The following is a 1,015,516-nucleotide window of genomic DNA, read 5'->3' as shown; positions in this document are numbered from 1 at the left end:
TACATGACCATTTAAGTCCCCTCCCAAAATCACTATCTCATCATCCAGCATACCATCCGCTACACGTATTAAATCATCCCAAAATCTATCTTTCTCTGCTTCATCCAATCCTGCCTGTGGTGCATCCTGTGGTGCATATGCCGATATAATCACAGCTACCTTTCTACCCAACAGAATTTTCACTACCTATCGCTTACTCTCAAAACATTCATAACATATTCCACCCATTTCTCCGCAACCAACACACCAACACCTCCATATCCGTCTGTCCCCCCCTGCCAAAACAACTTATAGCAACAGTCCTTCCCAACAATCTTTCTGGCTGATCCACCCCTGTACTGGACTTCCTGCAAACACGCCACATCCACCCACCTCTCACTGAATGCCTCAACGACACAATCCATGAACCCACCCTCATCCCCATGGGTGATTTACTGTCCTCAGGCTTGCTTTGAAACCTATTTTGTTTTGTCATCTTCAGTAATAATAAAGGGGGACAGACACAGCACAGGTCCCACTCACTGCACAGTCCCTGGTCCACGCAATGGATCTGGGACCCCTAGCCCACCAGCTTACCAGTGGCTGTGGTAGTGGCCTCGGGGCACCCTGCCAAGACAGCTGCAGGGACACCCTCCAAGCGCGCTTTGGCACTGCAACTATCCCGCCATTATACACCCACTGATAGGGCAGCCTCCTGGGGCGCTACTCCCAGGTTCGGGCCCCTCTCTATTGGGCGGAAGAGGCAGCCTGGGAACCGCAATGCCCTGTACCCTCTGGCACAGGCCCGAGCCCCATTTCGCCCTGGACCAATGATCTCTGCCGGCGGAACCCCCGCCACGCCTCCCCCCAGAATCCGCCACTAGGTAGCGGGGGCAAAGTTTTCTGGCCGCATGCCCTTGCTGGCGCCAACCCCTGTAATGTAGTGGGATACGTTGTGTGAAATGTAAAGTGCTGTGGTGTAGTGCATGGATAGTTAGAGGCAATGTTTGGGGGAGTATGCTGGTCTACTCTCCATGTTACTGTCACACTGAAAAGGTCAGCAAAGGAGGATGGTTAGATAGCTAGTGAAACAGGAGCTCCAGCTCTCCCTATCACCAGCATTCCCATTCCCCTCGGGAGTACTACCCTGTTTGGCCCATGCTATATATATATATATATATATATATATATATATATAACCACAGATTCATAATATCTTAAACCTGTGTACGTGACCAACAGTGCATGTATCAGCTGATATCAAAAACTGCATAGCAAGCAAGCCTGCACCCTCACTGGGCTCAGTAGCCAGTTGGAGGGCTATCATGGAATGGGTTGGACCTGTGGTTGTCTTCTCCAAACAAACATCCGTTATATATCCATCAAGACCTCTCGATTACTCCTAACTGGAGATATGAGAGGGGATGAGACACACTCCTGTATCTCCCGTGGCCTTCTTAACATTTCAGCAGTCATCTGAGCAACAGCAATATTGATGAAAAATTACTTTAACATTCTATCTATCCATTGCCAGATGCCTTAATCCCATAAGGGGTAGCCACAAACAAATCACCTCCATGTCGTCCTGTCCCCCACCATTTCATTGCCCCACTCCCAGCTCACAGCCTCCTCTCTCATATGCCTCTCCACTCCATCCCTCCATCTCATCCTTGGCCTTCCCCTCCCTCTACCCCCCTCCACCTCACTCACATACACTCTCATTAGTCTCTCACTCTCCATCCTCTCCACATGGCCAAACCACCTTAATGCTTCCTATCACATCCACATCCACACCACAACAATCCTTCACTTCCTCATTTGTCAATCTGTCTCTCCATGTGACTCCACATGCTCCTCTCGAACTCATTTCCACACTCTCCCCCTCTCTCATATACCATTCCTCTCCATCCCTCCATCTCATCCTTGGCCTCCCCCTCCCTCACCCTTCCTCCACCTCAATCACATACACTCTCATTGTCAATCTTTCGCTCTCCATTCTCTCCACATGGCCAAACCACCTCACTGTGTTTCTCCTAACGGTTCTTATCACGTCCACATCCACACCACAATGCTCCTTCACTTCCTCATTTGTCAGCCTGTCTCTCCATGTGACTCCACAGGCAACTCTCAAATCACTCATTTCCAAAGCTCTCACTCTTGACTTCTGTCCCTCCAACAAGGTCCAAGCTTCACTTCCATACGTTAGAGTTGGTATCACAATACTGTCAAGTAGTAACTTTTTCACTTCCATGCTCACTTCCCTGTTTCTTATCACTGCTATCAAGGAAGCAGCAACCTTTCTTCCTTGTTGTACTCTTTCAAATACTTCATCCTCTAAACTTCCACCCTTACTCAACACACTACCCAAGTACTTAAATGCACTCACATTTTCCATTTCCTCCTCATCCAGCATCACTATACATTCACTGATTTCACTTCTCTCGAAGATCATAACTTTACTGTTCCCTACATTCACCATTTGATTCCATTTCTTACACACTCTCCCAAATGCATCCATCAAGCCTTGCAGCTCCCCTTCATCTTCACTTAACAACACAGTATCATCTGCAAACAACAGTACAGGGAGTTTCCAAACACTGCCCTCTCTTACTAGGGCCGCTCCAACATCCACTGCCCTAACTTGTATCTCTTTTATAACCCCATCCATATACAGAGTGACCAACCAAGGAAGCATGACACATCCTTGCTTCAATCCAACCTTCAAACAGAAAAATTCACTCAGTTCACCATCCACACGCACTGCAGCCTTAGCACCATCATACATACTCTTCACAGCATGCAACTTCCCATCTACTCCATATATCCTTAATACTTTCCACAATCCTTATCTATCCACCTTGTCATATGCTGTCTCCGAGTCCCTGAAGGCTGCACACAACTTCTTTCTCTTCTCTAGAAACTTTTCCACCAAAAATCTAAGAATGAATATCTGATCTACACAACCTCTTCCCTTCCTAAATCCTCCCTGTTCTTCTCCAACTAATTCCTCTGTTATTTCCCTAACTCTGTCAATAAATATCCTACCATAAACTTTTCCTATTACACTAAGAAGACAAATGCCCATATGATTACCACACACTTCTTTTTCCCCTTTTCCTTTGTCTATCTATCTATTGCCAGACGCCTCAATCCCTTTGTACAAGGGAATAATTATACCTGACTTCCAATCCTCCGGGACTCTACCTTCCTCCCAGGCCAATCTGAACATCTTCCACATCCATTCTACTACTACAGTATCTGTCCCCCATGTTTCTGCATTTCACCACACACTCCATCAATTCCTGGGGCTTCCCCTATTTTAACTTTCTTCACTGCTTCCACAACTTAAATCCTACTAATTTCTTCATCTCTTCTCACATCCCTCCTTCTCCCAGCCATTCCCCAGCCACTTGCACTCACATTACTATCATTCTCTATGTTTAACAATTCCTCAAAGTGTTCTCTTCATCTGCTCACTTTTTCTCCCTTCTCCACTAGTAATCTACCATTTTTATCATTCACTCCCCAACTAACTTCCTTGGCATCCTGTGTAACTTTCTTTATCTCTTTCCAGAACATTTTCTTACATTCCGTCCACTTTATACTCAAATTCCTTCCAAATTCCTCATCCACTCTCCTTACTCTCTCTTACTAATCTTTTCACCTCTCTCTTCCTCTCTACATACAACTCTCTCTTCCTTGTCTCAACTTCTTCCATGCCCCTGTTTCTCATCCACAGTGTTAATATTGGGGGTGGGGTTATGAGGGGTAGACCGAGAAAGACATGGGACGAGGTCATTAAGTGTGACCATAGGGTTAAGGGACTGAACAGGGAGGCTGCAATGGATCGTGCAGCATGGAGAGCCGCCATTAGGTGACCAAGGCCGACACATGCAAGCATGTTGGAGCCTTTAAAAACGAAAACGAAACACTATATGCTTTCTTCTTTTAAGCCACAGCCTCTCTCACCTCTTCAGTCCACCTTGCTGTTCCCTGCACCCCCTTTCATCTCCTCTTCACCCCACACATCACCTCATATGCTGCACAGATTTCTTCTGTGAATATCTTGCACACACCTTCCACATCCCCCATCTGCTCCAATCCATATTTCCCCAATTGCTCCTCCACTTCTTTCTTATATTCTGCCTTGTTTTCATCCTCTTGTAACCTTTCCACCCTCCTTGCATATACTACTTCCTGTCCTTCCTTTCTTTTATTTCTCCATTTCATTTGGACTGTGATTCAGACCACCACCAAGTGGTGGTCAGAAAGTGCACTCTCCCAACCTCTATATACTCTTGCATCCATTACACACCTTCTCATCCATTCATCCACACACACATAATCAATCACTGCCTTCCGTTCATTCAGTTCACCACCCACCCTTCTCATCACTCGCCATGTATACCAATGGATCATTTGAGGCACTGAGTGGAATAACCTCTTGTCCACCAGAGCAGATATTTTGGAGTTGAGTACGCCAACGTACTCCCCAAACCCACTTCTACTAGTACAATAACGAATCATGTGACAAAATGCCCCGAATAAGGGTGAAAATCCCATTTTATAATGGGTACTGACTGACCGTGCTGCACATAAAATTGTTTATACTCTGCTAGGTGGACATTAGGTCCATTTTAGCCTGAATAATCCAGTCAGAAAATCGTTGTGGCTTAGCATTGTCTTCCCCAGGTCCTGAACCTTGGAAACCAACATCAGGCTCAGTTATTCCACTGGTGTCAAGGTCGATTTTTCTTATGTATTCACGTTAAGACACGCATCTATTGTCAGCTTCATGTGGGGGACGTCCCAGAATGCTAGTAATAACCACTCAAGTGCCATTGGCCACCACGCACTGAGTTGCTAGCCAATCACTAAATCCAGTATTTTTGAGGACGTAAGTGTTATTATTCTTATAACACTGTTCATTAATTTTTATTATGGTTTTAGAATAACAATATTGTGGGAGAAAAACGTAACTATAAGTGTTCAAGGTCAACAGTATGGTACGGGCAGCAGTATGGTACGGACAGATTTTCTTAGCCATATTTTATTTTTTTTTTGATGGTTTTGTGCTATATTAATGGATATTGTGAAAGTACATGCATACATCGTTAGGTTAGCTTGGAATAACACACATTTTGGGGAAAATGCAATTCATTGTTGTCAGGCAAGAGGAAAAAGACGCTGTTAATGTATTGTTCTTTCAAAATGCCATTGATTTACATACTCTAACATGCAAGCAGATGTTTTCAGCTACATTTGAAATAAAATTCATCAGAATATCTTTATCAGCTGAAAAGATATGGCATTTTGAAAGTAAACAAACTTTAACAGTGTTTTTTTTCCCATATTTTATATTTGTCGCAAGAGAGGTTATTCCACTCAGCGCCTCATTTTGTGCCTGAAGAGAGTACTGGCTATCACCACCCACTCCCAGCACAAATGTCCACTAAAGCACTGCCATTCTCATCCATCTCTGCAGGCACACCCCACTCACCAGCTACTCCATCCACCTTCACATTCCCTACTTTTCCACAATAACCACAAATACAGGTCTCCCTCGTTTTACGTTGTATCGTTTTACGATATTTCTTTAGTACCAAGTGTTCATTTTACGATTTAGCTCCCTCGCATTTACAAATGGGCATGTGGAAATCCTGCACTCACAGGCAGATCAGCTGAGAGATGCGTGGCATACCCGCCCCACCCACACAGTTTCCCGCGCTTTTGCCAGTCTCACCCGTGTGCTTGTTCAGGATACAACCTCTGTGCATCTGTGTGCATCAGTGCCCATGATATTACTATTTCTCCTGTTCTTCATATTTTGCACCCCTAGTGCCACCACCGTGATGTCTTGTAAATGCCCTGCAACATCTGGTGCTGGTGATATGAAGCCAAAGAAAGCAAGAACATCCTTAACCCTGGAGTCTAAGCTTATTATTGTGAAGCAGCACGAAGTAGGTGAGGGGGCAAACTCCATCACTCGTTCCATGAGTCTTGCACAGTCGACTGTATCAACTGTTATAAAGCATGCTGTCAACACTAAGAAAGCTGGGGAGACAAGCACGACTCTACAATACATAAAACATCATCATTATTATTGCATATTAGATCACTTGTATGGGTCTTGGGTTCCTTATACACGAGTCCAGGAACGCATCCCTATTTATCCCATTAAACCTTAATTTCGCTTTATGATATTTCGGTTTACGATTGCCTTTCTAGGAACACATACCAATCGTAAAACGAGGGAGACCTGTACATTCGACGCACTACGGGACAAATATGAAGGGAAGGCAGAGAGGGAAGTTGAGAAGAAGGATGGTGAGAGACCTTCCCATGCAGGTAAGTATAGTGAGAACAAGAAAGGTAAGAAAAATGTTGCAGTTGTTGGGGACTCACAGGTAAGATATCTTAACAAAGCAATGTATACTCCACTCACTAAACATGTGTGTTTTCCGGGGGCCAGGGTGGGTAATGTAATAGAGAAAATTTCAAATATCAAACCCACTGTGTGCCTAATGTAGGAGACAACGATATTAGTAGGCATAAGAGTGAGTATTGTGGCAGCAGTACAAGGATATGATAAAGAAGGTTAGGGAGAGAGGAGGGACCCCCCCTAGTACTTGGTGTTCTGCCTAGAAAGCGGGTTAGGAAGGAGCGGTTGAGCAGGGCATTAGGTTTTACTTGCTGCCTTGAAAGGTATTGCAAAGATAACGCAATACCTTTCATAGACAGCTTGGACCGGTTTTATGGTCGGAGTGCCTTGTATAGTTGGGATGGGACTCATCTTAGCAGTCAGGGAGTTACTGTTTTAGCTGGAATGATAGACAGGGAGTTAGAGGTTTTTTTTCGAGGTTGAGAAGTAGATATACAGGAAGTTGCAGCAACTACACTCAGAAATCAGTATTATCATGTTTGGATAAATGCATCAAGACTTGCAAAAGTAAGAACAACAGTTTAACCATTAGTGTAGATGCATCCACTCAAGCACCTCAAAATGAGCAGGCAATGATAGAGGACAGAACAAGCTATGATAGAAGGGCGACAAGTGATAGTAAAAAAAATTGTTTTATTAGTAAAGAGTTTCCCAGTTAGTGACAAAATAAAAAATAGTAAGACCCAAGGCAGAGACATAACTACTCGTAATAACCTGAAAGTGTACTACACAAACAGCCGGAGTTTATGTAATAAAATGGATGAACTGAGGGCTTTAATTTGTACAGAAAAATATAGACATTGCTGTTATTAGTGAAACTTGGATGAATACAGACACTCGAGAATTTTTAGCAGAATATTAGATAAAGGGCTATAATATTTTTGTGTCAAACCGTCAGGGAAGAAAGGAGGGCGGGGTAGCTATTTATGTGAAGGATTCATTAAGCTGTTACGATACAGCAGACATTAAAGTAAACAGGGACAAAGAAAGTGTCTGGGTTGAAATTAGTAACAATAGGGAGAAATTAGTCTCAGGAACAATTTACAGGTCTCCAAAATTAAGTATAGCAGATAGTAAATACCTTTGGGAGGAAATTAGGAAAGTGTCATAGTCCAGCTTAGTAATAATTGTAGGGGACCTTAATTTGCCAAAGATAGATTGGCGAAATCAGACAGGGGATGCAGAGTATGAGGAATTTCTTGAGGAAGTACAGGATAATTTTCTTTATCAGTATATCAGGAAGCCCACTAGAGGTACTAATATACTAGATTTGGTTTTAGCTAATAAAGATAATGTTATTAGTGATACAGAGGTTGGTGGACAACTGAGTAATGGCCATCATGAAGAAGTTAAGTTCAAATTTATTTGGGATGTCTGTTCCACTGAAAATCCCTCCACCGTTCCTAATTTTCGTCTGGGAGACTTTGATGGATTAAGAGCTTAATTTAGAATGGTATTCCATAGGGAGAATAACTATTTTAGGGAGTGCCGGGGCAGTGGGGAACCCCAGGTCATAGGTGAGGGGCAGGAAACAGGTGGGAATGTGCCCCAGGTCTCTAGGGAGGGTCAGGTTCCAGATGGGAGTGTAGCTCACATGATGAGGATTGACTCAGGTCCAGTACCAAGCAGACGTTCGGCCAGGGGGAAATATAACGAGTTAGTAAATATAATACACGGAGGCCAAGATAGATATATCCCTTCAAAACTGTTTAGAACGAATAATTCAGAACCAAGATGGTTAAACAACAGATTAAAATCTCTATACACTTACGTAACCAGTATGCGATTTTAAATAGAGAAGTAAAGAGGGAAATACGGAAAGCAAAGAGAAGTTATGAAATTAAAGTTGCCAGTGAATCGAAAGAAAACCCCAAGGGTTTTTATCAAATGTACCATACAAAAAATAAAGATAGGACAGGACCGCTCAGAACAGAATCAGGTGACATTACCAGTGAAGATAAAGAAATGTGCTCCATCCTGAATAATTATTTCATATCAGTATTCACCAAGGAAAATCTGGACCTGGTCCCTCAAGCAGCAAATATTTACGATGATAATACGGAAAATATTCTTAGTAAAATAACCATTAGTAAGGATGACGTATTGAAAGAAATTAATAAGTTAAAACCTCAGAAATCGCCAGGTCCGGACGATATATATGCAAAAATTATAAAAGAAACCAAAGAAGAATTATGTCAGCCACTTTTAACGATATTTAATGACTCTTTAATTTCAGGAGAAGTTCCAGAGGAGTGGAGGACCGCAAACGTAGTGCCCATCTTTAAAATGGGTGATAAATCAAATGCGTTGAATTATCGTCCGATAAGTCTAACGTCAATAGTAGGAAAAATGTTAGAGTCAATTTTGGCAAATAAGATTAGAGAACACATAGAAAGATTTAATCTTGTAAATGAAAGTTAGCACGGATTCAGGCAAGGACGATCCTGCCTCACAAACTTGTCATTCTACTCGGAGGCAGTAGACAGCGATAAAGCTTATGATGTTGTTCATCTGGACTTTAGTAAAGCTTTTGATAGGGTCCCACATGAAAGGTTAGTTAGAAAGGTTCGAGCACACGGTATAGATGACGATATCTTAAAATGGATAGAATTCTAGCTGAAAGGACGAAAGCAGAGAGTACAGTATTAATAAATGGAACTAAGTCGGATTGAGGATTAGTAACTAGCGGTGTACCCCAGGGTTCAGTACTCAGTCCTTTATTATTTATTATGTATGTAAATGATCTTGACTTAGGAGTCACTAGCATCATCAGCAAATTTGTCAACAATACAAAAACAGGGCATATCATTAACTCGACTGACGATTGCCATAACTTACAAATGGACCTCGATATACTGTCCAAATGGTCTAAAAAGGCAAATGGAATTTCATGTTGAAAAATGTATAGTACTTAATGTAGGCAAAACCATTGGAGATACTAAATACAGCTTAGATAACAAAGAAATTAGCAAATCGGAATGCGAGAGAGATCTAGGAGTTATGGTTAGTAACGACCTTAAACCAAGGCAACAGTGTATTAATGCGAGAAGTAAAGCAAATAGGGTCCTAGGATCTATTTCGAGAAGCATGAGCAACAGGTCATCAAAAGTAATACTGCAACTTTATCTAGCATTAGAAAGGCCACATTTAGACTATGCAGTACAATTTTGGTGTCCTTACTATTGAATGGATATTAACTCGTTAGAAAATGTACAGAGAAGAATGACAAAAATGATACATGACATTCGGAACCTGTCATATGAAGACAGACTGAAAAGACTAAGTCTGCATTCGCTAGGGAGGTGTAGAGTAAGAGGAGACTTAATTGAGGTGTTTAAGTGGATGAAGGGTATAAATAAGGGAGATATTAGCTAGGTAATTAAAGTGAGCATACAGGACAGAACTAGAAGTAATGGTTCAAACTAGATAAATTCCGTTTCAATGAGGAAATAGGTAGAAATTGGTTTGGTAATAGAGTAGTAGACGAATGGAATGAGCTATCTAGCAAAGTAGTTGCTGCCTCTTCCATTGAGAGTTTCATGCATAGGTTAGAAAAGCATATGACAAATAAGGGGTGGGTATAAAAAAAAAAAAAATCTCATAAACAATATTCATTCATAATTTTTCCATTTCAGGTTACACTACAATAGTCTCTATTCTCCTTTCACACTTTCCTATAAAATGTCCATGCCAGTTTTTCTATACTGCGTGGTGTTATTTCTGATTTTATCCTGCCGGCTTCAACTGGAGGGTGAGGGAAAGCCTTCTGCTTTGCTATCCTTATCTCATTCTAGTAATTCAGTTACTCTTCTAGGAGCTGCCTAGCATGGGCCAACCGGCCTACTGCAGTTATCCTCTCTTGTTATGTTCTTATCTCCAATCAAAAACACTCTTATTCCTTTCTAACTTTTCCATGTACGCTTCCACATTTGTCCAGAACTCTTCTCTCGCTCTGCTTACATGATCTTGTGTTTGCGCATACATGCACAGAATCACCCACATTTGTAGTCCAACTTTCAGTCTTACCCACACAATCCTTAAGCCAACTGATCCATACTCTCTTATACTCTCCTTCCATCTGTTACTCACAACAATACACACTCCTTGTATTGCCCTCTCATTCTCACCTACTCCCGTGCATATACCCCATCCATACTCCCACTCTCTCTAACATTCTCTATATTTAATTCTAATGAATCTGGCAAAAAATCATGAGCAGAAGCCTGATGATACTACAGTAAATCACCCAGGGGGATCAGAATAGCATCTTGGAATGTGGGTAATTTGAAGTGTTGAGCAGAGGAGGTGGTCTAGATAATCAGTAGGTGGTGGGTGGATGTTGGCTGGGTCAGTCAGAATGACTGCCGGGAGGAACTGTCAGTACAAGATATAAGGCAGGGAATAGCAGATGGATATGGTGGTGTGTGTGTTCTGGTTAAGGAGAAATGGGTGGAAAATATGTCATGAACATAATATGGGTGAGTGAAAGGATAATAGTAGTGAAAATTTTGTTCAGTAGGGTCATATTTTCATTTGTATTGATGTTTATTCCATAGGCTGGCTTGGATAGTGTAGAAAAAGAATGATTCTGGGATGACTTAAGACGTGTGGTACGTGGTGCGTGGGATGATGAGCTTGTAGTTTTGGGAGGGGACTTAAATGGTCATGTTAGTGCAGCAACTCAAGGATATGAAGGCATACATGGGGGATGCACAATTGGTACAAGAAATGAGGAAAGGGAAAGGATACTCGAGTTTGGGAAGGCAATGAACATGACTGTGTCCAACACAAATTTTAGGAAAAAAGAAAGTAGGTTCATTATGTACAAGTCAGGAGGAAATAGTTGCCAGACAGCCTAGACTATTTACTGCTCAGAAGGGCTGATAAGAGCTTGGTGAAGGATGTTAGAGTAACAGGGAGCAAGGAGTGTGTGTTGCAACATTAGTTATTGATATGTGACATGGTGCTAAAGGTGCAGATGATGAAAGAAAGGCCCTATGCATCTAGGAGGAAAAAATGGAATTTGAAAAACCAAGCAGTAAGGGATGCCTTCTACAGTGAGATGAGAAGAGTAGTGACTGAAGGGAGAGCTGTTGACAGAAATGTTAATGATCAGTACAATGCTCTCAAGAACACTCTCCTGACAGTTACTGGTTCAGTGTGTGTACGGACAAAAGGGGCCCCCCACAGCATAAAGTAACTTGGTGGTGGGATGAGAGCGTAGAAGCTGCAGATAAGGAGAAACAAAGGTTTTTCCATGAATGGAAAAGGGGTGGTAACAAAGAGGAATACCTGGCTACCAGGCATCAGTCTATAAAATCTACAAAGCAAAATCTGTGTCTTAGAGACTTTTACTGGATAACCTAAATAGTGTAGAAAGGAAGACTATGATAATTAAGGTGGCAAATCAGATGAAAACATTTGATAAGCACTTTGTGACGAATGATGATGGAAATGTAATGGTGAAAAGTGAGGATATTAAATACACCTGGAGAGAGCATTATAATCAGTTGCTGAATGAGGAGTTTCACTGGCCAGGGAAGGTTTGGAGTCAGCAGATCCAGTGGTTAGCTCTTGGCCTTTGATTGATGCTACTACTGTGAGCAGGGCAATAGGCAAGATGCAGGTGGGTAAAGTGGCAGGTGTGTCTGGGTTGAATGCTGAAGAAAAAATAAAAATAAAATAAAATAATAATAATAATAATAATAAGCTGGTCTTTTGTTTCTCAAAAGCACCAGTTCGTCCATAGGGAATTCACTAGTGCTCAGCACACAAATACGTTATTCTTACAATTACAAAAACTGTGACCTCTCTCATATACAATACAAATTTAATCAGTAAAAAGAATATGAAAGTGGCAATAATTAAACCCCATATTCATCTATCACAGTACCTCTCTCCATGGCGTAGCATTTTGAAAAAAGAAAGGCTTTCAGCTGTCTCTTAAGGAATTCAACAGAGAGTTGTCTCATGGACAATGGCACTCTATTACATAACCTAGGGGCTCCATACACAAAAGAACGGTCAGAGAAAGATAACTGGTGAATGGCCCCAGGCTCGTCAAGACGCAAGGAATCACTACGTAACATCACACCTGGGTGTGCCAATGGGAGTTTTAACAATTCAGCAAGATACTGTACTTCGGTTCACCAAACTTAAGAACCTTGAATGTAATAAGATCCTGTTTAAATTCAGTTATAGCCTTTACGGGTAACCAATGCAGCATTATTAGGAACGGTATAGTCGAGGTTCTCAGAGGAGACCAAAGATAAGCCCTGCTGCCCTGTTCAACACAGACTGAACTTTTGTTAATATATTATTTGGAAGACCAATCCACAGTGAATCACAATAATCAGCACGAGACAAGACTACTGCATGGACCAATGTTAAGAGGCAATGTCTGTTCAGGAATTTTCTCACAGAGTGCAGATTTCTGATATGCAAGTTACACCCTCTGACAACTTGATTAATATGTTCTTCGTAATTTAACTTTGAATTAAAACAACCACCCACATTTCAAACAGAACTGACTGGATGAAGCTGGGACATGTCAACGTTCAAAGCCACGGAATTCTCAGTGTTGTCAAGTTTGACAACCCTTCTGTCTCCTCTAATCCTGATGATCTCGGTTTTACCATCATTCAGCTTAAGTTTCCTCCTAGCCATCCAAATCATAATATCAGACAATAGAGATTCAAGCTTAGTCTTAGTATCATTGATATCTGACATCTTAACATAGAGCTGGGTGTCGTCAGCATAAAAACAACAGGACAGGTCATAAGCATCGAGTAAAGACGATAAACTACTTGTGTAGATAGTAAATAGAACTGGACCCAAAACTGATGCTTGAGGGACTCTGAATAGAAGGGGAGCAGAATCAGAGTTAGCGTAGTCAACAACCACTCTCTGAGATCTGTCCAAGAGATACAACTTAAGGAGCAAAAGAGCACTATCACGAATGCCATAAAAATAGAGATCATCCAACAATAGTTTATGATCTACTGTGTCAAAAGCTGCAGAAAGATCCAACAGAACTAGGAGAGAGGACATCCCACCACAGGTGTTTGCCACCAAGTCACTATGAATTCTTGTTAATGCAGTTTCAGTTGAATGATATTTTCTGTATGCTGACTGAACAACAGGAAAAACTCTGTTATGTTCCAGTAGTGGTAAGAGTTGATCAAGTATGGCACGCTCAATAATCTTCAATAAGAAAGACAGGTTAGAGACGGCGATAATTCGTCGTGCTCTCGACATCAAGGCCAGGTTTCTTGATTAGGGGTCTAAGCAAGGCACGTTTGTCAGACAGCACAAAATTACTTTTTAACATGCATCTGTTTATTATGTTGCAGATAAAGTCTGCTGCATGCTTATAAACATCAGGCTGTTGTGACAAGTTACACGGACCGAGTGGGCAAAATGTTTTGTTAAGTTCTCTGATGTATCAATTGACTTGATTTACATTCAGTGGATGAAATGTTGAAAGCAAATGACCCCCTCTGTGCCGTGGTTGGAAGTCAACTGAGTACACTTCACTAGAAGAACTGTTGTCTACATCACTTCTTATGAGAGACATCTTAGTTGTAAAAAATGAATCAAAATTAGAAGTCATCTGGTTTAACAATTACATTCCTCCGACCAACTAAATTGTTCACAATTGCAGACTTTTTTTTTTTTTTTTCACCACCACATGAATCAATTTTACCCTGATAATACCTTGCTTTTTGGGCTTTTACAATGTGAACAACTGCTCTTCTCGCACAAACATAACGCAAATGAGTTAACTCAGTCTGTTGCAAGTGCCACTCATGTTCTGTCTTTCTACGTTGTCTATGCAAAGAATTAATGGATAGGCCACACCACGGAGAGTTATCACGTACACTGATTGTTTTTACCATCTCAGGACAATAATGATCAAAAACTGACCTAAGCTTATTGTTATATATATCTACCAAATCATCAGAAGAAAGATTTGAAGAATCAATGCAGTTTAAACGCTGACTGATTCTCGACACATCAAATAGCGGTCAACGTTCCTGTAATTTCTGAACCTGATGACCTTTCATAGGAAGGGGGTGCCCATCATCCACCCACTTAGTGTAGCGGTACTCTGTTTTTAGGATAGCTCTACATTGAGTGGCATGCCAAACGATTTCCTGTGAACCAGAAATGCATTACAACACTGGGTGGTAACTTTATAACAAACCAACACATGTTCCCTGCATGACAACAAATGGGTTGGCGGATGGTTAGTGTCCCTCCACAGAAAACAATAAAAAATATGAACAAGAAGCCTCGGACCAGGACTGACCAAAAGATGACGACTGAGGACCGAACAAAGGACATGGTACAGATAGCTATGTGGAATGTACGGGGTGCAAAAGATGAGGTGAAAGAAAGAGAGATGGTCCAGCTGCTTGAAGGTGTGAAAGTGGATGTACGTGGATTAACTGAAACGAAATGGAGAGCTGAGAGTGTGAGAGAATGGGAGTATGGATGGGGTATATGCGCGGGAGTAGGTGAGAATGAGAGGGCAAAAGAAGGAATGTGTATTGTTGTGAGTATCAGATGGAAGGAGAATATAAGAGAGTATGAATCAGTTGGGTCAAGGATTGTGTGGGTAAGACTGAAAGCTGGACTACAAACGTAGGCAACTGTGTGTGTGTATGCACCAAAGCAAGATCGTGCAAGCAGAGTGAGAGAAGAGTTTTGGACAAATGTGGATGTGTGCATGGAAAAGTTTGAAAGGAATGAGAGAGTGTTTTTTACTGGAGATATAAATGGAAAAGTAGGGAATGCGAAGGTGGACGGAGTAGCTGGTGAGTGGGGTGTGACAGCAGAGATGGATGAGAATGGCAGTACTTTAGTGAACATTTGTGCTGGGAGGGGGTGGTGATAGCCAGTACTCTCTTCAGGCACAAAATGATCCATAGGTATACATGGCGAGTGATGAGAAGGGTGGGTGGTGAACTGAGTGAACGGATTATGTGTGTGTGTGGATGACAGGATGAGAAGGTGTATAATGGATGCAAGAGTATTATAATAATAATAAATAATAATAATAATCTGGCCTTTTGTTTCTCAAAAGCACCAGTTCTTCCTCTGGGAATTCACTAGCGCTCGACACCCATACATTATTTTTACAATTACAAGAAATGTGACATTTCTTGTATATAATACAAGTTACATCATATATACATGAAAGTGGCAATAATTAAACCCTATAATCATCCGTCATAGTACCTCTCTCCAGGTCATAGCATTTTGAAAAAAGAAAGGCTTTCAGCTGTCTCTTAAAGGATTCAACAATAGAAAGTTGTCTTATGGACAATGGCAATCTGTTATATAATCTAGGGGCTCTATACGCAAAAGAATGAGCAGAGAAAGATGACTGGTGGATGGCTCCTAGCTCATCAAGACGCAAGGAATCATCTTCACTGCGTAACATCACACCTGGGCGTGCCGATGGGAGTTTTAACAATTCAGCAAGATACTTCGGTTCACCAAACTTAAGAACCTTGAATGTGCACCCCCTCTAAAGTCACTGAACGACTGGTACTACAACTAGTCACACCTCACATTCCCATAGCCCAATCACAACATGGCTTCAGGCCACTACACTCCACAAACACCCTTCTTACAGACCTTACACAGAGAGTTTTCGATTGCATGAATTCAGCTAGGCCACCACACAGAACACTCCTAATCACACTAGACATTAGCAAAGCTTTTGATGCCATCCCCCGCCACAACCACACAAACAAAATACTCAACACAAACATGCACAATAACACAAAAAGGTGGCTGGCAAACTACTTAGCAGGCAGATGTGCACACATAACATTTGCCGGTCAGTGTTCTAACATCAGAAACTTCACAAACGGTGTCCCCCAAGGATATGTTTTATCCCCTACACTCTTTAACCTATACATGCACGATGTACCCACACCCCACACACCACAGATACACATATCTTCCTATGCAGATGATATAACACTTACATGTACGCACCAAAATGCAAACACAGCTGCACACATCATTCATCCTTACCTCAACACACTACACAAATGGTTCACCACAAACAGGCTCAAAATAGCCCCAGCCAAATCTACAGTGACTCTTCTCACAAACTGGACAGCAGAACACAGTCACATCCCACACCTCACCATAAACAACACTCCCCTACCACACATACACACACACACAAAATCCTTGGTGTAACATACAATACATCAATGTCATTTAAACAACACATCACAAACATTAAAAATAAAATAACACCAAGACTCAATGCTTTGAGGTCACTTGCCCATACAACATTCGGACACAACAAAGAAACCACCACCACAGTATACAAACAATAAGTACGTTCTGTGATGAATTATGCAAGCCTTGCCTGGGCTTCTAACCTCACCAAAACACACTATAACACTCTACAGACCATACAGAACAAGGCCCTAAAAATAATCACAGGCTGCACAGCTACTACACCCATAGACCACCTACATCAAGAAACCAAAGTCCTCAAAGTCAAGGATCACCTAGACATGAGAGGCACCCAGTATCTTGTCACAGCTTCCACAACCCCACAACATCCACTACAGTACATGGCAGCACATCCAGCACATGATACCATACACAAATACTGTCATCTCTTCCCCCTCGCCCACCTCAGACCAGCTTCCAGAAGCATATCCACACTCAGATCACTCACCGCTCCATTCAGTCACTTAAAGACAACACACAGCTGCATGCACAGCCTCCTGACATCCACCCTTCTGAATCCTATCTTCCTTGTGAGGACAGGGTCCACCTGGCCAGGCTGAGATGTGGGCACCATCCAGCCCTCTTAAGCTACCGGAAGAGGCTGGATGACTCCGTCGCTGATGCCTGTCCAGGATGCAACACAGCACCCCATACTATTAAGCACATTATGGAAGATTGCATTGCACACAATCACCTACGCCAACAACACAACATACACTCTTTGAGAGCTCAGTGGGAAAGCCCAGTCTCGGCCATGGCCTTCCTAAGGGACTCGGGGCTGTTCGGCCAGACTGCCTAGGGAACAACTACTACTACTACTACTACCTTGAATGTAATAAGACACAGTTTAAATTCAATTCTAGCCTTTACTGGTAATCAATGCAACTCAATCAGAAACAGGGTAGTTGAGGTTCTCAGGGGAGACCAAAGACAAGCCGTGCTGCCCTGTTCAATACAGACTGAACTTTTGTCAGTATATTATTTGGAAGACCAACCCAGAGTGAATTACAACAATCAACATGAGACAAGACCACTGCATGGACCAATGTTAAGAGGCATTGTATATTCAGGAATTTTCTCACAAAGTAAAGATCTGATATCCAAGTTACATCCTCTTACAACCTGATTAATATGTTCTTTGTAATTTAACTTAGAATTAAAATAAACAACCAGATTTCAAGCAGAACTGACTGGGTAAAGCTGTGACATGCCAATATTCAAAGCCAGGGCATTGTCAGTTTCATCACCTCTTCTGTTTCCACTGATGATGATGATCTCAGTTTTACCATCATTTAGCTTAAGTTTCCTCTTAGCCATCCAAATCTTAATATCAGACATTAGAGATTCAAACTTTGTCTTAGTATCATTGATATTTGACACCTTAACATAGAGCTGGGTGTCATCAGCATAAAAATTATAGGACACATCATGAGCATCAAGTAGAGACGATAAACTACTTGTGTAGACAGCAAATAGAATTGGACCCAAAACTGATCCTTGAGGGACTCCAAATAGAAGGGGAGCAGAATCAGAGCTAGCGTAATCAACAACCACTCTCTGAGGTCTGTCCGACAGATATGACTTAAGGAGCAAAAGGGCACTATCACGAACGCCATAAAAATACAGATTGTCCAACAATAGTTTAAGATCTACTGTATCAAAAACTGCAGACAGATCCAACAGAACTAGGAGAGAGGACATCCCACTACAAGTGTTTGCCACCAAGTCACTCTGAATCCTTGTTAGTGCAGTTTCAGTTGAATGATATTCTCTGTATGCTGACTGAACAACAGGAACAACTCTGTTGTGTAGTAGTAGTGGTACGAGTTGATCGAGTATGGCCCGCTCAATAATCTTGGATAAAAAAAGACAGGTTAGAGATGGGACAATAATTTGTCATGCTCTCAACATCAAGGCCAGGTTTCTTAATTAGGGGCCTAAGCAAAGCACGTTTCTCTGAGTGCACAAAATTACTTTCTAAGAAGCATCTATTTATTATGTTGCAGATAAAGTCTGCAGCATGCTCATACACATCAGGTAGTTGTGACATGTTACATGGATCGAGTGAGCAAAATGTTTTATTAAGTTCTCTGATATAACATTTGACTTTGTTTACATCCAGCAGATGAAATGTTGAAAGCAAATGATCCCCGGTGCACCGTGGCTGGAAGTCAACTAGTACGCTTCACTAGGAGAACTGCTGTCTAAATCACTTCTTATGCGAGATATCTTACTTGTAAAAAAAGAAGCAAAATCAGAAACCAATTGGGTATCAGATGCAGAAGTTGGTTTAACAACTACATTCCTCCGACCAACCAAATTGTTCACAACTGCAGACAGTTTTTTTTTATCACCACCACATGGATCAACTTTATTTTGATAATACCTAGCCTTTTGGGCTTTTACAGTGTGAACGACTGCTCTTCTCGCAAAAACATAACGCAAACGAGTTACTTCGGTCCGCTGCAAGCGCCACTCACATTCTGCCCTTCTACGTTGTCTACACAAAGAATTAATTGATGGCCCATACCACGGAGAATCATCACGTGCAATGATTGTTTTTACTACCTCAGGACAATAATGGTCAAAAATTGACCCACGCTCATTGTTGTAAATATCAACCAACTCATTCGAAGAAAGACTGGAAGAATCAATGGAGTTTAAACGTTGATCAATTTCAAGACACATCAACTGGCGGTCAACATTCCTGTATTTTCTGAACCTGATGACCTTTTTAAATGAAGGGGATTTTGGGACATCAAAACTAAGAGTGATCAGAGAATGATCAGAGATGAGGGGGTCAAATGAGTCAACCTTCACATCTGATACATGCCTGCAACCAACAGGGTACAAGATCAAGTCACGGACATGTCCTGAGACATGAGTTGGATTACTCACAGGATTGAAAAAATTGTTCTGGGTGATCAACTCAAGGAATTCTGAAGAAAATGGTTTTGACTCTGGACTGTCAACCCAATAATTGAAATCACCACAAACAAGAAGTCCTCCAGGTTTAAGAGAAAACCCTTCAAGAAATTGCCCAAACTCCTCCATAAAACCTCGATCTCTGCCCGGATGACCTTGTCGATAGACAATTGCAATTCTAATGGTATTCTGATGAAAATTTATTAATACTTCCATAAATTCAAATGAAGATGGGGTCAGGTCTGAGTCAATGAGAGAAACGATTGCAAGTGCTGCAGAGTAGATGAGTGCTACGCCTCCTCCCGGATAGTCAGCAGCAGGCCTGGGAATACTAATAATAGAATGTGTCTTAGGCAAAGCATTACGAATAATATCGATATCAGACTCATACAACCAGGTTTCAGTCAAACACAAAATGTCAAGCTCGTGCTGATTTAGAGTTTCATTAATATAGTGTATCTTATTACAGATAGAACGAATATTTAAAAGACCCATCCTTAACTGGTTCAAGAGAGACGTAGTCGGTTTTTTGAATGGTCAAAATTGGTGTTTTCAATCAATCTATTCCTATGAGAAATCATAACTGGACAGTCTCTACTTGATGCAAAATGGGCAACCGACTGTAAATTTGAATTAGCATCTTGATGTCTTAAAGAAGAGCAGTTGATGCATTTGGGAGAATATCTGTTACTACAATCCTTAGATTTACGGGTTCCAGCACAAAAGATGCATTTAGCTTCATCATTTTTCCTAGAACATCTCTCAAATGTATGACCAAAGCCTTGACAGTGATGACACTGTGTAACCCAGAATCTATCGAATGCGTGGCATCTTGTAAGATCCACATAGATGTAATTGCCCTGTTCTACAATGGAGGATCTCACCTCTGGCGACATCTTCAAGCAGTTTTGGTGTCATTCCTTGTTCTTGTGAAGAGAAGGTTGAGGGTACAACTTCGATCAACAAGCATCTTATTTTTATTGTTTTTTCTCAGAATGTTTGGGATGATGTCAAAGTCACCCAAGGAAGAGGAAAGGCCTGTCACGGTCATTTTAGGCAACATTTTCTTTGGCTCTGATATGCAAAAAGTGCCCTCAGAGCCAAAATGATCACTCAGCACCCCAGTTGCCTCACCTTTGGCCTCAGCTGACGGAAACTTCATTACCAACCCACCAGCCTTGGTCTTAAGACAGCTATCAACCAGTACCAAGTTAAGTACACCTCTGATGTCTTCTGGTCCCATCTGATTTGTCAGGGCATCAGCACCACTCTTTGGTTTCACAATCAGTACATGCTGACTATGAATGGCTTTTTTCTGGCCATGAGCACTGATCTCAATCACATCCCCAGGGAGATCCTTCCCTTCCCCCACGAGAGACCAGCGAACAGCATCCGCAAATGACTTGGCCTGATCTTGCGTGACTGCCATGGGTGATGAGACCTTGGTCTCTAGTGCCTCCAGTCTATTTGAAACATCTCTAATTGCCTGAAAGATTGGCCCAATAACTTTATCTTCAAACTCCTTCTTGGCACTACTTCCTCCACTAGCCAAGACCTCGTCCGCTGGTGCAACACATTGGCTACACAGCCAGCAAAAGCCCAGCTGGTGGCTCTTCATAAATGGATAGTTGCCTGAAGTCCAAATTTTCACAAGCTATATGAACCCACTCACTGCAGTAGGCACACTTCAGTGCTTGTGCACTTTTTGTTACAGACCTACTGCAGCGAGGGCACTGGTGTTGTTTGCGCATGATAAAGAACAAAAAACAATACAAAATGACAACAACAACAGCAAAAAGTATATTCAATACTACCCGGGATAAACCCGGGTAGCACCGCCCCCATTTGTGTCACTCTAATTTAGGAGAAAAAAAAAAAACTGAAAAAAAACACAAAGAACAGAAATGAAAAAAAACAGGGTGTCTGCAAGGTCACCACGAGCAGGTTGGGTGTGACTTTACTACCCTTCTAGGAAAGGTAACCCAAACCGAGGTGCAGCAAAAGTGCTGAGATGGTATTGACAACTTTTCCCAATTCGAGCTTTATAGCAGCAGCAAATACGTCACTTAGGCAAGACCTCATTGGTTACAATACTGACACTGCAGGGGGAGTGGACTTTTTGACCACTACTTGGTGGTGGTCAGAATCAATGTCCAAGTGAAATGGAGAAAAAGAAGAAGGGAAGGACAGGAGGAAGTAGTTCATACAAGGAGGGTGGAAAGGTTACAATTTCAAGAACTGCTGAACATAGAGAATAAAAGTAATGAGAGTGCAAGTGGCTGGGGAATGGCTGGGAGACTTCTTCTTATTATTATTCTTCTTGTGGGTTTAAAAACAATGGGCCAATGCCCTTCCAATGCTAACTTCTTAGGGTCTCACGTTATATGCGGGAGAGCTGCCTAGATTTTCCAAGAAAGTCAGACGTGCACCGCACAACTTGTTGTCGTAACCGAGGGTCCTCGATACCTCCTCCCAGGAGGGTGTGGAGAGACAAATTGGAAACATCCAGAGATGCAAAACAATCCCACAAAAGTGTGTGAAGGGAGTGGAACCTAGGGCACCATAACATAAAGCGCTCTACGGTTTCTTCAACCTGAGGACACCATTGGTACCATGGATGTTCTATCATACCCAAACGGTACAGGTGACTTGCAAGGCATGTGTGGCCCAACCGTAACCTAGTGATGGGTACATCGACGTCCCTACAGGGATGGCGTGCCCAAAGAAGTTCAGAGGAGTCGAAGTGAAAATGCCCCAGGTGGGAGGCAGGCAGGGTGGTTGCAAGGTTTGCATTCCAGTATGATATGCAGGCGCTGCATGCAAGATTGGGGAATAAGGCACTATCTGGTATCACATGGACCAGTGTACTGGAGGTCAGTGTTCGCTTTGCTGCTGCGTCTGCAATTTCATTGCCACGGATGCCTACATGCGAGGGAATCCACTGAAGGTGGAGATGCCAGGGAGGAGTAACCAGGAGGAGGAGGTGCTCCATAATAGCATGGACAGTCCTGACATGAGTCACTGGACGATCTGAAAGGAGAAGGGTAAGTGAGGACTGCCAGCTGGTGTATAGAACTACCGGTTGAGGCTGGAGGAAATGTACCCCCTCCACAATATGTCTACCCCCGATGTATATATGTCCCCCCCCAATGCATACATGCCCCCACTAATCTTGCTAGGTCAGCACCCTTTCCCACGCCTGAAGACGGCGTTATTGCATCAGTTGATATCAGACAGCCGAGAAGGGCAGACTATTTTACTATGAGCTTGTAATAAACTCCTTATCTAGCTGTTTGTACACGGAGTTTCTATCACCAAAGTATTGCAAGTTACATTTGGTAGCAGCGGTGTTTCGAACCATCACATTCTGACCGCCTCCTTGGATTTTTAGTGATACAACAAGATAAACGACATCTCGCATCTGCCAGCCTCGCCCCTCCTCCGTGCCTCTATACCTTGGCTGTGCTTTTCGAGTGTACCATTTTTCTCACCAGTGCTCACCTCTCAAACCACCGCACCCATACGCCTTGTTCCTGACCGCACGTGTCACCGTCGCCGACCTACGCACCTGTTGCACCTGTTCCCAGCACCTGTTCCGAACTCATCATAGCTCCTGCCCCCACGGTGCCACTTATCACTGTCTGCCCGCTGCCTGCCCACCACCATTCTCTGCATTTGCAACTCACCAGCTCTACACCTGCCTTGCGCCGACATCTGCCCTCACCACCCACCACCAGCCTCCGCCGTCGTCTGCATCTGGTCTGCATTACGGAGCCTCCTACAACCGCCACTCCCTGCCGGTGATTCATCGCGGCGTCTCTTCCCCTCTCCGCCCAGCTGTCTCTACCCCGCCTCGCCCTGCCCAGCCCAGCCCAGCCCCGCCCCGCCCCGCCCCGCCCCACCCCAGCCCAGCTACGCCCAGCCACCCCTGCACGTCATACATCTCAACACTCCCATCTCTACTGTGTAACTATAGTATATCTTTCCTTTCTATAGAGATTATCCTCGATTTTCTCTACAGATTGGTTATTGTAAATATTCCATCTCATTTTCATTACCCCGTTTTCATCTTCACCTACGTTATTTATACTCCATCTCATCCTTCGCATTTTATTTAAACCATCCACGCCCGCCCCTTCATTCATTTTCACACCTAGTGTATTCCATTCTCTCATTGTTATTTATACATTTACACCTACGTATCCATCTTCATCCTTTCATCTTCCATTGCCGCATTAAATGTCATACTTTCCACGTCAACCGCTTACCACCAGCCCTCTCGACCCGGAAACATCACCTGCTCATACCCCGTCTGCCGACTCTAACACAATCACTCATTTACGAAGTGGCAAAGAGTACCGCCGCCCTGTCCCTGAGACTCCCGTTTCACTTCCCGCAGAATCACTTACTACCCGTCCTACCCTCGTAAATCCAGATACCTCCTCCTCCTCTACTCCTGCCTCTACACTCCCTTCTTCTTCCTCTACTCTTTCCCCTGTCGTTCCCTCTCCTGCCTCCCTTCATACCCCGTCTTGCTCGCCCTTAACTGCCACTACCTTCTCTCTCTCCCACACCTCTCCTGCCGCCACTTCTACACTTCCAGCCATGGTCAACCCTCCACAGTCTATTTATCTCGACGATGCCAATCGTCCCAAATTTACCGACCAGGACCCAACTTGGTCTGTCTATGATTTCCTCAGAGAAGTCGAAACAGAAATAAACAATAGACAAATTACCGAGGAATCGCTCAAAGTAGCTTACCTCCTCGGTCACTTGCACCACGGTAAATCAGACATCGGATCCGCGATCCGTGCAGGACATTTCGATAGCATTCGTACCTTTGCTGATTTTCATACAGAACTCATCAGCCTTTGTTGCCAGCATTCAAATACCGCGTCTCTCATGGGATTCATTAATCTCCTAAACCAACTAGATGAGGACTTGCGCGTCCCAGCACAATATGCCAAGCTCCGCGAAGCTGCCGCCGCCATGAAAGCAACTAGTAGCGAGATGCTCCAATTACTGGCAGGCACGAAATGGTTAGAAGACAAGAATGGCGTTCCAATGCTTTCACTCACCAACTTTGCTGACTTAATTGGTTACCTCAGATTCCTTCACTGGCTTACTCCTAAACAGCGAGAGCTAGCCTTGGAAATCGGTTTCAATCCAGGAGATAAAATTATTCAGGTCACTAAAGCCATTCATGAAAGAACAGGTTCGAACCACACGCATCAGGGCACCACCCAACCCTTGGCCTCCTCAGTCTGTCACACCTCCACTACCCCAGACCAATCTCGCTCCCGTCCCACCACACGCGGCAGACCTGCCACACATCGCTCTCCTACCGCAAGTCGTGATCAATCTAGCGCCCGACGAAACAGACAATCTTCGATTCTTTGCTGGTACTGTGGTCATCCTGGACATCAAGCATCCAGTTGCGACCGTACATACAGACGTCCTCACTCCCAAACCAGACAGCGTATGCCTTCCCGCTCACGTCGTCCACACTGCAAATACCACAAATCAAGCACGACTCACACCACTGAGGAATGTCGTTACCTCAACCGCCCACAGTCGGGGGAAGCGCCGTGCCCGTATCGGACCAATATCACGTAGAACCAGAAACCCAACTACCCATCCTCCATGTAGGTCCCATAACATCCTCGGGTTTAGTCATTCTCGGAAGCAGTCATGACATACCAAAGTCATTCTTCTTGGACACAGGATCTATAGTAAATCTCATCTCCGAAAATTCCTTACAAATTATTCATCGCCATCACAGCCACGTCAGTTTCCTAGAACCACCAGACATTCGCCTATATGGTGTTAACGGCTCAGAGTTTAAGGTTAAGGGAAGAGTCACCCTTGAAGTCAGACTCCACAGAGATTTGCCCCCTATCCCCATTGAATTTCATGTCACTAATGACCTGCAGTATCCCGCAGATGCCCTTATTGGTTTCTCCACCATAGCACAACACTCCATTGCATTATTACCTGCTTGTGGTAGTATAGACATTTCTGGATTCCCGGTTTCCACTATGGAATGTCCTCGTCCTGTTCTTACGATCAAATCAGTCCTTCAATTACCACCTCTGTCCCTATCACTACCAAAAAGTCCAACCCAGCCCAACCACCACTATCATCATCTGAGAATACAGAGATCATTCCTTTACTGACTGCGAGCAAGGACATAAATTCCTCAATGTCTCCTGATACATCATCTCAACCTTCGAACATGGCTCTTACATCCTCTCTCGACAACACTATCGCTGACTCAGACATGTCTCAGTTACCTACCTCACACAGTCTGCATGATCTTCTCCAACACGCAGAGACGAAACGTGCAGTAACGAATACGTGCACAATTTTGTTACCGCATGAGTTCACCAAAGTCTCTGTTTGTGTTGCAGGTGCGAAAGAAGGAGTGGATGTACTAACCCTACCTGAGACGTGTTGTGTGAATGGCTTGACTTATGAGTCAGCGTGGTGTACAGTCTTAGAGGACAGTTTATGCTACCTGTACTTGCTCAATGTCACAAATGCTCCACTAAAACTTAAAAGTGGTGTAAAGATTGGAGACTCCTATTATACCCAGCGGCCGTAAAGGTGTGCCAGGATTCCTCAATTCCTACTATTCAGACTGATGATACGCCAATCGGTGTATGTACTATTAACTCTACGGGATCTGCGCCGACGCATTCACCCGATATGCTCTCACATCTCACTTGCACAGATTTCCCAGAAAATACGCCTTAACTCCTCGACCTTCCGACCTCATACAGAAACGTGGTTGCCTTACCTGGTGAACCGATGGGTAGAACAGACCTTGTCAAACATACGATTGAACTACTCCCAGGAACTCAGCCGATTTACATACCAGCGTATCGATTTCCTCACAGCCAGAGAAAGCAAACAGATCAAATGGTACAGAACATGTTAGACCAGGACATTATTGAACCCTCCGTCAGTCCATGGAATAGCCCACTTTTCTTAGTACCAAAGAAGGACGGCAACTTTAGACCAGTAGTCGACTATCGTAAGGTCAATTCTGTCACCGTTCCAGACCGTTTCCCATTACCTGTCCTCACTGATTTGCTAGAATCCCTTGGTGACAATAACGTAGTCTTATCATCTTTAGACCTCCTCAACGGGTACTGGCAGGTCGAAATGGAAGAATCCTCTCGCCCAGTCAAAGCCTTTAGCACCCCTTCCGGACATTTTCAGTTTAAGAGACTCCCTTTTGGTCTGAGAAATGCTCCTTCCGTGTTCATGCGATTTATCCATTCAGTCTTCAGCGGTATGATGGGACACTCTCTTTTTGCTTACCTAGATGATATCATTGTTGTGAGTAAATCCATCCCTGATCATTTTACCAAACTCCAGCAAGTCTTTGAACGCCTCCAGCTCGCAGGCCTAAAAATCAATCTCAGTAAATGTGACTTCCTGCGAAAGAAAATCAAATTCCTAGGCCATGTCGTAGATGCACAAGGCATTCATACTAATGAGGATAAAACTAAGGTGATCATTAACTTCCCAGAACCTACCACTACCGATGCTGTACGAAGTTTCCTGGGCCTCAGTGGCTATTATCGTCGCTACATCCGGAGTTATGCACAGATCGCCGCTCCTCTGACCCACTTACTCAAGCAGAATGTGCCCTTTGTTTGGACTAACGACCAGTCACAGGCTTTCCAAAAGCTAAAGACAGCTCTTGTAAATGCCCCTATTCTAGCATTCCCTGATTTTACCACACCCTTCCTTCTCTGCACAGACGCCTCAGGCACTGGACTTGGTGCCGTTTTGATGCAACTCGATGAAGCATCAAGGCAGCGCGTAATAGCGTATGCTAGTCGCACCCTTACAACCGCTGAACGTATCTACAGTGTCACAGATCTCGAAGCGCTAGCGGTAAACTGGTCCTTGAAACATTTCAGAGATATAGTCTATGGTTATCCAGTGCATATCCAAACAGACCACTTTCCACTATGTGATTTGTTCAAGAATCGTAACCTAACAGGTAGGTTAGCTAGATGGTCTGTCATCATCCAGGACTTTAATCCCACTTTTCAATATGTACCAGGCAAGTTGAATGTAGTCGCAGACGCACTCTCACGTCACGTAGCAGCAGCTATAACATCACTGCAGCCTGAAGTAACTGAAAACACTACACTAACGTCAGAAGTTGTTCGAAACTTTCAGCGCCAAGACCCCATGTGGTCCAAAGTCATTTATTTCCTAGAATCTGGCGATGCCTCGACCTTACCTACTCTGCCAGTATCACTAGATGAGTTCATGCTAGATGATGATCTCTTGTACAGGAAAACACTGCTAACAGGCAAAGATATGCCCAATCGCGAAGTATGCCAACTTGTTGTCCCCACTGCCCTGATACCAAAGGTTCTTCATATTGTTCATAATACTCCTCAAGCTTCCCATCCAGGTAAAGACCGATGCTTGCGCCAAGCACGTCTCAAATACTATTGGCCAACCATGCGCCGCGATATCAATGCCCACTGTGACTCTTGCCTCTCCTGCCACCGCCACAAAGGATCAACCGGCTTACCAGAACCTCTCTTACAATACCCAATCCCATCACGACCATGGGAAACTGTCTCAATCGATCTCTTAAAACTACCTCTCACAGAATCTGGCGCTGAGTACTTGTTCGTAGCGGTCGACCACTTCTCCTGCTACTGTGTCCTCGTTCCCCTCTCCGACAAGACCGCAAAGAGCGTTGCACGTGCCCTTGTAGATCACGTAATTTGCCCGTTCAGTACCCCTCATACCATTCTTACTGACAACGGTACAGAGTTCATCAATAGCCTTCTCGATGAGATCTGTCGCCACTTTCGTATCAGTAAGTGCAATGTCGTGCCTAACCATCCGGCTTCCAATGGCCTTGTAGAACGCCACAACCAAAAAATATTAGAGTGCCTCAGACATCTAGACTCCCATAGTTCGTCCTGGGATGACTGGATTCCCCAAGTGGCATCCTCCATCAATAGTTCCATCAAAGCATCCATTGCTGAATCTCCCTTCTTCGTCCTCTTTGGCTTTGACAAGGACCTGCCATACTCTCTCTTATCCTCAAAGCCAGAACCCATCTACAACATGGATGCTTATGTTAAACTAAAATTGGCCAACTTCCAGACAATCCACCAGTATGTCCAATCCACTTTGGCTTCCTCTCAGGAGGACATGCTGCAGCGCCAACATTAGTCCGCCTCTCCTATCACTATCAATGTAGGCGATCTTGTCTTTGCTCATTCCCATATGCGTTCCTCCAAGTTGGATGACAAATTTACAGGGCCCCACCGAGTCCTCACTCAACAAGGCAACAAATTTCACCTCCAGGACCTGTCCACTAGGGACACCAGATGGGTCCACGTCGATGACTTAAAGCGCGCACCCCGTGGCCTCGTGTTGGAAGTCACTTACGCAACCTCCTGTCCCCTCTTCCCCTCCTCCCATCCCTCAGTCTACCTTGTCTCCACCTATCCCTCAGTCTCCTTCCTCTCCACCTCCACCCGCTCATTCATCAATCAATATCGGTCCAAACTGCGCTCTGCCCATCAACCTCTTCACGACCTCCCCCATTAACTCTACCCTGATTTTCTAGGTACGATGTTAGCGATCTCCCTGCTGGCAGTGCTGACCCTCCTGGGGTCTGGGTCAGGTCAGGACGATAGTGGAGTACGTCCTGGGGCCTTGGTCGGCACGGGAGGCGAGGTAATGCTTATCGACGACATCGCCTCTTTGCGCTACGATCTTGCGCCCCTGGCCGACGTAGCCATTGCCCTACCTCCCTACGCGCACCAGCTCCACGGAATCAGGAACCATCTCACGGCCCTCATGGAGACACACAACCCGAATGAGTATCTCTATAACCTTTTCCTCCCACTCTCCTGGCAGTTGCAATACATAAGTAACACTGAGCTCCATGACACATTTTCCATTCAGACACCCGTGGGTCGTTCTGGTGTGAAACGAGGTCTCTTCGACTTCGGCGGTGAGATTCTGAGTGGCTTGTTTGGCGTTGCTACAGCCCGTGCCATTTCTGGCTTCAAATCTGATCTCACTCATTTAGCTTCAGCCCTAGAATCACAACGGCAAGTCATTAAAATCCAACACACTATGTTACGGAAGCTCACAACCCAACTCAATGAAGTCACGTCCACTATAAACAATTTCACCGATATCTTACAACGCCACCTTTCAGATCTCAACGTTATCTCTCAGTTCTTCTACCTCAAACTCAACATGGATAATCTCCAACTGGCCGTTGACTCTCTCCTGTCTCAAGTCTCTACCTTGGTTCGTATCCTAGTCGATGCTATCAATGGACGTGTCACTGCCGACTTAGTACCTGTCTCAGCTCTCCGTTTTGTCCTGGAATGGGCTCACTCCACCTTCGGTCTCTCCCCAGTCCTCCCTTACTCCTCCCTTGAATATTATTATCCTGTTCTCAAAGCCACTCTTCTCACTTCATACGTCATCGTCCATATTCCTCTCCGTTCTGCCATAACCTTTCACCTTTTCCACATCATTCCCTTCCCTTTCCGCCTCAACAACTCCTTGTTACAGGTATCTGTTCCTTCAGAATATTTCCTCCTCTCCCATGATCATCTTTCCGTTGCCTTCCTTTCTTCCACAGACCTCCAGCAATGTTCCTCCCTTACTCCGACCTCTCGTCTCTGTGCTGCCCACCTTTTCGCTATCTTCCCTAGCAGTGCTACACCCTGTGAGTCTGCTTTAGTTCACAACCATTCCATCTACTCGGCCTGTTCTTTTGTCCCAGCTCCTGACCTCCCGGTCCACCATGCTCACCTCAACCATGTCCTGTACTTCTTCTTTGCTGTTCCCATCTCTGTCACAATCATATGTTCTGGTTCTTACGTTCGCTCCGTCCCCGCTAGTGGTCTCTACAAAGCACCTGACTATTGTACCGTCAAATCACAGCCCGTCATCACTTACGCCACTCGCTATCACCAGGCTGTTCGTAAACACTCCTATGACATCTTTCAACCAATCGACATGCCTTCAACCCTACCATCTGCCAACATTACCATCACCTCCCCTCACTTGCGCATGCTCACCTTCCTCAATGACAGTGATTTAATTATGGATCAATTTTCTCTGGCCTTCAGCCATTCATGGGTTCATCCAACAGTTGTGTTTCCCCCTGTGGTTATCGCTTTCATAGGTTTTCTACTCATCATCTGTGCAGTGCATTGTTGTGTCAGAAAAATGGAACGCCGACTCCAGGAAATCAGAGTCGCTACCGGCATCGTACGCCCTACACACGACGTAGAAACTCCCCGTACTTAGTGCCCTCGTATTCCATGACTACCATTGCCATCTAACATTTAACCAAACTGTGAACAGCACTCTGCCTACTAGAAAATGATGGTATTTCTTTCATGCCTTACTGAGTGACAGTCTATCCTACAAAAAAAAAAAAAAAAAAAAAGAAGGAAGCACAATAATAGAACTCTCATATCTACTCCTTGTTTATCATGTATCAAACTATTATTGTGTAATTCCCATTATGTTTATATATACCTTCGACCCTTACTGGATTTGTACCTATTAATCCTTGTATATCTCATCTGTATATATCGTTCTAATTCCCTCCCCTCAACATGGCCATGTCTCCCCTACTGCCCCTGTATCATACTTATCCCTTGTACAAACCTCCCTGGTCCTGCCTTACTACTATCATCAAACACCATTTAACTCCCGGTGTCAGGAGACACCGTCTCAGCTACCCGGGGGAGTAGTGTACCCCCTCCACAATATGTCTACCCCCGATGTATATATGTTCCCCCCCAATGCATACATGCCCCCACTAATCTTGCTAGGTCAGCACCCTTTCCCACGCCTGAAGACGGCGTTATTGCATCAGCTGATATCAGACAGCCGAGAAGGGCAGACTATTTCACTGTGAGCTTGTAATAAACTCCTTATCTAGCTGTTTGTACACGGAGTTTCTATCACCAAAGTATTGCAAGTTACAGAAAGTCCGGACAAACTCAAGGGCCTGGAGGATGGCTATGAGTTCTGCAGTTAGAACATCATACCATCTGCTGAACGACCAAGTTTGGAATATGGAAAGGACTTCAAAATAGGCTGCTGAGGCAAAGGAATATGGAAGGGAGTGCGACCCATCCGTGTAAATTTTCAGGGAGTCCTTATAAACAGAGGAGTCCATGCTATGAAAGAGCTGCCATGACAAGGCTGCATCTGTCGACTTCAAGAACGGTACTGGGAAATAGGGGGAGACAAATGGAGACAAATCCATCCAAGGGGGAGGGCTAGGGGAAGAGGAGCCATTGGGTCAGGCCTGGGTAGATCAAGAGACAGGGAGTAGCAGGCCTGGATGCTGCGGATAATGTATGGTAACCTCACTCGCAGCCAAGCTGGGGGCTGATGAAGGACTGTGGAGAGGCAATAGAGGGAGGAGACCGGGTGGCTGGATGGAAGGGCTGAAATGCGGTGGAGCAGCCGACAGTCCAGTTCCATGCGGTAGATGGAAATGAGCATCACCACAGACTCTGCATGAAGTGAAATAATTGGGATGGACTTGAAGGCACCTAGGGCAATGCCAAGTGCCATGTTCTGGACAACATCCAACTTCTTTAGGAAGGTCTGGGCAGCTGATCCTTAAAGGGTGGTACCATATGAGATCTTACTGCGGATGAAGGCCAAATACAGCCAGAGGAGTGTTTCGATCAGCACCCCAGCGAGCTCCTGTGACACAACTCATGATGTCCAGGCGCCTAAGGCATGCTGATCGAAGATGGTCAATGTGGGGGGCCCAAGTGAGATGGGGACTATCCAGATGGAGCCCCAGAAACTTGTGTCGAGTCCGAAGGGTGAGAGGTTCTCCGGCAAGCTCAATCACCGGCATGGAGGGGAGCCTCCGATGGCCAAAGCACATAAGAGCACTCTTGGGTGCATTGACTGTTAGCTTCCAATCTGCAGCCCAGGTGGCAAAGGCATCCACAGTCTGTTGGAGACGATGTTGGGCCTCCCATAATGAGGCAGCATTGCAGAGGATGGAGACATCATCTGCGGAGACTAAGATGGATACTGCAGGAGGATGAGAGAGGTCATACATTAGTACGCTGAAAAGTAAGGGACTGAGGCATGATCCCTGTGGTACTCCCTGCCTGACTGGGGTAGGGGAGGAGTATATAACCCCAAGGGAAACACGAAAGGATCGACCCTCCAAAAAACTTTGTACCCAGGCCAGTGCAGAGCCTGTGATGCCAAGACAGCACAACTAGTACAATATCCCATTGTGGAAAGCAGAATGAAAAACCCCCTGGAGATCCACAAAGGCCGCCAGGAGTAGCTGCTTATTACAGAATGCCTGGTGGACATGATGATCAAACGCAAGGAGGACATCAGATGTCCCCCTCCCCGGGTGGAATCCACACTGTACCTCAGACAGGCGGCGGTCATGCTCCAGCCACCAGGAGAGCCGACGGCACGCCATCCTCTCAAGTACCTTCCCAACATTGGACAGCAATGCTTTCAGCCTGTACAAAGGCGGAGAGGAGGGGTCCCTCCACGACTTGGGGAAGGGCAGGAGGTTTCAGGTTTTCCATTGTGATGGGAAGATCCCTGACACCCAGCACTTGTTAAAGATGTCTAAGAGCAACATCTGATGGCAGACAGGGAGATGAATAAAAAACTCACTGGATACTAAATCTGGGCCACATGCCTACTTTGGCGGTAAGGTCCGCAGAGCAGAGGAGAATTCTGCCTGGGTAAAAGGAGAGGCTGAGCCTGCTGGGGGAAGGAAGGAGATGCCTGCCTGAGTGACCCTGAGTAAGTGCTGGAGACCAGGGAGTGGAGCTTGGGAACCAAATCGAGATCCAAAGAAAGCAGCCAAGAAGGCAGCCTTGTCTTGGAAACCTACCATAAGGTTACCTTCCTTTACCAGAGGATATGACAGGGTGGTAGGGTAACCCTTCACTGCCCGAATGAAGGATCAGGTCCGAGATGGGGAGCTTGAGAATGATAGGGTTGAGCAGAAAGCAGACCAGGCAGCACAGCGAGCTCGGGTAAGAGTCCACTTGCATTCTGCGTCCCTACGGCCGTGAATGTCTTGGTGACTAGGACAGGGACACCTCCGTCAGGCATTCCAAGAAGATCTCCTAGCCCGGACAACCCTGGCGCAGTCCTCTGTTTACCAAGGAACCATGACAGTGCCTCAGGGACGTGTTGAGAACCTGTGGAAGGTCGCCTCACCTGCTGCGATCGCAGAGGATGTAAAGCCCAACACACGGTCATCTAAGGGCCCTCCAGGCAGACTCCCAGTGTTATCAAGGGCTGCCATAAAGGAGGACCAGGACCCTCGTGTGAGGATCCAATGTGGGCGAGGTGGAGCAGAGCAGGGTGGGAAGAGATTGGGGACAACCAAGATAACCGGAAGGTGGCTGGACCCCAAATATGGGCCAGTCCAGATGGGTGGGCCCCAAAAACAGGATCCCCCACATACTGATCAAGCGTGGAAGGCAGGCCTGAGTGCAGGTTGATAAGGGTCTGTAACCCCAGCGGGATGAGCAAGATGAAGTGATCACTCTCTAATAGAAACTGGAAAAGGGAAGTTCCCGACCTATTGCTAGAACCCCAGGCCAGGAAAGAATCCCAGTGGGGGTGTCTGGCATTAAAATCATCCAGGAGGAGGCAAGGTGAATGGAGCTGGTCCTGATAGGCCCGGAGTTCTTCCAAGCCTATGTCCTTGCACAGGTTGTAGCAAACCGCCACAGTGATCCATCCCTTCACAAGGGATAGGTGGACCACAAGAACTTCCAACACCCCTTGAGGGTACCGGATCAGTGGCAGAACCAAGCTAGGCACGTCCTCCCTGACTGTGACAGCTAGACCACCTCAGACATCCTGACGATCAGCCCGATATACAGTGAAACCCCAGAGCGACAGACAGAGATGTGGAGACAACCAGGTCTCACATAGACCAATAATGTCTGAAGCAAGGTCCGCTATTGTCTGCTTGAAATTGGAAGTTTTCCGAAGACGGGATCTGGCATTCCAGAAGAGGAATCTGTATAAAGGTGAATGAGCTATCACTGGGGTGAGAGGAGAGAGATAAACTGGGACAGGAGGCTGACACATATGTCTATAAAGGACTGTCCATTTTTGCACATGCACAGGGCTGTTAACAGAAGGTCCACAAAGGATCCTGTAGAATGGGCACCTGTGGGGTTGGCATGTGGGGAAGTGTGGGAGGTTGTCCTCGGTACGGGCTGACGTGGTGGAGCAGGAGATTCACCAGGTGTGAAGCCTGTCTCAGGAGAAGTGAGGGAGGCAGCGTGTGATGTGTTTGGAGCTGGGGCAGGAGTTGTGACCATTGAAGAAGTGGAATAGGCTGACTTACATGCTGCATGGAAGGAACTACTGAGTCTTGTGCAGCATGTGGGAAAGAGGTCCATGCTGGGTGAAGGCGCTGTCCACGGGACTTGGGTGAAGGGATTGGGTGGAGCTGCACCACAGATCGGGAGGTTGGGTGGGAGGACACAGCAACTGTTCACTCCACAATATACCTATTGTCCATGGACACAATCACTTCACATTATAGTAAAAAACACTGTACAATCATAATATTTCAATAATGGCTTCTGCCTCGGGTGGGAGGGGGAAAAGGGCGGGTTTAAAGGGACAACTGACAGACGCGCAACCATCCAGCCTGGCTGCTCGTGAGATACTGAGGTTTTTCTGCTACGCAGTGTCTCATCAGAGCAGTCACAGTGTTGCCAATGCCTTACCATGGGAAAGCGTGGCAGTCACTAGAACGCACCAAAATTTGATGCAGATCGCCCAGAAACTTAATTTTTGGTGAATTTTTTGTGCTTAGGAACACGATTCGCGTGATTGTGCTTCTTTAGAACAATCCACATGGAACATGAATTGTGTGACTGAGCCTGAGAGGGTTAAAATATTGTTGACATCTGGCATTTCTCCAGGTGCACGAACACTCCTATTGGGTAAATGTGATTTGGAGCAGATGGGGGAGGTGGAAGGTGTGTGCAAGATATTAACAAGTCTGTGCGGCATGTGAGGTGGTATGTGGGACGAAGAGAAGACAAAAAGGGGTCCAAGGAACAGCAGTTCAGTGCAGTGACCATTGAAGTAGCGACAGAAATGACATAAAGAGATAAAGATGCAACAGTGCAGCAAAAAGAGGTTGAAGGGAGCCAGTAAAAGGAGGAGAGTTAATGAGATGAAAAGCCGTTCACTCCACCCTATTGAGAAGAGCTGTGGGGAGCCTCCCCACACGAGAGTTGTATTCTACATAGGGGCGAATAAAATCCATGTATAAAGTCAACAACTGTGCAGGGGTAAAAAAGGTACAGAGTCAGCTTTTATTCAGTTTCATTCATTCATTCATCATCTAATCTTGTGTTGCCCCATGAGGAGCTAGGAGCCCGGGGCTAGGCAAGTTGGTCCTGACATAAGATGAGAGTGACTAATCTCACTCATCCCTGAGTGGCATTACCTGGGCAATAAACCCCAACCACCCCTTCGATGTCACATGCACAGGTTCAATCCGACTGAAGCGCCTTAATTACCCACTAAACTAAGTAATGCAATACAGTAAACTTAGGTACTGTAACTGACTAAAGTACTGAAAGGGTACAAACTCAGGGTAATGTACACACTGAACTCCATAAAACTTTGGAAGTGAAACAAAGAATTTGGTCATTTACTTGACATATTTCATTAAAAAATAAAAGAAAAACAAGAGAAAACACTTCTTCACTCACTGATTTCTGACCTTAAACTAACTCAATCTGCAGAGAAGTACCATTTATATACATTTACGAAACTTTCTATAAATTTCCACCACTTTCTACAAGTGTCCTTTTTTTTTTTTTTTTTTTTTTTTTAGCCTTCCATGACCTTTCATTTCTTTTCGGTAACAAAACATTTTAGGACCTTCATGAACTTCTTAATTCATTCTTTCTTATACTTTGTAGAACTTTTTCTCTTCTATTTTTTTAACTCTCAACATTTCTAACAGGGTTTAATTAGTTTAATGAGTTGCGTTTTTAGTATTATTTTCATTCGAATTTTTCATTCTCCCCAAATGGGGGGGGTTAACCCACGGCGTCCCGTCAATGTTCTTTAACATCCACATGTTTTGTCACTGCCAATCCCGTCGACGTACATAAACGCGAATCAATTGCAAGGTCCCTAATTTGCATAATTTTCAATTTTCGCGAGTGATTTTTGGTACGTATACACGTGACACCTTCCTCTACAAGATGCCAGGCAGGGACAATGCCTTACCCAGCATGACCTCCCCCCCCCTGCATGCCATTGTCTCAGCAATTCACCTGTTATCAGTGACCTGGCCAGTAAAGCCATGTCATGCCATGGTATGAAATTCAGGGCCAGAGTGATTCCCCAATCAATGACAATGTATTTACCTATTTGTAGTATACAGGAATTGAGCAATGCTCGTGTTGTCCTGTCTCCATATCCACATTTATCAAGTCTACCTTTACACACATGAATGTTTTTCTCATGCACCACCTCTTTGTCTAAGTCGTTCCAAATATTTAAGTATTTACCTAATATACCTAATTGTGATATACACGGAATGTACTATGCTCGTGGGCTTCCGTCGCTGTTTCTCAGTAAGTCAAATTTAGCTTTAAACTCGTTTAAGTTTTTAGACTGGACGATCTCTTTGTCCAGGCTATTCCATAAGTCTATACTTCTGTAAGGAAAGCTATATTTCTTGATATTCTTCAAGCAGCTTGACTTTTTCAATTTCATTCCGTGTCCTCTTGTTGCTCTCTTATCCCATACAAACTGATCTTCACTGTCAATTTTATCTACTCCCACCATGGTCCTGAACACCGCAATCATGTCTCCCCTCTTTCTCCTTTCCTCTAATGAAGGCAAATCCAGTTTTTCCAGCCTCTCTCTGTATGACAGGTCTGTCAGACTGGGGACCATCTTGGTTGCTGTTCTTTGTATTCTCTCAATCTTCTTTATATCTTTCTTTTTGTGTGGGGACCACACTACCGCTGCATATTCTAACCTGGGGCGGATCATGGCCACTATCAATTTTTTCATCATTTCCTCATCCATATAATGAAATGCTACTCTTATGTTAGTCAAGAGTTTATAAGTCTCTCCAACTATCTTGATAATGTGCTTTTCTGGTGACAAACTATCTTGGACCAGCACTCCCAAATCTTTCTCTTCTCTCCTTTTTGTGATTAATTCATTACCCCAAAAATAATTCAGTGATGGTCTCCTGGTACTTTTACCCATTTCCAATATTTTATATTTCTTTACATTAAATTTCATTTCCCACGTCTGGCTCCAATTGTGTATCCTATCCAAATCCTCCTGCAGTATTTTACAATCCTCCTCAACCTCTATCTTCCTCAAGATCTTTACATCAGCAAACAGACTTGCATAACTGTTCACTCCATCTACCATATCATTTACGTAAATCAGGAACATTACTGGCGCCAACACTGAGCCTTGAGGGACTCCACTTGTTATTTCCCTCCATCCAGACATCTTTTCCTTTATTACTGTCCTCATTTGTCTGTCCCTCAAAAAGTCTCTCATCCATTCCAGAAGTTTCCCCTTTAGTCCTCCTATATATTCTAGTTTCCACATTAGTCTCTTATGAGGTACCTTGTCAAAGGCCTTCTCTAAGTCTAAGTACACACAATCCACCCAACCATCTCTCTCCTGTACCACATCAATCGCTCTTGAGTAAAAGCTCAACAAGTTAGAAACACATGCCCTTCCACTTCTGAATCCAAACTGACATTCAGCCAAAATATTCATCTCTTCCAGATATTTTATCCATCTGTCTTTCAGGATTCTCTCACACAATTTTGCGACCATGCTGGTTAGAGACACTGGTCTATAATTCAGGGGTTCTTCCCTGTTTCCTCCTTTGTAAATTGGTACCACATTTGCCCTCTTCCATTCTTGTGGCACTTTCCCCTCTTCTAGTGAGCATATGATTAAGCTGTGAATTTTATCCGCCAGTTGTTCTCTGCATTCCTTCAGTACCCAATTAGAAATTCCATCAGGTCCTGGGGCTTTCCTTACATCTTGAGTTTCCAGTAATTTATACACTTCCTGTACCTCCACTTTTATATCTTTCATCACCGGAACATTTCTAATCACTCCCTCTCCTTCCACAAGCACCTTTTCTTTAGTGAAAACTGACTGGAAACGTTTGTTCATTATTTCTGCTTGCATTGCCGCATCCTTAAAGACCTCTCCTTTTACTTTCAGTTCGGTGATTCCTTCCTTTTGTTTCAGTTTGCCATCAACAAATCTATAAAACAGTTTGGGTTCATCCTTGCATTTGTCAATTATACCTTTTTCAAAATTCCTTTCTTCTTCTCTACGTATTCTTGTGTATTTCATTTCTTGTTCTTTTATATTCTTCCTTTGTTCTGTCGTTACCTCTCTTTCTCCAATTGTTCCATGCCATATCTCTCTCTTTTTTTGCTATCATACACCTTCTATTAAACCACTCCTTTTTCCTGTTTTCTTTCCCTCTTACTCTTGGTACAAATTTTTCCACTCCCAAATTGTAGAGGTCTAGAAAGATATCCCACTTCCTCTGTATCTCTCTTGTTTCTCTGAATTTTCTCCAATCCGCATTTTCAAAAAAGTTTCTCAATCCTGTAAAATTTGCTTTCCCAAAGTTGTATCTTCCCTGTCTATGAAGCTCGTCTCTTGGCTCGACGTTTCCTATTAACATCTGGAACTCAATGACCACGTGATCACTTTTTCCCAAAGGACAGAGATATTCCAATGATTCTATTACATCGGGTTCTTTGGTGAACAGTAAATCTAACCTTGCTGGTGTGTCCTCACCTCGAAACCGTGTCTCTTCTTTGACCCATTGCGTCATCACATTATTCATTATTATATTTAATAACATAGTGCCCCACGAATCCTCGCCGCCTCCCGAGTACCATTCCTCCCAGTTCACCTCTTTACAAATAAAGTCACCCACCAAAATTATATTATTGCTTTTCTCAATTATTTTTTGCAAGTAGCTAGCCATATCTGACATCTCATGGTATTCGTCATCCTTCCATGCTCTCGTCTTTGGGAACATACACTACCGCCATATCTCTCTTAACATTCTCTCCAGTTTCTAATTTCATATATATCACTTCAGCCCTGCCTTCTCCCATTTCCACAGTATCTACATTTATGTTGTTCTTCACTGCTATCATCACTCCTCCTCCCTTTTTTTCTTTTCTGTCTTTTCTCCACAGTTTGTATTTACCATCTCCCAAATGAACATCAATATCTTCTCTTAATTTGGTCTCTACAAAGCACATGACATCAGGTTCATGTTCTCTCAAGAAATCATTAATTTCGATCCTTGTCGATATGAAACCATCAACATTAGTATATAGCACCTTCAAATTATTTTTGACATTATTAATACCCTCTTCTCTCCTACTCTCTGTCCGTACCACTTCCTCAACTTCTGATCTTTCACAACCATCCCCCTTAGTTTCCTTCACTTCTATTTCCTTAAATACCATTTCCTTACTTTCATATCCAATACTCTCCAAAAAAAAGTATTACATTCTTCCTTTGTCCTCTTATCATTTTTTTCCTTTACTTCTTCCTTTAATGATTTTAAAACTTCTCTTTCTTCTTCATTCAGATCTTTTCTTATTATAATATTTTCCATCCCCGCCTCTTTGCTTAATTTCCAGGTCACTTTAAGTATCTCCTTTATTACACTTTCTGATGTAAACTTGACTCTCATTGGTCTTGTTTCCCCTTTCTTGTAAGGCCCTATCCTCCTTACTTCCTCAATTTCTTTTACCCACTTGTCTCCTTCGGGGTCAATCTTGCCTAATATTCCTCTCACCAGGTTCGTGTCTCTCTCGAGTCTTACGAACCTAACCTTTTCTTCCTCTTCCCTGTTTCCAAATACTACCACACATCTGCTCCTTTCTACAGTTTCTCTCACTATTTTCTCTTTTTTCTTCAGTATTTTCACTACATTTTCTTCCATTTCTTTCTTGTTCATTTCCCTTTCTTCCTGGATGATCTCTCTTAAGCTGACCACTTCTTTCTGTTCTTCTTCTACGTATGCCCACTTTGCCTTATGTTCTTCTAATACATTACTCACCTTCTCCGTTTTATTAGTACTCTCTTCTAGTTTCCTCCTCAGTTCAACATTTTCCCGCTTCAAATTCCTAATCTCTTCATTGGCTGTTTCATTGGACTGGATCAGACTCTGTATGGTAGTTTCCGTATTTACTGACACATCCTTTATCATTAGATTCTCTACTTTCTTTTCGAGTTAACTAATCCTCATAATTAATGTTTTAACCAGGTCCATGACATTGGTATTAGCATCAAATCCTTGAAATTCTAGTCCCTCATTGTTTATATTTTCGGCCATGTTTGATGTTGGTTAAATACCAAAACAACTGTTACCGAAAAAAAACTACAAACATTCATGTACAATCTAGCCAATAATTCTTTACATTTTTGGTAGTCTATTAACTTTCATTATTTTGAATTTAAAACAAGACCTTAGGAGACAGGACAGACAAAATTCCTGAAACTACTTAAGGTAAGCAGCGATGGCTGGGACGTCTGCTCTCTCCTGGTGTTCGTTCGTGTGTGGAGGACAAACTTTACATAGCATTAGAGGAAGAAACAGTCAGAAATGATGATCAGGTAATGTGGCAAAAAAAGGTCAGGTATGGTGATGAGTTAGTGAGTGAAACAATGCTTATAATGCCTATATTACTGCTTGAAAACATACATACTCTTGTATTACATATAAATTCGTACCAAGTAAATAAATAAATACCGTTTATGAGTGGTGCGAAATAGTTATCCTCCCATAGAACTCGTTTTCTTTGGTGCCAGCCTGTTAGAAAACCCAGTAAGGTAAGGAGGTACTCCTACCTGTATCGAGTACAGTATTTTAAACCTCAGGTGAGCAATTTCTCTATGAATTTTCGATGTCTCTCACCAAAAGCGAGGTTTGAGCCAAAAAAAAATTTTTCCAAAAATGGCTGGGATTGGGGAGAGTCGGTGGTGGAAAAGTGGTCAGGATGGGGTGGGTTAAACCCCCAACACCCCCCTATGTGCATGTCATTGGGACAGGGGGATAAACAAAGTAGAAGGGGAGTGAAAGATGAAATTGGTAGACTAACAATGGAGAAGGGAGAAAAAGCGAGCAGATGGAGAGAATAGTTTAAGGAACTGTCAAACATAGACGAAAGTAACGTGAATATAAATGGCTGAGGAATGGCTGGGAGAAGGAGAGAGATGAGAAGGGAGGATCAATAGGATGGATGTAGTGGGAGCAATGAAAGTCAAAATGGGGCAAGCCCCAGGAATTGACAGAGTGTGTGGTGAAATGCTGAAACATGGGGATGTAACAGTGGTAGAAAAAATATGGAAGATGTAAAAATTGGCTTGCAAGGCAGGTAGAGTTCCAGAGGACTGGAAATCAGGTATAATTATTCCCCTGTGTGAAGGAAAAGGGGAAAAAGAAGTGCGTGGTAATCACAGGAGCATTTGTCTTCTTAGTGTAACAGGAAAAGTATATCGTGGGATACTTATTGACAGAAATAGGGAAATAACCAAGGAATTAGTTGGAGAAGAACAGGAAGGTTTTAGGAGGGGAAGAGGTTGTGCAGACCTGACATTCATCCTATGGTATTGAGTGGGAAAGTTTCTAGAGAAGGGAAAGAGGTATGAGGCCTTCACTGATTTGGAGAAAGCATATGACACAGCGGACAGACAAGGAGTGAGGAAAATATTAAGAATGTATGGAGTAAATGGGAAGCTGATGAATGCCATGAAGAGCATGTATGAGGTGCTAGGGCTGCAGTGAGTGTGGAAGGTGAAATGAGTGAATTTTTCCATGTGAATGTTTGATTGAAAAAGAGGCATGTCATGTCTCCATGGTTGTTCAATCTGTATATCTGGATAGGGTTATAAGAGATACACAGTAGGACAGTGGATGTTGGAGCAGCCCTAATAAGAGAGGGCAGCATTTGGAAACTTCCTGTTCTGTTATTTGCAGATGATACTGTACTGTTAAGTGAAGACTAAGGAGAACTGCAAGGCTTGGTGAATGAGTCTGGGAGAGTGTGTAAGAAATGGAAGCTAAAGGTGAATGTAGGGAGGAGTAAAGCTGTGGTCTTCGAGAGAAATGAAGTCACTGAATGCACAGTGAGGTTGGATGATGAAGAAATGGAAAATGTGAGTTCATTTACTTACTTGGGTACTGTGAGGAGTAAGGATGGAAGTTTAGAGGATGAAATGCTTGAAAGGGTACAACAGGGAAGAAACACTGCTGGTTCTTTGAAAGCAGTGACAAGAAACAGTAAAGTAAGCATATAAGAAAAAAATTCACTGCATGATAATATTGTCATACCAACTCTAACATATGGAAGTGAAGCTTGGACCTTGTTGGATGGACACACATCAAGAATGAGAGCAATGGAAGTGATTTATCTGAGAGGTGCATGTGGAGGTATATGGAGAGACAGACTGACAAATGATGGTGTGGAGGAGCATTGTGGTGTGAATGTGGATGTGACAGAAAGCATTAGGAGAAATACACTGAGGTGGTTTGACCATGTGATGGAGAGCGAGAGACTAACGTGGAGAGTGTATGTGAGTGATGTGGTGGGGGGCAGAGGGAGGATGAGATGGAAGGATGAAGTGGAGAATTATAACGAGTGAATGGGGTGAGATGGTAGAAAGGCAGCGAAATGACAGGGGACAGGGCGACATGGAGGTGATTTGTCTGTGGCCACCCCTTAAAGGAGTAAGGCATCAGGCTATAGATGGACTGATAAATAGATTTATGTCAGTAAAATATTTTTACTGTTTACCTGTACAACATGACTGATGGATGGTATATGTCCTTGCATGCTGCCCACAACAGGGATCGAGACTGCTGGTTGTCCACTCATGGTTATATATTGAGTACCTCCCACCAAACCACCACCAACCTGTTAAATATAGATACAATAGTCATAAGTCTCTCTCTCTCTCTCTCTCTCTCTCTCTCTCTCTCTCTCTTTATACTGGCCACTTCAGGAATATTTACTGTTGGCTGTCCACTCATGGTTATTTATTGCATACCTTCCATCAGCCCACAACCACCAAACTGTATAACACAGATTCAAAGATGCTATTAATACCCATGCATACATTTTGAGAGACAATATTCTTCAATGAGACAACTTGGTTCTACTAATGGTTGCTTTCCATGCTGTACAGTCTCCTGCAACATTCCAATTAAATCCCTTATCTGTTCAACCTCTTTACTCTGAAAATAAGTTTCACATTTCAGTCAGGCTGCCACCAAAAAATTTTACTCAAATTTACAGGGACCTCTAGTTGTGAAGGCTATATTAAACCCCTCTTGTTAATGTCCCTGCTAGGCTGAGCAAACCATCTTGGAAGAAGAAAGAAAAATCACTGGTTTGATAAGGTAAAACCTCTCAGTACAGTAATATTTTTTTAAAATTAATTTCTTCTTAATGCCAAGTTATTAAATTCAGCAATGGGAAAATATCTCAATGTGAACAGATCAAAGTGGAGCTCTATGAGGTCTGTTTAGAAAGTATCCGGCCTCCCCCCCCCCCCACCAAGCAGTTGAAGGATAGGGGCACGATTTTGTGTAAGACAGTGCAGGACCTTTGTGCAAATGTGTGATTAATGCCAGCCGCCACTAGTGACTCAGTGGCTTCAGCCTGTGTTCAATGCCATCCACCTTACACTCGTCACATTCCTGTGCTTGTCATGATGACCAAAAAAACTAGGTGATACCCAAGTTGAAACTATCAGGATGATCCAGCAAATTTTGGGGAATGAAGCTATGGGGGTAACGCAAATAAAGAAGAGGTACAATCGTTTATAAAAATGGCCAAATGTCAGTCGAAAGCGATCCACGTCCTGGGAGGCCATCAACAAGCCAGAGTGCTGAATATGTGAAGAAAGTTTGCAATTTGGTCATGGGAAATCATCAGTTGACTGTCAGAGAAATTGCTAATGAAACTGGAATCTGTGATGGATCAGCACACGAAATCTTGACGGATGATTTGGGCATGCAAAGAGTTGCCAGCAAGTTCGTTCCAAAACTCTTTTCACGTGAACAACAGGCTCTGCGGATGAATGTTGCTCATGACATGTTGGAGTGTGCAAATCATGATCCAGACTTTCTCAAGATTATTATCACTGGAGATGAGACTTGGGTGTATGGGTACGACCCAGAAACCAAAGGACAGTCATCCCAGTGGATGCATGCAGGTCGCCTCAGCCAAAAGAAGCATGATAGGTATGCAGCAGAGTGAAATGCATGTTGACAGCTTTTTTAAACTCTGTGGTGTTGTGCATCATGAATATGCACCGGAAGGTCAGACTGTCAACAAATATTACTACCTCAACATAATCTGCCATCCTTGTGACACAGTTCAGCGGAAAAGATCAGACCTTTGGAAAGCAGCAAGTTAAAAGCTGCACCATGGCAATGCCCCTGTCCAATAATCTTGACTGATTCCGGAATTTTTGGCCAAGCACAACATCTCTCAAGTCTGGCAGGCTCCCTACTCACCTGACATGGCTCCGTGCAATTTTTGGTTTTTCCCCAAACTCAAAACTCTGCTGAAGGGTTCCCAATTTGAGACGAGAAGAGATCATGATGAATGGTATGAAGCATCTGCAGGAGATACCAAAAACCAACTCTGAAAAATGTTTAAGGCTGTAGAATGAATGCTGGACTACAGGACTCAATTCAGAAAGAGGGCTACTTTGAGGGTAATTAGTGTCCTTGTTCAATAGGTCAGCTATTTAGCTTTTTAGAGCGTAAGGTCAGATACTTTCTGAACAGACCTCATATGTGACATTATAGCAGGCATGCAATCATCCCTTTTCAATCCTGCTTTCTAAAACACATATTAAACAGTAAACCGTCACTCTATGTTACCCCTACCCCCCTTTCACTTCCTTTTGTTTTTAACCCCAAAAGGCACAGGTAAATGATAATGCCATCCAGAAACAGGTGATTGGGGATGACAGATAAAGATATTTTGCTTTCCTGCCAGCATTGAAAGTCATTCTCATTTTCTATGACACTCGGTGCAAGATGCCGGCTTCTAGGAGGCAGGTGAGTGACAATGCCAGTCTTCCTTAGGAAACAGGAGGGGTAGGAATAATGATATCCGATTCTGCATTGCATGATTCATTTGTTAATGCTGCTGGATGCCCAGCCCCTGCCACCTCTGGCATTGCCAAGTCTCCCACTCATGCAAGGAAGAGGTTGAGTAATGTGCAACTGGGAGGGAACTAGAAGTACAGTAACAGTGTGGTCACTGTCAAGTGGGGAGACAAAGCCTGAGGAAAGAAATTAACCCACAGAGTGACATGCCCCAGTTGCCCACCCGGTACTCCTATCATACCTCCTTGCCACCACTTTAGAGTGACCCTGATGACCCTCCAGAGCCTGAGGACTTCCTCTACCTCTATGATACCTTGGAAGAGTCCTATGAGGCGTAGGACTCTGATAACAGGGAAGTCCTCTGAGGACTCCAACTCTGATGACAAGGATCAGACAGCCAGAAGTCATGCATGATATAGATGCAGCATTACAGCCTCCCAGCCTTCCTTGCAGCATCCACATGTCAGCACTGTCTCACCACCACCGACATCACCTCAGACTGATACTTCATGGATGTGTGGGGAGTTGTATATTGAATAAATTTGTACATAAAAATAGAAAAACAAATGGCCTACAAAAATAAGAAAAATTTCGGTATAAAGGATAAGAGTTCTTACAAAGGTAAAGACTGAAGTGAAGTATAATTAGAGGGAAAAAAAAGTGCAATTGTGGTGTTAATGAAGAGAGAGAGAAAAAAAAAAATATTTATTGGAGATTTTAACAGCAAATAGACTGATGAGACTTAAAACAGAAAAGTTGTTAACCCAACAAATTAAAAAAAATACAAGAGTTAGGGGGAGGGAACAGCCATACAATTTAGACTTTGTTTTCTCAAGAGATCCCAACGATATGAAGAATTTTAAGTACCAGCACCCTGTAGGAAAAAGTGGCTATCTGGTCACAGAGATGGATGTGGTCATAGGATTCAAGACAGAAGAACAACACACAAGTTGGACAGTGCTATGGAAGAGCGGATTCTTATGCTTTGAGAAAATGTTTTAGGGACCTTGGCTTAAGGAAAACAGAAGCAACCAAAAATATTCATGAAAAGTATGAAATCATGTTGATGGCTTACAAGAAAGGGGTCAACAGGCACATCCTGAAATCCTCACCGGGGATGGAAAAGAAGAAAGGGTGATTTAATGACATGTAGAATTCACTTCAGGCAAAAAACAGAGCATGGAACAATGTATGGAAGCAGTACAGTGAAAGAGCTTAGAATGAGTATAAGTAAAGTAAGAAATGCTTACATAAAAATACTGAGGAAATAATTGATTACAAAAAGGACTTTATTCAAATGAAAAAAAGAACCAAGACTTTTCAGCTGATTTGCAATTGGAAAAATGAAAATCCAGGATAATTATGAAAGATGAAAGCTGGAAAGGTAACATAAGACAAGGAAGAAGAGATCTGCAAATTACTGAATGACAAACTGCAGTCGGCCTTTGTCAAAGAGGGAGAGTTTTTGGAACCCGAAGAGAAAATAAGAGTTCTACAAATGCCAGACATAGTAGTTGACACAAGTGAAGTATTGAAATTGATTAAGGAATTGAAGATGAGACTGGCAACAGGACAAGATGAAGTGACCAGATTGATCCTGAAAAAATGTGAAGACCACTTCGTGGAGGCCAATTCATGGAATTAAGTTTTCTCTGGACAATTGAATTACTGTACCAATACAGTAAACTGGAAAAGAGCAAATGTAGTGTCATTACATAAAGGATGAGACAGAGAAGAACCAATGAATTATAGGCCACTGTACCTTACCAGTGTTGCTTCTAACTGTAAAAAAGTGTAGAAATAGATGGGCTCAGTCTCTAGAAGGAAAATGGCTAATATGAACAAAACAATTTGGATTTCAAAAATGCTTATCTTGCATTATTAATTTGCTATGTTTCTAAAGTAGAACTGTGGATATTACGCGTGAAAGAGAAAGGGTTGGGTAGATTGTGTCAACCTTTATCTGAGAAAGGCATTTGACAGGGTACCACATAAATGACTATTGTGGAAACAACTGCTGGAGGAGTGTATGGTCAATTGTTAAAATGGATGGAAAATAACTTGTTGGAAAGACAAATGAGACCGGTTATAAGAGACAGGGGATCCAAGTGGATGACAGTAACAAGTAGAGTGCCCCAGAGTGCACTGCTGGCCCTGGTCATGTTTATCTTATACAGTGACCCCTTTGTTATAGTGCTTTTGGTTATAGAGGTTTTCATTATCATTTCAGGATGAAAATCCACACTCCTGCCATTACTGCACATTTTATGGCTCAACAACATTGTTAATGCATGTCTGGGCTGATCCGAGACCGAGACCGAGACTCACAAATATTGGCCCAGCGCATCAGTCTATGACACCATCATACAAATAACCTGTTTTCACTGGCCAGTACCTTTTAGCCATGAATACTTGCCTTCCATTGGCCCACGCCATCACAGATAGGTTGGAAGGTGAGTTTCATAATGCGTTACCCATATCCCAGAGTTATGAATAGCAACAGTCAGGGTCAAATGCATGCTAATTATTCCAGTTAAACAAAATTGTAATGCTCATTTTTGTGCTTAATAAACTCATAACATAGTAGGTAAATGTGCATTTTGGTTGAAACAACAGGAAAACTTTATCAATTCAAGACTAATTTCTCCAGTTTGTATTCTGCATATTTCTGACTACAGGTATTTTCAAGGTGGTAAACAATTGCTTTCTATTGGCTTATTGTCCCCCCCATGTTGTTATAATCACGTTCCTTATGCCTCACTGACATTTGCTCTTCCTCAGGCATAATGGAAGACTTACTCAGACTTGCTAAAATCTATCCAGATGCATGTACTGTACTTTGTATTTACCTTTTCTGCTTTTGTTTTTTTAATGGGTGTAAATGAAGTTTACTGTTGACTTTGCTTCTCTCTTGATCTTGTTTTCTTTATATTTTATTTCATGGGCATATCATCCACTCACTTGATGTAGTGTTGGCTACTTCCTCTCTCACCTTTATCATTCTTTTTTGTGTCTGCCCTCCTCTCTTCCCATTTCTCCCCTCTTTCCTGTCACTTTTTATTACTCCTCTTTCCTTTTCAGGTGGTTTTACATTGAGTGACAAGCCTAATGGTTTCCCATAAGTCAGTAAATCATGTACAGTCAGGGAAAGTTCCGCATTACCCACAGTTCGGAGCTTTGGTGGTCAGCGAATAGTCATGAAGCAGCAGCCAGACCCCACTTGTCTGGAGTAGACTGTAGCACCAGTCGAGCAGGGCAGTACTCCCGAGGTGGATGGAAAGCTGATGACAGGGAGTGCTGGAGCTCCCGTTTCATCAGCCCTCAGGACTAGTTCCTGACCATCCCCCTTTGCTGAACTTTTTCAGTGTCTCAGTTACACAGAGAGTAGGCCAGCATGCTCTCCAGTACAAATTTCTCTAACTATCTTCACCAAACTACATTCAAAGTACACACTACACTTCCTATTCAAAATTTACCTAAAATGGCGTCGTTATATCAAGCCTCGGAGTCCCCAGGGGGGGGGACCATAAATGCCCCCACCATCTGCCCCTCTCCCGATGACGACTCAAGGTGCCTGGAACCACTGTCTGACTCTCTTCTTCTTCATTTCTGCAACATTCGCGGCCATTCCTCTAACTTTCGCTCTGTTGAGCACCACCTCTCCTCCTCTAAACCTCACCTTCTTTTTCTAACGGAGACTCAGCTGTCTGAGGCAACTGACAGCAAACCCTTTTCTGTATCCTCCTACTTTCTCTATACTCATTTCAAAGCCAAAGGTGGCTGTTGTGTATATATACACAACGACTTATCTTGCTCTCGTGTTCCTGAACTTGATTCTTCTGTATTCTCCACACTCTGGCTTCGGCTTTCCTGTCATTCTCTGACTATATATATCTGTGCTGTTTACTTATCCCCTAATTCTACTGACTATCAAAAATTCTTCGACTATCTTACTTCTACGATGGAACACATTCTATCCATTTCTCCTTTCTCTGAAATCTCCATTCTTGGAGATTTCAATGTTCACCACCACCTTTGGCTCTCCTCTCCTTTCACGGATCCACCTGGTGAAAAAGCCTACATCTTTTCTATCCTTAATGACCTAGAGCAGCTTGTACAGCACCCTACCCGTATCCCTGACCGCCTTGGAGAGAGCTCCAACATACTTGACCTCTTCCTCACAACTAATCCTTCTGCTTACTCTGTTAATCTTTTCTCTCCGTTGGGCTCCTCCGATCACAACCTTATTACCTTAACCTGTCCTATCACTCCGGTACGGCCTGTGGACCCTCCAGGGAAACGTCGTCTGTGGCATTTTGGAGCCGCAGACTGGGAGGCCCTCAGGCAGTACTTCTTTGATTTTCCCTGGAATGATTATTGCTTCCATGGCCGTGAGCCATCTGAGTGTGCCTTGCGCATTACGGAGGTTATTCTCTCGGGCATGGAAGCATACATTCCTTTCTCATATCCTTTGACTAACGCAAGAAAGCCTTGGTTTAATCACGCTTGTTCTAATGCTGTCCGCAACAAGGAGAGGGCCTACAAAAGGTACCGGAGCCAACCCACCCCTGAATCACATCATCTTTACGTTTCTGCCCGGAATCGTGCTAAGTCTGTTCTTCGCTCTACTAAAAATAATTTCATCCATACTAAATGCTCTCAACTCTCCAACTCGAATTCTTCCCGCTCCTTCTGGCATCTTGCCAAAAATCTTTCTAACAACTTTACCTCATCATCCTTCCCTCCTCTTTTCTACTCTGATGGTTCTGTAGCTATTTCTTCTACTGATAAAGCAGATCTCTTCGCACAGACTTTCTCCTCCAATTCTACCTTAGACGATACCGGTGCTGTTCCTCCATCACTTCCCCCCTCTGACTTCCTCATGGCTGACATTAAAATTTCTTCAGTTGATGTATTTTCTGCCATCACTGGCCTCAGTACTAACAAGGGATATGGGCCTGATGGGGTCCCTCCTGTTGTTCTCAAGAACTGTGCTTCTGTGCTTACACCCTGCCTAGGCAAACTCTTTAGCCTCTGTCTGTCAACTTGTACCTTTCCTTCTTGCTGGAAGTTTGCTCTCATTCAGCCAGTCCCAAAGAAGGGTGACCACTCCCAACCCTCCAACTATCGTCCAATTGCTTTAACGTCCTGTATTTCAAAAGTTTTCGAGTCAATTCTTAATAGAAAAATTTTAAGGCATCTTTCCTATCACAACCTTCTTTCCGATCGTCAGTATGGGTTCCGTCAGGGACGCTCCACTGGCGATCTTCTCACCTACCTTTCAGACTCCTGGTCATCCTCCTTTCGCGACTTTGGCGAAAGCTTTGCCATTGCACTTGACATCTCAAAGGCTTTCGATCGAGTCTGGCATAAATCTTTAATTTCCAAACTGCCCTCCTACGGTTTCTATCCTTCTATCTGTGCCTTCATCGCTAGCTTCCTTTCTGGTCGTTCTATAGCCGCTGTTGTAGACGGCCATCGTTCTTCTCCTAGATCTATCAACAGTGGTGTTCCTCAGGGCTCTGTCCTATCACCAACTCTCTTCCTTTTATTCATCAATGATCTTCTAAGCTGTACATCTAACCATATCCACTCATACGCTGATGACTCCACCCTTCACCTTTCCATTCGGTTCCCGCAACGCCCATCTCAACAGTTACTTCAACAAACAAGGGATGAGGCTATGGCACACCTAATGTCTGACTTGGCTCGTATCTCTGACTGGGGTAAAAATAATATGGTTGTTTTTAATGCATCTAAGACTCAGTTCTTACACCTATCAACCCGACAAAATCTTCCACAGGTATACCCACTAATGTTTAATAATATTCAGCTTAATCCTGCATCATCCTTGAACATGCTTGGGGTTTCATTTACTCGGGACTTATCTTGGAAAGATCATATTACATCTCTTGTAAAATCTGCTTCCAAGAGATTGGGTGTGCTAAGCCGACTCCGCTCTTTCTTTACCCCTGCGCAATTGTTGACTCTATACAGGGGTTTTATCCGCCCCTGTGTGGAGTACAACTCTCATGTGTGGGGTGGCTCCTCACATACAGCTCTTCTCAATAGGGTGGAGTCAAAGGCTTTTCGTCTCATTAACTCTCCTCCTCTTACTGACTCCCTTCAACCTCTGTCTCTTCGCCGCACTGTTGCATCTTTATCTCTTTTCTATCGCTACTTTAATGGTCACTGCTCCTCTGAACTGTCTGCTTGCATTCCTCCACCTCTACGATGGGCGCGTAGCACCCGTCTGGCAGCAAACTCTCATCCTTTTTCTGTCCAACTCTCTAATGCAAGAGTTAACCGTTACTCCCAGTCTTTCATTTATGCAACAGGTCAGCTCTGGAACTGTCTCCCTCTGTCTGTATTTCCTGCTGCCTATGATCTCCAGTCTTTCAAACGCAGTGTGTCCAGGCATCTCAAAATGATCGGATCTTGAATTTGGCTCTATATTGTATTTTGTTTTTCTCTTGGAGGGAACTGTTACTGCGGGCTCATGGCCTTTGGTTCCTTCTTCCTCGCATAAAAAAAAAAAAAAAAAAAAAAAAAAACTGTCAATGGGAGGGAGTCTGGCCTGGGGTGGGAGGGTTGGAGAGTTGCCCACATCACAGTGTCAATAGATATTCAGTGATAAAGGTGAGCTTCTTTGCCTTCGTTTTGTAATGTTCGATAGGAATGATAGTTAAAGAGACTGATCTTATAATTAGGACTTCCCATGTCATTCCATCTAGCCTAAAGAAAAACGAGAAACCTGTTAATTGCTCACTTAGATTATTCTTATTATTCTTCTTATTATTATTATTACACGCTATCCTAGACACGAAGTCCAAGATGAATAATTACCAGAATAACACTGGAAATGTCTGCAGGTGGATGTTTACAGTAGGACAACAGACGAAAAATAAATAAAGAATATGCCAACGGCCATGCCACGTTGAGTGCACCGCTTCCTGTCCGATAAGCGAAGTTAAGCAACGTTGGGTCTGGTTAGTACTTGGATGGGTGACCGCCTGGGAACACCAGATGCTGTTGGCATCCCTACGTGTCAAGTGGGGTTGGTGGAGGATTAGTGCCCCTCCCTGTAAAACAATTAACTCTAAGCCATTGACCACCCCGTTTGGGATACATGGCGTCTGGCGATGGATGGATGGATGGAAATTTATATGAATTTACATATAAATAAATACTTTAGACGATTCCGGTGCTGTTCCTCCATCACTTCCCCCCCTCTGACTTCCTCATGGCTGACATTAAAATTTCTTCAGTTGATGTATTTTCTGCCATCACTGGCCTCAGTACTAACAAGGCATATGGGCCTGATGGGGTCCCTCCTGTTGTTCTCAAGAACTGTGCTTCTGTGCTTACACCTTGCCTAGGCAAACTCTTTAGCCTCTGTCTGTCAACTTGTACCTTTCCTTCTTGCTGGAAGTTTGCTCTCATTCAGCCAGTCCCAAAGAAGGGTGACCACTCCCAACCCTCCAACTATCTTCCAATTGCTTTAACGTCTTGTATTTCAAAAGTTTTCGAGTCAATTCTCAATAGAAAAATTTTAAGGCATCTTTCCTATCACAACCTTCTTTCTGATCGTCAGTGCGGGTTCCGTCAGGGACGCTCCATTGGCGATCTTCTCACCTACCTTTCAGACTCCTGGTCATCCTCCTTTCGCGACTTTGGCGAAAGCTTTGCCATTGCACTTGACATCTCAAAGGCTTTCGATCGAGTCCGGCATAAATCTTTAATTTCCAAACTGCTCTCCTACGGTTTCTATCCTTCTATCTGTGCCTTCATCGCTAGCTTCCTTTCTGGTCGTTCTATAGCTGCTGTTGTAGACGGCCATCGTTCTTCTCCTAGATCTATCAACAGTGGTGTTCCTCAGGGCTCTGTCCTATCACCAACTCTCTTCCTTTTATTCATTAATGATCTTCTAAGCTGTACATCTAACCCTATCCACTCATACGCTGATGACTCCACCCTTCACCTTTCCATTCGGTTCCCGCAACGCCCATCTCAACAGTTACTTCAACAAACAAGAGATGAGGCTATGGCACACCTAATGTCTGACTTGGCTTGTATCTCTGACTGGGGTAAAAATAATCTGATTGTTTTTGATGCATCTAAGACTCAGTTCTTACACCTATCAACCCGACAAAATCTTCCACAGGTATACCCACTAATGTTTAATAATATTCAGCTTAATCCTGCATCATCCTTGAACATGCTTGGGGTTTCATTTACTTGGGACTTATCTTGGCAAGATCATATTACATCTCTTGTAAAATCTGCTTCCAAGAGACTGGGTGTGCTAAGCCGACTCCGCTCTTTCTTTACCCCTGTACAATTGTTGACTCTATACAGGGGTTTTATCCGCCCCCAAGTGGAGTACAACTCTCATGTGTGGGGAGGCTCCCCACATACAGCTCTTCTCAATAGGGTGGAGTCAAAGGCTTTTCGTCTCAGTAACTCTCCTCCTCTTACTGACTCCCTTCAACCTCTGTCTCTTCGCCGCACTGTTGCATCTTTATCTCTTTTCTATCACTACTTTAATGGTCACTGCTCCTCTGAACTATCTGCTTGCATTCCTCCACCTCTACGACGGGCGCGTAGCACCCGTCTGGCAGCAAACTCTCATCCTTTTTCTGTCCAACTCTCTAATGCAAGAATTAACCGTTATTCCCAGTCTTTCATTTAAACAACAGGTCAGCTCTGGACCTGTCTCCCTCTGTCTGTATTTCCTGCTGCCTATGATCTCCAGTCTTTCAAACGCAGTGTGTCCAGGCATCTCAAAATGATCGGATCTTGAATTTGGCTCTCTATTGTATTTTGTTTTTCTCTTGGAGGGAACTGTTACTGCGGGCTCATGGCCTTTGGTTCCTTCTTCCTCGCATTAAAAAAAAAAAAAAAAGATAATATTATCTCTAAAACTAAACCACTATATTATAGTGGTTTCGTTTTCGAGTCAGCACGAAATATAAATATACCTGTAGGTTATATCGTTATGAATATCTCCTGAGGAAACGTCTCGGCATAAAGTCGAGAGAGAATGAAAGCATTCAAACCTCTGTCCGAACGCAACAAACTTCCATTACTTTCCTGACAACACTAGCTTTACAGACATTTACGTAATTGTTTTCATAAAATGCTAGCAACATAACCTCATCCTTACTAAATGGGGAACTTTCAGCGCGTTATCTGCTACCTAATTCGGTCCTACGGCAGCTCTTTCCCAGTTACCATGCATGTAATATTTGTGGGTTATTTTTACTCCCTTGTCGAACTGTGAGATACAGTAATGGCATATATCATTGAGAATAATAAAATACTACTTAGAAAACTCATAACCAATATCAATGATCTTTTTAATTAGTGCAATTTCATGAATAACGATGGTAGACTCGTTTCTTAACCCATCATGTCCGGGGGTTGTTTTTACCACCCAAACCACCAGCAGGTGTTTGTCTTAAAAATCACTGTTATTTAAACCATAATTTCTCAGCAAAACCCCATAAAATTATAGTATAATATGCTCTTATAATATGATGAAATAATCATAATAATAATAAAATAACAATAATACTGCAAAACACTAGATCATGTATACATGTCAACTGGATGTCCCCAGGTCATCATGTATACATGACACCTGGATGGGAGGGGTTAAAAGTTAGTACTTCACAAATTCTCTTTGCATAAATGCTGTTTTGACTGTTGGATATTGTTGCTGATCCCATACATATATGAAGTCCCGATCACTATTCATTTTTAACACCGATTTTTGACATGACAGTCATTGTCTTACTGTAATTTATTAGTTTGTAAATTTTACCTTTTAACATTTCTCCAATACACTCACGCATGCAATCCAGAGGGACGGTCCAGGCATTGAGAAAAGGCCACAAAGAATGTTTACAAAAACAGACGAAGGCTAAACATGGTTGGAGAAGATGATGAATATGATTGGCGAAGGGTTAGGTTCTTAATGTGCTGCTACCTAAGGTGTACAGGAAACCATTTGGCCTGTCACTCAGTGTAAAGTCACACACTGACAGAAGGAAGAGGAAAGAATGAAGGAAACATAGATAGAAGAGGGAGTGTGAAGTCACCCGTAGACAAAAGGACAAGGAAGGAATGAACTAAAGAATGACAGAAGAGGAAGGAAAGAAAGAAGGAAGGAGGAAAGGAAAGGACAGACACCCGAGAGCAGCACTACATTCATCATCCATTCATTCAATGCCAGACGCCATGTATCCCAAACGGGGTGGCCAACGGCTTAGAGTTAATTGTTTTACAGGGAGGGGAACTAATCCTCCACCAACCCCACCTGACACGTAGGGATGCCAACAGCATCTGGTGTTCCCAGGCGGTCACTCATCCAAGTACTAACCAGACCCAACGTTGCTTAACTTCGCTGATCGGACGGGAAGCGGTGTACTCAACGTGGTATGGCCGTGGGCACTACATGCTGTTACCTAATAAATGTTGAATGTTGTTTTCTGTGATAAAAGTGTTTTCTTATTCATATCTTTTTTCATAAACTCTTACCACTGTGACTACACAATTAATTTTCAGTTGCTACAGTTTCTACATTTCTTATTCCTAGCTACCTGTTAACCTGTAAGTGCATACTCCCAAGAGAATACACATTCAGACTGGAACAAAGTGCCTTCCCGGTGGCACGTGTAATATAGACAGAAGTCGTACCAAGTCTCTAGTGCCATTTAGAATCATGTATGTTCCTTCAATTTTTGGAAGGGATGGTAAACCAAACAATAAAACATGTACCAAATGATGATCAGATAAGCCTCTGAGCCTCTGAAAGAGAAAATGATGTCAGAAGCCTAACTTTTTCAGTCTGATGATACAGTTTTATTCTTGCTGCCAAACGATTTTACCATTTAGAATACTCATACTGAAAGAGGTTAATGAAGCTTTATCATCCAGTTCAGTCTCTCTTAAGCTAAACAAAGTCATCGGAATAAAGAATAAAATTATTTACGTACTCATGTTGAGGGAAGTAATCACGCTCATGTAGCAGCACTACACTAACTTGAAACTGTCTTTTCTGTATCCTCATTGTATAAATCATGGTACATCATACAAATCATGCAAATATTGGACTTCAAAACCTTGGTTAATCACCATAATGGTCTAGTAAATGAACCGTATACACTTCCGTCTTCACTGAGAGCTAGCGAGAAGTGAGCTATGTTTTATCCCGCCATGGGGACGGTCGCCTATGGCGTATGGAAACAGATGTCAAGTGGCGGTGTTTGGCAAATATTAAATTTCAGAAAACTGAGGCAATGACAAGCTTCAAGAAAGCACTATTCTTATTCAAAAAGATGATGCGAATGTGGATATGAAAGCCAACTGCACTGAACTCATCAGTAACACAACAAAATGACTGTGTGTAAGGGATTGCCGGATGGAAGTCCAATGTATGCATATGCATATTAGCCAATCAAAAGTATTCATTCATGGATATGATATTTTTTATCAACGAGTATTTTAGTGACTTTAATGGTTTATAGTGTTGCTAACATATCCAGACACATAGAATAGTCACAATAGTTATGTTACTTTTCTAGGGCTCACCAGCTAGGTAGCAGACGACACCTGAAAGTTCCTCATTAAACACACCGTCCAAGTCATACACTGCAGACTTACACGTGATTCCCGATCTATCACCAGCGCCATAGAGTAGGAGGAGTTTGGCCAACCGCTGTGCTGAGCGCCGTCTTGCATCTAAACGTCATCAACCAGGCGTATAAAAACAATACTCAAAGTTCAAATATCAACCCCCTAGCCTCTTATTTCGGTCAGTACAGGTCATATATATATATACTGCATATATATATGGATCATAATTATGGCTGTACGTTTTTAATCATAGGTGTCATCCGTGGGGGGGACAGGGGGGACATATCCCCCCACTTTTCATTCAGGGGGGGACAACATATTGATTGGCCTCCCCCACTTTTTACATTGAGTTTTATATACTAGACACTGGAGTGAAGTAACTGATATATACAATATTATAGAACACGTGTGGCTTGACTTGTTTAATTAATGTGGGTGGGCAAGGATGACAGTAGGGTAAGGTACGGCACGGAATTACAGTACGGTATGGTATTTCTTCACCTGTAAGTATGTACCGTATTTACAGGTGAAACGAGCTGTGGAACAAAAGAAGAAGGCATACAGTGAATGGCTAGTGAGTAGAGGTAGGGGAGAAGATGAAAGAGAGAAGAGAGAGGTATATGTGAGCAGGAGAAGGGAGGTGAAGAGACTGGTGAAAGAGAGTAAGAAGAAAGTGGATGAAGAATTTGGGAGGGATCTGAGTGTGAAATGGAGGAAGAGTAAGAAATTGTTTAGGAAGGAGGTAAAGAAAGTAAGGCAGTGTGAAAGGGGAAATAGTTGGGGAGTGAAAGCTAGGAATAATAGATTGCTGGTGGAGAAGAGAGAGAAATTGAGGAGATGGAAGGAGCACTTTGAAGATTTGTTGAATGCAGAGAGTGAGAGCAGTGCGAGTATAAGTGGTTGTGGAATGGCTAGGAGAAGAAGAGATGAGTGGAGGGAGGAAGAGGTCAGTAGGGTGGAAGTAGTGGAAGCAATGAAGAAGATCAAGATGGGAAAGGCCCCAGGAATTGATGGAGTGTGTGGTGAAATGCTGAGGTATGAGGGTGAGATTGTTGTGGAGTGGGTATGGAAGTTGTGTAGATTGGCTTAGGAAGAGGGAAGGGTTCCAGAGGACTGGAAATCAGGTATAATTGTTCCTTTATACAAAGGAAAAGGGGAGACAGAAGCATGTGGTAACCATAGGGGTATTTGCCATCTTAGTGTGACTGGAAAAATATATGGTAGAATACTCATTCATAAGGTTAGGCATATGACAGAGGAGCTAGTTGGAGAAGAACAAGGGGGATTTAGGAAGGGAAAAGGGTATGTAGATTAGATATTTGTTCTAAGATGTTTAGTGGAGAAGTATCTAGAGAAGGGAAAGAAAGTGTATGCTGCCTTCATGGACTTGGAGAAAGCTTATGACAGAATAGATAGGCAAGGTATGTGGAAGGTATGAAGAATATATGGAGTGGAAGGGAAATTGTTGAGTGCTGTGAACAGTATGTACAAAGGAGCTAGAGCTATGGTGCGAGTGGATGGTGAGCTGAGTGAGTTCTTTGATCTCAGTGTGGGACTGAAACAGGGTTGTGTGATGTCTCCATGGCTGTTTAATATATACATGGATGGGGTTGTAAAGTAGGTGCAAGTTAGGGCAGTGGATGTGGGGGTGGCTCTAATGAATAAGGGTGAGATTTGGAAGATTCCGGTGTTGCTGTTTGCTGATGATACAGTATTGTTGAGTGAAGATTAATGGGAATTGCAAGGTCTGGTGAATGAATTTGGGACAGTGTGTAGGAAAAGGAATTGGAAAGTTAATGTAAACAAGAGTAAAGTTTTGGTGTTCGAGAGGAATGAAGTCACAGAATGTACAGTGAGGTTAGATGGTGAGGATATGGAGAATGTGAGAGCATTCAAGTACTTGGGTAGTGTGACGAGTAAGGATGGAACGCTGGGGGATGAAGTGGTGAAAGGGTACAGCAGGGAAGGAAGGTTGTTGGTTCACTGAAAGCAGTGATGAGAAACAGGGAGGTGAGTATGGAAGTTAAGAAGTCACTGCATGATATTATTGTGATCCCTACCCTGACCTATGGAAGAGAGGCATGGACCTTGCAAGAGGGGAACAAGTCAAGAGTGAGAGCAGTGGAAATGAGTTACTTGAAAGGAGCATGTGGAATGACATGGAGGGACAGGTTGACGAATGAAGAAGTGAAGGAACGTTGTGGGGTGGATGTGGATGTGGTTGAGAAGATTAGGAGAAATACACTGAGGTGGTTTGGACATGTGGAGAGAAAGGAGAATGAAAGACTGACTAAGAGGGTGTATGTAGGTGAGGTGGAGGGAGAGAGAGGGAGGGGTAGACCGAGGACGAGGTGGAGGGATGGAGTTGAGAGGTATATGAGGGAGGGGGGAGTGAGTTGGGAGGAGGATACTCAAATGGTGGGTGACAGTGACTTGGAGGCGTTTTGTCTGCGGCCACCCTTTGCGGGATTATGGTGTCGGGCTATAGATAGATAGATAGAAATACGGTACGAAATTACGGTAGGATATTTCTTTTTAAGTACGGTACAGTATGAAATTACATGATTTTTTCCCTACCTTTTCCGCACCCATTCCGTACTTATTTATTCACATGTGACTGTCCACTGTCCAGAATAATCCAGATGACAAATACTGACTTTTAGATAGGGCAACCTAATTATTTCCCAGATGAATGTTTTATTTTAAGATATAACCTTATGTTTTAGTGTGTAGGTGTGTGTGTATTTACCAAACTGCGATATACAGGAAATGAGCTACGCTCATGGGGTCCTGTCTCTCTTTCTCAGTAAGTCAAATTTAGCTTTAAACTCGTTTAAGTTTTTAGACTGGATGATCTCTTTGTCCAGGCTATTCCACAGGTCTATACATCTATAAGGAAAACTATATTTCTTGATATCTTTCAAGCAGCTTGGCTTCTTCAACTTCATTCCATGTCCTCTTGTTACTCTCTCATCCAATACAAACAGATCCTCTTTGTCAATTTTATCATGGTCCTGAACACTGCAATTATGTCACCCCTCTTTCTCCTTTTCTCTAAGGAAGGCAAATCCAGCTTTTCCAGCCTCTCTCTGTACGACAGATCTGCCAGACAGGGAACCATTTTGGTTGCTGTTCTTTGTATTCTCTCAATCTTATTTATATCTTTCTTTTTGTGTGGGGACCACACTACTGCTGCATATTCTAACCTGGGGAGGATCATGGCCACTATCAATTTTTTCATCATCTCCTCATCCATATATATATATATATATTTTTTTTAAGAACAGAATGGAGGAAGGAAAAACAAATGAATAAAAAAAAATAATCCATACACCAGATTACTGGTGTCCGCTGTTCATAAAATATCTGTAACAGTTAGACTTGAACAGCTGTGGGTTGAAATTTGGAGGGAAACAACTCTGGGGAAGCGAGTTCCAGAGAGATGCAGTTTGGGGCATGAAAGAATTCTGATGGGCAGACGTTCTGTAATATGGCTGAGTGACATTCTAGTCATGAGCGCTACCAGATGCCTGAGTAGCACGAGGGAAGGCATGAAGAGGTGGCATCATGGGCACAATTATGTCTGAGCATTTGCAAAAAAAAATGTGGCATCATGGGCACAATTATGTCTGAGCATTTGCAAAAAAAAATATCTGTAAAATAATGCAAGGGACGCAATATTCCTTCTTACTTGCAGGGGAGGTAGTTTATTTGTAATGGCAGGGTTGTTAATAATTCTAACAGCTTTGTTCTGAATTTTATCTAGTTGTTTTAATGCAACCTCTCCACACCCATTCCACAAGGGTGAGCAATATTCAAGCTGAGAGGACACATGACTCTTATAAATTATAGCTAACTGCTCATCAGCGAAGAAGTTACGGACTCTGTACAATAATCCAAACTTCTTTGAGGCGGTTTTAGCAAGTGATCTAACGAAAGGTCCAGCTGAGGGCATTGTTAAGTGAGATGTCGAGAATTTCAATACTTTTGGTGATGGGAATATTAGTGGCACTGAAGGTAATGTATGAATCTGGCAATATCTGTCTATTAGTAAGTTGTATATATATTTAGTTATACTAGCATTAAAAGAGACAAGGTTGTTTTATCCCCATTCACCGACTGTAGACAGATCTTGATTTATGGAGATGGCTGTACTGAGTTGAGAGGCAGAGATAATAGATTTTGTAAATGGGTGTCTGAGTGTGAATGAACTATGTAGTGTTGAGTAATCTGTGTATGAATGGATGTGATTGTGGGTGACAGATAAAGGATCATTAAAATGAACCAAGAATAGGGTAGGCGCCAGAACTGCCCCCTGCGGCACAAAGGCGTTAACTGGGTGGAAATTGGAATATACATTATCTACCTGGGGGTAGCCCCCCCGGGGGTAGGGTTTTTTTTTCAAGAATACTCCCCCAGTATCCCTGCTTGTCGTAAAAGGCGACTAAAAGGGTTGGCGGAGGGTTAGTGCCCCTCCCCGGAAAACAACTAACTAAAAAAACAAACAAAAAGCCTCGGACAAGGACTGACCAAACGATGACGACCAAGGACCGGACAAAGGACATGGTTATCGGAACGTGGAATGTAAGGGGAGTGAATGATGAGGTGAAAGAGAGAGAGATTGTCCAGGTGCTTGAGGGTGCGAAAGTGGATGTATGTGGAATAACTGAAACAAAATGGAAAGGTGAGAATGTGAGAGAATGGGAGTATGGATGGGGTATATATGCAGGAGTAGGTGAGAATGAGACGGCAAAGGAAGGAGTATGTATAGTTGTGAGTAAAAGATGGAAGAGGAGCATAAGACAGTATGGATCAGTTGGGTCAAGGATTGTGTGGGTAAAGCTGAAAGTTGGAATACAAATCTGGGCGATTGTGTGTGTGTGTATGTGCCAATGCAAGATCGTCCTAAAAGAGTGAGAGAAGAGTTCTGGACAAATGTAGAAGTGTGCATGGATAAGTTTGGAAGGAATGAGAGATTGTTTTTGATTGGTGATATGAATGGTAAAGTTGGGAATGTGAAGGTGGATGGAATAGTTGGTGAATGGGGTGTGCCTGCTGGGATAGATGAGAATGGGAGTGCGTTAGTGGACATTTGTGCTGGGAGGGGGTTAGTGATAGCCAATACCCTCTTCAGGCATAAAATGATCCACAGGTATACATGGCGAATGATGAGAAGGGTGGGTGGTGAACTGAATGAAAGGAAGGCAATGATTGATTATGTGTGTGTGGATGAAAGGATGCGAAGATGTGTAATGGATGCAAGAATTTATAGAGGTTGGGGGAGTGGACTTTCTGACCACTACTTGGTGGTGGCCAGAAGTAGAATTCAAGTAAGATGGAGGAATAGAAGAAGGGAAAGACGAGAGGAAGGGGTAGTTGCAAGGAGAGTGGAAAGGTTACAAGAGGGTGAGAAAATGACAGAGTATAAGAGAGAAGTGGAGGAACGATTGGGCAAATATCAATTGGAGCAGATGGGAGACGTGGAAGGTGTGTGTAGGATATTTACAGAAGAAATATGTGCAGCATGTGATGTGGTGTGTGGGGTGAAGAGAAGATGGAGGGGGGTGCAAGGAACACTGTGGTGGACTGAAGAGGTGAAACAGGCAGTGGCACAAAAGAAGAAAGCATACAATGAATGGATGAGAAATAGGGGCGTGGAAGAAGTTGAGAGGCGGAAGAAAGAGTTATATGTAGAAAGAAAGAGAGAGGTGAAAAGATTAGTAAGAGAGAGTAAGAAGAGAGTGGATGAGGAATTTAGAAGGAATTTGAGTGTAAAGTGGAGGGACTGTAAGAAAATGTTCTGGAAAGAGGTGAAAAAAGTAAGACAGGGTGGAAGTGAAGTTAACAGGGAAGTGAAAGATAAAAATGGTAGATAACTAGTGGAGAAGGGAGAAAAAGTGAGCAGATGGAGAGAACAATTTAAGGATTTGTTGAACGTAGAGGATGGAAGTAATGCGAGTATAAGTGGCTGGGGAATGGCTGGGAGAAGGAGGGAGGTGAGAAGACAGGAAGAAATCGGTAGGATAGAAGTTGTGGAAGCAATGAAGAAAGTTAAATCGGGGAAAGCCCTAGGAATTGATGAAGTGTGTGGTGAAATGCTGAAGCATGGGGGAGGGATAGTAGTAGAATGGATGTGGAAGATGTGCAGATTGGCCTGGGAGGAAGGTAGAGTCCCGGAGGATTGGAAGTCAGGTATAATTATTCCCTTGTACAAAGGAAAAGGGGAAAAAAACAGTGTGGTAATCATAGGGGCATTTGTCTTCTTAGTATAATAGGAAAAGTGTATGGTAGGATACTTATTGACAGAGTTAGAGAAAGAACAGAGAAATTAGTTGGAGAAGAACAGGGAGGTTTTAGGAAGGGAAGAGGTTGTGCAGATCAGATATTCATTCTTAGATCTTTAGTGGAAAAGTTTCTAGAGACGAGAAAGAAGTTGTATGCGGCTTTCATGGATTTGGAGAAAGCACATGACAGGGTGGATAGACAAGGATTGTGGAAAGTGTTAAGAATATATAGAGTAGATGGGAAGTTGTTGAATGCTGTGAAGAGTATGTGCGATGGTGGGAAGGCTGCAGTGCGTGTGGATGGTGAACTAAGTGAATTTTTCTCTTTGAAAGTTGGGTTGAAACAGGGATGTGTCATGTCTCCATGGTTGTTCAATCTGTACATGGATGGGGTAATAAAAGAGGTACAAGGTAGGCTAGTGGATGTTGGAGTGGCCCTGATGAGAGAGGATAGTGTTTGGAAACTCCCTGTACTGTTGTTTGCAGATGATACTGTGTTGTTGAGTGAAGATGAAGGGGAGCTGCAAGGCTTGGTGGATGAGTTTGGGAGAGTGTGTAAGAAATGGAATCTAAAGGTGAATGTAGGGAAGAGTAAAGTGGTGGTCTTTGAGAGAGGTGAAGTCAGTGAATGTACAGCGAGGTTGGATGGTGAGGAATTGGAAAATGTGAGTATGTTTAAGTACTTGGGTAGTGTGATGAGTAAGGATGGAGGTTTGGAGGGTGAAGTGCTTGAAAGGGTACAGGAGGGAAGAAAGGTTGCTGGTTCTTTGAAGGCAGTGATAGGAAACAGGAAAGTGAGCATGGAAGTGAAAAAGTTACTACATGACAGTATTGTGATACCAACTCTAACGTACGGAAGTGAAGCTTGGGCATTGTTGGAAGGACACAAGTCAAGAGTGAGAGCAGTGGAATGAGTTACTTAAGAGGAGCCTGCGGAGTCACATGGAGAGACAGGCTGACGAAGGAGGATATAAAGGAGCATTGTGGTGTTGATGTGGATGTGATAGGAAGCGTTATGAGGAACACACTGAGGTGGTTTGGCCATGTGGAGAGGATGGAGGGTGAAAGACTGACAAAGAGAGTGTATGTGAGTGAGGTGGAGGGGGGAAGAGGGAGGGGGAGGCCGAGGATGAGATGGGGGGATGGGGTGGAGAGGTATATGAGAGAGGGGGATGTGAGTTGGGAGCAGGGCAGTGAATGGCGGAGGACAGGGCAACTTGGAGGCGATTTGTTTGTGGCCACCCCAAACGGGATTGAGGCGTCTGGCAATAGATAGATAGACTCTTACTTTCCTGTCACTAAGATATGAGGATATCAAAGGAACAAAAGACGTTAGTCCATAGCATGGGAGTTTGGACAGCAGGGAACAGTGCCATACTCTGTCAAAAGATTTAGAAATATCAAGAGCTACTGCATGAGTTTCTCCATGTAGAGCAATTGATTGATGGATGGTATGAGTTAGGAGATTGAGTATGTCAAAGGTGGATCTTTCGTGGCGAAAACCATATTTTCTATCACTAATTAAGTTGTTGGATTCAAGATGTTTAAGAATGTGCTTATTAATTAAAGTTTCAAATACCTTACGAAGAGAAGATGTGACAGCTATTGGTCTGTAATCAGAGGGGTCAGAGGAACTTCATTTCTTTGGAACTGGGTGAATATTGGCTTCTATCCATGAATTTGGGAATAAAGAAGTACGTATGCATAGTCTGAATAATTTAGCTAGAACAGAGGCAAGTTCAGGGGAACACTTTTTTAAAACAATTGGCAGAATTCCATCTGGGCCTGGAGCTTTGTTGGTAGGTAAATTGTCTAGGATGGATTTTACGCATCTTGTCTGTAATTTAAGTGGGGAAACTTCGGGAGAGTCAAGTTCTAGTACTGGGACATTCTGGCTGGTATTGTCTATGGTAGAGTTTCTGGCAAGTGTACTGGCAAAAATATCTGCTTTCCCACACGGATCATTTGTAATGCTGCCATCTGAAGATTTTAGTGGGGGAATGGAAGATGACTTGTTAAAATTATTATTGAAAGAATTAAGAGTTGACCAGAATATTCTATTGTCATTAAGGTTGTTAAGTAGTTTTGATACTTGCTTTTGAAGAAAGTTTGATTTAGCTGGATTTAATACAGCCTTTGCATGATTTCTAGCAATTTTAAATTGAGAGAGTGATTCAGATGTTTTTTATTTTAAGTAAGAGTTATATGCTAATGACTTTTGGGCTGTTGCTCTGGCACAGTTGCCATCAAACCATTTTGGAGAGTTTGATCTTTTAGTGAACTGTTGACTTGGTATGAATAAATCCATACCAGCTAGTATTAAGTCACAAATGTGGGACTGGGTGGAATTGGGATCACTAAAGAAGAAAGACTCCCATGGAATGTCAGCAAGATAATTTCTAAATCCATCCCAGTTTGCCCTATCAAAGTGCCATCGGGTCACCCTGACAGGTTCAGAATGGGGAGGTGTGTGGGGGGTTAACTAATGAGGCTTTGATGAGATTGTGGTCCGAGGATCCAAGTGGTGACTGTCACGAATCAAATTCGCGACATTTCCCTTTTGTGAGAAGCCACGAACTATTAGTGGAAAACTCACTGTGTATCGTTCAGTTAACTGCTCATTTGGACGGAAGCTTTGTCAAATCAATTTTTCATTGTCATACGTGATCGTCTTTGTGTGAGACATTAGCGCTTCCACTGAGCGATTTGTTTTGGGCGCGTTTCGCTCACTCGACCGTTAAAAAATGCGGCCTATCGCTCCCATTTCTTTCTCACGAGTTTACTCAGTCCAGTGTTTGCTCTGACGGAGAGAGGTTCTGTGCTCCAGCAGTGTGAGAGGTCAACCCAAGCTCCACAAGATCACAGCTCCAAGCTCCCACCCTAGATTTGGGTGATACACAGCATTCATCAACCAGTATTTCTTTTCGTTTTCCTAGTCTTAAGAGTTTAATTAAGGTGTTTTTCCTAGGCGTAAGAATTTAGCTCGAGTGAGTGAGTGAGTACGATCTCTTTATTTGAATTCATTTGAAGTGTAATGTTAAATTTATTTTTGTAATCAATAAATTTAACAGTTCTTTTCCTTGAGCTTAATGTAATGTAAACTCTTGTTTCATTTCTCCACAATTAAGCTTATTTTCCATATAGCTCCTAGCTTGCATAAATGTTTTGCTATTCATAACTGGTACTTAGGCCAGTCTTGTATTAAACTTAAAATCCGTTGTGCCTCCTAGGAGTTAAGCACCAGCAAGAACCTGATACTATTATTAGTAGTAGTTATTTATTGTCAGGGGTGAAGTAACTTTCTCCAGAGGATAACAGTACTAAGAAACAGCAATTGAGTAATTAGTCTCTGCTGTGTACTGTTGAGGAAGTTTATAAATTCTCGTTCTTAGAGAATCGTGCGAAGAAGTCAGTGTAAAGTAATCGTTGCGTGATTTAGTAAGACAATCATTGTCCCTGCTCTTCAATATTATTGAATATTATTATCAATTAAATAATATTTAGCATTTATTTAAAAAACCCTGTGATATTTTAAAAACCCCGTGACAATTGGCAACCTCATTCCAGGATATTAGCTCCTAGCTCTAAAGCTATTCACGAGACAGTGCTCACTCGTTCATATTTAGGTATTTATAATTAAAGTTTATAGGCACAAGTTTACTGGTGTTTACCGTTAATTTAGCAAGTGAATTTTTGCTTTATCAATCCATAGAGTACTTAACTCTATTTAGTTTATTCTTGGTAACGCCAGATGATTTTATTCGCTCCTGGGAAGTCGCCGTACCCATTGTGTTTATTATTGAGTCTTCCCAGTCATTTGCATTTTTGCTCTAATCTTTGCCAGTTAACTAGATAAGACTGGTCACCACTAGCTTGTGTCTGTACTCTTTACTTGTGTTTATTAGTATTCATTTGCGAAGCAGTCAGTACTCAGTTTCGTTTGCTTAATAAGCTAGCATCATGGCAGCCAGTGCTTATGTACAGGAAGCCAAAAATATGGGTCTCACAGACCCATAGAAAATACAGAGTTACGTTCTCTCACGGTTTAATTACGAGCAAGAATGTGAGAAAGATCCTCGTGAAGAGCGTAGAATTCAATGCGAATACGAGCGAGAACAACATGAACGTGAGTGAGAACAACACGAATACGAGCGAGAACAACATGAACGTGAGCGAGAACAGCGTGAATACGAGCGCGAACAACATGAACGTGAGCGACAACAGCGCGAACACGAGCTAGTACAAGAGCGACAACAGCGCGAATACAAGCGTGAACAACATGAGAGAGAACGAGAACACGAATGTGCCGAGCGAGAAGCACGCGAAAAACATGAACTTGAAGTGCTGAAGCTCAAGCGAGATTCCTTGGCTTCAGATACATCTGGTGCAGTTGGTCAAAGCTCCAAGAGCATTCTCCCTGCACATGTCCTGGCGACCCCACGCATCAAGCTTCCTTCATACAAGGAAAGCGAGCGAATCGAGCCGTACATAGCTCGTTTTGAGGACATGGCAGACATGTATCAACTGGATGAGGCAGCTAAGTGGATCCAATTTCTTAGTTTATTTGAGGGCCCTGCCCTTGATATTCTCCACAGAATTCGTGGAGACAATCTCACATTTGAGATGATGAAAGCTGCACTCATTAAGGCGTATGGTCTCACAGTAGACGACGCCAAAGTTCAGTTTATGAGAGCTCGTCTCCAAGACAAGGAGACAGCTGTTCAGTTCCCTGATCGTCTCACTGCTTACTTAAATGAGTGGATGGAGAAAGATGAAACTCCTTCCACGCGTGAGGGGATAATTGACCTTATGCTGCGTACACAGCTAGAGAGGTCGTGGCCTGCTGAGCTCATAGCACAGGTTAAGATCTGCCAGGTGAAAGATGCCAGCCAAATGGCAGAAAAGGCTGATGCATTCTTTACTGCATACGGGTATCAAATTCGTTAGCAAAACACCTGGAACAACAGAAAACCTGATAAATCTGGGAAATCGTCTCAGACTGAACCCCAGCAGCAAGGCTATTCTCAGAGTAATGGCCAAGGTCCAAAACCGCAGTGGAAGGACCAGGGGCAAAACACTCAGAAACCTGAGTGGAAGAGGTACAACAAGTACCCTAACCAGCAGCAGTATCAGCCACGCAACCGACCGTCGGGACAAACTTTTTCACCACCAGCTCAAAAGAGGCAGGAAGCGAACGCAGCCTTCATTCCTCAGCAGCAGCACGGTGGTCACGTCCCTACCAGTATGGGTACTCCCCCACAGTTCACTAGTCCCACAGTGACAGTGAACCCCCCTCCACAGATGGCCAATGTTCCATCTCAACAAGCAGTAAGTACGACCCCCCAATATAATCCTCAAGGCACAATGTTTGCCGCATCAATTCAGCAGCCTCATGAATGGCTAGCTGCTTCCTCCACAGGCCCTCCCACAGGTGACAGCACCTTCCTTGTTCAGCCAGGGTTTGTGGGAGGCATTCCTGTGAAGGTCCTGAGAGATAATGGATCCTCAGGTTGCTCTGTCAAGCAGAGTCTAGTTCGGCCTGAGCAGTATACAGGTCGACAGATCCATGCAAACCTTATTGATGGATCAGTGAGATTGTTCCCTGAGGCATGTATCCAGGTGGCATCTCCATTTTATACTGGTATGACACTTGCAGTTGTCATGCCAGAACCTTTATTTGACCTAATTGTAGGCAACATTCAAGGAGTCAGGGATAGTTGCTCCAATGATGACGCTACTCAGACTTCGGCTGCTGCGGTAACACGAGCCATGGCTGAGGCTCCAGATTGTGTCACCCCAGTGATCACTGAATCGCCGCAAGATCTGATGTGTAGTCAACTTGTTGTACAAGAACAACATTCTGACCCGACACTTGCTGTCGTGCGGAACAAACAGAAGGGTCGAGTGATTAAGTATTCACGGGGAGGTCGAGCTAAGTTCCTTCGCAAACAAGGATGGCTCTACCGTGAGTCACGAACACCCGAGGGCGAGGTTCGACTGCAGTTTGTCGTTCCCGCCAAGTACCGCCTAGCAATGTTACAATGGGGTCATTGTTCAGCCTCAGGAGGTCACATGGGCAATAGGAAGACCCAGGGCCGTATCCGAGCTGACTTTTTCTGGCCAGGGATGGGACGAGACAGAGATAGTTTTGTCCGTTCCTGCAGTGTGTGTCAAAGTAACACCACTAATCAGGGACAAGCCCTTCCTGTGCCGCTCGTAACCACACCTGTAATCTCTGAGTCAGTTGAGAGACAGGGCAGTGGTGAAGTGGGTGCAGACCTGACGTCTCGCCCATTGGCCCCACAGGACACAGTATGTCCAGGGCCTGTACATACATATTATGTACCGTAAGTTAAGGGGGAAGTTCGAGAGAGAACTCCACAGAGGCGACTCGAGGCTATGGGAGACCCGAGTTTGCACAAGGATTCTCAGCTCCCCGATACTAATATAAGTACTGTAGGTTAAGGGGGAAGTGAGAACTCCACAGAGGCGACTTGAGGCTATGGAAGACCCGAGTTTGCACAAGGATTCTCAGCTCCCCGATACTAATATAAGCACTGTAGGTAAAGGGGGAAGTTCGAGAGAGAACTCCGCAGAGGCGACTCGAGGCTATGGAAGACCCGAGTTTGCACAAGGATTCTCAGCTCCACGATATTAATATAAGTACTGTAGGTAAAGGGGGAAGTGAGAACTCCGCAGAGGCGACTTGAGGCTATGGAAGACCCGAGTTTGCACAAGGATTCTCAGCTCCCCGATATTAATATAAGTACTGTAGGTTAAGGCACAGGTTGAGGACCCGTGTGCAGTTTGAGGCTATGGAAGACCTGAGTTTGCACAAGGATTCTCAACTTGCCGACACTAATCGTGTGCTATAATTAATGGTGACCTCGAATGTACGAAGCTTAGGCTGTCACTTGTATTTTTCAGCTAGAGCGTACTTTTCGTAGCATGTACTGATTGCTAGGCAGAGAGAGTAATTGTAACGTAATAAGAATTTTGTCTCATTGACACTTTTGATGCTCCACCTTAATTGGTTTTGCAGGTACAGCGATGGGTGTAGCAGTTTTGCTGTGCGGACCAGCTGATCGTCTGCCGCACGCTGCCGCCTCTTCTCCTCTGCCTTCGTTGTCGCCATGTTATTATTTACTGTGTCATTTTCCACGTAGGTACAGTTATACTACAACTGTCACACTTACACCGTGTATTACATACACCACGCTACACAACAATTAGTTGTCAGAGTAAATATAGCGACTTTTCGCTCAGTTTGACCTGAGTACAGGATTTTCACCGTCGTCACGGAGATTTTCCCTCAAGCTTGCTTCTATTAACATAAATACGAGGTTTTTTCGCTCACTGGCGACTGCGACTTTCTCCTGTAGCAGGATAGCACACACACCACAGTGTGAATCTTGTGTGACTGAGTTAGGATGTGTACATATATATATATATATATATATATATATCCACAAATTTTTTCCCATAAGGAAAAAATTTAATTTCGTAGGGGCGTAATGTCACGAATCAAATTCGCGACATTTCCCTTTTGTGAGAAGTCACGAACTATTAGTGGAAAACTCACTGTGTATCGTTCAGTTAACCGCTCATTTGGACGGAAGCTTTGTCAAATCAATTTTTCACTGTCATACGTGATCGTCTTTGTGTGAGACATTAGCGCTTCCGCTGAGCGATTTGTTTTGGGTACGTTTCGCTCACTTGACCGTTAAAAAATGCAGCCTATCGCTCCCATTTCTTTCTCACGAGTTTACTCAGTCCAGTGTTTGCTCTGACGGAGAGAGGTTCTGTGCTCCAGCAGTGTGAGAGGTCAACCCAAGCTCCACAAGATCACAGCTCCAAGCTCCCACCCTAGATTTGGGTGATACACAGCATTCATCAACCAGTATTTCTTTTCGTTTTCCTAGTCTTAAGAGTTTAATTAAGGTGTTTTTCCTAGGCATAAGAATTTAGCTCGAGTGAGTGAGTGAGTACGATCTCTTTATTTGAATTCATTTGAAGTGTAACGTTAAATTTATTTTTGTAATCAATAAATTTAACAGTTCTTTTCCTTGAGCTTAATGTAATGTAAACTATTGTTTCATTTCTCCACAATTAAGCTTATTTTCCATATAGCTCCTAGCTTGCATAAACGTTTTGCTATTCATAACTGGTACTTAGGCCAGTCTTGTATTAAACTTGAAATCTGTTGTGCCTCCTAGGAGTTAAGCACCAGCAAGAGCCTGATATTATTATTAGTATTAGTTATTTATTGTCAGGGGTGAAGTAACTTTCTCCAGAGGCTAACAGTACTAAGAAACAGCAATTGAGTAGTCTCTGCTGTGTACTGTTGAGGAAGTTTATAAATTCTCGTTCTTAGAGAATCGTGCGAAGAAGTCAGCGTAAAGTAATCGTTGCTTGATTTAGTAAGGCAGTCATTGTCCCTGCTCTTCAAGATTATGGAATATTATTATCAATTAAATAATATTTAGCTTTTATTTCAAAAACCTCGTGATATTTTAAAAACCCCGTGACAGTGACAGCACCTCTATCCTGTATTGATCTGGATTGTCAGGAATAAATCCAAGAGATGGGCATTATGGTCAGGATTATAATGAACTGCTACTCATATATTAGTCAGGAGTTTATATGTCTCTCTAACCGTCTTGTTAACCCTTACACAGCGGGCTTGTTTTGCTTTGACTTGCGGCTCCCGTGGGCATATTCGCGCTCCGACAGACTCTCTAAAAATATTTGCCAAAAATCAGTTATTAGTCCTAGAATATTAAAATCACATATACTTATGGCAAATACCTTCAGCTTTCTCCTTGGGTGTTTGTTGAGCCTTCGTCGAGTACCGTAGGACTTGTGGAGACCTCTGAAGTTGGGTAACGAAGCCTCCACCTTACACTTCCCGACTACTCGTAATATGATTACCACGCCTGATATTATCACTAGAAACACTAATCTATGATTCTCAAATAGTTTGGAATCCATACTCCCCCAAAAAAACACTGTGAAAGCAATGAAAATTACAAGGGCGTATGACCATCCCACTTCCGATTGTTCGCCGCTAGTGTTGCCTATTATTCATAAAAACACTCACAGTTTACAGTGGGGCACCAATTTTCACGCCTAATTGGGTCCAAAAATAATGTGCGAAAGTGGAATTAGCGAAAGTTGGGGCATTGTCTTTATGGCAAAAAGGCTAATTGGTTCCCGGTTATCCTAAAGTAACATCAGATTTTCATTTTCACTTGCAATACAGTACATCAAATCACTATTGTACATTGCATTGTGAGATACAAACAATAAAAACTGTTCAGTACACATTATATGAGGAGAAACATACCACAGAGATCAGGTTGAGGTGTTTAATGGATGTTGGGGGTAAGTATCCGAGGCGCGTGGCGGGCTTATTTAGCCACGCCAGACGTATTGGTGCCACCTCTTGCTGCCTCAGTACCACTCTCTCTCTCTGCACTGTCGATTCTGGGATGTTAAATATACGGCAGATTTCACTGTTTTTTGCGCCCTTGTCCATGTGCTCAACTATCTTCCTTTTCATTTCATTATTATACTGCCGTTTCTTCACTCCAACACGATACTCTCTTTTAGCCTTGGCCTTTCCTCCCGACTTTGAATGTCCCGGCCACTTTTATCACCACCACTGCCTCCCGGCCCTCCCCCCACACCACCAGGCTCTCCCCCCACACCACCAGGCCCTTTCCCCACACTACCAGGTATAGTAGAGGCCACTGAACCGTGAGAATCCAACACAATGGAGCTAGCATGCTCGTACACAATGGCGGGAATGGGTGGACAGAGTGTTGACATGACGTCATTCAAGATGGCGGTGGGTTGCGGTCGGGCGGTGCAGGAAATTCAAAGTTCAAAATATTGTCCCAAACCCAAAATTTGTGCGCGAAAATCGATTTTTTTCAAGCGAAAGTGGAAGTTAGGGAATATTTGGTGCATGCCGCGAAAGTGGATTCTGCGAATCCTGCTGTAGCGAAAGTTGGTGCACTACTGTATATTTCTGTTACTATATAACACTTATATATATCTACAGTCTTTATCCATAAGTTTCCTTCAGCAATAGTGGTTTATTGTCACTGTAGGGATTCAATTTCTTTCAGTAAAATATGTAGCATTCACTTTCTCATCCTGTATACTAGCGTTGAGAGTAAATGTCACTTTCATCTTCACTCCCATAACTCATAGTATTCATACATGCTAGAGTGAAACTTTCACTTTCATTACTCCTAGGGTATATACTCGTATTCTTATAATACTACTGTACTCATTTACATTTCTATTTACGTTCTCTATTTTATTTACGTTATTTACATTTCTATTTTATTTACTCTGTGTTATGCACTGTCACTTGAAGTAACTTATAAAACTATTTTCCACTGTTCATGTATATTTACATTCATTACTTTCACTTGCTGTTTACACATTATTTACACATTATTTACAATTCCACTTGCACTGTTTTTCTCAATAGAAAGATCGTAGTCACTCTTTTATCAATTGTCAGCCCTTTACCTCTTTCCACACGAGGTTTAGTAGGGGGTAAAGGTCACAGGGCCCTTTGCATGGGGGTGAAAAGTGGCTGAAGTTAGCAGGAGCAAACAGACGTACCTTCACATTGGAAGATGACGGTGAACTGATAGGGGTGGGTCGGGGTGGCCTACCTAGGGAAATGCATTACTGCCAACGTCAGCCCCTTGACAGATGCTAATATATAGCAGTGAAATGATTGGCAGGAAATCTAGACAATACATTATAAATTAGGTAGTTCCAGGTGAATGTAAATATCACTTAGGCTTCTCCCTTCCCTCCTTATATGTATATTTATTACGAAAATAGATTATATGGCATATTTAAAAGGGGAAATAAACAGCAAAAATTACAGAACGAGTACTCGTGAGGTGTTGTCAGGTGATGATTAGCCAATTCCAGGTGTATGGCACTATCACTTACCTTATTTCTTTTTTGTATATATTATTTGGTATAAGAATAGGGCATAGAACTTATTTCAGTGGATGAAATCAGTGGAAAATTCCAGGGAAGATTTACTTAGCGTAGAATACAGTGTGGTGGCCTGCAATAATTAGGTAGTTCCAGGTGAATGTAAATATCACTTAGGCTTCTCCCTTCCTTTCTTATATATATTTTTATTACGAAAATAGATTATACAGCATATTTCAAGAGGAAATAAACAGCGAAAATTAGCAAACAAGTGCACGTGAGGTGTTCTCAGGTGATAATTAGCCAATTCTAGGTGTATGGCACTCTCACTTACCTTATTTCTTTCTTGTATATATTATTTGGTATAAGAATAAGGCAAAGGGCTTATTTCAATGGATGAAATCAGTGAAAAATTCCAGGGAAGATTTACTTAGCGTAGCACGGCCAGGCAGGCAAAAGGATAGGGTAATGGAGGGAGGGTAATGGAGGGAGGGTAGGGAGGGGAGTCAAGAACGGGGAGAAATGGCTAAATTGTCAACAATGGATGGGAGTACAGATGAGATTAGGAGTGCTGACTAGTGTTAGACATTGGCAGTACTGACAGATGATACAAGCCACCACTTGAAAGCCCAGGTGAATTCAAAATAACAGAATCACAAAAGTGACGCCCCGCGGTATGATCCCTTGCTCCCAAGCGTCACGAAAGTGACGCCCCGCGGTTAAGGGGTTAATATGTTTTTCAGGTGACAAACTATCCTGGACCAGCACTCCCAAATCTTTCTCTTCTCTCACTTTTGTGATTGGTTCATTACCGATCAAATAATTCAATGACGCCCTCTTGGTACTTTTACCCATTTCCAATATTTTACATTTCTTTGCATTGAATTTCATTTCCCACATCCGGCTCCAATCGTGTATCCTATCCAGATCCCCCTGCAGCATTTTACAATCCTCCTCAACTTCTACCTTCCTCAAGATCTTTGCATCATCAGCAAAGAGACTTGCATAACTGTTCATTCCATCTTCCATATCATTTACATAAATCAGGAACATTACTGGTGCCAACACCGAGCCCTGTGGGACCCCACTTGTTACTTCCCTCCATCCAGACATCCAGGCCTTTATTACTGTCCTCATTTGTCTGTCTCTCAAAAAGTCTCTCATCCATTCCAGGAGGTTCCCCTTCAGTCCTCCTATATGCTCTAGTTTCCACATTAGTCTCTTATGGGGTACCTTGTCAAAGGCCTTCTTCAAATCTAAATACAGTAATCCCGCATTTTTTGCGGATTTTTTGTCTACGGTTTTGCCCTCTTGCGGATTTTCTTAGCATTAATAAGTTCAACTAAAATATCCTTGAATATACAGAAAACAAAAAATTTGAAATTCCCGCAGCTTCCAATTGTAGCGCGGTAAACTCACGTCACCCTCTGTCCCTTTCCCACGGCCCCTCTGCCAGTGTTACCATATCTAGCATAATTTTATTCTTTTAGCATAATTTTGATCAAATTTTCGAGTCTGGAATATTTTTTAGCATATTAGAAGTTTTAGAATCATTCTAGCATAATATAGAATGGAATGGAATATTTTTGGAATAATTTTATAAAAGCTACAAATCAGAGAGAGAGAGAGAGAGAGAGAGAGAGAGAGAGACGAATAAGGTAAGATGATGTTTGAATAGTTGGTTACTTTCAGTTTGGGCTTGGTTGGGTTGGATTAGGTTAGGTTAGGTTGGATTAGGTTAGGTTCGGTTCGGTTTGGTTCGGTTAGGTTAGGTTAGGTTAGGATAAGTTTGAGCTTTGTACTTTACCCATGAAACCTAGGTTTTTCCGATGGATTTTGGTATGATTCATTCGATTTTCAGCTTCATTTCAGTCGGAAATGACCATTTCCTGTGTTTCCTCCCCTCCCTATAACCTCCGATTCCCCATAGATCCCCCATTATTGCAGGGGGATGGGGGGGGTCATATCTCAAAATCTGGTTATTTCTGACGGAAATGATGCTCAAAATCGAATGAATCACATCAAAATCCATCAGAAAAACGTAAGTTTCGTGGGAAAAAGCAGTATGGGCAGAAAACCGATATTTACCCTCTTACTGTATGTAGGTTCATTTTAATATTTTCATAGTAAACAATACATAATTAATAAGTTGCACGAATATGTATAGAATTTTATCATTTAGCTTCAAGTTAGCATAATTCATTTTTTACTTGGAACAAATTTGCTCAATCTAGCATAATTTTTTCATTGCCCTAGCATAATTTCGTTGTTTGGATATGGCAACACTGCTCTGCCCCGCAATCGGTCCTCAGTCCACGCCTGACTGCCTCACGTGTATGGCGTACTTTTTACCGCAGTATGATACGAGCCTCTTGCCTCCCACTTGCTTTCCACATGGCCCCAGGACGTAAGCCAGCCTCACCAAAGGCTAATAATACAATTAGTAAGAACTCCAAAGTGACAAAACGATCAAGAAAAGTTATGACCTTAGCAGAGAAAGTTGTGTTACTGGACAAGCTAAGAAACGACCGTGGGAGTGTTTGCTATCACCAGTTAATGCATCTTTTTATTTTGTACTGTTTTGTGAATAAATGTGTAGATAATTGTGTATTACAGTACGGTGTTTACATTTTTCCTTCATAATGGAGTATGTGCTTTCAATCTTGTAAGAAGGTATTTCGGGATGAGTATGGAGGCTTCGGGACAATTCGCAGTCACAACAAACAAAACAGTTCGCCTTCATTAATGAAGATAGCTATGGGTGACACTAGAATATAATTCAAAGGCAACTACAGCGAGGAAGAAACAAGTTAATTATTGACTAAAGGTGCAACTAATAAATAATATCCAGAACCTACGCTACTGAACATAGACTTTGCTGGATCCCCCTGAAATATAGTTATTAAAGTATTGATTAATTAATAAGTATATTGATAAAAGTATTGATTAGTATATTTATAGAATGGCGGGGAATCGTCCAGGGTGCGAACTGTTCTGAAGGGGAATCGTCCATGTTTTGACGGCGAATTGTCTCGCAATCAGTATGGACATGGACTGTGTGATGGGCAGCATGGTGGACACAAGTGTAAGATTCAATTGTTAATAGAGTATTCGCGGAATTGAATTTTCGCGGGGGTTACAAGAACGTAACTACCGCGAAATATGCGGGATTACTGTACACACAATCCACCCAACCATCTCTCTTCCGTAGCATGTCAATCACTCTTGAGTAAAAGCTCGACAAGTTGGAAACACATGACCTTCCACTTCTGAATCCAAACTGACTTTCAGTCAAAATATTCATCTCTTCCAGATACTTTATCCATCTATCTTTCAGAATTCTCCCGCATAATTTTGCGACCATGCTGGTTAGGGACACTGGTCTATAATTCAGAGGTTCTTCCCTGTTTCATCCCTTATAAATTGATACCACATTTTCCCTCTTCCATTCTTGAGGCACTTTCCCCTCTTCCAGAGAACACACAATTAAATTGTGAATCTTATCCGGCAGTTGTTCTCTGCATTCCTTCAGTACCCAATCTGAGATTCCATCAGGTCCTGGGCTTTCCTTACATCTTGAGCTTCCTGTAATTTATACACTTCCTGTACTTCCACTCTTATATCTATTTTCACTACATTTCTAGTCACTCCTGCCCCTTCCACAAACTCCTTTTCATTAGTGAAAACTGATTGGAAACATATGTTCATTTTTTCAGCTTGCATTGCCACATCTTTATAGACCACTCCTTCTACTTTCAGTTTAGTGATTCCCTCCTTTTGTTTCTGTTTGCCATTGACAAATCTATAAAACAGTTTGGGTTCATCCTTATATTTGTTTATTATACCTTTTTCAAAATTCCTTTCTTCCTCTCAACATATTCTTGTGTATTCATTTCTAATTCTTTTGTAGTCTTCCTTTGTTCTGTTGTTACCTCTCATTCTCCAGCTGTTCCATGCCATGTCTCTCTCTTTTTTTGCTATCATACACCTTCTATTAAACTGCTCCTTTTTCCTGTTTTCTTTCTCCCTTACTCTTGGCACAAATTTTTCCACCCCAATTATAGAGGTCTAGAAAGATATGCCACTTCCTCTATACCTCTCTTCTTTCTCTGAATTTTCCCCAATCTGGATTTTTGAAAAATTTTCTTAATCCTGTAAAGTTTGCTTTCCCAAAGTTGTATCTTCCCTGCCTATAAAGCTCATCTCTTGGCTCCATGTTACCTAGTATCATCTGGAACTCAATGACCACATGATCACTTTTTCCTACAGGACACAGATGTCTCAAAGATTCTATTACATCAGGTTCTTTGGTAAACAGTAAGTTTAGTCTTGCTGGTGTGCCCTCACCTCAGAACCATGTCTCTTCTTTGACCCATTGTGTCATCACATCGTTCACGGTTATATTTAATAATACAGTGCCTCACGAATCTTTGCTGCCTCCTGAGTCTCATTCCTCCCAGTTCACCTCTTTACAGTTGAAGTCACCCATCGAAACTATATTGTTGCTTTTCTCAATCATTTTCTGTAAATAACTAGCCATGTCTGACAACATATTCTGGTATTCATCATCACTCCATGCTCTTGTCTTAAGGGGAACATACACTACTGCCATATCTCTATTGCTATTCTCTCCAGTTTCAAATTTCATATTTATCACTTCGGCCCTGCCTTCTCCCATTTCCACAGTATCTACATTTATGTTGTTCTTCACTGCTATCATCACTCCTCCTCCCTTTTTTTCTTTTCTGTCTCTTCTCCAGAGTTTGTATTTACCATCTCCCATATGAATATTAATATCTTCTCTTAATTTAGTCTCTACAAAGCACAAAACATCAGGTTCATGTACCCTCAAAAAATCGTTGATTTCTAGCCTTGCCAATATTAAACCATCAACATTAGAGTATGACACCTTCACATTATTATTGATGTTTTTTATACCCTCTCTTCTTCCTTCTCTCCGCCGATACCACTTCCTTAATTTCTGATCCATGACTCTCCAATAAAACACTGTCTTCTCTTCCTCCATTCTCTGCTCGTGTTATACCTTTGCTTACTTTACTAACTCCTTTATTTTAGCTCTTTCTTCCTCATTTGCATCTCTCCTTATCCAAACATTTTTTAACCCTTCCTTGTCTGATGATTTCCATGTTCTGCTGAGAATTTCAGTTACTGTTGCCTGAGACTTAAACTTTACCTTCAATGGCCTTGCCTCTCCTCCCTCGTACTTTCTTAACCTAAATACTTCTTCAATCTCTTCTTGAGCTTCGTTGTTTTCCTCCATGACTACTGATATTATTACTTTAACCTTACTCAGTTCTTCTCTTTCTATTTCTGATCTTATTGTCATACGTTTTTCTTTAACTCCTGAAATTATTACACATTTTTTCTTATCTGCTACATCCCTAACTAAAGATTCTGTACTTCTCAGCCCGCTAACCACTTCTCTCTCCACTTTTTCCTTGTTTTGTTGTTTTTCAAATGTACATTTCCCTCTTCCTGAATTCTCTTCCACCCTTTATGTTGCTCCTTGATTTCTTTAATGTGCTCGTCCTGTAATCTTGACTTGGATTCATACTCATCTAGTTTGCTTTTCATCCTGCCTCTTTCTTCTTCCAACCTCTTATTCTCCCTCTTAAGCTGTTTTATTTCATTTGAGGCTGATTCATTGCTCACTTTTAATTCAGTAACTTCTCTTTTTTGTTCGTCACTACGCGTACAAATTTTTTCCAGTTTATTTCGCAGACTTTTGATCTCGTTTTCCTGCTCTATGGTCCGTTCCTGTAGCTCTTTAATTACTGACCATACCTTTTTTATCTCCTGGACATTCCTCTCCCCTGTTTTCTCAACACCTGCTATTCTTGTTAGGTTCAACTTAATACTTCCATTTCCCATGTCCTCTTCAGAGAAGCCCTCAAACTCTCTCTCTCGCCACTTGTAAACATTGCACCGTCCCTTTCCAGCATGAATTAACCATATGGAGACTTTCTATTTTCACTATATCTTGTTGTTTTTATGACCGAAACCACAAATTTTTAACTACTGTCCGAAGGGACCACCACTCACGCACTCATTTACACAATCACAAATAGGCTGGTCTTCTTTTTGTCGCTTGTTCAGCGATTTTTTCCCCACGATCCTGGAAGAGCTCCGTCTCTGCCAACAACCTGTGTAGTGTGTGGGGGGAGGGGGGGTACAGTACAAGGTTGGTACGACTGTTTGGGTACAGCCCAAGTGAGATGCACTGTCACTGACCGAATAACCGCGTTCAATTCCTGTCCACAGTCCACATACTGCATTGCAGCAGTGGGCCCCATCGCCAGCTCGTTTGGCGGCACGGCAGTAGGTGCCTAGCAGCTGCCAGGGAATGATGTACTAGCTTAGTAGCTTATTGAAATTGAAATTGGTGCAGTGTGCAAGTTTGTCTACCACCTGCAATTTAGTAAGCCTCAGCTTTCTTGGTGGTGCAATGGATATGGTGTTTTGCACATTCAGGTTGAGAATGAGGGTTCAAATCCCCTTGGGTTACCTCAAATCCCCTTGGGTTACCTCACTGAAAAATTAATTTTATTGCTGTCATTAACTATAGAGATTTGGTGGGTTGGTGGAGTTAAATACTTGATCATGTCCATGATAAATAGCTTATTGGTGTTTCGAGTTTTATTAGGCTATACTCTGAGTATAAGTTGCCAAAAATGAAGGTATAGTAATTGATTTTTCATTATACACTTGTATAGGCCTACACAGTTTTGTTAACTTTAGAAGTTGTGAACTTAAGTCGCATTTTGAACACCCTATTTTGGTTATCAAATACATCAAACGATTGTCTATCTATCTATCTATTGCCAGACACCTCAATCCCGTTTGGGGTGGCCACAAACAAATCGCCTCCAAGTCGCCCTGTCCTCCGCCATTTCACTGCCCTGCTCCCAACTCACACCCCCCTCTCTCATATACCTCTCCACCCCATCCCTCCATCTCATCCTCGGCCTCGCCCTCCCTCTTCCCCCCTCCACCTCACTCACATACACTCTCTTCGTCAGTCTTTCACCCTCCATCCTCTCCACATGGCCAAACTACCTAAGTGTGTTCCTCATAACGCTTCCTATCACATCCACATCCACACCACAACGCTCCTTTATATCCTCATTCGTCAGCCTGTCTCTCCATGTGACTCCACAGGCTCCTCTTAAATAACTCATTTCCACTGCTCTCACTCTTGACTTGTGTCCTTCCAACAACGTCCAAGCTTCACTTCCGAACGTTAGAGTTGGTATCACAATACTGTCATGTAGTAACTTTTTCACTTCCATGCTCACTTCCCTGTTTCGTATCACTGCTTTCAAAGAACCAGCAACCTTTCTTCCCTGCTGTACCCTTTCAAGCACTTCACCCTCAAAACCTCCATCCTTAATCATCACACTACCCAAGTCCTTAAACGTACTCACATTTTCCAATTCATCACCATCCAACCTCGCTGTACATTCACTGACTTCACCTCTCTCAAAGACCATCACTTTACTCTTCCCTACATTCACCTTTAGATTCCGTTTCTTACACACTCTCCCAAACTCATCCACCAAGCCTTGCAGCTCCCCTTCGTCTTCACTCAACAACACAGTATCATCTGCAAACAACAGTACAGGGAGTTTCCAAACACTATCCTCTCTCACCAGGGCCACTCCAACATCCACTACCCTACTTTGTACCTTTTTTATTACCCCATCCATGTACAGATTGAACAACCATGGAGACATGACACATCCCTATTTCAACCCAACTTTCAAAGAGAAAAATTCACTTAGTTCGCCATCCACACGCACTGCAGCCTTCGCACCATCGTACATACTCTTCACAGCATTCAACAACTTCCCATCTACTCCATATATTCTTAACACTTTCCACAATCCTTGTCTATCCACCCTGTCATATGCTTTCTCCAAATCCATGAAAGCCGCATACAACTTCTTTCCCTTCTCTAGAAACTTTTCCACTAAAGATCTAAGAATGAATATCTGATCTACAAAACCTCTTCCCTTCCTAAAGCCTCCCTGTTCTTCTCCAACTAATTTCTCTGTTCTTTCTCTAACTCTGTCAATAAGTATCCTACCATATGCTTTTCCTATTATACTAAGAAGACAAATGCCCCTACGATTACCACACACTTCTTTTTCCCCTTTTCCTTTGCAAGGGAATAATTATACCTGACTTCCAATCCTCCAGGACTCTACCTTCCTCCCAGGCCAATCTGGACATCTTCCACATCCATTCTACTACTATCTCTCCCCCATGCTTCAGCATTTCACCACACACTCCATCAATTCCTGGGGCTTTCCCTGATTTAACTTTCTTCATTGCTTCCACAACTTCTATCCTACCGATTTTTTCCTGTCTTCTCACCTCCCTCCTTCTCCCAGCCATTCCCCAGCCACTTATACTCACATTACTTCCATCCTCTATGTTCAACAATTCCTTAAAGTGTTCTCTCCATCTGCTCACTTTTTCTCCCTTCTCCACTAGTAATCTACCATTTTTATCTTTCACTCCCCTGCTAACTTCACTTCCACCCTGTCTTACTCTTTTCACCTCTTTCCAGAACATTTTCTTACAGTCCCTCCACTTTACACTCAAATTCCTTCCAAATTCCTCATCCACTCTCTTCTTACTCTCTCTTACTAATCTTTTCATCTCTCTCTTTCTCTCTACATATGACTCTCTCTTCCACCTCTCAACTTCTTCCACGCCCCTATTTCTCATCCATTCATTGTATGCTTTCTTCTTTTGTGCCACAGCCTGTCTCACCTCTTCGGTCCACCAAGCTGTTCCTTGCACCCCCCTCCGTCTTCTCTTCACCCCACACACCACATCACATGCTGCATATTTCTTCTGTAAATATCCTACACACACCTTCCACGTCTCCCATCTGCTCCAATTCATATTTGCCCAATCGTTCTTCCACTTCTCTCTTATACTCTGCCTTTTTCTCTTCCTCTTGTAAACTTTCCACTCTCCTTGCAACTACTCGTTCCTCTCGTCTTTCCCTTCTTGTATTCCTCCATCTTACTTGCATTCTAATTCTGGCCACCACCAAGTAGTGGTCAGAAAGTCCACTCCCCCATCCTCTATAAACTCTTGCATCCATTACACATCTTCGCATCCTTTCATCCACACACACATAATCAATCATTGCCTTCCTTTCATTCAGTTCACCACCCACCCTTCTCATCACTTGCCATGTATACCTGTGGATCATTTTGTGCCTGAAGAGGGTATTGGGTATCACCAACCCCCTCCCAGCACAAATCTCCACTAACGCACTCCCATTCTCATCTATCTCAGCAGGCACACCCCACTCACCAACTATTCCATCCACCTTCACATTTCCAAGTTTACCATTCATATCACCGATCAAAAACACTCTCTCATTCCTTCCAAACTTTTCCATGCAGCTTAAAGGATCTGTGTGACTGACTTTAGAGGGTAAAAACATTCCCAATCATGCCTCTGGTACCCTTCCTATTTGGAATAAAATTACTCATTTTACACAAAAACACACACACACACAGGTCGCCGACAGAGACGGAGCTCTTCCTGGATCGTGGGGAAATAATCGCTGAATCAGCAATAAAAAGAAGACCACCCTATTTCTGATTATGTTAATGAGTGCGTGAGTCGTGGTCCCGTTGGACAGTAGTTAAAAAAAAAAAATAATAAAAACGCGGTTTCGGTCATAAAAAGAACAAGATACACTGAAAATAGAAAGTCTCCATATGGTTGCCTCATGGAGGAAAGGGACGGTGCATTGTTTATAATCGGCGAGAGAGAGTTTGAGGGCTTTTCTGAAGAGGATGTGGCAAATGGAAGTATTAAGTTGAACCAAACAAGAATAGCAGGTGTTGAGAAAACAGCGGAGAGGAATATCTATCTATCTATCTATTGCCAGACACCATAATCCCGTATGGGGTGACCATCTGACTTTAAGTTATTTGTTTTATTGGAAGGTGCACTAACCCTCCACCAACCCACTTGTTGACATGTAGGGAGCACCTATGGTTTGGTTATATGGTTACCACCCAGTGTTGTATATGGTTTCTTGGCTTACAGGAAACCATTTGGCTTATCACTCAACGTAAGGTCACCTGTAAAGGAAAGAAAATAAGAAGTGACAGGAAAGATGGAAGAAATAGGAAGAGAGGAGGACAGGCACAAAAAAAGAATGATAATGGCTAAGGAAGAAGTAGGGAGCACTACATCAAGTGAGTGGATGATGGTCGCCACCACCTACCACAAGAGGAATGTCCAGGAGATAAAAAAAGGTATGGGCAATAATTAAAGACTTACAGGAACGGACTATAGAGCAGGAAAACGAGATCAAAAGTCTGCGAAATAAACTGGAAAAAATTTGTACACGTAGTGACGAACAAGAAAGAAAACTTGTTGAATTAAAAGTGAGCAATGAATCAGCCTCAAATGAAGTAAAACAGCTTAAGAGGAAGAATAAGAGGTTGGAAGAAGAATGAGACAGGATGAAAAGTAAACTAGATGAGTATGAATCCAAATCAAGAATACAGGACGAGCATTTTAAAGAAATGAAGGAGCAACATAAGGGGTGGAAGAAAATTCAGGAAGAGGGAAATGTAAATTTGAAAGAGATTATAGAACAACAAAGCAAGGAAAAGGTGGAGAGGGAAGTGGTTAGGGTACTGAGAAGTAGAAAATCTTTAGTTAGGGATGTAGCAGATAAGAAAAAAATGTGTAATAATTTCAGAAGTTAAAGAAAAACGTATGACAATAAGATCAGAAAGAGAAGGAGAAGAACTGAGTAAAGTTTAAGAAATAATATCAGTAGTCATGGAGGAAAGCAACGAAGCTCAAGAAGTGATTGAAGAGGTGTTTAGGTTAGGAAAGTACAAGGAAGGAGAGGCAAGGCCACTGAAGTTTAAGTCTGAGGCAACAGTAAATGAAATTATCAGTAGAACATGGAAATTATCAGACAAGGAAGGGTTAAAAAATGTTTGGATAAGGAGAGATGCAAATGAGGAAGAAAGAGCTAAAATAAAGGAGTTAGAAAGGAAGCAAAGGTAAAAAACAAACAGAGAATGGAGGAAAAGAAGACAATGTTTTATTGGAGAGTCATGGATCAAAAATCAAGGAAGTGGTACCGACAAAGAGAAGGAGAAAAGAGGGTATAAAAAATCACCAAAAATAATTGGAGGTGTCATACTCTAATGATGATGGTTTAATATCGGCAAGGCTAGAAATCAATGATTTTTTGAGGGTATGTGAACCTGATGTTAAGTGATTTGTTGAGACTAAATTAAGAGAAGATATTGATGTTCATATGGGAGATGGTAAATACAAACTGTGGAGAAGAGACAGAAAAGAAAAAACGGGAGGAGGAGCGATGATAGCAGTGAAGAACAACATATGTGTAGATACCATGGAAATGGGAGAAGGCAGGGCCGAAGTGATCAATATGAAATTTGAAACTGGAGAGAATAGCAATAGAGATATGGCAGTAGTGTATGTTCCCCCTAAGACAAGAGCATGGAGTGATGATGAATACCAGGAAATGTTGTCAGACATGGCTAGTTATTTACAGAAAATGATTGAGAAAAGCAACAATATAATTTTAATGGGTGACTACAATTGTAAAGAGGTGAACTGGGAGCAATGGGACTCAGGAGGCTGCGAAAATTCGTGGAGCAGTATATTATTAAATATAACAATGAACAATGTGATGACGCAGCGGGTCAAAGAAGAGACACAGTTCTGAGGTGAGGACACACCAGCAAGACTAGACCTACTGTTTACCAAAGAACCCGAAGTAGCAGAATCCTTGAAATATCTGCGTCCTATTGGAAAGAGTGATCACGTGGTCATTGAGTTCCAGATGATAAGAGGGAACGTGGAGACAAGAGATGAACTTTATAGGGAGGGAAGATACAACTTTGGGAAAGCAAACTTTACAGGATTGAGAAAATTTTTTGAAAATGCAGATTGGAGAAAATTCACAGAAACAAGAGAGATACAGAGGAAGTGGCATATCTTTCTAGGCCTCTATAATTCGGGAGTGGAAAAATTTGTGCCAAGAGTAAGGGGGAAAGGAAACAGGAAAATGGAGTGGTTTAATAGAAGGTGTATGATAGCAAAAAAAGAGAGAGACACAGCGTGGGACAACTGGAGAAAGAGAGGTAACAACAGAACAAAGGAAGAATATAAAAGAACTAGAAATGAATACAGAAGAATACGTAGAGAGGAAGAAAGGAAAAAGTTATAACTGATAAATGCAAGGATGAACCCAAGCTGTTTTATAGATTTGTCAATGGCAAACTAAAACAAAAGGAAGGAATCATTAAACTGAAAGTAGAAGGAGAGGTCTATGAAGTTGTGGCAATGCAAGCTGAAAAAATGAACAAATGTTTCCAATCAGTTTTCACTAATGAAAAGGAGTTTGTGGAAGGGGCAGGAGTGACTAGAAATGTAGTGATAAAAGATATAAATGTGGATGTGAAAAAAGTGTATAAATTACAGGAAGCTCAAGATGTAAGGAAAGCCCCAGGACCAGATGGAATCTCAAATTGGGTACTGAAGGAATGAGAACAACAACTGGCGGATAAGATTCACAGTTTAATTGTTTGTTCTCTGGAGGAGGAGAAAGTGCCTCAAGAATGGAAGAGGGCAACTGTGGTACCAATTTAAAAGGGATGAAACAGGGAAGAACCCCTGAATTATAGACCAGTGTCCCTAACCAGCATGGTCACAAAATTGTGCGAACGAATTCTGAAAGATACTGTAAATGGATAAAATATCTGGAAGAGATGAATATTTTGGCTGATAGCCAGTTTAGATTCAGAAGTGGAAGGTCATGTGTTTCCAACTTGTTGAGCTTTTACTCAAGAATGATTGATATGCTACAGAAGAGAGATGGTTGGGTGAATTGTGTGTATTTAGAATTGGAGAAGGCCTTCAACAAGGTACCCCATAAGAGACTAATGTGGAAACTAGAGCAAATAGGAGGACTGAAGGGGAACCTCCTGGAATGGATGAGAGACTTGTTGAGAGACAGACAAATGAGGATAGTAATAAAGGACAGGATGTCTGGATGGAGGAAAATAACAAGTGAAGTCCCACAGGGCTCGGTGTTGGCGCCAGTAATGTTCCTGATTTATTAAATGATATAGTAGATGGAGTGAATAGTTATGCAAGTCTGTTTGCTGATGATGCAAAGAGCTTGAGGAAGGTAGAGGTTGAGGAGGATTGTAAAATGCTGCAGGGGGATCTGGATAGGATACACGATTGGAGCCGGATGTGGGAAACGAAATTTAATGCAAAGAAATGCAAAATATTGGAAATGGGTAAAAGTACCAAGAGGCCATCATTGAATTATTTGATGGGTAACAAACCAATCACAAAAGCAAGAGAAGAGAAAGATTTGGGAGTGCTGGTCCAGGACAGTTTGTCACCCAAAAAACACATTAACAAGGCAGTTTAGAGAGACATATAAATTGCTGACTAATATAAGAGTAGTTTTTCATTATATGGATGAGGAGATGATGAAAAAATTGATAGTGGCCATGATGCACCTCAGGTTAGAATATGCAGCAGTAGTGTGGTCCCCACACAAAAAAAAAGATATAAACAAGATTGAGAGAATACAAAGAACAGCAACCAAAATGGTCCCCAGTCTGGCAGATCTGTCGTACAGAGAGAGGCTGGAAAAGATAGATCTGCCTTCCTTAGAAGAAAGGAGAAAGAGAGACGACATGATTGCAGTGTTCAGGACCATGGTGGGAATAGATAAAATTGACAAAGATGATCTGTTTTTATGGGATAAGAGAGTAACAAGAGGACATGGAATGAAACTGAAGAAACCAAGCTGCTTGAAGAATATCAAGAAATATAGTTTTCCTTATTGATGTACAGACCTGTGGAATAGCCTGGACAAAGAAATCGTCCAGTCAAAAAAATTAAACGAGTTTAAAGCAAAATTTGACTTATTGAGAAACAGAGACGGGACCCCACGAGCATAGCTCATTTCCCGTATATCACAATTAGGTAAATACAATTGGGTAAATACACACACACACACACACACACACACACACACACACACACACACACACACACACACACAACACACGGGATTCAATCTAGGCAGACGTGCGACACAGGCGCTCCATACCAAATCATCACGGCCAGTGGCATTACCTAAATAGTATCTTTGTATGAGTCAAGCTCAGTACCAGGTTAGACTAAATGATTGTTCATTATTAAAAGGAAAAAAATAATAAGTTTAAACAAGACTTGTACAAACAGGAAATAGAACCAAGACGAAAGAATACGCTGAGTCATCTCTGAGGTTTGTTTAGACTACAACAACACGGAGATTGTAAGTACATGCTCTGCACTTTTAGTATTGCAAAATGGATACATACTTCAGTAAAACGAATTTGGAAAAGAAAAGGGATAAAGGTAAAAAGCAAAATGAAGATTTCTACCAAGAACTGGTTGAAGTAGAGACTCACAATAGACTGGTTGAACATGTAAACAAACTAGAAATGGCTTTCAAAAATGAAATTGATGAAATAAAGAAGCAGATGTACTTGCAAAAGGAAGAAATAGAAAAACTAGGAAGGGAGGCCAATAAGAAAGACACAACCATCAGTGAACTAACAGTGGAATTGAGTACACTTAGGAAGAAAATGAGTGAAATGGCAAGTACAGTAGTCAATCACGAGAGTGTTATGGAAGAGTTCAAAAATAACACAGAGACAATCAGGCAAGTTAGCAGTCTTATTGACCAGAGCAGTATTGAGGAGAAGATAACACAAGTGAATGAAGCCGTGCAAAGCTACAAAAATGATGTAGAAACCACGTATGCTGAAATGGTGAAAGTAAAGAAAGACTTAGAAACAAGGGTGGAGGAAAAAAGCATTAAAAAGGAGGTGAAAAGAATAATCCAAAACAATCCAAAGTTAGTCAGAGATTCAGTAGAGATAAACAAATCAATAGTAATCACTGGTAAAGAAGAGGAAGAAGTTAAAAACAAGATCACAAGAGACAAAAAGGAGATGGCAAATGTAATGAGCTTACTGAAAGAAGTATCAGAGGAAATCTGTAGTAAAGACATAGAGGAACACAAAAGGTTAGGGAAATATGAGAAAAGCAAGACAAGACCTCTAAAGGTGACTTTCCAGAGTGTAAACACTGTGGAAGAGATACTAAAAAATGCAAAGAATCTTAAGGAAAAAGAGGAGTTCAAAAATGTATGGATAAAAAGATGCCTAACACAAGAGGAACTGGAATTACTGAAAGAGAAAAGGGAGGAAGCAAAAACAAAAAATGAGGGAAGATCAGAAGAGGAGAAGAAGAAATTTTTTTACAAAGTAATAGGATTGGAGGTACGAAAGTGGTACACAAACAGGATGGAAGAAAAAGGAGGAAGGTAGTAGAACCATGTCATGACAAGTATATAAACAAGATGATAAAGTTGATGTACTCAAATGTGGATGGAATGGTATCTAAATTACTAGAGATGAATGATTATGTCAGAGAAAATGAACCACAAATAATATGCCTAACTGAAACAAAATTAATACCAAGGATATCAAATGACATACTAAACTTAGAGGAATACAATATATGGAGAAGAGACAGATATTTAAAAAAAGGAGGAGGAATTATAATATTAACTAAGAAAAATCTAAAAGTCAAGGAAATAAAACTAGATATACCATCACAAGTAGAACTGACTGCAGTAGAGATTGACACATCTGAAGGTAAAGTAATTGTAGCCAATTTGTACATGCCACCCAGATCAAACACATGGGAAAGAGACGAATATGAGGACCTGGCAGAGAGTACAATTCAGAGTGTAAGATCATTGCTACATAAAATGGAAGAGAAATTGGAAAGAATTATACTAACTGGGGACTTCAATACAAATATAAATTGGAATACTCTAGATATAAATAGCCAAGAAAGCTGTTGGGACCAAAAGCTCCTGGATCTTGTGCAAGAGTTTTTCCTAACGCAACATGTGAGGGAAACCACCAGAAAAAGAGGACTTGATGTACCTTCAGTGCTAGATCTAATATTTACAAGGCAAGAAAATGATATTGACAGTTTAATATATCACCCTCCACTCGGCAAAAGCGATCATGCACTACTAAATTATAACTTCAGGATAGCATATGACATAGTAAACAGCAATGATAGTTACAAAAAGAGCCTAAACTATAAAAAGGGAAATTATCAAGACCTAAAGAAGTATTTCTTAGAAGTTGATTAGGAAAATGAGCTTAGAGGACAAGATTTAAATGCTGTATATAAAAAATTCTGTGAATTTTATGAAATAGGAGTCCAGAAGTACATCCCACAGCACAAAGAAGCAGATAAGAAAATACAGAAATGGTTCAATACAGAATGTAAAAAATCAAAAGAAAGAAGAGATTTGTTGTGGAATAGATACAGAAGACACAATAGTGAAAGGGCATATAATAATTACAAACAGGCAAGAAATGACTATACAAGAATAAGGAGGGAAGCCCAAAAACAGTTTGAGGAGGATATAATAAATAAAAGTAGTGATCAACCATAGCTGTTTTACAGCTATATCAGAAGCAAAACTAAAGTAAAAGATATAATACAATCCATTACGGACAAGGGAATCACTTATACACAAGAGAAAGATATTTGTGAAGCACTAAACAAGAATTTCCAATTACTTTTTACAGAAGAAAAAAATTTTGAGAGGGACTATGTGGAACACGCATGTCCACACATACTACCAGATATACAAATAGCAGAAAAAGTAATACAGGAGGAGTTAAGTAGATTAGACAGAGGAAAAGCAAGTGGTCCTGATGAAATTTCATGTTGGGTACTACGAGAATGTGCAAAGGAGTTAAGTAAACCATTATTTTTAATTTTCAAGAAATCCTTGAGTCAAGGTAAACTACCTGATATTTGGAAAAAAGCAAATATTGTCCCCTTATTCAAGAAAGGAAATAAACAAAATCCACTCAACTACCGACCAGTATCACTGACCAGTGTTGTAAGCAAGGTATTAGAAAAACTTATAAGAAAAGCTTGGGTAAATCATCTAGAAGAACACAGTATGATAACAGAAAGACAGTTTGGTTTCAGAAAAGGAAAATCATGTGTTACTAATCTGTTGAGCTACTATGACAGAGTAACAAACACAATACAGGAAAGGGAAGGATGGGTGGACAGTATCTATTTAGATTTCAAGAAAGCTTTTGACACAGTACCACACCAAAGACTTTTATGGAAACTGTACCATCAAGGAGGAATTCGAGGCAAACTGTTTTGCTGGATGCAAGACTTTTTCATAAAAAGAGAAATGAGGACAGTACTAAGAGGAAACTACTCATCATGGAAAGAAGTGACTAGTGGAGTACCACAGGGTTCAGTGCTGGCACCAATCATGTTTTTAGTGTATATAAATGATATAAACAGTAACACTGGAAATGAGAGCTATCTGAATATGTTTGCAGATGATGCAAAAATACAATGGAGAATTACTAACACAGACTCTTGTAAAGAGCTACAAGAAGAATTAAATAAACTTCATGAATGGAGTAGTACATGGCAAATGGAATTCAATGTGGACAAGTGTCATGTAATCAAGTTTGGTAAAAGTGGAAAAAGACCTGATTGGGATTATAAGTTAGGAAATAAAACCCTATACACATCAGAAAGAGAGAAAGCCCTAGGTGTGATTATCAATAACAGACTATCTCCGGCTGACCACATCAGCGAGAAGGTACGGAACATGTATACACTGCTTGCAAATATGAGAATAGCATTCACATACATAAATGAAGACATGCTAAGAAGGATAATAACATCATTCATTAGACCAACCCTGGAATATGCATCAGTACGAGTAGTCTGGAGTCCTCATCTCAAAAAGCACATAGACAAGATTGAAAAAGTTCAAAGGGCCGCTACATGATGGATACCAAGCTTAAGGGACCTAAGCTACGAAGAAAGACTAAATAAACTGAATCTACCAACACTACAGGAGAGAAGGAAAAGAGGTGACATGATAATGCTATATAAATGCATATCAGGAAAGGAGAAAATAGACATAAATGATTACTTAACATATGGAGAAGCATCAGCAAGAGGACACTGCAAAAAATCGCATAAGAAGAGAGGTGATAAAGACGTAAGGAAATTCAGTTTCCCAAACAGAGCTATTGATCAATGGAATGCACTACCGAATGAAATAGTGTGTGCCAAAACAATTCACAAATTTAAAGATATGTACGATAAATATGGTTTAAGACACGGGACAGTACGAGCTTGACTCATTCCTGTAAAGATACAATTAGGTAAGAACACACACACACACACTTTATATATTTACACCAATTTCCACTAACAGCAAAAAACACAAATAAAATGAGTATCGAAACTGGACGAGGAATTGCTTGCAAAGATTATTTATATTATCGATTCATTTTCACAGAGACGAAATGGCAGAGGTACGAAATTAGGTACGAAATTTTATTTTATTGTACCAGTACGGTACAGTTCTTTAGGTATAGTACAAAAGTACGGTACAAACTATCGGAATTACGATATTTTTTCCGTATTGTACCATACCCTGATGTATGGAAGCGAGGCGTGGACCTTGCAAGAGGGGAACAAGTCAAGAGTGAGAGCAGTGGAAATGAGTTACTTGAGAGGAGCATGTGGAGTGACATGGAGGGACAGGCTGACGAATGAAGAAGTGAAGGAACGTTGTGGGGTAGATGTGGATGTGGTTGAAAAGATTAGGAGAAATACACTGAGGTGGTTTGGACATGTGGAGAGGATGGAGAGTGAAAGACTGACTAAGAGGGTGTATGTGGGTGAGGTGGAGGGAGGGAGAGGGAGGGGTAGACCGAGGATGAGGTGGAGGGATGGAGTTGAGAGGTATATGAGGGAGGGGGGGGTGAGTTGGGGGGAGGAGAGTCAAATGGTGAGTGACAGAGTGACTTGGAGGCGTTTTGTCTGCGGCCACCCTTTGCGGGATTAGGGCGTCAGGCTATAGATAGATAGATAGATAGACCATACTGCCACCCTTGGCTGGAGTATACACTGGTAAAGATGTGCTTAGGAGCCTCGTAAGCATCTTTGTACCTATAGCCAGGTACCATAATCCCGTAAGGGGTGGCAATTTGTGTTTGAGTTAGTTGTTTTAGGGGGAGGGGCACTAACCCTCCACCAACCTACTTGCTGACACGTAGGGAACACGCATGGGTTGGTTATATGGTTACCACCCAGCATTGCAAATGGTTTCCTGGCTTACAGGAAACCATTAGGCTTGTCATTCAGTGTAAAGCCAGCTGAAAAGGAAAGAGGAGTAATAAAATGTGACAGGAAAAATGGGAGAAATAGGAAGAGAAGAGGACAGACACAGAAAGAGAATGATAAAGGTGAAGGAATATCATCTCATAATTCATTTGCTACTTACAGTAGTTCTGTGCCATAGTACAAAATGACCAACATGCCATTTAGTAAACAGTATATCATGGATTGGACTAGATCCCCAGGCTTTGTTTCCATTGGCTTATCTTCGTTACTTTTTCACTGCTGATTTTGTGAGGGGTCAGTGAAGAAGGGGAGCATTATCAGGACAAAATTAAGAGTATTTGTAACCAGACTGTGGAGAAGGAGGTACAGTAATCCCTCCACTATCCAATGTAATAGACCCAAAGGCATGTCTGGAAAGTGGTCCCGTCCGGAAAGTGGTTCCGTACAGAAAGTGGGCCTCTGACTGCTGGACTGGTACTTATGACCCTAACCCTGCCTAACTTTGAAAGCCACCTAAATAACTCCCTACTGGACATGCATAGTACTTATTTAAACCTATTTAAGATCTTATTCACACCAATAATGGACATAAAGCATGAAATAAATGAAAAGGAACCAGGCAATGAGGAATTAGAAGTGAGTATGAAATATACTTAAGCCTAGCAGTGTACACGGTACTGTACTTCCAGCACGTCTGTGGCTGCCTCCTCTAACTCTCTAAGGTTCTGGTAGTTGTGAAAATGCTCTTGAAGCACGTACAGTAATCCAGTGTTGTGCTACAATTAATTCTTTGCACTGTGAGTTATAATTGTTTAACACTGCACATTCTTCTCAACTGAACCACACCAGTTTCAACCACCACATTGCACTCCACACTCACTCCACACTTAATCCTTTGCACTCTAAATTCTAATTTCTTAACACTGCACAACACTGTAAATTCCCATGTGGTCTAGTGGTGAGGTATTGCAGTTTATTCATTGTTTATTCATAAAAAATGAGCACATGCAGCATCTATTACAATGGACGTCTTCCCTGAACAAAGTTCAGATCTGGCAACCCTGGGGACAGGGTTGCCAGATCTGAACTTGGCCACACTACCAAACTCATCAATTTTCATTACCAAATTTAAATTTTCATAATCAAATTCTTAAAGGAAGCATTTATTCTTCACTAAGTATATGTACAAATGGAAATAATCACTCTCCTTATAATCAGCAGCATGTTTATTTTTGCGCTATGTATGCTAGTAGATTAATCAAAGAAAGCAGACAGTCCAACATCTCTACTCTCTATATCTTCATACATGTGAAAAATCTGTTTGGTAATGGATCATGCAGATTCACTATCAAACGAACTTTTCAGTACCAAATTGGCCCACATTTGGTAATGAAAAATATCAAATGGCAACTGTGACTGGGGAGGGGGGGGAAGGGGCCATGGTGCAAACAGCTGTTTAGCACCGCGTGGTGCCGCACAGCAATTTCAAATTACGGGTGGGAAAAAATTCAGATTTGGGGGGGATTTTTTTATTTTTTTGGCCATTTTTGGGTTCCGAAGGTCCAGGCCCACAATGTCCGGTAAGTGGGGAGTCCAGAAAGTGGGAGTCCGGAAAGTACAGGGACTACTGTACTCTGTTGAAGGGAGTACTGTACTATGTTGTCTTAGTGATTTGTGGATGGTGTACTGGTTTTACTCTAACTTAGCCCAATCTTGCCATCTCCTCATCTTGAATTCTGAGTTGTAACAACAGATTAACACAAGAAAATGCTAATCACGAAGAAATACGTGCGATGGATACAGAGCCATAGCAGTGTCTTCTTCTATCGTCTAGCTATGTGAAATAAATTGCAAAAGAATGGAAATCTGAGCCAAGTTAATGTAAAAGAACTATAGTTAGGATGATGGTCTTGTCTTGCATGCAGGTTTGAATCTCCAAGAAGTGATTGCAGGAATTTCTATTGTAATGCTGTTAGGGGTGTAGGCTGGTCATTTTTTTTTCTTTCTTGTTTTAATTCAAGGAAGAAGGAACCCAAGGCCAGTCTGTTTTAGATCATGAAAGCCTTGGATCTCCACTCCTCACAGGGGATAATATACTTGATACAAATGTTTTAAAAAGTCCAAATTTTGAGTTAGTAGAAAATTACAAAGAAAAGAGAGAAATTTGTATGTATACTCTGCTCACACTAACTGGGTACAGAAATCCCATCTCCATCTTAAATATGTGTACTGAGCTTAACACCAGAATATGGTGCTAGTCACAAAAAGTGCTATGGAATGCATGTTGAGTCTTGGTATTCTGTTATAAATTAATAATCCTGGGTTAGTCACATAACAAGGAAAGCTATTTTTTTAATAATTCTCTTGATAAAAGTCTGTATGTACTGAGCTATATGGCCTGCTTGGCCTAGTTAATAAATGATAAATGAAGCAAAATATATGGTAACTACTCTTTGAGGATACTACTGACAGCTTGTTTGTTATTTGAGATGAAAAATTTTTTACCCTTAATGTCATTTATCATTTTAATATAGTCTTAATATGCACAAAATATTGTTGTATAGGCATGCTTAGCTTGCCAAAATTAGCAACCCCTGTCCCCCCTACTTTTGGAGAACAGATGATGCCCATGTTTTTAATGCAAAAATAACAAGAGGAAAGAAAATGAAATCCCAACCAACGCCTCCCCTATACCCGCCTAGCAGCAAGTATGAGTAACTTTGTTTTAACTTGAACATCCTGTACAAAAGCTGCTAGGTCCTTGAATGTTTTCATTATCTTTCCCACTACTTTACTCATACAACTTTATTAATATATTTATCTATACTTAGTGAAATATTTACATACATGACATACTTAACATTAATATGTCAGGCAGAGCTGACCCATTGACAATTGCGGCCATCCTTCAGATTCAGTACAGCACAGGCATGAGTAACCTGCAGGCCAGATGCATCCTCAATGTGGCTTGTTGAACTATATGGTCAGTAACGCAAGTTTTTGCTCGCAGCTAAAATAAGATGCAAGCAGTGGAACCTTTTGGGTACCGATGTTACCAAATTTGGTACTTTGAGCTCTCATAAGTACACTTGATATGACGTTCACTAAATTTGATGCGGAATTCCTAAGTGATAAATACCAAAGCCTCACTGCATTTACAAGGAAGAAGATTGCCCTATTTGGCAGCATGTATTTCACTTCCATGCTCACTTCCCTGTTTCTTATCACTGCCTTCGAGGAACCAGCAATCTTTCTTCCTTGTTGAACCCTTTCAAGCACTTCACCCTCCAAACTTCCATCCTTACTCATCACACTACCCAAGTACTTAAATGTACTCAACATTTTCCATATCCTCATCATCCAACCTCACTATAGATTCACTGACTTCACCTCTCTCAAAGACCATAAGTTTACTCTTCCCTACATTCACCTTTAGATTCCGTTTCATACACACTCTCTCAAACTCATCCACCAAGCCTTGCAGCTCCCCTTCGTCTTCACTTAACAACATAGTATCATCTGCAAACAACAGTAAAGGGAGTTTCTAAACACTGCCTTCTCTCATTAGGGCCACTGCCCTACCTTGTACTGTATCTCTTTTATAACCCTATCCATACACAGATTGAACAACCCTTGAAACATGACACATCCCTGTTTCAACCCAACCTTCCAATAGAAAAACTCACTCAGTTCACTATCCACACATACTGCAGCCTTAGCATCCTCATACATACTCTTCAAAGCATTCAACAACTTCCCATCTACTCCATAAAGGCTATTCTTAATACTTTCCACAGTCCTTGTCTATCCACCCTGTCATATGCTTTCTCCAAATCCATGAAGGCTGCATACAACCTCTTTCCCTTCTCTAGAAACTTTTCCACTAAAGATCTAAGAATGAATATCTGATCTACACAACCTCTCTTCTTTTACTAAAACCTCCCTGTTCATCTCCAACTAATTCCTCTGTTATTTCCTAACTCCGTCAGTAAGTATCCTACCATATAGTTTTCCTATTACGCTAAGAAGACAAATGCCCTATGATTACCATACACTTCTTTTTCCCCTTTCCCTTTGTACAAGGGAATAATTATACTTGACTTCCAGTCCTCCGGGACTCTACCTACCTCCCAGGCCAATCTGCACATCTTCCACATCCATTCTACTATTATCTCTCCCCCATGCTTCAGCATTTCACCACACACTCCATCAATTCCTGGGGCTTTCCCCATTTTGACTTTCTTCATTGCTTCCACAACTTGCATCCTATTGATTTCTTCCTGTCTTCTCACCTCCCTTCTTCTCCCAGCCACTCCCCAGCCTCTTATACTCACATTTACCATCCCAAGAATTACCAGAAATATATAAAAGCTTATCAAGAAAAAGAACTGATATGGTAAGGTGTTTGTGCTGCTTTAAGTGAGACATATATTTGTCACTTATTAATATTACAGATAAAATATATATTTAAATAATTTTCAATGCACATGAGTAGTCCTGTATACAGCTGATGTTAGTTTGACCAGCACCTTCTGTAGAAAGAATTGCAACAACTGGTGACAAGGCGCCATGTTGCCACCACCCACTCACAATGCTCTCGTAACTGCTCTGTACTGTCCCTTGTTTTTATTTCCATCATATATTTTTCATTTTCATTACTTAATAATTTGGTAGGTGGAGGTGCCAACCATCCACTCACTCAATGTAGTGTTGCCTTTTTGGTCGCCACAATGAGTGACAAGCGAAATGGCTTCCTGTACCCAGGAAACCATTTACTATGTTGGGTGGTAACCATATAACCAGGGTTTTTGGCCTGGTTAAGTGTCCCACAGATTCCCCTATCCAAAATCACTAAATCATGGCAGACGTTTCAAGGGAGCCTCAGAGGGCCCCATACCTGTCCAGGGCCCCAACCAAATGGGCAGATTCTCATGGCCATGTGGAATGTGACAGGTGTAAATGTGTTCAAGAGTGCAAGATATGCCGTGAGAGCATTGTGTGAAACAAAGATGAAAGGGCATTAAGTGGAGGAGTGGGAGGATGTAAAATGTGTATGGTCGGGCATGAATGGACAAGGAAGATGCAAGGAAGGGGTTGTTTTGTTGATGAATGAAGTGTGGCAGAGTGGAATGAGAGATTACAAATGTATCAGCTTGAGATGTATGTATGCCAAGTTCAAGAAGGATAAAGTGGCGATGATTGTAGCATCTGCATCATGTGATGACAAGAGTGAGACAGTAAAAGACAGGTTTTGGAATGAGCTGGGTAAGTAGCAGGAGAAATGCCCAGGAGTCATTAACCCATCGCATGCCAGTGCCATTTTAAAACGGTCTGACAATTCCGCGGCCAGTGCCAGTGCCTTTTTAAAAATGTTTAAAATAAAATACTTCACTGTGATGGCATTTTTCAAGATTCACGGGTAAAAATTGGCAGGAATGTAAGGTAGCTGTTCCTTTACCATCCTCCAGGCTGTCAAGGCCATACACTCACTCGCTCCCCCCCCACACTCGCTCTGCCTCACTCTGCCTGTGTGCCTCACTCAGTGCTATATATAGTGAAGTCATTTTGTACATATTTTCATGTAAGTGTAAGTTGTTAATATTTTCTTGTAAGTGTAAGGTCTATATAGTGAAGTCAAGTTGTAAATACCTTCTTGTAAGTGCCAGCACTGTATGTAATGAAGTCAGGTTGTACCTATCTTCAAGTGTAAAATAATGCATTCACAGTGAGAAAGACACACAAATTGTGATAGATGCTGAAGTAATAAGTAATCAGAAAAGTGTACTGAACATTGCTATACCTTCCCAGCATAAATACCTGAGTATACCTTACATAGAAAACGGCTTTCTCTCACATACGTGGTAAGCATGAGAGAGCAGCTGTACCTGTTCACGAGTATGCAGGACTCAATCAAACTGATTTCCGAGCCTTGGTGAGCATTTTAATGGCAAAATTTGTTGTTTCCACATCAAAATCTATCATTTTTGCCAAAAAAAGAAAATGTCGAAAAATGGCCGGCACTGGGGTGACCCATAGGTCTAAAAATTGCCGGCATGTGGCGGGTTAAGTGTTTGTAATGGGTGACATGAATGGGAGAGTAGGGACTGGTCCTGTAAATGATAAAATGGGTAACAACGGAGTACCAAGAATGACAATGGGAAACTACTGAAGGACATGTGTCAGGAAAGGAGGTTGTGCCTTTGTAATTCTTATTTCAAACACAAATATGCACATAAATATACATGGTATAGAGGGAATGGAAATCATGATGAAAGGAGCCTGAATGACCACGTGCTTATAGAGAAATCGATGCTGGGAAGCATTGCTGGTACAAGGGCAGTAAGGGGACGATGTGGAGGTTTGTCAGATCATATGATTGTGGTATGCAAGATTAAGCTGTATGGAGTGAGGTGGACCAAGAGAAAGAGAAGCAGTCAGGGAGAGAGACTAAAAGTCAAGATGAGGATCAAAGAAATAACAGATGAATACAGGGCCAAAGCATGTGAGGAGTTAGAATCAGTGAGTTGGAATGAAATGGATCTGGACAGCTTGTGGAATGCATTATTGGGCTTGCTAAAGTGGTGTATGGTGTGACAAGAATAAGAACAAAGAAGAAAGGTACAGCATGGTGGAATGAAGAGGTTATCCCGTCACGTCCCGAGGTTTTCCGCCCCCCCGACATCCCCCAGTCCCGAGCCTTTTTGGAAAACATTTTTTTTGGCTCAAATTTCCACTTAGGTTGAGAAACGAAGGAAAATCACCAAGAAAGGGCTTACCGTGGTCTATAAGTGATCAGAACAGGTGAGGTCCCCCGAGCCAGGTATCGTATTCTGTAATGGACGTGCCAGGCGCTCACGTTTTCTATGGTAAGGAATACTGGGAGAAACAACACACAACACCTCTATATTTATTGAATTTGAACTAATAAACAATAACAGTAACAATATAATGGATTTCAGACACATATATATGAAAAATAAGCATTGTACCATCGCGCGAGCATAGCGAGTTAGGTCTGAGTCGTAACATGCTATATGCTAAGTTTCTTGTATCAGTCAACATATCATTTTTTCTACTTGTATACTTCTGTTTCATTGACATTTTACCAATTACAACTGTTTGTCAGTGTTTTCAGATGTTTTCATTCATTATGATGACATGCAGCATAAGTCTAGGGCACATCAGCTTAGTAAGCGCACTCGCTATGACTCGTCTTTCAACATACGCAATTGTTTTATCACTTTCCTATTATTTTTCCCTTTACATAGAACCTTTCCTCCACCACTGTAAATGTTTTCAATTATTTTCATTCATTACGAGGGCATTTAGCGATATGCTAGCGCATATTCACACAGCAACCACGATCTCAAACACTCGTGTTTCATCTTCTACTTTATTTATTCACTCCAATTATAATTTCCCACTTACATTACGCACGTTTACACCCCTATACTGCACTGTACATACTTACTGGCATTATTTATTCAGGTGAGCGTGAGTATATCGCATGAAAATACCCTCACAGTGAATGTTTCGACCAACATAATACTCACACACTTATATACTAATTCTTCACATATATTACACACTTAACCACTTGTTGACTTCTATTTTCACTATTACATGCCTTATTCATTCAACTGAGCGTCAGGATATCGCATCTCTATACACACGCTATGAATATTTGACTTAGAATATATTTCAGCACTTACAATAATTTGAACTTATATTATACCCGTAAGCATTTCCAATAATAATAATTATATAATTACGGGCCATATTTATTGCACTGAGCGACAGAATATCGCATCATAAAACCCTCGCTATGTATGTTTCCACTTACAGCATAGTTATACACTTACATACAATTTTTGCACTTATGTTATACCCGTATGCACTTTATACTAATATTTGGAGATCAGCATGACTGATAATTTCACTATGCATCTGTCTGTCGCATTTACTTCATAGTTTCAGCATCCTGTCGCATTCACACCATATCAGAATTGCATCAACGTGTGATATTCGCTTAAACATGGGTGAATACAGAGACCCACATCACACTCCACGCACTCATAGCGGGTGTCCTTCCTCTGTGTCATGAGTCTCACCCGGGAATTGCTACACATGTGACACCTGCGTTGGGGCCTAGGTCTGTTTGGCTGGGGAGGGATAGGAGTGGGGAAATGGCGGCCGGATATTCTCAGGGGAGTTTGTGCAATAGGGGCAGTGTGGGTGCGATGTTGGGGCCTTTCTACAGCATACCGTGCAAACATTTCTCTTGTGAGCTCCCTCACAAACCCTTCAAAGGTTTCCTGAACTCCTGTTGTCATGGCGTGAAAGTGGTGGCAATTCAGAGCAGTGATGTCTAGCAAGTGAAAGAACAGTTTCTTATACCACTTCATCGTGGTCCTGGCACACTCTACCATCGATATCATGGAGTCTGACTGGTCCACAAGGCGCATGTTTATGTTATAGTCCATGACGCACTCAGGTTTCCAAATATGACGCCTGTTCTCGCTACGGTAATCAACTGAATCAGTACGGTGCATCAAGGGGCGGTGAACCACTGACAATAGGCTTACCTCTCTATTGTGGTTCCACACAGTTGCAAGGATGTTGTTGGCTTTGAAGAAGACAACCTCATTTCTTGAAAGTTTCCGCCCTACCTTGGCCATGTGACGCCGGTTCACCTTCACGGTTCCACAGACTCCAGTTTCATGTGTGTGAAGATAACGAGCGAGAAGAGGGCTAGTGTACCAATTGTCCAGGTAGAGGATGTGACCACGATGAAGGTAGTCTTCTATCATCGTCTTTACCACTGCTTCCGACAGTCCAATACTTCGATCTTCTATTATGTCTGTCTGTGCACTGGTGTACAAGACTATGTCTTGCACGTATCCAGTCCTATAGTCGCACATAACAAAGATCTTGAACCCAAAACGGTGCCTTTTGCTGGGTATATACTGCCTAAATGAAATATTGCCTCTCCACAACACGAGACTCTCGTCTATGACGAGGTCTCTATAGGGATAGAATGAGGAACGAAAGGTTTGCCTCAGGTGATCAAAGACCAACCTAATTTGCCTCATTTTATCAGTGTCATTCGCATTTGCAGGATCACGAGCATCACAGAAATGGAGGCGACTTAGAATTTGTTGAAACCGATTACGGCTCATCACTTGCCCAAATATTGGGGTAAACATAACAGGGTCCCTAGTCCAGAAAGCAGGAATTCTGTTCTTTCGTATAATACCCATCAAAAGGACCAGGGCAAAAAATAGGAACATTTCTGAAAGGGAGACAGGGTAATCATATATGATAGAATGCCTACTCCTTGTTCCCAATCTTTCACTCTCAAGGTGCTGGGTGCTTGCAAACAGGTTGGTTTGGTATACAATCTGCTCCACAAATGCCTCACTAAAAAACAGGTGGAAAAAATCCAACGTGGTGGAATTACGGTGAATTCCTGGAGCAATGCAGCCAGAGCGTCCCTGCTCAGTGAAGGGGTGAATGAGGGGAGAAAAATCACTCCCATCCTCCCAATTCCACCCCACAAATCCCTCGTCCCCATCATCCCCATCACCGCCTTCGTCTGGGTGGGGAGGAGATCCTGGTTGGGGAGGTGGGGGAGAAGGAGTGCGGAGGGCTTCCCCACTGTCACTCCTCTTCCCTCTGCCTTTACCCTTTCCCTTTCCCTTACCCTTACAGCCTTGAGGAGGCTGTGGGGATGAAGTAGGGGAATATTGGGGAGCAGAAGATGTGCTGGGGAGTGGTTCCTCCCCACCTTCCCCCTCCATGACAACACCACGTGCTTTCTCACACACCCTAGCTTGACCACGTGTTAGGGGATATTGGGGAGCATAAGACGTGCTTGGGAGTGGTTCCTCCCCACCTTCCCCCTCCCTCACAACCCCACGTGATACTGAACGCACCCGCACTCGCCCACGTGATACACTACGCCGCCTCACACTACCTAGGGAGAGCGATGACTCACTCACGTCACTCTCACTTTCCCTAATCCTCCCTGTACTTTCCCTTTCACTCCTCACTCCCTCCACGGCACTTCCTAACTCCCCAAACAAAATGCTAGGCCCATACCTCCTCGTCCAACGTGGTGTGCGCTCTGGGCCACGATGAGTGATGACCTCACGTCCATACCACGTGGCAGCACGTCCCACGGCTCCGTCATCGTCATCGTCATCGTCCTCGTCATTGAATTCTGGTTCCAAATCACGCTGGGGATAGGCATAGGATGTTGCACATGGCTTCTTGGCCTGCTGCCCCTCTCTAGCAGCACGGTAAGTCACGTACTGCCGCTTCCTGGGAGACGGAACTTCCTCGTCACTGCTGGTGGTTTCTTCCTCCTCTGGCTGCACATAATCTTTATCCACAACCTCGTCGTCCAGCGGGGAATCACTGTCGCCTGCAAAGGCGTCCAGGGCGGCTTGAATTTCGCCCTCTGAGAGACCTCTCTTAGCCATGTCTGAGCAGGACCGTTGCTACCAGGTGAGTGGACGAGTGGCGGGTTAGCGCGGGTCGCGCGGGGTCGCCGAGTGTCCCAGCCTGGTGGCAGGTAGGGGAAGGTCATGCGAGGATACGTACCGCAAATCATGCGCGAAATTTGAAAATTGTCGAAATTATGCACTTTGCAATTGCATGACGTACCGATATGTCGCCGGGACTGGCAAATGCAAATCGTTGCAACGTACCCATACGTCGACGGGACGGGGCGGGTTAAGAGAGCAGTGCAGGAAATGAGGAAGTGGCTATAGTGGATACAAAACAGGGGTTCGGTTGAAATAAGAACTGAATATTTTGAGAGCAGGAAGCAAGTAAAGATAAGAGTGATGAGGAAAAAGATGGAGGTAATGATGATCTAGGAAGAAAAATGAATGCAAATTACTCTGAAAATAGGAAGTTACTTTGGACAAAGGTGCAGCAATGTAGAAGTGGTTGTGAAAAGAAATGTGAAAGTGTGAAGGATGGAAGTGGGGATGAAGTATGGACCATATGGAAAGAATATTTTGAAAGTCTTATGAACGGGAATGGAGAGAGCGAAGTGACTGTTAACATGACTGGTTTGGGGGGTGTACACAGACTGAAAGAAGGAATGCATTGCTATGAAATGTGACACTTGCAGAGGTGAAGAAAGCTGTGAAGTGACTGAAAACTGGGAGAGCAGCTGGGGTTGATGAGGTGTATGCAGAGATGATTACGTGGAGAGAGCAGAATGAAGTGGATGTTTGAGATATGTAAGAAGGCATGGATGAGTGAAACTGTGCCAGTAGAGTGGAAAAAGGCAGTGATTGTACCCCTGTACAAAAATAAAGGAAAGCGAAGTAAGCGCAAGAATTTTCCAGGCATAAGTCTATTGAGTGTTGTATGGAAGGTACATGGAAGAATTATTATGGAAAATGTGACAGATAAATCAGAAGTCCTAGTGAGTGATGAGCAGGGTGGCTTTAAGAGTGGCACAGGATGTGTGGATCAAATATTTGCAGTGAGACAGATAGTGAAGAAGGTTTGTGAGAAGGACTATACAGTGCTTATGGCATTTATGGATCCGGAAAAAACATACAACAAAATGGACAGAGAGGGATTGGGGAAGATTTTGAGCATGTACGGTGTACAAATGGTCCCCATTTTACGAATGATTGACTTACAAATTTTTGACTTTATGAATGTACAAACAATACTTCGAAATTTGAATTTTGATCTTTTCCCGGGCTAGCAATATGTGGTACGATACCGTGGCAGCAAGCCGAGTCCCATTCTGCCCAGGCAGTCATTAATGTAACAGTCAATGCTCCGATGCTCTACAGTGTTTTGTGTTGCCAGCATTTTTTGGATAACCCCCTGCATCTACATTGCATTTTGTGCATCCATCATGTCTACGAAATGCCCATCTGTCTCTCCTGCTACTGGTGAGATGAAGAGGAAGGCAATCACTCTTGAGATGAAACTCAACTGCCCAGCATGAAGGCGGCAAGCCCATAGGTTCCAGGACAATTCCCCTTCAGGAAGATTCCTCATCATTTGTTTACATATCAATTAGACACTTCACCAGATCCTGTTTCAGAAATCTGCCACTAGGTTCACTTCCATCGCCCAGCTCTAATGCGGGGTAGGCATTGAAAAAGTAGCCAGTGCGTAATTTCTTTTTAATTTTGACACAAAGTAAAACACCCCAAAACAGATTTTACTCACGAAATTACTCAGTTGGCATGATATGCTACAAAGAAATTACAAAATGGGAGACTTTTGATTATATATGAGGCGCTGAGTGGAATAACCTCTTGTCCGCCAGAGCGGCCATTTTGGAGTTAAGCACACCAACGTATTCCCCAAACCCTCTTCTACTAGCACAGTAACGAATCATGTGAAAAAATGCCACCAATAACAGTGAAAATCTCATTTTATACAGGGTACTGACTGACCGTTCTGCACACACGAAGGTGTTTATACTCTGCTAGTTGGACATTAGGTCCATTTTTGCCTGAATAATCCAGTCAGAAAATCACTGTGGCTTAGCATCATCTTCCCCAAGTCCTGACCTTGGACACCAACATCAGGCTCAGTTATTCCACTGGTGTTAAGGTGGATTTTTCTTATGTATTCATGTTAAGACATGCATCTATTGTCAGCTCCATGTGGGGGAAGTCTCAGAAAGCTAGTAATAACCACTCGAGCGCCACAGGCCACCAGGGACAGATTTTCTTAGCTATATTTTATTTTTTTGTGCTGGTTTTGTGCTATGTTAATGGATATTGTGAAAGTACATGCATACATCGTAAGGTTGGCTTGCAATAACACACAATTTTGGGAAAATGCAGTTCATTGTTGTCAGGCAAGAGGAGAAAGATGCTGTTAATGTATTGTTCTTTCAAAATGCCACTGATTTACATACTCTAACATGCAAGCAGATGTTTTCTGCTAACATTTGAAAAAAAAAAATCACCAGAATATCTTTATCGGTTGAAAAGATATGGCATTTTGAAAGGAAACAAACTTTAACAGTGTTTTTTTCCTATTTTTTATATTTGGCACACGAGAGGTTATTCCACTCAGCGCCTCATATAATGTATTATAAGTGTCATAATATAAACTCAGCTTTCGTCAGTTTACTCATCTCTGTAAACATAACATAGAGACAAAACCTACGCAATTTTACTAGAACCATTCATAAAACAGGATAACAGTGATTAAAATATTTGTCATTCGTTAGTATCCATAAAAGAAAGTAGATATGTAGCCGCAGGTTCGGCAGCACTTTTCGATGTGCTGCCCTGCCTGACGAATGACTTTTCCTAACAATACGTACCTGTTGGACGTCTTGATCATCTAAGTAACTAAAGTCTAATATAAATAATGCTTTTGAATGTTCCCCTAGCTCCATTGCACAGTTTAGTAAGCTTACACTTCAACTCCTCGTACTCTGTTATGATTATAGTGTCATACCGCACTGCCGTTTGTTTGGATTAATATGGCTGATTCACCAACTAAGCATTCGTTCAGTACATTATTTTCAGTGGAACAGCTTACTTCTTTACATCATGCTAAAATATACACATCAGAAGTCCTGAAGGTTATCTCCTTCTACAAACTGTACAGGATTTATTCAAATATATGTTGCATCTTTATCTCTTTTCTAACGCTACTTTAATGCCCACTGCTACTCTGAACTGTCTGTTTGCATTCCTCCACCTCTATGACGGGCGCATAGCACCCGTCTGGCAGCAAACTCTCATCCCTTTTCTGTCCAACTCTCTAATGCAAGAGTTAACCATTACTCCCAGTCTTTCATTTATGCAACAGGTCAACTCTGGAACCGTCTCCCTCTGTCTGTATTTCCTGCTGCCTATGATCTCCAGTCTTTCAAACACAGTGTGTCCAGGCATCTCAAAATGATCGAATCTTGCATTTGGCTCTCTATTGTATTTTGTTTTTCTCTTGGAGGGAACTGTTACTGCGGGCTCATGGCCTTTGGTTCCTTCTTCCTCGCATAAAAAAAAAAAAAAAAAAACAGACAGCACACTGTTTTAGTTCCCAAGCTACGATTCTCTGAGAGCCAGGTTATTTTTTCTTTATAGGTACAGTATATACATATGCGCTGGATCGAATAGGAAAAAAGATTCTTATAAATAGCATAAATAGCAGTATTATTAGAAACTTAATATTAGGTACAATTTCACAGGTCTTTAAAACCCAGCAAAAATATTTAATCGAGGCTGGGCGACGCTAGACCACCTGGTGGCAGACCTCTGAAATAGGGTTTGGTGAAGCCTCTAATTTGAATAGCAAGTACGGTATACTAGTTTTTGAGTTATATGAGTTGTAGCAGTGATGATGGTTTATTGTTTTTATGATAAGTGTAAAATGAGGCATCAAATGGTTGGTATTAGGGTAAAAAAACAAAAATATAATATTGAAATGCGAATTTGGCATTGTATGATAACTTTAACTTCATCATTTAACATAAGGCTACATACGAGGCATTACCATTCATTCAGTTGTCTAATAACTTTAAGTGAACGATCAATATACATTAAAATTGTACGAATAACCTACACATGTTACATGCATATAAATATGTAAGTTTAATATCCTAAGTCTACTGATTGGGAATCATCCATGTGTTGATGGGGAATAGTCTGATGGTGAATTGTCTTGATGGCGACTTGTCCTATTTTTGATGTGATGAGGAATCGTCCTGACGGGGAATTGTAAACCAGCCCGTAATGGCCACTGCATGTGAACTTGGACTTTCACAGTCAACGATGTCAAAAGAGTAGGTTATTTAATAAACAGCATGAGATATTCAACTTTATTTTAAAATAGGCTTTGTGTTAATGATTTTGCCCAACTGTTGGCTAATGTAAGTATTCCAAGCACATTTAAGGTTGCTTGGCTAGGCTATGCTGTTCGGTTGGTTAGGTGCAAAAATGCATTTTCAAGTTACGAAAAATTCAACTTACGACGTTTCTTAAAACATAACCCGGTCATAAGCAGGGGATGACCTCAGAGGAGTAGACTGTAGCACCAGTCGAGCAGGGCAGTACTCCCGAGGTGGATGGAAAACTGATGACAGGGAGTGCTGGAGCTCCCGTTTCATCAGCCCTCAGGACTAGTTCCTGACCATCCCCCTTTGCTGAACTTTTTCAGTGTCTCAGTTACACAGAGAGTAGGCCAGCATGCTCTCCAGTACAAATTTCTCTAACTATCTTCACCAAACTACATGCACAGTACACACTACACTTCCTTTTCAAAAATCAACAAAAATGGCGTCTATTAATCAAGCCTCGGAGTCCCCAGGGGGGTGGACCATAAATGCCCCCGCCATCTGCCCCTCTCCCGGTGACGACTCGAGGTGCCTGGAACCACTGTCTGACTCTCTTCTTCTTCATTTCTGCAACATTCGCGGCCTTTCATCTAATTTTAGCTCTGTTGAGCACCACCTCTCCTCCTCTAAACCTCACCTTCTTTTTCTGACGGAGACTCAGCTGTCTGAGGCAACCGACAGCAAACCCTTTTCTGTATCCTCCTACTTTCTCTATACTCATTTCAAAGCCAAAGGTGGCTGTTGTGTATATATACACAACGACTTATCTTGCTCTCGTGTTCCTGAACTTGATTCTTCTGTATTCTCCACACTCTGGCTTCGGCTTTCCTGTCATTCTCTGACTATATATATCTGTGCTGTTTACTTATCCCCTAATTCTACTGACTATCAAAAATTCTTCGACTATCTTACTTCTACGATGGAACACATTCTGTCCATTTCTCCTTTCTCTGAAATCTCCATTCTTGGAGATTTCAATGTTCACCACCACCTTTGGCTCTCCTCTCCTTTCACGGATCCACCTGGTGAACAAGCCTACATCTTTTCTATCCTTAATGACCTAGAGCAGCTTGTACAGCACCCTACCCGAATCCCTGACCGCCTTGGAGAGAGCTCCAACATACTTGACCTCTTCCTCACAACTAATCCTTCTGCTTACTCTGTTAATCTTTTCTCTCCGTTGGGCTCCTCCAATCACAACCTTATTACCTTAACCTGTCCTATCACTCCGGTACGGCCTGTGGACCCTCCAGGGAAACGTCGTCTGTGGCATTTTGGAGCCGCGAACTGGGAGGCCCTCAGGCAGTACTTCTTTGATTTTCCCTGGAATGATTATTGCTTCCATGGCCGGGAGCCATCTGAGTGTGCCTCGCGCATTACGGAGGTTATTCTCTCGGGCATGGAAGCATACATTCCTTTCTCATATCCTTTGACTAACGCAAGAAAGCCTTGGTTTAATCACGCTTGTTCTAATGCTGTCCGCAACATGGAGAGGGCCTACAAAAGGTACCGGAGCCAACCCACCCCTGAATCACATCATCTTTACGTTTCTGCCCGGAATCGTGCTAAGTCTGTTCTTCGCTCTACTAAAAATAATTTCATCCATACTAAATGCTCTCAACTCTCCAACTCGAATTCTTCCCGCTCCTTCTGGCACCTTGCCAAAAATCTTTCTAACAACTTTACCTCATCATCCTTCCCTCCTCTTTTCTACTCTGATGGTTCTGTAGCTATTTCTTCTACTGATAAAGCAGATCTCTTCGCACAGACTTTCTCCTCCAATTCCACCTTAGACGATTCCGGTGCTGTTCCTCCATCACTTCTCCCCTCTGACTTCCTCATGGCTGACATTAAAATTTCTTCAGTTGATGTATTTTCTGCCATCACTGGCCTCAGTACTAACAAGGCATATGGGCCTGATGGGGTCCCTCCTGTTGTTCTCAAGAACTGTGCTTCTGTGCTTACACCCTGCCTAGGCAAACTCTTTCGCCTCTGTCTGTCAACTTGTACCTTTCCTTCTTGCTGGAAGTTTGCTCTCATTCAGCCAGTCCCAAAGAAGGGTGACCACTCCCAACCCTCCAACTATCGTCCAATTGCTTTAACGTCCTGTATTTCAAAAGTTTTCGAGTCAATTCTTAATAGAAAAATTTTAAGGCATCTTTCCTATCACAACCTTCTTTCCGATCGTCAGTATGGGTTCCGTCAGGGACGCTCCACTGGCGATCTTCTCACCTACCTTTCAGACTCCTGGTCATCCTCCTTTCGGGACTTTGGCGAAAGCTTTGCCATTGTACTTGACATCTCAAAGGCTTTCGATCGAGTCTGGCATAAATCTTTAATTTCCAAACTGCCCTCCTACGGTTTCTATCCTTCTATCTGTGCCTTCATCGCTAGCTTCCTTTCTGGTCGTTCTATAGCCGCTGTTGTAGACGGCCATCGTTCTTCTCCTAGATCTATCAACAGTGGTGTTCCTCAGGGCTCTGTCCTATCACCAACTCTCTTCCTTTTATTCATCAATGATCTTCTAAGCTGTACATCTAACCCTATCCACTCATACGCTGATGACTCCACCCTTCACCTTTCCATTCGGTTCCCGCAACGCCCATCTCAACAGTTACTTCAAGAAACAAGGGATGAGGCTATGGCACACCTAATGTCTGACTTGGCTCGTATCGCTGACTGGGGTAAAAATAATATGGTTGTCTTTAATGCATCTAAGACTCAGTTCTTACACCTATCAACCCGACAAAATCTTCCACAGGTATACCCATTAATGTTTAATAATATTCAGCTTAATCCTGCATCATCCTTGAACATGCTTGGGGTTTCATTTACTCAGGACTTATCTTGGAAAGATCATATTACATCTCTTGTAAAATCTGCTTCCAAGAGATTGGGTGTGCTAAGCCGACTCCGCTCTTTCTTTACCCCTGCACAATTGTTGACTCTATACAGAGGTTTTATCCGCCCCTGTGTGGAGTACAACTCTCGTGTGGGGAGGCTCCCCGCATACAGCTCTTCTCAATAGGGTGGAGTCAAAGGCTTTTCGTCTCATTAACTCTCCTCCTCTTACTGACTCCCTTCAACCTCTGTCTCTTCGCCGCACTGTTGCATCTTTATCTCTTTTCTATCGCTACTTTAATGGTCACTGCTCCTCTGAACTGTCTGCTTGCATTCCTCCACCTCTACGACGGGCGCGTAGCACCCGTCTGGCAGCAAACTCTCATCCCTTTTCTGTCCAACTCTCTAATGCAAGAATTAACTGTTACTCCCAGTCTTTCATTTATGCAACAGGTCAGCTCTGGAACTGTCTCCCTCTGTCTGTATTTCCTGCTGCCTATGATCTCCAGTCTTTCAAACGCAGTGTGTCCAGGCATCTCAAAATGATCGGATCTTGAATTTGGCTCTCTATTGTATTTTGTTTTTCTCTTGGAAGGAACTGTTACTGCGGGCCATGGCCTTTGGTTCCTTCTTCCTTGCATTAAAAAAAAAAAAAAAAAAAAAAAAAAGATGGTAAGATGCTAGGTGCCATCAGGAGTTTTTATGATGGTAGTGATGCATGTGAAAGGGTTAATGGGCATCTAGGTGAATGGTTCACAGTCAATGAGGGCGTGTGACATGGTTGTGTGATGTCATCTTGGTTGTTCAGTACATACCTGGATGGGGTGAGGAGAGAAGTAATGGGGAGAGAGATGGCATTGGTAATGAATGGTGATGGATGGAATATCACATTTTTGATGTATGCTGATAATGCAGCGCCACTTGCAAATACTGGACAAGAGCTTGGGGGACTAATACAGTACAAAGTTAGATGTCTGTGAGCATCATGCCTTAAGAGTAAATGTAGAAAAGAGTAAAGTGATGGTTACTGAGAGAGAAGGTGACTACTAGTGTGATGCTACAGTGAATGGAGAGAGACTGGCATTGGTGAGAGAGTTCAAATACCTGAGTATGGTGATAAAAAAGAGAGGGAAATGAGCAAAAGCAGTGGAAAGTAGAGTGGCACAAGGAAGGAAAGTAACTGGTGCTATGAAGGCCTTGATAAGAAACAGAGGCTTGAGTGTTGCAGCTAGGCGAGGCTTACATGAAGGAGTGTTAGTGCCAAATTTAACACACGGGTGTGAGACTATGGTGTTGCATGAAAATGAAAAGTCAGGAGCAGGAGCAATGGAGATGGGACTGCTGAGCTGAGGAATGTACAGTATGTGGAGTACAGAGTGGATATGATACAGAATAATGTGATTCGAGAAAGATGCGGAGTAAGGAAGTCTGTGGATACCAGAATCGAAGACAGTGTACTGAGATGGTATGGTCATGTGGAGAGAATGGATGAAAACAGAGGGATGAAAAAGGTATATGTGAGCAAATGTGAAGGAGGGAGGAGGTGAGGTAGGCAAGAAGATGGAGGGATATGATGGATAAGTGTGTGAGGAAGAGAAGTATGGAAGATAAAAGGCTAAGGGGCTGACAAGAGATTGAGTTGGTTGCATGTATTTTGTGTGAAGTGCATGACCAGGGATCTGGCACCCCTTTTTAACATGACAGCATTCGAACTGGCTCTATCAGATAGGTATATGTGAAGCTACCGAATGTGATGAAATTTTTTGGCCTATCAGATGAAGCCAGGATTTCATGGAATTAAAAAATGAGTGAATGGAAACATTGCCAATGAACTGGGCAAACTGGATGTTGCTACACCTCACCCCACCCTAGAGTGAGAAAGGAGGTCTGGTTGATGATGATGATGATGAATAATGTGATGAGTTTAGCCATTCTGGGCATTACTCATGCTTCATTTTATAACTGTTTACATCATTTGTGACAAACAATGCTTGATAATATTGTACGACGATATATTGTAAAGAGAATGGTTAGATGATGTCACTATCAGATATTTTTTATTATCAAACCACAGTGCAATCAAACTTTAAACAACAATGACAGACTAACTAGAAGAGTGTATGAGAGATAAGTAGAAAGGGGATGGGGAGGCAAGGGAAGCAGAAGTAGTAGTGAAGACTGAGGGATGAAGAAAGGTCCAAAGGTGAGGATGGAGTGAGTTGGAAAGAAGGAAGCCTGATGACAAAGGAAAGGGTCACACGATGATTTGTTTGCAACCACCCATTCTGGGGCCTGACTTCTGTCTAAAGGTCCTGGGTATGATTCATGGCTGGAGCATCAACAACTATCTACAGGTTCTCGGGCCCAGTGACGGGCATTAGCAAAACTTATAATGCCATCCCCCACCACAACCTCACAAACATAATATTCAACACAAACATGCACAATAACACCAAAAGATGGCTGGCAAACTACTTAGCAGGCGGATGTGCACATGTAACATTTGCCGGTCAGTTAACATCAGAAACTTCACAAATGGCGTCCCCCAAGGATCTGTTTTGTCCCCTACACTCTTTAATTTATAGATGTACGACATACCCACATCCCACACATCACAGATACACATAGCTTCCTATGCAGATGACAAAACACTTACATGTACACACCAAAATGCAAACACAGCTGAACCCAGCCTCCAACCTTACCTCAACAAGCTACATGAATGGTTCACCACAAACAGGCTCAAAATAGCCCCATCCAAATCTTCAGTGACCCTTCTCACAAACTGGACAGCAGAACACAGTCACATTCCACACCTCACCATAAACAACACCCCCCTACCACACACACACACACACACACACACACACACAAAATCCTTGGTGTAACATACAGTACATCAATGTTATTTAAACAACACATCCAGAAACATTAAAAATAAAATAACACCATGACTCAATGCCTTAAGGTCACTTGCCCATAAAACATTTGGGCACAACAACGAAACCACCACTATAGTATACTATCTATCTATCTATCTATTGCCAGACTCCTCAATCCCGTTTGGGGTGGCCACAAACAAATCGCCTCCAAGTCGCCCTGTCCCCCGCCATTTCACTGCCCTGCTCCCAACTCACACCCCCCTCTCTCATATACCTCTCCACCCCATCCCTCCATCTCATCCTCGGCCTCCCCCTCCCTCTTCCCCCCTCCACCTCACTCACATACACTCTCTTCGTCAGTCTTTCACCCTCCATCCTCTCCACATGGCCAAACCACCTCAGTGTGTTCCTCATAACGCTCCCTATCACATCCACATCAACACCACAACGTTCCTTTATATCCTCATTCGTCAGCCTATCTCTCCATGTGACTCCATGGGCTCCTCTTAAATAACTCATTTCCACTGCTCTCACTCTTGACTTGTGTCCTTCCAACAAATAATACATACATTCAGTGATGAATTATGCAAGCCCTGCTTGGGCTCCTAACACACCAAAATGCAAACACAGTTGCACACATCCTCCAACCTTACCTCAACACACTACATGAATGGTTCACCACAAACAGGGTCAAAATAACCCCAACCAAATCTACATTGACCCTTCTGACAAACTGGACAGCAGAACACAGTCACATTCCACACCTCACCATAAACAACACCCCCCTACCACACACACACACACACACACACACACACACACACACACACACACACACACACACACACAGAAATTAAAAAAAAGGAGGAGGAATTATAATATTAACTAAGAAACATCTAAAAGTCAAGGAAATAAAACTAGATATACCATCACAAGTAGAACTGATTGCAGTAGAGATCAACACATCTGAAGGGAAAGTAATTGTAGCCAATTTGTACATGCCACCCAGATCAAACACATGGGAAAGAGACGAATATGAGGACCTGGCAGAGAGTACAATTCAGAGTTTAAGATCATTACTACATAAAATGGAAGAGAAATCGGAAAGAATTTTACTAACTGGAGATTTTAATACAAATATAAATTGGAATACTCTAGATATAATTTACCAAGAAAGCTGTTGGGACCAAAAGCTCCTGGATCTTGTGCAAGAGTTTTTCCTAACGCAACATGTGAGGGAAACCACCAGAAAAAGAGGACTCGATGTACCTTCAGTGCTAGATCTAATATTTACTAGGTAAGAAAATGATATTGACAGTTTAATATATCACCCTCCACTCGGCAAAAGCGATCATGCAGTACTAAATTACAACTTCAGGATAGCATATGACATAGTTAACAGCAATGAAAGTTACAAAAAGAGCCTAAACTATAAAAAGGGAAATTATCAAGACCTAAAGAATTATTTCTTAGAAGTTGATTGGGAAAATGAGCTTAGAGGACAAGATTTAAATGCTGTATATAAAAAATTCTGTGAATTTTATGAAATAGGAGTCCAGAAGTAAATCCCACAGCACAAAGAAGCAGATAAGAAAATACAGAAATGGTTCAATACAGAATGTAAAAAATCAAAAGAAAGAAGAGATTTGTTGTGGAATAGATACAGAAGACACAATAGTGAAAGGGCGTATAATAATTACAAACAGGCAAGAAACGATTATACAAGAATAAGGAGGGACGCCCAAAAACAGTTTGAGGAGGATATAATAAATAAAAGTAGTGATCAACCAAAGCTGTTTTACAGCTACATCAGAAGCAAAACCAAAGTCTATCTATCTATCTATTGCCAGACGCCTCAATCCCGTTTGGGGTGGCCACAAACAAATCGCCTCCAAGTCGCCATGTCCCCCGCCATCTCACTGCCCTGCTCCCAACTCACACCCCCCTCTCTCATATACCTCTCCACCCCATCCCTCCATCTCATCCTCGGCCTCCCCCTCCCTCTTCCCCCCTCCACCTCACTCACATACACTCTCTTCGTCAATCATTCCGGCATCCAAACTCCTAACTTCACGATACAATGCAAAAACCTATAACTCAACCTAACCCCTTCACCATCAGGCTATTCTTCTAAGATGAATTAAATAGTTTGGAAGCAGTAAGAAAAAATAAAATAGTAAATTTTACAAATGAATATACCTTTCAAGTACAGTATAAAGGTTGTGGAGATTTCCTAACACCTCTTCTTTAGCTATCTATCTATCTATCTATAGCCCGACGCCCTAATCCCGCAAAGGGTAAGATAAAGATATAATACAATTCATTACGGACGAGGGAATCACTTATACACAAGCTAAAGATATTTGTGAAGCACTAAACAAGAATTTCCAATTACTTTTTACAGAAGAAAAAAATTTTGAGAGGGACTATGTGGAACATGCATGTCCACACATACTACCAGACATACAAATAGCAGAAAAAGTAATACAGGAGGAGTTAAGTAAATTAGACAGAGGAAAAGCAAGTGGTCCTGATGAAATTTCATGTTGGGTACTACGAGAATGTGCAAAGGAGTTAAGTAAACCATTATTTTTAATATTCAAGAAATCCTTGAGTCAAGGTAAACTACCTGATATTTGGAAAAAAGCAAATATTGTCCCCTTATTCAAGAAAGGAAATAGACAAAATCCATTCAACTACTGACCAGTATCACTGACCAGTGTTGTAAGCAAGGTATTAGAAAAGCTTATAAGAAAAGCTTGGGTAAATCATCTAGAAGAACACAGTATGATAACAGAAAGACAGTTTGGTTTCAGAAAAAGAAAGTCATGTGTAACTAATCTGTTGAGCTACTATGACAGAGTAACAAACACAATACAGGAAAGAGAAGGATGGGTGGACAGTATCTATTTAGATTTCAAGAAAGCTTTTGACACAGTACCACACCAAAGACTTTTATGGAAACTGTACCATCAAGGAGGAATTCGAGGCAAACTGTTTCGTTGGATGCAAGATTTTCTCATAAAAAGAGAAATGAGAACAGTACTAAGAGGAAACTACTCATCATGGAAAGAAGTGACTAGCGGAGTTCCACAGGGCTCAGTGCTGGCTCCAATCATGTTTTTAGTGTATATAAATGATATAAACAGTAACACTGGAAATGAAAGCTATCTAAATATGTTTGCAGACAATGCAAAAATACAATGGAGAATTACTAACACAGACTCTTGTAAAGAGCTACAAGAAGAATTAAATAAACTTCAAGAATGGAGTAATACATGGCAAATGGAATTCAATGCAGACAAGTGTCATGTAATCAAGTTTGGTAAAAGTGGAAAAAGACCTGATTGGGATTATAAGTTAGGAAATAAAACCCTACACACATCAGAAAGAGAGAAGGACCTAGGTGTGATTATCAATAACAAAGTATCTCCGGCTGACCACATCAGTGAGAAGGTACGGAACATGTATACACTGCTTGCAAATATGAGAATAGCATTCACATACATAAATGAAGCATGCTAAGAAAGATAATAACATCATTCATCAGACCAACCTTGGAGTATGGATCAGTAGTCTCGAGTCCTCATCTCAAAAAACACATAGAAAAGATTAAAAAGTTCAAAGGGCCGCTACAAGATGGGTACCAAGCTTAAGAGATCTAAGCTACAAAGAAAGACTAAAAAAAAATGAATCTACCAACACTACAGGAGAGAAGAAAGAGAGGTGACATGATTATGCTATATAAATGCATATCAGGGAAGGAGAAAATAGACATACACTCAATCCTTGTAAATCGAGTGTTTATAAATCATGGATTCGTAAATCACAGCTAAGTGGCTGTCAGACTGCAGGCACCCTTAAATCGCCGTTAAGTCATGAAAATCGCGGACCTAGGCACCGAAGTGGGCATTTTCCGAGGAGAATCGTAAACCACAGCATTCTATCTATCTATCTATCTATCTATTGCCAGACGCCTCAATCCCATTCGGGGTGGCCACAAACACATCGCCTCCACATCGCTCTGTCCCTCGCCATTTCACTGCCTCGCGCCCAACTCACACCCGCCTCTCTCATATACCTCTCCACCCCATCCCTCCATCTCATCCTCGGCCTCCCCCTCCCTCTTCCCCCCTCCACCTCACTCACATACACTCTCTTCGTCAGTCTTTCACCCTCCATCCTCTCCATATGGCCAAACCACCTCAGTGTATTCCTCCTAACGCTTCCTATCACATCCACATCCACACCACAATGCTCCTTTATATCCTCATTTGTCAGCCTGTCTCTCCATGTGACTCCACAGGCTCCTCTTAAATAGCTCATTTCCACTGCTCTCACTCTTGACTTGTGTCCTTCCAGCAACGTCCAAGCTTCACTTCCATACGTTAGAGTTGGTATCACAATACTGTCATGTAGTAACTTTTTCACTTTCATGCTCACTTCCCTGTTTCTTATCACTGCTTTCAAGGAACCAGCAACCTTTCTTCCATGCTGTACCCTTTCAAGCACTTCACCCTCCAAACCTCCATCCTTACTCATCACACTACCCAAGTACTTAAATGCACTCACATTTTCCATTTCCTCCTCATCCAATCTCACTGTACATTCACTGACTTCACCTCTCTCAAAGATCATCACTTTACTCTTCCCTACATTCACCTTTAGATTCTGTTTCTTACACACTGTCCCAAACTCATCCACCAAACCTTGCAGCTCTCATTCATCTTCACTCAACAACACAGTATCATCTGCAAACAACAGTACAGGGAGTTTCCAAACACTACCCTCTCTCACCAGGGCTACTCCAACATCCACTACCTTCCCTTGTACCTCTTTTATTACCCCATCCATGTACAGATTGAACAGCCATGGAGACATGACACATCCCTGTTTCAACCCAACCTTCAAAGAGAAAAATTCACTCAGTTCACCATCCACACGCACTGCAGCCTTAGCAACATCTTACATACCCTTCACAGCATTCAACAACTTCCCATCTACTCCATATATTCTTATTACTTTCCACAATCCTTGTCTATCCACCCTGTTATACGCTTTCTCCAAATCCATGAAAGCCACATACAACTTCCTTCCCTTCTCTAGAAGCTTTTCCACTAAAGATCTAAGAATGATTACCTGATCTACACAGCCTCTTCCCTTCCTAAAGCCTCCCTGTTCTTCTCCAACTAATTCCTCTGTTCTTTCTCTAACTCTGTCAATAAGTATCCTACCATACACTTTTCCTATTATACTAAGAAGACAGATGCTCCTATGATTACCACGCACTTCTTTTTCCCCTTTTCCTTTGTTCAGAGGAATAATTATACCTGACTTCCAATCCTCCAGGATTCTACCTTCCTCCCAGGCCAATCTGCACATTTTCCACATCCATTCTACTACTATCTCTCTCTCATACTTCAGCATTTCACCACACACTCCATCAATTCCTGGGGCTCTCCCGAATTTAACTTTTTCATTGCTTCCACAACTTCTATCCTACTGATTTCTTCAAGTCTTCTCACCTCCCTCCTTCTCGCAGTCATTCCCCAGCCACTTATACTCGCATTACTTCCATCCTCTATGTTCAACAATTCCTTAAAGTGTTCTCTCCATCTGCTCACTTTTTCTCCCTTCTCCACTAGTAATATACCATTTTTATCTTTAACTCCCCTGCTAACTTCACTTCCACCCTGTCTTACTCTTTTCACCTCTTTCCAGAACATTTTTTTACAGTCCCTCCACTTTACACTCAAGTTCCGTCCAAATTCCTCATCCGCTATCTTCTTACTCTCTCTTACTAATCTTTTCACCTCTCTCTATCTTTCTACATATAACTCTCTCTTCCGCCTCTCAACCGCGGCATTCATTTTGAAAATCGCGACCCAACAACCAATCACCACCCGTCCCTCGTGGCAAGTGTGCATACTAATGCCGCCACGTTGTTGATCTTCCCGCCAGTCTGCACACTACAGACCATCACTGTGGAGTACAAGAGCTACCTGCCTTTTTTTGTGCACCTTCTCCCCCGCCTCCTACCCTCCATGGCCCCTCCCGAACCCCCGATGAAACGCTCTAAGCAGTATGGCATCAAGAAGTAGCCGCCGTTGTCGTACAGTCAACGTTTCGAGCTCATTTGTTGTGTTGAGAAGGGAGAGAAGTTTTCAAAGCTGGCAAAAGAGTTTGGGAAGAACAAGTGCTGAGAGGTTCTAAGTTCTTCCCAACACCACCCCACTCCATTCACTTAAGCAATATCGTCATAGAATTAAGGTGAGATCCCTGAACATTGCTTATTTCTATTAAATACATGCATTGAATATTCCTAAATTTGTATGTTTGTGTTTGATGATACCTAGATAGGTGTAGGTAGGGTGCTGTGGGGGGGTGGTTGGCCAAAGTCCAGACCTAAATTCATTTTTCACATAAGAGTTATTATTTATAAACCATGGAATTTGTAAATCGTGGCAGTGGTCCAGACCCAAATTGCCGCGATTTACGAGGACTGAGTGTAAATGATTACTTAACCTATGGGGATGCATCAGCAAAAGGACACTGGAAAAAAAATGCAAAAAAAGGGAGGTGATAAAGACATAAGGAAATTTAGTTTCCCAAACAGAGCAATCGATCAGTGGAATGCACTATCGAATGAAATAGTGTGTGCCAAAACAATTCACAAATTTAAGGATATGTACGACAAATATGGTTTAAGACAAAGGGACAGTACGAGCTTGACTCATTCCTGTAAAGATACAATTAGGTAAGAACAATTAGCTAAGAACACGCACACAAAATCCCCGGTGTAACATACAGAACATCAATGTCATTTAAACAACAGATCACAAACATTAAAAATAAAATAACACCATGACTCAATGCCTTGAGGTCACTTGCCTATACAACATTTGGACACAACAAAGAAACCACCACCACAGTATACAAACAATATATACGTTCAGTGATGAATTATGCAAGCCCTGCTTGGGCTCCTAACCTCACTAAAACACACTACAGCACTCTACAGACCATACAAAATAAGGCCTTAATAATAATCACGGGCTGCACAGTTACTACACCCACAGACCACCTACATCAAGAAACCAAAGTCCTCAAAGTCATGGATCACCTAGACATGAGAGGCACCCAAATTCTTGATCCAGCCTCCACAAACCCACAACATCCACTACACTACATGGCAGCACATCCACCCACACCAAGGAACATCAAAACAACACCCAGCACACAATATCATACACAAATACTGTCATCTCTCCCCCCCCCTCACCCACCTCAGACCAGCTTCCAGAAGCATATCCATACTCAAATCACTCACTGCTCCATTCAGTCACTTAAAGACAACACACAATAGCATGCACGGCCTCCTGATATCCACCCTTCTGAACCCTATCTCCCTCATGAGGACAGGGTCCACCTGGCCAGGCTGAGATGTGCGCATCATCCAGCCCTCTTAAGTTACTGTACCAGAAGAGGCTGGATGACTCTGTCGCTGATGCCTGTCCAAAATGTAACACAGAACCCCATACTATTAAGCACATTATGGATGACTGCACTGCACACAATCACCTACACCAACAACACAACATACACTCCTTGAGAGCTCTGTGGGAAAGCCCAGTCTCGGCCATGGCCTTCCTTAGAGGCTGGGGGCTGTTTGGCCAGACTGCCTAGGGAACAACTACTACTACAAGTTTCCATGTGTGTATGCGCATGTAACGTGTGTTTCTCCAACATATTGGAAGACGCTTGTTTACTTGATAGTATAGATTAAAACTGCTATGTCATTAGCCAAGTTGTGTGAGGCTAAGCAAAAATCCTACTGTGTCTGATATATGTATCATCATTACCACACACTTCTTTTTCCCCTTTTCCTTTGTACAAGGGAATAATTATACCTGACTTCCAATCCTCAAGGTAGAGTTCTGGAGGATTGGAAGTCAGGTATAATTATTCCCTTGTACAAGGGAAAAGGAGAAAAAGAAGTGTGTGGTAATCATAGGGGCATTTGTCTTCTTAGTATAATAGGAAAAGTGTATGGTAGGATACTTATTGACAGAGTTAGAGAAAGAACAGAGAAATTAGTTGGAGAAGAACAGAGAGGCTTTAGGAAGGGAAGAGGTTGTGTAGATCAGATATTCATTCTTAGATCTTTAGTCGAAAAGTTTCTAGAGAAGGGAAAGAAGTTGTATGCGGCTTTCATGGATTTGGAGAAAGCATATGACAGGGTGCATAGACAAGGATTGTGGAAAGTGTTAAGAATATATGGAGTAGATGGGAAGTTGTTGAATGCTGTGAAGAGTATGTACGATGGTGCGAAGGCTGCAGTGCGTGTGGATGGTGAACTAAGTGAATTTTTCTCTTTGAAAGTTGGGTTGAAACAGGGATGTGTCATGTCTCCATGGTTGTTCAATCTGTATATGGATGGGGTAATAAAAGAGGTACAAGGTAGGGTAGTGGATGTTGGAGTGGCCCTGGTGAGAGAGGATAGTGTTTGGAAACTCCCTGTACTGTTGTTTGCAGATGATACTGTGTTGTTGAGTGAAGACGAAGGGGAGCTGCAAGGCTTGGTGGATGAGTTTGGGAGAGTGTGTAAGAAACGGAATCTAAAGGTGAATGTAGGGAAGAGTAAAGTGATGGTCTTTGAGAGAGGTGAAGTCAGTGAACGTACAGTGAGGTTGGAGGGTGAGGAATTGGAAAATGTGAGTATGTTTAAGTACTTGGGTAGTGTGATGAGTAGGGATGGAGGTTTGGAGGGTGAAGTGCTTGAAAGGGTACAGCAGGGAAGAAAGGTTGCTGGTTCTTTGAAAGCAGTGATAAGAAACAGGGAAGTGAGCATGGAAGTGAGAAAGTTATTACATGACAGTATTGTGATACCAACTCTAATGTACGGAAGTGACGCTTGGACGTTGTTGGAAGGACACAAGTCAAGAGTGAGAGCAGTGGAAATGAGTTATTTAAGAGGAGCCTGTGGAGTCACATGGAGAGACAGGCTGACGAATGAGGTTATAAAGGAGCGTTGTGTTGTTGATGTGCATGTGATAGGAAGCGTTATGAAGAACACACTGAGGTGGTTTGGCCATGTGGAGAGGATGGAGGGTGAAAGACTGACGACGAGAGTGTATGTGAGTGAGGTGGAGGGGGGAAGAGGGAGGGGGAGGCCGAGGATGAGATGGAGGGATGGGGTGGAGAAGTATATGAGAGAGGGGGGTGTGAGTTGGGAGCAGGGCAGTGAAATGGCGGGGAACAGGGTGACTTGGAGGCGATTTGTTTGTGGCCACCCCAAACGGGATTGAGGAGTCTGGCAATAGATAGATAGATAGATAGATATGGGTTGGGATTGAAATATAAACCACCCCTAACAGATTTAACTGATTCTTCATAGAATTCAGGTGGCTTGGCTTTTATAACGCTAAGGTGTAGTGACAATGATGCCTGACTTCTATCTTGAGGTCCTGGGTTCGATTCTCGGTTGGAGCATCAAAAACTTTCCACATATGTACACTCATGTAACGTGTGTTTCTCCAACACATATGCACACACACACCGTATCAGAGAGACAACATGCCATATCACCTCCCTCCAAGCCGGTTTCTCTTGGCTACAACTGGCTATACGTAAACAGTATTTTTAATGAGTCAAGCTGTACAGGGTTAACTAAATGGTGTTCTAAAACAATAGAGCAAGTTTAAGAAAAAGTGTTGCCCAAATAAGAGAATACAGCCAAATAGTGCAGGAATGTGCTGATCAAGTCCCAGCTATTTCGACTATGGTAGCACAAGCGAGTAAGAGGCATAATTATAAGTAAAAACTTTCTTCTTTTTCTCAGTATTAACACAAGAGAACCACCAAATTAAGTGAGGCAAATATGGAAGGAGTTGGGAAGAGGAGAAGGGGTAGAAAACAGAATGGTTTCTACAAGGATTTGTTAGAAATGGCAACATTCAGCAAGTTAGTGGAAAGGGTAAACAGATTGGAATCGACATTTCAGAGTAAAATGGGTGAAATTAAGAAGCAATTGCATATGCAGGAGGAGGAAAATGAAAAATTAGCAAAGGAATTAAACAAGAAAGACACAACAATATATGAGCTGTCAGTTGGGGTAGGTTCACTTATAAGGAAGATCGGTGAAATGGCAAGTACAATTATTCTGTGATGCGCAGCGCAAACAAAGAAGGGCCTTACACAAGCACAATGCGCAATCCACGGTTCACTACCTTGTACAAGCGCAAGTGCACAATCTGACAAATGTTTAGCATGCGCAATGTCACAAAGCGCAAGTGCAAACCATTTGCATATATTTGTGGGAATTACTGTAAAATATTGAGATATTTAAATAAAATAACATACTTACTTTTATTCATGATTATTATTTTCTGTTATTTGTAATTTGCGCAAGCGCGCAATCTAATATTTAGAATTTGCAATGTCACTAAATGCTAGCACAAACCATTAGCATATATTTGTGGGAATTATTGTAAGATATTGATATTTAAATAAATTAGCATACTTACTTTTACCTATTATTATTCTATCTATCTATCTATTGCCAGATGCCTTAATCCCATAAGGCATGGCCACTGGACACAAACAACAAATCACCTCCATGTCACCCTGTCCCCCGCCAATTCACTGCCCTGCTCCCAGCTCACACCCCCCTCTCACATATACTTCACTCCATCCCTCCATCTCATCCTTAGCCTCCCCCTCCCTCTCCCCCCCTCCACCTCACTCACATACACTCTCCTCATTAGTCTCTCACTCTCCATCCTCTCCATATGACCAAACCACCTCACTGTGTTTCTCCTAATGCTTCCTATCACATCCACATGCACACCACAACAATCCTTAACTTCATCACTTGTCAGTCTCTCTCCATGTATCTCCACATGCTCCTCTCAAATAACTCATTTACTTCCACAGCTCTCACTCTTGACTTCTGTCCCTCCATCAAGGTCAAAGCTTCACTTCCATACATTAGAGTTGGCATCACAATACTATCATGTAGTAACTTTTTCACTCGTGGAAGTTCAAACAGAGGAGTGTGTGGTAGAGCTGGGCATACCGATACCAAAATATCGATACTTCCAATACCACCCCTGTACTTGAAAGCATCGATATTGACTGCTTGGTGTTGAGTGTAATAAATACTTAAGACACATAGACCAAACAATCATGAAAATATTAAAAAATAATGTAAAATAATGCCACACACCAAATGTAACCCCTTGAGCGTTTGGTAACTTGGCAAGTGGCAACTCCTCTATGACTTCAGCGTGTGTGTATTTACCTATTTGTATTTACCTATTTGTAGTATACAGGAATTGAGCAATGCTCGTGTTGTCCTGTCTCCAAATCCACATTTATCAAGTCTACCTTTACACACATGAATGTTTTTCTCATGCTGCACCTCTTCGTCTAAGTCGTTCCAAATATTTATGTATTTACCTTATATACCTAATTGTGATAAACACAGGATGTGCTATGCTCGTGGGTTTCCATCACTGTTTCTCAATAAGTCAAATTTAGCTTTAAACACGTTTAAGTTTTTAGACTGGACGATCTCTTTGTCCAGGCTATTCCATAAGTCTATACTTCTGTAAGGAAAGCTATATTTCTTGATATCCTTCAAGCAGAGACTTTTTCAATTTCATTCCGTGTCCTCTTGTTGCTCTCTTATCCCATACAAACTGATCTTCACTGTCAATTTTATCTACTCCCACCATGGTCCTGAACACTGCAATCATTTATGCCCTCTTTCTTCTTTCCTCTAAGGAAGGCAAATCCAGCTTTTCCAGCCTCTCTCTGTATGACAGCTCTGCAAGACTGGGGACCATCTTGGTTGCTGTTCTTTGTATTCTCTCAATCTTGTTAATATCTTTCTTTTTGTGTAGGGACCACACTACCGCAGCATATTCTAACCTGGGGCGGATCATGGCCACTATCAATCTTTTCATCATCTCCTCATCCATATAATGAAATGCTACTCTTATGTTAGTCAAGAGTTTATAAGTCTCTCCAACTATCTTGTTAATGTGCTTTTCTGGTGACAAACTATCTTGGACTAGCACTCCCAAATCTTTCTCTTCTCTCATTTTTGTGATTAATTCATTACCCAACGAATAATTCAGTGATGGCCTCCTGGTACTTATACCCATTTCAAATATTTTACATTTCTTTACATTAAATTTCATTTCCCACGTCCGGCTCCAATCGTGTATCCTATCCAAATCCTCCTGCAGCAATTTACAATCCTCCTCAACCTCTACCTTCCTCAAGATCTTTACATCATCAGCAAACAGACTTGCATAACTGTTCACTCCATCTACCATATCATTTACGTAAATCAGGAACATTACTGGCGCCAACACTGAGCCTTGAGGGACTCCACTTGTTACTTCCCTCCACCCACATATCCTATCCTTTATTACTGTCCTCATTTGTCTGTCTCTCAAAAAGTCTCTCATCCATTCCAGAAGTTTCCCCTTCAGTCCTCCTATATATTCAAGTTTCCACATTAGTCTCTTATGAGGTACCTTATCAAAGTACTTCTCTAAGTACACACAATCCCCCCAACCATCTCTCTCCTGTACCACATCAATTGGTCTTGAGTAAAAGCTCAACAAGTTAGAAACACATGAGCTTCCACTTCTGAATCCAAATTGACATTCAGCCAAAATATTCATCTCTTCTAGATATTTTATCCATCTGTCTTTCAGGATTCTCTCGCACAGTTTTGCGACCATGTTGGTTAGAGACACTGGTCTATAATTCAGGGGTTCTTCCCTGTTTCCTCCCTTATAAATTGGTACCACATCTGCCCTCTTCCATTCTTGTGGCACTTTCCCCTCTTCTAGAGAACACACGATTAAACTGTGAATTTTATCCACCAGTTGTTCTCTGCATTCCTTCAGTACCCAACTAGAAATTCCATCAGGTCCTGGGGCTTTCCTTACATCTTGAGTTTCCAGTAATTTATACACTTCCTGTACCTCCACTTTTATATCTTTTAGCACCAGTACATTTCTAATCACTCCCTCCCCTTCCACAAACTCTTTTTCATTAGTGAAAACCGATTGGAAACATTTGTTCATTATTTCAGCTTGCATTGCTGCATCTTTATAGACCTCTCCTTTTACTTTCAGTTTGGTGATTCCTTCCTTTTTTTTCAGTTGGCATTAACAAATCTATAAAACAGTTTGGGTTCATCCTTGCATTTGTCTATTATATCTTTTTCAAAATTCCTTTCTTCTTCTCTACCTATTCTTGTGTATTCATTTCTGATTGTTTTATATTCTTCCTTTGTTCTGTTGTTACCTCTCTCCAATTGATCCATGCCTTATCTCTCTCTTTTTTTGCTATCATACACCTTCTATTAAACCACTCCTTTTTCCTGTTTTCTTTCCCTCTTACTCTTGATACAAATTTTTCCACTGCCAAATTATAGAGGTCTAGAAAGATATCCCACTTCCTCTGTATCTCTCGTTTCTCTGAATTTTCTCCAATCCGCATTTTCAAAAAAGTTTCTCAATCCTGTAAAATCTGGTTTCCCAAAGTTGTATCTTCCCTGTCTATGAAGCTCGTCTCTTGGCTTGACGTTCCCTATTATCATCTGGAACTCAATGACCACATGATCACTAATTCCTAAAGGACAAAGATATTTCAATGATTCTATTACATCGGGTTCTTTGGTAAACAGTAAATCTAATCTTGCTGGTGTGTCCTAGCCTCGAAACCGTGTCTCTTCTTTGACCCATTGTGTCATCACATTATTCATTATTATATGCAAAGAAAGTGGTTGAGGAGGCGAAGGGGAAGACAGGAGGAAGCAGCTCCTGTGAGAAGAGTGGAGAAATTGCAAGATAGTGAGAAAATGACAGAGTATAAGAGCATAGTGGAAGAAAGATTAGGAAGGTATGAGCTAGAGCAGATGGAAGGGGTGGAAGACGTATGTAAGATATTCACGGAAGAGATAGGCGCAGCGTGTGAGGCGGTTTGTGGAGTGAGGAGGAGATGCAAGGGTGTGCAAGGGACAGCATGGTGGAATGATGAGGTGAAACGAGCTGTGGAACAAAAGAAGAAGGCATATGGTGAATGGCTGGCGAGTAGAGGTAGGGGAGAAGATGAGAGAGAAAAGAGACAGGTATATGTGAGCAGGAGAAGGGAGGTTAAGAGACTGGTGAAGGAGAGTAAGAAGAAAGTGGATGAAGAGTTTGGGAGGAATCTGAGTGTGAAATGGAAGGAGAGTAAGAAATTGTTTTGGAAGGAGGTAAAGAAAGTAAGGCAGTGTGAAAGGGGCAGTAACAGGGGAGTGAAAGATAGGAATAATAGATTGTTGGTGGAGAAGAGAGAGAAATTTAGGAGATGGAAGGAGCACTTTGAGGATTTGTTGAATGTAGAGAGTGAGAGCAGTGTGAGTATAAGTGGCTGGGGAATGGCTGGGAGAAGAAGAGATGAGAGGAGAGAGGGAGAGATCAGTAGGGCGGAAGTAGTGGAAGCGATGAAGAAGATTAAGCTGGGAAAGGCCCCAGGAATTGATGGAGTGTGTGGTGAAATGCTTAGGTATGGGGGTGAGATTGTTGTGGAGTGGATATGGAAGTTGTGTAGATTGGCTTGGGAAGAGGGAAGGGTTCCAGAGGACTGGAAATCAGGTATAATTGTTCCTCTGTACAAAGGAAAAGGGGAGAGAGAAGTATGTGGTAACCATAGGGGTATTTGCCTTCTTAGTGTGACTGGTAAAATATATGGTAGAATACTCATTGATAGGGTTAGGCATATGACAGAGGAGCTAGTTGGAGAAGAACAAGGGGGATTTAGGAAGGGAAAAAGGTGTGTAGATCAGATATTTGTTCTAAGATGTTTAGTGGAGAAGTATCTAGAGAAGGGAAGGAAAGTGTATGCTGCCTTCATGGACTTGGAGAAAGCTTATGACAGAATAGATAGGCAAGGTATGTGGAAGGTATTAAGAATATATGGAGTGGAGGAGAAATTGTTGAGTGCTGTGAAGAGTATGTACGAGGGAGCTAGGGCTACGGTGCGAGTGGATGGTGAGCTGAGTGAGTTCTTTGATCTCAATGTGGGACTGAAACAGGGGTGTGTGATGTCTCCATGGCTGTTTAATATATATATGGATGGGGTTGTAAAGGAGGTGCAAGGTAGGGCAGTGGATGTGGGGCTGGCCCTAATGAATGAGGGTGAGATTTGGAAGCTTCCTGTGTTGCTGTTTGCTGATGATACAGTATTGTTGAGTGAAGATGAATTGGAGCTGCAAGGTTTGGTGAATGAATTTGGGACAGTGTGTAGGAGGAGGAAGCTGAAAGTTAATGTAAACAAAAGTAAAGTTATGGTGTTTGAGAGGAATGAAGTCACAGAGTGTGCAGTGAGGTTGGATGATGAGGATATGAAGAATGACAGTGCATTCAAGTACTTGGGTAGTGTGATGAGTAAGGATGGAACTTTGGGGGATGAAGTACGTGAAAGGGTACAGCAGGGAAGGAAGGTTGTTGGTACACTGAAAGGAGTGATGAGAAATAGGGAGGTGAGTATGGAAGTTAAGAAGTCACTGCATGATGGTATTGTGATCCCTACCCTGACGTATGGAAGCGAGGCGTGGACCTTGCAAGAGGGGAACAAGTGAAGAGTGAGAGCAGTGGAAATGAGTTACTTGAGAGAAGCATGTGGAGTGACGTGGAGGGACAGGTTGACGAATGAAGAAGTGAAGGAACGATGTGGGGTAGATGTGGATGTGGTTGAGAAGATTAGGAGAAATACACCGAGGTGGTTTGGACATGTGGAGAGAATGGAGAATGAAAGACTGACTAAGAGGATGTATGTAGGTGAGGTGGAGGGAGGGAGAGGGAGGAGTAGACCGAGGATGAGGTGGAGGGATGGAGTTGAGAGGTATATGAGGGAGGGGGGGGTGAGTTGGGGGGAGGGTAGTCAAATGGTGAGTGACAGAGTGACTTGGAGGCGTTTTGTCTGCGGCCACCATTTGCGGGATTAGGGCATGAGGCTATAGATACTGTAGACAGATATTTAATAACATAGTGCCCCACGAATCCTCGCCGCTTCCCGAGTACCATTCCTCCCAGTTCACCTCTTTGCAGTTAAAGTCACCCACCAAAATTATATTATTACTTTTCTCAATTATTTTTTGTAAATAGCTAGCCATATCTGACATCATCTCTTGGTATTCGTCATCCGTCCACGCTCTCGTCTGAGGGGGAACATACACTACAGCCATATCTCTCTTAACATTCTCTCCAGTTTCTAATTTCATATATATCACTTCAGCCCTGCCTTTTCCCATTTCCACGGTATCTACATTTATGTTGTTCTTCACTGCTATCATCACTCCTCCCATTTTTTCTTTTCTGTCTTTTCTCCACAGTTTGTATTTACCATCTCCCAAATGAACATCAATATCTTCTCGTAATTTGGTCTCTACAAAGCACATGACATCAGGTTCATGTTCTCTCAAGAAATTGTTAATTTCGAGCCTTGCCGATATTAAATCATCAACATTAGTATATATCACCTTCAAATTATTTTTCATGTTTTTTATACCTTTTTCTCTCCTACTCTCCGTCGGTACCACTTCCTCAACCTGTGTGTGTGTGTGTGTGTGTACTTACTTAATTGTGATATACAGGAAATGAGCTACGCTCGTGGGGTCTCGTCTCTATTTCTCAGTAAGTCAAATTTAGCTTTAAACTTGTTTAAGTTTTAAGACTGGACGATCTCTTCGTCCAGGCTATTCCACAGGTCTATACATCTATAAGGAAAACTATATTTCTTGATATCCTTCAAGCAGCTTTCCTTCTTCAGTTTCATTCCGTGTCCTCTTGTTACTCTCTTATCCCATAAAAATAGATCTTCTTTGTCAATTTTATCTACTCCCACCATGGTCCTAAACAATGCAATCACGTAGCCTCTCTTTCTCCTTTCTTCTAATGTCAAATCCAGCTTTTCCAGCCTCTCTCTGTATGCCAGATCTGCCAGACTGGAGACCATCTTGGTTGCTGTTCTTTGTATTCTCTCAATCTTATTTATATCTTTCTTTCTGTGTGGGGACCACACTACTGCTGCATATTCTAACCTAGGGCGAATCATGGTCATTATCAATTTTTTCACCATCTCCTCATTCATATAATGAAAAGCTACTCTTATATTAGTCAGGAGTTTATATGTCTCTCTAACTGCCTTGTTAATGTTTTTTTCAGGTGACAAACTGTCCTGGACCAGCACTCCCAAATCTTTCTCTTCTCTCGGTTTTGTGATTGGTTCATTACCCATCAAATAATTCAATGATGGCCTCTTGGTACTTTTACCCATTTCCAATATTTTACTTTTCTTTGCATTAAATTTCATTTCCCACATCCGGCTCCAATCGTGTATCCTATCCAGATCCACCTACAGCATTTTACAATCCTCCTCAACATCTACCTTCCTCAAGATCTTTGCATCATCAGCAAACAGACTTGCATAACAATTCACTCCATCTACCATATCATTTACATAAATAAGAAACATTACTGGCGCCAACACTGAGCCCTGTGGGACTCCACTTGTTACTTCCCTCCATCCAGACATCCTATCCTTTATTACTGTCCTCATCTGTCTGTTTCTCAAAAACTCTCTCATCCATTCCACGAGGTTCCCCTTCAGTCCTCTGATATGCTCTAGTTTCCATATTAGTCTCTTATGGGGTACCTTGTCGAAGGCCTTCTCCAAATCTAAATACACACAATCCCCCCAACCATCTCTCTCCTGTAGAAAGTCAACCGCTTTTGAGTAAAAACTCAGTAAGTTGGAAACACATGACCTTCCACTTTTAAATCCAAACTGGCTGTCAGCCAAAATGTTCATCTCTTCCAGATACTTTATCCATCTATCTATCAGAATTCTTTCACACAATTTTGTGACGATGCTGGTTAGTGACACTGGTCTATAATTCAGGGGTTCTTCCCTGTTTCCTCCCTTATAAATTAGTACCACATTTGCCCTCTTCCATTCTTGAGGCACTTTCCCCTCTTCCAGAGAACACACAATTAAACTGTGAATCTTATCCACCAGTTATTTTCTGCATTCCTTCAGTACCCAGTTAGAGATTCCATCAGGTCCTGGGGCTTTCCTTACATCCTGAGTTTCCAGTAATTTATACACTTCCTGTACTTCAACTTTTATATCTTTTATCACTACATTTCTAGTCACTCCCTCCCCTTCCACAAACTCCTTTACATTAGTGAAAACTGATTGGAAACATTTGTTCATTATTTCTGCTTGCATTGCTGCATCTTTATAGACCTCTCCTTCTACTTCCAGTTTGGTGATTCCTTCCTTTTGTTTCAGTTTGCCATTGACAAATCTATAAAACAGTTTGGGTTCATCCTTACATTTATCTATTATACCTTTTTCAAAATTCCTTTCTTCCTCTCAACATATTCTTGTGTATTCATTTCTAATTCTTTTATAGTCTTCCTTTGTTCTGTTGTTACCTCTCTTTCTCCAGTTGTTCCATGCCGTGTCTCTCTCTTTTTTTGCTATCATACACCTTCTATTAAACCACTCCTTTTTCCTGTTTTCTTTCCCCCTTACTCTTGGCACAAATTTTTCCACACCCGAATTATAGAGGCCTAGAAAATTATCCCACTTCCTCTGTATCTCTCTTGTTTCTCTGAATTTTCTCCAATCTGCATTTTCAAAAAATTTTCTCAATCCAGTAAAGTTTGCTTTCCCAAAGTTGTATCTTCCCTGCCTATAAAGCTCGTCTCTTGGCTCCATGTTCCCTGTTATCACCTGGAACTCAATGACCACATGATCACTTTTTCCAATAGGATGCAGATATTTCAAGGATTCTATTACAGTAAACAGTAAGTCTAGTCTTGCTGGTGTGTCCCCACCTCGGAACCGTGTCTCTTCTTTGATCCATTGCGACATCACATTGTTCATTGTTATATTTAATAATATAGTGCCCCACAAATCTTCGCTGCCTCCTGAGTCCCATTCCTCCCAGTTCACCTCTTTACAACTGAAGTCAGCCATTAAAATTATATTGTTGCTTTTCTCAATCATTTTCTGTAAATAACTAGCCATATCTGACAACATTTCCTGGTATTCATCATCACTCCATGCTCTTGTCTTAGGGGGAACATACACTACTGCCATGTCTCTCTTGCTGTTCTCTCCAGTTTCAAATTTCATACTTATCACTTTGGCCCTGCCTTCTCCCATTTCCACAGTATCTACATTTATGTTGTTCTTCATTGCTATCATCACTCCTCCTCCTGTTTTCTCTTTTCTGTCTCTTCTCCATAGTTTGTATTTACCATCACCCATATGGACATCAATAACTTCTTTTGATTTAGTCTCTACAAAGCACATAACATCAGGTTCATGTACCCTCAAAAAATTGTTGATTTCTAGCCTTGCCGATAATATACCATCAACATTAGTATATGCCACCTTCACATTATTTATAATGTTTTTTATACCCTCTTTTCTCCTTCTCTCTGCTGGTACCACTTCCTTAATTTCTGATCCATGACTCTCCAATAAAACACTGTCTTCTCTTCCTCCGTTCTTTCCATTTTTTACCTTTGCTTCCTTTACGAAGTCCTTTATTTTAGGTCTTTCTTCCTCATTTGCATCTCTCCTTATTCAAACATCTTTGAACCCTTTCTTGTCTGATAATTTCCATGTTCTACTGATAATTTCGTTTACTGTTGCCTGAGACTTAAACTTACGTTCAATGGCCTTGCCCCTCCTTCCTCATGGTTTCCTAACCTAAACACCTCTTCAGTCTCTTATTGAGCTTCATTGTTTTTCTCCATGACTACTGATATTATTTCTTAAACTTTACTCAGTTCTTCTCTTTCTCTTTCTGATCTTAATTGTCATACGTTTTCCTTTAACTCCTGAAACTATTACACATTTTTTCTTATCTGCTACATCCCTAACTAAAGATTCTGTACTTCTCAGCACCCTAACCACTTCTCTCTCCACCTTCTCCTTGCTTTGTTGTTCTATAATCTCTTTCAAATTTACATTTCCCTCTTCCTGAATTTTCTTCCACCCCTTATGTTGCTCCTTCATTTCTTTAAAATGCTTGTCCTGTATTCTTGATTTGGATTCATACTTATCTAGTTTGCTTTTCATCCTGTCTCATTCTTCTTCCAACCTCTTATTCTCCCTCTTAAGCTGTTTTATTTCATTTGAGGCGGATTCACGGCTCACTTTTAATTCAGTAACTTCTCTTTCTAGTTCGTCACTAGATGTACAAATTTTTTCCAGTTTATTTTGCAGACTTTTGATCTTGTTTTCCTGCTTTATAGTCTGTTCCTGTAACTCTTTAATTACTGCCCATACCTTTTTAATCTCCTGCATATTCCTCTCTGCTGTTTTCTCCACACCTGCTATTCTTGTTTGGTTCAACTTAAAACTTCCATCTGCCACATCCTCTTCAGAAAAGCCCTCAAAGTCTCTCTCGCCGATTGTAAACAATGCAACGTCCCCCACTCCCATGAATCAACCATATGGAGACTTTCTATTTTCACTCTATCTTGTTCTTTTTATGACCGAAACCGCAGTTTTTTTAACTACTGTCCGACATGACCACCACTCATGCACTCATTAAAATAATCACAAATAAATGTATGTGTGTGTGTGTGTGTGTGTGTGTGTGTGTGTGTGTGTGTGTGTGTGTGTGTGTGTGTGTGTGTGTGTGTGTGTATTTTCCTGGATCTCTTTGTCCAGGTTATTTCACAGATCTATACATCTATAAGGAAAACTATATTTCTTGATATCATTCAAGCAGCTTGGCTTCCTCAGTTTCATCCCGTGTCCTCCTGTTACTCTCTTATCCCATAAAAACAGATCTTCATTGTCAATTTTATCTACTCCCATCATGGTCCTGAACACTGCAATCATGTCGCCTCTCTTTCTCCTTTCTTCTAAGGAAGGCAAATCCAGCTTTTCCAGCCTCTTTCTGTACGACAGATCTGCCAGACGGGATCATCTTGGTTGCTGTTCTTTGTATTCTCTCAATCTTGTTTATATCTTTCTTATTCTGTGGGGACCACACTACTGCTGCATATTCCAACCTAGGGCAAATCATGGCCACTCTAAATTTTTTCATCATCTCATCCATATAATGAAAAGCTACTCTTATATTAGTCAGGAGTTTATACGTCTCTCTAACTGTCTTATTAATGTGTTTTTCAGGTGACAAACTGTCCTGGACCAGCACACCCAAATCTTTCTCTTCTCGTGCTTTTGTGATTGGTTCATTACCCATCAAATAATTCAGTGATGGCCTCTTGGTACTTTTACCAATTTCCAATATTTTACATTTCTTTGCATTGAATAGTTGGTGAGTGGGGTGTGCCTGCTGAGATAGATGAGAATGGGAGTGCATTAGTGGATATTTTTGCTGGGAGGGGGTTGGTGATAGCCAATACCCTCTTCAGGCATAAAATGATCCACAGGTATACATGGCGTGTGATGAGAAGGGTGGGTGGTGAACTGAATGAAAGGAAGACAATGATTGATTATGTGCGTGTGGATGAAAGGATGCGAAGATGTGTAATGGATGCAAGAGCTTATAGAGGTTGGGGGAGTGGACTTTCTGACCACTACTTGGTGGTGGTCAGAATTAGGATTCAAGTACGATGGACGAATAGAAGAAGGGAAAGACGAGAGGAAGGAGTAGTTGCAAGGAGAGTGGAAAGGTTACAAGAGGATGAGAAAATGGCAGAGTATAAGAGAGAAGTGAAGGAACGATTGGGCAAATATGAATTGGAGCAGATGGGAGACGTGGAAGGTGTGTGTAGGATATTTACAGAAGAAATGTGGGCAGCATGTGATGTGGTGTGTGGAAGGAAGAGAATATGGAGGGGGGTGCAAGGAACAGCATCGTGGACTGAAGAGGTGAGACAGGCTGTGGCACAAAAGAAGAAAGCATACAATGAATGGATGAGAAATAGGGGCATGGAAGAAGTTGAGAGGGAAAGGGAGAGTTATATGTAGAAAGAGAGAGAGAGGTGAAAAGATTAGTAAGAGAGAGTAAGAAGAGAGTGGATGAGGAATCTGGAAGGAATCTGAGTGTAAAGTGGAGGGACTGCAAGAAAATGTTCTGGAAAGAAGTGAAAAGAGTAAGACAGGGTGGAAGTGAAGTTAGCAGGGGAGTGAAAGATAAAAATGGTAGATTACTAGTGGAGAAGGGAGAAAAAGTGAGCAGATGGAGAGAACACTTTAAGGAATTGCTGAACATAGAGGATGGAAGTAATGCGAGTATAAGTGGCTGGGGAATGGCTGGGAGAAAGAGATAGGTGAGAAGACATGAAGAAATCAGTAGGATAGAAGTTGTGGAAGCAATGAAGAAAGTTAAATCGGGGAAAGACCCCGGAATTGATGGAGTGTGTGGTGAAATGCTGAAGCATGGGGGAGAGATAATAGTAGAATGGATGTGGAAGATGTGCAGATTGGCCTGGGAGGAAGGTAGAGTCCTGGAGGACTGGAAGTCAGGTATAATTATTCCCTTGTACAAAGGAAAAAGGGAAAAAGAAGTGTGTGGTAATCATAGGGGCATTTGTCTTCTTAGTAAAATAGGAAAAGTGTATGGTAGGATACTTATTGACAGATTTAGAGAAAGAACAGAGAAATTAGTTGGAGAAGAACAGGGAGGCTTTAGGAAGGGAAGAGGCTGTGTAGATCAGGTATTCATTCTTAGATCTTTAGTGGAAAAGTTTCTAGAGAAGGGAAAGAAGTTGTATGCGACTTTCATGGATTTGGAGAAAGCTTATGACAGGGTGGATAGACAAGGATTGTGGAAAGTTTTAAGAATATATGGAGAAGAGGGGAAGTTGTTGAATGCTGTGAAGAGTATGTACGATGATGCGAGAGCTGCAGTGCGTGTGGATGGTGAACTAAGTGAATTTTTCTCTTTGATAGTTGGGTTGAAACAGGAATGTATCATGTCTCCATGGTTGTTCAATCTGTACATGGATGGGGTAATAAAAGAGGTACAAGGTAGGGTAGTGGATGTTGGAGTGGCCCTGGTGAGAGAGGATAGTGTTTGGAAACTCCCTGTACTGTTGTTTGCAGATGATACTGTGTTAAGTGAAGACAAGGGGAGCTGCAAGGCTTGGTGGATGAGTTTGGGAGAGTGTGTAAGAAACGGAATCTAAAGGTGAATGTAGGGAAGAGTAAAGTGATGGTCTTTGAGAGAGGTGAGGTCAGTGAATGTACAGTGAGGTTGGATGGTGAGGAATTGGAAAATGTGAGTACGTTTAAGTACTTGGGTAGTGTGGTGAGTAAGGTTGGAGGTTTGGAGGGTGAAGTGCTTGAAAGGGTACAGCAGGGAAGAAAGGTTGCTGGTTCTTTGAAAGCAGTGATAAGAAACAGGGAAGTGAGCACAGAAGTGAAAAAGTTACTACATGACAGTATTGTGATACGAACTCTAACGTATGGAAGTGAAGCTTGGACGTTGTTGGAAGGACACAAGTCAAGAGTGAGAGTAGTGGCAATGAGTTATTTAAGAGGAGCCTGTGGAGTCACATGGAGAGACAGGCTGATGAATGAGGATATAAAAGAGCGTTGTGGTGTGGATGTGGATGTGATAGGAAGCGTTATGAGGAACACACTGAGGTGGTTTGGCCATGTGGAGAGGATGGAGGATGAAAGACTGACGAAAAGAGTGTATGTAAGTGAGTTGGAGGGGGGAAGAGGGAGGGGGAGGCCGAGGATGAGATGGAGGGATGGGGTGGAGAGGTATATGAGAGAGGGAGGTGTGAGTTGCGAGCAGGGCAGTGAAATGGCGGGGGACAGGGCAACTTGGAGGCGATTTGTTTGTGGCCACCCCAAACGGGATTGAGGCGTCTGGCGTAGATAGATAGATAGCATTGAAATTCATTTCCCACATCCGGCTCCATTCGTGTATCCTATCCAGATTCTCCTGCAGCATTTTGCAATCCTCCTCAACCTCTACCTTCCTCATCATCTTTACATTATCAGCAAATAGACTTGCATAACTGTTCACTCCAGCTACCATATCATTTATGTAAATCAGGAACATTACTGGCGCCAACACCAAGCCCTGTGGGAATCCACTTGTTACTTCCCTCCATCCAGAGATTCTATCCTTTATTACTGTCCTCATTTGTCTGTCTCTCAAAAAGTCTCTCATCCATTCTTCCCTTTCAGTCCTCCTATATGCTCTAGTTTCCACATTAGTCTCTTATGGGGTACCTTGTCAAAGGCCTTCTCCAAATCTAAATACACACAATCCACCCAACCTTCTCTTTCCTGAAGCACGTCAGTCGCTCGAGTAAAAACTCAAGTTGGAAACACATGACCCTCCACTTCTAAATCCAAACTGACTATCAGCCAAAATATTCATCTCTTCCAGATATTTTATCTATCTGTCTTTCAGAATTCTTTCACACAATTTTGCGACGATGCTGGTTAGCGACACTGGTCTATAATTCAGGGGTTCTTCCTTGTTTTGTCCCTTATAAATTGGTACCACATTTGCCCTCTTCCATTCTTGAGGCACTTTCCCCTCTTCCAGAGGACACACAATCAAACTGTGAATCTTATCTGCCAGTTGTTCTCTGCATTCCTACAGTACCCAATTAGAGATTCCATCTGGTCCTGGGGCTTTCCTTACATCTTGAGTTTCTAGTAGTTTATACACTTCCTGTACTTCTACTTTTATATCTTTTATCACTACATTTCTAGTCACTACCTCCGCTTCCACAAACTTCTTTTCATTAGTGAAAACTGACTGGAAACGTTTGTTCATTATTTCTGCTTGCATTGCCGCATCCTTATAGACCTCTCCTTCTACTTTCAGTTTGTAATTCCTTCCTTTTGTTTCAGTTTGCCATTAACAAATCTATAAAACAGTTTGGGTTCATCCTTACATTTGTCTATTATACAGTACCTTTTTCAAAATTCCTTTCTTCTTCTCTTCGTATTCTTGTGTATTCATTTCTAGTTCTTTTATATTCTTCCTTTGTTCTGTTGTTACCTCTCTTTCTCCAGTAGTTCCACGTCGTGTCTCTCTCTTTTTTTGCTATCATACACCTTTTATTAAACCACTCTTTTTCCTGTTTTCTTTCCCCTTTAATCTTGGCACAAATTTTTCCACTCCCGAATTATACAGGTCTAGAAAAATATCCCATTTCCTCTGTATCTCTCTTGTTTCTCTGAATTTTCTCCAATCTGGATTGTCAAAAAATGTTCTCAATCCTGTAAAATTTGCTTTCCGAAAGTTGTACCATCCCTGCCTATAAAGCTCGTCTCTTAGCTCCACGTTCCCTCTTATCATCTGGAACTCAATAACCTCATGATCACTTTTTCCAATAGGGCACTGGTAATTCAAGGATTCTATTACATCGGGTTCTTTGGTAAACAGTAAGTCCAGTCTTGCTGGTGTGTCCTCACCTCGGAACCTTGTCTCTTCTTTGACCCATTGCGTCATCACATTGTTCATTGCTATATTTAATAATATAGTGCCCCACGAATCCTCGCCACCTCCTGAGTCCCATTCCTCCCAGATCACCTCTTTACAATTGAAGTCACACATTAAAATTATATTGTTGCTTTTCTCAATCAGTTTCTGTAAATAACATGCCATGTCTGACAGCATTTCCTGGTATTCATTATCACTCCATGTTTTTCTCTTAGGGGGAACATACAGTACTGCCATATCTCGTCTGTTATTCTCTGCAGTTTCTAATTTCATATTTATCACTTTGGCCCTGCCTTCTCCCATTTCCACGGTATCTACATTTATGTTGTTCTTCACTGCTATCATCACTCCTCCTCCTGTTTTTTCTTTTCTGTCTCATCTCCACAGTTTGTATTTACCATCTCCCATATGAACACCAATATCTTCTCTTAACTTGGTCTCTACAAAGCACATAACGTCAGGTTCATGTATCCTCAAAAGATCGTTGATTTCTAACCTTGCCGATATTAAACCATCAACATTAGTATATGCCACCTTCCAATGATTTTTGATGTTTTCTATACCCTCTTTTCTCCTTCTCTCCGCCGGTACAACTTCCTTAACTTCTGATCCATGACTCTCCAAAAAAACACAGTCTTCCCTTTCTCCATTCTCTGTTCGTTTTTTACCTTTGCTTCCTTTACTAAGTTCTTTATTTTAGCTCTTTCTTCCTCATTTGCATCTCTCCTTATCCAAACATTTTTAAACCCTTCCTTATCCGATAGTTTCCATGTTCTATTGATAATTTTGTTAACTGTTGCTTGGGACTTAAACTTTACCTTCAATGGCCTTGCCCCTCCTTCCTCGTACTTTCCCAACCTAAACACCTCTTCAATCTCTTCTTGAACTTCGTTGTTTTCCTCCATGACTATTGATATTATTTCTTTAACCTTACTCATTTCTTTTATTTCTCTGTCTGATCTTATTGTCATACGTTTTTCTTTAACTCCTAAAGTTATTATACATTTTTTCTTATCTGCTACATCTCCAACTAAAGATTCTCTACTTCTCGACACCCTAACCACTTCCCTCTCCACTTTTTCCTTGCTTTGTTGGTCTATAATCTATCTCAAATTTACATTTCCCTCTTCCTGAATTCTCTTCCACCCCTTATGTTGCTCCTTGATTTCTTTAATGTGCTCTTCCTGTATTCTTGATTTGGATTCATACTCATCTAGTTTGCTTTTCATCATGTCCCTTTCCTCTTCCAACCTCTTATTCTCCCTCTTAAGCTGTTTTATTTCATTCGAGGCCGATTCATTGCTCACTTTTAATTCAGTAACTTCCCTTTCTTGTTCGTCACTACCTGTACAAATTTTTTTCAGTGTACTCCTTAAACTTTTGATCTCGCTTTCCTGCTCTATGGTCCGTTCCTGTAACTCTTTAATTACTGCCCATACCTTTTTTATCTCCTGGTCATTCCTCTCCGATGCTTTCTCTACACCTGCTATTCTTGCCTGGTTCAACTTGATACTTCCTTTTCCCACATCCTCATCACACAAACCCTCAAATTCTTTCTGACTGATCGTAAACAATGCACCGTCCATTTCCTCCATGATTCAACCATATGGAGACTTTCTGTTTTCACTTTATCTTGTCCCTTTTATGACTGAAACCGCGTTTCTTTTTTTTTAATTACTGTCCGACGGGACCACCATTCACACACTCATTAACACAGTCACAATTAGGCTCAGCTTCCTTTCGTCGGTGATTCAGTGATTATTTCCCAACGATCCTGGAAGAGGTCCATCTCTGACGGCGACCCGTGTGTTTGTGTGTGTGTGTGTGTGTTCCTACCTACCTAATTGTATCTTTACAGAAATGAGTCAAGCTCGTACTGTCCCGTGTCTTAAACCATATTTATCGTACATACCCTTAAATTTGTGAATTGTTTTGAAACACACTATTTCATTTGGTAGTGCATTCCATTGATCAGTTGCTCTGTTTGGGAAACTGAATTTCCTTACGTCTTTATCACCTCTCTTCTTATGCAGTTTTTTGCAGTGTCCTCTTGCTGATGCTTCTCCATATGTTAAGTAATCATTTATGTCTATTTTCTCCTTCCCTGATATGCACTTATACAGCATTATCATGTCACCTCTTTTCCTTCTCTCCTGTAGTGTTCGTAGGTTCAGTTTATTTAGTCTTTCTTCGCAGCTTAGGTCCCTTAAGCTTAGTATCCATCTTGTAGCGGCCCTTTGAACTTTTTCAATCTTTTCTATGTGTTTTTTGAGATGAGGACTCCAGACTACTGATGCATATTCCAGGGTTGGTCTAATGAATGATGTTATTATCCTTCTTAGCATGTCTTCATTTATGTATGTGAATGGTATTCTCATATTTGCAAGCAGTGTATACATGTTTCGTACCTTCTCGCTGATGTGATCAGCCGGAGATAGTCTGTTATTGATAATCACACCTAGATCCTTCTCTCTTTCTGATGTGTATAGGGTTTTATTTCCTAACTTATAATCCCAATCAGGTCTTTTTCCACTTTTACCAAACTTGTCCACATTGAATTCCATTTGCCATGTATTACTCCATTCATGAAGTTTATTTAATTCTTCTTGTAGCTCTTTACAAGAGTCTGTATTAGTAATTCTCCTTTGTATTTTTCCATCATCTGCAAACATATTCAGATAGCTCTCATTTCCAGTGTTAGTGTCTATATCATTTATATACACTAAAAACATGATTGGTGCCAGCACTGAACCCTGTGGTACTCCACTAGTCACTTCTTTCCATGATGAGTAGTTTCCTCTTAGTACTGTTCTCATTTCTCTTTTTATGAGAAAATCTTGCATCCAACAAAACAGTTTGCCTCGAATTCCTCCTTGATGGTACAGTTTCCATAAAAGTCTTTGGTGTGGTACTGTGTCAAAAGCTTTCTTGAAATCTAAATAGATACTGTCCACCCATCCTTCTCTTTCCTGTATTGTGTTTGTTACTCTGTCATAGTAGCTCAACAGATTAGTAACACATGATTTTCCTTTTCTGAAACCAAACTGTCTTTCTGTTATCATACTGTGTTCTTCTAGATGATTTACCCAAGCTTTTCTTATAAGCTTTTCTAATACCTTCCTTACAACACTGGTCAGTGTCGGTAGTTGAGTGGATTCTGTCTATTTCCTTTCTCGAATAAGAGGACAATATTTGCTTTTTTCCAAATATCAGGTAGTTTACCTTGACTCAAGGATTTCTTGAAAATTAAAAATAATGGTTTACTTAACTCCTTTGCACATTCTCGTAGTACCCAACATGAAATTTCATCAGGACCACTTGCTTTTCCTCTGTCTACTTTACTTAACTCCTCCTGTATTACTTTTTATGCTATTTCTATATCTGGTAGTATGTGTGGACATGCATGTTCCACATAGTCCCTCTCAAAATTTTTTTCTTCTGTAAAAACTAATTGGAAATTCTTATTTAGTGCTTCACAAATATCTTTCTCTTGTGTATAAGTGATTCCCTCGTCCGTAATGGATTGTATTATATCTTTTACTTTGGTTTTGCTTCTGATGTAGCTGTAAAACAGCTTTGGTTGATCACTACTTTTATTTATTATATCCTCCTCACACTGTTTTTGGGCTTCCCTCCTTATTCTTGTATAATCGTTTCTTGCCTGTTTGTAATTATTATACGCCCTTTCACTATTGTGTCTTCTGTATCTATTCTACAACAAATCTCTTCTTTCTTTTGATTTTTTACATTCTGTATTGAACCATTTCTGTATTTTCTTATCTGCTTCTTTGTGCTGTGGGATGTACTTCTGGACTCCTATTTCATAAAATTCACAGAATTTTTTATATACAGCATTTAAATCTTGTCCTCTAAGCTCATTTTCCCAATCAACTTCGAAGTAATAATTCTTTAGGTCTTGATAATTTCCCTTTTTATAGTTTAGGCTCTTTTTGTAACTTTCATTGCTGTTAACTATGTCATATGCTATCCTGAAATTGTAATTTAGTACTGCATGATCGCTTTTGCCGAGTGGAGGGTGATATATTAAACTGTCAATATCATTTCTTGCCTAGTAAATATTAGATCTAGCACTGAAGGTACATCGAGTCCTCTTTTTCTGGTGGTTTCCCTCACATGTTGCATTAGGAAAAACTCTTGCACGAGATCCAGGAGCATTTGGTCCCAACAGCTTTCTTGGCTAATTATTTCTAGAGTATTCCAATGTATTAAAACCTCCAGTTAGTATAATTCTTTCTGATTTCTCTTCCATTTTATGTAGTAATGATCTTAAACTCTGAATTGTACTCTCTGCCAGGTCCTCATATTCATCTCTTTCCCATGTGTTTGATCTGGGTGGCATGTACAAATTGGCTACAATTACTTTCCCTTCAGATGTGATGATCTCTACTACAATCAGTTCTACTTGTGACGGTATATCTAGTTTTATTTCATTGACTTTTAGATTTTTTTTTAAATTTCTGTCTCTTCTCCATATATTATATTCCTCTAAGTTTAGTATGTCATTGGATATCCTTGGTGTTAATTTTGTTTCAGTTAGGCATATTATTTGTGGTTCATTTTCTCTGACATAATCATTCATCTCTAGTAATTTAGATACCATTCCATCCACATTTGAGTACATTGACTTTATCATCTTGTTTATATACTTGTTATGACATGGTTTTACTACCTTCCTCCTTTTTATTCCATCCTGTTTGTGTACCACTTTCGTACCTGCAATCCTATTATTTTGTAAAAAAATTTCTTCTTCTCCTCTTCTGATCTTCCCTCATTTTTTGTTTTTGCTTCCTCCCTTCTCTCTTTCACTAATTCCAGTTCCTCTTGTGTTAGGCATCTTTTATCCAAACATTTTTGTACTCCTCTTTTTCCATAAGATTCTTTGCATTTTTTAGTATCTCCTCCACAGTGTTTACACTCTGGAAAGTCACCTTTAGAGGTCTTGTCCTGCTTTTCTCGTATTTCCCTAACCTTTTGTGTTCCTCTATGTCTTTACTACAGATTTCCTCTGATACTTCTTTCAGTAAACTCATTACATTTACGATCTCCTTTTTGTCTCTTGTGATCTTGTTTTTTACTTCTTCCTCTTCTAGACCAGTGATTACTATAGATTTGTTTATATCTACTGAATCTCTGACTAACTTTGGATTGTTTTGGATTATTCTTTTCACTTCCTGTTTAATGCTTTTATCCTCCAGTCTTGTTTCTAAGTCTTTTTTTACTTTCACCATTTCAGCATACATGGTTTCCACATCATTTTTGTAGCTTTGCACAGCTTCACTCACCTGTGTTATCTTCTTCTCAATATCACTGCTTTGATCTGTCAGACTGCTTACTTGCCTAATTGTCTCTGTGTCATTTTTGAACTCTTCCATAACACTCTCATGACTGACTACTGTACTTGCCATTTCACTCATTTTCTTCCTAAGTGTACTCAATTCCACTGTTAGTTCACTGATGGTTGTGTCTTTCTTGTTGGCCTCCCTTCCTAGTTTTTCTATTTCTTCCTTTTGCAAGTGCATTTGCTTCTTTATTTCATCAATTTCATTTTTAAAAGCCATTTCTAGTTTGTGTACACGTTCAACCAGCCTACTGTGAGTCTCCGCTTCAACCAGTTCTTGGTAGAAATCATCATTTTGCTTTCTACCTTTATCCCTTTTCTTTTCCAAATTTGCTTTACTAAAGTATGTATCCAATTTTGCAATACTAAAAGTACAGAGTATGTACTTACATTCCCCGTGCTGCTTGTTTCTAAACAAACCTCAGCTGACTGAGCGCATTCTTTCGTCTTGGTTCCCTTTTCTGTTTGAACAAGTCTTGTTTAAACTTATTTTTTTTTTTTTCTTTTAATAATGAAAAATCATTTAGTCTAACCTGGTACAGAGCTTGACTCATATAAAGATACTAATTTAGGTAATGCCACTGTGTGTGTGTGTGTGTGTGTGTGTGTGTGTGTGTGTGTGTGTGTGTGTGTGTGTGTGTGTGTGTGTGTGTGTGTGTGTGTGTGTGTGTGTGTGTGTGGGACAGTCATTTTAAAGAGAATGGGATTGGTATCTTCTGTTACACTAACGTATTACCGTACCAGTTAACCATTGTTTATACATACCCACAATGAGCTGATATTATTTTGTAGGAGTACTTTATAATATTACAATATATAACACAATAATCTGCTGTAATCTGTTAATTTTGGGGTTGCCAGTTGCTACTGGATGACTAGATGTGATGCAATGACATGATCATTCTAAAGCAATAAATTTGTATCACTGGTAAAGGTAGGTACAGATCATACAGTACATAATCACTGGTTTTATTTTTAATAACTTCGACAGTAAATTCGGAAATGGATACTGGAATTATTTTCATGTATACTGTACTGGAATTATTGTGTAAAACTAATGGTATGAACAATCTTGATATTTTAGTATCTTTATACTGTATTTGTGTAAAGTACTCATAATAACCGATACTGGAAACATAATACTGTACTCAATATTGGTACCTGATACCACCGATACAGGACTGAAAAATACTTGGTATCGTATAGAACGGAAAGTACTCGTATCGCCCAGCTCTAGTGAGCAGGCTGTGAAGCGGAGGGACAGGGAAACAATGGCTGTGATGTTGCCAGTTTAACTTTTATCTGCATTTTCGCAGAAATTTTATTTAATAATTCAATATAGATATACAGTAGCATGTGTAATTCCTTACAAAAATCATTACAACATGTTATTTAAATCAAATATCCACAACCTAAGACATTATTAGGCTGTGGATATTTGATTTAAATAGTATGTTTCAATGATTTTTGTAAGGAACTGCATATGCTACTCTTAATGAATAATGCATTTTTAATTTATTATTATTTACTAACAATAATAATTTACAAAATATTATACACATTATCTCTGTTGAAGCATTTTAAGAAATGCTACTACCCTCCGTCCCTCCCGCCTCCTCCCAGCAGAACCCTCGCAACCCACCCGAGCCTCCCCCATCCCTTGTCCAGACATACGGGAAGCTCCCACGACCATGTGCCCCTTGGAGTGCACAATGCACAATCCACAGGACAGGTGGGTAAGTGCAATACTGCGCATGGTCTCGTGCGGTGCGCAATGCACCAGAGCGGAACGTTGCGCAACTGCACTTTGAGCAAGTGTTTGCGCACCTGCCCAGCACTGCAATTGACAGCCTTTAGAGTATTATGGAGGAGTTTAGAAATGATATAGAGACAATTAGGCAAGCAAGTAGTCTAGTAGACCAAAACAGTGATACTGAAGAGAAAATAACCCAGGTGAATGAAGTGATGCAGAGTTATAAAGATGATGCAGAAACTACGTACTGTATGCTGAAATGGTGAAGGTAATGAAAGACTTAGAAACAAGAGTCGAAGAAAAAAGCATTAGAAAGGCAGTAAAAAATATAATCCAAAACAACCCAAAATTGGTCAAAGATTCAGTAGATATCAGTAAATCTGTAGTAATCACTGGTGTAGAGGAGGAAGAAATAAAAAACAAAATTTTGAGACAAAAAGAAGATGGCAAATGTAATGAGCATACTGAAGGAAATATCAGAGGAAATCTGTAATAAAGACATAGAGGAACACAAAAGGTTAGGTAAATATCAGGGAAATAAGTCAAGGCCCTTAAAAGTAACCTTCCAGAGTGTGAACCCTGTGGAGGCAATACTAAAAAATGCAAACAAACTCATGGAAAAAGAGGAATTAAAAAAAGTATGGATAAAAAGATGCCTAACTCAAGGAATTGGGAATACTAAAAGAGAAAAGGGAGGAGGTTAAAACAAAGAACAACGAAAGATCAGAGGAAGAGAATCTATCTCTATCTATCAATTGCCAGATGCCTCAATCCCGTTAGGGGTGGCCACAAACAAATCGCCTCCAAGTCGCCCTGTCCCCCGCCATTTCACTGCCCTGCTCCCAACTCACACCCCCCTCTCTCATATACCTCTCCACCCCATCCCTCCATCTCATCCTCGGCCTCGCCCTCCCTCTTCCCCCCTCCACCTCACTCACATACACTCTCTTCGTCAGTCTTTCACCCTCCATCCTCTCCACATGGCCAAACCACCTCAGTGTGTTCCTCATAACGCTCCCTATCACATCCACATCAACACCACAACGTTCCTTTATATCCTCATTCGTCAGCCTATCTCTCCATGTGACTCCACAGGCTCATCTTAAATAACTCATTTCCACTGCTCTCACTCTTGACTTGTGTCCTTCCAACAACGTCCAAGCTTCACTTCCGAACGTTAGAGTTGGTATCACAATACTGTCATGTAGTAACTTTTTCACTTCTGTGCTCACTTCCCTGTTTCTTATCACTGCTTTCAAAGAACCAGCAACCTTTCTTCCCTGCTGTACCCTTTCAAGCACTTCACCCTCCAAACCTCCATCCTTACTCATCACACTACCCAAGTACTTAAACGTACTCACATTTTCCAATTCCTCACCATCCAACCTAGCTGTACATTCACTGACTTCACCTCTCTCAAAGACCATCACTTTACTCTTCCCTACATTCACCTTCAGATTCCGTTTCTTACACACTCTCCCAAACTCATCCACCAAGCCTTGCAGCTCCCCTTCGTCTTCACTCAACAACACAGTATCATCTGCAAACAACAGTACAGGGAGTTTCCAAACACTATCCTCTCTCACCAGGGCCACTCCAACATCCACTACCCTACCTTGTACCTCTTTTATTACCCCATCCATGTACAGATTGAACAACCATGGAGACATGACACATCCCTGTTTCAACCCAACTTTCAAAGAGAAAAATTCACTTAGTTCGCCATCCACACGCACTGCAGCCTTCGCACCATCGTACATACTCTTCACAGCATTCAACAACTTCCCATCTACTCCATATATTCTTAACACTTTCCACAATCCTTGTTTATGCACCCTGTCATATGCTTTCTCCAAATCCATGAAAGCCGCATACAACTTCTTTCCCTTCTCTAGAAACTTTTCCACTAAAGATCTAAGAATGAATATCTGATCTACGCAACCTCTTCCCTTCCTAAAGCCTCCCTGTTCTTCTCCAACTAATTCTCTGTTCTTTCTCTAACTCTGTCAATAAGCATCCTACCATACACTTTTCCTATTATACTAAGAAGACAAATGCCCCTATGATTACCACACACTTCTTTTTCCCCTTTTCCTTTGTACAAGGGAATAATTATACCTGACTTTCAATCCTTCGGAACTCTACCTTCCTCCCAGGTTAATCTGCACATCTTCCACATCCATTCTACTACTATCTCTCCCCCATGCTTCAGCATTTCACCACACACTCCATCAATTCCTGGGGCTTTCCCAGATTTAACTTTCTTCATTGCTTCCACAACTTCTATCCTAATGATTTCTTCCTGTCTTCTCACCTCCCTCCTTCTCCCAGCCATTCCCCAGCCACTTATATTCGCATTACTTCCATCCTCTACATTCAACAATTCCTTAAAGTGTTCTCTCCATCTGCTCACTTTTTCTCCCTTCTCCACTAGTAATCTACCATTTTTATCTTTCACTCCCCTGCTAACTTCACTTCCACCCTGTCTTACTCTTTTCACCTCTTTCCAGAACATTTTCTTACAGTCCCTCCACTTTACACTCAGATTCCTTCCAAATTCCTCATCCACTCTCTTCTTACTCTCTCTTACTAATCTTTTCACCTCTCTCTTTCTTTCTACATATAACTCTCTCTTCCGCCTCTCAACTTCTTCCACGCCCCTATTTCTCATCCATTCATTGTATGCTTTCTTCTTTTGTGCCACAGCCTGTTTCACCTCTTCAGTCCACCATGCTGTTCCTTGCACCCCCCTCCGTCTTCTCTTCACCCCACACATCACATCACATGCTGCACATATTTCTTCTGTAAATATCCTACACACACCTTCCACGTCTCCCATCTGCTCCAATTCATATTTACCCAATCGTTCCTCCACTTCTCTCTTATATTCTGCCTTTTTCTCATCCTCTTGTAACCTTTCCACTCTCCTTGCAAGTACTCCTTCCTCTCGTCTTTCCCTTCTTCTATTTCTCCATTCTAATTGGACCTTGATTCTGGCCACCACCAAGTAGTGGTCAGAAAGTCCACTCCCCCAACCTCTATAAACTCTTGCATCCATTACACATCTTCGCATCCTTTCATCCACACACACATAATCAATCATTGCCTTCCTTTCATTCAGTTTCATTCAGAGGAAGAGAAGAGTACTTTTATTACAAAGTAATTGGATTGCAGATACGAAAGTGGTAAATAACCAACAAGGAACAAAAAGAAGGAAGGTAGGAGACTCAAGTTATGGCAAGTCATTAAACATGATGGTTAGTTAGGTTGATGTACTCAAATACAGATAGAATGATGTCTAAATTATTAGAGATAAAAGAATACATCAAAGAAAAGGAACCACACATTATTTGCCTGACTGAAACCATATTAACCCCCAAGATATCCAGCAATACCCTAAAATTAGAGGAATACAATATATGAAGAAGAGACAGAAATTTAAGAAACAGAGGAGGAATTGTAATCTTAACAAAGAAAAATCTACAAGTCAAAGAAATACAAGTAGATATACCCTCACAAGTAGAACTGATTGCATTGGAAATTAACACATCAGAAGAGAAATTAATTGTGGAAATTTATATATGCCACCCAAAACTAACACTTGGGAAAGGGCGAATATGAAGACCTGGCAGAAAGTACAATTCAAAGTTTAAGAACATTATTACATAGAATGGAGGAGAAATTTGGAAGAATTATATTAACTGCAGACTTTAATTCAAATATAAATTGGAATACCCTTGATGTAAAAAGCCATGAAAGCTGTTGGGATCAAAAACTCCTAGATCTCAAGCAGGAGTTTTTCCTGACACAGCATGTAATGGAACACACCAGAAAAAGACGACTTGATAATCCATCTGTACTAGATCTTATATTTACTAGGGAAGAAAATGAAATTGACAATATAATGTACCATCCCCCATTCGGCAAAAGCAACCATGCAGTATTAAACTGTAACTTCAGGATTGCATATGATGTTACCAGCAATGAGAGTTACAAAAAGTCTAAATTACAAAAGGGGCAACTGTCATGATCTAAAGAAGTACTCTTTAGAAAAAGATTGGGAAAAAGAAATTAGAGGACAAGATTTAAATATTATATAAAGAAAATTCTGTGATCTTTATGAAATAGGAGCCCAAAATTACATCCTACAGCACAAAACAAAAGAAATGAAAATAAAGAAATGGTTTAATACAGAATGTAAAAAATCAAAAGAAAAAACAGACTTGCCGTGGAACAGATAACAGAAGACACAACAGCGAGAGGGCATATAACAACTATAAACAGGCTAGAAAGGATTACACAAAGATAAGGAGGGAGGCTTAGAGACAGTTTGGGGAGGACATTATAAATAAAAGTAATGATCAACCTAAGCTGTTTTTACAGCTACATATGAAGCAAAACCAAAGTTAAAGATAAAATACAGTCCATTATGGATAAGGGGATCCTCTATACACAAGATATTTGTGAAGCACTAAATAAAAACTTCAAATTAATTTTTACAAAAAAAAGAAATTTTGAGAGATGATACGAACATGCATGCCCACATGTATTACCAGATATACAAATATCGGATAAAGAAATACTGGAAGAGTTACAAAAAGTACACAAAGGAAAAGCAAATGGTCCTGACGGAATTTCAGGTTGGGTGCTACATGAACGTGCAGGAGTTAAGTAGACCATTATATTTAATATTCATGGAATCCTTACATCAAGGTAAACTACCTGATATTTGGAAGAAGGCATTGTTCCCCTATTCAAGAAAGGGAATAGACAAAATCCACTCAACTACTGACCATTATCACTGACAAGTGTTGTAAGTAAGATACTAAAAAAGCTGATAAGGAAAGTTTGGGTAAAACATCTAGAAGAACACAATATGATAACAGAGAGGCAGTTTGGTTTTAGAAAGAGAAAATCATGTGTTACTAATCTATTAAGCTACTATGATAGAGTTACCGAAACATTACAGAAAAGAGAAGGATGGGTGGACAGTATCTATTTCGATTTTAATAAAACATTTGACAGAGTACCACACCAAAGACTTTTATGGAAACTGTACCATCAAGGAGGTACTCAAGGGAATCTGTAAAGTTGGATGCACGATTTTCTTAGAAAAAGGAGAAATGAGAACAATATTAAGGGGAAATTACTCATCATGGAGGGAAGTGACCAGCGGAGTGCCACAGGGCTCAATGCTGGCACCAATTATGTTTTTAGTGTATATAAATGACATAGACAATAGTATTGGAAATGGAAGCTATCTAAATATGTTTGTGGATGATGCAAAAATTCAGAGGAAACTTACTAACACAGATTCCTGCAAAGAGCTGCAAGAGGAATTAAACAAGTTTCATGAATGGAGCAATAAATGGCAAATGGAATTCTGTTTGGACAAGTGTTATGTAATTAAATTTGTTAAAAGTGAGAAATTACCAGATTGGAATTATAAGTTAGGAAGAACAACCCTACAAATATCAGAAAGAAAGGACCTAGGAGTAATTATCAATAACAGACTATCTCCTGATGACCATATCAATGAGAAGGTACGTAACATGTATAAACAGGTTGCTAATATGAGAATAGCATTCACATATATAAATGAAGACACGTTGAGAAAGATAATAACATCATTAATCAGACCAACCCTGAAATATGCATCAGTAGTATGGAATCCTCATCTCAAAAAACACATAGATAAGATTGAAAAAGTACAAAGGGTAGCTACAAGATGGATACCAGGCTTAAGGGATATAAACTACAAAGAAAAATGAGAAAAACTGAATCTACCAACACTACAGGACAGAAGGAAAAGAGAAGACATGATTATGCTATATAAATGCATCTCAGGGGAAGAGAAAATAGATGTAAATGAATATATAACCTATGGGGAAGCATCAGCAAGAGGACACTGCAAAAAACTACATAAAAAGGGAGGCAATAAAGATGTAAGATAATTCAGTTTCCCAAATAGGGCAACTGATCAGTGGAATGCACAATCGAATGAAGTAGAGTGTGCCAAAACTATTCACAAATTTAAGGATATGTACGATAAAAATGGTTTAATGCATGGGACAGTACGAGCTTGATTGCTTCCTGTAAAGATCTATCTATCTATTGCCAGACGCCTCAATCCCGTTTGGGGTGGCCACAAACAAATCGCCTCCAAGTCGCCCTGTCCCCCGCCATTTCACTGCCCTGCCCCCAACTCACACCCCCCTCTCTCATATACCTCTCCACCCCATCCCTCCATCTCATCCTCGGCCTCCCCATCCCTCTTCCCCCCTCCACCTCACTCACATACACTCTCTTCGTCAGTCTTTCACCCTCCATCCTCTCCACATGGCCACACCACCTCATACAATTAGGTAAGAACTAGTTCCTGACCATCCCCCTTTGCTGAACTTTTTCAGTGTCTCAGTTACACAGAGAGTAGGCCAGCATGCTCTCCAATACAAATTTCTCTAACTATCTACACCAAACTACATGCACAGTACACACTACACTTCCTTTTCCAAAATTCAAAAAAATCATGGCGTCTCAACACTCAGCCTCGGAGTCTCCAGGGAGGGGGACCATAAATGCCGCCACCTTCCGCCCCTCTCCCGGTGACGACTTCAGTTGCCTGGAACCACTGTCTGACTCTCTTCTTCTTCATTTCTGCAACATTCGTGGCGTTTCCTCTAACTTTCGCTCTGTTGAGCATCACCTCTCCTCCTCAAAACCTCACCTTCTCTTTCGAAGACTCAGCTGTCTGAGGCAACTGACAGCAAACCCTTTTCTGTATCCTCCTACTTTCTCTATACTAATTTCAAAGCCAAAGGTGGCTGTTGTGTATATATACGCAACAACTTATCTTGCTCTTGTGTTCCTGAACTTGATTCTTCTGAATTCTCTACACTCTGGCTTCGGCTTTCCAGTCATTCTCTGACAAAATATATCTGTGCTGTTTACTTATCCCCTAATTCTACTGACTATCAAAAATTCTTTGACTATCTTACTTCTACGATGGAACACATTCTATCCATTTCTCCTTTCTCTGAAATTTCCATTCCAGGAGATTTCAATGTTCACCACCACCTTTGGCTCTCCTCTCCTTTCACTGATCCACCTGGTGAACAAGCCTGCATCTTTTCTATCCTTAATGACTTAGAGCAGCTTGTACAGCACCCTTCCCATATCCCAGACTGCCTTGGAGAGAGCTCCAACATACTTGACCTCTTCCTTACAACTAATCCTTCTGCTTACACTGTTAATCTTTTCTCTCCGTTGAGCTGGTGGCTCAATCGGTAGAGAGTTGGTCTACAGACCTAACGGACACGGGTTCAAATCCCGCTGGGGCAGGGGACAGTTTAAGGATTTGAATTTCATAAATATCAGACTTTACTGATCTACCAGAAGACCCGCCAACATGTCGTAAAAATACCCCCGCTAATACCAATACACCAGTCCTGTATGAGACAGCCCTAGCATGTATTCAATATGGATGGTGGGTGTTAGCACCGAAGTGGTGACATGTAGAGGTGTATGGTACGTAGGAAGACTACTGGGCCTTGAAAGCAGGCTGTGAAGCCTATGCCGAGTCGGTCACATAAAAAAAAAAAAAAAAAAAAATTATCACCTTACCCTGTCCTATCACTCCGGTATGGCCCGTGGACCCTCCAGGGAAACGTCATCTGTGGCATTTTGGAGCTGTGGATAGGGAGGCCCTCAGGCAGTACTTCTATGTTTTTCCCTGGAATGATTATTGCTTCCATGGCCGGGAGGCATCTGAGTGTGCCTTGTGCATTACGGAGGTTATTCTCTCAGGCATGGAAGCATACATTCCTTTCTCATATCCTTTGTCTAATGCAAGAAAGCCTTGGTTTAATCACGCTTGTTCTAATGTTGTCCGGAACAAGGAGAGGGCCTACAAAAGGTACCGGAGCAAACCCACCCCTGAATCACATCATCTTTATGTTTCTGACCGAAATCGTGCTAAGTCTGTTCTTTGCTCGGCTAAAAATAATTTCATCCGTACTAAATGCTCTCAACTCTCCAACTCAAATTCTTCCCGCTCCTTCTGGCACCTTGGCAAAAACCTTTCTAACAACTTTACCTCATCATCCTTCCCTCCTCTTTTCTACTCTGTGTTTTGATCACTGTATTATAAAAAGGATATGGAAAAGCTTGAAAGAGTGCGGCGATGGATGACAAAGATGATACTAGACTGAGAAATAAACCGTACGAGGAACATTTAGAAGCCTTGAATCTCTTTACCCTAACTAAATGGAGGATACGAGGAAATTTAATTCAAGTACAGTAATCCCTCCACTATCCGATGTAATAGAGCCAAAGGCATGTCCGGAAAGTGGTCCCGTCCAGATAGTGGGCCCCAGCCTCCTGGACTTGTACTTATGGACGCTAACTCAGAAAAACACCTATACAACTTCCTCTGGACATGCATAGCACCTATTTAAGACCCAAATCACACCAATAAGGGACATAAAAGACTGAAATAAATGCAAAAGAACCATAAAATGAGGTTTTACAGGTGAGTTTATACAATATTAAACATTCTAGGTACTTACAACAAGTCCCTGGCTCCTGGACTGGTAGTTATCGACCCTAACCTAGCCTAACTCAGAAAAACACCTCCCTACTGCACATGCATAGCACCTAAGACCCTATTCACACCAATAAGTGACATAAAAGAGTGAAATGAGGTGTTAGAGGTAAGTATGGAAAATACAGGACAATATGAAACATTCTGGGTACTTACAACAAGTCCCTGGCCATCTCGATGAATAACCCACCTCCTCTTAGACTCTGACAGTAAAAAGGAGTTCCTGAAGCACCTGCAGTACACTGTACATGAAGTCTTGCACTGAACTTAGTCATTTGCACTCAGAATTCCATGCTCTTAACACTGCGCACTCTAGTCTTACTTGCGCTCCATTGTACCTTAATGAAATAAGTGTTGCACTTTGCACTTAAAGTCTTTGCACTCATAAATCCATTTTCTAAACATAACACACTCTAGTATATTTGCACTACATTGAAAGTCTATATAATCAGTGTTGCACTCTGCAATTTAGTCTTTGCACTCAAAATTCTAAGTTCTTAACACTATGCACTGTTTTTTTTCACTGCACAACACTGTAAATTCACGTGTGGCCTAGTGGAGAAGTTCTTGCCGTTTAATCACTGTCAGAGTCTGAGAGTAGCTGATGCAGGTGACCTAGGGGTGCATCGCTGGGTCGTGGTGATGGACTACCCACTGCACACGACTCTGAAGAGAGGCGCAAACTCATGTCGAGTGGTGACTTCACCGTGCCTGATGTGCTGGGCTGTGGCTCGGAGGATGAGGGCCTGTCTTGGGGAGGCAATGGAGTTGAGCCAGGGCTGGGCACAGCGGGGGTCATGGGTCTGAAAAAGCTGTCAATGGTTGATTGACGCAAGGAACGACAATTTTGACTATTAATGATGCGCTGCCTGAAAGCGTGCACTTCCTCCACAAGTCCCAAGGGCCCCATCTCCCTGTCGCAGTCCAGGTGTTCCGGGTAGTCGAGAACAAACTCTACGTGTTCCCGGAGCGCGCTCAGCTTGGGGATGGCTGGAGTAGTGTCACGCTGAGAGGTGTCCGCATCATCATCGCCATCCTCATCGGAATTTTCAAGCTGGGTACTGACACCTGCAGCTGAAGATGTGATCTCGATATCAGACATGGTCTGATACCCAGGATTGCCCTTGTCGTCATCCAACCACTCACACACTTCGTCCACATCAACATCGTCCCCATGCGCACATAGATGTGCATGGAAGTCATCCATGTCAAAACCTAGGAAATCGTGCTCCACATCTGTTCTGAGAAGCAGACGAGACCAACCATTTTCTAGAGTCTTGACAGGGACTTCCTTCCATGCATTGGCCCAGTTGTAGATGGCAGACTTGATGTTGTGGCGGCAAAGGTTTTCCAAAGTCCGCTGGCCTCGCGTGTCCCGTCCCTCCCTGCGCTCGTCCTCGTCCTTGAGAACAACCATCACCTCATCCAGGAACTTCCTTCGGTACAGCCTCTTCGTTGCCAAGATCACTCCTTGGTCTATTGGTTGGATGAGAGCAGTCGTATTAGGTGGCAGAAACATGCACCTAATGCGCCCATTCTCAGCCACCAAGTCCTTGTCGCACTGGTGAGCAGGTGCATTGTCAGGGAGAAGGAGGGCCTTTACATGGTCACATGGGATTCCCAGTTTCTCCGTCTGGTAATGGACGATCTCCTTGACGAAATGGCAGTGGAACCAGTCTTTGAATATCTGGGCAGTGAACCATGCCTTCAAAGAATGGTACCAAACGACAGGAAGGACATCCATCACCCCATCAACACACCGAGGCTGCTTTGCATGGCCAACAATAACGGGCTTAAGCCAGTGCATGCCGTTAGCATTGGCACAACACAAAGCAGATATCCGTTGCTTGGAGAGCTTGCGGCCAGGTACACGCTTCTCTGTCTCCTCCGCTAGAGAGTTTGTAGGCAAAGAGCGATAGAATAAACCAGTTTCGTCAGCGATGTAGACTTGACCGAGAGTGAGGCCCTCCCTGTTGATTAAGCGCTTCACCTTGTGCCGAGACTCCTCTACTCCATCCTCATTGGTGTCCAAAGCTTCGCCATGAGACTTATGGTTGAAGGCCATGTCATAACTTGAACGCGAAGAGCCAACCCTCAGATGCCTTGAAGTCTAGGGCGTCGTGAAGCCTTGCGAACTTCTCAGCAGCAGCCTTCAGCTCCGTGCCATGCACCAGCACACCAGCAGCATGTTGCTGTCGATACCAAATCAATGTGGAGCGGTTGACTTCAGCATATTTAGGAGTAAACATCATCTTCCTCTCCACATTGCATTTGCTTTTTGACGAGAAGTCAGCCGTGTACTGCCTGAGTTTGTTGCGGGATCTCTTGATATCAAACAAAGTAGATCAGGCCAGGTTGAATTCACAAAGAATGCGTGAGGAAGACCATCCCGCATCCACCTTGTCCAATATCTCCCTCTTCTTCTCCAGAATCAAAACCACTCTCTTCCTCTTCTCAGGCAGCGGGGCCATCATCACACACACTAATAAGAGGCATGAAAGCAGCAGGAGAGCCTGCAGCAGGTAAGGCACCACTACAAAAGCGAGCATGTGGGCAGCCATGATGACGAGATGCACTCACAACATGAGACGGGCAGTAAGTGGGAAGGATGCAGGGGCACTCTAGCGAACGGCGGCGGAACTACATACCAAAACAGCTGGCCCACGCCGCGCGTCGAGTTCAAATTATGGGAAGGAAAAAGTCGGATTTTTTTTAATTTTTTGCGATTTTTGGCCCATTTTGGGAATATTGGATCCCAGGACCAAAATATCTGGTAAGTGGGGATGTCCAGAAAGTGGGCGTCCGGATAGTACAGGGATTACTGTTTTCAAAATATCCAAAGGACATGATAAATGGCTGTCAATAAATTCTTCACAACTGATCACTCGAATTATACTAGACGCAATGGGCATAAAATAATTGGCAAATGATTCCAGTCATGTGAAGCTAAGCATTTCTTCTTCAATAGAGTTGTAAATATATAGAATAAATTGCCCTCCAATGCAGTAAATTGTAATACAGTACTAACCTTTAAAGATCGCCTTTTTAAGTATTTGTTGTCTAACCCCCAGCTTAATAATGAGGAGATGCAGTTTGGGTTTATGCCAGGTAGGGGGACCACTGATGCCATATTCACTGTTCGACAGCTTCAGGAAAAATATATTGGTAAGAAAAGGGATCTGTATTTAATTTTTGTTGATTTAGACAAGGCCTTTGACAGAGTCCCTAGAGAGGTGGTAACGTGAACAATGAGAAAGCTTGGCTTGAAGGAGTGGCTGGTTAGGGTGGTTATGGCTATGTATGTGGGTGCTCACACCCAGGTAAGAGTGAATGGAGATTTGAGTGATGAGTTTTCTGTGAGCATTGGTGTGCATCAGGGGTCAGTTTTGAGTTCCATGTTGTTTATCATGGTACTTGAAGCCCTCTCGCGTGACTTCAGAAACAGACTCTCGTGGGAGATGTTGTATGCTGATGATTTGGTGCTGATTGCAGAGAATGAAAAGGAGGCGGAGGAAAGGTTCAGGAAGTGGAGAGATGGTATGGGGCACAAGGGCTTAAGGGTAAATGCAAATAAAACAAAAATGATGATATCTAGGGTTGGTGGAGGTACTGTCAAAGATGAGGGAGAGTGGCCATGTGCAGTTTGCCACAAGGGCATGGGAAGTAATTCCATCTTGTGCGGTGTCTGCGATAAATGGGTGCACAAGAGATGTAGTGGTATCAGAGGTAGACTGTGAGATAATGCTGATTTTATGTGTATGGCATGTCAGGGAGAGCAGTTGGAGATTGTCAGGCATGAAAGGATTGAACTTGCTGGTGAATCTCTTGAGTGTGTGGAAGAGTTTTGTTATTTGGAAGACATGTTGTGTGGTGGAGGTGGGGCTGGAGCTAGCTCTGTGGCTAGAGTGAGAAGTGGTTGGAAGAAGTTCAGGGAGCTCTTGCCTCTCCTGACATTGAGAAGACTCTCCCTACATGCTAAGGAGTCTTTGTATGCAGCATGTGTTAGGAGTGTAATGCTGTATGGTAGTGAGGGTTGGGCAGTAAAGGAGGGGGATATTTGCAGGCTCAGACGCACAGAAATGACAATGATTAGAGGGATGTGTAGTGCATCCCTGCGTGCAAGGTCTGGGGGGGCTGGGTTTACAATGGAAGAGTTGAGAGGTAGGATGGGACTGGAGTGTATTGGTGTCGTGATGAGGAGAGGCAGATTGTGATGATTTGGGAATGTGGAGAGGATGGGGGATGATAATTGGGTAAGGACAGTGAGAAGTGTTAACCCGCCCCATCCTGACGTTTTTGGACCTTTTTTTTTTTTGGCTCAAACATCCGCTTTTGGTGAGAAACATCGAAAATTCATAGAGAAATCACTCACCTGAGGTTTAAAGTACCCGATTTAGGTGCGAGTACTTCCTTACCTGACTGGGTTTTCTAACAGGCTGGCACCAAAGAAAACGAGTTCTATGGGAGGGTAACTATTTTATCCACTCATAAACAGTATTTATTTATTTACTTGGTATGAATTTATATGTAGTACAAGAGTATATTGGTTTTCAAACAGTAATATAGGCATTATAAGCATTGTTTCACTCACTAACTCATCACCATTCATGACCTTTTTTTTCCCACATTACCTGATCATCATTTCTGACTGTTTCTTCCTCTAATGCTATGTAAACTTTGTCCTCCACATTGTCATTGATTGGGGAATCGCTCTGGGCCTGAATGTCTTTATTGGCCAGGTCACTGGTAACAGGTGAATTGCCGAGACAATGGCGTGCAGGGGGGGGGGGTTGAGGTTATGCGGTGTAAGGCATTGTTCCTGCTTGGCATCTTGTAGAGGAATAGAGGAAGGTGTCCTGTGTATACGTGCCAAAAATCACTCGCGAAATCAGTCGCGAAAATTGAAAATTGTGCAAATTAGGGACCTTGCAATGTTGCCGCGTTAATTCACGTCACCGGGACGGCGCGGGTTAATATTGGGGGTGGGGTTGTGAGGGGTAGACCGAGCAAGACATGGGACGAGGTTATTAAGTGTGTCCTCAGGGTTAAGGTACTGAACAGGGAGACTGCAATAGATCGTGCAGCATGGACAGCTGCCATTAGGTGACCAAGGTTGACTCATGCAAGCATGTTGGAGCCTTTAAAAGTGAAACGAAATGAAACAAATTCAATTATTCGAATTTCGATGCGTTTTGGAGTGGTCCACCTACCTCATTTTCGAAGTAAAATTGCATTTTTCGATGCTCTCAGGGCCACTCTCCAAGCAAAACAAGCAAAGATAATATTTTTTATGTGAACCAACATGCTAGAAGTGAAGGAAAATTATAAGAAAAAGTATGAGCCTAACCTAATATGTGACATGTGTCAAAATGAGAATGAAAATCAACATCGTTTATTCACGTGTGAAGCATACGAAGATATGGTTCCGAGATATTTCACCGTCAAGTCAATTCGCCGTCAGATAATTCCCCGTCAAAACATGGGCGCAGCCAAAGGAGAAATGGCAATACAGGAAAGGGCAGAAATACACTAAGCATACACTTGCGGACATGGCGATATACATTTGCTGACAGTATGGCAATACAATGCAGAACCACAATTACTTAACCACAATCATAGTTCATAAAGTTTACTGGGGGTGTGGGCAAAGAAAATCATGATTTTACGTACTAAGTTTAAAGGCCCCGGATCCAAACTAATTTTTTCCATAAGAAATTCAGTTTAAATTTTGATCATTTGAATTTTGCTGTGATTTTTAGGCACCTATGCCCAGAGATTCCACTGTAAGTATAGGGATGCATTTTTGACCCTTGGGTTTCCTCCCCACCAATCAAGTCCTAAACCCACCCAAATGAGCCCCCCCAAAAAAAAGTTTAAAACCAATGGCCTAACAGCTGTAAAGGAAGCTAACCTAAGCCTGAAACCAGTGCCCATCTCACTTGTACCCAGTCATGGTCACTGGAGAATGTGATCTCTGACTCATATTCAAACTCGGTAGAGGAGAAGAAGCAGCACTGTATATGATCCCACCATCAGATGGACCCGAGACAATTAAATAAACATCTGTTATGCATAATAATAATAATGTATGAATGACGCAGAATTATCCAAGGTGCGAAATGTTGTGACAGAGAATTCTTGATGTTTTGACGGGGAATTCTCTTGACAAGGAATGTAATGATCCAATTGGGATAGACTTTTCAACAGCCCCTCTTCATGTCATTAGTTATTGTTCTGGTTGCTGAGCTCCTTTATTTTCTTCTCTCTCATTATCCAACATTATTTTGAAATTCCTTTGTATTTTCAAAGTGTTTTCCCTTGAGCATCCCGATTATAAACACACTTCATTGATCGATGATGCGATCGGGATGGCCTTTTCACCGGCCCTTCTTTATGCTGTTTTAGGTACTGTTCTGGTTGTTGAGCTCCTTTGTTTTCTTCTATCTTACTTTCCAACAATTATTTAGAAGTGGCTGGGGAATGGCTGGGAGAATGAGGGAGGTGAGAAGACAGAAAGAAATCAGTTGGATGGAAGTTGTGGAAGCACTGAAGAAAGTCAAAATGGGGAAAGCCCCAGGAATTGATGGAGTGTGTGGTGAAATGCTGAAGCATGGGGTAGAGATAGTAGTACAATGGATGTGGAAGATGTGAAGATTGGCCTGGGAGGAAGGTAAAGTCCCGGATTATTGGAAGTCAGGTATAATTATTCCCTTGTACAAAAGGAAAGGGGAAAAAGAAGTGTGTGGTAATCATAGGGGCACTTAGTGTAATGGTAGGATACTTATTGACAACACTAGGGAAATAACAGAGGAATTAGTTAGAGAAGAACAGGGAGCCTTTAGGAAGGGAAGAGGTTGTGTAGATCAGATATTCATTCTTAGATCTTTAGTGGAAAGTGTCGAGAGAAGTGAAAGAAGTTGTATGCAGTCTTCATGGATTTGAAGAAAGCATATGACAGGGTGGATAGACAAGGATTGCGGAAAGTACTAAGAATATATAGAGTAGATGGGAAGTTGTTGAATGCTGTGAAGAGTATGTATGAGGGTGCTAAGGCTGCAATGTGTGTGGATAGTGAACTGAGTGAGTTTTTCTATTTGAAGGTTGGGTTGAAACAGGGATGTGTCATGTCTCCATGGTTGGGGGTTGAAACAGGGATGTCATGTCTCCATGGCTGTTCAATCTGTATATGGATGGGGTTATAAATGAGACACAAGGTAGGGCAGTGGCCCTAATGAGAGAGGGCAGTGTTTCGAAACTCCCTGTACTGTTGTTTGCAGATGATACTGTGTTGTTAAGTGAAGACGAAAGGGAGCTGCAAGGCTTGGTGGATGAGTTTGGGAGAGTGTGTAAGAAACAGAATTTAAAGGTGAATGTAGGGAAGAGTAAATATTATGGTCTTCAAGAGAGGTGAAGTCAGCGAATGTACAGTGAGGTTAGATGATGAGGAAATGGAAAATTTGAGTACGTTTAAGTACTTGGGTAGAGTGAAGAGTATAAGGATGGAAGCTTGGAAAGAGAAGTGCTTGAAAGGGTACAACAAGGAAGAAAGGTTGCTGGTTCCTTGAAGGTAGTGATAAGAAACAGGAAAGTGAGCATGGAAGTGAAAAAGTTATTACATGACAGTATTGTGATACCAACTCTGATGTATGGAAATGAAGCTTGGATGTTGTTGGAGGGACGCAATTCAAGAGTGACAGCAGTGGAAATGAGTTATTTGAGAGGAGCCTGTGGAGTCACATGGAGAGACAGACAGGCAAGTGAGGATGTGAAGGAGCATTGTGGTGTGGATGTTATGGGAAGTATTAGGAGAAACACAATGAGGTGGTTTGGCTATGTGGAGAGGATGGAGAGTGAGAGACTGACAAGGAGTGTATGTGAGTGAGGTGGAGGGGGAGAGAGGGAGGGGAAGGCCAAGGATGAGATGGAGGGATGGAATGGAGAGGTATATAAGAGAGGGGTGTGTGAATTGGAAGCAGGGCAGTGAAATGGTGGGGGACAGGGTGACGTGGAGGCGATATGTTTGTGGCTGCCCCGTATAAGGGATTAAGGCATCTGGCAATAGCTAGATAGATAGATTTAGAAATTCCTTTGTATTTTAAAATATAGCCCGAATGTGAACACATGATTTATCAATGTCACAGTTTTCATCAATGCATGAAATATTTACTCTTTAAGGCTTTCACAATTATTAATATTCACTTACAATTATTATTATGTATTCCATGATAGGTTAGATGTTCAATGGTCAAACACAAAATATTGTGACAGAGAATCGTTGATGTTTTCACGGGGAATTCTCTTGACGGGGAATGCGATCAAAATACTCTTTGTTGAGTCGCCTAGTTGTCCACATCATTTGTACCTTGTCTAATGGGCGAGAATCCGTACGCCAAATGACAATGCTCTCTCCACCTATGACTAAAACACATTAATCTGAGTCTAAAAACAGTTTACAAGTCAACATAAACACAAAATTTAAGTCTAAAATATCATCAAAATTGGTAAAGAAAAAAAATCAAAAGCCCATTGCAATGCCAGGGGTAGGCCTACGATAGGTGGGGTGGTGTGGTATTTCTACCCCGATTACTATTCTGAGGTTCACATCTAGGGGTATCATAAATTGGAGTTTACCTGTATAACTACCACAGTGATCACACAGTGAATGTTTATTGTATGTGCAATGTTGAATAATAATTATGATGTAAAAATCGGAGTGTGGTAAGTTCTGGGTAGCGGTCATGAGAGTCAAAAACAGTGATTTTAGTACAACTTCTTCTAAGAATACTGCCTGTCCAGTGAAAATTCACGTAGTCTTCAACGCCATCTCATGTAAGACCTGAAGGTATGTGCGTTCCAATGGTACCTCATTTTTTACTCTAGCATTACTCATTACATTTCATAAAGGTTTCAATTTTTGTTTACATTTGGCTGATTATGCCCATCCTGAGCGTATAGCATGCCATTCCCATGGCCGTCTTTCAGGGGTTAAAAAGCATTACAGTATACTCTACAGTATATTATACACTATAATGGAACAGTGATCCTTTGGTTATTGTGCACTTGGTTATAGCAGTTTTTGTCATTACTGCCAGATATAAATCTGCACTCCATCCATTGTTGAGCATTTTTTTGACAAAAAAAACTTTGTTTTCACATACCTAAACTGGTTTCTGCCCACAATGATGGTGCAAAATACATGGTTATGACTTTAAGGTATTCAAAGATAACAGAAAGCTCAGTAAAAGAGGAAGTACACAAGAAAATGCATCCCTGCTCTCTTATCATTTGCTGAGACAATGTTTACGTCAGCCATGCAGGTGATTTTGACCTCTACGGCTGTCAGAAGGGTTATTTGTTTTTGCTCTCTCTCTCCACCTAACTTAAGAGATAATTCAATACTTCTCTCTCATTCTCTCTCTCTCTCTCTCTCCTTTCCTCATCCTTTTATTGTACTTCTGTCCCACTCTCATATTTAGTTTGAGTCACATCCAAAGGTTATACAAGAAAACAATATGCGAAAATTGGTGGATGGTTTGAATTTGAAGATGGGCTGAAAACTCATCTCGATCCACTCAAATTCTTGAAATTTTGAACTAGAAGTGTTGGATTTTTACCAGACAACTGCATATGAAAAAGTGGGAGTAAAAAATTTGGAAAAAGCTTATAGTCCCTGTCTCTTAACCCTTAAGAGACGGGTGTCCGCATATGCAGTCCAAGAGTTCTAGTGGCAAAGAGATTGATGTCCACATATGCAGTCCCACCATTTTTCAAAGTAGCTCGGGCATTGAGGCAACTTCCCAGGCTCTATGGAGGAGTAGGATGACATTAACAAAACCTTCCAAATATGTAGTAAATACACTGCAGAAACAGTGATGTGACAGTGATGTGATTTGTGATATTATCATTATTATAATATGGAGTGTCCAGTTTAATGGAAAACAGTGTTATAAAATGGTTTTGGAAACATATTTCAATGCAAGTGTGTGGAACGAGTATTTCAGTGCCAATACAGTGAAATATAACTACCACAGTGATCACACTGTGAATGTTTATAGCATGTGCAATGTTGAATCATAATGTGAAAATCAGAGTGGGGTAAGATGCACGTAGCAGTCATGGGAGTGAAAAACATGATTTTAGTATGCCCATTTCTAAAATCACTGCCCGTCCGAGGAAAGTTCACATGGTCTGCAATGCCACCTCGTGGAGGAACTGAAGTACGTGCTTTCCAGTGGTACCTCATTTTTTACTCTAGCATTACTCATTATGTTTTTTTTTTTAGGTTTGTTTATATTTGGCTGATTATGCCTGTCCTCCGCGTCTGTCACAACATGCAGACACCAGTCTTTAAGGGGCTAGAACAGAATGCAATTCATCTGACCTCGTGTAGTGCTGGTGATGCAGTGGATGGCCCCTGAGTAGCAACATGTGTAACCTGAGTGACCTGTGGCAATGCTGTAGTACCATCATCTTCCTCTTTCAGTCCTGATGCAGCTGTGGCCAATGCAAGTGGATCCAGTACCTCAACCTTGGGTAAAAGAAGGCATTAACAGTCAGCAGAAAGTACAGCCAAGCCTTAAGTAATGTGCAGTTGAGTAACATAGTTTTGTACTTACACAATCAGCTTTTCATCCTCCTTGGGTGACTCTGACATCATCCCAAACATTCTGAGTAAAAACAATAACATTAAGATGCTCATGGATGGAGGTTGTACCTTCAACCTTCTCTTTACAAGAACTTAGAATGACACTAAAACCGCTGTCTTGAAGATGTTGCCAGAGGTGAGATCCTCCATCGTAGAACAGGGCAACTACATCTATGTGTATCTTACAAGATGCCATGTCATCACTATCAGGATTTTGGTTGTACCTCTGAGAGAAGTTCTAGAAAAAATGATGAATCTGAATGTGTTTTTTGTGCTGGAGCCCATAAATCTAAGGACTGTAGTAACAAAAATTCTCCCAAATGCACCAACTGCTCTTCCTTAAGACGACAAGAAGCTAACTCTAATCCATGGTCGGTTGCTCATTTTGCATCTAGTTAAGACTGTCCAGTTATGATTTCTCATAGGAATAGATTAATTGAAAAACACCAACTTTGACCATTCAAAAAACTGACTATGTCCCTCTTGAATCAGTTAAGGATGGGTATTTTAAATATTCGTTCCATCCATAATAAGATAGACTATATTAATGCCTACACACAAGGGGTTTTCCGAAGTCGCACACTTCTTCCTATGGGGGATATCCGTAATGGAAAAAATGCCCTTATTTCAAACCTTAATATCTATCTATCTATCTATCTATTGCCAGACTCTTCAATCCCATATGGGGTGGCCACAAACAAATCATTTCCATGTCACCCTGTCCCTTGCCATTTCACTACCCTGCCCCCAGCTCACACACAGCCCTCTCTCATATGCCTCTCCACTCCATCCCTCCATCTCATCCTTGGCCTCCCACTCCCTCTCCCCCCCCTCCACCTCACATACACTCACCTCATCAGTCGCTCACTCTCCCTCCTCTCCACATGGTCAAACCACCTAAATGTGTTTCTCCTAACGCTTTGTATAACATCCACATCCACATCCACACCATAATGCTCCTTGACATCCTCATTTGTCAATCTATCTCTCTATGTGACTCCACAGGCTCCTCTCAAATAACTCATTTCCACTGGTCTCACTCTTGACTTCTGTCCCTCCACAAGGTCCAAGCTTCACTTCCATATGTTAGAGTTGGTATCACAATATTCTCATGTAGTAACTTTTTCATTTCCATGCTCACTTCCCTGTTTCTAATCACTGCTTTCAAGGAACCAGCAACCTTTCCTCCTTGTTTTACCCTTTCAAGCACTTCACCCTCCAAACTTTCATCCTTAGTCATCACACTACCCAAGTACTTAAATGCACTCACATTTTCCATTTCCTCCTCATCCATCCTCGCTGTAAATTCACTGACTTCACCTCTGTCAAAGACCATAACTTTCCTCTTCCCTACATTCACCTTTTGATTCCATTTCTTACACACTCTCCCAAACTCATCTACAAAGCCTTGCAGCTCCCCTTGTCTTCACTTAACACAGTATCATCTGCAAACAACAGTACAGGGAGTTTCCAAACACTGTCCTCTCTCATTAGGGCCACTCCAACATCCACTGCCCTACCTTGTATCTCTTTTATGACCCCATCCATATACAGACTGAACAACCATGGAGACATAACACATCCCTGTTTCAATCCAACATTCATGTAAAAAAAATTCACTCAGTTCACTATCCATACGCACTGTAGCTGTAGCACCCTCATACATACTCTTCACAGCATTCAACGATGTCCCATCTACTCCATATACTCTTAGTACTTTCCACAATCCTTGTCTATCCACCCTGTCATATGCTTTCTCCAAATCCATGAAGGCCGCATACAACTTTTTTCCCTTCTCTAGAAACTTTTCCACTAAATATCTAAAAATGAATATCTAATCTACACACCCTCTTCCCTTCCTAAACCCTCCCTGTTCTTCTCCAACTAATTCCTCTGTTACTTCCCTGAATCTGTTAATAAATATCCTACCACATACTTTTCCTTTGTTACTTCCCTGACTCTGTCAATAAGTATCCTACCATATACTTTTCCTATTACACTAAAAAGACAAATGCCCCTGTGATTATCACATACTGTACTTCTTTTTCCTCTTTTCCTTTGTACAAGGGAATAATTATACTGTACCTGACTTCCAATCCTCTGGGACTTTACCTTCCTCCTAGGTCAATCTGCACATCTTCCACATCCATTCTACTACTATCTCTACCTCATGCTTCAGCATTTCATCACACTCCATCAATTCCTTGGGCTTTCCCCATTTTAACTTTCTTCACTGCTTCCACAACTTCCATCTTTCTTCCTCTCTTCTGACATCCCTCCTTCTCCCAGCCATTACCCAGCCACGTATACTTGCATTACTTTCATTCTCTATGTTCAACAATTCCTTAAAGTGTTTTCTCCATCTGCTCACTTTTTCTACCTTCTCCACAAGTAATCTGTCACCTTTATCCTTCACTCCCCGACTAACTACTTTGCCATCCTGTCTAACTCTCTTTACCTCTTTTTAAAACATTTTCTTACATTCCCTCCAATTTACATTCAAATTTCTTCCAAATTCCTCATCCACTCTCTTCTTACTCTCTCTTACTAGTCTTTTCACCTCTCTCTTCCTCTCTACATATATCTCTCTCTTCCAGCTCTCACCTTCTTCCACACCCCTATTTCCCATCCACTCATATGTTTTCTTCTTTTGTGCCACAGTCTGTCTCACCTCTTCTTTCAACCATGCTGTTCCTTGCACCCCCTTTCATTTTCTCTTCACCCCACACACCACCTCACATGCTGAGCAGATTTCTTCTGTGAATATGTTGCACATACCTTCTACGTCCTCCATCTGCAACAAACCATATTTACCCAATCGCTCCTCCACTTCTCTATTATATTTTGCCTTTTTCTCATCCTCCTGTAACATTTTTCACTCTCCATGCATTTACTACTTCTTCCTGTCCTTCCCTTCTTCTATTTCTCCATTTCACTCAGATCCTGATTCTCACCACCACCAAGTGGTGGTCAGAAAGTCCACTCCCCCAACCTCTATATGCTCTTGCATCCATTACACACTTTCTCATCCTTTCATCCACACACACACATAATCAATCATTGCCTTCCGTTCATTCAGTTCACCACCCACCTTTCTCATCACTCGCCACATATGCCTATGGATCATTTTGTGCCTGAAGAGGGTATTGGCTATCACCAACCCCCTCCCAGCACAAATGTCCACTACAGCACTGCCATTCTTATATATCTCAGCAGGCACACCCCACTTACCAACTACTTCATGCACGATCACATTCCCTACTTTACCATTCATATTGCCAATCAAAAACACTCTCTCATTCTTTTCAAATTTTTCCATGCACACTTCCACATTTGTCCAGAACACTTCTCTCACTCTGCTTGCACGATCTTGCATTAGCACAAGCACACACACAATCGACAACATTTGCAGTTCAACTTTCAATCTTACTCACACAATTCTTGAGCCAAATGATCCATACTCTTTTATATTCTCCTTCCATCTGTTATTCACAACAATACACACTCCTTCTTTTGCCCTCTCATTCTCACCTACTCCCGCACATATATGACATCCATACTCCCATTCTCTCACTCTCAGCTCTCCATTTCATTTAGTTAATCCACATACATCCACTTTTGCACCCTCAAGTACCTGGACAATCTCTCTTTCACCTCATCATTCACACCCCTTACATTCCACGTCGTAATCCGTATCACGTTCTTTGTTCAGTCCTTAGTCGTCACCTTTTGGTCAGTCCTGGTCCAAGGCTTCTTGTTCATATTTTCTGTTTATTGTTTTCCGGGGAGGGACAGTAACCCTACACCAACCCACCTTTTGTCATGTAGGAAACACGTGTTGGTTGGTTATAAGGCTGCCACCCAGCGTTGTAAATTCTTTCCTGGTTTAAAGGAAATCATTTAGCTTGCCACTCAATGTAGAGTTACCCTAAAAACAGAGTACCACTACACTAAGTGCGTGGATGATGGGCACCCCAACCTACAACAACCTTGTCACCCTGCCAACTGCCACCTGCCAAACTATAACAGCTAGAGAAAAAATTAAAGATATATAAGACTCATCAACTCTACCTCTTTCAAATGAAAGTATCTCCACATCTCCAGGTGGTCCTGTAGATGAGTAAGGATAAGTTAAATTTCAAAGGGTGGCAGGACGACGCTAACGGCTATACACATCACCCGGCGTTGCTCTGCACCCTGAATCGTGACAACTATACACGTCAGCCGGCGGTTAGGGGTTAACAAAGCTCTCAATCAGCATGAGCTTGACATTTTGTGCTTGGCTGAAACCTGGTTGTGAGTCTGATATTAATATTATTCATAGTGCTTTGCCTAAGACACATTCTATTACATGTACTCCCAGGAGGAGGTGTAGCACTCATCTACTCGGCAGCACTCGCAAATGTTTCTTTCACAAACTCTGACCTGACCCCATCTTCATTTGAATTTATGAAAGTATTGATAAATTTCCACCAGAAAACCATTAGAATTCCAACTGTTTATCGACCAGGTCATCTGGGCACAAATCGAAGTTTTATGGAGGAGTTTGGGCAGTTTGTCGAAGTGTTTTCTCATATATCTGGGGGGACTTCTTGTTTGCAATTATTTCAGTTATTGGGTTGACAGTCCACAGTCAAAACCAATTTCTTCAGAATTCCTTGAACTGATCAACCAGAATAATTTTTCAATCGTGTGGGTGATCCAACTCACATTTCGGGACATGTCCCTCACTTGATCTTGTCCCCTGTTGGTTGCAGGCACGTATCTGATGTGGAGCTTGACTCAGTTGACCCCCTCATCTCTGACCATGCTCTGATCACGTTTACTTTTGATATCCCGAAACCCCCTTCTTATAAAAGGGTCAACAAGTTCAGATATTACAGGAACGTTGACCACCATTCGATGTGTCTTGAAACTGATAAGCGTTTAAACTACAGTATATTGATTATGAGAGATGTTCTAGGAAAAGTGATGAACCTAAATGCGTTTTTTGTGCTGAAGCCCATGAATCTGAGGACTGTAGTAACAGAAATTCTCTCAAATGCATCAACTGCTCCTCTTTAAGACATCAAGATGCTAATTCAAAGTCACAGTCGGTTGCCCATTTGGCATCAAGTAGAGAATGTCCAATTATGATTTCTCATAGGAATAGACTAATTGAAAACACCAATTTTGACAATTCATAAAACTGACTACGTCCCTCTTGAACCAGTTAAGGATGGGTCTTTTAAATATTCGTTCCATCAGTAATAAGATAGACTATACAAATGAAACCCTAAATCAGCACGAGCTTGATATTTTGTGCTTGACTGAAACCTGGTTGTATGAGTCTGATATCGATATTATTCGTAATGCTTTGCCAAAGACACATTCTATTATTAGCATTCCCAGGCCTGCTGCTGACTATCCAGGAGGAAGTGTAGCACTCATCTACTCTGCAGCACTTGCAAACGTTTCTCTCAGTGACTCAGACCTTTTTTTTTTTTTTTTTTTTTATGTGAGGAAGAAAGAACCAAAGGCCATGGCCTGCAGTAACAGTTCCCTCCAAGAGAAAAACAAAATACAATAGAGAGTCAAAGTCAAGATCCGATCATTTTGAGATGCCTGGACACACTGCGTTTGAAAGACTGGAGATCATAGGCAGCAGGAAATACAGATAGAGGGAGACAGTTCCAGAGCTGACCTGTTGCATAAATGAAAGACTGGGAGTAACGGTTAACTCTTGCATTAGAGAGTTGGACAGAAAAGGGATGAGAGTTTGCTGCCAGACGGGTGCTACGCGCCCGTCGTAGAGGTGGAGGAATGCAAACAGACAGTTCAGAGGAGCAGTGACCATTAAAATAGCGATAGAAAAGAGATAAAGATGCAACAGTGCGGCGAAGAGACAGAGGTTGAAGGGAGTCAGTAAGAGGAGGAGAGTTAATGAGATGAAAAGCCTTTGACTCCCCCCTATTGAGAAGAGCTGTATGTGGGGAGCCTCCCCACACATGAGAGTTGTACTCCACACAGGGGCGGATAAAACCTCTGTATAGAGTCAACAATTGTGCAGGGGTAAAGAAAGAGCGGAGTCGGCTTAGCACACCCAATCTCTTGGAAGCAGATTTTACAAGAGATGCCAAGAGATGTAATATGATCTTTCCAAGATAAGTCCTGAGTAAATGAAACCCCAAGCATGTTCAAGGATGATGCAGGATTAAGCTGAATATTATTAAACATTAATGGGTATACCTGTGGAAGATTTTGTCGGGTTGATAGGTGTAAGAACTGAGTCTTAGATGCATTAAAGACAACCATATTATTTTTACCCCAGTCAGCGATATGAGCCAAGTCAGACATTAGGTGTGCCATAGCCTCATCCCTTGTTTCTTGAAGTAACTGTTGAGATGGGCGTTGCGGGAACCGAATGGAAAGGTGAAGGGTGGAGTCATCAGCGTATGAGTGGATAGGGTTAGATGTACAGCTTAGAAGATCATTGATGAATAAAAGGAAGAAAGTTGGTGATAGGACAGAGCCCTGAGGAACACCACTGTTGATAGATCTAGGAGAAGAACGATGGCCATCTACAACAGCGGCTATAGAACGACCAGAAAGGAAGCTAGCGATGAAGGCACAGATAGAAGGATAGAAACCATAGGAGGGCAGTTTGGAAATTAAAGATTTATGCCAGACTCGATCGAAAGCCTTTGAGATGTCAAGTGCAATGGCAAAGCTTTCGCCAAAGTCCCGAAAGGAGGATGACCAGGAGTCTGAAATGTAGGTGAGAAGATCGCCAGTGGAGCGTCCCTGACGGAACCCATTCTGACGATCGGAAAGAAGTTTGTGATAGGAAAGATGCCTTAAAATTTTTCTATTAAGAATTGACTCGAAAACTTTTGAAATAAAGGACGTTAAAGCAATTGGACGATAGTTGGAGGGTTGGGAGTGGTCACCCTTCTTTGGGACTGGCTGAATGAGAGCAAACTTCCAGCAAGAAGGAAAGGTACAAGTTGACAGACAAAGGCGAAAGAGTTTGCCTAGGCAGGTGTAAGCACAGAAGCACAGTTCTTGAGAACAACAGGAGGGACCCCATCAGGCCCATATGCCTTGTTAGTACTGAGGCCAGTGATGGCAGAAAATACATCAACTGAAGAAATTTTAATGTCAGCCATGAGGAAGTCAGAGGGGAGAAGTGATGGAGGAACAGCACCGGAATCGTTTAAGGTGGAATTGGAGGAGAAAGTCTGTGCGAAGAGATCTGCTTTATCAGTAGAAGAAATAGCTACAGAACCATCAGAGTAGAAAAGAGGAGGGAAGGATGATGAGGTAAAGTTGTTAGAAAGATTTTTGGCAAGGTGCCAGAAGGAGCGGGAAGAATTCGAGTTGGAGAGTTGAGAGCATTTAGTATGGATGAAATTATTTTTAGTAGAGCGAAGAACAGACTTAGCACGATTCCGGGCAGAAACGTAAAGATGATGTGATTCAGGGGTGGGTTGGCTCCGGTACCTTTTGTAGGCCCTCTCCTTGTTGCGGACAGCATTAGAACAAGCGTGATTAAACCAAGGCTTTCTTGCGTTAGTCAAAGGATATGAGAAAGGAATGTATGCTTCCATGCCCGAGAGAATAACCTCCGTAATGCGCAAGGCACACTCAGATGGCTCACAGCCATGGAAGCAATAATCATTCCAGGGAAAATCAAAGAAGTACTGCCTGAGGGCCTCCCAGTTCGTGGCTCCAAAATGCCACAGACGACGTTTCCCTGGAGGGTCCACAGGCCGTACCGGAGTGATAGGACAGGTTAAGGTAATAAGGTTGTGATCGGAGGAGCCCAACGGAGAGAAAAGATTAACAGAGTAAGCAGAAGGATTAGTTGTGAGGAAGAGGTCAAGTATGTTGGAGCTCTCTCCAAGGTGGTCAGGGATACGCTGTACAAGCTGCTCTAGGTCATTAAGGATAGAAAAGATGTAGGCTTGTTCACCAGGTGGAAGTATTAATAAATTTCCATCAGAATACCATTAGAATTGCAATTGTCTATCGACCAGGTCATCCGGGCAGAGATCGAGGTTTTATGGAGGAGTTTGGGCAGTTTCTTGAAGGGTTTTCTCTTAAACCTGGAGGACTTCTTGTTTGTGGTGATTTCAATTATTGGGTTGACAGTCCAGAGTCAAAACCATTTTCTTCAGAATTCCTTGAGCTGATCACCCAGAACAATTTCTTCAATCATGTCAGTAATCCAACTCATGTCTCAGGACATGTCCTTGACTTCATCTTGTCCCCTGTTGGTTGCAGGTGCATATCAGATGTGGAGGTTGACTCATTTGACCCTCTCATTTCTGATCATGCTCTGATCACTCTTAGTTTTGATGTCCTGAAATCCCCTTCATATAAAAAGGTCATCAGGTTCAGAAATTACAACAATGTTGACCGCCAGTTGATGTGTTTTGAAATTGATCAACGTTTAAACTCCATCGATTCTTCATGTCTTTCATCTGGTGAATTGGTTGATATTTACAACAACAAACTCAGGTCAATTTTTGACCATTATTGTCCTGAGGTAATAAAAACAATCACTGTACGTGATAATTCTCCATGGTATAGTCCATCCATTAATTCTTTGCGTAGACAACGTAGAAGGGCAGAACGTGAGTGGCGCTTGCAGCGGACCGAAGGAACTCGTTTGCGCTATGTTTTTGCGAGAAGAGCAGTCGTTCACACTGTAAACGCCCAAAAGGCTAGGTATTATCAAAATAAAGTTGATTCATGTGGTGGTGATAAAAAAAAACTGTCTGCAGTTGTGAACAATTTGGTTGGTCGGAGGAATGTAATTGTTAAACCAACTTCTGTATCTGATGCCCAATTGGCTTCTGATTTTGCTTCTTTTTTAACAAGTAAGATATCTCGCATAAGAAGTGATTTAGACAGCAGTTCTCCTAGTGAAGCGTACTCAGTTGACTTCCAGCCACGGTGCACCGGGGATCATTTGCTTTCAACATTTCATCCGCTGGATGTAAACAAAGTCAAATGTTACATCAGAGAACTTAATAAAACATTTTGCTCACTCGATCCGTGTAACATGTCACAACTGCCTGATGTGTATGAGCACGCTGCAGACTTTATCTGCAACATAATAAATAGATGCTTCTTAGAAAGTAATTTTGTGCAGTCTGAGTAACATGCCTTGCTTAGGCTCCTACTCAAGAAACCTGGCCTTGATGTTGACAGCACGACAAATTATAGTCTCATCTCTACTCTGTCTTTCATATCCAAGATTACTGAGTGGGCCATACTTAACCCGCCCCATCCTGACGTTTTTGGACCTTTTTTTTTTTTGGCTCAAACATCCGCTTTTGGTGAGAAACATTGAAAATTCATAGAGAAATCGCTCACCTGAGGTTTAAAATACCCGATTTAGGTACGAGTACTTCCTTACCTGACTGGGTTTTCTAACAGGCTGGCACCAAAGAAAACGAGTTCTATGGGAGGGTAATATCCACTCATAAACAGTATTTATTTATTTACTTGGTACGAATTTATATGTAGTACAAGAGTATATTGGTTTTCAAACAGTAATATAGGCATTATAAGCATTGTTTCACTCACTAACTCATCACCATTCATGACTTTTTTCCCACATTACCTGATCATCATTTCTGACTGTTTCTTCCTCTAATGCTATGTAAACTTTGTCCTCCACATTGTCATTGATTGGGGAATCACTCTGGGCCTGAATGTCTTTATTGGCCAGGTCACTGGTAACAGGTGAATTGCCGAGACAATGGCGTGCAGGGGGGGGGAGAGAGGTTATGCGGTGTAAGGCATTGTTCCCGCTTGGCATCTTGTAGAGGAATAGAGGAAGGTGTCCCATGTATATGTGTCAAAAATCACTCGTGAAATCACTCGCGAAAATTGAAAATTGTGCAAATGAGGGACCTTGCAATGTTGCTGTGTTAATTCACGTCGCTGGGACGGCGTGGGTTAATAAACTTTTACCACTACTGGAACATAATAGTGTTGTTCCTGTTGTTCAATCAGCATACAGAAAATAACATTTAACTGAACCCGCATTAACAAGGATTCATAACAACTTGGTGGCAAACATCTGTAATGGGATGTCCTCTCTCCTAGTTCTGTTGGACCTGTCTGCAGCTACTGACACAGTAGATCATAAACTATCGTTGGATGATCTGTATTTTTATGGCATTCACGAAGGTGCTCTTTTGCTCCTTAATTCATATCTGACAGAAAGAACTCAGAGAGTAGCTGCTGATTACGCTAGCTCAGATTCTGCTCCCCTTCTGTTTTGCATTCCTTAGCGATCAGTTTTGGGTCCAATTATATTTACAGTCTACACGAGTAGTTTATCGTCTTTACTTGATGCTCACAATGTGTCCTATCATTTTCATGCTGATGACACTCAGTTCTATGTTAAAATGTCTAGATATTAATGGTACCAAGACTAAACTTGAATCTCTAATGGCTGATATTAAGATTTGGATGGCAAGGAAGAAACTTAAACCGAATGATGGTAAAACTAAGCTCATCATCATTAGAGGAAACAGAAGGGATGACGACACTGATAATGCCCTGGCTTTGAACATTAGTGTGTCACAGTTTCATCCAGTCAGTTCTGTTTGAAATCTGGCCATTTACATTCATTCAAAGTTAAGACAGAAAGAGCATACTCATCAAGTTGTTAGAGGGTGTAACATCCATATCAGAAACCTGTGCTCTGTAAGAAAATTTCTGAACAGACATTGCCTCTTAGCACTGGTCCATGCAGTGGCCTTGTCTCATGTTGATTAAAGTAATTCACGGGAGATTGGTCCTCCAAAAAATAAACTAACAAAAGTTCAGTCTGTACTGAACAAGGCAGCAAGGCTTATCTTTGATCTCCCCCCGAGAACCTCGACTACCCCACTCCTAATTGAGCTGCACTGGTTACCAGTAAGGGTTAGAACTGAATTTAAACCGTGTCTTATTATATTTAAGGTTCTTAAGTTTGGTGAACCACAGCATCTTGCTGAACTGTTGAAATTACCATCAACACGCCCAGGTGTGATGTTAAATAGTGAAGATGATTCCTTGCATCTTGACAAGCCTGGAGCCATTCACCAGTCATCCTTGTTTAATCGTTCATTTGAGTATAGAGCCCCTAGGTTATAAAACAGATTGCCACTGTCCATGAGACAACTCTCTCCTACTGAATCGTTTAAGAGACAGCTGAAAGCCTTTCTCTTTCCAAAATACTACGACCTGGAGAGAGGTACTGTAATGGATGATTATAGGGTTTAATTATTGCCACTTTCACTTTTTTTTTTTTACTGATGAAATCTGTATTGTACATAGGAGATGTCACAAGTCTTGTGATTACAAAAATAATGTATGTGTGTGCCGAGCGCTAGTGAATTCCCGATGTCAGAAATGATGCTTTTGAGGCACGACAGACCAGATTATTATCATTATTAATGCAATAGGTCATAATTAAAGTGGGTAAAATCTCGAGCTTGTGCAGGAAATGTCAGCTCGCCGGGCGATGCAATTTGAATGTCGTGTGCAGTGACATCACCTGCCAGACTTAGCATCACTGGTCAGCTTACATCCAGGTACATCCACCTTTGACGAATCACACCCTGATGATGCCTCTGCACCAGATGACTAAGTCAACTCCACTAACTTAGATGTTGAAGAAGGAAGTGCAGAAGCGGCAACATCTCAACAACAACAACAACATTAGGGGTGGGGTGCAGGGGGAGAGTGCCAGGGAAGTACACGTCAACAACACACAGGGGTAAAAAAAAAAAAAAAGGTGACAGTGATCTGAGCTGTTTTCTTATAGACTTTCATTCTCAAGGAAAATAATTGTAGTACTAGATACATAACAGGTGATTAACATTTGATAATCAGTGTAGCCTATACACTGTATATGGCTAGTGAGGGAGCGATCGCCCTCTACCTACACAGATCAAAAGCCCTCGGGAGCAGGGGGGTGGTTGCTTTCCCAGGCAGAGGAACTCCTTGAGAGTGAAATGGCTGGGAAGCATGCCGGCACGTGACTGGCTACAGCATAGCTGGGTCTTTCGGGTGTGGGCAATCAGGCAAGTTAGCTGCCTACTGCGACTGCAACACAATGGCGAGGTGTTCAGGAAGTTAGCCAAAGAAACCTTGATGGACTCTGAAAGAACAATAATGGCCCCCAGTCCCGTGCAGCCCTTAAATGGGCAGGGGGTGCTAAGAATCTCACGGTTGCCTCAATTACAATCTAATTCCTTTGTCAATGCAAAAAATACAATTAAAATTGGTAACTGGAATGTGAGAACGCTAAATCATGACGGTAAAATCGATGAGTTAGTGAAGGTTTTTCAAAATTACGGACTTGATATTTGTGCTCTGACAGAAACTAGATTAACTGGAGTCGATAAGTTGGATTTGGAGGATGGTATACGTTTATTGATATCTGGTCGACAGGACGGAATGCATTATCAGGGAGTAGGATTGTTGCTGGGTTGTAAGGCAAATAAGGCTTTATGTGAGTGGGATCCTATAGATGAGCGATTGTTATACGCACGGTTTAAATCAAATCATGGCAACATCAGTCTGTTTGTGTGTTATGCACCTACTAATGATGCACTCGATGAAAGGAAAGACACATTTTATGAAAAGTTGCAAGAAGGAGTAGGAAGGGTACCTAGACATGATGTTTTGATCTGCGTTGGAGACTTTAATGCAGTAATGGGCTGTTCAAATGAGGGATTTGAGGCATGTATGGGTAAGATGGGAGTTGGTAGTAGGATGAGTGAAAACGGAGTGAGGTTTGGAAGCTTCTGTCTAGCAAATGACTTAGTCATCGGGGGCACACTCTTTCAGCATTGCAATATACACAAGACAACATGGGTGTCGCCGTGTGGAAAATATAAAAATCAGATTGATCACATCGCTATCAGTAGGAGGCATAGAAGTTCTCTGCTAGATGTTCATGTTAAACGGGGAGCGGATATTGGTAGTGACCATCAACTCAGCATTGCAAAAATAAGGTTTAAACTTAAAAATCAGAAGAAGGAAAAATCTGGTGTTGGTAGATACGATATTGTTAAGCTTAGAAGGGAAGGAGAAGAAAAGGAGGAATTCAGATTAGAATGCAGAAATAGGTTTTTGGTGTTGGAAACGTTGGAAGAGGGGGAGAGAAGTGTAGATGAGATGTGGGAGGATGTGAACAAAGTTTTGCATGAGACTGCTGAATGTACGATTGGAAGGAGACATAGCTTCAGGAGAAAGAAATGGATATCAGAGGAAACGTGGGATATGATAAAAAAGAGAGGTGAGGCTAAATTGAGGAGTGAGTTGCAATGCGTTGATGAACGAGAGATTGAATTAGCAAGAGCTGCGTACTGGAGTTTGAATTCAGAAGTAAGAAGGTTAGCTAGGAGAGATAAAAGAAGATGTGTGGATGAAAAGGTTGCAGAGACTGAAATCTTAATAAACAAAAATGATGGACAGAGTCAAAGAATAGCATATGAATCGATTAGAGAACTGAGTGGTAATGCAGGTAAACGCAAGGAAATACCAGTTAGAGACAGGGAAGGAAATTTATTGACCAAAGATGGAGATATTAAAAATAGATGGAAAGAGCATTTTGAGACAGTTCTTAATAGACCAATACCACCAGAAGAGGATATACCGTCTGCTCAGGAAGATTTAAATATAGAAACAGGAGAGTTGAGGCTTGCAGAAGTGGAGAAAGCAGTAAAACAGTTAAAGAATAATAAGGCACCAGGGGAGGATGGTTTATTTCCGGAAATGTTTAAAGTGGAGGGATAGATTAATAATGATCTTGACCAAGCTATTCAATAAGATATGGGTGACGGGGTTACTACCATCAGTTTGGAAGAATGGTGTAATTGTTAAAGTTCCGAAGAAGGGAGACCTGAGTGAATGTGGTAATTGGAGGGGAATCTCTTTGTCACCGATAGCTTTGAAAGTTTTCAGTAGAGTGTTGTTAAATAGGTTGGAGCCGGTGGTTGAGGGTATTCTGAGGGATGAACAGGCTGGTTTTAGAAAGGGACGTGGTTGCAATGATCAGATCTTTATAGTTAGGCATTTGATGCAGCAAGTTAATGAAATGAGAGTACCGTTAAGTCTTTGTTTTGTTGATTATGAAAAGGCTTTTGATAGTGTTTCGAGAGAGACTATGGGGAAGATCATGAGACATTATGGAATACCAGAGGAGTTTGTGAGGATCATTATGAACATGCATGAGGACACATTTTGTAAAGTGATGGTTGATGGTTGTCTTAGTGATTCGTTTGAAGTCAAGTCCGGAGTAATTCAAGGTGGTGTTCTATCGCCTTTACTATTTATATTGGTCATTGATTACATTATGAAACGCGTTGGAACAGAAACCGGTGCAGGTATACTTTGGGGAGAGAACAGGAAACTTTTGGATTTAGATTATGCGGATGATATAGTTTTGATTTGTGATGGGCCAGAAGAGATGCAGAGAGTGTTGGACTGTTTGGTGAGTGAAGGTCGCAAGGTGGGTTTGGTTATTAATTGTGGAAAAACTGAAATAATCAATATGAATATGGAAAATGCGCAGGAATGTGTAATTGAAGGTATGGTTGTAAAGCAAGTTGATAGGTTTAAATATTTAGGTACTTATTTAGCCAAGGATGGTTCTTTGAACTTTGAATTCCAGGAAAGGTTAAAGAAGGCTAATCAGGCAATGGGAATGCTTAAAAATATTTGGAATAATAACAATTTCTCTGTGCATACAAAAATCAAAATTTATAAGGTAATGGTTAGGAGTATCTTAATTTATGGACACGAGTCTTGGTACAGCACAGTGACTATGGAAAATAAATTCTTGGTGTTTGAAAATAAAGCACTTAGAAGAATATTAGGAGTTAAGTGGTGGGAAAGGATACCAAATAGAAGAATTAGAGAAATAACGGGAGTGCAGCCGATCGATGAATATGTTAGATTCTCACGATGGAAGTGGCTAGGACATGTGTATAGGAGACAGGGAATAGTACGAGGTACACCAGGGTGGGTGGCACTTGGTAGGAGAGGTAGAGGAAGGCCAAAAGAGACGTGGGTGAGGACAATGAGACGGGAAGCTGGAGATGAGTGTTGGGGAGATCTTGAGGAGTTAGCACAAGATAGGATGTGGTGGTGTGAGTTCATCGAGGCCCTATGCATCCCCGAGGGTGCCACAGGAAATGATTGATTGATTGATTGAATCAGTCAAAAAATACTGGAGAGCAAACAAAATATACCTATCTATCTATCTATAGCCCGACGCCCTAATCCCGCAAAGCATGGCCGCAGACAAAACGCCTCCAAGTCACTCTGTCACCCACCATTTGACTACCCTCCCCCCAACTCACCCTCCCCTCCCTCATATACCTCTCAACTCCATCCCTCCACCTCATCCTCGGTCTACCCCTCCCTCTCCCTCCCTCCACCTCACCTACATACACCCTCTTAGTCAGTCTTTCATTCTCCATTCTCTCCACATGTCCAAACCACCTCAGTGTATTTCTCCTAATCTTCTCAACCACATCCACATCTACCCCACAACGTTCCTTCACTTCTTCATTCGTCAACCTGTCCCTCCACGTCACTCCACATGCTCCTCTCAAGTAACTCATTTCCACTGCTCTCACTCTTGACTTGTTCCCCTCTTGCAAGGTCCACGCCTTGCTTCCATACGTCAGGGTAGGGATCATAATACCATCATGCAGTGACTTCTTAACTTCCATACTCACCTCCCTATTTCTCATCACTGCTTTCAGTGTACCAACAACCTTCCTTCCCTGCTGTACCATTTCACGTATTTCATCCCCCAAAGTTCCATCCTTACTCATCACACTACCCAAGTAGTACTTGAATGCACTCACATTCTCCATATCCTCGCCATCCAACCTCACTGCACACTCTGTGACTTCATTCCTCTCAAACACCATAACTTTACTTTTGTTTACATTAACTTTCAGCTTCCTCCTCCTACACACTGTCCCAAATTCATTCACCAAACCTTGCAGCTCCAATTCATCTTCACTCAACAATACTGTATCATCAGCAAACAGCAACACAGGAAGCTTCCAAATCTCACCCTCATTCATTAGGGCCAGCCCCACATCCACTGCCCTACCTTGCACCTCCTTTACAACCCCATCCATATATATATATTAAACAGCCATGGAGACATCACACACCCCTGTTTCAGTCCTACATTGAGATCAAAGAACTCACTCAGCTCACCATCCACTCACACCGTAGCCCTAGCTCCCTCGTACATACTCTTCACAGCACTCAACAATTTCCCCTCCACTCCATATATTCTTAATACCTTCCACATACCTTGCCTATCTATTCTGTCATAAGCTTTCTCCAAGTCCATGAAGGCAGCGTACACTTTCCTTCCATTCTCTAGATACTTCTCCACTAAACATCTTAGAACAAATATCTGATCTACACACCCTTTTCCCTTCCTAAATCCCCCTTGTGATATTACAGAAAGCTACCACGTCCCCAGTAGCGTGTTTACTGCCAATCCTGCTGATTGAACATGACGTCAACATACCAAACTCAAATGTAAATAATTTAAAAACTATAAACAGAAGTGGAAGTGGAACCTAACTGGGGGGCTTTCCCCCCAGACCCCTCAATGATTAAAACCTACCTCACAGCATGCAAACTAAAATGTGCATTAGGTAAAATCTGTGCCAGAACAGCATCATGTGTTAAGCATGTTTGTTCATCATGGCATGTTCAGCAATTGTCACACAAACATGCACTGGCGAAGGTAGGTATGATTATAAACTGAATCTTTACATACATCACAGGGAAAATATCCATTAAAATATGATACAGGTTAGCAAAATAGTGCCTGGTGATTAATATGTTTCATATTTTGTAAATTCAAAGATTCATGTAGTATGAAGTACAATAATGGAACCTATTTACAAACATTTTTAAAAACCAACATTTTAAAAAAGCCCACTCTTCATGCTAGTCAATAAAAAATAGAGGATCCTATCAAAACTTCATTCCAATAAGAAATTTGGTAATACCACATCATTGTCGTACACAATTAATTACACAGGTACCCAGGCTAACTTTTGTTTTTGTTCATGCTACTCTAATACCACTCATGTTCTTAATTACAGTACAGTTACTACCGGTATCTCTTCCAGCATTTTACCTGATGGTAGGTATAAGTAGGGGGTGATTTATTTGGGGTATGTGATAAGTGAGGGTTTTGGAAAGTGGCCAGAATACACTGTAATGTTATACATGCATACTGTTTGTGCATACTGTGTATAATTTGTCTGAGTAACAGGTTTGTGTACCAAGGTCTATATCCAGGCTATATTGTCCACATTACTAGAAGGTTGAGTGTACTGTACATAATAGGGGTGGTTGCGGGCCTGCCTAGTTACCACTGATCATATATTTTAATGCCAAAATGAAAGAATTAAAGGCTGAGTTTGTAAAGCTTGTTCCTTTGAAAGAAAATTGAACAAAAGAAGGGCATACAAGATCTGTTAATCTGAGATGTCTGGTACTGGAGGTACCCTAACACGCAGCAGAGAGGCATACTAAGAAGATAGTTCCAGAGGTGACATGTTGTGGGCATGAAAAACTAAGAGTATTGGTAAACATTAGAATAACAAAGTTCAACAGAGATGGGGTGAGAGTGTACAACTAGACAAGTGATGTCTGAACAATGCAATGGGGAGGGAATGCAAGCAAAGAGTTCAGAGAAATATTGACCACTGCATTTGTTATAAAAACAAAATGGAGGCTAAACAACATCTGGGCAAAGAGAAACAGGCTGAAGGGAGTCATTGAGAAGAGCAAGGGCCACCGAACTGTGAAGCGTAGCTAAAGTACGTGCCTCTGACTGCCAGCTGATTATGTTTAGCTTAAGGGAGAAGGAATGGCTCAGACAGTTTACGGCTTGAGGCATCAAGCAGCAGACAGCAAGACAGGAGAAGCAACTGAGAAGTCAATTAAGAAATTAATACATTGGTGATATGATACAAAGAAGATTGCAATGGTCTGAAAAGGTCGAGAATATGGAGGGTGAAAATTGCTGCTGCCAGACAATTTTGAGAAATTTACAAAAGAAACTGCGAAGTTGTGAAATTATGGATATAGCTTTCCATATCAGAGAGCTTTCCTTAACCCCTTAACCCATGGATTGCGAGCCACAGCTCAGGCTATGCTGGCTGTGCATCACCGTAAACAACTTGATCCCCATACAAACTTACGCATGGCATTGTGCAAAGATGGAGTGAGAGAGACACCCGTCATTTTGCCCCTAGTACCCTCGGAGAGCATATGCTGACACCCATCTTTCAGGGGTTAAATATAGCTGTCTTGCAGCAGCAAGAATAAAATGAGAACATACCTCCACAAATGCCTATACCAGACAACTCAGGACATGAACAAAAATTTAATCAACTCTTGCTTGGCTCATAATTCACAAATCAACAAAATTTTCATTGAAATCCATCAGCAACTTTTTAGATATCCTGAGCCAGGACTCGAATTATGATCACCATCAAAACTTAATAAACTTTATCTTGGCCTATGGCTAAGATGACCAAATTTACTGGAGCTAAAAGAGGGCCATTATCACGTATATATATATATATATACATATATATATATATATATATATATATATATATATATATATATATATATATATATATATAGCGTTGCACCCCATCATGAGGCTGCTAATCAAACACTAACGTCTCAAATGAACAATGTGAACACACCGTACGGTATGGTGAATGGGTTGTCCGAAGTTACCGGTTAGTGAGTACAGTATTACATATATTAACAATTCGGTATTTCATTTGGTTTGGATTATGCATAATTCACCATAATTTCATAAAAGAAGGTCATTTTATATCTAATGTAATAGTCTATCTATCTATCTATTGCCAGACGCCTCAATCCTGTACGAAGTAACCACAAACAAATCGCCTCCACGTCGCCCTGTCCCCTGCCATTTCACTACCCTGCTCCCAACTCACATCTTCCTCTCTCATATACTTCTCCACCCCATCCCTCCATCTCATCCTCAGCCTCCCCCTCCCTCTCCCCTCCTCCACTTCACTCACATACACTCTGCTCGTCAGTCTCTCACCCTCCATCCTCTCCACATGGCCAAACCACCTCAGTGTATTCCTCCTAACGCTTCCTATCACATCCACATCTACACCACAACGCTCCTTTATATCCTCATTTGTCAGCCTGTCACTCAACAGGCTCCTCTTAAATAACTCATATCCACTGCTCTCACTCTTGACTTGTGTCCTTCCAACAACATCCAAGCTTCACTTCCATACGTTAGAGTTCGTATCACAATACTGTCATGTAGTAACTTTTTCACTTCCATGCTCACTTCCCTGTTTCTTATCATTGCTTTCAAGGAACCAGCAACCTTTCATCCTTGTTGTACCCTATCAAGCACTTCACCCTCCAAACTTTCATCCTTACTCATCACACTACTCAAGTACTTAAATGTACTCACATTTTCCATTTCCTCACCATCCAACCTCACTGTACATTCACTGACTTCACCTCTCTCAAAGACCATCACTTTACTCTTCCCTGCATTTATGATCTTTCCGAGATATGTCCCAAGTAAATGAAACCCCAAGCATGTTCAAGGATGATGCAGGATTAAGCTGAATATTATTAAACGTTAGTGGGTATACCTGTGGAAGATTTTGACGGGTTGATAGGTGTAAAAACTGAGTCTTTGATGCATTTAAAACAATCAGATTATTTTTACTGCAGTCAGAGATACAAGCCAAGTCAGACATTAGGTGTGCCATAGCCTCATCCCTTGTTTGTTGAAGTAAATGCTGAGATGGACGTTGCGGGAACCGAATGGAAAGGTGCAGGGTGGAATCATCAGCGTATGAGTGGATAGGGTTAGATGTACAGCTTAGGTCATTGATGAATAAAAGGAGGAGAGTTGGTGATAGGACAGAGCCCTGAAGAACACCACTGTTGATAGATCTAGGAGAAGAAAGATGGCCGTCTACAACAGTGGCTATAGAACTACTAGAAAGGAAGCTAGAGATGAAGGCACAGATAGAAGGATAGGAACCGTAAGAGGGCAGTTTGGAAATTAAAGATTTATGCCAGACTCAATCGAAAGCCTTAGAGATGTCAAGTGCAATGGCAAAGCTTTAGCCAAAGTCTCGAAACGAGGATGACCAAGAGTCTGAAAGGTAGGTGAGAAGATCGCCAGTGGAGCGTCCCTGACGGAACCCATACTGACAATCAGAAAGAAGGTTGTGATAGAAAAGATGCTTTAAAATTTTTCTATTAAGAATTGACTCGAAAACTTTTGAGATACAGGATGTAAAAGCAATTGAACAATAGTTAAAGAGTTGGGAATGGTCACTCTTGTTTGGGACTGGCTGAATAAGAGCAAACTTCCAGCAAGAAGGAAAGGTACAAGTTGATAGACAAAGGCGAAAGAGTTTGCCTAGGCAGGGTGTAAGCACAGAAGCACAGTTCTTAAGAACAAAAGAAAGGACTCCATCCTGCACATATGCCTTATCAGGACTGAGGCCTGTGATGGCAGAAAATACATCAGCTGAAGAAATTTTAATGTCAGCCATGAGGAAGTCAGAGGGGGGGAAGTGATGGAGGAACAGCACCGGAATCGTCTAAGGTGGAATTGGAGGAGAAAGTCTGAGCAAAGATGTCTGCTTTATCAGTAGAAGAAAAAGCTACAGAGCCATCAGAGTAGAAAAGAGGAGGGAAGGATGATGAGCTAAAGTTGTTAGAAAGGTTTTTGCCACGTGCCAGAAGGAGCGGGAAGAATTCGGGTTGGAGAGTTGAGAGCATTTAGTATGGATGAAATTATTTTTAGCAGAGCGAAGAACAGACTTTGCATAATTCCGGGCAGAAACGCATAAAGATGTGATTCAGGGGTGGGTTGGCTCCGGTACATTTTATAGGCCCTCTCCTTGTTGCGGACAGGATTAGAACAAGTGTGATTAAACCAAGGCTTTCTTGCATTAGTCGAAGTAAATGAGAAAGGAATGTATGCTTCCATGCCCGAGAGAATAACCTCTGTAATGTGCAAAGCACACTCAGATGCCTTCCGGCCATGGAAGCAATAATCATTCCACGGAAAATCAAAGAAGTACTGCCTGTGGGCATCCCAATCCGCAGCTCCAAAGTGCCACAGACAACGTTTCTTCAGAGGGTCCACAGGCCGTACCAGAGCGATAGGACAGGTTAAGATGATAAGGTTGTGATCGGAGGAGCCCAATGAAGAGAAAAGATTAACAGTGTAAGCAGAAGGATTAGTTGTATGGAAGAATTCAAGTATGTTGAAGCTCTCTGCAAGGCAGTCAGGGATATGGGTAGGGTGCTGTACAAGCTGCTCTAGGTCATTGAGAATAGAAAAGGTGTAGGCTTGTTCACCAGGTAGATCAGTGAAAGGAGAGAAGAGCCAAAGGTGGTGGTGAACATTGAAATCTCCTAGAATGGAGATTTCAGAGAAAGGAGAAATGGATAGAATGTGTTCCATGGTAGAAGTAAGATAGTCAAAGAATTTTTGATAAGTCAGTAGAATTAGGAGATAAGTAAATAGCGCAGATATATTTAGTCAGAGAATGACAGGAAAGCCGAAGCCAGAGTGTAGAGAATTCAAATGAATCGAGTCCAGGAACACGAGAGCAAGATAAGATAAGATAAGAGGTGGAAAAAAGGACGGGGACAGCAACATCACCAGCAGGCCTCCTCTACCAGTGATGCAGGGGATGTTTGGTTCACGAGGCTGTCAAATGCTGAACCCTACAAAGGTAACATGCCTCCAGAGTAGGTGGCCTTGCCAGCCATGCTTCAAGCCCTGTCACCACGTCAAGGTGACCCCCTCTGCGAGGCAGAGGCATGAAGGTGAAGGGAGGTATGAGGGTAAACTTCAAAGTAAGGATAGTAGGGATGCTTTTGCTGGATGATGACAATGGAAGTAGAATGTAGCACCAGTCGAACAGGGCAATGCTTCCAAGGCGGATGGAAAGCTGTTGACAGGGAGAGCTGAAGCTCCAATTTCATTAGCCCTCGGGACTAGCTTCTGACCATCTCCCTTTGCTGGACCTTTTCAGTGTTCCAGTAACACAGAAAGTAGACCAGCATGTTCTCCAATACAAGTTCCTCAAACTGTCATCACCACTACTCACACATGCACATTACACACTTCACTTCCTATTCAAAATTGTTTTGAAAATGGAATCTCAACATCAAGCCTCTGGGTCCTGGTGGGGGAAGGGGGGACCAAAAGGCCCTAACATCTACCCCTCTCCTGGTGGTGACCATGCGAGATGCCTGGAACCACTGTCTGACTCGCTTCTTCATTTTTGCAACATTCACAGCTTTTCATCTAACTTTCTCTCTGTTGAACACCACCTCTCCTCTAAACAGCACTTTCTCTTCCTCATAAAGGCTCTACTCTCTGAGGCAACTGATAGCAAACCCTTCTCTGTATCCTCCTACTTTCTCTATACTCACTTCAGAATCAAAGGTGGCTGTTGTGTATACCTACGCAACAACATATCTTGCTCTCGTGTTCTTAAACTAGAATCTTCTGAATTCTTTACTCTCTGACTTGGCTATCCTGCCATCCTCTGACTAAAAATGTCTGTGCTGTTTACTTATCCCCCACCTCTACTGCCTACGAAAAATTCTACAACTATCTTACATCTAAGATGGAACAAATCCTATCAAGTTCTCCTCTCTCCAAAATCTCTATTCTAGAAGATCTCAACATTCACCACCACCTTTGGCTCTCCTCACCTTTCACTAATCCACCTGGTGAACAAGTCTACATCTTTTCTATCCTTAATGACATGGAGCAGTTATCCCTGACCGCATTGGAGAGTGTTCTCTACAACTAACCCTTCTGCTTATGCTGTTAATCTCTTCTCTCTGCAGGGCTCCTCCAATCACAACCTTATCACCTTAACCCCTCCAATTGCTCCAGTATGGCCTGTGAATCCTCCCAAGAAGTGGCGGCTGTGGCAGTTTCGAGTTGCTGATTGGGAGGTCCTCATGTAGTACTGTACTTGTTTGATTTTCCTAGGAATGATTAGTGCTTCCATAGCCAAGAGCCCTCTGAGTATGTCTTGTGAAATACAGAGGTTATTCTCTCAGGCATGGAAGCTTACACTCCTTTCTCTTATCCTGTGATTAATGCAAAAAAACACTGGTTTAATCATGCCTGTTCTAATGCTGTCCACAACAAGGAGAGCCTACAAAAGGTACCAAAGCAACCCACCCCTGAATCTCACCTCTTTTATGTTTCTTCCTGAAAACATACTAAGTCTGTTCTTCACTCTGCTAAAAGCAATTACTACTGTATATTCGTACTATATGCTCTGAACTCCCCAACTCAAATTTTTCCCACTCCTTCTGGCACCCTGCCAAACACCTTTCCCTCATCATCCTTTCCTCATCTTTTGCACTCTGATGACTCTGTGGCTATTTCTTCAACAGATGAAACAGACCTCTTTGCTCATCAAGCAACAAACTCTCATCCATTTTCTGTTCAACTCTCTAATGCAAGAGTTAACTGTTACTCCCAGTCCTTCAGGTATGCAACAGGTCAACTCTGAACTGGCTCCCTTTGTCTGTATTGCCTACTGCTTACAATCTCCATACTTTCAAATGCAGTGTGTCCAGGCATCTCGAACTGAATGGATCTTGAATTTGGTTCTCTCTCTCTCTCTCTCTCTCTTTTTAAGGGAACAATTTTGCAGGCTCCTGGCCTTTGGTTCCTTCTTTCTTGCATTAAAACAAACAAACAAACAAAAACTCCAATTCCACCTTAGATGATTCCAGTGCTATTCCTTCATCACTTCCCCCTCTGACTTCCTCCTGGCTGACATTAAAAATTTCTTCAACTGATGTATTTTCTGCCATATCTGATTTCAATACAAACTAGGGACATGGGCCTGATGGAGTCCCTCCTGTTGTCAACCAAAAATTGTGCTTCTGTGCTAACACCCTTCCTAGGTAGTAGCAGTGGTAGTTGTTCCCTAGGCAGTCTGGCCGAACAGCCCTGAGTCTCTAAGGAAGGCCACGGCCGAGACCGGGCTTTCCGCAGAGCTCTAAAGGAGTGTATGTTGCATTTTTTGTGCAGGAAACTGTGCGCAATGCAGTCTTCCATAATGTGCTTAGGAGTATGGGGTGCTGTGTTGCATGCTGGACAGGCATCAGCGACGGAGTCATCCAGGCTTCTCTTATAACTCAAAAGGGCTGGATGATGCCCACATCTCAGCCTGGCCAGGTGGACCCTGTCCTCACGAGGCAGGTAGGATTCAGAAGGGTGGATATCAGGAGGCCATGCATGCAGCAGTGTGTTGCCTTTGAGTGACTGAATGGTGCAGCAAGTGTTCCAAGTATGGATATGTTTCTGGAAGCTGTTTTGAGGCAGGCAAAGGGGAAGAGATGACAGTACTTGTGTATGATATGGTGTGCTGGGTGTTGTTTTGATGTTCCTTGGTGTGTGTGGATGTGCTACCATGTAGTGTACTGGATTGTGGGGGTTTGTGGAGGCTGCGGCAAGAATTTGTGTGCCTCTCATGTCTAGATGATCCTTGACTTGAGGACTTTGGTTTCTTGGTGCAGGTGGTCTGCAGGTGTTGCGCCTGTGCAGCCTGTGATTATTTTTTAGGGCCTTGTTCTGTATGGTCTGTAGGGTGTTGTAGTGTGCTTTAGTGAGGTTAGATGCCCGAGCAGGGCATGCATAATTCATCACTGACTGTATTTGTATACTGTGGTGGTGGTTTCTTTGTTGTGTCCAAAAGTTGTATGGTCAAGTAAGGTGGACCCTGCCCTCATGAGGGAGATAAGATTCAGAAGGGTGGATATCAGGAGGCAGTGCATGCAGCTGTGTGTTTTCTTTGAGTGAAATGGAACCGCAAGTGATCTGAGCATGGATATGCTTCTGGAAGCTGGTTTAGGGTGGGCAAGGGGAAGAGATGATAGTACAGTAGTCCCTCATTTATTTGGATGCTCAGTATCCGGACATGTTCATTATCCAGACACTGGACCTTGGCTCTATTAAACCATTATCCAGAATTATTTGTTATTATCTGGATGTAAAAGTGCCCAAAAACTTTGGCTGGCCAGCCGACAGGTCCAAACATTCCGTATCATGGTCCACAATCAGAGCTAAAATGTCAGTCCACCCCTGTAATGAATGGTCAAAGTCGCACGCTCGTCTGATCACTCCCAACGAACCTCCTGCACCAGAGTAATATGACTAACCCGCAAGCAATGTCAAAACATCCATACACATCCCCACCGAATGTCCAGTATTGCACGGCCACCGGGCTAAGTCTTTCCTAACTGCCACTGAGATTGTAACACAGACCGCAAGCCACAAGTACATGTTTGGTGACAGCAGCCGTCCACCTCTCTACCGAACGTCAAATGTCGCGCGGGCACGGAGCTAAGTCTTGCCAAACCGCCACCACCATCGAACACAGACCACAAGCCATGAGTACATGTTTGGTGACAGCAGCCGTCCGCCTCTCTACAGAATCCGGGAGACATACACACACACACACACACACACACACACAGGAAATGCTGTCAGACATGGCATGTTATTTACAGAAACTGATTGAGAAAAGCAACAATATAATTTTAATGGGTGACTTCAATTGTAAAGAGGTGAACTGGGAGGAATGGGACTCAGGAGGCGGTGAAGATTCGTGGGGCACTATATTATTAAATATAGCAATGAACAATGTGATCACGCAATGGGTCAAAGAACAGACAAGGTTCCGAGGAGAGGACACACCAGCAAGACTAAAATTACTGTTTACCAAAGAACCCGATGTAAGAGAATCCTTGAAATATCTGTGTCCTATTGGAAAAAGTGATCACGTGGTCATTGAGTTCCAGATGATAACAGGGAACGTGGAGCCAAGAGACGAGCTTTATAGACAGGGAAGGTACAACTTTGGGAAAGCAAACTTTGCAGGATTGAGAAAAATTTTTGAAAATGAAGATTGGAGAAAATTCAGAGAAACAACAAGGATACAGAGGAAGTGGGATATTTTTCTAGACCTGTATAATTCGGGAGTGGAAAAATTTGTGCCAAGAGGAAAGGGGAAAGAAAACAGGAAGAAAGAGTGGTTTAATAAAAGGTGTATGATAGCAAAAAAAGAGAGAGACACGGCGTGGAACAATTGGAGAAAGAGAGGTAACAAGAGAACAAAGGAAGAATATAAAAGAACTAGAAATGAATACACAAGAATACGCAGAGAAGAAGAAAGGAATTTTGAAAAAGGTATAATAGACAAATGTAAGGATGAACCCAAACTGTTTTATAGATTTGTTAATGGCAAACTGAAACAAAATGAAGGAATCACCAAACTGAAAGTAGAAGGAGAGATCTATAAGGATGCGGCAATGCAAGCAGAAATAATGAACAAATGTTTCCAGTCAGTTTTCACTAATGAAAAGGAGTTTGTGGAAGCAGAGGTAGTGACTAGAAGTGTAGTGATAAAAGATATAAAAGTGGAAGTACAGGAAGTGTATAAATTACTAGAAACTCAAGATGTAAGGAAAGCCCCAGGACCAGATGGAATCTCTAATTGGGTACTGAAGGAATGCAGAGAACAACTGGCAGATAAGATTCACTGTTTAACTGTGTGTTCTCTGGAAGAGGGGAAAGTGCCTCAAGAATGGAAGATGGCAAATGTGGTACCAATTTATAAGGGAGGAAACAAGAAAGAACCCCTTATAGACCAGTGTCCATGACTGGCAGGGTAACAATTTTTTTTTTTTTTATGCAAGGAAGAAGGAAACAAAGGCAGCGAGCCAGCAATTGTTGTTCCTTGCAAGAGAAAAAAAAACAACAACATAGAGCCAAATTCAAGATCCAATCATTTCGAGATGCCTGGACACACTGCGTTTGAAAGACTGGAGATCACAGGAAGCAGGAAATAAAGACAGAGGGAGACAGTTCCAGAGTTGACCTGTTGCATAAATGAAGGACTGGGAGCAATGGTTAACTTTGCATTAGAGAGTTGGACAGAAAAGGGATGAGAGTTTGCTGCTAGATGGGTGCTACGCGCCAGTCGTAGAGGTGGAGGAATGCATGCAGACAGTTCAGAGGAGCAGTGACCATTGAAGCATCGATAGAAAAGAGAGAAAGATGCAACAATGCGACGAAGAGACAGAGGTTGAAGGGAGTCAGTAAGAGGAGGACAGTTAATGAGACGAAAAGCCTTTGACTCCACCCTATTAAGAAGAGCTGTAAGTGGGGAGCCTCCCCACACATGACAGTTGTACTCCACACAGGGGCGGATAAAACCCCTGTATAGAGTCAACAATTGTGCAGGGGTAAAGAAGGTATGGAATCAGCTTAGCACACCTAATCTCTTGGAAGCAGATTTTACAAGAGATGTAATATGATCTTTCCAAGATAAGTCCCGAGTAAATGAAACCCAAAGCATGTTCAAGGATGATGCAGGATTATGCTGAATATTATTAAACTTTAGTGGGTATACCCGTGGAAGATTTTGTCAGGTTGATAGGTGTAAAAACTGAGTCTTTGATGCATTAAAAACAACCAGTTTATTTTTACCGCAGTCAGAGATACAAGCCAAGTCAGACATTAGGTGTGCCATAGCCTCATCCATTGTTTGTTGATGTAACTGATGAGATGGACGTTGCGGGAACCGAATGGAAAGGTGAAGGGTGGAGTCATCAGCATAACAGTGGATAGGGTTAGATGTACAGCTCAGAAAGTCTTTGATGAGTAAAAGGAAGAGAGTTGGTGATAGGACAGAGCCCTGAGGAACACCACTGTTGATAGATCTAGAAGAAGAACGATGGTCGTCTACAACAGCAGCTGTAGAACGACCAGAAAGGAAGCTAGAGATGAAGGCACAGATAGAAGGACAGAAACCGTAAGAGGGCAGTTTGGAAATTAAAGATTTATGCCAGACCCAATCGAAAGCCTTAGAGATGTCAAGTGCAATGGCCAAGTTTTCACCAAAGTCTCAAAACGAGGATGACCAGCAGTCTGAAAGGTAGGTGAGAAGATCGCCAGTGGAGTGTCCCTGACGGAACCCATACTGACAATCAGAAAGAAGGTCGTGACAGGAAAGACACTTTAAAATTTTTCTATTAAGAACTGACTCAAAAACTTTTGAGATACAGGATGTTACAGCAATTGGACGATAGTCAGAGGGTTGGGAATGGTCACCCTTGTTTGGGACTGGCTGAATAAGAGCAAACGTCCAGCAAGAAGGAAAGGTACAAGTTGATAGACAAAGGTGAAAGAGCTTCCCTAGGCAGGGTGTAAGCACAGAAGCACAGTTCTTAAGAACAAAAGAAGGGACTCCATCAGGCCCATATGCCTTATCAGTACTGAGGTCAGCAGTGGCAGAAAATACATCAGCTGAAGAAATTTTAATGTCAGCCATGAGGAAGTCAGAGGGGGGAAGTGGGGGAGGAACAGCACCGGAATTGTCTAAGGTGGAATTGGACGAGAAGTCTGAGCGAAGAGATCTGCTTTATCAGTAGAAGAAATAGCTACAGAGCCATCAGAGTACAAAACAGGAGGGAAGGATGATGAGGTAAAGTTGTTAGATAGATTTTTGGCAAGGTGCCAGAAGGAGCGGGAAGAATTCGAGTTGGAGAGTTGAGAGCATTTAGTACAGATGAAATTATTTTTAGCAAAGTGAAGAACAGACTTAGCACGATTCCACGCAGAAACGTATAAAAGATGTGATTCAGGAGAGGGTTGGCTCCAGTACATTTTATAGGCCTTCTCCTTGTTGCGGACAGCATTAGAACAAGCATAATTAAACCAAGGCTTTCTTGCATTAGTCAGAGAATATAAGAAAGGAATGTATGCTTCCATGCCCGAAAGAATAACCTCTGTAATGCACAAGGCACACTCAGATGCCTCCTGGCCATGGAAGCAATAATCATTCCATGGAAAATCAAAGTAGTACTGCCTGAGGGCATCCCAATCCGCAGCTCCAAAGTGCCACAGACAATGTTTCTTTGGAGGGTCCACAGGCCGTACCGGAGTGATAGGACAGGTTAAGGTGATAAGGTTGTGATCGGAGGAGCTCAACGGAGAGAAAAGATTAACAGTGTAAGCAGAAGGATTAGTAGTAAGGAAAAGGTCAAGTATGTTGGAGCTCTCTCCAAGGTGGTCAGGGATACGGGTAGGGTGCTGTACAAGCTGCTCTAGGTAATTATGGATAGAAAAGGTGTAGGCTAGTTCACCAGGTGGATCAGTGAAAGGAGAGGAGAGCCAAAGGTGATGGTGAACATTGAAATCTCCCAGAATGGAGATTTCAGAGAAAGGAGAAATGGATAGAATGTGTTCCATGGTAGAAGTAAGATAGTCAAAGAATTTTTGATAGTCAGTAGAATTACGAGATAAATATACAGCGCAGCTATATTTAGTCAGAGAATGACAGGAAAGCCGAAGCCAGAGTGTAGAGAATTCAGAAGAATTGAGTTCAGGAACACGAGAACAAGATAGGTCACTGCGTATATATACACAACATCCACCTTTGGCTTTGAAATGAGTATAGAGAAAGTAGGAGGATACAGAAAAGGGTTTGCTGTCAGGTGCCTTAGATAGCTGAGTCTCAGTTAGAAAAAGAAGGTGAGGTAGCAAAAGTTAGAGGAAAGGCCGCGAGTGTTGCAGAAATGAAGAAGAGAGTCAGACAATGGTTCCAGGCAGCTCGATTCGTCACCGGGAGAGGGGTGGAAGGTGGGGGCATTTATGGTCCCCCCGCCCCCCCGGGGGACTCCAAGGCCACGTGTAGTGCTGCCATGATTATTTAATTTCGGGTAAGGAAGTGAAGTCTGTACTGTGCATGTAGTTTACTGTTGATAGTTAGAGAAACTTGTATTGGAGAGCATGCTGGCCTACTCTCTGTGTTACTGAAACACTGCAGAAGTTCAGCAAAGGGAGATGGTCGGGACCTAGTCCCGAGGACTGATGAAACGGGAGCTCCAACTCTCCTAGTCATCAGCTTTCCATCCACCTTGGGAGTACTGCCCTGCTTGACTGGTGCTACAGTCTACTTATGAAAATAGATGGATAAAATATCTGGAAGAGATGAATATTTTGGCTGAAAGTCAGTTTAGATTCACAAGTGGAAGGTCATGTGTTTCCAACTTGTTCAGCTTTTACTCAAGAGTGATTGACGTGCCACAGGAGATAGACGGTTGGGTGGATTCTATGTATTTAGATTTGGAGAAGGCCTTCGACAAGGTACCCCATAAGAGACTAATGTGGAAACTAGAGCATATAGGAGGACTGAAGGGAAACCTCCTGGAATGGATGAGACTTTTTGAGAGACAGAAAAATGAGGACAGTAATAAAGGATAGAATGTCTGGATGGAGGGAAGAAACAAGTGGAGCCCCACAGGGCTCGGTGTTTGTGCCAGTAATGTTCCTGATTTACGTATATGATATGGTAGATGGAGTGAACTGGTATGCAAGTCAATTTGCTGATGATGCAAAAATCTCGAAGCAGGTAGAGGCTTAGGAGGACTGTAAAATGCTGCAAGAAGATCTGGATAGGATACATGATTTGAGCCGGATGTGGGAAATGAAATTCAACGCAAAGAAATGTAAAATATTGGAAATGGGTAAAAGTACCAAGAGGCCATCACTGATTTATTTGATGGGTAATGAACCAATGACAAAAGCGAGAGAAGAGAAAGATTTCAGTGCTGGCCCAAGACAGTTTGTCCCTTGAAAAACATATTAACAAGACAGTTAGAGAGACGTATAAACTCTTGACTAATATAAGAGTACTTGATGTAGTGCTGCCTACTTCCTTAGCATTTATCATTCTTTTTCTGTGCCTGCCCTCCTCTCTTCCTATTTCTCCCATCTTTACTGTCACTTCTTATTGCTTTTCTTTCCTTTACAGGTGGCTTTACATTGAGTGACAAGCCAAATGGTTTCCTATAAGCCAAGAAACCATTTACAATGCTGGGTGGTAACCATATAACCAAACCATACGTGCTCCCTACGTGTCAACAAATGGGTTGGTGGAGGGTTAGTGCCCCTCCCTGTAAAACAAATAACTCAGAGTCGAATGGCCACCTGTACGGGATTATGGCGTCTGGCAATAGATAGATAGGTAGATTTCATTACATGGATGAGATGATGAAAATATTGATATTAGGCATGATTCACCCCAGGTTAGAATATGCAGCAGTTGTGTGGTCCTCACACAAACAGAAAGATATAAACAAGATTGAGAGAATACAAAGAACAGCTACCAAGATGGTCCCCAGTCTGGCAGATGTCGTACAGAGAGAGGCTGGAAAAGCTGGATTTGCCTTCCTTAGAGGAATGGAGAGAGAGGGGCAACATGACTGCAATATTCAGGACCATAATGGGAATAGATAAAATTGACAGAGAAGATCTGTTTGCATGGGATAAGAGAGTAACAAGAGGACACAGAATGAAATTGAAGAAACCAAGCTGCTTCAAGGATATCAAGAAATATAGTTTTCCTTTTAGGTGCATAGACCTGTGGAATAGCCTGGACAAAGAGATCATCCAGTCTAAAAACTTAAATGAGTTTAAAACAAAATCTGACTTATCAAGAAACAGAGATGGGACCCAACGAGCGTAGCTCATTTACTGTATATCACAATTAGGTAAAAACACACACACACACCGAGGCACCGAGAGAGAGCAGATGCACGTTGACATCGCTCTATACCTGGCCAACTTGGCCAGCGGCATTACCTAAATAAGTACAGTATCTTTATATGAGTCAAGCACTGAACAAGGTTAAACTAAATGGTGTTCTAATATAAAAAAGAAGTTTTAAGTAAGACTTGGTCAAAGAGAAAAGTAAACAAGCAGCGCAAGAATGCACACAATCAGCTGATTGTTGTTTAGTCTACAACCTGACCCAGGGAATGTAAGTACTATATGCGCTTTCAGTACTGCAAAATGACCACATACTTTAGTAAAGCAAATCTGGAAAAGAAAAAGAATAAAGGTAGAAAGAAGGATGATGATTTCTACCAAGAACTGGTTGAAATGGAGACTCACAACAAACTGGTTGAATGTGTACACAGGTTAGAGACAGCTTTTCAAAATGAGATTGATGAAATTAAGAAACAGATGCACTTGCAAAAGGAAGAAATAGAAAAATTAGGAAAGGAAGTCAACAAGAAAGACACAACCATAAATGAGCTAACAGTTGAAGTGGGTACACTTAGGAGGAAAATTAGTGAAATGGCAAGTACACTAGTCAACCACGAGAGTATTATGGAAGAGTTCAAAAATGATACAGAGACAATTAGGCAAGTAAGCAGTCTGACAGATCAGAGCAGTGATATTGAGGAGAAGATAACACAGGTGAATGAAGCTGTGCAAAGCTACAAAAATGATGTGGAAACCACGTATGCTGAAATGGTGAAAGTAAAGAAAGACTTGCAAACACGGGTGGAAGAAAAAAGCATTAAAAAGGAAGTGAAAAGCATAATCTAAATCAACCCTAAGTTAGTCAGAGATTCAGTAGATATTAACAAATCTATAGTAATCACTGGTATACAAGAGGAAGAAGTAAAAAACAAGATCTCAAGAGACAAAAAGGAGATGGCAAATGTAATGAGCATATTGAAAGAAGTATCAGAGGAAATCTGTAGTAAAGACACAGAGGAACACAAAAGGTTAGGGGAATACGAGAAAAGCAAGTCAAGATCCCTAAAGGTAACCTTCTAGGGTGTAAACATCGTGGAGGAGATACTAAAAAATGTAAAGAATCTTATGGAGAAAGAGGAGTTCAAAAAAGTATGGATAAAAAGATGCCTAACACAAGAGGAACTGGAATTACTGAATGAGATGAGGGAGGAAGCAAAAACAAAAAATGAGGGAAGATCAGAGGAGGAGAAGAATACATTTTTTTTACAAAGTAATAGGATTGGAGGTACGAAAGTGGTACATAAACAGGAGGGAATAAAAATGAGAAAGGTAGTAGAACCAAATCATGACAAGTATATAAACAAGATGATTAAGTCGAAGTACTCAAATGTGGATGGAATGGTATCTTAATTATTAGAGATGAATGATTATGTCAGAGAAAATTAAGCACATAAAATATGCCTAATTGAAACAAAATTAACCCAAGTACATCAAATGACATCCTAAACTTAGAGGAATATAATATATGGAGAAGAGATAGGAACTAAAAAAAAGGAGGAGGAATTATAATATCAACTAAGAAAAATCTAAAAGTCAAAGAAATAGAATTAGATATACAGTAATAGTCCAATTCTTCAGCATCCAATTCCCCGGCAAATCTGACATTTCAGCAGTCTTGAGAAATAGTCCCATTTACAAAAATCTCTGATCGTTCGGCAGATTTTCCGATTTTTTTCGTCAGTCTTGAAATTCTCCATGAGGCTCGCCAGCTAGCTACCCGCCTTTACCCGCCTTAGTGAGTGAGATAGTGGAAGTGATGGAACGAGTCTACCACTGCCATGAAGCTCAGAGGCTAGCTCTTTCTCCCATAGCATAAAGAGAGGACAATCATGTAGTGAGTCTAGCATGGGAAAGAGAATCTGTTTCGCCATTCTTCCGAGTTGTTGCCATGCTCTGCCGACTTCTCTCGATTCTTCTGTGTGCTTTGTAAACTTCGTACTGAAATATATCTGAGATTACTATCCGAGTGTGCTGTAAGCACCATAACATCAGACAGGAGCTTTGTAACACCTGAGTGGACCAGCTGTGTGTTGTGAACAGTATAAACATCTGTGTGGTTTGAAAATGGCCTCCACAAGTGGAAAGTTAACTGGTGTTGGCAAGAAGCGTACCCATAAGGTGTTGACTATTGCTCGGAAAATTGAGCTGTTGAAAAAATTAGAGGCTGGCATGAGTAGGAAGCAGATAATGGATGAGTTTAACGTAAGCTCCTCTACCATCTATGATATTAAGAAACAGAAGAACGATCTATTCAAATTTGTTTCTTAGGCCTCCGGTACGACCCAGAGGAAAGCAATGAAAAAAGCAAAGTTAAGTGAGCTGGATGAAGTGCTGCATAGGTGGTTTGTGGCTCAGCGTTCTGAAGGGAAGCCTATTTCAGGGCCTCTCATCATAGAAAAAGCCAAAATGTTCTATGATGATGAAAATAACAGAACCATGTATTTTCTCTGATGGGTGGCTGAGAAATTTCAAGGCTCAGCATGGCATCAGGCAGTTGGATATGAGTGGGGAATCAATGTCTGCTGATGCTGATGCTGCCGAGAAGTACAGTGAGACTTTCTGTAAACTCATAAAAGACCATGAGCTTCAGCCTTGCCAGATATATAATGCGGATGAGACAAGCCTTTTTTATAAGAGCATGCCTGAAAGGACTCTAGCAGGAGCAGGAGAAAAGGCAGCCAAAGGATTTAAAAGAAACAAGGAACGATTAACAATGTTAGTGTGTTCAAATGCCTCGGGAACACACAAGCTGAAACTTTTTATTGTGGGGAAATATAAGCACCCGAGAGCATTGAAAAATATCCAACATTTACCAGTTTGGTATGATGCTCAAGGAAATGCCTGGATGACTGCAGCAGCTTTTTCATACTGGTTCCACCATCACTTTGTTCCATCAGTGAAAGCTAATTTGGTGAAAGAGGGTTTGCCTACTGAATCTAAGGTCATCCTCCTACTGGACAACTGCAGGGCTCATCCTCCTGCCAGCAAATTAATGAATGGTAACATTTTTGTTGTGAGTCTGCCCCCAAATGTGACATCATTAATTCAGCCAATGGACCAGGGAGTCATCCAGAAAATTAAGACTTCTTACCGTGCTGCTTTTGCTAGACAGCTGTTGAATTCCACGCTTCCAGTGCATGAATTCCAAAAGCAGTTCACCATCAAAGATGGACTTTTCATGGTTGCCCTAGCCTGGCAAGATGTGGAGCAAGGAACTTTGCAAAGATGCTGGAGAAAGCGGTGGCCAGGTGCAATGTTCCAGGAGGAACAGGCTGACACACAGAGGAGTTTGTTGGCTTTGGGGACAAGAGGTTAAGTGAATACAAAAATATTGTGCAAATTGTTTGAGGTGCCCCACAGTCCCATACCCTAAGCTCATTGACTGATGATGACATTGCTGAGTGAGTGGAACAAGACACTGATACACCAGTTGTTCAAGTGCTGACCAATGAGCAACTAATTATGAGTGTGACAAATCCTGAGGCCATGGAGGCCCAGGATGTTGAAAGTGATGATGAAATGAAGGAAGATGAGCAGGATAAGGTCACCTGGAAGGAAGCAGCAGAGGCCCATGGAAAATTGTTACGGTTTGTTGAGGGCTCATCTCATTTTAACAGTGGTAAAGTGATGCAGTATCACATCATGTTCAAGGACTTCCAGACTAAAAGGGCAGCATCTGTGAAGCAGGCAACCTTATTTGACCTCTTTAAAAAAGCTTCCAAGAAAGCTACATCCTCTGCTGCTCCCTCCTCTCCATCACCAACAGCAGTCTCTGAACCTCAAGCTCTACTGCCGCAGCAACAGGGAGAAGAGTCCTTAGAGCCAGTTGCAGGACCCTCTACTGCTGGGGACTTCTTCCAGCAGTAGCAGACTCCAATCAACCCCTTCTATTGTACATATGTAAATAAGGAACCTACTATAAGTTTAGGTAAGTGCATGTGAACTTGTAGGCCTACTGTACCATTACATTTATATACAGTATGTTCACTAATTTCTTAATTTTTCATATTCATGTATAGTACTGTATTCATTACGGTATTGTACAGTATCAAACAGTATACAGTACTCTCTCCAAACACATCTGTAATGATATGAGTAGTGATGATAGTGTTCATCGATACATATAAGGTACTGAGTGGGTAGGGTTTTTGATAATTCGGCAATTTTGATTTTTCGGCACTAGCCTGGTCCCATAGATGCCGAAAAATCGGACTTCTACTCCCTCACAAGTAGAACTGATTGCAGTAGAGATAAATACATCTGAAGGGAAAGTAATTGTAGCCAATTTGTACAAGCCACCCAGATCAAACACATGGGAAAGAGATGAATATGAGGACCTGGCGGAGAGTACAATTCAGAGTTTAAGAGCATTGTTACACAAAATGGAAGAGAAATAAAAAAGAATTATACTAACTGGAGATTTTAATACAAATATAAATTGGAATACTCTAGATATAATAAGCCAAGAAAGCTGTTGGGACCAAGTACTCCTGGATCTTGTGCAAGAGTTTTTCCTAACGCAACATGTAAGGGAAAGCACCAGAAAAAGAGTACTCGATGTGCCCTCAATGCTAGATCTCATATTTACTAGGCAAGAAAACGACACTGACAATTTAATATATCACCCTCCATTCGGCAAAAGCGACCATGCAGTACTAAACTGAAATTTCAGGATTGCATATGACATAGATAACAGCAATGCAAGTTACAAAAAAAGCCTAAACTATAAAAAGGGAAAGTATCATGACCTAAGGAAGTACTTCTTAAGAATTGCTTGGGAAAAGGAGCTTAGAGGACAAGATTTAAATGCTATATATGAAAAATTCTGTGAATTTTATGAAATAGGAGTCCAGAAGTACATTCCACAGCACAAAGAAACAGAAAAGAAAATAAAGAAATGGTTCAATACAGAATGTAAAAAATCAAAAGAAAAAAGAGATTTGTTGTGGAATAGATACAGAAGACACAATAGTGAAGGGGCATATAATAATTACAAACAGGCAAGAAACGATTATACAAGAATTAGGAGGGAAGCCCAGAAACAGTTTGAGGAGGATATCGTAAATAAAAGTAGTGATCAACCAAAGCTATTTTACAGCTACATCAGAAGCAAAACCAAAGTAAAAGATAAAATACAATCCATTACAGACAATGGAATCACCTATACACAAGAGAATGATATTTGTGAAGCACTAAATAAGAATTTCCAATCAGTTTTTACAGAGGAAAAAAATTTTGAGAGGAATTATGTGGAACATGCATGCCCACACATACTACCAGATATACAAACATCAGAAAAAGAAATACAAGAGGAGCTAAGTAAATTAAACAAAGGAAAAGCAAATGGTCCCGACGAAATTTAATGTTGGGTGCTACGTGAATGTGAAAAGGAGTTAAGTAAACCATTATTTTTAATTTTCAAGAAATCCTTGAGTAAAGGTAAACTACGTGATATTTGGAAGAAAGCAAACATTGTTCCCTTATTCAAGAAAGGGAATAAACAAAATCCACTTAACTACCGACCAGTATCACTGACCAGTGTTGTAAGCAAGGTATTAGAAAATCTTATAGGAAAAGCTTGGGTAAATCACCTACAAGAACACAGTATGATAACGGAAAGACAGTTTGGTTTCAGAAAAGGAAAATCATGTGTTACTAATCTGTTGAGCTACTATGACAGAGTAACAGACACATTACAGGAAAGAGAAGGATGGGTGGACAGTATCTATTTAGATTTCAAGAAAGCATTTGACACAGTACCACACCAAAGACTTTTATGGAAACTTTACCATCATGGAGGAATTTGAGGCAAACTGTATTGTTGGATGCAAGGTTTTCTCATTAAAAGAAAAATGAGAACAATACTAAGGGGAAATTACTCATCATGGAAAGAAGTGACTAGTGGAGTACCACAGGGTTCAGTGCTGGCATCAATCATGTTTTTAGTGTATACAAATGATACACACAATAACACTGGAAATGAAAGCTATCTACATATGTTTGCAGACGATGCAAAAATACAAAGGAGAATTACTAACGCAGACTCTTGTAAAGAGCTACAAGAAGAATTAAATAAACTTCATGAATAGAGTAATACATGGCAAATGGAATTCAATGTGAACAAGTGTCATGTAATCAAGTTTGGTAAAAGTGGAAAAAGGCCTGTTTGGGATTATACATTAGGAAATAAAACCCTACACACATCAAAGAGAGAGAGAAGGACCTAAGTGTGACTGTCAATAACAGACTACCTCTGGCTGACCACATCAGTGAGAAGGTACGGAACATGTATACACTGCTTGCCAATATGAGAATAGCATTTACATACATAAATGAAGACATGCTAAGAAAGATAATAACATCATTCATCAGACCAACCCTGGAGTATGCATCAGTAGTCTGGAGTCTTCATCTCAAAAAAACACATAGACAAGATTGAAAAAGTTCAAAGGGCCACTACAAGATGGGTACCAAGCTTAAGGGATCTAAGCTACGAAGAAAGACTAAATTAACTGAATCTACCAACACTACAGGAGAGAAGGAAAAGAGGTGACATGATTATGCTATATAAATGCATATCAGGGAAGGAGAAAATAGAGATAAATGATTACTTAACGTATGGGGAAGCATCAGCAAGAGGACACTGAAAAAAACTGCATAAAAAGAGAGGTGATAAAGACGTAAGGAAATTTAGTTTCCCAAATAGAGCAACTGATCAGTGGAATGCACTACTGAATGAAACAGTGTGTGCCAAAACAATTCACAAATTTAAGGATATGTATGATAAATATGGTTTAAGACATGGGACAGTACGAACTTGACTCATTCCTGTAAAGATAATATTAGGTAAGAACACACACACAACATTAATGTGGATAGTGTGGAACTGGAAGAGGGTAGGGCTGAAGTGATAAATATGAAATTAGAAACTGGAGATAATGGAAAGAGAGACACTGCAGTAGTATACTGTATGTTCCCCCTAAGACATGCGCATGGAATGATGATAAATACCAGATGTTGTCAGACATGGTTAGATATCTACAGAAAGTGATCGAAAAAAGCAACAACATAATTCTGATTGGTGATTTTAATTGTAAAGAGGTGAACAGGGAGGAGTGGGACTCAGGAGGCAGTGAAGATTTGTGGGGCATTATATTGTTAAATATAGCAATGAATAATGTAATGACCCAGTGGGTCAAAGAAGAGACAAGATTCAGGGGTGATGACACACCAGCAAGACTAGATTTACTGCTAACCAAAGAACCTGACGTAACTGAATCTTTGAAATATCTGTGTCTTATAGGAAAAAGTGATCATGTGGTCACTGAGTTCCAGATGATAAAAGGGAACGTGGTGCCAAAAGATGAGCTTTATTGGCAGGGAAGATACAACTTTGGGAAAGCAAACTTTACAGGATTGATGAATTTTTTGAAAAATGCAGATTGCAGAAAATTCAGAGACACAAGAGAGATGCAAAGGAATTGGGACACCTTTCCAGACCTCTACAAACTGGGAGTGGAAAAATATGTGCCAAGAGTAAGTGAGAATGAAAACAGGAAAAAGGATTGGTTTAACAGAAGGTGTATGATACAAAACAAGAGAGGGACATGGCATGGAACAACACGAGAAAGAGAGGTACTGTAATAAGAGATTAAAGGATGAATACCGAAGAACTAGAAATGAATATACGAGAATACATAGAGAGGAAGAAAGGAACTTTGAAAAAGGTATAATTGACAAATACAAGGAAGAACCGAAATTGTTTTATAGATTTATTAATGGTAGATTGAAACAAAAGGAAGGAATCACCAAACTGCAAGTAGAAAGAGATATCTTTAAAGATGCAGCAATGCAAGCGGAAAAAATGAACAAATGTTTCTGATCAGTTTTCACTAAAGAAAGAGATTTTGTGAAAAGGGGATGGAGTGACCAAAAATGCAGTGATAAAGGATATAAAACTGAAAGTGCAGGAACTGTATAAATTACTGGAAACTCAAGGCCCCAGGACTGGAAGGAATCTCTAATTGGGTACTGAAGGAATGCAGAGAACAACTGGCAGATAAGATTCATGGTTTAATTGTGTGTTCTATGGAAGAAGTGAAAGTGCCTCGGGAATGGAAAAGGGCCAATGTGGCACCAATTTATAAGGGAGGAAACAAGGAAGAACCCCTGAAGAAAAGATCAGTGTCCCTGACCAGCATAGTCACAAAATTGTGCATGAGAATCATGAAAGACAGATGGATAAAATCTCTAAAGGAGATGAACATTTTGGCTGAGAGTCAGTTTGGATTCAGAAAGGGAAGGTTGTGTGTTTCCAACTTGTTGAGCTTTTAATCAAGAGCAACTGACATGCTACAGGAGACAGACAATTGGGTGGATTGTGTGTATTTAGATTTGGAGAAGGCCTTTGACAAGGTACCCAACAAGCGACTAATGTGGAAACTGGAGCACATAGGAGAACTGAAGAGAAACCTCCGTGAGTGGATGAGAGACTTCCTCAGAAACAGGCAAATGAGGACAGTAATAAAGTACAGGATGTCTCGACGGAGGAAGGTAACAAGTGGAGGCCCACGGGGCTCAGTGTTAGCGCCAGTAATGTTCCTGATTAACGTAAACAATATGGTAGATGGAATGAACAGTTATGCAAGTCTGTTTGCTGATGATGTAAAGATCTTGAGGACAGTAGAAGTTGAGGAAGACTGTAAAATGCTGCAGGAGGACCTGGATAAGGTTCATGATTGGAGCCGGATATAGGAAATGAAATTCAATGCCAAAAAATGTAAAATATTGGAAATGGGTAAAAGTACCAAGAGGCCATCACTGAACACTTTGATGGGTAATGAACCAATCACAAAAGCTAGAGAACAGAAAGATTTTAGTGCTGGACCAGGATAGTTTGTCACCTGAAAAACAAGATAGTTAGAGAGACGTATAATCTCTTGACTAACATAAGTGTACCATTTCATTACATGAATGAGGAGTTGATGAAAAAATTGATAGTGGCCATGATCTGCCCCAGGATGGAAAATGTGGCACTAGTGTGGTCCCCACACAAAAAGAAGGACATAAACAAGATCGAGGGAATACAAAGAACAGCAACCAAGATGGTCCCTAGCCTGGCAGATATGTTATACAGAGAGAGGCTGGATAAGCTGGATCTGCCTTTCTTAGAAGATAGGAGAGAGGGGGGGCGACATGATTGCAGTGGTCAGGGTCATGATGGGAGTAGACGAAATTGACAGAAAAGATCTGTTTGTATGGGATGGGAGAGTAACAAAAGGACACGGAATGAAACTGAAAAAGCCAAGTTGCTTCAAGGATTTCAAGAAATATAGTTTTCCATATAGATGGATAGACCTGTGGAATAGCCTGGACAAAGAGATTATCCAGTCTAAAAACTTAAATGAGTTTAAAGCAAAATTTGACTTTCTGAGAAACTGAGACGGGACCCCAGAAGAGTAGCTCATTTCTTGTATATCACAACTAGATAAATACAACTAGGTAAATACACACACACACACACACACACACACACACACACATGGAAGGAGAAACAGCTGAAGAGAGCAGACGTCCCAGCCATCGCTGCTAACCTTAAGTAGTTTCAGGAATATTGTCTGTCCTGTCTCCTAAGGTCTTGTTTTAAATTTAAAATAATGAAAGTTAATAGACTACCAAAAATGTAAAGAGTTATTGGCTAGACTATACATGGATGTTTGTAGTTTTTTTCGGTAACAGTTGTTTTGGTATTTAAACAACATCAAACATGGCCGAAAATGTAAACAATGAGGGACTAGAATTTCAAGGATTTGATACAAATACCAATGTCATGGACCTGGTTAAAACATTAATTATGAGGATTAGTGAACTTGAAAAGAAAGTAGAGAATCTAGTGATAAAGGATGTGTCTGAAAATACGGAAACTACCATACAGAGTCTGATCCAATCCAATGAAACAGCGAATGAAGAGATTAGAAATTTGAAGCGTGAAAATGTTGAATTGAGGAGGAAACTAGAAGAGAGTACTAATAAAACGGAGAAGGTGAGTAATGAATTAGAAGAACTAAGGCAAAGTGGGCACACGTAGAAGAAGAACAGAAAGAAGTGGTCAGCTTAAGAGAGATCATCCAAGAAGAAAGGGAAATGAACAAGAAAAAAATGGAAGAAAATGTAGTGAAAATACTGAAGAAAAAAAGAGAAAATAGTGAGAGAAACTGTAGAAAGGAGCAGATGTGTGGTAGTATTTGGAAACAGGGAAGAGGAAGAAAAGGTTAGGTTCGTAAGACTCGAGAGAGACACGAACATGGTGAGAGGAATATTAGGCAAGATTGACCCCGAAGGAGACAAGTGGGTAAAAGAAATTGAGGAAGTAAGGAGGATAGGACCTTATAAGAAAGGGGAAACAAGACCAATGAGAGGTAAGTTTACATCAGAAAGTGTAATAAATGAGATACTTAAAGTGACCTGGAAATTACGTAAAGAGGCGGGGATGGAAAATATTATAATAAGAAAAGATCTGAATGAAGAGGAAAGAGAAGTTTTAAAATCATTAAAGGAAGAAGTAAAGGAAAAAATGATAAGAGGACAGAGGAAGAATGTAATACTTTTTTTTGGAGAGTATTGGATATGAAAGTAAGGAAATGGTATTTAAGGAAATAGAAGTGAAGGAAACTAAGAGAGATGGTTGTGAAAGATCAGAAGTTGAGGAAGTGGTACGGACAGACAGTAGGAGAGAAGAGGGTATTAAAAACGTCAAAAATAATTTGAAGGTGATAAATACTGATGTTGATGGTTTCATATCGACAAGGATCGAAATTAATGATTTCTTGAGAGAACATGAACCTGATGTCATGTGCTTTGTTGAGACCAAATTAAGAGAAGATATTGATGTTCATTTGGGAGATGGTAAATACAAACTGTGGAGAAAAGACAGAAAAGAAAAAAAGGGAGGAGGAGTGATGATAGCAGTGAAGAACAACATAAATGTAGATACTGTGGAAATGGGAGAAGGCAGGGCTGAAGTGATATATATGAAATTAGAAACTGGAGAGAATGTTAAGAGAGATATGGCGGTAGTGTATGTTCCCCCAAAGATGAGAGCATGGAAGGATGACGAAAACCATGAGATGTTGTCAGATATGGCTAGCTATTTGCAAAAAATAATTGAGAAAAGCAATAATATAATTTTGGTGGGTGACTTTAACTGTAAAGAGGTGAACTGGGAGGATTGGTACTCGGGAGGCGGCGAGGATTCGTGGGGCACTATGTTATTAAATATAATAATGAATAATGTGATGACGCAATGGGTCAAAGAAGAGACACGGTTCGAGGTGAGGACACACCAGCAAGGTTAGATTTATTGTTCACCAAAGAACCCGATGTAATAGAATCATTGAAATATCTCTGTCCTTTAGGAAAAAGTGATCACGTGGTCACTGAGTTCCAGATGTTAACAGGGAACGTCGAGCCAAGAGACGAGCTTCATAGACAGGGAAGATACAACTTTGGGAAAGCAAATTTTACATGATTGAGAAACTTTTTTGAAAATGCGGATTGGAGAAAATTCAGAAAAACAAGAGAGATACAGAAGAAGTGGGATATCTTTCTAGACCTCTATAATTGGGAAGTGGAAAAATTTGTATCAAGAGTAAGAGGGAAAGAAAACAGGAAAAAGGAGTGGTTTAATAGAAGGTGTATGATAGCAAAAAAAGAGAGAGATAAGGCGTGGAACAATTGGAGAAAGAGAGGTAACAACAGAACAAAGGAAGTATATAAAAGAACAAGAAATGAATACACAAGAATACGTAGAGAAGAAGAAAGGAATTTTGAAAAAGGTATAATAGACAAATGCAAGGATGAACCCAAACTGTTTTATAGATTTGTTCATGGCAAACTGAAACAAAAGGAAGGAATCACCAAACTGAAAGTAGAAGGAGAGGTCTTCAAGGATGCGGCAATGCAAGCAGAAATAATGAACAAACATTTCCAGTCAGTTTTCACTAAAGAAAAGGAGCTTGTGGAAGGGGAGGGAGTGATTAGAAATGTTCCAGTGATAAAAGATATAAAAGTGGAGTTACAGGAAGTGTAAAAATTACTGGAAACTCAAGATGTAAGGAAAGCCCCAGGACCTGATGGAATTTCTAATTGGGTGCTGAAGGAATGCAGAGAACAACTGGCGGATAAAATTCACAGTTTAATCGTATGCTCACTGGAAGAGGGGAAAGTGCCACAAGAATGGAAGAGGGCAAATGTGGTACCAAGTTACAAGGGAGGAAACAGGGAAGAACCCCTGAATTATAGACCAGTGTCTCTAACCAGCATGGTCGCAAAATTGTGTGAGAGAATCCTGAAAGACAGATGGATAAAATATCTGGAAGAGATGAATATTTTGGCTGAATATCAGTTTGGATTCTGAAATGGAAGGTCATGTGTTTCCAACTTGTTGAGCTTTTACTCAAGAGCGATTGATGTGGTACAGGAGAGAGATGGTTGGGTGGATTGTGTATACTTAGACTTAGAGAAGGCCTTTGACAAGGTACCTCATAAGAGACTAATGTGGAAACTAGAATATATAGGAGGACTAAAGGGGAAACTTCTGGAATGGATGAGAGACTTTTTGAGAGACAGACAAATGAGGACAGTAATAAAGGATAAGATGTCTAGATGGAGGGAAGTAACAAGTGGAGTCCCTCAAGGCTCAGTGTTGGCGCCAGTAATGTTCCTGATTTACGTAAATGATATGGTAGATGGAGTGAACAGTTATGCAAGTTTATTTGCTGATGATGTAAAGATCTTGAGGAAGGTAGAGGTTGAGGAGGATTGTAAAATACTGCAGGAGGATTTGGATAGGATACACAATTGGAGCCGGACGTAGGAAATTATATTTAATGTAAAGAAATGCAAAATACTGGAAATGGGTAAAAGTACCAGGAGGTCATCACTGAATTATTTGTTGGGTAATGAATTAATCACAAAAAGGAGAGAAGAGAAAGATTTGGGAGTGCTGGTCCAAGATAGTTTGTCACCAGAAAAGCACATTAACAAGATAGTTGGAGAGACTTGTAAACTCTTGACTAATATAAGAGTAGCATTCCATTATATGGATGAGGAGATGATGAAAAAATTGATAGTGGCCATGATCCGTCCCAGGTTAGAATATGCTGCGGTAGTGTGGTGCCCACACAAAAAGAAAGATATAAAGAAGATTGAGAGAATACAAAGAACAGCAACCAAGATGGTCCCCAGTCTGACAGACCTGTCATACAGAGAGAGGCTGGAAAAACTGGATATGCCTTCCTTAGAGGAAAGGAGAAAGAGGGGAGACATGATTGCAGTGTTCAGGACCATGGTGGGAGTAGATAAAATTGACAAAGAAGATCTGTTTGTATGGGATAAGAGAGCAACAAGAGGACACGGAATGAAATTGAAAAAATCAAGCTGCTTGAAGGATATCAAGAAATATAGCTTTCCTTACAGAAGTACAGACTTATGGAATAGCCTGGACAAAGAGATCGTCCAGTCTAAAAACTTAAACGTGTCTAAAGCTAAATTCGACTTATGGAGAAACAGCGACAGAAACCCATGAGCATAGTACATTCCGTGTATATCACAATTAGATATATTAGGTAAATACTTAAATATTTGGAACGACTTAGACAAAGAGGTGGTGCATGAGAAAAACATTCATGTGTGTAAAGGTAGACTTGATAAATGTGGATATGGAGACAGGACAACACGAGCATCGCTCAATTCCTGTATACTACAAATAGGTAAATACACGGGCCGCCGACAGAGACGGACCTCTTCCAGGATCGTGGGGAAATAATTCCTGAATCACCAATGAAAGGTAGCTGAGCCTAATTGTGATTGTGTTAATGAGTGCGTGAGTGGTGGTCCCGTCGGAGAGTAATAAAAAAAAAAACACGGTTTCGGTCATAAAAGGGACAAGATAAAATGAAAACAGAAAGTCTCCATATGGTTGAATCATGGAGGAAACGGACGGTGCATTGTTTACGATCAGTGAGAAAGAATTTGAGGGCTTCTGTGAAGAGGATGTGGGAAAAGGAAGTATCAAGTTGAACCAGACAAGAATAGCAGGTGTAGAGAAAGCATCGGAGAGGAATGACCAGGAGATAAAAAAGGTATGGGCAGTAATTAAAGAGTTACAGGAACAGATCACAGAGCAGGAAAACAAGATCAAAAGTTTACGGAGTACACTGGAAAAAATCTGTACACATAGTGACGAACAAGAAAGGGAAGTTACTGAATAAAAATTGAACAATGAATCAGCCTCGAATGAAATAAAACAGCTTAAGAGAGAGAATAAGAGGTTGGAAGTGGAAAGGGACATGATGAAATGCAAACTAGATGAGTATGAATCCAAATCAAGAATACAGGAAGAGCACATTAAAGAAATCAAGGAGCAATATAAGGGGTGGAAGAAAATTCAGGAAGAGGGAAATGTAAATTTGAGATAGATTATAGACCAACAAAGCAAGGAAAAAGTGGAGAGGGAAGTGGTTTGGGTGTTGAGAAGTAGAGAATCTTTAGTTAGAGATGTAGCAGATAAGAAAAAACGTATAATAATTTCAGGAGTTAAAAAAACACGAATTACAATAAGATCAGACAGAGAAAGAGAAGAACTGAGTAAGGTTAAAGAAATAATATCAATAGTCATGGAGAAAACAATGAAGTTCAAGAAGAGATTGAAGAGGTGTTTAGGCTGGGAAAGTATGAAGAAGGAGGGGCAAGGCCATTGAAGGTAAAGTTTACGTCCCAAGCAACAGTTAACGAAATTATCAGTAGAACATGGAAACTATTGGACAAGGAAGGGTTTAAAAATGTTTGGATAAGGAGAGATGCAAATGAGGAAGAAAGAGCTAAAATAAAGGACTTAGTAAAGGAAGCAAAGGTAAAAAATGAACAGAGAACGGAGGAAGAGAAGACAGTGTTTTATTGGAGAGTCATGGATCAGAAGTTAAGGAAGTGGTACCGGCGGAGAAAAGAGGGTATAGAAAACATCAAAATCATTGGAAGGTGGTATATACTAATGCTGATGGTTTAATATCGGTAAGGTTAGAAATCAATGATCTTTTGAGGATACACGAACCTGACGTTATGTACTTTGTAGAGACCAAGTTAAGAGAAGATACTGATGTTCATATGGGAGATGGTAAATACAAACTGTGGAGAAGAGACAGAAAAGAAAAAACGGGAGGAGGAGTGATGATAGCAGTGAAGAACAACATAAATGTAGATACCATGGAAATGGGAGAAGGCAGGGCCGAAGTGATAAACATGAAATTAGAAACTGGAGAGAATAACAAGCGAGTCATGGCAGTCGTGTATGTTCCCCCTAAGACAAGAGCATGGAGTGATGATGAATACCAGGAAATGCTATCAGACATGGCATGTTATTAGAAACTGATTGAGAAAAGCAACAATATAATTTTAATGGGTGACTTCAATTGTAAAGAGGTGAACTAGGAGGAATGGGACTCAGGAAGCGGCGAGGATTCATGGGGCACTATATTATTAAATATAACAATGAACAATGTGATGACGCAACGGGTCAAAGAAGAGACACGGTTACAAGGTGAGGACACACCAGCAAGACTAGACTTACTGTTTACCAAAGAATCCGATGTAACAGAATCCTTGAAACATCTGTGTCCTACTGGAAAAAGTGATCACGTGGTCATTGAGTTGCAGATGATAACAGGGAACGTAGAGCCAAGAGACGAGCTTTATAGGCAGGGAAGGTACAACTTTGGGATAGCAAACTTTACAGGATTGAGAAAATTTTTTGAAAATGCAGATTGGAGAAAATTCAGAGAAACAACAGAGATACAGAGGAAGTGGGATATTTTTCTAGACCTGTATAAGTCAGGAGTGGAAAAATTTGTACCAAGAGTAAAGGGAAAAGATAACAGGAAGAAAGAGTGGTTTAATAAAAGGTGTATGATAGCAAAAAATGAGAGAGACACGGCGTGGAACAATTGGAGAAAGAGAGGTAACAACAGAACAAAGGAAGATTATAAAAGAACTAGAAATGAATACACAAGAATACGCAGAGAAGAAGAAAGGAATTTTGAAAAAAGTATAATAGACAAATGTAAGAATGAACCCAAACTGTTTTATACATTTGTTAATGGCAAACTGAAACAAAAGGAAGGAATCACCAAACTGAAAGTAGAAGGAGAGGTCTATAAGGATGTGGCAATGCAAGCAGAAATGATGAACAAACGTTTCCAGTCAGTTTTCACTAATGAAAAGGAGTTTGTGGAAGTGGAGGTAGTGACTAGAAATGTAGTGATAAATGATATAAAAGTGGAAGTACAGAAAGTGTATAAACTACCAGAAACTCAAGATGTAAGGAAAGCCCCAGGACCAGATGAATCTCTAATTGGGTACTGAAGGAATGCAGAGAACAACTGGCAGATAAGATTCACAGTTTAACCGTGTGTTCTCTGGAAGTGGGGAAAGTGCCTCAAGAATGGAAGAGGGCAAATGTGGTACCAATTTATAAGGGAGGAAACAAGAAAGAACCCCTGAATTATAGGCCAGTGTCCCTAACCAGCATGGTCGCAAAATTGTGTGAAAGAATTCTGAAAGATAGATGGATAAAATATCTGGAAGAGATGAATATTTTGGCTGATAGTCAGTTTGGATTTAGAAGTGGAAGGTCATATGTTTCCAACCTGTTGAGTTTTTACTCAAGAGCGACTGACGTGCTTCAGGAAAGAGAAGGTTGGGTGGATTGTGTGTATTTAGATTTGGAGAAGGCCTTCGACAAGGTACCCCATAAAAGACTAATGTGGAAACTAGAGCATATAGGAGGACTGAAGGGGAACCTCCTGGAATGGATGAGGGACCTTTAGAGAGACAGACAAATGAGGACAGTAATAAAGGATAAGATGTCTGGATGCAGGGAAGTAACAAGTGGAGTCCCACAGGGCTCGGTGTTGGCGCCAGTAATGTTCCTGATTTACGTAAATGATATGGTAGCTGGAGTGAACAGTTATGCAAGTCTGTTTGCTGATGATGCAAAGATCATGAGGAAGGTAAAGGTTGAGGAGGATTGTAAAATGCTGCAGGAGGATCTGGATAGGATACACGAATGGAGCCGGATGTGGGACATTAAATTCAATTAAAAGAAATGCAAAATATTGGAAATGGGTAAAAGTACCAATTGGAAATGGGTAAAAGTACCAAGAGGCCATCACTGAATTATTTGATGGGTAATGACCCAATCACAAAAGCGAGTGAAGAGAAAGATTTGGGTTTGCTGGTCCAGGACAGTTTGCCACCTGAAAAACACATTAACAAGACAGTTAGAGAGACGTATAAACTCCTGACTAATATAAGAGTAGCTTTTCCTTATATGGATGAGGAGATGATGAAAAAATTGATAGTGGCCATGATTTGTCCCAGGTTGGAATATGCAGCAGTAGTGTGGTCCTCAAACAAAAAGAAAGATATAAAAAAGATTGAGAGAATACAAAGAACAGCAACCAAGATGGTCCCCAGTCTGGCAGATCTGTCGTACAGAGAGAGGCTGGAAAAACTGGATTTGCCTTCCTTAGAAGAAAGGAGAAAGAGAGGCAACATGATTGCATTGTTCAGGACCATGATGGGAGTAGATAAAATTGACAAAGAAGATCTGTTTTTATGGGATAAGAGAGTAACAAGAGGACACGGGATGAAACTGAGGAATACAAGCTGCTTGAAGGATATCAAGAAATATAGTTTTCCTTATAGATGTATAAACCTGTGGAATAACCTGGACAAAGAGATCGTCCAGTCTAAAAACTTAAACGAGTTTAAAGCTAAATTTAACTTATTGAGAAACAGAGACGGGACCCCACGAGCGTAGCTCATTTCCTGTATATCACAATTAGGTAAATACACACACACACACACACAGAAAGAGAGAGAAAGAGAAAGAGAGAGAAAGAGAAAGAGAGAGAAAGAGAAAGAGAAAGAGAGAGAGAGAGAGATTCCTTCCCATGATATGATTACAATACCAGTACAATAATCTTTGTACAAATGCATATGATAGTACTGTACACAGTACTGTATGTGTGTATGTACTGTACAGTACACTTCCATTCGGTATGGCTATTCGTTTCATTATTACGGTCAGCGACCTTAGCCAAGCAGCTTTAATGGGACAAGTTAGATCTGGTTAGGTTCAGTTAATATAACCTACCGGTATGTAATTTTGCCTGGGAAACACATTGACCATATTTTTTAGAAAATCCTATGGTTATTTTTTAAAGGACGAGGCAAGCAATGTTTCTGGCTGAGGGGTACCGGTGGCCACCACACATGAAACACAGACCACAAACCACGAGTAATTACTTATTCGGTAAATCCACCCGTTCGCCTCTATGCAGAATGGCGGGAGTCCCCTAGCCTTCGTGATTAGTACAAAACCTCCCACCAAATGTGCCTGTCCGCTTCCCTACTGAGTGATCAAAGTTGCCTGGCAGGCTGCATTAGTCATACACTGCCTAAGGTGGTGATGTACTGTTCATCCGCTGTTGCTGTCACGTACTAACCCTTGCCTGGGCAATGGAAGTGAACGTTATATGCAGATGTCAGTTTCCTGCATTCTGCTTCCTCTGTGCACGGATGCAACCACTGAGTGCAATATGGAGCGCTGTACTGCATGCCGGCCAACACAAGCCCGCACCTCAGTTCCCACCTTTGGTTTGCCTCAGAGAATTGCTTGCAAGAATGGCTGTCAATGCAGCTGCTTTTGTGGTGGTTCCCCTACCATCTTTAGGTTGTAGCCCTCCTATACTGTATTCTCATGTGTGTGGTGATGGCCCCACCAACTGAGAGGTGGAAGAGGAAGGTTCTGACTCTGGCAAAGAAACGTGAGATACTGGGCAAGGTTGACATGGGCTGGACCAAAGGACGCATTCTTCACAAATATGGTCTAGCCCGTTCAACACTGATATCAAGAGGTCACACAATAAGCTTATGCAGTATGGACAGGACTCTGCTGAAAGCACATGTTGGGCCAACAGGAAAGTAAAGGCCCATGCCTGGCACACCATTATCGACCGGGCAACACTGATGTGGTTCCGTCAGCAACATGGTGCCTGTGTGCTACTACATGTGACCGTGGTGAAGACTGCTGTCGAGAAGTTTGCACGCCTGCACAATGTGCATGACTTAAAGGCATCCGAGGGATGGCTCTTTCACTTCAAGCTTCACCATGGACTTACTGGCCGTAAGGCACACGGCAAGGCCTTGGATGCAGCAGTGGAGGAAGTAGACCCATTTGCCAGAAAGTGCAGTGCCTGATCAAGAACGAGGGCCTTGCCCTTGGTCAAGTATATAACACTGACGAAACTGGTCTGTTCTACCACTCCTTGCCCACCAACACCCTGGCTGAGGAAAGGGAGAAGTCTGTGTCTGGTCAAAAGTTGTCCAAACTATGTGTCTCTGTTTTGCACTGTGCCAACGCTAACAGGATGCACCCGTTGTTGTTGGGCGTGCAAAACAACCACGTTGTCTCCTTGGGTTGATGGATAGCCTACCTGTTGTGTGGTACCAGTCTGTGAAGGCCTGGTTTCCCGCTAAGATCTTCAGAGACTGGTTCCACAGACATTTCGTCAAGGAGGTTATCCATTACCAAATGCAGGTTATTGGTATCGCTAGCGACCACGATAGGCACTCCGGCTCCTGGACAATGTCCTCATGCATCCGTCTGAGAAGGATTTGGTTGGTTATAATGGGCGGATTAGGTGCTTGTTTCTGCCACGTAATATGACTGCTCTGATTCAACCAATGGACCAGGGTGTTATGGTGGCTGCCAAGAGACTGTACTGATGGAGGTTCCTGAACAAGGTGATGGTGGTGATGGAGGACGAGGATGCACGTGGGGAGCAGACCTTGTACAATCTTTGGTGTTACGACCTGAAGCTGCAGTGTTCAACTGGGTGAATGCGTGGAAGAAAGTCTCCATGAAAACCCTTGAAAGTGGTTGGTCTCATCTCCTACAGGGAATCGAAGCCAAACATGACTCTGAGGGGTTTGACATGGATGACTTCCACAGTCGCCTTCGAACAGCAGGAAAGAAGGTAGACGTTGACGAGGTGTGGGATTGGCTGGACGACAATGGCAGCGATCCCGGTTATCAGACCATGTTTGATGAGAAGATCACCGCTGCTGCCTCTGCAGGCACAGAAGAGGACAGAGGGACTGACGAGGATGAGGACCCTGACTCACAGCCCTCGATAACTCCTTCAATCCCAAGTCTCAGTGCCCTCCGTGGTTACCTGGAGGGGGTGCTGGAGTATGCTGAGCATCTGCACTGTGACAGGGAGTTGGTGCTGCTCCACCTGGTAATGGAGCTGCAAGAAGTCTAGGATGCTGTCAACCTCCGGCAGAATTGTCAATCCTATTGTCATACCAGGATCGACTCATTCTTCAAGCCTGCGACCCCCACAAGTGCCAGCCCACTGTCACCACCACCACCACAACCACACCGTTTCCCACCTTCACCATTGGGCCCACAACCGAGCACATCGACAGCCATTGCGTCTCTGTTGGACATAAATTTGCGGCTGTCTTCGGAGTCTCCTGAGTTGGGTAGGCCACCATCACCGCACCGTATGTCACTGCTCATTGCCCAGCTCCAGCAGGTTCAGGAAGAGGAGGAGGTGAACTTTTTGGACATTTCTTAGGCACAAATGTTTACCAGTAGACCACATGGGACAACTCTACACCTGCTGGAGACAACTCTACACCTGCTGGAGGTGTGCGGGTTAAGAAACCCGTTTGCAGTGCACTGGGTGGTAAGTACCCCAACCAAATGTTTGTTTGCAGGTCACTTTAGTTTTCATTCAGAACTTCCTTGGTGTTAAAATTTAATTAGGATAATCCTATGTATCTTTTGATGTCATAATATGGCAGAATGACCGGAAAACAGTACCAAAAATAGGAGGAGTACTGTACATACAGTAGTATTTTGGTAGGGTGTTTTTTGGTTTTCAATGTTTTTTTGCATGGTTTTCCTGGTGTTGAAAATTATTTGGATAATCCTATGTATGTTTTGATGTCAAAATATGGAAGAATGACCAGAAAACTGCCAAAATAAGGAGGGGTACTGTACATACACTAGTGTTTAGGCAGATGTTTTTTGGTTTTCAGTGTTTTTTTTTTGCATAGTTTTCTTGGTGTACATACAGTAATACCACGTTGAGTACACCGCTTCCCGTCCGATCAGCGAAGTTAAGCAACGTTGGGTCTGGTTAAAACTTGGATGGGTGACCGCCTGGGAACACCAGATGCTGTTGGCATAACGTTCTCCCTATGTGTCAAGTGGGGTTGGTGGAGGATTAGTGCCCCTCCCTGTAAAACAATTAACTCTAAGCCCTTGGCCACCCTGTTTGGGATACATGGCGTCTGGCAATGAATGAATGAATGAACATACAGTAATGTATAGGTAAGGTGTTTTTTGGTTTTCAATGGTCTTTCTGCAAGGTTTTCTTGGTGTTTAGCATTACTTTGGATATTCCTATGTGTGTTTTGATGTCTAAATATGCCTGAATGACTGGAAAACGCTGCCAAATTATGCACAGGTACTGTACAAATAGGTTAGGTATGGGTAGGAGGTGGGTACAGGTAGGGTCTGGGTATGGTCGGGGAATAGTGTTCATTAACCGGATGTTGCCACCACCTGGACATGCCTTTGGCTCTATTATGTCCGGATAATTGAAAGATTGCTGTATTTGTGTATGATATAGTGTGCTAGGTGTTGTTTTTATGTTCCTTGGTGTGTGTGGATGTGTTGCCATGTAGTGTACTGGATGGTGTGGGTTTGTGGAGGCTGCAGCAAGAATTTGTGTGGCTCTCATGTCTAGATGACCCTTGACTTTGAGGACTTTCGTTTCTTGGTGTAGGTGGTCTGTAGATGTAGTAGCTATGCAGCCTGTGATTATTTTTAGGGTCTTGTTCTGTAAGGTCTGTAGGGTGTTGTAGTGTGTTTTAGTGAGGTCAGATGTCCAAGCAAGGCTTGCATAAGTCATCAATGAACATATAATTATGGTTCGTATACTGTGGTGGTGGTTTCTTTGTTGTGTCCTAATGTTGTATGGGTAATCGACTTTACAGCATTGAGTCTTGGTGTTAATTTATTTTTAATGTTTGTGATGTGTTGTTTAAATGACACTGATGTATTATGTGTTGCACCAAGGATTTTGGGTGCATGTGTGTGTGTGTGTGTGTGGTAGGGGGGTGCTGTTTATGGTGAGGTGTGGAGTATGACTACATACTGCTGTCCAGTTTGTGAGAAGGGTCACTGTAGATTTGGCTGGGGCTACATTGAGTCTGTTTGTGGTGAACCATTCGTGTAGTGTGTTGAGGTAAGGTTGGAGGATGTGTGTGGCTGTGTTTGTGTTCTGGTTTGTACGTGTAAGTGTTATGTCGTCTGCATAGGAAGCTATGTGTACCTGTGGTGTATGGGGTGTAGGTATGTCATGCATGTTGGGTTAAAGAGTGTAGGGAGCAAAACAGATCCTTGAGGGATGCTGTTTGTGAAGTTTTTGATGATCGATGACTGTCCGGCATGTGTTACATGTGCACATATGCTTGATAGTTTGCCAGCCATCTTTTTGTGTTATTGTACACGTTTTTGTTGACTGTTTTGTTTGTAGGGTTATGGCAGGGGATGGCATCAAAAGCTTTTTTTTGTCATTTTTTATCTTTCCTTCTTGCTGGAAATTTGATCTCATTCAGCCTGTACCAAAGAAGGGTGATCATCCCCAGCCATCCAACTATCACCCAATTGCTTTAACATCCCATATTTCAAAAATTTTTGAATCAATTTTTGGCAAAAAATTTTTAAAGCATCTTTGCTATCACAACCTTCTTTCCAATCACCCGTATGGGTTCTGCTAGGGATACTCCACTGGCAATCTTCTCACCTACCCTTCAGACTCCTGGTCATCCTCTTTTTGGGACCCTGGTGAAACCATTGCATCTGACATCTCAAAGGCTTTTGAGCAGGTTTGGCACAAATATTTAATTTCCACACATCTCTTTTCCAGTTTCTATCCGTCTATCTGTGCCTTCATCTCTGGCTTCCTTTCTGGTCGTTCTATAGCTGCTATTGTAAATGGCCACTGTTCTTCTCCTACAGCCATCAATAGTGGCATTCCTCAGGGCTCTGTCCTATCACCAACTCTCTTCCTTATTTTCATCAATGACCTTTTAAGCTGAACATCAAACCTTATCCACTCACACAATGATGATTCCACCCATTACCTTTCCATATGCTTCCCACACCGTCCATCTCAGCAGTTACTTAAACAAACAAGGGATGAGGCTATGGCACACCTAATGTCTGACTTTGCTCATATCTCTGACTGGGGTAGAAGTAATCCTGTTGATTTTAAAGCATCAAAAACTCTGTTCCTACATAATTCAAGCCATCAAATCTTCAACAGGAGTATCCTCTAATATTTAACAACATCCATCTCAATCCTGCATAATCTTTAAACATACTTGGGGTTTCAGTCTCTCGGGATTTCTCTTGGAAAGATCATATTACCTCTCTTCTAATATTTGCTTCCAAGAGATTAGGTGTGCTAGGCCAACTCCTTACCTTCTTTATCCCTGCATAGTTGTTGACTTTATATGCGTATTTTATTTGTCCATATAGAGTGCAAGTCTCTTCCTGGACTGTGGGGAAATAATTGCTGAATCAGCGACAGAAAGGAGACCAGCCTATTCATGATTATGTTAATAAGTGTGTGAGTGGTGGTCCCGTCGGACAATAGTTTAAAAAAAACACAGTTTCGGTCATAAAAAGAACAATATATAGCAGAAATAGAAAGTCTCCATATGGCTGAATCATGGCGGAAAGGGACGGTGCTTTGCTTACAAATGGCAAAGAGAGAGTTTGAGGGCATCTCTGTAGAGAATGTGGGAAATGGAAGTATTCAGTTGCACAAAACAAGAGTAGCAGGAGTAGAGAAACCAGCAGAGAGGAATGTGTATCTATCTATCTATCTATTGCCAGACGCCTCAATCCCATTTGGGGTGGCCACAAACAAATCGCCTCCACGTCGCCCTGTCCCCAGCCATTTCACTGCCCTGCTCCCAACTCACACACCCCTCTCTCATATACCTCTCCACCCCATCCCTCCATCTCATCCTCGGCCTCCCCCTCCCCCTCCCTCTTCCTCCCTCCACCTCACTCACATACACTCTCTTCATCAGTCTTTCATCCTCCATCCTCTCCACATGGTCAAACCACCTCAGTGTGTTCCTCATAACACTTCCTATCACATCCACATCCACACCACAATGCTCCTTTACATCCTCATTCGTCAACCTGCCTCTCCATGTGACTCCACAGGCTCCTCTTAAATAACTCATTTCCACTGCTCTCACTCTTGACTTGTGTCCTTCCAACAATGTCAAAGCTTCACTTCCGTACGTTAGAGTTGGTATCACAATACTGTCATGTAGTAACTTTTTCACTTCCATGCTCACTTCCCTGTTTCTTATCACTGCTTTCAAAGAACCAGCAACCTTTCTTCCCTGCTGTACCCTTTCAAGCACTTCACCCTCCAAACCTCCATCCTTACTCATCACACTACCCAAGTACTTAAACGTACTCACATTTTCCAATTCCTCACCATCCAACCTCGCTGTACATTCACTGACTTCACATCTCTCAAAGACCATCACTTTACTCTTCCCTACATTCACCTTTAGATTCCGTTTCTTACACACTCTCCCAAACTCATCCACCAAGCCTTGCAGCTCCCCTTCGTCTTCACTCAACAACACAGTATCATCTGCAAACAACAGTACAGGGAGTTTCCAAACACTATCCTCTCTCACCAGGGCCACTCCAACATCCACTACCCTACCTTGTACCTCTTTTATTACCCCATCCATGTACAGATTGAACAACCATGGAGACATGACACACCCCTGTTTCAACCCAACCTTCAAAGAGAAAAATTCACTTACTTCACCATCCACACGCACTGCAGCCTTAGCACCATGATACATATCCTTCTCAGCATTCAACAACTTCCCATCTACTCCATATAATCTTAATACTTTCCACAATCCTTGTCTATCCACCCTGTCATATGCTTTCTCCAAATCCATGAAAGCTGCATACAACTTCTTTCCCTTCTCTAGAAACTTTTCCACTAAAGATCTAAGAATGAATATCTGATCTACACAACCTCTTCCCTTCCTAAAGCCTCCCTGTTCTTCTCCAACTAATTCCTCTGTTCTTTCTCTAACTCTGTCAATAAGTATCCTACCATACACTTTTCCTATTATACTAAGAAGACAAATGCCCCTATGATTACCACACACTTCTTTTCCCCTTTTCCTGCGTACAAGGGAATAATTATACCTGACTTCCAATCCTCCGGGACTCTACCTTCCTCCCAGGCCAATCTGCACATCTTCCACATCCATTCTACTACTATCTCTCCCCCATGCTTCAGCATTTCACCAAATACTCCATCAATTCCTAGGTCTTTCCCCAATTTAACTTTCTTCATTGCTTCCACAACTTCTATCCTACTGATTTCTTCCTGTCTTCTCGCCTCCCTCCTCCTCCCAGCCATTCCCCAGTCACTTATACTCGCATTACTTCCATCCTGTATGTTCAACAATTCCTTAAAGTGTTCTCTCCATCTGCTCACTTTTTCTCCCTTCTCCACTAGTAATCTACCATTTTTATCTTTTACTCCCCTACTAACCTCACTTCCACCCTGTCTTACGCTCTTCACCTCTTTCCAGAACATTTTCTTACAGTCCCTCCACTTAAAACTCAAATTCCTTCCAAATTCCTTATCCACTCTCTTCTTACTCTCTCTTACTAATCCCTTCACCTCTCTCTTTCCTTCTACATATAACTCTCTCTTTCCCTCTCAACTTCTTCCACGCCTCTATTTGTCATCCATTCATTGTATGCTTTCTTCTTTTGTGCCACAGCCTGTCTCACCTCTTCAGTCCACCACGCTGTTCCTTGCACCCCCCTCCGTCTTCTCTTCCAGGAGAGAATTACAAGAATGGACCATAGAGCAGGAAAACGAGATCAAAATTCGCCGGAATAAACTGGAAAAAGTTTGTACACGCAGTGAATCCAAATCAAGAATACAAGATGAGCACATTAAAGAAATCAGGGAGCAACATAAGGGGTGGAGGAAAATTCAGGAAGAAGGAAATGTATATCTGAAAAAGATTTTAGAACAACAAAGCAAGGAAAAGGTGGAGAGGGAAGTGGTTAGGGTACTGAGAAGTAGAAAATCTTTTGTTAGGGATCTAGCAGATAAGAAAAATTGTGTAACAATCTTAGGAGTTAATTAAAGAAAAACGTGTGACAATAAGATCAGAAAGAGAAAGAGAAGAACTGAGTATGGTTAATGAAATAATATCAGTAGTCATGGAGGAAAACAACACAGCTCAAGAAGAGATTGATGAGGTGTTTAGGTTAGGAAAGTACGAGGAAGGAGGGGTAAGGCCATTGAAGATAAAGTTTAAGTGTCAGGCAACAGTCAACGAAATTATCAGTAGAACATGGAAATTATCAGACAAGGAAGGGTTAAAAAATGTTTGGATAAGGAGAGATGCAAATGAGGAAGAAAGAGCTAAAATAAAGGAGTTAGTAAAGGAAGCAAAGGTAAAAAACGAACAGAGAATGGAGGAAGAGAAGACAGTGTTTTATTGGAGAGTCATGGATCAGAAATTAAGGAAGTGGTACCGACAGAGAGAGGGAGAAAAGAGGGTATAAAAAACATAAAAAATAATTGGAAAGTGGCATATACTCATGTTGATCCTTTAATATCAACAAGGCTAGGAATCAACGATCTCTTGAGGGCACATGAATCTGATGTTATGTGCTTTGTAGAGACCAAATTAAGAGAAGATATTGATTTTCATATGGGTGATGGTAAATACAAACTGTGGAGAAGAGACAGAAAAGAAAAAATGGAAGGAGGAGTGATGATAGCAGTGAAGAACAACATAAATGTAGATACTGTGGAAATGGGAGAAGGCAGGGCTGAAGTGATAAATATGAAATTAGAAACTGGAGAGAATAGCAAAAGAGATATGGCGGTAGTGTATGTTCCCCCTAAGACATGAGCATGGAGTGATGATGAATACCAGGAAATGTTGTCAGACATTACTAGTTATTTACAGAAAATGACTGAGAAAAGCAACAATATAATTTTAGTGGGTGACTTCAATTGCAAACAGGTGAACTGGGAGGAATGGGACTCAGGAGGCAGCAAAGATTTGTGGGGCACTATATTATTAAATATAACAATGAACAATGTGATGATGCAATAGGTCAAAGAAGAGACACAGTTCCGAGGTGAGGACACACCAGGAACACTAGATTTACTGTTTACCAAAGAACCTGATGTAATAGAATCCTCAAAATATTTGTGTCCTATAGCAAAAAGTGGTCATGTGGTCATCGAGTTCCAGATGATAACAGGGAACGTGGAGCCAAGAGACGAGCTTCACAGGCAGGGAAGATACAACTTTGGGAAAGCAAACTTTACAGGATTGAGAAAATTTTTCGAAAATACAGATTGGAGAAAATTCAGAGAAACAAGAGAGATACAGAGGAAGTGGGATATTTTTCTAGACCTCTATAATTCAGGAGTGGAAAATTTTGTGCCAAGAGTAATGGGGAAAGAAAACAGGAAAAAGGGGTGGTTTAATAGGTGCATGATAGCAAAAAACGAGAGAGACACAGCATGGAACGATTGGAGAAAGAGAGGTAACAACAGAACAAAGGAAGAATATAAAAGAACAAGAAATGAATACACAAGAATACGTAGAGTGGAAGAAAGTAATTTTGAATAAGATATAATAGACATGTGTAAGGATGAACCCAAACTGTTTTATAGATTTGTCAATGGCAATCTGAAACAAAAGGAAGGAATCACCAAACTGGAAGTAGAAGGCAAGGTCTATAAAGATGCAGCAATGCAAGCAGAAATAATGAACAACTGTTTCCAATCAGTTTTCACTAATGAAAAGGAGTTTGTGGAAGGGAAGGGATCGACTAGAAATGTAGAGATAAAAGATATAAAAGTGGAAGTACATGAAGTGTATATATTACTGGAAACTCAAGATGTAAGGAAAGACCCAGGACCAGATGGAATATCTAATTGGGTACTGAAGGAATGCAGAGAACAACTGGCGGATAAGATTCACAGTTTAATTGTGTGTTCTCTGGAAGAGGGGAAAGTGCCTCAAGAATGGAAGAGGGCAAATGTGGTACCAATTTATAAGGGAGGAAACAGGGAAGAACCCCTGAATTATAGACCAGTGTCCCTTACCAGCATGGTCGCAAAATTATGCGAGAGAATTCTGAAAGATAGATGGATAAAATATCGGGAAGAGATGAATATTTTGGCTGATAGTCAGTTTGGATTCAGGTGTGGAAAGTCATGTGTTTCCAACTAGAGTTTTTACTCAAGAGCGATTGATGTGCTACAGGAGAGAGATGGTTGGGTGGATTGAGTGTATTTAGATTTGGAGAAGGCCTTCGACAAGGTACCCCATAAGAGACTAATGTGGAAACTACAGTAGAGCATACAAGAGGACTGAAGGGGAACCTCCTGGAATGGAAGAGACTTTTTGAGAGACAGACAAATGAGGACAGTAATAAAGAATAAGATGTCTGGATGGAGGGAAGTAACAAGTGGAGTCCCACAAGGCTCGGTGTTGGTGCCAGTAATGTTCCTGATTTACGTAAATGATATGGCAGATGGAGTGAACAGTTATGCAAGTCTGTTTGCTGATGATCCAAAGATCTTGAGGAAGGTAGAGGTTGAGGAGGATTGTAAAATCCTGCAGGAAGATCTGGATAGGATACACGATTGGAACTGGATGTGGGATATTAAATTCAATGCAAAGAAATGTAAAATACTGGAAATGGGTAAAAGTACCAAGAGGCCATCACCGAATTATTTGATGTAATGAACCAATCACAAAAGCAAGAGAAGAGAAAGATTTGGGAGTGCTGGTTCAGGACAGTTTGTCACCTGTAAAACACATTAACAAGACAGTTAGAAAGACGTTTAAACTCCTGATTAATATAAGAGTAGCTTTTCATTATATGGATGAGGAGATGATGAAAAAACTGATAGTGGGCATGATTCGCCCCAGGTTAGAATATGCAGCAGTTGTGTGGTCCCCACACAAAAAGAAAGATATAAACAAGATTGAGAGAATACAAAGAACAGCAACCAAAATAGTCCCCAGTCTGGCAGATCTTTCGTACAGAGAGAGGCTGGAAAAGCTGGATTTGCCTTCCTTAGAGGAAAGGGGAAAGAAAGGCGACATGACTGCAGTGTTCAGGACCATAACTTGAGTAGATAAAATTGACAAAAAAGATCTGTTTTTATGGGATAAGAGAGTAACAAGAGGACATGGAATGAAACTGAAGAAGCCAAGCTGCTTGAAGGATATCAAGAAATATAGTTTTCCTTATAGATGTACAGACCTGAGGAATAGCTTGGACAAAGAGATCATCCAGTCTTAAAACTTAAACGAGTTTAAAGCCAAATTTGACTCATTGAGAAACAGAGACGGGACCCCAAGACCGTAGCTCATTTCCTGTACTGTATATCACAATTAGGTAAATACATACAGCTCTTCTCAACTAGGTGAAGTGAAAGGCTTTCCGTCTCATTAACTCTCCTCCTCTTACTGGCTACCTTCAACCTCTGTCTCTTCGCTGCACTGTTGCATCTTTATCTCTTTTCTCTTGCTAATTCAATGGTCACTGCTTCTCTGAACAATCTGCCTGTATCACAGAGCACTTGTCTAGCAACAAACTCATCACTTTTCTGTCCAACTCTCAAATGCAGGAGTTAACTGTTACTCCCAGTCCTTCATGTATGGAACAGGTCAACTCGAGAACTGTCTTCCTCAGTCTGAATTTCCTACTGCCTATGTCTTCCAGCCTTTCAAATGCAGGACAGTGTCTGGGAGTTGTTGTGGGAAATATTTTCCCCCCAGGGCGGTTGCACTCTTTACTTTTTAAAGCAGCTGTCCCTGTTGAAAGCAGAGGAAAAAACAAAGAGCGGTAATGACTAATTCAAGCGGTTTTATAACCCAGAGATTACGTTCTGTTTAATAATTCTTATTATTAATAAATCAAATGCTGCTGCATTTACCCTTGTGGACAACAATATCGTTAATACATGTAAATACTTAGGAATTTTCCATGGACCTAACTGCGCCTACGTGGTAGGATGACATGTACCCTCACGAGAAGACGGAGGAAGCGTTTAATACATATTTACATGGATAAAGGGAATATTTGGCTTTAGTTTAATTAAAACTAAGTTTAAATTAAGTCAGATTTACCTTGTATATTTCATGATGTAGTTCAACTGTAATAGATAATCGTAATTAACAAAAGTAATCCCTCTAATATCCGAACGCCCAATATCCGAACATCCCCACTAACCGGACATAATCGTCCCGGGATCCAATATTCCCAAAATGGGCCAAAAACCGCAAAAAATAAAAAAAAAATCTGAGTTTTTTCCCACCCATAATTTGAAATTGCCGCCTGGCGCCGAACAGCTGTTACACCATGGTCCCTTCACCCCTTCCTTCCTCCCCCCTCCCCCCTTCCCTGTCAGGGTTGCCATTTGGTATTTTTCATTACCAAATGTGGGCCAATTTGGTAATGAAAAATTCGTTTGGTAATGAATCAGAATAATGCATTACCAAATGGATTTTTCACATGTATGAGGATACACAGGATGGAGATGGTGGATTGTTTGCTCTCTCTGATTAATCTGCTACCCTACATAGCATGAAAATAATCAACATGGTGTTAATTATAAGGAGAGTGATTACATGTATTTCCACTTGTATATATAATTAGTGAAGAATAAATGCTAGCTTTACGAATTTGGTAATGAAAAGTTAAATTTGGTAATGAAAGTTGAGGAGATTGGTAATGTGGCCGTTGCGATCTGGCAACTTTGTTACCCCACCATCATCAATAGTCACAGCCTAACTCCAATCGAGAGCAGATGCTCATAGCAGTGCAAGCCACAGGTGCTTGTTTTTTGTGAATAAACAGTGAATAAACTGCAATACCTTGCAACTAGAATACACAGGAATTTACAGTGTTGTGCAGTGTTAAGAAATTAGAATTTAGAGTGCAGAGGATTAACTGTGGACTCCAAACTGGCGGTTCAAACCAGTCCAGGAGCCAGGGACTTGTAAGATGACCCGCCGACATGTCATAAAAGTATCCCCGCAAATACCAATACACCAGTCCTGTATGAGACAGCCCTAGCATGAATTCAATATGGACGGTGGGTGTTAGCGCCGAAGTGGTGACATGTGGAGGTGTAGGAGGACTACTGGGCCTTGGGATAGGCTACTACCCCCCGAGATATAGGCCCTGAAGCCTTTGCCCAGAGTCGGACACACACACACACAAAAAAAAAAAAAAAAAAAAAAAGTACCCAAAATGTTTAATATTGTATAAACTCACCTCTAAAACCTCATTTTATGGTTCTTTTGCATTTATTTCAGTCTTTTATGTCCCTTATTGGTGTGATTTGGGTCTTAAATAGGTGCAATGCATGTCCAGAGGGAGTTGTATAGGTGTTTTTCTGAGTTAGGGTCCATAAGTACAAGTCCATAAGCTGGGGCCCAACATCCAGACAGGATCACTATCCAGACCTGCCTATGGCTCTATTACGTTGGATATTGGAGGGATTACTGTAGTTGGCATCTCTGAATCCTATGAAGGAGGTGAAACTCGCCATTTTTGCAGTCTGTTCCAAAAGCTCGTTCGAGCTGCATGTTGTAAATAGTGCACCCAGGACACTTGGAATCCCCAGGCAAATCGACTGAGACCTCACGCCCGTCGTCATCTGTTATTCTGACTCTATCTAGCTAAGTAACCTTTATGATTTGGGCACACTGGGGGGACTAGCTAGGATATAAGGAGATAATTACCGGTGAGTTAGATATTAACTACACTAATTTCCTAAGAGATTTCAAGTATTTAAATTAATATATGTTGTTGCAAGATTAACACTTGTCAGAGAAAGAGTGTATAACATGTCTGACATTTTTGGTGCCCTGAGTGAGGAAACAGATGGGTGCAGAGGCATTGAACGAGATCAAGGTTGGGTTTGTGGGACATAGTTTACTTCCGCGTTCCATGGAAGTAAGGGACATGGAAATACGTATCTACAGGGCTCCTGGTGGAAGGGCAAGTTCCTTTTCCGATGATGTGTGACTAAATCCCGTATTGGACTGGGAGCATGATCACACTACCCTTTCTTGGGAAGAAATGACATTTACGAAGATGTGGAAGTTAATGAAATTGCTGAAAACATTTTGGCCATGGTAGGAGCCATTGGAGGTTCATGTAAATCCTCGGTAACCATAACCCTTCTTGAGTCTAGAAACCTACCATATGGTTCATCAGTTTGTTATGGTATGTATAAATTAGTTAAATATGAAGTTGCAGAGGATAAGGAAGGGAAAGGATTTTATCCACTTTAATGCAAAGCCCTTCCAGGCAACTCTAAAAGCTGATGGTATACACTGGAATCACCATGGCAGAGAAGCAGTTCTGGTGAAATTTATAAATTACATTGAGTTAAAGAAAGAACAATTCTATGCTGTACAGGCTTTGGGTGGTCCTATGCTATATTAAGATACCAACTGGTTCTGAGCTAAGGGAAATTTGGGTTATTGTGGAAACTGAGCGTGGGGCTAAGACATAGCCCAAGAGGTTTAACAACTCAGGGATAGGTTCAATACCATAAACTTAACCCCTACACTCCTCAAAATTTAAAATGATTAATAGCTACTGAGCTCAGGTAATTTTGTGGTTATAAAATTAAAATTAATGGTAATTCAAGTACAGTCCATCCCACTAGTACGCAAGTTCAGAGTATTCGATCCTCATTGTATGCAAGGGCCTATTTTTTTCTAATTTTAGTGTATTTTTTAATAATACGTGATTTAACCTCACTGTAATTGAGATGGGCAACAACGAGTGGCCCAAATCCGGGGTTATCCCGAGTACGCGACATTGCCACCCCAAGTGCGAAAAACAGTTGCTTACGCTCTGCCCACCTCCTGATGTCGATGATGTGCACCTGTCACGTGATGACCAAATGCATCGCTTGGAGGGTGGTGAGAGACGCTCAGTAGAGGAAACACACACACACAGAGGGTACACTCGCTGTTCCAGCAACATTCTCATCTACTCTGAGGATATTGTTTTGTGAGCCAGGATGTCTGCCCCATCCTCAAGAAGGAAGAAGTGCATCACCCACACCATGAAGATGGAAGTCATTCGGAAGAAAGAGAGTGGGAAAGGTAACAATGCTATTGGGAAGGAAGTCAGCTTGGCAGAATTGACAGAAAGAACAATATGGGCGAACAGGGAAGCCATAAAGAAGACTGTCAAGATGTATGGGACAGCAGCACAGGACTGGAGAAGCAGGCTAACCAACCGGGCAATAATTCTCATGGAGCGGTACCTAGCAACATACATCTTGAGGAAGGAGAAGGAAAGAATTCCACTGAACGGGCACTACATCAGGGACCAGGCCAAGATTTTCTACAAAGCTGCATCAGTGAAGCTGGGTGTCATGAAACCCTTTAAAGCCTCCATGGGATGGTCATGCCAGTTCTTGAAGAGGAAGGAGCTACGTCACATTCGCCTCACCAGCGAGCATGCATCTGCAGATGAAATAGCAGCTAGGGACTATCCTGCCATCCTGAAGGAAATAATCAACAAGGGTGGCTACAGCAAGCACCAAATTTACAACACGAGGAAATGGCTCTATACTACAAGGCTATGCTGAAGTCTACTTATATCAGTAAGCAGCAGCACCAGGCCCGGGGAAGAAAAGTGGACAAGAGCAGGATAACGGTCATGTTTGCCATGAACTTATCAGACTCACACAAGATACGGCCTGTTGTGGTTCATACCGCAGCACACCCCAGATGTTATAAGAATCTTTGCTGCATGGATGATAGTGGGCTGTACTGGTACAGCATTTCCAATGGCTGGATGATGAGCAGCATCATTTCCGAGTGGTTGTTGCAGCACTTCATCCCTGACGCCAAGACTAAATCCATGAAACTTGGCATCCCCTTCAAGGTGCTCCTCGTCCTCAACAATGCCGCAAGTCATCCAACCTGTCTAGGAGACCTCAGCAAGGAATGCAAGATTGTTTTTTTGCCACCCAGAACGACCTCCCTCATCCAACCGCTAGACCAGGAGTTAATTGCAACGGTAAAGCTGCTATACCACCAACGTCTCTACAATCATCTCCACAGCAAGACCGACAGCTCTGGGGAACTGCAGGCAATTCTTGACTTGGACACAGCTGGATGTGATGTCATGGATGCCAAGGATGGTTTGGACTTGCCACCCGGTTCACCTGCAGCACCCGCACCACAAGCTTCAACTCCTGATAAGACTGTTATGGCATTTTGGTGGTCATTCAGCCTTAAGGATGTCATCACATTCTTGTTGTATTCTTGGACTGATATAACCACTGCAACAATTAACGATGCTTGGGGCCTCCTTGTACTGCACCTGTGTGAAATTGCACCGGGAAGCAGCTTTCAGTCCCTGGCCGCTGCCAAGGCAGCCACTCTTACAGCTGCACAAGCTGTGCCCGAGTTTCAGGCCGTCACACTGGAGGAGATCAGGGGCTTACATTTGGCAGCAGTGGAGCAAGAACCCCAGGAAGTCGTGCAGCAAGTGGACGAGGCTGATGCAGAGCAGGAGATCGCAGCAGAAAAGCCAGCAACACAAGTGATGGAGAGCGAAGATTTGTCCATGATGAAGATCAGCCGGGTACTGTGTGTCCTTGATAAATTCAAGGAAGAATTCAAGGACATCGAATGCTCTAAGCTGTGACTGGAGGAGATGATGGCTTCACTAGACAGAACCTTCCGCTACTACACAGACAAGCACAACCAGGAAGTAAACAGACGGAAGAAAACTGTCACGAATCAAATTCGCGACATTTCCCTTTTGTGAAAAACACGAACTATTAGTGGAAAACTCACTGTGTATCGCTCAGTTAACCGTTTCTCTCTCCACTTCGGTGGTATACTTTTCAAAACATTCGTCACCGTTTCAAAAGTGACCGATTTAATGCACGTCACTAAGTGCTCTACTGAGCGATACTATTGTTTCTTTATTGTTCGCCCCTGCTTGCTTCGACCGTTAGAAAAATGCGGCCTAGTGCTCCCCTTTTCTTTCCCACGACTTACTCAGTCAAGTGTTTGCTGTGACGGAGAGAGCTCCTGTGCCAGCAGTGTGAGAGGTCAGCTAGTACCCAAACTCCACTTCACAGTTCTCCAGTGCTCCCATCCTTAGTTCAGCTTTGGGTGATACGCAGCATTCATCGACCAGTATTTCCTTTTTTGTATTTTCCTAGTTTTAAGAGTTTAATTAAGGTGTTTTTCCTAGATGTAAGCATTTAGTTTTTGTGTGAGTGAGTGAGTGCGATCTCATTAATTTGATTTTGAATTGTAACCTTAAATTTATTTTGTAATCAATAAATTTAACAGTTCTTTTTCTTGAGCTTAATGAAAGGAAACTCTTGTTTCATTTCTCCACAATTAAGCTTATTTTCCATATAGCTCCTAGCTTGCATAAACGTTTTGCTATTCATAACTGGTACTTAGGATAGTCTTATATTAAACTTAAAATCCATTGTGCCTCCTAGGAGTTAAGCACCAGCAAGAACCTGATACTATTATTAGTATTAGTTATTGATTGTCAGGGGTGAAGTAACTTTCTCCAGAGGCTAACAGTAACAGCAATCGAGTAATTAGTCTGTGCTGTGTACTGTTGAGAAAGTTTATAAATTCTCGTTCTTAGAGAATCGTGCGAAGAAGTCAGCGTAAAGTAATCGTTGCTTGATTTAGTAAGACGATCATTGTCCCTGCTCTTCAATATTATTGAATATTATTATCAATTAACTAAAATTTAGCATTTATTATAAAAACACCGTGATATTTTAAAAACCCCGTGACAATTGGCGACCTCATTCCAGGATATTAACTCCTAGCTCTAAAGCTATTCATGAGATAGTGCTCACTCGTTCATATTTAGGTATTTATAATTAAAGTTTATAGGCACAAGTTTACTGGTGTTTACCGTTAATTTAGCAAGTGAATTTTTGCTTTATCAATCCACAGAGTACTTTACTCTAATTAGTTTATTCTTGGTAACGCCAGACGATTTTATTCGCTCCTGGGAAGCCGCCGTACCCATTGTGCTAATTATTGAGTCTTCCCAGGTATTTGCATTTTTGCTTTATTCTTTTCCAGTTAACTAGATAAGACTGGTCACCACTAGCTTGTGTCTGTACTCTTTCCTTGTGTCATTAGCATTCGTTTGCGAAGCAGTCAGTACTCAGTTTCGTTTGCTTAATAAGCTAGCATCATGGCAGCCAGTGCTTATGTACAGGAAGCCAAAGATATGGGTCTCACAGACCCAGAGAAAATACAGAGTTACGTTCTCTCACGGTTTAAGTACGAGCAAGAACGTGAGAAAGATGCTCGTGAAGAGCGGAGAATCCAACGCGAACACGACCGAGAACAGCGTGAGGAACGCGAAAAGGAGCGCGAACACGAGCAGAAACAACGCGAGCTCGAGTTAGAAAAAGAGCGACAACAGTGCAAACATGAGCAAAAACAGCACGAACTCGACTTAGAACACGTGCGGGAACAACGTGAATATGAACGTGCCGAGCGAGAAGCGCGCGAAAAACATGAACTTGAAGTGCTGAAGCTCAAGCGAGATTCCTTGGCTTCAGACACGTCTGGTGCAGTTGGTCCAAGCTCCACGAGCATTCCCCCTGCACATGTCCTGGCGACCCCACGCATCAAGCTTCCTTCATACAAGGAAAGCGAGCGAATCGAGCCGTACATAGCTCGTTTTGAGGACATGGCAGACATTTATCAACTGGATGAGGCAGCTAAGCGGATTCAGTTTCTAAGCCTATTTGAGGGCCCTGCCCTCGATATTCTCCACAGAATTCGTGGAGACAATCTCACATATGAGATGATGAAAGCTGCACTCATTAAGACATATGGTCTCACAGTAGACGACGCCAAAGTTCAGTTCATGCGAGCTCGTCTCCAGGACAAGGAGACAGCTGTTCAGTTCCTTGATCGTCTCACAGCTTACTTAAATGAGTGGATGGAGAAAGATGAAACTCCTTCCACGCGTGAAGGGATAATTGACCTTATGCTGCGTACACAGCTAGAGAGGTCGTGGCCTGCTGAGCTCATAGCATAGCTTAAGATCTGCCAGGTGAAAGATGCCAGCCAAATGGCAAAAAAGGCTGACGCATTCTTTACTGCATACGGGTACCAAACTCGTAAGCAAAACACCTGGAACAGAAAAGATACCGCCAAATCTGGGAAGCCGTCTCAGATTGAATCCCAGCACCAAGGCCTTTCTCAGAGTAATGGCCAAGGTCCAAGCAAACCGCAGAAGGACCAGGGGCAAAATACATAGCAACCTGAGTGGAAGAGGTACAACAAGTACCCTAACCAGCAGCAGTATCAGCCACGCAACCAACCGTCAGGACAAACTTTTTCACCACCAGCTCAAAAGAGGCAGGAAGCGAACGCAGCCTTCATTCCTCAGCAGCAGCACGGTGGTCACGTCCCTACCAGTATGGGTACTTCCCCACAGTTCACTAGTCCCACAGTGACAGTGAACCCCCCTCCACAGATGGCCAATGTTCCATCTTCCCAAGTATATAATTCACAAGGCATAATGTTTGCCGCATCAATTAAGCAGCCTCATGAGTGGCTAGCTGCTTCCTCCACAGGCTCTCCCACAGGTGACAGTACCTTCCTTGTTCACCCAGGGTTTGTGGGAGGCATTCCTGTGAAGGTCCTGAGAGACAATGGTTCCTCAGGTTGCTCTGTCAAGCAGAGTCTAGTTCGGGCTGAGCAGTATACAGGTCGACAGATCCATGCAAACCTTATGGATGGATCAGTGAGATTGTTCCCTGAGGCATGTATCCAGGTGGCATCTCCATTTTATACCGGTACGACACTTGCAGTTGTCATGCCAGAACCTCTATTTGACCTTATAGTAGGAAATATTCGTGGTGTCAAGGATAGTTGCTCCGATGATGACGCTACTCAGACTTCGGCTGCTACGGTAACACGAGCCATGGCTGAGGCTCCAGATTGTGTCACCCCAGTGATCATTGAATTGCCGCAAGATCTGATGTGTAGTCAACTTGTTGTACAAGAACAACATTCTGACCCGACACTGGCTGCTGTGCGAAACAAACAAAAGGGTCGAGTGATTAAGTATTCACGGGGAGGTCGAACCAAGTTCCTTCTCAAACAAGGACGGCTCTACCGTGAGTCACGAACACCCGAGGGCGAGGTTCGACTGCAGTTTGTCGTTCCCGCCAAGTACCGCCTAGCAGTGTTACAATGGGGTCATTGTTCAGCCTCAGGAGGTCACATGGGCAAAAGGAAGACCCAGGGTCGTATCCGAGCTGACTTTCTCTGGCCAGGGATGGGACGAGACATAGATAGTTTTGTCCGTTCCTGCAGTGTGCGTCAAAGTAACACCACTAATCAGGGACATGTCCTTCCTGTGCCGTTCATAACCACACCTGTAATCTCTGAATAAGTTGAGAGACAGGGTAGTGGTGAAGTGAGTGCAGACCTGACGTCTCGCCCATTGGCCCCACAGGACACATTATGTCCAGGGCCTGTGCATACAAATTATGTATCGTAAGTTAAGGGGGAAGTTAGAGAGAACTCCGCAGAGGCGACTCGAGACTATGGAAGACCCGAGTTTGCACAAGGATTCTCAGCTCCCCGATACTAATATAAGTACTGTAAGTTCAGGGGGAAGTGAGAACTCCGCAGAGGCGACTTGAGGCTATGGAAGACCCGAGTTTGCACAAGGATTCTCAGCTCCCCGATACTAATATAAGTACTGTAGGTAAAGGGGGAAGTGAAAACTCCGCAGAGGCGACTCGAGGCTATGGAAGACCCGAGTTTGCACAAGGATTCTCAGCTCCCCGATATTAATATAAGTACTGTAGGTTAAGGCACAGGTTGAGGACCCATGTGCAGTTCGAGGCTATGGAAGACCCGAGTTTGCACAAGGATTCTCAACTTGCCGACACTAATCGTGTGCTATAATTAATGGCGACCTCGAATGTACGAAGCTTAGGCTGTCGCTTGTATTTTTCAGCTAGAGCGTACTTTTCGTAGCATGTACTGATTGCTAGGCAGAGAGAGTAATTGTAACGTAATAAGAATTTTGTCTCATTGACACTTTTGATGCTCCACCTTAATTGGTTTTGCAGGTACAGTGATGGGTGTAGCAGTTTTGCTGTGCGGGCCACCTGATCGTCTGCCGCACACTGCCGCCTCTTCTCCTCTGCCTTCCTCGTCGCCATGTTATTATTTACTATGTCATTTGACACGTAGGTACAGTTACACTACAACTGTCACACCTACACCGTGTATTACATACACCACGCTACACAACAATTAGTTGTCAGTGTAAATGTAGCGACTTTTCACTCAGTTTGACATGAGTACAGGATTTTCACCATCGTCACGGAGTTTTTCCCTCAAGATTGCTTCTATTAACGTAAATACGAGTTTTTTTTCGCTCATTGGCGACTGCGACTTTCTCCTGTAGCAGGATAGCACACACACCACAGTGTGAATCTTGTGTGAATGACTTAGGATGTGTACATATATATATATATATATATATATATATATATATATATATATATATACATATCCACAAATTTTTTCCCAAAAGGAAAAAATTTAATTTTGTAGGGGCGTAATGTCACGAATCAAATTCGCGACATTTCCCTTTTGTGAAAAACACAAACTATTAGTGGAAAACTCACTGTGTATCGCTCAGTTAACCGTTTCTCTCTCCACTCTGGTGGTATACTTTTCAAAACATTTATCAATGTTTCAAAAGTGACCGATTTAATGCACGTCACTAAGTGCTCTACTGAGCGATACTATTGTTTCTTTATTGTTCGCCCCTGCTTGCCTCAACCGTTAGAAAAATGCGGCCTAGTGCTCCCCTTTTCTTTCCCACGACTTACTCAGTCAAGTGTTTGCTGTGACGGAGGGAGCTCCTGTGCCAGCAGTGTGAGATCAGCTAGTACCCAAACTCCACTTCACAGTTCTCCAGTGCTCCCATCCTTAGTTCAGCTTTGGGTGATACGCAGCATTCATCGACCAGTATTTCCTTTTTTGTATTTTCCTAGTTTTAAGAGTTTAATTAAGGTGTTTTTCCTAGGCGTAAGCATTTAGCTTTTGTGTGAGTCAGTGAGTGCGATCTCATTAATTTGATTTTGAATTGTAATCTTAAATTAATTTTGTAATCAATAAATTTAACATTTCTTTTTCTTGAGCTTAATGTAAAGTAAACTCTTGTTTCATTTCTCCACAATTAAGCTTATATTCCATAAAGCTCCTGGCTTGCATAAACGTTTTGCTATTCATAACTGGTACTTAGGACAGTCTTGTATTAAACTTAAAATCCGTTGTGCCTCCTAGGAGTTAAGCACCAGCAAGAACCTGATACTATTATTAGTATTAGTTATTTATTGTCAGGGGTGAAGTAACTTTCTCCAGAGGCTAACAGTAACAGCAATCGAGTAATTAGTCTCTGCTGTGTACTGTTGAGAAAGTTTATAAATTCTCGTTCTTAGAGAATCGTGCGAAGAAGTCAGCGTAAAGTAATCGTTGCTTGATTTAGTAAGACGATCATTGTCCCTGCTCTTCAATATTATTGAATATTATTATCAATTAAATAAAATTTAGCATTTATTATAAAAACACCGTGATATTTTAAAAACCCCGTGACAATTGGCGACCTCATTCCAGGATATTAACTCCTAGCTCTAAAGCTATTCACGAGATAGTGCTCACTCGTTCATATTTAGGTATTTATAATTAAAGTTTATAGGCACAAGTTTACTGGTGTTTACCGTTAATTTAGCAAGTGAATTTTTGCTTTATCAATCCATAGAGTACTTAACTCTATTTAGTTTATTCTTGGTAACGCCCGACGATTTTATTCGCTCCTGGGAAGTCGCCGTACCCATTGTGCTTATTATTGAGTCTTCCCAGGCATTAGCATTTTTGCTTTATTCTTTTCCAGTTAACTAGATAAGACTGGTCACCACTAGCTTGTGTCTGTACTCTTTACTTGTGTCATTAGCATTCGTTTGCGAAGCAGTCAGTACTCAGTTTCGTTTGCTTAATAAGCTAGCATCATGGCAGCCAGTGCTTATGTACAGGAAGCCAAAGATATGGGCCTCACAGACCAAGAGAAAATACAGAGTTACGTTCTCTAACGGTTTAAGTACGAGGAAGAACGTGAGAAAGATGCTCATGACGAGTGTAGAATCCAACGCGAACACGAGCGAGAACAGCGTGAGGAACGTGAAAAGGAGCGCGAACACAAGCAGAAACAATGCGAGCTCGAGTTAGAAAAAGGGCGACAACATCGTGAACACGAGGAAAAACAGCGCGAACTCGACTTAGAACACGTGCTGGAACAATGTGAATATGAACGTGCCGAGCAAGAAGCGCGCGAAAAACATGAACTTGAAGTGAAGCTCAAGCGAGATTCCTTGGCTTCAGACACGTCTGGTGTAGTTGGTCGAAGCTCCACGAGCATTCCCCCTGCACATGTCCTGCCGACCCCACGCATCAAGCTTCCTTCATACAAGGAAAGCGAGCGAATCGAGCTGTAAATAGCTCGGTTTGAGGACATGGCAGACATGTATCAACTGGATGAGGCAGCTAAGCGGCTTCAGTTTCTTAGCCTATTTGAGGGCCCTGCCCTCGATATTCTCCACAGAATTCGTGGAGACAATCTCACATATGAGATGATGAAAGCTGCACTCATTAAGGCATATGGTCTCACAGTAGACGACGCAAAAGTTCAGTTCATGCGAGCTCGTCCCCAAGACAAGGAGACAGCTGTTAAGTTCCTTGATCATCTCACAGCTTACTTAAATGAGTGGATGGAGAAAGATGAAACTCTTCCACGCGTGAGAGGATAATTGACCTTATGCTGCATACACAGCTAAACAGGTCGTGGCCTGCTGAGCTCATAGCATAGCTTAAGATCTGCCAGGTGAAAGATGCCAGCCAAATGGCAGAAAAGGCTGACGCACTCTTTACTGCATACGGGTACCAAACTCGTAAGCAAAACACCTGGAACAGAAAAGATACCGCCAAATCTGGGAAGCCGTCTCAGACTGAATCCCAGCACCAAGGTCGTTCTCAGAGTAATGGCCAAGGTCCAAGCAAACCGCAGAAGGACCAGGGGCAAAATACATAGCAACGTGAGTGGAAAAGGTACAACAAGTACCCTAACCAGCAGCAATATCAGCCACGCAACCAACCGTCAGGACAAACTTTTTCACCACCAGCTCAAAAGAGGCAGGAAGCGAACGCAGCCTTCATTCCTCAGCAGCAGCACGGTGGTCACGTCCCTACCAGTATGGGTACTTCCCCACAGTTCACTAGTCCCACAGTGACAGTGAACCCCCCTCCACAGATGGCCAATGTTCCATCTTCCCAAGTATATAATTCACAAGGCACAATGTTTGCCGCATCAATTCAGCAGCCTCATGAGTGGCTACCTGCTTCCTCCACAGGCTCTCCCACAGGTGACAGTACCTTCCTTGTTCACCCAGGGTTTGTGGGAGGCATTCCTGTGAAGGTCCTGAGAGACAATGGTTCCTCAGGTTGCTCTGTCAAGCAGAGTCTAGTTCGGGCTGAGCAGTATACAGGTCGACAGATCCATGCAAACCTTATGGATGGATCAGTGAGATTGTTCCCTGAGGCATGTATCCAGGTGGCATCTCCATTTTATACTGGTACGACACTTGCAGTTGTCATGCCAGAACCTCTATTTGACCTTATAGTAGGAAACATTCGTGGTGTCAAGGATAGTTGCTCCGATGATGACGCAACTCAGACTTCGGCTGCTGCGGTAACACGAGCCATGGCTGAGGCTCCAGATTGTGTCACCCCAGTGATCATTGAATCGCCGCAAGATCTGATGTGTAGTCAACTTGTTGTACAAGAACAACATTCTGACCCGACACTGGCTGCTGTGCGGAACAAACAAAAGGGTCGAGTGATTAAGTATTCACGGGGAGATCGAACCAAGTTCCTTCTCAAACAAGGACGGCTCTACCGTGAGTCACGAACACCCGAGGGCGAGGTTCGACTGCAGTTTGTCGTTCCCACCAAGTACCGCCTAGCAGTGTTACAATGGGGTCATTGTTCAGCCTCAGGAGGTCACATGGGCAAAAGGAAGACCCAGGGCCGTATCCGAGCTGACTTTTTCTGGCCAGGGATGGGACGAGACATAGATAGTTTTGTCCGTTCCTGCAGTGTGCGTCAAAGTAACACCACTAATCAGGGACATGTCCTTCCTGTGCCGTTCATAACCACACCTGTAATCTCTGTATAAGTTGAGAGACAGGGTAGTGGTGAAGTGAGTGCAGACCTGACGTCTCGCCCGTTGGCCCCAAAGGACACATTATGTCCAGGGCCTGTGCATACAAATTATGTATCGTAAGTTAAGGGGGAAGTTAGAGAGAACTCCGCAGAGGCGACTCGAGGCTATGGAAGACCCGAGTTTGCACAAGGATTCTCAGCTCCCCGATACTAATATAAGTACTGTAAGTTAAGGGGGAAGTGAGAACTCCGCAGAGGCGACTTGAGGCTATGGAAGACGTGAGTTTGCACAAGGATTCTCAGCTCCCCGATACTAATATAAGTACTGTAAGTTCAGGGGGAAGTGAGAACTCCGCAGAGGCGACTTGAGGCTATGGAAGACCCGAGTTTGCACAAGGATTCTCAGCTCCCCGATACTAATATAAGTACTGTAGGTAAAGGGGGAAGTGAGAACTCCGCAGAGGCGACTCGAGGCTATGGAAGACTCGAGTTTGCACAAGGATTCTCAGCTCCCCGATATTAATATAAGTACTGTAGGTTAAGGCACAGGTTGAGGACCCATGTGCAGTTCGAGGCTACGGAAGACCCGAGTTTGCACAAGGATTCTCAACTTGCCGACACTAATCGTGTGCTATAATTAATGGCGACCTCGAATGTACGAAGCTTAGGCTGTCGCTTGTATTTTTCAGCTAGAGCGTACTTTTCGTAGCATGTACTGATTGCTAGGCAGAGAGAGTAATTGTAACGTAATAAGAATTTTGTCTCATTGACACTTTTGATGCTCCACCTTAATTGGTTTTGCAGGTACAGTGATGGGTGTAGCAGTTTTGCTGTGCGGGCCACCTGATCGTCTGCCGCACACTGCCGCCTCTTCTCCTCTGCCTTCGTCGTTGCCATGTTATTATTTACTATGTCATTTGACACGTAGGTACAGTTACACTACAACTGTCACACCTACACCGTGTATTACATACACCACGCTACACAACAATTAGTTGTCAGTGTAAATGTAGCGACTTTTCACTCAGTTTGACCTAAGTACAGGATTTTCACCATCGTCACGGAGTTTTTCCCTCAAGATTGCTTCTATTAACGTAAATACGAGTTTTTTTTTTGGCTCATTGGCGACTGCGACTTTCTCCTGTAGCAGGATAGCACACACACCACAGTGTGAATCTTGTGTGAATGACTTAGGATGTGTACATATATATATATATATATATATATATATATATATATATATCCACAAATTTTTTCCCATAAGGAAAAAATTTAATTTTGTAGGGGCGTAATGTCACGAATCAAATTCGCGACATTTCCCTTTTGTGAAAAACACAAACTATTAGTGGAAAACTCACTATGTATCGCTCAGTGAACCGTTTCTCTCTCCACTCTGGTGGTATACTTTTCAAAACATTCATCACTGTTTCAAAAGTGACCGATTTAATGCACGTCACTAAGTGCTCTACTGAGCGATACTATTGTTTCTTTATTGTTCGCCCCTGCTTGCCTCAACCGTTAGAAAAATGCGGCCTAGTGCTCCCCTTTTCTTTCCCACGACTTACTCAGTCAAGTGTTTGCTGTGACGGAGGGAGCTCCTGTGCCAGCAGTGTGAGAGGTCAGCTAGTACCCAAACTCCACTTCACAGTTCTCCAGTGCTCCCATCCTTAGTTCAGCTTTGGGTGATACGCAGCATTCATCGACCAGTATTTCCTTTTTTGTATTTTCCTAGTTTTAAGAGTTTAATTAAGGTGTTTTTCCTAGGCGTAAGCATTTAGCTTTTGTGTGAGTCAGTGAGTGCGATCTCATTAATTTGATTTTGAATTGTAATCTTAAATTTATTTTGTAATCAATAAATTTAACAGTTCTTTTTCTTGAGCTTAATGTAAAGTAAACTCTTGTTTCATTTCTCCACAATTAAGCTTATATTCCATATAGCTCCTGGCTTGCATAAACGTTTTGCTAATTATAACTGGTACTTAGGACAGTCTTGTATTAAACTTAAAATCCGTTGTGCCTCCTAGGAGTTAAGCACCAGCAAGAACCTGATACTATTATTAGTATTAGTTATTTATTGTCAGGGGTGAAGTAACTTTCTCCAGAGGCTAACAGTAACAGCAGTCGAGTAATTAGTCTCTGCTGTGTACTGTTGAGAAAGTTAATAAATTCTCGTTCTTAGAGAATCATGCGAAGAAGTCAGCGTAAAGTAATCGTTGCTTGATTTAGTAAGACGATTATTGTCCCTGCTCTTCAATATTATTGAATATTATTATCAATTAAATAAAATTTAGCATTTATTATAAAAACACCGTGATATTTTAAAAACCCCGTGACAATTGGCGACCTCATTCCAGGATATTAACTCCTAGCTCTAAAGCTATTCACGAGATAGTGCTCACTCGTTCATATTTAGGTATTTATAATTAAAGTTTATAGGCACAAGTTTACTGGTGTTTACCGTTAATTTAGCAAGTGAATTTTTGCTTTATCAATCCATAGAGTACTTAACTCTATTTAGTTTATTCTTGGTAACGCCCGATGATTTTATTCGCTCCTGGGAAGTCGCCGTACCCATTGTGCTTATTATTGAGTCTTCCCAGGCATTTGCATTTTTGCTTTATTCTTTTCCAGTTAACTAGATAAGACTGGTCACCACTAGCTTGTGTCTGTACTCTTTACTTGTGTCATTAGCATTCGTTTGCGAAGCAGTCAGTACTCAGTTTCGTTTGCTTAATAAGCTAGCATCATGGCAGCCAGTGCTTATGTACAGGAAGCCAAAATATGGGTCTCACAGACCCAGAGAAAATACAGAGTTACGTTCTCTCACGGTTTAAGTACGAGCAAGAACGTGAGAAAGATGCTCATGAAGAGCGTAGAATCCAACGCGAACATGAGCGAGAACAGCGCGAATACGAGCGAGAACAGCGTGAGGACCGCGAAAAGGAGCGCGAACACGAGCAGAAACAACGCGAGCTCGAGTTAGAAAAAGAGCGACAACAGCGTGAACACGAACAAAAACAGCGCGAACTCGACTTAGAACACGTGCTGCAACAACGTGAATATGAACGTGCTGAGCAAGAAGCGCGCAAAAAACATGAACTTGAAGTGCTGAAGCTCAAGCGAGATTCCTTGGCTTCAGACACGTCTGGTGTAGTTGGTCCAAGCTCCACGAGCATTCCCCCTGCACATGTCCTGCCGACCCCACGCATCAAGCTTCCTTCATACAAGGAAAGCGAGCAAATCGAGCTGTACATAGCTCGTTTTGAGGACATGGCAGACATGTATCAACTGGATGAGGCAGCTAAGCAGCTTCAGTTTCTTAGCCTATTTGAGGGCCCTGCCCTCGATATTCTCCACAGAATTCATGGAGACAATCTCACATATGAGATGATGAAAGCTCCACTCATTAAGGCGTATGGTCTCACAGTAGACGACGCCAAAGTTCAGTTCATGCGAGCTCGTCCCCAAGACAAGGAGACAGCTGTTCAGTTCCTTGATCGTCTCACAGCTTACTTAAATGAGTGGATGGAGAAAGATGTAACTCTTCCACGCGTGAGAGGATAATTGACCTTATGCTGCGTACACAGCTAGAGAGGTCGTGGCCTGCTGAGCTCATAGCACATTTTAAGATCTGCCAGGTGAAAGATGCCAGCCAAATGGCAGAAAAGGCTGACGCATTCTTTACTGCATACGGGTACCAAACTCGTAAGCAAAACACCTGGAACAGAAAAGATACCGCCAAATCTGGGAAGCCGTCTCAGACTGAATCCCAGCACCAAGGCCTTTCTCAGAGTAATGGCCAAGGTCCAAGCAAACCGCAGAAGGACCAGGGGCAAAATACATAGCAACCTGAGTGGAAAAGGTACAACAAGAACCCTAACCAGCAGCAGTATCAGCCACGCAACCAACCGTCAGGACAAACTTTTTCACCACCAGCTCAAAAGAGGCAGGAAGCGAACGCAGCCTTCATTCCTCAGCAGCAGCACGGTGGTCACGTCCCTACCAGTATGGGTACTTCCCCACAGTTCACTAGTCCCACAGTGACAGTGAACTCCCCTCCACAGATGGCCAATGTTCCATCTTCCCAAGTATATAATTCACAAGGCACAATGTTTGCCGCATCAATTCAGCAGCCTCATGAGTGGCTAGCTGCTTCCTCCACAGGCTCTCCCACAGGTGACAGTACCTTCTTTGTTCACCCAGGGTTTGTGGGAGGCATTCCTGTGAAGGTCCTGAGAGACAATGGTTCCTCAAGTTGCTCTGTCAAGCAGAGTCTAGTTCGGGCTGAGCAGTATACAGGTCGACAGATCCATGCAAACCTTATGGATGGATCAGTGAGATTGTTCCCTGAGGCATGTATCCAGGTGGCATCTCCATTTTATACTGGTACGACACTTGCAGTTGTCATGCCAGAACCTCTATTTGACCTTATAGTAGGAAACATTCGTGGTGTCAAGGATAGCTGCTCCGATGATGACGCTACTCAGACTTCGGCTGCTGTGGTAACACGAGCCATGGCTGAGGCTCCAGATTGTGTCACCCCAGTGATCATTGAATCGCCGCAAGATCTGATGTGTAGTCAACTTGTTGTACAAGAACAACATTCTGACCCGACACTGGCTGCTGTGCGGAACAAACAAAAGGGTCGAGTGATTAAGTATTCACGAGGAGGTCGAGCCAAGTTCCTTCTCAAACAAGGACGGCTCTACCGTGTGTCACGAACACCCGAGGGCGAGGTTCGACTGCAGTTTGTCATTCCCGCCAAGTACCGCCTAGCAGTGTTACAATGGGGTCATTGTTCAGCCTCAGGAGGTCACATGAGCAAAAGGAAGACCCAGGGCCGTATCCAAGCTAATTTTTTTTGGCCAGGGATGGGACGAGACATAGATAGTTTTGTCCGTTCCTGCAGTGTGCATCAAAGTAACACCACTAATCAGGGACATGTCCTTCCTGTGTCGTTCATAACCACACCTGTAATCTCTGAGTCAGTTGAGAGACAGGGTAGTGGTGAAGTGAGTGCAGACCTGACGTCTCGCCCATTGGCCCCAAAGGACACATTATGTCCAGGGCCTGTACATACAAATTATGTATCGTAAGTTAAGGGGGAAGTTAGAGAGAACTCCGCAGAGGCGACTCAAGGCTATGGAAGACCCGAGTTTGCACAAGGATTCTCAGCTCCCCGATACTAATATAAGTACTGTAAGTTAAGGGGGAAGTGAGAACTCCGCAGAGGCGACTTGAGGCTATGGAAGACCCGAGTTTGCACAAGGATTCTCAGCTCCCCGATACTAATATAAGTACTGTAGGTAAAGGGGGAAGTGAGAACTCTGCAGAGGCGACTCGAGGCTATGGAAGACCCGAGTTTGCACAGGGATTCTCAGCTCCCCGATATTAATATAAGTACTGTAGGTTAAGGCACAGGTTGAGGACCCATGTGCAGTTCGAGGCTATGGAAGACCCGAGTTTGCACAAGGATTCTCAACTTGCCGACACTAATCGTGTGCTATAATTAATGGTGACCTCGAATGTACGAAGCTTAGGCTGTCACTTGTATTTTTCAGCTAAAGCGTACTTTTCGTAGCATGTACTGATTGCCAGGCAGAGAGAGTAATTGTAATGTAATAAGAATTTTGTCTCATTGACACTTTTGATGCTCCACCTTAATTGGTTTTGCAGGTACAGCGATGGGTGTAGTAGTTTTGCTGTGCGAGCCAGCTGATCGTCTGCCGCACGCTGCCGCCTCTTCTCATCTGCCTTCGTCGTCGCCATGTTATTATTTACTATGTCATTTTACACGCAGGTACAGTTACACTACAACTGTCACACCTACACCGTGTATTACATACACCACGCTACACAACAATTAGTTGTCAGTGTAAATGTAGCGACTTTTCACTCAGTTCGACCTGAGTACAGGATTTTCACCATCGTCACGGAGTTTTTCCCTCAAGCTTGCTTCTATTAACGTAAATACGAGTTTTTTTTTTCGCTCATTGGCGACTGCGACTTTCTCCTGTAGCAGGATAGCACACACACCACAGTGTGAATCTTGTGTGAATGATTTAGGATGTGTACATATATATATATATATATATATATATATATATATATATATATATATCCACAAATTTTTTCCCATAAGGAAAAAATTTAATTTTGTAGGGCGTAATGTCACGAATCAAATTCGCGACATTTCCCTTTTGTGAAAAACACGAACTATTAGTGGAAAACTCACTGTGTATCGTTCAGCTAACCGTTTCTCTCTCCACTTCGGTGGTATACTTTTCAAAACATTCATCACTGTTTCAAAAGTGACCGATTTAATGCACGTCACTAAGTGCTCTACTGAGTGATACTATTGTTTCTTTATTGTTCGCCCCTGCTTGCCTCAACCGTTAGAAAAATGCGGCCTAGTGCTCCCCTTTTCTTTCCCACGACTTAGTCAAGTGTTTGCTGTGACAGAGGGAGCTCCTGTGCCAGCAGTATGAGAGGTCAGCTAGTACCCAAACTCCACTTCACAGTTCTCCAGTGCTCCCATCCTTAGTTCAGCTTTGGGTGATACGCAGCATTCATCGACCAGTATTTCCTTTTTTGTATTTTCCTAGTTTTAAGAGTTTAATTAAGGTGTTTTTCCTAGGCGTAAGCATTTAGCTTTTGTGTGAGTTAGTGAGTGCGATCTCATTAATTTGATTTTGAATTGTAACCTTAAATTTATTTTGTAATCAATAAATTTAACAGTTCTTTTACTTGAGCTTAATGTAAAGTAAACTCTTGTTTCATTTCTCCACAATTAAGCTTATATTCCATATAGCTCCTGGCTTGCATAAACGTTTTGCTATTCATAACTGGTACTTAGGCCAGTCTTGTATTAAACTTAAAATCCGTTGTGCCTCCTAGGAGTTAAGCACCAGCAAGAACCTGATACTATTATTAGTATTAGTTATTTATTGTCAGGGGTGAAGTAACTTTCTCCAGAGGCTAACAGTAACAGCAATCGAGTAATTAGTCTCTGCTGTGTACTATTGAGAAAGTTTATAAATTCTCGTTCTTAGAGAATCATGCGAAGAAGTCAGCGTAAAGTAATCGTTGCTTGATGTAGTAAGACGATCATTGTCCCTGCTCTTCAATATTATTGAATATTATTATCAATTAAATAAAATTTAGCATTTATTATAAAAACACCGTGATATTTTAAAAACCCCGTGACAATTGGCGACCTCATTCCAGGATATTAACTCCTAGCTCTAAAGCTATTCACGAGATAGTGCTCATTCGTTCATATTTAGGTATTTATAATTAAAGTTTATAGGCACAAGTTTACTGGTGTTTACCGTTAATTTAGCAAGTGAACTTTTGCTTTATCAATCCATAGAGTACTTAACTCTATTTAGTTTATTCTTGGTAACGCCAGACGATTTTATTCGCTCCTGGGAAGTCGCCGTACTCATTGTGCTTAATATTGAGTCTTCCCAGGCATTTGCATTTTTGCTTTATTCTTTTCCAGTTAACTAGATAAGACTGGTCACCACTAGCTTGTGTCTGTACTCTTTACTTGTGTCATCAGCATTCGTTTGCGAAGCAGTCAGTACTCAGTTTCGTTTGCTTAATAAGCTAGCATCATGGTAGCCAGTCCTTAAGTACAGGAAGCCAAAGATATGGGTCTCACAGACCCAGAGAAAATACAGAGTTATGTTCTCTCACGGTTTAATTACGAGCAAGAACGTGAGAAAGATGCTCTTGAAGAGTGTAGAATCCAACGCGAACACGAGCGAGAACAGTGCGAATACGAGCGAGAACAGCGTGAGGAACGCGAAAAGGAGCGCGAACACGAGCAGAAACAATGCGAGCTCGAGTTAGAAAAAGAGCGACAACAGCGTGAACACGAGCAAAAACAGCGCAAACTCGACTTAGAACACGTGCTGGAACAACGTGAATATGAACGTGCCGAGCAAGAAGCGCGCGAAAAACATGAACTTGAAGTGCTGAAGCTCAAGCGAGATTCCTTGGCTTCAGACACGTCTGGTGCAGTTGGTCCAAGGTCCACGAGCGTTCCCCCTGCACATGTCCTGGCGACCCCACGCATCAAGCTTCCTTCATACAAGGAAAGCGAGCGAATCGAGCTGTCCATAGCTCGTTTTGAGGACATGGCAGACATGTATCAACTGGATGAGGCAGCTAAGCGGCTTCAGTTTCTTAGCCTATTTGAGGGCCCTGCCCTCGATATTCTCCACAGAATTCGTGGAGACAATCTCACATATGAGATGATGAAAGCTGCACTCATTAAGGCGTATGGTCTCACAGTAGACGACGCCAAAGTTCAGTTCATGCGAGCTCGTCCCCAAGACAAGGAGACAGCTGTTCAGTTCCTTGATCGTCTCACAGCTTACTTAAATGAGTGGATGGAGAAAGATGAAACTCTTCCACGCGTGAGAGGATAATTGACCTTATGCTGCGTACACAGCTAGAGAGGTCGTGGCCTGCTGGCCTCACAGCACAGCTTAAGATCTGCCAGGTGAAAGATGCCAGCCAAATGGCAGAAAAGGCTGATGCATTCTTTACTGCATACGGGTACCAAACTCGTAAGCAAAACACCTGGAACAGAAAAGATACCGCCAAATCTGGGAAGCCGTCTCAGACTGAATCCCAGCACCAAGGTCGTTCTCAGAGTAATGGCCAAGGTCCAAGCAAACCGCAGAAGGACCAGGGGCAAAATACATAGCAACCTGAGTGGAAAAGGTACAACAAGTACCCTAACCAGCAGCAGTATCAGCCACGCAACCAACCGTCAGGACAAACTTTTTCACCACCAGCTCAAAAGAGGCAGGAAGCGAACGCAGCCTTCATTCCTCAGCAGCAGCACGGTGGTCACGTCCCTACCAGTATGGGTACTTCCCCACAGTTCACTAGTCCCACAGTGACAGTGAACTCCCCTCCACAGATGGCCAATGTTCCATCTTCCCAAGTATATAATTCACAAGGCACAATGTTTGCCACATCAATTCAGCAGCCTCATGAGTGGCTAGCTGCTTCCTCCACAGGCTCTCCCACAGGTGACAGTACCTTCCTTGTTCACCCAGGGTTTGTGGGAGGCATTCCTGTGAAGGTCCTGAGAGACAATGGTTCCTCAGGTTGCTCTGTCAAGCAGAGTCTAGTTCGGCCTGAGCAGTATACACTTCGACAGATCCATGCAAACCTTATGGATGGATCAGTGAGATTGTTCCCTGAGGCATGTATCCAGGTGGCATCTCCATTTTATACTGGTACGACACTTGCAGTTGTCATGCCAGAACCTCTATTTGACCTTATAGTAGGAAACATTCGTGGTGTCAAGGATAGTTGCTCCGATGATGACTCTACTCAGACTTTGGCAGCTGCGGTAACACGAGCCATGGCTGAGGCTCCAGATTGTGTCACCCCAGTGATCATTGAATCGCCGCAAGATCTGATGTGTAGTCAACTTGTTGTACAAGAACAACATTCTGACCTGACACTGGCTGCTGTGCAGAACAAACAAAAGGGTCGAGTGATTAAGTATTCACGAGGAGGTCGAGCCAAGTTCCTTCTCAAACAAGGACGGCTCTACCGTGAGTCACGAACACCCGAGGGCGAGGTTCGACTGCAGTTTGTCGTTCCCGCCAAGTACCGCCTAGCAGTGTTACAATGGGGTCATTGTTCAGCCTCAGGAGGTCACATGGGCAAAAGGAAGACCCAGAGCCGTATCCGAGCTGACTTTTTCTGGCCAGGGATGGGACGAGACATAGCTAATTTCGTCTGTTCCTGCAGTGTGCGTCAAAGTAACACCACTAATCAGGGACATGTTCTTCCTGTGCCGTTCATAACCACACCTGTAATCTCTGAGTCAGTTGAGAGACAGGGTAGTGGTGAAGTGAGTGCAGACCTGACGTCTCGCCCATTGGCCCCACAGGACACATTATGTCCAGGGCCTGTACATACAAATTATGTATCGTAAGTTAAGGGGGAAGTTAGAGAGAACTCCGCAGAGGCGACTCGAGGCTATGGAAGACCCGAGTTTGCACAAGGATTCTCAGCTCCCCGATACTAATATAAGTACTGTAAGTTAAGGGGGAAGTGAGAACTCCGCAGAGGCGACTTGAGGCTATGGAAGACCCGAGTTTGCACAAGGATTCTCAGCTCCCCGATACTAATATAAGTACTGTAAGTTAAGGGGGAAGTGAGAACTCCGCAGAGGCGACTTGAGGCTATGGAAGACCCGAGTTTGCACAAGGATTCTCAGCTCCCAGATATTAATATAAGTACTGTAGGTTAAGGCACAGGTTGAGGACCCATGTGCAGTTCGAGGCTGTGGAAGACCCGAGTTTGCACAAGGATTCTCAACTTGCCGACACTAATCGTGTGCTATAATTAATGGCGACCTCGAATGTACGAAGCTTAGGCTGTCACTTGTATTTTTCAGCTAGAGCGTACTTTTCGTAGCATGTACTGATTGCTAGGCAGAGAGAGTAATTGTAACGTAATAAGAATTTTGTCTCATTGACACTTTTGATGCTCCACCTTAATTGGTTTTGCAGGTACAGCAATGGGTGTAGCAGTTTTGCTGTGCGGGCCACCTGATCATCTGCCGCATGCTGCCGCCTCTTCTCCTCTGCCTTCGTCGTCGCCATGTTATTATTTACTGTCATTTTACACGTAGGTACAGTTACACTACAACTGTCACACCTACACCGTGTATTACGTACACCATGCTACACAACAATTAGTTGTCAGTGTAAATGTAGCGACTTTTCACTCAGTTTGACCTGAGTACAGGATTTTCACCATCATCACGGAGTTTTTCCCTCAAGCTTGCTTCTATTAACTTAAATACGAGGTTTTTTCGCTCATTGGCGACTGCGACTTTCTCCTGTAGCAGGATAGCACACACACCACAGTGTGAATCTTGTGTGAATGACTTAGGATGTGTACATATACTGTATATATATATATCCACAAATGTTTTCCCATAGGGAAAAAATTTAATTTTGTAGGGGCGTAATGTCACGAATGAAATTCGCGACATTTCCCTTTTGTGAAAAACACGAACTATTAGTGGAAAACTCACTGTGTATCGCTCAGTTAACTGTTTCTCTGTCCACTTCGGTGGTATACTTTTCAAAGCATTCGTCACTGTTTCAAAAGTGACCGATTTAATTGACGTCACTAAGTGCTCTACTGAGCGATACTATTGTTTCTTTATTGTTCGCCCCTGCTTGCCTCAACCGTTAGAAAAATGCGGCCTAGTGCTCCCCTTTTCTTTCCCACGACTTACTCAGTCAAGTGTTTGCTGTGACGGAGAGAGCTCCTGTGCCAGCAGTGTGAGAGGTCAGCTAGTACCCAAACCCCACTTCACAGTTCTCCAGTGCTCCCATCCTTAGTTCAGCTTTGGGTGATACGCAGCATTCATCGACCAGTATTCCTTTTTTGTATTTTCCTAGTTTTAAGAGTTTAATTAAGGTGTTTTTCCTAGGCGTAAGCATTTAGCTTTTGTGTGAGTGAGTGAGTGCGATCTCATTAATTTGATTTTGAATTGTAATCTTAAATTTATTTTGTAATCAATAAATTTAACAGTTCTTTTTCTTGAGCTTAATGTAAAGTAAACTCTTGTTTCATTTCTCCACAATTAAGCTTATTTTCCATATAGCTCCTAGCTTGCACAAATGTTTTGCTATTCATAACTGGTACTTAGGCCAATCTTGTATTAAACTTAAAATCCGTTGTGCCTCCTAGGAGTTAAACACCAGCAAGAACCTGATACTATTATTAGTATTAGTTATTTATTGTCAGGGGTGAAGTAACTTTCTCCAGAGGCTAACAGTAACAGCAATCGAGTAATTAGTCTCTGCTGTGTACTGTTGAGAAAGTTTATAAATTCTCGTTCTTCGAGAATCGTGCGAAGAAGTCAGCGTAAAGTAATCGTTGCTTGATTTAGTAAGACGATCATTGTCCCTGCTCTTCAATATTATTGAATATTATTATCAATTAAATAAAATTTAGCATTTATATTATAAAAACCCCGTGACACAAACCCTCATCACCCGTTACCTTCGGTTCCAAGAAAGTGAGGAAGCACTCCCTTCAACATCAGAAAAGCAATATCCTGAGGAGGATCAAGAGGATGATGCGATGTCTGAGGTGTCAGAAATAGACTTTGAAGGGTTTATGAACAAAGTGAGTGCATTACGTAGTGAATTTATCGAAAGTGCTGGTGACGAGAGTGGTGAGGAAGGTGGTGTGTCAGGTGGTGATGCAGGAGATGCACGGTAGGTGCCTCATCCTGCCTCGGATCCCCTTCTTACCTCCATCAAGCCTGTTGTCTTCTTGGGTTAAGGTGAGCAGCCATATTCTTGTTGGTATAGTTGAGCCATATCCTTGTTGACTTAGTAAAGCCATAATCTTGTTGGTTTACTTTATCTTAGGTAATATGTCTTAGACAGTTCCCATGTACAGAACAATACTCAAGGGTTGCCCATAAAAGGGGGTGCCACCAATATGTAGTTTTTTCCATAAGTTTATGTATTCAGAGTACGCGAATTCCTGGTACACGCCGTCCTCTGCCGCCCATATAGGCACATACTAAGGGGACGGACTGTAAATTAGAAATCAGTCAAAATGTCTGTTCCCTTGTTACAGACGTCATCCAGTGTTAAGGCAGGATGGGTAACGAGAGCCATAAATGAATGTAAGCAATTATTACATGAAACACCTCAGTCAAGGGAGAAATTAAGTAGTCTTTTGAATATACTAAAAGACAGATGGACTAAGTTACGTAAATTTTGAAGCAGCAATAGTGAAAGATGATGATAAAGATCTTTTGGAGTCGGAGACTATCAAATCTGAAAGTAAATTAGAGGAATATATAACAATCGTGAAGCTGTTTGAGTTTAAACTGGCTAATACTACCGCAGAAACATAAGTTGTGGAATAGTGGAGTAAAGCTGCATTACCACAAATTATGCTTCCAAAGTTTGATGGGGAACAAAACTGGAAATCCTTTTGGGATCAGTTTAAAAACTTAGTCCATGACAGAACAGATCTCCCCAATGTGAGTAAACTCTCCTATCTGTTAGGACAGGTCAAGGGGACGTCTTACAAGTTGACAAGGGAATTACCTGTGGAAGAAAACAATTATGAGGCTGCTTTGACTACTCTTAGATAGAATTATGAAGACAGGGAGCAGGTTATTACCCAGTTACTGAAGGCTCTAATTGAATTACCCATACCTAAACATGATTTTGATTCCTTGCAAAATTTTCGGATTGCAGTGACTTGTAATTTAAAGGCTTTAGGAACTTAAAAAATGTTAAAGCAGCAGACTGGGTGCTTTCTAGAACTGTATCTTTAAAGGTGCTACCTAGAACCATGGATGCCTTGTATGGTAGATACCAAAAGGATGATTTCTCCTGTGAGGAAATTGAGGAGGGCTTAATGGAACTCTGTAAACATTTGCAAGGAACAGTAAAGCCTACTGAAAGTAAAAGGAAGGCTGAAAAAAGGAAAAGAACCACTAACCAACTGGCTGGGAAACCTAAGTCAGGGATAGCTATGTCTACCTAAAGAAGAGATAGGTACTTTTCTTAGCTCTTTAAAATCTGAGGATGGAAAATTAAAGACAAGGAATAAGCTGATGAAAAGAAGGAAGTAAAAATTTCCATGGTAAAGGACAGGAAGGTCTGTGTGTTTTTTGGTGAACAACATTCCAATACATATTGTCAACATTATCCGGATTAAGCTTCTAGAACAGTGACGCTTCAGGCATTGGGGTGTTGTATGATTTGCATGAATTCCGAACACACTTCCGCAGACCACAAAATTAAACTAAATCTTTGTTTCAAATGCAAAAGACACAATCATCACAGTGCTTTGTGCCCAAGGATGATAAAGTATGAGGTTCCTAAAATCGCAAGTGACAATATGACAGTTGCAAAAGAAAAATACTCCAGTAACAATGCCAGCTGCAGTTCCAACTGCAGATGTGAAGGCAATGATAAAAAATAGAAACACATTAGCATGTACTCTTTTTGACACGGGCTCACAGAGTATCTTCATTTCTGCAGACAATGTGAAAAAATTAAAGTTACCTATTATTGACAAAGTAAATCTAGCCATTATAGGGATCTTAACTACTAAGGAAGCACAGTCCTTCGATTTAGTTCGACCTTTAGTACAACCTGGCAGATATAAATGCCGCATAAGAGCAGCTGTACTGGATAATATGGAAACAGGTATATGTATATAAAGGAAACAGGTATATGTATATATGAAGGAAACCTCTGATCATCTACAAAGCTTAGGGATAAAGTTGGCTAAAAACAGAATGTGGAATCAGATACTGCGGGTCCCATAAAAATGATACTTGGTTCAGATTATTGTGGAAGATTCCTACATAGGACTTTCAAGAAGAATAAAGTACAGTTGTTCAAGAGTCCAGGAGGTAACCTTATTATGGGTCAGTTGCCTTTTCCAAGGCAAGCCAGAGGAGAGGCCAAACTGGTAGACACAGTCTTTGTTACCCCCACACAGTCATTGATGGTAGCTAGAATAGGTGCAGAATTAGAACTACCTACTCAGATAAATGACTTGTTGGATGAAAAAATTTAACCTGTACACAAATTGTGGGACCTAGACAGTGTAGGAATATACTCTGAAGAACCATTTCCTGAAGATAAAATAACACTGGATTTGTATAACCAGTCTGTGGAATTTGGAGATAGTATTAGGTACGATTGCCATGGAAACTAAACCATTCGGAGTTACCGACAAATTTCCAAGCAGCTAAGGCTCAGTTAAATTCTCTTTAAAGAAAGTTGAGAGACAAACCAGAACATCTAACAATATATCATAATAACATAAAAGATCAATTGAAGAATAAATTTATAGATGAGGTAGAATTCCCTGTTAACCATGAAGGACATTATTTACCACACCATGCCGTAAGTACGGATTCAGTCACAACTCCCATAAGGATAGTTTCCAACTGAAGTAGTAAAGCGTCCAAAGGATCAGCTAGCTTGAATGACCGCCTATACTCTGGACCTACATTATGAGAGAAACTGGGGAATGTGTTACTAAAATCTAGACAGAAACCTTATGCTGATACAGCAGACATTAGTATGGCTTTTCTCAGAATAGGATTAAAAGAGGAGGATAAGAAATTTACAAAATTCCTCTGGCCTCTAGATCCTCAAAATGAGCATAAGCCATTGAAAACTTACTGTTTCCGATCGGTGCTCTTTGGCTCTTTTGTTAGTCCTTTCCTACTTTGCAACACACTGAAGTATCATTTTGAAAAGGTCAAATGCCCAGAAATAGGGCAGGCTTTTTAAATGGATGACTTGAAAGGTGTTGCTGATACTGAGACGGAAGCGTTGAAGGCTTATGAAGTAACCAATTCCGAATGTGGGAAAGCAAATTTGCCGTATAGAGCTGGAATACAAATTCACTGCTTTTAAGGAATAGAATACAAGAGGACTATCCAAACACTAACATTCCCAAAACTCAAAATGTGTTGGGTCTTAACTGGGATAAAAGGGTTGATGAAATAAGTTTAAAAACAATTAAGTTCTCTGATGTCACTCTCACCAAGAGGTCCCTGTTAAGTCAGGTCTCCATGTTATTTGACCCATTAGGATTGGTCAGTCCTTTAGTTATTAACCGTTTCAGGTCTCAAATAGGTCCCAAAGTCACGTCTGACGGACGCATTTTTTGGAAAAAAGTCAAGGCTTGGAAATAAAGAAAAAGATATCATATTCATGCACAAGGAAGTAATACACATCTGCCTATAAAACATGAGAGATCTACTCACCATGCAAGTGCTGCAAAAATGATGGGAAGTTGCATAGCAAGTGGTGTGTGGTAGCGTGGTGAGTATTGCCGTCTCGGTGGGTAGGTGATTTCTTGGTGCATAGGCGACATGATTGCATTGTTTGTTTCCATGTTTTTCCATAAAAAACAGTGCACTGATATATGTACTGTACATTATACAGTATCTCACGTGATTTGTGAATGATTCTTGAGATGTTTTCTTTACAAATAACAAACTAAACAGTTACAAGATCCTTATAAAACTATCACTTACCAGTTATTACTAATTTATTTTACTTTGCTCTTATTTTGCTTAGTACTGTCCAATGCTGTGGGGGTGAGTACATGAGGGTAAGCCTGCAAGCTTGCCTTTTGTATGTACATATGATTATTTCATTGTTGCTAACTATATCAACCTCTGAACTTGCAGGCAACAGTACAGACAGTGATCAAATACTTCTTATTTCTCAAAACTGGCGGTGTTATAAGTATAACCAGGAAATGTGAGAAACTCATGAAATATAAATCAGAAAAAAGTAAGGAGATACGAACAATCATTTGTCAGTGAAAAAGGCAACAGTCGCTGCACGTGTATGTCTGCCTGGCAACAAATAAATGCATGGTACGTGTATAAAAGGCACCACAAACAACCCTAGAAACCTAAAATCTTAAATCTGTATACCTGTATATATTCCCTCAGTCAGACACTCTAACACCCAGGAAATGATAAATATTGAGACATACAATGCAGCAATCCCTTGCTTGCCTGTGACGCGGTAGCTACAGTATGTGCGTAAGCGGGAGGCAGGGGGTGGGAGATTGGAGGGAGGATGGAGGGTGGGAGGTAGAGGGGTGGGGGATCGGTGGGAGGCAGGAGGGTGGAGGATGTTGAGGGTGGTAAATTGGAGGGAGAGTGGAGGGTGGACGGGTGGGAGGTAGAGGGGTGGGGGATCGGTGGGAGGTGGGGGGGGTGGAGGAATGGGGAATATGAAAGGGAGGAGGGTAGTGAGAGCTATGTATCCTCCAGAGCAATAAAAATATATTGCAAACAATATTCTTTAGCTAAATGAACTGTCTGATACCAAAACAGTAAAAAATATTGCCAGATCAACTGTATAACAGAACCAATACGTGCAACCCAACCCCCCTCCATGATTAGCTCTTCCCAGACTGTGTAAACTAAAATATTGTGATCTACACATGCCTGGTAGAAGCAGAGAGGTTTGGGGAGCGGCTTGTATCCTTATTTCATTCACCAGCCTCACGCAACAGTTTTCATTCATGCCTAAATATGCTGCCACAGGAGTGGCTAGGAGACCCCTACCGAGAAAGCCACTAGAGTGGCCAGGAGACCTGAAAGGGTTAAGGGAAAATGTTTTGTGCAAGAGGCTTGGCAAGAAAAGTTAGACAGGGACACTGAATTAGGTGAGACGTATGCTGAACAATGGAAACGGATTAGAAAGGAATTTGAAAAAACATCAAGGATACGTATTCCCAGGAGGATAAACAGTAATGAGAAGTCACATTTAAACATATTTTGTGATGCTTCTTATTGTGCAATGAGAGGATAGTAAGATTATTATGTCTAAAGCCATAGTTGCAGCAATTAAAGGAAGAACCCTTCCTGAAATGGAATTGGCTTCCACAGAAGTGGGAACTAAATTGGTTAAGTATTTAACCACTACTCTTGATATTCAGTTTGAGGATATCTATATATAGACTGACAGTGAGATATGTCTTTACTGGATAGGAAAGGAAGATAGTAAAATTCCTTTCGTCTGCAATACAGTGAAGACTATTAAAGAACTGTCTTCCAAATTTGAATTCATGCAAGTATCCTTCAAACAAAACCAAGCTGATCTACCCTCGAGAGGTTTGACAGTAAAGAGACTGATCAGAGATAACTTCTGGTTTAAGGGTCCTGAATGGTTATTTACTAAGGAATGGCCTGAGCAGAAAAAATATAGTATTGCTGAGGTTAGTGTAGTAAACTTGGATCCTGTAATACCTGAGCCAGATGTGACCGACATTAGTAGATTTTCATCAATAAGACAACTTCTTAACACTACTAAATTAGTTGTTAAACTTTTGAATAAGAAAGTGGGGTTTGAGGAGTTTGATCCCATGGAATATTGGCTGAAAAAGCTTCAAAGCAATATTACATAGAGATTTTTGACCTTTTACGCCAAGAAACTAGCAGCAATAATAAGCTGATAGAGATTTACGATTATTTTTTGACAGATAGGGTCTAATTAGATACCGTGGCAGAATAGTAAAGGCTGATTTGCCTCTCCAAACTAGACATCCTATATTGCTACCTAAGAATTATTATTTTGTACAGTTAATTGTTAAGGAAGCCCATGAGTTAACTCTTCATGAAGGTGTGCTGCAGACTTTGGCCCAAATCCAAAAAAGGTATTGGATCCCTAAGGGTAGACAGGTTGTAAAGAAATATCTCAAAAGTCGCATTATATGTAGAAAGTATGAACAACGACCATTTGACTATCCAAGACCACCTGTTTTACCAAAGGATAGGGTAAATGTAAGTAGCCCCTTCAAAGTAACTGGAGTTGATTACACAGGGACTGTAACTGTTAGGGGGGAGGGAACTCCCCATAAGGTGGACATATGCTTATTTACTTGCACCTACACAAGTGCAGTCCATCTAGAAATGGCAGAAGATTTAAGTTCAGAGACATTCCTGAATGTATTTATAAGATTTGCAGCTAGAAGGTCTTGTTCTAATAAATTAATAATAAAAAACGGAACCAATTTCGTTGGAGCATCATGTCTACTTTTAAATATAATGAATGACCCAAAGGTTAAGGCTGCACTGGGAATCCGAAATTGTACCTGGCTGTTCACAGCTTCAAGAGCACCATGGCAAAATGGATTTACAGAATGAATGATTGGTACTGTGAAGAACTGCCTTAGGAAAACCTTACACAGAACTAAGATCACTAGAGAGGATCTAAGAACAGTGATAACTAAAATTGAGGCTATCTGGATGACACTAGTGTTTCAACTGAGGCATCGACACCGGCTCATATGTTGTATGGCAGAAAGCTCCATCCGGTGCCTTGTTTGGATATCCAAGAGGAAGTAGATGATCCTACAATAGAAAATAATGAACTAGGACAACATCTGCGTCAGGGATACCAACGTCTGAAAAGGGTACTGGACACCTGGAATAGACATTGGAGCAAAGAATATCTTTTGAGCCTAAGAGGAAGAGTTTATGGGGCTCAGGCTGCCAGCAAAGAATATCTTTTGAGCCTAAGAGGAAGAATTTATGGTGCTCAGGCTGCCGGCAACAAGTCAGTCATAAACATAGGAGATGTGGTCTTAGTAAAAACATGACAACCAAGATCCCAGTGGCCATTAGCTAAAGTGATCTCCATGCACCCAGATTCAGAAAGGGTGCTGAGACTTGTAAAAATTAAATGTCGGGGACATATCAGTATAAAAACTATTGATAAATTGGTGTCCCTTGAGTTAACTGCTACCCCGGAGACAGTGAGTGGTGGAGAACAATTGGGTCAAGAAATGCGACCTAGAAAGGCTGCAGCACAGGGTTCTCGAGATCAATGGAGAGAGCTCTTGGCTAAGGGTCATGTTACATGATACAACGTATCATTTTTTGCCTGGCCCCAAACTGTGGGAAATATTTTCCCCCAGAGCAATCCTGCTCTTTACTTCTTAAAATAGTTGTTGAAAACAGAGGAAAATTTGAGAGCGCTAATGACTAATTCAAGCGGTTTTATAACCCAGAGATTACGTCCTGCTTAATAATTCTTATTATTAACCCTCTCGCGCACGATAAGTTTCAGTAAGTTTTCCGGTGCACGATTTTTTCTGCGAAGCCACCTGGCCCAGCTGCCCACGCACAGCAAATAACACGCATTCTCTCCTTATTTTCGGCACCCAAACATCAATATACTGCCATGAAACCTATATCATCTTATTCGTTGATGTTTGTTCTAGCTGATAAGCACCACCAAAAAAGGAAAACACGAATAAAACAACATTAGGCAGCCGTGAATAAACATTTCGCTGTCATGTTCACTTCCCAACATCACCATTTGAATGTTTTCCATCATACAGGAAAATGTTATTAGAAGTTTTGATAGAGAATTTCATCAGCTTTCTAAAGAGATAAATCTGGTTGTGATACGATTTGTAGTTTTCAAGAAAATAGCCAAAAACTGAATGCCATTTTTGAAAAAATTTCAGGGAGCTCTAATTCTGAAATTTTCACGCACATGTTATGATTTTATTGCATAATATTATGCAGAATTTCACCAGCTTTCTAAGGAGTTACAATACGCCTCACAGTTTTCGAGTAAATTGCCAAAAATGACTGGGAACTCACGTCCGTACATCACTTTCGTGATGTGGGCACAGCATATGCAATTATCCCGCCTACGTAACAACGAATTCTTATCAAAAATATTACATTGTTATGTCTTGTACAAACTTAGAATTTACTGTTCTTTATCATGGTTCTTACAGGAAATCGATACGTCCAATACTTTTCGAGCAATTGGCTGACAAAGTGAGATACTTCTCCGAGTGCTTCCGAGTTTACCACTAGCGAGGAAAAAAACAAAGTCTCTTCACCCAACTTTTCCAACAGAAAATGCTCCCAAAGGCTTATATTCTGCAAATAAACATACGTAGAATTTACTGCTGTTTATCATGGTTCATACAGGAAATCGATACGTCCAATAATTTTCGAGTACTTGGCCAACAAAGTGAGATTACTCTCATAACTGTCCACTAGCATCTGTGGGTGTGTGCCACATATATATATAGATATATATATATATATATATATATATATATATATATATATATAATAAAAGGTTCCCCCCACACATGATACTGTATACTCCCTCACATATATATAGACAGATAGATAGATAGATATACATGTATAGATATAGATATATACAGTAGATATAAAGATATATATACTGTATATATAACTTTTTTTAATTTTATTTTTCGGCCCTTCTTCCCCTAAGTTTCACGAGACACATGATATACTCCCTCACATATATATATATATATATATATATATATATATATATATATACATATATATAGATAGATAGATAGATTGATAGATATACAGTAAAAGTCCTATTATTCGGCAGCTGATTATTCGGTAGATCCGACGTTTCGGCAGTTTTGAGAAATAGTCCCATTTACGAAAATCACTGATTGTTCGGCAGATGTCCAGAATCATCTCGGCAGTCTAGGAAGTGTTATCTGTGACTTGTAGGCCTAATGTTTCATTACACTTTTGTATGTTCACTAAATTTCTATATTTTTTTTCAGATTTAGGTATAGTACTGTACTGATTACAATATTGCACGGTATCATATAGTACACTAACCACCCCTGCCAAATTAGCAAGGGTTACGTTCTAAGCCCCCTCACTAATTCTTGAAATTCGTTCATTCTTGACGCCTTCCTGAAAATGACATTTACCAGTAATTGCGTAGCCCATGAACCACTGATACTGTAATGCATTACCCATAAATAAATGTTGCTTCTTAAATCAGTTTCCCCGTTATTTTTAGCTGTACGGCTGTAACAGCTCTAGTATTTTTATTTCTCAGCATAATGGTGGACGGGACTGTCCTGTTTAACTAAACCTAACCTAACCGAGTTTAACTGTACCTAATAATTTAACCAAACCTAACCTAACCTAAAGTCAGAAAAATACTTTAAAAAACTGGAGGAATATGAATTGCTAAGGTCTTTCTGATGAAAGTTAAACGTACATTTAGCACTCATTCTTTTGTTCGTTTCTGTGTTTAATGTGAAAGAGAGAGTATTGATGCAAACAGTAATATATCCCATTAACCCCTTAATAACCTCCGGCACTGAATTGATAAAGTTACGATGTACAGTATTTACTAAATGGGCGAAAACATCTGAGATTAACCGACCCCCTGACTGCTTGGAATCGTAGCGTAGTGTCGTGTAATCATACCAGTGACCTTCGTTCCCTTCCCATAATTGTTCACAGTTTTTTCATACCTAACTAACTTGACATCACTGACATCGGTACTGTAAAGGGTTGTTCAATGCCGGAAGTTATTAAAGGGTTAATAGAATACATTACTGTTTGCATCAATACTCTTCCTTTCACATGTAAACAAACAAACAAAAACAAAAGAATGAGTGCTAAATGTACGTTTAACTTTCATTAGAAAGACCTTACCGATTCATATTCCTTCACTTTATTTTATGTAATTTTCCAACTATTTTATTTTGTGTTTGGAAAAAGTACTGTATACAGTACTCACTCCAAACATATTTGTAATAATATAAGTAGTGATGACTTCACCAATACAAGTGATGTACTGAGCTGGTAGTTAATATACCTTATCATTTCAGCCACCCAGGAAGTGTTATCTGACTTGTACACCTACTGTGTCATTACACTTGTATTTGTTCACTAAATCATATATATATTTCAGATTCAGGTACAGTACTGTATTGATTGCAGAATTGTACAGTATACAGTACTCTCTTCAAGCACAGTTGTAATACCATAAGTGGTGATGACAATGTTCACCAATATATTTAAGGTACTGAGTGGGTAGGTTTTTTTATTATTCGGCAAATCCCATTTCTCGGCATCATCCCAGTCCCATAGATGCTGAATAATAGGACCTTTACTGTATATATATATATATATATATATATATATATATATATATATACACAGACATATTTTCCCCTCCTTCCCCAAATGTTCCCCCAACACATGATACAATATTTTCCACGAACACTCGTGGCACATATCACAAACATTTTAGAAGAGAATCATAAATTTCAACAATTGTTTTAGAAAGGTACAGTACCTGTCCACTGACGTCCATGGTTGCCTGGAGTTGCAAGGTACAGTACCTGTCCACTGACGTCCCTCGTTCCTTGGCATCGTTATCTTTCACAACACACCTGCCGCTAAAGTACCGCTCACCTACGCTACGCACCTAAACGAACACCCGCGGCACAGTTCACGTATATTTTACATAAAGTATAATTTATCACTACACTCAATCCTTGTAAATCGCGGCAATTTGAGTCTGGACCACTCCTGCGATTTACAAAATCCACGATTTATAAATAATAACTCTTATGTGAAAAATGAATTAGGGTCTGGACTTTGGCCAACCACCCCCCACAGCACCCTACCTTCATCTATCTAGGCACCATCAAACATAAACATACAAATTTAGGAATATTCAGTGCATGTATTTAATAGAAATAAGCAATGTTAAGGGATCTCACCTTAATCCTATGACGATATTGCTTGAGTGAATAAAGTGGGGTGGTGTTGGGAAGAACTTAGAACCTCTCAGCATGAGGTGGGGGTGCTCCCTCATGCTGTTCTCCCTTCTCCAGCTCCTTTGCCTCCCTCACGAAGCCCTCAAAGTCTGCCTCAGAGATGACAAATGATACGTCATCCACGTCCTCAGTGTGTGAAGGGCCAGACTGTTTTTGCAGATCGTCCTTATGGTCGACTCATTCTTCCCAAATTCTTTCGCCAGCCTTGCAAACTTCTCTCCCTTCTCAACACGACTAATGAGCTCCAAACATTGACTGTATGACAACGGCGGCTGCTTCTTGATGCCATACTGCTTACAGCATTTCATCGGGGGTTAAGGAGGGGCCATGGAAGATAGGAGGTAGGGGGTGGAAAGTGCACAAAAAAAGGCAGGTAGCTCTCGTACTCCAAAGCAATGCTCTGTAGTGTGCGGGTTGGCAGGCAGAACAACAACAACATGGCAGCATTAGTATGCACACTAGCCACCAGGGATGGGTGGTGATTGGTTGTTGGGTCGCGATTTTCAAACTGAATGCCACGGTTTATGATTCTCCTCGGAAAAGGCCCACTTCGGTGCCTAGATCCACGATTTTCGTGACTTAACAGTGATTTAAGGGTGCCGGCAGTCTGACAGCCACTTAGCCGCAATTTACGAATCCGTGATATATAAACACACGATTTACGAGGATTGAGTGTAAATGACAGACCATGGTACTGTACCTGTTCAATGACGTCACTCGTTCCTTGGCATCGTTACCTTTCACAGCACACCTGCCGCTAAAGTACCGCTCACCTACGCTACGCACCTAAATGAACACTCGCGGCACAGTTCACGTATATTTTACATAAAGTATAGTTTATCACTAAATGTCAGACCAAGGTACAGTACCTGTTCAATGACGTCCCTTGTTCCTTGGCATCGTTACCTTTCAAAGCACACCTGCCGCTAAAGTACCACTCACCTACGCTTGCACCTAAACTAACAATCACGGCACAGTTCACGTATATTTTACATAAAGTATAATTTATCACTAAATATCAGACCAAGGTACAGTACCTGTTCAATGACGTCCCTCGTTCGTTGGCATCGTTACCTTTCAAAGCACACCTGCCGCTAAAGTACCGCTCACCTACGCTACGCACCTAAACGAACACTCACGGCACAGTTCACATATATTTTAAATAAAGTATAATTTATCACTAAATGTCAGACCATGGTACAGTACCTGTTCAATGACATCCCTCATTCCTTGGCATCATCACCTTTCACAGCACACATGCCGCTAAGGTACTGCTAACCTACGCTACATACCAAAATTTATGCCGTCACGAGGATATGTGGCACATTCACATACACTTCACACAATATCATACACAAATACATGACTACCACAATGATTCCACCCTAACCTCCGCAATTATTCCCTTCCTTACCATGGTTCAACGTGACTGTGATGCAGCATCCTTTGCCGGGAGAGTACGCTGCAACTCTATTGTATTGGCACACACCACACTCCTTCACGAACACCCGCAGCATATTTGACGCATATTTCGCACAATTCCATACGTATTTTCACTATCTCAGAATCACAATAATTCCATCCCTAAACACCCCTAATTCTCCCTTCCCGACTATAAAAACTGTATGTGATGCCTGCCCCATTCCACACTATGGTTCATGGCGTCCATAATGCTTAGTTCCATAATTTCACCAAGCCAACCACAATATCTTTCACACAAAATACAGTTTAGGCACTGGCTTCATTATATACGTATTTGTAATCACGCCATAGGGCCTTGGTGAGGGCGAGAGGCGAAACCCCGCAACAGTGAACACGCATATTGCCTCTAAGCCTAATGATTGATAACGGACACAATACCTTTTCGTGACATATATCTATGTTCCGTCAACAATACCACATACAAATATCTATCTATCTATCTATTGCCAGACACCATAATCCCACAAAGGGTGGCCATTTGACACTGAGTTAGTTGTTTTACAGGGAGGGGCACCAACCCTCCACCAACCCACTTGTTGACACGTAGGGAGCACGTATGGTTTGGTTATATGGTTACCACCCAGTGTTGTAAATGGTTTCTTGGCTTACAGGAAACCATTTGGCTTGTCACTCAATGTAAAGCCACCTGTAAAGGAAAGAAAAGGAATAAGGAGTGACAGGAAAGATAGGAGAAATAGGAAGAGAGGAGGGCAGGCACAGAAAAAGAATGATAAAAGCTATGGACTTAGGCAGCACTACATCAAGTGAGTGGATGATGGTCGCCACCACTGTAAAAACTGATTGGAAATTCTTGTTTAGTGTTTCACAAATATCATTCTCTTGTGTATAGGTGATCCCCTCATCTGTAATGGATTGTATTTTATCTTTGACTCTGGTTTTGCTTATGATGTAGATGTAAAATAGCTTCGGTTGTTCACTACTTTTATCTATGATATCCTCCTCAAACTGTTTTTGGGCTTCCCTCCTTATTCTTGTATAATTGCTTCTTGTCTGTTCATACTTGTTATATGCCCTCTCACTATTGTGTCTTCTGTATCTATTCCACTACAAATCTCTTTTATCTTTTGATTTTTAACATTCTGTATTGAATCATTTCTTTCTTTTCTTTTCTGCTTCCTTGTGCTGTGCAATGTACTTCTGGACTCCTATATCATAAAGTTCACAGAATTTTTTATACACAGCATTTAAATTTTGTCCTCTAAGCTCTTTTTCCCAATCAATTTCTAAGAAGTACCGGTACTTCTTTAGGTCATGATAGTCTCCCTTTTTATAATTTAGGCTCTTTTTGTAACTTTCATTGCTGTTAACTATGTCATATGCAATCCTGAAGTTGCAATTTTGTACTGCATGGTTGCTTTTGCCAAATGGAGGTTGATACACTCAATCCTCGCAAATCGCGGCAACTCGGGTCCGGACCACTGCCGCGACTCACAAATTCCGCAGCCTACAAACAATAACTCCCATGTGAAAAATGAACCCGGGTCCGGACCCCAACACCACCCCCCACAGCACCCCACCCACACCCTTCCAGGCACCACCAAACACAAACACACAAATCTAGGAATATTCAGTGCATGTATCTAACAGAAATAAGCAATGTCAAAGGACCCCACCTCAATCCTACAACGACACTGCCCAAGTGAACGGAGCAGGGTGGCGCTGGGAAGAACCCTGAACCTCTCAGCACTTGCTCCCCCCAAATTCACTCGCCAGCCCTGAAAACTTCTCTCGCATCTCAACATGACAAACACTGATCGCACGACAACGGCGGCCGCCTCCCGATGCCACACTGCCCAAAGCGTCTCATCGGGGGTTCGAGAGGGGCCACGGAAGGCAGGAGGCAGGGGGGAAGGTGCACAAAAAAAGGCAGGCAGCTCCCGCACTCCACGGCGATGGTCCGCAGTGTGCTGACTGGCGGGAAGAACAACAACAAATGCTCACAAATATTGGATTATTGCACTGAGTCCATAGGGGCTTCAGCTCGGGCAGGAGGGGGAGAATTAGTAGGAGTTTAAAGGGACATTACACGCGACGCAACCTCACCGCCTGGCTGCTTGGAAGAGACTGAGGTTTATCGCTACGTGCTGGGCCCCAAGAGGCAGCTCAGTGCTGCCAATGCCTTAACATTGGAAAGCGCTGCACTCGCTACGACGCTTCAAAATTTGACGCAAATCCGCTAAAAACTAAATATTTGGCGAATTTTTTTGTGCTTAGAAACGCGATTCGTGTGACTGGACATCTTTAGAACAATCCACATGAAACGCGAATCGTGTGAGTGACCCTGAGAGGGTTAATAAATTAAATGCTTCTACGTTAAACCCTTGTGCACAACTATATTGTAAATACATGTAAATACTTAGGAATTTTCCATGGACCTAACTGCGCCTACATGGTAGGATGAAGTGTTCCCTCACGAGAAAATGGAGGAAGTGTTAAATACATATTTACATAGATAACGGGAATATTTGGCTTTTGTTTAATTAAAACTAAGATTAAACTGTTAGATTTGCCTTGTATATTTTATGAAGTAATTCAACTGCATTTAGATACACGTAATTGTAAGTAATAAGCATTTGGCATCTCTGAATCCTATGAAGGAAGTGAGACTCGCCATTTTTGCAGTCTGTTCCAAAGCTCGTTCGAGCTGCATTTTGTAAATAGCACACCCAGGATGCTTGAAAGCCCCAGGCAAACCGACCGAGACCTCATGCCTGTCCCTGTCGTCATCTGTTATTCCGATTCTATCTCGCTATGTAACCTTTTGGGGGGATCAGCTAGGATATAAGGAGATAATTACTGGTGAGTCAGAGTATTAACTATACCATAATTTCCTGGGAGATTTTGATTATTCAAATCAATATATGTTGTTGCAAGATTACCGTATTTCGCGGCATATAAGACGCACTTTTTTGTCTCAAAGTTACCTTAAAATATCCCCATGCGTCCTGCACGTTAGACTAAGGCAGGTTAGTTAGGCTTCACTGAGAAGAAACTCTTATAAAGATGATCATCTCAATGCTTAGCAACCACAGGTGTTTTCTACAGTATGCAGACTTGATTTTATTTTTAAAAATAATATACACTAGTGTGTATATGCAGCAGATTTAAGAAACACCCGAGATCAGAAACACATAAAACTTTCGCGGGTTTGTTTACAGCTCAACTGGCTAACATCGTGATGATCGTGAAGATATTTAGCGGTTTAGCAATTTAACAGTTTAGCATCCGCACTATTCCAGCAAGCTAACGTACATGATCACTGGTGAACTGTCTGCTAACCTTCTGAAAGGCAATCATGACCACTTTGCTTGCCATCCATTCACTAACGAGCAAAGCAATCATACTGGAGAGATGCTGGCTAGTGAAACTGCCAAGTCATCAAAACAGACTTTCGTCACGTATGGAAATACAGTAACCCTAATTAGGTCAGTTACTTTTGTGACATTTTGTGAGTGTATATATGCAGCAGATATTAAAACACGCAAGTTCAAAAACACAAAGCATTCACGGTTTGTTTTCAGCTCAACTGGCCAATACCGTCAAGGGGTTTAGCGGTTTAGCAACTTAGCAGTTTAGTGTCTAGCGTACACCCTACTCTAGCAAGCTAACGTGCTCACTGGTGAACCGTCTGCTAACCTTCTGAAAGGCAATCATGACCACTTTGCTTGCCATCCATTCACTAACTAGCAAAGCAATCATGCTGGAGAGATGCTGGCTAGTGAAACTGCCAAGTCATCAAAACAGACTCGTCACGTATGGAAATTCAGTAACCCTAATTAGGTCAGTTACTTTTGTGATATTTTGTGAGTGTATATATGCAGCAGATATTAAAACATGCAAGTTCAAGAACACAAAGCATTCACGGTTTGTTTTCAGCTCAACTCCAATACCGTCAAGGGGTTTAGCGGTTTAGCAACTTAGCAGTTTAGTGTCTAGCGTACACCCTACTCTAGCAAGCTAACGAAGTTACAGCTTCACTTTTTCAGCTAAGTGAAGTACTTCAGCAATGTCTATGCAACTCAAGGCACACCCAATTACAGTATTTTGTTATGAAAATAGGATAAAATTCACTGAGTAGCATAACTGATGCAATATCTGAAATAGCAGTGCCTGACGGGCATTCATATCAGCGTCCGCCATTTCTGCTGTATTCTTAGCAGACGAAGCGATCAGAATGATTGACAACGTTCACTCTCTGCATCTCTGCTGCCTAAGCAAAGCTCTCATGATCGGCAATATGGATCATTTAGGCCGTAACGTCCAAATTTGTTAGGTTAGGTTAGGTTAGGTTGTAAAATCGTTTGCCATTTTGGACGTTACGGCCGAAACGACCAGAATCCTAAGGTGTAGGTGAGAGTTTGGTGTGGGTGTAGTTAAGGAAGTAGAAGTGGGAAGAGTCAGCCCAGCAATGTATTTTATAGGGTAGTTTATTCATGCTCGCCATATGATTTTATTCAGTTCAGGAAACATGTACTGAGGAGGTTAATGTGGGCTGTATCAAATGCCCCAAGTCTGAATATCGCCTGTGCTCAGTTAAAACGATTGCCAAGTTAAAATCGTATGAAGTGTGGTATAGGCAATTCAATGGATGGTACTGAGGACCATTTACTGTATGAAAGTGACAGTGAAACAGTGATGATGACCGTGATGATGACTTCCAGTGATGCTTCAGGACTCGGGGGAAGTAGTGATGAATTCTCAGGATTTGAAGACGAGTGAAATTTTCACCATGTCAGTAATATGAAGTGAATATAGGTTTTAGGTGATCATGACAGATGCAACCATGGAAAATTTAGGATCAATGGTGCTGTACACCTTTAGTCTTGCACTGACGATGTTTGGATGAATAAATTGTTTGAGATGTTTCATGTCCTTAAGTGATGATATTTATATTGAACAACCAAATACATTTTGATGTTTTTGGCATATAATAAAGCCACTGGGTACTCCAAAACGGACTGATGTAAATGTTTCAGAGGCGAGCGAATGTTGCATGTGGTGTGTACATGTGTGCGTGTGTGTGTGTGTGTACCATAGCGACTAGGAGGTAGCAGTGTTAAGATCAAAAATGGATGTTTTCACAGTACTCGAATGTTTTGAGATGGATGTCTGTTTTTAGCAAATTCTGGTAAGAGAAATATGCATTTTTAATTGTTGATGCTGCAAGGAAAACAGGGAGTGATACTGGGAGAAGAGGGTTGAGCCAGTTGTCTAGCGCTTGGGATGAAGCAGTGTTGCTAAGAGATAGTTTCACCATTCTCGACATGTTTTGAGATGAATGTCTGTTTTTAGTAAATTGTGATCAGTGAAGAACGTATTTTTAACTGTTGATGCTGCAAGGGAAACATCGCTGACAGTGAGGAAGTGATACTGAGAGGAAGGGGTAGAGACTGCTGTCTAGCGACTGGGAGGCAGCAGTGTTACTAAGGTGTAACAATGGATGTTTTCACCATAGTATGTTTTGAAATGAATGTTTATAGTAAATTATGATCAGTGAAGCATACATTTTTAATTGTTGATGCTGCAAGGCAAACATAGCTGACAGTGAAGGAGTGATACTGAGAGAAGAGAGTAAAAACAGCTGTCTATCCTGTTCCCAAGCAGCCTTGCTATATTGAACTTTGGTTGTAAAACATTGTAATTTGTGTATTTACAAGTGCTACCTTTTTATATTATTTGTGGAGATAATTACAGGTTAGTTAGAGTGCATGATTAATGATGGTAGTAGTCTGATATTGTGCTTGAGTCAAGGCAATGTGAGGAAATTCCGTAACAGGTGTGGAATATGACGGGGTTCTTTTAGGATAAATGAACTGATGTGAACATTCATTGTATTTTATGTTTTCGTCAGTGAATGAAAGAATAGAGTTTATTGACTTCATTTGTGGTTTTAAATTCATAACATATTAAAAACAGTGTTTAGATCAGTTTAGTGATACATTTTTATCAACAAAGTTGAGATGGTCTCGTGGTTTGAAGTCACGTTTTGTTAAGATGGGGTTTTGTTTTCTCTTTTCCTGTATCATTCTTTGTACATAAAAGAAGAAACTAAAGGATGATGAGCACTGAATAGATTCTGAAAGGTGAGTGTTGTATCTAAGTGATAGTGGCTCATATCAGTCACGTTTTGTCAAGAAGGGGCATTGTTTTCTTATTCCTGTACCATTCTTTGTATATCAAAAAAGAAACCAAAGGCTGATGATCAGTAATGAATAGATTCTGAAAGGTGAGTGTGTATCTGTGTGGTAATGGCTCTTATCAAGAAACCTTACTGCAGTCTTGGTTGGGGCAAACTTTTTTTTCACAGAACTGCCCTGCCAGAATTAGGGTGCGTCTTTCACAATGCTGCGTCTTACATGCCGCGAAATACGGTAACACTTGTCAGAGAAACAGTGTATAAAATTTCTGACAGTTGTACTGTGTAAATATGGCAAAATGGAAGATGAAGTTTAGGAGAGATCACTTCAGAGGAAGAGAGTAATGAAAAAGCTCAGTTGAATTTTGAAAGATAGGAGAGTTATATGGAAGTTAAGAGGGCCCTACAAGAGACACATATGGGAGAGAAACCTGGGCAATGATTGACAGAGCTGCCTAGATTGCAAGCTGTTGAAGTGACTTTCCTCAGAATAGCCGCAGGCATGGGGAGGATGGAGAGTGTAAGAAACAGTGAAATTTAAGGGCATTATGGACTGGAAGAAGAAGGTACAGGATTAAGGTGTGGAAGTGCCAGGTGAAGAAAGAGGAATACAGTGAGATGGTATGGACATGTGCAAAGAATGAACATTGACAGGGTGCCAGAAAATGAATGACTGATTGACTGATTACTGGTAGTGGAGGTGGTGGTGAATGCCAATCATTCCTGGGATTGCAGCACCTTAATCTACTACACCACGTGTACATTCGCTCATACTGTTACCACCCACTGCAATATGAGAATTCCTGAGTTACAAGGCTATGCATAAGTGAAACAAGTATTTCAAAGCAAAGGAATAAACAGGCATGTGATTTGATGTGTGTGTTGAAGGTGGTTGTGGCAATGGTTTCTTCACTGAAGGGAACCAAGGTCACAATACAACACTCAAAATGGGAGTGGCATAACTGGCCAAGTTAAAGCAATCATACTACAGGAGATAAGCACTAACCTGTGTGAGTGTGCTGGTGGTTGCACCAGCAGTGGTGGACTGACTTGGTGGTACTACAGTCACTGATACCTTGTCGCATGGTTTGTCATGGACCTTCCTAAAAAAAATAATAATAATAATTAAATTATTAATAATAATAATAATACAGCAATAATAATAATAATAATAATAATAATAATAATGATAATAATAATAAAGTAATACAAAAATCATCATTACTAACATCAATACTTTCATCACAATTATTACAGAAGTTAACAGAATTTTTGTTCCTGGGGAGTAACCCTTATTTCCTGATTGCTTATGTCTCAGACCTATAGAAAAGAGCTATCATTCACCTCAAACTTTAGGCTTATGACCAGAAAATTGATATTTTGAAATCTGCCTGTTTTCAGTGAGAAAACTGCCAATTTTCCTTATTCTTATTTGCAAAAAGTCAGAAAAACACTTTGAATGAATCTAAAATTACATGTATTTACACAAAAATTTAATATTACAGATTTAAAAGTGACCAGTTTTTCTACATTTATGAGTACTGTAAACGATAAATCACTTTCACAAACCAGCCCCCAAATCTAGTCTCCCATCATATTCTCATTATACTGTATTTGGCAGCGGCATTCAAACTTCAGTATATCCTGGTGGATGAACTCGCATTGCTCCTCTGAATACATTCCCATATTCTCCTTGAATGTACTGAGATGAGAGTTGAGAACATGGACTTTCAGGTATGTCCTGCAGCTCATGGCCCCGTAAGTCCTCACCGGAGTCTCATCCAGCCCCACATAGTTCTCGGCTTTGTGGTTGCTCAGGAACCCCCTAACCACTGCAACAAAGCTGTTCCAAGCCACCTTCTCCACCCTGGTTAGCTTGCTAGGGAATTCCTTAAACTATAGGATCTTTTTTATCTGTGGTTCGACAAAGACACCGGCTTTAACCTCTGCCTCAGACAGCTTAGGGAAGAAGTCTTGGTGGTACTTGAAGGCTGCTGACTCCTTATCTGGATCTGTGATGAATTGCTTTATAAGGCCCAACCTGATATGCAGTGACAGCATCAACACCTTCCGAGGGTCCACCAGCGGCTCCCACTTGGCGCTGCTCCTCCCCATAGAGAAGTCGATCCGCTGTGACCAGTCCTGCCTGTGATAGTGTGCCTTTGAGTCCCTGAGTCCCAGAGATGAAGATAGCAGGGGAAATTGGTGAAACTGCCCTAGAGACCCATCAGGAAGGCCATCACTGAAGTCTCCAATGACATCCCAGCCATACTCATCATACTTCAAGGCATCCAGCAGAATCTTGTCAATGTTGTCCTCCTCCTTGAGGTGCATCAAGTGGCTCTCATTGTGGAGCAGCATGGCTTTGAGGCTCCTGGTTGGGCCATCAATGAAGAGGCACCACTTGTGCTGGTTGCAGGGGGTCCCAATCATCTCAAACAGACCAGTCACATTATGACAAAAGCAGAGTCCATTTTGAAGGGTGATGAAGCCGGAGAATGCTTGGTGATGCTTCCTCTGACTTGAGACAAGCACACTCCTGTCCATCAAGTTCCACTGTTTGAGCTTAGATGTCAGAAGCTGAGCATGGACTTTGTGAGACCAATACTATATCTCTTACCAAGTCGTTAAAGTCTTCTTGGTTGGGGTAATATGGGAATCTCTCCTCAGCACATGCTTGGAAATTGTAATCTGGATCAGGAACATCGTCCTCGCCCTCTGACTTGCTACTTTCTCCTAATGAAGACGTATGCCCTTCTACCCAAGGGGTGGTTACGGGGAGCTCAGGGCAGTGTAGCACAGGGGCAACTGATGAAGGAAGGATCGAATACTGACAGCAGGTGTTTCTTGCCAATCTGACATTTGGAAGGGTCCACAATGCAGAAGCAGCAGTTGTTTGAGTGGTCACTGGGTTCTTGCCAAATTCTGGGGATGGCAACTTCATGACTCTCTTCTCACCTATGAACCATCCTGCAGAACAACAAAATAATATTGTAACAATAAAAAAGTATTAAAAATGAAATATATATTAACAATTATACTGTTTTTTAATTACATTTGTAACAAGGAGTGTATCGATCGTTTTTACCTTCAACAGCTTTCTTTCAATGCTTGCAGGTGACATGAGGTGCGCAGGGTTTGTCTTGATCCCCTACCAGCATGTCAAAATACACTTTGTAGGCCACACACATCCTGGTAGATGCTTCCGCAGAGTGCTTTCTTGCTCTTTTCTTAACCCTTTAACCGTGCGTGTCATCCCAGAATGACATTGCAAAAACTGGACCAAACCGCGGGTGTCATTCTCGAATGTTTGTGAATATTTTGAATACTGCGCATTCTTTCTGTGCGCCATTTGTTTCAAGGGAGAGTAGCTATTAAGTTCTTTCACTCCAGCCGACCCCCACCTCCCTCCTCCCCCCCCGTGCCCCCACCTCCCACCCCCTGGACCCCCCACTCCACCCCTGACCAAACACGCATCAGTATCTGTCCAGCTGTGTAAGTGACAACACTGCTGATGTGGCAGTGAAGTGCGTGCAATTACAGTGCCTTTTACCTGCCTCAGTGAACACAGAGTGGGTGTTTATCATATGTGCAGTGTTCATATATGTTTATAGTATTATTATCAGAATGAGGTTGGCATTTGGTAATGGTGTGTGAGCGAAAAATAGTGATTACAACACCGCTGATGTGGCAGTGAAGTGCGGGCAATTACAGTGCCTTTTACCTGCCTCAGTGAACACAGAGTGGGTGTTTATCGTATGTGCAGTGTTCATATATGTTTATAGTATTATTATTAGAATGAGGTTGGCATTTGGTAATGGTGTGTGAGCGAAAAATAGTGATTACAACACCGCTGATGTGGCAGTGAAGTGCGGGCAATTACAGTGCCTTTTACCTGCCTCAGTGAACACAGAGTGGGTGTTTATCGTATATGCAGTGTTCATATATGTTTATAGTATTATTATCGGAATGAGGTTGGCATTTGGTAATGGTGTGTGAGCGAAGGTAATGGCATGTGAGCGAAAAATAGTGATTTTAGATCGCTCACTTCTAATGGCACTGCCCATCCAGTGATAGTCAATGAAATCATGAAACCTACATCATTGCAAAGCCGAAGGTTAGTAGTTTCTAATGGTACCTTATTTTTCGCTCTAGATTTATTCTGTGCAGAGTTATAAAGGTTTAAAGTTTGTTTACATTTTGGCTGGAACCCCTGCGGGAGAGGCCAGTCGGGGCAAAACAATGCCTGCGGTTAAAGGGTTAATGAACTCACCACAGACAAAGTAGAATGCATCTATTGGATACTTGCAACCTCTTGAGGCCATCTTAAAGAAAATCTCTATCTATCTACAGGTATCTATAGCCAGATGCCTTAATCCTGTAAGGGATGGCCACAAACAAATCGCCTCCATGTCCCACCATTTGGTGCCCTTCCCCTAACTCACACATCCCTCTCTCATGTATCTTTCCAGTCCATCCCTCCATCTCATCCTCGGTCTCCTCCTCCCTTCCCCCCCCCTCTACCTCACTCACATACACTCTCCTCATTAGTCTCTCACTCTCCAACCTCTCCACATGGCCAAACTGCCTCAATGTTTCTCCTAACGTTTTCTACCACATGCAAAGCTATACCACAATGCTTCTTCACTTCCTCATTTTTCAGTCTGTCTCTCCATGTAACTCCAGATGCTCCTCCACAAATTCAGCAAATACAAGTATACCCCATTCAACAATGGAATTGGTTTAGTAAAAACCTATTGTTAGGCAGGGTATCGTATATCAGGGTCGATTTAACATGTAAAGTACAGTATAGGGATGCATTTTTGAGCCTTGGGTTTCCCCCCAGCCAAGTCCAAAACACACCCAAATGAGTCAAAAAATGAGTTTAAAGCCAATCTAAATAGCCTAACAGCTGTAAAAGAAGTTATCCAAATCCTGACAACTGTAAATAATTCACTAAAACCAACAAATAAAATCTGAAAATCGTCATATATATAAGTTTGGAAAAAATCAAACTTAGTAAACTGTACCCCAAAATGACAATGTTCACTCCATCTATGACTAAAACATATTAATCTAAGACTAAAAACAGTTTATAAATCAACTTAACACATATTTTAATCTAAAATATCATCAAAATTGGTTTAAAAAAAATAAAAAAACATTGTTAAAATGGGATTTGGCCATTATTAGGCAGAGTATGGTGGTATTTCTACTCCCACAGCTAAGCCAGGGTATCACATCTAGGGGGTATCATATATTGAGGAAAACCTGTACTGTACTACTACTACCCATACCTAATGTCATGGCATCATGACCTTCAGGAGTAGTATTTATTGTAACATAACAGTTAATGTACTTTGGCAATTTTGTTTACCCAAACTTTCTTTGTAAATACTGAACGATGTATGAACACAGATTTATCCAAGGCCTATTTGCAGTCTTTATTTGTGGTACAATTACTTCCTGAAAGGTAAGAAGAAACACATAGGTTGGTATGTAGAGCATTTATTGAGGAAAATGCCATTTACATCTAGCTCTATGCTATTGTGTATAAGTGTGCGACCCAAGAATGCTCTATATTTAACAATCTTTGTTCAGTAAAAGCCACAATGCTCTGAAAATTTCTGAACGGCATGCTGCTTGGCTTTAATGAACTTTCAGCTTTAATGTCTAGGATCTGGTACCAATCAGTTCATTATACTGTGGGTTTATATATATATATATATATATATATATACAGCAATCCCTCTACTACCCAATGATATAGAGCCAAAAGCATGTCCGGAAAGTGGTCCCATCCAGAAAGTGGGCCCCAGCCTCCTGGACCTGTGCTTATGGACCCTAACCTACCCTGACTCAGAAAAACACCTATACAACTCCCTACTGGACATGCACAGCACCTATTTAAGACCCAATTCACACCAATAAGAGACATAATAGACTGAAATAAATGCAAAAAAAACAGAGAATGAGGTTTCAGATGTGAGTTTATACAATATTAAACATTCTGGGTACTTACAACAAGTCCCTGGCTCCTGGACTGGTACATATGGACCCTAACCTAGCCTAACTCAAAGTAACACCTCCCTACTGCACATGCATAGAAAGAAGGGACACAAAAGAGTGAAATGAGGTTTTAGAGGTAAGTAGGGAAAATACAGTACACTATGAAACATTCTAGGTACTTACAACAAGTAACTGGCCATCTCGATGAATAACCCACCTCCTTTCAGACTCTGACAGTAAAAAGGAATACCTGAAGCACCTGCAGTACACTGTACATGAAGTCATGCACTGAACTTAGTCATTTGCACTCAGAATTCCATGCTCTTAACACTGCGCACTCGTCTTACTTGCACTCCATTGCACCTTAATGAAATAAGTGTTGCACTCTGCACTTAAGTCTTCGCACTCATAAATCCATTTTCTTAACACTACACACTCTAGTCTAATTTGCGCTCCACTGAACATCAATAAAATCAGTGTTGCACTCTGCACTTAAGTCTTTGCACTCAGAATTCTAATTTCTTAACACTGCACAACACTGTAAATTCCCGTGTGGTCTAGTGGCAAGTTCTTGCTGTTTATTCACTCTCAGAGTCTGAGAGTAGCTGATGCAGGTGGCCTAGGGGTGCATCGCTGGGACATGGTGATGGACTACCCACTGCAGACGACTCTGAAGAGAGGCGCAAACTCACGTCCAGTGGTGACTCCCCCGTGGCTGATGTGCTAGGCTCTGGCTCGGAGGATGAAGGCCTGTCTTGGGGAGGAAATGGTGTGGAGCCAGGGCTGGGCACAGCGGGGGTTACGGGTCTTAAAAAGCTGTCAATCGTTGATTGACGCCAGGAACAACGATTTTGGCGATTAATGATGCGCTGCCTGAAAGCACGCACTTCCTCCACAAGCACCAAGGGCCCCATCTCCCTGTCGCAGTCCGGGTGTTCCGGGTAGTCAAGAACGAACTCTGCGTGTTCCAGGAGTGCACTCAGCTAAGGGATGGCTGGAGTAGTGTCATGCTGAGAGGAGTCAGCATCATCGTCACCGTCCTCGTCAGAATCTTCAAGCTGGGTACTGACACCTGCAACTGAAGATGCGATCTCGATATCAGACATGGTCTGATACCCAGGATCGCCCTCGTCGTCATCTAACCACTGACGCACTTCGTCCACATCAACATCGTCATCGTGCGCATCTAGACATGCATGGAAGTCATCCACGTCAAAACCTAGGAAATTGTGCTCCACATCCGTTCCGAGAAGCAGACGAGACCAACCATTTTCTAGAGTCTTGACAAGGACTTCCTTCCATGCACTGGCCCAGTTGTAGACTGCAGACTTGATGTTGTAGTGGTGAAGGTTTTCCAAAGTCCGCTGGCCTCGCGTGTCCCGTCCCTCCCTGCGCTCGTCCTCGTCCTCGAGAACAACCATCACCTCGTCCAGGAACTTCCTTCGGTACAGCCTCTTTGTTGCCACGATCACTCCTTAGTCCATTGGTTGGATGAGAGCAGTCATATTAGGTGGCATAAACATGCACCTAATGCACCCATTCTCAGCCACCAAGTCCTTGTCACATGGGTGGGCAGGTGCATTATCGAGGAGAAGGAGGGCCTTTACCTGGTCGCGCGGCATTCCCAGTGTCTTCATCTGGTAATTGATGACCCCCTTGACGAAATGGCGGTGAAACTAGTCTTTGAAGATCTGGGCAGTGAACCACGCCTTCAAAGAATGGTACCAAACGACAGGAAGGACATCCATCACCCCACGAAGACACCAAGGCTGCTTTGCACGGCCAACAATAATGGGCTTAAGCCGGTGCATGCCATTAGCACTGGCACAACACAAAGCAGATATCCGCTGCTTGGAGAGCTTGCAGCCAGGTACACGCTTTCTGTCTCCTCGGCTGGAGTGTTCGTTGGCAAAGAGCGATAGAATAAACCAGTTTCATCAGCGTTTTAGACTTGACCAAGAGTGAGGCCCTCCCTGTTGATCAAGCCCTTCACCTTGTGCCGAAACTCCTCTATTCCATCCTCGTTGGCGTCCAAAGCTTCGCCAAGAGACTTACGGTTGGTAAGGCCATCTCGTAACTTGAACGCGAAGAGCCAACCCTCGGATGCCTTGAAGTCTAGGGCATCGTGAAGCCTTGCGAACTTCTCAGCAGCAGCCTTCAGCTCTGTGCCAAGCACCAGCACACCAGCAGCTCATTGCTGTCGATACCAAATCAACATGGAGCGGTCGACTTCAGCATACTGGGGAGTAAACATCATCTTCCTCTCCACATTGCGTTTGTTCTTCGACAAGAAGTCAGCCATGTACTGCACGAGTTTGTCGCGGGATCTCTTGATATCAAACAAAGTAGATTGGGTCAGGTTGAATTCACGGAGGATGTGTGAGGTTGACCATCCTGCTTCCACCATGCCCAATATCTCCCTCTTCTCCTCCAGAGTCAAAACCACTCTCTTCCTCTTCTCAGCCAGCGTGGCCATCATCACACACATTAACAAAAGGCATGAGAGCAGCAGGAGAGCCTGCAGCAAGTAGGGCACCGCCACAAAAGCGAGTACGTGGGTGGCCATGATGACAAGCGTGCACTCACAACAAGAGACGGGCAGTAAGTGGGGAGGATGCAGGGGCGCTCTAGCAGACGGCAGCAGAACTACGCACCAAGACACAGCTGGTCTGTGCCACGAGCTATGAGTTCAAATTATGGGGGGGGAAAAGTCTGATTTTTTTTTAATTTTTTGCAATTTGGGGGCAATTTTGGGAAAATTGAATCCTAGGACCAAAATGTCTGGTAAATGCGGTGTCCAGAAAGTGGGCGTCCGGATAGTACGGGGATTACTGTACATACTGTTTATATTATATATATATATATATATACATAAGTAATCCCTCCAATATCCGATGTAATAGAGCCATAGGCAGGTCCGGATAGTGGTCCTGTCCGGATATTGGGCCCCAGCTTATGGACTTGTACTTATAGACCCTAACTCAGAAAAACACCTATACAACTCCCTCTGGACATGCATTGCACCTATTTAAGACCCAAATCACACCAATAAGGGACATAAAAGACTGAAATAAATGCAAAAGAACCATAAAATGAGGTTTTAGAGGTGAGTTTGTACAATATTAAACATTCTGGGTACTTACAAGTCCCTGGCTCCTGGACTGGTTTGAACCACCAGTTTGCAGTCCACAGTTAATCCTCTGCACTCTAAATTCTAATTTCTTAACACTGCACAACACTGTAAATTCCTGTGTGTTCTAGTGGTGAGGTATTGCAGTTTATTCACTGTTTATTCACAAAAAACAAGCACCTGTGGCTTGCACTGCAATGAGCATCTGCTCTCGATCGGAGTTAGGCTGTGACTGTTGATGATGGCGGGGTAACAGAGTTGCCAGATTGCAACGGCCACATTACCAATCTCTTCAACTTTCATTACCAAATATAACTTTTCATTACCAAATTCGTAAAGCTAGCATTTATTCTTCACTAATTATATATACAAGTGGAAATACATGTAATCACTCTCCTTATAATTAACACCATGTTGATTATTTTCACGCTATGTAGGATAGCAGATTAATCAGAGAGAGCAAACAATCCACCATCTCCATCCTATGTATCCTCATACATGTGAAAAATCCATTTGGTAATGCATTATTCTGATTCATTACCAAATGGCAACCCTGACAGGGGAGGGGGGAGGGGGGAGGAAGGAAGGGGTGAAGGGACCATGGTGTAACAGCTGTTTGGCGCCAGGCGGCAATTTCAATTTACGGGTGGGAAAAAAAAGTCAGATTTTTAAAAAAAAATTGCGGTTTTTGGCCCATTTTGGGAATATTGGATCCCAGGACGATTATGTCCGGTTAGTGGGGATGTTCGGATATTGGGCGTTCGGATATCAAAGGGATCACTATCTATCTATCTATCTATATATATATATATATATATATATATATATATATATATATACAATAAAACCTCGATATAACGGACTTCAATAGACCGGAATTTGCTTTTATCTTAATCGAGTAGCTACTAGACTAAATTCCTATACTGTATATATGATAAGGTTTGATAAAGCCAGAAACAGTCCAGATTGCCTGACCACTTCAGCTATGTTCACCACAATAGGGTAAATAAAAGACATGTTTATCAGTGTATAGTACAGTAATATTATATATATTATACCATTTGATCAGTGTAGTGAAGTTATAACACAATACAGTACTGCAATGGTAGTCAAAACAGTTTAAAAACCGTTCATACGATCCAGACTAATGTCTGATATATCGGAAAAAGTCTGGATTAGCAGGGGGATGTCCGGATGTCGCTTCTACCTGAATTTCGCATTTTTCAGAATGGTTTGGGCCCCAATTAGTCCATTATAGTGAGGTCTTACTGTATGTAAAAATAAATATATTTATACACTCAATCATCGTAAATCACGGCAATTTGGGTCTGGACCACTGCCGTGATTTACGAATACCGTGGTTTATGAATAATAACTCGTATGTGAAAAATTAATTTGGGTCTGGACTTCGGCCAACCTGCCACCACAGCACCCTACCTACACCTATCTAGGCACCATCAAACACAAACACACAAATTTAGGAATATATAGTGCATGTATCAAATAGAAGTAAGCAATGTTAAGGGATCTCACCTGAATCCTATGATGAAACTGCTTAAGTGAATGGAGTGGGGTGGTTTTGGGAAGAACTTAGAACCACTTAGCACTCGTTTTTCCCAAACTCTTTTGCCAGTTTTGAAAACTTCTCTCCTTTCTCAACACAATGAATGAGCTCCAAATGTTGACTGTACGACAACGGCGGCAGCTTCTTGACGCCATACTGCTTAGAGTGCTTCATCGGGGGGTTGGGAGGGGCCATGGCAGGTAGGAGGCAGGGGGATGTTGCACAAAAAAGGCAGGTAGCTCTCGTACTCCACTGTGACGGTCTGTAGTGTGTGGACTGGCAGGACAAGAACAACAACAACAACATGGCGGCATTAGTATGAACATTTGCCACCAGGGACGTGCGGTGATTTGTTGTTGGGTCACGATTTTCAGTTTGAATCCTGTGGTTTACGGTTCTCCTCGGAAAAGGCCTACTTGGGTGCCTAGGTCCACGATTTTCGTGACTTAACAGTGATTTTAGGTTGCCGGGAGTCTGACGGCCACTTAGCAATGATTTATTAATCCGTGATTTATGAACACCTGATTTACAAGGATTGAGTGTGTGTGTGTGTATATATATATATACAAATATCCATAAACAGTGAGCGCTCACGCAAATATTGCACCCGGAAGGTCCCACTTTATGAGATTTTTGTGATACAAGGAAATATGTTTACATGTTAATGGGTTTCATGGTACCCAAGCCAGCACCAAGTTCACCTTTGGGGGCAATTTTCAGGGTTGTTTTTCCAGATCATTTACCTTCCTAATACAGACTTCATTACATACAAACACTGGAGGATTCTTCACCTTCAATGGAAAAGGTTGTGGGCTTGATGGTGGGAAGTGGAGTGGGGTTCCATGGCAAAACACAAAAGAGTAAAGATCACACTGAGCCTGTGTGCAACCAGAGCATGGGGAGAGGGTACGCTTAACTGGGGTAGTAATGCTCAGTTTACTGTGATGACACCTGATGCAGACACATGACAACCATATGTCTCAGGCAGATGCAACCCGCGGTCTGACTTGCTCCCGCATTTTGTCTGTTCCCACAGCATTATGACCAATTTTTTCAAGTAATGACTGTTTAAACCATAATTTGTGGCCTAAGCCAATGTAATCCCTATCCTCACAGCATAGTACGGTCTTCGAAAAAATGGGTAGATATTTTCACCTGCGTTATATGTCATTTTCGAATTTTTGACAATTTCCTGGCCTCAAAAATTGCCTTCTATGTTATGTGAGGATCGCACATTCTTGTATATATATATATATATATATATATATATATATATATATATATACATACATATATATATATATACAGTAAGCTCACCCCGAACATGTTCTCGCCGAACGCATTCGCAATTATAAGCGGTAAATGCGAATAAAGCGCCTCAGACCCGGATGGACCATACGTTGACGACTATGGAACGGACAAAGGACATTCTTAGGGTCGAAACTTGGAATGTGAGAGGAGTGAATGATGAAGAGATAGAGAGAGAGATTGTTCAGGTGCTTGAGGATGCAAGAGTGGATATATGTGGATTGACTGAAATTAAATGCAAAGGTGAAAGGGTGAGAGAATGGGAATATAGTTTAGGTATATGTGCGGGAGTTAATGAGAATGAGAGGGCAAGAGAAGGAGTATGTCTGATGATAAGCAAGAAGTGGAAGGAGAATATAAGAGAGTATGGAACAGTGGGTGCAAGGATTGTATGGGTGAGATTGAAAGTAGGTATACAAGCATGGGTGTTTGTATGTGTGTATGCTCTGACAGAGGACCGAGTGGCAAGAGTGAAAGATGAGTTTTGGCCGAGAGTAGAAGCATGTATGGACAAATTTGAGAGGAGCGAGAGAGTATTTTTGATTGGAGACATGAATGGCAAAGTTGGAAATGGACGAGTGGATAAAGTGGTTGGTCAGTGGGGTGTGCCAGCTGAAGTCAATGGGAATGGTAGTGCTTTGGTGGACATCTGTGCTTGTAAGGGGTTGGCAATAGCTAACACCTACTTTCGCCATAAGATGATCCACCGGTATACATGGAGAGTAATGAGGAGGATGGATGGTGAGCTTGTTGAATGAAAGGCAATGATAGACTATGTGTGTGTGGATGAGTGAATGAGAAGACAAGTGTTGGATGCAAGAGTGTGGACAGAGTGGGGGAATGGAGTCTCTGACCATCACTTAGTGATGGCCAAGGTAAAGCTGCAAAGAAAATGGCTGAGGAGACGAAGGGGAAGACAGGAGGAAACAGCTCCTCTGACAAGAGTGGAGAAATTGCAAGAGAGTGAGAAAATGGCAGAGTATAAGAGCATAGTGGAAGAAAGATTGGGAAGGTATGAGCTAGAGCAAATGGACGGGGTGGAAGATGTATGTAAGATATTCATGTGAGGTGGTTTGTGGAGTGAGGAGGAGATACAAGGGTGTGCAAGGGACAGCATGGTGGAATGATGAGGTGAAACGAGCTGTGGAACAAAAGAAGAAGGCATATAGTGAATCGTTAGCGAGCAGAGGTAGGGAAGAAGATGAGAGAGAGAAGAGAGAGGTATATGTAAGCAGGAGAAGGGAGGTGAAGAGACTGGTGAAGGAAAGTAAGAAGAAAGTGGATGAAGAGTTTGGGAGGAATCTGAGTGTGAAATGGAGGAAGAGTAAGAAATTGTTTTGGAAGGAGGTAAAGAAAGTAAGGCAGTATGAAAGGGGAAATAGTAGGGGAGTGAGAGATATGAATAATAGATTGTTGGTGGAGAAAAGAGAAAAATTGAGGAGACAGAAGGAGCACTTTGAGGATTTGCTGAATGTAGAAAGAGACAGCAGTGTGAGTATAAGTGGTTGGGGAATGGCTGGGAGAAGAAGAGATGAGAGGAGGGAGGAAGAGACCAGTAGGGCAGAAGTAGTGGAAGCAATGAAGATCAAGTTGGGAAAGGCCCCAGGCATTGACGGAGTGTGTGGTGAAATGCTGAGGTATGGGGGTGAGATTGTTCTGGAGTGGATATGGAAGTTGTGTAGATTGGCTTGGGAAGAGGGAAGAGTTCCAGAGGACTGGAAATCAGGTATAATTGTTCCTTTATACAAAGAAAAAGGGGAGAGAGAAGTATGTGGTAACCATAGGAGTATTTGCCTTCTTAGTGTGACTGGTAAAATAAATGGTATAATACTCACTGATAGGGTTAGGCATATGACAGAGGAGCTAGTTGGAGAACAAGGGGGATTTAGGAAGGGAAAAGGGTGTGTAGATCAGATATTTGTTCTAAGATGTTTAGTGGAGAAGTATCTAGAGATGGGAAAGAAAGTGTATGCTGCCTTCATGGACTTGGAGAAAGCTTATGACAGAATAGATAGGCAAAGTATGCGGAAGGTATTAAGAATATATGGAGTGGAGGGGAAATTGTTGAGTGCTGTGAAGAGTATGTACGAAGAAGCTAGGGCTATGGTGTGAGTGGATGGTGAGCTGAGTGAGTTCTTTGATCTCAATGTAGGACTGAAACAGGGTTGTGTGATGTCTCCATGGCTGTTTAATATATACATGGATGGGGTTGTAAAGGAGGTGCACAGTAGGGCAGTGGATGTGGGGGTAGCTCTAATGAATGAGGGTGAGATTTGGAAGATTCCGGTGTTGCTGTTTGCTGATAATACAGTATTGTTGAGTGAAGATGAATGGGAGTTGCAAGGTTTGGTGAATGAATTTGGGACAGTGTGTAGGAGGAGGAAACTGAAAGTTAATATAAACAAAAGTAAAGTATGGTGTTTGAGAGGAATGAAGTCACAGAATGTACAGTGAGGTTGGATGGTGAGGATATGGAGAATGTGAGTGCATTCAAGTACTTGGGTAGTGTGATGAGTATGGCTGGAACTTTGGGGGATGAAGTGCGTGAAAGGGTACAGCAGGGAAGGAAGGTTGTTGGTTCACTGAAAGCAGCGATGAGAAATAGGGAGGTGAGCATGGAAGTTAAGAAGTCACTGCATGATAGTACTGTGATCCTTACCCTGACGTATGGAAGCGAGGCGTGGACCTTGCAAGAGAGGAACAAGTCAAGAGTGAGAGCAGTGGAAAATGAGTTACTTAGGAGGAGCATGTGGAGTGACATGGAGGGACAGGCTGACCAATGAAGAAGTGAAGGAAAGTTGTGGGGTGGATGTGGATGTGGTTGAGAAGATTAGGAGAAATACACTGAGGTGGTTTAGGCATGTGGAGAGAATGGAGAATGAACGACTGACTAAGAGGGTTTATGTAGGTGAGGTGGAGGGAGGGAGAGGGAGGGATAGACTGAGGATGAGGTGGAGGGATGGAGTTGAGAGGTATTTGAGGGAGGGGGGTGTGAGTTGGGGGGAGGGGAGTTAAATGGTGGGTGACAGAGCGACTTGGAGGCGTTTTGTCTGCAGCCACCCTTTGCGGGATTAGGACGTCGGGCTATAGATAGATAGATAGATAGAAGTGCTGGGATACGTATAAAACAACAAAAAAATTAAAGAATCATTACGTAAACTATAAAAATACCCAAGAAAGGCCTTTGAAAGGCCAAATCCTCCAACATCAGCGCAGCATGCACAGTTTGTTTTGATCACGTGATCATGTGAATCGCTGTACTGCTTTTCCACAGTACTTGTAAATTAAATATTTATATTACTGTTCTGGTAAGTTTACGTGCAAGTTAACCCTCTTGCACACGATAAGTTTCAGTAAGTTTTCTGGCTCACGATTTTATACGACGAAGCCGCCCGGCCGGGGAGCGCGCACGCGGCAAATTTGAGCGAATGAAACACATTCTTGCCTTATTTTCGCCACCCAAAAATCCATGTATTCCCATGAAACCTTTCTCAAGGTAGGCATCAATGTTTGTTCTATCTGATAAACAGGACCAAAACACAGGAAAACACCAGCAAAAAAAGTTATTAGCCCTGGAAGCATGGTCGAGTAAACTGTTTTCACTTCCGAACATCGCCGTTTGAATGTTTTCCATCATACAGGAAAATGATCTAATAAATTTTTATAGAGAATTTCATCAGCTATCTAAAGAAACAAATCCGGCTGAGATATGATGTATACTTTACGAGAAAATAGCCAAAAACTGAAAGCCATTTTCGGAAAAAATTCACTGACCTCTGATAGCTAAATTTTCCCAGACACCTTATGTTTTTATTACATAGTAATATGCCCAAATTCACCAGCTTTCCCCATCTCAAAGAAGAACCCCATACGCCTCATAGTTCTCGAGTAAATCGAAAGAAAGTACTAGGCACTCCGTCCGTGATTGACTTTTGTGATGCGCGCACGGCGTACGCAATGTTCCTGCCTACGTAACAACGAATTCTTATCATAAATATTACATAGTTATGTATTGTACATACGTAGAATTTACTGCTCTTTATCATGGTTCAAACGTAAAATCAATACGTCCAATAGTTTTCGAGTAATTGGCTGACAAAGTGAGAATATTACTACAAGCGTTAATCAATGGTAACAGCTGCGTAGAGACACTCATTTCCACCGCCTTTTCTCGCACAAAACGTAACATAATGCTTACATTTTGGTACTGATCATACGTAGAATTTAGTGGTATAGATCATGATTGTTACAGAAAATCTATAAGTCTAATAGTTTTCGAGTAATTGGCCAACAAAGTGAGGTTAGTACTCCGAGCGCTTGTCACTGATAACAAACGCGAGGAAAAAAAAAAAAAAAAACTCGCCTTTTACCCCCCAAAACGCTACCAAAGGCTTACATTCTGGTATTGATTATATGTAGAATTTAGTGGTATTGATGATGGTTGTAAAAGAAAATCGATAAGTCTAATAGTTTTCAAGTAATTGGCCGACAAAGTAAGGTTATTACTCCGAGCGAATGTCACTGATAACAAATGCGAGGGAAAAAAACATTTCCCTCGCCTTTTACCCCCCAAAATGCTACCAAAGGCTTACATTCTGGTATTGATTATACGTAGAATTTAGTGGTATTGATGATGGTTGTAAAAGAAAATCGATGTCTAATAGTTTTCGAGTAACTGGCCGACAAAGTGAGGTTATTACTCCGAGCGAATGTCACTGATAACAAACGCGAGGGAAAAAAACATTTCCCTCGCCTTTTATCCCCCAAAATGCTACCAAAGGCTTACATTTTGGTATTGATTATACGTAGAATTTAGTGGTATTGATGATGGTTGTAACAGAAAATCGATAAGTCTAATAGTTTTCGAGTAACTGGCCGACAAAATGATGTTATTACTCCGAGCGCTTGTCACACAACAACCGCTAGGAACAAAAATATTTCTCTCGCCTTTTACCCCCCAAAACGCTACCAAAGGCTTACATTCTGGTATTGATCTTACATAGAATTTAGAGGTATTGATGATGGTTGTAACAGGAAATCGATAAGTCTAATAGTTTTTGAGTAATTGGCCGACAAAGTGAGGTTACTCTTCCGATCGCTACCAACTTTAACACACACTGTTTTTTCCTTGCACACCTGCCTGAAGACTATGCTACCAACTTTTTTTTCCTCCTATCTGTACAGACTGTTACATCTTCCATGGATGTTTTCCTATTGTTATAACCTACTACACATAAACATAACTCTTCTATAGTTACTGCTGTGGAGACTTACTTTCTTTCATATGTGTAATCTGTAGGAGAAAATGGTTATTTGTCTGAAAGTTGGAGAGGTAATGGTAATAGATTATTATATATATCAACAAAATTTGCAGAACTCACTTCCTCCAGGGGTGTTGATCCAGTTAGACCGGGGATTTGAAGATGAGGAGTTATGTAGTGTGTGTGTGAGTCAGCTTCTCCCTGAGAGTATGAGGCAATGCTATTTTTAGCACACACCACACTCGTTCACGGAAACTCGCAGCTTGTTTGATGTATATTTCATACAATTCCATATGCATTTACACTATCAGAATCACAATAATTCCAGCCCTAAAACACCGGTAATTCTCCCCTCCCGACTTCAGGTTTGCCCCTTCACAATACTCTGTTTCATACCGTACGTAATGCTTGCTGGCTCCATAATTTCACCAAGCCATGCACAGTATCTTTCACACGATATATATTTATGCCTTGGCTTCATTTATATACATATTTCCACTCATGCCATACAGCCTACGGGGGGGCAGAGTGGCGAAACCCCGCTACACTGACCATGCGTCTGGCTCCAAGGCCCAACGATTGCTAATGGCCAGAATTGCTTTTCAATACATATATGTATGTTCCATCGACAATATCACGTCACTATATGTTCACATACAATGTATTATCTCACTGAGTCAATAGGGCCTTTGCCTCGGGCGAGAGGGGGAGAATTATGGACGATTTAAAGGGAACCACGAGCTGTCAAACACCACCGCCTGACTGCTCAACAAACACTGAGGTTGGAGGGAGCGGGCTGAGGTAGATAAGGCAAAGCAGCATTGCCAATGACTTACCTCGAGAGAGCATTGGCGGAGCTATGACGCATCAAAAAAATCACACAAATCGGCCTGTAAGTTTTTTTCTGATGATTATTTTGGTGCTTAAACCACACGATTCACATGACTGTGCCATTTCACAATGGAGGCCACGTCACTCGAATTGAGTGACCATGTCTGAGAGGGTTAAAGTACTGTTAAATAACATTAGAACAAGAAATAAAGTCTTATAACCAGTTTACTGTACCGGATAGGCGTCAGAATATTGCCTTTTTCATTTTTCGTTAAAGATTTGCTGTACTACTTTTCCACAATACTGTATTTGTAAGTTAAATATTTACTGTTCTGGTATGTAGGTTAAAGCACTTAAATAAAGTTAAAGCATTAAATAAAGCCTTGTAACCAATTAACCTGAGTTATATGATTACCCATGATTGCCAGGTTCCGAGACAGTTCACTGTCAAGTCAATTCGCCGTCAAACAATTGCCCGTCAAAACATGGACGAATCCCTGTCAGGACAAGTCGCACCCTGGACGATTCCCCGTCATTCTGTAAATATACTTATTAAGTAATCAATACTTTTATATATATACTTATTATTAATTAATCAATACTTTAATAACTCTATTTCAGGGGGATCCATCAAAATCTATATTCAACAGTGTAGGCTTTGGATATTTTTTATTAGTTGCACCTTTAGTCAATAATTAACTTGTTTCTTCCTCGCTGTAGTCACCTTTGAATTATATTCTAGCGTCACCGATAGCTGTTTTCATTAATGACGGCGAATTGTCTTGTTATTGTTGAGATGGCAAACTGACTTGATGGTGAACTGTCCCGAAACAAATCGGTGTTGGAATGTTGCCTTGTGTTTACGTATCCGTTTGTTGAAGTCTTGCTGTGCAGTACTGTGTTTGTAAGTTTTAACATTAAATAAACCTTCTAACCACTTAAAGTGCTTCATATTGATTACCATTGGCAGATAACAGCGAAACACCACATTTAGGGGGTCTAGGGAGCAAAATAAAGAATAGTTAAAACTTACGCGGTTTCGTGCCGGACGTGCCATTTTTAAACAAAACCCACATATTCTGGACGAGTTTGATGTGGATATATATATATATACAGTGCTTGTCAGAAGTATCGAGCGCCCTGCGTCCCTCCTACGAAACAAACCTTTCAACATAACATATAAATAATGCATTTTATTTACCTTTAGTGCTTCGTAGAGTATCCTTTACGCTTCTTCACGGACCTGAGACATCTTGGAAGTGAAAGGGCGAGGTTCCTGAGGTGCTGGAGGGGTATTTTGTCCCAGGAGTCACGAATGGCGGCTTACAGCTTAGGCAGAGAGCTCACATCCTTCCCTTGGAGATTTTTCTTTACGAGGTACAAGAGGTTTTCTATCGGGTTGAGGTCTGGGCTATTGCCTGGTCAGTCTTTCATGAAGCCAACTGGTGACCGATTTCGCCTTATGAACAGGTGCACCGTCCTGCTGAAACACTCGTGCACCTGTGAGCTCGAAGGACTCAGGTAAATGATCACAAAGAAGCTCCAGATAAATGTCCTGATTTGCTCTGCAGTTCTTAGGAAGCACAACAAGCTTCCCCAAACCTTTACCAGAAAAACAACCCCATTCCATGAGTGAATCAGGGTGTTTAACTGTGCTTTCCATGTAACGTGGGTCTAGCGGGTCACTACCTTTGCGCTGGTACACACGTGCTCCTCGATTACAGGTAACACTAAACGTTGCCTCATCAGACCACAACACTGACAACCATTGCTCCTCACCCCAGTTAGGGTATTTGTTAGCAAAGGCAAGCCTACGAAGTCGGTGGTAATGTGTGAGAAGAGGCTTTCTCACAGGCCTGTGACTTGTGTAACCAAGTTCATGGACCCTTCGAGACACTGTGCGCACAGAAACCTCACCAAACACTTCTGGGTTGCTCTCCTTTATTTTCCTTGCACTCACACGAGGATTAGACTCCACTGTACGTTTTAAAACATTAACAGACCTCAGGGAAGTTTTCCTGGGCCTACCAGACCGTGGTTTCTTTGTGGGAACGTCACCACCATTTTCCACTCGAAAACGGGCGCACCACCTATGCACTGTCGATCGAGCCACGCCAACCAATTCACTAACTTCCTTCGTTTGGTGGCCTGCCTCCTTTAGAGCAATGATCTGGGATATGATTTCACTCGATAGTTCATGGGTAGGTGCCATAACAAAGTGGTGAAAGCCAAAACACTGCGGGACACTCAGTAAAAAATGGCGCAAGAAGAGAGGGAGACCCGGCGGAGTTCCTCTCTCTCAGGCAGCCCATAGGCAACTGAGGTGGGAACCAACCAGCGTGCAGTAAGGCCTCAGGCTACCGTGACGTCATGCTAGCACCACAAACATCTGGCTCAATTTTTAGTATCAAAAACGAGCGATTCATTTTTGGCCATAAGTACTGGGCGCCCTGCCACAGGCGCTCAATACTTCTGACGAGCACTGTATATATATATATATATATATATATATATATATATATATATATATATACATACAGTATTAATAACAATAGTCCACACAACACACAACAGGTAATGTTTAAAGAATGCACTATTCTCATAATCATGTCTCCTCTTTTCTTTCTCTCCTGTAGTGTTGGTAAATTCAATTTTTCTAGTCATTCTTCATAGCTTAGATCCTTTAAGCTTGGTACCCATCTTGTAGCTTCCCTTTGTCCTTTTTCAATCTTATTTATGTGTTTTTTTAGATGAGGATTCCAGACTACTGATGCATATTCCAGGGTTGGTCTAATGAATGATGTTATTAACCTTCTTAGCATGTCTTCATTTATATATGTGAATGCTATTCTCATATTTGTAAGCAGTGTAGACATGTTACGTACCTTCTCACTGATGTGGTCAGCCAGAGATAGTCTGTTATTGATAATCACTCCTAGGTCCTTCTCCATTTCTGATGTGTGTAGGGTTGATCTTCCAAACTTATAATCTCAATTTAGTCTGTTTTCATTTTTATCAAACTTAATTACTTGACACTTGTCCACATTAAATTCCATTTGCCATTTATTTCTCAATTCATGAAGTTTATTTAACTCTTCTTGTAGCTTTCTACAAGAATCTGTGTTAGTAATATTCCTTTGTATTTTTACATCATCCGCAAACAGAGGCGCACCCAGGGGAGGACCCACAGGGCCCGGGCCCCCCCCTTAGCTCTCTGGATCCTTTTCAAAATTTATATATATTTATTTCGATAACAGCAAAACATGAAAAATTGGCAAGTACAAAGACTCAGAGTGTGTATTGACGTTTCGCCTCGTGGCTCCCTCAGGCTCAGAATACAATTGCTGAATATACACCACATTTCCTGTATATATAGCAAAAGGCAGTGGGGATGTGAGGGGTGAGGTATTGGCTAGGGGGTGTAAGGGGGATAGGTAGGGTAAGGATGGTGAGGTCCAGGGGAAAGGGATTACAAATCACGGCACAAAGACAAAGAGAAACAAGGGACAGGTGAAATGGGAAGTCCTTAGGGAGAGGGAAGGAATGCTGGGTAAGGAAATAGAGGTCACATGGGGAAAGTGATTGGCAATCCAAGCTCAGGTGTGTGTGTGTGTGTGTGTGTGTGTGTGTGTGTGTGTGTGTGTGTGTGTGTGTGTGTGTGTGTTCTTACCCAATTGTTCTTACCCAATTGTATCTTTACAGGAATGAGTCAAGCTCGTACTGTCCCGTGTCTTAAACCATATTTATCATACATATCCTTAAATTTGTGAATTGTTTTGGCACACACTATTTCATTCGGTAGTGCATTCCATCGATCAGTTGCTCTGTTTGGGAAACTGAATTTCCTTACGTCTTTATCACCTCTCTTCTTATGCAGTTTTTTGCAGTGTCCTCTTGCTGATGCTTCTCCATATGTTAAGTAATCATTTATGTCTATTTTCTCCCTTCCTGATATACACTTAGATAGCATTATCATGTCACCTCTTTTCCTTCTCTCCTGTAGTGTTGGTAGATTCAGTTTATTTAGTCTTTCTTCGTAGCTTAGGTCCCTTAAGCTTGGTATCCATCTTGTAGCGGCCCTTTGAACTTTTTCAATCTTGTCTATATGCTTTTTGAGATGAGGACTCCAGACTACTGCTGCATATTCCAGGGTTGGTCTAATGAATGATGTTATTATCCTTCTTAGCATGTCTTCATTTATGTATGTGAATGCTATTCTCATATTTGCAAGCAGTGTATACATATTCCGTACCTTCTTGCTGATGTGGTCAGCCGGAGATAGTCTGTTATTGATAATCACACCTAGGTCTTTCTCTCTTTCTGATGTGTATAGGGTTTTATTTCCTAACTTATAATCCCAATCAGGTTTTTTCCACTTTTACCAAACTTGATTACATGACACTTGTCCACATTGAATTCCATTTGCCATGTACTACTCCATTCATGAAGTTTATTTAATTCTTCTTGTAGCTCCCTACAAGAGTCTGTGCTAGTGATTCTCTTTTGTATTTTTGCATCATCTTCAAAAATATTCAGATAGCTCTCATTTCCAGTGTTACTGTTTATATCATTTATATACACTAAAAACATGATTGGTGCCAGCACCGAACCCTGTGGTACTCCACTAGTCACTTCTTTCCATGATGAGTAGTTTCCTCTTAGTACTATCCTCATTTCTCTTTTTATGAGAAAGTCTTGCATCCAACAAAACAGTTTGCCTCGAATTCCTCCTTGATGGTACAGTTTCCATAAAAGTCTTTGGTGTGGTACTGTGTCAAAAGCTTTCTTGAAATCTAAATAGATACTGTCCACCCATCCTTCCCTTTCCTGTATTGTGTTTGTTACTCTGTCATAGTAGCTCAACACATTAGTAACACATGATTTTCCTTTTCTGAAACCAAACTGTCTTTCTGTTATCATACTGTGTTCTTCTAGATGATTTACCCAAGCTTTTCTTATAAGTTTTTCTAATACCTTGCTTACAACACTGGTCTGTGATACTGGTCGGTAGTTGAGAGGATTTTGTCTATTTCCTTTCTTGAATAAGGGGACTATATTTGCTATTTTCCAAATATCAGGTAGTTTCCATGACTCAAGGATTTCTTGAAAATTAAAAATAATGGTTTACTTAACTCCTTTGCACATTCTCGTAATACCCAATATGAAATTTCATCAGGACCACTTGCTTTTCTTCTGTCTAATCTACTTAACTCCTCCTGTATTACTTTTTCTGCTATTTGTATATCTGGTAGTATGTGTGGACATGCGTGTTCCACATAGTCCCTCTCAAAATTATTTTCTTCTGTAAAAACTAATTGGAAATTCTTATTTAGTGCTTCACAAATATCTTTCTCTTGTGTATAAGTGATTCCCTCATCCGTAACGGATTGTATTATATCTTTTACTTTGGTTTTGCTTCTGATATAGCTGTAAAACAGCTTTGGTTGATCACTACTTTTATTTATTATATCCTCCTCAAACTGTTTTTGGGCTTCCCTCCTTATTCTTGTATAGTCGTTTCTTGCCTGTTTGTAATTATTATAAGCCCTTTCACTATTGTGTCTTCTGTATCTATTCCACAACAAATCTCTTCTTTCTTTTGATTTTATACATTCTATATTGAACCATTTCTGTATTTTCTTATCCGCTTCTTTGTGCTATGGGATGTACTTCTGGACTCCTATTTCATAAAATTCACAAAAATTTTTATATACAGCATTTAAATCTTGTCCTCTAAGCTCATTCTCCCAATCAACTTCTAAGAAATACTTCTTTAGGTCTTGATAATTTCCCTTTTTATAGTTTAGGCTCTTTTTGTAACTGTCATTGCTGTTTACTATGTCATATGCTATCCTGAAGTTATAATTTAGTACTGCCTGATCGCTTTTGCCAAGTGGAGGGTGATATATTAAACTGTCAATGTCATTTTCTTGCCTAGTAAATATTAGATCTAGCACTGAAGGTACACCAAGTCCTCTTTTTCTGGTGGTTTCCCTCACATGTTGCGTTAAGAAATACTCTTGTACGAGATCCAGGAGCTTTTGGTCCCAACAGCTTTCTTGGCTATTTATATCTAGAGTATTCCAATGTATATTTGTTTTGAAGTCCCCAGTTAGTATAATTCTTTCCGATTTCTCTTCCATTTTATGTAGCAATGATCTTATACTCTGAATTGTACTCTCTGCCAGGTCCTCATATTCGTCTCTTTCCCATGTGTTTGATCTGGGTGGCATGTACAAATTGGCTACAATTACTTTACCTTCAGATGTGTCGATCTCTACTGCAGTCAGTTCTACTTGTGCTGGTATATCTAGGTTTATTTCCTTGACTTTTAGATTTTTCTTAGTTAATATTATAATTCCTCCTCCTTTTTTTAAATTTCTGTCTCTTCTCCATGTATTGTGTTCCTCTAAGTTTAGTATGTCATTGGATATCCTTGGTGTTAATTTTGTCTCAGTTAGGCGTATTATTTGTGGTTCATTTTCTCTGACATAATTATTCATCTCTAGTAATTTAGATACCATTCCATCCACATTTGAGTACATCAACTTTATCATCTTGTTTATATACTTGTCATGACATGGTTCTACTAACTTACTCCTTTTTCTTCCATCCTGTTTGTGTACCACTTTCGTACCTGCAATCCTATTACTTTGTAAAAAAAATTCTTCTTCTCCTCTTCTGATCTTCCCTCATTTTTTGTTTTTGCTTCCTCCCTTTTCTCTTTCAGTAATTCCAGTTCCTCTTGTCTTAGGCATCTTTTTATCCATACATTTTTGAACTCCTCTTTTTCCATAAGATTCTTTGCATTTTTTAGTATCTCTTCCATAGTGTTTACACTCTGGAATGTCACCTTTAGAGGTCTTGTCTTGCTTTTCTCATATTTCCCTAACCTTTTGTGTTCCTCTATGTCTTTACTACATTTTTCCTCTGATACTTCTTTCAGTAAGCTCATTACATTTGTCATCTCCTTTTTGTCTCTAGTGATCTTGTTTTTAACTTCTTCCTCTTCTATACCAGTGATTACTATTGATTTATTTATTTCTACTGAATCTCTGACTAACTTTGGATTGTTTTGGATTATTCTTTTCATTTCCTTTTTAATGCTTTTTTCCTCCACCCTTGTTTCTAAGTCTTTCTTTACTTTCAACATTTCAGGATACGTGGTTTCTACATCATTTTTGTAGCTTTGCACAGCTTCATTCACCTGTGTTATCTTCTCCTCAATATCACTGCTCTGGTCCATAAGACTGCTTGCTTGTCTAATTGTCTCTGTGTCATTTTTGAACTCTTCCATAACACTCTCGTGATTGACTACTGTACTTGCCATTTCACTCACTTTCTTCCTAAGCATACTCAATTCCACTGTTAGTTCACTGATGGTTGTGTCTTTCTTATTGGCCTCCCTTCCTAGTTTTTCTATCTCTTCCTTTTGCAAGTGCATTTGCTTCTTTATTTCATCAATTTCATTTTTGAAAGCCATTTCTAGTTTGTGTACACGTTCAACCAGTCTATTGTGAGTCTCCACTTCAACCAGTTCTTGGTAGAAATCATCATTTTGCTTTTTACTTTTATCCCTTTTCTTTTCCAAATTTGTTTTACTGAAGTATGTATCCATTTTGTAAAACTAAATGAACAGAGTATGTACTTACAGAGTTTGTACACTTTCCCCGTGTTGCTGTGTGTGTGTGTGTGTGTGTGTGTGTGTGTGTGTGTGTGTGTGTGTGTGTGTGTGTGTGTGTGTGTGTGTGTGTGTACACTTAAAAAAACACAAATGTCTGGAAGAGGCTGTTATAGTATGTTCCAATACCACTGAACAGAACAGCGGATCTTATCACCTATTGGATCCTGTGGCCAAATATATTGTCAATAGGATAGCTTCCTCACACCACCCCCCCTGAACTCAAAACATCATCCCTCCTGCCTTCCTGTCCATCCCCATCCCCTCTCTTCACCCAGCTTCTTGCCTACATACACAACATTTGCACACACACACACACACCTGAGCTGGGATCAGCAATCCCTTTCCCATTGTGACCTCTATTTCCTTATCCAACATTCCTTCCCTCTCCCTAAGGACTTCCCACTTCACCTGTCCCTTGTTTCTCTCCGTCTTTGTGCCGTGATTAGAAATCTGGACAGAATAGGGTTGAGATTGAATGGCTTGTTCTTTGTTACTTTGTTAAAACAATATATATAAACAAACAAGTTTGTTTAAATAACTGATGACCTACCAAATAATCTATCATTCTATCAGTATATATATATATATATATATACAGGTAAGCCCTTAATTCACGCGAGGGTTAGGTTCCCAGACCCTTCGCGTATGTGGTAAATTCGCGTATATGTTCTGCCCTTGTGTGCACATAATTACGCATGTCTATACGTATATTACATCTGAATAATACTGTTTATTCACTACATACACCTTATAAACTAGCATAAAGTATTAAAAACAACAAAAATGTAAGAAATTTAACTGAAACCTGACAAGCACAGGTGTAGGTGGAGACACTTCAGTGGCCTGGTGCACTAGCCCTCACTGCCTCCCGTATGCTACATTCTGCCTTCTTTATTGTGTGAACAGTTGACTCATTCACCCCAAACATGCGGTTACAAGACAATTCACAGGTGTAGGTGGAGACACTTCTACACAGTCTGGTGCACTGGCCCTCACTGTCTCTCGTATGCTACGTTCTCCTTCTTTATTGTATGAACAGTTGACTCACCCCAAACATACGGTTCTGAGACAATTCACCATCAAGTCAATTCACCGTCAAAACATGGACAATTCCGCGTCATTCTATTAATATACTTATTATTGATTAATCAATACTTTAATAACTAATTTTCAGGGGGATTTTATATCTCATATAAGTAAAAAACTAGTGTACTGTACTTCCTAAATAAACTGGTATGTAAATAAATGACGGGGAATCGTCCTGACGGAGAATTGTTGCCGACATTCCTCCCTGAAGTTTGTCCAACACTTTAACTTTCTCTGTCAGCAACATCACTTTACAAGTCAGTTTTGGTGTGTTACCACATGCATCACTAGCACTACGCTTAGGCCCCATGTTGACAGACAAGGCAAGCAATTACTGGAAGGCAGAAAAATAAGTCACAAATAACGATTTGCAAGTCATGCATGGTTCGACCGTCAGATTCAAACTGACTGTGTGGTGCGTGGTAGACCGACCTCCCAGGCTCCCACACACACATACACACACACACATACATATATGTGTGCACACGGGCAGCAGGTAGGCATTTTTTATATTTTATTTATTTCTCTTGTATATTGAAATTACTTATCTGAATACTATAATTTTGTTTTAATTATTGTACGAAAAATTCGTCGATAACCGAAATCGTGTGAAAAAGGTTCGCGTGAATTAAGGGATAACCTGTATACAGTATATATATTATATATATATATATATATATATATATATATATATATGTATATATATATATATATATATATATATATATATATATATATATATATGGAGCCTCTGTGGTACAGTGGTAGAGTGTGCATTTCGTACACCCTGAGCCAGGGTTCGCGCCCCGCTAGGGTAATAAACTTTGGGAGTGTTCATTCGGCCACGTACTGCATTGGCGGACACCAGGGGTGCTGTGGTCGAACCAGTGTCGCTAACTTAGTATGCTTGCACCCAGTCGGCTTGCGCGGGCCGATTACACTTGGTTCACAGACTACACACACATCCAAAGCCACTCCAACACGACAATTACACTAACAAGCACTTCTCACTCTACATACAATCTCTACTAGACAGCCTAAGCCACTTGGTAGAGATACATTGCCTGTATCATCCCGACTTCGGTCGTGATAGGCCAGTCCTGCAGTGGATACTCAAACGGCTGATGATGATGATGATGATGATGATGATGATAATGATATATATATATCTATATATATATATAATATATATATATATCATTCTATATCTATATATATATTTATATATCTATATATATATATATATCTATATCTATATATATCTATATATATCTTATATGTCTATATCTATATCTATCTATCTATCTATCTATATAACATATATATATATAACTTAGAACTATAAAACTTATATGTAAACTTCAGGAAACTGGCAAATGGGGCCCCCCCCTTAGAAAATTCCTGAGTGTGTGTGTGTGTGTGTGTGTAAGGCAAATAATATGCAGTTCCTTTTCCTTGGTATAGTCTTTCATCTCTAATAATTTAGACAACATTTCATCAACATTTGAGTACACCAACTTAATCATCTTGTGTACCTACACCCACAACAAACTGACTTAGGACCTACACACAGAATTGCTATGGGAGAGTTGTCTGTCTTTGCTTTGTGTTTCCACCTCTACCAAGTGAATTTTGGGGGCAAGAAGTAACTGGCAACTCCTCTGGTGCTGGCGGGAGGTGGTGAAACACTCAGCACGTCAGTGCTTGCCCAGAAGCAAGAGTGGGAGTACATGTTCCCGTTGCTCCAAGCTTGCACCTCCCTTGTTTTTCGTATTCATTACTGTTTGTCCTGTTATTTTCCCAGAGTCGAGTTGTCATGCCTGGAAAGTACTGCTCAAGGGATGAGAGGGTTCGTATCATTGCATGGAGGCAGGATAATGTCCCTATCAAAACAATTTGTGAACATACTGGATGCGCAAAGTCGACTGTCATGAATATTCTTGCGCAGCGTGCGGCCTGCCACCTGATGTCACACCAGAGCACAAGCATGGGGGGGAAAGAAGAGGACGACTTCTAGAGGTACAGATATGCTTCTGATGAGGGAAGTAATCAAGAATCCTCAACTGACAGCAGCAGCATTGAAGAGAGTGCATCCCCAGCTGTTACAAGACGTCTCAATTCGAGTTATCCAACACCGTTTGCAGAAGGAGCTGGGTTTGCCAAGCCGCACCGCAGCCAAGAAACCGCTTCTCACTGACTGCATGAAGAAGCAGCACATTCAGTTTGCCAAGAAGTATGCACATTGGACATCGGATGAGTGGAGAAAAGTTTTGTTTCCCAATGAAAGGACATTTCAAGTGTTCCAGGTGCGTTCCGCCAAGGTTCATCGCCCTGTCTCCCGGAGTCGATATGACCCTGTTTACACCGTGCCGACTGTTAGGCACCCACAATCAGTAATGGTATGGGGGTGTTTCTCAGGTGAAATGGGAAGGGGAGGCCTCTACTTTCTTCCGAAAAACTTGATGATGAATGGTGGCTGGTACATTCAAGTTCTGAAAGATCATTTGTTAAACTTTTTTGCTATTTATGGGTGTGACTTTTCATGCACGATTCAGCTCCATCTCACAAGTCAAGAAAGGTAACAGAATGTAATAATAAACCATCCATCCATCCATTGCCAGACGCCATGTATCCCAGACGGGGTGGCCAATGGCTTAGAGTTAATTGTTTTACAGGGAGGGGCACTAATCCTCCACCAACCCCACTTGACACGTAGGGATGATTTTCATTTCTTGCCTGTTTATAGTTGTTATATGCTCTCTCACTATTGTGTCTTCTGTATCTATTACACAGCTTCAGGATAATTAGATTGAGGTCCTCGACTGGCCTGACAACAGTCCGGATCTAAATCCAATAGAAAACTGCTGGGCAAAGATGAAGAAAATCATGGCAGAGAAGAAGACACCCAGTCTGGACAACCTCAAGACTGAACTGACAAATGTTTTGTGCAAAGAAATGTCCTTAGATTGCTTTAGAGATCTAAGTGATTCCATGCCAAAACACATCCAACGGGTCATGAAAAAAAATGGAAACATGATTTCATATTAATGAACGGCATTTCATGAACAAACATTATGATATACTATGATTTCTGTGTTTTTTAATACCTTGTGGGGGAAGGTCCTAAGTCAATTTGCAGTAGCTGTACTTGCCATGGCTTGAGTATACTACCTTCCTTCTTTTTATTCCCTGTTGGTTATGTACCACTTTTATACCTGCAATCCTGAGAGAGAGAGAGAGAGAGAGAGAGAGAGAGCTAACCAAAGTTTCCCCAACTGAATGAGCCCCATTCACTTGCCATTCAAACTCCTGGAATCCTGGTTCCACCCTATAGGTCAAAACACGCATTCTGCATGTGGCTTTACACCCACCCATCTGACAAGGTCAATCCAACAACTGTCAAGTTAAAAGGGAGCCAAACCTGGTCATACACTTCTCCACACAAAATTCATCCAGCCAGCTCGAACACTTTTCAGATCCCTAGACTCATTAGCTTCTATCCCTCTCTTTCTCATATGCTCATTTAACATATCTATCCACCACCTTCTCAGCTTACCATGTCTCCTCCCACTTTTAAATTTGCTCAGATGCTGTATATCTTTTTTACCACTCTATTCACTCCCATTCTTTCCACCTGCCCTAATCAGCTAAGCGCTCTCTCTTCTACTCTGAAGTTTCTTTACTTCGCATATTTTACAATCACAATATTCCTTATCCTGCCTACTCTCTGCAGTCCACAGACATTCCTAAATAGTCCCAGCTCCACTGCTCTTACTTTTGACTTTTTATTTTCATTAGAGCAGATTCTAAAATTTCTTCATGTATGTCTCTCGCAGCTGCCACGCTAAGACCTCTGCTTCTTATGAAAGCCATCATAGCATCAGCCACTTCCTTCCCTGTGGCACTCTACTTTCCATTTTTTTGCACATTAGCCCCTCTTTTATATCACTGCACCCAGATACCTAAACTATCTCATCAGTTCCAGTCTCTTGTCATTCATCACAATATCACACTGAGAATTACCTTCTCTCTCTCTCAACAACCATCACTTTTCTCATATTTACATTTTCCTTCGAGGCACTGCACTAATAGACATCTGCAAAATTCTGTGCCAGACTACCAAGCTCTTGTCTGCTATTTGCAAGAAGCACTTGTAGTAGGTGATGGTGCCCAACATCCACTCACTTGATGTACCATTCCCTACTTCTTTCCTCTTTCTCATTCCATCCTTACTTCTCCTCTTCCTTCTTCACATTTCATTACTCTTCTTTCCACTTCAGGTGGCTCTACACTGACTGAGAAGTCTAATGGTTTCCTGTAACTCAGGAAACCACGTACACACGATCACAAAAGTATCAATGCACACATGGCCCAAAATAATTTGATGCCACGGACGATGGACTCTGGAAATGTTTGATTACTCTCTCCCATGTTGTCAAACATGCTTACACAAGTATGTCATAGAGAGGTTTCATATGACAATTTTTGGTTGAAACTGTTACTGAAGGCATATTCAGGTAATAATTAATTTATTTTACAGGGACTACACATGCTACATTGATCATTTCAGATATCATCGTACCCCTCCTGCGCAATACTTTTTTGATTGTGTGTACACTGCTGGTTGGTAGACATATAACCAAATGGAACCTCCTATGGTGCCTCTATTAACTGGGTGGAGAGATGCAAATGTGACCAGGAACCAAACCTCCATGCTATTTCCTGCATTTCACAGTGGTGAGATGCTGTTAGTCACACATGGAACAACCCTGCAAGGGCAGTTGCTTGCCTGTAGTTGATGGGTCTGCTCAGCCAGACAGACTGGGGTCAATCAACAACTACAACTGCATCATCTGCATATATCAGATTTGAGATACTCCATCCTTCACCAGTCATTACTAATGCCATCCTTCTCTCCATTACTCCTGTTTTTACCTCTCTTATAACACCAAACATGTATATGTATGCGTTGTTTTACACCAACACTGACCATTCATTTAAATCACCACCAACACTTATGCATGCTTCACTACCTGTGCAAAAGCTCTTAACGGAACTGAACAGCTTAACATCTACACCATACATAGGCAAAACCTTCCACAATCATTCTCTGCTTACCTTGTTGCATGCTTTGTCCAGATCCATAAAAGTCATAAATAATTAAAGTCTTATTTGCAAGTCTTCTCCACTGTCTACCCCACTGCAAATATTTGATCCACACATCTTCCACCATGCACCATCCTGTTTATCATTCACCAAGCATTCTGATATATCCCTTACATTCAATATGATAAGTCTTACATATACCTTTCCTCCAACATTCAATAATAACAATAATAATAAATAATAATAACAGAGGAATTAGGTGGAGAAGAACAGGGAAGTTTTAAGAAGGGAAGAGGTTGTGTAGATCATAGATCAGATATTCATTCTTAGATCTTCAGTGGAAAAGTTTCTAGAGAAGGGAAAGAAGTTGTATGTGGCCTCCATGGATTTGAAGAAAGCATATAACAGGGTGGATAGACAAGGATTGTGGAAAGTGTTAAGAATATATGGAGTAGATGGGAAGTTGCTGAATGCTGTGAAGAGTATGTATGAGGGTGCTAAGGCTGCAATGCATGTGGATGGTGAATTGAGTGAATTTTTCTCTTTGAAGATTGGCTTGAAACAGGGATGCTCATGTCTCCATGGTTGTTCAATCTGTACATGGGTGGGGTAATAAAAGAGATACAAGGTAGGGCAGTGGATGTTGGAGTGGCCCTAGTGAGAGGGGGTAGTGTTTGGAAACTCCCTGTACTGTTGTATGCAGATGATACTGTGTTGTTACGTGAAGACAAAGGGGAGCTGCAAGGCTTGGTGGATGAGTTTGGGAGTGTAAGAAATGGAATCTAAAGGTGAATGTAGGGAAGAGTAAGATGGTGGTCTTTGAGAGAGGTCAAGTCAGTGAATGTACAGTGAGGGTGGATGGTGAGGAAATGGAAAATGTGAGTACATTTAAGTACTTGGGGAGTGTGATGAGTAAGGATGGAAGTTTGGAGGGTGAAAAGCTTGAAAGGGGACAACAAGGAAGAAAAGTTGCTGGTTCCTTGAAAGCAGTGATAAGAAACCGCTCCACGTTGATTTGGTATCAACAGCAATGTGCTGCTAGTGTACTGGTGCATGGCACGGAGCTGAAGGCTGCTGCTGAGAAGTTGGCAAGGCTTCATGATACCCTAAACTTCAAGGCATCCGAGGATTGGCTCTTCGTGTTCAAGTTACGACATGGCCTTACCAACCGTAAGTCTCATGGCGAAGCTTTGGACGCTAACGAGGATGGAGAAGAGGAGTTTCGGCACAAGGTGAAGGGCTTGATCGACAGGGAGGGCCTCACTCTCGGTCAAGTCTACAATGCTGAAAAAACTGGCTTATTCTTGCTCTTTGCCAATGAACACTCCAGCCGAAGAGGTGGAGAAGCATGTACCTGGCCACAAGCTGTGCAAGCAACAGATATCTGCTTTGTGTTGTGCCAATGCTAATGGCATGCACCGGCTTAAGCCTGTTATTGTTGGCCGTGCAAAGCACCCTCGGTGTCTTCGTGGGGTGATGGATGTCCTTCCTGTCGTTTGGTACCATTCTGTGAAGGCATGGTTCACTGCCCAGATCTTCAAAGACTGGTTCCAACGCCATTTTGTCAAGGAGGTCATCCATTACCAGACAGAGAAACTGGGAATCCCGCGCAACCAGGTAAAGACCCTCCTTCTCCTCGATAATGCACCTGCTCACCCGTGTAACAAGGACTTGGTGCCTAAGAATGGCCACATTAGGTGCATGTTTCTGCCACCTAATATGACTGCTCACATTCAACCAATGGACCAAGGGGTGATTATGGCAACAAAGAGGCTGTACCGAAGAAAGCTCCTGGACGAGGTGATGGTTGTTCTCGAGGACGAGGACAAGCGCAGGGAGGGACGGGACACAGAAGGCCAGCAGACTTTGGAAAACCTTCGCTGCTACAACATCAAGTCTGCCATCTACAACTGGGCCAGTGCATGGAAGGAAGTCCCTGTCAAGACTCTAGAAAATGGTTGGTCTCACCTGCGTCTTGGAACGGATGTGGAACACGATTTCCTAGGTTTTGACGTGGATGACTTCCATGCACGTCTACGTGCACAAGGCGACGATGTTGATGTGGACGAAGTGCGTCAGTGGTTGGATGACAACGAGGGCGATCCTGGGTATCAGACCATGTCTGATATCGAGATCGCATCTTCAGTTGCAGGTGTCAGTACCCAGCTTGAAGATTCCGACAAGGATGGCGACAATGATGTGGACTCCTCTCAGCGTAACACTACTCCAGCCATCCCCAAGCTGAGCGCACTCCAGGAACATGTAGAGTTCATTCTCGACTACCTGGAACACCCGGACTGCAACAGGGATATGGGGCGCTTGGGACTTGTGGAGGAAGTGCGCGCTTTCAGGCAGCGCATCATTAATCGCCAAAATCATCGTTCCTTGCGTCAGTCAACGATTGACAGCTTTTTCAGACCCGTGACCCCTGCTGTGCCCAGCCCTGGCTCCACACCATTGCCTCCCAAAGACAGGCCCTCATCCTCCGAGCCACAGCCCAGCACATCAGCCATAGTGGAGTCACCACTGGACATGAGTTTGCGCCTCTCTTCAGCGTCGTCTGCAGCGGGTAGTCCATCACCATGTCCCAGCGATGCACCCCTAGGCCACCTGCATCAGCTACTCTCAGACTCTGACAGTGAATAAACAGCAAGAACTTACCACTAGACCACACGGGAATTTACAGTGTTGTGCAGTGAAAAAAAACAGTGCATAGTGTTAAGAAATTAGAATTATGAGTGCAAAGACTTAAGTGCTGTGTGCAACACTGATTTTATTGATGTTCAATGGAGCACAAATTAGACTGGAGTGTGTAGTATTAAGAAAATGGGTTTATGAGTGAAAAGACTTAAGTGCAGAGTGCAACACTTATTTCATTATGGTGCAAATTGAGCGCAGGTAAGACTAGAGCGCGCAGTGTTAATACCTTAAGTCCAAATCGCATGAATTGATGTGATTTGAGTTTTATGCCAAAATGCCTAATCGCATCAACTGAACGCGGCCTGTAAAAAACTGCAGAGCACTTGCTCCATCCCGATTATGACGTACACGGCTTCAGGCCAATAAGAACTCGCCCCTGATGTGGCGCGAGGGGGGATCGGACCATCCCGGGCGGTGGGGGGGCACCCCTCTCTCAGCTGCCTCCATGCCACCCTCCACTCCACTCCCTCACACCCTCCTTGTCCCCCATCACTCTCACACCCCTCCACGCAACTGCATCTCTCCTCCCACAGCAACCTGCATCCCTTCCCACACTCTCTTGCCCCTCCTCCCTCCCTGCTAGCCTCGTCCCCCCCCCCCAACTCCACCCCATCTCTCCCTCCTTGTCCCTCACTACCCATCCAACCCCCAACACGCCCCCGAGTGTCAAGCCTGATGTACGTACCTGTTTCATATTATTTCTACTTCTTCCCAAATTTTTACACCTCACTCTGTTCATTTCTCACTTCGTACCTACCAGTTTCTGTACGTACATAGTTGGAGAATGCTGTATGTTGTACTACATACGACATCTTATTATTTTTTTTTTCATTCTTCCTACCTGCCCAAATTAGCACCTCTGAGTAATGTCCGTCTGTGTTAGTTTTTCAAAGACTATGAGGCCTTGTAGGGCTACTCCCCACACCTGTTTCATCTCCCCACACAAATAAACACACCTGTTTTCATGGCTGGTGTGATAAATTCCAATGAAATGGAGTTTCCACAAGAGAATTTGGTTGTTGCCGAAACTGTAATGATAAGTGTGGTGTAATGATAATGTGATAACTGTAATGGTGTGATAAATGTGTAACGAGAAGTTGGGACAGTAAAAAGAGAAATCGGAAACAAATCATTGCTTTCTTTTTTTTTTTTTCTTATGCATGCATTTATAGCATTATTCAACTTTATTTTGATGTCCTTGATGGTTATAGACATTTATATGCATCTGTGTTAGTTTTGGAATGACTATGAGGCCTTGCAGGGCTACTCCCCACATCTGTTTCATCTCCCCACACCTACATACACACCTGTTTTTATGGCTGGTATGACAAATCCCATTGAAATGGAGGGTTTCCACAAGAGAATTTGGTTGTTGCCAAACTTGTTCTCCCCAAGTACCACCAAGGCCTTGAAGGCATACTTCCCACACTAGTTATCTCCCCACACCTACATACACACCTGTTTTCATGGCAGATGTTACAGAATACAATAAATTGCTTTCATTTCATGCGAAAAGCTGGTTATTTCCAACCTCCGTACCTACAGGCCTACACTCCACAGCCTACTTTATCTCCCCACAGTCTAGTAATCTCCCCACACCTACATATACATATTTTAATGGTTGGTGTGACAAAACACTTTGAAATGACCTGTTTCAATAAGGAAAATAAGTAATTATCAAAATTTTCACGTTTGCAACTGTTTTCGAGGGGTAACTATTGTAAACTTTTTTTAATCTTTGACACGCGATTGTGTGGTAACCATTTGGCCTATGGGGGTACGGATTGCGTTATCAGGTGTGTAAATTCATCCTTTTTAGCCAGAACACAGTCAATTTGCCCTTGGTGAGAGTCGCCAAAACACCCCCGAATTGCGGTTGTGGGAGGTACCCTGCCTGAAACAATTGCGGTCTTAAGGGGTTAAGAGAATGGAATTCTGAGTGCAAATGACTAAGTTCAGTGCAAGACTTCATGTACAGTGTACTGCAGGGGCTTCAGGTACTCCTTTTTACTATCGGACTCTGAGAGGAAGCGGGTTATTCATCGAGATGGCCAGGGACTTGTTGTAAGTACCCAGAATGTTTCATATTGTACTATATTTTCCAGTGCTTGGCAGGTGTGCAAACATTTGCACAAAGCACAATTGCGCACCGTTGCGCTCTGGTGAATATTGTTTGTGCATTGCACACCGCAGGAGACCATGTGCAACATCGCGCTTGCACACATGAAAACGTAGGTGTGCAAGCGCAAATTTAGTTGCGCTTGCACAACTAAATTGCGCTTGTGCACCTGCCTTGCGCACCTGTCCTGTGGATTACGCACTGCGCAATCCAAGGGACACGTGGTCTTGGGAGCTTCCCGTATGTCTGGAGAAGGGATGGGGGAGGCTCGGGCGGGTCGCGAGGGTTCTGCTGGGGGGGAGGCGGAAGGGACGGAGGGTAGTAGCATTTCTTAAAATGTTTCAAGAGATAATGTATTTTAATATTTTTTAAATTATTATTATTAGTAAATAATAATAAATTAAAAATACATTATTTATTAAGAGTAGCATATGCAATTCCTTTTAAAAATAATTAAAATATTATTTAAATCAAATATGCACAGCCTAATAATTTATTAGGCTGTGCAAATTTGATTTAAATCATATGTTTTAATGATTTTTGTAAGGAATTATACATGTTGTTGTATATCTATATTGAATTATTAAATACAACGTCTTGCGAAAATGCAGATAAAAAGTAAAACTGGCAACATCACAGCCTTCGTTTCCCTGCCGCCGCGCTTTGCAACCCGCTCACTCCTCTGTTTGAACTTCCATGAGTGAAAAAGTTACTACATGACAGTATTGTGATACCAGCTCTAATGTATGGAAGTGAAGCTTCGAGCTTGTTGGAGGGACATAAGTCAAGAGTGAGAGCAGTGGAAAAGAGTTATTTGAGAGGAGCATGTGGAGTTATATAGAGAGACAGACTGACATATGAGGAAATGAAGGAGTGTTGTGGTGTGGATGTGGATGTGATAGGAAGTGTTAGGAGAAACACACTGAGGTGGTTTGGTCACATGGAGAGGATGGAGAGTGAGAGGCTAATGAGGACAGTGTATGTGAGTGAGGTGAAGGGAGGGAGAGGGAGGGAGAGGCCAAGAATGAGATGAGGGGATGGACTGGAGAAGTATATGAGAGAGAGGGGTGTTAGCTGGGAGCAGGGGAGTGAAATGGCGGGGGACAGGGTGACGTGGAGGCGATATGTTGCTTGTTTGTGGCCAGCGGCCACCCCTTATGGGATTTAGATGTCTAGCAACAGATAGATAGATAGAATAATAATAAATAAACGAATGTATGTTAAATTGTTTAGATAACTCAATATTTTACAGTAATTCCCACAAATATATGCAAATGGTTTGCGCTAATGCTTAGCGACATTGCACAAGCTAAATATTATATTGTGCACTTGCGCAAATTACAAATAATATAAAATAAGTAAAAGTAAGTAAGTATGCTATTTTATGTAAATATCTCAATATTTTACAGTAATTCCCACAAATATATCCAAATGGTTTGCGCTTGCGCTTTGCGACATTGAGCGAGCTAAATATTTGTCAGATTACGCACTTGCGCTTGCACAAGGTAGTGAACTGTGGATTGCGCTTTGCACTTGCGCAAGGTCCTTCTTCATTTGCGCTGCCCACCACTGGTATTTTCCATACTTACCTCTAAAACCTCATTTCAGTCTTTTATGTCCCTTCCTGGTGTGAATAGCGTCTTATATGCTATGCATGTGTAGTAGGGAGATGTTTTTCTAAGTTAGGCTAGGTTATGGTCCATAAGTACCAGTCAGGGAGCTAGGGACTTGTTGTAAGTACCCACAATGTTTAATATTCTATCAACTCACAAATAAAACCTCATTCTCTGTTTTTTTTGCATTCATTTCAGTCTATTATCTCCCTTAATGGTGTGAACTGGGTATTAAAAAGGTGCAATGCATGTCCAGTAGGGAGTCGTATAGGTGTTTTTCTGAGTTAGGGTAGGTTAGGGTCCATAAGTACAGGTCCAGGAGGCTGGGGCCCACTTTTCAGATGGGACCACTATCCGGGTATGCTTTTGGCTCTGTTGCATCACATAGAGAGATTACTGCATATATGTATGTATGTAAATTTGTATGTATATATATATATATAATATATATATATATATATATATATATATATATACTGTATATATATATATATATATATATATATATATATATATATATATGTGTGTGTGTGTGTGTGTGTATATATCTATCTATTGCCAGATGCCTCAATCCCATTCGGGGTGCCCACAAACAAATCATCTCCACGTCTCCCTGTCCCTTGCCATTTCACTGCCCCGCTCCCAACTCACACCCCCCTCTCTCATATACCTTTCCACCCCATCCCTCCATCTCATCCTCTGCCTCCCTTCTCTCTTCCCCCGTCCACCTCACTCACATATACTCTCTTCGTCAGTCTTTCACCCTTAATCCTCTCCACATGGCCAAACCACCTCAGTGTATTCCTCCTAACGTTTCCTATCATATCCACATCCACACCACAATGCTCCTTTATATTCTCATTTGTCAGCCTGTCTCTCCATGTGACTCCACAGGCTCCTCTTAAATAACTCATTTCACTGATCTCACTCTTGACTTGTGTCCTTCCAACAACGTCCAAGCTTCACTTCCATACGTTAGAGTTGGTATCACAATACAGTAATCACTCCAATATCCGACGTAATAGAGCCATAGGTAGCTCCGGTTATTGGTTTTGTCCGGATATTGGGCCCCAGCTTATGGACTTGTACTTATGGACCCTAACTCAGAGAAACACCTATACAACTCCCTCTAGACATGCATAGCACCTATTTAAGACCCAAATCACACCAATAAGGCACATAATTGACTGAAATAAATGCAAAAGAAACATAAAATGAGGGTTTAGAAGTATGTTCATACATTAATAAACATTCTGGTACTTATGGACCCTAACCTAGCCTAACTCAGAAAAACACATTCCTACTGCACATGCATAGCTACTAACACCCTATTCACACCAATAAAGGACATTAAAGAGTGAAATGAGGTAAGTATAGTATGGAAAAAAGTACAGTATGAAACATTCTGGCTACTTACAGCAAGTCCCTGGCCACCTCGATGAATAACCGCCTCCTCTCGGACTCTGACAGTAAGAACAATTTCCTAAAGCACTTGCAGTACACTGTTCCTGAAGTCTTGCACTGAACTTAGTCAGTAACACACAGAAGTCCATTCTCTTCACAGTGTGCACTTTTGTCTAAATAATGCTCCATTGTAACTTACTAAGTGTTGCACTTTAACTTTTCCATTCTTATAATTTTCCAAAGCCAGAACAAACAGGTCTATTTACGTTAAATTTTTTTTCTATAGAGTCTTTTCTCTCACAACTTTAAATCCTTAACACAACACACCGTTTTTTTCACTGCACAACAATCAAAATTCCTGTGTGGTCTAGTGGAGAAGTTCTTGCTGTTTATTCACTGTCAGAGTCCGAGAGTATCACTGGCAGGCGACCTAGGGGTGCATCGCTGGGTCGTGGTGATGGCATACCCACTGCAGAGGGCTCTGAAGACAGCCGCAAACTCACGTCGAGCGGTGACTCCACCGTGGCTGATGTGCTGGGCTGTGGCTCGGAGCATGAGGGCCTGTCTTGGGGAGGCAATGGAGTGGAGCCAGGGCTGGGCACAGCGGGGGTCATGGGCCTGAAAAAACTGTCAATGGTTGATTGACGCAATGACCGACGATTCTGACGATTGATGATGCGCTGCCTGAAAGCACGCACTTCCTCCACGAGTCCCAAGGGCCCCATCTCCCTGTCGCAGTCCGGGTGTTCCAGGTAGTCTAGGACGAACTCTAGATGTTCTCGGAGTGTGCTCAGCTTGGGGATGGGTGGAGTAGTGTCCTGCTGAGAGGAGTCTGCATCATCGTCGCCTTCAGCGTCGGAATCTTCAAGTTCGGTACTGACACCTGCAACCGAAGACACGATCTCGATATCAGACGATGTCTGATACCCAGGATCGCCCTCGTCGTCATCCAACCACTCACGAACATCATCCACATCTAGATCGTCGTCGTGCATACGTAGCCGTGCATGGAAGTCATCCACGTCAAAGCCTAGAAAATCGTACTCCACATCCGTTCCGAGAAGCAGACGAGAACAACCATTTTCAAGAGTCTTCACAGGGACTTCCTTCCATGCACTAGCCCAGTTGTACAGCGCAGACTTGATGTTGTAGCGGCGAAGGTTTTCCAAAGTCCACTTGCCTCGTGTGTCCCGTCCCTCCCTGCGCTCGTCCTCGTCCTCGAGAACAACCATCACCTCGTCCAGGAACTTCCGACGGTATAGGCGCTTTGTTGCCACAATCACTCCTTGGTCCATTGGTTGGATGACAGCAGTCGTATTAGGTGGCAGAAACATGCACCTAATACGGCCATTTTCAGCAACCAAGTCCTTGTCGCACTGGTGGACAGGTGCATTGTCGAGCAGAAGGAGGGCCTTTACCTGGTCGCGCGGGATTCCCAGTGTCTTCGTCTGGTAATGGATGACCTCCTTGACGAAGTGACGGTGAAACCAGTCTTTGGAGATCACAGCTGTGAACCATGCCTACAAAGAATGGTACCAGACGACAGGAAGGACATCCATCACCCCAAGAAGGCACCGAGTCTGCTTTGCGCGGCCAACAACAACGGGCTTAAGCCGGTGCATGCCGTTAGCACTGGCACAACACAAAGCAGATATCCGTTCCTTGGAGAGCTTGCGGCCAGGTACACGCTTCTCCGTCTCCTCGGCTAGAGTGTTCGTTGGCAGCGAGCGATAGAATAGGCCAGCTTCGTCAGAGTTGCAGACTTGACCGAGAGTTAGGCCCTCCCTGTCGATCAAGCCCTTCACCTTGTGCCGAAACTCGTCAACTCCATCCTCGTTGGCGTCCAATGCTTCGCCATGTGCTTTACGGTTGGTAAGGCCATGTCGCAACTTGAACGCGAAGAGCCAACCCTCGGATGCCTTGAAGTCTAGGGCGTCGTGAAGACTGGCGAACTTCGCAGCAGCAGCCTTCAGCTCCGTTCCATGTACCATCATGCCAGCAGCACGTTGTTGTTGATACCAAATCAACATGGATCGGTCGATTTCTGCAAACTTGGGGGTAAACATAACCTTCCTTTCCACGTTGCGTTTGCTTCTCGACGAGACGTCAGCCGTGTACTGCATGAGTTGGTCTCGGGACCTATTGATGTCGAACAAAGTAGATCGGGCCAGGTTAAACTCACGGAGAATGCGGGAAGAAGACCACCCCGCATCTACTTTCTCCAATATCGCCCTCTTCTTCTCCAGAGTCAACACCACTCTCTTCCTTTTCTCAGGTGGCGGGACCATCATCACACACACTTAGAGGAGGCCCAAGAGCAGCAGGAGGCCCTGAAGCAGGTAGTGCACAACCACAAAAGCGATCACGTGGGCAACCATTACGACGAGCGTCCACTCACGGCGAGAGATAGAAGGAAAGTGGGGAGGATGCAGGGGCGCTCTATTGGACGTCGGAGGAAAGATGCACCAAAACAGTGCTCTCCCGCGGAGCGCGCGGTAAGTTCAAATTACGTACGGGAAAAAATTGTTGTTTTTTTTTAATTTTTTTGGGTTTTCGGACCATTTTGGGAATGTTGGATCCCAGGACGATTATGTCCGGGTCGTGGGGGTGTTCGGTTATTGGGTGTCCGGATATTAGTGTGATTACTGTACTGTCATGTAGTAACTTTTTCACTTCCATGCTAACTTCCCTGCTTCTTATCACTGCTTTCAAGGAACCAGCAACCTTTCTTTCCCGCTGTACCCTTTCAAGCACTTCACCCTCCAAACCTCCATCTTTACTCATCACACTACCCAAGTACTTAAATGTACTCACATTTTCCAATTCCTCACCATCCAACCTCGCTGTACATTCACTGACTTCACCTCTCTCAAAGACCATCACTTTACTCTTCCGTACATTCACCTTCAGATTCCGTTTCTTACACACTCTCCCAAACTCATCCACCAAGCCTTGCAGCTCCCCTTCGTCTTCACTCAACAACACAGTATCATCTGCAAACAACAGTACAGGAAGTTTCCAAACACTACCCTCTCTCACCAGGACCACTCCAACATCCACTACCCTACCTTGTACCTCTTTCATTACCCCATCCATATACAGATTGAACAACCATGGAGACATGACACATCCCTGTTTCAACCCAACCTTCAAAGAGAAAAATTCACTTAGTTCACCATCCACATGCACTGCAGCCTTAGCACCATCATACATACTCTTCATAGCATTCAACAACTTCCCATCTACTACATATATTCTTAATACTTTCCACAATCCTTATCTATCCACCCTGTTATATGCTTTCTCCAAATCCATGAAAGTCGCATACAACTTCTTTCCCTTCTCTAGAAACTTTTCCACTAAAGATTTAAGAATGAATATCTGATCTACACAACTTCTTCCCTCGTAAAGCCTCCCTATTCTTCTCCAACTAATTCCTCTGTTCTTTCTCTAACTCTGTCAGTAAGTATCCTACCATACACTTTTCCTATTATACTAAGAAGACAGATGCCCCTATGACTACCACACACTTCTTTTTCCCTTTTTCCATTGCCAGGAGGAGGCCGTAGCACAGGCCGAACAGGGTAGTACTCCCGAGGGGAATGGGAATGCTGGTGATAGGGAGAGCTGGAGCTCCTGTTTCACTAGCTATCTAACCATCCCCCTTTGCTGACCTTTTCAGTGTGACAGTAACATGGAGAGTAGACCAGCATACTCTCCCAAACATTTCCTCTAACTATCTATGCACTACACCACATGCACTTTACATTTCACACAACGTATCCCACTACGTTACAGGGGTTGGCGCCAGCAAGGGCATGCGGCCAGAAAACTTTGCCCCCGCTACCTAGTGGCGGACTTCTGGGGGGAGGCGTGGCGGGGGTTCCGCCGGCATAGATCATGGGTCCAGGGCGAGATGGGGCTCGGGCCTGTGCTAGAGGGTACAGGGCATTGCGATTCCCAGGCTGCCGCTTCCGCCCAATAGAGAGGGGCCCGAACCTGGGAGTAGCGTCCCAGGAGGCTGCCCTATCAGTGGGTGTATAATGGCGGGATAGTTGCAGTGCCAAGACGCGCTTGGAGGGTGTCCCTGCAGCTGTCCTGGCAGGGTGCCCCGAGGCCACTACCACAGCCACTGGTAAGCTGGTGGGCTAGGGGTCCCAGATCCATTGCCTGGACCTGGGATTGTGCGGTGAGTGGGACCTGTGCTGTGTCTGTCCCCATTTATTAATACTGAAGATGACAAAACAAAAAAAGGTTTCAAAGCAAGCCTGAGGACAGTAAATCACCCATGGGGATGAGGGTGGGTTCATGGAATGTGGGAAGTTTGAGGGGAAGAGCAGGGGAAGTCGTTGAGGCATTCAGTAGGAGGTGGGTGGACGTGGCGTGTTTGCAGGAAGTCCGGTACAGGGGTGGATCAGCCAGAAAGATTGTTGGGAAGGACTGTTGCTATAAGTTGTTTTGGCAGGGGAGGACAGACGGATATGGAGGTGTTGGTGTGATGGTTGCGGAGAAATGGGTGGAATATGTTATGAATGTTTTGAGAGTAAACGATAGGATATTGGTTGTGAAAATTCTGTTGGGAAGAAAGATAGCTGTGATTATATCGGCATATGCTCCACAGGCAGGATTGGATGAATCAGAGAAAGATAGATTTTGGGATGATTTAATATGTGTAGTGGGTGGTATGCGGGATGATGAGATAGTGATTTTGGGAGGGGACTTAAATGGTCATGTAGGTGAAGCAGCCCAAGGTTATGAAGGAGTGCATGGGGGATGTGCATATGGTCTAAGGAATGCAGAAGGGGAAAGGATACTCGAGTTTGGGGAGGCAACGGACATGATTGTGTGCAACACATATTTTAGGAAAAGAGACAGTAGGTTAATTACGTATGAGTCTGGGGGAAATAGCAGTCAGATAGATTATTTTCTGGTTAGGAGGGCCGATAGGAGGTTAGTGAGGGATGTTAAAGTTATAGGAAGTGAGGAGTGTGTGCAGCAGCACAAACTATTGATTTGTGATATGGTGCTTAAAGAACAAATGATGAAAAAGAGGACTTATGTACCTAGGAGGAAAATATGGAAGCTGAAAAACCAAGTAGTAAGGGATGCCTTCTATAGCGAGTTGAGGAGAGTGGTGGCTGAACAGGGAGCTGTAGACAGAGGCGTTAATGAACAGTACAGAGCCCTCAAGAACAATTTCTTGAGAGTTACTGATGTAACATGCGGCTGGACAAGAGGACCACCAAGACATAAAGTAACTTGGTGGTGGGATGAGGGTGTAGAAGCTGCAATTAAGGAGAAAAGAAGGCTTTTCCGGGAATGGAAGAAGGGTGGTAGCAAAGAGGAATATTTTGCTGCCAAGCTTAGGGCTAGGAGAGAGGTATACAGGGCAAAGTCTGAGTCACAGAGACAATTACTTGATAACCTAAATCATGGGGAAAGGAAAAATATATTTAGGGTGGCAGGTCAGGTGAAGAGGGATAATCGGGATATCATAGGTGAGCAGTGTGTGAAGAATGATGAAGGAAGGGTAGTGGTGAACAGTGAGGATATTAAAGATGCATGGAGAGAGCATTATAACCAGTTGTTGAATGAGGAGTTTGACTGGGACAGGGAAGGTTTGGAGCCAGCAGATCCAGTGTCTGGCCCTTGGCCTTTGATTGATACTGCTACTGTGAGTGAGGCAATAGGCAGGATGAGGGTGGGGAAGGCAGCAGGTGCGTCTGGGTTGACTGCCGAAATGTTGAAGGCCTCAGGCGATATAGGGGTGAGTTTAGTCACTGACCTGATAAATAGGATTATTTATGAGTGTGTTGTCCCAGATGATTGGCTGAAGAGTGTAATTGTAAATGTGTATAGAGGGAAGGGTGATGCCCTGGAAAGAGGGAATTATAGAGGTATAAAGCTTTTAGATCAGATAATGAAGGTAATGGAGAGAGTTTTAGAAGGTATGATTAGAGAAAGAGTGAATATTGATGAGATGCAGTTTGGGTTTATGCCAGGTAGGGGAACCACTGATGCCATATTCATTGTTCGACAGCTTCAGGAAAAATATATTGGTAGGAGAAGGGATCTTTATTTTGTTTTTGATGATTTGGAAAAGGCCTTTGACAGAGTCCCTAGAGAGGTGGTGAAGTGGGCAATGAGAAAGCTTGGCTTGGAGGAGTGGCTGGTTAGGGTGGTTATGGCCATGTATGTGGGTGCTCACACCCAGGTGAGAGTGAATGGAGATTTGAGTGATGAGTTTTCCGTGAATGTTGGTGTGCATCAGGGGTCAGTCTTGAGTCCCATGTTGTTTATCATGGTACTTGAAGCCCTTTCACGTGACTTTAGAAACGGACTCCCGTGGGAGTTGTTGTATGCTGATGATTTGGTGTTGATTGAAGAGAGTGAAAGGGAGGCGGAGGAAAGGTTTAGGAAGTGGAGAGATGGTATGGGGCAAAAGGGTTTAAGGGTAAATGCAGATAAAACAAAAGTGATGATATCTAGGGTTGGTGGCGGTACTGTCAAAGACGAGGGAGAGTGGCCATGTGCAGTTTGCCACAAGGGCGTGGGAAGTAATTCCATCTTGTGCGGTGTGTGTGATAAATGGGTGCATAAGAGATGTAGTGGTATCAGAGGTAGACTGCGAGATAATGCTGATTTTATGTGTACGGCGTGCCGGGGTGAGCAGGTGGAGATCGTCAGACGTGAAAGAATTAAACTTGCTGGTGGATCTCTTGAGTGTGTAGAAGAGTTTTGTTATTTAGGAGACATGTTGTGTGCTGGAGGTGGGGCTGGAGCTAGCTCTGTGGCTAGGGTGAGAAGTGGTTGGAAGAAGTTCAGGGAGCTCTTGCCTCTCCTGACATTGAGGGGGCTCTCCCTACGTGCTAAGGGGTCTTTGTATGTAGCGTGTGTTAGGAGTGTAATGCTGTATGGCAGTGAGACCTGGGCAGTGAAGGAGGAAGACATTCGCCGGCTCAGACGTACAGACATGACAATGATTAGGTGGATGTGCAGTGCGTCCCTGCGTCCAAGGCCTGGAGGGGCTGGGTTTACAATGGAAGAGTTGAGAGGTAGGATGGGACTGGAGTGTATTGGTGTTGTGATGAAGAGAGGTAGATTGAGGTGGTTTGGACATGTGGAGAGGATGGGGGATGATAGTTGGGTGAGGAAGGTGAGAAGTGTTAATATTGGGGGTGGGGTTATGAGGGGTAGACCGAGAAAGACATGGGACGAGGTCATTAAGTGTGACCTTAGGGTTAAGGGACTGAACAGGGAGGCTGCAATGGATCGTGCAGCATGGAGAGCCGCCATTGGGTGACCAAGGCCGACACATGCAAGCATGTTGGAGCCTTTAAAAACGAAAACGAAACGAAAACGAAAACAAGTGAATAATTATACCTGACTTCCAATCCTCCGGGACTCTACCTTCCTCCCAGGCCAATCTGCACATTTTCCACATCCATTCTACTACTATCTCTCCCCCATACTTCAGAATTTCACCACACACTCCATCAATTCCTTAGGCTTTCCCCAATTTAACTTTCTTCATTGTTTCCACATCTTCTATCCTACTGATTTCTTCCTGTCTTCTCACCTCCCTCCTCCTCCCAGCCATTCCCCAGCCACTTATACTCACATTACTTCCATTCTCTATGTTCAACAATTCCTTAAAGTGTTCTCTCCATCTGCTCACTTTTTCTCTCTTCTCCACTAGTAATCTACCATTTTTATCTTTCACTCCCCTGCTAACTTCACTTCCACCCTGTCTCACTCTTTTAACCTCTTTCCAGAACATTTTCTTACAGTCTCTCCACTTTACACTCAAGTTCCTTCCAAATTCCTCATCCACTCTCTTCTTACTCTCTCTTACTAATCTTTTTACCTCCCTCTTTCTTTCTACATATAACTCTCTCTTCCGCCTCTCAACTTCTTCCACGCTCCTATTTCTCATCCATTCATTGTATGCTTTCTTCTTTTGTGCCACAGCCTGTCTTACCTCTTCAGTCCACCACAGTGTTCTTTGCACACCCCTCTGTCTTCTCTTCCTCCCACACACCATATCACATGCTGCACATAATTCTTCTGTAAATATCCTGCACATACCTTCCACGTCCCCCATCTGCTCCAATTCATATTTGCCCAGTCGCTCCTCCACTTCTCTCTTATACGCTGCCTTTTTCTCATCCTCTTGTAACCTTTCCACTCTCCTTACAAATACTCCTTCTTCCCGTCCCTCCCTTCTATTTCTCCATCCTAATTGGACTTTGATTCTGGCCACCACCAAGTAGTGGTCAGAAAGTCCACTCCCCTAACCTCTATAAGCTCTTGCATCCATTGCACATTTTTGCATCCTTTCATCCACACACACATAATCAATCATTGCCTTCCTTTCGTTCAGTTCACTACCCACCCTTCTCATCACTCGCCATGTATACCTGTGGATCATCTTGTGCCTGAAGAGAGTGTTGGCTATCACCAACCCTCTCCCAGCACAAATGTCCACTAACGCACTGCCATTCTCATCTATCTCAGCAGGCACACCCCACTCACCATCTATTCCATCCACCTTCACATTCCCTACTTTACCATTCATATCACCGATCAAAAACACTCTCTCATTCCATCCAAACTTTTCCATGCACACTTCCACATTTGTCCAGAACTCTTTTTTCACTATGCTTGCACGATCTTGCATTGGCACATAAACACACACAATCCCCCACATTTGTATTCCAACTTTCAATCTTATCCACACAATCCTTGACCCAACTGATCCATACTCTCTTTTGCTCTTCTTCCATCTTTTACCCACAACTATACATACTCCTTCTTTTGCCCTCTCATTCTCACCTACTCTTGCACATATACCCCATCCACACTCCCATTCTCTCACATTCTCACCTCTCCATTTTGTTTCAGTTATTCCGCATACATCCACTTTCACACCCTCAAGCACCTGGACAATCTCTCTCTTTCACCTCATCATTCGCTCTCCTTACATTCCAAGTTCCGATAACCATGTCCTTTGTCCGGTCCTTGGTCGTCATCTTTTGTCGCCTTTTACGACAAGCAGGGATACTGAGGGAGTATTCTTTAAAACCCCCCCGTACTACCAGGGGGTATATATATATATATATATATATATATATATATATATATATATATATATGAGTGAGGTGGAGGGGGGAAGAGGGAGGGGGAGGCCAAGGATGAGATGGAGGGATGGGGTGGAGAGGTATATGAGAGAGGGGGGTGTGAGCTGGGAGCAGGGCAGTGAAATGGCAGGGGACAGGGTGACGTGACACTGAGGAGATTTGTTTGTGGCCACCCCGAATGGGATTGAGGCATCTGGCAATACATAGAGAGATAGTATTTTTTTCAGCCCTGAGTGTGAGTAACCTCTCCCATACCAAGAAGTGCTAGCCTGCAATATCTATCAATCTATCTATCTAACAATATATATATATATATATATATATATATATATATATATATATATATACAGGTAAGCCCTTAATTCACGCGAACTTTTTTCACACAATTTCAGTTATTCACGAATTTTTAGTACAATAATTAAAATATAAAATTATAGTATTCAAATAAATAATCTTAATATACAAGAGAAATAAATAAAATATAAAAATGCCTACCTGCTGTCTGTGTGCATACATATATGTGTGTGTGTGTGTGTGTGTGGGAGGTCGGTCTACCACGCACCACACAGTCAGTTTGAATCCGACGGCCGAACCATGCGTGACTCGCGAATCGTTATTTGTGGCTTATTTTTCTGCCTTCCAGTGACTGCTTGCCTTGTCTGCCAACATGGGGCCTAAGCGTAGTGCTAGTGACGCATGTGGTAACACACCAAAACAGACTCGTAAAGTGAAGTTGCTGACTGAGAAAGTTAAAGTGTTGGACAAACTTAAGGCAGGAATGTCGGCGACAATTCTCCGTCAGGACGATTCCCCGTCATTTATTTACATACCAGTTTATTTAGGAAGTACAGTACACTAGTTTTTTACTTATATGAGTTATAAAATCCCCCTGAAAATTAGTTATTAAAGTATTAATTAATCAATAATAAGTATATTTATAGAATGACAGGGAATCGTCCATGTTTTGATGCTGAATTGACTTCATGGTGAATTGTCTCAGAAACGTGTGTTTGGGGTGAGTCAACTGTTCTTACAATAAAGAAGGCAGAACGTAGCATACGAGAGGCAGTGAGGGCTAGTGCATCAGACTATGCTAAAGTGTCTCCACCTACGCCTGTGAACTGGCTCGGAACCGTATTTTCAGGGTGAATGAGACAACTGTTTGGACAATATAGAAGGCAGAATGTAGCATATAGGAGGCAGTGAGGGCTTGTGCACCAGACTGCTGAAGTGTCGCCACGTACGCCTGTGCTTGTCATGATTCAGTGTTAAATTTCTTACATTTTTGTTGTTTTTCATACTTTATGCTAGTTTATAAGGTGTATGTATTGCAGAAACAGTATTATTCAAATGTAATATACTTAGTAGACATGAGTAATTATGTGCATACAAGGGCAGAACATATACGCGAATTTACCACATACGCGAAGGGTATGGGAACGTAACCCTCGCATGAATTAAGGCCTTACCTGTATATATATATAAATATATATATGTATATATATATATATATATATATATATATATATATATATATACACAAAGGGAAGTCAAAAATGATCCGCACTCTTGTTTCTGTAATTTATTATAACAAAAGCAGGGGTTGAACAATTATATCATTTTTCTACATAGACACACCCAGGTAAGAGTGAATGGAGATTTGAGTGATGAGTTTTCCGTGAATGTTGGTGTGCATCAGGGGTCAGTCTTGAGTCCCATGTTGTTTATCATGGTACTTGAAGCCCTTTCAAGTGACTTTAGAAACGGACTCCCGTGGGAGTTGTTGTATGCTGATGATTTGGTGTTGATTGCAGAGAACGAATGGGAGGCGAAGGAAAGGTTTAGGAAGTAGAGAGATGGTATGGGGCAAAAGAGTTTAAGGGTAAATGCAGATAAAACAAAAGTGATGATATCTAGGGTTGGTGGCTGTACTGTCAAAGACGAGGGAGAGTGGCCATGTGCAGTTTGCCATAAGGGAGTGGGAAGTAATTCCATCTTGTGCGGTGTGTGTGATAAATTGGTGCATAAGAGATGTAGTGGTATCAGAGATAGACTGCGAGATAATGCTGATTTTATGTGTACGGCGTGTCGGGGTGAGCAGGTGGATATTGTCAGACGTGAAAGGATTGAACTTGCTGGTGAATCTCTTGAGTGTGTGGAAGAGTTTTGTTATTTGGGAGACATGTGTGCTGGAGCTGGGGCTGAAGCTAGCTCTGTGGCTAGGGTGAGAAGTGGTTGGAAGAAGTTCAGGGAGCTCTTGCCTCTCCTGACATTGAGAGGACTCTCCCTACATGCTAAGGGGTCTTTGTATGCAGAATGTATTTACCTATTTGTATTTACCTATTTGTAGTATACAGGAATTGAGCAATGCTCGTGTTGTCCTGTCTCCATATCCACATTTATCAAGTCTACCTTTACACACATGAATGTTTTTCTCATGCACCACCTCTTTGTCTAAGTCGTTCCAAATATTTTAGAATATACCTAATTGTGATATACACGGAATGTACTATGCTCGTGGGTTTCCGTCGCTGTTTCTCAATAAGTCGAATTTAACTTTAAACTCGTTTAAGTTTTTAGACTGGACGATCTCTTTGTCCAGGCTATTCCATAAGTCTATACTTCTGTAAGGAAAGCTATATTTCTTGATATCCTTCAAGCAGCTTGACTATTTCAATTTCATTCCATGTCCTCTTGTTGCTCTCTTATCCCATACAAACAGATCTTCTCTGTCAATTTTATCTACTCCCACCATGGTCCTGAACACCGCAATCATGTCTCCCCTCTTTCTCCTTTCCTCTAACGAAGGCAAATCCAGTTTTTCCAGCCTCTCTCTGTATGACAGGTCTGTCAGACTGGGGACCATCTTGGTTGCTGTTCTTTGTATTCTCTCAATCTTGTTTATATCTTTCTTTTTGTGTGGGGACCACACTACCGCTGCATATTCTAACCTGGGGCGGATCATGGCCACTATCAATTTTTTCATCATTTCCTCATCCATATAATGAAATGCTACTCTTATGTTAGTCAAGAGCTTATAAGTCTCTCCAACTATCTTGTTAATGTGCTTTTCTGGTGACAAACTATCTTGGACCAGCACTCCCAAATCTTTCTCTTCTCTCCTTTTTGTGATTAATTCATTACCCAAAAAATAATTCAGTGATGGTCTCCTGGTACTTTTACCCATTTCCAATATTTTACATTTCTTTACGTTAAATTTCATTTCTAACGTCCGGCTCCAATTGTGTATCCTATCCAAATTCTCCTGCAGTATTTTACAATCCTCCTCAACCTCTATCTTCCTCAAGATCTTTACATCATCAGCAAACAGACTCGCATAACTGTTCACTCCATCTACCATATCATTTACGTAAATCAGGAACATTACTGGCGCCAACACTGAGCCTTGAGGGACTCCACTTGTTACATCCCTCCATCCAGACATCTTTTCCTTTATTACTGTCCTCATTTGTCTGTCTCTCAAAAAGTCTCTCATCCATTCCAGAAGTTTCCCTTTTAGTCCTCCTATATATTCTAGTTTCCACATTAGTCTCTTATGAGGTACCTTGTCAAAGGCCTTCTCTAAGTCTAAGTACACACAATCCACCCAACCATCTCTCTCCTGTACCACATCAATCGCTCTTGAGTTAAAGCTCAACAAGTTTGAAACACATGACCTTCCACTTCTGAATCCAAACTGACATTCAGCCAAAATATTCATCTCTTCCAGATATTTTATCCATCTGTCTTTCAGGATTCTCTCACACAATTTTGCGACCATGCTGGTTAGAGACACTGGTCTATAATTCAGGGGTTCTTCCCTGTTTCCTCCCTTGTAAATTGGTACCACATTTGCCCTCTTCCATTCTTTTGGCACTTTCCCCTCTTCCAGTGAGCACACAATTAAGCTGTGAATTTTATCCGCCAGTTGTTCTCTGCATTCCTTCAGTACCCAATTAGAAATTCCATCAGGTCCTGGGGCTTTCCTTACATCTTGAGTTTCCAGTAATTTATACACTTCCTGCACCTCCACTTTTATATCTTTCATCACCGGAAGATTTCTAATCACTCCCTCCCCTTCCACAAGCTCCTTTTCTTTAGTGAAAACTGACTGGAAACGTTTGTTCATTATTTCTGCTTGCATTGCCGCATCCTTAAAGACCTCTCCATCTACTTTCAGCTTGGTGATTCCTTCCTTTTGTTTCAGTTTGCCATTAACAAATCTATAAAACAGTTTGGGTTCATCCTTGCATTTGTCAATTATACCTTTTTCAAAATTCCTTTCTTCTTCCCTACGTATTCTCGTGTATTCGTTTCTTGTTCTTTTATATTCTTCCTTTGTTCTGTCGTTACCTCTCTTTCTCCAGTTGTTCCACGCCTTATCTCTCTCTTTTTTGGCTATCATACACCTTCTATTAAACCACTCCTTTTTCCTGTTTTCTTTCCCTCTTACTCTTGGTACAAATTTTTCCACTCCCAAATTATAGAGGTCTAGAAAGATATCCCACTTCCTCTGTATCTCTCTTGTTTCTCTGAATTTTCTCCAATCCGCATTTTCAAAAAAGTTTCTCAATCCTGTAAAATTTGCTTTGCCAAAGTTGTATCTTCCCTGTCTATGAAGCTCGTCTCTTGGCTCGACGTTTCCTATTAACATCTGGAACTCAATGACCACATGATCACTTTTTCCCAAAGGACAGAGATATTCCAATGATTCTATTACATCGGGTTCTTTGGTGAACAGTAAATCTAACCTTGCTGGTGTGTCCTCACCCTGAAACCGTGTCTCTTCTTTGACCCACTGCGTCATCACATTATTCATTATTATATTTAATAACATAGTGCCCCACGAATCCTCGCCGCCTCCCGAGTACCATTCCTCCCAGTTCACCTCTTTACAATTAAAGTCACCCACCAAAATTATATTATTGCTTTTCTCAATTATTTTTTGCAAGTAGCTAGCCATATCTGACAACATCTCATGGTATTCGTCATCCTTCCATGCTCTCGTCTTTGGGGGAACATACACTACCGCCATATCTCTCTTAACATTCTCTCCAGTTTCTAATTTCATATATATCACTTCAGCCCTGCCTTCTCCCATTTCCACAGTATCTACATTTATGTTGTTCTTCACTGCTATCATCACTCCTCCTCCCTTTTTTTCTTTTCTGTCTTTTCTCCACAGTTTGTATTTACCATCTCCCAAATGAACATCAATATCTTCTCTTAATTTGGTCTCTACAAAGCACATGACATCAGGTTCATGTTCTCTCAAGAAATCATTAATTTCGATCCTTGTCGATATGAAACCATCAACATTAGTATATATCACCTTCAAATTATTTTTGACATTATTAATACCCTCTTCTCTCTTACTCTCTATCCGTACCACTTCCTCAACTTCTGATCTTTCACACCCATCCCCCCTAGTTTCCTTCACTTCTATTTCCTTAAATACCATTTCCTTACTTTCATATCCAATACTCTCAAAAAAAAAGTATTACGTTCTTCCTCTGTCCTCTTATCATTTTTTTCCTTTACTTCTTCCTTTAATGATTTTAAAAGTTCTCTTTCCTCTTCATTCAGATCTTTTCTTATTATAATATTTTCTATCCCCACCTCTTTGCTTAATTTCCAGGTCACTAAGTATCTCATTTATTACACTTTCTGATGTAAACTTGACTCTCATTGGTCTTGTTTTCCCTTTCTTATAAGGCCCTATCCTCCTTACTTCCTCAATTTCTTTTACCCACTTGTCTCCTTCGGGGTCAATCTTGCCTAATATTCCTCTCACCATGTTCGTGTCTCTCTCGAGTCTTGCGAACATAACCTTTTCTTCCTCTTCCCTGTTTCCAAATACTACCACACATCTGTTCCTTTCTACAGTTTCTCTCACTATTTTCTCTTTTTTCTTCAGTATTTTCACTACATTTTCTTCCATTTCTTTCTTGTTCATTTCCCTTTCTTCCTGGATGATCTCTCTTAAGCTGACCACTTCTTTCTGTTCTTCTTCTACGTGTGCCCACTTTGCCTTGTGTTCTTCTAATACATTACTCACCTTCTCCGTTTTATTAGTACTTTCTTCAAGTTTCCTCCTCAGTTCAACATTTTCCCTCTTCAAATTCCTAATCTCTTCATTGGCTGTTTCGTTGGACTGGATTAGACTCTGTATGGTGGTTTCCGTATTTCCTGACACATCCTTTATCACTAAATTCTCTACTTATTTTTCGGTTCACTAATCCTCATAATTAATGTTTTAACCAGGTCAATGACATTAGTATTAGCATCAAATCCTTGAAATTCCATTCCCTCATTGTTTACATTTTCGGCCATGTTTAATGTACCGGTAAAGTACCTAAACAGCTGTTACCGAATAAGCCACAAACATTCATGTATACTATTGCTAACAAATCTTTATATTTTTGGTAGTCTACTAACTTTCATTATTTTAAATTTAAAGAAAGACCCTAGGAGACAGGACAGACAAAATTCCTGAAACTACTCAAGGTTAGGAGCGATGCCTGGGACGTCCTCTCTCTTTGGCTGTTCGTTCGTGTGTGTTAGGAGTGTAATGCTGTATGGCAGTGAGACCTGGGCAGTGAAGTAGGAAAGTATTCGCCGGCTCAGATGTACAGAAATGACAATGCTTAGGTGGATGTGAAGTGCGTCCCTGCATCCAAGGCCTGGAGGGGCTGGGTTTACGATGGAGGAGTTGAGAGGTAGGATGGGACTGGAGTGTATTGGTGTTGTGATGAGGAGAGGTAGACTGAGATGGTTTGGACATCTGGAGAGGATGGGGGATGATAATTGGGTGAGGAAGGTGAGAAGTGTTAATACTGGGGGTGGGGTTATGAGGGGTAGACCGAGAAAGACATGGGACGAGGTCATTAAGTGTGACCTTAGGGTTAAGGGACTGAACAGGGAGGCTGCAATGGATCGTGCAGCGTGGAGAGCCGCCATTAGGTGACCAAGGCCGACACATGCAAGCATGTTGGAGCCTTTAACCCCTTAACCGCGGGGTGTCACTTTCGTGACGCTTGGGAGCAAGGAATCATACCGCGGGGCGTCGCTTTTGTGATTCTGTGTTATTTTGAATTCACCCGGGCTTCCAAGTGGGGGCTTGTATCATCTATCAGTACTGCCAATGTCCAACACTAGTCAGCACTCCTAATCTTATCTGTACTCCCATCCATTGTTGACAATTTAGCCATTTCTCCCCGTTCTTGACTCCCCTCCCTACCCCCCCTCCATTACCCTATCCTCTCGCCTGCCCGGCCGTGCTATGTTAAATAAATCTTCCCTGGAGTTTTTCACTGATTTCATCCATTGAAATAAGCCCTATGCCCTATTCTTATACCAAATAATATATACAAGAAAGAAATAAGGTAAGTGAGAGTGACATACACCTGGAACTGGCTAATTATCACCTGACAACACCTCACGTGCACTCGTTCGCTAATTTTCGCTGTTTATTTCCCCTTGAAATATGCCGTATAAGCTATTTTCATAATAAATATACATATAAGGAGGGAAGGGAGAAGCCTAAGTGATATTTATGTTCACCTGGAACTACCTAATTTATAATGTATTGTCTAGATTTCCTGCCAATCATTTCACTGCTATATATTAGCTGCTGTCAAGAGGCTAACATTGGCAGTAATGCATTTCCCTAGGTAGGCCACCACCCCGGCCCACCCTTATCAGTTTACTCTCATTTTCCAATGTGGAGGTACGTCTGTTTGCTCTTGCTGACTTCAGGGACTTTTCACCCCCATGCAAAGGGCCCTGTGACCTTTACCCCCTACTAAACCTCGTGTGGAAAGAGGTAAAGGGCTGACAATTGATAAAAGAGTGAATACGATCTTTCTATTGAGTAAAACAGTGCAAGTGGAATTGTAAATAATGTGTAAATAATGTGTAAACAGCAAGTGAAAGTAATGAATGTAAATATACGTGAACAGTGGAAAATAGTTTTATAAGTTACTTCAAGTGACAGTGCATAACACAGTGTAAATAAAATAGAAATGTAAATAACGTAAATAAAATAGAGAACGTAAATAGAAATGTAAATGAGTAATATTATAAGAATACGAGTATATACCCTAGGAGTAATGAAAGTGAAAGTTTCACTCTAGCATGCCTGAATACTATGAGTTATGAGAGTGAAGGTGAAAGTGACATTCACTCTCAATGCTAGTATACAGGACGAGAAAGTGAATGCTACGTATATTACTGAAAGAAATTGAATCCCTACAGTGGCAATAAACTAATACTACTGAAGGAAACTTATGGATAAAGACTGTAGATATATATAAGTGGTATATAGTAATAGAAATATAAAGTGTGAGGGGTTTTATGAATAATAAATGACAGAATACCAACAGTGACCTAGCGCAAGTGGGAAGGTCATACGCGCTCGTAATTTTCATTGCTTTCACAGTGGTTTTTACTTGGAGTATGGATCCCAAACTACTTGATAATCATAGAGTAGTGTTTATAGTGTTAATATCTGGCTGTGGTAATCATATTACGGGTTGTCGGGAGGTGTAAAGTGGAGACTTCGTTACCCAACTTCAGAGGTCTCCACAAGTCCTACGGTAATCGACGAAGGCTCAACAAACATCCCAGGAGAAAGCTGAAGGCATGTGCCATATGCATATGAGGCCCTGAAAAGCAGAACTCGCCAAGCGCCACCCCGGCCAAAAACCAGGTTATTATAGCATTGTCTTCCCCCACCCTTCCTCTATCTGGAGAGAGACAGAGGCGGGAGTTTTTCAAATATCCTCAAGGTCGTATTCGCATGTTAGTGCACCACACTTTCGACCTTATTGCTGCGTCACATGGTCTGAGGCCCAAGCTTGGCTGCAGAACTAATCAAGCGCCCACGCCGCCCTGACAGCTGAGCCCGGCCAATCACGCTCGCCGTAGTGTACCACCTTTAGCTCCGCTCGGCCAATCACCGTGCGTGTTGCTCATCACCCTCGCGCCAAAACACAGCTGGGAGCATCAGAAGCTCTTTAACTACGCATACCACTGGATTACTCTCCTAATTCTCGTGAATTTTGTGCTTTTTTTCAGTGTTATTCACCTTACGATTATTGTCTCACAATGCATAATGACATTACCATGAAATTTCTGTAAGGAAAAAAGTAACAGTAAAAATTAATAACAATACCTACCTTAGACCATTCCAAAGCTGAAAGAAGGTGGCAAAATAAAACAATAATATTATTATTATACGATATTACTTTCTTGAGTAAGATAATAATAATGTTTTCCATTAATTTTATTGATTGCTTTCCTATTTTTCTTCATTCTACGTTTCGTGCATTGCATTTTTTCATTAATGTCGTTTTTCTCTTCTCAATAATTTTTGTTTATTATCATGCCCATTACTTCCATGTATTAGTATTGTATTGTATTATTATCTTATTACAGGTAACTCACACGGAACACGATCTCACGGAACGCGCTCGCAATTATACACGGTAAGGGCTGGGATACATATAAGACAACGTAAGATTAAAGAACCATTATGAAAACTACAAATTAACGCAGAAGAGGCCTTTGAAAGATCAAATCCTCGAACGTCACTGCAGCGCGCGGTTTGTTTTGATTATGTAACGATCTAGGCGGGACCTACTGAGGGAGAGAGGGAGAGAGAGAGAGAGCGTTTAAACATATGCCGGAGAGAGACCCCCTAATACTCCCACAGGGACCAGTGGATGCAGCCAGTGCGGAGACTCCGGAGAGAGTTTTGTTTTATCCCAATTTTCGTTGCCAGCAAGCACTGCTGCAGTAGAGAGGATTTTCTCTTATTAATATAAAACACTAATTTTGCATAATAAGAGGATTTTTAAAATAATTATTGGTGTTGGGCTACTTTTGGGCTGGTTTTCAGTTGGGTTTCCACGGGCAGAGCATGGTGCGACTTGGCAACCCCGTCAGAGAGTGAGACATTCCCGAGTACAGTAGGACGTTATCCCATGCTCCAACTCCTTTGCTCTGTGAATAATGCCTAAGCGATCATCTAACAGTGCTGTTGAGGATGGTAAGCCTAAAAGGTCTCGTAGTGCTCTGACAGTTGCTGAGAAAGTGAAAGTTTTAGATCAGTCAAGGTTAGGTATGTCTGTGAGTAGTGCAGCACGTGCAGTGGGACGAAACGAGTCCAGCATTCGCACAATTAGAGCCAAGGAGAAGGAGATTCGTAAGGCCTACTCTGACTTGACCCCCACAACAGCAAAAGTGTGCTTTTTCCCCAGAGACAAAGCCCTGGTGAAGACAGAAAAGGCTCTGAGTCTCTGGCTGGAGAATATGGTTCAACGCACAGTTCCTGTGGACGGCACCACATTGTCTGAGAAGGCTAAATCCCTCTACGTGTCTTTTCGGGCTGAACTTCCTGTGGAGAATCAAAAGGAGTTCACTGCCAGCCCTGGGTGGGTGGCAAATTTCAAGAGGCGCTTCAACCTTAAGAATATCAAGATTACTGGTGAGGCTGCCTCTGCTGACATAGGCGCCGCCCAAGAATTCCCGAAGGAGCTGCAGGAAATCATCATGGAGAAAGGCTACCTTCCAGAACAGGTGTTCAATATGGATGAAACGGGCCTGTTCTGGAAAAAGATGCCCAACAGGACTTATATCCAGAAAAAAGCGAAACAGGCACCAGGGTTCAAGGCCTGGAAAGACAGGATCACCGTCATGTTGTGTGCCAATGCTGCAGGACATATGCTTAAAGCAACAGTTGTCTACAGAGCGCAGAGACCTCGGGCACTAAAGGGGAAGAACCTGAACCGCCCTCCTGTACACTACATGTTCAATAAAAAGGCCTGGGTGACGGGCCTTATCAGCACAGAATGGCTTGAGCGCTATTTCGTCTCTGATGTCAAGGACTACCTCGAGAGCAAGAAGTTGCCCTTCAAGGTCCTGCTGATTATTGACAATGCCCCAGGCCACCCACAATCCCTCATGGACGTGAATGAGAATGTTCAGGTTCTTTTCCTTCCGCCAAACACGACTTCGATACTGCAGCCCCTTGACCAAGGGATAATAGCAGTGTTCAAGGCAGCCTACACCCGTTTGACCTTTGCCAGGATTCGAGAATTCATCGACGACGACCTCAATGCTGAACTTACTGAATGTTGGAAGCAGTTCAAGATTTCAGACTGCATCACGTACATCGACGAAGCATGCCGAAGTCTGAAGTGAGAAACTATAAATGCCTGCTGGAGGCCTTTGTGGCCCGAGGTCGTGAAGGATTTCAAGGGCTTCCCCGAGGTCGGTCCTGAAATAAAAAAGATCGTCGATTTGGCTAGGAATGTCAGAGGCGAGGGTTTCTCTGACATGCTGGAGGAGGAGGTTGAAGAGCATATAAATGAGCACCGGCAAGAACTGACAGATGACGACCTTCAGGAGCTTGTCAGGTCTTCTGAGGAAGATGAAGATAGTCATGACGATGACGAGGAACAAGCGTCCCCTAGTGGGTGGACCCTGGATTCCTTTTCCCACTTTTTCAGCCAAGCCCGTATTCTCCAGGATATTGCCATTGAGAATGACCCTAACATGGACCGAAGTATTAAATTTAAAAGGATTATTGACAAAGGGATGCAGGCATACAAGGAGCTGTATGACCAGATGAAGAGGCAGAGGAAACAGCTCCCTATCACGATGTTCCTTAAGTCACGATGTCCCATGGCTCCAGCAGATTCCCAACCTTCGTCTTCAACACCTTCAGCACCTTTATCAGGAACCCCTTCAGCACCAGAGTCTTCAGAGCCCCAGCCATCCACTTCTGGTTATAAGCCAACTCCGAAGAAGGTGTAGGAATGCTGACAATTTTCCACCGTACAGTATTTGTAAGTTAAATATTTACAGTACTGTACTGTTCTGGTAAGTTTATGTGCAACTTAAAGTACTATTAAATAACGTTAAAGCAAGAAATAAAGTCTTATAACCAGTTTACCTGATAGGCGTCAGAATATTGCCTTTTTTATTTGTTCGTTTTTTCCACAGTACTGTACAGTATTTGTAAGTTAAATATTTACTGTTTTCGTATGTACTGTACTTGTAAGCACTTAAATAAAGTTAAATCATTAAATAAAGCCTTGTGACCAGTTAACCCGAATTATATGATTACCCATGATCGGTGTCGGAATATTACCTTTTTTGTTTGTTCGTTAAACTCTTACTGTACTGCTTTTCTACAGTACTGTATTTGTAAGTTAAATATTTACTGTTCTGGTATGTACTTGTAAGCAATTAAAGCATTAAATAAAGCCTTGTAACCAGTTATCCTGATTTATATGATTACCCATGATCGGCGTCGGAATATTGCCTTTTTTGTTTGTTCGTTAAAGACTTGCTGTACAGCTTTTCCACAGTACTGCATTTCTAAGTTAAATATGTACTGTTCTGGTATGTACTTGTAAGTTAAAGCACTCAAAAAAGATAAAGCATTAAATAAAGCACTGGTACCAGTTAACCTGATTTATATGATTACCTATGATCGGCGTCAGAATGTTTCCTTGTGTTTACATACAGTATTTGTGTGTTGAAGTTTTGCCCTGGAGTACTGTACTGTATTTGTGAGTTATAACATTAAATAAACCTTCTAACCACTTAAAGTGCTTTCTAGTGATTACCAGTGACAGATAACAGCAAAACAACACATTTGGGGGGTCTAGGGAGCAAAATACGGAGTAGTTTAAATATACGCGATTTCGCCCGTAACGCTGCACGGTAGGAACGAAACCCTCGTGTTCCGTGCGAGTTACCTGTATTATGTTATTTTCATTGTACATGTTCTTTTTTTGCTCTATTCTTACATTGCCTCCTTCCTTATGCATAAAAATGAAATGAAAATAAACACGGAGAAAATCGAGGTCACAGATTTCCGAATTTCAAAATGCTATACCTCGTGACCGTATAAAGCTATGAAGTTGAATGTTGTCTCAAAATGATCAGCATTTTATACCCTATTCACATAAGTAATAAGCGAAATTATAAACGTTCAGCATTTTGAGTGGCAGAAGTATGAATGCAATGAGGTGTAATGAACATTTTATTCATAACACCAATAAATTGCAGTCACGCTCGTGCCGCTGGAAATATCAACAGATTTTAACTGATTTTAGTCCTTATGTACTTAGGTTATACTTTACTGATCATTTTGAGACTAAATTCAACTTGATACCTTAACTGAGTCAGGAGATTTAGCCTTTTAAATGTCGGAAAACTTTGACCGCGATTTTTTTTTTTTTTTTTTTTTTTTTGGCGCTTGGCGAGTTCTGCTTCTTGGGGCCACATATGTAATTTTAATATTCTAGGACTAATAACTGATTTTTGGCAAATATTTTTTGAGTGTCGGAGCCCGAATAACCCCGCTGGAGACGCAAAACATTGGGAAAGATGCCCGCGGTGTAAGGGTTAAAAACGAAAACAAAAATGAAAACGAATAGACTCCTTGCTTTTCGATGCACTTCTTCCAGCAGTCCACAAGCTTGCTTATTCCATTGGAGAAGAAGGTTTTCGGCTGGTCGTGCAGCCATTTATGCACCATTTCCTGCACTTCTTCGCTCACAGCAAATTGACGACCTCATAAAGCATCTTTAACCCATTAACCGCGGGGCGTCACTTTCATGACGCTTGGGAGCAAGGGATCATACCGCGGGGTGTCACTTTTGTGATTCTGTGTTATTTTGAATTCGCCCGGGCTTTCAAGTGGTGGCTTGTATCATCTATCAGTACTGCCAATGTCCAACACTAGTCAGCAGTCCTAATCTCATCTGTACTCCCATCCATTGTTGACAATTTAGCCATTTCTCCCCGTTCTTGACTCCCCTCCCTACTTCCCCTCCATTACCCTCTCCTTTTTCCTGCCTGGCCGTGCCACGCTAAGTAAATCTTCCCTGGAATTTTCCACTTATTTCATCCATTGAAATAAGCCCTATGCCCTATTCTTATACCAAATAATATATACAAAAAAGAAAGTGATAGTGCCATGGAATCTCTGTGGTACAGTGGTAGACTGTGCGTTTCGTACACGTGTGGACCAGGGTTCGGGTCCCGCCAGGGTAATAAACATTGGGAGTTTTCACCCGGCCATGTACTGCATTGGTGGACACATGGGGAGCTGTGGTTGAACCAGTGTCGCTTACTGTAAAGTATGCTTGCACCCAGTCGGCTTGCGCAGGCCGATTACACTTGGTTCACAGACTACACACACATCCAAAGCCACTCCAACACTACAGTTACACTTACAAGCACTTCTCACCCTACATACAATCTCTACCAGACAGCCTAAGCCACTTGGTAGAGATACATTGGCTGTATCGTCCCGACTTCGGTTGGGATAGGCCGGTCCTGCAGTGGATACTCAAACGGCTGATGATGATGATGATAGTGCCATACACCTGGAATTGGCTAATTACCACCCGACAACACGTCATGTGCACTCGTTTGCTAATTTTCGCTGTTTATTTCCCCTTGAAATATGCCGTATAATCTATTCTCGTAATAAAAATATATACAGTATAAGGAGGGAAGGGAGAAGCCTAAGTGATGTTTACATTCACCTGGAACTACCTAATTTATTATGTATTGTCTAGATTTCCTGCCAATCATTTCATAGCGTATATATTAGCAGCTGTCATAAGGCTGACATTGGCAGTATTGCACTCCCCCTAGGCAGGCCACCAGTATCAATTTCCTGTCGTCTTTCAAGGTGAAAGCACGTAGGATTCGCGCCTGTCAATTTCTGCCATTTTTTAGCCCCATGCAAAGGGCCCTGTGACCTCTACCCCCTACTAAACCTCGTGTGGAAAGAGGTAAAGGGCTAAGTGACTGCTGTGGAACGTGAACTGGCTAATTTGTCTATGAAAATGATAGACAGTGACTACGATCTTTCTGGTGAGTAAAACGGTGCAAGTGGAAATGTAAATATTGTGTAAATAATGTGTAAACAGCAAGTGAAAGCAATGAATGTAAATATAAGTGAACAGTGGAAAATAGTTTTATAAGTTACTGCAAGTGACAGTGCCTCACACAGTGTAAATAAAATAGAAATGTGAATAATGTAAATAAAATAGAGAATGTAAATAGAAATGTAAATGAGTAGTAATAAAAGAATACGAGTATATATACTAGGAGTTATGAAAGTGAAAGTTTCACTCTAGCATGTATGAATACTATGAGTTATGAAAGTGAAGGTGAAAGTGACATTCACTCTCAACGCTAGTATACAGGACGAGAAAGTGAATGCTACGTATTTTACTGAAAGAGAAATTGAATCCCTACAGTGACAATAAACTACTATTACTGAAGGAAACTTATGGATAAAGACTGTAGATATATATAAGTGTTATATAGTAATAGAAATATAAAGTGTGAGGGGTTTTATGAATAATGACAGAACACCAGTGGTGAACAACTGCAAGCGGGAAGGTCATACGGGCTCGTAATTTTCATTGCTTTCACAGTGGTTTTTTTTTTGGAGTATGGATTCCAAACTATTTGAGAATCATAGAACAGTGTTTCTAGTGATAGTATCAGGCTGTGGTAATCATATTACGGGTTGTCGGGAGGTGTAAAGTGGAGACTTCGTTACCCAACTTCAGAGGTCTCCACAAGTCCTACGAAGGCTCAACAAACATCCCAGGAGAAGGCTGAAGGTACATGTCATAGGCATATGTAATTTTAATATTCTAGGACTAATAATTGATTTTTGGTAAATAGAGAGTCTGTCGGAGCGCGAATATGCCCGCAGGACACGCAAGTCAAAGCAAAACAAGCCCAAGGTTTAAGGGTTAAGAGGTCCAAAGAGGTGACAGTCGGAGGGGGCGAGATGTGGACTGTATGCAGGGTGTTGCAGCACCTCGAAACCCAATTTTTCAATGGTTTCAATGGTGTGGGCGGCCGTATGTGGGTGTGCATTGTCGTGCAACAACAACACTTGTTTCGACAATAGGCCTCGGCATTTGGTGCGAATTGCTGGTTTTAGTTTGTTGGCTAGCATTTCACTGTAGCCTACACTGGCGACTGTAGATCCTTTTTCCAGGCAATGTTCCAGTATAGGCCCTTTGAGTCCCCAAAAACGGTTAGCATCACTTTTCCTGCGGAAGGTTGAGTCTTGAATTTCTTCGTCGTTGGCGATCCCGGGTGTTTCCACTCCATACTCTGCCTTTTGGATTCTGGCTCAAAGTGACAGACCCAGGTCTCATCTCCTGTGACTATTCTCTCCAAAAAAGCTTCGTCTTCATCACTGTAGCGGTCGAGTAAGTGTTGACAGATCTCCACACGATTACGCTTATGCACTTTGTTAAGCTCTCTTGGCACTCATCTCGCACAGACTTTATGGAAGAGAAGCTTGTCGTGGATGATTTCATATGCAGAACCATGACTAATGTGCAGAGAACATGCCACCTCATCGATGGTCACTCTTTGGTTCGCCAGAATCATCTTCTGCGCTTGTTGAATCTTCATGTCAGTGGTGGAGGTTGATGGGCATCCTGCTCCCTCTACCTGCTTCACGCTTGTCCGGCCATTATTGAACTTCTCGATCCATTCATACACACTTCTACGTGGTAGAGCGCTGTCCCCGTATTGCACTGAAAGCCTGCGATGAATTCCAGCCCGACACACCTTCAGACCAGAGGAATCGAATCACTGATCTCTGTTCTTCCTTGGTGCACACTGCCAGTGGAGCAGCCATGTTTACTCTATGACACAAGAAAGAAAAATGGAGCGATTAACATCAAACCTTGGTTACGTAACCACAAGTGTACCACCTTTTAGCACGCGAGCACTGAAGGCTGTGCAGCCAACCTAAAGAAACTTTTGGTAAAAATCCAGACAATTTTTGACTTTCCCTCGTGTGTACAGTAGAACCTCTTTGGTCCAGACCCCTTTGATCTGGACTTCTGTTAATTCGGACAAAATTTAAAAATAATAAGCTCCAAAAATATGTTGAAAGTAATTCTAAAGTCATTTTCAGTATCAGCGCGGAAAAATATCGTCATTCGTTTAGTCTCGGATCACGCTAGGTCGCAACATGGGTGCCTGTTTAAACACAAGCTAGCATTCGTTCCATCAACTAGTTCACCAACCATTTATATTTTTACACTGTATTTCAAAAGTTAATCCTCCTTACCATGCCCCTTAATGCAAGTGTAGCTTCTGCAATGAATAAAGGTGTTAAAAGAAGGAGTTTGCTTACACAAAAATGGGTCAGAATATTCTGCAGTGTTTAGTGATTACTGTAGGTTATTTTTTGTACTTAAATGTGCTTTACTTGCACATCAATCATTAGCTTCTTGCCCATATGGGCATTATCAATATGCCAAAGATGACAATGTATTTTTTGCCTACATAAGTTTTATTTTTATTCCAAATACTGTATTACAGTTAATTAATTAATTAATTTTTTTGCCTACACAGGCCTTAGTCACTACAATTTAAAATGTAGGCTAGTTTCTTGTCATGGCCTTACCTGTAAATTATGCAATACAAAACTATTGTACGGTACATGATTAGTTTGGTTATTTTAGTATCCTTTCATCTTTTGCAGTTACATAGGGATGACATATGCCACATATGTTAATAATTAACAAACATACCATATGTAGATAGTTTTTGATATGAACTGGAGATTACCCTGATGGTCCGGACAATCTGCTAATTCGGACAATCCTTCCCCCCATATAGTCCGAATGAGAGAGGTTCTAATGTATATATATATATATATATATATATATATACATACACAATCCTCTTAAATATCGTGTTCATAAAGCACAGATTTCTAAATTGCGGCTAGTGGACGTCATACTGCTAGTAACCTTAAATCACTGTTAAGAAATGAAAATCATGAACCTAGGCACCCAAGTGGGCCTTTTCCGAGGAGAACCGTAAACCATGGCATTCAAAATGAAAATCGCAACCCAACAACTATAGTCTCACCAATCTAAAACCAAGGTTTGGGTGGAGTCCAGCCGGGGATTTCCCGGCATACAGCATTGCCTTGTTTCCTATACTCTGATTGGGTAGTGGCTGACCTGACACCGTTAGAGCTCGCCGCTCACATCTCCCCACCTGGCCTGACATGACTTAACCCACTTCTGTGTGTGTGTGTGTGTGTGTGTATGTTTTTGTATATGTGTGTGTGTAAAGACAAACTAATTTAAGTTATAAATATAACCAAATTAATGAATTTAAAAATCGCATTCTCTCTCTCTCATATAATTTATGATTCCTAGTATGGGCCTGGATGTTGCCGCTCGTGAGTGTTTTAACTTATTTATTTCTATTAAGAAAATAGCGTATGTTCTACTGATTCCTTCAAATTATATTATAAACGAAATTGTTACATTACTTAGCCAACTTAGAACTACCGTGAAAGTCGGTAAAAGTAACTACATTTTTTCAGCAACAATGTAAAATATGTATGCCACGTTTCTTTATTGATGTACAAGAGCCATATGCATTACAAGTTTACCTTCCTTTGATATGCTAGAATACTTACGTTTATATTGTATTAGTATGTGTGTACCTATCTGTGATGCCTATTACATATATAACAGAATCTACTCATCGCTCGTTTAGGAAGTATGGCATGGCTGCACCCAGCGCCAGACCCCACCCAAACCTTGGTTTTAGATTGGCGAGACTTTAATCACCGCGCGTCCCTGGTGGCAAGTGTGCATACTAATGCCGCCATGTTGTTGTTGTTCTTGTCCCGCCAGTTCGCACACTACAGACCGTCGACGTGGAGTACGAGAGCTACCTGCCTTTTTTGTGCAACTTCTCCCCCTGCCTCCTACCTGCCATGGCCCCTTCCGACCCCCCGATGAAGCGCTCTAAGCAGTATGGCATCAAGAATCTGCCGCTGTTGTCGTACAGTCAACATTTGGAGCTCATTCGTCATGTTGAGAAGGGAGAGAAGTTTTCAAAGCTGGCAAAAGAGTTTGGGAAGAACTAGTCAACCATAAGGATGCTCTACAAGAGCAGGGAGAAAGTGCAGAAGTGTGTCAAGGCTTACAGGACTGGGCTCATTGATGGCCGGGTGCAGTGCAGAGACGAGGCAGTAATTTGGACAGAAAGATGTCTGGAGATGTTCGTCCTGAGGCAGGCAAGGAAGAATATTCCAGTCGACGGTACAGTCATCAGGGAGAAGGCTAAGAGTTTTCACAAACTGGCAAGTCAACGGCTTGGTATCAACCCCCCTTACGCCCTTCCATGCTAGCCATGGGTGTTGGCTAACCTTCTGACGAAAAAGAGCCTGAAGAATGTGCACACGACAGGAGAGGGAGCATCTGCTGATGCAGTCGCAGCAGAGGACTTTCTGACTGTCCTCCAGGCAGTTTTGGAGGAGGGGGGTTATGCGGCAGAAACTGTTTTCAACATGGATGAGACTGGACTCCAGTGGAAGAAGCTGCCTAGCACCAAGTATATCCCACATCAACACCGAAAGGCCCAGGGAAGTTAGCTCGAAAAGGGGCGCTACACAGTCATTTTTTGCACCAACGCCAAGGGATCATTCAAGATTAACCCTTTCGTTATTAATAAGACAAGAAAAACCCGCGCGTTCCGCAACCTCGAAGACATGGATCAGTCAGGGGTGTATTGGCGTCAGCAGGCTAAGACATGGGCTACTACAGGCTTAGTCGTGGACTGGTTTGACAGATTTGTCGGGGATGCGAAAGCTCATTGCAAGCGTGTTAAAGTGCCATTCAAAGTGTTACTCCTCATGGACGACGCTCCAGCTCACCCACAACCTCATGCCACCCCAGCGTCAAAGTTATGTTCTTCCCACCCAACATCACCTCTCTTCTCCAGCCGCTTGACACGAAGCTGTTTTATACCCAGTTATTTTATCGCCAGTTTACCTCAGCTGTCATCAACGATGCACCAGAGCGGCAGCTGCTGAGAGAGATCATGGCAGAAAGCAGCGACAGTGAGGCAGAGGCGGGTGTTGTTGAGCCTGACCCTGTAGAAAGTCGGGAGGTGTTGTCCTGTGTACTAGTTCTGGAGGAAATTTAACATCAAGGACTCTATCAACGCACTACTAGAGGTGTGGGGCAAGCTTACTGTTGCAACAATTGCACATTCCTGGTGCTTTCTCCTGCCTAACCTCACAAGTGAAGACGTGCCCACTCAAGGTGTACAGGACAAAGGACAGGCTGTTGTTCAACTGGCTCGGAATATGCCAGCCTGTGGTGAAGTGTCAGCTAGTGACATAATGGACGTGATTACTGAGAAGGTTGATGATGATGAGACTGTCGTGGAGGCTGTTATAGAAGACGACGAGCACTTGGAAAGGCAGACCAACCGTGAAGTGAATGTGCAGGAACGTGGCGGGCCGTCTATGAAGGAGCTCAGTGAGTTGCTTGCTTACACAGACTTGGCCAAGGAGATTGTGAAATCCATTGAACGTGATCAAGAAAGGTGTAGTGAGAGTATTGGTTACCTAGAAAAAGCTGTGCAGTTTTACAAGGACTTGCATAATTGCAGAGTTAATGAGAGACATCAGGAATTCATCACCCACTATTTTGCCAGGGTAAGGGCAGAAGCTGAGCCTGAACCACAGCCTGGCCCGTCACACACTGAGGACGTGGATGATGAAGCATCTGTCATCTCTGAAGCAGACTTCGAGGGCTTCCTAAGGGAGACAGAGGAGCTGGAGATGGGAGAACAGCATGAGGCAGCACCCTCACCTCATGCTGAGAGGTTCTAAGTTCTTCCCAACACCACCTTACTCCATTCACTTAAGCAATTTCGTCATACGATTAAGGTGAGATCCCTTAACACTGCTTATTTCTATTAAATATATGCACTGCATATTCCTAAATTTGTATGTTTGTGTTCGATGGTGCCTAGATAGGTGTAGGTAGGGTGCTGTGGGGGCAGGATGGCCAAAGTCCAGACCCAAATTAAAGTTTCACATAAGAGTTATTATTCATAATTCACAGAAATCGAAAATCACGCCAGTGTTCCAGACCCAAATTGCTGCGATTTACGAGGATTGAGTGAATATACAGTATATATATATATATATATATATATATATATCTATCTATCTATCTATCTATTGCCAGATGCCTCAATCCCGTTTGGGGTGGCCACAAACAAATCGCCTCCAAGTCGCCCTGTCCCCTGCCATTTCACTGCCCTGCTCCCAACTCACACCCCCCTCTCTCATATACCTCTCCACCCCATCCCTCCATCTCATCCTTGGCCTCCCCCTCCCTTTTCCCCCCTCCATCTCATCCTCGGCCTCCCCCTCCCTCTTCCCCCCTCCATCTCATCCTCGGCCTCCCCCTCCCTCTTCCCCCCTCCACCTCACTCATATACACTCTCTTCGTCAGTCTTTCACCCTCCATCCTCTCCACATGGCCAAACCACCTCAGTGTGTTCCTCATACCGCTTCCTATCACATCCACATCCACACCACAACGCTCCTTTATATCCTCATTCGTCAGCCTGTCTCTCCCCGTGACTCCACAGGCTCCTCTTAAATAACTCATTTCCACTGCTCTCACTCTTGACTTGTGTCCTTCCAACAATGTCCAAGCTTCACTTCTGTACGTTAGAGTTGGTATCACAATACTGTCATTTAGTAACTTTTTCACTTCCATGCTCACTTCCCTGTTTCTTACCACTGCTTTCAAAGAACCAGCAACCTTTCTTCCCTGCTGTACCCTTTCAAGCACTTCACCCTCCAAACCTCCATCCTTACTCATCACACTACCCAAGTACTTAAACGTACTCACATTTTCCAATTCCTCACCATCCAACCTCGCTGTACATTCACTAACTTCACCTCTCTCAAAGACCATCACTTTACTCTTCCCTACATTCACCTTTAGATTCCGTTTCTTACACACTCTCTCAAACTCATCCACCAAGCCTTGCAGCTCCCCTTCGTCTTCACTCAACAACACAGTATCATCTGCAAACAACAGTACAGGGAGTTTCCAAACACTATCCTCTCTCACCAGGGCCACTCCAACATCCACTCTCCTACCTTGTATCTCTTTTATTACCCCATCCATGTACAGATTGAACAACCATGGAGACATGACACATCCCTGTTTCAACCCAACTTTCAAAGAGAAAAATTCACTTAGTTCACCATCCACACGCACTGCAGCCTTCGCACCATCGTACATACTCTTCACAGCATTCAACAACTTCCCATCTACTCCATATATTCTTAACACTTTCCACAATCCTTGTCTATCCACCCTGTCATATGCTTTCTCCAAATCCATGAAAGCCGCATACAACTTCCTTCCCTTCTCAAGAAACTTTTCCACTAAAGATCTAAGAATGAATATCTGATCTACACAACCTCTTCCCTTCCTAAAGCCTCCCTGTTCTTCTCCAACTAATTTCTCTGTTCTTTCTCTAACTCTGTCTATAAGTATCCTACCACACACTTTTCCTATTATACTAAGAAGACATATATATATATATATATTTATATATACATTCATATATATCTATCTATCTATCTATCTAGATATGTATATACAGTAATCACTCTAATATCCGGACGCCCAATAACCGAACATCCCCACTACCCAGACCTAATCGTCCTGGGATCCAAGATTCCCAAAATGGTCCGAACCCCCCCCCCCCAAAAAAAAAAAAAAAAAAAAAAAAAAAAAAAAATCCGTAATTTGAACTTGCCGCGCGCGCCGCGGGAGAGCATTGTTTTGGCGCGTCATTCCTCCGACGTCCGATAGAGCGCCGCTGCATCCTCCCCACTTCCCGCCTGTCTCTCACCGCGAGTGTACGCTCCTCATAATGGCTGCCCACGTGATCGCTTTTGTGGTGATGCCCTACCTGCTGCAGGGCCTCCTGCTGCTCTCGGGCCTCCTCTTAGTGTGTGTTATGATGGCCCCGCCACCTGAGAAAAGGAAGAGAGTGGTGTTCACTCTGGAAAAGAAGAGGGAGATATTCGAGAAAGTGGATGCGGGTTGGTCTTCTTCCCGCATTCTCCGCGAGTACAACCTAGCCCGGTCGACTTTCTTCGATATCAAACGTTCCAGAGACAAACTCATGCAGTACACGGCTGACTTCTTGTCGAGAAGCAAACGTAACGTGGAAAGGAAGGTTATGTTTACCCCCAAGTTTGCAGAAATCGACCGATCCACGTTGATTTGGTATCGACAGCAACGTGCTGCTGGTGTGATGGTACGTGGAACGGAGCTGAAGGCTGCTGCTGAGAAGTTCGCCAGGCTTCACGACGCCCTAGACTTCAAGGCATCCGAGGGTTGGCTCTTCGCGTTCAAGTTGCGACATGGCCTTACCAACTGTAAAGCACATGGCGAAGCATTGAACGCTAACGAGGATGGAGTTGACGAGTTTCGGCACAAGGTGAAAGGCTTGATCGACAGGGACGGTCTAACTCTCGGTCAGGTCTACAATGCTGACAAAACTGGCCTATTCTATCGCTCGCTGCCAACGAACACTCTAGCCGAGGAGACGGAGAAGCGTGTACCAGGCCGCAAGCTTTCCAAGGAACGGATATCTGCTTTGTGTTGTGCCAGTGCTAACGGCATGCACCGGCTTAAGCCCGTTGTTGTTGGCCGTGCAAAGCAGCCTTGGTGCCTTCGTGGGGTGATGGATGTCCTTCCTGTCGTCTGGTACCATTCTTTGAAGGCATGGTTCACAGCTGTGATCTTCAAAGACTGGTTTCACCGTCACTTCGTCAAGGAGGTCATCCATTACCAGACGAAGACACTGGGAATCCCACGCGATCAGGTAAAGGCTCTCCTTCTACTCGACAATGCACCTGCCCACCCGTGCGACAAGGACTTGGTTGCTGAAAATGGCCGTATTAGGTGCATGTTTCTGCCACCTAGTACAACTGCTCTCATTCAACCAATGGACCAAGGAGTGATTGTGGCAACAAAGCGCGTATACCGTCGGAAGTTCCTGGACGAGGTGATGGTTGTCCTCGAGGACGAGGACAAGCGCAGGGAGGGACAGGACACACGAGGCAAGTGGACTTTGGAAAACCTTCACCGCTACAACATCAAGTCTGCGCTGTACAACTGGGCTAGTGCATGGAAGGAAGTCCCTGTGAAAACTCTTGAAAATGGTTGGTCTCGTCTGCTTCTCGGAACGGATGTGGAGTACGATTTTCTGGGCTTTGACGTGGATGACTTCCATGCACGGCTACGTACGCACGGCGACGATGTAGATGTGGATGATGTTCGTGAGTGGTTGGATGACGACGAGGGTGATCCTGGGTATCAGACGTTGTCTGATATCGAGATCGCGTCTTCGGTTGCAGGTGTCAGTACCGAACTTGAAGATTCCGACGAGGAAGGCGACGATGATGCAGACTCATCTCAGCAGGACACTACTCCAGCCATCTCCAAGCTGAGCGCACTCTGGGAACATCTAGAGTTCGTCCTAGACTACCTGGAACACCCGGACTGCGACAGGGAGATGGGGCCCTTGGGACTCGTGGAGGAAGTGCGTGCTTTCAGGCAGCGCATCATCAATCGTCAGAATCGTCGGTCATTGTGTCAATCAACCATTGACAGTTTTTTCAGGCCCATGACCCCCGCTGTGCCCAGCCCTGGCTCCACTCCATTGCCTCCCCAAGACAGGCCCTCATGCTCCGAGCCACAGCCCAGCACATCAGCCACGGTGGAGTCACCGCTCGACGTGAGTTTGCGGCTTTCTTCAGAGTTCTCTGCAGTGGGTACGCCATCACCATGACCCAGCGATGCACCCCTAGGTCGCCTGCCAGTGATACTCTCGGACTCTGACAGTGAATAAACAGCAAGAACTTCTCCACTAGACCACACGGGAATTTTGAGTGTTGTGCAGTGAAAAAAAACGGTGTGTTGTGTTAAGGATTTAAAGTTGTGAGAGAAAAGACTCAATAGAAAAGAAATTTAACGTAAATAGACTTGTTTGTTTTGGCTTTGGAAAATTAAAAAAAATTGGGAAAAGTTAAAGTGCAACACTAAGTTACAATGGAGCATTATTTGGACAAAAGTGCACACTGTGAAGAGAACGGACTTCTGTGTGTTACTGACTAAGTTCAGTGCAAGACTTCAGGAACAGTGTACTGCAAGTGCTTCAGGAAATCGTTCTTACTGTCAGAGTCCGAGAGGAGGCGGTTATTCATCGAGGTGGCCAGAGACTTGCTGTAAGTAGCCAGAATGTTTCATACTGTACTTTTTTCCATACTATACTTACCTCATTTCACTCTTTAATGTCCTTTATTGGTGTGAATAGGGTGTTAGTAGCTATACATGTGCAGAAGGAATGTGTTTTTCTGAGTTAGGCTAGGTTAGGGTCCATAAGTACCAGAATGTTTATTAATGTATGAACATACAGTAATCACTCTAATATCCGGACGCCCAATATCCAAACATCCCCACTATCCGGATATAAGAATGTTTCATACTGTACTTTTTTCCATACTATACTTACCTCATTTCACTCATTAATGTCCTTTATTGGTGTGAATAGGGTGTTAGGAGCTATGCATGTGCAGTAGGAAGGTGTTTTTCTGAGTTAGGCTAGGTTAGGGTCCATAAGTACCAGTCTAGGAGCCAGTCACCAGAATGTTTATTATTGTAAGAACCTACTTCTAAACCCTCATTTTATGTTTCTTTTGCATTTATTTCAGTCATTTATGTGCCTTACTGGTGTGATTTGGGTCTTAAATAGGTGTTATGCATGTCCAGAGGGAGTTGTATAGGTGTTTCTCTGAGTTAGGGTCCATAAGTACAAGTCCATAAGCTGGGGCCCAATATCCGGACAGAACCAATATCCGGACCTACCTATGGCTCTATTACGTCGGATATTGGAGTGATTACTGTACTTCTAAACCCTCATTTTATGTTTCTTTTGCATTTATTTCAGTAATTTATGTGCCTTATTGGTGTGATTTGGGTCTTAAATAGGTGCTATGCATGTCCAGAGGGAGTTGTATAGGTGTTTCTCTGAGTTAGGGTCCATAAGTACAAGTCAATAAGCTGGGGCCCAATATCCGGACAAAACCAATAACCGGACCTACCTATGGCTCTATTACGTCAGATATTGGAGTGATTACTGTATATATATATATATATATATATATATATATGTGTGTAGCAGCCGTGGTTCAGTGGGTTAGAGCGCTCCGCTCTGACCAGAGGGTCGGAGGATCGAATCCACCCAAGGGTCATTGGCAGACATCAGGAAGGGCATCCGGTCATAAAATGCTACACGCTCCAGTCCAAAAGTCCTCTACCCAGGGGCAACGCCTTAGCCCTTCGGGGTTACCTGGCATAAAACCAAATTAATTTAGGCTGATACACGCAAGCATGTTGGAGCCTTTAAAAACGAAAAACGTATGTATTTTTTCCAACCCTGAGTGTGAGTAACCACTCCCATACCAAGAAGTGCTAGTCTGTGGTACACTGCCTTACTCCCACATTCACATTATTATTTTCAGTTTCATAAGTCTATTTATTTGTATATAATCATGCCTAATGGATGCATTCCAGCAAGTGGAGAGACAGGCTGACAAATGAGGATATAAAGGAACGTTGTGGTGTGGATGTGGATGTGATAGGAAGCATTAGGAGGAACACACTGAGGTGGTTTGGCCATGTGGAGAGGATTGAGGGTGAGAGACTGATGAGGAGAGTGTATGTGAGTGAGGTGGAGGGGGGGAGAGGGAGGGGGGAGGCCGAGAATGAGATGGAGGGATGGGGTGGAGAGGTATATGAGAGAGGCGGGTGTGAGTTGGGAGCAGGGAAGTGAAATGGTAGGGGACAGGGCGACGTGGAAGCGATTTGTTTGTGGCCACCCCGTACAGGATTAAGGCATCTGGCAATAGACAAATAGACAAACAGGGTTGGAAAAAAAAAAATTACAGATTTAAAAAAAATCTTATGTAAATAAGAAAAGGATTTAAAAAAAAAGATTTTTTCATTTAAAAAAAAAAAAAAAAAAAAAAAATGATTTCTTCCAACCCTGTTTACTTATCACACTACCCAAGTACTTAAATGCATTCACATTTTCCATTTCCTCCCCATCCAACCTCATTGTACATTCACTGATTTCATTTCTCTTGAAGACCATAACTTTACCCCTCTCTACATTTACCTATAGATTTTATTTCTAACACACTCTACCAAACTCATCCACTGAGCCTTACAGCTTCCCTTCGTCTTCACTTAACAACACAGTATCAACTGCATACAACAGTACAGGGCCCCTCTCTCATTAGGGCCACTTCAACATCCACTACCCTACCTTGTATCTCTTTTATAACCCCATCCATATACACATTGAATAGCCATGGAGACATGACACATCCGTGTTTCAAGCCAACTTTCAAAAAGAAAAATTCACTCAGCTTACTATTCACATGCACTGCAGCCTTAGCACCCTCATACATACTCTTCACAGCATTCAACAACATCCCATCTACTCCATATACTCTTCATAATTTCCACAATCCTTGTCTACCTACCCTGTTATATGCTTTCTCCAAATCCATGAAGGCCACATACAACTTCCTTTCCCACTCTAGAAACTTTCTCACTAAATACCTAAGAATTAATATCTGATCTACACAACCTCTTCCCATCCTAAAACCTCCCTGTTTTTCTCCAACTAATTCCTCTGTTATTTCCCTAACTCTGTCAATAAGTATCCTACCATATACTTTTCCTATTACACTAAGAAGACAAATGCCCCTATGATTACCACACATTTTATTTTCCTCTTCTCCTTGGACAGGGGAATAATTATACCTAACTTCATATCCTCTGGGACTCTTCCTTCCTCCCAGGCCAATCTGCACATCTTCCACATCCATTCTACTATTATCTCTCCCCCATGATTCAGCATTTCACCACACACAACATCAGTTCCTCGGGCTTTCCCCATTTTGACTTTCTCCATTGCATCCACAACTTTCATCCTACTGATTTCTTCCTCTCTTCTCACATTCCTCTTTCTCCTAGCCATTCCCCAATCACTTACACTCACATCACTTTCATTCTCTATGTTCAACAATTCCTTAAAGTGTTCTCTCCAGCTGCTCACTTTTTCTCCCTTCTCCACTGGTAGTCTACATTTTTATCTTTCACTCCCCAGTTAACTTCTTTAACACCTGGTCTAACTCTCTTTACCTCTTTCCAGAACATTTTCTTACATTCTCTCCACTTTACATTCAAATTCCTTCCATAATTCCTCATCCACTTTCTTCTTACTCTCTCTTACTAATCTTTTCACCCCTGCCTTACTCTCTGCATGTAACTTTCTCCTCTGTCCCTCAACTTCTTCCACACCCCTGTTTCTCATCCACTCACTGCATGCTTTCTTCTTTTGTGCCACAGCCTGTCTCACCTCTTCATTCCACCATGCTGTTCCTTGCACCCCCCTCCATCTTATCTTCCTCCCACACACCACATCACATGCTGCACATATTTCTTCTGTAAATATCCTGCACACACCTTCCACATCCCCCATCTGCTCCAATTCATATTTGCCCAATTTTTCCTTCACTTCTCTCTTATACGCTGCCTTTTTCTCATCTTCTTGTAACCTTTCCACTCTCCTTGCAACTACTCCTTCCTCTCGTCTTTCTCTTCTATTCCTCCATCTTACTTGGATCCTAATTCTAACCACCACCAAGTAGTGGTCAGAAAGTCCACTCCCCCAACCTCTATAAGCTCTTGCATCCATTACACATCTTCTCATCCTTTCATCCACACACACATAATCAATCATTACCTTCCTTTCATTCAGTTCACCACCCACCCTGCTCATCACTCGCCATATATACCTGTGGATCATTTTATGCCTGAAGAGGGAATTGGCTATCACCAACCCCCTCCCAGCACAAATGTCCACTAACGCACTCCTATTCTTATCTATCTCAGCAGGCACACCCCACTCACCAACTGTTCCATCCACCTTCACATTCCCTACTTTACCATTCATATCACTGATCAAAAACACTCTCTCATTCCTTCCAAACTTTTCCATGCACACTTCCACATTTGTCCAGAACTCTTCTCTCACTATTCTAGCACGATCTTGTGTTGGCGCATACACACAGACAATCCCCCACATTTGTATTCCAACTTTCAACTTTACCCACACAATCCTTGACCCAACTGATCCATACTGTCTTATGCTCTTCTTCCATCTTTTACTCACAACTATACATACTCCTTCCTTTGCCCTCTCATTCTCACCTACTCCTGCACCCCATCCAGACTCCCATTCTCTCACACTTTCTCCTCCCCATTTTGTTTCAGTTATTCCACATACATCCACTTTCGCACCCTCAAGCACCTGGACGATCTCTCTCTCTCTTTCACCTCATCATTCGCTCCTCTTACATTCCGTGTAGCCATTACCAAGTCCTTTGTCCGGTCCTTGGTCGTCATCGTTAGGTCAGTCCTTGTCCGAGGCTTCTTGTTTGCTTTTTTAGTTAGTTGTTTTCCGGGGAGGGGCACTAACCCTCCGCCAACCCTTTTACTCACCTTTTACGACAAGCAGGGATACTGGGGGAGTATTCTTGAAAACCCCCTACCCCCAGGGGGTATAATAATAATAATAATAATAATAATAATAATAATAATAATGAGAGGTGTGAATGAGGACAGCAAGAGGGTGGAAGTGGTGAATGTGTTCAATAGTGCGAGATATGCTGTGATGGCACTGTGTGAAACGGAGATGAAAGGGTGTGAAGTCGAGGAGTGGGAGGGTGTGAAATGTGTAAGATTGGGAATGAATGGGTGAGGAAGATGTAAGGAAGGAGTTGCTTTGTTGATGAATGAAGTGTGGCAGAGTGGAATGAGAGACTACAAATGTGTCAGCTCAAGGTGTATGTATGTAAAGTTCAAGTTTGAGAAGGTGACTGTGGCAGTGATTGTAGTGTATGAACTGTGTGAGGACAGAAGTGAGAGAAAGACAGGTTTTGGAATGAGCTGGGTAAAGTAATGGAAGAAATGCCCAGGAGCTTTAAAGTGACCGTGATGGGGGATATGAAAGGAAGAGTAGGTACTGGTCCTGAAGATGACATAATGGGTTGTTACGAAGTATCAGGAGAAAATGATAATGGGAATCGACTAAAGGATATGTGTCAGGTTGTGCATTTGTAATTTGTATTTTAAACACAAAGATGCACATAGATATACATGGTATAGAGGAAACGGGGATCGTGTTGAAAGAAGCCTGATTGATTATGTGCTCGTAGAGAGGTCGATGATGGGAATTGTTGCTGATACGAGGGCTGTGAGGGGACGATGTGGAGGTCTGTCAGATCATATGATTGTGGTATGCAAGATCAAGCTGAGAGGAGTGAGGTGGATCAAGAGAGAGAGGAGCAGTCAGGGAGAAAGACTGAAAGTTGAGAAGCTGAGGATCAAAGAAATGGCAGATGATTACAGGCCCAAAGTAGAGGACGAGTTAGAATCAGTGAACTGGAATGAATTGGATCTGGACAGCCTGTGGAATGCATATAGGGACTGCTTAGCTAGGAATGCTAAAGTGGTGTGTGGTGTAGCAAGACTATCGACCAAAAAGAAGGGTATGGCATGGTGGGATGAGGAGGTTAAGAGAGTGGTGGAGGAAAAGAGGAAGAAGTGGCTAAAGTGGTTACAGGATAGGGATACAGTTGAAATAAGAACTGAGTATATCGAGAGCAAGAAGCATGTAAACAGACTAGTGAAGAGGAAAAAGAAGGAGGTAAATGATGATCTGGGAAGAAAAATGAATGCGAACTACAGTAGGATCTCACCAATAACGTCTAATTGGTGCCAGAAAAACACTGTTATTAGCGAAAACATTATTTGCGTGACATTAAAATACATGTATAAAGGGTTTATTGGTGTCGCCACTCCAGGATTTTTATCAACTTTTTCCACCTGGAGTCCTCCTATCGCTACTTTTTTTAGCTGAAATAATAACATTAGTTATTAAATCATCATGAGTAATATAAAACTCACCTTAAAGGAGTTTAAAAAGTGCTTGGTATGATGATTGTTTCGAGGCTTGCGCATGGACGCTACTGCAGCGTACCCCCCTGACCCCTAGCTGGCCACATCCCCATTACCGCCTCTCATGCCAGGGTCACCAACTTCCATCAACACTTCATCAAACTGCATGGTGTCAAAATCTTCAGGAAAGTCCCCAGTGTCATCAATGTCAACATCTACTCAACCCATCTCTGTTGTTCTTCCTCGGCTGGCTAGCTTTGTGAAAGAGAGTGAGTGATAAGTGACTGATGGCGTGCATGCACTTGATCATGATACCGTTTCTGGTATTTTCTTGAAATCTGATTTACAACTCCAATCATTAGTCAGTAATTCTGATGGCTGCTCTCTCTCTGTCTCAGCAGACTTGAGTTGTGGCTGGAGTACCAACCAGAGATGTTTAATGGTTGCCAATGTTGTATTATTCCAGGCACTGATGAAGAAATTTACAACCTGTTGAATGTTATATTTCTTCCAGAATGCAGCAACAGTCATTATATTGGGGGTTGCAGGTATGCCAGGTGGAGCAGGTGAGTCATGTGGGGCTGTGGAGGTGGAAGGGGGAGGCAGATTGAGTCAGGTAGGGCAGTGGAGGTGGAGGGAACAGCGGCAGGCGAGTCAGGCGAGGTGGCGAGGGGAGGATCCTCCATTTCCTCCTCACTACTGCTCACATTTTCGGCGATTTCCTTCATCTCTTCTTGTTTGTCTGTTTCATTCCTCATCTTGTTATGGACATATCTGCAGTATAACAACTTGGCATTCACAAAATAACTGTTATTCAAGTGATTCCAAACGTTATTATAGAAACTGGGTATCTGTTCTAACTTACCGTTATTGCCGAAAATGTTATTGTTGAAATCATTATTGGTGAGATCCTACTGTACTCTGAAAATAGGAAGTTATTCTGGAAAGAGGTGCGCAAATGTAGAAGTGAAAGCGGAGAGAATTGTGATGGTGTGAAAGATGCAGGTGGTAGGTTACTAACCCATGGAGATAAAGTAAGGACCAGATGGAAAGAATATTTTGAAAGCCTGATGAATGGGAATAGAGCAAGTAGAGCAGCTGTAAACATGACTGGTTTTGAGGGTGTGCAGAGAAGGAATGCAGTGCCAGGAGACGTGACACTCACACAGGTGAAGAGTGCTGTGAAACGGCCAAAAAATGGGAAAGCAGCTGGTGTTAATGAGGTGTATGCAGAGATGCTTAAGTGTAATGGAGAAAGTGGAATGAAATGCTTCTTGGAGATATGTAAGAAGGCAAGGATGAGTGAAACTGTGCCTGCAGAGTGGAAAAAGGCTGTGATTGTACCCCTATACAAAAATAAAGGTGAGCGATGTGAGTGCAAGAATTATCATGGCTTAAGTTTATTGAGTATGTTAGGGAAGGTATATGGAAGAAATGTTACAGAGAAACTAAGAGAGATATCAGAAGTCCTAGTGAGTGATGAACAGGGTGGTTTTTGGAGTGGCAGAGGATGTGTGGATCAAATATTTGCAGTGAGACAGATAGCTGAGAAGGCTTGTGAGAAGGACCGTAAGGTGTTTATGGCATTCATGGATCTGAAAAAAGCATACAACAAAGTAGACAGAGAGGGATTGTGGAAAGTTCTGCGCATGTATGGTGTAGATGGTAAGCTGCTAGGTGCTGTCAAGAGTTTTTATAATGGTAGGGAGGCATCTGTAAGAGTTAATGGGCATCTAAGTGAATGGTTCACGATTGGTGTGGGCGTGGGACAAGGTTGTGTGATGTCCCCATGGTTGATCAATATATATCTATGGATGGGATGATGAGAGAAGTAAAAACACGAGTAATGGAGAGAGGGATGGCATTGGTAATGAATGGTGATAGATGGAATATCTCATATTTGTTGTATGCTGATGATGCAGTACTGATTGCAAGTACCAGACAAGAACTTGGTAGGCTAGTGCAGTTTTGCTGATGTCTGTAAGCGTCGTGCCTTAACCCCTAATGCGCGGCCATCGACAGCCAACCCCCCCCCTCCCCCCCGGTGGCGGCGTTCGATTGCGGTCTGAGTACCTGTAGGAAGGAAAATATTAGCCAAAAATCAGAGATTAACCCTAGAACATTATACTTGGTATGGCAGATAGTACTTACATTCAGCTTTCTCCAGAGACAGGTGTTGAGCCTTCGTGAACTACCCAAGGACTTGTGGAGACTTGCAAAGTTGGGTAACAAAATCTTCACTTTCACACCTCCAGCGACCCGGTTTCCCCTCTACCATAGCCTCATTCTGTCACAGTAAACTTTATGCTACAACTAGTTTGGAATCCGTATTTGTACAATAAGCACTGAAAATTAGGCTAAAATCAACGAAGCGTATGGCCAACATGCAGCGCGGCGGCGGTCTTCCCGTCACTCAACAAACATTTCCATTTTCACAGCTAAAAACACGTATACTACATTATTTTCAATCATATTACTTCCCAAAAGATCACCACAGCGCACTTTTTATTCTGCCTTACACCCGTCACTTTATTCTCGTTCCTGTCGGCCGCTCGCACTGACTCGGAAGAGCTAGAACTCGCCATAATGTCACTTTGAAAGCCTGCGGTAAACTGACGCTAAACAGGGGCAAACCATGTGAAAAAAAGCTAGTGTTACAACTGGGGAAACAAGCATTTCCTATTAGCATAAACTGCTTGTGAGAGGAGAGCACAGATTTACAGTTCTGAGCAGTCAGAGCGCTGCCATGTATCACAGCCAGGCTGGCCGGGCCGTGGTGGGGGGGGGAGGGGGGGAAAAAACGCGATACTTGGCAACAACAGAGGTCAGTAGTACAAAGGTAAAGTATGCTAATTGTAGCTAAAGGGTGGTGGTACTGATAGACAATACCAGCTGGAACATCCTTGCCTGCGTTTATTCAAAATTAACTCAAATAGCAAACGCGATGCTCCGACATTATGTCCTTTTCGGCGAGCGTTGCAAATGCGACGCCCCGCGTTTTAGGGGTTAAGAGTAAATGTAGAGAAGAGTAAAGTGATGATTAATGAAATAGAAGGTGACTCCCACTGTGATGTCACAGAGAATGGAGAGAGACTGGAATTGGTGAGAGAGTTCAAATACTTGGGTACAGTGATAAAAAAAGAGAGGAAAATGTGCAAAAGAAGTGGAAAGTAGAGTGACACAAGGAAGAAAAGTAACTGGTGCAATGAATACCTTGATAAGAAACAAAGGCTTGAGTGCTGCAGCTGCACAAGGCTTACATGAGGGAGTGTTAGTGCCAACTTTAACATGTGGGTGCAAGACTATAGTATGGCATGAAAATGAAAAGTCAAGAGTAAGAGCAGTGGAGATGGGACTGCTGAGGAATGTATGTGGAGTACAGAGGGTGGATAGGATACGAAATAATGTGATTCGTGAAAGGTGTGGAGTGAGGAAGTCTGTGGACACCAGAATCGAAGAGAGTGTCCTGAGATGGTATGGTAATGTGGAAAGAATGGATAACAATAGAATGGTGAAATAGGTATACCTTAGTGAATTTGAAGGAGGGAGGAGGCGAGGTAGGCCATGGAGAAGGTGGAGAGATATGGTGGATGAGTGTTTGAGGAAGAGAGGTTTGGAAGTCAGTGAGGCTAAGGAACTGACAAGAGATCAAGCTGGCTGGATGAATGTTGTGAGAAGTGCATGATCAGAGATTTTGGCACCCCTTGAGAGCATGGCAGCATCTGGATTGACTCAGTTGGATACGTTTGTGTGAAGCTGCAGAATGTGGTGAATGTTTTTGGTGAATCCGGTAGAGCCAGGATTCTGTGGTCTTGAATGATGAATGAATGGAAATGTGGCCTATTTGATTTGGGCAAGTTTGTGCTGTCTGGACATTGCTACTCCTCACCCTGCCCTTGAGTGGGAAAGGAAGTCCGGATGATGATGATGATGCTGATGCGGATGATGATGATGATGATGATGATGGTGATGCTGATGATGATAATGATGATGATGATGATGATGATACTACTACTACTACTAGTAATAATCCATCTATCCATCATCCAATCCTACATTGCCCCATGAGGAACGTAGAAGGCTGAGGCTAGGCAGTTAATCCTGACATTTAAGATGAGAGTGACCAGCCTCAGTCATCACTAAGTGGCATTACATGGGCAATCAACCCCAACCACCCCTTGGATATAAGCCTTCACTGGCTCAATCCGATTGGAGCGCAATAATTACCCACTAAACCACCAGGTGCCAAAATTTGGTTATATGGTTACCATACAGCATAATAAATGGTTTCCTGGTGTACAAGAAACCATTTAGCTTGTCACTCAGTGTAGAGTCACCCACAGGCAGAAGGAAGAGGAAAAAATGAAGGAAAGAAAGACAGAATTGGGAGTGTAAAGTTACCTGTAGGCAGAAGGACTAGGAATGAATGAAGGAAAGGAAGACAGAAGAGGATGGAAGGAAAGAAGGATGGAGGAGAGGAAAAGGCAGACACCCGACAGCAGCACTACATCGAGTGAGTGGATGGTGAGCGCCCCCACCTACCACAAATAGTAATAATAATAATAATAATAATACCGTTATCAGCATCATCACCACTACCGCAACCACTACTACTGCTAATATACTACCTGATATGTTGTTTAAGGTCCCACGCCCCAGCATAAGTCTTAGTGCAGTAGGAGCATCGGTAGCGCCTGTCACCACGATGACGACTTAAGTGCTCATCCAGTTTGGTCTTACTTACAAACCTTCTTACACACAGCTGGCACTGGAAAGGTCGCTCGCCTAGGGTTATGAGAAAAGACTGTTTATCAGATATCATACTCATCATCACCTGATTCTTTTTTGCCCTACCAAAACTCTACAGGCCTTAGGCTAGGGTACTCAGTCCAGGGATCTTATCCCAGGATGACCAGTCACCCACCCCGAGTGGTATTTTGTGGGCAATAAGCTCCACTCACCTCTCATATGTAAACCACTATGGGCCACATCTGGTTGGAGTGAATACCCACTAAACCACCAGGCATTTGTCATCATCATCATCATCATCATCATCGTCGTCATCGTCACCATCATCAATAACATCAAAAAAGCCATACATCATCACCATCACCATCCTAAACCATATATCCCACTACGAAGTGGGAAGGGTAGGATCCAGAATTAAGAATGCAAAAAATTAGGAGAGTGCCTATATAAAAGATTAATCGCCTGCTTCAGACAGCATTAAACTCTTCACTATGAGAAGTCTCACCTACACAACCTCTGTTTTTTTTTTAATTCTACTACCTATAAGAAGCACTGGGAGCTATGGTTAGGATGCAGAAAGCATGATATTTAAGGCTAGGGTAACCAACTGCTTTCCCCTAAATAGCATTATGTGACCAATACACCTCAGTCAGCCTTCAGATGAAAACCTGCAAAAACCACATCCAGCTGGAATGCCTAAATCCATTTCAAACACCAGCTGTCTATATACACATACTATACATTAGCATTCTTAAAGGCCTTGGCCATGCCAGAACGTGTAAGCTCTGCTCACTAAAAGGCTGCCCTCCAGGTTACATGATCATTTGCAGTGGGAACAATATAGAAAAAATGACAGTAATGTACTAAAGTATTAACCCATTGACTGCGGCTGTATCATATATGATATTTGAGTCCAAATGGCTCTGACTAAGGCTGTATCATATATGATTTCCTGCTTTCAGAAATTTCGGTGTCAGAAATGGCATGAAATAAATCAGCTAGCAACTCATGGCACCCTATAGAATATTGCCATACATAGATTAAGCATTTTTACGAGGAGCAGAGCTCAGCTCAGTTACCTAAAAAATGACGAAGGTAATGGTACGAAATGTTCTCCATGTCGCCACTAGCAGTAGCCAAAGCAAATAGTGGATGAAATCTCTGAATGAGTATAGTGATGATAGTGGTAAGTTGTTAGATGATGATGGTGATGATTCAGATGCTGATTTACACCTTACCTGATTGCAAGATTGACACTGACGACACAGTGCAACCATAACACATCGTTAGCCTGGCACCACCGCACAGGGAATATTTATTACTTCATAGACCTGTTTCAGTGGTAATTCTTTTGTTTGCTATATTGTGTTATATACCATTGAACTCAGGATTTTTTCTCTATCTTTTGACAATATTATTTTTTTCTATTATTCTTTTCTAATATTTGAAAATTGCCGCACATGGGATGTCCATGTAAACAAACATTGATGCAGTGAATGGGTTAATTTTAACCCCATCATTGTAGCTGTCTTATCAAATCCTCTCAATACTGCTTTGAAGTAGCAAAAATGATGTCCTCTTTCTGAAGCGTAGGATGAAAATTTTTCTTAACCAACCACTCTGAAATATCATCTCCTAGTCTTATTCAGTTATTTAGCAGCAGCTTGAGAAAACAGGGTTAACTGTGATACCTCACTATACCATCCAATCGAGTTATGCTCCAGTAATTTGCTCCTGAGTGGAATTATGTGAATTATCAATCCCAACCATACTTTCAATTTAAACCCTTAAGGGCATCATCCGGTAGGAGGATCTAAATTCACTAGATCACTGGGCATCTAAAAACTGCAAAAAGGCTATGAATTCAAAGCACTACATCAGTGCACAACACAATGACCCACCTCTGATTTCCTTGCAAGCAACAGAGAACTACATAAAGAGGAAAGTACTCGTGTGAAACCCAGTAAAATAATGTAGCAGTAGTCAAACAGAAATTGAGCCAACCATGATATCCACTGTCAGAAAACAGCAATAAGGGCTGCATTCACTCTGCGGACATTATTTATTTCATTCTAATTACTTTTAGATGGGTTTCTTAAACTTTGGATAAATTTTTTGTACTAGAGAGGTTAAATTGTCTTCATTAACCAATTCACTAAAAGAAGTGACTCACAACAGATGAATAAAATCATCTAGTGGTTGCGTGATTAAGATGAAAAGACATTATCGTATTAAAGGGGTTAAACAGAAAGGGAAGGTGTAGACAAGTTCCTACAGTTCTTCCTACATTTCCTAAAGTAAATGGCAATAACAGATCATGCTTAAACTTTCTGTTTTGTTGCTACGTAAAACCGGAAGCAGGCTACCCACCTCTTACAAATACAGATGTTGGAAATTAACATCAAATACAGAGTATGAGAAATTTTGAGGGATTATTCTTGGGTTGATTTTGAGTAACCAATGCTATACTGACATCGGTCCAATTCTGTAAATTATGAAGCTACAATTACTGATTATCTTATGGGTGAATTAGAAGGGAAAGCATTTCCATCCATAATGTCATCAGTAAATCTAGCTCCATAGTGGCTGAAAAATTGACTAAAGCTTATAAAAAATTTATTACTCAAAATTAGTCCAAGAAAAACCACCTAATATTTCTCATATATTTCCACGGACACTCTTTACTACTATATTATAAAGGCTTTCAAATACCTTAGTGCACCCAGTTTTAATAATGCAACTGTAAAGACTTACCAGTATGTATTCTCTCATGGTACTTCAGTTTTTCTTTTCTCTTGAATTTCTTCTTACAAAATGAACACTGGAATCGCTTCTGGTCACTGTGTACCTCCATGTGTGTCATTAATGAGTTCTGGCTCATAAACTTGTTGCCACATACCTAGGGAACAGAAAATCATCTTTGTTGTTACTGTCATCATCATCATCATCATCATCATCATAAAGCTTCTTTCTACAACTGATAGACGAGGGTAGAATTAAGTAATGGGGATGAGAAAGCATAAAGGTAAGAAAATTATCAATAATTATCATCAAAACTGAATAATACGAGTAGAACTAACATTAGTGACCAGTGAACCGGACCACACATCTATTCACTCAGGTCTTCAAAATCCTTAGCTCCTACACAGCTTCAAACACCTAATGGCCTAGTGACTACAATGCCCCAGCCAGAGTAACAGCTGGCCATGCCCATGGAAATGGCCCTTAAGAGGTGGCTGGAGATAATCTATAATGCAAAATGCTGGCAGGAGTGTGGATCAATCTCTACTATTAAGCATCTTGGACTTAGATATTCCACGGCTTCTTAGTTCAAAACATGAAGTTAGCTGTTATGGTATTATTTACTTTCCACCAAAATAATGGAGTGAGTTTTATCCTTATTATCAATGTTTCAACATCATTTCTTTGTGAATATAAAACTTACTTCGTCACTCAACTCTCGCCCCAAAATATACAGTACAATTAGTTATCTGTCAGTGCATTATCTGGCATCAGTTTAATAAAATTCCCTGGGAAGGCCAAAAATTTAATCTGTGCCATTTGCCTTATCATCTAAGCATAATTTCCTGGCAGCGTTATTTGTAATCTCTCATACAAGTAAGACAGAATGTTTCCTCCCTTGCATTATTTTACAGATACTTTTTGGCAAATGCTCAGATGACGTTGCAACCATTGTGCCACCTCTCCACGCCTTCCTCTGTGCTACACAGGCACCTAGTAATGTTCTTGAGCAGACTGTCACACTGCCATATTGCAGAACTTTTGTCTATAAGAATTCATTTATTCCCAGAACTGTTTCTCTTTGGAACTCCCTTCCCCAGATTAGTTTCCTACTAGACTTCAACCTACTGCTGTTCAAGTCTTACTCTTGCAGATTTTTTAATAAATGAAGGACACCTGTAATCTGGTGTATGGATTTTTTTTTTTTTTTCCCTCTTCATCATCTGTATAGAAAAAAAAAAAATCTGGCCCACAACTGATGGCTTTATTTCTTTCTAGTTTCTTACCTTTATGGCCCTTTCATTTTTTTTTTTTTTATAGTTTCATGTTCAGTATTCAATACACAGTATACTATTAAAAACTGAAGAACTGAATTCAGTGCCCTGAGTCTTGCAACTGAAACCTTGCTTTTGATGTTGCCAGTCTCTCCAATCATGGAGTTTATCTTAAGCAGATGGCTATACTGTATTTCTTTCTAATCTGTTACCTGTATGTCATATCTTTTGTTTTCTTTTATCTATCTATTGCCTGATGCCTTAATCCCATACGAGGTGGCCACAAACAAATCACCTCCACGTTACCTTGTCCCCCGCCATTTCACTGCCCTGCTCCTAATTCACACCCCTCTCTCTTAAATATCTCTCCACTTCATCCCTCCATCTCATCCTTGGCCTTGTTTTCATATGTTCAGTATTAAATATGCCTATCCCTCCTCCTCGTGATATTTCATACCGCTCTTCCTCTTCTGCATCTCATCGTAAACAGATTGAAAGAAATAATGTCAGCCTCCCTCCTTTCCCAAGGGATACTGGTCTTTCACCAGCATGCCACATGGCAACCATATTGACAAAATGGAGTTCCTCATTTTTGCTGCCATCACAGGGCTTATGTATGTCCTGCAACTACCCAGGAGGGACTTATCAAGAAATTCTCCTGCTATTCTATGGTGAGTTCATTGCTCCTAACATCTGTTTTACTTCTGTCATTCATGACTCATTCTCTCTCTCTGTCCTCACACCTGGGTTATACAGAGTAAATGTTCTTACCTAATTGTATCTTTACAAGAATGATTCAAGCTCATACTGTCCCATGTATTAAAACTTTTTTATCATATATATCCTGAAATTTAATAATTGTTTTGGCCCACACTATTTCAATCAGTAGTGCATTTCACTGATCAACAGCCCTATTTGGGAAACTGAATTTCCTTACGGCTTTATCACCTCTCTTTTTATGCAGTTTTTTGCAGTGTGCTCTTGCTGATGCTTCCCCATAGGTTATATACTCATTTATGTCTATTTTCTCCCTCCCTGAGATACATTTATATAGCAGAATCATGTCTCCTGTTTTCCTTCTCTCCTGTAGTGTTGGCAGATTCACTATTTCTAGTCTTTCTTCATACCTTAGATCCCTTAAGCTTGATACCCATCTTGCAGTGGCCCTTTGAACTTTTTCAGTCTTATCTAAGTGTTTCTGAAGATGAGGATTTCAAATTATTGAGGCATCTTCCAGGGCTGGTCTGATGAATGATATTACTATCTTTCTCAGCATGTCTTCATTTATGTAGGTTAATGCTATTCTCATATTTGCAAGCAGTGTATACATGTTACTTACCATCTCACTGATGTGGTCAGCCGGAGATAGGCTGTTACTGATAATCAAACCTAGGTTCTTCTCTTTTCCTTATTTGTGCGGGGTTTTACCTCCTAACTTATAATCCCAATACTGCTCTTTTTCCACTTTTACCAAACTTAATTACCTGACACTTGTCCACAGTGAATTCCACTTGCCATTTATAACTACATTCTATCTACCTATTGCCAGACGCCTTAATCCCTTATACGGGGTGGCCACAAACAAATCGTCTCCACTTCACCCTGTCCCCCGCCATTTCACTGCCATGCTCCCAATTCACAACCCCCTCTCTCATATTCCTCTCCACTCCGTCCCTCCATCTCATCGTTGGCCTATCCCTCCCTCTCTCTCCCTCCGCCTCCCTCACATAAACTCGCCTCATCAGTCTCTCACTCTCCATCCTCTCCACATGGCCAAACCACCTCAGTATGTTCCTCATAACGCTTCCTATCACATCCACATCAACACCACAACGCTCCTTTATATCCTCATTCGTCACCCTGTCTCTCCATGTGACTCCACAGGCTCCTCTTAAATAACTCATTTCCACTGCTCTCACTCTTGACTTGTGTCCTTCCAACAACGTCCAAGCTTCACTTCCGTACGTTAGAGTTGGTATCACAATACTGTCATGTAGTAACTTTTTCACCTCCATGCTCACTTCCCTGTTTCTTATCACTGCTTTCAAAGAACCAGCAACCTTTCTTCCCTGCTGTACCCTTTCAAGCACTTCATCCTCCAAACCTCCATCCTTACTCATCACACTACCCAAGTACTTAAACGTACTCACATTTTCCAATTCCTCACCATCCAACCTCGCTGTACATTCACTGACTTCACCTCTCTCAAAGACCATCACTTTACTCTTCCCTACATTCACCTTTTGATTCCATTTCTTACACACTCTCCCAAACTCATCCACCAAGCCTTGCAGCTCCCCTTCATCTTCACTCAACAACACAGTATCATCTACAAACAACAGCACAGGGAGTTTCCAAACACTATCCTCTCTCACCAGGGCCACTCCAACATCCACTACCCTACCTTGTACCTCTTTTATTACCCCATCCATGTACAGATTGAACAACCATGGAGACATGACACATCCCTGTTTCAACCCAACTTTCAAAGAGAAAAATTCACTTAGTTCACCATCCACACGCACTGCAGCCTTCGCACCATCATACATACTCTTCACAGCATTCAACAACTTCCCATCTACTCCATATATTCTTAACACTTTCCACAATCCTAGTCTATCCACCCTGTCATATGCTTTCTCCAAATCCATGAAAGCCGCATACAACTTCTTTCCCTTCTCTAGAAACTTTTCCACTAAAGATCTGAGAATGAATATCTGATCTACACAACCTTTTCCCTTCCTAAAGCCTCCCTGTTCTTCTCCAACTAATTCCTCTGTTCTTTCTCTAACTCTGTCAATAAGTATCCTACCATACACTTTTCCTATTATACTAAGAAGACAAATGCCCCTATGATTACCACACACTTCTTTTTCCCCTTTTCCTTTGTACAAGGGAATAATTATACCTGACTTCCAATCCTCCGGGACTCTACCTTCCTCCCAGGCCAATCTGCACATCTTCCACATTCATTCTACTACTATCTCTCCCCCATGCTTCAGCATTTCACCACACACTCCATCAATTCCTGGGGCTTTCCCTGATTTAACTTTCTTCATTGCTTCCACAACTTCTATCCTACTGATTTCTTCCTGTCTTCTCACCTCCCTCCTTCTCCCAGCCATTCCCCAGCCACTTATACGCGCATTACTTCCATCCTCCACGTTCAACAATTCCTTAAAGTGTTCTCTCCATCTGCTCACTTTTTCTCCCTTCTCCACTAGTAATCTACCATTTTTATCTTTCACTCCCCTGCTAACTTCACTTCCACCCTGTCTTACTCTTTTCACCTCTCTCCAGAACATTTTCTTACAGTCCCTCCACTTTACACTCAAATTCCTTCCAAATTCCTCATCCACTCTCTTCTTACTCTCTCTTAATAATCTTTTCACCTCTCTCTTTCTTTCTACATATAACTCTCTCTTCCGCCTCTCAACCTCTTCCACGCCCCTATTCCTCATATCATTCATTGTATGCTTTCTTCTTTTGTGCCACAGCCTGTTTCACCTCTTCAGTCCACCACACTGTTCCTTGCACCCCCCTCCGTCTTCTCTTCCTTCCACACACCACATCACATGCTGCACATATTTCTTCTGTAAATATTCCACACACACCTTCCACGTCCCCCATCTGCTCCAATTCATATTTGCCCAATCGTTCCTCCACTTCTCTCTTATACTCTGCCTTTTTCTCATCCTCTTGTAACCTTTCCACTCTCCTTGCAACTACTCCTTCCTCTCGTCTTTCCCTTCTTCTGTTCCTCCATCTTACTTGGACTTTAATTCTGGCCACCACCAAGTAGTGGTCAGAAAGTCCACTCCCCCAACCTCTATAAACTCTTGCATCCAATATACATCTTCCCATCCTTTCATCCACACACACATAATCAATCATTGCCTTCCTTTCATTCAGTTCACCACCCACCCTTCTCATCACTCGCCATGTATACCTGTGGATCATTTTATGCCTGAAGAGGGTATTGGCTATCACCAACCCCTCCCAGCACAAATGTCCACTAACGCACTGCCATTCTCATCTATCTCAGCAGGCACACCCCACTCACCAACTATTCCATCCACCTTCACATTCCCAACTTTACCATTCATATCACCAATCAAAAACACTCTCTCATTCCTTCCAAACTTTTCCATGCACACTTCTACATTTGTCCAGAACTCTTCTCTCACTCTTCTAGCACGATCTTGCGTTGGTGCATACACACACACAATCGCCCACATTTGTATTCCAACTTTCAACTTTACCCACACAATCCTTGATCCAACTGATCCATACTGTCTTATGCTCCTCTTCCATCTTTTACTCACAACTATACAAACTCCTTCCTTTGCCCTCTCATTCTCACCTACTCCTGCACATATACCCCATCCATATTCCCATTCTCTCACACTTTCTCCTCCCCATTTTGTTTCAGTTATTCCACATACATCCACTTTCGCATCCTCAAGCACCTGGACAATCTCTCTCTCTTTCACCTCATCATTCGCTCCCCTTACATTCCACGTTCCAATTGCAATGTCCTTTGTCCGGTCCTTGGTCGTCAACGTTTGGTCAGTCCTTGTCCGAGGCTTATTGTTTGTTTTTTTAGTTAGTTGTTTTCCGGGGAGGGGCACTAACCCTCCGCCAACCCTTTTAGTCGCCTTTTACGACAAGCAGGGATACTGGGGGAGTATTCTTGAAAACCCCCCCTACCCCCAGGGGGGATTGAAACAATTAAATATATGAATTATAGGCAAATTGGTCAACATCACCCCAAGGTAAGCACTTTTTCCCACTCTTTCTCTCGACTCTACCTCTTAATTTTACGATGATAAATGAAACAAACATGAATTGATGTACTGTACAGTAATACTAATAAGAAAACATCATAGGTAAGAAACATTTGCTGCTTGCTTGATTTGTTCACTGTACAGGTAACTCGCACGGAACACGATCTCACGGAACGCGCTCGCAATTATACACGGTAAGGGCTGGGATACATATAAGACAACGTAAGATTAAAAAACCATTATGAAAACTACAAATTAACGCAGGAGAGGCCTTTGAAAGATCAAATCCTCGAACGTCACCGCAGCGCGCGGTTTGTTTTGATTACGTGACGATCTAGGCGGGAAATTATTCAGTAAGTGAGACATTCCCGAGTACAGTAGCACAGTATTTGTAAGTTAAATATTTACAGTACTGTACTGTTCTGGTAAGTTTATGTGCAACTTAAAGTACTATTAACTAACGTTAAAGCAAGAAATAAAGTCTTATAACCAGTTTACCTGATAGGCGTCAGAATATTGCCTTTTTTATTTGTTCGTTTTTTCCACAGTACTGTACAGTATTTGTAAATTAAATATTTACTATTCTCGTATGTACTGTACTTGTAAGCACTTAAATAAAGTTAAATCATTAAATAAAGCCTTGTAACCAGTTAACCCGAATTATATGATTGCCCATGATCGGCGTCGGAATATTGCCTTTTTTGTTTGTTCGTTAAACTCTTACTGTACTGCTTTTCTACAGTACAAACTGTATTTGTAAGTTAAATATTTACTGTTCTGGTATGTACCTGTAAGCAATTAAAGCATTAAATAAAGCCTTGTAACCAGTTAACCTGATTTATACGATTACCCATGATCGGCGTCGGAATATTGCCTTTTTTGTTTGTTCGTTAAAGACTTATAATAAGAGAAAAATACATTTTTGTCTTGGTATCTTTACCTATTTGCTCAGGTTTGCTGTAATGGTTTGAACCAGTTGATGCAATGCAACTTGTAGAAAACTGTGAAAACTTTCGGGAAGTGAACGAAAATCTGGGACATGAGACTGACCTTGACTTCACCCTCTCATGTATCAACTGTCAGTTCACCACCTGCTATCGTGATGAGTGGATGTACGATTTTTTCGCTCGTGGCCATGCCTAACCACACATAGTTACACCCATTATCTCGACCCAGACAGAAAATACAATCTTTTTCCTCCCTTGCAAAACACAAACAACCACCCTGTTTACAAGACAGCAATATATATTGCGAAAATAACAAGGTAAAATGATAAAGATGAACGTAAAATGATAGAGATGAACATGTTATGACGGAAGAAGTACATTGTCCCCGTCTGTAAACTTATTTATTTCTGCTTTGTATCTGTATTCGTAATAATTAGACTTATTGTTGGTTCTGAAACTGCATTACGATTCTATTTTTAGCCATTCTCGTGGTGTGGGAGCTGGAAGTTGTGACACAACTTCCTTATTGCTAATCGGACTGACCCTCCACTTATTCTCCCGTGGCAGAGTCTAGCCTTGGAGGACGTGCAGTTTTCTCATTTAGGACTGAAAATTCAACTCTTTCGCTCCCTTTTCCAAGCATGGGCACAACGATAACGTAAAAAATAACTCGAAACTACCATAAACATATATCAAAAAGGTGAAAATATATTCATAACATTTTTTTTTTCCAGCCATTCCTAACAGTACTGAAATCATTCGATATCACAGTACTGCATTTCTAAGTTAAATATGTTCTGTTCTGGTATGTACTTGTAAGTTAAAGCACTGGTACCAGTTAACCTGATTTATATGATTACCTATGATTGGCGTCGGAATGTTTCTTTGTGTTTACATACAGTATTTGTGTGTTGAAGTTTTGCTCTGGAGTACTGTATTTGTGAGTTATAACATTAAATAAACCTTCTAACCACTTAAAGTGCTTTCTAGTGATTACCAGTGACAGATATCAGCAAAACAACACATTTGGGGGGTCTAAGGAGCAAAATACGAAGTAGTTTAAATATACGCGATTTCGCACCTAACACGGCACCGCAGGAACGAAACCCACGTGTTCCGTGCGAGTTACCTGTACTTTAAAATCAGTCTCACTGTCGATTCACCAACACCAAACTCCCGACCAATAACAGAGTTATCTTTACCTGTTTTTTTCCTTTCAATCATTTTCAATTTGGTCTCCAAACTTATTTTCTTGTTCTTTTTACCTGTTGGTGCCATGATAACACTCGTGCAAGGTTAGACTGCTGGGATATTGCGAGGAGCACCACGAAATTATGAGGGTCAAAGACCTTGGTTGGGAACAGGTGCAAACAAATGTGGCGGGGCGGCAGACCACTGAACTAGGAGATCCAGTATGCCCAGTGAACCATGACGTCACTACTCCGCGTGGCAAAGTACTACAGGAAGACAACTCTCCTACCACTTGACCTCGCAAAGTTCATAAATGTTAAAAAATATATGACTTTTGACACTACCTTGCAAAATTGGTGAATCGCAAAGTTAAAATTCGCAAAGTTGAACGATGTCCTGTATTGTATTCCTCTATATTTAGGGTATCATTTGATATCTTTGGTGTGTGTGTGTGTATGTGTATTTGCCTAATTGTATTTACTTAACTGTGATATACAGGAAATGAGCGATGCTTGTGGAGGCCCGTCTCTGTTTCTCAATAAGTCAAATTTAGCTTTAAACTCGTTTAAGTTTTTACACTGGACGATCTCTTTGTCTAGGCTATTCCACAGGTCTATACATCTATAAGGAAAACTATATTTCTTGATATCCTTCAAACAGCTTGGCTTCTTCAGTTTCATTCCGTGTCCTCTTGTTGCTCTTTCAGCCCATAAAAACAGCTCTTCTTTCTCAGTTTTATCTACTCCTAACATGTTCCAGAACACTGCAATCACACGCTGCCATCACAACAACAGACACCATACCCTCAAACAAACAACAAGCAAACACTCTCATCAATCACTTTTCACAAGTCAGCCATCTAACCCCCCATCCGGAAGACCGACGTATCATCAGACATAAGAGATAGTTCCCCACAGACCCAGACTACGCACCTTTCACTTACAACCAGACGAAGCACATCATTAACAACCTCAAGCACTCATCTCCCTGTGGACCAGACAACATAAGCAACATTCACCTTAAACACCTAGGACCACAAGGCATACAAGCACTCACCAACATATCAAACTACAGCTACTCACACAACATAATACCCAACATCAGGAAGCATGGCAATATCATCACTATCCCTAAACCCAACAAAGACCCCATGTTACCCTCCTCACATCGTCCCATCACACTCCTCTGCACCCCCTCTAAAGTCACTGAAAGACTGATAATACAACTAGTCACACCTCACATTCCCCTAGCCCAGTCACAACATGGTTTTAGGCCACTACATTCCACAAACACCCTTCTTACAGACCTTACACAGAGAGTTTTCGATGGTATAAATTCAGCTAGGCCACCACACAGAACACTTATAATCACACTAGACATTAGCAAAGCTTTTGATGCCATCCCCCGCCACAACCTCACAAACAAAATACTCAACATAAACATGCACAATAACACAAAAAGATGGCTGGCAAACTACTTAGCAGGCAGATGTGCACACGTAACATTTGCCGGTCAGTCTTCTAACATCAGAAACTTCACAAACGGCATCCCCCAAGGATCTGTTTTGTCCCCTACACTCTTTAATCTATACATGCACGACGTACCCACACCCCACACACCACAGATACATATAGCTACCTATGCTGATGATATAACCCATGTACACACCAAAACGCAAACACAGCTGCACACATCATTCAACCTTACCTCAACACACTACACGAATGGTTCACACAAACAGGCTCGAAACAGCCCCAGCCAAATCTACAGTGACTCTTCTCACAAATTGGACAGCAGAACACAGTCACATCCCACACCTCACCATAAACAACACTCCCCTACCATATACACACACACACCCAAAATCCTTGGTGTAACATACATCAGTGTCATTTAAACAACACATCACAAACATTAAAAATAAAATAACGCCAAGACTCAATGCTTTGAGGTCACTTGCCCATACAACATTCGGACACAACAAAGAAACCACCACCACAGTATACAAACAATACATATGTTCAGTGATGAATTATGCAAGCCCTGCCTGGGCTTCTAACCTCACCAAAACACACTACAACACTCTACAGACCATTCAGAACAAGGCCCTAAAAATAATCACAGGCTGCACAGCTACTACACCCACAGACCACCTACATCAAGAAACCAAAGTCCTCAAAGTCAAGGATCACCTAGACATGAGAGGCACCCAGTTTCTTGCTGCAGCCTCCACAAACCCACAACATCCACTACAGTACATGGCAGCACATCCACCCACACCAAGGAACATCAAAACAACACCCAGCACTCGATACCATACACAAATACTGTTATCTCTCCCCCATCGCCCACCTCAGACCAGCTTCCAGAAGCATATCCACACTCAGATCACTTACTGCTCCATTCAGTCACTTAAAGACAACACACAGCTGCATGAACGGCCTCCTGACATCCACCCTTCTGAATCCTATCTTCTTCGTGAGGACAGGGTCCACCTGGCCAGGCTGAGATGTGGGTGCCATCCAGCCCTCTTAACCCCTACACCGCGGGCATGTTTACTAATGTTTTGCGTGTCCTTTGGGGTTATTCGGGCTCCGACAGACTCTCAAAAAATATTTGCCAAAAATCAGTTATTAGTCCTAGAATACTAAAATTACATATGCTTATGGCACATACCTTCAGCTTTCTCTTGGAATGTTTGTTGAGCCTTTGTCGGCTACCATAGGACTTGTGGAGACCTCTGAAGTTGGGTAACGAACACTTTACACTTCCCGACAACCCGTAATATGATTACCACAGCCAGATATTAACACTATAAACACTACTCTATGATTTTCAAGTAGTTTGGGATCCATACTCCAAAAAAAAACCCACTGTGAAAGCAATGAAAATTACGAGCACGTCTGACCATCGCACTTGCCTAGTTCGCTCTTGGTACTCTGTCATTTATTATTCATAAAACCCCTCACACTTTATATTTCTATTACTATATAACACTTATATATATCTACAGTCTTTATCTATAAGTTTCCTTCAGTAGTATTAGTTTATTGTCACTGTAGGGATTCAATTTCTTTCAGTAAAACACGTAGCATTGACTTTCTTGTCCTGTATATTAGCATTGAGAGTGAATGTCACTTTCACCTTCACTCTCATAACTCATAATATTCAGACATGCTAGAGTGAAACTTTCACTTTCATTACTCCTAGGGTATATACTCGTATTCTTATAATACTACTCATTTACATTTCTATTTACGTTCTCTATTTTATTTACGTTACAGTATTTACATTTCTATTTTACTTACACTGTGTTATGCACTGTCACTTGAAGTAACTTATAAAACTATTTTCCACTGTTCACGTATATTTACATTCATTACTTTCACTTGCTGTTTACACATTATTTACACATTATTTACAATTCCACTTGCACTGTTTTACTCAACAGAAAGATCGTAGTCACTCTTTTATCAATTGTCAGCCCTTTACCTCTTTCCACACGAGGTTTACTAGGGGGTAAAGGTCACAGGGCCCTTTGCATGGGGGTGAAAAGTCCCTGAAGCTAGCAAGAGCGAACAAACATACCTCCACACTGGAAGATGAGAGTGAACTGATAAGGGTGGGCCGGGTTGGTGGCCTACCTAGGGAAATCAGTACTGCCAATGTTTAGCTTCTTGACACAGCTAATTTATAGCAGTGAAATAATTGGCAGGAAATCTAGAAAATACATTATAAATTAGGTAGTTCCAGGTGAATGTAAATATCACTTAGGCTTCTAGCTTCCCTCCTTACATGTATATTTATTACGAAAATAGATTATACGGCATATTTCAAGGGGAAATAAACAGCGAAAATTAGCGAACGAGTGCACGTGAGGTGTTGTCAGGTGATAATTAGCCAATTCCAGGTGCACTCTCACTTACCTTATTTCTTTCTTGTATATATTATTTGGTATAAGAATAGGGATGAAATCAGTGAAAAATACCAGGGAAGATTTACTTAGCGTAGCACGGCTAGGCAGGCGAGAGGATAGGGTAATGGAAGGGGGGTAGGGAGGGGAGTCAAGGACGGGGAGAAATGGCTAAATTGTCAACAATGGATGGGAGTACAGATGAGATTAGGAGTACTGACTAGTGTTGGACATTGGCAGTACTGATAGATGATACAAGCCCCCACTTGGAAGCCCGGGTGAATTCAAAATAACACAGAATCACAAAAAGCGACACCCCGCGGTATGATCCCTTGCTCTCAAGCGTCACGAAAGTGACGCCCCGCGGTTAAGGGGTTAAGCTACCAGAAGAGGCTGGATGACTCCATCGCTGATGCCTGACTAGGATGCAACACAGCACCCCATACTATTAAGCATATTGTGGAAGACTGCATTCCAAACAATGATCTATGCCAACAACACAACATACACTCTGTGAGAGCTCTGTGGGAAAGCCTGGTCTCGGCCATGGCCTTCCTAAGGGACTCAAGGCTGTTCGGTCAGACTGCCTAGGGAACAACTACTACTACTACTACACTGCAATCATGTCGCACCTTTTTCTCCTTTCTTCTTAGGAAGGCAAATCCAGCTTTTCCAGCCTCGCTCTGTACAACAGATTTGCCAGACTGGGGATCATTTTGGCTGCTGTTCTTTGTATTCTCTCAATCTTGTTTATATCTTTCTTTTTGTGTGGTGAACACACTACTGTTGCATAATCTAACCTGGGGTGAATCACAGCCACTATCAATTTTTCATCATATCCTCATCCATATAATGAAAAGCTACTCTTATGTTAGTCAGGAGTTTATAAGTCTCTATAACTGTCTTGTTAATTTGTCTCCCAGGTGACAAACTGTCCTGGACCAGCACTCTCAAATCTTTCTCTTCTCTCACTTTTGTGATTGGTTCATTACCCATCAAATAATTCAATGAACTCACAAATATTTCTCTTCTCTCGCTTTTGTGATTGGTTCATTACCCATCAAATAATTCAATGATGGCCTCTTGGTTCTTTTACCCATTGCCAATATTTCAGATTTCTTTGCATTGAATTTCATTTCCCACATCCGGCTCCAATCGTGTATCCTATCCAGATCCTCCTGCAACATTTTGCAATCCTCCTCAACCTCTACCTTCCTCAAGATCTTTGCATCATCAGCAAACAGATTTGCATAACTGTTCACTCCATTTACCATATCATTTATGTAAATCAAGAACATTACTGGCGCCAACACTGAGCCCTGTGGGACTCCACTTGTTACTCCCCTCCATCCAGACATCCTATCCTTTATTACTATCCTCATTTGTCTGTCTCTCAAAAAGTTTCTCATCCATTCCAAGAGGTTCCCCTTCAATCCTCCTATATGCTCTAGTTTCCACATCAGTCTCTTATGGGGTACCTTGTAGAAGGGCTTCTCCAAACCTAAATACAAAAAATCCACCCAACCATCTCTCTCCTGTAGCACATCAAACGCTCTTGAGTAAAAATTCAACAAGTTGGAAACACATGACCTGCTGAATCCAAACTGACTATCAGGCAAAATATTCATCTCTTCCAGAGATTCTATCCATCTATCTTTCAGAATTCTCTCACATAATTTTGCAACCATGCTAGTTAGGGACACTGGTCTATAAATCAGGGGTTCTTCCCTGTTTCGTCCCATATTTGCCCTCTTCCATTCTTGTGTGTTCTTACCTAATTGTTCTTACCTAATTGTATCTTTACAGGAATGAGTCAAGCTCGTACTGTCCCGTGTCTTAAACCATATTTATCGTACATATCCTTAAATTTGTGAATTGTTTTGGCACACACCATTTCATTCGGTACTGCATTCCATTGATCAATTGCTCCGTTTGGGAAACGGAATTTCATTATGTCTTTATCACCTCTCTTCTTATGCAGTTTTTTGCAGTGTCCTCTTGCTGATGTTTCTCCATATGTTAAGTAATCATTTATGTCATTTTCTCCTTCCCTGATATGCACTTATATAGCATAATCATGTCACCTCTTTTCCTTCTCTCCTGTAGTGTTGGTAGATTCAGTTTATTTAGTCTTTCTTCGTAGCTTAGGTCCCTTAAGCTTGGTATCCTTCTTGTAGCGGCCCTTTGAACTTTTTCAATCCTGTCTATGTGCTTTTTGAGATGAGGACTCCAGACTATCTATCTATCTATCTATAGCCCGACGCCCTAATCCCGCAAAGGGTGGCCGCAGACAAAATGCCTCCAAGTCACTCTGTCACCCACCATTTGACTCCCCTCCCCCCAACTCACCCCCCCCTCCCTCATATACCTCTCAACTCCATCCCTCCACCTCATCCTCGGTCTACATCTCCCTCTCCCTCCCTCCACCTCACCTACATACACCCTCTTAGTCAGTCTTTCATTCTCCATTCTCTCCACATGTCCAAACCACCTCAGTGTATTTCTCCTAAAATTTTCAACCACATCCACATCTACCCCACAACGTTCCTTCACTTCTTCATTCGTCAACCTGTCCCTCCACGTCACTCCACATGCTCCTCTCAAGTAACTCATTTCCACTGCTCTCACTCTTGACTTGTTCCCCTCTTGCAAGGTCCACGCCTCGCTTCCATACGTCAGGGTAGGGATCACAATACCATCATGCAGTGACTTCTTAACTTCCAGACTACTGATGCATATTCCAGGGTTGGTCTAATGAATGATGTTATTATCCTTCTTAGCATGTCTTCATTTATGTATGTGAATGCTATTCTCATATTTGCAAGCAGTGTATACATGTTCCATACCTTCTCGCTGATGTGGTTAGCCGGAGATAGTCTGTTATTGATAATCACACCTAGGTCTTTCTCTCTTTCTGATGTGTATAGGGTTTTATTTCCTAACTTATAATCCCAATCAGGTCTTTTTCCACTTTTACCAAACTTGATTACATGACACTTGTCCACATTGAATTCCATTTGCCATGTACTACTCCATTCATGAAGTTTATTTAATTCTTCTTGTAGTTCTTTACAAGAGTCTGTGTTACTAATTCTCCTTTGTATTTTTGCATCATCTGCAAACATATTCAGATAGCTCTCATTTCCAGTGTTACTGTTTATATCATTTATATACACTAAAAACATGATTGGTACCAGCACTGAACCCTGTGGTACTCCACTAGTCACTTCTTTCCATGATGAGTAGTTTCCTCTTAGTACTGTTCTCATTTCTCTTTTTATGAGAAAGTCTTGCATCCAACAAAACAGTTTGCCTCGGCTTCCTCCTTGATGGTACAGTTTCCATAAAAGTCTTTGGTGTGGTACTGTGTCAAAAGCTTTCTTGAAATCTAAATAGATACTGTCCACCCATCCTTCCCTTTCCTGTATTGTGTTTGTTACTCTGTCTTAGTAGCTCAACAGATTAGTAACACATGATTTTCCTTTTCTGAAACCAAACTGTCTTTCTGTTATCATACTGTGTTCTTCTACGAGTAGATGATTTGCCCAAGCTTTTCTTATAAGCTTTTCTAATACCTTCCTTACAACACTGGTCAGTGATACTGGTCGGCAGTTAAGTGGATTTTGTCTATTTCCTTTCCTGAATAAGGGGACAATATTTGCTTTTTTCCAAATATCAGGTAGTTTACCTTGACTGAAGGATTTCTTGAAAATTAAAAATAATGGTTTACTTAACTCCTTTGCACATTCTCATAATACCCAACATGAAATTTCATCAGGACCACTTGCTTTTCCTCTGTCTAATCTACTTAACTCCTCCTGTATTACTTTTTCTGCTATTTGTATATCTGGTAGTATCTGTGGACATGCATTTTCCACATAGTCTTTCTCAAAAATTTTTTCTTCTGTAAAAACTAATTGGAAATTCTTTTTTAGTGCTTCACAAATATCTTTGTTTTGTGTATAAGTGATTCGCTCATCCATAATGGATTGTATTATATCTTTTACTTTGGTTTTGCTTCTGATATAGCTGTAAAACAGCTTTGGTTGATCACTACTTTTATTTATTATATCCTCCTCAAACTGTTTTTGGGCTTCCCTCCTTACTCTTGTAAAATCGTTTCTTGCCTGTTTGTAATTATTATATGCCCTTTCACTATTGTGTCTTCTGTATCTATTCCACAACAAATCTCTTCTTTCTTTTGATTTTTTACATTCTGTATTGAACAATTTCTGTATTTTCTTTTCTGCTTCTTTGTGCTGTGGGATGTACTTCTGGACTCCTATTTCATAAAATTCACAGAATTTTTTATATACAGCATTTAAATCTTGTCCTCTAAGCTCATTTTCCCAATCAACTTCTAAGATATACTTCTTTAGGTCTTGATAATTTCCCTTTTTATAGTTTAGGCTCTTTTCTGTGTGTGTGTGTGTGTGTGTGTGTGTGTGTGTGTGTGTGTGTGTGTGTGTGTGTGTGTGTCTGTGTCTGTGTTGTTACCTAATTGTATCTTTACAGGAATGAGTCAAGCTCGTACTGTCCCGTGTCTTAAAACCATATTTATCGTACATATCCTTAAATTTGTGAATTGTTTTGGCACACACTATTTCATTCGGTAGTCCTTTCCACTGATCAACTGCTCTATTTGGGAATTTAAATTTCCTTACATCTTTATCACCTCCCTTTTTATGTAGTTTTTTGCAGTGTCCTCTTGCTGATGCTACCCCATACGTTAAGTAATCATTTATGTCTATTTTCTCCTTCTCTGATATGCATTTATATAACATAATCATGTCACCTCTTTTCCTTCTCTCTTGCAGTGTTGGTAAATTCAGTTTATTTTGCCTTTCTTCGTAGTTTAGATCCCTTATGCTTGGTACCCACCTTGTAGCTGCCCTTTGAACTTTTTTAATCTTGTCTATGTTTTTTTTGAGATGAGGACTTCAGACTACTGATGCATACTCTAGGGTTGGTCTGATGAATGATGTTATTATCTTTCTTAGCATGTCTTTATTTATGTATGTAAATGCTATTCTTATATTGGCAAGCAGTGTATACAAGTTCCGTACCTTCTCGCTGATGTGGTCAGCTGGAGATAGTCTGTTATTGACAATCACACCTACTGTATACTCCGTTTTTTTTATTGAGGGAAAGATGCACTTGACAGGTTGATGATGATTGGCTGAATGTAACATGTCCAAAAAATATTTACTAACCCAAATTTCCCCCTCAGATATTTGTTGTCAGTTAATAATGCTAGACTATAAAGTAATGTTGCATTCAGCCAATAATCACCAATAAGTCAAGTGCATCTTAGCTTCAATAAAAAAAACTGCGTATAGGTTCTTCTCTCTTTCTGATGTGTGTAGGGTTTTATTTCCTAATGTATAATCCCAATCAGGTCCCTTTCCACTTTTACCAAACTTGATTACACGACACTTGTCCACATTGAATTCCATTTGCCATGTATTACTCCATTCATGAAGTTTATTTAATTCTTCTTGTAGCTCTTTACAAGAGTCTGTGTTAGTAATTCTCCTTTGTATTTTTGCATCATCTGCAAACATATTTAGATAGCTTTCATTTCCAGTGTTACTGTCTATATCATTTATATACACTAAAAACATGATTGGTGCCAGCACTGAACCCTGTGGTACTCCACTAGTCACTTCTTTCCATGATGAGTAATTTCCCCTTAGTACTGTTCTCATTTTTCTTTTCATGACAAAATCTTGCATCCAACGATACAGTTTGCCTCAAATTCCACCTTCATGATACAGTTTCCATTAAAGTCTTTGGTGTGGTACTGTGTCAAATGCTTTCTTGAAATCTAAATAGATACTGTCCACCCATCCTTCTCTTTCCTGTAATGTGTCTGTTACTCTGTCATAGTAGCTCAACAGATTAGTAACACATGATTTTCTTTTTCTGAAACCAAACTGTCTTTCTGTTATCATACTGTGTTCTTCTAGGTTATTTACCCAAGCTTTTCTTATAAGCTTTTCTAATGCCTTGCTTACAACACTGGTCAGTGATACTGATTGGTAGTTAAGTGGATTTTGTCTATTCCCTTTCTTGAATAAGGGAACAATGTTTGCTTTCTTCCAAATATCAGGTAGTTTACCTTGACTCAAGGATTTCTTGAAAATTAATAATAATGGTTTACATAACTCCTTTGCATATTCACGTAGCACCCAACATGAAATTTCATCAGGACCATTTGCTTTTTCTTTGTCTAATTTACTTAGCTCCTCTTGTATTTCTTTTTCTGATATTTGTATATCTGGTATTATGTGTGGGCATGCATGTTCCACATAATCCCTATGAAAATTTTTTTCCTCTGTAAAAACTGATTGGAAATTCTTGTTTAGTGCTTCACAAATATCCTTCTCTTGTGTATAGGTGATTCCACCATCCATAATGGATTGTATTTTATCTTTTACTTTGGTTTTGCATCTGATGTAGCCGTAAAATAGCTTTGGTTGATCACTACTTTTATTTATGATATCCTCCTCACAATGTTTTTGGGCTTCCCTCCTTATTCTTGTATAATCGTTTCTTGCCTGTTTGTAATTATTATACGCCCTTTCACTATTGTGTCTTCTGTATCTATTCCACAACAAATCTCTTTTTCTTTTGATTTTTTACATTCTGTAGTGAACCATTTCTTTATTTTCTTTTCTGCTTCTTTGTGCTGTGGGATTACTTCTGGACTCTTATTTCATTAAGTTCACAGAATTTTTCATATATAGCATTTAAATCTTGTCCTCCAAGCTCCTTTTCCCAAGCAATTTCTAAGAAGTACTTCTTTAGGTCATGATACTTTCCCTTTTTATAGTTTAGGCTCTTTTTGTAACTTTCATTGCTGTTATCTATGTCATACGCAATCCTGAAGTTGCAATTTAGTACTGCATGGTCGCTTTTGCCGAATGGAGGGTGGTATATTAAATTGTCAATATCGTTTTCATGCCTAGTAAATATGAGATCTTGCATTGAGGGCACATCGAGTTCTCTTTTTCTGGTGCTTTCCCTTACATGTTGTGTTAGGAAAAACTTACAAGATCCAGGAGTTTTTGATCCCAGCAGCTTTCTTGGCTTATTATATCTAGAGTATTCCAATTTATATTTGTTTTAAAATCTCCAGTTAGTATAATTCTTTTCAATTTCTCTTTCATTTTATGTAGTAATGCTCTTAAACTCTGAATTGTACTCTCTGCCAGGTCCTCATATTTGTCTCTTTCCCATGTGTTTGATCTGGGTGGCATGTACAAATTGGCTACAATTGCTTTCCCTTCAGATGTATTTATCTCTACTGGAATCAGTTCTACTTGTGAGGGTATATCTAATTCTATTTCTTTGACTTTTAATTTTTTTTAGTTAATATTATAATTCCTCCTTTTTTTTTTAAGTTCCTATCTCTTCTTCATATATAATATTCCTCTAAGTTTAGGATGTCATTCGATATCCTTGGTGTTAATTTTGTTTCAGTTAGGCATGTTATATGTATTTACCTATTTGTAGTATACAGGAATTGAGCAATGCTCGTGTTGTCCTGTCTCCATATCCACATTTATCAAGTCTACCTTTACACACATGAATGTTTTTCTCACGCACCATCTCTTTGTCTAAGTCGTTCCAAATATTTAAGTATTTACCTAATATACCTAATTGTGATATACACGGAATGTACTATGCTCGTGGGTTTCCGTCGCTGTTTCTCAATAAGTCAAATTTAGCTTTAAACTCGTTTAAGTTTTTAGACTGGACGATCTCTTTGTCCAGGCTATTACATAAGTCTATACTTCTGTAAGGAAAGCTATATTTCTTGATATCCTTCAAGCAGCTTGACTTTTTCAATTTCATTCCGTGTCCTCTTGTTGCTCTCTTATCCCATACAAACAGATCTTCTTTGTCAATTTTATCTACTCCCACCATGGTCCTGAACACTGCAATCATGTCTCCCCTCTTTCTCCTTTCCTCTAAGGAAGGCAAATCCAGTTTTTCCAGCCTCTCTCTCTCTATGACAGGTCTGTCAGACTGGGGACCATCTTGGTTGCTGTTCTTTGTATTCTCTCAATCTTGTTAATATCTTTCTTTTTTTGTGCGGGGACCACACTACCTCTGCATATTCTAACCTGGGGCGGATCATGGCCACTATCAATTTTTTCATCATCTCCTCATCCATATAATGAAATGCTACTCTTATGTTAGTGAAGAGTTTATAAGTCTCTCCAACTATCTTGTTAATGTGCTTTTCTGGTGACAAACTATCTTGGACCAGCACTCCCAAATCTTTCTCTTCTCTCCTTTTTGTGATTAATTCATTACCCAACAAATAATTCAGTCATGGCCTCCTGGTACTTTTACCCATTTCCAATATTTTACATTTCTTTACATTTAATTTCATTTCCCACATCCGGCTCCAATTGTGTATCCTATCCAAATCCTCCTGCAGTACTTTACAATCCTTCTCAACCTCTACCTTCCTCAAGAACTTTACATCATCAGCAAACAGACTTGCATAACTGTTCACTCCATCTACCATATCATTTACGTAAATCAGGAACATTACTGGCGCCAACGCCGAGCCTTAGGGGACTCCAATTGTTACTTCCCTCCATCCAGACATCCTATCCTTTATTACTGTCCTCATTTGTCTCTCTCTCAAAAAGTCTCTCATCCATTCCAGAAGTTTCCCCTTCAGTCCTCCTATATATTCTAGTTTTCACATTAGTCTCTTATGAGGTACCTTGTCAAAGGCCTTCTCTAAGTCTAAGTACACACAATCCACCCAACCATCTCTCTCCTGTACCACGTCAATCGCTCTTGAGTAAAAGCCCAACAAGTTAGAAACACATGACCTTCCACTTCTGAATCCAAACTGACATTCAGCCAAAAAATTCATCTCTTCCAGATATTTTTTCCATCTGTCTTTCAGGATTCTCTCACACAATTTTGCGACCATGCTGGTTAGAGACACTGGTCTATAATTCAGGGGTTCTTCCCTGTTTCCTCCCTTATAAATTGGTACCACATTTGCCCTCTTCCATTCTTGTGGCACTTTCCCCTCTTCCAGTGAGCATACAATTAAACTGTGAATTTTATCCGCCAGTTGTTCTCTGCATTCCTTCAGTACCCAATTAGAAATTCCACAAGGTCCTGGGGCTTTCCTTACATCTTGAGTTTCCAGTAATTTATACACTTCCTGTACCTCCACTTTTATATCTTTCATCACCGAAACATTTCTATTCACTCCCTCCCCTTCCACAAGCTCTTTTTCTTTAGTGAAAACTGACTGGAAACGTTTGTTCAGTATTTCTGCTTGCATTGCCGCATCCTTAAAGACTTCTCCTTCTACTTTCAGTTTGGTGATTCCTTCCTTTTGTTTCAGTTTCCCATTAACAAATCTATAAAACAGTTTGGGTTCATCCTTGCATTTGTCTATTATACCTTTTTCAAAATTCCTTTCTTCTTCTCTACGTATTCTTTCTCCAATCTGCATTTTCAAAAAAAATTTTCAATCCTGTAAAATTTGCTTTTCCAAAGTTGTATCTTCCCTGTCTATGAAGCTCGTCTCTTGGCTCGACGTTCCCTATTAACATCTGGAACTCAGTGACCACATGATCACTTTTTCCTAAAGGACAGAGATATTTCAATGATTCTATTACATCGGGTTCTTTGGTGAACAGTAAATCTAACCTTGCTGGTGTGTCCTCACCTCGAAAACGTGTCTCTTCTTTGACCCATTGCGTCATCACATTATTCATTCATTCATTCATTCATTGCCAGACGCCATGTATCCCAAACGGGGTGGCCAACGGCTTAGAGTTAATTGTTTTTACAGGGAGGGGCACTAATCCTCCACCAACCCCACTTGACACGTAGGGATGCCAACAGCATCTGGTGTTCCCAGGCGGTCACCCATCCAAGTACTAACCAGACCCAACGTTGCTTATTCATTATTATATTTAATAACATAATGCCCCATGAATCCTCGCCGCCTCCCGAGTACCATTCCTCCCAGTTCACCTCTTTACAGTTAAAGTCACCCACCAAAATTATATTATTGCTTTTGTCAATTATTTTTTGCAAATACCTAGCCATATCTGACAATATCTCATGGTATTCGTCATCCTTCCATGCTCTCGTCTTTGGGGGAACATACACTACTGCCATATCTCTCTTTACATTCTCTCCAGTTTCTAATTTCATATATATCACTTCAGCCCTGCCTTCTCCCATTTCCACAGTATCTACATTTATGTTGTTCTTCACTGCTATAATCACTCCTCCTCCCTTTTTTTCTTTTCTGTCTTTTCTCCACAGTTTGTATTTACCATCTCCCAAATAAACATCAATATCTTCTCTTAATTTGGTCTCTACAAAGCACATGACATCATGTTCGTGTTCTCTCAAGAAATGGTTAATTTCGATCCTTGTCGATATGAAACCATCAACATTAGTATATATCACTTTCAAATTATTTTTGACATTTTTAATACCCTCTTCTCTCCTACTCTCTATCCGTACCACTTCCTCAACTTCTGATCTTTCACAACCATCCCCCTTAGTTTCCTTCACTTCTATTTCCTTAAATACCATTTCCTTACTTTCATATCCAATACTCTCCAAAAAAAAGTATTACATTCTTCCTCTGTCCTCTTATCATTTTTTTCCTTTACTTCTTCCTTTAATGATTTTAAAACTTCTCTTTCTTCTTCATTTAGATCTTTTCTTATAATATTTTCCATCCCCGCCTCTTTGCTTAATTTCCAGGTCACTTTAAGTATCTCCTTTATTACACTTTCTGATGTAAACTTGACTCTCATTGGTCTTGTTTCCCCTTTCTTATAAGGCCCTATCCTCCTTACTTCCTCAATTTCTTTTACCTACTTGTCTCCTTCGGGGTCAATCTTGCCTAATATTCCTCTCACCAGGTTCGTGTCTCTCTCGAGTCTTACGAACCTAACCTTTTCTTCCTCTTCCCTGTTTCCAAATATTACCTCACATCTGTTCCTTTCTACAGTTTCTCTCACTATTTTCTCATTTTTCTTCAGTATTTTCACTACATTTTCTTCCATTTTTTTCTTGTTCATTTCCCTTTCTTCCTCGATGTTCTCTCTTAAGCTGACCACTTCTTTCTGTTCTTCTTCTACGTGTGCCCACTTTGCCTTATGCTCTTCTAATACACCACTCACCTTCTCCGTTTTATTAGTACTCTCTTCTAGTTTCCTCCTCAATTCAACATTTTCACGCTTCAAATTTCTAATCTCTTCATTCGCTGTTTCATTGGATTGGATCAGACTCTGTATGGTAGTTTCCGTATTTTCAGACACATCCTTTATCACTAGATTCTCTACTTTCTTTTCAAGTTCACTAATCCTCATAATTAATGTTTTAACCAGGTCCATGACATTGGTATTTGTATCAAATCCTTGAAATTCGAGTCCCTCATTGTTTACATTTTCGGCCATGTTTGATGTTGGTTAAATACCAAAACAGCAGTTACCGAAAAAAAACTACAAACATCCATGTATAGTCTAGCCAATAAATCTTTACATTTTTGGTAGTCTATTAACTTTCATTACTTTAAATTTAAAACAAGACCTTAGGAGACAGGACAGACAAAATTCCTGAAACTACTTAAGGTTAGCAGCGATGGCTGGGACGTCTGCTCTCTCCGGCTGTTCGCTCGTGTGTGTGTGTGTGTGTGTGTGTGTGTGTGTGTGTGTGTGTGTGTGTGTGTGTGTGTGTGTGTGTGTGTGTGTGTGTGTTCTTACCTAATTGTATCTTTACAGGAATGAGTCAAGCTCGTTCTGTCCTGTATCTTAAACGATTTTTATCATATATCTTAAATTTATGAATTGTTCTGTCACACACTGTTTCAATCAGCAGTCCATTCCATTGATCAACTGCCCCATTTGGGAAACTAAATTTCCCTACATCTCTATAGCCTCTCTATTTATGTAGTTTTTTGCATTGTCCTCTTGCTGATGCTTCCTCATAGGTTATACACTCAATCCTCGTAAATCACGGCAATTTGGGTCTGGACCACTGCCGTGACTTACGAATTCCATGGTTTATGAATAATAACTCTTATGTGAAAAATTAATTTTGGTCTGGACTTCGGCCAACCCGCCCCCACAGCACCCTACCTATCCCCATCTAGGCACCATCAAACACAAACATACAAATTTAGGAATATTCAGTGCATGTATTAAATAGAAATAAGCAATGATAGGGGATCTCATCTTAATCCTATGACGAAATTGCGTAAGTGAATGGGGTGGGGTGGTGTTGAGAAGAACTTAGAACCTCACAGCACTCGTTCTTCCCAAACTCTTTCGCCAGCTTTGAAAACTTCTCTCCCTTCTCAACACAACGAATGAGCTCCAAACATTGACTGTACGACAACGGCGGCAGCTTCTTGACGCCATACTGCTTAGAGCGCTTCATCAGGGGGTCGGGAGGGGCCATGGCAGGTAGGAGGAGGGGGGAAGTTTCACAAAAAAGGCAGGTAGCTCTTGTGCTCCATGGCAACAGTCTGTAGTGTGTGGACTGGCAAGACAAGAACAACAACAACATGGTGGCATTTATCTGCACACTTGCCACCGGGAACGCATGGTGATTGGTTGTTGGGTCGCGATTTTCAGTTTGAATGCCGCGGATTACAGTTCTCCTTGGAAAAGGCCCACTTCAGTGCCTGGGTCCACGATTTTCGTGACTAAACAGTGATTTAAGGTTAGCGGCAGTCTGACGGCCACTTAGCCGTGATTTACAAATCCGTGATTTATGAACATGCGATTTGCGATGATTGAGTGTATATTCATTATGTCTATTTTCTCCTTCCTGATATGCATTTATATAGCATAATCATGTCTCCAATGGGGTAATAAAAGAGGTACAAGGTAGGGTAGTGGATGTTGGAGTGGCCCTGGTGAGAGAGGATATTGTTTGGAAACTCCCTGTACTGTTGTTTGCAGATGATACTGTGTTGTTGAGTGAAGACGAAGGGGAGCTGCAGGGCTTGGTGGATGAAAGAGAGTGTGTAAGAAATGGAATCAAAAGGTGAATGTAGGGAAAAGTAAAGTGATGGTCTTTGAGAGAGGTGAAGTCAGTGAATGTACAGTGAGGTTGGATGGTGAGGAATTGGAAAATGCGAGTACGTTTAAGTACTTGGGTAGTGTGATGAATAAGGATGGAGGTTTGGAGGGTGAAGTGCTTGAAAGGGTACAGCAGGGAAGAAAGGTTGCTGGTTCCTTGAAAGCAGTGATAAGAAACAGGGAAGTGAGCATGGAAGTGAAAAAGTTACTACACGACAGTATTGTGATACCAACTCTAACGTACGGAAGTGAAGCTTGGACGTTGTTGGAAGGACATAAGTCAAGAGTGAGAGCAGTGGAAATGAGTTATTTAAGAGGAGCCTGTGGAGTCACATGGAGAGACAGGCTGACGAATGAGGATATAAAGGACAGTTGTGGTGTTGATGTGGATGTGATAGGAAGTGTTATGAGGAACACACTGAGGTGGTTTGGCCATGTGGAGAGGATGAAGGGTGAAAGACTGACGAAGAGAGTGTATGTGAGTGAGGCGGAGGAGGAAAGAGGGAGGGGGAGGCCGAGGATGAGATGGAGGGATGGGGTGGAGAGGTATATGAGAGAGGAGGGTGTGAGTTGGGAGCAGGGGAGTGAAATGGCGGGGGACAGGGCGACTTGGAGGCGATTTGTTTGTGGCCACCCCAAACGGGATTGAGGCGTCTGGCAATGGAATAGATGTCTCCAATTTTTCCTTTTCTCCTGTAATGTAGACAGATTCAGTTTTTCTAGTCTTTCTTCGTAGCTTAGATCCCTTAAGCTTGGAACCCATCTTGTAGTGGCCCTTTGAACTTTTTGAATCTTACCTATGTGTTTCTTGAGATGAGGATTCAAGACTTCTGATGCATACTCCAGGGTTGGTCTGATGAAAGATGTTATTATCTTTCTCAGCATGTCCTCATTTATGTATGTGAATGCTAGTCTCATATTTGCAAGCAGGGTATACATATTATGTACCTTTTGACTTACGTGATCAGCCAGAGATAGTCTGTTATTGATAACCACACCTGAGTCCTTCTCTCTTTCTTATATGCGTGGGGTTGTATCTCCTAACTTATAATCCCAATCTGGTCTTTTCCCACTTTTACCAAACTTGATTACAGGACACTTGTCCACACTGAATTCCATTTGCCATGTATTACTCCATTCATGAAGTTTAATTCTTCTTGTAGCTCTCTAGAAGAACCTGTGTTAGTAATTTTCCTTTATATTTTTGCATCATCAGCAAACATATTTAAATAGCTTTCATTTCCAATACTACTGTCTATGTCATTTATATACACTAAAAACACAACTGACGGCAGCACTGAGTAGTGTGGAACTCTATTAGTCACTTCCCTCCATGATGAGTAATTTCCCCTTAGTACTGGTACTGTTTTCATTGCCCTTTTTCTGAGAAAATCTTGCATCCAACAGTACAGTTTGCCTCAGATTCCTCCCTGATGGTAGTCTTCATAAAAGTCTTTGATGCGGTACTCTGTCAAATGCTTTCTTGAAATCTAGACTGATACTGTCCACATTCTCTTTTCTGTTACAGTATGTTTCTGCAACTCTGTCACAGTAGCTTAATAGATTAATAACACATGATTTTCCCTTTCTAAAACCAAAATGCCTTTCTGTTATCATATTGTGTTCTAGATGGTTTACCCAAACTTTTCTTATCAGCTTTTCTATTATCTTACTTATAACACTGGCTAGTGACACTGGTTGGTAGTTTAGTGGATTTTGTCTATTCCCACTCTTAAATAAGGGAACAATGTTTGCATTCTTCCAAATATCAGGAAGTTTACCTTGACCCAAGGATTCCTTGAATATTAAAGATAATGGTCTACTTAACCCCACTGCACATTCATGTAGCACCCAACATGAAAGATTGTCTGGACAATTTGTTTTTCCTTTGTTTAATTTATGTAACTCCTCCTGCATTTCTTTTTCTTATATCTGTATATCTAGTAACATGTAAGGGCATGCATGTTCATATCATCCCTCTCTGAATTATTTTCTTCTGTAAAAACTGATTGGAAATTCTTATTTATTGCTTCACAAATATGTTCTCTTGTGTATAGAGGATCCCTTCATCTGTAATGGATTGTATTTTATCTTCTACTTTGATTTTGCTTCGGATGTAGCTGTAAAACAGCTTCAGTTGATCACTACTTTTGTTTATGATGTCCTCCTCAAGCTGTTTTTGGGCTTCACTCATTCTTGTGTATTCATTTCTTGCCTGTTTATAGTTGTTATATGCCCTCTCACTATTGTGTCTTCTGTTCCACAAAAAGTCTCTTTTTTTCTTTTGATTTTTTCCATTCTTTATTAAACCATTTCTTTATTTTCATTTCCGGTTCTCTGTACTGAGGGATGTAATTTTAGACTCCTATTTCATAAAGTTCACAGAATTTTCCATATACTGTATAATATTTAAATCTTGTCCTCTAAGCTCTTTTTCCCAATCTATCCACTCACTTAATGTAGTGCTGCTGTCGGGTGTATGCCCTTTCCTCTACTCCATCCCTCTTTCCTTCCATCCTCTTCCGTCTTTCTCTCCTTCATTCTTTCCTTGTCCTCTTGCCTACGGATGACTTTACACTCCCTCTTCTGTCTTTCTTTCCTTCATTCTTTCCTCTTCCATCTGCCTATGGATGACTCTACACTGAGTGACATGCCAAATGGTTTCCTGTACACCAGAAAACCATTTACTACATTGGGTGGTAACCATATAACGAAATTTTGGCGTCTGGTGGTTTAGTGGGGTAATTATTGTGCTCCAATCAGATTGAGCTGGTGAAGGTTTGTATCAAAAGGGTGGTTGGGGTTGACTGTTCATGTAATGCCACTCAGGGATGAGTGAGGCTGTTCACTTTCATCTTAAATGTCAGGACAAACTGCCTAGCCCCAGGCTCCTATGCTCCTGATGGGGCAATGTAGGATTGGGTGATGGATCGATGGACGGATTTCTTTAGGTCATGATAGTTGCTCTTTTTGTAGTTAAGGCTCTTTTTGTAACTTTCATTAATGTTAACTATGTCATATGCAGTGGTGGGCAGCGCAAATGAAAAAGGACCTTGCGCAAGCGCAACACGCTATCCACAGTTCACTACCTTGCGCAAGTGCAAGTGCGGAATCTAATATTTAACTTGCGCAATGTCACAAAGCGCAAGTGCAAACCATTTGCCAATACTTCTGGGAATTACTGTAAAATAATGAGATATTTAAATAAATTAGCATACTTACTTTTATTTATTACTATTATTTTCTATTATTTGTAATTTGCACAAGTGCGCAATCTAATATTTAGCTTGCGAAATGTCGCAAAGCGATAGCGCAAACCATTTGCATATATTTGTGGGAATTACTGTAAAATATTTAGACACAGTATTTAAATAAATTAGCATACTTATTTTCATTTATTATTATTCTACCTATCTATCTATTGCCAGACCCCTTAATCCCGTATGGGGTGGCCAATGGCCACAAACAACAAATCGCCTCTATGTCACCCTGTCCCCCCACCATTTCACTGCATATGCTACTCTTAATAAATAATGTATTTTTAAAATATCATTATTTATTAATAATAATAATTTTTAAAATATTTAAATACATTATCTTGAAGCATTTTAAGAAATGGGGAAATGGGGAAAAAGAAGTGTGTGGTAATCACAGGGGCATTTGTCTTCTTAGTATAATAGGAAAAGTGTATGGTAGGATACTTATAGACAGAGTTAGAGAAAGAACAGAGAAATTAGTTGGAGAAGAACAGGGAGGCTTTAGGAAGGGAAGAGGTTGTGTAGATCAGATATTCATTCTTAGATCTTTAGTGGAAAAGTTTCTAGAGAAGGGAAAGAAGTTGTATGCGGCTTTCATGGATTTGGAGAAAGCATATGACAGGGTGGATAGACAAGGATTGTGGAAAGTGTTAAGAATATATGGAGTAGATGGGAAGTTGCTGATTGCTGTGAAGAGTATGTACGATGGTGTGAAGGCTGCAGTGCGTGTGGATGGTGAACTAAGTGAATTTTTCTCTTTGAAGGTTGGTTTGAAATAGGGATGTGTCATGTCTCCATGGTTGTTCAATCTGTACATGGATGGGGTAATAAAAGAGGTACAAGGTAGGGTAGTGGATGTTGGAGTGGCCTTGGTGAGAGAGGATAGTGTTTGGAAACTCCCTGTACTGTTGTTTGCAGATGATACTGTGTTGTTGAGTGAAGACGAAGGGGAGCTGCAAGGCTTGGTGGATGAGTTTGAGAGAGTGTGTAAGAAACAGAATCTAAAGGTGAATGTAGGGAAGAGTAAAGTGATGGTCTTTGAGAGAGGTGAAGAATATACAGCGAGGTTGGATGGTGAGGAGTTGGAAAATGTGAGTATGTTTAAGTACTTGGGTAGTGTGATGAGTAAGGATGGAGGTTTGGAGGGTGAAGTGCTTGAAAGGGTACAGCAGGGAAGAAAGGTTGCTGGTTCCTTGAAAGCAGTGATAAGAAACAGGGAAGTGAGCATGGAAGTGAAAAAGTTACTACACGACAGTATTGTGATACCAACTCTAACGTACGGAAGTGAAGCTTGGACATTGTTGGAAGGACACAAGTCAAGAGTGAGAGCAGTGGAAATGAGTTATTTAAGAGGAGCCTGTGGAGTCACGTGGAGAGACAGGCTGATGAATGAGGATATAAAGGAGCGCTGTGGTGTTGATGTCGATGTGATAGGAAGCGTTATAAGGAACACACTGAGGTGGTTTGGCCATGTGGAGAGGATGGAGGGTGAAAGACTGACGAAGAGAGTGTATGTGAGTGAGGTGGAGGGGGGAAGAGGGAGGGGGAGGCCGAGGATGAGATGGAGGGATGGGGTGGAGAGGTATATGAGAGGGGGGTGTGAGTTGGGAGCAGGGGAGTGAAATGGCGGGGGACAGGGCGACTTGGAGGCGATTTGTTTGTGGCCACCCCAAACGGGATTGAGGCGTCTGGCAATAGATAGATAAATAGATAGTAATACCCTCCCGCCTCCCCCTAACAATCCAGAACCCTCGCGACCCGCCCGAGCCTCCCCCATCCCTTGTCCAGCCATGCGGGCAGCTTCCCAGACCACGAGTCCTGCGCAATACACAGGACAGGTGAGCAAGGCAGGAGCACAAGTGCAAATTTAGTTGTGCAAATGCAACTAAATTTGCACTTGCACACCTGCCTTTTCATGTGCAAAAGCGCAGTATTGCGCAAGGTCTCATGCGGTGCGCAATGCACAAACGATATTCACTGGAGCGCAGTGGTGTGCAATTATGCATTGCGCACCTGCCCAGCACTGGTCATATGCAATCCTGAAGTCGTAACTTAATACTGCCTAGTTGCTTCTTTTTGGAGGGTGATACATAATATTGTCAGTATCATTTTCTTGCCTAATAAATATAAGATCTAGTACTGATGGTACATCAAGTCCCCTTTTTCTGGTGCTTTCTTTTACATGTTGCGTTAGGAAAAACTCCTGCACAAGGTCAAGGAGCTTTTGGTCCCAACGGCTTTCCTGGCTTTTTATATTTAGAGATTTCCAATTTATATTTGTACTGAAATCTCCAGATAGTATAATTCTTTCAGATTTCTCCTCCATTCTATGTAGTAATGTTCATAAACTTTGAATTGTATTCTCTGCCAGGTCTTCATATTCGCCTTTTTCCCAAATGTTTGATCTGGGTGGCATGTATAAATTTGCTACAATTACTTTCCCCTCAGACGTACTAATCTCTACTGTGATCAGTTCTACTTGTGAGGGTATATCTAGTTCTATTTCCTTGACTTGCAGATTTTTCTTCGTTAATATTATAATTCCTCCTCCTTTTTTTAAGCTCCTATCTCTTCTCCATATATTGTATTCCTCAAGGTTTAGGGTATCATTTGATATCCTTGATGTTAATTCTGTTTCTGTTAGGCAAATAATATGTGGTTCCTTTTCTGTAATATAATCATTCATCTCTAGTAATTTACATACCATTCCATCTACATTAGAGTACATCAACTTAATCATCTTGTTTACATAGCTGTCATGACTTGGGTCTACTACCTTCCTCCTTTTTATTCCCTCCTGTTTATGCACCACTTTCATACCTGCAATCCAATTACTTTGTAAAAAAATGTGTTCTTCTCTTCCTCTGATCTTCACTCATTCTTAATTTTTGCCTCCTCCCCCATCTCTTTTAGGAATCCAAGTTCCTCTTGAGTTAAGCATCTTTTTATCCATATATTTTTGAAATCATCTTTTTCTGTAATTTTGTTTGCATTTTTCAGTATTTCCTCCACAGTGTTTATACTCTGGAAGGTTACTTTCAGGAGCCTTGATTTATTTCTCCCATATTTCCCTAGTCTTTTGTGTTCCTCTATGTCTTTGCTACAGATTTCCTCTGCTACTTCCTTCAATATGCTCATTACATTTGCCATCCCTTTTTTGTCTCTTGAAATCGTGTTTTTTATTTCTTCCTCCTCTATACCAGTGATTACTATAGATCTGTTGGTGGTTGCTGAATCTTTAACCAATTTTGGACTGTTTTGGATTATTTTCTTCATTTCCTTTTTAATGCTCTTTTCTTTGACTCTTGTTTCCAGGTCTTTCTTTACTTTCACCAATAATGCATACATGGTTTCCACACCACTTTTGTAGCTTTGCATTGCTTCATTCAGCTGGGTTATCTTCTCCTCAATGTCACAGCTATGATCTATCAGAGTCCTTAGCTGTCTTATTGTCTCTGTATCATTTCTGAACACTTCCATAATACTCTGATGGTTGACAACTGTGCTTGCCATTTCACTAATCATCCTTCTAATGGTAAAGTAGGGAATGTGAAGGTGGATGGAATAATTGGTGAGTGGGGTGTGCCTGCTGAGATAGATGAGAATGGCAGTGCATTAGTGGACATTTGTGCCAGGAGGAGGTTGGTGATAGCCAATACCCTCTTCAGGCACAAGATGATCCACAGGTATACATGGCGAGTGATGAGAAGGGTAAGTGGTGAACTGAATGAAAGGAAGGCAATGACTGATTGTGTGTGTTCTTACCTAATTGTTCTTACCTAATTGTATCTTTACAGGAATGAGTCAAGCTCGTACTGTCCCATGTCTTAAACCATATTTATCATACATATACTTAAATTTGTAAATTGTTTTGGCACACACTATTTCATTCGGTAGTGCATTCCATTGATCAGTTGCTCTGTTTGGTCTTTATCACCTCTCTTCTTATGCAGTTTTTTGCAGTGTCCTCTTGCTGAGGCTTCTCCATATGTTAAGTAATCATTTATGTCTATTTTCTCCTTCCCTGACATGCACTTATATAGCATTATCATGTCACCTCTTTTCCTTCTCTCCTGTAGTGTTGGTAGATTCAGTTTATTTAGTCTTTCTTCGTAGCTTAGGTCCCTTAAGCTTGGTGTCCTTCTTGTAGCGGCCCTTTGAACTTTTTCAATCTAGTCTATGTGGTTTTTGAGATGAGGACTCCAAACTACTGATGCATATTCCAGGGTTGGTCTAATGAATGATGTTATTATCCTTCTTAGCATGTCTTCATTTATGCATGTGAATGCTATTCTCATATTTGCACGCAGTGTATACATGTTCCGTACCTTCTTGCTGATGTGGTCAGCCGGAGATAGTCTGTTATTGATAATCACACCTAGATCCTTCTCTCTTTCTGATGTGTATAGGGTTTTATTTCCTAACTTACAATCCCAATCAGGTCTTTTTCCACTTTTACCAAACTTGATTACATGACACTTGTCCACATTGAATTCCATTTGCCATGTACTACTCCATTCATGAAGTTTATTTAATTCTTCTTGTAGCTCTTTACAAGAGTTTGTGTTAGTAATTCTCCTTTGTATTTTTCCATCATCTGCAAACATATTCAGATAGCTCTCATTTCCAGTGTTACTGTTTATATCATTTATATACACTAAAAACATGATTCGTGCCAGCACTGAACCCTGTGGTACTCCACTAGTCACTTCTTTCCATGATGAGTAGTTTCCTCTTAGTACTGTTCTCATTTCTCTTTTCATGAGAAAATCTTGCATCCAACAAAACAGTTTGCCTCGAATTCCTCCTTGATGGTACAGTTTCCATAAAAGTCTTTGGTGTGGTACTGTGTCAAAAGCTTTCTTGAAATCTAAATAGATACTGTCCACCCATCCTTCTCTTTCCTGTATTGTGTTTGTTACTCTGTCATAGTAGCTCAACAGATTAGTAACACATGAATTTCCTTTTCTGAAACCAAACTGTCTTTCTGTTATCATACTGTGTTCTTCTAGATGATTTACCCAAGCTTTTCTTATAAGCTTTTCTAATACCTTGCTTACAACACTGGTCAGTGATACCGGTCGGTAGGTGAGTGGATTTTGTCTATTTCCTTTCTTGAATAAGGAGACAATATTTGCTTTCTTGCAAATATTAGGTAGTTTACCCTAATTCAAGGATTTCTTGAAAATTAAAAATAATGGTTTACTTAACTCCTTTGCACATTCTCATAATACCCAACATGAAATTTCATCAGGACCACTTGCTTTTCCTCTGTCTAATCTACTTAACTCCTCCTGTATTACTTTTTCTGCTATTTGTATATCTGGTAGTATGTGTGGACATGCATGTTCCACATAGTCCCTCTCAAAATTTTTTTCTTCTGTAAAAACTAATTGGAAATTCTTATTTAGTGCTTCACAAATATCTTTCTCTTGTGTATAAGTGATTCCCTCGTCCGTAATGGATTGTATTATATCTTTTACTTTGGTTTTGTTTCTGATGTAGCTGTAAGACAGCTTTGGTTGATCACTACTTTTATTTGTGCTTCCCTCCTTATTCTTGTATAATCGTTTCTTGCCTGTTTGTAATTATTATACGCCCTTTCACTATTGTGTCTTCTGTATCTATTCCACAACAAATCTCATCTTTCTTTTGATTTTTTACATTCTGTATTGAACCATTTCTGTATTTTCTTATCTGCTTCTTTGTGCTGTGGGATGTACTTCTGGACTCCTATTTTATAAAATTCACAAATTTTTTAAATACAGGGGGGTTTCAAGAATACTCCCCCAGTATCCCTGCTTGTCATACGAGGCGACTAAAAGGGTTGGTGGTGGGTTAGTGCCCCACCTCGTAAAAAGAACCAACTAAAAAAGCAAATAAAGCGCCTCCGACCCGGACGGACCATACGTTCACGACTAAGGAACGGACAAAGGACATTCTTAGGGTGGGAACATGGAATGTGAGAGAGTGAATGATGAAGTGAAAGAGAGAGAGATTGTTCAGGTGCTTGAGGATGCAAAAGTGGATATATGTGGATTGACTGAAACTAAATGGAAAGGTGAAAGGGTGAGAGAATGGGAATATGGTGTAGGTATATGTGAAGGAGTCAGTGAGAATGAGAGGGCAAGAGAGGGTGTATGTCTGATGATAAGCAAGAAGTGGAAGGAGAATATAAGAGAGTATGGAACAGTGGGTGCAAGGATTGTATGGGTGAGGATGAAAGTGGGTATACAAGCATGGGCGATTTTATGTGAGTATGCTCCAACAGAGGATCGAGTGGCAAGAGTGAAAGATGAGTTTTGGGCGAGAGTAGAAGCATGTATGCACAAGTCTGAGAGGAGCAAGAGAGTGCTGTTGATTGGAGACATGAATGGCAAAGTTGGGAATGTACGAGTGGATGGAGTGGTTGGTCAGTGGGGTGTGCCAGCTGAAGTAGATGGGAATGGTAGTGCTTTGGTGGACATCTGTGCTTGTAAGGGGCTGGCAATAGCCAAAACCTACTTTCGTCATAAGATGATCCACCGGTATACATGGAGAGTAATGAGGAGGATGGATGGTGAACTTGTTGAGCGAAAGGCAATGATAGACTACGTGTGTGTGGATCAGCGAATGAGAAGACAAATGTTGGATGCAAGAGTGTGGAGAGGGTGGGGGAATGGAGTCTCGGACCATCACTTAGTGATGGCCAAGGTAAAGATGCAAAGAAAGTGGTTGATGAGGCGAAGGGGAAGACAGGAGGAAGCAGCTCCTGTGAGAAGAGTGGAGAAATTGCAAGATAGTGAGAAAATGACAGAGTATAAGAGCATAGTGGAAGAAAGATTGGGAAGGTATGAGCTAGAGCAGATGGAAGGGATGGAAGACGTATGTAAGATATTCACGGAAGAGATAGGCGCAGCGTGCGAGGCGGTTTGTGGAGTGAGGAGGAGATGCAAGGGTGTGCAAGGGACAGCATGGTGGAATGATGAGGTGAAACGAGCTGTGGAACAAAAGAAGAAGGCATATGGTGTTGGCGAGTAGAGGTAGGGGAGAAGATGAGAGAGAGAAGAGAGAGGTATATGTGAGCAGGAGAAGGGAGGTTAAGAGACTGGTGAAGGAGAGTAAGAAGAAAGTGGATGAAGAGTTTGGGAGGAATCTGAGTGTGAAATGGAGGGAGTGTAAGAAATTGTTTTGGAAGGAGGTAAAGAAAGTAAGGCAGTGTGAAAGGGGAAATAATAGGGGAGTGAAAGATAGGAATAATAGATTGTTGGTGGAGAAGAGAGAGAAATTGAGGAGATGGAAGGAGCACTTTGAGGATTTGTTGAATGTAGGGAGTGAGAGCAGTGTGAGTATAAGTGGTTGGGGAATGGCTGGGAGAAGAAGAGATGAGAGGAGGGAGGAAGAGATCAGTAGGGCGGAAGTGGTGGAAGCGATGAAGAAGATTAAGCTGGGAAAGGCCCCAGGAATTGATGGAGTGTGTGGTGAAATGCTTAGGTATGGGGGTGAGATTGTTGTGGAGTGGATATGGAAGTTGTGTAGATTGGCCTGGGAAGAGGGAAGGGTTCCAGAGGACTGGAAATCAGGTACAATTGTTCCTCTGTACAAAGGAAAAGGGGAGCAAGAAGTATGTGGTAACCATAGGGGTATTTGCCTTCTTAGTGTGACTGGTAAAATATATGGTAGAATACTCATTGATAGGGTTAGACATATGACAGAGGAGCTAGCTGGAGAAGAACAAGGGGGATTTAGGAAGGGAAAAGGGTGTGTAGATCAGATATTTGTCCTAAGTTTTAGTGGAGAAGTATCTAGAGAAGGGAAGAAAAGTGTATGCTGCCTTCATGGACTTGGAGAAAGCTTATGACAGAATAGATAGGCAAGGTATGTGGAAGGTATTAAGAATATATGGAGTGGAGGGGAAATTGTTGAGTGCTGTGAAGAGTATGTACGAGGCAGCTAGGGCTACGGTGCGAGTGGATGGTGAGCTGAGTGAGTTCTTTAATCTCAATGTGGGACTGAAACAGGGGTGTGTGATGTCTCCATGGCTGTTTAATATATATATGGATGGGGTTGTAAAGGAGGTGCAAGGTAGGGCAGTGGATGTGGGGCTGGCCCTAATGAATGAGGGTGAGATTTGGAAACTTCCGGTGTTGCTGTTTGCTGATGATACATTATTGTTGAGTGAAGATGAATGGGAGTCGTAAGGTTTGGTGAATGAATTTGGGACAGTGTGTAGGAGGAGGAAGCTGAAAGTTAATGTAAACAAAAGTAAAATTATGGTGTTTGAGAGGAATGAAGTCACAGAGTGTGCAGTGAGGTTGGATGGTGAGGATATGGAGAATGTGAGTGCATTCAAGTACTTGGGTAGTGTGATGAGTAAGGATGGAACTTTGGGGGATGAAGTACGTGAAAGGGTACAGCAGGGAAGGAAGGTTGTTGGTACACTGAAAGCAGTGATGAAAAATAGGGAGGTGAGTATGGAAGTTAAGAAGTCACTGCATGATGGTATTGTGATCCCTACCCTGACGTATGGAAGCGAGGCATGGACCTTGCAAGAGAGGAACAAGTCAGGAGTGAGAACAGTGGCAATGAGTTACTTGAGAGGAGCATGTGGAGTGACGTGGAGGGACAGGTTGACGAATGAAGAAGTGAAGGAACGTTGTGGGGTAGATGTGGATGTGGTTGAGAAGATTAGGAGAAATACACTGAGGTGGTTTGGACATGTGGAGAGAATGGAGAATGAAAGACTGACTAAGAGGGTGTATGTAGGTGAGGTGGAGGGAGGAAGGGGGAGGGGTAGACCGAGGATGAGGTGGAGGGATGGAGTTGAGAGGTATATGAGGGAGGGGGGGTGAGTTGGGGGGAGGGGAGTCAAATGGTGGGTGACAGAGTGACTTGGAGGCGTTTTGTCTGCGACCACCCTTTGCGGGATTAGGGCGTCGGGCTATAGATAGATAGATAGATTTAAATCTTGTCCTCTAAGCTCCTTTTCCCAAGTTATGAGGTGTTTGGTTTGATGATTGTTTGGAGACTTGCGCATAGACGCTACTGCAGCATACCCCGACCCCTCGCTGGCCTCGTCCCCACTCCTGCCTCTCACGCCAGGGTCACCCACCTCCATCAACACTTCACCAAACCCCATAAAGTCAAAATCTTCGGGAAAGTCTCTAGGGTCATCATCTACTCAACCCTTCTAAGTTGTTCTTCCTCGGCTGGGTAGCTTTGTGAAAGTGAGTGATGAGTGACTGATGGCGGGTATTCACTTGATCGTGATACTGTTTCTGGTATTTTCTTGAAATTGAAATCTGATTTACAAGTCCAACCATTAGTCATTAATTCTGATGGCCACTCTCTCTCTCTGTCTCAGCAGATTTTAGTTGCGGCTGGAGTGCCGACCAGGCATGTTTAATGATTGCCAATGTTGTATTATATCAAGAATTGACGAAGAAATTTACGGATTGTTGAATGTTGAATTTCTTCCAGAATGCAGCAACAGTCATTATGTTGGGGGTTGCAGGTATGCCAGGTGGAGCAGGTGAGTCACGTGGGGCTGTGGAGGTGGAAGGGGAGGCAGATTGTGAGTCAGGTAGCGCAATGGAGGTGGAGAGGGGAGGATCCTCCATCTCCTCCTCACTACTGCTCACAATTTTGGGGATTTCCTTCATCTCTTCTTGTTCATCTGTTTCATTCCTCATCTTGTTATAGATATATCTGCAGTATAACAACTTGGCATTCGCGAAATAACCATTATTCAAGTGAATCCAAACATTATTATAGAAACTGGGTATCTATTCTAACGTAACGTTATTGCTGAAAGCGTTATTGTCGAAGTCAGTATTGGTGAGATCCTACTTTTCACTCCGAAATGCCTTCTCTAATCTGTACACTCGTTCCACCAGCTTATTGTGCATCTCCATTTCCTCCAGTTCTTGTTAGAAATCATCATCCTGCTTTCAACCTTTATCCTTTTTCTTAACTCCTTCCAAATTTGCATTGCTAAAGATGGTCGTCATCTTGTGGTACTATAAGAAAGATTCTACTAACAATTTTGCATTCCTGTGCATTGCAGACAAAACTGTAAACACTAAACAGCTGATTTGCTTGTTCAGCGCATCTCCACTACTTTGTTGTATTCTGTTATTAGAACAACACTTTTACTTAAACTTTCTCTTTTATATTAGAACACTATTTAGCTGGACCTAGTACAGAGCTTGACTCATATAAAGACACTTTTAGGTATGGCCATTTGTAGCCGAGATCGGCCAGGTGCAGAGCGATGTATGGCACGTATTGCCTCACTCGCATCTAGTGTGTGTGTGTATTTACCTATTTGTATTTACCTATTTGTAGTATACAGGAATTGAGCAATGCTCGTGTTGTCCTGTCTCCATATCCACATTTATCAAGTCTACCTTTACACACATGAATGTTTTTCTCATGCACCACCTCTTTGTCTAAGTCGTTCCAAATATTTAAGAATATACCTAATTGTGATATACACGGAATGTACTATGCTCGTGGGTTTCCGTCGCTGTTTCTCAATAAGTCGAATTTAACTTTAAACTCGTTTATGTTTTTAGACTGGACGATCTCTTTGTCCAGGCTATTCCATAAGTCTATACTTCTGTAAGGAAAGCTATATTTCTTGATATCCTTCAAGCAGCTTGACTTTTTCAATTTCATTCCATGTCCTCTTGTTGCTCTCTTATCCCATACAAACAGATCTTCTTTGTCAATTTTATCTACTCCCACCATGGTCCTGAACACCGCAATCATGTCTCCCCTCTTTCTCCTTTCCTCTAACGAAGGCAAATCCAGTTTTTCCAGCCTCTCTCTGTATGACAGGTCTGTCAGACTGGGGACCATCTTGGTTGCTGTTCTTTGTATTCTCTCAATCTTGTTTATATCTTTCTTTTTGTGTGGGGACCACACTACCGCTGCATATTCTAACCTGGGGCGGATCATGGCCACTATCAATTTTTTCATCATTTCCTCATCCATATAATGAAATGCTACTCTTATGTTAGTCAAGAGCTTATAAGTCTCTCCAACTATCTTGTTAATGTGCTTTTCTGGTGACAAACTATCTTGGACCAGCACTCCCAAATCTTTCTCTTCTCTCCTTTTTGTGATTAATTCATTACCCAAAAAATAATTCAGTGATGGTCTCCTGGTACTTTTACCCATTTCCAATATTTTACATTTCTTTACATTAAATTTCATTTCCCACGTCCGGCTCCAATTGTGTATCCTATCCAAATCCTCCTGCAGTATTTTACAATCCTCCTCAACCTCTATCTTCCTCAAGATCTTTACATCATCAGCAAACAGACTCGCATAACTGTTCACTCCATCTACCATATCATTTACATAAATCAGGAACATTACTGGCGCCAACACTGAGCCTTGAGGGACTCCACTTGTTACTTCCCTCCATCCAGACATCTTTTCCTTTATTACTGTCCTCATTTGTCTGTCTCTCAAAAAGTCTCTCATCCATTCCAAAAGTTTCCCCTTTAGTCCTCCTATATATTCTAGTTTCCACATTAGTCTTTTATGAGGTACCTTGTCAAAGGCCTTCTCTAAGTCTAAGTACACACAATCCACCCAACCATCTCTCTCCTGTACCACATCAATCGCTCTTGAGTAAAAGCTCAACAAGTTTGAAACACATGACCTTCCACTTCTGAATCCAAACTGACATTCAGCCAAAATATTCATCTCTTCCAGATATTTTATCCATCTGTCTTTCAGGATTCTCTCACACAATTTTGCGACCATGCTGGTTAGAGACACTGGTCTATAATTCAGGGGTTCTTCCCTGTTTCCTCCCTTGTAAATTGGTACCACATTTGCCCTCTTCCATTCTTTGGCACCTTCCCCTCTTCCAGTGAGCATACAATTAAACTGTGAATTTTATCCGCCAGTTGTTCTCTGCATTCCTTCAGTACCCAATTAGAAATTCCATCAGGTCCTGGGGCTTTTCCTTACATCTTGAGTTTCCAGTAATTTATACACTTCCTGCACCTCCACTTTTATATCTTTCATCACCGGAACATTTCTAATCACTCCCTCCCCTTCCACAAGCTCCTTTTCTTTAGTGAAAACTGACTGGAAACGTTTGTTCATTATTTCTGCTTGCATTGCCGCATCATTAAAGACCTCTCCATCTACTTTCAGCTTGGTGATTCCTTCCTTTTGTTTCAGTTTGCCATTAACAAATCTATAAAACAGTTTGGGTTCATCCTTGCATTTGTCAATTATACCTTTTTCAAAATTCCTTTCTTCTTCCCTACGTATTCTTGTGTATTCGTTTCTTGTTCTTTTATATTCTTCCTTTGTTCTGTCGTTACCTCTCTTTCTCCAATTGTTCCACGCCTTATCTCTCTCTTTTTGGCTATCATACACCTTCTATTAAACCACTCCTTTTTCCTGTTTTCTTTCCCTCTTACTCTTGGTACAAATTTTTCCACTCCCAAATTATAGAGGTCTAGAAAGATATCCCACTTCCTCTGTATCTCTCTTGTTTCTCTGAATTTTCTCCAATCCGCATTTTCAAAAAAAGTTTCTCAATCCTGTAAAATTTGCTTTGCCAAAGTTGTATCTTCCCTGTCTATGAAGCTCATCTCTTGGCTCGACGTTTCCTATTAACATCTGGAACTCAATGACCACGTGATCACTTTTTCCCAAAGGACAGAGATATTCCAATGATTCTATTACATCAGGTTCTTTGGTGAACAGTAAATCTAACCTTGCTGGTGTGTCCTCACCTCGAAACCGTGTCTCTTCTTTGACCCACTGCGTCATCACATTATTCATTATTATATTTAATAACATAGTACCCCAGAATCCTCACCGCCTCCCGAGTACCATTCCTCCCAGTTCACCTCTTTACAATTAAAGTCACCCACCAAAATTATATTATTGCTTTTTCTCAATTATTTTTTGCAAGTAGCTAGCCATATCTGACAACATCTCATGGTATTCGTCATCCTTCCATGCTCTCGTCTTTGGGGAACATACACTACCGCCATATCTCTCTTAACATTCTCTCCAGTTTCTAATTTCATATATATCACTTCAGCCCTGCCTTCTCCCATTTCCACAGTATCTACATTTATGTTGTTCTTCACTGCTATCATCACTCCTCCTCCCTTTTTTCTTTTCTGTCTTTTCTCCACAGTTTGTATTTACCATCTCCCAAATGAACATCAATATCTTCTCTTAATTTGGTCTCTACAAAGCACATGACATCAGGTTCATGTTCTCTCAAGAAATCATTAATTTCGATCCTTGTCGATATGAAACCATCAACATTAGTATATATCACCTTCAAATTATTTTTGACATTATTAATACCCTCTTCTCTCCTACTCTCTGTCCGTCAATGCCACTTCCTCAACTTCTGATCTTTCACAACCCTCCCCCTAATTTCCTTCACTTCTATTTCCTTAAATACCATTTCCTTACTTTCATATCCAATACTCTCCAAAAAAAAGTATTACGTTCTTCCTCTGTCCTCTTATCATTTTTTTCCTTTACTTCTTCCTTTAATGATTTTAAAGCTTCTCTTTCTTCTTCATTCAGATCTTTTCTTATTATAATATTTTCCATCCCCGCCTCTTTGCTTAATTTCCAGGTCACTTTAAGTATCTCATTTATTACACTTTCTGATGTAAACTTGACTCTCATTGGTCTTGTTTCCCCTTTCTTATAAGGCCCTATCCTCCTTACTTCCTCAATTTCTTTTACCCACTTGTTTCCCTTCGGGGTCAATCTTGCCTAATATTCCTCTCACCATTTTCGTGTCTCTCTCGAGTATTGCTTACCTAACCTTTTCTTCCTCTTCCCTGTTTCCAAATACTATCACACATCTGTTCATTTCTACAGTTTCTATAACTAATTTCTCTTTTATCTTCAGTATTTTCACTACATTTTCTTCCATTTCTTTCTTGTTCATTTCCCTTTCTTCCTGGATGATCTCTCTTAAGCTGACCACTTCTTTCTGTTCTTCCTCTACGTGTGCCCACTTTGCCTTGTGTTCTTCTAGTACATTACTCACCTTCTCCGTTTTATTGGTACTCTCTTCAAGTTTCCTCCTCAGTTCAACATTTTCCGCTTCAAATTCTTTATCTCTTCATTGGCTGTTTCGTTGGACTGGATTAGACTCTGTATGGTGGTTTCCGTATTTCCTGACACATCCTTTATCACTAGATTCTCTACTTTTTTTTCGAGTTCACTAATCCTCATAATTAATGTTTTCACTAGGTCCATGACATTAGTATTAGCATCAAATCCTTGAAATTCCATTCCCTCATTGTTTACATTTTCGGCCATCTTTAACGTACCGATCAAGTACCTAAACAGCTGTTACCAATAAGCCACAAACATTCATGTATACTATTGCCAACAAATCTTTACATTTTTGGTAGTCTACCAACTTTCATTATTTTAAATTTAAAGAAAGACCCTAGGAGACAGGACAGACAAAATTCCTGAAACTACTCAAGGTCAGGAGCGATGCCTGGGACGTCCTCTCTCTCCGACTGTTCGTGTGTGTGTGTGTGTGTGTGTGTGTGTGTGCATATATATATATATATATATATATATATATATATATATATATATATATATATACAGTATATATATATATATATATATATATATATATATATATGTAAGTAATCCCTCCACTATCCGATGTAACAGAGTCAAGGCATGTCCAGAAAGTGGTCCCATCCAGACAGTGGGACCCTGACTCCTGGACTGGTACTTATGGACCCTAAGCCAGCCTAACTCTGAAAGCCACCTATGTAACTCCCTACTGGACATGTATAGCACCTATTTAAGACCCTATTCACACCAATAATGGAATAATGGACATAAAGAATGAAATAAATGAAAAGGAACCAAAGAATGAGGAATTAGAAGTGAGTATGGAAAATATTTAGCAGTGTACAGTGTACAAGGTACTTACAGCATGTCTGTGGCTGCCTCCTCTAAGGTGCTGGTAGTGGTGAAAATGCTCTTGAAGCATGTACAGTAATCCAGTGTTGTGCTACACTTAATTCTTTGCACTGTGAGTTTTAATTGCTTAACACTGCACACTCTGTTCTTAATTGCACCACGCCAGTTTCAACCGCCACTGTGCACTCCACACTTAATCCTTTGCACTCTAAATTCTAATTTCTTAACACTGCACAACACTGTAAATTTCCATGAGGTCTAGTGGGGACGTATTGCAGTTTATTCACTGTTTATTCACAAAAACGAGCACGTGCGGCATCTATTGCAATGGACATCTACTCTCGACGGTGGTTAGGCGGTAAATGGGGAGGGGGGAGGAAGGAAGGGGTGAAGGAGCTGTGCATAAACAACGGCTGTTCGGCGCCGCATGGCAATTTCAAATTATGGGTGGGAAAAAATTCTGACTTTTTTTTTTTCTTTTTTGGCCATTTTTGGGTTCTGAGAGTCCAGGCCCACAATGTCTGGTAAGTGGGGAGTCCAGAAAGTGGACGTCCAGATAGCAGAGGGATTTATATATATATATATATATATATATATACAGTACATCCCCACAGTCCGCGAGTTCCGAGTATGCAATCCCCCTTGTACGAGGACCTATTTTTTTTTTTTTTTTAGTGCATTTTTTACTAGTACACAGATTGAACTCCTTGTAAATGAGACGGACAGAGAAGAGTGGCCCAAACCCGGGTTTACCCCGAGTACATGATATTGCCCCCCCCCACGAAGCATTAACGGTTCCCTACGCTCCGCCCACCTTGAGCAGGAGATAGCAGCAGAAAAGGCAGCAACACCAATGATGGAGAGTGAAGATTTGACCATGATGGAGATCAGCAGGGTACTGTGTGCATTTAATAAATTCAAGGAAGAATTCAAAGACATCGAATGCTCTCAGTTGCGAGTGAAGGAGGTGATGTCTTCACTGGACAGAACCTTCCGCTACTACACCAACAAGCACAACCAGGAAGTAAACAGACGGAAGCAAACACTCATCACCCGTTACCTTCGGCTTGAACAAAGTGAGGAATCACTCTCTTCAACATCAGAAGAGCCATATCCTGAAGAGGATCAAGAGGCTGATTCGATGTCTGAGGTGTCAGAAATAGACTCTGAAAGGTTAATGAACGAAGTGAGTGCATTAGGCAGTGAAAGTGTCAAAAGTGCTGGTGACGAGAGTTGTGAGGAAGATGATGTGTTGGGTGGTGTGGTGGGTGATGCTGGAGATACATGCTAGGTGCCTCATCCTGCCTCAGCTCCTCTTCTTACCTTCATCACGCCTGTTGTCCTCTTGGGTGAAGGTGAGCAGCCATATTCTTGTTGGTTTAGTTAAGCAATATCCTTGTCGATTTACCTAGTAAAGCCAGGATCTTGCTGGTTTACTTTATCTTAGGTAATATGTCTTAGATAGTTTCCCTGTATAGCACAATACTAAGGTCTGAAAGGCATCTCAGCGGTTGCCCATGAAGGAGGTTGCCGCCCATATATAATTTTTCCCATAGGTTTATGTATTCACAGTATGCAAATTCCTAGTACGAGACGACCTCTGACGCCCATATAGGTGCGGACTACGGGATGTACTGTGTGTATATATATATACAGTAATCCCTGAACTATCCGGACGCCCACTTTCCGGACATACCCACTTACCGCACATAATCATTCCGGGATCCAATATTCCCAAAATGGTCTGAAAACCGCAAAAAATTAGAAAAAAATCCAACTTTTTCCCGCCCGTAATTTTAACTTGGCACGTGCGGTGCGGAACAGCTTTGTTTTGGTGCGTCATTCCTCCGACGTCCACTACAGCATCCCTGCATCCTCCCCACTTACCGCCCGTCTCTTGTCGTAAGTGCAAGCTCGTCATCATGGCTGTCCACGTGCTCGCTTTTGTGGTGGTGCCTTACCTGCTGCAGGCTCTCCCGCTGCTCTCGTGCTTCTCCTTCGTGTGTGTGATGATGGCCCTGCCGCCTGAGAAGAGGAAGAGAGTGGTTTTGACTCTGGAGAAGAAGAGGGAGATATTGGAGAAAGTGGATGCGAGATGGTCTTCGTCATGCATCCTTCGTGAGTTCAACCTGGTCCGATCTACTTTGTTTGATATCAAGAGATCCCGAGACAAACTCATGCAGTACACGGCTGACTTCTCGTCGAAAAGCAAATGCAACGTGGAGAGGAAGATAATGTTTACTCCCAAGTTTGCTGAAGTCGACTGCTCCACGTTGATTTGGTATCGACAGCAACGTGCTGCCGGTGTGATGGTGCGTGGTACGGAGCTGAAGGCTGCTGCTGAGAAGTTCGCAAGGCTTCACGACGCCCTAGACTTCAAGGCATCCGAGGGTTGGCTCTTCGCTTTCAAGTTACGACATGGCCTTACCAACCGTAAGTCTCATGGCCAAGCTTTGGATGCTAACAAAGATGGAGAAGAGGAGTTTCGGCACAAGGTGAAGGGCTTGATCGACAGGGAGGGCCTCAGTCAAGTCTATAACGCTGACGAAACTGGTTTATTCTTTCGCTCTTTGCCTACGAATACTCTAGCCGAGGAGACGGAGAAGTGTGTACCTGGCCGCAAGCTCTCCAAGCAAAGGATATCTGCTTTGTGTTGGGCTAATGCTAACGGCATGCACCAGCTTAAGCCCGTTATTGGTGGCCGTGCAAAGCTGCCTCGGTGTCTTCGTCGGGTGATGGATGTCCTTCCTGTTGTTTGGTACCATTCTTTGAAGGCATGGTTCACTTCCCAGATCTTCAAAGACTGGTTCCACTGCCATTTCATCATGGAGGTCATCCATTACCAGAAGTAGAAACTGGGAATCTCACGCGACCAGGTAAAGGCCCTCCTTCTCCTCGACAATGAACCTGCCCACCCATGTGACAAGGACTTGGTGGCTGAGAATGGCCGCATTAGGTGCATGTTTCTGCCACCTAATACTACTGCTCTCATCCAATCAATGGACCAAGAAGTGATCGTGGCAACAAAGCGGCAATACCGACGGAAGTTCCTGGACGGGGTGATGGTTGTTCTCGAGGACGAGGACGAGCGCAGGGAGGGACGGGACACGCAAGGCCAGCGGACTTTGGAAAACCTTCGCCGCTACAACATCAAGTCTGTCATTTACAACCTGGCCGGTGCATGGAAGGAAGCCCCTGTCAAGACTCTAGAAAATGGTTGGTCTCGTCTGCTTCTCGGAACGGATGTGGAGCACGATTTCCTAGGTTTCGAAGTGCATGACTTCCATGCACGTCTATGTGTGCTGGGGATGATGTTGATGTGGACGAAGTGTGTGAGTGGTTGGATGATGACAAGGGCAATCCTGGGCATCAGACCCTGTCTGATATCAAGATCGCATCTTCAGTTGCAGGTATCAGTACCCAGCTTGAAGATTTCGACGAGGACGGCGACGATGATGCGGACTCCTCTCAGCATGACACTACTGCAGCCATCCCCAAGATAAGCACACTCTGGGAACACCTAGAGTTCGTTCTCAACTACCTGGAACACCCGGACTGCGACAGGGAGATGGGGCCCTTGGGACTTGTGAAGGAAGTGCGTGCTCTCAGGCAGTGCATCATTAATCGTCAAAATCGTCGTTCTTTGCGTCAATCAACGATTGACAGCTTTTTCAGGCCCGTGATCCCCGCTGTGCCCAGCCCTGGCTCCACACCGCTGCCTCCCCAAGACAGGTCCTCATGCTCCGAGCCACAGCCCAGACATCAGCCACGGTGGAGTTACCGCTCGACGTGAGTTTGCGCCTATCTTCAGAGTCGTCTGCAGTGGGTACGCCATCACCACGACCCAGTGACGCACCCCTAGATCACCTCCCTGTGCTACTCTCAGGCTCAGTGATTAAACGGCAAGAACTTCTCCACTAGACCACACGGGAATTTAGTGTTGTGCAGGGAAAGAAAAACAGTGCATTCAGTATTATTAAGAAATTAGAAATCTGAGTGAAAGGACAGATTTTTTTGGACTGTAAATGTAACGTAAATTAACTTGAGTGTGTTTTGTTTAGAAAATGGTTTTATGAGTGGAAAGACTAAAAGTGCAGAGTGCAACACTTATTTCATTAAGTTACAATGGAGCATAAGTAAGACGAGAGTGCGCAGTGTTAAGAGAATGGACTTCTGAGTGCGTATGACTAAGTTAAGTGCAAGACTTCATGAACAGTGTACTGCAAGTGCTTCAGGAAATCCTTCTTACTGTCAGAGTCTGAGAGGAGGCGGTTATTCATCGAGATGGCCAGGAACTTCCTGTAAGTACCCAGAATGTTCCATACTGTACTGTACTTTTTTTTTCCATGCTGTACTTATCTCTAACACCTCATTTCACTCTTTTATGTCCCTTATTGGTGTGAATAGGGTCTTAGGTGCTATGCATGTGCAGTAGGGAGGTGTTTTTCTGAGTTAGGCTAGGTTAGGGTCCATAACTACCAGTCCAGGAGCCAGGGACTTGTAAGTACCCAGAATGTTTAATATTGTATAAAGCTACCTCAAAAACTTCATTTTATGGTTCTTTTGCATTTATTTCTGTCTTTTATGTCCCTTATTGGTGTGATTTGGGTCTTAAATAGGTGCTATGCATGTCCAGAGGGAGTTGTATAGGTGTTTTTCTGAGTTAGGGTCCATAAGTACAAGTCCAGGAGGCTGTTGCCCACTATGCAGACAGGACCACTTTCCGGACATGCCTTTGGCTCTATTACTTCGGATAGTGGAGGGATTACTGTATATATATATATATATATACATATTCTGCCTGAAAATACGGAGATTACTATACAGAGTCTGATCCAGTCCAATAAGACGGCGAATAAGGAGATCAGGAATTTGAAGCGTGAAAATATCGAGAGATCATCCAGGAAAAAAGGGAAATGAACAAGAAAAAAATGGAAGAAAATGTAGTGAAAATACTGAAGAAAAGAGAGAAAATAGTGAGAGAAACTATAGAAACGAACAGATATGTGGTAATATTTGGAAACAGGGAGGAGGAAGAAAAGGTTAGATCCATGAGACGTGAGAGAGACATGAACCTGGTGAGAGGATATTAGGCAAGATTGATCCCGAAGGAGACAAGTGGGTAAAAGAAATTGAGGAAGTAAGGAGGATTGGGCCTTATAAGAATGGGGAAACAAGACCAATGAGAGTAAGTTGTGATCAGAAAGTGTAGTAAATGATATACTTAAAGTGACCTGGAAACTAACCAAAGAGGCAGGGATGGAAAATATTATAATAAGAAAAGATTTGAATGAAGAAGAAACAGAAGTTTTAAAATCATTGAAAGAACAAGTAATGGGAAAAAATGATAAGAGGACAAAGGAAGAATGTAATACTTTTCTTTGGAGAGTGATGGATATGAAAGTAAGGAAGTGGTATGTGAGGAAATAGAAGTGAAGGAAACTAAGGGAGATGGCTATGAAAGATCAGATTTTGAGGAAGTGGTACCGATGGAGAGAAGAGGATATAAAGAACATCAAAAAAATTTGAAGGTGGTATATACTAATGTTGATGGTTTAATATCGGTAAGGCTTGAAATTAATGATTTCTTGAGAGAACATGAACCTGATGTCATGTGCTTTGCAGAGACCAAATTAAGAGAAGATATTGATGTTCATTTGGGAGATGGTAAATACAAACTGTGGAGAAAAGACAGAAAATAAAAAACGGGAGGAGGAGTGATGATAGCAGTGAAGAACAACGTAAATGTAGATACTGTGGAAATGGGAGAAGGCAGGGCTGAAGTGATATATATGAAATTAGAAACTGGAGAGAATGGAAAGAGAGATACAGTGGTAGTGTGTGTTCCCCCTAAGATGAGAGCATGGAAGGATGACGAATACCAGGAGATGTTGTCAGATATGGGTAGTTATTAACAAAAAATAATTGACAAAAGCAACAATATAATTTTGGTGGGTGACTTTAACTGTAAAGAGGTGAACTGGGAGGAATGGGACTCAGGAGGAAGTGAGGATTCATGGAGCACTATATTATTATAATAATGAACAATGTGATGACGCAATGGGTCAAAGAAGAGACACGGTTCCGAGGTGAGGACACACCAGCAAGGTTAGATTTACGGTTTACCAAAGAACCCGATGTAATAGAATCACTGAAATATCACTGTTCTATAGGAAAAAGTTATCATGTGGTCACTGAGTTCCACATGATAAAAGAGAACGTCGAGCCAAGAGACGAGCTTCATAGACAGGGAAGATACAACTTTGGGAAAGCAAATTTTACAGGATTGAGAAAATTTTTTGAAAATGCAGATTGGAGAAAATTCAGAGAAACAAGAGAGATACAGAGGAAGTGGGATATCTTTCTAGACCTCTATAACTTGGGAGTGGAAAAATTTGTACCAAGAGTAAGACGGAAAGAAAATAGGAAAAAGGAGTGGTTTAATACCAGGTGTATGATAGCAAAAAAAAGAGAGAGATAAGGTGTGGAACAACTGGAGAAAGAGAGGTAACAACAGAACAAAGGAAGAATATAAAAGAACTAGAAATGAATACACAAGAATATGTAGAGAAGAAGAAAGGAATTTTGAAAAAGGTATAATAGACAAATGCAAGGATGAACCCAAACTGTTTTGTAGATTTGTTAATTGGAAACTGAAACAAAAGGAAGGAATCACCAAACTGAAAGTAAAAGGAGAGGTCTATAAAGATGCAGCAATGCAAGCTGAAATAATGAACAAATGTTTCCAATCGGTTTTCACTAATGAAAAAGAGTTTGTAGAAGGGGAGGGAGTGACTAGAAATGTACCGGTGATAAAAGATATAAAACTGGAGGTACAGGAAGTGTATAAATTACTGGAAACTCAAGATGTAAGGAAAGCCACAGGACCTGATGGAATTTCTAATTGGGTACTGAAGGAATGCAGAGAACAACTGGCGGATAAAATTCACAGTTTAATCGTATGCTCACTGGAAGAAGGGAAAGTGCCACAAGAATGGAAGAAGGGAAAAGTGGTACCAATTTATAAGGGAGGAAACAGGGAAGAACCCCTGAATTAAAGACCAGTGTCTCTAACCAGCATGGTCGCAAAATTGTGAGAGAATCCTGAAAGACTGATGGACAAATTATCTACAAGAGATGAATATTTTGGCTGAATGTCAGTTTGGATTCAGAAGTGGAAGGTCATGTGTTTCCAACTTGTTGAGCTTTTACTCAAGAGTGATTAACGCGGTACAGGAGAGAGATGGTTGGGTGGATTATGTGTACTTAGAGAAGGCCTTCGACAAGGTACCTCATAAGAGACTAATGTGGAACCTAGAATATATAGGAGGACTGAAGAGGAAACTCCTGGAATGGATGAGAGACTTTCTGAGAGACAGACAAATGAGAACAGTAATAAAGGATAGGATGTCTGGATGGAGGGAAGTAACAAGTGGAGTCCCTCAAGGCTCGGTATTGATGCCAGTAATGTTCCTGATTTACGTAAATGATAAGGTAGATGGAGTGAACAGTTATGCAAGTCTGTTTGCTGATGATGTAAAGATCTTGAGGAAGGTAGAGGTTGAGGAGGATTGTAAAATGCTGCAAGAGGATCTGGATAGGATATGATTGGAGCTGGACGTGGGAAATGAAATTTAATGTAAAGAAATGTAAAATATTGGAAATGGGTAAAAGTACCAGGAGGCCATCACTGAATTATTTGTTGGGTAATGAATTAATCACAAAAAGGAGAGAAGAGAAAGATTTGGGAGTGCTGGTCCAAGATAGTTTGTCACCTAAAAAACAAATAAACAAGATAGTTAAAGAGACATATAAACTCTTGACTAACATAAGAGTAGCATTTCATTATATGGATGAGAAGATGATGAAAAAATTGATAGTGGCCATGATCCACCCCAGGTTAGAATATGCAGCGGTAGTGTGGTCCCCACACAAAAAGAAAGATGTAAACAAAATTGAGAGAATACAAAGAACAGCAACCAAGATGGTTCCCAGTCTGGCAGATCTGTCATACAGAGAGAGGCTGGAAAAGCTGGATTTGCCTTCCTTAGAGGAAAGAAGAAAGAGGGGAGACATGATTGCAATGTTTAGGATCATGATATGAGTAGATAAAATTGACCGAGATCTGTTTGTATGGGATAAGAGAGCAACAAAAGGACACAGAATGAAATTGAAAAAGTCAAGCTGCTTGAAGGATATCAAGAAATACAGCTTTCCTTACAGAAGTATAGACCTATGGAATAACCTGGACAAAGAGATCGTCCAGTCTAAAAACTTAAACGAGTTTAAAGCTAAATTTGACTTACTGAGAAACAGTGACGGGAACCCACGATCATAGCACATTTCGTGTATATCACAATTAGGTATATTAGGTAAATATATAAATATTTCAAACGACTTGGACGAAAAGGTGGTGCAGGAGAAAAACATTCATGTGTGTAAAATTAGACTACATAAATGTGGATATGAAGAGAGGACAACATGAGCATTGCTCAGTTCCTGTATACTAAAAATAGGTAAATACATACACTCTCCTCATCAGTCTCTCACTCTCCATCCCCACCACATGGCCAAACCACCTAAATGTGTTTCTCCTAACACTTCCTATCACATCCACATCCACATCACAATACTCCTTCACTTCCTCATTTGTCAGCCTGTCCCTCCATGTGACTCCACATATTCCTCTCAAATAACTCATTTCCACTGCTGTCACTCCTGACTTCTGTCTCTCCAACAAGGGCCAAACTTTACTTTCATATGTTAAGCTGGTATCACAATACTGTCATGTAGCAGCTTTTTCACTTCCATGCTCACTTCCCTGTTTCTTATTACCGCTTTCAAGAAACCAACAACCTTTCTTCCCTGCTGCACCCTTTCAAGCACTTTACCCTCTAAACTTCCATTCTTACTCATCACACTACCCAAGTACTTAAATGCACTCACATTTTCCAATTCCTCACCATCCAACCTCGCTGTACATTCACTGACTTCACCTCTCTCAAAGACCATCACTTTACTCTTCCCTACATTCACCTTTAGATTCCGTTTCTTACACACTCCCCCAAACTCATCCACCAAGCCTTGCAGCTCCCCTTTGCATCACCTAACAGCACAGTATCATCTGCAAACAACAGTACAGGGAGTTTCCAAATACTGCCCTCTCTCACTAGGGCCGCTCCAATATCCACTGCCCTACCATGAACCTCTATTATAACCCCATCCATGAACAGACTGAAACAACCACAGAGACATGACACATCCATGTTTCTATTCAACTTTCAAATAGAAAAAATCACTCAGTTCACTATCCAGATGCACTGCAGCCTTATCACCCTCGTACATACCCTTCACGGCCTTCAACAATCCCATCTACTCCATATAGTCTTAATACTTTCCACAATCCTTGTCTATCCACTCTGTCATATGCCTTCTCCAAATCCATGAAGGCTGCATACAACTTCTTCCCCTACTCTAGAAACTTTTCCACTAAAGGTTTAAGAACCAATATCTGATCTACACAACCTCTTCCCTTCCTAAAGCCTCCCTGTTCTTCTCCAACTAATTCCTCTGTTATATCCCTAACTCCGTCAATAAGTATCCTCCCATATACTTTTCCTAATACACTAAGAAGGCAAATGCCCCTATGATTACCACACACTTATTTTTCCCTTTTTCCTTTGTACAGGGGAATAATTATACCTGATTTCCAATCTTTTGGGATTGTACCTTCCTCCCAGGCCAATCTGCACATCTTCCACATCCATTCTATTACTATCTCTCCTCCATACTTCAGCATTTCGCCACACACTCCACCAAATCCTGGGGCTTTCCCCATTTTAACAATCTTCATTGCTTCCTCGACTTCCATCCTACTGATTTCTTCCTTTCTTCTCACATCCCTCCTTCTCCCAGCCATTCCCCAGCCACTTATACTTGCATTCTCTATGTTCAACAGTTCATTAAAGTGTTCTCTCCATCTGCTCACTTTTTTTCCCTTCTCCACTAGTAATCTACCATTTTTATCTTTCACTCCCAAGCTAACTTCTTTGGCACCCTGTCTAACTCTCTTTACATCTTTCCAGAACATTATCTTACATTTCCTCTGCTTGACACTGAAATTTCTTCCAAATTCCTCATCCACTTACTTCTTACTCTCTCTTACTAATCTTTTCACCTCTCTCTTCCTTTCTACATATAACTCTTTCTTCCGTCTCTCAACTCCTTCGACGCCCCTGTTTCTCATCCACTCACTATAGGTTTTCTTCTTTTGTGCCACAGTCTGTCTCACCTCTTCATTCCACCTAACTGTTCCTTATACCCCCTTTCGTCTTCTATCCTCACACACCACCTCACATGCTGCACAGATATCTTAGGAGAATATCTTGCACACAGCCTTCATGTCTCCCATCTAATCCAGTCTATATTTACCCAATCGCTCCTCCACTTCCCTCTAATATTCTGCCTTTTTTCAATCCACTTGAGAAAAAGTGAGCAGATGGAGAGAACACTTTAAGGAATTGTTGAACATAGAGGATGGAAGTAATGCGAGTATAAGTGGCTGGGAAATGGCTGGGAGAAGGAGGGAGGTGAGAAGACAGGAAGAAATCAGTAGGATAGAAGTTGTGGAAGCAATGAAGAAAGTTAAATCGGGGAAAGCCCCAGGAATTGATGGAGTGTGTGGTGAAATGCTGAAGCATGGGGGTGAGAAAGTAGTAGAATGGATGTGGAAGATGTGCAGATTGGCCCGGGAGGAAGGTAGAGTCTCGGAGGATTGGAAGTCTGGTATAATTATTCCCTTGTACAAAGGAGAGAGGTGAAGTCAGTGAATGTACAGCGAGGTTGGATGGTGAGGAATTGGAAAATGTGAGTACGTTTAAGTACTTGGGTATTGTGATGAGTAAGGATGGAGGTTTGGAGGGTGAAGTGCTTGAAAGGGTACAGCAGGGAAGAAAGGTTGCTGGTTCTTTGAAAGCAGTGATAAGAAACAGGGAAGTGAGCATGGAAGTGAAAAAGTTACTACATGACAGTATTGTGATACCAACTCTAACGTACGGAAGTGAAGCGTGGACGTTGTTGGAAGGACACAAGTCAAGAGTGAGAGCCGTGGAAATGAGTTATTTAAGAGGAGCCTGTGGAGTCACATGGAGAGACAGGCTGACGAATGAGGATATAAAGGAGCGTTGTGGTGTTGATGTGAATGTGATAGGAAGCATTATGAGGAACACACTGAGGTGGTTTGGCCATGTGGAGAGGATGGAGGGTGAAAGACTGACGAAGAGAGTGTATGTGAGTGAGGTGGAGGGGGAAAGAGGGAGGGGGAGGCCGAGGATGAGATGGAGAGATGGGGTGGAGAGGTATATGAGAGAGGGGTGTGTAAGTTGGGAGCAGGGGAGTGAAATGGCGGGGGACAGGGCGACTTGGAGGCGATTTGTTTGTGGCCACCCCAAACGGGATTGAGGCGTCTGGCAATAGATAGATAGATAGACAAAGGAAAACGGGAAAAAAAAGTGTGTGGTAATCATAGGGGCATTTGTCTTCTTAGCATAACAGGAAAAGTGTATGGTAGGATACTTATTGACAGAGTTAGAGAAAGAACAGAGAAATTAGTTGGAGAAGAACAGGGAGGCTTTAGGAAGGGAAGAGGTTGTGTAGATCAGATATTCATTCTTAGATCTTTAGTGGAAAAGTTTCTAGAGAAGGGAAAGAAGTTGTATGCGGCGTTCATGGATTTGGAGAAAGCATATGACAGGGTGGATAGACAAGGATTGTGGAAAGTGTTAAGAATATATGGAGTAGATGGGAAGTTGTTGAATGCTGTGAAGAGTATGTACGATGGTGCGAAGGCTGCAGTGCGTGTGGATGGTGAACTAAGTGAATTTTTCTCTTTGAAAGTTGGGTTGAAACAGGGATGTGTCATGTCTCCATGGTTGTTCAATCTGTACATGGATGGGGTAATAAAAGAGGTACAAGGTAGGGTAGTGGATGTTGGAGTGGCCCTGGTGAGAGAGGATAGTGTTTGGAAACTCCCTGTACTGCTGTTTGCAGATGATACTGTGTTGTTGAGTGAAGACGAAGGGGAGCTGCAAGGCTTGGTGGAAGAGTTTGGGAGAGTGTGTAAGAAACGGAATCTAAAGGTGAATGTAGGGAAGAGTAAAGTGATGGTCTTTGAAAGGGGTGAAGTCAGTGAATGTACAGCGAGGTTGGATGGTGAGGAATTGGAAAATGTGAGTATGTTTAAGTACTTGGGTAGTGTGATGAGTAAGGATGGAGGTTTGGAGGGTGAAGTGCTTGAAAGGGTACAGCAGGGAAGAAAGGTTGCTGGTTCTTTGAAAGCAGTGATAAGAAACAGGGAAGTGAGCATGGAAGTGAAAAAGTTACTACATGACAGTATTGTGATACCAACTCTAACGTATGGAAGTGAAGCTTGGACGTTGTTGGAAGGACACAAGTCAAGAGTGAGAGCAGTGGAAATGAGTTATTTAAGAGGAGCCTGTGGAGTCACATGGAGAGACAGGGTGACGAATGAGGATATAAAGGAGCGTTGTGGTGTTGATGTGGATGTGACAGGAAGCGTTATGAGGAACACACCGAGGTGGTTTGGCCATTTGGTGAGAATGGTGGGTGAAAGACTGATGAAGAGAGTGTATGTGAGTGAGGTGGAGGGGGGACTAGGAAGGGGGAGGCCGAGGATGAGATGGAGGGATGGGGTGGAGAGGTATATGAGAGAGGAGGGTGTGAGTTGGGAGCAGGGCAGTGAAATGGCGGGGGACAGGGCGACTTGGAAGCGATTTGTTTGTGGCCACCCCAAACGGGATTGAGGCGTCTGGCAACAGATAGATAGATAGACAGATATATATATATATATATATATATATATATATATATATATATATATATATATATATATATATATACATATATATATATATATATATATATATATATATATATATATATATATATATATATATATATATATATATATATATATATATATATATATATATATATATATATATATATATATATATATATATATATATATATATATATATATATATATATATATATTTATATATATATATATATATATATATATATATATATATATATATATATATATATATATATATATATATATATATATATATATATATATATATATATATATATATATATATATATATATACATTTATATATATTTATATATATATATATACATATATATGTATATATATATATATATATATATATATATATATATATATATATATATATATATATACAGTTATATATATTTATATATATATATATAAATTTATATTTATATATATATATATATATATATATATATATATATATATATATATATATATATATATTATATACAGTAATCACTCCAATTTAGCCATTTTTCCAATTCCTGACTCCCCCTCCCTACCTCCCCTCCATTACCCTGTCCTCTCACCTTCCCGGCCACGCTGCGCTAAAGCAAATTTCCCCCGGAATTATCCACTGATTTCATCCATTGAAATAAGCCCTATGCCCTATTCTTATAGAAAATAATATATACCAAAAAGAAATAAGGTAAGTGATAGTGCTATACACTTTGATTTGGGTAATTATCACCTGACAACACCTCACGTGCACTCGTTCGCTAATTTTCCACGGAAATTTCCCCTTTGAAATATGCCGTATAATCTATTCTCGTAAAAAAAAATTTATATAAGAAAGGAAGGGAGAAGCCAAAGTGACATTTACATTCACCTGGAACTACCTACTTTTTTCTGTATTTTCGAGATTTCCTACTAATTTTTTAGCATGTAATGCTACTGTCCACCAATAGTCTGCACTCCTAATCTCATCTGTACTCCCATCCATTGTTGACAATTTAGCCATATTCCCCCGTTCTTGACTCCCCTCCCTACCTCCCCTCCAGTACCCTCTCACCCCTCCCTACCTCACCTCCTTTACCCTTTCCTATCGCCTGCCCTGCCGCACTGCGCTAAGCAAATCTCCCCCGGATTTTTCCACAGATTTCATCCATTGAAATAAGCCCTATGCCCTATACTTATACAAAATAATATATACCCCCCAAAAATAAGGTAAGTGATAGTGGTATACACCAGGAATTGGCTAATTATCACCTGACAACACCTCACATGCATTCATTCGCTAAATTCCCAAGGTAATTTCCCCTTTGAATTATGCCTTGTAATCCATTTCTGTAATAAAATTATATATCAGAAAGGAAGGGAGAAGCCTAAGTGACATTTACATTCACCTGGAACTACCTATTTCTTTATGTATTGCCAAGATTTCCTACCAATAATTTCTTAGCATGTAAGTTAGCAGCTGTCAGCCCCATTGTCACTGTCAACCCTTGCCTTCTCAGATAAGCCGCGCCATTTAGTTCTTTGTCCTCCTCCGTCGTCAAAGCATGTCGCACTCGTGCCCGCCATTTCTGCCGCTTCTGCGCCCATTGCAAAGGGCCCCGTGACCTCTACACCCAGAAAAACTTGTGGGAGAAGCAGGAAAGAACTAAGTGACTCTGCAGTGGAACGTGAACTAGCCGAATTATCAATGATAATGATGGATAGTGACTATGACCCTTCGGGGGATTCGTGTGATGAGCCGGGTGAGGAAATTGTGCCAGAAACTACTAGTACGAGTGCTTCAGTGTCCCAAGTTATCCCTAGTCCCAAGGGAAAGGAGCCATTAGTGCAGCAAGGGAAGGAATTTGGGAAGGGAATGAAAAGGCGGCGGGTTAGCCCCGGAACAATGGCCCCGCGTGACCCAGCCCGCCATGAGTCCCGAGGTGAATCACTTCCCCATTCCCCAAGCCCCACTTCACTCATTTCTTCCTCTTCTTCTGCTGAATTTTCCCTGGAGTCTTCGTCGTCGGAGTCACCACCAGCATCAACAGTGAAGGCAGGCTGTAGAGGAAGAGGTAAATCCCTGACCCGTAAAAGTAGAGTTGCCAGTAGAGTAAGGGCTGCTAGTGCTGTATGGCAACCCAGGGTCAATGAGAGTGACCTTGAACCAGATAAATCTGCCTCACCGCCACCCTCCACCCTCACCCACCCTATACCACCACGACAGGGAATCCTGGACGCCTTCGCGTGGACGGAAGGGTCTGATTTTGTCCCTGAACATCTCCATTTCAACGAGAGTTCCTCAGGAATACAGCCTGCCTTCACTCTTGACAAGGATGCTGAGTGTGTGGACTTCCTTTTGGTCTTCCTCGATGACGAAGTCATGCAGTACATATGTGATGAGACCAACAGGTATGAATCACAACGTGCTGCAAGTGGTACAGGTGCAGCCAAGATGCAACAATGGTCCATGCTGGGAGTGCAGGAGCTGTATGTGTTCTTCGCCCTCATGTTTCTCATGCCACACTCAAAGAAGCATGAGTTGGAAGAATACTGGTCCATGGACCCCTTACTACCCTCACCCACCTTCAATAAGAACATGGCCAGAGATCGCTTCCGGAACATCATGGGAAACCTGTACTTTGCCGACAACGATGTAACTTCCCAAACAGACCCACTCTGGAAGATCCGGGAGATTCTGAGCAGAATGAAGGATATGTTTATGACATTCTTCCACCCCTTTCAGAAGGTTGTCATCGACGAATCCTTGGTTTTGTTCACAGGACGTCTTAGGTTTGTGCAGTACATTCCAAGCAAACGCCATCGCTTTGGAATTAAGTTCTTTGTACTGTGCGACTGTAAGACGGGGTACATCCTTGACTTCGTCATTTATTCGCCAGCACTGTCGATCTTGATAAAACACCCCCCCTTGGCTTCTCAGGCTGTGTAGTGAAAGTGCTCCTTGAAAGGTATTTTGGTGGGAATCATGTGCTGTATACAGACAACTATTATACAGCACCGAAACTTGCCAAATACCTTTCAGAGCAAGGCATCGGCTCCTGCGGCACTGTCAAGAGTAATCATGCCCACTTCCCTAAATTCCCAGAGGCAGGAACCTCGCAGCGAGGAGACGTGCACCTACGCAAGTCTGAGAAGATGCTGGCAATACGGTGGCATGACAAGAGGGTCGTGCACATGCTCACCACCATACACAAAGGGGAAATGACAGACAGTGGGAAGGTCGACCGTAGGACAGGCGAACCTGTGAGGAAACCTGATGCTGTCTTAGACTACAATATCAACATGCGGCTGGTGGACAAGTCCGACATGATGATTGGAGAGATCGACTGCCTCAGGAAGAATACTAGGTGGTACAGGAAAGTTTTTCTGCATCTCATAGACATGACGATGCTGAACACCTTCATCCTGTACAAGATGAAGGTCAAGCCACCCAAGTCCTTCTCCCTGAGGTTGTTCGCCAGGACTTGTGTTCACCAGCTGCTTGAAAGATATGGTAGGGTGACAGCAGCAACTCCAAGGTGCCATCCAGTAACACTTCCCAACAGACTTCAGCAGAGGGCATACATGGATTGGCACAGACTGGTGCAAATGCCTGCCACAACCAACAGGAAGGCTGCGATCCGCAGGTGCCAGGTGTGTGCACATACCATCCGACGCACACCTGAGCACAAACGCACAATTGGCAGTGCGCTGAGTGCCAGGTTCCCCTCTGTGTTACCTGCTTCTTTGATTACCACAGCCAGAAGCTGTTCTAAAAGTGCAAGTGGGAAAGGAAAATAATGTGTAAATAGCAAGTGAAAGCAATGGATGTACAGTACATATGATTGAACAGTGTAATATAGTTTTATGTTACTGCAAGTGACAGTGAATAACATAGTGTAAGTAAAATAGAAGTGTAAATACTGAAAATACAATAGAAAATGTAAACAGAAATGTAAATAATTAGCAATATAAGAATATGAGTACAAATACTTGAGGTTATAACAGTGAAAGTGAATCCGTGGCTCTCTAAGTATTTTACTGAATGAAAAATTGAATGACTTCAGTGACAATAAACTAATACTACTGAAGGAAACTTATGGATAAAGACTGTAGATATATATAAGTGTTATATAGTAATAGAAATATAAAGTGTGAGGGGTTTTATGAATAATAAATGACAGAATACCAACAGCGAACTAGCGCAAGTGGGAAGGTCATACACGCTCGTAATTTTCATTGCTTTCACAGTGGTTTTTTTTTGGAGTATGGATCCCAAACTACTTGATAATCATAGAATAGTGTTTCTAGTGATAATATCTGGCTGTGGTAATCATATTACGGGTTGTCAGGAAGTGTAAAGTGGAGACTTCGTTACCCAACTTCAGAGGTCTCCACAAGTCCTACGGTAATCGACGAAGGCTCAACAAACATCCCAGGAGAAAGCTGAAGGTATGTGCCATACGCAAATGTAATTTTAATATTCTAGGACTAATAACTGATTTTTGGCAAATATTTTTTGAGAGTCTGTCGGAGCCCAAATATGCCCGCGGGACACGCAAAACATAGGAAAACAAGCCCGCGGTGTAAGGGTTAAATATATTTTTAACAAAAAGTATGAGGCTCCTAGAACCTATCCCCCTATTTTACATGTAAATATATGTCACGTTTTATGATGAAGACCACTCAGAGCACGTCTGTTGCGGATAGGGGACTCGGGCTGAACTGAGCAGTGTGGCGAGGAATTCCCCGACTGGAACCCTTGTTCAGACTTGTCTCGTTTAATTCGTATTTCTATCCGAATTAAAATTATTTGTCTGGCGGTCAAAAAGATCCAAATTAACCAATATCTGATTTATTCGGGTTCGAATTAGAAAGGGTTTTCTGTATATATATATATATATATATATATATATATATATATATATATATATATGGGGGAGGCGGTGGCTGAATCGGCAGAAAGGCGGCCTGCAGTCCTGATGGACCCAGGTTCAAATCTCGGCTGGGGCAGGGAACAGTTTAAGGATTTGAATTTCATAAAAGCAGACTTTCCTGATCTACCAGATGACCCGCTGATATGTCATAAAAAAATCCCCGCTAATACCAGTACACCAGTCCTGTATGAGACACCCCTAGCATGTATTCAATATGGACGGTGGGTGTTAGCGCAGAAGTGGTGACATGGAGGTGTAGGAGGACTACTGGGCCTTGGGATAGGCTACTGCCCCCGAGATATAGGCCCTGAAGCATTTTTTTTTTCCATGTTTAAATAGTTATCCAGTACAGATTTAGGGTTTTATAAGTTAGACCCCTTTTGGGGGGAGGGGGGGGAGTATTACATTAACATTCATCAATTTCTGTCACAGCTTTAGTTGCTATATGTTGAATAACTGAGAGTTTACTGTATATGGTATACTCTACAAACCTGACATAAGAACTTTTTATCCAATCCATGCATCCTCAGCTTATGATTGGTGAGATAGATCCTTCGAATGAATTTCTTGGGGCAAAGATCACACTTGAATGGACCTACTGCACTACTCGATTCATGCCAGTTGATGGAGTGCTTCTGAAGTGATGTCCGACGTAAAAAGGACTTTCCACATTCCTCACAGACAAAGCATTTTTCATCCCTGTAAAGACAATTTGTGGTTAGCCATCATCAGAAACAGCAGCATCGTACCCATTATTCCTACCTATGGATGATGTAAATAAAAAAATCAAGGAAAGAGAAAGCATGAAAAGAATTATCAACAGAATGCCCATTGAAACAGGTCCCACATGCATTTGCACAATATTAAAATCACCAGGAATCCTGGCTCCATCCTTTTCATCCCCATAATGAAAATGTGTGTTTACCATAATACGTAAGCCACGATCTAATGCACTTCATTGGGTGTTTCTGTAGTGACATCTGATGCAAAAAGAATATTCCACACACCTTGAAGCCATAGCAAATAGAAAATATTTAACCATTTACATGGGGGAGAGATAGTAGTAGAATGGATGTGGAAGATGTGCAGATTGGCCTGGGAGGAAGGTAGAGTCCTAGAGGATTGGAAGTCAGGTATAATTATTCCTTTGTACAAAGGAAAAGGGAGAAAAAGAAGTGTGTGGTCATCATAGGGGCATTTGTCTTCCTAATATAATAGGAAAAGTGTATGGTAGGATACTTATAGACAGAGTTAGAGAAAGAACAGAGAAATTAGTTGGAGAAGAACAGGGAGGCTTTAGGAAGGGAAGAGGTTGTGTAGATCAGATATTCATTCTTAGATCTTTAGTGGAAAAGTTTCTAGAGAAGGGAAAGAAGTTGTATGCGGCTTTCATGGATTTCGAGAAAGCATATGACAGGGTGGATAGACAAGGATTGTGGAAAGTGTTAAGAATATATGGAGTAGATGGGAAGTTGTTGAATGCTGTGAAGAGTATGTACGATGGTGCGAAGGCTGCAGTGTGTGTGGATGGTGAACTAAGTGAATTTTTCTCTTTGAAAGTTGGGTTGAAACAGGGATGTGTCATGTCTCCATGGTTGTTCAATCTGTACATGGATGGGGTAATAAAAGAGGTACAAGGTAGGGTAGTGGATGTTAGAGTGGCCCTGGTGAGAGAGGATAGTGTTTGGAAACTCCCTGTACTGTTGTTTGCAGATGATACTGTGTTGTTGAGTGAAGACGAAGGGGAGCTGCAAGGCTTGGTGGATGAGTTTGAGAGTGTGTAAGAAACGGAATCTAAAGGTGAATGTAGGGAAGAGTAAAGTGATGGTCTTTGAGAGAGGTGAAGTTAGTGAATGTACAGCGAGGTTGGATGGTGAGGAATTGGAAAATGTGAGTACATTTAAGTACTTGGGTAGTGTGATGAGTAAGGATGGAGGTTTGGAGGGTGAAGTGCTTGAAAGGGTACAGCAGGGAAGAAAGGTTGCTGGTTCTTTGAAAGCAGTGATAAGAAACAGGGAAGTGAGCATGGAAGTGAAAAAGCTACTACATGACAGTATTGTGATACCAACTCTAACGTACGGAAGTGAAGCTTGGACATTGTTGGAAGGACACAAGTCAAGAGTGAGAGCAGTGGAAATGAGTTATTTAAGAGGAGCCTGTGCAGTCACGTGGAGAGACAGGCTGACGAATGAGGATATAAAGAAGCGTTGTGGTGTGGATGTGGATGTGATAGGAAGCGTTGAGGAACACACTGAGGTGGTTTGGCCATGTGGAGAGGATGGAGGGTGAAAGACTGACGAAGAGAGTGTATGTGAGTGAGGTGGAGGGGGGAAGAGGGAGGGGGAGGCTGAGGATGAGATGGAGGGATGGGGTGGAGAGGTATATGAGAGAGGGGGGTGTTAGTTGGGAGCAGGGCAGTGAAATGGCGGGGGACAGGGCGACTTGGAGGCGATTTGTTTGTGGCCACCCCAAACGGGATTGAGGGGTCTGGCAATAGATACATAGATAGATAGGTTCCCCCCCCTTTTTTTTTAGTTTATTCTTGCTGCTATCAGCCAATTTAATCAATTTATGAAAAGCTCATACTCATTAGGTTTATTGAGGATGTACACCCACACACCTACCCTGACGTATGGAAGCGAAGCGTGGACCTTGCAAGAGGGGAAGAAGTCAAGAGTGAGAGCAGTGGAAATGAGTTACTTGAGAGGAGCATGTGGAGTGACATGGAGGGACAGGTTGACGAATGAAGAAGTGAAGGAACGTTGTGGGGTAGATGTGGATGTGGTTGAAAAGATTAGGAGAAATACACTGAGGTGGTTTGGACATGTGGAGAGGATGGAGAATGAAAGACTGACTAAGAGGGTGTATGTAGGTGAGGTGGAGGGAGGGAGAGGGAGGGGTAGACCGAGGATGAGGTGGAGGGATGGAGTTGAGAGGTATATGAGGGAGGGGGGGGTGAGTTGGGGGGAGGGGAGTCAAATGGTGGGTGACAGAGTGACTTGGAGGCGTTTTGTCTGCGGCCACCCTTTGCGGGATTAGGGCGTCGGGCTATAGATAGATAGATAGATAGACACCCACACACCAAAGTTTCGGTACTCCCCTCGGTCAAAGGAAACAGAAGTCAATATTAGAGGTGGTAGACGAACAGACAACCATGAGTGGTAGTTTGGTACCGAGCTACAAGGTGGGTGGAAGACCCTATCTTCACCCCACCTTCTAGACCATCACTGCCACTACCACCAAAATCTCCCTGATAAATCATGTAAACACAGCTTTGATATATGTATCCAGACAGTGTAATTATATGCTGTAATGGTAGGGTTATAGTGATACAGACTAAATTTTTGTCTGACAGCAACCCAACCTTCTGTAAAGACAAACAGTTACTGTATTGCATCAACACATGCTGTTTCAGTGTTTGTTCTCTGTATCGTGCCCAACAGCATGTGATTATTATTATTGTCATTATCATTAATAGTAGTAGTAGCAGTAGTATAGCTACAACTATGATGACACCTGCAAACCAGGATGGTAGTTTTGTCAGGTCGTTATATACCGATGTGAGACATTCGCCCTCTGTCTATGTCCAGTCGTTTGTTTGTTTGTCCCCTAACCCTTCCTAGGCTATTTGATGGATGTCAGTGAAACTTCACAGGTGTATTTTAGTGGGTTGCAGGCATGGTGTGTACTACGTTATTTTTCCTAAACCGCTGTAGTGATCCAACAAGGGACTACAATGTGAAGGTCCAGTGGTAATGATAAGACTGGTCTGTGGTCGGTTCTGTGGTTAATATATCAGTGCTCCATAATGTAGGCAAGCGTGGGTCTGCAGTTTTTATATGTAATGTCAGGAACACTGCACATCTATTTTGTTGTTGTTGTTATTATTAATTATTATTATTATTATTATTATTAAAGTGACACAAGGAAGAAAAGTAGCTGGTGCAATGAAGGCCCTGATAAGAAACAGAGGCTTGAGTGTTGCAGCTGAACGAGGCTTACATGAAGGAGTGTTAGTGCCGACTTTAACATATGGATGTGAGACTATCATGTGGCATGAAAATGAAAAGTCAAGAGTCAAAGCAGTGGAGATGGGACTGCTGAGGAATGTATGTGCAGTACAGAGGGTGGATAGGATACGAAATAATGTGATTCGTGAAAAATGCAGAGTGAGGAAGTCGGTGGACACCAGAATTGAAGAGAGTGTACTGAGATGGTATGGTCATGTGGAGAGAATGGATAACAATAGAGTGGTGAAGAAGGTATATCTGATGAAATTCGAAGGAGGGAGGAGGCGAGGTAGGCCTAGGGGAAGGTGGAGAGATATGGTGGATGAATGTGTGAGGAAGAGAGGTTTGGAAGTCAGTGAGGCTAGAGAACTGACAGGAGATCAAGCTGGCTGGATGAATTTTGTGAGGAGAAGTGCATTATCAGGGATTTATGGCACCCCTTTTTAACGCGGCAGCATCTGGATTGACTCTGTCGGATACGATTATGTGAAGCTACAGAACGCGGTGAATGTTTCTGGCTATCCGATAGAGCCAGGATTCTGGGGGCTTGAATGATGAGTGAATGGAAGCGTGGCCCATTGGATTGGGCAATTTTGGGCTGTCTAGACATTGCTACTCCTCACCCTGCCCTTGGGTGGGAAAGGAGGTCTGGATGATGATGATGATGATGATGATTATTATTATTAATGCATACCATGTATATTCATCAGTAAAAGGTGACCTGGTGCCCAAGGGATGGGGGGAGGGGTAGTGTGGTGTCTGAGTGGGGGAGGAGTAGGGTTGATGGTGGCTAGGAGAGAGGGGGGGGGGTGCAACTGAAGTGGCAGTAAGGGATAAGTGACAAGCTGTCAATGGAGGGATGGGAACAACGTAGTCAGCAGATATACATGGACAAAAGGACAATAATAAGTATTATTATACAGATTTATAGTGGATTAGTAGTAGGAGTAGCAGTAGTAGTATTGTGAGGGAAATTATACAGTCAGGGGGAAAAAAGGGGTTAGTAGTGGCAGAGCCAATAAGGATAGCAACAGATTCAGCAGTCTTGTGCTAACGTTGTGTGGGAGTGACGTGACAAATAATGTAATACAGTATAGTAGGGGTTATACCACAGCTGTACCTTTGTTGTCTCAAAATATTCCATGTTGTCTGCATTCAATTTCATCTAGTTATAGTTACTGGTGAATGCTCTCCACTGCCCATCATAATGTGGGTTATTCATCCACATAAAATACTTTTAACAATTTTATAACTATCCACACGGCTACTGTAAGAATCAGCATTTAATCCAGTCATGATATATTATAGCTATAAACACAATCCAGAAATAACGCATTCACAAAAATTACCACTGCAGTGATAATGATCACTTGCCGCTTACATTCAACTGGCTTGGTGCTTTATTTGTATGATTAAGCTATGAAACACATGGGATGTATCTGGACCACATTTCACAGGACTCCATCATAACACAGTTATAATATATTGTTGTGAAGCGGGATCTGCTAGTTAGGTACTGCTGGAGTATTCCAAATGATTCTCGTATTTTTTTCAGTTACATTTCAGAGTTGCCAGTTAGCCTGCTATTTGTGGGCACAGGTACAGTAAAAGCTCGGTTAACCGGCAACCGATGCATTGGCACATCCATATAACCAGAACGCAAATTCAATCCGGCATGGGGTCGAGAATATTCCGGATACCGGTCATCCCCCTATAATTCTTGATTAGCACGGTACGGTACAGGATAAAGCAGTGTATGCAGCTAAGTTTTCAAAATTATTTTGTCCTGTAACATATGCTAAATTTTTCTTTAAATAATTTTTGGTAATGTTTGCTGGTTTGTGTTCAGTCCTGTACAATTTCTCTTGCTGTTTTTTTGTGTGTATTGTAGTGTATACTCAAGATCACTAATTTCTGCTCAGGGATGCCCCCTTCGTACCCCCATATACCCAGGGAAGACGGGAGGGGGGGACGAAATGAGCTCTATCCACCTCTACCCCAGCTCCCAACCCTCCCCCATACCCCTACCCCTCTAAGCCCCCCACTTGTCATTCTTAACTGGCAGTTACATCTCAAGCTAACCTCATACTTTACACTCACAGTCACATTATTAATACACAAATATAAAACACTAGGATATGTAAAAAGTATATAATATGACTATGAACATGCTGCAGCAAGAAATTAATGCATTATAAAGTTGACAATAAAACAAAAACGTTAACAACGGCCATCCCAGGCCTCATGTGTTGGGTGTTTGCATGCGTCTGTGTCTGTGCCTGCGTGTTTGGGTGTGTTTATGTCTGTGTTTTTCTGTGTGTGTGTGTGTGTGTGTGTGTGTGTGTGTGTGTGTGACCAAGATTATTAAGCACGAAATCAGCCCCCCCTTCCCTGCGCCTCCTCACCGCAAAAGCAGCGGCAGCCGCCAGCGTGCCAATGACCACCGCAGTCGGCGGCAAGCAGGGGCTACTGCTGGTGGTGGGGAGAGCCTCGGGTCCGCTCGGGTTTGAAACCAACAGTGCCGGTCCCCGAGGAACGGCGTGCGTAGCGCGCTGCCGGGGGCTGGGGGTGGTGTACGGAAAGGCTAGAGGCAAGAGAAGTGGAAAGGGTGGTAACAATGATGCTGCAGCAGCAGCAGGCTGCTGTTGTTGTTGTTGTTGTTGTTGTTGTTGTGCATGTCAGACGGCTGCCTGATGCATCCCTCACTCCTTGCTTCTGTCGGTCCACAGAGAATCGACACCTACCAGTACTTGGCAATTGCAAGGGTCTGGTTGTCACGTTGGCCAAGTCAGTGAGCAGACTGCCGAGCACCGGCTCCTCCCCTCTCGCCCCTCATTGCGGGAGGAGAGAAGAAAAAGGAGGAGGAGGAGGAGAACTCGTTTCTCCTTGTCCTGCACTGCTCATTGGCTGTCGCCAACAAGCCTTTTGAAGTGGCCCTCGTTGCCAACTGCAGCCTGGAGAGGAGGAGGCTTCTTGTTCTTCTCCTTTCTCTAGAGGAACTGCAGGACTCAACAAGGGCCCAGCGGAGGCGCCACATGTTCGCCGTTGTCGTGACGGCCTGGAGTAGCCCACATGCAGAGGCCCGAGCTCCTTGACAGTCCCGAGTATTGTGGGTGAAACTTGAAGTCTGGCTGACGTGAGGAGTCATGCGTGCCCGATGATGGGGATCGGGCATGGCGCCTACTACCTCCTCGATGATTGTTGTACGTACTGGGGGCGGGGGAAGCCCTGACAACACGAATGAGCTTATGGAAGCTGGTTGCTGCTGTTGCTGCCAGTAGAAGTGGTGGTGGTGTGTCGGTAAGTGTCAGGTGAGAAAAGCAGTTGATCTGCTGCCGGTGCCGGTGCTGGTGCTGCAGATGCCTTCTTCACACAGGCGGCAGTAGCAATAGCAGCAGTGAGGCCCAAAAGAGAAGCAGCAGCAGCAGCTCCCCACCTTACCGAGAAGTACTTCGGAACAAGTAGTCCCATAGTAGTACTGATACCACCAGAGAGCCACAAAGCAACAGCAGCAGCAGCAGCAGCAGGAGGAGAAGAAGAAGAAGTGTAGTGGAGGGTGTTACCTTGCCAGTACCAAACAATAATCACTCTTGGTCACGACCTCGTCCCAGGAGAGATCACAATGCACACTGAGTTAAACAGACACTGCTGGGTGATACCATATGTCAAAATCATACGTGCTCACTACGTTCCAAATGGGTTGGTGGAGGATTTGTACCCCTCCCTGTAAAATCAGATAACTCAGAGTTCATGGAAGAGGGACAGGTGGACTTTATTATTCAACCGCCGGTGACAACAGGATTCTCCTGCTCGTCCTCCCTCTAAGCCATGAAACCATGTAACCATGTACAATGCTGGGTGGTTTACATCTATCGAAACCATACATGCTCCCTACGTATTAAGTGGGGTTGGTGGAGGATTAGTGCCCCTCCCTGTAAAACAATTAACTCTAAGCCTTGGCCACCCCGCTTCTGGGATACATGGCGTCTGGCAATGAATGAATGAAAAAATCAGCTTGAGATGTAACTGCTACTTAAGAATGACAGGTGGGGTGGGGGGTTGGGTAGGGGTATGGGAGATTGTCGGGAGCTGGGGTAGTGGCAGGTGGAGCTCGTTTCGTCCCCCCCTCCCCTCTTCCCTGGGTATTCTGAGGCAGGGAGGGGGCACCCCTGGGCAGATATTAGTGAGTGTGAGTGATCTTGTACTGTATCTTACCTGTACTGTATCTAATACTGAATAATGTACTAAGTTCCAAGTTTGATACTACTTCATTTGTTTGACCTCCCACAAAATTTTTAAAAGTAACATTCGATTATCCAGAAAATTCCATATCCAGAATGGAAGAATCCCCACGCATTCCGGTTAATCGAGCTTTTACTGTATTTTGTAAAGTTATGCATTAAATTTTGTGCTCTTTTTCTCTATAATGTTTTATTTATGTAACTGTTAAATTATGTAATTTTATTTCAGTTTGTATGCTTAAGCACTTAAAGTGTTATGTAATGTAAGAAAAATCTGGCATGTTTTGAATGTCTCCGAGTTGGTAATTGTAGTAACCGTTGCTCTCTCGAGAATGCATGAGAACTGTGGAGAAGTAGAAGATCACTCTAGAATATAGGAAGCTTATACAAGGATGGGGAAGAGACTAGAGCAGTTGCAGTCAGTTTTCAGTTCAGTTTGAGTGTAGTTCAGTGTCAGTGCTGTGAAGATTGTATAGCTCCAGTACATGTGAAAACAGTGAAGCGTAGCTGGCAAGCATTAAGTGTAATTACAGTAAAAGTCCTCTCATTTGGCATCTACGTGACCAAGCAGGTGCTGAAAGAGCAGACCCTGCCAAAAAGTTTCTAGTAATCATGGTTGGTCACCCCAATGCAATAACAGTGTCTAGCAAAGTATTATTGGTCAACCCTAGGCACTAAATATTTAATAAGCTACTTATAATTAATGTTTTTAACAATACAATACACTTGAACATACCTTAACCTAGGTGTATTTACATATGTTCTGTCATGGTCATTAACCCTTAGCTGCCAGGGGGTTCTCGGCAGCTGCACACTCCTCCCTACAGGCGATTTCCGAGATTTTGGAAAAAATACCCTTATTTCAAACTCTTATATCTGACAAAGCCAGAGAATTCAATGAAAGTTCATAAGACTCAACAACTCTTCCTCTTTCCAATGAAGGTATCCCAAGGTCTCTAGGTGGTCCCGTTGATGAGTAAGGATGAGTTGAAGACAAGTGGTTTTTCACATTTTGGCAATGGCCTTGACCCGGCTGGCTAGCGTTGGCAGCACTGACCAGAGTGGTGATTGTAACACTGCCCATGCGTCCTTGGCATGTGGAATATTCCACTCATTTTTTCTACTCCTCCTTACTCACCGCCATGAAAATGAGTCATCACCCAATTCATGTGGCTCACCCAAGGATTTACCGCCCACACCACCATGTGTAGATCAGATATTCATTCATTCATTCTTAGATCTTTAGTGGAAAAGTTTCTAGAGAAGGGAAAGAAGTTGTATGCAGCTTTCATGGATTTGGAGAAAGCATATGACAGGGTGGAGAGACAAGGATTGTGGAAAGTGTTAAGAATATATGGAGTAGATGGGAAGTTGTTGAAGGCTGTGGAGAGTATGTACGATGGTGCGAAGGCTGCAGCGCATGTGGATGGTGAACTAAGTGAATTTTTCTCTTTGAAAGTTGGGTTGAAACAGGGATGTGTCATGTCTCCATGGTTGTTCAATCTGTACATGGATGGGGTAATAAAAGAGGTACAAGGTAGGGTAGTGGATGTTGGAGTGGCCCTGGTGAGAGAGGATAGTGTTTGGAAACTCCCTGTACTGTTGTTTGCAGATGATACTGTGTTGTTGAGTGAAGACGAAGGGGAGCTGCAAGGCTTGGTGGATGAGTTTGAGAGAGTGTGTAAGAAACGGAATCTAAAGGTGAATGTAGGGAAGGGTAAAGTGATGGTCTTTGAGAGAGGTGAAGTCAGTGAATGTACAGCGAGGTTGGATGGTGAGGAATTGGAAAAAGTGAGTACGTTTAAGTACTTGGGTAGTGTGATGAGTAAGGATGGAGGTTTGGAGGGTGAAGTGCTTGAAAGGGTACAGCAGAGAAGAAAAGTTGCTGGTTCTTTGAAAGCAGTGATAAGAAACAGGGAAGTGAGCATGGAAGTGAAAAAGTTACTACATGACAGTATTGTGATACCAACTCTAACGTATGGAACTGAAGCTTGGACGTTGTTGGAAGGACACAAGTCAAGAGTGAGAGCAGTGGAAATGAGTTATTTAGGAGGAGCCCGTGGAGTCACATGGAGAGACAGGGTGACGAATGAGGATATAAAGGAGCGTTGTGGTGTGGATGTGGATGTGATAGGAAGCGTTATGAGGAACACACTGAGGTGGTTTGGCCATGTTGAGAGGATGGAGGGTGAAAGACTGATGAAGAGAGTGTATGTGAGTGAGGTGGAGGGGGGAAGAGGGAGGGGGAGGCTGAGGATGAGATGGAGGGATGGGGTGGAGAGGTATATGAGAGAGGGGGATGTGAGTTGGGAGCAGGGCAGTGAGATGGCGGGGGACAGGGCGACTTGGAGGCGATTTGTTTGTGGCCACCCCAAACGGGATTGAGGCATCTGGCAATAGATAGATAGATAGACCACCATGCCTTTATGCCTTGTAGGTGTGTAGGAAAGGAAATATCTTGTTGTTCTTCTGTACTCACTTCTTCCGTAAATAAGCATATTTCTCCTTTACTAAGAGACTTAGCACCGCACTTTACATCACGATTACGAGTAATTACACTTTGACAAGTAAGTGTTGTTGCTCTTTCACACATGATTGTAGAGTATGAGGTAATTATTTGTACTGTAAATCAGACTGCTTTGTACTAATCAGGGTTATAGTGAAAATCATATAAATGTTTTACACAACTAACATTATTTGTACTTCACATCACAGCTACACTGATGCTCATATTTGGCACAATCCCCCTGAGTATTGAGTGAAATAATTTAGGTATAGCGAAGCAGGTATTGTTCATTGTGGCCCGCTCACAAGTGGTTTTCTTTCAGGTAACAGGTAGGCAAACTCAAGGTATATCTAATAATTTTCTAACCAATATCCAACAAACAGTGTCAGCTCATATATTGCACTTACTATAAATCACTTATATGCACTTGCAGAACTTATAAAAGACTTATATCTTAGCACTTTCTATAATTCACTTATAATATCTCACATTTCACTCATTTTTGAAAATACACAAATTTCTGCACTGCTGTATATTATTACACTTCCCCACAGGACCTGAAGCGGTGGCGTCTTCGTCGTGGGTCTACCCCCCAGAGGCTGTCGAAGAGAAGAGGTGGACAGCATGGGGGCCAAACCACCACAAACCCCCCTGGCCCCTCGTGGGGCTCGAGTACCTGGGAGTGGCTTTGGTCTCCCAGGCAAGTACCACATCTCCCAGCACAACACATACAACAACACCGTTTTTTCTACACCGAGAAATGACTCCCCGGCTGTCATTTCTTGACGACTTCTTCTAGCCGGGGACATTGAGAGCAACCCAGGACCCACCAACAAATACATATGTCCAACATGCTCAAAACCTATCATGTCGAGCTGACAGACAAAGGGTTCAGTTCAGTGCAATTCCTGCAAGAACTGGACCCATTACACCTGCACAACACTTGGATCCAGAAAACATTACACAAACACCTGGACCTGCTCCTTATGCTCCTTCCCCCCACCCACCAACCCCCCTTCCAATCCTACTCCTACTTCCTTCACACCACAGCCAAACCCAACGATCCTTCCCACACCATCCAGTCCGCCAGCTCATCCCATTCCAACCCATCCTAATCCACCTCAACCCTTACCTCCATCACAACCTCCTCCTACCCATTCCCCTCCACCCACACCACCTCCCCCCCGTGCTGCAGCAGCCGACACACATCGCACACACAACATAAACATCCTTCAGTTAAACATAGATGGCATAAACACCAAAAAACAAGAACTCACACAATTCATCAAACAACAGAACATACACATTGCCATCTTACAAGAAACAAAACTACACAGAGCACAGAAAACAACGACATTCCAAAACTTCACCATTCAACAAGACCGGGCCAGTGGCAGTGGCGGTGGACTCGTCACCCTGGTACACAAATCCATCAACTTTGCTGATACCAGTGCACACACAAAGTCACTTCTCCCCCCACATGACACCACAACAGAAATACAATCAATTAAAATATGCACTGGTAACAAATCACACATAACAATCGCTAACACATACATTCCCCCCCAATCGTCCCCCACAGTACCACACAATTATTCTCCACAGATACACCACATCACTATCATACCCAACATCATCCTGGGTGGTGATTTCAACGCCAAGTCGTTGGCCTGGCATGTCAACAACATTGACACAGACAGAGGGCTGGTGCTACAATCCCAGACAGATCATCTTTTCATACTGAATAATCTAGACCAACATACCCATATCCCACACCAAGCCCTCTTCCTCCCATCATCTCCAGACATCACCTTCTGCTCCCCAAACCTCGCCCCCATTACATCATGGAGAGTGGTCAAAACCCTAGGTTCCGATCACCTCCCAATCATCATCACTACCAAAACCAGAATCACCCCAGCTGGCCACAAACACACATACACTAATTATAGGAGAGCCAACTGGGAGACCTTTGTAACTGAAACAGAACAACATTTTGAAACACTAAACAGTACACCCATCACAAACATCAACACCGCTGTGCACACTTTCAGTACAATTATACAAAACGCAGACAAAAGACACATCCCTAGAGGCAACAGACAGACACAACCCCAACTTCACACCAGAAATTCAAGGCCTCATCAGACAACCGGACACACTGCGACACTCCGCAACACCCCATACACAAGACACTGTACAACAAATACAAGAACTCAACACTCAAATAAACAATAAAATATCAGAACAGCAAACACTAAACTGGAAAAATTACCTCCAAACACTTGACCACAAAACAAACATCAGCAAACTCTACAAAACACTAAACAGCATCACACTTTCCAACAGCAACACCACACAATCACACGCTGCCATCACAACAACAGACACCATACCCTCAAACAAACAACAAGCAAACACTCTCATCAATCACTTTTCACAAGTCAGCCATCTAACCCCCCATCCCGAAGACCGACGTATCATCCGACGTAAGAGACAGTTCCCCACAGACGCCGACTACGCACCTTTCACTTACAACCAGACGAAACACATTGTTAACAACCTCAAGCACTCATCTGCCTGTGGACCAGACAACATAAGCAACATTCACCTTAAACACCTAGGACCACAAGGCATACAAGCACTCACCAACTTATCAAACTACAGCTACTCACACAACATAATACCCAACATCTGGAAGCATGGCAATATCATCACTATCCCTAAACCCAACAAAGACCCCACATTACCTTCCTCACATCGTCCCATCACACTCCTCTGCACCCCCTCTAAAGTCACTGAATGACTGGTACTACAACTAGTCACACCTCACATTCCCCTAGCCCAGTATCAACATGGTTTTAGGCCACTACACTCCACAAACACCCTTCTTACAGACCTTACACAGAGAGTTTTCGATGGTATAAATTCAGCTAGGCCACCACACAGAACACTTATAATCACACTAGACATTAGCAAAGCATTTGATGCCATCCCCCGCCACAACCTCACAAACAAAATACTCAACACAAACATGCACAATAACACAAAAAGATGGCTGGCAAACTACTTAGCAGGCAGATGTGCACACGTAACATTTGCCAGTCAGTGTTCTAACATCAGAAACTTCACAAACGGCATCCCCCAAGGATCTGTTTTGTCCCCTACACTCTTTAACCTATACATACACGACTTACCCACACCCCACACACCACAGATACACGTAGCTTCCTATGCAGATGATATAACACTTACTTGTACGCACCAAAACGCAAACACAGCTGCACACATCATTCAACCTTACCTGAACACACTACACGAATGGTTCAACACAAACAGGCTCAAAACAGCCCCAGCCAAATCTACAGTGACTCTTCTCACAAACTGGACAGCAGAACACAGTCACATTCCACACCTCACCATAAAGAACACTCCCCTACCACACACACACACACACACACACACACACACACACACACACACACACACACACACACACACACACACAAAATACTTGGTGTAACATACAACACATCAATGTCATTTAAACAACACATCACAAACATTAAAAATAAAATAACACCAAGGCTCAATGCTCTGAGGACACTTACCCATACAACATTCGGACACAACAAAGAAACCACCACCACAGTATGCAAACAATACATACATTCAGTGGTGAATTATGCAAGCCCTGCCTGGGCTTCTAACCTCACCAAAACACACTACACTACAACAGACCATACAGAACAAGGCCCTAAAAATAATCACAGGCTGTGCAGCTACTACACCCACAGACCACCTACATCAAGAAACCAAAGTCCTCAAAGTCAAGGATCACTTAGACATGAGAGGCACCCAGTTTCTTGCTGCAGCCTCCACAAACCTACAACATCCACTACAGTACATGGCAGCACATCCACCCACACCAAGGAACATCAAAACAACACCCAGCACACGATACCATACACAAATACTGTCATCTCTCCCCCCTCGCCCACCTCAGACCAGATTCCAGAAGCACATCCACACTCAGATCACTCGCCGCTCCATTCAGTCACTTAAAGACAACACACAGCAGCATGCACGGCCTCCTGACATCCACCCTTCTGAATCCTATCTTCTTCATGAGGACAGGGTCCACCTGGCCAGGCTGAGATGTGGGCACCATCCAGCCCTGTTAAGCTACCAGAAGAGGCTGGATGACTCCGTCGCTGATGCCTGTCCAGGATGCAACACAGCACCCCATACTATTAAGCACATTATGGAAGACTGCATTGCACACAATCACCTACGCCAACAACACAACATACATTCTTTGAGAGCTCTGTGGGAAAGCCCGGTCTCGGCCATGGCCTTCCTAAGGGACTCGGGGCTGTTCGGCCAGACTGCCTAGGGAACAACTACTATTACTACTACACTTCCCCACACACCTGCTCAGTACTCATACCACCCCTGAAGGGCCTGATTGTGGAGATTCTGCCCCTGAAGTGGTAGGCTGAGGTGTGGGAGAGCACTGGAGGAAGATACGTCGGCAAGCAGGCGGCGAGAGTGTGGGGGAAACGGCTCTGGGGCATTTTTTTCCGCAGATGACTGCCATGTCCGCGTCAGCTTCCCAGTGTCCTGGGTCATCTTGCACCTCCTCATCGATGAAATCATCACTCTCGTAGACTGTCCTTTTCTCCTGGAGAAGTCGGAGAGCCCTCTCTGACGTCAAAGGGCGAGTAGGGGTTGGAGGACGAGAGAGCTCGCTCTCCACGTCGTAGCTTTTTTTCTCCTCAGAGGACATACTCTAGCTGAGTGTACGAGAGGAGACAGTTTCGTCAAGGGCACGTCCTATGGCACTATCACTAAGCCCTTTACGTGGCACTAATGGCTGAATTTTCGCGGGGGTTGATGAGGCAATCAGCCCTTCATGCGGTGGGACGGAATCGGACAATGTCAAGGAAGATGACATGGCTCCTCTCGCTACCACTGCCGAGCACAAACTGAACCGCACAACTGCGGGGTACCTGGGGGTCCTACCTACCCCATAGGTATCACAGAAAATGGTCCCACGCTCAAACAGTGGCGGGAAGGTGAGTGCGGTATATCAAGTCAACCGACGGCCCTCCGCGCCCTGAATCCTGTCGCGCATACACGTCAGCCGGCAGAGAGGGATTAATAATCACCTATCCTCTGGTATCCCGTGCATCGGGCTGGCTCCTCAGTGCACGGCAAGTTACACTGGAGTAAGAGGGGCTGAGAGGGAAGGGTCAGAGAGGGAAGGGAAGATAGGTGGGGGGACAAGCGATGGTGCAGGGGTGGGGTGAGGGAGGGGATGTAGAAGATGGAGAATGAAATGCAAAGTGGTGGTCACATTATTTGTCTATTTTCTTTCATTTAGAGTATGATATAAAGGAGTTATATTTGGTAGATAATGCTGCATTACACCTTATATAGCCGCGTCATATGACAATCTTTAGAGTGGCAATATCAAGGACTGTCTAAGAGAAATATACTGATGTGACACGTCAAACATTAATGCAAAGCCATCGAGACTGTGTGGGACCAGACTGTCAATGCATGGGAACCAAAGACACGGGCATGCCTCCAACAGCACACCAAGAATGAGTGAGAGTTGTTCAGATGAAACCAGCAAACCATTAACAACACTGCTTCTTCGGTGCTACGAAGACAGCAGGAGGTGAGGCAGGAGGCCACTGGACTACTTACAAAGGCTTTCCTGGTTGCTTTGGCTCGACCAATGTCAGTAAACATTGACATAGATATATTTTAAGAGTTTGGATAGGATTTTGTTTAATTTTCCTTCTAACAGATTATGAGTTATCATTATTATAGCCACCCATGTGCACAGACATTAAATTTATTTATCTTTTATGCACAAATATTTTCAATTGCCTTTTCACATAGAGATGCCATAAAAGAGTTGATATGATATTGACTCTATAGAAATGTACTAAGACGATGATCAGATTTATTCTGGACACAGCCATGTCAAAGATTGCATATGATATTTAATTCCAAAAATTAATTACATGTATGGGTAGAGGACATTTCTTACACAAACATTACAGAAGTCAAAGCCATCCAGATTCCAGTCTGCATCCAAAGTCAAAATACACAGATAAACACAAACATCTGGCTCCACACTAAAGTTTGATCTGTCAAGTCAGTATATTTCTCTCACAAGCCAGCCCATGATACCATCACTTTAAAACTTGTTATCTGATGCTGCTATACAAGCTGTAATGCAGCACTTTCTACCAAATACTGTAAGGTGTAATGCAGCATTATCTACCGAATACTGTATTAACTCCACTATATCATGCCCTGTATAAAAGAAAATAGACAAATAATGTAATCACCACTTTGCATTTCATTCTCCCTCCCCTACCTACCCTCCCTCCCCTCCCTCACCCCACTCCTGCACCATCACTCATCCCCCCATCCACCTTTCCTTCTCTCTCTGACCCCTTCCTCTTTGCCCCTCTTTCTCCAGTATGACTTGCTGCCCATAAAGGAGCCAGCCTGAAGCATGAGGTACCAGTGAATATGTGATTACTTATGACCACGACTGTATACCATAAAACAGCACAACAGTGATTCCAACCTTTCAAAAGGTCCCACTCACAAAGCCAGACACTCATGAGTCATGATGGCCAATGGCGCATGCAGTGTTGGCAAGCAGAATCTTCAGAAGCATTAAGCTCAACTTTAAAATGCGCTAAGCTATAGGTGAACTGTTCAAACTTTCGCGCTAAAGTGGACTTCAAAATGCACTAGATATACTATAGATGAAAATCTAACATTTCAGTCTATCTATCTATTGCCAGACACCTTAATCAAGGAAGGGGTGGCCACAAACAAATTGCCTCCATGTCACCCTGTCCCCCGCCATTTCACTGCCCTGCTCCCAGCACACACCCCCTCTCTCATATACCTCTCCACTCCATCCCTCCATCTCATCTTTGGCCTAGATCAAGTGCCAACAGCGTCAAATTGGCAACTACGGGCGCACGGGTACCAGCAACGAGCTGGCAACTCCGTTGTGGGTGCTGATCGGATCAGTATATGTGCCGGAACAGCATGGTGCTGATCAGATCAGCATATGTGCCGGAGGAGCAGAGACCTTTCATAATGGGACTATTTATGAAAACTGCTGAAACACCATAAATACTGTAAGACCAGATGCCGAATGAGAGGATTTTTACTGTATTTGGAAAACAAAGACAGTGAATTTAAGATGCCAGTGCTTATTTACACTGACTGTGCTGCTCTGTGTTGTTGTATATTGAAAGGCTGCCTCCAGGAAGAACATCTCACTAGGCAATGTCCTTCCTATACAGTACTGCTGCTGTTGGAGCCAGTGGCAGTGTGGGATGGAGATGTAACAGTGGTGTAAGAAGTGCAGATCATTAGGATGTGCTGCAGTGAGTCAAACCTTCAACATGGAGGCAGAAGGTGTACAGACAAGAGGCCAAGCTAGACAGGAGAAGGCATGTCTGTCGGCAATCATGAAGCTTTTACAAGCACAGAGTGAAGGGCAGAAAAAACTCAAAGAACATTTACAAGCACAAAGTGTACAATTACAAGTACAGAATGAAGGACAGAAAGAACACACAAAAAACAATTACAGGTCCAAAGTGAACAACAGAAAGAGCTCAGGAATGAAATCAAAGAACAATTACAGTATTAGATGCACAAAGTGAACAGCTGGAGGGATTACAAGGGCAACAGAGGAAGTTACACCTAAGGCTGCAAGAACAGCTAGATGCTTTCATAGGGGAAATGAAGGAAGAACAACAATGGTTGAAGGAGGATGCATACGCTGAACCAGAGCAGCAGAAGTATGAGGTAAGCAATAATGTGATGCAGTGAAGACAGCATGCAGACAACCAGCTGAAGATTAGTGAAGGAATAGTGAAAGTGCAGACACCATGCAGATAACCAGTTGAAGCATGTAGTTGACCATGTGAAAACAATTAGCAAGAAAATTAAGGCTGCTGAGAAATACTGTACCGCTGAGCCTCATGTTAGAAAACAGGGAGCTTACGAAAAGAATGGATAGTGTATGGCGAATCTTGATGGATCCCAAAAATCTAAAGGTGGCATTACAGGGCTGAATAATCAGAATGTAGGAGTTTTAAGTCCTGGACTTAATTATAATGCCCCAGTTCTTAGGCTCCTAACCAGTGAAGTGCATGGCTACAATGGGGGTCCAATTATGAAGAAACCTCATGAGTTTGATGGTAGAGTATCTTGGGAAGCTTACCATGTGTAGTTTGAGCTACTTGCTGATCAGAATGGTTGGGATGATAGGCAGAGGGCAGTGCGGCTGGCTACTAGCCTCAAGGGTACTTCAATGGATATTCTGGGCCAGATGTCAGTAGAGGATAGAAACAGTTATCAGTCCCCAGCAGAAATACTAGAGCACAGTATGTGTACAAGACTGAGGTTTACAGAGCTAGAATAAGGACCCATGTACAGGCTTGAGGCGAATCCTTACAGCAACATGCTCATGACCTGGAGAGTATGGCATACAAGGCATACCCTGGAGCAGCACCTAACCTGTTGGCTATTCTTCTGAGGGACCAGTTCATTGATGCTCTTGACAATGCAGAGTTGAAAGTGGAAGTGAAGCAGGCACAACCCAGAAGAATGCAAGAAACACTAGCCAGGGCTCTAGAATTTGAGTCCTATATCAGGTCCAGTACATCCACTTTTCAGGCAGGTCGTAGTGCAGGATTCAAGAAAAGAAAGGGGCAGGTACATGAAGTAGAAAAATTTGAAGGAAGTTGTTGGTACTGTGAAAAGCCAGGACATAGGAAAGAGGACTGCTACAAGTGGAAGAGGGAACAGAAGACCAGAGGAGGTTGCTGGTTCTGCAGGAAGCCGAAACACAAGAAGGATGATTGTTACAAATGGAACAAAGAGCACAAACAGAGTACTGCAAAGATATCTACAATTGTAACCAAAATGTGTTGGACATGTACTGAGGTGGGACACTTCAGTTCTGAGTGTCCGAAGAAGAAAAACGAGGATAAGAAGAAGACTGCAGAAGACCAGAAGGAAGCAGGACACTAGTGGAGGCTGGTGTTAAGGGGCAACCACCAGATGGCTTTTCCTAAGTAGCCCCACCAACGAGAAAATGGAAGAGAATTGTGATCAACTGTGTGAGGGTGGGCGGAAAAATAGACGGCAACAGGTGTTCCCTGGTGACTGATTCAACCTCAGAGCAGACTTCTGTGAGGCCTGATGTGTTACATCCTCAGTATCTGCCTGAGTCATCAGAACAATTGTGTGGTGTAACTTGGCACTACACAGAACTGAGGGGGCCCCTGGAAGTCAGGATTGAAGTGGTAGGGCAAGAGGCCATGCTTCCAGTCTATATAGTGCTAAGATGGAGGATCCTTGCCTTCTTGGTCCTGACTGTCTGATGTCCATGGGATGTAAGCTGGACTTCTGCTCCATGAAGCTGAAGGGTCGAGAAAAGTTGGTTCCTGTCACGGCAGTGAGACGTACCAGGTGTGGTGGCAACGCGAGAGCGTTCCACACTACAGTGATACCCCCAAAATCAGAACTGTTGCTCCAGTGCCAGATGAGTGGCTCTTTTGACAGGTGTTTAGGGGTAGTGGAGCTTGATGTATGATGCAAGACAAAGGCCAGAGTGATGGTGGGGAGAACTTTGGTGGAAACAGGTGCAGGTGAAGTGCCGGCTGTGGTGGCCAATTTCTCCCGTGAGCCACAGAAGATCAAAGAGGGAGAAATTGTGGGACTGTGCCAGGCAGTGGACCCTGACTGGTATCAGAGGAACACCTGTAAAAGGAGTGTAGTGAAAGAAGATGGGTATCTGCCAGACCACTTACAAGACCTGTTTTCAAGGAGTTGCCAATGCCTGGATGACTCACAAGAGCTGAAGTTGGGACAGCTGCTGATGAAGTTTGCTGATGTTTTTTCCACCGGAGACCTAGACCTGTGGCGTACTTATCTGGTGGAGCATAGTATAGACACCGGGGATCACTGCCCGATTAAACAGCGCGGAGGATGGCACCAGCCAAACTGCAAGAAATGGAGATGGTGATGGAGAATCTCCAAAGTCAAGGAGTTACAGAAAAGTCCAACAGTCCTTGGGCATCAGCAGCGGTTCTGGTAAGAAAAAAGGATGGCTCAGTAATGTGTCGTGTTGATTACTGAGCCCTGAATGTGACAGTGAAAGATGCATAACCCTTGCCAAGAAATGATGAACCCTGGATGATCTGTCAGGTGCCAAGTGGTTCTCCACCCTTGACATGAAGGCAGGATATCATCTGGTCAAGCTTGCACCTTCTCCATTTTGTTACTGCTCTCTTCTAATTTTCTCCTAAATTTGATATTTTCTCACTTCAAATTCTTGATCTTCTGGTTCGCTGTCTCAATGGCCTGTATCAGACTCCGTATAGTGTTCTGGTATCTTCAGGCATGTCTCTTAATACCAGATCCTCAACTTTCTTTTCTAGTTCACTAATTCTCATAATCAATGTTTTAACTAAATCCATCACACTTGTTTCACTGGAAATTCGGGTCCCTCGATGTTTACACTGTTGGCCATGTCTGATGGTTAATTACAATACTAACAGCTGTTACTTAAATTCCTATGAACACTCATGTATACTCACTGACAACTAGATCTTTACATTTTTGTCATTCTAAATTAACACATAATACTTTAAACTTTAGACAAGACTACAGGAGACAGGACAAACATAATACCTGAAAAATACTTAAGGTTTGCAGCTGTGTTTGGATTTTGGTGTGTACAACTGTACATGTAAGTGTTATGTCATCTGCACAGGAAGCTATGTGTATTTATGGTGTGTGGGGTGTGGGTATGTCATGCCTGTTTTTTTTTGTTTTTTTTAATGTGAGGAAGAAGGAACCAAAGGCAATGAGCCTGCACAACTGTTCCTTCCAAGAGAAAAACAAAATACAAGAGAGAGCCAAATTCAAGATCCATTCATTTCGAGATGCCTGGACACACTGCGTTTGAAAGACTGGAGATCATAGGAAGCAGGATATACAGACAGAGGGAGACAGTTCCAAATTTGACCTGTTCCATTAGAGAGTTGGACAGAAAAGGGGTGAGAGTTTGCTGCTAGATGGGTGCTACACACCCGTCGTAGAGGTGGAGGAATGCATGCAGACAGTTCAGAGGAACAGTGACTATTGAAGTAGCGATAGAAAAAGAGATAAAGATGCAACAGTGCGGTGAAGAGACAGAGGTTGAAGGGAGTCAGTAAGAGGGTGAGAGTTAATGAGACGAAAAGCCTTTGACTCCACCCTATTGAGAAGAGCTGTATGTGGGGAGCCTCCCCACACATGAGAGTTGTACTCCACACAGGGGCAGATAAAACCCCTGTTTAGAGTCAACAATTGTGCAGGGGTAAAGAAGGAACAGAGTCGGCTTAGCACACCCAATCTCTTGGAAGCAGATTTTACAAGAGATGTAATATGATCTTTCCAAGATAAGTCCCGAGTAAATGAAACCCCAAGCATGTTCAATGATGATGCAGGATTAAGCTGAATATTATTAAACATTAGTGGGTATAGGTTAAAGAGTGTAGAAGACAAAACAGATCCTTGATGGACCACCCATTTGTGAAGTTTCTGATGTTCGATGACTGACCAGCAAAGGTTACACGTGCACATCTGCCTGCTAAGTACTTTGCCAGCCATTTTTTTGTGTTATTGTGCATGACTGTGTTGAATACATTTTGTCTGTTGGGTTATGGGCAGGGATGGCTTCAAAAGCTTTGCTAATGTCTAGTATGACGAGGAGTATTTTGTGTGGTGGCCTAGCTGAATTGATGCCATCAAAAACTCTCTGTGTAAGGTCTGTAAGAAGAGTGTTTGTGGAGTGTAGCAGCCTAAAACGATGTTGTGATGGGGCTAGGGGGGTGTAAGGTGTCACTAGTTGTAGTACCAGTTGTTCAGTGACTTTGGAGGGGGTGCACAGGAGTGTGATGGGGCAATTGGGTTTGGGGATAGTGATGATAGTGCCAAGCTTCCAGATGCTGGGTATTATGCTGTGTGAGTAGTTGTAGTTTGATATGTTGGTGAATGCTTGTATGCCTTGTGGTCCAAGATGTTTAAGACGTATGTTGCTTATGTTGTCTGGGCCTAAGGCAGATGAGTACTTAAGGTTGCTAATGATGTGCTCTGTCTGGTTGTAAGTGAAGGGTGCAAAGTCTGGGTCTGTGGGGAACTGTCTCCTGCGTCAGATGACACGTCAGTTGTTGCGATGGGGGTTTAGATGACTGACGTGTGAAAAGTGATTGATGAGAGTGTTTGCTTGTTGTTTGTTTGAGGGTATGGTGTCTGTTGTTGTAATGGCAGCATGTGATTGTGCAGTGATGCTGTTGGAGATTGTGATGCTGTTTAGTGTTTTGTAGAGTTTGCTGGTGTTTGCTTTGTGATCAAGTGTTTGGAGATAATTATTCCAGTTTAGTGTTTACTGCTCTGATATTTTATTGTTTATCTAAGTGTTGAGTGCTTGTACTTGTTGTACGGTGTCTTGTGTGTGGGATTCTGGGGAGTGTTGCAGCTTGTCGTGTTGACTGATGAAGCCTTGGTCGGGTGTGAAGTTGGGATTATGTCTCTTTCTGTTGCCTCTAGGGATCTATCTTTTGTCTGCATTTTGAATAACTACTGAAAGTGTGCACAGCAGTGTTGATGTTTATGATGGGTATACTGTTTAATGTTTCAAAGTGTTGTTCTGTTTCAGTTGTGAAGGGTTCCCAATTGGCTCTTTTATAATTAGTGTATGTATGTCTTTGGCCAGCTGAGGTGATTCTGGTTTTGGTAATGATGATGATTGGGAGGTGGCCAGAGCCAAGGGCTTTGACCACTCTCCAGGATGTTGTGAGAGTAAGGTATGGGGAACAAAAGGTGATGTCAGGGGATGATGGGAGGAAGAGGGCTTGGGATCTGGGTATTTGATGGAGACTGTTGAGGATGAAAAGATTATCTGTTTGGGATTGTAGTACCAGCCCTCTGTCTGTGTCAGGGCTGTTGACATGCCAGGTTGACACCTTGGCATTGAAATCACCACCCAGGATGATGTTGGGATGTTACTGATGTGGTGTATTTCTGGAGAATAACTGTGTGGTACTTTGGGGGATGTTTGGGGGGGGATTGTATGTATTGGCAATTGTTATGTAAGATTTGTTGCCACTGAGTATTTTAATTGACTGTATTTCTGTTAGGTGAGGAGTTATCCATGAATGTTGACATGCATCAAGGGTCATTCTTGAGCCCCTTATTATTTATCATGGTGCATGAAGCTCTCTCACATAACTTCAGAAATGGACTCCCATGGGGGATGAGATATACTGATGACTTGGTACTGACTGCAGAGAATAAAAGGGGGTTATGAATTTACTCAACTTGGATATTTGGCAGTTTCATTATTCGTGTATGAAAAAAATTCACATCTTTGAGACATTGGTGCCCCTTACTTGACCCTATGACTGTGAGATACGGACACTAAACAATGTCTTAATGCAGCGAATTGACTCCTTTGATACAAAATGCTTTCGCAGGATCATGGGACATCACTGGTAAGATTTGGTACATAATGAGTGACTACTCCATGAGACTGAGTTGAGGTGTATTACCTGCATAATACATCAGTGGGTACATGGTTCATTTCGCTGAGGATGACTGTGCTCACAGGGTGATCTCTGAGAGAGTTTACTCTGTGAGGAGGACGCCAAGAGGATGGTCACAGAACTCATGGCTAGAGCAGGTTGATCATTCATGTCGAGAGATACTTTGAGGGGGAAGAGTCGCTGCACGAAGGGACCCCCATGGGCAGAGTCAGAGGGTGGGTAAGGCTATGCACCCCATGGCACTGGATGATGATGATGATGATCACGATCATGATGATCACGATGATGATGGTGATGACAATGATGACGATGTAAGGGAAGCAGAGGAAAGATTTAGGAAATAGAGAGACAGAAAAAGGCACATGTATTTGAGAGTAAGCACAGATAAAGCAAAAGTGGCAATACTTAGGACTGGTGGTTGTACTATCAAAGCAAAGGGAGTGTGGGATGTGGAAAGTAATTCCATCTTATGCAGCATCCGTGATAAGTGGGTGCATAAGAGATGTAATGGTATTACAGGTAGACTGCAAAACAATGCTGATTTCATGTGTGTGGTGTGTGTAGAGACTGTCAGGAGTAAAAGGACTGATCTTCCTGAAGAATTTATTGAGTATGTTGTGGAGTTTCATTATTTGGGGGGCATGTTATGTGCTGGAAGTGGGGGCTGGAGCTAGCTCTGCACTTTGGGTAGGGAAAAGTTGGAGGAATTTCAGGAAGCTGTTGACTCACCTAACACTGGGGAAGGCTGTCCCTCCATGCTAAGGGATCTTTGTGTGCAGCATGTGCTAGAAGTGGAATGCTCTATGGTAGTGATACCAGGGCAGAAAAGGAGGAGGATAATCATAGGCTCAAATGTACAGAAAAGACAATGATTAGATGGATGTGTAGTGCATCCTTGAATGTAAGGCCTGGGGGGCTAGGATTAAGATTGATGAGAGGAGGGATGGGACTGAAATGCACTGGTGCTGTGATGAGGAGAAGTTAAAGGAGATGGTTTGGGCATGTCGAGAGGATGAAGGATGATAACTGGGTATGGGAGGTAAGTGTGAATGTCAGGGGTAGAGTCATGAGAGGAAGATAAAAAAAAAAAAAAAAAAAGACCTGGTACAAGGTCAGAGTGTGACCTCAGGGATAAGGGACTGAACAGGGAGATTGTCAGAGATCAAGAAGCATAGAAAGCTGCCACTAGGTGGCCACGGTCAATGCATGCAATCATGTCGGAGCCTTTTTAAATAATATGGTACAATACAAAATAAATGAATAAATAAATTCATGCTCTGGCTGAAGGGACTAAAGAGTATGCATACGAGAACATAACCAAAACAACCACTTACTTATGCATCTTCTTCTTGTGATAGTTGAGTTCCTTCTGTGTTGTGAAGAGCACTGCACACACATTGCAAGGGTATGGTCCAGGAGTGCAACGCGGTAGATGGTATGTGATGCGTTTGAAGGTCCTGAACTCCACTCCACATGTTTCACACACAAATTTTCGCAGCTTGTGCAGTTTCAGTACATTCGTAATTAGGATGCGATTTGACAGCTGAGGAGAAAATGAGGAAGCAGTAATTATTAATGCCTTTGATGCTAGAGAGTGATGTCTTAACATCATGGTATCAATATAACCAGGCAGCTCCATTGCCTGGTTAAAGAATAGCTACTGACTCTCAAATCTAAAAACCCAATTACTGAAAGCCTTAACTTTCCATGATATTTTTCATTAAGCAAGAGGAGTTTGCTGGTATTACCTATCCTATCACAGCCAATGCATATCTGAAGACAAAGTTGTTTTGTGGACATGGATATGATCTGTCTATCTATCTATCTATCTATAGCCCATCACCCTAATCCCGCCAAGGGTGGCCGCAGACAAAACGCCTCCAAGTTGCTCTGTCACCCACCATTTGACTACCCTACCCCCAGTTCACTCCCCCCTCCCTCATATACCCCTCAACTCCATCCCTCCACCTCATCCTCGGTCTTCCCTTCCCTCTCCCTCCCACCACTTCACCCACATATACCCTCTTAGTCAGTCTTTCATTCTCCATTCTCTTCACATGTCCAAACCACCTCATTGTATTTTTCCTAATTTTCTCAACCACATCCACATCCACCCCACGATGTTCCTTCACGTCTTCATTCGTCAACCTGTCCCTCCATGTCACTCCACATGCTCCTCTCAAGTATCTCATTTCCACTGCTCTCAGTCTTGACTTGTTCCCCTCTAGCAACATACATGCCTCGCTTCCATATGTCATGGTAGGGATCACAATACTATCATGCAGTGACTTCTTAACTTCCATACTCAGCTCCCAATTTCTCATCACTGCTTTTAGTGAACCAGCAACCTTCCTTCCATGCTGTACCCTCTCAAGCACTTCATCTCCAAAAGTTCCATCCTTACTCATCATACCACTCAAGTACTTGAATGCACTCACATTCTCCATATCCTCACCATCGAACCTCACTGTGCATTCTGTGCCTTCATTCCTCTTAAACACCATAACTTTACTCTTGTTTACATTATCTTTCAGATTCCTCTTCCTACACACTGTCCCAAATTCATTCACCAAACCCTGCAACTCCCATTCAACTTCACTCAACAATACTGTATCATCAGCAAACAGCAATGCCGGAATCTTCCACATCTCACCCTCATTCATTAGAGCCACCCTCACATCCACTGTCCTACCTTGCACCCCCTTTACAATCCCATCCATGTATATATTAAACAGCCATGGAGACATCACACATCCCTATTTCAGTCCCACATTTAGATCAAAGAACTCACTCAGCTCTCCATCCACTCGCACCATAGCCTTAGCTCCTTCGTACATACTCTTTACAGCACTCAACAACTTCTCCTCCACTCTATATATTCTTAATACCTTCCACATACCTTGCCTGTCTATTCTGTCATAAGCTATCTCCAAGTCCATGAAGGCAACATACACTTTCTTTCCCTTCTCTAGATACTTCTCCACTAAACATCTTAGAACAAATATCTGATCTAAACACCCTCTTCCCTTCCTAAATCCCCCTTGTTCTTCTCCAACTAGCTCCTCTGTCATATGCCTAACCCTATCAATGAGTATTCTACCATATATTTTTTCAGTCATACTAAGAAGGCAAATACCCCTATGGTTACCACATACAGTACTTCTCTCTCCCTTTTTCCTTTGTATAAAGGAACAATTATACCTGATTTCCAGTCCTTTGGAACCCTTCCCTCTTCCCAAGCCAATCTACACAACTTCCATATCCACTCCACAGCAATCTCATCCCCATACTTCGGCATTTCACCACACACTCCATCAATTCCTGGGGCCTTTCCCATCTTGATCTTCTTCGTTGTTTCCACTAATTCCGCCCTACTGAACTCTTCCTCCCTCCTCTCATCTCTTCTTCTCCCAGTCATTCCCCAACCACTTATACTCACACTGCTCTCACTCTCTACATTCAACAAATCCTCAAAGTGCTCATACCATCTCCTCAATTTCTCTCTCTTCTCCACCAACAATTTATTATTCCCATCTTTCACTCCCCTACTATTTCCCCTTTCACACTGGCTTACTTTCCTTACCTCCTTCCAAAACAATTTCTTACTCTCCCTCCATTTTACACTCAGGTTCCTCCCAAACTCTTCATCCACTTTCTTCTTACTCTCCTTCACCAATCTCTTCATCTCCCTTCTCCTGCTCACATATACTCGTACCTCTCTCTTCTCTCTCTCATCTTCTCCCCTACCTTGCTAGGCATTCACTATATGCCTTCTTCTTTTGTTTGTTATATGAACAGATGATAAATTACTAATACATGATACAGAACTTCACTGTTGTTGATGTTTTTGTTGCTGCTTAACCCCAGTCTGCCTGGCCAAGCAGACATGTCAAATAAAGGAAAGGAACAGTTTCAGTGGGGCCATCCTCCACGTGCAGTACAGTATAGTACATATACTGTGTAGCTGTTCTACCCAGGGTGCACAGCACCACCACATGTAGGCTCCTTGCCAGTACCAGGCTCAGTATCTTCATGGTTTACTATTAATCGTATTTAAAGGCCACTTATCCAAAGAAGTGCAACTTACATTACTCAAGTCAGGCTAAAAGATGTAATTTTCCTCACTTTGCTGAGGTGAATAGTTGACTACTGACTTGATTCTGAAAATATACTGCCATGTGTTTTTTTTTTTTTTTTTTTTTTTTTTCCAGCCACTGTCCCCATCAACTCATGTTGCATTTTATTTTTATGAAGATCCCCTGAAATTCAGATCCTGAAGCATTTCAACTGACTACACTACTGTAGATGTTGGCCTAAAAATAACTGTGATGGAAATAAAAAGTAATTCTCATCATTAGACTGCATTATTACTAAACTGTGGGAGATATTGCCTTTATGTTAGACATAACCATACCTCAACATGTTCTCTTGTATATCACAGTAATAATGGTGTTTTTTTTTTACATTAGAAACCAATGTTTTTATTTTTATGCTATCTATCAACCTATCTATTGCCAGACACCTTAATCCCGTAAGGAGTGGCCACAAACAAATTGCCTCCATGTCCAATGCCAGTTCACTGCCCTGCTTCCAGCTCACACACCCCCTCTCTCATATACCTCTCCACTCCATTCCTCCATCTCATCCATGGCCTCCCCTTCCCTCTCCCCCCTTCCACCTCACTCACATACACTCTCCTCATCAGTCTCTCACTCTCCATCCTCTCCACATGGCCAAACCACCTCAATGTGTTTCTCTTAATGCTTCCTATTACATCCACATCCACACCACAACGCTCCTTCACTTCCTCATTTGTCAGTCTGTCTCTCCATATGACTCCAAATGCGCCTCTCGGTTAATTCATTTCCACTGCTCTCACTCTTGATTTCTGTCTCTCCAACAAGGTCCAAGCTTCACTTCCATACCTAAGAGTTGGGATCATAATACTGTCATGTAGCAGCCTTATTACTTCCATGCTCACTTCCCTGTTTCTAATTACCGCTTTCAAGGAACCAGCAACCTTTCTTCCTTGTTGTACCCTGTCAAGCACTTCACCCTCTAAACTTCCATCCTTACTCATCACACTACCCAAGTATTTAAACACACTCACATTTTCCATTTCCTCCTCATCCAACCTCACTGTACATTCACTGACTTCACTTCTCTTGAAAACCATAACTTTACTCTTCCTTACATTCTCCTTTAGATTCCATTTCTTACACACTCTCCCAAACTCATCCACCAAGCCTTGCAGCTCCCCTTTGTCTTCACTTAACAATACAGAATCATCTGCAAACAACAGTATAGGGAGTTTCCAAACACTGCCCACTCTCACTAGGGCTGGTCCAACATCCACTGCCCTACCTTGTATCTCTTTTATAACCCCATTCATATACAGAATGAACAACCATGGAGACATGACACATCCTTGTTTCAATCCAGCCTTCAAATAGAAGAACTCACTCAGTTCACTATTCACAAGCACTGCAGCCTTAGCATCCTCATACATACTCTTCACAGCATTCAACAACTTCCCATCTACTCCATATATTCTTAATTTCCACAATCCTTGTCTATCTACCCTGTCATATGCTTTGTCCAAATCCATGAAGGCTGCAAACAACTTCTTTCCCTTCTTGAGAAACTTTTCCACTAAAGATCTAAAAATGAATATCTGATCTACACAACCTCTTCCCTTCCTAAAGCTTCCCTGTTCTTCTCCAACTAATTCCTCTGTTATTTCTCTAACTCTGTCAATAAGTATCCTACCATATACTTTTCCTATTAACCCTTTAACTGCGGGTGTCATTCCAGAATGACACTGACAAAACTGGACCAAACCACGGGTGTCATTCTGGAATGATCGTGAATATTTTGAACACCACGCGTTTTCCCGGCGCGCAAAGTGTCTCACGCAAGAGTAGCTGTCGAGTTCTTTCACGCCAGCCATCCCACACCTCCCTCCTCCAACCCCGAGGGGGCCCCCCCCACCCCTGCCCTGACCCGCATCAGTCAGTATCTGTCCAGCTCTGTGCGTGATAATGGCGCTCCGTCCCGACTCATCGTCGCTTGCTTCCTCCTTTACAATGATTAGTGCTAGTGTTCCCTCTACCTCTACACCGGTAAAGGAACTGCCGACGGCGAGGCAGAAGGGGTTGAGCACTCCTGAAATTAGAACTGAGCTGGACAAAACTGTAAGTACTACTCTTGATTGTGGCAGTGAAAGTGACACACTCACAGCAAGCAGTGATGATTTGGCAGTGATTGGTGGTGAACCATTTTCCATTGATAGTGACAGTGATGCAAGTGATCGTGTTGTTTCCCCACCACCACCCCCAACTTACTCTGGGAAAGGAAAGGCTCCTATGGGCAAATCTGGTATTGCACGTGGGAAGGGAGTGAAGCGCAGGCTCACGTCTCCCACACCAGGCCCTAGTAAGCATTTCCCATCAATTTCCCGTTCCCCTAGCCCTATTGCCCTCACATCATCATCATCATCTGTCGTGCCCTCTCCTCAGTCTACATCATCTGAGGAGTACGAATTACCAAAGCCTGCAAAGCGAGGGAAGGCAGGCCGTGCAGGCCGTGCAGGCAGGCCTAGAACAAAGGGGATGCGTGGCAGTTGGAGGGCAAAGCTGGGCGATAAGCGAGGAGATAAGCGAGGTGATAAGCGGGGTAGAAAGGGTCAAGTTTCACCACGCACCAGGTCAGAAATCCCCCCGCCTGCCCCCCGCTCAGGGCCCTCACCCTCGCCACCCCCCCACTCACCGCCCCCGCACTCACCCCCCTCCCCGTTGCCTCCTGCCTCACCCCCCTCCTGCTTGCCTCCTGCCTCACCTCCTGCCTCACCCATTGCCTCCACCTCAGCTCCTTCTCACGGGGAAACGAGTGCAATGCAACCTGCCCCTGCCACTGAACCACGCACAGGGCAAGTGGATGCATTTGTTTGGTCTGACGGTGCAGATTTTCAGCCACACAATCCACCGTTTGATATAACAAATGCTGGAATACAGCCTGCCTTCCCATGCAACGCAGGAGATGACTTTGTTGACTACTTCCTGGCCTTCATGGATGATGAAATCGTGCAGCATGTCAGCGATGAGACCAATAGGTATGCAGCTCAGTGTGCAGCAGAAGGGCTGGGACCTATTGGCTCACCAAAGCAAGTGTCGTGGTTGCCTGTCGGGATCAGAGAGCTGTATGTGTTCTTTGCACTAATGTTTTTGATGCCCCATATAAAGAGACATGAGTTGGAGGAGTACTGGCTCGTGGATGACATAACTACTATCCCAATATTCGGGAAGTATATGTCACGGGATCGGTTGCAACAGCTGCTTGGATACCTGCACTTCGCTGACAATGCAAACCCGTCCCAAACTGACCCTTTGTGGAAAGTGAGGGATTTTCTCAACAGGATTAGGGATCGATTTATGCGATTTTTCCGGCCTATGCAGAAAGTCGTCATAGATGAATCCCTGGTATTGTTCAGAGGACGTCTCAAATTCATGCAGTACATCCCCAGCAAACGCCACCGCTTTGGGATAAAGTTCTTTGTGCTGTGTGACTGTGAGACGGGGTATATCCTGGATTTTGTCATCTACTCTGCTAGCACAATGGATGTGAACAGGAAAGACCCCCTTGGCTTCTCTGGCTCCGTTGTAAAAGTGCTGATGGAGAGGTATTTTGGTGGTAATCATGTGCTGTACACAGACAATTACTACACAGCACCGAAACTCTCCAAATACCTTGCTGAACACGGCATTGGCACTGTTGGCACTGTACGGAGCTATAGGAAAGAGTGGCCTAGTTTCCCCAAAGCATCATCATCATCCAGGGGAGATGTTCACCTGAAGAAGTCAGACAAGCTTCTTGCGATCAGGTGGCATGACAAGAAGGTCGTGAATATGATCAGCACCATCCACAAGGGGGAATTGCAGAGAACTGGGAAGGTCAGCTACAGGACGGGAGAGCCAATCATGAAGCCTGATGCCGTCATTGATTACAATGTCAATATGAGACTTGTTGATAAGTCTGATATGATGATTGGCGAAATCGACTGTCTCAGGAGAAACACCTGATGGTACAGGAAGGCTTGCCTGCACATGCTCGATATGTGCATGCTCAACGCCTTCATTCTCTACAAGACACAAGTCGGGGACATAAGGCAACCATCACTGAGACAGTTTTCCAAGACTGTCGTGCAGCAGCTACTTGCACGATTTGGTCAGGTGACGGCATTGATCCCGAGGCGACACTCTGACACACAACCTGACCGTCTTGAGTGCCGCAATTACATGAGCCGGCACCAGCTTGTGAAATTGCCTCTTACAGCAGGCGGCAGGTTGTCACAGGGCCGCTGCAGAGTATGTTCTACCACCACACGGAGGCCTAGGACGAGAAAAATGAGCACACACCAGTGCCTGGAATGCCAAGTCGCTCTATGTGTAACTCCATGCTTTGCTGAGTACCACTCTCTGAGTAAATACTGAAAGTGACAGTGATATATAGTGATGCGACAGTGACGTGCTTTGCCAATAATTGTATAATGGATAATGTAGTAATAAGGGATATTTTGCCTAGAAAAAAAAGGAAATATTGGCCAGTATAATAAGTGATATTGTAATAAGAGAATCTGCGGCACTTGTGGAATTCTGCGGCACTTATGTAATTCTGTGATGCACCAGTGACGCAATATAGTAATAAGTGCAGTGTAAATATAATGTATATTGCCCAGATTATATGTAAAATAATATTAGAAGTTAGAAAGAATGAAAAGATCGCATGAAATGTCAGTGAGCGGGTGCCGCCGCAGTGAAGTGAGGCGTAGCCGCAGTGAAGAGCAGGCGCAGCCGCAGGGAAGTGCCTTTTACCTACCTCAGTGAACACAGAGTGGGTGTTTATCGTATGTACAGTGTTCATATATGTTTATATTACTAATATGAGAGAGTGGTTAGCATTTGGTACTGGTGTGTGGGGCGTAAAATAGTTATTTCACACCCCTCACTTCTAACGGCTCTGCCCGTCCTGTGAAAGTCAACAAAGTCATGAAACCTACATCAATGGAAAGCTGAAGGTTAGTACTTTCTAATGGTACCTTATTTTTTTCTCTAGCTTTATTCTGTGCAGAGTCATTAAGGTTTAAAGGTTTGTTTACATTTGGCTGAAACCCCCGCGGGAGAGGACAGTCAGACCAAAACAATACCCGCGGTTAAAGGGTTAAACTAAGAAGACAAATGCCCCTATGATTACCACATACTTCTTTTTCCCCTTTTCCTTTGTACAGGGGAATAATTATACTGACTTCCAATCCTCTGGGGCTCTACCTTCCTCCCAGGCCAATATGCACATCTTCCACATCCATTCTCCTACCATCTTTTCCTTATATTTCAGCACTTCACCACACTCCTTCAATTCCTGGGGCTTTCCCCATTTCAATTTTCTTCATTGCTTCCACGACTTCCATCCTACTGATTTCTTCCTCTCTTCTCACATCCCTCTTTCTCCCAGCCATTCCCCAGCCACATACACTCACATTACTTTTATTCTCTATGTCCAAAGATTCTTTAAAGTGTTCTCTCCATATGCTCACTTTTTCTCCCTTCTGTACTAGTAATCTACCATTTTTATCTTTCACTACCCAACTAACTTCTTTGGCACCCTGTATAACTCTCTTTACCTCTTTCCAGAACATTTTCTTACATTCCCTCCATTTTGCACTCAAATTCCTTCCAAATTCCTCATCCAATCTCTTCTTACTCTCTCATACTAATCTTTTAACCTCTCTGTTTCTCTCTACATATAACTCTCTCTTCCGTTTCTCAACTTCTTCCACATCCCTCTTTCTCATCCACTCACTGTACGCTTTCTCCTTTTGTGCCACAGCCTGTCTCACCTCTTCAGTCCACAGAGCTGTTCCCCGGACACCCTTTTGTCTTCTCTTCGACCCACACACCACCTCACACGCTGCACAGCTTTCTTCTGTGAATATCTTGCTCGCATCTTCCATGTCCCCCATCTGCTCCAATTCATACTTACCCAATCGCTCCTCCACTTCCCTCTTATATTCTGCCTTTTTTCCACCCTCGTGCAACCCTTCCACTCTCCTTGCATGAACTACTTCCTCCTGCCCTTCCCTTCTTCTATTTCTCCATTTCCTTTGGACCTTGATTCTGACCACCACTAGAAAGTCCACTCCCCCAACCTCTATATGCTATTGCATCCAGTACTCAAATTCTCATCCTTTTATCCACACACACATATTCAATCATTGCCTTCCATTCATTTAGTTCACCACCCACCCTTCTCATCACTCGCCACGTGTACCTATGGATCATTTTGTGCCTGAAGAGGGTATTGGCTATCACCAACCCCCTGCTGGCACAAGTGTCCATTAAAGCACTGCCATTCTCATCCACCTCTGCAGGCACACCCCACTCACCAAGTACTCCATCCACCTTCATATTCCCTACATTTCCATTCATATCTCCAATCAAAAAAACACTCTCATTCCTTTCAAACTTTTCCATGTACACTTCCACATTTGTCCAGAACTCTTCTCTCACTCTGCTTGCACAATCTTGCATTGGCACCTACAGTACATGCACACAATTGGCCACATTCGTAGTTCAAATTTCAATCTTACCCACACAATCCTTGAGCCAACTGATCCATACTCTCTTATATGCTCCTTACATCTGTTACTCACAACAATACACACTCCTTCTCTTGCACTCTCATTCTCACCTACTCCCGTGCATATGCCCCATCCATATTTCCATTCTCTCACACTCACCTCTCCATTTAGTTTCAATTAATCAACATACATCCACTTTCGCACCCTCAAGCACCTGGACAATCTCTCTTTCTTTCACCTCATCATTTGCACCATAATACTGCAGCTTATGGTTGAATAATGTGGTTCTGTAGGTGGTAGGCAAGAGTGTCCATCATGTAATTCAATGTAGTGTTATCTACAGATGAATCAACACTAAGGAACAAGCCAGTTGCTTTCCAGGAACCCAGGAAACCATTTACTGTACTATGCTGGATGGTAACAATATAACCCAATAAGTACTAAAAGCCTAGGCATAACAGAAAGTATAATAGAAATTAGCAGTCCCCTACCCACTACTTTCACACTTGCTGGTAAAGGTTTGAGAGATTAAAAGAACCTCAAAGGATCTACTAATTGCTTAGAGATTAAGATAACCTCGAAGGATTCAATACCTGCCCAAAGCCCAACTCTTTCTTGAAAGTTTCTTGTCCTCTGAACCCTACATCTCCCAGTCCTTTGGCGCAGCCATGATGGTGGTGGTTTCCCCCAAGTACAGTACCACTACAGTATGAAACAACATTTCAAAACTTTTCATTTTCCATAAGCCTTTTGGACCCAAGTATTTCAGACCTCTGAGTGTGCACTGAACAAAAATCTCTTAACTCCATCACTATCCCCTGAATGAAAGGCACTGGACTGCAGGAGAAGGGCAACTTCAGCCGGAAGTCACTGATTTCACATTCAGTCGAGCCTGAGGGAAACAGCCCACAATAATAATGCCTGCCTATGATGATGTAATAGCTCAGCTGAATCTTGCTACCTCCAGACAATATTTTTCAACACACAAATTTACTCACAGTTGGTGGCAGGTGGTGGCAACCATCATCCACTCACTCAATGTAGTGCTGCCTACATCTTCCTTCTTCTTTATCATTCTTTTTCTGTGTCTGCCCTCCCCTTTTCCTAATTCTCCCATCTATCCTCTCACTTTGTACTATCTTTCCTTCCTCTTCTGGTGGCTTTACACTGAGTGACAAGTTTCATGGTTTCCTGTAAGCCATGAAACCATTTACAATGCTGGGTGGGAACCATATAACCAACCCATACGTGTTCCCTATGTGTCAACAAGTGGGATGGTGAAAGGTTAGTGCCCCTCCCTGTAAAACAACTCAGTCAAACAGCCATCCTTTACAGGACTATGACATCTGGCTATAGGCAGATAGGTGGATAGACAGATTTTACAGTTTCAGTACACCTGTGATTAGGATATGATTCAATAACTGAAGAGAAATACTGTATGGATATACTGTAAACTTCTAAAATGGCATGTTAGTTTAGATTCCTCTTGCGAACCTCTAAAATGGCATGTTAGCTTAGCTTCCTCTTGCTACCTCCAAATGGTAGTATTCAACATACAAATTTATGCAGCTTGTGCAGTACAAGTACATTTTTGATCAGGTTGCAATCTGATAGCTGAGATTATAATGAGGATTTAATATACCACTTAACTACAAAGATTTATTGGTTTATTCTTCTTGATGCTGAGGATGTAAGAGGATATGACTAACCTCTTCACATGTAATGAGGATATGATTATCCTCTTCACCACAATGATATATTTGTTTATTTTTCTTGTTGCTGCTGCAGCCCCTGACTCACCTGAATGAGAACCAGTGGACTGCAGGAAACCAAACACTTCAATCAGTCACTCCCCAAGGTCTTTTGCTGAGGTCATGTTGAAAGACTGTCTGTGTTCTGATAGAGTGGTGCATGAGGTGAGTATGTGATGTGGTGTGGAGGGCTGCAATGCAGTGTGGGCACAGTGGATTGTTGGTGAGCTATATTTTGAGCAGGGAAGGATGATGACTACATGGGAGTCTGACTAGAGTAGTAGTACTTGAGTTTCACTGGGTAGGGTAATTTCTGAGGCATATGCATCTGGTAGTGGTTCAAGTAGGATGCTGTTTGACTGGAGGCTCTGGATGGCTACGTGCTTATGAATGTATGTGTGAAGCACAGTGTTGGGTGGAAAGTGAAGGATGCTGCTGAAACACTATGTATTGTTGAGTGGTTGTTCATTTTTATTTCTTTGTGCAGAGGGTGGGATGAGTCTTGGGTGGACACAATGACCTGTGTGCATCTCCTACAACTTATGTAATATGATACTTGACTGCAATACTTTTCTTCTTTATGCAGGTGATCTGTATCATATCTGCAGACACAGGGTAATCATAATCTGTAATCATAATCGATTGTACTCGATTACAGACTTTTGTGTAATCGTAATCAATTACTTAGCCATTTTTTTCAAAGTAATCGCAATCGTAATTGATTACTCTCATATTGTAATCGTAATCATGGTTACTTTTACGATTACAAGGCCTCAGATAAGTTATTCTTCCACAAATACTCATCAAGAATAAAATACTGTAGTTCAGTGTCAAACAGTCAAATACACACCATAAAAGTCCATAAGTAATTTGAAAACAAAAGTGAATTGTAGGTTATCACTTAGAAGCTTCCATATAATATCCTACCTAAGCTACAATAATATCACCTGGGAAGATCTCAGTTGGTAGAAAAGTTAACAGAATGAAAGGGTCAAGGACAAAGTGAAGAAAAGTCTCTGTGCTTGAATTATTAAAACACATTTGTATTGCAAATTGGCAAAAAAATAAAGGAACAACTTACTGGACATACGGTAGCTCAGTACAGTATATTTTTATCCAGAGTAACAGTTGCCATAGGTTCTGTAGAGCTTAACCTTATGTTCTTCCTTATGCAGCAATTCTTATTAAAAGGATTTGCATATAACCTATATATCCCTACAAAATATCAGTTTTATATTATTGGATGATGTTTTTCCTTTTAGAAACTAACTTCAGCTATTTACTTAATGAATGTCAAGTATAAAAGAAATGGGCTCATAATTATACAGTGCATAACGGTACATGTAATTATGATTGTAATCATGATTACCTCTTATGTAATCGTAATTGTAATCAATTACTCTTACTTTTACTGTAATCATAATCGTAAGTTTGCAAAGTACCGTATTTCGCGGCATGTAAGACGCAGCATTGTGAAAGACGCACCCTAATTCTGGCAGGGCAGTTCTGTGAAAAAAAAGTTTGCCCCAACCAAGACTGCAGTAAGGTTTCTTGATAAGAGCCATTACCACACAGATACACACTCACCTTTCAGAATCTATTCATTACTGATCATCAGCCTTTGGTTTCTTTTTTTTATATACAAAGAATGGTACAGGAAAAGAAAACCATGCCCCTTCTTGACAAAACGTGACTGATATGAGCCACTATCACTTAGATACACACTCACCTTTCAGAATCTATTCAGTACTGCTCATCATCCTTTAGTTTCTTCTTTTATGTACAAAGAATGATACAGGAAAAGAGAAAACAAAACCCCGTCTTAACAAAACGTGACTTCAAACCACGAGGCCATCTCAACTTTGTCGATAAATATGTATCAGTAAACTGATATAAACACTGTTTTTAATATTTTATGAATTTAAAACCACAAATGAAGTCAATAAACTCTATTCTTTCATTCACTGACGAAAACATAAAATACAATGAATGTTCACATCAGTCCATTTATCCTAAAAGAACCCCGTCATATTCCACACGTTACGGAATTTCCTCACATTGCCTTGACTCAAGCACAATATCAGACGACTACCATCATTAATCATGCACTCTAACTAACCTGTAATTACCTTCACAAATAATATAAAATGGTAGCACTTGTAAATACACAAATTACAATGTTTTACAACCAAAGTTCAATATAGCAAGGCTGCTTGGGAACAGGATAGGCAGCTGTTTTTACTCTCTTCTCTCAGTATCACTCCTTCACTGTCAGCTGTGTTTGCCTTGCAGCATCAACAATTAAAAATGCATGCTTCACTGATCATAATTTACTATAAACATTCATTTCAAAACATACTGAGTATGGTGAAAACATCCATTGTTACACCTTAGTAACACTGCTGCCTCCCAGTCGCTAGACAGCAGTCTCAACCCCTTCCTCTCAGTATCACTTCCTCACTGTCAGCGATGTTTCCCTTGCAGCATCAAGTTAAAAATACGTTCTTCACTGATTACAATTTACTAAAAACAGACATTCATCTCAAAACATGTCGAGAATGGTGAAACTATCTCTTAGCAACACTGCTGCATCCCAAGCGCTAGACAACTGTCTCAACCCTCTTCTCCCAGTATCACTCCCTTACTGTCAGCTGTTTTCCTTGCAGCATCAACAATTAAAAATGCATATTTCTCTTACCAGAATTTGCTAAAAACAGACATCCATCTCAAAACATTCGAGTACTGTGAAAACATCCATTTTTGGTCTTAACACTGCTGCCTCCTAGTCGCTATAGTACACACACAAACACACGCACACATGTACACACCACATGCAACATTCGCTTGCCTCTGAAACATTTACATCAGTCCGTTTTGGAGTACCCAGTGGCTTTATTATATGCCAAAAACATCAAAATGTATTTGGTTGTTCAATATAAATATCATCACTTAAGGACATGAAACATCTCAAACAATTTATTCATCCAAACATCGTCAGTGCAAGACTAAAGGTGTACAGCACCACTGATCCTAAATTTTCCATGGTTGCATCTGTCATGATCACCTAAAACCTATATTCACTTCATATTACTGACATGGTGAAAATTTCACTCGTCTTCAAATCCTGAGAATTCATCACTACTTCCCCCAAGTCCTGAAGCATCACTGGAAGTCATCAACACGGTCATCATCACTGTTTCACTGTCACTCTCATACAGTAAACGGTCCTCAGTACCATCCATTGAATTGCTTGTACCACACTTCATACGACTTTAACTTGGCAATCGTTTTAACTGAGCACAGGCGATATTCAGACTTGGGGCATTTGATACAGCCCACATTAACCTCCTCAGTACATGTTTCCTGAACTGAATAAAATCATATGGCGAGCATGAATAAACTACCCTATAAAATACATTGCTGGGCTGAAGGGATTATAATAAGCGGATTATCAGTTCCCTAGCCTGACTCTTCCCACTTCTACTTCCATAACTACACCCACACCAAACTCTCACCTAAACCTTAGGATTCTGGTCGTTTCGGCCGTAACGTCCAAATTGGCAAACGATTTTACAACCTAACCTAACCTAACCTAACAAATTTGGACGTTACGGCCAAAATGATCCCCACTGCCGATCATGAGAGCTTTGCTTAGGCAGCAGAGATGCAGAGACTGAACGTTGTCAATCATTCTGATCGCTTCGTCTGCTAAGAATACAGCAGAAATGGCGGACGCTGATAAGAATGCCCGTCAGGCATTGCTATTTCAGATATTGCATCAGTTATGCTACTCAGTGAATCTTATCCTATTTTCATAACAAAATACTGTAATTGGGTGTGCCCTGAGTTCCATAGACATTGCTAAAGTACTTCACTTGGCTGAAAAAGTGAAGCTGTAACTTCAGGCAGTACTGTTTAACGTTACAACTGTTTTTCCTGTTTTTCGCTATTGGTATAATATGACTGTTCACTTCTATGATACTCTTGTCAGGCATGAAACAAAATGTCACTAAGAGAAGCCAACCATATGAGGGTGATTGAATTTCCATATGCGACAAAAATCAATTCTGATGACTTGTCAGGTCCGCTTGCCAGCATCTCTCCAGTATGACTACTTTGCTAGTTAGTAAGTGGATGGCAAACAAAGTGGTTATAATTGCCTTTCAGAAGGTTAGCAGACAGTTCACCAGTGAGCACGTTAGCTTGCTAGAGTAGGGTGTACGCTAGACACTAAACTGCTAAGTTGCTAAACCGCTAAACCCCTTGACGGTATTGGCCAGTTGAGCTGAAAACAATCCCGTGAATGCTTTGTGTTCTTGAACTTGCATGTTTTAATGTCTGCTGCATATATACACTCACAAAATGTCACAAAAGTAACTGACCTAATTAGGGTTACTGAATTTCCATACGTGACGAAAGTCTGTTTTGATGACTTGGCAGTTTCACTAGCCAGCATCTCTCCAGCATGATTGCTTTGCTAGTTAGTGAATGGATGGCAAGCAAAGTGGTCATGATTGCCTTTCAGAAGGTTAGCAGACAGTTCACCAGTGAGCACGTTAGCTTGCTAGAGTAGGGTATACGCTAGACACTAAACTGCTAGGTTGCTAATCCGCTAAACCCCTTGACGGTATTGGCCAGTTGAGCTGAAAACAAACCGTGAATGCTTTGTGTTCTTGAACTTGCATGTTTTAATATCTGCTGCATATATATACACTTACAAAATATCACAAAAGTAACTGACCTAATTAGGGTTACTGAATTTCCATACGTGACGAAAGTCTGTTTTGATGACTTGGCAATTTCACTAGCCAGCATCTCTCCAGCATGATTGCTTTGCTAGTTAGTGAATGGATGGCAAGCAAAGTGATCATGATTGCCTTTCAGAAGGTTAGCAGACAGTTCACCAGTGATCATGTACGTTAGCTTGCTGGAATAGTGCGGATGCTAAACTGTTAAATTGCTAAACCGCTAAATATCTTCACGATGTTAGCCAGTTGAGCTGTAAACAAACCCGCGAAAGTTTTACGTGTTTTTGATCTCGCCTGTTTCGTAAATCTGCTGCATATACACACTAGTGTATATTATTTTTTAAAATAAAATCAAGTTTGCATACTGTAGAAAACACCTGTGGTTGCTAAGCAGTGACATGATCAACTTTATAAGAGTTTCTTCTCAGTGGAGCCTAACTAACCTGCCTTAGTCTAACGTGCAGGACGCATGGGGATATTTTAAGGTAACTTTGAGACAAAAAAGTGCGTCTTACATGCCGCGAAATACGGTAATCGTAATCGTAATCGATTACAATACCCCTGTAATTGCCCCATGCCTGTATATCTGTGGTATTAGTGGATTCATAAATTCATTTTTCTGGTTATTTTTGGCCTCACGGTCCAGGTCTCCCTCCCTAAACCCACTGAATCCATGTTATACTGATCTTGTTATACGATAATTACCTCGCCCAGTCGGAGTCCGGCGAGGTATTGTTTTTGGTTGACTTTGTATGTGTTTCTTTCTTTCTTTGTTATCCAAACTGCAGAAAAACAGCAGAATGAAATCAAATGAAACTTTCAGGATATGTGGTCACTGGTCCCAAAAGAAAGTGATTAAATTTTGAAGGCAATCGAGTAACCCTGAAAGGCCAAAATCAAGGTCATGGATTTTCAGAGGGCTATAACCTGAAACTGGTTTAAAACAGAGATATTTACCATTATCACAATAAAGGAACTCTCATATGGGCTTTCATTTGGCACCAAGACCTTTGACCTTGAGTGACCCTGAAAGGTCATGCTCAAGGTCATGGATATTCCAGGAGGCTATAACTCAAAACTGGTGGCAGATAGATATCTACTATTTTCAACATACAGGAAGTCCCAGATGGGCTTTTAATTGGTACTATGACCTTTGACCTTAAGTGACCCTGAAAGGTCAAACTCAAGGTCATGGTTATTCAGGGGGCTACATCTCGAGATCTGGTGAAGATTGAGATATTTACTACTATCGACACATAGGAAGTCCCATATGGGTTTTTATTTTTTATTTTTTATTTTTTTTGCGAGGAAGAAGGGACCAAAGGCTGAGCCCCCAAAACATCCCTTCCAAGAAAAAAAAAAAAAAAAAAACAATACAAAAGAGAGCCAAATTCAAGATCCATTCATTTTGAGATGCCTGGACACACTGTGTTTGAAAGACTGGGGATCATAGGAAGTAGGAAATAAAGACAGAGGGAGACAGTTCCACAGTTGACCTGTTGCATAAATGAAAGGCTGCGAGTAACGGTTAACTCTTGCATTAGAGAGTTGGACAGAAAAGGGATGAGAGTTTGTTGCTAGACGGGTGCTATGCACCAGTTGTAGAGGTGGAGGGATGCAAGCAGACAGTTCAGAGGACCAGTGACCATTGAAGTAGTGTTAGAAAAGAGATAAAGAGGCAACAGTGCGGCAAAGAGACAGAGGTTGAAGGGAGCCAGTAAGAGGAGGAGAGTTGATGAGGTGAATAGCCTGTGACTCCACCCTGTTGAGAAGAGCTGTATATGGGGAGCCTCCCCACACATGAGAGTTGTACTCTAAACAGAGGCAAATGAAACCAGTGTATAAAGTCAACAACTGTGCTGGGGTAAAAAAGGCACAGAGTCGGCTCAGCGCACCTAATCTCTTGGAAGCAGATTTCACAAGAGATGCAATATAATCTTTCCAAGATAAGTTCAGTGTGAATGAAACCCCAAGAATGATGCAGGATTGAGCTGGATATTATTAAACATTAGTCGGTACTCCTGTGGAAAATTCTGATGGGTTGATACCCGTACCATGACCTTTGATCTTAAGTCACCTTGAAAAGTCAAACTCAAGGTTACAGATATTCAGGGAGCTATAACTCAAAACTGATTGAAGATGGAGATATTTACTATTTTCAAGATTTAGGAAGTCTTATATGAGCTTTCATTTGGCAGCATGACTTTTGACCTTGAGTGACCTTGAAAGGTCAAATGCAAGAGCACAGATTTTCAGACAGCTATAACTTGAAAACGGTTGAATATAAATAACTGCTTTCGGGCAAGGTTTGTTGTGCTTGGCACCACTTGTTTGTTATGCGATAGGTCTTCACTTGACACAACCCTCATGTGATAAGTCTTCACTTGACACAACCCTATCGCATAACGAGGCTGCACTATACCACATTCTAGCGATTTATTTCCGATCTCTGAAAATCCTCTTCCTTTACCAGTATGGTCTGTAATTTCTCTTTCAAAAAATCACATGTCTTCTTCTCTTTCCTATTCTTTATTATCATCTTTTAATCTTACAATTCTATTTCTAATTTTCATTTTACTGTTATATAACTGTAAAGCAATAATACTCTGGATCACTTCCACACTTACCTAATGCACTAAATTCTCAATTATCTGCCAGAATTCAGCCAACCCCCATGCCAGATATTGCATAACACAAGATATTACACAGGTACAGTAACCTCTCAAATAACGCAAGGGTTAGGTTCCTGGAGAGGTCGCGTTAGTTAAAAATGCGTTTTTTAAACATAATTTTCCCATAAGAAACAATGGTAATATTGGGGGTTACATTCCTGGACTCTGGGAAAGTCTACCCATTTGAGGAGTTATGCTACTCTAAACTTAAAAGCAACAATATTAATTTGAAGGAAAATCCACGTAAAAAACAAAAACAGTATATCTGGGGAGAAATAAACAACATTTGAGCCCTAGTTGGGCCGAAGCGTTGTTTACTTCTCCCGAAATACATACTGTTTTCATTTTTTTACGTGGATTCTCTTTCAATTCTGCTTCATTCACGGCATTGTGAAAGTTCCTCAACATTATTAATGCATTAGTAGGTCATAAAAACACTACAGTAAAAGCAACACTTTCATTACAGTAAGTAGGTCACAAAAAATAACAACACACAGCCTCACATCATCTATGCATCACTCGTCGTCTGCTGCTGCCCCTCCTTACCCCGCTACCCCACCTCCCGCCACTCCTCCCCAGCCTAAATTTGTTGTCCCTCCTCACTCTGCTGTCCTTCCTCTTCCTCTTCCTCTGACTCCTGTGCTACTGGTGATGAAGATAACTCCCTTAAGTTTTCTGTCTTCTTCATAAAGAACTGCTCTATCTTGGTCTGAGTGGTTTTCTTCTTTCTGTTTTGCAGCATCAAGTTGTAACAATTTAGATCTACCATCACTTTCCTGGCCAAATTTTGTGCGAAAATGAGCCAAATTGCTCAGAATGGGGCCAAACTTCAATTTCAAATATTATAGTTCGAATAAAACCAGTTTAAGCAACAGACAAATAAAAAATTATATTTGTGCATGAACTGCCACACACAGTCTACCAGCTTGGGACTGTCCAAGGCGCGCGCGGCTAATTTGAAACCATCACGTACGTGTAAAGTCGCGTTAAATCGAGAAACCCTTGTTAGTTAAACATATCTCCTTAAATATTTGCTCGTGTTAAAATGAAAACGCGTTTTTTAAACTCGTGTTAGTTGAGAGGTAACTGTACCCCCAATCAGCTATCCATGCGGCACTGAGCCATGTAATATGTCATTATCCATCTCAACTGGCTATTCTAAAAACTTTCATAAAATATTACCCATGAGTAAAAAATTTAAATGATGCATAAAATACAATACAGTATTGATACAGTACATACAGTACAGTATTACAGTACATATTACAATCATAATCATACTGTACTAACCAAGTGTTGGCATTGATGGATGGCAGAGTAGTACACCATGCAGTATGGTGCACTTAATTACTTATGGTCAAGTGGTGATGGCTCCCACAAAGATTACTCCAGCTCCAATACCTCAAGATCTATCTCAGCCAATGGTGCTGGGGTTGGCACCAGAGTAAAAGTGGCAGAGGGGATGAGGAGGAAATCTAGCGAGGTCTCTGACTGCTGCGAGAACTTGGGCGAAGACACCATCCATTAACCCCTTAACCGCGGGGCATCACTTTCGTGACGCTTGAGAGCAAGGGATCATACCGCGAGGCGTCGCTTTTGTGATTCTGTGTTATTTTGAATTCACCCGGGCTTCCAAGTGGGGGCTTGTATCATCTATCAGTACTGCCAATGTCCAACACTAGTCAGCACTCCTAATCTCATCTGAACTCCCATCCATTGTTGACAATTTAGCCATTTCTCCACGTTCTTGACTCCCCTCCCTATCCCCCCTCCATTACCCTATCCTCTCGCCTGCCTGGCCGTGCTACGCTAAGTAAATCTTCCCTGGAATTTTTCACTGATTTCATCCATTGAAATAAGCCCTATGCCCTATTCTTATACCAAATAATATATACAAGAAAGAAATAAGGTAAGTGAGAGTGCCATACACCTGGAATTGGCTAATTATCACCTGACAACACCTCAAGTGCACTCGTTCGCTAATTTTCGCTGTTTATTTCCCCTTGAAATATGTCGTATAATCTATTTTCGTAATAAATATACATATAAGGAGGGAAGGGAGAAGCCTCAGTGATATTTACATTCACCTGGAACTACCTAATTTATAATGTGTTGTCTAGATTTCCTGCCAATCATTTCACTGCTATAAATAGCTGTGTCAAGAGGCTAAACGTTGGCAGTACTGATTTCCCTAGGTAGGCCACCACCCCAGCCCACCCTTATCAGTTTACTCTCATCTTCCAGTGTGGGGGTACGTCTGTTCGCTCTTGCTAACTTCAGGGACTTTTCACCCCCATGCAAAGGGCCCTGTGACCTTTACCTCCTACTAAACCTCGTGTGGAAAGAGGTAAAGGGCTGACAATTGATCAAAGAGTGACTACGATCTTTCTATTGAGTAAAACAATGCAAGTGGAATTGTAAATAATGTGTAAACAGCAAGTGAAAGTAATGAATGTAAATATACGTGAACAGTGGAAAATAGTTTTATAAGTTACTTCAAGTGACAGTGCATAACACAGTGTAAATAAAATAGAAATGTAAATAACGTAAATAAAATAGAGAACGTAAATAGAAATGTAAATGAGTAGTATTATAAGAATACGAGTATATACCCTAGGAGTAATGAAAGTGAAAGTTTCACTCTAGCATGTCTGAATACTATGAGTTATGAGAGTGAAATTGAAAGTGACATTCACTCTCAATGCTAGTATACAGGATGAGAAAGTGAATGGTACGTATTTTACTGAAAGAAATTGAATCCCTACAGTGACAATAAACTAATACTACTGAAGGAAACTTATGGATAAAGACTGTAGATATATATAAGTGTTATATAGTAATAGAAATATAAAGTGTGAGGAGTTTTATGAATAATAAATGACAGAGTACCAAGAGCGAACTAGCGCAAGTGCGACGGTCAGACGCGCTCGTAATTTTCATTGCTTTCACAGTGGGATTTTTTTTGGATAATGGATCCTAAACTACTTGAAAATCATAGAGTAGTGTTTATAGTGTTAATATCTGGCTGTGGTAATCATATTACGGGTTGTCAGGAAGTGTAAAGTGGAGACTTCGTTACCCAACTTCAGAGGTCTCCACAAGTCCTATGGTAACCGACGAAGGCTCAACAAACACTCCAGGAGAAAGCTGAAGGTATGTGCTATAAGCATATGTAATTTTAATATTCTACGACTAATAACTGATTTTTGGCAAATATTTTTTGAGAGTCCGTCGAAGCCCGAATAACCCCGCGGCACACGCAAAACATTGGTAAACATGCCCGCGGTGTAGGGGTTAAGAGGCTGAAGGGTTAGACGGTGGTGCCATGGCAGAGGTGCCTCATTGTGATACTGATGGTGCTGCGCCAGAGGTGCCTGGCCGAGGTGAAGAAGCAGTGGCCAAGATGGTGCCTGACTGGGATGAATGAAGCAGACATGAGATGGCAAAGGGCTCTGGTGACAAAGGTTGATGCGTGGAGGTCGATGGCTGGAGAGACAGAGGACGATGAAAGGAGGTCAAAGACTGGGGCAATGGACTGGCAGGCATCACTGGATGGGAAAAGGATGTGACGGAGGACTGCCTGGTGATCCTTCTCAACAGGAGCTTTATAACATTTTCACAGCCCTCTCGCAGGTAGGTGGCCAAGGCATCGGTAGAGATGGCCTGGTGTTTTTTTTTTTTTTTTTTTTATGCAGCAAAAAAGGAACCAAAGGCCAGGTGCTCACAAACCATTCCCTTCAAGAAAAAAAACAAAACAAAAACAAGATAACAGAGAGCCAAATTCAAAACCCGTACATTCCAAGATGTTTGGACACACTGCATTTGAATGACTGGAGATTATAGGCAGTAGAAAATACAGAGAGAGGAAGACAGTTCCGGAGTTAACCTGTTGCACATATGAAGGACTGGGAGTAACAGTTACCTCTTGCATTAGAGAGCTAGACAGAAAAGGGATGAGTTTGTTGCTAGATGGATGCTATGCGCCCATCGTAATGGTGGGGGGATGCAAGCAGACATTTCAGAGATGCAGTGACCATTGAAGTAGCAATGGAAAAGAGATAAAGATGCAACAGTGTAGCAAAGAGACAGAGGTTGAAAGGAGCCAGTAAGCGGAGGAGAGTTAATGAGACGAAAAGCCTTTGACTCCACCTTGTTGAAGAGCTGTATGTGGGTAGCCTCCCGTCACATGAGAGTTGTACTCTACACAGCGGTGAATAAAACCTGTACATAAAGTCAACAACTGTGCAGTGGTAAAGAAGGCAAGGATTGGAATGCTCACAGTAGTTAAGATGGACATCCACTGCATCACGGACTTGTTGGAACCTCGGGATATCGGCCACTTCGTCGTCGTCATCCTCTTCCTCCTCCCTTGCACCCTTGATGCCCCTTGCAGTTACAGACTCCATGATTTCCTGGTCGTACACAATCTGGTACCTGAGATCTCCCTCGTCCACTTCCAGCCAATCGTGGATGGTGTCCACAGTTACCTGTTCTCCTGATGCTTCCATCCACCAGACGAAGTCCTGAACTTCAAATACAGTAAAGTCTGCAATGGCCTCTTCACCCTTGAGGAGCTTGTTCTAACTGTGGTCAAGGATGCAGAGGGTTCCCTCCAAGCCTGGGCCCAGTTGCAGATTGCAGACTTGAGGGAATGCTGCCTGAGGTTGACCATGGTTCCCTCTCCCCTACTGTCCTCACCTTGGGCTCCCCCCTCCTCATCCTCGAGCACAACCATCATGTCTTCCATAAACCTCTTCCAGTACAGCCACTTCGTTGCCATGATAATACCCTGGTCCATCAGTTGCAAGATGGAGTTTGAATTAGGGGGCAAGAACATGACCCTAATATGACCTCCATCTCCAACCAACTCCTTCTCAAAAGGATGAGCAGAAGCACTGTCAAGAAGCAAAGCCACGTGGTCCCAGGCAAGGCCAAGACTTTCCGTTTGATAACAGATAATATCCTTCATAACATGACTGTAGAACTATTCTCTGATGATCTTGGCTGTAAACCATGAATTCAGTAAGCAGAAATAAAATACTGGGAGACTATCCATCAACCCCTCGAGACAATGTGGCTGTTTACATGCCACACTGTAACAGGTTTCAGATGATGCCAACCTGTTACACTGACACAACACAAAACAAGGACATGCTGTTTGCTCACCTAATGATCAGGTATCGACTTCTGCTTCTCATCAACCAAGGTATCAGTTGGGACTGACTTGAAAAAGAGACACATTCATCAGCATTATAAACCTGACTGAGACATTGACCTTCTTCATCTATCAGGTTTTTGACCCATGTGCAAAACTCATTTACTCCTTCGGTGTCTGCATCCAAAGCTTTACTGAAAGTACTCTTGTTAGAGAGCCCATGTCAAAGTCTGAACTGAGCAAGCCAACCATCAAAGGCCTTGAAATCCATGATCCCCAGTTGCCCAGCAAACTTGGTGGCTGCAGACTTCAGCTCAATGGAACACACAATCATGCCACTGCCACACTGTTGTCTGAACCACTTCAGACAGGCCTGGTCGAGTTCACCAAAGCGTGGCTTGGCCATCATCTTGCACTGGTTGTGTTAAAGTCATGCCATGGTCACCCTGGATGAACATCTTGATGGCATCCTTGTTCTTCTGCAGATCCTGCAATGTGGTCTGAAGCATGATGTAATGCCAACTCCACCTTGCAATGCTTCAGCCTTGCTCCATCTTGTCCATTACTTTCATATTCCTCTCCACAAAGAAAATGACACAGCGCCTCTTAGAAGGTGGTGGAGGAGCCATGGAGGCAAAAACAGGACCATGTACAAGGCCAACAGGACCTGCAGCAGCCAAGGCACTGCCACAAATGCTACAAATTCAGCCATCAAGCAGAACTAGGGCATGGAACAGTAGTCCGAGAACTGGGGCACGGAGCACTCAGGGACCACAAGATTAGTCACAGCACTATAGCTATGAGCAAGGCACATGGGACCACAAGGAAAGTCACAACACTGGGGAGTAAGCACCACATGTCACAAAACCACAACACACATAAACGTCCTCACAATACAACAGTCAGAGCACCGGGGCATGGAGCACTGAAGGGCTAAAAGGTTAGTCACAGCACTACAGAAACAAGCAAGGCATGGGAGGCCATGGACAAAGTCACAGCACCTGGGTTTAGCCACTGAGTGGGTCAGAAGAGCATAATGCACAGATACATCCTTGCTAAACAGCATCCACGGGAGAGAATGAGAGAGTGAAAGTAGGCTCAACACGCAGGGTGGACTGCTCTCGCAACAACTGTGACTGGCTGGTGTGTTGCAAGGTTTTCCCAAGCACTGACTGTCCTGTCTTAACTGGATGATATGCCTCACCACTGGAAAATGAATAGGACCATTGACCGCTTCCCATTTTGGCGTTGGATATTGTTTTAACAGAGCCAAGCAAAAAGAACCAAACATCACAGATCGGATATTGCAACGACAGAGAATTAAGAGTTTACTGTATATTTTTGTCTTATATTTAGCTGCTTCTTCTCTTCAAAGCCTCACATAATCATTTCTAACATTTTTAAATTACTCCCATGCTGATTTACTCATAGTTTTCCTTACCATATTCCATGCATTGTTTTTCTTTTCCATTCTTACTCTACATCTATCATTATACCATTCTTTTAATTCTTGAATCAGGTTCATATTTGGGAACATATGTACTAACACCCTCAATGTATGCTTCCTTAAATTCAAACTACGTGTATTTATTTTCCACATCCATTGCTTCAATAAACTCTCACCAATCATGTATTTCTCAAAGCATTAAAATACTTCCCCAGTATCCCTGCTTGTCGTAAAAGGCGACTAAAAGGGTTGGCGGAGAGTTAGTGCCCCTCCGCGGAAAACAACTAACTAAAAAAATAAACAAGAAGCCTCGGACAAGGGCTGACCAAACGATGACGACCAAGGACCAGACAAAGGACATGGTTATCGGAACGTGGAATGTAAGGGGAGAGAATGATGAGGTGAAAGAGAGAGAGATTATCCAGGTGCTTGAGGGTGCGAAAGTGGATGTATGTGGAATAACTGAAACAAAATGGGGAGGAGAAAGTGTGAGAGAATGGGAGTATGGATGGGGTATATGTGCAGGAGCAGGTGAGAATGAGAGGGCAAAGGAAGGAGTATGTATAGTTGTGAGTAAAAGATGGAAGAGGAGCATAAGACAGTATGGATCAGTTGGGTCAAGGATTGTGTGGGTAAAGCTGAAAGTTGGAATACAAATGTGGGCGATTGTGTGTGCGTATGCGCCAGCGCAAGATCGTGCTAGAAGAGTGAGAGAAGAGTTCTGGACAAATGTAGAAGTGTGCATGGAAAAGTTTGGAAGGAATGAGAGAGTGTTTTTGATTGGTGATATGAATGGTAAAGTTGGGAATGTGAAGGTGGATGGAATATTTGGTGAGTGGGGTGTGCCTGCTGAGATAGATGAGAATGGGAGTGCGTTAGTGGACATTTGTGCTGGGAGGGGGTTGGTGATAGCCAATACCCTATTCAGGCATAAAATGATCCACAGGTATACATGGCGAGTGATGAGAAGGGTGAGTAGTGAACTGAATGAAAGGAAGGCAATGATTGATTATGTGTGTGTGGATGAAAGGATGCGAAGATGTGTAATGGATGCAAGAGTTTATAGAGGTTGGGGGACTGGACTTTCTGACCACTACTTGGTGGTGGCCAGAATTAAAATTCGAGTAAGATGGAGGAATAGAAGAAGGGAAAGAAGAGAGGAAGGAGTAGTTGCAAGGAGAGTGGAAAGGTTACAAGAGGATGAGAAAAAGGCAGAGTATAAGAGAGAAGCGGAGGAACGATTGGGCAAATATGAATTGGAGCAGATGGGAGACGTGGAAGGTGTGTGTAGGATATTTACAGAAGAAATATGTGCAGCATGTGATGTGGTGTGTGGAACGAAGAGAAGACGGAGGGGGGTGCAAGGAACAGCGTGGTGGACTGAAGAGGTGAAACAGGCAGTGGCACAAAAGAAGAAAGCATACAATGAATGGATGAGAAAGGGACGTGGAAGAAGTTGAGAGGCGGAAGAGAGAGTTATATGTAGAAAGAAAGAGAGAGAAGAAAAGATTAGTAAGAGAGAGTAAGAAGAGAGTGGATGAGGAATTTGGAAGGAATTTGAGTGTAAAGTGGAGGGACTGTAAGAAAATGTTCTGGAAAGAGGTGATAAGAGTAAGACAGGGTGGAAGTGAAGTTAGCAGGGGAGTGAAAGATAAAAATGGTAGATTACTAGTGGAGAAGGGAGAAAAGGTGAGCAGATGGAGAGAACACTTTAAGGAATTGTTGAATGTAGAGGATGGAAGTAATGCGAGTATAAGTGGCTGGGGAATGGCTGGGAGAAGGAGGAAGGTGAGAGGACAGGAAGAAATCAGTAGGATAGAAGTTGTGGAAGCAATGAAGAAAGTTAAATCGGGGAAAGCCCCAGGAATTGATGGAGTGTGTGGTGAAATGCTGAAGCATGGGGGAGAGATAGTAGTAGAATGGATGTGGAAGATGTGCAGATTGGCCTGGGAGGAAGGTATAGCCCCAGAGGATTAGAAGTCAGGTATAATTATTCCCTTGTACAAAGGAAAAGGGGAAAAAGAAGTGTGTGGTAATCATAGGGGCATTTGTCTTCTTAGTATAATAGGAAAAGTGTATGGTAGGATACTTATTGACAGAGTTAGAGAAAGAACAGAGAAATTAGTTGGAGAAGAACAGGGAGGCTTTAGGAAGGGAAGAGGTTGTGTAGATCAGATATTCATTGTTAAATCTTTAGTGGAAAAGTTTCTAGAGAAGGGAAAGAAGTTGTTTGCAGCATTCATGGATTTGAAGAAAGCATATGACAGAGTGGATAGACAAGGATTGTGGAAAGTGTTAAGAATATATGGAGCAGATGGGAAGTTGTTGAATGCTGTGGAGAGTATGTACGATGGTGCGAAGGCTGCAGTGCGTGTGGATGGTGAACTAAGTGAATTTTTTTCTTTGAAAGTTGGGTTGAAACAGGGATATGTCATGTCTCCATGGTTGTTCAATCTGTACATGGATGGGATAATAAAAGAGGTACAAGGTAGGGTAGTGGATGTTGGAGAGGCCTTGGTGAGAGAGGATAGTGTTTGGAAACTCCCTGTACTGTTGTTTGCAGATGATACTGTGTTGTTGAGTGAAGACAAAGGGGAGCTGCAAGGCTTGGTGGATGAGTTTGGGAGAGTGTGTAAGAAACGGAATCTAAAGGTGAATGTAGGGAAGAGTAAAGTGATGGTCTTTGAGAGACGTGAAGTCAGTGAATGTACAGCGAGGTTGGATGGTGAGGAATTGGAAAATGTGAGTACGTTTAAGTACTTGGGTAGTGTGATGAGTAAGGATGGAGGTTTGGAGGATGAAGTGCTTGAAAGGGTACAGCAGGGAAGAAAGGTTGCTGGTTCTTTGAAAGCAGTGATAAGAAACAGGGAAGTGAGCCTGGACGTGAAAAAGTTACTACATGACAGTATTGTGATACCAACTCTAACGTACCGAAGTGAAGCTTGGACGTTGTTGGAAGGACACAAGTCAAGAATGAGAGCGGTGGAAATGAGTTATTTAAGAGGAGCCTGTGGAGTTACATGGAGAGACAGGCTGACGAATGAGGATATAAAGGAGCGTTGTGGTGTTGATGTGGATGTGATAGGAAGCATTATGAGGAACACACTGAGGTGGTTTGGCCATGTGGAGAGGATGGAGGGTGAAAGACTGACGAAGAGAGTGTATGTGAGTGAGGTGGAGGGGGGAAAAGGGAGGGGTAGGCCGAGGATGAGATGGAGGGATGGGGTGGAGAGGTATATGAGAGAGGGGGGTGTGAGTTGGGAGCAGGGCAGTGAAATGGCGGGGGACAGGGTGACTTGGGGGCGATTTGTTTGTGGCCACCCCAAACGGGATTGAGGCGTCTGGCAATAGATAGATAGATAGATTAAAATCAGCTTTGCTATAATTATATCTATTTCCCGTATTCTTTTTTATTTCATCTTCTTCTCATTCTATAACCTCATGTTCGTTTACTTTATGATCACCCTTACCAAGGGAAAAACAGTATTTTATATTTGGATATTATTTGAAACTTTTGTGAAAACAAGATCTAACCTCGAAAATTCACTTTCAGCTCTTGTTTGTGTACTTTCCTTAATATTTTGGATCCGTGAGTTCTCTGCTGCTAGTTCATGTAATTTATAACTCCACGTATTGGTATAATTACCTGCATCACTTTCTTCCTAGGTCTATCTATCTATCTATCTATAGCCCGATGCCCTAATCCCGCAATGGGTGGCCGCAGACAAAACGCCTCCAAGTCGCTCTGTCACCCACCATTTGACTACCCTCCCCCAAACTCACCACCCCCTCCCTCATATACCTCTCAATTCCATCCCTCCACCTCATCCTCGGTCTACCTCTCCCTCTCCCTCCCTCCACCTCACTTACATACACCCTCTTAGTCAGTCTTTCATTCTCCATTCTCTTCACATGTCCAAACCACCTCAGTGTATTTCTCCTAATCTTCTCAACCACATCCACAACCACCCCACAATGTTCCTTCACTTCTTCATTTGTCAACCTGTCCCTCCACGTCACTCCACATGCTCCTCTCAAGTAACTCATTTCCACTGCTCTCACTCTTGACTTGTTCCCCTCTTGCAAGGTCCATGTCTCACTTCCATACGTCAGGGTAGGGATCACAATACTATCATGCAGTGACTTCTTAACTTCCATACTCACCTCCCTATTTCTCATCACTGCTTTCAGTGTACCAACAACCTTCCTTCCCTGCTGTACCCTTTCACGCACTTCATCCCCCAAAGTTCCATCCTTACTCATCACACTACCCAAGTACTTGAATGCACTCACATTCTCCATATCCTCACCATCCAACCTCACTGCACACTCTGTGACTTCATTCCTCTCAAACACCATAACTTTACTTTTGTTTACATTAACTTTCAGATTCCTCCTCCTACACACTGTCCCAAATTCATTCACCAGACCTTGCAACTCCCATTCATCCTCACTCAACAGTACTGTATCATCAGCAAACAGCAACACCGGAAACTTCCAAATCTCACCCTCATTCATTAGAGCCACCCCCACATCCACTGCCCTACCCTGCACCTCCTTTACAACCCCATCCATGTATATATTAAACAGCCATGGAGACATCACACAACCCTGTTTCAGTCCCACACTGAGATCAAAGAACTCACTCAGCTCACCATCCACTCGCACCGTAGCCATAGCTCCCTCGTACATACTCTTCACAGCACTCAACAATTTCCCCTCCACTCCATATATTCTTAATACCTTCCACATACTGTACCTTGCCTATCTATTCTGTCATAAGCTTTCTCCAAGTCCATGAAGGCAGCATACACTTTCCTTCCCTTCTCTAGATACTTCTCCACTAAACATCTTAGAACAAATATCTGATCTACACACCCTTTTCCCTTCCTAAATCCCCCTTGTTCTTCACCAACTAGCTCCTCTGTCATATGCCTAACCCTATCAATGAGTATTCTACCATATACTTTACCAGTCACACTAAGTAGGCAAATACCCCTATGGTTACCACATACTTCTCTCTCCCCTTTTCCTTTATATAAAGGAACAATTATACCTGATTTCCAGTTCTCTGGAACCCTTCCCTCTTCCCAAGCCAATCTACACAACTTCCATATCCACTCCACAACAATCTCACCCCCATACCTAAACATTTCACCACACACTCCATCAATTCCTGGGGCCTTTCCCAACTTAATCTTCTTCATCGCTTCCACTACTTTCGCCCTACTGATCTCTTCCTCCCTCCTCTCATCTCTTCTTCTCCCAGCCATTCCTCAACCACTTACACTCACACTGCTCTCACTCTCTACATTCAACAAATCCTCAAAGTGCTCCTTCCATCTCCTCAGTTTCTCTCTCTTCTCCACCAACAATCTATTATTCCTATCTTTCACTCCCCTACTCTTTCCCCTTCCACACTGCCTTACTTTCTTTACCTCCTTCCAAAACAATTTCTTACTCTCCCTCCATTTCACACTTAGATTCCTCCCAAACTCTTCATCCACTTTCTTCTTACTCTCCTTCACCAGTCTCTTAACCTCCCTTCTCCTGCTCACATATACCTCTCTCTTCTCTCTCTCATCTTCTCCCCTACCTCTACCCGCTAACCATGCACTATATGCTTTCTTCTTTTGTTCCACAGCTCGTTTCACCTCATCATTCCACCATGCTGTCCCTTGCACACCCTTGCATCTCCTCCTCACACCACAAACCGCCTCACACGCTGCGCTTATCTCTTCCGTGAATATCTTACATACGTCTTCCACCCCTTCCATCTGCTTTAGCTCATACCTTCCCAATCTTTCTTCCACTATGCTCTTATACTCTGCCATTTTCTCACTATCTTGCAATTTCTCCACTCTTCTCACACGAGTTGCTTCCTCTTGTCTCCCCTTTCGTCTCCTCAACCACTTTCTTTGCAGCTCTACCTTGGCCATCACTAAGTGATGGTCCGAGACTCCATTCCACCACCCTCTCCACACTCTTGCATCCAACACTTGTCTTCTCATTCGCTCATCCACACACACGTAGTCTATCATTGCCTTTCGTTCAACAAGTTCACCATCCATCCAACTCATTACTCTCCATGTATACTGGTGGATCATCTTATGCCAAAAGTCGGTGTTGGCTATTGCCAACCCCTTACAAGCACAGATGTCCACCAAAGCACTTCCATTCCCATCTACGTCAGCTGGCACACTCCACTGACCAACCACTCCATCCACTCGTACATTTCCAACTTTGCCATTCATGTCTCCAATCAACAGCACTCTCTCGCTCCTCTCAAACTTGTCCATACATGCTTCTACACTCGCCCAAAACTCATCTTTCACTCTTGCCACTCGATCCTCTGTCGGGGCATATACACATACAATCGCCCACGCTTGTATAACTACCTACTTTCATCCTCACCCATACAATCCTTGCACCCACTGTTCCATACTCTCTTATATTCTCCCTAGGTAACCTCTACAATTAAAATCTCCAGTTAATACCAATCTATTTTTTTCTTAGTACCAGTTTTTCCAGGTATATCAACATATCTTTACTCATTACTTTATATGATACATCATTCCATGTTCTTGTTGAAGGTGGTATAAAAACTACTCCTATATCTATCTTATTACCTTTCTCACTGATGATATCCATTGTTAGAGCTTCGACATTTTTATTTCTGGCATTTATCTCTATATACAGTATCTTGCCTTAAGATAATTTTTTGTCATTATTAAAACTCCTCCCCCAGCTCTTCCTTCTCTATCTCTTCTCCATATATTATATCCACTCCAACCCATCACCTTTGCTATCATGTCCCTTTTTAACTCTGTTTCGCATAAACAAATTACTTCTGGTTTTTCTTTGTTAATGTAACCATCTAAATCTAACTTTTTAAACATTAGTCCTATACATTCTTTTTACTGTACAGTTCTCCTTGTCTATTACTTCACCATGTGTAACATCTCTTACTTTGTGATGTTTATTTACTTTCTTTCTATCTTCTCTTTTAAATACCATTTAACCATTTTCATATTCAGTACCCTCCAGAAAAATGCATTTCCTTCGTCATCTGTTCTTTCACCATTCATTTCCCCCTTTGCTTCTGATACTGTATTCAATTTCTTATTTTCTCTCCACCAAATTCAAGCTCCTTGTCACTACTATCTCCTTGTATCTCTCACTTCCTTCAACCTCCATGTAGACTTCATCACTTCCTCTCCCACCCTTACTGACTTCAAATGATTTTTAACTGCCCTAGCCCCACTTTCGATACTGTCCCAGCCTCCACACTCCCTCAATCTCTTGCTCTAATCCATTTCTTCCTGTATCAAACTCCTCAATCAATTCACTGGCTTTCTTTTCTTCTGTCCCTTTTCTTTCAACTTTACTTGTGATTTCATCTTTATCTCCAACTAATATAATACATTTATTTTGAACTTCTGTCTTCCACTATGTTCTCCCTCCTTTTATTATTTTTAATACTTCTGCTTTAAAATTCATTTTCTCTTTGTTTTCTTCTCTCCAATCTTTCCTTAGCCCTTTTTTTTCTTAATTATTTCATTTAATGCAAAATTTCTATTTATGACTTACTGACGAGCGTGACTGTAAATGTGTGCAAGCTACAAGGGGAAGGGTGATGCCCTGGCAAGAGGAAATTATAGAGGCATAAAATTTTTGGACCAGGTAATGAAGATAATGGAGAGATATGATTAGAAAAAGAGTGAATATTGATGAGATACAGTTTGGATTTATGCCATAAAAAAGGACCACTGATGCCATATCCACTGTTTGACAGCATCAGGAAAAATATATAGGAAAGAAAAAGGATCTGTATTTTGTTTTAGCTGATTTGGAGAAGGCCTTGTACTTTGTTTTAGCTGCTTTGAAGAAGGCCTTGTATTTTGTTTTAGTTGATTTGAAGAAGGCCTTTGACAAAATCCCTAGAGAAGTAGTGAGGTGGGCAATGAGAAAGCTTGGGATCGAGGAGTGGTTATGGCTATGTATGTGGATGCTCACACCCATGTAAGTGAATAGAGATTTGAGTGATGAGTTTTCTGTGAATGTGGGTGTGCATTAAGAGTCAGTGTGGAACCCCTTATTGTTTATCATGGTGCTTGAAGCCCTCTCACACGACTTAAGAAATGGACTCCCGTGGGAGATGTTCTATGCCAGTGATTTGGTGTTGACTGCAGAGAATGAAAGGAAAGTGGCAGAAAAATTTAAGAAGTGGAAAGGTGGTATGGGGCACAAGGGCTTGAGAGTAAATGCAGATAAAACAAAAGAGATGGTATCCAGGGTTGGTAGCAGTACTGTGAAAGAAGAGGAAGAGTGGCCATGTGCATTTTGCCACAATGGCATTGTAAGTCACTCCATCTTGTGCAGATTTTGTATTAAGTGGGTGCAAGAGACATGTAGTGGTATTAGAGGCAGACTACAAGACAATACTGATTTCGTGTGTGCAGTGTGTCAGTGGGAGCATGTGAAGACTGTCAGGCATGAAAGGATTGATCTTGCTGGTGAGTCTCTCAAGTGTGTGGAAGAGTTATTTTACTTGGGAGACATGTAATGTGCTGGAGGTGGGGCTGGAGCTAGCTCTGTGGCTAGAGTAGGGAGTGGATGAAGGAAGTTCAGGGAGCTGTTGCCTCTCCTGACATTGACTGGGCTCTCCCTCTGTGCTAATGGATCTTTGTATGTGACATGTTAAGAGTGTAACGCTACATGATAGGGAGACCTGGACAGTAAAGGAAGAGGATATTCACAGGTTCAAACATAGAGAAATGGCGATGACTAGGTAGATGTGCAGTGCATCCTTGAATGCGAGGCCTGGGGGGGCTACATTTACAATGGAAGAGTTAAGAGGATGGGACTGGAGTGTATTAGTGTTGTGATGAGGAGAGGTAAACTGAGATGGTTTGGGCATGTGGAGAGGATGGGTGACCATAGTTGCTTGCAGAAATTGAGAAGTGTTAATGCTGAGGTTAGGGTTGCGAGAGAGAGATCGAAAAAGACCTAAGACAAGGTTACAGAGTGTGATCTCTGGCATAAGGGACTGAGTAGGAAGGCTGCCAGAGATCAAGCAGCATTAGGTGACCAAGACCAATGCATTCAAAAAGATGTTGAAGCCTTTATAAATTAAATGAAACGTTTTCATCTGCCTGCCACGCATTCTGCATATTTTTTTATTTCCATTTCCACCACCTCTGTTTTCACTTGATTTTTCCTTACTCTTCTCATTAATATTTCATTCTCATCCTTTAATTTCTTTCTTAGAACCTAAAGCATGTGGAAAGGAAGAATATGATATTTCAGGTAGCAAATCAGGTGAAGATGGATAATGAATATTATAGGTGAGCAGTGTGTGAAGAATGAACAAGGAAGGGTAGTGGTGAACAGTGGGAATATTAAGGATGCATGGAGACAGCATTATAGATGATTGTTGAATGAAGAGTTTGACTGAGACAGGGAAGGTTTGGAGCCAGCATATCCAGTGTTTGGGCCTTGGCCTTTGATTGGTGCTGCTACTGTGAGTAAGGCAATAGGCAGGATGCAGGTGGGAAAGGCAACAGGTGTGTCTGGGTTGACTGCTGAAATGTTGAAGGCCTCAGGAGATACAGGAGTGAGGTTAGTCACTGACTTCATAAACATGATTATATAAAAGTGTACTGTCCCAGATGATAGGCTGAAGAGCATACAGTAATTGTAAGTGTGTACAAGGGGAAGGGTAATGCCATGGAAAGAGGAAATTATAGAGGTATACAGCTTTTAGATCCGATAATGAAGGTAACGGAGAGAGTTCTGGATGGTATGATTAGAGAAAGAGTGAATATTGATGATATGCAGTTTGGGTTTACACCAGGCAGGGAGACCACTGATGCCATATTCATTGTTTGACAGCTTCAGGAAAAATATATAGAAAAGGGAACTGTACTTTGTTACTGTTGATTTGGAGATGGCTTTTGACAGAGTCCCTAGAGAGGTAGTCAAGTGGGCAATGAGAGAGCTTGGGACAGAGGAGTGGCTGGTTAGGAAGGCTATGGCCATGTATGTGGGTGCCTGCACCAAAGTAAGAGTGAAAGGAGATTTGAGTGATGAGTTTTCTGCGAATGTTTGTGTGCATCAGGGTCAGTTTTGAGTCCCTCATTGTTTATTATGGTACCTGAAGCCCTCTCACATGACTTCAGAAATGAACTCCCGTGGGTGATGTCATATGCTGATGATTTGGTGATGATTGCACAGAATGAAAGGAAGGCAGAGGAAAGATTTAGGATGTGGTGAGATGGTACGGGGCACAAAGACTTAAGAATAAATGCAGATAAAACAAAAGTGATGATATCTAGGGTTGGTGGCAGTACTGTCAAAGATGAGGGAGAGTGGCCATGTGCAATTTGCCACAAGGGCATGGGAAGTAATTCCATCTTGTGCAGTGTTTGTGATAAGTGGGTGCATAAGAGATGTAGTGGTATTAGAGGTAGACTGTGAGATAATGCTGATTTTATGTGAGCAGTGTGTCGGGGAGAGCAGGTGGAGATTGTCAGGCGTGAAACGATTGAACTTGCTGGTGAGTCTCTTGAGTGTGTGGAAGAGTTTGGTTATTTGGGAGACATGTTATGTGCTGAAGGTGGGGCTGGAGCTAGCTTTGTGGCTAGTGTGAGAAGTGGTTGAAGAAGTTTAGGGAACCGTTGCCTCTCCTGATGTTGAGAGGGCTCTCCCTACGTGCTAAGGGATCTTTGTATGCGGCATGTGTTAGGAGAGTAATACTGTATGTAGTAAGACCTGGGCAGTAAAGGAAGAGGATATACGCAGGTACAGAAATAACAATGATTAGATGGATGTGCAGTGCGTCCCTGCATGCAAGACCTGGGGGGGCTGGGTTTACAATAGAAGAGTTGAGATGTAGGATGGGACTGGAGTGTATTGGTGTTGTGAAGAGGAGAGGTAGATTGAGGTGGTTTGGGCATGTGGAGAGAATGATAATTGGGTGCAGAAAATAAGAAGCATTAATACTGGGGATGAGGTTGTGAGGGGTAGACTGAAAAAGACGTGGGATGAGGTCATTAAGTGTGACCTCAGGGTTAAAGGGTCTGAACAGAGAGGCAGCCACAGATTGAGCAGCAAGGAGAGCAGCCATTAGGTGACCAAGGCTGATGCATGCAAGCATCATGGAGCCTTCAAAAACAAAATGATTAAACTTTTCAGTTTTTCTTATATTCTATCAATTCTTTATCAGACTGTACCTTCCTTACTTTCAATATATATATATATATATATATATATATATATATATATATATATATATATATATATATATATATATATGGATGGGGTGATGAGAGAGGTAAAAACACAAGTAATGGAGAGGAGGAAGGCGTTAGTAATAAATGGTGATGGATGGAATATCTCAAATCTGTTGTATGCTGATGATGCAGTACTACTTGCAAATACCAGACAAGAACTTGGTAGGCTAGTGCAGAGTTTTGCTGATGTCTGTGAGTGTCATGCCTTAAGAGTAAATGTAGAAAAGAGTAAAGTGATGGTTACTGAGAGAGAAGGTGACTCCCAGTGTCATGTTACAGTGAATGGAGAGAGACAGGAATTCGTGAGATAGTTCAGATACCTGGGTACAATGATAGAAAAGAGAGGAAAATGTGCAAAAGAAGTGGAAAGTAGAGTGACAAAAGGAAGAAAAGTAGCTGGTGAAAAGAAGGCCTTGATAAGAAACAGAGGCTTGAGTGTCGCAGCTGCATGAGGCTTTTTTTTTTTTTTTTTTTTTTTTTTTTTTTTTTTTAAATAAATGCGAGGAACAAGGAACCAAACGCCAAGCCCACATTAACGTTCCTTCCAAGAAAGAAACAAAAACAATACAAAAGAGACAAAAATTCAAGATCCATTCATTTCGAGATGCCTGGACACACTGCGTTTGAAAGACGGGAGATCATAGGAAGTAGGAAATACAGACAGAGGGAGACAGTTCCAGAGTTGACCTGCTGCATAAATGAAGGACTGAGAGTAACAGTTAACTCTTGCATTAAAGAGTTGGACAGCAAAGGGATGAGAGTTTTTTGCTAGACAGGTGCTACGCGCTCATCATAGAGGTGAAAGGATGCAAGTAGACAGTTCAGAGGAGCTGTGACCATTGAAGCAGCGATAGAAAAGAGATAAAGATGCAACAGTGCAGCGAAAAAACCAAGGTTGAAGGGAGTCAGTAAGAGGAGGAGAGTTGATGAGACGAAAAGCCCTTGACTCCACCCAATTGAGAAGAGCTGTATGTGGGAAGCCTCCCCACACATGAGAGTTGTACTCTAAACGGGGGTGAATAAAACCCCTGTATAAAGTCAACAACCGTGCAGGAGTAAAGAAGGCATGGAGACGGCTTAGCACACCTAATCTCTTCGAAGCAGATTTCACTAGGGATGCAATATGATCTTTACAAGATAAGTCCCGTGTGAATGAAACCCCAAGCATGTTCAAGGATGATGCAGGATTAAGCTGAATATTATTAAACATTAGTGGGTATTCCTGTGGAAGATTTTGACGGGTTGACAGGTGTAAAAACTGAGTCTTTGATGCATTAAAAACAACAAAATTATTTTTACCCCAGTCAGAGATACAAGCCATGCCAGACATTAGGTGTGCCATAGCCTCATCCCTTGTTTGTGAAGTAACTGCTCAGATGGACATTGCAGGAACCAAATGGAAAGGTGAAGCGTGGAATCATCAGCATACGAGTGGATAGGGTTAGATGTACATCTCAGAAGATCACTGATGAATAAAAAGAAGAGAGTTGGTGATAGGACAGAGCCCTGAGGAACACCACTGTTAATAGATCTAGGAGAAGAACGATGGCTGTCTACAACAGCAGCTATAGAATGACCAGAAAGGAAGCTATAGATGAAGGCACAGATAGTAGGATAGAAACCTAAGAGGGCAGTTTGGAAATAAAAGATTTATGCCAGACTTGATCAAAAGCCTTTGAGATGTCAAGTGCAATAGCACGTTTTTCGCCAAAGTCCCGAAAGGAGGATGACCAGGAATCTGAAAGGTAGGTGAGAAGATCGCCAGTGGAGCGTCTCTGACAGAACCCATACTGACGATCAGAAAGAAGGCTGTAATAAGAAAGATGCTTTACAATTTTTCTGTTAAGAATGGACTCAAAAACTTTTGAAACACAGGATGTTAAAACAACTGGACAATAGTTAGAGGGTTGGGAATGGTCACCCTTCCTTGGGACCGGCTGAATGAGAGCAAACTTCCAGCAAGAAGGAAAGGTACAAGTAGATAGACAATGGCGAAAGAGTTTACCTAGGCATGGCGTAAGCACAGAAGCACAGTTCTTGAGGGTAACAGGAGGGACCCCATCAGGCCCATATGCCTTGTTAGTATTGAGGCCAGTGATGACAGAAAATACATCAGTTGAAGAAATTTTAATGTCAGCCATGAGGAAGTCAGAGGGGGGAAGTGAGGGAGGAACAGCACCGGAATCGTCTAAGGTGGAATTGGAGGAGAAAGTCTGAGCGAAGAGATCTGCTTTATCAGTAGAAGAAATAGCTACAGAACGATCAGAGGAGAAAAGAGGAGGGAAGGATGATGAGGTAAAGTTGTTAGAAAGGTTTTTGGCAAGGTGCCAGAAGAAGCGGGAAGAATTCGAGTTGGAGAGTTGAGAGCATCTAGAACGGATGAAATTATTTTTAGCAGAGTGAAGAACAGACTTAGCACAATTCCGGGCAGAAACATAAAAGAGATGTGATTCGGTGGTAGGTTGGCTCCGGTACCTTTTACAGGCCCTCTCCTTGTTGCGGACAGCATTAGAACAAGCGTGATTAAACCAAGGATTTCTTGCATTAGTCAGAGGATATGAGAATGGAATGATGCTTCCATGCCCGACAGAATAACCTCTGTAAGGCGCAAGGCACACTCAGATGGCTCCCGGCCACAGAAGCAATAATCATTCCAGGGAAAATCCAAGAAATACTGCCTGAGGGCCTCCCAATCCACAGCTCCAAAGTGCCACAGACGTCATTTCTTTGGAGGGTCCACATGCCGTACCGGAGCGATAGGATAGGTTAAAGTAACAAGGTTATGATCGGAGGAGCCCAACGGAGAGAATAGATTAACAGTGTAAGCAGAAGGATTAGTTGTAAGGAAGAGTTCAAGTATGTTGGAGCTCTCTCCAAGGCAGTCAGGGATACGGGTAGGGTGCTGTACATGCGCTCTAGGTCATTAACCCTTTAACCGCGGGCATTGTTTTGCCCCGACTGGCCTCTCCCGCAGGGGTTCCAACCAAAATGTAAACAAATTTTAAACCTTTATAACTCTGCACAGAATAAATCTAGAGCGAAAAATAAGGTACCATTAGAAAGTACTAACCTTCGGCTTTGCAATGATGTAGGTTTCATGATTTCGTTGACTATCACTGGATGGGCAGTGCCATTAGAAGTGAGTGATCTAAAATCACTATTTTTCGCTCACACACCATTACCTTCGCTCACACTATCTATCTATCTATTGCCAGACGCCTCAATCCCGTTTGGGGTGGCCACAAACAAATCGCCTCCAAGTCGCCCTGTCCCCCGCCATTTCACTCCCCTGCTCCCAACTCACACCCTCCTCTCTCATATACCTTTCCACCCCATCTCTCCATCTCATCCTCATTCTGATAATAATACTATAAACATATATGAACACTGCACATACGATAAACACCCCCTCTGTGTTCACTGAGGCAGGTAAAAGGCACTGTAATTGCCCGCACTTCACTGCCACATCAGCGGTGTTGTAATCACTATTTTTCGCTCACACACAATTACCAAATGCCAACCTCATTCTGATAATAATACTATAAACATATATGAACACTGCACATACGATAAACATCCACTCTGTGTTCACTGAGGCAGGTAAAAGGCACTGTAATTGCCCGCACTTCACTGCCATATCAGCGGTGTTGTAATCACTATTTTTCGCTCACACACCATTACCAAATGCCAACCTCATTCTGATAATAATACTATAAACATATATGAACACTGCACATACGATAAACACCCACTCTGTGTTTACTGAGGCAGGTAAAAGGCACTGTAATTGCCTGCACTTCACTGCCACATTCAGCAATGTTGTCACTCACACAGCTGGACAGATACTGATGCGTGTTTGGTCCGGGGTGGGGTGGGGGGCCCAGGGGGTGGGAGGTGGGGGCCCAGGGGGAGAGGAGGGAGGGGGGGGTTGGCTGGAGTGAAAGAACTTAATAGCTACTCTCCCTTGAAACAATTGGCGCACGGAAAAAACGCGCGGTATTCAAAATATTGACAAACATTCGAGAATGACACCCGCGGTTTGGTCCAGTTTTTGCAATGTCATTCTGGGATGACACCAGCGGTTAAAGGGTTAAGGATAGGAAAGATAAAGGCTTGTTCACCAGGTGGATCAGTGAAAGAAGAGGAGAGCCAAAGGTGGTGGTGAACATTGAAATCTCCTAGAATGGACATTTCAGAGAAAGGAGAAATGGATAGAATGTGTTCTATCAAAGAAGTAAGACAGTTGAAGAATTTTTGAAAGTCAGTAGAATCAGGAGATAAGTAAACAGCACAGATATATTTAGTCAGAGAATGACAGGAGAGCCGGAGACAGAGTAGAGAATTCAGAAGCATCAAGTTCAGGAACACGAGAGCAAGATAGGTCATCGAGTACATATACGCAACATCCACCTTTGGTTTTGAAATGAATATAGAGAAAGTAGGAGGATACAGAGAAGGGTTTGCCGTTAGTTGCCTCAGACAGCTGAGTCTCAGTAAGAAAGAAAAGGTGAGGTTTAGAGGAGGAGAGGTGGTGTTCAACGGACAGAAAGTTAGTGGAAAGACTGCGAATGTTGCAGAAATGAAGAAGAAGTGAGTCAGACAGTAGATCCAGGCAACTGTTGTTACTGGGAGAGGGGCGGATGATAGTGGCATTTATGGCCCCCCCCCCCCCCGGGACTCCGAGGCATTGATGTTTTGCGCCATTTTTCTTTTACTTAATTTTCAAAAGGAAGTGTAGTGTGTACTATGCATGTAGTTTAGTGATGATAGTTAGAGAAACTTGTATTGGAGAGCATGTTGGCCTACTCTCTGTGATACTGAAACACTGAAAATGTTCAGCAAAGGGGGGGGGGCCGGAAACTAATCCTGAGGGCTGATGAAACGAGAGCAGCTCTTCCGGTCATCAGCTTTCCATCCACCATGGGAGTGCTGCCCTGCTTGACTGGTGCTACAGTCTACACATGATGGACTGTTAGTGCCAACTTTAACATATGGATGTGAGACTATGGTGTGGGATGAAAATGAAAAGTCAAGAGTAAAGGCAGTGGAGATGGGACTGCTGAGGATTGTATGTGGTGTACAGAGATGGAATGGATATGAAATAATGTGATTCGTGAAAGATGTGCAGCGAGAAAGTCTATGGATACCAGAATTGAGGAGAGTGTACTGAGATGGCATGGTCATATCGAGAGAATGGATAACAATAGAACAGTGGTACTTAAAGTTTCTCGTGCAGTGGACACCGTTTATAAAAACTAATTATGTGGTGGACCCTTAATTATGAGCAGATTTCCCTCCTACCCTACCTCTTGAGTTTAAACGTGTTTCTAGGCTATATGGCATGCAGCAGGCCTGTGGCCAGGCAGCAGCCAGTACAGAGTTGCCAAATCACAAATATCACTGCATTCTACTAAGTTCTTAAATTGTGTCCAGATACTATTATATATTTTATCTGACACTCAAATTAGCCTGCGGACCCCTTGGAACGTTCCACGGATCCCTGGGGGTCCACGGACCACACTTTAAGAAACACTGCAACTGAATGGTGAAAACGGTATATCTGAGTGAATCTGAAGGCGGGAGGAGGCGAGGTAGGCCAAAGAGCAGGTGGAGAGATATCATGGATGAGTGTGTGAGGAAAGGAGGTTTGGAAGTTGGTAAGGCTAGGGATCTGACAAGAGATTGAGCTGGCTGGATGAATGTTGTGAGGAGAAGTGCATGATTAGGGACCTGGCACCCCTTTTTAATGTGGCAGCATCTGGATTGACTCTATCAGATACGTTTATGTGAAGCTACAGAACGTGGAGAATGTTTTTGGCATATCTGACAGAGCCAGGATTCTGGGGGCTTCATTGATGAGTGAATGGAAGCATGGCCCATTGGACTGAGCAAATTTGGGCTGTCTGGACATTGCTACTACTCACTCTGCCCTAGGGTAGGAAAGAAAGTCCGGATGATGATGATGAATGACCTATCCTTCTCCCATTTCAACCCCCTCAGCTAGTCTCTTCTCCAGAGGCATCGATCTATCCATGATATCCCTACCAAAATCCTTGGTTTCACAAATTACCTGTATTTTTCTTTCTAACACTTCCAGCCACTTAATAATCTCCTATCTGGCCACAACCCTTTCATCTAACTCATTCTTGATCTCCTTGGATTTACCATGAAACCCTTCAAAATCTGGTGATTCATTTATTTGTTCGTTTGTTTGTTTTAGAAAGCTCCAACACGCTTGCATGCATCGGCCTTAGTCACCTAATGGTGGCTTCTCCATGCTGCTCAATCTCTGGCAGCTTTCCTACTCAGTCCCTTATTCCTGGGGACACACTCAATGATCTCATCCCAGGTCTTTTTCGGTCCACCTTTTGCAATCTTATCCCTAACAAAAACACTTTTCACTTTACTTTCTGTGCCCAATTATCATCCCCCATCCTCTCCACATGCCCAAACCACCTCAGTCTACTTCTCCTCACTGCAACCAGTTACACTCCCATCCTCTCCACATGCCCAAACCACCTCAATCTACTTCTCCTCAATGCAACCAGATACACTCCAGTCCCATCCTACCCCTCAACTCTTCTATCATAAACCTAGCCCCCCCCAGGCCTCACACTCAGGGACGCACTGCATATCCACCTAATCACTGTCATTTCTGTATGTTTGAGCATGTGAATATCCTCTTCCTTTACTGCCCAACACTCACTACCATCCAGCACTACACTCGTAACACATGCTGCATACAAAGATCACTTAACATGGAGGGAGAGCCCTCTCAATGTCAGGAGAGGCAACAGCTCCCTGAACTTTTCCAAACACCTCTCACTCTAGCCACAAAGCTAGCTCCCGCTCCACCGCCAGCACAAAACGTGTCTTCCAAATAACAAAACTCTTCCACACACTCAAGGGACTCACAAGCAAGTTCAGGATTCATTCTTCTGCCACTAGATTTACTCCTTCCCGAAATTTTGGGTGTAGCTCCTGAAAAATGAGTGAACAGAGATCATGTGAACAAAGCCTTTGTTGTCTTACTGGTGCTTTGTGGTCAGCTGATATTTATAATATCTACATAGTTAGAATATAAGCTTTCCACTTTCTTTTTTATCTCAGAATCTATAGATGTTTAAATTAACATGCAGACATATACACACCAAGAATATATCTCATGTCCCCAAAAATATATAAACTTTTATGCTATCTCAAGCATGTGTCGAATTGCCTGAGCACCCTCACTGTGTCTCAGGTGCCCTGTGTGTGTGTGTGTGTGTGTGTGTGTGTGTGTGTGTGTGTGTGTGTGTGTGTGTGTGTGTGTGTGTGTGTGTATTTACCTATTTGTAGTATACAGGAATTGAGCAATGCTCGTGTTGTCCTGTATCCAAATCCACATTTATCAAGTCTACCTTTACACACATGAATGTTTTTCTCATGCACCACCTCTTCGTCAAAGTCATTCCAAATATTTATGTATTTACTTAATATACCTAATTGTGATATACACAGAATGTGCTATGCTCGTGGGTTTCTGACGCTGTTTCGCAATAAGTCAAATTTAGCTTTAAACTCGTTTAAGTTTTTAGACTGGACAATCTCTTTGTCCAGGCTATTCCATAAATCTATACTTCTGTAAGGAAAGCTATATTTCTTGATATCCTTCAAGCAGCTTGACTTCTTCAATTTCATTCCGTGTCCTCTTGTTACTCTCTTATCCCATACAAACAGATCTTTGTCAATTTCATCTACTCCCACCATGGTCCTGAACACTGCAATCATGTCTCCCCTCTTTCTCCTTTCCTCTAAGGAAGGCAAATCCAGCTTCTCTCTGTATGACAGGTCTGCCAGACTGGGGACCATCTTGGTTGCTGTTCTTTGTATTCTCTCAATCTTGTTTATATCTTTCTTTTTGTGTGGGAACACCACACTACTGCTGCATATTCTAACCTGGGGAGGATCATGGCCACTATCAATTTTTTCATCATCTCCTCATTCATATAATGAAATGCTACTCTTATGTTAGTCAAGAGTTTATAAGTCTCTCCAACTATCTTGTTAATGTGCTCTTCTGATGACAAACTATCTTGGACCGGCACTCCCAAATCTTTCTCTTCTCTCCTTTTTGTGATTAATTCATTACCCAACAAATAATTCAGTGATGGCCTCCTGGCACTTTTACCCAATTCCAATATTTCAAATTTCTTTACATTAAATTTCATTTCCCACGTCCGGCTCCAATCATATCCTATCCAGATCCTCCTGCAGCATTTTACAATCCTCCTCAACCTCTACCTTCCTCAAGATCTTTACATCATCAGCAAACAGACTTGCATAACTGTTCACGCCATCTACCATATCATTTACGCAAATCAGGAACATTACTGGCGCCAACACCAAGCCTTGAGGGACTCCACTTGTTACTTCCCTCCATCCAGACATCCTATCTTTTATTACTGTCCTCATTTGTCTGTCCCTCAAAAAGTCTCTCATCCATTCCAGAAGTTTCCCTTTCAGTCCTCCTATATATTCTAGTTTCCACATTAGTCTCTTATGAGATACCTTGTCGAAGGCCTTCTCTAAGTCTAAGTACACACAATCCACCCAACCATCTCTCTCCTGTACCATGTCAATCGCTCTTAAGTAAAAGCTCAACAAGTTTAAGTTTAAGAAACACATGACCTTCCACTTCTGAATCCAAACTGACATTCAGCCAAAATATTCATCTCTTCTAGATATTTTATCCATCTGGCTTTCAGGATTCTCTCGCACAGTTTTGCGACCATGCTGGTTAGAGACACTGGTCTATAATTCAGGGGTTCTTCCCTGTTTCCTCCCTTATAAATTGGTACCACATTTGCCCTCTTCCATTCTTGTGGCAATTTCCCCTCTTCCAGAGAACACACGATTAAACTTTGAATTTTATCCGCCAGTTGTTCTCTGCATTCCTTCAGTACCCAATTAGAAATTCCATCAGGTCCTCGGGCTTTCCTTACATCTTGAATTTCCAGTAATTTATACACTTCCTGTACCTCCACTTTTATATCTTTTATCACCGGTACATTTCTAATCACTCCCTCCCCTTCCACAAACTCTTTTTCATTAGTGAAAACCGATTGGAAACACTTGTTCATTATTTCAGCTAGCATTGCTGCATCTCTATAGACCTCTCCTTTTACTTTCAGTTTGGTGATTCCTTCCTTTTGTTTCAGTTTCCCATTAACCCCTAAAACGCGGCCATGGACAGAAGACCCCCCCCCCCCGTGTGGCGGGGTTATCGCGGTCTGAGTACCTGTAGGAAAATATTAGCCAAAAATTAGAGATTAACCCTAGAACATTATACTTGGTATGGCAGATAGTACTGTACTTACATTCAGCTTTCTCCAGAGACAGGTGTTGAGCCTTCATGGACTACCCAAGGACTTGTGGAGACTTGCAAAGTTGGGTAACAAAATCTTCACTTTCACACCTCCAGCAACCCGGTTTCCCCTCTACCACAGCCTCATTCTGTCACAGTAAACTTTATACTATAACGTACAGGTAGTCTGGAATCCGTATTTGTACAATAAGCACTGAAAATAAGGCTAAAATCAACGAAGCGTATGGCCGACATGCAGCACGGCGGCGGTCTTCCTGTCACTCAACAAACATTTCCATTTTCACAGCTAAAAACACATATACTGCATTATTTTCAATCATAGTACTTCCCAAAAGACCACCGCGGCGCGCTTTTATTCTGCCTTATGCCCGTCACTTTATTCTCGTTCCTGTCGGCCACTCGCACTGACTCGGAAGAGCTAGAACTCGCCATAACGTCACTTTATAAGCTGCGGTAAACTGACGCTAAACAGGGGCAAACCGCGCGAAAAAAAGCTAGTGTGACAACTGGGGAAACAAGCGTTTCCTATTAGCATAAATTGCTTGTGAAAGGAGAGCGCAGATTTACAATTCTGAGCAGTCAGCATGCTGCCATATGTCACAGCCAGGCTGGCCGGGCCATGGTGGGGGGGGGGGGAACACGATACTTGGCAACAACGGAGGTCAGTAGTACAAAGGTCAAGTATGCTATTTGTAGCTAAAGGGTGGCAGTACTGATAGACAATACCAGCTGGAACATCCTTGCTTGCGCTTATTCAAAATTAACTCAAATCGCAAACGCGACGATCCGCTGTTATGTCCTTTTTGGCGATCGTCGCAAAAGCAATGATCCGCGTTTAAAGGGTTAACAAATCTATAAAACAGTTTGGGTTCATCCTTGCATTTGTTTATTATACCTTTTTCAAAATTCCTTTCTTCTTTTCTACGTATTCTTGTGTATTCATTTCTGATTCTTTTATATTCTTCCTTTGTTCTGTTGTTACCTCTCTCTCTCCAATTGTTCCACACCTTATCTCTCTCTTTTTTTGCTATCATACACCTTCTATTAAACCACTCCTTTTTTGTGCTTTCTTTCCCTCTTACTCTTGGTACAAAATTTTCCACTCCCAAATTATATAGGTCTAGAAAGATATCCCACTTCCTCTGTATCTCTCCTGTTTCTCTGAATTTTCTCTAATCCGCATTTTCAAAAAAGTTTCTCAATCCTGTAAAATTTGCTTTCTCAAACTTGTATCTTCCCTGTCTATGAAGCTCGTCTCTTGGCTTGACGTTCCCTATTATCATCTGGAACTCAGTGACCACAGGGTCACTTTTTCCTAAAGGACAGAGATATTTCAATGATTCTATTACATCGGGTTCTTTGGTAAACAGTAAATCTAACCTTGCTGGTGTGTCTCACCTCAAAACCGTGTCTCTTCTTTGACCTATTGCGTCATCACATTATTCATTATTATATTTAATAACATAGTGCCCCATGAATCCCTGCCACCTCCTGAGTACCATTCCTCCCAGTTCACCTCTTTACAATTACAGTCACCCACCAAAATTATATTATTGCTTTTCTTAATTATTTTTTGTAAATAGTTAGCCATATCTGACAACATCTCATGGTATTTGTCATCATTCCATGCTCTCGTCTTTGGGGGAACATACACTACCGCCATATCTCACTTAACATTCTCTCCAGTTTCTAATTTCATATATATCACTTCAGCCCTGCCTTCTCCCATTTCCACAGTATTTACATTTATGTTGTTCTTCACTGCTATCATCACTCCTCCTCCCGTTTTTTCTTTTCTGTCTTTTCTCCACAGTTTGTATTTACCATCTCCCAAATGAACATCAATATCTTCTCTTAATTTGGTCTCTACAAAGCACATGACATCAGGTTCATGTTCTCTCAAGAAATCGTTAATTTCGAGCCTTGCCGATATTAAACCATCAACATTTGTATATATCACCTTCAAATTATTTTTGATATTTTTTATACCCTCTTCTCTCCTACTCTCCGTCATTGCCACCTCCTCAACTTCTGATCTTTCACAGGCATCCCCCTTAGTTTCCTTCACTTCTATTTCCTTAAATACCACTTCCTTACTTTCATATCCATTACTCCCAAAAAAAAGTATTACATTCTTCCTCTGTCCTCTTATCATTTTTTTTCCTTTACTTCTTCCTTCAATGATTTTAAAACTTCTCTCTCTTCTTCATTCAGAGCTTTTCTTTTTATAATATTTTTCATCCCTGCCTCTTTGCTTAATTTCCAGGTCACTTTAAGTATGTCATCTACTACACTTTCTGCTGAAAACTTGACTCTCATTGGACTTGTTTCCTCTTTCTTATAAGGCCCTATTCTCCTTACTTCTTCAATTTCTTTTACCCACTTGTCTCATTCGGGATCAATCTTACCTAATATTCCTCTTACCAGGTTCGTGTCTTTCTCGAGTCTCACAGATCTAACCTTCTCTTCCTCCTCCCTGTTTCCAAATATTACCACGCATCTGTTCCTTTCTACAGTTTCTCTCACTATTTTCTTTTTTTTCTTCAGTATTTTCATTACATTTTCTTCCAATTTTATTTTTTCATTTCTCTTTCTTCCTGGATGATTTCCCTTAAGCTGACCACTTCTTTCTGTTCTTCTTCTACGTGTGCCCACTTGGCCTTATGCTCTTCCAATACACTGCTCACCTTCTCCATTTTATTAGTACTCTCTTCTAGTTTTCTCCTCAATTCAACATTTTCACGCTTCAAATTTCTTATCTCTTCATTCGCCGTCTCATTAGACTGAATCAGACTCTGTATAGTAATCTCCGTATTCTCAGACACATCTTTTAACACTAGATTCTCTACTTTCTTTTCAAGTTCACTAATCCTCATAATCAATGTTTTAACCAGATCCATGACATTAGTATTTCTATCAAATCCTGGAAATTCGAGTCCCTCCGTGTTTACATTTTTGGCCATGATTGAGGTTGGTTACAAATACAGTACCAAAACAGCTGCTACCGAAAATACTACAAACATTCATGTATACTCTTGCCAATAAATCTTTACATTTTTTTAAGTCTATATTAACTTACAATATTTTAAACTGAAAACAAGACCATAGGAGACAGGACAAACATAATTCCTGAAAACTACTTAAGGTTTGGAGCGGTGCCTGAGCCTTGGCCTGGGAGCAGTCAAGACACGTCCGTTCTCTGTGGTTGTTCGCTCGTGTTCTGTGTGTGTGTGTGTGTGTGTATTTACCTAGTTGTATTTACTTAGTTGTGATATACAGGAAATGAGCTATACTCATGGGGTCCCATCTGTTTCTCAATATGTCAAATTTTGTTTGAACTCCTTTAAGTTTTTAGACTGGAGAGTCTCTTTGTCCAGGCTATTCTACAGGTCTATGCATCTATATGGAAAACTATATTTCTTGATATCCTTCCAGCAACTTGGCTTTTTCAGTTTCATTCTGTGTCCTCCTGTTACTCTCCCGTCCCATATAAACAGATCTTCTTCGTCAATTTTTTCTACTCTCATCATGGCCCGGAACACTGCAATCATGTCACCCCTCTTTCTTCGTTCTTCTAAGGCAGGCAGATCTAGCGTTTCCAATCTTTCCTTCTATGACAGATCTGCCAGGCTAGGGACCATCTTGGTTGCTGTTCTTTGTATTCTCTCAATCTTGTCTATATCTGTTTTTATTTATTAGGGGACCACACTACTGCCGCATATTCCAGCCTGGGGCGGATCATGGCCACTATCAATTTTTTCATTATCTCCTCATCCATGTAATGAAATGCTACACTTATGTTAGTCAAGAGAGTACAGGTATATGTCTCTCTAACTATATTGTTAACGTGTTTTTCAGGCGACAAAATATCCTGGACCAACACTCCCAAGTCCTTCTCTTCTCTCGATTTTGTGACTGGTTCATTACCCATTGAATTACTAAGTGATGGTCTCTTGGTACTTTTATCCATTTCCAATATCTTACATTTTTTTTGCACAGAATTTCATATCCCATATCTGGCTCCAATCATGAATTCTATCCAGGTCCTACTGCAGCATTTTACAGTCTTCTTCAACTTGTATTATCCTGGTGATCTTTGCATCATCAGCAAACAGACTTGCATAACTGTTCATTGCATCTACCATATCGTTTACATAAATCAGGAACATTACAGGTGTTAATACCGAACCCTGTGGGACTCCACTTGTTACTTCCCTCCACCGAGACATCCTGTCCTTTATTACTATCCACATTTGCCTGTCCCTCAAAAAGTCTCTAATTCACTCCAAGAGGGTCCCCCTTCAGTCCTCCTCTCTATCTATCTATCTATTGCCAAATGCCTTAATCCCATAAGGGGTGGCCACAAACAAATCGCCTCCATGTCGCCCTGTCCCCTGCCATTTCACTGCCCTGCTCCCTGCTCACACCCCACTCTCTCATATACCTCTCCACTCTATCCCTCTATCTCATCCATGGCCTCCTCCTCCTTCTCCCCCCCTCCACCTCACTCACATACACTCTCCTTGCAAGTCTCTCACTCTCCATCCTCTCCACATGGCCAAACCTCCTCAGTGTGTTTCTCATAACTCTTCCTATTACATACACATCCACACCACAATGCTCCTTCACTTCCTCATTTGTCAGTCTGTCTCTCCATGTGACTCCACATGCTCCTCTCAAATAACTCGTTTACACTGCTCTCACTCTTGACTTATGTCCCTACAACAAGGTCCAAGCTTCATTTCCATACATTAGAGTTGGTATCACAATACTGTCATGTAGTAAATTTCGCTTCCATGCTCACTTCCCTATTTCTTTTCACTGCTTTCAAGGAACCAGCAACCTTTCCTCCTTGTTATACCCTGCCACGCACTTCACCCTCTAAACTTCCATCCTCACTCATCACACTACCCAAGTATTTAAACGCATTCACATTTTCCATTTCCCCCTTATCCAATCTCAGTGTACATTCAATGACTTCACATCTCTCGAATACCATAACTTTACTGTTTCCTACATTCATCTTCATATTCAGTTTCTTACACACTTTCCCAAACTCATTCGCCAAGCCTTGCAGCTCCCCTTCGTCTTCACTTAACAACACAGTATCATCTGCAAACAATAGCACTGGGGGTTTCCACACACTGCCCTCTCTCATTAGAGCCACTCCAACACCTACTGCCCTACCTTGTATCTCTTTTATAACCCAATCCATATACAGAATGAATAACCATGGAGACATGACACATCCCTGTTTCAATCCAACCTTCAAATAGGAAAATTCACTCAGTTCACTATCCACATGCACTGCAGCCTTAGCACTCATACATACTCTTCATGGCACTCAACAACTTCCCATCTACTCCATATATTCTTAATACCTTCCACAATCCTTGTCCATCCATCCTGTCATATGCTTTCTTCAAATCCATGAAGGCCACATACAACTTCCTTTCCTTCTCTAGAAACTTTTCCACTAAAGATCTAAGAATGAATATCTGAGCTTCACAACCTCTTCCCTTCCTAAAACCCCCTTGTTCATCTCCAACTAAATATCTGTTATTTCCCTAAATCTGTCAATAAGTATCCTTGCATATACTTTTCCTATTACACTGAAAAGACAAATACCCCTATGATTACCACATACTGTTGACTTCTTTTTTCCCCTTTACCTTTGTCTATCTATATATCTAAAGCCCAACGCCCTAATCCCGCAAAGGGTGGCCACAGACAAAATGCCTCCAAGTCGCTCTGTCACCCACCATTTGACTACCCTCCCTCCAACTCACCCCCCCTTCCCTCATATACCTCTCAATTCCATCCCTTCACCTCATCCTCAGTCTTCCCCTCCCTCTCCCTCCCTCCACCTCATCTAAATACACCCTCTTAGACAGTCTTTCATTCTCCATTCTCTCCACATGTCCAAACCACCTCAGTGTATTTCTCCTAATCTTCTCAACCACATCCACATCCACCCCACAATGTTCCTTCACTTCTTCATTCGTCAACCTGTCCCTCCATGTCATTCCACATGCTCCTCTCAAGTAGCTCATTTCCACTGCTCTCACTCTTGACTTGTTCCCCTCTTGCAAGGTCTACGCCTCACTTCCATACGTCATGGTAGGGATCACAATACTATCATGCAGTGACTTCTTAACTTCCATACTCACCTCCCTGTTTCTCATCACTGCTTTCAGTGAACCAACAACCTTCCTTCCTGCTGTACCCTTTCACGCACTTCATCCCCCAAGGTTCCACCCCTACTCATCACACTACCCAAGTACTTGAATGTACTCACACTCTCCATATCCTCGCCATCCAACCTCACTGTGCATTCTGTGACTTCATTCCTCTCAAACACCATAACTTTACTCTTCTTTACATTAACTTTCAGATTCCTCTTCCTACACACTGTCCCAAATTCATTCACCAAACCTTGCAACTCCCATTCATCTTCACTCAACAATACTGTATCATCAGCAAACAACAACACCGGAATCTTCCAAATCTCACCCTCATTCATTAGAGCCAGCCCCACATCCACTACCCTACCTTGCACCTCCTTTACAACACCATCCATGTATATATTAAACAGCCATGGAGACATTACACAACCCTGTTTCAGTCCCACATTGAGATCAAAGAACTCACTCAGCTCACCATCCACTCGCACCATAGCCCTAGCTCCTTCCTACATACTTTTCACAGCACTCAACGATTTCCCTCCACTCCATATATTCTCAATACCTTCCACATACCTTGTCTATCTATTCTGTCATAAGTTTTCTCCAAGTCCATGAAGGCAGCATACACTTTCTTTCCCTTCTCTAGATACTTCTCCACTAAACATCTTAGAACAAATATCTGATCTACACACCCTTTTCCCTTCCTAAATCCCTCTTGTTCTTCTCCAACTACCTTCTCTGTTATATGCCTAACCCTATGAATGAGTATTCTACCATATATTTTTTCCTTTGTACAGGAGAAAAACTATGCCTGACTTCCAATCCTCTGGGACTCCACATCCATTCTGGTACTACCTCTCCTCCATGCTATGGCATTTCACCATTTTGACTTTCTTCATTTCTTCCAGAACTTCCATCCTACTGATTTCTTGCTCTCTTCTCACATTGCCCCATCTCCCAGCCATTCCCCAGCCACTTACACTCGCATTACTTTCATTCTCTATGTTCAACAATTCCTTAAAGTGTTCTCTCCATCTGTTCACTTTCTCTCCCTTCTTCATTAGGAACCTACCATTTTTATCTTTCACTCCCCAACTAACTTCTTTGGCACCCTATCTAACTCTCTTTACCTCTTTCCAGAACATTTTCTTACATTCCCTCTACTTTACACTCAAATTTGTTTCCTCATCTACTCTCTTCTTACTCTTTTTTACTAATCTTTTCACCTCTCTCTTCCTCTCTACATATAACTCCCTCTTCCGTCTGTCAACTTCTTCCACGCCCCAGTTTCTCATCCACGTTCATTATTTCAGCTTGCACAACTGCATCTTCTTTTGTACCACTGCCTGTCTCAACACTTCATTCCACCATGCTGTTCCCTGCACCCCCTTTCATCTTCTCTTCACTCAACACACCACCTCACATGATGCACATATTTCTCCTGTGAATATCTTGCACACACCTTTCACGTCCCTCATCTGCTCCAATCCATATTTACCCAATCGCTCCTCCACGTCTCTGTTATATTCTGCCTTTTTTCCATCCTTGTGTAACCTTTCCTCCCATGTGTTCCAATTTCCATATCAGTCACTTGTGGAGTACCTTATCAAAGGCTTTCTCCAGATCTATATACACACAGTACACTTAGCTATCTCTCTTTTAGCATGCCAATCACCCTTGTGTAGAAGCTCAACAAGTTGGCACATGACCTTCCACTTCTGAATCCAAACTGATTTTCTGCCAAAATGTCCACCTCCTCCAGATACTTTATCCATCTGTCTGTCAGGATTCTCTCATACAATTTTGTGATCATGCTGGTCAGGGACACTGGACTAGAATACAGGGGTTCTTCTTTGTCCCCTCCTTGATAAATCGGTATTACATTGGCCCTCTTCCATTTCCGAGGCACTTTCCCTTCATCCAGAGAACACACAATTAAACTGTGAAACTTATCCGCCAGTTGTTCTCTGCATTCCTTTAGTATTCAATTAGAGATCCCATCTGGTCCTGGGGCCTTCCTCACATCTTGAGTTTCCAGTAATTTGTACACTTCTTGCACTTCAACTTTTACCTCTTTTAACACTATATTTCTTGTCATTCCCTCCTCCTCCACATAATCAGTTTCTCTTGTGAAGACTGTTTGGAAGCATTTGTTTGTTATTTTGGCTTGCACAACTGCATCTTTATAGACATCTCCTTCTGTTTTCGGCTTATTGATTCCTTCCTTTTGTTTTATTTGCCATTAATAAACCTGTAAAACAATTTAGGTTCTACCTTACATTTGTCAACTGTACCTTTTTTGAAGTTTCTTTCTTCCTCTCTATGTATTCTTGTACTGTATATTCATTTCTAGTTCTTTTATATTCTTCCTTTGTTCTGTCATTACCTCTCTTTCTCCATTTGTTCCATGCCTTTCCCTTTTTTTCCTGCTATCATATGACTTTTGTTGAACCAGTCATTTCTCCAGTTCTCTTTCCCACTAACTTTTGGCACATACTTTTTCATACCCATATTGTCTAGAAAGATATCCCACTTCTGTACCTCCCTTGTTTCCCTGAACTGTCACCAATCCGTTTCTTCAAAAAATTTTCTCAATCCTGTAAGGTTTGTTGTCCCCAAAGTTGTTTCTTCTTGTATAGCTCATCTTTGTCTCCCGTTTTCCTTCTGTTATTTGGAACTCTATCACTACATGATCACTTTTTCCTTCAGGACACAGATACAGTATTTCAAAGATTCAATTGCATCAGGTTCTTTGGTTAGAATTAAATCTAGTCTTGCTGGTGTGTTATCACCTCTAAATCTTGTCTCTTCTTTGACCCACTGGGTCATTACATTGTCCACTGCTATATTTCTGCCCCACGAATCTTCACCACTTCCTAAGTTCCACTCTTCCCAGTTTATCTCTTTACAATTAAAGTTGCCCATCAGGATTATGTTGCTGCTTTTCTCAATCACTTTCTGTAGGTATCTAACCATGTCTAACAACATCTGACATTCCTCCTCAATCCATGCCCTTGTCTTAGGGGGGGACATATGCTACTGCAATGTGCCTCTTGCCTTTCCCTCTGGTTTCAATTACCATGTTTATCACTTCATCCATACCTTCTCCCAGTTCCATACTACCCAAATTTAGGCTGTTTTCACTGCTATCATCACTCCTCGGTTTTTTCTTTTCTATCTCTTCTCCATAGTTTGTATCTCCCATTTCCCATTTGGATTTCAATATTCTCTCCTAGCTTGGTCTCTACAAAGCACATAATACCTGGTTCATTTACCCTCAAGAAATTGTTTATTTCTAGCCTTGGTGAGATCAGACCATGTACATTAGCATATGCCACTTTCAATCCTTCTGCATTGTTTTTTATATTGTCCTTCTCTCTTCCTCTCTCCTTTGGTACCATTTCCTCAGTTTCTGATCCATAACTTTGTAATAACCATGGTGAAACTTAACAAATTACTGTAATTACTGGATTGACCGGGATTCGATCTCAGGCCCTCATGCTTCACACACAAGCACGTTACCACTGAGCCAAAGAGAGGATCCCCGCTTTGCCTCTTAGCAATGCAGGATTTTATAGACCCCATTGCATCACTCTTTTCTCCCCTTCGTGATGAATTTGGCACGTTTCGTACACATGGCAGCGTAGCATCGGAGGCCACTATTGGGGACACTGCAGACTGAACAGCTCATCCCCGAGATGTAAGGACTAGGTCGCTGTTAGCTAAGCAAAAACATCATTGCCCTCCAAGCCTAGCCTCACATCCCGCATTGTTGCCAACCAATGTAATAACCGAACTGAAACTTAACAAATTAATCACTGGTCTGGCCAAGATTTGATTGCAGGTCCTCGCGCTCCACAGGCACACACGTTACCACTCAGCCAAAGAGAGGATCCCCGGCTTTGCCTCTAAGCAACATGGGCTTTTATAGACCCCATTAAAACTCTCCAATAGAACTCTGTCTTCTCTTCTTCTGTTCTCTGGTAATTTTTTTCCTCATCTTCCTCAACAAGTTCCTTTCTTTTAGCTCTGTCTTCCTCATTTGCATCTCTCCTTATCCAGATATTTTTAAATCCCTCCTTATCTGCTAGTTTACAAATCTTGTTTCATTTACTGCGACCTGAGATTGAAGTTTTACTTTAAGTGGCCCTGCCCCTCCCTCCACATATTTTCCCAGCCAAAACACTTCTTCGATCTCCTCTTGGGCTTTGTCATTTCCTTCCATAACTACTGACACTATTTCCTTCGCCCTTCTTAGTTCTTCCCTTTCTCTCTGACCTCACTGACACAGGTTTATCTCTCAAACCTGAGATAATCACACATTTTTTCTTGTCTGCTGCATCTCTGACAAGTGATTCTTTACTTTTAGTACCTTCACCACTTTCTTCTCCACTTTTTCTTGGTTTTCCTTTCTCTGTTGTTCTAAAATCTCCTTAAGACTTTTTTATCTTCCAGCTGAATTTTTTTCCACCCTTTGTGGTCTTCTTGGATTTCCTCCATATGTTCCTCGTACATCATAGTTTTAGATTAATGTTCATCAAGTTTACGTTTCAACTTGTCCTTTTCCCCCTCCAGCCTTTTATTTTACCATTTAAGCTGTCTCATTTCACTTGTGGCTGATTCATTACTCACTTTTAATTCAGACAACTTTCACTCCTTGTCAACACTGCATGAGAAGATGCTCTCTAACTTATTTCTTAACTCCTTTATCGTCCCCTCCTGTTCTGAGGTTTGTTCTTGTAATTCACTAATTATTCCACATACCTGTTTTAATTCCTGGCCATTCTTCTCAGCCACTTTCTCCATGTTTGCAACTCATGTTTGGCTCAGTTTGATACTTCTGTTGTTTTGGTCTTCGCTGGAGAACCCCACGAACTCACTATCACTGGATGTAAACAATTGACTGCTTCTCTCCACCATGGCGCAATCATACAAAATTTAAAGCTGTTACTGTGTGTTGCTCTTATTTGACCAACTCCTCCAGCTTATTTTGACTCAAATTAATTGGATCACCACTCACACGTTCAATTTGCATATTCACAACGGGCATGCTTACTTTTTGTCGCTATCTATCTATCTATTGCCAGACGCCTTAATCCCGTTTGGGGTGGCCACAAACAAATCACCTCCAAGTCACCCTGTCCCCCGCTATTTCACTGCCCTGCTCCCAACTCACCCCCCCCTCTCTCATATACCTCTCCACCCCATCCCTCCATCTCATCCTCGGCCTCCCCCTCCCTCTCCCCCCCTCCACCTCACTCACATACACTCTCTTCGTCAGTCTTTCACCCTCCATCCTCTCCACATGACCAAACCACCTCAGTGTGTTCCTCATAACGCTTCCTATCACATCCACATCAACACCACAGCGCTCCTTTATATCCTCATTCGTCACCCTGTCTCTCCACGTGACTCCACAGGCTCCTCTTAAATAACTCATTTCCACTGCTCTCACTCTTGACTTGTGTCCTTCCAACAACGTCCAAGCTTCACTTCCGTACGTTAGAGTTGGTATCACAATACTGTCATGTAGTAACTTTTTCACTTCCATGCTCACTTCCCTGTTTCTTATCACTGCTTTCAAAGAACCAGCAACCTTTCTTCCCTGCTGTACCCTTTCAAGCACTTCACCCTCCAAACCTCCACCCTTACTCATCACACTACCCAAGTACTTAAACGTATTCACATTTTCCAATTCCTCACCATCCAACCTCTCTGTACATTCACTGACTTCACCTCTCTCAAAGACCATCACTTTACTCTTCCCTACATTCACCTTTAGATTCCGTTTCTTGCACACTCTCCCAAACTCATCCACCAAGCCTTGCAGCTCCCCTTCGTCTTCACTCAACAACACAGTATCATCTGCAAACAACAGTACAGGGAGTTTCCAAACACTATCCTCTCTCACCAGGGCCACTCCAACATCCACTACCCTACCTTGTACCTCTTTTATTACCCCATCCATGTACAGATTGAACAACCATGGAGACATGACACATCCCTGTTTCAACCCAACTTTCAAAGAGAAAAATTCACTTAGTTCACCATCCACACGCACCGTAGCCTTCGCACCATCGTACATACTCTTCACAGCATTCAACAACTTCCCATCTACTCCATATATTCTTAACACCTTCCACAATCCTTGTCTATCCACCCTGTCATATGCTTTCTCCAAATCCATGAAAGCTGCATACAACTTCTTTCCCTTCTCTAGAAACTTTTCCACTAAAGATCTAAGAATGAATATCTGATCTACACAACCTCTTCCCTTCCTAAAGCCTCCCTGTTCTTCTCCAACTAATTTCTCTATTCTTTCTCTAATTCTGTCAATAAGTATCCTACCATACACTTTTCCTATTATACTAAGAAGACAAATGCCCCTATGATTACCACACACTTCTTTTTCCCCTTTTCCTTTGTACAAGGGAATAATTATACCTGACTTCCAATCATCCAGGACTCTACCTTCCTCCCAGGCCAATTTGCACATCTTCCACATCCATTCTACTACTATCTCTCCCCCATGCTTCAGCATTTCACCACACACTCCATCAATTCCTGGGGCTTTCCCCGATATAACTTTCTTCATTGCTTCCACAACTTCTATCCTACTGATTTCTTCCTGTCTTCTCACCTCCCTCCTTCTCCCAGCCATTCCTCAGCCACTGATACTCGCATTATTTCCATCCTCTATGTTCAACAATTCCTTAACCCTTTAACCACGGGTATTGTTTTGGCCTGACTGTCCTCTCCCGCGGGGGTTTCAGCCAAATGTAAACAAACCTTTAAACCTTAATAACTCTGCACAGAATAAAGCTAGAGAAAAAAATAAGGTACCATTAGAAAGTACTAACCTTCAGCTTTCCATTGATGTAGGTTTCATGACTTTGTTGACTTTCACAGGACGGGCAGAGCCATTAGAAGTGAGGGGTGTAAAATCACTATTTTACGCCCCACACACCAGTACCAAATGCCAACCACTCTCTGATAATAGCAATATAAACATATATGAACATTGCACATACGATAAACACCCATCCTGTGTTCACTGAGGTAGGTAAAAGGCACTTCACTGCGGCTGCACCCGCACTTCACTGCGGCTGCGCCTCACTTCACTGCGGCGTCACCCGCTCACTGATGTTTCAGGCGATCTTTTCATTATTTCTAACTTCTAATATTATTTTACATATAATCTGGGCAATATACATTATATTTACACTGCACTTATTACTATATTGCGTCACTGTCGCATCACAGAATTACACAAGTGCCGCAGAATTACACAAGTGCCGCAGATTCTCTTATTACAATATCACTTCTTATACTGGCCAATATTTACATTTTTTTCTAGGCAAAATATCCCTTATTACTACATTATCCATTATACAATTATTGGTAAAGCACGTCACTGTCGCATCACTGTATATCACTGTCACTTTCAGTAACTCTGCACAGAATAAATCTAGAGCGAAAAATAAGGTACCATTAGAAAGTACTAACCTTCGGCTTTGCAATGATGTAGGTTTCATGATTTCGTTGACTATCACTGGATGGGCAGTGCCACTAGAAGTAAGCGATCTAAAATCATTATTTTTCGCTCACACACCAGTACCTTCGCTCATACACCATTACCAAATGCCAACCTCATTCTGATAATAATACTATAAACATATATGAACACTGCACATACGATAAACACCCACTCTGTGTTCACTGAGGCAGGTAAAAGGCACTGTAATTGCCTGCACTTCACTGCCATATCAGCGGTGTTGTAATCACTATTTTTCGCTCACACACCATTACCAAATGCCAACCTCATTCTGATAATAATACTATAAACATATATGAACACTGCACATATGATAAACACCCACTCTGTGTTCACTGAGGCAGGTAAAAGGCACTGTAATTGCCTGCACTTCACTTCCACATCAGCAGTGTTGTCACTCACACAGCTTGACAGATACTGATGCATATTTGGTCCGGGGTGGGGTGGGGGGCCCAGGGGGTGGGAGGTGGGGCCCCAGGGGGGGGAGGAGGGAGGTGGGGGTCGGCTGGAGTGAAAGAACTTGATAGCTACTCTCCCTTCAAACAATTGCCACACGGAAAAAACGCGGGGTATTCAAAATATTCACAAACATTCGAGAATGACACCCGCGGTTTGGTCCAGTTTTTGCAATGTCCTTCTGGAATGACACCCACGGTTAAAGGGTTAAAGTGTTCTCTCCATCTGCTCACTTTTTCTCCCTTCTCCATTAGTAATCTACCATTTTTATCTTTCACTCCCCTGCTAACTTCACTTCCACCCTGTCTTACTCTTTTCACCTCTTTCCAGAACATTTTCTTACAGTTCCTCCACTTTACACTCAAATTCCTTCCAAATTCCTCATCCACTCTCTTCTTAATCTCTCATACTAATCTTTTCACCTCTCTCTTTCTTTCTACATATAACTCTATCTTCCGCCTCTCAACTTCTTCCACGCCCCTGTTTCTCATCCATTCATTGTATGCTTTCTTCTTTTGTGCCACAGCCTGTTTCACCTCTTCAGTCCACCATGCTGTTCCTTGCACCCCCCTCAGTCTTCTTTTCCTTCCACACACCACATCACATGCTGCACATATTTCTTCTGTAAATATCCTACACACACCTTCCACGTCTCCCATCTGCTCCAATTCATATTTGCCCAATCGTTCCTCCACTTCTCTCTTATACTCTGCCTTTTTCTCCTCCTCTTGTAACCTTTCCACTCTCCTTGCAACTACTCCTTCCTCTTGTCTTTCCCTTCTTCTATTCCTCCATCTTACTTCAATTCTAATTCTGGCCACCACCAAGTAGTGGTCAGAAAGTCCACTCCCCCAACCTCTATAAACTCTTGCATCCATTAAACATCTTCGCATCCTTTCATCCACACACACATAATCAATCATTGCCTTCCTTTCATTCAGTTCACCACCCACCCTTCTCATCACTCGCCATGTATACCTGTGGATCATTTTATGCCTGAAGAGGGTATTGGCTATTACCAATCCCCTCCCAGCACAATGTCCACTAACGCACTCCCATTCTCATCTATCCCAGCAGGCACACCCCACTCACCAACTATTCCATCCACCTTCACAATCCGAACTTTACCATTCATATCACCAATCAAAAACACTCTCTCATTCCTTCCAAACTTTTCCATGCACACTTCTACATTTGTCCAGAACTCTTCTCTCACTCTTCTAGCACGATCTTGCGCTGGCGCATACGCACACACAATCGCCCACATTTGTATTCCAACTTTCAACTTTACCCACACAATCCTTGACCCAACTGATCCATACTGTCTTATGCTCCTCTTCCATCTTTTACTCACAACTATACATACTCCTTCCTTTGCCCTCTCATTCTAACCTACTCCTGCACATATACCCCACCCAGACTCCCATTCTCTCACACTTTCTCCTCCCCATTTTGTTTCAGTTATTCCACATACATCCACTTTCGCACCCTGAAGCACCTGGACAATCTCTCCCTCTTTCACCTCATCATTCACTCTCCTTACATTCCACGTTCCGATAACCATGTCCTTTGTCCGGTCCTCGGCCGTCATCGTTTGGTCAGTCCTTGTCCGAGGCTTATTGTTTGTTTTTTTAGTTAGTTGTTTCTCGGGGAGGGGCACTAACCCTCCGCCAACCCTTTTAGTCACCTTTTATGACAAGCAGGGATACTGGGGGAGTATTCTTGAAAAAAAACCCTACCCCCAGGGGGTTCTCGTCGCTGATTTAGCGTTATTTTCCCACGATCTGCATGGAGCTCCACCACTGGCGATGTCCTGTGTGTGTGTGTTTGTGTGTGTGTGTGTGTGTATTTACCTATTTGTATTTACCTATTTGTAGAATACAGGAATTGAGCAATGCTCGTGTTGTCCTGTCTCCAGATCCACATTTATCAAGTCTACCTTTACACACATGAATGTTTTTCTCATGCACCACCTCTTTGTCTAAGTCGTTCCAAATATTTAAGTATTTACCTAATATACCTAATCGTGATATACACGGAATGTACTATGCTCGTGGGTTTCCGTCGTTGTTTCTCAATAAGTCGAATTTAACTTTAAACACGTTTAAGTTTTTAGACTGGACGATCTCTTTGTCCAGACTATTCCATAAGTCTATACTTCTGTAAGGAAAGCTATATTTCTTGATATCCTTCAACCAGCTTGACTTTTTCAATTTCATTCCATGTCCTCTTGTTGCTCTCTTATCCCATACAAACAATTTTATCTACTCCCATCATGGTCCTGAACACCGCAATCATGTCTCCCCTCTTTCTTCTTTCCTCTAACGAAGGCAAACCCAGTTTTTCCAGCCTCTCTCTGTATGACAGGTCTGTCAGACTGGGGACCATCTTGGTTGCTGATCTTTGTATTCTCTCAATCTTGTTTATATCTTTCTTTTTGTGTGGGGACCACACTACTGCTGCATATTCTAACCTGGGGCGGATCATGGCCACTATCAATTTTTTCATCATTTCCTCATCCATATAATGAAATGCTACTCTTATGTTAGTCAAGAGTTTATAAGTCTCTCCAACTATCTTGTTAATGTGCTTTTCTGGTGACAAACTATCTTGGACCAACACTCCCAAATCTTTCTCTTCTCTCCTTTTTGTGATTAATTCATTACCCAAAAAATAATTCAGTGATGGTCTCCTGGCACTTTTACCCATTTGCAATATTTTACATTTCTTTACATTAAATTTCATTTCCCACGTCCGGCTCCAACTGTGTATCCTATCCAAATCCTCCTGCAGGATTTTACAATCCTCCTCAACCTCTATCTTCCTCAAGATCTTTACATCATCAGCAAACAGACTTGCATAACTCTTCACTCCATCTACCATATCATTTACGTAAATCAGGAACATTACTGGCGCCAACACTGAGCCTTGATTGACTCCACTTGTTACTTCCCTCCATCCAGACATCTTTTCCTTTATTACTGTCCTCATTTGTCTGTCTCTCAAAAAGTCTCTCATCCATTCCAGAAGTTTCCCCTTTAGTCCTCCTATATATTCTAGTTTCCCCATTAGTCTCTTATGAGGTACCTTGTCAAAGGCCTTCTCTAAGTACACACAATCCACCCAACCATCTCTCTCCTGTACCACATCAATCGCTCTTGAGTAAAAGCTCAACAAGTTAGAAACACATGACCTTCCACTTCTGAATCCAAACTGATATTCAGCCAAAATATTCATCTCTTCTAGATATTTTATCCATCTGTCTTTCAGGATTCTCTCACACAATTTTGCGACCATGCTGGTTAGAGACACTGGTCTGTAATTCAGGGGTTCTTCCCTGTGTCCTCCCTTGTAAATTGGTACCACATTTGCCCTCTTCCATTCTTTTGGCACTTTCCCCTCTTCCAGTGAGCATACAATTAAGCTGTGAATTTTATCCGCCAGTTGTTCTCTGCATTCCTTCAGTACCCAATTAGAAATTCCATCAGGTCCTGGGGCTTTCCTTACATCTTGAGTTTCCAGTAATTTATACACTTCCTGTACCTCCTCTTTTATATCTTTCATCACCGGAACATTTCTAATCACTCCCTCCCCTTCCACAAGCTCCTTTTCTTTAGTGAAAACTGACTGGAAACGTTTGTTCATTATTTCTGCTTGCATTGCCGCATCCTTAAAGACCTCTCCTTCTACTTTCAGCTTGGTGATTCCTTCCTTTTGTTTCAGTTTGCCATTAACAAATCTATAAAACAGTTTGGGTTCATCCTTGCATTTGTCAATTATACCTTTTACAAAATTCCTTTCTTCTTCTCTACGTATTCTTGTGCATTCATTTCTTGTTCTTTTATATTCTTCCTTTGTTCTGTCGTTACCTCTCTTTCTCCAATTGTTCCACGCCTTATCTCTCTCTTTTTTTGCTATCATACACCTTCTATTAAACCACTCCTTTTTCCTGTTTTCTTTCCCTCTTACTCTTGGTACAAATTTTTCCACTCCCAAATTATAGAGGTCTAGAAAGATATCCCACTTCCTCTGTATCTCTCTTGTTTCTCTGAATTTTCTCCAATCCGCATTTTCAAAAAAGTTTCTCAATCCTGTAAAATTTGCTTTCCTAAAGTTGTATCTTCCCTGTCTATGAAGCTCGTCTCTTGGCTCGACGTTTCCTATTAACATCTGGAACTCAATGACCACGTGATCACTTTTTCCCAAAGGACAGAGATATTCCAATGATTCTATTACATCGGGTTCTTTGGTAAACAGTAAATGTAACCTTGCTGGTGTGTCCTCACCTCGAAACCGTGTCTCTTCTTTGACCCATTGCGTCATCACATTATTCATTATTATATTTCATAACATAGTGCCCCACGAATCCTCGCCGCCTCCCGAGTACCATTCCTCCCAGTTCACCTCTTTACAATTAAAGTCACCCACCAAAATTATATTATTGCTTTTCTCAATTATTTTTTGCAAGTAGCTAGCCATATCTGACAACATCTCATGGTATTCATCATCCTTCCATGCTCTCGTCTATGGGGGAACATAAACTACCGCCACATCTCTCTTAACATTCTCTCCAGTTTCTTATTTCATATATATCACTTCAGCCCTGCCTTCTCCCATTTCCACGGTATCTACATTTATGTTGTTCTTCACTGCTATCATCACTCCTCCTCCCTTTTTTTCTTTTCTGTCTTTTCTCCACAGTTTGTATTTACCATCTCCCAAATGAACATCAATATCTTCTCTTAATTTGGTCTCTACAAGGCACATGACATCAGGTTCATGTTCTCTCAAGAAATAATTAATTTCGATCCTTGTCGATATGAAACCATCAACAGTAGTATATATCACCTTCAAATTATGGAGATATGGAGAATGTGAGTGCATTCAAGTACTTGGGTAGTGTGATGAGTAAGGATGGAACTTTGGGGGATGAAGTACGTGAAAGGATACAGCAGGGAAGGAAGGTTGTTGGCACACTGAAAGCAGTGATGAGAAATAGGGAGGTGAGTATGGAAGTTAAGAAGTCACTGCATGATGGTATTGTGATCCCTACCCTGACGTATGGAAGCGAGGCGTGGACCTTGCAAGAGGGGAACAAGTCAAGAGTGAGAGCAGTGGAAATGAGTTACTTGAGAGGAGCATGTGGGGTGACATGGAGGGACAGGTTGACGAATGAAGAAGTGAAGGAACGTTGTGGGGTAGATGTGGATGTGGTTGAAAAGATTAGGAGAAATACACTGAGGTGGTTTGGACATGTGGAGAGGATGGAGAATGAAAGACTGACTAAGAGGGTGTATGTAGGTGAGGTGGAGGGAGGGAGAGGGAGGGGTAGACCGAGGATGAGGTGGAGGGATGGAGTTGAGAGGTATATGAGGGAGGGGGGGGTGAGTTGGGGGGAGGGGAGTCAAATGGTGGGTGACAGAGTGACTTGGAGGCGTTTTGTCTGCGGCCACCCTTTGAGGGATTAGGGCGTCGGGCTATAGATAGATAGATAGAAATTATTTTTGACATTATTAATACCCTCTTCTTTCCTACTCTCTGTCCGTACCACTTCCTCAATTTCTGATCTTTCACAACCATCCCCCTTAGTTTCCTTCACTTCTATTTCCTTAAATACCATTTCCTTACTTTCATTTCCAATACTCTCCAAAAAAAAGTAATACATTCTTCCTCGGTCCTCTTATCATTTTTTTCCTTTACTTCTTCCTTTAATGATTTTAAAACTTCTCTTTCTTCTTCATTCAGATCTTTTCTTATTATAATATTTTCCATCCCTGCCTCTTTGCTTAATTTCCAGGTCATTTTAAGTATCTCATTTATTACACTTTCTGATGTAAACTTGACTCTCATTGGTCTTGTTTCCCCTTTCTTGTAAGGCCCTATCCTTCTTACTTCCTCATTTTCTTTTACCCACTTGTCTCCTTCGGGGTCAATCTTGCCTAATATTCCTCTCACCATGTTCGTGTCTCTCTCGAGTCTTACGAACCTAACCTTTTCTTCCTCTTCCCTGTTTCCAAATACTACCACACATCTGTTCCTTTCTACAGTTTCTCTCACTATTTTCTCTTTTTTCTTCAGTATTTTCACTACATTATCTTCCATTTCTTTCTTGTTCATTTCCCTTTCTTCCTGGATGATCTCTCTTAAGCTGACCACTTCTTTCTGTTCTTCTTCTACGTGTGCCCACTTTGCCTTATGTTCTTCTAATACATTACTCACCTTCTCCGTTTTATTAGTACTCTCTTCTAGTTTCCTCCTCAGTTCAACATTATCCAGCTTCAAATTCCTAATCTCTTCATTGGCTGTTTCATTGGACTGGATCAGACTCTGTATGGTGGTTTCCGTATTTACTGACATCCTTTATCACTAGATTCTCTACTTTCTTTTCGAGTTCACTAATCCTCATAATTAATGTTTTAACCAGGTCCATGACATTGGTATTAGCATCAAATCCTTGAAATTCCAGTCCCTCATTGTTTATATTTTCGGCCATGTTTGATGTTGATTAAATACCAAAACAGCTGTTACCGAAAAGAAACTACAAACATTCATGTACAATCTAGTCAATAAATCTTTACATTTTTGTTAGTCTATTAACTTTCATTATTTTGAATTTAAAGCAAGACCTTAGGAGACAGGACAGACAAAATTCCTGAAACTACTTAAGGTTAGCAGTGATGGCTGGGACGTCTGCTCTCTCCGGCTCTGTGTGTGTGTGTGTGTGTTCTTACCTTACCTAATTGTTCTTACCTAATTGTATCTTTACAGGAATGAGTCAAGCTCGTATTGTCCCGTGTCTTAGACCATATTTATCGTACATATCATTAAATTTGTGAATTGTTTTGGCACACACTATTTCATTCGGTAGTGCATTCCATTGATCAATTGCTCTGTTTGGGAAACTGAATTTCCTTACGTCTTTATCACCTCTCTTCTTATGCAGTTTTTTGCAGTGTCCTCTTGCTGATGCTTCTCCATATGTTAAGTAATCATTTATGTCTATTTTCTCCTTTCCTGATATGCACTTATATAGCATTATCATGTCACCTCTTTTCCTTCTCTCCTGTAGTGTTGGTAGATTCAGTTTATTTAGTCTTTCTTCATAGCTTAGGTCCCTTAAGCTTGGTATCCATCTTGTAGCGGCCCTTTGAACTTTTTCAATCTTGTCTATATGCTTTTTGAGATGAGGACTCCAGACTACTGATGCATATTCCAGGGTTGGTCTAATGAATGATGTTATTATCCTTTTTAGCATGTCTTCATTTATGTATGTGAATGCTATTCTCATATTTGCAAGCAGTGTATACATGTTCCGTACCTTCTCGCTGATGTGGTCAGCCGGAGATAGTCTGTTATTGATAATCACACCTAGGTCTTTCTCTCTTTCTGATGTGTATAGGGTTTTATTTCCTAACTTATAATCCCAATCAGGTCTTTTTCCACTTTTACCAAACTTGATTACATGACACTTGTCCACATTGAATTCCATTTGCCATGTACTACTCCATTCATGAAGTTTATTTAATTCTTCTTGTAGCTCCCTACAAGAGACTGTGCTAGTAATTCTCCTTTGTATTTTTGCATCATCTGCAAACATATTCAGATAGCTCTCATTTCCAGTGTTACTGTTTATATCATTTATGTACACTAGAAACATGATTGGTGCCAGCAACGAACCCTGTGGTACTCCACTAGTCACTTCTTTCCATGATGAGTAGTTTCCTCTTAGTACTGTCCTCATTTCTCTTTTTACGAGAAAGTCTTGCATCCAACAAAACAGTTTGCCTCGAATTCCTCCTTGATGGTACAGCTTCCATAAAAGTCTTTGGTGTGGTACTGTGTCAAAAGCTTTCTTGAAATCTAAATAGATACTGTCCACCCATCCTTCCCTTTCCTGCATTGTGTTTGTTACTCTGTCATAGTACCTCAACAGATTAGTAACACATGATTTTCCTTTTCTGAAACCAAACTGTCTTTCTGTTATCATACTGTGTTTTTCTAGATGATTTACCCAAGCTTTTCTTATAAGTTTTTCTAATACCTTGCTTACAACACTAGTCAGTGATACTGGTCGGTAGTTGAGAGGATTTTGTCTATTTCCTTTCTTGAATAAGGGGACTATATTTGCTTTTTTCCAAATATCAGGTAGTTTCCCTTGACTCAAAGATTTCTTGAAAATTAAAAATAATGGTTTACTTAACTCCTTTGCACAATCTCGTAACACCCAACATGAAATTTCATCAGGACCACTTGCTTTTCCTCTGTCTAATCTACTTAACTCCTCTTGTATTACTTTTTCTGCTATTTGTATATCTGGTAGTATGTGTGGACATGCGTGTTCCACATAGTCCCTCTCAAAATTTTTTTCTTCTGTGTGTGTGTGTGTGTGTGTGTGTGTGTGTGTGTGTGTGTGAGAGAGAGAGAGAGAGAGCTAAAGCGAGGCTGAGACAAAAAACTAAGGACAAAACAAAAAAGCAGTAGAAAGAATATAAGAGATACCAAGACAGATGAACCAACAAATACAAGCACCAACTTACTGTAGATAAAGTATTGTCATCATCAGTGGGGAGTCTGCATGTGTGTGTGTTGAAGTGAGGTAGAGACAGGCAGGCCAGGTTACATGTCTTACAACAATACAGTGGTAATGTATTGTTGCCACCCACCACATCACTACCACCACCATCACCACCATCTTCATCAAGGTGAACCTGAAAGTACATCATTATTACCATCATCATAATCATCATGCAGTAATCATCACCATCACCATCAGCATCACCATCATCAAAATGCACTCAGAAATCAACATCATCATCATCAACATCACTTTCATAGTCACCACCATCGTTATGAAGGTTTACCTGGCAGTATTTCTTCCATTAATAATCATTCACTTAGATTACATGTTTTCCATAATAAAGGTACCAGAGTATTGTTCTTCTACCATCACTTAGTAAAGATTTTCATCCTTTCACTACTTATTTCCCATTGCTCAGTGACAGAATTTAACAATAATATGGCTGTACATCCTTTCCAGAGGACTGTTTCATGACTGGCTTTATGTTTTAGAGAAGAGATGGTAAATTTAGATGAAATTAGAGTGAATGAGAACATTCAAGCCTTTGTTATTTTATTCTCTTATTTTCTTGCCCCACTTGTTTCTATAATATTCTTGCACCTGATTCTTCAAGATGAATCAGGAAAGAAAGTCAGGATACTTAATACAGTGCAGCCACTTTATGCAATAGGGCTGCATCACGTGAAGACCTACTGAATAACAATTTACCGCATAACGATGTCAATATAACATAGGTTCAATTGGACTGGTGAGGGTGACCTTGAATGTTAAACATAAAATGACTCTGCCCACCACCTGAAGTTTGTTCTATGCCAGTATGAGTAGTAGTAGTACTAGTAGTTGTTCCCAGGCAGTCTGGAAGAACAGCCACAAGTTCCTAAGGAAGGCCACGGACAAGACTGGGCTTTCCCACAGAGCTCTCAAGGAGTGTATGTTGTGTTCTTGGCATAGGTGACTGTGTGCAATGCAGTATTTCCATAATGTACTTAATAGTATGGGGCGCTGTGTTGCATCCTGGACAGGCATCAGCAACAGAGTCATCCAGCCTCTTCTGATAACTTATGAGGGCTGGATGATGCCCACATCTAAGCCCGGCCAGGTGGACCCTGTCCTCACGAGGGAGATAGAATTCAGAAGGGTGGATATCAGGAGGCCAAGCATGCAGCTGTGTGCTGTCTTTTAGTGATTGAATGAAGCAGCGGGTGATTTGAGTAGGGATATGTTTCTGGAGGCTGGTCTGAGGTGGGCGAGGGGGGAGATGATAGTATTTGTGTATGATATCATGTGCAGGGTGTTGTTTTGATGTTCCTTGGTGGGTGTAGATGTGCGGCCATGAAATGTAGTGGATGGTGTGAGTTTGTGGAGGCTGTGGCGAGAATCTGAGTGCCTCTCATGTCTAGATGATACTTGACTATAAGGACTTTGGTTTCTTGGTGTGGGTGGTCTGTGGGTGTAGTAGCTATGCAGCCTGTGATTATTTTTAGGACCTTGTTCTGTATGGTCTGTAGAGTGTTGTAGTATGTTTTAGTGAGGTTAAAAGCACATGCAGGACTTGCATAATTCATCACTAAACATATTGTTTGTATACTGTGGTGGTGGTTTCTTGGTTGTGTCCAAATGTTGTATGGGCAAGTGACCTCAAGAAGTTGAGTCTTAGTGTTAATTTACCTTTAATGTTTGTGATGTGTTGTTTAAATGACAACACAAGTCAAGAGTGAGAGCAGTGGAAATGAGTTATTTAAGAGGAGCCTGTGGAGTCACGTGGAGAGACAGGCTGACGAATGAGGATATAAAGGAGCGTTGTGGTGTGGATGTGGATGTGATAGGAAGAGTTATGAGGAACACACTGAGGTGGTTTGGCCATGTGGAGAGGATGGAGGGTGAAAGACTGACGAAGAGAGTGTATGTGAGTGAGGTGGAGGGGGGAAGAGGGAGGGGGAGGCCGAGGATGAGATGGAGGGATGGGGTGGAGAGGTATATGAGAGAGGGGGGTGTGAGTTGGGAGCAGGGCAGTGAAATGGCGGGGGACAGGGCGACTTGGAGGTGATTTGTTTGTGGCCACCCCAAACAGGATTGAGGCGTCTGGCAATAGATAGATAGATAGATAGATGTATGTTACACCAAGGATTGTGTGTGTGTGTGTGTGTGTGTGTGTGTGTGTGTGCACTAGGGGAGTGTTGCTTAGGGTGAGGTGTGGAATGTGACTGTCTTCTGCTGTCCAGTCTGTGAGAAGGGTCACTGCAGATTTGGCTGGGGCTATTTAAAGCCTGTTTGTGGTGAACCATTTGTGTAGCGTGTTGAGGTAAGGTTGGAGGATGTGTGCAGCTGTATTTGAGTTTTGGTGTGTACATATAAGTATTACGTCGTCTGCATAAGAAACTACAGTATATGTATCTGTGGTGTGTGGGGTGTGGGTATGTCATGCAAGTATAGGTTAAAGAGTGCAGAGAACAAAACAGATCCTTGGGGGACGCCATTTGTGAAATTTCTGATGTTTGAAGACTGACCGACAAATGATACTTTTTTTTTTTTTCTTTTTTTTTTAATGCGAGGATGAAGGAACCAAAGGCCATGAGCCCGCAGTAACAGTTCCCTCCAAGAGAAAAACAAAATACAATAGAGAGCCAAATTCAAGATTCAATCATTTTGAGATGCCTGGACACACTGCGTTTGAAAGACTGGAGATCATAGGCAGCAGGAAATACAGACAGAGGGAGACAGTTCCAGAGCTGACCTGTTGCATAAATGAAAGACTGGGAGTAACGGTTAACTCTTGCATTAGAGAGTTGGACAGAAAAGGGATGAGAGTTTGCTGCCAGATGGGTGCTACGTGCCCGTCATAGAGGTGGAGAATGCAAGCAGACAGTTCAGAGGAGCAGTGACCATTAAAGTAGCGATAGAAAAGAGATAAAGATGCAACAGTGCGGCGAAGAGACAGAGGTTGAAGGGAGTCAGTAAGAGGAGGAGAGTTAATGAGATGAAAAGCCTTTGACTCCACCCTATTAAGAAGAGCTGTATGTGGGGAGCCTCCCCACACATGAGAGTTGTACTCCACACAGGGGCGGATAAAACCCCTGTATAGAGTCAACAATTGTGCAGGGGTAAAGAAAGAGCGGAGTCGGCTTAGCACACCCAATCTCTTGGAAGCAGATTTTACAAGAGATGTAATATGATCTTTCAAAGATAAGTTCCGAGTAAATGAAACCCCAAGCATGTTCAAGGATGATGCAGGATTAAGCTGAATATTATTAAACATTAGTGGGTATACCTGTGGAAGATTTTGTCGGGTTGATAGGTGTAAGAACTGAGTCTAGATGCATTAAAAACAACCATATTATTATTAACCCAGTCAGAGATACGAGCCAAGTCAGACATTAGGTGTGCCATAGCCTCATCCCTTGTTTGTTGAAGTAACTGTTGAAATGGGCATTGCGGGAACCGAATGGAAAGGTGAAGGGTGGAGTCATCAGCGTATGAGTGGATAGGGTTAGATGTACAGCTTAGAAGATCATTGATGAATAAAAGGAAGAGAGTTGGTGATAGGACAGAGCCCTGAGGAACACCACTGTTGATAGATCTAGGAGAAGAACGATGGCCGTCTACAACAGCGGCTATAGATCGACCAGAAAGGAAGCTAGCGATGAAGGCACAGATAGAAGGATAGAAACCGTAGGAGGGCAGTTTGGAAATTAAAGATTTATGCCAGACTCGATCGAAAGCCTTTGAGATGTCAAGTGCAATGGCAAAGCTTTCGCCAAAGTCCCGAAAGGAGGATGACCAGGAGTTTGAAAGGTAGGTGAGAAGATCGCCAGTGGAGCGTCCCTGACGGAACCCATACTGACGATCGGAAAGAAGGTTGTGATAGGAAAGATGCCTTAAAATTTTTCTATTGAGTACTGACTCAAAAACTTTTGAAATACAGGACGTTAAAGCAATTGGACGATAGTTGGAGGGTTGGGAGTGGTCACCCTTCTTTGGAACTGGCTGAATGAGAGCAAACTTCCAGCAATAAGGAAAGGTACAAGTTGATAGACAAAGGCGAAACAGTTTGCCTAGGCAGGGTGTAAGCACAGAAGCACAGTTCTTGAGAACAACAGGAGGGACCCCATCAGGCCCATATGCCTTGTTAGTACTGAGGCCAGTGATGGCAGAAAATACATCAACTGAAGAAATTTTAATATCAGCCATGAGGAAGTCAGAGGGGGAAAGTGATGGAGGAACAGCACAGGAATCGTCTAAGGTGGAACTGGAGGAGAAAGTCTGTGCGAAGAGATCTGCTTTATCAGTAGAAAAAATAGCTACAGAATCATCAGAGTAGAAAAGAGGAGGGAAGGATGATCAGGTAAAGTTGTTAGAAAGAATTTTGGCAAGGTGCCAGAAGGAGTGGGAAGAATTCGAGTTGGAGAGTTGAGAGCATTTAGTATGGATGAAATTATTTTTAGTAGAGCAAAGAACAGACTTAGCACGATTCCGGGCAGAAATGTAAAGATGATGTGATTCAGGGGTGGGTTGGCTCCGGTACAGGCCCTCTCCTTGCTGCGGACAGCATTAGAACAAGTGTGATTAAACCAAGGCTTTCTTGCGTTAGTCAAAGGATATGAGAAAGGAATGCATGCTTCCATGCCCGAGAGAATAACCTACGTAATGCGCAAGGCACAGTCAGATGGCTCCCGGCCATGGAAGCAATAATCATTCCAGGGAAAATCAAAGAAGTACTGCCTGCGGGCCTCCCAGTATGCGGCTCCAAAATACCACAGACGATGTTTCCCTGGAGGATCCACAGGCCGTACCGGAGTGATAGGACAGGTTAAGGTAATAAGGTTGTGATCGGAGGAGCCCAACGGAGAGAAAAGATTAACAGAGTATGCAGAAGGATTAGTTGTGAGGAAGAGGTCAAGTATGTTGGAGCTCTCTCCAAGGCAGTCATGGATACGGGTAGGGTGCTGTACAAGCTGCTCTAGGTCATTAAGGATAGAAAAGATGTAGGCTTGTTCACCAGGTGGATCCACGAAAGGAGAGGAGAGCCAAAGGTGGTGGTGAACATTGAAATCTCCTAGAATGGAGATTTCAGAGAAAGGAGAAATGGATAGAATGTGTTCCATCGTAGAAGTAAGATAGTCGAAGAATTTTTGATAGTCAGTAGAATTAGGGGATAAGTAAACAGCACAGATATACTTAGTCAGAGAATGACAGGAAAGCCGAAGCCGGAGTGTAGAGAATTCAGAAGAATCGAGTTCAGGAACACGACAGCAAGTCGTTGCGTCGTACATACACACAACAGCCACCTTTGGCTTTGAAATGAGTATAGAGAAAGTAGGAGGATACAGAAAAGGGTTTGCTATCAGTTGCCTCAGACAGCTGAGTCTCTGTTAGAAAAAGAAGGTGAGGTTTAGAGGAGGAGAGGTGGTGCTCAACAGAGCGAAAGTTAGAGGAAAGGCCGCGAATGTTGCAGAAATGAAGAAGAAGAGAGTCAGACAGTGCACATCTGCCTGCTACGTAGTGTACCAGCCATCTTTTTGTGTTATTGTGCATGTTTGTGTTGAATATATTGTTTATGAGGTTGAGGTGGGGATGGCATCAAAAGCTTTGCTAATGTCTAGTGTGACTAGAAGTGTTCTGTGTGGTGGCCTAGCTGAATTCATGCCATCAAAAACGCTCTGTTTAAGGTCTGTAAGCAGAGTGTTTGTGGTGTGTAGCAGCCTAAAACCATGTTGTGATGGGGCTAGGGGGGTGTAAGGTGTAACTACTTGTAGTACCAGTCGTTCAGTGACTTTGGAGGGGGAGCAGAGAAGTGTGATGGGGCAGCGTGAGGAAGGTAACGTGAGGTCTTTGTTGGGTTTGGGGATAGTCATGAGAGTGCCATGCTTCCAGATATTGGGTATTATGTTGTGTGAGTAGTAATGAGTACATGGAATGTAAGAGGAGCGAATGATGAGGTGAAAGAGAGAGAGATTGTCCAGGTGCTTGAGGATGCGAAAGTGGATGTATGTGGAATAACTGAAACAAAATGGGGAGGAGAAAGTGTGAGAGAATGGGAGTATGGATGGGGTATATGTGCAGGAGTAGGTGAGAATGAGAGGGCAAAGGAAGGAGTGTGTATAGTTGTGAGTAAAAGATGGAAGAAGAGCATAAGACAGTATGGATCAGTTGGGTCAAGGATTGTGTGGGTAAAGTTGAAAGTTGGAATACAAATGTGGGCGATTGTGTGTGTGTATGTGCCAACGCAAGATCGTGCTAGAAGAGTGAGAGAAGAGTTCTGGACAAATGTGGAAGTGTGCATGGAAAAGTTTGGAAGGAATGAGAGAGTGTTTTTGATTGGTGATATGAATGGTAAAGTTGGGAATGTGAAGGTGGATGGAATAGTTGGTGAGTGGGGTGTGCCTGCTGAGATAGATGAGAATGGGAGTGCGTTAGTGGACATTTGTGCTGGGAGGGGGTTGGTGATAGCCAATACCCTCTTCAGGCATAAAATGATCCACAGGTATACATGGCGAGTGATGAGAAGGGTGGGTGGTGAACTGAATGAAAGGACAGCAATGACTGATTATGTGTGTGTGGATGAAAGGATGCGAAGATGTGTAAAGGATGCAAGAGTGTATAGAGGCTGGGGGAGTGGACTTTCTGACCACTACTTGGTGGTGGCCAGAATTAGGATGCAAGTAAGATGGAGGAATAGAAGAAGGGAGAGACGAGAGGAAGGAGTAGTTGCAAGGAGAGTGGAAAGGTTACAAGAGGATGAGAAAAAGGCAGAGTATAAGAGAGAAGTGGAGGAACGATTGGGCAAGTATGAATTGGAGCAGATGGGAGATGTGGAAGGTATGTGTAAGATATTTACAGAAGAAATATGTGCAGCATGTGATGTGGTGTGTGGAAGGAAGAGAAGACGGAGGGGGGTGCAAGGAACAGCGTGGTGGACTGAAGAGGTGAAACAGGCTGTGGCACAAAAGAAGAAAGCATACAATGAATGGATGAGAAATAGGGGCGTGGAAGAAGTTGAGAGGCGGAAGAGAGAGTTATATGTGGAAAGGAAGAGAGAGGTGAAAAGATTGGTAAGAGAGAGTAAGAAGAGAGTGGACGAGGAATTTGGAAGGAATTTGAGTGTAAAGTGGAGGGACTGTAAGAAAATGTTCTGGAGAGAAGTGAAAAGAGTAAGACAGGGTGGAAGTGAAGTTAGCAGGGGAGTGAAAGATAAAAATGGTAGATTACTAGTGGAGAAAGGAGAAAAAGTGAGCAGATGGAGAGAACACTTTAAGGAATTGTTGAACGTAGAGGATGGAAGTAATGCGAGTATAAGTGGCTGGGGAATGGCTGGGAGAAGGAGGGAGGTGAGAAGACAGGAAGAAATCAGTAGGATAGAAGTTGTGGAAGCAATGAAGAAAGTTAAATCGGGGAAAGCCCCAGGAATTGATGGAGTGTGTGGTGAAATGCTGAAGCATGAGGGAGAGATAGTAGTAGAATGGATGTGGAAGATGTGCAGATTGGCCTGGGAGGAAGGTAAAGTCCCGGAGGATTGGAAGTCAGGTAAAATTATTCCCTTGTACAAAGGAAAAGGGGAAAAAGAAGTGTGTGGTAATCATAGGGGCATTTGTCTTCTTAGTATAATAGGAAAAGTGTATGGTAGGATACTTATAGACAGAGTCAGAGAAAGAATAGAGAAATTAGTTGGAGAAGAACAGGGAGGCTTTAGGAAGGGAAGAGGTTGTGTAGATCAGATATTCATTCTTAGATCTTTAGTGGAAAAGTTTCTAGAGAAGGGAAAGAAGTTGTATGCAGCTTTCATGGATTTGGAGAAAGCATATGACAGGGTGGATAGACAAGGATTGTGGAAAGTGTTAAGAATATATGGAGTAGATGGGAAGTTGTTGAATGCTGTGAAGAGTATGTACGATGGTGCGAAGGCTGCAGTGCGTGTGGATGGTGAACTAAGTGAATATTTCTCTTTGAAAGTTGGTTTGAAACAGGGATGTGTCATGTCTCCATGGTTGTTCAATCTGTACATGGATGGGGTAATAAAAGAGGTACAAGGTAGAGTAGTGGATGTTGGAGTGGCCCTGGTGAGAGAGGATAGTGTTTGGAAACTCCCTGTACTGTTGTTTGCAGATGATACTGTGTTGTTGAGTGAAGACGAAGGGGAGCTGCAAAGGCTTGGTGGATGAGTTTGAGAGAGTGTGTAAGAAACGGAACCTAAAGGTGAATGTAGGGAAGAGTAAAGTGATGGTCTTTGAGAGAGGTGAAGTTAGTGAATGTACAGCGAGGTTGGATGGTGAGGAATTGGAAAATGTGAGTACGTTTAAGTATTTGGGTAGTGTGATGAGTAAGGATGGAGGTTTGGAGGGTGAAGTGCTTGAAAGGGTACAGCAGGGAAGAAAGGTTGCTGGTTCCTTGAAAGCAGTGATAAGAAACAGGGAAGTGAGCATGGAAGTGAAAAAGTTACTACATGACAGTATTGTGATACCATCTCTAACGTACGGAAGTGAAGCTTGGACATTGTTGGAAGGACACAAGTCAAGAGTGAGAGCAGTGGAAATGAGTTATTTAAGAGGAGCCTGTGGAGTCACGTGGAGAGATAGGCTGACGAATGAGGATATAAAGGAACGCTGTGGTGTGGATGTGGATGTGATAGGAAGCGTTATGAGGAATACACTGAGGTGGTTTGGCCATGTGGAGAGGATGGAGGGTGAGAGGCTGACGAAGAGAGTGTATATGAGTGAGGTGGAGGGGGAGAGAGGGAGGGGGAGGCCGAGGATGAGGTGGAGGGATGGGGTGGAGAGGTATATGAGAGAGGGGGGTGTGAGTTGGGAGCAGGGGAGTGTAATGGCGGGGGACAGGGCGACTTGGAGGCGATTTGTTTGTGGCCACCCCAAACGGGATTGAGGCGTCTGGCAATAGATAGATAGATAGAGTAGCTGTAGTTTGATATGCTGGTGAGTGCTTGTATGCCTTGTGGTCCAATGTGTTTAAGGTGTATGTTGCTTATGCAGTCTGGTCCACAGGCAGATGAGTGCTTAAGGTTGCTAATGATGTGCTTCATCTGGTTGTATATGAAAGGTGCGAAGTCTGGGTCTGTGGGGAACTGTCTCTTACATCAGATGAAACATCGGTAGTCGTGATGGGGGTTTAGATGCCTGACATGTGAAAAGTAATTGATGAGAGTGTTTGCTTGTTGTTTGTTTGAAGGTATTGTGTCTGTCGTTGTGATGGCAGCGTGTGATTGTGTAGTGTTGCTGTTGGAGACTGTGATGCTGTTTAGTGTTTTGTAGAGTTTCTGGTGTTTGTTTTGTGATCAAGAGTTTGGAGATAATTATTCCAGTTTAGTGTTTGCTGCTCTGATATTTTACTGTTTATTTGAGTGTTGAGTTCTTGTACTTGTTGTAAGGTGTATTCTGTATGAGGTGTTGGGGAATGTCATAGTGTGTCCCATTGACTGATGAGGCCTTGAATTTCCAGTGTGAAGTTGGGTTGTGTCTCTTTCTGTTGCCTCTAGGGATGTGTCTCTTGTTTGCCTTTTGAATAACTGTATTTAAAGTGTGCACAGCAGTGTTGATGTTTGTGATGGATGTACTGTTTGATGTTTCAAGGTGTTGTTCTGTTTCAGTTGTGAAGGCTTCCCAGTTGGCTCTCTTATAATTAGTGTATGTGTGTCTGTGGCCAGCTGGTGTGATGCTGGTTTTGGTAGTGATGATGATCAGGAGGTGGTAAGAGCCAAGGGCTTTGACCACTCTCCACCATGTTGTGGGGGCAAGGTTTGAAGAGCAAAAGGTGATGTCTGGGGATGATGGGAGGAAGAGGGCCTGATGTGGGATATGGGTATGTTGATGAAGATTATTGATTATGAAAAGATTATGTGTTTGAGACTGCAGTACCAGCCCTCTGTGTGTGTCACAGTTGTTGACATGCCAGGCCGTCACTTTGGCATTGAAATCACCACCCAGGATGATGTTGGGTAGGTTAGTAATGTGGTGTATTTGTGGAGAGTACTGTAATTGTGTGGTACTGAGGGGGACGACTGGGAGGGAATGAATGTATTGGCGATTGTTATGTGTGATTTGATACCAGTGCATATTTTAACTGATTGTATTTCTGTTGTGGTGTCATGTGGGGGGAGAAGTGACTTTGTGTGTGAATTAGTATCTGAAAAGTTGATGGATTTGTGTACCAGGGTGATGAGTCCATCACCACCACCTTCGGCCCAGTCTTGTCTAATGGTGGTGAACTTATGAAATGTAGGTGTTTTTTGCATTCTGTGTAGTTTTGTTTCTTGTAAGATGGCAATGCGTATGTTTTGTTGTTTGATGAATTGTGTGAGTTCTTGTTTTTTTTTTATTTATGCCATCTATGTTTATTTGAAGAATGTTTACGTTGTGTGTACGATGTGTGTTGGGTGCTGCAGCAAAGAGGGAAGGTGGGGGTGTGGGTGGAGGGGAAAAGGTAGAAGGTGGTTGTGATGGAGGTATGGGTTGGAGTGAATTAGACTGGGGTGGAATGGGAGGGGTTGAGGGATTGGATGGTGCGGGAAGGATCAGTGGGTTAGGCTGAGGAGGTGTGGAGGAAGTAGGAGTGAGGTTGGTGAGGGGGTTAGTGGGTGGAGGGAAGGAGCATAAGGAGCAGGTCCAGGTGTTTGTGTAATGTTTTCTGGATGCAAGTTTTGTGCAGGTGTAATGAGTCCAGTTCTTGCAGGAACTGCACAGAACTGAACCCTTTGTCTGTTGGTTCTAAGTGATAGGTTTTGAGCATCTTGGACATGTGTATTTGTTGGTGCGTCCTGGATTGCTCTCAATGTCCCAGGCTAGAAGAAGTCGTCGAGAAATGACCACTGGGGAGTCATTTCTCAGTGCAGAAAAAACGGTGCTGTTGTGTGTGTTGTGTTGGGAGATGTGGTACTTGCCCGGGTGACCGAAGCCACTCCCAGGTTCTCGGGCCACGTGAGGGGCTGGAGAGAGGGGGGGGGGTGCAGTGGTTTGGCCCCCAAGCAGTCCTCCTCTTCTGCTTCGACAGCCTCTGGGGATAGACACACGGCGACGATGCCACCGTTCCAGGTCCTGCCAGTATGAGTCACCACCAATGGTCTTCCCCCCCAGCCCACCCCCCCAGGATTGGGGACAGTTGTGGGCCTGGGTGACCACTCCACACAAAAAGATATGGTATCACTTTACCTAATATCAAACACTGCACTTTTTGTCAAGTATTTGTGCTGTTATCTCGTGGCCTTTCTTATACAAATACAAAAACAGAAGGCAACGATCATAGTCACTGCAAACAATGGGCAGACATCTTGGCTCAGTCAGCTGTGTTGAGGCCTAAAAAGGTAATGATGGTTACAGAAGGCTGACATGATTTCCAAACCACAAGTTTCAGTAACCACACACAAAAAGTATCCATCCATCCATCATCCAACCCTATGTTGCCCCATGAGGAGCGTAAGGAGCCCGGGGCTAGGCAAGTTGGTCTTGACACTTAAGATGAGTGACCAGCCTCACTCATCCATGAGTGACATTACATGAACAATAAACCAAAACCACCCCTTGGATATAAACCTACACAGGCTCAATCCAATTGGAGAGCCTTAATTACTCACTAAAACACCAGGTGCCATAATCTGGTTATATGGTTACCACCCAGCATAGTAAATGGTTTCCTGGTGTGCAGGAAACCATTTAGCTTGTCACTCAGTGTAGAGTCACCCACAGGCAGAAGGAAGAGGAAAAAGTAAAGGAAAGAAAGACAGAAGAAGAAGAAGAAGAAGTGTAAAGTCACCTGTAGGCAGAAGGCAGAGGAAAGAATGAAGGAAAGACAAACAGAAGAGGAAGGAAGGAAGAGAGGAAAGGGAAGACACCCAAAGCAACACAACACCGAGTGAGTGGATGGTGAGCGCCCCCACCTACACTTCACTTAATATTGCGCACTGCACTATTTGTTAAGCACTTTGCAGAGTTATTTGACAATAACAACAGTGTTTCAGTGGCCTTTCATGAAAGAGTAGAGGCCTAAAAAAGGGGATGATGGTTACATGAGGTTGACACGATTTTGAAGTCACAAGTTTCAGTATTTCACACACAAAAAAGTATCACTGTACTTAATATTTCAAAAAGCACTATTTGTTAAGCATCTGCACTGTTTCCTGGCAATAATGGTGTTTCTGTGGCCTTTTATGCACAAAACAGAACAAAAGGCAACAATCACAGCCAACGTAACCACTGGGTGGCCATTTTGGCCTGTGTGAGTCACCACATCCTCACAAGATTCTCAGAGGTAGCCGTCGAAAATATCGTTGTGAAATTGCAATTAATTTTTTAACGCTACATCGAGACAGGGTATAACTTTTTAATTATTGTTGTGGCAATTTTTCACATAACGACACACTTATTTCATGCACCTTTCTCTCATTACACAGGCAAACAACATAACCAATAATATCTAGTGAATTTTGTATAAGTACAGCACTGGTGAGGGCTACCTTCACACAGTTGCGCTGATATAACCAGATATGGTAGATGGAGTGAACAGTTATGCAAGTCTGTTTGCTGATGATGCAAAGATCTTGAGGAAGGTAGAGGTTAAGGAGGATTGTAAAATGCTGCAGGAGGACCTGGATAGGATACATGAATGGAGCCGGACGTGGGAAATTAAATTCAATGCAAAGAAATGTAAAATATTGGAAATGGGTAAAAGTACCAAGAGGCCATAATTAAATTATTTGATGGGTAATGACCCAATCAAAAAAGCGAGAGAAGAGAAAGATTTGGGAGTACTGGTCCAGGACAGTTTGTCACCTGGAAAACACATTAATAAGACAGTTAGAGAGACGTATAAACTCCTGACTAATATAAGAGTAGCTTTTCATTATATAGATGAGGAGATGATGAAAAAATTGATAGTGGCCATGATTCGCCCCAGGTTAGAATATGCAGCAGTGGTGTGGTCCCCACACAAAAAGAAAGATATAAACAAGATTGAGTGAATACAAAGAACAGCAACCAAAATGATCCCCAATCTGTCAGATCTGTCATACAGAGAGAGGCTGGAAAAGCTGGAGTTGCCTTCCTTAGAAGAAAGAAGAAAGAGAGGTGACATGATTGCAGTGTTCAGGACCATGATGGGAGTAGATAAAATTGACAGAAAAGATCTGTTTTTATGGGATAAGAGAGTAAGAAGAGGACACGTGATGAAACTGAAGAAGCCAAGCTGCCTGAAGGATATCAAGAAATATAGTTTTCCTTATAGATGTACAGACCTGTGGAATAGCCTGGACAACGAGATGGTCCAGTCTAAAAACTTAAACGAGTTTAAAGCTAAATTTGACTTATTGTGAAATGGAGACAGGACCCCATAAGCATAGCTCATTTCCTGTATATCACAATTAGGTAAATACAATTAGGTAAATACACACACACACACACACACACACACGAACAGCCGGAGAGAGAGGACGTCCAAGGCATCGCTCCTGACCTTGAGTAGTTTCAGGAATTTTGTCTGTCCTGTCTCCTAGGGTCTTTCTTTAAATTTAAAATAATGAAAGTTGGTAGACTACCAAAAATGTAAAGATTTGTTGGCAATAGTATACATGAATGTTTGTGGCTTATTGGTAACAGCTGTTTAGGTACTTGATCGGTACGTTAAAGATGGCCGAAAATGTAAACAATGAGGGAATGGAATTTCAAGGATTTGATGCTAATACTAATGTCATGGACCTAGTGAAAACATTAATTATGAGGATTAGTGAACTCGAAAAAAAAGTAGAGAATCTAGTGATAAAGGATGTGTCAGGAAATACGGAAACCACCATACAGAGTCTAATCCAGTCCAACGAAACAGCCAATGAAGAGATTAAGAATTTGAAGAGGGAGAATGTTGAACTGAGGAGGAAACTTGAAGAGAGTACTAATAAAACGGAGAAGGTGAGTAATGTACTAGAAGAACACAAGGCAAAGTGGGCACACGTAGAAGAAGAACAGAAAGAAGTGGTCAGCTTAAGAGAGATCATCCAGGAAGAAAGGGAAATGAACAAGAAAGAAATGGAAGAAAATGTAGTGAAAATACTGAAGAAAAAAGAGAAAATAGTGAGAGAAACTGTAGAAAGGAACAGATGTGTGATAGTATTTGGAAACAGGGAAGAGGAAGAAAAGGTTAGGTTCGCAAGACTCGAGAGAGACACGAACATGGTGAGAGGAATATTAGGCAAGATTGACCCCGAAGGAAACAAGTGGGTAAAAGAAATTGAGGAAGTAAGGAGGATAGGGCCTTATAAGAAAGGGGAAACAAGACCAATGAGAGTCAAGTTTACATCAGAAAGTGTAATAAATGAGATACTTAAAGTGACCTGGAAATTAAGCAAAGAGGCGGGGATGGAAAATATTATAATAAGAAAAGATCTGAATGAAGAAGAAAGAGAAGCTTTAAAATCATTAAAGGAAGAAGTAAAGGAAAAAAATGATAAGAGGACAGAGGAAGAACGTAATACTTTTTTTGGAGAGTATTGGATATGAAAGTAAGGAAATGGTATTTAAGGAAATAGAAGTGATGGAAATTAGGGGCGATGGTTGTGAAAGATCAGAAGTTGAGGAAGTGGTACGGACAGAGAGTAGGAGAGAAGAGGGTATTAATAATGTCAAAAATAATTTGAAGGTGATATATACTAATGTTGATGGTTTCATATCGACAAGGATCGAAATTAATGATTTCTTGAGAGAACATGAACCTGATGTCATGTGCTTTGTAGAGACCAAATTAAGAGAAGCTATTGATGTTCATTTGGGAGATGGTAAATACAAACTGTGGAGAAAAGACAGAAAAGAAAAAAAGGGAGGAGGAGTGATGATAGCAGTGAAGAACAACATAAATGTAGATACTGTGGAAATGGGAGAAGGCAGGGCTGAAGTGATATATATGAAATTAGAAACTGGAGAGAATGTTAAGAGAGATATGGCGGTAGTGTATGTTCCCCCAAAGACGAGAGCATGGAAGGATGACGAATACCATGAGTTGTTGTCAGATATGGCTAGCTACTTGCAAAAAATAATTGAGAAAAGCAATAATATAATTTTGGTGGGTGACTTTAATTGTAAAGAGGTGAACTGGGAGGAATGGTACTCGGGAGGCGGCGAGGATTCGTGGGGTACTATGTTATTAAATATAATAATGAATAATGTGATGACGCAGTGGGTCAAAGAAGAGACACGGTTTCGAGGTGAGGACACACCAGCAAGGTTAGATTTACTGTTCACCAAAGAACCTGATGTAATAGAATCATTGGAATATCTCTGTCCTTTGGGAAAAAGTGATCACGTGGTCATTGAGTTCCAGATGTTAATAGGAAACGTCGAGCCAAGAGACGAGCTTCATAGACAGGGAAGATACAACTTTGGCAAAGCAAATTTTACAGGATTGAGAAACTTTTTTGAAAATGCGGACTGGAGAAAATTCAGAGAAACAAGAGAGATACAGAGGAAGTGGGATATCTTTCTAGACCTCTATAATTTGGGAGTGGAAAAATTTGTACCAAGAGTAAGAGGGAAAGAAAACAGGAAAAAGGAGTGGTTTAATAGAAGGTGTATGATAGCCAAAAAAAGAGAGATAAGGCGTGGAACAATTGGAGAAAGAGAGGTAACGACAGAACAAAGGAAGAATATAAAAGAACAAGAAACGAATACACAAGAATACGTAGGGAAGAAGAAAGGAATTTTGAAAAAGGTATAATTGACAAATGCAAGGATGAACCCAAACTGTTTTATAGATTTGTTAATGGCAAACTGAAACAAAAGGAAGGAATCACCAAGCTGAAAGTAGATGGAGAGGTCTTTAATGATGCGGCAATGCAAGCAGAAATAATGAACAAACGTTTCCAGTCAGTTTTCACTAAAGAAAAGGAGCTTGTGGAAGGGGAGGGAGTGATTAGAAATGTTCCGGTGATGAAAGATATAAAAGTGGAGGTGCAGGAAGTGTATAAGTTACTGGAAACTCAAGATGTAAGGAAAGCCCCAGGACCTGATGGAATTTCTAATTGGGTACTGAAGGAATGCAGAGAACAACTGGCGGATAAAATTCACAGCTTAATTGTATGCTCACTGGAAGAGGGGAAAGTGCCAAAAGAATGGAAGAGGGCAAATGTGGTACCAATTTACAAGGGAGGAAACAGGGAAGAACCCCTGAATTATAGACCAGTGTCTCTAACCAGCATGGTCGCAAAATTGTGTGAGAGAATCCTGAAAGACAGATGGATAAAATATCTGGAAGAGATGAATATTTTGGCTGAATGTCAGTTTGGATTCAGAAGTGGAAGGTCATGTGTTTCAAACTTGATGAGCTTTTACTCAAGAGCGATTGATGTGGTACAGGAGAGAGATGGTTGGGTGGATTGTGTGTACTTAGACTTAGAGAAGGCCTTTGACAAGGTACCTCATAAGAGACTAATGTGGAAACTAGAATATATAGGAGGACTAAAGGGGAAACTTCTGGAATGGATGAGAGACTTTTTGAGAGACAGACAAATGAGGACAGTAATAAAGGAAAAGATGTCTGGATGGAGGGAAGTAACAAGTGGAGTCCCTCAAGGCTCAGTGTTGGCGCCAGTAATGTTCCTGATTTATGTAAATGATATGGTAGATGGAGTGAACAGTTATGCGAGTCTGTTTGCTGATGATGTAAAGATCTTGAGGAAGATAGAGGTTGAGGAGGATTGTAAAATACTGCAGGAGGATTTGGATAGGATACACAATTGGAGCCGGACGTGGGAAATGAAATTTAATGTAAAGAAATGTAAAATATTGGAAATGGGTAAAAGTACCAGGAGACCATCACTGAATTATTTTTTGGGTAATGAATTAATCACAAAAAGGAGAGAAGAGAAAGATTTGGGAGTGCTGGTCCAAGATAGTTTGTCACCAGAAAAGCACATTAACAAGATAGTTGGAGAGACTTATAAGCTCTTGACTAACATAAGAGTAGCATTTCATTATATGGATGAGGAAATGATGAAAAAATTGATAGTGGCCATGATCCGCCCCAGGTTAGAATATGCAGCGGTAGTGTGGTCCCCACACAAAAAGAAAGATATAAACAAGATTGAGAGAATACAAAGAACAGCAACCAAGATGGTCCCCAGTCTGACAGACCTGTCATACAGAGAGAGGCTGGAAAAACTGGATTTGCCTTCGTTAGAGGAAAGGAGAAAGAGGGAGACATGATTGCGGTGTTCAGGACCATGGTGGGAGTAGATAAAATTGACAAAGAAGATCTGTTTGTATGGGATAAGAGAGCAACAAGAGGACATGGAATGAAATTGAAAAAGTCAAGCTGTTTGAAGGATATCAAGAAATATAGCTTTCCTTACAGAAGTATAGACTTATGGAATAGCCTGGACAAAGAGATCGTCCAGTCTAAAAACATAAACGAGTTTAAAGTTAAATTCGACTTATTGAGAAACAGCGACGGAAACCCACGAGCATAGTACATTCCGTGTATATCACAATTAGGTATATTCTTAAATATTTGGAACGACTTAGACAAAGAGGTGGTGCATGAGAAAAACATTCATGTGTGTAAAGGTAGACTTGATAAATGTGGATATGGAGACAGGACAACACGAGCATTGCTCAATTCCTGTATACTACAAATAGGTAAATACAAATAGGTAAATACATGCACACCTACACAAGCAAGCACCCGAATGAGGAGACCATGGCAAAGAAACACAGCGAAACATTCACTTATTTTGTAAACTGGTAGTACAACTCAAATTTTTTTCTGTACCCATGAAAAAAATTCAGTGTAGAGTCAATATTAGCTGGAAAAAAATAGTTACTAAGTTTATGAGATGGATTCTCTTAGCTCTTAAACCGCAAGGACCATTGCTTACAAAGGACAATGGAGTGGTGTTCGAATCTGACCCATGAACGTGATGGCATTAGGTCAAAAATAAGATCAAGTAAGCCCAGAAGCCTGGCATCATCTAATGAATTTGAAGACTTTGAGACCCATATGAAAAAAAAGGTGAATGGCAAGATGGCAAAGGAAGTGATGTTTTCCATCAATCTATGCTGCTTAAGATTAAAAGTTTAGAAAGGGAGCTACTGTACACAAAAACAGGTAGCTCAAGAAATTTTGGCATGAACTGGAACATTGGTGAAAAAAGTTAATGAAGTTTATGACATAAGAGTAAACAATTTAGAGAGAATGAGAATAATAAGAAAATACAGTAACCCCTCATTTATCTGGACATAATAGATCCAAAAGCATGTTCGGGTAGTGGCAACATCTGGACAATGAACACTATTCCCCTACCACACCCAGACCCTACCTATACCCAACCTCCAACCCATACCAAACCTATTTGTACAGTACCTATGCTTAATTTGGCAGTGTTCTTCGGCCATTTAGGCATAGCTAGACATCAAAATACACAAACGAATATCCAAAGTAATGCTAAACACCAAGAAAACCATGCAGAGAAAACACTGAAAACCAAAAAACACCCTACCTAAACACTACTGTATGTTGTGTACCCCTCCTTATTTTGGCACTGTTTTCTGGTCATTCTGCCATATTTTGACATCTAAACATACACAGGATTATCCAACATAAATTTCAACACAAAGAAAACCATTTTTTTTTTTTTTTCAATTATGAAAACACCATTCCTATACCTACACCTATCCACCAATACCCCTTCTACTTTTGGCACTGTTTTCAGGTCAATCTCCCATATTTAGACATCGAAACACACAGGAATATCTAAAGTAATGCTAAACACCAAGAAAACCATGAAAAAAAAAAAAACATTGAAAACCAAAAATCACCTGACCTATACACTACAGCATGTACAGTTCTCCTCCCAATTTTGGCTCTGTTTTCTGGTCATTCTGCCATACTGAGACATCAAAATACATATGAGATTATCTATATTAATGCTAAACATCAAGAAAAAGCATAATAAAAAAAAATCCACATAAAAACTGACGACGGTTTGAAAATCTGTTGTCTGTGATGAGTGATTGCTTCCAGGGCTCAAAAAAATCCATGGTCAAATATGCCACCAGTTATACAGTATTGATATAAATGGTATACCATGATCTTCACTGGTGTTTATACTACTGTATAAGGTAAGCTAATAAAAACACGTAAAACTGAGGAGGGTGGGGACTGAGGGAGTGAGAGGGGAGCTAGGGGGATATGGTAGTATGGCAGAGGGACAGGAGGAGCGGAGAAACAAGGATGTGGCCAGGATTCTCCCCCTTCTGTCAACAGGCAGATGGGTGTCTTGCTGTACATTTACTCGTGGCTTGCAGTTTGTTAGACACCAAGTGGCCATGTGGAAACACAACTCATCGTGACCGGGGTCTTTCGACATTCAGTAGAGAGGCAGACGGCCGCTGATTCTGAACATGTACTTGTGGCTTGTGGTCTGTGTCCGATGGTGGTGCCAGTTGGGAAACACTTAGCCCGTAAGCCGAGCGATCTTGGACATTCGGTGGGGATGTGTATGGACGTTTCGACACCGTTTGTGAGTTACAGTCGTATTACTGCACTCGTGTGATGGAGGTTCACTGGGAGTGATAGAACGAGTGCGCGATTCTGACCATTCAGTACAGGGGTGGACGGACATTTTAACCCTAGTTGTGGGTTACGGACTACTTCCTGTTCACGGTTAGAGCCCAGCAGCCATGATAACTAATGTCTGAACATGTCGGCTGGCCAGCCGAAGTTCTCGGTGACTTTTGCGTCTGGACAATAGCAAGTAAATATGGATAATGGTTTAATAGAGCCAAGGTCCAGCATCCCGATAATGAACATGTCTGGATACTGAGCGTCCGGATTAATGAGGGACTACTGTAAATTAAAAAGGTTAAATGGGGAGTTACTGTACAAAGAAATATACTGTACAGCACTGGAAATTTTGGCAAGAACTGGAACATTGGTGAACAAAATTAATGAAGTTTGTGATATAAAAGTAAACAATTTTTACATAATGAAAATAAGAAAATAAATTGGAGGAAAGAGATAGAAATAAGGAGGGTTAAAAAAGTCAATAAATTAAGAACTGAAAAAATACAAAAAGATGCTGAGCAACATATTATGATGCTAAAAGAAGAAAATGAAATATTAAAGAGAATCTATCCGTCCATCTATTGCCAGATGCCATGACCCTTTAAGGGGTGGCCATTTGTCTCTGAGTTTGTTGTTTTAACATAAGAGAGACGGCTAAAATGTAGCAAGTACAAACACAGATAAAGGATATGCTGAATGCCTTGCAAATAAAAAGAACTTAAAAGAAAAGAGATCCACCACACTGGCAGAGATAATGGAGGAACAGAAAAGTACAAAAGAAATTCAAGAGAAGAAAATTTAAATTTCAAAGCATGAGTGTTGAAAATTATGAAAGACAGAAAATATAGTGTGAGAAGCAACTGAAAGAAAAAAAAATGCATGATTGTGTTTGTGTGTTTGGTGATAATGACAATGAAGTTGGAAACATAACTGAATGGAAAAGAGTCAAAGGAATACAAAAAGCCTCAAAACTGAACCAGGAACTACATACAGATAAAAATGGTTGGGATAGAGAGAGATCAATGGAGATTGGAGAATAGGAAAGTATAAAAAGGGTGAGAAGAGGTCATTTAAGATACAGTTTAATTCAACAAAAGTTTCCAAAGAGGTATTAAGATCCACACTAGGTTGCATCATGGTACAGTAAAACCTCGATATAATGGACTTCAATACACCAGAATTCACTTTTATCTGACTCGAGGAGCGACCGGAGTAAATTCTTAAACAGTACACTTGACCCTCGATTTTACGGACCCCTATTTCCCGGAATTCGGATTTCCCGGACAAAATACTGAAAATACTGAAATTTATGTTTCAAACTACCCGCGCAGCGATCTGTTCCGTTCCCCGGTCAATGTCCAGACCACCCAATAGGTGGCTGTGTGCATGCCAGACATATTTGTTTACTATTATCTCGTGCTGTAAAGCAGCCGCGCTGTGACTTTACATTTGAGCATTATTTGAGCAGTTTATACTGTAACTCCAGGATGGCACCACCAACCCCTAGGAAAGTAACCAAGTGCACACAGAAGCCTGTGCATCTCTCAGTGTCCCCAAAACCTGAGTTAATAAGGAAACTTGAGGCTGGGAAGATGGTTGCTATGCTGTGTGAGGAGCATGGTGTAAAAAAACAGACTGTATCTGACATCAGAGAATTGAAAGTAAAGCTGCAGAGTTACGCTGTGAAGTTTTCTGTGTCTGGGCCTGAGAAGAGTGAATCTGCTAGAAAACATACAAAAAGTTCAAAGAGTGTTGATTTAGATGCTGCTGGGCACAAGTGATATGTTCAGCAGCAGGCTTGTGGTGTGTCAGTGAGAGGTATGGAGGTGGCTGCCAGTGCTGCAAAGCTTGCTGCACACATGGGTATTGCTGATTTTAAGGCAAGTGATGGATGGCTGTGGCATTTTAGGAAACATCACGGAATCCATAGTGTGAAAGTGTCAGGCACGGCTGCCAGTGCTGATGTTGACAGTGTTGAACCGTTTAGATTAAAGTTACATGATCTTATTAAACGTGAACATTTATTAAGGAGTCAGATTTACAATGTGGATGAGACTGGAGTAATGTCGAGGTCCTTGTCTAATAATACCCAGGCAAGGAAGGATGACCATAAAGTGCCAGGTAAAAAGATTTACCCCTAAACCGCGGAGTTGTTTCAGCTCGACTTGCGTGTACCGCGGGCATATTCACGCTCCGACAGACTCTCTAAAAATATTTGCCAAAAATCAGTTATTAGTCCTAGAATATTATAATTAAATATGCATATGGCACATACCTTTAGCTTTCTCCTGGGGTGTTTGTTGAGCCTTTGTCGATTACTGTAGGACTTGTGGAGACTTCTGAAGTTGGTTAACGAAGTCTCCACTTTACTCTTCCCGATACCCCATAATATGATTACCACAGCCTGATATTATCACTAGGAACACTATTCTATGATTTTCAAATAGTTTGGAATCCATACTCCAAAAACAAAAAAACCACTGTGAATGCAATGAAAATTACGAGCGCGTATGACCTTCCCATATGAGCTCGTTCGCCACTGGTATTCTGTCATTTATTATTCATAAAAACACTCACACTTTATATTTCTATTACTATATAACACTTATATATCTCTGCAGTCTTTATCCATAAGTTTCCTTCAGTAATAGTAGTTTATTGTCGCTGTAGGCATTCAATTTCTCTTTCAGTAAAATACGTAGCATTCACTTTCTCGTCCTGTATACTAGCGTTGAGAGCGAATCTGTCACTTTCACTTCCACTTTCATAACTCATAGTATTCATACATGCTAGAGTGAAACTTTCACTTTCATTACTCCTAGTATATATACTCGTATTCTTATATTACTACTCATTTACATTTCTATTTACATTCTAATTTTCTTTACATTATTTACATTTCTATTTTATTTGCACTGTGTTGTGCACTGTCACTTGCAGTAACTCATAAAACTATTTTCCACTGTTCACTTATATTTACATTCACTGCTTTCACTTGCTGTTTACACATTATTCACACATTATTTACATTTCCACTTGCACTATTTTACTTACCAGAAAGATCGTAGTCACTGTCCATCATTTTCATTGATAAATTAGCCAGTTCACATTCCACAGCAGTCACTTAGCCCTTTAACCCTTTCCACACGAGGTTTAGTAGGGGTTGAAGTCACAGGGCCCTTTGCATGGGGCTAATAAGCGGCGGAATTGGACAGGCGCGAATCCGACGTGGTTTCACCTTGAAAGACGACAGTAAACTGACTGCTGTGCTGGCCTAAGGGCAGTTAAAGGCTGCCAATGTCAGCATGGTGACAGCTGCTAATATATACACTATGAAATGATTGGCAGGAAATCTAGACAATACATAATAAATTAGGTAGTTCCAGGTGAATGTAAGTATCACTTAGGCTTCTCCCTTCCTATCTTATATATATTTTTATTATGAGAATAGATTATACAGCATATTTCAAAGGGGAAATTACCGTGGGAAATTAGTGAACGAGTGCACGTGAGATGTTGTCAGGTGATAATTAGCCAATTCCAGGTGTATAGCATTATCACTTACCTTTTTTCTTTTTTGTATATATTATTTTGTATAAGAATAAGGCATAGGGCTTATTTCAATGGATGAAATCAGTGGAAAATTCCGGGGACGATTTACTTAGCACAGCGCGGCTGGGCAGGCGAGAGGAGAGGGTAATGGAGGTGAGGTAGGGAGGGTAGAGAGGGTAATGGAGAGGAGGTAAGGAGGGGAGTCAAGAATGGGGAAAAATGGCTAAATTGTCAACAATGGATGGGAGTACAGATGAGATAAAGAGTGCTGACTATTGGTGGACATTAGCAGTACATGCTAAAAAATGATTAGTAGGAAATCTCGACAATACATAATAAAATAGGTAGTTCCAGGTGAATGTAAATATCACTTAGGCTTCTCCCTTCCTTTCCGATATATATTTTTATTATGAGAATAGATTATACGGCATATTTCAAGGGGAAATAAACAGCGAAAATTAGCGAACGAGTGCACATGAGGTGTTGTCAGGTGATAATTAGCCAATTCTAGGTGTATGGCACTATCACTTACCTTATTTCTTTTTTGTATATATTATTTTGTATAAGAATAGGGCATAGGGCTTATTTCAATGGATGAAATCAGTGGAAAATTCCAGGGAAGATTTACTTAGCGCAGTGCGGCCAGGCAGGCGAGAGGAGAGGGTAATGGAGGGGAGGTAGGGAGGGGAGTCAAGAACGGGGAGAAATGGCTAAATTGTCAACAATGGATGGGAGTACAGATGAGATTAGGAGTGCTGACTAGTGTTGGACATTGGCAATACTGATAGATGATACAAGCCACCACTTGAAAGCCCGGGCGAATTCAAAATAACACAGAATCACGAAAGTGACGCCCCGCAGTATGATCCCTTGCTCCCAAGCGTCATGAAAGTGACGCCCCGCAGTTATGGGGTTAATAAAGAGTGGTTATCAGTGATGTGTGGTGGTAGTGTGTCAGGTACACACAAGCTCAAACTGGCTATTGTGAGGAAGTCTGTGAAGCCCAGGGCTCTCAAGGACTGTTTGAACAAGCTTCCTATCCATTATTACAGTTCTAGTAAAGCATGGTTCACCAGCTGGATTTGTGAAGACTGGTTCCATCATCACCTGGTGCCTGAAATAAGGAACCACAAGGAAAAGGTGCTGAAAATCCCACCTCCAGAAGTTAAGGCATTAGTGCTAACGGACAATGCCCCTGCCCATCCCTCCCAGGATGTTTTGCAGAGTGCTGACAGGAAGATAAAATGCATGTTTTTACCCCCAAATACCACCTCACTGATCCAACCCATGGATCCAGGTGTAATCTGTTAATTTAACTGGAGTACCAGAGAAAATATCTTGACGAAGTGCTGGTTGTGTTGGAGACTGAGGCTGACAAGGGAGAAGACGCAAGAGGGAAGAGAACCCTGGAAAATAATAAATCACACAACATCTGCTCCGCCATCCACAACTTGGCTGAGGTTTGGGTGACATTAAGCATTCCACGCTTACCAACGCATCGAAAAAGCTCAAGGACGAAGATTATGACTGTGATTTTGAGAGGTTCAAGGCATCAGACTTCCATGCACTTCTCCATAGGGGTGGGGAAAATGCAGTTACGCTGGATGAAGTTCATGAGAGGATGGAAGAAAATGAAGCTGCAGAAGGGCATGGAATATTGTCCGAGGAACAGACACTGGCAGCAGCGACTGGGGAGCAGAGCAGCGACAGTGAGGGCAGTGATGTCGAGCAGCCAACAACAGTTAAGATGTCTGTGATCAGGGAATGTGCAGATATGCTACTTCAGTTTGTGGCAAACACCAACAATAAGGACATCCACGAGCATTACAATCAGTTCCGCCTTCTCCGTGCAAAAATTACTGTGATGCAGGACCAGGTTGGTCACCAGTCTAAGATTGATAGTTTTTTTAAGCCATGCACTGCCCAGCTGCCATCTCCTGAACCAGGCCCCAGTGGTATGAGCCAGTCTGCCACCGCCAAGCCACCTCCTCCTGAGCCAAGCAGTTCACCTGCAGCTCAACACGACTCCAGCGGTGCTACAGATTCACCGATGGATGTCGTGTCTGACCTTGAATAGTTTAAGCTATTCGGGGAACCACTATACAATCACGGTATACACCTATATCCTCTCTACAATATAGTACAGTAAGTACAGTTGGCTCCACTTCTGAGTTTATCACTTAGCATTGCCAATCCTGTCCACCTGTATGTGTGAACCCTGGAACACCAACTCAAGGATTCAAGGCATCATCAAGTAGTTGCTGGGGGTAGGGAGGAGAAAGGAAGGGGGATGGTTTATCAGTGAGGGAAGAAGGTGGGTTATGGTTGAGAGTGAAGAATATAACTAATGAGGGAGGTAAGGAGGTAATAAGGGTGGGAAAGGTTTTGAGATGAGATTATAGAAACATGGTTACAACATTTGATGAAACATAAGGAATAAGCTAAGCTAACCCAACTGGATGCGCCAATAACAGAACTCTGGCTAAAACCTTGCAACTATCACTGCATTGAGGGAAATTATGAGACTTATCTTAACAATCTCTCTCTCTCCCCCAACCAAACAAACTATTAAGTACTGTAACTACCGAGTGACAAGAGACGCAAAGCTATAACTTAGCATCTATATAAGCAGTGGTGCTGTTCTGCAATATGGTGTTATTATAAAATGCAATGATGAAGTTTTATTGCACACTTCAATGAGGCAGTACAGTATTCACGTTAATGAACAATGAAATGGGATATAACAAAATACCAATCAGATCAATCATTAGGCCAGAACTACATTACAATTTCTTTATGCCTAGTAATAAAACGCGCTGTGTAGCCAAATTACATTATGGCAGATTGCTGCTGCTCTGATAAATTTTGATGGGTATTGGATGACAATACGCCAGCAGCCATTGGTAGAGAAAGAAGTTAGTAACGTGTTATATGGTTAGGTCAGAAAATTGCGGTATACACTATTCTACATTATTATGGAAAGTATATACGATATCTGACATAAGATTCACCACTCATTTCTTATTGTTTTTTTATGTGACATTATTAAGCTGTGAATGGAAGGAGCTAGGGCTACAGTGTGAGTGGATGGTGAGCTGAGTGAGTTCTTTTATCTCAATGTGGGACTGAAACAGGGTTGTGTTATGTCTCCATGGCTGTTTAATATACACATGGATGGGGTTGTAAAGGAGGTGCAACGTAGGGCAGTGGATGAGGGGGTGGCTCTAATGAATGAGGGTGAGATTTGGAAGATTCCAGTGTTGCTGTTTGCTGATGATACAGTATTCTTGAGTGAAGATGAATGGGAGTTGCAAGGTTTGGTGTATGAATTTGGGACAGTGTGCAGGAAGAGGAATCTTAAAGTTAATGTAAACAAGAGAAAAGTTATGGTGTTTCAGAGGAATGAACTCACAGAATGCACAGTGAGGTTGGATGGTGAGGATATGGAAAATGTGAGTGCATTCAATTACTTGGGTAGTGTGATGAGCAAGGATGGAACTTTGGGGGAAGAAGTGCTTGAAAGGGTACAGCAGGGAAGGAAGGGTGTTGGTTAACTGACAGCAGTGATGAGAAACGGAGAAGTGAGTATGGAAGTTAAGAAGTCATTGCATGATAGTACAGTATTGTGATCCCTACCCTAACGTCAGAAAGTGAGGCATGGACCTTGCAAGAGGGGAACAAGTCAAAAGTGAGAGCAGTGGAAATGAGTTACTTGAGAGGAGCATATGGAGTGACATGGAGGGACAGGTTGATGAATGAAGAAGTGAAAGAACGCTGTGGGGTGGATGCGGATGTTGTCGAGAAGATTGGAAGAAATACACTGAGGTGGTTTGGACATGTGGAGAGAATGGAGAATGAAAGACTGACCAAGAGGGTGTATGTAGGTGAGGTGGAGGGAGGGAGAGGGAGGGGAAGACTGAGGATAAAGTGGAGCGATGAAGATGAGAGATATATGAGGGAGGGGGGAGTGAGCTGGGGGGAGGGTAGTCAAATGGTGGGTGACAGAGTGACTTGGAGGCGTTTTGTCTGCGGCCACCCTTTGCGGGATTAGGGCGTCGGGCTATAGGTATATAGATAGAATGGAAGTGATCACATGCCCTCTCGCTCTCCCAGACACCCACCCCCAACCGTATCTTTCTCCAAAACCTTCCACCAGCAGGTTGGTTACCATAATGCTGCCAGTTCACTGTGCACAGTTACTTAACAAATGTCTGTTATGTTGATTACTTTCATTAGTAAGATATTATGTAAGGGAACATGTGGTGGATGGGGATGCCCATCATCCACCCACTCAAGGTAGAGATGTCATATGATTTCTACACTGAGTGACAAGCCAAATGGTTTCCTATACCCAGGAAACCATTTACTACTGTGGTTGGTAACCATATAACTGGGGTTTCTTGCAGGGTTAAGTGTCCCCCAGATTCCCCTATCCAAAATCACTTATTCATGGCAATCGTTTCAGAGAGCCTCGGAGGGCCCAATACCTGCCCAGGGCCCCAACCAAATGGGTAGATTCACATGGCCATGTGGAATGTGAGAAGTGTGAATAAGGAAAGCAAGAGGGTTGAAGTGGTGAATGTGTTTAAGAATGCGAGACATGCCATGATGACACTGTGTGAAACGAAGATGAAAGGGTGTGAAGTGGAGTGGGTGGGTGTGAAATGTGTAAGATCGGGAATGAATGGACGAGGACGATGCAAGGAAAGAGTTGCTTTGTTGATGAATGAGGTGTGTCAGAGTGGAATGAGAGATTACAAATCTGTCAGCTTGAGGTGTATGTATGTCAAGTTCAAGTCTGAGAAGGTGAAAGTGGCAGTAACTGTAGCACATGCACCATGTAAGGCCAGGAGTGAGAGAGAAAAACAGGTTTTCGGATGAGCTGTATGAAGTAGTGGGAGAAATGCCTAGGAGCTATAAAGTGAATGTGATGGGGGATATGAATGGAAGAGTAGGCACTGGTCCTGAAGATGACATAATGGGTTGTTATGGAGTACCAGGAGAAAGTGATAATGGGAAGCGACTAAATGATATGTCAGGAAAGGAGGTTGTGCATTTGTAACTCGTATTTCAAACACAAAGATGCACATAAATATACATGGTATAGAGGGAACAGGGATCGTGCTGAAAGAAGCCTGATTGATTATGTGCTTGTAGTGAGGTCGATGATGGGAATGGTTCCTGATACAAGGGCTGTGAGAGGATGATGTGGAGGTCTGTCAGATCATATGACTGTGGTATGCATGATCAAGCTGAGAGGAGTGAGGAGGTTCAGGAGAGAGAGGAGCAGTTAGGGGGAAAGACTGAAAGTTGAGAAGCTGAGGATCAAAGAAATGGCAGATGATTACAGGACCAAAGTAGAGGAGGAGCTAGAATCAGTGAACTGGAGTGAAATGGATCTGGACAACCTGTGGAATGCATATGAGGATTGATTAGTTAGGAATGCTAAAGTGGTGTGTGGTGTGGCAATCTAAGGTACAGCATAGTGAGATGAGGAGGTTAAGAGAATGGCGGAGGAAAAGAAGAAGTGGCTAAAGTGGTTACAGGACAGGGGTTCAGTTGAAATATGAACTGAATATATTGAAAGCAAGAAGCATGTAAAGAGACTAGTGAAGAGGAAAAAGGAGGAGGCAAATGATGATCTAGCAAGAAAAACAAATGCAAACTACTCTGAAAATAGGAAGTTATTCTGGAAAGAGGTGCGGAAATTTAGAAGTGAAAGCGGAAAGAAATGTGATCGTGTGAAGCATGTACGTGGTAGATTATTAACCCATGGGATGAAGTAAGGACCAGATGGAAGGAATATTTTGAAAGCCTGATGAATGGGAATAGAGATAGCAGAGCGGCTGTAAACATGATTGGTTTTGGGGGTGTGCAGAGATGGAATGCAATGCCGGAAGACATGACACTTGCACAGGAGAAGAGTGTTGTGAAGCGGCTGAAAAATGGGAAAGCAGCTGGGGTTGATGAGGTGTATGCAGAGATGCTTAAGTGTAGTGGAGAGAGTGGAATGAAGTGCTTCTTGGAGATATGTAAGAAGGCATGAATGAGTGAAACTGTGCCTGCAGGGTGGAGAAAGGCTTTGATTGCAGCACTGTACAAAAATAAAGGTGAGCAAAGTGAGTGCAAGAACTGTCGTGGCATAAGTTTATTGAGTGTGGTAGGGAAGGTATTTGGAAGAATTATTATAGAGAAAGTAAGAGAGATTTCAGAAGTCCTAGTGAGTGATGAACAGGGTGGCTTTAGGATGGCAGAGGATGTGTGGATCAAATATTTGCAGTGAGACAGATAGCAGAGGAGGCTTGTGAGAAAGACCATAAGGTGTTTAGGGCATTCATGGATCTGGAAAAAGTATACAACAAAGTGGACAGAGAAGGACTGTGGAAAGTTTTGCACATGTACGGTGTAGATGGTAAGCTGCTATTTTTTTTTTTTTTTTTTTTTTTTTTTAATGCGAGGAAGAAGGAACCAAAGGCCATGAGCCCGCAGTAACAGTTCCCTCCAAGAGAAAAACAAAATACAATATAGAGCCAAATTCAAGATCCGATCATTTTGAGATGCCTGGACACACTGCGTTTGAAAGACTGGAGATCATAGGCAGCAGGAAATACAGACAGAGGGAGACAGTTCCAGAGCTGACCTGTTGCATAAATGAAAGACTGGGAGTAACGGTTAACTCTTGCATTAGAGAGTTGGACAGAAAAAGGATGAGAGTTTGCTGCCAGACGGGTGCTACGCGCCCGTCGTAGAGGTGGAGGAATGCAAGCAGACAGTTCAGAGGAGCAGTGACCATTAAAGTAGCGATAGAAAAGAGATAAAGATGCAACAGTGCGGCGAAGAGACAGAGGTTGAAGGGAGTCAGTAAGAGGAGGAGAGTTAATGAGACGAAAAGCCTTTTCCTCCACCCTATTGAGAAGAGCTGTATGTGGGGAGCCTCCCTACACATGAGAGTTGTACTCCACACAGGGGCGGATAAAACCCCTGTATAGAGTCAACAATTGTGCAGGGGTGAAGAAAGTGCGGAGTCGGCTTAGCACACCCAATCTCTTGGAAGCAGATTTTACAAGAGATGTAATATGATCTTTCCAAGATAAGTTCCGAGTAAATGAAACCCCAAGCATGTTCAAGGATGATGCAGGATTAAGCTGAATATTATTAAACATTAGTGGGTATACCTGTGGAAGATTTTGTCGGGTTGATAGGTGTAAGAACTGAGTCTTAGATGCATTAAAGACAACCATATTATTTTTACCCCAGTCAGAGATACGAGCCAAATCAGACATTAGGTGTGCCACAGCCTCATCCCTTGCTTGTTGAAGTAACTGTTGAGATGGGTGTTGCGGGAACCGAATGGAAAGGTGAAGGGTGGAGTCGTCAGCGTATGAGTGGATAGGGTTAGATGTACAGCTTAGAAGATCATTGATGAATAAAAGGAAGAGAGTTGGTGATAGGACAGAGCCCTGAGGAACACCACTGCTGATAGATCTAGGAGAAGAACGATGGCCGTCTACAACAGCGGCTATAGAACGACCAGAAAGGAAGCTAGCGATGAAGGCACAGATAGAAGGATAGAAACCGTAGGAGGGTAGTTTGGAAATTAAAGATTTATGCCAGACTCGATCGAAAGCCTTTGAGATGTCAAGTGCAATGGCAAAGCTTTCGCCAAAGTCCCGAAAGGAAGATGACCAGGAGTCTGAAAGGTAGGTGAGAAGATCGCCAGTGGAGCGTCCCTGACGGAACCCATACTGACGATCGGAAAGAAGGTTGTGATAGGAAAGATGCCTTAAAATTTTTCTATTAAGAATTGACTCGAAAACTTTTGAAATACAGGACGTTAAAGCAATTGGACGATAGTTGGAGGGTTGGGAGTGGTCACCCTTCTTTGGGACTGGCTGAATGAGAGCAAACTTCCAGCAAGAAGGAAAGGTGCAAGTTGACAGACAAAGGCGAAAGAGTTTGCCTAGGCAGGGTGTAAGCACAGAAGCACAGTTCTTGAGAACAACAGGAGGGACCCCATCAGGCCCATATGCCTTGTTAGTACTGAGGCCAGTGATGGCAGAAAATACATCAACTGAAGAAATTTTAATGTCAGCCATGAGGAAGTCAGAGGGGGGAAGTGATGGAGGAACAGCACCAGAATCGTCTAAGGTAGAATTGGAGGAGAAAGTCTGTGCGAAGAGATCTGCTTTATCAGTAGAAGAAATAGCTACAGAACCATCAGAGTAGAAAAGAGGAGGGAAGGATGATGAGGTAAAGTTGTTAGAAAGATTTTTGGCAAGATGCCAGAAGGAGCGGGAAGAATTCGAGTCAAGATTGATTGATTGATTGAAAAAAATTACAATCTGGCGGCGCAACTGCCAGGGTCATATGCCGCCGGATGACAAAGTAGAAGACACGGCAAAATAAAAAGTGCCTATTCAAAATAAAGTTACTATCTGTTAGTAGGAATAAAACACTAAAAATAATAAAAGAATAATTTATAAAATAACAATTACTTATAAAAGTGGAAGGAGGCCCGCCTCCCAAAGAAAACTGAAAACATCAGTAAAATTGTTAGAGGCCTCACCAAGCATCGAGGACAAACAGTAGGCACCATCTGCTCCCCCATGCCTATGAAGGAACCTCTGACGCAGGCCCCCCAGACTCGGACACTCGACCAGCAAGTGACGGACAGTAAGGGGAACAAGGCAGTCATCACAGTATGGTTGAGTTTCACCACACATGAGGAACCCATGTGTAAGCCGAGAATGGCCAATGCGAAGCCTAGCAAGAGCAACCTCCAGTCGCCGAGACATAGAGGGAAGAACCCTTGGCACAACCACTCTCTGAAAGGTTTCTTTTAGTTTATTGTGAGAAACACCATCCCAGTGTCTCTGCCAACATGTACAAATTGCGTACCGCAAGTAAGGTGTTACATCAGAAACAGGAAGTGGGTAGTCAGCTGGGGGCTGTTGAGAAGACGCAGCTTTAGCTAAAGTATCTGCCCTCTCATTCCCCACCACACCAACATGTGCAGGAACCCAACAGAAGTCTACACGGCGGCCACGGCATCCAAGAAGAAAAAGCCACTCTAAAATTGATAAAACCAATGGATGGGATGCATTAAAAGACTCCAGTGCAGACAAAGCACTACGCGAGTCACTATAAATCACAAAAACAGATTGGGGGAGAGTAAAAATGATTTTAAGAGCATACAAAATTGCAGTCAGTTCTGCTGTATACACTGAAGTAATGTCAGGAAGGCTACCGCCCCTCATAAAGGAAGGGAAGACAACACCAAATCCTACTCCAGTATCAGTCTTAGACCCGTCAGTATAGATGGGGACAGAATCCTCATGAATGGAGGCATGTTCTAAAAAGAGAGAGAGGGACACCTGAGAGGGAAGTGAGCCCTTTTTTCCAACAACGGACCTACAGAATGTCACGCGAGGGAGTAGCCAAGAACCCACCCTTGGGATCCGATGTGGACAAATTGCCAGTCTTGGGACAAAGAGGGCTAGCATAACAGACTGGACCCTGTAACCAAATGGCTTTGGGAAATTAGGACGGGTCTCAAAAACAGAAGATCGGGAATCCTGGGAGACAATGGTACATGAAATTGAGTCTGGAATGCGGTGAAGACGATACCAACACCTCATCATTAGCAACTGACGTCGCAAGTCCAAGGGGAGTACACCAGCATCTACCAACAAACTTGGAATTGGGGATGATCTGAATGCCCCGGTTGCCAGACGTACACCAGCATGATGCACAGAATTTAACAACCGGAGGCGGGCATCTGTTGCAGAGGAGCAGACCTCACACCCATATTCAAGTTTAGGAACAATAAGAGATCTATACAAGAGGAGGAGGGTCTGACGGTCAGCACCCCAAGAGGTATGAGCTAAAACCCTCAAAAGACTCAAAGCTTTAAGACAAGCCACCTTAACAGAACAAATATAAGGAACCCAGGTTAATCTTCTATCAAACAGAAGACCCAAAAACCGTGTCTCTTCCACACAGGATATTCTCCTACCATAGAGATACAAGTCAGGGTCTGGGTGAAACCCTCGAAGACGACAAAAATGTATAGCCACTGTCTTTGCTGAAGAAAAATGGAAACCGCGTGTTTCTGCCCAGTCAGAAATTCTATTGAGAGCCAGCTGCAACTTCCTCTCTATCAGAGACATTCTAGACATGGTGAAGGAAATCGAGAGGTCATCGACATACAGTGATCCTCGTACACCATCAGGAAGTACACTGATGACGCTGTTAATGGCTACAGCAAACAGAGTAACACTAAGGATACTCCCCTGTGGTACTCCATCTTCTAGTGGTCGGGCATTAGAAAGCACTCCTCCCACTCGCACCCTTAAAATTTGGTTACATAAAAACTGTTGAATAAAAACAGGCAAGCGTCCACGAAGACCAAACTCATGAAGAGAGAGTAAAATACCATGACGCCAGGCAGTGTCATATGCCTTCTCCAGGTCAAAGAAGACCGTGACCTGGTGTTGGTTAGTGGAGAAAGCCTCACAGACAGAAGATTCCAAGGACAGCAGCGCATCAGAGGTAGATCGCATTGTTCGAAAACCAAACTGGGCAGGGGATAAGAAGTCACCTTTCTCCAAAAACCAAACAAGCCTGACATTGACCATCTTTTCCAGAACTTTACATATACATGATGTTAGAGAAATAGGCCGATAATTCGTTGCCTGTAGGTGGTCCTTATCTGGTTTGGGGATGGGGATAACCACAGCAACACCCCAACTAGCCGAAAACTCCCCAGAACACCAAATCTTATTAAACAGAGAAAGCAAAAACATAAGGGACTCATCAGATAGGTGACTTAAAAAGGCATAAGGAATATCATCATAACCAGGAGAAGAGTCATGGCACTGCGACAGAGCTGCCTGGAGTTCAGAAATTGAAAATGGAACATTGTAAGGCTCTCCCCCAGGAGAGGTAAAACTGAGATCACGAGACTCTAGGCGCCGATGGTGGCAAGCTGAAGGCGTATCCACATCCTTCTGTGACACACTGGCAAAATGATCAGCAAGCATCTCTGCAACAGCAAAAGGATCAGCCACAGTTCCACCTGCTGCAGATAAAACGGGAGGCGAGGGGGCAGTAAATTTCCCTGAAATTTTCCTTACCCGGTTCCACACCTGGGTGATGGAAGTCCTTGAATTGATGGAGGAAACATAACCCTTCCAGGATGATCGCCTGGCCTCCTTTAAAACCCGCCTCATATGAGCTCGTGCCCTCTGATACGCCACCAAATACTGAGGATCCCCACGGTGATGACGAAGTCGAGAGAAGGCGACTCGTTTAGCTCTCACTACGGAACTGCACTCAGAGTTCCACCAAGGAACCGGACATTTAGGAAACTGACCTTTAGTTCTTGGAATAGTTAAAAGGGCTGCTGAGTGCAACAAGTCAGTGAAATATGACACTGCCTCAGTAAGACAGTCAAACTCATTGACAGAAAAGGGAAGTGGAACTTAATTCCCTGAAACGTGGCCAGTCAGCCTTACCCAGAAGCCATCGAGGAAGACGTGGCTGAGGTCCACCTGCACTAGCAGTTCAAAGTAAGGGAAAATGGTCACTGCCATATAGGTCTGGCAACACATCCCAGGTAAAATCTAAAACTGCATCAGCTGAGCATAAAGATAAATCAATGACAGTAAAAGTTCCAGTTTGGCTATGGAAATAAGTAATTTTATCAGCATTGAAAATGCCCAGCTCCTCATCTTCCACTAAAGAGGCCAGCATGACACCCCGAGGGCTGGCCCCACTGTTTCCCCATAGTGGATGGTGTCCATTCATATCTCCTAATAACAAAAAGGGAGAAGGAAGGCCACGAATAAGGCTTTCCAGATCCGCCCTTTCAACAACAGCACTGGGAGGTAGATAAAGACTGCAAACTGTATACTGCCGATGTAAAAACATCCGGACGGCGACAGCCTGCAGGGGAGTAGAGATGTCCATATGACTGTATCGAATATCCTCGCGAAGGACGATAGCAGCACCTCCATGACGACCTTGACCCGGCACAGGATCTGAATAAAAGGCATGGTAGCCAGAAGGACCAGAAGGAACAGCATCACCTACCATGGTCTCCTGGATGCACATGCACAGAGGAGTAAATTGAGAAACAAGATGACAAAGTTCCTCATAGTTAGCACATAAACCCCGACAGTTCCACTGGATGATAGAACCCACAATGGAGGAAGGATGACTAAGTGTGGGACTGTACACCTGACAAGTGAGAGGGTTTGGATTGATGCTTATGAAGGCCCTTCGCAGGGGCCTGCCCAGCACCAGAAACCCGCACCCTCTGTCGAACATCTGTGGGCAAACGAGAGGACGAGGAAGGATGTTTTACCACACTCCTTCTTGGAGGTTGCTGTCAAGAGTTTTTATGATGGTAATGAAGCATGTGTAGGGTTAATGGGCATCTAAGTGAATGGTTCACGATCAGTGTGGGCATGTGACAAGGCTGTGTGATGTCCCCATGGTTGATCAATATATTATTGGATGAGGTGAAGAAAGAAGTAAAAACACGAGTAATGGAGAGAGGGATGGCGCTGGTAATGATTGGTCTATCTATCTATCTATTGCCAGATGCCATAATCCAGTACAGGGTGGCCATTTGACTTTGAGTTATTTGTTTTACAAGGAGGGGCACTAACCCTCCACCAACCCACTTGCTGACATGTAGCCTAGGGAGCACGTGTGATTTGGTTATATGGTTACCACCCAGCACTGTAAATGGTTTCTTGGCTTACAGGAAACCATTTGGCTTGTCACTCAATGTAAAGTCACCTATAAAGGAAAGAAAAACAATAAGAAGTGACAGGAAAGATGGGAGAAATAGGAAGAGAGGAGGGCAGGCACAGAAAAAGAATGATACAGGCTAGGGAAGTCTATCTATCTATCTATAGCCCTACGCCCTAATCCCGCAAAGGGTGGCCGCAGACAAAATGCCTCCAAGTCACTCTGTCACCCACCATTTGACTCCCCTCCCCCCAACTCACCCCCCCCTCCCTCATATACCTCTCAACTCCATCCCTCCACCTCATCCTCGGTCTACCCCTCCCTCTCCCTCCCTCCACCTCACCTACATACACCCTCTTAGTCAGTCTTTCATTCTCCATCCTCTCCACATGTCCAAACCACCTCAGTGTATTTCTCCTAATCTTTTCAACCACATCCACATCTACCCCACAACGTTCCTTCACTTCTTCATTCGTCAACCTGTCCCTCCACGTCACTCCACATGCTCCTCTCAAGTAACTCATTTCCACTGCTCTCACTCTTGACTTGTTCCCCTCTTGCAAGGTCCACGCCTAGGGAACTGATGGATGGAATATCTCAAATTTGTTGTATGCTGATGATGCAGTACTGCTTCCAAGTACCAAACAAGAACTTGGTAGGCTAGTGCTGAGTTTTGCTGAGGTCTGTGAGCATCGTGCCTCGAGAGGAAATGTAGCGGAGAGTAAAGTGATGGTTACTGAGAGAGAAGGTGACTCCCAGTGTGATGTAACAGTGAATGGAGAAAGACTGGAATTGGTGAGAGAGTTCAAATACCTGGGTACAGTGATAAAAAAGAGAGGAAAATGTGCAAAAGAAGTTGAAAGCAAAGTGTCACAATGATTAAAAGTAGCTGGTGCAATGAAGGCCTTGATGAGAAATAGAGGCTTGAGTGTTGCAGCTGCACAAGGCTTACATGAAGGAGCGTTAGTGCAAACTTTAACATATGGATGTGAGACTATGGCGTGGCATGAAAATGAAAAGTCAAGAGTAAGAGCAGTGGAGATGGGACTGCTGAGGAATGTATATGGAGTACAGAGGGTGGAGACGATATGAAATAATGTGATTCGTGAAAGATGTGGAGTAAGGAACCCAGTGGACACCAGAATTGAAGAGAGTGTACTGAGATCATATGGTCATGTCGAGAGAATGGATAACAGAGTGGTGAAAAGGGTATAACTGAGTGAATTTGAAGGAGGGAGGAGGCAAGGTAGGCCAAGGAGAAGGTGGAGAGATATGGTGGATAAGTGTGTGAGGAAGAGAGGTTTGGAATTCGATAAGGCTAGGAAACTGACAAGACATCGAGCTGGCTGAATGAATGATGTGAGAAGTGCATGATCAAAGATTTGGCACCCCTTTTTAATGTGGCAGTGTCCAGATTGACTGAATCAGATATGTTTATGTGAAGCTACAGAATGTGATGAATGTTTTTGGCATATTCGAGACAGCCAGAATTCCGGGGCCTTGAATGATGAATGGATGGATGCATGGCCCACTGAATTGGGCAAACTGGGGCTGTCTGGACATTGCTACTCCTCACCCTGCCCTAGGGTGGGAAAGGAGGTCCAGATGATGATGATGAATGATATATATATAAAATGTGTGTGTGTGTGTGTATTTACCTATTTGTATTTACCTATTTGTAGTATACAGGAATTGAGCAATGCTCGTGTTGTCCTGTCTCCATATCCACATTTATCTAGTTTACTTTTACACACATGAATGTTTTTCTCCTGCGCCACCTTTTTGTCTAAGTCGTTCCAAATACTTATGTATTTACCCAATATACCCAATTGAGATAAACACGAAATATGCAATGCTCGAGGGTTCCCATCGCTGTTTCTCAGTAAGTCAAATTTAGCTTTAAACTCGTTAAGTTTTTAGACTGGATGATCTCTTTTTCCAGGCTATTCCATAAATCTATACAGTACTTCTGTAAGGAAAGCTATATTTCTTGATATCCTTCAAGCAGCTTGACCTTTTCAATTTCATTTCGTGTCCTCTTGTTGCTCTATTATCCCATAAAAACAGATTTTCTCAGTCAATTTTATCTACTCCCACCATGGTCCTGAACACTGCAATCATGTCTCCCCTCTTTCTCCTTTCCTCTAAGGAAGGCAAATCCAGCTTTTCCAGCCTCTCTCTGTATGACAGATCTGCCAGACTGGGGACCATTTTGGTTGCTGTTCTTTGTATTCTCTCAATCTTGTTTATATCTTTCTTTCTTTGTGTGGGGACCATACTACCGCTGCATATTCTAACCTGGGGCAGATCATGGCCACTATCAATTTTTTCATCATCTCCTCATCCATATAATGAAATGCTACTCTTATGTTAGTCAGGAGTTTATAAGTCTCTCTAACTATCTTATTAATGTGCTTTTTAGGTGACAAACTGTCTTGGACCAGCACTCCTAAGTCTTTCTCTTCTCTCATTTTAGTGATTAATTCATTACCCAACAAATAATTCACTGATGACCTCCTGGTACTTTTACCCATTTCCAATATTTTATATTTCTTTACATTAAATTTCATTTCCCACTTACGGCTCCAATCATGTATCCTATCCAGATCCTCCTGCAGCATTTTACAATCCTCCTCAACCTCTATCTTCCTCAAGATCTTTACATCATCAGCAAACAGACTTGCATATCTGTTCACTCTATCTACCATATCATTTACATAAATCAGGAACATTACTGGCGCAAACACCGAGCCTTAGGGGACTCCACTTGTTACTTCCCTCCATCCAGACATCCTATCCTCTATTACTGTTCTCATTTGTCTGTCTCTCAAAAAGTCTCTCATCCATTCCAGGAGTTTCCCCTTCAGTCCTCCTATATATTCTAGTTTCCACATTAGTCTCTTCTGAGGTACCTTGTCAAGGCCTCCTCTAAGTCTAAGTACACACAATCCACCCAACCATCTCTCTCCTGTACCACGTCAATCGCTCTTGAGTAAAAGCTCAACAAGTTAGAAACACATGACCTTCCACTTCTGAATCCAAACTGACATTCAGCCAAAATATTCATCTCTTCTAGATATTTTATCCATCTGTCTTTCAGGATTCTCTCGCACAGTTTTGCGACCATGCTGGTTAGAGACAGTGGTCTATAATTCAGCGGTTCTTCCTTGTTTCCTCCCTTATAAATTGGTACCACATTTGCCCTCTTCCGTCCTTGTGGCACTTTCCCCTCTTCCAGAGAACACATGATTAAATTGTGAATTTTATCTGCCAGTTGTTCTCTGCATTCCTTCAGTACCCAATTAGAAATTCCATCAGGTCCTGGGGCTTTCCTTACATCTTGAGTTTCCAATAATTTGTACACTTCCTGTACCTCCACTTTTATATCTTTTATCACAGGTATACATGGCGAGTGATGAGAAGGGTGGGTGGTGAATTGAGTGAAAGGAAGGCAATGATTGATTATGTGTGTGTGGATGAAAGGATGCGAAGATGTATATTGGATGCAAGAGTTTATAGAGGTTGGGGGAGAGGACTTTCTGACCACTACTTGGTGGTGGCCAGAGTTAAAGTTCAAGTAAGATGGAGGAATAGAAGAAGGGAAAGACGAGAGGAAGGAGTAGTTGCAAGGAGAGTGGAAAGGTTACAAGAGGATGAGAAAAAGGCAGAGTATAAGAGAGAAGTGGAGGAACGTTTGGGCAAATATGAGTTGGAGCAGATGGGGGACGTGGAAGGTGTGTGTAGAATATTTACAGAAGAAATATGTGCAGCATGTGATGTGGTGTGTGGAAGGAAGAGAAGACGGAGGGGGGTGCAAGGAACAGCGTGGTGGACTGAGGAGGTGAAACGGGCTGTGGCACAAAAGAAGAAAGCATACAATGAATGGATGAGAAATAGGGGCGTGGAAGAAGTTGAGAGGCGGAAGAGAGAGTTATATGTAGAAAGAAAGAGAGAGGTGAAAAGATTAGTAAGAGAGAGTAAGAAGAGAGTGGATGAGGAATTTGGAAGGAATTTGAGTGTAAAGTGGAGGGACTGTAAGAAAATGTTCTGGAAAGAGGTGAAAAGAGTAAGACAGGGTGGAAGTGAAGTTAGCAGGGGAGTGAAAGATAAAAATGGTAGATTACTAGTGGAGAAGGGAGAAAAAGTGAGCAGATGGAGAGAACACTTTAAGGAATTGTTGAACATGGAGGATGGAAGTAATGCGAGTATAAGTGGCTGGGGAATGGCTGGAAGAAGGAGGGAGGTGAGAAGACAGGAAGAAATCAGTAGGACAGAAGTTGTGGAAGCAATGAAGAAAGTTAAATCAGGGAAAGCCCCAGGAATTGATGGAGTGTGTGGTGAAATGTTGAAGCATGGGGGAGAGATAGTAGTAGAATGGATGTGGAAGATGTGCAGATTGGCCTGGGAGGAAGGTAGAGTCCCGGAGGATTGGAAGTCAGGTATAATTATTCCCTTGTACAAAGGAAAAGGGGAAAAAGAAGTGTGTGGTAATCATAGGGGCATTTGTCTTCTTAGTATAATAGGAAAAGTATATGGTAGGATACTTATCGACAGAGTTAGAGAAAGAACAGAGAAATTAGTTGGAGAAGAACAGGGAGGCTTTAGGAAGGGAAGAGGTTGTGTAGATCAGATATTCATTCTCAGATCTTTAGTGGAAAAGTTTCTAGAGAAGGGAAAGAAGTTGTATGTGGCTTTCATGGATTTGGAGAAGGCATATGACAGGGTGGATAGACTAGGATTGTGGAAAGTGTTAAGAATATATGGAATAGATGGGAAGTTGTTGAATGCTGTGAAGAGTATGTACGATGGTGCGAAGGCTGCAGTGCGTGTGGATGGTGAACTAAGTGAATTTTTCTCTTTGAAAGTTGGGTTGAAACAGGGATGTGTCATGTCTCCATGGTTGTTCAATCTGTACATGGATGGGGTAATAAAAGAGGTACAAGGTAGGGTAGTGGATGTTGGAGTGGCCCTGGTGAGAGAGGAGTTTGGAAACTCCCTGTACTGTTGTTTGCAGATGATACCGTGTTGTTGAGTGAAGACGAAGGGGAGCTGCAAGGCTTGGTGGATGAGTTTGAGAGAGTGTGTAAGAAACGGAATCTAAAGGTGAATGTAGGGAAGAGTAAAGTGACGGTCTTTGAGAGAGGTGAAGTCAGTGAATGTACAGCGAGGTTGGATGGTGAGGAATTGGAAAATGTGAGTACGTTTAAGTACTTGGGTAGTGTGATGAGTAAGGATGGAGGTTTGGAGGGTGAAGTGCTTGAAAGGGTACAGCAGGGAAGAAAGGTTGCTGGTTCTTTGAAAGCAGTGATAAGAAACAGGGAAGTGAGCATGGAAGTGAAAAAGTTACTACATGACAGTATTGTGATACCAACTCTAACGTACGGAAGTGAAGCTTGGACGTTGTTGGAAGGACACAAGTCAAGAGTGAGAGCCATGGAAATGAGTTATTTAAGAGGAGCCTGTGGAGTCACATGGAGAGACAGGCTGACGAATGAGGATATAAAGGAGCGTTGTGGTGTTGATGTGGATGTGATAGGAAGCGTTATGAGGAACACACTGAGGTGGTTTGGCCATGTGGAGAGGATGGAGGGTCAAAGACTGACGAAGAGAGTGTGTGTGAGTGAGGTGGAGGGGGAAAGAGGGAGGGGGAGGCCGAGGATGAGATGGAGAGATGGGGTGGAGAGGTATATGAGAGAGGGGGGTGTGAGTTGGGAGCAGGGGAGTGAAATGGCGGGGGACAGGGCGACTTGGAGGCGATTTGTTTGTGGCCACCCCAAACGGGATTGAGGCGTCTGGCAATAGATAGATAGATAGAGACATTTCTAGTCACTCCCTCCCCTTCCACAAACTATTTTTCATTAGTGAAAACTGATTGGAAACATTTGTTCATTATTTCAGCTTGCATTGCTGCATCTTTATAGACCTCTCCTTCTACTTTTAATTTAGTGAGTCCTTCCCTTTGTTTCAATTTGCCATTAACAAATCTATAGAACAGTTTGGGTTCATCCTTGCATTTGTCTATTATACCTTTTTCAAAATTCCTTTCTTCTTCTCTACGTATTCTTGTGTAATCATTTCTAGTTCTTTTATATTCTTCCTTTGTTCTGGTGTTGCCCCTCTTTCTCCAGTTGTTCCACGCCTTATCTCTTTCTTTTTTTGCTATCATACACCTTCTATTAAACCACTCCTTTTCCCTGTTTTCTTTCCCTCTTACTCTTGGTACAAATTTTTCCACTCCCAAATTGTAGAGGTCTAGAAAGATATCCCACTTCCTTTGTATCTCTCTTGTTTCTCTGAATTTTCTCCAATCCGCATTTTCAAAAAAATTTCTCAGTCCTGTGAAATTAGCTTTCCCATAGTTGTATCTTCCCTGTCTATGAAGCTCGTCTCTTGGCTCGACGTTCCCTATTATCATCTGGAACTCAATGACCACATGATCACTTTTTCCTATAGGACAGAAATATTTCAATGATTCTATTACACTGGGTTCTTTGGTAAACAGTAAATCTAACCTTGCTGGTGTGTCCTCACCTCGGAACAGTGTCTCTTCTCTGACCCATTGCGTCATCACATTATTCATTATTATATTTAATAACATAGTGCCCCACGAGTCCTCGCTTCCTCCTGAGTCCCATTCCTCCCAGTTCACCTCTTTACAGTTAAAGGCACCCACCAAAATTATATTATTGCTTTTCTCAATTATTTTTTGTAAATAGCTAGCCATATCTGACAACATCTCATGGTATTCGTCATCATTCCATGCTCTCGTCTTGGGGGGAACATACACAACTGCCATATATCTCTTGACTTTCTCTCCAGTTTCTAATTTCATATATATCATTTCAGCCCTGCCTTCTCCCATTTCCATGGTATCTACATTTATGTTGTTCTTCACTGCTATCGTCACTCCTCCTCCCATTTTTTCTTTTCGGTCTCTTCTCCGCAGATTGTATTTACCATCTCCCAAATGAACATCAATATCCTCTTTTAATTTGGTCTCTACAAAGCACATGACATCAGGTTCAGATTCTCTCAAGAAATCATTAATTTCAAGCCTGGCTGATATTAAACCGTGTATATCACCTTTAAATTATTTTTCATGTTTTTTATACCCTCTTCTCTCCATCAGTACCACTTCCTCAATTTCTAATCTTTCACAGCTATCCCCCTTAGTTTCCTTTGCTTCTATTTCCTTATATACCACTTCCTTACTTTCATATCCAATACTCTCCAAAAAACAGTATTACATTCTTCCTCTGTCCTCTTATCATTTTTTTCCTTTGCTTGATGCTTCAATGATTTTAAAACTTCTCTTTCTTCTTCATTTAAATCTTTTCTTATAATAATATTTTCCATTACAGCCTCTGCTTAATTTCCAGGTCATTTTGAGTATATCATTTACTAAACTTTCTGATGTCAACTTGACTCTCATTGGTCTTGTTTCCCCATTCCTATAAGGCCCTATCCTCCTTACTTCCTCAATTTCTTTTACCCACTTGTCTCCTTCGGGGTCAATTTTGCTTAATATACCTCTCACCAGGTTCGTGTCTCTCTCGAGTCTCACAAATCTAACCTTTTCTTCCTCCTCCCTGTTTCCAAATATTACCACGCATCTGTTCCTTTCTACACTTTTTACAGTGTGTGTGTGTGTGTGTGTGTGTGTGTGTGTGTGAGACCGCTTGTGTTTGAAATATACTGTATGTTTCCTTTCAGATATGACTGATCAAATATTTATGAGAAGGCAAGGAGTGGCCAAGTCACCACAAACATCTGGGGGTGGTCGACTTTGCATGGGGTAGGTGATGTTACCCAGATGTATGGTCGCTTCACTGCCGACAAATATGGGAGTCTTCTTGAGGATTTCTTTCTCCCATCCCTTAGGCAAAGGGGTTTTCCATTTGCTCATGGTCCCATAATTTTTGTCTAGGTCCACTGTCCTGTCCATACGGCCCGGCAGTGGTTCCTCTCGCAGGAGAGCTTGCAGTTGCTTGACCTCCTAAGGGTTGTGATATGAAACCCACAGAGAATCTATGCGGTTCTATCGTTAATACATGGGAGCCTGCTGAGGAGAGGACACCAGCCGAGTCGATGACTCATGTAAAAGCCCAGTGGGAACTAGTCCAGGCCAGACCACAAGTAGTAAGGAACCACAGAACCTGAATGCCGTCCCAATTGTAGGCGATAATCAAGAAAGAGGGTGGCTAGACTCGGTTCTTAGGTAAGATGCCATCATATGTGATGATAATTTTTTAAAATATATTTTTTTATATAATTCTTTTAGGCCATTGCTGCCTAAGTATGCAAATATTTTCTCGCTATATGGTGTTTAAATGTGCATCCTGTGCTATTCAAATGAAATATTAAATAGTTCATGTCTATTCACCTTAACAGACGCTTTAAGGGGAAGTAGGATTCACTTCATAACATTACATTTTGAAAATTGCACCGTGGATATGAGAAGGCAGACAAGCATGCAGGAGAGCCAAGAATAATACGAATGGAAGGAAGAGGAAGGAGATGGAAGGGTGAGAAACCTCTGCTGTAAAATGTTGAAATATATCATTTTTTTACAAAGACATTGCAGCAACCAAGGAATCAGTGGTGATATTTCTAGCTGGAGAGATGATGTGACCTTTGCATACTTATTGGTACTGTGTAAGAAAATAAATATTATGTTATACAGGTGTCTTTCATCCTGAATTAATCAATACCTCATTAATAAAACAGGAAGATACTGATTTCCTGGTTCATATATCCTGCTATTTATAACAATAACCTGCATGTCACAGGCTAAGCCTTACTCTAATATTTCCATCTTATGTATTTCTCTTTATAGTAGTGACAATAATAATGAGTTTAGTGGTTTAAGTACTGTGTTACATGGTCGAGAGAGAGAGAGAGAGAGAGAGAGAGAGAGAGAGAGAGAGAGAGAGAGAGAGAGAGACAGACAGACAGACAGACAGAGAGAATGAATGACTAATGAAGAAATAGCACCAAGACAAAACATGGCTACATGACACTAAGTGTTTCAGTAACACAGAAAGTAGGCCAGCATGCTCTCCAGTACAAGTTTCTCTAACTGTCAACACCAATCTACATGCACAGTACGCACTACACTTCCTTTTCAAAATTACAAAAAAAAATGGCACACAATAACCAGGCCTCGGAGTCCCCGGGGTGGGGGGGGGACCATAAATGCCCCTATCTGCCCCTTTCCTGGTGACAACTCTGCAAGATGCCCGGAACCACTGTCTGACTAACTTCTTCATTTCTGCAACATTCGCTGCCTTTCCTCTAACTTTCTCTCTGTCGAACACCACCTCTCCTCCTCTAAACCTCATCTTAATTTCCTGACAGGCAGCTGTCTGCAGCAACTGACAGCAAAGCCTTTTCTGTTTCCTCCTACTTTCTCTACACTCATTTCAAAGCCAAAGGTGGATATTGTGTATATGTATGCAACGACTTATCTTGCTATCATGTTCCTGAACTTGATTCTTCTGAATTCTCTACTCTGTGGCTTTGGCTTTCCTGTCATTGTCTGACTAAATATATCTGCACTGTTTACTTATCTCCTATTTCTACTGTCTATCTATCTATCTATAGCCCGACGCCCTAATCCCGCAAAGGGTGGCCGCAGACAAAACGCCTCCAAGTCACTCTGTCACCCACCATTTGACTCCCCTCCCCCCAACTCACCCCCCCCTCCCTCATATTCCTCTCAACGCCATCCCTCCACCTCATCCTCGGTCTACCTCTCCCTCTCCCTCCCTCCACCTCACCTACATACACCCTCTTAGTCAGTCTTTCATTCTCCATTCTCTCCACATGTCCAAACCACCTCAGTGTATTTCTCCTAATCTTTTCAACCACATCCACATCTACCCCACAACGTTCCTTCACTTCTTCATTCGTCAACCTGTCCCTCCACGTCACTCCACATGCTCCTCTCAAGTAACTCATTTCTACTGACTACGAAAAATTCTTCGACTATCTAACTCCTACAATGGAACACATTCTATCCATTTCTCCTTTCTCTGAAACCTCTTTTCTACGAGATTTCAATGTTCACCACCACCTTTGGCTTTTCTCTCCTTTCACTGATCCACCTGGTGAACAAGCCTACATCTTTTCTATCCTTAATGACCTGCAGCAGCTTGTACAGCACCCTACCCGACTGCCTTGGAGAGAGCTCAAACATACCTGACCTCTTCCTTACAACTAATCCTTCTGCTTATGCTGTTAATCTTTTCTCTCCAATGGGCACCTCCGATCACAACCTTATTACCTTGACCTGTCCTATCGCTCTGGTGCAGCCTGTGACCCCCCAAAGAAATGTCGACTGTGGCACTTTGGAGCTGCGGATTGGGAGGCCAGGCAGTACTTAATTGAATTTCCCTAGAATGATTATTGCTTCCATGGCCAGAAGCCATCTGAGTGTGCTTTGCGCATTATGGAGGCTACTCTCGCGGGCATGTAAGCATACATTCCCTTCTCATACCCTTTGACTAATGTAAGAAAGCCTTGGCTTAATCACACTTATTCTAATGTTATCTGCAACAAGGAGAGGGCCTATAAAAGGTACCAGAGCCAACCCACCCTAAATCACATCTTGTTTATGTTTCTGCCTGGAATCATGCTAAGTCTGTTCTTCACTCTGCCAAAAATACAGTAATCCCCGTACTATCCGGACGCCCACTTTCCAGACACACCGCGTACCAGACATTTTGGTTCCGGGATTCAAAAAAAAAAAAAAAAAAAAAAAAGACTTTTTTCCCCTGAAATTTGAAGTCAACGTGTGCAGCGCGGACCAGCTGTGTTTTGGTGCGTAGTTCCACCGCCATCTGCTAGAGCGCCCCTGCATCCTCCCCACTAGCCGCCTGTCTCTTGTTGTAAGTGCACGCTCCGCATCATGGCTGCCCATGTGATCGCTTTTGTGGTGGTGCTCTACCTGCTGCAGGCTCTTCTGCTGCTCTCCTGCCTCTTGTTAGTGTGTGTGATGATGGCCCCACCGGCTGAGAAGAGGAAGAGAGTGGTTCTGACTCTGGAGAAGAAGAGGGAGATATTGGAAAAGGTGGACCTCATGCATCCTACGTGAATTCAACCTGGCCTGATCTACTTTGTTTGATATCAAGAGATCCCGCAACAGACTCATGCAGTACACGGCTGACTTCTCGTCGAAGAACAAACACAACGTGGAGAGGAAGATGATGTTTACTCCCCAGTATGCCGAAGTCGACTACTCCACTTTGATTTGGTGTCGACAGCAACGTGCTGCTTGTGTGCTGGTGCGTGGCACAGAGCTGAAGGCTGCTGCTGAGAAGTTCGCAAGGCTTCACGACGACCCAGACTTCAAGGCATCCAAGGGTTGGCTCTTCGCGTTCAAGTTACGATATGGCCTTACCAACCGTAAGTCTCATGGTGAAGCTTTGGACCCCAATGAGGATGGAGTAGAGGAGTTTCAGCACAAGGTGAAGGGCCTGATCGACAGGGAGGGCCTCACTCTCGGTCAAGTCTACAACGCTGATGAAACAGGTTTATTCTATCGCTCTCTGCCAACGAACACTCTAGCCGAGGACACGGAGAGGCGCGTACCTGGCCGCAAGCTCTCCAAGCAACGGATATCTGCTTTGTGTTGTGCCAATGCTAACAGCATGCACCGGCTTAAGCCCAATATTGTTGGCCGTGCAAAGCAGCCTTGGTGACTTCGTGGGGTGATGGATGTCCTTCCTGTCGTTTGGTACCATTCTTTGAAGGCATGGTTCACTGCCCAGATCTTCAAAGACTGGTTCCACTGCCATTTAGTCAAGGAGGTCGTCAATAACCAGACGAAGACACTGGGAATCCTGTGTGACCAGGTAAAGGCCCTCTTTCTCCTTGATAATGCACCTGCCCACCTGTGCGACAAGGACTTGGTGGCTGAGAATGGGTGCATTAGGTGCATGTTTATGTCACTTAATACGACTGCTCACATCCAACCAATGGACCAAGGAGTGATCGTGGCAACGAAGAGGCTGTACCGAAGGAAGTTCCTGGACGAGTTGATGGTTGTTCTCGAGGACGAGCACAGGGAGGGACGGGACACGCAAGGCCAGCGGACTTTGGAAAACCTTCGCTGCTACAACATCAAGTCTGCAATCTACAACTGGGCCAGTGCATGGACGGAAGTCCCTGTCAAGACTCTATAAAATGGTTGGTCTCGTCTGCTTCTCGAAACGGAAGTAGAGCATGATTTCCTAGGTTTTGACGTGGATGACTTCCATGCACGTCTACGTGCGCACGGTGACGATGGTGATATGGACAAAGTGCGTGAGTGGTTGGATGACAACGAGGGCGATCCTGGGCATCAGACCATGTCTGATATCAAGATCGCATCATCAGTTGCAGGTGTCAGTACCCAGCTTGTAGAGGTGTATGATATGTAGGAGGGCTGATGGGCCTTGATAGCAGGCTGTGAAGCCTATGCCCAGAGTCGGACACATTAAAAAAAAAAAAAAAAAAAAAAAAAAAAAAAAAAAGCTTGAAGATTCTGACGATGATGGCGACGATGATGTGGATTCCTCTCAGCGTGACACTACTCCAGCCATCCCCAAGCTAAGCACACCCCGGGAACACGTAGAGTTCGTTCTCGACTATCTGGAACACCCGGACTGCGACAGGGAGATGGACTTGTGGAAGAAGTGCGCGCTTTCAGGCAGCGCATCATTAATTGCCAAAATCATCGTTCCTTGCATCAATCAACCATTGACTGCTTTTTCAGACCCGTGACCCCCACTGTGCCCAGCCCTGGCTCCACACCATTGCCTCCCCAAGACAGGCCCTCATCCTCCAAGCCACAGTCCAGCACATCAGGCACGGTGGAGTTACCGCTGGACATGAGTTTGCACCTCTCTTCAGAGTCGTCTGCAGTGGGTAGTCCATCACCACATCCCAGCGACGCACCCCCTAGGCCACCTGCATCAGCTACTCTCAGACTTTGACAGTGAATAAACAGCAAGAACTCGCCACTAGACCACACGGGAATTTACAGTGTTGTGCAGTGAAAAAAAACAGTTCATAGTGTTAAGAAATTAGATTTCTGAGTGCAAAGACTTAAGTGCACTGATTTTATTAACGTTCAATGAAGCGCAAATTAGACTAGAGCGTGTAGTGTTAAGAAAATGGATTTATGAGTGCAAAGACTTAAGTGCAGAGTGCAACACTTATTTCATTAAGATGCAATGGAGCGCAAGTAAGACTAGAGTGCGCAGTGTTAAGAGAATGGAATTCTGAGTGCAAATGACTAAGTTCAGTGCAAGACTTCATGTACAGTGTACTGCAGGTGCTTCAGGTACTCCTTTTTACTGTCAGAGTCTGAGAGGAAGCGGGTTATTCATCGAGATGGCTAGGGACTTGTTGTATGTACCCAGAATGTTTCATATTGTACTGTATTTTCCATACTTACCTCTAAAACCCCCTGGGGGTAGGGGGGTTTCAAGAATACTCCCCCAGTATCCCTGCTTGTCGTACGAGGCGACTAAAAGGGTTGGTGGTGGGTTAGTGCCCCACCCCGTAAAAAGAACTAACTAAAAAAGCAAATAAAGCGCCTCGGACCCGGACGGACCATACGTTGACGACTAAGGAACGGACAAAGGACATTCTGAGAGTAGGAACGTGGAATGTGAGAGGAGTGAATGATGAAGTGAAAGAGAGAGAGATTGTCCAGGTGCTTGAGGATGCAAAAGTGGATATATGTGGATTGACTGAAACTAAATGGAAAGGTGAAAGGATGAGAGAATGGGAATACGGTGTAGGTATATGTGCGGGAGTCAGTGAGAATGAGAGGGCAAGAGAGGGAGTATGTCTGATGATAAGCAAGAAGTGGAAGGAGAATATAAGAGAGTATGGAACAGTGGGTGCAAGGATTGTATGGGTGAGGATGAAAGTAGGTATACAAGCATGGGCGATTGTATGTGTATATGCTCCAACAGAGGATCGAGTGGCAAGAGTGAAAGATGAGTTTTGGGCGAGAGTAGAAGCATGTATGGACAAGTTTGAGAGGAGCGAGAGAGTGCTGTTGATTGGAGACATGAATGGCAAAGTCGGGAATGTACGAGTGGATGGAGTGGTTGGTCAGTGGGGTGTGCCAGCGGAAGTAGATGGGAATGGTAGTGCTTTGGTGGACATCTGTGCTGGTAAGGGGTTGGCAATAGCCAACACCTACTTTCGTCATAAGATGATCCACCGGTATACATGGAGAGTAATGAGGAGGATGGATGGTGAACTTGTTGAACGAAAGGCAATGATAGACTACGTGTGTGTGGATGAGCGAATGAGAAGACAAGTGTTGGATGCAAGGGTGTGGAGAGGGTGGGGGAATGGAGTCTCGGACCATCACTTAGTGATGGCCAAGGTAGAGCTGCAAAGAAAGTGGTTGAGGAGGCGAAGGGGAAGACAGGAGGAAGCAGCTCCTGTGAGAAGAGTGGAGAAATTGCAAGATAGTGAGAAGAGGACAGAGTATAAGAGCATAGTGGAAGAAAGATTGGGAAGGTATGAGCTAGAGCAGATGGAAGGGGTGGAAGACGTATGTAAGATATTCACGGAAGAGATAAGAACAGCGTGTGAGGCGGTTTGTGGAGTGAGGAGGAGATGCAAGGGTGTGCAAGGGACAGCATGGTGGAATGATGAGGTGAAACGAGCTGTGGAACAAAAGAAGAAGGCATATGGTGAATGGTTGGCGAGTAGAGGTAGGGGAGAAGATGAGAGAGAGAAGAGAGAGGTATATGTGAGCAGGAGAAGGGAGGTTAAGAGACTGGTGAAGGAGAGTAAGAAGAAAGTGGATGAAGAGTTTGGGAGGAATCTGAGTGTGAAATGGAGGGAGAGTAAGAAATTGTTTTGGAAGGAGGTAAAGAAAGTAAGGCAGTGTGAAAGGGAAAATAGTAGGGGAGTGAAAGATAGGAATAATAGATTGTTGGTGGAGAAGAGAGAGAAATTGAGGAGATGGAAGGAGCACTTTGAGGATTTGTTGAATGTAGAGAGTGAGAGCAGTGTGAGTATAAGTGGTTGGGGAATGGCTGGGAGAAGAAGAGATGAGAGGAGGGAGGAAGAGATCAGTAGGTCGGAAGTAGTGGAAGCGATGAAGAAGATTAAGCTGGGAAAGGCCCCAGGAATTGATGGAGTGTGTGGTGAAATGCTTAGGTATGGGGGTGAGATTGTTGTGGAGTGGATATGGAAGTTGTGTAGATTGGCTTGGGAAGAGGGAAGGGTTCCAGAGGACTGGAAATCAGGTATAATTGTTCCTCTGTACAAAGGAAAAGGGGAGAGAGAAGTATGTGGTAACCATAGGGATATTTGCCTTCTTAGTGTGACTGGTAAAATATATGGTAGAATACTCATTGATAGGGTTAGGCATATGACACAGGAGCTAGTTGGAGAAGAACAAGGGGGATTTAGGAAGGGAAAAGGGTGTGTAGATCAGATATTTGTTCTAAGATGTTTAGTGGAGAAGTATCTAGAGAAGGGAAGGAAAGTGTACGCTGCCTTCATGGACTTGGAGAAAGCTTATGACAGAATAGATAGGAAAGGTATGTGGAAGGTATTAAGAATATATGGAGTGGAGGGGAAATTGTTGAGTGCTGTGAAGAGTATGTACGAGGGAGCTAGGGCTACGGTGCGAGTGGATGGTGAGCTGAGTGAGTTCTTTGATCTCAATGTGGGACTGAAACAGGGGTGTGTAATGTCTCCTTGGCTGTTTAATATATATATGGATGGGGTCGTAAAGGAGGTACAAGGTAGGGCAGTGGATGTGGGGGTGGCCTTAATGAATGAGGGTGAGATTTGGAAGCTTCCGGTGTTGCTGTTTGCTGATGATACAGTATTGTTGAGTGAAGATGAATGGGAGTTGCAAGGTTTGGTGAATGAATTTGGGACAGTGTGTAGGAGGAGGAAGCTGAAAGTTAATGTAAACAAAAGTAAAGTTATGGTGTTTGAGAGGAATGAAGTCACAGAGTGTGCAGTGAGGTTGGATGGTGAGGATATGGAGAATGTGAGTGCATTCAAGTACTTGGGTAGTGTGATGAGTAAGGATGGAACTTTGGGGGATGAAGTACGTGAAAGGGTACAGCAGGGAAGGAAGGTTGTTGGCACACTGAAAGCAGTGATGAGAAATAGGGAGGTGAGTATGGAAGTTAAGAAGTCACTGCATGATGGTATTGTGATCCCTACCCTGACGTATGGAAGCGAGGCGTGGACCTTGCAAGAGGGGAACAAGTCAAGAGTGAGAGCAGTGGAAATGAGTTACTTGAGAGGAGCATGTGGAGTGACATGGAGGGACAGGTTGACGAATGAAGAAGTGAAGGAACGTTGTGGGGTAGATGTGGATGTGGTTGAAAAGATTAGGAGAAATACACTGAGGTGGTTTGGACATGTGGAGAGGATGGAGAATGAAAGACTGACTAAGAGGGTGTATGTAGGTGAGGTGGAGGGAGGGAGAGGGAGGGGTAGACCGAGGATGAGGTGGAGGGATGGAGTTGAGAGGTATATGAGGGAGGGGGGGGTGAGTTGGGGGGAGGGGAGTCAAATGGTGGGTGACAGAGTGACTTGGAGGCGTTTTGTCTGCGGCCACCCTTTGCGGGATTAGGGCGTCGGGCTATAGATAGATAGATAGATAGATAGACCTCTAAAACCTCATTTCACTCTTTTATGTCCCTTCTTGGTATGAATAGGGTCTTAGGTGCTATGCATGTGCAGTAGGGAGGTGTTTTTCTAAGTTAGGCTAGGTTAGGGCCCATAAATACCAGTCCAGGAGCCAGGGACTTGTTGTAAGTACCCAGAATGTTTAATATTGTATAAACTCACCTCTATAACCTAACTCTCTGTTTTTTTTGCATTTATTACAGTCTTTTATGTCCCTTATTGGTGTGAATTGGGTCTTAAATAGGTGCTATGCATATCCAGTAGGGAGCTGTATAGGTGTTTTTCTGAGTCAGGGTAGGTTAGGGCCCATAAGTACAGGTCCAGGAGGCTGGGGCCCGCTTTCCGGACAGGACCACTTTCCGGACATGCTTTTGGCTCTACTGCATCGGATAGTAGAAGGATTACTGTAATTTCATCCATACTAAATGCTCTCAGCTCTCCAGCTCGAATTCTTCCTGTTCCTTCTGGCAACGTGACAAAAACCTTTCTAACAACTTTACCTCATCATCCTTCCCTCCTCTTTTCTACTCTGATCGCTCTGTAGCTATTTCTTCTATTGATGAAGCAAATCTCTTCATTCAGACTTTCTCCTCCAATTCCACCTTAGACGATTCCGGTGCTGTCACTCCATCACTTCCCCCCTCAAACTTCCTTATGGCTGACATTAAAATTTCTTGAGCTGATGTATTTTCTGCCATCACTGGCCTCAATACTAACAAGAAATATGGGCCTGATGGAGTCCCTCCTGTTGTCCTCATGAACTATGCTTCTGTGCTTACACCCTGCCTAGGTAAACTCTTTCACCATTGACTTTCAACTTGTATCTTTCCCTCTTGCTGGAAGTTTGCTCTCATTCAGCCAGTCCCAAAGAAGGGTGACCATTCCCAACCCTCTAACTATCGTCCAACTACTTTAACAGAGTTTTTGAGTCTATTCTTGACAGAAAAATTTTAAAGTATCTTTTCTATCACAACCTTCTTTCTGATCATCAGTATGGGTTCCCTCAGGAATGCTCCACTGGCAATCTTCTCACCTACCTTTCAGATTCCTGGTCACCCTCCTTTCGGGACTTTGGCGAGAGCTTTGCCATTGCACTTGACATCTAAATGGCTTTCGATTGAGTCTGGCATAAATCTTTAACCCTTAAAAGACGGGGGTCTGCATATGCTGTCTGAGGGTACAAGGGGCAAAAAGATGGGTGTCAACATATGAGGTCATGCCCCCCTCACCCCCCACACCCACCCTACCCATCCCATCCCCCTACCACCACACCCACACACTATCCCCCACCCTCCTCATCCCCGCCCAAACCCCGCCTCCCCTGCCACTCCCCCACTGCCCCAAAACTCCCACAGCCCCCCCAAGTCCCTCTACAGCCCCCAACCCTCCCCACTGCTCATTACCAGCCCTAACTCCCACCCTCCCACCACCCCCACCCTCCCACCCTCAGCCCCTCACTAACAACGCCCCATGTTCCCCACCATCCTGCCAACCACCCTCCACTCCCCCAGAACCCCCATCACCACCCCCACCCCTTATCCCCCACCCCTTCCCACTACCCCCAACCCCCTACCTCCTACCTCCCCCACCCACCACCTCCAAACCCCCCCCACCCCCATAACCACCCCATTTCTCCAAACCCTACCACCACCCCCACTCCTCTACCCACCACCCACCCTCACTCCTCTACCCACCACCCACCCCCCTCCCCACCCCCCAATTCCTACCCCCACACCTACATCCCACCTTCCCCACCCCCCCGGCCCACCCCCCTACACCACCCCATAACTCCCCCACCACCACCCCCAACAAACCCTTCACCATATAGTACCCCCTGATCATGCCCGTCCTGAATGTATGTCAAAACATTACAATGAACGTCTTTTAAGGGTTAATTTCCAAACAGCCCTCTTATGGTTTCTATCCTTCTATCTGTGCCTTCATCTATAGCTTCCTTTCTGGTCATTCTATAGCAACTGTTGTAGACGGCCATCGTTCTTCTCTGAAATCTATTAACAGTGGTGTTCCTCAGGGCTCTGTCCTATCACCAACTCTCTTCCTTTTATTCATCAATGACCAAAGCTGTACATCCAACCCTATCCACTCGTACGCCGATGATTCCACCCTTCACCTTTCCATTCAGTTCTCGCAATGTACATCTCAGCAGTTACTCCAACAAGCCATGAGGCTATGGCACACCTAATGTCTGACTTGGCTCGTATCTCTGACCGGGGTAAAAATAATCTTGTTTCTTTTAATGCATCAAAAACTCAGTTTTTACACCTATCGACCCAACACAATCTTCCACAGGAGTACCCACTTTTGTTTAATAATATCCAGCTCAATCCTGTATCATCCTTGAACATGCTTGGGGTTTCATTCACACAGGACTTATCTTGGAAACATCACACTACATCTCTTGTAAAATCTGCTTCCAAGAGATTGGGTGTGCTAAGTCAACTCTTTACCTTCTTTACCCCTGTACAGTTGTGTTGACTTTATACACAGGCGTTATTCGCTCCTGTGTGGAGTACAACTCTCATGTGCAGGGAGGCTCCCCACATACAGCACTTCTCAACTGGGTGGAATCAAAGGCTTTTCGTCTCATTAACTCACCTCCTCTTACTGGCTCCCTTCAACCTCTGTCTCTTCGTCGCACTGTTGCATCTTTATCTCTTTTCTATCGCTACTTCAGTGGTCTCTGTTCCTCTGAACTGTATGCTTGCATCCCTCCACCTTTACGACAGGTGCTACACACCCGTCTAGCAACAAACTCTCATCCATTTTCTGTCCAACTCTCTAATGCAAGAGTTAACCATTACTCCCAGTCCTTCATTTATGCAACAGGTCAACTCTGGAACTGTCATCCTCTGCCTGTATTTCCTACTTCCTACGATCTCCAGTATTTTAAATGCTGTGTGTCCAGGCATCTCAAAATGAACAGATCTTGAATTTGGCTCTCTTTTGTATTGTTTTTATTTTTTATCTTGGAAGGAACGGTTTCTGGGCTCCTGGCCTTTGGTTCCTTCTTTCTTGCATTAACCCCTTAACCACGGGGCGTCACTTTCGTGATGCTTGGGAGCAATGGATCATACCACGGGGCGTCACTTTTGTGATTCTGTGTTATTTTGAATTCACCCGGGCTTTCAAGTGGTGGCTTGTATCATCTATCAGTACTGCCAATGTCCAACACTTGTCAGCACTCCTAATCTCATCTGTACTCCCATCCATTATTGACAATTTAGCCATTTCTCCCCGTTCTTGACTCCCCTCCCTACCCCCCCTCCATTACCCTATCCTCTCGCCTGCCCGGCCGTGCTACGCTAAGTAAATCTTCCCTGGAATTTTTCACTGATTTCATCCATTGAAATAAGCCCTATGCCCTATTCTTATACCAAATAATATACCTGTATACAAGAAAGAAATAAGGTAAGTGAGAGTGCCATACACCTAGAATTGGCTAATTATCACCTGACAACACCTCACGTGCACTCGTTCGCTAATTTTCGCTGTTTATTTCCCCTTGAAATATGCTGTATAATCTATTTTCGTAATAAAAATATATATAAGAAAGGAAGGGAGAAGCCTAAGTGATATTTACATTCACCTGGAACTACCTAATTATTGCAGGCCACCACACTGTATTCTACGCTAAGTAAATCTTCCCTGGAATTTTCCACTGATTTCATCCATTGAAATAAGCCCTATGCCCTATTCTTATACCAAATAATATATACAAAAAAGAAATAAGGAATGTGATAGTGCCATACACCTGGAATTGGCTAATTATCACCTGACAACACCTCACGTGCACTTGTTCGCTAATTTTCGCTGTTTATTTCCGCTTGAAATATGCCGTATAATCTATTTTCGTAATAAATATACATATAAGGAGGGAAGGGAGAAGCCTAAGTGATATTTACATTCACCTGGAACTACCTAATTTATAATGTATTGTCTAGATTTCCTGCCAATCATTTCACTGCTATATATTAGTAGCTGTCAAGAGGCTGATGTTGGAAGTAATGCATTTCCTAGGTAGGCCACCCTGGCCCACCCCTATCAGTTCACTGTCATCTTCCAATGTGAAGGTACGTCTGTTTGCTCCTGCTAATTTCAGCCACTTTTCACCCCCATGCAAAGGGCCCTGTGACCTTTACCCCCTACTAAACCTCGTGTGGAAAGAGGTAAAGGGCTGACAATTGATAAAAGAGTGACTACGATCTTTCTATTAAGTAAAACAGTGCAAGTGGAATTGTAAATAATGTGTGAATAATGTGTAAACAGCAAGTGAAAGTAATGAATGTAAATATACGTGAACAGTGGAAAATAGTTTTATAAGTTACTTCAAGCGACAGTGCATAACACAGTGTAAATAAAATAGAAATGTAAATAACGTAAATAAAATAGAGAACGTAAATAGAAATGTAAATGAGTAGTATTATAAGAATACGAGTATATACCCTAGGAGTAATGAAAGTGAAAGTTTCACTCTAGCATGTACGAATACTATGAGTTATGAGAGTGATGGTGAAAGTGACATTCACTCTCAATGCTAGTATACAGGATGAGAAAGTGAATGGTACGTATTTTACTGAAAGAAATTGAATCCCTACAGTGACAATAAACTACTATTACTGAAGGAAACTTATGGATAAAGACTGTAGATATATATAAGTGTTATATAGTAACAGAAATATAAACTGTGAGTGTTTTTATGAATAATAGACAACACTAGTGGCAAACGATCGGAAGTGGGATGGTCATACGCCCTCGTAATTTTCATTGCTTTCACAGTGTTTTTTTTGGGAAGTATGGATTCCAAACTATTTGAGAATCATAGATTAGTGTTTCTAGTGATAATATCAGGCTCTGGTAATCATATTACGAGTTGTCGGGAAGTGTAAAGTGGAGACTTCGTTACCCAACTTCAGAGGTCTCCACAAGTCCTACGGTACTCGACGAAGGCTCAACAAACACCCAAGGAGAAAGCTGAAGGTATGTGCCATAAGTATATGTGATTTTAATATTCTAGGACTAATAACTGATTTTTGGCAAATATTTTTAGAGAGTCTGTCGGAGCGCGAATATGCCTGCGAGAGCCGCAAGTCAAAGCAAAACAAGCCCGCGTTAAAGAAAAAAAATAATAATAAAGAAAAAGGTAACAGGGAGCATGGAGGATAATGATGTTCAATGAGGAATGTGAGCAATAGAAAAAAAAAAAAAAGTAATGATACTGGAAAAAGAAACAGTGGAACAATCACCTAAGAAATCAGTAAGCAGAGGTGGCCTGCTGTATTGAGGAGAAGGAGGGGAATGGAATGGAATGGAATATGAAGGTTAGGCCAAAGGCCAAGCACTGGGACCTGATTGGTCATTCAGCGCTTTGATGAGTGAGATACGAAAGACGATAGTTTAAAAGAATGAGTATAAAAATAGAGAAAACTACTACACAATAATCATGCAACTAAAATCGTAGGTAAAATGAAAACAGATGTAGACAGCAAGCCCTAAAACATAACTATGACAACACTAATCACAGCTTGCAGTACAGCCCTGTCTCCTTTAAAAACGCCATAAGGCTAGAAACACTTGCCCTATTACCTAAAACAACTGATAGGGATCCCCTATGTGTAAAAAATTTCGCCCGAGAGCGGACATAGGACGGACAGTCGAATAAGAAATGCCTGCAAGTTATTGTGACATGACAGATGTCACACTGGAGTGGGACCCCTCGGTCCAAAAGGAACCCATGAGTCAAACGCTTATGGCCAATTCACAGCCTAGTCAACCTCGTCTCAAAACCCTGACAAGTCTGAGAAGAGGATGACCAGGCATAGACCGATGGCCAAATCTCTTTATACTTCAAGTTATTGTCCAGGGACGGGGAAGCCCATCTCGCCTGCCACTCACACCAAACAAAGTTAAGGATAACGGTCTTCAAATCAGAATAGGGAACCTTATTATACCCAACAGAAGGAAGAGAACATGCCAATTTTGCCTCTTTATCAGCAGATTCATTCCAATAGAGATTAACATGTGATGGTATCCAGCAGAACGAAACAAATTTATACTTTGTAGCCAGGCACCAAAGCCAAGACTGAATCTTCCTTATTATAGGGTGGAATGTGTTAAACTGCTTAATGGCAGTCAAGCTTCCACAGAAGTCTGAGTATATTGTAAACGTCTTTCCCGGCATTGAGTAAGTCTCTTCAAGAGCCTTCTCAATAGCAGTTTGTTCAGCAGTGAGAACAGACGCATTATTTGAAAGCCGTTCAAGACGTACACTCCCTTTATGGACGACAGCACAGCCTACACAAAGGGGTGACTTTGAGCCATCAGTATACAACTTTACTTAGTCTCTGTGGAGAAAGTCATGGCGCAAATACTTCGATTTAGTTTCTTCATCCGAAAAGATTTTTCTACATATGGTTTTGGGACACACATTAGGTTGTGGAATGAGCCAAGGAGGGAGACTGCTGTAGCTTACTGGTTCAATTTTTTGCTCCCCCAGCGATGCGTCACTCACAGGAAGCATGCGAATCTGGAATGGTATAGAGGCTCTTGGACCACAGAACTTAGACGGGTCACACTGCAACAGAACATCAACACAAGAATTGGTTAATGATTGCTCTTAATTCGCGCAATGTAGCGAAGCCCTAACTCATGCCTGCGTAAGTCCAGAGGAAGCTGGTCTGTATCTACACATAAACTCTCCATAGGGGAAGTGCAATAGGCACCCAAGCTCAGTCGTAGTCCCGTATTGTGGAGCACATCAAGCTCATGAAGTTTGGTCTTACATGCAGAGGAATAAATTTGGCATGCGTGGTCAATCTGTGACCGGCACAAAGAGTTATAGAGCCTGAGAAGGGAGTTCCTATCAGCACCCCAATCAAAACCAGAGACCACCCTAAGGATATTTATTGATTTCTTGACTTTAAGCTTCGGATAATCAATGTGCTGTGACCAAGAGAGACGTGAGTCAAAGATCATGCCCAGAAACTTAACCTCCTTCTCAAAAGGGATGATGTCGTTGTTTAACTTTAAGTGTGGGACAACCTCCTGGCGTGTGCTTCTAGTGAAGAGGACTGCAACAGTTTTGGAAGGTGAGAAGCAAATACCATTATCATCAGCCCAACGACAAATAGTATATATGGACTTCTGCAGGTGATGACTAATCTCTACTGCGTCGTAGCCAGACACACAAATTGCCAAATCATCAGCATACAAGCAGCCCAACACAGGGCAGGAAATCTGATCGAGAACGCCATTGATAGCCACGGCGAAACAGGTGACACTAAGAATGCTGCCTTGGGGAACACCCTCCTCTTGCCTAAAGGGCTGGATACAACATTTCCCACACGAACCTTAATGTAACATTCCGACAAGAAGGAGCGGATAAAGCAAAACATATTTCCCTCTATGCCATATCAAGACAGCTGAAGATGGATACTAGTGTGCCTGGTTGTGTCATACGCCTTCTCAAGGTGAAAGAACACCCCAATAGTCTGACAATGGTTGGTAAAGCTTTGCTGGATTTTATTTGAGAGGATCAGGAGAGGGTCTAATGTCGAACGGTTCTTCTGAAACCCAAACTGGTAAGGAGAAAGCAGCTTTTCGGATTCTAAGTATCACACTAACCTTGCATTAACTAGCTTTTCCATCATCTTACAAACACAGCTGGTCAATGCGATAGGCCTATAGGTGGTGGCCAAAAGGGGATTTTTGTTTGGCTTGCTGATGGGAATGATGAGGGAAACTCTCCAACTGGCAGGAAAAATGCCCGTTTCCCAAATTCTGTTAATGATCTTTAAAAGGAACTTCGTAGCCATAACAGGCAAAATTGTGAGCATTGAATAGAGGATATTGTCCTCACCTGGAGATGTAGAGGTAATCGATAACAAAACGTCTTCCAGTTCCCGGAGGGTGAACAGAACATTATAGGCAGCATTGCAAGAAGATGGAGAAGGTAGAGGCATGTCAGGAATACCATTCCCTGATATTCGAGAGGACTTGGAGACATCAGCAAGATGCCTCCCTAAGGTCACCGCAACCTCAGCAGGATCAGTGATGAGGTTGCCACCTATTTTCAATACCGGGTTGGGAGATGGGATAAATATGCCTGAAAGCTTTCTAATTTTCCTCCATATAACCTTAGAGGGAGTCTTGGAATTAATGCCGTTGATGTAAGATATCCAGGAGTCCCGCTTGGCCTTTTAAAAGTAGTGGCGCTGCTTTGCCATGGCACGTTGGTAAATTTGGCGCGTGGCAGCTAAGCCACTGGTCTTGTAACGCCGATAACATTTTCTCGTAATTTTCCTTACTATGGCACAGGTTTTATTCCACCAGGGGACCGCAGGTCGACGCGGTTTACCTTTCGACATAGGGATGGCCACAAGGGCACTGCCCATAATCACAGCAATAAAATAATCATAGGCTTCCAAGTGACTAGAGAAGGACTCGAAAGGCCTAGCCAGAAGTATACCATTTTTGTAATTCAACCAGTCAGCCTCCCGCTCCCTCCACTTAGGAGAGGAATGAGCAGGAACATTTTTCACACACTTTAAATGGATTGGGTAATGATCGCTTCCATTCAGAAAGGGATTTACTGACCAATGAAAATCCATAAGGATGGAGGGAGAACACAAGCTCAAGTCAATAGCAGAGGAGGCTCCACTACAGACATTGTGGTAAGTCATGGAGCCATCATTGTAAAATGAGATATTATATGATTGGAGTTTGTCATCTAAAATCCTCCCACCAGCATCCAAAATTGTACCACCCCATAGCGGATTATGGGCATTCAAGTCCCCAAGAAGGAGAAAGGGGACAGGAAGCTGATGGATTAAGCCTTGAATGTCATGCTCACTGAAACCAGCACCAGGTGGAACATACAAGGAGCATACCGTGAGCGAATATTCCAATACAACCGTAACAGCAACAGCTTGAAGAGTCGTCTGCAACTGAACAGAAGAGTGCTGCAAGGACCTGTGAACAATTATTGATGTACCCTCATGCACACGATTTCCTGGCAGAGGGGGAGACCCGTGAAAGGCATAATTTAATCCAGGATTGTATACCTCAGAGCCCAACATGGTCTCCCGGGACAAAAGATACCTGGATCAAAGTCATGCATCAGAACTTTTAGTTGCTCAGACCTAGAGCGAAGACCCTTACAATTCCACTGCAAGATGTCAGAATGGAAAATTACCTGCTAACGTCAGAAGCCCCAACCTTTCCATTACGCGGTTGGGAAGATGAAGAGACACGTTTGGTATCAGTGTGCAATGGCAGACAACGGCTCCTCACAGACTTGTCAACATCGAATTTGGTGACTGGGACCTTAGAAGTTTCAGACGAAATAGACACGGGTTTTTGTCGCTTCGGGAGGGGATGGACAGCCGTACCAGACGCTACAGGGGAGTCTGAGACAGAAGGTAAAGGAGAAACATCCATCGAACAGTTGTCAGGTGAACAGTCCTTATCAAGATTTGAGAACTTATTGGATAGTGGGATACCACCAGTATCCACAGGGGGAGAAGAGTTCCGGGATCTCTTAGAACATGGAGGACAAGTGAAGTCACTGTCAGCCTTTACATTCATTGAATGAGAGTGCTCCTTCACAGAAGGAGCAACTGCACTCTGCTTTCTGATTGCCTCTGAAGGACGAGGTGACAACGACAATGCTCGAGAGTGCTTCCCCACAGAGGGAGCAACCGCACTCCGCTAACTGACAGCCTTTGATTTACGGGGAGAAAGCAAGATTGCTCGAGAGTGGGCGTGCACAGAGGGAGCAACCGCACTCTGCTTACTGACGGCCTTTGAAGTGCGAGGTAACAATGACTGGGCAGAGGACAACCGAGAAAAGGAGGGGCCCTTACCAGAGACAACACCAGTACCACGAAGGGTTTGGGATGAATGCAAATCTGAAGAAGTTGAAAGACCAACAGAAGACCTGTCACCAGAAGCTGGAAGAGGTTTAGCGGGTGACTGAGGGACATTCTGCTCAGTGCTGCTAACAGCTGTGCAAGGAAGTTGAGGGGGCTGTCCATCAGAACGATGGGATTGAAACCCTTGGACGATACTTGAAAATTTGGAGCTATGGTGTTTGTGGGCCGTCAACAACCGTTGCCGAGCACTTCCAAAGCTAATGTGCTCACTATCTGCGAGCGCAATGATTTCCTGCTTGAACTGGTACCACAGGCACGTTTTTGAATTCGGGGAGTGAGCACCATCACAATGCTTGCAGAACTTAGAGTTAAAGCATAATTCAGGGTTGTGACTGGCAGAACAAATAAAGCATAATTTCTAACTTTTGCAGGAGTCCTTCACATGACCATATGCGAAACAGTTATAGCACTGTGTTGGCCTATGGCGAAACTTCTTGACATGAAATCTCAGGTGTCTGATTCTGATGTAGTCTGGCAGATGAGGTGATGAAAATGTCAGACAGATAGCGGAATTTGTGCCTTTCAGCTTCTTTACTTCAATAACATTCGCAGGACAACGACGCAGTATCTCTTCATCCTTAAAATCACAAAGATCACTGCTGTAAATGACTCCTTTAGCAGTGTTGAAGGTTTTATGTGGGGAGACAGATTGAAGAACTGAGTCAGGAGATGGAGTAAATTTAGCCAAAAGGGCGGCCTGTGTGTCATTCCCCACTTTGACTAACAAATTTCTCCCATACCTCTTCAAATTCCCCTCAGGGATATTACCTATTTTCCTCTCGAGGCATTCAGATCCCTTGATAAAATTGCTGAGTCCGTCCTTATATGTGGCGACATGCCAGTATGGCTTAGGAACATCCCTAGGAATGTCTGGAATGCCATCGTCATCCTCAAAAGGCTTAGGTATGAAGTCAAAGTCACTGACAGACAGATTCGCTGCACTGAAAAGTTTACCCTTGCATCTAAGTAATGCAGTACCTTCATCTAAAGCTCGTAGAACAGCCAGTGCAGAAACGCTCTCATAAAAGGTAACATAGGCATCAAATGAGGCTCCATCCTCGCACAAAATCAACTTTAACCTGCTCATAACACCAAAAGGCCTCATGGCAGCATAAAGAGTATCGTATGCGATATCTTCACGGATTCCAGCACAAAAAAGTACCCTTAAATGCGGGTTTTCGCTGGCAGGGGACTCGAAAGTCTGGCTGTCCTCCACACGGGCACCAAATTCGGGGGGAGTGGATTCCATAATAAAAGTAAAGAAACCTTCATTCCCCCACCCCTCCACCCACCACGGAGCCCAAGGGGAGGTCAGATGCCAGGGAAAAGACCACTGGCGACCCCAGAGGTAGTGGGAGAGTATACGCAGGTAACCACTGGGGGACCCGGACGAGGGCAACCCCAGGACGATAGGAGCCACCAGGCCCCCCAGTGCCCACTTGACCCTAGCCAACGCATGACCAGCCGACTGACCCTGTCAGGCCCAACCAGGCCACCCGTCTAGCCAGAATAAGGGACCAAAGATGTGTATTGCTAGCTGCAGGGCACATCGTGCAGCATCGCTCAACCCCCAGGACTCCCGTCTACCAGCATTACGGGACGCCACGTATGGCAAACACGTGGGGAGGCGACTGTCCTGCCCTAGGTGGCAAGTGGGCAGGAACTAACATCACCAGCAGGCCTCCTCCACCAGTGATGTGGGGGGTGCTTGGTCCACGAGACTGACAAATGCCGATCCCTACAAAGGTAGGTATGCCTCCAATGTAGGTGGCACTGCCAGTCACGCTTCAAGCCCCGCCACCACATCAAGGTGACCCCCCTCAGCGGGGAGGAGAGGAGGGGAAAAACATAGAGATGGTGGCGGAAGGCAGTTGTGCAATCAAGAAAAAGGTGATGGACAGCTATGGGGCAGTGACAGTGGCAACAGAGTGGCGGAGGCACTCGCAGCCCATCTCTCGTCACGGCAAGACCTCCCAGCAGGACCAGCTCTCCACAGCAGCCGTACCAGCCCAGGGACGGGCCCGTCGTTTCTATCTGAGGGAGTGCCCTGGTCTGCCCACCAGGAGGTCGAAGCTCTTCCGCCCTAGACTACCCGGAGGATGACCTTCCCTCCACCACGACCTGGACCAGGGCTGTGTCATCTGTGACGACCAGGACCGGGCCTCCCCTCTGTCCTTTCACCTGCTGCTGCTGGAGAGCTGGGTGAGTCTTTTTCGCCATTTCCATCAGGGGCATGGGGGTTGAGGGCAGCATCAGGGTGGTTTCCACCTGAGCTCGTCAGCACCTTCTCCATCGGCGCCGTGCTGTCTACCTGGCTCTCGTCCCGCCCTACCCTCATTTAGACCATCATGCGCCGGCCTCACCGTCTACCATCAAGCTCCGCCCTGACTCGTCGATCATCAGGCAGCCGATCTCACCACCTTCCCCTGCCTCTGCCGCCTTTCCCTCGTTTGCCAGTTTGCTATCCCAGCTATGCTCTCATGGGAGAGCTTGTTTCTGCTTCTTCCCTGACGGGCTCTTTGTTTGCCTGTGCCCCAACAAGTGTGGGACGAGTATTTCACAACAACAACAAGTGGCAGAGGGTCACAACTCATTAAATGACCATGAGCAAGACTGTTATGACCAAAGTGGAGATGAGCAAGGATGGTCTACCATCAAAGAGAGAGAGAGAGAGAGAGAGAGAGAGAGAGAGAGAGAGAGAGAGAGAGTACTGAAAAAAAATGATATATTGTTATGCTAACTCAATGAAAATATCTGAATGCTGAATTAGTTGAAAAAAACAGCACACCATTTAGTTTGTATGGTAAATGCCTAACTTTTTATTTTACTCACACCATCTTATGAGTGTACATCATTTACCAGTAATAATTATGAAAATTTCATTAGCAAATTACACACACACACACACACACACACACACACACACACACACACACACTGCCTAACCACCGTCGAGGGTAGATGTTCATTGCAATGGATGCCGCACGTGCTCGTTTCTGTGAATAAACAGTGAATAAACTGCAATACCTCACCACTGGACCACGTGGAAATTTACAGTATTGTGCAGTGTTACGAAAATAGAATTTAGAGTGCAAAGGATTAAGTGTGGAGTGCAAAGCGGCGGTTGAAACTTGCGGTTGAAACTGGCATGGCTCAGTTAAGAACAGAATGTGCAAAGTTAAATAATTATAACTCACAGTGCAAAGAAAGTGTAGCACACACAGGTCGCCGACAGAGACGGAGCTCTTCCTGGATCGTCAGAAATAATCGCTAAATCAGCGGTGAAAAAGGAGACCAGCCTATTGTGTTTATGCAAATGAGTGCGTGAGTGGTGGTCCTGTCAGTCAATAGCAATAAAAACCAGCAGGTTTCGGTCAAAGAGTTCAAGATACAGTGGAAATTGAAAGATTCCATATGGTTGCACAATGGCGGAGGGCGATGGAGCTTTATTTACATATGATGAAAAGGAATTCGAGGGCTTCTCCAAAGACGATGTGGGAAATGTAAGTATTATGTTGAACCAAACAAGAGTAGCTGGAGTAGAGAAAACAGCGAAAAGGAATGTCCAGGAAATAAAAAAAAGTATGGGTAGTAATTAGAGAATTACAGGAACGAACCCAAGAGCAGGAGAGAGAGATCATAGTTTTACGAAGTAAACGAAAAAGTTTGCACACGCAGTGTAGAGCAAGAAAGAGAAGTCACAGAATTGAAAGTAAGTAACGAATCAGCATCAAATGAAATAAAACAGCTCAAGAAGGAGAATAAGAGGTTGGGAGAATAAAGAGACAGGATGAAAAGCAAACTAGATGAGTATGAATCCAAATCAAGAATACAGGACAAGCACATTAAAGAAATCAAGGAGCAACATAAGGGGTGGAAGAAAATTCAGGAAGAGTGAAATGTAAATTTGAAAGAGATTATAGAACAACAAAGCAAGGAAAAGGTGGAGAGGGAAGTGGTTAGGGTGCTGAGACGTAGAGAATCTTTAGTTAAGGGATGTGTAAGATAAGAAAAAATGTGTAATAATTTCAGGACTTAAAGAAAAACATATGACAATATGATAAGAAAGAGAAAGAGAAGAACTGAGAAAGATTAAAGAAATACTATCAGTAGTTATGGAGGAAAACAACGAAGTTCAAGAAGAGACTGAAGAGGTGTTTAGGTTAGGAAAGTACGAGGAAGGAGGGGCAAGGTCACTGAAGGTTAAGTTTAAGTCTCAGGCAATTTTAAATGAAATTATCAGTAGAACATGGAAATTATCAGACAAGGAAGGGTTAAAAAATGTTTGGATAAGGAGAGATGCAAATAAGGAAGAAAAAGCTAAAATAATGGAATTAGTAAAGGAAGCAAAGGTAAAAAACGAACAGAGAACGGAGGAAGAGAAGACAGTGTTTTACTGGAGAGTCATGGATCAAAAATTAAGGAAGTGGTACCAGAGGAGAGAAGGAGAAAAGAGGATATAAAAAACATCAAAAATAATTGGAAGGTGGCATATACAGTAATCCCTCCAATATCCGATGTAAGAGAGCCAAAGGCATGTCCGGATAGTGATCCTGTCCGGATATTGGGCCCCAGCCTCCTGTACTTGTACTTATGGACCCTAACTCAGAAAATCACCTATACAACTCCCTCTGGACATGCATTGCACCTATTTAAGACCCAAATCACACCAATAAGGGACATAAAAGACTGAAATAAATGAAAAAGAACCATAAAATGAGGTTTTAGAGGTGAGTTTATACAATATTAAACACTCTGGGTACTTACAAGTCCCTGGCTCCTGGACTGGTTTGAACTGCTAGTTTGCAGTCCACAGTTAATCCTCTGCACTCTAAATTCTAATTTCTTAACACTGCACAACACTGTAAATTCCTGTGTGTTCTAGTGGCAAGGTATTGCAGTTTATTCACAAAAAACAAGCACCTGTGGTTTGCACTGCTATAAGCATCTGCTCTCGATTGGAGTTAGGCTGTGACTGTTGATGATGGCGGGGTAACAGAGTTGCCAGATCGCAACGGCCACATTACCAAACTCCTCAAGTTTCATTACCATTTTTAATTTTCATTACCAAATTCGTAAACCTAGCATTTATTCTTCACTAATTATATACACAAGTGGAAATACATGTAATCACTCTCCTTATAATTAACACCATGTTGATTATTTTCACGCTATATAGGCTACCAAATTAATCAGAGAGAGAAAAACAATCCACCATCTCCATCCTGTGTATCCTCATACATGTGAAAAATCCATTTGGTAATGCATTATTCTGATTCATTACCAAACGAATTTTTCATTACCAAATTGGCCCACACTTGGTAATGAAAAATACCAAATGGCAACCCTGACAGGGGAGGGGGGAGGGGGGAGGAAGGAAGGGGTCAAGGGACCATGGTGTAACAGCTGTTCGGTGACACGCAACAATTTCAAATTATGGGTGGGAAAAAAAGTCAGATTTTTTTCGAATTTTTTGCGGTTTTTGGCCCATTTTGGGAATATTGGATCCCAGGACAATTATGTCCGGTTAGTGGGGATGTTCGGATATTGGGTGTTCGGATATTAGAGGGATTACCATTAATGTTGATGGTTTAATATCGGCAAGGCTAGAAATCAACGATTTTTTGAGGGTACATGAACCTGATGTTATGTGCTTTGTAGAGACCAAATTAAGAGAAGATATTGATGTTCATATGGGAGATGGTAAATACAAACTGTGGAGAAGAGACAGAAAAGAAAAAACGGGAGGAGGGGTGATGATAGTAGTGAAGAACAACATAAATGTAGATACCGTAGAAATGGGAGAAGGCAGGGCCGAAGTGATAAATATGAAATTAGAAACTGAAGAGAATAGCCAGAGAGATATGGCAGTAGTGTATATTCCCCGTAAGACAAGAGCATGGAATGATGATGAATACCAAGAAATGTTGTCAGACACGGCCAGCTATTTACAGAAAATTATTTGAGAAAAGTAACAATATAATTTTAATGGGTGACTTCAATTGTAAAGAGGTGAACTGGGAGGAATGGGACTCAGGAGGCGGCGAAGATTCATGGAGCACTACATTATTAAATATAACAATGAACAATGTGATGACGCAACGGGTCAAAGAAGAGACACGGTTACAAGGTGAGGACACACCAGCAAGACTAGACTTACTGTTTAACAAAGACCCCGATGTAATAGAATCCTTGAACTATCTGTGCCCTATTGGAAAAAGTGATCATGTGGTCACTGAGTTTCAGACGATAACTGGGAATGTGGAGCCAAGAGACGAGATTTATAGGCAGGGAAGATACAACTTTGGGAAAGCAAACTTTACAGGTTTGAGAAAAATTTTCAAAAATGCAGATTGGAGAAAATTCAGAGAAACAAGAGAGATACAGAGGAAGTGGGATATTTTTCTAAGCTTCAATAATTCGGGAGGGGAAAATTTTGTGCCAAGGGTAAGGGAGAAAGAAAACAGAAAAAAGAAATGGTTTAATAGAAAGTGTATGACAGCAAAAAAAGAGAGACATGGCATGGAAAAATTGGAGGAAGAGAGGGAACAACAGAACAAAGGAAGAATGTAAAATAACTAGAAACGATTACACAAGAATACGTAGAGAGGAAGAAAGGAATTTTGAAAAGGGTATAATAGACAAATGTAAGGATGAACCCAAACTGTTTTATAGATTTGTCAATGACAAACTGAAACAAAAGGAAGGAATCACCAAACTGAAAGTAGAAGGAGAGGTCTATAAAGATGCGGCAATGCAAGCAGAAATAATGAACAAACGTTTCCAGTCAGTTTTCACTAATGAAAGTGAGTTTGTGGAAGGGGAAGGACTAGAAATGTTGTGATAAAAGATATAAAAGTGGAAGTACAGGAAGTGTATAAATTACTGGAAACTCAAGGTGTAAGAAAAGTCCCAGGACCAGTTGGAATCTCTAATTGGGTATTGAAGGAATGCAGAAAACAACTGGCAGATAAGATTCACAGTTTAATTGTGTGTTCTCTGGAAGAGGGGGAAATGCCTCAAGAATGAATGAGGGCAAATGTGGTATCAAGTTTTAAGGGAGGAAACAGGGAAGAACCCCTGAATTATAGACCAATGTCCCTAACCAGCATGGTTGCAAAATTGTGCGAGATAATTCTGAAAGATAGATGGATAAAATATCTGGAAGAGATTAATATTTTGGCTGAAAGTCAGTTTGGATTTAGAAGTGGGTCATGTGTTTCCAACTTGTTAAGTTTTTACTCAAGAGCAATTAACGTGCTATAGGAGAGAGATGGTTGGGTGGATTGTGTATATTTAGATTTGGAGAAGGCCTATGACAAGGTACCTCATACGAGACTAATGTGGAAACTAGAGCATGTAGGAGGACTGAAGGGGAACCTCCTGGAATGGATGATAGACTTTTTGAGAGACAGACAAATGAGGACAGTAATAAAGGATAGGGTGTCTGGATGGAGGGAAGTAACAAGTGGAGTCCCACAGGGCTCGGTGTTGTTGCCAGTAATGTTCCTGCTTTATGTAAATGATTTGGTGGAGGATTAGTGCCCCTCCCTGTAAAACAAATAATTCTAAGTCCTTGACCACCCCGTTTGGGATTATGGCATCTGGCAATGAATGAATATGGTAGATGGAGTGAACAATTATGCAAGTCTGTTTGCTGATGATGCAAAGACCTTGAGGAAGGTAGAGCTTGAGAAGGATTGTAAAATGCTGCAGGAGGATCTGGATAGGATACATGATTGGAGCCAGATGTGGGAAATGAAATTTAATGCAAAGAAATGTAAAATATTGGAAAAGGGTAAAAGTACCAAGAGGCCATCATTGAATATTTTGATGGGTAATGAACCAATCACAAAACCAAGAGAAGAGAAAGATTTGGGAGTGCTGGTCCAGGACAGTTTGTCACCTGAAAAACACATTAACAAGGCAGTTAGAGAGACGTATAAACTCCTGACTAATATAAGAGTACCTATTCATGATATGGATGAGGAGATGATGAAGAAATTGATAGTGGCCATGATTCGCCCCAGGTTGGAATATGCAGCAGTAGTGTGGTCCCCACACAAAAAGAAAGATATAAACAAGATTGAGAGAATGCAAAGAACAGCAACCAAGATGGTCCCCAGTCTGGCAGATCTGTCGTATAGAGAGAGGTTGGAAAGCTGGATTTGCCTTCCCTGGAAGAAAGGAGAAAGAGAGGAGACATGATTGCAGTGTTCAGGACCATGGTGGGAGTAGATAAAATTGACAAAGAAGATCTGTTTTTATGGGATAAGAGAGTAACAAGAGGACACGGAATGAAACTGAAGAAACCAAGCTGCTTGAAGGATATCAAGAAATATAGTTTTCCTTATAGATGTATAGACCTGCGGAATAGCCTGGACAAAGAGACGGTCCAGTCTAAAAACTTAAACGAGTTTAAACCTAAATTTGACATTAAGAAACAGAGACGGGACCCTACGAGCATAGCTCATTTCCTGTATATCACAATTAGGTAAATATAACTAGGTAAATAGAGAGGGCACCTCAGACACACAGTGAGGGTGCCCGGACGATCTGATATATGCTGCAGATACCATAAAAGTTTATATAATTTTGGGGACATGAGCTATTGTGATTATGTGAATGAGTGCGTGAGTGGTGGTCCTGTCAGTCATTAGTATTAAAAAAAAAAAAAAAAAAATCACAGGGTTCAGTCATAAAAAATACAAGACACAGTGAATACAAAGTTGCCGTATGGTTGCATCATGGCAGAGAGAGATTGCTCATTGTTTTTATCTGAAGGCGGGGAATTTGCGGGCTTCTGCGATGAAGATATGTGTAAAGGAAGTACTAAACTGAACCAAACACGAGTAGCAGGAGCGAAGAAAATGGCGGAGAGGAATGTCCAGGAGTTAAGCAAGGTACGGTCAGTAATTAGAGAGTTGCAGGAACGGACCTTAGGACAGGAGAAAGAAATCAAAGTACTACAGGATAACTTGGAAAAGGTATGCACATGCAGTCCTGTGCAAGAAAGTGAAGTTACAGAATTAAAAGTGAGTAATGAATCTGCCTCAAAAGAGATAAATCAGCTCAGGAGGGAAAATAAGAGATTAGAAGAAGAAAGGGGCAGGATGAAAAGTAAACTAGATGAGTATGATTCAAAATCAAGGATCCAAGATGGGCACATTAAGGAAATCAAGGAGCAACACAAAGGGTGGAAGAAAATTCAAGAGGAAGGATATGTAAATTTGAAAGACATCATGGAACAACAAAGCAAGGAAATGGTGGAGAAGGATGTGGTTATGGCACTGAAACGTAGACAATCTTTAGTCAGGGATGTAGCAGATAAGAAAAACTGTTTGATAATTTCAGGAGTAAAAGAAAAACATATGACAGTAAGATCAGAAGGGGACAGAGAAGAAATGAGTAATGTTAGAGAGATAATATCAGTAGTCATGGAGGGTAACAACGAAGCTCAAGAAGGGACTAAAGAAGTGTTTAGGTTAGGAAAGTACGAGGAAGGAGGAGCAGGGCCAATTAAGGTAAAGTTTAAGTTTCAGGTTATGGTAAATGAAATCATCAACAGAGCATGGAAATTATCAAACAAAGAGGGGTTCAAGAATGTTTGGATAAGGAGAGATGTAAATGAGGAAGAAAGAGCCAAAATAAAGGAGTCAGTAAAGGAAGCAAAGGCAAAAAACAAACAGAGAACGGAGGAAGAGAAGACAGTGTTCCATTGGACAGTCATGGATCAGAAATTGAGGAAGTGGTTGCGACGGAGAGAAGGAAAGAAGAGTGAATAAAAAACAACGAAAAAAGTTTGAAAGTGGCATATTCTAATGTTGATGGTTTAATATTGACAAGGTTAGAAATCAACGATTTCTTGAGGGTGCATGAACCATGTTATGTGCTTTGCAGAGATCAAGTTAAGAGAAGATATTGATATCCATATGGGAGATGGTAAATACAAACTGTGGAGCAGAGCCAGAAATCACAAAACGGGAGGAGGAGTGCTGATGGTAGTGAAGAACAACATAAATGTGGATACTGTGGAAATGGGAGAGGGTAGGGATGAAGTGATAAATATGAAATTTAAAACTGGAGAGAATAGCAAGAGGGATCTGGCAGTAATATACATTCCCCCTACGACAAAAACATGGAATGACAATGAATACCAGGAGATGTGGTCAGACATGGTTAGTTATCTACAGAAAGTGACTGAGAACCAGTAATTTACACACTTCCTGTACCTCCACTTTTACATGTTTTATCACCGGTACATTTCTAATCACTCTCTCCCCTTCCACAAACTCCTTTTCATTATTGAAAACTGATTGGAAACATCTGTTCATTATTTCAGCTTGCACTGCTGCATCTTTATAGACCCCTCCTTCTGCTTTCAGTTTGGTGATCCCTTCACTTTGTTTCAATTTGCCATTAACAAATCTATAAAACAGTTTGGGTTTTTCCTTAAATTTGTCAATTATACCTTTTCCAAAGTTCCTTTCTTCCTCTCTACATATTCTTGTATATTCATTGTAGTTCTTCTATATTCTACCTTTGTTCTGTTAAAACCTCTCTTTCTCCAGCTGTTCCATGCCACGTACCTCTCGTTTTTTGCTATCATACACCTTCTGTTAAACCAATCCTTCTTCCTGTTTTCTTTCCCATTTACTCTTGGAACATATTTTTTCACTCCCGAATTACAGAGGTCTAGAAAGATATCCCACTTCCTCTGCATCTCTCTTGTTTCTCTGAATTTTCTCCAATCAGCATTTTCGAAAAATTTCCTCAATCCTGTAAAGTTTGCTTTCCCAAAGTTGTACCTTCCCTGCCTATAATGTTCATATCTTGACACCACATTCTCTTTTATCATCTGGAACTCAATGACTACATGATCACTTTTTCCTATAGGACACAGATATTTCAAAGATTCAATTACATCAGGATTTTTGGTTAGCAGTAAATCTAATCTTGCTGAACTGTCATCACCCCTGAATCTTGTCTCCTCTTTGACCCAGTGGGTCATTATTCACTAATATATTTAACAATATAGTGCCCCACGAATCTTCACTGCTTCTTGAGTCCCATTCCTCTCAGTTCATCTCTTTACAAGTAAAATCACCCATCAGAACTATGTTGCTGTTTTTCTCAATCATATTCTGTAGATATCTAACTATGTCAGACATCTGGTATTCATCATCATTCCATGCCCTTGTCTTTGGGGGAACATATACCATTGCGAAGTGTGTGTGTGTGTGTGTGTGTGTGTGTGTGTTCTTACCTACCTAATTGTTCTTACCTAATTGTATCTTTACAGGAATGAGTCTAGGTCGTACTGTCCCGTGTCTTAAAAAATATTTATCGTACATATCCATAAATTTGTGAATTGTTTTGGCACACACTATTTCATTTGGTAGTGCATTCCACTGATCAATTGTTCTGTTTGGGAAACTGAATTTCCTTACGTCTTTATCACCTCTCTTCTTATGCAGTTTTTTGTAGTGTCCTCTTGCTGATGCTTCTTCATATGTTAAGTAATCATTTATGTCTATTTTCTCCTTCTCTGATATGCACTTATATAGCATTATCATGTCACCTCTTTTCCTTCTCTCCTGCAGTGTTGGTAGATTCAGTTTATTTAGTCTTTCTTCGTAGATTAGGTCCCTTAAGCTTGGTATCCATCTTGTAGCGGCCCTTTGAACTTTTTCAATCTTGTCTATGTGCTTTTTGAGATGAGGACTCCAGACTACTGATGCATATTCCAGGGCTGGTCTAATGAATGATGTTATTATCCTTCTTAGCATGTCTTCATTTATGTATGTGAATGCTATTCTCATATTTGCAAGCAGTGTATACATGTTCCGTACCTTCTCGCTGAAGTGGTCAGCCGGAGATAGTCTGTTATTGATAATCACACCTAGGTCTTTCTCTCTTTCTGATGTGTATAGGGTTTTATTTCCTAACTTATAATCCCAATCAGGTCTTTTTCCACTTTTACCAAACTTGATTACATGACACTTGTCCACATTGAATTCCATTTGCCATGTACTACTCCATTCATGAAGTTTATTTAATTCTTCTTGTAGCTCTTTACAAGAGTTTGTGTTAGTAATTCTCCTTTGTATTTTTCCATCATCTGCAAACATATTCAGATAGCTCTCATTTCCAGTGTTACTGTTTATATCATTTATATACACTAAAAACATGATTGGTGCCAACACTGAACCCTGTGGTACTCCACTAGTCACTTCTTTCCATGATGAGTAGTTTCCTCTTAGTACTGTTCTCATTTCTCATTTTATGACAAAATCTTGCATCCAACAAAACAGTTTGCCTCGAATTCCTCCTTGATGGTACAGTTTCCATAAAAGGCTTTGGTGTGGTACTGTGTCAAAAGCTTTCTTGAAATCTAAATAGATACTGTCCACCCATCCTTCCCTTTCCTGTATTGTGTTTGTTACTCTGTCATAGTAGCTCAACAGATTAGTAACACATGATTTTCCTTTTCTGAAACAAAACTGTCTTTCTGTTATCATACTGTGTTCTTCTAGATGATTTACCCAAGCTTTTCTTATAAGCTTTTCTAATACATTGCTTACAACACTGGTCAGTGATACTGGTCGGTAGTTGAGTGGATTTTGTCTATTCCCTTTCTTGAATAAGGGGACAATATTTGCTTTTTTCCAAATATCAGGTAGTTTACCTTGACTCAAGGATTTCTTGAAAATTAAAAATAATGGTTTACTTAACTCCTTTGCACATTCTTGTAGTACCCAACATGAAATTTCATCAGGACCATTTGCTTTCTCTCTGTCAAATCTACTTAACTCCTCCTGTATTACATTTTCTGATATTTGTATATCTGGTAGTATGTGTGGACATGCATGTTCCACATAGTCCCTCTCAAAATTTTTTTCTTCTGTAAAAACTAATTGGAAATTCTTATTTAGTGCTTCACAAATATCTTTCTCTTGTGTATAAGTGATTCCCTCGTCCGTAATGGATTGTATTATATCTTTTACTCTGGTTTTCCTTCTGAGATAGCTGTAAAACAGCTTTGGTTGATCACTACTTTTATTTATTATATCCTCCTCAAACTGTTTTTGGGCTTCCCTCCTAATTCTTGTATAATTGTTTCTTGCCTGTTTGTAATTATCATACGCCCTTTCACTATTATGTCTTCTGTATCTATTCCACAACAAATCTCTTCTTTCTTTTGATTTTTTACATTCTGTATTGAACCATTTCTGTATTTTCTTATCTGCTTCTTTGTGCTGTGGGATGTACTTCTGGACTCCTATTTCATAAAATTCACAGAATTTTTTATATACAGCATTTAAATCTTGTCCTCTAAGCTCATTTTCCCAATCAACTTCTAAGAAATACTTCTTTAGGTCTTCATAAATTCTCTTTTTATAGGTTAGGCTCTTTTTGTAACTGTCATTGCTGTTTACTATGTCATATGCTACCCTGAAGTTATAATTTAGTACTGCATGATCGCTTTTGCTGAGTGGAGGGTGATATATTAAACTGTCAGTATCATTTTCTAGCCTAGTAAATATTAGATCTAGCACTGAAGGTACATCAAGTCCTCTTTTTCTGGTGGTTTCCCTCACATGCTGCGTTAGGAAGAACTCTTGTACGAGATCCAGGAGCTTTTGGTCCCAACAGCTTTCTTGGCTAATTATATCTAGAGTATTCCAATTTATATTTGTACTGAAATCCCCAGTTAGTATAATTCATTTTTATTTCTCTTCCATTTTATGTAGTAATGATCTTAAACTCTGAATTGTACTCTCTGCCAGGTCCTCATATTCATCTCTTTCCCATGTGTTTGATCTGGGTGGCATGTACAAATTGGCTACAATTACTTTACCTTCAGATGTGTTGATCTCTACTGCAATCAGTTCTACTTGTGATGGTATATCTAGTTTTATTTCATTGACTTTTAGATTTTTCTTAGTTAATATTATAATTCCACCTCCTTTTTTTAAATTTCTGTCTCTTCTTCATATATTGTATTCCTCTAAGTTTAGTATGTCATTGGATATCCTTGGTGTTAATTTTGTTTCAGTTAGGCATATTATTTGTGGTGCATTTTCTCTGACATAATCATTCATCTCTAGTAATTTAGATACCATTCCATCCACATTTGAGTACATCAACTTTATCATCTTGTTTATATACTTATCATGACATGGTTCTACTACCTTCCTCCTTTTTATTCCATCCTGTTTGTGTACCACTTTCATATCTGCATTCCTATTACTTTGTAAAAAAATTTCTTCTTCTCCTCTTCTGATCTTCCCTCATTTTTTTGTTTTTGCTTAATCCCTTTTCTCTTTCAGTAATTCCAGTTCCTCTTGTGTTAGACATCTTTTTATCCATACATTTTTGAACTCCTCTTTTTCCATAAGATTCCTTGCATTTTTTAGTATCTCTTCCACAGTGTTTACACTCTGGAAAGTCACCTTTAGAGGTCTTGTCTTGCTTTTCTCATATTTCCCTAACCTTTTGTGTTCCTCTATGTCTTTACTACAGATTTCCTCTGATACTTCTTTCAGTAAGCTCATTACATTTGCCATCTCCTTTTTGTCTCTTGTGATCTTGTTTTTTTACTTCTTCCTCTTCTATACCAGTGATTACTATAGATTTGTTTATATCTACTGAATCTCTGACTAACTTTGGATTGTTTTTGACTATTCTTTTCATTTCCTTTTTAATGCTTTTTTCCTCCACCCTTGTTTCTAAGTCTTTCTTTACTTTCACCATTTCAGGATACGTGGTTTCCACATAATTTTTGTAGCTTTGCACACCTTCATTCACCTGTGTTATCTTCTCCTCAATATCACTGCTCTGGTCAATAGACTGTTTACTTGCCTAATTGTCTCTGTGTCATTTTTGAACTCTTCAATAACACTCTCGTGACTGACTACTGTACTTGCCATTTCACTCATTTTCTTCCTAAGTGAACTCAGTTCCACTGTTAGTTCACTGATGGTTGTGTCTTTTTTATTGGCCTCCCTTCCTAGTTTTTCTCTTTCTTCCTTTTGCAAATGCATCTGCTTCTTTATTTCATCAATTTTATTTTTGAAAGTCATTTCTAGTTTGTTTACACGTTCAACCAGTCTATTGTGAGTCTCCACTTCAACCAGTTCTTGGTATAGTCTGACAAATCTAAACGTAGGGTTTTGGTCGAGTCACCCGCTTCCTGCACTGTTGCCACGTTTCCGAGCTGACCTCTCCATCAGAGATGACCTTGACACTGTTTCCTTCTTGTGATCTCCGTTTTTCTAATACCCCCTATACCCCTGCCACCAACACCCCCTATACCCCTACCCCCAACAACACCCCCATCAACAACACCCGCTATACCTCCACCACCAACACCTCCTATAAATATAGACCCCCACCATCAACACCTGTATAATAATTAGCCATTGATAATTGCTATACTTTTATTGAGAGCATACATTCTACCCTATTGCTCAAACTCCCTAATCTTACAATCCCATCTGTCTTAATCCTTCCCACTGCCTTCGTTCCTAAATCCCTTAATTGATCTATTTTTAACCTAAGTGTCCCCACATATTTTAAGCCATTTACCTCTCTGTCACTATTCTCCACCATATGTATCAACTTGTATTATATTGTGTATAGAACTTTCATACTGTATGCTGTACTACTGTATAATGTATAAGAATACCCACTGTTTAGTGGAAATAAAGTTTTATTATTATTATTATTTCTCTCTCTCTCTCTCTCTCTCTCTCTCTCTCTCTCGCTAGATTTTGTTATGTGTCATCCATGGTTTTTTACTTCCATTTTTATGTATGGATTATAATTTTGACTTTATTTCCGCACCACCCTTGAGGTAAAAGTCACGGCGCGTTTTTTTATAGAGGTTTCCCCAATAGGCCTAAATCCTGTAGGGGGTTGGTGACCTCCCATAGCGTACACACAAACACGTGTCGCGTGAGTGCTGCCACCCCAGAGCTGTTTGATATATTTATTTTAATTATGAAAGGATCGCCTCTTCCCACTTTTATCCCTTCAAATTTTCTTGCAATTATACTTGCTAAATTAATTAGCAATGTTAGAAGTGTTGGGGAAGTAAATAATAATTAGAATATTTTTAGAGCAACACTGCCAAATTTTTATGCCACGTTTCTCTATTATCGTATAATATAGTATGCAGAATAGTTTTATTCTTCCTTGATAAATGTCAGCACTTTCATTACAGTTATATTAGTATGAGTTATGTTTATGTATCATTCCTACTACACAAACCACAGGCGTTATACATCGTAGGGTTAGGAAACATGGCAATAGTGTAGGGAGGGGGTGACTCCACCCAAACCCTATGTTTAGATTTGTCAGACTATAGTCATCATCATTTTGCTTTTTAAATTTATCCCTTTTCTTTTCCAAATTTGCTTTACTAAAGTATGTATCCATTTTGCAATACTAAAAGTGCAGAGCATGTACATACAATCCGAGTGTTGTTGTAGTCTAAACAAACCTCAGATGACTCAGCGTATTCTTTCGTCTTGGTTCTATTTCCTGTTTGAACAAGTCTTGTTTAAACTTATTATTTTTTTCCTTTTAATAATGAAAATCATTTAGTCTAACCTGGTACAGAGCTTGACTCATACAAAGATACTAATTTAGGTAATGCCATTGGCCGTGTTGGTTCGGTATGGAGCGCCGATGTCGCATGTCCGCCTCGATTGAATCCCTGTGTGTGTGTGTGTGTGTGTGTGTTCTTACCTAATTGTGTCTTTACAGGAATGAGTCAAGCTCGTACTGTCCCGTGTCTTAAACCATATTTATCGTACATATCCTTAGATTTGTGAATGGTTTTGGCACACACTATTTCATTCGGTAGTGCATTGCACTGATCAATTGCTCTGTTTGGGAAACTAAATTTCCTTACGTTTGTATTACCTCTCTTCTTATGCAGCTTTTTGCAGTGTCCTCTTGCTGATGCGTCTCCATATGTTAAGTAATCACTTATGTCTATTTTCTCCTTCCCTGATATGCATTTATATAGCATTATCATGTCACCTCTTTTCCTTCTCTCCTATACTGTTGGTAGATTCAGTTTATTTAATCTTTCTTCATAGCTTAGATCCAATAAGCTTGGTATCCATCTTGTGGCGGCCCTTTCAACTTTTTCAATCTTGTCTATGTGTTTTTTGAGATGAGGACTCCAGACTACTGATGCATATTCCAGGGTTGGTCTGATGAATGATGTTATTATCTTTCTTAGCATGTCTTCATTTATGTATGAGAATGCTATTCTTATATTTGCAAGCAGTGTATACATGTTCTGTACCTTCTCACTGATGTGGTCAACCGGAGATAGTCTGTTATTGATAATCACACCTAGGTCCTTCTCTCTTTCTGATGTGTGTAGAGTTTTATTTCCTAACGTATAATCCTAATCAGGTCTTTTTCCACTTTTACCAAACTTGATTACAGGACACTTGTCCACATTGAATTCCATTTGCCATGTATTACTCCATTCATGAAATTTATTTAATTCTTCTTGTATCTCTTTACAAGAGTCTGTGTCAGTAATTCTCCTTTGCATTTTTGCATCATCTGCAAACATATTTAGATAGCTTTCATTTTCAGTGTTACTGTCTATATCATTTATATACACTAAAAACATGATTGGTGCCAGCACTGAGCCCTGTGGTACTCCACTAGTCACTTCTTTCCATGATGACTAGTTTCCCCTTAGTACTGTTCTCATTTCTCTTTTTATGACAAAATCTTGCATCCAACAAAACAGTTTGCCTCGAATTCCTCCTTGATAGTACAGTTTCCATAAAAGTCTTTGGTGTGGTACTGTGTCAAATGCTTTCTTGAAATCTAAATAGATACTGTCCACCCATCCTTCTCTTTCCTGTATTGTGTTTGTTACTCTGTCATAGTAGCTCAACAGATTAGTAACACATGATTTTCCTCTTCTGAAACCAAACTGTCCTTCTGTTATCACATTGCGTTCTTATAGACGATTTCCCCATGCTTTTTTTATAAGCGTTTCTAATACCTTGCTTACAACACTGGTCAGTGATACTGGTCGGTAGTTGAGTGGATTTTGTCTATTCCCTTTCTTGAATAAGGGGACAATATTTGCTTTCTTCCAAATATCAGGTAGTTTACCTTGTCTCAAGGATTTCTTGAAAATTAAAAATAATGGTTTACTTAACTCCTTTGCACATTCTCGTAGCACCCAGCATGAAATTTCATCAGGACCATTTGCTTTTCCTCTGTCTAATTTACTCAACTCCTCCTGTATTACTTTTTCTGATATTTGTATATCTGGTAGTATGTGTGGGCATGCTTGTTCCACATAGTCCCTCTCAAAATTTTTTTTTTCTGTAAAAACTGATTGGAAATTCTTATTTAGTGCTTCACAAACATCTTTCTCTTGTGTATAGGTGATTCCCTCGTCCGTAATGTATTCTATTATATCTTTTACTTTGGTTTTGTGTCTGATGTAGCTGTAAAATAGCTTCGGTTGATCACTACTTTTATTTATGATATCCTCCTCAAACTGTTTTTGGGCTTCCCTCCTTATTCTTGTATAATTGTTTCTTGCCTGTTTGTAATTATTATATGCCCTCTCACTATTGTGTCTTCTGTATCTATTCCACAACAAATCTCTTCTTTCTTTTGAATTTTTACATTCTGTATTGAACCATTTCTATATTTTCTTATCTGCTTCTTTGTGCTGTGGGATGTACTTCTGGACTCCTATTTCATAAAATTCACAGAATTTTTTATATGCAGCATTTAAATCTTGTCCTCTAAGCTCATTTTCCCAATCAACTTCTAAGAAATACTTCTTTAGGTCATGATAATTTCCCTTTTTATAGTTTTGGCTCTTTTTGTAACTTTCATTGCTTTTAACTATATCATATGCTATCCTGAAGTTGCAATTTAGTACTGGATGGTCGCTTTTGCCAAGTGGAGGGTGATATATTAAACTGTCAATATCATTTTCTTGCCTAGTAAATGTGGGATCTAGCATTGAAGGTACATCGAATTATCTTTTTCTGGTAGTTTCCCTCACATGTTACGTGACGAAAAACTTTTGCACGAGATCCAGGAGCTTTTGGTCCCAACAGCTCTCTTGGCTTATTATATCTAGAGTATTCCAATTTATATTTGTATTAAAATCTCCAGTGTGTGTGTGTGTGTGTGTGTGTGTGTGTGTGTGTGTGTGTGTGTGTGTGTGTGTGTGTGTGTGTGTGTGTGTGTGTGTGTGTGTGTGTGTGTGTGTGTGTGTTTACCTATTTGTATTTACCTATTTGTAGTATACAGGAATTGAGCAATGCTGGTGTTGAACTGTCTCCATATCCACATTTATCAAGTCTGCCTTTACACACATGAATGTTTTTCTCATGCACCACCTCTTTGTCTAAGTCGTTCCAAATATTTAAGTACTTACCTAATATACCTAATTGTGATATACACGGAATGTACTATGCTCGTGGGTTTCTATCGCTGTTTCTCAGTAAGTCAAATTTGGCTTTAAACTCGTTCAAGTTTTTAGACTGGACAATCTCTTTGTCCAGGCTATTCCATAAGTCTATACTTCTGTAAGGAAAGCTATATTTCTTTGATATCCTTCAAGGAGCTTGACTTTTTCAATTTCATTCCGTGTCCTCTTGTTGCTCTTTTATCCCATATAAACAAATCTTCTTTGTCAATTTTATCTACTCCCACCATGGTCCTGAACACTGCAATCATGTCTCCCCTCTTTCTCCTTTCCTCTAAGGAAGGCAAATCCAGTTTTTCCAGCCTCTCTCTGTATGACAGGTCTGTCAGACTGGGGACCATCTTGGTTCCTGTTCTTTGTATTCTCTCAATCTTGTTTATATCTTTCTTTTTGTGTGGGGACCACACCACTGCTGCATATTCTAACCTGAGGCGGATCATTGCCACTATCAATTTTTTCATCATCTCCTCATCCATATAATGAAATGCTACTCTTATGTTAGTCAGGAGTTTATAAGTCTCTCCAACTATCTTGTTAATGTGCTTTTCTGGTGACAAACTATCTTGGACCAGCACTCCCAAATCTTTCTCTTCTCTCTTTTTTGTGATTAATTCATTACCCAATAAATAATTCAGTAATGGCCTCCTGGTAAATTTTACCCATTTCCAATATTTTACATTTCTTTACATTAAATTTCATTTCCCATGTCCGGCTCCAACTGTGTATCCTATCCAAATCCTCCCGCAGTATTTTACAATCCTCCTCAACCTCTACCTTCCTCAAGATCATTACATCATCAGCAAACAGACTTGCATAACTGTTCACTCCATCTACCATATCATTTACGTAAATCAGAAACATTACTGTCGCCAACAGCGAGCCTTGAGGGACTCCACTTTTACTTCCCTCCATCCAGACATCTTTTCCTTTATTACTGTCCTCATTTGTCTGTCTCTCAAAAAGTCTCTCATCCATTCCAGAAGTTTCCCCTTCAGTCCTCCTATATATTCTAGTTTCCACATTAGTCTCTTATGAGGTACAGTAAAAGTCCTATTATTCGGCAGCTGATTGTTCGGTAGATCCGTCATTTCGGCAGTTTTGAGAAATAGTCCCATTTACGAAAATCATTGATTGTTCGGCAGTTGTCCGGAATCATCTTGGCAGTCTAGGAAGTGTTATCTGTGGCTTGTAGGCCTAATGTTTCATTACACTTCTGTATGTTCACTGATTTCTATATTTTTATTCAGATTCAGATATAGTACTGTATTGATTACAATACTGCACAGTATCATACACTACAGTAACCACCCCCACCAAATTAGCGAGGGTTACATTCCAAGCCCCCACGCTAATTCTTGAAATTCTTTTTCTTGATGCCTTCCTGAAAATGACACTTACCGGTAATTGAGTAGCCCATGAACCACTGACACTGTAATGCATTACCCATAAATAGATGTTGCTTCTTAAATCAGTTTTCCCGTTGTTTTTAGCTGTACCATTGTGACAGCTCTAGTATTTTTATTCCTCAGCATAATGGTGGAAGGGACTGTCCTGTTTAACTGAACCTAACCTAACCGAGTTTAACTGTACATAATAATTTAACCAAACCTAACATAACTTAAGAGTCAGAAAAATACTTAAAAATAAACTGGAGGGATATGAATTGCTAAGGTCTCTCTGATGAAAGTTAAATGTACATTTAGTGCTCATTCTTTTGTTTGTTTTTGTGCTTAACGTGAAAGAGAGAGCATTGATGCAAACAGTAATATATCCTATTAGCCCCTTAATAACCTCCGGCACTGAACAACCTTTTACAGTACCGATGTCAGTGATGTTAAGTTAGTGTGAGCTATAAAGAAAACTGAACAATTATGGGAGGGCACGAAGGTCACCGGTATGTTTACATGACTACGCTACGATTCCAAGCAGTTAGGCAGTCGGTTAATCTCAGATGTTTTTGCCCATTTGGTAAATACACCATAACTTTATCACTCTTTCCGTGACTCATAGCGAATCATAGCATGGGTTTAGGAAGCTAAATAACACATTGCTAGGTGAGCAAGACGATTATCTTCCCATCTTTAAGAAAAATAAATTGATTTCAGAAGAATGGAAGAACTGTACGTACTCAGAGAGGGATTTAATTTCTTCCATTTTCTTATAAGATGTGAAGATAATCGTCTGGTGCACCTAGAAATGTGTTATTTAGCTTCCTAAACCATGCTATGATTCGGTATGATTGACTGGAGAATTGATAAAGTTACGGTGCATTTACCAAATGGGTGAAAACATCTGAGATTAACTGACCCCCTGACTGCTTGGAATCGTAGCTTAGAGTCGTGTAAACATACCAGTGACCTTCGTTCCATTCCCATAATTGTTCACAGTTTTTTCATAGCTCACTAACTCGACATCGGTACTGTAAAGGGTTGTTTAATGTCGGAGGTTATTAAGGGGTTCATGGAATACATTACTGTTTCCATCAGTACTCTCTTTTCACATGTAAACAAAAAAACGAACAAAAGAGTGAGTGCAAAATGTAAGTTATAACTTTCATCAGAAAGACCTTACCAATTCAGATCCCTTTATTTTATGCAATTTTCCGACTATTTTATTTTGTTTGGAAAAAGTACTGTATACAGTCCTCACTCCAAACATAGTTGTAATAATATCAGTAGTGATGAGTTCACCAATACAAGTGATGTACTGAGCTGGTAGGTAATATTCCGTATCATTTCGGCCATCCAGGAAGTGTTATCTGACTTGTAGGCCTACTATGTCATTACCCTTGTATATGTTCACTATATATATATATATATATATATATATATATATATATATATATATATATATATATATATATATATATATATATATATATATATATATATATATCTATATATATATATATATATATATATATATATATATATATATATATATATATATATATATATATATATATATATATATATATATATATATATATATATATATTTCAGATTCAGGTATAGTACTGTATTGATTGCAGTATTGTACAGTATACAGTACTCTCTCCAAACACAGTTGTAATACCGTACCATAAGTGGTGATGAGTGTTCACCAATATGTTTAAGGTACTGAGTGGGTAGATTTTTGATTATTCGGCAAATCTAATTTCTCGGCATCATCCTGGTCCCATAGATGCCGAATAATGGGACTTGTACTGTACCTTGTCGAAGGCCTTCTCTAAGTCTAAGTACACACAATCCACCCAACCATCTCTCTCCTGTACCACATCAATCGCTCTTGAGTAAAAGCTCAACAAGTTAGAAACACATGACCTTCCACTTCTGAATCCAAACTAACATTCAGCCAAAATATTCATCTCTTCCAGATATTTTATCCATTTGTCTTTCAGGATTCTCTCACACAATTTTGCGACCATGCTGGTTAGAGACACTGGTCTATAATTCAAGGGTTCTTCCCTGTTTCCTCCCTTGTAAATTGGTACCACATTTGCCCTCTTCCATTCTTTTGGCACTTTCCCCTCTTCCAGTGAGCATACAATTAAACTGTGAATTTTATCCGCCAGTTATTCTCTGCATTCCTTCAGTACCCAATTAGAAATTCCATCAGGTCCTGGGGCTTTCCTTACATCTTGAGTTTCCAGTAATTTATACACTTCCTGTACCTCCATTTTTATATCTTTTATCACCGGATCATTTCTAATCACTCCCTCCCTTACCACAAGCTCCTTTTCTTTAGTGAAAACTGACTGGAAACGTTTGTTCATTATTTCTGCTTGCAGTGCTGCATCCTTAAAGATCTCTCCTTCTACTTTCAGTTTGGTGATTTCTTCCGTTTGTTTCAATTTGCCATTAACAAATCTATAAAACAGTTTGGGTTCATCCTTGCATTTGTCAATTATACCTTTTACAAAATTCCTTTCTTCTTCTCTACGTATTCTTGTGTATTCATTTCTTGTTCTTTTATATTCTTCCATTGTTCTGTTGTTACCTCTCTTTCTCCAATTGTTCCATGCCTTATCTCTCTCTTTTTTTGCTATCATACACCTTCTATTAAACCACTCCTTTTTCCTGTTTTCTTTCCCTCTTACTCTTGGTACAAATTTTTCCACTCCCAAATTATAGAGGTCTAAAAAGATATCCCACTTCTTCTGTATCTCTCTTGTTTCTCTGAATTTTCTCCAAAACGCATTTTCAAAAAAGTTTCTCAATCCTGTAAAATTTGCTTTCCCAAAGTTGTATCTTCCCTGTCTATGAAGCTCGTCTCTTGGCTCAACGTTCCCTATTAACATCTGGAACTCAATGATCACATGATCACTTTTTCCTAAAGGACAGAGATATTTCAATGATTCTATTACATCGGGTTCTTTGGTGAACAGTAAATCTAACCTTGCTGGTGTGTCCTCACCTCGAAACCGTGTGTCTTCTTTGACCCATTGCATCATCACATTATTCATTATTATATTTAATAACATAGTGCCCCATGAATCCTCGCCGCCTCCCAAGTACCATTCCTCCCAGTTCACCTCTTTACAATTAAAGTCACCCACTAAAATTATATTATTGCTTTTCTCAATTATTTTTTTTAAATAGCTAGCCATATCTGACAACATCTCATGGTATTCGTCATCTTTCCATGCTCTCGTCTTTGGGGGAACATACACTGCCGCCATATCTCTCTTAATATTCTCTCCAGTTTCTAATTTCATATATATCACTTCAGCCCTGCCTTCTCCCATTTCCACAGTATCTACATTTATGTTGTTCTTCACTGCTATCATCACTCCTCCTCCCCTTTCTTCTTTTCTGTCTTTTCTCCACAGTTTGTATTTACCATCTCCCAAATGAACATCAATATCTTCTCTTAATTTGGTCTCTACAAAGCACAAGACATCAGGTTCATGTTCTCTCAAGAAATCGTTAATTTCGATCCTTGTCGATATGAAACCATCAACATTAGTATATAGCACCTTCAAATTATTTTTGACGTTTTTAATACCCTCTTCTCTCCTACTCTCTATCCGTACAACTTCCTCAACTTCTGATCTTTCACAGCCATCCCCCTTAGTTTCCTTCACTTCTATTTCCTTAAATACCATTTCCTTACTTTCATATCCAATACTCTCCAAAAAAAAGTATTACATTCTTCCTCTGTCCTCTTATCATTTTTTTCCTTTACTTCTTCCTTTAATGATTTTAAAACTTCTCTTTCTTCTTCATTCTAATATTTTCTTATTATAATATTTTCCATCCTCGCCTCTTTGCTTAATTTCCAAGTCACTTTAAGTATCTCATTTATTACAATTTCTGATGTAAACTTGACTCTCACTGGTCTTGTTTCCCCTTTCTTATAAGGCCCTATCCTCCTTACTTCCTCAATTTCTTTTACCCACTTGTCTCCTTCGGGGTCAATCTTGCCTAATATTCCTCTCACCAGGTTCATGTATCTCTCGACTCTTACGAACCTAACCTTTCCTTCCTCTTCCCTGTTTCCAAATATTACTACACATCTGTTCCTTTCTACAGTTTCTCTCACTATTTGCTCTTTTCTCTTGAGTATTTTCACTACATTTTCTTCCAATTTTTTCTTGTTCATTTCCCTTTCTTCTTGGATGATCTCTTTTAAGCTGACCACTTCTTTCTGTTCTTCTTCTACATGTGCCCACTTTGCCTTATGCTCTTCTAATACATTACTCACCTTCTCCGTTTTATTAGTACTCTTTCCTAGTGTGTATTTACCTATTTGTATTTACCTATTTGTAGTATACAGGAATTGAGCAATGCTCGTATTGTCCTGTCTCCATATCCACATTTATCAAGTCTACCTTTACACACATGAATGTTTTTCTCATGCACCACCTCTTTGTCTAAGCCATTCCAAATATTTAAGAATATACCTAATTGTGATATACACGGAATGTACTATGCTCGTGGGTTTCCATTGCTGTTTCTCAATAAGTCGAATTTAACTTTAAACTCGTTTAGGTTTTTAGACTGGACGATCTCTTTGTCCAGGTTATTCCATAAGTCTATACTTCTGTAAGGAAAGCTATATTTCTTGATATCCTTCAAGCAGCTTGACTTTTTCAATTTCATTCCATGTCCTCTTGTTGCTCTCTTATCCCATACAAACAGATCTTTGTCAATTTTATCTACTCCCACCATGGTCCTCAACACCGCAATCATGTCTCCCCTCTTTCTCCTTTCCTCTAACGAAAGCAAATCCAGTTTTTCCAGCCTCTCTCTGTATGACAGGTCTGTCAGACTGGGGACCATCTTGGTTGCTGTTCTTTGTATTCTCCCAATCTTGTTTATATCTTTCTTTTTGTGTGGGGACCAAACTACCGCTGCATATTCTAACCTGGAGCGGATCATGGCCACTATCAATTTTTTCATCATTTCCTCATCCATATAATGAAATGCTACTCTTATGTTAGTCAAGAGCTTATAAGTCTCTCCAACTATCTTGTTGATGTGCTTTTCTGGTGACAAACTATCTTGGACCAGCACTCCCAAATCTTTCTCTTCTCTCCTTTTTGTGATTAATTCATTACCCAAAAAATAATTCAGTGATGGTCTCCTGGTACTTTTACCCATTTCCAATATTTTACATTTCTTTACATTAAATTTCATTTCCCACGTCCGGCTCCAATTGTGTATCCTATCCAAATCCTCCTGCAGTATTTTACAATCCTCCTCAACCTCTATCTTCCTCAAGATCTTTACATCATCAGCAAACACACTCGCATAACTGTTCACTCCATCTACCATATCATTTACGTAAATCAGGAACATTACTGGCGCCAACACTGAGCCTTGAGGGACTCCACTTGTTACTTCCCTCCATCCAGACATCTTTTCCTTTATTACTGTCCTCATTTGTCTGTCTCTCAAAAAGTCTCTCATCCATTCCAGAAGTTTCCCCTTTAGTCCTCCTATATATTCTAGTTTCCACATTAGTCTCTTATGAGGTACCGTGTCAAAGGCCTTCTCTAAGTCTAAGTACACACAATCCACCCAACCATCTCTCTCCTGTACCACATCAACCGCTCTTGAGTAAAAGCTCAACAAGTTTGAAACACATGACCTTCCACTTCTGAATCCAAACTGACATTCAGCCAAAATATTCATCTCTTCCAGATATTTTATCCATCTGTCTTTCAGGATTCTCTCACACAATTTTGCGACCATGCTGGTTAGAGACACTGGTCTATAATTCAGGGGTTCTTCCCTGTTTCCTCCCTTGTAAATTGGTACCACATTTGCCCTCTTCCATTCTTTTGGCACTTTCCCCTCTTCCACTGAGCATACAATTAAGCTGTGAATTTTATCCGCCAGTTGTTCTCTGCATTCCTTCAGTACCCAATTAGAAATTCCATCAGGTCCTGGGGCTTTCCTTACATCTTGAGTTTCCAGTAATTTATACACTTCCTGCACCTCCACTTTTATATCATTCATCACCGGAACATTTCTAATCACTCCCTCCCCTTCCACAAGCTCCTTTTCTTTAGTGAAAACTGACTGGAAACGTTTGTTCATTATTTCTGCTTGCATTGCCGCATCCTTAAAGACCTCTCCATCTACTTTCAGCTTGGTGATTTCTTCCTTTTGTTTCAGTTTGTCATTAACAAATCTATAAAACAGTTTGGGTTCATCCTTGCATTTGTCAATTATACCTTTTTCAAAATTCCTTTCTTCTTCCCTACGTATTCTTGTGTATTCATTTCTTGTTCTTTTATATTCTTCCTTTGTTCTGTCGTTACCTCTCTTTCTCCAATTGTTCCACACCTTATCTCTCTCTTTTTTGGCTATCATACACCTTCTATTAAACCACTCCTTTTTCCTGTTTTCTTTCCCTCTTACTCTTGGTACAAATTTTTCCACTCCCAAATTATAGAGGTCTAGAAAGATATCCCACTTCCTCTGTATCTCTCTTGTTTCTCTGAATTTTCTCCAATCCGCATTTTCAAAAAAGTTTCTCAATCCTGTAAAATTTGCTTTGCCAAAGTTGTATCTTCCCTGTCTATGAAGCTCGTCTCTTGGCTCGACGTTTCCTATTAACATCTGGAACTCAATGACCACGTGATCACTTTTTCCCAAAGGACAGAGATATTCCAATGATTCTATTACATCGGGTTCTTTGGTGAACAGTAAATCTAACCTTGCTGGTGTGTCCTCACCTCGAAACCGTGTCTCTTCTTTGACCCATTGCGTCATCACATTATTCATTATTATATTTAATAACATAGTACCCCACGAATCCTCGCCGCCTCCCGAGTACCATTCCTCCCAGTTCACCTCTTTACAATTAAAGTCACCCACCAAAATTATATTATTGCTTTTCTCAATTATTTTTTGCAAGTAGCTAGCCATATCTGACAACATCTCATGGTATTCGTCATCCTTCCATGCTCTCGTCTTTGGGGGAACATACACTACCGCCATATCTCTCTTAACATTTTCTCCAGTTTCTAATTTCATATATATCACTTCAGCCCTGCCTTCTCCCATTTCCACAGTATCTACATTTATGTTGTTCTTCACTGCTATCATCACTCCTCCTCCCTTTTTTTCTTTTCTGTCTTTTCTCTACAGTTTGTATTTACCATCTCCCAAATGAACATCAATATCTTCTCTTAATTTGGTCTCTACAAAGCACATGACATCAGGTTCATGTTCTCTCAAGAAATCATTAATTTCCATCCTTGTCGATATGAAACCATCAACATTAGTACATATCACCTTCAAATTATTTTTGACATTATTAATACCCTCTTCTCTCCTACTCTCTGTCCGTACCACTTCCTCAACTTCTGATCTTTCACAACCATCCCCCCTAGTTTCCTTCACTTCTATTTCCTTAAATACCATTTCCTTACTTTCATATCCAATACTCTCCAAAAAAAAGTATTACGTTCTTCCTCTGTCCTCTTATCATTTTTTTCCTTTACTTCTTCCTTTAATGATTTTAAAACTTCTCTTTCTTCTTCATTCAGATCTTTTCTTATTATAATATTTTCCATCCCCACCTCTTTGCTTAATTTCCAGGTCACTTTAAGTATCTCATTTATTACACTTTCTGATGTAAACTAGACTCTCATTGGTCTTGTTTCCCCTTTCTTATAAGGCCCTATCCTCCTTACTTCCTCAATTTCTTTTACCCACTTGTCTCCTTCGGGGTCAATCTTGCCTAATATTCCTCTCACCATGTTCGTGTCTCTCTCGAGTCTTGCGAACCTAACCTTTTCTTCCTCTTCCCTGTTTCCAAATACTATCACACATCTGTTCCTTTCTACAGTTTCTCTCACTATTTTCTCTTTTTTCTTCAGTATTTTCACTACATTTTCTTCCATTTCTTTCTTGTTCATTTCCCTTTCTTCCTGGATGATCTCTCTTAAGCTGACCACTTCTTTCTGTTCTTCTTCTACGTGTGCCCACTTTGCCTTGTGTTCTTCTAGTACATTACTCACCTTCTCCGTTTTATTAGTACTCTCTTCAAGTTTTCTCCTCAGTTCAACATTTTCCCTCTTCAAATTCTTAATCTCTTCATTGGCTGTTTCGTTGGACTGGATTAGACTCTGTATGGTGATTTCCGTATTTCCTGACACATCCTTTATCACTAGATTCTCTACTTTTTTTTCGAGTTCACTAATCCTCAAAATTAATGTTTTCACCAGGTCCATGACATTAGTATTAGCATCAAATCCTTGAAATTCCATTCCCTCATTGTTTACATTTTCGGTCATGTTTAACGTACCGGTAAAGTACCTAAACAGCTGTCACTGAATAAGCCACAAACATTCATGTATACTATTGCCAACAAATCATTACATTTTTGGTAGTCTACCAACTTTCATTATTTTAAATTTAAAGAAAGACCCTAGGAGACAGGACAGACAAAATTCCTGAAACTACTCAAGGTTAGGAGCGATGCCTGGGACGTCCTCTCTCTCCAGCTGTGTGTGTGTGTGTGTGTGTGTGTGTGTGTGTGTGTGTGTGTGTGTGTGTGTGTGTGTGTGTGTGTTCTTACCTAATTGTATCTTTACAGGAATGAGTCAAGCTGACACTGTCCCATGTCTTAAACCATATTTAACGTACATATCCATAAATTTGTGAATTGTTTTAGCACACACTATTGCATTCAGTAGTGCATTCCACTGATCAATTGCTCTGTTTGGGAAACTGAATTTCCTTACGTCTTTATCACCTCTCTTCTTATGCAGCTTTTTTGCAGTGTCCTCTTGCTGATGCTTCTCCATATGTTAAGTAATCATTTATGTCTATTTTCTCCTTCTCTGATATGCACTTATATAGCATTATCATGTCACCTCTTTTCCTTCTCTCCTGTAGTGTTGGTAGATTCAGTGTATTTAGTCTTTCTTCGTAGCTTAGGTCCCTTAACCTTGGTATCCACCTTGTAGCGGCCCTTTGAACTTTTTCAATCTTGTCTATGTGTTTTTTGAGATGAGGACTCCAGACTACTGATGCATATTCCAGGGTTGGTCTAATGAATGATGTTATTATCCTTCTTAGCATGTCTTCATTTATGAATATGAATGCTATTCTCATATTTGCAAGCAGTGTATACACGTTCCATACCTTCTCGCTGATGTGGTCAGCGGGAGATAGTCTGTTATTGATAATCACACCTAGGTCTTTCTCTCTTTCTGATGTGTATAGGGCTTTATTTCCTAACTTATAATCCCAATCAAGTCTTTTTCCACTTTTACCAAACTTGATTACATGACACTTGTCCACATTGAATTCCATTTGCCATGTATTACTCCATTCATGAAGTTTATTTAATTCTTCTTGTAGCTCTTTACAAGCGTCTGTGTTAGTAGTTCTCCTTTGTATTTTTGCATCATCTGCAAACATATTCAGATAGCTGTCATTTCCAGTGTTACTGTCTATATCATTTATATACACTAAAAACATGATTGGTGCCAGCACTGAACCCTGTGGTACTCCACTAGTCACTTCTTTCCATGAAGAGTAGTTTCCTATTAGTACTGTTCTCATTTCTCTTTTTATGAGAAAATCTTGCATCCAACAAAACAGTTTGCCTCCAATTCCTCCTTCATGGTACAGTCTCCATAAAAGTCTTTGGTGTGGTACTGTGTCAAAAGCTTTCTTGAAATCTAAATAGATACTGTCCACCCATCCTTCCCTTTCCTGTATTGTGTTTGTTACTCTGTCATAGTAGCTCAACAGATTAGTAACACATGATTTTCCTTTTCTGAAACAAAACTGTCTTTCTGTTATCATACTGTGTTCTTCTAGATGATTTACCCAAGCTTTTATTATAAGCATTTCTAATACCTCGCTTACAACACTGGTCAGTGATACTCGTCGGTTGTTGAGTGGATTTTGTCTATTTCCTTTCTTCAATCAGGGGACAATATTTGCGTTCTTCCAAATATCAGGTAGTTTACCTTGACTCAAGGATTTCTTGAAAATTAAAAATAATGGTTTCCTTAACTCCTTTGCACATTCTCATAGTACCCAACATGAAATTTCATCAGGACCACTTGCTTTTCCTCTGTCTAATCTATTTAACTCCTCCTGTATTACTTTTTCTGCTATTTATATATCTGGTAGTATGTGTGGACATGCATGTTCCACATAGTCCCTCTCAAAATTTTTTTCTTCTGTAAAAACTAATTGGAAATTCTTAATTAGTGCTTCACAAATATCTTTCTCTTGTGTATAAGTGGTTCCCTCGTCCGTAATGCATTGTATTATATATTTTACTTTGGTTTTGCTTCTGGTATAGCTGTAAAACAGCTTTGGTTGATCACTACTTTCATTTATTATATCCTCCTCAAATTGTTTTTGGGCTTCCCTCCTTATTCTTGCATAATTGTTTCTTGCCTGTTTGTAATTATTATACGCCCTTTCACTATTGTGTCTTCTGTATACATTCCACAACAAATCTCTTCTTCCTTTTGATTTTTTACATTCCTCATTGAACCATTTTTTTTTTTTTTTTTTTTTTTTTTTTTTTAATGCGAGGAAGAAGGAACCAAAGGCCACGAGCCCGCAGTAACAGTTCCCTCCAAGAGAAAAACAAAATACAATAGAGAGCCAAATTCAAGATCCGATCATTTTGAGATGCCTGGACACACTGCGTCTGAAAGACTGGAGATCATAGGCTGCAGGAAATAAATACAGAGGGAGACAGTTCCAGAGCTGACCCGTTGCATAAATGAAAGACTGGGAGTAACGGTTAACTCTTGCATTATAGAGCTGGACAGAAAAGGGATGAGAGTTTGCTGCCAGACGGGTGCTATGCGCCCGTCGTAGAGGTGGAGGAATGCAAGAAGACAGTTCAGAGGAGCAGCGACCATTAAAGTAGCGATAGAAAAGAGATAAAGATGCAACAGTGCGGCGAAGAGACAGAGGTTGAAGGGAGCCAGTAAGAGGAGGAGAGTTAATGAGATGAAAAGCCTTTGACTTCACCCTATTGAGAAGAGCTGTATGTGGGGAGCCTCCGCACACATGAGAGTTGTACTCCACACAGGGGCGGATAAAACAACTGTATAGAGTCAACAATTGTGCAGGGGTAAAGAAAGAGCGGAGTCGGCTTAGCACACCCAATCTCTTGGAAGCAGATTTTACAAGAGATGTAATATGATCTTTCCAAGATAAGTCCCGAGTAAATGAAACCCCAAGCATGTTCAAAGATGATGCAGGATTAAGCTGAATCTTATTAAACATTAGTGGGTATACCTGTGGAAGATTTTGTCGGGTTGATAGGTGTAAGAACTGAGTCTTAGATACATTAAAGACAACCATATTATTTTTACCCCAGTCAGAGATACGAGCCAAGTTAGACATTAGGTGTGCCATAGCCTCATCCCTTGTTTGTTGAAGTAACTGTTGAGATGGGTGCTGCGGGAACCAAATGGAAAGGTGAAGGGTGGAGTCATCAGCGTATGAGTGGACAGGGTTAGTTGTACAGCTTAGAAGATCATTGATGAATAAAAGGAAGAGAGATGGTGATAGGACAGAGCCCTGAGGAACACCACTGTTGATAGATCTAGGAGAAGAACGATGGCCGTCTACAACAGCAGCTATAGAACGACCAGAAAGGAAGCTAGCAGTGAAGGCACAGATAGAAGGATAGAAACCGTAGGAGGGCAGTTTGGAAATTAAAGATTTATGCCAGACTCGATCGAAAGCCTTTGAGATGTCAAGTGCAATGGCAAAGCTTTCGCCAAAGCCCCGAAAGGAGGATGACCAGGAGTCTGAAAGGTAGGTGAGAAGATTGCCAGTGGAGCGTCCCTGACGGAACCCATACTGACGATCGGAAAGAAGGTTGTGATAGGAAAGATGCCTTAAAATTTTTCTATTAAGAATTGACTCAAAAACTTTTGAAATACAGGACGTTAAAGCAATTGGACGATAGTTGGAGGGTTGGGAGTGGTCACCCTTCTTTAGGACAGGCTGAATGAGAGCAAACTTCCAGCAAGAAGGAAAGGTACAAGTTGACAGACAAAGGCGAAACAGTTTGCCTAGGCAGGGTGTAAGCACAGAAGCACAATTCTTGAGAACAACAGGAGGGACCCCATCAGGCCCATATGCCTTGTTAGTACTGAGGCCAGTGATGGCAGAAAATACATCAACTGAAGAAATTTTAATGTCAGCCATGAGGAAGTCAGAGGGGGGAAATGATGGAGGAACAGCACCGGAATCATCTAAGGTGGAATTGGAGGAGAAAGTCTGTGCGAAGAGATCTGCTTTATCAGTAGAAGAAATAGCTACAGAAACATCAGAGTAGAAAAGAGGAGGGAAGGATGATGAGGTAAAGTTGTTAGAAAGATTTTTGGCAAGGTGCCAGAAGGAGCGGGAAGAATTCGAGTTGGAGAGTTGAGAGCATTTAGTATGGATGAAATTATTTTTAGTAGAGCGAAGAACAGACTTAGCACGATTCCGGGCAGAAACGAAAAGATGATGTGATTCAGGGGTGGGTTGGCTCCAGTACCTTTTGTAGGCCCTCTCCTTGTTGCGGACAGCATTAGAACAAGAGTGATTAAACCAAGGCTTTCTTGCGTTAGTCAAAGGATATGAGAAAGGAATGTATGCTTCCATGCCTGAGAGAATAACCTCCGTAATGCGCAAGGCACACTCAGATGGCTCACGGCCATGGAAGCAATAATCATTCCAGGGAAAATCAAAGAAGTACTGCCTGAGGGCCTCCCAGTCCACGGCTCCAAAATGCCACAGACGACGTTTCCCTGGAGGGTCCACTGGCCGTACCGGAGTAATAGGACGGGTTAAGGTAATAAGGCTGTGATCGGAGGGGCCCAACGGAGAGAAAAGATTAACAGAGTAAGCAGAAGGATTAGTTGTGAGGAAGAGGTCAAGTATGTTGGAGCTCTCTCCTAGGCGGTCAGGGATACGGGTAGGGTGCTGTACAAGCTGCTCTAGGTCATTAAGGATAGAAAAGATGTAGGTTTGTTCACCAGGTGGATCCGTGAAAGGAGATGAGAGCCAAAGGTGGTGGTGAACATTGAAATCTCCAAGAATGGAGATTTCAGAGAAAGGAGAAATGGACAGAATGTGTTCCAACGTAGAAGTAAGATAGTCGAAGAATTTTTGATAGTCAGTAGAATTAGGGGATAAGTAAACAGCACAGATATATTTAGTCAGAGAATGACAGGAAAGCCAAAGCCAGAGTGTGGAGAATTCAGAAGAATCAAGTTCAGGAACACGAGAGCAAGATAAGTCGTTGCGTATGTATACACAACAGCCACCTTTGGCTTTGAAATGAGTATAGAGAAAGTAGGAGGATACAGAAAAGGGTTTGCTGTCAGTTGCCTCAGACAGCTGAGTCTCCGTTAGAAAAAGAAGGTGAGGTTTAGAGGAGGAGAGGTGGTGCTCAACAGAGCGAAAGTTAGATGAAAGGCTGTGAATGTTGCAGAAATGAAGAAGAAGAGAGTCAGACAGTGGTTCCAGGCACCTCGATTCGTCACCGGGAGAGGGGCAGATGGCGGAGGCATTTATGGTCCCCCCCCTGGGGACTCCGAGGCTTGGTGAATCGACGCCATTTTTGGTGAATTTTGAATAGGAAGTGTAGTGTGTACTGTGCATGTAGTTTGGTGAAGATAGTTAGAGAAATTTGTACTGGAGAGCATGCTGGCCTACTCTCTGTGTAACTGAGACACTGAAAAAGTTCAGCAAAGGGGGATGGTCAGGAACTAGTCGTGAGGGCTGATGAAACGGGAGCTCCAGCACTCCCTGTCATCAGCTTTCCATCCACCTCAGGAGTACTGCCCTGCTCAACTGGTGCTACAGTCTACTTCTTTGTGCTGTGGGATGTACTTCTGGACTCCTATTTCATAAAATTCACAGAATATACAACGCATTTAAATCTTGTCCTCTAAGCTCATTTTCCCAATCAACTTTTAAGAAATACTTCTTTAGGTTTTGATAATTTCCCTTTTTATAGTTTAGGCTGTTTTTGTGACTTTCATTGCTGTTAACTATGTCATATGCTACCCTGAAGTTGCAATTTAGTACTGCATGATCGCTTTTACCGAGTGGAGGGTGATATATTAAACTGTCTTTATCATTTTCTTGCCTAGTAAATATTAGACCTAGCACTGAAGGTACATTGAATCCTCTTTTTCTGGTGGTTTCCCTCACATGTTGCGTTAGGAAAAACTCTTGTAAGAGATCCAGGAGCTTTTGGTCCCAAAAGCTTTCTTGGCTAATTATATCTAGCGTATTCCAATTTATATTTGTATCAAAATCTCCAGTTAGTATAATTCTTTCCGATTTCTCTTCCATTTTATGTAGTAATGATCTTAAACTCTGAATTGTACTCTCTGCCAGGTCCTCATATTCATCTCTTTCCCATGTGTTTGATCTGGGTGGCATGTACAAATTGGCTACAATTACTTTCCCTTCAGATGTGTTGATCTCTACTGCAATTAGTTCTACTTGTGACGGTATATCTAGTTTTATTTCATTGACTTTTAGATTTTTCTTAGTTAATATTATAATTCTTCCTCCTTTTTTTAAATTTCTGTCTCTTCTCCATATATTGTATTCCTCTAAGTTTAGTATGTCATTGGATATCCTTGGTGTTAATTTTGTTTCAGTTAGGCATATCATTTGTGGTTCATTTTCTCTGACATAATCATTCATCTCTAGTAATTCAGATACCATTCCATCCACATTTGAGTACATCAACTTTATCATCTTGTTTATATACTTGTCATGACATGGTTTTACTACCTTCCTCCTTTTTATTCCATCCTGTTTGTGTACCACTTTCGTACCTGCAATCCTATTACTTTGTAAAAAAAATTTCTTCTTCTCCTCTTCTGATCTTTCCTTATTTTTTGTTTTTGCTTCCTCCCTTTTCTCTTTCAGTAATTCCAGTTCCTCTTGTGTTATGCATCTTTTTATCCATACATTTTTGAACTCCTCTTTTTCCATAAGATTCTTTGCATTTTTTAGTATCTCCTCCAGTGTTTACACTCTGGAAAGTCACCTTTAGAGGTCTTGTCCTGCTTTACTCGTATTTCCCTAACCTTTTGTGTTCCTCTATGTCTTTACTACAGTTTTCTTCTGATACTTCTTTCAGTAAGCTCATTACATTTGCCATCTCCTTTTTGTCTCTTGTGATCTTGTTTTTTAAATCTTCCTCTTCTATACCAGTGATTACTATAGATTTATTTATATCTACTGAATCTCTGGCTAACTCTGGATTGTTTTGGATTATTCTTTTCACTTCCTGTTTAATGCTTTTTTCCTCCACCCTTGTTTCTAAGTCTTTCTTTACTTTCACCATTTCAGCATACGTGGTTTCCACATCATTTTTGTAGCTTTGCACAGCTTCATTCACCTGTGTTATCTTCTCTTCAATATCACTGCTTTGGTCTATCAGACTCTTCCATAACACTCTTGTGATTGACTACTGTACTTGCCATTTCACTAATTTTCTTCCTAAGTGTACTCATTCCACTGTTAGTTCACTGATGGTTGTGTCTTTCTTGTTGGCCTCCCTTCCTAGTTTTTCTATTTCTTCCTTTTGTAAGTGCATCTGCTTCTTTATTTCATCAACTTCATTTTTGAAAGCCATTTCTAGTTTGTGTACACGTTCAACCAGTCTATTGTGAGTCTGCACTTCAACCAGTTCTTGGTAGAAAACATCATTTTGCTTTCTACTTTTATCCCTTTTCTTTTCCAAATTTGCTTTACTAAAGTATGTACTGTATCCATTTTGCAATTCTAAAAGTACAGAGTATGTACTTACATTCCCCGTTCTCCTGTAGTCTAAACAAACCTCAGCTGACTGAGCGCATTCTTTCGTCTTGGTTCACTTTTCTGTTTGAACAAGTCTTGTTTAAACTTCTTATTATTTTTTTTTTCCTTTTAATAATGAGAAATCATTTAGTCTAACCTGGTACAAAGCTTGACTCATATAAAGATACTAATTTAGGTAATGCCACTGGCCGTGTTGGTTCGGTACGGAGCGCCGATGTCGTACGTCTGCCTCCTTTGACTCCCTGTGTGTGTGTGTGTGTGTGTGTGTGTGTGTGTGTTCTTACCTAATTGTATCTTTACAGGAATGAATCAAGTTCGTATTCTCTCAGGTATTAAACCATTTTTATCATACATATCCTTTAATTTGTGAAGAGTTTTGGCACACGCTTCTTCATTCAGTAGTGAATTCCACTGATCAGTTGCCCTATTTGAGCTGAATTACCTTACGTCTTTATCACCTCTCTTTTTATGTAGTTCTTTGCAGCGTCCTCTTGCTGATGCTTTCCCATAGGTTATATATTCATTCATGTCTATTTCTCTTTCCCTACGATGCATTTATATGGCATAATCATGCCTCCTTTTTTCCTTCTCTCCTGTAGTGTTGGTAGATTTAATTTTTCTAGTCATTCTTCATAGTTTAGAACCCTTAAGCTTGGTATCCATCTTGTAGCAACCTTTTGTACTTTTTCAATCTTATCTGTATGTTTTTTTGAGATGGGGATTCCATACTACTGATGTATATTCCAGGGCTGGTCTAATGAATGATGTTATCATATTCTTTCTAAACATGTTTTCATTTATATATATGTGAATGCCGTTCTCATAATAGCAAGCAATGTATACATGTTACATACCTACTCACTGATATGGTCATCTGGTGACAGTCTGTTATTGATAATTACTCCTAGGTCCTTCTCCCTTTCTGATATGTGTAGGGTTGATCTTCTTAACTTATAATCCCAATCTGGTCTTTTCTCACTTTTACCAAATTTAATTACATAACACTTGTAAACACTGAATTCCATTTGCCATTTATTGCTCCACTGATGAACCTTGTTTAATTCCTTTTGCAGCACTTTGCAAGAATCTGTGTTAGTATTTTCCTTTATATTTTGGAATCATTTGCAACCATATTTAGATACCTTCCATTTCCAATGTTACTGTCTATGTCATTTATATATACAAAAAACATAATTGGTGCCAGGACTGAGCCCTGTGGCACTCCACTGGTCACTTCCCTCCATGATGAGTAATTTCCCCTTAATATTGTTTTCATTTCCCTTATCCTGAGAAAATCTTGCATCCAACAGTACAGATTGCCTTGGATACCTCCTTGATGGTACAGTTTCCATAAAAGTCTTTGGTGTGGTAGTCTGTCAAATGCTTTCTTGAAATCTAAATAGATACTGCCCACCCATCCTTCTCTTTTCTGTAATGTTTCTGTAACTCTGTCTATCTATCTATCTATTGCCAGACGCCTCAATCCTGTTTGGGGTGGCCACAAACAAATCGCCTCCAAGTCGCCCTGTCTCCCGCCATTTCACTGCCCTGCTCCCAACTCACACCCCCCTCTCTCATATACCTCTCCACCCCATCCCTCCATCTCATCCTCGGCTTCCCCCTCCCTCTTCCTCTCTCCACCTCACTCACATACACTCTCTTTGTCAGTCTTTCACCCTCCATCCTCTCCACATGGCCAAACCACCTCAGTGTGTTCCTCATAACGCTTCCTATCACATTCACATCCACACCACAACGCTCCTTTATATCCTCATTCGTCAGCCTGTCTCTCCATGTGACTCCACAGGCTCCTCTTAAATAACTCATTTAGCAACAAATTATTTTCCCTTTCCAAAACTGAACTGCCTCTCTGTTATCATACCATGTTCTTCTACATGGTTTACCCAAACTTTCCTTATCAGCTTTTCCAGTATCTTACAATACTGGTCAGTGATACTGGTCGATAGTTGAGTGGATTTTGTCTATTCCCTTTCTTCAATAGGGGAATAATATTTGCTTGCTTCCAAGTATCAGGTAGTTTACTTTTACCTAAGGATTCCTTGAGTATTAAATACAATGCTCTGCTTAACTCTTCTGCACATTCATGTAGCACCCAACCTGAAATTTCGTCAGGACCATTTGCTTTTCCTTTGTCTACTCTACGTAACTCTTCCTGTACTTCTTTTTCTGATATCTGTATATCTGGTAATATGTGTGGGAATGCATGTTCCATATCATCTCTCTCAAAATTTCTTTCTTTTGTAAAAACATATTGGAAGCTTTTATTTAGTGTTTCACAAATATCTTTCTGTTGTGTATAGATGATCCAGTCATCTGTAATGGACTGTATTTTATCTTAAACTTTAGTTTGCTTTAGATGTAGATGTAAAAAAGTTTTGGTTGGTCACACTTTTATTTATAATGCCCTCCTCAAACTGACTCTGAGCCTCCCTCCTAATCTTTGTTTCTTGCCTGTTTATCATTGTTATATGCCCTCTCACTATTGTGTTTCCTGTATCTATTCAACAGCAAATCTCTTTTTTTCTTTTGATTTTTTACATTCTGTTTTAATCCATTTGTTTATTCTCATTTCTGTTGCTTTGTGCTGTGGGATGTAATTTTGGATTCATATTTCTGAAAGATCACTGAATTTTCTATATAAAATATTTAAATCTTGTCCTCTAAGTTCTTTTTCCCAATCTATCTCTAAGAAGTACTTCTTAGGTCATGATAGTTGCCCTTCTTGTAATTTAGACTCTTTTTGTAACTCATCATGGCCTTTGGTTCCTTCTTCCTCGCATAAAAAAAAAAAAGAAAGAAAAAAAAAACGTCATATGTAATCCTGAAGTTACGATTCAATACTGCATGGTCGCTTTTGCCAAATGGGGGTGATAAATTACTGTATATTGTCAATTTCATTTTCTTGCCTAGTAAATATAAGATCTAGTACTGACGGATCATCAAGTCCTATTTTTCTGGTGTTTTCCTTTACATGCTGTGTTACGAAAAACTCCTGCACAAGATCTATAAGCTTTTGATCCCAACAGGTTTCATGGCTTTTTACATCTAGAGTATTCCAATTTATATTTAAACTGAAGTCTCCAGTTAATATAATTCTTTCAGATTTCTCTTATGGAGTATGTAATAATGTCCTTAAACTTTGATTTGTACTTTCTGCCAGGTCCTCATATTCGCCTCTTTCCCAAGTGTTTGTTTTGGGTGGGATGTATAAATCTGCCACAATTAATTTCCCTTTTGATGTGTTAACTTCCAACGCAATCAGTTCTACTTGTGAGGGTATATCTAGCTTTACTTCTTTGACATGTAGATTTTTCTTTAAGATTATAATTCCTCCTCCCTTTCTCAAATTTCTATCTCTTCTCCATATATTCAATTCCTCTAAGTTTAGGGTATCGTTTGATATCTTTGAGGTGAATTTTGCTTCAATTAGGCAAATAATGTGTGGTTCCTTATCTTTGATGTAGTCTTTTATATCTGAACAATTTAGACACCATTCCATCTACATCTGAGTACATCAACCTAATCATCTTGTTTATATACTTGCCATAACTTGAGTCTTCTACCTTCCTCCTTTTTGTTCCCTATTGGTTATGTACCACTTTTGTACCTCCATGCCCAATTACTTCGTAAAAAAATACTCTTCTCTTCCTCTGATCTTTCCTCGTTCTTTGTTTTTGCCTCCTCCCTTTTCTCTTTTAGTATTCCCAATTCCTCTTAAGTTAGGCATCTTTTTATCCATACTTTTTTAAATTCCTCTTTTTCCATGAGTTTGCATTTTTTAGTATTTGCTCCACAGTGTTCACACTCTGCAAGGTTACTTTCAGAGGGTCATGACTTGTTTCTCTCATATTTCCCTAGCCTTTTTTGTGTTCCTCTATGTCTTTATTACAGATTTCCTCTGATACTTTCTTCAGAATGCTCATTATATTTGCCATCTCCTTTTTCTCTCGAAATTTTGTTTTTTTATTTTTTGGGCAGTGTGATGAGTAAGGATGGAAGTTTACAGGGTGAAAAGGGTGAAGTGCTTGAAAGGGTGCAACAGGGAAGAAAGGTTGCTGGTTCTTTGAAAGCAGTGATAAGAAACAGGGAAATGAGCATGGAAGTGAAAAAGTTACTACATGACAGTATTGTGACACCAACTCTAACGTATGGAAGTGAAGCTTGGACCGTGTTGGAGGGACAGAAGTCAAGAGTGAGAGCAGTGGAAATGGGTTATTTGAAAGGAGCATGTGAAGTCACATGGAGAGATAGACTGAAAAATGAGGATGTGAAGGAGCGTTGTGGTGTGGATGTGGATGTGATAGGAAGTGTTAGGAGAAACATACTGAGGTGGTTTGGCCATGTGGAGAGGATGGACAATGAGAGACTGATGAGGAGAGTGTATGTGAGTGAGGTGGAGGGAAGGGGAGGGAGGGGGAGGCCAAGGATGAGATGGAGGGATGGAGTGGAGAGGTATATGAGAGAGGAGGGGTGTGAGCTGGGAGCAGGGCAGTGAAATGGCGCTGGACAGGGTGACATGGAGGTGTTTTGTTTGTTGCCACCCCTTACAGGATTAAGTAGTCTGGCAAAAGACAGATAGATAGATAGATAGATAAATTTCTGATCTATACTAGTAATTACTATAGCTTTACTGATATCTGCTGAATCTTTGGCCAATTTTGGGTTGTTTTGGATTATTTTTTTCACTTCTTTTCTAATGTTTTTTTCTTCAACTTTTGTTTCTAAGTCTTTCCTTATTTTCACCATTTCAGCATACGTAGTTTCCACATCATCTTTATAACTTTGCATCACTTCATTCATATGAGTTATCTTCTCCTGAATATCACTATTTTGGTCTATCAGACAACTTGCTTGCCTACTTGTCTCCTCCATAATACTCTCACGGTTGACACCCGTACTTGCCATTTCCCCAATCTTCCTTTTAAGTGAACCCACCTCAACTGACAGCTCATCTACTGTTGTATCTTTCTTGTTTAATTCCTTTACTACCGGGTAATTTTTCATTTTATTCCTTCTGTATGTGCAACTGCTTCTTAATTTCATCCATTTCACTTTGAAATGCCCATTCCAATCTGCTTACCCTTTCTACTAACTTGCTGAATGTTGCCATTTCTAACAATTCCTTGTAGAAACCATTCTGTTTTCTACCCCTTCTCCTCTTCCCAACTCCTTCCATATTTGCTTCACTTAATTTGGTGGTTCTCTTCTGTTAATACTAAGAAAAAGAAAAAAGTTTTTACTTACAATTATGCCTCTTACTCGCTTGTGCTACCATAGTCAAAACAGCTGGAACTTGATCAACACATTCCTGCACTATTTGCCTGTGTTCTATTATTTTAGAACACCATTTAGTTAAACCCTGTGCAGAGCCTGACTCATATAAAGATAATTTAGGTATAGCCAGTTATTGCCAAGAGTGGCCAGATCGGAGCAAGGAGATATGACGTGTTGACTCTCTGACGCCTCAACTCTCTCCCTCTCATGTGTATTTACCTAACTGTATTTACCTAATTGTGATACACAGGAAATGAGCTACGCTCATGGAGTCCCATCTCTGTTTCTCAATAAGTCAAATTTAGCTTTAAACTCGTTTAAGTTTTTACACTGGACAATCTCTTTGTCCAGGCTATTCCACAGGTCTATACATTTATAAGGAAAACTATATTTCTTGATATCCTTCAAGCAGCTTGCTTTTTCAGTTTCATTCCGCGTCCTCTTATTACTCTCTTATCCCATAAAAACAGATCTTCTTTGTCAATTTCATCTACTCCCACCATGGTCCTGAACACTGCAATCATGTCTCCTCTCTTTCTCCTTTCTTCTAGGGAAGGCAAATCCAGCTTTTCCAACCTCTCTCTATATGACAGATCTGCCAGACTGGGGACCATCTTGGTTGCAGTTCTTTGTATTCACTCAATCTTATTTATATCTTTCTTTCTGTGTGGGGACCACACTACTGCTGCATATTCTATCCTGGGGCGGATCATGGCCACTATTAATTTTTTCATCATCTCCTCATTCATATAATGAAAAGCTACTCTTATATTAGTCAGGAGTTTATACGTCTCTCTAACTGTCTTGTTAATGTGTTTTTCAGGTGACAAACTGTCCTGGACCAGCACTCCCAAATCTTTCTCTTCTCTTGCTTTTGTAATTGGTTCATTACCCATAAAATAATTCAATGATGGCCTCTTGGTACGTTTACCCTTTTCCAATATTTTACATTTCTTTGCATTAAATTTCATTTCCCACATCCGGCTCCAATCTTGTATCCTATCCAGATCCTCCTGCAGCATTTTACAATCCTCCTCAACCTCTACCTTCCTCAAGATCTTTGCATCATCAGCAAACAGACTTGCATAACTGTTCACTCCATCTACCATACCATTTACATAAATCAGGAACATTACTGGCACCAACACCGAGCCCTGTGGGATTCCACTTGTTACTTCCCTCCATCCAGACATCCTATCCTTTATTACTGTCCTCATTTGTCTGTCTCTCAAAAAGTTTCTCATCCATTCCAGGAGGTTCCCCTTCAGTCTATATGTTCTAGTTTCCACATTAGACTCTTATGAGGTACCTTGTCAAAGACCTTTTCCAAATCTAAATACACACAATCCACCCAACCATCTCTCTCCTGTAGCACGTCAATCGCTCTTGAGTAAAAACTCAACAAGATGGAAACACATGACCTTCCACTTCTAAATCCAAACTGACTTTCAGCCAAAATATTCATCTCTTCCAAATATTTTATCCAACTATCTTTCAGGATTCTCTTGCACAATTTTACGACCATGCTGGTTAGGGACACTGGTCTATAATTCAGGGGTTCTTCCCTGTTTCCTCCCTTATAAATTGGTACCACACTTGCCCTCTTCCATTCCTGAGGCACTTTCCCCTCTTCCAGAGAACACACAATTAAACTGTGAATCTTATCTGCCAGGTGTTTTCTGCATTCCTTCAGTACCCAATTTGAGATTCCATCTGGTCCTGGGGCTTTCCTCACATCTTGAGTTTCCAGTAATTTATACACTTCCTGTACTTTCACTTTTATATCTTTTATCATTACACTTCTAGTCACTCCCTCCCCTTCCACAAACTCAGTTTCATTGGTGAAAACTGACTGGAAACGTTTGTTTATTATTTCTGCTTGCATTGCCGCATCTTTATAGACCTCTCCTTCTACTTTCAGTTTGGTGATTCCTTCCTTTTGTTTCAGTTTGTCATTGACAAATCTATAAAACAGTTTGGGTTCATCCTTACCTTTGTCTATTATACCCTTTTCAAAATTCCTTTCTTCCTCTCTACGTATTCTTGTGTAATCGTTTCTAGTTCTTTTATTCTTCCTTTGTTCTGTTTTTGCCTCTCTTTCTCCAATTGTTCTATGCCATGTCTCTCTCTTTTTTGCTATCATACACCTTCTATTAAACCACTCCTTTTTTCTGTTTTCTTTCTCCCTTACCATTGGCACAAATTTTTCCCCTCCCGAATTGTAGAAGGCTAGAAAAATATCCCACTTCCTCTGTATCTCTCTTGTTTCTCTGAATTTCCTCCAATCTGCATTTTTGAAAAATATTCTCAATTCTGTAAAGTTTGCTTTCCCAAAGTTGTATCTTCCCTGCCTATAAAGCTTGTCTCTTGGTTCGACGTTCCCTGTTATCATCTGGAACTCAATGACCACATGATCACTTTTTCCAATAGGATACAGATACTACAAGGATTCTATTACATCGGGGTCTTTGTTAAACAGTAAGTCTAGTCTTGCTGGTGTGTCCTCACCTTGGAACCGTGTCTGTTCTTTGACCCATTATGTCATCACTTTGTTCACTGTTATATTTAATAATGTAGTGCTCCACGAATCTTCGCTGCCTCCTGAGTCCCATTCCTCCCAGTTCACCTCTTTACAATTAATGTCACCCATTAAAATTATATTGTTACTTCTCTCAATCATTTTCTATAAATAGCTAGCCATGTCTGACAACATTTCCTTGTATTCATCATAATTCTATGCTCCTCTCTTAGGGGGAACATAAACTACTGCCATATCCCTCTTGCTATTCTCTCCAGTTTCTAATTTCATATCTATCACTTCGGCCCTGCCTTCTCCCATTACCACGGTATCTACATTCATGTTGTTCTTCACTGCTATCATCACTCCTCCTCCCGTTTTTTCTTTTCTGTCTCTTCTCCACAGTTTGTATTTACCATCTCCCATATGAACATCAATATCTTCTCTTAATTTGGTCTCTACAAAGCACATAACATCAGGTTCATGTACCCTCAAAAAATCGTTGATTTCTAGCCTTGCCAATATTAAACCATCAACATTAGTATATGCCACCTTCCAATTATTTTTGATGTTTTTTATACCCTCTTTTCTCCTTCTCTCCACCAGTACCACTTCCTTAATTTCTGATCCATGACTCTCCAATAAAACACTGTCTTCTCTTCCTCCGTTCTCTGTTCGTTTTTTACCTTTGCTTCCTTTACTAATTCCTTTATTTTAGCTCTTTCTTCCTCATTTGCATCTCTCCTTATCCAAATATTTTTTAACCCTTCCTTCTTTGATAATTTCCATGTTCTACTGATAATTTCATTAACTGTTGCCTGGGACTTAAACTTAACCTTCAATGGCCTTGCCCCTCCTTCATCGTACTTTCCTAACTTAAACACCTCTTTAATCTCTTCTTGAACTTCGTTGTTTTCCTCCATGACTACTGATATTATTTCTTTAACCTTACTCAGTTCTTCTCTTTCTCTTTCTGATCTTATTGTCATACGTTTTTCTTTAACTCCTGAAATTATTACAGATTTTTTCTTATCTGCTGAATCCCTAACTAAAGATTCTCTGCTTCTCAGCACCCTAACCACTTCCCTCTCCACCTTTTCCTTGCTTTGTTGTTCTATATTCTCTTTCAAATTTACATTTCCCTCTTCCTGAATTTTCTTCTACCCCTTATGTTGCTCCTTGATTTCTTTAATGTGCTTGTCCTGTATTCTTGATTTGCATTCATACTCATCTAGTTTGCTTTTCATCCTCTTTGTACTTCCAACCTCTTATTCTCCCTCTTGAGCTGTTTTAGTTCATTTGATGCTGATTCATTACTTACTTTCAATTCTGTGACTTCTCTTTCTTGCTGTACACTGCGTGTGCAAACTTTTTCAAGTTTACTTTGTAAAACTATGATCTCTCTCTCCTGCTCTTGGGTTCGTTCCTGTAATTCTCTAATTACTACCCATACCTTTTTTTATTTCCTGGATATTCCTTTTCGCTGTTTTCTCTACTCCAGCTACTCTTGTTTGGTTCAACATAATACTTACATTTCCCACATCGTCTTTGGAGAAGCCCTCGAATTCCTTTTCGTCATTTGTAAACAAAGCTCCATCGCCCTCCGCCATTGTGCAACCATATGGAATCTTTCAATTTCCACTGTATCTTGAACTCTTTGACCGAAACCTGCTGGATTTTTTTATTATTAACCAACGGGACCACCACTCACGCATTCATTTTCACAATCACAATAGGCTGGTCTCCTTTTTCGCCGTTGATTTAACGATTATTTCTGCACAATCCTGGGAGAGCTCCGTCTCTGTCGGCGACCTGTGTGTGTGTGTGTGTGTGGTCATATGCATGCGTGTGTGTGTGATGAGCAGCAGTTCAAAAGTGCTCTCATAATTTGATGAAATAATTTTAGATACTGTGTATTGTCTGAATACAGTACTGGCCTTCCTATGCAGGAGGTTTAGATGTCACCCACACTTGTGTCAGAATTGCCTATATGCATACCCTGTCAATAGTTTTGACATCTATTTAACCAGCCGCATGCCAGCTATTTTTAGCCCTTTGGATCACCTCCGTGCCGGCCATTTTTTGACCTTTTTTTTATTGGCTAAAATGATAGATTTTGATGTGAAAACAACAGATTCACCATTAAAATGCTCACCAAAGCTCGGAAATGGGTTTTATTGAGTCCTGCGTACTTGTACACAGGTATACCTGCTCTCTCATGCTCGCCATGTAGGTGAGAGAAAGCTGTTTTCTATGTAAGGTATACTCAGGTATTTATGCTGGGAAGGTACAGCAATGTTCAGTACACTTTTCTGATTACTTATTCCTTCAACATCTATCACGATTTGCGTGTCTGTCTCACTGTGAATGCATTACCTTACACTTACTTGAAGAGAGGTACAACCTGACTTCGTTAAGTACAGTCCTGGCACTTACAAGAAGGTATTTACAACTTGACTTAACTCTATAGTCCTTACACTTACAAGAAAATATTTACAACTTACACTTATGTGAAAATATTTACAAAATGCCTTCACTATGTACAGCACTGGGTGAGGCACACAGGCAGAGTGAGTGTGAGGGGGGAGCGAGCGAGTGTATATGGCCTTGACAGCCTGGGGGATGGTAGAGGAACAGTTACCATACATGCCTGCCAATTTTTACCAGCGAATCTTGAAAAATGCAGTCACGTTTTAAAACAGCACTGGCACTGGCTGCAGAATTATGTCAGGCCGTTTTAAAACGGCACTGGCACTGGCTGCAGATTTATGTCAGGCCATTTTAAAACAGCACTGGCACGCAGCGGGTTAATGCTCTAGAGGACCATCTTCCACCTTAGTGGCATGAGACAGGTTTGAGCCAACTTTCCCTTGCTTGCTTCACGACAGTTCGAAAGAGATGTAAAGCTCAAGCTGCCGGGTGGATATTGTTCAGAAATTTTCAGTAAGATGAAGCAGTGTTTGAATCCATGATGCTTTTTATCCCTGGAGTTGTGACCAGTGCTCATAAACTCTTCTTCGTTAATCTAAGAACCAGAACAAACTTAGAGATTTCCTTCAGATTGATATTTGTTTGACATATCCCAGAAAATAATACTGTATAAAATAGTTATAATGTGTTGAAATGGGTGAATCCAATCATACAGTAATGAAATATTTGAATATACTTTGCTAAGAGGCAGATGAATGCACTTGGCTAAAGAAACCCAGCCAAAGTATTTCACTGATCTGTAATGTCACCCATCAGATACTCTTTCTTTCCTCTCCATCAGCACTCATTCTTCCTCCACAAACAGACACCCACACTGACACACACCTCCCCTCTCCCTCCTACTTCAAAATACTTCAAAACCCGCACACTGGCATGCGACTTTACAAGTTAGGAGAGAGAGCATTGGCACTGCTAAGTGATAATGTCAGGAGTGGAGCCAACCATACAGTGCCACAACCATCCTATCTAAACATTCATCAACTCCATACTTTCTCATGGGGAGTGGATACCATATTCCATCTAGGTCTAGCCCCTTGAGGGTCATTGGTATGGACACAAGGGTTCCACAGAGGTAAAAAGGTTGAGAAAATGCTTCAAAACCTGCACACTGGCATGTGACTTTACAAGTTAGGAGAGAAAGCATTGGCAATGCTAAGTGATAATGTCAGGAGTGGAGCCAACCGTACAGTGCCACAACCATCCTACCTAAACATTCATCAACTCCATGCTTTCTCATGGGGAGAAGATACCATGTTCCATCTAGGTCTAGCCCCTTGAGGGTCATTGGTATGGACACAAGGGTTCCACAGAGGTAAAAAGGTTGAGAAACACTACACTTGACAACCAAGTACCTTTTAAATACTACCCTTACCTTACTATAGTGTATGGATAGATGCTTCCACTTGGAAAAAACTCTGTTACATTTCTCACATGAATGCTTCTTGCTAACAGCATTTGTAGTGATGGTGTTAGCGCTACTGTCCTCCCCACGAACAGGGTCTGGTACTGACGAATCATGTGCCTCGTTTTTTCGTCTACGACGCTTCGACACAGAATCAGCTATACTGGAATGAGGACAAGAGCCAATGTAAAACAAACATGCAAGCACAAGCATGCACACACACACACACACACACACACACACACACACACACACACACACACACACACACACACTTTCAAGAGGAGATGCAGACAGATAAATGTGTCAATGATAAGATCTAATCTAGAATATGCATCAATGACATAGCAACCTCAATAAAATACACTTGTAAGAAAACTGGGAAAGGTACACACAATGGCAACTAGGATGCTACAAAATTTGGGAACTGTCTTATGAAGAGGAGACTGAAGAAGCTGAAGTTACCAATGCTATGTGAGAGAAGAGAGAGAGAGGAGATTTTATTATGATGTTTAATGGAGATAAAAAACTGGAAAAAGCGAATAAAGACGATCAGTTTGTGGAAGATAATGGAAAGACAAGAAGACAAGAATATAACTTGAAGAAGAGCAGATGCTTAAACAATGTGAAAAAAATTTAGTTTTCCAAATAAAGTGTAGAAATTTGGAACAGTTTGGAAGGGGAGGTGGTGCAAGAAAAGAATATCTCTGTATTTAGAAATTAGATTGGACAATTTAATTATGCTATGCTCAATTTCTGTATACAACATGACAAGTAGGTAAATACAAGTAGGCGCACACACACACACACACACACACACACACACACACACACACACACACACACACACACACACCGCTCGCTGATGCAGTGGTAATGTTCCCACTTGCCAACTGGTGGGCGGGAGTTCGCGCCTCGCTCAGGTTGCGAAAAGTTTCACTGACAAAGTGGGTGGTTACTGTCCCCCTTGAGCAAGGGGACGGGTGTGTGCGTGTGTGAAGGTCACAGCCTTGCCCTTAGATCGGACTATATGAGCTCTCAGCTCCCTTCCGGGAGGGTTAAAGCTGACCATCACGACATCAAGTGATCCTGACCGACCCGGTGAATTACACACACACACACACACACACACACACACACAGAATGTTCATTTGGGAGATGGTAAATACAAACTGTGGAGAAAAGACAGAAAAGAAAAAACAAGGAGGAGTGATGATAGCAGTGAAGAACAACATAAATGTAGATACCGTGGAAATGTGAGAAGGCAGGGCTGAAGTGATATATTTGAAATTAGAAACTGGAGGGAATGTTAAGCGAGATATGGCGGTAGTGTATGTTCCCCCTAAGACGAGAGCATGGAATGATGACGAATACCAGGAGATGTTGTCAGATATGGCTAGCTATCTACAAAAAATAATTGAGAAAAGCAATAATATAATTTTGGTGCGTGCTTTTAATTGTAAAGAGGTGAACTGGGAGGAATGGTACTCGGGAGGTGGCGAGGATTCGTGGGGCACTATGTTATTAAATATAATAATGAATAATGTGATGACGCAATGGGTCAAAGAAGACACACGGTTTCGAGGTGAGGACACACCAGCAAGGTTAGATTTACTGTTTATCAAAGAACCCGATGTAATAAAATCACTGAAATATCTCTGTCCTTTAGGAAAAAGTGATCATGTGGTCATGAGTTCCAGATGATAATAGGGAACATCGAGCCAAGAGATGAGCTTCATAGACAGGGAAGATACAACTTTGGGAAAGCAAACTTTACAGGATTGAGAAACTTTTTTGAAAATGCGGATTGGAGAAAATTCAGAGAAACAAGAGAGATACAGAGGAAGTGGGATATCTTTCTAGACCTCTATAATTTGGGAGTGGGAAAATTTGTACCAAGAGTAAGAGGGAAAGAAAACAGGAAAAAGGAGTGGTTTAATAGAAGGTGTATGATAGCAAAAAGGAGAGAGATAAGGAGTGGAACAATTGGAGAAAGAGAGGTAACAAGAGAACAAAGGAAGAATATAAAACAATCAGAAATGAATACACAAGAATACGTAGAGAAGAAGAAAGGAATTTTGAAAAAGGTATAATAGACAAATGCAGGATGAACCCAAACTGTTTTATAGATTTGTTAATGGCAAACTGAAACAAAACGAAGGGATCACCAAACAGAAAGTAAAAGAAGAGGTCTATAAAGATGCAGCAATGCAAGCTGAAATAATGAACAAATGTTTCCAATCGGTTTTCACTAATGAAAAAGAGTTTGTGGAGGGGGAAGGAGTGATTAGAAATGTACCAGTGATAAAAGATATAAAAGTGGAGGTACAGTAAGTGTATAAATTACTGGAAACTCAAGATGTAAGGAAAGCCACAGGACCTGATGGAATTTCTAATTGGGTACTGAAGGAATGCAGAGAACAACTGGCGGATAAAATTCACAGTTTAATCGTGTGTTCTCTGGAAGAGGGGAAAGTGCCACAAGAATGGAAGAGGGCAAATGTGGTACCAATTTATAAGGGAGGAAACAGGGAAGAACCCCTGAATTATTGCCCAGTGTCTCTAACCAGCATGGTTGCAAAATTGTGCGAGAGAATCCTGAAAGACAGACGGATAAAATACCTAGAAGAGATGAATATTTTGGCTGAATGTCAGTTTGGATTCAGAAGTGGAAGGTCATGTGTTTCTAACTTGTTGAGCTTTTACTCAAGAGTGATTGATGTGGTACAGGAAAGAGATGGCTGGGTGGATTGTGTGTACTTAGACTAAGAGAAGGCCTTTGACAAGGTACCTCATAAGAGACTAATGTGGAAACTAGAATATATAGGAGGACTGAAGGGGAAACTTCTGGAATGGATGAGAGACTTTTTGAGAGACAGACAAATGAGGACAGTAATAAAGGATAGGATGTCTGGATGGAGGGAAGTAATAAGTGGAGTCCCTCAAGGCTCGGTGTTGGCGCCAGTAATGTTCCTGATTAACGTAAATGATATGGTAGATGGAGTGAACAGTTATGCAAGTCTGTTTGCTGATGATGTAAAGATCTTGAGGAAGGTAGAGGTTGAGGAGGATTGTAAAATCTGCAGGAGGATTTGGATAGGGTACATGATTGGAGCCGGATGTGGGAAATGAAATTTAATGTAAAGAAATGTAAAATATTGGAAATGGGTAAAAGTACCAGGAGGCCATCACTGAATTATTTGTTGGGTAATGAATTAATCACAAAAATGAAAGAAGAGAAAGATTTGGGAGTGCTGGTCCAAGACAGTTTGTCACCAGAAAAGCATATCAACAAGATAGTTGGAGAGACTTATAAACTCTTGACTAACATAAGAGTAGCATTTCATTATATGGATGACGAGATGATGAAAAAATTAATAGTGGCCATGATCCGCCCCAGGTTAGAATATGCAGCGGTAGTGTGGTCCCCACACAAAAAGAAAGATATTAACAAGATTGAGAGAATACAAAGAACAGCAACCAAGATGGTCCCCAGTCTGGCAGACCTGTCATACTGAGAGAGGCTGCAAAAGCTGGATTTGCCTTCCTTAGAGGAAAGGAGAAAGAGGGGAGACATGATTGCAGTGTTCAGGACCATGGTGGGAGTAGATAAAATTGACAAAGAAGATCTGTTTGTATGGGATAAGAGAGTAACAAGAGGACATGGAATGAAATTGAAAAAGTCAAGCTGCTTGAAGGATATCAAGAAATATAGCTTTCCTTTCAGAGGTATAGGCTTGTGGAATAGCCTGGACTAAGAGATCGTCCAGTCTAAAAACTTAAACGAGTTAAAAGCTAAATTCGACTTACTGAGAAACAGTGACGGAAACCCACGAGCATAGCACATTCCGTGTATATCACAATTAGGTATATTAGGTAAATACATAAATATTTGGAACGACTTAGACGAAGAGGTGGTGCATGAGAAAAACATTCATGTGTGTAAAGGTAGACTTGATAAATGTGGATTTGGAGACAGGACAACACGAGCATTGCTCAATTCCTGTATACTACAAATAGGTAAATACAAATAAGTAAATACACACACACACACGAGGCGTCACAGACAGAAGACGTACGACGCATCACTCCACACTTGGCCAACCTTGGCCAAACTGGCCTTACCTAAAGAGTATCTTTATATGAGTCAAGCTCTGTACTAGAGTAAACTAACTGGTGTACTAATAAAAAAGAGTAAGTTTAAGTAAAAGTGTTATTCAAAACAAAATAAAACAAAGTAGAGCAGAACGTGCCAAGCAAGCGATCAACTGATTAGTGTTTTCTCTCCGGAGTGCACCAAGGTATGCAATTTTGTAAGTAGAATCTTACTCTTGGTACCACAAGATGACCACCATCTGTAGTAAAGCAAATTTAGAAGGAGGCAAGAACAGGGAAAAAGGTAGAAAGCAGGATGATGATTTCTACCAGGAGCTGGTTGAAATGCTGATGTTCAATAAGCTGATAGAACGAGTAAACAGACTGGAGAAGGCATTTCAGAGTGAAATGGATGAAATTATGAAGAAATTGCATATGATGAAGGAGGAAAATAAAAAATTTGTAAAGGAAGTAAACAAGAAAGACACAACAATAGGTGAGCTGCCAGTTGAGGTGAGTTAACTTAGATGGAAGATTAGTGAAATGGCAAGCACAGTTGTCAACCATAAGAGTATTATGGAAAAGCTCAGAAATGATACGGAGACAATTAGGCAAGCAAGCAGTTTGATATATCACAGCAGTGATATTGAGGAGAAGATAACCCAGGTGAATGAAGCGATGTAAAGCTACAAAAATGATGTGGAAACTACGTATGCGAAATGGTGAAAGTAAAGAAAGACTTAGAAACAAGAGTCAAAGAAAAGAGCATTAAAAAGGAAGTGAAAAAATTAATCCAAAACAATCCAAAACTGGCCAAAGACTCAGCAGATATCAACAAATCCATAGTTATCACTGGTATAGATGAGGAAGAAATAATAAATAAGATTTCGAGAGACAACAACGTAATGAGCATATTGAAGGAAGTATCAGAGGAAATCTGTAATAAAGACATAAAGAAACACAAAAGGCTAGGGAAATATGAGAGAAATAAGTCAAGGCCCCTGAAAGTAACCTTGCAGAGTGTAAACACTATGGAGGAGATACTTAAAAATGCAAACAAATTTATGGAAAAAGAGGAATTCAAAAATGTATGGATAAACAGGTGCCTAACTCAAGAGCAACTGGGATTACTAAAAGAGAAGAGGGAAGAGGCAAAAACAAAGAATGAGGGAAGATTAGAGGAAGAGAAGAATACATTTTTTTACAAAGCAATTGCACTGCAGGCACAAAAGTGATACATAACCAGGAGAGAATAAAAAGGAGAAAGGTAGTAAACCCAAGTCATGATAAATATGTTAACAAGATGATTAAGTTGATGTACAAATGTAGATGGGATGGTATTTAAATTATCAGAGATGAATGATTATATCAAAGAAAAAGAACGACATATTATTTGCCTAACTGAAACAAAAATAACACAAAGGATATCAAACGATACCCTAAACCTAAAGGAATACAATACATAGAGAAGAGATAGAAACTTAAAAAATGGAGGAGGAATTATAATATAAACAAGATTATTACATCTGAGGGAAAATTAATAGTGGCAAATTTATACATGCCACCCAGATCAAACACTTGGGAAAGAGGTGAATATGAAGACCTGACAGAGAGTACAAATCAAAGTTTAAGAGCATTACTAAATAGAATGGAGGAGAAATGTGAAAGAATTATGTTAACTGGAGATTTCAATAAAAATATAAATTGGAATACTCTAGATATAAAAGCCAGGAAAACTCTTGGGACCAAAAGCTCCTGGACCTTGTACAGGAGTTTTTCATAACACAACATGTAAAGGAAAGCACCAGAAAGAGAGGACTTGATGTACATGGCCGGGAGCCATCTGAGTGTGCCTTGCGCATTACGGAGGTTATTCTCTCGGACATAGAAGCATGCATTCCTTTCTCACATTCTTTGACTAACGCAAGAAAGCCTTGGTTTAATCACGCTTGTTCTAATGCTATCCACAACAAGGAGAGGGCCTACAAAAGGTACCAGAGCCAACCCACCCCTGAATCACATCATCTTTACGTTTCTGCCCGGAATTGTGCTAAGTCTGTTCTTCGCTCTGCTAAAAATAATTTCATCCGTACTAAATGCTTCAGGCATAAAATGATCCACAGGTATACATGGCGAGTGATGAGAAGGGTGGGTGGTGAACTGAATGAAAGGAAGGCAATGATTGATTATGTGTGTGTGGATGAAAGGATGCAAAGATGTGTAAAGGATGCAAGAGTGTATACAGGTTGGGGGAGTGGACTTTCTGACCACTACTTGGTGGTGGCCAGAATTAGGATGCAAGTAAGATGGAGGAATAGAAGAAGGGAAAGATGAGAGGAAGGAGTAGTTGCAAGGAGAGTGGAAAGGTTACAAGAGGATGAGAAAAAGGCAGAGTATAAGAGAGAAGTGGAGGAACGATTGGGCAAATATGAATTGGAGCAGATGGGAGAGGTGGAAGGTGTGTAAGATATTTACAGAAGAAATATGTGCAGCATGTGATGCGGTAGTGGAAGGAAAAGAAGACGGAGGGGGGTGCAAGGAACAGCGTGGTGGACTGAAGAGGTGGAACAGGCTGTGGCACAAAAGAAGAAAGCATACAATGAATGGATGAGAAATAGGGGCGTGGAAGAAGTTGAGAGGAAAAGGAAGAGAGAGGTGAAAAGATTAGTAAGAGAGAGTAAGAAGAGAGTGGATGAGGAATTTGGAAGGAATTTGAGTGTAAAGTGGAGGGACTAAGAAAATGTTCTGGAGAGAAGTGAAAAGAGTAAGACAGGGTGGAAGTGAGGTTAGCAGGGGAGTGAAAGATAAAAATGGTAGATTACTAGTGGAGAAGGGAGAAAAAGTGAGCAGATGGAGAGAACACTTTAAGGAATTGTTGAACGTAGAGGATGGAAGTAATGCGAGTAGAAGTGGCTAGGGAATGGCTGGGAGAAGGACGGAGGTGAGAAGACAGGAAGAAATCAGTAGGATAGAAATTGTGGAAGCAATGAAGAAAGTTAAATTGGGGAAAGCCCCAGGAATTGATGGAGTGTGTGGTGAAATGCTGAAGCATGGGGGAGAGATAGTAGTAGAATGGATGTGGAAGATGTGCAGATTGGCCTGGGAGGAAGGTAGAGTCCCGGAGGATTGGAAGTCAGGTATAATTATTCCCTTGTACAAAGGAAAAGGGGAAAAAGAAATGTGTGGTAATCATAGGGGCATTTGTCTTTTTAGTATAATAGGAAAAGTGTATGGTAGGATACTTATAGACAGAGTTAGAGAAAGAACAGAGAAATTAGTTGGAGAAGAACAGGGAGGCTTTAGGAAGGGAAGAGGTTGTGTAGATCAGATATTCATTCTTAGATCTTTAGTGGAAAAGTTTCTAGAGAAGGGAAAGAAGTTGTATGCGGCTTTCATGGATTTGGAGAAAGCATATGACAGGGTGGATAGACAAGGATTGTGGAAAGTGTTAAGAATATATGGAGTAGATGGGAAGTTGTTGAATGCTGTGAAGAGTATGTACGATGGTGCGAAGGCTGCAGTGCGTGTGGATGGTGAACTAAGTGAATTTTTCTCTTTGAAAGTTGGTTTGAAACAGGCATGTGTCATGTCTCCATGGTTGTTCAATCTGTACATAGATGGGGTAATAATAGAGGTACAAGGTAGGGTAGTGGATGTTGGAGTGGCCCTGGTGAGAGAGGATAGTGTTTGGAAACTCCCTGTACTGTTGTTTGCAGATGATACTGTGTTGTTGAGTGAAGACGAAGGGGAGCTGCAAGGCTTGGTGGACGAGTTTGAGAGAGTGTGTAAGAAACGGAACCTAAAGGTGAATGTAGGGAAGAGTAAAGTGATGGTCTTTGAGAGAGGTGAAGTTAGTGAATGTACAGCGAGGTTGGATGGTGAGGAATTGGAAAATGTGAGTACGTTTAAGTATTTCGGTAGTGTGATGAGTAAGGATGGAGGTTTGGAGGGTGAAGTGCTTGAAAGGGTACAGCAGGGAAGAAAGGTTGCTGGTTCCTTGAAAGCAGTGATAAGAAACAGGGAAGTGAGCATGGAAGTGAAAAAGTTACTACATTAGAGTACATGTATTGTGATACCAACTCTAACGTACGGACGTGAAGCTTGGACATTGTTGGAAGAACACAAGTCAAGAGTGAGAGCAGTGGAAATGAGTTATTTAAGAGGAGCCTGTGGAGTCACGTGGAGAGACAGGCTGACGAATGAGGATATAAAGAAGCGTTGTGGTGTGGATGTGGATGTGATAGGAAGCGTTATGAGGAACACACTGAGGTGGTTTGGCCATGTGGAGAGGATGGAGGGTGAAAGACTGACAAAGAGAGTGTATGTGAGTGAGGTGGAGGGGGGAAGAGGGAAGGGGAGGCCGAGGATGAGATGGAGGGATGGGGTGGAGAGGTATATGAGAGAGGGGGGGTGTGAGTTGGGAGCAGGGCAGTGAAATGGCGGGGGACAGGGAGACTTGGAGGCGATTTGTTTGTGGCCACCCCAAACGGGATTGAGGCGTCTGGCAATAGATAGATAGATAGACTAAATGCTCTCAACTCTCCTACTTGAATTCTTCCCGCTCCTTCTGGCACCTTGCCAAAAACCTTTCTAACAACTTTACCTCATCATCCTTCCATCCTCTTTTCTACTCTGATGGTTCTGTATCTATTTCTTTTACTGATAAAGCAGATCTCTTTGCACAGACTTTCTCCACCAATTCTACCTTAGACGATTCCGGTGCTGTTCCTCAATCACTTCCCGCCTCTGACTTCCTCAGCTGATGTATTTTCTGCCATCACTGGCCTCAGTACTAATAAGGCATATGGGCCTGATGGGGTCCCTCCTGTTGTTCTCAAGAACTGTGCTTCTGTGCTTACACCCTGCCTAGGCAAACTCTTTCGCCTTTGTCTGTCAACTTGTACCTTTCCTTCTTGCTGGAAGTTTGCTCTCATTCAGCCAGTTCCAAGGAAGGGTGACCATTCCCAACCCTCCAACTATCGTCCAGTTGCTTTAACGTCCTGTATTTCAAAAGTTTTCGAGTCAATTCTCAATAGAAAAATTTTAAGGCATCTTTCCTATCACAACCTTCTTTCTGATCGTCAGTACGGGTTCCGTCAGGGACGCTCCACTGGCGATCTTCTCACCTACCTTTCAGACTCCTGGTCATCCTTCTTTCGGGACTTTGGTGAAAGCTTTGCCATTGCACTTGACATCTCAAAGGCTTTCGATCGAGTCTGGCATAAATCTTTAATTTCCAAACAGCCCTCTTACGGTTTCTATCCTTCTATCTGTGCCTTCATCTACAGCTTCCTTTCTGGTCATTCTATAGCCGCTGTTGTAGACGGATATCGTTCTTTTCCTAGATCTATCAACAGTGGTGTTCCTCAGGGCTCTGTCCTATCACCAACTCTCTTCCTTTTATTCATCAACGACTTTCTAAGCTGTACATCTAACTCTATCCACTCATACGCTGATGACTCAACCCTTCTCCTTTCCATTCGGTTTCCGCAACGCCCATCTCAGCAATTATTTCAACAAACAAGGGATGAGGCTATGGCACACCTAATGTCTGACTTCGCTCGTACCTCTGACTGGGGTAAAAATAATCTTGTTGTTTTGAATGCATCTAAGACTCAGTTCTTACACCTATCAACCCGTCAAAATCTTCCACAGGTATACTCACTAATGTTTAATAATATTCAGCTTAATCATGCATCATCCTTGAACATGCTTGGGGTTTCATTTACTCGGGACTTATCTTGGAAAGATCATATTACATCTCTTGTAAAATCTGCTTCCAAGAGATTGGGTGTGCTAAGCCGACTCTGTTCTTTCTTTACCCCTGCACAATTGTTGACTCTATACAGGGGTTTTATCTGCCCCTGTGTGGAGTACAACTCTCATGTGTGGGGAGGCTCCCCACACACAGCTCTTCTCAATAGGGTGAAGTCAAAGGTTTTTCATCTCATTAACTCTCCTCCTCTTACTGACTCCCTTCAACCTCTGTCACTTCACCACACTGTTGCATCTTTATCTCTTTTCTATCACTGCTTTAATGGTCACTGCTCCTCTGAACTGTCTGCATGCATTCCTCCACCTCTACGACAGGCGCGTAACACCCGTCTAGCAGCAAACTCTCATCTCTTTTCTGTCCAACTCTCTAATGCAAGAGTTAACCGTTACTCCCAGTCCTTCATTTATGGAACAGGTCAACTCTGGAACTGTCTCCCTCTGTCTGTATTTCCTGCTGCCTATGATCTGCAGTCTTTCAAATGCAGTGTGTCCAGGCATCTCGAAATGAATGGATCTTGAATTTGGCTCTCTTGTATTTTGTTTTTCTCTTGGAGGGAAGTCTTATTGCGGGCTCATGGCCTTTGGTTCCTTCTTCCTCGCATAAATATATATATATATATATATATATATATATATATATATATATATAAAATGTATCACCTCCATTTGGCAAAAGCGACCATGCAGTATTAAATTGCAACTTCAGGATTGCATATGACATAGTTAATAGTAATGAAAGTTACAAAAAGGGCCTATACTGCAAAAAGGGCAACTACCATGATCTAAAGAAAACCTTCTTAGAAACAGATTAAGAAAAAGAGCTTAGAGGGCAAGATTTAAATGTTATACATAGAAAGTTCTGTGAACTTTATCAAATAGTGCTCCAAAATCATATCCCTCAGCAAAAAGAAGCAGATATGAAAATAAAGAAATGGTTTAATAAAGAGTGTAAAAAATGAAAAAAAACAAACTTGTTGTGGAATAAATACAGAAGACACAATAATGAGAGGGCATATCTGTCTATCTATTGCCAGATGCCTTAATCCCATATAGGGTGGCCACAAACAAATCTCCTCCACCCTGGCCCCCGCCATTTCACTGCCCTGCTCCCAATTCACAATCCCCAATCTCATATACCTCCCTACTCCATCCTTCCATCTCATCCTTGGCCTTCCCCTCCCTCTCTCCCCCTCCAAGAATAAGGAAAGAAGCCCAATGACAGTTTGAGGAAGACATCATAAATAAAAGTACTGACCAACCAAAGCTATTTTACAGCTACATCCAAAGTACGACCAAAGAAAAAGATAAAATACAATCCATTACGGATTAAGGGATCATCTATACGCAGGAAAAAGATATTTGTGAAACACTAAATAAGAATTTCCCATCAGTTTTTACAGAAGAAAATAAATTTGAGAGGGATGACATGGAACATGCATGTCCACACATATTACCAGATATACAAATATCAGAAAAAGAAACAGAAGAGTATTTAAGTAAATCAGACAAAGGAAAAGCAAATGGTCCTGACGAAATTTCATTTTGGGTGCTACATGAACGTGCAAAGGAGTTATGTAGACCATTATCTTTAATATTCATGGAATCATTGGGTCAAGGTAAACTACCTCATATTTGGAAGAAAGCAAACATTGTTCCCTTATTCAACAAAGGGAATAAACAAAATCCACCCAACTACTGACCAGCATCACTAATCAGTGTTGTAAGCAAGGTACTGGAAAAGCTGATAAAAAAAAGTTTGGGTAAATCATCTAGAAGAACACAATATGATAACAGAAAGGCACTTTGGTTTCAGAAAGGGAAAATCATGTGTTACTAACCTTATTAAGCTACTAAGACAGAGTTGCAGAAACATTACAGAAAAGAGAAAGGTGGGTGGGCAATATCTATCTACATTTCAAGAAGGCATTTGACAGAGTATTGCACCAAAGACTTTTATGGAAACTGTATATCAACAAGAAATCCAGGGCAAACTATACTGTTCGATGCAAGATTTTCTCAGAAAAGGGGGAAATGAGAACAGTACTAAGGGGAAATTATTCATCATGGTGGGAAGTGACTAATGGAGTTCCACAGGGCTTAGTGCTGGCACCAATCATGTTTTTAGTGTACATAATTGACACAGATAGTAACACTGGAATTGAAAACTATCTACACATGTTTGCTGATGATGCAAAAATATAAAGGAGAATTACTAACACAGACTCTTGCACAGTGCTAAAAGAAGAATTAAATAAACTTCATGAATGGAGCGATACATGGCAAAGGGAATTCAATGTGCTCAAGTGTCATGTAATCAAGTCTGGTAAAAGTGGAAAAAGACCAGATTGGGATTATAGGTTTGGAAGTAAAACCCTACACATATCAGAAAGAGAGAAGGACCTAGGTGTGATCATCAACAACGGACTATCTCCGGCTGACCACATCAGTGAGAAGGTAGGGAACATGTAAACACTGCCTGGAAACATGAGAATAGTATTCACATAAATAAATGATGACATGATAAGAAAGATAATAACACCATTCATCAGACCAACCCTGGGGTATGCATCAGTAGTCTGGAGTCCTCATCTTAAAACAGATAAAACTGAAAAAGTTCAGAGGGCCACTACAGGATGGGTATCAAGCTTAAGGGATCTAGGCTATGAAGAAAGATTAGAAAAACTGAATCTGCCACCATTACAGGAAAGAAGGAAAAAAGGAGACAAAATTATGCTATATAAATGCATATCAGGGAAGGTGAAAATAGACATTAATAAATATATTGCCTATGGAGAAGCATCAGCGAGAGGACACTACAAAAAACTGCATAAAAAGAGAGCCGATAAAGACGTAAGGAAATTTCGTTTCCCAAACAGGGCAACTGATCGGTGGAATGCACTATCGAATAAGTGTGTGCCAAAACTATTCACAAATGTAAGGATATGTATGATAAAAATCGTTCAATACACGGGACAGCATGAACTTCACTCATTTCTGCAGAGATACAATTAGGTACGAATAATTAGGTAAGAATACACACACACACACACACACACACACACACACACACACACACACACACACACACACACACACACACTCACACACACACATAAATAATACAGAGACAATTACGCAAGTAAGCAGTCTGATAGACCAGAACAGTGCTACTGAGGAGAAGATAACACAGGTGAATGAAGCTGTCCAAAGCTACAAAAATGATGTAGAAACCACTTATGCTGAAATGGTAAAAGTAAAGAAAGACTTAGAAACAAGAGTGGAAGAAAAAAGCATTCAAAAGGAAGTGAAAAGAATAATCCAAAACAATCCTAAGTTAGTCAGAGATTCAGTAGATATCAACAAATCTATAGTAATCACTGGTATAGAAGAGGAAGAAGTAAGAAATATGATCGCAAGAGACAAAAAGGAGATGGCAAATGTAATGAGCATACTGAAAGAAGTATCAGAGGAAATCTGTAGTAAAGACATAGAGGAACAAAAAAGGTTTGGGAAATACGAAAGAAGCAAGTCAAGACCCCTAAAGGTAACCTTCCAGAGTGTAAACACCGTGGAGGAGATACTAAAAAATGCAAAGAATCTTATGGAAAAAGAGGAGTTCAAAAATGTATGGATAAAAAGATGCCTAACACAAAAGGAACTGGAATTACTGAAAGAGAAGAGGGAGGAAGCAAAAACAAAAAATGAGGGAAGATCAGAGGAGAAGAATACATTTTTTTACAAAGTACAGTATCAGGATTGAAGGTATGAAAGTGGTACATAAACAGGAGTGAATAAAAAGGAGGAAGGTAGTAGAACCAAGTCATGACAAGTATATAAACAAGATGATTAGGTTGATGTACTCAAATGTGGATGGAATGGTATCTAAATTATTAGAGATGAATGATTATGTCAGAGAAAATGAACCACATATAATATGCCTAACTGAAACAAAATTATCACCAAGGATATCAAATGACATCCTAAACTTAGAGGAATATAATATATGGAGAACAAATAGGGATTTAAAAAAAAGAGGAGGAATTATAATATTAACTAAGAAACATCTAAAAGTCAAAGAAATAGAATTAGATATACCCTCACAAGTAGAACTGATTCCAGTAGAGATCAAAACATCTGAAGGGAAAGTAATTGTACATGCCATCCAGATCAAACACATGGGAAGAGAAGAATATGACGACCTGGCAGAGAATACAATTCAGAGTTTAAGAGCATTATTACATAAAATGGAAGAGAAATCGGAAAGAAATATACTAACTGAAGATGTGTAAAGGATGCAAGAGTGTATAGAGGTTGGGGGAGTGGACTTTCTGACCACTACTTGGTGGTGGCCAGAATTAGAATTCAAGTAAGATGGAGGAATAGAAGAAGGGAAAGACGAGAGGAAGGAGTAGTTGCAAGGAGAGTGGAAAGGTTACAAGAGGATGAGAAAAAGGCAGAGTATTAAAGAGAAGTGGAGGAACGATTGGGCAAACATGAATTGGAGCAGATGAGAGACGTGGAAGGTGCGTGTAGCATATTTACAGACGAAATATGTGCAGCATGTGATGTGGTGTGTGGAAGGAAGAGAAGACGGAGGGGGGTGAAAGGAACAGCATGGTGGACTGAAGAGGTGAAACAGACTGTGGCACAAAAGAAGAAAGCATACAATGAATGGATGAGAAATAGGGGCGTGGAAGAAGTTGAGAGGCGGAAGAGAGAGTTATATGTAGAAAGAAAGAGAGAGGTGAAAAGATTAGTAAGAGAGAGTAAGAAGAGAGTGGATGAGGAATTTGGAAGGAATTTGAGTGTAAAGTGGAGGGACTGTAAAAAAATGTTCTGGAGAGAGGTGAAAAGAGTAAGACACGGTGGAAGTGAAGTTAGCAGGGGAGTGAAAGATAAAAATGGTAGATTACCAGTGGAGAAGGAAGAAAAAGTGAGCAGATGGAGAGAACACTTTAAGGAACTGTTGAACGTAGAGGATGGAAGTAATGCGAGTATAAGTGGCTGGGGAATAGCTGGGAGAAGGAGGGAGGTGAGAAGACAGGAAGATCTCTGTAGGATAGAAGTTGTGGAAGCAGTGAAGAAAGTTAAATCGGGGAAAGCCCCAGGAATTGATGGAGTGTGTGGTGAAATGCTGAAGCATGGGGGAGAGATAGTAGTAGAATGGATGTGGAAGATGTGCAGATTGGCCTGGGAGGAAGGTAGAGTCCCGGAGGATTGGAAGTCAGGTATAATTATTCCCTTGTACAAAGGAAAAGGGGAAAAAGAAATATGTGGTAATCATAGGGGCATTTGTCTTCTTAGTATAATAGGAAAAGTGTATGGTAGGATACTTATTGACAGAGTTAGAAAAAGAACAGAGAAATTAGTTGAAGAAGAACAGGGAGGATTTAGGAAGGGAAGAGGTTGTGTAGATCAGATATTCATTCTTAGATCTTTAGTGGAAAAGTTTCTAGAGAAAGGAAAGAAGTTGTATGCGGCTTTCATGGATTTGGAGAAAGCATATGACAGGGTGGATAGACAAGGATTGTGGAAAGTGTTAAGAATATATGGAGTAGATGGGAAGTTGTTGAATGCTGTGAAGAGTATGTACGATGGTGCAAAGGCTGTAGTGCGTGTGAATGGTGAACTAAGTGAATTTTTCTCTTTGAAAGTTGGGTTGAAACAGGGATGTGTCATGTCTCCATGGTTGTTGAATCTGTACATGGATGGGGTAATAAAAGAGGTACAAGGTAGGGTAGTGGATATTGGAGTAGTCCTGGTGAGAGAGGATAGTGTTTGGAAACTCCCTGTACTGTTGTTTGCAGATGATACTGTGTTGTTGAGTGACGACGAAGGGGAACTGCAAGGCTTGGTGGATGAGTTTGAGAGAGTGTGTAAGAAACAGAATCTAAAGGTGAATGTAGGGAAGAGTAAAGTGATGGTCTTTGAGAGAGGTGAAGTCAGTGAATGTACAGCGAGGTTGGATGGTGAGGAATTGGAAAATGTGAGTACGTTGAAGTACTTGGGTAGTGTGATGAGTAAGGATGGAGGTTTGGAGGGTGAAGTGCTTGAAAGGGTACAGCAGGGAAGAAAGGTTGCTGGTTCTTTGAAAGCAGTAATAAGAAACAGGGAAGTGAGCATGGAAGTGAAAAAGTTACTACATGACAGTATTGTGATACCAACTCTAATGTACGGAAGTGAAGCTTGGACGTTGTTGGAGAGGACACAAGTCAAGAGTGAGAGCAGTGGAAATGAGTTATTTAAGAGGAGCATGTGGAGTCACATGGAGAGACAAGCTGATGAATGAGGATATAAAGGAGAGTTGTGGTGTGGATGTGGATGTGATAGGAAGCGTTATGAGGAACACACTGAGGTGGTTTGGCCATGTGGAGAGGATGGAGGGTGAAAGACTGACGAAGAGAGTGTATGTGAGTGAGGTGGAGGGGGGAAGAGGGAGGGGGAGGCCGAGGATGAGATGGAGGGATGGGGTGGAGAGGTATATGAGAGAGGGGGGTGTGAGTTGGGAGCAGGGCAGTAAAATGGCAGGGGACAGGGCGACTTGCAGGCGATTTGTTTGTGGCCACCCCAAACGGGATTGAGGCGACTGGCAATTTGATAGATAGATAGATAGATAGATTTTAATAAAAATATAAATTGGAATATTCTTGATATAATAAGCCAAGAAAGCTGTTGGGACCAATAGGTCCTGGATCTCGTGCAAGAGTTTTTCCTAATGGAACATGGAAGGGAAAGCACCAGAAAAAGAGGACTCTATGTACCCTCAATGCTAGATATCATATTTACTAGGCAAGTAAATGATATTGACAATTTAATATATCACCCTCCATCCGGCAAAAGCGACCATGCAGTACTAAATTGCAACTTGAGGATAGCATATGACATAGTTAACAGCAATGAAAGTTACAAAATGATTCTAAACTATAAAAAGGGAAACTATCATGGCCTAAAGAAGTAAGTCTTAGAAACTGATTGGGAAAACGAGCTTAGAGGACAAGATTTAAATGCTGTATATAAAAAATCCTGTGAACTTTATGAAATAGGAGTCCAGAAGCACATCCCACAGCACAAAGAAGGAGAAAAGAAAATAAAGAAATGGTTCAATACAGAATGTAAAAAATCAAAAGAAAGAAGAGATTTGTTGTGGAATTGATACAGAAGACACAATAGTGAAAGGGCATATAATAATTACAAACAGGCAAGAAACGATTATACAAGAATAAGGGGGGAAGCCCAAAAACAATTTGAGGAGGATATCATAAATAAAAGTAGTGATCAACCGAAGCTATTTTACAGCTACATCAGAAGCAAAACCAAAGTAAAAGATAAAATACAATTCATTACGGATGAGGGAATCACCTACACAGAAGAGAAGGATATTTGTGAAGCACTAAACAAGAATTTCCAATCAGTTTTTAGAGGAAAAAATTTTGAGAGGGATTATGTGGAACATGCATGCCCACACATACTGCCAGATATACAAACATCAGAAAAAGTAATACAGGAGGAGCTAAATAAATTAGACAAAGGAAAAGCAAATGGTCCTGATGAAATTTCATGTTGGGTGCTACATGAATGTGCAAAGGAGTTAAGTAAACCATTATTTTTAATTTTCAAGAAATTCTTGAGTCAAGGTAAACTACCTGATATATGGAAGAAAGCAAACATTGTTCCCTTAATCAAGAAAGAGAATAGACAAAATTCAGTCAACTACCGACCAGTATCAGTAACCAGTGTTGTAAGCAAGGTATTAGAAAAGCTTATAAGAAAAGCTTGGGTAAATCATCTAGAAGAACACAGTATGATAACAGAAAGACTGTTCGGTTTCAGAAAAGGAAAATCATGTGTTACTAATCTGTTGAGCTACTATAACAGAGTAACAGACACATTACAGGAAAGAGAAGGATGGGCGGACAATATCTATTTAGATTTCAAGAAAGCATTTGACACAGTACCACACCAAAGACTTTTATGGAAACAGTACCATCAAGGAGGAATTCGAGGCAAACTGTACTGTTGGATGCAAGATTTTCTCATAAAAAGAGAAATGAGAACAGTACTAAGGGGAAATTACTCATCATGGAAAGAAGTGACTAGTGGAGTACCACAGGGCTCAGTGCTGACACGAATCATGTTTTTGTGTATATGAATGATATAGGCAGTAATACTGGAAATGAAAGCTATCTAAATATGTTTGCAGATGATGCAAAAATACAAAGGAGAATTACTAACACAGACTCTTGTAAAGAGCTACAAGAAGAATTAAATAAACTTCATGAATGGAGTAATACATGGCAAATGGAATTCAATGTAGAGAAGTGTCATGTAATCAAGTTTGGTAAAAGTGGAAAAAGACCTGATTGGGATTATACATTAGGAAATAAAACCCTACACACATCAGAAAGAGAGAAAGACCTAGGTGTGATTATCAATAACAGACTATTTCCGGCTGACCACATCAGTGAGAAGGTACGGAACATGTATACACTGCTTGCAAATATGAGAATAGCATTCACATACATAAATGAAGACATGCTAAGAAAGATAATAACATCATTCATCAGACCAGTAGTCTGGAGTCCTCATCTCAAAAAACACATAGACAAGATTGAAAAAGTTCAAAGGGCCGTTACAAGATGGGTTCCAAGCTTATGGGATCTAAGCGACGAAGATAGACTAAAAAAACTGAATCTACCAACACTACAGGAGAGAAGGAAAATAGATGACATGATTATGCTATATAAATGCATATCAGGGAAGGAGAAAACAGACATAAATGATTACTTAATCTATGGGGAAGCATCAGCAAGAGGACACTGCAAAAAACTGCATAAGAAGAGAGGTGATACAGACGTAACGAAATTTCTATCTATCTATATACCTAGGCTGCTTCCCCTAAGGAAAGGAAGGTAGCCGAGACAGGATGACACACTCCCCATTTACTCATCCATTTAAACACATTCATTCACATCTTAGCCCAAAGGGGAGAACGGACAGATCCTCACCGCACCACACTGCACAAGGGTCAACTGCGCAATGCAATCAGTGACATCCGCAGCAGGGCCCGACAGTAGAACTGGTTTACCCCTGCCACATCATAACATATAAGGAAATTTAGTTTTCCAAATAGAGCAACTGATCAGTGGAATGCACTACCGAATGAAATAGTCTGTACCAAAACAATTCACAAATTTACGGATATGTATGATAAATATGGTTTAAGACACGGGACAGTACGAGCTTGACTCATTCCTGTTAAGATACAATTAGGTAAGAACACACACACACACACACCAAGAACGGCAAGTTACGGAATTAAAATTGAGTAATGAATCAGCCTCTAATGAAATAAAACAGCTCAAGAAGGAAAATAAGAGGTTGGAAGGAGAAAGGAACAGGATGAAAAGTAAACTAGATGAGCATGAATCAAAGTCAAGGATGCATGATGAAAATATTAAGGAAATCAAGGAGCAGCACAAGGGGTGGACAAAAATCCAGGAGGAAGGAAATATAAATTTGAAGGAGATTATAGAACAACAAACCACGGAAAAGGTGGAAAAGGAAGTGGTTAGGGTATTAAGTAGAGAATCTTTAGTCAGGGATGTAGCAGACAAGAAAAAATGTGTAATAATTTCAGGACTAAATGAAAAATGGATGAGTGTAAGGTCAGAAAGGGAAGGAGAAGAACTGAATATGGCAAAAGAGATAGTATCAGTAGTTATGAAGCTCAAGAAGAGATTGAAGAAGTGTTTAGGCTAGGAAAGTACGAGGAGGGTGGGGCGAGGCCACTTAAGTAAAGTTTAAGTCTCAGGCAATAGTAAATGAAATTATAAACAGAAAATGGAAATTATCAGAAAAGGAAGAGCTGAAGAATGTTTGGATAAGGAGAGATGTAAATGAGGAGGAAAGAACTAAGATAAGGGAGCTATTAAAGGAACGGAAGGCAAAAAACGAACAGAGAACGGAGGAAGAGAAGACAGTGTTTTATTGGAGAGTTATGGATCAGAAATTGAGGAAGTGGTACTGATGGAGAGAGGGAGAGATGAGGAAATAAAGAACAGTGAAAAAAGTTGGAAAGTGGAATACACTAATGTTGATGGTTAAATATCGGCAAGGTTAGAAATCAACGATTACTTGAGGATTCACGAACCAGACAGCATGTGCTTTATAGAGACCAAGTTAAGAGAGGATATTGACATCCATATGGGAGATGGCAAATGCAAATTGTGAAGAAGAGACAGAAAAGAAAAAACGGGAGGAGAAGTGATGATAGCAGTGAAGAAGAGCATCAGTGTGGAAAATGTGGAACTGGGAAAGGGTAAGGCCGAAGTGATAAACATGAAACTAGAAACCGGAGAGAATGGTAAGAGAGACATCGCAGTGGTATACGTTTCCCCTGAGACAAAGGCATGGAAGGATGATGAATATCAGGAGATGTTGTCAGATATGGTTATCTATCTCAAGAAAGTGATTGAGAAAACCAATAACATAATTATGATGAGGGATTTCAACTGTAAAGAGGTGTACTGCGAGGAATGGGACTTGGGAAGCAATGAAGATTCATGGGTAACTATATTGTTAAATATTGCAATGAGTAATGAGAAATAGGGAAGTGAGTATGGAAGTTAAGAAGTCACTGCATGATAGTATTGCGATCCCTACCCTGACGTATGGAAGCGAGGCGTGGACCTTGCAAGAGGGGAACAAGTCAAGAGTGAGAGCAGTGGAAATGAGTTACTTGACAGGAGCATGTGGAGTGACGTGGAGGGACAGGCTGACGAATGAAGAAGTGAAGGAACGTTGTGGGGTGGATGTGGATGTGGTTGAGAAGATTAGGAGAAATACAGAGGTGGTTTGGACATGTGAAGAGAATGGAGAATGAAAGACTGACTAAGAGGGTGTATGTAGGTGAGGTGGAGGGAGGGAGAGGGAGGGGTAGACCGAGGATGAGGTGGAGGGATGGAGTTGAGAGGTATATGAGGGAGGGGGGGATGAGTTGGGAGGAGGGTAGTCAAATGGTGGGTGACAGAGGGACTTGGAGGAGTTTTGTCCGCGGCCACCCTTTGCAGGATTAGGGCGTCAGGCTATAAATAGATAGATAGTAATGTAATGACCCAATGGGTCAATGAGGAGACTAGATTCAGAGGAGACAACACGCCAGCGAGATTAGATTTACTACTAACTAAAGAACCTGATGTTGTTGAAAATTTAAAATATCAGTGTCCTATAGGAAAAAGTGATCATGTGGTCACTGAGTACCAGATGATAAAAGGGAACGTGGTGCCAAAAGATGAGTTTTATAGACAGGGAAAATACAACTATGGGAAAGCAAACTTTACAGGACTGAGGGAATTTTTTGAATGCGGATTGGAGAAAATTCAGAGAAACAAGAGAGATAAAGAGAAAGTGGGATATCTTTCTAGATCTCTATAATTCATGAGTGGAGAAACATGTTCCAAGAGTAAGTGGGAAAGAAAATAAGAAAAAGGATTGGTTTAACAGAAGGTGCATGACAGCAAAAAAAAAAAAAGGGACATGGCATGGGACAAATTAAGAAAGAGAGGTAATAATAAATCAAAGGAAGAATATAAAAGAACCAGAAATGAATATACAAGGATACGCAGGAAGGAACAGTGAAACTTTGAAAAAGGTATGATTGACAAATGTAGGGAGGAACCCAAATTGTTTTATAGATCTGTTAATGGCAAATTGAAACAAAAGGAAGGAATCACCCAACTGAAAGTAGAAGGACAGGTCTATAAAGAGGCGGCAATGCAAGCTGAAATAATGAACAAATGTTTCCAATCGGTTTTCACTAAAGAAAGGGACTTTGTGGAGGGGGAGGGTGTGACTAGAAATGTAATGATAAAAGACATAAAAGTGGAAGTGCAGGAAGTGTATAAATTACTGGAAACTCAAGATGTAAGGAAAGCCCCAGGACTGGATGGAATCTATACCTGGGTACTGAAAGAGTGCAGAGAACAACTGGCAGATAAGATTCACGATTTAATAGTGTGTTCTCTAGAAGAAAGGAAAGTGCCTCGGGAATGGAAGAGGGCCAATGTGGTACCAATTTATAAGGGAGGAAACAGGGAAGAACCCCTGAATTATAGACCAGTGTCCCTGACCAGAGCGTTGCAAAATTATTCAAGAGAATCCTGAAAGAGAGATGGATATAATATCTGGAGGAGATGAACATATTGGCTGAGAGCCAGTCTGGATTCAGAAGTGGAAGGTCATGTGTTTCCAACTTGTTGAGCTTTTACTCATGAGTGACTGAGATCAGTAGGTCGGAAGTAGTGGAAGCGATGAAGAAGATTAAGCTGGGAAAGGCCCCAGGAATTGATGGAGTGTGTGGTGAAATGCTTAGGTATGGGGGTGAGATTGTTGTGGAGTGGATATGGAAGTTGTGTAGACTGGCTTGGGAAGAGGGAAGGGTTCCAGAGGACTGGAAATCAGGTATAATTGTTCCTCTGTACAAAGGAAAAGGGGAGAGAGAAGTATGTGGTAACCATAGGGGTATTTGCCTTCTTAGTGTGACTGGAAAAATATATGGTAGAATACTCATTGATAGGGTTAGGCATATGACAGAGGAGCTAGTTGGAGAAGAACAAGGGGGATTTAGGAAGGGAAAAGGGTGTGTAGATCAGATATTTGTTCTAAGATGTTTAGTGGAGAAGTATCTAGAGAAGGGAAGGAAAGTGTACGCTGCCTTCATGGACTTGGAGAAAGCTTATGACAGAATAGATAGGAAAGGTATGTGGAAGGTATTAAGAATATATGGAGTGGAGGGGAAATTGTTGAGTGCTGTGAAGAGTATGTACGAGGGAGCTAGGGCTACGGTGCGAGTGGATGGTGAGCTGAGTGAGTTCTTTGAGCTCAATGTGGGACTGAAACAGGGGTGTGTAATGTCTCCATGGCTGTTTAATATATATATGGATGGGGTCGTAAAGGAGGTACAAGGTAGGGCAGTGGATGTGGGGGTGGCCCTAATGAATGAGGGTGAGATTTGGAAGCTTCCGGTGTTGCTGTTTGCTGATGATACAGTATTGTTGAGTGAAGATGAATGGGAGTTGCAAGGTTTGGTGAATGAATTTGGGACAGTGTGTAGGAGGAGGAAGCTGAAAGTTAATGTAAACAAAAGTAAAGTTATGGTGTTTGAGAAGAATGAAGTCACAGAGTGTGCAGTGAGGTTGGATGGTGAGGATATGGAGAATGTGAGTGCATTCAAGTACTTGGGTAGTGTGATGAGTAAGGATGGAACTTTGGGGGATGAAGTACGTGAAAGGGTACAGCAGGGAAGGAAGGTTGTTGGCACACTGAAAGCAGTGATGAGAAATAGGGAGGTGAGTATGGAAGTTAAGAAGTCACTGCATGATGGTACTGTGATCCCTACCCTGACGTATGGAAGCGAGGAGTGGACCTTGCAAGAGGGGAACAAGTCAAGAGTGAGAGCAGTGGAAATGAGTTACTTGAGAGGAGCATGTGGAGTGACATGGAGGGACAGGTTGACGAATGAAGAAGTGAAGGAATGTTGTGGGGTAGATGTGGATGTGGTTGAAAAGATTAGGAGAAATACACTGAGGTGGTTTGGACATGTGGAGAGGATGGAGAATGAAAGACTGACTAAGAGGGTGTATGTAGGTGAGGTGGAGGGAGGGAGAGGGAGGGGTAGACCGAGGATGAGGTGGAGGGATGGAGTTGAGAGGTATATGAGGGAGGGGGGGGGTAAGTTGGGGGGAGGGGAGTCAAATGGTGGGTGACAGAGTGACTTGGAGGCGTTTTGTCTGCGGCCACCCTTTGCGGGATTAGGGTGTCTGGCTATAGATAGATAGATAGATAGATAGATTGACATGTTACAGGAGAGAGACAGCTGGGTGGATTGTGTGTATCTAGATCTGGAGAAAGCCTTTGACAAGGTACCCCACAAGCGACTAATGTGGAAATTGGAACAAATAGGAGGACTGAAAGGAAATGTCCTGGAGTGGATGTGTGACTTCTTGAGAGACAGACAAATGAGGACGGTAATAAAGGACAAGATGTCTGGATGGAGGGAAGTAACAAGTGGAGTCCCACAGGGCTCGGTGTTAGCGCCAGTAATATTCCTGATTTATGTAAATGATATGGTAGATGGAGTGAACAGTTACATAAGTGTGTTTACTGATGATACAAAGATCTTGAGGAAAGTAGAAGTCAAGGAAGACTGTAAAATGCTGCAGGAAGACCTGAATAGGATCCAAGGTTGGAGCCAGATGTGGGAAATGAAATTTAATGCAAAAAATTGTAAGATACTGGAAATGGGTAAAAGTATCAAGAGGCCATCACTGAATTATATGATGGGTAATGAACCAATCTAAAAAGTGAGAGAAGAGAAAGATTTGGGAGTTCTGGTCCTGGATAGTTTGTCACCGGAAAAACACGTTAACACGATAGTTAGAGAGACATACAATCTCTTAACTAACATACGAAAGGCATTCCATTACATGGATGAGAAAATTATGAAAAAATTGATAGTGGCCATGATCCGCCCCAAGTTGGAATATTGTATCGGTACACGGCTAGCACTAAATATCGTGCCACCGCTAGCACCAATAAAAATGTATTGTCGCACTGCTGGCCACCAATTTAATGTAGCCGTTATGGAGTAGCAGTTGACTACATATTAAGTGTTCTGCTGTTTAGTATAACTAGACCACCGTGTTGGATCGACGACACTGTCTGTAGTACACGTCAGCTACTCGCCGTCACTGCCCGACACTTCCCACCAAAGGTCCTCTGCCACGAGAAGGTGGAAGCTGGTCTGTTATTAAGTGGTAGCGTAAGGTGACAGAAATGAGCAGATTAAATCTCTCTTTATTGGGTACAGAATAATATAACTGCGACCCAAGAGATATGTAAGAGCGATACACCCTCCCTTTAAAACTGTATAACGGCCTCTGACGCTGTACACTCACCGAGCCGACTAGGGCGCGGTGCTGTGGTCAGCTAAAAAGTGAGGTGCCGAGCATCTACATATACTCTGGGCTTATGCAAAAAGTAGAGCACATTATATACCTCTATAAAATGGCATTAAGTACATTCACATATGCCAACATAATAAATGGTTCCCCAGGACTTTACACTTACGCACTATTCATATATCTTTTCACTTCTCCTAACCTTCATTTTATAATTGAAACAGGGTGGCCCTTGTGGTCTGCCATCCACCTTCTTCCTATACCACAGCTAACAGCGAAATGATATTTGGTTGTTCATCATTCACACTTCATTACACACTGTTAATTATGACTAAACAGCTTTAAAAATTATTATGTAAAATGTGTGATACTACAACTTCATATGGAAAAAAGATGTTGACACCAGAACATCGCTCGGCCACACCATTGACGTCCTCGTCGACATTGTTGTCCTAACTACCGTGTAGCCTAACCAGAGTGTAGGGTAGCTAACTATTCAGGAACATCCACTTGCAATCCTCGAGTACGGACACGTGGTATCAGAGGGTTCCTTAATTGGCGCCTTAATAGTAGCCTAAACCACAAACACAGGACAAGACCACAATAAGTAGAAGACCAATGCCAGGACCAAAATAGGAAGGAGAAAGGTATGAAGGAAGATAGGACAGTACATAAGGCTCTAAATCAGTCCTGTTCAGGTGGGAGAGGAAGGTAAGCTCCTTTAATACATGAGACAGCCTGTTCACATTCAAGGAAGTAACATTGAACGAAGGTAAAAAGGGTCGTAACTGGGATGAGAAGTTCACTGACAAAGCTAGATGATGCTTGCTAGGCAGAACTGCTATCTCTTTACTGTGTAACTCACAAAAATCAGGTGCAGTATAGTACCCCTTTACTGTAAGGAATTGATTCTGTGAGGCACAAATCACAGTTACATCCTCTGTCTCAGGAAAGTAAAAGTACTGTTTCGCATGAATATGAGCATGGAAAACTGACTTCAACTGAATGGGTTGGAAGGTGCAACATTGCAGAGCAGAGGAAGTATTTGTGTCCAACAAGGCCCTTTTACACTCCTCTACCTTTAATGGTACGAAGACAAAATGGAAAGCAGGACATACATGGAGATCAAGAAATGAGGCCTTACACTTCTCAAATTCATCCACAGTCGTTTCTGCTACATATTTCTTGTCATCTGAGACAACTAGCACCTCTGGACCCTCTTCAATAACAACAAGTAGCAGTAGCAAAAGGGAAGGAAATGAACCGCCATGCCTGGTATGTTACAGCATTCCTCATAGGTACCAATATCAGGATGCGTTCATGGGTCAACTGGGCCTCTAACAATGGGTAATAATATTCCAGTTGACTCAGATCAAAGAGTGGCATAAGTCCATGCTTCCACATAGCTATATCAAGTGCATTTGGTAATATATTAGTAGGCAGCAATAAAGCACTAACCCTGTTCAAACTTGCATCGATTAAGCCGTCCACTATATTGGCTGCATGCTTCTCCAAAGTAGTGGTTGACTCGTCGAGAGCATGTAAGTACTCAGCGAATAACACCAAGTTAGCTAGGGTTGGTAGGTTAATTTGGATGTTGTTCATAAGCTCTACTAGATGGTTGGTAGCCCTAATTATCTCGTTAGCTTTGTTAGTGAACTCATCTAACTGTTTAAACACATGCATGATTAAGCTATTATTGGCTTTAGCGGCCAGTGTCAAGTCATGCATCTGTCTACCCAATTGCACTACATCCTTATCTAATGCCGTGCCAAAGAGTTGTGTCCTCTCTTAGTACGTGCATGGACATGCTTGGAAAGATCAGAGGGTACGTTAGGTAAAGCAACATGCAAGTTAGTGAGCCTGTCGGTGAGCCTGTCTATATGCCTAGTCTGAAGCTCAACAAAGCTTCAGTGTCAGAGTTCGTCAATCGTGGGTTTCGATTAAACATCTTTCCCACTTCCAATAGTTGCTGTCTGTGATTCGACAAGCCCTTGGAGACCTCCTTGACAATATCTGGCGTTTGGAGACAGCCTTCCATTGGATAGTAGACGCATACTGCATCTTCCACTACCACGACTTCTCCAAGTGGGCTCTTCAGTGCTCCTGGCATTAACGCAGTCGTGTCCATGTCCGATGTCGTTCCATAGGTCCACCCCAAGCAACGCACGAGGAGTTTGAGCCACAGCCACATTTTTTTTCTGCAAGAGTAGATACTCCCTTAATCACTCTTGTTGTGGGATCGTAGCTTGCTGCGATACTCTTGGTTAGGGACAGGTACGGATGACGACATAGACTGCGACGAAGACAGAGGGCACAACACATCAGACGATAGGCCTAGCTCTTGACTTACTAGTTTGATCCTATCAGTATGTACTGCCTCCTGAGTTCCATTAGCTTCATCCTTTATTCTATAAGTATTTCCACGTACTCGTTCCACAACGGTATATGGCCCGCGGAACTTAGGTCTGAGCTTGGAAATTCTCTCAGGGTTGTGGATCATGACCTTCTGGCCTGCCTGTAACGTCTTTTCTTGACTACCTTTGTGTTGTTTCGCCATCATCTCCGCTCTTGAGGCTTTTAATCTTTTCCGTACTTCACTGTGTATACGTTGGAATTTCAACAACTGTACCTTTGCGTAGTCTTCTTCGTTGTATACTGGAGTAGGAGGTCCAGCCAACAAATCGTAGGGTAACACTTTCTCTTCTCCATAAAGGATATAATGAGGAGACTTCCCAGTTGATGAATTTTCTGAGGAGTTGATGGTCGCCGCTACATGTGGTAACCAGTCTTCCCAGTTATCCTCTTGATTTGAGGTTATTACTGGTCTCAAGACTTCCAGTATCTTCCTGTTTGTTCTCTCCACCAGGCCATTGCTCTTAGGACTGTAAGGCGTTACAAAAACTTGCTTTACTCCATACATACGACAGATTTCTTGCAACACCTGGTTACGAAATTCACTGCCATTATCGCTGAGCAATACCTTAGGTGTAGAGTATGGACAAATCACTGAAGTCACAAAAGCGTGCGCCACCTCCTCTGAAGTTTTCGTCTGTAAAGGTGCTAAAACAGTGAATCGTGAGAAATGGTCCACTGCCACCAGTACATAACTTGAACCTTGACGACTTCTCGGCAACGCTAAGAGATCAATGGAGACTGTATCCCAGGGTTTTTCCGGTAGAGGATACTCTAAGATGGGAGTCGGAAGTCCCGTCGTTCCTCGTATTTCCGCGCATTTGACACATTGACTGACGTGGGCTTCTTTGTCCTTCCTCATGGTCGGCCAATAGTATTTCTTTCTCGCCTCACGTATGCATCTATCGCGACCGGGATGACCCGCTTGAGGTACATCATGAACTAACTGTAGCACGGCTTGCTGTAAGGTAGCAGGAACAACCAACTGATATGCAGTGTCCTTCCCTGGGGGTTGCTTATACAAAAGACCCTGTTGAAGATGGAAGTGAGTCATTGGTACTGGGAGTTCAGGTAGACAAGTCTCGTCGCCAGACTCCAAGGCATAGATGACTTGAGACCACATCGCATCATTACGTTGTTCCGCTTTTACCATGTCTGAGGAATACTCAGCAAGAGCAACATCCTCGGCTATGGTAGCAGCAATGTTTCTACTCAACGCGTCGGCTACAACATTTTGACGGCCTGGTACATATCTGACCTCTGGATCAAACTCCATTACCTTGCCAAACCAACGCGCAACCTTACCGTGCAAGTTTTTTCTTTAAACAAGTCGCGTATGGGTGCATGGTCAGTTAAAACAATTATCCGGTAGCCAAAGATAATATCCCGGAAATGTCCTAACGCCCACACGACTGCTAATGTCTCCAAACGTGTCGTCGAATAGTTCTTCTCTGGGGGTCTTAATGCCCTACTAGCATACGCTATGGTATGTGTCTTTCCTTGCTCATCCTTCTGCTGTAACACCGCTCCCAGACCCAGACCTGAGGCGTCCGTGCACAGATAGAAAGGTTGAGTATAATCAGGAAACGCTAATACGGGTGTTTCTGATATGGCTTGCTTGAGCTCGTTGAAGCTTTTCTCTTCCGAGGGTCCCCATTTCCATGCAGCGTCCTTCTTAAGTAGCATCGGTAAAGGTGATGCTATGATGGCATACCTGTGGACAAAACTCCTATAAAAGCCAGTGAGGCCTAGGAACGATCTTATCTGATCCTTGTTCTGTGGTGTAGGAAAATTTATTAGGTCATCTAGATACGCTAAGACGTCTTGCCCTAACATCTCGCCAAACAATTGGTTTATCATCCGCTGAAATGTTAAAGGAGCATTACTCAGTCCAAAGGCATCCGGAGAAATTCAAAGTGCCCACGGTGAGTGCTAAAAGCAGTAATGGGACGCGACTCTTTGGTCAGCTCCACCTGCCAATACCCTGACGCTAGATCCAGACAAGTAAACACAGTATTTCCCTTACCTAATGATTGAAGTAAGTCTCGCAGATGCGGAATCGGGTAACGATCTGGTACTGTACCTTGTTCACTTGCCGAAAATCCACAACAGGTCTCACACCACCGTCCTTCTTAGGCACTAGAAAGAGTGGTGCATTCCAAGGCGAGGAGGAAGGCTGGATAACGTCATCACGAAGCATCCTTTCAACTTCCTCATCCACTGCTTCCCTTTGGCTGTGCGGTAGACGGTATGCGGGCACATAAACTGGATTTGTACCAGGGCACAAACCAATATGATGCTTCACCCTATCCGTCCTACCCAGCGCTTCTCCTGGAAGTGCTACTACGTCGGAAAATTCTCAAAGGAGGGCTAGGAGTCGTGTTTTATGGTCTACATTATCCGTGACCTTCACGTATTGCTCCAGCTGTTTCCTTAGCCAGACGTACGGGTTCCGACTGAGTCGTTGCTTGAGATGTAACTAGGAGAGATCACCGGCACGTCGTCGACTTCCTTTATGGGGGCACCATAGCACATCAAGTCGCCTATACAACCATCTCTGAGCAACTGCGCCACCACTCATATTTGCGATGAAGAGGGGCGTCTTCTGGTCTTGGCCAACGCTAGTCAGAGTCGATTCCAGCGACAATGCCTTATGTTTTACAGTCTCAGTTAAGCATGCTACATCAGTTCCCACCGACACGTCAGGTACTCGGACAGGAATTTTACAGACAGTTCTACTGGGTAAGTGGTGATTACCACTCACTATAGCCCTGACTTTCTTCCAGTCCATACCCTCCTCTTCGTGTGCATCCGGGGACTCCCTTGACGCTTCACTTGTCGGGGTCACAACTGGTTGGACGGCTCCTGATTGGATGCCAGTTCCAGTTCGTGTTGCTGAGGGATTAAGGCCTACAAACTCTTTCCCATTAAAGGAAATGGAATTGAGGGTGTATTACTACATACTCCTCCATGGTTTCAAAGCCTAACAGCCCATCAGCTGGCAGAGGAAAATCCTCAACCACATAAAACGTAGCACGTAACACAGGAGATCGTTTATCTGCCCTCAGTGTCAACGGCACCTGGCTTACATTCATTCTACTCCCTGTCACACCTGTCAACGTTACATCAAGTGGTGATAATGTCCAGTTTGTTAGAGGCATTTCACTTTTAAGTCTTTCCAACGCTTTACTAGAAATAATGTTTGTACATGCCCCTGTATCTACGATCAGGGACACTTGGCCTTTCCCTATGATCCAAGGAATAGATAATAAGTCCACCTTAGTAATAGCTGCCACACACGCATCGGTGGATTGTACTATTTTAATTACTTTTGCGCGCGGCCCTGAGCTTCCCCCGAACTAGCTGGGTTCCCTAGTTTCTTCCTCTTTTCAATGACAAAGGGGCAACAGTCCATTTCATGAGGACAATGCCCATGTATGACACACCATCTTTTCACCTCTGGCTTAACAGCCTTGGTCCTTTGCTGTGGAGAACTAGTAGCTGTATCTCTCCAGCCCGAAGTTTGCAAGGCTTTGCTAGTTTCTGCATAGCATATGCCTGCCTTCGCCAAAGCCTGACTTTCAGTACAGTTAGGATGCTGCTGTACTATATCAGTAGCCAGATTAGGTACAGGTATCTGCCACAAAGGAGGAGGGTTAGTCTGACTTTGCACGCCCATATTGTTAGTCATGCCCCAGGTATTTGGATAAGGGCCCTGGGTTTGCATGCCAATATTAGTATTCATGCCCCATTGATTAGGATTCTGGGTTTGCATGTCAATATTAGTATTCATGCCCCCTTGATTAGGATTCTGGGTTCGCATGCCAATACCATCTGTGTTTATACCCCATGCATTTGAATAAGGAACAGAAAATAAATTCTGTCCAAAACCTTGTGGTGTACTGAAAACATCTGAAGTATACACAGGTATGTGAGTGGTTGTAGTACTATCACTAATGACTGGATTTTGCATATCCTGATGACCAAAGGTACTGTTGTAGTCTCAACTTCCACAGTCTCCTCACTAGGATTACCCTCATTAGCATGACTAGTGGCCATTTTGGATCTAACTGATTGCTCTGGGACTGTTGAATAAGTATGACCAGAACGCAAATGCAAAACGTTCAAATCCTCATCCTGTCCTTCAGAAATATCCTCATCACCTTGATCCTCAATATGTCCTTCACTCATTTAATATGTCTGAGCACTTTTATTTGATGTATCAACCCACTCATGAAATTCCGAGTCTAGTGGGGTTAATCTCTATTTCCCTAATTCTACATCCCCACTTCACTGTATCCATCTAACCTTGTCAGTAATATTCCCCTCCCAGTTACAGGAAGATAAACTGACATAAAAAAAGGATAGTTATGGTAAGTGACAGAACGGAACATAAAATACACAGAAAGTATATTTATTTCAAGGGAATTCTGAGAAACCTTTATTTCCACTCATCAACTAACTAACGTGTGTTGATTTAAATGTGTGTGTGTGTGTGTGGATTAATGCATGGACACTACCTAGATATGAAAGTCCAGGATGATGTTCCACATTCCACGTTCCACACTCCACCAGACTCCTCCAACCATACACGGCAGCTCGCTCGCTGTGGGAGTTAGCAAGCGAGTGGTTCGCCCTGCATCACGCCAGGCAGATGCCACAACGCACCACACACAATCGTGGCACCTCTCGGCTTTCCCCCTCGGCTCACTTCGGCCGTCCACGTCTGTGGAGTTACTATAAGTCGCTAGTTGATCCACTCCTCACCGCACTGGCTTGAACTCCCCTTATCTCGCCTCTCGCACACGAGAGCGAGACTCTTGCCAGTTTGCGTTTGAAGATGGAGATATCTCGCACACCACAGGGCGAGATAACTGCCAGTTTATACTTAAGATAGGAATCTCGCACTGGCAGAATAATGGGAGGAATTAATATTCACCACTCCAGTTTATCTGCTCCACTTAACTTACTGGTAATTAGTCCCCTTACAACAGTAGAGTAAGATTTTCTGTTTCACCTTCAGGAACGAGCGATTGCAAGGGTTACTGGTTCACAGCATAAATCCCTTTAGCACGTATCGTATCCCAGCACTGAACACCAATTTAATGTATCGGTACACGGCTAGCACTAAATATCGTGCCACCGCTAGCACCAATAAAAATGTATCGTCGCACTGCTGGCCACCAATTTAATGTAGCCGTTATGGAGTAGCAGTTGACTACATATTAAGTGCTGTTTAGTATAAGTAGACCACCGTGTTGGATCGACGACACTGTCTGTAGTACACGTCAGCTACTCGCCGTCACTGCCCGACACTTCCCACCAAAGGTCCGCTGCCACGAGAAGGTGGAAGCTGGTCTGTTATTAAGTGGTAGCGTAAGGTGACAGAAATGAGCAGATTAAATCTCTCTTTATTGGGTACAGAATAATATAACTGCAACCCGAGAGATATGTAAGAGCGATACACCCTCCCTTTAAAACTGTATAATGGCCTCTGACGCTGTACACTCACCGAGCCGACTAGGGCGCGGTGCTGTGGTCAGCTAAAAAGTGAGGTGCCGAGCATCTACATATACTCTGGGCTTATGCAAAAAGTAGAGATAAATGACAACTCTACTAGCACATTATATACCTTTATAAATTGGCATTAAGTACATTCACATATGCCAACATAATAAATGGTTCCCCAGGACTTTACACTTACGCACTATTCATATATCTTTTCACTTCTCCTAACCTTCATTTTATAATTGAAACAGGGTGGCCCTTGTGGTCTGCCATCCACCTTCTTCCTATACCACAGCTAACAGCGAAATGATATTTGGTTGTTCATCATTCACACTTCATTACACACTGTTAATTATGACTAAACAGCTTTAAAAATTATTATGTAAAATGTGTGATACTACAACTTCATATGGAAAAAAGATGTTGACACCAGAACAATATGCGGCAGTAGTGTGGTCCCCACACAAAAAGAAAGACATAAATAAGATCGAGAGAATACAAAGAACAGCAACCAAGATGGTCCCCAGCCTGGCAGATCTGTCCTACGGAGAGAGGCTGGAAAAGCTGGACCTGCCTACACTAAAAGAAAGGAGAGAAAGGGGAGACATGACTGCAATGTTCAGGGCCATGATGGGAAGAGATAAAACTAATGAAAATGATCTGTTTGTATGGGATAGGAGAGTAACAAGAGGACATGGAATGAAACTGAAAAAGCCAATTTGTTTGAAGGATATCAAGAAATACAGCTTTCCATATAGATGTACAGACCTGTGGAAGAGCCTGGACCAAGAGATCATCCAGTCTAAAAACGTAAACGAGTTCAAAGCAAAATTTGACTTAACAAGAAAAAGAGATGGGACCCAACGAGCGTAGCTCCTTTCCTGTATATCACAACAGGTAAACACACACACACACACACCCATCAACCCCCCTTCCAATCCCACTCCTACTTCCTTCTCACCTCCACCGCCAAACCCACTGACCCTTCCCACACCATCCAGTCCCCCAACACCTCTGATTCCAACCCATCCTAATCCACCTCAACCCTTACCTCCATCACAACCTCCTCCTACCCATTCCCCTCCACCCACACCACCTCCCCCCCGTGCTGCAGCAGCCGACACACATCGCACACACAACATAAACATCCTTCAGTTAAACATAGATGGCATAAACACCAAAGTACATGAACTCACACAATTCATCAAACAACAGAACATACACACTGCCATCTTACAAGAAACAAAACTAAACAGAGCACAGAAAACACCGACATTTCATAACTTCGCCACCATTCGACAAGACTGGGCCGACGGCGGTGGCGGTGGCGGTGGACTCGTCACCCTGGTACACAAATCCATCAATTTTGCAGATACCAGTGCACACACAAAGTCACTTCTCCCCCCACATGACTCCACAACAGAAATACAATCAATTAAAATACGCACTGGTAACAAATCACACATAACAATCGCTAACACATACATTCCCCCCCAATCGTCCCCCATAGTACCACACAATTACTCTCCACAGATACACCACATCACTAACATACCCAACATCATCCTGGGTGGTGATTTCAACGCCAAGTTGTCGGCCTGGCATGTCAACAACCCTGACACAGACAGAGGGCTGGTACTACAATCCCAGACAGATCATCTTTTCATACTAAACAGTCTAGACCAATATACCCATATCCCACACCAAGCCCTCTTCCTCCCATCATCTCCAGACATCACCTTCTGCTCCCCAAACCTCGCTCCCACTACATCATGGAGAGTGGTCAAAACCCTAGGTTCTGATCACCTCCCAATCATCATCACTACCAAAACCAGAATCACCCCAGCTGGCCACAAACACGCATACACTAATTATAAGAGAGCCAACTGGGAGGCCTTTGTAACTGAAACAGAACAACATTTTGAAACAGTACACCAATCACAAACATCAACACCGCTGTGCACACTTTAAATACAATCATACAAAATGCAGACAAAAGACATATCCTTAGAGGCAACAGAAAGAGACACAACCTCAATTTCACACCAGAAATTCAAGGCCTCATCAGACAACGGGACACACTGCGACACTCCCCAACACCCCATACACAAGAACCATACAACAAATACAAGAACTCAACACTCAGATAAACAGTAAAATATCAGAACAGCAAACACTAAACTGGAATAATTACCTCCAAACACTTGACCACAAAACAAACATCAGCAAACTCTACAAAACACTAAACAGCATCACACTTTCCAACAGGAACACCACACAATCACACGCTGCCATCACAACAACAGACACCATACCCTCAAACAAACAACAAGCAAACACTCTCATCAATCACTTTTCACAAGTCAGCCATCTAACCCCCCCTTCCGAAAGACCGATGTATCATCAGACGCAAGAGACAGTTCCCCACAGACCCAGACTACGCACCTTTCACTTACAACCAGACAAAGCACATCATTAACAACCTCAAGCACTCATCTGCCTGTGGACCAGACAACATAAGCAACATTCACCTTAAACACCTTGGACCACAAGGCATACAAGCACTCACCAACATATCAAACTACAGCTACTCACACAACATAATACCCAACATCTGGAAGCATGGCAATATCATCACTATCCCTAAACCCAACAAAGACCCCATGTTACCCTCCTCACATTGCCCCATCACACTCCTCTGCACCCCCTCTAAAGTCACTGAACGACTGATACTACAACTAGTCATGCCTCACATTCCCCTAGCCCAGTCACAACATGGCTTTAGGCCCCTACACTCCACAAACACCCTTCTTACAGACCTTACACAGAGAGTTTTCAATGGCATGAATTCAGCTAGGCCACCACACAGAACACTACTAATCACACTAGACATTAGCAAAGCTTTTGATGCCATCCCCCGCCACAACCTCACAAACAAAATACTCAACACAAACATGCACAATAACACAAAAAGATGGTTGGCAAACTACTTAGCAGACAGATGTGCACATGTAACATTTGCCGGTCTGTCTTCTAACATCAGAAACTTCACAAACGGCGTCCCCCAAGGATCTGTTTTGTCCCCTACACTCTTTAATCTATACATGCATGATGAACCCACACCCCACACACCACAGATACACATAGCTTCCTATGCAGATGATATAACACTTACATGTACAGTTGCGAGCAGATGACTCGAGGCCACCTAGTCCACCAACATGATGTTTTATCTGGTAACAGTGGTAGCTATGAACTTCACAGAGATTCAGTCGGCTGTTCGGACAAAACAAACCCAGAGGCAAATTGTCAATGCGCAGTTCTAACTGGTCTCCAACCATTATCATGCAAGTAAACGTATTATATTGATAATAATTAACATGTCATACACGTGGTAGATATATTTATAACCTTAGTATACACTGGCATCCAAATAGTGGTGCGTTCATTCATGTGAGACACACGAGTATCCCAAGCGTGCAGCTCCATCACCACCTCGGTTTGTGACATAGGCACTACGTGACGCCACGTATGGGGAGGGGCATGAAGGTGGAACCAATTGGCCCATTCATGATGATAAATATTTATACAGAGTAATCGTTCGACTTTACCACTCGAATATTAAACAAACATTGGTTGCGTATGTCAAAACAAACTTATTATAACCTTTAATCTCATATACGTTTAATACTACAGCCAACCGCCTGCCCCCTCCCCCCTCCTTCTCCCATCTGACGTCCCACCTCGTCCCTCCCTTCCTCACCCACCACCGTCCTTATAACTCCCACACACCCCTCCCCCTGTTCCGCCTACTGTGGTGTGAACATTTAACTCTCCCACCTGCTTCGGATTTAGATTTCTACGAAAGTGAGGTTCACAGTGTGGGATGACTGGCATGATGGCATTTTTGTGATAATAATGTTAGGTTGCGGGGACGCTGAGAACCCTACGGTATATCTCTTGAAAACTGGTAAAGATTGTTTGGTTCACGACAATAGTCGAACCAAATAAATCACTGCTGATACCCGTGTGTCACGCATGAATGAATGCACCACTATTTGGATGTCTATGTTGTAATACTATGGTTATAAATATAACTATCATGTGTATGACATATAATACGTTTACTTGCATGATACTGATTGGAGACCAGTTAGAACTGCACACTGCCAAATTATCAATGGGTTTGTTTTGTCCGAACAGCCGACTTTATCTCGGTCAAGTTCATAGCTACCACTGTTACCAGATAAAACACCAACATGTTGGTGGACTAGGTGGCCTCGAGTCATCTGCTCGCAACTGTACACACCAAAATGCAAACACAGCTGCACACGTCATTCAACTTTACCTCAATACACTACACGAATGGTTCACCATAAACAGGCTCGAAATAGCCCCAGCCAAACCTACAGTGACTCTTCTCACAAACTGGACAGCAGAACACAGTCACATCCCACACCTCACCATAAACAACACTCCCCTACCACACACACACACACACCCAAAATCCTTGGTGTAACATACAATACATCAATGTCATTTAAAAAACACATCACAAACATTAAAAATAAAATAACACCAAGACTCAATGCTTTGAGGTCACTTGCCCATACAACATTCGGACACAACCAAGAAACCACCACCACAGTATACAAACAATACATATGTTCTGTGATGAATTATGCAAGCCCTGCCTGGGCTTCTAACCTCACAAAAACACACTACAACACTCTACAGACCATACAGAACAAGGCCCTAAAAATAATCATAGGCTGCACAGCTACTACACCCATAGACCACCTACAGCAAGAAACCAAAGTCCTCAAAGTCATGGATCACCTAAACATGAGAGGCACCCAGTTTCTTACTGCAGCCTACACAAACCCACAACATCCACTACAGTACATGGCAGCACATCCACCCACACCAAGGAACATCAAAACAACACCCAGCACACGATACCATACACAAATACTGTCATCTCTCCCCCCTCGCCCACCTCAGACCAGCTTCCAGAAACATATCCACACTCAGATCACTCGCCGCTCCATTCAGTCACTTAAAGACAACACACAGCTGCATGCACGGCCTCCTGACATCCGCCCTTCTGAATCCTATCTTCCTCGTGAGGACAGGGTCCACCTGGCCAGGCTGAGATGTGGACACCATCCAGCCCTCTTAAGCTACCAGAAGAGGCTGGATGACTCTGTCACTGATGCCTGTCCAGGATGCAACACAGCACCCCATACTATTAAGCACATTATGGTAGACTGCATTGCACACAATCACCTATGCCAACAACACAACATACACTCTTTGAGAGCTCTGTGGGAAAGCCCGGTCTCGGTCATAGCCTTCCTAAGGGACACGGGGCTGTTCAGCCAGACTGCCAAGGGAATAACTACTACTACTACACACACACACACACACACACACACACACACACACACACACACAAGCGGAGAAGAGAGAAGGACCTTAACAAAGAGAACTGATTGCAGTAGAGATCAATGCATCTGAAGGGAAAGTAATTGTAGCAAATTTATACATCCCACCCAGATCAAACACATGGGAAAGAGGTGAATATGAGGATCCGGCAGAGAGTACAATTCAGGGTTTAAGAGCATTACTACACAGAATGGAAGGAAAATCAGAAAGAACTATACTAATTGGAGATTTTAAAACAAATATATATTGGAATACTCTAGAAATAATAAGCCAAGAAAGCTGTTGGGACCAAAAGCTCCTGGATCTCGTGCAGTTCTCCTAACGCAACATGTAAGGGAAAGCACCAGAAAAAGAGGACTCGATGTATCCACAGTGCTAGATCTTATATTTACTAGGCAAGAAAACGATATTGGCAATTTAATGCATCACCCTCCATTCGGAAAAAGTGACCATGCAGTACTTAACTGCAACTTCAGGACTGCATATGACATAGTTACCAACAGTGAAAGTTACAAAAAAAGCCTAAATTATAAAAAGGGAAACTGCCACGACATAAAGAAGTACTTCTTAGAAATAGATTGGGAAAAGGAGTTTAGAGGACAAGATTTAAATGATATATCTAAAAAATTCTGTGAAATTTTTGGAATAGGAGTCCAGAAGTACATCCCACAGCACAAAGAAGAAAAGAAAATAAAGAAATGGTTTAATACACAACGTAAAAAATCAAAAGAAAAAAGAGACTTGTTGTGGAATAGGTACAGAAAACACAATAGTGAAAGGGCACATAACAACTATAAACTGGCATGAAACGATTATACAAGAATAAGGAGGGAAGCCCAAAAACAGTTTGAGGAGGACATCATAAATAAAAGTAGTGATCAACCGAAGCTATTTTACAGCTACATCAGAAGCAAAAACCAAAGAAAAAGATAATATACAATCCATTACGGACGAGGGGATCACCTACACACAAGAGAAGGATATTTGTATTTACCTATTTGTAGTAGACAGGAATTGAGCAATGCTCGTGTTGTCCTGTCTCCATATCCACATTTATCAAGTCTACCTTTACACACATGAATATTTTTCTCATGCATCACCTCTTTGTCTAAGTCGTTCCAAATATTTAAGTATTTACCTAATATACCTAATTGTGATATACACGGAATGTACTATGCTCGTGGGTTTCGGTCACTGCTTCTCAATAAGTCGAATTTAACTTTAAACTCGTTTAAGTTTTTAGACTGGACGATCTCTTTGTCCAGGCTATTCCATAAGTCTATACTTCTGTAAGGAAAGCTATATTTCTTGATATCCTTCAAGCAGTTTGACTTTTTCAATTTCATTCCATGTCCTCTTGTTGCTCTCTTATCTCATACAAACAGATCCTCTTTGTCAATTTTATCTACTCCCACCATGGTCCTGAACACCGCAATCATGTCTCCCCTCTTTCTCCTTTCCTCTAACGAAGGCAAATCCAGTTTTTCCAGCCTCTCTCTGTATGACAGGTCTGTCAGACTGGGGACCATCTTGGTTGCTGTTCTTTGTATTCTCTCAATCTTGTTTATATCTTTCTTTTTGTGTGGGGACCACACTACCGCTGCATATTCTAATCTGGGGCGGATCATTGCCACTATCAATTTTTTCATCATTTCCTCATCCATATAATGAAATGCTACTCTTATGTTAGTCAAGAGCTTATAAGTCTCTCCAACTACAGTAAAAGTCCAAAATTTCGGCACCCATTTCCCCGGCAAATCTGACATTTCGGCAGTTTTGAGAAATAGTCCCATTTACGAAAATCTCCGATCGTTCGGCAGATTCTCCGATTTTTTTCGTCAGTCTTGAAATTCTCCATGAGGCTCGCCAGCTAGCTACCCGCCTTTACCCGCCTTAGTGAGTGAAATAGTGAAAGTGATGGAACGAGTCTACCACTGCCATGAAGCTCAGAGGCTAGCTCTTTCTCCTATAGCATAAAGAGAGGACAAACATGTAGTGAGTCTAGCATGGGAAAGAGAATCTGTTTCGCCATTCTTCCGCCATTCTTCCGAGTTGTTGCCGTGCTGCTGCCGACTTCTCTTGATTCTTCTGTGTGCTTTGTGAACTTCGTACCGAATTACCTCTGAAATTACTATTCGAGTGTGCTGTAAGCACCGTAACATCAGACAGGAGCTTTGTAACACCTGAGTGGACCAGCCGTGTGTTGTGAACAGTATAAACATCTTCTGTGTGCTTTGAAAATGGCCTCCACGTGTGGAAAGTTAACTGGTGTTAGCAAGAAGCGTACACATAAGATGTGGACTTCTTCCACCAGTAGCAGACTCCAATCAACCCCTTCTATTGTACATATGTAAATAAGGAACCTACTATAAGTTTAGGTAAGTGCATGTGAACTTATAGGCCTACTGTACCATTACATTTATATACAGTATGTTCACTAATTTCTTTATTTTTCATATTCATGTATAGTACTGTATTCATTACAGTATTGTACAGTATCAAACAGCATACAGTACTCTCTCCAAACACATTTGTAATGATATGAATAATGATGATAGTGTTCACCGAAACATATAAGGTACTGAGTGGGTAGGGTTTTCGATAATTCGGCAATTTTGTTATTTCGGCACTTGCCTGGTCCCATAGATGCTGAAAATTCGGACTTCTACTGTATCTTGTTAATGTGCTTTTCTGGTGACAAACTATCTTGGACCAACACTCCCAAATCTTTCTCTTCTCTCCTTTTTGTGATTAATTCATTACCCAACAAATAATTCAGTGATGGTCTCCTGGTACTTTTACCAATTTCCAATATTCTACATTTCTTTACATTAAATTTCATTTCCCACCTCCGGCTCCAATTGTGTATCCTATCCAAATCCTCCTGCAGTATTTTACAATCCTCCTCAGCCTCTATCTTCCTCAAGATCTTTACATCATCAGCAAACAGACTTGCATAACTGTTCACTCCATCTACCATATCATTTACGTAAATCAGGAACATTACTGGCGCCAACACTGAGCCTTGAGGGACTCCACTTGTTACTTCCCTCCATCCAGACATCTTTTCCTTTATTACTGTCCTCATTTGTCTGTCTCTCAAAAAGTCTCTCATCCATTCCAGAAGTTTCCCCTTTAATCCTCCTATATATTCTAGTTTCCACATTAGTCTCTTATGAGGTACCTTGTCAAAGGCCTTCTCTAAGTCTAAGTACACACAATCCACCCAACCATCTCTCTCCTGTACCACATCAATCACTCTTGAGTAGAAGCTCAACAAGTTTGAAACACATGACCTTCCACTTCTGAATCCAAACTGACATTCAGCCAAAATATTCATCTCTTCCAGATATTTTATCCATCTGTCTTTCAGGATTCTCTCACACAATTTTGCGACCATGCTGGTTAGAGACACTGGTCTATAATTCAGGGGTTCTTCCCTGTTTCCTCCCTTGTAAATTGGTACCACATTTGCCCTCTTCCATTCTTTTGGCACTTTCCCCTCTTCCACTGAGCATACAATTAAGCTGTGAATTTTATCCGCCAGTTGTTCTCTGCATTCCTTCAGTACCCAATTAGAAATTCCATCAGGTCCTGGGGCTTTCCTTACATCTTGAGTTTCCAGTAATTTATACCCTTCCTGTACCTCCACTTTTATATCTTTCATCACCGGAACATTTCTAATCACTCTCTCCCCTTCCACAAGCTCCTTTTCTTTAGTGAAAACTGACTGGAAACGTTTGTTCATTATTTCTGCTTGCATTGCCGCATCCTTAAAGACCTCTCCTTCTACTTTCAGCTTGATGATTCCTTTCTTTTGTTTCAGTTTGTCATTAACAAATCTATAAAACAGTTTGGGTTCATCCTTGCATTTGTCAATTATACCTTTTTCAAAATTCCTTTCTTCTTCTCTACGTATTCTTGTGTATTCATTTCTGATTGTTTTATATTCTTCCTTTGTTCTCTTGTTACCTCTCTTTCTCCAATTGTTCCACGCCTTATCTCTCTCTTTTTTTGCTATCACACACCTTCTATTAAACCACTCCTTTTTCCTGTTTTCTTTCCCTCTTACTCTTGGTACAAATTTTTCCACTCCCAAATTATAGAGGTCTAGAAAGATATCCCACTTCCTCTGTATCTCTCTTGTTTCTCTGAATTTTCTCCAATCCGCATTTTCAAAAAAGTTTCTCAATCCTGTAAAATTTGCTTTGCCAAAGTTGTATCTTCCCTGTCTATGAAGCTCGTCTCTTGGCTCGACGTTTCCTATTAACATCTGGAACTCAGTGACCACGTGATCACTTTTTCCCAAAGGACAGAGATATTCCAATGATTCTATTACATCGGGTTCTTTGGTGAACAGTAAATCCAACCTTGCTGGTGTGTCCTCACCTCGAAACCGTGTGTCTTCTTTGACCCATTGCGTCATCACATTATTCATTATTATATTTAATAACATAGTGCCCCATGAATCCTCGCCGCCTCCCGAGCACCATTCCTCCCAGTTCACCTCTTTACAATTAAAGTCACCCACCAAAATTATATTATTGCTTTTCTCAATTATTTTTTGCAAGTAGCTAGCCATATCTGACAACATCTCATGGTATTCGTCATCCTTCCATGCTCTCGTCTCTGGGGGAACATACACTACCGCCATATCTCTCTTAACATTCTCTCCAGTTTCTAATTTCATATATATCACTTCAGCCCTGCCTTCTCCCATTTCCACAGTATCTACATTTATGTTGTTCTTCACTGCTATCATCACTCCTCCTCCCTTTTTTTCTTTTCTGTCTTTTCTCCATAGTTTGTATTTACCATCTCCCAAATGAACATCAATATCTTCTCTTAATTTGGTGTCTACAAAGCACATGACATCAGGTTCATGTTCTCTCAAGAAATCATTAATTTCGATCCTTGTCGATATGAAACCATCAACATTAGTATTTATCACCTTCAAATTATTTTTGACGTTTTTAATACCCTCTTCTCTCCTACTCTCTGTCCGTATCACTTCCTCAACTTCTGATCTTTCACAACCATCCCCCCTAGTTTCCTTCACTTCTATTTCCTTAAATACCATTTCCTTACTTTCATATCCAATACTCTCCAAAAAAAAGTATTACATTCTTCCTCTGTCCTCTTATCCTTTTTTTCCTTTACTTCTTCCTTTAATGATTTTAAAACTTCTCTTTCTTCTTCATTCAGATCTTTTCTTATTATAATATTTTCCATCCCCGCCTCTTTGCTTAATTTCCAGGTCACTTTAAGTATCTCATTTATTACACTTTCTGATGTAAACTTACCTCTCATTGGTCTTGTTTCCCCTTTCTTATAAGGCCCTATCCTCCTTACTTCCTCAGTTTCTTTTACCCACTTGTCTCCTTCGGGGTCAATCTTGCCTAATATTCCTCTCACCATGTTCGTGTCTCTCTCGAGTCTTACGAACCTAACCTTTTCTTCCTCCTCCCTGTTTCCAAATACTACCACACATCTGTTCCTTTCTACAGTTTCTCTCACTATTTTCTCTTTTTTCTTCAGTATTTTCACTACATTTTCTTCCATTTCTTTCTTGTTCATTTCCCCTTCTTCCTGGATGATCTCTCTTAAGCTGACCACTTCTTTCTGTTCTTCTTCTACGTGTGCCCACTTTGCCTTATGTTCTTCTAATACATTACTCACCTTCTCCGTTTTATTAGTACTCTCTTCTAGTTTCCTCCTCAGTTTTTACAGAAAATAATTTTGAGAGGGACTATGTGGAAGATGCATGCCCACACATATTACCAGATATACAAATATCAGAAAAAGAAATACAGGAGATAAGTAAATTAGACAAAGGAAAAGCAAATGGTCCTGATGAAATTTCATGTTGGGTGCTACATGAATGTGCAAGGGAGTTAAGTAAACCATTATCCTTAATTTTCAAGAAATCCTTGAGACAAGATACCTTTGGAAGAAAGCAAACATTGTTCCCTTATTCAAGAAAGGGTATAGACAAAATCCACTCAACTACCGACCACTATCACTGACCAGTGTTGTAAGCAAGGTACCGGTATTAGAAAAGCTGATAAGAAAAGTTTGGGCAAATCATCTAGAAGAACACAATATGATAACAGAAAGACAGTTTGGTTTCAGAAAGGGAAAAATCATGTGTTATTAATTTGTTAAGCTACTATGATAGAGTAACAGAAACATTACAGAACAGAGAAGGATGGGTGGACAGTATCTATTTAGATTTCAAGACAGAGTACCGCACCAAAGACTTTTATGGAAACTGTACCATCAAGGAGGAATCTGAGGCAAACTGTATCAGCTCTGGCACCAATCATGTTTTTAGTGTATATAAATGATATAGACAGCAACATTGGAAATGAAAGCTATGTAAATATGTTTGCTGATGATGCAAAAATACAAAGAAAGATTACGAATGCAGACTCTTGCAGAAAGCTAAAAGAAGAATTAAATAAACTTCACGAATGGAGCAATACCTGGCAAATGGAATTCAATGAGGACAAGTGTCATGTAATCAAGTTTGGTAAAAATGGAAAAAAACCTGATTGGGATTAAACGGTAGGAAAAAAAACCCTGTACACATCAGAAAGAGAGAAGGACCTAGGTGTGATTATTAATAACAGACTATCTCCAGTAGACCAAATCAGTGAGAAGGTACGGAACATGTATACACTGCTTGCAAATATGAGAACAGCATTCACATACATAAATGAAGACATGCTAAGAAAGATAATAACAACATTCATCAGACCAATGCTGGAGTATGTGTCAGTAGTCTAGAGTCCTCACCTCAAAAAACACAGATCAGATTGAAAAAGTTCAAAGGGCCACTACAAGATGGGTACCAAGCTTAAGGGAACTAAGCTGTGAAGAAAGATTAGAAAAACTGAATCTGTCTACACTACGGGAAAGAGGGAAATGAGAAGACATGATTATGCTATATAAATGCATATCAGGGAAGGAGAAAATAGACATAAATGATTACATAACCTATGGGGAAGCATCAGCAAGACGACACTGCAAAAAACTGCATAAACAGAGAGGCGATAAAGATGCAAGGAAATTAATTTCCCAAATAGGGCAATTGATCAGTGGAATGCACTACCGAATGAAATAGTGTGTGCCAAAACAATTCATAAATTTAAGGATATGTATGATAAAAATGGTTTAAGACACGGGACAGTACGAGCTTGACTCATTCCTGTAAAGATACAATTAGGTAGGTAAGCACACACACATACACACACACACACACACACGGAGCCGGAGAGAGCAGACGTCCCAGCCATCGCTGCTAACCTTGAGTAGTTTCAGGAATTTTGTCTGTCCTGTCTCCTAAGGTCTTGCTTTGAATTCAAAATAATGAAAGTTAAAAGACTACCAAAAATGTAAAGATTTATTGACTAGATTGTACATGAATGTTTGTAGTTTTTTTTTGGTAACAGCTGTTTTGGTATTTAACCAACATCAAACATGGCCGAAAATATAAACAATGTGGGACTGGAATTTTAAGGATTTGATGCTAATACCAATGTCATGGACCTGGTTAAAACATTAATTATGAGGTTTAGTAAACTCGAAAAGAAAGTAGAGAATCTAGTGATAAAGGATGTGTCAGTAAATACGGAAACCACCATACAGAGTCTGATCCAGTCCAGTGAAACAGCCAATGAAGAAATTAGGAATTTGAAGCGGGAAAATGTTGAACTGAGGAGGAAACTAGAAGAGAGTACTAATAAAACGGAGAAGGTGAGTAATGTATTAGAAGAACATGAGGCAAAGTGGGCACACGTAGAAGAAGAACAGAAAGAAGTGGCCAGCTTAAGAGAGATCATCCAGGAAGAAAGGGAAATGAACAAGAAAGAAATGGAAGAAAATGTAGTGAAAATACTGAAGAAAAAAGAGAAAATAGTGAGAGAAACTGTAGAAAGGAACAGATGTGTGGTAGTATTTGGAAACAGGGAAGAGGAAGAAAAGGTTAGGTTCGTAAGACTCGAGAGAGACATGAACATGGTGAGAGGAATATTAGGCAAGATTGACCCCGAAGGAGACAACTGGGTAAAAGAAATTGAGGAAGTAAGGAGGATAGGGCCTTACAAGAAAGGAGAAACAAGACCAATGAGAGTCAAGTTTACATCAGAAAGTGTAATAAATGAGATACTTAAAGTGACCTGGAAATTAAGCAAAGAGGCGGGGATGGAAAATATTATAATAAGAAAAGATCTGAATGAAGAAGAAAGAGAAGTTTTAAAATCATTAAAGGAAGAAGTAAAGGAAAAAAATGATAAGAGGACAGAGGAAGAATGTAATACTTTTTTTTGGAGAGTATTGGATATGAAAGTAAGGAAATGGTATTTAAGGAAATAGAAGTGAAGGAAACTAAGGGGGATGGTTGTGAAAGATCAGAAGTTGAGGAAGTGGTACGGATGGAGAGTAGGAGAGAAGAGGGTATTAATAATGTTAAAAATAATTTGAAGGTGATATATACTAATGTTGATGGTTTCATATCGACAAGGATCGAAATTAATGATTTCCTGAGAGAACATGAACCTGATGTCATGTGCTTTGTAGAGACCAAATTAAGAGAAGATATTGATGTTCATTTGGGAGATGGTAAATACAAACTGTGGAGAAAAGACAGAAAAGAAAAAAAGGGAGGAGGAGTGATGATAGCAGTGAAGAACAACATAAATGTAGATACTGTGGAAATGGGAGAAGGCAGGGCTGAAGTGTATGAGAAAAACATTCATGTGCGTAAAGGTAGACTTTATAAATGTGGATATGGAGACAGGACAACACGAGCATTGCTCAATTCCTGTATACTACAAATAGGTAAATACAAATAGGTAAATACACACACACACTGGTTGAAGTGGAGACTCACAACAGACTGGTTGAACGTGTACACAAACTAGAAATGGCTTTCAAAAATGAAATTGATGAAATAAAGAAGCAGATGCACTTGCAAAAGGAAGAAATAGAAAAACTAGGAAGAGAGGCCAATAAGAAAGACACAACCATCAGTGAACTAACAGTGGAATTGAGTACACTTAGGAAGAAAATGAGTGAAATGGCAAGTACAGTACTCAATCACGAGAGTGTTATGGAAGAGTTCAAAAATGACACAGACACAATTAGGCAAGTAAGCAGTCTTATAGACCAGAGCAGTGATACTGAGGAGAAGATAACACAGGTGAATGAAGCTGTGCAAAGCTACAAAATTGATGTGGAAACCACGTATGCTGAAATGGTGAAAGTCAAGAAAGACTTAGAAACAAAGGTGGAGGAAAAAAGCATTAAAAAGGAAGTGAAAAAAATAATCCAAAATAATCCAAAGTTAGTCAGAGATTCAGTAGATATTAACAAATCTATAGTAATCACTGGTATAGAGGAGGAAGAAGTAAAAAACAAGATCACAAGAGACAAAAAGGAAATGGCAAATGTAATGAGCTTACTGAAAGAAGTATCAGAGGAAATCTGTAGTAAAGACATAGAGGAACACAAAAGGTTAGGGAAATACAAGAAAAGCAAGACAAGACCTCTAAAGGTGACTTTCCAAAGTGTAAACACTGTGGAAGAGATACTAAAACATGCAAAGAATCTTATGGAAAAAGAGGAGTTCAAAAATGTATGGATAAAAAGATGCCTAACACAAGAGGAACTGGAATTAATGAAAGAGAAAAGGGAGGAAGCAAAAACAAAAATGAGGGAAGATCAGAAGAGGAGAACAAGAAAATTTTTTACAAAGTAATAGGATTGCAGGTACGAAAGTGGTACACAAACAGGATGGAATAAAAAGGAGGAAGGTAGTAGAATCATGTCATGACACGTATATAAACAAGATGATAAAGTTGATGTACTCAAATGTGGATGGAATGGTATCTAAATTACTATAGGTGAATGATTATGTCAGAAAATGAACCACAAATAATATGCCTAACTGAAACAAAATTAACACCAAGAATATCCAATGACATACTAAACTTAAAGGAATACAATATATGGAGAAGAGACAGAAATTTAAAAAAAGGAGGAAGAATTATAATATTAACTAAGAAAAATCTAAAAGTCAATGAAATAAAACTAGATATACCATCACAAGTAGAACTGATTGCGGTAGAGATCAACACATCTGAAGGTAAAGTAATTGTAGCCAATTTGTACATGCCACCCAAATCAAACACATGGGAAAGAGACGAATATGAGGACCTGGCAGAGAGTACGATTCAGAGTTTAAGATCATTACTACATAAAATGGAAGAGAAATCGGAAAGAATTATACTAACTGGGGATTTTAATACAAATATAAATTGGAATACTCTAGATATAATTAGCCAAGAAAGCTGTTGAGACCAAAAGTTCCTGGATCTCATGCAAGAGTTTTTCCTAACGCAACATGTGAGGGAAACCACCAGAAAAAGAGGACTTGATGTACCTTCAGTGCTAGATCTAATATTTACTACGCAAGAAAATGATACTGACAGTTTAATATATCACCTTCCACTCGGCAAAAGCGATCATGCATATGACATAGTAAACAGCAATGACAGTTACAAAAAGAGTCTAAACTATAAAAAGGGAAATTATCAAGACCTAAAGAAGTATTTCTTAGAAGCTGATCGGGAAAATGAGCTTAGAGGACAAGATCCCACAGCACAAAGAAGCAGATAAGAAAATACAGAAATGGTTCAATACAGAATGTCAAAAATTAAAAGAAAGAAGAGATTTGTTGTGGAATAGATACAGAAGACACAATAGTGAAAGGGCGTATAATAATTACAAACAGGTAAGAAACGATTATACAAGAACAAGGAGGGAAGCCCAAAAACAGTTTGAGGAGGATATCATAAATAAAAGTAGTGATCAACCAAAGCTGTTTTACAGCTATATCAGAAGCAAAACCAAAGTAAAAGATATAATACAATCCATTACGGATGAGGGAATCACTTATACACAATAGAAAGATATTTGTGAAGCACTAAATAAGAATTTCCAATTAGTACAGAAGAAAAAAATTTTGAGAGGGACTATGTGGAACATGCATGTCCACACATACTACCAGATATACAAACAGCAGAAAAAGTAATACAGGAGGAGTTAAGTAGATTAGATAGAGGAAAAGCAAGTGGTCCTGATGAAATTTCATGTTGGGTATTACGAGTATGTGCAAAGGAGTTAAGTAAACCATTATTTTTAATTTTCAAGAAATCCTTGAGTCAAGGTAAACTACCTGATATTTGGAAAAAAAGCAAATATTGTCCCATTATTCAAGAAAGGAAATAGACAAAATCCACTCAACTACCGACCAGTATCACTGACCAGTGTTGTAAGCAAGGTATTAGAAAAGCTTATAAGAAAAGCTTGGGGAAATCATCTAGAAGAATACAGTATGATAACAGAAAGACAGTTTGGTTTCAGAATAGGAAAATCATATGTTACAAATCTGTTGAGCTACTATGACAGAGTAACAAACACAATACAGGAAAGGGAAGGATGGGTGGACGGTATCCATTTAGATTACAAGAAAGCTTTTGACACAGTACCACACCAAAGACTTTTATGGAAACTGTACCATCAAGGAGGAATTCGAGGTAAACTGTTTTGTTGGATGCAAGACTTTCTCATAAAAAGAGAAATGAGAACAGTACTAAGAGGAAACTACTCATCATGGAAAGAAGTGACTAGTGGAGTACCACCGGGTTCAGTGCTGGCACCGATCATCTTTTTAGTGTATATAAATGATATAAACAGTAACACTGGAAATGACAGCTATCTGAATATGTTTGCAGATGATGCAAAAATACAAAGGAGAATTACTAACACAAACTCTTGTAAAGAGCTACAAGAAGAATGAAATAATCTTCATGAATGGAGTAGTACATGGCAAATGGAATTCAATGTGGACAAGTGTCATGTAATCAAGTTTGGTAAAAGTGGAAAAAGACCTGATTGGGATTATAAGTTAGGAAATAAAACCCTATACACATCAGAAAGAGAGAAAGACCTAGGTGTGATTATCAATAACAGACTATCTCCGGCTGACCACATCAGCGAGAAGGTACGGAACATGTATACACTGCTTGCAAATATAAGAAGAGCATTCACATACATAAATGAAGACATGCTAAGAAGGATAATAACATCATTCATTAGACCAACCCTGGAATATGCATCAGTAGTCTGGAGTCCTCATCTCAAAAAGCACATAGACAAGATTGAAAAAGTTCAAAGGGCCGCTACAAGATGGATACCAAGCTTAAGGGACCTAAGCTACGAAGAAAGACTAAATAAACTGAGTCTACCAACACTACAGGAGAGAAGGAAAAGAGGTGACATGATAATGCTATATAAGTGCATATCAGGGAAGGAGAAAAAAGGCATAAATGATTACTTGACATATGGAGAAGCATCAGCAAGAGGACACTGCAAAAAAATGCATAAGAAGAGAGGTGATAAAGACGTAAGGAAATTCAGTTTCCCAAACAGAGCAATTGATCAATGGAATGCACTACCGAATGAAATAGTGTGTGCCAAAACAATTCACAAATTTAAGGATATGTACGATAAATATGGTTTAAGACACGGGACAGTACGAGCTTGACTCATTCCTGTAAAGATAAAATTGGGTAAGAACAATTGGATAAGAACACACACACACACACACACACACACGAGAGTGACCAACCTCACTCATCCCTGAATGGCATTACGTGAGCAATAAACCCCAACCATCCCTTGGATATAAACCTGCACCAGCTCAATCCGATTGGAGCACAATTATTACCCGCTAAACCACCAGGCGGCAAAATTTGGTTATGTGGTTACCACTCAGCGTAGTAAAAAGTTTCCTGGTGTACAGGAAACCATTTGGCTTGCCACTCAGTGTAGAGTCACCCACAGGCAGAAGAAAGAGGAAGGAATGAAGGAATGAAAGACAGAAGGGGAGTGTAAAGTCACCCGTAGCCAGAAGGACGCTTACATATCTCCTACCAGCTATTATTTACGATATTTTAGAGTCCTGACAGAATCACTGTACATTAAGACCCATAACCCATCTCTAAAAAACACTGTGTTTGCAGTATCTCTTCATGTTACATTTTTCTGCATTAGTCCTTCTTCTTTAAACATTATTAGGATAATTATTAGACTTACACATCTTTGGTGAAATATGTTTCAGTGCTTTGTCTTACTATATTTTATATATTACTATATATATATATATATATAGATATATATATATATATATATATATATATATATCTTCTACAATTAGTGCTTTGTCTTTGTCTGACTATATTAACCTATTCCTTTTAGATCACTGATGACACTGTAAGTTTCAAAACATCTGAAATAAAGATGCTGTTTGTATCTACGCTCATTGTCCTCTTCCTGCTGAAGAACAATCTCATGCACCTTTTTCCTTAAAAGCAAGAAATCAGTCAGGCTCCTTTCAGCATTCTCTCCATTCCCTCTGTACCATGTGGACCTGTGTGCATCATTATACCTGAAACATATACAGTGCCCTCGCACAGTAAACGAATTTATGGGCAACAGACAAGCTCATTCAAAGTGAATTCATTCACTGTGAACAACATTTCTTATGGAAAAAATAGCATATGGGCAGCTCCGCTCCCTCAAAGTCCACTCTTTGAGCCACAGGGATGTACTAAAGGGCACATTTCGAACACATGCAGTTCAGATATATAAAATAAAAAAACACATTGTTATTTACCTTAAATGAAGCAGATGGCGGCCCTGATTGGCTTGAATACAGGTGGTTCAGAGGCAGGGAGATACACTTAGTTGTCCTCGCCACATCACGTTTCACTCCCCCATCCCCATCACCAGTCTTGCCCTCATCACTTGACCAAACCACTTCCCCACGTGCCTCTACCTCATTCACCTCTCCAAAAAAACCTTCAAAGTCCAAAGATGACACCACTGACATAACATCATCATCGTCTTCCCCAGGAAGTGTAGCAGACAATGTAGAGGCAACTGGGTCCTGTTGTTCTTGAGTTTGGTAGTAGCGTGTGATGAATGTTTCATTTCTTCTGTTTGAATTCCATATTGTGCCTTTCATTGTAATGATGGGAAGTGGTTTCTACTCCACTAAGCACTTCCTTGTCCTAATGTAGCTGGTTTCCATTGCCTTGACTTCTTCTCTCAGAACATACAATGCCACGAGAATTTTACTGATCTTAGGCAAATAGACATAGGCAAAGTCCATTGGATTCTGCTCAAAAGGTTGCTTAGATCTGGCCTTTTATGTAGTGTCTACTGGGGGATGGGGGGTCATTCAATACGGGAGATGGTGGTTATGGCCTACTCTTTCCCCCGATTTTGTTCACTCAGGGTTCAACTCGTTCATTATGGTTTTGTGGACCTGATTACCCTCTGCTCGTTCACTAGGCATACCATTTACTCTGAATATGTTTACTGTGCGAGGACACTGTACTATCTATCTATCTATAGCCCGACGCCCTAATCCTGCAAAGGGTGGCCGTAGACAAAACGCCTCCAAGTCGCTCTGTCACCCACCATTTGACTACCCCCCCCAACTCACTCCCCCCTCCCTCATATACCTCTCAACTCCATCCCTCCATCTCTTCCTCGGTCTTCCCCTCCCTCTCCCTCCCTCCACCTCACCTACATACACCTTCTTAGTCAGTCTTTCATTCTCTATTCTCTCTACATGTCCAAACCACCTTAGTGTATTCTCTTTTTCTTCTCAACCACAGCCACATCCACCCCACAACGTTCCTTCACTTCTTCATTCATCAACCTGTCCCTCCAAGTCACTCCACATGCTCCTCTCAAGTAGCTCACTTCCACTGCTCTCACTCTTGACTCGTTCCCCTCTTGCAAGGTCCATGCCTTGCTTCCATACGTCGGGGTAGGGATCACAATACTATCATGCAGTGACTTCTTAACTTCCATACTCACCTCCCTATTTCTCATCACTGCTTTCAGTGAACCAACTACCTTCCTTCCCTGCTGTACCCTTTCACGCACTTCATCCCCCAAGGTTCCATCCTTACTCATCACACTACCCAAGTACTTGAATGCACTCACGTTCTCCATATCCTCGCCATCCAACCTCACCTTGCATTCTGTGACTTCATTCCTCTCAAACACCATAACTTTACTCTTGTTTATATTAACATTCAGATTCCTCTTCCTACACACTGTCCCAAATTCATTCATCAAACCTTGCAACTCTCATTCATCTTCACTCAACAATACTGTATCATCAGCAAACAACAACAGCGGAATCTTCCAAATCTCACCCTCATTCATTAGAGCCACCCCCACATCCACTGCCCTACCTTGCACCTCCTTTACAACCCCATCCATGTATATATTAAACAGCCATGGAGACATCACACAACCTTGTTTCAGTCCCACACTGAGATCAAAGAACTCACTCAGCTCACCATCCACTCGCACCGTAGCCCTAGCTCCTTCGTACATACTCTTCACAGCACTCAACAATTTCCCCTCCACTCCATATATTCTCAATACCTTCCACATACCTTGCCTATCTATTCTGTCATAAGCTTTCTCCAAGTCCATGAAGGCAGCATACACTTTCTTTCCCTTCTCTAGATACTTCTCCACTAAACATCTTAGAACAAATATCTGATCTACACACCCTTTTCCCTTCCTAAATCCCCCTTGTTCTTCTCCAACTAGCTCTCCTGTTATATGCCTAACCCTATCAATGGATATTCTACCATATATTTTTCCAGTCACACTAACAAGGCAAATACCCCTATGGTTACCACATATTTCTCTCTCCCCTTTTCCTTTGTATAAAGGAACAATTATACCTGATTTCCAGTCCTCCGGAACCCTTCCCTCTTCCCAGGCCAATCTACATAACTTCCATATCCACTCCACTACAATCTCACCCCCATATCTCAGCATTTCACCACACACTCCATCAATTCCTGGGGCCTTTCCCATCTTGATCTTCTTTGTTGCTTCCACTATTTCCGCCCTACTGATCTCTTCCTCCCTCCTCTCATCTCTTCTTCTCCCAGCCATTCCCCAACCACTTATACTCACACTGCTTTCACTCTCTACATTCAACAAATCCTCAAAGTGCTCCTTCCATCTCCTCAATTTCTCTCTCTTCTCCACCAACAATCTATTATTCCTATCTTTCACTCCCCTACTATTTCCCCTTTCACACTGCCTTACTTTCTTTACCTCCTTCCAAAACAATTTCTTACTCTCCCTCCATTTCACACTCAGATTCCTCCCAAACTCTTCATCCACTTTCTTCTTACTCTCCATCACCAGTCTCTTAACCTCCCTTCTCCTGCTCACATATACCTCTCTCTTCTCTCTCTCATCTTCTCCCCTACCTCTACTCGCCAACCATTCACCATATGCCTTCTTCTTTTGTTCCACAGCTCGTTTCACCTCATCATTCCACCATGCTGTCCCTTGCACACCCTTGGATCTCCTCCTCACTCCACAAACCGCCTCACACGCTGCGCTTATCTCTTCCGTGAATATCTTACATACGTCTTCCACCCCTTCCATCTGCTCTAGCTCATACCTTCCCAATCTTTCTTCCACTATGCTCTTATACTCTGTCCTTTTCTCACTATCTTGCAATTTCTCCACTCTTCTCACAGGAGCTGCTTCCTCCTGTCTTCCCCTTCGTCTCCTCAACCACTTTCTTTGCAGCTCTACCTTGGCCATCACTAAGGGATGGTCCGAGACTCCATTCCCCCACCCTCTCCACACCCTTGCATCCAACACTTGTCTTCTCATTCGCTCATCCACACACACGTAGTCTATCATTGCCTTTTATTCAACAAGTTCACCATCCATCCTCCTCATTACTCTCCATGTATACCGGTGGATCATCTTATGACGAAAGTAGGTGTTGGCTATTGCCAACCCCTTACCAGCACAGATGTCCACCAAAGCACTACCATTCCCATCTACTTCAGCTGGCACACCCCACTGACCAACCACTCCATCCACTCGTACATTCCCAACTTTGCCATTCATGTCTCCAATCAACAGCACTCTCTCGCTCCTCTCAAACTTATCCATACATGCTTCTACTCTCGCCCAAAACTCATCTTTCACTCATGCCACTCGATCCTCTGTTGGAACATACACACATACAATCGCCCATGCTTGTATACCTACTTTCATCGTCACCCATACAATCCTTGCACCCACTGTTCCATACTCTCTTATATTCTCCTTCCACTTCTTGCTTACCATCAGACATACTCCCTCTCTTGCCCTCTCATTCTCACTGACTCCCGCACATATACCTACACCGTATTCCCATTCTCTCATCCTTTCACCTTTCCATTTAGTTTCAGTCAATCCACATATATCCACTTTTGTATCCTCAAGCACCTGGACAATCTCTCTCTCTTTCACTTCATCATTCACTCCTCTCACATTCCACGTTCCTACCCTCAGAATGTCCTTTGTCCGTTCCTTAGTCGTCAACGTATGGTCCGTCCGGGTCCGAGGCGCTTTATTTGCTTTTTAGTTAGTTCTTTTTACGGGGTGGGGCACTAACCCACCACCAACCCTTTTAGTCGCCTCGTACGACAAGCAGGGATACTGGGGGAGTATTCTTGAAACCCACCTACCCCCAGGGGGGAAGTCACCTACCGAAGTCACCTACCAAAATTACATTGTTGCTTTTCTCAATTATTTTTTGTAAATAACTAGTAGTAGGAGTAGACTGTAGCACCAGTCGAACAGGGCAGTACTCCCGAGGTTGATGGCAAGCTGGTGATAGGGTGAGCTGGAGCTCCCGTTTCACCAGCCCTCAGGACTTGATCCTGACCATCTCCCTTTTCTGAACATTTTCAGTGCATTCATTTACACAGAGAGTAGGCCAGCATGCTCTCATAATACCTCTACCTTCAACTGTCTACACCACACTTCATGCGCATAACACATCACACCTTCTATTCACATCTAAAGTAATGGCCGCTGTAATCTTACAATCAAATGAGGTGGTACCTCGGATTGCCACCACCGGCAGGGTAGGGCTGGAGGCACAGGGTCCTCCCGGTCGCCATCAAGCGACTGTGCCGGCAGCGACTGTTGCTATTTCCGGGAATGCTCGTCGGCGAAGAGGTGACGGTGCGGCCTTATTCTTTACCAACATCCGCGGCCTATCCACAAATTTAAACTCAGTTCATTTTTTCCTTCAGTCCATATCCCCTTTAGCCCTTTTCCTCACAGAACCACAAATCTCACCCTCTACCGATATATCTCCATTTTGTTTTCCCGGTTACCATCTCCTTACAAACTTTCGAAACAAGGGCGGCACCTGTTGTTATATCAAATCCCAATATGCAGTTGATACTATTTTAAACTTCACTTCATCCAGTTTTGATTACTCATTATATAAATTAAATTGCCAAAACATTACCAAATATATCTGTGTAGTTTATCGTTCTCCCAATGCTTCTTCGGAACCCAGTGTATTTGATTCCATATCCACTCAGTTGAGTAACCTTGACCTTGCCCTTGGCAATGAAATTACCATTTTGGGTGATTTTAACATACACAATGTTGAATGGTTATTGCATTCTGCCCAGACTGACGAGGCTGGTCTAGAAGGTGAGCTGTTTGCGGAATCGTTTAATCTCACCCAGTTGGTAAAGCAACCAACCAGAATACCTGATAATCCTGACCATAATGCCCATCTCTTGGATTTATTCTTGACAAATAATCCAGATCAATACAGGATAGAGGTACTGTCACCACTTGGATCCTCTGACCACAATCTCATCAAAGCTTCATTAGTTAACCCTCCTACACCTCCCCATTCCGAACCTGTCAGGGTGACCCGATGGCACTTTGACAGGGCAGACTGGGATGGATTTAGAAATTATCTTGCTGATATTCCATGGCAGTCTTTCTTCTCTAGTGATCCCAATTCTACCCAGTCCCACATTTGTGACTTAATACTAGCTGGTATGGATTTATTCATACCAAGTCAACAATTCACTAAAAGATCAAACTCTCCAAAATGGTTTGATGGCAATTGTGCCAGAGCAACAGCCCAAAAGTCATTAGCATATAACTCTTACTTAAAATAAAAAACACCTGAATCACTCTCCCAATTTAAAATTGCTAGAAATCATGCAAAAGCTGTATTAAATCTATCTAAATCAAACTTTCTTCAAAAGCAAGCATCAAAACTACTTAACAACCCTAATGACAATAGAATATTCTGGTCAACTCTTAATTCTTTCAATAATAACTTTAACAAGTCATCTTCCATTCCCCCACTAAAATCTTCAGATGGCAATATTACAAGTGACCCACGTGGGAAAGCAGATATCTTTGCTAGTACCTTTGCAAGAAACTCTACCATAGATGATACCAGCCAGAATGTCTCAGTACTGGAACTTGATTCTCCCGAAATTGCCCCACTTAAAATACAGACAAGATTTGTAAAATCCATCCTAGACAATTTACCTACCAACAAAGCTCCAGGTCCAGATGGAATTCCGCCAATTGTTTTGAAAAAGTGTTCCCCTGAACTTGCCTCTGTCCTAGCTAAATTATTCAGACTATGCATACGTACTTCTTTATTCCCAAATTCATGGAAAGAAGCCAATATCCACCCAGTTCCGAAGAAAGGAAGTTCGTCTGACCCCTCCAATTACAGACCAATAGCTATCACATCTTCTCTTGGTAAGGTATTTGAAACTTTAATTAATATGCATATTGTTAAACATCTTGAATCCAACAACTTAATTAATGATAGACAATACGGTTTTCGCCACGAAAGATCCACCATTGACATACTCAATCTCCTAACTCATACCATCCATCAATCAATTGATCTACATGGAGAAACTCATGCAGTAGCTCTTGATATCTCTAAAGCTTTCGACAGAGTATGGCACCGTTCCCTGCTGTCCAAACTCCCTTGCTATGGACTAACGTCTTTTGTTCCTTTGATTTCTTCTTATCTTAGTGACAGGAAAATAAGAGTAAAAGTAGATGATGTATATTCGAATTTCCACTCAATTAACGCCGGCGTGCCGCAGGGATCAGTTCTGGCGCCAACCCTATTTCTGGTTCATATTAATGATCTATTATCTGTCACTCACAATCCCATTCACTCATATGCAGATGACTCAACACTACATAGTTCATTCACACTCAGACATCCATTTACAAAGTCTGATATCTCTACCTCTCAACTCAGTACAGCCATCTCCATAAATCAAGATCTATCTATAATCAGTGAATGGGGACAAAACAACCTTGTTTCTTTTAATGCTAGTAAAACTAAATATATACAGTTTACTAATAGACAGATATTGCCAGATTCGTACATTACCTTCAGTGCTACTAATATTCCCATCTCCAAAAGTATTGAAATTCTTGGTGTCTCATTTAACAGTGCCCTCAGCTGGACCTCTCATGTCAGATCACTTGCTAAAACCGCCTCAAAGAAACTTGGATTATTGTACAAAGTCCGTAACTTCTTCGCCGATGAGCAGTTAGCTATAATTTATAAGAGTCATGTGCGCTCTCAGCTTGAATATTGCTCACCCTTGTGGAATGGTTGTGGAGAGGTTGCATTAAGACAACTAGACAAAATTCAGAATAAAGCTGTTAGAATCATTAACAACCCTGCCATTACATATAAACTACCTCCCCTGCAAGTAAGAAGGAATGTTGCTTCCCTTGCATTATTTTACAGATATTTTTTTGGCAAATGCTCAGACGAAGTTGCGTCCATGGTGCCACCTCTCCATGCCTTCCCTCGTGCTACACGGGCATCTGGTAGCGCTCATGACTGGAATGTCACTCAACCATATTGCAGAACTTCTGCCTATCAGAATTCTTTCATTCCTCGAACTGCATCTCTCTGGAACTCGCTTCCCCAGAGTTGTTTTCCTCCAAATTTCAACCTACAACTGTTCAAGTCTAACTGCTACAGATATTTTGCGAACAGAGGACACCAATAATCTGGTGTATGGATAATTTTTTTCCTCCATTTGTTTTTCATCCCTACGTGTCAAGTGGGGTTGGTGGAGGATTAGTGCCCCTCCCTGTAAAACAATTAACTCTAAGCCGTTGGCCACCCCGTTTGGGATACATGGCGTCTGGCAATGGATGGATGGATGGATGGTTTTTCCTTCCTCCGTTCTGTTATTTAAAAAAAAAAAAAAAAAAAAAAAAAAAAAATCTGACAACATCTGGTATTTGTCATCATTCCATGCTCTCGTCTGAGGGGGAACATACAGTACCGCCATATCTCTCTTAACATTCTCTCCAGTTTCTAATTTCGTATATATCACTTCAGCCTTGCCTTCTCCCATTTCCACAGTATCTACATTAATGTTCTTCACTGCTATCATCACTCCTCCTCTCGTTTTTTTTTTTTGTCTTTTCACAGTTTGAATTTACCATCTCCCAAATGAACATCAATATCTTCTCTTAACTTGGTCTCTACAAAGCACATGACATCAGGTTCATATTCTCTCAAGAAATCGTTAATTTCAAGCCTTGCCGATATTAAACCATCAACATTAGTATATACCACCTTCAAATTATTTTTGATGTTTTTTATATCCTCTTCTCTCCTTCTGTCTGTTCGTACCACTTCCTCAATTTCTGTTCTTTCATAGCCATCCCCCTTAGTTTCCTTCAGTTCTATTTCCTCACATACCACTTCCTAACTTTCATATCCATCACTCTCCAAAAAAAAGTTTTCCATTCTTCCTCTGTCCTCTTATCATTTTTTTCCTTTACTTGTTCTTTCAATGATTTTAAAACTTCTCTTTCTTCTTCATTCAAATCTTTTCATATTATAATATTTTCCATCCCTGCCTCCTTGCTTAGTTTCCAGGTCACTTTAGTATATCAATTACTGCACTTTCTGATGACAACTTGACTCTCATTGGTCTTGTTTCCCTTTTCTTATAAGGCCCTATCCTCCTTACTTCCTCAGTTTCTTTTACCCACCTGTCTCCTTCGGGATCAATCTTGCCTAATATTCATTTCACCAGGTTCGTGTCTCTCTCGAGTCTCACGGATCTAACCTTTTCTTCCTCCCCTCCGTTTCCAAATATTACGGTACCACACATCTGTTCCTTTCTACAGATTCTCTCACTATTTTCTCTTTTTTCTTCAGTATTTTCACTGCATTTTCTTCCATTTTTTTCTTGTTCATATCCCTTTCTTCCTGAATGATTTCCCTTAAGCTGACCACTTCTTTCTGTTCTTCTTCTACATATGCCCACTTTGCCTTATGCTCTTCTAATACACTACTCACCTTCTCCGTTGTATTACTACTCTCTTCTAGTTTTCTCCTCAATTCGATATTTTCATGCTTCAAATTCCTGATATCCTCGTTCGCCATCTCACCGGACTGAATCAGACACTGTGTTTTGGAATGGAATCACTTAGATCTCTAAAGTAATCTAAGGACATTTCTTTGCATCAAACATTTGTCAGTTCAGTCTTGAGGTTGTCCAGATTGGGTATCGTCTTCCCTGCCATGATTTTCTTCATCTTTGCCCAGAAGTTTTCTATCTGATTTAGATCTGGACTATTGCCAGGGCAGTCGAGGACCTCAATTCGATTATCCTGAAGCCATTTTGTCACCTTTCTTGACTTGAGACATGGAGCTGAATCATGCATGAAAAAGTCACACCCATGAATAGCAAAGAAGTTTAACAAATGACCTTTCAGAACTTGAATGTACCGGCCACCATCCATCATCAAGTTCTTGGGAAGAAAGTAGAGGCCTCCCCTTCCCATTTCACCTGAGAAACACCCCCATACCTTTACTGATTGTGGGTGCTTAACAGTTGGCACCGTGTAATCAAGGTCATGTCGACTACGGATGGCAGGGCGACGAACCTTGGCAGAATGCACTTGGAACTTTTGAAATGTGCTTTGATTGGAAAACATAACTTTTCTCCACTCCTCCGATGTCCAGTGTGCATACTTCTTGGCAAACTGAATGCACTGCTTCTTCATGCAGTCAGTGAGAAGCGGTTTCTTGGCTGCGATGCAGCTTGGCAAACCCAGCTCCTTCTGCAAGCAGTGTTGAATAGTTCAAACTGAGACATCTTGTATCAGCAGGGGATGCATTCTCTTCAATTCTGCTGCTGTCAGTCAAGGATTCTTGATTACTGCCCTCTTCAGAAGCATATCTGTACCTCTGGAAGTCGTCCTCTTCTTTCCACCGCCATGCTTGTACTCTGGTACAACAGCAGGTGGGAGGCTGTGCGCTGCAGAAAGAATCTTCATGATGGTCGACTTTGCGCGTTCAGTACATTCACAAATCGTGTTGATAAGAACATTATCCTGCCTCCATGCAATCATACGGACCCTCTCATTCCCAGAGCAGTACTTTCCAGGCATGAAAACTCGACTCTAGGAAAATAATAGGGCAAACAGTAATGCATACGAAAAAAGAGGGAGGTGCAAGCTCGGAATGACAGGAACATATACTCCCACTCTCGCTTCTGGGCAAGCACTGACATGCTGAGTGTTTCACCACCTCCTGTCAACACCAGAGGAGTTGTCAGTTACTACTTGCCCAAAAAATTCACTTGGTAGAGGTGGAAACACAAAGCAAAGACAGACAACTCTCCCATAGCAATTCTGTGTGTAGGTCCTAAGTCAATTTGAGGTGGGTGTACAACAACAGCATCACTGAGAATGCAAAGTACATTATTTGTAATATGTCTAACAACTGAGGACAACTAATTTCGTTCACGACAATGTTTTTGATCGAACTTGTGGCCTTCAAGATCCACTTTATGTTTGGAGCTGATCTGTACTCCCAAAATGAATGCATGCTTAAGCAGCTGTACAAGAGCAGCTCACATTCCAAGGATGTGGCACCAAAACTGTCTGCTAAACAGGTGGCTTGGAATCAGATTTTGCCAGAGTTGGAACAAGGCCTGAAAAATGGCAAGGGCTATGAGCTGAATATCATCCAAGATCACTTACCAGTATAGATCATAAATGTAATTTCCCTAACAGAGATGTGAACATTTTCTTGATCAAGCATTTGGTAGTGAAATAGCTTTCACTTATCCTGACGCTTTGTGTGAATCCCTGATGATATTTTCTATATCACATATTTCTGCAACTGCTTTAGCTGAGACCACCCACTCTGTTGATCCTGCACAAGTGTATGCTAGGATGATCATGATGTCTCTTGATGGTTATGGTTTTGGTCTTGAGGACAGTTTATGTGAAGGCCAAGATCTAAAAACTTGCATGTAGTGATGTGAATATTCCTGATCTCTTACTTAGATTTTTTTTTTTTTTTTTTTTCCCCTGTATAACCTGGCTCATATCTATGACTGGGTTAAGTTAATCTTGTTTTTAATGCATCAAAAACTCAGTTCTTACAATGTCAAACAGGCAAAATCTTCCAAAGAAGTATCCTCTAACTTCTGAAAATATCCAACTCAATCCTGCATTATCTCTGATTTTTAACATACAGTCAAGGCTCACATAACATGCGATCAGAGTGCGCAAACCTCACATAACATGGAAGGCAGTTTTTGAGGCCAGAAAATGGTCAAAACGCGAAAATGACAGATATAACGCGGATGAAAAAATCTCCCCATTTTTTTGAAAATCATACTATGCTGCAATGATAGAGATTACATGGCCTGAGGCCACAAATTATGGTTTAAACAGTCATTATGCAAAAAACTGGTCATAACGTGGTGAGAAATGGACATAACGTAGGCAGCGATGGTCATCGTGTGAGTTGCATCTGCCTGTGACGTATGGCTGTCACGTGTCTGTGTGGAGGGTCATCACGGTCCACTTAGCATTCCTGCCCCACCTGAGCTTACCCTCTCCCCACGCTCTGGCTCCACATGTGCTGTGTGTTATCTTTGCTCTTTTTTTGGCCACCCGACCCAGCCCGACCATGCTGCCACACCATGACCCTGCGAGACGTTGAAAGAGTCTGACCCAGGAGCAGAAGCTTGATGTCATCAAGCAGAAGGAGAGAGGAGAACGTAATTGTGTCATCACCAAGGTGTATCAGGCAAACAAGTCACCTATTTGTACAAACCTGGGGAAGAAGGACGCCATTATGAAGACCGTGAGGGCCAATGGGAGATCTCCCATGGGTTTGAGTGTCTGACCCTGCACTTGTGCTGATGGAGAGGCTCCTGATCATGTACTTGAACTGAAAGGAGGGGAAGGAGTTCCAATCGACCCCAATAACGTAAGGAGGACAGCCCACCACCTGTATGCTGTTGCTTGCCGTAAGCTGTCCCAACCCCCCGCCAGATTTATGGTGTTGAGTGGTTGGTTTGGCAAATTTTGGAAAAGGAAGGATTTGAAAAGAGTACAGGTGACAAGGGAATGAGTGTCAGTGGATGCCGGGGCAGCAGAGACATTCGTGGATGTCCTAAAGGGAATCATCAGGGATGGGAGTTATACTGCTGAGCAAATTTATAACATAGAAGAGACAGGTACGCAATACAAAAGAATGCCATGGACTATGTATATCTTGAAATAACACAGGCAAAGCAGGGCTAGGGAAGTTGATAAGGTAAGCATCACTCTACTTTTGTCTTGCAATGCTACAGGCCATATGATGGGGCCATTACTTATAAGTAAAGTAAGAAAGCCAAAGTGCTTCTCCTTTCATTAACGCTCCTCCTCTTACTGGCTCCCTTCAACCTCTGTCTCACTGCCACACTGTTGCAACTTTATATCCTTTCTATCGTTACTTCAATGCTCGCTGCTCCTCTGAACTGTCTGCTTGCAACCCTCCATCATTACGGCAGGCACATAGCACCTGTCTAACAACAAACTCATCCCTTTTCTGTCCAACTCTGTAATGCAAGAGTTAACCGTTATTCCCAGTCCTTCATGTATGCAACAGGACAACTCTGGAATTGTTTCCCTCTGCCTGTATTTCCTACTGTCTATGGTGTCCAGCTTTTCAAACGCAATGTGTCCTGGCATCTCAAAATGAACAGATCTTGAATTTGGCTCTCTTGTTATCTTGTTTTTGTTTTTTCTTGGAGAGAACAACTTGCTGGCTCCTAGCCTTTAGCTCCTTCTTCCTTGTATATGAAAAAAAAAAAAAAAAAAAAAAAAAAAAAAAAAAAAATTAGGCGACAGCAGAAGCAACCATGGCAGAGGAGAAGCCTCCTACAGTAAGCCTTCAATATACAAAAAGCATAGGGAACAAAAAAAAAACTTTTGTAATCCAAAACTTCGTATATTGGAACGATTTTCCCCACTAAAATATACACAGAAATGGGGGGATGCGTCCCAGGACCTCCTCGGACCCCCCACCTAAACTTCACCCCTCCTATTTTGAAGTAAGTAATACCTGTAGAAGTAAGTAATACCTGTAGATGTAGACCCCCTTGGACCCCCCACCGAAACTTTACCTTTCCTATTTTGAAGTAAGTAATATCTGTAGAAGCAAGTAATACCTGTAGATGTAGAGAACGAGGTGGCCATTTTCTTGTACATCTCCTTTTTCTTGGTCACAGTCCCAATGGTAGCTGCAAGGCCTAAAGCACATCCAATTTCCGAGACTCCCTGCCCCTCCTCATGGTGTCTTATAATTTCCAATTTCCTCTCCAGAGTTAGAGTACGGTGCTGCTTCTTCTTGGCAGTGGGCTCCTCCGATGCTGGAGATGATGCAGGGCGCTTGGGAGCCATGTCTTAACAGTACAAAAAGGTGTAGAGCTGCAAAAACATCCTCACGTACAGTGAAGCTGAAAGGAGTGACGTGGACTCGGTTCCGGGACAATTCGCCGTGAAGTCAATTTACCATCAAAACGTGGACGATTCCCCGTGAGGACAATTCGCACCCAAGACGATTCCCCGTCATTCTACAAATATATTTAATATTAACTGATTAATACTATAATAATTAATTCCATGGGGAGCTATCAAGGTCTATGTTCATTCAACAGCACAGGCTTTGGATATTATTTATAATTTGCACTTGTAGTCAATAATTAACTTGCTTCTGCCTTGCTGTAGTCGACTTTGAATTATAATCTGGCATCTCCCATAGCTGTCTTCAGTAATTTTTATTGTAATTTTTGGATGCAGTCAGTTGAGACTGATTGATTAGCTGAGAATGTGGACGTAATATGAAGATTATTCATATAATTTTAAAGTATATTGATCATTCACTTGAGGCTTTTAGGCATTTAAATAAATGCCAATGTCTCATATGTAGCCTTATGTTATTAGATGAAGTGAAACATTGTACGTCACCTGATTCACGTTTCAATATACAGTGAGTCCTCGAAATATGAAAACCCGAAGTACGAATTTTCGATGGTACGAAATCGATTAATATAGGACAAATTCCACAGTACGAAAATATCTGTCTTGATGATACGAAAATCGATACTCGATACGAAAGGAAATGCAGAGATAGCCTGATTATCCTGACTTTAATTATGATGTGAAGAAGTGCCTGAAGAGTCTGAAATCACGATTAATCTGGTGGAGACAAAACACAAGTACTGTTAGATTGATTTATTTATCGGTAAATGTACAATGAAAGACACAACTATCTTCCCAGTTCAGTCTGAAGAAAATTTACACCAGGCGAAATACAATGAAAACCCTGTTTCTACTAGTGCGTGTTTCAAATGGTTCGATTTTTCCACGCTATATTCGTCAGACTTTGGGAAGATACTTGTGTCTTTCACTGTACACTTGATGCAGCAGAAAGATCTTTCCAACTCAATTCATAATCCTCCAGCTTGTTTCTGTAATTTTCTGACAACTTTCAGTTTTCTTGCTGAAAAATTTCCTCCCTGTCATTATCGCCACTTTCCCCTATAATCATTTCCAGAGCAGGGGAAGAAACTCAACGTGCTCAAAGGTGGATATTGTTTCCCAATTTCCCGACTGGAGGTTAGGTTAGGTTAAAATTATTAGGTACAGATAAGCTCGGTTAATCCAGGTTTAGTTAAACACTTAGGGATGAACAGTCCTTTCCGCTATTATGTTAATGAAATAAACAAGAGTTGTCACACCAGAACAGCTAAAAATGACGGCAAAACAGATTTAATAAGAAATGTTTACTGTATTTACCAACCCAGAAATAATCTGAAAAATATGACAGACTATCAGGAAGAACTGATTTGGTAAGGTGCTTTTACTGCTTAAAGTAACACGTATGTCTAGCCTCCTCAATGACTGTGGGTTCAGATATTTGCTTGCTCCCGTGGTCAGCCTTGGGACCATTTTTTCAAAGTTCTAAAATCAATTTCTTTTTCTTACATATGTGAAAACACTCGTCTGGCACACCTGGCTTTTTTTTTATTATTTTTTCCCCTAAACCCATCCTGTGATTTGCTATGATTCATGTAAGAATTAATAAAATTAGGATGTGTGTTACATCAGCATGTATACATCAGCCGAAAACATCTGGGATGAAGTGAACTGTGAATGCCAGACTGCTTGAGGTGGTAGAGATGAAGTGAACTGTGAACGCCAGACTGCTTGAGGTGGTAGAGTAGGGTCGTGTAAACACACCAGTGACCCTCATTCCCTTCCCATAATTGCTCGCAGTTTTTTATATCTCACCTTAACTCAACATCACTGACACCAGTACAGTAAGGCATTGTTCAGGGCCAGCAGCTATAAAAGCCATAATGGAATACATTATTGTTTGTATCAGTCCTCTCTCTTTCACACATACACATAAGAACAAACAAAAGAATGAGCAGTAAATGTACACTAACTCTAAGGAGCAGAAATAACTGTGCTCAGTCGGTCCAAAATATATTGGGAAGAGTGATACCGAACGATACCTACGGGAACAAGTGGGACAAAAGAGTAATTTTTTTCTGATTAGCGAACATTTTTGTTCCATGTCGTCTCTTAAACTTATAAAACCCATAATCTTTCGTGTAAGCATAGAGCCTAAAGACCTTACCAATTCAGTTCATATTCCTCTAGTTTGTCTTCTATATTTTTCTGACTCTTTTGAGGGTGGTAAATTATGTTCTCTTGCTGAAAGAAACTTACTCAAAATTGGGGTGCATGTAACATAAGCATGTAAACATCGGCGAATCCATCTGGAGTGAAGAGAACGCCTGACTGATGGGATGGTAGAGTAGGGTCATGTACACACACCAGTGACCTTCGTTCCCTTCCCATAATTGTTCGCAGTTTTCTATAATGCCCTAACTCAACGTCATTGACATCGAAAGAGTGAAGTGTTGTTCAAGGCTGGCAGCTATGAAGGGGTTAATGGAATACTGTAAGAAAAATTCAAAATGGGCGCGGTGCATAGTGCCACACTCGCTTCCCGAGAGAAAACGAACTAACTCCTCTCTGGTAAACAAATTTTCACATGCTTCTCAGTTGAGTCCAATTCCCTCCTCTCCTCACAGCCTCGCTGTATGTGAGGATATTTTTGCAGTCCTTCACCTTTTCGTATTGTTTTGCCGTGCCTCCCAAGCGCCCTGCATCATCTCCAGCATTGGGGAGCTGCAAAGAAGCAGCAGCATCGTACTCTAATTCTGGAAAGGAAATTGGAAATTATAAGATCCCATGACGTGGGGCAGGGAGTCTTGGAGATTGGGCGTGCTTTAGGCCTTGCTGTGTCCACCATTGGGACTGTGACGAAGAAAAAGGAGATGTACAAGAATATGGCCACCTCCTTCTCTAAAATTGTATACAGGTATTGCTTACTTCTTAATGGGGGGGGTGAAGTTTAGGTGGGGGTCAGAATGGGGTCCTGGGATGCATCCCCCCATTTATATGTATATTTCAATGGGGAAAATCGTTTCGATATACAAAATTTCGAATTACGAAAGTTTTTTTTGGTCCCTATCCCTTTTGTATATCAAGGACTCACTGTACATACTGTATATATATTTTTCTCCATTAATACCAACTATTTGATGCCATATTTTACATTTATCATAAAAAGAATAAACCACCATCACCTTTATAACTCATATAAATCGAAAACTAATATACTTGCTAAATAAACTGATATGTCAATACATGATGGGGAATCGACCTGACGGCGAATTGTCTCGAAACCATGAACTCAACTGAGAGGCGTGCGAAAAACTGTTTATCAGAGAGGGGTTAGTTCATTTCCTCACCACAAGCAAGCGCCCATTATGAATTTTTTGTATTTCCTTTCATATCGCTTTTCGTATAATTGAGACAGATACTTTCGTATTGTGGAATCTGTCCTATATTCATCGTTTTCGTAACATCAAAAATTTGTACTTCAGGTTTTTGTTTATCAAGGACTCACTGTACTGATAGCATAGATCATGAGGATGATTACGATGATGGTCATGACGATGATGATCATGACACAAATGACGACCAAGATAAATAAAGAAAATGATCACCCCTCCACAAAACACTGTCAAGAAGTACAATTTCTCTTACAAGTAATGTACTATGTGTACTACTGTGGCAGAACTCTCATGCACATCATGAATGCTGAATCTTGGATGTGGGGGCTTAATTGTGGCCATGATCTTAAACCACGAAGGACTAAGGACTAGGACTCAGCTTCACTGAGCTCCATAGGTATCAACATGACCTTGCATTTTTTGCAGCACAAAACAACAAAGATTGTGTAGCACTACCCAGTCACTTTGACCCTGGATAATTCATGTCTGGTGCTATTGACAGCTGGGACCATGAACGAGCTACGTCTCTAAACATGGCACAATGACTGTGCTTAACCAAAACAAACCACTATCATTAACCAGAAAAAAACAAGATATCTATCACACAGGTCACACATGGGCCCCAAGCTTTCAAAGCAATCTTATCTTGTCAAATACTATAAGACTTTCACTAATCGGCACATCACCTGGATTTCTCCAATTCTTATGATGTGAAAGAGCATATTTACAAATGTGAAGAAGCTGAGGAAGCAAAACTGTAAAACTGACTGTCTCTTAGCTACTTAGATGTTTATTTAAAAAAAAAAAAAAAGTCTATTTATCCAGTCATAAATGACACCTTCTTGGAGTAAAAGCAACTCTGTTTGGACAAAAGAAAACGCTCCAGTGAACATTCGTGCATTCTTGCCTGCTCTGTCTTACCCTGTTACTTAATATGCAACACTATATTCTGGAATGAAGAATTTTATGCCAATCTGTACACAACTGCTTCAAGAGAAATTTCTGTGTATTGTGATGAGGGAGTACACTAAATTATTTTCATTTGTTTTCATTTTTGAAGGCTCCAACATGCTTGCGTGCACCGGCCTTGGTCACCTAATGGCGGCTCTCCATGCTGCTCGATCTCTGGCAGCTTCCCTATTCAGTCCCTTAACCCTAAGGTCACACTCAGTGACCTCGTCTCACATCTTTTTTGGTCTATCTCTACCCCCAACATTAACACTTCTCACTTTTTGCACCCAATTAGCATCCTCCTTCCTCTCCACATGCCCAAACCATCTCAATCTACCTCTCCTCATCACTACACCAATACAATCCAGTCCCATCCCAACTCTCAATTCCTCTATCGTAAACCTAGCCCCCCCAGGCCTTGCACTCATGGACACACTGCACGTCCACCCAATCATTGCCATTTCAGTATGTTTGAGCCTGCGAGTATCCTCTTCCTTTACTGCCCAGGTCTCACTACCATACAGAATTACACTCCTAACATACTGCATACAAAGATCCCATAGCATCATCAGGGGTATTCAACTGATGCAATCTGATGAATTTTACACCCTAGTTACAATGTTAGGAACATTTCACTCGGTGAAAATCATTGTCAAGTGCACTGGAAAATTCCAAGATGGAAGTAGAGCTGATGTCACTTGGTTGCAGGCTTGTGTCACTGGTCCAGATGTCATTCAAAATTTGATTCCTAATGACCATACTCTTGAAGGTATGCAACTTCTTGCTGAAGCTTTCAAGTGACTCCTCTATAAGGAATATTAACTGAGAAAGGAAATGAATCATATGCACCAAAACTTGCTCTTCTTACAAAGATGAACTCAAGTGTCACAAGTTCGTACATTGATTACAGTCAGACATACATTGCTACTGATCTGAACAGCTTCACTGAAACCTGGTCTGCTGTAAGTGAAAACTTCAAATTCTGGGCTCAGTTTCCCCTTCTAATGGCTGCTGTACATGATATGTTGACAGCTGATCATGATGGCATATGGAAGATCCATCTTGATGCTGTGCCATGTGCCCTATATCTGTTTGCTGCATTAGATTCCACAAACTACCTCCACTGGGGTTCTATCCACCTGTAAGACATGCGACACGTTCCTCAAAGTGCATCATCGGTTAATGAGAAATTCTCAAATGGGAACATTTCCACCAAGGACAAACCTAGTCATTTCACTGCTGTCAGTGGTGACCAGAAACTAGAGCAGGGTATCAACCTGTCATCCAGGTGCAGTGATGGAGTTATTGGACATGCCAGACACAAGCAGTACGTGGCTCAATAGGCCCTGAGTTTTCATGAAGTGATGGCAGTGAAGAATCTTCACTGTGAATATGCTGGAGTGTTGGAGAGCACACAAGGGTCAAATACCCATTGTGAGTCATCACAAGCTACTACAACACAAAAAGTCCCAGATACAGGCAATGGTCATATATATTGAGAACAGCTCCCCCATCTTTCAGTGTTTACTGTCTATCTATCTATCTATTGCCAGACACCATAATCCGTAAAGGGTGGCCATTTGACACTGAGTTAGTTGTTTTACAGGGAGGGGCACCAACCCTCCACCAACCCACTTGTTGACACGTAGGGAGCACGTATGGTTTGGTTATATGGTTACCACCCAGCGCTGTAAATGGTTTCTTGGCTTACAGGAAACCATTTGGCTTGTCACTCAATGTAAAGCCACCTGTAAAGGAAAGAAAAGGAATAAGAAGTGACAGGAAAGATAGGAGAAATAGGAAGAGAGGAGCGCAGGCACAGAAAAAGAATGATAAAAGCTAAGGAAGTAGGCAGCACTACATCAAGTGAGTGGATGATGGTCGCCATCACCTACCACAATGTTTACTGAAAACTGCAAAATTTTGTGATGAAAGCAATTATGTCATAAGATATCTGAAATGAAATGCTGAATGCATTTATTAAGGGAGAAGAGAGGTATACAGAATTTAGATGCAAAAGTTTGGTTCAGAGGAGCACACAACTTAATGATACAATTCATCAAATGAAACTCCAAACAATGAAAATTACAAGAAAGAAGCCAGAGAAGACAATAAAAAAGGAAGTGAAGGAGACAAATAATAGAGACTGAACAATGAGATTGCCTGTTATCATGGTCACACTACAAAAGATCTTTTGAATATATCATACCCTTTCCTATTTTGTTCAGCAATGATGGGATGATGATCAAAACAGATAAGAGCCAATTACTCCAAGAACTGGGGACACACCTTAAGTCTACCTATCTATCTATATCCAGACACATTAATCCTGTAAGAGGTGGCTACAGACAAATCACATCCATGTCACCCTGCAATTTTGCTGCCCTCCCTCCAACTTATATCCCCTTCCCTGCATCTCATTCTTGGTCTCACCCTCCTTCTCTTTCCATCCACCTCACTCACATACATTCTCCTCATTAGTCTCTCACTCTCCATCCACTCCATGTGGTCAAACCACCTTAACGTATTTCTCCTAACACTTTTCATCACATCTACACCACAATGTTCTTTCACTTTCTCATTTGTCAGTCTCTCTCTCCATGTAACTCCAAATGCTCCTCTCAAATAACTCATTTCCACTACTCTCACTCTTGATTTGTGTCCTTCCAACAAGGTCCAATCTTCACTTCCATGTGTTAGAGTATGGATCACAATAATGTCCTGCAGTAACTTTTTTACTTCCTTGCCCACATCCCTGTTTCTTATCACTTCTTTTAATGAACCAGCAACTTTCTTCCCTTCTGTGCCCAATCAAACACTTCATCCTCCACACTTCCATTCTTAATCATCACACTACCCAAGTACTTACATGCACTCACATTTTCCATTTCCTCAGTATTTTAAACCTGAGGACTATAATTATGGACATAGTAATATCGTCCTTTGTCACAAATGTCATGGCCAACATTTGCAAGGTACCTTATGTCTTGCTGAACTCTCCAACTTCCAGGACTGCTTCTTGGTACAGTATTTCCCTCACTTTTGGATGTTTACCATCAGTTTGGCCAATGTCACAATGTGTTTGACATGTACTGTATTCAGAAAATTCCTCTGTGAAGGATTTTCAAAGAATGAGGCACACCAATACTATGCCAATTAAACACAGTTTCACTGAACTAAGGACTCCTCTATCAAATCAGATGGAAGCTTTGTGGCCTTCAAACATCAACAAGCTTCTTCTGGAGAAATTGATCTATTGTCATCTTCGCCCAGCTACTCTTGAAACTCAATAATATCATATTGTACTTGGGCAGGTAATAAAAATCGACGAAAATTTGCAATGCATCCGGATTTACAAAGGAACACCAACTGTTCTGGCCCGCTTGCAATCATCGTTTGAAGAAGCTGACCTCCATATGCCATTACATGTCTTGGATTCTCCTGAAGCAGTTCACAGAAAATGTGTTATTATCTCTAATGACACAGATGTTCTTACAGCTCTGCTGTACCACATGCCTGTCTTTCCCCAGCACAAGGTTGAGGACCTGTGGGACTGAGCTGGAGTGGGTGATACCACTCAGTATGTGTCCCTTCATATCTCTAAGTGACCGGGTTACTGTACAGTATTACCAACTGTACATAGCCTCACAGGAAGCAACATCACTAGTGATGTTGGAAGTATGGAAACAGCTTTAAAAGCAGAGCTATAGAAGATTCTTCAACAGTTTGGAAGATCACTATCCTTTTCTTCAGCCACAATTTGCAAAGCCGAACATTACTTGGAGAAGCAGCTAAGAAGTGGATGTGAGGCTACAAACTTCACTCATCTCTGAGCTGAATATTTCACTTCAGCAAAATTAGCTCTCTGCACAACCTGCCTCCTACCAGCCAGGGCCTTCCTCCTCATATCCAGTGAATTCTACAATGCTTATACCATCCTACACACCTTAGAGGCTCACATCAACCCTGAGGTTACTAAATCACTGAAGCAAGAATAGTGTGATTACAAGTACGATCAAGGCCACCTGATACCTGCAGCATCATGGAAAACCCTGGAACCTAATTTGTCAATCTTTTGCTTATGCAATAATTGTTCGAGCCCAACTTGCCCTTGCTGAACGGCTGTCATTACAAGCTGCAAAGTCTGAAGATGCAGGAAAATATCACCTCTCTCATGTAAAAACCTTCTTGTCTGAAATTGTAAATGTTGCACTTAGCACAAGTTATGCAGGATAGTGATATTCCATGGAATGGCCACATTCATTAATTACTCTGTGTGCTGATACTTTAAAGTGTGAACATCAAATTTTTAAAAGTTAACATGGTGTTGGTTGCATGTCTGAACTTCAGATTTTCGAAAGAGTGACTTGGGGAAGGGTGATGTGAATAACTCAATTAGGGGTTCAATTATTTACTCAGTACAAGCAGAGAATCTTTATATCTATCTATTGCCAGACGCCTCACTCCTGTAAGGGGTGGCCACAAGCAAATCGCCTCCAAGTTGCGCTGACCAATGCCAATTCACTGCCCTGCTCCCAGTTCACACCCCAGCTCAGCCTCCCCCTCCCTCTCCCTCCCCCCCTCCACCTCACTCGCATACACACTCCTCATTAGTCTCTTGCTCTCCATCCTCTCCACATGGCCAAACCACCTCCATGTATTTCTCCTAAAGCTTTCTATCACATCCACATCCACACACCAATGCTCCTTCACTTCCTTATTTGTCAGTCTGTCTCAACGTAATTCTACATGCTCCTCTCAAATAACTCATTTCCACTGCTCACACTCTTGACTTGTGCCCATCCAACAAGGTCCAAGCTTCGCCGATTTCATCTTTTAGCACTAAGCCACAAAGTATGAAATACATTATGTAAAGAAAATGTACATGAATTGGAAATGTTACCCAAGCTTTTTCTAAAGGTCTTTGGATATAGAACAAGAAAATTTAAGGTAATTCTCAAAATGAGGCAAGTACACAAACTCCCTCCTACAGCTAGGAGTACTTTCCTAACATGTCCTCCCATCACCTTCCATTAATGTTCTTCCCTGATACTCTATAATGACCCATTACATCATTCACACAACCAGTGTAACTCTCCCATTGATGTCACCCATGATGAACACTTTATAACTCCTGGGTATTTGTCCTGTAACTCTACCCCGCAGATCCCAGAACCCATACTTTTTTGCCTCACCGCTATTGTTGAAAAGCATATGTACAATGACCACGGCCACTTTCACCTTCTCAAAACTGGAGGTTGACATATATATATATATATATATATATATATATATATATATATATATAAGCTGACACATTTGTAATCTTTCATTCCTCTCTGCCATTCAACACTCACGAACAACAAAACTCATTCCTTCCACCCTCCAGTTTATACCCAACCTTACACAATTCATGCATTCTACTCCTCCATTTCATATCCTTTCATCTTTTTTACAAATACTCTTGTCATATCACACATCTATCACTCTTAAACACATTCACAACTTCCACCCTCTTAACTCTCCTCATTCATGTCTCACATTCTACACAGCCACACGAACCTGCCCATTTCCCCCTGGTCCTGAACAGGTCTACTTCTGGATCTTCCATGGCTTCCCCACCCATTTTTTGCCACAGAGTCTAGGGGTGCAAACCCCAGCCAGATCCACTTGCTTATGCTTACACCCAAAGGAAATGCATGTTAATATGGCTTCCTGCATTCCTGGAAATCATCTGGTTTGTCACTAAGTGTAGATTTACCCGTAGACAGCCCTACACTGAGTGAGTGGATGCTGTCCTCCCCCCCCAAACACACACACACATACATGCATAAAGTGGAACAAAATGGCAGAAGATTGCAGGATTGGCTTTCAGAAGTTAGTACTCACTGTCTCATTGTCTACCACATTGAGTAAGAACAAAAAGCTAGAGAGAACCATTATCTATTTAACTGGAGCTCTGAGGATATTTTAACCACTATAACTACTACATACCTGGCACACTGAGGACAGCTATCAACTTGACCACCACCAGTAATGCTCATCACAACACCTCTATCAATGCCACTCCCACACTGGAAAACACAAAGAAAATCCATTATCACAATACAGTAAATTGTACTGGAGCTATATATTGGTGAGAGAGAAAAAGAGAGAAAAGAGAGTGTCTGAGTCAGAGAGGTAAAAATATTGAGAAAGGAGCAGTACATTGATGAGAGAGCTGGTAGAGGAAAAGGAGTTTTTGAGAGGGTGAGGAAGGTATGTGAAAATAAATAAAACAGAGGAGCAGTATACTGGTGAGAGGAGGAAAAGGAAGAGGCTTATTTAATCCTTACACCGCGGGCTTGTTTTGCTTTGACTTGCGCCTCCCGTGGGCATATTCGCGCTCCGACAGACTCTCTGAAAATATTTGCCAAAAATCAGTTATTAGTCCTAGAATATTAAAATCATATATACTTATGGCACATACCTTCAGCTTTCTCTTTGGGTGTTTGTTGAGCCTTTGTCGAGTACTGTAGGACTTGTGGAGACCTCTGAAGTTGGGTAACGAAGTCTCCAATTTACACTTCCCGACAACTCGTAATATGATTACCACAGCCTGATATTATCACTACAAACACTAATCTATGATTCTCAAATAGGTTGGAATCCATACTCCCCCAAAAAAACACTGCGAAAGCAATGAAATTACGAGGGCGTATGACCATCCCACTTCCGATCGTTCGCCGCTAGTCTATCTATCTATCTATTGCCAGACGCCTCAATCCCGTTTGGGGTGGCCACAAACAAATCGCCTCCAAGTCACCCTGTCCCCCGCCATTTCACTGCTCTGCTCCCAACTCACACACCCCTCTCTCATATACCTCTCCACCCCATCCCTCCATCTCATCATAGGCCTCCCCCTCCCTCTTCCCCCCTCCACCTCACTCACATACACTCTCTTCGTCAGTCTTTCACCCTCCATCCTCTCCACATGGCCAAACCACCTCAGTGTGTTCCTCATAACGTTTCCTATCACATCCACATCCACACCACAATGTTCCTTTATATCCTCATTCGTCGGCCTGTCTCTCCATGTGACTCCACAGGCTCCTCTTAAATAACTCATTTCCACTGATCTCACTCTTGACTTGTGTCCTTCCAACAATGTCCAAGCTTCACTTCCGTACGTTAGAGTTGGTATCACACTACTGTCATGTAGTAACTTTTTCACTTCCATGCTCACCTCCCTGTTTCTTATCACTGCTTTCAAAGAACCAACAACCTTTCTTCCCTGCTGTACCCTTTCAAGCACTTCACCCTCCAAACCTCCATCCTTACTCATCACATTACCCAAGTACTTAAACGTACTCACATTTTCCAATTCCTCACCATCCAACCTCGCTGTACATTCACTGACTTCACCTCTCTCAAAGACCATCACTTTACTCTTCCCTATATTCACCTTTAGATTCCGTTTCTTACATACTCTCTCAAACTCATCCACCAAGCCTTGCAGCTCCCTTTCGTCTTCACTCAACAACACAGTATCATCTGCAAACAACAGTACAGGGAGTTTCCAAACACTATCCTCTCTCACCAGGGCCACTCCAACATCCACTACCCTACCTTCTACCTCTTTTATTACCCCATCCATGTACAGATTGAACAACCATGGAGACATGACACATCCCTGTTTCAAACCAACTTTCAAAGCGAAAAATTCACTTAGTTCACCATCCACACGCACTGCAGCCTTCGCACCATCGTACATACTCTTCACAGCATTCAACAACTTCCCATCTACTCCATATATTCTTAACACTTTCCACAATCCTTGTCTATCCACCCTGTCATATGCTTTCTCCAAATCCATGAAAGCCACATACAACTTCTTTCCCTTCTCTAGAAACTTTTCCACTAAGGATCTAAGAATGAATATCTGATCTACACAACCTCTTCCCTTCCTAAAGCCTCCCTGTTCTTCTCCAACTAATTTCTCTGTTCTTTCTCTAACTCTGTCTATAAGTATCCTACCATACACTTTTCCTAGTGTTGTCTATTATTCATAAAAACACTCACAGTTTACATTTCTGTTACTATATAACACTTATGTATAACTACAGTCTTTATCCATAAGTTTCCTTCAGTAATAGTAGTTTATTGTCACTGTAGGGATTCAATTTCTTTCAGTAAAATACGTACCATTCACTTTCTCATCCTGTATACTAGCATTGAGAGTGAATGTCACTTTCACCATCACTCTCATAACTCATAGTATTCGTACATGCTAGAGTGAAACTTTCACTTTCATTACTCCTAGGGTATGTACTCGTATTCTTATAATACTACTCATTTACATTTCTATTTACGTTCTCTATTTTATTTTCATTATTTACATTTCTACTTTATTTACACTGTGTTATGCACTGTCACTTGAAGTAACTTATAAAACTATTTTCCACTGTTCACGTATATTTACATTCATTACTTTCACTTGCTGTTTACACATTATTTACAATTCCACTTGCACTGTTTTACTCAACAGAAAGATCGTAGTCACTCTTTTATCAATTGTCAGCCCTTTACCTCTTTCCACACGAGGTTTAGTAGGGGGTAAAGGTCACAGGGCCCTTTGCATGGGGGTGCAAAGGTACCTTCACCTTGGAAGATGACAGTGAACTGATAGGGGTGGGCCGGGGTGGCCTACCTAGGGAAATGCATTACTGCCAATGTCAGCCTCTTGACAGATGCTAATATATAGCAGTGAAATGATTGGCAGGAAATCTAGACAATACATTATAAATTAGGTAGTTCCAGGTGAATGTAAATATCACTTAGGCTTCTCCCTTCCCTCCTTATATGTATATTTATTACGAAAATAGATTATATGGCATATTTCAAGGGGAAATAAACAGCAAAAATTAGCGAACAAGTGCACGTGAGGTGTTGTCAGGTGATAATTAGCCAATTCCAGGTGTATGGCACTATCACTTATCTTATTTCTTTTTTGTATATATTATTTGGTATAAGAATAGGGCATAGGGCGTCTTTGAGTGGATGAAATCAGTGGAAAATTCCAGGGAAGATTTACTTAGCACAGAATACAGTGTGGTGGCCTGCAATAATTAGGTAGTTCCAGGTGAATATAAATATCACTTTGGCTTCTCCCTTCCTTTCTTATATATATTTTTATTACAAAAATAGATTATACAGCACATTTCAAGGGGAAATAAACAGCGAAAATTAGCGAACGAGTGCATGTGAGGTGTTGTCAGTTGATAATTAGCCAATTCTAGGTGTATGGCACTCTCACTTACCTTATTTCTTTCTTGTATATATTATTTGGTATAAGAATATGGATGAAATCAGTGAAAAATTCCAGGGAAGATTTACTTAGCGTAGCACGGCCGGGCAGGCAAGAGGATAGGGTAATGGAAGGGGGGTAGGGAGGGGAGTCAAGAACAGGGAGAAATGGCTAAATTGTCAACAATGGATGGGAGTACAGATGAGATTAGGAGTGCTGACTAGTGTTGGACATTGGCAGTACTGATAGATGATACAAGCCACCACTTGAAAGCCCGGGTGAATTCAAAATAACACAGAATCACAAAAGTGACGCCCCGCGGTATGATCCCTTGCTCCCAAGCGTCACGAAAGTGACGCCCCGCGGTTAAGGGGTTAAGAGAGTGAGAAGGAAATGTGAGGCTGAAGTGGCTCTGAGGATAAAACAAACTATGGCATGTGGAAAATGATAAATGTATAGATCACCTATGTATCAAACTAGTCTCTTTTTCTTGTACAAAATGCAGATATTCTGTATCTGCATCATGAGGAGCAGACTGTAGCACCAGTCAAACAAGGCAGTACTCCCGAGGTGGATGGGAAGCTGGTGATAGGGAGAGCTGGAGCTCCCGTTTCACCAGCCCTCAGAACTTGATCCTGACCATCTCCCTTTGCTGAACATTTTCAGTGCTTTCAATTACACAGAGAGTAGGCCAGCATACTTTCTTAATACCTCTACCTTCAACTGTCTATACCACACTACATGCATATACGATATCATACCTTCTATTCCCACTCCCTTTAGCAACGGCCGCTGCATTATTACTATCAAACGAGGTGGTACCTCAGATTGCCACCACCAGCAGGGTAAGGCTGGCGGCTCAGGGTCCTCCTGGTCGCCATCAAGCAACTGTTGCAATTTCCAGTCATGTTCATCAGCGGAGTGAAGGTGTGGCCTTATTCTTCACCAATATCCGTGGTCATTGCAGCAATCTAAATTCATTACAGTTATGCTTACAGTCCATATCCCCTCTGGCCCTATTCCTCACAGAACCAGAAATCTCACCCTCTACCAAAATACCCCATCTTGTTTTCCTGGTTACCATCTCACACACATCCGTAACAAGGGTGGCACCTATTGTTATATCAAATCTCAATATCCAGTGGACACTATTTTAAACTTCACTTCATCCAGTTTTGATTACTCATTGTATAAACTAAATTGCCTAAATTTTATCAAATATATCTGTTTAGTATATCACTCCCACAATGCTTCTTCAGAACCCAGGGTATCTGATTCCATATCAACACAGTTGAGTAACCTTAACCTTGCCCTTAGCACTGAAATTACCATTTTGGATGATTTTAACGTGCATAATGTAGAATGGATATTGCATTCTGCCAGGACTGACGATGCTGGTCTAGAGCGTGAGCTGTTTTCAGAATCATTTAATCTCACGCAGCCGGTGGCGTCTTCGTCGTGAGTCTACCCCCCAGAGGCTGTCGAAGAGAAGAGGAGGATAGCATGGGGGCCAAACCACCACAAACCCCCCCCCCCGGCCCCTCACGGGGCTTGAGTACCTGGGAGTGGCTTCGGTTGTCCGAGTAAGTACCACATCTCCCAACACAACACACACAACAACATCGTTTTTTTCTACACCGAGAAATGACTCCCCGGCTGTCATTTTTCGACGACTTCTACTAGCCGGGGACATTGAGAGCAATCCAGGACCCACCAACAAATACATATGCCCAACATGCTCAAAAACTATCACGTTGAGCCGACAGACAAAGGGTTCAGTTCAATGCAATTCCTGCAAGAACTGGACCCATTACACCTGCACAACAGTTGCATCCAGAAAACACCTGGACCTGCTCCTTATCATCCTTCCCCCCACCCACCAACCCCCCTACCAATCCTACTCCTCCTTCCTTCACACCTCCACAGCCAAACCCACCGACCCTTCCCACACCATCCAGTCCCACAACTCCTCTCATTCCAACCCATCCTAATCCACCTCAACCCTTACCTCCATCACAACCACCTCCTACCCCTTCCCCTCCACCCACACCACCTCCCCCCCGTGCTGCAGCAGCCAACACACATCACACACAAAACATAAACATCCTTCAGTTAAACATAGATGGCATCAACACCAAAAAACAAGAACTCACACAATTTATCAAACAACAGAACATACACATTGACATCCTACAAGAAACAAAACTAAACAGAGCACAGAAAATACCGACATTTCATAACTTCACCACCATTCGACAAGACCGGGCCGACGGCGGTGGCGGTGGACTCATCACCCTGGTACACAAATCCATCAACTTTGCAGATACCAGTGCACACACAAAGTCACTTCTACCCCCACATGACACCACAACAGAAATACTGTCTATCTATCTATCTATTGCCAGGCGCCTCAATCCCATTCGGGGTGGCCACAAACAAATCGCCTCCACGTCGTCCTGTCCCCTGCCATTTCACTGCCCTGCTCCCAACTCACACCCCCCTCTCTCATAAACCTCTCCACCCCATCCCTCCATCTCATCCGAGGCCTCCCCCTCCCTCTTCCCCCCTCCACCTCACTCACATACACTCTCTTCGTCAGTCTTTCACCCTCCATCCTCTCCACATGGCCAAACCACCTCAGTGTGTTCCTCATAACGCTTCCTATCACATCCACATCCACACCACAACGCTCCTTTATATCCTCATTCGTCAGCCTGTCGCTCCATGTGACTCCACAGGCCCCTCTTAAATAACTCATTTCCACTGCTCTCACTCTTGACTTGTGTCCCTCCAACAACATCCAAGCTTCACTTCCACATGTTAGAGTTGGTATCACAATACTGCCATGTAGTAACTTTCTCACTTCCATGCTCACTTCCCTGTTTCTTATCACTGCTTTCAAAGAACCAACAACCTTTCTTCCCTGCTGTACCTTTCAAGCACTTCACCCTCCAAACCTCCATCCTTACTCATCACACTACCCAAGTACTTAAACGTACTCGCATTTTCCAATTCCTTACCATCCAACCTCGCTGTACATTCACTGACTTCACCTCTCTCAAAGACCATCACTTTACTCTTCCCTACATTCACCTTTAGATTCCGTTTCTTACACACTCTCCCAAACTCATCCACCAAGCCTTGCAGCTCTCCTTTGTCTTCACTCAACAACACAGTATCATCTGCAAACAACAGTACAGGGAGTTTCCAAACACTATCCTCTCTCACCAGGGCCACTCCAACATCCACTACCCTACCTTCTACCTCTTTTATTACCCCATCCATGTACAGATTGAACAACCATGGAGACATGACACATCCCTGTTTCAAACCAACTTTCAAAGAGAAAAATTCACTTAGTTCACCATCCACACGCACTGCAGCCTTCGCACCATCGTACATACTCTTCACAGCATTCAACAATTTCCCATCTACTCCATATATTCTTAACACTTTCCACAATCCTTGTCTATCCACCCTGTCATATGCTTTCTCCAAATCCAAGAAAGCCGCATACAACTTCTTTCCCTTCTCTAGAAACTTTTCCACTAAAGATCTAAGAATGAATATCTGATCAACACAAACTCTTCCCTTCCTAAAGCCTCCCTGTTCTTCTCCAACTAATTTCTCTGTTCTTTCTCTAACTCTGTCAATAAGTATCCTACCATACACTTTTCCTATTATACTAAGAAGAAAATGATTATCACACACTTCTTTTTCCCCTTTTCCTTTGTACAAGGGAATAATTATACCTGACTTCCAATCCTCCGGGACTCTACCTTCCTCCCAGGCCAATCTGCACATTTTCCACATCCATTCTACTACTATCTCTCCCTCATGCTTCAGCATCTCACCACACACTCCATCAATTCCTAGGGCTTTCCCCAATATTCCTTTCTTCATTGCTTCCACAACTTCTATCCTACTGATTTCTTCCTGTCTTCTCACCTCCCTCCTTCTCCCAGCCAGCCACTTATACTCGGATTACTTCCATCCTCTATGTTCAACAATTCCTTAAAGTGTTCTCTCCATCTGCTCACTTTTTGTCCCTTCTCCACTGGTAATCTACCATTTTTATCTTTCACTCCCCTGCTAACTTCACTTCCACCGTGTCTTACTCTTTTCACCTCTTTCCAGAACATTTTCTTAAAAGTCCCTCCACTTTACACTCAAATTCCTTCCAAATTCCTCATCCACTCTCTTCTTACTCTCTCTTACTAATCTTTTCACCTCTCTCTTTCTTTCTACATATAACTCTCTCTTCTGCCTCTCAACTTCTTCCACGCCCCTATTTCTCATCCATTCATTGTATGCTTTCTTCTTTTGTGCCACAGCCTGTCTCACCTCTTCAGTCCACCACGCTGTTCCTTGCACCCCCCTCTGTCTTCTCTTCCTTCCACACACCACATCACATGCTGCACATATTTCTTCTGTAAATATCCTACACACACCTTCCATGTCTCCCATCTGCTCCAACTCATATTTGCCCAATCGTTCCTCCACTTCTCTTTTATACTCTGCCTCATCCTCTTGTAACCTTTCCACTCTCCTTGCAACTACTCCTTCCTCTCATCTTTCCCTTCTTCTATTCCTCCATCTTACTTGAATCCTAATTCTGGCCACCACCAAGAAGTGGTCAGAAAGTCTACTCCCCCAACCTCTATAAGCTCTTGCATCCATTACACATCTTCACATCCTTTCATCCAAACACACATAATCAATCATTGCCTTCCTTTCATTCAGTTCACCACCCACCCTTCTTATCACTCGCCATGTATACCTGTGGATCATTTTATGCCTGAAGAGGGTATTGGCTATCACCAACCCCCTCCCAGCACAAATGTCCACTAACGCACTCCCATTCTCATCTATCTCAGCAGGCACACCCCACTCACCAACTATTCCATCCATCTTCACATTCCCAACTTTACCATTCATATCACCGATCAAAAACACTCTCTCATTCCTTCCAAACTTTTCCATGCACACTCCTACATTTGTCCAGAACTCTTCTCTCACTCTTCTAGCACGATCTTGCGTTGGCGCATACACACACACAATCGCCCACATTTGTATTCCAACTTTCAACTTTACCCTCACAATCCTTGACCCAACTGATCCATACTGTCTTATGCTCTTCTTCCATCTTTTACTCACAACTATACATACTCCTTCCTTTGCCCTCTCATTCTCACCTACTCCTGCACATATACCCCATCCATACTCCCATTCTCTCACACTTTCTCCTCTCCATTTTGTTTCAGTTATTCCACATACATCCACTTTCGCACCCTCAAGCACCTGGACAATCTCTCTCTCTTTCACCTCATAATTCGCTCCTCTTACATTCCACATAGCCATTACCAAGTCCTTTGTCCGGTCCTGGGTCGTCAACGTTTGGTCAGTCCTTGTCCGAGGCTTCTTGTCTGTTTTTTTAAGTTAGTTGTTTTCCGGGGAGGGGCACTAACCCTCCGCCAATACAATCAGTTAAAATATGCACTGGTAACAAATCACACATAACAATCGCTAACACATACATTCCCCCCCAGTCGTTCCCCACAGTACCACACAATTACTCTCCACAGGTACACCACATCACTAACATACCCAACATCATCCTGGGTGGTGATTTCAACGCCAAGTTGTCGGCCTGGCATGTCAACAACCCTGACACAGACAGAGGGCTGGTACTACAATCCCAGACAGATCATCTTTTCATACTGAATAATCTAGACCAACATACCCATATCCCACACCAAGCCCTCTTCCTCCCATCATCTCCAGACATCACCTTCTGCTCCCCAAACCTCGCCCACACTACATCATGGAGAGTGGTCAAAACCCTAGGTTCTGCTCACCTCCCAATCATCATCACTACCAAAACCAGAAGCACCCCAGCTGGCCACAAACACACATACACTAATTATAAGAGAGCCAATTCGGAGGCCTTTGTAACTGAATCAGAACAACATTTTGAAACACTAAACAGTACATCCATCACAAACATCAATACCGCTGTGCACACTTTCAATACAGTTATACAAAACGCAGACAAAAGACACATCCTTAGAGGCAAGAGAGACACAACCCCAACTTCACACCAGAAATTCAAGGCCTCATCAGACAACGGGACACACTGCGACACTCCCCAACACTCCATACACAAGACACCATACAACAAATACAAGAACTCAACACTCAGATAAACAGTAAAATATCAGAACAGCAAACACTAAACTGGAATAATTACCTCCAAACACTTGACCACAAAACAAACATCAGCAAACTCTACAAAACACTAAACAGCATCACACTTTCCAACAGCAACACCACACAATCACACGCTGCCATCACAACAACAGACACCATACCCTCAAACAAACAACAAGCAAACACTCTCATCAATCACTTTTCACAAGTCAGCCATCTAACCCCCCCATCCGAAAGACCGATGTATCATCAGACGCAAGAGACAGTTCCCCACAGACCCAGACTATGCACCTTTCACTTACAACCAGACAAAGCACATCATTAACAACCTCAAGCACTCATCTGCCTGTGGACCAGACAACATAAGCAACATTCACCTTAAACACCTTGGACCACAAGGCATACAAGCACTCACCAACATATCAAACTACAGCTACTCACACAACATAATACCCAACATCTGGAAGCATGGCATTATCATCACTATCCCTAAACCCAACAAAGACCCCACGTTACCCTCCTCACACCGCCCCATCACATTCCTCTGCACCCCCTCTAAAGTCACTGAACGACTGGTACTACAACTAGTCACGCCTCACATTCCCCTAGCCCAGTCACAACATGGCTTTAGGCCACTACACTCCACAAACACCCTTCTTACAGACCTTACACAAGTGAGTTTTCGATGGCATGAATTCAGCTAGGCCACCAAACAGAACACTCCTAATCACACTAGATATTAGTAAAGCTTTTGATGCCATCCCCCACCACAACCTCACAAACAAAATACTCAACACAAACATGTACAATAACACAAAAAGATGGCAGGCAAACTACTTAGCAGGCAGATGTGCACATGTAACATTTGCCGGTCAGTCTTCTAACATCAGAAACTTCACAAACGTGTGCCCCAAAGATCTGTTTTGTCCCCTACACTCTTTAACCTATACATACACAACATACCCACGCCCACACACAGATACACATAGCTTCCTGTGCAGATGATATAACACTTAAATGTACGCACCAACACGCAAACACAGCTGCACACATCATTCAACTTTACCTCAATACACTACACGAATGGTTCACCACAAACAGGCTCAAAATAGCCACAGCCAAATCTACATTGACTCTTCTCACAAACTGGACAGCAGAACACAGTCACATCCCACATCTCACCATAAGCAACACTCCCCTACCACACACACACACACACACACACACACACACACACACACACACACACACAAAATCCTTGGTGTAACATACATCAGTGTCATTTAAACAACACATCACAAACATTAAAAATAAAATAACACCAATACTCAATGCTTTGAAGTCACTTGCCCATACAACATTCAGACACAACCAAGAAACCACCAACACAGTATACAAACAATACATACGTTCCGTGATGAATTATGCAAGCCCTGCCTGGGCTTCTAACCTCACCAAAACACACTACACTACAACAGACCATACAGAACAAGGCCCTAAAAATAATCACAGGCTACACAGCTACTACACCCACCGACCACCTACATCAAGATACCAAAGTCCTCAAAGTCAAGGATCACCTAGACATGAGAGGCACCCAGTTTCTTGCTGCAGCCTCCACAAACCCACAACATCCACTACAGTACATGGCAGCACATCCACCCACACCAAGGAACATCAAAACAACACCCAGCACACGATACCATACACAAATACTGTCATCTCTCCCCCCTCGCCCACCTCAGACCAGCTTCCAGAACCATATCCACACTCAGATCACTCGCCGCTCCATTCAGTCACTTAAAGACGACACACAGCTGCATGCACGGCCTCCTGACATCCACCCTTCTGAATCCTATCTTCCTCGTGAGGACAGGGTCCACCTGGACAGGCTGAGATGTGGACACCATCCAGCCCTCTTAAGCTACCAGAAGAGGTTGGATGACTCCGTCGCTGATGCCTGTCCAGGATGCAACACAGCACCCCATACTATTAAGCACATTATGGAAGACTGTATTGCACACAATCACCTATGCCAACAACACAACATACACTGTTTGAGAGCTTTGTGGGAAAGCCTGGTCTCGGCCATGGCCTTCCTAAGGGACTCAGGGCTGTTCGGCCAGGCTGCCTAGGGAACAACTACTACTACCACCAGAATACCAGATAATCCGAACCATAATGTCCATCTCATGGATCTATTCCTGACAAATAATCCTGAACAATATAAGACAGAAGTACTGTCACTACTTGGATCCTCCAACCACAACCTCATCAAAGCCTCATTAGTCATCTCCCCCAAACCTCCCCGTTCTGAAACTGTCAGGGTGACCCGATGGCACTCTGATAGGGCAAAGTGGGATGGATTTAGAAATTATCTTGCAGACATTCTATGGCAGTCTTTCTTCTCTAGTGATAACAATTCTACCCATTCCCATATTAATGACTTAATACTACCTGGTATGGATTTATTCATATCATGCCAACAGTTACAAGATCAGACTCTCCAAAATGGTTTGATAGCAATTGTGCCAGAGCAATGGCCCAAAAGCCATTTGCATATAACTCTTACTTAAAATAAAAAATATTTGAATCACTCTGTCAATTTAAAATTGGTAGAAACCATGCAAAAGCTGTAATAAATCATGCTAAATCAAACTTTCTTCAAAACCTTGCATCAAAACTACTTAACAGTCCTAATTACAATCAAATATGATGGTCAACTCTCACTTCTTTCAATACTAACTTTGACAAGTCATCACCCACTCCCCCACTAAAATCTTCAGATGGTATCATTACAGATGACCCGCTTGGTAAAACGAACATCCTTGCCATGTATCTGCCAGAAATTCTACATTAGAGGATGTCAGCCAAAACGTCCCTGAACTAGAACTTGATTCTACCAAAACCGTTCCACTTAAAATACACACTTGATACGTAAAATCCATACCAGACAATTTACCATCCAACAAAGCTCCAGGCCCAGATAGGATTCCTCCAATTGTTTTGACAAAGTGCTCCCCAGAACTTGCCTCTGTTCTAGATAAACTATTCAGACTATGCATAAGTACTTCTTCATTCCCTAATTTATGGAAAGACGCCAATATCCACCCAATTCCAAAGAGAGGAAGTTCCTCTGACCCTTCTGATTACAGGCCAATAGCTATCATGTCCTCTCTTGGTAAAGTATTTGAAACTGTAATTAATATGCACACAGTTAAACACCTTCAATCCAACAACTTAATTAATGACAGACAATATGGGTTTTGCCACGACAGATCCACCATTGATATACTCAATCTCCTGACTCATACCATCCATCAATTCAACTGACCAACATGGAGAAACTCATGCAATAGCCCTTGATGTTTCTAAAGCTTTCAACAGAGTGTGGCACCGTTCCCTGCTATCCAAACTCCCTTGCTATGGACTAATGTCTTTTGTTCCTCTGCATTCCTCATATCTCAGTGACAGAAAAATAAGAGTACAAGAAGATGATGTATATTCTAATTTCCACTCAATGCCGGCATGACACAAGGATCAGTTCCCTATTCCTAGTTCATATTAATGAGCTCATATCTGTCACTCACAATCCCATCCATTCATACGCAGGTGACTCAAAACTTTACAGTTCATTCACATTCAAACACCCATTCACAAAGTTTAATCTCTCTAACTCTCAACTCAGTGCTGCCATCTCCATAAGTCAGGATTTATCGAAGATCACTGAATGGGGACAAAATGACCTTATCTCATTTAATGCTAGTAAAACCAAATATATACAATTTACTAATTGGCAGATATTGCCAGATTCATATATTACCTTCAATGCTACTAATATTTCCATCTCCAAAAGTATTGAAATTCTCGGAGTTTCACTTAATTGTGCCCTCAGCTGAACCTCTCATGTCAGATTACTTGATAAAACCGCCACAAAGAAACTTAGATTATTGTACAGAGTTTGTAACTTCTTCACTGACAAGCAATTAGCTGTAATTTATAAGTCATGTGCAATCTCAGCTAGAATATTATTCACCTTTGTGGAATGGATGTGGAGAGGTGGCATTAAAACAAATAGACAAAATTCAGAGCAAAACTGTTGGAACTATTAATAACCCTGCTATTACAAATAAACTACCTCCCCTACAATTAAGATGTTGCTTCCCTTGCATTATTTTACGGATACTTTTATGGCAAATACTTAGACGAAGTTGCATCCATTGTACCACCCCTCCATGTCTTCCCCCGCGCTACACGGTGATCTGGTAATGCTCATGCCTGGAATGTCATACAGCCATATTGCAGAACTTCTGCCTATTAGAATTCTTTTATTCTTTGAACTGCATCTCTCTGGAACTTGCATCCCCAGAGTTGTTTCCCCTCAAACTTTAACCTATAGCTGTTCAAGTCCAATTGTTACAGATATTTTTTGAATGGAGGATGCCAGTAATCTGGTGTATGGATTATTTTTTTATTGATTTGTTTTTTCCTCCTCTGTTTTTTTATTTAAAAAAAAAAAAATCTATTACAAAAATTGACAATGTTACCCATTTTACACTAACTTGGCTCATAATTTCACACCCTTGTCATACCACTTCTTCATAGTTAGCACAGTATTACTACAACCTTGTACAACAATTTGGCAATCATGAGGAGGAGAGGGCCACATCAGGGTAAAAAGGGTAGGAAATTCATGTATTGTACACTGTGCATAGATGGATGTGAACTGCTCACACTCCCACTCTTTTCATATGTTGTACACTAAGGTAACCGTCATTAACCTCTTCATTACTGAATTCCACACACAACTAGCTATGATGTCATGCACCCCTGTCATGGCTCTGGCATGTGTCACAGCTTTATGCCAATGAGCTAATTTTGTTTGGGGGCATATTGTATATTATATATTTTGATTTTGCTATATATATGTACCTACATAATGTGACAGAATATAGAACAAATGTGATTGTTGGTATCAGAGCTCATGGTTGCCTAGCAGTGACTCCAGCCTACCTACAGGTGGGAGAAGGGAGAGAGGGGGGGGGGAGAGAAACACGTGCTTGCAGGACGGTTACCCCGTTTTCTTGTAAGAGGAGGTGCCATGATGTCATCTGATAGTGAAAGGGATGTGGAAATGGAATGTGATAGTGAACTGGAGGAGTAAGATGACAATGAGACTCGGTTTGACTCAGACGAAGATTATATGCCTGAAAATGACAGTACAGTGAGCAGTGATGACAAGAGTGAGGAGGAAAGTCACGCTTCTGACACTAGTTCATCTGTGTCGCCATTATTACCAGGCCCTGCTACCCCAGGATTCACACTTATGGCTGATCCCTTTGCAGACCAACAACCCAGCCCTTTGCCTAATGTTACTGATGACTTTCCTGATGTGCATCCAGCCATTATTGATCATCATCAAGCACATGCAATGAGTCCCTTGGACTGTTTTCGACTGTTTGTTACCAACAATCTAGTCCAGTCCCTGTGCCTGTGGACGACTGAGTGGGCACACCCACATCAAGCCTAACAAATTTATGGGGAAGCAATGGAGGGATGTTCACGTGAATGAGATGAATGTATTCATTTGTTTGCAACTGTTGATGGGACTCAACAACAATCTCAGACTACTGTATTGGAGCACTTCATTACTCTGCCAAGGCCCACCTGTGTTTACCTCAGCAATAATGAGTACGAATAGGTTTTCACAAAGCCAGCATTTTATCCAATACTCACACCATGATGATGCAGATGTCAAGAAGCCTATTACAAGAATATCTACCTTCCTTACTATGCTGCAGGAAAAATGCATGCTGTACTTTTCTGCTGGGGAGAATTGTGCTGTGAACGAATCCCTCATCCCATACAAAGGCAGGCTACACTTCAGGCAATATATCAAAACCAAGAGGAAGTGGTTTGGACTGAAACTCTTTGCACTATGCCCTAGCTCCCCCAGTGCCAAAGGATAAACTTGGAACTTCTGCTTATATACACCGCACCTGTATGACCTGATGTTGGAGGACCCAGACCTGTCTGCCTTGGGCAAGTCTGAGCGAGTATCAGTTTTCCTCATGGGTGACCTCCTGAAGAAGGGAAGGCATGTGGTGCTAGATAACTGGTACTCTTCCTTGCACCTTGCCCAGTACTTTTTTTTTTTTTTTTTTTATGCGAGGAAGAAGGAACCAAAGGCTGAGCCGGCAAAACATTTCCTTCCAAGAAAAAAAAAACAAAAAACAAAAGAGAGCCAAATTCAAGATTCGTTCATTTCGAGATGTCTGGACACACTGCGTTTGAAAGACTGGAGATAATAGGAAGTAGGAAAAACAGACAGAGGGAGACAGTTCCAGAGTTGACCTGTTGTATAAATGAAGGACTGGAAGTAACGGTTAACTTTCGAATTACAGAGTTGGACAGAAAAAGGATGAAAGTTTATTGCTAGACAGGTGCTATGCACCCATCGTAAAGGTGGAGGGATGCAAGCAGACAGTTCAGAGAAGCAATGACCATGGAAGCAGTGATAGAAAAGAGATAAAGAGGCAACAGTGTGGTGAAGAGACAGAGGTTGAAGGGAGCCAGTAAGAGGAGCAGAGTTGATGAGACGAAATGACTTTGCACCCTATTAAGAAGAGCTGTATGTGGGGAGCCTCCCCACACATGGGAGTTGTACTCCATACAGGGGCGAATAAATCCCGTGCATAAAGTCAACAACTGTGCAGGGTTAAAGAAGGTATGGAGTCGGCTAAGCACAGCTAATCTCTTGGAAGCAGATTTTACCAGAGATGTAATATGATCTTTCCAAGATAAATCCCGAGTGAATGAGACCCCAAGCATTTTCAAGGATGATGTTGGATTGAGCTGGATATGATTAAATTTTAATGGGTACTCCTGTGGAAGATTCTGTCGGATTGATAGGTGTAAAAACTGAGTCTTAAATCATTAAAAACAACAAGATTATTTTTACCCTAGTCAGAGATACGGGTCAGGTCAGACATTAGGAGTGCCATAGCCTCATCCGCTGATTGTTGAAGTAACTGCTGGGATGGGCGTTGCGGGAACCGAATGGAAAGGTGAAGGGTGGAATCATCAGCATACGAGTGGATAGGGTTAGATGTACAGCTTAGATCATTCATGAATAAAAGGAAGAGAGTTGGTGATAGGACAGAGCCCTGAGGAACACCACTGTTAACAGATCTACAAGAAGAACGATGGCCGTCTACAACAGCAGCTATAGAACGACTAGAAAGGAAGCTGTAGATGAAGGCACAGATGGAAGGATAGAAACTGTAAGAGGGCAGGTTGGAAATTAAAGATTTGTGCCAGACACGATCGAAAGCCTTTGAGATGTCAAGTGCAATGGCAAAGCTTTCGCCAAAGTCCCGAAAGGAGGATGACCAAGAGTCTGAAAGGTAGGTGAGAAGATCACCAGTCGAGCGTCCCTGACGGAACCCATACTGACAATCAGAAAGAAGGTTGTGATAGGAAAGATGCTTTAAAATTTTTCTGTTAAGAATAAACTCAAAAACTTTTGAGACACAGGATGTTAAAGCAATTGAATGATAGTTAGAGGGTTGGGAATGGTCACCCTTCTTTGGGAAGGGCTGAATGAGAGCAAACTTCCAGCAAGAACGAAAGGTAAAAGTTGAAAGACAAAGGTGAAAGAGTTAACCTTGGCAGGGTGTAACCACAGAAGCACAGTTCTTGAGGAGGGATTCCAACAGGCCCATATGCCTTGTTAGTACTGAGGTCAGTGATGGCAGAAAATACATCAGCTGAAGAAATTTTAATGTCAGACAGTAGGTTAATTACTTATGAGTCTGGGGCAAATAGCAGTCAGATAGATTATTTTCTGGTTAGGAGGACCGATAGGAGGTTATTGAGGGATGTTAAAGTTATAGGAAGTGAGGAGTGTGTGCAGCAGCACAAACTATTGATTTGTGATATGGTGCTCAAAGAACAAGTGATGAAAAAGAGGACTTATGTACCTAGGAGGAAAATATGGAAGCTGAAAAGCCAAGTAGTAAGGGATGCCTTCTATAGCGAGTTGAGGAGAGTGGTGGCTGAACAGGGAGCTGTAGACAGAGGCGTTAATGAACAGTACGGAGCCCTCAAGAACAATTTCTTGAGAGTTACTGATGTAACATGCGGTTGGACAAGAGGACCACCAAGACATAAAGTAACATGGTGGTGGGATGAGGGTGTAGAAGCTGCAGTTAAGGAGAAAAGAAGGCTTTTCCGGGAATGGAAGAAGGGTGGTGGCAAAGAGGAATATTTGGCTGCCAAGCATAGGGCAAGAAGAGAGGTATACAGGGCAAAGTCTGGGTCACAGAGACTATTACTTGATAACCTAAATCATGGAGAAAGGAAAAAGATGATACTTAGGGTGGCAGGTCAAGTGGAGAGGGATAATCGGGATATTATAGGTGAGCAGTGTGTGAAGAATGATGAAGGAAGGGTAGTGGTGAACAGTGAGGATATTAAAGATGCATGGAGAGAACATTATAACAGGTTGTTCAGTGAGGAGTTTGACTGGGACAGGGAAGGTTTGGGCCCAGCAGATCCAGTGTCTGGCCCTTGGCCTTTGATGCTGCTACTGTAAGTGAGGCAATAGGCAGGATGAGGGTGGGGAAGGCAGCAGGTGTGTCTGGGTTGACTGCCGAAATGTTGAAGGCCTCAGGCGATATAGGGGTGAGGTTAGTCACTGACCTGATAAATAGGATTATTTATGAGTGTGTTGTCCCAGATGACTGGCTGAAGAGTGAAATTGTAAATGTGTATAAAGGGAAGGGTGATGCCCTGGAAACAGGAAATTATAGAGGCATAAAGCTTTTAGATCAGATAATGAAGGTAATGGAGAGAGTTTTAGAAGGTATGATTAGAGAAAGAGTGAATATTGATGAGATGCAGTTTGGGTTTATGCCAGGTAAGGGACCACTGATGCTATATTCATTGTTCGACAGCTTCAGGAAAAATATATTGGTAGGAGACGCGAACTTTATTTTGTTTTTGTTGATTTGGAAAAGGCCTTTGACAGAGTCCCTAGAGAGGTGGTGAAGTGGGCAATGAGAAAGCTTGGCTTGGAGGAGTGGCTGGTTAGGGTGGTTTTGGCTATGTATGTGGGTGCTCACACCCAGGTAAGAGTGAATGGGGATTTGAGTGATGAGTTTTCCGTGAATGTTGGTGTGCATCAGGGGTCAGTCTTGAGTCCCATGTTGTTTATCACGGTACTTGAAGCCCTTTCACGTGACTTTAGAAACGGACTCCCGTGGGAGTTGTTGTATGCTGCTGATTTGGTGTTGACTGCAGAGAACGAAAGGGAGGCGGAGGAAAGGTTTAGGAAGTGGAGAGATGGTATGGGGCACAAGGGTTTAAGGGTAAATGCAGATAAAACAAAAGTGATGATATCTAGGGTTGGTGGCGGTACAGTAAAAGTCCAATTCTTCGGCATCCAATTCCCCGGCAAATCTGACATTTCGGCAGTTTTGAGAAATAGTCCCATTTACGAAAATCTCCGATCGTTCGGCAGATTTTCCGATTTTTTTCGTCAGTCTTGAAATTCTCCATGAGGCTCGCCAGCTAGCTACCCGCCTTTACCCGCCTTAGTGAGTGAGATAGTGGAAGTGATGGAACGAGTCTACCACTGCCATGAAGCTCAGAGGCTAGCTCTTTCTCCTATAGCATAAAGAGAGGACAAACATGTGGTGAGTCTAGCATGGGAAAGAGAATCTGTTTCGCCATTCTTCCGCCATTCTTCCGAGTTGTTGCCGTGCTGCTGCCGACTTCTCTTGATTCTTCTGTGTGCTTTGTGAACTTCGTACCGAAATACCTCTGAAATTACTATTCGAGTGTGCTGTAAGCACCGTAACATCAGACAGGAGCTTTGTAACACCTGAGTGGACCAGCCGTGTGTTGTGAACAGTATAAACATCTTCTGCGTGCTTTGAAAATGGCCTCCATGAGTGGAAAGTTAACTGGTGTTAGCAAGAAGCATACACATAAGGTGTTGACTATTGCTCGGAAAATTGAGCTGTTGAAAAAATTAGAGGCTGGCATGAGTAGGAAACAGATTATGGATGAGTTTAACATAAGCTCCTCTACCATCTATGATATAAAGAAACAGAAAAATGATCTATTAAAATTTGTTTCTCAGGCCTCCGGTACGACCCAGAGGAAAGCAATGAGAAAAGCAAAGTTGAGTGAGCTGGATGAAGTGCTGCATAGCTTCTTCCAGCAGTAGCAGACTCCAATCAACCCCTTCTATTGTACATATGTAAATAAGGAACCTACTATAAGTTTAGGTAAGTGCATGTGAACTTGTAGGCCTACTGTACCATTACATTTATATACAGTATGTTCACTAATTTCTTTATTTTTCATATTCATGTATAGTACTGTATTCATTACAGTATTGTACAGTATCAAACAGTATACAGTACTCTCTCCAAACACATTTGTAATGATATGAGTAATGATGATAGTGTTCACCGAAACATATAAGGTACTGAGTGGGTAGGGTTTTTGATAATTCGGCAATTTTGATATTTCGGCACTTGCCTGGTCCCACAGATGCCGAAAAATCGGACTTCTACTATACTGTCAAAGACGAGGGAGAGTGGCCATGTGCAGTATGCCACAAGGGCATGGGAAGTAATTCCATCTTGTGCAGTCTGTGTGATAAATGGCTGCATAAGAGATGTAGTGGTATCAGAGGTAGACTGCGAGATAATGCTGATTTTATGTGTACGGCGTGTCGGGGTGAGCAGGTGGAGATTGTCAGACATGAAAGGATTGAACTTGCTGGTGAATCTCTTGAGTGTGTGGAAGAGTTTTGTTATTTGGGAGACATGTTGTGTGCTGGAGGTGGGGCTGGAGCTAGCTCTGTGGATAGGGTGAGAAGTGGTTGGAAGAAGTTCAGGGAGCTCTTGCCTCTCCTGACATTGAGAGGACTCTCCCTACGTGCTACGGGGTCTTTGTATGCAGCATGTGTTAGGAGTGTAATGCTGTATGGTAGTGAGACCTGGGCAGTGAAGGAGGAAGATATTCGCAGGCTCAGACGTACAGTAATGACAGTGATTAGGTGGATGTGCAGTGTGTCCCTGCGTCCAAGGCCTGGAGGGGCTGGGTTTACGATGGAAGAGTTGAGAGGTAGGACAGGACTGGAGTGTATTGGTGTTGTGATGAGGAGAGGTAGATTGAGATGGTTTGGACATGAGGAGAGGATGGGGGATGATAATTGGATGAGGAAGGTGAGAAGTGTTAATATTGGGGGTGGGGTTATGAGGGGTAGACCAAGAAAGACATGGGACGAGGTCATTAAGTGTGACCTCAGGGTTAAGGGACTGAAAAGGGAGGCTGCAATGGATCGAGAAGCGTGGAGAGCCACCATTAGCTGACCAAGGCCGACACATGCAGGCATGTTGGAGCCTTTAAAAATGAAAACGATGAAAACGACATGAGGAAGTCAGAGGGGGCAAGTGATGGAGGAACAGCACTGGAATCATCTAAGGTGGAATTGGAGGAGAAAGTCTGAGCGAAGAGATCTGCTTTATCAGTAGAAGAAATAGCTACAGAGCCATCAGAGTAGAAAAGAGGACGGAAGGATGATGAGGTAATGTTGTTAGAAAGGTTTTTGGCAAGGTGCCAGAAGGAGTGGGAAAAATTTGAGTTGGAGAGTTGAGAGCATTTAGTGCAGATGAAATTATTTTTGACAGAGCGAAGAACAAACTCAACACAATTCCGGGCAGAAACATAAAAAAGATGTGATTCAGGGGTTGGCTGGCGTTGATACCTTATATAGGCCCTCTCCTTGTTGCGGACAGCATTAGAACAAGCGTGATTAAACCAAGGCTTTCTTGCATTAGTCAAAGGATATGGGAAAGGAATGTATGCTTCCATGCCTGAGAGAATAACCTCTGTAATGTACAAGGCACACTTAGATGGCTCCCAACCATGGAAGCATTAATAATTCCAGGGAAAATCAAAGAAGTACTGCCTGAGGGCCTCCCAATCTGCAGCTCCAAAGTGCCATAGTCACCGTTTCTTTGGAGGGTCCACAGGCTGTACCGGAGTGATAGGACAGGTTAAGGTAATAAGGCTGTGATCGGAGGAGCCCAACAGAGAGGAAAGATTAACGGTGTAAGCAGAAAGATTAGTTGTAAGGAAGGGATCAAGTATGTTGGAGTTCTCTCCAAGGCAGTCAGGGATATGGGTAGGGTGCTGTACAAGCTGCTCTAGGTCATTAAGGATAGAAAAGATGTAGGCTTGTTCACCAGGTGGATCAGTAAATGAAGAGGAGAGCCAAAGGTGGTGATGAACACTGAAATCTCCTAGAATGGAGATTTCAGGGAAAGGTGAAATGGATAGAATGTGTTCCATCGTAGAAGTAAGATAGTCAAAGAATTTTTGATAGTCAGCAGAATTAGGGGATAAGTAAACAGCCCAGATATATTTAGGCAGAGAATGACAGGAAAGCCGAAGCCAGAGAGTAGAGAATTCAGAAGAATCAAGTTCAGGAACAAGAGAGCAAGATAAGTCGTTGCGTACATATACACAACAGCCACCTTTGGCTTTGAAATGAATATAGAAAAAGTAGGAGGATACAGAAAAGGGTTTGCTGTCAGTTGCCTCAGACAGCTGAGTGTCGGTTAGAGAAGGTGAGGTTTGGAAGAGGAGAGGTGATGTTCAACAGAGAGAAAGTTAGGGGAAAGGCCGCGAATGTTGCAGAAATGAAGAAGAAATGAGTCAGACAGTGGTTCCAGGCAACTCATAGAGTAGTCACCGGGAGAGGGGCAGATGGTGGGGGCATTTGTGGTCCCCCCCCCCCCTGGGAACTCCGAGGCAAGGTCTATGTGGGCCATTTTTCTTTTAATTTAGAAAAGGAAGTGTAATATGTACTGTGCATGTAGTTTGGTGTAGACAGTTAGAGAAACATGTATTAGAGAGCATGCTGGCCTACTCTATGTGTTGCTGAAACACTGAAAAAGTTCAGCAAAGGGGGATGGTCAGGAACTAGTCCTGAGGGCTGATGAAACAGGAGCTCAAGCTCTCCCTATCATCAGCTTCCACCCACCTTGGGAGAGGGATACACAAATGACTGGCATTATATGTGCAACTAGAGGAGTCCCCCAAATTGTGAGAAATGAAGCACTGCAGAAAGGCCAAGCACTATTCTCAAGGAATGACAACACCCTTCTTGTGAAGTTTAGACACACAAAATATGTCAATGTAATCACCACCAAGTACGAGGCAGGGTTTGTGGAAAGAACACGTTACCTGAAGGGAGGCAAGAAGGAATATACAAAAAAAACAGAGCCGATCCAGAAGTACAACGAGCAGATGGGGTCTTGTGGATTTGGTAGACCAGCTGCTGGAGCCCACTGATCCCACTAGTAAATCATATGCATGGTTCAAGAAGATTGGACTACATATGATTTCACGCATGCTGTCAAACGCCAGAACAGTCTACATGAATCTGTACCCTGATATGAAGTGGATTGAATTTGGGGACTTCATCAAGCTGGTGACTCATGAACTCCTCTCCCAGTGCTCGATGGGATATGCTGCTTTATGTCTGGTAAAAAGAAGAAAAATCACCCGAGAAGAAGAAAAGGCAGGGTGGTGGGCCTGCAGGGGCTACTCAGAACCATGGAAAATTGATCACAGCAGCCACTGAGAAAAACAGACGGCCTCAGAAGTGCTGCGGGATATGTCACAAAGAGGGCAAGACAAAGTTGAGCAGAAAACATTGCCCTGCCTGCCCTCAACACCCTGGTTTGAGTTCCCCCGAACACTTCCAGGTCTGGCACACCCAGTGATTCACTCACCTGCCTCGGTGCACCTGCCTCAGAGTGCACCAGGTACGCCAGCCTCGGAGCGTGCCACCCTACTCACCCACCTCCCCTGCCTCACCTACCTTGCCTCCCTCACTTACCTCGGTTCTACTTACTACCTACCTCACCTGCCTCGGATTTATCTACTACGTACCTCACCTACAGCCTACACTACTACAAGATAAATAATTACAAACCTTTTTATTTAAGTTCAGTATGTACATTTTTGTATATCTTACTACTACTACTATTATGACTACTGCTACTACTAAACCTACTATTTCTATTACTACTACTACTACTATTACTATTACTACTATTACTACTACTACTACTACAATTTGTTACATATATCTCATGGTCAACATGTATTTGGCAATACAAAAAATAATATAAACTGAAAGGGAACAATGTAAGGATAAATAATACACTAACCCAAGAACATGCAGAGTGATTGAGAAATCCGGTTTGAGGGGGAGAACGGGGAGTGGCTGGGGGGAGGGTCGGTAACTATCTATCTATCTCTATACCTAGGCTGCTTCCCCCAAAGAAAGGGAGGTAGCCGAGACAGGACGACACACTCCCCATTTACTCATCCATTCAAACACATTCATTAGCATCTTAGCCCCAAAGGGGAGAAGGGACAGATCCTCACCGCACCACACTGCACTAGGGTCAACTGCGCAGTGCAATCAGTGACATCCGCAGCAGGGCTCGACAGAAGAGCTGGTTTACCCCTGCCACATCATAACAGACCCATCCCCTTACCCACACCTGACCTGAGTAGCTGATCAGACCAATGCGGGAGAATATCCCCTCAGGGCTGCGTCATCATTTATTCATTCACAATTTCTCTCCATTTATTTCTGTCATGCACGCCACTCTTCCTTGCTCAACAGACATCCCTCTCACATCCAGTGCTCTCTTCATACTGTCCATCCATCCTATTCGTGGTCTCCCTCTCAGCCTTACACCTCTCATATCAGATCCAGTTATCTTTTTCACCAATCGCTCATTATCCATTCTCTCCATATGCCCAAACCATCGCAACACCCTCTGCTTAACTCTACCAGCCATCTCCCGAACAACTCCAGTTCTCCTTCGCACTTCATCATTTCTCACTCAATCCATATGCGTCACCCCACACATACTCCTCAGACACCTGATCTCCACTACATTCAAACTTTTCCTCTCTGCTACACCCATATTCCGTGTTTCAGCCCCATATAATGCAGTCGGTACCACAACACCCTCATACAGCCTTCTCTTTACATCCATTCTAAGATAACGACATATAAACACTTTTTTCATTCCTCCCAGCACCTTACCTACTTCATTCATTCTAAACTTCACTTCTGCATCTATATCTTCCATCCACAGCAACATGTGACCCTAAATATTTAAAACACTCTACCTCCTCAAGCAACTCACCATTCAGAACTACATTCATCCTCCTACCATCTACCAACCTCATACACTTCATCACTTTACTCTTATTTTCATTTACTTTCAATTTCCTCCTATCACACACTCTTCCAAACTCCTCTACCAACTGTCTCAATCTCTCCTCTGAATCAGCCACCAGTGCAGTATCATCTGCAAACAGCAGCTGCTTCAGATTCCACTCTCCACCATGAACATTCACCAGACTCAGACCTCCACCTAAAACTCTTGCATTCACCTCCCTTACAACACCATCCATATAAATATTAAACAACCAAGGCGACATCACACATCCCTGTCGCAGCCCCACTCTCACGGGAAACCAATCACTCACAGCATTTCCCACTCTTACACACGCTCTACTATTTATATAAAAACTTTTCACCCCTTTTAGTAACCTACCATCAAGTCCATACAATCTTAAAACAGTCCACAAAGCCTCCCTATCAATTCTATCATACGCTTTCTCTAAATCCATGTATACCCAAAACACATCCTTGCCTTTCGCTAAATACTTTTCACACACTTGTCTCACAGCGAACACCTGATCCAAGCATCCCCTCCCTCTCCTAAAGCCATGCTGCTCATCACCAATCACTTTCTCTGTACCCTCTCTAACTCTCATAATTAACATTCTACCATACACCTTACCTACAACACTCAACAGACTTATACCCCTAAAGCTAGTACATTCATACTTATCACCCTTGCCTTTATACAACGGGACCACACAAGCACTTGCCCAGTCAATTGGCACCATACCTTTCACAAATGACACATTTAAAAGTCTTACTAACCAGTCAACAATAGTCACTCCACCACAGTTCAGGCATTCCACTGCACACCCATCCATACCTGCAGCTTTCCCTGTTTTCATCTCCTTTACTACCTTCTCCATTTCCTCCTTCATGATCAAAGAATCATTCAACTCTTCCAACACAGTAACGAAGGGGTTAAGTGTCAATGTCGGCAAAGATGGTTTCTGGTGTCTCTGGTGTCACCTGTGGTACAGAGAGTCCTGTGGTGTTGGGGGCTGAGGTCTTGGAAGATGTACTGCTGGATCATTAGGCTATGTGGAGGCTGGCTAAAGATGTTGATTCTATAGACACACGGGAGGTCTCTGATTCTGTGTGGGTCCTCTTGGCAGCAGGAAAGGGCACAGGCTTGAAAAACTTGGGAGATTTTTGGCTGGATCTTCCTTGCCTGCTGCAGCTGCATTGGCTCCAACCTGATGAGCTACACAACCTCATACTGGTAAGCAATAGGCTACCAACTTTGCCTATGATGAAAGGAATTATGTTCCAATTTACCTGGAGGCACCTGGATAGTCTCTGATTGCAGGTCAGACTATCCAGGCGCCTCCACCTCCTTCTTCTCTTTGTCTTCCTCCTTTGCATGTGACTTGACTTGTTGCAGTTTAGCAACAACCTCCTCTTCCATCTGCTGATGGTTGTCAGGCACACCAGCATCCTTATCCAGGCACTGATACAGCGCCTCCTCGGCAAGGTCACCCTGCCCTACAGCAGCTGCCAACATTTCTGCCATCCTCGGTGGCTCAAACTCCTCAAAATCATGAAGAGGTGCTGAAATCTTGGGGGCTCTGAATAACTTGAACCACCAATTTTTGAGTGTGGCAAGAGACACTTTCTTCCATACCTCTGCCTGATTGAAGATGGCGTCTTTAACCCCATGGATACCAGTAATATGTTACTGTATGTAACACGTGTGTGTCAGCTTCATGCATGCGTCTCACACTGGGTGTGCCCCCCGTGACATGCTTGTGCTAATGTTATAACCTGTGTGTATTCAGGGCTCCTGAGGACTCAGTTTCTGGGTTATCCGCAACCGCATGGTGGCAGCAGTGTCTGTATTTGTAAACAACAGCTTCCAGGCATTGGTGATGTGATCCATATGTCATGAACTTCGACCACACATACTGCCAATTCTGTGATGCAATTTCTACAGACCAATCACAATATTTCATTTATTTTTTTACCATATTACCTTCCCATATACTGGCAACTCATGCCTCCCGGGACTGTATCTCAGTCACTGGCTTCCCTCTAATTCAGTGCCTGCATGTGTTGCTTTATGGAGAGGAGCGTGTGATTCACTACGCAATTATGGAGCAGTTGCCACCGTCTGAGAGTGAGGATGAATATGACAATGGGTCAGTGAATGATTTACAGTTCTCTGATGATTTAATGGAAGGTGATGATAGTAACTTTGACCCGGACAACGTTAGTGAAGCCGAAAGTGACAGTAGTGATGACAAGAGAATGAGAAGTTGTCTGCGGCAAGTGGCCAGTCACACAGTCCCCCCTGTCTCCCCTGCCAGTGCAGTGGCCGGCCCAGCCACACACTTTACATTTTATTCTGACCCATTTTCTGACACCATACATAACCCTCTCGCTATATGTGACACTGATTTTCCTGATGTAAAGCCAGGTAGAAATATGTTAGTAGGAGAGTGAAAGATAAAAATGTAGATTACTAGGTGAGAAGGGAGAAAAAGTGAGGAGATGGAGAAAACATTTTAATGAATTGTTGAAAACAGATAATGCAAGTAATGCGAGCATAAGTGGCTGGGGAATAGCTGGGAGAAGGAGAGAGGTGGGAAGACAGGAAGAAATCAGTAGGATGGAAGTTGTGGAACTAATGAAGAAAGTCAAAATGGAGAAAGCCCCAGAATTGATGGAGTGTGTGGTGAAATGCTGAAGCATGGGGGATAGATAGTAGTAGAATGGATGTGGAAGATGTGCAGATTGGCTTGGGACGTAGAGTCCTGGAGGATTAGAAGTCAGGTATAATTATTCCCCTGGGGGTAGGGGGGTTTTTCAAGAATACTCTCCCAGTATCCCTGCATGTCATGAAAGACGACTAAAAGGGTTGGCGGAGGGTTAGTCCCCCTCCCCGGAAAACAACTAACTAAAAAAACAAACAAGAAACCTCGAACAAGGACTGACCAAACGATGACGACCCAGGACCGGACAAAGGACTTGGTAATGGCTACGTGGAATGTAAGAGGAGCGAATGATGAGGCGAAAGAGAGAGAGATTGTCCAGGTGCTTGAGGGTGCAAAAGTGGATGTATGTGGAATGACTGAAACAAAATGGAGAGGAGAAAGTGTGAGAGAATGGGAGTATGGATGGGGTATATGTGCAGGAGAAGGTGAGAATGAGAGGGCAAAGGAAGGAGTATGTACAGTTGTGAGTAAAAGATGGAATAAGAGCATAAGACAGTATGGATCAGTTGGGTCAAGGAATGTGTGGATAAAGTTGAAAGTTGGAATACAAATGTGGGTGATTGTGTGTGTGTATGTGCCAACGCAAGATCATGCTAGCAGAGTGAGAGAAGAGTTCTGGAAAAATGTGGAAGTGTGCATGGAAAAGTTTGGAAGGAATGAGAGAGTGTTTTTGATCGGTGATATGAATGGTAAGGTAGGGAATGTGAAGGTGGATGGAATAGTTGGTGAGTGGGGTGTGCCTGCTGCGATAGATGAGAATGGCAGTGCGTTAGTGGACATTTGTGCTGGCACAAAATGATCCACAGGCGAGTGATGAGAAGGGTGGGTGGTGAACTGAATGAAAGGAAGGCAATGATTAATTATGTGTGTGTGGATGAAAGGATGCGAAGATGTGTAATGGATGCAAGAGCTTATAGAGGTTGGGGGAGTGGACTTTCTGACCACTACTTGGTGTGGCCAGAATTAGGATACAAGTAAGATAGAGAAATAGAAGAAGGGAAAGATGAGAGGAAGGAGTAGTTGCAAGGAGAGTGGAAAGGTTACAAGAGGATGAGAAAAAGGCAGAGTATAAGAGAGAAGTGGAGGAACGATTGGGCAAATATGAACTGGAGCAGATGGGGGACGTGGAAGGTGTGTGCAGGATATTTACAGAAGAAATATGTGCAGCATGTGATGTGGTGTGAGGGAGGAAGAGAAGACTGAGGGGGGTGCAAGGAACAGCGTGGTGGACTGAAGAGGTGAGACAGGTTGTGGCACAACAGAAGAAAGCATACAATAAATGGATGAGAAATAGGGGCATGGAAGAAGTTGAGAGGCAGAAGAGAGAGTCATATGTAGAAAGAAAGAGAGAGGTGAAAAGATTAGTAAGAGAGAGTAAGAAGAGAGCGGATGAGGAATTTGGAAGGAACTTGAGTGTAAAGTGGAGGGACTGTACGAAAATGTTCTGGAAAGAGGTGAAGAGAGTAAGACAGGGTGGAAGTGAGGTTAGCAGGGGAGTGAAAGATAAAAATGGTAGATTACTAGTGGAGAAGGGAGAAAGAGTGAGCAGATGGAGAGAACACCTTAAGAAATTGTTGAACATAGAGCATTGAAGTAATGCAAGTATAAGTGGCTGGGGAATGGCTGGGAGAAGGAGGGAGGTGAGAAGACAGGAAGAAATCAGTAGGATAGAAGTTGTGGAAGCAATGAAGAAAGGTATACTGGGGAAAGCCCCAGAAATTGATGGAGTGTGTGGTGAGATGCTGAAGCATGGGGGAGAGATAGTAGTAGAATGGATGTGGAAGATGTGCAGATTGGCCTGGGAGGAAGGTAGAGTCCCGGAGGATTGGAAGTCAGGTATAATTATTCCCTTGTACAAAGGAAAAGGGGAAAAAGAAGTGTGTGGTAATCATAGGGGCATTTGTCTTCTTAGTATAATAAGAAAAGTGTATGGTAGGATACTTATTGACAGAGTTAGGGAAAGAACAGAGGAATTAGTTGGAGAAGAACAGGGAGGCTTTAGGAAGGGAAGAGGTTGTGTAGATCAGATATCATTCTTAGATCTTTAGTGGAAAAGTTTCTAGAGAAGGGAAAGAAGTTGTATGCGGCTTCATGGATTTGGAGAAAGCATATGACAGGGTGGATAAACAAGGATTGTGGAAAGCATTACGAATATATGGAGTAGATGGGAAGTTATTCAATGCTATGAAGAGTATGTATGATGGTGCGAAGGCTGCAGTGTGTGTGGATGGTGAACTGAGTGAATTTTTCTCTTTGAAGGTTGGGTTGAAACAGGGATGTGTCATGTCTCCATGGTTGTTCAATCTGTACATGGATGGGGTAATAAAAGAGGTACAAGGTAGGGTAGTGGATGTTGGAGTGGCCCTGGTGAGAGAGGATAGTGTTTGGAAACTCCCTGTACTGTTGTTTGCAGATGATACTGTGTTGTTGAGTGAAGACGAAGGAGAGCTGCAAGGCTTGGTGGATGAGTTTGGGAGAGTGTGTAAGAAATGGAATCTAAAGGTGAATGTAGGGAAGAGTAAAGTGATGGTCTTTGAGAGAGATGAAGTCAGTGAATGTACAGCGAGGTTGGATGATGAGGAATTGGAAAATGTAAGTACGTTTAAGTACTTGGGTAGTGTGATGAGTAAGGATGGAGGTTTGGAGGATGAAGTGCTTGAAAGGGTACAGCAGGGAAAAAAGGTTGCTGGTTCCTTGAAAGCAGTGATAAGAAGCAGGGAAGTGAGCATGGAAGTGAAAAAGTTACTACATGACAGTATTGTGATACCATCTCTAACGTATGGAAGTGAAGCTTGGACGTTGCTGGAAGGACACAATTCAAGAGTGAGAGCAGTGGAAATGAGTTATTTAAGAGGAGCCTGTGGAGTCACATGGAGAGACAGGCTGACAAATGAGAATATAAAGGAGCATTGTGGTGTGGATGTGGATGTGATAGGAAGTGTTAGGAGGAATACACTGAGATGGTTTGGCCACGTGGAGAGGATGGAGGGTGAAAGACTGACGAAGAGAGTGTATGTGAGTGAGGTGGAGGGGGGAAGAGGGATGGGGAGGCCAAGGATGAGATGGAGGGATGGGGTGGAGAAGTATATGAGAGAGGGGGTGTGAGTTGGGAGCGGGGCAGTGAAATGGTGGCCGACAGGGCGACGTGGAGGCGATTTGTTCGTGGCCACCCCGAACGGGATTGAGGTGTCTGGCAATAGATAGGTAGATAGACTTTCCACATTCAACTGTCATCTAGTATCCTTTCAACATGTTCAAACCATCTCAATCTAACCTCCTCATCACAATGTAGTGGGCTCGCACAGTATGCGAGTTCACAGTAGGCGAATCACATAGTACGTGAGTGACCAAAAATAACCAAAAAACCTTGATTGTGCGAGTTTAGTCCACAATACACGAGGCATAGGCAGTGGTAAGGAATGTTCCTGAACTCGATTCTTCTGAATTCTTACACTCTGGCTTCGGCTTTCCTGTCATTCTCTGACTAAATATATCTGCGCTGTTTACTTATCCCCTAATTCTACTGACTATCAAAAATTCTTTGACTATCTTACTTCTATGATGGAACACATTCTATCCATTTCTCCTTTCTCTGAAATCTCCATTCTAGGAGATTTCAATGTTCACAACCACATTTGGCTCTCCTCTCCTTTCACCGATTCACCTGGTGAGCAAACCTACATACTTTCTGTACTTAATGACCTAGAGCAGCATGTACAGCACCCTACCCATATCCTTAACTGCCGTGGAGAGAGTTTCAACATACTTGACCTCTTCCTTACAACTAATCATTCTGCTTACTCTGTTAATCTTTCCTCTCTGTTGGGCTCCTCCGATCGCAACCTTATTACCTTACCTGTGCTATCGCTCCAGTACAGCCTGTGGACCCTCCAAAGAAACGTCGTCTGTGGCACTCTCGAGCTGCGGATTGCGAGGCCCTCAGGCAATACTTCTTTGATTTTCCCTGGAATGAATATTGCTTCCATAGTCGGGAGCCATCTGAGTGTGCCTTGTGCATTACGGAGGTTATTCTCTCCGGCATGAAAGCATGCATTCCTTTCTCATATCCCCTGACTAATGCAAGAGAGAGGGCCTGTAAAAGGTACTGGAGCCAACCCACCCCTAAATCACATCTTTCTTATGTTTCTGCCCGGAATCGTGCTAAGTCTGTTCTTCGCTCTGCTAAAAATAATTTCATCCGTACTAAATGCTCTCAACTCTCCAACTCGAATTCTTCCCGCTCCTTCTGTCACCTTCCCAAAAACCTTTCTAACAAATTTACCTCATCATCCTTCCCTCCTCTTTTCTACTCTGATGGCTCTGTAGCTATTTCTTCTACTGGTAAAGCAGATCTCTTCACTCAGACTTTCTCCTCCAATTCCACCTTAGGCGATTCTAGTGCTGTTCCTCAATCACTTCCCCCCCTCTAACTTCCTCATGGTTGACATTAAAATTTCTTCAACTGATGTATTTTCTGCCATCACTGGCCTCAATACTAACAAGGCATATGGGTCTAATGAAGTCCCTCCTGTTGTTCTCAAGAACTGTGGTTCTGTGCTTACACCCAGCCTAGGTAAACACTTTTGCCTTTGTCTGGTAACTTGTACCTTTCCTTCTTGCTGGAAGTTTGCTCTCATTCAGCCCTTCCCAAAGAAGGGTGACCATTCGCAATCCCCTAACTATCGTCCAATTGCTTTAACATCCTGTATCTCAAGAGTTTTCGAGACAATTCTTAACAGAAAAATTTTAAAGCATCTTTCCTATCACAACCTTCTTTCTGATCGTCAGTATGGGTTCCGTCAGGGACGCTCCACTGGCGACCTTCTCACCTACCTTTCAGACTCCTGGTCATCTTCCTTTTGGGACTTTGGCAAAAGCTTTGCCATTGCACTTGACATCTCAAACGCTTTCAATCAAGTCTCGCATAAATCTTTAATTTCCAAACTGCCCTCTTACAGTTTCTATCTTTCTATCTGTGCCCTCATCTACAACTTCCTTTCTGGTCATTGTATAGTTGCTGTTTTAGACGGCCATCATTCTTCTCCTAGATCTATCAAAAGTGGTGTTCCTCAGGGCTCTGTCTTATCACCAACTCTATTCCTTTTATTCATCAATGACCTTCTAAGCTGTACATCTAACCCTATACACTCATACGCTGATGACTCCACCCTTCCCCTTTCCATTTGGTTCCTGCAATGTCCATCTCAGCAGTTACTTCAACAAACAAGGGATGAGGCTATGGCACATCTAATGAGAGACTTGGCTCGTATCTATAACTGGGGTAAAAATAATCTTGTTGTTTTAGTGCATCAAAGACTCAGTTCTTACACCTATCAACCCGAATGAATCTTCCACGGCTGTACCCACTAATGTTTAATAATATTCAGCTTAATCCTGCATCGTCCTTGAACATGCATGGATCACATTCACTCAGAACTTATCTTGCAAATATCATGTTACAGTAAGTCCTCGTGTTTGGACGCATTTTACTTCGATGCCACGTTTTTTGCTATCTATCTATCTATCTACAGCCCGACGCCCTAATCCCGCAAAGGGTGGCCGCAGACAAAACGCCTCCAAGTCACTCTGTCACCCACCATTTGACTCCCCTCCCTCATATACCTCTCAACTCCATCCCTCCACCTCATCCTCGGTCTACCCCCCCCTCGTTTTTTGCGCAAGGAAAAAATTTCCAAGTTGTCTCACAATTCGCAAATTTCCCCACAATTCGATGCTCCCAGCCGGCAGCCGACACTCAGCAGATGATGCGTACCGATGCTCAGTCTAGGCACTCCATTTTTCTATGCAACAGTTTCCCATGATCTTTATACAGCAGGTCCAGCGGGGCAGTAGACACATGTGAGATTGTTTATGTTCGTAACGTACAATCTTCAGCCGTGTCGTGAATACACAGCAGGTCCAGCTGGGTAGTAGACACATCTGAGTTTGTTATTGTTTGTGATTGTAACGTACGATCTTCAGCCATGTCGTGCTACTATTTCTTAACAAAAAATCGTTACATGTTTCTCGTAACACTATTTATTTTTGTTTTGATGGACAAATACCTGAAATGGATGTAAAATAAAGCTTATCAATATTTAAGGAAGGAAAGTATAATAACCGCCCCAATACAGAGATAGTAGACTCAGCCCACCAATTTTTGATTCTATTGCAGCCTCTCTTCCTTGTAGCAGTGAGTAAAATAATGTTGTTATAATTTCTCCCTTCCTTTTAGTGACAAAGAGGGCACATAAAATGATCAGGCTTTAGCTGACCTACTTTGATGTCAAAAATTAAATAATCTGGTGAAAAGTGGCAGCTTTTCCTTGGTTAGTGACATCAGTAACTAGTCCATCCACCCTCAACACACCTTCACTTGCCACTCAAGCCAGTCTTCACTTTATTTCTGGTAAGGATTTTTGGTATTGCAGCTCTTTATAACAGTTTTAATGTCATGTCAAGTACATGTTTATTGTGTCAGGCTGTTTTAGCACTAGTAAACACTCTTCACTTAATTTTGGGTAGAGCCTGTTTGGTGCTATAGTACTTTCTGATAGGGTAGGTACAGTACATGTCCCACCAGAACGCTCCTCTATTTTTCCCATTGATTCTTAACTTTACAATTCGACGTTTCGCGTTTCGCATGGCTTTGGCAGAACATCCATGCTGCGAAAAACAAGGATTTACTGTACATCTTGTAAAATCAGCTTCCAAGAGATTAGGTGTGCTAAGCTGACTCCATTCCTTCTTTACCCTTGCACAATTGTTGACTCTGTACACAGGTTTTATCCACCCCTGTGTGGAGTACAACTCTCATGTGTGGGGAGGCTCCCCACATACAGCTCTTCTCAATAGGGTGGAGTCAAAGGCTTTTCATCTCATTAACTCTCCTCCTCTTACTGGCTCCCTTCAATCTCTATCTCTTCACCGCACTGTTCCATCTTTATCTCTTTTCTATCACTACTTCTATGGTCAATGCTCCTCTGAACTGTCTGCTTGCATCCCTCCACCTCTACAAAGGGCACAGAGCATCTGTCTAGCAACAAACTCTCATCCCTTTTCTGTCCAACTCTCTAATGCAAGAGTTAACTGTTACTCCCAGTCCTTCATTTATGCAACAGGTCAATTCTGGAACTGTCTCCCTCTGTCTGTATTTCCTGCTTCCTATGATCTCCAGTCTTTCAAACGCAGTGTGTCCAGACATCTCAAAATGATCGGATCTTGTATTTGGCTGTCTCTTGTATTTTGTTTTTCTCTTGGAAGGAACAGTAAGTGGGCTCGTGGCCTTTCGTTCCTTCTTCCTAGCATTTAAAAAAAAAAAAAAAAAAAAAAAAAATCCCTGAGTATGCGTCCCCTAACCTCGCACAACACGTTCATCATGATGACGTGATGTAGATGCGCAGAAATTCCCGTGGTTCCTACTGTGCAGCATAATGTATGAGGTGGGGGGGGGGGGCATTACAGTCAAGACTCGTGCAGAGTGAGGATACGCTTTCTCAGGTTAGCCTGTCATGTACAGTACTACAGGCAGCCTTTTTCTGCTCCGTCCTGGCTTGTACCTTCTCAGCACCATGCCTCCAGCCCCATGAGTGAAAAAGTTTCTTACGCACATGACCAAGTTAGAGATCATCAAAAGAAGAGAGGAGGGGCAAGGGAACTCTGCTATCAGCAAAGCCATGGGCCTGGCTGAATCTACAGTGAGGACTGTATGGAAAAACCGTGATGCCATCAAGGCACTAGAGAAGTTGTATGGTGCATCTGAGCTTGACGGACGTTCCCACGTGGGTAATCGTGCGATTGTTCTCATGGAAAGATATCTTGCCACCTTCATTATGAGGAAGAAGGAAGGTGTGTGGCTCATCAGTAAATACATTCAGGACCAAGCCAAGCTCTTTTACAGGGCAGCATCTCGCAAATTATCTGTGGACAAAACTTTCAAGGCATCTGTTGGATGGCGGTACCATTCTTTAAAACGCAAGGAACTCTGTCACATCAAACTGTCGGGTGAACGTGCCTCTGCCAGCGAGTCAGCCGTGAGAGAGTATCCTGTGATATTAAGAGCAGTTAATGAAGGAGGGCAGTACACCAAGGATCAAATCTACAATGTCGACGAAATAGCGTTATACAACAGGGCCATGCCCAAATCGACTTATGTCGCTAAGAAACACAAACAAGACCCTGGTCGCAAGCTCAACAAAAGTAAGATGATGATAATGTTGACAGTAAACCTGTCTGGGAGCCACAAGATAAGGCCAATTGTTGTACACACAGCTTCACATCCTAGGTGCTATGAAAACCTCAAGAAGATGGACGCAAGTGACTTGTACTGGTACGAGTCTGCTAATGGTCTGATGACTGGCAACATCATGTCTGCCTAGGATGACGTCGCTCATGCAGCCACTGGATCAAGAACTGATCACCACTGTGAAACACTTTTACCACCAACAGGTTATACGACTACCTACGCAGGAAGACCGACACACACACGAACAGCCGGAGAGAGAGGACGTCCAAGGCATCGCTCCTGACCTTGAGTAGTTTCAGGAATTTTGTCTGTCCTGTCTCCTAGGGTCTTTCTTTAAATTTAAAATAATGAAAGTTGGTAGACTACCAAAAATGTAAAGATTTGTTGGCAATAGTATACATGAATGTTTGTGGCTTATTGGTAACAGCTGTTTAGGTACTTGATCGGTACGTTAAAGATGGCCGAAAATGTAAACAATGAGGGAATGGAATTTCAAGGATTTGATGCTAATACTAATGTCATGGACCTAGTGAAAACATTAATTATGAGGATTAGTGAACTCGAAAAAAAAGTAGAGAATCTAGTGATAAAGGATGTGTCAGGAAATACGGAAACCACCATACAGAGTCTAATCCAGTCCAACGAAACAGCCAATGAAGAGATTAAGAATTTGAAGCGGGAAAATGTTGAACTGAGGAGGAAACTTGAAGAGAGTACTAATAAAACGGAGAAGGTGAGTAATGTACTAGAAGAACACAAGGCAAAGTGGGCACACGTAGAGGAAGAACAGAAAGAAGTGGTCAGCTTAAGAGAGATCATCCAGGAAGAAAGGGAAATGAACAAGAAAGAAATGGAAGAAAATGTAGTGAAAATACTGAAGAAAAAAGAGAAAATAGTGAGAGAAACTGTAGAAAGGAACAGATGTGTGATAGTATTTGGAAACAGGGAAGAGGAAGAAAAGGTTAGGTTCGCAAGACTCAAGAGAGACACGAACATGGTGAGAGGAATATTAGGCAAGATTGACCCCGAAGGAAAGAAGTGGGTAAAAGAAATTGAGGAAGTAAGGAGGATAGGGCCTTATAAGAAAGGGGAAACAAGACCAATGAGAGTCAAGTTTACATCAGAAAGTGTAATAAATGAGATACTTAAAGTGACCTGGAAATTAAGCAAAGAGGCGGGGATGGAAAATATTATAATAAGAAAAGATCTGAATGAAGAAGAAAGAGAAGCTTTAAAATCATTAAAGGAAGAAGTAAAGGAAAAAAATGATAAGAGGACAGAGGAAGAACGTAATACTTTTTTTTGGAGAGTATTGGATATGAAAGTAAGGAAATGGTATTTAAGGAAATAGAAGTGAAGGAAATTAGGGGGGATGGTTGTGAAAGATCAGAAGTTGAGGAAGTGGTACGGACAGAGAGTAGGAGAGAAGAGGGTATTAATAATGTCAAAAATAATTTGAAGGTGATATATACTAATGTTGATGGTTTCATATCGACAAGGATCGAAATTAATGATTTCTTGAGAGAACATGAACCTGATGTCATGTGCTTTGTAGAGACCAAATTAAGAGAAGATATTGATGTTCATTTGGGAGATGGTAAATACAAACTGTGGAGAAAAGACAGAAAAGAAAAAAAGGGAGGAGGAGTGATGATAGCAGTGAAGAACAACATAAATGTAGATACTGTGGAAATGGGAGAAGGCAGGGCTGAAGTGATATATATGAAATTAGAAACTGGAGAGAATGTTAAGAGAGATATGGCGGTAGTGTATGTTCCCCCAAAGACGAGAGCATGGAAGGATGACGAATACCATGAGATGTTGTCAGATATGGCTAGCTACTTGCAAAAAATAATTGAGAAAAGCAATAATATAATTTTGGTGGGTGACTTTAATTGTAAAGAGGTGAACTGGGAGGAATGGTACTCGGGAGGCGGCGAGGATTCGTGGGGTACTATGTTATTAAATATAATAATGAATAATGTGATGACGCAGTGGGTCAAAGAAGAGACACGGTTTCGAGGTGAGGACACACCAGCAAGGTTAGATTTACTGTTCACCAAAGAACCTGATGTAATAGAATCATTGGAATATCTCTGTCCTTTGGGAAAAAGTGATCACGTGGTCATTGAGTTCCAGATGTTAATAGGAAACGTCGAGCCAAGAGACGAGCTTCATAGACAGGGAAGATACAACTTTGGCAAAGCAAATTTTACAGGATTGAGAAACTTTTTTGAAAATGCGGATTGGAGAAAATTCAGAGAAACAAGAGAGATACAGAGGAAGTGGGATATCTTTCTAGACCTCTATAATTTGGGAGTGGAAAAATTTGTACCAAGAGTAAGAGGGAAAGAAAACAGGAAAAAGGAGTGGTTTAATAGAAGGTGTATGATAGCCAAAAAAGAGAGAGATAAGGCGTGGAACAATTGGAGAAAGAGAGGTAACGACAGAACAAAGGAAGAATATAAAAGAACAAGAAACGAATACACAAGAATACGTAGGGAAGAAGAAAGGAATTTTGAAAAAGGTATAATTGACAAATGCAAGGATGAACCCAAACTGTTTTATAGATTTGTTAATGGCAAACTGAAACAAAAGGAAGGAATCACCAAGCTGAAAGTAGATGGAGAGGTCTTTAATGATGCGGCAATGCAAGCAGAAATAATGAACAAACGTTTCCAGTCAGTTTTCACTAAAGAAAAGGAGCTTGTGGAAGGGGAGGGAGTGATTAGAAATGTTCCGGTGATGAAAGATATAAAAGTGGAGGTGCAGGAAGTGTATAAATTACTGGAAACTCAAGATGTAAGGAAAGCCCCAGGACCTGATGGAATTTCTAATTGGGTACTGAAGGAATGCAGAGAACAACTGGCGGATAAAATTCACAGCTTAATTGTATGCTCACTGGAAGAGGGGAAAGTGCCAAAAGAATGGAAGAGGGCAAATGTGGTACCAATTTACAAGGGAGGAAACAGGGAAGAACCCCTGAATTATAGACCAGTGTCTCTAACCAGCATGGTCGCAAAATTGTGTGAGAGAATCCTGAAAGACAGATGGATAAAATATCTGGAAGAGATGAATATTTTGGCTGAATGTCAGTTTGGATTCAGAAGTGGAAGGTCATGTGTTTCAAACTTGTTGAGCTTTTACTCAAGAGCGATTGATGCGGTACAGGAGAGAGATGGTTGGGTGGATTGTGTGTACTTAGACTTAGAGAAGGCCTTTGACAAGGTACCTCATAAGAGACTAATGTGGAAACTAGAATATATAGGAGGACTAAAGGGGAAACTTCTGGAATGGATGAGAGACTTTTTGAGAGACAGACAAATGAGGACAGTAATAAAGGAAAAGATGTCTGGATGGAGGGAAGTAACAAGTGGAGTCCCTCAAGGCTCAGTGTTGGCGCCAGTAATGTTCCTGATTTATGTAAATGATATGGTAGATGGAGTGAACAGTTATGCGAGTCTGTTTGCTGATGATGTAAAGATCTTGAGGAAGATAGAGGTTGAGGAGGATTGTAAAATACTGCAGGAGGATTTGGATAGGATACACAATTGGAGCCGGACGTGGGAAATGAAATTTAATGTAAAGAAATGTAAAATATTGGAAATGGGTAAAAGTACCAGGAGACCATCACTGAATTATTTTTTGGGTAATGAATTAATCACAAAAAGGAGAGAAGAGAAAGATTTGGGAGTGCTGGTCCAAGATAGTTTGTCACCAGAAAAGCACATTAACAAGATAGTTGGAGAGACTTATAAGCTCTTGACTAACATAAGAGTAGCATTTCATTATATGGATGAGGAAATGATGAAAAAATTGATAGTGGCCATGATCCGCCCCAGGTTAGAATATGCAGCGGTAGTGTGGTCCCCACACAAAAGAAAGATATAAACAAGATTGAGAGAATACAAAGAACAGCAACCAAGATGGTCCCCAGTCTGACAGACCTGTCATACAGAGAGAGGCTGGAAAAACTGGATTTGCCTTCGTTAGAGGAAAGGAGAAAGAGGGGAGACATGATTGCGGTGTTCAGGACCATGGTGGGAGTAGATAAAATTGACAAAGAAGATCTGTTTGTATGGGATAAGAGAGCAACAAGAGGACATGGAATGAAATTGAAAAAGTCAAGCTGTTTGAAGGATATCAAGAAATATAGCTTTCCTTACAGAAGTATAGACTTATGGAATAGCCTGGACAAAGAGATCGTCCAGTCTAAAAACATAAACGAGTTTAAAGTTAAATTCGACTTATTGAGAAACAGCGACGGAAACCCACGAGCATAGTACATTCCGTGTATATCACAATTAGGTATATTCTTAAATATTTGGAACGACTTAGACAAAGAGGTGGTGCATGAGAAAAACATTCATGTGTGTAAAGGTAGACTTGATAAATGTGGATATGGAGACAGGACAACACGAGCATTGCTCAATTCCTGTATACTACAAATAGGTAAATACAAGCGGAACTTCATGCCCTACCAGAAGACCACGACGCAGATATGGACAAGGCAACTGATCCCGTACCATCTCTGCCAGTAGCTGCATCCCCACCCACCTCAGCCGACAAGTCTGTTGAGGCACTTTGGCGTCATTTCTCAGTAAAGGACACAGCTGATTTCTTCCTACAAGCCTGGGACAAGATAACACCTGCAACGGTGAACCATGCGTGGTGGCTGCTTGTGTTTCACTCATGCACGAATCAACAGACGGCCATTCAACCACTGGTCGAGGCTGGGGGAGCAACACTGACAGCAGCATAAGTTGTACCAGGTTTTGGGGACATTACGTTGGCAGAGATACGAGAAGCGCACATTGCTACCAAGGAACAGCCTCCCAAATAAGTGTTGCAACAGATAGATGATTGATAGATAGGGTAGGTGATGTGAACACTGTCATTTGGGGTATGGACTCTCAGCCCATCAGATGAAGTACAAAACAGTATGGACATCTAGGCGACTCAACAAAGAATATTTCATGTTTCACCACTGATCTGTCGTCTACCCTATCATGGACTATATTATAATACTTATAAATAAATATTAATAAGTATGAAAACCTTGGAGTATATATTTCATGCACTGATGAAAACTCTGACATTGATAAATCATATGTTTGCATTTGGGTTGTTCAAGGAAAAAAGCTTTGTAAATGCAAAGGAAGTCTAAATGTTGGAAAATATGAGAAGAAAATAAAGGAGCTCAGCAACCAAATTAGTAGCTATAAGGACATAAAGAGGGGCCTTTGAACAGGCTATCCCGATCGCATTATCGACTGATTAATCACGTGTTTACATTCGGGATGCTCAAGGAAAAACGCTTGGAAAATACAATGGAATTTCTAAATAAATGTTGGAAAATAAGAGAAGAAAATAAAGGAGCTCAGCAACCAAAACAGAAACAAACAAGACATAAAGAGGGGCTGCTGAAAAGGCCATCACCATTGCATCATCGATCATATTCCCCATCATGAGAATTCCTCGTCAAAGCATCGATTCTCACTTCACAACAATTCGCACCTTGGACTTTTCATTCATACATTTTTATTATGCATAACAAATGTTTATTTAACTGTCCCATGATTCTCTGATGGTGGGATTGTCTACAATGCTGCTGATTCTTCTCTACTGAGTTTGAATGAGAGTCAGAGATCACATTCTTCAGTGACCTTAACTGGGTACAAGTGAGACGGGCATTGATTTTAGGCTTGAGTTAGCTTCTTTCACAGCTATTAGGCCATTTAGATAGGCTTTAAAGTTTTCTTTGGACTCATTTGGGTAGGTTTAGGACTTGGCTGGGGAGGAAACCCAAGGCTCAAAAACGCATTCCTATACTTTAAATGTTAACTGTACCCCAAGATAAGACACCCTGCCAAGCGATGTTTTTTTACTTAATCATTTGCATTGTTAAACCGAGAGTATGCCTTTCAACATGTCTAAACCATCTCAATCTAACCTCCACATCACCATACCAATATACTCAAGTCCTATCCTTCTGCTCGACTTTTCATTCTGGATGAGGGCTAATGTAGTACCTATTTATAAGGGATGAAACAAGGAAGAACCTCTGAATTATAGACCAGTGTCAGTGACCAGCATGGTTACAAAACTGGGCAAGAGAATCCTGAAAGACAGATGGATAAAATATCTGAGGGGAGATGAACATTTTGGTTGAAAGTCAGTTTATATTTAGAAGTGGAAGGTAGTGTGTTTCCAACATGCTGAGCTTTTGCTCAAGAGCGAATGATGTGCTACAAGTTAGAGACGGTTGAGTGGACTGTGTGTATTTAGGTTTGGAGAAAGCCTTTGACAAGGTACCCCACAAGCGACTAATGAGGTAATTGGAGCAAATAGGAGGACTGAAGGGAAACCTCCTGGAGTGGATGAGAGACTTCTTGAGAGACAGACAAATGAGGACAGTAATAAAGGACAGGATGTCTGGATGGGGAAGTTACAAGTGGAGTCCCACAGGGCTCGGTGTTAGCACCTATAATGTTCCTGATTTACATAAGCAATATGGTAGAGGGATTGAACAGTTACGCAATTCTGTTTGCTGATGATGCAAAGATCTTGAGGAAAGTAGAAGTTGAGGAAGACTGTACAATGTTGCAGGAGGACCTGGACAGGATTCATGATTGCAGCCAGATGTGGAAAATGAAATTCAACGCAAGAAATGTAAAATACTGGAAATGGGTAAAAGTACCAAGAGGCCATCACTGAATTATTTGATGGGTAATGAACCAATACTCCCCCAGTATCCCTGCTTATTGTATGAGGCAACTAAAAGGGTTGGTGGTGGGTTAGTGCCCCACCCCGTAAAAAGAAATAACTAAACAAGCAAATAAAGCACCTTGAACCAGGACGGACCATAAGTTGACGACTAAGGAACGGACAAAGGACATTCTAAGGGTGGGGACATGGAATGTGAGATGAATAAATGATCATGTGAAAAAGAAAGAGATTGTTGAGGTGCCTGAGGATGCAAGAGTGGATGTATGTGGACTGACTGAAACTAAATGAAATGGTGAAAGCGTGAGAGAATGGGAATTCGGTTTAGGAATATGTGCGGGAATTAATGAGAATGGGAGGGCAAGAGAGTGAGTTTGTCTGATGATAAGCAAGAAGTGGAAGAAGAATATAAGAGAGTACGGAACAGTGGGTGCAAGGATTGTATGGGTGAGGATGAAAGTAGGTATAAAAGCTTGGGTGTTGGTATGTGGATATGAGCCGACAAAGGACCGAGTGGCAAAAGTAAAAGATGAGTTTTGGGCAAATGTAGAAGGATGTATGGACAAGCCTGAGAGGAGCGAGAGAGTGTTTTGACTGGAGACATGAATGGCAAATTCGGGAATGTACGAGTGGATGAAGTGGTTGATCAGTGGGGTGTGCCGGATGAAGTAGATGGGAATGGTAGTGCTCTGGTGGACGGCTGTGCTGGTAAGGGGTTGGCAATAGCCAACACCTTCTTTCGGTATAAGATGATCCACAGGTGTACATGGAGAGTCATGAGGAGGATGGATGGTCAACTTGTTGAAAGAAAAGCAATGACAGATTACGTGTGTGTGGATGAGCGAATGAGAATACAAGTGTTGGATGCAAGAGTGTGGAGAGGGTAGGGGAATGGAATCTCGGACCATTATTTAGTGATGGCCAAGGTATGGCTGCAAAGGAAATGCGTGAAGAGACGAACGGGAAGACAGGAGGAAACAGCTGTGAGAAGAGTGAAGAATTAGCAAGATAGTGAGAAAACGGCAGAGTACAAGAGCATAGTGGAAGAAAAATTGGGAAGGTATGAGTTAGAGCAGATGGAAGGGGTGGAAGACGTATGTAAGGCATTCACGGAAGAGATAGGCACAGCGTGTGAGGTGGTTTGTGGAGTGAGGAGGAGATGCAGGGGTGTGCAAGGGACAGCATGGTGCAATGAAGAGGTGAAAAGAGCTGTGGAACAAAAGAAGAAGGCATATAGTGAATGGATAGCGAGTAAAAATAGGGGGGAAGATGAGAGAGAGACAAGAGAGGGGGATATGTGAGCAGGAGAAGGAAGGTGAAGAGATTGGTGAAGGAGAGTAAGAAGAATGTGGATGAAGAGTTTGGGAGGAATCTGAGTGTAAAATGGAGGGAAACCAAGAAATTGTTTTGGAAGGAGGTAAAGAAAGTAAGACAGTGTGAAAGGGGATATAGTAGGGGAGTGAAAGATGGGAATAATAGATTGTTGGTGAAAAGAGAGAAATTGAGGAGATGGAATGAGCACTTTGAGGATTTGTTGAATGTAGAGAGTGAGAGCAGTGCGAGTATAAGTGGATGGGGAATGGCTGGGAGAAGAAGAGATGAAAGGAGGGAGGAAGAGATCAGTAGGGCGGAAGTAGTGGAACAAATGAAGAAGATCAAGATGGGAAAGGCCCCAGGAAGTGATGGAGTGTGTGGTGAAATGCTGAAGTATGGGGCTGAAATTGTTGTGGAGTGGATATGGAAGTTGGCTTGGGAAGAAGGAAGGGTTCCGGAGGACTGGAAATCAGGTATAATTGTTCTTTTAAAGAAAGGAAAAGGTGGGAGAGAAGTATGTGGTAACCATAAGGGTATTTACTTTCTTAGTGACTGCAAAAATATGTGGTAGAATACTCATTGACAGGGTTAGGCATATAACAGAGAAGCTAGTTGGAGAAGAACAAGGGGGATTTAGGAAGGGAAAAGGGTGTGTAGATCAGATATCTGTTCAAAGATGTTTAGTGGAAAAGTATCAAGAGAAGGGAAAGAAAGTGTATCCTGCCTTCATGGACTTGGAGAAAGCTTATGACAGAATAGATAGGTAAGGTATGTGGAAAGTATTAAGAATATATGGACTGGAGGGGAAATTGCTGAGTGCTGTGAACAGTATGTACCAAGGAGCCAAGGCTACGGTGCGAGTGGATGGTGAGCTGAATGAGTTCTTTGATCTAAAGGTTGGACTGAAAGAGGGATGTGTGATGTCTCCATGGCTGTTTAATATATACATGGATGGGGTTGTAAAGGAGGTGCAAGGTAGGTAAGTTGATGTGGGGATGGCTCTAATGAATGTGGGTGAGATGTGGAAGATTCTGGTGTTACTGTTCGCTGATGATACAGCACTGTTGAGTGAAGATGAATGAGAGTTGCAAGGTTTGGTGAATGAATTCAGACAGTGTGTAGGAAGAGGAATCTGAAAGTTAATGTAAAAAAGAGTAAAGTTATGGTGCTTGAGAGGAATGAAGTCACAGAATGTACAGTGAGATTGGATGGTGAGGATATGGAGAATGTGAGTACACTCAAGTACTGGGTTAGTGTGACGTGTAAGGATGGAACTTTTGGGGATGAAGTGCTTGAAAGGGTACAGCAAGGAAAGAAGGTTGTTGGTCCACTGAAAGCAGTGATGAGAAATAGGGAGGTGAGTATGGAAGTTAAGAAGTCGCTGCATGATAGTATTGTGATCCCTACCCTGATGTATGGAAGCGAGGCATGGACCCTGTTAGAGGGGAACAAGTCAAGAGTGAGAGCAGTGGAAATGAGTTACTTGAAAGGAGCATGTGGAGTGACATGGAGGGACAGGCTGACGAATGAAGAAGTGAAGGAACATTGTGAGGTGGATGTGGATGTGGATGTGGTTGAGAAAATTCGGAGAAATACACTGACGTGGTTTGGACATGTGGAAAGGATGGAGAATGAAAGACTGACTAAGAGGGTGCATGTAGATGAAGTGGAGGGAGGCATAGGGAGGGGAAGACTAAGGATGAGGTGGAGGGATGGAATTGAGAGGTATATGAGGAGGGGGGAGTGAGTTGGGGGGAAGGTAGTCAAACGGAGGGTGACAGAACGACTTGGAGGCGTTTTGTCTGCGGCCACCCTTTGCAGGATTAGGGCATCGGGCTATAGATATATATAGATAGAGAGAAGAAAAAGATTTGGGAGTGCTGGTCTAGGATAGTTTGTCAACTGAAAAACACATTAATCAGACCGTAGGAGAGACATATAATTTCTTGACTAACATAAGAGTAGAATTTCATTACATGGATGAGGAGATGATGAAAAAATTGACAGTGGCCATGATCTGTCCCAGGCTGGCATATGCAGTAGTAGTGTGGTCCCCACACAAAAAGAAAGATATAAACAAGATTGAGATGGGGTGGGAATATGCAGCAGTAGTGTGGTCCCCACACAAAAAGAAAGATACAAATAAGACTGAGAGAATAAAAAGAAGAGCAACCAAGATGGCCCTAGCCTGGCAGATTTATCGTACAGAGAGAGGTTGGAAAAGCTGGAACTGCTTTTCTTAGAAGAAAGGAGAGAGAGGGGGCAACATGATTGCCGCGTTCAGGGCCAAGATGGGAGTAGAAAAACTGAGAGAAAAGATCTGTTTGACAGGACCCCCTCGAGTGTAGCTCTTTTCTTGTACAGTATATCACAAATAGGTAAATACAACTGGGTAAATACTGTACACACACACACACACACGGGTTGCCGACAGAGACGGACCTCTTCCAGGATCGTGGGGAAATAATTGCTGAATCACCGACGACAGGAAGCCGAGCCTAACTGTGACTGTGTCAATGAGTGCGTGAGTAGTGGTCCCGTCGGACAGTAATAAATAAAAAACCGAGGTCTTAGTCGTAAAAGGGACAAGATAAAGTGAAAACTGTCTCCATATGGTTGAATCATGAAGGAAACAGACGGTGCATTGTTTACGATCAGTGAGAAACAATTTGAGGGCATTTGTGAAGAGGATGTGGGAAAAGGAAGTTTTTTTTTCTTTTTTTATGCGAGAAAGAAGGAACCAAAGGCCATGAGCCCGCAGTAACAGTTCCCTCCAAGAGAAAAACAAAATACAATAGAGAGCCAAATTCAAGATCTGATCACTTTGAGATGCCTGGACACACTGTGTTTGAAAGACTGGAGATCATAGGCAGCAGGAAATACAGACAGAGGGAGACAGTTCCAGAGCTGACCCGTTGCATAAATGAAAGACTGGGAGTAACGGTTAACTCTTGCATTAGAGAGTTGGACAGAAAAGGGATGAGAGTTTGCTGCCAGACGGATGCTACGCGCCCGTCGTAGAGGTGGAGGAATGCAAGCAGACAGTTCAGAGGAGCAGTGACCATTAAAGTAGCGACAGAAAAGAGATAAAGATGTAACAGTGCGGCGAAGAGACAGAGGTTGAAGGGAGTCAGTAAGAGGAGGAGAGTTAATGAGACGAAAAGCCTTTGACTCCACCCTATTGAGAAGAGCTGTATGTGGGGAGCCTCCCCACACATGAGAGTTGTACTCCACACAGGGGCGGATAAAACCCCTGTATTGAGTCAACAATTGTGCAGGGGTAAAGAAAGATCGGAGTCGGCTTAGCACACCCAATCTCTTGGAAGCAGATTTTACAAGAGATGTAATATGATCTTTCCAAGATAAGTCCTGAGTAAATGAAACCCCAAGCATGTTCAAGGATGATGCAGGATTAAGCTGAATATTATTAAACATTAGTGGGTATACCTGTGGAAGATTTTGTCGGGTTGATAGGTGCAAGAACTGAAACCTAGATGCATTAAAAACAACCATATTATTTTTACCCCAGTCAGAGACATGAGTCAGATATTAGATGTGCCACAGCCTCATCCCTTGTTTGTTGAAGTAACTGTTGAGATGGGCATTGCGGGAATTGAATGGAAAGGTGAAGGGTGGAGTCATCAGCGTATGAGTGGATAGGGTTAGATGTAAAGTTTAGAAGATCATTGATGAATAAAAGGAAGAGAGTTGGTGATAGGACAGAGCCTTGAGGAACACCACTGTTGATAGATCTAGGAGAAGAACGATGGCCGTATACAACAGCAGCTATAGAATGACCAGAAAGGAAGCTAGCGATGAAGGCACAGATAGAAGGAGAGAAACCGTAGGAGGGCAGTTTGGAAATTAAAGATTTATGCCAGACTCGATCGAAAGCCTTTGAGATGTCAAGTGGAATGGCAAAGCTTTCGCCAAAGTCTCGAAAGGAGGATGACCAGGAGTCTGAAAGGTAGGTGAGAAGATTACCAGTGGAGCGTCCCTGACGGAACCCATACTGACGATCGGAAAGAAGGTTGTGATAGGAAAGATGCCTTAAAATTTTCCTATTGAGAATTGACTCGAAAACTTTTGAAATACAGGACGTTAAAGCAATTGGACGATAGTTGGAGGGTTGGGAGTGGTCACCCTTCTTTGGGACTGGCTGAATAAGAGCAAACTTCCAGCAAGAAGGAAAGGTACAAGTTGACAGACAAAGGCGAAAGAGTTTGCCTAGGCAGGGTGTAAGCACTGAAGCACAGTTCTTGAGAATAACAGGAGGGACCCCATCAGGCCCATATGCCTTGTTAGTACTGAGGCCAGTGATGGCAGAAAATACATCAACTGAAGAAATTTTAATGTCAGCCATGAGGAAGTCAGAGTGGGGTAATGATGGAGGAACAGCACCGGAATCGTCTAAGGTGGAATTGGAGGAGAAAGTCTGTGCGAAGAGATCTGCTTTATCAGTAGAAGAAATAGCTACAGAACCATCAGAGTAGAAAAGAGGAGGGAAGGATGATGAGGTAAAGTTGTTAGAAAGATTTTTGGCAAGGTGCCAGAAGGAGCGGGAAGAATTCGAGTTGGAGAGTTGAGAGCATTTAGTATGGATGAAATTATTTTTAGTAGAGCGAAGAACAGATTTAGCACGATTCCGGGCAGAAACGTAAAGATGATGTGATTCAGAGGTGGGTTGGCTCCAGTACCTTTTGTAGGCCCTCTCCTTGTTGCGGACAGCATTAGAACAAGCGTGATTAAACCAAGGCTTTCTTGCATTAGTCAAAGGGTATGAGAAAGGAATGTATGCTTCCAGACAAGAATAGCATGTGTAGAGAAAACAGCAGAGAGGAATGACCAGGAGATAAAAAAGGTATGGGCAGTAATTAAAGAGTTACAGGAACGGACCACAGAGCAGGAAAATGAGATCAAAAGTTTAAGGAGTACACTGAAAAAAATCTGTACACGTACTGACGAACAAGAAAGGGAACTTACTGAACAAAAATTGAACAATGAATCAACCTCGAATGAAATAAAACAGCTTAAGAGAGAGAATAAGAGATTGGAAGTGGAAAAGGGACATGATGAAAAGCAAACTAGATGAGTATGAATCCATATCAAGAATACAGGAAGAACACATTAAAGAAATCAAGGAGCAACATAAGAGGTGGAAGAAAATTAAGGAAGAGGGAAATGTAAATTTGAGAGAGATTATAGACCAACAAAGCAAGGAAAAAGTGGAGAGGGAAGTGGTTAGGGTGTTGAGAAGTAGAGAATCTTTAGTTAGGGATGTAGCAGATAAGAAAAAATGTATAATAATTTCAGGAGTTAAAGAAAAACGTATAACAATAAGATCAGACAGAGAAAGAGAACTGAGTAAGGTTAAAGAAATAATATCAATAGTCATGGAGGAAAACAACGAAGCTCAAGAAGAGATTGAAGAGGTGTTTAGGTTGGGAAAGTACGAGGAAGGAGGGGCAAGGCCACTGAAAGTAAAATTTAAGTCCCAAGCAACAGTTAACGAAATTATCAGTAGAACATGGAAACTATCGGACAAAGAAGGGTTTAAAAATGTTTGGATAAGGAGAGATGCAAATGAGGGAGAAAGAGCTAAAATAAAGGACTTAGTAAAGGAAGCAAAGGTAAAAAACGAACAGAGAACGGAGAAAGAAAAGACAGTGTTTTATTGGAGAGTCATGGATCAGAAGTTAAGGAAGTGGTACCAGCAGAGAGAAGGAGAAAAGGGGGTATAGAAAACATCAAAAATCATTGGAAGGTGGCATATACTAATGTTGATGGTTTAATATCGGCAAGGTTAGAAATCAACAATCTTTTGAGGATACATGAACCTGACGTTATGAGCTTTGTAGAGACCAAGTTAAGAGAAGATATTGATGTTCATATGGTAAATGGTAAATACAAACTGTGGAGAAGAAACAGAAAAGAAAAAACAGGAGGAGGAGTGATGATAGCAGTGAAGGACAACATAAATGTAGATACCACGGAAATGGGAGAAGGCAAGGCTAAAGTGATAAATATGAACTTAGAAACTGGAGAGAATAACAAGCGAGATTTGGCAGTAGTGTATGTTCCCCCTAAAACAAGAACATGGAGTGATGATGAATTCCAGGAAATGCTGTAAGACATGGCATGTTATTTACAGAAACAGATTGAGAAAAGCAACAATATACTTTTAATGGGTGACTTCAATTGTAAAGAGGTGAACTGGGAGGAATGGGACTCAGGAAGTGGCGAGGATTCGTGGGGCACTATATTATTAAATATAGCAATGAACAATGTGATAACACAATGGCTCAAAGAAGAGACAAGGTTTTGAGGAGAGGACACACCAACAAGACTAGACTTAGTGTTTCCCAAAGAATCCGATGTAATAGAATCCTTGAAATATCAGTGTCCTATTGGAAAAAGTGATCATGTGGTCACTGAGTTCCAGATGATAACAGGGAACATGGAGCCAAGAGACGAGCTTTATAGACAGGGAAGGTACAACTGTGAGAAAGCAAACCTTACAGGATTGAGAAAATTTTTTGAAAATGCAGATTGGAGAAAATTCAGAGAAACAACAGAGATACAGAGGAAGTGGGATATTTTTCTAGACCAGTATAATTCGGGAGTGGAAAAATTTGTGTTAAGAGTGAAGGGGAAAGAAAACAGGAAGAAAGAGTGGTTTAATAAAAGGTGTATGATAGCAAAAAGAGAGAGAGACATGGCGTGGAACAATTGGAGAAAGAGAGGTAACAACAGAACAATGGAAGAATACAAAAGAAATAGAAATGAATATACAAGAATACGCAGAGAAGAAATAAATTTTGAAAAAGGTATAATAGACAAATGGAAGGATGAACCCAAACTGTTTTATAGATTTGTTAATGGCAAACTGAAACAAAAGGAAGGAATCACCAAACTGAAAGTAGAAGGAGAGGTCTATAAGGATGCGGCAATGCAAGCAGAAATAATGAACAAACGTTTCCAGTCAGTTTTCACTAGTGAAAAGGAGTTTGTGGAAGCGGAGACAGTGACTAGAAATGTAGTGATAAAAGATATAAAAGTGGAAGTACAGGAAGTGTATAAACTACTAGAAACTCAAGATGTAAGGAAAGCCCCAGGACCAGATGGAATCTCTAATTGGGTACTGAAGGAATGCAGAGAACAACTGGCAGATAAGATTCACAGTTTAATTGTGTGTTCTCTGGAAGAGGGAAAAGTGCTTTAAGAATTGAAGAGGGCAAATGTGGTACCAATTTATAGGGGAGGAAACAAGGAAGAACCCCTGAATTATAGACCAGTGTCCCTGACCAGCATGGGGGAGGCGGTGGTTGAATCGGTAGAGAGGCGGCTTGCAGTCCTGATGGACCCAGGTTCGAATCCTGGCTGGGGCAGGGGACAGTTTGAGGATTTGAATTTCATAAAAAGCAGACTTTCCTGATCTACCAGATGACCCGCCGACATGTCGTAAAAATACCCCCGCTAATACCAATACACCAGTCCTGTATGAGACAGCCCTAGCATGTATTCAATATGGACGGTGGGTGTTAGCGCCGAAGTGGTGACATGTGGAGGTGTAGGGGGACTACTGGGCCTTGGGATAGGCTACTGCTCCCAAGATATAGGCCCTGAAGCCTTTGCCCGGAGTCGGACACACACACACACACACACACACACACACACACACACACACACACACACAAAAATGATCGCAAAATTGTGTGAAAGAATTCTGAAAGATAGATGGATAAAATATTTGGAAGAGATGAATATTTTGGCTGATAGTCAGTTTGGATTTTGAAGTGGAAGGTCATGTGTTTCCAACTTGTTGAGCTTTTACTCAAGAGCAATCAACGTGCTTCAGGAAAGAGAAGGTTGGGTGGATTGTGCGTATTTTGATATGGAGAAGGCCTTTGACAAGGTACCCCATAACAGACTAAAGTGGAAACTAGAGCATATAGGAGGACTGAAGGGGAAACTCCTAGAATGGATGAGAGACTTTTTGAGAGACAGACAAATGAGGACAGTAATAAAGGATAAGATGTCTGGATGGAGGAAAGTAACAAGTGGAGTCCCACAGGACTCGGTGTTGGCGCCAGTAATGTTCCTGATTTACGTAATCAGGAACATTACTGAAGTGGGAAATGAAATTCAATGCAAAGAAATGTAAAATATTGGAAATGGGTAAAAGTACCAAGAGGCCATCATTGAATTATTTGATGGGCAATGAACGAATCACAAATGCGAGAGAAGAGAAAGATTTGGGTGTGCTGGTCCAGGACAATTTGTCACCTGAAAAACATATTAACAAGACAGTTAGAGAGACATATAAACTCCTGACTAATATAAGAGTAGCTTTCCTTTATATGGATGAGGAGACGATGAAAAAATTGATAGTGGCCATGATTCACCCCAGGTTGGAATATGCAGCAGTAGTGTGGTCCCCACACAAAAAGAAAGATATAAACAAGATTGAGAGAATACAAAGAACAGCAACCAAGATGGTCTCCAGTCTGGCAAATCTGTCATACAGAGAGAGGCTGGAAAAGCTGGATTTGCCCTCCTTAGAAGAAAGGAGAAGGAGAGGCGACATGATTGTAGTGTTAAGGACCATGATGGGAGTAGATAAAATTGACAAAGATGATCTGTTTTTATGGGATAAGAGAGTAACAAGAGGACACGGGATGAAACTGAGGAAGCCAAGCTGCTTGAAGGATATCAAGAAATATAGTTTTCCTTATAGATGTAATAAAAGAGGTACAAGGTAGGATAGTGGATGTTGGAGTGGCCCTGGTGAGAGAGGATAGTGTTTGGAAACTCCCTGTACTGTTGTTTGCAGATGATACTGTGTTGTTGAGTGAAGACGAAGGGGAGCTGCAAGGCTTGGTGGATGAGTTTGAGAGAGTGTGTAAGAAACGGAATCTAAAGGTGAATGTAGGGAAGAGTAAAGTGATGGTCTTTGAGAGAGGTGAAGTCAGTGAATGTACAGCGAGGTTGGATGGTGAGGAATTGGAAAATGTGAGTACGTTTAAGTACTTGGGTAGTGTGATGAGTTAAGATGGAGGTTTGGAGGGTGAAGTGCTTGAAAGGGTACAGCAGGGAAGAAAGGTTGCTGGTTCTTTGAAAGCAGTGATAAGAAACAGGGAAGTGAGCATGGAAGTGAAAAAGTTACTACATGACAGTATTGTGATACCAACTCTAACATACGGAAGTGAAGCTTGGACGTTGTTGGAAGGACACAAGTCAAGAGTGAGAGCCGTGGAAATGAGTTATTTAAGAGGAGCCTGTGGAGTCACATGGAGAGACAGGCTGACGAATGAGGATATAAAGGAGCGTTGTGGTGTTGATGTGGATGTGATAGGAAGCGTTATGAGGAACACACTGAGGTGGTTTGGCCATGTGGAGAGGATGGAGGGTGAAAGACTGACGAAGAGAGTGTATGTGAGTGAGGTGGAGGGGGAAAGAGGGAGGGGGAGGCCGAGGACGAGATGGAGAGGTATATGAGAGAGGGGGGTGTGAGTTGGGAGCAGGGGAGTGAAATGGCGGGGGACAGGGCGACTTGGAGGCGATTTGTTTGTGGCCACCCCAAACGGGATTGAGGCGTCTGGCAATAGATAGATAGATTATAGATGTATAGACCTGTGGAATAACCTGGACAAAGAGATCGTCCAGTCTAAAAACTTAAACGAGTTTAAAGCTAAATTTGACTTATTGAGAAACAGAGACGGGACCCCACGAGCATAGCTCATTTCCTGTATATCACAATTAGGTAAATACACACACACACACACACACACACACACACACACACACACACACACACACACACACACACACACACACAATGGTCGCCAACAGAGACGGAGCTCCTCCTGGATCATGGGGAAATAATCAATGAATCAGCGACGAAAAGGAGCCCAGCCTATTTGTGATTATGTTAATGAGTACATGAGTGGTGGTCCCGTCGGACAGTAGTTAAAAAAAATCGCAGTTTCGGTCACAAAATGAACAAGACATAGTGGAAAAAGAAAGTCTCCATAAGGATGAATTATGGCGGAAAGGGATGGTGCTTTGTTTACATCTAGCGAGAGAGAGTTTGAGGGCTTCTTCGAAGAGGATGTGGGAAATTGAAGTATTAATTTGAACCAAACACGAATAGCAGGAATAGAGAAAACAGCGAGGAGGAATGTCCAGGATATAAAAAAGATATGGGCAGTATTTACAGAATTAAAGGAATGGACCACAGAGCAATAAAACAAGATCAAAATTCTACGGAATAAACTGGAAAAAGTTTGTACACGCAGTGACAAACAAAGAAGAGAAGTTATAGAATTAAAGGTGAGCAATGAATCTGGTTCTAATAAATTAAACAGCTTAAGAGGGAGAATAAGAGGTTGGAAGAAGAAAGGGATAGGATGAAAAGCAAACTAGATGAGTATGAATCCAAATCAAGAATACAGGATGAGCACATTAAAGAAATCAAGGAGCAACATAAGGGGGGGAAGAAAATTCAGGAAGAAGGAAATGTAAATTTGAAAGAGATTATAGAACAACAAAGCAAGGAAAAGGTAGAGAGGGAAGTGGTTAGGGTACTGAGTAGTAGAGAATCTTTAGTTAGGGATGTAGAAGATAAGAAAAAATGTGTAATAATTTCAGGAGTTACAGAAAAATGTATGACAGTAAGATCAGACAGAGAAAGAGAAGAACTGAGTAAACTTAAAGTAATAATATCAGCAGTCATGGAAGACAACAACGAAGCTCAAGATGAGATTGAAGAAGTGTTTAGGTTAGGAAAGTACGAGGAAGGAGGGGCAAGGCCATTGAAGGTAAAGTTTAAGTCCCAGGAAACAGTAAACGAAATTATCAATAAAACATGGAAATTATCAGACAAGGAAGGGTTAAAAAATGTCTGGATAAGGAGAGATGCAAATGAGGAAGATAGGGCTAAAATAAAGGAGTTAGTAATGGAAGCAAAGGTAAAAAAACGAACAGTAAACGGAGGAAGAGAAGACAGTGTTTTATTGGAGAGTCATGGATCAGAAATTATGGAAGTGGTACCAACAGAAAAAAGGAGAAAAAAAGGTATAAAAAACATCAAAAATAACTTGAAGGTGGCACATACTGATGTTGATGGTTTAATATCGGCAAGGCTAGAAATCAATGATTTTTTGAGGGTACATGAGCCTGATATTATATGCTTTGTAGAGACCAAGTTAAGAGAAGATACTGATGTTCATATGGGAGATGGTAAATACAAACTGTGGAGAAGAGACAGAAAAGAAAAAACAGGAGGAGGAGTGATGATAGCAGTGAAGAACAACATAAATGTAGATACCGTAGAAATGGGAGAAAGCAGGGCTGAAGTGATAAATATGAAATTAGAAACTGGAGAGAATAGCAAGAGAGATATGGTGGTAGTGTATGTTCCCCGTAAGACAAGAGCATGGAGTGATGATGAATACCAGGAAATGTTGTCAGACATGGCTAGTTATTTATGGGAAATGATTGGGAAAAGCAACAATATAATTTCAATGGGTGACTTCACCTGTAAAGAGGTGAACTGGAAGGAATGGGACTCAGGAGGCTGCGAAGATTCATGGGGCACTATATTATTAAATATAACAATGAACAACGTGATGACGCAATGGGTCAAAGAAGACACACGGTTCCGAGGTGAGGACACAGCAGCAGGACTAGATTTACTGTATACCAAAGAACCCGATGTAATAGAATCTTTGAAATATCTGTGTCCTATTGGAAAAAGTGATCGTGTGGTCATTGAGTTCCAGATGACAAGAGGGAATGTGGAGCCAAGAGACGAACTTTATAGGCATGGAAGATACAACTTTGGGAAAGCAAACTTTACAGGATTGCGAAAATTTTTTGAAAATGCAGATTGGAGGAAATTCAGAGAAACAAGAGAGATACAGAGGAAGTGGGATATTTCTCTAGACCTCTATAATTTGGGAGTGGAAAAATTTGTGCTAAGAGTAAGGGGGAAAGAAAACAGGAAAAAGGAGTGGTTTAATAGAAAGTGTATGATAGTAAAAAAAGAGACAGACACGGCGTGGAACAACTGGAGAATGAGAGGTAACAACAGAACGAAAGAAGAATATAAAAGAAGTAGAAATTAATACAGAAGAATACGTAGAGAGGAAGAAAGGAATTTTGAAAAAGGTATAATAGACAAATGTAAGGATGAAGCCAAACTGTTTTATAGATTTGTCATTAGTAAACTGAAAAAAAAGGAAGGACTCATCAAACTGAAAGTAGAAAGAGAGGTCTATAAACATGCGGCAATGCAAGCAGAAATAATGAACAAATGTTTCCAATCAGTTTTCACTAATGAAAAGGAGTTTGTAGAAGGGGAGGGAGTGACTAGAAATGTAGTGATAAAAGATATATAAGTGGAAGTACAGCTTTAAGCAGTGGCAGTATCGTAACCAATGAGGTCTTGCCTAAGTGATGTATTTCCTGCTGCCATAAAGCTCGAATTGGGAAAAGTTGTCAAAACCATCTCAGCACTTTTGCGGCACCTTGGTTTGGGTTACCTTTCCTAGAAGGGTAGTCAAGTCGTACCCCATCTGCTCGTGGCGACCTCGCAGACACCCTGTTTTTTTCCATTTCTGTTTTTTGTGTTTTTTTTGGTTTTCTTTTTTTCTCCTAAATCAGGGTGACACAAACGGGGGCGGCGCTACCCGGATTTATCCCGGGTAGTATTGTATGTATCTTTTGCTGTTGTTGTTGTCATTTTGTTTTGTATTTTGTTCTCCTTTATCATGAGCAAGCAAAACCAGTGCCCTCGCTGCAGTAGGTCTGTAGCAAAAAGTGCACAAGCACTGAAGTGTGCCTACTTCAGTGAGTGGGTTCATATAGCTTGTGAAAATTTGGATGCAGTCGACTATCAATTTATGAAGAAGAGCCACCAGCTGGGCTTTCGCTGCTGTGTAGCCAATGTGTTGCACCAGCGGGTGAGGTCTTGGCTGGTGGAGGAAGGTAGTACCAAGAAGGAGTTTTAAGATAAAGTTATTGGGCCAATCTTTCAGGCAATTAGAGACATTTCAAATACTCTGGAGGCACTAGAGACTGAGGTCTCATCACCCATGGCAGTCACGCAAGATCAGGCCAAGTCATTTGCGGATGCTGTTCGCGGGTCTCTCGTGGGGGGGAGGGAAGGATCTGCCTGGGGGCGTGATTGAGATCAGTGCTCATGGCCAGAAAAAAGCCATTCATAGTCAGCATGTACTGATTGTGAAACCAAAGAGTGGTGCTGATGCCCTGACAAATCAGATGGGACCAGAAGACATCAGAGGTGTACTTAACTCGGTACCGGTTGATAGCTGTCTTAAGACCAAGGCTGGTGGGTTGGTAATGAAGTTTCCGTCGGCTGACGCCAAAGGTGAGGCAACTGGGGTGCTGAGTGATCATTTTGGCTCTGAGGGCACTTTTTGCATATCAGAGCCAAAGAAAATGTTGCCTAAAATGACCGTGACAGACCTTTCCTCTTCCTTGGGTGACTCTGACATCATCCCAAACAGTCTGAGAGAAAACAATAAAATTAAGATGCTCGTTGATTGAGGTTGTACCCTAAACCTTCTCTTCACAAGAACAAGGAATGACACCAAAACTGCTGTCTTGAACATGTCGCCAGAGGTGAGATCCTCCATTGTAGAACAGGGCAATTACATCTATGTGGATCTTACTAGATGCCGTGCATTCGATAGATCCTGAGTTACACAGTGTCATAACTGTCAAGGCTTTGGTCATACATTTGAGAGATGTTCTAGGAAAAATGATGAACCTAAATGCGTCTTTTGCGCTGGAACCCATAAATCTAAGGATTGTAGTAACAGAAATTCTCCCAAATGCATCAACTGCTCTTCTTTAAGACATCAGGATGCTAATTCAAATTCAGTCAGTTGCCCATTTTGCATCAAGTAGAGATTGTCCAATTATGATTTCTCATATGAACAGATTGATTGAAAACACAAATTTTGACTATTCAAAAAACTGACTACGTCCCTCTTGAACCAGTTAAGGATGGGTCTTTTAAATATTCGTTCCGTCCGTAATAAGATAGACTATATTAATGAAACCCTAAATCAGCACGAGCTTGACATATTGTGCTTGACTGAAACCTGGTTGCATGAGTCTGATATCGATATTATTCGTAATGCTTTGCCTAAGACACATTCTATTATTAGTATTCCCAGGCCTGCTGCTGACTATCCAGGAGGAGGCGTAGCACTCATCTACTCGGCAGCACTTGCAAACGTTTCTCTCATTGACTCAGACCTGACCCCATCTTCATTTGAATTTATGGAAGTATTAATAAATTTCCATCAGAATACCATTAGAATTGCAATTGTCTATCGACCAGGTCATCCAGGCAGAGATCGAGGTTTTATGGAGGAGTTTGGGCAGTTTCTTGAAGGGTTTTCTCTTAAACCTGGAGGACTTCTTGTTTGTGGTGATTTCAATTATTGGGTTGACAGTCCAGAGTCAAAACCATTTTCTTCAGAATTCCTTGAGTTGATCACCCAGAACAATTTTTTCAATCATGTGAGTAAACCAACTCATGTTTCAGGACATGTCCTTGACTTGATCTTGTCCCCTGTTGGTTCCAGGCACGTATCAGATGTGGAGGTTGACTCATTTGACCCCCTCATCTCTGATCATGCTCTGATCACTCTTAGTTTTGATGTCCCAAAATCCCCTTCATATGAAAAGGTCATCAGGTTCAGAAATTACAACAATGTTGACCGCCAGTTGATTTGTCTTGAAACTGATCAACGTTTAAACTCCACTGATTCTTCCAGTCTTTCTTCTGATGAGTTGGTTGATATTTACAACAGCGAGCTTAGGTCAATTTTTGACCATTATTGTCCTGAGGTAGTAAAAACAATCACTGTACGTGATGATTCTCTGTGGTATGGTCCATCCATTAATTCTTTGTGTAGACAACGTAGAAGGGCAGAACGTGGGTGGCACTTGCAGCCGACTGAAGTAACTCGTTTGCGTTATGTTTTTGCGAGAAGAGCAGTCGTTCACACTGTAAAAGCCCAAAATCTATCTATCTATCTATAGCCCGACGCCCTAATCCCGCAAAGGGTGGCCACAGACAAAACGCCTCCAAGTCCCGAGGCACTTTATTTGCTTTTTTAGTTAGTTCTTTTTATGGGGTGGGGCACTAACCCACCACCAACCCTTTTAGTCGCCTCGTACGACAAGCAGGGATACTGGGGGAGTATTCTTGAAACCCCCCTACCCCCAGGGGTAGGTATTATCAAAATAAAGTTGATTCATGTGGTGGTGATAAAAAAAAACTGTCTGCAGTTGTGAACAATTTGGTTGGTCGGAGGAATGTAATTGTTAAACCAACTTCTGCATCTGATGCCAAATTGGCTTATGATTTTGTTTCATTTTTTACAAGTAAGATTATATAATAGATTGCCACTGTCCATAAGACAACTCTCTACTGTTGAATCCTTTAAGAGACAGCTGAAAGCCTTTCTTTTTTCAAAATGCTATGACCTGGAGACAGGTACTATGACGGATGATTATAGGGTTTAATTATTGCCACTTTCATGTATATATGATGTAGCTTGTATTATATGCAAGAAATGTCACAATTCTTGTAACTGTAAAAATAATGTATGGGTGTCGAGTGCTAGTGAATTCCCAAAGGAAGAACTGACGCTTTTGAGAAACAAAAGGCCAGATTATTATTATTATTATTGTTATTATTATTATTAAGTGTATAAATTACTGGACACTCAAGATGTAAAGAAAGACCCTGGACCAGATGGAATCTCTAATTGGGTACTCAAGGAATGCAGAGAACAACTGGCGGATAAGATTCACAGTTTAACTGTGTGTTCTTTGGAAGAGAGAAAAGTGCTTTAAGAATGGAAGAGGGCAAATGTGGTACCAATTTATAAGGGAGGAAACAGGGAAGAACCCCTGAATTATAGACCAGTGTCCCTAACCTGCATGGTCGCAAAATTGTGCAACAGAATTCTGAAAGATAGATGGATAAAATATCTGGAAGAGATGAACTTTCTGGCTGACAGTCAGTTTGGATTCAGGAGTGGAAGGTCATGTGTTTCCAACTTGTTAAGCTTTTACTCAAGAGCGATTGACATGCTACAGGAGAGAGATGGTTGGGTGGATTGTGTGTATTTAGATTTGGAGAAAGCCTTCGACAAAGTACCCCATAAGAGACTACTGTGGAAATTAGAGCATATAGGAGGACTGAAGGGGAACCTCGTGGAACGGATGAGAGACTTTTGAGAGACAGATAAATGAGGACAGTAATAAAGGTTAGGACGTCTGAATGGAGGGAAGGAACAAGTGGAGTCCCACAGGGCTCGGTGTTGGCACCAGTAATGTTTCTGATTTACATAAATGATACGGTAGATGGAGTGAACAGTTATGCAAGTCTGTTTGGTGATGATGTAAAGAACTTGAGGAAGGCAGAGGTTGAGGAGGATTGTAAAATGCTGCGGGAGGATCTGGATAGGATACATGATTGGAGTCGGATGTGGGAAATGAAATTCAATGCAAAGAAATGTAAAGTATTGGAAATGGGTAAAAGTACCAAGAAGCCATCACTGAATTATTTGATGGGTAATGAACCAATTACAAAAGTGAGAGAAGAGAAAAATTTGGGAGTGCTGGTCCAGGATAGTTTATCACCTGAAAAACTTATTAACAAGAGAGAGAGACGTATAAACTCTTGACTAACATAAAAGTAGCTTTTCATTGCATGGATGAGGAGATGATGAAAAAATTGACAGTGGCCATGATCCGCCCCAGGTTAGAATATGCAGCAGTAGTGTGGTCACCACACAAAAAGAAAGATATAAACAAGACAGAGAATACAAAGAACAGCAACCAAAATGGTCCCCACTCTGGCAGATCTGTCGTAGAGAGAGAGGCTGGAAAAGCTGGATTTGCCTTCCTTAGAGGAAAGGAGAAAGAGAGGCGACATGATTGCAGTGTTCAGGGCCATGATGGGAGTAGATAAAACTGACAAACAAGATCTATTTGTATCGGATAAGAAAGTAACAAGAGGACACAGAATGAAACTGAAGAAGTCAAGCTGCTTGAAAGATATCAAGAAATATAGTTTTCCTTTTAGATGTATAGACTTGTGGAATAGCCTGGACAAAGAGACCATCCAGTCAAAAAACTTCAAGTTTAAAGCTAAATTTGACTTATTGAGAAACAGAGACGGGACCCACGAGTGTAGCACATTTCCTGTATATCACAATTAGGTAAATACATACACAGGAGACAAGCAGGGGTGGGGCAGGGTGGGGAGATGGAAAAGGAGACAGCCAGGGGTGGGGGAGGGCAAGGGGACAGGGAGAAAGACATGCCTGGCAGTGTTGAGTGTGGTGGCAGATGGAGGAGGGATGGGGGAAGGAAAGATGGGGGATGGGGAGAAGAGACAGGGGGCGGGGAGAAGAGAGGGGATGGAAGGAGGACAGGAGGATTGGGAGAGCCTCGTTTCAAACCTAGGGAGGTGGGGTGTCAGACTGGAGAGGAAGGGTGTCGGATTAGTGAGGCGACGGACATTCAAATTGTTCAGAGTGTGGGGATGTTCCCCTTTTTCTTGTGTTCGGTCAGCACCGATGCACCAGATAACAGTGTATGGGTGTAAATTAGACAACAGAAATGGTAATGGTCCTAATGAGATTTCAAGTTGGGTATTATGTAATGTGCAGCAGAGTTATGCAGACCAATATATTTAATATTCAGGGAATGCAAGGTAAACTACCTGATAGTTGGAAGAAAGAAAACATTGTCCTCCTCCTGAAGAAAGGAAACAGACAAAATCCACTTTACTACCAACCTGTATCACTGACCAAGAAATCAGAAAAGCTGATATGGAAAATTTGGGTAAATCATCAGGAAAAACATAACATGATAACAGAAAGACAGTCGTGTTTTAAAAAGGGAAAATCATGTGTTACTAATTTATTAAGCTACAATGACAGAGTTCCAGAAACAATGCAGAAATGAGAAGGATGGGTAGACAGCATCTATATGGATTTCAAGAAGGCATTTGACAGAATAATACACCAAAGACTTTTATGCAAACTACCAACAAGGAGGAATCCAAGGTAATCTGTGCTGTTGGATGCAAGATTTTCTTGAGGGGAAATTAGAACAGTATTAAAGGGAAATTACTCATCATGCAGAGAAGCGAGCTTGGTGCTGGCACCAGGTGCCTGGAACCACTGTCTGACTCTCGTCTTCTTCATTTCTGCAACATTCGTGGCCTTTCCTCTAACTTTCGCTCTGTTGAGCACCACCTCTCCTCCTCTAAACCTCACCTTCTTTTTCTAACTGAGACTCAGCTGTCTGAGGCAACTGACAGCAAACCCTTTCCTCTACCCTCCTACATTCTCTATACTCATATCAAAGCCAAAGGTGGCGCTTGTGTATATATACGCAACACCTTCTCTTGCTCTCGTGTTCCTGAACTCAATTCTGAATTCTCTACACTCTGGCTTCGGCTTTCCTGTCATTCTCTGACTAAATATATCTGCGCCATTTACTTATCTCCTAATTCTACTGACTATCAAAAATTCTTCAACCATCTTACTTCTACGATGGAACACATTCTATCCATTTCTCCTCTCTCTGAAATCTCCATTCTAGGAGACTTCGATGGTTCACCACCACCTTTGGCGCTCCTCTCCTTTCACTGATCCACCTGGTGAACAAGCCATCTTTTCTATCCTTAATGACCTAGAGCAGCTTGTACAGCACCCTACCCGTATCCCAGACCGCCTTGGAGAGAGCTCCAACATACCTGACCTCTTCCTCACAACTAATCTTTCTGCTTATACTGTTAATCTTTTCTCTCCATTGGGCTCCTCCAATCACAACCTTATTACCTTAACCTGTCCTATCACTCCGGTACGGCCTGTGGACCCTCCAGGGAAACATCGTCTGTGGCATTATGGAGCCACAGATTGAGAGGCCCTCAGGCAGTACTTCTTTGATTTTCCCTGGAATGATTATTGCTTCCATGGCCGGAAGCCATCTGGGTGTGCCTTGCACATTAAAGAGGTTATTCTCTCGGGCATGAAAGCATACATTCCTTTCTCATATCCTTTGACTAACGCAAGAAAGCCTTGGTTTAATCACGCTTGTTCTAATGCTGTCTGCAACAAGGACAGGGCCTACAAAAGGTACCAGAGCCAACCCACCCCTGAATCACATCATCTTTATGTTTCTGGCCAGAATCGTGCTAAGTCTGTTCTTCACTCAGCTAAAAATAATTTCATCCGTACAAAATGCTCTCAACTCTCAAACTCGAATTCTTCCTGTTCCTTCTGGCACCTTGCCAAAAACCTTTCTAAAAACTTTACCTCATCATCCTTCCCTCCACTTTTCTACTCTGATGGTTCTGTAGCTATTTCTTCTACTGATAAAGCAGATCTCTTCACACAGACTTTCTCCTCCAATTCCACCTTAGACGATTCCGGTGCTGTTCCTCCATCACTTCCCCTCTCTGACTTCCTCATGGCTGACATTAAAATTTCTTCAGCTGATGTATTTTCTGCCATCACTGGCCTCAATACTAACAAGGCATATGGGCCTGATGGGGTCCCTCCTGTTGTTCTCATGAACTGTGCTTCTGTGCTTACACCCTGCCTAGGCAAACTCTTTTGCCTTTGTCTGTCAACTTGTACCTTTCCTTCTTGCTGGAAGTTTGCTCTCATTCAGCCAGTCCCAAAGAAATGTGACCATTCCCAACCGTCCAATTATCATCCAATTGCTTTAACGTCCTGTATTTCAAATGAATAGGTGATGACGCAGCCCTGAGGGGATATTCTCCCGCATTTGGTCTGATCAGCTAGTCAGGAAAGGTGCGGGTAAGGGGATGGGTGTATTATGATGTGGCAGGGGTAAACCAGTTCTGCTGTCGGGCCCTGCTGCGGATGTCACTGATTGCATTGTGCAGTTGACCCTTGTGCGGTGTGGTGCGGTGAGGATCTGTCCGTTCTCCCCTTTGGGGCTAAGATGCGAATAAATGTGTTTGAATGGATGAGTAAATGGAGAGTGAGTCGTCCTGTCTCGGCTACCTCCCTTTCCTTGGGGGAAGCAGCCTAGGTATATAGATAGATAGAGATAGATTTCAAAAGTTTTCGAGTCAATTCTCAATAGAAAAATTTTAAGGCATCTTTCCTATCACAACCTTCTTTTCGATCGTCAGTACGGGTTCCGTCAGGGACACTCCACTGGCGATCTTCTCACCTACCTTTCAGACTCCTGGTTATCCTCCTTTCGGGACTTTGGCGAAAGCTTTGCCATTGCACTTGACATCTCAAAGGCTTTCGATCGACTCTGGCATAAATCTTTAATTTCCAAACTGCCCTCTTACGGTTTCTATCCTTTTATCAGTGCCTTCACAGCTAGCTTCCTTTCTGGTCGTTCTATAGTCGCTGTTGTAAACGGCCATCGTTCTTCTCCTAGATCTATTAACAGTGGTGTTCCTCAGGGCACTATCCTATCACCAACTCTCTTCCTTTTATTCATCAATGACCTTCTAAGCTGTACATCTAACCCTATCCACTCATACGCTGATGACTCCACCCTTCACCTTTCCATTCGGTTCCCGCAACATCCATCTCAGCGGTTACTGCAACAAAAAAGGCATGAGGCTAAGGCACACCTAACGTCTGACTTGGCTCGTATCTCTGACTGCGGTAAAAATAATCTGGTTGTTTTTAATGCATCTAAGACTCAGTTCTTACACCTATCAACCCGACAAAATCTCCCAAAGGTATACCCACTAATGTTTAATAATATTCAGCTTAATCCTGCATCATCCTTGAACATGCTTGGGGTTTCATTTACTCAGGACTTATCTTGGAAAGATCATATTACATCTCTTGTAAAATCTGCTTCCAAGAGATTGGGTGTGCTAAGCCGACTCCATTCTTTCTTTACCCCTGCACAATTGTTGACTCTATACAGGGTTTTATCCGCCCCTGTGTGGAGTACAACTCTCATGTGTGGGGAGGCTTCCCACATACAGCTCTTCTTAATGGGGTGGAATCAAATGCTTTTGGTCTCATTAACTCTCCTCCTCTTACTGACTCCCTTCAACCTCTGTCTCTTCGCCCACTGTTGCATCTTTATCTCTTTTCTATTGCTACTTTAATGATCACTGCTCCTCTGAACTGTCTGCATGCATTCCTCCACCTCTACGACGGGCGCGTAGCACCCGTCAAGCAGCAAACTCTCATCCCTTTTCTGTTTAGCTCTCTAATGCAAGAGTTAACCGTTACTCCTAGTCTTTCATTTATGCAACAGGTCAACTCTGGAACTGTCTCCCTGTCTGTATTTCCTGCTGCCTATGATCTACAGTCTTTCAAACGCTGCGTGTCCAGGCATCTTGAAATGATCAGATCTTGAATTTGGCTCTCTATTGTATTTTGTTTTTCTCTTGGAGGGAACTGTTATTGCAGGCTCATGGCCTTTGGTTCCTTCTTCTTTGCATTAAAAAAAAAAAAATTATGTTTTTAGCACATATAATTGACACAGACAGCAACATTGGAATTGGAAGCCATTTAAATATGTTTGCTGATGCTGCAAAAATACAAAGTAAAATTACAAATACAGACTCTTGGAAAGAGCTAGAAGATGAATGGAGCAGTACTGTAGATGTCAAATGGGATTCAATGTGGACAAATGTCATGTAACAAGGTTTGTTTTCGTTCGTTTTCATTTTCGTTTTTAAAGGCTCCAACATGCCTCCATGTTTTGGTCTTGGTCACCTAATGGCGGCTCTCCACGCTGCACGATCCATTGCAGCCTCCCTGTTCAGTCCCTTAACCCTGAGGTCACACTTAATGACCTCATCCCATGTCTTTCTCGGTCTACCCCTCATAACCCCACCCCCAATATTAACACTTCTCACCTTCCTCACCCAATTATCATCCCCCATCCTCTCCACATGTCCAAACCATCTCAATCTACCTCTCCTCATCACAACACCAATACACTCCAGTCCCATCCTACCTCTCAAATCTTCCATCGTAAACCCAGCCCCTCCAGGCCTTGGACACAGGGACGCACTGCACATCCACCTAATCATTGTCATTTCTGTACGTCTGAGCCGGCGAATATCTTCCTCCTTCACTGCCCAGGTCTCATTACCATACAGCATTACACTCCTAACACATGCTGCATACAAAGACCCCTTAGCACGTAGGGAGAGTCCTCTCAATGTCAAGAGAGGCAAGAGCTCCCGGAACTTCTTCCAACCACTTCTCACCCTAGCCACAGAGCTAGCTCCAGCCCCACCTTCAGCACACAACATGTCTCCCAAATAACAAAACTCTTCCACACACTCAAGAGATTCACCAGCAAGTTCAATCCTTTCACGTCTGATAATCTCCACCTGCTCACCCCGACACGTCATACACATAAAATCAGCATTATCTCGCAGTCTACCTCTGATGCCACTACATCTCTTATGCACCCTTTTATCACAAACACCACACAAGATGGAATTACTTCCCAAACCCTTGTGGCAAACTGCACATGGCCACTCTCCCTCGTCTTTGACAGTACCGCCACGAACTCTAGATATCATCACTTTTGTTTTATCTGCATTTAACCTTAAACCCTTGTGCCCCATACCATCTCTCCACTTCCTAAACCTAAACCTTTGGTCAAAATGAAAAAAGACCAGACTGGGATTATATGTTAGGAAGTTCAACCCTACAAATGTCAGAAAAGGAAAAGGACTAAGATGCGATTATCAACAACAGACTATCAATGGCTGACCATATAAATGAGAAAGTATGGAATATGTACACACTACTTGCTGATATGAGAGTAACATTCACATAATGAACGAAGACATGCTGAGAAAGATAATCGCATCATTCATTAGACTAACCCTGAAGTATTCATCTGCAGTCTGGAATCTATATCTTAAAAAACACATAAATAAAACTGAAAAGGTAAAAAGCGCAGCTACGAGATGGGCTCCAAGTTTAAGGGATCTAAGCTATGAAGAAGGACTACAAAAATTAAACCTACCAACTTTACAAGATAGAAAGAAAAGAGGAGGCATGATTATCCTATACAAATGCATCACAGGAAGACAGAAAATAGACATGAATGAGTATATATCCTATGGGGACGCAACATCAAGAGGGCACTGCAAAAAACTGTACAAAAGAAGAAGTGATAAAGACGTAAGGAAATTAAGTTTCCCAAACAGAGCACCAGATCTGTGGAATGCACTAAGGAATGAAATAGTGTGTGTCAACACTATTCAAAAATTCAAAGATACATGTGATAAAAATGGCTTGAAACACGGGATAGTATGAGCCTGAGTAAATCCTGTGAAGATACAATTAGGTATGATCAATTAGGTAAGAACATACAGTAATCCCTCTAATATCCGAACGCCCAATATCCGAACATCCCCACTAACCGGACATAATCCTCCTGGGATCCAATATTCCCAAAATGGGCCAAAAACTGCAAAAAATTCGAAAAAAATCTGACTTTTTTCCTTCCCATAATTTGAAATTCCCGCCTGGCGCCAAACAGCTGTTACACCATGGTCCCTTCACCCCTTCCTCTCTTCCCACTCCCCCCTCCCCTGTCAGGTTGCCATTTGGTATTTTTCATTACCAAGTGTGGGCCAATTTGGTAATGAAAAATTCGTTTGGTAATGCATTAGAATAATGCATTACCAAATGGATTTTTCACATGTATGAGGATACACAGGATGGAGATGGTGGATTGTTTGCTCTCTCTGATTAATCTGCTACCCTACATAGTGTGAAAATAATCAACATGGTGTTAGTTATAAGGAGAGTGATTACATGTATTTCCACTTGTATATATAATTAGTGAAGAATATATGCTAGCTTTACGAATTTGGTAATGAAAAGTTATATTTGACAATGAAAGTTGAGGAGATTGGTAATGTGGCTGTTGCGATCTGGCAACTCTGTTACCCCACCAACATCAACAGTCACAGCTTAACTCCGATGGAGAGCAGATACTCATAACAGTGCAAGCCACAGGTGCTTGTTTTTTGTGAATAAACAGTGAATAAACTGCAATACCTTGCCACTAGAACACACAGGAATTTACAGTGTTGTGCAGTGTTAAGAAATTAGAATTTAGAGTGCAGAGGATTAACTGTGGACTGCAAACTGGCGGTTCAAACCAGTCCAAGACCAAGGGACTTGTAAGTACCCAGAATGTTTAATATTGTATAAACTCACCTCTAAAACCTCATTTTATGGTTCTTTTGCATTTATTTCAGTCTTTTATGTCCCTTATTGGTGTGATTTGGGTCTTAAATAGGTGCTATGCATGTCCAGAGGGAGTTGTGTAGGTGTTTTTCAGAGTTAGGGTCCGTAAGTACTAGTCCATAAGCTGGGGCCCAATATCCGGACAGGACCACTATCCGGACCTGCCTATGGCTCTATTGATCCGGATATTGGAGGGGTTACTGTACACATACATACACATGCAAGCACATGCACATATACACACACAAGCACACGCATGAACACACACACACACACACACACACACACACACACACACAGGCAGTCAAAGGAGGCAGACGTGCGACGTCGGCGCTCCGAACCGAACCAACACGGCCAGTGGCATTATCTAAATTAGTATCTTTGTATGAGTCAAGCTCTGTACCAGGTTAGACTAAATGATTTTTCATTATTAAAAGAAAACAAAAAAATAAGAAGAAGGTTAAACAAGACTTGTTCAAACAGAAAAGAGAACCAAGACGAAAGAATGCGCTCAGTCAGCTGAGGTTTGTTTACAGCAGCACGGGGAATGTAAGTACATACTCTGTACTTTTAGTATTGCAAAATGGATACATACTTTAGTAAAGCAAATTTGGAAAAGAAAAGGGATAAAGGTAGAAAGCAAAATGATGATTTCTACCAAGAACTGGTTGAAGTGGAGACTCACAACAGACTGGTTGAACGTGTACACAAACTAGAAATGGCTTTCAAAAATGAAATTGATGAAATAAAGAAGCAGATGCACTTGCAAAAGGAAGAAATAGAAAAACTAGGAAGGGGGGACAATAAGAAAGACACAACCATCAGTGAACTAACAGTGGAACTGAGTACACTTAGGAAGAAAATGAGTGAAATGGCAAGTACAGTAGTCAATCACGAGAGTGTTATGGAAGAGTTCAAAAATGACACAGAGACAATTAGGCAAGTAAGCAGTCTTATAGACCAGAGCAGTGATATTGAGGAGAAGATAACACAGGTGAATGAAGGTGTGCAAAGCTACAACACGTATGCTGAAATGGTGAAAGTAAAGAAAGACTTAGAAACAAGGGTGGAGGAAGAAAGCATTAAACAGGAAGTGAAAAGAATAATCCAAAACAATCCAAAGTTAGTCAGAGATTCAGTAGATATAAACAAATCTATAGTAATCATTGGTATAGAAGAGGAAGAAGTAAAAAACAAGATCACAAGAGACAAAAAGGAGATGGCAAATGTAATGAGCTTACTGAAAGAAGTATCAGAGGAAATCTGTAGTAAAGACATAGAGGAACACAAAAGGTTAGGGAAATACGAGAAAAGCAGGACAAGACCTCTAAAGGTGACTTTCCAGAGTGTAAACACTGTGGAGGAGATACCAAAGAATGCAAGGAATCTTATGGAAAAAGAGGAGTACAAAAATGTATGGATAAAAAGATGCCTAACACAAGAGGAACTGGAATTAGTGAAAGAGAAAAAGGAAAAAGCAAAAAAAAAATAAGGGGAAGATCAGAAGAGGAGGAGAAGAAATTTTTTTTACAAAGTAATAGGATTGCAGGAACGAAAATGGTACACAAACAGGATGGAATAAAAAGGAGGAAGATAGTAAAACCATGTCATGACAAGTATATAAACAAGATGATAAAGTTGATGTACTCAAATGTGGATGGAATGGTATCTAAATTACTAGAGATGATTATGTCAGAGAAAATGAACCACAAATAATATGCCTAACTGAAACAAAATTAACAACCAAGGATATCCAACGGCATACTAAACTTAGAGGAATACAATACATGGAGAAGAGACAGAAATTTAAAAAAAGGAGGAGGAATTATAATATTAACTAAGAAAAATCTAGAAGTCAATGAAATAAAACTAGATATACCATCACAAGTAGAACTGATTGCAGTAGAGATCAACACATCTGAAGGTAAAGTAATTGTAGCCAATTTGTACATGCCACCCAGATCAAACACATGGGAAAGAGACGAATATGAGGACCTGGCAGAGAGTACAATTCAGAGTTTAAGATCATTACTACATAAAATGGAAGAGAAATCGGAAAGAATTATACTAACTGGAGATTTTAATACAAACATAAATTGGAATACTCTAGATATAGTTAGCCAAGAAAACTGTTGATCTCTACCGCAATCAGTTCTACTTGTGATGGTATATCTAGTTTTATTTCATTGACTTTTAGATTTTTCTTAGTTAATATTATAATTCCTCCTCCTTTTTTTAAATTTCTGTCTCTTCTCCATATATTGTATTCCTTTAAGTTTAGTATGTCATTGGATATTCTTGGTGTTAATTTTGTTTCAGTTAGGCATATTATTTGTGGTTCATTTTCTGACATAATCATTCATCTATAGTAATTTAGATACCATTCCATCCACATTTGAGTACATCAACTTTATCATCTTGTTTATATGCGTGTCATGACATGGTTCTACTACCTTCCTCCTTTTTATTCCATCCTGTTTGTGTACCACTTTTGTACCTGCAATCCTATTACTTTGTAAAAATTTTTCTTGTTCTCCTCTTCTGATCTTCCCTCATTTTTGTTTTTGCTTCCTCCCTTTTCTCTTTCATTAATTCCAGTTCCTCTTGTGTTAGGCATCTTTTTATCCATACATTTTTGAACTCCTCTTTTTCCATAAGATTCTTTGCATGTTTTAGTATCTCTTCCACAGTGTTTACACTCTGGAAAGTCGCCTTTAGAGGTCTTGTCTTGCTTTTCTTGTATTTTCCTTACCTTTTGTGTTCCTCTATGTCTTTACTACAGATTTCCTCTGATACTTCTTTCAGTAAGCTCATTACATTTGCCATTTCCTTTTTGTCTCTTGTGATCTTGTTTTTTACTTCTTCCTCCTCTATACCAGTGATTACTATAGATTTGTTAATATCTACTGAATCTCTGACTAACTTTGGATTGTTTTGGATTATTTTTTTCACTTCCTTTTTAATGCTTTTTTCCTCCACCTTTGTTTCTAAGTCTTTCTTGACTTTCACCATTTCAGCATACGTGGTTTCCACATCAATTTTGTAGCTTTGCACAGCTTCATTCACCTGTGTTATCTTCTCCTCAGTATCACTGCTCTGGTCTATAAGACTGCTTACTTGCCTAATTGTCTCTGTGTCATTTTTGAACTCTTCCATAACACTCTCGTGATTGAGTACTGTACTTGCCATTTCAATCATTTTCTTCCTAAGTGTACTCAATTCCACTGTTAGTTCACTGATGGTTGTGTCTTTCTTATTGGCCTCCCTTCCTAGTTTTTCTATTTCTTCCTTTTGCAAGTGCATCTGCTTCTTTATTTCATCAATTTCATTTTTGAAAGCCATTTCTAGTTTGTGTACACGTTCAACCAGTCTGTTGTGAGTCTCCACTTCAACCAGTGTGTGTGTGTATTTACCTATTTGTATTTACCTATTTGTAGTATACAGGAATTGAGCAAAGCTCGTGTTGTCCTGTCTCCATATCCACATTTATCAAGTCTACCTTTACACACATGAATGTTTTTCTCATACACTTCAGCCCTGCTTTCTCCCATTTCCACAGTATCTACATTTATGTTGTTCTTCACTGCTATCATCACTCCTCCTCCCTTTTTTTCTTTTCTGTCTTTTCTCCACAGTTTGTATTTACCATCTCCCAAATGAACATCAATATCTTCTCTTAATTTGGTCTCTACAAAGTACATGACATCAGGTTCATGTTCTCTTAAGAAATCATTAATTTCGATCCTTGTCGATATGAAATCATCAACATTAGTATATATCACCTTCAAATTATTTTTAACATTATTAATACCCTCTTCTCTCCTACTCTCCATCCGTACCACTTCCTCAACTTCTGATCTTTCACAACCATCCCCCTTAGTTTCCTTCACTTCTATTTCCTTAAATACCATTTCCTTACTTTCATATCCAATACTCTCCAAAAAAAAGTATTAAATTCTTCCTCTGTCCTCTTATCATTTTTTTCCTTTACTTCTTCCTTTAATGATTTTAAAACTTCTCTTTCTTCTTCATTCAGATCTTTTCTTATTATAATATTTTCCATCCCCACCTCTTTGCTTAATTTCCAGGTCACTTTAAGTATCTCATTTATTACACTTTCTGATGTAAACTTGACTCTCATTGGTCTTGTTTCTCATTTCTTGTAAGGCCCTATCCTCCTTACTTCCTCAATTTCTTTTACCCACTTGTCTCCTTCGGGGTCAATCTTGCCTAATATTCCTCTCACCATGTTCGTGTCTCTCTCGAGTCTTACGAACCTAACCTTTTCTTCCTCTTCCCTGTTTCCAAATACTACCACACATCTGTTCCTTTCTACAGTTTCTCTCACTATTTTCTCTTTTTTCTTCAGTATTTTCACTACATTTTCTTCCATTTCTTTCTTGTTCATTTCCCTTTCTTCCTGGATGATCTCTCTTAAGCTGACCACTTCTTTCTGTTCTTCTTCTACGTGTGCCCACTTTGCCTTATGTTCTTCTAATACATTACTCACCTTCTCCGTTTTATTAGTACTCTCTTCTAGTTTCCTCCTCAGTTCAACATTTTCCCGCTTCAAATTCCTAATTTCTTCATTGGCTGTTTCACTGGACTGGATCAGACTCTGTATGGTGGTTTCCGTATTTACTGACACATCCTTTATCACTAGATTCTCTACTTTCTTTTCGAGTTCACTAAACCTCATAATTAATGTTTTAACCAGGTCCATGACATTGGTATTAGCATCAAATCCTTAAAATTCCAGTCCCACATTGTTTATATTTTCGGCCATGTTTGATGTTGGTTAAATACCAAAACAGCTGTTACCAAAAAAAAACTACAAACATTCATGTACAATCTAGTCAATAAATCTTTACATTTTTGGTAGTCTGTTAACTTTCATTATTTTGAATTCAAAGCAAGACCTTAGGAGACAGGACAGACAAAATTCCTGAAACTACTCAAGGTTAGCAGCGATGGCTGGGACGTCTGCTCTCTCCGGCTCCGTGTGTGTGTGTGTGTGTGTGTGTGTGTGTGTGTGTATGTGTGTGTGCTTACCTACCTAATTGTATCTTTACAGGAATGAGTCAAGCTCGTACTGTCCCGTGCCTTAAACCATTTTTATCATACATATCCTAAAATTTATGAATTGTTTTGGCACACACTATTTCATTCGGTAGTGCATTCCACTGATCAATTGCCCTATTTGGGAAATTAATTTCCTTGCATCTTTATCGCCTCTCTGTTTATGCAGTTTTTTGCAGTGTCGTCTTGCTGATGCTTCCCCATAGGTTATGTAATCATTTATGTCTATTTTCTCCTTCCCTGATATGCATTTATATAGCATAATCATGTCTTCTCATTTCCCTCTTTCCCGTAGTGTAGACAGATTCAGTTTTTCTAATCTTTCTTCTCAGCTTAGTTCCCTTAAGCTTGGTACCCATCTTGTAGTGGCCCTTTGAACTTTTTCAATCTGATCTGTGTTTTTTGAGGTGAGGACTCTAGACTACTGACACATACTCCAGCATTGGTCTGATGAATGTTGTTATTATCTTTCTTAGCATGTCTTCATTTATGTATGTGAATGCTATTCTCATATTTGCAAGCAGTGTATACATGTTCCGTACCTTCTCACTGATTTGGTCTGCTGGAGATAGTCTGTTATTAATAATCACACCTAGGTCCTTCTCTCTTTCTGATGTGTGCAGGGTTTTTTTTCCTACCGTTTAATCCCAATCAGGTTTTTTTCCATTTTTACCAAACTTGATTACATGACACTTGTCCTCATTGAATTCCATTTACCAGGTATTGCTCCATTCGTGAAGTTTATTTAATTCTTCTTTTAGCTTTCTGCAAGAGTCTGCATTCGTAATCTTTCTTTGTATTTTTGCATCATCAGCAAACATATTTACATAGCTTTCATTTCCAATGTTGCTGTCTATATCATTTATATACACTAAAAACATGATTGGTGCCAGAGCTGATACAGTTTGCCTCAGATTCCTCCTTGATGGTACAGTTTCCATAAAAGTCTTTGGTGCGGTACTCTGTCTTGAAATCTAAATAGATACTGTCCACCCATCCTTCTCTGTTCTGTAATGTTTCTGTTACTCTATCATAGTAGCTTAACAAATTAATAACACATGATTTTTCCCTTTCTGAAACCAAACTGTCTTTCTGTTATCATATTGTGTTCTTCTAGATGATTTGCCCAAACTTTTCTTATCAGCTTTTCTAATACCGGTACCTTGCTTACAACACTGGTCAGTGATAGTGGTCGGTAGTTGAGTGAATTTTGTCTATACCCTTTCTTGAATAAGGGAACAATGTTTGCTTTCTTCCAAAGGTATCTTGTCTCAAGGATTTCTTGAAAATTAAGGATAATGGTTTACTTAACTCCCTTGCACATTCATGTAGCACCCAACATGAAATTTCATCAGGACCATTTGCTTTTCCTTTGTCTAATTTACTTATCTCCTGTATTTCTTTTTCTGATATTTGTATATCTGGTAATATGTGTGGGCATGCATCTTCCACATAGTCCCTCTCAAAATTATTTTCTGTAAAAACTGAGGAGGAAACTAGAAGAGAGTACTAATAAAACGGAGAAGGTGAGTAATGTATTAGAAGAACATAAGGCAAAGTGGGCACACGTAGAAGAAGAACAGAAAGAAGTGGTCAGCTTAAGAGAGATCATCCAGGAAGAAAGGGAAATGAACAAGAAAGAAATGGAAGAAAATGTAGTGAAAATACTGAAGAAAAAGGAGAAAATAGTGAGAGAAACTGTAGAAAGGAACAGATGTGTGGTAGTATTTGGAAACAGGGAAGAGGAAGAAAAGGTTAGGTTCATAAGACTCGAGAGAGACACGAACATGGTGAGAGGAATATTAGGCAAGATTGACCCCGAAGGAGACAAGTGGGTAAAAGAAATTGAGGAAGTAAGGAGGATAGGGCCTTATAAGAAAGGGGAAACAAGACAAATGAGAGGTAAGTTTACATCAGAAAGTGTAATAAATGAGATACTTAAAGTGACCTGGAAATTAAGCAAAGAGGCGGGGATGGAAAATATTATAATAAGAAAAGATCTGAATGAAGAAGAAAAAGAAGTTTTAAAATCATTAAAGGAAGAAGTAAAGGAAAAAAAGGATAAGAGGACAGAGGAAGAACGTAATACTTTTTTTTGGAGAGTATTGGATATGAAAGTAAGGAAATGGTATTTAAGGAAATAGAAGTGAAGGAAACTAGGGGGGATGGTTGTGAAAGATCAGAAGTTGAGGAAGTGGTACGGATAGAGAGTAGGAGAGAAGAGGGTATTAAAAACGTCAAAAATAATTTGAAGGTGATAAATACTAATGTTGATGGTTTCATATCGACAAGGATCGAAATTAATGATTTCTTGAGAGAACATGAACCTGATGTCATGTGCTTTGTAGACACCAAATTAAGAGAAGATATTGATGTTCATTTGGGAGATGGTAAATACAAACTATGGAGAAAAGACAGAAAAGAAAAAAAGGGAGGAGGAGTGATGATAGCAGTGAAGAACAACATAAATGTAGATACTGTGGAAATGGGAGAAGGCAGGGCTGAAGTGATATATATGAAATTAGAAACTGGAGAGAATGTTAAGAGAGATATGGCGGTAGTGTATGTTCCCCCAAAGACGAGAGCATGGAAGGATGACGAATACCATGAGATGTTGTCAGATATGGCTAGCTACTTGCAAAAAATAATTGAGAAAAGCAATAATATAATTTTGGTGGGTGACTTTAATTGTAAAGAGGTGAACTGGGAGGAATGGTACTCGGGAGGCGGCGAGGATTCATGGGGCACTATGTTTTTAAATATAATAATGAATAATGTGATGACGCAATGGGTCAAAGAAGACACACGGTTTCGAGGTGAGGACACACCAGCAAGGTTGGATTTACTGTTCACCAAAGAACCCGATGTAATAGAATCATTGGAATATCTCTGTCCTTTGGGAAAAAGTGATCACGTGGTCACTGAGTTCCAGATGTTAATAGGAAACGTCGAGCCAAGAGACGAGCTTCATAGACAGGGAAGATACAACTTTGGCAAAGCAAATTTTACAGGATTGAGAAACTTTTTTGAAAATGCGGATTGGAGAAAATTCAGAGAAACAAGAGAGATACAGAGGAAGTGGGATATCTTTCTAGACCTCTATAATTTGGGAGTGGAAAAATTTGTACCAAGAGTAAGAGGGAAAGAAAACAGGAAAAAGGAGTGGTTTAATAGAAGGTGTGTGATAGCAAAAAAAGAGAGAGATAAGGCGTGGAACAATTGGAGAAAGAGAGGTAACAAGAGAACAAAGGAAGAATATACAACAATCAGAAATGAATACACAAGAATACGTAGAGAAGAAGAAAGGAATTTTGAAAAAGGTATAATTGACAAATGCAAGGATGAACCCAAACTGTTTTATAGATTTGTTAATGACAAACTGAAACAAAAGAAAGGAATCACCAAGCTGAAAGTAGAAGGAGAGGTCTTTAAGGATGCGGCAATGCAAGCAGAAATAATGAACAAACGTTTCCAGTCAGTTTTCACTAAAGAAAAGGAGCTTGTGGAAGGGGAGGGAGTGATTAGAAATGTTCCGGTGATGAAAGATATAAAAGTGGAGGTACAGGAAGTGTATAAATTACTGGAAACTCAAGATGTAAGGAAAGCCCCAGGACCTGATGGAATTTCTAATTGGGTACTGAAGGAATGCAGAGAACAACTGGCGGATAAAATTCACAGCTTAATTGTATGCTCACTGGAAGAGGGGAAAGTGCCAAAAGAATGGAAGAGGGCAAATGTGGTACCAATTTTCAAGGAAGGAAACAGGGAAGAACCCCTGAATTATAGACCAGTGTCTCTAACCAGCATGGTCGCAAAATTGTGTGAGAGAATCCTGAAAGACAGATGGATAAAATATCTGGAAGAGATGAATATTTTGGCTGAATGTCAGTTTGGATTCAGAAGTGGAAGGTCATGTGTTTCAAACTTGTTGAGCTTTTACTCAAGAGCGACTGATGTGGTACAGGAGAGATGGTTGGGTGGATTGTGTGTACTTAGACTAAGAGAAGGCCTTTGACAAGGTACATCATAAGAGACTAATGTGGAAACTAGAATGTATATAGGAGGACTAAAGGGGAAACTTCTGGAATGGATGAGAGACTTTTTGAGAGACAGAAAAATGAGGACAGTAATAAAGGAAAAGATGTCTGGATGGAGGGAAGTAACAAGTGGAGTCCCTCAAGGCTCAGTGTTGGCGCCAGTAATGTTCCTGATTTACGTAAATGATATGGTAGATGGAGTGAACAGTTATGCGAGTGTGTTTGCTGATGATGTAAAGATCTTGAGGAAGATAGAGGTTGAGGAGGATTGTAAAATACTGCAGGAGGATTTGGATAGGATACACAATTGGAGCCGGATGTGGGAAATGAAATTTAATGTAAAGAAATGTAAAATATTGGAAATGGGTAAAAGTACCAGGAGACCATCACTGAATTATTTGTTGGGTAATGAATTAATCACAAAAAGGAGAGAAGAGAAAGATTTGGGAGTGCTGGTCCAAGATAGTTTGTCACCAGAAAAGCACATTAACAAGATAGTTGGAGAGCCTTATAAGCTCTTGACTAACATAAGAGTAGCATTTCATTATATGGATAAGGAAATGATGAAAAAATTGATAGTGGCCATGATCCGCCCCAGGTTAGAATATGCAGCGGTAGTGTGGTCCCCACACAAAAAGAAAGATATAAACAAGATTGAGAGAATACAAAGAACAGCAACCAAGATGGTCCCCAGTCTGACAGACCTGTCATACAGAGAGAGGCTGGAAAAACTGGATTTGCCTTCGTTAGAGGAAAGGAGAAAGAGGAGAGACATGATTGCGGTGTTCAGGACCATGGTGGGAGTAGATAAAATTGACAAAGAAGATCTGTTTGTATGGGATAAGAGAGCAACAAGAGGACATGGAATGAAATTGAAAAAGTCAAGCTGCTTGAAGGCTATCAAGAAATATAGCTTTCCTTACAGAAGTATAGACTTATGGAATAGCCTGGACAAAGAGATCGTCCAGTCTAAAAACTTAAACGAGTTTAAAGTTAAATTCGACTTATTGAGAAACAGCGACGGAAACCCACGAGCATAGTACATTCCGTGTATATCACAATTAGGTATATTCTTAAATATTTGGAACGACTTAGACAAAGAGGTGGTGCATGAGAAAAACATTCATGTGTGTAAAGGTAGACTTGATAAATGTGGATATGGAGACAGGACAACACGAGCATTGCTCAATTCCTGTATACTACAAATAGGTAAATACACACACACACACACATACATAAATGAAGACATGCTAAGAAAGATAAAAACATCATTCATCAGACCAACCCTGGAGTATGCATCAGTAGTCTGGAGTCCTCATCTCAAAAAACACATAGACAAGATTGAAAAAGTTCAAAGAGCTGCTACAAGATGGATACCAAGCTTAAGGGATCTAAACTATGAAGAAAGACTAAATAAACTGAATCTACCAACACTACAGGAAAGAAGGAAAAGAGATGACATGATAATGCTATATAAACGCATATCAGGGAAGGAGAAAATAGACATAAATGATTACTTAACATATGGGGAAGCATCAGCAAGAGGACACTACAAAAAACTGGATAAGAAGAGAGGTGATAAAGACGTAAGGAAATTCAGTTTCCCAAACAGAGCAATTGGTCAATGGAATGCACTACCGAATGAAATAGTGTGTGCCAAAACAATTCACAAATTTAAGGATATGTATGATAAATATGGTTTAAGACATGGGACAGTATGAGCTTGACTCATTCCAGTAAAGATACAATTAGGTAAGAACACACACACAAACACACACACACACACACACACACACACACACGAACCGCCGGAGAGAGAGGTCGTCCCAGGCATCGCTCCTAACCTTGAGTAGTTCCAGGAATTTTGTCTGTCCTGTCTCCTAGGGTCTTTCTTTAAATTTAAAATAATGAAAGTTGGTAGACTACCAAAAATGTAAAGATTTGTTGGCAATAGTATACATGAATGTTTGTGGCTTATTCGGTAACAGCTGTTTAGGTACTTGACCGGTACGTTAAAGATGGCCGAAAATGTAAACAATGAGGGAATGGAATTTCAAGGATTTGATGCTAATACTAATGTCATGGACCTGGTGAAAACATTAATTATGAGGATTAGTGAACTCGAAAAAAAAGTAGAGAATCTAGTGATAAAGGATGTGTCAGGAAATATGGAAACCACCATACAGAGTCTAATCCAGTCCAACGAAACAGCCAATGAAGAGATTAAGAATTTGAAGAGGGAAAATGTTGAACTGAGGAGGAAACTTGAAGAGAGTACTAATAAAACGGAGAAGGTGAGTAATGTACTAGAAGAACACAAGGCAAAGTGGGCACACGTAGAAGAAGAACAGAAAGAAGTGGTCAGCTTAAGAGAGATCATCCAGGAAGAAAGGGAAATGAACAAGAAAGAAATGGGAGAAAATGTAGTGAAAATACTGAAGAAAAAAGAGAAAATAGTGAGAGAAACTGTAGAAAGGAACAGATGTGTGGTAGTATTTGGAAACAGGGAAGAGGAAGAAAAGGTTACGTTCGCAAGACTCGAGAGAGACACGAACATGATGAGAGGAATATTAGGCAAGATTGACCCCGAAGGAGACAAGTGGGTAAAAGAAATTGAGGAAGTAAGGAGGATAGGGCCTTATAAGAAAGGGGAAACAAGACCAATGAGAGTCAAGTTTACATCAGAAAGTGTAATAAATGAGATACTTAAAGTGACCTGGAAATTAAGCAAAGAGGCGGGGATGGAAAATATTATAATAAGAAAAGATCTGAATGAAGAAGAAAGAGAAGTTTTAAAATCATTAAAGGAAGAAGTAAAGGAAAAAAATGATAAGAGGACAGAGGAAGAACGTAATACTTTTTTTTGGAGAGTATTGGATATGAAAGTAAGGAAATGGTATTTAAGGAAATAGAAGTGAAGGAAACTAGGGGGGATGGTTGTGAAAGATCAGAAGTTGAGGAAGTGGTACGGACAGAGAGTAGGAGAGAAGAGGGTATTAATAATGTCAAAAATAATTTGAAGGTGATATATACTAATGTTGATGGTTTCATATCGACAAGGATCGAAATTAATGATTTCTTGAGAGAACATGAACCTGATGTCATGTGCTTTGTAGAGACCAAATTAAGAGAAGATATTGATGTTAATTTGGGAGATGGTAAATACAAACTGTGGAGAAAAGACAGAAAAGAAAAAAAGGGAGGAGGAGTGATGATAGCAGTGAAGAACAACATAAATGTAGATACTGTGGAAATGGGAGAAGGCAGGGCTGAAGTGATATATATGAAATTAGAAACTGGAGAGAATGTTAAGAGAGATATGGCGGTAGTGTATGTTCCCCCAAAGACGAGAGCATGGAAGGATGACGAATACCATGAGATGTTTTCAAATATGGCTAGCTACTTGCAAAAAATAATTGAGAAAAGCAATAATATAATTTTGGTGGGTGATTTTAATTGTAAAGAGGTGAACTGGGAGGAATGGTACTCGGGAGGCGGCGAGGATTCGTGGGGTACTATGTTATTAAATATTCATCCATTCATTCATTGCCAGACGCCATGTATCCCACACGGGGTGGCCAAGGGCTTAGAGTTACTTGTTTTACAGGGAGGGACACTAATCCTCCACCAACCCCACTTGACACGTAGGGATGCCAACAGCATCTGGTGTTCCCAGGCGGTCACCCATCCAAGTACTAACCAGACCCAACGTTGCTTAACTTCGCTGATCGGACGGGAAGCGGTGTACTCAACGTGGTATGGCCGTTTGAATAATGTGATGACGCAGTGGGTCAAAGAAGAGACACGGTTTCGAGGTGAGGACACACCAACAAGGTTAGATTTACTGTTCACCAAAGAACCCGATGTAACAGAATCATTGGAATATCTCTGTCCTTTTGGGAAAAAGTGATCACGTGGTCACTGAGTTCCAGATGTTAATAGGAAACGTTGAGCCAAGAGACGAGCTTCATAGACAGGGAAGATACAACTTTGGCAAAGCAAATTTTACAGAATTGAGAAACTTTTTTGAAAATGCGGATTGGAGAAAATTCAGAGAAACAAGAGAGATACAGAGGAAGTGGGATATCTTTCTAGACCTCTATAATTTGGGAGTGGAAAAATTTGTACCAAGAGTAAGAGGGAAAGAAAACAGGAAAAAGGAGTGGTTTAATAGAAGGTGTATGACAGCCAAAAAAAAAGAGAGATAAGGCGTGGAACAATTGGAGAAAGAGAGGTAACGACAGAACAAAGGAAGAATATAAAAGAACAAGAAACGAATACACAAGAATATGTAGGGAAGAAGAAAGGAATTTTGAAAAAGGTATAATTGACAAATGCAAGGATGAACCCAAACTGTTTTATAGATTTGTTAATGGCAAACTGAAACAAAAGGAAGGAATCACCAAGTTGAAAGTAGATGGAGAGGTCTTTAAGGATGCGGCAATGCAAGCAGAAATAATAAACAAACGTTTCCAGTCGGTTTTCACTAAAGAAAAGGAGCTTGTGGAAGGGGAGGGAGTGATTAGAAATGTTCCGGTGATGAAAGATATAAAAGTGGATGTGCAGGAAGTGTATAAATTACTGGAAACTCAAAATGTAAGGAAAGCCCCAGGACCTGATGGAATTTCTAATTGGGTACTGAAGGAATGCAGAGAACAACTGGCGGATAAAATTCACAGCTTAATTGTATGCTCACTGGAAGAGGGGAAAGTGCCAAAAGAATGGAAGAGGGCAAATGTGGTACCAATTTACAAGGGAGGAAACAGGGAAGAACCCCTGAATTATAGACCAGTGTCTCTAACCAGCATGGTCGCAAAATTGTGTGAGAGAATCCTGAAAGACAGATGGATAAAATATCTGGAAGAGATGAATATTTTGGCTGAATGTCAGTTTGGATTCAGAAGTGGAAGGTCATGTGTTTCAAACTTGTTGAGCTTTTACTCAAAAGCGATTGATGTGGTACAGGAGAGAGATGGTTGGGTGGATTGTGTGTACTTAGACTTAGAGAAGGCCTTTGACAAGGTACCTCATAAGAGACTAATGTGGAAACTAGAATATATAGGAGGACTAAAGGGGAAACTTCTGGAATGGATGAGAAACTTTTTGAGAGACAGAAAAATGAGGACAGTAATAAAGGAAAAGATGTCTGGATGGAGGGAAGTAACAAGTGGAGTCCCTCAAGGCTCAGTGTTGGCGCCAGTAATGTTCCTGATTTACGTAAATGATATGGTAGATGGAGTGAACAGTTATGCGAGTGTGTTTGCTGATGCTGTAAAGATCTTGAGGAAGATAGAGGTTGAGGAGGATTGTAAAATACTGCAGGAGGATTTGGATAGGATACACAATTGGAGCCGGACGTGGGAAATGAAATTTAATGTAAAGAAATGTAAAATATTGGAAATGGGTAAAAGTACCAGGAGACCATCACTGAATTATCTGTTGGGTAATGAATTAATCACAAAAAGGAGAGAAGAGAAAGATTTGGGAGTGCTGGTCCAAGATAGTTTGTCACCAGAAAAGCACATTAACAAGATAGTTGGAAAGACTTATAAGCTCTTGACTAACATAAGAGTAGCATTTCATTATATGGATGAGAAAATGATGAAAAAATTGATAGTGGCCATGCTCCGCCCCAGGTTAGAATATGCAGCGGTAGTGTGGTCCCCACACAAAAAGAAAGATATAAACAAGATTGAGAGAATACAAAGAACAGCAACCAAGATGGTCCCCAGTCTGACAGACCTGTCATACAGAGAGAGGCTGGAAAAACTGGATTTGCCTTCGTTAGAGGAAAGGAGAAAGAGGGGAGACATGATTGCGGTGTTCAGGACCATGGTGGGAGTCGATAAAATTGACAAAGAAGATCTGTTTGTATGGGATAAGAGAGCAACAAGAGGACATGGAATGAAATTGAAAAAGTCAAGCTGCTTGAAGGCTATCAAGAAATATAGCTTTCCTTACAGAAGTATAGACTTATGGAATAGCCTGGACAAAGAGATCGTCCAGTCTAAAAACTTAAACGAGTTTAAAGTTAAATTCGACTTATTGAGAAACAGCGACGGAAACCCACGAGCATAGTACATTCCGTGTATATCACAATTAGGTATATTCTTAAATATTTAGAACGACTCAGACAAAGAGGTGGTGCATGAGAAAAACATTCATGTGTGTAAAGGTAGACTTGATAAATGTGGATATGGAGACAGGACTACACGAGCATTGCTCAATTCCTGCATACTACAAATAGGTAAATACAAATAGGTAAATACACACACACACACACACACACACACACACACACATGCAAACACACAGACATACAAACACACAGGTTGCCGACAGAGGCGGAGCTCTTTCTGGATCATGGGGAAATAATCACTGAGTCAGCGCTGAAAAGGAGACTAGGTTATTTGTGATTATGTAAATCAGTGCGTCAGTGGTGGTGCTGTCAGACAGTAGTTAAGAAAAACCATGGTTTCGGTCATAAAAACAACATGACATAGTGGAAATAGAAAGTCTCCACATGGCTGCATCATGGCGGAAAGGGACGGTGCTTTGTTTACGACTGGCGAGAAAGAGTTTGAGGGCTTCACTCAAGGGGATGTGGGAAATGGAAGTACAGTAATCCCTCTAATATCCGAACGCCCAATATCCGAACATCCCCACTAACCGGACATAATCCTCCTGGGATCCAATATTCCCAAAATGGGCCAAAAACTGCAAAAAATTCGAAAAAAATCTGACTTTTTTCCTTCCCATAATTTGAAATTCCCGCCTGGCGCCAAACAGCTGTTACACCATGGTCCCTTCACCCCTTCCTCTCTTCCCACTCCCCCCTCCCCTGTCAGGTTGCCATTTGGTATTTTTCATTACCAAGTGTGGGCCAATTTGGTAATGAAAAATTCGTTTGGTAATGCATTAGAATAATGCATTACCAAATGGATTTTTCACATGTATGAGGATACACAGGATGGAGATGGTGGATTGTTTGCTCTCTCTGATTAATCTGCTACCCTACATAGTGTGAAAATAATCAACATGGTGTTAGTTATAAGGAGAGTGATTACATGTATTTCCACTTGTATATATAATTAGTGAAGAATATATGCTAGCTTTACGAATTTGGTAATGAAAAGTTATATTTGACAATGAAAGTTGAGGAGATTGGTAATGTGGCTGTTGCGATCTGGCAACTCTGTTACCCCACCAACATCAACAGTCACAGCTTAACTCCGATGGAGAGCAGATACTCATAACAGTGCAAGCCACAGGTGCTTGTTTTTTGTGAATAAACAGTGAATAAACTGCAATACCTTGCCACTAGAACACACAGGAATTTACAGTGTTGTGCAGTGTTAAGAAATTAGAATTTAGAGTGCAGAGGATTAACTGTGGACTGCAAACTGGCGGTTCAAACCAGTCCAAGACCAAGGGACTTGTAAGTACCCAGAATGTTTAATATTGTATAAACTCACCTCTAAAACCTCATTTTATGGTTCTTTTGCATTTATTTCAGTCTTTTATGTCCCTTATTGGTGTGATTTGGGTCTTAAATAGGTGCTATGCATGTCCAGAGGGAGTTGTGTAGGTGTTTTTCAGAGTTAGGGTCCGTAAGTACTAGTCCATAAGCTGGGGCCCAATATCCGGACAGGACCACTATCCGGACCTGCCTATGGCTCTATTGATCCGGATATTGGAGGAGTTACTGTATTAAGATGAACTAAACAACAGTAGCAGAAGTAGAAAAAATAGCGGAGAGGAATGTCCAGGAGATAAAAAACGTATGGACAGTAATCACTCTAATATCCGGACGCCCAATATCCGAACATCCCCACTATCCGGACATAAGAATGTTTCATACTGTATTTTTTTCCAAACTATACTTACCTCATTTCACTCTTTAATGTCCTTTATTGGTGTGAATAGGGTGTCAGAAGCTATGCATGTGCAGTAGGAAGGTGTTTTTCTGAGTTAGCCTAGGTAAGGGTCCATAAGTACCAGTCCAGAAGCCAGTCACCAGAATGTTTATTATTGTATGAACCTACTTCTAAACCCTCATTTTATGTTTCTTTTGCATTTATTTCAGTCATTTATGTGCCTTATTGGTGTGATTTGGGTCTTAAATAGGTGTTATGCATGTCCAGAGGGAGTTGTATAGGTGTTTCTCTGAGTTAGGGTCCATAAGTACAAGTCCATAAGCTGGGGCCCAATATCCGGACAGAACCAATATCCGGACCTACCCATGGCTCTATTACGTCGGATATTGGAGTGATTACTGTAATTAGAGAGTTACAGGAACGGACCATAGAGCAGAAAAACTAAATCAAAATTCTACGGAATAAACTGGAAAAAATTTGTACAAGCTGTGACAAACAAGAAAGAGAAGTTTCAGAATTAAAAGTGAGCAATGAATCTGCCTCAAATGAAATAAAACAGCTTAAAAGGGAGAATAAGAGGTTGGAAGAAGAAAGGGATAGGATGAAAAGCAAGCTAGATGAGTATGAATCCAGCATGAATCCAAATCAAGAACACAGGACGAGCACATTAAAGAAATCAAGGAGCAACACAGGGGGGGGAAGAAAATTCATGAAGAAGGAAATGTAAATCTGAAAGAGATTATAGAACAACAAAGCAAGGAAAAGGTAGAGAGGGAAGTGGTTAGGGCACTGAGAAGCAGAGAATCTTTAGTTAGGGATGTAGAAGATAAGAAAAAATGTGTAATAATTTCAAGAGTTAAAGAAAAATGTATGACAATAAGATCAGAAAGAGAAACAGAAGAACTGAGTAAGGATAAAGAAAAAATATCAGCAGTCATGAAGGAAAACAATGAAGCTCAAGAAGAGACTGAAGAGGTGTTTAGGTTAGGAAAGTATGAGGAAGGAGGGGCAAGGTCACTGAAGGTAAAGTTTAAGTCCCAGGCAACAGTAAACGAAATTTTGAGTAGAACATGGAAATTATCACAGAAGGAAGGGTTCAAAAATGTTTGGATAAGGAGAGATGCAAATGGGAAAGAATGAGCTAAAATAAAGGAGTTAGCAATGGAAGCAAAGGTAAAAAATGAACAGAGAACGGAGGAAGAGAAGACAGTGTTATATTGGAGAGTCATGGATCAGAAATAAAGGAAGTGGTACAGAAGGAGAGAAGGAGAAAAGAGGGTATAAATACATCAAAATAATGTGAAGGTGGCATATACTAATGTTCATGGTTTAATATCGGCAAGGCTAGAAATCAACGATCTTTTGAGGGTACATGAACCTGATGTTATGTACTTTGTAGAGACCAAGTTAAGAGAAGATATTGATGTTCATATGGGAAATGGTAAATACAAACTGTGGAGAAGAGACAGAAAAGAAAAAACAGGAAGAGTGATGATAGCAGTGAAGAACAACATAAAGGTAGATACCGGGGAAAAGGGAGAAGGCAGGGTCGAAGTGATAAATATGAAATTAGAAACTGGAGAGAATAGCAAGAGAGATATGGTGGTAGTGTATGTTCCCCTAAGACAAGAGCGTGGAGTGATGATGAATACCAGGAAATGTTGTCAGACATGGCTAGTTATTTGCAGAAAGAGATCGAGAAAAGCAACAATACTGTATAATTTTAATGGGTGACTTCAATTGTAAAGAGGTGAACTGGGAGGAATGAGACTCAGGAGGCTGTGAAGATTCATGGGGCACTATATTATTAAATATAACAATGAACAATGTGATGACACAATGGGTCAAAGAAGAGACATGGTTCCGAGGAGAGGACACACCAGCAGGACCAGATTTACTATTAACCAAAGAACCCGATGTAAGAGAATCCTTGAAATATCTGTGTCCTATTGGAAAAAGTGATCATGTGGTCACTGAGTTCCAGATGATAACAGGGAACGTCGAGCCAAGAGACAAACTTTATAGGCAGGGAAGATACAACTTTGGGAAAGCAATCTTTACAGGACTGTGAAAATTTTTGGAAAATGCAGATTGGAGAAAATTCAGAGAAACAAGAGAGATACAGAGGAAGTGGGATATTTATCTAGGCCTCTATAATTTGGGGGTGGAAAAATTTGTGACACGAGTTAGGGGGAAAGAAAACAGGAAAAAGGAGTAGTTTAATAGAAGGTGTATGACAGCAAAAAAAGAGAGAGACATGGCGTGGAACAACTGGAGAATAAGAGGTAACAACAAGACAAAGGAAGAATATAAAAGAACTAGAAACGAATACACAAGAACACGTAGGGAGGAAGAAAGGAATTTTGAAAAAGGTATAATAGACAAATGTAAGGATGAACTCACTCTGTTTTATAGATCTGGCAACGGTAAACTGAAACAAAAGGAAGGAATCACCAAACTGAAAGCAGAGTGAGAGGTTTATAAAGATGCGGCAATGCAAGCAGAAATAATGAACAAATGTTTCCAATCAGTTTTCACTAAGGAAAAGGAGTTTGTGGAAGGAGAGAGAGTGACTAGAAATATAGCGATAAAAGATATAAAATTGGAAGTACAGGAAGTGTATAAATTACTGGAAACTCAAGATGTAAGGAAAGACCCAGGACCAGATGGAATTTCTAATTGGGTACTGAAGGAATGCAGAGAACAACTGACGGATAAGATTCACAGTTTAACTGTGTGTTCTCTGGAAGAGGGAAAGTGCCTCAGGAATGGAAGAGGGCAAAATGTGGTACCAATTTATAAGGGAGGAAACAGGGAAGAACCCCTGAATTACAGACCAGTGTCCCTAACAAGCATGGTCATGAAATTGTGTGACAAAACTCTGAAAAAGAGATGGGTAAAATATCTGGAAGAGATGAATATTTTGGCTGAATGTCAGTTTGGATTCAGACGTGGAAGGTCATGTGTTTCTAACTTGTTGAGTTTTTACTTAAGAGTGATTGATGTCCTTCAGGAGGGAGATAGTTGGGTGGATTGTGTGTATTTAGATTTGGAGAAGGCCGTCGACAAGGTACCCCAGAAGAGACTAATGTGGAAACTAGAGCATATAGGAGGACTGAAGGGGAACCTCCTGGAATGGATGAGAGACTTTTTGAGAGACAGACAAATGAGGACAGTAATAAAGGATAGGATGTCTGGATGAAGGGAAGTAACAAGTGGAGTCTCACAGGGCTCGGTGTTGGTGCCAGTAATGTTCCTGATTTACATAAATGATATGGAAGATGGAGTGAACAGTTATGCAAGTCTGTTTGCTGATGATGCAAAGATCTTGAGGAAGGTAGAGGTTAAGGAGGATTGTAAAATGCTGCAGGAGGATCTGGATAGGATACACGAATGGAGCCAGATGTGGGAAATGAAATTCAATGCAAAGAAATGTAAAATACTGGAAATGGGTAAAAGTACCAAGAGGCCATCACTGAATTATTTGATGGGTAATGAACTAATCACAAAAGTGAGAGAAGAGAAAGATTTGGGAGTGCTGGTCCAGGACAGTTTGTCACCTGAAAAACACATTAACAAGAGAGAACTTTTTCAGTGTCTCAGTAACACAGAGAGCAGGCCAGCATGCTCTCCAATACAAGTTTCTCTAACTATCAACACCAAACTACATGCACAGTATGCACCACACTTCCTTTTCAAAATTTTGAAAAATGGCGTCGAATAATATAGCCTTGGAGTCCCGGGGGGGGGGATAAATGCCTCCACTTTCTACTCCTCTCCCGGTGACAACTCAAAAGTCTGGAACCACTGTCTGACTCTCTTCTTCTTCGTTTCTGCAACATTCGTGGCCTTTCCTCTAACTTTCGCTCTATTGAGCACCACCTCTCCTTCTCTAAACCTCACCTTCTTTTTTCTAACTGAGACTCAGCTGTCTGAGATAACTGACAGCAGACCCTTTTCTGTATCCTCCTACATTTTCTATACTCATTTCAATGACAAAGGTGGCTGTTGTGTATATATACGCAACAACTTATCTTGCTCCCGTGTTCCTGAACACGATTCTTCTGAATTCTCTACACCCAGGCTTCGGCTTACCTGTCATTCTCTGACTAAATATATCTGTGCTGTTTCCCTATCTCCTAATTCTACTGACTATCAAAAATTCTTTGACAATCTAATTTCTACAATGGAACACATTCTATCCATTTCTCCTTTCTCTGAAATCTCCATTCTAGGAGATTTCAATGTTCACCACCACCTCTGGCTCTCCTCTCCTTTCACTGATCCACCTGGTGAACAAGTCTACACCTTTTCTATCCTTAATGACCTAGAGCAGCTTGTGCAGCACCCTACTCGTATCCCTGACCACCTTGGAGAGAGCTCCAACATACTTGACCTCTTCCTCACAACTAATCCTTCTGCTTACACTGTTAATTTTTTCTCTCCACTGGGCTCCTCCGATCACAACCTTATCACCTTAACCTATCCTATCGCTCCGGTACGGCCTGCGGACCCTCCAGTGAAACGTCGTCTCTGGCACTTTGGAGCTGCAGATTGGGAGGCCCTCAGGCAGTACTACTTTGATTTTCCCTGAAATGATTATTGCTTCCATGGCCGGGAGCCATCTGGGTGTGCCTTGCACATTACAGAGGTTATTCTCTCGGGCATGGAAGCATACATTCCTTTCTCAAATCCTTTGACTAATGCACGAAAGCCTTGGTTTAATCACACTTGTTCTAACGCTGTCTGCAACAAGGAGAGGGCTTATAAAAGGTACCAGAGCCAACCCGCCCCTGAAACACATCTTTTATACGTTTCTGCCCGGAATCGTGCTAAGTCTGTTCTTCGCTCTGCTAAAAATAATTTCATCTGTACAAAATGCTTCTCAACTCTCAAACTCGAATTCTTCCTGCTCCTTCTGGCACCTTGCCAGAAACCTTTCTAACAACTTTACCTCATCATCCTTCCCTCCTCTTTTCTACTCTGATGGTTCTGTAGCTATTTCTTCTACTGATAAAACAGATCTCTTTGCTCAGACTTTCTCCTGCAGTTCCACCTTAGACGATTCCAGTGCTGTTCCTCCATCACTTCCCCCCCTCTGACTTCCCCATGGCTAACATTAAAATTTCTTCAGCTGATGTATTTTCTGCCATCACAGGCCTCAGTACTAATAAAGCATATGGGCCTGATGGAGTCCCTCCTGTTGTTCTCAAGAACTGTGCTTCCGTGCTTACACCCTGCCTAGGCAAACTCTTTCGCCTTTGTCTATCAACTTCTAGCTTTCCTTCTTGCTGGAAGTTTGCTCTGATTCAGCCAGTCCCAAAGAAGGGTGACCATTCCCAACCCTCTAACTATCGTCCAATTGCTTTAACGTCCTGTATCTCAAAAGTTTTCAAGTCTATTCTTAATAGAAAAATTTTAAAGCAACTTTCCTATCACAACCTCCTTCCTGATCGTCAGTATGGGTTACGTCAGGGATGCTCCACAGGCGATCTTCTCACGTACTTTTCAGACTCCTGGTCATCCTCCTTTCGGGACTTTGGCAAAAGCTTTGCCATTGCACTTGACATCTCAAAGGCTTTCCTTCGAGTCAGGCATAAACCTTTAATTTCGAAACTACCCTCTCACAGTTTCTATCCTTCTATCTATGCCTTCATCTCTAGTTTCCTTTCTGGTCGTTCTATAGCCGCTTTTGTAGACAGCCATCATTCTTCTCCTAGATCTATTAACAGTGGTGTTCCTCAAGGCTCTGTCCTATCACCAACTCTATTCCTTTCATTCGTCAATGACCTTCTAAGCTGTACATCTAACCCTATCCACTCATACACTGATGACTCCACCTTTCACCTTTCCATTCGATTCCCACAACGTCCATCTCAGCAGTTACTTCAACAAACAAGGGATGAGGTTATGGTACACCTAATGCCTGACTTGGCTCGTATCTCTGAATGGTGTAAAAATAATCTGGTTATTTTTAATGTATCAAAGAATCAGTTTTTGCACCTATCAACCCGACAAAATCTTCAACAGGTATACCCACTAATGTTTAATAACATCCAGCTTAATCCTGCATCATCGTTGAACATGCTTGGGATTTCATTTACTCGGGACTTATCTTGGAAAGATCATGTTACATCTCTTGTAAAATCTGCTTCCAAGAGATTAGATGTGCTAAGCCGACTCCGTTCCTACTTTACCCCTGCACAATTGTTGACTCTATACAGGGGTTTTATCCGCTCCTGCATGGAGTACAACTCTCATGTGTGGGGAGGCTCCCCACATACAGCTCTTCTCAATAGGGTGGAGTCAAAGGCTTTTCATCTCATTAACTCTCCCCCTCATACTGATTCCCTTCAACCTCTATCTCTTCGCCGCACTGTTGCATCCTTATCTCTTTTCTATTGCTACTTCAATGGTCTCTGTTCCTCTGAACTGTCTGCATGCATTCCTCCACCTCTACGACAGGCGCGTAGCACCCGTCTAGCAGCAAACTCTCACCCCTTTTCTTTCCAACTCTCGAATGCAAGAGTTAACCATTACTCCCAGTCCTTCATTTATGCAACAGGCCAACTCTGGAACTGTCTCCCTCTGTCTGTATTTCCTGCTTCCTATGATCTCCAGTCTTTCAAACGTAGTGTGTCCAGGCATCTCGAAATGAATGGATCTTGAATTTGGCTCTCTTTTTTATTCTGTTTTTCTCTTGGAAGGAATAAGTTTTGCAGGCTCATTGCCTTTGGTTCCTTCTTCCTCACATAGAAAAAAAACAAAAGTTAGAGAGACATATTAACTTCTGACTAATAAATGAGTAGCTTTTCATTATATGGATGGGGAGATGATGAAAAAATTGATAGTGGCCATGATTCACCCCAGGTTAGCATATGAAGCAGTAGTGTGGTCACCACACAAAAACAAAGATATAAACAAGATTGAGAGAATATAAAAAACAGCAACCAAAATGGTCCCCAGCCTGGCAGATCTGTCATACAGAGAGAGGCTGGAAAAGCTGGATTTGCCTTCCTTAGAAGAGAGGCGAAACAGAGGCGACATGATTGCAGTGTTCAGGACCACGATGGGAGTAGATAAAATTGACAAACAAGATCCGTTTTTGTGGGATAAGAGAGTAACAAGAGGACACGGAAGGAAATTGAAGAAGCGAAGCTGCTTGAAGGATATCAAGAAAAACAGTTTTCCTTATAGATGTATAGACCTGTGGAATAACCTGGACAAAGAGATCGTCCAGTCTAAAATCTTAAATGAGTTTGACTTATTGAGAAACAGAGATGGGACCCCACGAGCGTGGCTCATTTCCGGTATATCACAACTAGGGAAATAGAAGTAGGTAAACAGAAAAGCAAAACGAAATGAGCTCTGAGCGGGTGGAGCTCATTTCGTCTCTCCCCCTCTTCCCTAGGCATCCCAAGACTGTTAAGATAATATCTGACCTTAGGCTCAAAATAAATAAATAAATAAACAGCTAACCTGTTAAGCTAGGACATTAATCTCTCTCAAAGTAGGCTCCTTCTGACTTTATACACGTAGCCATGCATTCTTTTCACTGCCTGAAACTTTTTTTTTTTTTTAATCTGCAGGTGCTTTATCACATCCATCATGATCTCTTCTCTCGTTTCAAATCAGGAACCCCCCATTGGAGTTTTGAGCTTGGGGAATAACCAAAAGTTGCCCGGAGCCATGTCTGGTGAGAAGGGAGCCTACCAGACCTGCAGGATGTTGTGCTTGGCCAAAATTTCCTGAATCAGTTGAGAAGAACGGGCAGGGGCACTGTCATGGTGCAGCTTCCTTCTTGCCGTTTTCCAAAGTTCTGGTCCCTTCTGTCAAACTGTGTCACGAAGATGACAGACAATGTCGAGGCAGTAATGTTTGTTGTCAGTCTGACCTACTGGTGTGCATTTGTGATGCACACAACCATGGTAATAAAAAAAAAACTGTCAACATGTGAGAGCATTTCACCATGCTGCTGACCTGTCATGCATTTTTTGGCCATGGTAACCAACTTTGCACGCTTCCACTGGGACAATTGTGCTTTGGTATCTGGGTTGTATCTGTACACCTAAGTCTGATCTCCAGTGATAACAGTCTCCAGAAAGTCTGAATTGCGATTTGCACACTCCAATATGCCTTGAGCAATGTTCATCCGAGAGAAGAGATAAAGACAAATGCGACAAAGCACCAGAAGGAGATACCAAAAACTGACTTTGAAAAACATTTTCAGCCAGTGGAAAGAACACTGGACTACAGGTGTCAAGTCAGAAGGGGACTCCTTTGAGGGGGATTAGTGTCCTAGGTCAACAGGTTATCTACTTATTTTTTCAAGAGCTTAAGTTAGGATATTTTCTGAACAGACCTCATACCAGGGTACGAAGGGGGCATCCTTGGGCAGAAATTAGTGCTCCTGAGTATAGATATAATACAGTAATACAGTACATAATATAACCATAATCATACTCATCTAGTGTTACCACTGACACAAAAGCCACAAACTCAGGCATCATACAGAACTAGGGTACAGTAATCAGAGCATTAGGACATGGAATACTGAGGGGCCACATGGGAAGTCACAGCACTACAGCAATGAGTGAAGCATGGGGGAAGCATGATGGCTGGCTTGGCGCGTCTGGTAGGCTGCTTCCACAACACATTGTGATTGGCTGTGGTGTATTGCTGTGTTGTCAGGTCTGCCCACACACTGAGTAAGCCCCATGTCTAAGCCAGATAATACACATTACCACTGAAAAAAGCATAGTACTGCTGATAGCCTCCCACTTCGGCGTCAGATAGTGTTTTAACCCCTCGAGTCCGGGAAAGTTTTTAATGTTATCTTCCGGCCATTTTCTGATGATTTTATTCAGCTTAACCCTTTAACCGCGGGCATTGTTTTGGCCTGACTGTCCTCTCCCGCGGGGGTTTCAGCCAAATGTAAACAAACCTTTAAACCTTAATAACTCTGCACAGAATAAAGCTAGAGAAAAAAATAAGGTACCATTAGAAAGTACTAACCTTCAGCTTTCCATTGATGTAGGTTTCATGACTTTGTTGACTTTCACAGGACGGGCAGTGCTGTTAGAAGTGAGGGGTGTAAAATCACTATTTTACGCCCCACACACCAGTACCAAATGCCAACCACTCTCTGATAATAGTACTATAAACATATATGAACACTGCACATACGATAAACGCCCACTCTGTGTTCACTGAGGTAGGTAAAAGGCACTGTAATTGCCCACACTTCACTGCGGCATCACCAGCTCACTGACGTTTGGTTAGCGGCAATGTTTTCATTATTTCTAACTTTTTTATACATATAATCTGGGCAATATACATTATATTTACACTGCACTTATTACTATATTGCATCACTGTCGCATCACAGAATTACACAAGTGCCGCAGAATTACACAAGTGCCGCAGATTCTCTTATTACAATATCACTTATTATACTGGCCAATATTTACATTTTTTTCTAGGCAAAATATCCCTTATTACTACATTATCCATTATACAATTATTGGTAAAGCACGGCACTGTCGCATCACTGTATATCACTGTCACTTTCAGTATTTACTCAGAGAGTGGTACTCGGCAAAGCACGGAGTCACACAGAGAGCGACTTGGCATTCCTGGCACTGGTGTGTGCTCATTTTTCTCGTCAGAGGCCTCCGTGTGGTGGTAGAACATACTCTGCAGCGGCCCTGTGACAACCTGCCGCCTGCTGTAACAGGCAATTTCACAAGCTGGTGCCGGCTCATGTAACTGCGACACTCAAGACGGTCAGGTTGTGTGTCAGAGTGTCGCCTCGGGATCAATGCCGTCACCTGACCAAATCGTGCAAGCAGCTGCTGCACGACAGTCTCGGAGAACTGTCTCAGGGATGGTTGCCTTATGCCCCCGACTTGTGTCTTGTAGAGGATGAAGGCGTTGAGCATGCACATATCGAGCATGTGCAGGCAAGCCTTCTTGTACCATCGGGGGTTTCTCCTGAGACAGACTATTTCGCCAATCATCATATCAGACTTATCAACAAGTCTCATGTTCACATTATAATCAATGACGGCATCAGGCTTCATGACTGGCTCTCCCGTCCTGTAGCTGACCTTCCCAGTTCTCTGCAATTCCCCCTTGTGGATGGTGCTGATCATATTCACGACCTTCCTGTCATGCCACCTGATCGCCAGAAGCTTGTCTGACTTCTTCAGGTGCACATCTCCCTTGGATGAGGATGATGCTTCTGGGAAACTTGGCCACTCTTTCCTATAGCTCCGTACAGTGCCAACAGGGCCAATGCCGTGTTCAGCCAGGTATCTGGAGAGTTTTGGTGCTGTGTAATAACTGTCTGTGTACAGCACATGATTCCCACCAAAATACCTCTCCATCAGCACTTTTACAACGGAGCCAGAGAAGCCAAGGGGGTCTTTCCTGTTCACGTCCATTGCGCTTGCAGAGTAGATCACGAAATCAAGGATATACCCCATCTCACAGTCACACAGCACAAAGAACTTTATCCCAAAGTGGCGGCGTTTGCTGGGGATGTACTGCATGAATTTGAGACGTCCTCTGAACAATACCAGGGATTCATCTATGACGACTTTTTGCATAGGACGGAAAAATCGCATAAATCGATCCCTAATCCTGTTGAGAAAATCCCTCACTTTCCACAAAGGGTCAGTTTGGGACGGGTTTCCATTGTCAGCGAAGTGCAGGTATCCTAGCAGCTGTCGGAACCGATCCCGTGACATATACTTCCCGAATGTTGGGATAGAAGTACAGTAATGTCATCCACGAGCCAGTACTCCTCCAACTCATGTCTCTTGATATGGGACATCAAGAACATCAGTGCAAAGAACACATACAGCTCTCTGATCCCGACAGGCAACCACGACACTTGCTTTGGTGAGCCAATAGGTCCCAGCCCTTCTGCTGCACACTGAGCTGCATACCTATTGGTCTAATCGCTGACATACTGCACGATTTTGTCATCCATGTCAACAAAATCATCTCCTGCGTTGCATGGAAAGGCAGGCTGTATTCCCGCATTTGTCATATCAAACGACGGATTGTGTGGCTGAAAATCTGCACCGTCAGACCAAACAAATGCATCAACTTTCCCTGTGCGTGGTTCAGTGGAAGTGGCAGGTCACATTGCACTCGTTTCCCCGTGAGAAGGAGCTGAGGTGGAGGCAATGGGTGAGGCAGGAGGTGAGGCAGGAGGTGAGGCAGGAGGCGAGCGGGAGGGGGGTGAGTGCGGGGGTGGTGAGTCGGGGGGTGGCGAGGGTGAGGGAGCTAGGCGAGGGGCAGGCGGGGGGGTTACTGAACAGGTGTGTGGTGAAATTTGACCCTTTCTTCCCCGCTTATCACCTCGCTTATCACCCAGCTTTGCCCTCCAACTGCCACGCATCCCCTTTGTTCTAGGCAGGCCTGCCCTGCTTACCCTGCCTGCACGGCCTGCCTTCCCTCGCTGTGCAGGCTCTGGGAATTCATATTCCTCAGATGATGTAGACTGAGGAGAGGGCACGGCAGAAGATAAAGATGATGTGAGGGCAATAGGGCTAGGGGAACGGGAAAGTGGTGGGAAATGCTTGCTAGGGCCTGGTGTAGGAGACATAAGTCTGCGCTTCACTCCCTTCCCACGTGCAACACCAATTTTTCCCATAGGCGCCTTCCCTTTCCCAGAGTAAGTTGGGAGTGGTGGGGGGGAAACTACATGCTCACTTTCATCACTGTCACTGTCAATGCAAAAGGGTTCACCACCAATCACCGCAAAATCGTCACTACTTGCTGTAAGTGTATCACTCTCACTGCCACAATCCAGAGTTGTACTTACAGTTTTGTCCAGCTCTGTTCTAATTTCTGGAGTGCTCAACCCCTTCTGCCTCGCCGTCGGCAGTTCCTTCCTCGGTGTAGAGGTCGAAGGCACACTAGCACTAATCATTTGCGAGGAGGAAGCGAGCGACGATGAGTCGGGACGGATCGCCATTATCACGCACAGAGCTGGACAGATACTGACTGATGCGTGTCAGGGCAGGGGTGGTGGGGGGCCCCCTCGGGGTGGGAGGAGGGAGGTGTGGGATGGCTGGTGTGAAAGAACTCGACAGCTACTCTTGCGTGAGACAATTTGTGCACAGGAAAAACGCGCGGTGTTCAAAATATTCACGAACATTCCAGAATGACACCCGTGGTTTGGTCCAGTTTTGTCGATGTCATTCTGGAATGAAACCCGCGGTTAAAGGGTGAAGGCAGACTCTTCAAAACTGGTAGGTTAGATAGGGCACTGATAAACTCCTTCACAGAAAAGGCCTTTGTTAAGTTGTGTGAATCGTCTGGTAGGAGATGAAATTAAACTACCAAGGATGTCACCTGGAATTATAGCGTTAAAGGAGCGGAGCAAGACGCTCCAGATATTACGATGACAGATAAATGCGAGTTTACTGTATAATATTTATTGCACTCTTGTGTGTGGTATGCTCCGAGACTCAACCAATTAAATTTATTTAGTTATCCAATTATTCATTTATGGTGGTAGGTGGTGGCGACCACTACTCACGATGTAGTGCTGCCTACTTCTTCCCACACCTTTATCATATTTTTTCTGAGTTTGCTCTCCACTTTTCCTACTTCTTCCATCTTTCCTGTCATTTTTTATTACTTCTCTTTCCTTTTCAGATGGTTTTACACTGAATGACAGGCCTAATGGTTTCCTGTATGCCAAGAAACCATTTACAACACTAGGTGATGACCATATAACCAGCCCATGTGTGTTTCCTACACGTCAAAAAGTGGGTTAGTGGAGGGTTAGTGCTCCTTCCTGTAAAACAACTAAAAGACAAACAGTCACCCCTTATTGAATTATGGCGTCTGGCTATAGATACGAGGTCTGCTAAAAAAGTATCCGATCTTTAGCTCTAAAAAAAGAAATAGCTGGGCAGTTATGCTAGGACACTAATCCCCCTCAAAGCAGGTCCCTTCTGACTTGACACACATAGCCCAATCTTTCTGCTACCTGAAACGTTTTTCAAAGACAGCGTTTGGTATCTCCTGCAGGTGCTTTGTTGCATTCGTCATGATCTCCTCTCTCAGATGAACGTTGCTCAAGACATGCTGGAGTGTGCAAATCGTGATCAAGACTTTCTGAAAACTATTATCACTGGAGGTGTGACTTGGGTGTACAGATACAACCCAGAAACCAAAGCACAATCATCCCAGTGGAAGCATGCAGGGTTGCCTCAGCCAAAAAAGCACGACAGGTCAGCAGCAAGGTGAAACGCACTCACGTGTTGAAAGTTTTTTCGACTACCGTGGTGTTGTGCATCACAAATATGCACCAGGTCAGACTGTCAATAAACATTACTACCTCAATGTTATCTGTCATCTTCATGATGCTGTTTAGTGGAAGAGGCTAGACCTATGGAAAGCAGCAAGTTGGAAGCTGCACCATGACAATGTCCCTGCCCGTTCTTCTCAACTGATTCAGGAATTTTGGCAGTGCACAACATCTTGCAGGTCCAGCAAGCATCCTACTGACCAGACACGGCTCCATGCAACTTTTGGTAGTTCCCCAAGCTTAAAACTCTGCTGAAGGGTTCCCGATTCGAAATGAGAGAAGTAATCATGACAAACGTGACGAACCACCAGCACAAAATGACAAAAACAGGCTTTGAAACATGTTTCAGGTAGTGGGAAGAATGCTGGTCTCCATGTGTCAAGTCCAATGGAGCCTGCTTTGAGGAGGTTACTGTACTAGCCTTTTTATTTTTTTTATATATATATTTTTTAAGAGCTTAAGGTTGGATACTTTCTGAACAGACCTCGTTGATAGATACAAAGATACGTATGAGTACAAAATTGCAAACCCTGTATAGCATACTAATGAAGAAGCATAGGAAGGATCTATATGCAATATTTCTCAACTAAAGGAATTTTTCACTGAAGATGCTGAGCTTAAACGAAGTTGCCAAATGTCATTCATCCCTTTGTCTCAAAGTTACTGTCCTCTTACTGCCCCCATGTATTTCTTTATTTTTTTTTAAATTACATACAGTAAACCACTTCTTTATTTAAACTACAGTGAGAAGAGTGACTGTAAATGTTATAACTAAAAAATGTAAGAATTAATCGCTGCAGGCAGATCATTCTGATGTCAACAGTGTGTGTAAGTACACTATTTTACATAAACCTAAACAACCACCACACTTAAACACCATCAGTACATGGTATACCACACTCTCAGCTAACTGCTTTTAGCTTTCAGTTTTATCCTCCCCTTTCCCACTCCCCCACTTATTATTCTGAACCTTTAATGGTTTTCAGAAAGATTCTTTTTATTAAAAGTAATCCCTCCATTATCCGAACGCTCTGTATTCGGTCATGCTCCATATGTGGACATTAGGCCTTGGCTCTATTAGGTCCGTATCCGGATTTATTTGTCTGTAACCAGTTAGGAGGAGGCCGTAGCTCGGGCCAAACAGGGTAGTACTCCCGAGGGGAATGGGAATGCTGGTGATAGGGAGAGTTGGAGCTCCTGTTTCACTAGCTATCTAACAATCCCCCTTTGCTGACCTTTTCAGTGTAACAGTAACATGGAGAGTAGACCAGCATACTCTCCCAAACATTTCCTCTAACTATCTATGCACTACACTACATGCACTTTACATTTCACACAACGTATCCCACTACGTTACAGGGGTTGGCGCCAGCAAGGGCATGCGGCCAGAAAACTTTGGCCCCGCTACCTAGTGGCGGACTTCTGGGGGGAGGCGTGGCGGGGGTTCCGCCAGCATAGATCGTGGGTCCAGGGCGAGATGGGGCTCGGGCCTGTGCTAGAGAGTACAGGGCACTGCGGTTCCCAGGCTGCCGCTTCCGCCCAATAGAGAGGGGCCCGAACCTGGGAGAAGTGCCCCAGGAGGCTGCCCTATCAGCGGGTGTATAATGGCGGGATAGTTGCAGTGCAAAGACGCGCTTGGAGGGTGTCCCTGCAGCTGTCCTGGCAGGGTGCCCCGAGGCCACTACCACAGCCACTGGTAAGCTGGTGGGCTAGGAGTCCCAGATCCATTGCCTGGACCTGGGACTGTGCAGTGAGTGGGACCTGTGCTGTGTCTGTCCCCCTTTATTAATACTGAAGATGACAAAACAAAATAAGTTTCAAAGCAAGCCTATCTATCTATCTATAGCCCGACGCCCTAACCCCACAAAGAGTGGCCGCAGACAAAACGCCTCCAAGTCTCTCTGTCACCCACCATTTGACTACCCTCCCCCCAACTCACCCTCCCCTCCCTCATATACCTCTCAACTCCATCCCTCCACCTCATCCTCGGTCTACCCCTCCCTCTCCGTCCCTCCACCTCACCTACATACACCCTCTTAGTCAGTCTTTCATTCTCCATTCTCTCCACATGTCCAAACCACCTCAGTGTATTTCTCCTAATCTTCTCAACCACATCCACATCTACCCCACAACGTTCCTTCACTTCTTCATTCGTCAACCTGTCCCTCCACGTCACTCCACATGCTCCTCTCAAGTAACTCATTTCCACTGCTCTCACTCTTGACTCGTTCCCCTCTTGCAAGGTCCACGCCTCACTTCCATACGTCAGGGTAGGGATCACAAAACCATCATGCAGTGACTTCTTAACTTTCATACTCACCTCCCTATTTCTCATCATTGCTTTCAGTGTACCAACAACCTTCCTTCCCTGCTGTACCCTCTCACGTACTTCATCCCCCAAAGTTCCATCCTTACTCATCACACTACCCAAGTACTTGAATGCACTCACATTCTCCATATCCTCACCATCCAACCTCATTGCACACTCTGTGACTTCATTCCTCTCAAACACCATAACTTTACTTTTGTTTACATTAACTTTCAGCCTCCTCCTCCTACACACTGTCCCAAATTCATTCACCAAACCTTGCAACTCCCATTCATCTTCACTCAACAATACTGCATCATCAGCAAACAGCAACACCGGAAGCTTCCAAATCTCACCCTCATTCATTAGGGCCAACCCCACATCCACTGCCCTACCTTGAACCTCCTTTACAACCCCATCCATATATATATTAAACAGCCATGGAGACATCACACACCCCTGTTTCAGTCCCACATTGAGATCAAAGAACTCACTCAGCTCACCATCCACTCGCACCGTAGCCCTAGCTCCCTCGTACATACTCTTCACAGCACTCAACAATTTCCCCTCCACTTCATATATTCTTAATACCTTCCACATACCTTGCCTATCTATTCTGTCATAAGCTTTCTCCAAGTCCATGAAGGCAGCATACACTTTCCTTCCCTTCTCTAGATACTTCTCCACTAAACATCTCAGAACAAATATCTGATCTACACACCCTTTTCCCTTCCTAAATCCCCCTTGTTCTTCTCCAACTAGCTCCTCTGTCATATGCCTAACCCTATCAATGAGTATTCTACCATATATTTTACCAGTCACACTAAGAAGGCAAATACCCCTATGGTTACCACATACTTCTCTTTCCCCTTTTCCTTGGTACAGAGGAACAATTATACCTGATTTCCAGTCCTCTGGAACCCTTCCCTCTTCCCAAGCCAATCTACACAACTTCCATATCCACTCCACAACAATCTCACCCCCATACCTAAGCATTTCACCACACACTCCATCAATTTCTGGGGCCTTTCCCAGCTTAATCTTCTTCATCGCTTCCACTACTTCTGCTCTACTGATCTCTTCCTCCCTCCTCTCATCTCTTCTTCTCCCAGCCATTCCCCAACCACTTATACTCACACTGCTCTCACTCTCTACATTCAACAAATCCTCAAAGTGCTCCTTCCATCTCCTTAATTTCTCTCTCTTCTCCACCAACAATCTATTATTCCTATTTTTCACTCCCCTATTATTTCCCCTTTCACACTGCCTTACTTTCTTTACCTCCTTCCAAAACAATTTCTTACTCTCCCTCCATTTCACACTCAGATTCCTCCCAAACTCTTCATCCACTTTCTTCTTACTCTCCTTCACCAGTCTCTTAACCTCCCTTCTCCTGCTCAAATATACCTCTCTCTTCTCTCTCTCATCTTCTCCCCTACCTCTACTCACCAACCATTCACCACATGCCTTCTTCTTTTGTTCCACAGCTCGTTTCACCTCATCATTCCACCATGCCGTCCCTTGCACACCCTTGCATCTCCTCCTCACTCCACAAACCGCCTCACATGCTGCGCTTATCTCTTCCGTGAATATCTTACATACGTCTTCCATCCCTTCCATCTGCTCTAGCTCATACCTTCCCAATCTATCTTCCACTATGCTCTTATACTCTGTCATTTTCACACTATCTTGCAATTTCTCCATTCTTCTCACACGAGTTGCTTCCTCCTGTCTTCCCCTTCGTCTCCTCAACCACTTTCTTTGCAGCTCTACCTTGGCCATCACTAAGTGATGGTCCGAGACTCCATTCCCCCACCCTCTCCACACTCTTGCATCCAACACTTGTCTTCTCATTCGCTCATTCACACACACGTAGTCTATCATTGCCTTTCGTTCAACAAGTTCACCATCCATCCTCCTCATTACTCTCCATGTATACCGGTGGATCATCTTATGACGAAAGTAGGTGTTGGCTATTGCCAACCCCTTACAAGTACAGATGTCCACCAAAGCACTACCATTCCCATCTACTTCAGCTGACACACCCCACTGACCAACAACTCCATCCACTCGTACATTCCCAACTTTGCCATTCATGTCTCCAATCAACAGCACTCTCTCGCTCCTCTCAAACTTGTCCATACATGCTTCTACTCGCGCCCAAAACTCATCTTTCACTCTTGCCACTCGATCCTCTGTTGGAGCATACACACATACAATCGCCCATGCTTGTATTCCTGAGGACGGTAAATCACCCATGGGGATGAGGGTGGGTTCATGGAATGTGGGAAGTTTGAGGGAAAGAGCAGGGGAAGTCGTTGAGGCATTCAGTAGGAGGTGAGTGGATGTGGCGTGTTTGCAGGAAGTCCGGTACAGGGGTGGATCAGCCAGAAAGATTGTTGGGAAGGACTGTTGCTATAAGTTGTTTTGGCAGGGGGGAACAGACAGATATGGAGGTGTTGGTGTGATGGTTGCGGAGAAATGGGTGGAATATGTTATGAATGTTTTGAGAGTAAGCAATAGGATATTGGTAGTGAAAATTCTGTTAGGAAGAAAGATAGCTGCAATTATATCGGCATATGCTCCACAGGCAGGATTGGATGAATCAGAGAAAGATAGATTTTGGGATGATTTAATATGTGTAGTGGGTGGTATGCGGGATGATGAGATAGTGATTTTGGGAGGGGACTTAAATGGTCACGTAGGTGAAGCGGCACAAGGTTATGAAGGAGTGCATGGGAGATGTGCGTATGGTCTAAGGAATGCAGAAGGGAAAAGGATACTCGAGTTTGGGGAGGCAACGGACATGATTGTGTGCAACACATATTTTAGGAAAAGAGACAGTAGGTTAATTACTTATGAGTCTGGGGGAAATAGCAGTCAGATAGATTATTTTCTGGTTAGGAGGGCCGATAGGAGGTTAGTGAGGGATGTTAAAGTTATAGGAAGTGAGGAGTGTGTGCAGCAGCACAAACTATTGATTTGTGATATGGTGCTCAAAGAACAAGTGATGAAAAAGAGGACTTATGTACCTAGGAGGAAAATATGGAAGCTGAAAAACCAAGTAGTAAGGGATGCCTTCTATAGCGAGTTGAGGAGAGTGGTGGCTGAACAGGGAGCTGTAGACAGAGGCGTTAATGAACAGTACAGAGCCCTCAAGAACAATTTCTTGAGAGTTACTGATGTAACATGCGGCTGGACAAGAGGACCACCAAGACATAAAGTAACTTGGTGGTGGGATGAGGGTGTAGAGGCTGCAATTAAGGAGAAAAGAAGGCTTTTCTGAGAATGGAAGAAGGGTGGTAGCAAAGAGGAATATTTGGCTGCCAAGCGTAGGGCTAGAAGAGAGGTATACAGGGCAAAGTCTGAGTCACAGAGACAATTACTTGATAACCTAAATCATGGGGAAAGGAAAAATATATTTAGGGTGGCAGGTCAGGTGAAGAGGGATAATCGGGATATCATTGGTGAGCAGTGTGTGAAGAATGATGAAGGAAGAGTAGTGGTGAACAGTGAGGATATTAAAGATGCATGGAGAGAGCATTATAACTGGTTGATGAATGAGGAGTTTGACTGGGACAGGGAAGGTTTGGAGCCAGCAGATCCAGTGTCCGACCCTTGGCCTTTGATTGACACTGCTACTGTGAGTGAGGCAATAGGCAGGATGAGGGTGGGGAAGGCAGCAGGAGTGTCTGGGTTGACTGACGAAATGTTGAAGGCCTCAAGTGATATAGGGGTGAGTTTAGTCACTGACCTGATAAACAGGATTATTTATGAGTGTGTTGTCCCAGATGACTGGCTGAAGAGTGTAACTGTAAATGTGTATAATGGGAAGGATGACGCCCTGGAAAGAGGAAATTATAGAGGTATAAAGCTTTTAGATCAGATAATGAAGGTAATGGAGAGAGTTTTAGAAGGTATGATTAGAGAAAGAGTGAATACTGATGAGATGCAGTTTGGGTTCATGCCAGGTAGGGAGACCACTGATGCCATATTCATAGTTCGACAACTTCAGGAAAAATATATTGGTAGGAGAAGGGATCTTTACTTTGTTTTTGTTGATTTGGAAAAGGCCTTTGACAGAGTCCCTAGAGAGGTGGTGAAGTGGGCAATGAGAAAGCTTGGCTTGGAGGAGTGGCTGGTTAGGGTGGTAATGGCCTTGTATGTAGGTGCTCACACCCAGGTAAGAGTGAATGGAGATTTGAGTGATGAGTTTTCCGTGAATGTTGGTGTGCATCAGGGGTCAGTCTTGAGTCCCATGTTGTTTTATCATGGTACTTGAAGCCCTTTCACGTGACTTTAGAAATGGACTCCTGTGGGAGTTGTTGTATGGTGATGATTTGGTGATGATTGCAGAGAATGAAAGGGAGGTGGAGGAAAGGTTTAGGAAGTGGAGAGATGGTATGGGGCAAAAGGGTTTAAGGGTAAATGCAGATAAAACAAAAGTGATGATATCTAGGGTTGGTGGCGGTATTGTCAAAGACGAGGGAGAGTGGCCATGTGCAGTTTGCCACAAGGGCGTGGGAAGTAATTCCACCTTGTGCGGTGTGTGTGATAAATGGGTGCATAAGAGATGTAGTGATATCAGAGGTAGACTGCGAGATAATGCTGATTTTATGTGTACGGTGTGCCAGGGTGAGCAGGTGGAGATTGTCAGATGTGAAAGGACTGAACTTGCTGGTGAATCTCTTGAGTGTGTGGAAGAGTTTTGTTATTTGGGAGACATGTTGTGTGCTGGAGGTGGGGCTGGAGGTAGCTCTGTGGCTAGGGTGAGAAGTGGTTGGAAGAAGTTCCGGGAGCTCTTGCCTCTCCTGACATTGAGAGGGCTCTCCCTACGTGCTAAGGGGTCTTTGTATGCAGCATGTGTTAGGAGTGTAATGCTGTATGGCAATGAGACCTGGGCAGTGAAGGAGGAAGATATTGGCCGGCTCAGACGTACAGAAATGAGAATGATTAGGTGGATGCGCAGTGCGTCCCTGCGTCCAAGGCCTGGAGGGGCTGGGTTTACAATGGAAGAGTTGAGAGGTAGGATGGGACTGGAGTGTATTGGTGCTGTGATGAGGAGAGGTAGATTGAGGTGGTTTGGACATGTGGAGAGAATGGGGGATGATAATTGGGTGAGGAAGGTGAGAAGTGTTAATATTGGGGGTGGGGTTATGAGGGGTAGACCGAGAAAGACATGGGACGAGGTCATTGTGACCTTAGAGTTAAGGGACTGAACAGGGAGGCTGCAATGGATCGTGCAGCGTGGAGAGCCGCCATTAGGTGATCAAGGCCGACACATGCAAGCATGTTGGAGCTTTTAAAAACGAAAACGAAAACGTAACCAGACATAACAGTTCCGGCATCGGTGGCCGGCCGGCCTACGAAGTAAAAAAAAAGTCCATTGGGTGGCTTGCTAGCCTCTCTGTTCATGCACGAGTAATACAGCATAACCCAGAAGCTGGGCTAAAATGGCTGTCCAGGTCCCTACTAAATGGTAAAAGCTGTCAGGCCATCAGAATCACTCATAACATACTGCCAGCACGCAAGTAATACCGATCACAACCCACAAGCTAACTGGAAACACCCGTCTACCTCCTCACCGAATGATGAAAGTCCTCCGGCCAGCCTTGGTTCTCCCCCCTCCTCCATCCCCTTCCATGCTCCCCACTGCCAGGACCCAGCCTTATCTCCCTCCCATCCCTGTTCCTCAGTCCTACCTCACCATCGTGCCAACTACCATCCACCAGTGAGTTTTTAAAGTTTTTGGCAATGTATTTGAATACAGTAATCCCTCCAAGATCCAACGTAATAGAGCCAAAGGCATGTCTGGGACTTGGTTTTATCCGGGACTTGGGAAAAATGCCCCTGGACAGGTATTTACAGACCCCAACTCAACCTAACTTTGAAAGCCACCTAAATAACTCCCTACCGGACATGCACAGCACCTATTTAAGACCCTATGCAAACAAATATGGGACAGAAACCATGAAATAAATGGAAAGGAACCAGAGAATGAGAAATTAGAAGTGAGTATGGAAAATATTTAGCAGTGTACAGGGTACTTACGACACATCCATGGCCGTAGCAAAGATTAACCTGCCTCGTCTCTGGCTATGACAATGGTGAAGGTGCACTTGAAAAACATACAGTACAGTAATCCAGTGCTGCACTGCACTTAATCCTTTGCACTCTGAATTCTAATTTCTTAACACTGCACATTTTGTTCTTACTTGCACTGCAGTTGAAACACGCCAGAGTTGCACTCTGCACTTAATCCTTGGCATGCTGACTTCTATCTCTTAACACTGTACATTCTGTTCTTAATGTGCTGCACTTGAAACACACCAGTGTTGCACTCTGCACTTAATCCTTCCCACTCTGAATTCTAATTTCTTGACACTGCACATTCTTTTCTCACTTGCGCCATGCCAGTTTCAACACACCAGTGTTTCAGTCTGCAATTAATGCTTTGCACTCTCAATTCTAATTTATTAATACTACACATTCTGTTCTTCTATCTATCTATCTACTGCCAGACGCCTCAATCCCGTTTGAGGTGGCCACAAACAAATCACCTCCACGTCACCCTGTCCCTCACCATTTCACTGCCCTGCTCCCAACCCACACCCCCCTCTCTCATATACCTCTCCACCCCATCCCTCCGTCTCATCCTCGGCCTCCCCCTCCCTCTCCCCCCCTCCACCTCACTCACATACACTCTCTTCGTCAGTCTTTCACCCTCCATCCTCTCCACATGGCCAAACCATCTCAGTGTATTCCTCCTAATGCTTCCTATCACATCCACATCCACACCACAATGCTCCTTTATATCCTCATTTGTCAGCCTGTCTCTCCATGTGACTCCACAGGCTCCTCTTAAATAACTCATTTCCATTGCTCTCACTCTTGACTTGTGTCCTTCCAACAATGTCCAAGCTTCACTTCCATATGTTAGAGCTGGTATCACAATCCTGTCATGTAGTAACTTTTTCACTTCCATGCTCACTTCCCTGCTTCTTATCACTGCTTTCAAGGAACCAGCAACCTTTCTTCCCTGCTGTACCCTTTCAAGCACTTCACCCTCCAAACCTCCATCCTTACTCATCACACTACCCAAGTACTTAAACATACTCACATTTTCCAATTCCTCACCATCCAACCTCGCTGTACATTCACTGACTTCACCTCTCTCAAAGACCATCACTTTACTCTTCCCTACATTCACCTTTAGATTCCATTTCTTACACACTCTCCCAAACTCATCCACCAAGCCCTGCAGCTCCCCTTCGTCTTCATTCAATAACACAGTATCATCTGAAAACAAAAGTACAGGGAGTTTCCAAACATTACCCTCTCTCACCAGGGCCACTCCAACATCCACTACCCTACCATGTACAGATTGAACAACTATGGAGACATGACACATCCCTGTTTCAACCCAACCTTCAAAGAGAAAAATTCACTCAGTTAGAAAAATTCACTCAGTTCACCATCCACACACACTGCAGCCTTAGCACCATCATAAATACTCTTCACAGCATTCAACAACTTCCCATCAACTCCATATATTCTTAATACTTTCCACAATCCTTGTCTATCCACCCTGTCATATGCTTTCTCCAAATCCATAAAAGCCTTATACAACCTCTTTCCCTTCTCTAGAAACTTCTCCACTAAAGATCTAAGAATGAATATCTGATCTACACAACCTCTTCCCTTCCTAAAGCCTCCCTGTTCTTCTCCAACTAATTCCTCTGTTCTTTCCCTAACTCTGTCAATAAGTATCCTACCATACACTTTTCCTATTATACTAAGAAGACAAATGCCCCAATGATTACCATACACTTCTTTTTCCATTCTGTTCTTAACACTGCATAACACTGTAAACTCCCATGTGGTCTAGTGGCGAGTTTTTTCTGTTTATTGACTGTCAGAGCTATAAAGTAGGTGTTCCAGAGGGGCACGTCGCTGGGACATGGTGATGCACTACCCACTGCAGACGACTCTGAAGATAGCAGCAAACTCACATCCAGTGGAGACTCCACTGTGGCCAATGTGCTGGGCTGTGGCTCGGAGACAGAAGGCAGGTCTTGGTGAAGTAGTGGTGTGGAGCCAGGGATGGGTACAGCAGGGGTCACGGGCCTGAAAAAGGTGATAATGGTTGATTGACGTAAGGAACGGCGATTCTGGCGAGAGATGATGCGCTGCCTAAAAGCGCTCACTTCCTCCACAAGTCCCAGGGGCCCCATCTCTCTGTCGCAGTCCAGGTGTTCAAGGTAGTCCAGAAAGAACTTGACGTGCTCCCAAAGTGTGCTCAGCTTAGGGATGGCTGGAGTAGTGCACACTGAGAGGACTCCACATCATCCTCACTCTCCTCGTCGGAATCATTCAGCTGGGTACTTGTACCTGCAACTGAAGATGCGATCCCAGTATTAGATATGATCTGATACCCAGGATCGCCCTCAACCATGCCCTTTGTCCACATCCACCTCGTCACTAGCCGCATGAAGACGAGCATGGAAGTCATCCGCGTCAAAACCTAGAAAGTCGTGCACCACATAGGCTCCGAGAAGCAGACGAGACCAACAACTTTCCAGAGTCTAGACAGGGACTTCCCTCCATGCACTGGCCCAGTTGTACTGTAGATGGCTGACTCGAGGATGCAGCGACAAAGGTTTTGTCCCATCCCTCCCTGTGCTTGTCTTCATCCTAGAGAACAACCACCACCTTGTCCAGGAACTTCTGACGATACAGCCTCTTCGTTGCCATGATCACCTTGGTCCATTGGTTGGATGAGAGCAGTCATATTAGGTGGCAAGAACAAGCACCTAATGCGGCCATTCTCAGCCACCAACTCCTTGTCAGACGAATGCGCAGGTGCATTGTCCAGAAGGATAGCCTTTACCTGGTTGCGTGGGATTCCCAGTGTGTTTGTCTGATAATGGATGACCTCCTTGACAAAGTGCTGGTGAAACCAGTCTTTGAAGATTTTGGCTGTGAATCAAGCCTTCACAGAATGGTACCAAACGACAGGAAGGACATCTATCAACCCACGAAGGATCTGACGCTGCTTTGCAAGGCCAACAATAACGGGCTTGAGCTGGTGCATGCCGTTATCACTGGCACAACACAAAGTAGATATCCATTACTTGGAGAGCTTGCTTCCAAGTACACGCTTCTCCATCTCCTCTGCTAGGGTGTTCATGGGCAGCGAGCGATAGAAGAGACCAATATCATCAGTGTTGTAGAGCTGACCGAGAGTGAGGCCCTCCCTGTTGATCAAGCCCTTCACCTTCTGCTGAAACTCTTCTACCCCATCCTCATTGGCATCCAAAGCTTTGCCATGGGCCTTACGGTTGGTAAGTCCATGTCATATTTTAAAGGAAAAAGCCACCCTTCAGATGCCTTGATGTCTGGGGGAGTCATGTAACCTTGCAAACTTCTCTGCAGCAGCCTTCAGTTCCATACCACACACCAGCACACCAGCAGCACGTTGTTGACGATACCAAATCGGCGTGGAGCGGTCGATTTCTGCAAACCTGGGAGGGTACATAATCTTCCTCTGCACATTGACTTTGGTCTTCAATGCAAAGTCTGCCATGTACTGGGTGAGTCTGTCCTGGGATTTCTTTATATCAAACAAGATAGAGCGGGCCTGGTTGAAGTCACGGAGGATGCGGGAAGTCGACCATCCCGCGTCCACCTTCTCCAATATCATCCTCTTCTTCTCCAGAGTCAGAACCATTTGTTTCCTCTTCTCGGGAGGCAGGGCCATCATCACACACACGCGTAAGAGGCAGCAGAGGAACAGCAGGTAAGGCACCACCACAAAAGCGAGCACGTGGGCAGCCATAACAACTAGCATGCAGTCACGAAGGTAGGTAGGTGGGAAATGGGGAGGATGCAGGGGCGCTCTAACGGACGTCGGAGGAACTATGCGCCAACACACAGCTGTTCATCACCACAAGGCAAATCTAAGGTAGGAATGAAAACATTTTTTTTTTTTAATACGTTTTTTGGCCATTTTTGGTGTCCGAGGACCTGAGCCCAAAATGTCCGGGACTTGGGGTGTCCAGGATTTGGGCATCCAGGTCTTACTGGGATTACTGTACCAATGGTCATATCAAAATTCCAAAAACACCATGGCAAAGCTCATGTAATTCTGCATATAGACATATGCTTAGCTCTTCCACAGGCAGGCAAAATTTTGCACTATGATATTGGGAAGTTATATGAAGGTACTTTTTACTTCTGAACAGCTTTATTCTCACTGCATGTCTGTACTTTTATATCAGTTTTGTGTGTTTTTATTAGCTTTTCTTATAGTATAAACACGAATGAAGATGATGGTTTACTATCTATCTATCTATAGCCCGACGCCCTAATCCCACTAAGGGTGGCTGCAGACAAAATGCCTCCAAGTCGCTCTGTCACCCACCATTTGACTACCCTCCCCCCAACTCACTCCCCCCTCCCTCATATACCTCTCAACTCCATCCCTCCACCTCATCCTCAGTCTATCCCTCCCTCTCCCTCCCTCCACCTCACCTACTGTACATACACCCTCTTAGTCAGTCTTTCATTCTCCATTCTCTCCACATGCCCAAACCACCTCAGTGTATTTCTCCTAATCTTCTCAATCACATCCACATCCACCCCACAACGTTCTTTCACTTCTTCATTCGTCAACCTGTCCCTCCATGTCACTCCACATGCTCCTCTCAAGTAGCTCATTTCCACTGCTCTCACTCTTGACTTGTTCCCCTCTTGCAAGGTCCATGCCTCGCTTCCATACATCAGGGTAGGGATCACAATACTATCATGCAGTGACTTCTTAACTTCCATGCTCACCTCCCTATTTCTCATCACTGCTTTCAGTGAACCAACAACCTTCCTTCCCTGCTGTACCCTTTCACGCACTTCATCCCCCAAGGTTCCATCCGTACTCATCACACTACCCAAGTACTTGAATGCACTCACATTCTCCATATCCTCACCATCCAACCTCACTGCACACTCTGTGACTTAATTCCTCTCAAACACCATAACTTTACTCTTGTTTACATTAACTTTCAGATTCCTCTTCCTACACACTGTCCCAAATTCATTCACCAAACCTTGCAACTCCCATTCATCTTCACTCAACAATACTGTATCATCAGCAAACAGCAACACCGAAAGCTTCCAAATCTCACCCTCATTCATTAGAGCCAGCCCCACGTCCACTGCCCTATCTTGCACCTCCTTTACAACCCCATCCATATATCTATTAAACAGCCATGGAGACATCACACACCCCTGTTTCAGTCCAACCTTTAAATCAAAGAACTCACTCAGCTCACCATCCACTCGCACCATAGTCCTAGCTCCTTCGTACATACTCTTCACAGCACTCAACAATTTCCCTCCACTCCATATATTCTCAATACCTTCCACATACCTTGTCTATCTATTCTGTCATAAGCTTTCTCCAAGTCCATGAAGGCAGGATACACATTCTTTCCCTTCTTTAGATACTTCTCCACTAAACATCTCAGAACAAATATCTGATCTACACACCCATTTCCCTTCCTAAACCCCCCTTGTTCTTCTCCAACTAGCTCCTCTGTTATATGCCTAACCCTATCAATGAGTATTTTCCCATATATTTTTCCAGTCACACTAAGAAGGCAAATACTCCTATTGTTACCACATACTACTCTCTCCCCTTTTCCTTTGTATAAAGGAACAATCATACCTGATTTCCAGTACCCCGGATCCCCCGGAACCCTTCCCTCTTCCATATCCACTCCACTACAATCTCACCCCCATACCTCAGCATTTCACCACGCACTCCATCAATTTCCGGGGCCTTTCCCATCTTGATCTTCCTCATTGCTTCCACTACAACTTATACAAAAATAACCAATTTCCAGGGGTGTATTTGGCTTTTTTTTTTTTTCTTTCTTTCTTTCTTTTTTGGTGCTGCAGAAGCAGCCATCACTCGGTGTCCCAGGAACTTAACTGTTTTTGCAACAATCTTTAATTATGTTTTGTGGATTTCTATTGTTTATGCATTGCTTTCTTAGTGTCTAGCATTACACTGGATATTCCCATTTGTGTTTTGATGTCTACCTAATTGAAAGACTGAAGAAGACTGCCACAATTATGAGGGCTACTGTACAGTATAGGTAGTATATGAAGATTTTTTTTTTTTTTTTTTTTTTTAAGCACTGTTTTCTTAGTGTCTAGAATTACACTGGATATTCCCATGTGTGTTTTGATGTCTAAATACAGCTGGAAGACCGGAGGACACTGCCAAAATTAGGAGGGGTACTGTACATATAGTTTGAGTTTTTGTGGATTTTTATTTTTTCTTATGCATTGTTTCCTCAATGTTTAGCATTATTTTGGATATTATTATTTGTGTTCTGATGTCTAATTATGGCAGAAAGACCAGAGAACACTGCCAAAATCTGGAGGAGTATTGTTCATACAAGTAGAGTTTTTGTGTCTTATTTATTTTTTTATGCATTGTTTTCTTAGTGTTTAGCATTATTCTGGATATTCTTATGTGTTTTGATGTCTAAATATGGCAGAAAGACTGGAGAACACTGCCAAAATTAGGAGGATTACTGTGCATATTAGTAGTTTTTTTGTTTTATTTTTGTCTTGTTTATGCATTGTTTTCTTAGTGTTTAGGATTATACTGTATACTGCAATGCATGTTCTGACTTCTAAAAACAGCCGAAAGACCGCAGAACATTACCAAAATTAGGAGGGGTACTGTACATGTAAGCTGGGTAGGGTATAGGTAAGGTATGGGTACAGCAGAAGATAGTGCTCTGTATCTGGACAATGCCCCTATCTGGATATGCCTTTGGCCCTATTACATCGGATAACTGAGGAATTACTGTAGAGTCGTGGAACCAACACTCTTTCACAGAGAATTAGGCAAGACAAGGATCGAGATCTTCAATAAAAGGCATTTAAATGTCACTTCCGTCTGCCTTGGATAAACCGATATCAAGAGTAAAATTCAGTATCAGTTTAGCATTGGAAAAAATGCAAATATCTGCAATATGGTGATTCAGTGAATCGTATTAGTTACAGCAATATATGGACCCCTTGTCAACAGGGTAGAGAGACACAAATATGGTGTCCATCCAGGAACCAAACCTCCACAAACTTCCCAGCGCCATGTTATGGTGAGGTGCTGTCTGCCACAGGGAAACATCGATTCACTGGACGGGACAGCTCTGCAGGAGTGAATACAGGTAACAGTCTGTTGTTATGAGTCTGCTTGGCCAAACAGATTGAGGTTACTGAACAAAAGCACACAGATTTGGGGAAGCAGATGACAATTAACATAACAAAAATCACAGTTTTCCTCAGAAACGGACTCATTGCTATCCATCCAGAGTGTTGTTTGTCTCAGCAGGAAGACGATGCCACTAGATACACTCCAATTAAGTGTGGTATACATTAGGACTAGCCATTCATTAGGCTACACAACTGGGTGAAAGTAATCAATAACAATATTCAGAAACAGGTTACCAGTGCTACAGTTACTTATAAATATCATTAAAAAAAAAAAAAATTGTTTTTCATGTCCGACTTGCCAGTTCAGAAGGCAGACATTACTACCATACAAGTTCAGCATTGGCAAAAATGCTGAAATTGACAATATATTGATCTGGTGAACTGGTCTGGCTACAGCACTAGGACACTGTAATGTGGAGGAAGTTCTGTCATAGCCACCTAGTCAGGTTCCCCAGAAGGATGCGAGAGTGGTGATGATGATGGTGATTATTACGATGATAATGATGATGATGGTCTAAATTCATTAAATGGTCTGACATTAGTAATAAAAAAATGACAATAATTACCTTTATACATTTTAAAACAGAAGATGTTCCTTCTTGCTGTCTGTCTACCCCTCTAGGCTGCTCCACACTTAGGCTAGTTTCCAAAACATTGCTGGGGTCGGTGAGAGTACCTAGGTGTGTTGATGGTTGGGCCGAGAATGTGTTTACAAATGACTGGGGTGCAAGAATGGTTGATGTGGCTTCTGCAGCACCTCTTGTTGTTGCAACTGCACCAGGCAGAACAATCTCAGTCTCTGGTTCAACTCCTTCTTCAACCAGTGCAGCAAAACTCGGATGCTTGTCGAACGTGGTTTTGTTTGTGCTGTTCTCAGAGTGAATTGTTGAGTATGGGGACTGCTTTTGAAGGGGACTGTTTAGAGTGTTTATCTCATTTTTGCTGTTGTCAGAAGGAACTGCCGTGTATGGAGACGGGTTTAGTATCTTTGTCCCAAGTGTTTTGCTGCTGTTGTTATTCCCAGGGATTTCTGACAGTTCTTCAGAGCTTTCGTTATCTGTAAACAAAAATGTATGACAGCTTGATCATAGTCTTAAATATACTGTAAAGCTCATTTAACCCCTACAAAGGTGCTACAGAGGGAACCCTTTAAGTGGTGGCGTCAATATAACCTGGCAACTCCAATTCCCAGTTGTACAGATGTCTCTCAACTTCCTTTCTGTCCCCCTAGAGAAGGATAGTGGACTGCAGTAAGACAACTTCAGCCTGCAGTCTACTAAGTTTACATCCACATATGCCTCTGGGTAACAGCAACAACATCAACCTGAACTACTTTCAGCTATAGAAGACTTGCCTGATATAAGAAAGGAAGGTTCATTAGGTTCAGTGTATTTGACTGAAGACCAATGAAACAATGACTGACATCATAAGAGCTTGTTCTGGACCCCCTATCAACTATAAAAGTAGCTGAATAATTATTTCTTCAGCTCTGTCTTTTTTCGCAACTGTCTTTGGTAAATATATTTTTAACCCCTTCATTTTGGTAATGTAATTTTTTAGTTTATTCTTACTACCCCAAGCAAGTACACCCATAACCCGATATCTGGAGGTGTTGTGTACCACTGGGAGTGTTTGGTCCGTGAGTATGCCGGATATCAAAGTAATTTTCCCATAAGATACTGAAAAGAAGCCAGAGATGCATTTCAGGCAAAAACCCAAACTCTCTTATTCCTAACTCACTCAATAGAGACTGACACAGGAACACCATAAGTAATGTTATTATCCTCATAAACAATACTACTGCTAAAAAATGGGACATCAAATATCGCATATACAGGAAAGTAAGGTGGCAGGACGTGCGGTGCAGAATGTGTTCAGGGCAAAAGACACAGAGAGAGCGGAGAGCGCAGGCAAGGCAGGCAGCACGCTGGCATGGGTGGGGGACAGTGGGCATGGAGAGGGAGACACACCTGAAAGCGCTGACTCAGTAAACGAGAGGAGAAATGAAGGAAAGCAGATAAACGAGGGAGATGGTGCCATGGAGACTTGAGAGACAAAAACCACCTCTCTGTCTGTCTCACACACACACACACACACACAAACACTTCCTCCTCCTGTCTGAATTTTCACTCTTTTCCTTCCCTCCTTTTACATCTTTCACATCCTCCTCCATCTCATTCTCTCTCTGTTTCCTTTTCTCCCTTTCATACATCTTCACACTCTCCCTCTTTTTCTTCCCCTTCTTTCCCTCCTTCCCCAGTCTCCCCTCCCTACTTACTCTTCCTGTCTCATTTTTTTCACACCCTCTTTCCCTCCCCTTTTGTAATTTTTTCCCTCCCTCTGCTTCTCACAGTTTACTATCATCCCTCCCTGACCCTTCTTTTCACCCTCTTTTTCCTTCCCTTCAACCCTAGTCTCTCTCTCTCTCTTTCTCTCTCTCTCTCTTTCTCTTCCCCTCACTTTCTTCCTCTCTCCCTCCCTCATTTTCTTTTTCTTCCCTCCCTCTGCTTCTCATACTTTATCTTCTCTCCTTCCCTCCCTCTTCTTCTCATGTTTTCTTTCTTTCCCTCCCTCCCTTTCAGTTCTCTCTCCTTTCTATTTCTCATTGTTTTCTTCTCCCCCTTCACTTTCTTCCTCTTTCCCTCCCTATGCTTCTCATGTCTTCTCCCTCCCTCTCTCCCTCCCTCCTCCTTCTCACTCTCAATTTTTTTCCTTCCCTTCCTCCGTATTCTCTCTCTCCCTCTATCTTCTGCCTTCCCCCTCATTTTGTCCTTCTCTCCCTCCTCCATTTTCTTTTTCTTCCTTCCCTTTGTCTTTTTTCACTCCCTCTGCTTCTCACACTTTATCTTTCCTCCCTCCCTCTTCTTATATTCTCACTCATATCCCTTCCTTCCTAGCCTCTCTATCCCCCTTTGTTTTCTTCTCATCCCCTCACATTTTCCCTCTCTCTTCCTTCTTCATGTTCTTTTTCTTCCCGCAGCTGGTTGGGGGGAGGCTGGGGACAGAGGGAGAAGTGAGGGGATGGAGAGAAGACGGGAGGAGCCAGCACCACCACATCCGTGGTCAGGCACGTGCGTTTAAAACCCAGGACACAGTGGAGTGTTTGGACTAAAGAAGCGACGGCCATTTGGATTCTGGGAATGTTTCACAATTTTGTTTGGTGTAGTGAGTTGTCAGTTACTGATGCACTGGATATATGGCATGCCTGTATTGGTATACCCCAATATCCGGTGAGGGAGATGAAGGAAAGGAATGAAAAAAAGAGCATGAAAAGAAGGAGGGAGGGAGGAAGAAGATGTGAGAAGCAAAGGGAGAGAAAGAAGAGAGAGGGATGGAAAGAAGAAGAAAGTGAAGGAAGAAAAGAAAACAGTGGCAGAATCTGAGAGAAGGGTGAGAGAATTGAGAGGGAGGGAAGGAAAGAAAGGAAACATGAGAATGAGAGGGAGGGAGAGAAGATAAAGTGTGAGAAGCAGAGGGAGGGAAGGAAAAGAAAATGGGGTGGGAGAGAGGGAGAAAGTGAGGGAGAGAGAAGAAAACTGAGGAAGAAAGAGAAGAAAAAGAGGGTCAAAAGAAGGGGAAGAGAGGGAAGATAAGCAGCTTTGAGAAGCAGAGGGAGGGACTGTAGAGAGAGGGAAGGAAAAAAATGATGAGGAGTGAAAGAGGGTGTGAGAAAAATGGGATAGGAAGACTAATTAGGGAGGGAAGACTGGAGAAGGAGGGAAAGAAGGGGATGAAGAAGAGGAAGTGTGTGAAGGATGTATGAAAGAGAGGAAAGGAAGAAACAGGGAGAGAATGTGATGAAGGAGGATGTGAATGATGTAAAACGAGGAGAGGAAACGAGAGTGAAAATTCAGACAAAAGGAGAGAGAGAGAGAGAGAGAGAGAGAGTGTGTGTGTGTGTGTGTGTGTGTGTGTGTGTGTGTGTGTGTGTGTGTGTGTGTGTGCATTTATGATACCAAATTGTATCTTTACAGGAATGAGTCAAGCTTGTACTGTCCTGTGTATTAAACCATTTTTATCATACATATACTTAAATTTATGAATATTTTTGGCACACACTATTTCATTCGGTGGTGCATTCCTCTATCAACTGCCCTACTTGGAAAACTGTTAAGTCTTTATCACCTCTCTTTTTTTGTAGTTTTTTGCAGTGTCCTCTTGCTCATGCCCCCCACAGGTTATATATTCATTTATGTCCGTTTTCTCTTTCCCTGAGATGCATTTATATACCATAATCATGTCTCCTCTTTTCCTTCTTTCCTGTAGCATTGGTAGATTCAATTTTTCTAGTCAACCATCATAGCTTAGATCCCTTAAGCTTGGTACCCGTCATGTAGCTGCCCTTTGTACTTTTTCAGTCTTATCTATGTGTTTTTTGAGATGAGGATTCCAGACTACTGATCCATACTCCAGGGTTGATCTGATAAATGATGTTACCATCTTTCTCAGCATGTCTTCATTTATATATGTGAATGCTATTCTCATATTTGCAAGAAGTGTATACATGTTATGTACCTTCTCACTGATGTGGTCAGCAGGAGATAGTCTGTTACTGATAATCACTCCTAGGTCCTTCTTCCATTCTGATATGTGAAGGATTGATCTTCCTAACTTATAATCCCAATCTGGTCTTTCCTCACTTTTCCATCTATCTATTGCCAGACGCCTTGATCCCGTAAGGAGTGGCCACAAACAAATCGCCTTCATGTCACCCTGTCCCCTGCCATTTTATTGCCCTGTTCCCAGCTCACAAACCCCTCTCTCATATGCCTATCTACTCCATCCCTCCATCTCATCCTTGGCTGCCCCCTCCCTCTGCCTCCCCTCCACCTCGTTCACATACACTCTCCTTGTCAGTCTCTCACTCTCCATCGTCTCCACATGTCCAAACCACCTCAGTGTGTTTCTCCTAACGCTTCCTATTACATCCACATCCACACCACCAACACTTCGCTTCCTCATTTGTCAGTTTATCTCTCCATGTGACTCCACATGCTCCTCTCAAATAACCCATTTCCACTGGTCTCACTCTTGACTTCTGTCCCTCCAACGAGGTCCAAGCTTCACTTTCATATGTTAGAGTTGGTATCACAATACTGTCATGTAGTAGCTTTTTTACTTCCATGCTCATTTCCCTGTTTCTTATCACTGCTTTCAAGGAACCAGTAACCTTTCTTCACTGTATGCACCCTTTCAAGCTCTTCAACCCCTAAACTTCCATCCTTAATCATCACACTACCCAAGTACAGTACATCCCCCTAGTATGCGCCTATATGGGTGACAGAGGACGTCGCGTACTAGGAATTCGCGTACTGTGAATACATAAACTAAAGGGAAAAATTACATAAGGGTGGTACCCCCCTTCATGGGCAACCCTTGAGACACCTTTCAGACCTAAGTATTGTACTGTACAGGGAAACTATCTAAGACATATTACCTAAGATAATGGAGGGATAGGGGGATGTAGGAAGTGGGGGTAAAGAGAGAGTAGGTGAGAGGAGGAATGGTGAAAGGGTGAGATGTTGAGTGTGGAGCGAGGGAGGAGGAGAAGCTGTGGGAAAGTGGGAGTGGGGATGAGAGTGAGTGGTGAAGGGGAATGATGGAACATGGAAAGTGAAAGAGAGAAAAAGGAAGCAAGAAAATGGCTTTACTAGGTAAATCAACAAGGATATGGCTGCTCACCTTTACCCTTTATCGCTTCTTGGGGGGGGGGGGCAATGTCGCATACTCGGGGTAACCCCCGGATTTGGGCCACTCTTCGCTGCCCGTCTTGCTTACAAGGAGTTCAATTCGCGTACTAATAAAAAATACACTAAAATAAAAAAGACAATAGGTCCTCGCATACAAGGGGGATCGTGTACTCAGAACTCATGTACTGGGGGGATGTATTGTACTTAAACACACTCACATTTTTCATTTCCTCCTCATCCAGCCTCACTGTACATTCATTGACTTCACTTCTCTTGAAGACCAAAACTTTACTCTTCCCTACATTCACCTTTAAATTCCATTTCTTACACACTCTCCCAAACTCATCCACCAAACCTTGCAGCTCCCCTTTGTCTTCACTTAACAACACAGTATCATCTGCAAACAACAGTATAGGTAGTTTCCAAACACTGCCCTCTCTCACTAGGGCTGCTCCAACATCCACTGCCCTACCTTGTATCTCTTTTATAACCCCATCTATACACAGATCAAACAACCATGGAGACATGACACATCCTTTTCAATCCAACCGTCAAATAGAAAAATTCACTCAGTTCACTATCCACACGCACTGCAGCCTTTGCACCCTTATATATACTCTTCACGGTCTTCAACAACTTCCCATCTACTCCATATATTCTTAATACTTTCCACAATCCTTGCCTATCCACCCTGTCATATGCTTTCTCCAAATCCATGAAGGCCACATTCAACTTCTTTCCCTTCTCTAGAAACTTTTCCATTAAAGATCTAAGAATGAATATCTGATCTACATAACCTCATCCTTTCCTAAAACCTCCCTGTTCATCTCCAACTAATTCCTCTGTTATTTCCCTAACTCTGTCAGTAAGTATCCTACCATATACTTTTCCTATTACACTAGGAAGGCAAATGCCCCTATGATTACCACACACTTCTTTTTCCCCTTTTCCTTTGTACAGGGAAATAATTATACCTGACTTCTAATCCTCCAGGACCCTACCTTCCTCTCAGGCCAATCTGCACATCTTCCACATCCAATCTACTACTATCTCTCCCCCATGCTTCAGCATCTCACCACACACTTCATCAATTCCTAGGGCTTTCCTCATTTTAACTTCCTTCATTGCTTCTACAGCTTCCAAACTACTGATTCCTTCCTCTCTTCTCACATCTCTTCTTTTGCCAGCCATTCCCCAGCCTCTTATATTACTTTCATTCTCTATGTTCAGCAAATCCTTAAAGTGTTCTCCCCATCTCACTTTTCTCCCTTCTCCACTAGTAATCTAACATTTTTACCTTTCACTCCCCAGCTAACTTCTTTGGCACCCTGTCTAACTTTCTTTATCTCTTTCCAGAACATTTTCTTACATTCCCTCCACTTTACACTCAAGTTCCTTCCAAATTCCTCATCTACTCTCCTTTTACTTTCTCTTACTAATCTTTTCACCTCTCTCTTCTTCTCTGTATATAAATCTCTCTTCTGTCTCTCAGCTTCTTCCACGCACCTGTTTCTCATCCACTCACTATATGCTTTTTCTTTTGTGCCACAGGCTCTCTCACCATCTTCAGTCCACCATGCTGTTCCCTGCACTTCAGTCCACCATACTGTTCCCTGCACCCTCTTTCGTCTTCTCTTCACCCCACACACCACCTCACATGCTGCACAGATTTCTTCAGCGAATATCTTGCACACATCTTCCAAGTCCCCCATCTGCTTCAATCAATATTTACCCAATCGCTCCTTCACTTCTCTCTTATATTCTGCCTTTTATCCATCCTCTTGTAACTTTTCCACCCTCCTTGTATGTACTACTTCCTCCTGTCCTTCCCTTCTTCTATTTCTCCATTTTACTTGGAGTTTAATTCTAACCACCATCAAGTGGTGGTCCGAAAGTCCACTCCCCTAACCTCTATATACTGTACTCTTGCATCCATTACACACCTTCTCATCCTTTCATCCACACACAATCAATTATTGCCTTCCGTTCATTCAGGTCACCACCCACCCTTCTCATCACTTGTCATGTATACCTGGGGATCATTTTGTGCCTGAAGACAGTATTAGCTATCACCAACCCCTTCCCAGCGCAAATGTCCACTAAAGCACTGCCATTCTCATCCATCTCTGCAGGCACACCCCAATCATCAACTACTCCATCCACCTTTACATTCCCTACTTTTCCATTGATATCTCCAATCAAAAACACTCTCTCATTCCTTTCAAACCTTTCCATGTACGCATCCACATTTGTCCATAATTCTTCTCTCATTCTGCTTGCACAATCTTGCGTTGGCGCATACACGCACACAATCGCCCACATTTGTAGTCCAACTTTCAATCTTACCCACACAATCCTTGAGTCAACTGATCCATACTCTCTTATATTCTCCTTCCATCTGGTATTCACAACAATACACACTCCTTCTTTTGCCCTCTCATTCTCACCCACCCCCGCACATATACCCCATCCATACTCTGAGTCTCTCACACTCTCAGCTCTACATTTAGTTTCAGTTAATCAACAAACATCCACTTTTTTACCCTCAAGCACCTGGACAATCTCTCTTTCTTTCACCACATCATTTGCACCCCTTACATTCCATCTATTTCTCACTTTTACCAAACTTAATTACATGAAACTTGTGCACATTAAATTCCATTTGCAATTTATTGCTCCATTCATGATGCTAATTTAAATTCTTGTAGCTCTTTGTAAGAATCTGTGTTAGTAATTTTCCTTTGTATCTTTGCATCATCGCTAACATATTCAGATCGCTTCCATTTTCAATGTAATTGTCTATATCATTAATATATACTAAAAACATAGCTGGTGCCAGCACTGAGCTCTGTGGAACTCTGCTAGTCACCTTCCCCCATGATGAGTAACTTCCCCTTAGTTCTGTTATCATTTCCCTTTTGCTGAGAAAATCCTGCATCCAACATTACAGGTTGTATTTGATACGTCTTTGATGGTGCAGTTTCCACAAAAGTATTTGGTGCGGTACTCTGTCAAATGCTTTCTTGAAATTTACACTGTCCACCCATCCTTGTCTTTTCTGTAATGTTTCTGTAACTCTATCATAGTAGCTTAACAGATTAGTAACACATGATTTTCCTTTTCTAAAACTGAACTGCCTTTCTGTTATCATACTGTGTTCTAGAAGGTTTACCCAAACTTTTCTTAACGGCTTTTCTTGTATCTTACAACACTGGTCAGTGATACTGGTCAGTAGTTGAAGGGATTCTGGTTATTCACTTTCTTGAATAGGGAGACCATGTTCTTCTAAATATCAGGTGGTTTACCTACCAAAGGATTTCTTGATCTAACTCTTCTGCACATTCCTGTAGCACCCAACCAGAAATTTCGTCAGAACAATATGCTTTTCATTTGTCTAAGTTATTTAACTCTTCCTATTCTTCTTTTTCTGATATTTGTATATCTGTTAATATGTGTGGGCATGCTTGTTCCATATCACCTTTTTCAAATTTTTTTTTTTTTTTAATCTTATTTAGTGTTTCACAAATATCTTTCTCTTGTGTATAAATGATCCCCTCATCTGTATTGAACGGTATTTTATCTTTAACTTCAGTTTTGCTTTGGATGTAACTGTAAAATAGCTCAGGCTGATCACTACTACTACTTATAACGTCTTACTGAGACTTCTGAACGTATTCCACAGCGTCTCTTTTTTTCCTTTGATTTTTTAAATTCTGTATTAAACCACTTCTTTATTTTCATTTCTGTTTCTTTGTGCTGAGGGATGAAATTTTGGACTCTTGTCTATCTACCTATCTCCAGACGCCACAAACAAATCGCCTCCATGCCACCCTGTTCCCTGCCATTTCATTGCCCTACTCCCAGCTCACACCCCCACCTCTCTACTCCATGCCTCCATCTCATCCTTGGCTCCCCCACCTCCCTCTCCACCTCACTCTCATACACTCTCATCAGCATCTCACTCTCCATCCTCTCCATATGGCCAAACCACCCCAGTGTATTTCTCCTAACGCTTCATATCACATCCACATCCACACCACAACGCTCCTTCACTTCCTCATTTGTCAGTCTGTCTCTCCCTGTGACTCCACAGGCTCCTCTCAAATAACTCATTTCCACTGCTCTCACTCTTGACTTCTATCCTCCCAACAAGGTCCAAGATTCTTTTCCATACGTTAGAGTTGGTATCACAATATTGTCAAGTAGTAACTTTTTCACTTCCATGATCACCTACTTTTCTTCCTTGTTGAACCCTTTCAAGCACTTCACCTATAAATTTCCATCCTTCCTCATCACACTACCCAAGTACTTAAATGCACTCACATTTTCCATTTCCTCATCATCCAGCCTCACTGTACATTCATTGATGTGGGAAATATTTACCCCCAGAGCGGTTGCACTCTCTACATTTTGTATGAGTCATCCCTGGTTAAAAGCAGAGGAAAACTAGAGACCGATGTTAATTGTTCAAGCGGATTTTATAACCCAGAAATTATGTTCTCTTTAATAATTCTTGTTATTGATAAATTAAATGCTACTGCGTTTAGCCCCCGTGGACAACTCTATATTGTAAATACATTTAATTACAGTAATCACTCTAATATCCGGACGCCCAATAACCGAACATCCCCACTACCCGGACCTTATCGTCCTGGGATCCAACATTCCCAAAATGGTCCGAAAACCCAAAAAATTTTTTTTAAAAATTGATTTTTTGCCGTTCGTAATTTGAACTTGCCGCGCGCGCCGCGGGAGAGCATTGTTTTGGTTCGTCATTCCTCCGACGTCCGATAGAGTGCCGCTGCATCCTCCCCACTTCCCGCCTGTCTCTCACCGCGACTGGACCTACGCTCTTCGCAATGGCTGCCCACGTGCTCGCTTTTGTGGTGGTGCCGTACTTGCTGCAAGGCCTCCTGCTGCTCTCGGCCCTCCTCTTAGTGTGTGTGATGATGGCCCCGCCACCTGAGAAAAGGAAGAGAGTGGTGTTGACTCTGGAAAAGAAGAGGGAGATATTGGAGAAAGTTGATGCAGGTTGGTCTTCTTCCTGCTTTCTCCACGAGTATAACCTGGCCCGGTCAACTTTGTTCGATATCAAACGTTCCCGAGACAAACTCATGCAGTACACGGATGACTTCTTTGTCGAGAAGCAAACGCAACGTGGAAAGGAAGGTTACGTTTACCCCCAAGTTTGCAGAAATCGACCGATCCACGTTGATTTGGTACCGACAGCAACGTGCAGCTGGTGTGATGGTACGTGGAACGGAGCTGAAGGCTGCTGCTGAGAAGTTTGCAAGGCTTCACGACGCCCTAGACTTCAAGGCATCCGAGGGTTGGCTCTTCGCGTTCAAGTTGCGACATGGCCTTACTAACCGTAAAGCACATGGCGAAGCATTGGACGCTAACGAGGATGGAGTTGACGAGTTTCGGCACAAGGTGAAAGGCTTGATCGACAGGGAGGGCCTCACTCTCGGTCAAGTCTTTAACGCAGACGAAACTGGCCTATTCTATCGCTCGCTGCCAACGAACACTCTAGCCGAGGAGACGGAGAAGCGTGTACCTGGCCGCAAGCTTTCTCAGGAACGGATATCTGCTTTGTGCTGTGCCAGTGCTAACGGCATGCACCGGCTTAAGCCCATTGTTGTTGGCCGTGCAAAGCAGCCTCGATGCCTTCGTGGGGTGATGGATGTCCTTCCTGTCATATGGTACCATTCTTTGAAAGCATGGTTCACAGCTGTGATTTTCAAAGACTGATTTCACCATCACTTCGTCAAGGAGGTCATCCAGTACCAGACGAAGACACTGGGAATCCCTCGCGACCAGGAAAAGGCTCTCCTTCTGCTTGACAATGCACCTGCCCACCCGTGCGACAAAGACTTGGTTGCTGAGAATGGCCGTATTAGGTGCATGTTTCTGCCACCTAATACGAATGCTCTCATTCAACCCATGGACCAAGGAGTGATCGTGGCAACAAAGCGCCTGTACCGTCGGATGTTCCTGGACGAGGTGATGGTTGTTCTCGAGGACAAGGATGAGCGCAGGGAAGGACGTGACACTCGAGGCAAGCAGACTTTGGAAAACCTTCGCCGCTACAACATCAAGTCTGTGCTGTACAACTGGGCTAGTGCATGGAAGGAAGTCCCTGTGAAAACTCTTGAAAATGGTTGGTCTCGTCTGCTTCTCGGAACAGATGCGGAGTACGATTTTCTGGGCTTTGACGTGGATGACTTCCATGCACGGCTATGTATGCACGGCGATGTTGTTGATGTGGACGATGTACGTGAGTGGTTGGACGACGACGAGGGCGATCCTGGGTATCAGACGTTGTCTGATATCGAGATCGCGTCTTCGGTTGCTGGTGTCAGTCCCGAACTTGAAGATTCCGATGACGAAGGCGATGATGATGGGACTCCTCTCAGCAGGACACTACTCCAGCCATCCCAAAGCTGAGCGCACTTCGGGAACATCTAGAGTTCGTCCTAGACTACCTGGAACACCCGGACTGCGACAGGGAGATGGGGCCCTTGGGACTCGTGGAGGAAGTGCGTGCTTTCAGGCAGCGCATCATCAATTGCCAGAATCGTCGGTCCTTGCGTCAGTCAACGATTGACAGTTTTTTCAGGCCCGTGACCCACGCTGTGCCAAGCCCTGGCTCCACTCCGTTGCCTCCCCAAGACAGGCCCTCATGCTCTGAGCCACAGCCCAGCACACCAGCTACAGTGGAGTCACCGTTCGACGTGAGTTTGCGGCTTTCCTCAGAGTCTTCTGCAGTCGGTACGCCATCACCACGACCCAGCGATGCACCCCTTGGTCGCCTGCCAGTGATACTCTCGGACTCTGACAGTGAATAAACAGCAAGAACTTCTCCACTAGACCACACGGGAATTTTGAGTGTTGTGCAGTGAAAAAAACGGTGTGTTGTGTTAAGGTTTTCGAAATGAGAGAAAAGACTCAGTGGAAACAACATTTAACGTAACTAACCTTCTTTGTTTTGGCTTTGGAAAATAAAAAAAACTTGGGAAAAGTTAATGTGCAACACTAAATTATACTGGAACATTATTTGGACTAAAGTGAACACTGTGAAGAGAACGGACTTCTGTGTGTTATTGACTAGGTTCAGTGCAAGACTTCAGGAAGAGTGCACTGCAAGTGCTTCAGGAAATCGTTCTTACTGTCAGAGTCCGAGAGGAGGCGGTTATTCATCGAGGTGGCCAGGGACTTGCTGTAAGTAGCCAGAATGTTTCATACTGTACTTTTTTCCATACTATACTTACCAGAATGTTTCATACTGTACTTTTTTCCATACTATACTTACCTCATGCATGTGCAGTAGAAATGTGTTTTTCAGAGTTAGGCTAGGTTAGGGTCCATAAGTACCAGAATGTTTATGAATGTATGAACATACTTCCAAACCCTCATTTTATGTTTCTTTTGCATTTATTTCAGTCATTTATGTGCCTTATTGATGTGATTTGGGTGTTAAATAAGTGCTATGCATGTCCAGAGGGAGTTGTATAGGTGTTTCTCTGAGTTAGGGTCCATAAGTACAAGTCCATAAGCTGGGGCCCAATATCCGGACGAAACCAATAACCGAACCTACCGATGGCTCTATTACTCCGGATATTGGAGTGATTACTGTATATGGAATTTTCCACTGACCTAAACTGCGTCTGCATGTTAGATGACGTGGCGAGGATGGAAAGATCTTCATGTAAAGCAGATGTGGAATTAAGATATTTACATAGTTAAAGGGAAAATTTGGTTTAACTTTAATTTAATTAAAACTAAGATTAATTTGTTAGATTCGCCCTGTACATATCATGACGTAATCTAACTGTATTTAGTACTGTAATTACTGTAATTAACAGTTGGCAACCTACCATTCTATGAGGGAGGTAGAGCCTGCCACACAAGACACTCTTCTCGTAGTCATAGCCAAGTTAGCACAGTTGTACATAAGCACCTTAAGGACGCTTGACTGCTCAAGAAATTACACAAAGCAGCCCCATCGTCATCGGTTGTCCGACACTCCCTCTTCATTAGCTAAGTAACCTTTACGAATTGGCCAATTCAAGGGGGGGATTAGCTAAGAGAGAGAAGAAAAATAGGTATTGTAGGTGAGTTAAGGTTAAGTTACGGTTCACCTAACCCTATGAGACTTATTTGAATTTACTTAAGAACAACTTTAGGGAAGAGTGACGACCTACAAGTTGTTTATTAGGAAATACCAGAAATTTCTTACATAGCGGTGCCCCGACAGGGATACCGACTTGTATACATTAAATATTTTTCACATTTTGGTGCCCAGAGAGAGGGCCCCGATTTGTTTACCAGAACCTCCAAATATTTTTCACAACTGACTTCTTTTCTACCGAAAACCACAACTTTACTCTTCCTACATTCACCTTTAGATTCCATTTGTTACACACTCTCCCAAACTCATCCACCAAGCCTTGCAGCTCCACTTTGTCTTTACTTAACAGCACAGTATCATCAGCAAACAACTGTACAGGGAGTTTTCAAACACTGCCTTCTCTCATTAGGGCCACTCCAATATCCACTGCCCTACCTTGTACCACTTTTAAAACCCCATCCACATACAGATTAAATGACCATGGAGACATAACACATCTCTATTTCAATCCAACCGTCAAATTGAAAAATTCACTCAATTCAATATCCACATGCACTGCAGCCTTAGCACCCTCATACATACTCATCACAGCATTCAACAACTTCCCATCTACTCCGTATATTCTTAATACTTTCCACAATCCTTGTCTATCCACCCTGTCATATGCTTTCTCCAAATCCATGAAGGCTGCATATAACTTCTTTCCCTTCTCCAGAAACTTTTCCAATGAAGATCTAAGAATGAATATCTAATCTAAACAACCTCCTCCCTTTCTAAAACCTCCCTTTTCGCCTCCAACTAATTCCTCTGTTATTTCCCTAACTCTGTCAATAAGTATTCTACCATATACTTTTCCTATTAAACTAAGAAGACAAATGCCCCTATGATTACCACACACTTCTTTTCCCCCTTTTCCTTTGTACAGGGGAATAATTATACCTGACTTCCAATCCTCTGGGGTTCTACCTTCCTCCCAGGCCAACCTGCACATTTTCCACATCCATTCTACTACTATCTCTCCCCCATGCTTCAGCATTTTACCACACACTCCATCAATTCCCGGGGCTTTCTCCATTTTGACTTCCTTCATTCCTCTCTTCTCACATCCCTCCTTCTCCCAGCCATTCGCCAGCCACTTGTACTCGCATTACTTTCATTCTCTATGTTCAATGATTCCTTAAAGTGCTCTCTCCATCTGTTCAATTTTCCTCCCTTCTCCACTAGTAATCTAACATTTTTAACTTTCACTCCCTGACTAACTTTTTGACTTCCTGTCTAAGTCTCTACCTCTTTCCAGAACATTTTCTTACATTCCCTTCACTTTCTACTCAACTTCCTTCCGATTTCCTCATCCACTCTCTTCGTACTCTCTCTTCCTCTCTACATATAACTCTCTCTTCCGTCTCTCAACTTCTTCCATGCCCCTGTTTCTCATCCACTCACTACATGCATTCTTCTTTTGTGCCACAGTCCGTCTTACCTCTTCATTCCACTACGATGTTCCCTGCACCCCACTTCGTTTTCTCTTCACTCCACACAGCACTTCACATGCTGCACAGATTTATTCTGTGAATATCTTGCACACACCTTCCACATCCCCCATCTGCTCCAAACCTTATTTACCCAATCACTCCTCCACTTCTCTCATATATTCTGCATATTCTGCCCTTTTTCCATCCTCTTGTAATCTTTCCATCCACCCTGTATGAATTACTTCCTCCTGTCCTCCCCTTCTTTTATTTCTCCATTTCAATTGGACCTTGATTCTTACCACCACCAAGTGGTGGTCTGAAAGTCCACTCACCCAACCTCTAGATGCTCTTCTTTATTTCATAAAAATCACAGAAATTTTCTATATATAATATTTAAATATTGTCCTCGAAGCTGCTTTTCCCAATCTATTTCTAAGAAGTACTGTACTTCTTCAGGTCACGATAGTTGCCCTTTTTGTAGTTTAGACTCTTTTTGTAACCCTCATTACTGGTAAGTATGTCATTTGCATTCCTGAAGTTGCAATCTAATACTGCATGGTTGCTTTTGCCGAAATGAGGTTAATACATTATATTTTCAATAATTTTCTTGCCTAGTACATGTAAGATCTAGTACTGATGGATCATCAGGTCCTCTTTTTCTGATGTTTTCCTTTACATGTTGTGTTAGGAAAAACTGCACAAGATCCAGGAGCTTTTGATCCCAACAGCTTTCTTGGATTCTTACATCTAGTGTGTTCCAATTCATATTTGTACTGAAATCTCCAGTTAATATAATTCTTTCAGATTTCTCTTCCATTCTATGTAGTAATGTTCTTAAACTCTGAATTGTACTTTTTGCCATGTCATCATATTCGTCTCTTTCCCATGTGTTTGTTTTGGGTGGCATGTATAAATCTGCCAAAATTAATTTTGCTCTAAGTGTGTTACTCTCTCATGCAATCAGTTCTACTTGTGAGGGTATATCTATTTTTATTTCTTTCACCTGCAGATTTTTCTTTGTTAAGATTATAATTCCTCCTCCTTTTCTTAAATTTCTGTCTCATCTCCATATATTGTATTCCTCTAAGTTTAGGGTTTTGTTTGATATCTTTGGGGTTAATTTTGTTTCAGTTAGGCAAATAATAATTATGTAGTTCCATTTCTCTGGTATAGTCTTTCATCTCTAATAATTCTGACACCATTTCATCTACATTCAAGCACATCAACTTAATCATCTTGGTTACATACTTGTCATAACTTGAGTCTACTACCTTCACTCTTTTCATTCCCTGCTGGTTATGTATCACTTTTGTACCTGCAATCCTATTACTTTGTAAAAAAAATTTACTCCTCTCTTCCTCCGATCTTTCCTCGTTCTTTGTTTTTGCCTCCTCCCTCTTCTCCTTCAGTATTCCTAATTCCTCTTGAGTTAGGCATCTTATTATCCATACTTTTTAAAATTCCTCTTTTTTCCATGAGTTTGTTTGCATTTTTTAGTATTTCTTCCACAGTGTTCACACTCTGGAAAATTACTTTCAGGGGCCTACTTATTTCTCTCATATTTCCCTAGCCTTTTGTGTTATTCTATGTCTTTCTCACAGATTTCCTCTGATACTTCCTTCAATGCACTCATTATATTTGCCATCTCCTTCTTGTCTCTCAAAATTTTGTTTTTATTGCTTCTTCATCTCTATTAGTGATTACTAAAGATTTGTTGATATCTGCTTAACCCTTTAACCGCGGGCATTGTTTTGCCCCGACTGGCCTCCCCCGCGGGGGTTTCAGTCAAAATGTAAACAAACTTTAAACCTTTATAACTCTGCACAGAATAAATCTAGAGCGAAAAATAAGGTACCATTAGAAAGTACTAACCTTCGGCTTTGCAATGATGTAGGTTTCATGATTTCGTTGACTATCACTGGATGGGCAGTGCCGTTAGAAGTGAGCGATCTAAAATCACTATTTTTCGCTCACACACCATTACCTTCACTCACACCATTAACAAATGCCAACCTCATTCTGATAATAATACTATAAACATATATGAACACTGCACATACGATAAACACCCACTCTGTGTTCACTGAGGCAGGTAAATGGCACTGTAATTGCCCGCACTTCATTGCCACATCAGCGGTGTTGTAATCACTATTTTTCGTTCACACACCATTACCAAATGCCAACCTCATTCTGATAATAATACTATAAACATATATGAACACTGCAAATACGATAAACACCCACCCTGTGTTCACTGAGGCAGGTAAAAGGCACTGTAATTGCCCGCACTTCACTGCCACATCAGCGGTGTTGTAATCATTATTTTTCGTTCACACACCATTACCAAATGCCAACCTCATTCTGATAATAATACTATAAACATATATGAACACTGCACATACGATAAACACCCACTCTGTGTTCACTGAGGCAGGTAAAAGGCACTGTAATTGCCCGCACTTCACTGTCACATCAGCGGTGTTGTAATCACTATTTTTCGCTCATACACCATTACCAAATGCCAACCTCATTCTGATAATAATACAGTAATCCCTCCAATATCCGACGTAATAGAGCCATAGGCAGGTCCGGATAGTGGTCCTGTCCGGATATTGGGCCCCAGCTTATGGACTTGTACTTATGGACCCTAACTCAGAGAAACACCCATACAACTCCCTTTGGACATGCATTGCACCTATTTAAGACCCAAATCACACCAATAAGGGACATAAAAGACTTAAATAAAGGCAAAAGAACTATATAATGAGGTTTTAGAGGTGAGTTTATACAATATTAAACATTCTGGGTACTTACAGGTCCCTGGCTCCTGGACTGGTTTGAACCGCCAGTTTGCAGTCCACAGTTAATCCTCTGCACTCTAAATTCTAATTTCTTAACACTGCACAACACTGTAAATTCCTGTGTGTTCTTGTGGCGAGGTATTGCAGTTTATTCACTGTTTATTCACAAAAAACAAGCACCTGTGGCTTTCACTGCTATGAGCGTCTGCTCTCGATCGGAGTTAGACTGTGACTGTTGATGATGGTGGGGTAACAGAGTTGCCAGATCGCAATGGCCACATTACCAATCTCCTCAACTTTCATTACCAAATTTAACTTTTCGTTACCAAATTCGTAAAGCTAGCATTTATTCTTCACTAATTATATATACAAGTGGAAATACATGTAATCACTCTCCTTATAATTAACACCATGTTGATTATTTTCACGCTATGTAGGGTAGCAGATTAATCAGAGAGAGCAAACAATCCACCATCTCCAGCCTGTGTATCCTCATACATGTGAAAAATCCATTTGGTAATGCATTATTCTGATTCATTACCAAACGAATTTTTCATTACCAACTTGGTCCACACTTGGTAATGAAAAATACCAAATGGCAACCCTGACAGGGGAGGAGGGAGGAGGGAGGGGGGAGGAAGGAAGGGGTGAAGGGACCATGGTGTAACAGCTGTTTGGTGCCAGGCGGCAATTTCAAATTACGGGTGGGAAAAAAGTCAGATTTTTTTCGAATTTTTTGCGGTTTTTGGCCCATTTTGGGAATATTGGATCCCAGGACGATTATGTCCGGTTAGTGGGGATGTTCAGATATTGGGTGTTCGGATATTAGATGGATTACTGTACTATAAACATATATGAACACTGCACATACGATAAACACCCACTCTGTGTTCAATGAGGCAGGTAAAAGGCACTGTAATTGCCCGCACTTCACTGCCACATCAGCAGTGTTGTCACTCACACAGCTGGACAGATACTGATGCGTGTTGGTCAGGGGTGGGAGTTGGAGGCCCGGGGGGTGGGAGGAGGGAGGTGGGGGTCGGCTGGAGTGAAAGAACTTAATTGCTACTCTCCCTTGAAACAATTGGCGCACGGAAAAAATGCGGGGTATTCAAAATATTCACAAACATTCGAGAATGATACCCGCGGTTTGGTTCAGCTTTTGCAATGTCATTCTGAGATGACACCCGCGGTTAAAGGGTTAATCTTTTACCAATTCTGGGTTGCATGCGTGCATGCATGCATGAGAGAGAGAGAGAGAGAGAGAGAGGTGGTTTGTGTCTCTCAGGTCTCCATGGCACCATCTCCCACATTTATCTTCTCTCCTTAATTTCTCCTCTTGTCTGTTGAATCAGTGCTGCTTTGCGTGACTCCCTCCCTGTCCCCCTGCCCTCACCCACCCCTACTGCCTGGCCTGCGCTCTCCACTCACGCTGTGTCTGTTGCCCTGGATGCATCTCACCACCTCACCCTCCTGCATTACCTTCCTGCATATGTGATGTTTGATTTCCCATTTTTTAGCAGCAGTATTGTTTATGGTGGTAGGTGGTGGCGACCATCATCCACTCACTTGATGTAGTGCTGCCTACTTCTTCCTTAGCCTTTATCATTCTTTTTCTGTGCCTGCCCTCCTCTCTTCCTATTTCTCCCATCTTTCCTGTCACTTACTGCTTTTCTTTCCTTTACAGGTGGCTTTACATTGAGTGACAAGTCAAGTGGTTTCCTGCAAGCCAAGAAACCATTTACAACACTGGGTGGTAACCATATAACCAAACCATACGTGCTCCCTACGTGTCAACAAGTGGGTTAGTGGAGGGTTAGTGCCCCTCCCCGTAGGACAAATAACTCAGAGTCAAATGGCCACCCCTTACGGGATTATGGCGTCTGGCAATACATAGATAGACAGTATTGTTTATCAGGAGGAGGCAGTGGCTCAGTCAGTAGAGAGATGGCCTGCAGTCCTAACGGACCCAGGTTCAAATCCCTGCTGGGGTAGGAAACAGTTTAAGGATCTGAATTTAATAAAATTAGACTTTACTGATCTACCAGAAGACCCGCCGACATGTCGTAAAAATACCCCCGCTAATACCAATACACCAGTCCTGTATGAGACAACCCTAGCATGTATTCAATATGGACGGTGGGTGCTAATGCCAAAGTGGTGCCTTGTAGAGGTGTATGGAATGTAGGAGGACTACTGGGCCTTGTGAGAAGGCTATGAAGCCTATGCCCAGAGTCAGACACATAAAAATAAATAAATTAAAAAAAAATAAATATAAAAACTATGGTGTCTCTGTGTCAGTTTCCCTCTTGAGTAAGTTAGGTATACAGGTAATTATGAAAATTTGGGTTTGGGCCTGGAACACATCTCCGGATTTTCTCTGTATCTGATGGGGAAAACTGCTTTGAAATCCAGCATATTCACTGACAAAACACTCCCATCAGTACACAACACCACCAGATATTGGGGTATGCCTGTATATTCAGAATAGAAAAACTTTCAAACTGAAGAGTTACATAGAGTCTCTACTCACCCTTTCACTACTATGACTCTTTCTTTAGCTGAACAAAACTGTCTGGAGGAAGAAGGAATACAGCAACAAAATTAAAGTCAAAGATGCACCCAGGCAAAATGCTTCTTTGTGTGAAACACTTGTAAGAGAGACATGATTATAGAAAATGAAACAGGGGTCAAATGCACTTTCAGTACATAGTCATATCTGACTTCAAAACAACTTTGCAATGAATAATGAGTATATTTAACCCCTTAAAAGCGGATCGTCGCGTTTGCGACGCTCGGCGAAAAGGACATAATGGCGGATTGTCACGTTTGCAATCCTAGTAAATTTTGAATAACCGCGGGCAAGCAGGCTCCAGCTGGTATTGTCTATCAGTACCACCACCCTCTAGCTACAACTAGCATACTTTACCTTTGTACTACTGACCTCAGTTGTTGCCAAGTATCGCGTTTTCCCCCCGTCCCCCCCCACCACGGCCCGGCCAGCCTGGCTGTGATACATGGCAGCGCTCTGAGCGCTCAGAACTGTAAATCTGCGCTCTCCTCTCACAAGCAGTTTATGCTAATAGGAAACGCTTGTTTCCCCAGTTGTAACACTAGCTTCTTTTCTCACGGTTTGCCCCTGTTTAGCGTCAGTTTACTGCAGGCTTTCAAAGTGACATTATGGCGAGTTCTAGCTCTTCCCAGTCAGTGCAAGCGGCCGACAGGAACGAGAATAAAGTGGCGGGCGTAAGGTAGAATAAAAAGCGAGCCGTGGTGATCTTTTGGGAAGTAATATGATTGAAAATAATGTAGTATACATGGTTTTAGCTGTGAAAATGGAAATGTTTGTTGAGTGACGGGAAGACCGCCGCCACAGTGCATGTCGGCCGTACGCTCCGTTGATTTTAGCCTTATTTTCAGTGCTTATTGCACAAATACGGAATCCTAACTACCTTTACGTTGTAGTATAAAGTTTACTGTGACAGAATGAGGCTATGGTAGAGGGGAAACCGGGTTGCTGGAGGTGTGAAAGTGAAGATTTGGTTACCCAACTTTGCAAGTCTCCACAAGTCCTTGGGTAGTCCACGAAGGCTCAACACCTGTCTCTGGAGAAAGCTGAATGTAAGTACAATCTGCCATACCAAGTATAATGTTCTAGGGTTAATCTCTGATTTTTGGCGAATATTTTCCTACAGGTACTCAGACCGCGATACAACCCCCCCAATCGGGGAGGAACGACTGTACACGGCCGCGTTTAAGGAGTTAATTGAAAAAGGTGTTACAGGCAATTCATCAGGAACTTAATCTATTGGCCTAACACATATTTTTAAATTTAATATTGCTATGTCCAGATAATTAACCCTGTTCATACTACAGTATTTTTTTTTTTTTTTTTAATGTGAGGAAGAAGGAACCAAAGGCAAGGTGCCTGCAAAACAGTTCCTTCTAAGAAAAAAACAAAAACAATACAAAAGAGAGCCAAATTCAAGATCCGTTCATTTCGAGAAGCCTGGACGCACTGCATTTGAGAGACTGGAGATCATAGGAAGTAGGAAATACAGACAGAGGGAGACAGTTCCAGAGTTGACTTGATGCTTAAATGAAGGACTGGGAGAATTGGTTAACTCTTGCATTGGAGAGTTGGACAGAAAAGGGATGAGAGTTTGTTACTAGACATGTGCTATGCACCCATCGTAGAGGTGGAGGGATGCAAGCAGACAGTTCAGAGGAGCAGTGACCATTGAAGCAGCGATACAAAAGAGATAAAGAGGCAACTGTGCGGCAAAGAGACAGAGGTTGAAGGGAGCCAGTAAGAGGAGGAAAGTTAATGAGACGAAAAGCCTTTGACTCCACCCTATTGAGAAGAGATGTATGTGGGGAGCCTTCCCACACATGAGAGTTGTACTCTATACAGAGGCAAATAAAACCCATGTATAAAGTCAACAACTACGCTGGGATAAAGAAGGAACGGAGTCGGCTTAGCACACCAAATCTCTTGGGAGCAGATTTTACAAGAGATGTACTATGATCTCTCTAAGATAAGTCCCGAGTGAATGAAACACCAAGCATGTCCAAGGATGATGCAGGATTGAGCTGGATGCTATTAAACATTAGTGGGTATTCCTGAGGAAGATTTTCTCAGGTTGATAGGTGTAAAAATTGAGTCTCTGATGCATTAAAAACAAGATTATTTTTACCCCAGTCAGAGATACGAGCCAAGTTAGACATTTGGTGTGCCGTACCCACATCCCTTGTTTGTTGAAATAACTGCTCAGATGGACATTGCAGGAACCAAATGGAGAGGTGAAGGGTGGAATCATCAGCATACAAGTGGACAGGGTTAGATGTACAGCTCAGATCATTGATGAATAAAAGGAACAGAGTTGGTGGTAGTTGGTTCTTTAAGAGGAGTAGACTGTAGCACCAGTCGAGCAGGGCAGTACTCCCAAGCTGGATGGAAAGCTGATGAGAGAGAGAGCTGGAGCTCCCGTTTCATCAGCCCTCGGGACTAGGTCCTGACCATCCCCCTTTGCTGAACTTTTTCAGTGTCTCAGTAACACAGAGAGCAGGCCAGCACGCTCTCCAATACAATGTTTCTCTAACTATCAACACCAAATTACATGCACAGTACACACTACACTTCCTTTCCAAAAATTAAAAAAATCACGGCAGAGTAACACGTAGCCTCGGAGTCCCCAGAGGAGGGGACCATAAATGCCCCCACCTTCTGCCCCTCTCCCGGTGATGATTCAAGCTGCCTGGAACCACTGTCTGACTCTCTTCTTCTTCATTTCTGCAACATTCGCGGCCATTCCTCTAACTTTCGCTCTGTTGAACAAAACCTCTCTTTCTCTAAACCTCACCTTCTTTTTCTAACTGAGACTCAGCTGTCTGAGGTCACTGACAGCAGACCCTTTTCTGTATCCTCCTACTTTCTCTACACTCATTTCAAAACCAAAGTTGGCTGTTGTGTTTATATACGCAACGACTTGTTCTCGTGTTCTTGAATTCAATTCTTCTGAATTCTCTACACTCTGCCTCTGGTTTTCCAGTCATTCTCTGACTAAATATATCTGCGCTGTTTACTTATCGCCTAATTCTACTGACTATCAAAAATTCTTTGACTATCTTACTTCTACGATGGAATGTGTTTTATCCATTTCTCCTTTGTCTGAAATCTCCATTCTAGGAGACTTCGATGGTTCACCACCACCTTTGGCTCTCCTCTCCTTTCACTGATCCACCTGGTGAACATGCCCACACCTTTCCTATCCTTAATGACCTAGAGCAGCTTGTACAGCACCCTACCCGTATCTCTGACTGCCTTGGAGAGAGCTCCAACATACTTGACCTCTTCCTTACAACTAATCCTTCTGCTCCGTTGGGCTCCTCCGATCACAATCTTATCACCTTAATCTATCCTATCGCTCCGGTATGGCCTGTGGACCCTCCAAAGAAACGTCATCTGTGGCATTTTGGAGCTGCAGATTGCGAGGCTCTCAGACAGTACTTCCTTGATTTTCCCTGAGCCATCAGAGTGTGCCTTGCACATTACGGAGGTTCTTTTCTCGGGCATGGAAGCACACATTCTCCTCTCATATCCTTTGACTAATGCAAGAAAGCCTTGGTTTAATCACGCTTGTTCTAATGCTGTCCGCAACAAGGAAAGGGCCTACAAAAGGTACCAGAGCCACCCCACCCCTGAATCACATCTTTTATACATTTTTCCCCGGAATCATGCTAAGTCTGTTTTTCACTCTGCTAAAAATAATTTCATCCATACTACATGCTCTCAACTCTCCAACTTGAATTCTTCCCACTCCTTCTGGCACCTTGCCAAAATTCTTTCTAACAACTTTACCTTATCATCCTTCCCTCTTCTTTTCTACTTTGATGGCTCTGTAGCTATTCCTTCTACTGATAAAGCAGATCTCTTCACTCAGACTTTCTCCTCCAATTCCACCGTAGACAATTCCGGTGCTGTTCCTCTATCACTTCCCCCCTCTGACTTCCTCATGGCTGACATTAAAATTTCTTCAGCTGATGTATTTTCTGCCATCACAGACCTCAATACCAATAAGGCATATGGGCCTGATGGAGTCCCTCCTGTTGTTCTCAAGAACTGTGCTTCTATGCTTACACCCTGCCTAGGCAAACTCTTTCGCCTTTGTCTATCAACTTGTACCTTTCCTTTTTGCTGGACTTTTGCTCTCATTCAGCCAGTCTCAAAGATGGGTGACTATTCCCAACCCCCTATTTATCGTCCAATTGCTTTAACATCCTGTATTTCAAAAGTTTTCAAGTCAATTTTTAACCCGAGGCGTCCTGTCGACGTATGGGTACGTCGCAACGTTTTGTCACAGCTGGACCCGTCGACGTACTGGTACGTCGCGCAATTGCAAGGTTCATAATTTGCACAATTTTCAATTTTAGAGTGATTTTTGGTAGGTATACATGGGACACCTTCCTCTATTCCTCTACAAGATGCCAGGCAGGGACAATGCCTTATCCTGCATGACCTCCCCCCCCCCCTCCACACGCCATTGTCTCGGCAATTCACCTGTTACCAGTGACCTGGCCAATAAAGGCATTCAGGGCCAGAGTGATTCCCCAATCGATGATAATGTGGAGGACAAAGTTTACATAGCATTAGAGGAAGAAACAGTCAGAAATGATGATCAGGTAATGTCACCAAAAAAGGTCAGGTATGTTGATGTGTTAGTGAGTGAAACAATGCTTATATTGCCTAAATTACTGTTTGAAAACCAATATACTCTCGTACCAAATAAATTTGTACCAAATAAATAAATAAATACCATTTATGAGTGGTGTGGAATAGTTACCCTCCCATAGAACTCGTTTTCTTTGGAGCCAGCCTGATAGAAAACCCAGTAAGGTAAGGGGTACTGCTATCTGTATCGAGTATTTAAAACCTCAGGTGAGCGATTTCTCTATGAATTTTCGATGTTTCTCACCAAAAGTGGAGGTTTGAGCCAAAAAATTTTTTTTCCAAAATTGGTCGGGACTGGGGGGAGTCAGTGGTGGAAAATCGGTCAGGACGTGACGGGTTAACCCCTAAGGTATGCAGTTCTCCAGCCTCGACTGCCCCCAGGCTGCAAAAAAGGCCTATTTTTTGACTTTCTCAAAGGTTAAAAGTATTATGCCCGATTTATAGAGCTTGAATTTACACACCTGAAAACGCAAACCCCACCCTCCTAGACCCAATAGTTACCGAGATATGGCCCGTCAAAGTTTATAATAGTTACCCGTCACGGTCCCGGCAAGAAAGAAAATATGCCGCTCGCACCTGTTTTCCTCGCAAAAATATGTACAAAAATCACCAAAATTATTTTTTTTTTGGTATGTATTGATGTTATAAACCACTGTAATGTGCTTAGAAAAAAATTAAAATGGTGACAAACCCCCCCAATAAATGATAAATAGTACAAATTATCCTCTCCTCCCCACATCTCCATTCCCCTCCCTCCCCTTCCCTTCCCTCCCCTCCTCTTTCCTGCCCTCCCCTCGCCTAACTTCCCCTCCCCCCTCCCCTCCCCGCTGAGCTGTCAAATCTAGCTACGGAAAATGGTCATGAACCCCCCAATAAAAATATGATAAACAGTAAAAATTATCCTCCCCTCCCCATACCTCCAGTCCCCTCCCTCCCCTCCTCTTTCCTCCCTTCCCTTCCCTCCCCTCACCTAATCTCCCTTCCCCCCTTTCCCCTCCCTCCTCCCCTCCTCCCTTTCCCCTCCCTCCTTCCCTCCCCTCTGAGCTGTCAAATCTAGCTAGTTTTCGTTTCGTTTCTTTTCGTTTTTGAAGGCTCCAACATGTTTGCATGCATCGGCATAAAATAAAATTTCTCTTTCGAGTGGGTTTCGAATAAAGACAGCTAGAATAATTGTGGTGTGCATATCTGTATGCAAAGACACGAACAAATTACAGGTAATGATTCAAAATCATGCGCCATCAAGCATAAAAAATACGCAATATTCGAGGCTGGGGAGGTAAAGATACTGCGTGCTAGGGGGTGGGAGTGAGGGTGGGGGGTTTCGGGTGGTTGTGGAAGGTGGTAAGGCCAGGAGGGGGAGTATGGGGATGGAGGGATGGGAGGAAACTACCACCAGACAAAGGAAGGGCCCCAGTGGAGTACGAGGACATGGAGGGAGAGTAGGGGGGAAAAACGCTCCCTCAGTCATGGGGGGATTCACATGGGAGAGGGGTGATGTATGAGGAGGGTGTGGGAGTGGTGGTGGTGGTGATTAGAGCAGTGGGAGGTAGGGTAGCAACAAGGTAGTGGGGAAGAGGGACGTGGCGAGAGGGAGATGGGGGGTACACACCCCACCACCTGGGTACAGGCCTGGGACCCCCCTCCGGTGTGTCCAACACTTAGTTCTCATTGCTTAGAAGCCATCTGCGTCACAGTTGGGGTGGAGCCAACTGCCGCCAGTTTTTTGTGGATGTTGCATGATGCTCGTCCTTTTAAGAAATTGCGCAAAAAGCCCGATCGATGAGAATAGTACTTTAGGGGTTAATAAAAAAATTTTAAAGCATCTTTCCTATCCCAACCTTCTTTCTGATCGTCAGTATGGGTTCTGTCAGAGACACTCCACTGGCGATCTTCTGAGCCACCTTTCAGACTCCTGGTCATCCTCCTTTCGGGACTTTGGCGAAAGCTTTGCCATTACACTTGATATCTCAAAGGCTTTCGATCAAGTCTGGCATAAATCTTTAATTTCCAAACTGCCCTCTTACGGTTTCTAGCCTTCTATCTGTGCTTTCATCTATAACTTCCTTTCTGGTCGTTCTATAGCCGCTGTTGTAGATGGCCATCGTTCTTCTCCTAAACCTATCAAAAGTGATGTTCCTCAGGGCTGTGTCCTATTACCAACTCTATCCTTTTATTCATCAATGACCTTCTAAGCTGTACATCTAACCCTAACCACTCATACACTGATGACTCCACCCTTCACTTTTCCATTCAGTTCCTGCAATGCCCATCTCAGCAGTTACTTCAGCAAACAAGGGATGAGGCTATGGCACACCTAATGTCTGACTTGGCATGTATCCCTGACTACGGTAAAAATAACATAGTTGCTTTTAATGCATCAAAGACTCAGTTCTTACACTTATCAATCAGACAGAATCTTCCTCAAGTACACCCTATCTATCTATCTATCTATCTATTGCCAGACGCCTCAATCCCGTTTGGGGTGGCCACAAACAAATCGCCTCCAAGTCGCCCTGTCCCACGCCATTTCACTGCCCTGCTCCCAACTCACACCCCCCTCTCTCATATACCTCTCCACCCCATCCCTCCATCTCATCCTCGGCCTCCCCCTCCCTCTTCCCCCCTCCACCTCACTCACATACACTCTCTTCGTCAGTCTTTCACCCTCCATCCTCTCCACATGGCCAAACCACCTCAGTGTGCTCCTAATAACGCTTCCTATCACATCCACATCCACACCACAACGCTCCTTTATATCCTCATTCGTCAGCCTGTCTCTCCATGTGACTCCACAGGCTCCTCTTAAATAATTTAACTCATTTCCACTGCTCTCACTCTTGACTTGTGTCCTTCCAACAACGTCCAAGCTTCACTTCCGTACGTTAGAGTTGGTATCACAATCCTGTCATGTAGTAACTTTTTCACTTCCATGCTCACTTCCCTGTTTCTTATCTCTGCTTTCAAAGAACCAGCAACCTTTCTTCCCTGCTGTACCCTTTCAAGCACTTCACCCTCCAAACCTCCATCCTTACTCATTACACTACCCAAGTACTTAAACGTACTCACATTTTCCAATTCCTCACCATCCAACCTCACTGTACATTCACCCACTAATGTTTAATAATATTCAGCTTAATCTTGCATTATCCTTGAATGTGCTTGGGGTTTCATCTACTCGGGACTTATGTTGGAAAGGTCATATTACATCTCTTGTAAAATCTGCTTCCAGAAATTACGTGTCCGAAGCCGACTCCATTCCTTCTATACCCCCGAACAATTGTTGACTCTATATAGGGGCTTTATCCGCTCCTGTGTGGAGTACAACGCTCATGTGTGGCGAGGATCCCCTCATACAGCTCTTCTCAATAGGGTGGAGTCAAAGGCTATTCGTCTCATTAACTCTCCTCCTCTTACTGACTCCCTTCAACCTCTGTCTCTTCGCCGCACTGTTGCATCTTTATCTCTTTTCTATCGCTACTTCAATGGTCATTGGTCCTCTGAACTGTCTGCATGCATTACTCCACCTCTACGACGGGAGCGTAGCACCCGTCTAGCAGCAAACTCTCATCCCTTTTCTGTCCAACTCTCTTATGCAAGAGTTAACCGTTACTCCCAGTCCTTCATTTATGCAATAGGTCAGCTCTGGAACTGTCTCCCTCTGCCTGTATTTCCTGCATCTTATAATCTCCAGAGTTTCAAACACAGTGTGTCCAGGCATCTCGAAATGAACGGATCTTGAATTTGGCTCTCTTGTATTTTGTTTTCTCTTGGAAGGACCAATAATTACAGGCTCGTGGCCTTTGGTTCCTTCTTCCTCACATTAAAGAAAAAAAAAAAGACAGAACCCTGAGGGACACCACTGTTGACAGATCTAAGAGAAGAACGATGGCCGTCTACAACAGCGGCTACAGAACAACCGAAAAGGAAGCTAGAGATGAAGGCACAGATAGAAGAATAGAAACCATAAGAGGGCAGTTAGGAAATTACAGATTTATGCTAGACTCGACTGAAAGCCTTTGAGATGTCAGGTGCAATGGCAAAGCTTTCACCAAAGTCCTGAAAGGAGGATGACCAGGAGTCTGAAAGTAGGTGAGAAAATTGCCAGTGGAGTGTCCTTGACAGAACCCATACTGAAGATCAGAAAGAAGGTTGTGATAGGAAAGATGCTTTAAAATTTTTCTGTTAAGAATAGACTCAAAAACTTTTGAGATACAGGATGTTAAAGCAATTGGACGATAGTTAGAGGGTTGGGAATGGTCACCCTTCTTTAAGACAGGCCGAATGAGAGCAAATTTCCAGCAAGAAGGAAAGGTACACATTGAAAGACAAAGGCAAAAGAGTTTGCCTAGGCAGGGTGTAAGCACAGAAGCACAGTTCTTAAGGACAACAGGAGGGACTCCATCAGGCCCATATTCCTTGTTAGTATTGAGGCCTGTGATGTCAGAAAATACATCAGCTCAAGAAATTTTAATGTCAGCCATGACGGAATCAGAGAGGAGAAGTGATGGAGGAACAGCACCAGAATCATCTAAGGTGGAATTGGAGGAGAAGGTCTGGCCAAAGAGATCTGCTTTATCAGTAGAAGAAATAGCTACAGAGCCATCAGAGTAGAAAAGAGGAGGGAAGGATGATGTGGTAAAGTTGTTAGAAAGGTTTTTTGCAAGGTGCGAGAAGGAGCGAGAAGAATTCGAGTTGGAGAGTTGAGAGGATTTAGTACGGATGAAATTATTTTCAGCAGAGCGAAGAACAGAATTATCACAATTCCGGGCAGAAACATAAATAAGATGTGATTCAGGGGTGGGTTGGCTCTGGTACCTTTTATATACCCTCTCTTTGTTGCAGACAGCATTAGAACAAGCGTGATTAAACTAAGGCTTTCTTGCGTTGGTTAAAGGATATGAGAAAGGAATGCATGCTTCCATGCCTGAGAGAATAGCCTCCAATGTGCAAGGCACACTCAGATGGCTCCTGGCCATAGAAACAATAATCATTCCAGGGAAAATAAAAGATGTACTGCCTCAGGGCCTCGCAATCCGCAGCTCCAAAGTGCCACAGTCAATGTTTCCTTGAAGGGTCCACAGGCCGTACTGGAGCAATAGGACTGTTTAAGGTAATAAGGTTGTGATCGGAGGAGGCCAATGGAGAGAGAAGATTAACACTGTAAGCAGAATAATCAGTTGTAAGGAAGAGGTCGAGTATGTTGGAGCTCTCTCCAAGGAGGTCAGGGATACAGGTTGACTGCTGTACAAGCAGCTCTAAGTGATTAAGGATAGAAAAGATGTAGGCTTGTTCACCAGATGGATAAGTGAAAGGAGAGGAAAGCCAAAAGTGGTGGTGAACCATCGAAGTCTCCTAGAATGGAGATTTCAGAGAAAGGAGAAATGGATAGAATATGTTCCATCAAAGAAGTAAGATAGTCGAAGAATTTTTCATAGTCAGTAGAATTAAGGGATAAGTAAACAGCACAGATACATTTAGTCAGAGAATGACAGGAAAGCCGAAGTCAGGGAGCTGAGAATGCAGAAGAATCAAGTTCAGGAACATGAGAGCAAGATACATCATTATGCACATATACACAACAGCCACATTTGGCTTTGAAATGAGTATAGAGCAAGTAGGAAGATACAGAAAAGGGTTTGCTATCAGTTGCCACAAACAGCTGAGTCTCGGTTATGTAGAGAAGGTGAAGTTTAGAGGAGGAGAGGTGATGTTCAACAGAGAGAAAATTAGAGGAATGGACATGAATGTTGGAGAAATGAAGAAGAAGTGAGTCAGCCAATGGTTCCAGGCAGCTCATTGAGTCGTCACTGGGAGAGGGGCGAAGAGTGGGGGCATTTATGGTCCCCCCCCCCCCCTGGAGATTCTGAGGCATGGTTAATGTGCGCCATTTTTCGTGTTTAGTTTTGAAAATGAAGTGTAGTGAGCACTGTGTATTTAGATTGGTCTGACAGTTAGAGAAACTTGTATTGGAGAGCATGCTGGCCTACTCTCTGTGTTACTGAAGCACTGAAAAAGTTCAGCAAAGGGGGATAGTCAGGAACTGGTCCCGAGGACTGATGAAACAGGAGCTCCAGCTCTCCCTGTCATCAGCTTTCCATTCACCTTGGGAGTACTGCCCTGCTCAAGTGGTGCTACATTCTACTCCTGATTGGGTCAGAAACAGCCTTGCACTACCAAATTTCTCTCTCTAAGCTAAATAAAATCATCTAAAGGTAGCAACAGTAACAGTATTGTATCATAAAAAATATGACATCATCAGATTTAAGTAATTAATCAGTGACCAATTTTAAATGAGATCTTGTACCTGACATGCAAGAAAGTGAAGAAATGGGTGAGAAATTGCTCTAATATTTGGTACAATACAATTTTTTCACCTTAAATTGGCCCAGATTTTGTTCCCTTGCAGCTTATTTCCTCTAAGTTACCTCAATCCTAATGGCATGATTAGGCAATACAGTAGCGGCTGTGGCTCAGAGGGTTTCAGTGCTCTGACAGAAGGGTCGGAGGCAGGGTTGGGTCCAAGTACAGGCTACTGTACTTAAGTCCAAGTCCAAGTACCCGTAAATTTTTCAAGTACAAGTACAGCCTTTTTCCAATTTACTTAAGTCCAAGTCCAAGTACACGTCATTGTACTTAAATACAAGCACAAGTATTTTATACCATACAAAAGTGCTCCTGTTTCGTAGAAGGAAATTAAATGATCATCACATTCTAAAGGATAAGTTATTACGGTAGAAAGTAGCGCATTAGAATATAAGTATACTTTATTAACCACACTGAGGTGGTTTGGCCATGTGGAGAGGATGGAGGGTAAGAGACTGATGAGGATAGTGTATGTGAGTGTGGTGGAGGGGGGGAGAGGGTGGGGAAGGCAGAGAATGAGATGGAGGGATGGAGTGGAGAGGTATATGAGAGAGGGGGGTGTGAGTTGGGAGCAGGGCTGTGAAATGGCGGGGGACAGGGCGACTTGGAGGCAATTTGTGTGTGGCCACCCCGTACGGGATTAAGGCGCCTGGCAAAAGATAGATAGATAGATATTAATCAAACCATTTCTTCTATGACAGGATATTAAGCCTACTTAATAATACCTTTATAAAGTCCAATGGAATATATAAATTTCTGTTAAATATAATGTACTTGATTACACTTGAAAGTACAGTGAGTCCTTCATATACGAAAGGGATAGGGACCAAAAAAACCTTTCGTATTTCAAAATTTCGTATATCAGAACGATTTTCCCATTGAAATACACATATAAATGGCAGGATGCGTCCCAGGACCCCCTCGGACCCACACCTAAACTTCACCCCCCCCCTATTAAGAAGTAAGCAATAGCTGTATACAATCGTAGAGAAGGTGGCCATATTCTTGTAAATCTCCTTTTTCTTCATCACAGTTCCAATGGCGGAAACAGCAAGGCCTAATGCATTTCCAATCTCCAAGACTCCCTGCCCCATGTCATGGGATCTTATAATTTTCAATTTCCTTTTTAGAATTAGAGTAAGGTGCTGCTGCTTCTTTGCAGAGAGCTCCCCCAATGCTGGAGATGATGCAGGGCGCTTGGGAGGCACGGCAAAACAATACGAAAAAGTGAAGGACTGCGAAAATACCCTCACATACAGCGAGGCTGTGAGGAGAGGAGGGACGTGGACTCAACTAAGAAGCATGTGAAAATTTGTTTAACAGAGAGGAGTTAGTTCGTTTTCTCTCGGCAAGCGAGTGTGGCACTATGCACCGTGCCCATTTTGAATTTTTCATACAGTATTCCATTAACCCCTTCATAGCTGCCATCAGTCAGACGTTCTCTTCACTCCACGCCGATGTTTACATGCTTATGTTACATGCGCCCCAATTTTGAGTAACTTTCTTTCAGCAAGAGAACATAATTTACCACCTTCAAAATAGTCAGAAAAATACAGAAGACAAACTAGAGGAATATGAACTGAATTGGTATGGTCTTTAGGCTGTATGCTTACACGAAAGATTATGGGTTTTATAAGTTTAAGAGACGACATGGAACAAAAGTATTTGCTAATCAGAAAAAAATTACTCTTTCGTCCCACATATTCTCGTAGGTTAGCATTCAGTTCCACATTCTTTGTTCAGTATCACTCTTCCCAATAAATTTCGAACTGACTGAGTACAGTTATTTCTGCTCCTTAGAGTTAGTGTACATTTACTGCTCATTCTTTTGTTTGTTCTTATGTGTATGTGTGAAAGAGAGAGGACTGATACAAACAATAATGTATTCCATTATGGCTTTTATAGCTGCTGGCCCTGAACAATGCCTTACTGTACTGGTGTCAGTGATGTTGAGTTAAGGTGAGCTATAAAAAACTGCGAGCAATTATGGGAAGGGAATGAGGGTCACTGGTGTGTTTACACAACCCTACTCTACCACCTCAAGCAGTCTGGCGTTCACAGTTCACTTCATCCCAGATGTTTTCGGCTAATGTAACACACATCCTAATTTTATTAATTCTTATATGAATTACAGCAAACCACAGGATGGGTTTAGGGGAAAAAATAATAAAAAAAAAAAAAAAGCCAGGTGTGCCAGATGTCTTTTCACATATGTAAGAAAAAGAAATTGATTGGCTGGGAGAAGGAGGGAGGTGAGAAGACAGGAAGAAATCAGTAGGATAGAAGTTGTGGAAGCAATGAAGAAAGTTAAATCAGGGAAAGCCCCAGGAATAGATGAAGTGTGTGGTGAAATGCTGAAGCATGGGGGAGAGATAGTAGTAGAATGGATGTGGAAGATGTGCAGATTGGCCTGGGAGGAAGGTAAGAGTTCTGGAGGATTGGAAGTCAGGTATAATTATTCCCTTGTACAAAGGAAAAGGGGAAAAAGAAGTGTGTGGTAATCATAGGGGCATTTGTCTGCTTAGTATAATAGGAAAAGTGTATGGTAGGATACTTATTGACAGAGTTAGAGAAAGAACAGAGAAATTAGTTGGAGAAGAACCTGGAGGCTTTAGGAAGGGAAGAGGTTGTGTAGATCAGATATTCATTCTTAGATCTTTAGTGGAAAAGTTTCTAGGGAAGGGAAAGAAGTTGTATGCGGCTTTCATGGATTTGGAGAAAGCATATGACAGGGTGAATAGACAAGGATTGTGGAAAGTGTTAAGAATATATGGAGTAGATGGGAAGATGCTGAATGCTATGAAGAGTATGTACGATGGTGCGAAGGCTGCAGTGCGTGTGGATGGTGAACTAAGTGAATTTTTCTCTTTGAAAGTTGGGTTGAAACAGGGATGTGTCATGTCTCCATGGTTGTTCAATCTGTACATGGATGGGGTAATAAAAGAGGTACAAGGTAGGGTAGTGGATGTTGGAGTGGCCCTGGTGAGAGAGGATTGTGTTTGGAAACTCCCTGTACTGTTGTTTCCAGATGATACTGTGTTGTTGAGTGAAGACGGAGGAGAGCTGCAAGGCTTGGTGGTAGAGTTTGGGAGAGTGTGTAAGAAACGGAATTTAAAGGTGAATGTAGGGAAGAGTAAAGTGATGGTCTTTGAGAGACATGAAGTCAGTGAATGTACAGCGAGGTTGGATGGTGAGGAATTGGAAAATGTGAGTACTGTACGTTTAAGTACTTGGGTAGTGTAATGAGTAAGGATGGAGGTTTGGAGGGTGAAGTGCTTGAAAGGGTACAGCAGGGAAGAAAGGTTGCTGGTTCTTTGAAAGCAGTGATAAGAAACAGGGAAGTGAGCATGGAAGTGAAAAAGTTACTACATGACAGTATTGTGATACCAACTCTAACGAACGGAAGTGAAGCTTGGACATTGTTGGAAGGACACAAGTCAAGAGTGAGAGCAGTGGAAATGAGTTATTTAAGAGGAGCCTGTGGAGTCACATGGAGAGACAGGCTGATGAATGACGATATAAAGGAGCGTTGTGGTGTGGATGTGGATGTGATAGGAAGCGTTATGAGGAACACACTGACGTGGTTTGGCCATGTGGAGAGCATGGAGGGTGAAAGACTGATGAAGAGAGTGTATGTGAGTGAGGTGGAGGGGGGAAGAGGGAGGGGGAGGCCGAGGATGAGATGGAGGGATGGGGTGGAGAGGTATATGAGAGAGGGGGGTGTGAGTTGGGAGCAGGGCAGTGAAATGGCGGGGGACGGAGCAACTTGGAGGCGATTTGTTTGTGGCCACCCCAAATGGGATTGAGGCGTCTGGCAATAGATAGAGATAGATAGATTTTAAAACTTTGGAAAAATGGTCCCAAGGCTGACCACGGGAGCACGCAAATATCTGAACCCACAGCCATAATCAGTTCTTCCTGATAATCTGTTATATTTTTCAGATTATTTCTGGGTTGGTAAATACAGTAAACGTTTCTTATTAAATCTGTTTCCCCGTAATTTTTAGCTGTTTTGGTGTGACAACTCTTGTTTATTTCGTTGACATAATAGCGGAAAGGACTGTTCATCCCTAAGTGTTTAACTAAACCTAGCCTAACGAAGCTTATCTATACCTAATAATTTTAACCTAACCTAACCTCCAGTTGGGAAATTGGGAAACAATATCCACCTTTGAGCACACTGAGTTTCTTCTACTGCGCTGGAAACGATTGTAGGGGAAAGTGACGATAATAATGGGAAGAAAATTTTTCAGCAAGAAAATGTAATTTGCCAAACTGAAAGTTGTCAGAAAATTACAGAAACAAGCTGGAGGATTATGAACTGAGTTGGAAAGGTCTTTCTGCTGCTTCAAGTGAACAATGAAAGACACAAGTGTCTTCCCAAAGTCTGACGAATATAGTGTGGAAAAATCGAACCATTTGAAACACGCACTAGTAGAAACAGGGTTTTCATTGTATTTCGCCTGGTGTAAATTTTCTTCAGACTGAACTGGGAAGATAGTTGTGTCTTTCATTGTACATTTACCAGTAAATAAATCAATCTAACTACTGTATTTCCAATTTCCTTTCAAGAGTGATAGTATGATGCTGTTTCTTCTTTGCACCTGGTTCCCCGGATGCTGGAGATGATGCAGGGCGCTGGGGAGGTATGGTGAAAATACAAAAAGGTGAAGAACAGCGAAAAACAGCGTAACTTACAGCGAAGCTGAAAGGAGAGGATGGATGTGACTCGACAGGGAAGCGCGCGAAAATGTGTTTACCAGATAGGGGTTAGTTCGTTTTCTCACCGCAAGCGAACGCAGAGCTGTGCAGCAAGCCCATTTTGAATTTTTCGCCTTTCCTCTTGTATCGTTTTTTGTACCGTCGAGACAGATACTTTCGTACTGTGGAATTTGTCCTACATTTATCGCTTTTGTACCATTGGAAATTCGTACTTCGAGTTTTCGTATTTCAAGGACTTACTGTACTTGGTATTTTTTCAAGTATTTAGGGTCTAAGTACAAGTATAAGTACAACCAAAATGTTAAACTCCTAGTACAAGTACAAGTACATGAAAAACTGTACTTCAGTCCAAGTACCAAGTACAAGTACTGTATTTGGACCCAACCCTGGTCAGAAGTTTGAGTCCACTCAAGGTCATTGGTAGACACCAGAAAGGGGATCTGGTCATATAGTGCTACACTCTCTAAAACCAAATTCTCTACCCAGGGGCAACGCCTTAACCCTTATTGAAAAAAGGGAACACGGCGTTTAGAAAATAAATTAATTAATTAAAAAAAAAATACTGTACTACTGCTCAACATCCTTTCCATAACACTTCCCAGAACTAACACCACATCTTTCTAACTATCTATCTATCTATGTTCTGTATACCCAAATGCCTTAACCCTTTAACCGCGGGTGTCATCCCAGAATGACATTGCAGAAACTGGACCAAACCGCGGGTGTCATTCTCGAATGTTTGTGAATATTTTGAATACCCCACGTTTTTTCCGTGCGCCAATTGTTTCAAGGGAGAGTAGCTATTAAGTTCTTTCACTCCAGCCGACCCCCACCTCCCTCCTCCCACCCCCGGGGCCCCCACCTCCCACCCCCCGGGCCTCCCACCCCACCCCTGACCAACACGCATCAGTATCTGTCCAGCTGTGTGAGTAACAACACCGCTGATGTGGCAGTGAAGTGCAGGCAATTACAGTGCCTTTTACCTGCCTCAGTGAACATAGGGTGGGTGTTTATCGTGTGCAGTGTTCAGATATGTTTATAGTATTATTATCAGAATGAGGTTGGCATTTGGTAATGGTGTGTGAGCGAAAAATAGTGATTACAACACCGCTGATGTGGCAGTGAAGTGCGGGCAATTACAGTGCCTTTTACCTGCCTCAGTGAACACAGAGTGGGTGTTTATCGTATGTGCAGTGTTCATATACGTTTATAGTATTATTATCAGAATGAGGTTGGCATTTGGTAATGGTGTGTGAGCGAAGGTAATGGTGTGTGAGCGAAAAATAGTGATTTTAGATTGCTCACTTCTAACGGCACTGCCCATCCAGTGATAGTCAACGAAATCATGAAACCTACATCATTGCAAAGCCGAAGGTTAGTACTTTCTAATGGTACCTTATTTTTCGCTCTAGATTTATTCTGTGCAGAGTTATAAAGGTTTAAAGTTTGTTTACATTTTGACTGACACCCCCGCGGGAGAGGCCAGTCGGGGCAAAACAATGCCCGCGGTTAAAGGGCTAATCCTGGATGGAGTAACCACAAACAAATTACCTCCTTGCCATCCTGTCTTCTGCCATCAGGCTGTCATTCCTCCATCTCATACTACTGCCACTCACAGCACCATATCCTAGTGTTAATCTCTTATTACATTTCAGCATTCAAGGTAGGGTGGCACATTTAGGTCAAGGTGAACAGACCATATAACAAAAGAAAAACATTTCAAAAGATATTTCAATATATATCCTGTATATATATATATATATATATATATATATATACTGTATTACCAGATAAGATTTCCGGTGGAAGTCCTGCTAGAGAGGCTGACGGTATCATCTTATCTTCCCTCTTCGTGTTTTCGAGTACATTCTGTAGAAAAAGAATAAATATATACATTGTAAATAAAAAAAATAAAAAAAAAATGTATCATTCCCTTGTTTATCTTGAGATAAAATTGTAGATCAGACTATGGTGGTAATGAAGACAGTCCTAGAAGGTTTGATGAGGGACAGTGAATGTTGATGATATGCAGTTTGGATTTATGTTAGGCAAAGGGACAACTGACACCATATTCATTGTCCAACAGCTCCAGGAAAAATATATAGGAAAGAAAATGGAGCTGTACTTTGTTTTCATCGATTTGGAGAAGGGCTTTGATAGAGATGGCAAAGTGGGCAATGAGAACACTTGGGATCAAGGAGTGGCTGGTCAGAGTGATTATGGGTATGTATGTGAGTGCTTGCATCTAGGTGTAAGAGAATGGAGATTTGAGTGATGAGTTTTTCATGGATGCTGGCATGCATCAGGGTCAGTCCTGAACTCTTTATTGTTTGTCATGGTTCATGAAGCTCTCTCACACAGCCTCAGATATGAACTCCCACGGGAAATGTTGTGTGTGCGTTGACTCCAGAGAATGAAAGGGAGGCAGAGGAAAGAGTTAGAAAATGGAGAGATGGAAGGGGACACAAGGGTTTGAGAGTATATCCTGAAAAAACAAAATTGATCTTGCTAATGAGTTTCTTGAGTATGTGGAGTATTTTTATTTGGGGGACATGTTATGTGCCTGAGATGGGACTCAAGCTAGCTTGTGGCTAGGGCATGGAGTGGCTGGAGTAAGTTCTGGGAGTTGTTGCCTTTCCTCATACTGAGAGGGCTCTCCCTCTGTGCTAAGGGATTTTCATATGTGGCATGTGTTAGAAGTGTAATGCTGTATGGTAGTGGGACCTGGGAAGTATGAGGTGGATGATATTCATAGGCTCAAATGTACAGGAACTTCAATGATTAGATGCGTGTGTAGCATATCCTTGAATTTGTGGTCTGGGGGGAATAGGTTTACGACTGAAGAGTTGAGTGGAAGGATGGGACTGGAATGTATTGGTGTTGTGATGAGGAGGGGTGGATGGAGATGGTTTGGGCACATGGAGAGGATGATATATGATAACTGGGTGCGGAAGGTGAGAAGTGTTAACATCACAGGTACGACTGCAAAAAGCAGACCTAAAAAAGACCTGGGACATGGTCACAGAGTGTGACCTCAGGGATATGGGACTGAATAGTGGGGTGTCAGAGACTGAACGGTGTTGGAAGCCACTATTAGGTGACCAAGGTCAACTCATAACAGCATGTTAGAGCCTTTATTTAAAAAAAAAAAAAAATCCTCCTCCTCATTATCATCTTATACCCATCAAAAGAGGTGTTTTGGTAGCACTCACAAACAAGGAAAGCAAAAGCACAAAAATGGGAGAATTATGCCCAGTGAAATGGCCACACAACCATTCAAGCCTTTAGAGTATAATAAACTCTCAATTATCTGTTGTAATTCAGCCAAGCCCTACACCAGTTACAGCAAAATGCCAGATAGTGCACAGTAACCCCCCTCCCCCACTGGCTCAACATTCTGCATCGGTTACTATCCCTCTCTACCCTCTATCCCAAAAACTTTCCCACAAGTAAAAGATGAAAGCTCAGCATAAAATACCATACAGTACTGTACTGATACAGTACAGTTATACTGTACAATAAAATCCCAGTTAACTGGGAAGCTTGGGGAATTTACCTTCCCAGTTACTTATTTTTCCCAGACATCTGATACATAGGCCTACTCTTATGAACAGACCATATCACTGTGGTATATACAATACCACTCATATCCAGGGTCACACAAACAATTCCATTTGAAACAACCTCCTCTTAAACACATCCCATAGATGTAACACATGATTGCAGTGTCTTGCATGAGTGCATAATGCATACGGTAAGTTCATTTTGTCAAACATGTTACTTTATTCATAAAACATGGAAAAATAAACTAAGGAAATAAATCTTGAACATTTGTTGGTGAACTGATGATTGGGAAAGAAGTGTTGTACGATAGAATTATAATAACTCCCTTGCTCAGTTGTGTGTGGCTGTGGCCCAACAATTTATTCCTCAAATGTATTCTAAGATGAATTTAAACATCATCTTAGGATGCATTTGCATTGGCAGAGAAGATAAAATCTACCTGATAGAAAGGAAGGTTCGCTTTGTTCGATAAAATTACTGTGCTTGCAATTAACACTTAATTACTGAATTATCTGCAAATCAGCTGAGTGGCGAGTGATGGGTGGAGTACGGCGGTCAGGCAAGGTATAAATTTGCGAGCCATTGCCCTATACTTAACTGTGAGCATGGGAGTCGTGACAATTTTACATACAACACTTCTTTCCTAATCATCAGTTCACCGATCAATGCTCAAGATGTATTTCTTTGGTTTATTTGCCCATGTAATTCGTACATATTTACTGTATTATCTGCAAAACAGCTGAGTGTTGAGTGAGGGGTGGAGTGACGGCAGTCAGTTAAGGAATGAATTGGTGGGCCGCAACTGTATGCATAACTTTGAGCAAGGAAATCATGAAAATTATACTGTACAACACTACTTTCCAAATCATCAGTTCACCAATAAATGCTCAAGATTTAGTTCTTTACTTTATTTTTCCATGCTTTTATGATTAACAATTTAACAGAATGGACTTGCTAAGATACTGTTAGATATTGCAAGCTCACTGGCATTTTGAGACAGTTTGTTAGGTAAAAAACCGTACGGGTACCACACACATTTTGCCAATAAAGAGCATGCCCTTTTTTCAATGGATTTAGTCGTCTTACTTTTCTCGACCCTCTATCCTAAAAACTTTCCCATGAGAAAATGATGGGAATTAAATACAATACAATACAGCTTTCATACAGCTGAGTAATACAGTACTGTACATACCATAGTGTGCTATGTACTCACCTAGTCCTGGCATCAATGGAGGGTATTGTACACCATGCAGTACAGTTATGTGCACTTAACCCCATGTGGTTTACCAGAATTACATGTACAATAATTTCAGAATCACAACAGAGCAGAAATAGAAGAAGGGAAGGACGGGAAGTAGGAGTAGTCGCAAGGAGAGTGGAAAAGTTACAAGAGGATGAGAAAATGGCAGAATATAAGAGAGAAGCGGCAGAATGATTGGGTAAATATGAATTGGAGCAGATGGGGGACATGGAAGGTGTGTGCAGGATATTCACAGAAGAAATATGTGCAGCATGTGATGTGGTGTGTGGAAGGAAGAGAAGACGAAGGGGGGTGCAAGGAACAGCGTGGTGGACTGACGAGGTGAGACAGGCTGTGGCACAAAAGAAGAAACCATACAATGAATGGATGAGAAATAGGGGCATGGAAGAAGTTGAGAGGCAAAAGAGAGAGTTACATGTAGAAAGGAAGAGAGAAGTGAAAAGATTAGTAAGAGAGAGTAAGAAGAGAGAGGATGAGGAATTTGGAAGGAATCTGAGTGTAAAGTGGAGGGACTGTAAGAAAATGTCCTGGAACGAGGTGTGGAGAGTAAGACAGGGTGGAAGTGAAGTTAGCAGGGGAGAGAAAGATAAAAATGGTAGATTACTAGTGGAGAATGGAGAAAAAGTGAGCAGATGGAGAGAACATTTTAAGGAATTGTTGAACATATAGGATGGAAGGAATGCGAGTATAAGTGGCTGGGGAATGGCTGGGAGAAGGATGGAAGAGAGAAGACAGAAAGAAATCAGTAGGATAGAAGTTGTGGAAGCACTGAAGAAAGTCAAATTGGGGAAAGCCTCAGGAATTGATGGAGTGTGTGGTGAAATGCTGAAGCATGGGGGAGAGATAGTAGTAGAATGGATATGGAAGATGTGCAGATTGGCCTGGGAGGAAGGTACAGTCACGGAGGATTCGAAGTCAGGAATAATTATTCCCCTGTACAAAGGAAAAGGGGGAAAAAGAAGTGTGTGGTAATCAAAGGGGCATTTGTCTTCTTAGTGTAATAGGAAAAGTGTATGGTAGGATACTTATTGACAGAGTTAGAGAAAAAACAGAGGACTTAGTTGGAGAAGAACAGGGGAGGCTTTAGGATGGGAAGAGGTTGTGTAGATCAGATATTCATTCTTAGATCTTTAGTGGAGAAGTTTCTTGAGAAGGGAAAGAGGTTGTATGTGGCTTTCATGGATTTGGAGAAAGCATATGACAGGGTGGATAGACAAGGATTGGGAAAGTATTAAGAATATATGGAGCTGATGAGAAGTTGCTGAATGTTGTGAAGAGTATGTATGATGGTGCTAAGGCTGCAGTGCGTGTGGATGGTGAACTGAGTGAAATTTTCTCTTTGAAGGTTGGGTTGAAGCAGGGATGTGTCATGTCTCCATGGTTGTTCAATCTGTACATGGATGGGGTAATAAAAGAGGTACAAGGTAGGGCAGTCGATGTTGGAGTGGCCCTGGTGAGAGAGGATAGTGTTTGGAAACTCCCTGTACTGTTGTTTGCAGATGATACTGTGTTGCTGAGTGAAGATGAAAGGGAGCTGCAAGGCTTGGTGGATGAGTTTGGGAGAGTGTGTAAGAAACGAAATCTAAAGGTGAATGAAGGGAAGAGTAAAGTGATGGTCTTTGAGAGAGGTGAAGTCAGTGAATGTACAGTGAGGTTGGATGGTGAGGAATCGGAAAATGTGAGTACGTTTAAGTACTTGGGTAGTGTGATGAGTAAGGACGGAGGTTTGAAGGGTGAAGTGCTTGAAAGGGTACAACACGGAAGAAAGGTTGCTGGTTCCTTGAAAGCAGTGATAAGAAACAGGGAAGTGAGCAAGGAAGTGAAAAAGTTACTACATGACAGTATTGTGATACCAACTCTAACGTACGGAAGTGAAGCTTGGACGTGTTGGAGGGACACAAGTCAAGAGTGAGTGCAGTGGAAATGAGTTATTTAAGAGGAGCCTGTTGAGTCACATGGAGAGACAGGCTGACAAATGAGGATATAAAGGAGCATTGTGGTGTGGATGTGAATGTGATAGGAAGCATTAGGAGGAACACACTGAGGTGGTTTGGCCATGTGGAGAGGATGGAGGGTGAGAGACTGATGAGGAGAGTGTATGTGAGTGAGGTGAAGAGGGGGAGAATGAGGGGGAGGCCGAGGATGAGATGGAGGGATGGGGTGGAGAGGTATATGAGAGAGGGGGGTGTGAGTTGGGAGCAGGGCAGTGAAATGGCGGGGGACAGGGTAACATGGAGGCGATTTGTTTGTGGCCACCCCGTACAGGATTGAGGAGTCTGGCAATAGATAAATAGACAGATAGACAACAAAGCACTAGGACACGAAGCATTGAGAGGCCACAAGCTTTGCAACAACAAGCAAGGCATGGGAGGATACAGAATAAGTCTTAGCACCAGGGTTTTGTCACTGCATGGTCACAAGAGTAGAATGCATAAATACGTCTTCACTGAACGAGATCCCTGACAGACTCGAGGAGCCAACTGGACACATTTCTTATGCATCCGAAAAAGTCCGATAAAGCCAGAAGCAGTCCACCTCTTGGAATAAATGAATAAACAGACAATCGGGGGAGATCCCTTCTTCCTCTCTCTCCTCCTCCATTCCTTCCCTTCCTCCCCGAGATGGGACAGAGAAAGAATGAGAGAGAGAGAGAGAGAGAGAGAGAGAGAGAGGTGAAGGTGAAATTGAAAATGAAAATTAAAGTAATTGTGAAAAGAGTGTAATGGTGAAGGTGAAAGAGCATGGAAGTGAATGTGAAATTCAAAGTCAGCAGAGAGAGAGAGAGAAAGAGAGAGAGAGAGAGAGAGAGAGAGAGAGAGAGAGAGAGAGAGAGAGAGAGAGAGAGAGAGAATAATCAAGTGGGGTCCCTTGAATAAACAAATGAGGGAGATAGTCATAACCTTGGTCCCTCCTCTCTCTCTCTCTCTCTCTCTCAAAGTGAATGTAAAAGTGAAGGTCAGTGAAAGTAATGATGAAAGTGAAGGTAGTGTGAAGGTGAAAGTAAAAGTGAATGTGAAGATGGTGAAAGTGAAGGTGAAAGTGAAGTCAAAAGTGAAAGTGAAGACGAAAGTGAAGTGAAAGTGATGACGAGAGTGAAGGTGTAAGTGAAGTCAGAAGTGAAGATGGAATGTGAAAGTGATTGTGAAAGTGAAGGTGAAAATGAAAGTGAAAATGAAAGTGAGTGAAAATGAAAGTGAAGGTGAAAGTGAAGGTGAAAATAAGTGAAAGTGAAGGTGAAAATAAGTGAAAGTGAAGGTGAAAATAAAAGTGAAAGTGAAGTTGAAAGTGAAGTCAAAAGTGAAAGTGAAGATGAAAATGAAGGTGAAAGTGAAGGTGAATGTGAAAGTGATGGTTAAGATGAAAGTGAAGGTGAAAATGAATGTGAAAGTGAAGATGAAGGTGAAAATGAAGGTGAAAGTAAAGGTCAAGTTGAAACTGAAGGTGAAAGTGAAGGTGAAAGTAGTGAAGGTGAAAGTAGTGAAGGTGAAAATAAAAGTGAAGGTGAAGGTGAAAGTGAAGGTGAAGGGGAATGTGAAAGTAAAAGAAGGGAGGGTGAATGTGAAGGTGAGTGAAAGTAATTCTAAAAGTAAACATGAAAGAAAGTAAAATTGCAAGTGAAGGTGAAATGGAAATTTAAAATGAGTGATAGTGAAAGTAAGTGTGAAGGTGAATGTGAAAGTGAGCAAGGAACTGAATATCAAAGTGAATGTGAATGTCAAAGTGAACTGAAGGCAAAGGCAAAAATGAATGGGAAGGTGAAGATGAAGGGGACGACGAAGACAAAAAATATGTGAAGTAAAATGGAAGTGCCCAGTGTGGGGAGAGAGAGAGAGAGAGAAAGCTCTATCTATCTATCTATTGCCAGACGTAGAAAAAATGCATGAATGACAAGCGCGTCTCTCTGCATAAGAAAGGAGGAGGAAGTCCAGGGTGGAGTCCAGATGTCGCTTTTATCAGACTTTCGCTTTTTTCAGACTGGCTTGTGCCCCAGTTAGTCCGATACAGTGAGGTTTTACTGTATAGGCTCGACACAATGGGGGACGCTCCCACAACAAATTATGATTGGCTGGCATGTTACAGGCATTCTCACTGGCTGGTGCATTGCGGTATTTTCCCAGGCACAGCTTGCTTAATGCATATGAGCAGTTGATACGCCCGGCATCCTGACATTACATAGAATCTCCCGTTTTAGCGTTAGATGTTGCATAATTTTGCTCAATACTGCTTTTTAGAGCCAAGCCAACAGCAATGGATATTGCGTAGGACTGGATTTAGCAATGACAGATAATTGTGAGTTTACTGTACACCGGAGCCCGCAGTTCTCGCCTAATCGGTTCCGTGAAAAGTACCGCAAACCATGAAACCGCTAAAGTTGGGGCATTGATCCCATGGGAAATTAGCTAAATGGTTCTGGGTCCCATGCCAACTCCCCCTAAAACCCATTTATACAATTTAAATGTACTGATCACACCTGAAAAGGAACTAGTATTAATACCAAGCACATAATAGGCAAGGAAATTCACTTGGGAGGCTTAAGTGCTTAATGGAAGGGATGGAGGTGTAATTTCCGAGGCAGGTGGTGAGGCTACTGTGCCCCATCACCTCTGGCACCATCCTCCTCTGCCTCTGCTGCCTCCACCTCTCCATGCAACACATCCATCTTGTGCTGCATCTCTTCTGTCTGCTCCTCCTGCACAAACCCACAAAACTCCTCATCCTCGAGCAGGACAAAGGGGTTTTTGTGCATAACCTAGTGTCTGGGAATATTTGCTGACCAACGCTAACCACGAAACTGCGAAAGATGATGTTGCTAAACTTGGGACTCCACTGTACAAATAAATAAATCATCATCCTAACCTATGTCTAACAAATATATGATGAGGGTAAGATCCAAAAAAAGGAAAAGGAAAGAATGAAAAACACTATCAACAAAGTACCTAGTGGAATGTGCAACTCATTCACCATTCATAATCATCTCAACCCTAATATCCACAAAAAGATATGGAGTAAAAAGGGTCCACAACCAAGAAGAGTAAAGTACACAAACCAGAGATCTATCAACAGAGAGCATGGTAAAATAAAATACACAATCATTCATTTATCACTGACAACTCTCTAAATTTCTTGGCCCTCCATGCCTCCTCCCAGCCTCAAAATTAGTCAAAGCTATACAGCTGGCTCTCCATGTTCAAGGATCTCCTATTTGCAGATTAAAATATAGTATCTAAAAATGGACTTAGTCACAGTGTACAGTAAACTCTCAATTATCTGGTGTAATTCAGCCAACCCCCATGCCAGGTACTGTAGAACATCAGATATTGCTTAATGTAACCACCTGCACTCTTGGAGAGGGAAACGGGGTAATGAAACCCACCCAGCTGGACTCGATTATTTATTCGGTCATATCTGGAATTGCAATTTTACTCTCTTAATATGCTATAATGGTGTCACTCATCATTGTTATAAACACTTGGTTATACACAGAATTACAATTTACCCTCAATATGCTATGTTATACCACAGTGTACTTCATATACATATATCACTTTAAATTCTCATCCTCATTCTCCTAAGTTTATAATCAGGTTATGTTGTGACATCAGCCACGTGCAGATCAATAAGTATTCTAAAGTTAAGCAAGGGCAACTCACATGTGGCAGGTCCATTTCTGTCATACAGTATTAGTGTGTGGGTAGGAGGTGTGAGGTAGCAACACTAGTCCCTCACGAGCACATCCTCACTGGAATACCACCTTCACAGGATGGTCATGGAGTTGCAAATCTTGCATGAACTCCACCCTTTGGAGTATCTGTCTAAATAATCCACAGGATCACTGCTGCCTTGTCCTTCACTCATTCCGGCTACCCACACAATGACCCACATTCACCCATAGCGTCGATTTCAGGGCGTAGTGTTCGATCTTATCTTCAAGCTAATGGATGTTATGCTTACGCGGCCGTACCGTATACATAAACATTGTGTCAGCATCCTTCCCACCTTCTCTCTCCTATTCTCTTCCTCTCTCTCTCTCTACCGCGTCAGATGCGGTAAGCCTCCCCCCGTTGGTTGATTACGACCAATACCGTACCCTTTCACTCACTGCTCCCTTCCAGCAGACACAGCTTGTTTGCAGGGCGGGTCAGGGTTTTGCGTGCGGATGTCCTGACCTTCATGTGTCTCACCACACCATCATCACCGGGATTCGCCTCTGCCAGCCTTCCCAGAGCCCAGTGATTACGGGTACATTCCAATCCATCACCAATTCCAGGTCCCTCACTTGAAAATTACGCAGCCGCTTGAACTGCTTCTGGCATTGTCGTAAGGATTAGTAGGTACACCTTCAACCACTGCTTCCAGAACTGGTCTGCTAGGAACTGTACATGCTTCCAACTCTTCCAGTAGATGTCCCCTATAGGCTCTTCGGCTTTACCTTCTAATGGGCAGTGGGGTACTGCCTTTGAGTGCAGAATATGCAGTGGGGTATGCGCTTCGAGGTCGCTGACATCGTTGGAGATCGGGGTGATGGGCCTCCCATTGACTATCTCCTCCACTTCACAGAAGAGCATGTGGAGTCGCTCGTCATCCACGACTTGCACACCTATTACCACTTGCAAGACCGTCCTGACTCTTCGGATCTGTCACTCCCAGACACCACCCTCTTGCGATGCATGTGGGTGGTTGAACTCCCACTCACTTCCCTTCCTTAACCCACCCCGTCCCGACCACTTTTCCACCACTTACTCCCCCCCAATCCCAACCAATTTTGGAAAAAAATTTTTTTGGCTCAAACCTCCGCTTTTGGTGAGAAACATCGAAAATTCATAGAGAAATCACTCACCTGAGGTTTAAAATACTCGATATAGGTACCAGTACCTCCTTACCTTACTGTGTTTTCTATCAGGCTGACTCCAAAGAAAACGAGTTCTATGGGAGGGTAACTATTCCACAACACTCACAAACGGTATTGATTTATTTATTTGGTAGGAATTTATATGTAGTACGAGAGTATATTGGTTTTCAAACAGTAATATAGGCAATAAAAGCATTGTTTCACTCACTAACACATCAACATACCTGACCTTTTTTGGCGACATTACCTGATCATCATTTCCGACTGTTTCTTTCTCTAATGCTATGTAAACTTTGTCCTCCACATTGACATCGATTGGGGAATCACTCTGGCCCTGAATGTCTTTATTGGCGAGGTCACTGGTAACAGGTGAATTGCCGAGACAATGGCGTGCGGGGGGGGGGGAGGTCATGCGGGGTAAGGCATTGTTCCTGCCTGGCATCCTGTAAAGGATGGTGTCCCGTGTATATGTACCAAAAATCACACACGAAAATTGAAAATTGTGCAAATTAGGGACCTTACAATTGATTCGCATTTATATAAGTCAACAGGATTGACAGTGACAAAATGTGTGGACATATATACATCAACGGGACGCGGCGGGTTAACAACGCATTGTGGACCTTGTCATCCTTTTCCCAGCTGAGGGCGGCAACCCAGAGTTTCTTATCTCCTCTAATCACGTTTGTTCCATTGTCAGAACAAATGCGCTTCGGTATACCCCTCCATGCCGAAAAGTGCGGTACTGCATTAAGGAAAGAATCAGCGTCCAGTCCGTTGAGAATCTCCAAGTGTATGGCTCTCGAGTTCAGACAAGTGAACAGACAACCCCGCCGTTTCACCCGTTTCCTACCCTGCTTCGCAGTGAATGGTCCAAAGCAGTCCACTCCAGTATGCGTGAACGATGCCTTCACCACACATACAGTACTCTGTCGGAAGGGAGGTCAGCTTGTCTTTGCAACTGACTCGACGACAAACATGACATCCCTTTAACACCCGGTCAATCAGTCTCCGTCCCTTGGGCACCCAGAACTCCTGGCACATTACCGAAAGTGTTTGTTCTCTTCCTGAGTGCCCAGCCTTGATCACATGGGTTTCTCTTACTATTAGCTCCGTGACATAGTGGTCCTGTGGCAACAGCACGGGGTACTTGCTGTCCGTCGTTGAGGGAGCTCTCGCCAACCGCCCACCAGTATGGAGGTGTACTCCCAGCAGTTTGTTATTTAGGTCGGGCCCTTGTAGTATCTGGCTGTTTAAAAACACCGACCCACATTCTGCTGCAGAGTCGAATACGATGTGCACCTTTCCAGGCTTCTTCGGGTTTAACACTGGATGGTGTAGATGATACCAGGTCACAGGAGGCCTTGTATGAAATTCATTATTGGAAACTGATTCAGCATTGGGGGGGGCATTGGATATACTGAATTATCAGTTCTTTATTGGATCAGGCTTCCCCTCAGTGGAGTAGACTGTAGCACCAGTCGAGCAGGGCAGTACTCCCGAGGTGGATGGAAAGCTGATGACAGGGAGTGCTGGAGCTCCCGTTTCATCAGCCCTCAGGACTAGTTCCTGACCATCCCCCTTTGCTGAACTTTTTAAGTGTCTCAGTTACACAGAGAGTAGGCCAGCATGCTCTCCAGTACAAATTTCTCTATCTATCTTCACCAAACTACATGCACAGTACACACTACACTTCCTATTCAAAATTTACCAAAATGGCGTCAATTCACCTAGCCTCGGAGTCCCCAGGGGGGGGGGCCATAAATGCCCCCGCCATCTGCCCCTCTCCCGGTGACGACTCGAGGTGCCTGGAACCACTGTCTGACTCTCTTCTTCTTCATTTCTGCAACATTCGCGGCCTTTCATCTAACTTTCGCTCTGTTGAGCACCACCTCTCCTCCTCTAAACCTCACCTTCTTTTTCTAACGGAGACTCAGCTGTCTGAGGCAACTGACAGCAAACCCTTTTCTGTATCCTCCTACTTTCTCTATACTCATTTCAAAGCCAAAGGTGGCTGTTGTGTATACATACGCAACGACTTAACTTGCTCTCGTGTTCCTGAACTTGATTCTTCTGAATTCTCCACTCTCTGGCTTCAGCTTTCCTGTCATTCTCTGACTAAATATATCTGTGCTGTTTACTTATCCCCTAATTCTACTGACTATCAAAAATTCTTCGACTATCTTACTTCTACGATGGAACACATTCTGTCCATTTCTCCTTTCTCTGAAATCTCCATTCTTGGAGATTTCAATGTTCACCACCACCTTTGGCTCTCCTCTCCTTTCACGGATCCACCTGGTGAACAAGCCTACATCTTTTCTATCCTTAATGACCTAGAGCAGCTTGTACAGCACCCTACCCATATCCCTGACCGCCTTGGAGAGAGCTCCAACATACTTGACCCTCTTCCTCACAACTAATCCTTCAGCTTACCTCTGTTAATCTTTTCTCTCCGTTGGGCTCCTCCGATCACAACCTTATTACCTTAACCTGTCCTATCGCTCCAGTACGGCCTGCGGACCCTCCAGGGAAACATCGTCTCTGGCATTTTGGAGCTGCGGACTGGGAGGCCCTCAGGCAGTACTTCTTTGATTTTCCCTGGAATGATTATTGCTTCCATGGCCGTGAGCCATCTGAGTGTGCCTTGCGCATTACGGAGGTTATTCTCTCGGGCATGGAAGCATACATTCCTTTCTCATATCCTTTGACTAACGCAAGAAAGCCTTGGTTTAATCACGCTTGTTCTAATGCTGTCCGCAACAAGGAGAAGGCCTACAAAAGGTACCGGAGCCAACCCACCCCTGAATCACATAATCTTTACGTTTCTGCCCGGAATCGTGCTAAGTCTGTTCTTCGCTCTACTAAAAATAATTTCATCCATACTAAATGCTCTCAACTCTCCAACTCGAATTCTTCCCGCTCCTTCTGGCACCTTGCCAAAACCTTTCTAACAACTTTACCTCATCATCCTTCCCTCTTCTCTTCAACTCTGCAGGTTCTATAGCTATTTCTTCTACGATAAAGCAGATCTCTTTGCACAGACTTTCTCCTCCAGTTCCACCTTAGTCGATTCCGGTGCTGTTCCTCCATCACTTCCCCCTCTGACTTCCTCATGGCTGACATTAAAATTTCTTCAGTTGATGTATTTTCTGCCATTACTGGCCTCAGTACTAACAAGGCATATGGGCCTGATGGGGTCCCTTCCGTTGTTCTCAAAAACTGTGCTTCTGTGCTTACACCCTGCCTAGGCAAACTATTTCGCCTTTGTCTGTCAACTTGTACCTTTCCTTCTTTGCTGGAAGTTTGCTCTCATTCAGCCAGTCCCAAAGAAGGGTGACCACTCCCAACCCTCCAACTATCGTCCAATTGCTTTAACGTCCTGTATTTCAAAAGTTTTCGAGTCAATTCTTAATAAAAAATTTTAAGGCATCTTTCCTATCACAACCTTCTTTCCGATCGTCAGTATGGGTTCCGTCAGGGACGCTCCACTGGCGATCTTCTCACCTACCTTTCAGACTCCTGGTCATCCTCCTTTCGGGACTTTGGCGAAAGCTTTGCCATTGCACTTGACATCTCAAAGGCTTTCGATCGAGTCTGGCATAAATCTTTAATTTCCAAACTGCCCTCCTACGGTTTCTATCCTTCTATCTGTACCTTCATCGCTAGCTTCCTTTCTGGTCGTTCTATAGCTGCTGTCGTAGACGGCCATCGTTCTTCTCCTAGATCTATCAACAGTGGTGTTCCTCAGGGCTCTGTCCTATCACCAACTCTCTTCCTTTTATTCATCAATGATCTTCTAAGCTGTACATCTAACTCTATCCACTCATACGCTGATGACTCCACCCTTCACCTTTCCATTCGGTTCCCGCAACGCCCATCTCAACTGTTACTTCAAGAAACAAGGGATGAGGCTATGGCACACCTAATGTCTGACTTGGCTCATATCTCTGACTGGGGTAAAAATAATATGGTTGTCTTTAATGCTTCTAAGACTCAGTTCTTACACCTATCAACCCGACAAAATCTTCCACAGGTATACCCACTAATGTTTAATAATATTCAGATTAATCCTGCATCATCCTTGAACATGCTTGGGGTTTCATTTACTCGGGACTTATCTTGGAAAGATCATATTGCATCTCTTGTAAAATCTGCTTCCAAGAGATTGGGTGTGCTAAGTTTCCGACTCCGCCTCTTTCTTTACCCCCTGCACAATTGTTGACTCTATACAGGGGTTTTATCCGCCCCTGTGTGGAGTACAACTCTCATGTGTGGGGAGGCTCCCTCACATACAGCTCTTCTCAATAGGGTGGAGTCAAAGGCTTTTCGTCTCATTAACTCTCCTCCTCTTACTGACTCCTTCAACCTCTGTCTCTTCGCCGCACTGTTGCATCTTTATCTCTTTTTTATCGCTACTTTAATGGTCACTGCTCCTCTGAACTGTCTGCTTGCATTCCTCCACTCTACGACGGGCGCGTAGCACCCGTCTGGCAGCAAACTCTCATCCCTTTTCTGTCCAACTCTCTAATGCAAGAGTTAACCGTTACTCCCAGTCTTTCATTCATGCAACAGGTCAGCTCTGGAACTGTCTCCCTCTGTCTGTATTTCCTCCTGCCTATGATCTCCAGTCTTTCAAACGCAGTGTGTCCAGGCATCTCAAAATGATCGGATCTTGAATTTGGCTCTCTATTGTATTTTGTTTTTCTCTTGGAGGGAACTGTTACTGCGGGCTCATGGCCTTTGGTTCCTTCTTCCTCGCATAAAAAAAAAAAAAAAAAAAAATAACCTTATCTAGCAGTGGCTGCATCTCTCCTCCATAGTGCCAGCATAAGGGTGGGTCTCTGAGCAGCCTCTTCTTCAGGCCGTCTAGCCTCCTCAATGGCATCAACTTGTTGTCTGGGAGCTTGGGTGAATTTTGTCTGAATGGTATAGGAAGTTGGTACTGTCCCATCACCTATGCTGTTGTGCCCGACCACAATTTCATCACCTTGTTGTTTTCAACGGATAGGCCATCTCCCGTCTTCAGATAACTTGCTTCCAGTTCCCAAAACTGTCGCACTTGCTCCTCCAATTGTGTTTCCTGGGAGTTGCAGTCAACTACGGCCACACATCCTACCTCATCTGGTCTGTCTTCCACCTCAGCATGAGGTCGTACAGGTCCGCTGATGGTCCATCCCAGCAGTGTCCTTATTAAAAAAGATTCTCCACCGCTACCGGCCTTGACCTCCAAGAGCATCAATGCTTGTGGCGCATCAAGACCACTCAGTGATTGCACCTCACCTTTGTACGTGTTCAGTGGCTCTATTCCCAACAAGTGACTCCACCGTGCCATGTCCTGTACAGAGGCTACTGGGTCCTTCGGCATTGCAGGGAGTCGCTGAGTGACAATCACCCCAGGCAGCGATATCTTCTGGTTCAGTTTATGGGAATGCCTGCTGCTAACTACTAACTCCTGAGTTCGCTGCACCGTCACCTGAGTTTTAGCGTCTAGTGTTACCCATACGGTTCTCCGTGGTGCCCTTGGTCTGCTGGCCAATAGGGTTGTACACAAGGTTCGGTTGCTGCCAGAGTCCAAAAGTGCCCTCGTCTGAACCACGGCATCCGATCCTTCACTAGCCACTTTTACCTCAACAATGGGCAACGCCACCTTGCGATGCCGCCCATGCATCCATGTTGTCCCTGTCATGGCGGTGAGTCATTCATTCCTGCCTTTGACCTTTTCGAGCTTGGGCCTCTGAAGTGCCCCCTCCATGCCTGCCTCATCCTGTTTGTCGGCCTGTCAACAAGAAGCATTTCTCCTTTCCAGCTCTGCTCGGTGTACTCCCTGTTTGCTTCCATGCACCTGTTCCCACTGAGTGTATCGATGACGATCATCTCTCAGCTTCATCTCATCCTCCATCTGTGTTTTTGCTCCGTCTCCCTTCTTGGGTTCCCCGTGGTACCAGGACTCCTGCCTTTGCATTACTGGGCCAGTCGGGTGTATCCATTGCAAATGCTTCCCAGTATAACCCACCATACTGAGGCCTGGCACTCAGCTGCCAAGTGAGTATCGATCAAGCAAACATAACAGTATTTGGGCCGTCTGACCGTGGCCCTCCTTTCTTCCACTCTCACGACACGGAATTTCTTGCATCCCACTGGTGCGTGCAGCCCCTTGCACAGCCGACACATGTCTCTCTCACTTGCAAGTTCGTCATCACCAATGGTGGCCAAGCCAATCACACACCTGTCTGGATTCCTTCTAGCACCAACCTCGATGGCACGCTTGGTGGATGCTCCCCTTTCCTCGGTTCTCCTCCTCACACTCACTTTGTCCGCCTCCTCCAGAATAAAGGTTTTCAACCATTTAATGTCAGGATAATACCCGTATCGTTTGTCGTGGGCAAAGATTTTGTCCTTATACCGCGTAAGTGCCTTCTCAGGTACCGCATTTCGTGGGGTGGAAGATGCACTTTTTTGTCTCAAAATCACCTTCAAATATCCCCCTGCGTCCTGGAGGCGACATTAAGACCTTGGCTCCATTTAGAAGAATCAATTATACAGAGGATCATCCCACTGCTTGGCAGTCAAGTATTTTTTAGAGTATAAACACCTTTGATTTATTGAAAAAAGTTACATTCACTTGTGTATATACTCAGATTTTATGATTAGAAACACCCAGGCTCAAGGAAAAATTTACGGTTTGTTTACAACTGGCCATGTGATGGGCTGGGGGTTTAGAGGTATAGCAGTTTAGCAATTTAGCAGCTAGCATACACCCTACTTTAGCAGGCTAACATGATCCCTGGTGAACTCCCTGCTAACCTTCTGAAATGCAGTCATGATCACTTTGCTTGCCATCCACTCAGTAACTAGTAAGGGAATCATACTGGAGATGATGGCTAGCATGACATTTGAGTCATTGTAATAGACATCTGTCTCATATGGAAATTTAAAAACCCTTGTTTGGCTGGCTTCTCTTACTGATATTTTGTTTCATTCGAGACAAGAATACAATAGAAGAAAACAGTTTTATTTTATCGTTACTGAAAAATGGGAAAAACAACTGCAACATTAAACAGTACTGTCTGATATTACAGCGTTTTAGCAGTTTAGCACGTAGCGTTCCCCCAACTCTCAGAACATGATCACTTCTGAACCCCTTCCTAACCTTCAGAAAGGCAATAATGATCACCTGCTATCCAATCACTAACTAGCAAGGGAATCATATTGGAGACGTTGGCTAGCATGATTTTTGTTGAGTCATTGTAACAGACTTCTGTCTCATATGGAAATTCAAAAACCCTTGTTAGGCTGGCATCTCTTACTGATATTTTGTTTCAATCGATACAAGAGCATCATAGAAGGAAGCAATCTTATATTACTGTTAGTGAAAAATGGGAAAAATAGTTGCAACATTAAGTAATACTTCCTGAAATTACAGCATTATTAGCGGTTTAGCAATTTAACAGTTTAGCGCCTGGCAACATGGAAATTCGATCACCCCATGTTAGGATGGCTTCTGGTACTTTTAGGGTACATAAAATGGTGTAAACATTCCTTGTAATTGATTTTTGAAAACTTGGTTGTGTTGTCTGTGATTCTAAAATTCAGTACATGCAGGCATTTGAAGACATGCAGGCACATGTTTTGGAGATATAGTGTATTCCTTCACTTAATGGCCTTTGTATTAAGTGAATGAAAGAACGGGTTTTATTGAGTTTTGGTTTTTAAGTTCATTTCACGAAAAATAATACTCATCTCTATATACTGATACATATCTAGTGTACTTTAACAGAGATGAACATCACGTCTCAAATTACTGTACGAAAGGAATCGGACACTTCTGACTTCATATTTCATGAACAAACCAGTAGTGTTAAGATGGCATCTTGGCATGGAGTAACATTTTATAAGGAAGGGGTTGTTTGTTTGTTTTCTTGTCCTGTATCCTTCTTTTACATAAAAATAAAGACACCAAACATATATATACAGTACTGAAGAGAGACTCGAATGTGTTAAGATAGTGTCATGGAAAGCAGTAACATTATGTAAGGAAGGGGCTGTTTGTTTTCATGTCTTGTACCGTTCTTTTACATAAAAATAAAGAAACCAAAGAGATATACAGTACTGAATAGAGATTCTGAAAGGTGAGTGTGTATTTTAGTGAAAAATACTCATATCAAGCAACCTGTCTGTAGTCTTGGTCAAGACATACTTTTTTTCTCAGAACTTCCCTTCCAGAATTAGGATGCGTCTTTCACACTGCAGCGTCTAACATGCCACGAAATATGGTAACGAAGCGACAGTGTGTCTGTCGAGCGAATGGTGTCCAACTCCCGTAATCTACCGATGGTCTCCAGACTCAAAACACATGACCGTAACTCATTGGCAAATTTTCTAAGGCCACCTTCATCCTCATCTTTGATCATGGGCCCTTCAAGTATTCCTTCCGCAATCTCTCGGACGTACTGATGTCTGTCTCCGTATCTGTCCTCCAATATGGCCATTGCCTTCTTATAACCCTCTCGTGGGTCCAGATAGTTGCACATTTGTAGTGTGTTCCTGACAGGCCCTGTACATGCTTGCATGAGCGTCTGCAGCTTGCATTCCTCTGGGACTGCGGCCCTCCCAATGTGCCGTTCGAAGGCATGGATGAACTCCCAGTACTCTCTCCGGCTATTTCCTTCAAAGGTTGGTGGTTAGGTCTGTGGCAACCTCACGGTGGCAATCAGTTCCTTCAAGCCGAAGGCTATCACCTCGATGCCCAAGAGGCTCTTCTGTTCCCCATCTAGTCGGTTTCGGGTTTTCTGACCTCTGCCACTCTGGCCCTTGACCGCTAACTGTCAGCTCTTCTTGATGTGAAGTCATGGCCTCTTGTGTCTGTCCTCGCTCCCCCCGCTGGGGTTCCATCGTCTCCCACATTTGTTTGTCTCCCGTGCCATCACTCTATCTCAGCCTCTTTGCCAGTCCTTCGTGTACCACTACCATCTCTGGCTGTACCTGTGACCTCAGGCTCATTTCATTCCTCCCTTCCATTCCCATTATTCTCTCCAACTGTGGCAGGTGATCATGGACTGCTTTGTTGTTGTTGCAGGGTTTGTAAAGCCGGTATGAGGACTCATGTATACGTTCTCATGTGCCTCAGTCTGTGTGCCTTCGACTGCTGGCTATTTCTCTAAGCATTCTTGCAGCCCAGATTTGGCCCTCTCCTCCTCCCTTTGTTCCATCATCACCCCTACAGCATCCATCTCATACTCCTCTCCCCCCGTTGCTTCCCTGGCCTCTTCGACTATCCTTTGGGCCGTTCCATGGGTTACGTTCTGCCTGTCATGTTCTGCCCGTTCCTTTCCCTCTGGGTTGTCCACGCTGATATGTTCTGCTTGGTTATGTTTCGCTTTAGATATGTCCCATAGGTTAGGTTCCAGCTGGTATGTTATGGGTTGGGTTCCAGCTGGTATGTTATAGGTTGGGTTGCACCCGGTATTAGGTTCCACCTGGTATGTTACAGGTTGGGCTCCGCCCGGTATGTTCAGGTTAGGTTCCGCCTGGTATGTTATAGGCTGGGTTGCACCCGGTATTAGGTTCTGCCTGGTATGTTACAAGTTGGGTTCCGCCCGGTATGTTCAGGTTAGGTTCCGCCTGGTATGTTATAGGCTGGGTTCTGCCCGGTATGTTATAGGTTAGGTTCCACCTGGTATGGTACAGGTTGGGTTTTGCCTGGTATGTTTAGGTTAGGTTCCACCTGGTATGTTATAGGTTGGGTTCCGCCCGGTATGTTTAGGTTAGGTTCCGCCTGGTATGTTATAGGCTGGGTTCTACCTGGTATGTTATAGGTTGGGTTCCGCCCCGTATGTTTAGGTTAGGTTCTGCCTGGTATGTTATAGGTCGGGTTCTGCCCGGTATGTTTAAGTTAGGTTCTGCCTGGTATGTTTTTTTTTCTTTTTTAATTATCTTAGTCACACTCTCATTCATGCAGTGTTTATCCCATCATACGCCCAAACAGCCAGACAACGAGCACTGAGCTTAGCCTTTAAAGTATAGTGGCACACCAGAGTCTTCTCTATGACAGCCCAGTATCAATCACAACTCTTAATATCCAAGGTACACTAATTAGTTTTAATTCACTACTTTATAGTATATAAACAATGTCACGATATCTATACCGACTTCCTGCATATTACACTAAAATTTCTCACATTCAACATGCCACAATTATTTAACACTGTCTGGCACAGGCGATAAACTCCTACCCCAGTACGAAAACGCTGTATTTTCTTCACAACGAACCAGATGTAGTGTATCAGCTCCGGGCTTTCAATCGCTTGAGTAAAGTTGTTTATCAACACTCACAGTCCTGTGGAGTCTACCCACTCACAACCCAAGATGTCCTGAGCAGGGGTGTCGCCGATCGTAGGTAGGCTGCCTCCGTAGACTTTAGCACCGCCCAGTGCTGTTGTCAGTCGTGGTCAGCCCGCTCCCCCAACCGGCAGACCCCAAGTATGACTGTAGCCACCTGCACTCTTGGAGGGGGAAATGGGATAATGAAACCTGCCCAGCTGGACTCAACAATTTATTCGGCCATATCTGGAATTGCAATTTTACTCTCTCAATATGCTATAATGGTGTCACTCATCATTGTTATAAACACTTGGTTGTACACAGAATTACAATTTACCCTCAATATGCTATGTTATACCGCAGTTTACTTCATATACATATATCACTTTAAATTCTCATCCTCATTCTCCTAAGTTTATAATCAGGTTATGTTGTGACATCAACCACGTGCAGATTAATAAGTATTCTAAAGGTAAGCAAGGGCAACTCACTTGTGGCAGGTCCATTTCTGTCATACAGTATTAGTGTGTGGGTAGGGGGTGTGAGGTAGCAACACTAGTCCCTCACGAGCATAATATCCTCACTGGAATAGCACCTTCATAGGATGGTCGTGGAGTTGCAGATCCCGCGTGAATTCCACCCTTCGGAGTATCTGTCTAAGTAATCCACAGGATCACTGCTGCCTTGTCCTTCACTCATTCTGGCTACCCACACACTGACCCACACTTGCCCATAGCGTCTATTTCAGGGTATGGTGTTCACTCTTATCTTCAAGCTAATGGATGTTATGCTTACGCAGCCATACGGTATCCATAAACACTGTGTCAGCATCCTTCCCACCTTCTCTCTCCTACGTTCTCCCTCTCTCTCTCTCTCTCTCTCTCAACCGGGTCAGATGCAGTAAGACATAGTGTCTCCCCATCAGCTCAACATTTGGTGTCAAGCTGGATAACGTGTTAATATCTGTCCCGACCCTCTATCCTAAAAACTTTACCATGAGTAAACTAAAGATAAAATACAATACAGTATTGATATGGTACAATAACAGAGTACATAGCATACACTGTACAGTACTATATACAGTAAAAGTCCAATATTTCGGCATCCAATTCCCCGGCAAATCTGACATTTCGGCAGTTTTGAGAAATAGTCCCATTTACGAAAATCTCCGATCGTTCGGCAGATTCTCCGATTTTTTTCGTCAGTCTTGAAATTCTCCATGAGGCTCGCCAGCTAGCTACCCGCCTTTACCCGCCTTAGTGAGTGAGATAGTGAAAGTGATGGAACAAGTCTACCACTGCCATGAAGCTCAGAGGCTAGCTCTTTCTCCTATAGCATAAAGAGAGGACAAACATGTAGTGAGTCTAGCATGGGAAAGAGAATCTGTTTCGCCATTCTTCCGCCACTCTTCCGAGTTGTTGCCGTGCTGCTGCCAACTTCTCTTGATTCTTCTGTGTGCTTTGTGAACTTCGTACCGAAATAACTCTGAAATTACTATTCGAGTGTGCTGTAAGCACCGTAACATCAGACAGGAGCTTTGTAACACCTGAGTGGACCAGCCGTGTGTTGTGAACAGTTGTATAAACATCTTCTGCGTGCTTTGAAAATGGCCTCCACGTGTGGAAAGTTAACTGGTGTTAGCAAGAAGCGTACACATAAGATGTTGACTACTGCTCGGAAAATTGAGCTGTTGAAAAAATTAGAGGCTGGCATGAGTAGGAAACAGATTATGGATGAGTTTAACGTAAGCTCCTCTGCTCCCTCCTCTCCATCACCAACAGCAGTCTCTGAACCTCAAGCTCTACTGCCGCAGCAACAGGGAGAAGAGTCCTTAGAGCCTGTTGCAGGACCCTCTACTGCTGGGGACTTCTTCCAGCAGTAGCAGACTCCAATCAACCCCTTCTATTGTACATATGTAAATAAGGAACCTACTATAAGTTTAGGTAAGTGCATGTGAACTTGTAGGCCTACTGTACCATTACATTTATATACAGTATGTTCACTAATTTCTTTATTTTTCATATTCATGTATAGTACTGTATTCATTACAGTATTGTACAGTATCAAACAGTATACAGTACTCTCTCCAAACACATTTGTAATGATATGAGTAATGATGATAGTGTTCACCGAAACATATAAGGTACTGCGTGGGTAGGGTTTTCGATAATTCGGCAATTTTGATATTTCGGCACTTGCCTGGTCCCATAGATGCCGAAAAATCGGACTTCTACTGTACTCACCTAGTGTGTGTTGGCATCAATGGAAGGCAGAGTTGTATACCATGCAGTACAGTACTGTACAGAGGACTTGATCTCATGTGGTGTAGTTGCAGTAATTTTGTGTACAGAAATTTCAAAATCACAACAGAGTACTGTGGCACCAGTCGAGCAGGGCAGTACTCCCAAGGTGGATGGAAAGCTGATAACAGGGAGAGCTGGAGCTCCTGTTTCATCAGCCCTTGGGACTAGCTCCTGACCGTACTGCTTTGCTGAACTTTTTCAGTGTTTCAGTACCACAAAGTGTAGGCCAGCCTCTTCTCCAATACAAGTTTCTCTAAGTGTCAGCACTAATCTACATACACAGTACACACTACACTTCCTTTTCAAAATTAAAAAAGAATAATGGCATCTACTAACCAGCACCCTATCCGTATCCCTGACCGCCTTGGAGAGAGCTCCAACATACTTGACCTCTTCCTCACAACTAATCCTTCTGCTTACTCTGTTAATCTTTTCTCTCCATTGGGCTCCTCCGATCACAACCTTATTACCTTAACCTGTCCTATCGCTCCAGTACGGCCTGCGGACCCTCCAGGGAAACATCGTCTCTGGCATTTTGGAGCTGCGGACTGGGAGGCCCTCAGGCAGTACTTCTTTGATTTTCCCTGGAATGATTATTGCTTCCATGGCCGTGAGCCATCTGAGTGTGCCTTGCGCATTACGGAGGTTATTCTCTCGGGCATGGAAGCATACATTCCTTTCTCATATCCTTTGACTAACGCAAGAAAGCCTTGGTTTAATCACGCTTGTTCTAATGCTGTCCGCAACAAGGAGAAGGCCTACAAAAGGTACCGGAGCCAACCCACCCCTGAATCACATAATCTTTACGTTTCTGCCCGGAATCGTGCTAAGTCTGTTCTTCGCTCTACTAAAAACAATTTCATCCATACTAAATGCTCTCAACTCTCCAACTCGAATTCTTCCCGCTCCTTCTGGCACCTTGCCAAAAATCTTTCTAACAACTTTACCTCATCATCCTTCCCTCCTCTTTCCTACTCTGATGGTTCTGTAGCTATTTCTTCTACTGATAAAGCAGATCTCTTCGCACAGACTTTCTCCTCCAATTCCACCTTAGACGATTCCGGTGCTGTTCCTCCATCACTTCCCCCCTCTGACTTCCTCATGGCTGACATTAAAATTTCTTCAGTTGATGTATTTTCTGCCATTACTGGCCTCAGTACTAACAAGGCATATGGGCCTGATGGGGTCCCTCCTGTTGTTCTCAAAAACTGTGCTTCTGTGCTTACACCCTGCCTAGGCAAACTATTTCGCCTTTGTCTGTCAACTTGTACCTTTCCTTCTTGCTGGAAGTTTGCTCTCATTCAGCCAGTCCCAAAGAAGGGTGACCACTCCCAACCCTCCAACTATCGTCCAATTGCTTTAACGTCCTGTATTTCAAAAGTTTTCGAGTCAATTCTTAATAAAAAAATTTTAAGGCATCTTTCTTATCACAACCTTCTTTCCGATCGTCAGTATGGGTTCCGTCAGGGACGCTCCACTGGCGATCTTCTCACCTACCTTTCAGACTCCTGGTCATCCTCCTTTCGGGACTTTGGCGAAAGCTTTGCCATTGCACTTGACATCTCAAAGGCTTTCGATCGAGTCTGGCATAAATCTTTAATTTCCAAACTGCCCTCCTACGGTTTCTATCCTTCTATCTGTACCTTCATCGCTAGCTTCCTTTCTGGTCGTTCTATAGCTGCTGTCGTAGACGGCCATCGTTCTTCTCCTAGATCTATCAACAGTGGTGTTCCTCAGGGCTCTGTCCTATCACCAACTCTCTTCCTTTTATTCATCAATGATCTTCTAAGCTGTACATCTAACCCTATCCACTCATACGCTGATGACTCCACCCTTCACCTTTCCATTCGGTTCCCGCAATGCCCATCTCAACAGTTACTTCAAGAAACAAGGGATGAGGCTATGGCACACCTAATGTCTGACTTGGCTCATATCTCTGACTGGGGTAAAAATAATATGGTTGTCTTTAATGCTTCTAAGACTCAGTTCTTACACCTATCAACCCGACAAAATCTTCCACAGGTATACCCACTAATGTTTAATAATATTCAGATTAATCCTGTATCATCCTTGAACATGCTTGGGGTTTCATTTACTCGGGACTTATCTTGGAAAGATCATATTACATCTCTTGTAAAATCTGCTTCCAAGAGATTGGGTGTGCTAAGCCGACTCCGCTCTTTCTTTACCCCTGCACAATTGTTGACTCTATACAGGGGTTTTATCCGCCCCTGTGTGGAGTACAACTCTCATGTGTGGGGAGGCTCCCCACATACAGCTCTTCTCAATAGGGTGGAGTCAAAGGCTTTTCGTCTCATTAACTCTCCTCCTCTTACTGACTCCCTTCAACCTCTGTCTCTTCGCCGCACTGTTGCATCTTTATCTCTTTTCTATCGCTACTTTAATGGTCACTGGTCCTCTGAACTGTCTGCTTGCATTCCTCCACCTCTACGATGGGCGCGTAGCACCCGTCTGGCAGCAAACTCTCATCCCTTTTCTGTCCAACTCTCTAATGCAAGAGTTAACCGTTACTCCCAGTCTTTCATTCATGTAACAGGTCAGCTCTGGAACTGTCTCCCTCTGTCTGTATTTCCTCCTGCCTATGATCTCCAGTCTTTCAAACACAGTGTGTCCAGGCATCTCAAAATGATCGGATCTTGAATTTGGCTCTCTATTGTATTTTGTTTTTCTCTTGGAGGGAACTGTTACTGCGGGCTCATGGCCTTTGGTTCCTTCTTCCTCGCATTAAAAAAAAAAAAAAAAAAAAAAAAAAAAAAACTTGGAGTCCCTGGAGGGGGATCATAAATGGCCTCACCATCCACCCCTCTCCCAATGACAACTCAACGAGCTGCCCGGAACCACTGTCTGACTCACTTCTTCATTTCTGCATCATTTGCGGCCTTTCCTCTAACTTTTGCTTTGTTGAGCACCATCTTTCCTCCTCTAAACTTCACCTTCTCTTCTTAACTGAGACTCAACTGTCTGAGGCAACTGATAGCAAACCCTGTTCTGTACCCTCCTACGTTCTCTATACTCATTTCAATGCAAAAAGTGGCTGTTGTGTATATACGCAATGACTTATCTTGCTCTCGTGTTCCTCAACCTGATTCTTCTGAATTCTCTACTCTGTGGCTTTGGCTTTCCAGTCATCTACCTATCTATCTATCTATAGCCTGACGCCCTAATCCCGCAAAGGGTGGCCGCAGACAAAATGCCTCCAAGTCGCTCTGTCACCCACCATTTGACTACCCTCCCCCCCGCTCACTCCCCCCTCCCTCATATACCTCTCAACTTCATCCCTCCACCTCATCCTCGGTCTACCCCTCCCTCACCTTCATACACCCTCTTAGTCAGTCTTTCATTCTCCATTCTCTCCATATGTCCAAATCACCTCAGTGTATTTCTCCTAATCTTCTCAACCACAGCCACATCCACCCCACAACGTTCCTTCACTTCTTCATTTGTCAACCTGTCCCTCCATGTCACTCCACATGCTCCTCTCAAGTAACTCATTTCCACTGCTCTCACTCTTGACTTGTTCCCCTCTTGCAAGGTCCATGCCTCGCTTCCATATGTCAGGGTAGGGATCACAATGCTATCATGCAGTGACTTCTTAACTTCCATACTCACCTCCCTATTTCTTTCCTGTCATTCTCTGACCAAATATATCTGCGCTGTTTACTTATCTCCTAATTCTTCTGTCTGTGAAAAATTCTTTGACTATCTTACTTCTACGATGGAACACATTCTGTCTATTTCTCCCTTCTCTGAAATCTCCATTCTAGGAAACTTCGATGGTTCACCACCACCTTTGGCTCCTTTCACTGATCCACCTGGTGAACAAGCCTACATCTTTTCTATCCTTGATGCTACAGCAGCTTGTACAGCACCCTACCCATATCCCTGACCACCTTGGAGACAGCTCCAACATACATGATTTCTTCCTTACAGCTAGTCCTTCTGATTACACTGTTAATCCTTCCTCTCCAATAGGCTCCTCCGATCACAACCTTATTACCTTAATCTGTCCTATCCCTCCAGTATGGCCTGTCGACCCTCCAAAGAAACATCGATTGTGGCACTTTGGAGCTGCAGATTGGGAGGCCCTCAGGCAGTACTTCTTTGATTTTCCCTGGAATGATTATTGTTTCCATGGCAGGAAGCCATCTGCATGTGCCTTGAGCATTACAGAGGTTATTCTCTCAGGCATGGAAGCGTACATTCCCTTCTCATATCCTTTGACTAATGCAAGAAAGACTTGGTTTAATCATGCTTGTTCTAATGCTGTCTACAACAAGGAGAGGGCCTATAAAAAGTACCAGAGCCAACCCACCCCTGAATTACATCTTGTTTATGTTTCTGCCCGGAATCATGCTAAGAGTGTTCTTCACTCTGCTAAAAATAATTTCATCCATACTAAATGCTCTCAACTCTCCAACTCGAATTCTTTCCATTCCTTCTGGCACCTTGCCAAAAACATTCCTAACAAGATCCTTCCCACTTCTTTTCTACTCTGATGACTCTGTAGCTATTTCTTCTACTGATAAAGGAGATCTCTTCACCCAGACTTGCTCCTCCAATTCCACCTTAGTTACTTTACCCCTCTGACTTCCTCATGGCTGACATTAAAATTTCTTCAGCTGATGTATTTACTGCCATCACTGACCTCAATACTAACAAGGAATATGGGCCTGATGGAGTCCCTCCTGTTGTCCCCAAGAACTGTGCTTCTGTGCTTACACCCTGTCTAGGTAAACTCATTTGCCTTTGTCTGTCAACTTATATACAGTATTTCCTTCTTGCTGGACGTTTGCTCTCATTCAGCCCGTCTTAAAGAAGGGTGACCATTCCCAACCCTCTAACTATTGTCCAACTGCTTTAACATCCTGTGTCTCAAAAGTTTTCGAGTCTATCCTTAACTGAAAAATTCTTAATGCATCTTTCCTATCATAACCTTCTTTCTGATCATCAGTATGGATTCTGTCAGGGACGCTCCACTGACAATCTTCTCATCTACCTTCCAGACTCCTGATCCTCCTCCTTTCGGGACATTGGCGAAAGCTTTGGCATTGCACTTGACATCTCTAAGGCTTTCAATCGGGGGTGTCATATATCTTTAATTTCCAAACCGCCCTCTTATGGTTTCTATCCTTCTATCTGTGCCTTCATCAATAGCTTCCTTTTTGGTTGTTCCATAGCTGCTGTTGTCCACGGCCATCATTCTTCTCCTAGACCTCTCAACAGTGGTGTTCCTCAGGGCTCTGTCCTATCACCAACTCTGTTCCTTTTATTCATCAATGACCTTCTAAGCTGTACATATAACCCGATCCACTCATATGCTGATGATTCCACCCTTCACCTTTCCATTCGGTTCTCACAACGTCCATCTCAACAGATACTTCAACAAACAAGGGATGAGGGTATGGCACACCTAATGTCTGACTTGGCTTGTATCTCTGACTGATGTAAAAATAATCTTGTTGCTCTTGCTACATCGAAAACTCGGTTCTTACATCTATCAGATCGAGAGAATCTTCCACAGGAGTACCCACTAATGTTTCATAATATCCAGCTGAATCCTGCATCACCCTTAAACATACTTGGGGTTTCATTCTCTCAGGACCTATCTTGGAAAGATCATAGTACATCTCTTGTAAAATCTGCTTCCAAGAGATTAGCTGTGCTAAGCCAAATCCATACCATCTTTACCCCTGCACAATTGTTGACTTTATACATGGGTTTTATTCATCCCTGTGTAGAGTACAACTCTCATGTATGGGGAGGCTTCCCACATACATCTCTTCTCAATAAGGTGGAGTCAAAGGTTTTTCGTCTCATTAACTCTCCTCCTCTTACTGGCTCCCTTCAACCTCTGTCTCTTTGTCGCACTGTTGCCTCTTTATCTCTTTTCTATCGCTACATCAATGGTCACTGCTCCTCTGGACTGTCTGCTCACATCCCTCCACCTCCACAATGGACACGTAACACCTCTCTAGCAACAAACTCTCATCCCTTTTCTGTCCAGCTCTTTAATGCAAGAGTTAACCGTTACTCCCAGTCCTTCATTTATGCAACTGGTCAACTCTGGAACTGTCTCCCTCTGTCTGCTTTTCCTACTTTCTATGATCTCCAGTTTTTCAACGCGGTTTGTCCAGGCATCTCAAAATGAACGGAACTTGAATTTGGCTCTCTTTTGAATTTTTTTTTTCTTGGATCGAATGGTTTGTGGGCTCCTGGCATTTGGTTCCTTCTTCCTTTCATAAAAAAAAGAAAAATGGTAGTTTTAGTTTTTATTATTAGAATATGGTATTTTACTCACTTATTCTCAAGTATGTGCCTGAAATCCTACCTCAGGGGGGTACCCTGGGATATAGTGAACTATCGGCTTTAACCCATACCACGCTAGCAACGTAGATCTACGTCTCCATCAAAAACGCCGGTGACGTTGATCTATGCCCTGCAGCATTGAGAAGTCATAGCATGCAACTGAAGTAAACTGGAAGGTAATAACGTATCTCGCTAACTTCAGACATTTCTCTGCTACGCTTACAACACTGTTTTAGGAGCGCGGGAGGTGAGTGAGTCTTCACAGGCCACAGCTGCTCTGCTCTCTCAGTAACCTTGAAGATTCAGAGGTCAAGTGGCACCAACCTGACTCGATTCAACCTACTTTCTGACTTTGGTCATTACTTTTATTAGTGCCAGGGATCTCATATTGATGTATTAAGCTCATTTACCCACACAAAAAAAAACAAAATCAGTTCATAAACTTAACCCGCGTCGTCCCGGCAACATGAATTAACGCGGCAACATTGCAAGGTCCCTAATTTGCACAATTTTCAATTTTCGCGAGTGATTTCGCGAGTGATTTTTGGCACGTATACATGGGACACCTTCCTCTATTCCTCTACAAGATGCCAAGCAGGAACAATGCCTTACATCGCATAACCTCCCCCCCGCACGCCATTGTCTCGGAAATTCACCTGTTACCAGTGACCTGGCCAATAAAGACATTCAGGGCCAGAGTGATTCCCCAATCAATGACAATGTGGAGGACAAAGTTTACATAGCATTAGAGGAAGAAATGATGATCAGGTAATGTGGGAAAAAAAAGGTCATGAATGGTGATGAGTTAGTGAGTAAAACAATGCTTATAATGCCTATATTACTGTTTGAAAACCAATATACTCTTGTACTACATATAAATTCGTACCAAGTAAATAAATAAATACTGTTTATGAGTGGATAAAATAGTTACCCTCCCATTGAACTCGTTTTCTTTGGTGCCAGCCTGTTAGAAAACCCAGTCAGGTAAGGAAGGACTTGTACCTGAATCGGGTATTTTAAACCTCAGGTAAGCGATTTCTCTATGAATTTTCAATGTTTCTCACCAAAAGCAGATGTTTGAGCAAAAAAAAAAAAAAAAAGGTCCAAAAACGTCGGGATGGGGCAGGTTAAAAACGCTCAGCTCTCAGTAACCTCGAAAATTTCACAGGTAGAGTGGCACCAACCTGACTAGATTCAACCAACTACCTGGCTTTGGTGATTATTCTTCTCAGTGCCAGGGATCTTATATTGATGTATTAAGCCCATTTCACCAGAAAAAAAAATCCAAAATCAGTTCACAAGCTCACAGCCGTTCTGCTCTCCCAGTAACCTTGAAAATTTCACAGGTAGAGTGGCACCAACCTGACTCGATTCAACCAACTTTCTGGCTTTAGTGATTCCTTTAATTAGTGCCAGGGATCTTATATTGATGTAATAAGGCCATTTAGAAAAAAAAAAAAAAAAATGGCGGCCACAGAGGAGTATCAGTTTTCTTTTTTGCCCAGCACGGTATGGGTTACTGAACCAGGATTTTTCCCCATTAGTCCTTTATAGCAAGGGTCTACTTTACACTTTGCGTCCCCTTATCAGTGAAAAGGCTATGTTTACCTAGGCCACCACAGGCAATTTTGGCTTCCATGCGGCTGACAGAAGTGCTCTCTCTCTCCATTGGTGAAGGTGCAACGCATGTGATGCAATTTTTGCATAAATAAGGGCCCGCTGTGATTTATTTCTCCTGATGAATAAGAGTCATGATGATGATGATGATGAAAATGTAGCATGGTGATCCCATGTATATACTGTATACAGTTTTTTGGTAGTACTGAAAAATATATGATTCATACTCAGTTTTGCTCGTTTCAGCAATAATAACGTCCAGTAGTGAAGAAAATACATCAGATCCTCAAATTACAAGCTTGGATACACAGTATCAGTACAGCTACATGAAAAAAAAGTATAATCAATCATGCAATCTAAGTTTCGTTTAGATTTTAAAGGCTCCAACATGCTTGCATATGTAGGCCTTGGTTACCTATTGGCGGCTCTCTAGGCTGCTCGATCTTTGGCAGCCTCCCTATTCAGTCCCTTATCCGTGAGGGCACCCTCTAAGTCCTTACCCAAGTTCTTTCAGTCTGCCTCTCACAACCTTGTCCCCAATGTTAATATCTCTCACTTTCTCCTGTCCTCTCCACATGCCCAAACCATCTCAATCTACCACTCACCATCATAACACCAATACACTCCAGTCCCACCCTTCCCCTTAACTCTTCCATTATAAAGCTAGCCCCCCCCCCCCAGGCCTCACATTCAAGGATGCACTGCACATTCATCTAACCATTGTCATTTTTGTACATTTGAGCCTGCGAATACCCTCTTCCTTTACTGCCCAGGTCTCACTATCGTACAGCATTACACTCCCAACACACCCCACGTGAGAACAAGACCAAAATGAAAGCTTCTGCTGTGAGTCTGAATTTCAAGTTACAGGAACTGCTGCCTTGAACTTCTGAGTGACACGATGAATGGTGTGAATTTCAATTCTGGGGCTTCCCACAGAATCTTACTGAGTTCGGCCATCTGCTGTGTTAGATATGATAACCCCTGCCACATAATGTACCAACGGATATGAGAGTTTATTGTATTTGTCGTATTATGTCTGTATGACTACACTATCAGTACAACATAAATAAATACTGTATATGTAAATAAATACATACAGCACCAGCCAATCAAGGTGGTACTCCAGAGGAAGACAAGAATGCTGATAACAGGGACAGCTGGAGCTCCTGTTTTGCTAACCACAAGGATATCCAGCCATCCCTCTTTGCAGACCATTTTCTGTGACACTAGCATACAAAGTATGTCAGTATACTCTACCTAATGCTTTTCTCTAACTATCTCATGCATAGCTCTACATGTGCTTTACATTCCACACAATGTACCCCACTATGTACATGGGTTTGTGCCAGCAAGGGCATGCAGCCAGAAAACTATGTCCCTAAGGAGAGGTAAGCAGCAGGCTCCACCAGTGCAGTTCTGGGACAAAGATGAGACGGGGCCTGGATCTGTGCCAAAGTGTACAAGACATTGCAGATCCCAGGCTGCCACTTTGGCCCAGTAGAAAAGAGACCATGTCTGAGAGTAATGACCCAGGAGGCTGCCTTATCAGGGGATGTACGGTACAAAGGAGGGGCATTTACAGTGCCAAGGTGAGCTTGGAGGGTCATGGCAAGGTGACCCAAAGCCACTGCCATAGTCATTGGCCACAGCTGGTGGGCTGTAGGTCCTAAGTCCTATGCCTGGACTTGGGACCCTGTGGGTGGGCAAAGAATGTGGTCCATCTTTTCCTTTATTAACCCAACTTATTACAAAGTGAAAAGAATTGGCAATAAAGCAAGCTTGTGAAAATCTAATCACCCAAGGGTTCAGAGTAGCAACATGGAATGAGTGTAGTTTGAAGGGTAGAGCTGGGAAGGGTGTAGGGATGCTAAGTAGGTGGTGGATGGATGTCTGTTGCATACAGGAAGTTAGGTTCAGGGGAGGGTCAGACAGATTTATTGCTGGGAAAGACTGTAGGTCTGAGCTATTTTGGCAGGGAAGTGTATACATATATGGTGGTGTGGGTGTACTGGTTGAGGAAAAATGGGTGGAATGTGTCATGATTGTAAGGAGAGTGAATTAACCCGCGGCGTCCCGTTGACATTCTTTAACGTCCACACGTTTTGTCACTGCCAATCCCGTCGATGTACATAAACACGAATCAATTGCAAGGTCCCTAATTTGCACAATTTTCAATTTTTGCGAGTGATTTTTGGTACGTATAACGTGACACCTTCCTCTACAACATGCCAGGGAGAGACAATGCCTTACCCAGCATAACCTCCTCCACCCCCCCCTGCATGCCATTGTCTCAGCAATTCACCTGTTATCAGTGACCTGGCCAGTAAAACCATGTCATGCCACGGTATGAAATTCAGGGCCAGAGTGATTCCCCAATCAATGACAATGTGGAGGACAAACTTTACATAGCATTAGAGGAAGAAACAGTCAGAAATGATGATCAGGTAATGTGGCAAAAAAAGGTCAGGTATGGTGATGAGTTAGTGAGTGAAACAATGCTTATAATGCCTGTATTACTGCTTGAAAACCAATATACTCCCGTACTACATATAAATTCGTACCAAGTAAATAAATAAATACCGTTTATGAGTGGTGTGAAATAGTTATCCTCCCACAGAACTCGTTTTCTTTGGTGCCAGCCTCTTAGAAAACCCAGTAAGGTAAGGAGGTACTCCTACCTGTATCGAGTATTTTAAACCTCAGGTGAGCGATTTCTCTATGAATTTTCGATGTTTTTCACCAAAAGCGGAGGTTTGAGCCAAAAAAAAAAAAAATTTTCCAAACATGGTCGGGATTGGGGGGAGTCAGTGGTGGAAAAGTGGTCAGGATGGGGCAGGTTAAAGGACTATAGCAATGAAAATATTGTTTGGTAAGCTCATGATTTCAGTTATATTGGCATATACTTCACAGGTTGACTTGGATGATGTAGAAAATGACAGATCCTGGAATGACTTCATACATGTGTTTCGTGGTATGGGGAATGATGAGATTGTAGTTGTGGGTGGGGGATGTACATGGTCATGTGGGTGAAGCAGCTCAAGGATAATTATGAAGGAATACATGAGGGATGTGAATATGATACAAGGAATGCAGAAATGAAAAGGATATTTGATGAATTTCGGGAGGCAAGGAACATTACTGTGTGCAACATGCATTTGAGGCTAATTACATATTAGTCTGGGGGCAATAGCAGCCAAAATGGCTATTTCCTGGTCAGGAGGGCTGATAGGAGGTTGGTGTAAAATGTTAAAATTATAGGATGCAAAGAGTGTGCAGCAACACAAATTACTATGTGACATGGTGATTAAGGTGTGGGTAGTGAAGAAGAGAACCTATGCACCTAGGAGGAAAATATGAAAGTTGAAAACCAAGCAGTGAGGAATGCCTTCTACAGCAAGATGAGCAGAGTGGCAGCTGAACAGGGAACTGTTGTATAGAGCTCTCAAGAACAATCTCTTAAGTGATACTCATTCAGTGTGTTGATGGACAAGGGGCCCTCCAAGACATAAGGTAACATGGTGGTGGGATGTGGGTGTAGAGGCCACAGTTAAGGAGAAAATAAGTGTTTTCTGGCAATGGAAAAGGGGTGGTAATAGAGAGGAATACTTGGTTACCAGGCATAAGGCTAGAATGGAGGTAAATAGGACATAATCTGCATCCTAGAGACTTTTACTAGATAACCTACACAGTGCTGAAAGGAAGAATATGGTGCTTAATGTGGCAAATAAGATGAATAGGGAAACAGGGACTTCATAGGACAGCAGTGTGTGAAGAATGATGAAAGAAAGGTAGTGGTGGAAAGTGAGGATATTAAAGATGCCTGGTGAGAGAATTATAGCTGGTTGCTGAATAAGGAGTTTGAGTGGAACAGAAAAGGTTTGGAGTTGGCAGATCCAGTGTCTGGCCCATGGCCATTGATTGATGCTTCAACCATGGGCAGGGCAATAGGCAGGATGCAGCTGGGGAAGGTGGCAGGTGTGTCTGGGCTCACTGCTGAAATGTTGCAGGCCACAGGAGATAACAGGAGAGGGTTTAGTTACTATCTATCTATCTATTGCCAGACGCCTCAATCCCGTTTGGGGTGGCCACAAACAAATTGCCTCCAAGTCGCCCTGTCCACCGCCATTTCACTGCCCTGCTCCCAACTCACACACCCCTCTCTCATATACCTCTCCACCCCATCCCTCCATCTCATCCGAGGCCTCCCCCTCCCTCTTCCCCCCTCCACCTCACTCACATACATCAGTCTTTCACCCTCCATCCTCTCCACATGGCCAAATCATCTCAGAGTGTTCCTCATAACACTTCCTATCACATCCACATCCACACCACAACGCTCCTTTATATCCTCATTCGTCAGCCTGTCTCTCCATGTGACTCCACAGGCTCCTCTTAAATAACTCATTTCCACTGCTCTCACTCTTGACTCGTGTCCTTCCAACAACGTCCAAGCCTCACTTCCATATGTTAGAGTTGGTATCACAATACTGTCATGTAGTAACTTTTTCACTTCCATGCTCACTTCCCTGTTTCTTATCACTGCTTTCAAAGAACCAGCAACCTTTCTTCCCTGCTGTACCCTTTCAAGCACTTCATCCTCCAAACCTCCATCCTTACTCATCACACTACCCAAGTACTTAAACGTACTCACATTTTCTATTTCCTCACCATCCAACCTTGCTGTACATTCACTGACTTCACCTCTCTCAAAGACCATCACTTTACTCTTCCCTACATTCACCTTTAGATTCCGTTTCTTACACACTCTCCCAAACTCATCCACCAAAGCCTTGCAGCTCCCCTTTGTCTTCACTCAACAACACAGTCACTGACTTCACCTCTCTCAAAGACCATCACTTTACTCTTCCCTACATTCACCTTTAGATTCCGTTTCTTACACACTCTCTCAAACTCATCCACCAAGCCTTGCAGCTCCCCTTTGTCTTCACTCAACAACACAGTATCATATGCAAACAACAGTGCAGGGAGTTTCCAAACACTATCCTCTCTCACCAGGGCCACTCCAACATCCACTACCCTACCTTGTAGGCTACCTCTTTTATTACCCCATCCATGTACAGACTGAACAACCATGGAGATATGACACATCCCTGTTTCAACCCAACTTTCAAAGAGAAAAATTCACTTAGTTCACCATCCACACGCACTGCAGCCTTCGCACCATCATACATACTCTTCACAGCATTCAACAACTTCCCATCTACTCCATATATTCTTAACACTTTCCAGAATCCTTGTCTATCCACCCTGTCATATGCTTTCTCCAAATCCATGAAAGCCGCATACAACTTCTTTCCCTTCTCTAGAAACTTTTCCACTAAAGATCTAAGAATGAATATCTGATCTACACAACCTCTTCCCTTCCTAAAGCCTCCCTGTTCTTCTCCAACTAATTTCTCTGTTCTTTCTCTAACTCTGTCAATAAGTATCCTACCATACACTTTTCCTATTATACTAAGAAGACACATGCCCCTATGATTACCACACACTTCTTTTTCCCCTTTTCCTTTGTACAAGGGAATAATTATACCTGACTTCCAATCCTCCGTGACTGTACCTTCCTCCCAGGCCAATCTGCACATCTTCCACATCCATTCTACTACTATTTCTCCCCCATGCTTCAGCATTTCACCACACACTCCATCAATTCCTGGGGCTTTCCCCGATTTAACTTTCTCCATTGCTTCCACAACTTCTATCCTACTGATTTCTTCCTGTCTTCTCACCTCCCTCCTTCTCCCAGCCATTCCCCAGCCACTTATACTTGCATTACTTCCATCCTCTATGTTCAACAATTCCTTAAAGTGTTCTCTCTATCTGCTCACTTTTTCTCCCTTCTCCACTAGTAATCTACCATTTTTATCTTTCACTCCGCTGCTAACTTCACTTCCACCCTGTCTTACTTTTATCACCTCTTTCCAGAACATTTTCTTACAGTCCCTCCACTTTACACTCAAATTCCTTCCAAATTCCTCATCCACTCTCTTCTTACTCTCTCTTACTAATCTTTTCACCTCTCTCTTTCTCTCTACATATAACGCTCTCTTCCGCCTCTCAACTTCTTCCATGCCCCTATTTCTCATCCATTCATTGTATGCTTTCTTCTTTTGTGCCACAGCCTGTCTCACCTCTTCAGTCCACCACGCTGTTCCTTACACCCCCCTCCGTCTTCTCTTCCTTCCACACACCACATCACATGCTGCACATATTTCTTCTGTAAATCTCCTACACACACCTTCCACGTCTCCCATCTGCTCCAATTCATATTTGCCCAATCGCTCCTCCACTTCTCTCTTATACTCTGTCTTTTTCTCATCCTCTTGTAACCTTTCCACTCTCCTTGGAACTACTCCTTCCTCTCGTCTTTCCCTTCTTCTATTCCTCCATCTTACTTGAATCCTAATTCTGGCCACGACCAAGTAGTGGTCAGAAAGTCCACTCCCCCAACCTCTATATGCTCTTGCATCCATTACACATCTTTGCATCCTTTCATCCACACACACATAATCAATCATTGCCTTCCTTTCATTCAGTTCACCACCCACCCTTCTCATCACTCGCCATGTATACCTGTGGATCATTTTATGCCTGAAGAGGGTATTGGCTATCACCAACCCCCTCCCAGCACAAATCTCCACTAACACACTCCCATTCTCATCTATCTCAGCAGGCACACCCCACTCACCAACTATTCCATCCACCTTCACATTCCCAACTTTACCATTCATATCACCGATCAAAAACACTCTCTCATTCCTTCCGAACGTTTCCATGCACACTTCTACATTTGTCCAGAACTCTTCTCTCACTCTTCTAGCACGATCTTGCGTTGGCGCATACACACACACAATCGCCCACATTTGTATTCCAACTTTCAACTTTACCCACACAATCCTTGACCCAACTGATCCATACTGTCTTATGCTCTTCTTCCATCTTTTACTCACAACTATACATACTCCTTTCTTTGCCCTCTCGTTCTCACCTACTCCTGCACATATACCCCATCCATACTCCCATTCTCTCACACTTTCACCCCTCCATTTTGTTTCAGTTATTCCACATACATCCACTTTTGCACCCTCAAGCACCTGGACAATCTCTCTCTCTTTCACCTCATCATTCGTTCCCCTTACATTCCAAATTCCGATAACCATGTCCTTTGTCCGGTCCTTGGTCGTCATCGTTTGGTCAGTCCTTGTCTGAGGCTTATTGTTTGTTTTTTTAGTTAGTTGTTTTCCAGGGAGGGGCACTAACCCTCCGCCAACCCTTTTAGTCGCCTTTTACGACAAGCAGGGATACTGATCTGATAAATATGATTTTATATAAGTGTGTTTTCCCAGACAACTGACTGAAAAGTGTGGCTGTAAATGTGTAAAAGGAGAAAAGTGATGCCTTGGAAAGAGGAAATTACAGAGACATAAAACTTTTGGACTAGATAATGGAGGTAATGGAGAGGGTTCTACAAGGTATGATAAGGAAAAGAGAGAATATTGGTGAAATGCAGTATGAGTTTATGCCAGGCAAAAGGACCACTGATGCCATATTTATTGTCTGACTGCTTCATAATAAATAGACAGGAAAGAAAAGTGAGCTGTATTTTCTTTTTGTTGATTTGGGGAAAGCCTTGGAAGGGCTTTGACAGAGTCCCAGGGGCGGTAGTGAGGTGGGCAAGATTAAGTTTGGGATCAAGAAGAGACCAATTAAAGTAGGTATGACTATGTATGTGGGTGCTTGCACCCAGGTGAGAACTAATGGAGATTTGTGTGATAAGTTTTCTGTGAATGTTGGCATGCATCAAGGGTCAGTCTTGTGCCCACTGTTGTTTGTCATGATGCTTGAAACTCTCACATGACTTTAGAAATGGACTCCCATGCGAGATGTTGTATGCTGATGATTGGTGCTGATTAAAGAGAATGAAAGGGAGGCAGAGGAAATGATTAGGAAATGGAGAGATAGAATGGGGCACAAGGGTTTGAGAGTACAATAAACCCTTGATATAACGAACCCTTTTATAGTGAACTTCAGATATAATGCTCCACCATTTCCACAGAAAACTTTCACCAGATATGGCGAACTTTGGTTGCTATATCTGGTGGAAGTTCGCTCCCTGGCATTGTAAGTGTACTGTAACAGTACTACATTACATTATAGGCATTGTATTTATATGTTCACCTTCATACAGGATAGTATTTACTGTACATGTACTGTATACCTACAGAAACCATTAAAATCTCCACGTGAAAATTCATAGAGTAAGTTGTGATTGCACACGTAGGACCAAACGACTCCATGGATATAGCGACCTTGGGTCGGTAATCCCTCGGTTAATAAAGACCATCGGATATAGCAAACTTTTGGATGTAATGACCCACCCCTCCCCCCAGTTAGTTCGTTATATCGAAGGTTTACTGTAAATGCAGATAAAACAAAAGTGATGATATCCAGGGCTGGTGGCTGTCTTGTAAAAACTTCGTAAGTACTTGTAGTGAAGTTTTGTAGATCAGTTATACATATATTAGACTCATGGACAAGTGGTTGTTATACGTGAGTATTTTTGTAAGTAGGTAATCTTCGTTCCCTTTTGTCATGTAATGACAGGAAAGGTAAATATTAGTACGGGACTATTTTTATTTGTCTTCGAAATATTAACAAAGTCTCTCACACACAAGTGCAGTATAGGGTCCCGCTAGCTACCTCCCTGTCTCGCTATATCTCTCTCTGCCACACTCTCGCCCCTGTTGCTAGCCTCCTTCTCCCTGCTACCTGTTGGTTGTATGGCTCGCCCCTTTCTGAGCTCTGATTGCTACATTCTCGTTTAGCAGGGGTCTTGTCACGTGTGCTATACAGTCGTGGAAACATCTAGAACACTGTATGTCTATGTGTATGTACAACTTCCGGTGCAGGACCAGCATTCCTTCACATTAAGAGTTGCAAGCTAATTTCCTTTTGCTTGATTCTTGCTGATACGCTGCCTATCTCACACCCTGGCTTGGTGCTTCTATCTACAGTAAAAGTCCCATTATTCGGCATCTATGGGACCGGGATGATGCCGAGAAATTGGATGTGCCGAATAATCAAAAACCTACCCACTCAGTACCTCAAATATATTGGTGAACACAATCATCACCACTTATAGTATTACACCTGTGTTTGGAGAGAGTACTGTATACTGTACAGCACTGCAATCAATACAGTAATATACCTCAATCTGATATATATATATATATATATATATATATACACAGTAAAAGTCCCATTATTCGGCATCTATGGGACTGGGATGATGCCGAGATATTGGATTTGCCGAATAATCAAAAACCTACCCACTCAGTACCTTAAATATATTGGTGAACACTGTCATCACCACTTATGGTATTACAACTGTGTTTGGAGAGAGTACTGTATACAGTACAAAACTGCAATCAATACAGTACTATACCTGAATCTGAAATATATATAGTAATCCCCCTAATATCCGAACACCCAGTATCTGAACATCCCCACTAACTGGACATAATCGTCCTGGGATCCAATATTCCCAAAATGGGCCAAAAACCGCAAAAAATTAAAAAAAAAATCTTACTTTTTTCCCACCCGTAATTTGAAATTGCCGACTGGCGCCGAACAGCTGTTACACCATGGTCCCTTCACCCCTTCCTTCCTCCCCCCTCCCCTGTCAGGGTTGCCATTTGGTATTTTTCATTACCAAGTGTGGGCCAATTTGGTAATGAAAAATTCGTTTGGTAATGAATCAGAATAATGCATTACCAAATGGATTTTTCACACGTATGAGGATACACAGGATGGAGATGGTGGATTGTTCGCTCTCTCTGATTAATCTGCTACGCTACACAGCGTGAAAATAATCAACATGGTGTTAATTATAAGGAGAGTGATTACATGTATTTCCACTTGTATATATAATTAGTGAAGAATAAATGCTAGCTTTACGAATTTGGTAATGAAAAGTTAAATTCGGTAATGAAAGTTGAGGAGATTGGTAATGTGGCCGTTGCGATCTGGCAACTCTGTTACGCCGCCATCATCAACAGTAACAGTCTAACTCTGATCAAGAGCAGATGCTCCTAGCAGTGCAAGCCACAAGTGCTTGTTTTTTGTGAATAAACAGTGAATAAACTGCAATACCTTGCCACTAGAACACACAGGAATTTACAGTGTTGTGCAGTGTTAAGAAATTAGAATTTAGAGTGCAGAGGATTAACTGTGGACTGCAAACTGGCTGTTCAAACCAGTCCAGGAGCAAGGGACTTGTAAGTACCCAGAATGTTTAATATTGTATAAACTCACCTCTAAAACCTCATTTTTTGGTTCTTTTGCATTTATTTCAGTCTCTTATGTCCCTTATTGGTGTGATTTGTGTCTTAAATAGGTGCAATGCATGTCTAGAGGGAGTTGTATAGGTGTTTCTCTGAGTTAGGGTCCATAAGTACAAGTCCATAAGCTGGGGCCCAATATCCGGACAGGACCACTATCCGGACCTGCCTATGGCTCTATTACGTCGGATATTGGAGGGATTACTGTATATATATATATATAAATTAGTGAACATATACAAGTGTAATGACACAGTAGGCATACAAGTCAGATTACACTTCCTGGATGGCCGAAATGATACGGAATATCACCTACCAGCACAGTACATCGCTTGTATTGGTGAACTCATCACTACTTATATTATTACAAATATGTTTGGAGTGAGTGCTGTATGCAGTACTTTTTCCAAACACAAAATAAAATAGTTGAAAATTTGCATAAAATCAAGTGAAGGAATATGAATTGGTAAGGTCTTTCTGATGAAAGTTAAACGTACATTTAGCACTCATTCTTTTGTTCTTTTTTTTTTTTTGTTTACATGTGAAAGGGAGAGTATTGATGGAAACAGTAATGTATTTCATTAACCCCTTAATAACCTCAGGCACTGAACAACCCTTTACAGTACCGATGTCAGTGATGTTGAATTAGAGAGTAATGAAAAAACTGTGAACAATTATGGGAAGGGAACGAAGGTCACTGGTATGTTTACATGACTCTACGATATGATTCCAAGCAGTCAGAGGGTCGGTTAATCTCACATGTTTTCGGCCATTTGGTAAATGCACCGTAACTTTGTAACTTCTCCCGTGAATCATAGCATGGGTTTAGGAAGCTAAATAACACATTGTTAGGTGAGCCAGACGATTATCTTCACATCTTTAAGAAAATGGAAGAAATTTAATCCCTGTATGAGTACGTAGAGTAAGTTTGTTCCATTCCCCTGAAATCAATTTGTTTTTCTTAAAGATGTGAAGATAATCGTCTGGCTCACCTAGCAATGTGTTATTTAGCTTTCTACACCCATGCTATGATTCGCTATGAGTCACGGAAAAATTCATAAAGTTATGGGGCATTTACCAAATGGGCGAAAACATCTGAGATTAACCGACCGCCTGACTGCTTGGAATCGTAGCGTCGAGTCGTGTAAACATACCAGTGACCTTCGTTCCCTCCCCATAATTGTTCAGTTTTCTTCATAGCTCACACTAACTTGACAACACTGACATCGGTACTGTAAAGGGTTATTCAGTGCAGGAGGTTATTAAGGGGTTAATGGGATATATTACTGTTTGCATCAATATTCTCTCTTTCACATTAAACACAAAAACAAACAAAAGAATGAGCGCTAAATGTACGTGTAACTTTCATCAGAGAGACCTTAGCAATTCATATTCCTCCAGTTTGTTTTTAAGTATTTTTCTGACTTTAGGTTAGGTTAAGTTTGGTTAAATTATTAGGTACAGTTAAACTCGGTTAGGTTAGGTTTAATTAAACAGGACAGTCCCTTCCACCGTTATGCTGAGGAATAAAAATACTAGAGCTGTCACAGCTGTACAGCTAAAAACAATGGGGAAACTGATTTAACAGGCAACATTTATTTATGGGTAATGAATTACAGTATCAATGGTTCATAGGCGATGCAATTACCGGTAAATGTCACTTTCAGGAAGGCGTCAAGAATGAACGAATTTCAAGAAATAGCGAGGGGGGCCTGGAACGTAACCCTCGCTAATTTGGAGGGGGTGGTTACTGTACTGTATGATAGTGTGCAATATTGTAATTAATACAGTACTATACTTGACTCTGAAAAAATATAGAAATTTGTGAAAATATAGAAGTGCAATGAAACATTAGGCTTACAAGTCACAGATAACACTTCCTGGAGTGCCGAGATGATTCCGGACATCTGCTGAACAATCAAAGATTTTTGGAAATGGGACTATTTCTCAAAACTGCCGAAATGTCGGATCTACCAAATAATCAGCTGCCGAATAATAGGACTTTTACTGTATATATATATATATATATATATATATATATATATATATATATATAGAGAGAGAGAGAGAGAGAGAGAGAGAGAGAGAAATTAGTGAACATATACAAGTGTAATGACACAGTAGGCCTACAAGTCAGATAACACTTCTTGGATGGCCAAAATGATACGGAATATTACCTACCAGCTCAGTACATCACTTGTATTGGTGAACTCATCACTACTTATATTATTACAAATATGTCTGGAGTGCGTACTGTATAAAGTACTGTATTTCGCGGCATGTAAGACGCACTTTTTTGTCTCAAAGTTACCTTAAAATATCCCCATGCGTCCTGCACGCTAGACTAAGGCAGGTTAGTTTGGCTCCATTGAGAAGAAACTCTTATAAAGATGATCATCTCACTGCTTAGCAACCACAGGTGTTTTTTACAGTATGGAGACTTAATTTTATTTTAAAAAATAATATACACTAGTGTGTATATGCAGCAGATTTAAGAAACACACAAGATCAGAAACACACAAAACTTTCACGGGTTTGTTTACAGCTCAACTGGCTAACATCGTGAAGATATTTAACGGTTTAGCAATTTAACGGTTTAGCATCCGCACTATTCCAGCAAGCTGACATACATGATCACTGGTGAACTGTCTGTTAACCTTCTGAAAGGCAATCATGACCACTTTGCTTGCCATCCATTCACTAACTAGCAAAGCAATAATACTGGAGAGATGCTGGCTAGTGAAACTGCCAAGTCATCAAAACAGACTTTCGTCACGTATGGAAATTCAGTAACCCCAATTAGGTCAGTTACTTTTGTGACATTTTGTGAGTGTATATATGCAGCAGATATTAAACCACGCAAGTTCAAGAACACAAAGCATTCACGGTTTGTTTTCAGCTCAACTGGCCAATACCGTCAAGGGGTTTAGCGGCTTAGCAACTTAGCAGTTTAGCGTCTAGCATACACCCTACTCTAGCAAGCTAACATGCTCACTGGTGAACTGTCTGCTAACCTTCTGAAAGGCACTCATAACCACTTTGCTTGCCATCCACTTACTAACTAGCAAAGCAGTCATACTGGAGAGATGCTGGCAAGCGAACCTGACAAGTCATCAGAATTGATTTTTGTCACATATGGAAATTCAATCACCCTCATATGGTTGGCTTCTCTTAGTGACATTTTGTTTCATGCCTGACAAGAGTATCATAGAAGTGAACAGTCTTATTATACCAATAACGAAAAACAGGAAAAACAGTTGTAACGTTAAACAGTACTGCCTGAAGTTACAGCTTCACTTTTTCAGCCAAATGAAGTACTTTAGCAATGTCTATGCAACTCAGGGCACACCCAATTACAGTATTTTGTTATGAAAATAGGATAAGATTCACTGAATAGCATAACTGATGCAATATCTGAAATAGCAATGCCTGACGGGCATTCATATCAGCGTCCGCCATTTCTGCTGTATTCTTAGCAGACGAAGCGATCAGAATGATTGACAACGTTCACTCTCTGCATCTCTGCTGCCTAAGCAAAGCTCTCATGATCGGCAATGGGGATCATTTAGGCTGCAACATCCAAATTGGTTAGGTTAGGTTAGGTTAGGTTGTAAAGTCGTTTGCCATTTTGGACGTTACAGCCGAAACGACCAGAATCCTAAGGTGTAGGTGAGAGTTTGGTGTGGGTGTAGTTAAGGAAGTAGGAGTGGGAAGAGACAGGCTAGGGAACTGATAATTCGCTTATTATAATCCCTTCAGCCCTGCAATGTATTTTATAGGGTAGTTTATTCATGCTCGCGATATGATTTTATTCAGTTCAGGAAACATGTACTGAGGAGGTTAATGTGGGCTGTATCAAATGCCCCGAGTCTGAATATCGCCTGTGCTCAGTTAAAATGATTGCCAGGTTAAAGTTGTATGAAGTGTGGTATAAGTAATTTAATGGATGGTACTGAGGACCATTTACTGTATGAAAGTGACAGTGAAACAATGATGATGACTGAGGTGATGACTTCCAATGATGCTTCAGGACTTGGGAGAAGTAGTGATGAATTCTCAGGATTTGAAGACGAGTGAAATTTTCACCATGTCAGTAATATGAAGTGAATATAGGTTTTAGGTGATCATGACAGATGCAACCATGGAAAATTTAGGATCAATGGTGCTATACACCTTTAGTCTTGCACTGACGATGTTTGCATGAATAAATTGTTTGAGATGTTTCATGTCCTTAAGTGATGATATTTATATTGAACAACCAAATACATTTTGATGTTTTTGGCATATAATAAAGCCACTGGGTACTCCAAAACTGACTGATGTAAATGTTTCAGAGGCGAGCGAATGTTGCATGTGGTGTGTACATGTGTGCATGTGTGTGTGTACCATAGCGACTAGGAGGCAGCAGTGTTAAGACCCAAAATGGATGTTTTCACAGTACTCGAATGTTTTGAGATGGATGTCTGTTTTTAGCAAATTCTGGTAAGAGAAATATGCATTTTTAATTGTTGATGCTGCAAGGAAAACAGCTGACAGTAAGGGAGTGATACTGGGAGAAGAGGGTAGAGACAGTTGTCTAGCGCTTGGGATGCAGCAGTGTTGCTAAGGGATAGTTTCACCATTCTCGACATGTTTTGAGATGAATGTCTGTTTTTAGTAAATTGTGATCAGTGATGAACGTATTTATAACTGTTGATGATGCAAGGGAAACATCGCTGACAGTGAGGAAGTGATACTGAGAGGAAGGGGTAGAGACTGCTGTCTAGCGACTGGGAGGCAGCAGTGTTACTAAGGTGTAACAATGGATGTTTTCACCATACTCAGTATGTTTTGAAATGAATGTTTATAGTAAATTATGATTCGTGAAGCATGCATTTTTAATTGTTGATGCTGCAAGGCAAACATAGCTGACAGTGAAGGAGTGATACTGAGCGAAGAGAGTAAAAACAGCTGTGTATCCTGTTCCCAAGCAGCCTGGCTATATTGAACTTTGGTTGTAACACATTGTAATTTGTGTATTTACAAGTGCTACCTTTTTATATTATTTGTGGAGGTAATTACAGGTTAGTTAGAGTGCATGATTAATGATGGTAGTAGTCTGATATTGTGCTTGAGTCAAGGCAATGTGAGGAAATTCCGTAACAGGTGTGGAATATGACGGGGTTCTTTTAGGATAAATGGACTGATGTGAACATTCATTGTATTTTATGTTTTCGTCAGTGAATGAAAGAATAGAGTTTATTGACTTCATTTGTGGTTTTAAATTCATAAAATATTGAAAACAGTGTTTATATCAGTTTACTGATACATATTTATCAACAAAGTTGAGATGGCCTCGTGGTTTGAAGTCACGTTTTGTTAAGACGGGGTTTTGTTTTCTCTTTTCCTGTATCATTCTTTGTACATAAAAGAAGAAACTAAAGGATGATGAGCAGTACTGAATAGATTCTGAAAGGTGAGTGTGTATCTAAGTGATAGTGGCTCATATCAGTCACGTTTTGTCAAGAAGGGGCATTGTTTTCTTTTCCTGTACCATTCTTTGTATATAAAAAAAAGAAACCAAAGGCTGATGATCAGTAATGAATAGATTCTGAAAGGTGAGTGTATATCTGTGTGGTAATGGCTCTTATCAAGAAACCTTACTGCAGTCTTGGTTGGGGCAAACTTTTTTTTCAAAGAACTGCCCTGCCAGAATTAGGGTGCGTCTTTCACAATGCTGCGTCTTACATGCCGCGAAATACGGTACTTTTTCCAAACACAAAATAAAATAATCGGAAAATTGCATAAAATAAAGTGAAGGAATATCAATTGGTAAGGTCTTTCTGATGAAAGTTAAACGTACATTTAGCACTCATTCTTTTGTTCGTTTTTTTGTTTATATGTGAAAGGGAGAGTAATGTATTCCACTAACCCCTTAATAACCTCTGGCACTGAACAACCCTCTACAGTAACGATGTCAGTTATGTCGAGTTAGTGAGCTATGAAAAAACTGTGAACAATTATGGGAAGGGAACGAAGGTCACTGGTATGTTTACATGACTCTATGCTACGATTCCAAGCAGTCAGGGGGTCAGTTAATCTCAGATGTTTTCGCTCATTTGGTAAATGCACTGTAACTTTGTAATTTCTCCCGTGAATCATAGTGCATCATAGCATAGGTTTAGGATGCTAAATAACATTGTTAGGTGCGCCAAACGATTATCTTCACATCTATAAGAAAATGGAAGAAATTTAATCCCTCTATGAGTACGTAGAGTAAGTTTGTTCCATTCCCCTGAAATCAATTTATTTTTCTTAAAGATGTGAAGATAATCGACTGGCTCAACTAGCAAAGTGTTATTTACCTTCCTAAACCCATGTTATGATTCACTGTGAGTCATGAAAAAATTGATAAAGTTACGGTGCATTTACCAAATGGGCCAAAACTTCTGAGATTAAACGACCGCCTGACTGCTTGGAATCGTAGCGTAGAGTCGTGTAAACATACCAGTGACCTTTGTTCCCTCCCAATTATTGTTCAGTTTTCTTCATAGCTCAAACTAACTTGACAACACTGACATCGGTACTGTAAAGGGTTGTTCAGTGCAGGAGGTTATTAAGGGGTTAATGGCATATACTGTATTACTGTTTGCATCAATACTCTCTCTTTCACATTAAACAAAAAAACAAACAAAAGAATGAGCGCTAAATGTACGTGTAACTTTCATCAGAGAGACCTTAACAATTCATATTCCTCCAGTTTATTTTTAAGTATTTTTCTGACTTTAGGTTAGGTTAGGTTTGGTTAAATTATTAGGTACAGCTAAACTCGGTTAGGTTAGGTTTAATTAAACAGGACAGTCAATTCCACCATTATGCTGAGGAATAAAAATACTAGACCTGTCACTGCCGTACAGCTAAAAACAACGGGGAAACTGATTTAACAGGCAACATTTATTTATGGGTAATGCATTACAATATCAATGGTTCATAGGCGATGCAATTACCGGTAAATGTCACTTTCAGGAAGGCGTCAAGAATGAACGAATTTCGAGAAATAGCGAGGGGGGCCTGGAACGTAACCCTCGCTAATTTGGAGGGGGTGGTTACTGTACTGTATGATAGTGTGCAATATTGTAATTAATACAGTACTATACTTGAATCTGAAAAAATACAGAAATTAGTGAAAATATAGAAGTGCAATGAAACTTTAGTCTTACAAGTCACAGATAACACTTCCAGGAGTGCTGAGATGATTCCGGACATCTGCCGAACAATCAAAGATTTTTGGAACTGGGACTATTTCTCAAAACTGCCGAAATGTCAGATCTACCAAATAATCAGCTCCTGAATAATAGGACTTTTACTGTGTGTATATATATATATATATATATATATATAGATAGACAGATATAGATATAAATTAGTGAACATATACAAGTGTAATGACACAGTAGGCCTACAAGTCAGATAACACTTCTTGGATGGCCAAAATGATACAGAATATTACCTTCCAGCTCAGTACATCACTTGTATTGGTGAACTCATCACTACTTATATTATTACAAATATGTTTGGAGTGAGTACTGTATATAGTACTTTTTCCAAACACAAAAAAAAATAATCGGAAAATTGCATATAATAAAGTGAAGGAATAGCAATCGGTAAGGTCTTTCTGATGAAAGTTAAACGTACATTTAGCACTGATTCTTTTGTTCACTTTTTTTGTTTATATGTGAAAGGGAATGTAATGTATTCCATTAACCCCTTAATAACCTCTGGCACTGAACAACCCTCTACAGTACCGATGTCAGTTATGTCGAGTTAGTGAGTTATGAAAAAACTGTGAACAATTATGGGAAGGGAACGAAGGTCACTGGTATGTTTACATGACTCTACACTACGATTCCAAGCAGTCAGGGGGTCGGTTAATCTCACATGTTTTCGCTCATTTGGTAAATGCACTGTAACTTTGTAATTTCTCTCGTGAATCATAGTGAATCATAGCATGGGTTTAGGAAGCTAAATAACATTGTTAGGTGCACCAGATGATTATCTTCACATCTATAAGAAAATGGAAGAAATTTAATCCCTCTATGAGTACGTAGAGTAAGTTTGTTCCATTCCCCTGAAATCAATTTATTTTTCTTAAAGATGTGAAGATAATCGTCTGGCTCAACTAGCAAAGTGTTATTTACCTTCCTAAACCCATGTTATGATTCACTATGAGTCATGGAAAAATTGATAAAGTTACGGTGCATTTACCAAATGGGCGAAAACATCTGAGATTAACCGACCGCCTGACTGCTTGTAATCGTAGCGTAGAGTCGTTAAACATACCAGTGACCTTTGTTCCCTCCCAATTATTGTTCAGTTTTCTTCATAGCTCACACTAACTTGACAACACTGACATCGGTACTGGAAAGGGTTGTTCAGTGCTGGAGGTTATTAAGGGGTTAATGGCATATATTACTGTTTGCATCAATACTCTCTCTTTCACATTAAACACAAAAACGAACAAAAGAATGAGCGCTAAATGTACATGTAACTTTCATCAGAGAGACCTTAACAATTCATATTCCTCCAGTTTATTTTTAAGTATTTTTCTGACTTTAGGTTAGGTTAAGTTTGGTTAAATTATTAGGTACAGTTAAACTCGGTTAGGTTAGGTTTAATTAAACAGGGCAGTCCCTTCCACCATTATGCTGAGGAATAAAAATACTAGAGCTGTCACAGCCGTACAGCTAAAAACAACAGGGAAACTGATTTAACAAGCAACATTTATTTATGGGTAATGCATTACAGTATCAGTGGTTCATGGGCTACGCAATTACTGGTAAATGTCATTTTCAGGATGGCGTCAAGAATGAGCAAATTTCAAGAATTAGCAAGGGAGCCTGGAACGTAACCCTCGCTAATTTGGTAGGGGTGGTTACTGTACTGTATGATAGCGTGCAATATTGTAATCAATCAAGTGCTATACCTGAATCTGAAAAAAAAAAAAAAAAAAAAATTAGTGAACATACAGAAGTGTAATGAAACAGTAGGCCTACAAGTCACAGATAACACTTCCTGAACTGCCGAGATGATTCCGGACATATGCCGAACAATCAAAGATTTTCGTAAATGGGACTACTGTATTTCTCGAAACTGCCGAAATGTTGGATCTACCGAATAATCAGCTGCCGAATAATAGAACTTTTACTGTATATATCTATCTATGTATCTGTCTATTTATCTATGAGTTGTATTATTAAAATATGGAGTCCTGATATCGCTCGGTCACACGAGCTGGCGGTCCTCTGATAGCAGTCATCATTGACATATGATAATCTATTAATACACAACACTGAATATAATATTGCATAGATATACTGTGCACTCAATACTTAAGTAACACGTGGTTGAGTAACACGTTTTTGTTCTAACACGGTCAGCATAATGAGACAAGTCATGTCAACACGCGGAAAAACTCGAGCTCACGCGGGAAGTCAGCTGGCCTGGGGACGAAATTTGAAAGCCGCGCGCTATGACATCACCCTCTAACCTCTGGGTACATTTCCTGGGCGCATATTTCCATTCTGTTTGGGTATTTATCTAAGTACCACAGCCAGCCACCTCAGCCAAACAGCCCTAGTGAGATGGGATAGGTTAGGGTACGTTAGGTTGCTGAAATTTTGCCTGGGAAGCACAGTGGGCATATTTTCGTGAAAAACCTATGGTTAGTTTTGAAGCGAATGGGCAAGCGTTGTTCCTGGCTGAGGGTTCCTGGTGGTTTTTATGAATACACATACAGAATGGAAATGTGCTTCCTGGGAAAACTCAAGGCCGAACAGTTTGACGAAATTTATGGGTTTCGGCAATTTCAGGGGACAAAATGGAACGACAATGTATGCTAATCAGAAAAAAAGAAAAATCCTCGCGTTCTCGTAAGTTACAGTTCAGTTCCACATTCTTCATTTGATTTCATGCTTCCCAACACATTTTGGACCAACTGGGCATACGGTTATCAGTCCTTTCTCATGCCTCATCTAGTTCTTACCCACAATTATCATGGATTTTGCAGTTTTAAGGAACGAAATGGAACGAAAATGTTTGCTAATTAGAGGAAAAGTTACTCTTTCGTCCATGTGTTCTCGTAAGTTAGCGTTCAGTTCCACATTCTTTGTTCGATTTAATGCTTCCCAACACTTCCAACTAACTAAGCATACTGTTATCAATCCTTTCTCGTGCTTCACCTAGTTCCACCCCACACTCATAATGGGTTTTGCAGTTTTAGGGGACGAAATGGAACGAAAATGTTTCCTAATTAGAAAAAAATACTTTCGTCTATGTGTTCTTGTTAGTGTTCAGTTCCACATTTTTCGTTCGGTTTCGTGCTTCCCAACACATTTAGGACCGACTGAGCATACGGCTATCAAGTCCTTTCTCACGTCTCACAGACTCTACCTCACAGTCATATGGGTTTCAAGTTTTAGGAGACAAAACTGAATGAAAATGTTTGCTAATCACACACACACGCACACACACACACACAGTACTTCTGCTCGTGTAAGTGAGCATTCAGTTTCACATTCTTCGTTCTTCTTCCTGATAGTCTTATGTTTGTCGGATTACTTCTGGGAGGTAAATAAACGTTTCATACTAAATCTGTTTCCCCCATCGTTTTAAGTTGTATTCCGCTGTCAACTTGTTTGACACGTCAGGGTAACGGCGAAATTAGGGCCTGTCCTAACCTAAGTGTTTAAATTTGACCTAACCTAGCTTAACTATACCTTATAATTTAACCTAACCTAATGTAGCATCCAGTTGGGAAGTTGGGAGACGAAAATCACCTTTGAGTACATCCAGACAATCATGTTATGGCTTAAGGAACGTGATGATAAAAAGTGGGAAATTTTTCAGCAGGAAAAGGTAATTTACCACCTCAAAATAGTCAGAAAAATACAGAAAACAAACTGGAAGAATATGAACTGAATTGGTAAGGTTCTTCCACTGCTTTAAGCGTACAAATACCAAAATGGCAAAAAAAAAAAAAAAAAAAAAAACATAGCATAAAAGAAAGCACCATCATAATGATTTGGAAGGGCTGGGAAAAGATAAAGATTGTGCGTAGGAAGTGATGCAATCCTGGCAGCTGTGAAGGTTTATATGTTGTCCTGAAACTGACTGAGAAGCTTATAGGGCATTATGTGGAGCGTCAGAGAAAGCAAACTCTCACTTTACCCCTTTTTACCATCTTACCACACGTATTTACCTCCACCTATACGCACCATCAGGTAAAACACTGAAAGAGATATAACTGTTGTAATTAAAAACATCAGTGGTATTAAAAATGGCATTAACAAAAACAGAAGTTGGACTGGGTCAACACCACCTCCACTGAGTACCCTTTTGTTGATACGTAGCTCCACGGTATTTTACTCCCGCCCCCCAACCCCAAAGTTGTTGTCAAAGTTTCTCCTTCTCGTATCATGTGGCCTTCGGGAGAGACATTAAGCTGTATAGTTAGACTAAAATTTACGGGTCTGGCTGTTTTAGGGAACAAAATGGAGCGAAAATGTTTGCAAACCAGAAAAAAGGTACTCTTTCATCCATGTGTTCTCCTGACTTAGCGTTCCGTTTCACATTCTTCGTTCAGTATCGCTCTTCCCAACACATTACTCTTCGTTCGGTATCGCTCTTCCCAACACATTTCGAACTGACTGAGCAGTTTAGCCATATGTTTAGTTTATCAGAAATGCGTTGGGAAACGCGATATCAAACGAAAAATGTGAAACTGAACGCTAACTCAAGAGAACACACGGATGAAAGTAATTTTTTCTTGTTAGCACAAATTTTCATTCTATTTCGTACTCTAAAACTGCCAGACCCATAAATTTTTGTCTAACCATATGGCCTAAGGTCTCTCCTGAAAGCCACATGATATGAGAGAAGGCGAAACTTTGACAACAACATTGGAGATGGGGGATGGGAGGAAAATACCGGGGAGCTACGTATCAACAAAAGGGTACCCAGCCCAACTTTTAATTTTGTTAATGCTATTTTTAATACCATTGATGTTTTTAATTACAACAGTTATATCTCTTTCAATGTTTTACCTGATGGTGGATGCAAGTGGGGGTAATTTACGTGGGGTTAGGTGGTAAGAAGGGGTAAAAGTGAGAGTTTTGGAAAGTTGCCAGAACACATTGTACCATTATACATGTAAACATATTGTCTGAGTGACACGGATTTGGGTACCATGGTCCTTGTCCAGTCCCTATTGCCCGCAGTACTCATGGTTTGAGTGTAATATGTTAATATTGCAATGATTCAGTAATATTACATTTCAAACAAGTTGTATACATAATTGAACAAATGCAATATGGTTAAATTGGTTATTGTATCTCCATTTTGTTTTCCCGGTTACCATCTCCTTACAAACTTTCGAAACAAGGGCGGCACCTGTTGTTATATCAAATCCCAATATGCAGTTGACACTATTTTAAACTTCACTTCATCCAGTTTTGATTACTCATTATATAAATTAAATTGCCAAAACATTACCAAATATATCTGTGTAGTTTATCGTTCCCCCAATGCTTCTTCGGAACCCAGTGTATTTGATTCCATATCCACTAAGCTGAGTAACCTTGACCTTGGCCTTGGCAATGAAATTACCATTTTGGGTGATTTTAACATACACAATGTTGAATGGTTATTGCATTCTGCCCCGACTGACGACGCTGGTCTAGAATGCGAGCTGTTTGCGGAATCGTTTAATCTCACCCAGTTGGTAAAGCAACCAACCAGAATACCTGATAATCCTGACCATAATGCCCATCTCTTGGATTTATTCTTGACAAATAATCCAGATCAATCCAGGATAGAGGTACTGTCACCACTTGGATCCTCTGACCACAATCTCATCAAAGCCTCATTAGTTAACCCTCCTACACCTCCCCATTCCGAACCTGTCAGGATGACCCGATGGCACTTTGACAGGGCAGACTGGGATGGATTTAGAAATTATCTTGCTGATGTTCCATGGCAGTCTTTCTTCTCTAGTGATCCCAATTCTACCCAGTCCCACATTTGCGACTTAATACTAGCTGGTATGGATTTATTCATACCAAGTCAACAATTCAATAAAAGATCAAACTCTCCAAAATGGTTTGATGGCAATTGTGCCAGAGCAACAGCCCAAAAGTCATTAGCATATAACTCTTACTTAAAATCAAAAACACCTGAATCACTCTCCCAATTTAAAATTGCTAGAAATCATGCAAAAGCTGTATTAAATCTATCTAAATCGAACTTTCTTCAAGAGCAAGCATCAAAACTACTTAATAACCCTAATGACAATAGAATATTCTGGTCAACTCTTAATTCTTTCAATAATAACTTTAACAAGTCATCTTCCATTCCCCCACTAAAATCTTCAGATGGCAATATTACAAATGACCCACATGGGAAAGCAGATATCTTTGCTAGTACCTTTGCAAGAAACTCTACCATAGATGATACCAGCCAGAATGTCTCAGTACTGGAACTTGATTCTCCCGAAATTGCCCCACTTAAAATACAGACAAGATTTGTAAAATCAATCCTAGATAATTTACCTACCAACAAAGCTCCAGGTCCAGATGGAATTCCGCCAATTGTTTTGAAAAAGTGTTCCCCTGAACTTGCCTCTGTCCTAGCTAAATTATTCAGACTATGCATACGTACTTCTTTATTCCCAAATTCATGGAAAGAAGCCAATATCCACCCAGTTCCGAAGAAAGGAAGTTCGTCTGACCCCTCCAATTACAGACCAATAGCTATCACATCTTCTCTTGGTAAGGTATTTGAAACTTTAATTAATAAGCACATAGTTAAACATCTTGAATCCAACAACTTAATTAATGATAGACAATACGGTTTTTGCCACGAAAGATCCACCATTGACATACTCAATCTCTTAACTCATACCATCCATCAATCAATTGATCTTTTTGGAGAAACTCATGCAGTAGCTCTTGATATCTCTAAAGCTTTCGACAGAGTATGGCACCGTTCCCTGCTGTCCAAACTCCCTTGCTAGGGACTAACGTCTTTTGTTCCTTTGATTTCTTCTTATCTTAGTGACAGGAAAATAAGAGTAAAAGTAGATGATGTATATTCGAACTTCCACTCAATTAACGCCGGCGTGCCACAGGGATCAGTTCTGGCGCCAACCCTATTTCTGGTTCATATTAATGATCTCTTATCTGTCACTCACAATCCCATTCACTCATATGCAGATGACTCAACACTACATAGTTCATTCACACTCAGACATCCATTTACAAAGTCTAATATCTCTACCTCTCAACTCAATACAGCCATCTCCATAAATCAAGATCTATCTACAATCAGTGAATGGGGACAAAACAACCTTGTCTCTTTTAATGCTAGTAAAACTAAATATATACAGTTTACTAATAGACAGATATTGCCAGATTCGTACATTACCTTCAGTGCTACTAATATTCCCATCCCCAAAAGTATTGAAATTCTTGGTGTCTCACTTAACAGTGCCCTCAGCTGGACCTCTCATGTCAGATCACTTGCTAAAACCGCCTCAAAGAAACTTGGATTATTGTACAGAGTCCGTAACTTCTTCGCCGATGAGCAGTTAGCTATAATTTATAAGAGTCATGTGCGCTCTCAGCTTGAATATTGCTCACCCTTGTGGAATGGTTGTGGAGAGGTTGCATTAAGACAACTAGACAAAATTCAGAATAAAGCTGTTAGAATCATTAACAACCCTGCCATTACATATAAACTACCTCCCCTGCAAGTATGAAGGAATGTTGCCTCCCTTGCATTATTTTACAGATATTTTTTTGGCAAATGCTCAGACGAAGTTGCGTCCATGGTGCCACCTCTCCATGCCTTCCCTCGTGCTACACGGGCATCTGGTAGCGCTCATGACTGGAATGTCACTCAACCACATTGCAGAACTTCTGCCTATCAGAATTCTTTCATTCCCCGAACTGCATCTCTCCGGAACTCGCTTCCCCAGAGTTGTTTTCCTCCAAATTTCAACCTACAACTGTTCAAGTCTAATTGTTACAGATATTTTATGAACAGAGGACACCAGTAATCTGGTGTATGGATTATTTTTTTTCTCCATTTGTTTTTCCTTCCTCCGTTCTGTTATTTAAAAAAAAAAAAAATGTGTATGTATAACACACATACGCATATAACTGTGCAATGGTAATATTGCTAGGTCATTACATTACATATGGAGTTATCTCTTTGGTAATGCCTAATAATTCACCTAACTTGTGTGATGATTCTTGTAATAAAGAATTGTAGTAACATTGTATGAATTGTTACATAAATGTAATGTAACTGTTACATATTGTTTGTAGTTACATGACTGTAGCAAGTGTAACATAATTCTAGTAACATTGTAGTAACATTGTAGTAATACATAATTGTAGCACTGTATGAATTGTTACATAATACTGTAGTAACATTGTAGTAATACATAATTGTAACATTGTATGAACTGTTACATAATACTGTAGTAACATTGTAGTAATACATAATTGTAACACTGTATGAATTGATACATAATACTGTAGTAACATCGAGGTAATACATAATTGTAACATTGTATGAACTGTTACATAATACTGTAGTAACATTGTGGTAATACATAACTGTAATAATGGATGAACTGTTACATAATACTGTGGTAACATTGTGGTAATACATAATTGTAACATTGTATGAATTGTTACATAATATTGTAGTAACACTGTGGTAATACATAATTGACTGATAGGAGGTTATTGAGGGATGTTAAAGTTATAGGAAGTGAGGAGTGTGTGCAGCCACACAAACTACTGATTTGTGATATGGTGCTTAAAGATCGAGTGATGAAAAAGAGGACATATGTACCTGGGAGGAAAATATGGAAGCTGAAAAACCAAGTAGTAAGGGATGCCTTCTATAGCGAGATGAGGAGAGTCATGGCTGAACAGGGAGCTGTGGACAGAGGCGTTAATGAACAGTACAGAGCCCTGAAGAACGATCTCTTGAGAGTTACTGATGTAACATGCAGTTGGACAAGAGGACCACCAAGACATAAAGTAACTTGGTGGTGGGATGAGGGTGTAGAAGCTGCAGTTAAGAAGAAAAGAAGGCTTTTCCAGGAATGGAAGAAGGGTGGTAGCAAGGAGGAATATTTGGCTGCCAAGCGTAGGACTACAAGAGGAGTATACAGGGCGAGATCTGAGTCATAGAGACTTTTACTTGATAATCTAAATCATGGGGAAAGGAAAAATATGATATTTAAGGTGGCAAATCAGATGAAGAGGGATAAACGGGATATTATAGGTGAGCAGTCAGTGAAGAATGATGAAGGGTAGTGGTGAACAGTGGGGATATTAAAGATACATGGAGAGAGCATTATAGCTGGTTGTTGAATGAGGAGTTCGACTGGGACAGGGAAGGTTTGGAGCCTGTAGATCCAGTGTTTGTCCCTTGGCCTTTGATTGATGCTGCTACTGTGAATGAAGCAATAGGCAGGATGAAGGTGGAGAAGGCAGCAGGTGTGTCTGAGGTTGACTGCCGAAATGTTGAAGGCCTCAGGAGATATAGGGGTGAGGTTAGTCACTGACTTGATAAATATGATTATTCATGAGTGTGTTGTCCCAGATGACTGGCTGAAGAGTGTAATTGTAAATGTGTATAAAGGGAAGGGTGATGCCCTGGAAAGAGGAAATTATACAGGTATAATGCATTTAGTTCAGATAATGAAGGTAATGGAGAGAGTTCTACAATGTATGATTAGAGAAAGAGTGAATATTGATGAGATGCAGTTTGGGTTCATGCCAGGTAGGGGGACCACTGATGCCATATTCAATGTTCGACACCTTCAGGAAAAATATATTGGAAGGAGAAGGGATCTGTATTTTGTTTTTGTTGATTTGGAAAAGGCCTTTGACAGTCCCTTGAGAGGTGGTGAAGTGGGCAATGAGAAAGCTTGGCTTGGAGGAGTGGCTGGTTAGGGTGGTTATGGCTCTGTATGTGGGTGCTCGCACCCAGGTAAGAGTGAATGGAGATTTGAGTGATGAGTTTTCCGTGAATGCTGGTGTGCATCAGGGGTCAGTCTTGAGTCCCATGTTGTTTATCATGCTACTTGAAGCCCTCTCATGTGACTTGAGAAATGGACTCCCTTGGGAGATGTTATAGGCTGATGATTTGGTGTTGACTGCAGAGAACGAAAGGGAGGTGGAGGAAAGGTTTAGGAAGTGGAGAGATGGTATGGGGCACAAGGGCTTAAGGGTAAATGCAGATAAAACAAAAGTGATGATATCTAGAGTTGGTGACGGTACTGTCAAAGACGAGTGAGAGTGGCCATGTGCGGTTTGCCACAAGGGCGTGGGAAGTAATTCTATCTTGTGCGGTGTTTGTGATAAATGGGTGCACAAGAGATGTAGTGGTATCAGAGGTAGACTGCAAGATAATGCTGATTTTATATGTATGGTGTGTCGGGATGAGCAGGTGGAGATTGTCAGATGGGAAAGGATTGAACTTGCTGGTGAATCTCTTGAGTGTGTGGAAGAGTTTTGTTATTTGGGGACATGTTGTGTGATCGAGGTGGGGCTGGAGCTAGCTCAATGGTTAGGGTGAGAAGTGGTTGGAAGAAGTTGAGGGAGCTGTTGCCTCTTCTGACATTGAGAGGGCTCTCCGTACGTGCTAAGGAGTCTTTGTATGCAGCATGTGTTAGGAGTGTAATGCTGTATGGTAGTGAGACCTGGGGAGTAGAGGAGGAGGATATTCGCAGGCTCAGACGTACAGAAATGACAATGATTAGGTGGATGTGTAGTGTGTCCCTGCGTCCAAGGTCCAGGGGGGCTGGGTTTATGATGGAAGAGTTAAGAGGTAGGATGGGACTGGAGTGTATTGGTGTTGTGATGAGGAGAGGTAGATTGAGATGGTTTGGACATGTGGAGAGGATGGGGGATGAAAACTGGGTGAGGAAGGTGAGAAGTGTTAATATTGGGGGTGGGGTTATGAGAGGTAGACCGAGAAAGGCATGGGATGAGGTCATTAAATGTGACCTCAGGGTTAAGAGACTGAACAGGGAGGCTGCAATGGATCGTGCAGCATGGAAAGCCGCTATTAGGTGACCAAGGCCGACGCATGCAAGCATGTTGGAGCCTTTAAAAACGAAACAAAACAAACGAAACGTAACACTGTATGAATTGTTACATAATATTGTAGTAACATTGTAGTAATACATAACTGTAACATTGTATGAATTGTTACATAATATTGTAGTAACACTGTGGTAATACATAATTGTAACATTGTATAAACTGTTACATAATGTTGTAGTAACATTGTGGTAATACATAATTGGAAAATTGTATGAACTGTTACATAATCTTGTAGTAACATTGTGGTAATGCGCAACTGTAACATTGTATGAACTGTTACATAATTGTATTGTAATTGTTACATATCGTTTGTAGTTACATAATTGTAGCAAGTGTAACATAATGCAATCGTTTGTCGTTACATAACTGTAATAACTGCAGTCCTAACATCGCTAATTTGGTTATGCTGCAGTCGATGATAGTGATGATGTGCCATGCCACTGGCTCGTGGAGAACAACAATTTGCTTTTTGTTTCACTTACAGAAGTAGTTCATGTGGTATTTTGGCATTTGTAGTAACACACCTATTTTCATTTGTTTGTTATGTGATCTTACTGTATTTCTTTTGTGTGTGTGTGTGTGTGTGTGTGTGTGTGTGTGTAGTGATTTTCTATAGTTTGTTTTTATTCGTTTGTCTACGCTTTTTCGGTGTTGTCCAAGGTTGCATAATTGCTGGTTAATTCCCTTGGGACCCTTTTTTAAGGTTTAGTTTATATAGCACAGATATTACTGAAAATGATATTATATAGCCCCATATTTTGTTATTTTATATAAAAAATATAATTACACTATATACAGTATTAACTATATACACTGACTTGTTCAATTGTACCTATCATGGGCAATATATGTGTTAGCACTGTGTGGAAATCTTTGTCTTCACAACTGCGTGGAAGATGCTGTTCATTCTTGCTAACGTCATTTGTGTTGGCCATTTTTCTTTTCCTTGTAACTTAATTTGTCTGTTTCCACTAGTCAGCTTTAATTAATAAATGTTTAATACAGTTCTTTTAATCGCTTGCTGAGTAACTGTGATAGTATACTTTCTGTATTACTTTGTGGATGTAATAATATATAGCTGTATGTATGAAAGAGAGAGGTGAAAAGATTAGTAAGAGAGAGTAAGAAGAGAGTGGATGAGGAATTTGGAAGGAATTTGAGTGTAAAGTGGAGGGACTGTAAGAAAATGTTTTAGAAAGAGGTGAAAAGAATAAGACAGGGTGGAAGTGAAGTTAGTAGGGGAGTGAAAGATAAAAATGGTAGATTACTAGTGGAGAAGGAAGAAAAAGTGAGCAGATGGAGAGAACACTTTAACCCCTAAAACGCGGCCATGGACAGCCGACCCCCCCCGGGTGGCGGGGTAGGATCGCGGTCTGAGTACCTGAAGGAAAATATTAGCCAAAAATCAGAGATTAACCCTAGAACATTATACTTGGCATGGCAGATAGTACTTACATTCAGCTTTCTCCAGAGACAGGTGTTGAGCCTTCGTGGACTACCCAAGGACTTGTGGAGACTTGCAAAGTTGGGTAACAAAATCTTCACTTTCACACCTCCAGCAACCCGGTTTCCCCTCTACCACAGCCTCATTCTGTCACAGTAGACTTTATACTACAACGTACAGGTAGTTTGGAATCCATATTTGTACAATAAGCACTGAAAATAAAGCTAAAATCAACGAAGCGTATGGCTGACATGCAGTGCAGCAGTGGTCTTCCTGTCACTCAACAAACATTTCCATTTTCACAGCTAAAAACATGTATACTACATTATTTTCAATCATAGTACTTCCCAAAAGACCACCGCGGCGTGCTTTTACTCTGCCTTACACCCGTCACTTTATTCTCGTTCCTGTCGGCCGCTTGCACTGATTCGGAAGAGATAGAACTCGCCATAATGTCACTTTGAAAGCCTGCAGTAAACTGACGCTAAACAGGGGAAAACCGCGCGAAAAAAAGCTAGTGTGACAACTGGGAAAACAAGCGTTTCCTATTAGCATAAACTGCTTGTGAGAGGAGAGCGCAGATTTACAGTTCTGAGCAGTCAGCGCGCTGTCATATATCACAGCCAGGCTGGCCGGGCCGTGGTTGGGGGGGGAAAGGGGGAAAAATGTGATACTTGGCAACAGCGGAGGTCAGTAGTACAAAGATCAAGTATGCTAATTGTAGCTAAAGGGTGGCGGTACTGATAGACAATACCAGCTGGAACATCCTTGCCTGCGTTTATTCAAAATTAACTCAAATCGCAAACGCGACAATCCGCCGTTATGTCCTTTTTGGTGATCGTCGCAAACGCGATGCTCCGCGTTTAAAGGGTTAAGGAATTGTTGAACATAGAGGATGGAAGTAATGCGAGTATAAGTGGCTGGGGAATGGCTGGGAGAAGGAGGGAGGCGAGAAGACAGGAAGAAATCAGTAGGATAGAAGTTGTGGAAGCAATGAAGAAAGTTAAATTGGGGAAAGCCCCAGGAATTGATGGAGTGTGTGGTGAAATGCTGAAGCATGGGGGAGAGATAGCAGTAGAATGGATGTAGAAGATGTACAGATTGGCCTGGGAGGAAGGTAGAGTCCCAGAGGATTGGAAGTCAGGTATAATTATTCCCTTGTACAAAGGAAAAGGGGAAAAAGAAGTGTGTGGTAATCATAGGGGCATTTGTCTTCTTAGTATAATAGGAAAAGTGTATGGCAGGATACTTATTGACAGAGTTAGAGAAAGAACAGAGAAATTAGTTGGAGAAGAACAGGGAGGCTTTAGGAAGGGAAGAGGTTGTGTAGATCAGATATTCATTCTTAGATCTCTAGTGGAAAAGTTTCAAGAGAAGGGAAAGAAGCTGTATGTGGCTTTCATGGATTTGGAGAATGCATTTCACAGGGTGGATAGACAAAGATTGTGGAAAGTATTAAGAATACATGAAGTAGAAGGGAAGCTGTTGAATGCTGTGAAGAGTATGTACGATGATGTGAAGGTTGCAGTGCGTGTGGATGGTGAATTAAGTGAATTTTTCTCTTTGAAAGTTGGGTTGAAACAGGGATGTGTCATGTCTCCATGGTTGTTAAATCTGTACATGGATGGGGTAATAAAAGAGGTACAAGGTAGGGTAGTGGATGTTGGAGTGGCCCTGGTGAGAGAGGATAGTGTTTGGAAACTCCCTGTACTGTTGTTTGCAGATGATACTGTGTTGTTGAGTGAAGATGAAGGGGAGCTGCAAGGCTTGTTGGATGAGTTTGGGAGAGTGTGTAAGAAACGGAATCTAAAGGTGAATGTAGGGAAGAGTGAAGTGATGGTCTTTGAGAGAGGTGAAGTCAGTGAATGTACAGTGAGGTTGGATGGTGAGGAATCGGAAAATGTGAGTACGTTTAAGTACTTGGGTAGTGTGATGAGTAAGGATGGAGGTTTGGAGGATGAAGTGCATGAAAGGGTACAGCAGGGAAGAAAGGTTGCTGGTTCTTTGAAAGCAGTGATAAGAAACAGGGAAGTGAGCATGGAAGTGAAAAAGTTACTAGACGACAGTATTGTGATACCAACTCTAACGTATGGAACTGAAGCTTGGACGTTGTTGGAAGGACACAAGTCAAGAGTAAGAGCAGTGGAAATGAGTTATTTAAGAGGAGCCTGTGGAGTCACATGGAGAGAGAGGCTGACGAATGAGGACATAAAGGAGCGTTGTGGTGTGGATGTGATAGGAAGCGTTATGAGGAACACACTGAGGTGGTTTGGCCATGTGGAGAGGATGGAGGGTGAAAGACTGACGAAGAGAGTGTATGTGAGTGAGGTGGAGGGGGGAAGAGGGAGGGGGGAAGAGGGAGGGGGGAAGAGGGAGGGGGAGGCCAAGGATGAGATGGAAGGATGGGGTGGAGAGGTAAATGAGAGAGGGGGGTGTGAGTTGCGAGCAGGGTAGTGAAATGGCGGGGGACAGGGCGACTTGGAGGCGATTTGTTTGTGGCCACCCCAAACGGGATTGAGGCATCTGGCAATAGATAGATAGACAGATAGATGTATGAAACATGTATTTTATGTAGGTATAAATGGTAACACTCATTGGTAGTAAATAAACGCTATAATAAATGAATGAATATATTCAGTGTAGAATATTTATTGTTGGTGCAAGTATTTAATGACTGAATTATGCAGAACACTGAAGCAGGTATGTGTATTTAAGTTGTAACTATACAGCACGTTTTCTATGTTTGTGCAGAAGGTGTCTATCACTGTGTATTGTATAAATGAAGTAACTATGTAACTCACTAATTTTTACCGTGGTGGGAATGGTGTGAGTGGTGTTGCACGTGGTGATAGCGTTGTCTTTCACGGGTTGATTGACGTGTTGTGGGGTGTCAGAAATGCGCTGATAGGCGTGGCGTCGTCTCAGCAAACACGTATGGTGATCAACTTCCCACACTGGTAGCTGTGGTGAGTAAATGAGTAATGACGAGTAACTTGAGTGACGATGTGTTGTGAATATGGGCTTTGGTATTTGCTGTCGTCATTTTGACCTCTTCACTCCTTGTGTCTGTGTGGTGATGTTGATGGAGGTAGGGGACGGATGGAGAGAAGGGCAGTGGTCTGGTGGTTGTTGCTGTGTTCTTGCTTTTCAATTGCTTGTTTTGTTTTTCTTTCTCAATTTATTCTCGGTCCTTTTTTCTTGTGATTTACTTCTTGTGGGATGAAGAATGTCGCTACTTGTACAGTAGGTGCGTGTAGAAGATTACAGAGACGACTTGTAGAGTTGTTACTTGTAGCTGATTGTAGATGGTTGTAGTTCGTTGGTTCATCATAGAAATTGGAAGATTGTTTGTATCAATACTTTGTTAAACTACTGGCAAGGCGTCGTGTGACCTCTTCACCTCTACATCAGCGTGATGATCGGGGAGATGGAGGGGGGGTTGGAGAGAATACTGTCAGGAGCTGGTTGTGAGTCGTTGGTTGTAAGAGGTATTGCTTGTTTTCTATCTTGATAATCTAGACTCAACTGTACACTCGTAGACTCGTAGGCTTGTAGACTCGTAGACTCGTAGGCTTGTAGCTTGTATTCTGTAGGAATTCACTGTAGAACTGAAGAGGAGTTTCGTACTTCTGCTGCCACCATTTATTGTTGAAACTTCGTAGCCACCATTTATATATATGTAAAGTGGTAGGTGGGGGTGCTCACCATCCACTCACTTGATGTACTGCTGCTCTTGGGTGTCTGCCCTTTCCTCTCTTCCATCCTTCTTTCCGTCCATCCTCTTCTCTCTTTCTATCCTTCATTCTTTCCTTGTCCTTCTGCCTACAGGTGACTTTACACTCCCTCTTCTGTCTTCCTATCCTTCATTCTTTCCTTTTCCTTCTGCCTGTGGGTGACTCTACACTGAGTAACAAGTCAAATGGTTTCCTATACACCAGGAAACCATTTACTATGCTGGGTGGTAACCATATAACCAAATTTTGGCACCTGGTGGTTTAGTGGGTAATTATTGTGCTCCAATCGGATTGAGCCGGTGAAGGTTTATATCCAAGGGGTGGTTGGGGTTGATTGCTCATGTAATGCCACTCAGGGATGAGTGAGGCTGGTCACTCTCATCTTAAATGTCGAGACCAACTGCCTAGCCCCAGGCTCCTATGCTCCTCTTGGGGCAGTGTAGGATTGGATGATGGATGGATGGATGAACTCTTTAATCTTGTAATAGGTGAGTCTTGAGTTTTGGTTAAAGTTATTTTGATAACTGAAGAGCAGGAGGAATTAAAGATGAATACAGGGAGTTGCTCTTGATTTATTATCTTCAAAGTTGAGCAGCGTATGTATTATACAGGGACTTAATATACTAACTAAGTCTAGTCAGACACCTCTTCTTATTAGTTCTCTCCACTACCTGCCGGTTGTGTGGCTTGCCCCACCGCTGCCACCATATCTCGTAAAAACTTCGTAAGTACTTGTAGTGAAGTTTTATAGATCAGTTATACACATATTAGACTCATGGACAAGTGGTTGTTATACGTGAGTATTTTTGTAAATAGGTAATCTTCGTTCCCTTTTGTCATGTAATGACAGGAGAGGTAAAGATTAGTATGGGACTATTTTTATTCGTCTTGAAAATATTAACAAAGTCTCTCACACACGAATGAAGTATAGAGTCCCGCTAGCTACCTCCCTGTCTCGCTATATCTCTCTCTGCCACACTCTCGCCCCTGTTGCTAGCCTCCTTCTCCCTACTACCTGTTGGTTGTATGGCTCGCCCCTTTCTGAGCTCTGATTGCTACATTCTCGTTTAGCAGGGGTCTTGTCACGTGTGCTATACAGTCGTGGAAACATCTAGAACATTGTATGTCTGTGTGTATGTACAACTTCTGGTGCAGGACCAGCATTCCTTCACATTAAGAGTTGCAAGCTAATTTCCTTTTGCTTGATTCTCGCTGATACACTACCTATCTCACACCCTGGCTTGGTGCTTCTATCTATCTGTCTATTTATCTATGAGTTGTATTATTATAATATGGAGTCCTGACAGCAGTACTATCAAAGCAAAGGAAGTGTGGCCATGTATAGTTTCCTACGAGGGTGTGGAAAGTAACTCCATCTTGTGCAGTATTTGTGATAATTGGGTGTATGAGAGATGTAATGGCATCAGAGGCACTGTGCAAAACAATGTTGATGTCATGTGTGCAGTGTGCCACAGAGAGCATGCAGAGATTGTCAGCTGTGAAATGATTGATCTTGCTGGAGAGTCTCTCCAGTGTGTGGAGGAGTTTCGTTATTTGGGGGACATGTTATGTGCTACGGGGTGTGGCTGGAACTAGCTCTGTGACTGGGGTAAGGAATAAGTGAAGGAAGTTCGGGGAGCTGTGGCCTCTCCTAACACTTAGAGGGCTCTAGTTTCATGCTAAGGGATCTTTATATGCAGTATGTGTTAGATGTGTATGCCTCTATGGTAATGATTCCAAGACAGTAAAGGCAGAGGTTTTCATAGGATAAAACATACAGAAATGACAAGGATCAGGTGGATGTGTATGGCATCCACGAATTGAGAAGAAGGATGGGACTGGAATGTACTGTTGTTGTCATATGGAGAAGTAGATTGAGATGGTTTGGGTATGTCAAGAGGATGAAGGACGACAATTGGGTGCGGGAGATGAGAAGTGTGAACACTGTGGGCAGGGTTGTTAGAGACGGACTGAAAAAGACCTGGGATGAGATCAAAGAATGTGACCTCAGATATAAGGGACTGAAAAGGGAAGATGCCAGAGATGAAGCAGCATAGGTGGGCACCCAGTACACAAAAAGTACCATCAGAAACAGTACCAGTACTTGCCTAAAATTGTTGTGTCACTACCGGTACCAGTACAAAAACACAAGAAGTACTGAGTACCGACTCGGTACCCGGTACTTGGTACATGAATATGAATAAAGTAAACTTGCTCAGTCTTTTTTTTTTTTTTTTTTTTTTGTTACCACACTGAGGACCCAGAGACCAGTCTTGTCAGCAAAGCCAGACCTCAGGAGAGATAAAAGATGTTGTCAGACAATTGTCACAGTCACATTAACTATGGGGTGACTAAAGCATAAGGTTTTGTGGCCATTCAGTCCTTTACTTTCAGTACACAGATCGCTAAACTTTAACCGGCCAGTGCAATTCACATTCTTATACAATTAGTTTAGTGTTTATCAAAATACACACAATTTTATGACTACATCATGTCATTACATGCACAATAATCTGATTAATAATCACACAGTGCACTTCAGTTTTCTTTTCCAGTGTTGCCCTTGAGGAAAATGAGCACTTCAAAATGACAGTCACTGAGCCACGCCTGTTTTGGTTTGAGCACATGCTTCCCCAGTGACAACAGACGTTCCACAGGAGCACTGGCTGGTATTGGCGTGTTATAAGTTACAAATAAGAGTCTGAAAACCTTGCAAGGAAAGCAGTCCTTGCTGATTTTATGTTTCTGGGGTTTCTCCAAAAATTCCTTTACTAGCTTTGTCCCAGTCTCCCTGCTCTTCCTCCCTTTTACATAAAGGGGTTTGAAATACTCTTCCTTGACATCCTGCTCATCATCATCATCAGTGGTGCTACTCTCCGCATCCTCTAGCTTGCTCTCCAGTAGTGACACCATCTTCTTCTCTACCCTCCTCCTCATTTTCTCTGTGTCGTAGGAGGCAGACTCTGGTAACCACGCCAACCACGATGGCTTGAATTGGGGATGAAAGGCAGCAGCAAGCAGGCAGTCAATGTCTTCAAAACGATGGCCAAACCAGCCTTCCACAACCCCAATCACTGCGTTCACTAGAGGCTAGCACACCGTCAGATCGGCACTTTCCTTCACCTCTTTTAATTTCTTGAGGCACATGACCAGGGTCGGCAGCAGCACTCCCATGTAGGCCTTCTATTCACCATATTTTTTATCACACGATGCGTGAACATAGATAATAAAATGTACCAGTACCGAGTACCGACAAAATATGCTTAAAAATGTACCGTCAGTACCAGTCTCGGTACATGAAGAAAAAAGTACGGTAGTGTCACAACTGCTACCAGTACTCGAATTGTAACTCGGTAATGTAACTTGGTACTGCCCACTTATGGAGAGCAGCAATTAGGTGACCAAGGCTAAAGCTTCCCAGCATCCTGGAGCCATTATAACTGATACTACACAATACAATGCATGTACCGGTATAAAATATTAAAAATACTCAACTTACCAATACTGATCTAACAAAACACATCCTGAGCTCATAAAGGTCCATTTGTTGGTCAGTTAGGCTAACATTAAGCATGGCAACAAAACCAGGTGTTTTTCATTGGTAAATATGAACTTCATTTTTTTTTTTTTTTTTTTTTTAGTAAACACACTCAAAATTCTTTTGAAAAACTGGAATTCTTGGAAATCCAGAATTCAGATTTGGGGGATTGCACTGTGTTACACCAAACTGACAGTGTAGACAATATTGGTGGTGCAGCACAGAGCTCACTGAGGTGTGACTGACAGATATGATGCTTTCCTGGTCAGTATAGGTGACTCATTTCGTTTTTTTTTTTTTTTTGAGGAAGAAGGAACCAAAGGCCATGAGCCTGCAATTGTTGTTCCATCCAAGAGAAAAACAAAATACAAGAGAGAGCCAAATTCAAGATCCGATCATTTCGAGATGCCTCGACACACTGCGTTTGAAAGACTGGAGATCATAGGAAGCGGGAAATACAGACAGAGGAAGACAGTTCCAGAGTTGACCTGTTGCATAAATGAAGGACTGGGAGTAACGGTTAACTCTTGCATTAGAGAGCTGGACAGAAAAGGGATGAGTTTGCTGCCAGACGGGTGCTATGCGCCTGTCATAGAGGTGGAGGAATGCAAGCAGACAGTTCAGAGGAGCAGTGACCATTGAAATAGCAATAGAAAAGAGATAAAGATGGAACAGTGCGACAAAGAGACAGAGGTTGAAGGGAGTCAGTAAGAGGAGGAGAGTTAATGAGACGAAAAGCCTTTGACTCCACCTTATTGAGAAGAGCTGTATGTGGGGAGCCTCCCCACACATGAGAGTTGTACTCCACACACGGGCGGATAAAACCCGTACAGAGTCAACAATTGTGCAGGGGTAAAGAAGGAACGGAGTCGGCTTAGCACACCTAATCTCTTGGAAGCAGATTTTACAAGAGATGTAACATAATCTTTCTAAGATAAAGCCCAAGTAAATGAAACCCCAAGCATGTTCAAGGATGATGCAGGATTAATCTGAATATTATTAAACATCAGTAGGTATATCCACGGAAGATTTTGTAGGCTTGATAGGTGTAAAAACTGAGTCTTTGATGCATTAATAACAACCAGATTATTCTTACCCTAGTCAGAGATATGAGCCAAGTCAGACATTAGGTGCCCCATAGCCTCATCCCTTGTTTGCTGAAGTAACTGCTGAGATGGACGTTGCAGGAACCGAATGGAAAGGTGAAGGGTGGAGTCATCAGCATAAGAGTGGATAGGGTTAGATGTACAGCTTAGAAGGACATTGATGAATAAATGGAAGAGAGTTGGTGATAGAACAGAGCCCTGAGGAACACCACTGTTGACAGATCTAGGAGAAGAACGATGGCCGTCTACAACAGCGGCTACAGAACGACTAGAAAGGAGGCTAGAGATGAAGGCAAAGATAGAAGGATAGAAACCGTAGGAGGGCAGTTTGGAAATTTAAGATTTATGCCAGACTCGATCAAAAGCCTTAGAGATGTAAGTGCAACGGCAAAGCTTTCGCCAAAGTCCCGAAAGGAGGATGACCAGAAGTCTGAAAGGTAGGTGAGAAGATCGCCAGTGGAGCATCCCTGACGGAACCCATACTAGCGATCAGAAAGAGGGTTGTGACAGGAAAGATGCTTTAAAATTTTTCTATTAAGAGTTGACTCGAAAACTTTTGAGATACAGGATGTTAAAACAATTGGACGATAGTTAGAGGGATCGGAATGGTCACCCTTCTTTGGGACTGGCTGAATGAGAGCAAACTTCCAGCAAGAAAGAAAGGTACAAGTTGATAGACAAAGGCGAAAGAGTTTGCCTAGACAGGGTGTAAGCACAGAAGCACAGTTCTTGAGAACAACAAGAGGGACTCCATCAGGCCCATATGCCTTCTTAGTATTGAGGCCTGCAATGGTAGAAAGTACATCAGCTGAAAAAATTTTAATGTCAGCCATGAGGAAGTCAGAGGGGGGAAGTGATGGAGGAACAGCACCAGAATCGTCTAAGGTGGAATTGGAGGAGAAAGTCTGAGCAAAGAGATCTCCTTTATCAGTAGAAGAAATAGCTACAGAGCCATCAGAGTGGAAAGGAGGAGGGAAGGATGATGAGGTAAAGTTGTTAGAAAGGTTTTTGGCAAGGTGCAAGAAGGAGCGGGAAGAATTCGAGTTAGAGAGTTGAGAGCATTTACTACAGATGAAATTACTTTTAGCAGAGCGAAGAACAGGCTTAGAAATTCCGGGCAGAATCGTATAAAAGATGTGATTCAGGGGTGGGTTGGCTCCGGTACCTTTTATAGGCCCTCTCCTTGTTGTGGACAGCATTAGGACAAGCGTGATTAAACCAAGGCTTTCTTGCATTAGTCAGAGGATATGAGAAAGGAATGTATGCTTCCATTCCTGAGAGAATAACGTCTGTAATGCACAAGGCACACTCAGATGACTCCCAGCCATGGAAGCAATAATCATTCCAGGGAAAATCAAAGAAGTACTGCCTGACGGCCTCTCAATCTGCAGCTCCAAAGTGCCACAGACGACGTTTCTTTGGAGGATCCACAGGCCGTACCAGAGCGATAGGACAGGTTAAGGTGATAAGGTTGTGATTGGAGGAGCCCACTGGAGAGAAAAGGTTAACAGTGTAAGCAGAAGGATTAGCAGTAAGGAAGAGGTCAAGTATGTTGAAGCTCTCACCAAGGTGGTCAAGGATACAGGTAGGGTGCTGTACAAGCTGCTCTAGGTCATTAAGGATAGAAAAGGTGTAGGCTAGTTCACCAGGTGGATCAGTGAAAGGAGAGGAGAGCCAAAGGTGGTGGTGAACATTGAAATCTCCTAGAATTGAGATTTCAAAGAAAGGAGAAATGGAGAGAATGTGTTCCATCGTAGAAGTAAGATAGTCAAAGAATTTTTGATAGTCAGTAGAATTAGGATATAAGAAAACAGCACAGATATATTTAGTCAGAGAATGACAGGAAAGCCAAAGCCAGAGTGTAGAGAATTCAGGAGAATCGAGTTCAGGAACACGAGAACATAGGTCGTTGCGTACATACAAGCAACATCCACCTTTGGCTTTGAAATGAGTATAAAGAATGTAGGAGGATACAGAAAAGGCTCTGCTGTCAGTTTCCTAAGATAGCTGAGTCTCAGTTAGAAAAAGAAGGTGAGGTTTAGCGAAGGACAGGTGGTGCTCAACAGAACGAGAGTTAGAGGAAAGGCTGCGAATGTTGCAGAAATGAAGAAGAGAGTCAGTCAGTGATTACAAGCAGCTCGAGTTGTCACTGGGAGAGGGGCAGAAGATGGGGGCATTTATGGTCCCCCCCCCCCCACCGGGGATTCCGAGGCTTGGTTAAACGACACCATTTTGGTTGAATTTTGAATATGAAGTGTAGTGTGTACTGTGCATGTAGTTTGGTGTTGATAATTAAAAGGAACTTGTATTGGAGAGCATGCTGGCCTACTCTCTGTGTTACTGAGACACTGAAAAAGTTCAGCAAAGGGGGATGGTCGGGACCTAGTCCCATGGGCTGATGAAACGGGAGCTCCAGCTCTCCCTGTCATCAGCTTTCCATCCACCTTGGAAGTACTGCCCTGCTCAACTGGTGCTCCAACATGCTTGCTTGCATTGGCCTTGGTCACCTAATGGCGGCTCTCCATGCTGCACAATCTATTGCAGCCTCCTTGTTCAGTCCCTTAACTCTGAGGTCACACTTAATGACCTCGTCCCACATCTATCTCGGTCTACCCCTCACAACTCCACCTCCAATATTAACACTTCTCACCTTCTGCACCCAATTATCATCCCCCATCCTCTCCACATGCCCAACCCATCTCAATCTACCTCTCCTCATCACAACACCAATACACTTCAGTCCCATCCTACCTTTCAACTCTTCCATCATAAACCTAGCCCCCCCCAAGCCTTGCACGCAGCGATGCACTGCATATCCACCTACTGTAATCAATGTAATTTCTGTACGTCTGAGCCTGCAAATATCCTCCTACTTCACTGACCAGGTCTCACTACCATACAACATTACACTCCTAACACAAGCTGCATACAAAGACCCCTTAGCACGTAGGGAGGGTCCTCTCAGTGTCAGGAGAGGCAACAGCTTCCTCAACTTCTTCCAACCACTTCTCACCCTAACCACAGAGCTAGCTTCATCCCCACCTCCAGCACACAACGTCTCCCAAACAACAAACTCTTCCACACACTCAAGAGACTCACCAGCAAGCTCAATCCTTTCACGCCTGACAATCTCCACCTGCTCTCCCCAACACATCACACACATAAAATCAGCATTATCTCGCAGTCTACCTCTGATAACACTACATCTCTTGTACACCAATTTATCACAAACAATGCACAAGATGGAATTACTTCCCACGCCCTTGTGGCAAACTGCACATGGCCACTCTCCCTTGTCTTTGACAGTACCGCCACCAACCCTAGATATCATCACTTTTGTTTTATCTGCATTTACCCTTAAACCCTTGTGCCCCATACCATCTCTCCACTTCCTAAACCTTTCCTCCGTCTCCCTTTCGTTCTCTGCAATCAACACCAAATCATCAGCATACAACTACTCCCACGGGAGTCCGTTTCTAAAGTCATGTGAAAGGGCTTCAAGTATCATGATAAACAACATGGGACTCAAAACTGACCCATGAGGCACACCAACGTTCACGCAAAACTCATCACTCAAATCTCCATTCACTCTTACCTGGGAGCGAGCACCCACATACATAGCCATAACCACCCTAACCAGCCACTCCTCCAAGCAAGGCTTTCTCATTGCCCACTTCACCACCTCTCTAGGGACTCTGTCAAAGACCTTTTCCAAATCAACAAAAACAAAATACAGATCCCTTCTCCTATCAATATATTTTTCCTGAAGCTGTCGAACAATGAATATGGCATCAGTGGTCCGTGGTCCCCCTACCTGGCATAAACCCAAACTGCATCTCATCAATAGTCACTCTTTCTCTAATCATACTTTCTAGAACTCTCTCCATTACCTTCATTATCTGATCTAAAAGCTTTTTACCTGTATAATTTCCTCTTTCCAGGGCATCACCCTTCCCTTTATATACATTTACAACTACAATCTTCAACCAGTCATCTGGGACAACAAACTCATATATAATCCTATTTATCAGGTCAGTGACTAACCTCACCCCAATATCTCCTGAGGCCTTCAACATTTCGGCAGTCAACCCAGACACACATGCTGCCTTCTCTCTACCTGCATCCTGCCTATTGCTTCACTCACAGTAGCAGCATCAATCAAAGGCCAAGGGACAAACACTGGATCTACAGGCTCCAGACCTTCCCTGTCCCAGTCAAACTCCTCATTCAACAACCAGCTATAATGCTCTCTCCATGCATCTTTAATATCCCCACTGTTCACCACTACCCTTTCTTCATCATTCTTCACACACTGTTCACCTATAATATCCCGTTTATCCCTCTTCATCTGATTTGCCACCTTAAATATCATATTTTTCCTTTCCCAATGATTTAGGTTATCAAGTAAAAGTCTCTATGAATCAGACTTCGCCCTGTATACCTCTCTTGTAGCCCTACACTTGGCAGCCAAGTATTCCTCCTTGTTACCACCCTTCTTCCATTCCTGGAAAAGCCTTCTTTTCTCTTTAACTGCAGCTTCAACACCCTCATCCCACCACCAAGTTACTTTTTGTCAGGCTTCTTGTCCAACAACATATTACATCAGTAACTCTCAAGAGGTTGTTCTTTAGGGCTCTGTACTGTTCATTAACGCCTCTGTCTACAGCTCCCTGTTCAACCACCACTCTCCTCATCTCACTATAAAAGGCATCCCTTACTACTTGGTTTTCCAGCTTCCACACTTTCCTCTTAGGTACATATGTCCTCTTTTCCATCACTCATTCTTTAAGCACCATATCACAAATCAATAGTTTGTGCTGCTGCACACACTCCTCACTTCCTATAGCTTTAACATCTCTCATTAATCTCTTATCAGCCCTCCTAACCAGAAAATAATCCATCTGACTGCTATTTCCCCCAGACTCATATGTAATTAACCTACTCTCCCTTTTCCTAAAATGTGTGTTGCACACAATCATGTTTGTTGCCTCCCCAAACTCGAGTATCCTTTCCCCTTCCGCATTCCTTATACTATACACACATATCCTATGTACTCCTTCATAACCTTGAGCTGCTTCACCTACATGACCATTTAAGTCCCCTCCCAAAACCACTATCCCATCATCCCGCATACCACCTACTACACGTCTTAAGTCATCCCAAAGTCTATCTTTCTCTACTTCATCCAATCCTGCCTGTGGAGCATATGCTGATACAATTGCAGTTATCATTCCACTGAACAGAATTTTCACTACCAATATCCTATCGCTTACTCTCATAACATTCATAACATATTGCACCCATTTCTCTGCAACCATCACACCAACACCCCCATTTCCGTCTGTCTCCCCTTGCCAAAACAACTTATAGCAACAGTCCTTCCCAACAATCTTTCTGGTTGGTCCACCCCTGTACTGGACTTCCTGCAAACATGCCACATCCACCCACCTCCTACTGAATGCCTCAACAACTTCCCCAGCTCTTCCCCTCAAACCTCCCACATTCCATGAACCCACCCTCATCCCCCTAGGCGATTTAATGTACTCAGGCTTGCTTTGAAACTTATTCTTGTATTTACTCATAGTCAGTATTAATAAAGGGGGTAGACTTACCACAGGCCCCACTCACTGTACAGTCCCAGGTCCAGGCAATGGATCTGGGACCCCTAGCCCACCAGTTTACCAGTGGCTGTGGTAGTGGCCTTGGGGCACCCTGCCAGGACAGCTGCAGAGACACCCTCCAAGCATGCTTTGGCACTGCAACTGTCCAGCCATTATACACCCACTGATAGGGCAGCCTCCTGGGGTGCTGTTTCCAGGTTCAGGCCCCTCTATTGGGTGGAAGCGGCAGCCTGGGAACTGCAATGCCCTGTACCGTTTGGCACAGGTTCAAATCCCATCTCGCCCTGGAACCATGATCTATGCCGGCAGATCCCCCGTTACGCCCCCCCCCCCCAAAGTCCGCCACTAGGTAGCAGGGGCAAAGTTTTCCGGCCGTATGCCCTTGCTGGCGCCAACCCCTGTAACGTAGTGGGATACGTTGTGTGAAATGTAAAGTGCATGTGGTGTACTGCATAAGATAGAGGAAATGATTGGGAGAGGTTCCTGGTCTACTCTCCATGTTATTGTCACACTGAAAAAGTCAGGAAAGGGGGATGGTTAAGCAGCTAGTGAAACAGGAGCTCCAGCTCTCCCTATCACCAGCATTCCCATTCCCCTCAGGAGTACCACCATGTTTGGCCCGTGCTACAGCCTCCTTGGAGACTAAAATGTTTCTGAAAACAAAATGAGGATAAGAAGGAATGCTGTGATATTGCTGTGGATGTTCTGCAGTATATTAACCCCCCGGCAATGGGGGATGGTTACATCCGATGCGAAACTGGTGGGCTGGGGACGCCAGGAGACAACTATAATTGCAAGTGTTTTCACAAACAGTTTGAAGTGGTCACCTCCACCAAAGGGTGGGGAGAGCCTCCCAGCACCCAAAGCAAGCATACTCAGTCATCTCTGACTTTGCCAAGTGTAGGACGATGTTTTCTTAACCCTCTCATCCGATTCCGTTCCTGCCTCATGTGGACCCCTGCCAAGCCTCTTTCCAAGGATTTTTTTTTTTTTTTTTAAATGCATGGATGAAGGAACCAAAGGCCAGGAGCCCGCAGACTGTTCCTTCCAAGAAAAAAACAAAAACAATAAAACAGAAAGCCAATTTCAATATCCGTTCATTTTGACATGCCTGGACACGCTGCGTCTGAAAGACCAGAGATCATAAGAAGTAAAAAATACAGACAGAGGGACACAGTTCCAGAGTTGACCTGTTGCATAAATGAAGGACTGGGAGTAACGGATAACTCTTGTATTAAAGAGTTGGACAGAGAAGGGATGAGAGTTAATAAAATACAGTAGGTACCCACAGACCGCAAGTTCAGAGTACGTGATCCTCATTGTACGCGAGGACCTATTTTTTATCGAATTTTAGTGTATTTTTAATAGTGATGCGAACTGAACTCATAATAGGTGGGATGGCAGCGAAGAGTGACCCAAATCCGGGGTTTAGCCTGAGCATGCGACATTGCCACCTCAAGAAGCGCCAACCACCAGTGATGGAGAGTGGAGACTTGTCAATGAGCCATTTCCTGGGGAGGATCAAGAGGATGATGCGATGTCTGAGGTGTTAGAAATAGACTTTAAAGGGTTGATGAATGAAGTGAGTGCATTGCCTAGTGAAAGTGTCGAAAGTGCTGGTGACTTGAGTGGTGAGGAAGGTGGTGTGTCGAGTGGTGCAGGAGTTGAAAGCTAGGGTTCCGAGATAATTCGCCGTCAAGTCAATTCGCCGTCAAACAATTCCCCATCAAAACATAGACGATTCCCAGTCAGTAAACTTATTACTAATTAATCAATATTTTAATAACTATGTTTCAGAGGGATCCATAAAAGTCAATGTTCAATAGTGTTGGCTTTGGATATTATTTATTAGTTGCACCTTTAGTCAATACTGACTAAAGGTTCATTCATTCATTCATTCATTGCCAGACGCCATGTATCCCAAACGGGGTGGCCAAGGGCTTAGAGTTAATTGTTTTACAGGGAGGGGCACTATTCCTCCACCAACCCCACTTGTCACGTAGGGATGCCAACAGCATCTGGTGTTCCCAGGCGGTCACCCATCCAAGTACTAACCAGACCCAACGTTGCTTAACTTCGCTGATCGGACGGGAAGCGGTGTACTCAACGTGGCATGGCCGTTGGTGCAACTAATAAATAATATCCAAAGCCTATGCTATTAACACAGACTTTGATGGTTATTAAAGTACTGATTAATTAATAATAACTCAAAGTCAGTGGCCACCTCTTACGGGATTATGGTGTCTGGCAATAGATAGATAGATAGATAGAAGTATACTGTACTGTGTTTATAGAATGACGAGGCATTGTCCAGGGTGTGAATTGTCCTGACGGGAAATGGTCCATGTTTTGACGGGGAATTGTCCGACGGCAAATTGACCTGACAGCGAACTGTCCCCTGCACCACTCGACACACCACCCCCCTCACCACTCTCATCACAGCACCTTCGACACCTCCACCAGCCAATGCACTCACTCCATTCATAAACCCCCCAAAGTCTACTTCCGACACCTCAGACATCGCACCATCCTCCCGATCCTCCCCAGGAAGCGGCCCACAGACAAGTCTCCACTCTCCATCACTGGTGGTTTAATTAACTTGTTTCTTCCTCGCTGTAGTCGCCTTTGAATTATTCTAGCGTCACCCATAGCTGTCTTCATTAATGAAGGCGAATTGTCTTGATATTGTTGTGACGGTGAATTGACTTGATGCCAAACTGTCCCGCAATCGAGTGGTGCAGGAGACAATTCACCTGTTGTCCTCTTGGGTTAAGGGGAGCAGCCATATTCTTGTTGGTTTAGTTAAGCCTTATCCTTGTTGACCTAGTAAAGTCATAATCTTGTTGGTTTACTTTATCTTAGGTAATATGCCTTAGTTTCCCTGTACAGTACAATATTTAGGTCTGAAAGGAGTCTCAAGGGTTACCGATGAAGGGGGGTGCCGCCCATATGTAATTTTTCCCATAAGTTTATGTATTCTGAGTAAGTGAATTCCTTGTAAGCAACCTCTGCTGCCCACATACTTGCGTACTGTGGGTACCTACTGCACTAGGAAAGGGCTAAGTGATAGTGCCACTGGTCATGTCTTGGATGCAACTGTGTCTAGTTTATCCAGTACTGGAGAAGTAATCACAATAACAGCAAAGACAAAGTTGGAGCCGCGAGCACACGCATGAATTCAGCCAACATCGTGGCCAAAAAGTATGTATATTCTTCATGTCCTTACTCATCAATGCAACCACCAACAGACCTGGGGATGCTTTTATTTACAAGAAGGAGAGTTATTGAGTAATATGGTTTTTAATTTGTTTCACTAACTGCTATACTTTTCAAGATATTATGGTTTGAAAACAAGCAATTTTGGGAAAAATTTTCATACAGTGAGGTTGGAGGCAGTATAAATTGCCCGGCATCCAGGGTTTAAGAGAAGCATCCTGAATGGTTTGGCCATGTGGAGAGACTGGAGAGTGAGAGATTGACTGGTAAGAATGTGAGTGAGGTGGAGAGCAGGTAAAGGCAGGATGAGAAGGATGAGATGGAGGGATGGGGTGGAGAGGTGTACATTGACTGAGAGGGTGTGTGAATTGCAGAAAGGACAACCTGATTGTGGAGGACAAGGTGTTATGGAAGCTGTTCATTTTGTAATCACCCCTACCAGGATTATGGCATCAAGCAATATACAAGGAGACAGACAGACAGATAGAATGATATACAGTACATACCTTTAGTTTCAAAATCAGCTCTTCCACAATGAGCAAGTAAGCTGCAATACTAGAGCTGTTAAGATCCTTACAAAGCTGGTAAGTGAAGCTGTATGATTCTAGAATGTCTGCTCCTTTGGCCTGGGGAAAAAAAGAAAAAGAAAAAAGCTAAAATGTCTTCATCAGAAAAAAATTGCTCAATATGAAGATTCACACAAACTGTGCTTCTGCGGTTTTTATTACATGCAATGTATGATGTACTGTATTTGTCTTACTAGATAATACTTCTCTTACAACTATGTGCTAATTCCCTAAAATGTTTCTTGTTGGTGGTGGTGGTGTCTTGTCCTATCAAGGAGCTCCCATCAGTCTTGCACTGGATGGCTTGATTGGGTGCTTGTTGGCTGCATTTTTCAGTCTAAGTTTGTACATGTTTCATTTTGAATAATGTATTGTGTCTGGTCGTTTTAGGGCCTTTTTAATTACTGGTGTTACCTTTTCCTTTCCATTAATCACCAGGATGTCACTTGAAGAGAGAAACCTGTGATTTATCAGAGGATGTCATTTATACTAGATTTTCTACCATAAACTAACATTGTTTTTGGACTGTACCAATTACAAAGGACACCTATCCCCCACTATCTGACAGGGATGCATTCCACAAAAAGTGGTTGAATGACGAACTGGTTGAATAATGAACCAATTTTTCCCAAAATATCATTAAAAAGTGGGGGGGGGGGGTTCCTGACCACCTTCGTCATTCAAAATATTCAATGTGATGGAAAAAATACCGGTATATTTGAACGAAAGTGACACAGGGATTTAAGGTGTTTTCTGAGAGACCTACGTTCTCAAGGAAAATTAATATAGTAATTCATACATCTTAGATGAATGACATTTGATTTTCGATAAAAAAAATATTGGAGAACAAACAAAATACACCTACTTAGTGATATTAACCCCTAAAGTACCAAGCTTGTCGATCAAGCTTTTAGTGCAATTTCTTAAAAGGACAAGCAACGTCGATCATGCAACATCCACAAAAAACTGGCGGCAGCTGGCTCCACCCCAGCTGTGACGTAGATGGCTTCTACCCAATCAGAACTAAGTGTTGGACACACTGGAGGGGGGGATCCAGGCCCGTACCCAGGTGGTGGGGGGTGTACCCCCCACCTCCCTCTCACCACGTCCCTCTACCCCACTACCTTGTTACTACCCTACCTCCCACCATTCTTACCACCACCGTCACCCCTCCCACACCCTCCTCATGCATTATCCCCCTCCCATGTGGATCCCCCCCATGTCCCAACCCCCAGTCATCTAGGAGGATGGTATTTCCCCCTACCCTCCCTCCATGTCCCTGTACTCCACTAAGGTCCTTCCTTTGTGTCTGGTGATGGTCTCCTCCCATCCCTTCATCCCCATACACCCCCTCCTGGCCTTACCACCTCCCCCCACCCCCACCCCCACCCCCTAGCACACAGTATCTTTACCTCCCTGGCCTCAAATATTTTGTGTATTTTTTACGCTTCATGGTGCATTTTTGAATCATTACCTGTAATTTATTTGTGTCTTTGCATACAGATATGCACACCACAATTATTTAAGCTGTCTTTATTCGAAACGCACTCGAAAAAGAAATTTTATCTTATGCCGATGCATGCAAACTTGTTGGAGCCTTCAAAAACGGAACAAAACGAAAACTAGCTAGATTTGACAGCTCGGAGGAGAGGGGAGGGGACAGGGGAAAAGGGGGAGAGAAGGGGGAAGGGGAAAGGGGGAGAGAAGGGGGAAGGGGAAAGGGGGAGGGAAGGGGGAAGGGGAAAGGGGGAGGGGAGGGAAGGGGAGGAGAGAGGAGGGGAGGGAAGGGATGGAGAGGGAGGGGACTGGAGGTATGGGGTGAGGACAGGAGGGGAGGATAATTTTTACTATTTATATTTTTATTGGGGGGGGTTCATGACCATTTTCCCTAGCTAGATTTGACAGCTCAGCAGGGAGGGGAGGGGGGAGGGGAAAAGGGGAGGGGAGGTTAGAGAAGGGGAGAGGAGGAGAGGGGAGGGGAGGAGAGGGGAGGGGAGGGGAGGGGAGGGAAGGGAAGGGGAGGAAGGGGATTGGAGGTATCGGGTGAGGACAGGAGGGGAGGATAATTTTTACTATTTATATTTTTATTGGGAGGGTTCATGACCATTTTCCATAGCTAGATTTGACAGCTCAGCAGGGAGGGGAGGGGGGAGAGGAGGGGAGGGGAAGTTAGGGGAGGGGAGGGGAGGGGAGGGGAGGAAGGGGATTGGAGGTATGGGGTGAGGACAGGAGGGGAGGATAATTTTTACAATTTATCATATTTATTTGGGGGGGGGGTTTGTCACTATTTTATTTTTTTCTAAGCACATTACAATGGTTTATGACATCTGTACACACCAAAAAAAAAAAAAAAAAAAAAAAAAAAAAAAAAAATTGCTTTTGGTGATTTTTGTATGTATTTTTGTGAAGAAAACAGGTGCAAGCAGCATACAGTATTGTTCTTTCTCGCCGGGGCCATGACGAGTAACTATTATGAACTTTGATGGGCCATAACTTGGTAACTATTGGGTCTTTTTTTTTTTTTTTTTTTTTTTTTTTTTAATGCTAAGGTGGGGATTCCGTTTTCATGTGTGTAAATTCAAGCTCTATAAATCGGTCATAAAACTTTTAACCTTTGACATAGTCGAAAAATAGGCCTGTTTTTGCATCTTGAGGGGTAGTCGAGGCAGGAGAATTGCATACCCTACGGGTTAAAGGAAGTCGCCTGAATGCCTTCAACAGAGTGTTTATTGCCGATCCCGCCGACTGGACATGAAGTAATCACACCAAACAAACTCAAATGTACTCAACTTAAAACCATAAATAGCAGTGGAAGCCTAACTGGAAGTGCCGAAACCTAACTGGGGGGGCTTCACCCCCAAGGCCCCCCAGTGATTATAACCTACCCAACCTAGTGCAAACTAAGATGTGCATTCAGAAAAACTGGCACCAAAACAGTACCGCACATTAAGAGCATTCATTAATCATTGGCGCAATCGTCAACAGGGTTGCCATTTGGCATTTTTCATTACCAAATGTGGGCCAATATAGTAATGAAAAATTCATTTGATAATGAATCAGAATATCCCAATACCAAATGGATTTTTCACACGTATAATGATACAGAGGATGGAGATGGTGGATTGTCTGCTCTCTTTGATTACTCTGCTAGTGTACATAGTGTGAAAATAATCAACATGCTGTTCATTATTAGCAGAGTGATTATTTCCATTTATATATATAATTAGTGAAGAATAAATGCTTGCTTTAAGAATTTGGTAATGAGTTAAATACAGTAATGAAAATTGAAGGAGTTTGGAAATGTAGCCGAGTTCATATCTGGCAACCCTGATCGTCACCTGACCATGCAATGGCATCACTCAGGTTGGTGAGCACATGACTGTGCTTGACAGGGGTAATAGTAGGAGTCTTGGGTGGAGCCATGGTGGTGCTGTAGTATTCCACGAGGCCAAAAAGAAATGCAGATGGATGAAGAGGCAACCAATCAGCAGGGCAGAGTGCAGGTGACAGGCAGCTCAGCCAGTCTGTCTGGTGGCGCAAGGTTTGAATTGTTGAAATGGCGGGGATAACCACGTCGAACAATGAAAAAGTGTATAGATTTGTAAATGTTGAAACAACAAATGTCGAATAACGATCGGTCAAAAAACGAGGATTTGGTGTACTTCACTTTTTTATTGCAGTTTTAATGCGAGTCTTCACATGCACCCTGAACCTGGGGTGAAATCAGATACCCCTGTGGACAATTTGGAAAGCCATAGAAGATAGAAGACAGTTGAGAACAGCCCATGTGTGAGTCTCCAGTCTCCTGGACATAACTGGGGCAAATTCTGATATCTAGAGCACTGGGGGGGGAAAAAAAAAAAAGTTACAAAACTGTCAACCAGGTGAATATTGTTAGTCTTCACATTTTTTCTTTATTTACTGCTTGGACCAGGACTGACCAAAAGATGACGACTAAGGACCAGACAAAGGGCATGATACGGATGGTGACCTGGAATGTAAGGGGTGCAAATGATGAGGTGAAAGAGAGAGAGATTGTCCAGGTGCTTGAGGGTGCGAAAGTGGATGTATGTGAATTAACTGAAACTAAATGGTGGGGTGAAAGTGTGAGAGAATGGGAGTATGGATGGGGTATATGTGCAGGAGTAGGTGAGAATGAGAGGGCAAAAGAAGGAGTCTGTATTGTTGTGAGTAACAGATGGAAGGAGAATATAAGAGAGTATGGATCAGTTGGTCCAAGGACTGTGTGGGTAAGATTGAAAGTTGGAATACAAATGTGGGCGATTGTGTGTGTGTATGTGCCAACGCAAGATCGTGCAAGCAGAGTGAGAGAAGAGTTCTGGACAAATGTGGAAGTGTGCATGGAAAAGTCTGAAAGAAATGAGAGAGTGTTTTTGATTGGTGATATGAACGGTAAAGTAGAGAATGTGAAGGTGCATGGAGTAGGTGGTGAGTGGGGTGTGCCTGCTGAGATAGATGAGAATGGCAGTGCTTTAGTGGATATTTGTGCTGGGGGGGGGGGGGGTTGGTGATAGCCAATACTCTTTTCAGGTACAAAATGATCCACAGGTATACATGGCAAGTGATGAGAAGGGTGGATGGTGAACTGAATAAAAGGAAGGCAATGATTGATTATGTGTGTTTGGACGAAGGGATGTGAAGATGTGTAATGGATGCAAGAACATATAGAGGCTGGGGGAGTGGACTTTCTGACCAGCACTTGGTGGTGGTCAGAATCAAGGTCCAAGTAAAATGGAGAAATAGAAGAAAAGAAGAACAGGAGGAAGGAGTAGATGTAAGGAGAGAGGAAAGGTTATAAGAGGATGAGAATCAGGCAGAATATAAGAGAGAAGTGGAGGAACGATTGGGTATAAATGAATTGGAGCAGATGGGGGATGTGGAAGGTGTGTGCAAGATGTTCACAGAGGAAATATGTGCAGTATGTGAGGTGGTGTGTGGGGGTGAAGAGAAGATGAAAGGAGATGCAAGGAACAGCATGGTGGAAAGAAGAGGTGAGACAGGATGTGGCACAAAAGAAGAAAGCATATAATGAATGGATGAGAAATGGGGCATGGAAGAAGTTGAGAGACGGAAGAGAGAGTTATATGTAGAAAGGAAGAAAGAGGTGAAAAGATTAGTACGAGAGACTAAGAAGAGAGTGGATGAGGAAGTTGGAAAGAATTTGAGTGTCAGGTGGAGGGAATATAAGAAAATGTTCTGGAAAGAGGTAAAGTCAGACACGGTGGCAATGAGATTAGTAGGGGAGTGAAAGATAAAAATCGTAGATTACTAGTTGAGAAGGGAGAAAAAGTGAGCAGGTGAAGAGAACACTTTAATGAACTGTTGAACATAGGTGAACTGAGTGAATTTTTCTCTTTGAAGGTTGGGTTGAAACAGAGAGATGCGTCATGTTTCCATGGTTCTTCAGTCTGTACATGGATGGGGTAATAAAAGAGATACACGATATGGCAGTGGATGTTGGATTGGCCCTAGTGAGAGAGGGTAGTGTTTGGAAACTCCCTGTACTGTTGATTGCAGATGATACTGTGTTGTTAAATGAAGACGAAGAGGAGCTGCAAGGCTTGGTGAATGAGTTTGGGAGAGTGTGTAAGAAAAAAAATTTAAAGGTGAATGTAGGGAAGAGTAAAGTTATGGTCTTTGAGAAAGGTGAAGTCAGTGAATGTACAACGAAGCTGGATGATGAGGAAATGGAAAATGTGAATACGTTTAAGTACTTGGGGAGTGTGATGAGTAAGGATGGAAGTTTGGAGGGTGAAGAGATTCAAAGGGTACAGCAAGGAAGAAAGGTTGCTGGTTCCTTGAAAGCAGTGATCAGAAACAGGGAAGTGAGCATGGAAGTGAAAAGGTTACTACATGACAGTATTGTGATACCAAGTCTAACGTATGGAAGTGAAGCTTGGACATTGTTGGAAGGACACAAGTCATGAGTGAGAGCAGTGGAAATGAGCTATTTAAGAGGAGCCTGTGGAGTCACATGGAAAGACAGGCTGACAAATGAGGATATAAAGGAGCATTGTGGTGTGGATGTGGATGTGATAGGAAGCATTAGGAGGAACACATTGAGGTGGTTTAACCATGTGGAGAGGATGGAGGGAGAGACTGATGAGGAGAGTGTGTGTGAGTGAGGGGGAGAGGGGGAGAAGGAGGGGGAGGCCAAGGATGAGATGGAGGGATGGGGTGGTGAGGTATATGAGAGAGGGGGGTGTCAGGTGGGAGCAGGGCAGTGAAATGGCGGGGGACAGGGCGACGTGGAGGCAACTTGTTTCTGGCCACCCCACGTGGGATTAAGGCATCTGGCAATATATATATATATATATATATATATATACATATATATATATATATATATATATATAAATATATATATATATATATATATATATATATATATATATATATATACCGTATTTCGCGGCATATAAGACGCACTTTTGTGTCTCAAAGTTACCTTAAAATATCCTCATGCGTCCTGCACGTTAGACTAAGGCAGGTTAGTTAGGCTTCACTGAGAAGAAACTCTTATAAAGATGATCATCTCAATGCTTAGCAACCACAGGTGTTTTCTACAGTATGCAGACTTGATTTTATTTTTAAAAATAATATACACTAGTGTGTATATGCAGCAGATTTTAAGAAACACGCGAGATCAGAAACACAAAACTTTCGCGGGTTTGTTTACAGCTCAACTGGCTAACATCGTGAAGATATTTAGCGGTTTAGCAATTTAACAGTTTAGCATCCGCACTATTCCAGCAAGCTAACGTACATGATCACTGGTGAACCGTCTGCTAACCTTCTGAAAGGCAATCATGACCACTTTGCTTGCCATCCATTCACTAACTAGCAAAGCAATCATACTGGAGAGATGCTGGCTAGTGAAACTGCCAAGTCATCAAAACAGACTGGCCACGTATGGTAATACAGTAACCCTAATTAGGTCAGTTACTTTTGTGACATTTTGTGAGTGTATATATGCAGCAGATATTAAAACACGGAAGATCAAAAACACAAAGCATCCACGGTTTGTTTTCAGCTCAACTGGCCAATACCGTCAAGAGGTTTAGCGGTTTAGCAACTTAGCAGTTTAGTGTCTAGCGTAAACCCTACTCTAACAAGCTAACGTGCTCACTGGTGAACTGTCTGCTAACCTTCTGAAAGGCAATCATGACCACTTTGCTTGCCATCCATTCACTAACTAACAAAGCAATCATACTGGAGAGATGCTGGCTAGTGAAACTGCCAAGTCATCAAAACAGACTTTCACACATATGGAAATTCAGTAACCCTTAATTAGGTCAGTTACTTTTGAGACATTTTGTGAGTGTATATATGCAGCAGATATTAAAACATGCAAGTTCAAGAACACTAAGCATTCACGGGATTGTTTTCAGCTCAACTGGCCAATACCGTCAAGGGGTTTAGCGGTTTAGCAACTTAGCAGTTTAGTGTCTAGCGTACACCCTACTCTAGCAAGCTAACGAAGTTACAGCTTCACTTTTTCAGCCAAGTGAAGTACTTTAGCAATGTCTATGCAACTCAGGGCACACCCAATTACAGTATTTTGTTATGAAAATAGGATAAAATTCACTGAGTAGCATAACTGATGCAATATCTGAAATAGCAGTGCCTGACGGGCATTCATATCAGCGTCCGCCATTTCTGTTGTATTCTTAGCAGACGAAGCGATCAGAATGATCGACAACGTTCACTCTCTGCATCTCTGCTGCCTAAGCAAAGCTCTCATGATCGGCAATGGGGATCATTTAGGCCGTAACGTCCAAATTTGTTAGGTTAGGTTAGGTTAGGTTAGGTTGTAAAATCTTTTGCCATTTTGGACGCACTGCCGAAACGACCAGAATCCGAAGGTGTAGGTGAGAGTTTGGTGTAGGTGTAGTTAAGGAAGTAGGAGTGGGAAGAGTCAGGCTAGGGAACTGATAATCCGCTTATTATAATCCCTTCAGCCCAGCAATGTATTTTATAGGGTAGTTTATTCATGCTCGCTATATGATTTTATTCAGTTCAGGAAACATGTACTGAGGAGGTTAATGTGGGCTGTATCAAATGCCCCAAGTCTGAATATCGCCTGTGCTCAGTTAAAACGATTGCCAAGTTAAAATCGTATGGTGTGGTATAAGCAATTCAATGGATGGTACTGAGGACCATTTACTGTATGAAAGTGACAGTGAAACAGTGATGATGACTGTGGTGATGACTTCCTGTGATGCTTCAGGACTCGGGGGAAGTAGTGATGAATTCTCAGGATTTGAAGACAAGTGAAATTTTCACCATGTCAGTAATATGAAGTAAATATAGGTTTTAGGTGATCATGACAGATGCAACCATGGAAAATTTAGGATCAATGGTGCTGTACACCTTTAGTCTTGCACTGACGATGTTTGGATGAATAAATTGTTTGAGATGTTTCATATCCTTAAGTGATGATATTTATATTGAACAACCAAATACATTTTGATGTTTTTGGCATATAATAAAAAGCCACTGGGTACTCCAAACGGACTGATGTAAATGTTTCAGAGGTGAGCGAATGTTGCATGTGGTGTGTACATGTGTGCGTGTGTGTGTGTGTACCATAGCGACTAGGAGGCAGCAGTGTTAAGACCAAAAATGGATGTTTTCACAGTACTGAATGTTTTGAGATGGATATCTGTTTTTAGCAAATTCTGGTAAGAGAAATATGCATTTTTAATTGTTGATGCTGCAAGGAAAACAGCTGACAGTAAGGGAGTGATACTGGGAGAAGAGGGTTGAGCCAGTTGTGTAGCGCTTGGGATGCAGCAGTGTTGCTAAGAGATAGTTTCACCATTCTCGACATGTTTTGAGATGAATGTCTGTTTTTAGTAAATTGTGATCAGTGAAGAACGTATTTTTAACTGTTGATGCTGCAAGGGAAACATCGCTGACAGTGAGGAAGTGATACTGAGAGGAAGGGGTAGAGACTGCTGTCTAGCGACTGGGAGGCAGCAGTGTTACTAAGGTGTAACAATGGATGTTTTCACCATAGTATGTTTTGAAATGAATGTTTATAGTAAATTATGATCAGTGAAGCATACATTTTTAATTGTTGATGCTGCAAGGCAAACATAGCTGACAGTGAAGGAGTGATACTGGAGAGAAGAGAGTAAAAACAGCTGTCTATCCTGTTCCCAAGCAGCCTTGCTATATCGAACTTTGGTTGTAAAACATTGTAATTTGTGTATTTACAAGTGCTACCTTTTTATATTATTTGTGGAGGTAATTACAGGTTAGAGTGCATGATTAATGATGGTAGTCGTCTGATATTGTGCTTGAGTCAAGGCAATGTGAGGAAATTCCGTAACAGGTGTGGAATATGACGGGGTTCTTTTAGGATAAATGAACTGATGTGAACATTCATTGTATTTTATGTTTTCGTCAGTGAATGAAAGAATAGAGTTTATTGACTTCATTTGTGGTTGTAAATTCATAAAATATTAAAAACAGTGTTTATATCAGTTTACTGATACATATTTATCAACAAAATTGAGATGGCCTCGTGGTTTGAAGTCACATTTTGTTAAGATGGGGTTTTGTTTTCTCTTTTCCTGTATCATTCTTTGTACATAAAAGAAGAAACTAAAGGATGATGAGCAGTACTGAATAGATTCTGAAAGGTGAGTGTTGTATCTAAGTGATAGTGGCTCATATCAGTCACGTTTGTCAAGAAGGGGCATTGTTTTCTTTTCCTGTACCCATTCTTTGTATATAAAAAGAAACCAAAGGCTGATGATCAGTAATGAATAGATTCTGAAAGGTGAGTGTGTATCTGTGTGGTAATGGCTCTTATCAAGAAACCTTACTGCAGTCTTGGTTGGGGCAAACTTTTTTTTCACAGAACTGCCCTGCCAGAATTAGGGTGCGTCTTTCACAATGCTGCGTCTTACATGCCGCGAAATACGGTATATATATATATTTATAGTATATATATATATATATATATATATATATATATATAGATACATATATTTATAGTATATGTATATATATATATATATATATATATATATATCTATAGCCCAACGCCCTAATCCTGCAAAGGGTGGCCGCAGACAAAACGCCTCCAAGTCGCTCTGTCACCAAGCATTTGACTACCCTCCCCCCAACTCACTCCCCCCTCCCTCATATACCTCTCAACTCCATCCCTCCACCTCATCCTCAGTCTACCCCTCCCTCTCCCTCCCTCCACCTCACCTACATACACCCTCTTAGTCAGTCGTTCATTCTCCATTCTCTCCACATGCCCAAACAACGTTTTCGTTTTCATTTCTAAAGGCTCCAACATGCTTGCATGTATCGGCCTTGGTCACCGAATGGCGGCTCTCCAAGCTGCACGATCCATTGCAGCCTCCCTGTACAGTCCCTTAACCCTAAGATCACACTTAATGACCTCGTCCCATGTCTTTCTCGGTCTACCCCTCATAACCCCACCTCCAATATTAACACTTCTCACCTTCTGCACCCAATTATCATCCACCATCCTCTCCACATGTCCAAACCACCTCAATCTACCTCTCCTCATCACAACACCAATACACTCCAGTCCCATCCTATCTCTCAACTCTTCTATCGTAAACCCAGCCCCTCCAGGCCTTGGACGCAGGGACGCACTGCACATCCACCTAATCATTGTCATTTCTGTACGTCTGAGCCAGCGAATATCCTCCTCCTTCACTGCCCAGGTCTCACTACCACACAGCACTACACTCCTAACACATGCTGCATACAAAGACCCCTTAGCACGTAGGGAGAGTCCTCTCAATGTCAGGAGAGGCATGAGCTCCCTGAACTTCTTCCAACCACTTCTCACCCTAACCACAGAGCTAGCTCCAGCCCCACCTCCAGCACACAACATGTCTCCCAAATAACAAAACTCTTCCACACACTCAAGAGATTCACCAGCAAGTTCAATCCTTTCACGTCTGACAAACTCCACCCGCTCACACCGACACGCCGTACACATAAAATCAGCATTATCTCGCAGTCTACCTCTGATACCACTACATCTCTTATGCACCCATTTATCATACACACCGCACAAGATGGAATTACTTCCCACGCCCTTATGGCAAGCTGCACATGGCCACTCTCCCTCAGTGTATTTCTCCTAATCTTCTCAACCACATCCACATCCACCCCACAACGTTCCTTCACTTCTTCATTCGTCAACCTGTCCCTCCACGTCACTCCACATGCTCCTCTCAAGTAACTCATTTCCACAGCTCTCACTCTTGACTTGTTCCCCTCTTGCAAGGTCCACACCTCGCTTCCATACGTCAGGGTAGGGATCACAATACTATCATGCAGTGACTCCTTAACTTTCATACTCACCTCCCTATTTCTCATCACTGCTTTCAGTGAACCAACAACCTTCCTTCCCTACTGTACCCTTTCATGCACTTCATCCCCCAAAGTTCCATCCTTACTCATCACACTACCCAAGTACTTGAATGCACTCACATTCTCCATATCCTCACCATCCAACCTCACTGTACATTCTGTGACTTCATTCCTCTCAAACACCATAACTTTACTTTTGTTTACATTAACTTTCAGATTCCTCCTCCTACACACTGTCCCAAATTCATTCATCAAACCTGGCAACTCCCATTCATCTTCACTCAACAATACTGTATCATCAGCAAACAGCAACACCATAATCTTCCAAATCTCACCCTCATTCATTAGAGCCACTCCCACATCCACTGCCCTACCTTGCACCTCCTTTACAACCCCATCCATGTATATATTAAACAGCCATGGAGACATGACACAACCCTGTTTCAGTCCTACATTGAGATCAAAGAACTCACTCAGCTCACCATCCACTAGCACCACAGTCCTAGCTCCTTCGTACATACTCTTCACAGCACTCAACAATTTCCCCTCCACTCCATACATTCTTAATACCTTCCACATATCTAGCCTATCTATTCTGTCATAAGCTTTCTCCAAGTCCATGAAGGTAGCATACACTTTCTTTCCCTTCTCTAGATACTTCTACACTAAACATCTTAGAACAAATATCTGATCTACACACCCTTTTCCCTTCCGAAATCCCTCTTGTTCTTCTCCAACTAGCTCCTCTGTCATATGCCTAACCCTATCAATGAGTATTCTACCATATATTTTACCAGTCACACTAACAAGGAAAATACCCCTATTGTTACCACATACTTCCCTCTCCCCTTTTCCTTTGTATAAAGGAACACTTATACCTGATTTCCAGTCCTCTGGAACCTTTCCCTCTTCCCAAGCCAATCTACACAACTTCCATATCCACTCCACAACAATCTCACCCCCATACCTCAGCATTTCACCACACACTCCATCAATTCCTGGGGACTTTCCCAACTTGATCTTCTTCACTGCTTCCACTACTTCCGCCCTACTGATCTCTTCCTCCCTCCTCTCATCTCTTCTTCTCCCAGCCATTCCCCAACCACTTACACTCACACACTCACACTGCTCTCACTTTCTACATTCAACAAATCCTCGAAGTGCTCCTTCCATCTCCTCAATTTCTCTCTCTTCTCCACCGACAATCTATTATTCATATCTTTCACTCCCCTATTATTTCCCTTTTCACACTGCCTTACTTTCTTTACCTCCTTCCAAAACAATTTCTTACTCTCCCTCCATTTCACACTCAGATTCCTCCCAAACTCTTCATCCACTTTCTTCTTACTCTCCTTCACCAGTCTCTTCAACTCCCTTCTCCTGCTTACATATACCTCTCTCTTCTCTCTCTCATCTTCTCCCCTACCTCTGCTCGCTAACCATTCACTATATGCCTTCTTCTTTTGTTCCACAGCTCATTTCACCTCATCATTCCACCATGCTGTCCCTTGCACACCCTTGCATCTCCTCCTCACTCCACAGACCACCTCACACACAGCGCCTATCTCTTCTGTGAATATCTTACATACATCTTCCACCCCTTCCATCTGCTCTAGCTCATACCTTTCCAATCTTTCTTCCACTATGCTCTTATACTCTGCCATTTTCTCACTCTCTTGCAATTTCTCCACTCTTGTCAGAGGAGCTGTTTCCTCCTGTCTTCCCCTTCGTCTCCTCAACCATTTTCTTTGCAGCTTTACCTTGGCCATCACTAAGTGATGGTCAGAGACTCCATTCCCCCACTCTCTCGACACTCTTGCATCCAACACTTGTCTTCTCATTCGCTCATCCACACACACATAAGTCTATCATTGCCTTTCGTTCAACAACCTCACCATCCATCCTTCTCATTACTCTCCATGTATACCGGTGGATCATCTTATGGCGAAAGTAGGTGTTGGCTATTGCCAATCCCTTACCAGCACAGATGTCCACCAAAGCACTACCATTCCCATCTACTTCAGCTGGCACACCCCACTGACCAACCACTCCATCCACTCGTCCATTACCAACTTTGCCATTCATGTCTCCAATCAAAAACACTCTCTCGCTCCTCTCAAATTTGTCCATACATGCTTCTACTCTCGCCCAAAACTCATCTTTCACTCTTGCCACTCGGTCCTCTGTCGGAGCATACACACATACAATCACCCACGCTTGTATACCTACTTTCATCCTCACCCATACAATCCTTGCACCCACTGTTCCAAAGTCTTTGCACTCATAAATCCATTTTCTAAACATAACACACTCTAGTTAATTTATGCTACATTAAAAGTCTATTAAATCAGTGTCTTTTCACTCAGCATTCTAATTTCTTAACACTATGCACTGTTTTTTTTTCACTGCACAACACTGTAAATTCCCATGTGGTCTAGTGGAGAAGTTCTTGACGTCTATTCACTGTCAGAGTCCAAGAGTATCGCTGGCAGGTGACCTAGGGGTGCGTCGCTGGGTCATGGTGATGGCATACCCACTGTAGACGACTCTGAAGACAGACGCAAACTCAAGTCAAGCGGTGACTCCACCGTGGCTGATGTACTGGGCTGTGGCTCGGAGCATGAGGGCCTGTCTTGGGGAGGCAACGGAGTGGAGCCAGGGCTGGGCACAGCGGGAGTCACGGGCCTGAAAAAACTGTCAATCGTTGACTGATGTAAGGAAAGACGATTCTGACGATTAATGATGCGCTGCCTGAAAGCACGCACTTCCTCCACAAGTCTCAAGGGCCCCATCTCCCTGTCGCAGTCCGGGTGTTCCAGGTAGTCCAGAACGAACTCTAGGTGTTCCCGGAGTGCGCTCAGCTTGGGGATGGCTGGAATTGTGTCATGCTGAGAGGAGTCCGCATCATCGTCGCCATCCTCATCGGAATCTTGAAGCTGGGTACTGACACCTGCAACTGAAGATGCGATCTCGATATCAGACAGGGTCTGATGCCCAGGATTGCCCTCGTCGTCATCCAACCACTCATGCACGTCGTCCACATCAACATCGTGGCCATGCGTACGTAGACGTGCATGGAATTCATCCACGTCAAAACCTAGGAAATCGTACTCCACATCCGTTCCGAGAAGCAGACGAGAACAACCATTTTCTAGTCTTGACAGGGACTTCCTTCCATGCACTGGCCCAGCTGTAGATTGCAGACTTGATGTTGTAGCGGAGAAGGTTTTCCAAAGTCCGCTGGCCTCGCATGTCCTGTCCCTCCCTGCACTCGTCCTCATCCTCGAGAACAACCATCACCTCGTCCAGGAACTTCCTTCGGTACAGCCTCTTCGTTGCCACGATCACTCCTTGGTCCATTGGTTGGATGAGAGCAGTCATATTAGGTGGCAGAAACATGCATCTAATGCGGCCATTCTCAGCTACCAAGTCCTTGTCGCACGGGTGGGCAGGTGCATTGTCGAGGAGAAGGAGGGCCTTTACCTGGTCGCGTGGGATTCCCAGTTTCTCCATCTTGTAATGTATGACCTCCTTGACGAAATGGTGGTGGAACCAGTCTTTGAAGATCTGGGCTGTAAACCATGCCTTCAAAGAATAGTACCAGACGACAGAAAGGACATCCATCACCCCACGAAGACACCGAAACTGCTTTGTGCGGTCAACAATAACGGGCTTAAGCCGGTGCATGCCGTTAGCATTGGCACAACACAAAGCAGATATCAGCTGCTTGGAGAGCTTGCGACCAGGTACACGCTTCTCCTTCTCCTCGGCTAGAGTGTTCGTTGGCAAAAAGCAATAGAATAAACCAGTTTCGTCAGCGTTGTAGACTTGGCCGAGAGTGAGGCCCTCCCGGTCGATCAAGCCCTTCACCTTGTGCCGAAACTCGTCAACTCCATCCTCGTTAGCGTCCAAAGCTTCGCCATGAGCTTTACGGTTGGTAAGGCCATGCCGTAACTTAAGTGCGAAGAGCCAACCCTCGGATGCCTTGAAGTCTAGGGCGTCGTGAAGCCTGGCGAACTTCTCAGCAGCAGCCTTCAGCTCCGTACCACGTACCATCACACCAGCAACAAGTTGCTGTCGATACCAAATCAATGTGGAGCGGTCGACTTCAGCAAACTTGGGAGTAAACATCACCTTCCTCTCCACGTTGAGTTTGCTTCTCGACGAGAAGTCAGCCGTGTACTGCACGAGTTTGTCTCGGGATCTCTTAATATCAAATAAAGTAGATCGGGCCAGGTTGAACTCGCGGAGGATGCGGGAAGACGACCACCCAGCATCTACTTTCTCCAATATCTCCCGTTTCTTCTCCAGAGTCAACATCACTCTCTTCCTCTTCTCAGGCGGCGGGGCCATCATCACACACATGAAGGAGAGGCACGAGAGCAGCAGGCGTGCCTGCAGCAGGTAAGGCACCACCACAAAAGCGAGCACGTGGGCAGCCATGACGACGAGCGTGCACTCGCGACGAGAGAGAGGCGGAAAGTGGGAAGGATGCAGAGGCGCTCTAGCGGACGTCGGAGGAATGACGCGCCACAACAAAGCTGTCCCGCGCCCCGCGCACCAAGTTCAAATTACGGGCAGGATTTTTTTTTTTTTTTTTTTTTTTGCGGTTTTCGGACTATTTCGGGAATATTGGATCCCGGGACGATTATGTCCGGTTAGTGGGGATGTTCGGATATTGGGCGTTCGGATATTAGAGGGATTATATATACAGTATATATAAATATATATATATAAATATATATATATATATATATAAATATATATATATATAAATAGATAGACAGATATATAGATATATATATATATATATATATATATATATATATATATATAAATAGATAGACAGATATAGATAGATATATATATATACAGTAGAACCTCTTTAGTCCGGACCCCTTTAATCCGGATTTCTGTTAATCCGGACAAAATTTAAAAATAATAAGCTCCAAAAATATGTTGAAAGTAAATCTAAAGGCATTTTCAGTATCGGCGTGGAAAGCCATCGTCATTCGTTTAGTCTCGGATCACGCTAGGTCGCAACATGGGCACCTGTTTAAACACACGCTAGCATTCGTTCCATCAACTAGTTCACCAACCATTTATATTTTTACGCTGTATTTCAAAAGTTAATCCTCCTTACCATGCCCCTTAATGCAAGTGTAGCTTCTGTAATGAATAAAGGTGTTAAAAGGAGGAGTTTGCTTACACAAAAATGGGTCAAATATTCTGCAGTGTTTAGAGATTACTGTATGTTATTTTTTGTACTTAAATGTGCTTTACTTGTACATCAAACATTAGCTTCTTGCCCATATGGGTGTTATCAATATACCAAAGATGACAAAGTATTTTTTGCCTACATAAGTTTTATTTTTATTCCAAATATTACAGTTAATTAATTAATTTATATTTTTGCTTACACAGGCCTCAGTCACTTACTACAATTTAAAATGTAGGCTAGTTTCTTGTCATGGCCTTACCTGTAAATTATGCAATACAAAACTATTTTACATGATTAGTTTTGTTATTTTAGTACCGGTATCCTTTCATCTTTTGCGGTTACGTAGGGTTGACATATGCCACATATGTTAATAATTAACAAACATACCATATGTAGATAGAGTTTGGTATGAACTGAAGATTACCCTGATGGTCCGGACAATCTGCTAATTCGGACAACCCTTCCCCCCATATAGTCCGAATGAGAGAGGTTCTACTGTATATATATATATATATATATACCTGTATATGTATACAGTATTTCCTCATATTTCAATGCATTTTACTTTCACACCTTGTTTTTCACTCTAGAAAAAAGTTTCCGAGTTGTATCACACTTGACTAGTTTCCCTGCACTTCAAAGCTCCCAGCTGGCAGCCGACACTCAGCAGATGACGCGAACCGATGCTCAGTCTAGGCAACGTCCATTTTTCTATGCAACGGTTTTCCATGATCTTTATACAACAGCTCCAGCGGGGCAGTAGACACACGTGAGTTTGTTATTGTTTTTGATTGTAAAGTACAATCTTCAGCCGTGTCGTGCTACTATTTCTTAACGAAGAATCATTACATGTTTCTCGTAACACTACTTATTTTTGTTTTGATGGACAAATACACGAAATGGATGTAAAATAAAGCTTCTTGATATTTAAGGAAGGAAAGAATAATCACACACAATACAGAGATGGTAGACTCAGTCCACCAATTTTTGATTCTGTTTGACTATATTACACCCTCTCTTCCTTGTAGCAGTGAGTAAAATAATGTTGTTATAATTTCTCCCTTCCTTTTAGTGACAAAGTGGGCACATAAAATGACCGGGGTTTAGTTAACCAACTTTGTCAAAAATTAAATAATCTGGTGAAAAGTGGCAGCTTTTCCTTGGTTAGTGACATCAGTAACTAGTCCATCCACCCTCAACACACCTTCACCTGCCACTCAAGCCAGTCTTCACTTTATTTCTGGTAAGGATTTTTGGTGTTGCAGCTGATTATAACAGTTTTAATGTCTTTTCAGGTACATGTTTATTGTGTTATGCTGTTTTAGCACTAGTAAACACTCTTCATTTTATTTTGGGTAGGGCCTGTTTGGTGTTATAGTACTTTATGATAGGGTAGGTACATGTCCCACCATAACGCTCCTCTAGTTTTCCCATTGATTCTTAACTTCACACTCTGACATTTCACGGTTTGCGAGGTTTTGGTGGAACATCGAAGCAGTGAAAAACGAGGAAATACTGCATATATATATATATATATATATATATATATATATATATATATATAAATAAATAAATATATATATATATATATATACAGTAAAAGTCCAATATTTCGTCATCCAAATCCCCGGCAAATCTGACATTTCGGCAGTTCTGAGAAATAGTCCCATTTACGAAAATCTCCGATCGTTCGGCAGATTCTCCGATTTTTTTCGTCAGTCTTGAAATTCTCCATGAGGCTCGCCAGCTAGCTACCCGCCTTTACCCGCCTTAGTGAGTGAGATAGTGAAAGTGATGGAACGAGTCTACCACTGCCATGAAGCTCAGAGGCTGGCTCTTTCTCCTATAGCATAAAGAGAGGACAAACATGTAGTGAGTCTAGCATGGGAAAGAGAATCTGTTTCGCCATTCTTCCGCCATTCTTCCGAGTTGTTGCCGTGCTGCTGCCGACTTCTCTTGATTCTTCTGTGTGCTTTGTGAACTTCGTACCGAAATACCTCTGAAATTACTATTCGAGTGTGCTGTAAGCACCGTAACATCAGACAGGAGCTTTGTAACACCTGAGTGGACCAGCCGTGTGTTGTGAACAGTATAAACATCTTCTGCGTGCTTTGAAAATGGCCTCCACGTGTGGAAAGTTAACTGGTGTTACCAAGAAGTGTACACATAAGATGTTGACTATTGGTCGGAAAATTGAGCTGTTGAAAAAATTAGAGGCTGGCATGAATAGGAAACAGATTATGGATGAGTTTAACGTAAGTTCCTCTGCTCCCTCCTCTCCATCACCAACAGCAGTCTCTGAACCTCAAGCTCTACTGCCGCAGCAACAGGGAGAAGAGTCCTTAGAGCCTGTTGCAGGACCCTCTACTGCTGGGGACTTCTTCCACCAGTAGCAGACTCCAATCAACCCCTTCTATTGTACATATGTAAATAAGGAACCTACTATAAGTTTAGGTAAGTGCATGTGAACTTGTAGGCCTACTGTACCATTACATTTATATACAGTATGTTCACTAATTTCTTTATTTTTCATATTCATGTATAGTACTGTATTCATTACAGTATTGTACAGTATCAAACAGTATACAGTACTCTCTCCAAACACATTTGTAATGATGTGAGTAATGATGATAGTGTTCACTGAAACATATAAGGTACTGAGTGGGTAGGGTTTTCAATAATTCGGCAATTTTGATATTTCGGCACTTGCCTGGTCCCATAGATGCCGAAAATTCGGACTTCTACTGTATATATATAATTTATATATATATATATATATATATATATATATATATATATATATATATATATATATATATATAGATATATATATATGCAGTATTTCCTCCTTCCCCAAAGGTTTCCCTAATACATGATACTATATCTGGACGAGCACTCATGACACATATCACTAACATTTTATATAAATCATAAATAATCAACAATTGTCTTAGGATGGTACAGTACCTGTCCACTGACGTCTGTCGTTGTTCGGTGTCCTTACGTCACCTGCACGCCTGCCGCTAAGGTATCGCTGACATACGTTATGCACCCACAATATCCCAGAATGAACACTCGTGACACATATCACTAACATTTTATAGAAAATCATAAATAGTCAACAACTGTCTTAGCAAGGTACAGTACTTGTTCAATGATGCACGTGGTTGCTAGGCGTCCTACATCCCCACACACCTGCTGCTAAGGTATCGCTAACATACGCTACACACTTACAATATTCCTTCACGGACACTCACGGCACATTTCACGTACATTCTATACAAAGTATGAGTTCTCACTAAATTAGAGCAAGTTACAGTATCTGTTCAATGACGTCCGTGGCTGCTAGGCGTCCTTACGTCCCCACACACCTGCCACTAAGGCAACGTTAACATACGCTACGCACCCACAATATTCCTTCACAGACACTGACGGCACATTTCACGTACATTGTACATGAAGTATAAGTTCTCACTAAATGTCTGAGCAAGTTACAGTACCTGTTCAACGACGCACATGGTTGCTAGGCGTCCTTACGTCCCCGCACAACTGCCACCAAGGTATCACTGACATATGCTACGCACCCTAAAATTATCCCTTCACGAACACTCACGGCTCAATTCACATACACTTCATAGTAAATGATACGCAAATACATGACTACCACAATGATTCCACCCCTACCTCCTCGATTATTAAGTTCCTTACTACAGTACAATGTGACCGTGCGCAGCACCTTCGCCTCGAGATTTATGATGCACCACTGTATTGGCACACACCACACTCTTTCACGAACACTTGCAGCATGTTTGACATATATTTTCACACAAATTCACACGCATATACATTATCACTATCAAATTCCATACCTAAACACCTCTAATATTCCCATCCCGACTACGGTGTACAGGTAATGCCTGCCCCATTCCACAATATAGCTATAGTGTACATAACGCATGCTAGTTCCAATATATCACAAAGCCAGCCACTATATCTTTTACACACTGTACAGTTTAGGCATTGGCTTCACTATATACATATATGTACTCACAGCATTGGGCCCAGGGGAGGCAGAGTAGCAAAACCCCGCTACAGTGAACACACGTCTTGCCCCTAGCCTAACGACTGATAATGGGCACCATTTCTTCTCAAGATATATATCTATGTTCTATCGACAAAATCTCATGAAAGGATGCTCAGAAATAATACATTATCACACTCTGTCCATAAGGGCTTTGGCTTGAGCAGGAGGGGGAGAATTAGAGGGATTTAAAGGGACACCAGATGTGACATAACCCTACAGCCTGACTCCTTGTAAGGTACTGAGGTTTCTCGCTATGGGCAGGCTCCGAGGAGGCTCTACAGTGTTGCCAAGTGTTTTCCTTGGAAGAGGGACAAGTCCACTAGAACGCGCCAAAATTTGACACAAATCGGCTGAAAATTTTTCTTTTGACGGCATATTTTCTGCTTTTTCACTCGATTCGCATCAATGTGCATTTATATGCCAAATAACAAAGTGTGCGATTCGCATCAACGTGCCTGGGAGGGTTAAACAGCAGGCATCTGGTTGCTAGCAAACAAGACATGGGTAAATGAGCGTGAGTCTACCCAGACCTCCTGCTCACAACTCAATCACATGGGTGGTGGGGTGGAGTTTGGGAAGGTGACTGATGACCTAACCTAACCTAACCTAACCTAGCTTAACTACCTAATAATTTAACCTAACCTAATTTGGGCTAACCTGGGCTCCAGCTGGAAAACTGGGAAATGAAATCCACCTTTGAGCACACTGAGTGAGTTTCTTCCATTATGCTGGAAACACGGCTTATGGAGCGTGATGGTAATAAGGGAAGAAATCTTTTGGCAAGAGAAAGTAATTTACCACCCTCAAAATAGTCAGAAAAACACAGAAAACAAACTAGAAGAATATGAATTGAATTGGTAAGGTCTTTAGGCTGTATGCTTAGACAAAAATTTATGGATTTCACAATTTTAGGGACGAAATGGAACAAAAATGTTTCTAAGCAGAAAAAAAAAAATTACTAATTCATCCCACGTGTTCTAGTAAGTCAGGATTCAGTTCCACATTCATTGTTCGATATTGCTCTTCCCAACATATTTCGGACCAATTTAGCATACAGTTATTTATGCTCCTTAAACCATCACGACCGGGTGTCAAGCATACATGTTGACCCAGGGATGTACGGGTGACATGTATACATGACCTAGTAATTCGTGCCAAAGTTTGAATATTCAGCTGGCTTTTTCCACACACGCAGCCACTGGCAACCCTTCATTGCACATCCCAGTCATGCTCCAGTTGTCTGCATACCTCCATCATGGATAGGTCTACACCACTCGCTGGCTCAGTGGTAACATTCTCGCTTGCCATCTGGTAGACAGGAGTTCGCGCCTCGCTCAGGTTGCGCAAAGTTTCACTGACAAAGTGGGTGGTTACTGTCCCCCTTGAGCAAGGGGATGGGTGTGTGCATGTGTGAAGGTCACAGCCTTGGCCTTAGATCGGACTATATGAGCTCTCAGCTCCCTTCCGGGAGGGTAAAAAGCTGACGATCACGACCATCAGGTGATCCTGACTGACCAGGTGAATTACAAAAAATTTTCCATGTCTGGACCCTTGGCTGAGCGCTCGCAGCCGCTGACTTCAACACCAGGGAAGTCCGAAGACCCAAAAAGGAAAGGCCTTAGTGACAGTGCGATGAGGAGACAATTGGACTTGCCATTATTGCCAACTGTGAGTGGGGAAAGTAACTCTTCCTCTGAGGAAAGCGACCTCATGCTGAGTGTGGAAATGTACACGCCAGACAAGGAGGGTGACCATGCGTTCTCCACTGTGGTGATCTTTTCCCTCCGTACGTTCATCTGCCATTTCTGATGATGGAAATGGGAAAGATGATACTGATGATCCTGGAGAGGGGGATACTGGCACAGTGGAGAAGATGGAAGTGGAGGTAGGGAGTGGAGAAAGGGAGGAGGTAGAGGAGGGAGGGAGGAGGAAACACCACAGGCAAAGCCTTGTACCAGTGAGTGACTCCAGGCCTACCATGAAAATTTCCACTCAACCTACCACTACGCTAGCTTCTCCCACTTGGCCTGTTACTTGTCCTGCATCTCAACCTGCCTCATCATGTGCCTCACCACGTCAGCCTGTCTCACCACGTGCCTCGCCATGCTGGCCTGCCTCACCACGTGCCACACCATGCCAGCCTGCTTCACCATATGCCTCATCACACCAGCCTGCCTCACAACATGCCTCGCCACGCTGGCCTGCCTTACCACGTGCCTCACCACTCCAGCCTGCCTCACAACATGTCTCACCATGCTGGCCTGCCTCACCACGTGCCTCGCCATGCCGGCCTGCCTCACCACATGCTTAGCCATGCCGTCCTGCCTTGCCACCTGCCTTCCAACGTGACCCTGCCTCATCACCACAGCCAAGTACGTCTGGGTAATCAGGTGTAGGTGCACGGCCACCAACATTTTATGGCCAGCAGGCACGTGTCTGTTGCCGAATTTCACCATCGTCATCACCACCACGATCACAGTCATCAGCATCATCACCATCACCACCACCATCACCTGCTTCAACAAGTGAATATTTGCCATGGCGCCCTGCTAGGGGCCCGGGCAGGTACCGTGCACGGCAGGCAGGGACCAAGGGTAGGTATGTTTGAAACATTTACCTGGGAAGAAAAGACGGGGTTTCAGCCCAATGTACCTGTGTTTGATGACACAATTCCCGATGTCACTAACCAAGGAAAAACTACCACTCTTCACCAAAATTATTTAATTTTCAACATCAAAGTCGGTCAACTAAACCCCATTCATTTTATGTGACCTCTTTGTCACTAAAAGGAAGGGAGAAATTATAACAACATTATTTTACTCACTACTACAAGGAAGATAGGCTGTAATATAATCAAACAGAATCAAAAATTGGTGGGATGAATCTACCATCTCTGTATTGGGATGGTTATTATTTCCTTCCTTAAATATCGATAAGCTTTATTTTACATCCATTTCATGTATTTGTCCATCAAAACAAAAATAAATAGTGTTACAAGAAACATGTAACGATTATAGTAGCATGACACAGCTGAAGATCGTACATTACGATCATAAACAATAACAAACTCACGTGTGTCTACTGCCCCGCTGGAGCTGCTGTACAATGATCATGGAAAATCGTTGCATAGAAATGTGGACAGTGCCTAGACTGAATTTTTTCCTGAAGTCTAGATGAATAACCTACTCAGTGTACACAAAACCCCAGTCGGTTAGGCTTTCTGTAGGGTATTTTGGAGCCCTTGGCATCGTCGGATTTCGGCCGTCAGTCTCGTCTCTGCACAATTTCAGCTTTAAACAGTGTACAATTTTCATATGAAAAACTTTGCAGATTTTCTTCAGCATTTTGGAGATGAAGCATTGTTCTGTTAGAAAACTAAATTATATGGTTTTCAAACCAAAGGTGCAGCTAGAGACTTGTAAATATGTGATGAATGCTGTCACTTCCAGTGTGCTTTCACAGCTTCTATAGTAACATTTTCCTGCATTTATAGCACTAAAGCATATCTAGGAAAATATTGTAACTACTAAAGAATAATATCATGAAGGGCTTATGTACAGTATATCAATAACTATCATGGGAGAGATTTTTAAAGACATGTTACTTCTGTGGTCTCTGCATGAGTAGCCCGACTTCCATATTGACCTAGCTGGCGATTAGTGGCAACTCTTGAGTTAGTGATGGTGGTAATTGCAGGTGTACAGCCAGAATTCCCGTGCAATGCATCATCCACTCATGATGATTTTTTCATAACCTTTATTACTACAACAGTGATGGCTTTCATTGTGAAGGAAATCAATGCATTCAGGGATTACTGCTGTAATTGGGGTGAAACCTTGCACATTCGTGAAAGTGCGAAAATGAAGGAGTGGACAATGACGAATGTTAGCGAGATGTATGTTTGGCTTGCAATGACTATGTTGATGTCTCACATCAAAAAACACAATATTCATGAATACTGGTTAGTGGATGATATTGCTTTGACACCAATATTTGGTAAGTACTGTATATGCCACGGGACAGGTACCTCTACATCCTCAGGTACCTGCATTTCTCATCCAACAAGTGTCCACATCCAAACGACAGATTATGGAAAATGTGCTCGATTTTGGAAATGATGAAGGAAAAATTCAGGTCATATTTCAGACCATTCCAGAAAGTTGTTATTGACGAATTGCTTGTTTGTTCAGGGGAAGTCTTACCTTCATACAGTCAGGGTTGTTATGATATAAATCAAATGATTTAAATAATGTGATTTAAATTGATTTAAATCAGTGAAAAAATCATGATCTAAATCAAAATTGATTTTTTAAAAATATAAACATAGTAAAAATGAAAAAGACAATGTGATGGATGTGTATTGTACAGATGCATCAAGTCTGCTTGGCCTGTACTCTTCCTGTACTGATCTTGATCAAGTCAGGCACAAGTGATTGCCTTTTGTTACAAGACAAATATCAAAAAACAAAGGAAAGAAGGCTCTTTGATAATAATAAGCGCTTCGATTAGGAAAGCATTTAATGCATCATGTCTTTTCAAGTTGCATAGCAACTTTTGGATAATAAATGTATGATACCAAAGTATGATTTCATTAACATTGATAAAGGCTTAGTACAAATTAAAAAAAAAAAAAAAGTCTTCATAAAAGTGAAAAAAAAAAAAAAAATCCAATTAAGTAAAACAATTTAAATTTAAAAATCTGATTTAAATACAATAATACAGATTGAAATAAATAAATAAATAAATATATATATATATATATATATATATATATATATATATATATATATATATACACATAAATATATATATATATATATATATATATATATATATATATATATACATATATATATACATAAATATATATACATAAATATAATATACAATAATCCCTTCACTATCCGATGTAATAGAGCCAAAGGCATGTCCAGAAAGTGGTCCTGTCTGGATAGTGGACCCCAGCCTCCTGGACTTGTACTTATGAACCCCAACTCAGAAAACACCTATACAACTCCCTCTGGACATGCATAGCACCTATTTAAGACCCAAATCACACCAATAAGGGACATAAAAGACTGAAATAAATGCAAAAGATCCATAAAATGAAGTTTTAGAGGTGAGTTTATACAATATTAAACATTCTGGGTACTTACAAGTCCCTGGCTCCTGGACTGGTAGTTATGGACCCTAACCTAGCCTAACTCAGAAAAACATCTCCCTACTGCACATGCATAGCACCTAAGACCCTATTCACACCAATAAGGGACATAAAAGAGTGAAATGAGATGTTAGAGGTAAGTACAGTATGAAAAATACAGTACAATATGAAACATTCTGGGTACTTAACAGCAAGTCCCTGGCCATCTCGATGAATAACCCGCCTCCTCTCAGACTCTGACAGTAAGGAGGAGTACATGAGGCACCTGCAGTACACTGTACATAAAGTCTTGCACTGAACTTAGTCATTTTCACTCAGAATTCCATTCTCTTAACACTGCGCACTCTAGTCTTACTTACGTTCCATTGTACCTTAATGAAATAAGTGTTGCACTCTGCACTTAAAGTCTTTGCACTCATTAATCCATTTTCTAAACATAACACACTCTAGTTAATTTATGCCACATTAAAAGTCTATTAAATCAGTGTCTTTTCACTCAGCATTCTAATTTCTTAACATTATGCACTGTTTTTTTTCACTGCACAACACTGACTAAGAGGGTGTACGTAGGTGAGGTGGAGGGTGGGAGAGGGAGAGGGAGAGGTAGAACGAGGATGAGGTGGAGGGATGGAGTTGAGAGGTATATGAGGGAGGGGGGGGTGAGTTGGGGGGAGGGTAGTCAAATGGTGGGTGACAGAGTGACTTGGAGGCGTTTTGTCTGTGGCCACCCTTTGTGGGATTAGGGCGTCGGGCTATAGATAGATAGATAGACAGACAACACTGTAAATTCCCGTGTGGTCTAGTGGAGAAGTTCTAGCCGTTTAATCACTGTCAGAGTCTGAGAGTAGCTGTTGCAGGTGACCTAGGGGTGCGTTGCTGGGTCGTGGTGATGGCATACCCACTGCAGACGACTCTGAAGAGAGGCGCAAACTCACGTCGAGTGGTGACTCCACTGTGCCTGATGTGCTGGGCTGTGGCTCGGAGGATGAGGGCCTGTCTTGGGGAGGCAATGGAGTGGAGCCAGGGCTGGACACAGCGGGGGTCACGAGTCTGAAAAAGCTGTCAATGGTTGATTGACGCAAGGAACGACGATTTTGATGATTAATGATGCGCTGCCTGAAAGCGCGCACTTCCTCCACAATTCCCAAGGGCCCCATCTCCCTGTCACAGTCCGGGTGCTCCAGGTAGTCCAGAACGAACTCTACGTGTTCCCGGAGTGCGCTCAGCTTGGGGATGGCTGAAATAGTGTCACGCTGAGAGGAGTCCGCATCATCATCGCCGTCCTCGTCGGAATCTTCAAGCTGGGTACTGACACCTGCAACTGAAGATGGGATCTCGATATCTGACATGGTCTGATACCCAGGATCGCCCTCGTCATCATCCAACCACTCACGCACTTCGTCCACATCAACATCATTGCCGTGCGCAAGTAGACGTGCATGGAAGTCATCCACGTCAAAACCCAGGACATCGTGCTCCACATCCGTTCCAAGAGGCAGACGAGACCAACCATTTTCTAGAGTCTTGAAAGGGACTTCCTTCCATGCACTGGCACAGTTGTAGATGACAGACTTGATGTTGTAGCGGTGAAGGTTTTCAAAAGTCCTCTGGCCTCGCATGTCCCGTCCCTCCCTGCGCTTGTCCTCGTCCTTGAGAACAACCATCACCTCGTCCAGGAACTTCCTTCGGTACAGCCTCTTCGTTGTCACGATCACTCCTTTGTCTATTGGTTGGATGAGAGCAGTAGTATTAGGTGGCAGAAACATGCACCTAATGCAGCTATTCTCAGCCATCAAGTCCTTGTCGTACAGGTGTGCAGGTGCATTGTCCAGGAGAAGGAGGGCCTTTACCTAATCGCGTGGGATTCCCAGTTTCTCCGTCTGGTAATGGATGACCTTCTTGACGAAATGGCGGTGGAACCAGTTTTTGAAGATCTGGGCAGTGAACCATGCCTTCATAGAATGGTACCAAACGACAGGAAGGACATCAATCACCCCATGAAGACACCGAGGCTGCTTTGCACGGCCAACAATGACTGGCTTAAGCTGGTGCATGCCGTTAGCATTAGCACAACACAAAGCAGATATCCGTTGCTTGGAGAGCTTGCGGCCAGGTACACACTTCTCCGTCTCCTCCGCTAGATTGTTCGTAGGCAAAGAGTGATAGAATAAACCTGTTTCATCAGCGTTGTACTGTAGACTTGACCGTGAGTGAGCCCCTCCCTGTCGATCAAGCGCTTCACCTTGCGCCCGAAATTCCTGTACTCCATTCTTGTTGGCGTCCAAAGCTTCGCCATGATACTTACGGTTGGTAAGGCCATGTCGTAACTTGAACACAAAGAGCCAACCCTCAGATGCCTTGAAGTCTAGGGCGTTGCGAAGCCTTGCGAACTTCTCAGCGGCAGCCTTCAGCTCCGTGCCACACACTAGCAGCATGTTGTTGTTGATACCAAATCAACGTGGAGCGGTAGACTTCAGCATACTTGGGAGTAAACATCATCTTCCTCTCCACGTTGTATTTGCTCTTCAACGAGAAGTCAGCCATGTACTGCATGAGTTTGGCTTGGGATCTCTTGATATCAAACAAAGTAGATCGGGCCAGGTAGAATTCACGAAGGATGCGTGAGGAGGACCATCCCGCATCCACCTTGTCCAATATCTCCCTCTTCTTCTCCGGAGTCAAAATCACTCTCTTCCTCTTCTCAGGCAGCGGGGCCATCATCACACACACTAAAAAGAGGCACGAGAGCAGCAGGAGAGCCTGCAGCAGGTAATGCACCACCACAAAAGCGAGCACGTGGGTGGCCATGATGACGAGCGTGCACACACAACGAGACGGGCAGTAAGTGGGGAGGATGCAGGGGCGCTCTAGCGGACAGCGGTGGAACGACGCAGCAAAATACAGATGGCCCGCGCCGCGTGCGCCAAGTTCAAATTACGGGCGGGAAAAAGTCGGATTTTAAATTTTTTTTTTGCATTTTTTGGCCCATTTTGGGAATATTGGATCCCGGGACCAAAATATCCGGTAAGTGGAGATGTCTGGAAAGTGGGCGTCCGCATAGTACGGGGATTACTGTATATGTATGTATGTATGTGTATATATATATATATATATATATACCGTATTTCGCGGCATGTAAGACGCAGCATTGTGAAAGACGCACCCTAATTCTGGCAGGGCAGTTCTGTGAAAAAAAAGTTTGCCCCAACCAAGACTGCAGTAAGGTTTCTTGATAAGAGCCATTACCACACAGATACACACTCACCTTTCAGAATCTATTCATTACTGATCATCAGCCTTTGGTTTCTTTTTTTATATACAAAGAATGGTACAGGAAAAGAAAACAATGCCCCTTCTTGACAAAACGTGACTGATATGAGCCACTATCACTTAGATACAACACTCACCTTTCAGAATCTATTCAGTACTGCTCATCATCCTTTAGTTTCTTCTTTTATGTACAAAGAATGATACAGGAAAAGAGAAAACAAAACCCCATCTTAACAAAATGTGACTTCAAACCACGAGGCCATCTCAATTTTGTTGATAAATATGTATCAGTAAACTGATATAAACACTGTTTTTAATATTTTATGAATTTACAACCACAAATGAAGTCAATAAACTCTATTCTTTCATTCACTGACGAAAACATAAAATACAATGAATGTTCACATCAGTTCATTTATCCTAAAAGAACCCCGTCATATTCCACACCTGTTACGGAATTTCCTCACATTGCCTTGACTCAAGCACAATATCAGACGACTACCATCATTAATCATGCACTCTAACCTGTAATTACCTCCACAAATAATATAAAAAAGGTAGCACTTGTAAATACACAAATTACAATGTTTTACAACCAAAGTTCGATATAGCAAGGCTGCTTGGGAACAGGATAGACAGCTGTTTTTACTCTCTTCTCTCAGTATCACTCCTTCACTGTCAGCTATGTTTGCCTTGCAGCATCAACAATTAAAAATGTATGCTTCACTGATCATAATTTACTATAAACATTCATTTCAAAACATACTATGGTGAAAACATCCATTGTTACACCTTAGTAACACTGCTGCCTCCCAGTCGCTAGACAGCAGTCTCTACCCCTTCCTCTCAGTATCACTTCCTCACTGTCAGCGATGTTTCCCTTGCAGCATCAACAGTTAAAAATACGTTCTTCACTGATCACAATTTACTAAAAACAGACATTCATCTCAAAACATGTCGAGAATGGTGAAACTATCTCTTAGCAACACTGCTGCATCCCAAGCGCTACACAACTGGCTCAACCCTCTTCTCCCAGTATCACTCCCTTACTGTCAGCTGTTTTCCTTGCAGCATCAACAATTAAAAATGCATATTTCTCTTACCAGAATTTGCTAAAAACAGATATCCATCTCAAAACATTCGAGTACTGTGAAAACATCCATTTTTGGTCTTAACACTGCTGCCTCCTAGTCGCTATGGTACACACACACACACACGCACACATGTACACACCACATGCAACATTCGCTCACCTCTGAAACATTTACATCAGTCCGTTTTGGAGTACCCAGTGGCTTTATTATATGCCAAAAACATCAAAATGTATTTGGTTGTTCAATATAAATATCATCACTTAAGGATATGAAACATCTCAAACAGTTTATTCATCCAAACATCGTCAGTGCAAGACTAAAGGTGTACAGCACCATTGATCCTAAATTTTCCATGGTTGCATCTGTCATGATCACCTAAAACCTATATTTACTTCATATTACTGACATGGTGAAAATTTCACTTGTCTTCAAATCCTGAGAATTCATCACTACTTCCCCCGAGTCCTGAAGCATCACAGGAAGTCATCACCACAGTCATCATCACTGTTTCACTGTCACTTTCATACAGTAAATGGTCCTCAGTACCATCCATTGAATTGCTTATACCACACCATACGATTTTAACTTGGCAATCGTTTTAACTGAGCACAGGCGATATTCAGACTTGGGGCATTTGATACAGCCCACATTAACCTCCTCAGTACATGTTTCCTGAACTGAATAAAATCATATGGCGAGCATGAATAAACTACCCTATAAAATACATTGCTGGGCTGAAGGGATTATAATAAGCGGATTATCAGTTCCCTAGCCTGACTCTTCCCACTCCTACTTCCTTAACTACACCTACACCAAACTCTCACCTACACCTTCGGATTCTGGTCGTTTCGGCCGTAACGTCCAAAATGGCAAAAGATTTTACAACCTAACCTAACCTAACCTAACCTAACAAATTTGGACGTTACGGCCTAAATGATCCCCATTGCCGATCATGAGAGCTTTGCTTAGGCAGCAGAGATGCAGAGAGTGAACGTTGTCGATCATTCTGATCGCTTCGTCTGCTAAGAATACAACAGAAATGGCGGACGCTGATATGAATGCCCGTCAGGCACTGCTATTTCAGATATTGCATCAGTTATGCTACTCAGTGAATTTTATCCTATTTTCATAACAAAATACTGTAATTGGGTGTGCCCTGAGTTGCATAGACATTGCTAAAGTACTTCACTTGGCTGAAAAAGTGAAGCTGTAACTTCGTTAGCTTGCTAGAGTAGGGTGTACGCTAGACACTAAACTGCTAAGTTGCTAAACCGCTAAACCCCTTGACGGTATTGGCCAGTTGAGCTGAAAACAATCCGTGAATGCTTAGTGTTCTTGAACTTGCATGTTTTAATATCTCTGCTGCATATATACACTCACAAAATGTCTCAAAAGTAACTGACCTAATTAGGGTTACTGAATTTCCATATGTGACGAAAGTCTGTTTTGATGACTTGGCAGTTTCACTAGCCAGCATCTCTCCAGTATGATTGCTTTGTTAGTTAGTGAATGGATGGCAAGCAAAGTGGTCATGATTGCCTTTCAGAAGGTTAGCAGACAGTTCACCAGTGAGCACGTTAGCTTGTTAGAGTAGGGTTTACGCTAGACACTAAACTGCTAAGTTGCTAAACCGCTAAACCTCTTGACGGTATTGGCCAGTTGAGCTGAAAACAAACCATGGATGCTTTGTGTTTTTGATCTTCCGTGTTTTAATATCTGCTGCATATATACACTCACAAAATGTCACAAAAGTAACTGACCTAATTAGGGTTACTGTATTTCCATACGTGACGAAAGTCTGTTTTGATGACTTGGCAGTTTCACTAGCCAGCATCTCTCCAGTATGATTGCTTTGCTAGTTAGTGAATGGATGGTAAGCAAAGTGGTCATGATTGCCTTTCAGAAGGTTAGCAGACGGTTCACCAGTGATCATGTACGTTAGCTTGCTGGAATAGTGCGGATGCTAAACTGTTAAATTGCTAAACCGCTAAATATCTTCACGATGTTAGCCAGTTGAGCTGTAAACAAACCCGCGAAAGTTTTGTGTTTCTGATCTCGCGTGTTTCTTAAAATCTGCTGCATATACACACTAGTGTATATTATTTTTAAAAATAAAATCAAGTCTGCATACTGTAGAAAACACCTGTGGTTGCTAAGCATTGAGATGATCATCTTTATAAGAGTTTCTTCTCAGTGAAGCCTAACTAACCTGCCTTAGTCTAACGTGCAGGACGCATGGGGATATTTTAAGGTAACTTTCAGACAAAAAAGTGCGTCTTATATGCCGCGAAATACGGTATATAAATATATATACATATACAGTACCCTCGCGTCCAACACGCGTTAGTCCAGCACGATTCAGGTCCAGCACGGAGAGCAAATAATTAGTATTATTTAATACGATTTAATTACTGCAACACGGGTGTGTTAGCATAACACGCACAGGGCTCCGAGAAGTGGGCGAAATCCGCAGAGTTCAACTCTAGCACGATCACCCCCGGTCCAACACGGTCATACTGGACATTCCCATGATGATGACAGCCAATGAAAACTGATCAAGTAGCCTTCCCCGCCCGCTATCGTGACGTGATCGTGATGTCGCCCAATTAAAAACGCTTCTGGTGTCACGTGATGTTTTGTTTAATTTTCTCCCGCCACAGCGCCACTCAGTCACATAATCGCATTGGAAGGTGCTTTTTTCTTGCTGCATTTTCTGCCCTTGTTACTGCATTTTACCCTGCTCACGATGCCTAGGAAGCCTTCTGAGAACCCCAAGAAGCGTCGGCACCTCCCTCAGGCCACCAAGCTAGAAAGCATCGAGAGGAAGAAGAAAGGGGAGAGGAAAGTTGACATTGCCAAGGCCTACGACATGAATGAAGCCAACATGAGGACCATAATAAAAAACAAGACAAGATCCTGGCAGCCGAAGGCTATCACACGGCACTTCATACCAGGTTTGCCGAGGATACGATGGTAAATCAGAACGGTAACGTGGTAAAATTGCCGACGATACCACGGGCATTTGGAAATCATCTGGATGGATTCCTGCCGAGGATACGACGGGCAAAACAGTGTGACCAAAACACAGGCGACTCGACAGAGAATGTATCGTATTACAACATTGAACATTTAGCCTGACACTGAATACATATTAATATTTTAGAATAAATATCAATTGTTTTGAAACCCTTCTCATCAGCGTGTGTACCAGTTTATAAACAAAGTTGCTTCTCCTTATTCTCTACCGAGTCAGGGACAGCGATCACTTTCCACAGTCACGAGACGGGGCTCTGGCAACAGCGTGAGAAGCATGCTGTTTGCCGAGGATTACACAGTGCTAGGACAGGCAGAAGCAGGACCTTCCATGGCTGTGGACGAAGATAGTGATTCTGAGTGTGATTTCGAAAGATTTATGAGGGAGGTTGAGGAGGAGCAACAGCCATTACCCGCTAGTGACGCCAGCAGCCATCCTCTGGGGACCCAGTAGGACTACCTATAGCCTTGGATACCACATTCCATTCCAGCAAGCCCACTAACACTATCCTAAAAGGTTAGTTATCATTCATAGCACAGTACCATTTATTATAATTACAATAGTACCAATATATGTATAGGTATATGGTAGGTATTTAGGGTGACTTTTCCTAGGGTTGCTGACATAATTCATTTTTCCCCATAAGCTCTGTTGTTAGTCCAACACGTTTTTGGTCCAACACGTGACCCATGCACGACAATATTACCGTGTTGGATACGAGGGTACTGTATATAAAGTGAGCAGATGGAGAGAACATTTTAAGGAATTGTTGAACGTAGAGGATGGAAGTAATGCAAGTATAAGTGGCTGGGGAATGGCTGGGAGAAGGAGGGAGGTGAGAAGACTGGAAGAAATCAGTAGGATAGAAGTTGTGGAAGCAATGAAGAAAGTTAAATCGGGGAAAGCCCCAGGAATTGATGGAGTGTGTGGTGAAATGCTGAAGCATGGGGGAGAGATAGTAGTAGAATGGATGTGGAAGATGTGCAGATTGGCCTGGGAGGAAGGTAGAGTCCCGGAGGATTGGAAGTCAGGTATAATTATTCCCTTGTACAAAGGAAAAGGGGAAAAAGAAGTGTGTGGTAATCATAGGGGCATTTGTCTTCTTAGTATAATAGGAAACGTGTATGGTAGGATACTTATTGACAGAGTTAGAGAAAGAACAGACAAATTAGCTGGAGAAGAACAGGGAGGCTTTAGGAAGGGAAGAGGTTGTGTAGATCAGATATTCATTCTTAGATCTTTAGTGGAAGTTTCTAGAGAAGGGAAAGAAGTTGTATGCGGCTTTCATGGATTTGGAGAAAGCTTATGACAGGGTGGATAGACAAGGATTGTGGAAAGTGTTAAGAATATATGGAGTAGATGAGAAGTTGTTGAATGCTGTGAAGAGTAGGTACGATGGTGTGAAGGCTGCAGTGCGTGTGGATGGTGAACTAAGTGAATTTTTCTCTGTGAAAGTTGGGTTGAAACAGGAATGTGTCATGTCCCCATGGTTGTTCAAACTGTACATGGATGGGGTAATAAAAGAGGTACAAGGTAGGGTAGTGGATGTTGGAGTGGCCCTGGTGAGAGAGGATAGTGTTTGGAAACTCCCTGTACTGTTGTTTGCAGATGATACTTTGTTGTTGAGTGAAGATGAAGGGGAGCTGCAAGGCTTGGTGGATGAGTTTGGGAGAATGTGTAAGAAACCGAATCTAAAGGTGAATGTAGGGAAGAGTAAAGTGATGGTCTTTGAGAGAGGTGAAGTCAGTGAATGTACAGCAAGGTTGGATGGTGAGGAATTGGAAAATGTGAGTACGTTTAAGTACTTGGGTAGTGTGATGAGTAAGGATGGAGGTTTGGAGGGTGAAGTGCTTGAAAGGGTACAGCAGGGAAGAAAGGTTGCTGGTTCTTTGAAAGCAGTGATAAGAAACAGGGAAGTGAGCATGGAAGTGAAAAAGTTACTACATGACAGTATTGTGATACCAACTCTAACGTACGGAAGTGAAGCTTGGACGTTGTTGGAAGGACACAAGTCAAGAGTGAGAGCAGTGGAAATGAGTTATTTAAGAGGAGCCTGTGGAGTCACATGAAGAGACAGGCTGACGAATGACAATATAAAGGAGCATTGTGGTGTGGATGTGGATGTGATAGGAAGCGTTATGAGGAACACACTGAGGTGGTTTGGCCATGTGGAGAGGATGGAGGGTGAAAGACTGATGAAGAGAGTGTATGTGAGTGAGGTGGAGGGGGAAAGAGGGAGGGGGAGGCCGAGGATGAGATGGAGGGATGAGGTGGAGAGGTATATGAGAGAGGGGGGTGTGAGTTGGGAGCAGGGCAGTGAAATGGCAGTGGACAGGGCGACTTGGAGGCGATTTGTTTGTGGCCACCCCAAACGGGACTGAGGCGTCTGGCAATAGACAGACAGATATATATATATATATATATATATATATATATATATATATATATACCAGTATATAGATAGAGAGATAGATAAATAGATACTATATTTATTTATATATATATATATATATATATACAGTAGAACCTCTTTGGTCCGGATCCCTTTAATCAGGACTTCTGTTAATTCGGACAAAATTTAAAAATAATAAGCTCCAAAAATATGTTGAAAGTAATTCTAAAGTCATTTTCAGTATCGGCGCGGAAAGCGATCGTCATTCATTAAGTCTCGGATCACGCTAGGTCTCAACATGGGCGCCTGTTTAAACACACGCTAGCATACGTTCCATCAACTAGTTCACCAACCACTAATATTTTTACGCTGTATTTCAAAAGTTAATCCTCCTTACCATGCCCCTTAATGCAAGTGTAGCTTCTGCAATGAAGAAAAGTGTTAAAAGGAGGAGTTTGCTTACATAAAAATGGGTCAGAATATTCTGCAGTGTTTATTGATTACTGTAGGTTATTTTTTGTACTTAAATGTGCTTTACTTGTACATCAAACATTAGCTTCTTGCCCATATGGGCATTATCAATATGCCAAAGATGACAATGTATTTTTTGCCTACATAAGTTTTATTTTTATTCCAAATATTACAGTTAATTAATTAATTAATTTTTTTTGCCTACACGGGCCTTAGTCATTTACTACAATTTAAAATGTAGGCTAGTTTCCTGTCATGGCCTTACCTGTAAATTATGCAATACAAAACTGTCGTACATGATTAGTTTGGTTATTTTAGTATCCTTTCATCTTTTGCAGTTACGTAGGGTTGACATATGCCACATATGTTAATGATTAACAAACATACCATATGTAGATAGTTTTTGGTATGAACTGGAGATTACCCTGATGGTCCGGATAATCTGCTAATTCGGACAACCCTTCCCCCCATATAGTCCGAATGAGAGAGGTTCTACTGTATATGCCATTTTTTCCAGCCCTAAGTGTGAATAACCTTCCCCATACCAAGAAGTGCTAGCCTGTGGTGCACTGCCTTAGTCCCAATTCCCATCCACATTTGTTATTTTCAATTTTGTAAGTGTGTTTATTTGAACAGTGATATATGATCATGCCTAATGGACGCACTGCAGCAAGTGGGAGGAAAAAAAGACCCAGTATGGTACTCTTCTACCAGAATTTCCAAAGGCACAAACATGGTTGGGAAAGAAAATCACAGATTAAAAAAAAATCATCATTCATTCATTGCCAGACGCCATGTATCCCAGACAGGGTGGCCAAGGGCTTAGAGTTAATTGTTTTACAGGGAGGGGCACTAATCCTCCACCAACCCCACTTGACGTAGGGATGCCAACAGCATCTGGTGTTCCCAGGCGGTCACCCATCCAAGTACTAACCAGACCCAACGTTGCTTAACTTCGCTGATCGAACGGGAAGCGGTGTACTCAACGTGGCATGGCCGTTGGCAATGATTTCAATAAAAAAAAAAAATCCCATTAAAATAAAAAAAATCGATTTTTATATATATAAAAAAAAAAAAGGTGATTTTTTTCCAACCTTGCATACAGTACATGCCATCAAAGAGACGCTGGTTTGAAATAGTTTTTTGTTTTGTGCGACTGCAAAACTGGCTTCCTGACAGATTTTATTGTGTATACAGCAAATGATGCAGAGTTATCAAAGGATGACCCCCATGGCTTCTCTGGCTCAGTCGTGAAGAAGCTCATGGACAGGTACTTTGGTGGCAACTGAATCCTGTTTACTGATAATTATTACACGGTGCCAAGTCTTGCAAAAGTACTATACCTGCAATAACACAAAACTGGATCGTGTGGCACTGTCCGTGCAAAAAAGAAACATTGGCCATCCTTTCCCAAGGGCAATGTAAATGGGGAGTGCAGGACCTTGAAATCAGGTAAACTCCTTGTTATTCACTGGCATGGTAAGCGAAAGGTACATGCCCTCTCCATGGTCCATGAAGCTAAGTTGGTAGATACAGGCAAGGTCAATAAAAGAACGAGGCAGCCAGTCTTCAAGCCTGATGCAGTCATCGACTATAATGTCAACATGTGACTCATCGATAAATCTGATATGCAGATTGGCACCATCGTCTGTCTGAGGCAGTGCTGTAAGTGGTACAAGAAGGCATTCTAACATGTACTGGACATCTGTGTACTGAATACCTTCATTTTTTTCAAGGACGTAACACAGAGCAGCAAATCCCTCAGACAGTTTGAGAACGACGTAATTTATGGCCTCCTGGAGATATATGGCCAAGTAGTGCCTGCTGTGAAAAGGAGGCACAGTGTACAGCAACTGCCTGATAGGCTGCAGTGCAGGGACTACCTCATTAGGCATTACATGGAAACACTGCCTCGACCACGTGCAGGCAAAGAAGCATTCCGGCGTTGCTATGTTTATGCAAATTCACTGTGCCGACCACAGCAACTCCGTATGATGAGGTGGTGGTGTGCTGAATGTCAGGTAGGACTATGCACTACCTATTTCTTTGAGTTTCACTCAAAGACAGAGTGACAGAAGTCTGGGTCATATGCATAAGTTAGTGTTAGTTTAGTACACATGTTGGTTTTTGTGAAATTAGAAAAAATGGTTTTACTGCTCTGTGTACATTTATGTGAATAATGGAAGCAGAAAGTTTGTTTCATGATGAAGTCAGAGCGTTATTTTTTACCTAAAGTTTCTGCCTGTGTAAATATCTGTTATGATGCATGGTAGGTTTTGCTCTGTTTTTTAGGGTAATTCTATGTTGAGTGGAAAACCAAATGTTCTCCTGTAAACCAGGAAAGCATTTACAATGCTGGGTGGTAACCTTATAACCAACCAACACATGTTCCCTCCGTGACAACAAGTGGGTTGGCGGAGGGTTAGTGCCCCTTCCCGGAAAACGAATAACTAAAAATACGAACAAGAAGCCTCGGACCAGGACTGATAAAAAGGTGACGACTAAGGACTGAACAAAAGACATGGTACAGATATCTACATGGAATGTAAGGGGTGCAAATGATGAGGTGGAAGAGAGAGGGATTGTCCAGGTGCTTGAGGGTGCGAAAGTGGATATATGTGGATTAACTGAAACTAAATGAAGAGCTGAGAGTGTGAGAGAATGGGAGTATGGATGGGGAATATGTGCAGGAGTAGGTGAGAATGAGAGGGCACAAAGAAGGAGTGTCTATTGTTGTGAGTAACAGATGGAAGGAAAATATAAGAGAGTTTGGATCAGTTGGCTCAAGGATTATATGGGTAAAATTGAAAGTTGGACTACAAATGTGGGCGATTGTGTGTGTGTATGCGCCAATGCAAGATCGAGCAAGCAGAGTGAGAGAAGAGTTCTGGACAAATGTGGAAGTGAGCATGGAAAAGTTTGAAAGGAATGAGAGACTGTTTTTGATTAGAGATATGAACGGAAAAGTAGGGAATGTGAAGGTGGATGGAGTTGTTGGTGAGTGGGGTGTGCCTGCAGAGATGGATGAGAATGGCAGTGCTTTAGTGGACATTTGTGCCAATACCCACTTCAGGCACAAAATGATCCACAGGTACACATGGCGAGTGATGAGAAGAGTGGATGATGAACTGAATGACCGGAAGGCAATGATCCTCTGACCACAATCTCATCAAAGCCTCATTAGTTAACATTACCAAATATATCTGTGTAGTTTATCGTTCCCCCAATGCTTTTTCGGAACCCAGTGTATTTGATTCCATATCCACTCAGTTGAGTAACCTTGACCTTGCCCCTGGCAATGAAATTACCATTTTGGGTGATTTTAACATACACAATGTTGAATGGTTATTGCATTCTGCCCCGACTGACGACGCTGGTCTAGAGTGCGAGCTGTTTGCGGAATCGTTTAATCTCACCCAGTTGGTAAAGCAACCAACCAGAATACCTGATAATCCTGACCATAATGCCCATCTCTTGGATTTATTCTTGACAAATAATCCAGATCAATACAGGATAGAGGTACTGTCACCACTTGGATCCTCTGACCACAATCTCATCAAAGCCTCATTAGTTAACCCTCCTACACCTCCCCATTCCGAACCTGTCAGGATGACCCGATGGCACTTTGACAGGGCAGACTGGGATGGATTTAGAAATTATCTTGCTGATGTTCCATGGCAGTCTTTCTTCTCTAGTGATCCCAATTCTACCCAGTCCCACATTTGCGACTTAATACTAGCTGGTATGGATTTATTCATACCAAGTCAACAATTCAATAAAAGATCAAACTCTCCAAAATGGTTTGATGGCAATTGTGCCAGAGCAACAGCCCAAAAGTCATTAGCATATAACTCTTACTTAAAATCAAAAACATCTGAATCACTCTTCCAATTTAAAATTGCTAGAAATCATGCAAAAGCTGTATTAAATCTATCTAAATCAAACTTTCTTCAAAAGCAAGCAACAAAACTACTTAACAACCCTAATGACAATAGAATATTCTGGTCAACTCTTAATTCTTTCAATAATAACTTTAACACGTCATCTTCCATTCCCCCACTAAAATCTTCAGATGGCAATATTACAAATGACCCACGTGGGAAAGCAGATATCTTTGCTAGTACCTTTGCAAGAAACTCTACCATAGATGATACCTGGCAGAATGTCTCAGTACTGGAACTTGATTCTCCCGAAATTGCCCCACTTAAAATACAGACAAGATTCGTAAAATCCATCCTAGACAATTTACCTACCAACAAAGCTCCAGGCCCAGATGGAATTCCGCCAATTGTTTTGAAAAAGTGTTCCCCTGAACTTGCCTCTGTCCTAGCCAAATTATTCAGACTATGCATACGTACTTCTTCATTCCCAAATTCATGGAAAGAAGCCGATATCCACCCAGTTCCGAAGAAAGGAAGTTCGTCTAACCCCTCCAATTACAGACCAATAGCTGTCACATCTTCTCTTGGTAAGGTATTTGAAACTTTAATTAATAAGCATATTGTTAAACATCTTGAAGCCAACAACTTAATTAGTGACAGACAATACGGTTTTCGCCACGAAAGATCCACCATTGACATACTCAATCTCTTAACTCATACTATCCATCAATCAACTGATCTTTTTGGAGAAACTCATGCAGTAGCTCTTGATATCTCTAAAGCTTTCGACAGAGTATGGCACCGTTCCCTGCTGTCCAAACTCCCTTGCTAGGGACTAACGTCTTTTGTTCCTTTGATTTCTTCTTATCTTAGTGACAGGAAAATAAGAGTAAAAGTATATGATGTATATTCGAATTTCCACTCAATTAACGCCGGCGTGCCGCAGGGATCAGTTCTGGCGCCAACCCTATTTCTGGTTCATATTAATGATCTCTTATCTGTCACTCACAATCCCGTTCACTCATATGCAAATGACTCAACACTACATAGTTCATTCACACTCAGACATCCATTTACAAAGTCTAATATCTCTACCTCTCAACTCAGTACAGCCATCTCCATAAATCAAGATCTAGCTACAATCAGTGAATGGGGACAAAACAACCTTGTCTCTTTTAATGCTAGTAAAACTAAATATATACAGTTTACTAATAGACAGATATTGCCAGATTCATACATAACCTTCAGTGCTACTAATATTCCCATCTCCAAAAGTATTGAAATTCTTGGTGTCTCACTTAACAGTGCCCTCAGCTGGACCTCTCATGTCAGATCACTTGCTAAAACCGCCTCAAAGAAACTTGGATTATTGTACAGAGTCCGTAACTTCTTTGCCGATGAGCAGTTAGCTATAATTTATAAGAGTCATGTGCGCTCTCAGCTTGAATATTGCTCACCCTTGTGGAATGGTTGTGGAGAGGTTGCATTAAGACAAATAGACAAAATTCAGAATAAAGCTGTTAGAATCATTAACAACCCTGCCATTATATATAAACTACCTCCCCTGCAAGTAAGAAGGAATGTTGCCTCCCTTGCATTATTTTACAGATATTTTTTTGGCAAATGCTCAGACGAAGTTGCATCCATGTTGCCACCTCTCCATGCCTTCCCTCGTGCTACACGGGCATCTGGTAGCACTCATGACTGGAATGTCACTCAACCATATTGCAGAACTTCTGCCTATCAGAATTCTTTCATTCCCCGAATTGCATCTCTGTGGAACTCGCTTCCCCAGAGTTGTTTTCCTCCAAATTTCAACCCACAACTGTTCAAGTCTAATTGTTACAGATATTTTATGAATAGAGGACACCAGTAATCTGGTGTATGGATTATTTTTTTTTTCCCATTTGTTTTTCCTTCCTCCGTTCTGTTAAGAAAAAAAAAAAAAAAAAAAAAAAAAAAGTGTGGATGACAGGATGAGGTGTATAATGGACACAAGAGTATATAGAGGTTGGGGGAGTGGACTCTCTGGGTGGTCAGAAACAATGTCCAACTGAAATGGAGAAATATAAGAAGGGAAGGACAGGAGGAAGTAGCTCATACAAGGAGGGTGGAAAGGTTACAACAGGATGAAAAAAGGGCAGAATATAAGAGGGAAGTGGAGGAACGATTGGGTAAATATGGGTTGGAGCAGATGGGGGGATGTGGAAGGTGTGTGCAAGATATTCACAGAAGAAATCTGTGCAGCATGTGAGGTGGTGTGTGGGGTGAAGAGAAGACAAAAAGGGGTGCAAGGAACAGCATGGTGAAAAGAAGAGGTAAGAGAGGCTGTGGAACAAAAAAAGAGAGCATATAATGAGTGGATGAGAAATAGGGGCGTGGAAGATGCTGAGAGACGGAAGACAGAGTTGTATGTAGAGAGGAAGAGAGAGGTGAAAAGATTAGTAAGAGAGAGTAAGAAGAGAGTGGATGAGGAATCTGGAAGGAATTTGAGTGTCAAGTGGAGAGAATGTACAAAAATGTTCTGGAAAGAGATAAAGAGAGTTAGACAGGGTGCCAAAGAAGTGAGTTGGGGAGTGAAAGATAAAAATGGTAGATTACTAGTTGAGAAGGGAGAAAAAGTGAGTTGATGGAGAGAACACTTTAATGAATTGTTGAACATAGAGAATGAAAGTAATGCGAGTATAAGTGGCTGGGGAATGGCTGGGAGAAGGAGGGAGGTGAGAAGAGAGGAAGAAATCAGTAGGATGGAAGTTGAGGAAGCGATGAAGAAAGTTAAAATGGGGAAAGCCCCAGGAATTGAAGGAGTATGTGGTGAAATGATGAAGCATAGGGGAGAGATAGTAGTAGGATGAATGTGGAAGATGTGCAGATTGGCCTGGGAGGAAGGTAGAGTCCTGAAGGATTGGAAGTTGGGTATAAGTGTTCCCTTGTACAAAGGGAAAGGGGAAAAAAAGTATGAGGTAATCATAGGGGCATTTGTCTTCTTAGTGTAATAGGAAAAGTATATGGTAGGATACTTATTGACAAAGTTAGGGAAATAACAGAGGAATTAGTTGGAGAAGAACAGGGAGGTTTTAGGAAGGGAAGAGGTTGTGTAGATCAGATATTCATTCTTAGATCTTTAGTGGAAAAGTTTCTAGAGAAGGGAAAAGAAGTTGTATGCGGCCTTCATGGATTTGGAGAAAGCATATGACAGGGTGGATAGACAAGGATTGTGGAAAGTTTTACTATATGGAGTAGATGGGAAGCTGCTGAATGCCGTGAAGAGAATGCATGAGGGTGCTAAGGCTGCAGTGCATGTGGATAGTGAACTGAATGAATTTTTCTATTTGAAGATTGGAAGGAAACAAGAATGTGTCAAATCTTCATAGTTGTTCAATCTATATATGGATGGGGTTACAAAAGAGATACAAGGTAGGGCAGTGGATGTTGGAGCAGCCCTAGAGAGGGCAGTGTTTGGAAACTTCCTGTACGTACTGTTGTTTGCAGATGATACTGTGTTGTTACTTGAAGACAAAGGGGAGCTGCAAGGCTCAGTGGAGGAGTTTGGGAGAGTACTGTATGTAAGAAACGAAATCTAAAGGTGAATGTAGGGAAGAGTAAAGTTATGGTCTTTGAGAGAGGTGAAGTCACTGAATGTACAGAGGGGCTGGATGATGAGGAAATGGAAATATATGAGTGCATTTAAGTACTTGGGGAGTGTGATGAGTAAGGATGGAAGTTTACAGGGTGAAGTGCTTGAAACGGTACAACAAGGAAATAAGGTTGCTGGTTCCTTGAAAGCAGTGATAAGAAACAGGGACGTGAGCATGGAAGTGAAAAAGTTGCTGTATGACAGTAATGTGTGGGGGAGGCAGTGGCTGAATCGGTAGAGAGGTGGCCTGCGGTCCTAGTGGACCCAGGATCGAATCCCGGCTGGGGCAGGGAACAGTTTAAGGATTTGAATTTCCTAAAAAGCAGACTTTCCTGATCTACCAGATGACCCGCTGATATGTCGTAAAAATACCCCCGCTAATACCAATACACCAATCCTGTATGAGACAGCCCTAGCATGTATTCAATATGGATGGTGGGTGTTAGTGCCGAAGTGGTGACATGTGGAGGTGTAGGAGGACCACTGGGCCTTGGGATAGGTCACTGCCCCCGAGAAATAGGCTGTGAAGCTTTTGCCCAGAGTCGGACACGTAAAAAAAAAAAAAAAAAAAAAAAAAAAAAAAAAAAAAGTAATGTATGGAAGTGAAACATGGATCCTGTTGGGGGGACAGACATCAAGAGTGAGAGCTGTGGAAACAAATTATTTGAGAGGAGCATGTGGAGTTACATGGAGAGACAGATTGACAAATGAGGAAGTTAGGGATCGTTGTGGTGTGGATGTAGATTTGACAGGAAGCGTTAGTAGAAACACACTGAGGTGGTTTGGCCATGTGGAGTTGATGAAGAGTGAAAGACTAATGAGGAGAGTGCATGTGAGTGAGGTGGAGGGTGGGAGAGGGAGGGGGAGGCCAAGGATGAGATGGAGGGATGGAGTGGAGAGGTATATGAGAGAGGGGGATGTGAGCTGGGAACAGGGTAGTGAAATGGCAGGGGCCAGAGCGACATGGAGGTGATTTGTTTGTGGCCACCCCTTAAGGGATTAAGGTGTCTGACAATAGATAGATAGATAGAAAAAGTACAAATCACAGGGGAAAAAATTCTGTTCTACAGTAATCCCAGTCCCGGACACCCCAAGTCCTGGACACCCCAAGTCCCGGACATTTTGGGCTTGGGTCCTTGGACACACACACAACCACACACACACACACACACACACACACACACACACACACACACACACACACATAACCACATACACAAAATGTTTTCAACCCTACATTGAATTTACCGTGTGGTGACGAGCAGCTGTGTTTTGGCGCGTAGTTTCGCCGACATCCACTAGAGCGCCCCTTCATCCTCCCCAGTTCCCGCCTTCCTACAGTCTTGGCTGCATGCTCTTTGCCATGGCTCCCCATGTGCTCGTTTTTGTGTATAAACAGTGAATAAACTGCAATACCTCGCCACTAGACCACATGGGACTTTACAATGTTGTGCAGTGTTAAGAAATTAGAAGTCAGAGTGCAAAGATTAACCCGTCACGTCCCGAGGCTTTCCGCACCTCCGACATCCCCCAGTCCCGAGGTATTTTCGAAATTTTTTTTTTTGGCTAAAACCTTCGCTTTTGGTGAGAAACATCGAAAATTCATAGAGAAATCGCTCACCTGAGGTTTAAAGTGCCCAATCCAGGTAGGAGTTCCTCCTTACCTGAGTGGGTTTTCTAACATGCTGGCACCAAAGAAAACGAGTTCTATGGGAGGGTAACTATTTTATCCACTCATAAACGGTACTTATTTATTTACTTGGTACGAATGTATATGTAGTATGACAGTATATTGGTTTTCAAGCAGTAATAAAGGCATTATAAGCATTGTTTCACTCACTAACTAATCACCATACCTGACCTATTTTTGCCACACTACCTGATCATTATTTCTGGCTGTTTCTTCTTCTAATGCTATGTAAACATTGTCCTCCACATTGTCATCGATTGGGGAATCACTCTGGCCCTGAATAACTTTACTAGCCAGGTCACTGGTAACAGGTCCTTTGCCAAGACAATGTCGTGAGGAGGGGAGGGGGGAGGTTATGCAGTGTAAGGCATTGTCCTTGCTTGGTATCTTGTACAGGAATAGAGGAAGGTGTCCCGTGTATACATACGAAAAATCACGTGCGAAAATTGAAAATTGTGCAAATTAGCGACCTTACAATTGCACGACGTACTGGTACGTCGCCGGGACTGGCAAATGCAAATCGTGGTGACGTACCCATACGTCGTCGGGACGGGGCGGGTTAAGTATAGAGTGCAACACTGGCATGTTGCAAATAAGAACAAAATTTGCAGTGTTAAACAATTATAATTCACAGTGCAAAGTATTAAGTGCAGCACAACACTGGATTACTGTACTGTATGTGCTTCAAGTGCACCTTCACCACAGTCAAAGCCTTAGAGGAGGCGGGTTAATATTCGTGATGACCACGGATGTGTCGTAAGTTTTTTTTTTTTTTTTTTTTTTTCTTTTAAATGCGAGGAAGAAGGAACCAAAGGCCATGAGCCCGCAGTAACAGTTCCCTCCAAGAGAAAAACAAAATACAATAGAGAGCCAAATTCAAGATCTGATCATTTTGAGATGCCTGGACACACTGCGTTTGAAAGACTGGAGATCATAGGCAGCAGGAAATACAGATAGAGGGAGACAGTTCCAGAGCTGACCTGTTGCATAAATGAAAGACTGGGAGTAACGGTTAACTCTTGCATTAGAGAGTTGGACAGAAAAGGGATGAGAGTTTGCTGCCAGACGGGTGCTAAGGGCCCGTCATAGAGGTGGAGGAATGCAAGCAGACAGTTCAGAGGAGCAGTGACCATTAAAGTAGTGATAGAAAAGAGATAAAGATGCAACACTGCGGCGAAAAGACAGAGGTTGAAGGGAGTCAGTAAGAGGAGGAGAGTTAATGAGACGAAAAGCCTTTGACTCCACCCTATTGAGAAGAGCTGTATGTGGGGAGCCTCCCCACACATGAGAGTTGTACTCCACACAGGGGCGGATAAAACCCCTGTATAGAGTCAACAATTGTGCAGGGGTAAAGAAAGAGTGGAGTCGGCTTAGCACACCCAATCTCTTGGAAGCAGATTTTACAAGAGATGTAATATGATCTTTCCAAGATAAGTCCTGAGTAAATGAATCCTGAGTAAATGAAACCCCAAGTATGTTCAAGGATGATGCAGGATTAAGCTGAATATTATTAAACATTAATGGGTATACCTGTGGAAGATTTTGTCGGGTTGATAGGTGTAAGAACCGAGTCTTAGATGCATTAAAGACAACCATATTATTTTTACCCCAGTTAGAGATACGAGCAAAGTCAGACATTAGGTGTGCCATAGCCTCATCCCTTGTTTCTTGAAGTAACTGTTGAGATGGGCGTTGCGGGAACCGAATGGAAAGGTGAAGGGTGGAGTCATCAGCGTATGAGTGGATAGGGTTAGATGTACAGCTTAGAAGATCATTGATGAATAAAAGGAAGAGAGTTGGTGATAGGACAGAGCCCTGAGGAACACCACTGTTGATAGATCTAGGAGAAGAATGATGGCTGTCTACAAAAGCGGCTATAGAACGACCAGAAAGGAAGCTAGCGATGAAGGCACAGATAGAAGGAGAGAAACCGTAGGAGGGTAGTTTGGAAATTAAAGATTTATGCCAGACTCGATCGAAAGCCTTTGAGATGTCAAGTGCAATGGCAAAGCTTTCACCAAAGTCCCGAAAGGAGGATGACCAGGAGTCTGAAAGGTAGGTGAGAAGATCGCCAGTGGAGCGTCCCTGACGGAACCCATACTGACGATTGGAAAGAAGGTTGTGATAGGAAAGATGCCTTAAAATTTTTCTATTAAGAATTGACTCAAAAACTTTTGAAATACAGGACGTTAAAGCAATTGGACGATAGTTGGAGGGTTGGGAGTGGTCACCCTTCTTTGGGACTGGCTGAATGAGAGCAAACTTCCAGCAAGAAGGAAAGGTACAAGTTGACAGACAAAGGCGAAAGAGTTTGCCTAGGCAGGGTGTAAGCACAGAAGCACAGTTCTTGAGAACAACAGGAGGGACCCCATCAGGCCCATATGCCTTGTTAGTACTGAGGCCAGTGATGGCAGAAAATACATTAGCTCAAGAAATTTTAATGTCAGCCATGAGGAAATCAGAGGGGGGAAGTGAGGGAGGAACAGCACTGGAATCGTCTAAGGTGGAATTGGAGGAGAAAGTCTGTGCGAAGAGATCTTCTTTATCAGTAGAAGAAATAGCTACAGAACCATCAGAATAGAAAAGAGGAGGGAAGGATGATGAGGTAAAGTTGTTAGAAAGATTTTTGGCAAGGTGCCAGAAGGAGTGGGAAGAATTCGAGTTGGAGAGTTGAGAGCATTTAGTATGGATGAAATTATTTTTAGTAGAGCGAAGAACAGACTTAGCACGATTCCGGGCAGAAACGTAAAGATGATGTGATTCAGGGGTGGGTTGGCTCCGGTACCTTTTGTAGGCCTTCTCCTTGTTGCGGACAGCATTAGAACAAGCGTGATTAAACCAAGGCTTTCTTGCGTTAGTCAAAAGATATGAGAAAGGAATGTGTGCTTCCATGCCCGAGAGAATAACCTCCGTAATGCGCAAGGCACACTCAGATGGCTCACGGCCATGGAAGCAATAATCATTCCAGGGAAAATCAAAGAAGTACTGCCTGATGGCCTCCCAGTTCGCGGCTCCAAAATGCCACAGACGACATTTCCCTGGAGGGTCCACAGGCCGTACCGGAGTGATAGGACAGGTTAAGGTAATAAGGTTGTGATCGGAGGAGCCCAACGGAGAGAAAAGATTAACAGAGTAAGCAGAAGGATTAGTTGTGAGGAAGAGGTCAAGTATGTTGGAGCTCTCTCCAAGGCGGTCAGGGATACGGGTAGGGTGCTGTACAAGCTGCTCTAGGTCATTAAGGATAGAAAAGATGTAGGCTTGTTCACCCTGTACACTGCTAAATATTTTCCATACTCACTTCTAATTTCTCAGTCTCTGGTTCCTTTTCATTTATTTCATGGTTTCTGTCCCTTATTTGTGCATAGGGTCTTAAATAGGTGCTGTGCATGTCCAGTAGAGAGCTATTTAGGTGGCTTTCGAAGTTAGGTTGGTTTGCGGTCTAAAAGTACCTGTCCAAGGGCATTTTTTTCCAAGTCCTGGACAAAACCAAGTCTCGGACATGCCTTTGGCTCTATTACATCAGATCTTGGAGGGATTACTGTTGTGGCAAATACAGTATGTGAATAACTACAGTGGGCTCGTACAGTACATATGATCACAATGCGCAAATCGCATAGTACACAACTGACCAAAATCATAACCATAAAACTCTGACTGCCTGAGTTTAGCCCACATTACATGAGGCAGAGGCAAGGAGTGACACAAAACCGCTATTTTCCCAGACTTCACGACCCCCTCCCCACATGACACGCTCATTGAGATGTCAGTCGTGACATATGCAGAACTCCCCAGGCATTCTACTGCGCAGTGTGGGTATGGGGCAAGGGGCCGTGCCATTACAGCCAAGACTTGCACACCATGAGGATATGCTCTCTTAGGTTACCCTGTTGTGTACTACGGACAGCTTTTTTTGTGCTCTCTGCTGCCTTGTCCCGTTTCAGCACCATGCCTCCACCACAACGAATGAGGAAAATCCTGATGCACACCACTAAGTTGTAGATAATCAGGAGAAAGGCGGAAGGGCAAGGGAATTCTGCTATCGGCAAAGCCATGGACCTAGCAGAATCTACAACAAGGACTGTTTGGAAGAACTGGGAGGCAATCAAGAGACTTATGAAAATGTACGGGGCATCAGAGCTTGACAGCCATTCCCACGTGGATAATTGTGTGATAATTCTGATGGAGAGATACCTTGCCACCTTCATTACAAGAGGTGTGCTACTCAACGGTAGATATATCCGGGACCAAGCCAAGCTCTTTCACAAGGTAGCATCTCGCAAGTTATCTGTGGACAAACCTTTCAAGGGATCAGTTGGATGGCTGCACTGCTTTTTACAACATAAGGAATTTCGTCACATAAAACTGTCGGGTGAACGTGCCTCTACTGATGAGGTAGCCGCGAGAGAGTATCCTGCAATATTAAGGGCGATCACTGAAGAAGGACAGTACACCGAGGATTAGATCTACAGTGTCAATGAGACAGCGTTATACTACAAGGCCATGCCCAAAATGACTTACATCGCTAAGAAACACAAACAAGCCCCTGGTTGCAAGCTCCAGAAAAGTAAGATGACGGTCATGCTGACTGTCAACCTGTCTGGGAGCAACAAGATGAGGCCAGTTGTTGTCCACACAGCTTCACACCTTAGTGCTACAAAAACCTCACTGATATGGACACAAGTGACATTTACTGGTACTATCTATCTATCTATTGCCAGACGCCTCAATCCCGTTTGGGGTGGCCACAAACAAAACGCCTCCAAGTCGCCCTGTCCCCTGCCATTTCACTGCCCTGCTCCCAACTCACACCCCCCTCTCTCATATACCTCTCCACCCCATCCCTCCATCTCATCCTCGGCCTCCCCCTCCCTCTTCCCCCCTCCACCTCACTCACATACACTCTCTTCGTCAGTCTTTCACCCTCCATCCTCTCCACATGGCCAAACCACCTCAGTGTGTTCCTCATAACGCTTCCTATCACATCCACATCAACACCACAACGCTCCTTTATATCCTCATTCGTCAGCCTGTCTCTCCATGTGACTCCACAGACTCCTCTTAAATAACTCATTTCCACTGCTCTCACTCTTGACTTGTGTCTTTCCAACAACGTCCAAGCTTCACTTCCATACGTTAGAGTTGGTATCACAATACTGTCATGTAGTAACTTTTTCACTTCCATGCTCACTTCCCTGTTTCTTATCACTGCTTTCAAAGAACCAGCAACCTTTCTTCCCTGCTGTACCCTTTCAAGCACTTCACCTTCCAAACCTCCATCCTTACTCATCACACTGCCCAAGTACTTAAACGTACTCACATTTTCCAATTCCTCGCCATCCAACCTCGCTGAACATTCACTGACTTCACCTCTCTCAAAGACCATCACTTTACTCTTCCCTACATTCACCTTTAGATTCCGTTTCTTACACACTCTCCCAAACTCATCCACCGAGCCTTGCAGCTCTCCTTCATCTTCACTCAACAACACAGTATCATCCGCAAACAACAGTACAGGGAGTTTCCAAACACTATCCTCTCTCACCAGTGCCACTCCAACTGGTGCAAGTCTCCTAATGGGTGGATGACTGGAAACATCATATCTGAGTGGCTGATGAAGCACCGCATCCTGGACACCAGGGCCAAGTGTTGGGAACTTGGCATCCTTTTCAAGATGTTATTGTTGCTCAACAATGCACCAAGTCACCCGCATGCCTCGAAGGCCTGCACAAGGATTGTCGTGTTGTGTTTGTCACCTAGGACAACATCACTCTTGCGGCCACTGGATCAAGAACTGATCGCCACTGTGAAACACTCTTACCACCAATAGGTGTAAGACCACCTATGAAGGAAGACCGATACCTAGGTGGAACTTCATGAAGACAACGACTTAGATATGGATGACACAGCTGAACCTGCACCATCTCTGCCAGTAGCTGAACCCACCTGCCTCAGCTGACAAGTCTGTTGAAGCATCTTGGCATCATTTTTCAGTAAAGGACACTGGTGACTTCATCCTCCAAGCCTAGGACAAGATAACCCCTGCAACGGTGAACTATGCATGGCGACTGCTCGTGCCTCACTTATGCAAGAAACACGGGATGGCCATTCAACCACTGGTGGAGGCTGCGGCAGCCACACTGACAGCAGCACAAGCAGTACCAGGTTCGAGGATGTAACATTGGCAGACATACGAGAGGTGCACACTGCTACCAAGGAACAGCCTCCCCTTGTTTGTTGAAGTAACTGCTGAGATAGACATTGCGGGAACCGAATGGAAAGATGAAGGGTGGAGTCATCAGCATAAGAGATGGATAGGGTTAGATGTACAGTTTAGAAGGTCATTGATGAGTAAAAGGAAGAAAGTTGGTAATAGGACAGAGCCCTGAGGAACACCACTGTTGATAGATCTAGGAGAACAACTATGGTCGTCTACAACACCAGCTATAGACTGATCAGAAAGGAAGCTAGAGATGAAGGCAAAGTTAGAAGGATAGAAACCGTAAGAGGGCAGTTTGGAAATTAAAGATTTATGCCAGACTCGATCAAAAGCCTTTGAGATGTCAAGTGCAATGGCAAAGCTTTTCCCAAAATCCCAAAAGGAGGATAACCAGGAGTCTGAATGGTAGGTGAGAAGATTGCCAGTGGAGTGTCCCTGACGGAACCCATACTGACGATCAGAAAGAAGGTTGTGATAGGAAAGATGCTTTAAAATTTTTCTATTAAGAATTGATTCAAAAACTTTTGAGATACAGGATGTTAAAGCAATTGGACGATAGTTAGAGGGTTGGGAATGGTCACCCTTCTTTGGGACTGGCTGAATCAGAGCAAACTTCCAGCAAGAAGGAAAGGTACAAGTTGATAGACAAAGGTGAAAGAGTTTGCCTAGGCAGGGTGTAAGCATAGAAGCACAGTTCTTGAGAACAACAGGAGGGACTCCATCAGGCCCATATGCCTTATTAGTACTGAGGCCTGTGATGGCAGAAAATACATTAGCTCAAGAAATTTTAATGTCAGCCATGAGGAAGTCAGAGGGGGGAAGTGAGGAAGGAACAGCACCAGAATCATCTAAGGTGGAATTGGAGAAGAAAGTCTGAGAGAAGAGATCTGCTTTATCAGTAGAAGAAATTGCTACAGAGTCATCAGAGTAGAAAAGGGGAGGGAAGCATGATGAGGTAAAGTTGTTAGAAAGGTTTCTGGCAAGGTGCCAGAAGGAGCGGGAAGAATTCGAGTTGAAGAGTTGAGAGCATTTAGTACGGATGAAATTATTTTTAGTGGAGCGAAGAACAGACTTAGCACGATTCCAGGCAGAAATGTATACAACATGCGATTCAGGGGTGGGTTGGCTCCGGTACCTTTTATAGGTCCTCTCCTTGTTGCCGACAGCATTATAACAAGCCTGATTAAACCAAGGCTTTCTTGCATTACTCAGAGGATATGAGAAAGGAATGTATGCTTCCATGCCCGAGAGGATAACCTCCGCAATGCGCAAGGCACACTCAGATGGCTCCCGGCCATGGAAGCAATAATCATTCCAGGGAAAATCAAAGAAGTACTGCCTGAGGGCCTCGCAATCCGCAGCTCCAAAGTGCCACAGACGACGTTTTTTTGGAGGGTCCACAGGCCATACCGGAGCGATAGGACAGGTTAAGGTAATAAGGTTGTGATCGGAGGAGCCCAACGGAGAGAAAAGATTAACTGTGTAAGCAGAAGGATTAGTTGTAAGGAAGAGGCCAAGTATGTTGGAGCTCTCTCCAAGACAGTCAGGGATACGGGTAGGGTGCTGTACAAGCCGCTCTAGGTCATTAAGGATAGAAAAGATGTAGGCTAGTTCACCAGGTGGATCAGTGAAAGGAGAGGAGAACCAAAGGTGGTGGCAAACATTGAAATCTCATAGAATGGAATTTCAAAGAAAGGAAAAACGGATATAATGTGTTCCATCGTAGAAGTAAGGTAGTTTAAGAATTTTTGATAGTCAGCAGAATTACTTTTATAACTTACATAATTAAAAAACTAGTGTACTTGCTAAATAAACTGATACGTAAATAAATGACGGGGAATCGTCCTGACGGCAAATTGTCCCTACTCGGCCTCACAGTCACAGGGACTAACAGCCCTCACTCATCAATGTCAGAACTGCCTGGCTGGGCAGGGCTGGCTGGCTGGGCAGGGCTAGCTAATGAGGCCGGACCGGTGGACAAGTGTGTGTGGTCTAATGCCGACAGTGTGAGGACATTTTTGTTGCGTTTCCACATTCGCTGTTCACTGAGCCGCGGATGATCCATCGTTGTTGCAAATTGTTCCCATTGTATAGTGGGCATAGGGTACTAAAATTTTGACATTGTATAAGCAAAATATCGTACAATGAGGCATTGTATAATGAGGGTTTACTGTATACACTCAATCATCGTAAATCGCATGTTCATACATCACAGATTCGTGAATCACAGCTAGGTTGCCATCAGACTGCCGGCAACCTTAAATCACTGTTAAGTCATGAAAATCGTGGATATAGACACCCAAGTGGGCTTTTCCGAGGAGAACCGTAAACCGCGATTCAAACTGAAAATCGCGACCCAACTACCAATCACCATGCGTCCCTGGTGGCAAGTGTGCATACTAATGCCGCCATGTTGTTGTTGTTCTTGTCCTGCCAGTCCGCACACTACAGACCATCGCCATGGAGTACGAGAGGTACCTGCCTTTTTTGTGCAACTTCCCCCGCCTCCTACCTGCCATGGCCCCTCCCGACCCCCTGATGATGCGCTCTAAGCAGTATGGCGTCAAGAAGCTGCCGCAGTTATTGTACAGTCAACGTTTGGAGCTCATTCATCGTGCTGAGAGGGGAGAGAAGTTTTCAAAGCTGGTGAAAAAGTTTGGGAGGAACGAATGCTGAGAGGTTCTAAGTTCTTCCCAACACCACCCCACTCCATTCACTTAAGCAATTTCGTCATAGGATTAAGGTGAGATCCCTTAACATGGCTTATTTCTACTTAATACATGCACTGAATATTTCTAAATTTGTATGTTTGTGTTTGATGGTGCCTAGACAGGTGTAGGTAGGGTGCTGTGGGGGCGGGTTGGCCAAAGTCCAGACCCAAATTAATTTTTCACATAAGAGTTATTATTCATAAATTATGGAATTCATAAATCACGGCAGTGGTCCAGACCCAAATTGCTGCGATTTACAAGGACTGAGTGTATGTATGTATATATATACTGTATATATATATATATATATATACAGAGATAGCCCGATTATCCGGGCTATATGGTGTGAAGGGGTGCCTGAATAATCCGAAAGCACGATTAATCCGGTCAAAACAAAACACAAGTACAGTACTCTACTGTTTGATTGATTTATTAATGGAATACATTACTATTTGTATCAGTACTCTGACTTTCATACATATACACAAGAATGAAGAAAAGACGCAAACAAAAAAAACCTATTACCGTACTTCACTCCGAATCTGGGTCGTCCACCTCGGGTGAACACGATCGGAGCAATGCCTCATCAACGGGGGAACATGTAGGTGGCGAATCAGCAGCTGTGGACCGGTGTGTATTTGAGACACCTGAAGGGCCAGGTTCAGGGGAAGAAGCTGCTACAGTACCGGGAGGAGAACCAGGGGGAGTAGCAGTACGTGGACGGAAGAACTGCGAAATCCTTAAAAAAATAAATAAATAAAAAAATACAGTAGCTGCCTTTGATGTATGCATTCTTGTAATTAATGAATGCTGAAACAATAAAGAAAATTGTGAAACTTCGTAATGTAATAAAAAAATAAAAGAACGCATCATTGTTATGTAATTTACCGAGTCTGACGAAATCCTGTGCCCCTGTGCTGCCATTGTATGATGCAATCTCTCAGCTCCCAGATAGTGTTGTAGCACTGAGAAAACTCGGCATCGTCTTCCATCCCATCCAGGAAACTGAGGAGGACATCAGTAGCTTCACGTGCCTGCGAGAGTCGAGGCCTAGGGAAGCTGGCTGCATCATCATTGCCATCGTCATCATCACTATCATCATCTCTCGGCTGCACAGACTCGGCAATCTCTTCGTCTGTCATAATTTCGAACCCAGGATCTCCTTCGTCAGCTTCCAACCATTCCATAATTTCATCAGCTGTTGCCTCTTCTCCACCACGTTTTAAAGCTGCCTGGTATGGCTCAAACCCATCAAAATCTTGGACGGCTTCCTCGTTTTGCGACAGCTTGGACCAGGCATTGGCAAGCGTCGTCTGTTTCACATCATCCCAAGCCTTGGCCCAGTTAAATATGGCAGACTTCAGAGAATAATTTTTACACTTTGACAACGTCCTTTGCCCTCTGGTATCCTCATCCTCGTCATCAACCACAACCATGACCTAAGAAAATACATGCAGACGAAAAAGAAAGAAAACTAAGGACGTGCCAGATCTCCGCAAGAAATTGTCGTTCTTTTAGGTTAGGTTGCGAGATTTCACTTTCGTATTTTTTCTTCACAATTTTTATTTCGTAAACCTCTTCTATAAATTTTATTTCATTCACCTCTTCAATAAATTTTACTTCTCTGGGGTAGTCAGAGTAAGTTGGTTAAGTCCACTGGACACAAAACGACCTTGCCTGATCGTTTCAATCTCGTCACATGTTAGCCAGAATAAAAAAAAAAATAAAACAGGGTTAGGTTAGGTTAGGCTGAGCTGGGTTAGGTTAGGTTAGGGTTTAGGGTGGATTAATTTATTAGGTACAGTTAAGCTATGTTAGGTTAGGTTTCTAGAGAAGGGAAAGAAATTGTATGCGGCTTTCATGGATTTGGAGAAAGCATATGACAGGGTGGATAGACATGGATTGTGGAAAGTGTTAAGAATATATGGAGTAGATGGGAAGTTGTTGAATGCTGTGAAGAGTATGTACGATGGTGCGAAGGCTGCAGTGCGTGTGGATGGTGAACTAAGTGAATTTTTCTCTTTGAAAGTTGGTTTGAAACAGGGATGTGTCATGTCTCCATGGTTGTTCAATCTGTACATGGATGGGGTAATAAAAGAGGTACAAGGTAGGGTAGTGGATGTTGGAGTGGCCCTGGTGAGAGAGGATAGTGTTTGGAAACTCCCTGTACTGTTGTTTGCAGATGATACTGTGTTGTTGAGTGAAGACGAAGGGGAGCTGCAAGGCTTGGTGGATGAGTTTGAGAGAGTGTGTAAGAAACGGAACCTAAAGGTGAATGTAGGGAAGAGTAAAGTGATGGTCTTTGAGAGAGGTGAAGTCAGTGAATGTACAGCGAGGTTGGATGGTGAGGAATTGGAAAATGTGAGTACGTTTAAGTATTTGTGTAGTGTGATGAGTAAGGATGGAGGTTTGGAGGGTGAAGTGCTTGAAAGGGTACAGCAGGGAAGAAAGGTTGCTGGTTCCTTGAAAGCAGTGATAGGAAACAGGGAAGTGAGCATGGAAGTAAAAAAGTTACTACATGACAGTATTGTGATACCAACTCTAACGTACGGAAGTGAAGCTTGGACATTGTTGGAAGGACACAAGTCAAGAGTGAGAGCAGTGGAAATGAGTTATTTAAGAGGAGCCTGTGGAGTCACGTGGAGAGACAGGCTGACGAATGAGGATATAAAGGAATGTTGTGGTGTGGATGTGGATGTGATACGAAGCGTTGTGAGGAACACACTGAGGTGGTTTGGCCATGTGGAGAGGATGGAGGGTGAAAGACTGACAAAGAGAGTGTATGTGAGTGAGGTGGAGGGTGGAAGAGGGAGGGGGAGACCGAGGATGAGATGGAGGGATGGGGTGGAGAGGTATATGAGAGAGGGGGGTGTGAGTTGGGAGCAGGGCACTGAAATGGCGGGGGACAGGGCGACTTGGAGGCGATTTGTTTGTGGCCACCCCAAACGGGATTGAGGCATCTGGCAATAGATAGATAGGTTAGGTTTAAACACTTAGATTTGGCCATCCCTTCCGCCATTACTAATATTTTCAAGCAGATTATCATCATAGTCATATTACATGTATGATTATTCATTTGCGCAACAAATGAGGCCTCAAAACACTCCAATGAACTAAAAAAAAAAAAAAAAAAAAAAAAAAAAACTGAATGGAAGAAAAAAACAAAAATAGGAAACAGCAGTAAGGAAAATATTTGCCCGGTTTGTATTATCATTTGCCCGAACCTATGATTGTCTTTTACTCAACGTACTCAAAGGTGGTTTTCGTTTCCCAGCTGGATGCTAGGTTAAGTTTGGTTAAATTATTAGGTACAGTTAAGCTAGGTGAGGTTAGAACACTTAGGTTAGGAGTCACTTCCAACATTGAGCTTACGAGTCAAACAAGTTGATGGGGAAACAGATTTTACATGAAATGTTTTACTGCCTCAGAAATATAATTAAAATATAATAGACTGTCAGGAAGAACTTATTTGGTAAGGTGCTTTTACTGCCTCTGATAAAGTGTATGTTTACCAAAAAAAAAAAAAAAGCTTTTCTTGCACTAAAGGAATTACTGACACATATGATGAATTAAAACTTACCTCCTCAAGGAATCGCCGTCGGTAGTCGCTTGGCTGCACATATGATGCCTTGATCCATAGGCTGGATAGCTGATGTTGTGTTGGGAGGCAGCATGATGCACCTGATTTGTCCATCATCACTCATGAGTTCAGAAACACCAGGATGAGCAGGGGCGTTATCAAGCAGGAGAACTGCTCGTACACGAGCTGGTGCAATATTCAGGACTTCCTGTTGAAACCTTCGCACCTCAGGGATGAAATTATTAAAAAACCAGTTCTTAAAAATCGCTGATGTGAACCAGGCTTTCTTGGAGAAGTCATACAGAAGAGGTAATTTATCCATGCAGGTGCGGAGACAGCGTGGGCGACGAGCCTTGCCAACAACGAGCGGCTTCAACCGGTGGAGACCATCGGCACTTGCACAGCACAACACAGACACACGATCCTTGGAGATTTTGCGCCCAGGAACAGACTCTTCATGGCGCTGTGCAAGTGTATTCAGGGGCAGTGACCGGTAAAATAAGCCAGTCTCGTCTGTGTTGTATACCTGGGAGAGAAGAAGGCCCTCGTCTTGTATAAGCTTCAGCAGTTTCTCCCGAAACGGCTGAATTTGTGATATATCTGCATCCAGAGACTCGCCAAACACGTCGGTTTATCATTGCATGCCTTGCCTTGAATCGAGAAAGCCAACCATCAGATGCCTTGAAACCCTGAATGCCGATATGGTTTGCTAGCTTCTCTGCAGCAGACTTAATCTCAGCACCTCGTACCATAATGCCGACACTCCGTTGCTGAACAAACCACTTATACACTGCTTCCTCCAGACGATCATCCACTGCAATTTTCATGGTTTTTCTGGCAGCCGAAGACCCACTAACTTTACAGTCAATGGCTATCTTACCAGAGAATTCCATGAGTTTACCCTTGGACTTGCGAATGTCAGAAACAGTTTGTTTGCCTATTCCGTAAAACTCTGAACAGCACTTGATACTCCAGCCTGATTCAAGTTTTTTAATCATTTCCAGCTTCTGTTGCAGCGTCAGGAGAGTTCTTTTCCTCTTTGTTGGTGGTGGAGCCATGGATATAATGATGAAGGGCATCGCCAGCATCACAAATATAAAAATAAACAACAGCCATAGTGATAGGTCAGAAGGGGTAACAAGTGAACTAGCCATGGTGAATGTCGCATGCCTGAGTGACCGAGTCAGACAAGGTAGGTCGTGAGCGGGTGGCGCAGGTGGGGGGTAGACTCACACTCGTTTATTCGTAGTTTGCTCGCTAGCAAGCGCGGTGCTGTCTGTTTCAACTGGAGCTATCGTACGGATAATTTTATGAATTATTGTACCACTGAATCATTCAGTTATGGCCCGAATATTCCGAAAGCTGGTTAATCCGGGCCTGGATAATCGAGCTTTCACTGTATATATATACTGTATATATATATATATATATATATATATATATATATATATATATATATATATAAATATACTGTATATATAAATATACTGTATATATATATATATATATATATATATATTGAATATACTGTATATATATATATATATATATATATATATATATATATATATATATTGTATATATATATATATATATATATATATATATATATATATATTGTATATATATATATATATATATATATATATATATATATATATATATTGTATATATATATATATATATATATATATATATATATATATATATATATATATATATATATATATATATATATATACATTTATATATATATACACTGTATATATATATATATATATATATATATATATATATATATATATATATATACTGTATATATATATATATATATATATATATATATATATATATATACTGTATATATATATATATATATATATATATATATATATATATATATATATATATGTATGTGGCTCAATCAGAAGAGAGGTTGCCTGCAGTCCTTACGGACCCAGGTTCGAATCCCAGCTGGGGCAGGGAACAGTTTAAGAATTTGAATTTCATTAAATCAGGCTTTACTGATCTACCAGAAGACCCGCCGACATGTCGTAAAAATACCCCTGCTAATACCAATACACCAGTCTTGTATGAGACAGCCCTAGCATGTATTCAATATGGATGGTGGGTGTTAGCGCCGAAGTGGTGACATGTAGAGGTGTATGGTATGTAGGAGGACAGCTGGGCCTTGATAGCAGGCTGTGAAGCCTATGCCCAGAGTCGGACACATAAAAAAAAATATATATATATATATATATATATATATATGTAATCCCTCCAATATCCAATGTAATAGAGCCAAAGGCATGTCCGGATAATGATCCTGTCTGGATATTGGGCCCCAGCCTCCTGGACTTGTACTTATGGACCCCAACTCAGAAAAACACCTACACAACTCCCTCTGGACATGAATTGCACCTATTTAAGACCCAAATCACACCAATAAGGGACATAAGAGACTGAAATAAATGCAAAAGAACCATAAAATGAGGTTTTAGAGGTGAGTTTATACAATATTAAACATTCTGGGTACTTACAAGTCCCTGGCTCCTGGACTGGTTTGAACCACAAGTTTGCAGTCCGCAGTTAATCCTCTGCACTCTAAATTCTAATTTCTTAACACTGCACAACAATGTAAATTCCCATGTGTTCAAGTGGCAAGGTATTGCAGTTTATGCACTGTTTATTCACAAAAAACAAGCACCGGTGGCTTGCACTGCTATAAGCATCTGCTCTCGATCGGAGTTTGGCTGTGACTGCTGATGATGGCGGAGTAACAGAGTTGCCAGATTGCAACAGCCACATTACCAAACTCCTCAATTTTCATTACCAAATTCATAAAGCCAGCATCTATTCTTCACTAATTATATACACAAATAGAAATACATGTAATCACTCTCTTTATAATTAACAGCATGTTGATTATTATCATGCAATATAGGCTACCAAATTAATCAGAAAGAGCAAACAATCTACCATCTCCATTCTGTGTATCCTCATACATGTGAAAAATCCATTTGGTAATGCATTATTCTGATTAATTACCAAACGAATTTTTCATTACCAAATTGGCCCACACTTGGTAGTGAAAAATACCAAATGCCAACCCTGACAGGGGAGGGGGGAGGGGGGAGGAAGGAAGGGGTGAAGGGACCATGGTGTAACAGCTGTTTGGCGCCACGCAGCAATTTCAAATTACGGGTGGGAAAAAAGTCAGATTTTTTTCTAATTTTTTGCGTTTTTTGGCCCATTTTGGGAGTATTGGATCCCAGGACGATTATGTCCGGTTAGTGGGGATGTTTGGATACTGGGCGTTCAGATATTAGAGGGATTATAGATATATATATATATATTGTACAGTAATTCCTCCAATATCCGACGTAATAGAGCCATAGGCAGGTCCGGATAGTGGTCCTGTCCGGATATTGGGCCCCAGCTTATGGACTTGTACTTATGAACCCTAACTCAGAAAAACACCCATACAACTCCCTCTGGACATGCATTGCACCTATTTAAGACCCAAATCACACCAATAAGGGACATAAAAGACTGAAATAAATGCAAAAGAACTATATAATGAGGTTTTAGAGGTTAGTTTATACAATATTAAACATTCTGGGTACTTACAAGTCCCTGGCTCCTGGACTGGTTTGAACAGCCAGTTTGCAGTCCACAGTTAATCCTCTGCACTCTAAATTCTAATTTCTTAACACTGCACAACACTGTAAATTCCTGTGTGTTCTCGTGGCGAGGTATTGCAGTTTATTCACTGTTTATTCACAAAAAACAAGCAACGGTGGCTTTCACTGCTATGAACATCTGCTCTCGATCAGAGTTATACTGTGACTATTGATGATGGTGGGGTAACAGAGTTGCCAGATCGCAATGGCCACATTACCAATCTCCTCAACTTTCATTACCAAATTTAACTTTTCATTACCAAATTCATAAAGCTAGCATTTATTCTTCACTAATTATATATACAAGTGGAAATACATGTAATCACTCTCCTTATAATTAACACCATGTTGATTATTTTCACGCTATGTAGGGTAGCAGATTAATCAGAGAGAGCAAACAATCCACCATCTCCATCCTCATACATGTGAAAAATCCATTTGGTAATGCATTATTCTGATTCATTACCAAACGAATTTTTCATTACCAAATTTGCCCACACTTGGTAATGAAAAATACCAAATGCCAACCCTGACAGGGGAGGGGGGAGGGGGGAGGAAGGAAGGGGTGAAGGGACCATGGTGTAACAGCTGTTCGGCGCCAGGGGGCAATTTCAAATTATGGGTGGGAAAAAAGTCAGATTTTTTTCGAATTTTTTGTGGTTTTTGGCCCATTTTGGGAATATTGGATCCCAGGACGATTATGTCTGGTTAGTGGGGATGTTCGGATATTGGGTGTTCGGATATTAGAGGGATTACTGTGCATATATATATACACTCAATCTATATATATATATATATATATATATATATATATATATATACAGTGTATACACTTAATCTATATATATATATATATATATATATATATACAGTATATACACTCAATCCTCGTAAACCGCGTGTTTATAAACCACGGATTCGTAAACCGCGTGTTTATAAACCACAGATTCGTAGACCGTGGCAAAGTGGCTGTCAGACTGCCAGCACCCTTAAACTGCTGTTAAGTCACGAAAATCGCGGATCTAGGCACCGATGTAGGCCTTTTCCGAGAGGAATCGTAAACTGCGGCATTCAATTTGATAACCGCGACCCAACAACCAATCACCACCTGTCCCTGGTGGCAAGTGTGCATACTAATGCCGCCATGTTGTTGTTCTGCCCACTAACTCGCACAGTACAGAGCATCGCTGTGCGGTACGAGAGCTACCTGCCTTTTTTTGTGCACTTTCCCCCCACCTCCTACCTTCCATGGACCCTCCCGAACCCCTGAAAAAGCGCTCTAAGCACTATGGCATCAAGAAGCAGCCGCCGTTGTCGTATAGTCAACGTTTGGAGCTCATTTGTCGTGCTGAGAAGGGAGACAGGTTCTAAGTTCTTCCCAACATCACCCCACTTCATTCACTTAAGGAATATCGTCATAGGATTACGGTGAGATCCCTTAACATTGCTTATTTCTATTAAATACATGCACTGAATATTCCTACATTTGTATGTTTGTGTTTGATGGTGCCTAGATAGGTGTAGGTAGGGTGCTTTTGGGGGTGGTTGGCCAAAGTCCAGACCCTAATTAATTTTTCACATGAGTTATTATTTATAAACCGCAGATTTTGTAAACCACGGCAGTGATCCAGACCCAAACTGCCGCAGTTTACGACGATTGAGTGTGTGTACAGTACTCGTCAGAAGTATTCAGCGTTGTCCGCCGGGCACGCAATACTTATGGCCCAAAAAGAATCACCCATTTTGGGGGGTAAGAATTGAGCCACAAGTTTGAGCTCCGAGCATGACGTCACGGTAGCCTGAGGCCTTCTGACACGCTGGTTGGTTCCCGCCTCAGTCGCCCACGGGCTGCCTGAGAGAGAGGAACTCCGCCGAGTGTCCCTCTCAAATTGCGCCATTTTTTACCGAGTGTCCCGCAGTGTTTTGGCCTTTAAAACTTTGTTATGGCACCTACCCGTGAACTATCGAGTGAAATCATATCCCAGATCATTGCTCTAAAGGAGGCAGGCCACCAGACAAAGGAAATTAGTGAATTGGTTGGTGTGGCACGATCGACAGTGCGTCGTTGGTGTGCGCGGTTTCGGGAGGAAAACAGTGGTGAAGTTCCCACAAAGAAACCGAGGTCTGGTAGGCCTAGGAAAACTTCCCCAAGGTCTGTTAATGTTTTAAAACGTGCAGTGGAGTTTAATCCTCATGTGAGTGCAAGGAAAATTAAGGAGAGCAACCCGGAAGTGTTTGGTGAGGTGTCAGTGAGAACAGTGTCTCGTAGGGTGCATGAGCTTGGTTACACAAGTCACAGGCCTGTGAAAAAGCCTCTTCTCTCTAGCAGCCAGAGAATTCGTAGGCTTGCCTTTGCTAATAAATATCTAAACTGGGGTGAGGAGCAATGGTTGTCAGTGTTGTGGTCTGATGAGGCAACGTTTAGTGTTACCTGTAACAGAGGAGCACGCAAAGGTAGTGACCCACTTGACCCACGGTATGTAGAAAGCACAGTTAAACATCCTGATTCACTCATGGTATGGGGTTGTTTCTCAGGGAAGGGTTTGGGGAAGCTTGTTGTACTTCCCAAGAACCTCAGAGTGAATCAGGATGTTTACCTGGAGCTTCTGTGTGATCATTTACCAGACTCCTTCGAGCTAACAGGTGCACGAGTGTTTCAGCAGGACGGTGCACCTGCTCACAAGGCCGAATCGGTCACCAATTGGCTTCATGACTGCGAGGTATCATTCATGACAGACTGGCCAGGAAATAGCCCAGACCTCAACCCGATTGAAAACCTCTGGTACCTCGTAAAGAAGAGTTTCCAAGGGAAGGACGTGAGCTCTCTTCCTAAGCTGGAAGCCGCGATTCGTGACTCCTGGGACAAAATACCCCTCCAGCACCTCAGGAGCCTCGCCCTTTCACTTCCAAGACGTCTCAGGTCCGTGAAGAAACGTAAAGGGTACCCTACGAAGCACTAAAGGTAAATAAAATGCATTATTTATATGTTTTTTCAATGTTGAAAGGTTTGTTTCTCAGAAGGGACGCAGGGCGCTCTATACTTCTGACGAGCACTGTATATATATATATATATATATACAGTGGGGCACCAATTTTCGTGCCTAATTGGGTCCAAAAATAATGCGCGAAAGTGGAATTAGCGAAAGTTGGGGCATTGTCTTTATGGCAAAAAGGCTAATTGGTTCCCGGTTATCCTAAAGTAACATCAGATTTTCATTTTCACTTGCAATACAGTACATCAAATCACTATTGTACATTGCATTGTGAGATACAAACAATAAAAACTGTACAGTACACATTATATGAGGAGAAACATACCACAGAGACCAGGTTGAGGTGTTTAACACGATACTCTCTTTTAGCCTTGGCCTTTCCTCCCGACTTTGAATGTCCCGGCCACTTTTTATCACCACCACTGCCTCCCGGCCCTCCCCCCACACCACCAGGCTCTCCCCCCACACCACCAGGCCCTTTCCCCACACTACCAGGTATAGTAGAGGCCATTGAACCGTGAGAATCCAACACAATGGAGCTAGCACGCTCGTACACAATGGCGGGAATGGGTGGACAGAGTGTTGACATGACGTCATTCAAGATGGCAGTGGGTTGCGGACGGGCGGTGCAGGAAATTCAAAGTTCAAAATATTGTCCCAACCCCAAAATTTGTGCGCGAAAATCAATTTTTTTCAAGCGAAAGTGGAAGTTAGGGAATATTTGGTGCATGCCGCGAAAGTGGATTCCGCGAATCCTGCTGTAGCGAAAGTTGGTGCACTACTGTATATATATATATATATATATATATATATATATATATACACTATATATATATACAGTGCTCGTCAGAAGTATGGGGCGCCCTGCGTCCCTCCTGAGAAACAAACCTTTCAACATTGAAAAAACATATAAATAATGCATTTTATTTACCTTTAGTGCTTCGTAGGGTAGCCTTTACGTTTCTTCACGGACCTGAGATGTCTTGGAAGTGAAAGGGCGAGGCTCCTGAGGTGCTGGAGGGGTATTTTGTCCCAGGAGTCACGAATGGCGGCTTCCAGCTTAGGCAGAGAGCTCACGTCCTTCCCTTGGAGACTCTTCTTTACGAGGTACCAGAGGTTTTCAATCGGGTTGAGGTCTGGGCTATTTCCTGGCCAGTCTGTCATGAATGATACCTCGCAGTCACGAAGCCAATTGGTGACCGATTTGGCCTTGTGAGCAGGTGCACCGTCCTGCTGAAACACTCGTGCACCTGTTAGCTCGAAGGAGTCTGGTAAATGATCACACAGAAGCTCCAGGTAAACATCCTGATTCACTCTGAGGTTCTTGGGAAGTACTGAAAAACAACCCCATACCATGAGTGAATCAGGATGTTTAACTGTGCTTTCTACATACCGTGGGTCAAGTGGGTCACTACCTTTGCATGCTCCTCTGTTACAGGTAACACTAAACGTTGCCTCATCAGACCACAACACTGACAACCATTGCTCCTCACCCCAATTTAGATATTTATTAGCAAAGGCAAGCCTACGAATTCTCTGGCTGCTAGAGAGAAGAGGCTTTTTCACAGGCCTGTGACTTGTGTAACCAAGCTCATGCACCCTACGAGACACTGTTCTCACTGACACCTCACCAAACACTTCTGGGTTGCTCTCCTTAATTTTCCTTGCACTCACACAAGGATTAAACTCCACTGCACGTTTTAAAACATTAACAGACCTTGGGGAAGTTTTCCTAGGCCTACCAGACCTCGGTTTCTTTGTGGGAACTTCACCACTGTTTTCCTCCCGAAACCGCGCACACCAACGACGCACTGTCGATCGTCCCACACCAACCAATTCACTAATTTCCTTTGTCTGGTGGCCTGCCTCCTTTAGAGCAATGATCTGGGATATGATTTCACTCGATAGTTCATGGATAGGTGCCATAACAAAGTTTTGAAGGCCAAAACACTGCGGGACACTCGGTAAAAAATGGCGCAATTTGAGAGGGACACTCGGCGGAGTTCCTCTCTCTCAGGCAGCCCGTGGGCAACTGAGGCGGGAACCAACCAGCGCGTCAGAAGGCCTCAGGCTACCGTGACGTCATGCTCGGAGCTCAAACTTGTGGCTCAATTCTTACCCCCAAAAATGGGGTGATTCTTTTTGGGCCATAAGTATTGCGCGCCCGGCGGACATCGCTGAATACTTCTGACGAGCACTGTATACATAAGCTCCCTACGTGTCAACAAGTGGGTTGGTGGAGGGTTAGTGCCCCTCCCCGTAGAACAAATAACTCAAAGTCAAATGGCCACCCCTTATGGGATTATGGTGTCTGGCAATAGACAGAGATAGATAGATAGATAGATCTATAGCCAGATATATATACAGTGCTCGACAAAAGTATTGGGCGCCAGGTGCCCCCCCCAACAAAACAAACCTTTCAACTATGGAAAAAACATATAAAAAATGCATTAGAATAATCTTTAATGCTTGGTAGGGTTTCCTTTGTGCCTCTTCACGGACCTGAGACGTCGTGGAAGTGACAGGGCCAGGTTCCTCAGGTGCTGGGGTGATATACTTGCCCAGGACTCACAAATGGCTGCTTCCAGCTTAGGCAGAAAGCTCACGTCCTTCCCTTGGAGATTCTTCTTTATGAGGTACCAGAGGTTTTCTATCGGGTTGACGTCTGGGCTATTGCCTGGCCAGTCTTTCATGAAGGAGACCTCGCAGTCACGAAGCCAGTTGGTGACAGATTTGGATTTATGAGCAAGTGCACCGTCCTGCTGAAACACTCGTGCACCTGTGAGCTCGAAGGACTCAGGTAAATGATCACAAAGCAGCTCCAGGTAAACGTCCTGATTCACTCTGCAGTTCCTGGGAAGCACAACAACCTTCCCCAACCCCTAACCAGAGAAAAAACCTCATACCACTAGTGAATCAGGGTGTTTAACTGTGCTCTCCATGTAACGGGGGTCAAGTGGGTCACTACTTCTGCGCCAGTACACGTGCGCTCCTCGATTACAGGTAACGGTAAACATTGCCTCATCAGGCCACAACACTGACAACCATTGGTCCTCACCCCAGGTGAGGTTCTTGTTAGCAAAGGCAAGCCTACGAAGTCACTGGTTACATGTAAGAAGAGGCTTTCTCACAGGCCTGTGGCTTGTGTAACCAAGTTCATAAACTCTTCGAGAAACAGTGTGCACTGAAACCTGGCCAAACACTTCCGGGTTGCTCTCCTTAATTCTCCTTGCAGTCACACGAGGATTAGACTCCACTGCACGTTCGAGCACATTAACAGACCTCGGGGAAGTTTTCCTGGGCCTACTAGACCGTGGATTCTTTGTAGGAACATCACCACTATTTTCCACTCGGTAACGGGCACACCACTTCCGCACTGTCGACCAAGCCACACCAACCAAATCACTAATTTCCTTTGTGGGGTGGCCTGTCTCCCTTAGAGCAATGATCTGTGATAATATTTCACTAGACAATTCACAGGTAGGGGCCATATTAAAGTAGGAAAAGCCAAAACACTGCGGTTCACTAGGTAAAAAATGGCGCAACAAGAAAGGGAGGAGCGGCCGGGTTCCCCTCTCTCACGCAGCCCACAGGCAACTGAGACGCCAGCCAACCAGCGCGCAGTAAGGCCTCAGGCTGCCGTGACGTCATGTTAGCGCCCAAAACTTCTGGCTAAATTTTTTCTCCCAAAAAGGGTGATTCTTTTTTCGTCTTGACATAGGCGCGCAATACTTTTGTCGAGCACTGTAAATATACAGTATATGTATATATATATATATATATATATATATATATATATATATATATATATATACATATATATATATATATATATATATATATATATATATATACATATATATATATACATATATATATATATATATATATATATGTATATATATATATTTATATATATATATATATATATATATGTATATATATATAAGTAGTGTAATAATAATGTGAAAATATTGTGAAAAAAGATTTGTGCCGTAAATGTAAGAAAATGAGGAAAAAAAAAAATACTGTAGAACATGGTTCATGTAAGTCATATATTACGTATGGCCATAATAAAATGGGAGATACTTTTGCTTGTTTGTCTGAATTCACCGTAAACAAGGAATAAGCAAGAAGTTCTGAGGAGCACAGTACTTACAGGCAGACGGAGAAGTGCCGAAAAAAGTGGATTTTGGTCACTTGTTTTCCCCTCCTCCCCTCATTGTTGATTGCCTACCTACCAGTCTATTGATAACGTCATCACATAGCCAAAGGATTGTACTTTCATCTCCTGTTTAGTTTTTTACTCGAGGTTAAGTAGTTTTTTCTTTTGGCATATATCTGAAAATGGGGCAAAAATCCCTGATTATTCCAGGCTGGGAGGGTAGGCTGTCAAGCCCTGAACCCGGTAATAAATCAGTCTAACAGTACTTGTGTTTTGTTTCTGCCAGATTAATCGTGATTTCGAACTATTTGGGCACCCCTTCACACCATATTGCCTGGATAATCAGGCTATCCCTGTACTTTAAACAATTTTCCCAGATTATTTTTCACACTCATGATTTTCTTTCTTTACCTTATCCATTCAATATGCACACTTAGTTTGTAAATACACTGCACATAAATACCGTTATTAATTGTTATTGTAGGTACTGTATTTTGCAGCAAATAAGATGCTCCATTGTGAAAGATGCACCCTAATTCTGAAAGGAGAGTTCTGAGAAAAAAAAGTTCTCTGGAGCAATACTGCAGAAAGGCTGCTTGATACAAGTTGTTTTCATTCAAATACACACTTACTTTTCAGAATCTCTATTCAATACTGTTCATCACTCATTAGTATCTTTATTCTTAAATACAGTAAAAGAACTATCTATCTATCTATTGTCAGACACCTTAATCCTGTAAGGGGTGGCCACAAATAAATCACCTCCATGTCGCCCTGTCCTACACCATTTTACTGCCTTGCTCCCAGTTCACAGCCCCCTCTCTCATATACCTCTGCATTCCATCCCTCTATCTCATCCTTGGCCTCCCCTTCCCTCCCTCCCCCCTCCACACTCACATACACTCTCCTTGTAAGCCTCTTGCTCTCCATCCTCTCCATTTGGCCTAACCACCTCAGTGTGTTTCTCCTAACGCTTCCTATCACATACTCATCCACACCACAACATTCCTTCACTTCCTCATTTGCCAGTCTCTCTCCCCATATGACTCCACAAACTCCTCTCAAATAACTCATTTCCACTACATTCACTCTTGACTTGTGTCCCTCCAACAAGGTCTAAGCTTCACTTTCATACATTAGACAGTTCAGAGGAATAGTGACCATTGAAGGAGCGACAGAATAGAGATAAAGATGCGACAGTGTGACGAAGTGAAAGAGGTTGAAGGGAACCAGTAGGAAGAGAAGAGTTAAGTTAAGCTGTGTGTGGGGAGCCTCCCTATACATGAGAGTTGTATTCTACACAGGGATGAATAAAACCCGTGTACAGTCAACTACTGTACAGGGGTAAAGAAGGTACGAGTCAGCTTAGCACATCCAGTCTCTTGGAAGCAGATTTTACAAGACAGGTAATACATTCTTTCCAAGATAAATCCTGAGAGAATGAAACCTCAATTATGTTTAAAGATGATGCAGGATTGAGCTGGATATTGTTAAAAATTAGACAGTCGTCCTGAGGAACACCGCTACTGATAGCTCTAGGAGAAGAATGGTGGCTGTCTACAACAGCAGCTACAGAAAGACCAGAAAGGAAGCTAGAGATGAAGGCACCCAACAGAAGGACAGAAACCATAAGAGGGTAGTTTGGAAATTAAAGATTTATGCCAGACTCGATCAAAAGCCTTTGAGATGTCAAGTGCAATGGCAAAGCTTCCGCCAAAGTCCTGAAAGGAGGATGACCAGGAGTTTGAAAGGTAGGTAAGATCACCAGTGGAGTGTCCCTGGCGGAACCCATACTGACGATCAGAAAGAAAGTTGTGATAGGAAAGATCCTTTAAACTCTTTTTGTCAAGAACAGACTTGAAAACTTTTGAAGTACAGGATGTTAAAGCAACTGGGCGATAGTTAGAGGGACTGCAATGGTCACCCTTCTTTGGGACAGGCTGAATGAGAGTAAACTTCCAGCAAGATGGAAAACTGCAAGCTGACAGACAAAGACAAAACAGTTTACCTAGGCAGGGTGTAAGCACAGAAGCACAGTTCTGAGGACAACAGGAAGGACCCCATCAGGCCCAAATGCCTTGTTAGTACTGAGGCCAGTGATGGCAGAAATACATAAACTGAAGACATCTTAATATCAGCCATGAGGAAGTCAGAAGGGGGAAGTGATGGCGAGACAGCACTGGAATCATTTAAGCTCGAATTGGAGGAGAAAGACTGAGCAAAGAGTTCTGCTTTATCAGCGGGAGAAATAGCTACAAAGCCATTAGAGTGGAAAAGAGGAGGGAAGGACGATGAGATAAAGTTGTTAGAAAGGTTTCTGGGAAGGTGCCAGATGGAACAGGAAGAATTCGAGTTGGAGAGGTCAGAACATTTAGCACGGATGAAATTATTTTTAGCTGAGCAAAGAGCAGACTTAGCACGATTCTGGCCAGAAACATAAAAAAGATGAGAATCAGGGGTGGGTTGGCTCCAGTACCTCTTGTAGGTCTTCCCCTTGTTGTGGACAGCATTAGAACATGCGTGATTAAACCAAGTATTTTTTTTGGATTAGTCAAAGGATATGAGAAAGGAACATATGCTTCTATGCTCGGGAGAATAACCTCTGTAATGCGCATGGCACACTCAGATAGCTCTCGGCCATGGAAACAATAATCATAACCTCTGTAATGCGCATGGCACACTCAGATAGCTCTGGGCCATGGAAACAATAATCATTCCAAGGAAAATCAAAGAAGTACTGCCTGAGGGTTGCCCAATCAGCGGCTCCAAAACGCCACAATCGACATTTCTTTGGAGAGTCCACAGGCCATACTGGAGCAATAGGACAGATTAAGGTGATACGATTGTGATTGGAGGAGCCCAATGGAGGGGAAAGAACAAGGATTAGTTGTAAGGAAGAGGTCAAGTATGTTGGAACTCTCTCCAAGGCAGTCACAGATACGGGTAGGGTGCAGTACAAGCTTCTCTAGGTCATTAAGGATAGAAATGATGTAGGCTTGTTCACCAGGTGGATCAGTGAAAGGAGAGGAGAGCCATAGGTGGCGGTGAACATAGAAATCTCCTAGAATGGAGATTTCAGAGAAATGAGAAATGGATAGGATGTGTTCCATCGTAGTAGTAAAATAGTTGAAGAATTTTCCATAGTCAGTAGAATTAGGGGATAAGTAAACAGCACAGATATATTTAGTCAGAGAATGACTGGAAAGCCAAAGCCAGACAGCAGAGAATTCAAAAGAATCAAGTTCAGGATCACGAGCAGTATAAGCTGTTGCATACATACATGCAACAGCCACCTTTGGCTTTGAATTGCATATAGAGAAAGTAGGAGGATACAGAGAAGGGTTTATTAGTTGCCTCAGACAGCTGAGTCTCAGATGGGAAGAGATGGTGATGTTTAGAGGAGGAGAGGTGGTGCTCAACAGACAAAAAGTTAGAGGAATGGCCACAAAAGTTGCAGAAATGAAGAAGTGAGTTAGACAGTGGTTCCAGGCATCTCGCTAGGTCATCACCAGAAGGGTGGATGGTGGGAGGATTTATGATCCCCCCCCCCGGGACTCTGAGGCTTGGTTAAATGACGCTATTTTAGTTGAATTTTGAACAGCAAGTACAGCGTGTAATGTCCACGTAGTTTGGTGTTGACAGTTACAGAAACTTGTATTGGAGAGTATGCTGGCCTACCCTCTGTGGTACTAAAACACTGAAAAATTTCAGCAAAGGGACTAGTCCGAGGGCTGATGAAACTGGACCTCCAGCTCTCTCTTTCATCAGCCTTCCATCCAGTGTGGGAGTACTGCCCTGCTCGACTGATGCTACAGTCTACTCCCTGTCTGCAGTGCCTAAGATTAAAATGCTAAGATGATCCGATCTGTCACGGCACTTCATAGTCTGGCTTAGGTGCTGAGAACAGTAACTTTCTCTTTACATACAAGATATTAACATGTATATCATAACCTACTGCACTGACTGAATGTACGATATTCTGTTAAATCACATGGGTAATGTACAAAAATGGTTTAAACATGTAAATGTGAGGATCTCACCCTACAATTAACTAGTTAAAAACAAAAAAAATCACCACAGTTATGTAACCACTAGCACAGACTGCGGCTCGAGCTTGCCTTTAACTTTTTCCAGTACTCCCTCTGGTAGAGCCCAGTGGTATTCACAAGAAACAATTTAGTTGTACTGTATATCTGCTTTGTATTTTTAGCAAGTTAAATACTTTTTAAAAAATGATTTAAATTATTCAATGCTTTCTTACAAATAGGGTTTGTAAAATCAATAGCATGCTTCCCCATAAAACTACTGGAACATCCCCTACAAACTGAGAGAAATCTTACCATCGTTCAAAGTGAGTACACTTGGACATCGAATGAGCAGAAAGGCACTAGAGATCTTTGACAGGTTAGAACACATTATAGCTTTCCAGCATAAGTTCAGGGCAGGAAGGTTGCCCCCACTTAATATGGCTCGTGGCCAATTTGTTTTAACACACACAGTGAGATGAATTGTTTTAGCACACACACTGAGTTTTATACCAGTATTACATGTGTTTTCCCTGTATATTACAGTGTGCTTCATACAAGACCTATAAGCTTAGGCTTCAGTGGTGATTAATATCTTTATGCCTATATACAGGTAGCATTTAATTTTTCATTCCCACTGCCCTCACCTTTGATCAGTACAGTAATCTCTCAATTATTCAAAGTAATTCAGCCAAACCTCCCACCGAACATTGCAAAAATGCCAGATATTGCATCAGTAAACACAACTACTGTGGCTATCCATCTGGCACTGAGCCAGATAATATGTCACCATCCTATGCTATCTGTCTTGACCCTCTATCCTAAAAACTTTCATACTGTACATTATTATCCATGATTAAATGATTAAAATCAAGCATAAAATACAATACAGTGTTGACGCAGAACATATAATACAGGTATACCCTGGTCTAACAATGTAAATTTGTTACAATTATGTATTACCACAATATTACTACAATATTATGTAAAGTCATACAATTATACCACAATTCTGTATTACCAGAATCATCTTACAAGTTAGGTGAAATATTGGACATTACTAAAGTGATAACTCAATATGTAATGTAATAACCTAGCAGTATTACCACTGCACAATTATATGCGTATGTCTGTTATACATACACATCTTACAAAATGTCATACAACAACCATTGCATTTATTCAAATATGTATACAACTTGTTTAAAATGTAATATTACTGAATCATTGCAATTTACTATGAATATTATATGTATGCAATATTATAATCAATATTATGTACTAATAGATTAGCATATGTTAACCCGCGCCGTCCCGAGGACGTACTTCCACGTCCTCACGTTTTGTCACAGCTAATCCCGAGGACGTACTTCAACGTCCTGCAATTGCAAGGTTCATAATTTCCACAATTTTCAATTTTCGCGAGTCATTTTTGGTACGTATACACAGGACACCTTCCTCAACAAGATGCCAGGCAGAGACAATGCCTTACCCAGCATGACCTCCCCCCCCCCCCTGCATGCCCTTTTCTCAGCAATTCACCTGTTATCAGTGACCTGGCCAGTATAGCCATGTCATGCCACGGTACGAAATTCAGGGCCAGAGTGATTCCCCAATCAATGACAATGTGGAGGACAAACTTTACATAGCATTAGAGGAAGAAACAGTTAGAAATGATGATCAGGTAATGTGGCAAAAAAAGGTCAGGTATTAGTGAGTGAAACAATGCTTATAATGCCTATATTACTGCTTGAAAACCAATATACTCTTGTACTACATATAAATTCGTAACAGTAAATAAATAAATACCATTTATGAGTGGTGTGAAATAGTTATCCTCCCATAGAACTCGGTTTCTTTGGTGCCAGCCTGATAGAAAACCCAGTAAGTTAAGGAGGCTCTCCTACCTGTAATGAGTATTTTAAACCTCAGGTGAGCGATTTCTCTATGAATTTTCGATGTTTCTCACCAAAAGCGAAAGTTTTAGCAGAAAAAAAAAGGGTCGAAAAATGGTCGGGATTGGGGGGTACCAGTGGTCAAAAAGTGGTCGGGACGGGGTGGGTTAATGATGATTGCTGTCGGAGGACCTTCAGCGGCGTGGCCGAGCAATGAGTCCACATTATAATTACAAATCATAATAGATAGATAGACAGCTCCATGCAAGCCTGGGAAAGGGAAATGATCTTGCAAGTTAACTGAGGAAATGTTGATGACACATAGGAAGTAGCAAAGTCAGAGGATGATGTAGGTAGTGTGTCAGCGAGATAGCAGGGGAACAAAGCCTAGTGACATACACACATACTCACACACAGGTTTCTGGAACTTTCCAATCACAGTGTAACACACGTGACATGACCCCTGTTTCACCAGAATTTAGGAAGCGGAGAGGCAGAAGGAGACAGGCCATAGAACCGGCAGGTAGTAGGGAGAAAGGCTTAGCAACATGGGAGAGAGAGAGAGAGAGAGAGAGAGAGAGAGAGAGCGAGAGCGAGACAGGGAGGTAGCTTGCGGGACTCTACTTATACTTCACTCGTGTGTGAGAGGCTTTGTTAATATTTCCAAGATAAATAAAAATAGTCCCATACTATTCTTTACCTCTCCTGTCATTGCATGACAAAAGGGATCCAAGATTATCTACTTACAAAGCTACTCACGTATAACAACCGCTCGTCCACAAGTTCAATATATACTCGTATATAACTAAACTACAAAACTTCTCTACAAGTTTATACAAAGTCTTTTCTGACAAATTGGTTAAGTAAAACCCTATCGCTTGGCAGAGTATCGTATCTCAGGGCAGATTTAACAAGTAAAGTATAGGGATGCATTTTTAAACCTTGGGTTTTCCCCCCCAACCAAGTCCTAAACCCACCCAAATGAGTCCAAAAACAAGTTTTTAGCTAACCTAAACCTCCCAATAGCTTTAAAACAAGCTAAACTATGCCTAAAAGCATTTTATAACACCTAAATTCAAAAATAAAATCTGAACTCATCAAAAAGTGGTCTGGAAAAAATCAAACTAAGTAAACTGTACCCCAAAATGACAATGTTCACCCCACCTATGACTAAAACACATTAATCTGAGCCTAAAAACAGTTTATAAATCAACCTAAACAAAATTTAAGTTTATGATTTCAAAATTCATAAAAAAATATGTATATATACTTACAGTACTGTTAAACCGAGGTTAGGCCATCGTCAGGTGGGATATGGTGGTATTTCTACCCCCATCGCTAAGCCATGGTATCGTATCTAAGGGTATAACTGTACAGTAATACAGAAAATAATATAATCATTATCATACTCGCCTAGTGTTGGCACCACCACAAAAGCTACAAACTCAGCCATGCACTAGGGCATGGAGAACATACTGAGGGGCCACAAGGGAAGTCACAGCACTACAGTGCAACCTTGTTATACAATGCCTTGTTATGTGATAAATCGCTGCAATGATAATCAAAAAGCTATACCGTCCAGTAGATTCATCCATTCATCATCTAGTGTTGCCCCATAAGGAGTGTTGAAGCCCGGGGCGAGGCAAGTTGATCCTGACATTTAAGATGAGAGTGACCAGCCTCACTCATCCCTGAGTGGCATTATACGAGCAATAAACCCCAACTACCCTTTGGATACATACCAGCACTGGCTCAATCCGATTGGAGCACCTTAATTACCCACTAAACCACCAGGTGCCATAATTTGGTTACATGGTTACCACCCAGCATAGTAAATGGGTTCTTGGTGTACCAGAAACCATTTAGCATGTCACTCAGTGTAGAGTCACCCGTAAACAGAAGGAAGAGGAAAGAAGGAAGGAAAGAAAGACAGAAGAGGAAGGATGGAAAGGAAGGACGGAAGAAAGGAAAGGGCAGGGACCCAAGAGCAGTACTACACTGGGTAAGTGGATAATGAGCACCCCCACCAACCACTTGTCTTGGTGAACATTAAAAAATCAATTGTGATTTCACTACAACAATATTTTCCGTGGCCACCTCCAAGAATCTCATGCGGATGTGGTGATCTACGCAAGCCAAAATGGCCACCCAGTGTTTACATTGGCTGTGACCGTTGCTTTTCATTCAATTTTGTGCATGTAAGGCCACTGAAACATCATTGTTACTGCCAAATAACAGTGCAAGCGCATAACAAATAGTGCAGTGTGCAATAATATGTAAAGTGATATTATTTTGTGCACACACAAAGTCACTTCCCCACCCACATGACACCACAACAGAAATACAATGAATTAAAATACACACTGGTAACAAATCACACATAACAATCGCCAACACATACATTCCCCCCCAACTGTCCCCCACAGTACCACACAATTACTCTCCACAAATACACCACATCACTAACATAGCCTACCCAACATCATGCTAGGTGGTCATTTCAAAGCCAAGGCGTTGGCCTGGCACGCCAACAACCCTGACACAGACAGAGGGCTGGTACTACAATACCAGACAGATCATCTTTTCATACTGAATAATCTCCATCAACATACCCATATCCCACATCAAGCCTTCTTCCTCCCATCATCCCCAGACATCACCTTTTGCTCCCCAAACCTTGCCCCCACAACATCCTGGAGAGTGGTCAAAACCCTTGGATCTGATCACCTCCCGATCATCATCACTACCAAACCCAGCATCACACCAGCTGGCCACTGACACACTTACTCTAATTATATGATAGCCAACTGGGAGGCCTTCACAACTGAAACTAAACAACATTCTGAAACATTAAACAGTACATCCATTACAAACATCAACACCGCTGTACACACTTTCAATACAATTATACAAAATGCAGACAAAGAAAAAAAAAAAATCTATAGAGGCAACAGAAAGAGACACAATCCCAACTTCACACCAGAAATTCAAGGCCTCATCAGTCAACGGGACACACTACGACACTCCCCAACACCCCATACACAAGACACTGCACAACAAATACAAGAACTCAACACCAATAATAAACAATATGTCTGGTTAGTACTTGGATGGGTGACCACCTGGGAACACCAGATGCTGTTGGCATCCCTACGTGTCAAGTGGGGTTGGTGGAGGATTAGTGCCCCTCCCTGTAAAACAATTAACTCTGAGCCGTTGGCCACCCCGTTTGGGATACATGGCGTCTGGCAATGAATGAATGAAAATATCAGAACAGCAAACACTAAATTGGAATAATTATCTCCAAACACTTGACCACAAAACAAACACCAGCTAACTCTACAAAACACTAAACAGCATCACACTCTCCAACAGCAACACTACATAATCACATGCTGCCATCACAACAACAGACACCATACCTTCAAACAAACAAAAAGCAAACACTCTCATCAACCACTTTTCAGGTGTCAGCCATCTAAACACCCATCGCAACGACCAACGTATCATCCGATGTAAGAGACAGTTCCCCCCAGACCCAGACATCACACCTTTCACTTACAACCAGATAACCACATCATTAGCAACCTTAAGCACTCATCTGCCTGTGGACCAGACAACATTAGCAACATTCACCTTAAACACCTTGGACCACAAGGCATACAAGCACTCACCAACACATCAAACTACGGCTACTCACACAACATAATACCCAGCATCTGGAAGCATGGCATTATCATCACTATCCCCAAATCCAACAAAGACCCCATGTTACCTTCCTCACACCGCCCCATCACACTCCTCTGCACACCCTCCAAAATCACTGAACGACTGGTACTACTAGTTACAACTTACACCCCCCTAGCCCCATCACACCATGGTTTTAGGCCACTACACTCCACAAACACACTTCTTACAGACCTTACACAGAGAGTTTTTGATGGCATGAATTCAGCTAGGCCACCACACAGAACACTCCTAGTCACACTAGACATTAGCAAAGCTTTTGATGCCATCCCCCGCAACAACCTCACGAACAAAATATTCAACACAAACATGCACAATAACACAAAAAGATGGCTGGCAAACCACTTAGCAAGCAGATGTGCACAGGTAACATTTGCCAGTCAGTCTACGAATATCAGAAACTTCACAAATGGCGTCCCCCAAGGATCTGTTTTGTCCCCTACACTCTTTAACCTATACATGCATGACATACCCACACCCCACACACCACAGATGCACATAGCTCCTTATGCAGATGACATAACACTTACATGTACACACCAAAATGCAAACACAGCTGCACACATCTGTCACGAATTTGAGCGAGTGTACTTACACAAATTCGTGACATTGTACTTTGGTAAGAAAACCACGAACTCAAGTGGAATTCCCGTTGGACATCACTCAGTTCAACCGTCCTCGTATTCACTTCGATCAGGATGGTTTTCAGAACATTTGTCAATGTTTCACAAGTGACCATTCTTATGCACGACATTAGTGCTTTCACTGAGTGATTTATTATGTTTCTATATCGTCTGCCCTCTTTCCGTTGACCGTTGAAGTTAGGCCACACCTACTTCTGCCAAACACGGCCATCTCTTGCCCCCTTTCGCAGTTTGAACTCAGTCAGCTTTGAGTCACCTCGAGGATAGGATCGTTTGTGCCCAGCGTAGAGCAGCGCCTCCATTGTACAGCGAATTCCTGAATCTCCACCTAGACGGTGAATTGGCGAAGCGGGCTTAGTGAATAGCAGCATTTGGTATTCATCACGCAGGTGCCCAGATTTTCGTTCGGCTCCTCTCCACTGACCAGTATTTCTGTTCGTTTTTCTAGGCTTAAGTTTGATTAGCTTTTGAATGAGTGAGTGAGTGTATTCTCTTTATTATTTGAATTCATGAGTACCCCAGTGACCATGAATTTCCCTTTTGAATTCATTTTTGAGATTCATATAACATAAATTCATTTTATTGTAATCAATAAATTTACAGTTCTTTGAGCTTAATGTAATTAGATTGTTTTATTTCTCCACATTAAGCTTATTTTAGTTGCTGCTCCTAGTTGCACAAACTCCTTATATTATTCATAACTGGTACTTAGGTCGGTTCTTTTGTATCAATCTTAAATCCGTTGTGCCAGCCAGGAGTTAAGCACCCGCAAGAACCTGTCTATTATTATTAGCATTAGTTATTGATTGTCAGGGGTGAAGTCACTTTCTCGAGAGGCTAACAGTACTACAAACAGCACTCATGAGTAATTAGTCTCTGCTGTGTACTGTTGAGAAAGTTTATAAATTCTCATCCTTAGAGAATCAGTGAAGTAAGCCGGCATAAAGTAAAACTTACTACTTGATTTTCACAAGTCAATTTCTTGTCTCTATTTTCAAGTAACATCTAGCATATTTAATACATTAATTCACATTCCCCCGTGTCATCTGGCGACCTCATCCCAGGATATTAACTCCTAGCTCTAAAGTTATTAACAAAATAATACTCATTCACTCACACCTAGGTATTTATCATTAAAGTCTATAGGCACTATCTTACTGGTGGTTATTGATTCTATCTATCTATCTATCTATTGCCAGACGCCTCAATCCTGTTCGAGGTGGCCACAAACAAATCGCCTCCATGTTGCCTTGTCCCCCACCATTTCACTACCCTGCTCCCAACTCACACCCCCCTCTCTCATATACCTCTCCACCCCATCCCTCCATCTCATCCTCGGCCTTCTCCTCCCTCTCCCCCCCTCCACCTCACTCACATACACTCTCTTCGTCAGTCTTTCACCCTCCATCCTCTCCACGTGGCCAAACCACCTCAGTGTATTCCTTCTAACACTTCCTATCACATCCACATCAACACCACAACGCTCCATTATATCCTCATTTGTCCGCCTATCTCTCCATCTGACTCCACAGGCTCCTCTTAAAAAACTCATTTCCACTGCTCTCACTCTTGACCTGTGTCCTTCCAACAACGTCCAAGCTTCACTTCCATACGTTAGAGTTGGTATCACAATACTGTCATGTAGTAACTTTTTCACTTCCATGCTCACTTCCCTGTTTCTTATCACTGCTTTCAAGGAACCAACAACCTTTCTTCCCTGCTGTACCCTTTCAAGCACTTCACCCTCCAAACCTCCATCTTTACTCATCACACTACCCAAGTACTTAAACGTACTCACATTTTCCAATTCCTCACCATCCAACCTCGCTGTACATTCACTGACTTCACTTCTCGCAAAAAATAACTTTACTCTTCCCTACATTCACCTTTAGATTCCATTTCTTACACACTCTCCCAAACTCATCCACCAAGCCTTGCAGCTCCCCTTCATCTTCACTTAACAACACAGTATCATCTGCAAACAACAGTACAGGGAGTTTCCAAACACTACCCTCGCTCACCAGGGTCACTCCAACATCCACTACCCTACCTTGTACCTCTTTTATTACCCCATCCATGTACAGATTGAACAACCATGGAGACATGACACATCCCTGTTTCAGCCCAACCTTCAAAGAGAAAAATTCACTCAGTTCACCATCCACACACACTGCAGCATTAGCACCATCATACATACTCTTCACAGCATTCAACAACTTCCCATCTACTCCAAATATTCTTAACACTTTCCACAATCCTTGTCTATCCATCCTGTCATATGCTTTCTCCAAATCCATGAAAGCCGCATACAACTTCTTTCCCTTCTCTAGAAACTTTTCCACTAAAGTTCTAAGAATGAATATCTGATCTACACAACCTCTTCCCTTCCTAAAGCCTCCCTGTTCTTCTCCAACTAATTCCTTTGTTCTTTCTCTAACACTGTCAATAAGTATCCTACCATACACTTTTCCTATTATACTAAGAAGACAAATGCCCCTATGATTACCACACACTTCTTTTTCCCTTTTTCCTTTGTACAAGGGAATAATTATACCTGACTTCCAATCCTCTGGGACTCTACCTTCCTCCCAGGCCAATCTGCACATCTTCCACATCCATTCTACTACTATCTCTCCCCCATGTTTCAGCATTTCATCACACACTCCATCAATTCCTGGGGCTTTCCCCAATTTAAATTTCTTCATTGCTTCCACAACTTCTATCCTACTGATTTCTTCCAGTCTTCTCACCTCCCTTCTTCTCCCAGCCACTTATACTCACATTACTTCCATCCTCTATGTTCAACAGTTCATTAAAGGGTTCTCTTCACCTGCTCACTTTTTCTTCCTTCTCCACTAGTAATCTACCATTTTTATCTTTCACTTCCCTGCTAACTTCACTTCTACCCTGTCTTACTCTCTTCACCTCTTTCCAGAACATTTTCTTACAGTCCCTCCACTTTACACTCAAATTCCTTCCAAATTATTGATTCTATCTATCTATCCATTGCCAGATGCCTCAATCCCGTTTGGGGTGGCCACAAACAAATCGCTTCCAAGTCGCCCTGTCCCCCGCCATTTCACTGCCCTGCTCCCAACTCACACCCCCCTCTCTCATATACCTCTCCACCCCATCCCTCCATCTCATCCTCGGCCTCCCCGTCCCTCTTCCCCCCTCCACCTCACTCACATACACTCCTTTCGTCAGTCTTTCACCCTCCATCCTCTCCACATGGCCAAACCACCTCAGTGTGTTCCTCATAACGCTTCCTATCACATCCACATCCACACCACAACGTTCCTTTATATCCTCATTCGTCAGCCTGTCTCTCCATGTGACTCCACAGGCTCCTCTTAAATAACTCATTTCCACTGCTCTCACTCTTGACTTGTGTCCTTCCAACAATGTCCAAGCTTCACTTCCGTACGTTAGAGTTGGTATCATGGTGTCGTACTAACTTTTTCACTTCCATGCTCACTTCCCTGTTTCTTATCACTGCTTTCAAAGAACCAGCAACCTTTCTTCCCTGCTGTACCCTTTCAAGCACTTCACCCTCCAAACCTCCATCCTTACTCATCACACTACCCAAATACTTAAACGTACTCACATTTTCCAATTCCTCACCATCTAACCTCGCTGTACATTCACTAACTTCACCTCTCTCAAAGACCATCACTTTACTCTTCCCTACATTCACCTTTAGGTTCCGTTTCTTACACACTCTCTCAAACTCATCCACCAAGCCTTGCAACTCCCCTTCGTCTTCACTCAACAACTAAGTATCATCTGCAAACAACAGTACAGGGAGTTTCCAAACACTATCCTCTCTCACCATGGCCACTCCAACATCCACTACCCTACCTTGTACCTCTTTTATTACCCCATCCATGTACAGATTGAACAACCATGGAGACATGACACATCCCTGTTTCAAACCAAGTTTCAAAGAGAAAAATTCACTTAGTTCACCATCCACACGCACTGCAGCCTTCACACCATCGCACATACTCTTCACAGCATTCAACAACTTCCCATCTACTCCATATATTCTTAACACTTTCCACAATCCTTGTCTATCCACCCTGTCATATGCTTTCTCCAAATCCATGAAAGCCGCATACAACTTCTTTCCCTTCTCTAGAAACTTTTCCACTAAAGTTCTAAGAATGAATATCTGATCTACACAACCTCTTCCCTTCCTAAAGCCTCCCTGTTCTTCTCCAACTAATTTCTCTGTTCTTTCTCTAACGCTGTCTATAAGTATCCTATCGTACACTTTTCCTATTATACT

The 1,015,516-nt window shown here is 42.1% G+C and overlaps 2 protein-coding genes, 5 non-coding genes and 2 pseudogenes across 7 annotated transcripts; 2 read left to right on the top strand and 7 right to left on the bottom strand.

Moving 5' to 3' along the window:
* Positions 1 to 43,500: 43,500 nt before the first annotated feature.
* LOC145398801 (uncharacterized) lies at positions 43,501 to 691,385 on the bottom strand. Its single transcript, XM_080271612.1, has 12 exons — positions 691,319 to 691,385; positions 689,770 to 689,854; positions 626,452 to 626,644; positions 515,473 to 515,643; positions 514,906 to 514,908; positions 447,007 to 447,215; positions 421,761 to 421,968; positions 360,054 to 360,198; positions 357,179 to 357,335; positions 273,631 to 273,727; positions 166,231 to 166,377; positions 43,501 to 43,650 (listed from the first exon to the last, which is right to left on the bottom strand). Exons 1-12 carry the CDS (start codon positions 691,383 to 691,385, stop codon positions 43,501 to 43,503), a joined length of 1,632 nt encoding a protein of 543 aa, XP_080127738.1.
* Positions 52,780 to 52,898, top strand: LOC145399332 (5S ribosomal RNA). Its single transcript, XR_013897272.1, has one exon. It is a non-coding gene; the product is annotated as a 5S ribosomal RNA (ribosomal RNA).
* LOC145399301 (5S ribosomal RNA) lies at positions 56,196 to 56,314 on the bottom strand. Its single transcript, XR_013897265.1, has one exon. It is a non-coding gene; the product is annotated as a 5S ribosomal RNA (ribosomal RNA).
* LOC145399094 (5S ribosomal RNA) lies at positions 219,443 to 219,561 on the top strand (annotated as a pseudogene).
* On the bottom strand, positions 274,217 to 275,171 carry LOC145397463 (uncharacterized; annotated as a pseudogene).
* Positions 691,386 to 782,677: 91,292 nt separating the features above from the next.
* Positions 782,678 to 782,796, bottom strand: LOC145399277 (5S ribosomal RNA). Its single transcript, XR_013897260.1, has one exon. It is a non-coding gene; the product is annotated as a 5S ribosomal RNA (ribosomal RNA).
* Positions 782,797 to 869,880: 87,084 nt separating this feature from the next.
* On the bottom strand, positions 869,881 to 872,489 carry LOC145398790 (uncharacterized). The gene is made up of 2 exons (XM_080271602.1): positions 872,178 to 872,489; positions 869,881 to 870,411 (listed from the first exon to the last, which is right to left on the bottom strand). Exons 1-2 carry the CDS (start codon positions 872,487 to 872,489, stop codon positions 869,881 to 869,883), a joined length of 843 nt encoding a protein of 280 aa, XP_080127728.1.
* Positions 872,490 to 930,460: 57,971 nt separating this feature from the next.
* LOC145399238 (5S ribosomal RNA) lies at positions 930,461 to 930,579 on the bottom strand. Its single transcript, XR_013897254.1, has one exon. It is a non-coding gene; the product is annotated as a 5S ribosomal RNA (ribosomal RNA).
* A 38,663-nt stretch (positions 930,580 to 969,242) lies between these two features.
* LOC145399100 (5S ribosomal RNA) lies at positions 969,243 to 969,361 on the bottom strand. Its single transcript, XR_013897225.1, has one exon. It is a non-coding gene; the product is annotated as a 5S ribosomal RNA (ribosomal RNA).
* Positions 969,362 to 1,015,516: the final 46,155 nt, after the last annotated feature.

Source organism: Coenobita brevimanus, chromosome 5, assembly GCF_032717465.1.
Source record: "Coenobita brevimanus isolate Jiangsu-jjx chromosome 5, ASM3271746v2, whole genome shotgun sequence".
Classification (NCBI taxonomy): domain Eukaryota; kingdom Metazoa; phylum Arthropoda; class Malacostraca; order Decapoda; family Coenobitidae; genus Coenobita; species Coenobita brevimanus.
Note: the sequence above shows the minus strand (reverse complement) of the source record. Positions and strands in the feature narration are given on the sequence as shown.

Bases quoted from the DNA above. Each gene is read 5' to 3' on its own strand.
- LOC145398801 (XM_080271612.1), bottom strand. From the start codon at position 691,385: ATGGCTCCCAAGCGCCCTGCATCATCTCCAGCATCGGAGGAGCCCACT. The intron at 626,645-689,769 runs GTTTGTACAAAT...TCCTCATTCCAG, and splicing joins ATGGCGTCCTTCTTCCCCAG to TATAGCTGATTCTGTGTCGA. The intron at 273,728-357,178 runs GTAGTATATTAG...TATTTTTTTTAG, and splicing joins GACCTTAAACAACATATCAG to GAAGGTCCATGACAAACCAT.
- LOC145398790 (XM_080271602.1), bottom strand. From the start codon at position 872,489: ATGCAAGCATGTACAGGGCCTGTCAGGAACACACTACAAATGTGCAAC. The intron at 870,412-872,177 runs GTTAGACGCTGC...TGTCGCCTCCAG, and splicing joins GTTACCATATTTCGTGGCAT to GACGCAGGGGGATATTTGAA.